At 37.6% G+C, this 1,153,433-nt stretch overlaps 4 protein-coding genes across 19 annotated transcripts; 3 read left to right on the top strand and 1 right to left on the bottom strand.

Moving 5' to 3' along the window:
* Nucleotides 1–359,037: 359,037 nt before the first annotated feature.
* RPS24 (ribosomal protein S24) lies at nt 359,038–365,629 on the bottom strand. 3 transcript variants are annotated; one of them, XM_050898959.1, is made up of 6 exons: nt 365,579–365,629; nt 364,730–364,795; nt 363,939–364,148; nt 363,355–363,465; nt 360,135–360,170; nt 359,038–359,240 (listed from the first exon to the last, which is right to left on the bottom strand). In XM_050898959.1, exons 1-5 carry the CDS (start codon nt 365,579–365,581, stop codon nt 360,168–360,170), a joined length of 393 nt encoding a protein of 130 aa, XP_050754916.1. In that variant the 5' UTR covers nt 365,582–365,629; the 3' UTR covers nt 359,038–359,240; nt 360,135–360,167. The 3 variants fall into 3 exon arrangements, with proteins under 3 accessions (XP_050754916.1, XP_050754917.1, XP_050754915.1); XM_050898960.1 differs by lacking the exon at nt 365,579–365,629 and adding an exon at nt 365,463–365,513; XM_050898958.1 differs by lacking the exon at nt 365,579–365,629 and adding an exon at nt 365,313–365,336.
* Nucleotides 365,630–366,347: 718 nt separating this feature from the next.
* Nucleotides 366,348–405,208, top strand: POLR3A (RNA polymerase III subunit A). 3 transcript variants are annotated; one of them, XM_050898818.1, is made up of 32 exons: nt 366,348–366,438; nt 367,008–367,143; nt 367,677–367,814; nt 368,365–368,536; nt 369,901–370,055; nt 371,046–371,285; nt 372,260–372,422; nt 372,620–372,756; nt 373,312–373,415; nt 374,119–374,260; nt 374,800–374,940; nt 376,169–376,238; nt 376,888–377,015; nt 378,545–378,683; nt 380,679–380,843; nt 381,174–381,346; nt 382,512–382,623; nt 383,742–383,860; nt 385,275–385,412; nt 387,062–387,232; nt 388,023–388,136; nt 389,371–389,406; nt 392,855–392,941; nt 393,027–393,109; nt 395,018–395,188; nt 395,782–395,875; nt 395,986–396,078; nt 396,559–396,723; nt 397,404–397,568; nt 397,894–398,025; nt 399,383–399,515; nt 403,254–405,208. In XM_050898818.1, exons 1-32 carry the CDS (start codon nt 366,395–366,397, stop codon nt 403,400–403,402), a joined length of 4,209 nt encoding a protein of 1,402 aa, XP_050754775.1. In that variant the 5' UTR covers nt 366,348–366,394; the 3' UTR covers nt 403,403–405,208. The 3 variants fall into 3 exon arrangements, with proteins under 3 accessions (XP_050754775.1, XP_050754776.1, XP_050754777.1); XM_050898819.1 differs by lacking the exon at nt 389,371–389,406; XM_050898820.1 differs by lacking the exons at nt 399,383–399,515; nt 403,254–405,208 and having other exon boundaries at nt 397,898–397,965.
* Nucleotides 405,209–421,644: 16,436 nt separating this feature from the next.
* Nucleotides 421,645–533,292, top strand: DLG5 (discs large MAGUK scaffold protein 5). The gene is made up of 32 exons (XM_050899211.1): nt 421,645–421,945; nt 463,369–463,437; nt 475,489–475,654; nt 480,934–481,077; nt 483,739–483,922; nt 487,496–487,755; nt 492,594–492,906; nt 499,154–499,338; nt 499,995–500,120; nt 500,859–500,991; nt 503,917–504,044; nt 504,729–504,904; nt 505,436–505,539; nt 506,273–506,365; nt 507,287–508,306; nt 512,028–512,166; nt 513,812–513,956; nt 514,465–514,586; nt 515,658–515,747; nt 516,896–517,064; nt 520,963–521,125; nt 522,051–522,184; nt 522,788–522,922; nt 523,331–523,514; nt 524,481–524,629; nt 524,940–525,110; nt 526,264–526,460; nt 527,196–527,339; nt 527,534–527,661; nt 528,453–528,562; nt 530,385–530,494; nt 532,875–533,292. The coding sequence occupies exons 1-32, from the start codon at nt 421,645–421,647 to the stop codon at nt 532,976–532,978; spliced, it is 5,796 nt and encodes a 1,931-aa protein (XP_050755168.1). The 3' UTR covers nt 532,979–533,292.
* A 72,247-nt stretch (nt 533,293–605,539) lies between these two features.
* Nucleotides 605,540–1,125,618, top strand: KCNMA1 (potassium calcium-activated channel subfamily M alpha 1). Of its 12 annotated transcripts, XM_050898972.1 has the most exons (31): nt 605,540–605,876; nt 742,974–743,138; nt 847,095–847,156; nt 916,826–916,919; nt 920,551–920,662; nt 946,506–946,581; nt 951,804–951,879; nt 953,647–953,817; nt 955,474–955,565; nt 969,918–970,028; nt 971,948–972,053; nt 973,494–973,576; nt 975,872–975,941; nt 977,761–977,916; nt 991,308–991,417; nt 1,002,560–1,002,628; nt 1,006,787–1,006,798; nt 1,015,635–1,015,721; nt 1,019,872–1,019,948; nt 1,023,460–1,023,468; nt 1,057,924–1,058,017; nt 1,069,721–1,069,844; nt 1,072,793–1,073,017; nt 1,076,266–1,076,458; nt 1,101,810–1,101,923; nt 1,102,631–1,102,714; nt 1,105,190–1,105,320; nt 1,113,800–1,113,994; nt 1,115,578–1,115,696; nt 1,117,446–1,117,670; nt 1,125,542–1,125,618. In XM_050898972.1, the coding sequence occupies exons 1-31, from the start codon at nt 605,556–605,558 to the stop codon at nt 1,125,564–1,125,566; spliced, it is 3,588 nt and encodes a 1,195-aa protein (XP_050754929.1). In that variant the 5' UTR covers nt 605,540–605,555; the 3' UTR covers nt 1,125,567–1,125,618. The 12 variants fall into 12 exon arrangements, with proteins under 12 accessions (XP_050754929.1, XP_050754923.1, XP_050754928.1 ...); XM_050898966.1 differs by lacking the exon at nt 1,023,460–1,023,468 and having other exon boundaries at nt 1,125,545–1,125,618; XM_050898971.1 differs by lacking the exons at nt 1,006,787–1,006,798; nt 1,102,631–1,102,714 and having other exon boundaries at nt 1,125,545–1,125,618.
* Nucleotides 1,125,619–1,153,433: the final 27,815 nt, after the last annotated feature.

The raw sequence follows: 1,153,433 nt of genomic DNA, 5'->3' as shown, positions 1-1,153,433 counted from the left end.
TTCTTGTTCTCTTTTTCTTTTTTTTTAATAATGATCCATAAATTCTTGTTTGCCTGTAGAATACAGCTAAACCCTAACAAAGAATGACGTACTACATATTTTAAATAACTGCTATAATAATCAATTTCATGGGTTCTCCAAGGTTGAGAGCAAATTAACCAATCAACCTCCACTTTAATCAACTCTTAGGTGATTAGGGCAAGTGATTTGCAAGGCAGCATGAACAACACATATCAGCTTGCTGAGTTTCTGCTGACTCAAGAAGCCTTCTGTGTTTGCATAATAGATCTAATAAAGATTGAGAACTACAGCTGTGGAAGGCTGCCTGATACGAAATATTCTGTGAAGGATGTTATGATGATAATCTTTCTACTGCTGTCATACAAATAACTCAAGATGGATATATGTTTTGTTTGCACACATGCCCAATTACTGGCTCCTACCTCCCAGAGTGCAGCTTTTCAAAACAATAATAAAAACCATAGCTGCCTCTATTTAACGTTAAATACCTAATACGACTAATCAAGCAGTTCTGTTCAATGCCATTGTGCTTCTTCCTCAGATAAAGCTCTCCTGACCATCTTAAATGTCTTCCTGAGAAAAAAAAAAACACTTCTAAATGTGAAGAGTTCCTCAGGATCCACTGCTTACCTGGTGACATACAGAGATGAAAGATACCTGGTGAGGCTGTAACTAGCAGGTGGTTTAAATATGTGCAGCATATTTTCCTGGGAACTGAAGTGCCAATATATCCCGTGTCACAAAATTGTTCTCTCCAAATGTGAGATGGGACTTGGTGGAGAACTACATCTTTGAATCCTGACAATATAAAAGCGTTAACTCCAGGATGCATCTAAGTTATCCAGAAGCCTTTACTATGCTGAACACCTGCAGACTCAGGTGTTCCCCCAAGAAAGATGCAGATGTTCAGTATTCCTGAGGATTTATCCTAATAATATTAATAGCAACAGCAATTGTTTGGGTACTTTCTCCAGAGAGAACATGTGCAGATATATCAAAAAATTATACAATTGAATCTAGGTATTTAAAATAACAGAAACTACTTGTAACTACACTGTGCCTCAGGTACACATACGCAGTTCCTCATGACTGCAGGGACAGTTATGTGCTGCAATGTAAGAAACACAACTGGCCCTTTTGCTAAAGCCATCTTTTCTCTCCTGCCTAACAGTTATACCTCCTGCCCCACTGAATCTCGGCAGTATTTTCTGGTCTCTTTCTGCCTCAGACATATTCTCAGAGTCATAATCTCAAATAAATCAACAACTAAGTGCCAGGTAGTCAGGTCTCTGGACCACTTGAGGATATGGGAATGTCAGCTGCTTTCACAGGCTCCTGTTGCTCTGGGTTTCAGTGAGAACAACAGCTTGACAACATGAGCAGATTGTCACGGGGTAGTATTTGTCTGAATTTTCAGACAGTCTCAGCAGAGAGAATTGCTGTAGCTTCCGAAGCTAGACAAGAAACTTCCAGGCCCCAAAGCTGACTAAATCCTTAAGAACAAGAAATTGCATTGGGCACTACCGAGGTGGGTTTAACAGAGGTTCCCTCCCACAGCTGACACAGAAGACCTTCTGGAAGTTACTGCTGCTTAATGTCCAGCCAAACTTTGCATGTGTTGTGGCAGTTAACCTTTTTGACAAAACTGACTTTAGTATCTTGTCACTAGCTTGCAGCCTCAAAGGTAGACATAACATAGGGCCCAGTCCAACACCCATAGAAATCAATAAAGGCTCCAAATGTCAGAAAATGAATGAAGGGCTGATGTACAGATTTCCAGCCAAGAAATGTTTTTTACTCTGTATACAAGCACCCAAAACATGTTTAAACAAGTAAATTGAGATTCAGAGACGAAGAACACTTTAAGAACCAAAACTGAAGATATGCTGTGCAGCGTTACAAAGACAGTAATGCTTTTTCCTCAGGAACTTACGATCTAAAGCTAACTGCTGCTGCAAGATCAGGCTGAAATTATATTATATTATAATTCAGGAGAATATAGCTAACGTGTATTCAAGCTTTAGTACCACCTTCATAGAGATGGGCTGTTGTGCCAGCTGGATAGTCCCCAGGTGTGACGCAAGCAGTCCTGATGTCTGCTTACGCCAACTAGCCCATGAGGCAGCGCTGGGCTGAGCCCCGCAACTCTGACCAGGGCACTTGCCCTACTTCCCAGGCACGGATGTTCGGCCCTCTTATCCACTCTGCAGAGGCTGGAAAAGGAATGAGAACGCCACCCATAAAGTATATGGAAATGATTTCAAACCTGCTGGTCCTTTTTTCTGACTGAAACTGTCTAACCTCCTCAGAACAACCAAAGGAAGAATCCAGGTTCATAGACAGACAGTGAACTGTTTAACAGAATTTTAGAAAGGAAAGCTCTCTCTGTACATAAAATGTACACATATATGCCTTTGCCAGAATAAAGTCTGAAACAGAAGCAGAAGCAATACACAGGAAGAAGCACAAGCTACAAAGAGAAAAACACTTGAGTGAATTCTGCTCAAAGGACATCCAAATGGGTTGAATAAGTCAAAATTTGAGACAAAGAAAAAGGATTACAGTATAAAGAAATAATAACTAAAACAATAAATATTGTAATCATTCACTTCATATTGTAATCTTGCACCTCAGGGCTTATTTTAACTAATTTGAAACTTATGAGTCTATCACTGTGCAAAACTTATGAGTGCAACAGCATGCAAAACATATCAGCACAATATTGCTGTAAATATACAATACAGTGCTGCATCTAATCCTAGTTAAATGTGGCATATAAAAAAGTATATTCAAATCTTGATGTCTATTGCATTTTTTCTCTTTCAGATCCCTCATACAAAAATTAAAAAGTATATACAAATATAATCTTTTCTTTAAAAAAGAACAAAGCATAGAAGGCATATGAGAAACCCTAGTCACATAACAGTGTTTTCCTCATATGCTTCCATGTATTATTATTCCAGATATCATTAACAGGTCTTCATTTAATATAAAAAACTAAAACTGTACATCTCAATATATTAAAATATATTTGATTTTAAGCAATTTTTTCTTAATGTACATAGAATTCACATGTATATTTAAGTAGTTTTTTAACTGAACTGAGTTCTTAAAGACAGTAAAAAAAATCCCGCAAAATAAATCTATTAGAAATTTACAGGATCCACTTCTGATGGCCTTCAGCTGGCAAGCTAGTAACCCACCAAGGGAGTTTATAATAACCTTCATTTTATAAAATAGTATCCCTTTTATAAAGAATACAACTATCTTATTATGGCCTTCCCAGGTACGTTTATAGGTACGATATCACAGTCTGTGAAATGCATTACAACTGTGCAATCCATGCACAACATGGGAACAACATACACACACACACAAACACAACTGATCTTCAAATCTGGTGACCTTGAACCTTCTTGGGATTAATATTACTCCATAAAAAATTAAAATACAAATAAGTCTGCATAAAACTATCAATTGAAAAACATCTGCCTTTTCACAAAGGAAACCAATGGAAGACATTCCTTAAAAAGTCACTCTCTTCTTTTTTTACATGTATTTATTTACAGATTTATGGGTCTTTTTGTTCAGAATGACTGTTCGCAGACTTAATCAGATCAACATGCTTGTAAATGTGTATTTTTTTTCATAAACTTGTGTGGGCTACTAACCTCTATAGCCCTAATAAAAAGAACTGTGTGGCAATTAGCTCTAACCCACCCATATATATAAGCACTATTACATACTGGGAGCAAATTATCAGGGCAAATCATTAGAGTTATAATAACAAGATCTGGAATATGTTGAATATCTGGTTACATTAACATGCAATCCAGCATACCTTAGGAAATTAAAGGAAACATTATCCAAAGAAAAATAATCACTGTTTATTTCTATTATAATACCTTCATTTTTCAAATCTTCTCTCATTTTGTCACATAAGACATTTTAAAATCAAGCTGTGAAATAAGAAATACTAAGTGGCAAATCTCTCAATCGACTTTATTTTCAGGAACTTGAAAAACAAGTCACTTGTAATGTTTATCAGTTTGAATTTTGTGGAAAAGACTAACTTTCAATTAGTGTTTTGAAAGAGAAAAAAAAGAGACAGGTACCAGAGCCAGCCTAAAAGTAGCTGGTGCAATAAACTAGCATCTGTTCATAGAAGTCTTCAGACCCTCACCACTGCTCACGTGAACAGGCTCTGTGTTTTTGTACTATCTTCAGAGTGGTCTGCTACTTGTCATGAGAACAAAACCAGGAGATCTACTCCCCATCTGTTCTGTAAATCTTCACACACACAGGTAGGAGAGCCCATGGTGGGAGGGCCTGTGGCCAGGCCACTTTGGGGCTTGGCCACACCACCTCTGGCTTCCATCCCAACTGCCCTCTCAAGGAGCAAGCCCACAGGTCACTAGCAGTGCAAAACCAAGAGTGGACTGAGAGGTCTTTAGGCTGTAGGAAGAACATCAAAGGAATAATGCTCAGGGCACTTGGGAGTGAGCCAGAGGAAAGGAAGGGCCTACCTATCAGCATGAGAAATTACTCATCAGCACGGTAATCACCCACAGGGCTCTCAGGGTTAATCAATTAATACTCTAAGTAAATCACACATGAACCTGTCACCTGTTTGCTGGCACTGTGGTCTTCAGCAGTCTGTCTGTTACTGGATTATTTTAACATTCTTGTGAGCCTCGTGACCCCATAAGGGCGCTGCACTGTTGTACAGTTTCAAACCACGCCTGAGCTCAGGAGCACTGCAGAAGCATGAGGCAATGTACCTTTCAGCATCCTCATCTCACTAATCTTCCAGCCCACAGTCGTCTTGATGCATATACCCAGAACTGCTCATTCATTATGGCTCTACTAACAGTGGCAGATATTAAAGCACCAGATTTCAATACAACCAGCCTGTGCAGGTACAGAAAAGCCAGTATCTTTTAAAATACATTTCAAAACCAAAAAATAAACATTATCACAGTTTAGTTACTTATTTACTGCATTTTGAATTAAAGCAATGTTTGTATCAAGCCATTTACTTTATTCCTACTCATAAACTCTATTTCCTAGTTATTTAAAGCTTATGTTATTTTGAACCACACTGAAAATAGGAAATACTATTCTTGGTGAAGAGACTTGATAACAGAGTTGAATTCTGTAGCTAGACAGACAAATGTTTGCTCTGCATGCAAACTTGCCACCAACTCCAAGTTATCTTCTTTAGAAACTACATTAATAAGGCGAGGCCACAGGCCATTGCTCCACACCTAATTGAAAGTTTGGCCTTTGCTCTCCGAAGAGGAACTTTACTCTTTTGTTGAGGATGACCAGGTCTCAGCTTCTGCCCTGAAGAAAGGTATTCACCTCACGAGTTTGATATTTCTGTTTGTTTTCAATGTTTGCTCACATATGTAAAGGTAAATATGTACCTAGTCTCTTCAAGACTTGAAACCTATATTATTTGTCCCAAGAGGACAACATTCAGTCCTTATAAAGTAATTACATAAATTGTTTTATGTAAAATGCTTTTAATTACCTAAGTCTTTTTTAATCATACCACACAGAAAGGAAACTAGCCAGAAGTCTTTTCCTGGGACTTATGGAATTAACATCAAACTTTTCCTTTAACTCTGGCCTTTAATGCACAGACTTTAAAACACGGCCAAGACACTATACATCTTGCACCTTTGTTCTTACTGTATTAATCTGTTCCCATCCAGTATAAGGCCTGAGTTAACGAATCACTGATGCTGGATATCATCCTCAGGGAAGTTTTGACTTCATCGTACTGTGTTTTATACTGATGGCATGGTGCTGCAGAACTAAAACAGACACCTGCCCTGGCTCAAAGGCATGTCTTTCACATGATTCAACTAATAAAGTCATATGAACAGGAATTTATTACTGAATTTTATGCACACTAAAGTCACCATCTATATAGTTCAAGACTGGTCTGATCCTTAAGATGCTACAGTATATTATCTTGCAGTGCTGTGCCAAATAATCTGAGCTGGCTGTGAGTTAGCCTGGGTACCAGAAAGAGTACAGCCATATTAGCATGCTGGTCTAGTAATGAATAATGTCCTGATCTACCTTTTTTCTAAGCTCATATATCAGCTGAAATAATTTTGATGGAAAGTTACTCTGATCAAATTACTACTGCTTCTATTAGCTAAGTTAAACCCAGTCATTTATACATAGCAGGTATGTGGGTATCCCTTCTGAGTCCTTGAAAGCAAATACAATATGAAAAACATCATCAATGCAGGGGTTTTTTTTAAACAATAGTGTCTCTGGTCCATCCAGCACCATGCACTCAGCATTCAGTGACTGGTCAGATCAGGCACCAAAACTAGACACCCCCTTACAAAACTCTTGTTTCTCACCTGGGCCACGCAGTTTTCTCTGAACTACCCAGAAGAAGGGATTAAACAGGTCAGTTGACCAGCTTGCTTTCTCGTGAGCAGTCCAGCATAGGCCCTAGGGAGAGGACTGAGCTCAAGAATGCTGATGAGATTCCCCATTTATCTTCTTGCTGAAGAGGCTGTTTCTCTAGCCTCTTCCTTTCATACTGTTTCTGCCTTTTCAGTCCTCTTGCACTACTTGCACTCAGCCAAGGTACTCGTAAAGACAGTGATCTCATTTTTGTCCTCCTCCTGAGACCTGGACTTCAAGGGGGTTATGTGCTTTGCCATACACAGCAGGGCTGCTCTTGGTCTCTCGCTCTGAGCGAACAAGCGCTGCTGTCCATGTGCAGTAAGGGAGTGTGCCCTGTTTCACCCTCACAGCTGACCTGCTGCTACCGACTGGATTGCTGCCAGAGGGATAACCCTGCTGCCTGGATTCAAAACAGCAAGTGAGTCCAAAGAAGAGAGTCCATCTGTTATCCTCATGGGGAACAGGAAGGGTTTTAAATCCATGGGACTTAGCCTTTACTCCCTATTCTCATGGACAATCCCTTTTGTGTTCTTCACAACGGAATACAGAGCAGGACTCACTACAAGCAGATTTCTAGACAATGATACCAATTCAAATATATTTTATTAGAATTCCCCCACGTATTTGCTTGATGGCTTTGTAAGGCCAAAGTTGAAAGATTTTAGAAGGAAAGAAAAAGAGCAAACACCACACAAAACTCCTTAAAAAACTGCTGCTGTAACAGCTCCAAATCAGTGTCCATTGAAATCATTGCTTCCCACACCAGTCCTTCCTTGCTAAAGACATTCAAGGCTCTCAACCATTCTTGCCACTCTTCAAGATCTCACAGACCATTATTATAGCCACTGAATTAGGATAGATGATTAGCTACTTTTTGTCACTAATCCTATATTTGTCTTAACATCTCACCACCATTTTCAGTCTTCATTACAGTCTATAAATGGAAAATTAAAGAGAAATGTTCAGATTTCCTCACTGAAATTAACTGAAAAAGGAGAATATCTATGATGCAAGAACTATGGTCTGGTGCTGAACAAATACGGTTATTAAACAAGTCAGGCTAGTCAGGCTTATCAGGCCTCCAGTACTAGACAAGACTGAAAGCATCAACATGTCAGCTCCAGAGAATGACTGCCCAGAGAGGACCTGACAAGGGCTGGAAGCTGTAAGTATAAGAAATAAACCACTATTTAGAACAAAATAGGTACCATTTTACAAATTCTATTACCTCTCTACTAGATTTATTACAAGAAAACCATTCCCATTTTCTCATACTTACTGAATACTTTCCCTGAATTTTTTTTGTTCTGTATACACGCATGATGTTTTCACTGGCATTCTAAGTCACGCAATAACAAAAAAAAAAAAAAATTAGCATACTAATTAAAATATTTATCCTAAATGTCTTCTTAGAATTTAACCTTCATTCCTTCTCTCATTCCCCTTTTCTTTCTTATCAATATGATAGGGCATATAAGACAGAATATCTATTTGAGCCATACCTTAACTATAGCTGTAAATAATGTCTCTAACTTACTCCCATCGAACTGAAGTCCCATCTAGTAAAGGAAAATATAACTACACAGAAATTCAAAGTTTTAGTTTGCTAACCCTCCTGATAACTTCATACGATTAGTCTTTGTGTTAGTAGGATGACGTTATGGTGCTGATCTTAAACAGGAAGGGACTTTGTTTCAGAGATGAGTCTATAAGCAATCATAAAGTGATCTAGCTATCCAGCCTCATTTAAAAGCCACCAAAGTTTCTTAACCCCTTTACTATTCTAGGACAACTGCTTCAGAACAGTCCTTCTAATTTCTAAAACATATGATGCCCAGTTGTATTTGTATCAGTGTTATCTTTAAGGACAAATAGTCCTTTTTTCTTTTCTGGCCTTTCCTTGTAGCAGAAAGAGCAATCATTTTATTAGGCTAAACAAATCAAGTTTTTTCCTTCTTATATGGAGTAGGATATACATTTCCCTGTTCATCCCAGTAAACCTTTTCTGTTACAACTTGAAATCATCTTTCTTGCTTAAGAGACCAATGTACTCACCATTCTGAAAGAAATCTTACTTGAACTTACTGCAATGCTATCAGTGCTTGCCCATATGAATTATTTTATCAGACACAGCCTCAGATCACACCTTTTCCACAACTGTATTGCACTGGCGACTTATAGTTCTACCGTGATCAACTAAAAGGCCCAGAATTTTTCCTTTCCCCATTGTTTCCATTTGTATAGCTTCTAGATTATAGTATGAATTCTTGCTTTACAATTCGAACATTAAATTAAATCCCACCTCTATTAATACAGAGCAGCATCCAGTTCTTTTGTGACATTCTTATCCTCCTGCTTGTAGGTGATGCCTCCCTTGTCCACTCCTCATCAACTGTCATTAGCTCATGTCTATTTTCTGTGCCTGGATCATTAATGAAAATACTAAGATTAGGCCTAAGGGCGGTCCCTGAGGACCTACCTGCCTGTAGCCTTACTTCCCCTTTCAGCATAAGCCTCTGTCAGTTCTTTTTAGCCAGTGCCTTATCCACTTTAGAGTTCTTGCACTAATCCCCATCTCGCCTGCCTTCACCAATAATTTCCCATGTGGCACCATATCAAATGCTGTACTGAAGGCCCAAAAGATTAGAACTACCACATTTCCCTTGTCTTCAAACAAGCTATTAGAGAAATCTGGGAACCAAGGGTTGAGCTTAGATAAAAATCTCGGTAAGAAATAGGTACTGTACTGGAGGGACTAACAGGAAAGAAAACACTCATGTTAGGGAGAAAAAAGGTAAGCATCAGGATGCCTTGGGCCTTTCAACTAAAATAGGTGGCATTTAGAATTTCTATGAATGAATTTGAAAAGTAAGAGTATAGTAAAACCACTGGCTCCTAAATTAGTTTTTTTCAGGATAATACGAGTGAAGAGGATTTTGAGAAGTAAAGAAATAAGGTGAGAGAGAAACTCCCCATGAAGTCCTAGGTAATTACGCTGCAGAGTCTGATGATAAGTGAGCGTTGATCCACTTGTGTTTCTGGCAGCTAGCACCAGCCTTTTTTGATACATGGATCACTAACTGATTAAATAATTATCCATCTGTGTGACGTGGTTATACTACTAAATTAAGCTAATTGAGGTGCTTCCTCTCTCCTTTGCTCCTCAGCTCCTGAGTCTTCCAAGTGTATCCAACAATTCTTCTGACAGAAACAGATACTTCAACTCTCGCTGCCTCACACGCTGTACCGTGCACGTGCACAGTGCCTAGCTACAGTGGAGGGAATGGTTTATACCAGATAACTCATACAAGCAATTTAGCCACTTTGTTTTTCCCTGTTACTGATTTATTCTCACATAGATGAAGAAATTACCCCTGGTTTTCAGTGCGGACTTGTTGATCTGATATATTTTAGATTAAAAGTAATTCAAATTATCATAGCAAATACTTGCAATTGTATATTCCATTACTGAATGGATAAATTCTCTGTTGAATATGACATCATGTTTCAACTACTACTTCACAGGCTTTTGGTAAATCACATTTCTTAAATGGACTTTTGAAAAAAAAAGCAATATTGGAATTGAAAAGTACGCTTGTGGTCCATATTCTTTTCAATGCAAATTAAAATTTAAAAAAATCAAAATTATCTTTAAAAAGTGATGAGTAATTTTTGAAATGGACTCAGTTCATCTAATTCTGTTTCTTTTGGACAAAAACTGACTCTCTGCCACATATTCAAGTTTTAAAAAGAAATGTGCACTTTTTTTCAGTTGTTAAGAGTGGTGGTTTTTTTCAAATGGTAGGTTCCGAGGGTTCATATGAAAACAAAGGCCCTTCCTATCAGCTTGTGCAGACAACAGAGCAGCACAGGATATTATGATCTGGCAAACTATGCAAATTCACACATCCTGCATGCTACAAGTGGGAACTTCATTTCAGACCTGAGCAAATGGGCATAGCAGAGGCAGTAGGGAGGCAACTTAAGGAAGGAATCCTAGGGACCCGCCCAGTAGCCCAGAGTGGCCCCAACCTTTTTTTTCCAGCCTCAAGAATGAAATAACAGATGTCAAGATCCTTTGTTATAGCTCTGTTGTGACCTGCCTATAGATTGGGATGTTTGAATTTCATCTCCCTGCCTCCACTAAGAGTCTATTTGAAAGCCTGATGACATTGGCTTTGTGTGGGGTGAGGTGGATTTCCCCTACCGTGCGTGTAGGCACAGTAACACTTGAAATGCAAAACACAAACATTTTCTTAACAGTGCTAAATGTCCTCATTATTCAAAGGCATGGAAACAGGCCAGAAACTCTGTTCAGATTACCAGTGAACCATTCAAGCCAGCTGTACAAAAGTAGATATTATAACATGTGAGAAGGTACAGAGAAAAGTGACTACTCTGTTGACTGTAGGAACAAAAGCAATGACAATATAGATATAGTACTTAATCTCTATAATCTGAAAGGTGAGAAAGGATCAAGAGGACTGTATTAATTGAAATATATCTGATTTTAAGATTATGGCTGCTTCTGAGAGATGATCAAGCACACATTTTAAAACTGTGGGTAAAATGGAAAGGAATAATTTCATACCTGACATTGGAATTAGTTATCGCAGAAAGAATAATGTCTCAGATGCCGCCTGACCAAGAAATAGTGCAGAAGCAGGGAACTTAGGGTTCTCTCATATTCTTCAAAAGACAATCAGCACCATTTTAAAGAAAACAACATTAAAAGAAATGAGCCTCAATGGGCTGAAGAGCCTTTTTTCATTCCGACATTCCTGATGTTCTTCATAAAGTGTCTTTTTTTAAACATTACACCCCTCAATTAACTCATAATTGCTGCCCATGCTATATGAATTATGCAGCATTTGATGTAAATTCAGATTCCCCGGCACTGAAAAAATCTAAGGGCATTTCAGAACCTGGTGTAATCACAAAAGTAATCCCTGTAGACTGAGAAGAAAATGAATATCATCTACTTTTTTGATCCTGGTTGGTTTGTATAGTACTCCTGTGCTAAGTTCCCCTTGGGCTGCCATGAAAGTGCAATAGCAATGAAGATCCTAAACTGGTGTAAATGAGCACAGTTCAGGAGAAATCAATGGAGCTGGCCCAGTTTACATCACTGGTAGCTGTGGCTCTAACCAATTTCTGCTGATTCAGGTTTTATCCTTGGTGAGTCCTTTACTGAAAATCTCTTACTGAACTAAAATCTGAGTGGAAAATATTACTGACAAAAGCAAAACAAGTCTTGCAATATACTATACTCTGAATTATTCAACTGTTGAAAGATAGCACATTTACCCAAAATAGCAGCAATGGGAGGAGGCTGCAGAAAATTAGTGCATTGAGATATATAGCAACTTGTAGAACAGTGGACAAAGGAATATTTCTCTAACTCTTTATGTCTGTGTTTATTTCTATAATCATGTTTGTAAGAGATAATAAATAAAATATGTTAGGAGGGAGTCTAGATTCTAAGTCATTTCTGATGATCTTGGAATACTAAGAGTCTCTCAACAAATGTAAAAAAATCGTTATCTAGTAAAAATTATGTACATCAAACTTTTTTCAGTCTACCTAGCACAGAGAAATTGGTCTTAGGCTGGGAATATATTTGATCAACAAACATCCAGACATTTATTATATCTTTCAGATTTAAAAAAACCCAACACACTGTTAGCCTTGATATCAAGGTAGAGGGTAGATTTAGATTAGATGTGAGGAAGAAGTTCTTCACTGTGAGGGTGGTGAGGCACTGGAACAGGTTGCCCAGAGAGGCTGTGGATGCCCCCTCCCTGGAAGTGTTCAAGGCCAGGCTGGATGGGGCTTTGAGCAACCTGGTCTAGTGAAAGGTGTCCCTGCCCATGGCAGGGTGGGGGTTGGAACTAGATGATCTTTAAGGTCCCTTCCAACCCAAACCATTCTATGATTCTAAGCTGATCAGTGGGAATTTTCACTAAATACAAGATGAGAGAAAACAAACTAAGCATGATAAGATGCTCAGGATGGACTTCCATATTCATTTCTTAGCTAATGTGCATTTTTCAGTTTAGAGAGGAGCAAAGTCACCTATCCTAATTCTCTGACTTTCCAAATCTGCAGATAGTGGTGGGTTGTGGTGCCAGGGGAGAGGAGATCCTGGAGAAGCAGAGACAAGGAATGCTCGGAGGAGCAGGAAGAGCAGAAATAGACAGAGAAGACAAAAAACAAGGAGGGGAGACAAGATATCAAGAAGAGATTATGACCAGTATCACAGGTGGCTGGCATGTCAAATCAACAGTTCTTAAAGCCTACAAGCTTTCAGTGTGCATTTGCCCCAGTTCAAGGGAATTTGGGCGAATGCAAAGCTTTGCATTTAAACAAATTTGACACTGAGCTTGACTAAATTCAATGTTGAGCTTTCACAATTTATTTTTTCTTCAGCACAAGAGGATACAAAATTGCAAGACAACACTGAAGAGAATTTTGGCCAGAAAGCCTCAAATCCCACACTAGCAGTTGACATACAGAGATCCCTAAAGAGTCTGGGGAACGGAAGTGTAGTAATACTCTCTTCAAACATGTTTTTCCCTTAGTTTAATTAAATATTTTCAATACAACCATCAACATAAATAAAAACAGTTCCTTTTTTAACTACTCCAGTTCAACCGTAGCTCAAACAGATTCAGTGATTCAATGATATTCTTTTATCTTCTTAACCTATTTAACAAAGATGTGCTGTAACCAGTGCAATTACAAGAAAGCAGAATTTCTGAAATACACCAAGCACACCAAAACAACTAATAAGATTATGATCTTCAGCAACTTTGTCGCTGTATTTGCTGTGCCGAACAACTCTAAGAAACTTCTGAGGCTGCACAAATACAAGGGAAGATGGGTTATAAGGCCATGAAATGCCTTGTTTAGCATCCTGCTACTGACCGCGCTGTCAGGGATATTTATGCAGTCCTGATGTATTACCTGAGTAGCTTATGAACTTTAATACAAGGTATGTATGAAATACAAAAGTGTGAATATTTCTACTTTACAGAAGAAAGGTGAGAGTCAAGAAAGATGATGTGATTTTCCTGAGACAACTAAAAAAAATAATCTGCAAAATCAAGGGTACTGAATTAGGCATGGCCAAATTTAGGCTTTCTCCTCTACAGCACAGGTTAAGTAAAATTCTACCTCCAGTTTTAATCTGGCAATCACATTCATTTATCTAACAAGTGCGTGGGGGAAGAAGAATCCAGCTCCTTTGTCAATAAACTGTAAACACAGAACTTTTTGCAGGAATAAAGATCTGAAGAGTCAAACTGAATAGATATTAAGTGCCATACAATTAAAAAAAGTGACTTTAAAAAAAATTGCTACCCATGTTCCTCATCCTTAGTATTTCTTGCTTCTGGGTGGTTGGTATTTCCTCACTGCCTGTAAAGGAAATCATTAATATTATCCCTGCTTTGCTGCCTCTTTGTCTCCCCCTCCCCCTTCTTTTATATCTTCATATAGAGACAAGTGCTGTAGTCTCTACTGAAAACTGAAGTATAACTGTCTAATTGTTAATCAGCCATTAGAGAGTGGCTGATAAAGCAAAATGCCAGGATGACTTCCAGTTGAGAGTGTAAAAATTTAGGCAAAATTGATCTTTGGTGTACTTTTACCATAACTTCTCTTTCTGGGTACGTATAGCCTTAAAATCATGTTCTTAAAATCAAATATCCTTCATTTTCAACAAACATTGTCATTACAAATTGGAAGTCAATTGATGGTTTGCATTGACTTTAAGAGGACCAACAGTTAAACAACTTGCCCAAGGTCGTACGGGAAGTCTGTATGAGGACGAGGAACATTTTATTAGCTGTGTACATTAACATATTTCCTCTATGGCTGTGACAGCTCTAAAATTTATTGCCAGTTTCTAGGTAGTGCTCTGTATTGCTATCCTGAAATAATCTGAAGCAAAATTGTTTGCTTTCAGGGTTTTTTTTAAATGTCCTAAAAAGATGAGGGAATGTGACTTTATTTCCTGAAACTTGGAAATAAAGTTGTATTGCTAGTGAAACAAAATTCAAGAGTAATTATGTTTCTGTCTAAATATTTATCAGTAAAGCTTTTAATTCCCACCTCCCCCTTCAAAGTCTCCTACATTCAAAATAGTTAGTCACACCACGGAGCACAGAGATTCCTTTCTGAACATTAGCCATCCAATCCAGCTTTTTTTAGAAGCCACCAAGAAAACGGTGACCCCTTCCACACACATATAATACAGACAGTCACTCATGCATTAACAGCCATAAACCCCCAAAGGTCGTTTCCATGACAACCCCAGGGTCCTTAATGACCCTGACAGTTCAATGATTTTGTTTTGTTTGAGAGTGAAGGAATAATAAGTCTTCTCCCATCACCCCCTACCCCCTCCGCTGCACTGATATGCTGTTCATTATCTGATCCTAGGCTCAGCCCTGGAGACAGAGCGGCAGCCAGCTCTGAAAGACAAGAGCCTCGCTGCAGACAAAGAGCAGCGAAGGAGCTGAGCGTGCTCAGCATACTGCAGCAGCATCAGCCTCATTAATTCCATCACTAGCCCAATGAGTTTAAGCGAGTGCCAGGGGTATTACAATAGTTTGTAGCAATATGTTGCATAAGTGAGCCCCAAATCACTGTGCAGTTATTTAGAAAGTACATTTTGCATACCACTAGCAGGAGTGCTTTTATTAATGATGTGTACCAGAAACACAATAAGACATTGCAGCTAGTCTGCAGCAAGACCTATAATTTTAATGGTGTGATGAATAAGGCAATTAATGTACTTCAATCTATTTCCCATATGTATCATATTTAACTTCAGAAAACTAAAGAGATATCCAAGAGAAAGAAGCATAATAATGCATCACTAAATGAGTAGGCTATTCCTAATACTTTGAATGCATGTTTCTTAGTTCTGCTCTTCAGCTGAACCTTCTATTCTTTAATTAGAAATCAGCTACAGGCATATGCAGACTTCCATTCCCAATATTAAACATAGTGTATTCATTAAATAGTCTAGAAACTGGCTCATTGTTGATCTGATGTCGTTCTTTAGAAAATTCCACTAAAAGCCACATCCATGGTTTATGTGAAATTATATACATTAATTTGATCACATTCCAGCATTATCTCATTGCGACTATGCCCTTACTAGTGCCATATTACACCAGCTCTTTGGTGACCTACTTTATGGACGGATGGATCTAAATTGCCTTTGTTTTCCTTCACAGATTAACTATGCATTGAACATAAATGGTATAAATTACACCTTCCAAAAGGTCTCCCTAACTAGTATCAATGGCCATTGGCCCTACAGCTTTCAGAGTGGCTGCAAGTCGCAATTGTGCAGAGAGGCCACGCTCTTCCTACTTGTACAGAGACCTCAGGGCAGTATACTGGGACTAAAACACTCGGTATGGCTGAAAGGTCCCTGGTTTTTCTTTATAGGTAAATACGTTACTGTTAGGATAGCTTTGTACCTGTGACATAAGAGGTGGTCCAACCTTTACAATGACAGAGAGGGAAGTCTTTAATGTGCTTTAGATCAAGTTATATTCATTTCCCTGTATTCAACTTTATTGTACAACATTCAAACCTTTGATCTAGTGAAGTCCTCAACTCCAGATGGCTTCAGGAGAAACTTGGTATGGCACGATATCTCAGGGTGCACTCATCCCTCAGAACACAGGTCCCATAATGTAGCCATCCATAAGGACTGTCCCTGACTCTTTAGTTCAACACTCTGCCTTTTATCCAGAAAAATATTTTAGGCAAATGAGTATTCCCAAAGAAGCCATCTCCCTCAGTACCTGAAGTCAATGAGCTGCTTGAATTTCTGCTGCTAATCATATGCTTACATTCAGTCCTTATCTGGGAAAAGTTACTCAGTACTTTGTGGGATAGAAAAATTACAAAGAAAAACATAAAATTTTGCTTTATTCTGAAGAGTAGAATCTAAGGTGAATCAAACTAGTTACAGAGGAAGTCAGAGATAGGACTGGAGCACAGGCACTAGACCCTTCTGCACTTTCTTAGCACTCAATTTCCACTCCCTCAAATATAATGATACGCCTTTTAATCTTGCCTTCACTCAGTTTATTCCTCTTCACTACAACCTAATGCAAGGTCATTGGAAAGTCAGAGTAAGATGCAGCACAGCAACCTCCAAGCCTCATGCAGGAAGGAAAAGAGATTTAAAGAAAAAAGTTAGCATCTTGCTTCTACAGCTAATCATTCTCAGCAGCACGTCTTGATTGTATACTACAAAGGAAATCCAAACTATCAGTTACAGATGTACTACAGCCTATGTGCTCCCCAGATATGACATTTCCTCCTGCCTGCCATCTATGTTTCTCTCCATGTTGGCAGAGCTTTCCAAGTTCTGCAGAGCTTCCCCACAGAGCAATGTACATGCCTTCCTGAACAAGTCCTTTGCCTCTCAGTTTTATTACCATGTTCTGTGCATACCCTACATTATGCAGAAGTTGTCTTGGTCTGATAGCAATTAAATATGCCCAGAGGCATGGATTCTCTCCTCCAAGTGTGCATGCAGTTCTCATTAATGTTAATGTTGGCGATGCACCTTATCATAAGAAGGAGCAGAAAGATTCCTAAAAGTACCTAACCTGGGGAAAACCTCGCTGGGGAGCGCAATGATGTTGTGTGCATGCACATAGGACGCAGCCCTCTGATTCTACCTGGTTTTCATAAACAATGTAAAGTCTTAGGTCACCAGAGAAAGAAATTAAGCACCAAGTATGTCAGGATTCTTATACAGCCTCCAAATGTAACTACACTGTCTGTTTCTGGCCTTACAACAGTATAACACAGTCAGCTATGAAACACAATGTGTAGCCCTGCAGAAATTTGGATTTTTTATTATTTTTGTCACAACTAGAAATACTCAGAGAACCTGGATGAGATTAAGACCTCACTGAAGAGTCTCTCCTCAGAAAATGCGTAGCATAAGTGTCTCTTCCCCAGTAAGCTTAGACCCGAAATAGGCAAGACAGACAAAAGAAGTGGTTATCTCCATTTTACACACTAGCAGCAGAGGCATATACAGATGAAGTCACTTGCCCAAGTTTATAATAACAGGAAGCAGGAACAGACAGCAAATTTCCTGAGATCTATCCCAGCTCTTTCATGAGAAAGACATGAATGTCTTTCCCCCAGTCTGAAAGCTTCCCCACCCCTCTCATTCACTTCAACACTTCATGAAACAAAAATGCATCCAAAGGATTTTTTGTGGGATTCCCTCTTTCTTACATTTCATCTTGTTACAGTCATATAGCACATAGTAACAAATAACAGTTCAAAATTCCTTTTCCAGCAGGGAACAAAAGACTCCCACTGTACCAGGTTCTACTACCTTTTGGGGGGACACCCTATCTAGAAGGTGAAAGATTGAAGCAATATATAAGACATGTCCCTGCAGCTTTCACTTCTGTTTAGAATCCAAATTTGCCAGGGACAATTCTAAAAGTTGTTATTGTGTGCAATTATGTACAAAACAAGCATGGTCCAGAAAGAAGAGAAGAAAAATGTGGTTTAAATTGAAGGACCACGTGGGATGTGGCACATCTGAATATGTATGAGGCAAGCCTTTCCCAAGAGAATGTTAGTAATGACGGGAAAAAACTCAACAACACAGTGTCTGCAAACCATGATTCATCCCTTCCAATGCCCCAACTATTAAGTATAATTTTATTCATTTATTTGGAAAACTGAGGCTTTCAAGTTTTCACATATATATTGTCTTGTGAAACAAAATTGCCACAAAGTAAAAAGATTTTAATGGCTAGAGCAGAGATCTAGGAATGAGGACTGGAGGATTCTATTCTTTATTTTGCTACTGACCTCCTATATGAATCTGAGCAAGTTGCTTCACCTGAGCTTCTGTAAAGTGTGTCCTAAATGTCTCAGGTGATGTGAAATGTACTTAGGGTTACAAAACATTTTAAGATAACCAGAGGGATGATGATTCAAAGTGAGGATAAGTGTAAGGTAGTCTTAGCTATGCATAGTTAATTATTTACATTAATGTAGTATCTCTCTTTGCTTATATATAAAATAAATTTGTGTTGAACCAAAGAGAGAAATTTCTTGAAGTGGTGTAATTTGAGGAGCCATCTGAAACTCAGAAATATGCATTTCCCTTTTTTTAATGGTGCTGCTCATAGCTATAATTTCCATGGTAATGAAAAGACAGGCACCTGAAATGAAGGTGTTAGAATAACAAGCCTTTTCCATTTCTTTGCTAAGAGCAGGACAATAACTGCTAAAGTTCAGATACAGTAGACCTGAAAAACACATTTTTTTATTACCTGGCTTGCTAAAAGGTAATCTGTGGCAATTTACCCAGGCCTCCTAAGGTTGAATCAGAAGACACTACTGTTACTCCTCCCAGTACTAGTTGTTTGTGCTAGTCTAGGCACAGTTTGATGCCAAGAGACAGGCTTCTACTGCCAAGAGGACAGGTATTTAACACTGAAATAAAATACACTGAACCACAGTAAACTCAAGCTTTGATGCTCTACTTCTTTAAATTAGAATTATCATGAAACTCGGACATATACTGTACTTTTTTTACCAACATAAAGTGGTCCTACACTATTTGCAGAATCGTTATCAAGTTAGAGATTATTTCTTTAGGTTCTGCAACTAATGACTAGCGAGTATTCTTTTCCTCAGACAACAAAAGTATTCACGATTAAATCCTAGTACTTGGCATGGTACAAAAAGAAAGTGCCAACGGAGGAATAAAGTGTTTAGCAAAGGTAAAGCAGAAGGTGTTTACGTGCTGTAAATCCCAGGGATTATGTTTATTTATCTGACCAGGAACTGGGATCCTCTTTCCCAAAGCAATTTTGGCACTTTGAAGGACAGTTTTTTAGAGGTTCTAGGTGTAGTTTTCAAAGGGTGTAAGCACATACATGCCTGCTTACCTAAAAAAATCAATAGCTGAAGTGCATAAAAATCCCACTTAACTGCAGGTTGTCAATTGCTTCTGTTGGATGCATATGTAAAAAACAAATAAAATTAAAAAAAAACAACAATCCCAATCTAACCCTAGTGACAAATACATTTCAAGAGCACCAAAGTTTTCTGTAAACCCTGGACAAGCAGAGAAACAATTTTTGACGGCACTGCCAAAAGCCCTAGCCACTGTCAGGTAAACTACATAATCTCCTACCTAAGCCCCAGAAAAAAATCACAAATCCGATGTTTTTCCTCAATTTGTTTCACGTTACCTACTCAGAACATGTGCAACCCCCCCACAGAACACAGACGGACACCAATTCTTCATCCATTTTACCCAGTAGTTTTTAAACCACTTTTTAAGCACTATATGAAAGGGTGGAGCCATCAGCTCCTCCTTTCAGTGTATTTTTGAGTGAAAGGGAACATGACTTCCCTCTTTTGCCTGGAATTCATTCCTAGCAGTGCACATTTGTTTTGTTCAGTGCTTCTAACAAACAACCTGTTGGGAATGTAGGTGCAGAAAAGCACAGTTTGAGGATCTTGAATGGGTTAACCGTAAGATAGACATTTAATAGTCCCATTCTTAAAAAGATGGAGGAAGTTCTAGGTATGAGTAGAAGCAGCATGTTCATTACGCACATCTAGGAAGAACAAGACATCTGGGCTGTGGTAGAGAAGGGATCATACCCTTGGGATGAGTGGTGTGAAATCTGTGAAAATTCAGTATCAAATATTTGAAGCCCCTTGAGGCTCTGGGTCTATGCTTTTGACTTTATGTCAGTCATTTGCAAGTTAGTTTTTAGAGTGCTGAATCCAAGTCCTTCCTGCAAATCCGGCCTTTGAAAATGTTGTACCTTTAAAAATCTGGCTTTCAGACCTTTAAAATTTTTTCTCTGTATCCAATAGTTCCTGCCCCGTGTCCTATTAGCATGATTATTTTATCTATTAAAAATCCTGACCAAGGAATCAAACATTCTGTACTTCCTACCACCACCAGTCTGTGAAACCAGCTCTTGTGCTTCAGCTCAGCTGAATTCCAACCTGGCCTTAACAGGAAGATACCTCAAAAGGAACTAATTCTTGAGAGCATGATATTTCAAATCAGCTGAGTTCACACTAATTTCAAAATTTCTGAATATCTTTCCATTATAATGCAATTGTTTGAAATTACCTACTTTATTTGAACCATCAGGATGTACCTGAGGACACAGCATTCCCAAGATGACACAGGTAAGTCAATGATGTGTTCAAATCTCTGATTCTTATCTGTATAAAACAAATTATTTTAAGAGACCTTTGCTTTCTTCTGATTCTGGGACAGTAAGTTGCTGACCTGCTGTCCTAAACCAATTTATGAAAGCCTAAGAGTTTACCCAAAAAGCATAGAAGCCATAAGGGATCATGCCTGGTACAGACATCCTGCCCCAACCAACCCTTCCTAAGCATCACTACCCTTGACTGTACACTGTACCAGCCACAAGGAATAACATATTACAGATGCAGCTTCATTGCCACTCAGTGAACATCTGGAACAGAGGGATCCAGCTCTGGTCTGCTTTATCAAATCAGAGCCAGAAACCCTAATAAAAGTTTTGCAATTGGTTTCAACAAGAATGGTTCCTCGCTGTGAGAATGCTTTTAAGCTTTTCCGATCAAGTTATCTATGGCTACCTTACTAATTCATACCCATAGAAGTGATCTAGATTTTCACCCGTCCACATCTATATTAGGCAAAGAAAAACTGTGTATCTTATGCATTTCTTTTCATTTTCTACATCTAATTTGTTTGCTCTGCTTCTTTAGTGGCTGATGAGAGCAATATTGGTAACCCTACATGTCAATAAACACTAGTTAAGTACCAAAAAATCAAGAGATGAGTTTTAAAAAGCAAGAGATTTTTGCTTTCAATTTTGGAGCTTTATACTGCGCGACAGAAAATTTTGAGAGCTTGCCACACGGAGATAGTTTGAAAATAACAAACCTTTTTTTCATTTTGCAAGTAGTTGTAGGACAGTTTTCACGGCAGCATAACACTGGAAATGAAGGAGGCAGCTAGCAAGCCAAGAGAGCACTAACAAATCTGACTTAGAGGTAGAATCTTCTTTATTGGTGATTTTTTTTCTACTGTCCTCTCGCTCTTGTGCTCTGGAGCACAGCTGAACCTTTTTAACCCTTTCAATATTGTGTTTCCCGAACACATATGCTATAACGTCTCTCATATTTTAACACAGGGCATTCAGCATTTCAATTAATAAGAATTTCAATGATCAATCTTTTTAGATTTTTTATAAAATGCATAAAAACATACTTTCTAGTATAGATGGGCTGTGTCTGCACATATTTCCATATCTATCCATTCACATATGTTTCCATAGGAATATATATTTCAGTAGAAAACATTTTGGTTAAAAGATTCTCAGATTACTCACCTATTCTGTCATACCCAGGACTAAATGTACCGTTTCCATTACCCCGTGAACATTGCAGTTTGCTGCTACCAATTGCCATCATGAATGTATTTTGTAAGCAAGGCCACGCTACACTTGTGGACCAAATGGTGTATGCCAAATGATTATGCAGGCCTTGAGGCACTCTGAGTGTATAAACATTTACAGTACAACAGATCTTTGGCCAAGTGGCCAAGTAATTGATTACAGGGCTATGAATGTCACTGGATTTTATTTATAAAAATCCCGTAACACTGACTCTAATTCATGCAGAACTAGCACTAGCAGGTTTTAAAAGTAGGATGCTCTTAGGTGAATTCAGGAGCAAGCAATCTTTGCAGCAAATCGTGTAGAACAAATAGGAGCAGGTCTCACCCCAGCTACCATTTTTCCTGAATTCATGATAACTGACAATTAGGCAAATGTATTACAAAGATACCCTGTCTTGATATAGCATAAGTGAACATGAAGAGGACTTCTCCATAGGGAATATTACAGCAAGAGCACAACAACCTTGAGTTATATTAAAAATAATTTAAGAGAAAAAAGATAAAACACATCAGAAATATTTTAAATTAAAACTAGTTGAATGTTAGCTTTAAATACAGACATTGAATAGAAAATGTCAGGTGCTGGACAAGGGATATATTATTATAGGAAGTATTTTTCCAGTACTATTTACTTTTTCCATCAAATCTTAGTTAACTGTTTTGAAAGGCAAGGAAAAATTCTATGAAAAAGCAGAACGACATATAGTGGTAGTCAGCTGTATAACTCACATCAAAAGTCAGAGGCGCCATTTTTATCTTTAGAGATGGCACTCTTAGACACACATATGGCAATACGGAGCCATACAGAAGCATGTTGGCCTTTAGTTTTACATCTGCAAAACACAAAGTCCCTGGCCCATAAAGTCATACGGACAGTTAACTTTGCACACTGTGTTAAGCCTATTGACATAGCACCTCATTCAAAAACGCACATAAGGGCACATTCAAGTGTCCTTCTCTGGAGCTGAATTTGCTGTCCTGATTACGTCTCAGTTTACATCAGGTTTTTTTTCCTTTCTCTTGCTGCTTAGCTGGAAGGAAAGAATGTGTGAGTGCTCCCTAATCTGCTTCAGTGCAGTCAGACACAAAGGGCAAACTCCCCTTAAATAACTGATAGACAAAAGCAAGCTGTAGGTTGGAGGCAATGACTTTAACCATTCCAACTGCTTGTAAAATGACTATCTGTCTAAAACCTACACCTTTGCAGAGCTGGTGAAGAATGTGCTACACTCCACAGCACTTGCCACAAATCTGCTCAGTCTACTTCTCTCAGAAGTACCAACTCACGCACTCTAAAAGTGATCTCCAGATGCTGTTTCCTATAGGTTATATGATTCCAGATCCTCCTTTTTCTACTTTCCTTGAATCTCTGCGTTCGGGGTCTAGTTTCCTTTTAAGCATCATCTCCGTCAGAGATACACGTTTCTGTGAGCAGGCAGAGGGAACTGTGAGCTTTGCCGCGTTCAGCAGGACAGCAGTGGGGCAGGAAGCTCGTTCCAGCGTTCTTAGTTCACCAGGTGACACCACCCCACTGGCTATCTCCAAACCCAGATAAACTCTGAGAGAAAAATGATGTGTTATTCAGAGTAAGTAAACAGTAAACAAACTTGGATTTGTACAGTTCTTGCTATATTTGTAAATGCTCATAACGAATACAGTGAAAAACTGAACAGATAACAATTCTGTGTCTCAGTTTTGACTGCTCTGGTAACCTTCTTCTGAGCAAAACCACCCACGAAGGATGGGATTCTGGGTTTAACATCCAAAACCAGTTTTTGAGAACACTGATACTAAATGTGGCACTGATACTAAATATTGCAATTCAAAATGCAACACATTAATTCAACTTTTCCATGACATAACTAGAAAATAATTTAGAAAGATCTATGGTATGTAATATTTACAGTACTACAGCACCCAGAATTACGGTAAACAATGTTCACGTACTCCGTGACAGTTAGGAGCAATGCCAAGCTACTTCCTGGCAACTCAATGGACCTGAAGCATACAAAGGTGGTTTTGGGTTTGCTTTGCTTCCCTTGAGGTCCTGCCCTGAACAAAGGTTAGCCAGACTACATCCAAGGTCTCAGAACAGCTAATATGTTTTTCTTTGTGCAGGATCTGTAATTGGAAAGCTTTTGGAGCGGCAGGAGGGCAACCATGCAGTTCCGAGAGACTAGCTAGCGCATTTCATCTGTCACACAAACAAGAAACAAATCACTTCCAGTGGTAAGAAGCCAACAGCAGCATCTCTAGAATAGATATGGAACAGAACTGCTGCTGTTAGAAATGATAAAGATCTATTGATCTGCTAGCCCAGCCACCTGCAAATTTAAGACTGTACTCTACAGGATGTCTGCTATTAGTTTTGTTCTAGACTGGTTTCAAAAGACTACATATCGATGAACCCACCACTTCCCTTGAGGTTTTATTCCAATTTTCACATATCTCCCTGTCAAGAGGAGAGGGGGGGATTGTTTGATATCCAGCCTAAATTTTGAGTTCCTTAGTCCGTATCTGGATGGGCCTTTAAATACTTTCTTGCTTTCTTGATGTTTACCCCCCTAGAGAAAGGTTTCCTTTTTACCTTTATTTACCCAGCTTTGATATTGCATCAGAAATCAGCCCTCCCCTGAATGGTCATTCTGGTCAAATGACCAGCACTGGTCATTTTCTGGTTGCCCTTTCCAGCTTGTTAGACTCTTTCTCTCCAAGCTCTGTGGGCAGCATAATTTTAGCAATCAGCTGTCCAGGATGACAGGCACAGAGAACAGGAGAAATCCAAGAGTGGAAGGACCTAATTAATAGAAAACTAGGAGAAGCATGTAAATGCATGGTGTCAGAGCTTAAAATGAAAATGGGGAAAAACATGTTGATTTTTTTTTTTTAAGAACCTTTGTAATTGTTTCATGTCAGAAGCGCCCAAGGCTAACCAGCCTTTAGTGGATTGATAAAGGACCAATGTGTCGCGTCTTATTTAGTGGAAGAACCCAATTAATTATTATACAGAATTAGATGCCATTTAGCATTGCTTATATTACCGATGACTTGCTAATTTGGCTGGCTCTGATGTAATTACAATTAATTTATGTCCTTAATTCTAATGCCCTAACCTGGCTTTGATTTAATCAGGCAATGTGGAGGTATCACAATCAAAGCAGCATAGAGGAGTTCACTGCTAAAAAGAGATAATTACACCTTACAAAACGTATCCTTCCTACCACTCACATGTCTTAAAACACTGAATTAGAACAGTGAAAATTCTCAGTCAGAAAATCTCAGATGGCAAAGCCTGGTTAAAGTGCAGAGAAGAGCTGAGGACACAGCTCAAGATTCTTCTTTCCCTTCTCTCAGAATACACAAGAATAGTCTAGTTAGTTAGCTTCAATCTACAGATCTCTGGATAAGCCCGAAGAACAAGTAAATCTTCATACCACGCCATCAAGACAGGATAGGTGACAGACAGTAAAGCTGAACTGCCTATAACATCTGGAAGAACGTATCAGTGCAAATGAAAACAATAGCAACAGAGAGCTCAATTCAGGTTTGCCTTGGTGAAAAGACAAAGCAAAAGCAAGTTATGATCCCCTTCTTCTGGGGATGTTGGTCTTTTGCACCCCTTACACATCCCTAATTGCTAGCTCCCCTTGGCCCTTTACCACTGTCGCAGCTTGGAGATAGCTGTCCCCTCTGTCTCATCCCAGAAAGACTGGCTTTACAAGGAATCCTAAAGGTGGGGAGAGACAAACAGGTCTCTCCAAACCATTTCTACACTTGTTAGAGAGGTCCCCCTTGCTGTTGGTTTGTTCTCTGGTGCAAGGGAGACAAGCAGTTTTGAGGAATCAGTCTTCAGGTGCTTTCTGAGAAACTGGATGCAAGGCAAGCCTGGATCCATAGCATGTCATTTTGCCATGGATTTCCTTCCCTCCTTACCTTGCTTCCTGATTTCCCATTGCGCTGTAGATCTGCCCCCAGACCTGTACAATATGATGTGGTCTCTGCCTTATTTTCTCCTATTACTACTCCCTTTTTATACTCCCGTTTTGCATGGGTCTGAGAAGTTTCCTGCTTGTTATATTTCTACACTGCTCAACTATTAATCCATAGGTCATTAAGTTAATATAAGTAATTCTTGGGGAGGTATTTTAGCCACTCATTCACTCTTTAGCATATAACTTACATGTGCTCGACTACGAAAAGCTTCTTTGCTGCTACTGAATTGAAAGGCACAGAAAGTCTCTCTCCCCCCCTTGGAGGCCAGTCTGACAAAAAAGCAAGTGACTTCAGCTGAAGAAAGACTACCAGAGCAGAATGCACACGGGGGCAACGCAAACCTGCTTATTCCTTTGCAAACAGCGCATCTTCTTTCAGCCCAGAATAGCATACGTTAGTGAGGTTATCATAACACTGGAAGTTAAAAGAGTTCAAAGGCTGGAATACCAGAAAATGTTCGGTTTCCAGCGCACGGAGTTTAATTTCCGTTACCTTGGTTATGTTGCTTTGCAACCATCAAATTGCTCTTATTTCCTATAACCATGCTGCCATAAGCTAGAGTACAGTTACAAAATGGCAACCGAAGGAACTACCATAACTTATCATCTTGTGCTTTGTTAAATAAAAGCAGGACACTTTTATGAGAAAAGACATTAGCTTCCACTTATGCTTGCCTGCTATGATACCTTCTACTACATGCAGGGCCAAATTTGTGAGCCCGTGTGAAAGATTATCTTTAAAGGACCCACATCTTCCCATCTCTCCTTTTGTTAACTCATAGTGCACAATCTTTGCCCCGATGTAATGGAGAGAAGGTGAGCAGGACTTCCCCCTCATCCCCCCTCTCCTTGTCTCATACGTATCATTGTATTCAGGCTCCTGCACACTCAAATCATCCCAGTTCAGTACAACACTTAATCTTATCAAATATATGCTTCAGTCCTGCTAAAGTCCCTGAGACTTAAGTGTATGTTTGTATGCTTTGCTGAAAAGAAACAGGCTGCTAAAGCAGAGCATCAGAGAGCAGCCTGCATCCTCTTCTGTGTACAGATTGGGTCCAAATTGTTGCAAGCACTTTCATTAGTCAGTCTCTAAGACAAGCCTGACTTTATCAAGTTGTCATATTTTGCACAGAGGAGAAAGAAGAGAGGGTAGTTTTGAGAGGGGAGGAGAGCTGTCCCTTCCGTATATATGAAAACATCTCCCCAACAGCTGAAAGAACTGCAGATGTGTTGTTTTGAGATGCCTTCTCTCTCTATGGCAGGCATGCTCCGGAGGAGATAATGGCTGCCATCCCACCGAGAGCGCTGTTATATGATCCTCTTTCAGTTATTTGAAATATGGACTTCACTCAGAGGATTCTAGGAATAGCTGCTCCAGCTGTTCTGGAGAGATAGAAAGCTGTCACAGGAGACATCGTTAGACTCTGGTAAAATCAGCGGCTGCACTAAAGATCTCACATAAACTCCTTAATGGTTTGTACCATTCAGTCAGGAGTCAAGGAGAAGTGAAATGTGGTCTATGACTATAAGGCAGTTTGTATTCCATGCATCAAGGCTGTGCTTGAATTTGGCAGACAGAATAGGAAAGACCCTAAACGGATCCTTTTATCTAGTGTCTGAGCAGTTACTTGATCTAAGAGGTTTGTATACCTGCAACCAGCAATGTAAATGTCTGAGACAAATTACAAGGCAGCAGTAGTGTTACAGTGAAGGATGAAAGTGCACACAGAAAGGCAAACAAGCAAAGCATTACAACAGCCACTTAATGGCAAACACATTTATTAACATCAAGTGTGATGTTTGTAGGTTTTCCCTGCCACAACCAGCTGCAGATGCCAGCTACTTAAAAAGATGAAACAGTGCAGTGAATAAAATAGAGGGAGGTTTTTTTCTTTTTTCTTTTTTTTTTTTTTTCTTCAGCATAGTCTGCCTGCATTCTTGGCAGTGGAAGCAAGCTCCTAGCTCTGTCTTCGAAGGAACAAAAGCCATGCTGGCACACAGTGAGCAACTTGATTTCACAAGGCCTCCTGGGAAGACTGTACAGGAGCACGGCTCTGTGTCTGGCAGCTGCATCCTTGAATAAAAAGCGGAGGAGGAAAAGGGCAGGAAGGAAGGAGCACACAAGGTCTCCATACCATACATGAGAAGCTTTTACACACAATCAGACATCCTTGCCCCAAAGTATTCAATAAAAGAAGTGTTCAAGGTGAACCACTATACTCACTGTACACCACTGCATCACATTTCACAGGCTACTGTTCTTTTATTAGAAACGCTTCTCAAAGGTTTTATTGCCACCCATAGATTGTAAGTGTTCAGGTTTTTTAAGCATAGGAAAAATAATGAAGTAGTAGAACTAAATAAAAATTTGAAAATTCAAGATACTTTATAAAGCAAAATTAGCTTTCTTTCCTTTTACTTCTTGCTTTTACTCAGGAGAAATATGCAGTCAAAATGCCAGTGGGGAATGGTCCTATTTCAGTGGAGTACATCAGTTTATTTCAGTTGAAGGGATTGACTCAAAATAGGTATTTTATCATGCCAGTGGTATGACATGGACAGAAAACAGCTACAGAAATGAATGCATGACTCAATGGAAATTTAGACAGAGATAAAGATATTCATATTCGTACTGGATTAGCTCTGAAATCTGAGAGTGCGAGGCAAACCTTCCATATCTATGGTACTGATTTGCATCAAGACCTTGATCTGGGTAAGGTACAAGTAAAAGCTTGCTCACTTCAGAACCTTAAAAATATTACAAAGTTCAATGGAGACAGGACACTTTTCTTAAAAGGCAGAGTTGAGGATTGTCTGTGTTTCAAAGTCCTAGAAAAGTTCTAAGCAAATTAGAAAAAGAAGAGGGAAAATTACTATTACTGTGATAATATTGGTGTCTCAGCACATTTCCAGGATTGGTCTTTTCATTTAACTCCAGTGAATTTAGACTCATGCAGAGAATTAAATTAATCATTATACAATGGAAATCAGGATGAATTTCCTTAAGGGCATATTGACATTTTATCTCTCTTGTTCATTGGCATAAATGTAAACAGGAGCTGCAAAAGAGCAAGAATTTCTTCTCTTGCCTATTTCGCATTCGTAAATCACAGTAGGGCTTAATCTGACATCCCCGTTCTTCCAGCAGGGAAGAATAAGGGAGGGCATGCACTCCCTGAAAGTAAACCTCTGGCAGTGCAGCCAAAGGAAAAACAGTGTTCAGTTCTCTAAGCAAGACGGTGATCCTAATAATAATAAACACCTGGTTATCTGAAACCACTGTCAGAGAAAGAGTTTATTTTAACTATTAGCAGTACCTAGTGGATCAGATTAACTCTTCTTCCTACTCTGAATATTTTTTTTAGTCATAAATAATTCTACTGACTTCAGAAGGACTCCTGGCGTAAGAAAGATTGTTGCGGGTGTAAATTTTAGAAAATAGAGCCTTTAAAACAAAAAAAACCCTCCAAAACCCAACCCCCACCCATGACCTGTTAGTTTTATGCCAATTCCTTGCTAGTTAGGAGTTGTTTTCTGTGTCAAACAGAATTTGCTGCTGGTTCAATATTGCAAATGTTGCTGTGAGTTTATGATAATTATGTAACCCAAACAAAACCAACCATGTTGGACTGTCTACAACGGTCACCTCATTCCTTTGTTGGCTGTTCACCTTGGGTTAGTAGGTTAAGTAGCTTACTCTCAGCAGAATCAAATAATCCTATCTGGTCATCCACTTGACATCTTAGTAGTGTTTCTTTATTCATCTTTAGCCCAGCTAATCTGAATAGTGGGGATCCTGAGCCTCTTAACCTCTTTTAAACTTGCTTCTCAGAGTTTGCGTGCAGTATCTTATTGCAGCTTCTGTGTCAATAATGGTCCACTCTTCTGTCCTTCTTGACAAGCCATGCACAACATACTCTACCGCTCTGAAGATAGTCTCATTCTCGCAGACATAAACTGAATAATCGTCTTTCTATTTCAAACATAGGCTCCATAGCAATTGGCATATTTATTTCTAATCAACTTTTAAAATGGCATCATTCAGAGGTGCTTAACCACATTACTTAATTTTCAGTCTGTATTACTATTGATTTCTAATATTCTCTCCAGATATAGGACATCACTTAATAAAGCATTTTGTTTACATAATACATTTATCTGCCAGCCAAAAAGCTGGGAAATTCTAGTAATATGTTTGTAAATTTAGGATTACAGCTCTTTCATAAATGAGTTGATATGGCTATTTACTGACATGATGCATAAGTATACACATGGTATTTTTCAAGAAACCTCTGAAATAAAAATGAACATAAAGTACTAGGAAAAATAACTTTGGTTAAAAAAAAACAGGAAAAAACCCACTAAAATCTTTTTCTTTAAGGCAGATACTAGCTCTATGTCTGAGTTCCTCTTATTTTCTATTCAGACCAGAGGTTTTCTAGGGTTCGTTGTTTTGGGTGAAGAATGTTAGTTCCTGATTACTTGCAAACAGAAATAAATAGAAGATACATCTGGGAAACTGAGGAAATGGGAAATATTATAGTTCAATTTAATTATTAGTTATGGGATGGAAAGAACTGTGGATTTATCCAGTGTGGAAAGAAGAAACCGGAAAGAACACACAATGCTTTTAGATATTTATCAGTTGAAACCCTGATAAAAGCCTGAAAAGAGGTTGCTATGAAAAGTTTTCTGTACCAAGTTTTGAGTCTGCTCTCTCTGAGATGTGTTTGAAGCAGACCTTACAAGTGGTACACAAGTGGGTTTTCAGCTCCAGCAATTCCCAACATCTGATACTAAGCAGTTACATGGGAACCTCATTTTCTACTGAAACATGAGCACATTTCTATCTCTCTTTGCAAGGAAAGACATCAAGAATGTGGACTGAGTATTCAAACTTGACAGCTCAGAAAAGTAAAATCAAATAAAAAATACTTAATGTTAACAGTCTTATGATGACAATATTCTAAAAAACGTGCACAAATTTTGGTACACAGGATTCATAATTTTTGAAAGCCTGGTTTTGCCAAAACTGAACTGTTTTAAGTGAACTGTAGAAGAATAATTTGCTTACTTATTACAACAATAATCGGAAGGCCTGTTTGCTTGCTTTAAAATAAAATCATTATTTTCCAAAAAGCAGCTCAGTTCAATGAATTTAAATCATTTGTGAATTCGTCACAAATTCTCAAGCCCTTGAGAACTCAAGAATTTGTCAAAAAAAGTATAAACTTGATATAAAATATGTACATTCACACAGTAAATGTTTAAATAGCCATTTAGTGTGTGCATTTGACCCATTCTGACTTCAGTGTTCAGTCCATAATTTCCACATTCCTATTTTAGACAAATGGAAAGTCTTATTCTGAACAAAGTTAGAGAGTCCGAATCAGAAAAGTCAGTTATTAACCTCTACAATTCATCAAAAATAATGTTAACACCCTTTAGTTAAGAAAAATGCGATATGACATACTAACCTCTTAAAAGAAAGACACAACATAAATTTCACAGGAATTGCTTGTTCAGGTAACTGAAAAGAAGAGCTGAGCAAACAAAAAAACCCTTATCTACAGGGACTAAGCTGTATTTAAATACATTTGCTTTTGAATTCGCTTTTGTAAGAACTTCAGCCAAGTTTCTTCATTTTAAAGAGAATGACAGTCATGAATGAAGTTAACAGCATTTTCACAGAAAATGAAACTTGAATGAGCCAATGTGGAAACCTGGTCCTACGAATAACTATATTCAATCAGGGGATTGTGTATGCAGTCAAAACAATTCAAATTGCAAATATAAACAATGAATACCAAATACTCAAAGGACCCCTGACAGAAAACAGTTTGTCAGCAATTCACTGCCTGAAATATATTAACAACAAACATTTGCTGAGTAATTGCAATCAACAAATTTGTTGAAACGCATCCAGTTGACAGACAATTTATCAACAGGAAAAAAAAGAAGAGATAAACATACAAGAGAAGTCTTTATGGTTCTTTCATTAAGCTTTGTAGCCTAACATCACAAACTTGAAATTCAGAGAGTTACCACTGGCCCTCTTGCCTCCGCTGTGCTTACACTAATTCTAATGCTATTTACAACATTGCTAGCCAAATTATTTCCATACAGCTAAATAGTCTGTGTCTTCAGATTAAACTTTGTACTGTAAGATTATCACAGACAATACTTGCTTTATTTGTTTATTCTCAAACTATGTATGTCCTTTAAAAAGAGTAATTGGGTCAGGTGAAACACGAGACAGAGAGACTGCTCTCTTCCTGGAAAAGAACAGAGCCTGCTCAAGCTCGGAAAGCTAAAACAGCCTGTGAGAGGTGGCAGGGGAAGAGAACAAGAGCATCATTACAAGGAACAGGGATCCTGATGCTCACATGCAGAAGTAGAGAGTTTGCTGGGGGTCCCAGGGAGCAGATAGTAATGCATTAGAGGACAGCAATTTTCAGGGGGCATTGGACAGCCTGTTGCAATTCAGAAAGTCACCACAGTGTATCTAGAGAAGCATTTTAGTAGCTCAGAAGTGCTTTTTTTTTTTTTGTTTTAAGCAAATTTCCTGATTTTCCACATTTACCATGCATTGATTCACATCATGAAGCTGTTTTGGAACAAGCAACTTGGATTTCTTTTAGATTAAACTGGAAAATGTTATCCAGGAGCACCCCTAATGTGCTCTGGCAGCTAATGGGCATTCAGTCCATAGGACTAGACTAGAGCTAGACCAAAATAACCCGCTGTGCTGGTTTTGGCTGGGAGAGAGTTAATTTTCTTCAGAGTAGCTAGAATGGGGCTATGTTTTGGATTTGTGCTGGAAACAGGGTTGATAACAGAGGGATGTTTTAGTTACTGCTGAGCAGTGCTTACACAGAGCCAAGGCCTTTGCTGCCTCTCACCCCACCCCACCAGCGAGGAGGCTGGGGGTGCACAAGAAGCTGGGAGGGGACACGGCCGGGACAGCTGACCCCAGCTCACCAAAGGGATATTCCATACCATATGACATCATGCTCAGCATATAAAGCTGGGGAAGAAGGAGGAAAGGGGGGATGTTCAGAGTGATGGCGTTTGTCTTCCCAAGTAACCATTACGCCTGATGGAGCCCAGCTTTCCTGGGGATGGCTGCACACCTGCCTGCCGATGGGAAGTGGTGAATGAATTCCTTGGTTTCCTTTGCTTGCATGCGCAGCTTCCGCTTTACCTATTAAACTGTCTTTATGTCAACCCACGAGTTTTCTCACTTTTACCCTTCCGATTCTCTCCCCCATCCCACCGGGGGGAGTGAGTGAGCGGCTGTGTGGTGCTTAGTTGCTGGCTGGGGTTAAACCATGACAGCCCCTGAAATGTGTATGGGTGGACACCACTGCCTCAGCATCAAATATTTTGCTCTACAAAAACACTCCTGTTGCCCTACAGTACTTGTTAACATGGATGTAGCTTGAGGTGATTGAAAGCAAGCCTAGAAGTAAGGATACATATAAACACACAGTAGGCAGGATAAGATTGCTTTATAAACCCTGTATTCTGTCTCGCCTATCCATTTCAAGGTTTTCCTACTGTTAAGTATCCCCTTTTAAAGTACAATAAAATTTGGGCTTTTTGAATTTAAAAGCCTTTTGATCTATCTGGCATGCTCACACAAGGAAAAGGTAAAGGCAGGTCCACTTCAAGGTTCTTACTTGACCATCATTTGGTCATCTGAATGTCATTCTTTCAATGCAGTTGATAACTCCTGGAAATGCTGTCCTACACAAACATTAGTAACAATGATTGTTATTGGTCCAGCATTCTAAGTCTTTTGTCATGCCAAACTTGGTATTTGTGCTTGCATCTGTCTATTTATAGAAGTAGTCCCGCTCATATGCATACACTAATAGATGACAAGCAGGCTTATCTGGTCCATCATTCCTAAGGTATTACCAGAATTCCAGCCATGCACAGTAAGCTGCATGCCATAAGAAAAGGGGATTAAAATCTTACTTACATATTAAAGAATGAACCAAATTCCCGTAGACTTAATAAATACACTGCTGTACCCAGAAATGGTATTCTTTTACTTCTGAAACGGGGCATATTTACATAGAAGAGAATAGGTATGTTTGGGAACAAGTACAGAGTATGAATAAAACTAAAGAAATCAGAGAAGACTTGGCATAAATAAGCCAATGACACAGGCTCTTGAACTGAAATCTTTAATAATGCATAAAGTAAAACACAGACACGCAGCAGAGCTAATGCTTGCAAATCAGCAAGTCTGCGATGCGTAAACATTTTCCCAAAGTGAGGATAACAAAGAATATGGTATCTAAAAAAATCCCTCCAAAACCCACCCCAAACCAAACCAGGAACTGGAAAAGAAAACAATTTAATAAAATAAAATAAGATTAAGAAAAACGTCTATTCAAATTGCATTTCAAAAAATTTCAACAGAGAAAAGAAGTTGAAACCTAGTGGAGACCAATATATCATAGTAAACCTACTGTAAATAAATTAGCATGTTTCCTCACAGTCCACGTTGTTAGCCCACGCTCTTTGCAACCCATCCTCTCTATTGTCATCCAGCTAATTTCAGTCAGTCAGTAGGTGTGTACGCAGTTAGTTCAGTTCACAAGGGTTCCTGGGGATAGCTCTACTGTTTCAACATTTCCTGCTAAATCTGAACTGCCATAAGATGCTGGAACTACAGCCCTGAGGACTAGAAATCACCCTACAATTGCAGAAGAGCTGAAACAGTGCAAGTTCCTTCACACTAATACAGAAATATATTTGAGTATGAGACTGCAATTAGATGGCAAAGGGCAGTTGGATCTCTCTGAATTTTACTCTGGTCCCCCTCCTAAGGCTACAAAGAGGGGCATGGATTCCACATGGACAGACGAGGAGATGCTGCAAAGACACATCATCAATTCCAAACAGCTGCTTTGCATAGCTCAGTGCAGGCAGACTTCCTCACACACAGGTAGCCCTCCTAAATTCACCAGAGCATGATATGGTTGCAGAGACCTGTGATTACAGATAAAATACTAGAAGTGAATTATGTCACAATTTCTTGGGATTTTTAACACAGAGGTCCTTTGAGTAAATATGTTTTCCTGTTGTTTTATATCTCTTAGCCTTTGCAGTGCTGATCTGAACACTAGAACAAGAGCTGAGAGAGAAAGCCAATACTCCTCGCATAAAGTTCCGTGACCATCTTTTCTGACGATGAGCAAATGGCTTAACTTTTCAGTGATGTTTAAGATCTATCACATAACCATTTCTTGCCTCATGAAATGTTTTAAAGCTAAATTTATATTTACAAAATATACCATGAAAGAGTACTTATAAAATACTACTTAGTATGTTTGGGCAGAAAATTTAGTTCCATCAAAACCAAAATCCTGTCCTACAATTCTGATTTTTTCCCACACAATACCCCACATTTGAAAAAAATGAAGTTTGGATCAGTTGAAATGCTTATTTGATTAATTTCAAGATATTTAACTGTGCTTTCAAGTATTTTAAAGTTTTGAAACACTTTGAAAAATTTCTCCAACTTTTTAGAATGAAAATTTAATCTTAAGTCACATTTTCCTGCCCATAATTTTCTCTTAGGCAAATTATTATTTTCCATGTAAACCCATAGAAAACGTGTCAAACTTTAAACAGAACATTCTATATTCTGTTAAGTCAAGACGTAATTATTTTGCGAGTAGTTTCGTGTCTCACTTCAGGTCACACAATGCAAAGGCTGTCCTCCTTTTACATGTTTTACTTTTTATTTTATTCTTGAATACAGAACTGGGATATCATAGGACCTGACCTGTTGGTCAAGCTTCCAATAGCAATTGAAAGCAATCATGGCAAGGTTAAATGTTGCTGTATGCAGAAAAAAAAATCCGTTACTCCATCTACAGATCAGGCAGAAATCATCTTTGTTTTGTAATGTAGTCTGAAAGAATTCCTACCTTAACTAAGCAAAAAATAGTAAAAAAATTGAATGCTTCTTACTGCACCAGATTTTCACTGTTTGGGGAATATTCCACAAATTATGTTATGCTTCCCAGATGTATTTTTATTCCATAATTTCATCACGTGAATCATTTTAACCTGATGTTTGCATGCGAAAAGGACAGGAGAGATTAGTATTTTAAAATGTGCACCATACTGCTTATTTAGCAACATAAAACCCTGGTAAAGTTTTGGCTCATCTGAAAAAAAATCATTAATGTCACTGCCTGAGACAGCATCAATTTCAATCTGCAAGTTTTACAAAAATTCAGCCAAAAACGGAGCTGCAAAGGTAATTACATATTACAGACTATGAAGTCATGTTTTTATACTATAACAATACAGAGATGTAAAAATTATACATGTTTGCTGATTTCACTACAAATATAAATAATAAGGAGTATAAAATAATCTATTTGGATATAAAATAATAAAAATATCTCTTCAGGGATCCACTAAGCATCCCAGCAAAATTAATTACCCAATAACTGCAATTAAATTAAATCAAATACCAGCACCATTAAAATAATCAGCCCACAGAAAATAAGCCTAACAGCCAGCTACCTGTAATGTCCATCACCTAGGAAGCATCCCTCAGTCCTTTTCCAAAGCTGTAACAGACTGATGCATGATCAGAGACTGAAAATTCAGGCCGCTTGGTACCAATGGGGCAGTCAGCTACAGAGGTTCAGACCCTTCACAAAAAATGTCCTTACAGCTACCCCCTCTAACACCTCCTCATAACAAAGATGATCCCACTCAGACATCTGTGGTGATTGCAGCTATGACTGCAAGGCACTGGAAGAGAGATAATTCCTTTTGTAAGAAGAATTTCAATCTCTTAGGGCTTTTAATATCATAATCAAATCTCCAATCACAAGTTTTACAATCATCAGTTTATAAATTACCTTTATCAGTACCTTGATACCTATTAGTACCTGAAACAGATCCAAGATCACAAAGTTCAACATGCCCTAAAGTCTTCTGCTGGAGTTTTTGTCTTGCCAAAAGAAGCACCACAAAAGTCTTGAGATGAGTGTCAGGAACAGTGATGGCAAGGCCAAAAGCTGAAGTGGCACCCCCCATACTAAACCCACTGTCTGAGTCCTTGGTCTAGTACGAGTCTTAACTAACAACTTGATCTCCTTCTTAAGTGGAACAAATAAATAAAAATATATACTCTCTCAGTCACAGTGTATTCTGTTTGGGATTTCTGAAGCCCCTTCCTCCAGCCTCGCTCAGCCTTCCCCAGTTAGTTCCCATCAATGCGCATCCTGACTGCATGAATACACAGTTCTGACTGACATTACGTACCCACTTTGTCCTTTTGTTTAGGGACCCAAAATCAAGATGTGTCTGTAAATTTTAAACAACCTTCATTGAAAAATGTGGTCTAGCTGTAATTATCACCCTTATAAATCCCAACTATTTTCACTTGTCAGAGTAATTTCTCTTTGCTTGGGAGGGATTGCCAGCACACTTCCTTAGGACATTTGGATTCAGAAGCTCCGGACTATACCATTAGTCTGCTGAGCCGCTTTGGAAAACTTAACCGTACTGCACCTCAGTTTACCTATTTGTTAAGTGGTGGAAATGAAAGTGTCATTTACACAGCAGTCCAAAATCTTAGACTGAAAGTGCCATATAACATTGTGCGCTTGTTATTTTTATTTCCTGTAAATAGGTATTTCTTATTCTCAATGTCATACTTTAATCTTATTCAAAAAAATCTCACATTAAGGTGCCAAAAACCATCCAGTACAACATGTACCATCTCAAAAAATGTACGTAGAAAGGAATGAACATTTTTCTAGCCTGTGATAAGTCTTTCCATATCAGGACGAGATCTCAAACATACCAGGATTTTTCTGTTTGGTTTTTGAGTGGTTTTTTTTTTTTTTGGGGGGGGGGGGGGGGGGGGGGGGGGGGGGGGGGGGGGAGGGGCAGCTAGGGATGGGATTTTTGTCACCACCTTTCACTATAACCTCATAGATGAACACCTTAAAATATGGGGCAAGAATTAGAAAAGCCACTGCAGAAAGAAACAAGGAGGAAAAAAAAAAATAATTCCAGACTACAAAATATATAAAAGTCACAAAAAAAAGAGACATTTAGAAAGAATGGAGGTTTTAGGGGGCAGAGTAAGGAGAATAAAAATATGTGGCAGGAAAGGAGAGAATATAAGAGAGGAGACTAAGTGAACTGACACTGAGAATTTAAGAATTGTGCAGGGTATGAAAAGCCATAAGAAAAAAAATCCACTGTCAAGCCAAGACACGTAGCAGAGATGTAACTGTTCTTATCTGCACTTGAGGGCATGAAATAATTCCTTTTTTAATTTTGCCTTTTTAATCCTATCAATTGGAGCTGTCACTATGGATGTAATAGCAAGTATCGCAATCACAATATCAAAGACTCTTCACTGACACTCCCTGAAATAGCATTAATATCTGCTCACTAAGGGTAGCACATTTAAATGTTCTCGTGCAATGCTGTAGCTCCCCTTTAGTCAGGTATCAGGCTGCTATTTCACGCTCTGCTTGTAAAATTATTAACAGCTGGCCTAACGTTAGATCAACTGGACTATGGTTTGCTAGAACAAGACAGTGCTTAATAAGACTATTTCCTACTCTATCAAGTTATTACCACCTTTTTATTTCCAAATATCAGAAATGGCCTTTGAGCCCAAAGCAGGATCTAACTTTTCAAGAGTGACAGGCCTGAACCAAGATGTCAGACTTCGATTTTGGGGAAAGGTGAATTAAAAATCCAAACTTGGATCCACAAATGTTCTCTACAAATAACAAGCTCAGTAAAATCCAGGTTAAAATGTCACAGAGATAACTCTTGTTCCTAGCACCTTTTATATTCTGTGTTAAGGAACCTTGAAGTGGATGACAATAAAATGAGAGATTTTCCAACAAAATGTTTTCCCATTGGAGAATTCAAATCTTTCCCACTCCCCTCTTCCCCAAGCATATGGGGCCAGGCCTGTCTTTGGGTACAGTGGTTCCAGGCAGCGGTGTCTGCTACTGGCAGCTCAGAACCTTACAGAGTGTAAAATGAAAAAGCCCCAACACACAGCTTCAAACTTGACTTGAACACAGTTATTAAATTCCAAAATAGCACATTTGTGTGGTCCCCCTTCCCAAAGCAGAGAAAACTCATAGGGCAGCAGTTTTGGATCAAGATTCAGTCTCACTAGGGAGTAAATCCAGTAACAATAACATAGTCCTTCCTCCAAAGAGCTCACCATGTTCTTCGGCGGTTGCTTGCTTATCTCCTGTCTGATTCCACTGGTTCCTGTGCCAGTTAAATGGATTCTGCTATTCAAAAATGAAATAATGACCTCAATCAGTAGCAATAGGCTAATACTGTCAATACAGTGTGCTTAGAGGCAGTGTATGCTATGATAATATGGCAGTTCTCACATTATATCTGGGGATACCTACTGACTCCACGTTAGACGACATTCATCCTTGATGTAACTCAAGAAATTAAATGACTGGCTGTGCCTAGGATTTTCATCTCAGAAGATCACTAACATTGATATGTTTCCATAACAGAAATGTAACATCAGACATAAGAAGGTGGATATGTATCATCTTGACTCTTTCTGACTCACTGGCTAGAAATGGAAGTCTAATCAAGGTTTATATTATTCTAGGAATTGGACTATTTCATAGAATCACAGAATAGTTTGTGTTGGAAGGGACCTTTAAAGGTCATCTAGTCCAATCCCCCTGCAATGAGTAGGGACATCTTCAACTAGATCAGGTTGCTCAAAGCCCCATCCAACCTGACCTTGAATGTTTCCAGGGATGGGGCATCCACAGCCTCTCTGGGCAACCTCTTCCAGTGCCTCACCACCCTCACAGTGAAGAACTGCTTCCTTATATCTAGTTTAAATCTACCCTCTTTTACTTTAAAACCATTACCCCTTGTCCTATCACAACAGGTCCTGCTAAAAAGTTTGTCCCCATCTTTCTTATAAGCCCCCTTTAAGTACTGAAAGGCTGCAATAAGGTCTCCCCGGAGCCTTCTCTTCTCCAGGCTGAACAACCCCAACTCCCTCAGCCTTTCCTCATAGGAGAGGTGTTCCACCCCTCCAATCATCTTTGTGGCCCTCCTCTGGACCCGCTCCAACAGGTCCATGTCCTTCTTATGTTGCGGCCCCAGAGCTGGACGCAGCACTCCAGGTAGGGTCTCACCAGAGCTGAGTAGAGGGGGAGAATCACCTCCCTCGACCTGCTGGCCATACTGCTCGTGACGCAGCCCAGGATATGATTGGCCTTCTGGGCTGCAAGCACACACTGCTGGCTCATGTCCAGCTTTTCATCCACCAGTACCCCCAAGTCCTTCTCCTCAGGGCTGCTCTCAACCCCTTCATTCCCCAGCCTGTATTGATACTGAGGGTTGCCCTGACCCGGGTGCAGGACCCTGCACTTGGCCTTGTTGAACCTCAGCAGGTTCACCACAGGCCCACTTCTCTAGCTTGTCCAGGTGCCTCTGGATGGCATCCCATCCCTCAGGTGTGTCAACCGTACCACTCAGCTTGGTGTTGTCTTCAAACTTGCTGAGGGTGCACTCAATCCCACTGTCTATGTTATTGATGAAGATATTAAACAGTACTGGTCCCAGTATAGATCCCTGAGAGAGTGAGGCTGTATTTCTACAGCAACTTTTCTCAGAAATGCAGCCACCTTATTTCCCCCTCACACTTGTTCTTCTATACTTCCCCATGAAATAAGCCAGCCACCGTGGTTGTACTTATGCAGTTGCCTGTAGTGAAATAATCCAGCTTAAAATAACAGAAACAATCATAGGGTTTTTTAACCACAATACAGCAAATTTTCTCTTATCTCTCAGCCAGTGGGTGAGTACTGCAGAGATACACTAAAGGTAATGTTGCAGTGGTTCTGTGCACTGCTGAAGTAGATTCAAAATGGCAAGATAATGATATATTGCTTTTAATGCCATTTCCAACTTTATTGTTGCAAAGGCTATCCAGATAGTGGGACAGGTATTCCCTATGAAAACAACTGAAACACTGAGTTCTGTAAGTAAACCCAAATGAACTCATATCTAAATGTCAAGTCCCTAAATATTTATAGCCTAGGTATAGAACAGGTTAACACAGTGATAGAAATGCAGTATGTTAATATCAACCTCTGAAAAGCAAATTCTGGATATTCACCTCTTGCGCTTGAATCACTGTAAAGTGGAGAAAAAAAAAAGAAAAAAACACCAAACCCCACCAACTATGTACAATTGGGCTCTAAAGCCAAATGCTACAATTTAGTATTCTGAACTACATATAGATCATTGTGACATGACTTGCAGTGACGGTTCAGCCCTTTAGCCACTTCTATTAGAAGAGTTGCTATATTTGTTCAAAGCTAAGTGGTATGAAGGAAATGTATTGTGCAGGCCTTAGTATTCACTGCATGTGGTCAAAATCTATCTGCATTTAAAAACACGTTCAGACCATTCTTTTATTCTAATAGCGCTTAAGTATTTTGGCATGTTTATTTCTTCTGGAACGACAATGAGAGATGTATTGTTTGTTACTTAAAAACAACCATTTGATAATGACGTGTTTGACAAATTGAACATAGTCTGCAAATGTATACAACATGCTGCAGTCAGCTCATCAAGAAGAAAAGGATGAAGAAAATGTTAGAAGTGAGTCAAGAACATGGCTTATATTTCTTAGAAATTTATCTTGCTTCCTTATGTGGAAGCATTACCTACCCAAAATATATTGTTCTCTTATGTTTAGAGCTAAAATTCTGTGAAAAGTATTCTAGTGGTTAAAAAGGACCTTAATTCTGCAGATGATTGTTTCCTCTTTACTCTTATGTTTCCTTGAAATGACCAGTGTGAGAACTACTAAAATATTACCAGAAAATCCTTTTGGTAGGAAGGCAGGAGAAGGAAGCACAGAAGCAGAAGCCCAGGAGATCTGTGTTAAGATTATAACTCACATACAGATTTCTTGTGATGCAAATACAATTTTCACTCACTTCATATGGGTTGTAGACAATGGATATCTTATGAGGCACATGCAAGTCTTCTGAGCTGAAAATGCATCTTCTGCAAACATTTCCCGCTAGCAGAGCGTCTGAAGTTCCCAAACACATTGTCATGAAACAGGAAGTCTAAAACAGCTGCAACATCTGGCTTGCAGCCAGTCAGTATTGGCCAATTGCACTGTGAGTTGGTAGTTTGAACTGAAAGTGTACCTAATCAATCAGCTCGAGCCGGGGCAGGCAGCGCTGACTGACAGGCAGCGGTTTGCGGGCTGCCACAACACTCAGCTTGTGATTTCTTTCCCTCCATGTGACCAACTGCCTGGGTCCCATGCTTGTGTTGGTGGAGGGTGAGAAGGCCATGGGCTAGAATAACAGAGGAAAATGAGAGAAAAAATGAACACCAGCAGGAAAAAGTGGGCATAGAGGAAGAAACAACCAAGGGCTAAAAGGGGAATGAGGACATAGTGGGAAGCATCAGATCAGCAAAGAGGGAAAGGTCAAATCTGAGTTATGAGAATACTTTCATAATACTAAATATAAAATAATGACACAGAATATAAGCCTGATTCTTCTGCTGAAAATGCCTTACAATACTATGGTAGTTTGATGCAATTTAAACCTACTAATGGTATAGATTTTCTGATGGTTACTTCATCCATTAAGAAACCAAATAAAGCCTTTCCATACAAAGAATTAATTTATTCAGATGCATTCAGTACTGACTTGTAAACCTGTAGTAATTACTACACAAAACCTCCAAAAACACCCATCAAACATTTTAAAACTCTTGTGGCTCTTTGACATAGTGCATCATGTACTGATGGTTTGAGAGTGTGAAATTGTGACCATCCCTAATAGATACAATGACTTACCATCCTGGTTAATGCTGTTACGTTACCACCCTCATACCCTTGCTCTCACTCCCACTTCAGCATACAAAAGCTACAGGGGACATGAAAATTTTAAAACTACAAAATCTCATACAACAATTCAGTAATTAGTAAGTTCATGGACAATTAGGTAAGAGAAAATGAAATCACATGATATGCTGAGGTCAAGCAGGTATATAGAAAGGAGTAATTTTATACCTCAACATAAGTGGGCTGCTTTAAAATGTTACAAGTTGCCTTTAAAATGCAGATGATTAATATTGAATGACCTATACACTCATATCTACTTAAAGGATATAATGCCTAATTGGTTCACTGGATAGCAGGCAACTCAAAGTGGATCTCAGTTCCATTACATTTTCAGTATATATTAGAAGTATGATAAAATAGATTACAAGTTTATTGCTTATATGAAATATTTGTCTAGGTAAACCATAAAGGGAAAGATAAAACATGGCACTCAAGCAAGTTAAAGAAGTATATAGGAAGAGACAAAACAATCTATACTAAATCAGTTTGGAAAACAGTATTATACAGTCATGTCATTGTTATTTCTGTCATTGTGATTTCATTAAGAATTTCATAATACTTCATTAAAATTTGGTGTGTGCTGAAAGTTTTTCTGTAGGAGCCTAAATGGATGAAGTACTTGTGACCTTCAGTCTGGATAAGTACCTTCTGCTTGGGAAGTGTAAAGCTGAGCGTATGTTTACATGCCCAGTGGGATGAGAGCGATCTCTTTTGTGGTCAAGTACTGTTTTAAAACAGAAGTAGTAGTCAGTTCAGTGCTTACATCATTATCTTTTTGGAAATACACTGAATTCAAAATTTCCTTCATTGCTTACTAAGGTACAGAACTCAGACATCAAGGGACTGATACCTTGCACGTTACAGAACCATTGGAAACGCTAATAACAAAATCAAGGCATAAAGTGTAAGACATGCAACTATCATGAATCACTGCAATTGGGGAGGTGCACAAGTTAATCTGACACGAAACATCACCTGACACTGAATGAATTTGCATTCATTTACTAATTTGTAATGCACATTTCAAGTTGACTGACATAATTCCTAGCCAGGAAACTCAGTCACTTGCTGAATTTAGTAGAATGGTAGTATTTAAAAAAACCTGGGTTAGCACCTTGGGAATGCATAGGTGGATCCAGGCTTCCCTTGAAAGAAGAAAAACTTCAAGACAGATGTAAACAAGTATTAAAAACCAATAGAAAATTAAAAATCTAGAGATTTTGCAATATAGCAAATTAAAGACTTTCAGATTTTCAGAGCGTGCTCTGGGGAACAAAGAAAGCCTCTAGATATTGTGAATTATACCATCTTAATTCTGAGAGATAGTAAAATTTGATATTTACACACACACCACAAAACAGGTGTGCTGAAAGTAGGATACCTGCTTTCCTGATAACATTTATTTTTGTTTAATTCATATTTAGTAAAGCTTTATCCACTGGGGCTAGCATTCTTAATTTTGCAAAAACCACTGTGGAAACCTTATGGGGTCAGGATCTGTAGTTCGCCTCTTCTCCAAAATATATATTGATACCAATATGCTGCACAACAAATTCAGAACTGATTGAGAAAGGCATTAGCAACCTGCTCTATCACAAAAATTACTTCTCTTTTTCGTACACATCTATCGCCCACTTTCAGCTATGCCCAACATGGCAGAGCTTTAAGATCTAAGCATGTGAGTTTGTGCAGGCTGAGTTCAGTGACAGCTCAGGAGCTGCACTGAAATCTTGCATCTCTCTATGCCCTGCCTCCCTCCCACTGCTTCATGTTCTGCACTCCTCTCCATTCCCAGACTTTGGCAACCCACCCTGAGCTCATTTCTTGTTTTTCTATGGAGGATAGAAATCATTATTATATTAATATTTAAAGTTGCCTTAGAGGAATGGAAATAGTGCTAGTTGCAGGTAGGTATTATGCTGAAAGCTGTTAAGTGGGTGCCATCAGTTATTTTTTATTTTTATAGCTTCACCCAGCCCGGGAATGATTTAGGGTCTGCTAACCAGATAATAAGAAAAGTTACCTGTGCCCCACATTTCCCATACTTTCTTAAATTTTCACTAAAAAACCCCTAACAACAACAACAAAAAAAAATCAACGAGGCACTTACTAACTAGCTGGATGCAACTTTCCAAGTTATGAATTCACTTCCAATGCAAGCTCTTGCACTGTTCAGCCAACTGGAAAACATGTAAAACACACATGTAAGAGGGGAATCAGCCTTTTGAAGGAGCCACACAGTATGGCAGAGGGTGACACTTGATCATTCTCTGGAGTTGAGAGAACGTGATCTGCAGACTTCTAATTTGGTGACATGTTACATTGCAATTACTGCACTGCTAGCAGGTAGTCAGTGCAACTACGAGGACCGCTAAGTACCATAAATACCACAGGATGGTTCAAATTTTGTCTCAAGTGGCTTACTAGAAAGTTGAACAAGCCCACAGGGTTATTTTTCAGCTTAGAGTGATGCTGACTGTGACCTCACCATGGCTAAAATGTCAATCTCTCGCACTCAAAAGTGACTAGCACGTATTGACCTCAACAGGAACAGCAAAAGTCCACAATTAGAACTGACTGAACCATACGAAATATTTTGGCAGAAGATACCGATGAACAACGTTCTGCTAGCACTGCCCCAACTTTCTGTGGAACAAAATTACATAATTTTCTAAAATTTCTGTTTAGAGACACTGAAAATCAGTCCTGTGTTGTTTTCAGGTTCTGTTGTTCTCCAAGTTAAAGCATTCACTCTGCTAAGGAAGTGAATCCATACATAGTTATAACAAAAATATTATTGAATAAGGCAGCAGTATTAACTGTCAGTATACTCTCTACATAACAGTGTTCAGAAGGCATGAGTTAGTACCTGGGCCCAGATCCAAGACACAGACTGAAGCAAACAGACTCCAGAAATGATATGATTATGCCATCAAAGACATTTAAACAATATGCTTCGTTCTGATATTTTGTATTTCAGTGCTTTGGATGGGAGGTGATACTGCAGTTTTCAAGACCAAAAAGTTGAAGGAATTTTCTCCTTCCAAATGAGTTGACCTAACTGTATGTGTGAGGAATGGTTTTGCAGCCCATAAATCTAAGTGCACAAAACAGACTGAGAATACCAACATTAGCAAAGATTCAAACATTAAAAAAGGTAATGGACTCAAAGGGATTTGCTTGATGTTCAACTTTGTAGCTTATTGTGAATCTATAGTGAAACAAAATATTTTTATGTGTGTTTATTATTTACAGCAACAATTTAATTTGATAATACAGTACAATATTGTCACCATTTTCATCTCTCTTGACAGCAAAATCTAAATTCATTTAAACTAAAATCTGAAATGATAAAATCAGAGATCTCTTAGAGGGAGTAAGCAGAGTTCTGCGAGGCAACAGATTTAACAAGAATCTGAATAGAGAAAGCACATGAAACCAAAATATCATTTGCTGTTTTTAAATGTTACTTATGCTTTCCATATCCCTGTCACGCAAAGCCCTTACTGAATATTATAATCAATGTATTCTTGGTAGAAAAACATGATCATTAATCAAGGTTTTATACTAATATTTGGCTCTTAAAGGGCATTTGTAGAAAGCCACATTTTAGTTGAAAATCAGCTTTAGCAAAACATTTTCAGCTCCTCACACTCAAAACTTTCATATTTGTGTTTCAAGAGCTCCTACATGTTTTCTATATATGTATGGAAACAAGGGGCCACATTAGCAGCACTTCAGATTTTTCAGTCTTGGCCAAGAATTTTAAAATAAAGTTATTATCTTCTTATATATTTAAAACTGATTTTTGTTTGTTGTATATCTGTGCGATTATCCCAAGCAGCTAACAGGTAATATAGTATTTACTGTTACAGCAAACAGGATTCACACTGATTAGAAACATGTTTCATGATATGGTGGAAGTATTTTCATACATGTTCATCTGTAATAACTCCAGACATCATTAGCATACCAAAGATGACAGGATAAGAAATATTCATACAGCAGAACCTAGACTATTCAAAGATGGAAGAAATGATGAAAAATCTCAGGGTATTTAATACAAGAACACATTTAAACTTTCATGATGATTTCTCTGGTGTCTTTTCAGTGCCCTAGAATCAAGGACAAAATCAAAAATTTCCCTGTATAAAATTCATCTTTTGAAAGTTAGTTGCCTAGTCTCCCATCAAGTGAATGACATTTACTGAATTTACTGATTTTTTTTTTTTGAGTCACAGAATTTTTCAAATGAAGTTATCTTCACTTTGAGCTTCCAGGTCATGTCATACCAAGGTGTCTTGGTTGTTTTTTTCCCTGTTATTTTTTAGTTATAAGTATCACAGAGCCAAAATTATAAGCTAGTAGGCAATCTATATCAGCAGAAGATCCGTCCCAGTTTAATTTTTTTTTCATAACTATAAAGATTTCCTCCCATGCTGAATACAGCAAAGAACACTACAAGGCTCAGAATCCTTTTATTCTTTAGGACTAAATTAATAACACTGAAATTCAGTGATGTTTCTTCTCCTTACATTGCTGCATCTATAGAAAATGGTTTCTACATACTTCCAAAAAGATTCCCAGAGGACTGGCACTTGAAGCTTATGGCTAAAGATTGAACAATGAAACAGGTCAGCTTGTCCTAAGAAATCAGGTCATTCAGCTGTATTTGATGTTATCATTTTGACAACAGGGGATGGGGGAACAGACGCAGTTGTAAGCCACCTCTTTGGAAGAGCCACTTACAGAACACAGTGAAATAGCAACACTTCTATTGCAAAACCTAAGTTCATCTTTAATACACAGTCCAATTATTATGAGTGCTGTCTCCCTGTTTTTTCTCCCAGTTTTTCTCTATTTATGAGAAAAGCAACACTTAAAAGTATTTTCAGATTGATGATCCCATGTCTTGGTTGTTTTTTCTGGAGGGAAAGCACTTCTATTCAAATATTCACTATGGAGGGCATTTTATTACTGTGGATGTTTGCAAGAACAAATTAAACAATCACACATTGAACAGTCACACATTTCATCAGAGAATTTCAGTTTGTGGTAAAATGCCCAAAGCTTGAAATGAGAATTTGTTCAATATCTATACACTGAAAAAAAGATATCCATATGATGACAGATACCCCTTCGCTTAACTATAAACTACAGAGGACGTACAAGATTTTTCTCTGCATACACCCACAAATAATTCCGAATTTCTCCATAAAGTCACTGAAGCTATCCTGAGATGGCCAAATGCATAGTTCTGATATGTTTTCTAAGTCTTCATCCACGGGTAGCATAAAGTGAAGCCAGTGGAGCTGTTTGTTACATAGCCTCTAACTGCACCACTGCATAGATGGTTGCATCCAGTGTAGAGAATGAATCGGAAGGATACTGAACAGAATTACAGGGATGATTGATTGCTGTGATGTCCTCTGTGGATGCCAAGAGAGCAAGCAGCTCGGAAATGAACTTGTGATCTGCTGACAATTTGAAACAGATGGAAATTGGAGAGCTCTTCAAAACTTCTAAGAGTTTAATTAAAGCCAGGCATTTTCAACGCTTTCCCAGCTCTGTTGCAAGAGGCTATACCTGGGTCTAGGTCTACCAACAGAACTGTTTCTAGTCCTTTTGTCAGAATTGTCAACTGTGTCAAGGCCTTAACTATGTTTCTGAATACTATGTCTCTAGCATAGTGGCAAACATATAAAGCAAATCCCTGCAGTAAGAAAATAGGAATTTTTACTTAGTAGGTATAGGGTTTTAGCACAACATACATTGTTAGTGAATCCTAGAGCGGACCAGCCACAGAAGGCATCATCAAAAGCCAAATATAGGTAATAAACCTTGAAAAAAATAGTTTTGGATGAAACATCATTACTTATTGGAACCTTTACTGTAACTCCTGTTGACAGGGAGCTTATGCACATACACATAAATATATACACACAAACTACTTTTTCAATGCTTTTCTAATATGTGCTCCTTTTCTCTTGAAATAGTTGCTTAAGCTCATTTTGTACTCAGAAAATGGGACGAGTAACAGTTCATGTAATTGCAAATGAGAGAGAAGGTAGGTCTGTTTGACACACTCTTTACTGAAATGCAATCGATACTCTGAAAGTGTTTCCAAAGCCCTAATTGAGCCATTACAGCAGAACACAGTCGTATGATACATCCAACACATCAACTGATTCTTATTCTTGGCTTACGCCTACTTGACTGTAAACAAGTATAAGTGAGAACTAGGAAGTTATGAAAATGCTGTCAGGGCCCTATATTGGCCTAGAAATAGCAGATTTTGTCAGAGGAATGAAAACAAGAGCTGTAAGTGAGCAGGACCAAGCATGGTTTGAAGAACACCACATACCTGGTACCCAGCTCAATGAGTTACTTGCAAGCCAGAAAATTCTAGGCAGGACAAGAGCAAAAAACACGTGCTGTGGATACCAAGGACTGTATATTTGTATGTCAGATACACAAACTGGCTAGGTGGTCAACTAGCTGTACACAACTGTAGAGTGTTCGGCTGTGTATTGTATATTAAGACAAGAGTAGTTAAGGCTATTTGCTCTCTAGTCTCTGGACAGTCAGGCCCTACTGCATTGCTCTGTGACCAGCAATATACAGTACTTAACTGCAACTTTACTCACAAAGCTTCCCAAATAAATAAAACCAAACTAACAATCTGTGTATTAAGTCAGGTGTCTCCTTTAAGTGTCACATATTTTTGGCCACTGGAAAGATCTTGGAAGGAAAAGCCACAATTTTAAATGTTTTTTTAAAAGAATGGTCACATATATCAAAAGAAGTGTTTCACTGCAATTTAAATAAGTAAATGAATATTAATATGAAAAAAGCCTGTAGAACTGTCCACTGACATACTGACCTAAATCTTTCACTAGAACAACTTATATGCTTATCAAAAAGTTTACCTACCTTGCTTTTTCTCTGTCTTTCAATTCTGCCAAGTTTTCACACAGGAGCTTAAATTCCAGGCTACATTTAAAAAATAATAATAATAAAGAAAGTTCCTCCTGTCTGTTCCCAGATGAACTAGAAATTGGAAGAAACAAGCCAAATTCCAATTTGCAGCAAATCTGAAGTAAGTCTGCTTTAGTAGTTAGCCTTTGAGTAGAAGGCCAGGCCCTAAGATGTCTGCAATCTTTAAATTGCCACCAAAAATTAATGGAGCTATGCTTAGTTACACCGCTGGAAAATATTCTCTCTCTCTGCTTCCCAAAGATGCAAATCAATTGAAAATACATATTTCATCTACATCTGGAGCACTTTGATACACCGTTTCCTTTGATGGTAACTATATTGCATCGACCATCAGGCATTCAAAACCGATGTTGTTCATGAGACACCATATTAAAATGGGTAAGAAGCAGTTGTACTGTGATAACTCAGCTGGCATTCCACAGTAACCACTGCATTCATTTCAACAAGCTTGTCTTTTAAGAGTCTATTCTCCCCCCATTCCTCTGGGGAATTCAATATGACTATAGCTAGATGCATAGAGAATACAAAATACCCTTCAACATAGCTGTGAAATTCTAACCCCAAACTCATAATAAAAAAGGTGCAGAAAAAACATCTGTGGAGCTACATGACAAAGTCTTCTTAATATCACAAACACGCTGGTCAGAACATTTGGAAGATGCATTATCTAGATAAGCATTAACAGAAAGGCCTATCAGAGAAATTTCACCAAAACTACCACATTTTATTAAACCCAGGGGAGATTTTAAAATCACTCCATTATTCTGACGGCTTTAGAGAGCCTGTTTTCTCTGGCTAAAACATGCTTGAATGCAACATGAAAGAGATCTGGCTTAACCCTAGCATTAAAATATGTGGAGAACCGCCTTAATGGCAGAGCCAAGATTGAAAGAAATATTTTCATCTTGGCAGACTTCACAAAATCAGGAGTAGTGTCTTTTGATCAATGTCAGCCTAAATGCCAGCTGCTTGGCTAGCATTTGAGGACTGAGCTCCATATTAGACATACTTTAACCTCACCCACACTGGCACTTATTTAAAAGCCAGAGATCCCTCATGGAATTTTGGAATTCTGAAGTCTGGACCATCTGGACTGTACAAGGTTAAAAAAAATGGTCCTAGGCATGCAAAATAGTGTGCAAGTGGACAGAAAGAAAATAAAACTCTCCAGAAAGATATGTGCCCTCTGTATCTAAGAGAGATAATGATCACTGTTTCAGCACAAAACAATAATGTGAAAGTTATCAACAATAAAAGAATTTGAGATGACACTGGTATTTTTTAAAGTGAGGAAAACATGATGTTCACAACTGTAGTTAGAAATTATTCCAGCCTAATTTTAAAACATAATTTCTGTTGAAATCACAAAAGCACATTTGGCATTTTCTCAGTGTGCTTGCACTCAGTAGGATTATTTACACCTTTAAGATAAGTAAACACTTAAACATTGAACTGATTTTGCAATTTGAGTAGAAAGGTATCTGTTATTTTAATTTAAGTGATTGCATGCACAGAAAAGAAAATTTGCAGATATATAAGGTAATATGTATAAAAACCAGACCTCTCAGATGGGAAGGTTTGGAATGGATACTACATAATTTGTTTTGAAGAAAAAAAAAACCCCTTAATTAACAAAAAAATCTAAGAACAACTACATTAATAGCAAAAGAATGTGTGATCTTATCACATAGCTTAAATTTTGTGCCTATCAAAATCTCTCTCTTCTAAGTCATCCTAAATTCTTTGGAATGACCTCTCATTCAGCCTGCTGATCAAAATTAATTAGATATATCAGATATAAAGTGGACTGAAACTGTGTTAAAGAGAGTTTTGAAATAATGTTACATGTGGTACAAAAGTATTAACACAACGATGGGTTAAAGTTTACCTATTGTCCACACTGCCCTAACAAAATGTTATGCATGAAGGCTGACATCCAAGTCTCTATCTAGTTAAGTAATTTTGCCCACTGAATTAACTGAGACTAACTATCAAAGATGTGAAAATATCAAGAACCTGTTGGGCCATGTGCCTTACAGTTGCAGAGAGGAATTCCCTAAGCCTGAGGAATCCCCCAGCTATCTAGAGACCTACCATTTCCAACAACGCTCTCCCTGAAGGCAAGGCCAGGATATGCTGGAAAGGCTCTGGAAGAGTAATCTGCACTTTGACAACACCTATCCTAAATATGATTCTCAAGGGAGACATTTACATTTTACTACAGAACAGGCCTGGGATGCACCTACCATACACTATAGGTGTAAAAAAATAGAAAGGCAGGACCAAAATTGATAGCACACCACCCATGCAGACACACACCATCCACCTTGGACAAACACAACTCAGGAACAGCACAGAATCCAAGCCAATTTGTATTTTCACAAAGGTAGTATGGTAACAGGTTGAAGGTGGAAGAGGAAAAGGGGTTTTTATGATAGGGCTGAATAACATTGGTTCCCATCAAAGGCAATAAGGGCAGGTGTTACTCAACAGTCCACCCACAATGCTTAAAATATATCATCTGAATTATGACAATATTTGGATGAATTTTTCTCAGTGAAACCCCCTACAGCTCTCCAACCTTAGCCCATTACTGTAAGCATAAAATAAAAGTAGATTCACTTTTCAAGTGGAACGGTTTTGGCATCACATTAAAATTGAGTCCACATACTCAATCAGTTTGAGACATAAATGCATTTTTTCCATAACATCATGGATAGATTGCTGTTTCAAACAGACAAAAAAAAGTTTTAAAAAGGCAAAACACATTAATAACCCATCCTTCACTTTACCATTGAACATGTTCTGGTCCAGACTGCAATGGTTAGTATCAGGAACTTGAAATGCATCTTAGCCTGATATCATATAAATTCCCTTTAAATGTGATGTTACTTTAATCAGGGGAAAGCCAGTTTAGCACACACCGATTTCCTGATACTGGACTTAATAGCTGAGTATTTATTTATTCCTCCTTCACGACTGTTTGCTGAAGAAAGAAGAAAAACTAACACCTAGTCAAGTGTAATATTGCATGTGAGCTTTAGTTCATTTTTTTTCCTCAAAATTCCACCCAGCACAGCTTAGGCTAGTTGCAGGACTGTGCGCCAGAGAGGGAGGAGGACCATTCTTCCCAGCCCTATTTCTCCTCCATCATCTGCTTAGATCTTGGACCTACAGGCCCAGGTGTTAGGTGCGTCTACCCTGTTTCCTTCTCCATCAGGAGCACTGAGAGTGCAGAAGGGTGGAAACTTGGCTTTGCAACAACAACACACTTGCTCTAATTACATTTTTATAGAAATAAGAAACCAGTTGTGCTGAAATTGTAGACATTATAAACATTGTGTTCTTTATTGTGCCATCAGCTTTTAAGCAGATGGCCTAGTTTATTCAGCAGATGTCCTGCTAGCGTGATCTATTCCAGTGTTTGACTACAAATAAACTGACTAGGTTGACCAATTCTTAAGGAATTCATGAAAACTTCTCATGTTCAGAATAGTTCTCAACAGGAATATTTATATATTACTAGTTTTCATTACTATATATTACTGCCTCCATTCATGATCTCATAGCCTTTTAGACATATATTAGCTTTCCTCTCCCAGAACAAAGTGCCGTCATCTCTGCAAGTCTCAGCTGTAAAATGTAGGAGTGAAAATTATGCTATGAATTTTTTATGATCATATCCTATTTGGTGTAAAGTTCAAAGGTCTGAGATATGTAGGGTTCAGTGGAATGTATTTGTTGGTTATATTCAGATCTGATAAAAAAATATTTGTGACATAAGCCAGAAACAATTTTAGCTTCACTTAGAAATGTGTTGTACTAATTCCCTGCTCACAATGGTAGATAAGAACACAGGAAAGTAACTTTGCAAGTCTGTATACTCATATTACTTTTACTTTGGTAGAAAACACAGTTCTCTGTAGGACTGCTAACAGATGAATATTTTCTTTTTATGACTGAGCTAAGAGCTACAAAAAATAGACACTGCTAGCAACCAGGAGCTAAGTGTACAAACAGAAGGGGAAACAACTTCAGAACCAAGTCAGTGAAGTTCTACTGAATGTAAATTTTCTACCAAATAAAGATCCGGTCAGTCACCTGAAAATTTCTCCCAGTGGCAGAAACAGCATCACAAGAAGGAACTATTTAATTCACCAAGGTTAGGATAACTGATGGTTGTATTTTTATCATCATCATCATAATTTAAAAAACTTTCCTAGATATTTTAGGACTTCTTTTATTCAAATAATCTAAAGTTAGGGAATCTATTGTACCTTGATTTTTTTGAGCACACATTTGATTTTGCCAACTTCCTTTCACTGTTGTATTTCAGAGTTTGATGTAGACAGAAAAATTTCAGTTCAACCTCTGATTTAACAATTATGGCTTGTAAATGACTTAATTCTAGAGCATTTATAACTCATGGCATTGGACGCAGTTAGAGTATAAATGCAGATATTGTAGTGAATCTGTCTTTTTTGCTGCCAGAACTATTTTTCCAGCTACTGCATTACCTATCTTTACATATACCCATGACAATAAAGTGATGAAATATACTCATGTACAATAGAGTGAGACAGTCCTTTAAAATGCCCTTATGACTCTTGTTTCCTTATAAATGCTATAACCTTTAAGGCTAATCCTGTTCCCATTGTGTACAGGCTTTAATTCTTACACTGCTGCTTTTAATAAAACCATGAACTAGAAATGATGCTTTGGAAAAAACTCTGACTTTCAGTACACCTGTATCCTTTGTCCGTATTTGCTAAATACTGTATGAAATGTGAACTTCTACTATTGGTACCCTTTTTATGACATATCTGGGGAACTATTCACATGTTTAAAATTAAGCACGTTATTAAGTTTGTCAATGAACTGATGCTTATACCTGTGAAAGATTTTGCTTGCAGAGGAATCAGAGCTTGGGGATTAGAAAATGGGAATCACCACAATATAGAAACCATTACTTCCAATACAACATTATATGTTATTGCAGTTTGTGGATCACTCATCCCAAGAGAAACTTGAAAACAGAATTGAGCTAATAGATATAATGGCCACACCTGCAGATGTGGTACAGGTTTACAAGCATCCCATACAAAGCCTATAAATTTCCCTCCTGAAAATTAATACCAGCTATAATGCAGTACATGTGCAAAAATCTCTGCAGGCTGAATAGCACCCAAAAGTCCAGATGGCTTACTTCAGCAAAACACTAAAAAAACCCCAACATCTAAATGGGCAAAAAAGACCAGCACATTCTTTGCATGTAGAGATTGTTTTAACTGACAAACACAGAATAAAACCATCTTCATTAACACTTTATACTCTCCTCCTTTCCACTTCGCAGCAGAATCCATGCTTATTCTTGATAGACTAGGCAAACTGCATGACAACTTTTAATGCATCAAGCCTATTACTTCACTCAGTTGATCATAAGTCCAGCTACACCTATCCAAAAGATACTGTCCACGCCTATTCTCTTCTCCATCCTCTTGGAATAACAATTTTTAAACACAGCTTCAGTTCCCTATTTCTATTTTAACCAAGTTCTACATATTTTCTGTTTCTACATTTTTTGTTGATCTTCCTCCCCAACTCACTCCTCTTTCTTTGGAAACAGCAGTTGGATGCTTTAGGACAGCATTTAAATCATATCAGCCAAATGGCTCCAATTGCTCTTATGCTTGTTCAGCCATCGAAGCCAGGAACAGTTGAGACTATTTTGGACGCTCCATACAAAATACAAGCCTATTACTATGGACTTCTTTTTCTCAGTTCTTTCTTTTTATGGATCACGGACACCTTATACCTTGAGAAGGCTTAGATTTCAGGCTGAAAAATCTCTATAACTTGCTAAAGACAGCACACAACTATATGGATTAATTGTCATTCGGGTTTATTTGTAATCTTCTCAACACTCATACATCATTGATAGATATCTATGTTTTCAGTGACTATTACAATATACTTCAAGGAAATTCATATTATGGAGTTGGAAATTTGTTTCTATCAGCTTTTGAAAGATGATGATGACAATGCTGCAGAAAAGATTGACTCATATTCCTTTAAAAGACTTGTGTTTAACTCATCTATAACCTTGGTTAATAAAATAAAGCCTGACTTGAAAACTGCAAGGTTTCCTCTCAAGCTCAAGAAGAGCTTTTCTGCATTGTTTCCTGCTAATTGTTCATAAAGAGTTTAAGATCATGAAAACCAGATTTTTCTCTGCTGTTTCAACAAATTGCTTTAAATATAACTCAACGTTACTGTTTCAATCTCTGTCTGCCGTTAAATCTCCTAGAAAACTTGTGCAGTCTCTGTTGTTGAAGTCAAGTAATGGTTAGCAGGCAATTAACTGTATCTAACTACAGTAGTAGGACAGATGCCTACTTCTGAACAGCTTTGTCTTCTGGTATTTGACTGTAGCTTAGAGATGATGCAAAGGTCTGCTCTTACTTCATAATTATGCCAGGAATCAGGAGAACTCCCTTGTTTCAGAGAGGGGTGCCAGGTGTCAACGCTTGGCCAAGCAGAACTGAACTGCCATAGAAGGCATTCTGCTGATGGACTCTCTGCACAGCACAAGAAGCCCAGCCAAATATAAGAGGGTATACTAATCTTGGCCACCAGCTCATTTAAGTGGAAGTGGAGAAAGAGAAGGCAGCATTAGGAAACAATTATTAGCTACCAGGCATCTTTCACTTGCATACCAGTCCTTTCTTGCCACTCCTAATCTCATTCTATTCAAGGAAGACATGACAGCTAAACTCATAGCTTTGGTCTCGTTTCAGGACCATGCTAATGCAGGCAGAGTGCTTCTGGACTCATACTTGTATATCTGCAAGATTTTGTACTATTACTTCATACAGACTTGGGGTTCTGCACAGCATTGCATTGCACCATGAACACATACTAAAGCAATTTTACAGGCAAGAAAACTAGGTGCCTGTGGATTAACAGGCACTTAAGCAATGAGGCATAGCTTATAGGCAAATCGCTCTTGGTCCTAGACTCCTAAACTGCAGCTCAGGTGGAACTGAGGTATGTGAATCCATTTTCAAATCTAGACCTCTGTGTGTTATGCTTTTCAAATTTGCCCAAAGTGCACAGCAAAACCACAAATTAGTGCCATAAAAAGGATAGGAGAAAACTATTTTTCAGTAGTGAAATACTACAACAGTGAGCTTGAAAGTGAAACAAGTGTCCAAAAAAAAAAAAAAAGTGAGAAGCATGAGGCTGGGAAAGGGATGACTTGCTGCGTGAAGCTGTAGCAAAGCAAAACAACGTGCGTGAGCTACAGGTTGCCAAAGTAGCTTAAAGCAGCCCCAAAGAAGCAAAAGCCTGTCAGCGAGAGAGTTTTCCCCTACGACTCTGATCCTCAAGTTTAGAGCTTTCGGGCTATAACCAAAAGGAACACAGGATGCTACAACATAAACAGAGAAATTTTTAACTCAAGCAACAAAACAGGCTTGCTTTTTAGTTACAAGGTGTTTCATTCTGCTGCACAAGAGACTCACTTTTAACTACCAGAGAAGTACTTTTATAGAGCTTGCTAGTTTAACTTGTAATCAGCCTTTTAGCCATGAGCTACTGCCTCCCTGCTCCATCCTTGCCTCCTTGCATTAAATTAGCTCCTTAATTGCCACTGTACTCAAAGCATCTTTGAGTGTACAAATTTTCTGTTTGAAATAGTCTTGATTTATCATTCCAAGAGAAAGATAGCAGGTATGGGAAATACACACCATAAGTAACATTCCTATACAGCTTTTAAGTTTCAGAGCAGACCGTTGTGAGTCTTCCTGCTTGCCGTGGCACAGACTATACCAGGACACACCATATCTAGTCTTCTCTTCAGAACTACTCAGAGGATGCCACTATTACTAAGGCCTGAGCTGAGGTAGACCCAGTAGGCAAATAAAACAAAAAAGAAACATAGCTAATGACCTTCACATCCACATCCATTATTTTTCTGAGAATTGGTTGCTATTTGAACTATTAAGCTATTCTGTTCCACCTGATCTCTCAATCAAGCTATGAAGTTCAGCTTTCCAGGCACTCCCACTTCACCAGTATCATAGCACAGGCAGTCCTGTGGGAGTTCTCGCTTTCACTGGGATAACATGAGGCTCTGTGGGTTCTCCTCAAGGTCACTGAGGTTTCTAAAAGGATAGACAGGAATCTAGAGAGATTTACCAGCAGCCTGACGGCCACTGATTTTGGTGCAAGTCAGACTGTTAGAAGGTTCTGAAAATCCCAGTTCGAACCTGCTTCCAGCTGTAGGCACCTAAATCTCTTTAAAATAAGATTGCATAAGAGTGCACAATGAGGTAATTTAAGGAGATCAAATAAGCTTTAAGTGGCATATGGCTATAAAAACAACAAAAGCAGCTGTTAAATGATAACAGCTTTTGGACATGGACTACAATAGCTAGGATGCTTTTTAACTGGCCGTTTAGATAAGATAGAGATGAATAAAACAACAGTAATAAAAAACATCAAAAAGTTCTCTTCTAAGTAGAAATCTATAACAAGGATTTAAAAAGTCACAACAATGAACTTTTTCTGTTATCTCCAAAAGAATTAATTGTACGCTATTTTTCTGTTAATTAGCTGTTAGTAAAGACATGAAATTGTTTGGACACAACTTTAAGTATCAAACCACAAATTAAGTTGGACAGAGAAACTCTCTGCCGATGAGGCTGTAATCTATGTTCACAAAAAAACCAATTCTGGTTATCCAATAGTTCTCATAGGCAGATGAGAGCCTTTGGGTACTACAAACAAGGTTCAGTGAAGTTTGGCCAAAACACTGGGTTCTGCAGAACTCCCCACCACCTCCAGGAGCCAGCCCTCAGCCTTTCCTCTTTAACTGATGACTCCTACTATTGTTCAAGAAGTCCCCTCCCTGCCTTCCCCACTGCAGTAACCCTTTCTCTCCTCATGCTGTGGGCTGCTGGGTAAGCAGGGTGAGGGAGTAGCTAGACCAGAGCTGACTCATGCGGAGGAGGAGTGAAATGGAGGAATGGGTAGGTCAACCCTGCAGCTGCAAGGGAGAAGGGACGCATGAGTGAGGGCACAGGGATACTTCCCTGCCCAGCAACAGCTACTACCACACATATCTTGGATTCTCAAGGAGGAATGGGAGCAGATCAGCTCTCTGAGCTGGGTACTACTTGAACCCTATTTTCATGGCAAAGACAAGGTAGGCAGTCTGTTGCTCTGGTTAAATGACTACTTCTTCTATTCTTAAAAGTATCTCTGAGAGAAAGAAGCACTTGAGGAAAACGGTACAGGCAATAACCCCCAAAATAGAGAGTGAAATACTGCAATTTTTACAATTAATTACAACATGGTCAGCAACAACAAATCACACTACTAAGTCATTATCAGAGACAATTCTATGTATGCAATCATATTCTCAATCACCTTCCTATTTACTTAAAAATGTCTTGTGAGAGGGAGAATTGTAACTGCTACTAAGACTCAGAGAAGGTAAGTGACTTGCCCAAGATCACAAAGGATAGGTGCAGCTAAGCCAGAAGTGGAACCCATAGCATCCCATACCATCACAACATGAGGTATCTGTTCTATGCCTCCCATCATATTGCTCTTACATTGGCCTCAGCTGACTTTGTACCAGGACCTGAGTAAAACAAAAGAAGTTACGCAAAACTCACCAACAAAAGTCATCTATTCATTCTTTGTTTAGAGAGTTTATAAATAAATCTTCTACTCATTAACCTTCACTGAGTTGAGCTCTGCCTTCTACCAAAGGTAAAAACTCAGATTCAACAAACCCTTCCATGCCAACTGGATTAATTTTAGTCAGAATTGCAATGAACATGTAATGAAGAGTCACATAAAATAAAGGTGCGCCCACTTTTAAATACCAGCAATGCTACAAAAATTCAGATGATATGAAGCACGCTAACAACAACAAAAAATCTTTGCATTTCAGTTTTCCTGACCATTGAGGAACGCTCCCTGGATTTTCTGCAAGGACATCTGTAAAGTGCATTTAATAAAATATATAATTATGGTTTTATTTATTGTTTAATTAATATTTTTCCTTTTTTTTTCTGAAGGGCTTATATCTCACTATCACATGGCTTTAGGCTCCTGTTTGACATAATGATTTTAGAATGTCATTTTTTTGTCTTTTTTTTGTCATTTTCCTAACAAACATTATAGTTTTGAAGTTTTAAACTTTCAGGTGAATAAAAATCAGTCCCAGTTTGGAAAGACAATTTAGAAAAATGTATTTTAATGTCCCAGACTTACATAAGCACCCCTTAGTACAGGTTTCACCCAATCCAGGAGTACTCAAATTCCATCGGTTTCCTTCATTTCCGTACCAGGAGCTGCTTTCAGCTGCTTCCATTGTCCTTATTGCTACATTTATGTACACCTAATCTTTCATTGTGTTCACATAAAACTCACAATTATATTGGCATGAAGTATAAATTCCCTTCCTAGTCAACATGGAAAGTCTCAGATTTTGACAATGCAAAAACGTGGAGGAGAAACCCCCAGAAAAAGTTCAGAAAAATGCCCTTTGTGATCTTACCAACTGCAGCTAATGAGCCCTGCATCACTGGTCACTGCCTCCTCTGTTCTGCCAACACTGCTGTTTGTACGGTTGCATTGCAGGGTTGAAATGATCTTTATTTAAGGTCAGACTCTCTTTATTTTTGTAGAGGGTTGGGTTTTTTGCTTAGTTGTTTTTCTAAAACCAGGAACCTTGTAGCTGACTGGTTTGCAGTCTATTCTCAAAAGCTGTTGTACCAGTGCAATTGAAAAGGCAATGAACTGCAGCACCAAAATGAATGTCTGGGGGCAGAGAGAGGTGGGAATGTCTAATCTGGCTTCCTTGCCAGAACTGACATGACACAAATACGTTGTTTTCAGTCAAGTAAAATGCTGAGCCTCTAGGTAAATATTTGTATTTTGGGTAAAAGGGTCATTTCTAGTCAGGCTAAGTGTCTACTGAAGTATGTAATAATTATGAGAGGACTTAATGAGAGTGAAAAGAAGAACTTTTGTGGCCTTAAAATACTGCTTTCACCAGTCATCAGCTTGATTTGAAACGATAAACTTCAAGGATCTCAACAATAACGACACAAGTTTATCAGAGAGGTTACAAATTCCAGTTCTTCATGGGACTTGGAAAACTGGAGCATGTTTCAGAAATCTAGATCTACAGTAGCTTTAATTTTCAGATAAATATTTAAGAGTTAATTTTTAAACATTTCAACAATGAAAAAACTATGAGTTTAGAAGCAGTTTTGGAACAAACCTCAATTTTGTTTTGAGATTTTTTTCAGCTATTCCGTGTGCATGATATACATAATACAAAAATACAGTCACAGATGAATAGTAAGGATTATTATTATTATTATTTAAAAGTATACACATTGTAGACCTCTGATATGCAGCCAGATTTGGATAACCTTATCTATAGAAGTTTCAATTTACTATTCACTAAAAAACCTGAAACCGAGTACAGGGCAAATAAACACTGAAAGATGCATTTAGTATTTCTCATCAAACAACTGAAAACAGATGCACCAACAACTATAGAAATCTGAATAAAAATGCCATCATTTTGCTCAGACTAATTTGTAATTTTGATTTTACAAGCATACACACAATTAGATTTTCACATTAACTAACTACTTCTAGTACAAGGGTAGAACAAAACATCAAATACCACAATTACCACAGCTCTAGACAGAGTTTTTAGTGTTTCAGTCACATCTTGACACAGCTATCCAAAGCACAATCTTGTCAAAATGCATAAATCCAGGGTTTCCCCTGCCTCCTCTAAACAGTCTACAGGTATCTTTTAATCACTTCATTTGGATGAAGCCTCAATTTTATGCCATGCCCAACTCACTGAAGTTAAAGTGCTACAATCCATTAGGCCTGCTCTAAAATGCAAGGCAATTATTAGTAATTGTTGTTGTTTCATTGTATAAACATTCCCTTCATTTGGCTGGTATGTAATGACAACATGTACTATACCACTTCCTTCTATTTATACTTCTATTACTTCACTAATTTGAATCTGTCAGGATCCATAGGTTTTAAAATAGACTTTGTTTCTAAACGGGCCTACTTCTCCCTTACTTGTGCCTGCTATCAACATCTAACAAAAATAACACTTGAATTAAAAATTAAGAAATTAAAGAATAGTTTTAACTTCATTAAATGATACTTTTGTATCTCTTATTTACCAAAATTATGAGAGAATGCCTTTATACTGAAATGTTTAAACACCAATTACTTTTGTCAAAAAAATTCTTCATTAAGTTTGTATGAAACCCACCTCCATTGAAACAAGTGATAACAGGGCACCATTTACCTCTAACGACCATTTTGTAGCCCAGCCTAACTCAGTTATCATTTTCAGTTCAGCCCACTTGCTTTCGTGATCAGTATTTCCATTTTACGCATAACAACAAAGTATTTACAAAATATTTATTTTCAAAAAGCTGATTTATTTAATTTTACCTCTAGGGAGGTTTTCTTTTTCTTTACCTGGCTGGTAACACTTCCAACATTAGATCAGACATTTCTTCACCCAGGTTCCCTTGGAACCTGACAGTATCATGTTTGTTCTATATTTCTTGCTTGTAATGGGAATCAGATCAGCACTGTGGTCTCATCAGTAATTATACAATCAAATATATTAGCCAGAAAAGTACGTTGTCCCTTCATCCAACATCATATCAAACATTAAAATTATAGATCAAATTCCAGAAATGCACAGCATTTTCCCAGAGTGAATGAAGACTCCTGCTCACATTTTCAAACCAATTTTTATGAGCCCTTCAATGCTTGATGCATCCAGAAAAACAGTATCTTAGAAAGATGATGCAAAGATCCCCTCTGAGCAGGAATTTCCAAACCCTGCTCATGAAACCACATCACCTTCCTGAAAATTTATTTTAGTTGCCAGAGGAATGGCTGTTCGAGCATTTAAGCTAATGAAACGTTGTAGCACACAGAGCAACATGTTGATGGACTTGCACACTTGGGAGAGGTATAAGCTTCAGCTGCCCCATCTGTTCCTGGGGCATTTTATAAGATCACTCGCCTCACTAGGTTTTCTGAGCCCGCCCTCCAGCCTTTCCTTCATTTGGAGCTCTTCTAGGGTCTCTCTCCTTTCTCTGGCTCCCAAGTTTCACAACTTCTAGCACAGTATTTTCCTTTGAGATCCTTACTCATCTTTCAGATTGGGTTTGGAAGCAGACAAGGGGGTTAAAAATTAACAGGGGATCACAGGCAGCCAGACACAGTCAGTGTGGATACATAAACCTTCTTCCTATAGAAAACCAAACTAAAATCTATATAATGCTGGCTTATTGACGGTTTGAGTCACGATCTCTTATTATACATCTATCTGTGCATCTGATATTGCTGGTCAAAATTTGGCATCAGTTTCATGCTGGTCTAGCTCTATTACCTTCACTGGAAATAGGTGTGGATTACGTTGTGAGAAAAAAGGTGCTCTTACTGTATCAAAGAGAATTTGTCTGGATCAGAAAAATTAAAGGTCTTGTATTCTAATCCAGGTGCATTTTAACATACATCTAAATGACCAATTCTCTTTAAATGGATTTCATTCCTTACCTATTTCCAGAAAAGAAATAAAAAGGTGCAGATGCCATAACTAAGACTGCTCAGGCTCAGCCCTGAATGAGGAAATACAAAAATCATGAAAGCCAGACAAAGGGAGTCAAGCCAACACGTTCATATGCCTGTCAGCCAAGTAGTTATGCATCTTCCGCCTAAGGTGATGAATCTATAACCTCGAAGTGTAGCATAGTGTAACCATATTGTATTTCCACACAACAAAATCTTTGAACTTAGGCTGAACCCTGTTCAGGAGCTTTCTACTGAGAAAAGAAACTACATTTGCATCGATTCTCCTAGCAGCTATTCTCTTCCGAGCAATAGATTGTGCATTCTTGACGGTAGGCCTAGAGAGCTGACTTTTTTTCTTGCATGGTATTTACATAAACAGTACGAGCTGTAAATTTCCAAGACTGTAGATGATTTCTTAATGATCTTGCTTTCAAAACACAATTTTTTAAAGGTAGTAAATTCATGTCAATAATTCCATATCTGCTGTTCTATCAGAATATTTTATATTGAAATATGACAAGTTTAAGTGATTCCCCCTACGTATTTACTCTAATATCAGATACACAATGTTGACAATTTTCCTATGTGAAACCAAATCAGCCCTTGACTTATATTTACAGCAGTGACCGAAATTGAAGCAACATAAATCATTGGTTTTTAACTGTAATTACATTAATAGCAAAACCTTTGATCTAAATAACCAATTATAATTTGATTTTTATTTGTACATTTTAGTCATTTCTCCAAAGAAAGTTTGACTCTTTTTGGGTGATAGAATTTGGTATTTCCTTCTGCTGCACTGAATGCATACATATGTATTTAACTTAGTGGTTATATATGACTACTTTGTTTCCTTCATTTCTAATGTTTAGTTTTATTATGTTAGAAAATACATTAAAAGTTAACTTTTCAAATTCAGATAATGATTTTTTTAAGTTGATATGTATCAATTATATTAGCATGGAAATTGGAATCTGCTTAAGATAAACAAAACAAGCATTTTGAAATTTTCTTTTTAAATAAAGTTGTCTTAAATATGTCTGGTTCATTAGAAACCTGAAGTATTAATAAATTAATTCTCAGTGCAAACGCAATTGCAAGTGCAATTTAAGTAACATAAGCATTTTTATGCACTTAGTGATTTAAACATGTTATTTCTATTTTTCCAGGACTTCAGGAACAGTACATCTCACCTTCTCACATCTAGCTCCTAAACACAGATTGGAATAGGTGAGGGGGAAAGTTACTGCTTTTTCTATTCTCCCAACTGGATTTTAAATTTTCAATGAACTAATCATAAACTACCTGAAAAAAACCCAGAAAACTAACATTCACACACACAGGGAAGGCAGTGTCTCTATCAACAGCTAGTTTAATACTTCAACAAACTAATTCCAGGAAAACTTTCGCAGAATATCTATGCTGCTCTTATTACTATTTTCAAAGGCAAATGGTTTTAATAGTTTATAGCAAGTATAGTCATTATATAGATTATGATAGCTTCAAATGCTTTTTATACGTATATGCACACTTCTTTTTTTAAATTACTACATACATGTTTAGAAAGTCAATGAAGATGAAAACAGATATCATTTTTATCTACCCTTCAATAAAAAATAGAAAATCTGACTGCTGCACTCTTAAGTCTGTGGGAGAAGTCCAAAAGAAGTGGTTACATGATGAACTGTGACAAACTCATTTGTCAGGAATCATACATATTCTCAGAAATTAAATGCACGAAGTGCATTAATTAGTATCTTGCATTTACACAGATAGTCTTTCATCTCAAAGAATCCTGAAGCACTTTGCACATACATCCGAAATATATCTTCACAAAACTAAATAGTTTCATGCATCAGTTCAAAGAAATCCTCTAAAAATTAGCAACTTATCCAGCATCTCTTTTTCACAAAATAACTATTAGCTACTTCTCCAACAATTCTGGCAAGCAAAATTCAAAAACTCTCTTCTACTAGTAGCACAGGAAATTAAAAGGATCTCACAAATTAATCCAGTCCCTGCTATAACTTAAAAGTCCCTTTGGGGCCACCTGACATAGTCGTCTTTGATCTCCCCTTCCCCTTGTAAACCACACAGTCGTTATCCGCCAAACTAAAAACATACAGCTTTTTCATCTCCAGTCTCCGCAATGGTAGCTTATGCATTTATGCCATGCCTTATGGCATCGTCAGCTTTATGTTGCTCCTATTACACAATGATTTGACAAAATTGTTCAATGAAAAGACCCTTCTCTCTTTGTGAGTGATCTTCATTCATATGTGGTGATTCCATTGAACTTCTGGTTTGAAAAGTTCTGACTGATTGGTGGGAGTCCTTATAACTTAGCTGCTTACTCTATATCTGCTTCTTTAAGAGTTTAATATAATTCAGAGATTCATGGAGTTTATAATTTATCATGTTATCCAGTAAACAAATGGATTCTTCTTCTTATACAGGAGTCCATTACACTGTACACATACAGCAGCTGTCACACTGTCCTTTCTTTTGTCCATCAAGTCCAGAAGCTCGTCTCCTGCAGTGGCCAAACACCTCATCATACATCAAACACTTCAGACTATTTACACAGTAAGTGAAATTTCCTTTCTGATCTCTGCAGCAGCTGAAGTCTGCTTACAGTTGTCTTACTAATTCTAATGACAGTGTAGCTTTTGGTCAGGATGTTTTTCAACTTATTACAACCTAGGTATGAAATTTAAGCTCCCCAGTGTCTTGGTCTTTTGTAGTAAAGGAATGAGGGGAAGAGCAGCAGACACATCTCTCCTCTTGCATCACCAGTGAAGCAACAAGCACATTTGCAGTCCTTCTGCATTGCTAGATGCATGCTTTGCTATAGTTAGGTATTTCACCCTCCATACAGTCTGCAAAAAACATGCCTCCAGGGAAAAAGGGGGAGGGGGGAGAGAGAAAAGAAATCAAGTTTTCTTTATATTCTTCTGAGATACTTAATGACATTAGGCCCTTACATAGTAAAGATTCAAGTTTTTGAAAGAATTGGAGCAGAGCTGTGACAAAATCAACCAAACAGGAAAGTACTTATTAAGTTTTCTGTAGTTCTGCCTAATATTCAGCATAATCCCACATCTCCCCAAAACCCTCTGGGCTCAGGACTAATGGAACAGTTGCAGACATCTTTTTTGAGTCTCGCAGTGATGAACCAAATGTTATTTTGCTTTTTAGTATTTGACTTTCCATCTCAGTTCAGTGCTCTAACATCAGTCAGACTCAAGAGAGTAACGAGAAGTGACATCATTTGCAAAATACACCCTGCAGCACAACAAAAAATGATGTAGTTAAATAAAAACAGTGTACTGGGTAATTGGGAGCTGAACTTGTTTATTACAAATTGAATGACTCCACAGATCTAGTTAAGTGCAGCTTCTGAACATAACTAGCAAATAGAAAGACATCATTGCTGTCTGTAATGTGCTATGTGCTAATTTCTCTACTTAAGGAAAGCTGGGATCATCAAAAGACTAGGAAAGGAGCTTCAAACATTGTTTCCCACCTTGACCTACCCAGTTGCTGAGCAGACCCCATCATACGGGCAGCATTATCAGGGCTAGCTTGTTCCTGGCCTTAAAGCGCTGTTCCAGCAGCTGAAGCTTGCTCAGCTGTCAGGAAAAACCTGGTCTGCCCCTTTCTTTTTGGTACAGATCTATGCACAAGAAACTAGAGGAGTGGTGCTGAGAGGGGCTGTTCTGCATTAAATAACTGGAATACGCTTCTATGCCCAGGACATCCTCCACTGGTCTGTTAAACTGACTACAAGGAAATCATTCCAGATGTACAGCTCTAAAAACTAGTTGCATATTCCAACTCAATCCTAATTCAGATAGTTTTTATAATAACAAACTATTGACATTACAGTTTCTTTATTTTATTACACTAACAAAATGGTCTCCATTTACATCTCTGTTTGATATGAATTTTCACTTTGAATACTATTGCCAGTTTCAAACCAGAACAGGTAGTTTACAAAAAACCACACACACAGAAAGTTGACAAAGCATTCTGTGTTTTGTAGTGAGACAGAGTTCAGTCTTAATGAAATGAAAAGGTAACAGAAAACAAACCAAAAGAACTCCAAAATTTGGTGACGTGCTATTTAATACCAGGGTAGAAGTCACATTACCAAAGAACTTTTTGTGACATTATAATAATGGAACAAAAAAGAAGCTACCAGTCAAATGAAACTACTAGCAAAAATATGACAGTTCTGTGCCATGGAATATTTTAATATAAAGAGCTACCTACTGTGGCGGGTTGACCCTGGCTGGATGCCAGGTGCCCACCAAAGCCACTCTATCACTCCCCCTCCTCAACTGGACAGAGGACAGAAAATAAAATGAAAGGCTCATGGGTCGAGATAAGGACAGGGAGATCACTCACCAATTACCATCACGGGCAAAACAGACTCACCTTGGAGAAAAATTAGTTTAATTTATTACTAGTCAAATCAGAGTAGGATAATGAGAAATAAAACCAAATCTTAAAACACCTTCCCACCACTCCCTTCTTCCCAGGCTTAACTTTACTCCTGATTTTCTCTACCTCCTCCCCCACCAGCAGCACAGGGGGATGGGAAAGGGGGGTTTGGGTCAGTTCATCACATGTTGTTTTTGCCGCTCCTTCCTCCGCAGGGGGAGGACTCCTCACACTCTTCCCCTGTTCCAGCATGGGGTCCCTCCCACGGGAGACAGTCCTCCATGAACTTCTCCAATGTGAGTCCTTCCCATGGGCTGCAGTTCTTCACAAACTGCCCCAGTGTGGGTCCCTTCCACGGGGTGCAGTCCTTCAGGAACAGACTGCTCCAGCCTGGGTCCCATCCATGGGGTCACAAGCCTGCCGGCAAACCTGCTCCAGCGTGGGCTCCTCTCTCCACAGGGCCACGGGTCCGCAGGTCCTGCCAGGAGGCTGCTCCAGTGTGGGCTTCCCACGGGGTCACAGCCTTCTTCAGGTGCATCCCCCTGCTCTGGCGTGAGGTCCTCCACGGGCTGCAGGTGGATATCTGCTCCACCATGGACCTCCATGGGCTGCAGGGGGACAGCCTGCCTCACCATGGTCTTCACCACGGGCTGCAGGGGAATCTCTGCTCCGGCGCCTGGAGCACCTCCTCCCCCTCCTTCTTCCCTGACCTTGGTGTCTGCGGAGTTGTTCCTCTCACATCTTCTCACTCCTCTCTCTGGCTGCAACGGCTACTCCCCTGTAACTTCTTTTCCCTTTCTTAAATATGTTATCCCAGAGGCGCTACCACCATTGCTGATGGGCTCGGCCTTGGCCAGCGGCGGGTCCATCTTGGAACCCGCTGACATTAACTTTATCGGACATAGGTGAAGCTTCTAGCAGCTTCTCACAGAAGCCACCCCTGTAGCCCCCCCCGCTACCAAATCCTTGCCACGCAAACCCAATACACCTACTTACAAAAAGCTAGCAACAATGAACTAATGATACAATGGGGAGGTAATGTAATTCTGTGATATTAGCGGCCTTTCAGGAACAGGCTCCCTGTATCATGCTGAAGTTTTCATTTACAAAGATCACTTCTTCTCAGAGCTCTTTGACCTGTGTCTCAACAACGTCTCTTTCTTCCCTTGCTATACTCCTCTTTCTAATCACTGCTGTTCTGACCTTAGCATGTTTTTGCATACTTCTTGCATATTTTACCAGGCTAGTTGCCATCCTTCAACATTCCACTCCCTTGCAACAAAGACATCCCAAAATATCTGGTGTTGGATCCTTCTAGAAACTACTGTAATAGCTGGGTTCTGATGAGAAGATTTTTCCTGTCCATTAAGAGAAACCAGCGGGTTCTCCATGTGAGGCACTGGCTGTAATTAAAAACAGGGCCTATTTACACCTACTTATTTCAGCCAACCAAATTTCATACAACTTTCTTTATGCAGGTGTTTCATACACCTGTTATTTTTCACACAAATGATACAGAAGTAAAAACCTGGATAGGCAGGTAGAATCCCTAACCAAAATGCACCTTCCACTTTTTCTCAACACCAGTGCACATGCTAGCTCTGATATTTAAAAACTCCTTTGAAGTTAGTATACCTAGTTCTGATTTAATATGCAAATGTCATTGAGATCTAGCCTGAAAAACAGTAATATTCTAGTCCCACTCAAAATGCTTACCCAGGAAAGAAAATCTGTCAAGAAAGGAACGAGGAAGAGGTCTAGATTAGAGTACAAAAAGAACACTGTGCTGCAGCTGCTAAATGCTTTCCAACAGAAATCTGCTACAGTAATTTCATTGTCACAGTTCAATGGATTTTCTCTAAAATTCATACTTGCTACTGTAGCTACACCACTAGCTCTGAAAGTACTTAAAAGCTGAATCTTAGCGTCAACAGGCTACAATTTGTAGCACTGCATTTTACTTATTTTTTTGAAAATTTGCTAACAGAAAAAGCAAATTAATCATCCATCCTTTCCCTTTTAGATCAAATTCGGACACGGTGTATGCAGGTTGCTGAAGCTGTGTTTATCAGCTTTGGAAAGAGAGTCCTGATCCCATTTCACTCAAAAGCAAAAATCCCATCGATATCAAGGCCAACAATGTCATATATAGCATTTAGATGCCAACAAATCTAGTTATTTCCCAACGTGGATGGGTCTGAGCATTCACAGTTACCATTAATTTCCATCAGAAGCATGTGTGCTCTGGCCCTCTTAAAAATCAGATGAAATATCCTTAAAGTGATTACTGTTTTCAGAATTAGTGCTATGTTTGACATTGAAAGCATCTGAAGCTAAGTGGAAAATCTTTTTTTTCCCCAAAAGAACAGTCATCATTAAGAAAAGGAGGATTAATAAATGGCTTCAAATCTTTCAGTTTCTGAAAGTCTTTTACTAAGTGACATTCTCTTCTTAGAAGTCATTTATGTGAAGTATTAAATTGCCAATCATTTGGGATCATATAGCACTGATCATTTAAACTCTATATGATCCCTCTATGGGAACAATGCACAGCACAAGGATGCTGTGTCTCTCTGGGGGACATTATTGTTACATTTTGTTTGGATTTCTTAGAGCTTCCTGTGGTAGCTTGGCAGAGTGCAGTCCCATGACAGGTATCTATGATATGTGAGTAGGAACGACAGATGGAATGGAACTATTTCTTTTGAGAACAAGTTAGCTTTGCTTCCTACTGGTACTGGGTTTAGAAAGATACCAGCTTGGAAAAAAGGTGAATTGCTACACACAGAATAAACCTTCACATACAGCAGGAGATGATGGAGAGGAAACAGAAAGGGTACCAGCTGAAAGCCACTGGCAGATATAGATCAGAAAGATTAAACCTTTTGATCAGCAGTTTTCTTTGCTGACACAAAACCGTGTGAGAACCCTTAAACTCTTTTTTACTGCTTTCCAATGTTTCTCAGAGTTATGTGGTTCATCTCAGTGAAGGCATACTTTAGAGAATGACAGTGTTTACAGCTAGATGAAAGCTGGCAAGACCATACAAGAACAATCGTGTAAGTTAGAAAATTATTTTGGATTCATTGTTTACTTGCCCTGCATATATTTATTTCTGTATGAACAACATCTGATTTCAGGGATGGCAAAGGGCATGTGTTTGAGGCTTACACCAGTATTCATTCCTTGAGGAAAGTAAACTTGGTTTTGGTGCCAGCAGCTGACTACTTCACAAAACTCCTAAAACTTACATAAATCTGTCACATTTCTTCTTTTCAGTGGAAAAAAAAACCCCAACACATTCCTAAGTTCACCACACTGTGTCAAAAGCATAGTAAATTGATCATATTCTCCCCCCTCTTTGTTAGCCATACTTAACCAGTCATCACACAAAAATATTGCCATGGTAACATATAGTGATAGCAACAACAAATAGCAAAGACATAGGGAGAACATCATTTATGTATGGTCCAGAGGCTTTTACTCACTTGGAACATTGCTGAGTGATTCTGAATAACAAATTACTTAAAATTAGAAAATTTGCAAATAGCACAAGAGAGAAAAAGAATTCGAGCATCTTTTCAAAAAGTCCTCTTCTCAGTCTCTTTCCGTCTTTATGCATTTGTAAACCCCTTTCTCTTGTTCTCTCCTGCTGTGGAGTGCAGAAACTTTCCATATCTGCCACCTGGTATGTAAATCAAGAGTGTTCAGGATGTTGTATACTTTCCAAAAAACTGGAAATGCAGTTAGTTGTGAAACTATAACATCTAGGTGAGAAAATCATTCCTGCAGAAAGCGACATAGTAACTCTGATATTTTTATGAAGAAAACAGATCTGCTCGAAAGCTGATATGCTAGATGGCAGGGCAAACTCTATTGTGATTTATGCATCTTGTAACCCAAATATAACTCAGACAACCAATTTGTGACAAGCCATAATGGCAGCTCAGAAGAAGATTACTTTCACTGTTGCTATTCAAGGAGAGAAACTGGATGTTTGATCTTAATGAAGGTCTTCAGAAATCAGACTGGTCTTAATGGATATAAAAATAACACCAAAGCAAAAAAGAAAAAGAAAAAAATTCAAAGGTCTGCTTCATAGCTTTATCGTGGACTATCTCCAAAGAGGGTATAGATGTACAGAGGTGACACAGACATTGACAGCATCAGGTTAGCAAGAGATAACAAACCAGTACATTAGGGTGTCTCAGTACAGATTTCAGGACAGCAAAGCATTGTTTCCATTTGAAATTTAATACTCTGCGCACCTGATATCTCACAGCGCAGATTGTGAAATGACTGCGAGCCCTGCAAGGGTCAATTTGGCACAGAAGCCTTTACAGGGATATTAATTGCAATGGTGGTTTCTATGTAAGTCAACAATCTCACTGCTACAGAGTTTAAATGGTGGATAAAAATAAAGTAATGCCCAAAGTATTTCAATAACTACCAGGCTGAAACTATTTCTGTTGTAATTCCCTTAATTTTTACCACTCTAACACTTTCAAAATATAAACCACTCTGTTTTAACCAAGGAAGAACAACACACTAAAATTCTTCCTATTAGTCTTGGATCCGAACATCAATACAGAAGAAACACCTGACACCAAAGCCAAGTGTATTACAAAGGGATATTCAGAAGTCATTCAGTACTCAAAACCAACATGAATCTTTCTCTCTCTCTCACTTGCTCCCTCTCTGGGGAATAGTTATTTCTCAGTGGGTGGAATTATGATGTTTGACTTGGCAGTGTGGTGGAAGCATCACATGGCTTATAATGAAGGCCCAGAGTGCTGTTTCTATTATTGGTAGCTGGTTATGTCACCAGAATGTTCTCACATGTCAAGAGCAGGTGTCCCCACTGCTGCATTATAAATAAAATCATTTTCAGTCAGAATTAGGATTTAAAATGAAAGTAGCAGCAAGCAAGCAACTATTGCACCTCTAAATAACAGCATGTAGGCAAAGAAAGAAAATAGGTAATCTGAGATCACTTAAGTAATGAAAAGCAGGTGAAAGGTTTTAAAAATAGAACATCTAGCAGTAAGCAGAACAATTTGAAATTAACAGCACATAATAAGGGTATAAGCATTTAAAGACACCATTCAGAAATTAGAAGGATCGAAGAAAACAGTCTTTGAAAACCATTTAATGTATAATTAGCTTAAGTATGTGTATTTGGAAACTTGAAACTAACTCAGAACCTATTCTCAGATTTGAAACCAAAGCCAATTAAACTTTTCCACAACTTGGGAAAGTTGTGTTAGTATTTCCATTCCTCTGGGTATTTCTTGGTTTAAGCAGCTGAAGATTTAATATGGAAAGAGGAACAATTCTTCGAGGTTTTAACTGGAGATTCTAGTTGTCTATTCATGTTAAACTCAAAGGCAACCAAGTTGGCCTGGAAATCAAAGGTCTCAAGTAGTCTCCAGTTACATACAATAACCACTAACTTAAGCTTGATCAGTAGTAATGAGAATTGATCAGTAATTTTCCACTCCAAAGACTGTCAAGTTGGCTTCTTGGGTTCAGGATGGAATTTCTGGACAACTCATGGGAGAATGATATCTCAGGTGGGTAGTGGGGCACTCACTGGTGATGTGGGAGACAGCTTACTTAAATGAACAAAGGAAAGCAAGGAAATAAACCCATGTTTCCCAGGTCTCATATCTTTAGTAAGAGCGTACTCCTCGGTGCCTTGGAGCTCTTTTTCTCAAGTTTTACCTTGAGAAACTTCCAAAGGTCTTAATTTCATGTCAGTGGAAAAGAAAAAAACTCAAAATCATCACTATTCTTTTATAGACTTACATAAAAGTTTCTTGCCCAAACTCTTAAGAATGTAATTTCTGTCACCTTTCTCTGCTGCTCAATTCATCAAGCTTCCAGTGAATTCTGGGATACTTCTATACAAAGCAGGATCTAGAACCATGAAATTTTATATCTTTACAAAATAAAGAAAGAAATAAGTACATAGATACATACATAAATAAATCAATCAATTTCATTAGCTTGGAGGTAGTTGCCACTTCCATAAAACTCTAAATATAACAGCAAAACAGACCACTGTTTGGCATTCTTTGGTTGTTGTTTTTCCTTCTTTAGAGTGAGCCAGGATACACTCTGCATGTCCACATGCAGCCTTAGATAACACACTGCAAGAGAAATAGTTATTCTCTCACCAATACAGCTGCTACACCAGGAACAGATAATGTTCAATAACATTCACCAACTTCTAAACAAGCCAAACATCAGAAACAAGACAGTGAGATGGTGTAATGCTGACTGCCAAGTTGCTACTGAATCCCTAGAGGATGATTCTCCACCATGTCTAATAGGGTGCTGCACACTATGTGCCTACTACTTGCATAGTAATTTTGTGTGGAGCATCCCTGACCACCAGCCTTCTATCAGAACTCGAGGGAGGAGAAACAAACCTTGCATACCAAAAAAGTAGCCATTGGAATGAGAAAGAAAAGCAGGGCATGAGTGAGAAAATTGAGACGGGACCTTGAAGGAAGAAAAAAGGATTATTTTAATTCCTTCAGTACAAAATTAAAAGTAATACAGAGACTGATTGAATTCCAGATCCTTGAAAATCAAATTCATTTCCTAAAACACCAGCCCAGATGGTTGACTGATGTAAATACATGCAACTTCATTGGCTTAAAGGGAACAGTATCAATGTATACCAGCTGAGGTTTTGGCAAATCCCCCTTCTGAGGTTCAGTCAACACTCACATGTTCTTAGGTCAGTAGACACAGATTTGTAAGATTCATTCGCAACGTACTGTGATGACAAATAGATACAATTACCATTTGTGAGGTAATGAGGAGATCATTGCTCACCACAATAAATTTTCACTTCATTTTTCATGCCAGAAAACTCTACACATTAACATCACCAAACCCACATTTTGGCAGACTCTGAGGGTTTCCACTGAATCTTGCCTGCCAGCTTCTTTCTGTGACTTACCACAAAAAGTAAGTACAAGGTAATGCAGAGGGAATTTCAGATAATTATCTGCAAAGAAATACAGTTGATTTGAATTAATTTAAGAATGAGAATATGATCTGCATCAACAGCCCTATAATGAGACATCTTCTCAATGCATTAGTACCAGAGAGATCTATCTTTTGTGTCTCAGCTCTAGGTCTAACCTTGGCTTGGAATAACAATTTCTAGCAGAAAGGAAGGATTTCAGTCTCACACATTCATTTAGTCCTTGGACTGTGCTCTGAGAATGCAAATAAGGCTACTGTTTGAGTGAATGACATCTGTGCAACTGGTAGAAATGCACATGTAACTGAACAGATATCATTGACTTCTGTCAAGTCAGCAATGATTCATGATGAACAACAAGTACCACGTGAATCCTGAACTAAGACACAGAAAGCATCATGTCCTATAGCTTTGTTATCCAGGCCTTACGTGCTCAGAGAAGCCTAACAACTTGATCAAGGATGTGATGGATGGCAAAGTACCATCAGACTCAACTCTCTCTGTTAGTTCCCACCAGCACATCAGATCATTCCCCAGAAAGGAAATCACTTTGTACAACATATTTCTCTGGATATCACAGGGCTTATTTATCTACCTTGAGGTGTGAAGACAGAGTGAACACGGAGTGGAAAATGTGGGAAATAAGGAGTATTATGTTTTGCATAACAGATGAAGGGAAATGAGGGAGTAGAGGTGCTTTGAATTCCTAAAGCTGGGGGTTTTTTCACTTTCTCCTCTCCATCACCTCTAGTAAAAATTTATTTCCTGAAGAGAAGTGAGGAACATGTAGGGAACATACCAAATCAGTCCAAGCTTTCTCCATGAACTCACAATACTTCCAGGTAAATGAATTATGACACTGTTTTTAACTTAAGGCATAGGTCACAATAACCAGAACAAAGGATTCACCGCATACGTTATGTCTGAAAAAAATCCAAAGCTGAGCAAAATACTTGCTTTGATTTTTCTGGTAGGAAGCAGAAACATCTGGTCAAATCAAGATTTTGCTGGAGACAGTTGCATATGGATTATTCAGTTATTCAGGAATTGTATTTATTTTTTTTTAAGAAAACATTGCAGCTGTAATGCTTTAACATAAGTATACCATAGTCATTTTAAAAATCTAGTACAGACAGCAAGGTGAATTGAATACTGGCTGAACAGCTGGGCCCAGAGGGTGGTAATCAGTGGCACAAAGTCAGGTTGGAGGCCAGTAACTAGCAGTGTCTCCAAGGGTTCAGTACTGGCTCTAATACTGTTCAGCATCTCCATTACTGATCTGGATGATGGGGGAAGACTGTACCCTCAAGCGAGTTTGCAGATGACACAGAATGGGGAGGAGTGGCTGATAACACCAGAGGGTCATGCTGCCATCCAGAAGGACCTGGACAGGCTGGAGATAGGGGCTGGCAGGAACCTCATGGAGTTCAACAAGGGCAAGTGCAAAGTCCTGCACCTGGGCAGGAACAACCCCCCAGGCACCAGTAGTTGCTGGGGGCCACCCAGCTGGAAAGCAGCTTTGCAGAAAAGGACTTGGGGGTCCTGGTGGACACCAAGTTAAACACGAGCCGGCAACGTGCCCTTGCTGCAAAGAAGGCTAACGGCATCCCGGACTGCATCAGGCAGAGCGTTGCCAGCAGGTCGCGGGAGGTGATCCTTCCCCTCTGCTCAGCACTGGTGAGGCCACACTTGGAGTGCTGTGTCCAGCGCTGGGCTCCTCAGTACAAGAGAGATACCGGCCTCCTGCAGAGAATCAATGAAGGGCCACAAAGATCATTAAGGAACTGGAGCACCTCACATATGAGGAAAGGCTGACGGAGCTGGAGCTGTGCAGCCTGGAGAAGAGAAGGCTCAGGAGGATCTCACAGATGTATGTAAACATCTGAAGGGATGGTGCAAAGATGACAGAGCCAGGCTCTGTTCAGTGGTGCCCAGTGACAGGGTAAGAAGCAATAGGCACACACTGAAACACAGAAGGTTCCCTCTGAAGACGACAAAACACTTTTTTACTATGAGGGTGACCAAGCACTGGCACAGGTCATCCAGAGAGGTTATAGAGTCTCCATTCTTGGACATATTCAAAAGCCATCTGGACATGGGCCTGGGCAACCAGCTTAGGTGGCCCTGCTTGAGTGGGGGTGTGAGGGGTGGACCAGACGACCTCCAGAGGTCACTTCCAGCCTCAACCATTCTGTGATTCTGTGAATACACAAGCTTCTCCCTGGAAGCTGCAGAGATTTACAGGGTTCTTCTATCATCACTTGTCACCTGAAAACAAATCACAGGGCTTTGGCATGGGAATTCGCTCTTACAGTGGAATTCAATAACTGGTCCACTTCACTAGCAAATCTGCATTTTTCAAAAAAATCTTGATTCATTTTTATTGCCAGGGTGCATGAACAGGGAGATTGAATGCATTATGAGAGTGCACTGAAAATGAATGTATATTCCCCTAAACCAGGCAGAATTGCTAAAACAGCTAACATACATTGCTAAAATGTATAATAGAACAAAAAACATCACTATGTTATCATTTTCATTCAGACAAAGGGAAACGGTATAATAGGAATCTGTTTCTCTGCTCTTGTTCAAAATATATTTCATAGCAAATTAATAGTTTCTAGAGAGCTGTGCAGTTTGATGGGGTTTTTTGCTTGTTTGTTTTTAATCTCAACAAAGGTAACAAGATCTACCAAACATCCCCACCCTACCTCACACATGCATAAACAGGAATTTATAAGAACCTCCAGCTCTCTGGCTTTTTAATGTTTTATTTCTTATTCTATTTTCAGGGACTTATTAAAACCAAATAACAAGTGTTCAAAGAAAAGAGCAAAGGCAAATTCACATCCATTTGGATGCTTTTTGAAAGCGTGAATTCAAAGGCTACATACTTTGAGCTTTCAGTGCTCCACAATTAACATCATGTAAGCTGCCATTATCCAGGAATATGTTGGGAAACCCTCTGTTCTGCAGACATAAAATCTATTTGAACTGAATCAATTTCGGTCACAAAAATAACAAACAACATTGCTAAAAAATCCAACTTACTTCTAAGCAGAGAACAAATAGAACAGGCAAATCTATACATATTATTCCTAAATCTCCATTTTTTTAACCTCTGTCTCAGATTTTATAAGATCATCTGATCTAATTCAGATCCTATTGCACCAAAATCCCTGCTCTTTTCCAATCCTTTATCCTCCTCTGTGCAAATAGATCATTCTCCTGTGAACTGCAGAAAGAGGCTTTTTGCCTACAAAGCTCAGCATGGGTCTCATGCAACAGCTAAGAAGCAAGGCTTGTGAAAAAGAAAATTGGATAAACCAAAGCAAACTCCACCAATTTGTTTCATACCTTAGAGATTTATTTCTCCAAATATGCTATATGTGTTCTTGAGAATATTCTGTTTTGGAGAAGTCCAGTAGTCCTGTTGTAAGACAAGTAGACCTGGCTTTCTAGAAATGTTCTAAAACAAATAACTTGATTTATTTGATTTTTATCTTTCTAGATTTTGATTACAATATTATTAACCTCTGGTAAGTGTGGAAACAGAATAATTGCATAATGGATCAGACCACCCATCTCAGAGATAGTCCTGTTAGTGATAGTATTCTAACAGTTGTCAACAACAAACTTGAAGAAAATGGTTAAAAAACAGAATGCATAAAACAAGTTTCTTTGTTTCTGGAATTCAGTAGTTTGGGGAATTCCTAAGCCAGAGGCTTTATTGGTACATGGTCCTAATAATCACCAGTAGAGGAGGTTTTGTCACTCATCTGTCAATTTATTTTACTGCACACTGGCAAAAGGATGCTTAGAAATCCTTTTAAAACTTTATTCAAGATGCCATAATTAAAAACAACATTTTGTTTCCTTAATTATTCCTAGTCAACTTTTATCTTCTAGCAGGTGCTAGCCAGCCCATTTTAAAATCAATGCAATCCTAATATAAAAGGGGTAACCTGAACTTCCGCTGGAAAACTAACACCTATCACAACTATTTTGTGATTGTTCTCTTTGCACTACCTCTGGAAGCACATTTTGCACCACTAAGTAGTGTTTAAATTGAGCATACTATTAAGTAAGCTTACACGGGTCTTTGCAATCATATTTTAAAGCACGATCACTGCACAGATAAGCTTACAACCTAAATAAAGGCATACAACAATCAAAATAATACAGCATTCTCCAATATTACTTATTTAATTCTGGCTCAAAGAGAAACAAATAGGGAATCTCAATATTTTTTCAAATTACCTTTAGTTCATTGGGTGGGCTGTTGAGTCCCCTGTTCCGGCTACTTGAGGGACAATTCAAGCCTTTCATGCCAAAAGCATAGTTTCATTTCTCCAAGCTTCAAAGGCCACCAGGGGAGGAAGTGAAGTGCTGCTGGGGACCAGGGAGCGGGGGATGCTACCAGCTTAAATCTACAATACTTACATTACTGAAGGCTTTGGACTGGAGGGATATAGGACACCAAGGATGGGTCCAGGACTTCTTTATGCACAGCCACGTGTACAGCCTGCAGGGTATGGAATGTGGTGCAGCTCCAGGGTGGGTCCCCAGGTGCCATTTGCCTTGGGCGGAAAATCCCTACCCTACTATTTGCCTGTAGTTAGGTCTTGGGCAGAACTTCTCACTGAACATACCATGTATCTGACCTGTGCGTAGGGCCTAAATTCTGGTCTGGTCCACATCTTTAGTTACAGAATAATGAAAGGAAACAAAGACATGTGTAACAGAAGGTGTCCATAATATTGAGGTTGCTTTGGAAGCACATGCTTTACTAATCTAGCACAAGCATTTCAACATAAAAACCTTACTGATTTTCACCTTGGAATGTATAACCTATGTTGCTAATTTTGATAATGAAAAACATAGGAAAAGATATACAAGAATAAATCATGTGGGATCTCTAATTGCCCTAATAAACCTTTCTGATGACTTGCAGGAGAATCTGCAAGCAGACATTTCAGATATGTCATCAGTCTCTACTCTTTGCTGAACAGTTGTGCTCCTTACTGCTTTAATTGAATGGTTGGGTTTGGAGGTTGATTTTTTTTTTCTTAAACACATTAAGGATTTTTCTTCACCTTCTCAGGGTCTAAATACACTCTATGTGGCAAGAATTAAGCTAATTTTTGTTTGCAGGCTGACAAGATTCACATTCTGATTGTCTTTCTGGCAATAATAATAGTTCTGTCAAAGCTTCTGAGGCTAATTCTGGTTTTGCTCTTTTATATTACTTTATTTGTGTATAACATGCTATTAGTCATCATGATCTGGCATATTAATAAACACACAGGTCTAGACTTTACATGTATATATTCATCGAATGATTTCACTTCCTATTAGCATCAGGCAGACTCCTCTGGTGGACAGAGGAGATACACATAGACCGCTTCCACATTTTAAGATGTTTTAAAACTTACTTTAGAGATGCAAAACTACTCTTTCAAAGGCAACATTACCACTGAATTGCAGAGACATACCTTCCAAATGACCCCAAAGCTATAAGACCACATTAACTACAGACTAAACTTCAGAGCATTGAGCTCCATGTATGCTCAAATTTCCTACTTTGTACTCAAGCAAGAAAAAGGAATTGCGGGCTTGATTCTGCCGTCACTAACATCAGGTTCAATTCAGGAGAAAAGCCGATTCTCTAGGGATTGCATGAGAAGACCCAGAGTGTGGATTATTTGGGCTTGAAAATTTATACTGAGGGATCCATCCTTAATTCATACCAATAAGGCCTGAGAACTCCATCACAGACTCATAGTAACTCTGTATTTAGTTGAAGGATCTTTCCTTTATTTATTAAAGGATCTCCATAAATCATTTCTATTCTAGAAGCTACTTGGCACTGTTGTGATATCCACTAGAGCTGGTCAGTTTTAAATTGTTTTGTAGATAACACAGTATTGCTTCAGTTCCCAGAGTGCATAACTGTAGCACTGAAAATAAGTTTGGGAACCAATAAGCTATGTCCATAAATTGAAAGTTTTCTGAGCTGGATTCCCACTAATGTGTGGGAATATTGTGGTTCTGGTGGCCTTTAAAGAGATTATAGATAGAGAAATATGGGTGGAATGCAAGTAATTTGATGCTCCAACCATATGAGCATCATCTAAAATTCACATAATTCTCTTGCTCATGCCCATTTTCACTTGACCAATTCACGTAATGGTGGAAAAAATCTAGCTAAAAAAAAAAAATATTACAATGGAATTTGCAGAGTTCTAGCTTCTCCTACCTTTGAGATTGAGAGCAACTTCTGAGAGTGCCACATGTCCTTTGAGATTATTTGAAATGCTTCTGACAAGACTGTAAATAGCATAGGTTACTGGTTTCTCAGTAGCTAATTGTAAAAGCCTTTATTTTGAAGGTGAAGCTGGAAAAATTCCCAGGTGGCATGTTCTAGCCTTTGCACCAAATTCAACAGATTTTGGGGAAAAATAGATAGTGCTTTAAGAGAGGAAATATTTGCTTTGTTTCTGAAAAAGGCTTGTAAGACTTCCTGTTACACAAAACAAGAAAATATTCCTTTAAATGGTCCCATAATAACATATCATCTTACTCCTATCTCCTCTCTTTACCTCCTACTGAATAAAAGTATATATGGAAGATGCAACTAATGTCCTATTTTAGGACTCTAACAGACTACTGTGCACGTGATCCAAGCTCATAACATGTCAAAGGACACTTGTGATTCAACATAAGTAGACATGCTTTGCCAGCTGGACATACACTGTCCTACGTTGTGCAACAGGACATCTGCCAACAGTGTTACTGGTGTAGCTAAGACAAGGTCTTTCAAGCATGCAGACTTACAGTTCCACTTCCATTGTCACTCTGATGACCCAAATAAGCCAACCCAGCATAAACTGATATAATACGATGCATAATCACAATGTGAGTAAGAGAGAACTAAGTGCAAGGAGTTCTAGATATCAATAAGTAAATTGCAAAGTCAGTACTAACAACATCCTGTCAATCTTCATTAGCATGAGAGAGCACAAACTTCGTTGTGTTCAAGATACAAGGCACAACAAAATTAATTTCTCTAGAACTATATTGGGAGGGAATTTTAGCAACACATTCATCTGCCATTCAATGGTTTTTACCATTGAAGAGTTATTTTAAAGATAGATCTACTTTTCAGGTCCCCATGTGTGAGGCTGATGGTCTTCCCCATTCATTTACTCCTTGTAAATGGGTCAATGTCTTACTTTGATACTCTGTGTTTTTTCTGAGTCAACAGACTTTTCCAGCCCAAAGAATGTGTCAGGTAGCCATAAAAAGAGGTAAGTACGATCTACTAAACTCTACAGCAAAACAGTATTCCTGACATCCTAAATGTATCCTGGGAGTACTAGAGCTCTGTAGATCCTCCAGACCTCCATAGGTTTGTGCACATACAAACTGTAGTAGATAGGCTTTGCTCAAAACAACTGTTTTTTCAGTGAAACACTCTGGTCAAGTCTCAGGTTGCCTGTTGAACTAATCTGCAGTTCCTGGCGGCCTACGTAGCCTCCAAAGCAAAAGAATTCTTTAGAACTGAGATCATGATCCTCAGTGGTGGCCTCTTTCAGCCAATGAAAACAACATGCAGCTGCAAGTTTAATACCAGTTGTAGTGACTGGATTGCAGACCTATTGCCCCAAGCTCATCAGAAGAAAGTGAAATGGGCAGACCAGCATTCCTTTATTGCCTCTTACAGCATTCTCTTCCCCTGTGTGGTACCGCCTATTCACTTTCAGCAAAAGTAACCATTCATGCCTACCTGCACAGAAGAATGAGTTAAAGGATATCAGTTGACAGAAAGGCCTAGAACTATACACCAACATGCTTTTCTAACAAGTCTTCACTTTTCTGCTGCTAATGTTGCAAACAAAAAATAAGTATTAAAATTGCATATGGCATCTGATAATGAAAAGCACTGCACTTCCTATTTCCTCCCTAGGGACCACATCTCTTATCCTAAGGACTTTAGAACTGCACAGCAGTATTTCTGACTCTAAAACTCCCGAGCTCCTGGAGGCAGCCTGCAGCGCAGTGAAGCTGGATCAAATATGTTCTAAAGTAACATTAGCAAACTTTTAAAGTGAGCTCTTTAAACTCAAGAGCCCAAAAGAAAAAAAAAAATTAGCTTGCCAGGTGTTTGATTCCAAGCTTTCAAAGTTTCACTACATGACAGTGCTTTCTCACTATTTAAAAAATGCTTTATAGTGAAAAAAAAAATCCCACACACTTTATTGTATTTTCACATGGGATTTACTCACAATTGGTATTAGAGAACGAGCAAAGGAAAAATATTCCTGCTGCAGGACCTATACTCTTACCAAAACTACGCAAGTAAAAGTTAATCTTTTTGACTGAATCACAGTAGACATCACAAGGAATTCATTTGATCTCTCCCTGAATCCTCCTCCAGAATAAGCTCCTTGAGTTTGTTATTTTGTACAGAAACACAAACAAAAATCTTATACAACCAGGAAAGTATTCAAAACTCATAAATATAGCTTTCTGACAAAGTGAAATTGTTCTCATAAGTGGATCTCTCAACAGTGGTCTTCTCTTAAAAAAAAAAAATTAAAAAAATTCTTCTCCTTTTTGTCTTTCTTTAATACATCCAAATAAAAGGAACAGATGTTAACATACTTCAACCAAAACTGAAGTAAGCCCTTATGGTCAGAGCTAACAACTCAGGAAAGATATCACTATAGTGCAAATAATTCCAAAATGGATAAATGAACACAGGAACACACAACACTACAAAAAGTCTACAGGACAATCCATTTGGTAATGGGCATATCTGACTCTTACGTACATTTGTAAAGTATGCTATCATTTTCAATTCCATGCTAAGGATGGACATCACAATTGCCCTCTCTCCAGGCAGTCTGCAGGCCAAGTGCCACCCTGAGTTACACCAATTCAAACCTACAGGATGTCTAGCAATAATTGGCATTAGCATTTGGCCTCTCATAGTAAAATGATGACAGATCTATAAAGGATGAGGTTTGCTCTATGACACCTAATTTGTAACAGTCTTCATAGTGCAATTCTGCTTCTTTGAAAATGACTGTGTAACTCTCACCTGGTCTATTGTAGGTCAATATGCCTGGTGTACAAATGAAGACTCTTCCAGTCACCTAGTAACTATGCCATCAACATGACCAGAGATCTGCAAGTTAAGCAGGTACTTTGTTTCATATACGTCCTGCTTTCACATCATTGCTGGTAATACAAGGTCCTGCGATATCAAATTAGGGCCTCAAAACACAGCTATTTCAGCGGCTGTTCTTTATTATGTTGTTACTGGCTGCCAAGAATGTCAGGGAATTTCTGTCTTACTGTAGACAGGGTAAAGCAATTCTGTGCAACATCGTTAAATAATGCTGTGATATGCATAATGCCCCCCCTTTTTGACAGATAGATCATGCCTAGCAATTACTAATTGGAGTTTAGTTAAATATCATGTTCTTGGTATATAACAGTAGTACATAGACTCCCACAGTATAGTAGCAGAGGCAAAAAGCACTAAAACTGTAGTTTTGCCACTTAACACAGCAGAACTGAAGAGATTAAATATGTGGAACAGCTTAATTCTATAGGAAGATGTCATCTTTTAAAAAAATCTGTTAGTAAAGGAAAAAACAGCATATTTTGAAACTTAATTCAGGCAAGAGATTGGAGAAAAGTCACCAATCATGACAGCTCAAAGTATAAATTAATCTCCTCAAAGGCAAATTTTAGAAATGTTCCAGATACAAAATAACAATAAAGATACACTGTATGTGAAAGTCATCTATGGGAGATATTTTCTCCCACAAAAAAAAAAAAAAAGTGGGTTTTTGCCATCTGAATGAGATGAGAATATAATACAGAGTGACAAGATGTCCCACATTTAGAGATTATCACATACATTGTACCTCCTTAACCAGGTGGTTAAAAAAAATAACCAAGAAAACAAAGAAATAGCAGCAGAAACAAAAACAAAAGCAAACCTTTAATACATGGGGACAAACTTACTTGTGGGGAGTTTATGGGGTTTAGACTAAATGATACTGGTCTGAGTTTAATTCATTATAGAGCTTGAGCTTATCTCTGCTCAGCTGTGCACTTCAACAGTCTTAATCCCCAAAGTGAGTATGCTTATCCAAACTGCCCCTCAAAACTTCCAGAAGATTCATTTCTGATTTATGGGGACTGAATTTTGAGAAGAAAAACTTCTAGAAACTCCATAGTCAGAATAGCATCCTCATATTTATGATATGCCTAATGCAAAGTAAATAATGTTTTCACATGAATAAAAATGCAGAGAGAAAAGAAGCTTCAACATGTAGTTTAAAAACAGGCAAAAGAAAACCCTTTGGTTTGTTCGGGTTTTTTTAGGCTAAACCTGACTGATTCTACATGAGAAGAGTCAATGGATAATAGTCATCTGGTTATTTAGGACAGGGCAAAGCATGCTTCATTTCAGCAATATTGTTTTTGTAACTGAATAGAAAAAAGGAAAGATTTAAGCAGGAAAGCTCAAAGGTTAGTCTAAAAAGAAAAAAAAAAGCCTCATTTTTTCTAAATGATAGCATTTAAAGGTCCATAGAATATGAATGAAGTCTGGCTGGCACAAGCTGCTTCTAGGTGCTGTAATCCAGGAAATGGCTTTCCTGTACTAACCCTACAGTGAAAGGTTGAAAACAACTTTTATTAGAAGCAGCTCAACTAGCCTTTAAGTGTTCTTTATGTACAGAATAATTAGAGGTCAGTCAGTTACAGGTGTCTAGACCTGCTTTATGCAGGAAAAGATCTAAGATCAGCAATGCTCTAAACTGCACAAAGATGCACACAATCTACATATTTGACCCAGCCCTACCCAGCTATGCAAATTGAGTGCTGATGTACTACTATGTCGTTTAGAAAAAAAGTTGTGAAGCCAAGCAGGAGGCCACTATCATAGGGTGTTTTCTCAACCTGAATCAATAAACCAAAAATTGCACTAGGAAGAAGATGCATGATCCAGACATGGATATGGAGTCATAAACCCTTTCATCTATAAGTCACCAGTTCAAATTTGCTTCTTTTGAGCTATGAAAAAGCTAGTGCTATCCGATTTCTTTTTGGTGGCCCACATGAAGCAAGTTCACAGTCTCAGCCAGGAGAATGCTGCCCATGTCAGTAGATAATGCCAGTAAAGATCCAAGTACTGGATGAAAACGCAGACTGAACTAAGACAATCAGTTCAACAGGATGCCTTGTATATTGATGGAGGAATTAAAACAAAATCTGCGCTTTTGCGTATTTTGATCTGTAGATTATTAAAATAATCTAATTATCCGGAATTATCACTCTGTCATCTTTTACCAATATCACATATATATACTTGATAATAAAATACACTAATTAAACAATACTTTTCAACTGCCACTGATAAATCAGTTTACAAAGAAGTATTAGCAGATCAACTTATAGAGAAAGAAACCAAGGCCAATGCCAAAAAGAGGCCTTTTTGTGCTCTGTGTCCATTATACAACACAAAGTAGCACACACAGAGAGAGCAGGTGCCTGTAATTGCAGAAATATTTATAAAAATGCCATGGCTTCTGTATCCATACTACTGTCTCCCATAATGGTTTAGAAAATGGAAGGGAAAAAAAGATCACTGTTGTGTTTTCCTGTTCTTCATAGATGTTATCAGACAAGGTAGGTCTGAGTTGGATATACTACATGGCAAAAAAAAAAAAAAAAAAAATCTTTAAACAAGTCAGAGGCAGAGAAAATTAGGAACTGCTCTTTGCCCCTCCTCTGTTACCACAGGGTGTCTTTACAGTTTTAAAAGATAGACAACAAAGAAGTTAGTGGCAGAAGCTGTGATTCTGGAAATGGCAGCAGAGGCAGGAGCTGGTTAAAGATTTTAACAACAGTTCATAGCTTCACACTGATTTTCTCCTTTTATTGGTATCAAGAGATTTGCCTTGTATTCATGCTGCCTCTGTATTTATCACCTTCCTTTCCTATTGCATATTTCAGACTCTTCATTTGCTGATATGTGTTTGCAGATGATATTTTTATTGTAATGGATGTGCTTTTATTTGTTTGAATGGTCTGGCAAAATTCAGAGGCACTTATGGCACAAAATAAGTAGAGTTAATTAACTATTATCTGTAATACTTAACCCTTCTGCATTGAAAGGTCTTTCTTTAGCAGTCCATCAGTATGACCAGTTCTACATTTTAGCTTCAATAAAAAGCTCTGTAAAGGATTACCAACTGAAGCCAATTCTGTAAGGTGGTAAACGGGACTTAAGTGTTAATCCAACACATGAATTAATCACTGATCTTACACAAACTTGCTCTGCTGGTTCTAACATGTTTTCAAGGTTTTGAATCTTTGTATTGTCAGCTCATCCCTCAACCCAGATACAGCATCTAGCCAGCGTTTTGGTTAATTGGAAAGAAATGCAATCCTTCTGACTTGCCAGGTTGAACTCAGATTTGTACCTGTGACTAATTCAGCAGTGTGTACGTCTAGCATCAAAGAACATGGAACTAGACTCTCAAGCTCCAAAATGAAAAGACAAGAGAGTGGAGACACCCATAAAATCCTGGGCTGGCCCTCTGAATTAGAGACATTTCTAAAGAGGCTTCAAAGTACATGGTAAGATCCATGAAAGCAAGCCATGAGTTTCAAGGAAGTTTACTCAGTAAAATGTGTTTCACTTTGATACAGGGTCTTCTACAAGATAAAGAGAATGAAATCTCTTTGACAACAATTTACAGTATGTTTCAAGTATAGTAATTATACAAAGAAGAACTTGCCAGAATTGCCTTTCATGTGTACATCCACAACTCTGCTCTAACAGCACAGAAATCATATCTCTTAAGCTAGTCTTGCAGATGTAGATGTATATAACGTGCTTGAATCTGGCATATGTGTGTTCAGATACTAACCTCCATAACACGCAAGCTCGTGTCCCTGTGTTTTCCAAATTACTAATACACTAAAGAAGACTAGACTGAAGCACATTAAAAACAAAAACCAGGCCCATCAATAAAATAGCTACACACACTGCAGGTATGCAAGTCTTCTTACAGCCCCTCTTCTAAATCCAGACCTCCCTACATAGTTCCAGACCTATCTGATTTATCTCTTTCTGCATCCTGTTGCACTGTATGTCATATGTATGTATAAAACACACACATACATAAAAATACGTATAAATCTTTTTTATAGAGAGAAATCTCCCCAAAGGCAGCATCCTGTAGACTCTAAATCAATTTATTTTAATCTAATCTTCATCTGTAATGGTTTTCTTGGCTGCAGCCATCAAGGAAACATCTTGGCAGGTGGGAAAGAATGAAAACATATAACATTTGTTTCTAATGGTTCCTATGCACCATGTAGTTTTGACTTTCCAATACAGAAATGCCTGCAAAACCCGTGAAATATGACTGGGCTTGGAACTGACCTCTGATGTAAACTTAGATCTGCACAGCTGAGAACTCTCTAAAACACGAACATAAAGACATCAGAAACTCCTTAAAATATCTTTAAAAATCATTGAAGCAAAGTCGCAAAGTGAACTTCTCTATCTAAAGACAAAGCTGAAGTGGAATTTTTCCGTACAACCATTTCACCAAATGGGAAGCCTTTTCTGTATTATTCTAAGACTTTTCCTTTTATCCTCAGAACACAAAATTTCAAGTCATCCGAAGTGGTTTTCTATTAGGAATTACTTAGACCACAAACCCCTAGGAATCTTGCCGTGTTGTCAGATTTCCACTCCCTGTTGCCAAACTCAGTGTCTTACTAATTGCCTGGGGGTACAGTGCCTCGCTTATAGAAAGAAATTATTTTCTTGATGGGATAGCAGGATTTGCACCTGCAGACACTCAGCTTGGGAAGCCTGGCAAGCAATCAAGTGGGCAGCTGGGGAGCCTAGCAGCCCAGCAACCTACAGGACAGGCCTCTGGAAAGCCAAGAAGCCTATCGGGTTGCACATCAGGCAGTAGGCAGCTAGCTGGCAAGGTGGCTGGCCAAAAACCAAGAAACCAGGAGAGGTTAGTCTGTGTATCTCCTAACCTGGCATCTGTCAGTAACCTGGATGAATCAACACACTCTGACAGAAAATTTCAGTTCTGTGGCATCAGCATTGAATAACAAACAAGGTATATTAGAAAAAAATGCTACCCACAACTTTCCTAGATCCCTGAACCCTCAGAAAGAAAATCAGCTCAAGGTTAAGATGACATTTCTTGCAGATGTTGCACTGTGGAAAAATAACTGAAAGCAGAGCAAGAAGAAATCCCCAGCAGTACTCTGGCCGTGTCTAATATAATGTCTGCACCACACTGGTCAAGATTGCTCTGGGGCTCGTTCTTTGAAAGGCCACAGCTGTAATTCACATTTTTTCGCACACTTCATAAAATTGCAGAGCTGAGTTACTTACAGTTTTAACCACTTATTCTTTTGACCACTAAAACAATAAGAAGTCAGTTTGATTTTAATTTATTAACTGAAAGGAGGTTGGTGGTCACAGATTAGTCCTCTCTGGGAGTCACTGCAGAACCCAAGCAACACTTCGTCTGGCACAGAATAGCTCTGCTACCAAACTCTGCTGATGGACAGGGGAACTAAAATAGATACCAAACTCTGCTTGTTGCTTGAAGTGGTACTTTTCAGAGCCACAGGCAGCTTTCTATCAGAGGGTCAGATCATGCCAAACAGGAATGTGTATATGACCATATGAGAAAAAGGTTTCGTCTCATCTGTTACTTCAACAGGTTTGCACCTGGCCCAGCTTGCATTTTTTGCCAAGTTGATCTGCCTGCTGTAGCTGGCAGTAGAAGAGAAACTGCTTATGTTTTCACTGAGCTTTCTGGTTGGCTGCTTCTCTCAATTTAGACTGGCATAACATATTCTGACTTGAAGAAGCAGCTACTGAACATGGAATTGTCCATCACATTTCTTACATGAACACTGTTAGGTCAAACCCCTCTCAAAATTGAACCTTGACCAAACAAAAAATGCATGGAAAAAACAGACAAGACAAAGATTAAATACATATATTATGGTTCAGTTTCAATTTCTGAAAGTGCTCTTAATAAACATAGGATTAGAAGACACCTACGTAGTGTCTCCTAAAACCTCTCCCTCTCAAAAAAAAAAAAAGCACTAATCTCGCACTCTGCTCTAAACATTTCATTCAGTCACTGCAAACACATTTGAATTTAACCTGTAAAGGCAATGATTGCCAAATTATCAAAACAAACAACAAATTAAGAAACCACATCAATAGATAGGATTAAAAATAATTGAACAGAGCAGCTTTTCCAGCCTCTCTCCCTCACCCCCCCCCCCCCCCCTTAACTGGGTCAACAAGGAATACATGCCAAGAGAACGTGTTGCATTCACATCAAGAAATCATATTTATCATCAACCATTTTCATCACAGTCACATCACAAAGTATTGGTCCAACCACTCCCCAGCCCTCCAAAATTACAATCTCATGTCTCCTGAAATAACATGCCTTTTCTCCTAGTGCATTAAATAAGAAAACAAAATTGGAAGAGAACTGACCTCCAATTCATCAGAATTAAAAATTCACTCCCAGACAGACATGGATTTTGGTCGCATTGATAGCTATATTCACTGCAACCTGGCTAAAAAAAGATAAAGGAATACATGACAGCATCACCACCTTCCCAGAAGAGTTCTGCTAGAGAACAGCCATATAAGCTGTTCTACAGAACACATACCAACTCAAAATACAAACTGTTTTCTTCCACATGTTGTACTTGAGCAATGGTGTTACAAGAATCCAAAGGCATAAAAATAATGGAAAATAATAATGGTTATTCAGCAGCTATTGGTTATGATTCAGAGTTCAGAACGAAGGAATAGAAGCAAGGTAATTTTAAGAAGAGTGTTTTTAAGTATAAACAAAATAGGTGAAGCAAAAAAAAAGAAAAGCATCTGGGATGATTCTAGGATTTATAAGCTTTCCAGAACACTGTCATTTTCACCCTTTGTCATCTCCTTCGACTACCTTGCTCTAGTACAGCTTCTGATTAGAAAGCCAGAATGGGAAAATGCAGAATATTTCCATTTCCCAATCCCACCAGTCACTGTTGATAGGGTACTGTTCAACACAGAACTTTACTGGTTCACTTTGTCTTCTACGCAATACGTAAGCTCTTTGAAATAATCAGAAGAAAAAAATACATAGTGTGAAGATTTACTATTAAGAAATCAATAAAAACTTGAATATTTGAAAGATATCGAAGATCTTTTGAAATCTCTAAAAACTTTTTCCTCCTGAAAATATAATCACATTTTAACAGTGTAGGCAAGACACCTTCATGAAAACCAGTTTCCATTTCTGACCCTGACACAGCTCTGTTAGGAACTTATGGGCAAGGAATGTCACCTTTCCATACCTCAATCTACTTTTACGTAGAACAGAAAAATGATTGTAACCCACTTTGATAAGGTCATACCTTTTCATTATTATTTTAAAAACTCAACCTGCCAAGCAACCAGTTCCTCATCCTCTCTGGACTTTTTTCACTGCCTCAGGCAATAGATATCATTCAGTCTGGTTTTCTGTGTGATTTTTAAATCTCAGAACCTGAAGTTCCACAGTGTTACAGAGCAGAACACTTCAGATCCCCAGTGGTGAACAAAACATTCACCCATAACATTAAAAAAAAAAAAAAGTCACTAGCCTTTAATGGCATAATATTGGGCTTGAACTCCTTAACATACTGTTTTCTTTCTGTTCCCCCTCCCACAACAATCTGCTCATTTGAGATTTATAGTAGGCAAAACCACTTACATTTCTATAAGGGAAGGGAAACAGGAAATAATCCCAAATTTACTAATGCTACCTAACTGCTATCTATTTTTTTAAATAGATTTCCCCTTCTGTCTCATAACAACTGAAGAACGTATGAAGTATTGAAAAAGCTGCAGTTGTAGACATACTACTGACTTGACCTTAGCAATTTAATTTTAAAACCATTGCTTGCAAGTTTATTATGCTTAATTGTCTTCATTCTCAGGCACTACCATTATATATTGAGTACAGTAAGAGCTACCATAACTCCAAAACAGTAAGAGGTCTTAAAACACTATGAATTTACAAGGCTTTCTGCCCCACCCCCAAGCTGACTATCAGCTCTTAGATCATGTGAAGAATTTAAAAGGATCTTCAGGATCTTCTTATTTCTCATTATTCCCTAAATCTAGGGAGGTTCTAAGAATTATTAAATATTTTAGCACCCCAGTGACCTCCAAACTGCCTATAGTACACTCGTTTCAGATCATAAGCCAGGTGAACAACAATATCTCTTTCAACTGCATTGCCAAGTCTTTCACCACAAAGCATCAAATGTGATCTTTGTACAGCGAAGTGCAGTCCTGATTGGCCTAGATATTTGAAAATGGTAGGTACCCAACATTTCAGCTTCCTTTGAAAGTCTCTACTTACATTTGTCAAGTAACATGAAGTAAAAAATGTCTCAAAGTCTGCTTTGCCTTACATATATTTAGTGCAATACAACAGGCTGTTTGTCTGCACTCTCACTGAAGGGTGGAACAGACTCACTAAGTCTCCCTGGCTATTAAATACGAAGGCTGGATAATTTCAAGTATATCCATATTAGACAAGGAGCCCCTGAATAACTGAATTGTTAGCACTGGGACAATGAAGCAATAAGCAATTTCCATTCTTTTAATTCCTTTAAGCTACTTTCTCTCTTCTAATATATTTATAATAAAAATGAGAACAAGTTTTCAGCATTTAAACTTTCCCTGATATGTCAGTGTCACAATCACCACCCATTTGGAGCTGAGCTAACATCATCTTCAAGTAAGAAAGCAGTAGATGGGGTTAGAGGTAGCCCGTTTATTTTGCTAGTAATTCATTTCATAGTAAACTAGCTCTATTCACTAGTCCATGAACATCACATACATTTACACTCCCATTTCATGCTGCAGTACATCAATGTGACACCATCTCTCAAGGGGAACGGTCTATACGCAGTCCAAATGGCTTTTCAGATGAAAAATAAGGGCAATAGCCTTTTCTCTCAGGAGACTTCGGTTCAAACCCTTGATGAGGTCACAAGTTAAAATTAGTTTGGTGCGCTCGTCCTTCCTCACATTTGTGGACCTCATACAACTGCTACTCATTCAGGCACTGTCTGACATGACTATAGCAGTCCCTGCTCAAAGGGAGGCTGCCCAGGGCTACAAAGGAGGAGGATACCGTCAGTCAGGGACTCAGGTGTGTTGACATGAATATGGAGGAAAAAAGGGAATGTGAAAGGGGAGAAGAAAAAATAGGGAAGAACTCGAAGTTCTCATTGTTTTTGGCAATATTAAAAGCCAGCGTCTTTCTATTATCCTAACCCATTTTTTAAAAGGGCCAACAAGCATGTTGAGGTTGAGCTGCATTTCTGACATTTAACAGACAGTGAAGGGCCTTCTTATGTGCCTTGGTTACCTGCAGACCATATATAACATCTGCAGCTTGTAACTGGCTACTCACAGACCAAAGCAAATGGGCAAAAATCATACTTTAAACATTCCTGTGATCATGATTAAAGAACCACCTTTTTTCAAACCTATATACTGAACCCCTTGTGACATTCAGAACTACCTGACAAGAACTGCCACCTGTCAGGAGCAAAAAAAAAAAAAAAAAGATGAGTTGGTAGTAGGATTACAGTCGTGCAAGGAAAACACGGGCTTGGACTATTTACCTCAGGCTCTCTCTGGTTTCCAGCTTCGAAGACAGTCAGTCAGCTAGAAGGACGGACAGTCTAGAATCTTGTTATTCCTGCTCAGAGCTGTCAATCCACACTAACAATCAAAGACTTCCCATACTTTGTAGAACACAGCAGTAAATCAGTGCCATCTGCATAGAACACAGCAGCACCATCTGCATTATAAAGGTCTCACTGAAGTACATTATTGCATTATGCCAAATCAATAGCGGGAAATTGTCAGAAATTCTGCTGTACACCCAAGTGCATGTTAATTTTTAGCTTATCCTACTTTCTGCTGTACCAAAACTATCTTGCTGTACATATGGATATATAAAAATGACATTCAATTATGAGCTAAGTGTGTTTTACACTCAAATCCACGTAAGATACTTATCTTAACAGTATCTCCAAAGTAAAGAATTTGTCTGCAATATGAACTGTAATGTGTTTATTCACAACCATATTCCTGTGAGACAAAGCAGTGTGTTATCCCCACTTCACAGATGGAAATTGAAGTGCAAGGCAGAATAACTTGCCCAAACCTGCACAATAGCAGTTCTGAGACAAAGCAGAAATTTGAACCAACCAAATCCTAGACTAGCCTCTCTCTTTGGTGTTTCTGAGCTAAGCTCCTACTAGACAATATTAAATATCATTTTCTCAAATATTATATGATAAACAAGCAAGAACACATGAATGACAATTATTTGAAATGGTAAATCAAAAGCATGCAAAAAAAAAAATCTGATAGCTACCATGAAGAAAAAGACAATTTCAAAAGAAATAATCTTTACAAATCCTTAGGCTTTTCTTCATGCTGGACGTGATTTTTGGGAAAAGGGTATGGCAAGAAAATGGCATAGATATGATTTTTCCCCCCAAACTTACTTCCCTCAACAACTGCATTTTATTTCACTTATACTCCCACTTGACTTGTACATGTTTATGTATCATTTCCTGTATAGAACTTAGAAAAGGAATGGACGTTTGACATATTAACTGACACTCGACTTTGCTAGTGCTCCTGTATCTAGCCAGCTGATGACTGGATGCTTAAATATTCATTGCAGGTTTGCACATATCACTAAAAAACATTGATTTTTTTTAATATGTAATCTGCAATTAATTACATGAACCACTGGATATGCTACTTACACTAATTAAACTTCAATAGGCACTATTTTGCAATACATGGATAGTTAACATGCAACACATTTTCTTAAATAAGGCACTTCATTAAAGAATATTGCTAAGATCGTTGAAGTGTTTCATCTTCAGTACTGGATGCAACTTACAGCAAAAGGAATATCATGTGTTAATGGGTGAATACCTGGGATTGTACTCAGGTTGTATTTGGTTGACTACTATCTTTGCCTAGACCTTGCCTGTTAAGCATAATCAGACAGATATAAAATTCATTTGGGGCATTTGAATAGAATTTGCAGAAAATTATTTCATGTGCTGTGGCTTACAACAAACTCAGGAATCAACAGTCATCTGTCATGAGCTCTTGTAAGACCAGGTTAGATTTTTCTGAAACATTGTTCTGATCTTATTTTGAGACTACACTCTTGCATTTTGATGTGTCATTTTTCTTTATTAAGAACATTCAGGGACAAATTTTCCAAAAGTGTTTAGGCACATAGTGATGCAGACAGGCAGCTTGTGTTATTTTTCAAAATCACTTAGGCAGGTTAGACAGCTAAATCCCACTGAAATTAGTGAGAGGTAGGCATCTGACTTAGGCACTTAAAAAAATTTAGCCAATGCTTATTTACATGTTCAGGCTTCTAATCATCTTTGAACATCTGTGCGATAAGTTTTGATTTATTTAGGCTGGTTCCCAGCGCATTACATTCTATCACCTCACTTAAAGAGCATACCTCATTAAGCAAGTTGCAGATTTTTCTTGCAGACCATGTTAAGATGACTTGCAAGTGAAACAGACGACAAGTTTTTCTTCTATAATTTTTTTTTTCCTTTAGATAGGTAAAGAGACAGTGTGGGCCAGTGGATAATGCAAAAAGACTGTTTTATGCTAAAATCTGTTCATTGAGTCAATGAACTTTGTAATAAAGTTTAATTTGGTTTAAACACAAAATAAAGAGTGAATTTTTAAAAGTTGGCAAAATATAAAACACTCAGTGTATAACTCGATCAGAGTATTTTGCTCATCTTACAAAAAAAAAAAACAGAAAAAAAAAAGTCCGATTTCTCCATAGTTAAATGGAGAAATAGTTAAATTTGAGTTAAATTTGAGAAGCACATGACAAATACCTCATTTTACCGCAAAATATTTGTCCCTCTGGATCTTTGGTTTATAGTTTTCCATTGAATAAGGAACTTTGGGTTATGAAATATTTCAACAAGACTAAAATTTGACAAGATTGAAATGTATCTGTTTTAACCGTGAAATGCATTCATAGTCATATTTTTCTAAACCAGAAAATAACAAAATATTTTGGCTTGCTTAATTTTAAGATGATGTTCTATGGAAAAGGGATTCATCAGAGTAGGTCACAACACTCCAGTAGGTCCATCACTCCAGCTTAATAACTTTTGAAACCACTAGCAAATTTCCACCATATCTGATTTAAAACAGGTGAGATCTCAAAGAGAAAAAGTTCCTATAAGTGCCATGAAAATTGACAGCTGAGACACAGGAGAGACAGCCTAATAATTGTTGCCACTAATGGAAAGACTATAGGTGAGTTCTACAATTATCTGCATTCCCTTTGATCTGCAGACACAGGTGGCTGATGCCCAGCCAGGGGAGGACTGGGAGAGCTTGAGGGCACTGATGAAGGTCACTCTCTGGAAACAGTATGGGGGACAGAGGTACTGTGAGGCAGCCAAGGTGGGGGAAAGTTAAAAAAGCAAACACATTGGAAACCAGGCTTCAACAGTGCGATCAAACATAACCAAAACATAATTTTTGTCAAATGACTTAAGATTTTCTTGAGAGATTATTTTTGGCTCACAGATGTGTTTTTAGTCTGTGACAATTCTGATTTTTCTAATTTCATTTTCAATCAAAAATACCTTCAAACATTTTTAGAATACCCAAGAGACTATCTGGGATTTTTTTTTTCCAAACTGTTGTTTTGCCTTTTTTTCAAAAGGATTTTTTCCAGTATACAATTCTTTTCATTAGAGAGAATGAAATGAAAGAATTGGCTGCCTCTGATGATTCATAATTGTACATCTTGTGGCTTCAATGACAGGATTTTTTTCTTTTGTAACAGGCATTAATTTATCAAAGCAACACAAGTCTAAAGCTGTCTTTCTACATATGTATGGTACAGTTTATCTCAAGGTACAAATTTAATCATTTCCCATCTTATGTTTACATAAAGGGAACAGCAAGGTCCAAATGCAAGACGTTATATATCTTAAAATAATAATCTTTCTAATAGGTGGGTGCTGAAGTTGATTACTGACTTAAAGCTTGTAGAATAAATGTACTAGAAGGCTAGAAGCAAGGAAAGATACATAGAATACATCAAATTTAATCAGGCAAATGTATCCCTCCAGGCTACTTTGCCTGACCTAAGCCTTCCACTGAGAAACCAGAGTTCAGAATAGCATTTCTGCAATGTAATTTCAGGTGCAACAAAGTCACATTATAAAAGAAGCACAGAAGCTATTTCTCACGCTGTGATTTGCATGGCTAGAGAAGCAAAAAGCAGGCACGCTGTCCACCCTGAATCTACAGTAAAATAACTTATTTCAGACTACTCAAAAGCCTCTAATTCTATTTGCCCACAGCTGTACACTGTGCTCTGAAGAACCATCTTTAATTGAGTCATATCTCTGACAAGGACAGGAAAAAACTGTCTGAAAAATTATGTTTTCTAGGTTTCCACTGAAAGTGTTTAATATGCTTGAGCCAAACAACTACTTGAGTTGAAGACAAGTTTCTATATGATTTCTAAAACTGCTGATTTAAACTAAAATGAGATAATCCTTCTTTCTCCAGGAAGTGATTCTACAAGGTGGCTGGCTATAGCTGCTGCAAAAAAATAATGGGCCATTACTATGTCCCTTGGAGGGATTTCTGCAACTAGCAACTGGGGGCCTAAAAAGGAGTATTAGAGTGCTTTAGTTTCCAGACAGAGGAAGGTTGCACCCCCTCCTACCCAAATGTCCCACAAACATACAACCTTAACTCTGAACTCACATTTCTGTAGACAATGGCAAAATGCTATATTGACATCGGAAATGAAAAAGACAATTAATAAAACAGCATTATCTGGTTGAGGTCTTCTTTAAAGTTACGCATGTGAGTGTGACTGAGATGGAGGTATTTAAGGGCGTATCTCATATACATTAATATGAACATAAGCTTGTCAAAGAAATAGGTAACTCAATTGTATTAGCCGCTGACACTGAGGATGGGAGAGAAACAAGTCTTCCTAGAGGTCCATGTTAACTGCTCTCTTCTCTTTTTCCATGCCAGCTCTGATCACCTGAGTAGTCTAGGATAAAAAGGACTCTTCCTCTGTGCAGGTGCAGCATCAAGCCTTACCCAGCGCGACAAAATATTTCAAGCAAAACAAACTGGAGCTGCTAGCCTGTTAACTCTAACTCATTATTGACTACTTTGACAGGAAACACATTAAACAACCTTAGCTCTCAATTAACAAGATCTTTGATGTGGGGCTTATATTAAATTTTTATTAAATTTTGTTTAAGCACAGTTCTGTAAATACCTTAACATTGCATTAAGGAAAGGGATACCATAGTAAATAAATACGCATACTCCTCAGCAAAAAGTAAAAACAGCCTTCGATACTTTTTTTTAAAGCATCTTGACAAAAGTAATAATGCATCATTTCATCTATAAATTCCAAAATCTCTAAGAACTCCTTAAAATTTCTTCTATGTGGATAATGTAATCATATCAGTCAGTGCCATACCATCCTCCCAGCAGCCCTGGGTTTGGCAAACGATATGTAAAACAGGCTTTGATGCCTTTTTAAACCTGCTTTATTTTTCACTTCCCCTCCCCCTTTGCCCCCACTCAGACTCAATTTATAACAGACCACACTCAAAAAAATCCTATTGGACTAGTCAAGGTTCTTTCCCTCTCCCACCCCCAAATCCAGGTTTTATCAAAGAGAACACATTGCTCATGCAACCTCACATTCAGCTCTAGCATAAATAATTTAACCACAAGCTGACTTGGTTGGCTATGCTTACAGAATTGAAAGCCGTCCCACCTAGTTTATTATGGATGGGAACTCCAGAGGGGGGAAGGATAGAGCAGATTCAGCTTGCAGCAAGACTGCCCAAGAAGCTCCATCCTTAGTTTTCTTTACAGAGTCTCTGCAGGTCTAATGCAGAGGAGTGACAGCACCTCATCAGTGCAATTTCCACTGCTTTCTGCTGGTGTTCTGAGTGCCGCTATGTCTGAGTTTCTGCCATGAAAGATCATTTCATTTCCCAGAGGATCAGAGCTCAAGAGGTTCTTGAAGACAAGTTTGAACGGTCTTTGTTTGGACCTAATTTAGCATTCACATCAACATTAACTTCTTTCTGCACAGCACCATTTCCAGTGTAATTGCTTCTGCTGTATTCCACCAACTTACTGCGCACTTAGACACTTCCACAACAACTGTAGCTGAGCCAGAATAGTCTCCCGACAGACTGATTATTTTGTCTATATAGTCCTTGTACTATAGAGAACAGGGCTGAATATTTCCTTTTAAATAAAAGTTTTGCACAGAACTGAAAGGTTCTTTTTGCTGTTCAGCATATATAAACATCCCAGTAACTAGGTGCTGCTTTTTATATTTCTGTATGTATATCCTGAGAAGGTATTTGACTTTCATTCATAGAGAAGTTTCTCAGGACAAACTTTTTTCACAGGGATCCCACTTCTCTAAGAATAAAATAGGCAAAGGAACAAACCCCAAGCGATGTATCGTTCAGCCATCATTAATTAATGTATGCAAGCATATTTATATGTGTGTATATTTACAGATATTTATGTACACACACATATATATACATATTCAAAGAGCTGTCCCAGAACATTCCTGCATAAAACCCTGTACGAATCGCTATAAGCAGTAGGCAGGACAAATAACAAAAGACATCCAGAATCTGCAAACAGGACCTGGGAAAGAATGTTCAGTGCAATGAAAGGTTGGTACTGTAAGTTGATACCCACCATGAAACACTTTGTATAGCTGAAAACCATCATGGTATCATGTGTCTATCAGGGACAAATGCTACCCTCTTTCCAGTGGATATGACAAGCTTAGATTCCTCCAGAGAATAGCACTAAGCCCAACTCATATGAAGAAGTCCATCAATATTAGGTTGTCACTTCTGGAGCCCACAGTAATATGCTTTCTAGACTTCTAATAATCAAACTTCTGACTTTGAGTTAGAAGTACATAGTTTTGCTCTTGAAAACTTTGGACTGCAAAACATCAAGACAAACTGTCCCTCCAGTTCTATATCTATCAAACACAGATGAGAAACCCTCACCATATGACACAGATGTTGACAAGACCAATTCACCTCAATGTATGAGGCACCAAGGTATTACAATGAAAGATGTAAGGAAAAAAAAAATACACAGTGGCAGGAACTACAGCTGCCTGATGAGAAGATTCTGACAGTTCTTTTCAGTGATGAAGATTTATTCAGAGGTTCAGATGCTTGTCTGAACCTCCTCATTTGTGAATAAACACAGGATTTCTACAGTCACATCAAAGATAACACAAAACCTAGAGGTAAGGGAGCTGTGGTGAAGATGAGAATCTGATGGTATTTTGATATTCTGCTATTTATTCATGGTGAATCCAGGAAACAAAGAGGTTGACAGCTTGTTAAGCAAGCAGAACTTAGCAAAGACAAATTGCATTCCCTGTTGAGATTGCTCAAGATTCTAAATTCAATACAAGGTTTGGGTGAAAAATTAATTTGGCACTTATTTACTACCATCTGTTCCAGATATTCCAAGTGGGTACTAACAACCTATCGCTGACACGTGAAGGATTTGAAGCTGTAGAAATAACCAGTATAGAAGATGATGCCTGTCTCCAGGAAAGAATCCGTCTCAAACACACCATATCCAGTGTTTCTGCCCTTCTGAAAGACTTCAGCCATGAATTAATACAGGATACATTGGTTAAACACCATACCAACTAAAACTGTATAGTTTCAAAGTTCAACTACAATTGTAATACTATCTGTTTGCACTCCACATATAATAGTAAAATATTTTAAGAGCAATGGATTGGAGGGAGGGGAAACAAGGAAAGTGTAGAGGCAGCATGCTCAGCATGCTGTAGAAAAAAATGCACATACTGAGCCCATTTTACCATCATGATCAAAGCTGTAATTTTCATTGAGGTTAATACAAATCAGGTAAAGCTAAGTGCAGAATTCATCCCAGTGCTGCCTTCTTCAAAAGATGACTAAACACCTTGAACCACCATAAAAGCAGAAGCTTACAGAATATTAAACACGCAGGCACCCAGAAACTCCACAGCAGTACTGTGTTTCTAAACATACCAGTACCCAGCAATGTCAACATATTTAGACAGCAGCACAGCATTCTCAATCCTAGTCTGGCTGGGCATCACCCAAAACAATCTGCCCCAGCCCAGCCCTATCCTGCACAGCATGCACAAGATCTTCACTCCAGCAAGCGCAGAGGAGGGGAAAGGTCTGGACACAGTCTTGTCCTCCTGACTGCTGGTGCTCCTCTTTCTCCCCCCTTCACGCACACCTCCTTTCTTCCCACAAAAATAATAGATCACTGTTACTTGTTTTGGATTCATAGGGGGCCCAGCTCCCCAGGGGATAACACACGAGGGAAGGCAGTTTGGGTGCTGACTACTGCTGCTATGTGCACAGAGAACTGGCTGACTGGGAGCAGGCAGCGGAGCAAGACGAGACCCTGAGAGAGATTTCTCGCAAGGACTTCACTGCCCTTCATCTAAAACATTCGATAGTATTACAAGTGGCATGCCTGTATCATGAAAGATTTAACCAGTGAAGCCTTATCATCACCCTTACTGTCACCAATTTTCATGTAAGTTAGAGACATTCAGCCTGATTAAACATATAAAAGCCATCCAATTTAAAAAGGAGTAGTTTTATAATTTCAGAAGACAAATTAGAGATTGCATCTGAGACTACCTGGTGGGAACTGTTTGGAGAAAGATCTTGATTGGCTAAAGGTTTGCAGATAACTGAGGTTTTGCAAAGTGGTTTGATTTAGTGCCTAGAAAAAGAAAATGAACTCTAACACTGAATGCGTGGACAGATTTCATACTCATGGTTGGGTCTGCTTGTCAAGAAAATTCTACTTGGAGCCAGTCACACAAGTTAAACAGCTATGTTTTTTTTAAAGAGCTCTCGGCTCTACGAGAGATAACAGTATCATCCACTTTTTGCATGTTTATTCCAGTGATCACGATCAAACTGCAGGCAATACTTTGCAGGGGGTGTAAATAGGCCAGAATCCCATGGATTTACAGAGGAATGTAATTAATCTGCCAACAAACGGTAGGTTAACTTCTCAGCACATATTTAACAACAACCTAAAGGTAACTGAATATCCCATAAACCTCCCACCAATAGCCACAAGTGCCACATCTTGTAAGGGTGGCTTATAGATCACAAAAGTGAGTTAAAACCTCCTTGACTTTGTCAAAATTACAGGGAAAAACTGAAATAGGAATATTATGATCTTGATGATACAGGGAAGGCAGTTCAAGAAGTTGCATTGTGTTTTATCTTACTATCCTACTACCTTTCAGGCATCTTCAATTATTTTTTTTTTTCTTTCTTCATTGTGCCTCCTTCATTTCTTTATACAACACTTCTACAAGGAGAAAGAAGGAATCACTTAATGTGTCACCACTATCTAAAGTTTTTAGTAAAAGACCTCTAAAAGGACATAATGGAAGACAGGAATTTTAGGTTTAATAAAATTTGTCTGCTACATCTCCTGTAATTTGACCCATGCCATACATAGCATGCTGACTGATATATCGGGTGTTTTTATACCTCCAACTGAAGAGTGTCTTGACTGTTGCAGGACTACTTTTGTCCTTCAATTTTACTAAAAGTTCAAAATATAGCTTACAGATCACATTAACTAATGCGTTCAGCCATTTAGGACTTGGCCCATTTGCACTGTTAACATACTGTTTCAATACAAAGGTTACATAGCTTAGAGATATCTTAAAAGTTAAAATTCCATTATCACATTTTTCTTCTTCACATGCAAGTAGTTCTATTTATTCCCAACTCAGCAGCCAAGCTATCGATTAAGTTGGCTTAGGTCAGCCCACCCTGCAATTCCAGCCTCAATCCTTACATTGTTTTCCAATAGCTTGCTTTATTGACTTCAAGTTCTTGTTTTTTACTTTAGGATCTTGCTTTTAGCTTTAACCCTGTCCTATGTTCTTTGCTCAAGTTTTATTTTACTGTTGCCTCAAACTGTCCAAAGAAATTGCAGCCAAACGTAAAGATATGTCTGCTAGGCTAAAAGGGAAGAAACTAAATTAAGCATCAGTAAAAAGGCATACAAGGTCTGTCACACTAGTTTCAGAATATATATTTTTTCAATCTAGGTGCATATTATGCCATATCAAAAGCAATTTTTCAAAACGACAACTTGTACCATTTCCTCTGCTCTACTAAAACTCTGTAGGGAATCACTGATCCTCTCTGCACAGCTCATTTGGTGACCTTTGATATCTAGAGTCCTGAAATGTTTTCTATTTATATGGGTGAATTAAAGACAGCAGGTCCGATTTTCTAGCATCCCACACCTGTTTGTTGAATTACATTTGTGCTGAGCAAACTGTAAAATCTCATTATTCCTATTGGGTAGCATTTTTACTCACTTTGTCCTGTGGAGAATCAGGCACACAAATCAGACTTGAGCTGATTCTGGGAGACCCCTACCTGTGAATCTGAGGGTAGAACTAGACTTTTACAATAGGGATGGTGCCAATAGATGAATTTGCATGTTGCAAAAATCCAGTGGTGGTTATGTTTGCAGTTCTGTACTATACTTCTGCAGCTGAAGTTAGCATTCTGTCCACGTACGTAGTTTGTTCTATTTGTTTTACTGAAAAAGCATGAGAGATTTGTGTGTGAATGGTTCTAAATATATGTATTTTCACTGAACTAAAATATTGTTTGGGTTGGTCAGTAAAAGCTTTCAAGAAAAGTATGCTTCTAGATGTGTTTATTTCTGCAAAAATAAATATTCTATTATTTGTGTGGGTGACAGTCAGCTTTGTTGTAGTTCCAGATGAAAAAGGGAGTATGTTGATTAGAGAAAATACAGCTATGTTCCATCTTCCTCCCCTGCTTCAATAAGAGAAGAGCATTTACATATTAATTCCAGGACTGAACAGCTGCATTCCCTAGAAAGCACCATTCATTGCAGCAGTGAGCCCCTGAAAGCAGGCAGGAAAAAAAAAAAAGGAGCTGGCATAAAACTTAAGGTGGATAGAGACACTGATTTTGCAATTCTTCTGTATTTCCAAAAGGAGTACACTTCATTTTAAGGAGTGCACGTAGACACTTCCATACAGCCTATCACAGGAGTATTCCAACTATCTGATGAGCAAAAGGAATACTATTATTTCCATTTCACAACAAGGCAAACAGATGCATAAAGGGATTATTTACTAGATTTGGAAAACTATTTACCTATAAATTTAAATCTCTATTCTATGTAGAGAGCTACGTGATTTGCCCAGGATTACACAAGAGCTCCATGGCACAGTCAGAAACAATTTCCATCTCCAGTTCCCATTTCCACATCTTTCCCTTTACAATAAACATTTATGCTTTTGTCTTCTTTACTGTTTTGTTATATAACTTTAAAACACATTGAAAACAGAGATACACGGTTGTTGTTTTGTCAGGAACTGCAACGAAAGCTTAGGTGTGTTTTGTGCATCTGTAAAAATCTTTGAAGATGAAAGGCAAGCCTGCTCCTGTGAGGCACTGAGCATTAACAGTACTATAACTTATTATTTTTGAAGTACAGAATAGTATTAAGACAAAAAATGATAAATTCTTATCTTAGCTGGATTTGTCACTCATGTTTCCAATCTCTGTGAACTATCTCTGCCATTGGTGATTTCCCCTGTGATCAAGAGATGTGAATGAAAATAGGTAGCCTCCCACCACGGCCTCAGAGGGAAAAATTGGTGGGAAGCAGCAACATTTCCCTTCATTCTCAGGACATTTCATACTTAATCTTCCTGGCATCAAAAGTGTCAAGTTAAACCAGAAATGTTATATTAGAACCAACTGGCAGGACTTTTCCTGATGAGGGTCTATAAGAATAGTAGCGCTTGACATTAGAAAAGACATAAAAATACACAACTGAAGGTCCAGTCCTGGAAACACTCATTTCCACTGCCGGCATCAGTATGACTAAGCAGATGAACAGGGATTACTTTTATAAGCAACGAGGCTCTAAAGTTTCACAGTATATTAATCTAGTTTAAGAAGCTCTCCTGCTTCCCAAGTCACCCCATCACTTCGGTCACTGACTCCTATTCCTACAGGTAAAACTGCTTTGGGGCCATGTGGCAAATTCAATCAGTGCAATTACACAGGTTAAAAATAACTCTCCAAAACACTGTTGTTTTTCATTCAGCCTGCTTGAATTCAATCATAGGTGTTCTGCTTAATATTCACTAGCACTGCAAGGAACAACAGCAGAATGCTTCACGACAGTGTTTTAAGGGAATACCATTTATCAATGTTTTAGGGAGAAAAAGCAGCATTATTGGTCTTATTAAATATCATTAATACCTACTAGCCTTGAAGTTAAGGACTTGGGAGCCAGCTGTTGTCCGCAAGAATTAACTGACAGTCTCTAGCAGGTTACACCGCCTCATCCTCAGCAGGTTCAGAGCCACCAAGCATATTTGTCCAGTCTTGCAGCCATGGAGGACTCTGCAAGCTCCACAGCCTGCAACACGTGGCAGAATACCGTCTTTTCTACAACTCACAGAATCCTATCCAGAATACCTGATTATTTATGTTTTCTGCAAAACTCTACGCTACATGCTAGCAATACAAATTTGGAGCTTGCTCGGCTGCCTTCTGGAACTTCCAACAGTGTTTTTATAGAGACTTTTGCTTATTCCTCCTCCCCCGTATATTTTTCTTCTTCTAAATTAGAACTTAATGCAACTTTTGAAAGATATAATCAGAAGTTAAAGGCAAGGAAACATTTTTAAAGCTTATTCAGCTGTAGCTGTGAGATCACACAGTAAACTACCAGGAACTGAAATCATGCAGAAGAGAAATGTCAACTCTGACAGAAAATGTATTTGAAAGAATAGTGGTTAAAAAGAAAAAGAGGAAAAAGTAAACATAAAAAGGATTCTAGCATTTCCAGAAATGCTACCACCTTTATGTTAGCCTCCTGAAGGACCCATCTGAGACCCTGTGCCACAACAGATTAAATCATTTTTAAAGAAAACATGCTTTGTCTTTGCTTTTTTTCTTTCCTCTTGTTTTGTAACAAGAGGTCCTGCTCAGACTGGCAATTAGGAACAATATTAACAGTATAGCATACTGTGTTCAGGAAAGCCAAACTGGCCGTAGAAGAGAACATATAGAGAAAAATCATACCTTCTGCTGAGTTCTTTCAAGAATGATTTTCATATTTGCTGGTTTTCACACTACAGCATTCCATCACCTAAAGCATTTTATTGTGAGTGAGAAAGGTTGCTGCAGTTCTTCCGCCATTAGCCGAAGCGACCAGGAGTCAGTGGGCCTGAACTCGACGCACTCAACAGTCATTGTGCCATTTCCACAGCTCTGTTCCTCTTCAGTATTACCCCTGTAGGTTTAAAAACAGGTATAATGATTGTGACTGTCACATTTGAAAATCATACTCTACATTTCTAAAAAGCTCTTCCATGAACTTTCTGCACAAGAATCATTTGAACAACTTCAGCATAAGTATTACAAGCACAGTAACTCACATCAAAATGCCTCAACTTAGTAGTATAAGCCTAGCTTAGAGAACTTCAGCATCCATTATACACTTAATGCTACAGAATTTTAATGTCTGGAGGAAGCTTGCGCTCTTCATCAAACATAAGGCTCAAGTGATGTCTGACTGAGCAGTTCAAGAGTGCTTCTTTTAAGTGGAATACTGAAAACATGCGCACCCAGAAACTCGGCTATATAACCATTTACTGCTACATATAAGTGAAAGATTTTTCTTGCCAAAAGTACCCTTATCACAGTCACGATACCAGCCTGGGTCTAATTAACAGCATTATTTTACTAGTTATGAATATATTGTATAGCTCTTAGAAAAGCAAGCTAATACTCTCAAAGAAAAATAGGTTGATTATTATTTTAAATCAGTTATAAGGACACAATAATTTTATGTATAGTCAAGTTTCTATGAAAACATTGACAAAAGAAATCTTCCAAAAAATTACATTTTTTAAATCATGAAGTATGTGTCATCAGTCTTAGGAAGTTAAGAGGTCATGGACAATTTTGCAGACATTTCTTTAATTTATTTTTGGTTTTTAGGGGGGTTTGGGTGGTTTTTTTGTTACTGCTCTCAGGAAAAAAGCATGCCAACTGTTTCACATCTTAGGTTCCTGCCACCTTGCAGTTATACTCCACTCCTAAAACACAAGATCAAGATTTTACACTTGTAAATATTTTATGCTTTTATACTTTTTTTTTCCCTTTTCTGGGTAATTTACGTATAATGTGTCTTCCAGGAAGTCAAAAGAGTAGTATATAGTTTGACATGGACCCACCACATTCTTTTGTCTTGCTGAAGACAAGTTCAAGCAAGTTACCTACTATGAAAAGTTATTTGTATTGATATGTTGTCCTGTTATAGACCAGCAATGCATTACATCAGGCTATTTTGCAGACAAGCTATTGAAAGACAGACACTTCCAGAAATTTGCCAAACATGACACGAAAAAATGCAAGGATAGGGGAGAGCAGAAAGGAAGAGTGAGACAACATTGCTTATAGTGGAAACCACTAGTCACAATATGCTTACTATCCAGTCGCTCATGGATTTCTTGTGGGAATTATACCAGAAGAGATCCAGTGACCTGGATGATGCGGGAAGACTATACCCTCAAGCAAGTTTGCAGATGACACAGAATGGGGAGGAGTGGCTGATAACACCAGAGGGTCATGCTGCCATCCAGAAGGACCTGGACAGGCTGGAGATAGGGGCTGGCAGGAACCTCATGGAGTTCAACAAGGGCAAGTGCAAAGTCCTGCACCTGGGCAGGAACAACCCCCCAGGCACCAGTAGTTGCTGGGGGCCACCCAGCTGGAAAGCAGCTTTGCAGAAAAGGACTTGGGGGTCCTGGTGGACACCAAGTTAAACACGAGCCGGCAACGTGCCCTTGCTGCAAAGAAGGCTAACGGCATCCCGGACTGCATCAGGCAGAGCGTTGCCAGCAGGTCGCGGGAGGTGATCCTTCCCCTCTGCTCAGCACTGGTGAGGCCACACTTGGAGTGCTGTGTCCAGCGCTGGGCTCCTCAGTACAAGAGAGATACCGGCCTCCTGCAGAGAATCAATGAAGGGCCACAAAGATCATTAAGGAACTGGAGCACCTCACATATGAGGAAAGGCTGACGGAGCTGGAGCTGTGCAGCCTGGAGAAGAGAAGGCTCAGGAGGATCTCACAGATGTATGTAAACATCTGAAGGGATGGTGCAAAGACGACAGAGCCAGGCTCTGTTCAGTGGTGCCCAGTGACAGGGTAAGAAGCAATGGGCACACACTGAAACAAACTGAACATGAGGAAACACCTTTTTACTGTGAAGGTGACCAAGCACTGGCCCAGGTCACCCAGAGAGGTTACAGAGTCTCCATTCTTGGACATATTCAAAAGCCATCTGGACATGTGCCTGTGCAAGTGCCTCCAGATTGCCCTGCTTGAGGGGGATAGGGGGCTTGGGGGTGGACCATACGACCTCCAGAGGTCCCTCCCTACCTCAACCATTCTGTGTATCTGAAGAAAGACAAAGCAGCTTGTGAATATGCACAGTGCAGACCACTAACACATCTGGTGGAAGGACACAGCAGAGTGGGCGTCCTTTCTTTTGAAGCAAGTAATTGTTCCAAACTCTACCTTCATGTTCTCCCTGGTGGACTTGTGCTAATTTAACGGAGTTTGATTGCCTGAAAGAATAAAGAAACTTTTAGCTCAAGATGGGTAATTAAATGATCTTGGAGACCATCAGACTGTTCTTCATACTAGAGCAAGGGCTTATGCTTCTCTCTACACCACTCCACTTTCACAGTTTACTGTCAGATGAAGAGGCAGGAAGGACTAGGAGATGTCAATATACAAAGTGTTTGATGATCTCTTGGCTTCTTGAATTAACATGGATGTTTAGGAAAAGACAGCGACACAATATCTAATGTTGCGTAGGACAACATTGATAGTGGAAGCAATCAAACGAAGTTGCTTCCAGAAAGCAAGCACTGACTTGAAATGACACAGCATACCATGTTTCTGTTTTTAGCTTGGCTAGCTGGTAGATTTATACTGATGTCAGAGAAGGAGTATTTAACAGAGTTATCCTTATCAGCAACCTTATCTGAAAAATATTAGAGAAGGCCAATCACATAAAAGAGGGCTAAATTCCTGCCAGACTTTTGAATCGAAGCCATCGAGCTAACTGGCTTTATGCACAGAGAGCTAACTACAAATTAAACACCACTTTGCTTTTGGAAAGCAATAATTTACTGCTTTCCCTTGAGAATCCAAATGTCCTATATGTACCTGGACACCTGTTTTGGCAGAGAGTGAGGGAAGTGCTTGAAATAGCATCTTTTTCTGTACCCCAATTGCCCACTTTAATATACGGGACAGCGTCACAAAACAGTGCTCAAGCTAAGGGAGGACTTCTGGTCAAATGAGTACAATCACACATTCACAGCTTCCACGTTAAGATAGCTGGCCACAAAACAACTTGGATCTGGAAATAGTACAACTGGTGGGAGGCGGACTGCATTAGCTCATTCTTGGTGCTGCTCTAATACAGTTACCTGGCAGGGTAAACATGTATTTGCCTTTCAAAAAACTGCACAGACACACTTGGGTTTTTTTGTTTTTCTGTTTTCCAGGCCTGAATGTTAAAGGTTATCTTCCCAGAACTTTGAGAAAAGGGATTAAAAAAAACCAAACCCAAAGAATCAGGAGAATATCATACATACACATACAGACATACAAGATGGCATTAAGGTAAGTAGAACCATGGCAAGGTTTTCAATGTCAGAGTGAAGACACTTTTAGTTAAGTATAAGGAGCTAAAAGGTCAGGAGAGATGCACAATCTTCAGCTTCCACAGAAAGATGCCAGTTCTGTTCAAAACCCTTGGGACAAAAATCTGTGTAAGTTCTCCATTTTCAACATCAGATGCAAATGGATGGACTTTACTATTCTTCAGAGAGTCTTTATGCTAGTTTTTAAACCAACTAAACAGAAGATAAATGTATATTCTCATTTCTCTTCAAAAACTTTTTTCTGATTATCAACACAATTATTGGTAAACACCCTTTCCAAAATACAACAAGATGTAAAAGACCACAAGAATAGGGAAAGAAATTACTTCCCCTCACGTCTATAACTTTTCTTATCACATGGCTGTGTAACAGTAGGCAGGTAATGGAGGAAAAGCTTAGAGGAGTGTGTGTGTGTCTCCGCATGTTCACCCATGTTCAGCAGTAACACAGATGAACCCATTTTATGTGAAGGCCAGCTGTAAATCTTAGAAAAAAGAATTATTTCCCATTCTACCTTGGAAGCATCTGCCTATAGTCCTTCTCCTCCCTTTTCCTTGCTTTTAATAAGATGGACTTTTTTTTGCATGCTTTTATCCCACAGTTACATGAAAATGCATAAGACATGAGGAAAAAAAAAATATTTAAAATAATTCACAAAGGTAAGAGGAACTAGGGAACCCAGGAAAAAAAGATTTGGGCTAGATACAAGAGCAGCCCAGATAAGCTGTGCAAAACTGTTACAACAAAAGGGAAGCTTCTAGTCAATGACCAGTAGACGAAAAATTACATTATTTTTCCTTTATTAAATTATCAAGCAATAAATACGGTCTCATGAAAAGGAAAACACGTAGAGGGTGATCTGTTCAAAATATGAAGTTATGTTTCCTACCTCTTCAGAGCGAGCTTCATCTGTGATGGAATGATGAATGGTTGCCTCTAGCATATATTCTCATCACACACCACTGCCACTTTCCTTTCTCTCCACTCTCTTTCCATTCACCCTCTATATATTTTCATCTTTGTTTTCTCTTCTCTCTCTAATCATGCTTCCTCATACTCACACACCGCATAATTTTTCTCTTTCCCTTTACGTTTTGCTCATTTAATAGTTTTACAGTTTTACTGGCTTTCCGCCCTATTTTTCCTGCCATCATAAGATATACTACCTAGAGTGGAGAGTTGAAACAATTGAGATATTTTAACAAGCTGAGCTGTTGAACAACTAAAGGTTCTTTTCAAAAAGAAACCCATCAAAGTTTAACATATTGGTTTTGTTTAAAGTTTCAGTGTTATTAAGACTTCACCGAACCCAGAGGTTTTCAAGCAGCTGTTTTTGCAAGTTCTCTTTATCGGAACACAAAAACATGAGAAAATGTTTTGCATAGTTAGTTGGAAGTTTGTTTTTTTCAAACTCCCTAAACTGAAAGATTACCTTCAATGCATAAAAGAATTTCTTCTCATTATTTTCTTTCACAGCAATCTTGCCAAATTCTCCCCCCAGTATAAACTCCATTTAGGGAGTTTTTCCTACTTTATCTTATCTGCCCTGCACTCTTTACAGAACCCTAATATTACTCAGGCTCACAAGATCAAGGTACCTTCCCAGCATGCTTCGGTATGAAAAACCACAACTGCATCAAAGTTCATGGATTTATACCTGTTAGCACTAAAGCAAACATGAGTCTGACTTCCCTCCAGATGGCAAGCTGGCGATCCTGTGTATTTGATCAAAGAATCCTTTCTTTCATCTTGAAGTAGATGCAAGTTATAGGTATTCACCAAAGAGGGTGCATGTATTTGCTTAAGCAATTTCTCTGAACAGTCAGGATTTACAGGGGTTAGCTTATCGGGTACCTCAATTGTGTGTTTGTTTAACCAAGCTTCATGGTACCTGATCTGTACTGCTTGGTAAGTGCCTGAGAAATAAGTGCCTGGGTTCAGGGGCAGATCAAACATGTCCCAAGCTGACTTTATCCACCTCACTTCTGAGCTATTTGGTCTGAGTTACTGTTCTGCAGGACTGATTTACTCAATATGAAATTAATAGCAAATAACAACATCTTACTTATCACAGTTTTCATACCATACAGAAATAACAATGGTATCCACACATTAAACAAACAGAAATCATTCTTGTACAGAAGGCTGAGGGAAGACATGTATAAAGCAAAGACTACAGACAGTCGTATAAGGATTATTGTCATATTAAGTTATATAAAGATTATAAAGTCCTGGTACTAATTGATGCATCTGTGCCACTGTCAGCAAATCAAGGTTATGGAGCCTTGTGAAGCCCAAACTCAGTTGAAACATATGAGGAACAAAACGTAAAAATACACTGGAAACTCAGACAGGTCTTGAGCTTTGATCCCAGTACGACAAACAGATTCTGAAGTGCCACAGAGGTATAAAACACATTATAATATAGCCACACCTAAGTTATATGCCCTGAATAGAAAAGAAAAAAAATCTCTGGATTCCCTAGATTAGAAGAAAAGTTAGATTTCAGTTTATGTGAATAGTGTAATTAAGCTTTCTTAGTGCTTTAGAAGTAATCAGCCACAGCAATAGAATTCTGACTTAACTTCTGACTGAGCAGCAAAGTACAAAACCGATTATATTCCGGGGCACAGTAGATAGGTACTTCCCAGTGTTCATCCACTTGCAAACAGTGTGCATATTTTCTGGAAAATCAACATATTTTGATCCCCTCCAAGTGATTCATTAGAGCCTCAGGTCACTCAGGGTTAAGAATTTAAAAAAAAAAAAAAATTAAAAAAAATCATAGACCCTCCCCACCCCGAATGTGTTTTACAAGGGTAAGAACATTTATTTGAAAGCAGAAATTTTCATAGGCTACTCCTATATAAGAAAATTTCAAAATCAACATGCTGCGTCTTCCCCACCACCACAACCTTCAAAAAATCCCTATGTTCTTATTTGTTATAAATTCATATTTACTGGAAATAAAAAAAGTCAACTCAAACTTGGAATTGAGCAAATTGCCTGGCTTCTGCGTACAAGCCAGAAAACTGCAAAAACAAATCTACAGGTGAGTTAATATTCTTCCCTGTTATTCCACAGAGATGCATTTAGGATGGATTTAACTTTATTTGAAACTTTACAGGTAACTCAGATTTTGTTATTCACTGTGAATAGTAACACTACAGCCCTTGCCAAAGCACGATTAGATTTTCAGACTAGATTATATATGCTTTACATCACTGGACGATCTCAAAGATTTCTTCTTAAGCATGTGAGAATATTTTCACACTAAATTACAGCCTCATTTAAAATGAAAAGATTATAGTACAAAACAAGGTGCAGACGTTATATTAATTGACTGGGATACATCTCGAGAGCAGAATGTTTTGGGTTTGTTGGTTTGGTTTTTTTTTTTCTCTTTAAGAAAAGCATTAGAAGTTCTCAATCTGCTTCTTGGGAGCCAGATTCCTCAAGAACACATTATCTGTCACTGCACTCAGGTCCAGCTATTGGAATAAATTAAACCTTTCTACTGCTATGCTCAATCGACCCTGTGCTGCTGCTCCTTCTCATTTCTCCTAACACATTTTTTCCATTTCAGATAGAGAAAATCTGAAGGTAATCGTTTCTTTTCACTGAACTAAGTCTTGATGTTTGTACCTCTGGAATATAGGAAATGAAACAAAGAGAGGAGGAAATGTGATAACGCAATACTTTCCCCCCTCCCCAAAAAAGACAGTCAAACTTTCAGAGCCTAATGAAGCAAGCAGCAGTAGAAATTAGATGTGGTTATTTTTCAGACATACCATGTTATTCCTGCCTACTCAGCTACTTGCCATTTCCTTCTGCCCCTGGAAGCTGTATGCAGTCTTGACAATGTGCTGGCCTTGACAATCCACTCGAAGTTTAAATTCAGCATCTCTTTTTGCAAAAGAGATTTTGCAAGTGCAAAATATTTTATGTTCATTATTTTCTTTAAAAACAGACAATATATGATAAACATTTTTATGATCATTTGATCCACCTTGACCCAGGATTAGTTGATTTCCAATGCAATAGGAGAATAAGGCCACAATATAATAAGAAGCTTAAATAAGTGAAATAAAGACAACCTCAACACATCTGAATGTCATTGCAAGTACACATTTGCATCCCTACACTAGGCAAGATTTAATTCTAGAATTCTTAATCAGTCACATAGTGTAGAAAGTTTAGAGACATTAAAGGAAGTCTATTAAACCAAAGGGATATTGGTATCTTCTGAGAACTCAAATCCAGCCTGAAAGGAGAGACAGATTTAACTCACTTAATTCTTTCTGTCCTTATAAAGCAAGAAACTATGATATAAAAAGAGGTAAACAGGACTCCTGCCCTCTGAATTAAATCTCACAGAGCAAACCTGAGGGTATCTTATCACAGTTGTCAGTGACAAGGCAGAGAGAAAGCCTGTAGGCCTGGTTGTGCTGCTGCTATCAACTGCAAAATATCAGCAATTTTAAATGTCTGAAGTGCATGCTGTTTATATTTTAGTACTGCATATACCACTGCCCTAAAACCATTTAAAAATAAGTCTTTTATCTTTATTTACTTCATCTGTAATCTGAAACAAACAGTGTTGCTTGTTGTTGCATGAATAAGAAAGTGATAAATAAAAAGCCATATAAAAAAAAATTCTTCCATCCCTAAATTTTGTTTCACATGAAATTCTGTCTTTACATTCCTTCAGGGTCCACCGACCTAACTGGCATATTAAATGAGTGAAGAGAAAGTTCCCTGAAAATGACTGTTGACTAAATGGCAAAACATGTACTTCCAAGTGCATTCATGCTTCCCTTTAAGCTTGTCGTCTGGGATCTAGCAGAACTTAGATCTGTTCTCTCTAGCACAATATAATAACAAAAATGACATTTATTACAGAGCTTCTAGATAGAGTGATCTGCCTCATGAATAAAACTTATACCTTTCTTTCTGTCCCAAAATGCATTTGGTTGCATTCATTCGGGATCCCTTAGGCCCATCTACAATGTCTCTCAACATGTTTAGTCTAAATACTAGTGGTTTTGCTGTCATACTGTAAGCTACTGCAACACAGAAAAAATAAATCATTTTATAAGCCTACATATAATTTTTAAAAGGTATCAGAGACATAAGATGTGCAATTCTACCACCACATACCTGAACAATACTTCTCTCCAAACACTTTCCCTTCACTACTCCCCTCAGAATTACTTTTGGAGTGATATCTTCTTTGTTATTGCCACATGGCAAAAAAAGACATAATGGCAACCTTCAGTGTTGCTCAGGATTTGGATTCAAGCTTAAGACACAAATATTTCATGCAAGTCTTAGGGAGCTTCCTCTCATCCCCACAGCTTGTTGCTAGGCTATTACCTACTACAGTGAGATCAGTGCAACAGGTAATGGCGGCCGCTGCGGCCTGTCACTCCAGTCCCACACTGCAGCAGTCCTAGTATCTCCTCCCAGAGTCACCTGAGATTTTAAGCTAGGAGATTTTAAATATAGGATATTCAGAATGAAATAATGTAGATTTCTCCTATAGGCTGTGGTAATTATTTGCAGGCTGCATTATTACTTTGCTGAACGAACACGTGGGGCTATAGCACTGTATCATCGTCTTCCATTACTTTTCAGGAAAGCTTTTCCGTCTTATTAATCATTCATGTTCAAACTTTTTATGTTCCTTATTATTTTTTGACTCTCCTAGTGAAAAGCACTTAGTGGGCCTTGCCCTCATTTCTAATGTAGCCTTTCATACCTGCTACATAGTATAAACTACCACCAGTGGCATGCTGGGGATACCCTAGTCAGGTGTGTTACACCCACCTGGGCCTGCAAAGTTTCAAAGGCCCGAAGCAAGCATTTCCTTTTTCTGCCCAAGAGAGGAGAAAAAAGAAAAACAAACCACAAAATGGTTAAGAAACCTCTCAAACCACATATCTACTGTTTATATAGATCCCTTTACAAGAATATATAAACACCAAAAATCCAGGATAACTGAAGATGGAAAAGAAAGCCATGTTACTACTGCCATAAAGAAAAGACAGCAACAGATCTTCGGCAGTGGATTTCAGTGCGTTAAAAACAGTAAAATCATGTAGATTAGAAAAATACAGTGAGAAGAGCATAGCAACTGACTGTTCTTTTGCCTTAGAAGAGCAGAAGAGAAAGAGAGAGGTCCCTTTCAGGCTGTAAAGAGAAGAATAGCACTACAAAAAGTTTTAGTTAGCACCCAGCACATCCAACACTTACATGGAAGAAGAAAATTCCAACTTGAAAAGCCAATTAACTTTACCTCTTCCTATTAATGACTGTGATCTAACCTAAACCAGATTATCTGGTTTGACGCTAAGAACTTTAACGTATTGATTTTGAAGTCTGACCTCTAACAAATTTCTAGTACGTTGGCTCATGCTGTCCATCTGGGTCATTTTCTAATGGTCCAAATCAATAGAATATTTGTTGTTTGTTTTAAACTGTATTGAAAGATTCTCTTTTTCATGCTTTAAACTGCTATATAGCTAGATCAAGTTACAGCTGTCACTCATTGGAAAATCCACTCCTTACAGGCAAGTCACAATAAAAAACCCCTTCACATGTACTGAAGAACAAACAGGAGTGCAAACAAACCACAGTTCCAAGCAATTTAAGTCTTTGAGACTCATTCTGAAAAGAACCATCTGTATGACATCAAAGAAGTGTTTTTTGTTAGGTCAGTCTTTTGTATCATTCACAACACAAAAAGAGGTAAAATATCCACTTCCAAGAAGATTTTTTTCTATTTTATGACTACCATATCTTGCCCTGCATACTGTAGCACTTGAGGGGAGCAGTGCCACCGACGGTGCTTCATTTATTTTTATGTTGGTCATTCTCTCATCTACACATGTTTTGGCCCATCTACCTGAGCCCTGGATGCAGAGTCTTCTGAGACCAGAATGCTGTGCATTTTTTCCTGCACATTTATAAACAGCTCAAAAGAGCAAGGCACCTGCTCCCTGGCTAGTAAACAGTAGTTTACTGTTACCAGCAGTAATACAGAAAACACAGGAAAGCTGTTAAAAAAAAAAAAAGAGAGAAAATAAAAGGTAACCATCTCTTCTGTTCTTTTGGGATAGACCTTCATGTTTCAGGTCCCTTGAGCAAGTACTAGCTTAGATTAAATAGGATGGGAATCTGTAATCCTAAATCATCACTGAGATCTCAATCATTTTGACATGAAACAAGCTTTGTATTACCACTGCTGGAAAGCTTTAGTTTGTACCACAGTGGTTCACAGACCATGAATAAAAAAATAGGGCACAGAGCATTTGCTTAAAATGGAGTAAGAAAACAGAAATGGTTTGTCATGTTCATTGTTTTTTATAACCACTTCCCCCTGTTAATTGTTCAAGATAGGCCAAGATTCAATGGTTCAAGATTCTTGAAACTCCTTCAGTCCCATTAAGGTGTAAATGCTGATGACACTTTCACTGAAGTTGTGCTTGTTGCTAGCAAAGAATCAAATTCTGTCTTCATTTCAAACACGCTGAAGTAAACAGCCTAACTTAAGAAACTGAGACTGCAATTCATTCTTGTAAATACAACGCTTATCATGACATGGAAATAATTTGTTTATTCTCTTAAGTTTATTATTTGTCCTATCATCGTAATATTACAGAGTAATCATCTACAAATGCGCAATGAAAAAAACCACAGACAACTCTAGTAACTCCTGACTGAAAAATAAAAAATAAAATAAAAATAATTAAAAAAAAAAAAAAAAGGCTCACAGATTTCTCTTTGGGAAAAAGTAGTGCCTTGGAGAAACTGAATCTTGCTGATCCAAGCCAGTAGGGTAATTTCAGCTCATTAATGGGGACATTATCATCATTTGTTACTCTGTGTTCAGGCATCGGTGAAGCTAGCTTTTCTATTTGACTCCAGGTGAGAAACCAGTCTTACGCACATTGCAACTACAATATCTGTCATTTTAAACATGCAACATGCTGATAATTGAATAGTAGCAAGGACAGAATAGCACATATAACCTCAATCCCACAAGATAAAATAGGTAAATGCCAACTAGAATCCAAAATTTCTCTTTGGCCTTTCATGTCATTTATTTAGGAAATGGCAAAGGACTACAAAATAAGATTGCTTAACCAGAACAACAATATTTTTGTAGTTTGTTAAATACTAATAAAAGCAGATGTAAGTTCCACAGGATAATGTGGAAAATACCAGGCTCAAAACACTGAGAGACTGAATTAATCCTCAATTTTCATCACTTTGGTTTAATATAAAAGAAGAACAAGATGCCCTTGTCTTCAAGATGTTATTTCTTTAAGTTTCTGATCTTTTTCTAACCTTACTTACATTTCCTTTTAAACAAGTATTTATTAGCTTTTATCACTTGAACCAAATAGGAACTAAATTCAAAAAGGCCAGGTCCTACCTGAAGAATGATCAGGAAGTGACAGAGGAAGTGACAGAAATCTGGCCCTACGTATCCATCAAATATTACTTCTGCAAAAACCATACTGATACTGCTATCAGATGGGAGCCCTATTGTCTTATGCCCTTGAAACAGAGAATGGTCTCAGAGGACAGTAAAATTTCACTGGGAAGAGCAAACAAAAAAAGTATGGTTCATTTCTATCATTCTCCCATCTGTCTTAAAATGTACTGCAGTGTTTTCACATAGGAAAGGTTCTCTATTTTCAGTGATATGACTCACACCTCAAATAGCTCACTGCTATAAAGCAAGGCTTCTGTTCAAGGAACTACTCAGACAATCCACATTCAGAGATTATGTGGGACTGAAAACATGAAGACACAGCATCAGGCTGACATGCAAGATATTGGCCTGATATCACCTTCCTTCCCCCTTTCCAGTGCTGCTACCATTTTTCACAGTTACTGCTCTTTTATACCATCCCTTGTAAAAGCGAGCAGTGAGTGTGAACATTCAAAAACTGGAAGGCAAGGGAAGAAGGAGGGATTCTGCTGCAAAACAGGCACAAGACCTGTGAACAGAAGTTAGCAGATGCCAAAAAGGAGGAAAAGTAGAGCTCTACAGAGTCCTGTGAAGGGAAGCCTGCTCCAAAATTCCTTTTTCTTTCCGAGATGTTTATGGATCTTGCAGAGGTAACAGAAGATACTTCCCCTGTCTTACACACACACACCTGATACTTGCGCTGTAGCTCAGTAGCAGCATCTTCAAGATAGAAACCAAAAGTTATAGGAATTAAAGTACATCACATTTTAGTGCTTAAAGAAATGAACAGAAGCTTTTGCCTCTCCTTTGTCATAGAAGAAACAAAAAAACCAAACTCCAGCTTCTGACCACCTTTACTATTTTTTTTTCTAATGCTAACTAGAAAGTCATAAAATCCATGAAACCCTTTGAAGCTACCTCCTCCATCACATTAGACTTGAAAGCCAAATGCCATGGAGACACTATAAAAGAAAAATCAGAGGTTTGGATTTCCTCATTCAAGTGGATACCAAAATAATAACATTGCTGCTTCTAAAAAGTAACTAAAGTGAAAATTTAAAAAATACCTGGCAATACGTGACAAATCAAAAGCAGTGATAGGATCTCTGCATTGAGCAAAGACAATAGAAAAAACAGATGTTACAGCAGACAGAATATCCTGGTTTTAGGAAATGAGACACAGCAGGGATCACAACATTTAAATTGGTCACTATTTCTTTCCTTGTTATTTAAATAATGCATTCTGATATTTGCAATCTCCTTCCCTTTGCCTTACTGCACACACAGCCATGTCATAATTTTATCTTCTTAATTAGTACCTTTAAATGAATTTACGGAGGAAAGCTATACCAGCAACAACCCAGCTAACACCAGAGTCCTCAAGAGCATTCAGAAGGAACACAGCTCTGACTTGTTATTTATTTTTGCCAACAGGAGTCGAGCACCAGCAGCTCTCCTTAATCACGTTTTCCTTTTCTCAAGTGAACAAGTACATGAAAACCAAGGAGACTGGAAAGAAATGCAGTCTGAATGGAGGACATGGAAGAAATGAGTGAGTAGAGACTAACCAAACGGTACAACTGTACATATTTCAGTGAGATGCAGCATTAAAGCAGTTGCCCCATACTACTTTCTTCTTTGCACACAGCTGGTACCTCCTGTAACAAGTTTAATAAAATATGACCTCTGAGTTACTATACCAAGTCATTTTATGTCTTAGAGAGGTATCATATTCCAGTGGTAGATATATGCCTATCACATGAGTACACAGAGGATGAAAGCAAGCAGTAGGCTCTGATGGAAGAGGATGGGAAAAAAAAATCTACAGAAAAAACATCCCCAGAAAAAGAGCCCAATTAGTAATTTTTTTCCCCTTCTGATAAACCTAAGGAGAGCCGATTAAGCATCAGGAGTAAGAATAATAACTGAACTTACTGGAATACCTATGTACTAAAGAAACATTTTATTCTGTCAGCAGAAGACTACGACCAATTACATTTGCAAAAATAGGCTTGAATTCCAACCCTTTCTCCCTTGAATAACAGTCCAGTACACTTGTTGGAGGCTCTTGGCATATATAGGTACATGGAACAAACTATCTTTCTTGACATGTAATTAAATTAACTGAAATAAATTACAGGTTTTAAGTCTTAATAAAATAAAATAAATCCAAAACTAAACCCATTTTTTGTGTTCCATTCTTTCTTCCCATCATCATCTGAGGGGCTTTCTCTTCTGAGCATCTGGGAGCCATCATGTCAAGCTCCGGATATTAAATGTACATGAAGTTCTCTGCAGGCCTAATGAGTTACAACGGAGGTCACATTCTCCACTGCCCAAATGTAATCTGAACAATTCCTCGCAACAAGAATTGTGACACACCTGTGTATAAACACTTCTGACAGTAAAAATTACATTAAATTTTGCTATTTCTCTTCTTTTCTGCAGCAGAAAGATCCAGACTGGCAATGTAGTGGGGCTTCCCTTATCACTGTTAGCATCAGTAACATTTTCATATTTACTGCTCCGATTAAATATTTCTGACCAAGTTTCATATTGTTTCATAGTAAAAACATATGATCTGGTATGTGAAATATGTTCTGAGAGCTTGGAAAGGATCCAGATTGCTTCCAAGTTGTACTCTTAAGACTTGAGATAACAATAGGTTTCTCTAAATCAACTATAAACAGTACATTGCTTTTAAAGTAACTTTTTTCTCTGCTACACCAGTGAAATTAAGATCATTCCTCATATTTCAGAGAAAAGAAGAAAACATATTCAAATATTGTTAGAGGAAATAAAACATTTCACATATGGATAAATGCTAGCTTGCTAGCATGGCAGGAAGACAAGCTGAATAGGATCATTTCTGCCAAAACCATTAGCAAGTTGCCTTACGGTGATTGGCTTGGCTGCAAGTTTTAGTTTCTTAGGTTTTATGGTTTGGGATTTCCCCCTCCCCCCGTTTTGTTTTGATTTGGGGTTTCTTTGAGGGGAGGAGAGAGAGATTGGGTAGGGAGAGGATCAGGGAGTTACATTAATCCACACATAGCTTGCATGTTAAGTCATTTCTTCTGGATATTTTGCTACTTAAGTACATCTGGCTTTGTTTAATGTCAGTTTTTTAACTGAATCACGTTTTTCTTGCACTAATCTACAATACTCTAATGAAAAGCTTGAAGGAAGCAGAGGCTAAACACATTTCATCCATTTCTGCCTGTCCCATACTGCTGCCATAGTCACTGATTGTGTAAACGTATTATTGCCTCTTACAACTTTCCTGGAAACCGGGAAGCCAGAAACATTATAAACACGCATGCACGCACATACATACACGCACATATATAGCACATTTCACAGCACCTATCTCTTTCTGTTTTTCAGCAACTCCCCTATTTTTTTCCTGTTTAAAGAATTTTTCTGCATTCTCCTCTACATGACATCACTTGCCATTATGTATATCCCCTGCTGGAAAGCAGCCAGCAGATTGTTCTGAACCCCCTTTCTCCATCTCACCACAAACTCAGTTTCAAGCCCTTCCTCCAAACACTTAATCCTTCTGCTATTGTGAACTGAACATTAGGGAGGAATCCGACGCCATGACAACAGCTTGCTTCCTGAAGACTCTGCTCTGGGCCACTCCAGAGGCGCCCCATTGCCCAGGCCAAACAGTTCAATGCACTCAATAACGCAGCTTCTCATCTGTATGGAGCACCGGCTTTAATGTTATTCATTTAACGAGGGAATCTCAAAGTGTCTGAAATTTGGGTTCAGCTCAGATAAATGCATGAATGTCCAGAAGTTTCTTTGAAGTTTGCCAAAGCTTCTAAAAGATTCATCCATGTTTCCAATTTGGGCAAGAGAAATTCGTATTTCTGACATTTTAAATTCTGGGATATGAAGACTGTGCAGAATTGTCTATTTACAGCATTTAAATTCTTCTGTTTTGTCAATTTTCAAACACTTCAAATTCCAGGTAAACAGAAAAACAGTAATCCACAAAACGCAGGTAAACAACAGCTTAAAAACAAAACAAAGAAAAGTGGCAAAAGCTGGCAACTAGGAAGCCTAACCATCACCGCAGGCACTAATTTCAGTTGCAATACTTCGTACTATGACAATAGTACAGAATACTGCACATTAATAGATGACAGGAAATTCTTGGATACACAACATGCAAATTCAACCCGCAGAATTTACCAACACGTGGCTTCACCAAGTCACTTGACCTTTCTGAAAGGATCACCTAAGTACAAATCCAGACTACTGACAGAGGATAAAACATTTAGAATATGCCAGAATACATGCATCATCGTGAACAGAGATCTGACTTTTCCCTTCTAAAAGCAGTCTTTGTCTAGCCCATTGAATATTTAGGATAGTAGATGTTTGACTCCCCTTTTTCCCCCACTGGCTAGAATAAAGCACTAAGCAGACAAGAGGTGTTTTTTTGTGAGAACTTTCATGTTTTCAGACCAGTTAAACTCAGAATATGGACCTTCATTTAGAAACACAGGGTCAACAACTAGAAGATCCTGCACCTAAATATGATATTTGAGCTACCGAGTTAACAAGGCAACATACAGAGCCCCTACAAGTCAGCATGAACGTTCCTTTTAAAAGTCATGAAAAAACAAACACTCCTTCAGCAGCAGAGATAGGCGAAAGGCTTGGTATCCCAGGACTAATGACTTGCCATTTAAAAACAAACAGAAGTGGAAAGGCAGTTCACTTTTTCAGAGCCTGACTCCTGGCAGCATGAGAGTTAGGCATGCACAGGCTGTTCTGCAAACTCCACGGGCTGATTGGATTGTTTGTTCTCTCTGCGTGAGCAGCACTGAAACGAACGCTCAGGAAACAGAAGGTACAGGGAGTTGGTCAGGGAGAGAGCAAAATCAGGATATGTAAACAAACTAATGAGATCAGTGCAAACAACGATAGCATACTGTGTTACAAGAAGCTTGTAACCTACTTCGTAAATTCAGGCTGCCCTTATAACATCACCGGCCACCGCCTCCTCACTGGGGCTTCTGACTCCTAAGCAGCACAAGTAGATGAAATACTTTGGTTACAGAAAACTCCTCCATAAATCCCGTAAGTTAAAAATCCCAACATTAAAAGTTGTCTGTCATATTACATGATTGCAAGAGCATTCTGCAAATTTTTCAGCACTTAGCAAGCAAATATTCTGACATACTTTATCTTTGTGCATGTGAAAAAGATGGTGTTTCTTCACATTCCTGCTCCTTTTCCCCAAACTGGGATGCATATGATAAGGGTTTTGGTTGATAATGTTTCATTACATCCTCTCTTGTCCCAGCTGACAAAGATTTCACAGAATACTTTATGAAGACCAGAAGACTGGAGAAAACTTGCTAAAATTCAGCCTGACTACAGAAGGAATAGCGTATCACTCAGGAAAAGGTCTTGCTCTCATAGGGGAAAAAACAAAACAAACAAAAAAAACCCCAAAAAACCAAAGCCAAAACCTAACAATGGGTGCTACAGTTTTTCATACAAATGTGACTTAACTATATAAACTTCAGTTATGCCATTTTCCTAGGGGTGCCCTTCTGGAAGCAGCAAGATCACACTGTAAAACAGTAAGTAATTTTTTTCTGTATATTTTGCCAGTGGGCCATATGACACAATGAAGTCATTAATAGAGCCTGTGGGACTAACAGCAGCCAGCAAAGGGCTTCTGTTGTCCTTCCCTGAGTAAGGGACATGACTGAGCCCACTCCACCCTTCATATCAACTTCTATAGGGACACAAGGACACAGAAATGAAAGATGCAACGACATCTACTGTCTCTAGTTAAAAGTGATTTTGTTTTCCTGAGAACAGGCACATCTACAGGCATAGTATGATAACATTTCAGTTCACTATGGGGAAACTGAGGTTTACTTATATCCATTCCATGTGCATAATTATTGGAAGAAAAATATTTTCAGAATTGTTCATGTGGTATACAATCATGCTTGCTCATGGAAAACCATTTCTATTTACGATCTTTTGCTAATTTTGAATTTTAGTCTAAATTAAAGCCCACATACCGATACACTCGCTTTCACTCTTATAAAAGACAAAAATTAGCTACTCCATCTGGAATACCTACCAGTCAGAAATTTATTAGAAAATATTAGTTAACATCTAAAACCTAGCTGATTATTTAGAGTCTGTGGTCTCAGTTCTGGCTGAAGCCAACTTCTTCACGGAAAGAACTGCGCCTACATTTCTTTCTCTTTTTTTATTAATAAAAAATGTGGCTAAGTTGTCAATTTTAAGTGACCTGAACTTATTTATATGCACACAGCAGAGAAGAGGGTGTTTATAATAGCTCAATACATGCAGCCCCATGAAGCAAGCCAAGCATTCCTGCTGGTCTTACATATAATCAATGAGTCTGCAGTGCATTCACTGATGAATTGGACAATGAGACTGAGGGTCTGAGTCATATTCAATCAACTCCATTTCCAGTAGCCTGTCAGGGATGATGGCAGATCTATTTTGCAGTGCTGTATACACATCAGCCCATTTGGGAGAGTGTATTTTTATGTGTGTGTGTATAAACATAACTCTGTATATATATAAATAAAAGTGCGCGTGTGTGTGTGTGTATACACATATACATATTAAAAAAAAAAAAAAGAAACTGACGGATTTTTCCAGGAGTACGTTTTAATGCAGTTCCTTGTTTGCCTTTTCTTAGCAACTGTAGTAACTACAGTACTGGCCATCCAGAAGCTTTTTTTCCTGACAACAAGAAAATTAAAGTCCAGAGAAGCATATTCATAAAGCTGTGGTTGTTCAGACTGAAGATAAAAACATTACAAGACGATGGTAGATGCTCAGCTGAAGAGATGTGTCTCAGGGGCAGACCTCTAAATGGTCTATTAGATAGGATGAGATAGTAAATCTAATTTGCCAAAACACAGGCATGCTCCTCAAGGTTTCATGCTGTCAATATTCTATGCTAGCTTGCGGTCTTGATAGAGTTCACATAGTAATGAGCATGCAAACTTGGGAAGGATTTGGCTATTTTTGTAGCCGGTCGCCCTTTCTCTCCTCAGTGAACGAGTACTCCAGAATGTGCTACACGCGCTCTCTGAACAAACAGCCCTTCAGGTGGCAGAGCTACGGTAACTGACCACTGACGGCAAATGCAGGAACGGTTCCAAGAAATACACGCTTCCTAGATTTGCTGTGCTGGAAAAAAAGGATAAAAGTAATCAAATTTAAACCACTTTTTGCCTTTCAAAGTTCCAAATAAGGTTTCATTTGGGAAATGGACAGTGCCTGGAAAGCAAGTAGGCTGCATTGTAAGAAACAAACATTCAGAGAAGTAGTACTGAGGTTTTCATTCCTTCATCTTAGGAATTTTCCTTTCTTAACATTCCTTAAACTTAAGTTTTCATTCCTTAAGCTTAAGCCTTCACCAAATCCAAGTCCCTGATCTTCCTGCAGTTCTGCTTATCAGACGTCAGGATTCTGATTTCACACTGTTTAAGGCAGCATCCACCTCAACGGAATATTTGGAGAAATATTTAAGACAAATGTAAACAATCACTTCTAGCAGAACAAAAATACAAGCAAAACAAAAGAATAAATACATATAGGGAGTACACAGGATACAGGAGAAGAGATACGCTACACCCAGTAGCCCTACCTCTTGTTTCTGAAGGAATCCTGAAGGAAATTTGTTCACTTCCTTTTGGGAAATGTGTGTGCTTTTGTGGGCCCGATTAACACCACACCAGTGCCAAAGTGGGTGACAAGCTCTTCCAGTACGTAGCACTGGAAGTCACAAAGTCGTAGTCACAAACTCTCATACTCACTCAGTTTTTCGGTTGTTACAGCCTGCTGTCCATAAGCCGGCTTCATCCAATTTCCTGAGGCAACTCTGGAGAAAGAGAGAATCTGGACGATACTGTTGTAGTCTGATGGTTATCAGAAGAGGATTCCTTTTATTACTATTATTTGGCCCAGATGCAAGTGATGGGCATGGTCCAAAGTGAGCATTTTTTCTCTATCCCACAGGGGAATAAGAGCCCTGAGAAAAAGCCCTTTGGGCAACAAGAAGAAAAAAAATTGTCTCCACCTGGACAACTCCAAGGGCTGGCCATTCTGATGCCAGAAACCCAGGAACTGGGTGCATATTGAGTCCCCTGCACTCAGCAAAGAGAAGTTCATGCTATAGGTGATACTCCGCTGTCAGCATTTGTAGATGTCAACATTGGATTTTTCTGAGAGGAGCACCATTCATCAAGGTTGAATGTAGGGGGTTTTTTCCACCTTCTTCGTAACATCAGGTGGTAACTTGCAGACCTGTTGCAGAAAACTGACTTATAAATTTGTTGCCACTCAACAGAAATCAGGCTTGGAGCAGAGGTGGTCCAATGACTTATGACAGTAAAGGTCCAGTCCTTAATAGTAAAAGATAGGGAAGCAAGGTACGGGGTGTTAAGACAAAACTGAGGACCAGAATACTACAACATTATACATTAATTGTCCAAAGTGCTTCCAATAGCTACTGCAAATGGCTGATTTTGCACTACTGTTACAGAGAACTAATATCATTAAAAATGCATAGCCCAGGGCAAACCTATATGGAGTGTCATACTAGCTTTTACGAACATGTTGAGTACCTGACATTACTTGACAATTAACTTGAAATTAAAAAAAAAAAAAAGTCTGGTGTAGACAAACTCCTTGAGGCTTTGTACTTTTTATATGAAGACATCATTTTTTTCAGTAAAGATAGCAATCAACTTGATATAAAAATCTAAGACAAAGCAGTGGCAATATTACCATACTGAGATAGTTATGGTGTGAAATAAAAATCACCTGTGCTTCACACTTACTGAAAGGAAGAAAAAATATTTTCCCTCTACCTCTGACACTTCTGCAGGACTGAGTCTGCAGAGAGCCTGCACTAAATGCTGTCTGAGCTGGGAAAAGCCTTGTCTGCTTCACCAGCGTGCTGTGCTAAAAGATCAGAAAGATAGCCATTTCAGCAATGACCTGCTTAACTCACTTTGAAACAAGCAGCTCACTCATCTGTATTCTCCTAATTACATTTCAATCACACAAAATCCTTTTACTTTAAATTTTTTTAAGCTAGCACAGATTTTTCAGATTCCACTGGAGTAGATTGAGAGCTTATTACCGTATCAGAAAACCCAGGTTCTGCATGCTGAAGAATATGCAAGAACAAGGTAGTATGCTATGAACAAAACAGTATTTCTAACCATGAAATTATAACCTTAAATGGAAGAAGGCTTTTACTCACTTCTGTCTTATACTGAAATCAGCAGGAGTTTTAATGATCTTGAATTTTGCTGGTATTACCAAAGCCAATAGTATTCTATAAAAATAGTATGCTTTTTAATGCCTTCTTATATCCAAATATAGTACAGCATATCTTCTTTCTGGGAAACCTGCAAAGGGGCCCTTGAGTATAAAAACAATTACTGCGCTTGCAGTTAGGGACAGCTCAGCAACAAAGTGGATACAGATTTTCCTGGGAGACATCAGAACAGTGGGGAGAGAATGGATCATACTTTTGATATTTCAAAGCGACTAAGCAAGAAGCATGAGCCACAGAAGGACAATTAAATAAGTAGGTAGCTAACATACATTTCTGGTCGAGCCACAAAGAGAAGAGTTAGGTCAGACAAACTGTATAAAGGTGGCAGCAAGGAACTGTTTAGAAGTTACTTGATGCAGTGAATAAGGTATGGATTTGAGCTTGAAAGGTTTATCTTCAAACAAAACTTCAGGGTATGTGCAATAAGCATGAGGTTCTAATGTTGAAATCTATTCGAAAGGCATTTGAAAACATCTGATGTTCATATTTCAGTTGTCAGCAAGGCTATGAAGCTTTGATCCTGCACTTCTATCTTTACCTGTTCTTCACAGAGTTTCTAAGAGCACTCATTTTGCTAGTATACAGTTCCCTGCCTTCTTTCTTTCACTGCGTAGCTGACACATGCCCTTTGATTGAACCATTTTCTGTCATTGGCTGAATAGGATTTGGGGATTTTTTTTGGCACAAAGCACTGGCTCTTATGTATGTTCATTGGTATGCAGACTACCCAAGCCTCATATATCCTCCTTTTTTTTTTTTTTTTTAATGCCCATTTTGGATTGTGTCACAGTTCAGCTAACACAGGTATTGCAAATTTGCTTCAGAATCATTAACAAATGCATGAAGTCAAACTATCCCTGATATATCACCACTGAAACCTATGTACAAATTATTGAAATTGTATATAACTAGCCCTGAATTCCCAGTATTCCTAAATACTTGAGACATTGTTTATTCATTTGTTAATCTACATGTTTAATTAGATTTTCTAGCCCCTATACCCATGGCTTGTTGGGCAATCGCTAGTTATATAGCTAAACATGAAAATCTGCCATAATTTACATTATATTTAGGATACTGTATTCCACTTTTTACACTAAGTGATACATCAGGACTAAAACCTGCCTTATGAATTTTCATTTCAGGGCATTTCCCTTTCCACCTTCTTCTCTTCCCTAAGTACAGCTAAGGAAACAGATACATTTGTTTTTTTCAAGTTTTAGAACAATTGAAAAATTAGAGTCAACTGAATGCTTCAGAGTCTGGGGGGGGGGAATCCTTAAAATTCTTGTGAGTTCTTTGTTCATTTTATACATGCAGGGTTTTTTCCTGTTTGTATTTAAGTAGGAAGACTTTTTTGTTATATCTAACATATTTGTAGTACTGCATCACATCAAGATTTTTTTTTTTTTTTAACACATAGAACCGAAGCTCATTTTGTATTTTAACTATTTTCTAGGCAGCATTTGTTATCATTTTCTTGCCCTAATCAGCAACAGAAATACCACAATGTTATAAAACTATAAAGCAGTAATTCACGGTTTCCAAAGATTAAAATTTCTTTACTAATTTTTCAAACAATTACTCTTAGCAGACGACATCTGGCTTTTTTAAGTCCAGAAACTGCAGCTACCACCTTTGTAAGAAGACAATCCTGGACTAATTTTAGCAAGCCTGCAACAGACTTCATGCTAAAATGCTTGGATTGTTTACATAAACCTTTCCAAAAAAACCACTGAAAGGCTCTACAGCCTTCCTTCTCGGCTCTTTCACTGAAGTGCAAATAACTTCACAGAAATCTCACTTCTACTACAGGAGGCGAGACATGGGGCATTCTGTCCCTGTGAGAAGAATTATGGATGCAGTAACTAATAACTGCGGCACCATGAAGATCAGCTGCAGAAAGAGAAAACCTGGGTGCTGGAGAAGTTACTGCCCCAGAGCTGACAGCCAGGGAAGTCTAAGTCGAGAGAAATGAAATGGGTTTCACAGTTGTGTAATCTCTAACATGTTAGTACTTCCAACTTCAAAAATGCAAACTTGCTGCATATATCCAGCAAGGGGATGTGGTTTGGTTTGGTTTGTAAACAACTCCCCTATCTATTTCACATGATACTGTGAAAGAACAAAGAGTTATCATGTGTCTCTTAATGACAGGGCAAAAATCCGCATAAAGCCTAAAATATTGCCCTCCCTTGATAAACAAGATCTCTTGATTAGCAGTCTGCTGTTAGCATTGTAAATAGTTTACTTCTACATTTTTCAAGTATCCCTTTTTTATGACAGGAGTCACAGGGACAGAAAACATGTTCCTAAAAAGAGATGCAGGAGATGTTACTAAAAATTCTGGCAACGAGTCTGATGTCCAAATGGAAAAAAAAGATTTAAAAAGATGTTGTTGGAAGATATGTAACTAATCATGTTTGCCACTACAGCAAAAGCAGAGAGCCTTCACCAATTACAGGAACGACTCCGCAATCATCATACTAGAAAGCATTCAAGGGTTTAATGGTGTCAAGAAGCTATGGAGACTGTCATACAAGAAACCGATCCGATAGTAAATGATAGACATTTGATTTAACTACTCCATCTACTGGCAAATAATTATGGCTAGTGTGTAGAGATATAGGTGTTGCTTATATGAAGCTTCGTCTGCAGGAAAAGACTCAAACAGGCATTTTTCTGTTCTTTGAAAAAGTAGCAAATGCATTGTCATTAGCATCATTCCTTTCCACAGTTGATTCTTACTTTGACTGCCTGGGAACATGTCAAGCCTTATGGCAGATTACACAAAGCTCCACCTAAACACTCATCACCACAAGCATGCAGGAGTGTGTTTAGCCACAATGGCTTTGCAAAGTACAGATTTTAATTTCTCTTACAGGCAGTACACAGTAGCAGAGCTCTGAGAGAACATGTACCAAAGACCTGAGATCTACAAGACACAATCTGAACACAGTAACTGGAAACATGACCGCCTGCCTTTCCTTCAAATTACAGTCTCCTGATACTTCACTCTCCACAAGATGTGACGTCATATCTGGCAATCTCATCTTTCCCGCCCCGAACATCAGGGCATTCATAATTTTGCACGTAGTGCTTGCAATCTGATAATCTTTCTGCTGGGCTTCTATATTTTAACATAGTGCCTACTATAAATGCCAATCAGTCTACAATGTCACTTGAAATTAGTAAAATGACCTATTTAATCTTTTCTGCTTTTAATTTCTAAGAGTCCTTCATGACACTATTTCTTAAGTTTTCTAACATGCATTCAACACAACAGAACAGGCAGTTTCCTTCACCCCTGTGGAGGAATAAAATTCACGAACTAGACCAAACCTTCTTCCACACCTCTGGCTAGCCTCCCAGAACACTGTTGCCTGCGTGCAGAGGCCACAAAACATACTGCCATGCTCCTCTCGGCAGGTGCGGAAAAGGTTTGTTAGAGCTAGGGGAGAAGGTTGTGGGAGCAGAGGGGAAGTGACAGCTGCAGCACCTAGGCTGTGCAGGTCATCGGTTGTCAAGTAACCCATAGCCCGCCCCAAGGCGACTGCTGGCAATGTGGAACAGGTAGTATAATGGGCTTCTACCACTTCTGGGAGCATTTCAGCCTTCACAGAAGTGTGGCATCCAAGTATGAACAAGAATAATAGAGTTAGCTTTTATCTTCTGTACCATCTCTGGAGACAGTACTGTAAGTCCTGGAGATGGAGCTTAGAAGACAGAATTAGACCTTATAAAAACAAAACACACCTCTACATCCACACACCACCATCTACACCCTTTCTTGTAGATTTGGTCCATGAAATCAAATTTCCTAGTCAAAACTATTTTATTTTTTTAATCTCATTCACTGTCCACCCAGAATTGCAATTTTCCCTAATGCTATTTATTATGGATAAATATATCCTTGATAAGACTATTGCAATTTGGAACATACTCACTCTTACCTCCAAGAGGGCAGTGGTGATATGTTAGAGCAAGAAACACCAAATCAGTTACGTATTTTATTTCACAGCTATCCTCAACACAGATGAAAGACATTGGTATATAAGATTCAGCCAGTACTAAGGGCAGGAACAGTAGCCTGACTGATTCCCTAAATCCTTCCAATTTAAGTAAAGCTGATGGCTTTCATGAGCGCTGTTGGACAAAGGATAACGTCAACAATGATCAACCCACATACTTCAGATAACCTTGTTAATTATTCTTTCATTACTGCTTGTAAGTTTCCAGTTTAACATCTCTTGCATGATAATTCTAGAGGGCTCAGTATGCATGACAAATCTCTAGTTTTACTTTACACCTACCAGGTGCAAAAGAAACTCTGAGATATGTTTGGTTGCAACATTAACTACTGGTGTGTTTTAGGTAATGAAAGGTTCCACAATAAAAATCAGGATTTTTGTCACGCAAAAGTTTTGGGTTTTTTTTGTTTTGTTTTTTTTTTTTTTTAAAAAGTAAAAAGGTTCTCAAACTCAGCTGGATGCTGCCATAGGGGAAAAAAAGTTAAAAAAAAACAAAAGCCTTTTCATTTTGACATTTTTGCATAGCTTTGAGATACAGACAGGGAAGGTGGTGAAGCCCTCCCTCTCCTCCCGTCACAGTGTACACAGCAGCAAGCTGTACATTTACATGGAAGCTTCAGCCCTGCACCTGGACTCTGCTTAGAGCATTACACTCATGTGCCAAGTTCAATGTTTAAACAAAACACTGATTTGTTCCTTTAGCAAAAGCTATTCAACAGGATAAGAAAAAGCATGTTGATTTTCAGTGAAGATTTAAATAGCAGCATACGTTCTCACTGTTTACTCTTCTACAGAAGATTTTCATACTGGAATATAGGCAGCTCAGACTGACCTCAGGACCATCTCTCAGGATTTCAGAAGGATCTCTGAACTTTTTGTGTTTAAACAACTAAGAAATCTAGCCCACCTTTGGGATGTTTCCCACTGCTATAAGACTACAAGTGAAAGCCTCTTCCACCAAAATCAACAGCAAGTTTTTTTAACATGAGTGGGACAGGGATTTCACTGAGTTTCACTGAATTGTGCCTACTATCTGCAGGCTCAGTGGTTATAAGTATTAACTTCAAAAAGAGTATACTCAGATCCACTAAGTTAGGTACAGAGGAGAAAGACGCCTAAGTCACTTCGGCATTTCAAAAAATATCATCTCTCATACCAGTGTACACTATAGACAACTTTTCCTTCTGACTTTTTTAAAAAACAAACAAACGACACACTTCACCCCTCTGGTAATACATCAAATCTTAAGTAAAATTACAGAAATTGCTCAATCAAAGCATTAGCATTGTTAAATAAATCAGATGAGAATTCATGGGTCTACATTTTTTCCCAAATATGTTAAAGCAAAAATCTATAAACACCCTGACGCCAGATTTGAACATAGGTTCAGTTGAATGAAGAATGCACACGGCCTAGACAGGTTTCTCTGTAAGATGCCAAAGGATGTCCCTCGTCTCTGAGTCTGGACACAATCAATTCTTTCTGCAACTCTCCCTTTGAGATTTTGTAATTTCAGACTGATTCTTCGTTCAGATTCAACGCCTTTTCCGTAGTCTTCTCTTCCTGCGGTGGCCTCTGAAAATAATACTGTTTAAAGCTACGTCATTTCAGTTCACCAAATGCCTCCAAACAGTGGAAGTAATTGCCAACAAATATCATTGTTAATTAATTGGTAGAGGTGGGGGAAGAGAAGAGGAAGAAGAGTCTTGTTGAGATTTCTATCAGACCCAGGAGTACATCTCCTTTTCAACCTTTGTTTGTTTTGTTACCGTATCAGTGTCTAAAATGTGCAAGTCTATAGCTTCCAGCTAGGGAAAAAACTTTTATAGGGTAATGTTTCAATACAGCACCTTTAGGATTTTTTTTAAATTTTATCAAGAAATCCTTACGGATTCCTGACAATCCCCTAACACTTGTGCATTATCTGTTTCTACTTAGTCTGTTGAACAGCACACAGAACTTTAGCTCCAAGATAGGACCTTTATAAAAGTCAATAGCAACAGTTAAATACAAACTGTGCCATCCACACTGTGCATACCTCTTTCATGATTATAAAATGAATTACAATTAACAGTTAACACACAATTGTCAGCTATTAACCTAACTATATTGCAAGAACAATACCATATATGGAAGAAAGACAGTAATCTTCTTAAATGACTCCACTGAGTACTGGATTGGTTGTATTGTCTCCTTACTCTTTTGCCATAGTACAGTTGTAGGAACACTATATCCTTTATACCTTTTGGCCAATCTGCCTTTAAGTCAGGCCTGAGTTCCTACCTGCGTCAGTTTAAATGTGACAAAGGCAGGAACAAAGACTGCAAGAAGTGTGAAGGGAATAGGTCTGTGTGCACTCATAGAGCACTAACTACAATTACATCATTTGTTATGCATCTTATTAGTAACAGACAATTTAATTTTGAAAGGCATTTAAAAAAAATGTTTTTTCCCCCGTGTTATTGCCATGCACATGGTAAAAGAAATGCTATAGATATATCTCAACTTGATATATCATTTATCTGACTGTTACTGTCATGCTCAGAGGCAGACAACCCTTTGAAGTTCCAATTTCATTGAGAGTCAAGGAAAAAAGCAGAATTCTAAAGGAAATAAAATTATTCCAGAATGAATAAAACACTCAAAATCTTAGATATGTCTGATGCCTTCCCCCCCCCCCCCACCTTGCAAGAGCTTAGGTGTGCACAGAGCTCTACAGGAGGTACTGTGAATTTCAACTCGTGCAAAATTCTCAGCTACTTCTGGAGGCCACAAAGAACTGCTTCAGTTAGCTATTCTGCCCTCTCACATCATACAAGGTATAGATTTCACCCAGTAGTTTCTACATCATGATCAAACTTAAAATTGGATAGCATTTCTTTCAGAAAGACAGTCAAGCTTTAAAGAGTTCAGTAACATGTGCTAAAGGGAAAACAAACAAACAAACAAACATACACACCCCCAAAACCACAAAATCAAAACAGAGCTGTTAAAGACCTCAGAACATGTAGTTCATTCCAGTACCCCCAAGGCAGCATTTACTTTTACCCGAGCAGCTCTGGGCTTATGCTTATCTAGCTTGATCTTAAATTCCCTGTGGGATGGTATTTCCATGATCTCCACTCCTTACTTTAGGAGACACATAGATGGGCTCTGAACAAACAGCTGAACATGACCTGTATCAATGGCATCCAAACTCAATGCTCTTTGGTATTGATCTAAAAAGAATATGTTCTTAACTTAAAATGTTAAGGGCTCAGGAGCTCAGTCTTTTGGTTTTAATTATTCAGACATCTTTACAATATTTAATTGATGACATTTCTTATGAAAGGAGAGACTGAAAGTAGACTGGACAGAACTGTGCATTTTTTCCCCCCATTTTGCACAAAACTCTGGTAAGTTATTTATTGTTGCAACTTAAAATTAACTACCATCTAAAAATTAGAAAGTGTCTGGACAAACAGTTCTGGATTTCTCATAAGGCAGTTCAAAGCCATCAAGATCTGCAATATAATCATTCTACACTGAATTCCTGAAATGATTCCATGATACTGAAAGTGTACTCTACAAAAAAAAAAAACCCAAAAACCCACACTTATTTCCAAACAAAGCTGTCATCTTATATTGTGAATTATTCAAATTTGTCCTGATATGCTTCATGCTATTTTACACATATTTTAATCCAGAAATTAGGTAACACGTAGTGGAGAGAAAGCTAGAATCCAGAAGGCCTGGGTTTGAGTCCTTGTGCCATTGCTGGCCACAGAAGGATCTCAGATATGCCTCATTACCACTCCTCATTTCCCCATTGGTGATAGTAAAGCTTTGGAAAGCAGAGCTTTCCAAACAGAGAGGAAAAGAAAAAAAGAACACACAGCAGTTGTTTTGCCTTGATTATGGAATTTTTTCTTCCTGCCACTCAAACAGACTCTAAACACACCTCCCCCTTTTCCCAGATAATGGCTTTATCTATGAATTGCATCACTCAAACACCGAGATTCTTCTTTTTTTACTTCACTGCAGCCCCAGACAAGTGGGAATGTTACAGCTTTCAAAGGGAATGTTTGTATTTTAAGCTCAGCTGTACACTACAGTCTTTTTAGGTCAGATCACTTAGAACAGGGGGTGTGTGTGGAGGGGGGAACAACAAACATTTTTTAACTGTCAGTTGGAACCGAAAGAAACAGCATGAAAAGAGGCAGCTTAGCTATTGGTTTTGAAGTGATGGCATTTGTCTATGAGTGCATAGCCTACGAAAGGCGACAGGTTCTAAAATAATGGTACCGTAGCAGGCACTGAAATGTAAAACATATGTCACTTTTCCCTGCTCACAGCAAGGCTTAAAATATTTATAATGCTGCACCTTTCCCTGAAAGCTTTCTGCAGCTTTCCCAGGTTCACGGGTAGGTGAATCATCTCCCTAAAACTGCACTGCAATGCTTATGCAGATTTGCTCCTCTGCATACAAAGAGGGGAGCAAATTTTAGGGTGCAAAGGCATGGCTATGCAGCAGCCCCCAAATAGCTATTTTGTCAGTATGCATTCATCCTGACACAATGTTTGCTTCCGCAACAGGATTTTTTTTTTTAAAACTACTGTCTCATTTACAACACAAGCTGAGGAACTGATACGATTACTGCCTTATGCGAGAAGAACACAAATTTGTCAGGAAAGTGTGATCTAGGGCTTTGGATTAGGTAAGAGGAACACAGTGCGTGTTTGTGCGTGTCTGTGTATGCATAGGAAGCACGCATGATATGCTTTGTTTTGTTTCTTCTTTAATGTTCTTTAGTGTGCATTTAATTAGCATTGGAGAGGAAATTATTTTTTTTAGAGTAAAACTAAAAGGGACATAATCTATTTTTTCATTTAAGGAATTGGAGGATCTTAAGAACCATCTGCTCACGAGAGATTTGAACTGTGGACAAACATGCCTCCCTAACCCCAAGCCGCAAGAAACTGAAGGGTAGGCCTCTATTCACCATGCATGGAAAAAGGTGCAGATTTCCAAATTAAAAAGCTGTTTAGCAGCTGATGTGATAGAAATTAGGTATCAAAAAAACCAGGAAGTCAGTGAAACAGAGGCAGGTAGGATATATGTGCAGACTTTCATAGGAAGACATGAAAAAGTTCCTTTTGAAACAAAATGAAGCAAAACTAGTCAAACACGTGCATCCTGCTAAAGACCTGTCTGAAACCAATGTGTTTCAGGCACATGAAGTCTTAAACTTTCTGAAAAAGACTGCCAAAGGCATGATTCTGGCACCTCTAATCTGCAGCAGAGACCTTGTTCGACCTGGCTGTAGAAGGTCCTGGTGCCACAGTAAACTGTTCTAACATGCACGACCCGGCACCGTACCTGCCCGTCACTGAAGGTGCAGTCTCATTCCTCAGCTCGTCTCCATCATGTGGGGGAACAGCTGGCTGCAGGGGACAGTCCCACAGTCCCACACTCCAGGTCTCGTCCCCCAGCACCTGGCCAGGCGCTGCTTCTCCACAGCCACCTTCCCCTGCTCTCTACACCCACTTGCATTGTCCAAAAAGGCCAGCTCGCTGACAGGGGAAGTCCTAACAAGACCAAGTCTCTCTGGAGAACTACCTAAAACATATAAAATATTTTAAAACTTTTTAACCTGTGGCTTTTTAATAGTTAGGGTTATTTTTCTCAATTTTTTTTCTTCATAAATATACAAGCCCCTGTAAATGTGTTTTTAATAAGATCTGAGACGCTCACATATTTACCTTATATTAAGCTGCTACTCATTTCATTTAAGTAAAAAATAAACCAGAAACACCACGTAACATAAGGCTCACAAAAATCACATGAATTGCCAATACTATTACTAGATTTGCAAAGGTTTATTGTTTTAGCGATGTTTTTGTTTTCATTTTCTCTTATACCATAACAATTACTAGAGAAGAATTTTCCTTTGTTAAATGCTATATACAAGCCAACCAAGATGAAAACGCTCTAGTCTCTTCTTTAATGTTTCCAGTTATTTTTCATGCCCAAACTTAATGAGAAACTCTACACACAACTTAGCACTGCTGCTTTGTACTAACATAACCCATTGCACCTGGAGTATTGCTGTGAATCCAGTGCTAAGAATATGACCTCAAATCAAGACTTCCCAAAATGTAGCACACAAACTTGTTCAGAATCAGACAGATAATATTTTCCCTACCACCTGTTGCCTGGAATACATGAGGAATGACTAGGCAGAAAGCACTGACAAAATAGTTCAACACCTTTTGCTGTACCTCTACATAACCCAATACTGAGCTGGTAGCTGCCACTATGCAACAGAAGCAGGTGAAGCTGAAGATTTATCTGCTCTTGGCTGCACAGACAGCACCCAGAGAGCCAGCACATTCTCATGTCAAAGTAGCAAGCGATTTTCTGCCTGTGACAGTGGTATTGAAAAGCTAAGTTTAAAAAGTCCTGAATTAGATTATTGCAATACCAAGAAATTCTGTGATCCGATCCTCCTATTTATGCTATCCGGTATAAACAAGACTGAGCTAGAAACTGCATTTTCATTCTGGACACAACTTTGGTTATGTGTTTCAAGTCAGAATGGTCACGTGTTTGAAATCAGAATGATAAAACTTCTTGAAATCTTCATACAAAGATTATTAAAAAAATGAGAATATACCATTATATTCTGTGCGGTTTTGATTAATTTTCATGTGACTCATTAAATACACAGTCCTATCTAATTATCTTATCTAATAATGTGTATATATATTAATATACATTTTCGTATTAGATAATTCCAAATAACTCCCGCCCCCCATTCAGAAGAAAGTAATCAGTTTACAGCTTGAGCTAGATGTTCAAATTTCAACAAAACCACATTCACAGTGGGAAAGTTTTGTATGAAAGTGTTCCAACTAACTGCATGTTAAGGTGTCAGTCAAATTTCAACTTCATCTTTTCAGTTTTAAAACACAATATTAATTGTAGATAAGGAACAATGCCTTCTATGCAGGAAACCTGGGATTAATTTTAATTAACCTCAAATGAACTTTAAAAAAAAATAATTCAGACTATATCTATAGTTTGAGTAAGAAACCAACCCACGAATTAAATCTGCGCGAAGTGCATGCACTTCTTAAAGAGACACATATTATAAGATAGCTAAATGCATACAGATTCTGTATAGCCAAAAATTATGCAATCTTTTGAAAACTAGATTTTTTTTTTTTTTTTTTTTTAACACTTTAATTGGCCATTTCAGTAGAGTTCACCTATGCAGTTCTTACCCTGTTGTTTGCTTGGTCATTTGCATTATTCAAAAGTGCAGACTAGACCTTAAGACAGACTTTCAGCTAACCCAAGGAAACTAAATTTTAGTGTAAGATACAAAGCCTTGACCTTCATCAGTGATTTGGAGGATGTATGCATCTCACTGAGAATAAAGCACGAAGCAATGTTTCTATGATTCCTAGTTCTGCTTTGCCTTCTCTTAGTAGCAAGGGAATTAGTAAAAATTGTACTGGTTGCTTCAAAGTGGCACTAAGCACCTGTAGATGTTACTCCATTTAGGTAGAACTGTGGTATTAAAAGTACGATCGGATTTATGACTGAGATGACGCTGCCAATTAACTTAATAGAAATTTTAGCTGAGTAGATCACGTCACATTTTATATGATTTTGCAGCTTTGTCGATGGCACAGTACTTCCTCAACAGGCTAGAGAACACAGCTGAAGTAGAGCTTTCTGCTGCCATAGTGCTCCAGGAGTAGAGCTGGCCATGTGTCACCCATTCTCACAAAGCAAGGTGATACCGCTTCAGTTCCTAGCCAGTGAATCTCCGTGATAGCAGATTTTTCCCTTCGCTTCCTTGCTGCCTGCAATCAGAAGAAGAAATAGTACTTCCATGCTCTGAGATGCCAAGCAAACAGTCAAAATAGGAATAAGATAAGGAAACAGAAGTGTGTCCCAGCATCTGGACTTAGGAACATTGTACTAACAGGAGCAGAGGAAAAGCTCTAGGAAGCTCTGGGTGAAGACTGGATTGGACTGTATGCATTAGACTCAGAGATAAATGACTGATATTAATGTAGATATTAAAAGTACATTGTACGTTCCTGTCTGAAAGCCATTGGAAAGGGGCCCTGAGCAATTCCTCTTTAATTCTGTGTTGCCAGCTAGTGTCAAGGGGGTTAGCTCATCAGGTTGCATGAGCAAATGTAGGATTTCATACACGTAGGGAAAACTGCATACAAAATGTAATCATTTCCAAAAGAAAATGCACAAGGCAGAAAATTATGAACCCAGTGTCTTGGTGTAGGCTTCCGTGTATGATGAACGGGAAAAAATTAAGCCCCTCCCTTGGTAGAGCAAATGATATGCAAGAGACCACTAATTAGGTATGGTTTAGTTTCTCACCTGTCTGCAGGTGTTAGCCTGTAAAAAAAGGTAATGGCTTCCTCTTAAAATGTTCTTGATTTAAAAAAGGAAAAGGAATAGTGTTATTGCTGTTGCTCCCCTACACAAGAGGAAAGGGGGGGAAGAAGGAAGTTATGCAAATTTACAATACACTTTAAGCTTATTCATTGTATGAGCATAATTCAGTACTGTTCTTATCTGTAAATTTCCAGTGTACACAAGTTTGGGGCCATGAAATGAAGTTTCACATTGCATATACTTTCGTGCAAAATTCTGACCGTTGAGACAGGTATGGAAACTTGAGCATCAAGGATATATGAAAACACCTGACAGACATTTAAACATGTAAAGAAATAATCACTGAATTTTCTTCATCTGCTCATATCTCACTTCTCCCTAAATTCTACCAGACTGGAAGTTAGAAAAAGGATTCCAATAAAATTCATAAGTCCTACCGAATCCAATGTTAAGACTCTTCCCAACTTCCATAGAAAACAATTCCTCATAATAATTCTGATTTTTTAATCATAACACATTTTTATGCACCACTGTTTCTTGGGCTCAGACATTAGCAAATTTACTGAAATATCACCAGAAAAGTATATTCAAAGATGAGCTGGGACAGACTCAGTTGAGTATTTCTCACAGTCAAGATTTCACACGATTTTTAGCCAAGTGCAACTCACTTAAGTTTGTATTAAACTTAGCCAAGCATCTAAAATTTTATGTATTAGAACCAAGCTCATGGAAATCTGCTCCCTCATGTGATGCTAATCATCTTCAGAGAGCAATAGCCAACTCCATACTCAGACATAGTTACCAGTAGCCTCTAGTTTCTAATACAAAAAAAAAACCAAAAAAAAACCAACAAAAAAAACCAAACCACTTTTCCCTGTTTTCTCATCCCAATATCCCCTTCACTTTTTTATGTTCTTCCACACATCACTTGTATGGACACCCATTTCCTTGTTTTAAGTAATAGTTTGCTTCAGCTAAGAATCAAGTACCTGAAGATCTTTTTAAGTGTCTGGTTCTCTAATAATGTTTACTAAATCATTTCCTTCTCTCTACAGTGAATTACTTCTGGTGCATGGTAGCAATTTGGACAGCAGGTTATGCAGACGAATTTTTGTAGGGAATTAGCTGAGTGGATTTTCAGCAGAAGTGGGTCATACTGTGCTTGTTCACAGATGGTGCAATAGAATGGATTTCAGCACACGCACTTCTCTAAATGCATAAGATTTTGAAAGAGGAAAGAAAGTGGAAAAAAGGAATATTTTTAAAGGTTTAGGAAAGGTTACAGAATATATGCTTTTAGTATAGGTAGACAAAGCATTTCATGTATGCAGTGAATGCACTGCATTGTGTATCAGTAGACAAAAAAGCGTGCTTTTAGAAAGAAGACGCTCATCAAGCAGGAGGCAGCCTAACTGCTGCAGATATAGACTTACACTTTCTTACAGTTGCCAGTGAAGTATGACCAAAATTGTTATTTATCTATACACACACACACACACACTATAGCTACAAATACTACTTATTTCATGATAGCACCATGTTTAGGCACACACTCATGGGGCACAGGCTTAGCTCTGCAGCTTGAAAGGCAGCTAGTGCATCCAGTGCGATGTCCTACTGCAGCAGGACTGCGTCACCAACCGGCCCATTTGAAGTCCAACAAAAAAGTCACTACAGATTCATTATAAACTCAAAAGCAGGGCTCTTCAGTTTCCTAGGATAGCTCCACATGTGGATAAAACATGCTGCAGAGCCCAGCGACAAACAGCAGAAAGATACTAGGAGACAAGATACAAATAACCAAGCTACTAAATCCTTCAAGAATTACTGCCAGTCTTTAGAACCACCAATAGAAATTCAAGGACTTTGCAACACTTCGGAGTCCAATCTCATTAGTAACTTCTGTTACCGTTCTCCACAACCATGATTATATCAGTGGCATTAAAAGATGGAGAAATCTTTCTGTGGCATTTGTTGTGGAAACGTAGTAAACCTATTACTTTTCTCCTAGCAACAAGCAGCTGACATAAAATTATCACACACTGAACAAGATTTACTTCCAGATCATGAGATACCCATAAACTTCAGCCTAACTGTGCCCTCAGAGTATTATAGTGGTCACTAACATTGTTCATTCTATAGTTTTCCTGTTTCAAAGCTCAGACTGTTTTGCAGATTGTTTGCAGAGCAAATGCTAGATAGAAAGATAGAAATTAATATTATTGTATTTTTCTATTACAATACAAACCAAAATATGCAACTGACCAAATTCCCTATCATAAAAACAATATGATAAATAAAATGTTAATGTTTCAGATATTAAATCACTTTTTGCCCTAAAAGATACACCTCTAACAATAGTTTGTTACAAAGAAAGGAAGGTTGGAACAATTTACTTTATATTTGTGTACCCACGCTAACACAACAGGATTCTCTTGCCTGATGGTGGCTCTCAGCGTTTTGATGTAATTATCAAAAAAGTACTCAAAAAAAGGTGTAGATATATGAAATGCTGAATATAATTTGGTTATACTATACTATCACTTACACAATATCACACAAGTAGTGAACGCGTTCATAGATATTAGATTTTGTCCAATATGAATGAAAAAGGTGGTCCAACTACTCAAGTAAATAATCAACAAATAATTTAGTTAGCTGTACTAACTGCCATAAAGTCCTTGACCATTATGTCTAGTTATTTGTTCACCATACCTTTCCTGGTTAAAGAGCATTGCTACATGGTAGCTACCTTTGCGTCCTGTACAGAATTTTAGCCCAGATAATCTCTTACCAGATGAACTTTCTGTTGTAGAGCAATACATTGTTCTTAGGTACATGCAGTGTCAAAAATTAGTGTGTAAGCTGGGACTGAGCACTCCCCAGTCAGACATTATGAAGTTACAACTTCATTGTTTAATGTTTCACTGTTCCTACACTGAAACCCAATCATAATTTCACCCTTTCCGACATAACTTTAAAAGATAAAAGATTAAAACACACGGGGAGGGAGAAGGGAAGAAGTATGCCTTCCAGATCAGCAATTTCAATTCCAGGACAATAAGACTGAGCCTTAGAGCTGCACACAGACAGACCAAAACATTTAAAAATCTATAAACCAGTGATTTAACAAACCACTAACTAAAAGGAGGCATCTGATTATATAAAATTGCCAAGCAGATGCCAAGAATGCTATTATGGTTTCCAATCATTTACTGCCTACACTTCACGCCAAAACCCATTCCTTCTTTTTTATGTTCTCCTAGAAGTTCCACGGTCTAGCCAGCACAGAGCCTGGGAAAAAATCTGGGGAAGGGGAAGGGGGGGGACACCAAACCAAAACAGAAAAACCCACCACACCCAACTCATCATCTCTTTCCAGTATTCTCCATTTTTACAGTTCAAGAAACAAGATATTTTAGCAACTTAAAGAACCAGCACCTAAATCAGAAAAGATTGGTTCAAGAAGGCAGGAATTAATTAAACTTGTCAGTTAAGTTTAAAAAGGGAAGGCAGGGAATTAACAAAAAAGTAACAGGCTTACAATCCCTTGAAGAGTTTGACTATTGAACTTCTTAATAATGCTTAAAATTCACCAGTCACTCATTTATACAAATGGTAGCAGAACATGGATAAGAATCTAAGATTTAAATAAAATCATCTTTCATTGAAACATCAATCCATAAACACCTGTAATTGTTTCAAATATTACACTCTAAATTGTTTTAGACATGGCAAAGATGCAATAAGGCTGACAGTTTGCAAAACAAATTATCAGTGTATGCATTAGGCCTGGAAGTTGTGATTTGCAGTATAAAATATACACAAAAGCAGGAAGAGTTCAATTGTACACCATTGCATAATTCACGGCATTTTTCTGCATTGTGTCATGGTGTGTATCCTGTATCCTTGCATAATGATATATATAGCACAACATTATAAAGTCGCTATTCTGAATTATATGTTGGTGCACTATTTATATGTACTTGATAAATAGAAACACACATAGTAAGCCACAATCAGTACAAAGAAATGAATCATACACCATCACCTCATACGTTCCATTCTCATGTCCAGGCAACCCACTGAAACTCAAAACACAACCCCAAATAGTGAGATTCTGTTATGTTCCATGTAGAAGTTGGGAGCACAGTTCTTCACTTGCTGCCTTCCTCTGTTGAACTTTTTGCCCCTCTACTGTCCCTCACCACTAGTCTTCATTTTATGCCATGCAGTAGTCTCCTACTTCCATTTGCATTTCAGGGACTCCTCAGCAGGACAATAGTGGCATAATTTGCTCATGGTACATTTATTCAAAGACAGGACTTTTCCTCCCTGATTTTGTGAAACGGAAGTATTTCAAACCACCTGATATCTGAGGGTGAACACAGTATGTTACACCTCATGGAGAAGTAACTCTGCAGTCATGTTCTCATTCTCTTACGAAAAATAAGTCCTTCATGGACTGCTCTTTCTTAAGTAGTCATTTGAGCTTAATTTTCAAAAGGCATTGACTGAAATTCTGCCTGAATTGGGCTATTCCACTTGCTGCCCATAAAACAATATCATAGGATGTTGTGTATCTTTTTAGAAAACATCTAGCTGATTCGTTCTAACAATGTCCCTAGACAGTCATTCAGGCGTTAGTGAATGTATTTCATCTTATATCAAACACATGAGGAATAAAGGCATGTGCTATTTGCAGTTTAATGCTGACTCATCTCACTTCGAGTTCTACCTATTGCAGCCCTTCACACTTCATCTTGGCAGCTAAGTAACAGGAAACATATACAACTAGATGTAAAGTGCCAACTGGTATTTTTAAACGCCGTCCCTCACCGTGCCAAAGACAGGGGCAGAGTAGTATCCTTCTTTCAGTTCTATTCCTTTATGCAAGATGAATGGAACATATTATTAAGTTAAAGAGAATAAACAGAGGACCTGACAAAACAATTTCTGACTCGCGTGATGCACAGAATCAACTCACTACTGCTTAAAAGTCATCAAGTCAAGCAGTGGAAACAAATTTTACATAAAAGCATTTCATGGTCTTACAGGCAGTAGCATCTGATAGACAATAAAGAGATTCAATCCAAGCTGGCCAGGATTATTCAGATCTCAGAGGCACAGGTCAGAAAGAAATTTCCTCTGTATTATGAGATGCTTTAAAGCAGTGCAAGAATTATGCCAAGGGAAGGGAAAGGAGGGAGGAAGATTAGCTCAGTTTGTGTTCACAGACAAATAGGAGGGAACTGCAGTTATTCCAAAGGGGCTCTGTACAAGTATGCAGAAGTATTCTACTTTTTCATGGATAGTCTTCACTCCCCTGTGTCCATCCTACACAGAGCACACAGGTTATAAGAAACAGCAATGCTTAGGGCACACAGGCTGCTTGCTGCTGCTGCTGCTCAGTGAAGATGCCATTCAGTGTGCACAACTGCATACGTGCCTTCTTCTCTAATGCTTGCCTGTTCTTTCAATTCTGCTCTTGTGGTCTGTTGCTGAGTGATGTTGATCTTTGTATCTTGACTACCTGGAGTGAATTCCATTGCAAATAACCTATGCTCCTGTTGCTTAATGCAAAGCCAACAAAACTGCCAGCACTTGATTTCTCACTGTTCTCAGCTGCTGTTCTGGGGAGCGATATGAGTAAACCAGCTCACTTCCCAAAGGATAAGCACACTACTTGCCAGATTTTTCTGAGGCTTTATGGATCCACTGAAGTAAAGGGAGATGTGGAAGGAGGGGGAGTATGGGAAAAGAAGAATAATGGAATAATATATATTTTACAGCTTTATATCTTTTAAGAGCAGTAGAAAGTATCGTGTCTTGAACTGACCCACTATATGAAAGGCCATTATATTTCATCCAGTCGTCCCTGCTACTTGCTCAGTTGTGTTTTGTTAAAGCTTATCTTCCAATTTTGACACAAGAATCCATCAATTCTCACGGTACTCTGTTCAAATGGCTAGTCACATTATCTGAATGATAGATCTCTATAGTCAATGTACACAAACCAGCTCTTAACACAGACCTGGCAGCACAGAACTCAATATATATTAGCCAGTATTTCTGCAGCACCTTGAATAGGTTTCACAATCCATAATGAACTACAAGTTGCCTCTGCATTCTATTAACTGCCAGTTACTGCATAGATATAGCCAGGCACCTATCCAGAGGCATAGAGGAAAAATTGCTAACTGCTGAACTACAGGAAACACCAAAAAAATGTCACCTGCCACCCACCACGTCCACTGAAATGCTACGCAGTGATAGCAATCCATTTAGGGAATTTCTTCTGGTAATTCCTCTCCCTGATATTCACATATTAGCTACTTCAGGAATGGTCTGCTACACTCAACGCAAATTCGCTACACAGACGCTGAATGCAAATTTGTTTAAAATTAACTAATTGATGCCTGTAATTCCATTGCAAGGCCTCAATTTAAATACATGAGATTACATGCAAAACTATTACAGTTAGATGACTTGGAAAAAACCCCAAAACTTTAAATTAATGAGAACATCCGCAAAAAGCTTGCCTTCTGTCCTGGTTTCGGCTTGGACAGAGTTAACTTTCTTTTTAGTAGCTGGTACAGTGCTGTGTTTTGGATTTAGTGTGAGAATGATGTTGATAACACTCTGATGTTTTAGTTGTTGCTAAGTAGCGCTTATCTTAAGCCAAGGACTTTTCAGTTTCCCATGCTCTGCCAGCAAGCAGGTGGGCAAGAAGCTGGGAGGGAGCATGGCCGGGGCAGCTGACCCCAACTAGCCAAAGGGATATTCCATACCATGGAATGTCATGCCCAGTATATAAACTGGGGGGAGCTGGCCGGGAGGGGCAGATCACGGCTCAGGAACTAACTGGGCATCAGTCAGTGGGTGGTGAGCAACTGCATTGTGCATCACTGGTTTCCCCCCCCTTCCTTTTTTTGTTGTATTCCTTTTCATTACTATTATTATTATATTTAATTATTACTATTGTTAGTATTATATTTTACTTTCGTTATTAAACTGCTCTTATCTCAACCTATGAGTTTTACTTTTTATTTTCTCTTTCCTCCTCCTCACCCCACTGGGAGGAGGAAACGGCTGCGTGGTACTTAGTTGCTGACGGGGGTTAAACCACGACACCTTCACACATACTGATGAATTACACAGAAGATAGCTGTAAATGAATCCATATATATATACATGTACAGTTATAGAATGAATCAACTCATCTTGTTTCTCTAAGATTGCAACAAGATGCTTTTACCTCAGAGTAGTGGCGTTACCACAGCATTTATAGAGTATGCTGCTTCCATCTCCAATTTTTTCAGTGGAACTACATACTGCCAGGTGCACAGCAGACATACCACTAAGCATCTCCATGCAGTGTTAAAGATGCTAGAGGTCTTACTCTGAAGTTTTCTCCAGCTTTCTTGGTACGCAGTGTAAGTATTTAAATGGAAATCAGGACAATGGTAAAGAACAGCAAGTTAAAATTTAGCTCAATTTTAGAACACACTTAGGAGTACTACTGACTTAAGAGCTATTGGTAAAATGCATTATTCTGAAAAATACAAATAGCTTCACCTACTTAACCCAGCATCTGTTAATTACTTTGTTGTTTCATGGTATAAAAACGTAACTGTTTATTCGAGCAAGGTCTTTGAAAGACAAAAGCTGCTGAGGATTGTTTATTAATGGTTAAAAACCCCCAAACCACTGCACATATACTTCAGTCCTACTCAGAGTCCCCAGCTGACTGTTGCACTGAATTTACCTTAATATAATATCTGATCAGAAAATTACTTTGTAACAATGTAACTGCGTTGAGGTTTCAAAAGAAAAAACAAAATTATTTTTTTGCTGTTAAAAAAACCCAAACAAAAACAGGAAGTCCAAGAGACATATTTGATTATAGTCAGGAAGGACAAATACAGGATCTTTGATTATTATGAAAACAACTCCACAAGCCTGTGATGACTTTGAATTAACAGTAACAGTTTAAACCACTAGCAACCCAAATACACTGGTACATTAAAATGTATTGTCAGTAATCTGATTTTAGCCAAGTAAACAAGGTAGAAAGGGTTTTTTGTTTCAAGAAAATATTTTCTGTGTGCAAAGAATGAATTTAATCTTAATTAATATGTATAAAATTAAATTTGTCATTGGATCTTTTCTTAAACGGTTTATACTAATAATGAAGGACGCAAGCACACACCTTTTATAAGCACTGTCCTTAAGGAATATGGAGTTCAAGCAGGAGAGGGAATGGAAATGGAGGAAAGAAATTTCAATTTCTTTCAAAAGCATAGGAAATGAATGAGAAAAACCTGGATACTGGTGTACTCTAGCAATGAAAGACACAGTGATTAGGAATTACTTCTCTACTATGCAGCTGTGGAGGAGCTAGGCAGAGCTATGCTGAAATAATAAAAAAGACCTTAGATTAGAATAAATCTATGCCCAAGAGAGGTTTGCAAACAGATTGCTATCATCACTTAGGTTTATTCAAAGTGATTGGTGAAGTCTTTCCCCATCTTTCCCCATTAATCTTTCCATATCCCTAGGATTAAAAACACCCAGAGAAAAATGCACCATCATGTAGTATGAGTATGAGAGGGGACTGAATTCAGAGCTGTCTAGATTCACCCATCAAGTAGCAGAACTGTGAAAAACCATGCAAAGTCTCTTTCACTTTCTGAGCAGCTTCTTGGTCTAAGATTAAAGATTGTTATTGCAACAGTAAGTTTCATTTCACAGGTCCTAGAATGAATGTTGCAAACAGCGTGATGTGACTGTCTTCAAAGTCATCACATGCTACTGCATCTCTTAGCCAGACTTAAAGTAGAGTGAAACTCAGTAGGAATCTGTCACTGCTCTCTCACCAAGTTTCCTGCCCTTCTAATCATACGTGGCTTGCATTCAGAATTTTGTATGTCCCAACGACTGGAAATTTAAAAATTGGCAGGAGGAATTTCAAACGTTCTGTTCATTGGAAAGACAAGCTTATAAGAATAATCCAAAGTAGTTTTCAAATTCAAATGGGAAACATCTGATCATCCTTCCTCTCCCCGTACACTCTTTTCCCCTCCAACCTACAGCACAGGGAAAAATAATGGCAAAATTTGATCTCCCCTTGAGTTTCTTTTTTAACATTAATAAAAGTAGAATTACTGCAACATGCTCTGAAAAAAACCACACAAATCAATGCAAATATGTGTAAATGTATAAAAACATCTTCTGGCTAACTTCAGTAATTTTTCTTCTTTCCTTTATCTCTAACCTTTTCCTATTTTCAACATCTCCACATACTTCGATTCATTTATTCCACCAGGTCTGTTCATTTGAATCACAGTAGAAGCCTGGATAACTAAAAAGCAAAGTTCACCAGTCTTCAGAGCCCTTGGGGACAGCTTAGGGCAGAATGTGCATGGAAGCCCTGATGGCACGTCAGGTAATATGCTAAACCCTCAGACCTGGGTTACCAGTCAGTTTTATAAACGAGGAAACATAGTGCCTGCAAGACAGCAAAAACAGCTTTAAAATGATACCTGCATGCACACGCATGCAAAATGGCATTCAGAAATCCAGAGCAGAGTTGAAAAGGCAGAGCTAAGAAGGTAAGCAGATACCCTGCATCAGCTGGAGCTGCTGCGAGTTCGCATTTGCAGTGCACAGCGCAATATAACAGGGATCACATCAGCAGCAGGCTGCAGGCTGGATGGCATCAAATGTGCATCTGCAACTGTACCTCCCCTTTGCTGCTCCTGATGGCAAGGAATTTAGGATCACATTTCACGATATTAGCTCCTCTTACTTAAGAACAGCCTGCAAAAGCTTTACCATCATTTTTCTAAAGAAAAAAAAAGCTGCTAAATCTCGAGGACAGGAACAGCTACAGGAGAACAGTGATTTGTTTCAATCACTTATTTTTTCATCCATGTGTAGAGAACATGGGTACAATCATCCACAAGAATCAAAAACAATACCAACAGTTACTGAACCCGATCAGCAACTGCTCAAAAAGCACAGATGAAGTTACCTTGGGCAAATTGCCCTATGTGTCTTGCACGTCCTTGGGCTACAGCTGGAGCCAACCAAAGCTCACGTATAGGAATTAGTGGGAGTTTCTGTTGGATACAGCCAGATGGCAGAAGATGGAAGGCCAAGATAATTTGGCTAGAAATGAAACCTCTAACATTCATTTTGGAAGAATCATTCAGTTTTTTCTGTCTGCCCTGACAAACCAAACGACAAGCCCTGCAGCAGAGTGTGATGCACCCTGACTGCCACGGGCTTCACAAGGAGCATGCCAGCACTCATGCAGCTGAAAGCTCAGGATTTAAGGACCTACAACCAACCCACAGAAGACAAGAGAAGAAACCACTGCTACTTCCAAGAATCATCATACCAGAGTCAAGCTGCGAGCAACAGTGCTTCCCGCGGAAGATCCAGGGATTCATTTTCTCAGAATCCATGTAACATGCACCGTGCTGCCAACCTCAAGCATCCAAAGAAAACTCTAAATTAAATAACTACACAAGAGCTTGGTAACACAGCACACATGGTGATTTGGATGAGGCTGTATACCCAGAAGTCAGTTTCAAATAGATGAAAAGAGTCCAAGTGTTACAAAATGAAATCTCATTTCTATCTGTTACACACATGCAGTACGACCTCCTTGAAATCTGTTATACGGTGCAACATGTATGAAATGTATATCACCCAAGATGCTTTTCTCAAATATTTTAAGTTTTGCCTGAAAGGCAACATTCATGATGTGGAAACTAACGCTAAAACAACATAGGTCTGTACATCCAGACATGCTGGTTTTAGCATTGCCTTAGCACACATGAAGATTCTACAAAACTCAGGAGAACTGGTCCACAATGAGGGGCTCATTCAAACTGTGCAGTGGACACAGCTGGTTTTCCACGTACAAAGTGTGAACCCTGCAAAGCAATAAAGCTGAGCAGTTCACAACACCAAGCAGAACCGATCCAGAGTTCACCCAAATCTGGACTGGCTAAGTCATGAGCTTTGGATGTGGATCTGAACGCAGGATGGACGTTAGATATGGGCCTGAGCCACAAAGTGGCCTTACTCCTGCTAGTTCACTAAACAGTTGTGTCAGAAAAATCTAACTTATTTACATATAAACCAAATCATACTGTAAAAACCAAAACACTGTAAATTATTCTTTTCACCAGATCCTTCAAGGCATATGAACAGTTATAAATCTCTTCTGCTGAAATTAGTAATTAAATTGTGTCCATATTACTCTGCAGTCTTGGATTTGCTTTCTTATCTTGTTTTTGTGAGATTAGTTTTGTCTTTGGCCTAGCACTCATGGAAATACATTTATTTCTGTATTCTCTCAAGCAGCTCTAAAATTGCACAAATAGTTATAGACATGTATTAAAATGGCAAGTAAAGGCAGGTGGTTATACCCATTTCAATGAACCTATGTTGATGTGGACAAGCTGAGACTGACTTTGTATATGTATACATACACATCATGCATACAATTTTTCTCAATCTAGAATTTAATTCCTATTTTATTTCTACTTGTTTATGATTCTCTTGTTGGAAGCGCAATATTGGCCAACACTTACAATATTAAAGCTACAATGATGGAGCGTTTTAGTATCTGGAATGAAAAACAGCATTATTGTAAATCTATTTTGTAATTTAAACTTAGCAATAAAAGTTACAAGACCACACACTCCTTTGCTCTGCCTTTGGGGAAATCACTGGTTTATATTACCTTACTGGACACTTACTGCATACTTGTGATCTCAGTTAAACAAGAGGCAGACACCACAAAGTGTTAAATACAACCTCACGCATATTATTTTTTAATTCTCTTTGTAGGGATAACAGTTCAATCTCTCTTGACTGTTACTGTGCTTCCTGTGCCAAGCAGCATTCCTGAGCACAGAGACTTTCCAAATTAAAGAAAACAAAAATCCCTTGCATATGCCTGGAAGAATACATAGTCCAGGGACAAGGAAGGGGAAGGGAAATCATCTACAATTTAGAACAAATTTATTTACCGGAGAGAAAAATAGATGTAAGATCTGAGACTGTCTGCTCTAATCCACTTTGCATATCCAAAATCTATTTGAAACACGACCTGATGTGCTATCAGCTAGTCCATTTTCCTGTCTGCCTTGCTGCTCCCTGCATAAAGCCACTGCTGTTCTGCTGCACACTGTGCAGGTCTCCCTAGCCCTATGGCCCTGCCTGGAAATGCTGCCCCTGCTTAAAGATGATATCCAAAGCCCTTCTTCTGCACCCATTCGCTTCTCAGAAAATATACCTCGCTGTTGAGCTGGATGAGCAAAACTAAGTCACTTTCAGCAGGAACTAATACTTTCCTTTATTTGGAGAAAATAACATTAAACAGCATACCCTGCAAACACAGCGCTGTTTTCCAACAAAATGGCAACTTTTCCTCCCAGTTCAGGGCCAGGGGGTGGGAGGCAGGATGCTTGACTGGAAAAGGTGAAAAGAAACAAACACTATGTAGAGTAGAAGTGTGCACACACATTAAAAAAAAAAAAAAAAAAAGAATCAATCCTGCTTTGGATACTTGCAACAACAGCCCTGCATGATTCTGCCTCACATTGTTAACACAGCCTCGGAGAAGGCTCATGCTGGACTACATTTCCATCATTTGCTTGTTTAGCTGATTTTTTTATTGTGCCTTTCTGGAGATCACTAACATCTAAGAGGATTATAATTATGACGCAAAATATCACACACTTTACCTAAACACTGTACATATGTAGCTTTATTTATCTTCACCCTCCTGTTACACATGCCCAATTAGTTACACCAAGCACTCCAGTACAACAGGAATGTTTCCTATGCAGTTTCGTTTGCTAAATACCTTTGTGACAGTTTCTTGGCAAGAACTGCAGCAGAGAGGTTAACATATGTTAAGAATACATACAGCAGGCATTCCTAGTTAGAATGCAAGGAAACACTGCAGCAGTAGCATTTCCCATGCTCACCATCCAAACGAGTTTGCTTCAGAAGTTAGAGTCAGATTTCAGCAGCAGAGTTTACCACTACAGAAAGGGATCTTTGTCCACAGATTTATGTTCAAGAAGTTTGCTCATCAGTGATTGTAATCCCTAATCTACCACTTCAGCCTCCTATTCTGGAGACACTGGTCTGAAAGGTAAAATTACAGGTTGGGAGACGTAAAAATGAACTCTACTTAGAGTACAGGACTAAAATTAAAAAATCCTTTTTAACATAAGATCTGGAACTGCACAAACCATAAAGATCTTCAGTTCTTCAATGTGTATGAAAGCACGTGTCGTTTGCTTAGAAACTGCTTCTCTCAGTAGCACCAGGAACAGCAAGGTTTTTCTCCTGTTCTTGTCACGTCCACATCCTTTCTCTTTCCACATCAGAAAATGCTCAAGTTGTCCTTCCCCACTGATGGGGCGGTTGCTCATAGGTGTTGGAAAGGGGGAAAGGCTGATGAAAGTAAGGGTTGGAGGCTTCTGGAAAAAAAAGTTTCTCCGTCCCCTGACAGCTGCCTGGAAGAAAGCAGGCTAGGTGAAGGGTGTGGGGAAGGGAGCCCTCAGCCTCATATGCAGTCTTCAGAACCATCTGCTCATTCTTCTCATTCTAAACCCCTTGAAACTACTATAACCTTCCCCACAGTCTCATACAGACAAGCCCTTACAGCCCCTTCTTTACTAGCATTGTGCAAACTACACTAACTCCTCCAAAATCCCCTTTCTCTTGGCTGCCACAGCAACAGACCCTCTCTCTACAACTCCTTACCTGTCTCCCAAATCCTATGGACTCATTCCTAATGGATTTACGCCTCTAACCCCAGTCAATGTTTGCTGTGTCCATCTATTCCACTTATACCACAAATGTGAATTTTACCACCCTAGGGGCAGTAAGCCTTGAGCTGGCTGGCGGTCCCAGGTTCAGTTTTTTTGAGATAGGACTCTGCAGGCGAGACCCAACACATTTCGCTCAGATGACGACAGCTGTAAGGGATCATACTTAAGCCAAAATGAAAATAAAAATTAGAAATAATATATATTTCAAGTCTGCTACTGTGCATTCTTGGAATACTTACGGGTGATAATTTGTGACCCAACTGTGCTAAATACTGTGTCACAAGAAAAAATTAAATTAGTACTGCCAGCACAGCAGACAGTGATCTCAGTGAAATTTTTATAAGCATCACAGAAAAAAAAAGCAAACTGAAGGGAGGATTTGAAGGAGGTAAGAAGATAGTGGAAGAAAACTAGAAGGTGCTTATCAGAAAACATAACAAGTGGGTGATAAATGAGGACATAAGAGGCCAATTAGAAGCCAGACTGAAAAATCTCAACAGCATGAGAGAATGATAGGTAAAGCAGGGATTGAACATGAAGGGTCTTTGAAATGAAGACAAGTGCCTTTCGTTTGGTAAAGTCATTTTTCTCAGGCTGTCATTCTGGCATGTTTTATAAAACCTGGTATTTGCACTTTAGCAACAGAGTAAGTTAACTTATGAGAAACCTAAGAGTGTTTGGTAGCCATAAGCAAGCAGCGTACATGGGTGGTGCCCGAGATGCACAGGTTTCCTGGACCAATCAAACATCCTGCGGCACAGTGCATTCGGCTGTTTCTATGCAGCTTTTTATTTAAGTTGGAGCTTACATCCAGTTAACATATAATTAATTGCTAATGCCAAATGACCACATAGAACTTTTAAGGCTGAAATGGAGAGTTAGAATCTAAAAATAGTCTGATAAGCACATTACAGGTTAATATTTGTGAGGACCATGTGTAAAAAAACATACACAGGATGTTTCATCAACCCCCCCCCAACTTTAACTAAAAGATTATATAAATGAGTGCTCCTTAATCTTTACAGACTTCGGCTTTATTCTAGATTTCAAACTGGAAGTGTAGTCTAGACGGATCAGGTTGATTTCTTGTCATTATCCATGCAAGCATAGAAAAAAACCTGATCTCTTGAGGAAGTTATGGGCCAGGCTTGCATTTTCCTGGACCACTCTGGACAAACTAGTGTCCTTACTAAAACATCAGGAAACAAGCAGAAAATGAATTATGACACAGAACTGCTCTTAATGTTTTCCACAGTTTTCAGTTTTGTGATGGCATAACACTGACATTCAGAACGGAAACTAGCTATTTCCACAGCCTTTCTCCATGACTCAACTTCTGTCTAACTTCTTACTCCAGAAAGAAAACAAAAAAAAACCAAAAAAAAAAACCCTGACCAGAACTTTCAAAAAATCCCACCAAGGCAATCCTTCCTTCTAAATCGCTCTTTGAGGCTGCAGACACATATATATTTTAAGCTGGCATAAACTTACACTCATTACTATTAGGAACACTGTCATTCACCCCATTACTCATCCCCACCCTTGCACTGCTGCAAGCGCTTGTGCAGCCACCCAGTGAACTGGACTGGAGCTAAAGCTATACGCACTTTTGGAAGGGGAGGGAGAAGAGATGATTTTTGTATTGCTATCATTCCCTGCATAGCCTCACACCCAAAGCCTGCTCACCCAGCATGCTCAGGCATTGCGAGGGTGGAGGGGAACGAGAGGGAAGGAAGCCACTTTCTTCTCACAATATATTTAGTCAGATTTTTGGAGCTTTTGGGGATGTGGATAATCTAGCAGAGGCTGCATAAACCTCAACACCACTAAAAGATCACCAGGATAAACACAAATGCTGCTATTTCAGAAGAGGTATCTGACCTTGCTACCTAAGAGCTAGTTTAGTTATGACGACAGATAACTTGACTTTTTATGACCTGGTTGTATTAGTGTTACACGCTGGGTCATACAATAATAGGTTCCAAATAGCCATTTCTTTACTTATCCAGCTCAGTGAACCTCTCATCACCCTTCAGTCTCCTTCATTTATTCTTGTTACTCATTTCCAATCTTTTCCTCCACTTCTCTAATAAGAGTTAATAATTTCTGTTTTCTTCCTCTTTCTGGATGCTAAATTTATTTTTTGTTTGTTCTTTCCCCAGTATCTATCAGTTTGCTTCACCATCTATGTAAGTCCCTCTAGTACTTACTTTACCTTCCCTTAAACTCTCTGCATGCACTTGTTCCTTGCTCCCTACTCCCCCATTCCTCCTCTCCAGCTCTTCTCTACAAATCTGTCTCTTGCTGCTTTTTTCACTAGCTACCACACAAACAAGTGATCTGCAAACACAATGTTCCATGGTATTTTCCTGAAAGTATTATATCATCTATTCTCAATATTGAGGGTTGATGCCAAAAATGAAATAGTTCTACCAGACTGGACAAAATACACTGCACTGAATTCAAGTTTAGATCAGGCCCACTGTTTGATGAGAAGTGTTTATTTGATATTCAGTAAATGCTCCTCAGGAGACATGTGATAGACGTTATATTTCTTCTCTCTTCGATAGTGACAGGATGTAAAATATATCAGTACAATCAAAATGAAGAACAGTATCTTAATTTCAGGTTGCTGAATGGTCTGTTCACAGATAACTGTTTTCCTGTGGTAATAAATAGTATAATCTCTCTATAATTCTTAATTGATTCCACTAACTAATGTTACAGTAAAATGTGTAACTATGTTTCTCCAAAAGACAATTAGTAAATATAGCAAGGGGTTTTTTGTACTTCAAAGTATGCTAAGCAGACTGTTAACCACACACAGGCAACTCCACAGCACTGCCTAGCGAGCACTATCAACTAGGAAGACCTAGTCTTCCACACTGTCTTGAAGCTGTGTTAATTAATGTGAGAGATCCATTAACAAAAATGAAAGTAGCAACACCATCACAACATAAGGGTGAATAAAGCAAAACAGCGCTATGACCATTCCCATCACAGCACTACACTCATGACTCATCATGACAGCATCGCGGTGCACACACCGAGCGATGTCACAAACCTGGCGTCACTCTGGGGATGCTCCGTGAGCTGAATGGTATGGCTGTGTGCTGGTTTGGGCTGGGAGAGAGTTAATTTTCTTCAGAGTAGCTAGAATGGGGCTATGTTTTGGATTTGTGCTGAAAACAGTGTTGATAACACAGGGATGTTTTAGTTACTGCTGAGCAGTGCTTACACAGAGCCAAGGCCTTTGCTGCCTCTCACCCCACCCCGCCAGTGAGGAGGCTGGGGGTGCACAAGGAGTTGGGAGGGGACACGGCCGGGACAGCTGACCCCAGCTGACCAAAGGGATATTCCATACCATATGACATCATGCTCAGCATATAAAGCTGGGGAAGAAGGAGGAAAGGGGGGATGTTCAGAGTGATGGCGTTTGTCTTCCCAAGTAACCGTTACGCGTGATGGAGCCCAGCTTTCCTGGGGATGGCTGAACACCTGCCTGCCGATGGGAAGTGGTGAATGAATTCCTTGGTTTCCTTTGCTTGCGTGCGTGGCTTTTGCTTTACCTATTAAACTGTCTTTATGTCAACCCACGAGTTTTCTCACTTTTACCCTTCCGATTCTCTCCCCCATCCCACCGGGGGGAGTGAGTGAGCGGCTGTGTGGTGCTTAGTTGCTGGCTGGGGTTAAACCACAACAAAGAAATACTTCAACCACAGTAGGAAAAATTCAGATTTGTTGACCAGACCATTCAGTGGTCACCATCCTGTCCCATTCTAGTCTATCAGGCTATTAAAAAGCCAACAGCTGTATTTAACTATTTGGCAGCTTAACTAGTTACTTCATTCTAAGTTTTTTGTTTATTTTGCTCTCCTTTTGTACTTGTTTCAGGTTGGGCTACATGCATCTCATCTACATGTGGGTAAACTAAACAGCTTACCCACAAGCTTTGTTTCAGGCATGCAGAGATTCCCATGGGGAACTAGTACCCAGACATCTTAGAACAGGGGGCCTTTCTCAGGACAGAGAGTGCCTTTGAGTTCATAGTGAGATGTTGGAGTACTCTTCCACAGCATCTGCAGCACTATTCCCATACTCCCATTTTCTAACAAAGCATAGTCTCCCATCAGGATGACTAGAGCACCAAAGACCTCAGACAAACTTAGCATCGCTCCAGTTCATGTTATATACCTGATTTGCTTCTTTCCCATTTTAGGAGACAGACTGAAAATCCTTAACATTCAAGCCAGGCTTTTTAGAGAGTACAGGAGGAGGGCTCACTACCAGAATATTTGTTGGAGAGAATTCTGAACTAGTCATGTAACTTAGTAATTAATTACTACAGCAATCTAATCAAATATAACTACTAAGATTCATAAAAAGATAAGAGAAGAAGCAAGAGTATTTTATGTGTATTAGCATCTGCTGAGTCAAAGTTCATTTCTGACAGAATACATACTTTTTATAATAAAATGTTAAGCCATCTAGTCTCTTTGGGGTTACATGCAGAAGTGCTTTTGGGCTACAAGAGCCAGATCCCTTCAATCTACCTGTGTAAAAACATTTCAAGTTACACAGAGAACTGTACTAACTTCTAGTATGATGTGAGGATTTATCCTAAATCGTGATCCTGTTATGAGCCAGTTTTCGTGAATTTCAGGAAACAAAACTCCTGATGAGTACCAAAGACTTCCTCTCCCTGGCGTGTAACCGAAGGAAAATAGCTGAACCTGAGTGTTGATTCATTTAGACAGGACAGCTGGCCTCATTACTTTAAACAAACTCAGAAGCAAGAAGGGGGAGAGACAGAAGGGCCTCTGTCTCAAGCCTCCTACTGTCTACGAGCCAGCACATGGAGCTCTGGGAGGCAAGAACTTGTACTTCAAGGGGACAAAGTTTGCTGTGGAGATTTTTAATACTGTTAACTTTATCAGCAGATATATATGCACTGAGGATCTGGACTCCATTAAATTTGTTTTGAAATACAGCCTGTAAATAAAACTAGAATGCCAGAGGTTCTTTCAGTTGGACTCCCGGTGAATACTGCTCTCAAGCTGCACTGACCTCAAGGTCTTTCGCAGTCCTTCCTTAAAAAAGAAAATAAATTAAATTATTCTCCCAGATGGTGAGCCCAGCAACTCAGACGCTAATCCCCCAAGCTCACATCAGCCCATTCACAACACATCAAAGCACAGATCTTTTTTCACTCCCTAGAAAACATTCAAGCAAGTGGAAGAGCTAATACACGTTCTTTTTGTGTGTATGTGTCAATCAAAATGTAAAACATTAAGAGAGACATTTGAAGAGTGGCAAAAACCAGCCTGCTTCTTACATAGCTAACAATTAAGGAGACAAAAAAAAAATTCTGAAGGCACTGCAAACTACTACTGTTGTTAAAATACTACTGTAATATACTACAAGTAGCGGGAATCATACGGAATTTCGGTACACACGCTGCTATAAAATTCCAAAGCGCAAATATTTCACAAGCTGTTTTTCCACTAACTTTCCTGAAGTGTCTGATGCACAGCAACTAAAGGTTAACCAGGCCTGCAAGGAGGCTCAGGGCAGAAAGTGCATTCTGCAGCTGACATGAGGACTAATAGTCAAACCATCAACAAGATTGTTACCGCTAACTGGTTTTCATTTAGAAGTGTGGTTTTGCTTCCTTTCCTCTCCGTGCCCTTTAGCAAGTTGGAAGCCAGGCTGTTCTTTTTATTGCTATGTGCTACAAAGAACACTTACAGTTAACGTGAATGCACAAAGCGTGGCTCCTTATTGAACATTTACTGTTATTGAGAAAGGAGATTTTGTCACACTACAGATCTCTAAATAGCTTTGCTAGAAAAAGAGATGTGAAGAGTTTTATAAGTAAGCAAACCCAGCTCGTCAGAACTTACGTAACTGCAAACAGTAATAGATTGGAGAGACTCCAGTTCTCAACAGCTTGAATCCAATACTTAAGTTTCACTGCTCTTCTGCTATAAGAGCAGGGCTCAGTCAAAGAATTAAACACCATCTTACAGAATATCTTATTTAGCTAACAGCAAGGTGTCTTCATTTCTTAAGTAAACGTATTAAGAACTAAAATCAGAATCATAGTAAGAGGGAGGCATGCATCACACAGTTTCTAAATACAACTAAGAAATAGTGCTAACGACAGTTAAAACCTCTTTGTTGGATTATTTTTATCTGCATAGAAAAATTATGGCTATTCGACATTACTAATACAGGAACAAAACAATGTAATTTAAGTAGCTACAATCATCAGGAGTAGTGGTTTTTTTATAAATTACTAAGTTCCATCTCAAGGTTTCCTGGAGATGGAAAGAAATGGAAGCTTCTTGGCTTGTAGAAGCATAGGTATGAAGGCTCTCAGCAACTTCATGAGTATTCACATAAAGCAAGTAGAAAATATTTGTCACAAACTCACAGAGGAGACTGAAGTATATTAGATAACATAAAGGAAGGGAGAAAGGAGCAGGTATCAAAAACAGTAAACACCACTACCACTGCTATTAACTTGCAACAGACCAAGGTGAACATAACACTTTCAGAAGGTCCAATATTAACAATACTCTTTGTCCCGGCAGCAGAAATACATATGTTCTTTTACTCGTAAAGAAAAATGCCAAGCTTTAGAGAAACTATGGAGGTAAAAGGATATATTGATTATTATCCTCCAATACTTTTCTGGTACTCTTCCAATGATAATACTGCATTAAAAAAAGCCCTTACACTAAGCTTAGCATATTATTACATCTGCTGAGATGTATAGTATTCTGTGGAAACTATTTGACTATTTTTTGCTTACATTCAAGGTAAACATGCTTGTTATCTTTTTGGCCATTTGAAGTCAAGCACCTTTAAGTCAAGAAGTTTGCCTTGACCTGTTCATGTCAATTTTCATGACCACTTGCAAGCTCAAAGTGGCTACTTAAGTCTGCAAAATGGGGCTGGTACTAGTTGCACTAGTTTGCAAAACAGGGCTGGTTGCAAAATAACCGGTACTAGTGCTGTTACAGCATCCATAATGCAACACATTTCTGAGTAAGAACAACAGAGCTGGTGTAACTGATGCAGTTAATTAAGCCATTAATTTCCCCAGGCATTTGACAAAAAAGACCTGTATTTACTGAGACACTCCAAAGCCACAGTCTTACAATGTTTTTAAATAAATACTGCATTATCATTGGAAAAGTAGTACCATCTATCTAAGCCAAAATTCTACTTAAGGACCAGATCGACAGCACAGTGAAGTTGTTTGCCATGATTGCCATGGACCTTGTTTAAAGGAAATTGCCATGTCTTCATTGCACTGTACTACCATAGACAACTCAAGTTTCCCTAACATTCTCACTCCTCTCCACTACCATACGCTCCAAACACGCACACCAGTAATTTTAGATCCTTGCTCTCAGAGATTAAATGCTTCCAATATTTGAATGTTTAATTGTCAACTGTATGTCCCAATCACCTGCTAGACTCATTAAGCTCTTGCTTTTCTTTTTAGAGTGAACAGAATTTAAAGGTACAGGTCATTCAGCCCTATCTTGAAAATACACCCTAGACTGGTAAATGTGAAATTGTTGCAGACACTTGTGAAGAGCCTCTATCCATCAAGAAACTGAAAAACAATGCTGTTTTCATGAAGATTTTTCTCGTCCTACTTTTGTTTTGACTTTCATTACATCGAAGAATCCTTTGAAAAATTCAGAATGAAGATGTCAGCTAAAAGACATTTCAGCAGAAATCAGGAGGTGCTTTGCCAACGCAGGCAGTGAGTCTACAGGATTTTCTGAGTCTGCGCTGCAGAAAGCAAAACATGCTCATTCAGGACAGTTTGTACTTCACAAACATGTAGCAGCCTGTACAGAGGAACACAAATAGGGACAATGCAGCGTGTGTGCAGAAATTATGTCTTCTGCTTCCCTCTTACTTAAATAGATATCCCTGGTTTTGTATCCATCATTGAATAATTTTCACAACACTAAGCCTTTGCTGCCTCATTTTCTTTGAGCCAGTCTTTTTTAACCAGAGCTTTCCTAAACAGCTGTGCTTTTTGTTTTCGAGTTAAAGGCAAGACAACAGTGAAATCACTGCAGGAAAAAAAATAATTCAGTCAAGTTACCAGTGACTAATAAAAAAATAAAGACTTACAGATGAAGAACTTTACCAGCATAAAAACAAAAATTCTGTTGTTGGCTGGTAATTTAACACCTACACTCCAAAACATCTACCAATCTGAAAAATACAATAATGTCAACAAAAGGAAGAATAAAAGTAGCATAAAACCCCCAAATATAATCCAGGATATTACTCTATAATTACTTTGAAAAACATGTATTCCTGCTGACAGTAGGTATTCATAAGGAAATCCCCCATGTAGTAGCAAGATGGGCAAGGAAATGACGTGCACTCAGGACTTTCAACAGCAGAAGCTGGCTGTGGTGTCATGCAATGAAGTTTATGGATACAGGTATTTTTCCTATGACAGCGCCACTTTGACAAGCTGCTGTCACTCCCACCCAGGCTGTTTGTTCACTCCCACCCCTGAACAATAGTTTGCTGTGTCTATAAAAACCACCAGTGAGGTCACCTTGTAAATGCAATTGACAGAGTAACAGGCTGAAGAAACCTACCAAAAATAAAACAACTTCTACCTTATCCTTGCCTGCTCAGCTCTACCCCAATGTGGCTGTCTCACTGACCAGGAGAGAACATCTGCACACAAAAAGAGATTTAGTTCTTCAGAAAACAGCAACTTGATAAGATTCACATTTCACATGGAACTCTATCTCCATGAGGAAAAAAAAAAAACAAACAAAAAACCCCATCCAAAACAGCTCAAAAACTGTACCTCAACAGACTATCTCCATTGTTGTACTCTTCACGTGTTGTTTGAAAGACTGGAATTGGAGCAAGAGAAACAGAGTAAACTGAAGTGTCAATTTAAGGAAGACAGAAAATTTATTACATTATTTGGAGCAAAGTATATAGTGGACTGTGTGGTTAAATGTAACAATACTGAGAGTTTTTTGGAGGATGTAAGGGGAAAGACCAGAAGTATTTGTTATACCTCTCTAGATACTGACAGCACAAACTTCTTCCAAGTCTTGAATGTCTAGTGACACTGCCGCAAGATTTACCAATGAAGTGTTACCATCATCAGTAATACAATTCAAAACCAGCAAAATTATAGTAGTAACCACTGTTTTAAAGAGCAAAACAAGTTTGACCCATTCTGTCTGAACCTTTTCAGTCTACCTTAGTCCCATCAAGACTAGGTGACATAGTCTGAATTTTTTAATTCCTTGTTTTTTACTTTTTATTGTCTGGTAATTAACTTCTAAAGTTTTAGTCAAAATAGAGAAAGGAAAAGGCAGACAAGAAATATACAGCACATCCGCTCATTAAAAAAAATGGATGAAACAGGATGCAATCTGAATTTTTAGCTGCATTAGAACAGACTGCAGTATCTTCAGGGAAAGCCTGAAAGAGACTAATAATTTGTTCTCAGAAAAAAACTGTTAAGACTGTTAAAAATATGAAAATCCATGAACAATTATTAAATAATAAAATAAAAACAGCTTACTCATTTAGGTAACCAATAACATGCAAAGTACTTGGAAGACTTAACTGGAAGCACAACTTTTCATTTAGAGCACCAGTTAGAGTCTAGTGGAGGTCAGCAAAGCAGTAGGAACTGTTACCAGTGATGGTGGTTCATACAATATGCTACTGCCAGGCTGGTCTGAAGGAAGAAATCAAGGACGAAAAGTGTTCAGGAGGGAATTTCTTCTCATTCTTAGAGCTGAGTCCTCCAGCAAGTGGGGTAGGGTTTGCACTGGTGGGACACTTGGAGGAAGAAGATTACTAGTGGGAGAAGGAGTGCTGCAAGACAAAGGAACAGCAAGATTAAATGATCTAAAAATGACAGGTAAAAGTCAGAGCTGCAAGTTTCATCCACACTTAGTGCAAGAGGATCTGCACAAATAAAGGGAATGTTCTACCTGCTCACTAACAAGGCATCGCAATAGTGAGATCATTCTACAGTTATCCCCCAGAAGGGAAATATTTTCTCACTGCCTATATTTTTTGAGTCAATATTGATTGTTTTAGTGTTGCCAAAGTCAGAGGTGAAAGTAAAAAGTGCCTCAGAGGTAAAGCTTCTCAAATGGAAGAGCTCAGTTATTTAATAATCTCTTCATTGATCTGGCTCAAATTAGGCTGTGACTCCGAAAGCATGGGGATTTTGCCAAGCCAGACTTAGGGACTGGGCACTGCACCTTATTGTTGTAACTTTAACAGATAAAAATTTCCACTTGCTATTTTTGCACATTAGGAGGAAAAAAAAAAAAAGAAAAAAAAAAATCAGTCAGTGTGTCCCAGACAGCAGAAGTAAAACACAGAGACAGGGCTGCTGAGGATTCCAGCTTCACAGGATCATCCAGACAAAAGAAAAGAAGCACATGGGTTAGAAATGAAAACAAATCCATATGCTGCCTAAGGGAGGAGTGCTAAGCAAACACAGCAATACATTAAGATCTTTTCTTCTCCTCACAGCCCAAAACTCGCCCAACTAGGAAAGGCTGCTGTGTTAGCCAAGATCTGGACTATTCTTATGATTATTTTTAAAAAATGAAGGTTTTACAAAGCCTCTAAAAATTAAGAGCTATTGCTTCACAATTGTTTTCTAAGACTTTTAATGTTTTTACTGTTGGCAAAAGAGGATAACATTTTTGCATCTCAGGGCTCCTCACTGAACACACAAACAATCTCAAGAGCACCGGGGAAGAGAAGCAGCTTTCCTCTCAAATGGTTGCTGAAGTTTGGATGCTTATACAACATCAAACGCCTTTACCTGTATAAACACTGCTGCCCAAGCAGGACACGTTTCAGCATTTGTTCACAGATAAAGCATAGTCCACAGACTCTCTTGACAGACTGCCATTCACTGGTAGCAATAGGGAACAGGGAACCTGCCCTCCAACATTCAGGAAACAAATATATCTGGCTTCCATACTTCTTCTCAACCTTAAATTCTTTGGGTTGGTACTCCTGACCCCATTTCACTGCTGAGTTTTCCAGCGTGCTTTCAACCTTCATTGACCCGCCTCCCACCTCAGTAAAACCATTCCAAAGGAAATCCCTTAAGGGGGTGCCCAGCACCAGCACAACAAGCCAGTTGTATCATCATCGGTAAAATGCTCTGTTCCACCACACCTTGATTTATATTGAAATTTGAATTGCTTTGATGTGCAACTGTGAATCCACTACAAAGACCGAGCAAAAAGGGGTATTCACAGAGGTGAGGGTTCACAGCCTGTTTTCTTTTCCTTGTTCCACAGAGTACCAACAAGCAGAAATATATCCCTGATATACCTCAAGAGTAGCCAGTAGCCTACTGTGAAACACTAAAAAAAGATGTTAAATCCACAGACTGCATCAACTGTTTGGTCTTTCATTAAGGAACAGGTAATTTAAATTCATATAAGACAAGCAGTAAAAAAGTATGCAGTATTAAATCTCCTGAGAGAGGCAAGGCCACGCCACAGCAAGTCTGAGGCAACAGAGCTGAGTCTCTCTGCTCAGGCAGCACAGCTCCCTGGGTCTGCATCGATGGAATTACAGCTCCATCTCAAGACTCAACAAACCTTCCTCCAAGGCATTATATTATATATACATTGAAATTTGATGCTTATTAAAGCATAATTCAAGATGTTCATTACCTATTACTTGAGGCCCACACCCATCACCCCCAGATCAGTCAGCATGTTAACTGCCCTTAGGTGTCATAAGAAATCAAATAAATGACTTAGTGAGACAATTTCTGTACATATTCACTTCACATTTAATGGATGTCCTTGCTGAGAGAGTGCAACTGGAACCTCTCCCACTAGGTCAGGGGCACAGGAGGGGGAGACAACAGAAATGGAGGTGGGAAGCCTTGTGAGCACCGTGCATTTGAGCATCATTTGCAAGTACCCTTTCCAGCAATGCAGCATTACCTTGGTACTAACTAAAAACCCTAAAAGGCAGGAAGCAAATTCCACTATAAGTAGGAAAGGAGTGGTAAGTCTACTATTTTGTCTCTTTCATCCTCCTTACTGCCAAACAGCTGTCTGAAATACCGGTTTCACGATTTTTCTCTTCTGATGCATGGATTTGAAGAGACTTAGCTCTTTTCAGGTTGTAGTAACCAAGAAACATGCAGGTGAACCTGCAGGCCAGAAGTGAACAGTGCAATCAATTTCTACACTACTAACCTTTTACAGAGATTTAGTTCCCTCATTTTCTTAGCTTTCTATCACTCAATGGAACAATTTTGATGTACAAAGGATTATAGTTTCATAATGCACAAAAGCTGGTTAGGAGCCATGCCATTTTGTAAGCTACAGTGTCCCAGAAAAAGCAACTGCAATATCTCACTTTGACAACACTGTATTGGGTTTGTGTGGCAAGGTTTTGGTAGCAGGGAGGCTACAGGGGTGGCTTCTGTGAGAAGCTGCTAGAAGCTTCCCCTATGTCTCATAGGGCCAGTACCAGCCGGCTCCAAGACAGACCCGCCGCTGGCCAAAGCCGAGCCCATCAGCAATGGTGGTAACACTTCTGGGATAACAGATTTAAGGGGAAAAACAAACTGCTGTGCAATTGCAGCCAGAGAGAGGAGTGAGAATATGTGAGAGGAACAACTCCGCAGACACCAAGGTCAGGGAAGAAGGAGGGGGAGGAGGTGCTTCAGGCGCCGGAGCAGAGATTCCCCTGCAGCCCATGCGTGAGGAAGACCATGGTGAGGCAGGCTGTCCCCCGGCAGCCCATGGAGGTGCATGGTGGAGCAGATATCCACCTGCAGCCCGTGGAGGACCCCACACCAGAGCAGGTAGATGCACCTAAAGAAGGCTGTGACCCCATGGGAAGCCCACGCTGGAGCAGGTTTGCTGGCAGGGCTTGTGACCCAGCAGGGGACCCAGGCTGGAGCAGTCTGTTCCTGAAGGACTGCATCCCGTGGAAGGGACCCATGCTGGAGCAGTTCGTGAAGAACTGTAGCCCGTGGGAAGGACTCACATTGGAGAAGTTCATGGAGGACTGTCTCCTGTGGGAGGGACCCCACGCTGGAACAGGGGAAGAGTGTGAGGAGTCCTCCCCCTGAGGAGGAAGGAGCGGCAGAAACAACGTGTGATGAACTGACCCAAACGCCCATTCCCCGTCCCCCTGTGCCGCTCAGGGGGAGGAGGTAGAGAAAATGGGGAGTAAAGTTAAGCCCGGGAAGAAGGTAGGGGTGGGGGGAAGGTGTTTTTAAGATTTGGTTTTATTTCTCATTATACTACTCTGATTTGCTTGGTAATAAATTAAACTAATTTTTCCCCAAGTCAAGTCTGTTTTGCCTGTGGCAGTAATTCATGGGTGATCTCTCCCTGTCCTTACCTCAACCCATGAGCTTTTTGTTATATTTTTTTTCTCCCCTGTCCAGTTGAGGAGGGGAGTGATAGAGCGGCTTTGGTGGGCACCTGGCATCCAGCCAGGGTCAATCCACCACAAAAATGAGTTCTGTAACTTCTGTCTCTGAATTTCCCTTAAGATATGCATAATTTATTACATTTACTATGCTGATTTCGCACATACAAAACAAAATCCTGTAATGTACTCTGCTGCATTTTCAGCAATATTGGAACAAAATTTCATTTTCTATTTAAAGAAGTAGTCTACTCAAAAGAGAAATCATATTATAATAGCAGCTTTCTATTCAAAAGGTCTTCTCCAAGGGTAATTTTAAGTGCAAAAAACTTACTTAATGGACAACAATAGATTTCCACTGTGCTTTCCTACTTCACGTACTGCAGAATTAACACACCCAAGAACACAAGCTGAATTCCCTGATCAAACACTTTGTTCTTTAATTTCCAGCCATTTGCTAATGCCAGAGCCCAGAAGGGAGAGCTTCCCAGGGGTGCTACTGGCATCACACCTGCAAATAAGGTCTATTTCCCTACTCCCAGCACCTTTACCAGTGGTGACACTGAGGGAAATGAGAAGGACTCAGCTTAATTTTCAGATTTTAGATTTGTGTCAGATGATTGGCAATAAAAAGAAATATCACCTTTTTTTAAAAAAGTATATTTGTTGAGCTATTAGGGGATAAGAAGTGGAAAAAACATCATATTATGGACTTTTCTGTAGAAAAAATAAATTTTAAAAGATACCTCTACCATATTAAGACTTCTACTTCGTTTTTTTTATGTTGGCTTCAATAAGTTAGTATGCAAAATCAACAACTGGAGAAGGAAAGAAACACACACCCTCCAACAAAAAAAGCCCTACAGAGTGTTCCAGTCCTTTGAATGTGTTGTAACAAGGGGGAAAAACAAAAGACCTGAAACAGCAGGAAGAGACACAAGATACAGCTAATAACCTTTCAATATTTTGCAAGTCTGGCCTTACATAGTATTTTTTCATATTAGCCAGCAACTGTTGTCATTTCTCAAGATGCAAAAAAGCTGCTCTTAGAATGTTAGGTAAATACTCATTCACTTGCCCTGTGACAACACCTTCAAAAATAAAAATAGTAAAAGTGCCCAAAAGGTCATAAAAACTGGAACAATACAAGCCAGTTTCAAGTTTCATTGCTTTGTACAAATATGCAATATCAGATGTTTGGACAAAAAGTATTTCAGAATAATCACATACCATGTCTAAGAGGAAAGATCTTAATGTGCCTTTGCTGCAAAAGGAATTACTCTCTTTAAGATTGCCTGACTGCCTTAACAGAAGCATCAAATATGTGCCAAGTACACGAACAGATATGCACAGGCACTTTCCACAGATGTATGCCACGGAAGTGAAGTGGCAGAACCAGAATACTTCAAAATCATTCACCATACTGCATAGAATTCACACCTGCAAAAATACGACTTTTTGACCAGGATTTAGGCAAACCAGTCTAGAAATCCTTGGAATACAAATATTTTTTCCCCCTCTCCAAATAAAATTTCCAGATAAAAAAAGACCTATCTTATAAAACCCTAGATAGCATTTCTATGCCTGATATGTTATTTATGGCAGTTCTTACCAAATTGTATGTCTATGCCTCTGAACAGAAAAATAAACAGAACGCTAAAAGAGGCAAAGAATCAGCAAGTTTTATATGCCTCTTAACTGGAAGTGAACTATCCAGCCAGAGGTTTCTTATCTGCTCTAATTCATATACAAAACAATAAATCCTTCACAGTATCACTAAAGGAAGTAATTCTAAAAAATAAGTACTTAATACTGTACAGGTCAAAATTATAAGATGATTTTCCTGTAGCAGGAAGTAAGTATTTCTTATAGATCAGTGCTACAAAACTGGAATATGTGTTTTCAAAACTACCGTTGATTATCACAATAAATCTTTCAATATATCTTTTCTGAATAAAAGCGATAAATGGCTGCAGAACTAACAATCCTAAATTTAGTAGAAAAAAATGAGTGTAAGGGGACATTAACTCTAGCGACTAATTTAATGATTATTTTAATTACGACTGATTTGACTGTTTTGGACAGGAAATACTAATCAAGACCTGAACCACCCATAACAAAAAATACCTAGAACCCTGATCCTCTTACTATGTCATAAATTTCACAAGATCATCCATGAACACATACTACATGTTTAAATTAAGTTCTATGCACAGAGTGTGAAGAAACATGACCCTACTGCACAAGTGCAAAGGCTACCCTATTTGAAGACAAAAATATACTGAACAAAAGCAGAGCTGAAACAGGTCTGCTTTGTACACAAAAGGAGTGCTTAACTGTGTAAGGTCCTAGGAGGGAACCTCTACAGACTTAACTTAATTTCTGCATATGTTTTGTTTTAGTAGCTTTGGACTGAAAACAGGTACAAAAGTAAAATAAAAAACCATTACCTCCCAGTTCCACTCCTAGCTGATTGGCAATATATTAATTTTACATGCACTGCTGCTGAGTTTTTATATTAGGGTACAGTTGAGTGATTCTGTAGAGGTTTAATGATTTTTATGGCAACATAAAAGTGCAATAACAATGCACATTGAGTTCTAATTAGTACTAATGAACTAAAAAACTCAACAGGTTGAGGCTTTTTTCATAGTAAATTCAAGCTTAAAAACTATTTTGACTCTTAGAAATTAAAAGGATCTTCCAAACAGAGTAGAAACAAACAGCAGATGGGGTCAGTTCTGCAAAGCAGTTACTCTAAGGAGAAACGCCTTTATAGAAGTGACTGTGTCCAAACATTTCAGAACATAGTTAACTCTTGCCAAACCCCTACGTCCAAAAGATGTTGGAACACTTTCTGAGTGCATTTACAAAAGAGAAATTCTTAAGGGTCAAGATATGGCAAATCATAAACAGTTGCACTACAGGAACAGAGAAGGAAACATCGTCCAATTTTCCCATCTCTGCACAGGTGCCAACTTCAAGCCAAATCCTTTTCATCTCTGAAAAAACAGAGAAAGTCGGGGGGGTTCTGGTGCTAGTGAACGAATCAGCTGACACCCACATACTGCAGTATTAGGGATTGAAGAGGAAGCTGCTGTTTATCTTAAATGGAAAAGGAAGATGCAATCTGGTTGGGTGATAGGTGGGTATTTTGGCAGAAGCTGTACCTCCCTTCAAGCTTCTGTAGCCTCTAAACCTGAGCTCATGTCTCCAGCCTCTATCTATACCATGCGTCAGAAGTACAAAAGCTAGAGGTGAGCAGGCACCTCCAGAACACGTTACAGTTTGTGTACATAATTCCCCTTCCTCAGGAGGGATGTGGGTGGCAGAAGGTGGGGACGGCAAAGAAATCACCTCTATGAGCCCTGAATACACAGTATGATTTGAGACAAAGAATCCCAAACAGGGATAAGGAAAGAGTATAAACCCAGAGTAAGGAAAAAATCCCTCCTCACCATTTCTGCTAGTCCTATTTTTCCATTTCCCTCAGTTGCTGTTACTCACTTTTCCCCCTTCCTATACTAGTCATCTTATGATTGACTTTTAAGAATGTTTTTTCTATTTCTCTGACGAAACATTCACTCTCTCTTCCTCCCTGTATCTATTTACCAGAAATACTTCTTTTTCTCATTGTGCTTTTACTTGTTAACTATTTTCTTTTTCAGTAGTCCATCTTCTTAATTACATTTTTAATTGTCTGTATAACATTGTAGCAAACTCTCTGAAGTGCAGTCTCTGAAAACACAATAGGAATCTCTGCATGGAGAACGTCACATAAAAATGTACGTTAGCACCCCTTACCTTTCAGTGAAGGTACCTTCCTACCTCACGCTTGTCCACAGTCACCACACTAGTCATCATTTTACTGCTGATTCAGTTGACTAATAGTCCCACAGAACACAATCTTAGACAGGAACAGAGCAGAAGGCTGTATGACTAATACCCCTGACCACTTTAATCTCCTTGTCTTTTTCCCTGTTCCATCTTTGTTGCAGCCTGGTGGCATAATAGTCTGCTGACAGAGGAATCTGCTAACCATGTTTCTTAACTGATACTGAGAGAGAAGAGCAGGCTGCAAAATATCTGAACTGTATAAGCTTTCTTCCTTAAAGGTTATAGTGCTCCTTTCCCCAGCAAAGGGCTGCATGAAATCATGTAATCTTAAAGCCAATATTTGTTTGAGACTATATATACACAAATAAACTGGATTTAAGTGAAATGACTTCTTTGTTTAACTATATATTCTTTCTTGTTAACTAAGATAAAGTCGTCATGCTATTTACAGGGAAAACGGCAGCTGCTTCTATCTCACCGTGACTCAGTTTATAACAATTATCTACTGACTATACACAATTCCAATATTTTCCCCTTTTCATATGCTTCCCTGACCAAATTCTCCAAATATTTCCTGGGAGGAAAAAAAGAGAGACGTACAAGGCTAGCAAGCCAACTATTTTCCAGCAGATGGTGAAACAGGGAACAGAAAACACTTGGCAGTAACAAACGGCTTCCTTCTTAAAGTTTTACCATCTAGTTCAGATACCTTTTCAGAACTATCCTGGCAGCAGTCTGAGGGGTCAGATTTCTTGGTGAAGTTCCTTAAGTTGTGAAAAAAGGCCTGAGTTATGGGAAGAAATTCAGGCCTTTTGCCCCTCGCACATTTACACAGAATCATTCAGGTGCAAACAGGAACCATTAACACAGGAGGAATTGCATCCCTCGCAAACACTTTCAAACTGTCAAAGAGTAGAAATAGTGCAACAACAGCTATAAAGGTCAATATAAAAGGTCAAGGGCAAGGAAGTAATTTCCTTTTTTTAGAAGTTTAGGACTCCAGTCATACAGTCAAATTATCAGCTAAACATCTTGACTTTTTTCTTCTTTTTTTTTTTTTCTAGACAGGATCATTAATCTTTTGTTAAGATATAAAAGCAGTGAAGAGCCTAAGGATCAGCCAAAGATCTCAGCAATTAGCAATAATTTAAACTAAGTCAAGAGGCCTGATGAATTGTAAAGACTGTGACCATTTCGAGCTCAAGCAGTTTTCTATCAAGAGGTGCAAGCAAACCTTCCGGAAGAGCAATAGGATAGTTTCTGTCTCTTACTGGGTGAAGTACTATAAAACAGTGCTTCTTCCAAGTGGTTGGCAAATTGCTGACGTGCAGAGAGGCCGCATCTCACACAGTAATGACTCCACCTTGTTCTTAGCCGGTTTTGCAGACATCCCAACAACCTAATCTCTTCGTTGAAAAGCCAGGACAATTTTATAGTTAGCTGAAGATAAGAAGCAGCAGTCTCAAAACTGCTAATACAAGCAGAGCTGCCAATTGCCAACTATTTCACCAGGAAACAGCAGTGACAGAAAAGCCCTGTGAGGAGAAAGAGGAAGCAATGTGTTAAGGGAGGCAACATAACATGTGAAAGAGTAAATGAAGGAGCAGATAGAAGGTATAAACGGATGAGAACAAGCCTTTTTGAAAAAGCATCATTTTTCTAAGAAAGTGTTTGCAAGCTGCAGTACAACTGGAAGAATGAGAGAGACACTCTCTCTACTCTCTAGCACAATCTACGTTCCCAGGACTCGGAGACTTCTTTCTGCAAAGAGCTGTGCCGCCTTGGTTTCTTTGGGTCAAATGACTGAGGATATACTCTAACACACACTCAAAACAGCTCTGGTTTGCTGCTTGAGGGTAACTGTTTTCTATTAACTCTGAAGAATCTAATACGTATGTTTCAATAAACAAATGAAAACACACGAACATCAACAAATGAAACAATTTGTTTTCCCTTTGGAGTTTTCTACATTTCAACACCCTAGTGCTTGCCTCCTAGAAGTTTAACGATTGAGCTAGGACAAAATGCTCTCACTTTCCTTCTAAAGCATTCCTTTCTCCTTTGTCACCCTCTTAGGGCAAAACAATTTTAAAGCAAATTTCAGACTTATTGATAAATTTGTGTTCTCTTTCACACAAAAAAATTAATGGTATTTGATCTATGAGAGATGATATTTTTAAACATATCTATAGTTAAAATACTGAGCAGTCATGAGTAAGTATAATCCTTTCAATGCTTAGAGTACTAAGCATTTGTAGTGCGTAAAGTCTTTTACTGAACTATTTCAAAACATTTTACAGGCATTAATGTAGCAAAGCCAAATGACAGAACTGTTGTCATGCACATGGATGACTTGGTTAAGATTTCATTAAAAGTAGCAGCAAAACTGAGGACAAAATCCAAGTGTCTCAAGTCCACTCCATCCAGCATAACACACTGTGAAGCAGTTTGTATGAACAACATATAATATGATTTGATATATTTGTTTCAACAGAACAAATTGTCTCTGAGGATCAAAGATGTTAGCATCATCTTACCACTCTGCTACAGTTCATCTTGATTCAGGGTATTAAATACTATGAGTATGGACTGTTTCAACAACCTTTGTTAAAAGGTAGCTTTCTAGGAGATAAAAACATAAAAAGGAATGGAAAATGGTTGAAGTATTTAAAACACTAGTTCATTTTACAACATATTCCACTATCGTATTGTTGGGGAGGATTTGCACAGGGTACCCCTCCTGTCTTCAAAAGGTATTTCACTATCATTTGACAGAGTGATATTAAAGATGATGAAAAGTGCGCTTTCTAAGGAAACACAAAATTAACTAGGATGAAGTGGAACTGTTAAAGTCTGAGCTTACCTCATTTTAATCAGTTACAGAGAGAAAAAAAACAGATTTAGAAAGCAGCTTTTGTCTGTGGCAGTGATGCCTATTTCCTTATCTGAAAAACAGTTTCAGGCTATGCCGGTGTTTCAGCATAAGAAATTCATAATACTGTTGCAAAAGGAAAAGCTATACATGCCAGCTAAAAAAAGAGGAAAAGAAAAGAAATGAGAGGGAAAAATAAGACAGAGTAACATAATGACGCAAGGGAGAGGAGAATCTATCTTTCTTTAGCTAAATTAGGCTTAATTTCTAATGTTCCCTTTTTTCCCCACTTCTCAGGATTTTATGTTCCCATTTACCAGTCACAAAACCAACATATCCTTGCATAGTATCAATAAACCTTTTAGTGTGAACTGATACAGCCAGTCTGTCATCTGTCTATACTTGCTAACATTTTTTTATCGTATACAGCTATGATATTTTATGAGGCTTTGTGGTTTTCCACAAGAAACTGCGTTTCTAATTGGGACAGGTCCCTGCAAGGCCCCCTTTATTACATGTATGTAAATGCCACACGAGAGAAAGTATTTAAAACACAGAATTCCTTCTCCCTCTGCTTTGAACATCAATCTTAAGGCTGATTAACAAGAGCTAGATTCATTGATTTGTGTTCTGAGAGCACTCAGGAGAAATTGAAGACTTGGATAGTATTCACACAAATGAAGTTACATTTGCAAGAGCTGCTATTTTCTCTATCATGGAATGTTTGCCAGATAGACAGTTACTCCTTTATAAGCTGTTTTCAAGCCACCAACTACAAGCTATAAAAGATCATTTTCAATATTTAGTTCCCAGTGCTAAGAAGATGTTTACCCCAAAGGATAGATAAGGATGCAGAAAAATACAACCATAACTAACCACAGACAAGGGGCCTGCTGTCTGTGGTAACCTTCTTTGCTGCAGTTTCTCTAGCTGTAAAACTTGAACAGTGGTACTGATATTCTTTGTAAATCATAACCTACTGAAAAGCAGGATACTAGAATTAGATGTTATTACCATTACAGTATCTAAAACTAAGCATGCAATGGATCTTTAAAGCTTGGGGGGGGATCAATTTTGCAATGTTTGATATTAGTGATATAGAAAGACGTTTATTTTATAATTAAAGTCTTTTGGATTTAGATGAAGATCTACAGAACTTTATCCCTGCAGGAGAAATAAAAATAAATGATAGCTGACCATTGTATTTTTACAGTCCAGTAAAGTGCAAAAATAAACTACATTCAAATAAGTAATTCATCACATAAAATTACGGAAAGCGCAGATTTTTTGTGAACTACTTTAAGTTTTGATAGTTACCACCCTATAATTAAAAATTATACCATATATTAGTAATTATAGTAACTCTAATTATTGATAGTTATACTAACTGCTCAGACAACGCAAGAGAGTATTTTCCTGTTCTCCCAGTAAGTGGACTACGTTGAATTTGTTTGGCAAGCAGTTTGAAGCTAAAGATAACCAAAACTAGAGATACTCATTTATTGAGAATACTGCTTATATAATATTATTTATATTAGTAAGAGCTGAGGGTATCTGGTCCAGATGTAATCTGTGCTTCAGCCCATATCGAAATAATCACAGAGCCATTAGCTGCTACAGTGAGGTTCAGGAAGACTAGTTGGCTTAACTTCTGTTCCCAGAAAAGTACTGGAACAAATAACGAAACATTATTTATAAGCTGTTATAGAAATACAAAAAAAGATTAGTTACTGTCAACACAAGCCAATCTTAATTCCTTTTCTGATAGGGAAAGTGACCTAGAAGGTAGGAACAATATAGTGAATACTGCATCTCATCGTTACAATACTTTCAGCGCTGCTTCTTATAAATGAGTTTGGGAAACATGGACTAGAAAAGAAATTATGAAAAGATATGTGGCAAGCTGGCTGGACCAATGCATCAAGTGCAAGTAATTTATACCAAAATCTATCAACTAGAGTTGTTCATGTGTCTGTCCTGGATCTGGTACAACTAATATTATCACAAAAGGTAAAAGTGATAGTATAGAGAATACTATTGTTTAGGCAAGTAATATCTAGTTGGAAACATATGGGACAAGAGTGATAAAATTCAAAATTATGGTGGAAATGAGGTATACCATTCAAAAAGATAATAGTCCAGTAACAGCAAACAAGCAGCACTGGTACCTCTCAGTTTGAGAACCTCTTAGTTTGAGAACCGCATCTTCAGAAATATGTGGACCATTTGGTATGAGTGCTGAGGAAAGCAATGAAGGAAACATCACCTACATGGAAACAGTAAAATAAAAAGAAGTGTTTACTCATAGAAAAGAGGATTAAGTGGAAGCGTAAGCACAGTCTTTAAATAAAATCCTACCACAAAAAGAGTCATGATCTATTTTCTGTAATCATGGTGGCCAGGACAAGAACGAACAAGCCTGGATTGCAAAAAGGAATAACCAATATGTAGTATACTGGGCAAAATCTTCCTGACAGTAAGGATTGTGAAGCATCGAAAGTGATTGCTTGGGTAGCATGGAGCCTCCAAGAATCGGGTTGACAAAAACCTGGGAAGAACAGCATAGCTGCAGTTGATGCTGGCTGGAGCAGCAGTGTGTATGAGATGGCTTCAGTAGCCATTTCCTATTTTACATTTCTACAAAATGAAGAGACCATGCTAAAATAAGGGAATTGATCCTAACAAGTCTTCCCTCTCATTCCCCGATCCCTCTCCCAGTTGTCATTCTTCCGCTCTTTCCAGTTACTGACAGATATTAAAGAGAAAAACATCCACAGTCAGAAATACGTGGCCATAAAATAGTAAAAATTCTCTAGAAGAGACAGAGAGAAGGGGTACCAGGTGTCATTGGCTTCAAGTACATGATATTCAGAGATCTGAGAAGAGAGATAAGGACAGAGAACAGGAAGGTGGGTGGGTGTCTGATTCCTACTCCCAGCCTGTTGCAGAAGCTGGGAAATGCCAGCAGAATGGGAAGCTCACCCTCAGACCCCTCTTTCTGGATCACAGCCACTTTGGATGCTGTCTGCAGCTGTGAGGAGTGCTTAGAAGTAAATTTAGGCTTGTATTGCTTGCTTAGGCTACTTATACATTCAAAAAGATGGTTTCTCTAAGCCTCTCATTCACCAACTGTTGCCAAATCCTGAGCATTGTTCCAGCTACCGCTCTGCCTCTCAGCAGCTCCACTGCTAAGGGAAAAAGGATTAAAGTGGTAGATCTGTTGCACTTTCTGTAATCTGTGAACTATGTTTTAAAATCTATTCATTTGTTTCCCATCATTGTCACACCAAAATCTCACACCAGAGGCAGATAAGACAATTCAATAGGCTGAATGTTACCATTACCCTCTCTCCCTACTAATGTCACAGAAAGTCTAACTTGGTTTTAACAGGAGAAAAGATAGGCCAATAGCAGGTGCTTTCCAAAAGTGTAGTTATAGAAAGGCCAAAAAATACCAGCAACTAATATAAATTATATGGTGTGTAGCAAACACCTTATACTAGAGAACTTTAATTCTTTATTCATTAATTGGCTGATTCAGTGATTAATCTTCACAACTGCACATCTATGCAAGAGGTTTCTGGTTGTCTTGATGGCCCTTTGGAATGATCCAAGGACATTTTTAGGTCCATACCTATCTCTACGTGCTTGGGCTACATATTTCACAGTGTTCAGCATCGTACTACACTGGCTAATAGGGAAAGTTCCCCTTCCCTATGCGAACATCAGTTGTGTGTCACTGGACAGCAAGAATGGACACACAACATATTAAGGCCTCCAAAATAACAGGCCACAGTTTCAGGCTCTCAGGTGTTGCCTGTCTGATTGTAACCAACTGCATGGAAAGGAGGAAGAGCAAAGAGGAACTTCTTTGGCTATCAGTTTGTAGCATGGAAGAGAGTGGAAAAAGTGAGGTGAATCAGTGCTCCAGGCTTTCATCTGGTTAGCTCTTCCCGCTGCAGGCCACAGAGTTGAACAGCTTGCCACAAATTGAACTGTCTTGCAGGAAGGTTTAAGGGCTCTTTTCCCTCCTTCAGCCTTTAAGATCATTAAAGTTATAACAAAACTGCCACGTATTAACCTCACAGACAGACACTTGAGCAGCCCTGCCTAGCTAAAGGGCAGATCTATTGAACAGTGCTGTCTGTGTACACTTAAAAGCCTATAGCGTTCAGTCATCTTTTGTTGTCAGTCTGACAGGACTTTTGACCAAATAATACTTTGTTCCCCAAACTCTTGTGGTACAGTGCAAAATCCATGTCCAGTTTAATAAACAACAGTAAAATGTTTTATCTATTTTGTATATTTCGTATGTTATAGACATGCTTTCAAACAAAGAGGTCAGGATCAGTTGTTTGTTTCCCTGTGCCATACCTCCAGAAGCAGTTTCCTCTAGGAGATGATGCTCTGCCAATCTCCAGTCAGAGCTGGGTTGTAAGACGACCTGCGCTTCCCTGTTAGTCCGACATATGCAGATCCCAAATGACAAACAAGTATGATAAAACCCTGTTGTTCCTAAGGGTTATCAACTATTCTTGAAAATAAAAGTAAATAACCATCCCTGAATAGAATTTGGTCCTAGCAAGCCAACAATAATCAGCCAGCAATATCAGGTGGGAGCAGTGAGATAAATAAAACAAGCTGCATCACAGTTATGATTACAACTGTATAATTCCTGGATGTAACCTGCAAAGTTACAATCATAAGTATATAATTCCTGGATATATCCTACAAAGTCATGGAAATGGCTCATCCAAGAGTGCTTAGAAAAGGATCATGGAAATTCAGATTGCTGGACTCCGTGATGCATGCATCCGACGTCAAACTATTCAAAGAGGTTGCTAGTAGCACAGGGACTGGTAGTTTGGAGTTGGGATTTGTTTATTTGTTTTTTTCCCCTCACTAGTGTTAGTGGTACTATTGGAGCACAACACTGAATTAAAGCAACCATTATGTTCCTATCCTCTTGCATGAATCACCCTGAACTCTTCTAACAACTCAAAACTTCAACAGTTGGCACATACGAGAGGCCACTTCTGAGAAGTATAGCTTTGCTTTCTGTATACCTCTCTATCTCTCTGGAAAACACGTATGTTCATTCCTGTGTAAGGGGGACCCACTTCCAACTGGTGAGAGTAGGTTTTCCCTTCTCATATTTCAGTGGAAAGGTATCCTAGCAGAGTTTGTGGTATTAATACTGGCACATAGTTAGGAACTAAGAAATCATTCAAATGGCCTATTCCTGGCTTCAGAGTACAAGCCAGGGATATTGTTTTCACACAGACATTGATCCCCCCCCCTTTTTTTTTTGCAATAGTATCCAATCAGCTGCTGCTGTTGCTTTTCATATCCCTAAACAACGAGATTTTTAGTACAAAAAGAATAACAGAAAAACATACAGAACTGAGAAACTCAATCTATTCATGAGACATGTATTTGCTAGGCTAGTCCCTTGAAAAGTGACAGAAAAATCACATTTAGAAAACTTAACTATATTTTGCTCCAATACATTTCAGCCTACACCAACCATACAGAAATATGGCACCCATTGGGAGACCTGTGTGCCTTTACTTGGCCTAAGGCAATTACAACCACTTGTCTTCAAATTTAAGGCTCTTCCTCATTTATCTCTGCCCTACTTAAAATTTTTCATTCGGTAGGGAAATGTCACTTCAAAACCTCTGTCCAGGCAATAATGGCAGTCTGTATCTACTCACAACATTTTATAACAGCCACCATTGTGCTTCCTCCCATACAAGGCTGTAAACATCTGTTTACAGCTTTCAACTCATCTCTTTCAAACACCTGTTTAAAAATTTACCCATATATAAAGGAAAAAGTTAGGCTGTAGGTAAACTAAGATAACTCCAAATAGGCTAGAAAATACTTTCCGTTGTCCTCTGTTTTGTTTTCATACCCATCTATTGTCTCTTGGCCTCAGTTTGGACTGTATGCTCTTTGGATAATAGAACGGAAGTTGATTTTCAAGTATTTACACGTATGTATGTATATATATATATATATAAAAAAAAGATGTTCAGAAATTACTAAGGATTTTAGGCTTGTTCATTAAATAAGGAACTTCATGAGCTCTCCAGCTGATGACAATAGGTCTCAGTTCAGACCCCACAGTTTACTTTCCCGGAGGCAAATTGATTTTACTTTGAAGAAGGAAAACTAGTTTAGTGAATATAACGGGCAAACATTGTAAAGCAACAGAAGATATTCCCCACTTCCCCACCGTACAGCCAGCTGTGAGGTGGGAGATGGCAAAATCACAGGGTTTTTCTGGGTTTTCAGTTTTATTGCTCCTTTTCTCCAGCAGTATGCTACAATGGCTGTAATTGCTGTTAAAAGATGCTTGACATTAATGGAGCTATCACAATGCCTTCTCCTGATGTAACTTTTCTTCACACATCTCTCTTCCTAGCAGTTTCTCTGTAATCCCTTACTGCACTATTGCAGCCTAGAGTATAAGGAAAGGTCACGCTAAGCTTTCACCAAAGCTGCTGCAAGTAAGCAAGGTCTTTCCCCCTAATACTCTCTCTGCAACAAGAAAATAAGTAGTCTTAGTCTCCTTACTATTTGCTAAGCAGGAATTAAAAAGGAAAGAACAATAGATATGCTTAATTTTAGAGTAGTTTTCAATACAGAAAAAGCATTCAGAGTGAACAAGTGTAAATGAAAAGATATTATCTGAGGTGTAACTGAAATAATTGTAATATTAAGTTGACAAACACTACACCACTATCACCTCTTGAAGGAGTTCAACCGTTTGCCATTCAATTTTTCTGTACGCTCAAAAATCTCAAGTGACAAGAGACATTAACAGCAATCTAGACATACCTACAATTACAAACTAAGAGGAGATTTCATTTAAGTCATCTGAGCTGTATTCTTCATAACTGCACTGAGGGTCAAATCTTGCATTGATTTTCAACTTTAGAACTTTTCTAAGTATAAAAATATAATTCAGAACAGAATTTCAATGCTATCAGTACTGCAAAAGAAAAAATAAAATTGATTGTCATGGATTAGGTAATTTTATGGGCATAATATTAAATTAAAATATGTCTGACTCTTCTCTACAGTAAACATGTACCACTACTGTATACAAACCTCCAAACGCACCAGGACGATTGACATCAGCTGGTTTTCCTGACAGCAGCATGACATTACATTCATGACTGCGCATTATCTTTAGCTAGCTGCATCCTAAAAGCAATGGTTGAACAGTCAAAGGTAGGCTGTGCAGTACAGAGATACATAATTATATTTTGTAGTTCTAATATGTTCAATGTTTTACCTTGGACATTATCAGCAATAGTCCCACTGACTTTAACAGGACCTACATAGCTAAAATCCTCTGGCTGTCACTTTGAAAAAGTAAGTAAAAATTTTCCTAGGGAGGTATTTTATAAATACCTACAGAAACACAGCAGGGCTAGATCCTTGGTCCATGCAAATAGGACCATCAAGTTATGTTTGAGTAGTTAGTTGCATCTTTTGACAGAGGCTCAAATTTCTATTTTTTTTTGCACAGCAAGCACTACTTAATAGACACACTGTCTTATGAAACACTTGACCTTCTGTTCACAGATGCATAGGTCACTTTCCAGTGGTGAGTAGATAGTATTCCTGATACAACTACAGGAACAGCTTTCATGGAAAGGAAATATTTTTCATATAGCTTGTGGAAATAATAAGGAGAAGCAACGAAATATGGAGTAAGAGTCCACAGTAAGCCAAGAGCTACCCAGCTTGAGCCACCAAAGAATCATAGACCAGAACTGATGAATACTGGTCACAGATGGCCTTATTTCAGTTCTCAAAAATCCTACTGACCATAAAATGGGCAGACAACAGCTCTGCTTATGATATAATACTGTTTATTCTTAGATAAAGTTCTGCCAGCACAGTGGTGATGGAGGTTTTGGAGAAACAGACACTTTCCACTCTGGAAAAATATATCTCCAAGAACTAACCACAGGAACCATCACTACAGGCTAGAGTTCTTGATTCTGCATTTTTCCCCAGCTCCATACAGTTCCCTTCTTTATACTGTGTATTAAAGAAATTCCAATAGCTATGCAGAACACAGGAAGGTTCATCACTATGGGAAGGAAACACAACAGGTAAACAGCTGCCAGTGTCAAGGGCTTCTTTAAAACCATAGTATGTGGGGGATTTTGTCTCTTGTATTTGAGGTTTTTTTTTTAAAGAGTAAGAAAAATCTCAGACATACCCTACTTTATTTTTAAGTCTAAAGGTATAAGAGAACTATCAAACTAGAGGATTATAACACTTTTTTCTGTTAACGCACCAAGTTTTTGCATATGATAAAAATTGAAAAGACAGGTGCAGACAACACATGCTACTATAGATTGCAGAGACACCGATCATTGCTGTGTGTCACCTCACTGATTACTATTACTTCATTTATCTGCAGCTGCCATTGCAAGCTAGTGACTTTAGCTCCATTGCCTTAATGAACGTTGGTCTATGAATTTGGGTCAATGGATGTGGGTTGGAACAAGGCAACCAGCAGCACCCACATTTGAGGTGCTGAAATGTTTCAGGTCTGAAACTGCTCATAAATACAGCTAGGGACCAGCAAATATTGATTGTATTAGACATCCATTGTGCAAAGGAATATTTTAGAAAATAAGACTGCATTAAACTTCTGTGTGGGGCAGTATGGTCTAGTGCTTATGGCATCACAACCAGGTTTGTTCCTTCTGCTGGCTGCCTAGTGACCGCTGGTGTGCCACTTCATCTTGCCGTGCTTTCATGTCCTTAACTATGAAAGGAAGATACTGAAAGTTTGTTTCTTTGTAGCATACCAAACCTGTAAGGGTTGGACAGTGACACTGACACACAAAATCAACAACCAAAAAAAAATCTTTAAAGGCCTGGTGCAAAGCTCCTAAAAGTCAATCTTTTTTTTCTGTTGATTTCAATTGGCTTTGAAACAAATTATACATTATCCTGGAGTTTAGCATAAGTTTCAGACATACAGCTAGGATGACACTTAAGAACGTATGCCAAAAGTTTTTTGGAAACACAGAAGCTTCAGTTACTGTGTGCAGTAAGAATAATGTGTCACTAAAGGAATGCAGCTCTTCACTTGGAATATAATTTAGAACCTATTTCCATTTCACAAAAAAATGGCATATTGTTTTCATTAGAGGAAAATAAGCATTCAGGTTTGCCTTATGTTTCTTTCAAAATATTTGCATTACAAAGTTTTCAGAATTTTACATTTGGAACCATACAAATTACAGCACCTGTTTTTTCCCCGCAGATGAACAAATGTACAGTAGGGATTTATGTTGCTCCAAAAGAAAAGAGGGAAGCAATCCTTTTAAGCACTTCAAACTGCAACCAAGCTTTGCTTTGGTGAAGCAAGATCGGTGAGATGCAGGACAAGGCACAAAACATTTACTTCATTATTTCTGTTTGCTTGGCCTCTATTTCTTTTCCTCTGTCCTCCTATTCCGACTTTCCTTGAGACAAAGCATGATTATGTGTTAGCACTGCAGCAACACTGCTGGAAGCTAAAAGGATTGTAAGCATGATAATGCAGACGATCAGAGACTATAAATGGAAGAACTTTCTTATGTGGTTAGAAAAAAAAATTATCAAAGAGGAATTTACCTGTGTAATTTGTTCCTCCTCTTTTCCTTTTTTCCATTCAAGCCTGTAGGGATGATTGGCACAGGGATTCATTATTACTCCCTTTCTGATAATAGATCCTGAAAAATGGCATCATGCTACTTGAAGGCGACATAGTAGGGCTGGTTTATACCAGGCACAGATCTGATCTTTTAATTTGACATTTGCAATGCTGTCCTTATCATGTGTGGACAGTCGAAAGAAACCACATACATATTGTTATTAATTTTGTGCTTTTGCTTTCTTACGTAAACCCTTTAAAAATCTCACATGGAAACTTAAAGACAAAAATAGGTGACAGACCTTACTTCAGACACAGACTCAACTTAGTAACTAAAAACAAATATCCAGTACAAATTTCATTATAAAAGCATTACGGGAAAGCAATAGTTACATAACTAAGTAATGATAAAATTTGCTCTAATACATGCAAATATTGTATTGGCTAGATCCTCTTTTGGTATAAATCAGCACAACTTTTTTGATTGCAAGACATGTAAAATAAAATACCTGGTTAAGAGGAAAAGCACAATCATACTGCAAGCCAAAGATCCATTAAGCCCACCACTCAGTAGTGAATGCCCATACAGAGTCCCCAAAGTAGAATTTGATCTAAAAGTAGAATTTGATCTCCTCTGCGTATCTTACTGCCTTCCCAAAGGTCAATAACTCAGGGATTTTGTGATCTAGGTAATCCATCCAGACTTTTGTATTTAATAGCTAGCTATGAACCCTTCTCCTAAATTCTTTAGGTATTCGACATCATCATGTGCATTGAGTTACACAACATAATTCTTACGCACTACATGAAAAAAAGCCAACTCATTTTGGTCACATGAAGCCTGGGTGCCTTTGGTTCTTACGTTGAGAGAAATAGCGCATAATCATGCTCTCATCATCTCTTCAAGGTTTGACTAAGCTCTCATGTAGTCTCCATTCCGTCATTTCTTTTCAAGCTAAAGGGCCTTAGTCTCTCCTTAGAGGAAAACTGTTCTATTTTTCTACCTCACCCTCTGTAAAGTGTACTGTTTCTTCCTCTGCTTTTTCATTCTTTGATGGGATGACCAAAACTGAAGGAAAATTAAGGAAGTGCATGCACCCTATAATGATATAATGTGACTTTTTTTCTGTAGCAATTAACTAAATCATGTTAACATTGTAATCATTCTATTGGGCCTTTGACAACTTCGGAGCAATGAGCTGATGTTTTCAGAAAACGGTCCATAAGAGGCAAGTCTAAACCATGGGACCAAAAGAAGCACTTCCTAGCTCCAAGGTGTTGGTGAGAATCCTCACCACATCTCAGCCACGTACACAAACAAGATCTAGGTACAGACCTTTGCCTCTCAAAACAAACATATGCTTAAGCAGGAAAGCAGAGAAACTGTGCTCCAGTAAGTCCTTTAGTCTGCACTCTTTAAGAACCAGAGCCTTAGGCACAATATGGAGCACAGCTATCCCATAATTAATATGAAAAAAAGTCTCCACCATCACTTCCAGGGTGTGAATAGCTGATTTAGAGCCATTGCTTTATATACCTATATATACACACACCGAGATGGTTATTTTTTCACTTGAATATGTTTATTTGCACTTAATGAAATGAATTTCATCCTTCATTTTATGTCTCAGTCACAGTATTATGATCCTTCAGATCTGGCCCCATACACATTTTCATCTTAATACACAGTATTATTTGAGGTGTGAATTCCATCATTTTGGACACAAATTATAATCCTCTCAGAACTGTGAAGGAAAACCAAGGCAATGATCCAGCAAACAGATCTGCAGAACTGAAGGCAATGAATTCTGTATGGACACAAAGATATGCGTATGCTGATCTAATTTCAGGATCTAGTATTAAAAACCTGCCTCTTTGATAACACAGTATATTGGTTCTTTAATATTACATATTATTAATTTGATACATTTACCTATTTTCATCCAGATGAAAGAATGAAGCTACACTTTCAGATAGTTTTACTTGAGAGTATTAACATTAGGTAAAATTAAAATAACTGTCAATTAGGGAACCTGAAGCAATCAGCCAAGAGAAATATGAGTTAGAGAATCTTTTCCCAGAAGGCTCACAGATTTTCATCTCATGGGATGACTTAATATACACAGGCCATAGTTTCTAATCTAGTCAACTCTGCATCAAGCTCTATGCTAAGTATATCTACTAGAAACACATCCAATGTTGATTGGAAGATTGCAAGTGACAGACAACCCACTACAGCTGTAGGTACACTGTTCTACTGATTAATTGCTCTCACTTTTAAAAGCTTACATCTATTCTTAGACTTATTTATCTTGCTTCAGCTTCTAGCCATTAGTATGCCTTTTTGTACTGGATTAAGTAACAAGTTAAGAGGAGAAGACAATACACAGATAGATTCTAAGAGATCTGGCAGGAAAAGCAAATAACTAGGCATACTATTTACTTCATTTTGCAGCTCTTACTTCCAAGGCTTTCCTCCAAATTATCATCCATTGCAAAGAACACTACCCACACTCAGCTACCTCCACACAGGTTTCCTGTCTCAGTCCCAAAACCTACTGATAGAACTTCCACGTTTATTTTCCTGCTGTATTTCTGCTCATGTCCAATACACCGCTTCCCAGCTCCTAAAAAAGGAATTGCAAGGAAGAGACAAGTAGCTAAATTATTTCAATAAGGCCAACGGAGTGACCTAATACAGACCAACACCTGGTCCTGTATGTTGCCTACTGTGTGCTGTTGTCTTTCACTCATTTCCCTCAGAAGTCTTTACTTGAGGAACAGCAAGCGATGTCCCCATTCAGACCGAGTACACTTACGTGCCCAGCTGTGCCTCCACTCCTGTGCTCTGAAAATCTCCCACAGCAAACTTGCCGTTACACACAACCTGATCGATAATGCCAGTTACCATTAGAGAGAGATCAAAATTCTGAGGAAGAAAACAACCACAAATCTGCTAGCTTGTCAAAATAAAGTGTTACAGCGATAGTATAACATAGCCTGTGCCCATCTACAAATATGTCTTTTGCTATCTTTGGTGCTTCAGAGATTCATGAATTACTGGGATCTTGCTTGCGTTCCTGAGTTTGATTTGTTTGCTGCCTGACAGGTTAGGAATGACAGTTCACTGGTATGAACCGAGCCCTTTGGATCTGCACTAGGAAGTGCAATGACAAAGCACTAGCTATAGTCATGCAAGAAGGCGACTGGAGGAGACTACCCCAGTGACAAATCAAAGTAGCAGTCGTGAAAGAAGCACGGTGGAGGCTGAAGGAGGTAACAGTTCACTTGTCACTTCTATACTAAATAACATGACCTTTACAACCCCACGTGTGTTCTCTTCAGAAAACAGAAAGAGGTGAAACAGCTGAGGGACTCTGCTGGGCTCCGCAGGCAGATTTCTGCCAGTTTCGGATGCCAGAAGAAATGTGCATCCAGAAGGAATTTGGTAAGTGATGCATAACTTAGATCTATATGATACTATACATTATTCCAGGCTGCCGATGAAAGAGAGAATTCAGGTGTCAGGATCTGTATTTGTGCAGTGCTGTGGCTCAGCCAAATTAACTACACTTAACAGTGATGGAGTACTGCACCAAAAAAAGCCATATTAGTACTCCAGAGCTAACTCAGGTATCTTGACACGGCATTATTTTGTAGCATAGCAACATACCCGTAGAGCTCATAGTTAAAAAAAAACCCCAAACTGGAGAAAAACAAAAAACCAACACGAATTCACAAAATAAAGTATAATACTGAAATACTAAGATATCATAAGAAAATTCCTTGGGGTGTGTTATACCAAGGACCAGAGAAGTAATTCTGCATGCACTGAACAGCACTGGACTCAGAAACAGCGCCTCAGTACATTTTCTGACAGGAATGAATCACAACACAGCATTCGACCACAGTAACCAAGCGCACATTGTTTTTAAAATTCATTAAGAAATGTCTGAGGTATTAACAGTCTCCATGGCAGCTTCTGAACAGGTTGCAAATTAACATGCTCAGACTACTGAGCTCCTTACCACTTTGGGTTCTTGACTCGTTGAATTGTTAAGAGCTAGAGTTATGTCCTGTCTTCATTTTCCAATTATTCTAATACCTGTATCTGATCTCTTACTCCTCTGACACAAATGGAATAGTACTGTTATACCTGTCATTCTCCAGACAACCACTGGAACCTATTGAGTGCATAAATAAACGCACTGTATCTATATGTAAATATGTGCTTAATAAATACATGTATGTCTCAGTAGCATGTTACCAAGATCTCCCAGAAGCATTCAAAAGTCAGGAATTGACAGCATGGATACTGAGAGATTGCAGATATTTATAACTGAGTGAAATTTCAGGATGGCGGGGGGGGCGGGGGGTGGGAAACAGACACACAGCAAAAGGCACACCCTACACCAGGTTTTTGCCCAGAAGGGATATAGAAATCTTCAAAAAAGACCCACTGAGCAATTAACCTAGGAAAAAAGGATAACACACACACAATAATTCTCAAATAACTGCACAGCTTTGAGATATTCCAAAAGGACTCTGCACAAGGCAGAGACCCTGAACAGAAAGTATGAGTCTAAACAGTTAATATTTGCTAAAGCTGTAAGCAGCTGAAGACAAAAGCCTATAATGGGAAGCGTCAGGCATCTTAATAGGCAGCAATATAAGCACCACCTATAATAAATGAGGGAGGGACAGAAAAAGAGAGTATAAACAAATTAACCATAGCCTAGAAACCTCAAACAAGTGTCTCACTTTGCTGAAAATAAGATTTTTCTTACTAACAAGTACAGGATTTTTACATGACATATTGAGAAGTATATTTCTTTGTGATGCTGGTCTATCTCAGAGGTATCATAAGTATAGAACCATGTAATGTGGCTGTTACTATGGAAACAACTCCTTTTCTAAGGAAAATCAGAAGGTCTAAGTCAAGTAAATTCCCAAATAATTTCTTGTGACATAGGTTGGACATGTTGTTAAACTGCACCCTTAACTTATTGCATCCCATTTCTGTCAATTCTTTCCTAGCTCTACATGTTGCACATAGAGACCAGCGATACTAATTTTTCCCCACATTAATTGAAGTAATATATCCTGGGTATGCAGTACAAATTTCTTCACCTCAGCAATAAATGCAGAACAGACTAAGATGGGCTCTGAGGATCTCTCTGCTGAAAGACATGCCTTCCTCACAAAAGAAGCTGTCTCATCAGCTGGTGAGGTGGTACACGGGTTCCTGAGGGCATCACTTTCCACCTTCCATGCTGAGCAAAGAAAGAAAAATGGCCAAAATAAAACAGTATGTGTCAAGTATAAGGCAATTTATTTGTTTGTTTTCCATAAATAAAAATAATTCTATGCAGACAGACAACTCACTATGATGAGCGTAAGAACACTCAGGAAAACAGAAGAGGAAGATTTAGAGAAAAAATGGCTAAGATTTGCTGTTACAAATTCCTCTCTCCCAAATGTTAAAGGATGTTACCTGCTAATAACCCCTCGACTCTTACTTTGCCCCTCTCTAAGAACTAAGTCTCCAATGTCCACAAAGTCTCTGCAAAGAAACCCCAATAAATTAACTGTGAACAAAAGCTATAATGTTTAACCTCTGTTTCAGCACTATTCCCTGAGCCTGGGCTACAGACTACCAAATATTCTTCCCTTATTCAGTTTGCCAACTGATTTTATCAACTCTCCAGTTCCCAAACCAGTTTTTCTTCACTAAGGTTGGTGTCATCGCAGAGCCCAGTGTGGATCTGCTCCTTATTGCATATGTTCAGTTGAAGAACAGACTCTGGGGAGCTTACCATCACACTTCCTGCAAAGAATTTTGGTTTTACAAATCCTAATAGTTTTTCTCACTATCACTTAAGCACATAAAGCCTTTGCACTACAAAAGATGAAGACTTGGGGTGAGATGACACATTGCCTGACACAGCAGAGCAAAATAAGTTTCGAGGAAATACAAACAAAACACACTTTTTATGGAGTCCCAACATGAAAGTAATTAAAAGCAGTAGATAGGGGTCTGACTGTCCCCTTTCCTAGTAGGTCTGTAAACGTGCAGACAATTACTTTGTTTGAATGTGACAGGAGAAATTTAAATCTGAGCTCTACCCACAGCCAATAAATCTTACATTAGCCTTTTACCTAATAAGAATGACACCTCATACAATGCCTCTGTGACCCAGAAAGGAAAAAGATTAAGGAATTATAGGGAATTTCAAACCCATTGCTGCCTCTGTATATGAAAATCAAAGTATGAGCATTGCCTCTTTTCTGAGTACTTCTCCTCCATGTAAAGGTTATGTTCAGCCAACTGGGAGACACAAACTCTCCCACGTGGCTTTGAGGACCAGTTGCAGTCTCAAGAGTCTGCTACTGCTCAGTACCTGGAAAGCTGCTTGCAGTAAATCAGCATGTTAAAAAAAGAAAGAAAAGGGTTGAGTAAATTTGAATAATACATAAGTTGAAAGCAATTGTCATCTGCTAGAAACTTTCCGCACAAACAGAAAAAGGGCCTTCAGTAATTCATCAAATAAGCTATTCACCATGAATTATTCACTGAGTTTTACTACTAAGGCTTCCATGTGCTTCAAGTCATGCAAATCTGATAGGGAGATATAAACCTGGGAATCAGGGTTGTGAAGGTCTTGCCTGCTCTTATATTTTCTAAGAGAGGAAATGAAGTTAGAATAATTATATTTTTCTATTTTTATCTTGGCTATTAATCTCTTGGCTGGATTACTGAGGGATGCAGTATCTGTGCTTTGCCCTTTCAATGGCCCATTTCCTCTAGAAGTCGCTAAGGGGAATTTTTCCTTTCAGCTGTACTTTTCCCCTTTGTGAATAGAGTCTCTAACGATCAGAGGAGTCTAGAAGTGAGTTAAAGTGCCTGTGGATCAGAAGACTGTTTTCAGGACAGTACCCGTATTCATGAAAGCAAGCAGTCCAAAAAGAGAGATCTTCAAGAGAAGTTTGATGATAATATAATAAAAAGGAGAAAATAAATAAGAAGCGATAGCCACCTAAGGAACAGAATGAAATAGCGATTAAGATGCAAGTAGCTTAAATGTAGAATCCCCTGTCCTTGAGTTATCATTTAAAAAAGAAAGGGGCAGAAGTTCCAAACTACATCAAGATAATAGAGAAAACTCAAAACATGTTATTCTGATAAAAGACACCACGATGTCTTCCCAGGTGTGCAGACAGTCCAAAACCAATATCTCTGAGGAAAAAAAAAAAAAAAAAAAAAAAGTCCTTCCTTTGTCCCTAGAGGTCTCCTTCCTGCAGGAGGCTGCAGAAGACAGCCTGTTTCCATGAACAGAGCTGCAGGTAAATACAATATCTTTCATGACTGACAACAGCCTAATGACAAACAGACTTTACTCCATTTAATGAAGCATCAGCGCCATTTGCTGGAGCTCTAGAAAGAAAGCTCAGTGAAACACATTGTGGGTGTCAAACCACCCTCACGATTTGAAAACAAACCGACCCCCTAACATCCAACTGGATCGTCCCAACTTGTGTCCTATAGCTGTGCACTGCCAAGAAGTCTCCAAACAGGCCCAAAAACTGAATGGAAATGGATTCTGACCTAAGCGGTTCATCACAAGTGAAGTATTTTGGTAGAGTACTTCGGGGAAGTTGGTGGAGATCTCTCCAATTTGATATATTTTTCCATACTGTATTTTATTTCCTGTTTTGTAATACTGCATGTTACAGCATAACTTTAAGCTAGTAAATATGTATGCAGGATATCTATTACTTAATAGTTGTAAGGTTAATAGTAATGGGTAATGCCTATATTTAATATGTCAATGAGGCTGTGAAATGCCAAGTTGAATAGCTTTAACACATATTAGTTCTACTGGTGAATCTAGAAGAATCTTACCAGAAAAATATTCAAACCAAGAGCAGTATTGATTTTGGTCCCTGGAAAATGCACCAGACTGTGATAGTTTAAGATGATAAATGCCTAGAGAATACTTGCCAATACTGATGGAAAGAAAGAGATAAATCTGGAATCATATGATACACCAACTCCGAACTAAGAGCAAATGTAACACCACCAGTGTCTATGGTTAACTTCTTCTTTGATACCTATGCACTAATGAGCAAATGTATATACAACTGTACCAAGGAATGCTGAATTCTGTGTACTATACTTACATTTAATAGAAGAAAGAGTGCTTGAATTAATTGAGCATGCACCTGGAGGTCAGACCAGCATTTACTTGGTCTCATTCATTTTGCCATTTGTTCTCTTGACAGTTTTTTTATATTCATGGTTCGCAGTTTATGCTACTTTCTTTAGATACACGCACTTTCTACTGATACCAAAGCTTCACACATAATAGTGCAAGTACCACTGTATCATTTTGTCTGTCCAGAGGTATCTGCTTAAACTGGAAGCAGGGAAGTAGGAAGGAGAGAGTGTAGCGGAGTCAACCAAGATGGACTGATTTAACATCATCACAGAAGTGGATCATGACTGAAAAGAGGGAATAGCAGTGAACGAATGTAACTGACACCAAATTTGTTTTCAATTTGTACTGCAACTATTTTTCTAAAGCCTCTCTTTTGATGAGTAGTCTAACCCCTGAAACATTGTTTTGCAATGCCTTTCCACTAGCTGTGGAGTAACTCTTCTCTAACAGGGAGAATGTCCTGTGTATTTCAGGAGACACATACACACACTTGCACAGATATTGTGTGTAGGTATGTATGCACATGTGCACATAAGTGCCGATTAGAGAAAGGTAATATAAATACATTAGCAAGTTATAAGTCTTAATTTACAATTACTGAGATTTTTATTTCTTCCATTTTTGTTATGTTAGAGAATGGTAAATGATGCCTATCTTCCTTATTACACAGAAGAACTGCTACAAGAAGCAGTTTAATATATACATTAAAATATATAGGAACATTTTAAATTATCTTAAGAGCATTAAGTAATTTTTAAAGGTTTAATCAAAGTACATATATTAGCTAAAACTGGTTTGTTTGGTTTTTTTTACATTTAGAAATATTAACCAATGTTAAAAATGAATGGGCTGTTTCAGACCACCAAAACTCTGATTTTCAATAAAATTTTATGTGTTCCAAGATGCACACCAATGCCAGTGTTCAAAACCCCCTTAGTCTGGCAGTCAAATAAGGCCTGTTGATATTAATGGCTGTCACACCCTTCCTTGCCTACATATTCTTTGAAATCTCTCTCATGTCCTTCCAGATTTTTAGTGTACTTCATTCTTTCTCATTCTGTCCTGCCTTCATATCTCCCAGAAAATTTCACAGCGCCAAGCAAACTGGTGAAAATACAGAAAGTGTTTTCCAGTATCTGCTGGCCAAATTGAAAACAAAAATGTTTAAAACTAAAAATGTTCCTAGAAAGCAGACAACACAGTACTTACACTTTATCAGAAAATAACGTTACTGAGGATTATAAATAATATTTTTTGTATCAAGCTTAAAAAGAAAATTTTGGCATCACTTGACTGACCAGACTCTCTCATTGTCTAACAGAATATTTAGAACTGGCTCAGGCGGCCTGACACCATCCAAAATGAATGTCATGAACTGCTGCTATAATGGAATTATTTTTAAAGCCCTATGGTTCTTTGTGGCAGAGCCTGGCATATTTTCAGCACTTGTTTCAACAGGGGTGTCCCAAGTCATAGGAGGTCTTGCTGTTCTTAACAGTCACTAGTGAAAATTACTGTTCTAGAACAAAGCTTCCGCTTCAAAGTGTCCTTATTCAAAGGTTTTTTTTCCACAACAGTCTTACATTACTTATAAGAGTTAGAATAAAAACATACCACAGAGAAAAACCTAAAATACTATTTGCATACAGCAACAGGCTGACAGCTATTTGGTTTTGAGGGTGGCGGTGTGCGAAGGGGTAGTTTTGCTTTATATCATAAAAAGACTTGTAGTAATGTTCTTTTGACTTTTCCTGACAGCCATTGTAAATAAACCTCATTTTCCTTCAAGTGCAACAGTCCACCAGTTGAGAAACACTATTCTGCTTTTAGAAACAGTTGCTGGCCACCAGATGGTAGGAACACACAGTTTCTTCTGTACCCACCCTGTGGTGCCCAGGTCTGCTGCTCAGTCCTGCCCTGAAGGAGACAGTGCCCATGGCAGAGGATGCCACCACTGATGTGACAATCAGAATTAGGGCCACAGTTTGCATCATCAATCAATAATATCACTAAAGTGGCAGGTTATCCATATGACATAAGTACAAGCTCACTGTTACTATTAGCTTTTTCATAAGGATTATATATTTTATTTATATATATATATAAAAATATAAATTTATATATCCACAGAATTCAAGAAAACAAATGCTAGGGGGGCAGTTAGCAAGCTGCCACTCATTCAAATGTCCTGCCATGCAGCCACGTCTGGTGTGTGGGGTTTAGGGAGGTTTGGCAGTGAATGTGCTTATGGTCCATCTGCTCACAGCAATATCAACAGTGCGCCAGGTTTCTAACTGTATTCTTTAGCAATGCTGCAGTGTTTATTGTTCAAGTAGGTTGTTTTCCTACTACTTAATGCTGATTTGCAAGTTCTGTCTCTTTTAGCACTGTTTTCATGAAAATGAAAGGAAACACAATAAATGACTCTTAACAGCATAGCCTTTCGTTCCCTGTACCACAGTTTGGGGGAGGGCAGAGGGAAGCCCATTACTGTTGGCTACAGCTAACTCACTGAATAAGAGAAAGTTCTACATCTAGATTTGAATATGTAAATAATCCAGTTAGCAAGAGAAACAAATACCTCCCCACCATGTATTTAATTTCCACTTGCTATGCTCTCCCCCATGCTGCTTTGCATCTCTATAATTCTTCAGTTATTACCATTGAATCAGTCACACAGCGTACACCCTGACTGTCACATGGATCTGCATCAAAGTCACACGAATACTCTCATGCCTATAGTTCAACTATACTGTTTCTATGGTTATGACAGATATATTATTGCTTTTCCTTAATTATATACCTTGCTTTTGAACACTCTTTGTGATCCAGTCCCTAGATTAGACTCTTTGCAACAGGATCTGCTGATGTCAACGTGAAGAACTAATACAGTCGTCTTTTTTTTTTTTTTTTTCCCCCTGAGCTGAGGAACATTGAAGGCTTGAAGAAACTGTACAATAAACATCAATGGCCACAGATGGCTAACAGACACTCATTTAAAGAGCAAAGGAATAATATGAGCCTTAAACTACTCCATGTTCAAGATTTTGAGATAAGTGTTCTGATGAGTACGGTTCTGTTTTTAAGCCACTTAATCACCATCTGACCCTTTCCATTGATTTTGCTACTTTTTACATCACACTGTACCATAATCATATACCTAGCAGAACAGTAGCCGCTTTCTCTCAGACACCTTGCATTTTATGTGAACTGTACTTGCTTAAGCAAAAATATATATCTGTTTGGAGAGATAAAAACAGTTTCCTTCTGATGTCCCAGAGGTTTATGCTGCTCCAAACCTAGCCAGCCTCATTACCTCATTGTTGGCCCTGGCATGACTCATACAGGTTATATCAAGTAATCAGCCAAGCTCTTACACAACAGCCAAGCTCTTAAGATTTCTCCGTATGTTCATCCTAGCGCACAACATCAGCATCCAATTCATTCTGCATGTCATTTCAACACAATTATTTTACACCAGGAGCCATCAGCATCTATTCATTGTGACACAGTACATTTTAGAAGAAAGCTTTCCTTTAAGAAACAGACTGAAAGCTCAGGGAAAGAGGCACTTCCACACTATTTCATTTGCCATGACTCACTCTCAGCAGCATGGCACAGTCACCTTCCCTTCCGAGAGGCCAATGCACTAACAAAAGAGGACCCTGTTTCTGATCTTCATTGGTGTACTTCTACCCCAGCCTCCAAAGCGTTTTGGGAGCAGGTGGTTAGTACCAACTGTTGGTTGTTACCAAGAGATATAGCTCATTACAGCATCCATTCCTGCACCAAGACATGTAATTCAGAACAGTATTGGAAAGAACAGGACCACAAGTGACATACATCCCCTCCTCTTTATTGTGCAATGTGTGTGCTGTGGAGATCCAAGACATTTCAATCTCCTCATCCATTTGCAGTGATATCACCTTGGACTGTACACACAGACCAAAAAAAACCAGTTGGACCTGACCTTACGCCTACTGGAGTCTGCATAGAGCCCTGAGAGTTTGGTCTGCCTGTTGAGGCATACGCAGTAGGGGAAGCTATTATGCATATGTAATCATGAAGTGAACAGGATATACATGCACATCATTCGTGAGCAGACCGAGTCCTATATGAACAGATAGAACTTCACTGGAAAGAGAATATTTTAAAGCACAGAAGAAAGACTGGGGTAAAAATGGGTGAGGGGAGGGAGGGAAGAGAGATCAATACCCGTAACAGGAGAAGCGAGAGAAACACATGTTGGACAAAAGACCCAAAGTACTGCAGAAGTGTCCTGTAGGACAACAAGGGCATTAAATTTATTGGAATGACAGTGAGAAGCACTGAATAAGAACAACCTGCAAGTCAGTAAAAGTAAAGCATAAAGGAGGTATGGCTTACGTGTTAAAATAACGATAAACAGTATCTTAAATTTCCCCTTTGTCCCAAAGCACATCAGACAGGACAACATAGCAGGGAAGCTGCAGGGTGAAGCACAGGGACTGCTTAGCAATGCACACAATAGCGAAGGGCAGGAGGAGAGGGACCATCACATTCAATTGAAAGGGTAAGAAGAATTTAGAAAGACAGAATGTAATTACTTAAACTGGAGCCTTGCCAGGATACTAGAGATATCAACCTTGCTGTAAAGACCTTTAAGAGGTAAAACATCAGGTACAGAAGACGACTGGGAAGATTATATATTGAAGTTGCGAGAGCACAAAAAGAAAATGCACTGTAGAGGAAGAAAGCAAAGCTACACAAGAGGTTAGGCTAAATAACAAGAAATTTTCAAGTGAATTAAGAACATGAGGTCAGTGAAGGAGACACTATGACAGTCCTCTACGAGGTAGAAACTATAATTTATTCACAAGAGGGGGAGAAAGGCAGTAATTCAAAGTGTGCTGGAGCCAAGAATTCAAGTGTAAAGTTCAAAAATGACACATTCTGTCAAAGGAGTTCGAAAGAAACATACTACACCGGGTCAAAACATTAAAATGTAGGAAATGACTTGGAAAAATCCACTAGATCGTAATTGTTTTTAACCAAAACCTTAGTTGTAACAGGCAGATATGAAGCAAGTGATGATGAGGATGAGACTGTAAATAAAGTTGTAACTTCCTAACAGGGTAAAAAGAGAAAAATCCAAAATAAACAATGCACAAATTAAGCATTGCAATGGAGGACAGAGGTCAACAGGAAGCATTTTTCACTATTAAAAGGATGAAGTAGACTAAAAAGATAACAAAGTGCCTAATCCCCGGTTTTAAGAATATGAGGTAAAATTAAGCTTTCCACCAACGGCTGCTGTGTTATATTAACAGCGAAGCGATTCATGCAATGGCATAACATTTAAAATAACAATAACCAGTGAAAGTCAGGAAGGGGAAGTGGCCTGAAAATCCAGTCATAGTATCTTTCTGGTATACACAAATTTAATAGTTTGGTTCCTCCAGTAATCCTACATTGACATGACCAGATATCTTGCAGAAAGAGATCTGGAGGGGACCAAAAATCCTAGTATGGAGTTATGAACTAAGGTCCCTGTGGCTTGATCCATACTGTATGAGTCAATCCCCATCCTGCCCCCCTCCTGCCCCCCCCACCAAAAAAAACCCGCAAAAAAAACCCCCAGCATAGGCGGCTTCAGACAATCTGGTAAAAGAAAAAAGTTCATTGCTGAGGGAGAGAGGCACAGAGGAGGAACCAACCATGATCATTATTGATGTAGGGAACTGTCCCATTTGCAAAAAATCCTTTTTCCACCTTTCCTATATTTTTAAGAAACAAAGCACATAAAGAAAACATGTGTTTGTGCCTGTGAATAGGAAACAATTCCAGAAGGGGCTCTTCTAGATAAATTAAGTGGCATAATGATTCTATGAGCATTTCCTCACTGAAGAACCCTTTTGCTTATCTTCTCAGGACAACTCAAGTGTCTTTCAAGCAACAGAAATCAAAATAATAATAAATAAAATTTTTAAAAAAACAAACAACCTTTTTTCCACACAGCTGTATATGCACAGCTAAAAAAGATACTGTTATTGAAGACCTTACAGTATACATGCACAGACACACACCCATAAAGGAACCTACCATCTTCCTGATTTAGAAGCCAACTGATTTTGCATAGGATAAAATAAATACGGACTTAGAAATACAGATGGCGAATCATTCAATTAGTTTTAGCTTTGCATTGCAGCAGCTAAGGGAAATTCTGATCAATATAGTGAACATTCAGCTTTCTAAACATAAAGCACATTTCATACAAAGCTGAACATTTTTCTCCTTGTCACACAGAATTATCTTAATTATTGTTTCAAGGAACAGCTTTACATAGAATCATCTAGTAGTCCACAATGCTGCTCAGAAACTCATCACTGGAATAATTTATGATTTTTTCTTCCTAACATCTTGGGCTTGTTTGATATGCTTGCCATTTCTCGCTGACAGGGAGGTCGATTAAATCACATTTATATTGTAAACGTATGCATTGCTTTTTACCCTAGGCGGTGGATGAAGAGATACAGAGCCCCATGGGAAAAGCAAGCCAATCCACTTTCATATTGCAAATTTCTGCTGTTCGGAAGAAATGAATGGTTGCCAGGGAGAGCTGGGAATTACTCGAGGATGCAAAATGTTATTTTAGAATCCTTTTGAGAGAGGTTTTTCTCTCCCCCACCTCACCATTTTCACATCTTCTGCTAATGCAGCTCACATCAGTTTCTATGAAAACACTGAAGGAATGCACTTCACCAGCATTCTTCAGAGGATCTGTATAAATCAGGCTTTTACTCTGCCTGCATAAAGCAGGCCATTTCTTTATGTTCAAAGGGAGAGGGGAGAAGGGATTTGTAACATTTTCCAAAGCATTATGTCTCCCAAAGATCATTCGAGATGAGGAAGGTCACCACATGTTTTTGAACTAAAAGAAAGTGTTAAAAATGGGGAGGGTAAAGGTCATTGCTCAGGGCCACGGAAAAAAGAGGCTGCGGTATCATTAACCTAACAGAACTAATTAGGAAACATTCAGCCTTTATAAATTATGCAAAGCACTCAATTTACACTTTTTCAGATTTCTACCATAACAGAGATAATTAGGAAACATTTACAGCAACAGAGTAACCTAATAAGGCAACCCTTTCATATCAGGATACCTTCCCACTAATGCTTTCATACCTACAATAGTGAGAAAAAGTATTATTACCTGAAAAAGCTTTATGGAAACTGTTTCATCTGTGACCTAAGACCAACAAAATCATGTTGGTATTTCCCCTTCGTTTAACGCAATAGCTAAGAGTCAGTCAGTCAACCAACTAGGTAAATAACTGACTCTGTACAACTCTAAGGGCTTCTCACTAGTTTAATTATGGCAGAAAATTAGTTTATCTGATTTAGTCTTAAGAATATATACCTTGCCATTCAGGGATTATGTAAACTTAGGGTCAAATCCTGCAGTGGAGTCCATTCCCACTTAGTACCCCTGAAAAACTGGAGAGCTTGGACATTTTACTGTTAATTCTATCAGCATAAAGCGTTCTGAAATATCAGCTTGGTTCTCTGCTTAAGTTTTAGAGGGCTTACATTGACAAAGTATTAAAAAAAGGGTGCTCTAACAAAAAATAAATCCCTAACTCAGGAACACTCAGCAAAGGATGACTTCTTTACAGCATACAAAATATCCAAGTTATTTAGCTCTACACACTCTGTATCCGTTTTTGAAACATAGTTTGTAAAGCTAACCAGATCCTTTTCCTCCTCCCCTCAGAGAGAAAGAGAGAAGGAGAATATATAAAACACGGTGAAAAGGAATGGGGGCTGAAATCAAACTTGCGGGGGCGGGGATTAGATAAGAGGAAAGGGGGAGGTAAGGATAAAAGTCTCACGAAAGTCACAAGGTATAAAAATTCAACTACCTCTAGTATTCTAGGGGGTTAAGGAGATACGCAAATACGCTCCTGCCTTCAGATCTTCTGTTTGTAATGCTTTAAGGAGTGAGTTACAGTGAGATTCAAAGCCCACTGAAGTCAGTGGAAAGATTCCCTCCACTGATCTCTAGATGTTCTGTAGGAAATACATCCTGATTTGGCTACAAGATTTTTGATGGCAGTGCAAAGGACTTTACATATAATCATGGAGATTCAGCTTGTGAGCTATGGGAGATAAAGACCAAGAATGAATTCTGGTATACTACAGCTTTCGGAAAAAGTGCAGAACATAACTCAGCAGAGAATTTTCTTGTATATCATCCATCATTTTTCCTCCCATGAACTGCACAGTCAAAAATGTATACCATATGTCTGAGAAGAACAAAAGTTGATCTACATAAGTTCCTGATGTTTTTCCTCTTCACCAAAAACAAAGTGTTCACAAAAACATTTGCAAAACTCCTATACATTTCTGCTCTTGACGTAACTCCAATACTTACGCAACTCTAATGAAAAGCCACTCTCGGAACCTTTTCATGTTATCACTCTCTAAAAGCTTCTGCCATGAATCAGAATAAAATATACATGGCTTTTCTCCATCACCCATGTCTGTCTAATTATAGCAAAGGTTTAACATTCCATTGTTACAGTCTCTAAGCAGAGGATCAGCCCCTCAGCCAGGTACACTGCATTCCCTGATGCATGAGGTAATTTGCTGAAGGGGTGTGTATAAAAACCAGCCAGCATTGAATGATGTATAAAAAGTTTGCAATCTAAATACTAGCATTTACTTTACTAGAAGCATTAACTTTCTAATATTTATTGTTTTGTGTTTGTCTTGTATCTATTTATACAAAAAGCTCATGGTGTATGCATCTGTTGTTCACATGTTACAGTTTAATTCATGCTTTTACATGTTTTAGTACTACTTTTACCATAAATGACAAGAAAACAAGAAAATACACTATATCATTAAAAATTATTAGAGACACCATGAACAAAATCTTCAATAGTATAATTCAATGCAGTCAGATACTTTTAGTGAAAGTTAGCACAGATAGCAGAAGACACCAGGAAATCATGGGACACGGATAATATTTCTGGTTCTGCCACTTACCTATGTAACCATGGGAAAATCATGATGGCTCTTTAATTCCGTTTCTGCTTTTCTTCATTGCTTTTTAGGTGCCTTAGACAATGATTATTAAAATTTTGCTAGGGGTTAGTAGGCACTACTATAGTCCAGATAACAACACTAAAGATAACACAGGGCCTTCAAAAAGAAACTAAGTTTCATGACACTATTTCTGTACTTTCATTTACCTGGTTGAAAGATGCTTACTAGCATGGCAGGTGTGACCATCAGTCATTGCCTGGTAAGTCATGAGAACATTGCACAGATTGACAGATATACTGGACATCAGGGTTTGTGGTAATGGAGCTCTGATACAAGTCACCCAAACTTACTGCAACTATGGTTTAAAAGACAGTCAAGATACTGAAACAAAACAGAGAACAGAGACGCAAAAGAAGCCATAAGAAGTATTTTGTTACTTCCATTCTCCACTCACACCAAAGAAAAGACACCTTCCGCAGTTGGTCCTGAGTGTTAGTGGATGACAGAAAGAAATGTTGCTCCATTTCACAAACAAATGCTTCTCGTAGAGCTGCCAGAGTTGCTGAGTGAACTTACAGAGCTTCATTATCTTGCAGCTATCATAAAGCCTGAATACACAAACTTATCCATCTTTCAGAGGTACTTTTCCATAAATTGCCAGGAGGCAGAAAACCAAAATAATGTTGCAGCTTTACAGATGTAACACCTTGAAAGCTCAGCTCCAACAGCCTTATTCGTAGCTGCAGCCACTCAGCAGAGACCTACATACAGGTTTGTCAGCTGCCATAGCCATCTCAGATTGCCTGAGGGCACTGCTGTGGCTATGGCAAAAATGCTTCATGTGAATTAACGTAATCTGAATCCCGTAAATGTTTTAGTCCTGATATCATGACCACTATCTCTTTTGTTTGTTCTACCCTTGCATCTCATATTCCTTTAAGAGCAACTGGTTGAGGTAGTTCTCCTTGAACAGGTACTTTTTAAATTCTAATAATCTACTATTGTCCCAGGCTAGCAGACACACATAATTCCAACCCTGCAATCCCACAGATGTTCAGTAATAGAGCAATTCCCTCAGCAACTGCTTCATAATATCTGGAAGAACTCTGAAGTTGTACAGATACCTTTCCCAAGTCTTCCACCAACATCAGTGGTCTTGGAATAATCTTCACTAAATTCTACATGAGTTCTGTAGCCAGGACCTGGGTCTCCTGAACCTAAACCCATTATCCTAATCATAGACATCCTAAGCAAATTTTTTTGAAAATAATGCAAATTCACCAAGCTTTTTTCAACCTTAAAAAGTTTAAGAATCAAAATAGTCTTCAAGTAACCCCCTTCATTTAGGGGTCCATCTAGCAATCCTTTTTTTCTTGAATAATTCTCAATATAAGTACAACTATATGAATGAGAAACATTTGCTCACATAAATAAAAGCTGCCTTGCCTGGTCCCTCATTAATACAAATTCACTTGTCCTTTGTTTTCAGCTTCTGGGTGAGAGGAACAGATAGAAGTTGTATTCATTACAGTCCTCATTATGACTCTTGCTACGAGAGCAAGATACCCTAATTGTAAGACAGACGAGAAAGACAGGGCATCCTGCAGTATCATGACCTTTCCAACATTTGATATTTTGACTTGCTGACCATTCCATCGGCTTGTTACACACTGCAGGGAAGAACAGAATAGTCATGCTTGACAGTAACTAGGAGGCAAGTTAACCCATTACTGTAAGCCCATGTAATCTCATTAAAAGTCTTAGTTAGGTCCTGTCTTGACTCCTGCTAAACTGCCAGGGCTTAGCCTGCTTTCATGTTAATAGTGGCAATAGGCATTTTTATGAAGATAGTAATATCTCCAAGATCTCATTCACAGATCAAGCTTCTTTTCTGAAAAAACAATGATAGATTACTATTCTGGGCAACACCTTGCAGCAAGTGACAAATCATGTTTAATTCCTTGGGTATTCATTATCATAACACTAATCCATCTGGCATTAAGGAAGGAATAATATGCAAGCCTGTATTCTTTCTTTTGCAATTTAGTACAAATCTTGAATAGCTTTTGAGATCTTTTTATCAGAGATCCCCAGATACTTTCATATCACATAAAATACTATAATATTACACCATCACTAATGTCTCAGCACTTATATAATTCGACTTGAAGACTATAGCATAAAGTCCAGCAGATAAGACGTGGCCTTTCTGTACCTTCCTACAGTATTGGCACTTGGTAACATCATTACTTCTCAGTGGCTCTAGAAACTGAGCCAAAATTCCTTGGTGAGCATAAATGTTCACAAAACTAGAGAAAAGACAATAAAAGCCAGAAGTAATTGACAGTTCACATCAGGAAAGATGTGAAAGACAGACTGATGTAGGAAGTTGTATTTTGAAGACGCAAGTTATGACAAACATAGCTCTAGCAGTGACCAGAGATATACATTAAACAGGTACATTTCTTTAAATAAAACTGCAATTTCCTTTTAGCAGGACGAACAAAGAATTATGAAAAAAAGGATTTCAGATCAAAGATCTATACATGTCTGCTTCCCCTAAAGACCGACCAAGCCATGGAAGCCATCTGAGAAGGGTAAACCTCCCCAGACAGACATGGACGAGGGCCAAGAAAAAGGAGGCAGGTGGGTAAAGGAATAGTAGGAACAGTCTCAAGGGGACAGTTCAGACTAGAATAAGAAAAAGAAATACAGCAGAGAAGAAGTTAGGAGTCAGATATTTGAGAATCTAAAAAGTAACAAATGCAGCTGAATTATGGAAAAACAAACAGGCAGTCAATGGAGGGCTGAAAGAATGAGCAGTAGACGGATAAAGCAGCACAGAAGTCACTCCGAGGAACAGAAAGGGAAGCAGAGCTCCAGGAAAGCAATTGAATTTGAGATGCTGAATTTGAGATATTGGTGGCCCAAAAGGAAATATTCAATATATAGTTAAAATACAAAACTGCTAAAGTGTGACTGGGAGGTCAAGAGAGAGCTATAAAAGCAGAGAATATCGAAGTTACAATACTGCCTTTGCAAGAATACAGGTAAGAGTGTATATATCCACATGGGAAAACTGATGGAAATGTGACTGTCAAACCAAATAAGCCTTTAAAAAAACCAAAACGGGCAACAGCCTGTTATTCTGGCTTCTTAAAGTTTGAGAAAGCTACACCTTTCCAATTGCTCTTTGCCTAACTACTATTCAGTATGTAAATAACTCCAGTCATAAGGAATTAATAATTCATAAGCAATGAAATTAAAATTAATTCTCCCATGTCTGATTTTCTTCTTTAAAAAAATACATAATACACAGTGGAAATGAAAATGGCTCAAGCTGTTTTACACTAGTTAAATGTATTCATGTCTTCTATAGTGCACTCTCTCTCTTTGTATGAGAGCTGTTAAGTCTTATTAATATTATTATTTAATAAGATTAGTAAAAATTAAGCTCCACCATTAAAAAAAACCAGAAACATGTTTCCTTTTGTTTACAGGTAATTAGGTAATTTTAAAACAGCACACAGAGAAAGCAATTAATTAATTGGGGGGGGAGACTAGAGAGGAACTGATTGGTACTGCATGAGTAACTATTAAAAGGCACATTGTGTTTCTTCATATATTTCAGTTAAATAATAGTATGTAAAGTAGAGAGAATTTTAAACATTCAGAATTTTGCAAGGCATTAACTAGCTTTCCTGTGAAGTAAACCACTTAAATCTTGTTTCACAAATGAGAAAATGGACAGACTGTAAGATCTTCCCAGAGACGTTTCAGGTATGTTTACAAAACACAATAGAGTGAGTCAGTGATGTATCCAAGGCTGGAATGCAGAAACTTTTGGTACTGAAGCAAGATGCAGTGTAGCATCTGCAACTATCTAAGGGACTAGTTGTCATGTGGCACATTTTGTTTCTCTAAAAAGCCTTTGATATGTGACCAGCGGAGTATGTGACTTACTGATGCTTATCACATACACTTAATTTGCTATATGTAACTGCTGAGGGCCTGATCCTGGTTTCACCTAAATCACTGAAGTAGGATTCAACACAAGACTTTCTTCTTACCCACAGCTTACAAAAGGAGCATCCAAATTAAATAAATCAGCTACTCCAATATACACTAAGGAATAAACACACTGAGGGCAGCAGGACAAATTGAGAGAATCAATTGCAAGCAAAACGCACTTATGCAGTAAGGACTTCTGCAAATACGTGAAACACATGGACAAATGACTGAGCTGAAAAAATTGAGTGGACAAAGAACATTTTTATGCCATTCTGAGATAAAGGACTAAGATTATTTATTAGTAACAGCCAACCATTTACGTACTCATAAGCAGACAGGATCAATTCAGATTGCACGAAGACGAGATTCCTTCAACTCTTTAAACTCCAATTCAGAAAAGCACTTAACCATATGCTTAACCATAAGTGCACACCCATGCAAATTCTTATTCATGAAAAACCTACGTGTACACTTAAAGGTGATACAGCTTTGAATACTTTGGTATTCAAATAGGGTGACCAGTCTGGCCCTGCTCTCCCTGTTGCAGCTTGCTGCAACATTGCAGCTGAGAGGGGAAGGGCCTGCTCTGCACTGGGGTGGCTGTGCAGTTGGGTCCAGACCCTTCTCATTTCTCACCTTTTCTTTAATCTTGCTAAACTGTGCCTGAATAGTCCTTTCATTAACGTGCTTTGTAGGTCAAAGTACAAACAAATATTCTCAGTTGTCCATCACTGAAGTCCTTTAAGGGAAATCCCTTTCATTCACTGCAAGCTGCCTTGGGCTCTGAGGTAAAAGGACACATGCTTCACCCATCAAGAATGTGGGGCACGTTTGACTTACACACTGAGTAATCATACTGACTCTGGTATGTAATACCAGCAACCCCTGATCAGTTAAAAGTAACTCCTGAAGCTTGAATCATCACATTCTGGTTTTTGTGTTGTAGGTTTTGGGTTTTTCTTTTTTTCCTTTTGGGGGGGCGGGGGGGCTAATTAAAAGAAAACAGAAAAATATCCCAGCACTTAAGCCTGGCAGTAATCTCTGTTAATATATAAACACAAGCAGGCATTTATTACGTTGCTCTGTCAATTGAATATCTGCAGTCAACCACCATTAAAAGCTGCTACCAACATGTTTGAACACCACTAGATACCAATATTTCCACTGAAAAAATGTACTTAAAAATACAGTGTGAGAGGATGAGAAGTTATGTGAAAGTGCTGTGTCAAAGAGTGTTCAAGAACTTGCACATTATTAATTTCACACCCCTACAGAACACCCAGATGTGGTCAAATTAAAGATAAAACTAATGACCGTAACTCATCAGGTTGTCAGAGAAAGTGTGATAGTAACAGACTAGAATACAAAGCCACGTGAGCGCCCAAATGATATGAAAGACATCAGGGTGCAGAGTATAAGCCATGTAACTTGATAATACTCAAAAATATATCATTGTTTCAGTCTCAGCTTAGTGAACTACAACTAGATAAATCTTAAGAAATAAAATGGACGCACCTCATATCTTCATATTGCATGTCATACAGTGCCTTTCATCTAACATTTTGCTATTTACCATTATTAACATGCCATTTGTGCTGGATCATCCTCAGTCAAGACAGCAAATGTCAGTTTTTGCCTGAAAGACCTTTACATTCTCACTATGAAATACCAGTCAATTGGTCACACTGATTTAAAGAAACACAGGAATAGTCACATTGTCTTGAAAATTCATTTTTAGCATTTCTACCTCTATTACCTCAATTCAACTCAATTATAGTATTTTTTCATTAATAAGTTTGCTGCTACAGAATTAGAAATGTAATTTTCAAAATTAGTCAAATAGTACAAGATTACAAATCCACTTTCAGCTATTGGAGAAACACAAACACTGCAGGTTTGCAGCATTTTTTTTTAAAAGGATTTTGCTCCACCAGTACCATGAACTTAGCAGTTCCCACAAGAAAAATTCAAACCAGAAGCATCTACAACATTGCATATAATTTTTAAGATAGTGCTTGCTAGCTGCCTAATCTAGAAGTCAGGTTTTGAAATTCTGATAACATATTTTAGCTTAGGCATGACCACCTTCTTCCCTAAGGCAACCAAGAGAGTGCTTTCTTTACTTAACATCTTCAATGCTGACAGACTGCTTGCCTATCTCCTAACACTGTAGTTCTCAAGAGAGACTACATTCAAATGAATCAGTATCTGAGGATTCTTACCATGGCTATATTTCCTAGGTGTACCTGGTGGAAGTCTATCAGCATTAGAGAAGTTAATTAGTCAACTGAGAGCTAGAATCTCACCAGGCTAATTTTTGCTGTCAGGGATAATGATAGATTTTTCAAGCCTTAAACCAACAATTGGTGCAAAAGAGCAACTCACTAATGATTGTCAATTAGTCGTGTGACTGTTGACTTCATTTTTCTGCCTTTGAAAAATATGTCATACTCATTCAACAACAGCCCACGCCACCTGTATTTTGCAGCTGTGAAAATACAGATATTCCAAATAAATCCCCAGAGACACCAGAACTAAATGTTTTTTAGTAAATAGTACATGCCTTATCATTGTAATGTTATAACTGTGTTCATTTGTCTAGAAAAACACAGTGCAGCATTCATAACCGCAGAATAATCTAAACGTTTCTGACAATAAGTTAAATCGTTCATTGTAATAGCTTATAGCTATCTTCACACAAGAATTAAAAACAAGACTTCAGTTAGGAAACTGAAGGAAACCTCTCAGAGCAAATACATATTACAAGTCATCTCTAATAAACACGAGGGTATCAAACCTCAGAGTTTGTACCTACATCTATAATTGTAGCAGTAGCAGAGGTGGTAGAAAGGCTCTATAAAGGAAGGTAACACTTTTCAGAAAGTGAGAAAAAAATCAGCTAAAAGAAATTTACCTTCATCCCAATTCAATGCAGCCTTTAGTTTAGCAAATGTTTTCTTTCATAGGGAAGAGCACAGTTCAGTGGAAGAGTTCAAAGCATCACCTGACTACATAGATATCTCAGCAACCACAACCCAAGAAGCAACGGAAACTTCTGAAAGTCTTCTTAATAAATAAGCGTATGTGCATCCAAAATAAATATAAGCTTCCACTCCCACAACAAGTTCTCAAAATGGTACACAAGTTTCCCTCGCACTAATCTGAGGTGACCTCAAACTGTGTTGCTTGCTGGAGAAAGAGTAGCTCTGCCTCCACTCTATCCTTGCCACTCCCACTCTACTAGCAAAGGCACCAGTTAGTGCTAGTAACAGCCGTACCTTTAGCAAAGTATCTGCTACTAGAAATCTAATAAGAATCAAATTGGATTTTTACCATTCATTCATGTTTAGTAGTGTAGGTTATTAGCAATAGAGACATGGAAATAATACTGCAGCATATGACTGAAAATGCCGAGTGCTAAGAACTGTTCTTTTTATGCGTCCGAGCACACACTACAGATCCAGGTTCACACAAGGAACAGTACAAATGCTTCTTGATTCCTAATCCTTTCAGCCCATTTTATCATCCTACCAGGCCCCTCAATGAAAAATCTCAAGTCAGAGTAGCTTAGCACCCTTTAACAGGTTTCTTGGCCTTGCAGGGGAAGGGCAGTCATTTCACGTGAGAAGGACTATGTTCTCTTCCATCTCTTTCCAGGTGTTACTGATGGATACAGAAGGTCAGGCTGTGTCCTAAATGCCTCCTCCGATGGCTTCCATGGCCACAACCACTCTGCCTTAGCCCTTGATTACTTGGGAAAGTAACAGAAAACCCAGGCATCAGTACCTGAAGACACAGCATGAGGCTGACAGATCCATTTCCCAGATCTTACAGCTAGGAATAACAACTTCACAAATGACTTCAACAAGACTGGCCAGTCAAAGCCCTAGTGAACACACGCACGCACATTGAGTCAGAGCATGAAGCTCTGAAGATTATTATATCACAACAAGCCTTTTAGAAAACTGTAGAAAGACTACTATCCAGGCTCTACAGAGTTCCTGAAAGGCAAATAGCTATATACGTACAGATCCGTTGTGCCTTTCCAGACTCTCAAGAGAAAATTACTTTTCTAGAGAACCTGTTCATTATTTTGGAAAGAAGATAATTTTAAACATTCTGTTAAAATAAGTTCTTTGTGATTTCATTCAGAAAATGAAAATTGACAAAACTTGTCACCATGTTACAGATGAAAAAAACAGAGGCCTTGGGAAGCTGAGCAACCAGGTTAATTTCCCCTTATATATCAGTGGTACTGAAAGGAACTCAGTTGTAACTACTTCATTTATCATTAAAACCCAAGTAATTGATATACATAGAAAAGAGTTTTAGGGCTTGGTTTATTAGTTTTAATAAGAAAAGAAGTTTCATCATCATTCAAGTGTTAGGAATTTATTAAAAAACATCAAAAAGAATTATCCCAGCCAATAACAGTAATAAAATGCCTTTTGGAAGTCAGAAAAAAAGGGTATTTTTAGCTAATTTAAAAATCTTTAAAATGCCAGATTTATCATGAAACTCTCTCTGAGACACTTAAAGTCACTACCTAAGCAATATCATACCATAAAAAGCCTTGCTTGTACTACTCCAGCAGTCCACGTCTAGTGCTCCTTTCCCTAAAAGGTTTCTCTAATGGCTACCACTTCACACTGTCCGTCCTACATCTCATATTGTCTTTCTCAATGCTTCTCTCTTCCATCTCCCTGTATGTTCATCTGTTCTTTCAACTAGTGGTCTTCAACAACCTGTTCTCTGTATTTCAAGCCCCTGCTCCAGAGCATGCAAGTGCTAAAGATTTAGTGAATCGGAGTTAAGGACTGTTCTGATGTCATTTTGACTAAAAGCTAAAATTTACAATTAAAAAGAGGAAAAAAGGTAATCATCTCAATACAGATAACCTGGTATAAGAAAACTGACTCTGAAAAGCTGAAGTCTGTGGACACTATATGCAATGTATAACAGCATCTAGGAAAAAGATGAGGTAATCTTAAATAAAAGCATAATGCTTGGTTCTACCTTTACTGAAAGCAACAGGGATCCATTCAGTATGGGAACCTAGATGGGAAAAAATTCATAAGGATATATCATTTTCAAATTATAAACTTTGGAGCCTTGGTATTTGATCAGCAGTTTCTGAGCCTCACCAAATCACAAGTTTCCCAACAGAAAGGGTTAGGCTTATTTAGTAACAGCAGCTGAATGGATGGTGCAATTTCCTGATTCTGGCAGCTGGCACATAGAGAAAACCAGCAAAACCCATGACAGGTGTAATAAAAATCTCAAGAACTGATGCTGCCCCATCTTACAAAAAGCCTGCGAGGGCCAACCCTCCAAAGACATTGAAAAGACACTGCTCAATCAGAACGGGAGTTGTCAGTATTTAGTAATTCTAAAAGAAAAGATAAAAAACCCCACCCAACTCCCATTGTTATATCATGGTCTAGCAATTAATATACTGTATTTCTGTATGAAATGCCACGAGGAAAGCTGATGTTAAAAGTAATTTTTTAATTATTATTTTCCCAATTTCCTACCTGGAAAAATAATTTTCAGTGATCTTACAATTAGCAGTAGTAATGCACAGGCTGGACTGTAGCTATTCCTTATTCAGTTCCTGACTTGAGACCAATGAATAACAGTGGGAATCTTCCACATGGTACTTAATTCTGTTTGCCAGAGTTCCCATGTTGATTTGTTTCACCAACCTTTTTTTTTTTTTTTTTTTTTTATTTAGAAAGCACACTCCTGGGAGCAGCGATTGCATTTTGGTTTATGTCCACATGGAAAAATGTAATTCCATCGTAATCAGGAACCCAAATTAACTAACCTTTGTCTTATTTGTGTTTTTAAAAGCAGGCAAATACAGTAACCTGACCAATAAATGTAGCAGTGCCGGTAGCATCCTTCAACTTGTAATTTCCAGAAAACCATGTGTATGTTTCAGTAACAGGGCATGCTGTAATAGGGCTTTTTTTTTTTTTTTTTTTAATTCACATTAAACCTGGAGCTAGGCTAGACGGCACATCATATGGGAAGGGGGAAAAGAAAACTTCACATCACTGGAATTCTGTCTCAGTGGGGGCTGAGAGCTTGGATGTTCTTTGGTTATTGCTATGCTGAGTGCTAAGATGGCTGTTAAATATTTTATCAGCCAAGACTAAAACCAAGAAATGCGCTGAAAACAAGGGTTGAATGATCTCTGTTTTGAGTCTCACATTGTGTAGATACACAAGTAGATTTTCTTTCCTTTTTTTCCCCCTGCATCTTCTATTTATGTTTCTCTCAAATATCTCCCCCAAAGCAGCTACTCTGAGGGTTTTCTTTTCCACAGCAGCGGCTGTGGTACAGTGCACTTTATAAGGGCTGACAGTTAACCGAAGTAAACATAAGGACACAGCAGCATTAGGGACGTCAGTCTGCAAATAGAATTTTGTTGTAATTCTCTGTGTGAGGTCTGGGAGCAGCCGATAGCTGAGTTAAGAACAGTGCTTTTGCAGATTTTATGAGGTTGATACATGTGACTATCCTCCCTCCCTCTGTCACACTAGAGGCTTGGATGATAGAAAATCATGTGATCATCTGTGCACATATGTGTGCATGCACAGCAAAACGTATCTCTTCTCAGGTCCTTGCTTTTTTTTCCTCCCGTCAGCTCTTTTCAGTGACTCCCTAACACACTGATTTACTTGTAGCGGAAGGGCACAAGAACTAAGCAATGCTCCTTTCCCACCTCCCAGCTCCCTTCCCCTTTCCCTCCCCTGCACACACCAGAAAGCCCCTCTTAAAATCCTTTTTCTGCTGTAAACACTAACTTCCAGCCATGAATTTATCTGTGCTTTCCACTCTGTGGTTTGCGCTGTCATCTGCTAATAACAGAGTTTTTACCACCATCTGCAGCACTGAGCTCTTCCTGTGGTTTCTCTCTGCCATTTCTAAGAATTTGACAAATAAATCACATTTGATCAGTGGATCAAACATGAAATATATGGGCACCGCATTCCGGCTTAGTCTTTGTTTCAGGGAGTTTAAATGACAGATGAGTTTCTCCTCACACGTACCTGCCCATGAGGAAACGTCAGAGCTCTGGTTCAGTTTTGAAAGCATTACAGGGAGATGATCGAGAGCCGAGGTTACGCTGAAACCAAAGCAGTTCGACTCTGACAGAGCCCTGTCTGATAAGAGAAACGGAGCGGAGTCTGGACTGTGTCTGGAAAGGGTCCATCTTTGTTTCATAAGGTGGAGCCATTTCGTTAAAAGTTGATCAGTTTAGATAAGAAAAAGAGGAGAGACAGCAAAGTGCCGTGCTCAGCTGTGTCATCTTTTCATTTATCAGAAGTCCTGGGCTGGGAAAATGTCTGCAGCCAGGGCCATGTTATACTTCCCCTGAAATCAGAAGGTATTGATTTTTTCTAGCAATATTCTCCCCGCCGTTTCCTGCGCCTTGCCCAGTGGCGGAGCAGCTGCAGCCCACGGAACTGTGGGAACGGCTTTCACATCTGAGCCCATTAGTCACCAGATGTCACCTTCTGCTGCCAGTGCCCCAAACAGCCCGGCAGACAATGTCCCACGCATGCTGAACATCTGAGCGCCGACTCTTTCAATAACGGGGACAGCTCAACGGGTTACAACGACATCCCCGGCACCTGACCCCAAAGCCATGTCTACAGTGACACCTACAGCCCGCAAACACGGGCGGCCCCGCACGCCCCGGCTGAGGGCTGCGGGGGGGTAAGGGGGGGTCTCCTCTCTCTCTCCTGTTTTCTTTTTTGTTTTAAAGAAACACCTCTTCTGAAGACGTAATTGATTTTATTCACCGGAGGAAATACCAGCTTCTCTATCGATTTCTACATTTGCTGAATTTATTTTTTCTTCTCCTCTGTGTGATACCATAAAATGCTATTAAAAAGGTGGTGTAGATCAAACAGAAAATTATTTGTTTTCCCCTAGAAAGACTATTTTTTTTTTTAAAACTACCATATTTTAAACATTTCAGCTCAGTTGCAGGGAAAGAAATTATTAAGCATCCACAGCCATTATCTGGTGCTCGTTAGCAAGTTGTTTATGGGGCTGCAGAACAGAGGGTAGAAGGCTGCTGCACAGCCCGCCAGCACGTTCTTCTCCGCATTAACAATTTCTTTTATAGCCTCACCAAGCTCTCCCCATCATTTCACTGTGAAGGGCCAAGCAGTTATTAGAATAAGATTTTCAGTGGTATTTTAAACAGTAAAGAAAATCCCATAGAGAAACATCTATGAAAACTAACAGCGCTATAAAAAATAACTTTAATAAAGCTCTGCTGAGTTAAATGGGGGAGTGTTTTCAGAGTTGTATGAGCATTAAAGTTTACAATCAAAAACTGTTTAAAAATTTACTCACAGTGCAACAGACAGTAGTGTCACTATACTTGAGTAATTGCTCAAGTATTTCTCAGGTGAAAGCAACAACAAAGAAACCCAAACAAAACAGACTTCAGTTGAAATTTTAGGTGTTTCCAATTAAACCGAGCAGAAACAGTGCTGTGTTATCAACTAAGATTCATACTTAAGATAAAATTTAGAGGAGGTTTAAGATGAAATTTAGAGGAGAGGTGTGAGAATTACAGAGTTTTCAAGCAAACCAAAAATGTTAGGCACATGTTTTAATACATAACTGAAATAACACTGCATAAAACTGAAATGTTTTCAAAAACATCAGAAAGAAACATTTTTAATTTCTGAGAATGTAGGCCTTGACACTAAAACAGCCAGATGTATTTTTTATGAGTTTTCAGTAAGTTAATTTCCCCTGGTCTTCTTTCTTTACATTTTGGGATTGTGGTGGTGGGTTTTTTTTAATCTGATAAAAAATTTTAATTACGATCCTACAGAAAATAAAGGATATTTTGCTACTGCGTTCAATCGGCTAGGACTCCACTCCTAGTCTTTTAATAAAATATAGGGAGTTAAGCAAAAATTTATTCTGCAATAAAGGAAAACAGAGTATTTTAAAACAGACAGATAGCTGTTATAAGTAATGCCTTTTAGTAATGCCATTTTAGCAAGATATTGATTCTTGAGAATGCCTTTCTTGTATTTTGACTGTATGTGTGTATATATATACACACACGTATATGTAAAAAATAAATATGCTTTATCCGTGTGACATTTTACAATAAGGTCTAAATAACAGTTTTTAGATTTAGGCATCCTGTGAGATTCTTGCTGCTGCTGCGTGTATTGCTGCAGGTAAGATCAGATACCTTGTGGCACTGGGACACAAAAGATGCGAGCTCCCTATTCAGATACTCCACTTTAAAAATGGGACTGTTCTTATTAAAACCTTGTGCTTGAGCCAGTTTCCTCGTCCAGAATCATTTCCTTTCACTCGCACACTTGATAATCAGATCTGCATGTAGCAGGGAGTTTAATTACAGAGCTCTTTTTTTCCAGGGAAGCTTAGCATTCACATCATCATAGAAATGGAGCATTGCATTTAGGTTTATACATGACATTCTAACATGGATAGGAGAGTATTCAGTCTACATAGTTCAGGAGATTATCGATGTTTGTTTCCTATGCATGTTATCCCACCATACCAGAGCAACACTGTGGCATCACTTTTGTATGCTCAGCCTCAGGCTGTATTTTATAAAATGTGAACAGTAATAGTAATACTTCATTACAATGTACATGACATTTTTAGTATTCAGCTCAAAAGGAGGTGTCTATATGCAGTATGGCAGAAAAATTAGGCCCCTGTGGTCTGCAGTGAAACACCTGCAATTACTGGAATCTTTCTGAAATTTAGCATAGTATTTCCAAAATCCCCCAAAATTCAAGATTTGTTTCTAAATACAGCCATTAGCACAAGTGTTTATGGACACAGCTCTTTAACCACCACATACCTATCTACAGGTGCAGGGCATGCACAAAACCAACATATTTAATACTATGTTGAACTCAAACATTATTAATTCAAACACAGTGTCCAAAGTGTTTAGAAAATACTTTCAAACCATTAAGAACTGCCATTTGTAACACTCTGGAATCTGGAAGTGCTCCACGTAAAAAGCTGTTATGCTTCTATTATCAACACACCTCAGGACTTAATAAACCAGACATTTCAAAACACAGCATGCTGAAATTTGGTATTTTCGTTTTGTGCTTACACATTACTGAATGGTGGGCGATACAAGGAAGGAAAAGAGAAAAATCTAGCAGGAAGGTCATCTTCAAAATTAAGAAACTGTATTGTTGATGTTGCTGGTCAAAAGGTGCCCCAAACCATATAAAATTGATTTTGTTTTTAAGCACTAATGATCAAAGTCTAGGGCACTGGCTCTGAATTAATGATTGGTTGGGTGGAGCTGATTCCATTAACCTCAGGTGCTCATTAATCCCTAGGACTACCTTCCATCAAGGTCATTAGTGCTATTAAAAGCTAAATATTTATCATACAATTGTATTTTTTTTGTGTCTTATGAAAGACTTTCAGCAGAAACGCTCTATTTCAGTTGTCTAGGTGTACTTGCCTAGGTCGCAGTGATACTGGCTACAACTTGAAAGAACACACACCCAAAGTACCACCGCATTTTCTTACCTTTTTGTGATTCAAACTAATTTTAGGGATTGGGTTCTGATATATCTAAATGTAGACAAAATGTGCACTTATGGTCTGTACTACTTGTTGTTTATACTAACACACATAGGAAGCAGAGCTGGCAAAGACTCAAAGTCTTTCTCAGCTGAGAGGCAGCACTTAAATTCCCTTCCAGCTGAGACTGGAGCCCAGTGCACAAGTTTTCTTTCTTTGACTTTTATTTCAAGAAGGTGGCAGGCAGTGGTTTTAGCTTGTAATGAGCACCTTTTGCTCCCACCTCCCAAGAGCAGAGGTGAGCACTTGTGGTTGGAGCTGCAGTCTCATTTGAAAAACAGTAACTAGGTGGTGGTCAGAAGGAGTTTTCTGAATTCCTCAGTTGTGCTGCATGACTCTGCTCACATTGCCTATTGTGGCTTCGTGCTAATATCAGAAGGGTCTGATGACAGAGACCAAGGGCCTCACTGGGTCACACAAGGTCAAAGCTTGAGTTGACACCAGGCCAATCCAACAGTGAGCCTGAAGAACAGTACAAATCTTTATTCCTTTAGAAACTCATCCTACCCTGAACACTTATGCAGCCTCCATTACTAGACTGAGTGGCATAGTCTTTATATCAGATAAAGTGACAATCAATATTTAAAATAGAAGCACGAACTAGTTTTTATTTGTGACATCATATAAATTCACCCAATGTTTCTTTTTTGCAGCCTTCTTGTTAGTTCTCAAACCAAAGCATAACTGAATTATCCATTTGGGATAGCGTAGCATTGATTTAGATGTAAAAGGACACAGGCTGGCAATGAGATAATTAAGTACTACTCTCATCCCTAAGACCAGTCTGCTCTCTCGCCGGTACGCCTCAAACTCGTTATATTTTGCTACATCTCCTATAAAAGTAACATTAGAAAAGGCTGGACAAAAAAGAACGGCAAGGTATTATTACTCCTTTTAATATAGCCCCTGAGATATTATTAAGTAATCTAAATAATCTCTTTTTTCTTCCCCCACCCCACCCTCTGATCCCTACAGTTTGGAGATGCTTCTGTTTAGTTCAAATATATTTTCTTGCTCTATACCCAGTTCTTTTCTATATATTTAATCTAGCTGTACCGTGATGCCAACAGCTTAATAGTGATAACCAGCATGATTGGTTTCCTGAAAATACCTTTTGCAGTTACTGTGTATGAAAGTACTGTGAGACGGCTTTGAGTAATGCCATGATTTTCACTTCTGTCTTTTGAAAGGGAAACTAGCTTATACCTATATTCCCAGAAAAGAACACAGAGCATGTAGGGAGTGAGCCTGAAATGGACTTTCTTATTCACCAATTCCAGTTCCCTGCGATCAGCAGCACCATATCGTATAAACTCCTTGATAATTTCTCGCCTCTGCTACTCTAATTAAAAGGCTATTCCAAAGACTGACTCCTTCAATGGCAAGGAACCTTCTTCTAATTTCCAACCTAAAATTTATTCATGACCAGTTTATACCCATTTGTTCTTGTGCCTGTCGTTTAGATTAAGTAGCTCATCTCTTTTCCCTCCCTGTTTTACCTACCTCCATGTTCTTTGATGTATTCAGAGAGCACTCTGATCCCACTCAGCTTCATTTTCCTAAGTTAAATGAGCAATCTCTTTTCAGTCTCTTCTCATAAAACAGGCTTTTCATTAACCTCATAGCAATTCTGTGTACCTGTTTCAGTTTGAGTTCATCTTTCTTGAACGTGGGTGAACAAACTTGTACCCTGTGCTTGAGATGAAGTCTCAGCATTATGTTGCACTACTGAACTAACACTGTTCGGTGTCAAGCGGATATACTTCATTTGCCAAACTCCAGGACTGTGTGCTTGCTTCCCCCACCAGCTCACTGTATTCTCAAGTGATTGACATGCAAGTCTTTCTCTTTCTCCGCCATTTCCAGCTCATGGCCTCAGCAATAGAGAATAAAATTTCTATAAACAGAACAAAGCGAATAAAGAGAATGGAGAAAATAAAATATCTACAAAACCTCCCTCTTTTATTAGCTCTTAGCTGTGTTCTCTTAGAAACCGGTGACAGTCAAAAAACCCCGAAAGCAAATGTGATGTTAATAGTCAAACTCTTGGTGCATTCATTGCCTAAGATTCACTATTCCACATATACATAATAGTAAATGAATCCATATATCCATATTTCCAGTACCAGAATGCAAAGAGTCTAAGGCTTAGGTTTTACTTTCCAGCCAACTTGGGTGCTTCAGTGTCTCAGACAGAAGAAAAAAAAACCAAACTGGTCTCTTGATTCTGTAAGCCACAACATTTTCTTTTGTATTTAACTATCAACTAAGTAATAAAAAGGACTTGCCCATTTCACTGCCTACAATGACAGAGTCCTTAATTAGGAGAACCTAATTTTCTGGAAGTTTGTTTCTGGCAGTATTACAGCACTGAAAGAGAAGAAATAAGTTTCATGTGTATCTATTTCCATCATTTCCATAACCCACTTGCCTAAATACAGCTACCAGGTTAGCAGCACTGTCACAGATGTTTTATCCAGCAAAACAGCTGACCAGTGTTAGTGCTCCTCCCAAAGCATGTTTGTTTCTCAAACACCTTGCAATATATTTGTCATTATTTGTAGTCTTGAGCTTGACTACATGACCTGCAATTAACTCAAGCTTGATTTCTGTACGCAGACTACCTGTATCACTAAAACTAACAATGGGAAAAGGAACCACCACTAAATTGTCACACTCCTCCCTCTGAAAGCACGTGGGGCATGGGCAGTTATGGGGGGGAAATAGCAGTTTGTTGGGTCCTTTGCAAGCTAAATCAAGCACCATAACTGACACACAGAAAGAAGCAATTTTATCCTAGCAAAAGAACTCATGCAGGTTTCTTTCATCTCAGAGCAATGAATGAGACAAGCAGCAAATCGTACCCACAACCAGAATCTGTCAGTCACCATTGATTTCCTATACTCCTCGGGTAGTACCGCTGTGGCCAGCGCGAGATTGCACGGTAACAACCTGACCCCTTTATGTCAAATAGAAAATGTAGCTAGTGGGCTGCTCTGAAGTTTGCAGCCAAACGAAACTTCTCAGTGCCTCTCTGCACTCATACTATTCATTTGTGGCTTACCCAGACATCTGTTTGTACACCCAGAGAAGGCTAGGAAACTGCCACATAAATTGAGGATATGCAGTTGCAGAGATTTTGAAGAGATAAAGCAAATATTTAAAATTATAAAAAAGAATATTAAAGCTGTCTGTATGTAAAGGGTGATTTGTTAAAAATGTAATCTGAGAAAAAACCCACTTCCTTTTATCAGTGATTCACAGATATCTCAACAATAAAACCTGTGTGCTATTTAGTAGTGATGTAATTGGGAAGTAATTGTTAGTATTTCACAGATGCTGCAGAACATTCAGTCCTGCTTCTTCATAAACAAATTAAGGTTGAGCAAACTGACTAAGAACAGGAATACAAACATTCATTCTCATTAGGAATAGTAAATAAGGTCTGAGCATGATTGTGATATCTTTGCTATGAGAACTCCTTCTGTCTAGAGAAAAGTTAGCAAAAAAATTCTGTCCTCTCTCTAACAACTATTCAAGAATAGACGATTTTTCTTTTTATCATGATGGTGGTATCAGACAAAATACACAAGTCAGCTAATACACAGAGTGCTGTCTTGTTAAAAAGTCTTCTAACATCAATTTTGTGTCACTGAAATATCAAAACGATTCTATCATTATTCCACAACTAAACTCATGAAAGTGAGGGGAAAAATCAAGTTGAATTAGAACAAACTATTCTAACCAAACACACACGCAGCAATGGATACGTTTATAGCCATCTCCCTTACAAGTAGAAAATAGAACATGAACTTCTACAAAATTCTGTCACGATCTGTGAAAAAAACCCTTGTAGTCTCACTGATTTTTTTAACTCCCTGAAAAAGCCTTCCTCCACTCCCAGTACATTTTTGGCCACAGATAGCACAAGCTATTTAGCATATGAGGTAAAATATAAGCCAGGATGAAGAAGCGTGCACCAATTGGCTTATCGAAGTGTAGTTCTACTAACAGAGTAACTAATCGCAACACAGTAGACTGATTTTATGCCAACTCCATAGCATTTCACTCAATTACAGTATGGAAGTGTCATCAACTACACATCAACTAACAGGTATTATTGAAGTCTTCATGTTATTTCTTTCTTCTCTTACAACAGCATGTAGAGGCCACAACTAGTTTGTAGGAACCCACATACATAAGAAAGCTAGTGCTTTTAGTAACTTACAATTTAACTGAGCTAGACAAGCAGGGGCTCGGAAAGAAATCTCTTCAACAACACAGTAAGGGTACAGAGATTTCTTGAACACCTGTACCAGAACAAGTGAAATTTGGAAGGAAACATCTACTTAGCCAATGTGAACACAAAACAATGTGAACAGAATATCTGACAGACAGCACAAGGTATGCCTATGTATTCAAGTGACTCAGTACAAAAAAAAAGAAAGGAACACAGGAATTTCGATCAACCTTCTCTTTTTGCCATGAGAGCGTCTCTTATCTGTGGGCTTTCCAATGCAATTTCAGCAGCTGCCCCCCAAGGATCAAAGTCCAGCAGCTTTCAGGTAGAGCTACAAAGAGGGCAAGCAAGAAACAGATTTTTACTCTAAATACCCTACTCCCTGAGGCACTGCTGCGAAAACAACAACTATATTTATGATATTGTAGCGCTCCCTGAACTCACCAGTTACATCCTACTCTCAGTGGAAATTTAATCACTGATTTTATGAAGTACAGGATCAGCCACAGAGCATCTCATCTTTACATAATCTAAAAAGAAGCCCTGTAGACAGGTTTTCAAACAAAGAGCTTGTATGTCCTTGTTAGTAAGAGCCTTATTCCAGTAATGGCTTAACTTCATGCGTCCCTCCAACAGTATAGACTTCAGGTACTGGTGTGGTAGAAGCGGTTTCATTCACTTTCGGGAAAGGCTCACTATAATCCAATCACAGAATGGTGGAGGTTGGAGGAGACCTTTGAATATTGTCTAGTCCAAGCACGCCATGACCCTTCAAAGACAGTCAAGAGTGGCTTCGCAATGACATCAGCCAGCTTCCTCAGCAATTGTGGCTGTATCCCACCAAGTCCCATGGATTTATGTAAGTCCAGTTTATTTAAGAGTTCCATAACATGATGCTCCTCCATCAAGGGAAAGTCTTCCTTGCTCCAGGCTTTCCCACTGGTTTCAGGGACCTGGGATTCCTGAACATTGGTCTTACCAGTAAAGACTGGGGCAAAGGCAGCATTGAGTACCGCAGTCTTTTGCATGCACTTTGGTATAATAAATACGCTGTGATCTGAGCTCTTTCTCTTAAGAAATTTTCTTCACAAGGACAGCTCAATCTAGAAAAAGCAATCAAGCCATTCAGTAAGGCCTGGAGGAATTTGTGCAGGACAATACAACCTGTGTCTTTACTTTTAAATGAAACTCACTACGGAGTACTTAGCTGCTGCATCACTTTCCATTGCAACATCTTTCCACACTAAGTGCTCAGGTCTTTTCAGCTGCTTTGTCCTGTCCTCTCAGTGGAGCAGTCTGTTGCTCATATCCTTGACCTGGCCTCTCACTGATCCTCCTAGCTTGCAGGTTATTGTCAGTGACTAATGACTTCAGCAGTGCAATAAGAAAACAACAGGGAGGGGAAACACTATAAAACCACCAGTAAGTCCCCCACCAGACAAAAGAGAGCAGCATTTGAAATGATGCAGCTCCTCTGATCCTTCTCCCTGCCAAAAAGCTGCACCTCTTCAGCATTAGGGGCCCTAAAATTTCCATTGCTCTGAATCTTTTTTTGTGTGTGAATCTCATATTTTATGTGTGTGGATTTTTTTCTTTTGTGAATCCAATACTAATGATCTGTGCCTGACCGACAGCCTAAGAGACTACGATCCCTTCTGTTTGGGCTTCTGTTTTTCACATATATATGACAAAAATATACACACATGTACATGTATAAACACACACATATATGTATATGGTAAACATCAGAACCAACTTTCCTCCATCCCAACTTATCAGTATGTTTACCAGGAGCACTTGTGATGGCATGGGGTGCTTTGGACTTACTTGTCCTCACTGAACTTATGATTTTCCAGTTGAAATTTGTCAAAAATAACAACAAAAGCCCAACTGAATTCTAGAGGTGTTAAAGGGGACATCGTCAACTATAAATGTAGCCTCCATTCATAAAAATAAATGTTGCAAAACAACAGGCCTTTGCTTCCACCTATCTGCACCATTCATTCAAGAAATAAAGAAGAAAAATCAAATGGAAGCAGAAATGGGCTATTGACACTCCTTAAGTCAATTATACAGTTGGGCAAGCAGAGGGTTTTCTGGTTTTGCAGTCAAATTAAAAAAAAAAAATCAGTTGGTGGGGTATAAGAGAGCTAGATCAGTTCAAGTCTTCCAATATTTATTTTGGATTCATCAGAAATATTTTATTAACCACAAGTAGATGTCTGGTTTTATCTGCAGTTCTGTCCTTTTATTTAATCTTTTATTCTTCTCATCTAAATCAGTTTTTAAGGAAAAAAGCCTCAAACATAAAACCCACCAAAATGAGTCAAAGTCATGTTGACCAATAATCACAAAATACAGTCACATGAACATGCCACACTACAGCACAGCCAGTTTAGGCAGGTCCCTGATGCAACTGCACTCAAAGCTGTTTCTTCTGCTTCTCACACCCATTGCCTGATCCACTAAGTTTGCATGGCTTGTTTTTTATTCACTAAAACTGGCAGCGTTTCTCAGATTTGTCCATGGAACCAAGGCTTTGGCTCTGCCAAAACACAGCTTCCATAGAGATACATTGTCCTCTACGTTCTGACTTCTGCTTTTTTTATTTGCACTAAATATAGCAGTTTTGCATAGAATAGCATACTGTGACAGTTTTTACACTATCTCTTATCTTCACACCATCTCTTATCCTCTTCTACCTGTCATAGTCTATGGGCTGAATATGTGCTATAGGAAAGAAATTTTTTCACAATTTATCTACATAGAACCTTTCATAATTCCATGTTCCTCAAGTTAGGATTCCCTAAAGCACCTTTCCCAGAAATAACAAAACCCTGTGTTCTTCCCAAAATATGAAGTTATAAGGACAGAAAAAAGTAATCAGTCTTTGGTCCCACAGATTTCATTTTTCCCAAATCATGCCAGAATTCTCTACCTCTTCTTCATGTGAAGTCTTCTGATACTCTGACACTCCAGCCTCCCATAAATCTTTCCTCCTCTTTATTTTCCACGAGGTTTTTCATGCATAAGCTCAGAATATGGAAGACAATCCATTTTAACCCCTTTTCTTACCAGCGTTAGTCTTAACAAGGCCTCCATGGTAAGTAATTCTCCTTAATTACAGTGTGCCAGGTGCAGGGAGGGAGAGCTGCAGATCACAACAGTCACGGAAACAATCAGCACTTTCAAGGGTTCATCTTTGTGTATATATTCATTTTGTTTTCTTACAAAAGAGTTTTAATCACAGTTTTGAAGCTAAGCCTTTGTTTTCACCCCAAGGAACGACCACTAGACCCATAAGGCATTTTACATGACGCAGTCCCTTTTCCTCAGAATTTTAAACTAACTCCACTTTTGAAATTTCAACTCCTAAGAATTTTTACCAGTTAAGAAAAGGTGGCACAGGTGAGCTTACTCATTATCTGAGCTCCCACAAATCAGTCCCAATAAATAATATTCCCTTTTGGCTTCGAAATTTGCCTAATTTAATCAATTTCACAAAACGGACTGATGCGCTTAATTGATCTTTTTCACTTCTAATATTATCCCTGCCATCATCCAATACTTTTCTTCTGCCCTTTCCTGTCATCTCATCCTACAACAAGCCAGAAACACATTTTCTTTACAAGAAAAAAGTTGTATTCTATCTCTGCATTTAAAATGGTTTCTAAGAAAAGGAGAAAGCAAACCTTGAATAAAGCACATATTGACAGTGAAGTGCAGCTAAGCCATGTATTGCATGCTGCTAGTTTTCTATAAGGTATCAGACATTAAAGTTGAACTTTTGCCTGGATCCTGTCATTTGAGCTAATCTATTTCTGCTAGGAAACATGTTGGCAGTGGCAGGTGAGGGTCTTTATGGTCTAACTGAAATAACAATATCCCCAGCAAGGCTTTAGAGAAAAGCTGAGTATTGACCACAAGAAAAAGGAGAGAAATAGTGGATTGTAAGAGCTGACAGGAAACCCAATTTCCCTTACCACTTAGTTCTGTATATGAAAAGGTCAGAACTACTCTGCAGAATTGTTCCAAGCCTTTCATACAAAATAAATAAATAAACTGCTCTGGTTCCACCCCCCCACCCCACCTCGCAAGCATTTCAGCTCATTGTTGTAGGTAGATGAAAAATTTACTTGCATTTTTACTAGGAGACTCTTTCTGTTATACCTAAATGGTCTTTGACAGGGCCACCCATTATGGGATAGCCTTCTGCGGCTGACAACAAAAGGGGACACATATGAAATAACCGGACCAAATCCTAATGTACCTTCTTTCCAAATAGATCCTTTGTTCTGGCTCATTTAAGCATCACCCAAGCCTGTAACACGACAGGAGGCCCTTACTTTTCCACTGTGGTCGGGAGTGCCTTACTGATTTTAAGTGAATCTTAGGCTAGGTAATGTTTGTCCATGATTCCAAAAATACATGTTATTATTCATTCATAACTATTAATAAAATTCCATCTATTAACTAGGAATTATTCTCTGCAGAAGAACAATTTCTCTTTTCACTCTAAGTTATCTGTTATACACCCAGCTCGAGCATAACCAATTAAGACAAGTCTACTCATAAGTGGGGCAGATACTGCTCAACAGTGTGCAGTCTCTGTAAGCAAAGGAACTATACACTTGTCAATAAGAGTTACAGAAAAGAGTAAAGAATTACCCAAAACTGCCTTGTAAAACTAAAGAAAAGAAAAAAAACCAAAAGTCCTTCAATCCAGGTCTCCCCTCTTTTTCATTTTGGTTTGTTTGGGGGGAGGGGTTATGCTTTAAATGCAGTCCATCATCTCCCTTCTGATTTTTTCCATATCAAATTAGCTTTTGTTTAAATGTGTAAATGTCAATCTACTAACAAACAAATTAGATATGTATACATAAATTAGTTACAGCAGACATGTATTACACATATTTGTTTTTTGCGTGGCAAAATTGCAGCTATTTGATTTGATGCATAATTTCTTTGTTTCACAATCCAGAGGGAGTAAAACAGCAGCAATCATTAGCCACATTCAGAATAGCACATTTCAGTGCAAGCCCATTAGCTGTGGGGGAGAGTGTTTACCAGAGCCCTCTATGGTCCTCACAACATTTCTCCAGGCTTTTTGTAACCATTATTTAAAAGATACCTACTAAAAAAGCCAGCCTTCATACTTCACTATTCCAGATCTTTCAGAGCTTGTTGAAATTAAACGTAGCACTAAACAGTTCCCTGACAGACCTGGTTATTAATTCTACAAGTTACAAATACCTGCGCAAAAGAGATTCTTTCAGAACTGGGCTGCCTGTCTTTGAAGAAACAAAAAAATCTAATTACAAAAGTGTAGAAAGAATCATTACCATCAGGAAGAACATAAATTTACTGCAACACACATACTAGTTGTCTTAGCTGATTTCATTCTATGGCTACCACAAGTTCACACAGACACTCTTTTGGTTTTTTTGAAGATAGGTGACTGAGGAAAAAAAAGTCATATATTAGTACTGTTAAGTGGAGCATCTTTTGTGGATAGAAAGACATTTAACTTAAGGTTGGGCTGCTCTCTCTAGTCATGGTCTTCTATGTCATAAAGAATGAATGAAATAAAGCCTAGTGATCCTTATATCTCTCAAAGGCCTCTAATTTTAAAAAAGTCTCATGTATTTTAGACACAGTCAAAACCTCTTTTTCAGCCTAATAGTGATTTGTTTTCATATTTGAATTCAATTCAAAGCATTTCAAGAAACAGGTCCTGAAATTACATTATACTTAAGAGTACATTTAGATATCTTTATCTATATAGATAGAGATACTACTTCAAGTTTTCAGCTACTTGAAATTCATAAAACTTCACTAATTTAATCCAAGTGCTAAAACTGGTGGAGTAGGATCTAAATTTCAAAATCAATTTCTACTTCTCATCTGTTAAATTTCACACATGAAGCAGGTTTTCCGCTGCGGGCATTGGGAATATAATTCATTTACATAATTAATACGCAACAAGGGATAGTCTTGTAAAAACACATGCACTGCAGGAATGAAGTTTAAGGTCAGAGAGAACAGATTTTTAAATTTGGATCTTTCAAACAGCTGTGGTTTACATTTTTCCTAGACACTTCAACAAAAAACCCCAAACAAAACCAGAAAGAAGTATATACAGCATAATTACTACCCTTCCCAGAGATTCTCTACTACTGCTACACAGTACTGCTAAAGAAAGCCAAATGCACAGCATAACAGGCACAACAATTATTTAGATCACCTTTTCTCCTTTTATATAACTTCTTTTCAAAAATTTCCCCTGGACAATTTCTTATTATGGCAGCTTGCTTTCAGCTAATCAAACACATGTGGATTGGGATATAACTGAACACTAAGTGCACGCTCCAGTACATCCTCTGTTTATGGGAATCAAAGTCACAGCTAAAGGACAACAGCCTCTTCCTATTATAAGGCAAAGCCTATCAGTACATAGAAAAGGCAGCTGTATTAAACAGCCATTTTTGTTTTCTTCAACCTGCCAGGAAAGCAGTTCTCAATATAAATATTACATACCTTGCTGACTAAAGTGTTTCCTTGAGAAATCTTCTTCACCTACCAGCTTGCTTCAAAACCATCTTTCTAATCACACTACCCAAACATTGATGGAATTGTTGCTTCCTCTTATATCTTTTTTTGACCTACTTAGATCTGAAATAGCCAACTAGAAGTTTCTTTCTTTACTCATTTTGTTGTTTATGATGTACATTGCCCAAAACTGCTTAAGCAAACATTAATTCATCTTTTCCTTGCTGTTTGTAAACAATGAAAATTACATTAATTTCCACTGGAATCTCTCAATTACAACCTATTTGGGAATCCTTCCTCTCTTCACCCAATTTTGCAGAAATGTGTATGCCATTATAAAGTTAGTTAATCATAAATATTTAACTATTGAAAATACTGCCCCATTTTGCAGGCTTCCTGCACGCACTGACACAGAGTGTTTGAAACTGTATCCCAGGGCTGCATTAATTATGCATTGCAACAGCTGCCATAGATCCAGTAGTGCCAGCTCTTCAGGGTAGGCTTTGCTATCTGAATCTTGAATACAGGAGTGACATCCTGACAGCACTGTCTCCAGTCCAAGCTGAGTACAGCCATTAGTTTTGATTCCAGCGCTGCTGCAGAACGCTCTTAAATCTGGATTTAGTCATGTTAGCACTTCCTCAATGACAAGAGCTTTGCATTATGTTTCATCCTAAATTTTATCAGAAAGTTGTAATGTTCCTACTTCTACATCTAGGAATTTTCAGGGATGCTACTCAGAAAGACAATATTACAGATAACAAAATCCCTGCCCTTGGAGCAGGGTACTGTGTCATGTGGCAGTCCAAGAGGAAAGTAGTAACCATACAGAAGAACTTCATAATAAAGCTGCTTGCATATAAGACAAAGATGAAAGAAAGGACAAGGACAGGAACAGAGCGGGCAGACCGACAGAACTGCTTAACAGAATATTATGTAGGTGGAAGACATTTCTGGTTTTAACCAGAAGTGATAAGTTCGAATAAGATGGAGGGGACAGGAGATGAACGTTACATACACAGTCTTTGCAGGCATGAAAGCAGCTACTTTTAATCAATTACATGCAAAATGCTTAAGGTGAAATACACCTTGGAGACAGTCAACTGTATTTGTTATATGTGTCTTCCTTATACTTTAATCCTCCTGCAAGGTGCTGTGATCTACAGTGACAACAATCTAGGTAGAGGCCCTTGTACATACCAACCAGAAGGCTTCAGAATACAGAGCTTTAAAAGTAAGTTTCCAGAATTCCCAAGCACTTCCTTTTTAGTGTCCACATTAAATTCTCATGTCACGTACACAAAAAAGGAGAGGTTTAGGAGGAAAAGGAGAAAAATCTCAATAACAACACCTGTAAGAACACAACAGAAATCTCAAGTTTGTCAGTTGTCTAATCTCTGTAATCCACATAACATTCTGTCCTCAGCTCCTATCTACCCTTTTCAGCGCTCTCCTTATTCAGGACCCCCTTTCCAGAGTAAGACCCTCACCCCTACCTCTAATAGCATCACACCCACAGTATTGCCTTCAAGAAAGTGGGGGGTGGGGGGGTGTTAATTTTTTATTTTACTTTTCCAGGGCATAATTTCTAGAATAGTTATTCCTAAGCAAGTTCAAAGTGTTTTCTTCCAGGAAATGTAAGCATTTAAAAGAAAGGCTTGCTGACTCTTAACTGCAAAAAGGCATCAGAAAAAAAGGGAATTACATTACAACAGTTACTCTACAATAACTTTTAATTTACCTAAAACTTGCGTCCACACAGTTCATCTGTACTTCTCTTTCTGTGAAGTAATGCACTCTGTTCTCCCACCAGCACCTGTCTCATGGAGCCAACTTCTCCTCAGCCTCTCAGCTCTCTATCATCATGTATTTCTTGACCCAAGTCATATATGCTTAGGCAAGTGGAGAGTGGAAACACCCAGCTTCACAAATAGCTGGGAGTAATGACCTCCTCATTATTCACATATTCAGGTTGCAACATTTATTTTTACGAGCAAGAGCATTTAAGAGCCAGGAGCTGAGCAGCATTTTCTTTGAAAAGTAAAAGTATTTAGGCCTTAATCCAAAAAAGCACTTAAGGATATATATGACTTCAATTATATCAACTTCAGTGGGATTATATGTAACTGTTTTGCTGGATTTGGGTGTTCATGGACTAAATTAATGCATAGCCAGTATTGTTGAATTGATCTAATTACTGTGTGTTAATTACTACGACAGCCATTTCAGTATTTAAATATTCAGGTTAGGACTTGCCAATATGATATTTTTTGCTGAACTGTTTAAAACAGACAATAATCCTGCAACAGATTTTCTGATAGTAGATGGGCAGAAATGAGCTGACAACTGTTTACCATGCATTTAGAGTCTGAAATACAGAGGAAAAGGTTTGTGTAGAGGTCTGAGACACTTAAAAAGAAAATGACACTAACTGCAAAAGAAGCTGTGCTTCCCTGACAGAGCATACACCCCCCCCCAATAGTTTAGAAACAGGCTCTCTCACTAATTTTCAAGTTCTCAATGAGCTAACAGTTAACATTTCTGAAAACTCCACAAGTACAAATTTAGAAAACAAAGGACGCACCTAGAAAAAAAAGTGTCTTCTAAAATATTTATAATTTTTGCTTCTTAGAAGAGTATTTTTTGTGAAGGGCCGCAGGCTAATTAAAACTATGAATCAATTCCCTCAGATGAAGGGATAGAAAAGAGAACAAAAAAGCAGTCCTGTTCTTTGGATTTATTAGGTGTCTGGATATTTACAATAGATACAATTTTACGTAGGACCACACAACAAGCAGATACATCCCTAAACTTCAGCTGAGCCACCCCAGACCTGAAAGCACGGTACAGTGACAGTGCAGTGCTGTTACCAGCCCCCTGTTTCAGATGACCTGAACAAACAGCAACTGAAAACCCACAAATTTTTCTCAAAATGCAGCATAGCTACAATTATTTATGCATACTCTGAGAATTACTTCCATTCATATTATTTGATAGTTTCTCATGCTTCGCTTACTATCCCTCTCAGATTTATGCTCAGAAATTAGTTATATTCTGCTCATTAATTTAAGGTCTGAATGAAATTCCAGAAAAAATACTGGAATATTTTTTCCTTCTCTCTAGAATTAGATAAACTAGTTTCAAAAATCCCAGAAATATCTGCATGTACAGAGATCTGGTTAACTAACTGCTGCAAAACTTGCAGCAGTAGTACACTGAAGCATTCACCAACAGCTAGACTATATTCTGGTTCAGGCAAGTACAGGATACCGAATATTTTAAATGTTAAACTAATTGAAGACATATTAATGATACTTTTCACTATTAAACACATTCACGCAGAGAAATGTTAACTGTCTGTATAATAACCATCACACTCCTTGCCTGTGTAATTCAGTCACTACGAAAGGAATGTTTTTTCTTTTGCTACCAAGAATATTGCTGTAAAACATAACCTCACTCACTACCACTAGAAGCCATTTTCATTTGTTTCTAACCATAAACTGAAGTTATTCTGAAAATCCAAACCTAGATGTACTCATAATAACAAATTATATGATATTTCTTAAAGGACAAATGTATATAATGTGGTTTTCATTACTTATCAAAATCAGCCAAGTAAGAACATGACTTGGCTTGGCTATTTTAAAACAATTAAACCAGCACCGTATTTTCTGGCCGCTATTATACAAGAATTCAGCAGTCTACTTTTATTTTTATTTTCAGTACAGCAATACAAAGAGCTATACAAGGGCACCACTGCATCTCCACCCCTGGGATGGAGCCCGTGTGTCCCCAGTGTGGTGCCCACTTCATCGCATGCTGATGTCTCTTCCTGCCAGTTCCACTGAATAGCAATAACTTGTGGCTCAATGAGTTTGGGATGCACTAAATTTCACAGGTCAGTTTTTTTAGATTTGTTAGATATATTACTGTGCATATTACAAAAATTGTTGTAATAACAGAAAACTTAAAATGCCTCCACTTTAAAATGCTTCCAACCATAAACATGCTTGGAAATACTGCAGGCGCTGCCTTGACTGCAGGTCAGCACAGACATACTCAGACTGACTTTATACAAGTTAGTCTGAGGACTAGCTTTGCAAAAGTCTCAGTGTAATGACACCACTGCGGACGTATCAAATGATTTAATTTTCCACATCTACTTTCAGAAAGGGCATCTGCACTACGAAGCTGACGTCCTGCAGGTACAAGATTTCACTTCTGAAAGCTACTCAGGCACTAGAACTACCTTAGAAAACCCTGGGCTTTAGTACCTCATTTAAACTTTCTCAGCACTTTCAAAACAGAACCTAGTAATAACAACTTAAACAATAACTTCATCCCAACCTAAAGCAATACATGAGGTTCTCAGTTTCAGATATTACTGAAACATACCCCACAGATCACATTGTATTCAACATGGAATCCAACTTGATCTATTTTACAAACTTTCACACTAGTGGACACTTTTCCTTTCTGAAAGGTGCAAGCACTACCATATCCCTGTTACTACGCTTGGTTCATTTTAACCACGGTGATTTCTTGAAGTCACACACCTTGCATTCCCTTCTGTTATATGGGGAGAGACTCAGACTGAAAGCCTAGACTAGAGATTTTATAAGTGCAGTTTTCTTACGGATGAGACCATTACAAGGTTATGCTAACAAAAGGAATGTTACATTTGTTGATTTTGCGGTGCCAGAAGGGAGTATTATCTCACTTTAATATTCTAAAAAAAAAAAAAAAAAGCTAGTTTTGGTTTTTTTTTTTTTAAAAGATGTCACAATGAATCAATATAGCACAAATAGGCAAATACTTGTGGTGAACAGCACTGCTGAAATTGGGGTGTTAGCAAGAAGACTGGCTCATATGATGAGAATTCTCATCTCCTGTACAGTTACGTTAGAGCTCCTGCAGGGAAACTATTTTTGGGATGTGAACTGTGGTGACCAAGGAGGGAGGCTCTTCCCCTTACCCAGCCAAAGTCTCTACAATTGCTTAGGCCCTTTATACTACTACTAAGATCTCCTTCCTTAGGAATATCATCTATTGGCTACTACTAATGCAGGGATATTGGAGCAATGGCCAGTAGTCTGGTGTAACAGTTGTTATTTAAATACCACTCAAAGCCATTGCTGATGTAATATTAAATTCACAAAGCTACAATTCCACAAGTAGTTAAAAGTAATGAAGTAACTGGTGTTCTAGCACCAACATCAGTTCAGCTTACTCAGTTATCCACTGTGGCTTATACTATGTATTTCATGATATAAATAGTTGCATATTATATTAAACCAGATCAAAAAACCAAAATATAAAATGCTATATATTTTCTGAAAACTTGAGCCTGATTGTACTTATCATGAGTCTATATGAAGTATTTACTTTCAACTTGGTATTAACAAGGGATTAATTGGTTGCTTACTTGCATTAACCTTTCTCAGATTTTTCCAGAGACAACTAATGTAACAGCCCTTTAAAAGAAAAGAACAGATCCACAGCTTTTGCTGACTGGCCTAAATTCTATAGGTTTCATCGAAGGACTGCTTTCATATAGCACTCATAACCTGTGGAGCAAATATCACGCCATTGATTGATCTGAACAGCTTCACTTGGCCTCCGACTGTCCAGAAGTAGCACGTAGACAAACCTACACTCAATGCAGAACTATCACTTCAAACCCCAATCCTGCAGAAACGTATAGTTAATACACTATTAGTATTCTCTGCTGATAACACAGTGCTTGCTACAGGTCATATTAATATGTACAATCTGGCTTTATACTAATTAGGTCATGTAAGGCCAACAGTAGTGAAAACAGCATAAAACTGGAATATGAAATACAAGAAATTCATGAAAACAGAAGAAAAACAGTTAATTTACATTTGGAAGACATAACAATACAAGCCCTTCTGCACACTGTAAATCAACACCATTACTAACTCATATCAGTCAATTTCAATAGGAAAATAGAAGCAAAATATTTAATTTCCATTGATGAGCTTTCTAAATCACAGTGCCACACACACATGTCTTTCTATAATGTATCTTGTAGAGATTAACCTGCACCATGATCAGAATGGTCTTGATCTCAATTAAATGCATTCTTGAAGTACTTAAAATGTACTGCTTCATCACTGATATTTTTACAAGGTTGTCAAAGAAATATCATTTTTCATCCTGCTTTATTTCACTTTACTTCAAGATATAGTAATTAACAAGTCTTTAGATGCTGGCAAAACTGTCCCTTTTGAAGTTTCTACATAGCTGTCACCCTGGAGATAAAGGCAGATTATTCAATCTTGACATTATAATTGTGAATACAAGATAAAAGACTGGATTAGCAACTTCATAACTTCATGCCGGGGTGGGGGGGGAGATCACCATGAGGTAATTTTACGTCTAGTTTTGAGGGTTTAAGGAGTTCCTTAAGTATGAAGAGAGGGAGACTATCATGTCTTGAAAGGATATGAAATGAGTTATATAGCCTTTTGAGCATTCCAGTAAAAAAATATTAAAATTATGTTTTATTTCTAAAATTATACAGGAATACTAGGGTAACCATCTGACAGGCATATTATTCCTATCCAAATGCTGGGTACTTTTATGCGTTGCAGCTACATCTCTTCTCATGTACTTTTCTTTTCCTTCCTCCGTATAGGAATAACAGGAAATAGGAACAGAGCACATCAGAGGACTGGTTGTAGCCACCCTTTGCATCTAAGACACCACAAGAAGAAACAGACTAAAGACCAAAGAAGGCTGCATCCTACAACTATTAGATGGTTTGTATGGTGGAGTTCATCTCCCATTTTTGCTTCTTTCATCTCCCATCGTGTTTTTCTCATAGAAAGCACAGTTAACAGAAACTTTGTGGCTGAGAATCTGAGGTCTAAATCAGCAAGGAAAACTAATTGCTAACTGTCTCCTAGATATCTTTCCAGTAGTTTGGTACACGCTAATGGAACAGCATAGGATCAAATTTCTTTGCCCTTAGAATACCATTAGATCCATTTTGTGGAAAACAGGAAAATAAATCAGGGAAATGACCTATCAGGACAGAATTCAGAGATAAATTTTAAGTGATCCCAAGAAATGTTTCATGGGCCTGCTAGTTAGAGCTCCCACAAAAAGAGTTGCAACCTCACGTTGCAACAGACTGACATGCTGAGTATGGTTCAAAATCTTACTGATGAAGAGTCCCACTTATCAGCAAACCTGAACGACTGAATGAAACCAGCATAGCTAACCAGAAGGGTAAGGAAGCCTCTTTGAAGCAAGAAATCACTTAGAAAGCTAGGGCTGTGATCAATTTAAATTAATTTTTTTTTTAAATTAAAAAGGATTAAAAAAAGCCATTAAACTAAACCCAAGGTATACCAAAAACAAATTTAAGGAAAAATTATCAGGAGGACTCAGAACTGCTCATAAATCTTCCTTCAAACACATAAGGAACATGAATACTATCAGATAAACTGTAAGAACACAAATACTGCCAGATGATCTGCAGGCAGGCCAGCTGATGATCAGAACACAATGAAGCTCTCGAAGATGCAGCAGAAAACCAAAATCATTTGTGCCAGTGCTCATCGTGGAAAAGACCAGAGAGATTCCCATACTGTGGCCCTTATTTCTGGAATAACCTGAAGGATCTCTCTGAAATTAAAGCGCTAAGGAACATAAGGAAGAACTGGACAAACTATCAAATTCCCAGGACTAGCTTATACTCAGCCAAGAGTTCAAAAGGAACTCAGGGAGTAAAGAGTTTAATCATTAACAACAGCATCTAACAGTTTTGCTTAAAACTGTTATAATGCCCAAAGACTAGTCAGTCACAATTGTGACTCCTAAACAAAGAGAGGCCAGGGAGATCCAGCTCAGGGGAAAAGTGCACAAGTTCAGAGAGAAAAAAACAACAAAATCTATCGATACAAAATGAACATCCAAACAGTATTGTCCAAGCCAGCTGAATGATCACAAACTATATGGGAAGTACCATATCCACCTGTCTTGTTCTTACTCATCGTAGGGCATCCACTTTTGGCCACTGTCAGAGACTAGATTGACTGGCTAAACACCCCATTAGTCAAAACCAGTATGAGGTTCTAAAGTTTTAATGTTAATGTATCCAAGTAGAATGAAATCCTCTTATCCAGGAATTTTACAAAGTATGTGTAACACAGAGACCAGACCACATAGACCAATAGCAACGCTGATGTATAATTGACTAGATTCAGTGAATGAAAACCAGAGAATTTAATAAGCTTTGTATATACTTAATAAGCTCCTGAACTGCTATGCAATATTTATGCTGAAGGAATGAGACTAGGAGTAAAAGTGATCATCTCCATCCCTGTTTGTACAAAACACTCATGCAGCTTCAGCATCTGATGAAGTCCCACCAACTTGCCATCTGGTCAGAGCAGGCGGTATTTCATTCTTAGCTTATTTCAGTAAATGCCTCAGAAGTGAAAACGCAGATAGAGAACACAGAGAAACCACCTCCTGGGAGTCTTTAACCATTTGTGTCAGAGGAAACATCACATAGCTCCTCCTCATGCTTGGCACTGCTGGGATACCACAGTGTTTCTTCCAAGGATATGAGTGATAGTCCCAGCACACTGCTACCACTTACATTTAAAGAATTTAGACAGGACTAAAAGTAAAGGTAGAAAGAGCAGGACTTGAAGGGTGTCACTTGGTAAACTGATGTAGTATCTCATTACATATCTCTAAGAGATCTTAGTTTGCAACCTTATAAAAATAATTTAAGAGCCTTCATGACAAAAGGGTATTTAATTCTACCAAAATTATTTCTTTAAAAGTATTCCATAAACATGGCCTTGTTTAGCACAAAAGTAAGGAATTTCCCCTTAAAAATTCATTCACCTTCTAGTTAAACACCATAATCTGGGTTAATTACAATCAAAACAGTGGTCTGAACTCAGGATTATCTCACTCCTTTTTAAATGGACTAATTAGAATTTGATCACTGTTCAGCTAAATCCAGAAGTTTTCTTTTTTTTTTAAACTAGAAAATACACAAGTAATCTTCAAAGTTATTGAAACCTGGGGAGCTGTGTACCATTTCAAGAAGATCCTCTCAGATGAAGTGTTTCAAGAGGAAAGTCAGAAAAATCTGCAGTTCTGTTGGAATAAATGGGTATTCACTGGTCTATGATTGTTAAGGATACTTTTATCATAATAAAAAAGAATAACCACTTGATAAAATTTGTTTTGAAGACAAACATTTGGCATGAAATTTGACTGCATCTGGTTTTTGTTTTCTTTTCCTCCCCACACAGCTCAAGAGTTCATTTATATTTGGTTAATAAGATCTTTATGATACTGCACAGTTTAAAAGTCATCATTCCTTTCCAAAAAGTCAGTCTATTTTTAAACTGAGCCTTTGTCCAATTAATTAATAGAACAACTGCACTGCACTAACCCTAGCTTTTTTCTGCTTGGCTTTTCCTACACACTCATTGCAGTGACACAGTCAATAAAGCAGATGTGCTCTTCTGTAGCAGTGATGTTTAGTGCACATTTAAGGTGACTTAATTTTTTTTCTTTTTTAAACTTGGTGAAGTAATTTGTAAGCCTGAAGTATAAAGTCTGAGAAGAACAGGTATAGAATACACATATTTTTATTTTGCAAATCTTTACTCACATTTCTTTCAGTAAAGACAGCATGAAACGCAGGGCCTAAGAAGAGGAGAGCTCAAAACCTGAATTTGAAGAACTTTGCTCATGTTAAAGCTAAAAAACAACCAAGTCGGCTCTCAGCTGATTCAAACCAGTACAGCTCCTGTGACCTCAGGTAGTATAGTGATTTTTACCAGCTCCTAAGTAAAAGAAATAAAAAGCTGGCTACCAAAATCATTGCTTTTGGAACAGATGACACCACTCCAAGGGAAAAGTATTTTCAATGTGACATCATCTGAGACAGGTACCTCCTCAAATGTACAATCTTTACAACCTCCCCATGTACTTGTGTTTCAAGTTCAAAATATTTGTGTGTCCAGAGTCATTCAACAAACACTAAGTCTGACTGTCAACTCCTGTTGCTTTTTTTTTTTTTTTGAGGAGTGTAAAAACAGTAAGAAATGAAAACAATCACCTTCTTCAACTGCCCCCTCACCCATCTGCTCAGCTAACATATATTCTATTAACAGAAGGATGTTATTAAAATATGAAGCAACACATTGGGGTGGCAATCAACTATGAAAAGTTTTGCCCAACTAATAAATAGCATCATACATGGCAAATTTCAAAAAAAACCTCTTTAAAACTCAACAGAATTATTCAAAATTGCTTCAACAATATCATAGTGCTAACCTAATGGATATTTTTTTCTCACTTACTGTACTGTGTATCTCTAATCTTGCCTGCCATTGGGTGCTAAGGCATTCTTTAATACAATAGAACAAAACAAGACCCAACTGACAAACAAAACACAAACACCACAAAAGCAGTATTTTTTTTATTATTCAGTATCTTTAAGTCAAGACATGGGGTATTTATAAGGCATATATTTTTGCATTTTTATTCTAGAATGAAGGTCTACAGTGTCTTACTCTGGATTGGAGGCAGAACTGCTCTCTGGCATTAGACTGTATGTCACTGCTGAATACAACAAGTTCTGCTCCATCTTTGTCATTACACATTTTCATTGTATCCTTTCTTAGGCATCTCACCACCATATTATATTGTACTGGGTTTGCGTGGCCAGGTTTTGTTAGTGTGGGGGCTACAAGGGTGGCTTCTGTGAGAAGCTGCTAGAAGCTTCACCTATGTCCAACAGAGCCAGTGCCAGCCGGCTCCAAGACTGACCCACCCACTGGCCAAGGCCGAGCCCATCAGTGTCAGTGGCAGCACCTCTGTGAAAACGTATTTAAGAAGGGGAAAACGTTACTGCGCAGCAGCAACTGCAGCCGGAGAGAGGAGTGAGAATATGTGAGAGGAACAACTCTGCAGTGCAGACACCAAGGTCAGTGAAGAAGGAGGGGGAAGAGGTGCTCCAGGCGCCAGAGCAGAGATTCCCCTGCAGCCCATGCGTGAGGAAGACCACGGTGAGGCAGGCTGTCCCTCTGCAGCTCATGGAAGTCCACAGTGGAGCAGATATCCACCTGCAGCCCATGGAGGACCCCACGCCAGAGCAGGGGGATGCACCTGAAGAAGGCTGTGACCCCATGGGAAGCCCGTGCTGGAGCAGGCTCCTGGCAGGACCTGCGGACCCATGGAGAGAGAGGAGCCCACGCTGGAGCAGGTTTGCTGGCAGGGCTTGTGACCCCGTGGGGGACCCAGGCTGGAGCAGTCTGTTCCTGAAGGACTGCACCCCGTGGAAGGGACCCATGCTGGAGCAGTTTGTGAAGAACTGTAGCCCGTGGGAAGGACTCACATTGGAGAAGTTCATGGAGGACTGTCTCCCGTGGGAGGGACCCCATGCTGGAGCAGGGGAAGAGTGTGAGGAGTCCTCCCTGCCCTGAGGAGAAAGGAGCGGCAGAAATCACATGTGATGAACTGACTGCAACCCCCATTTCCCATCCCCCTGCGCCGCTCAGGGGGAGGAGGTAGAGAAACTCGGGAGTAAAGTTAATCCCGGGAAGAAGGGAGGGGTGGGGGGGAAGGTGTTTTAAGATTTGGTTTTATTTCTCATTATCCTACTCTGATTTGACTGGTAATAAATTAATTTTTTTTGTCCCAAGTCAAGTCTGTTTTGCCCATGACAGTTAATTGGCAAGTGATCTCTCCCTGACCTTATCTCAACCCATGAGCCTTTCGTTATATTTTCTCTCCTATGTCCAGTTGAGGAGGGGGAGTGATAGAGCAGCTTTGGTGGGCACCTGGCATCCAGCCAGGGTCAACCCACCACATTCTTAATGTAGTTACATCTGAAAACACACGCAAGGCACTGCAAGAATTCTGTCAGAAGAGGTTTTGTTTTCATAACAAACCTCTTTATTGGTGCTGTCCTCTAATCTATCACTCCTTCAGTAAAGATGCTTTTGCTTTATGAACCTTTCTGCAATGAGATATGTTAACCTTCTAGTCTGGCGTATATGATGATAGTAAGATAAATGATAAAACAGTAGTAAGACAAGCCACAGGCAGTTGACACACAGAAGTGGACTAAACCAAATATTTATCAGACTACACCAAACCTTTGCAATAAACTTGCAACTTTGTGGCTCTGATCATTCCTCTTTAAAGTTAGCCTGAATCTGGTCCTTCTGGGCAACAGCACTGTTCCACTAAAAATCACTATGCTTATTAAATAAATTTAAGTTGCAAATGTTAAAATCACCTGATTTACATTGTAATCTGGATAGCTGGGGATTGAACAGTTTTGCAAGTCTACCAAGTCCACCACATAGACTGAGAAATGTGCAAACTTCATATTTCACAACCTTCCTGAATTTTTTTTTCTAATTTCAAACCAAGAGCCATATTTAGCCTTTAGAAATACTCCTCTGTTTGTAGAAAAAGTAACTATGAAGGACTGACATCATGTACGGTACTTAGGTACTCTAACAAAAAAAAAAGTCACATCCTCATCACCTGCCATTCATTGCTATCCATCATCAGTTCTACATGCTGAATGTGGAGAACTGTAAGACTCAGACATTTTAAATCCTTCGTATCTACATCACTATGTAACAACTTATGGAGCACTGAAGTTGACAGCAAAACTCAGTTGATTCCAGAACAGAACTGTGTGGGTCAGCTATTTGACTATACCCACTCATTCTGTTTAAGTAAATTTTAACTGTTTAACTGATTTCTCAAAGCTCAGTATCACATATATGGTAATTCTTAAACCTCAATGAACTCATGTCTGTTATGTGTAACACGTACTACTGTACCATTAGTCAGCTATAAAGAAACAGCTATAAGATTCATGAGTGACTACTTTAGATCACAAAGATTGAAGGCCTCTGTAGGCTGCTGGTGTAGGACTTAGACTAAAGTGAGCATAAGCCGCACTGCATACAAAACACTGTCAAGTCTGCTGTAAGATAATTTTTGTACTGTCAACTTCAACAAGGAGCCAAGAATCTGAACCAGGGTGGAGGCTCAGCTACCTCCTTTTCCCCACCAGGTCAGACCGAGCCACATTTGCCAGGGTTAAAAGGGAATTCTGTAGTTCTGATGTCTCTGGTACGTCTGTTTTGTCATCCAGTGCCACTGTTTAGTTTACATTGCTGTGAATCTTATGCATTTCATTAGCACTAATTTCCTTTCCAAAATCCTGAAAAGGAAGTTCACCCTGATGGCAGGAAGATTAGCAACATTATCACTTACGAATTATTTTTACAGTACCCTTAAAAAGAGAAGGAAGAAAGGAATACTAGAAACAATGTACTGTTATTAAGTGTGTATCCTAATTCTCTAGTATTGACTTGAAATGTTAATGAAATTACTGGCAGGCAGTGGTGTATCTGTTACTATCACATGATAGCATTCAACAGAAATGAATGAGATGGTTTAACACTTTTTAAATGTTTTAAATAACTTCTTAGAAGCAGGTGTTAAATTATAAAATCAATTAGAAAAATTATGTGTTTTCCCTGAAGATTTATTAATATAAAAGCAAACACTTAGAAGAACCCAATATGATTTCTGGGGGTTTTTTGGGTTTTTTTTTTTTTTTTTAAATTAAGATATTGTAGAAACAAAAAGATAAGTATTTCCAAATATGGAAGTACTCAGCATTTTAAAGTGGTATACAGTGTGTGAAGAACCTCTCATCTCTAAGTGCATCATTCTTATCCACTAGGTTAACTCAAGCTGCTGCTACATTGGTAGTGAGTCTACAAAGACCAGGGGAAGTACTACTACTTCACTTAAGGATTCATGCTTGCAGCGTTGTTGATAGTTCTGGTGAAAGGTTTTTTGGGTTTTTTTTTTTTTTTTTTTTTGAGATTTTTTGTTTGTTTGGTTTTGTATTTGATGTGGGAAGTGTACTTTCCAACCTAGCATAACCCTCCGGAACTAAATCTTTGAGTACTGAACAGATGATTTGAGAAGAAATTCTTCCTGGGAAAGTTTGCCCATACAGGCAAAGCTGACCTCATTGAAATCACTGGAAACAGTTCATTCTTATTCTTAACCTTAGCCTTGAAATTCATCTTTTAAAAAAAAAAAAAGCAGCAATATTCTGGAAAGCACCACAGTTTGACTTTGCCTCTAAATAATATTAAAGATGTGGGAGCAAGAGAAGAGTGAAAAGGACTCAGCAACGTAACAGTAGCATAGATAAATACAGTTTCTTTCCATATTCCATTTCTAAAACAAGCCGAGAGCCAGGTCTAACAGCCAATGAAACCAATTCAGTCCTTGCTTGAAGGCTTATGGGAGTTCAATGCCCAAGGAAAAGGCTCATACCAAGGCAGCCTCAAAATGACCAACATGCAGTTTGTAGCAAATCTGAAACTCCTGACAGATGAAGGTTCTCTACCAGATATATGAGGTAATCCATCAAGAGATGCAAAAGAGGATAGTTATGGAAGGTAAGGCCACAGACCCCACTCCCAGCAAAGAAATTACCTGTCACTCCTACACCTGGCCCAAGCAGCAGCTGTGTAGCTGGAGACAAGGGACCGGGGTTTCATGTGACAGGGTGCACACTCAGAAACGTGACCAAATGAGGACAGCCACCTATTTTCTCCTCACCATTGGTAAATCCTATTATCCTGAGGCTTTTGCTCCACTGCCACAACTTACTTCCCAGAAGAGCTGATTTCAGAAGTTTAAACAGCCTCCGTGGTTCCCCATAAAAACTGAAATAATTGGCAAAGCCAATTCCCTTTAGCCAAAAAGGTTTTTTGAACACATTGAGGAGAGGGGGGAAGGGGATTTTCCCATACTGTCAAAATATTTTGACATTTGCCAGATGAAAATAGGTCAATTTTTCAGTTAGCAGCAACCTTCTGTTTTCAGTTGCAGAATTTACCTTCCAATACTTCTTGAAACAGAAGTGTTCTCCACTCTCCAGCTCTGTCCTTCTGCAGCTTATGGGATGGCAGTAGACTCATCCTGCTTGTTATGGCCTCCAGCAGCCCCTATGCCAGCCAAGAAACAGCAGCAACCTGTCACTTCCCACGGCACTCACACATGCCCACAGACTACAGAGGCTTATCTAGAATGAGATTACTCCAATTACAAGTTATATGGGGGGGCTTCTGTCTGGAGAATCACCATCGGTGGAGAATCAGGATGCTTCTTCTCTCTTCTACCACACCAATGTACGTTTTAATGAGCTATCCCAACACAGCATCCAGCTGTCATCAGCCATGTGCTAGAAAGGCCTCTCACGGATTCCCAGGCGTTATTTGTTAAAGTTCTACCACCAGACAAAAGGGAATTGCAGATTTGTTATTATTGGCAAGATCCTGACAAGGTATTGGGAATGTTTTCCCTGCTTCTGATGCAGCTTAGACATCTTTCTCAATAGTGCCAAGAAGCATCCCTGCTGAAGATTACTTACTTCTGAGGCTTATAAAATCATATCCAAAAAATAATTTTAGGGAGGTAGGGATTGCTTTTGGAGAAAAACTGCTTCCATCAAACGCATGTTGTGCTTAAAGTATTTCCCAAGGGGAGGGTCTCCTCCTCATCTTTCAACTGGTAATTACATAAATTCAAAACTATGCTGCACTGTTAGTATACTAAATATAGTTCTCAACAACAAAACATAAATAAATCACTCTGGGAATGTCCTTTGCATGAAGTGTCTGCAGGCTGCTTTATTGTTTTATTTGCAAGAGCTAAAGGAATAGAAAATCCACTTCAGTTCACCATTGAAATAAATTACTAGATGCTTCTATTTCACCCATCCTATCTGTAGGCATATCCCTTCAAACATGTTTTTTTGAAGCTCAAGAGCAAAATCTGTGGTCATCTGTTGTTAATATTAGTGGCATATCCACAAAATGCTAATGCCTTGGTCTTCAATTACTTTTGTTGTTACTGAGTGAGTTCAATCACTAGGATCGCCTCTGGTTATTTTGATTTTTTTTTTTTTTTTGGTGTTTTAAAGTATAACCACATACACTGGATACATTCTTTCCAGGTAGAGGCAGTATTCATGTCAGTTTTCCTCCAGCAGCTGTATCAATCTGCAGTACACTTTTACTCTATGGTGCTTAAATACTTTAAAATATAAAGCATAGGCAGCTTCTAATGTAACAAAACTGTTCCAAGGAAGAACTCAACCAACTTATTACACGCATACCATCAGCAAAGAACTACACAACAGCATACATTAGGAATGTGTTTAAAGTTTAAATCCAACATAGCCAGATAGATCTGGAAGTCCATATGCAAAAGAAGTTTGAGGACTGACCCAATAATGTAATCCAGTACATTAAAATAAGACGCCATTAGAAAGAGTAACCTTGTAAGAGGCTAACATTAATCTTGAAGTCAGCCCAACAGTGTGTGACTTGCCCTACACAGCTGCTCGAGGGGGAGAGAGAGCAGGAAGGCTTCCTCTTTCATCTCTCCCCAGCAGAGAAACTAATCAAAACTGCTGTCCTCACACCTCACAAGGCGACTTGCATCAGAGCTTGTACAGAAGAGCATGACAGGGATGTACACTAAAAAAATCTTCTAGCTCCTGGAATTAATACGGGGATTTATTAGAATAACACGCTCCAGAAACAGACACAAAGTATACTACTACCTATGGGAAGCAGGGACTAGATTAAGGAAGGTGAGAAAATGGTTCCATTCCACAGAACAAAAACAATGAATTAGGAAAACCAGCCCGCACCTTTCAAACGGATTACACCATGTGTGCCCGGCCTGATGTGCCCTGAACAACCATGAAGAGGCAATTCTCTTCCTCCATACTCTTTTGAGACATCATATTGTCCATATACTGAGGCTTAATGAAAATTGCTGTCCAAAGACTGCTTGAGGCTAGAGCTTGCAACGATGCAACTTCGCCAAGCACAAACAGAGCAGGCTACACCACTCTTCCTGCTGCAGGCACAGCTACAGCCCAAAAGGCTGCTCAGAATCACCCCTCCTGGAGCACCTACTCAAGTACCAGGTCTCTCCTGAGCCTCCTTATCCTGGGGATATTCCTCTACAGTTCCAGTCTAGCCCACCATAGATACGCTAATGTTGCTAAATCTGAGTGCTCCCAAATGAAACTTTACCACTCACAAGCGTATTGTGTGCTTAAATGCCATGAAAAAATATAAATTGTTCTCCTCAAAACCCAGCAGGTTCCTTAATGACTAAGCTCCACTAATTAGTAACAGCTGTTAATTAAGTGAGCAGGTACAAACCTAACCTCTTCAATTAATGCATGAGATTCTTAGACTGAACTAATATCAAAAGGGAAGCTGTTAAGTAAAAAATAAGAAAAACATTCAGAGGTCAATATTTTTGTTGCCAAGATCATATTATTTCTTCCAATCCCAGAGATATCAGTCTCTATCAAGTGTAGAACATATTGGTACTAAAACCTTACAATTTTTGTTCAGCTTATGCAAACTGAAAGCCTGCCATTACTTTCACAAAACTAATACATACTTTCTTAACAAATTAACAAGGCAAGATACAGCATATATACAGTAATCCAAATCTAGAACAACACTGTTAATGGTTGGTTGACTGTATAATTACATATTTGGAAAATTATAGTTTATAACATGTGTTGTTTGGAAAGCTTGATATGAAAAAGACAGACTCCTGTGTAACAGCAGACCATAGTAAAAATCAGAGCATGGTCACCATTTCCATCACATTTTTATCAGCTGCTTTGCTGCTAAATTGTACTTTGAATTGCTTCAACACTGTTGTAATCTCAGTTTGTAATTACAGAAACTTTCTCCCAATATCTTTCACATATTAGCCAACAATTTAAGTCCACAGCCGGAAAAAAAAAAAAAAAAGGAAATTCATAATCACTCCTTACAGGAGCTGAAATATTGAAGAGCTCTCTTTTTACTCAAGTCTGATCTGACAGTATTCCCAGATAGTGCAGTCATCTCAACATACCTGTTTTCATTTTTTGTAGTGTTGGTGAAAACCTAAAGTTTCATGATCATTTACTCTACAGAGAATCACTGCACAAGTAGATCTATAGCTATCTTGAAATGCCCTTCCCAAGGCTGAAATTAAATGATTCTTCCCACTCTTCCGCTAGTCAGGCACTGTTACAAGTCTCCTGGTTCCCAGGTTCCCAGTGGTGAAAGAAAATTAAATCAGAGACTACTGCTAATATCATCATAAGTAGTAGATTTTCCATCCTAAGTGCTAAATTGCCAATTAAAAGAAAAATATTCAAATGAATACTCAATACAAACAGTTTGTCTTCTAACTATATTCTAAAACTGATCCACAGAAATACAGAGCAAAATGTTCTTCAATATAAAATGTTATGGAAATCAGCCTGTTACTACAGAAGCCATAAAAGAAGGGAGAAAGAGAATGAGAGAAGGGGAATGCATTCACTAAGTTACTTCCGAAATATTTGCGTAACCCTAATTATCATCCTTTGTACTGTAGGTAGAGCTGTGCAGATACCCAGTTAGAGCTCTCAAAGATCATTTTGGGACTTCTCAGTGATGAAGTGGCAGGTAGGGAGATATGGCTAGGGACTAAGAGTTATATATTTACATATTGGCCTTAAGGATCCTCATTTTCAAATTCTTTATCCCACATAGTATTAGTTTTAAGATAATAATCACTTATTATTTTAGGTAATTAACACTATAAAATCATTACTGAGTTATCTAAATAACTGTATTAGAACAGAAGTCTAGGATTTCCCAGTAGAGGGATTTTTGCTCTTATACGGTATGCCCTAGAAATCTTGAAATATAGAAGAAAAACAAACAAAAGAACAGAATCATCTATATGTAACAATTTACAATGCTGAGGCAGCTTTGGGAAAAATGTGCAACTCCAAAGAGCATCACACTCATAAAAAATAAAAACAATAAAAAACCAAGCAGATGGCCTTTTTCATCTTTCTTTGGAAATAAGCTTTTTATGTTTGGTCTCTGCATTTTTTTGTGCGTGTATGCATGCCCAGAGATTTGCACCAATTCTCAAGCCAAAACCTGTACAAGCCAATTGAAAAACCCCATTCATATGAGTGACTTTTCGATCATTCCATTGAGATCCAAGTTCATAACTGTAATCTGGACATTGTTCCTGTACCAATATCACTATTTTAATTATTTCACTTCTTCAGACGTTGTCCCCAGTGTAGCTGCAGTATGCCAGTACAGTCTTGTTTTATACTAGGATATATCTTATTCCCCCTTCCATTACAGAATACGTTCCCTTCCCCCCGAGTATTCTCTTTATCAAAGAATCTGTAGGCAGAATGGGGAGGGTCTCTTACTCTTTTAACTGACAAAACTTTCATGTGCAAATAAACCTCAGACTAACTACTGAACATTGCAGGCAGAAGTCCCATACGGTCAAGTAAGACTGCAAAGAACTCCTCTGATTTCAGAGGATGTGTTGTGCAGGAGCTGGGTGGTGGCAGGATGAGAGAATTGCTGGGATTTCTGGATGCCAGCCATACAAACCAAGCAGCTGTCAAGCACCTGCTGAAGAGAGCATACAGAAAGTGGGTGGAAGCAGGTCCTGAATCTACTGTAAAAGCTAAACAGATAGGTAAAAAAAAGGTAAAGTAGTAGTTGTTTCAGAAAGTGGTAGCTTATTTCTACATTAAGGTTGGTATAAATGTGAACTCCACTGTTTGTTTTAAACAAAAGATGGCAACAAGGTGTTTTTTTTGAAAAGTTGTCATAATTTTCCTTTTTAAGCCTTCCCTATTCCATGCAAATTCCCTTCCAGTTAATCTCGTCAGTGTTCAAAGACACTTCTGATGGCACGAATTCCAAATAGAAAAAGATCATTGAAATACATTCAGAAATAGCATTTACAGAAAAGAAAATTATTTTCCTTCAATATGTGGTTGATCAGCAAGAAGTTCTGACTAGAAAAGGATTTTGTTTTTTCCAAAACTCAACTTTACCCCGAAAACAGCAAATAATTCCCTGAGAACAGTAAAAAAACCACTTCTCACAATTTGCCAAGAGCTGCATTTCTGCTCAAAAGAAGTACTTCCAAACATTTCACTGACATGGCGTCCATTCTTAGGCTGTAGTAAGGCCTAAAATCCTATGTTTCTTCTGGCCTTTAGAATAAATCCTAAGTTTGAGGCTCTGCCAGACATCTTCCAGCAAACCTACTTGAAGTGGTTTAACACTATCGCCCTCAACTGTCTCCCCTCTCCCTCTGCAAGAGGTTATGACCCCAGAGAGACTTCCCATGCAATACAACCCAGCATAAGCCAAGTGGCCACCTTCATTTCAAAGATGATACAATGTGGCGGTTCTTTACTAAAAACCTGATAGAACAGACTATTTTAAGTTGAGGATAGGAAATTTAGAATAAAGATAATAAGTGTTTTCTTAGCTTTCACACAAGTTTTTTAGCAATGCAAAAATTCACATGGCTTCCCTGTTTCTAAGGTACTCCACTTGGAGAACAGCAAAAACCACAGGCAGTATCAGACATCAGATAGACCATGAGCATGAGTATCTGGACTTTGGTTTGCTTATCCAACCATAACATGATGTGCAACTGATCTGAAGCACCACCACTGCTAATTAACACAGTTGGAGAGTAGGAACACTTGAGAGATCCTGATACCTTTAGAGAAAGCAGGGAAAAAAAAACCCACCACACAGTAAACCTGCAAGCCATGCCTGAAAAAAAACAAGTGGAATTTAGAAATAAAAACCTGTAAGTGCTCAGGAATAACACAAAGGAAATTTTCATGTTCTTTTTCGCAGTGGTGCATCAAAACAGCCAAATCCAACTTTCATTGTTAGGTAAAAAGTACAGAAGCATGTATTTAACTCCAGTGGAATTTGGGCACAGGGACACAAAGAAACTCCAGGGACTTACTGCTTCACTGCAGGGAACTGCTGCTTCTTATTTTGCTCAGCACCTGGACTTTAAATCAGCCCCCACGCATTACTAATTCATGTTGGTGCACAGTAGCACTTGGTTACAAAACTGACAGCTAGAAGGGAGCATTTCCAATACAGACACCACACTGACATTGCAGGTTTGCTTAAGGGGACTTGCTCGTTACAAATTATTACCTTCAAGTTACAAGCATGTAAAAGTGGAAGTGCAGATGATATGGAAGTCAAAAAAGAATCAATGCAACAAAACAATAGCACTGGAGACACCATTGAAATAGTCTTTCCACACATGCACAATGTTGCTTTCAGTGTGCATGGTAGATCTCAAGACAGCATGACTTTTCTGGAACATTGACTAAGTAAATGACATTCCAATCAGAAATAAGGTTGAGGTATGCGATAGAAGAGCAAATTTACATCCACTTCTGGCCTAATTTTGCCAGTATGCTACACAGCAGCAAAAGGACAAGAAAAGCCCTTTGTTCATTCAATTATCTTGATTAGGTTTAGTTATAACACCATACATGTTGATAATTAATAAGTTTAAAGCAGAGTTATAATCAGAAAATTATAATCCTTTCAAACATAATTTGCCTTCTATGTTTAAGCGTGTTCTTTGAAGTGGCCCAAGCTCTTGAATCGTTAGATCAAGAAAGTTGAGTATGGAAGTCAGTGGTAAAAAGTATGAAGCTCTGTTACATATTACTCAGTCACTCAAGTAACTAACAAACTAGACCACACCAAGGGTATACGTAACTCTTATGGTAAGGTTTTGAAACATGTCGAGTACCTACAAGTCTCTATCTACAGGGACAGTTTGGCACTCGGGCCCTCCACAATGCGCACATGCCTTAGAGGCTCTCCTCTAGAAACACTCTGAGCAATTTTCTCCACGAGAAAACTCGGGCACTATTAGTAAGGTAATTTTCTGCATGATCTGCTCTCCAATAAGGATACAGAAGATCGCTGTGCCAAGTTTGGCTCCCTCTGAACAGGACAGTCAAACTGAGATGGGTACTGTGTGTCACAATATAAACAAATTAAAAAAGTCAAAAGATCAAGTGTAAAAAGCATCAAATATGGATTAAATGAAAGGTGCATCTCTCTGTACAGAACAGTGAGTTTAATGAGCCCATGCACCACAAAACAGAGGGGAGTGGGTAAGGAATTATGAGGGCGAAGTCTGAAGTGCATAAAGGTGTGGAGGCATTAATGCCTAGTGAGAAAAGGAAAAACAGAGAAGTCAAACTGTGTGAAAGGTACTAATTCTATAACCCAAGTCTTAGAACTATGCAAAAGTGTGTCTTCACATGCAAAAAACAACAATAGCAAAAATACAGGTTTCAGTCCTTTTCCATGGTATGTTGATATAAATTGTGCATTCAATTTTTATTTCATTTAAACTCACGTAACTAAACTGGGCAACTTATTCAAGTGCTAACAAGAGGTGATGGTGAGAATGAATACACTTTCCTTTATCTATGGGCTTACAAGTGCCAGCTGCACATTCACAGCATAAGACATAAGTGGATGATCTTCGAATGAGACTTCTGGAAAGTCAACATCCACTGACCTGGTGATTTATTCTGCAAATGGGAAGAAAAATGTCTTAAGTAATTTAACATTTCTGCACATTTAAGACACTACAGCACTAAGTCATAAAAGCTGGACTGTATCTGGTGGGCTTATGGAGACAAGGATTTTCAAGAGGCAAGTCATTTGCACTGCCTCTATTGAGCAAGCTGTTTGCCTGAAAACATAAATTAATACAACTTGTATTTGCAGAGAGTTTCTTCACAGAGAGGATACCAATGAAATTATATAGAAATATGATCTAATGAGAACAGTTCCATTTGTTTCCACGTTCTTTGGGTTCGGTTCAAAGTTTTTAAGTGTAAGGATGGCACATGCTGAGAGTGAGGTCTAAAAATGAGCACAGGTGGGCTTTGAAATATGCCAAGTTTTACACTTCAACTACTATGGACCAACTTAATTGTTTTTCACTCATGCCTTACTCAAAGGATCATATCTAATGGCTGTTAAATCCATATCTTTTCCTCTCTAACAATCACCAGATAAGCCAAAAATTATTTTAGGCTCTAAAGTAAAAGAAGAGATACAAATAATAAAGAGAAAATTTACTGTCTGGAAGCTTTAAAACATTAAAAGCATCAAAACTATCAAGTGTGATAGAAAACAGGGTGAATTTTATCCAAGATATATTTAAAACATCTGCACAAATCTATTAGCACAATCTTGTTTATTTCTGTATTTAAGCTTTGTACACATGCCAACAGGAAGACAGCTCACAGTGGCTTCAGGATTTTCTTCCCAAAGAGTGCAAAACACTTTACCCAAGAAGAAATGTCCATGTGTTTGGTAGTTTTAGATACATCATGGTTTTTTTGCAAGGCTAACTTGAATATTCAAGGACAAACTCCAAAAGCTGCATACTCCCAGTTCTACTATGTCTGTCAGAACTGGAGTTGCTCAACTTCACTAAAAATGATGCTGTTGGTATTTCAAATGAGGCATGCAATACACTGTCTATGCCATAATTTTTAGTCTGCCCATTCCCCACTCCACCCCCCTTTTTTTAACCTCTGCATTAGCTCTGTTGTGAAGCACTTTGGAGATTAGCAGCAAATACTGAAACTGGCAAAACCACTCATTCTTTGCTGGTCACCATGCAAGCTACACAGGAACAAACCTGAAATAGTTTCTCTAAAGTCACTACAGCACCGCAAATACTCCTGTTGTGAATATTTCTGTTTGATACCAATGGCTCAAGTGACCCAGTCTCAAGTGGGTCCAAGTGGCTGGACAGTTAATAGAACTTAGCACCAAATTATATCAACCATAAGGAAGATAAAGATGGCAAGACCTCTTTAGGTTTCTTTGTCAATCCATGCCTCATACATATATAAACACAATCCATTTATATATATGCCTGTGTACATGTATAATCCATAAATCATTGTACACATACATTTGAAATAAAATATTGACACTGACTTGTTTACTTTCTAAATTTACTTCTGCACTGAGTTTGAAGATATAACAAGACTCAGTCATATTCAGAACTTTAGCATAAAAGAACCCCAAAAGAATAATTTAAGTCCCTCTTGAGTGAGATCATTTAATGAATCTTTTAGATGTTAAGAGGTTTTATATGCTTTAAAAAAAATAATAATAATTTCCCAAATGCAATGCCATGATATTGCCTCTGAGAGCTAAGAGATAAAGTGATACACATATGCTGAACACATGGATATGAAGGAAGTGGTTACCTTGGCAACAACCACCATGTAAAAGCTTCCTTCTACTAAATTAGAATAGTGACTATTGGAGAAAATATGTTTTTTCCCCACTCAGATCCTGAAAATAACCTATTATATTTCATTTCTAGGTTTGCAGAGCCTTAGACTTTTCTGCAGTTAAACTACACTTGCTTTATCCCATGTACCTCCAAGTTGTAATACATAGCACTTCTGTAGTATTTGGTTTCTATTGATTTCCAAATTCAATACATTTTTTTTCTTACCCAAATAAAGCTACAGACATATTTGAATAGACTGAGTTTGCCACCATGGTCTGCAGCTGCAGATATTCTATATACTGCAAATGTAAATAAAACAAACAGTATTTTAAAATATTTTAACTAATAGCTCTCAAACGTTAAGGTACACATAAGAACCTGTTATTGAGAAAAATGTATTTGCAGCCATTATGAACAGCACTTTCAAAGAGCACCTAATAAATCAAGGAACACAATTTCAACTGAAGGATTTCCATGTTCCCAAATCACTTCACTGTTTCTGAAAATCCTACATCACAGATAACTTTGAAGAATGTATACCTGGGAGCGTTCCCCCAGGACACCCTTCACCACAAGAAAACATGCCCTGTAGAAGAGTCCAAAGAACATTCTTTTCACGTGCGCTACATACCACACAAAATAATTCCAAAAGCTATCAAATTTATGATCTGTAACAAAAGACCAAAAGTCACAGCTCAGTGTGTGACAGGAGAGGAGCAGGAAACCTCAAGGACATGGTTGATACTTGACCAGTCATCACTGAAGAATACAGCACTCCCAATTTTTGCACCATGCATATAGGCAAAGACAATAAATTGCTATTCATACAGTCACATCTTCCCAGGACCACACAGGTTTCCTACTGCCTAGAGCAAATTCAGAGTTTACAATTCATCTTTCAGATGCAAAGTACACCTATCAATTTGTATTAACACTTCTATCTTATAATCACGTAAATTACTTATTACGATCTTGTTTTTATTCCGTGTGGTCAGCCACTATGATAATCTCACATTTTTTTAGTTATCACTCATTCAGAGATATGTTAAAACAGTGTATTAGCACATACATTATGGCCACCTCGACTACTTGGTGGGCAAAGGGATATGAGGGTTATGCAGTTTACACTTTGCCACATTTACATTTTTACCTTGTTTATTGTATTATAATTTGTGTTCATTACATTCTACAGCTTTCCAGGTGCCTCAGGAAAGAAATACTTTCTGAATACTATTCTAATATGCTAATTATTACCAATTATTAATCACTTCCATTAAAATTATGGTTGCAAAAATCATGAACCAGACAAACCTGAGGTATGTGAATTTCCAGACGTCCTACCATAACTAGGCAAAGAGAAGGTTATCACATCCTGCATGTCCAGTCATGGCTTCCCCTCAGAGTCACATCAGATAAAGGAATTCGGCTAGTGAAGACAATTGGTAGCTGCAAATAAAAATCTCTGCCTATTCCACCTTCAGTTCCATACACAGCTGCAACCCAGGAGCAGCAATAGATAGGACTGGAAACCTTTCTTCAGTTGACAGAGGTACATGGCAATTGTTTGGACCAAAAAGTACAGCACCCATAACTGTGCAAGAAACATGCTCGAGTCACGCTCCATTCCCTCCCATGGGAGAGAAACTCACTGTGGATCGTACCAATGGATAGAAGGCACATATATATCAGACTACGATACACATAGAGCCAGCACTGTCTATAATATACCTTGTTATTCCAATAACAAGAGGCACTAGGGACCTGGGCGAGCAATGTTCCCTCTGGAAAAGCCATACTAGCAACGGTACTAACAGTATGACATCAGCCTAATCAGTGTCACTCCTACCAATTTCTCATCAGTAAGATTACAAACACTTAAGTAAGAACTAAGTGTCTAAATTCTTGAGCTAATCTGGGCCTTAGTGCTTCACTAAAACTCTCCTGCCTGTGACAAGACAAATCCATTTTAAAGACACAACACATGATAGTCCGGTCTCCTGTAAATGCTTTCAGCGTACGTATTTAGAGAAAACCCTGAATTCAGCTTATTCCTGTTGTGTCACTTCTCAATAAGCTTGAAACTTGCCTCCCCTACGTCAAGTCATCCCTATTGCTCACTGATGAAGCTCCACTGGCAGCGCATGACGCAGTCAGATTGTTGCTAAGAGAACATACATGCTAATTTATGACTTGCTTACTTCCATTTCCCTGTCATTTGCAAACTACTTCTAAATCTTGTTATGCTGGTACCATTTATTTGAGCAGAAATGCCATTATAACATCATTTAGCTCTAACACCTCTCCCACAGAGTTAACTGTTTGTGACCACACTAGTCAATTACCGTAATTCCTTTCCAGCAGCGATCTGCTGCTGCTTATAGACTGCACAAAATGCAGAAACTTCTTTCCTGGCACACACAGGCCCAAGGAAAGATACACTAAACAGGATACAAAGACCATATGCTAATGAATGAAAGATGTACTAGGTATCCAAATCGGGAAGAGACAGCTCAAATTAAGATTTTAATTGCCTCAATAGGTTAAAACAAAATTCTGCATGGTGTTACAGATGTTTCTTAAAATAATCAAGGCAACCAGCCTATAACAAAGTTTCACACCACAGTACCATAATTAGCTTCAGCCTCCTAGTACAATTATAAAAGCAACAGCTGCTAAACTACCCTCTGAGCCCTTCAAAAAAAACTTCTTTAGTTCTAACTCTGCCTACAAATTGGATTGTGTTAAGGCTTTTCAGCCTCTAATACACTGCAAAACTTTTTTTTGGCAACAGTTTTGCCAGCTATAAGCATTCAAGTCTCATCATGCAGCATTCATACAGCTGATGGTTTGTATCTATCCTGTTCTGATAGGGAAATAGTCACAATATCAGAATTAAGTAAAGAAACATTATGTAGCTATATTTTGATCCAGAGTCAACTGAGAAAATATCAGACCACCTGATTCCAGACTCTAAATGCTCTTACAACTGCTATTTACTGGACGAAGATCTATTCCCTTTCATATGACTTTAAAGTAAATTCCAGGCAAATGCACATCCATGAGCATTGCTCAAATTAGGGATTAAGAAAAAAGTGTAAGCTTTACCTCAAAGCCATGTAGTTTAGAAATTAGCATTTATTCCATGTATTTGTGTGACTATTTCACTCCCTAGATGATGGTCTACTTCAATATAATTTAATAGGAAGATACTTTTTGTGCTGCATTTCTCCAAATCTGGGTAGAGATGTCATTCAACATGTAAACCTTTGACTAACTCAATTTTCTGGTGTAAATCAGTTCCAATAAACTTTGGTGGAAGAGTATTCTACTAGAAAATTCAATTAATCTAAGTTACAGTCTCACAATAGTTTATCAAATCTGGTAACACTTCAATTCCTAACACTTCTAACTGTATGAACCAGTGTTACGTATTGGTTCCTATCTTGGTTCAACAGTACATACATGATGTGCCGCTTTTCACATGTAATCAGCATATAGAAGCCTATACTAAATGGTTTTACATTACTAAAATGAAATGGTACAATCTAATGAAACACAGCATTTACAATACTACTATGTATCTAAGACTGCTCAAAGAGCATAGCATACAATACTCTACAGCACTACTATAGCTGTCCATGTATGTATTTCTGGGGCATGATTTTTGAGCAGAAAGGTCATGCTCACGAGTCAGCAGGTAGCAGGACCCGCATCTGTTAACATGAGATTATGAGAACTGCCATACTAGATTGAAATAAAGATCCATCTTATCCAGTACAGCCACAGTAACGTATGTTGTATAAAAAGAATACAGGAAAGAGGGTGAATACAGGATAACCTTCCAGCAAGCAGCAGTTAAGAGACTGAGGAGGGTAAACACTGAAAGTTAGTAGTTTGCCAACAGCAGCCTCACCATGCCAACGCTGTAGTTCAGGATGTTACTGAAATATACAAGTTCAAGATTTCATCCTAGGAGACAGTAATTCTTGTTTAGAGTAAAAAAATCAAATCATTGCATATTTAACATGTAGATTCAAATGTAACTTACTGATTCATAAAAAAAACTTTTAGTAGGGAACTTAATTTTCAATTACTACAGAAGCAATTTATGCCCAACAAGAGCCATAGACCCACCAAGCTAATATGCAAGCAGAGCTATTCTTCCCTTCTTATTGTAACCCCGGTTCAGACAGACTAAATTGACCAGCTGGACAACAGTGAGAGGGAAAACAAAGGTGCAGACAGATGAACTGATTTGCTCCCTGTCACTTCCCAGATGGATGTCAGAAGATGTGGACAGAACTAAGGCCCTCTGAAATCCAAATCAAATCCCTAGGCTGGGATTTATACCATGCATCTTACCTCCAAACACATGTCTCAGTAAAACTATACAGGGCATTTGGAGATTGCTAGGTCTATGAGGTTGTTATTTTTACATAAAAGATCTACAAGACAAAGCAACCTATGAAGCAGCTTAGTTCAGGAAAGAACTCGGATGTTGCATTTTATACCAAATAAAATAGATGTTGAAATTAACATACTGCAAGAAACAGAAAAAAAAGAGGTATGAGATAAAGCCATTTATATCATACTTTAGCAACTGCATGTAGCTCCTTGCTACCAGAGATCTGCTTCCCAACAGCAAATAATAAAATTATACTTTTTGTGCTGTTAATTATATGCAAATTAAAATCGGGTGCACATTAATGCAAAGAGATGAATATCCATTTAATCAGATCTTCCCTGCAGGGTCCAATAATAAAAGTGACAGAAGACTTGCATTACTAATTCTGAACTTTTCACATCTTGTACATACTTACCTTGTAAACAAACTGCTCCTGTGACACCTGCCTGCTGGGCTGAAGGTTTATGTTGATTAGGTCTACAGGAGCTAGTGGTAATCCTCCTGAAGGGAAAGTTCAGTTCCCTGAACTAGGAAACCTAAACAGCAAATTCCTTTAAGTAACTGGAATCATTTAGCTACTGAAATCAACAACAACAAGCCCCTAACATTCAAGATACTTCGATAAGGATTTAGGCTGTAGCCTATTCTAACATGCTCCATGGTGAGGCCACAGATCTGTTGTTTAGATCTAGTTTCCCTCTCTTAGATCAGCAGGGAAGAGAAGTGTCTCGAAACTATCTGATTACATGTATAATCTCCCTGGAGTTTTCTTTCCTGAAAAAGAGCTGCTCAGTATCTACCCTTTTCTCAGGCTCCATTTCTCCCCCCCCAGCTTTCATCTTCACTTCTAATTCTAGCATTGACAGAAACTTCCCAAGGAATAGAAGGGCAAAAGCCTCCTTGATGTAGATTCTCTGTATTAGTAACAGTGACAAGAGGGCCCTTAACCCTGTTTAATAGCTAAAAAGACAAGTGGCAGGAGAAGAAAACAGAAATTTATACGAATGAGACCATATTCTATTATGCTGCCTCACATGGTGACAGCATAGACTCATGAATTTTCATCTGACATGACAGTCAAGATCATTCCCAGGTCTTACTGCAGAGAATGCAGATTTGCCTTTCTCCCCGCATCACAGGGCTGTTCAAATCAGCAGCAGTTGGACTGGCTTCTCATGAAGTTATCATTATAGGGAAGGAGGATGAAATCCCCCCCCCCCCCCCGTGCATTGCTACAGGAAAAAGGTACACTTCCTGCTGGGATGGTAAATCCCACCAACCTGAAGAGATGTTCCTTATTGTCAAACTGCACAGCTTTGCTCAAAAACCCCAGGCAGTCCTGTTTAGTGGTTAACACAGGGGTAAGACTGAGTTAGGGAGAGGTCATTTGAATTGTGTAGCAGGAGTGGTACTTTAAGGGTTAGATGTGTGTCATGGATCCACTTCCTTTCAGCCAACAAAGACTGCAGAGAAATAAGCTGATCATAAGATGGAAGATGCAGACATTATTGATGATGGTAGTAAGCCCTGCTGCAAATCCTCCCTCCTGGGCACCAGTAGGGGGAACTTCTCCCAGAGTAAATCACTGCAGAGAAAGTATACAACTCCTGTAAACTTAATGCCATCTCAGCAGAGGCCTCTCTAGGACCTAGCACATCTCAATGTCTAGGAGGCACTCAGTTATTGTTCTCTTATCAAGCCGAACTCAGTAAGAAATTATTTCTTCTGATGCCATCTAGAAAGCTTAAAAGGAAGCATTTCACCACAGACATCGCAGCTCAAGCTACAACCTAATGCAGCACATCTGCTGGTGACACAGATTCTCCCATTGCTTTTCTTCAAAGGTGTAAGCTACAGTAAAACATAGATTTTAAATTCTAACTCCTTTCCTTGCTTTAGTCATTGCTAATCTAACACTGACCATTAAATGAGCATAGGACATTTTATTTTAAAACTTTCTACAGTATGTTATACATATTTTGAAATCTCTTTAGTTACAGATGAGAAATACTTAATTACAGACTTCAGAGAGTGTATTCTTTACTCATTAAACCATGATCACAATATTTTCTGCAGAGCATATATTTCTTTATTTTAACCAGACTGTCCATGATGACTTTTTAGATGCAACTGTGTCACTGGTGAACAGGAGGCTTTATTTCATAGGTCATTGATCTAACATGGTGTAATGGCTCCTTAGAAGCTTTTTTTACTATGTCCATTTAGCCACTGCCATGAGAAAGAGCTGTGGACGAGCTGTTTTCTTGAAGGAACCTTTGTTTTAATTTGCTTTGTCCTTCTGAAAAACCTAGGTTTTCTTGCTGTCCTCAGTTTTATTATTCTCTCATAAATAAGGTTAAATCATTTTACCCTTCCTTATCAGTCATATTTAAGCCACATTTTTCCTTAAACTAATATTTATTCTTAACATTTGAATCTACTAAAAATGGCATTAATATTTTCTTCACTGGGTTAAATTCATTATTGAGAAGCCCAATTGTAAGTTGAAAATGGAGAGATTATGTTCTCTTCTATCTGTGAATAAAAAAGATACAGAAGACTACAAGATCTGCAAACTCAAATTCTGAAAGACATGGGGAAAGACATTCAAAGTTGTTTGGACACCTAAAGATGGATTTGAGTGCCCAGCTCCATTTTTAAACTGGGTAGACAATGCTTAACTAAATTGAAATTGTGTGTCATTTAAGTATCTAAACACTTTTGAAAATTCAGTGTGTGCTGAGCTTAGGTAATTCACTACAGCTAATACCTCTTCTGTTCAGTGACTATTGAAAATACAAGTCAATTTTTTTTAAGAACATACTTTTTAAAATTATGTATCCATCTCATTACAGTTTTTTCTTCCTTAAGTAACTTAATGAATCATTTAATTTTCATTTCAGGAAGCAAGGCATACTTCTTGAAAACATCCTAGTTAACAAAGTAACTTCAAAGCAGACAACAAACACATCTCTCATCATTCTCTATGTCTTGGGTCTGCCTGAGACCAATACATAGGCTGTCCCTCTGCAGTCCATGGATGTTAACAGTGGAGCAGATATGCACCTGCAGCCCATGGAGGACCCCACACTGGAGCAGGGGGATGCACCTGAAGAAGGCTGTGACCTCATGGGAAGCCTGCACTGGAGCAGGCTCCTGGCAGGACCTGTGGACCCATGGAGAGAGAGGAGCCCATGCTGGAGCAGGTTTGCTGGCAGGGCTTGTGACCCCGTGGAAGGGACCCATGCTGGAGCAGTTTGTGAAGAAGTGCAGCCTGTGGGAAGGACTCACATTGGAGAAGTTCATGGAGGACTGTCTCCCGTGGGAGGGACCCCATGCTGGAGCAGGGGAAGAGTGTGAGGAGTCCTCCCCCTGAGGAGGAAGGAGCAGCAGAGACAACATGTGATGAACTGACCCAAACCTCCGTTCCCCATCCCCCTGTGCCACTGGGCAGGGCAGAGAGGAGGTAGAGAAAATCAGGAGCAAAGTTAAGCTGGGAAGAAGGGAGGGGGGGGGGGAAGGTGTTTTTAAGATTTGGTTTTGTTTCTCATTATCCTGCTCTGATCTGACTAGTAATAAATTCCATCCCCCCCCAAGTCAAGTCTGTTTTGCCCATGACAGTAATTAGTGAGTGATCTCCCTGTCCTTATCTCAACCCATGAGCCTTTCGTTGTATTTTCTCTCCCCTGTCCAGTTGAGGAGGGGAGCGATAGAGCGGCTTTGGTGGGCACCTGGCATCCAGCCAGGGTCAACCCACCACACTAATATCATAAAATGCAACAATATAAATAAAATGTATGCTAAGTGATATAATTACTTACATATATATATATTTTTAATATACCCTCCCTGTTAGCAAAAAATATTACCATAAGATTGTATCTGGCTGCAAATCAGTGTTTTAATGGTTTATACCCACCAACAGGACTGAAACTTTCTTGACAAAAATAATTAAGTACAGATTAAAATTAATTATTTAAATACAGGTTTCTTGCCTGCTGACTTAAATCATTATTAAAATTGGTGATTTAAATCAAGCCACCCTACTGTGACCTACCAAAAAAAGTTTTCTGAATTGTAATCAAATAATATGCAGTATTCAGTATTAATTGGAGCATTTTATGGTTAAGCCTGGTTTCTGGAATGAGACATGCAAGTGCTTCCATGGGACTGAATCCTTAATTTCTCATTTCTCCTTTCACTACATATGTCAGAGTTTTATTGCATAACATGTACAGTCTTATTTGTACAGAAGACTGAGATTGCAGTGCATTAAACCCCACTGTAAGAGACAGCATTTCTAAAAGAACTGAGATATATCAAATGAGGAACAGGCTGACAGACATGCAGTCATGGTGTATCTGTCAAAGTATCTAAAATAGTGCCTATAAAACTCATTGGTCTAATTTGTTTATATCATTAGATAATCTGTGACCTATTGTTATAACTAACTCAGATTCCATTCATTTCTAATTGCTAAGAAAATAATCTTCTGACAATACCCATGCATGTCTCTTGTCCAACACACGTAGTTCCTCTAAATGTTTCTGTATTTACCACCAAAATGAACAGACTGTCACCCATACGCTGTACATATGCAGTTTCTTGGAGCTCTAAATACATGTTTTCCCATATTGTCTTCATATAAATCACAGTAAGAAGGATATCTAAATTGCAATGCTGCCCACTAGCAACTCTACTTTGGATCTCAGAAAAAACAAACCTTTCTCACAGTCTGTGCATATTTAACTTTCAATCTCATCATGTTTAAGTGAGCTTACATTTGGGTATCTATCACTTGCATAGAGAAGTTAAAGACAGAAAAGAAGGTTATTAGGAAAAATAAAATGCAACCATATCATCCCAAACAGCATACCGAGACAGTCTCTACCAAGAAAATGTCTCCTCCTTTCCTAAAAATCCTCAGTTATCTTTATCAAAATGTCAGGACATTTTTTCATATCCCATAGATACCTCTTCATGATTAAATAGTTCTGGTAATCTACTACCAGGGCCAGATAATATCTTTAGATCTCTTATTACAAAAATAAGGTAAGGAAACTAGTACAGCAAAAAATATAATTGTATCACATAACTGACATTAAAAGGATGCAGTTTATACAAATGGTTATACATGACAGACAATATATAGTTTTATCATCATAAAAAAAAAGAAGAGTTGCATTGACCTTTGGATCTTTAGTACTGCATGGAAAACAGGAACACAAGGAGTTGTTTGTTAAATGTCAGTCAATTTTTATTTAACAAAAAAAAAAGGCAAAACAGACAGTATCATTCCACATCTTATGCTATTTCAAACTCCCAAAGTCCTGGGAAAGGGATTTGGTTACAATTCTACCATGTCTCCACATTCCTCTAGATTCTTCTTGGGGCAGCAAAACAGTGAACAACAGACATGAAAAATATTTTAGCGTCCCATACCTCTCTCCATTTAAAGCTACAGCAGATACTATAAGCTAGCAAATGAACATATACTTGAATGACATTGTTCAACCTTCATCTTTAATTATTTTGCCATTGCTCTGGAAAAAAAGATACCTACAGTAAAGCTACTCAATTCCATTCACAATCACAGTGTCTGCTGGAGGCCAACTGACAAGCTAATGTGATAGTCAGTGGTGTGTTTCTTTGAAGTTAATCAAGCCAATACCTACACCCCAGAAGTCGTGGGCTGGACTTCAAAAGATTGCAGAAAAAGAATCAAGAGGTCCTGAGGGGAAACGTATGATGGATGACAAAGAGTTGCCCATTCAGATAATTATGTAAATGGTCAGAAAACTGTGTCTGTGAAACTCCAAGACACTGAAGGGAAAAGCATTCATAGGAATGAATTAACTTTATCTGAAATGCAAGAAATCATAAAATTTGCACAGAGATCACGTCTTTCATAATTTAATCAAAAGCTTCCTTTCTCAACATAATAGTTTTTAAAACTTAGCAGGAACATCCAAGTTAGAGTTACTGTTAAGTTCTTATTTCACCTCTGCTTGCATACTAGATGAATACAGTTAGTTTTAACATGGCCAAAAGCTCCATGCTCAAGATATCACTGGGCATCCGCCATAAAGCTCACTAGATAAAAGCTGTAAGAATTCCCTCAGAGAAAAAACAAATAAGAGTGACAAAAGAGGAAGAAAGCTGTAACGTTATTTCCTTCCTTGGTTTTTCAGAGTAAGAAAATCACATAATCCTCCAAGGATATGTTTTCAGGGTCTCTGAGGAACCTGAACAGTTTAGGGGACAGCCCCATATGCATTTGCTCTGGCTGCTGGCCAAGACAGACTTGATGTCAAGACACATGATGTTCCTCTGCATCAGCCCTCATATCTCTACCTCCCATGAGAGACAGCAACAGAAAGATACTACCATTGCTTCAGATTTCATCTTGCAGCTTCCAGGGTAATGAGGCTCTGTTTTTGTTCTTACTACTTGCCGCGCTTCAGGCAATGAGCATTCTCTAACCACTGCTATTACACTAGCCATTATCATCTCTGTATTATCTTGCATTTTTCTTCTAGCTCTTGCACTCACCTATGCCCTCAATGTATAATCAGATGCCAGAGTTATTCTTTTATTCAATCTGTACAGTGCCTAGCACAACAGGGCTCCAGCGCTTGAACAGAAGTTGTAAGTTGTTACAATGCAAATAAAAATTGTAGTTAGTATTATTAATCTTCACAGGACCGAATGCTTCCAATGCACAGCTTGCTTCGCAGTGTGAAACTTGCGAGAGAACTGCTTGAGTTATAAGAACGTGATGCTACACCTTGCTAGCAGCCTTCCCAAAAAGGCTCACACACAAAAAAAAGCCTTGAAACAAAGCTAAGTTGCCAGAGCAGGGTCAGTCAGAGGATAAATCACAACTCTGTGACTAATCTGTCCTCCTTCCGTGAACTGTAAATCAGGAAGAAAGATGAGGAGGTTCTCAGGTTGGTCATGGCACAAATGGTAAATCTCACAGTTTGTCACCAGCTAATAAGAAAGAAAATATTAAAACTCAAATACATTGTATTAATGATTTTAGGTGCTTAACATTCTTTATAATGAATATTAATGAAATTATTAAAAAAATGGATGTTAGTCTATAAGCTTTTTTTCCAAATAAAGAAACCAACTGAAAATAATAGCAGTTCAGGCTTCAGACACTTTGTCTCTATTCACTGCTTGTACAGTTTGGAAAATTCTAGTGGTTGTTGCAACCAAGAAGATTAGATAGAGAAGGTATAGGGCAGTAGCCTGTCATCAGCCCAGCCCAACACTTCTCTTACAGGATTCAGGATCAGACCAATTAGATTTCACCCATATAATTCTTCCATCTCTTTGTCAGTAGGACATACAGGTATAGATTTATCTCCCCAGAAATTTCAGGACTGTTGTATTCATTGATATCAGAACACACTATAGACAAATAACATGCCTACATTCAGTAGAGTAAAAGTACGTTACTACCTTCCCCACATATATGCCTAGGGCAGATTCATCAGCCCCTTGGTCCTAGGAGGAAAGTAGATTGTGTCACCACCTCATAGGGTGCCTCGTACTACCTCCAGTTCTGTCAGGTCTCTTCCCATTTTCCATCCCCTTCCCTTACTCTGTTTTACCAACGTGCTCGAAGAACAGGAGCACAGACTGCCTTATGCCTCAGCATTATGAGGGGATCTCCCTTCCCTCTGACATAGTTGCACTGGACCATGACACTATTTTTTGTTAAACACATCAATAAACCTTTGCAAAGTCTCAACCAAAACATCAATGAGAATGCTTTACTAGTGTCTTCTGAGTAAGCAGAATCAAAGTCTGAAAACTCTTACTCTGCCCCTTTACACTACATATACTGAAAACTGAGTTGCTTTACTGACAGACGTTTAGCTGGTTATCTGCTTAGGTATGTGCTTACAGGGTCAGGAATACAGAAATAGCTTCCGTCGTCGTGCCACATGATTTGATAGCTCACTAACTGGTAACATACCAGATACCACCAAACCAACTTTTTCTGAAATGTCATTGATCCAAAGATCAGTATTGACAACAATATTTCAGGGAATATACATCTTTGTGTGACCATCTAGTTTCATCACCACCTTGCAGCAGAATCACTTCCAAAAATCACAGTACTACTTTCACTCATGCCTACACTGTTGTCTTTACAGTGTTTACCTAAAGGCAACAATGAGCTGCACAGTTTTGTGAAGAGATACAAGCTCCCCAGATTCTGTGAGACAGACTTACATCAGCCTATGGAAAGAGATTTTACAATCTGGCATGTTTTGCTTAGAGCTTTCCCTATTAAGATCATCTTGCCTTTTATAACTACATCTTCTGCCACAAACTCCAAGCGCAAGATTCAGCCCCACTGAACAGCATTATGAAATAACTGCCTTGCCCAAATTTGTCCCTGGGGATCCTGCACTTGTTATGACATTTTCTCCAAGAAACCTTTGCGGCTTCTCAGTGTTGCTTTTCATTGCAATTCAGGACCATAAGAAGGCTTTCTGTGCTGCACTTTAGTTCCTATTATTTGCTCTTTGGTTTTGGATTTCACTGGATAGAGCCGTACTAACAAATCTACAGGCGTAACTGTGAGGCTAATGCATCACAAAAAGCATGACAAAGAAACTGAAATAAAGTAGAGCTAGTAGAAAATAGGGGGAAAATATTTTCAGGAAGCAGAATGCAAGCAAGGCACTAGATAAGAATTCATCACTTTCAGAGACTAAAAGAGCAGAAGAGGAAAGGTGACCAACAATGAAAGACAGGAGCAAAATACAGACATCCTGGGAGACTGAAACTCAATTTTATTTCAAAAACTAGAGAAGACCACTCTAGCAAGTTTAGTGCTTGAGAAAAAACAGCTGCTGAATGCACAAGTCACAGACATCATAAGGGAAGCAGCTACTCATGACCATATGGTCTTCTACCATTTTTCTTTTCAACTCAGGCAAGACTAATATGTAGGTTTTGGTAGCTGGGTAATCTTTTGAATCTCATTTTGTGGTTTAGAAAGCAAACTGAGAGGGCAAACAGTTTTATTTCAGAGGGTACAAAGAATGTAGTAAGAAGGATTTTTTCCCACCATTTTGTCTTGTCCTGCTGATAAACACAGACCACTACCCTTGGTGGGATGATGAATTTATAAGGCTTGGCAGATTTGCTGTACTACAAAGGCTATCACATAACACACACACCAAAAATCAAAGATTTAATCAGGCCATAAACAATAGCACAACCTGCTTCCATCGCACATTTAGCAGACCCACAGAGGAGAATAGGTTTTTGGCCTGCCATTACACTGCTGCAGCACACAAAATGTGCTTGAAACTGTGCTGGTTTGCAGAATTAAAACCAATCGTCACCACTGCCAGTGAAGTCAGAACATAACATGAGACATCTCTAACCAGCTTCATAAGACATGAGACACTAAATGCCAAGCAGAAAATATCCCTTTGGAAAGCTATGTCAGGGAGCAAAGTGACAGCATGCAAGTTTACCTTAGCAAGATTTTTAAGAGATGCATTAAAGAAAAACTTCAAGGAAAAAAATACCACCAATAGGAAAGACTTCCAAAGGACTACAAAGTCTTACTGAAACTCAGTGGGATTTGGGTATCAAAACCCCTTAGGCTCCTTTTAAAAATTTCAGCCAAATTGTAATTATACAACTCTGATGTGGATGTTGGGATCAGTGTGACACCACAATGTTTCAAAGTGAAACATCCATTCTATAAAGTATCACTGTTTGCTCTCTAGCTTACTCTACCTACTGTCTCTGTGGGTATTCGGAGCTTTAAATCATTTTGATCTTCTGACTTCATTTTGTTATTTTGATAGGGTGATGAATTAAAAGTCAGTGTAGCAATACAAATTATAATGAACTGAAGTGTCTCCTATTCATTTTGTTAGAAAAAAGTCACATTTTTCAGTGTTTCTCTTGTCCCCAAATACTTTCACTTCAGCATTATGGACACCTTTCAACTCTATTAAAATTTTATTTTTTTTTTAATGTGAGGCCACATTTAAAAAATAGGAACAACAACAACATGACTGAATTCATACTCAAGAAAATTCAGAGTAACCTAGATTCAGACTGTGTAGAGACATTCATAAGCTTTAAAACAGATATATAGTTTGTTTTAAAAGCACCTGCAGACACACAATTCTGAAAATCCCGTGGCATCTATTCTTACTTAGGTTGTCAAATATCTCAAAGTCTGGCTTTAATTGATTTAGATGAAAAACAGAATATGTTTACAGGTACCTAGAATTTTGACCTGATTCTTAAAACTACTAAGCAGCTCGCTGCTCTCAGTTAACAGGGACTGTAGATTTATTCAGACAATAAAATAGTACCTTAGCGGTCTAAAAGATTCTTACTTTTGAAGTACTTGACTAGCTTTGAGGGAGGAGAGGGGAACTAAACGGCTTCGCAGTCCTGTATAATGCTGGACCACCTAGCCATATGTGCCAGAACAACTCCTGTTTTGGAGTATCTAGTCTGGCTAAGGTCACATTTAAAATGCTAGGTAGGTTAAAGATGTTGGATGAATCAAGAAATTCATAAAAGAGGGGCCCTCACTGGCCTCTGAAATGTTAATGGAAATAAAAACAGTCAGAGAAAGCCAGCATGGCCTTGAGCTTAGTCCCCCAAGCTACCACTTAAAACTGTGTACACCCACAAAGACACAAAACTTAAATAAGTTAGGAAGGAAGAAAGAAAGGCTTCAGTTCAGTGAATATTTTATATCATCTCCCTGGTTGATTTTTTTCAGCACGCTTAATTCCTTTCTCAGATACTTTGCTTACACTTGGCATGCAAAGCAACACAGGGTTACTCCTAACAAAGCAGCAAGAACTTCTCTGAAGATTTGAGTAAATGCTCTGACACACAGAACTGTGCTGATTTCCAGACAACGGTTTGACATCTGCTCCATCATGTAAAAATGAGACTTTACAAAGCCCAAATTCAATTCATTTTAAAGCCTCGTTTGAAGATCCCATTTTAGACCCTCTTGCTGTAGATTTCACTTCCCCAACTGCTTAACATGCACATTGGCGCCTCCAACACTGAGCCATATAGATTTGTCTTTGTCTTTTGTGTTAATTATTAGCTGCTGCAGAGCTGTCTCTGTGGGTGAACGCACACAGAAACAAAGGCAGCAAGGTTGTAAAACCTTTTATCTCTATCAGGGCACATTATTTGATAAGGTGCTAAGCTAATAGCAACGCATGTCAAATTGTGTTTAGACAGATCAGTGTGCTGGGAATTGGGGGTTATATTTGTCTCTAGAAACCAGCATCTGGAGAAGCAAAGAGAAATTCATACCAATATTCACAACACTATGTAAACTGTAAACCACCTCAAAGCGGTTTCTTTACAAATGGCTCTAAAATAATGAACCTCTGTCATTTCATTTGCCTTGTTCGTATCCTTTTGAACTTTAATCGTTCATATTCTCATAAAAGCAGTGAAAATAGGAAACAGAATATGGGGCAGTGAGCAATGCAGTATTATGTCAACATTACATAGCCTACACTTTTAAAATCATCTCTGAGCACCCAACTGGAGATGCTAACTTTGCAGTAAGATCTAAACATCTGTCCCTGAGAAACAGGCAAGGGTGTGCATCAAGGCATCCAAAGCTGATAAAACAAAACACTTTGGAAAAAAAACATGTTCTGCTTATTAGAACAAGAGGTGTGGTGTGAATTTAAAAAGTTAACTTCCAAGGTTTAGGTTTTGTGTTTTGAGGTTTTTTCCCCGCCTCCCTTGCAGATATTTCTCTTCTGGTTTTCAGCTGTCTAACTGCACTAAACGCAAGGCAGCATCTGGACAGGACTACTTAGCAGTAAAGCAACGAAAACATCGCTTCCCCATGAATGTGAACAGCTGATAATGGTAGCCCATCAGCCTGGAAAACACAGTGGTCCTTCCTCCAGAGACCCTTACCTTTTCAGATAGCTTTGTCAACTTGCACATTTGAAACCGGTCTTGCTAATCAGTGCTATATATGCTCATCATCATAGTCTCTTTTAAAACCTTAAACGCTTTTTCTGTGATGAAGACCGAGATAGCACAAAGAATTATCCCAAATGCTAGGTGTCTAATTTGCATGAAGCTTACGACCTTGATTATCTCAAAGTCATTGGGACCAATGAACACATTTAGATAATCAGGATTTCAGGTACTCAAGGATGGTTTCAGCACAGTTAATAAATGGATGTTTTGTAAACAAAGTTTGAAATAATTAAGGTTCAAGTAATCAGAATTATTCTGTACACAAACCCAAAGTTTAGATTATTTCTCCTTCTTTCTCTACAGACCCTGTGGTAATACTGGAATAAAAATCTAATGCTTTCAACAGTTCTGTACTAAAAGTTGTACTTACAGAAATATAATAGATTGAGTTTATATGACTGTGAGACTTTATATGTAATAGGATAAGTATGCATTTTAGCTCTTGCACTGGTTAATAGGCAAACTGGGCTCCAAAATGCCACACAAACTAAAAAGTCAATAAAACAGACATTTTTTTCTTGAATCCTTTTTGAGGACAAGAACTATTTATGCAATATCTTCACTGTGATTAATGGTTTCCAACATTCCCAACAAACAATTACACTTCATTCTTATTCTTAGTTCCAAAGATAAGGCTTCCAGAAGAAAAAAAAAAAAAAAAAAGAAAAGCTCCTAATGTTGTCTACAGTTATTATTAATTTAATATTGTCTCTAGTGGAGAACCTTATGTATTGGTTCTCTAATACTACAAGTCGTCTACCCCAGCAGTGATACCAGCCTGCTTAGCTTGCAGTACAACCGATGAAGAACCCAACATGCACAAAACCAGGGTATGTTTTTATCTTAGCTGCTGACTCTAGTGTGATGATATTGGTTCATGTCGTATGGTTTACAGAGATGTGGCATACCTTACATTTTCTATGTCTCTTTATATTCTAGTTTGAGCTCTATCAGAGCTAAAAAGTAAAACAGCAACAGGCTTCTTGGTGGAGTGTGGTGTGAATTTTGGAGCTTATTTTAATTATCAAAGAAATCTTTGTGAATCCCTGCACTCACCCATCAGGGCAAAAAGACAGCCTGAGCAAATACTTTGAACAAATAAGCTTTTTGCATGTATATGCGTATATATGTATGTGTGCAGTTTGGTTTTTTTTAAATACCATTATGGTAAACCATCTATATTCCTGATGAAGGAAAGCAAAGCTCAGTATCACCTTCCTGTTTGTGAACTCTCTCAAGGAAAAATGAAATTGGCTTTTGATAAGTTTCATAACAAAATTCCCTCCCCCTTAAGAGTTAGCTGAGATTAAGATGACACCACACCATTTTTGTTTTTAAGGTGGTACCCTATGTCTACTGCAAAGAGAATCGATGTATACTAAGAGACTACCACTCTTCCCCTTCTCTCCCCAAAAAAGATTTAAAAAGCAAAGGTGTATGCAAATGAAAAAGAATAGAGGGGGGAATAAAAATCTTTCTTTCAGCATTCTATTCTCTGCAACAACTGTATAGAAGACATCTGATGGTGATGTGGCAGGACTGGAAACACTTGATAGTTTACTCTTGTGGTCAATTATATCAAGGTTACTGAGCTCAAGCATCTTTAATTCAAGAACTCTTAAAGGAAAAAAAAGAATGAACTAAAGTAATCACAGTGACCATAAGCTTGGTTACAGAAAGCAAAGACTGACACTGTCTCACCTGAGCAAGGAATCCATTTTCAACCTGGTAAGAATACTCCTGGAGCTGGCAGGCAGGCAAACTGACTGGGGTGTGGATCAGTAACTTGGTGAGGGAAGCAGCTGTATTTGCAAGTAAGAGGGAAGTTCTCCCTTTCTGACCAAGAGACCATAGGAGCTGCAGCTTCCGGTAAATATGAAAGAAATTTTCCTCTCAACTTTCTCTCTACTATGTGACTGGAGAAGTAGAGACCTTCCGTATACTCCCCAGTCTTCAGACCACTAGTAAATATGTAGGCCTCAGAGAAACTACTTTCTTCCACATATTAAGTTACCCCATCACCAATTAATCGGCATCATCCAAGCCGCCAATTTTGAACACACTGAAGATGAAAAAAGTTCATTCAGGGTGTAGCATGGGTCTTTCCATTTGAATAAGCAGACCAGCAAACAAGCAGATGGCAGAAGCAAAACATATGAGAATTAATAAACCATTACACAATGCTTTTCATCCAAACATGTATAAGTGGTTAAACAAAACATTCATAATCACTATTCTCATTTTAAAGGTTAAGGCAAGCAATACATACAAAAATGAAAACACTTGCCCCAAGAGGCCAGTGGCAGAACTGAGAATAGAGGCAGCAAGAAAATACAAATCTCAAGTACCCCTTCTCTGTTCTGTTCAGAAATATACTGTTCATCCTTAGAAATAAACATTACTACTCACTTGTTTCCTACTCCTGCAAAATATAAAGTTATTTTAAGACCATGTTAAATGCATCCTTCTCACTCTAACTCTGCTATTAGTCTAAGGTTGATAAACAGAAAGTACAAATATTGAGTCAAAACATCAAGAATTATTTCTTCCCAGAATTGATTATAACAACTTCACTAGCTTGTATGTTATATCATTTAAATATATTTTCCAGTCATGTAGAGATATGCTTGGATAGGGTTTCTAAGCCACAAAACACATCTGTAATTCAAAAGAGCATGGCACTCAGCAAGAGGATGCAAATGAGACCAAACAGAGCAACCCTGATAGAGAAACCTCATCCACCCACAAAGATGGGTTATGCGTGTCACATTTTCCAGCCTATTTCTCTTAAACATGTTTTGCCCTTTCTACTGCTAAAAATAACTCTGTTGCATTAGAAAAAGAGCAGTGGCAGAAACCAGTGCTTGCTGGCAAACTGCTTTCCCTCCCCCCCCTTTTTTTTTTTTGAAGAGAGAAAAAATTTCTGTAGCATTTCAGACATGTTTAGGTTAACTACAGCTGTTAAACAGCCATACTAAATATGAAGTAAGCTGAGAATGAAATTTATATTTTTCTTGTATAAGTAATCATCTCAATTCTGGTTTTACTGACACCCAATGTCAAGTGGCTCAAAGAAATCTGCCCACTGCAAAACTAGTGTGAGGGTAGACTGTGACTTTAAAAATGCGTACATATGTGCATGCACCTAGACACATTTATTCAGTGTGTTTAATGGAACATGCATTTATTGTGTAAGTTACTACGCTGGAAAAGCGATGCAACAATAAATCTCCCATCATAAACAGAGGTATCATCTAAGCAACACTGGGTTTTCTTTACTTCTTATGACATTATGGCAAAAGTAAACAGGACATTAAAATAAAGCTGCATGTTAAAAAAAAAAAAGAATTTTTTTCTAGAGACATCTAAGCCCTTTAAAAATATTTAACCTTTGCTACGTTGAAGTTAAACACTATTACTTCTCCAGAATGTTTCACAGGAGTCTATCATACCTAGCCCAAGCAACACTCCAAAAAAATCAGTAAGATAGGTCTCATTCATTATTAATAAAACACAACACAGAACAGTCTAACAGACATGTTTGATCTGCTTAGGAAAGTACACTGGAGTTGTTACTATTCATTAGGAGAAAGGACATATATATACTTCTTCAGATTGTGTACCTTATTTAGTGTTTCCATAAAAAGCCAATCGAAAAATGATCATATATCAACATATTCATGCATATTGAAGTAATAAACACCATTTTAAGCAAAAGTCACCAAATAGTGCCACCTGCTGTAAACTGTCTAATACTGCCAGCCAGCCACCAGTCCCTGTTCTCCATTACCTGAAATTCACAGAATAAAATATTACACCACCAAACCCCTTCATTCAAGTGAGAGACTAAAGAGCCACAGAGAGAAGAAAGGAACAAAGAAACAAACAAACATCATTTAACAGAGCTCTGCTGGAATCACAGAGATATAAATAGTCTATTGTTCCAGTGCCTATCTGCTTTTGTAGTGCCTCCTGGATCACTGAATAGGCAGCAATCTGCATAAGAAAATCCTCATATGAACACCGATACATACGCTCACGTGTAAATGCCTTTAGGAGTGTAATTTATGAACAGCTCATTAATAAGGGTGATGTGTTACTACTGAGATTCTAACAAGAGCCTCCTACGGGTTCCAGATTAGAGGTTTTGCAGTTGAAGAAATAGAACAAATTGCACAGCCACAACCTATGTATCACAGAAATCAACAGCAAAACTCCCAAGATGCTTCTACAGGACTTAAAACCAACTGAGATAAAACCCCACAGTAAACTCTAAAATAGTCAGGGTGGTAGGAAGCCTTAATTTGTGTGTTCGCATTTTGTGGTGATAAGACAAGTAATTAGCCGAAGCATTTTAAAATACCTGCAGAACATACCTACAGCACGCCCAAAAGACAATACAATTCATTTTTAAAGTAGCCACAGCTCAGATGAGAGGCAGCAGGATATTTTCAAAGCAATTGCTTTGAAAGAGTCTTCCTAGTATTTTCATAGGATCCTGAGTAACAGGCATAACAAGAGTCCTTTCACCAAAACATGAGCCAGTGTAGTTTAAATCACACACTGAGTCAAAGACAAAGCCAGGTTTCTTCACACCCATGCTGATACAATCCATTTCACCATGACATAACTGAAATGAGCTAAATATATTGAAACTACATGTTCATCCAGCATCTGGATAGAATTAGCTTTCTACTCTTTCATAAGTGATTTAAACTCTGTAAGTTGATCAAACAGATCAGGCTGAGATCCCATTGAATCACAACAGAGGAGCCCTCACAGCACTTTCTTTCACCATTTGGATCCTTTTTCTGGGGCCAAATGTTGCATCTCCACAAAGCTTTGCAGTGTGCTGCATACCATTCGATCACTACCTGTACCTCAGAGATGACTGAAGTTCCTCAATACAAGCATGTCAGCCTGGTAGCTAACAAAATGCCTTGTGAATGAAATGAGTGAAAATGAATGAGAAATGCTATATAAATGTAAATTATTGTTATTAACAGAACTGGGGATATTTCTGTGGTACTTCCATTGCTAATTTTTCACTCATTTCTACACGACTTAATTTTGTAAAAATAGATTAAGTGCTGATTGATTTGTATTTTCTAAATCATGATGAAATTATAGTTTAAAGTGTCATGTCACAGGTAAAACTGTTAAAAGCCACAGCAGCAATGACAGTAATGAAAAAGTATCCATATTAATTACTTGTACATTCATCATGCAGCTTTTTCCTTTTTTTAATAAAGGCACTGCTTTTCTGTATTGTGAACTGACTTCACTCAAAAAGATAGATCAGCTGAAAGTACTGGAGGGCCGGATTCTCATATATTCCTAAGGAGCCCTTCACACTGCCTATCTGTGCAAAGGAAGTTTAAATCAGGTAGATACTGAACTGAAGGCTGTTAGAATATCCCCTGCACATTTATTCATATTCTGGATAATTAAGCTCTAAGCTCTTGGATCTTTTCACTAGGTGAGATCTAGTGAAAGCCTTCAGGCTTTCCATGTCTTTGCACTCTTTCAAGCCTTACTCTCCTGTGACTGAGTATAAAACTTCATGCTGTCACAACACAAAAGTTTGTGTTTGCGCAGAAGTTAGCCTTTCCACTAACATTCAAAAATCCCAACATGCTGTAATCCCAGGTAAACTATTTCCTTGGAAACTCATGTGATGAAAGGCTGCATTGCTCATACTTAGATTTCAGTACTAGAGAGTTTCAGAGCACTCGTGCTTGTTAACACTTGGCACTGATTAGCTCCTTGCATTTAAGATGATAAAAATATTTTTTAAGACATTAATGAATTCAAACTGACAACATCCTTGTTAAATCAGAAAGTTTTAATATCTTATTACAAATGGATAAACTGAGGCACTGAAACTTTAATGACAGCATTCTTAACTTTGCTTGAATAATATGAAGTGTAGAAATCTAAATTAATGTATTTGAGGAAACAGCTACCTTTAAAGAAGGACTGAGCACATGGCTTTACAGGTCAGGAACTGATGAAAGTTCCTAAATCCAGCGCTGTTAGGAATCCCCAACTAAAAAAAAAATTTGAACATTCTGTCTGAAGCATCAACGAAATGAAGTCATAAGAAATAGCTGAAGAAAACAGAGTTCCAAAACTCTAGCTTTCAGGTTATCTTGAAAAGGCAAACATCAAGCTTTGTTTTTATTTTTGACTGCACCAGTGACCCGTGAATCACACACTGCTGTAGCCAAAGAGGCCTCGCTCGACAATTATCACAGCCTATCACATTCTGAGGAGTGCTAAGGGGTAATATAATGCAATTAAATTCCCAAGACAGACCACTAGTTGTACATGAGCATATAATATATGATTATGAACACCTATATACATGTGTGTGTACAAACCCAGCAGAGAAACCAACTGTGTACTCCTCCCGCTTACTGAGCATGCCAACAGGGCTGAAATGGATATGGGTGCCTAAATCCTGCCTTACCCCTACTTTATAAAACAAATACAGAACTGTGCTTCTTAAAACTTTTGCTCAGTTTCTCACCCCTGGGATAAAGTTTATTGGCACCTTCACTTTCACACTGAAGTCACCTCCACCCACCCACCTAAAAAACAACAGTAGCAAAAAATTGAAGAGTATTTACAGAAAAGGCTGCTTTCTACAGTGCATAGAAGGGAGTGAAATTGTATGGGTGTATTGAAAACAGTGTTACTTAGATGGAAAAGCTAAGTAGACAAAATCTGCAGGTTGTACTGAAGGTAAATGAACTCTTACTATGATGGGCAACTGGCTTTCAGGGAAGCAGTTCCAAATTACAATAAGTTTTGCAACCTCCATTCAAACAAAAATACTATTGGCAAAAGTAAATCAGCAGAGGTCTCTCCTATTATATACCCCCGAAGTTGAAAGAAAAATTGACATATTGACTCCTTTTTGTAAAAGTATGCCAGATTCATCCAAGACTGAGAACAAGAAAAATCTGTGCTAAAATTTCTGAGTATTTTCACTAAGCCACCATCCATCATAGCACAAACTACACTCTTAAGTCCTTTATCAGCACAGAGAAGAGAGGCCTAAAAACTATACAGCTGCATGTAAATCCATATTGCCACCATCTCTGCACCACTTCCAAGAATATCCATTCGTATTCAACAATTAAATACAACAGCCTATCAGATGCTACTTAAGAAAGACTTCAGGATTGATACTATCATTTATCTGCAACCTATGAATAAAGCTGGCTCTGAGATATGCAGGTTGATACTCTGACTTTAGGATCTATCAAAGGAGTGCTATTTTACAAATCTTTAGTAAGATGTCACTTAAAATACCATATACAGTTCTCATCATGTGTATGCAAGAACAATGCATTTCAACAGGAACAAGTTCAAAGAGGGCCTATTACAGTGATTAGAAGAATGGAGTGTCTGCAAAGAGATATTAGAAGAGGACAGCTTTATTTTGCTAGCAAAATAAAAGCTGAGAAAGAATATCTGACTTCAGAAGTATGTTTACAAATAAATATCAAGGAGGGATAAAAACTGCTTAAGACAGATTAGGGATCCAACAGCTATACTTTAGTCATGAATATTATTCCAACTAGTCCTACAAGAGGACACTTTCAGAGTAGCTAGTACAAGAAACCTAACATTACTTTTAAGTTGGAGCTCAATAAATTTATGGAGGAGACAAAATGATAGTGCAGGAAAATTTCATAGACAGAAAATTAATCTTGATATTTGCATCCACATGTATCTGATGTGGCCTCTTAAAAGAGAGAATCTAAAAAGAAACTAGATCACTGTTTCTTTTCATTATAATTGCACTTATGAATCCTGTACATCGGGACATTACTGGCTACCTACAGAAGCCTGGAGAGGATACACTTTTCCCAGTCAATGCATAGTTTCAATTCTGTGTAAAAGAAGAAAAACAGGAAGAAAACATCTGCCTCTAAACAAATGGAAATTGTGTGCAGCTCAAGAAAATGCTTTTAATAACAGTAACATGCTGCAGACGCGTATTCCTCTTATGGCTACATTTTAATTTATCACCAGGTTTCTGGCTGAAACATTCATGCAGATTAGATTTACACAGACTGCTGCAGAGCTGGTGAGTTGGGGTTTTTTTGTTTGGGTTTGTTTTTTTTTGCTTGTTCTTACTTTTGTAGTGCTACAATCCAGAGAATCACATCTAGTAAGTTCGTTAACACATCCACTGTCACTACAGGGTCACTGTTCTATCCTGTTGGCTTTCTGTGTCTTATATACACAAATACATATTTAAAGTCTTTACTAATTATTTTATAATGTTGCATCATATGGAAACTGTATATTTTATATATGTATATATGCATGCAGAAGATGTTCTATGGATTCCTCTCAACTAACTGACCACTGTACAATTGCTTGAAATTACTAGGCAGCTAGTTGGTGGGGCAATCAGGAAATCCCCCCCAACACTATGCTCTTATTCATTCAATAGTCTGCTTATAAGAGAGCAGTTACGGGGCATGCTCCTTTTTGAGTGCTCACTGCTACAAGATGTCCATAGTCTAGTAGGTAAATCACCTTGCAGGTAATAAAGGCAACTAGCAGGCTGAAATCATTGAAGCCTTCAATTAGTGAGCTGCCTCCAGATTTCTCATGACAGAAAACAGGTCTTTGTCCCAAGATCTGCCCATTTGATTTGTTTGTGGCTGAGCTTCCTTCTCTCAGTGCTGAGGTGCTATGTGAAACATAACTTTGAAAGCCTGTACATTTACAGTTGGGTAATTGGCAGCAAAGGTGCACCATCAACTGCAGTAAATTAACCATTTAGGCCATAAATCACATTTATGATTTGCACTATAAATGTAATTTTTAAAAATGTCCGTCTTAACAGTAAATAGCAGTTCAAAGAAATCAATTTAATAACGACAGATTGTTTCCAGCTAGAAATAGTGTTAGAATAGTTGATTTTAATCACAAACTCATATTCAGTTGCTACAAAAGAATATGGTATGGTCTTCAAGCCACAGTTTATTTTTACTTTTCTGTTACAACAGCGACACTTACTGAACACTGATTAATGCTTTTATGTGTCAAAGGAGCTCATTTTAAATAACAGAAGTAACTAGTTTGATTCCTGACTCTTTACAAAGCAGCTTGAGAAGCCATACTCAAGCAGCTGCTCTTCTGAAAGGCAAGAGTAAAAAGAACAGGAATGAAGCAGGAAGTCAGTTTTGTAAAAAAAAAAATCTTTTATAAATATGAAGATTTGTGTGTAGTTTGCATGGCACTCTGCTTCTCCAAACTACACTCGGAAAACAACTTACAAGACTATGGACTGGAACAATAACACTCCACCAAATGTGAGTTCTAAAGCCTGTTCTTTCTGCTTAATATGTTTTAAGACTATTAGCATGCAAATTTTAAAAAATTGCATATGGGGTGATCAGTTCCTGTACCAGAGAAGTAGAAGACTCAACTGTTCAGGTATTGCAGCCAAATTCACATCACCATGCTGCTGCCCTGCTCTCTTGTCCAGGGCTGTGAATAGTAGTGCTGGGCACAAACATAATATTTTGGTCTTTTAGATGTTCACTATATCTTTTTTCCTTTATCCTCCTTGTCCCTTCAGTACTCTTACCTCAATTCTTTCCTTCCTCTTCCCAATTCAATTTATTTTCTCACCCTTCACCTTTCCCTATACCAAGCTTTCTCACATAACACCTTTACCTCAACTTTTACTCCAGTTCTCCTCTCAACCATAGCAACTCCATATTTTCTTCATGTTTCCCATGCAACAAGGTTTGCATATCCTCTGAAAGTAGCAATCCACATAAATATCACACTCCTCTGCTCAGCAGAATGCCCCAGAAAATACACAGGGATGTCATATGCCTCAAATCCAATACATCAGCAAATGGGTAAAGCTCCTCACTATCACATTATCTATGGACACATACAAAAAACACTCCTTGAAAAAAACGTTAGCACATCTTCAAGCTAAAAGTGTTCAGATATACATATTAGAAGTTATGACTGTAATACATCTACACTAGCTTTGAATTACTAACCATGTTGTTTGGTATTTTCCCTCTCTGCCCAATACTTAGCAACAAGGAAGTTACATTAACCTTGTGTTCAATATAGAATAGCATGTGAAAGTGAGCATAGGATTACGCTTTCTGTGTTTGGATAGAGGTTTACTCAGACATACCATGAAATCTAGGGCCTCACTGTTTTAACAAAAAGTCAAAACTACTTGAACTACCACAAGTGGAAATTCAGCTACGAGCAGCTAGTATTAGAGACAGCCAGAGAGATGGTAAGCTGAAATTTGCCTGCTGTAGTTAAGCTAGTGGCTATTTTTACAGTTTTACCTCCCTATCCCAGAAAATACTGAGAACTGGCAACTGTAGCTATTATCAGGGAAAAGACCCCATATGAATATGCCTAAATTTGCAAAACAGGCAGGAAGTTTGGGAGGTTTTTCTGGCTGGTTGGTTTTAGGGAGGGGGGGTGTGTTTTTGTTTTTGAAGTGCAATGATATCTTAAAGTAGTGCCCAAGGACCTTTTAGAAGCACACTCTTTCCAACAAACGCCAGGGACTTTTTTTTTGCCTTTAAAAAGGGCATAATTTTTCAGAAAGCACACATACACCTTTTGATGCCATGCAAGTTCAAGGCAATCCTAAAAGATGTAGGCACTGGATTCAGGGTATTACTAATTTGGTTACCATTTACTGGCTTTACTCTGCCTGCCTATTTTGTGACTGAGCCAGCCAACTGGATAATGCTAATGGCAAATAAAATATACAGAGAAATAAATGGCTCCAGATATTAGTTGTACTTTAGAAGGAAATTCAGTACCTCTCAAAAAGAAAATTTTAGATTATATATCATAGTTTAACATAACTGTCATGGGACTCACACTAGAAGTTGTAAGACTTAACAACATAGAAACATAGAATGGTTTGGGTTGGAAAACATGGACATACTCATCCTTTTTCAGCCAGACAGAGAAGGTATTCCAAGGCCTTTGGTGAGAACATTGCACCTGCCACATCTCCTCTAGTGTGCTAAGGAGGATCTGGCACCAGCGGCAATGTGCCATCTTAGGAAAAGAGTCATCCATCAGCTGGGTTGCTTCAGACCCACTTAGAGCCTATCTTACTGTGCACAGGAAATGAAATCCCATTAGACTACAGCACCCAAATTCAGAGCCAAACTTACTATAAAGTTTAACCCCTTGCTTGCAAGGGAAAAAACATCTGCAACATTGAGTTGAATAATTCTTTGTGATAAAGCTACATCTTGATTGTGAAATCTTTACTTCCCATTTCAGGAGTATGTTCTCAGCAGAACCTCAAAGTGTAATTGGGGGGGAGGAATAGGACAAAAAGCAAAACCAATTTTTGACAGAGTAGTACAGTTTTATCTCCCAGAGCAGCAGTTCAGATTCCATATTTGCCCATAGTATTTTGCCTTACAGAAATCAAAATCAAAACATCCAAGCATGTTCTCTCCCCAGAGGGCATTTTTTAAGCTGATTTTTTACATATTACAGAACTTTTCTCATTCCAAAAGGATATTCAAAGTGCTAGGTCTGATCTATAAAGCTTTAGCACAAGCTTCATTCTAATATTTTTCAGTGTCCCCTTTATTTCAGTAATCCTAATTACTATCAGTTTGAGGCATAGGAGGTTGACTAATGAAACGGCACCTTTTGGTGAGAGTGTTGTACACTGTAAATATAAAATTTTATCTTAATTTATCTCATGTTTTCTTTGGTTTATAACATCTCCTAAGAAGAAATGGAATGTTTCATCCTCCAGCAAAAAATTACATCCCCCCTCAAACTAGTAACTTTTTTTTAGTTTTATTTCATAAAATGTTAATACAGGTAAAAACAGGAATCTAGAAAAAAAATCTGTATTTTTCAGAGCTACATGTTCATATAAGCCAGCACACAAGCAAATTCTGGGAAGACTACATAGTACAGGCAGACTGTTCAAGTGTATAGGGCACTAGATGTTGGCAGTTGTGGAATACATTGCCCCTTTTTTCCACAGACATTTGGCACATCATCCTCATTTTTATGATATTTGTATTGTGCTTATCCTCATAAACACATCTGAAACATGCGAGTCATTTAATTTGCTTAACTTCACTCTAGCCATGTAAGGCATTGCTAATACTGTAAGAGCAGAGGAATAGAGACAGCTTGAAGTCCAGTGGCTCAAAAGACGTTCTTAATAGCTTTCTTATAGGAAAGATGTGACAGCACAAGGATTTGCATCTAAGTGTCCTATATTCTAGATTAGTGTCCCTAAAACTGCATCGCTCCTTGTCCTGCCCTGCTGCCTTCCTTGCATACCTGTATTCCAGCACAAAAGACTCCCCCATCTAAGGCCAAGCAACTGGAAGCAGACACAACTGGTTGAACCAGGTCACCAAGACAGTGGAGGTACCATGGTGGCAGACTCTGCTAGCAAATGTGTCCTGCAATGAGATCTTTTTCATTTTAGCATTCTCTAGAAAGCTCTAACTTAGCTGGCCTGTAACATTCTTGTTGTTCTCCTCTACTAGCATCCTACAGGTCACACCGCAAGGATATGAAGGATTGGTGCCACACAGCAAGGAGAAAGGGGCCAACTGAACCATATAGTTAAAAAATGAGATTGAGAGGTCTGAATGTGGATTTCTTCAGCTATGGCACCAATTCTCTTCTAATATAGGCTTGTCCAGAGTCTAGCGAAGTGAGGATCCAGCTGCCCACCTACTACTAAGCAAATAATAAAATAACTAAGTGTTCCTGGGATAAACCCCATCTGAATATAAATGGATATATAAGCCCTAAAACAAAAACCCCACCAACAAAAAAAGTATTTTTAAAACCCATTAACCTTAATTAGGAATTTGTCTCTCTGGTGTCCACATCACAACATGGCTAATAAAGAAAACCTTGTACGTATTGCCACTTTATTTATTTGTATGATTGTAGCCACTAGGAACTCTAGCCATTAATTAGAAGCCTAGAATAAAATCAGTGACTACTTAAATTATATTATGTCTTAACTAAAAAAAGTTATCAGAGGACAAATTCTAACCGTGCAATCATGTTATAAAGGTGATGGAGCAGTCTGCTTCGTCTCTACCATTTTTCACCTAGGGTAACGTTCGTGTAAGCATGTGCTCTATAGAAAGCAATACTGAGAAAAATGGCTTTTTTAGAACACATGGTATTACAATTGCTAATAATGTTTGACATTTTTAGTTATGCAAAGCATAAAGCACATAAAGAACAAAATGGTCTTACAAATATACTCCAACTCACTATTGGACTGTTTGCAGTTTATATTTACATAAACACAAATTGGTAAGCACTGACAGAAAGTATTTTGCTTACCACACAGCTTTGGCACACCAGTTTGCAACTTGTACGTACTTAGCTATCCCAAAGCCACTCTGAAGTTCAAATTTAAAAGCCTAGGCACATGTAAACCATGTCAGCTTTTTGGTGAAAGCTTGTAACATCCTGTAGCAACAATGGGATGACTAGACCAGAATGTCTGCATGTTAAAATTGCACTATAGGCCTGATCTAAAATCCCTTTAAGCTGGAGCAAAATACTCTGGTTGTAACTTTATAGGTAGGGTTTTGGGTTTTTTTTTCCAAGAAAAAAATTCCCAATTCTATCTTAAGTTATGCTAAAAAATGCTTATTACTTAAGTCACATAGTTTCAAGAGATTGGAAAGAGAGGACTGATTCTGGCTGTAGACAGAATTTTTCCTTTCCTACAAAAGAACTGATCCATTTTTCTCTAGTTCTCTGGTTTGGAGCAGGAGAGTCAAAGTATTTATCCAAGTAATAGGAAAGGATTACACATGTAGATGGATTTACAAAACGTCAATCCCAGCAGGATTCAGAAATTAAAAGAGCTAATGCATGGGGAGTGATACACTTTACAATAAGGGAAGTGTCAAGCTGTGGAAAAACTGCTCCAGAAGGTAGCTGCGAGTTAAGCACAGCATTCACTTCTCTTGTCACTTGATCCTCTCCTCAGAATTAAAGAACTGAACTTACCATTTTGAAACATGTAGAGTAGCAGCTATAAAAATCCACTACAAGAATGTTCATGTTAGGAGACTCCTCTGCCTTTGCACAAGTTTAAGGGATTGTCAGAGGTCAGAGAGAATTGAACAACCCTGCTGAGCCACTTCTATGAAACACATGCTGTGGAATGGTGTAGGTGTACTTACTCTTCACGGCTATTGAGAGAGGACCAAAAAACCAAACAGGAGTGGGGCAGCAAAAAAAGACTTCCTCAATATTGGCTCTTGTTAGGCCTCAATAACATGGACCAATACCGATTTTTAACAGACAAACAACGATTTTCTGCTTGAGAGACAAACCATAGTGAAAGATCTTTCCAATAATACTCACAGAATTAATTACAGCATTTAGGACACAGCAGGTGTGGTAGACTGCTCATCATTAGGTTAACCTTGTCTTACAGATGAGAACAAGATTTTTTATCTTTTTGTGAAACTGAGAATAGAGACACTTGCAGATCTCCAAATACCCTTTAATGAAAACCAGAACTACTACTTGGCAGGCACAGAATGACACACACCCCAACTCTCCCCTCCCCAGCTATCTATTATTGCTTCTCTATCTCCATAGGTGAGAAGTGCCTTCCCCAGGACGCAGCCAGTACACTGTTATTTCCTGGCAGGGGGCAGACTAATGAATCGGAGTAGGAGCACAGCTCCCATTTAAATGCAAGATTGGACTGAATACCTTCCCAAGCTATTGGAAATGCAGTGTTTTTGTTTAGGAGACTAACAGAAGTTATACTACAACAGCTTTTAAATTCTATAACTGTTAACGCATGCAAATTTATCTCACATTTTGAATACATTAAGGAAAGACCTATCAGTATAATGACATCAAGACTCTAGTGTAAAGCAATATTTTAATGAATCTGTTTCGTAAGAAAGTACCCTCTTACCTCCCTGCAGTGCATTTATATCAGGGGTTAGTGCTAGAAGTAAAAGAACTATTGAATTACATTTAGATACATTTCCTTACTGCAGAGTCTCCTACATTTAAAAAAGACAGCTGCCTCCTGGTCCTTCCTTCACAAAAAGGTTTATATGCCACCATTAAAACTACATTCATTGTGACATACCACTCCCTTTGGATGTTTATAAAGCAGAAGTGTATGAATAAGTTCATCTCTATTCAGGAAACAGGTTAAACACATAAGCACTAATTCTCCAAGTTATCTAATCCTCACAGCTCCTCACCACAGTAGGTACAGTTACCTATCACTTGCTTATGAATTTTCTGCTATGATTTTTACTTTCAGTATTTATCAGTCATAAAGCTTCAGACTATATAGCTCGCTCTTTTAAACAGAGTTCACAATGAACTGTAATCACAGCTGTACATCAGATTTAGTGCAAACAGTCTGCTTATGTAGGGCTGCAAGAAAATTCATGCAACGTTTTTCTGCAGATATTCTTAGAACATAAATAACTTCTGTAAGTGCTAATTAAAAGCCTAATCAGAAGTAAGTCAGGTAAATAATAAATACTTTCCCATGGCATTCTATTATTGCTTGCAACAAATTAACACAACATTGCTTCACAACATTATCATGAAGAAAAAATCATGGAAGTTCAGCAGATAATTGCATCTCCCTGATTTCGTAAGAGAGTTCAAGCAAAGGTGGCTCACTGAAGATCAGGTCAAAGTGCAGGCAGACCCCAGGAGGGGCCATCCAAAATCCCTATGCCCTTAAACTGGAGGGTCCCATCGCTTCTCTTGGGCAAACACCCAATTGAATTGCAGAGAGGAAGTGATAAAAGCAGATTCACAGCCTCACCAGCAGTATTACTGGCACAGGGAAGGAAGCAAGAAACCTGCTCCTGGTGAAAGGAGGGCAACTCTGCCCCTTTTGGCCCAGGCTACACAACTTCTTCTGTATTTTTGTGAGGCCGCTGCCTGCGTCATGCAACAACATCCTTTTTTGCACTTCTGATCATATTAAAAAATCCAAAGTAGAGTTGTTGTACTGCTACATATTAACCCCTTCACTCCTGAGCAGACTAGTTTAGGAACACTGCAAAAAACAGAAAAGTTTAATCATCTATATGGGAAAATGGGTTTTGTCACTAGTCAAAGTTAATGACCACTTGAGTCTGGTAGACAAAGAAGAGGCACAAGGGCCTTCCCCAAAACCAAAGCAAAGTTAGTGGCAAAGATTTTAATGTATCCAAACCAGAACAGTATAGAGTGACTTGCACAAGACAGGAGTAAACCAGAAATAGGATGAGTGAGAGCTCTATTAGTGGAAATGCAGCATTATTAGCAATACCTAAGGTGCTAGCAGGCTCTAAGAATGACTTTTCAGACAGCAGATATGATAATTGCCTTTAATAGCAAATTATACTTTTGTGTTTTTTTTTTTTAAATAGCATAATAATGCCCTGTAAAGCCTAGATGAACCCTTTAAGACAATTAATCCGTAGAAAACTGCATTTCCAATATAAACTAAAAACCAATGTCCATGCCTTCAGGAGGAAATCAGCCTATGATAGTATATTCTGATATTGTGTTGCTTCTAAGTGACTGCTGGAGCATGCCATTTCTCTACTCTTAGTGTAGAGGTCTGGGGCTAGAGTTCACTCTGAGGTTACAGGTCTTTTCAGCCTGACTAGAGATAGGTAATTACATGGGCTGCAAGCACATGCCTGCTATGACAACAGGTCACATTTCATTTTTCTACTAGTGCCCTGCACACCCATTCTACGGGCAGAATTTAGACTACACACTATATAGATGCAAGTACACAAGACAGTATTTTTTTAAAAAATTAGTATTTTTTTAAACCAAGCTTATTACAAAGGAAAATGACAAACCACTAAAGCAATTCACATGCTTTCTGCTCTGAGTGATCCCACAATAGTAACACGATCTGTATCCAGGTTATTGGATGTTTAAAACCAGAGCTGTAATTAAGTAACTGCTGCCTAGTGAGGCTGTAGGTTTAAAAAAAATCCACACCCAAGATCCACACTAAAGCTGGAGTGCTTCTAGTAATTCTACCTTTGAGCAAGCTTTTAAAATTAAAATTAAATGAATTTACAACATGTCATTATTCCTAGACCTGATGGAGTGTATACTTTACTGCCTACAGAGACAGCTTCAATCATACTCAGCATTAAGTTGAATTAGTGTCCCAAAGTGCCTACTCCCCTCCTCCTTTTAGCAGGTCTCTGTTTAGGCACAAGGTCAAAAATGGAGATGAGCTGCGTGCTGCTTGCAAGTCCCTCATCTGCCTATTAAGGGGGGATCTTAAGTTTTATGGCTGCAAGGCTTATGTCAGCCAACCATTATTAATTTAATTTATTAGGGGGAACAGTGAATGATATGATTGAACTAATGTATAGCCAAGCTACTCTGACAATGCCCTATCTGCTTATTATAGATAAACCTGTTCTAGTCAGTACCTCTATACTGGAAGCCAATCTTTCCCTCTGGGATCACTTAAGATGTGCGGGGGTTTTTTTTGTATTTCTTATCTTCCCTGTGATCAAAACTTGCCGTTCTTTTCTCCTAGCAATTTTCCCTCTGCATTTTGTTCCAAGGTGTCTCCCCTCAACCCTTTCTTTTCTTTTCCTCTCTACATCCCTGAGGGAGTTTTGTACTTTTCCAGCCTTCAGAAGTTTAATTCATTTGCTTGCATAAGATCCAGGAGAAAGTTAAGAACTTTAAAAAGATAAAGAATGTGACCCTAATGCAAGACTTTGAAGTAGAGTTTGCATCCTTCCCGACACTGGGGACTATAGTATTATAACAGCTGCTTTTCTATCTAGACCATGCATCTGATTCTAAGATTTGTTACCAGTAAAGTCAACTTCACAAAAATACTATTTCTGGAGCTCTTTATGATGGTTCACCAAGCTGGACAATAAACTTTTTGTAGTATCCTTAACTCTTTAAACAGTAAGTCAATGAAGATTATCAGGGAACCAACAGTTAAGTCTATGCTTTAAAAATAATTATTGTGCTAATTATGTATTTCCATTTTAAGGGAACCAGAAGAACAGACCCTTCCAAATGATGCACAGTAACATGCACAATAACTACTTTAACTTTCATTACCTTTCCAGCTATCCTTATCAACATTGCCCTTTGACTTTTGCCTTGAGGGTCCTTTGTTTTGGCTCTGAATTTAGAGACAAGTTTTGATAGCAATACTTAGTCAACATTCAGGAGTAGGAATAAAAGTGCTAACAAATTTAGGAATACATATGGACCGCTCTCACTGTGACTTAAATATGCTGTATTTCGTCACTTAGCTACAACACACCAACTTCAAGCTGTTTTTCAGTTATCATACTCCACTAATTCAAACAGTTCAGCATTTCGGACACCTTCTTTAGAGGACTCCAAAATGAGATTGTTCAGTAATTACTTTCTGTTCTAGGTCCTGCTTTGACATCTGAAATCATTTATCATCACATTGCAATTAGCTCCAAGAACCGGGGTTTTGTACAGAATGATAATCCCTGCACAAAAATACCATCTATGTACTCATTATTTTGACTCTTCTCTAGAGCACAGGTGTCATCACCTCAAAAAGACAGTTGCTGAATTAGACCTGTTAGTCATTTCAGACATAACCTCAGCATGGTTTTATTAGTATGATGGACATTTAAAGTAGCTTGTTTATATACTATGCTAGGATTGGCTTATTTAACATTCTGTATACAAACTCCCAATAATTTGGGGTAAACTTCCATCACTGATGAAAAACAGCTGGCTAACAGAAGTACATTTTCTGAAATTGAGTACTACATCTAGGCATCTAGAGCAAAGGACTAATGAAAGATCGAGAATTCTTCAGTTTGCACAGGCTTTTGAAAATCCTCAAATAAACTGTTTGAAAGTGCATGAACAACAAAGATTATGTTTTAATCTTCTCTGGTTGTTTTGCTCTAAGAAGCATCTGAGCTTCTTCTGTATTAATTAGATTATTAACTGCATTAACAGTTGCAAATTCCCCTGTGGGCAGAACTTAGAAAAAGTATCCCTTACTGTGGCCCACATGAAACCACATAAGCTCAATCTCTGACATTTTGTACAAAAACTTCCTGAGGCTGTACTAGCTTTATTGCTACAACTGCAGAGTTCATAAAGCAATGTACATTAGTTAAGGTAATTCCAGTGGCACACAAACTTGGAGATAGATCTAAGAAACATGGTAGTTAAAAAGAGTGCCAACAGCTTATACGTTCACTTCTCATGCTGATCCCAGCATCAGCAGAGCTATAGTAGAGCTAGTGCAATGGTGACAGATTATCTTAAAATTTTCAAGATGATCCAGACTGCAAGGTATAAATATTACTAATATGCACAGGGGTATAAAAGGAACCACATATTCAAAGTATATTCAATCAGACATTAGCAAAGCAAGTTATATCCCTTCAACTACCCACTCACATTTTGGTAGAACACTCAAAACTTCCATCTGTGTTAATCAAATCAGAAAATATTCAACAGAATATACACAGCAATCTGGTATTGTTATGGTTTGTTAACGGTTTCTCAGTCACTAGGTTCTCCCCCCCTACTGAGAATCATTTGACACCTTCACTTCTAAGACCTGGTTGTACACCTCTGAATTGCTAAAACACTAATGCTTAGATAGCATTAACAGCTGAATTCCTTAAAAGCGCCTAGGAGCACTGAAGACTTACAGTTAAACCCTGAATAGATATTTTTTAGTGATTAGAAAACCTTGATGTCATTTCTATCCATTTATCATTAAAGATTATTCTCACCTCTATCCTAAGCTTTTATTCTTGGAAATAAGTTACGGGAGAAAATACATTTTAATAATAATCATTTAATTTTTACACTACACTCTGCTTTTCAAATCTAGAGAGTCTTATTGTAAAATAAGATGAGAGGTAAAAGGAAAAAGACCCTTTTTTCTCCCATTATTAGTTTGCTAAGACTATCATTGAAAGGTTTGATTTAATCACCCACACAAAACATGTGCTATGTTCACCCTCTTGTCAGTATCTCCCAAGGGCTGGGGAACTAGGATGTCAGTCAGTGACTACAGATGTGGTTAGATCAGCCAGACTTAACCCTGACTTATTACCTTCTAGGTATCCTTTCCCAGCTGGGCTCCTAGGATTCGTTTTGAAGCAGCAACAGTACTATTACCTGAATGTGAGTGGGATATTTATTTTTTTAACACAGACCACCTGTTAAATAAGTTTTAACATCAAGACTGACACGAGTAAATTTAATGATTGTTCAGTAGGAACTGGATTGAGAAGATATAGGAAAACAAAAAAACATTTTAAGCAATGCAAAATATATAGCTAATAAAGACATTAGAACATTGGGAATCAGCAGTAACACAGTAATCTTATTTTAGGAACTGTATTTCTATATTAGCACTACACTGAATCTTTTGACACCTAACTGTCCAAAATGAGCCTTCAATGAGCAAGAAACACCTACATATCAAATAACGTGTGTCCATGGCTATTTAACAGTGATTTACAACTATGAAATAGCACAACATTATAGTTCTACTGCCTAAAACAGCACAGAGACTATAATTTTCTTTCATACACCCTTGCTTTGGGTGTGCTTCACTCTTCCCACCACTAAATTATATGAGAATTCCTTACAGTGTTCAAGTGCACAGAATCCCATTTTTCTCATAAAACACATACCGAAGAAGTGAGCAGCTGGAACAATAAGGTACAGAGTAGAAAAGCTTTTCTTACGAGATTTTTTTCAATTAAGCATCTATTCCAAAGTCTGGTGTTAACAGAAAGACTGCTGCTCATGCAAGCAGGTTTCCAAAGAATTAGTACCTCATAAGCAAAGCTTTTTTTACTCATCCCTGTTGCAGTCTAAAGTTAAGAAAGCTCATAATCAACAAAAAACTCAGACAAATTGGCAAGAAAATATGATCAATCTCATTTTGATTCCACAAATGTGAGGCACAGCTGTTGCGGACTGGCTTTGGTTGCAGGACAACAGAGGCACAACGTCAGGGCCTGGCTGCTACACTTTTCACAGAAACTACTCTCTGGATGAACAGAGAATTCTATTTCTCTGCTTCATTTCTCAGCTTCCTATGACTCTTGACATGAGTCATAAATTTAGCGTCAAGGAAAAACATTAGTATTTTAATGTTAAGGTCTTGTCTACACTGAAGACTTGCCCTGGTTTCAGTCACCTCAGTACTTGGAATAGACGGGCATTGAGGCATAGCATAAACTTCAAGCAGGGGAGAACTCCACTGATGCAAAGCATAATGGGCAGCAGCTTTGCCTGTATGCGCTTAGAAACATCATACTAGCACAAATTGGGAGGCAGACTAGAACCCCAGTGTAGACAACACTTGAGGAATTTCTGTGGAGTTTTTCTCCCCATTTGGATTTTTGTCCAAGTTACTCTTCCATGTCTAGCAAATCCTTGAGTCCTTATCTGTTACTTCATAATACTTATAAGCAAGTGATCAAAAGGCATAAAAGAAATCTTTAAATGAGGTCATGGCAAATCTGTTAGGCTATGGCACACAAATTAAGTCAACTAAATGGGGGAGGGGAGAATCAGCTTTGTTGGCAAGTTGTCTTGGACGTTTATTTTGAGAATTAAGACAAGTCATTCAAACTAGACTGCAACATTATCACAGGCACATTAAAATATATGTATTAAGCACCACTCTCAGCTTTACCTCCTAGTACTATTAGCCTAAAAAGTAAATATGGTTTTTAAAACCACTTTTTTATGGTGTGCCATGACAGCTGATCAATAACTGCAGTTGCAGGAGCTGAAAGCTTAGTAACCAAAGCTAGAAAATTCAATCTCATTCCTATACAGACAGAGGGGGAAAAACTGAGCAACAGAACTATTAATAAAACCCACTGGAAGTTTCCTTAACATAACAAGATTCCTTGCATATTCTAATCCTTCCATGGTCAATCTTTTCAAAAATTATTTTCAAATATAAAGGTATTTAAGGTAGCTGTGATTCTCCAGCTGGTAGTGACAGAAGGTGTTAATGTACTCCTTGTGAGTGAACAATGAAAACAAATATGACTCAAAAGTAAACACAGACATGGTGTTTTTCAAAGGTACAAGTGTATTGGAAATCAATAAGATGAGGGTAACTTACATGTTTATTACACTGCTGCAAATCTTCTTAAAATATTTTAACAAAAGGAGAGCATATTTTGAAGAGAACAATACTTCTTTATAAACAGAGAAAAACTGGAAAGAAGATATTCAAAAGACCCAAAACCTGTGTCCCCGATTTCATGAGAAAATAATGGTTATTGCTAAGAAGATAGGAGAACAGCCAGAGTCAAACTTTTATTTCCAGAGTAAATGTTTCTCAGTTTTATCCATCATTTTACCTTGTATTCATGTATGTCCCTTACCACTTCCTTGTAGCTTTCAGTAGTGTATATTACTTGTTCCATTCCTCTGATGTAGCCTTTTCATACAAATCATTTTCCAGTAAATCAGTCCTTATTAAAGCTGATGATTATCACTTGTAAGTGAGCAGCAAATATGGCCAAAAAAACCAATCTTCCAATAGGAATTCTTGTGGCCGGTCTACACTGCAAGTATGCCCGAGAAATACATAATCAAGTTTATACTCCTGATCACCTAAAGAACACAGTAACACGATAAACAAAAATCGTATTTACTGAAAATCTTTGAGGGTGTATCTGTCAAAGAGACACAGCAATTGCAATAAGTAAGGCAGCAGATAATGACCAGATCTAGAACATATTACAGTATTTAAAATATTTTCCCAGGTTAGGTTTTGGTTTTTTTCCCCACAAGGAATTGCAACATAATAGGCTTATTCTGTCAATTCTACATCAAAAAAGTGTTCTCTCAATTAATACAGAAAAATAAGCGTCAGGTGGGTATATATCTATATATATAAAGTATACATACCTATAGTTTGCAAGTGTGAAGAACACACAAAAATTTATTAATTTCTCAATGTTAAGAATCCACAATATTTGCTTATACTATTACTACAGACCCTCAGAGACATTCCAGCCAGGAGTCCCTGCAGTTACCCAGCAATTTGCCAGTGATTCAGGCCTGGTACTCAGACAGATGCTATACTGACCAGTCTGTTCGAGTCTCTTCATCTGGAGAAATGCATAAAACCACTATAATCTTGCTCAGAAGCCGTTTGAAACCTACAGTGATCTTCCAGGTGGGAGTTTATGAACAAGGGCACTTTGCAAAGCTCCTACCCAGTGGAAAAAAAGGAAGTGGACTTCTCATACAGGCATATGACACGGAGGGTCTCCCCCCACCTCTGTAGCAAAGCTAGCAACAGACCTCTGGACAGTTGCAGCTGCACATCAGTTGGCCACACCATGGAAGGCAATACTGCGCACATCCTAAACATACACAGATTGCATTTACTTTGCATGTTTGCACAACTTGAAAGGCTACTACCCTGTTCATAATAGCCTTGATGTTGTGAGTAGTCGACGCAATTTGGATCAATTTAAATGGACAAGGAACAGCAATGTAAATAAATTCCTCTGACTTATTTGCACTTTTCTCCAAGTCAGATCCCACAACTCAATCCAGCTTCAGTTTTGAAGAGGTTCTCCCACATTCAGTGCAATTTCATGCTAAGCACAAGCTTCTGGAAAAAATCTACAGGTAAGGAATAGAATAGTCTGTATCATGTATAAACTGCAGTTTGTGTTAACTGGCAACAAACTAAGCAAAAACTGCAAGTGAAGACTGTTTTGCCTAGAACAACGTTGTAGGGAAATCCACCAAAATGCTGAGAAAGGGAGGCAAAAGGTAAAACTCACCATGAACAGTGATGCACATGAATAAAAGCTTCTAATAGTTTTCTTCTACTTCACTTAAATCAGCAGAAGTCAGGAGTAATTTAACTACAATCAGTACAAATATAACCCAATGAAGTCTAGGTCAAAGTGCAAGTACTTATGTACACAACTGTCACAAAGTTGTCTTGTACACTACAAAGTAGGTGCTGGAAAGCAAGAGGAAACTTCAATTCAGCAGTAATCTTACATGTGTGCTTCTCTGCCTGCCTTGCTTTAAATAGAAACTTTCCCACACTACCTGCCATCTAGAAAAAGCTTTTTAAAAAAAGGCTCTGCCATTCTGATTTACCATCTATCTTCCAAATGTCATCTGGAAACAGATTGTCCCCTCTTTCCTTAAAAGTCTTAATTTCTCTCTCCTTGCTACCATTTAACTTTATATCTGTATTATCTAAACATATAAAGCCTTTGAGATATCATTTCCACAAGAGATACTATAAAAATAAAGTGGTAATACACTATATCATACTACATCACTGTCAGGGCTCTTATCTGAAGTTCATTCTATTCTGCAGTGAACTATTTGTTCCCCAAGATAAACAATAAAACAACTCTGAAGTATTCTTTGTTCCTAGTTCAGCCTGGTGTGTGTGTGTCCAAAAAAGCCCAGCTGATTGCTCCACTGTTTTATCTACACCATGCAAGATGAATTTTTGTGGTTTTGTGGTGAAGACACTAGACTGACACTCAACAAAAGCAGCATTTGCTCTCATCCTCTATATTCTATCAAGAGTTATTTACTTATGTTTCAAGGTACATCTACTACCTACTGTAAGGTGCCCAAGTCTCAGGCAAAATATCTACCCATCATTAAGACATAATAGATAAACTTTTCTCTTCAAAATAAGAACACTAAAAATCATCTCTATTAGACTGTTAGAAGGAAAACCTGAATAAGATGTTTGCTGGAAAGATTTGGTGGCAGTTTCTTTGAATGTATCACACAGTTTAGGCAACACTTCTTAATACAATCTTAAGCTATTCCTGTTTTAAGATATTACCTCATATGACTTCCTTAACGCTTTCTAAAAGTCTTCTCCCACTGTGTTGGCTATTCTCTTTTATGCATTCACAATTCTGCATCTACCATACTAGTTTAGCTCAATTCTCCTGGAGACATTACCTCTACTTGCCATGAAATGCTTGTCTGAGCCAACGATCTGCAGCTAGTTTGTAAAAAGGAACTCAGTATAGCAGAGTAGAATTGGATGGACATGGCTGATGACATCAAGTTTTTAATCTATAGAAAAATCAGAAAGCTTCGGGTTTTTTTTCCTCATTGTGTATATACTTTATTCTGCACCATCCAGAAGCTGTAAGCATTATCTAGAGATATCTTCTCATACCCCTTGAAAGTAAGAGTCCAACTGCCATATTAGCTCACTGTCCAAAACTAACTCCAATGACCTAAGGAAGGTACTACAATCATTTTTTGTTAATTGGCCAGCTACAAAATGGAATTAGATCTAGATATCCTGTTGTAAGGCAACACAGAACGTGTTGTTTATTGAGCATCTACTCACACCTCAAGAAACCTCAGTTATAACATAAAGCACAGGGTTTAAGAGCCTGGTTCAGAAGCACCAGGAAGCCTTAAGATGCCACATAACAATACTGTGAATAGCAGTTCAGGCCTAGAGCACAGTAAGGGAAGTGGATGCATAAAAAGGAATTCTTATTTTGATTAGTAATCCATATCATGAAATATGCTAGCTTAATATACTGGGATACTGAAGGTAATATTTTTAATGCATTATTTGACTGTTCTTATTGATCACAAGCATTCATTAGTGGCCAATCTTACCCTCTGGAATTCCTACTAAATGCTTATCTGCACAAGTTTATCTCCCAGTCCAAAGCCAGCCACAGAAAGCTTTAATATTTCAGTTTGACCGAGTCTGACCGCTGAGCTCAAATTCAGTGTTCTGAGACACAGCAACCTGCTGCTATTTTCTGAACAGAGTCATTTGTAAAAATTAATCATGTACAAATATAGCAAGTATGAGTGACTATCCAGCTTTAGTCCTCACTCAGGACTACAGATATTGCCCAGTAGAATAGGTTTTAGAAGAAAAAAAAAACCCAAACCCACCTCACACACCAGAAAAATCCAGCACCACTGAAACAAGCACAAAAACAAGAAACAGAAGAGAAAGAAAAGGCAAAGACATACTTAGTTTCTGTTAAGCGTATGAGCAAAATTGTTGAAAAAACCTGCTCATTCTTATGACTTGGCTAAAGAACCTAGGGCTGGCTGCATTATAGTTCATTGTGTGACACAAAGAGAAATTAAAATGCATGATTCAAGGAAAGGCTAGCAGCTGCAGCCAAAGCATCCAAAAAAACAAATACATAAAAAGGGAAATAGCATTTAGAAGAGATTGTTCTGTACTGGCTCTATCTAATTATGCTACACAAATAGCCATGTTATTACTATTTAGAGCTAAGAAGAGAAATTCCAAGAAGATATAGTTATGCCAAAATAAGAACGCTTTCTAAGCTTTGTCAGTACTGCTAGAATTGTTACACAAGCAAACTGGGACCCCGAAAACCTGAAAATACCAAAACAGATTGTATAGATACTGCTTGACTGAATGATTATGGTTGTTTCAAAAGCTTTACCTTGTATTAGTAGAAGAGTAAGCACTTGAAAAAAAAAAAGTATTTAAACCACAGATAAGTATTTCAATTGCCCCAATAACACTTTTTTTCTGCTCAAAAGAAATTAAAACATTTTTAAGTCTGGTACAGGCTTATTTCTTTATAAAACAGAACGTGTATGCTGTCACACTGATTTGCTATCAAGGCCAGTAACATCTGAAAGCCCAAAGCAAGCATGAATGCTACACACATATAGAAAGACAGAATGCTTTCCCCAAAATTAACTGACTACTGCAGAAATAAGGCCTGCACAGTTCAAAGGAAAAATACAAGACTACACTCAGGAGTAGTCTATCTATAGTACACTATCTAAAAGCAAGTAATATGAACCAAATACTTGAACAGCCTTTTTTGCAGAAATTTGAACCTATTTTTTCAGACAAAGCACACGCGTTCTTATCTCTAACTCTCAGCCAAATAAACTAAAGCGCCAAACCACTGAACAATCCTTGTTCACTGCTATATTAGGAACACCATGAAGGCACTGGAGAAATGTCTACAGCTTAGCAAAGCTGCAGCTGTTTAAGGACTATTTGCAGTGTGATGGCAGACAGAAGTCTGTCAGAATCCCTATATAAGGAGCCAGCTCCACTGCTCTTAGATTGCTTGCTTTACTGCAACTTTGCTTGCCCTGCAAAGGGCATCCCAACTAATACACAGATTTTAAGAACAGTACCAAGGAGGCTTTTCTACCCTTTGCTTTCCCAGTACAAACAGACCACATAATTTTAGTCTTAATTCTTTAAGCATACAACGTGATTATTCCTATGCCTAATTCTGAAGTAAATGGATTCATTTTTAGCAGGCACAAACCAAACTACATCACTGACTTCATTTGCTTTCCATTTCATCCTTGGTTGTATTCTTTGTACATGCACTTCATTTCCATTGGACAAGATTTGGGTTTGTTTTGCAAACTTCTCATGTCAGCCAACATTAGGAACACAAAGATCCTTTTGTATATTGCGCTTCATATTTTTCCTTCCTCTGGTACCTAGCAGACAGAATGTATGTCACTGAAAAGGACTTTGCAATTGAAAATGTTTCAATTACTTTGTGAATTCTTACTCTTTGCCTGTCAACCAGAGTGGTGAGGTATAGGAGGGTATTTTTGCCATGCTAGCTAACTAAATAGGAATTTATCTAACCATATTAATTTCAGTAACTTATTTTTTTTAAAACATAGGAAGGTAATGTACAAAACGTTAAAAGTTGTGCAAATAACAGTACCATATTGCAACATTAGGAGTAACATGCTCAAAAATGTCTATCCAACACTGATCAAGCACAGTATGGATTCCTGAAAGATCAGAACTTTACTCTTACCAAGATATTTGGGTAGTCAGAACATAACATTTTTTTCTAACTGTAGATCGAAATTCCCTTTACATGCAAAGTACAGTGGGTGTTAAGTCTACATACACTGGCAAGTCAAAACCATCAATTGCACCTGATTTCTCATCAGCTGTCAGCATGATATATCTACTGATAATTCAGCTACAGGATGTGCCAGCAATACTAAGGTGCTCCAGAAAGATTCTCTTCTCCTTCCCGAAATCAGAAAAAAGTAATATGGCCTTATACTTTATAGTGAATACATTTTGAGGCCTATCAAAAATATCTTATGAGACTTGAAAAGGGAATATCATTTTGCATGAATTAGTTGTGAAAGTCAAAAAACCAATTTAATCATAAATGGCTGAAATATTAACTGTGGTAAGAGATAGTTACAGTCTCTTACACTAACCTCTGCTTCCTATGATTTCCTGAAGTCATTCCTGCCTAATATGTCAAAGGGATTGTCTCTTTACCAAGGTATATTATTTTGATTTATATACTTACTCCAAGTAATATAAAGTTTACCATGCCCACGGAAGTCTGCTCTAATTATTTATACCCAATGGTTAAAAATTTATGTCTATTTCATGGTTTGAACTTTATGGGCTTCCAGTGCCTTGCTACAAACTGGTTATGTGTTTTTCTGCAAGTTCAGCATCCCATCTTTTCTTCCTTTGTAGACAGCTACAGCATGTCAGCAAGTTGTTACTAAACCTTCCTTCTACTAGGCTGTTTAGAAGTCCTGTCATTTCTCACTGTTAGAGGAGTTTCTCATACCTCAAGTTATTTCTCCTACTACCCCCTCTAACATCTCAGTTTTTTCAGCATTCTGTTTCTAGATAAACAAATACAAATATATTTGTATTGCCATTAAACTTAACTAGCAATTAATTTTCAACTTTGTGAGGCTGGTTTGTTACTGTCATAGGTGACTAAGAGTTTAGACACTCTCAGATGCTTTAATGTAATTTAGTATTCTTTACTGTTGAATTATAGTGACCTATTTTGTCTTTCTTAGCCCCTGATTACTGGTTTAATTTCGATACAAGGTTAAGTCCCTGCCTAAGCTTGGGACCATTTATTTTGGAAGCTTCACTGGGCCTGGTCATATTTTCATCCAACTTGAAGACAGAGTTAGTTTGGTTCTTTTAAACACTGCCTTATCAGCCTAGCAGGAAGCATTGAAAGTCATCAGAAATAACTTATCAGGTAAAAACTGAGAAAGTAAAGAGCAAGCACTAGTAAGTTTTGCGTGTCTGAACACCCAAGCCTACTCTTAAGACATTCTGCTGAAACACCTTCCTCATCTTCAGAAACTAGATGGTTTTTACAGATACAATGAGGTCCTGTCCAACACACAGAAATTAAGAACTTCTTCCATCTGAATGTAATTTTCTCCTTCATATCCCTAATGGATATGCATTTCTCTTTTCCCTGCTGCAATGTAAATTAGCATTTTACTATGAAAGCTTCACCTTGTTTTATCCTGCACTTTATTACTGTGAATGTGACAGAAGTCCTGGAGTTTCCAGTGCCTTAGATAAGGGGGATGCTGAAATAAAGATATAAATAATTCAGCAAAGGATCAGAAAGCAGCTAACAAAGGATAGTTCACAGAACAGATGATACTGGGAGCTCACTGCAATACAGTATACTTTTATCAGTGGAAAAGGTACGATAGTTCTGCTTCTGTTCAAAAGAATATAACTTTAGATTTTCTCTAAACTATTCAAAATGCAGTACAAATAATAATTTGAAGAGTTCAAAAACATAGCCATCATGATCTTGGAGAACTTGCACTCAAACACAGATCTCAACATTAATGCCTTCAAAATTAAGCAGGGTTTTGTTCAGGCTCAAATCAATAGCCTATGCAATTCTGCAAAAACATGCTACAAGTCTTAGAGAAAAGCCTCTTCTCTAAAGCCTTTGGATATGCTTATGTCTGCTTCAGCTCTCAAACCAAGTAAAAAATTCAGCTGTATCAGAAAAAAAATACACACCTCCAAAGGGATCTGCAAACTTTATATGGCAGACCAAACCATGGTCATTTAGGTATCATGACAGACTGCTTTGACCTCACTAAAAATGCCAGAACCAACTTCACATTTCTGCTTTCTCCTTTTACTGCTGTAATGCAGGCCAAACACTGTCCTGCTCATGTGGCAACTACTAAGCCTTCATGGAAACGATAGAATTGAAAATACTTGAGGGCAAACCAGAGTCAGAGGGAAAAAAAAAAAAAAAACAAACATTGCTTACAAACAACAGTAAGAAATGTTATCAACCCAACAAGGAACACTAGTAGCATGACTACTATGGGAACTTCCCAGTTTCAGTCCAATCTTTTCAGCTTGATTGGGCTATGACTGAACCTTATTCATTACTGCATGTTATTTGCAATACTTACTGTCTGTTGAGACAGCTACCTACCACCTTTCAAAACAAATGATCCATGCCATATGTTGCATATTCTCCTTATGAGCAATTCTTTTTCTCCTTGTCATCTTCAGGCTAGCTGGTGAGACACTGCTCTTGGGCACACTGGCCCAGACAACACTTAAAAAAATAATTAAAAGAATTAAAAAAAAAAAAACAATCACAAGTTACCAAGAGAATGAAAACTTTCCACCAAACAATCTTCTGTTGTACTCAAAGTGCAATACAAACTGCCTTAGATTGTATCATTACAAAAGACGCATTTCAATAATTTGCAGAAGTCCAAGACAGTAAAATAAAATGCAAAAAAGTTTATTTCCTTCTACCAACATGACTGTTTCACATACTGATTATCTAACATCATTAGATCTACTCACACAAAAAATACAAAGCTTTTTGCAATGCAAAGCTAGTAGGTCACAAAGTTTCAAGTGGTTTGTAAAAAACAAGTTTTTTGGATTGTCCTCCCTCTGCTCAGTGAGCTATTTCTTATTGAAATAGGTGATTGAGATCTTGATTTAGAAGTCAGAAATATCCTTCACTGGCTGGCTCCCCAGGGCCAATAGAATAAGTGCAGCACTCCACTACAGTGAGGCTCTCTGTACTTCTGAGTTTGAGTCATTCTTCTGTTGCTGTACATATCTGAAAAGCTTCTTATGGTCTTCATATTCAGAGCAGAATATTTTTTCCATCTCTTTTGCATCTTGTTAGTTTCTTTTGTTATCAAGTTGTCTTCATTTCCAAAAGGAGTATTAAGGGAAAGACCTTATGTCAGGCTTTTTATTCTACTAACCCCTCACAGAAATAAAAAAAAAAACTGTTTTGGTGATCAGATTCAGTTTGGAACGGCATTTTTTGAATATCGCATTGTACAATCCGCAGCCAGTACAGGTCAGGAATTGCTCTACTGAAGACAGTAAGACCATGGAGATTTGGGATCAATAAACACAAAGTCAAGACCCTGTGTTTGAACAATTTATCACAGCATATAAAGTCATAAGCATTGTCCCAAATTTTATTAAGTGACACAGCTACATTAACAGAAAAATTGAAAAGTTTTGAAAAGAAAAATCATGATATACCACGTTGGAATCCAACACTTGAACTAGTTTAGTCTTGGAACTACACAGATTTGTCTCAAATTCCAAGTTAATTCTGTCAGAAGAAAAACACTTGCAACATCAGAACTGAATCTCTGTACCTTCTTGGTTCTACACAGCCCAAACATGTTTGTCAAAGCATCTTCTGGACAAGCTAGTAAGTATGTCAAAGACTACAAAATGATAGTGATGATCAGAGTTTCACAAAACAGTTTTATTGTGTCCTTAAAGAACTTCTCTGCAGGACTGAGTGGGCTTCTGTCCTCATCATGGATTACTATCACACAGCAGCAGCACCACACATTGATATGCTAGTCACATCCAACCCTCCATCCATCCAGAGACTGCAATCAGGTACCTGATAATAATGCAAGTCACATCAGCTGGACTGCTGCCGCAGTGAACTGATTCATGCTGGTGCCTTGATGCAAATAACAAGGACACCAGGCCAGAAGACATAGGATCTTGTCTTTATAATACAGATGCTGGTTTCGAGATGGAACATTCCAGTCTCTTGCAGGTATGTGGTGTACCTACATTCCCTCTCTTAGCCTCTGGCTGAGCAATAGCATTGTGCAACACATTAAAAAAAAGAGAGTGTGCTGTGAAGCGGGAGTTGGGGAAACAAACACAATTTAATCACTAAGCTGCTAATGTTTTTTCAGTGCTGTGGCACTATTTCTTACTGTAAGTGATGTGTTTTCCCATCGTCTTTGCCACTGGGTGAAGACTTGTGTAATACCCTTGAAGCACTGAATATAAAGAAAAGGTTAGTCAGACACGCTTAAACCGATTACTGGTCAAATAAATAACTTTCTATTATGTTAAGCAGGCATTTTTGGTTTTTTCCTGTTTAGTTGTCTTACTACAGAATTTTATGGAGATTTTATGTATAAGTATGCATGTAACTTGCAAATAACACAATAAACTGTTAAGCCATGACAATATTAATTCCTAAGTTTACATATGATTTTTATTTATTTATTGTCCTGGCACCCCAACAAAAACATTAGCGCCAGATCATCCCATAGAATCGATCCTGAAGTGATGTACACCTTCAATACACTCAGTAGAACAAACAATAAATTGAAGCAGCAGCAACCTAAGGTATTGTCAAGCTGCACTTAACTACAAATACTGAGCAGGAGAATGCAATGATTTTATTTCCCCCATCCCATCTTATTTTATTTTGCCCAGATTTCTCTCACACAATTTGGGATTAAATGTATGCACTGGTAGTTTATTAAAAGAGTAAGTTCCAGAAAGGGATCATCTCTCGGGCTGGCGGCTTTTATCTTCATTCCTTTCCTTTCATACAGGAAAAATGAAGTTTGCATTTAATATGAAAAAAATTAGGAGTCCGAAATAAAAAGAATTACTAAAATAATTAACATTTTGTCATCTTTACCTACACTACATTCTTTTCCTTCTCAGCTAGTGAGATGTAGCCACTACACATACACAACCATGTCAATTTGAAGGTATGAAGAGAACACACATTTCTAAAGCAGCCAGAGCAACACTGACACTACTGCTGCTAACTAACACATTTGATTCACAAATCTTCTAACAGGAACCACCCAGCACAGCAGCTGCATGGGTTCAAAATATTTACACCTCATAAGGTAAGGATGGACAACAGACCTCTATAGGAATAAACATGGTTGGTTTTTTTTCCACTTAAAGTTTTAAGTGGCAAGATGTTAATCACAAATAAATATTTTAACTGAAATTATAAAACCTTCAACAAGCAAGCATACCTGAATCATGGCTGAACACCCAGCACAGACACTGGAGGACAGGCACTAACATCAAGGGATACATCACATCAATCCTTCTGGCCAAGCAACTAGCCCTAGGACCACCATGCAATAAACAGGATTGGTGAGTATAAGGGATGGTGTTCTTCCAACTCCAAAAGCATGCTCAGTCCAACATATTAACACAGGAAATATTAGATAATCTCCCATGAGCACCCTTCTATAGAAAATAGATTTGAAGTCTATTTACTTTCATAACTCTGTAGAAGCCTGCTGGACAAAATGCTGCTCCTCAAAGGGAAAAGCTTTCTTTTCAGGGACAGTAAGTTTTTTTTAAACTTATGTCAGTGACCGCTAATTACAGCACATCTTCCACCACTCTAGTAAACAGAGAAAGATGCTTCACCAATTTCCATTTCTAATGTGAGAGGCCACAGAGACTGCAGAGCATCAACAGGCACACACAACAGGCTGACAGTGGCTTACTGATCTTTCAAGTCCAAAAGTCAAAGTTTTATCCACGTGTATTGGGTTTGCGTGACAAGGTTTTGGTAGCAGGGGAGCCACAGGGGTGGCTTCTGTGAGAAGCTGCTAGAAGCTTCCCCTATGTCCGATAAAGTTAACATCAGCGGGTTCCAAGACGGTCCCGCCGCTGGCCAAGGCCCGAGCCCATCAGCAATGGTGGTAGCGCCTCTGGGATAACATATTTAAGAAAGGGAAAAGAAGTTACAGGGGAGTAGCAGTTGCAGCCAGAGAGAGAGCAGAGCGAGAAGATGTGAGAGGAACAACTCTGCAGACACCAAGGTCAGGGAAGAAGGAGGGGGAGGAGGTGCTCCAGGCGCCGGAGCAGAGATTCCCCTGCAGCCCCTGGTGAAGACCATGGTGAGGCAGGCTGTCTCCCTGCAGCCCATGGAGGTCCACAGTGGAGCAGATATCCACCTGCAGCCCATGGAGGACCCCACGCCAGAGCAGGGGGATGCACCTGAAGAAGGCTGTGACCCCATGGGAAGCCCGTGCTGGAGCAGGCTCCTGGCAGGACCTGTGGACCCATGGAGAGAGAGGAGCCCACGCTGGAGCAGGTTTGCTGGCAGGGCTTGTGACCCCATGGATGGGACCCAGGCTGCAGCAGTCTGTTCCTGAAGGACTGCACCCCGTGGATGGGACCCATGCTGGAGCAGTTTGTGAAGGACTGCACCCTGTGGGAAGGACTCACACTGGAGAAGTTCGTGGAGGACTGTCTCCTATGGGAGGGACCCCATGCTGGAGCAGGGGAAGAGTGTGAGGAGTCCTCCCCCTGAGGAGGAAGGAGCAGCAGAAACAACGTGTGATGAACTGACCCAAACCCCCATTCCCCATCCCCCAGTGCTGCTCAGGGGGAGGAGGTAGAGAAAAATCAGAAGTTAAGCACAGGAAGAAGGGAGGGGTGGAGGGAAGGTGTTTAAGATTTGGTTTTATTTCTCATTATCCTACTCTGATTTGACTAGTAATAAATTAAACTAATTTCCCCAAGTCAAGTCCATTTTGCCTGTGGCAGTAACTGGTGAGCGATCTCCCTGTCCTTATCTCAACCCACAAGCCTTTCATCATATTTTTTTCTCCTCCTGTCCAGTTGAGGAGGGGGAGTGATAGAGCAGCTTGGTGGGAACCTGGCATCCAGCTAAGGTCAACCCATCACAATGTGTTTGGAAAGGATCACACAGGGCTGGTTCTGCAAACCTGGTGCATTCAGTCAAGAAACAGCTGCAAAGCAGAAAAATAATCCAAGATCTATTTTATATCTGTTTCTGCAAGAAGGACCATTTATTTTTAAGTGCTGTAGATGATAAATCTTCCACATACCCTAATCACAATGCCAAGGACAGCAGAAAGAAACTTGAGACACACAGAATAAATAAGCTTCCTGTATTTCACATGCAGTGGTAGATGAAATAGTTGGAAAACACCTTTCATTTAGATCTTCCCAGTTACACCACATTACTCGCACTTACAAAGCAGTTTACTTAATGAAGCCTCTGCTGTCAGAAGCCAATTCACAGCCTGCATTCAAACATCAGTTTTACTTGATGCTTTCAAGGATTAGCAAGAAATAAAAGCAATGGTAAAAAGTTGAATCAAAAAAAATTTTTTTAAAAAAATCACCAAAACTGCATTTAAGTGTTTTAGTACAAATGGCTTCTCAGTACAGTAATTCTTTCTCAGCCCTCAGAGGCACTAGTGTACATTGAAACATTCTTCTTTCTATATGAAGCATGAAAAAAAAACTACAAGGGACAAAACAAGTAGTCTATAACCACTTAGAATATTATCCAAATTCTGATAATATCAAACATGCCTAGATCAATATATACTGCTAAGTGATTAGACCATGGGAGTAAGAGTGAGAAGTCAGGGATTCCTTCCTGAAGGATTCAGTGAGGCAAGGCCACACACATGACTTTGAATGAGTTTAGGAGCTTCAGATTACTTTGGGAAGCATGAGCCGCTGAACTACTATAAAACAGTGAACAAACAGATAATATTTTTCATTTGAATTTCTTTCAAAGTTGAAGTTCATCCAGTTACAAGTCAACAGGAGTTAATTTCCTAAATTATTGTTTAAAAATGAGAGGTAAGCCTCTAGGTCACATCAGACTTTTGAAACAGATATGCTCTCTGGCTCAGCTTGTCCAACTGTAAAATAAGTTATATAATTTTGGATTCCTATGCCACAGTAAGTTTTAAGGTATCTAATAAAGTAATCATAGATTATGCAGCAATATTTTAAAACACAAGTGGTGATGTGTTGGGGGTGGTTTGCTTGTTTTGTTTAATTCACTCACACAGACTGACCTGCATGTTGTATGCAGGCCACTAAGGAATGCTGCCAAAACAGAAAGAAAAGAATAAAGCTTTTCTATGTACCAAGTTGCTCAGAAGTTACCCTGATTCAGATGTGCAGAAACATGCCTTTATCTCAGAACCTGTGATGCAGAGAATGACCTCAGCTTCCTAGTTCTACCTCCTGGAATCAGCTCCCATCTTTGCTGTACTCAGAAGCACTTCTCTGACCAGAGGCAGATTAAAGACTGTGTTCACACTTCCTCAAATCAAATGAGCTATCAAAATAGCTCCATGATACCACAACCTTTGTGTCAAGGTTCTTCATCTAGTATGAGCACACTGCCCACTCTGTTCCACCCCATCACTGCTGTTATGCCAAAACACTTGATTTTTATACTCCCAAGATTCCTAGAGCTTGTGTTTACAACAAATGACCAGCTGGAGTTGTCTTAAAACAGGAAAACCATTGATCCAAGTTCTTTCTGTCTGAGCTGACATTGACTGCAACGGTAGCTTCTGCCTCTGAGCCCTCCATCTGCATCTCCAGTCACAAGTACAGCCCCCTCACTGCAATGCTGGCTTTTGCAGCCAGCAAGAACATATGGAGGAGGTCCTGCTCTAGGGAACCCCAGGGATTGCCATTGTGTGCAGGAGCAACAATTCTAAGCAAGAAAATCTGCTCTCTGATTTACAAAGCCATTTTGTATACTGGGCTTGAGTGTTATTCTCTGCCAGCTAACAGGACAACCCAATAACCTCCAAGTTCAGGTGGCCTGACTGCACTGTAGCCAGGAGTGTTGTTAAAGATACAGGGCTCACAAGCAAGATTAAATCCTGCCTATTCAAATACACAAGGTATTCCTTCTCTGACCAAAGGAGACTTTGGAACATTTACTAGTTACCACACTAACATTTTGTTCCAAAGGCAGAAGGTTTACCCCCTCCCATGTCTCTGGCAGCAGCTAAAAGTTATCCTGTATCACCAGGTACTTGGATTAAAATATTCCTGCAGGAACAAAAATTAAAGTTACATACACATACCTTGAATGGCCTTGTACATGAAGAGGCAATGATGAAATGGATGCAAACTACAGATTAGACACAGTAGGAACAATCTGACAGGAATGTACTATTGAGGTCCTTTTGGGACTGGGGGTGAAGGGGTGTGAATATGGTGCTCTTAATAGTAGTGAACACTGGGAAGGTTGCAGACATCAACTCAGGGCAGACAGATCTATTTTTCCTTTCTGCTAACACCTTCAGATCCAGACTGCCACTGCACTTGTTTTGGAATTGCAGGACTTCAAGCACTGGGAGCTTTAGCTGCTGCAGATTCTCTCAACCATTTCCTAGGTATGCCAGGCTAATTCTGTCATTATACAGACACTATTATACTATTGCCCAAGTAGCAACAGTAGTTGCACCTCACTTACAAAAAAGAGACACACTTTTTTGGTAAGGACTGAAGTTGAAGAGTAGTCTTTTCTAGTACCACTATGTTTTAGGTGGCTAGATGAGTTCCAGGAAAAGATCAGTCTTAAGCTTTATAAAGTTCATTATATTTAACTGCCAGCAATTTAGATATACTACAGTCAAAGTACAGGAAAAAAAGATTTGGGTCTTCAAAATTAACTCCTAAAAGAGCTTGCCTTCTTGTAATTTTTTGCTGTTTTGATACAATTTTCCCCATACAGTACAACAGAAGTTCCTACACCATGTGTCAAATAAAACAATACAAAATCAGAACTCTTTTTACAAACATTTCAAACTAAAGGAAAATAAATTACTATCAGCTACAACTTTCAATACTTGGTATCATGTAAAGCATTCTTAAACTGAAGCAACACAATAGGCTACAACTATATACTGAAGTGGTGACTGATCCATGGAAAATGGGTCACCAGAATATTTTTAGACTGCATAGTAGCTTTTATTTCAAAGCATGATGAACAGACAATACAACTGCAGTTTGATTCACCAGTTCAGGTAGCATCTTCAAATGGTAAAAATACCATATGCTCTTTTGCTTACACAGAATGCCAAATCTTTCTTTCAATCCTACATATGAAAAAGCTCCTAGTGCTAAGTTAGTATTTAGTTTAGCCATGTAAGCACTGAATTTTCTCCTGGAGAATTGGTTTGCACTCTTGAGTTCTCTCACAAATCACCATCTATACACGTCTATGCAATTAGTCTGTTTGGAGCTTTTCTGTATACAAATAGGACCTGCAAGCAGGTACACATACAGAACATAAATCAGAGAGTCTCATCATTCCAGATCTGGACTACAAGTACATTTTGCCCAAACCTTGTTAAAGTCCCAGAAACAATGTTTCCCACGCTCCACTGGGAAAACCTGTATGGTGCAGTTATCTACCCTATCGGCGCTACCTACAGTATGTTGATGTGGTTCATATCTGCAAAGTAGCATCAGAGCCTGGCTAATCCAGTAAACCTGGGACTGATGCACTGCTCCCTTCCAAGTGAACCTTGGTAAAATTAGTAGACCTGCAAAAAAACTTCAGGTCACTTTCAACACAGTTTAGATACACCACCTTAATACAGCCCTAAAATTCTTTAGTTGCACAAAACCAAGATCCTAGGTGACTAAATGAGAGAGAACTGAGGTGCAGTGAAGCTTAAGGCCACTGATTGTGCGCTACTACACCCAAACACTTATTGCAAAGCCCCGATAGGCTGTTTTTCATGACCCTTCAGTCATATCTCTCATTCTGTCCTGCAATTCACTGAATGCTTAATATTCTATATCATTTTTTGTGACAGGATAAAGATGAAATGTTACTGTGTTTTTGCCCCAGAACTTTTGCAAAGCTTGACATTGCAAATATTTGATGTGAGTTGTTGCTGCTAATGCATTATCACAAAACAAATGTAGTGAAAAAACTATGATTCCAATACAGTCATTAGCTGCTTCATGAAGTGTGACATCAGTAAGTGGTTAGTACTGTTGATTGTCCACTAGGTCGGCACTTGTGGCATTAAATATCACACACAAATTCACATGGGGAAATGCAGGATGAAGCTTCACGCAACAGCTGCCACGATGCACATGGTATCGCACCCAACCCTTGCAGAAATGCCTTCACAGAAATGCTCAGAAGTCAGTTAAAAGCACTACACTGTCCACAATACTGTAAGACTCCTGTTTGCCTTGATTTTCCAACTGCGAAGACTAGCTTTACATCTGCAATGGTTGAAACCTCATTCTTTGTGTACACTTCATGAAGTATTTCTGTGCTAACAAGGTCAGGCAAACGACACACATTTTCATTAGACATGCAGGAAGGACTTCAGCCTGCAGCGTTTACGCTCATCGTTTGCCCAGTAGATTAGAAAACTGCAGTGGGACACTGGACATCCTAACAGAGCATTTGGGCAAACTACTTCCTCATGTTGTATCTGTTTCCTAAACCAGAAGTTTTCATAATGACTTATTCCATAAAAAACTTAAACACATTAACATACAGCATAAAAGAAGTATGACCAAAGTTACTTACACAGCCAAGGAGTGTGTTTTCTCATTGTCTGCTTGATATTCCTATCAACGGAACATTGTTTAGGCCACAAAAGTCAACGGAAGCCCAGGGACCAATCCAGCCCTTTGCAGCAGGGCGCAGAGGAGGCCAGGCACAGCTCTGGCATGGTGCGAAGCAGCCCCAGCCTACCCGCTGTCCCCCCGGCTTCTGGGGAGACCACAGTTTCCCCTCTCCTGTTGCCTCTTCTAGAGCAGCGCAGCCGACCTGTATCACCACATCTCTATTGAAACGGCAGACCCTTACGCAGCCCTGAGACCATCAGCCACCAGGGCCCCAAGGGCACCCACAGGCCTGGTCTGCCCTGATCAGCCTCCCCCCGGCCCCCGGCCCCCAGCCCCCGCCCCGGGGCCCGCTCCAGGCCCTCACCCGCCCCAGCGGCACTGCATGAAGGAGGACCTGTCTCCAGCCCTGCCTCCAGGGCAGCCTGCACCGTCCCCTGGAGAGACCCCTCACCTGTCCTCCATAGCTCGTCTCTGGCACTGCCTCCTTTCGCTCCTGACAGGCGGCCGGGCCCCCGGCATGCATGGCTCGCCCTGCCCGGGGCTGCCGGTCGAGGCCGCCCCAGGCCGCTGGGGTGGGGCCCATCGGCCAGCACTCGGTGAGGCACCCGGGCTCCGGCGGCAGGCGATGGCTGCCGCCCCCGAGGCTCCGAGTAGGAAACCGGCGCTGCCTGGGCTCGGTTTTACATGGATCCGTGCAACGCTGGAACTAGCTGAAGTCAAGTCTGCCCAACAGACACTTCTGCCGAGCCAGGTGGTGGTTGTGTTGTGGTGGGGGCTTGTTTTAGCGTTTTGGGGGTTTTGTTCCTTTGTTTGTTTGGCTGGGAGGGTTTATTGTTTGGTTTTTTGGTTTTTTTTTTTTTTAAGACATCAGCCATTTATTGACTTAGACATCAAACAGCTGAAATTGCATTCCTCCTGGTTTCAGTCATTTGCTCCCCCCTCACTTCGTGCAAGTTTCAGTGTTTCTACTTTAGATCAAGGTGGGGTGTTCTGTTGTTGTGGTGGGGTTTTTCTTTTTTTGTTTGGGGGATGGAGTGGGGTTTTTTTGTTCATACCCTTGAAGCCTAGCGCACCATACAGAAAATACCCAGCAAGTTACAGAGTATCACTGAGGTGCAATATGGGTAAGTGAAATTTATCATTCTTCTATTTTATTTAGCATGAAGGAAACGGTTCCTTTGCTGTTACCTTTCAATAATACAGGTTACAGTAAGGCAGACAAACTATGTTTGAAATGGAGTCATTCAGAAGTTCAGAGCCCAGTTTTACATGAGAACCTTTTTAATTGAATAATTTAAAATTTTCAATTAGAAGTTTACTAACAAAATGAAATTTAAATTGAATCCAGTATAAAGCCTACATGTAACTAAGCCCAGAGTTGCAAAAGGATCTCCAGATTCATATTTCAAAGCTCAAATGCACTGCCACATACTAATGTTATTTCGAACAGGCAGGAGGTGCAATGAAAGTCGACTATTGGTATCAGATTGTCAATTTTTTTAAATTTTTTTTTAAACATACTGTTTTTTCACTTCTGAGGAACAAGTGCCATTGTTGATCTTTAGACTAGGGACTATTCTTGGAGCAGCAAGAGAAGAGCTCCTGCAAGAAACACTGGCAAAGAATGAATCATATGTAAGCAGAAGTAGTTTACTCATTGCATGCTTCCGTAAAGTCAGAGTCAATAAAACCCTCTAAGGCCAGCATGGTAAAACATTTTACAAAACTCTGCACAGAGCTGAGGACTTAAGGAAGGAGTCTCTAGTAATGAGCAAATGTTATCTAGGAGCTGCATGATGAGAGCATGTAAGAGGCTCCCAGTACTCCAGCAAGACAGCACAGAGTTCCCCAGCATATGAAGATTTTTGCCAGGGCCAATTCTTTTCATAAAAGGATACCTGGGCTGCCAGGTTCCCAGCTGCCAGATAATTGTCTGCATTGCTGTGCATTTCAGATTATTTTTATCTTACAAGAGGGATACAAAAACACAGAGGAAATGTAACTTATTCACCAGAACACAGAGAAAAGGCTGAGTGGCTGACAGGCTGCTGGCTTATTTTATAAACATCCCTTGAGAATATTCTGCTCACAGATGTGTTTCAAAAGAACAGCAGTAGGTGGTAAACAAACACCATACACCTTTCTCTAAGGAGCTTCAGTCCTCTCTCTTCTTCTTGAGCTATCAGATATGCAACAATCCACTGCTACAACGTAGCTTCTTGAAATGCATTTTCAAAATAAGATAAACAGTATGCCTGCACACAAGACACTTTCTCTTGACATTACCATTTCATGAAATAAGAATGTCTTTGCATAAAGAAATTCAGTTTTTCTTTAACAAAAATCTAAAAGCCAACAAAAGTTTTTATTCTCCAGATCAAACTAATGAACTGTAGTTTCAGTGACATAGAAAAAGTATTCTGTTCTGTTCTTTTCTCTCCAACTGATCAGACATATTAAAACCAAAGAAAGCCATTACAGAGTAATATAATTTCCTGCTTGAGATAGCACTTAAAATTTTAACCAATTACCTATATGTTTAAGCAAGAAACTTGTTGATCAAATTATACTTTCTAGTCTTAACCTGAGGGAATTAAGGGAAACAGACTCCACAATTCTCCTGACACTTTGATCCAACAGTTAATCAACTTCACCTAGCAAAAGTTTGTGTTTCACATTTAATTTGAATTTTCCTGGGTTCAGCTTTCAGACATTTGTGCTTATTATGTTTTTCCTGTTAGATGAAAAAAGTTATTATTCTAGAATTTCCTCCAAGTGAGGGTACTACAACATAGCCACCAAGGTACTGCTTAATCCTCCTAACTACGCAAACATATTGTACTCCTTAAATCCATCACTGAAGACCAGACTTGAAATACATCATGGTTCTTTTCTACACCTTACCACCCCCACCCAGTGTCCTATTTAATGTGGATCAAGCACAAAGCATTCCAGTACTGGCCTGGAATTTTGTACCAAACTGTGCACAGAGACATAATGTCATCCCTAATTGCTGCTCTCCTCTATTCACCTGTTCAAGGTTCACACTGGACATTTTGCCATTACAGCACACTTGGAGCTCATACCAAGTCACTAATCCATTACAGAGACTGCAGAATCACTGCTGTACAGGATACAGCTCCCAATTCAGTAACCATGGATTAGTTAGTCCTAGATGTCTGACCTTGCCAGCAGCGTAAAAACCAGAGTTATTTGAACAGACATGGGTCACCACATGAAGTCAACTTCTCTAGAGTTCTGTTCTTCCTTCTTTACTGTTTATCATGTTGCTTGGCCCTCATGTAGATAAGTACTTCAGCATGTGCTTGAGGATTAGTCTAAGCTACCAACTGCCCTAGAGTGGGGAAACACATGAGCTTGCAATTTAAGAAGCTATGTTCCTAGTTTAGTACCAGAAACAAGGTTCCTCTCAGCAGGTCAGATGATGCTCTGTGCCTCAATGGCTTCTAATACCTGAGCTCTCTCATGCAAAGCTAGTGGGTTACCCCTACAGCCAGCAGCAATTGAATATAATGAGATTTAAAGTGCTTTCCTGCATAAGGGGCACTACTCTTATCTTGGCTTTAAGGAGTCCAGCTGAGACTTATAACTGAGGAATATAACCCTCCTCCCCAATCCCCAGTCATTTTTCATCTCCCTGTGGGGAAATCCTGTTCACTTTCCCCCATCCTTCTGAAAGTCTTCAGTTTTTACAGTCATTTCATGTGCTGCCTCAACTCCCTTTTATTTGTTACCATACACTTCCCTCCGAGTTGTGTAACAATATGGAAAGACATAAGAATGCCTGGTGTAAAGAGCTCCCTATTACGAGAAAAAAGTTTATCTGAAAATAAAAAAAACCCCTGCGTAATCAAAGAGCAACTCAGTGAGCCAGGGATCCACTTGAACAGATGGCTGAATGCAACCCCTGGGTAACTCAATTTAATCTCCTCACTTGTTTACTGAACAAAGTCAGAGAAGGACACCCTCAAAGTTCAATGTATGGAGCCAGCTGAAAAGGCAGGAATAGGAAAAAATGCCGAAGGAGATCTGGGCACTGATGATGTTAATCCAAAGTAATTGAAGAAACTTATATACTTATCCATAAAATGCTGCCATTAGCAGAACACAAGACTATCTTGCATGTAACAGCCTATCACTCTTGACAAAGAAAACAGTAGCCCTACTAACCCAGTTAGAATAGCATTGCAGTAGGAGCTCACGTTGAGTTACCCACCAGGCTATACAAGCCTACAGGCTATTGCTGCCTAGGGTACAAATCCACCTACTACTACTGTTGTGCAACTAGTCTACAAGACTTCAATGTCTTGTTAAAGAAGTATGTGTATATTTTCAAGTGTAGCCTAAAGACAAAAAACCCACCTCCTTTACAGTTTACCAAGTCTATCACTTTACTTCAAGATCAACAGTATCATCATTGTAAATTCTGGTTCACCCCCACCCACACTCCCCTTTCTCTTCTAGGGAAACAGCAACTATATACAGCCTAGGTTCTCACCCCTCTTATAGTGAAGAAAATTAAAGCGTTAACAAAACAAGAGTATTCCACACAAAATATTACTTCTGGAAGAAAAAGAGAGGAGATGGCTATTACTTTTAATGAAATAAACCAGCAAGTGAACATAGTATCTACTCATCATTCTGTGGCTCTCAAAGCGCTTTGAAAAACGTTAGTCAGAGCTTCACAACGGGGAGGAAAGACCACTGCTGCCATGTTATCAAGTGTTGAAGCATCAAGACATGCCCATAACTGAATAGCTTTTGGTGAATCTACAGAAATACTGCAAGACTGTGTTATCTCAGTACTATCAGGGAAGTAGCTCAAAGTGCTTGTGACCAGTCTCCTCCCACCACTTTCAACTATCATTTGAGATTACTTTGCAAAACAGCAATACACCAACACCATCTAAAGAAACAGGCTGTACTTTTGTAACACAGTTAAGTGAACATGCTCCTTGCAAAAGCCCTCTGAAGTACAAGATGGCACAAAAAGGGTCCCATGATTTCCTGCACATTAAAGAGTCCATGGCAGAATCAGAGGAAGAACTCAAGCCACAACCTTTAACACAAACCCTGCTTTCTTCCTTGATACCAAAGGATCTCCGTAAGCTGCCTTGAACAGGAAAAACCCCAGTGTACTTCCAATAGATGCTCAGCATCTGGAAGAAAGACTTGATATGTCTTAAGAGTTCCTGCACGAGGAAGCTTTCCATTGTGGAAGCTATTGCGCTTTTTCTGAAGTTGGAGCCCAGTAAATTTAAACTGTCAACTGTGCTTCAAAATAATTAGTAGAATTTATTTTTTCCCCCCATTCGGACACATGGGTTCTCACATTAATTGGCCTAACTTTACTGCAAGAGCTGAAGATTACAGGAAGAGTTGGCTGGGTGGAATTTTGAGCTCATGGCAACACACAGTGCCAAGAAAAACTCCTGGGGATAGAGGATTATCCAGAGTCTAAAAAAACCCCCACACTTCTCCTTACAAGAATCCATGTTCTGAGTAACATGCATTAAGGAGTACTGCTGTGTGAGGTGTTGATTTGAAAAAACATTCTTGCTTTTTCCCTTCTCAGCTGTAAACTAGAATAGCTCCTAGGATCTATCATAGAATCTACAATAGATGGAGCACAGGGTAGCTTTTGTCTGCTATAAATCTCTTTCCTGCTCCCAAGCATGCCTTATTACATTCCTATGGCCAAGCTGCGAGGAGGACAGTAGTAGAATTACTGTGCCAACTAATAAATCCCTTTCCAAGAGAATTGAAGTTTACAGTACAAGGGACTGGATTATTCAGTAATGCACTTGGCACTGGAGATGTGGAACTGCCGCTTTTCATTAGCATCATCAACCTTGTCTGTCAACATAGTTTCTATATTCATGTATTTCTTGCTATGCAGCACAGAGGTGCAAGTCACACGAACCAGCTGGGTCACATGTGTCATCTTTATTCCCCTCATGTTGGTAACTCCTGTCTTTTTGGGTCATCTCAGGAATCTGAACAACCTGAGATAAACTCCAGCCCAGAAGCAGCTACCTGCATTAAATCAAATCCTAGCCTAGATAACTCTGCCCATGCCAACACTATCACTAGACCAGAATGCCCTAAAAAACAAATGAGGCTTCAGACTAAACTGAGGACCTTATGGATCTCAGCAGTAACCAGGAAGCTCTATAAGGCTTCTCATCCCTAGACATGGGCCTGAGGAACCGTTTGAAAGCCAAATTTGATCTATATATTATTTTTCCTAAAAGACTTCTTAAATGTCTATCTGAATCAAAAAACCAACTCATTTGACACATACCAAACCGGAGAAGAAGTTATGAATACTACAGACTTGCTAATTGGCCCACTGCCACTTAATATTTGCTCAGTTTGTGCAACGCCTTGAACAGAGAAATGCAGAACCACCCAGCAGGTTTCTAGCCATAGAGGTAATATATGCACATACACAAAATAAAGGAATACACATACAGCTGTTTACACTGCTAGTGTTTTGCAGACAGAGCTGTGGCAAGTCCTGGTCTTGGATTTACCTACTATCCTTTTTCTTCATCTTTTAGCAATGACAATTTAATCTTTCCTATTTTCTAAACCCCCAAAATTCAATAAAGTTCCATTCATTTGTAACCCAATATGACCATTTGGATACAGTAGTTTTGACATTATTGGTTAGAAGAGGTAGAAAGCTATAATTGATTTAGTCCCAATATGGCAGACTGAGTCTAATTAAGAGAACAGTATGTATGGCTGAGTTAGAAGAGAAACTGTGCATCTTTATTACCATTGTCTATTTGAAAACATTACTTCCTCTTACACATCAGAGGATTTTCAAGACAGTATTTCCTGTAGTCTAAACAAACATAACTATACCAGACTTATTCTAGAAACCAGGCAGACAGTGGATCTTTCTTAACATCAGTATTTCTGTTTGCATTTCAGCTTGATAGAGCATGACATCTTATGACCCTATCATGACTTAAATTTTCTTACTGGCTTCAAGTAAAGCTCCTGCATCTATACAATTCTTTGCAAGAACTCCTGCTTTTACACAGGTGGGGATGAGTGAAAACAATTTCATTTGATTTCAGAAAAACAACTCTGGAAAGGAAGGGGTTTTAAAAATTTCCTTGAGGGAGCAGATGCACAGATCCTGAACAGTTAAGGATTTGGCAGAGCTATTCTGTTTAGTGCCTTCCACCAACTTTGGTACCATCACAATTGACTCAGCTGCACTGACCAAATTTATCTGGTTAACTCACCCTGACAGCCCAGCTGGAACAGAGGAACTTTGGAAGGCGAACTTGCACCATCTGTGGTCCACCCCATTAAGGTGAGTCATTGGCAGTCTAGGGCACAGTCTCAGGACACTCTCAGCTACTGAGCATGCACAGAACGAGCACAGGCAATACAATTACACAAAACTGCAATGAAACAGTAAGAATTGCAGTCCAGATGACAAAGTAATTAATCCACAGATACCAGTGTTCACAAGCAAGGAGAAAGAACTCCACAGTATTCATCACCAATGGCATACAAGTGAAATTTATATAAGAGTTTTCTTTTTTGGTCTGTGACTAATAGGAAGGCAGCTGCAGCATAGATTGGGCAGTCTTATTCAGCCAGAAACCCCACCATCGCTCTCTTCCAGACCCCAATCTCTCCTACTCCTCCCCTGCTGTTTCATATCCCCAATTGCCAATGAACCTCATTAGCCTTCCTGCATGAAGCACCTGCTAATCCACCCATCCTTGTTAGCACATTGAAAAGCATCTGGTGGTCTAGAGAGGAAGTTAAAGCCTTTAACTCTATCTCTGCCAGACCCATTCACCACCATGCATTCAGGTTATAAACACTATAAATTGAAGTGAACTTCTCAGAACATACTGTCTCAAGTACCATCTCAAAATTATATATGAATGAACAGTGTTCAGTGGTACCTGAACCCAGAGTAGTCTATAACCAACACCTGAACACCTCCCATAAGATCCTCAAGGGACAGAAACAATTGCACTATAGAACTGGAAAATGCAGATGCAGGGTGATTAAAGGCTTTTCATACACCTGAACATTTGGTTTTCCTTATTTGAGTTCTGTGAACAGATCAACTTGTTCACACTCTCTACAACCTATTCATATACTCGTATGGTCTGCTGCCTGCATCACTTTGAAAAAACAGAGTTACACATTTCTTCAGTTTATCTAAAGAGCTTGACTAACACAATCAACTCCATGCAACAAGACACCATTATGACAAATACATTTGTATTTCATTTTTTTCTTTAAACTGTGGTATACAAAGCTGAAAGGGAATACAAAACCAATATATTTTTAAGGAGTCCTTATAAGAACAGATGGGTGAATAATGTGATTTCATGACTTTTTTTAAATTATTTTACATTATTTCGTACAAGCTGCAAGTGAAATGAGAAATCCGTCGAATTATGGAAATAATGACTACTCAAGAAGCTGCAATCTTCAACAGACAAAATGGGGAACAGAAGGAAAAGTATAAAAAGTAGAGTCATATTTTCACCACTAGAGAACTGAGAGGGTTATACTGAGCAACTCTCCCAAGGACATGCAGGAAGTTTATGGTGCAGTCAAGTAGTAAACACTATGACAAGCCCCTGTCTGAAGCTTTTATTACAAGGTTCAGCTGTGAACATAAAATGATTTGATAAAGCCATTTTATCAAGACAGTTTGACAAGAGTTTGATGCTTTGTTGCTTCAGTCTTGATTTACTGCACTGAACTTGTGGGAGTGATCTCCAGCATTTATTAGAGATTTTACAATTTACCTGTTGTCATAGATTTTCTAATTTGGGTTTTCTAGCAGCTTCTGCTTAGCCTTGCGACAGCACACTAGGCAACACACATCTAGTTCAAAGCAATTTCAACCACTCATTACAAAAAGGAGGTACTTTATTCCTGTGGTAAATACGTTTGCTCCTATAGTGTTTGATACCTGATTACCGTTACTGTTTATTTTCATTGTCTCTTATTACTGTTTGATCAGCCTTTCCCACTAGCAAGACCTTGCGTCCTAGTGACTTCAACATCCACCTACTCATTTGTGACTCTGGCTTTCCAGACAACAGTTTCTACTACCTGAGGATCTGATGCTGTCTGGGGGTGAGGGAGAAGCAGCAGGGTTTGTTTTCCCATGAGCTAGCATTGCTTTGTCAATAACAAACCTGGCAAAGTGACCTTGGTACAGAGTGCAGTCTCAGTCACCCAACTTACAGTGGCAATTCAAACGTTCTTGAAAGACTGACTAGGTAGGTATGTGGTCACCTACGGGCAAACTTCAGCACAAGTAAATCTGCCTTCTATAGCTCATTCTCAGATTGTTCCCACCTCTCCCCAGCACACACCTGTCTTGGTTCATACTCTGTGTATAAGTTTCTTTTCATATTTAAGTTATATTAAAGATCTCAGATCTGCTTCAGGACTGTTGTAGGTAATATACATAGCTGCTAGCTCAATTATTTGCATTATAGTGTTATTTGCATGTGCTTACAGTGTAACCTTCAACCTGGTCTTACCTTTTGCACCCTATGAAAGAACAATCTAGATGCAAAAGCTACCAGCCCTGTCTAAGGGGAAAAATCCCTGCTTCTTCTCACTGCCGTCACCTGAGACTTTACAGTATAGCTTTAACACACCAAGATTAAAACTCATTTTAAGATAACTGTATCTACAGGTAATTTTTGTCCAGGAGTTATTTCAGAGCCTTCAATGTATCTGAAAAGGTCCCCAGTTTGAACTGGCCAGGGTTTTGTGAAACCCAGACTAGATAGACACAAACTTTGCTGACATACATACAACAGCTGTCCTTCACAGCACAACCACAAGAGTTCATTCTACTGCCTGGGAAGTTAATCCCCCTCTGCTTTTTTTGACATCTTCTCATTCTTTTGTGGCCTCTGCCATTAACTAAAAATTTCCAAGTTACTGATTTCAGCAGCATCAAACACATATGGCAGTTAGAGATGATACAAGAAGATGAGACACCACCCAGAGAAAGGTCAGACCAAACTTGAAGAGCAGAGAAGCTACCTTGCACAGACCATACCATGTTGCAAGAAAACATGCTGAGTCATCAGCAAGATCCAAATTCCTCCCAGCTTACTTCTTACTGGTTATGGCCAGCTGGTTAAATTCACCAAAATTGGTTCAGAGTCACAGCTTAGATTGGAAATTCATTTGGGAAGAGATACTGTATCCAAGCAGTGCCTTCCAGGGTGCTCTGGGATAAGGCTTGGACTCCCAGTTAGTATGCGAATACAGGTGTTGCAGGTTACATAAGAAGTCTGTCTCCCAACAGTCATAAATCACACTCTTTCAACTGGCCTGTCAATTAAGACAGACTTTTTTCTTAAAATAGCAAAGTTTTAGTCAAACATGAGTCCCTATAGAGAATACAATGCAACTACCAATGGTGCTGCCACACCCCTGCTGGAATGACGTAAACAGTGGTCATGGCCTTCAGTATCTGGAGACTTGGGGGGCACACATCACTCAGGGCAATGTTATCTGCACACTTGATAACTCTCTTCACAGGCGGTTTCTTTGCTTCAGGCTTTGTTTGTTTTGGTTTTATTGTTTGCTTGAGTGTTGGGCTTGGTGGTGGGGGGCTTGTTGGTTTTTTTCGGGGGTTTTTTTCTGTGGTTTTTTTTTTTTTTTTTTTTTTTTTTTAAGGGAATGATTTCTACATAGGGTAGGAAAAAAAAGTAAACCAGTAGTGGCTGTAGGATCTTGGAGGATATTATGAAGCATTATCCTCTTGACCACACTATAAATGGCCAGGTTACACTAAACTCCACTTAATATCCTCTCATCTCAGGGTCACAAAACACTCTACAAGCATTCAAACAGTAAGACAGACAACATTACTTTGATACAGAAGATGAAATGCATGAAGAATCATCTACATGCAGATGGTTTTAGTATCTCTTCCAATTGGAGCAGAAAGAGAAAAAAAATCAGCATTTTAGGGGCAAAAAACACCTCTCAAAACCCAAGAATTTCCTTAGAAAGTTTCCACACAAGGAAGCAAAAATTTGCCTTATTTGAAGAGAGGCATGAAATCTCAGTGTCTGAATTCTAAGCCATACCCATGTGCTTGTCTGCTGTGGAGCGAAGGGAGCTCAAGTTGTTAAAAAGAAAAAAGGTTTGGAAACTCTGCTTTCCTATGTTTGGTTTGTTTTTAAATGTATTCACATTTGGCTCAAATGAGTACTGACACTAAAGACTACTTGAATTTTCCTGGGACTCAGAACGTCAGGGGTTTTTTCCCCTCAATATTAGAGTTTGGAGAGTTTGTAAATAGTCATAAAAGTGAAAACAGTATTCTTCCAGGAAATTCTTGCTGAAATATCAAGGTTTTAAACAACTCTCAAAAACTCTTTCTTTCCAGTGTTTTTAGCCAAGCACTGCAGATTCTAGTGGTTTAGAATCTAAAATGTTTAGGTTTTGAATATATACTTGACTCATAACAACAACAGTTGCATGCAATAAAGGGTAACAGTTGAAATCTCTGCTCAAATATATACAACCCTCAGTAGCCCCTCACTGATGCTACAAAGCATCAGTCTGACTTAGTCATGTTTGTAATAGTTTTTAAATTTGGTCATAGCTATGTGTGAGCCAGAAGCAAGATTTAGAGAAGCATTACCGAGAAAATCCTAAGTATATCAGCGTTGTTAGGAAGACCTATAACTTCATCACAGGGCAAACAAGCATCCAACTATGTTATTTCATGTTGTCAACTAATTTATCTGTTTAGAGAGTTCAAAAAACTTGACTAACACAGCAAAATGCATTTTACCAGTTGACCATGCTTCTGCATATCTAAAAATAAAGCCCAAAAGCTTTTGCTGGTAAGATTATCTTGGCCTTCATCACAGTGACCACCACCACAGTGAGTCAACCTCTTTCTCCTTCTAACGTTAAAAGGTCTACCGAGCTCAAAGTTACAGTAACAGTTTTCATTTACCAGACATCTATATGCAGAGTACACATCTCGTAGCTTTATAATACAATGACTTGATTACACAGTTCATCTAACGAAATTCATTTGATAATCAGCCAGCCATACCAAAGAATCTAACCCAATTTACATGCATTTTCAGTCATGCTTGAATAACCACCACATTAGCATGAAATTCACTCCTAAATTCAAGCAAGCTGACCACCACCCAGTTATCAACGCACATCTTACATCCTTCTCTTCTGCCACGTAGAAAGCAAGTGGTGGCCAGTTGAGGCCATACCGCCATTCAAGACAAGGAAACCACATCATATTAAAAGCTTCCAATAAGATACAGGCATAGTATTTTAGACTCAGTTACCCATACAGCTTTCTTAGAAAGATTCCCAGGCCTAGATGATAGTTTCTAAAAGCAGACAGGTGATAGGAGTCAGGATCCACAGGCTCCTGACAGGCTATAGAGCCTCATTGCCTTTCTTCAGAAAGAAAGAAACAAAGTTTTTAGTACAGGGTTATATTACCAACTTTGACTCAATACTCTTTCAAAGTTAAGGCAACTAAAAATCACTGCCCTGGCACACACAATCTCAGTACAAAATGTATACAAGACTACCACATCCACCTATGTGTGGATACCAAACCATTGCCAGCATGGTGCGCACAAGTTCAAATACACATATACAATTCTTTTGTATCAGACAGCACTCCTCAGGGGCCAAACAATAGACTGGGTCTAGATCTGTGTTTTACTCCTCAACATTTTTCCTGCAATAGGGTACACTTTGCAGTTTCTGAATATGAACACACTCACATTAACTGCACAATCACATATACACTCTAAAATATTTTTTTAGAAAGATATTAAAAAGACTGTTCCCAGATGCAAAGTAACACACTGTGGCACAGATCTCTCAGAACATTTCCCAGACTAGAAGTTTTCACTAAAGTTGAGGCAGACAAACTGATCTTTAGAAGGAACTTCCTTTAGACTTAACAGAGAAAGTAAATCAAGGTTTCTCCCCATGCTGTAACACAACTGTTTAATGACATCTTCAGAAAATAAGCAGACTAACATTGTGACCAAGATTAAAAAAAACTGTTTTAAAGCTGTAGTTACAGTTTGGTATTAAACAAAGATAAGCACTTGTAGCAGAGTGTAAATTTAGCACAGCTGCACCCTATGGATGCCTCTTGTTTCCACGGCCAAAGGAAAATACCAAGTTAAAACTGAGACCAGCAATAAAAATGAAGTGTCATATGAATGTGTTGCATACTCTCTGTAGTTGCCAGTGAAAACTGGGGAAACCAGTCTTCAACTGTTTTTATTTTCTGCTTACGTAATCTATTGTACCCATGCACATAGTTCCCCAGCAGTGTCTGCCTGATTCTCTAATTTTCTACTAATAAGTCCAGGAAACACCTGCTCAGTGGCTGGAAGACCCTGTTTTATTACCCTTCTCTTGCCTTAAAAGCATGAAGCATTCCTAGCTATAATTCACCTACCAGAGGATTATCTGTATGCAAATCTCAGAACTACAGCCTGCCCGTACCAGGGAAATAATGCATGCTTCACATATTTCAGCAATCCTATCACGTGGCACATGATGATGAAGGAAAGATATCTCCATGAAAATATTCTAACCAGAGGAAAAAAGTTCAATGAGCTAGGAATCAGAAAGTTATGAACATCAAGTTTTCCACTCAAGAGACCGAGTCTCATGCTCTTCAGTTTTCCTTCAGAAAAAGCCTCCAACTTATTTTATATAAAATACCCTTAATATGGTATGTTTATGTGCTATTCAAATCTATTATCAACAGCATAACACAAAATTAAGTCCAAGCATTACAGTCTTCACATGCCATATTTTCTCACAGGTTTCATGGTTTCTTTGTCTGCTGGAGTCATATACAGGCAGACCTAAAGAAAAAGTAAAGCCAAACCCATGGTGTCACTGAGTACTGTTGCTAAGAATTACAAACTTCATCAGTAGTGTGGAACAATCCACAAGTACCCCATGTCCCACTGGACACAAATCATCACTTCACTACTTTTATAGCAAAAGTAAAGTCTGTAGTACCACAACAGGAAAAGAACAAAAGCAGAGGGCACTGCAAAATGCTTTGTATCCGTGAAAGAGAAGAAAACGGTTGCAAACAGCTTAAAGAATCAAAACACACCCAGCAATGATAAATAAACCCTCAAAGGTGGTTTGTCTTCTGAAAGAAGTCCTTCCTGACCCAACCTGGACAGACAGTTCATCTGAATACATAAACTGGGCAGAGCAGCCAGGTAACCAAGATAATTAAATACTGCTAGAATTACCAGCTTACATCACACCCCTGAAATTGTGGCCAATTACAAGCTTCAGGAACAGGAGCAAACCCACTGGAAGCCAAATTGCACATTACAGAAGAAAGAATACTTTTCCAAACCACAAAGGCAATATTCATAGAACGCAAATATAATATAAGCAAAGATCAACCCAAATCTTCTTCAAACCTGCTTACAAAACAAGAGCCCAAAGGACAAAGGAGCACAACGGCTTTATAGAGCTGTTGTCCATCTCCTGGGATCAGCCTACGGAAAGGATTTCATTGCCAGCATGGGGAAGATCTGGCCATGTGCTCTAACAAGAGCCCACAGACCATCCTGGTAAGTGGAAGTTTTCTTTATGCAAGAAATACAAGTTGTTAAAGTGACATGAAAAGAAATTGAAAATATGTAAGAGAAAACTGTTAGTATAGTGAGAAAAGGGTGGGGGGGACATTAATAACTTTGCTTCTTTGCAATGCCAGTTCTTCAGAGATACATTCAATGATAGCTGACAATGACTTCAAGTTATATAAGAAGTCTAAATACCAAATCAGACATTGTTAACATGAAACCATAATATTAAAAAAATGAAGACAAAAAGGCCACATTTCTTGGCCATACACAGTAATTTTGAGGAGTTTGATGCTAAGTTTTAAGTAACAGGACTTCTCTGTAAAGATAAAGCCAATTAGTTTCAAGAAAAAAATCTGTTCTAAGTTTAAAGAAATAAAATTAAAAAGATTTCAAAACCTAATTATTTTATTCTGCTCTATTTATCTTCAACTGAAACAGACATTTATTTTGCCTACACAGTATTTAGTTTGCTGAAGACAAAAAAATATGATCAGTATTTTTCCAAAATGAACCATGTTTATTTGGGTTGGCAGCAGGGAGAGCTTTTTTCTGAGTCACATCCATGCCCTGCCACCTGTGGTAAGAAGCTTGTTTTGCAACAGAACAGTGCTAAATTGAGGATGAGCACTGGAAAATTCAATTAAAACTCACTTCAAAACCAACACATCCTGTAAGCATCTCAGGAAATCTATAGGTTCATCATTAAATTCATTAGCAAGTTTATAAAATCCGAAAAACAAAAAATCTGTTCAAATATGCATGAACACACACACAAAAAGCAACCACCCCCAGTAATGCAAATTCTCTTGGACCTCGTGCACTGTGGCAAGGCCCCCGGAGTAAGGCAAACACGAACGACCATCTGTTATTTTTGTCTGCAAAGCAGCGACTTCCCCCCTGATGAATCTTTGATAGCAGCCAAGCAATGGCAGCGACTGCTGTGGCAGCAACTGACAGCCAGCAGCCCCAGCCTCCATTTCTTTTTTCACTCATCCTGCATGTTAAATGGCTGCTTCAAACCCAGGAGTAGCTCTTTACATATTTAAACCAAATATGCCTTTTCTGCGCTTTCATTTAAATTACAGCAAATGAAGGGAAGTGTCAGGGAGCAAGTGAAGGGAAAAAAAGAAAGAGAAAGAGTCGGAGAATGAAGAACCCCTCAGGGAGCATTCATGGTGCCAAAGAGATACTCATTTTCGAGCACCATCTGTCAAGAGCTACTTGGAGCTTTTTCTTTCTTTCTCTATCTTAATACCCTCCCCCAGGTTTTACCAGCTCACTTGCTATACCAAGTGGCAAAAACCTCTAGAGCTCACAGAAAAACCACTTGGCCTTCAATCGCTTGAGTGGCAAAAGTGTTACTTCGGAACAGATTGAACTATGGTTAAAGACAACGTTAGGCTCCAATTAGGTGTGGCTTGGATGCAGGAGACACTTGGTCTGCATTTGACTTGTAGCTTCTTTTAGCACCGCTAGAGTACAAGTTTCAAGACAGCAGACAAATCTGATATTTGCCCCAAAAGCGTAGATTAGGCTGGCAGCTCAGCTACAGCCCCTGTCCCATCTCGCTGCTGGGCAGTAGCACTGAACCAACCTCCGTGGTAGTACAGTTGCAAAATAAAGGAAATCAAGTTAGTTTGTTCTGTACCGCTGTAACATTTTGACACCTTTTCTCATTTTATTTAAATCCATACATTACCTGACTTTTCACTCACAGCAATTTAGTGGCTGAGACAGGAGGATGTTTTGTAACTTACAGACAAGCAGTATTACCTTCACAGTAGAAGATTGTGTAGAAAATATACAGTGGAATGCAAGTATTTAGATTAATGACTTACTAGTCTTTATATGCCATCTAAATCATCTCTGAAAACTCTATGGAAAATGTAATAATCATGAGAGATCACAAGTTGTTGGCCCTAAGGAACAACGCATTTATCAGCAGTAATGGGGACAGCAAGTCCAGCATGGTTCTAAACCAGGAAATCCTGTATTGCCAGAAGGGCTAGCTGTGAAAACAGAAAGGGTGTTTTACCAAAAATTCTGGGCCTTTTTCACTTGATTTCTTCAGTCTTTGGTCAACTCCAGGACCTTTTGAAATATTTATGCAAGCAGAACAGAAATAGGGACAGACAGAACCATCTGTGGCTAACAAGTAGACAAGCAACTAAAGAGTTTTCCATCAAGATGGAGTACATACACCAATTCTGGAGTCAAATCCACATTCTTCCTACATGCCAGGCAAGATCTTAGCCACAACACTACAGTCTGTCAGCTCTTCTTTGACAAAGATTATTGAAATATTTAACACAATTGGGGTTGACAAGAGATCCTTCCTCAGGCTGCCAATAATTGAGTCAAAGACAGAGCAGAGCTTGACCCTCCAACCCAGAGAAGTACCCTAAGCAGGTATCTATATGGAGGGGACAAAAGGGGCCATTCTCAGTTACTTTCTCAGTCAGATTCTACTGAGAAACATTGCCAACAATGCACCAGAACTAGCACATTTCACTGAAAAGGTTCTTATTTGTTAAGTCAGCCACAGGTGCATAAAAAGTTTTCCCTGTCAGGTTTAATTGGAAGATCCCACAGTTCAAAACCCTAATTTCAGATCAAAATAAAGAGTTTCCAAGACTGATTTTAAAAACAATATTGTGGTTTGATTTGTCAGCTTACATTTCAGCTTAAGATGCACATTTTTGGCACTTTTATTATGAAGTATTAGAATCAGAAAGTTTGTTTACCTGAAAAGTTCAGACTTCCAGATTTTTTTAATGTAGTCTGAAGAAAAATATCCAAGCAAAGATTTGGTCATAAAATAAAGCCAGAACAGTTGGTAGTACTAAGCATCAAACCTGACCTTTCAGAGGCAAGATTGAACTTCAACTACCAACTATTTTGTCATTTCTTATTTAACCAATTCACATTCTCAGGTATTACAGACTTCTAGCCCTTTAGCAATATTACTATCCTTTTCATAAAGGATTTATTCCTCCTGTAACATTGTTGTATACAATGACAACTCCAAGATGAGACAACTATCTACTTTGCCCTACTATTCACCTTATAGTTTTCTTTGTTCAGTGAACCAGCACAACCTGTGGGAATATATCAGGATGCCAGGTCAGCAAGATGCTGAACAAGACAGTGAAACACCCAGAGTTTTAGGCACTAGAACAGTCTTGCCAACTTCAGTGAGATCATTCAAGTCCATGGAGATGTACACGCGCTATGCTGGGGCCCACATATGATTCCCAAAGCACTACTAGATTTATGAACAACTTTCCTGTAGAGCCAATCACGAGAAGCAGAGAACACTATTATTTCCAAAGCAAGTGTTTCTAAGCCATTCTGAAGGTAAAAACATAGTAAACTCTTATGCCTGGTGGGAAATAGAAGAAATCCTCAAATGTTTTTAGCAGCAGTCTACTTGCCTAGTCAGGAGCTTGATACATTGTAGAAAAATAGTCGAAATATGTAATACCAGAGTTAAGCAAAAAGAACAAAACGGAAAGCTATTTTGGAAATCAGAGACAGCACTTGCCATTTCTATTCCCCCCCAGTCAATGAATACATTTGTATTTTGAATTTAAAAAACAGAAAATCCAATCGTTATTAAGCCTTTTTTATTCACATACACCCTGCCCTTCCTAAACAGGTCTCCTTAGTTATAACTAACTTTCCTCAGTTTTTCCTGCCTCACCAGTTTTCTTATCCTTTCATTGATACAATTTTCCTGCACTTCCTATATTCTCTCTGTTGGGCTGTCTTGTTGTTGATTCCTCTCCCCCCATCCCATTTCCTTATTTTAACATGCTACCTTACTCTGTAGAAAACCTGACCCAACCTTCATCTCTGCTTGCTTTAGCTTGACAGCAGATTCTTTCCCTACTAGGCTTGTGACTGAAGCTATAACATTGTCAGCTCTGTTCTGCAGTCTCTAGACTACTTCTTAAAACAAAAAACCCACTTAGTGCTACCTGGCAGAGAAAAAAAAAAAAGCAGCAACCCAGATTAGTGGGATTATTGTTCAAGTAGAAACAACTGAGCAACTAACACTAGGGATCTAGTTCTTCCACCCAACCACTATTTTTGCTAAAGGGTATTTCATTTGAAAGCCTTCAGAATTACTCCTGATCTACTCTAGTTTAAAATGGTACCATCTACTCTAACATACTCCTTCCCCCAAAGGCACAGCCAAGGAATCTAAATTACAGTTCATGTTCAAGAGAACCAGTCTGGAGAAGCTATGTAATATGGGAATTCAAAGAAAGATTCCTAAAATCATTATGAGTGTTTTACCTCCCATATTTCTCAATCCTGACCCCTTCCTGGGTAAAACCTACTAATTATACAGCCTGTTTTTAATTTAATTAAAAAAAGTATTTACCATCACTAACAGCTCAAATGAATTCATATAGACATGTTCAGACATCATGTGTGCCTGTGTATATTTGAATATATAATACATATTAGAGACATCTTTCATACAGAACGGCAAGCTAAACAATAAAAATACCATTCAATACATACTCTTACAGTGACTCAAAGTGCTTTAGAGATAGTGTCTCATAATATGTTAGTGATTACTTCCTTATATTACATCTTTCCCAGGTACACAACTAAGTTTCTCTTTCCTCCTTCAAGAATATCAATAGGGCAAACATTTCATCATCACCACCAGACACTGGACCTCCAGCTTTTGGGGTTTAATAAGAACTGTACACTATCTGTGCCTACTTTTGGATCTGTAGAAGAAAAACAAGCTTGAAAGAGGATTTGTAAACTATTAGGTTAAGAACCAAGTTACAGATCAGAACCAGACTGATACCATCTCTAATCACTACAACAGGTTTTTCTTCCAACATATTTGTTTTGCCCCTAAGCACAGACAGTCCTAATTTTTAGGAGATATTAATTTTGTTTTCATTGTGTCATACTAAAATACATCTTACATAAGTGGTATTTACAGTAAGTGTTGAAGTTAAGGTTTAGCTCCCTGGAGATTTCACCTCAGTGCTGGGATCTGGAATTAGAGGCAAGACATGCTGTGTGTCCGCACTCACCTTCTTAGCTGCTGTATCTGCTTCTACCTGTCCTGCCTCATCTTAGCAAGTTCACTATTGTATTTGTATAGCCAATAGTCCAAGAGTGTCCTGCAGTTGGTTGGGAATCCAATTGCTACCCAGTAGTGGAAAAATAGTTACCAAAAGTTCAGTTGGTAGCAAGTTTCTCAAGTACTTAAAATAATAATCAAGAACATAAAGTGATCATAATACAATTACCTAACCTGGCAACTGGCCAAGCCCTTGCAAGGAGTTCCACTCTCATCTGTAAAATCCCCTTACTGGTAGGATTGTTTCATTTCATTCATTCAACAAGTGGTAGAACAAGAAGAAACAGCCTCAAGTTGCACCAGGGGAGGTTTAGATTGGATATTAGGGAAAAATTCTTCACTGAAAGGGTTGTCAAGCATTGGAACAGGCTGCCCAGGAAAGTGGTTGAGTCACCATCCCTGGAGGTATTTAAAAAGATGTGTAGACATGGTGCTTAGGGCCATGGTTTAGCAGTGGACTTGGTAGTGTTAGGTTTATGGTTGGACTCCATCTTAAAGGTCTTTTTCAGCCTACATGATTCTATGATTTACAAGACATTATTTACAACATCCAATAAGTCAGAGGAATTATGGACACGTTTTTATACATGTATTGTATCAGGTTTCACAAGCATCCTTAGATCAAAAAGATCAAGCAGTATATATTGCTTATCTTCACAATATATTGCACGAACCAGGAAACCTTGCAGCTTGCGTGGTTTTGCAAATGTAAATGTTTGTACCACATTAACCTCCATAAATGACAGCATTTGTTAAAAACAGTACAGTTTTGTGTACTTTACCTCTTCACTCCTATTCAGTCTTTTTTCCTCTAAAGGTACACATGTTGTGGCATAAGGAGCAAACTGACAGATGGCATTAAAACACCATGGTCCCATAATTGAGGCTTATATTCATACATTCCTGCCAGTTTGAAATCTAATTGCCAATAAAACAATACCATGATATTGCCACATCCAATACTATCATATTTTGCTGAAGTAACCACTTGAATCCACTAGTAAGTTCTGTTCTCCCAGAGCAAAACATTTTCTCCATTCCATTCTGACACAGGACTATAAATTCATGTACAGTAGTTCAGTTTTGAATGAGGACTTACCTCTCATCCCTAAAGTGCTCTCACAGAGTTAATGCCAGTGCCAGTATGAAAATGCTAGAGATTTGTGTATTTGGTTGCAGCACATAGGTGTTTTAGCCATCTCTTATTAAAATGCAGAATTGTACAACTGACAGAGTAAGCATTGTTTTTATAAAAGATCCAAGCGAAGCAGGAGTAAAATGTGCCAGCTTTGCTATACTAATTCTGCCTGCAGTCCACAAATTCAGATGACTTCAGTCAGCTCATCTACTTCCAATTTATTGGACAACGATCATCACGAAGTAGAGGAAATGGGATGCTGATTCTTATTGTGGCTGCTTTTAACTGGAGGTACACATATATGAAAGGTAAAAACCACCTTGTTTCAAAGATAATGGAGACAATAGCAAATTGTTGCACTTATTACTACAGGCTGCATTGACTTCCCCTTGTTCAGCACAGTCATCCCTAAAAATCATTGATTGTTTCCAGGAAACTCATGGACTGATTCTGGAAGCCTTCATACAAAAACTTGGTTTTTACTACCATGAGATTTTACTCACATTAATTTCACTGATAAACTGAAGCATTAGTAAGTGCTTATAGGACTAGGTTCTATGTGAGTGCGTCCAAGTGTGCATATACTTATGTTTATTACCTAAATGTGTATGTAGACTGACATTCAGACATACAAATTTACTGCTAATATTCAGTATGTCTACTTATACACGTACGGATATTTATACATGAAATCCTTTTGTTTTTACCCGCTGCTCAGATGTGGTCACCTCACAGCTGGACTGCAGGAGTTACTTTAAGGCAGACAGACAATACTATGACTTAAGCCATTTGGGTCAGAGAACAGAGGAAACAACAATGGACAATTGCTGAAGAAGCCTTACAGGCTGCTGTAGAAGTGGTTGAGTAATTGTGGATAGTTTTTCAAAAAATTTACATGCATTTTGATTCGCCATTCTGTTCAAAGGTCTGCTAATAACAAGGATTTGCTGAATAGTTTAGGCCTGCATCAATAAGATTAATTGCCACAGCTATGCTGGAATGGATCAATTACAATTGCTTGAATATTACTTTTATTTTGGGGTCTCAGGTAAATTGTGTGGAAAGGACAATGCTTCCCCTGGCTATGTCACGGTGAAAGCAATAGGTTTCAGTTGGTCAGTGAAAGGTTGGTATAAAATAGATCTGATAGAGGTGTAAAGCATGAAGCCAGTTCCAGCTTAATATATTATTTCATAAGATTAAAACAAGAACAAACCCATAGAACTAGACAAGCAACAAGCAAATCTGCATCACTAGATGAGCTCTAATCGTCTCCCCAAGTCATGGCACTACCTCACAGCCTGTAAGCTTGACTTTTCAAAAGGCAGACTCACTCATCCCTCATACCCTGGGCTTGCAATCTGATGTCAGCCATAACAGAAGCTTGCCCTCAAAAGCCCATGGGACAGGACGTCACTCGATGCGTTGATGTGCTCTCAGATCCAAAGATGAGCAGAGCATGTCTGTGAGGAGTTGCACAGGCTGGAAACTGACGGGCAAAGCACACCAAGCTAACAGCCCTTCTGAGGCTAAGGCAACCCAGGACACCCAAAACCTGGTTACTAGTTATTCAGCTGAGTCCAATCCTGACAATCATAATTAGAAAAGTCACAGAAGAGAGAAATAAAAATCCAAGATGACCAAAGGCCTTGTACTTGAATGATACTGAAGGTAGTGACAGATATGTCTTGAAAAACTGACATATTCACTCAGAAGACATATTGCTGGATTCAGTTATTTCCCAAAGGAAAGGTCAGAGAGAAATTACAGGAAAGACTAATGACTGTTTGAAGGAGGGAGGATGCTTCATGATGTCAAATAGAAGGTAACAGAGCAGGAAGGCCAATTGACAGTGGCAAGGACTGGGAGACAAGAGGGCTTAGTCCAGAAAAACTGAAGAACAGAATACCTGAATACCTGTCAGTATCTGAATTTCTTCTGCACCCTTTTCAATGCATGACAAAATGCATATATAGGAAGCATGCATAAAAGCAGATGAGGAAGGTGGCATTCCTAATACAAGAAAAAAGGGAAAAAGAATCAGGAAATAAAAGTTTCATTTTTAAAACTAGAGGATGACACTGTTCTGCCCAGTACAGTATTTCCACATCCGTCCCATACCAAACCCAAACATTTCAGGTATGTTTAACATGTGCTGCAATAGGGTTTCATTTAATAGTGAACCATGACCTTGCAAAGTAAGTTCTCCTGATTCACCCTTGTGCCAGAGCTGCCAAGTCTTAACTTCATGAAGCCAATAAGGCAATAAAAAGTGTCTCTGACAAGTAAAGTAATGTCAGAGAGAAGGAAATCTGAATACCTAGTCTAAGATTTGTGTTCTAGCAATTCTAGACAATACAAAGGTTAATCACAGAACAATAGATGTCTAAACAGTATCTAATAGGTGATGTTTCAGTTTTGAGCACTTCACATGAATTGGCTTAAACAGCCCTTCCTAGATCTTATTTGGGACTAAAACCACAGTTTGTCCTATTCGTGTGAACAAGTAAGAAAACCTTATCTATTTTCTCCGTCAATGTAATTTTTTTTTTAATTTTAGTATACATGAGACAGCATAGTTAATTATAGATGGCTTAGCATAGTTAATTTCCTAAGCAAGGGAACTGCTTAGATTTTAACAGCACACCACAAAAGCTGAATAGTGGCAAGACAGGAGCACCTTATTTCACATTATTTCTGTAGGCAGTACTTCAGCTCAGCCAGAAAAAAGAGACACTCCAAGTCATACAAATGGCTTTGAAAACTTTGTCCTTATCTGTATAGGTACTGACCTATAATTAAACCCCAATCACCATAGAAAGGACTGTAACCAATTGTTTCAGTAAAGCACTTGAATAAAGGGAGTTGTTAGAGATTCTCCTTCCTGTATAGCCTTTGACTGTGAAGTTCATGCATCAATTGGAGTTAAGTTCCACGCAACTTCTTACTGTGAGCATACCTGCAACAATTCGAAGATGTTTATAGCTCTTAGCTTTTGCAAGGAAATTTAGTTAACTCCTTGCATGTGGACAACCCATAGCCTGGAATCAAAACAATCAAGCACTAATTTGCTGCTTACGTAAAATAAAAGCCTCATAATCCAAACCAGGATTTTTGTCTTCTTCAAATTTGTGTTTTCCCAGCTTAGGTGACACATAGCATTCTTGATTCTAAATGTGTTTTCACTCCCTTCTCCATACTAAAAGAACCCAAAATAATCCATTAAAACCTAGCGAGTTATTCTGATGATAGTTCATTAATAGACTAAGTCCTTTATTCTGGTAGTCCCATCCCTCCCCACCCTTGCTTACCAACACAAAGGTTTTATTAGCAAGACCTTTAGTGGACTACGCTAAATACTGTCTCTGTTAATATGAATCTGACTCAGTTAAGCAAAGACATCACTTTAACTAGGTACAACTATAGTAGACCAAATCATGTCTCCTCCTGATACCAGCTGGTTGGCCTCTATCATCTTCCCTCAGAGAGGGGTTAAGGCATTTTATCTTGGTACTAAAAGTTACCTTCTGCCTCACAATTTCATTTATTTCCAGCCTGAAGTAATATTTTTAAATTAATAAAATGCCATTAATTTTTTTGTGTTCTTATAATAAGAACAGGAAAATAGGTACTCTGAGTATTTAATTTTCATTTTAAAGTTTCCATGGCTTAGCTAAGGTGATGCAAAGGTAACACCATTGAACTTGAAAAAATGAGAAAATAGAACTGGATAAAGATCTGAAAGAAAAAGAGTTTGTCAAGCAGATCAATCAATATCCATCCAGACTGGTACACATTAAAATGTAATATGGACAGATGCCCCATTCAACATACAGTATCCTGCTTCAGCATAGCTAAACGTAACAGAAAAAAGGTATTTCTCTTTCCATTCTAAGTTCCTTCACAACCCTACCATCAAGAAAAAAAATATTCTTTCAAAAGGTTATATCACTTCTTCTAAATACAAGATAGTCTGTACATTTTGTGCTGATCTTAATGACAAGGAAAAACGTTTCAAGACCCCCAAAAAATTATTAGAACACATGTTGCTAATAAAGAATAAAGTACTTGCCCTTTATTTCAGAAATCATGTCCATCATTTACAGTTGCAAAAGTCATTTCTATTGTGACTTGCCTAAAGACTAGACAGAGTCTTTGGGCAAAGCTATAAACTTACTGCATAACAGCTGATTTCCCTTCCCCTCCCCCCATCTGGGATCTTCTTTAAAAATGCATCTGGCTGCATTTCTGCCATCTTGACATAAACCAGCCTGAAGGAATCATTTTTAATGAAACTTAGCGCTTCTCTGTGAAAGGATGCTGCTTTCCTTGGCAGCATTCTCACTTGAATATTCACAACTAGTGAATGAAGTGAAGCACTATCTTGAACAGGGACATCATTACACAGTTCTAATATCACGCGTTGTCATCCAAATACATTCACAAAGCAGAAAATCCCTGTAAGCAATGCATGTGTAAAACTGAGAGCATATACTAAGGTTAAATCCTAGATGCTAGCACATGTGTGACCAATGACCTCAAATAATAAAGACACACCAATGAAGCCTGCACTGTTTTCCTATCTACTCAAAGGAAGTTTTGAAGCTCCCATCAGTCCTCTTGCATATTTTTTACCTTATGTAAAACTTCCTCAGCAGGTATCTAGGAACCAATAGCCTGAAAAAATGGATTTCAGGTGAATGAAATTCCAATCCTGTTTCTCCTTGTGAGGTCAGTGGCAAAACTTCTGCTGACTTGAGTGAAGCAGAAGTAGGTACCACCTCTTCTGAACTTACTTGCAATGGAGTTCACCATGGTCCTGCCTTTTACTGCAAGAAGCATCAATAAATCTGTACATGAGTTAGTGCGTAGTTTATGCTGCACTTGATTTTGTGGTTTGGCTTCCATTGTCACAATGCAGTTTGGATATCACAACCAGAAGCGTCTAGACATTGGTATAACCATTTCACAGTATGTGGGAAGAATTAGAATGATTTCATTGTCAAGCAGGTTCATTCTTTGTTAACAAGTGCCTTCTCGTTAAGGGAATGGCTGCAACAAACAGCCAGGTCACTGTCAGTGGGTGTCACTGAAGATTCTGTGGCAGCAAGAAATGAATGCAAATGAAGAGAGATGAGCAAAAATTAAGAGAATCAGGTAGTCCTGCAGCCACCACATGAGCTCCTACAGCTCTATCTTAGTATTAATTGTCATTCAATTCCCCATAGCATTCTAAAACCTAGATGATCAGATAATAAGAGGTTGAGTGGTATGCATAACATCAAGCTGATTAAATTTGTTTACTGATAATTCTTTCAGGTTCCCATGAATATCATGTAATTTTCAAGGTTTATTTCAAACAGATTTTATGTAATGTATTATTGACAACATCCTCATGGACCATTTCTACAATGTCATTCAGGATAATTATTTCACAACAGATTTTCAGAGTCCCTGATTCCTGTTGGGATTCGCTTTTGCATAAATTACAGAGGAGAATATTTAATCAGTGTCCCCATTAGAACCCTGTGGCTTATTTTTAGGAATAAGGAATGAAAGAATGGAGAGATTTCAGGAGGGGGAAGGAAAGGAATATTTGTATGATTGCAGCACGAATATTTACTTCAGTAATATTTTCTGAAGTACAGCAGAGCTAAAGGCTGTCCTGCAGCATCATTGCCTTTTTTAGAAATAAACACTGGCATTAATCTTTTGACTCCATTAAATTAAATATTAATGTTAACGAATCACATAATGTGGAGTTAAAAACAATTAACATTTAAACTGCATTCTCCTTAAGGTTGTTCCAAAAAATGAGTTAGCCCCTCTAATAATGCCAAAACAATAATAAATCCAATAATTATGGCTATGGGAATTTTATATATTTAATATATATACACACAGATAAAGACTAGACAATCACTTGTGTCCTAAACATGACAAATCCTTATGCTTCAAAATATTCATATTTATTTCCTCATGCAACACGCTCTATAGCCTGAGCATCAGAACAGCGTACTGTGCTCACTGTTTACAAAAGTGAATTAAGCAGGCAGACAAATACAGTCCTGTGATTTGGCAATATATCAAAAATAAAAAAACATATGAATTCATTTTTCTAATAGATTGCAAGTTGCCTGCTGATGTCTGCTCACAACAGAGGGTTTAAAAAAGTTAAAGCAAAAACTAAGCCTTTCTGACTGATGGGAATCTGGGTTTCCCTGAATAAGGACCAAACAAAGCATTTGCCATAATCTATGTGAGCATACAGTTATTTTGTCAGAGCAATGTAGTACAGGCCACCAGAACATACTGAGTAGTGAGGGAAAGGAGCAATGTCACCATTGCCTGGTATGAACCAGTATCATTATTCTTATATTTTAAGCCTCTGTCAGAGAGGCAAAGTGTGTTGCTGCTGCAGGGGAAGGGGCTCAAATACAGCAGGAACCTAAAAATAAAGAAACAGCTTGAAGAGCAGATGGGTTTGTGATTCTATCCACAGAGGATCTAGCAAAGAAATCATGACTAGCACTAGGAGACACAACAGGCAGCACAGGAAAGGCCATATCTCACTTTTCAAGCTCAAACTGCACCCAAGCTTCACCAATAACTATAATCCACAGGGAACTGCAATTTTGACCGGTAGGGCTTAAGCTTCCAGTGTTTAAGGAGTCAATGAGAGCTGAATGCCAGATTATCTTTGGGATGTTTTCTCAACTGAGAGTTCAGATGCAAGGACTCAGAGTGGTACAGTACTCCTGTGTTGCACATGTGACTCCTGAGGGTCACACATAGTAACCAACAAACAAGGTAAGTTTCATACATTACCCAAATGTATTGCTGTTTGTGGAGAGCATGTCAAGAGCACAAGGTTCATAGCTGTGTGAAACTCTGCATCCGTCATGCCTTTCCCCATCAGTATAGCTCATGCATATTCATAATACTAGTATTGTGCAGTGAAGACTAAGACCTGATCAAGTGCAATGATGTTAGTTTGTACATGTAAATAGTCACGCAAATATAGAAGCTACGGACTGATAATGCTTAATGCTGCTGAAAACCACCAGCTTAAAGTGTCCCAGAGACTTCACTGTCTGTGTTTGTGGTCTCTCCACAGCACACACACGTTCTTCTTACCTAATGACGATTTCTCCTCAGCCAACTGGATCACAGAGCTAGCTCAGCTAAACCTTGCCATAGCATGCAAGTTACAGCACCAAGGAAAATGTTGTGCCAGCAGCCCCCTGGCAACTTAGAGTTACTAGCTGGTGGCCATCAGGGTCTGGCCTTCACAGGAAGCCTGGAAAAGGATCTACATCTGTGCCTGGTTTTCCATCGAAAAACATGGAAACACTTTCACCACTTCACCATTGTGCCCCTCCAGCATCTTCTCATTAAAAAAGTCAAAATAAATAAATTCTTTCTCCCTCAGACATACACATACCAAATCAAATGCACTTATAAACTGTTACAATTACAAGACATTTGAGCCTGAGGCTATTATGTGCAGTTGTGAATTCTGCATGTACCCAGGTGCTAGACCCTTACTGTACCATTTTCCTTCAAAGACAGATATATGCTGACAGGGGCTATATACCTGAGTCCCTGCAGAAGACAAAGCATCCTACCATTCTAAGGTAGCCATATCATTTGTACTTTTTCCTGTACTGCATGTAAGGTATTTTAAAGAGTCAGTGTATCCTGCCAGCATCTAACACAAGTTAACAATTATTTTTTAATTTTTTTTAAAAGGCCTTATATAGGGCCTTCTGGTAGAAGTTACAGTACACTCAAGGTTTTTTTTTTTAAGTAGAACTTTTGAAGTAATACCACAGCAATATATACTTTTTTTCACTGTATGCAGACTCAAAGCAGCAAATTTAAGTCATTTATTCACATTAAATATACAATTCAATTATCATTCATCAAGAAAAGCTTCAGGAGTTCATTCTTTCTGATGCTTCTTTCTTTTTCTTAAGCCAGCTTTAGGTTTTTTTGGGGGGGGGGTGTTTTTTATAATAGAAGTCACCTAGACAATTAGGTAAAGTGTGAAGATGGCTAGATCTTCCTATGATACAAGAAACTAGGACCTGGGGAACATCACCAATAGCATCAGCTATGGGTCTATCTAGCACAGCAGTTCATGACCCAGCCTGTAGAACAAGACCACCTTTAAACCCTCTGGCGGGTATAAATAGAAGCAGCTCTAGCTTGAGAAAAGTGCTAAAAACAAAGCTGGCCTCCCCTCCCCTTCACTACTAGTTTGGTACCAAACCATATTGTTTCGTGCAATCCATTTGGAACAGATCAAGACCACTATGCCTGACTACTTTGAAATTATTAGAAAATCCCATTAAAAAGCCTTTAAAAAGACATTTTTATCAAGATAATGATATGAATACTGCCTGGAAAACTCCAATAATATACATTTTCCCATGTGCACATGCTGAAATTACTCTGGTAGATGTGAAACACTGGAAGCCGTTTGTTACCACAGTGCGAAGGGCTGTATGATCCTCTTCATTTGTGTTCTACACAGGATGGCTGAAGAGCCAGATCACAGGAACACAGAACCACGCAGCGTCCGACAGCGCTGCGGGGGGTTTCTCTCCCACACCTCACAGCAACCCTGCGGTGGCTGAGCGAGGCAGAGCTAGGGGACAGCAGAGGAGCCCAAACAGCTGGTTAATGCAGCATCTTCTCCCTCCCAGGACAACAGAGGACATGGCAGCAAAAGCATCATGATAATAATTTACTGCCACAGCTTCGGGCATTGGTATGTTCCGCCTCCGCTACTCCAATGCCAGCCTGCAGCTGGGAGGCTGGCAGGCAAGAGCCAGCTGGCATGAGGCCTGGGGCAAGGTGAATGGGCCCCACATTATCTATAGCATCTCTCTTGTCAAAAAGAAAACATATATGAAATTTGTAAGTTACGCCCTTTCTTCCACAACCCAGGCAGGGCTTTTCAGCCTGGGACAGCAGCTTCCATGGGCCAACAGCTATAGGCCAGCCCCTGTGTCTCAGGGTTTTCCATGCGTAGAGCAAGCACCCAGCTCATACTATGGGCACTAGCTGTGTCACTTCCTCAACACACAGTCACACAAACACCAGAGACTGACACCTGCGCCAAATGCCTCCTTACGCAAATTTAAGCGCAGACTTAGTGCCAGTGCACAAACAGGAATTATGACTTCAGAAAGAAAGAAAAATACTGCCTGACAAGCCAGTTTTGACATGTAAGAGACCACCCAAGGATCTGCTAACATGCAACGAAGCTCATGAGGAACAAAGGTCAAGAACAAAATAAATGGGAAGTAAACATCAGTGGACAAAAAGCAGTGATTAATCTTTATCACTTCTTTCCAAAGAGGTGAGGCTTGGTAAATCAGGATCTTCTGACAACCAAGGCTGGCTGGCCTGCATGTTTCATATGTATTATTAACAAGGATTAAAGCTCATTATTCCATGTGTTCCCCACCCTGGTGGCTAGGGCAATGTTTGCCAAGAGCAACGCCAGCCAGCTCACCCTGCATTTTAATCAGCAGAGAATAGCTTTTTCAGCTGTAACTTATAACAGGCAGAGAGAAGGATCAAACCAAAGACCTACAGAAGACAGAGACACTGCAGAAGTTCAGTAAGGTGCAGCTGTAGATCAATGAACTTGATATTTTCTCCATGAAATAGCAGGGCACACTGTGGGATGTGAAATGGTACAGTAGCAGAGATAGTTAAACATCAGTGGCATTGGGGTGGAAGAGAGAGTGCTGCTTCACAGTGGTCTCAAAGATAACTTAAGAATGAAGTAGTTCTAATATATTAGAGGAAGTTAAATCAAACAGTTTTACATGAATGTATGCAGGTCACTTAAGGACCAAGAAAGACCAAACAACTCAACGTGTAATTTTGTCATTATTTCTCAACAAGGACCACAGCATGAGGCTAAGAAAAAAGTAATCCTGCAATTCTAACTGATCTGCTTAAAACACCCCATCTGTCTGCAATCTTATCACTCTTCTTGATATAGATCCAGATTTGAAATAAATCAGAAACTGCTTTATCCTCCCAGTGCTTTGAACAAGTTTTAAATCCGCCCACCCAGCTGAGTACATGCACCATTCTAGATACTCTTTGTATCAGACTGGAGCACAGCCTGGGTGTCACACATTTCACAGTCAATACTATTAGCTCCTTACGCTATAGCAGTCTGCACCACTAAGTACTTAGGCAAATAGGGTCAAGGCTTCAGTTTTTGTGTGTTGGAAAAAAGGATCAACTCTCTGAAGTGCTGATCCAAAGCCTAGTTAAGCCAGTAGAGTTCTCTCCATTCAGTTAAAAGCTGCTTATTGTTTTATTCACCCTTATGACAACTACCAAACCAAAGTCACACCGGGTCCAGGCTTACACCCTCAGGCACAGCCCAGGCACTGCCAGGGCTCCCTGACAGACATGGCATGGCCTGTCCCACTACCCCAGACAGGGAACAGGGCAGCCCCATGCATCTCCCTGGGAATGGGGACAGACTGGTGCCAGTGAGGTACAGGCTAGACATGGCTACAGCTGTGACTGCACAGTTCAGCCTGCTTAAAGGGCTTTAAAGCCAGTCACAGCTTCCAAAATGGTGCTCCCTTACTCAAGAGCTGGCCTTGCTACACTGGAGTGAAAGCCCCTCAAGTCTAAGCCCAACAAAAATCAAGTTACTTCCCCAATGGAGAATCCAACCAATTGTTCAGGCCCAATGTTAGAAGTGCAAGAATCTTCATTTCATGGCAGTTTATTTTATAGTTCTGTTTATACAGAGTAAAATCTTGGGAAATCCTTGGCAAGGGAATATTTCACTTCAAGTCATGAAAAAAAATGATTCATTCAAATACAAAGTGAGTGTAGTAATTGCAAGAGTAAATTATGTTATAAAGCCCACAATATTAATAATTACACTTGGATGCTCGCAATTTCATTCAATTTATTTCAAACAGGTGACGATCCTTTTTGAACACTCAGTATAAGAAAAACTACAAAAGTGACTGAGTTTGAGTAGCCAAAAAAATAAGGACAAAGAAATTACCAAGAATTGTGAGAACAAGTGACAAGCATTAGTGTTTATGATGGGACCTTTGTGGAAGACAACTCTTACCAGACTCCTCCCCAGAAAATAATGCCATGGAACGAAACTATACTAATCAAATCTCCATCTCCTGAATGCCACTGTTTGAATAGAGACAGACATCTAAAAAGCTAGAACAAAAAGAAAATCACTGTTTTCCCCCACATTCACATATCCATTAGAGGGTTTTTAAATGCATTTTATGAATCCCTACCGACTTCCGTTATTCTCTGTAGGGATATAGTAGTAATACCTCATAGAAGATAATTAGAAAACAGTGCACACAACAATAGAACATATGCAAGCTTCAATAATTGGAGAGAGAGAATGTGGAAGAAAGAATTAGCATTAGCAATTTAGAATAATACAGTATGCAACAAGGTAGCATTCCCCCATGAACTGGTTTAAAATGTACCACAGTTTTTTGTTTTGTTTTCTTCAGAGTACATACCTGTGTATGAAATAAAGTACCACTTAAAACCAGATAATATGCATTTGAATTTCATTGAGACAGAAGCTACTCTTTCTGTCAGATATATGAAACCTGAAAGGTAATTTCTACTCCTAACAGCAGATTCTTTGGTATACCTTTTCAAGCTGGTTTTTTTCTACCCCCCAAAGCACCTGTGTTATATATGATCCTATTTCCATAATTTTAAAAAAGTTTTTAGAGTTGGACAGCCTTAATAAGGGCCTTTTAGCTTAATTGCATACATGAGTGCACACCAGCATGATTTCCAGTTAAAAAACCTTTAAATCCTATGCCTTTATTCTGGGCTCTGTTCCAGTGTTGGTCCTATAAAGAGGTCAGAAACCAGCCAGTTCTTCCCCACTTTCTTGAAATGCATAACTAACATGACATCTTCATGCACAGCTGGCAATCAGTGACTGGTAAGCCCTGTAGCCATACCATGATTTCTGCCTACTTTTCGCTGCCACATAGCAGCCTGCAAGGTCACAACCTGCTTTGAGATTCGAGTTGTCCAAGGGACAGACAGTTCCCCAAGGACCTAATGTTTGGGGGCTGGAAAGAACAGTTTGGAAGGATGCACAGCCTAGGAGACAGGGCAGGGCTCCCCAAGGAGAAGAACTTGCATTCTGCTCCCAGCTGACATGGAATTACCTGCTGAACGCCATTTTACTTTTTTTACACCTGTATTTCTACTCCACATCAACTGACTAACACAAGAATTAGAACTAGCAGGTTGGACAGGGATATGTCATCCAGATAAAGGCAATTCAGCAGGTTTTGGCCTTTCAGTATCATCCCTGTCAGAGGGAATATGATAGATAAATCCAATAATGTGAGATAACAGGGATGCTGGCTTTCCAACCTATGGCCAGCAACAGCCGTGAAAAACCAAGGATGAATACCAGGCTTAGCCTCTTCAGGAAAGGAATTCTTACTGCAACTCTTCATCCTGAAACCTCAGTGCTCTCAAGATAAAAGTTTCTACAGCATATTTATTCATTCATTTGCTTGTCCTGACTGGGTTTTTCCAGAGAAAACCCTGAAAATAATTTATCTTTCCAGGCTCCCTTGACACTTGGTGTCGTTCCCCCCCCCTTTATTTACTTAATTCTTTTTAAGCACATGTGAATTCTAGTGGGTTCACCATAGCAAGCTCACAGTTAATAACTTAGGAGGAAGGCAGAAGTTGATGAAAGGAAGCAGATCTTGAAGCAGAGGGGAAAGGATCTAAATTAAAACATTGGATCAGGCACCAGCTTTTCCTGTGGCCCTTCATGAGCCACAATCTCTGTCCCTGCTCCCTATCAGCAAGATCATTAGCTGAATAAATGATAGTTAAAAACCTATTAACAAAAGTCAGATTTACCAGGCTTGATCAATTAGGTTTTCCAAGTGTAAAAAGATCCTAACTCACAAGCCTTAAGGAGGAAGCTCCTTCTGCCAAATGTATTAAGTAATTTATGATCACTGCCTCCCTTTTCCAATCCCTTCTCAATCGCTTCATTACATGGAGAGGTTTGGGAGAGGTAAGGGAATAGGTTATACTGTCTGATATTCACAGCAAGGGTTGTCTTTTTGTTTTCATTTTTAATTAGTTTTATTTATTTTGCTTTTTCTTTCCTGATCTCAAACTCTGAGCAGGGAATGAAGAGCAAGATGGATCCTGCTAGATAAACACAACTGGATTTCACATTGCTGATTTGGTTTTTTTTCCCAGGGTTCATACCAAGGCTGCAGTGGTACTGCTGGCTGTAACCATTCAAGCTCAACAGCCCAGTGGGACCAATTACTGCATTTACAGCAAAACATGCAAGGAAATGTATCTCCCTATCTCCATATAGGCAAGTTTACTGAAGGATAACCTACTACATTACACAGATTAATACTCCAGTGAGTAAATTAATCCTTAGAATTTCACTCACTACTTGTGGCTTATAAATTTTAATTGGCTCTAAACTGCCACATGAATTTACGTGAATGTACATTGATGAAGTAGAAGGGATCAGAAATTACTCTATTAACACTCAAAGCTCAGAGATAAGATAACAGGATATGTTGGGACCAATTTATAAACATATATAAATGTTTGCAAAGCAGGATTCAAACTTGTTTTACAGGTGCATCATCATAGCTTACATATAACTCCACTGAGGAGGAAAGCAGCAGCATCAGATGAGAATGAAAGTTTCAGAAAGTGAAATATTTCCATTTTGCAATAAGCCAGATGCAAAGCTGAAGGGCAGTCAGTGCTTGTGCTATTTTTAACTGTACCATTATTGATCACATTCAATCTATACTACCAGTACAGCAATCGGAACATTTCTGATATGCTGACACCCTGGTACACCATACAAGTGGTTATTTCTACAACAATGGAATATGGCACCAGACTTTCAAAGATTTAAGAAGTGCTTAATGATATAGACTGGCATCTTTAGCAAATCATACACCTTCAGAAAGTTTTATCATCAGGACAAAACTTTCCCCCTGATATGTAATTGTTTACAAAGATTCAGTTCACTGGTTGAACCTTCCAACAGTGAACCAGGATAGAATTGGTTCCCTGAAACGTTACAAGGACAGTCTAAAACTTTTTTTTTAAAACCATTTACCAGAATATGGTTTGTTAATCCTGAAACATAGCGATTATTACTTGATTGTCAGTAACAGTAAGTGTTCTACGACTGCCCATGACAGCAGGGGCATCCACTACATATTATCCATCTTCATGAAATACAGCAGCAGTTAGCAAGGCAGAGAATCAGAGAACTGACTTACTCTAAAATAATTGATGTCAAGACTTCTCAAACACAGTAGTATGAAAGGCCAAGTCTATCTCCTTTCTCCTGCCCAGATGTAAATAGCTTCCTGAAAGCCAGGAAGCAAAATTGCTACCCAAGGACCACCTCCCATCCTTGCATTGCAGTTATGCTTTTTTTTGGTTAATGCATGTGGCACACAAAAGTAATTCTGACACCACACTAATCAATTTCATATACTATGAATGTAAATAATATATTAAACAGTGAGAGGCCACTTTTTTCATATTTATTTCCACATCTACCCAAGGCTTCCACAAACATTTCTAAGATGCTTCACAAATTGCTTTAGCTTCCTTATTTGGGATGTCCCATTCAGCATCATTAGCAGTGATGCTGCTGTCCAGAAAAAAAAAGACCCTAAGGCTAAAATAGCCCATTGTGTCCTTTTCATCTTAAGGGTGGATCACTGAATTGCCCCAGCAAGTATTTCAAGAGGAAAGTATCTGGTGCATCCTATGCTCAGATTGCCTTTCAGGCCACACTTTCAAGCCCTGTGAGCAGACTCCTGGATTCATTATAGCTCCTAACCATATCTTTAGCCCCTATGACAACAGTATTACATTAAAGAGATGATCCAATGTCCACCTTTGGAAACTTTTGATATCTGTTATTGTTCACGTAAACTGGGACTAGAAGGCAGCATAAGTTTCTTTTGAGTCAAACTCCTTACAACCAGAAGTACAAATATCTTGTAGTAAACCTTGGGAATGCCTTGGAATTCACAACACTCCTTGTAACACTGAGGAATACAACTAAAAGGGAGATGCAACCAGTAACTTCACAGTCACATATGCACAGAGCTATATAGCCCTATATGTCTTCATTTTATGCCCTACAGCTGTGCATATTGTCACCAAGTTAAAGCACAACTTAAAAGAAACAAAGCTACACAGCCTCCAAATTGTGGGCTACGCCATACAGAATAAACGGAGACTGAGTAAACAGGAAAAGATTTTGCTTGCATACTCCAATTTTAGTTTCTAGGCTAGCTGGAAATACTGATTGAACTAGAGAACACCTTTTTATAAAGCCACCTTTTGGGTCAAAACCTAAGGGGCTAATAAGTAAAAGTAATTTAAAAAAAAGAGACCTAATTTCTAGATATTTCTTTCCAATGTATTTTTTTTATCTATTTAACAGCATGCTCTTTTTACTTTCTTCTTTTGTTTGTTCTCAACACAGCAGAGGGCAGCTTCAAGTTTAGATACAGGTCAAACTGCTTTTTTTTTCCTTAAAACTACTTAAAAACACACACTATTTTACTCACACATTTAACTTTTTACTCTTTCTTTTAAGCATTTCCAATTGCTGAATAAAAATAAGGAAGCTCCAGCAGCCTTAAACAGAGACCACAGAGTTTTCCTACCTTTAGCTGAGTTCAAGACTTCTTAAGGCTGCTCTCTTCAAATTTCAGGTTAAGCTGACGATCCCCAGAGCGTTCAGACACATCTCAGTTAAGCAGTCACTCTTCCACCTTCCTATCTGGAGGAAACGAGCCCGTGACTGTTCAGCCATCCGCTCCTGATCCCCCTTTCTCGGAGTTTTCAGGTTCTGAGCAGCCATGAGGGCTGGAGAGCCCAGGCCGCAGGGCTGGCGGTAGATAAAGCCCCTGCCTCACCTGGCTGTGAGGACAAGCAGCAGCTGTGGTGCACGGCGGACCTGCTAACCCTGCTGCGCAGAGAACGAGCCTCAGCCGGGCCTGGTACGGAATCAGTGCCTGCAGCTGGGTTTAGGTACAAACCTTCATGTTAGGGCTAAGGCTGATCAACCTGTAAGGCTGTTCAGCCTGCCAGGAGGAGTCCTTTGACAAACTACCGATCTTTTTTTCATAGAATAAATAAGGAGGGGGGGAAAGTGTGATTGAATTTGTTGTTCTACTTTTTTTAGAAACAGTCTGAGCTACTTTAGTTACGTATAACACTGTTTGTTCTAATTGTTTCCATTCATAGTGTATCTGTTTGTTTTGATATGAGCTCTTCTTGTAAGATCTCAACACTTTCAAGTAGCTTAATAGGTAATACAACTAACGTCTGTTATGCATTTGTTCTTTTATTCCCTTTGGAGAGAGAAGAGCGTATAACAGAGCATTTTAGGATCCTTGGTATATATTGCACTGCGTTGTCCTCCATTTCTGGTGTTGCATGCTATGTGTCAGCTGGAAACCAAAAGATGGCCCTTTATTTTAGTTTCTCTCTCAGGTGCTATCCAATCCATCCAGATTGCCCTAGATAGAAGGGATTCAGAGTTCTCTGCTTGGGAGTTTAGTAGGGCAAGAGTATCACCTTTTCTAGGATGCTTTATAGCTTTAACAATCCTTAGGAAAACAGATACAGAAACTAGCCCATTCTTTCTCTTCCAAAAAGCGCTGGGCCAAAATATCAAAGAAATAGACCACAAAGTTCTTCAGAACAGTCTTGGCTAGACACATTGCACAGTTAGACCTAGCACATTACATCTAGGCCAATAAACTAATTAGATAGTAAATATTAGAAGACCTACTCGTTCATTAGACTAATTGAGCTAATGCTGTCCAGACATTAAAATACGAGGAATGAAAGCTATATGCAAACAAAACAGCTGTAATGACTTTCTGATAAATACTTTCAGGCTGAATAAGGCTAAAGGATATTACTCAAGGGTAGCAGAAAGATTTCCTTCGCACAGCAGCAATAATCTATCTATCCACAGAGAATTTAAATACATGATTGAGATCTGCAGCATACTATGTTCACTGCAGAAGTAGAGGTAATGTTGCAGCTAAGTTTCTATTAGAAACCAGCATCCCTGGATTCATGTTGCATCTTCAGGAAGACATTTTATTCTAAATTTTTGGAGAAATGGACAAAAGGTGCTTGAACGAAAAGGTTGGCAAGAATGACAGAAAGAAGCAGCTATTAGGATTCACAGTCTAACTGATTTGCTACTTTCTCAACAAAATATATTCCAAAGAAAAGAGAGAAAATTGAGTTTCTAGGTCTTGTATACCTAGAAGATCAATGTAGTCCTGTTTTTTAAAGTTGAGATTTTAAATAGATATCAATTCAGCTCATTAGCTCTGAGCTAAAATTGTTTGGTCAAGACCAAATCTTGCTAATTTGGAATTCTTTTTTTTTCTGAAAAATAAAGCACTAAAGCTTCGTTCACCCTGTCACAAAGTCCCATTGCTGACAGTAGGTCTCTACTGTAGCTGTAAATGAACAGTTTCTGAGTACAGTCTTTTTCTCTAAACTGATTCTGTTCTCTAATTTGTAGAAGTAGTTTAGCAGAGCGCAGAAGAGAACAGAAGGGGAATGCCCACTTTATATCCCTTTTTCCTGATATATCGATGGGAGCTTGGGAATTGTCTGATCTGTTTGCCATTCAAACAGCAGGAACACAGGCATGCACTTGTCTACATGTCTCTATGTGTATGTGCATATTACCATACAATGAGCACACAAATCATAGTCAGGTGTCAGAATAATCAAGGTCCCCAAACGTTTTTTCCCACTTCACATCCTTGTTTGATAAAGCAAGGTGGAAGATGACTATGGTTACCTTGACTAGGTGCATGTACGTCTCACATGCAGGCATGTGAGAAGTAAACACCTTCCCACTCTAATTGCTTCCACAGATTCCTGCTAGTGACATTCCTTTTCTTCACTACTTCCTACATGGCATGAACTGGAGGCATAGCCTGACAAAAGCCTTAGGGAAGAACGAAAGAAGCTAGAAGGGGGGAATACTTTGTACAGAAATGAGAAAGAGTAAAGATGCATATCAAAAATAGGGTGGAAGGGAGAGGAAAGCCTAAGGACAGTGCAGTGATGGGTATATATGCTGGAGCCAGTCCGGAGAGAGAGGTTCTCCAAAACTGAAACTCTTTGTTTCACCGTCCCTCTCTAGCCTAATCAAAAGAATGCAGTTTCCAAGTTTATAGAGTCTTGCTGGTATCCTGGTCCTGTATGTGGAGATTGTGTGACTGCCATATTAGAATTTTGTTCAGCTCCCCCAAATTAATATTAAGAATCCACGTTCTGCCTGGCATAACTCAAATGGAATCCATATATCACAGTGCTTCTTCCTTTGGATAGTTAGCGAAAACAATATTTATATCAATGTCTTCAAACACCTCAATGACTATTAACAAATTTGGGCTGAAAGGAAACAATTCTGAGAATTATTTTCAAGGGGACTGTCCTGAAGCTGTGGCTTTCTTATGGTGCTGGTTGCTTGTACTCCTCCACATGCATCCAAGTGATAGAAATCCCATCACTTACCCTTATCTATGAGGTATCCTCTAATTTGATATGAAAGTGTAAAAATGTTTTGAGAAATAGATCTCGGCAGAATTTACTGCAGATGCCCTACAAGCCTCTTCCAGTGGAATCATTTATCAAATATGTGAGAACATGTCATAGTGAGGATTTCTGAGCCTTGTCCTAAATTGCATTTTATATATGGATTAATGAATGAAGTAATAAATCAAGAAAGACTGCTGTGCTCCAATTACTCTCAGTTCCTTATATACAACTTCCTTTAATGTCCTACCTGCAAGGCAATGGGGGGAAGCAAGGGGGAGGGATAGCACAGAAAAAGACAGGACGGGAGAGAATCAGCTTTCCTCTTTGCAATGATTCTGCCTCGCGCTGCTTACCCTTTTTTGATTGTACTTGCACTGTGCTGCCTAAAAGCTGGGTGGAAAACAGAATTCTTCCCTCCCTGAAAACACTCGTGTGAGTTCTGGGAATGGTTTTTTTTCATACATAGCATAATCACTGGCTGTCTTCTAGAAAAAAGTGTACGTTTTACAGCATATTGGTTCTTTGTCTACAGTAAAGCGTGGAAATACATCCCACAAACTTAGGTATTATTATATCTCTTATTCCCCTAAAGTAGTCAGCTGCAGCCTTACTACTAACGTCACTAGTTAGATATAGTCCTAAAGGTCGCAGTTATAACAGAAAACAGCATTGATTTAACTGTCTAATCAAGCTAAGATAACTTGTTAGAAGATGAACTGAAACCAGATGAGACCATCTACATGAAGGGGTTATGCCTCTTAACCAATTTATCAATTTTTTTAATGATGTGAATTTGCTATATATACAAACCCAAAATGTCATGGAAATGCATTAACTTTCATAGTCAACACCCAGATAGCTCCTGGCAGGTAGTACGCAAGCAGAGTCCAAAAGTCTTTTCTAAGACTTTAATAAAGCAAATCTTCCTTCTGTAGCTTGTGGAATCTGTCTAGATTTATTTTCTTTCAGGCATTATAATGTCTTTGGGAAGAAGTGTAAATGAGGTAGAGACGTTTCTGGCTCCCAACAGTGGAGGGCTGTATGACTTGTAATCACAAGTGCTCTGACAATGTTTGCTATTCTGTTGCTGGAAAATCCCCCTTGCCCATCCTGAAGCTTTTTTTTTCTCCTTATCCTTCATTTGCATTCTCTCTTTCATCCAAACAACACCACAAGTTCAGCATTTCGACAGGTTGTCATCAGTATCATTCCTATCCTGAGGGCTAGATCCGTGATGTACAATTGTTCTCCACGGCCTCTTTCATCTTTCCTATATAGCGTTGAGGAGGATGCAAAAATATTTCAATGTTTTAACATGCACACTACTGTAGAAAGGGGGGATAACACATTTTAGCATTCAAAAGGGTGGATGCCAGATTAATATGACAAACCTGGAAGAAGCTGGATAGATAGGCAGGAAGAGATGACATAAGGTGCAGGAGAATGGGTTTTAAATTGGTGCTGAAACAAGCCATGTTAGCACTGATGTCATGAATTCATAGAGTGTTTGCATACCACAGCAAGTGTTTGTTTTCTCCTTAGGGACAGTTTGTGTTTGTTATAGCTGACAAGAAGAAAGGTGAGGAAGAAAGAGCTAGTGTAGTTTAAAGCATGATAGGGAAAAAAAAATAGTCTTTTATATTTTCCTGGTGTTTGGAGAATCGTTTGCTCTCTGCAACTTAAACAGATTGTAACTGGTGAAGGGTGGGAGTCCTTCAAAAGGAGGGACGTAGGGAAACAAAATGGGAATTGTGGGCTAAATTCTGAATGCTGAACTGGCCAGGATGCTGTCTGATAGAGGGCTCTAGAAACTTGAAGTCAAACAGACACTGGCAACTTGGGAAGCCATTTGCTAGTGATTTCAAGCCACCTATACTTTAGTCATCCTATCGACATAACATCAAACTGCTCAGACTGTATTTATCCTATAGCTAAAAGGAGCAGATTATCTGCACATTCAGCACACACACACATACTCACTTGCAGTGCAGTTTGACTCCAAAAATGGCCCAACATTTTGGGGTTTGTTACCCCTGTGCACACGGAGGGTTTCGAAAACAGTAGCTGACGGCAACCACTGAACAGTCCCACTGATGACGAACAAGGGAAAGTTCATTTCCCTTTGTCGTCTGGGTTGGCGCCATAGAAATAATAAATACTAAAATCAGAAAGAATTGTTTCACTACAGCAAGTAGATATACTCACTGAATATACACAGAGAATTGCATAAGAAATAAGTTTAACATAGAGCTACATTTTAAAAATAAAATAATTATCCTACTAAGTCTTTCTCAATAATATCAGGTTTTTAAAAGAAAAAATGATTTTCCTATGTATTGCAAGTTTTAGGAGCTCAGAATTGAGATGCAAAATAAAATCAGTATTTCAGGGTAGGACTGTCTCTCACTGCTTATTGTACAGTAGCCAGAGCAGTGTAATTTCCTGGTGAAGTACAAGAAGAAATTGAAGTGTGGTTCGTCCCAGAAGCTCACATTGCAGACAAGCGATGGTATTGTTAACTTCATTTATTTTTTTATCTGTGTAGAGATTTCTTTTTCTAATTGGAGATCCCTAACAAATACTCTAAAAGAGACAGATAAATGGTGAATTTTTATGTCTACAGCCATTCCCAGAACAGGTTAACTATCTTCAGGTGACACCTCCTTCGGCAGGCAATTTCTTGTTCTGTTCTTGCACTAATGGATGCTTAACAACCCAGCTCAGTAGAAACAGTGGAATTAGTTAGGCCAGGGAAGCTTTAGCAAATAATAGAATTTTAAAGAATTTGAGGGTTTGTATATTTGTTTTTCTCATGTAATAGTCTTGGCCTTCATTTAGATTTACAGCATTAGGGAATGTTTTTGAAGTATTTTATCCATGTATCAATTATTCTCTGAAGAGGGCTTCACTGTATATCTACAATATTGCACTTGTGCAGTAAAAACAAGCATCTGAAGAACCCTCATGAAAATACGTAAAAGCCAATTATTGTGATTTGTGTTTACATTCCAGCTGTCTTCTAATGAGATTTTTTCCATGCCATTAAAAAAAGAGGATAGTGCTGTCAATTTCTGGACTGAGATAAAGTTCATGAAAACATGTAAGTACATATTTCAGGTTTCGTCTTGTTGAGATATTTTCCTGAAAAGATATGGATTTAAACATACACAGGAGTGCCTTCATGAATTAAAACTTGATTTAACAGATATAAGTAAATGCACAATGAGACTGAATTCAACCACCGATTTGTAGCCCTGGGTTCCTTCCCAACTCAAAGGAACCTCTCGCAGTGCAGTTACTGACCATTGATGACAAATACCTGATGTATTTCAGGTCTGAACGGTCTAGACCATTCAGTAGGGCAGTCAACAGGACAGATCTGGCTTCCAGAGGATTTCTTCCAGCCCACTAATATTTCTACTTGACTTTGAGCTGGGGACAGATGATAAAAGGTAAAACCTTGTTACTGGCACCATGTGAATCCCAGCTTTTATGGAGTGCCTCTAGTCAACCTGCCCACACCCAGGCACAAAGATCTAGAAGCCACCTATAGCCCCACGCAGACGCAAATGTCTCTAGAAAGCAGTCTGCTGAGGCATCCCAGCACAGCCATCTGGCCCACACATACTGAAAAAGCTGAATTAACTCCTATAGGAAATGGGGAGTGGAGTGAATATGCCACTAGAACGTACCCAAACTGCAGCTGCTGTAACAGCACAGTGAATGTTCCCATTTCTTAAAGGGTGTCATGCATATCGAACCTTTCTCAGTCTTAATTACAAAACAAAAAATAATATGATCCTCTTACTGTATGTCTTTATTTACCCTCTCATCTGCTCTGGCATTTTAATATCCAAGTTTTAGTTAGAAACAGATGCCTCAGCTTTAGCACCCTCTTGTAATGGCTTAATACTCTAGGTAAGATCAAAGACAGGAAAAAGATGCTACACTGAGCACAACTTTTGAGCAAATGGGCTTGAATATTCATTAAACAACATTTAATTTAAACACCCAAACTCTAAAAGCAGCAACATATGGGCCTGTTTTATTTTACATAAACTGAATAGGAGGTTGTGCCATTAGTTTCTGCAGACATAATGTTCATTACAAATGAAGTATGTTTTCCTTTAGGGAATGCGCCACCATTTCTGTAGTGTTGTCATTCCCCCAAAAGGTTCAGTATACTCGCCGTATGAAGTACCCTTCTTGGCAATGTGCTTCAAAATGTAAACAAAATTCCCATAGATCTTCATCGACAAGGGGAACCTGGGGCAAATTAAATTCTTTAATGAGAAACAAACAAAGAAAAGAGCTCTCCCTTTTCAGTATTTTACCATGGTTAAGAGACTGTCTTGACTACATAGTTTGCTACATGGGTTTTCCCCTTACTCTTTGTGATTGAATATTTTTGCATCAATAACTGCGTGATATGTGGTTCTACAGTCCTCTGCTGGCTAAAGCATTACTTTGCACAATCTCTTTGAGAATCTACGCTGTTTTCTTGTATGCATCTTCACTGAAAAGCAAGATATTTGCTCTTGAAGTTTGTGTAGATTGAAATGGCTTGATAAAAACATTTTGGTTACTCAGCAAGCTCCATGAAAAGTATTTTACACATGCTCGTGTACTTCACATCCCAAGACAGCTATTTAAGTGGTAAAACAAACAAACAAAAAGAGGCTGAGCGTGATAAGTACTTGGAGAACTAAGCTGAAAAGCAAGAGAAGCATCACCAGATGTGAGATCGGAGGATCTGTTCTCTCTGTAGTGTTGCTGTAACTGTCACTAAGGTTATTGAGAAGTATTAATTGAAGAATGGACCTCAGAAGTACCTTGTGCATAGTGTTTACTTGGTAGGTGTCTGCTGTAGTATTCTTCTGTTTCCATTTATTAATTCTAATAAAAGGCACTGAAAGGTTTGTTTTGTTGTTTCTGGGGGTTTTGGTTGTTTTTTTTTTTTAAATTGAGAAACCCTCCAGAAATTATTTTGTATCTTTACTACAGAAAGAAGGTTAATATAGGACTGAGGAAGTGTGGCACCTTGATATACCTGGGAAGTGTATCTCCTTTCATCCACAGAACAGCAGCAATATAAAACACTCTACAATCTTCCCTCAACTCTAGAGACAGCAACTTCAGGTTCCTCCAGTTTTTTTGGCACTTGTATCCACAAAGTGCCAGTGGAGCACTGATTAACGAGTAAGAAAGAGACCGATCAATAAGTTGCTTTATATACGCTATGTGATCATTGTTCATTCCTACACAGTCTATGGGAAAGTAAAGCTAGAAAAAGCATCTGCAAGCAGAACAAATCTAAGAAACAAAGAGACACCATTGGGACGGAAAGGGAGGGGATGCAAAGTAGAAACACAAGAAACATGGAGATGTATCACTAAGGATATATGCCTTGAGACAGGTATCAGTGCAACAGCCATATAGAAGTCGCATTTCCTAAGAGTGAGTGGAAAGGACTGACACAGGTTTCAGAAAGCAGCGTAGTCCATATGCAACAGGCAGCTTGAATGAAGACAAGATATTCTCTTGGCTAAGCTGAAACTTGTGGGTTAAACAAACCTCAGGCTTCTTTAAGGGGACAGCAAAAGATGGAACATTGAAGAACTACCTACCCCCACCTCTTAAAACATTAAAATCAGTAGTGATCACACAAAGTATTTACTTTAAAGTTGTTTATGTTATGGAGTAATGAACTTTGATAATGAACATAGGGACATACATTCTGAATGAGTTGTAAACCACAAAGAGTGCCCTAGTTAAGCAGCCAGTTATGGATACAGCTGAATTGTGAGACTAAAAGGGTACAAAATTATGTTGGTCTGTCATCACTGACAAAAGTAAAAGTTAATCCCCACACAAGCCATTGGAGATGTCTGAGACATGGAAATCTGTTTTCAAGACATTTGATACACAGGAGTTTCTCTGTAGCAAAAATGGTTAAAATACTGCCAACTAGCCCCATCACCTCTGAAGAGAGCTTTTAAAGGAAGAGAAGAAAGTCATCTCATGAGCTATCTGAACCCAGCAGAAAGAATTAACTGCTCCTAGGTAGGGTCATTGCATCAGGCTGACAGTACTGGCCACAACATCAAACATGGACTAGTTGCTGGGTTGAAGTTTAAGGCTTGCACAGCTATTGACCCAAAGACTGCGTTGTAGAAAACCAGTAAGGCGGAGTGGAGCTGGTTGACGCTTGGTTGCATTCAGTGCTTCGTGTGCACTGAGCCTCTCACCGAGACTATTTCCACAGAAGCAAGTCCCATCTCTGGTTTGCTGAGAAAAAAGCTGGTCCAGCAGTTAGTGAGAGCATTACCTTGACACTGAGGTTCAATTCCCCAGCGCAACATTTGCTTGTTTTCTGACCTGGGGAGAAGTCACTACTGCAGGAGGTATTTTTATGCTAATAGGAGGTTCAAAGCTGCGCCAAGTCATTTGTACTTATGCTTTTAAAACACTCAGGTACTTAAATATCTTTGTACTTTATCCTTCTGTGCTTTGTCTGTGAAGTGGGAACATTGGAACGTTCCAGCCTCATAGAGATTTGTAAGGTTGTCCGATAACATCCTGCCATGACCATACCAGTGCCTGCACTTGCGTTCAATACCAGCACAGGCTTTTCTAAGGAGGCTCTCCAAGGTTTGGTCTGTGCGGCACCACGTTAGAGCTTCTGTAAAAGTATCTTAGTCCTACACTGAGGCTTTCACCCAGGTCATCAGGCATGCCGTACCAATGAAGTATTGCCAGGAGCCAAAAGAATACTGTTAAACTAACAAAAATATTTTAAAGCAATTATTTACGACACTGAAAGGAGATTTTTTTTTCAAAAGCACAAGTCAGTCACAAAAGGCAACTACCAGACATTTATGCCTGTGAATATTTTCACATTTAATAAAAACAAGAAAAAATTTTGATGTATATTGTAGTTGCTCAGTGTTTAATGCCAGATGTTTACTTTTCACCATTTCTTTGAGTCTGGGCAATTCAATTTCACCATGTTTTCTCTGGTTCATGCATTAGTACAGTGCTTCAGTGTTTGTTTAAACAAACATTAGGGAGTTTAATGCTGGGCAAAATATACTCTCATTTTAATTAACTCCTCAAAACCACAGAAGTTTAATATTTGTGTGTGAATATGAAGCAATTTCTCCCAATCCTAGGTCCTTACGTTAGTCTTTACTTTTGTAAAGCCCTGAAGTATGGCCTAGATCAATCTGACTTTCTTCAATAACCAGAACTGATCAATTAAAATAAATACTTAAAACATGAATTCTGATAGGTCTTAAGTTTTATAGTACTCCTCTACTTGCCTTTTAAAAAATAAAAATAAAAATAAAAAGCCTTAATTTGACTTCTAGTCTGTAGCAGGATCCATCAAACTACAAAGGAAACAGTGAAACCAACTATGCAAACACTATTGACCAACATTTTAAAAATCAACTTCTTCCCCCTTTTAATTTAAAAATATTAAGCCATTTCCATTGTGATTTTTACATTGGCTGCTAAACCAGACAGCAAACATAGAAAAAGGAAAGTGTCAGTCCCAATTTTCTACTTACAGCCAACACTGTGCAGGAGATATGGATCTGAGGTCATTTGTCACAGAAAAGTTTTATTATCAGTGATTGAAACCTGTTATCAAATCAACACAAACGATGCCTGGCTTAACAAACAGGCTAGCAAAAATTGACAGAAAAATGATAGCAGGGTAGCAGCTCCAGTACAATCAAATCAGATCATCATGAAAGGCAGTGAAGCATGTTTCTCCTAATGCGGGTCAGTTTGCAGCCTGGCCAGCTTCATTAGATAACAAGCTGTATTTTAACCCAATAAACACAAGCACAAACCATTATCATCTACCCCAGTGAAGCATTGCACTCACAGTTTTTGCTGGTTGTGTAACATCTACTGTGTTAACAGAAGCCACAGATGCTCCAAATGTCCTTCTGCCTCAGCACACTACTTGACCTTATTTAGGATCTCTGTGCATGAACAGCAGTAACTGGAAAGGAAGATGGAGCTTTTTTATTAGTAGTACTGGTTGCCAATGGCCAGCTCTTGGAAAAAACACAATTATCTTCTAGCATACAGATGTCTTTTAGCCACTTTTGCTGGCATTTCATTAGCTACACCCCCTACAGACAGCAAAGACTAAAATTAAGAGGCAACTTACTGAATTCCACATGAGGATAAAATTCCACAGGGGATTTTTTTTTTTTTTTTTAAGACATAACTAGAGTCCGCAAATGTTAACAACCAACATAAGACTAAGTTTCCATTTAATCCCTTTAAAGCAAAGGAGTCCAAAAGCATTTATGTACTAGGATGTGCCTACTCCTGACATTGACTTGTCAAAGCTTACTTAAACCTTTTCATTTTACGTCTTAGACGCATGGAACAAATGCGTTTATAGAAATAACTTAGTCTCATTGCTATTGTGTTCGGAACGTGAGGAACAAAAGAAACATTTGCCACCTATATTGGAAAGTTCTCCCGCTGAAATGAAACATTGCTAGCACTCAGAGCAAAAAAAAAAAAAAAAAAAAGAACTACTCTGATCTGGTCTCTGAGCACCACCAAAATATCCATCAAGAAAAGGCTCAGTATGTCTAGTTTTGCTCAAATAGCGGCACATGAGCAACAACTAGAATTTGAAACTTACTGTACAAATCTAATATCAACAGCTGCTACAAGACAATGTTCTATTTCCTCTGTGCAGGAAACTAATGACATTAATTTTGTACAGGAACTGACCAGAATAATATGGACAAGTTAATGTCTTCTGACTGTTGCAAATGGATTTGCAAGTGACCTGCATACTTTATTCCTTAAATGACACAGCTTCTATGAACAAAAAGAACCCACATCATCCTTTTATCCCTCTGCCTATTGGTACTGCAGTCTTCTCACAGCATACTATGCCTCATTTATTTCAAGCCACTGACAATATCAGCTTCATTTCTTCCCCTCAACATTTGTCCTCAAGCCTGTTACAAGCTGCTCCCTAGACAAAACAACCTCATTGCCCAGGTGATGCCAAATTTTACCATCTTTCATCTGTATCACAGTTATCTTTTTCTATGATGCCAAGACAATAATCTCTGCTCCTCCAGACTCTGCTTCCCCGATAAATCTTTCTCTGATCGACTGTAGTTTGTCTTTTGCCTTCTAGACTACAATCTCCTTCAGACAGAAGCCACTATTATCTGGCTGTGCCCTACATATCTCACTGAACATAGAGGTGGAACCTCAGCAAGAAGTTGGACTACTTGATCCAGTTTCAGTTAAGTCAAACCCTGAGACTTCTGCACTGCTTTTCAAGTATTTCACAGGAAGACTTCATTTACTCTTACTAGTCGAGCTATACAATTTTGAGTCCTTCCTATGAAAGAACCCAAACATTTTCCGTGGTAATTATGTCCCTTGTAAAAACCACGCAACTCAAACAACTCCTAGCCATTAAAAATGGTAAAGAGTTAATGAAAGTCTTTCCCCGTGTATCAATTTGAGATTACTCATCAACAGTTTAATTTAGACGTTCCTTCTCCAAAAACCCTTCACAGTCTAATTTGGGCTCCAGACTGGTCATCAAATAGACAAAATACTTGACATATTGAAATACGAAGGCCAGGCCAAAGTCTAAAAGCAGGCAACAGTGACAGAAACTACTACCTATAGATGATGGGATGTGCCAAGATCAGCAGGAAATAAAAGGGTACCTTCAGCGCACAGTAGGGAAAGAAGTAAAGATTCCTGTTCATCAATGCTTTCCACTTAATTGTTTTACCTCCCACAGGAAAGAGGATTAACCTAGAGTCTTCGCAGCAGGACACATGCATAAAACTTCTGAATTACAGAACATCTGCTACACATTGCTTAGACTGTAGTGTATGAAGGCAAAATGTTGGCAGAACAGAAACTCACATCAAGAGCTGCTTATGTCTCCAGGCTGTTGAAGCACCAAGATCTCAGATGACAGCTATTCAGTTGCTTGCCATTTTCCAGGTAGAATGATAGGAGAAAAGCAGCGCCACATCAACACAGCATGTTGCAGAATAGTGGAAGAACTCAAATAGGGGGATCTGATTTGATCAGTTAATTCTACATCACTTAATGTCATTTTGTCCCCTTCCCCATTTTTTGTGCTTAATGCCTCATCTTGCAAGACAAGAGTACAGCTTATGGATATGTGGCTATAACCTAACCATGCAACAAGGAAAGAGTCAATTGTTCTCTGGATTCACTAAGTATTTTTTGCTGTCAATCTTAAATCATCAAAATGGGGCATCAAATACCAAATTATGGCACCAAGCAATAAGACAGCCTATTTCAATCCATCTGCTTCAAAAAGTTACTGTACCTCATCAACAAACCTGTAATCAACAGCATGTAAGACATTATAAAATTGAGGAAGGGAACCTTTGATACTCCAACTCCAGAACTCAGTTCTGCTTCAAGAGGTACATGCCCGCTGGAACAGTACTGTTTACATAGTAAAGTCAAAACATCAAGACTATGCAAGACACATATACCTTTATGCCAGCACTTATAGATAGATCCTTTGTTGATTGCTTAAAATTAAGGTAAGGAGGCTTCTGAAAAGAGCAATTAGAATTTGTGCCAGCACTCTAGAGCTTCAAAGTAGTAAACACTCAGAAAACACTATGATCTTCACCGAAACAGATGGTTTCCATTCAATTCAAAAAAGAACCAGTGAAACAAAAATATCACTTAAATCCTCAGATCCTAAACACCACTATTTTTAATGCATATTTTCAAAGGTGTTGACCTCGTTGGCAGGGGACAATTCAGCTGCCTTTCAGCCTCTTTTATGAAAAACTGCTATACAAGTCTTCCTTGTATTTGTATTGCTGTGTTCACACCACCCCCTAGTGATTGTTCAATTATATTTAATACCATGACTCTTCTCTCCTTTGATGTTGAGCATTATATACAGAAAGGGTTTACTGCAGGTATTACCTTTAAAACAGGTTTAGGTTCTAACTCTAAGCCTTACGTGCATAACATTTGCTCCATATCCCTTACAATCTTTTTGGTTGTTAGAAATTCACTGTCACCTACTCAAAATATATCTACAGACGCAAAAGTTCAGCGCACATACTGTATTTAAGTACACAAATCCCACTTTTAATACCTCTCTAGCAGTTCTTCAGAATTTAATATACTTACCTTTGGGAAGAACATCCAATAGGTACCTATCTTTGAAGGTCTGTGCCAAGTAAAAAAAGCCTTTTAACTTCCACAGGACTTCAGAATCAAAACTATTATTTTAGAAGCCATTACTGGGTTTCACCATCCCCTTAGTCTAACATCACTAGTTCACCTATGTTTAGAAGAAATTGGAGTACCCATCCTTTCACCAGGGCAACTGCCTACTAATCCCAGTTACTAACCTCAATAAAGGCAGAAACACTACAGCATGAGGTACAGAAAATTTACTGTACAGCTAAAAGTGTGATGCTGCTGAATGCAGACAACAGCAACCCCACTAGTTCAAGACTCAGACTGAAGGTACTAGAAGAGGCATTAAATGCTTTATCTGTACTTACCAGATCTTGTATGAAGTTATTAGGACAACAGTATCCCCTTCCAACCACTTTAACAACTCTAACTATAGGGTTGTTGGTTTTTCCCCAAACACTAAGAATGCCTTACCTGTGTTACAATATGCTGCCTCAGTACAAAGGTAGTACAATTTAAAAATACTGTACATAGATAACAATCAAGTCAGAGCCTTCATCAGCACAGCTGCTAGAGCTGCCCAGTTTGTTTCAGTCCTATTTCAAGTATAAAACTTCTATTTTGCTTGCTACTCAAAACACCTGCACCAGAATGCCCACACTTCTAGCATAGAGCATGCCTCATCCAGCCACTAATCCAATCTTAAATGACTCCTTTAACACTACCAGATGAAACATTAGGGGGTACTGCACAATTTGCAGACCAGAGACAGACCCCAGAGCCTGTCCTGACAACTCAGGAACAGAAGACAAGTCATGCCTGACTCCTTTATTAGCAAAAATCTTAACTGTGGAAGTATGCAGCTCTGAATATCTCTGTCTACATGTTTTGTTCTCCCTTCAGCTATATTCTACAGGTCTATATAATATAGGCAGTAAAACAAGCACATCTTAAAAGGACTTTCCAAACCACACTTTGCACACCAGATGACAAAAGCGTACCTACTTCTATGAACTAACACTGCCTGCCTGGAATTAGGTTATACTACTACCTGTAGAAAGCTCTGATTCACTTCAAATTGATACTCAAAACAAGAGGTTGTTTAATTACGAAAAGATTTTAATACAGTGCAAACAGTGCACCAATCCTTAATTTCTCAAACTTTACAAAATGGTAGCTTTCAAATCAAAACTAAAGGGTAAACCAGCATTTTATTGACATTGTTTATTTGATGTTAAAGCCAGATGAGCAGCTTCTTTCCAGAATAATTCTTTCTATACTTCTTCATAGAATAATGTAGTCTGTAAAGGAAAAGATAGATCAGTGCCACACGATTAAAATGATTTTTTACACTCATACCTTTATAGAGCCTGAAACACTGGTTCCCAAACAAGTCAGGTGAACCACACTGCCTTTCTTAGAAGAACATAAGGTTCAAAATTTCACAGTACTGTCATGGGAATAAATGAGAGCCTAGATTACAGCACTTCTGTAGAAGAACTCAAAAAGCTGCAATTGCTTTGCTAGCTTTCTGTTTAAGACATTACACTCACTACAACAGCTCCCAGACAGACTGTTAAAGTTGCTTTAAACTGAGTCATTCGGACCATTTGTAATAAAACCAGAGTTTTGTCTGTAACAGTTACTGCCCACAGCACATCCAACTCACTTATGTTTCTGCAGGAAAGATATAAAAATATAGTCTAGGACTTGTCTAAAAGAGCATCAGGTTTGTTTACAAAGAATTTACTTGAAATAAGTATCTGTAAGAAAACAACAGAAATTTGTTCTCAAAATAGAAATCATACTACTTCAATCTATGCAAGACAATAAAAAACCAAGGTGTACCATCCTCTCCTTAGCATACGTACAAAAAGCTAATGTAAGCCTTGTTCACAATAAGACTAAATAATCAACAGTTTTAGCAACAGTAAATCTGAACTGCCTCATTTATTATTTCAGTCTTTATACTAATGAGGTATTACATGAAAGTGGAAGTCACTTAAATTATCAACTCAGTAGTAAGCACAACAGTGATTTGTAAATATTTAAGTGTTTCTTAGTCTTAAACTGTTGCACTGCATTCTATGTCAGCACAAGTACCATGGTCTGCATAAATCAACATTAGACATATGTCATTGTAATGACTACAGACTACTGAACGTCTACCCTTACAAAGCATTCTGAAGTCATACCTGTTACCCATTTTCCATCTGAAGTATGTTCATTTACTGAAAAAGAAAAAGCATTAATTAGTAAGAGAATAGTTTTATCAAGTTCCACTATTGTAGAAGATGGAGCTTTAAGGCTTTTTACTGACACTCACAATATGCTTTTTCCAATTACCACAGCGAAATGTGATAGGAAAACCTCAAAGTTTTGATTACTGTAGAGGCTGAAGACTTACATTTCACTCATTCCCTCAAACTCAAAATGGGACCTAACAATAGCTGTTCAGAGGTTAAGTAATACTGAGAGCGCAACTACATGTTCAGTTACACCTACAGGCTACAATGGCTTAAAGTGCCTATCCATCCACACTTCTGTTTGATCAAGTTTTTAAAAAAAAAAACCTTACTGTTTCGAAGGCTCACATGTCAGGCTGTCACAACTACAGTTGTGACATTAAAAGGTAGGGTGGGGGTTTGTTTGCATTTCAATATCCTAGGGTCTATGGGTCACTGCTCTGAATGCAAACACTAGGTGAGGGACATCCACATCTACTTGTTGCAAATTTTTATGCAAGCTCAGCAAACTACAGAGCTACAGAATATATTAAGTAACACAAACTACTTTAAAATACTTCTCTTGAAACTGCAGGGAAAACAGAATGGGAATTCTGAAGGAGTGAGAAGTAAAAGGAAGCACGAAAGAAAACTTTTAACAGTCAGACATCATGTCTGACTTAAAAGTTAATGAAAAACTATTCAGGTATGATTCACTATTTCAATAGTTTTCATGCCTACATGGTACATAACTCTTACAACAATATAGACTTGCCTGATGTCTCAGAATCAAGTGCCTACACATTTCTGAGATAAACAGTTTTCACAGATTTTATAGGTGGACTCCAAAACATATTCCAGGACTCCTATTAAAAATTCTTCCACATAGCTGTGATAAAGGATGATGAACCATACCACACCATGTTTAAACATGCATTTTTCGAGACAAAGCTTTAAGACACAAGTGTATTCCACAACCTTTTTTCTGTGCTGCATCACAGAACTCTTCTCAACCAAGTTTTCCAGAAAGCATGTAAATGAATGTCTTTAGTTCAATGCGAGGACACAAAGATTAACGAAACTGGTAAACAAGTAAGATCTAACCCATGCATACTTATCAACTAAAAGATCACTTAAAAAGACATTAAAAAACCTCTAATCAAAAACACAGTTCACCTACTACTGAGATTGCATGCTAGTTTGAGAAGCACTTGATACAGAAGTCACATCTGCTATATAATTATCACAGCACATGATCCTGGTCTTAAGTTTCTAAAGTGTTTATATGCTTTAAGAGCATTTCTATGAACTGGACAGCTTTAGTAATTCAAGTGACAGTCATTTAACCATTTTGCATTAACACTCAACAACAGCTACCTTGAAGTGCAAAATTCTAGAAGGGAAGTTCATCCATACTACTGGTATCAGTGCAACACTAAATTACTCCCTTGACATTGACAAGGGGGTGTATGTTAGTGTTACTGCTATACCAAACGCTAATTTGTGCTGTTATACTGTAAACAATTGTCAGACTTCATTATTAAAACAGCACTAAAGCAGAAAGGAAAAAGGCTCCAAATCTTACCTAGTAGAGTAGCTCTCTCATCTAGTAGTTTGCAGCAACACTGGTTTATTTCCATCCAGTGATAACACGAATTTCACTTATACACTAAGTAAAGAATTTCACGGAGATTTCTAATTTCACTGTAATTTGTGTCTTAACTTGGAATACCGCAGGCCAATAGCTAAATACAGTTTAATGCTGACAACTGTGTTGTTTCCAGCCACCCTCTCAGATGCACTAAGCTGTGATGTGACTTAGTTTTCATAAAGATGCACAGCTACTTTCACACAGAGGTCAAGTTACACATGCAATTGCACTGTACTACTTTGAATCAGAACCTGGGGTGTTCTGAACCAATGCCTCAAATCAACAGCATTGAGTTTCTTCGATTTCTTCTCCCTGGGAATTCCTTATTTTAATGTTGTTTCACTAGTTTCAAAAAAAGCCTTGTTCGCTATTAGCCAAATTTTATTCCTAAGTTGCACAGAATGAAGTTCATTATGTAGTTATCTGAACCTTTACAGGACAGAAGCCAGTTTAAAGCAAACACGCATGTATGCAAGGCAGTACAGTGCTTCAATTAGAAGGATGGACACACGTTTTAGTGATGTATAATTCAGTCACCACATCCATGCTCATTTCCAGTACCTGCTAGATACTTCATTTCTGATGGAAAATTCCAAGAAAGTAGAAAAAAGCAAAAGTGAAGATTACTAAAGTTCAAGATGTCAAGGCACTTCAGCAGCTACAGAACTAAGCATCAAAACCCACCACCCTCTCTCTCCTTGTTAAAACACTTGAAAAAACCCACTTAGCTGCACAGCTTACTCAGTATTTTTCAGAGGACAAAAAGCTGCTAAGGAAGATGACTGTCTTCACACCCGGGCTATTCCTCAGTTTTGGTGGTTTTTTTGTTTAATGATAGAGGGATTCTGCCTCCCTCCAAGCTGCTTATATCAAGTTCCAGCCACAGCCCAGAAAGCTCCCATCAGGGGAAAACTCCACTATCTTGGGAATCAGTCACTTAAACCCAGGATAACGCAGGCTGTCTACCTTATTTCTATTTACACACTGTCCTCACTGCCTACAGCACCACACATCCTTAACAAAATCTCCTCAGTAAATAACACCATAAACAACAGTAACTTGGTGGAGTAAGCATTAGATATTTAGGTATTCTGAGTAACGAGTGTTAAGATTATCTAATTTGTATGTTGCAAGACTGAGTCATGCGATTAGAGCAAGACTGAGTTATGCGATTAGAGCAAGACTGAGTCATGCGATTAGAGCAAGACTGAGTCATGCGATTAGAGCAAGACTGAGTCATGCGATTAGAGCAAGACTGTTAGATTTACAAAAGTTTAACTTTAGTTCAAGTGACACATAGGAAACAATCATTTAAGAAGCGTTGTTTCACTTCATATCAGCTAAGCTTGCAGCAGTGAGGAACAAAACTAAGCTACTGAGCTGATAACAAGCTATACAACACCACACAGATTACCTTCTGTTATCCAATAGAACAGGTGAAAGAAATGGAAGAAAAACAACGTTATTCTGTTGAAGAATTTCTAAACAACATTTCAAAGGCAACATGCTCACTGTAGCTTACAGATATTCTTATCCTACCTTCTTGCCAGCACCAACATTTGCCTTGGCTGTGCCCCTGACTTTCTTCATTCTGTTCTTACGCTCCTTTCGTTGCTTCCTAGAAGTCTTCTTCTTTTCATACAAGCCATGCTATTAAAAAACAGTTAGAATTGCATTTAACATTGTTTCACTGATAGTAACTCTGAATTTAAGTTTGCTATTTCTGGACTCTTCAAATACTGTTTAAATTTGAAATATTAGCTAAACAGCGAGACAAGTTCACTAACTAATGAATGATTCAACACAGAATATAAGCACTAAAGTAGCACACGGATCAGCCCCATCTCTTACGCTTCTTCAAGACCTTTAGTAGTGGTTAGTTATCTCTTACTGCTAAATGTCACTGGTAACATCAGTTTTGCCCTCCCAATTCCCCTGTAACGTACAATAAAAAACTTACCCTATTTTACAAATGCATAAGCTAACCTACGCTATTTGAAGACCTCTTATATAACTCTGAGTACACCAACAGTACTTTCACAAAACTTTAGCTTTTACACATGTAAACCATGACTAAACACTTCAAAACCATCCTGTTTTCAAGTTACCAGAAAACAACCTACCCTGGCAAGCCTGTGCTTTGGTTCATTTTTCTTTGCATAGTCCAGGGAATCATAGATCATGCCAAAACCTGTTGTCTTGCCACCACCGAAGTGAGTTCTGAAGCCAAAGACGAAAATTACATCAGGGGTTGTCTTGTACATTTTTGCCAGTTTTTCCCTGATTTCTGTTTTGGGGACTGTGGCCTTCCCAGGATGAAGAACATCAATCACCTAAGAAGGAATTTTTATAAGTTGTATAAAAGGTCAATATCCAGTACAACAGCCAAGTGCTACAGTCCCATCATGAGCTTAACGCTTAAAGTAACCCACCTTAGCAGTAGAAAGTATTATTAATTTGATACAAAAGTGTTCCTAAGTTTCCTGCTTCATAGAATCATTTAGCTTGGAAAACACCTTTAAGATCATCGAGTCCAACCGTAAACCTAACACTGCCAAGTCCCACTAAACCACATCCCTAAGTGCCACATCTACACATCTTTTAAATACCTCCAGGGATGGTGACTCAACCACTTCCCTGGGCAGCCTGTGCCAATACTTGACAACTCTTTCAGTAAAAAAATTTTTCCTACTATCAATCTAAACCTCCCCTGGTGCAACTTCAAATGACAAAACAGCTCACTACTTCACCATCAAGATTTACATTCAGCATGCATCAACACATTTAAACGTGTAAGCTCTTACAATAAGAGCTCTGGAGATTTTAAGAGCCCTTTACTTATAGTGGCTAAAAACCACTTGCAGCCCCAAACCAACAGACAAATAATTAAAAGCAATTTTCTGTATTCTTTTACCATCTGCTTGCGCTGAAGAAGCCTGTTTGTCATGAACTTTCTAGTTCTGATGGTCACTGTGTCATTCTGCAAGAGAAGATACAAAGTAAAACAAAACAATAGCTACACACACAATTCAAACTTAATAAGCACATAAATAATGCATGGTACAGCAACAGTCAGTAGTCTCTCACACGCTGACAGTGAACTCATGACCTAAGTGGACCAGTCCTGGGCTACAGAAAACACATCTGAAAGTACACTAAAAACCCAACAAACTCATCCCCAGTTTTCAAACAACACAGCACCACACATACCTCTACCACTCTGAAAAGCTGAAGCAGCTTTTAATGAAAGACATGGATTACAAGCCCAAGCACTACAACAATACAACAGAAGTTTCCTTAACAAACCTATATATAGCCATTTCCTTAATGTCGAAGTTTCCTTAAAAAACCTATATGTTACTGTTTCCTTAGTGCTTTCAGACAAGGACAGCCATGAGACTAATACATGAGCATGATCTACAGCGCCCCTTTAACACTTTAAGAGAAAAAAATACAACGTTACACTACTATCAAAACCTAGAACTACTCCTACCGACCTGCAGCATGGAGACACAGCAGGCCAAACATATGCCCCGGCCCACAACCCAGAGCTCGCTGCTACAAACCGGCACCGACGCGCCGCAGCTAGGCCGCAGGAACGCCAGCCCGAAGCGGGAGGACAAGCCCCCATTCAGTTTCCGCCATACCTCCGCAGCCCGCTACAGGCAGACCAGCCCGTCGGGGCCCGGCAGCTCGGGAGCCCCGGGGAACAGGATGGCAACAGTACGGAGCAGATTACCGCGCACCAACCCGGGACACTCACCATCTTGGCGGCTGCCTCCCTGCCAGCGAGCGAGAAAAGGAAGGCCGCTGTCCCCGCAGCCAATCATAAGGCGGCGCAGGGGTCCTTCGTGCGGGGGCGGAGCCGCGCGTAGGGTTGTCCTTCCCGAGCCGGACCCAGAAGGAGGCGGCAGGGGTGGCTGATGGGCGCCTGATGGCGCCTGATGGCGCCGGGGTGGAGGCAGGTGCCTTCGGCCTGGCTGTCAGCGTGGTGTATCTTTGTGGGGGCAGGCCCAGCCCCGCGGCCGGCCATGCGGCGAGGCGAGGCGAGCTCCCGCACTGTGTGCTAGCGCTGCCGCGGGGTTGGTTCTGCCATCCCGGCCAGCTTCGCCCCGCTGCTGGTGACCAGGGCCTGGACTGGGCTGCTGTGGGGAAACCAAATGCAGAGCCGCGAAGTGAGCTTAGTGGCGCAGCTCCTGGCACCTGGGGAGCCGTGGTGGTTGGCTTGTAACAGTACCATGGTCGGCAACGGAGCGCCCGCGGGCCCCGAGAGCGCTGGGAGTCAGCGTGAGCGGTGGCCGTGAGGAACGGCCGGGCCGAGGCGGGGCTGCTGGCAGGGGCCTGGCTCTGCCGGCATCTCTCACGGGAGGGCTCGGGAGACCGCCCCGGGAGGGCTCCAGCTGTGCCCCACTAGGGGGCGCTGCAGGCGGAGGCCGCTCTGCGCCGCTGCCGCTCTGCGCAGCCGGGTGGGCCGGCTCTGCGCCGCCGCGTGCGCCGGCTCTGCGCCGCCGCGTGCAGCCCCGCCGGACGCTCAGGGGACGCCGCCGGGCCCCCCGCCGCCGCCGCCGCCGCCGCCGCCATGGTGAAGGAGCAGTTCAGGGAGACGGATGTGGCCAAGAAAATGTGAGCGGGGCGGTGTCCTGTGCGGCGGGAGGCTCCCGGGTGGCCGCTCCGCTGCCCGCCGGCACGGCGGGGGCTGTGCGGCGCCCCGCGCTGAGGGGAGCCGGCGTTGCCGCGGGGTGGGCGCGGGGGCTGTGGCGGCCGGCAGCAGCAATCCCAGGGTGTCGCGCAACTGCTATAAAAGGACCCGCGAAGAAGTTTAGTGTGTAGGGGAGCGGAGGGTGGCTGATGTTACGGCTAGTCCGCTTTTAAAAGCTGTGGTGTAGGCTGCGCTCTCCCAAGCCTTGCTGGGCTTGGCTCAGGCTGCTGGCGAGGCTCGCGGGTGGCTGTGCTTGTGGGCAGCTGTAGGGTTGCCCAAGAACGTCGATAAATCCCCCAGATATAAACCACCAACTCACTGCCAAACACCTCTGTTTTTTTATAGTTATACAAAAAGACCCTGCTTCAGCAATATTGTGAATCAACTTAGCCACCTTTGCATTGCTTTTAAATATATATGTGTGTATGCCTGTAGTTATAAGTATTTCTGCATATGTATGTGCACATACATGCATGTGAAATTTCCATTCTAGAAGCCACATCTGTTTTGGCATGAAATCTCCAGAGGAGATGCGTCAGCAAGCTCACATTCAAGTGGTTAGCAAAAACTTGTATAGTCAGGACAACCATCACTCCCCGCTGCAGTATGGAGTACTTGACCATCGCATGGTGAGAACTGGGGTTTTTTTTCCAACCTTTTTTGTAGAATTACTTGAAGTCGTTAAAAATAAGTTGGGATGACTGAAATTTACTGCTCATCCAAAATACATGCAAATGTGTCTCTACTTGAATTGCATAGACTGTTGAAGCAGTGACAGTTACTTTCTTCATGCTTTTGGTCGGTTCAGGAAAGCATTCTTTTGAGGCAGGAGATAAGTTCTTTCTGCCTAGTTGTTGGCAGACCCACAGACATCCATCTACAAAATAACATATTGTAGATTAGCAGGCTGTAGATCAGTTGCAAAAGCTGTATGAATTAATGTTGCTGGTATCGGTAGGGCCTGTGTGTGAAAGACGTTTTTCTTAAGGATTGGAGTGAATGTAATGCTAGTGACATGCTTCTGATGCTGTGAAGATGGAGTAAGCGCTGTGGGTCTGCTGTCAGGATGGCTGGCTAGCTTAAGAACTGTTGTATTTTCTATGTATTCAGTTGATTATAGCTAAAATTTTTTTCCTATGTGTGTGTTCCCCTCCTCCCAAAGGGAACCAGTGAAAAAGACCGTCCCTGTGAAACCTGTGGAAAAAATCTAGCTGATTGTTTAGGACATTATGGGTACATTGACTTAGAACTGCCCTGTTTTCATGTTGGATACTTCAAAGCTGTGATAGGCATCTTACAGGTAAACACGATTATGATTTCTTGTCAGTTTCTAGTCTAGAAAAAGGAAATTATCAGGAAAGATGAGGCTTGAAAGAGTAATTGAGAAGACCAAAATAAGGTTTTATTGTAAGTTTTATCTTTATGCATCTTGTGTTTTGTAAAATAACTGTATTTAAATACCAGTCTTAGTGATGTAAATACATCCATTTTATTTTATGTAATCTCAGACTGAGTAATTTAATCCATTGTTTTTCTGTAGTAGTTTGAATTAAATGTATGCAGTATAACTTGCTTTTTAGGACATCCCAGTAAATCAAAGCTCTGTTTGCTTTATATGGATCTTTAAGATCCTGCAGAGCTTAGATAGGTATTTGCCTCATTGAATGTATTTTTTTTCCCATGTACTTTTTTTGTGTATTACAGCATATGGATCGGTTTTTCAACCAAGGCCATTGTATTTCATTCAAAAAAACCCAGCATTCTGTTGAAGAACTTAAGTTATAGTAGAAGAGGTTACATCTCTGAATGTGTCTGTTAAACAACTGTGTTTGTATGTGTTTACATTTAAGATGATCTGCAAAACCTGTTGCCGTATCATGCTGTCGGTGGAAGAAAAAAAACAATTCTTGGATTACCTGAAGCGACCTGGCCTTACATACCTTCAGAAGAGAGGACTAAAAAAGAAAGTGTCTGAAAAGTGCCGAAAGAAAAACACTTGTCCTTACTGTGGTGCCTTTAATGGTGAGTGTTGACATTAGCAGTTAGTGATAGTTATCTGTTGTGATGGTTTTTATCTTGGCAGCTGTGACAGGCATCAAAATCTTGAATATCCTTGTTCATTCCACAGCTAATGGGTATTCTCTCTGGCCCTTATTAAGAATCTGGTAATTGCATTCTTAATGCCAAGCATGTGCGTGTTCGTATTTCATTTATGTGGATATAGACATTGTCCTAATTGCTTGTTTTGTTTCATGTGATATCTCTTCATGGCAGTAACCAATATTTGATACTTGAATAATAGCAAAAAAAACCCTGCTTAACATGTTTTTAAAAATATTGGGAGCTATTGTCAGTGATCAGTACCTTAACATAGAAGCATTCGTAGACTTTGTAATTTTGATTGGACTTTATTCTTCATCGTTGTATTAAATTATCCTTCTTAAGATTAGATGTGCTTGTCATCCTCTAGGAGGGTATGTTCTGCAGTTTGGCAGTATTCGAGCTGTGATGATCTCGGGTTACACTGGAATTTGTTCCTCAGGGCAGAGTATCTTAATAAGATTTCACATTTGTTTTTCAAAATACTTTTTTTTCCTTCACGTACACTGATCAAGTAATACTGCTGTTAAAGGACTTGCAGTGTTACAGATTCATAGTGGATGGTTAATTCAGAACTTAAAACTTTACGGTTTTAACTCATGAAAATTGTGGGTTGTTTCTTATAATGATCAACAGCCTGAATAAATAGAGAGCGAGCTGCTTCACTGTAAGTGCCACATATACATATACGGGGCACAAACAATAGGCATTTACAAAATTAAGTGGTAGGTCAGCATACTTCAGTAAAAGTGGTTGAGTTTGGAAAGCACTTGTACTAGTCTGTGGAAGTTTTATGAATCATGTTACCTGCATGACGTGAAAATATTTCTCAGATTTTTCTGACAATTTACTCCCAAAATTACTTTAGAAGATAGTGGCATGATATATAAATGGCACATCTTAGTCCTGTTTTTAGTGTGGGAACTTCTACTTTAAGAAAATATCTGCTGCGACTGAGGTGAAGCTGAATTCAAGTGTGGGCTAAACCACCTGCTTTCAGCTTCAGAAGCTGCATCATGATCTAGGCACACCAAGCCAGCCATACCAGGAGATATGACCTGATTGTTCTCTTCTTGTTTTGTGAGTTTAGGAAACTGGTTAATAAAGCTGCTAAAGTTTTATTTTATTCTTGTGTTCACTGAAGGTTTAACTAGTTTTGGAACTGTAGCTTACTTGTTTTAAGTTTTGGGGTTTGGTTTTTTTTTTATTGTTCAGTGTTTTTGTTGTTGTTTTAAAAAAAAAAAAACCCTACTAAACTAAAACAACCCACATTTATTTGCTTGCAGGAACTGTGAAGAAGTGTGGTTTGTTGAAAATAATACATGAAAAGTACAAGACCAACAAGAAAGTCGTAGATCCAATAGTATCTACTTTTCTCCAGTCCTTTGAAACTGCCATAGAACATAACAAAGAAGTAGAACCCTTACTGGGAAGAGCTCAGGTGAATTCTACGATGACTTAAATTTTCTGCTAGTTTTTGTGTGTGAAATAAAACTCCTCAAAGGTTTTCAGTGTAGCAGCCTAAGCCTTGTGGTGGTCCAAGATTTTCATATACCGGAAGACACTTGAAGAATGTTTGTATTTATTGCAATAATGTTAGCTTTGCTAAAATGAGAAATTTAGTTTATTGGTATTTTCTGATATGTAGCTTTCTGTCTGTAAAGAAGAGAGGTGTTCTTGGTGTGTTACACTTCTATAAGCTAGAGAAGGGAGAAGAAATATAGGCCCATATAAACTCTGCATGTACATGTAGATTTACTGTAACTCCGAGATTATTACAATAAGCAGATTTTTTTTTTTTTCTTCAGAAGAACTTAATGTTGAGAAGGAGAGAGGAGACTTAATTATCTAACGTTTTTGTTTCATTCAGCTTTGCATTGTGTGCAGTTTTGTTTCCTTGTGCTCTTTGCATGCTGGGAAGATCTCAGGGTACATACTTGGACAGAAAAAGTAGTGAATATCTGGAGTTTCTTATACTACAGCGGTAGCTGTACTAAGAAGAGAGAAATGAAGTTTTGAAAAATAGTCTAGAAAGTACTGTAATTCATGTGAGTTTCTACTAATAAAATGAATACCATGTACTGTAAGTTTGTTAGAATAGCTTTATTGAGTTGCTTTGTGAAATAACTATGAAATACTCTCAGTTAAGTTTTTTTGAAGAGAGAGTAACATGATGAGAAGTAAACACTGATGTATAAGGAAAAAAAGGAAGGAAAGAATATAGCAAGTTAGTATCTGAGACACTAAAAGCATTGGTTCAGAATAAATAAACCAAAACATAGTTTTGTTTGTGAGAATAGTTCTTCTCTATTTGTCTTTTTGAAATACTTTATTTTTGAACGATCAGTAAATAAGGGGAGGAGGGGAGCATAGGAGCACTGAAACTGTTACATGATGGCTTGTTCTCCCCATTCTCCAATGGATTTTGTAGGAAAACTTGAATCCTTTGGTAGTATTGAACCTCTTTAAAAGAATCCCAGCAGAAGACATTCCTCTGCTTCTAATGAACCCAGAAGCAGGTAAACCTTCAGATTTGATCCTCACACGACTCTTAGTGCCTCCACTGTGTATCAGACCCTCTGTTGTGAGTGACTTGAAGTCTGGCACCAATGAAGATGACTTGACAATGAAACTGACAGAGATAATTTTCCTCAATGATGTAATAAAAAAGGTGAGTCATCCTTCGGGCTCTCAAAGACTGTTGCCTTCAAGAAGATTTGGTTAGAATTGAATACAACAAGTGGTTTTACTTGTCTTGCTGCTTACGATGTAGCAAGCAGTCTGTACTGTACTGCTATGTCATTTGGCATTTTATTGAAAGAAGTAGAGCAACTTGCTTTAAATAGAGCTGGCTGACTGGCTGCTTGCAGTATAGGACCTGCTGAAGATCTGCTGGTGGATCATGGAAAATGTTTTTTTTTTGTTTGTTTGAGTTCTGGTCCGTAAACTCTTCTTTTTTCTCACGCACTCTCTTTTTTTTTCCCCTCCCATGACTATGACACTTTTTGAGTGGTCACTTAGAATGAAAACATTACACCTCTTGGTGTTTTTTTTTTTTTTTTTCTCCATGTAGACCTTCCTCTTTTTTTACTACATCTTTGTCCTTTCTTTATTCTACCATCTGTTCTTAAGAAATCAGGTTTCAGTAAGCATGGTTATCAAATTGAGACTAGAAGTAAATTTGACAGTTTATCATTTGTTTAGAAGAACAGTTCTACCGGACTAATATTTTCAGGCTTTTCAAAACTGGTGTTTTGTCAGGCAAACAAAAATCAAATGAGCACTAACTCTCCTGTGACTGAAAAATTATTAACTACTGGTGATTTTCCTGGCTGTGAAGTTATATTAGCTTAACTTCAGTGGCTTGGGAAAAATATAATTTAAACAAATACATAGTTTTGTGAGCATTTGTCCAAAGCCAGTGCTAGTCAAAAGAAATTTTTTGCTGGGTTCTCTTGTGAATGGCCTTATGCTATAGCAATATGCATCCTGTTAGAAAGTTATCTCGCCTTTTTGATTCCAATGTATGAAGGTTTTTTAACATTATTTTTGAAAGAAGTGTTGTATTCATATCAGAAAAAATTTTTTCTAGTTTAATATGTGTTGTTATATTTATTTTCTGAACTGGATGACTATTTTATTTAGCATAGGATATCAGGAGCCAAAACACAGATGATTATGGAAGACTGGGATTTTCTTCAACTGCAGTGTGCCCTGTACATTAATAGTGAGCTCTCAGGAATTCCTCTCAACATGGCACCTAAAAAATGGACCAGAGGTTTTGTTCAGCGACTTAAGGGAAAGCAAGGTTTGTCTAGAAAGTTGGTTTTAATTTTTTTTTTTTTAATTAAGCCACAGATATTTGCTGTTGCAAAGCACCTCTCTGCTATTATTGTGTTGCACTTCGGTGATGTACCTTGAAAGATGTTCTTATGTGCTGTCTTAACAGATAACATTTTGGAAACAATTTTTTATGAAAGCGTTTTCACTTGCTTATTTTGTTAGGTCGGTTTAGAGGCAATCTGTCTGGAAAGCGAGTGGATTTCTCTGGCAGAACAGTCATTTCACCTGATCCTAACTTAAGAATAGATGAAGTAGCAGTGCCTATTCATGTCGCTAAGATACTAACCTTTCCTGAAAAGGTAAGTAGTGTAGAACCAAAATTTTTTCTATGCCTTTTTCTTTTTTTTTAACCAGACGTCAGTGTTGTCCTCCTTTATAGCCCTACTATAAAAGGGAGTGAATGTATTACTTTATGTTCGAAATGTCATTCAGTGATGCTTTGCCAGTTCTGTTGCTGCTGGTAAATGAAGGTTGTAGTATCAGGTATACGCAAGTACTGTGAAGGCATATGGTATAAGGAGTGACATATCAAGAGAGAAGAGTTTTGCTTGATATTTTTGAACTCATACATAGCTTCATATATTTGTTGGTGTATCTGTCTAAGCAGTGGTTGGGTATTTTTATTTCTGAATTTACTTCCCACATTTTTAATTTAATTTCACTCTGATGTTCTGCTTTAAGATTGGCTTACATTGTCCTGCTCTATTCCCTCCTGCCTCTTCCCTTCAGCAGCTGGAGGCTGTGAGGGGGATTGTCAGTTGAGCCTAAAATTTGAAAACGCAAAAGCCACCAGCAAAAACAAGAGGTCCTGAAACATGTTTTGTTTGTTTCTGATTGAAGTCTTTATGCAACAGGTGAACAAAGCAAATATTAATTTTATGAGGAAACTTGTCCGTAATGGTCCTGATGTTCATCCTGGAGCCAACTTCATACAGCAAAGGCACACACAGATGAAAAGGTATCATGCTCATCTGTAATGATTCACTTTTTATTTCTCCCTATCAACTTGTTCTTACTGCTGTGTGAAAACAGTTATATCTACAGGGATTAAAATTTATTTTTAGAATCTTTCATAAAGGGCAGTAACAAAAAAATTATCATTATCTCCTCAAGTTTAGTGTACAATTTCTTTTTACATAACCTGTTAGATTTAAACTTAAGTGTACGTACTAATGATAGTGAATTGCAGTTAGCTGGGTTTTTTTTAATGACTGAGTCCCTCTTATTTGAAATAGAGAGTGTAGTACAGAGATAAATGAAAACAGGCAGTTTTGGGCACGTTGTACTGGCTCTTTTCATGGGAGAGCTAATCTGCAGTGAGTTTATGGGTAGTAAGAAGTGATAGTATATGACTGAAACTCCCTATACTCCCTGATACAATTGAAACAAATTCTTTGTTTTTGTAAACAGACCTTTTTTCTTGTTGTACTAATAACTGTAGCTTTGTTAACTAATGTCACAAATACATTTATTATTTAAAATAGCATCAGGACTGATGTTTAATGATGCCATCCACACCAGTTTTGTCTTCTAGTTATTGTAATACAAATACTCCAACATTTAATGGAAGAACTTGCATTATAAACACAGAACTTATTTTCGGTTGTGTTTACATCTTTCTGACTTTTTCTTCTGACTCCATTATTATGTGTTACTATAAGATTTTTGAAATATGGAAACCGAGAAAAGATGGCTCAGGAGCTGAAGTTTGGTGATATTGTGGAGCGACATCTTATAGATGGTGACATAGTCCTGTTCAACCGACAACCCTCTCTTCATAAGCTGAGCATCATGGCTCACATTGTAAGTGCACACACAGCCTAACATATACAGGTAGTACATCCCTCAATATTAGGCGGTTTACCTTTGCTGGTGTTTCTCTCTTACACACACAAAAATAAACAGCTGCTTCTGAAACACTGCATGGGGACGAGCATGAATACAGTGCAGTTGTGCTTTTGTGCGGGAATTGATGTGTAACTGAGCAGTATGCTGTCTGGACAATTCTGTTAATAGCTGTAATTGACCTTGGTATCTGTTCTTGCATAAGCGTTTCATTTTTGTAGAGTTGATGTGATCTCTACGAAGCATGTTGTGTTCTGTGCTTTGTATAAATTCTTCATAATGAAAGTTATTAGCTACATTTGTATAACATAACCTGAGTACAATTTCTGTCAGTTCCTTGTTGAGTTAAATCCTATAATCAGAAATTTTGACTAGTGTGTGTAATAAAAAGAAAAGATAAAGCCTACAAGGAAGCACTCAGGCATGGCTTTTCATCTTTTAGCACGCTTGACTGCATGTGCATCACTCTTTATTTTTTTTTTTTTTTCTTTCTCCAGGCTAGAGTCAAACCTCATAGGACATTCAGATTTAATGAATGTGTCTGTACACCATACAATGCAGACTTCGATGGAGATGAGATGAACCTTCACCTTCCTCAGACAGAAGAAGCAAAAGCAGAAGCACTTGTTTTAATGGGGGTAGGTAGATAATGTTGGGGTTGGGATTTTGCTAGTGACAGGTGGGCTGAGCTCTGTATTTCTTAACTTGCATGTGAAATCTGAAATATTATCAAGACTCCTGGGTATGGATAATGTGTGTCTGAAGCTGCCTGAAAACTCTGCAAAAGGGAATTTAGAATAAATTAGGACTGTTATGCAATGGTAGTCTAATAGACTTATATTTAGCATCTGTGGAAAACTCGGTGGTTTTAAATAAGTAGATGTCATTAGTATGTTTCTGCCTGACTGTCCTTAGTGATTGCTACCAAAATAGGGTGGCTCTGTTACCAAACAGATACATACTTTGCTTTCTGGTCTGACAGCCCAGCAATTGCAGACCATCAGACAACTGGAAATGAGGCAGCAATAGTGCGCTTCTACTGGAGAAGGCAGTTTACCAGAGAAGGCAGGAGACAGTAGGCTCTTAGGGCAGGGAAAAAAGAGAGGGGAGGGTAGATAAAGAGGGATCTGATGGTTGCAGGCATTGATCTGTGGTGTGAAAGTAGAGTCAGTAGCATCAATCTGAGGATTTTCCAGTATATTGCTCCTTTAGGTTGACTGAATGCCCCTGCTGCTTCAGATGTACCAACACAGCTGTTGGCTGCAGCATGTATTGGCTTGTTGAACTGATATGCGAGCTTAAAAAGAATCCTCCCTTCTCCCCCCTGCCAAGTGTGTGATTCAGGTTTGTGTGGGCCTGTGAACAGTTCAGGCAAAACTGTGCTGCATAGGTGGGGGTGATTAACAGGAGCAGTAGTCTGAGTAAGACATAAAAAAATGGGGCTCGTGGAAGTAGCTAGCTTGATTATTACGTATCAGTAGGGACCACACAACTTGCAATATTTTGTAACCTCTTTGGCCCCTTCTCATGTTCTCAAAGCTAGCTTGTCTTCCCTTCCTTGTCCTGTTTGAACAGTAACCTACCAAACACATCAAGTTGATTGCATCTTCTGCTTTGGAAACAGAATGTGTAATTTGCAGTAACTATTCTCAAATTATTCCTTAACTGTCAATAGATTTGCATGGACTGTAGTGAACTGAAACTTCTAGTTTATTTTTTCTATCTTTTTGAAGAAAGCTGTACTTTGATTTAGAATAAGGTTTTACCATTTTTGCTAAAATCTTAAATGGTAAGTTTCCTTCTCAATGACAAATAGAGTATCAGTGTCTTCAAATGCATAATGTTTTTGTTTCTTGTATCATATAGACTAAAGCAAACTTGGTAACACCAAGAAATGGAGAACCTCTTATCGCTGCTATTCAGGATTTCCTCACAGGTGCGTATATAAGCTTATTTTACAGCTGTGTGATTTAATAGTTGTTCCTTAAGAATCACTTCCCTCTTTTCCAGAATTTTTCTATATTAATTAAAAAATTTCTCCTTTCACAAGTCAAAGTGACATTATGAAAGTAAGGCTGTTGTTAGTCTGAAATACAATGGTGTACTCAGAATCTCTTCTGATACTGTCTACCTTTGTAGCTGCAGTTGTTACTATGTTTGCATATGTGTTGCAGTGTTTCTCCGACAGAGAAAATGAATGTTTGGGATCTTTGTGTTCATTAGGTAGACAATGTAAACTGCTTATGATTATGGTAGAGGAGTTGAATTCATTAGTCAAAAATTAGTTTTAACCTACAGTAAGTACGTTCAAGTTTCCTTAATTCCTTGGGAAAAGTCCAATGAATATAAGGAAGAAGGTGTACAAAAATTAATGTCAAGGCTTTATTTTTACCTATGGGATAGAGTCTGAGAGAAAGAATAGATTATAGAAATGCACTGGTTCTAATTTTTAGAAATTTGAGCAATTAAAAAAAAATCTGGAAAGGATTTACAACTGAAGCTGTCTAAACTATTGTAATTTTGCATACTAAGTAGGTAAAATTTAATCTCATTTTGGTCTGTCACAATAATTTTTTACATTCTAGGTGCCTATCTTCTTACGTTAAAAGATACGTTTTTTGATCGAGCCAAAGCCTGTCAAATTATTGCTTCTATCCTGGTTGGCAAGGATGAAAAGATTAAAGTTCGTCTTCCACCTCCAGCAATTCTGAAGGTGTGTCAAACTATTTTTTTAATGTTACTAAGACACTGTCTGTTGTGTGTTCTTGACCCATGGTCATGTTCTCAGCAGAGACAGTTCTTGTTTTCTCTGACATTGGTTTTGTATGAGATTTTGTATTTGTAAAGTATGAAGTACAAGGATCGGAATTCAGGGTCAAAGCTATGCAGAAGTTGTTTGATGGTTCCTGATGCTGAACAGAGTCGACCTTGCATGGTGCAGTCCAGATGCAGGGTTCCTTCAGCATTCAAACATAGCTTTGCTACTATCCTGCTACGGTGAGACAGACCACTTGGCTATTAGTGGTCGGTAGAAGATCCGTCGTTCTTAGTAACCTCACTGTTACTAGCTGTGCGGACTAATATGGGGCTAAGTGGAGAAACTATGTTATTCCTTGGGTGCCCTCAAGTAATGTACTGAAATGTTCAACAATTCTAGGTTTCAGTATCCCAAATTTAGGAGATATTAAACCTGGGAAATGATATGCTTTAGTTGTTAACCTGGCAATGTGTTAAAGGTTAAAAAGGATGAGTGCTATGTGATTTTTTTTTTTTTTGCGGGGGGTGGGGGGTGGGGGTGGGGGTGTTGGTTTTCTGTTTGTTTGGGCTTTGGTTGGTTGGTTTTTTGGTTTGTTACATCATGTACACAAAATATTTATTTTGAAGGACAGAGTATTTGTGTGTTTGTCACAAACTTTGAAGAGAGCTATAGTATCATTTATTAGATTAGGGTCTGTTAAGCCTTCATTCACGTACATTTAAGGATGTCTGTATTTGAATAATTTTGTGTTTGAGGCAAACAGTATTGTTTGGAGAGAGTTTGGTGCATTTTCAAATTTGTTAAATACTTACTAAGTATTGGTGTATACTTTTTTTTTAATACCCTTTATTTAATTTCAAAATAATAAGTGTAATATTAGAGAAATTTAGAAAGTGAAATACCAGTGAATAATACTAATTTAAAGCAAGCATTTATGGGCAGTGTCTAATGTGAATTTTATAACTTTTGCTAATAGCCAAGAGCAGTGATTCTTCGACTGCTTCTGTCACTGCAAATGAATAATTTCAGCACTAGCTGTGACAGTTACATTTAACTACAGCTGAGAGGAGTACATAATTATATGAATGTTTAACCTCCTAAAAATTTAAACCAAAGGCACTATATAAAGAAGGAATTACAAATGTTGCAACCTCGTTGAGAAATGAAATGATAGCAGCAGCATCTTTTTTTTTTTTCCCTTTTCTAATCAGAAGGGGAAACATGACAGTAAGAGGGAGCAATAGAGCATGTTTCTCTAAATGCATGCACATACTCTTATGTAAAGGATAACCATTCAGCAGTCAGTGTTTTTTATATCTGTAGAAGTGGATAATACTTCCCTAGTCAAAGGAATGCTACTATGCACTTCTACAAGTGTAGTTCAGTATAGAAAACAATTTTACAATTAAATTCTTGCTTGCTGTTTTACTGTAGTTGTACCATAAACTCTGTAATCCTAATTCTTGTCCTTTTGTTTCTCTAAGCCTGTAACACTCTGGACAGGAAAACAGGTTTTCAGCCTCATTCTCAAACCCAGTGATGACTGTCCTGTAAAAGCCAACCTACGAACCAAGGGCAAACAGTATTGTGGTAAAGGGGAAGACCTGTGCTACAATGATTCTTGTGAGTGACACTTCTGAAGCTGTGTTTTGCAAGTCTTCAAAGAAATTGTACCTATTGTTTTGTTGAGTTTGTTCAGCTCACTGTAGGAGTTAAAGCAGTACTTCACATAAGTATTCTTGAAATGAAAAATGAACTTATGCAATTTTTCTCAAAAGTTGAAGTCATGCTGAACACCAAAGGAAAGAATTGGGTGTTTTCTTGTAATAAAGTTTCTTTTGTATGATTCTAGGCTTGTCATGATACTAACGTAGTACTTGAAGGTGAGACAGAGAAAAGCAAAGAAGCTTGGGAAGTGGTTGTGCAGAGGGCAAATGGAAAAATTTAATATCTTAAGTGGGGGTAGTGATACAAGGATTAGAAGTTAAACAGTGAAAGGAGTTAGGCTATGTAGGGAAGATGGGAATCCCTAGGATATCAAACCATCTGTATCCTTCCAGTTAGGGAAGTCATTGGCAGAGAGAATGCAAAGCATCAGGGTTGAAGAGGCTGTAGGAGGTGAGCAAGGCTTTGCTTGTTATTAATTTAACATTCATGTGGTAACAGCTGGAAAAGAACTTGAGCAGGCAGGATTAGCTTGGTTCCTTGCTGCTCGGAATTGTGAGTTCAGGAACCTAGGGAGGAACCATTGATTTACAGTAATTCTGTCATGCAATGTTGATGTGAGAGAGAATTTACCAATTAGGACTCAAATCCACTCTACACCAGACTCTGAGCAATTTCTTTAGAAGATAGGACCACTCTGTGGTTGTGAAGTTGGTTATAAACATGGTGGCACAATTTTTCTCAGCCTCTAAGGAATGTGGGGTGAAAGGCAACAAAGGAATCCTGTTCACACTTGTGAACATAGACTATCTTCTCTGCTCCACAGTCTTTTCATTTTAGGAAGTACGGGGAGAATTTCCATTTTCTGAGTTAGGCAGTAGCAGATGATGCAGTAAACTTTTGGATTTCATTGGTGGCTCTGTTCAGTTCTCTGAAAAAACTTCATTTCTGAAGCAACACTAATTCTCTTCAGAAAGTTCTGCAAATTCCCCAAAGTCTCAAGAAATTCTGGTATCTTATTTTGATTGTATATAATAAGTGTTAGAGCAGTGACTTCTGGTTCAAGAAGATAATTACCTGAATTCACATTGAAAATAATGATCATAAAGTACAGAGTGCAAATGTCTACAGCATTTGGCATAAAATGATTTTAAATTGGATCCATCTACATATGCCAGTTCTTCCTTGAAAGATACATAATGAAGTTGAGGATGAACATATATTGTAGTGCTCTCATAGAAAATATGTCTAAGGTTCATGTACAGAAGAAACTTTTTAATTGGTTAAAGGCTAAAGCTCGTAAGGAAGATTCAGTGCCTGAAATGGAAGGTTCCTGATGAAGCAAAAGGAAGTAACCTAGAGAGGCAGTGTGCACAGGCCTACAGGCAAGATGGATGTCATTATGATCTGCTTGTAATTAGAGAGACATCTGAGTCCAGTGTGTCTTTTACATTTAAGCTGTGCCTGCAGAGGTGATTGAGTTGAACTGAATATCAGAATCTTTGAATAAGAGAACTGTAACTTCACTTCTGAAATTTTGTTGCTCTACTTAATAAACCAATGTTATTTATTTATAATGCATGATTGAGGACTTTATTTCTGGACAGATAAGATTGATTGAAGACTTTATTCTGACTGATGAAGCAAAGTTTATTTTTAGATTTTTAACAAAAAGGATTATTCACAGTGTTTGTCACAAGTCTTAAATTGGATACAGTTGCCTTTCTAAGGAGGAAGGGAAATAAATTTTAACTTTAAGTTGGTAAGATCAGGTTGTAGGCTGTTCCCCTTACATAGTTACTCATAACTAAAGATACATTAAATGTATGTCTCTGGGTTTTGTTCTTTTCATGAACAGGCCTTTTATTTAAAAAACCTACTCCATAACTGATTACTAGAGTTTAGGTAATGTTTTAGAAAACCAATGAATTCTTTTTGCCTTTTTGTTTCTAGATGTCACAATTCAAAACAGTGAGTTAATGAGTGGCAGTATGGACAAAGGAACCTTAGGTTCAGGATCCAAGAACAACATTTTCTACATCTTGCTGAGAGACTGGGGACAGGTAGAAGCTGCGGATGCCATGTCACGACTAGCCAGACTTGCTCCTGTCTATCTTTGTAAGTACATTTTCTTGTAAAATAGGAGAAATACAGAGTTTAAAGGAGAAATATAGAGCAATTTCTCTTAAAGGAGAAATACAGAGCAATGAGGCAAGATTTTTGCTTCAAATATGATGTACTATGTTTAAAAAACATAAGCTAGTTGTGAAGCTGACAGAAACAGTGAAACAACTAATTGTGCTTATGAAATGCTTATGATGGTCACATGATGGCAGGAAAAAATAAGTTCCTGATGATAATATTTCCTGGTTTTAATTTGTTTTCTCTATATGAGATTGAGCCATCAATATAATTTTTTTTTTTTTTTTTTTTTTTTTTAAATAATAGCTAATCGTGGCTTTTCAATTGGAATTGGTGATGTAACCCCTGGGCAGGGCCTGCTAAAAGCTAAGTATGAGCTCCTGAATGCTGGCTATAAGAAATGTGATGAGTATATTGAAGCTCTGAACACTGGCAAGCTACAGCAGCAGCCTGGTTGTACGGCAGAAGAGACACTAGAGGTAAAATTTTTAGTTTAAATCACTATATATTTAGAGTAGAGACTTCATGAATATATTCATGTAAATTGTGAAGTTCAAAGTTGTCTTCTGAAGCCTAAAAATAAGAGCAAATAGGGTCCCTAGGTACACAACTTTAGCTGAGTGTATCTAGGCTTAACATTTAGATGCTTGTATGTGTCTAAAAATGTTAGCTAAATACTAAACAACTGAGATCCTCCCTCCCTCCTGGCTGGATGTATTGGGGTGACATACAAGGGAATAACATTACATAGGTAATTGGAACAGGGTTAATTACATTTATCAATATTTGCTAAGTTAATAAAGAACAGTAACAGTGAAGAACCTAATCCAAGAAGCAGAACATTCCTTTAGTTATAGATCTGTTTATATGCAAGTTAAGTGGACTTTGGTTATGCTGGGTTTTTTCTTTTTTCTGTAGAAATTCTGATGAAGAGCAATGAATGTTGCCCAAAAGCTTACAGACAGGGATTTAATGAAGTCAGCTGAAGAACACTCTTTTCATTGTCTTTAATGGTTTTATATATTTGTGTTCTTGGCTAGTCAATGTCTAGTTTTTACCTTTTTAAAAAAAGTAGAAAGAAATAAAGAAAAAAACCACCAACAACCACCAGAATACGCCACCCTATGATGAAGTACTGCCACAGTTGTCCACTTTGAAGTGGCACTCTGGCTGAAAGAAGTGTCTTGCAGTCTTTTCCACTCTTCCTCTTTTCAGACACCTGTGTATGTCCTAGAATGTTTTTTTGATACAGTTATGTTCTTAACAATTGGAGATATCAGCATTATACTCTCCGAAAGCAGTCCAAAAATACACTTTTTTGGTGATAATCTTTCACGTAGCGCAGCGAGACTTAGAGCTTAGTTCAGTGCTCGGTTTAGCTTAAGCTGGTGCTGCTGACAAAAGAGGTTGTCATGGCTCTGGCTACCCGTCTTATCCCAACAAAGACTTTTTTGTGCAGCAAACTGGAAAGTTGTACAAGTTAAAAGTTAAACTTGTTTTACCCAAAGCAACGTCTAGGTTTCTTTCTCTTTATTGTATTTTGAATTCCCTTTGACTACTGAAGGTATTGCTGGCAAGTGATAGAGTACTGTTTGTGTATGGTATTTTTAACGAATGCTGAACCTCTGAAATCTTGGATTTCAGGCCTTAATCCTTAAAGAACTCTCTGTTATCAGAGATCACGCTGGCAGTGCCTGTCTCAGAGAACTGGACAAGAGCAACAGTCCCCTTATCATGGCTCTCTGTGGTTCTAAAGGTAGGGATAGTTAAGCTTTGGAAGTAGATTGCTTGCTCCATCACTGTTCTCAAAATTACTTGTTCTGTCTTTATAGCTTATTTTATACAGTCAGTTGTGCAAGTATTAAATTAATGTTGTATAGATTTGAAGTGACTCCTCTCAGTAAGTACAGGTTGGGTATAGTTAATTAAAATCAAGCTGATGTGCTAGTTTTTTTGTCTTTAAATTTTTAGTACAAGTTGAAAAAACATCCTGTTGGAACTTCAGATGTTCTTAAGATTTGAATTAATTCATCAGTAAAAAATTTTCAGTTGCATTTCTGGCTTCAAGTATCTATATCACATACAAAAATCAACTGGAAATGATATATTAAGAATTGGAACTAATATGTCAGCCATCTTCACTGCTTTGTTTTCTGAAGGACCAGCTGTGTAGTAAATATTTGTTTTATACTCAGATTCTTATCTGAGCTTTCCTTTGTTTCCTATGAGAATTTGAAGAAATCACTCGACTCTTTACCTTTATTTATCTATCTCTAATAAATTGTGGAAAGCCTCAGGGTGACATTTTGTATTTCTAAAGAAGTACTGAAATCTAAGGAGGAGGATATATTAAGTGTATAATTTGGGGAAGGGAGGCATTGTTTGTAAACATGTTTAGCAAATAAAACTTCTGAATTAGTGACTTAATTCTCTGGGACTAAAATTATTCTAGGAATCTTGGTAGACACTGAACCCTTCATAAAAAATATTGTTAAAATATGTTTATTGAGGAAATTGTGAAGCAAAATATGTAGGTTAGGATCATGGATTGTATGAAACAAAATCCATAATACAAAACAGGATAAGGACTGTAGTCAAATAGTGGTGGCATGAATGTCTATGACCTAAAGAAAAAAATTTTAATAGGAGTTGTTAGCTATATCGTAGACTAACTTAGTTGCCAGTCTCTGCATACATGCTGAAATTTACAGGACAAGTAACAGAAAAACTTCTTTAAATGTTGCAATTCTAAATGCATTTTTGACAAATTACGAAGCTAAATAATAGATCTTCATAGAAGTTAAGACAGCTCATCAGAGGAGCACTGATATTCCACATTTGTGAGTGAGACTTTCTTTCTTTCTTTCTCTTCAGGCTCCTTCATTAATATATCCCAGATGATTGCTTGTGTAGGTCAGCAGGCTATCAGTGGGTCCCGAGTTCCTGATGGATTTGAGAACAGATCCTTGCCTCACTTTGAGAAGCATTCTAAGGTAATTCTGTAAGTTTACAGTACACTGTAAAGAAAAGTGAAACAGTTGCCTTAAACCATTTTAAGAAGGACACATGATAGGATGTGTTGTCATGACATGGTGAGGGAAAAGGATCACATATGGTGAATGTAAAATGTCTTGAATGTGATTTGGGAGTTAACAGTAATATTGTGAATTGCCATGGGATGTCTAGTTAGCTTGAATTTTTACAGCTAAGTCTTGCTTAGACTTTTCTAATTTAGTAAAATTCAAGTAAGTCTGATGATACATTTCTGGTTCTCTTAAGAGTCCTAAAAATAACTTGTTAAAGTTTCTCTTGCGTTCTGTTTCACTGCACTAAGACTTTTCAGGACAACTGCTGGGTGTGTGCCCGTATCTTTAGACAGGCGAAACATGCCAGATAAACCATTCTGGAGTCTGGTTTTTTTCTCTTTCCACTAGGATAGCTAAGTATCATGGGCTACTCTGAATGTTCCGTGTTTGAGTTCTGTTCTACATGAAGCAATAAGGAGTCTCATGCACTTGTTAATACAATTCAATGAGATTAGTTTCTGAAATCTAATGATCGGTAGAGAAGATTTTAGCTACCAGCCATCAATTTTGCTAATGTGTTAGGTAACTGCAGAGTCGGATGGTAGCCATGACACTTGCATTTGTCACTAAAGGTCCAAATTTCAACTTTGGAGTTCTGTAATGTAAAATCTTTTCTTTCCCGAATAAATTAAAGAAGAAAAAATACTTCATGGACTAGATGAGAAGGAAAAAGTTAAATTTTAACTATAGCTTTTTTACTGATTTAGAAAGCACTGCATGTTAAATAGCAGCAAAAAGCGATCTTCTAAGATGAACCTCTTTGTAGGCTTTACATTGTTCTGTGTGATCATGGAGGCAGTTTGGTGTTATTTGACTTAAAGGGATGCCTGCATAAAATTCATTGGCAAGAACTCTTCTCAGAGGTGAGAGCAAACCATTCGCAAGAATTAGTTATGTACATACATCCAGTCGTATTTTTTCTGGATTCCTTAGTCTGCAAATACCTTTGTTATACTATTGCAAAGTGAACATTCTTATCGCCCTTTCAATTTTTGTAACTTTAAGGGAGGCTGAAGTGTTAGAAGTTGGCGTAGTGTTTGCAAGGAATGGCTAGAAGCATGACAAGGCTTGTAGGAGGAGAAAGTAAGTCTATTAGATTAGTTTGGAAGAACTAGGCAAGGGTTTTGAAGCCTTTGTTCAGATCTAAAATACAAACATTGGACTTCAAAGCTAAATGCAGCTGAGACGATTGCTCTGTGTTTGTGTATGTATTGGCAAACTATCTGAAAGAATTTAGATGGCATACAAGGTGTTTTTCTGTAACATGCATGCAGAATGTACATTGAATTTTAACCTTTTTTTCCCCTGCTTTTCTCTGTAGCTCCCAGCAGCAAAAGGCTTTGTTGCTAATAGCTTCTATTCTGGGTTGACTCCCACTGAATTTTTTTTTCATACAATGGCTGGTCGAGAAGGTCTGGTTGACACAGCTGTAAAAACAGCCGAAACTGGATATATGCAGGTAACTGTCAGTGGAGTGGGGGTTTTATCAGCCTCGTGAAAGGAGGATGTTTCTTATATGCATGTTGAGGTGAGGGGTGGGGGAGAAGTGCATACATTATGTGTGTGTGTGTGTTTGGTTTTAATGTAACAGAGTAATTTATGTGGTAAAATACATGACTGTGCTCCAGTAGATGTGAGGCTTGTAAACCAGACCTCAGGCAATGGTACAGTAACATGCTTGTATTAAGCTGTTTCCTCTTGAATATGGGTGATAAAAGCTGCTGTTCTATGGAATTATTGAAGACTACTTTCTGTGTAGTGTGTGTTCTGAAAACGCATGTGAATGATGGAAGTTCTGTCCATACATTATAACATAGATTTGAGTTGTGAGTGCTTTTTCAGATACAGTCTTTCAACAACGAGAAACAGAAAACACAAAACCTTGGTTTGGGTTATTTAAAAAAAGGTTTTCTGGATGACAGAAATATGGCTAAAGCTCCCTTTCAGTATCTGCCCTCTTTAGGTAACAGGCCCTTTGGCCATATAGACTTGGACTTCAAGTTCTGTAAGGTGTTAGTGTCTTTGGCTGTATCTCCTGTGAAAACAAATGTCCCTCCAACAAAGCTTCTTGCTATTATGAGCAGTCTTAAGACTTCAGTGAAAATATTTTAGTAGCGTTTTAAGTATAGTCCTCTTCCCAGTGTAACAGGCAGGAGAAAAGCCAAGATAATTTGGGGCTGGGGACATGTTCAGAGATATGCAAGTAACTCTACAAAGACTGAAATCAATTCCTGTTGGGGTGGGTGACTAATTAGACCATTTGTCTCCCAAACTAACAGAATAATGTTTGCATGTGTGTAAGTATATACAAATATACGTAAATATAATAAGCAACCTGCCAAATATTTTTCCTCATCAACTTTCAGCCTACTTGAATAAATTGTAGCACTTGGACTTCGGAATTTAAAAAAAAAAAAAAAATCTTAACATTTATTTCATCTTACATTTTTCCTCCTCAGTGAAAAAAATTACCAATTTATATTCTTTAGTGAGCTAATTTACTTTCATAGAACAATGAAGTCTATCTTTCAAGTAAAAACATTTTTAACCACTAATGCTTCATAGCATGCCTTCTTTTTGGGAGGCAGAGGAAGGAAGATAGTAGTAAAGGGATTTCCCAAAACAATGAATTAATGCAAGAGAAGTAGCTAACATTGGTAGAAAAATAGCACCTGCTGGCTTTGACAGATGAGCTCCTTGTTTGTCAGTGAAAATAATCGTTGACTGGTTTTGCTTCCATATGCAAAACGTGTTGCAGAAATAAACCTGATTGGAAGAGTATGAATATTCTGTCAAAAAAAACCCCAAATTCCTCAGACTATAATAGGTACTTGCAGCTTAGCATTAGGTTTCCTACATGATGGAACTTCTAAATGTGAAGAATTGTGTTGTTGCTTTAAATTTTATTATTGTTGGATTTCATGTTCTGGAGAATGTACAGTAAAGCCTTAGGGATAATGTATGACTTAAAATAGGTTTTCATGCCTGCTAATCACTGCGTCAGATTTATTTCCTGAGTCCAGTTTCTATACTTTTTGTAATCCCAATCAATAGGTATTTTTAAAAAGATCCCATTGACTTTCCTTGCACTTTTTTTTTTTCCTTCAGAGGCGGCTGGTAAAATCACTTGAAGATCTTTGCTCACAGTATGATTTGACAGTCAGAAGTTCTACTGGTGACATTATACAGTTTATTTATGGAGGAGATGGCTTGGATCCTGCAGCCATGGAAGGGAAAGATGAACCTCTGGAATTCAAGCGAGTTCTAGACAATATCAGAGTAAGGATTACTGAAATCTTTGTTGGAACTATGAAAAGACTATTAAGCATGTAGGAGGAAGTAATAAATTATGGGGATAATTGTTTCAGTTGAAGAATTTATTTTTAAATTACCTTTTTGATTGGTCCTAGTCAGTCTTTCAGCATGTGTATGCTAAGAGTTACAGATATTTTTTACATTAGAACAGAGCAACTAGGACCAAACTGTGTATAAGCTGTGAAAAATAGAATTTTCTTCTGTGCTTAGACATAGTTCTAGGGCCTAATAGCCAACTCACTGGATAAATTACTACTGGTGTAGTTGGGTGCTAGATTGGACTTGTATTACACAAAGTAATTCCTTACTAAATCAAGACATGCACATTCTTTGTGTTGAACTGCTTTTAGGTCAGAGGTCTGATGTGTTGAATAACTCTGGACATACTGTGATGTTTGAAGAATGGTATTGTTTGGTTTTGGTTTTGTGGTTTGTTTGTTGGTTGTTCTCCCTCCCCAAAGATAAAAGCCTTTTGCTGAAATGACTGTTCAGATTTCTGTAATGTGAGTGTAACAAATTGGTAGAATTAGAAATGTGTATGTATATACCTTCAGATTTACATAAGTAAGTAGAAGTGTATGTGGACCTTCTCTTCACAATAGTCTGGTATTATACAGTACAAAAAACCCTCAAAACCAAAAAACCAAAACTAAAGAATACTGTTAATCAATTGTATGCATCTATATTCTGTGTCTTTACAATGAAGTTTTTGTGCATATTTTTTATGTGAAGAAGTAATTTTTTTCCTCTTAAGGCTGTATATCCATGCCGAAGTGAACCAGCCCTTAGTAAAAATGAATTGGTATTAACATCTGAGTCCATCATGAAGAAGAGTGAATTTCTTTGCTGCCGAGACAGTTTTCTGCAGGTAATCATCTCACTTCCTTATCACACTGTGATTAACTTTTCCTTGTAAATCAAGGAAATTAAATAAAATGGTCTTCTCGATCTGTAGGAGCAATGGCTGAATGCATTAGTAGCAGGAGTAGTAGTTGTTCAGTAATACATTTCTGTACATTTAGGGGGTGGGGAGGTAGGACTAGTAATTTTAATTCTTCTTATGGTAGTTGTTCACGTTCACCACAGGAACTTTAGAAATTAGAGAAGAATCTAGTGCTTTTTGAGTAGAAGGGGCCACTCATCTGAGATCTTGCTGGAGTTTCTCTCCATAGCAAGATGGTACAGTAATTATGTGCTTCCCCTGGGACATCAGAAATGAAATAATACTTATTGACTCTATGTAAGAAACCACTAGGACTGAGTCTCGTACTCCATTATTACGCATATGTTTTGATATTATCAACTTTCTGAATAACTGTTTTTACTCATTTGCTTGTTTTCCTGTAATGGAAACACCAGCTATACACTTACACCTCTTTACCTTGCTTTCTTACGATACCAATCCAGCAAAAAACTTCTGTCATATGAAGTGCTTTGCTGGACAGGGCTTATCTTCTGGGGAGTACTTACATGTCTTTTAAGGATGAGTGAATGTTCACATGACTGCTTGCACTTTGAATTATAAAAGTCAATTTGTTTGAAAGAGTATTAAGCAATTTTAATATTTATGAGAGCAGCCACACTTAAGACTACTTTGGGAGACAGTGATAAAAACTGTAGAATTAACCTGCCTGTGGACACATTAAGCTGTTGCCTTAATGAACCTTCTGATTACTGGCAGTGATGAGAACAACATGAATTTAGTGACCTGCTTTTGAAGGGTTTCTTTTTAATAGATCAGAGTGCCTCAGAGTAGAAGGTGACAAAACTAGTAAGCAGTTGTTCATACACCTGATTTGCAATTCCGTTGCTAGAGCAGAGTTGAAAAAATAATTACATCCATACTTGAAATATGTTGTAAATCTTAACTGCATCTCTGAAGGAAAAAAAATATGCAATATAGTAATATCAGAGTTTGGAGATGAAGCTGTTCTTTGAGGTGTACATCTTTTTAATCATATCAGGAAAATCTAAATAATTTCAGAAGCACAGCTATGGCTACATCACCTTAATGGTAATTAGTTTAACTTAAGATTTTTGAGTTTTAGATACTGTTACATTTTCTTCTTTCCTTTTCTTTTTTTTTCTGTTCATCCTTGAAGACATTAACTGAGACAGGTTATGAAAAATATAATGAGGTAATTGTAGCATGTGTGTGCACTGTGTGAGCATTAATGTTAGTGCTTTTTAGCTAGATGTGTGTATAGTGCTAAAGTAACGGATTAGCATATAGACATTACTGCTTGTTAAATTATAATGTAGGTGTTCATCACAATAATTTACGCAATTCCTTTCTAATGGTGAAAACCATGACACATGAATTAATCCCCATAGTTAAATTTGAGGATTTTGAGGATTTGAGGAAGCTTTCTTTTAGTACCTTTCATTTAGTACATTAGACTTGCCTTTCTAAAACTCATTCTTTCAACCTTTAGGGATATTGGCATGTTTTTCTGGTGTTTTCCTATCACTTCCTCTACTTTTCCCTTCCAGAACAGAGATATTTCTTATCACTGTTGTTTTACCAGGAGGTTCCTATAATGGCCTTATCCACTCTTGTCCAGAAAACAGTATGTCTGGATAGCCTTTTTCAAACAGACTAGTGTTTATTCTGCCTGCACTCTGCCCGCACTGGAGGGAATTCAACTGATGAAAAAGCAGATTGTTGGCTGGCACAGTTTCAGTTGTGTTACTATTTTAACATATTTGAGTATGTTAAGATACAGGTGAAGGGAAATTTTTTTTTCTTCTAATGGAAATTGGGAAAATCTTTAGAAACCCTCATAATTTAAAAAAAAAAAAATTCAATCATTTTTCTGTGCTTTTCTGGAGCTGATAGAATATGAGTACTGGGGAGTGTCGTGCAAACATGGAAGAGGCTCAGCACACAGCCAGTTGGTGCTGGCATATGTAGAGCTGACCTAATGGATCTGCCTGGACTTGAATGGATTATTGCTGAATCTCGTGGGATTGTCTGTAGCACTCTGTTTCAGTGGGCTTCTTAACTGTGAAGATTCTTATATTAGCAGTGCTTCATGTATATGAATGATCCCACTAGCTTAAGTGCTGAGAAACACGATGCGAACACCTGAGTGACCAGGCTTTATACCCTGGACTGCGATTTTGACTAAACGTCGGCTCTGTAGGAGCTGACAAGGCCCATGCTTACTGAGTCAGTTTGCCTTTTTGTTAAACAGGTCCAGACTAAAAGACTTTGTAGGTTTAGACTATGTGAAAGAACCAATGGTTTCTTGAGCACGCTCTGGAAGTTACATGGCTGTGCTCATAGGGGACAGTGTTGCACTGAAGGTGATAGCTCCATAGAGACAGACAGGCTCAGCAAAGAGTGAGCTACATTTTCTTTCTATTTGTAGCATAAATTAATCCATAGTTTGGATAAACTGCCAACAGATAATTGAAAGTTGAGAGGAATAGGTCATTTCCTCTTTTAGTTCTTGTGCATGAATAAAACTTTTGACAATGAAAAAATAAAGATAAGTCTCTGAAGAGATTTTATTTCTCACCTTTCTTTTTTTGGCTCTAGTGCATGGAAATAGTGTATCATTTGTATCATTTGAGCACCTTATTTTTACAATTCAGAATGATATATAACAATTGATTTAGTATGCTGGAGATTTTTTTTTTGAAGTATTTTGGTACTTGGGAACTGTCAAAGAGGAAAAGTTTACAATAAATAGTTTGCCGTAATGCTAGTTGCAGTCCTATGCTGTTTTGGTCTTAAGTCTGCCCTTTCTCCGTATGACCACGTGACTAAATCTTCAGCCAGTATGACAACTTCTTTTGAGGAGGTGGTGGTGGTGGCATGATTTATTATTACTGTCCCCTGGTTTTATGTGAGTAGGTGAACATTTAAAAGAACTTAGTCTTCAGTGTTCTGGAGGGAGAAGTTAGTGTTACACCTTCTGCCGCCTTCTCCTTCCACTCCTCCCTTCCTGCCCCTCCACAAAAGAAGCATCTTTCAAGATAGAATTACTTAAAAAATCTCTCCTTAATGCTTTTTTTCTCTAGATCAAATGTTCTGGGTGATCTTCTGCAAGTCCTGCAATATTCCTTTTTTTTTTTATGCACCTGTAGTAAAAAGATTAATTTTTCTAATACCACATTATTACTTAACACTTATTTTAGGGAATAAATCAAATTATCAATTTTATGCAAAGATTTCAAGGTCAAAAACCTTTAAAATGGCAAAATATTTCATTCGTTAATTAACATGATTTACTGCAGGGCAAAAGGGGCAGAAATGTATGAATGCATCCTGTTGTCATCCAAGTGGGGAAACAACTTGAAGCATCCATTCCAGCAGCACACTTCTGCTGTCCATTCTTTCATTTGAACTTTGTTCTAGTATTCACAGACAATAATGTATTGTCTGAAAATACCTTGAATACCAGTAAAAATGTTGTTATTTTGAGAATCTGAGGATTCTGTTAGGATGTAATAGAGGTGTTTCGATAATGATTTATTAATTCAGTTGTAAAAAAAAAAATAAAAAAATTGCAAGTAATTTTCAGTGCCTGGCCATTGCAGTGGTTGGAAAGAGTCCAGTACTGAGTGAAGAAGAGGTGATATTATATAAAAATCATCCTGGTTGTCAGGCAGGACTAATGGGGTGGAAAGGGTTTAAAAGAACTCTAAAAACCAAACTATTCACTCCTCTACAGAGGCTTTCTTAAATCATTGTTGAAGTAGATGGGAAGGATTTCCTCTTGCTTTTTGTTTATATTTTGGTTTTGGTAAGCTGTGTTATGGTAATGACTTGCACTGAGTCCACGTTTATGGAAGAGTTTGATCGTGGACCTCATATTTTATGACTTCTAGTGTACATGTCTATATCCAAAGCATAATGCCCGAATGATATTTCGTAGAAATGTTGGATATTGTTCTGACAGTATTGTTTCAATTTATGTTCCAGTAAAGACTGCCAGAACTACTTTTGGGTAAACCTGGTGAGAGAGTGAAAGGCTTAGGTACTAATACATGTTAAATGCAATTATCTGCAAGACCTCTCCACAGCATAGAGAAGACGTGTATATAATCAATTTTGAGGGTTTTTTTTCCCCCAGAGTTCATCTTGAATTTCTGAAATCTATCCAGCAGGTGTTCTTATATGCTTCCTCTCATGCCACAGTCTTTCCGCTTTGACTTATTTTGAATACTGAGAAATGAGTGAGAATGTGTTTGTGTCAGTATACAGAGAAAATAAGAGTTTTGAGATAATTTTTTTTTTTTTTTTTTTTCAGATGGTAGAATCAGTTTCAGTAAGTGTTGGGTAGGAAGAAAGGATCAACCAAAGTCAAATTTCTTAAGTTTTCAGTGTGTGCCTAGGAAGGATGCTTTTATTCAGCGTGGACCATATTCCTCATGTACTACTACTAATTTGTGGTTACACAAGAGTGAATCTGGTTTGCTAAATTCTAGTGTATGTGTGTGTCCTCTTTTCATATTGTGCATTGTTAATTTATTATCGTAAACATTCCATTTGGAGTTCTACAGAGATAACTTACTGCTGAAGACTTCAATATGAAGACCATGTCTTTGCTTACTGTTGTTTTAATGTAATTTCAGGAAATTAAAAAATTCATCAAAGGTGTTTCTGAGAAGATTAAAAAAACGAGAGACAAGTATGGCATTAATGACAATGGCACAACAGAGGTAAATAGTTTCAAGGGGGTAATTATGTAGTTATTTTAAATCTTAGTAAGCTACTGCTTTTCCAACTGTTCTATTCTCTTTTCAGCCACGAGTTTTATATCAGTTGGATAGGATTACTCCAACACAACTAGAGAAGTTTCTAGAGACTTGTAGGGACAAATACATGAGGTAAGTGTTTAGCCTGTTATTTTCTCTCAGTTTATCCCCACCCCCAATTCAGTATTATTGCTTTGTTTGCAATCTAGCAGTGTATTTTGCTCTTTTCACTGTATGAATGTTGGTTCTGTTGTGAATGCAATACTGATAAAGAATAGAAAACAGTTGGCCCAATGATATAAACATTGCAAGACAAAGGCAGAATGCCAAAAAAAAAGAAAGCATCGCCATCTACAGGTGGGCTTGTTAAGGCAGACATGTTGCCTTCCTCCCCCTCTTGCAGGAGATTCTTCCAAACCTCCAAAGAGTCCATGCAAAATAATGTTTGAATAGATCAGTTTCAAATTCATATGAATCTTGATGGTTATTCTTGATCTACACAGTCTGAAGAGCTATGTTACACTTCGTGCTAACATGTTCCTTGAATCTCTTATGCACTTGTAGGAACCTTTTGTTTGTTAGTCTTGGTCTCTAACAAGATAGTGATAGTGTGGCTGTTTTCATCTCTTATTATCTGTTGAGAGTTGTTTCATTTACTTACACTGCTTGGATTTGTTCATTGGCATGCAGCCATTGGTGACATTTGCTTTGTGGCCTCATGCTCACCTGCATCAATTGTTTACTAATATTTTTTCTTTTTCTAGAAAATTCATGTGTATGTTAAATTCTTGGCATAACTATTTTAAAGCAATTACCAGTTTTCTGCTTTCAGGTATTAGGATTACTTGCTTATATTTGTCTTAAGTGTTCTTAAACAAAAATTGCCTATTTTACTGTAGTAGGTTGTTTTAGCATACTATATTATGCTGATCTGACAACTGAAAGATGGTACCCTTGGAAAGGATCTAATTGCTGTGATGAGTTTTTGTTTTATAGACTATTGTCAGTTTACCAGGAGAAATCTCTCAGCTGGGATTTCAGCAATTTTTGGGTAGATATGACATGAATGTAAAGAGATCTCCAAATAATAGTGAAAACAATAACCTCTATTTAAATAATTTTGTTTTACATTCGCCCAGAATTAATTCCTTTAGATGTTGCAAGCTAAATCACTATTAGTCAGCATTTTGACTTGGTAAGAGCTCATCAAGTAAAATGCAAGAATCTGCTACAAGTTATATTGATTTAGGAAGTGGTATTGTGCCTTAAGTTCAGAGGTTGTATTTGCTGTAGAGATCACATTGCACTCTGTGCAAGCTGAAGAATGCTAACTGCAGGATCTGAACAAAATTGTAGGGGAGAATGTAAACCACCCCTCCCGTCTCATTTTGAGATCACATAGTATAGTGTAGTGGTCTTCATTTTTTTTTTTTTTTTTTTTAAATCCTGTAAGGACAACCAGTTCTCAAAGTACGTAAATTTTAGAAAGGGGCAAATGTGGGAATTAGCCCATTACATGCATAACTTGAAGGGAAAGTAGGTCATCAGTATAGGGCTTTTGAGTAAGATAAAAACAAGAAGGCATTAATATCTGGATTTTGTTCTGATTAAAAAGTAATCTGCATAATAATTTCTTAAAGAAGACTTAATAAAGGTCTCATGCTTAAACATATAAAGAGGAGTTTTGGAAATGTTAGCGTATCGGATTTCCCTGATTGGAGAATCCTGAATCTACTGCTTGATGCTTAGGAGGAAGAGGACAAGCGTTTTGTTTTCTGTTATGGATGTTATACTGGATCTGTGGAATGCCTGTATAACAGGGCATCTTCTTGCCTTGCATGAGATCAGTGTCATGAGTATTGGTGACCTTTTAACCTCTCTCCTGTTCGTTTATTTAAAAAAAAAAAAAAAAAAAAAAATTAAAAAACTTCTCATATATCTACCAGAATAGTTTCTGTGTTTGCTTGCTTAGGATTTTATGCCTTTTTGAGTTCTATGTCTCTTTCTGTATCTTTTCTAATGAGAAAATTTCTTCATCAGGGCACAGATGGAGCCTGGTTCTGCAGTAGGAGCTCTTTGTGCACAGAGTATTGGTGAGCCTGGCACACAGATGACTCTGAAGACTTTCCATTTTGCTGGCGTTGCTTCAATGAACATTACTTTGGGTGTGCCAAGAATCAAAGAAATCATTAATGCTTCAAAGGCTATTAGGTACTAACGTTGTTTTGTTTTGGTTTTTTCCTTTGCTTAAGTGAAACCTGATGGATAAATTTGCAATATGCGATAGCATTTCCCTGTTCTCAGTAATATACTAGACAACATTTAATCCATGGAATACTGAAACATGAAAGATCTAATGTCTGTCCAACTAAGTGATACTTAGGGCCAGAGATGAGTTTTATTTTTCTGACAATCAAATGAGGTAAAGTGGTTACTTACCAAGTTTAATATTTTGTTAGGTGTCTCATATATTGTGAAACTTTCTGGTGTTTAGCGGTAGTTGAAGCATACCTATTCCTAGGTATCCATGAAGCCATACTTAAATAATACTAGAATAGTGTATGCCTTGAAAATAGTCACTAGTCTGTTGTCTTATAATCTGTTCTGTGTGTGCTTGTTTTTACTAGCCTGAAGTAAATGAACAATAATTTTCTTAAATGTACCTGAGGAAGCTGAAGGTCTCTTTATCTTATTAAATACTACTCTAGATTGGTTGCATAAGGCAAGCTGTAATTCAAATTGCCATCTGTAATCTAGCTGAGCGATTTCCTAACTGGTTTTTTTTGTGTGTTTATTCTTTGTAGCACCCCTATTATAACAGCACAGTTGGACAAAGATGATGATCCTGATTTTGCCCGTCTGGTTAAAGGAAGAATTGAGAAAACTTTATTAGGAGAGGTAGGAAAAATTGTATTACTGCTAATGCTTTAAATGTAGACACTAGCCAATTGCTATGGGGCATTTCAACCATTTTCACATGCTAAGTATTTAATCCTTATCTCTTAAAGATTTCAGAATATATTGAGGAAGTGTTTCTTCCAGACGATTGTTTCATCCTAGTGAAGCTGTCTTTAGAGCGCATTAGACTACTGAGATTAGAGGTGAGTTGTTCAGTTCTTATGGAGAATATGCCTTGGGTAAGTTCCAAAGGGTCTCAATCCTGTCTCAGAAACTTCCACTCCTGATGAGTGGAAGTTTAAAAAAAAAAAAAAAAAAAAAAAAAAAAAAAAAGTGAACAAAGGATGGCCGGTGGCTACATTATGTCTGGATTTCCCACCCACCCACCTTTTTTTTCCTTGTAAAGTGAATAATTTTTCCTTTATTTGGAAATGAGAGAACATACATTCATGTCTTGGCGTCTTGCTAAATACAAGGATGCCATTTCTGTCCATTAGGTAACATATAGGCTGGTACCCTCAGCATAGGATAGTATTTCATGCAATTTACAAGAGTAACAATTTTTGTGTATTTTTCTACGTTATACTTTTTATATTCTGTTGAAAGACTGCTGCATGTATTTGAGCAGATTTATATACGCTAAGAGAGATACCCTGATGTTTGCTGGCTGACTTTTGCCACAGGTGAATGCGGAGACTGTGCGCTACTCTATTTGCATATCTAAACTCAGAGTAAAGCCTGGGGATGTTGCTGTCCATGGAGAAGCAGTTGTATGTGTGACCCCTCGTGAAAATAGCAAGAGTTCAATGTATTATGTATTGCAGTCCCTGAAGGAAGAACTACCAAAGGTAAAAACAAAGACTGTCTCATGCTTTTGTGGGACGTAATCAGTAATAATAATTCGGGGTTCTATGGCGGGAAGACAAAATAATTCTTGTCAGTATTGACAATGAAGATAGTCTGAATCCATGACTCTTAGATTGCGATGCCATTGCTTTATAGCTGAAACTAAGCCTCATTACTGATCTTTATAAATAAATTGAAGCCTTGATACTTTCCTTACAACATTTACTGAAGCATTCCAAGTGCAGCCGTTGCATGAAATAGTTACATCTTCTTCCAGCTGCATCTAGAATTGAACCACATGACAGTATCTGACACTTTTGCAGCTTTCTGTGAGGAGACTGTCTACTTTGGATTTTAGAAATAGTGATAAGTGAACCTTATTATTGGCAGGATGTCCTTTCAGTTGTGTGGGTCTACCACCATTCAGAGACCCAGGTCTGAGTGTAAGGATATCTGGCATAAAATATAAAATGTAGGTAGTGAGTAAGGTTTATAATACAGTGTGAATGTCACATTTGCACTAGTGTATTTAACCACAGGAAATCTTACTTCATATGTATTTTGATTGAGCATTTACTCCAAAGACTAGAGTTTCTAAATAGGTTTGAATGCTGATAAGGGTTACCCTTTTATACTGCATTACTGTACACATCAAAGTTACTAGGTTTTTTGTTTTGTGAAGGTTGTAGTGCAAGGTATACCAGAGGTTTCCCGAGCTGTCATTCATATTGATGAACAAAGTGGAAAGGAAAAATATAAACTTCTAGTTGAAGGTGATAATCTGCGAGCTGTTATGGCTACTCACGGAGTGAAAGGAACAAAAACGTCCTCTAACAACACTTACGAGGTAATGTTCAAATGGGTACTGTGGGGTTTTTTTCCCCGTAGCATCTTTATTATAAGTGCTTGTTTGTGTTCAGATGCAGAAGTTGATATCTAATCAAGCCTGATTTCACTAATACTTGGCAGAATGCATTAATACAAGAGAATAATTCGACTGGCAACACTGTTCACTTCAAAGAAGCTTTTTCTATGAATATTTTTAAAACGGAGAAATGCAAAGGGTAGTAATGGAAATGCAGTATTATCTGACATGAGATGGTATTTGTTCCAGGAATATACTTGCTCCAGGCATTTGGTTCTTCATTAATCTAACATAATCTCTTGTGTAGGTAGAGAAGACACTAGGAATTGAAGCTGCTCGGACCACCATTATCAATGAGATTCAGTATACAATGGTGAACCATGGTATGAGCATTGACAGGAGACATGTTATGTTGCTGTCTGATCTAATGACTTACAAGGTTTGTACTATGCTTTTTCTAAAAGTTGCATTGTCCTGTTTGTACAAAATAATTTTACCATGTTTGAGAAGCATGGGTGAGCTAGGGAGATGGAAATCAGGTACAGGTTTTGAAGAATTGTAAGTTGTACTGACCAAATACTGTTGTTTGTATATCAAACAAAATGCTTAATTAATCTAGCTCTTGAGGGTAGGGAGGACAAGGTCTAACCCTTATCAACAAGTTGATATAATGAGTAGGGAATCATAATTTCGTATTGGAAATAGGAATCCTAAAAATTGTGGTATGATAATCAACTGGGTAACCATGCATGCAATTTATGGCTTGCTGTGCAGAAAACCACATGGGGTGTGGTTCATAGCAGCTGCACTGTTTATAAGAGTCAAAGGATACAGACGTTACAAATAGAATCAAATTACGTGTAGAGAATGAACAGTCTTCCAGAACTTGTTAGTAGAAAATTGTATCTGTTCTTTATTGATCGACTTACTTTCCTTCACATCCGTTATGTTTTTTAGATTTGAGTACACTTAGTGAAGTAAGATTTTCCACTTTGCCTGCCAGAGTGCAAGGGTTTAATTTGGGTAAAATGGATGAAGGAGTTCTGACTTCTCCCAAAACTGTAGGGCTTTGTTGTACTGAGCTGCAGCAGTCCCCAGGGCTGTTTGTGTGGAGCTGCAACACAATAGTGGAAAAGGGCATCAGAGTCCAGTATTTTACACTTGTTGGGCTCCTAGCATGCATTCTTTTGTCTGTACTTCTGACTTGTGCTTCTGTGCACAGTCTGTTATAATCAGGATGTTTGTTAGAAACAGAGGCAGAGATAAACCAAGTTAGTTTAAAAAGCTAGGGGTTTTTTTGGAGAGTGAAAAAATTAAGATTTAACATCTTCTATAATCTGGCAGCTGAAGTCAGATTTATCAGTAGACAATAGGTAGTAGCTTCTGCATAGTGCTCTCAGGCCCCACTAAAGTTTGTAGCTCAGCAACTAGTTTATAATTGGGTGTTTTTTCTCATGGCCATGTTTCTTTCAATCTTTCCAATATTCTTGCTTAAAAAAAAAATAAATCTCATAACCATTTATAACAGCTTCTTTTGTGTATGAATAATCACTTCTGTTTTATTTAAATACTGATTGCTACCAAACTATTAACCTTCATGATGTTTAACTGTGAAGCAGCATATTATGACAATGCTATATTGTAGATAGTAACCTTTTTACTTACTACTTGTTTCATGTGTTTGTTAGAATAAAAACTACATTTCTGTTGTTCACTTGATTTGCTTCTTTAGCAAACATAACTGACCTCCAGCCACTGTTATGATAGTCTTTCTTTGGGTTTTTCCATCAATCAAGGGTGAAGTACTGGGCATTACTAGGTTTGGACTGGCAAAAATGAAGGAAAGTGTGTTGATGCTGGCTTCTTTTGAAAAGACTGCAGACCATCTCTTTGATGCTGCCTACTTTGGACAGAAGGATTCTGTTTGTGGTAGGTATTGCAAATTCTGTTGCAGTTTGTGGTACTTACCCAGCATCTGTAAACCTCTTCAAAGCATTGGATTTTTGCCCTTGTTAAGCTTTGTGTTCAGCTTACATGTCAAAAACTTCAGGTCCGAGGCTAATGCATACTTGATCCTAGAAGTTTGGTGGATGTTTCTCTACTTCTGATCTCGATCAGAGATCTTGAAGTCAGTTGGACATTTGTTGCATGTTTCTTAAAGTAGACTTTTAGTAATTTGGTTTTACTTCTCGCCACATAGCTCAGTGCAATACCAGGAAATTTGTCCCGCTATCAGTAGTTCTGTTTTTTCAATTTTGAAAGTTTGTGTATCTTTAACACCTAGAGCTGATTAAGGAATCTAGTACCCCATTCAGAATTTAGGTTTCGTTTTCATTCCTACTAAGAAGTAGGAAGACATGTATGTTTCAGGCAGCATAGGTGAATATCATACTGTGTATAATGATTGCTTATGTGATTTGTCAATTGTAACTAGAAATAAAGAGAAGGGCAAAGTTCTTGACCTCTTCAGTTAGTTCTGATGTAAATAGATACAAATTGTGGTGGTGGGTTTTTTTTATTCAGAAGCCTTGTTTATTAGTATTCCATTCATTAACAGAACAGAGGAGATCGCTGTCCTGAGAAATTTCGTTTTAAATATATCTGTTCTTCAGTTTTAAGTTCATTAACATCCACTGAATCATGTTCTCACTGACTTCATGAAAGAATCTGATAAAAGCTTAAAAATGTATGTATACATGCACGCAAGTGCATGCATGCACACATACATACAGCCAAACAGAAAATTCAAATAGATGGGTTTTGTCATTCTGTTTGTCTCTTAATTTTGCATTTCTGCCATGTACTCTAATATTTCGAATTGAAATTATTTGTCTTTTTTAAACTCCTTTGCCCTCACTCCTCCCAGATTTCATTCTCCTTTAAGCTACATATATTTTGGAATGATCTGTTAACAAGTCTCTGTCTAGTAGGTTAAACAGAGAAAAGGAGAAGTCAAGCAGGTTTCACCCTCTTCATCATCTGTTTATGTAAGGCCAACCATCCTGTAGCTGTAACCGCTTGTTTTGAGTTTCTGGGTGCTAATGAAGTATAAAAATGTGAATGTATTATGTTAAGGTTTACTGGTTTGTATGTATTTGTAGGTGATCTTAGAAAGTGTAGTCAATTTTAAACAGTGCTTTGTGGACAGTATATTTTCTGAATCGCTGGAATCTGTTAGAAACCTTTGTATTACCAGTTTGTATTTCAAGAATTCTGCCACTTTCTGGCTGTCCAGCATTCCACGTGAATGGGATTTTCCTCTCTCTCTCTCTCTCTCCCCCCGCCCCCCCGCCAAAATTATTGTTTGCCCATCATTAAAGCAAAGATCCTATGGGAGACTGATTCCATCCTGGACAGTAAGGAAAAGAAAATGTTTTTTCAAGTCCCCTCTGAGCTGGTAAAATCTTGTTTTGGATAATGTGGAAACCAAAGATCTTTTCGTGTTGCCTTCTATGTAAATGTTTTAGTTCAAATAAGGAAATGGAATGGACAAAACAGAAAATTGTTGTCTGTCTTCCAAAACTGAAGAGATGATACTGGCTTGCTTGTATGAAAAAGTGCAGGCCTGACCTGGCCATCACTAGTTATCTCTTTGAATTGCTATGAAAAGAGACTCTTACATACTCATGGGTTTGCATCTGTAGAGCAGGAAAAAATCGTAAACATTGCCAAGAAAAATAAGTATGTACCCAGAATGAACTGTAGGTGCTGAACTGAATGGCATCTCAAATCAGTGCTTCTCCTGAATGTGTGGGTGTAGTTTTAGACCATGTGGCCTTTGAATCCCTTTTGTCTTGTAAGATGCTTCCCCCCCCCCCCCCCCGAGACAATGGGGAACAGCTGACTCCTGCTTTACCTATATAAAGACAAGCATTTTCTTCTGAGAATTGCTGATGCCACCTTTCAGTGGGCAGAGTGGGTTGAAACTAGAGCAGAGGAATACATCCAGTTCCAGCAGCATCCACTGTAGAAGCAGGATCAGCAAGTGCAAGCCACTGCTTAGAGATATAGTCAATTTACCTTTCTGTCCCCTTCCCAAACAGTAGCCAACAGCACTCTAATTTCTAACTTAAGAGTGGGAACTGAGAGCTACAGATCACTGCTGTGACATTCATTTATGAGGAGGTGGTCTGGAAGAGAAGTGTCAAAAATAAACTTTGCAATAAGAGCAGTACGACTGGCTTCATCTCTGCTTAGCTTCATCCAGCTGAAAGTGAGAGCAGCAGTTCATAGCTGTCAGCCAGATGCTTAGATCTGCACTAGATTATAACTGGTAGCGTTAAAAGACATTGCACTGGAGGAGTCTTCGATGGTCTTTAGAGCAGAGCATGCTGTGCTGGCAGTTCCACCACCAACATCATTATCTTCACCTGTCCAATACGATTGTCATTGGCCTCTAGTATACATTAGTCTGAGCAGATATATAACATACACTTGGTTGTTACAGCGGCATGTTCTGTCCGAATGTTTCCTGCTGTACATGACTGCTGTCAGATGCTGCAAACTATTACTTTGTCCTTGAGTCAAAAGGGGGTTGGGGAGGAAGGGCTTCTGGTTGTATACATGGAAGTCTTGCAAGGGAAGAAGGATTCCCAAAATCTAAATGCAGTTTCTGTCGTTCAGAGGTTGGCTCATCTTGAAATGTTATTGTGCAAAACCAGGTAAGTTTTATTCTGCTGGGTGTTAGAAAGGTATTTCCTTTATCCATTGTAACCTGTATGCTGTAGGGGCCTAAATAAACAGTAAGTGACTCCTAAGAATTCTATTTTGCACAAGATTTTTAAGTGCATAATGTTGGAAAATCGGCAGTAGAAATGCAGCAATGGTCTTAAGAGCAAAAATACAGAATCTTCATTCATATACATTTAAATTACCAATCAAATCTTGCCAGAATTTTAAGCAAATTGGTTTTCATCCTTTGTGCATTTAAAGGTACAGCTATTTATTGTTATTTTCTTGAACATTTATGTGAAGGACAGTATTCTTATACTCCTGAGAAATGTGTGAAAGTGTCATTTGGATCATAACAGTATGCCGAGAAAAAAACCACTGGTATCTGATAGATTGCTTTTAATGTGGAACGTTCTTTGGAAAAGTTGTATACATCAATAGATCTGAAATATAAATGTGTCAGCACATTGCTGTGAAAATGTTGTAGTTATCAAAAATAATTGGGACAGACTAAATCTTTAAATTCAAAACAAGCACTTTCTGAATAGTGAAAATGCAAAAAGTGGTATAGGTAAAGTAGTGGTATGCCTCTTGCACTGGGAAGTTGCAGGGGTGTCAAGGGAACTTGGCCAGATTTGACTGAAGTCTTAGCACTGAGTCAGAGAACGAACATAAAGTAACTTTGGCTTGCATCTTCTGCTGTTGGCCCTGAGTGGAATGTGTCTTCTCCAAAAACAAACTTTCTGAAGTTCTTTCATTGCTAGGGAAGGTCTCCAGGTTAGGTTGAATTTTTCTTGTCTAGAATTTACCTAACACAGATTAAATAAATACTGATCTGATGACCATAAAATTTAACTTTATCTACTGAAGAGAGCTTGGTCTTTACATGTGGGATTCAAGGAGATTTGAGAGGCAGTGCATACAGAATGGGCAAATGAGAACAGTTTTGTAAATCCTTACTCTTCAGATGTTTAACATGTTTGGTTTTTTCCCTAGGTGTTTCTGAGTGCATCATCATGGGAATTCCGATGAATATTGGAACGGGACTTTTTAAGCTGCTGCACAAAGCAGACAAAGAATCAACCCCTCCTAGGAGGCCTCTGATATTTGATAATAATGAATTTCATATTCCCATTGTTACATAGCACTTGGACATAATACAAGATAGAAAAATAAGAAATAGCAAGAAAACATCATTTAAATTAAGAAATTTGTATTATCAGTTCTGTGTGTCTCAATAACTGTGAATTGGTAAGTGAAATACTATCAAAAGAATCGCTCAATTGTTTACCACCTGTGGTTACTACAGACCCTGAAAGGAGAGGCTTCTCTGCACCAGAGAGTGGAAATTAAATTTAAAGTGGATTTCAGCTGATAAAATTTTCTTTTTCATGTGCTAGAATTAGATCTTTGTGTTGTTAATAGGTGGAAGTTCTTAGTAACTCAGTATTAGGCACGTGTATTCAGATGTGATTAATAAAACCAAAACTGCAAGAGTTCTGTGAGCTTGCACAGAGTGCATTTGGAAATGGCCTTTCAACAGGAGCTGCAGAGGTCAATCTGTAGCTGTTAAGAGCAGTGACTTCAGAAAGCTAGAACTGAGTCTCTGATTCATTCATACTGAGTTAAGCTTCAGGAGTGCTGTAGAAAGTGTTTGAAATACTTGCTCTTTGCTTGTGTTTTTTAAATTGTTTTTCTTTTATCCCAAGTTACTATCCAGTAAATGGTTTTCCTCCCCATGATTCTGCTTTGGGACGTACCTGCAAGAAGCTGCAGATTGTAAAGCTGTTACTAAATTCTGAGAAGACTGTTACAAGAACATTACAAATTACAAATAGCTTTTCATATTCTAGCAGCTCTTACACTGCTGGAATCTGTGATTTACAGCAGTCTTAGTTTTGGGAAGGTTTCATAATTGAGCAGGATCATCTGAACAACCTAGTTTTATTTTAATATATAAAGTAGAAATCAAAAGGGAAGCTGTTTTCATGCATTGCCATGAAATAATTCGAAAATATTTTAACCTTTAGTCCCCTAGAGCAGTTTTCAGAATGAATATAGATTTTAAATTATTTCAGTGTAGTATGTTTAAATTTACTCTGGTGCTATGGAAGGAAAGTATCCTAGTGTTTTCTTCTCAGTATTGTTTGGATATTCAGTGTGCTCATAACATGGGTCAAGGTTGGAGAGAAACAAAATAGAGAAAACAGCTGAAGTGTTCTCATGAAGTAAAAGCAGGCTGCTGAATGATCTTGCATTTGAAAATGAACAAGTTTGTGCTGCAGTTTGTCTTCATGTAGCAACCGAAAGAAAAGTGTAAGACCGCATTCAGAGAATGTAAATCTGTTGTTTTCAGTCTTAAGGTGCCACGGTGTTTATTTTTTTAAATCATCCTCCATGCAGAGATGACCTGATGTGAAATTCAACATAGCTATTCTCAAATTATTTTGTGTTTTTGATGGGATACAAAGATATACTTCTGCCTAGATTTTGGCAGGGTAAAGATTGAGGATGTAAAGCATTTAGTATCTGCTCTAAAAGCCATATATATTTTGCTATCTCCCTTCTAACAACAGAAATTTGAGAATACATTTAAATTGTCTTTGTGATCTCAGTGAGATTGCCACTTACTGATTTGTCTGTATAGAAGTCTAGCTCTCTTTCTTTTTAAAGATGTAAGTGTAAGACAGGTAGGGGCCAAATGGAGAGAAAGCCCATAAACCTTTCCTGTGGATAAGTACTTCATTTTATCATGGGAAATTCTACTGAAAGTGCTTGGTATTTTTGTGAATAAAGATTCTTCTGAAGGTGTAAATGGGTGGAGTTGGTCTTGGAATGAGTAACCGCTGCTTTTTTTTTTACTCTCTTGTATGTGTTAAAAGTATTCAGTAAATTACATCTGTTATTGTTGTCTTTAATTTGACAATAAAGAAAGGCAGAGATAAAGAAAATGTAAACCTTGTGCTTGTTTATTGATGCATTATATTTGTGCATAATTAATTTATGGATGATCTAACCTCCATCTCCCTCATTTGCTTAGTTAAGACAGTTGAGAATTATTAAGCTTAAATCTTGGGTATTTACAACCTAAATGAATGTGTAATATAAAGCCTATCTTGCTTAAAGTAAATATAAACACATCTTGCCCTCTGAGCAGGCTATGCACTTCATAAGTATTTCAGCCAAAAATAGGTTGTTTACAAGAACCCAGAATTAGAAATTATTGTTGGTATTTCTGTACAGTCAGTAAATGAATTAGCTGTTGGATTTCACTCATAAGCAGCTTTTTTTAAGGGTCAGTTTTAATGGTTAATGAAATAGAACTTTGGGATATTCCTAAAATTTACATTTTAATTAAAATTTTCAGGCAATTTATTTCTGAAAAATTACTAGATGACAGTAGAAGCCCTAGAACAGAACATCCCAGACAGCCAACATGTCTTTCCATGGAGAAGCATCACTGATTCATTTATGATGTCTCAGAATTGTTTGTTTACTACAGTGTGCACAAACATTATTACAGTAAAAACATTTGTGAAGTTAATGCTAAAATCTCTGTAATTAGGTTATGGGAACAATTAGGTACTATCATTCAAATTTCATCACCAGATGCCCTTACAATTTTAAATGTCGTCCAGCTCCTGTAGAACATAGGCATTGAACTTAGAATAGTAGGGCTGCTGAAGAATCTCAAGTATGACCTGCATAGCCAATGGTGCAGCAGGCAGGCAGCACGGGCAGCTGCAAGTGGGAGGCCTGAGATGGGAACCCGGGTTCATTTTTGGTGCTGCTGATGGCGTATTTTTAAGAAAGCAAGGATTGGCTACCAAAATTCATTAACTTAATTATCAATATCCATATCCTGATTTCTAATTTTCTCCATATTTTTTCATCTGTTTTAAAACAAATGCAAACTTTTCCTTAATTGTCAGGCTTAGAAACTCCTTGATAAGTCATTATTTATAAACTGATCCTTGATTTCCACGCATCCCCCCGCCCCCCAGTGAGGTCTGCTGAAAATACTTTACTGTGTGACTTGCACTAAAACTTGTGAAAACCATTTTCTGTCTTAATCTCAAGTAAATGGCAAAGCAGATACGTTGTTCATTTGTATTCTTTCAAGATTAGTAGTTCTGGATTTTATGTGTGGAAAAAAACCCCTTGCATCTCCACTTTTCTTTCTGTCTACCAATGAGTGGCTGAATAATTACTTGGAGATGGAGGGAGCTTCTGTATGTCTCTCTGTGCCCTAAAAACAAGCGAAGGAAACCCCACCTTTGGTCCCTCTGATTGGAACAGAGAAAATGACCTGCTCGTCTGGTGACAACTCAGATGGCAGAGCCTGGAGTGCACTGCTCGTACCAAGGGATCAGCTGAGCTCGGCGGTGAGGGCAGCAGCTTGTCAGCGATGGGAACAGAGCAGAACAGGAGCAGAAGTGTAAGTGAAGGGGGAGAGGACAATGAAGAAATCAAATGGAGAAGCTAAGTAAACCTCTACTTCCCGAGACTATTGCAGGAGGGTTCGGTATTTGCTGTGAAATACATTTCGGTGACGCCTGTATGGATGGCAAGATGCGGCTAAGAACATTCAGGGAAGACAAGCACGTGTCCAGGGGCCGCAGCCGTTTGCTGTGGAGCTGGACAGGGCTGGCTGGGCAGCATGTGTGGCCTCAGCTGCTGGTGGCTGAAGTTAAGCTGAAGTGCTTTTGCAAGCCTGTATAATAATATTCTACAATGTATATAGCCTACATAATTTTGACAGAAGACTAGATATAGACCTGACAGGATTATAGTTTTTGCAGATTAGTGTAAACCTCATTAGCAATCCATGACTGCTTAACCTATACCCTTTGACAAATTACTGTTCTCTCCCCCTAGTATTTGTATTTGATGGGAAGAGTACTTAAGGTGGAAGAAGTATGCAGGCAAAAATTGTGGTTAAAGTTAATTAGTAAACCAATAAGCAGAGAGCAATTTTTTTTGAAAAGGCACTTCATTTAAAAAAAAAAGTAATAAAGTACTTTCTTAGTATGTTTATCAGGAAACTACATCTCTCTTACCTGCAGAGAGATAAAAAACCAGAAGCATGTGCTATATAGATTTCATGTTGTGAATATGGAAAGCTGGGAATAAATCTAAAACTGCTGCTTTGGTCCATAACTTGAAGAAATTTCATATGGAGGGTTATTCCTTTTTTTTGCTTAATCTATGCTTTAAAAAAAAAAAAAGGCAAATGAATGCTGTATTTTATAAATTAACTACAAGTAGGATAAAATTTGATTCCTTCAGGACAAATACTCCTTGATGTCTGACCACTTGTCACTGTTTCACTATAAGGTGAAGGAACCACTGCAACAGGTAATTCCTCAATTTTGTGTCACTGTGCTTACAGACAGGAATGTCTTTAGAGACCCATAGCAAACAGGATAAAGATTTTCATAGTATCTGCATATTTGCCTAAATTCTTCTGTGAATGTAACTGATGGATGTTGTATCTTCAAAATGGTTAGCTAAAGTTATGTATTCAGACCTAGAAAAGTCTGTCAGTAATTAAATATGTGGAAAAAACATAAGAAAATAAGAAAAAATGGCCGGTGTTTTTTATATTGTCTAAGAACAGAAAAATTAAAAGGGATCAAATTAGAAAATGTGTTAATATTTTAAGGCACAAATACTTGGCAGGTTATTTGGATGTGATTACAGTATTGATATAAATGCATAGCAAATTTATCTTGAGGAATAAATACCAAAGTCTCACAGGACAATCTGAAAGACTGAAATAAAACAAACCAGCCCTACTATTCTTGTATGTCAGTGCTTGTGAAAATGAATTAAGGTTTCCGGTAACTGATAAAATGAGAATTTTTAAAACATCCTTCTAATGAAGTTAGATCATATCATCATCTTCCACTAGAGAGCAGCGTTTTGTTTTGGGAAAAGAGCTGTTTGGGTAGCAATTCTTCATTTTTCTGTTAAAAATGGTTTTTGCAATATCAGAGCTGAAATACAACTATGAGAAGGAAGGTTACTTGTTAAAATCATATACGTGAGGAAGGAGATTAAGGGAATTCATTTTCCTAAGAAGGAGAAAACAGAGCCCAGACATGCTTTTTCACGAATTAGTAAGAACTTGCTTATCTTTTGCCCCATCTGGCTTCAAACAAACAAACAAACAAACAAAAAAGTAGCATTTAAGCAGAAGGCTGTAGTCATTACCAAAGGAACACAGGGAGTTGCTCCTGGCAAATGGGAGAACAGCGTGTCTGTACTGGAAAGGGGACGTGTCTTTTGTCGCAGCATTTTCCATGCAGCAGTGATTGTTACAATCTGCATTCATTTTCTGCTATATTCTTAAATATAGCCTCAAGAGCTTCTCTGAAGCATGAAGTTCTGGCAGCTCGCTGGGTAGCATCTCACATTCTTCAGCTGCTGCAGAACCCCAAAGCAAGGCTGTATTAAAAACACTTGAAGGTGATGCTGAGAGATGCAAGAGACCAATGTTTAGGACTGAAACTAATATGAAACAGGTGGTCTTCTCTGTGTACAGACAGCTGAAAACAGCAAGATTTATGAAAGATGACTTCCACTTTAATGTCTGAAAGCTACAGGGATGCCTGTAGCTTTGTTAGTTCCCATCATATATATATCATAGTTGGTATTGACTGGCTGTGCTTAGGGATTCTGTTGGTCATGAGCCACTTTGAATATAGCGTTGTCTTCACCACCACGGTTTCTTCTAGTTATATGTAAAGCCACTGTGTGCATCAGGTGGTAAAAGGTATTTCTTAATCCAAAGAGTCTGTCTTGTGAGTCCGAGCCAGGAATAACTGCATGTTCCTTTTGGAAGCAATGACGGTAGGTGTGACTGACGTTGCACAGGAATATGGTGGTTTCTGCAGGTGTTGAGGATAGAGGGAAGAAAGCTGACAAGACAGGGAATGCAAAGATAAGCAAGGGGATATGGAAGCAGAGTAGAGTGGAAGTTCATATCTGTTTGGGGGGGGGGGGGAACAGAAAGGTGCTAGCTAGGTAAAGTGACACACAGATATTTGTAATCTCTACAAGGAGTCCCAGTGAAGTGATGGAAATAGCTGGAAAAAGGATGTGTATTCCTGAGAACTAAGATTTTGTCATTTGTACTGGAGATTACTGTCACTGGCCGTGACAACTGATAGTTAAATCATCATTCATTCATTAGGTGACTATTAATAATGACTAAAAACTCTGAATTATTTCCTTCAGTTACTACATCTGTTTGGTTATAATACTCTTTCAACCAACTGTACACAATTACAGCTCCTTAACTACAGCAATATGCTACAGTTAAGTGTAAAAACTCCTGTGCACGTTGGGTTCTGGTACAGTCCACATGGAAGATCATATCTATAACTGGGGGGCAAATAGGAATCTGTCTTTTAGTGTTGATACCTGTAGATCAGACGCATTCCTGTAAAATCCTTATTTGAGGAGTGTTTAATAATACATAAGTCCTGCTATTGGGCCAAGATACAGAAATTACATCAATTAAATTCCTAGTGTTGTGTCTCCCACTAGAAGAGAGGCTACAACATCTATGAAGATCAGATGGATAATTCACTGAGGTTTGAAAAGGAAAGCTATTCTATATAGATTTTTGTTGTTGTTAAAAAAAGAAGAGTATTTGCAATGAATGTATGCCGTCACAGTGCTATCATCTTGTTGATTTCAAAGCCGGATAGCGCTGAGGAGTTTTAGTCCATGGATAAAAGAGGACATGCAGGTGCCTCTGTGACTGTGGCTTTCATGGTCCACAGAAAGCTGGGGTACCCCACAGGATTTCATACCATGTTCCTTTCTCCTCCATGATGGCTATGTTTTGTCAGTTGGAGACATTGTTGACCAGAAATGAAGCTGTTAGGAAAGCAGCAGGTATCTGGATTATTAACCACAGGCATTTTATTCTCCTTTTTGTGAAAGTGGGTGTTGGTTGGCTAATCTTTCAATACGTATGGCAATTTTATCTACATGCACCCCTTTTAAATGTTAAATTGTGCAGATTTTTAAAAACAAACTAAAGAAAATTAATTGCCAAGAAATGCAAAGCAATAGTGAGACTGTGCCGGTAAACTTTAGGAGTCCCAGAAAATGCCAGAATTAGGTGTGAGACTTAAAAATTATTTGACTTGATTTATTATTCAGGGTTTTGTTGGTTTCTGAGAAGAATTGGTTAGCAGTATGGTGTGATTCATCCCTGTTTGTAACCCTGTGATATTATTTTCTCTTCTGTTACTTCATATAGCAGTTGCTTCTTAAAGTCCCCTTTTCTACAGAATGAAGTCCTTCAGCCTGAGCAATACACGCTCACAGACAGGGGATTCTCTGACTCAGGCTGATTCACAGCATCTCTGTTGTAAACTGCTGATGGTCTTTGGAGTGACGAGGATGGCCTTGGCCATATCATGGTGCAGGCCTGAAGCACCAGCAGCGATATTGTGTGACTCATTGCTGAAGGGCACAGTGGGTAGGGGATCTCTTTCATGGACACTCTGGAAGGAAGGACACACCTCGCTCCTTACCCTACCCTGACCCCTGCACTTTTCCAATGCAATGATGCTAAAATGTTTGCTGTATATGTAGGTACCTTGACAAGCCCACACAACAACTCGTTCCCTTTCCCATCTGCCATTCTTCCAGATTTTCAGCTCATGCAGGTATTTTCCAGTGACATCACAGGCTTCCTTTAAACTTCCATTTTTAAGAAGATATTTAGTTCTTCTGACTTATGCCACTGCTGTGCATTTTTTAGTTCCCCTTTACATTTCTTTCTGCTTGTCCTCGTTTCTCACACAGATTCCTCCCTTCTGGGCCTGTAGTGACTGTCACTGCTGGTGACACCGCTTCCCTATGGCAGTGCTATGTCAACCATACTGTACCACTGGCTGGCTTCAACTCAGCCGTGCAAGGTTACTGTGAACCTTTGCCTGGAGGATAATTAAATTACTCAAGGAAAAACCTCCTCAGCACATCTGGATGTGGAAATTTACTGCCATCAAAATTACAAATATGGTCAAATAACTTTTGAAAAAAATGCCCTTATTATATAAGGGAAAGTGTTCGTACTGTAAACTGAAATGAAAGGCATCCTTGCTTCTTGTGGCTCTGTCAGCACTGAAAACTGTATTCAGCTCTTTAATTCTCCACTTACTTGACTCTTTAGCCTGCTTCTGGTCCTTCCCACTTACCTGACACCAATGTTGTTTCCCTTGCTTGTGTTTGTATGTATTCTGTTGAGAATAAAAATAAGGAGAAGCGATGATTAGCACAGCAGCTTGGTAGGTAGTTGGCACATGTAGAATCAGTGAACTTGCTGCCGAACACTTGTATGACCTGGGGAAATCTTTAGGCTCTCTGTAGTTTAGATTCAGTCTATTAAAGACTATTAAATGATAACAGTCTCTCCTTAGCAACATGGTTGTGAGAGGAGATGATAGAATCATCAAGGTGAGTGAAGGGACTGTGCTTGTGAAACCTTACACACTATACAGAAGACTTAGTAAATGGCACGTACTTGTCTTCCTAGGTTTTTATTGCCGGGATGTGTGGATTAAACAATGTGATTAGCATCTGCCGTGTATAGTTCTTTTTATTCTTTCATCTTCCAAAGAAAGCAGAAAAAGGCTAGAAGTTGCTGCCTTTGAGGTCAGCTGCAAGACAGACACTGACTTCAGCAGGAAAAGGAGAGAGCAAAGCAGTGAAGCTCTTTGCTGCCATTAATATTCTGGGAGGGGGAGGGTGGCAGCTCTGAAGATGAGTTAAGGGAAAAAAATTCTAGCGGTACAAATAGCCCACGGTAAAAAGGATAATATTTGGCTTGCCTTGCTGATGAAGTGTATTTATCCTTCATGGAATATCCTTAGCAGACTTGGAGACTTTTTATTTCAGTTATTCTTTTGCACGGTATTTTTATTACCAAATTGGGGCTTAATCCAAGTCCCCTGGAAACCAATTAGAGAACTCTAACTCAGCAGAACTGGATGAGCTTTGATATATGCGTTATATTAAATATTTCTATCCATCAAACTCCCACTAGTTAATGCATCTTTATAAGTTTCAAACAGTTGCACAACACTTCTCTAAACATCATTGCTGCACACTTGATCCAGAAAGAATCATTTTAACCTAAATCCCTTTTAAGGCTTCCGTGCCGCTCAGGACTTTCTCAGATGTTTCTGCTTATTCTGGGCCATGCTGTACATGTTCTTTTCCATTTAGTATCGAGGTGGGGATTTTCTGTTTGCTTTGGGAGTTGGGTTTTTTTGTTTGTTGTTCAATTCTGACAAATCTTGGCATTTATAATAATTTAAGTTCTAAACTACTTTTATGGCATTTGTCTCTAAAAAATACTAGTCAACTTGAACTGTTGAATGTTTAATTTTTACATTTGTGTTGTGAGATGTAGGAAAAAATACAGATGTGTTGAAGATTTGTAGCTCAGTTTAAACTGAATGACCAAACCTTGTGGAAGCTGGTAATGCAGCTGCCACTGTGCCAAGCTGAGACATTATTTCATTTTGGAAGTCTCTGATGGCTTTCCCATCCCTGCCAAGGCATGTAGACTGCCGCAGAGACCGTATTCCTTTTGCCTTCTAAATTAGAGTGTAACTTAGGAGTTACTTCATTGCATGTTAGTTACTCTTTTCAGAACTTATTTTCGCTAAGTCCAGTATTTTTGTCATGTTAAACACTCCTCAGTCTTTAGTTGCAGCTTGGCCCATAGTCTGTTTTGCCTGAGCAAATTGACTATAGCAAGCTGTACAAGGGTTTCTCTTTGACTTTATTCTCACTGTAATCCCAGTCTCGTGTTTACCTCCTACAAAAATCATTTCCCCCTCCTGCCCAAGGAATATCCCGCAATGTTAAAAGTAAACCTTCTTACATCAGAAGCATATGGAATTTATGCAGTATTTATGTCAACAGGAATCAATGTATCACTCTCAAATAGCAGTTGAAGTTTTAGCTATGGGTATGACACACATGATCTGCTTAAAGACCAGCATATTTTTCAACCTCCTGACCATCTTCATTTGTCTGGTTTTCACAAAGACTTGTAAAACTGTACACAACTAATGAAAGTACGCTAGAAATGCTTGTCCTATATCATAGAACAGATGAATTCAGAATGCTGGAGCATTTCATTATGAAGCAATAATAATCCCCTTCGGCTGGATGCTCCTCACAATCCTACTCATCTGCTTCCATGCATGATAAGCTTTTGGAGTCCAACCAAATCTGAGTATTGGTCTGTTCTCATATGCAGATGTGCTGGGTACTGGTTTTTGCAGGAGCTGGGCTGCTACTTCTGTTGCCCCCTTAGCTTAAGCGTTGCAAAACGGACGAGCGGTGGGACTAGCTCTTCAGGCACGTGTGACAAGACAGGTGTTGCACGCTATCTAGAGAAACACAGAGAACCACAGTTGCATTCATACCTGTCTCCATTTCCTCAGGGAGCTCTTAGGGCTTGGACTACAGCTATCTGGGCTGCCATCGAGCTTTCAAGGATTATTGGCTTCTATTCAGCATCAGGAGCGTTTTTCTTCAAGTCCAGCTGTCCCACAGTTAAAGCGCTGCCCCATGCTCACCATCTGTAAAAGTGTGCATTTTTGTGTGTCTCAGGCAGTGTTTCCTGTGGCTCTGCAAGCGTTCTGCCCCTAAGTCTTTCTAAAGCTCTGCTTTGTCATTTCTGCCTGCTAGGCATGATGAGATGTTTTTTTGCTCTTTCTATACCCATCAGGCTAATGTCTGACAGGAATGATGTTCTATCAAAACAACTTCCCTTTCTCTCTGGCTGCATTTTTTTTTTAAACACGCTACATTTTCTAATGGTAGAATAAAATATGTATATTTTAGTAGATAATGAGCAAGACATCTGGACCAAAGCCCTTTAAAATCAATAGGAGGATCACTGTTATCTGCAAAGAGTCTTGGATTAATCCCTAGGTCCTGTCGTTGACTTGGAGATTCTCAAAAATTTAGCTTGTAACTGAGATGTATTCAACTCTTAAACCCTTGCATGTCAGTGAGAAGGGGAACTACTTGCTATTAAAAGTATATATGTAATTCTTAGGAGATCTGAGGCTTCAAATATGAAATGGAATGTAAGAAAATACCTTTCCTTCTTCAAGAGCCTTTAGATCCAAATCCAGTTTGAAAATGCTCATTGCTGACAGAAAAACAATGAAGATGGTGAAACCGTGCCGAGGGTTACTCTGGAGTCCTTGATGTTACATTTGCCTACCTTCTTCAGCTGCAATTTGGGTTTTCTTCTTATAAATTCCCAGCTTGTGCTTGTTTATAGAAGTTACCCAGGGATGCTTAGGGCACACATTTGCTTTTATCTCGCCATTAGTGCCAAAAGAAGTAAAAGCAAATGAATTGGTATAAATAGCCTCTCTTGGCTTGACTTGAAAACTGACCTAGAAACTAAACCAATAACAAACTGCAAGCAACAGCTTTTAAAGGGGCTGTTTACCATCTGCTCGCTTATAGAAGTTAACCACATCACAAGTCAGCCCAGTCTCCCAAAGAAAATTAAATCGCCCCCCGGTTCTGTTCTAAACAGACGGGTACTTGGGATATGCTTGCAGGGTGCCTTCCCTATGAAAGCTGAAATTCTTACAGCCCTGTAGGATCACCACTGATGTGCCTCTGTAGTACTGCTGGTTTTCCTTTGCTGCCTGTTTTTGGAAGCAGTTGTCTGAGAAACAGAAGTGATTGTGTGTATTCACAGCTCCAGGAGGAGCCACTTTACCTACCTTTTTCTCCCCCCCCCCCAAACAAGCAAACAAACAAACAAACAAACACCCTTCCTGCCAGGTATTCTGCCCTAGAGGAAGGCCTTTTCTTCCTCTTTTAACAGGCAAATCTTTAGTTGCTTAACTAAAACAATTTTTTAAAATTTGCTTTTTCAACAGCCCAGGGAAATTTAAAACCTTCAGCAGACAGGGTGTTTTCTTTCTGGTGAAGCTGACTGAAATAACTGTCTGATCTTCTTCGTTTCAATTTGAATTACCAGTTCAGCCCCTGCCCAGAGTGGGAATGGGCCAAAATAATTACTATCTGAAAACTGCCTAGTGCAGTGCAAGATGAAATGACTGATAGGTTTTAAGGCTACAGAGAAAAAAAGCAATATAATCCTCTGGTCTGCTTTCCTTCATACTGTATGTCACAGGAGCTCACTTAAGAAAGAGCTAAACCATTTCCTGGAGTTCACGGTTACAGGTTTTTAGGAAGATAAATGGTCCTTGTGCTTCCGTGAGAGTCAGACAGCAGCTCCCTCAGTCCGCAGCTTCAGCAGGAGCGCTGAGGACCTCAGGATTTATGGGAATAGCCCGTACCTGAAGGCGATACTGCCAGCCGAAATATTTTGCCTGGGCAGTGCTGAGAATGCTCGCATTATGTTTGGGGTTTTTTTCTTTTTTATGAGTAAATGAGATCTTTTGATCTGCTGGCCCATTAGACCAGCACCTTCTTATCCTGAAAATGCTAATTAATTGTCTATCAGGTACATCAATCTGAAAAAATAAGCTTCTGTTGAGAACTGCTTAGCTGCTAATGTTTCATGTAACACCTATTACAAAATCTCTATGGTGTTTACTTTGTATCTAGACAGCTCTAATCTTAACTTGCCGTCAGTTATATTTTTCATATACCTGTCTTGGAGATTGTATAATCTTCCTTCCCAGGATCCACACAGTGTTGTCAGCTTCCATTAACTTACTGTAAATCTCTCAATATTTTTCTCTAAACCCTTAGTTGCTTGAATCATATGATTACATGAGAAGCTTAGCTGTCATTACAAAACTGTTTCTAGCATACATGGCTGCCAATGAAGCTTGAAGACCCGTATCCTAAGGGCTCCAAAACCAAAAAGCAAATAAAATGTCTCCCATGTATTTAAAAAAATAATATAAAAAACTCCTAATCCTAAAGAAAATCCTCTACTTTTGGCTATTAGAATTTCTGACTGGTTCAAATCAATGACATTGAGGAGGGGATTTACCAGTAAAACTACAGCAGCAGAGCTGCTGCTGTGACTCGGGCAGCAGTAAGCAGGTAGGTGCGGAGAAGGAGGAAGTATTCGAGAAGGAGTGACAGGTATTTTTTGCACAGAAGACTATCGTCCTATTAAAAGTCCTATTAAAGTGAGTATAAGAAATCTGCTTTAAAGCTCAGATGTTTCTAAAGGGTGCCTTATCAGAAAATACCAAGCTAAAATAATATACTAGTGTCACTCGGTATGTGGATGACCGATGTAGAAAATAAATCTCATCACCTAACGGCTTTTGGAAGCAAAGATTTTGCAAGACAAAAGAACAGTCACTGGGTGCAGTCCCTGCCATTGCAGGTGCAATGTTTTATACTGTCTTATTGAAATCCATCTTGAAAGCAAATAGGCTTTTCTTTTCTGTTTCTCTGACTCTACTTTCTTTTTTCTTCTTCCTCTTTCCTCTGCTCTCCTCTTTCCCTTTCCCTTTCCCGCTTGATTGTCATGATGTTCAGAGTCTTCTTGGTTTCAGCCTGAAGTTCTCTGATCTGTATGGAAGATACACTTTACAGTGAGAACTATGTGCTGGATTATGTGAATTTGAATCGCTTTTTAGTTTCTAATGTGAATGCATGACACAACGTCGTATTTCAGGAAATGTGCTGAGTTTGCGTACACAAGCATGATGATTATTGCATAATAAAAAAAGTGTATTGGCAATTACGGGAACAAAATCTTGTACTAAAGGTTGAATCCTGCTCTTGCTGCTCTTGATTCTGATCTTAATATTTTCAAAGGCATGTTTGCTTTTTTTTTTATCCTGTAGTTAATATTGTAGAATTTGGTGGGATTTCATATACTGCACAGAGTTATATGGACTTACAGCAAAAACAGCCTTCAGCTGCAGGACTGTGGCTTGCTGAAATCTAATGCTCGTGCTGAGGATGACCCTGTCCTCCCAACAGAAAGTTCTGCAAGACAAGGACTTAAAGTACTTCACTGCCCCCATCTTAAATCTACAGAGAGAGGTTTTTCAGAGGCAGATATACCAAGCACATACTCAACTTGATTTTTCAAATTCCAGTTTCTGCTTTTGAAAATCATTCCCAAGGTCTGATACCTTCTTAAGCCTTGCATGTTTTATCTGTACTTGAAAGACTTCACTTCTGCATCGCAACACTAGTGTTTCTCCTTTTCTTTCTGAAAAGAAGATACAAAATTGAATAAAAATAAACGCCAGTTTCTGCCTCCGTGTCCCAATCTTGTCCCCCAAATGCTTCTCAGACTTCATAGATAGTATTGCTAGTCTAATCTGCTCTCTCAGAAAGTCAATGTTTTTTTTCTAATGCCCAAAGCGTACATCCTCAGTAGCCTAGTTTCCAAATCTTAAAGATTTGGAAAGCTTTTCCAAAGCTTAGAAAAATCTACTGATCTTCTTTTTCTGCTAATCTGTCAAGTTGTGGTTTGAATCCAATTTTACACAAGCACCCATGACATCCTGTGTCAGAGCTCCATATTTAATTACATTTTTTAAAAATCATTCCTTTTATTTGGTTTAAACAAACAAACAAAACACCTGCCTTCCTTTTGTTACTCTGATAAACACCTGGTTGATTCTTGCATAGTCTGTGCAAGTCATAGACTTTAATTCATTTCGGGGATCTGTCTTTGATGAACTTAGATTTTAGTTCTGAAAATTTATTCCACAGATATATTCTTTTTCTGAAAACTTGGCAGGGGAGCCAAAAGGTTTTGCCTATTTTTTATTTTTTTTTCTTCTGGTGGGGGGGAGGAAGGAATTAATTGAAAATTGGTTTTGCTTCTTATTTTGGCAGTAGGGTTGTAGATTCTGGGGCACTGTGACAATCTGAATTTTGGTCACTTCATAAACTTTTGGCATGATAAATTTGCATACGTTTCATAGTTTGAGTCTTCCAAGATGATATATATGCCTAAGTCTTATGAAGACTTTCCCTGCACTGGCTGGGGAAGGTCTATACTGAGTCAAGCAGTTGAGGTAACAGCAAGGTCCCTCTCCTATACAGGCAACTGCCCGCCAGCTGGACCCATGAAGAGAGAAATTTATCTGTGCAATGAGAAATGTATCAGAATTTATCTGAGAGCGAAGACAACTTGCCATTTGCAAGAAAATTTGCGCTTAAGAGACTCAGATATGACAAAAAGATAGAAACTGCTTTGCCAGAAAGAAAGAAACCTGATACGACAGGGATTTACCTGCTACCTGGCGCTATCTGAGCAATGGCAATGGGAGACGTGGATCTGCAAGCAAAGGCGAGGCAGGCATTGCAGGATGAGAAGACTGATGTTTTATTTGGAAGAGAAGGCAAAGGACTAAGACACACATTTGGGAAAGGCAGGAGTAAATCGAGTCCAGAGCAAACACTTGCCAAGGCACACCTCCCTCTAGACTTTGGAATGGGACTCAAGATACCCGAGTTATGCCCTGCCCGAATGATGCCATGCCTGTGTTACTGCAACCTCTGCCGAAGAGCGCGCATCAGAGTGCTGAGTCAGGCAGAGGACGAAAACCAAGATCGTTCTTTAGTATTTCAAGTAGCGGAGGACTGCTGCATAGATCTAAAGTACGGCTCTTATCATAATGCCGCGTAATGAAATTTGGTGGTTTGTTTCCTTTGCTTAACAGGAAACTATATAAGCACACACACAATAAAACAATATTGTTAAAGGACTGCTGAGATTAGAAAGTCTTAAAAACTAGGAAATACTTGACCAATTTGTGCAATCTTTGTTCAGTCTTCTTGTGCATTTGCCTTACGAAAGCTTTCCATTGCACGATTACTTGCCCTACGTTCTGTTGCAGGCACAGAAGGGGACTGCCTTGGCGCCGGCTGAGAGCGGTGTCTGCTTCGGCTGTGCGCTAGGTGACACGAGGCAGGTTTCACTTCTTACCGGGAGTTTTTCACTCTGGTCTGTTTCAACTTCGTTTTGCTGAGTTGAAGACAACAATTAATGCATACCGGTGTTAACTAGTATTTCTGGAATGTACGATCACTTTACTGGCTAAACGTTGCCCAACTTATCGGAGAGAAATACGCAGATTTTCTGATAAATTTAAATAGTCTAGAAAGAACACAGTTTGCAGGAATTTACAACATTAGTCATTAACCAACAAAGCTAATCTCTGTGTATTTTGTCTAGTAAAGAAAGTTGCTAAGAAAACCATGGATGCAAAATTAGAAGAAATGATCTACAAGAGCGTAAGTAACAATGGACCAAACTTGAAAAAACTTGCTTCAAAATCATGCCATACTTTCAAGTATTGTTTTAAATAATGACTTTTAAGGTTAAGAAAAATCCCTAAGTCCATTTATTCTGTATCTGCCTCCACTAATAGCAGTAGAATGCATACCATGATTATGCACGTAACCCAAGGCTGTTTTCACATGAGACACATCATCATCTTCATCATCTGTTCAGCTACATAATATGACCTGAAACTCAGTTCAGCACCTGAATTCTCCAAATGGGTGTGTTAACAGAAAATTCTAGGGAACAATTGCTTCCCCTTGTACCTCACGGAGTCTAGCTCTCTGGACACTAAATAAAGCATACAAGTGTTTGGACAGGAGGCTTTCAGATAATTTCAGTTGCTACTAGATGTAACAGTGTTAACACAAATACCAGTAATGCTCTTTCTGTGTGGTTACAGCCACCATTATTTTTGCAGGATATCAGAAACATACCTACAAGTCTTTCATACAAAACGTGAATTTAAGGTTATAACTGCTTGTGGTCATTCTGAAGTCTGTTCCCCTAGCTGTTTGCAAATTAAAGTACCATTCGGTGCAAGTGATGTTGGCGGACTGTTTACCTTCAGACAGAAATGTTATTATTCTCCTTTTTCTTTGCTAAACAATTACATCCTGCTGCTGCTGAGTACAGACACATCGGTACTCCGTTGGTAAATTACCTGGTCTCTGGTTATTCACGAAACGCTGATGGAACTACATGTGGGGGGGAAGATGAGCCAACAGATACTACTAATGTTTACATCTTTTGTTTGAAAACTTTCATTTTTGTAAATTCTAATGGACATAAGCCCCAAACGGTCTGTTACTACTTTGATGTTTTGCTTTTTCCGGCTTAGGATGACATAAATGTGGACGTTTGAAGCTGCCGCCCGGTGAAGACCCCGGTCCCCGCAGCAGCACCATCAGCAGGCGGCCGCTCCCGCGGGGCTCCCACCCTCCAGGAGAGGGCAGCGGCACGCCCCGCGCCGACACGGCCGCCCGCCTGGCCCGGCCCGGCCCGGCCCGGCCCGGCCCCCCCTGCCCGCCCGGCTCCGGGCCGCCAGGGCGGGGGAGGCCGGCAAGCCCCCGCCGCCCCGCCGGGGAGGAGCGGCGCCCCGCCGCAGCGCAGCCTTTGTCTCACCGCCGAGACGCCCGGGGCTGCTCACCCCCTCGCGCCCCGACGAAGCCCCGCTTCCCCGGCGGGAGGAGCGGGCAGAACCCCCCGCAGGCCGCCCCGCACCGCGGGACGGGACGGGAAGGGGGGGGCCCTTCCCCAGCGGCCCGCCCCGCCCGGGTGCCGGCGCCCCGCCTCCGCGCCCCACAGGGGCCGGCGGGGAGCCGCTGAGTGACGGCCGGGAGGCGGGCGGCGGCCGAGGCAGGGCCGGGCCGGGCCGGGCCGAGCCGGGGGAGAGGCTGCCGCTGCGGCGCGTTGGCGGGAGGCGAGGCGAGGAGCGGGCGGGCGGGCAGGCAATGCGCTGCCGCAGCTCCGTCTCGGCGCAGGCGGCAGCCTTGTGCAACCAATATGGCTGCGTGCGCCCGCGAATGAAAGGAGGCGCTTGGAGCTGAAGCCGTCTCCCCCCACCCCCCTCCTCGCCCCACGGCCGTGTGGCCTGTAGCGAGCGGAGGAGAGAAGTTGTCTGGGCTGCCCCGCCGGGGGGTGGGGGGTGCCCGGCAGGCGGCGGCCCTTCCCACAGCTCCTGCTCCCGGGGGCAGGGGAGAGGAGAAGGAGGAGAAGGAGAAGTTGTTTCGCCGCCCGGGGGGGACGGAAAGGAGGCGAGAGGGGCGCCAGCTGGAGGAGGAAGAGGAGCGGCAGCCCCCGACGGCGGCTCGCCCCCCGTCTGCCTGAGGGGGAGCGCGGCGGCGGCGGCTCCCGGCCCGGAGGCAGAGGCAAAGCCGCCCTCGGCCCAGGTCCTGCCCGAGCTCCGCGCCTTTTCCCCGGGACGAAGTTTCGCCGGGGGCCGCTGCGGGGGCGCCGGCTGCCGGAGGAGGGCGGCCGGCGGCGCCCCTCCTCGGCCCGCGCCTCCCCGGGGGCGGCGGCGGCGGTGCGCGGCCCCGGCGGGCGAAGTTTGGCCGGCGGCGGCCTGCCGCGGCCATGGAGCCCAAGCACAAGGAGCTGCTCGCCCAGTGCCGCCAGAGCCTGGCGCAGGCCATGACCGAGGTGGACAAGGTGGTGGAGCTGCTGGAGGCTGCCGGCGCCCTCGGCCCCCGCGACCTGCGCGACCTGGAGGCGGCGGGCGGCGGGAAGGCCGAGCTGCTCATCGCCCTGCTGCTGGCCAAGGAGCGGGACCACTTCCAGGACCTGCGGGTGGCCCTGGAGAAGACGCAGCCCCACCTGCTCTCCATCCTCTACCTGAACGGCGTGGCGGGGGCGCCGGCGGCGGCCGAGACGGCCGGTAAGAGGGGCCGTGGGGCGCGGGGCCCGGGGCAGGGGCAGAGGAGGGGGAGGGCAGCGGCTGCCCCCGCCCAGCCCCGCTGGGGCAGCGGGTAGGGGAGCGGCTGGGCAGCGCGGGCCCCTCGGCCCCCCCCGTCCTGAAGGCGGGAGGGAGCGGGGCGGCTGCGGGTCCTCCTTTTGCGGGGGGTGAGGGGGGGCGGGGAACTCTCCCGTGTTTGCGCTTGGGCTCTCGGTTCTTGTTTTGTGCTCCCGACCCTTTTCCTTTCATTTCTGGCGGGCGCGCTGGTACTGGTCCCCGAGAGGTGCCGCGGATGCTGCACGGTGCCCTTAGGAGAAGCCACCCCAGCCTGGCTCTTGCTGCCACTCCCAGAAGCCGGGTGCCGGTCGGGGGCTAAGAAAAACCGAGCCCGAAGGGGTTTTCCTACCCCGAGCTCCTCTGGGGCCGCGGTGGTGTTAGGCAGTCGCTTCTTGACGGGGCGAAACTGTGAAACTCCCCCCTGCAGCCAGTTTGCTGGAATACGCTCGCTGGCAGGACTCCAGCAGATGTGCGGTTGAATAAATATTGTAACTATTTTTCTCCGGACAAAGATATGTATGTTTGAGGCTATATTACTGTAACTCTTCTTGGTGGTTAGAACAGGAAAACAATTGATTTAACTGCAAATCCAGATGAGAAGAATTTGAGTGTAGACCTCCTTCTTACCTAAGTTGGGCTTTGACCCACAGGTCTTCCCCTATTCTGCCCCCTCCAAAAGAAGCTACGGTCTACTTTTATGTGGACAATACCAGGCTTTAAATAATAATAATGATAAAAAAGATTTGGTGATAATACACAAGGCCTTGCACGTGCAGCTGTGTTTCTAGATGAGAAATACTTAAATTGAATTAAATGGTAATTCTGTGTTGCAGATGACAGATAAAGAATATGCAGTTGTCCAAGTGACATGTAGGTGTTCTCTTCCAGTGTGTGTCCAAGTTGACTGATTCAGAAACGTGGGGTCTCTTTTTGGTTTTGTTTCCAGATTTGGGAATTGCAGGGTCACTACCTGTTTACGTAAGGAACTGCATTGGGAGGGCTTCCCTGGCTCTTATAAACTATACCATTTCTTTAAGAAAATAAAACCCTTTAAGAGCTGCTTCCATCTGGAAAATAGTGCTTGCATGTGCAGTTGCACTGTGTACTCTGCCCTTATTTGAATTATGCTGTTGATGCTAGGAGTTTGGTAAACACAAAAAAAAGCGTGAGGGTCTTACGTTGTTTTATATCAGCGTATTATAGTGTACGGCCTTTTGTAATGAATATATGGCAGGACCTCACAGAATGGGGAAAAATGGACTGAACAATAGACCTCAACACTTGTAACATTATGTGGTCGACATCAACGGGAGATGAGGGCACTTGCTGCCTTTCAGGATGGGACCCATGATGTTTTTGTATGATTAGATTAATGCTCGGTCTTGTCTTGTTGAGAAGATGCATTAATGGTACTGGGCTACTAACGTTCCCCAGCCTTAAAAACAAAGGTGTAAAACATGAATGGCAGGAAAAAATGAAGTAGACGTTGGATATAGTAATACTCTTTATTTTTAAAATACAAGTTGGAATTGCAAAATGTCTCGCAACACGGAGCTCTCAAGGGAAAAGTAGTTTGATTGGCAAAATGAACTGTATCCTCCTTGACTGAATGCGTTCATAAGGCTAACCTGAGTTAAATTAACATCTGTGTGGGGAAGGATGTTCCCCTGACATGATGGGTTTTAAAATTTTATTGCTTTCATTTATCAGCAGTAATAAAGAGCTAACTTCAAGAGTTACGGTTTTGTTTCCCTTGCGATAAACATGTTTACAAATTAGTACACAGGAGGTTGCTAACAGTGAGCTTAAGAATAAACCATCGTGCACATAGGAAGGTAAAGGACCTGAGCCTTCAAACACTGCTGTATATATTCCAACTTTACTCCCCTGAGGAGGTCTCATGGTAACTAGTCATTAGGCTTCTTGTGTGCTCACTGAACGCCTCTGGAAAAATTCCTGGTCTATGTGCGAGTTTGTCCTGGATGTGTTATGCAAAGAGTTAATGTTTGAGGGTAACTGCGGTAGAAAGGTTCTTGTTTGAACCTGTATTCAGGTGTAACTAGGTTTTACTCTGATATCTCCCTGTAGGAAGTCTGACCACCCATCTGCTCTTCTCCTGCCGTTTAGGAGTTTTACTCCTTTACACTGGGGATGTTGAAGGCTGATAGTCAAGTCTCTTTTTGTTCTTTAGGTGTAGTAGTAAACTGTAAACATGGTAGCAAGGAGAGCTGTTGCATTCTGTATTTAAAATACTTAAGTGAAACAGTCCTCAATGCGTATTATGTAAAATGCCTGTATTCTTAAAGGCAAAAAATATATATCTTAAACATCCCTTTAATTGAACCTATCCAGCTGAATTAATTTTTAAAATTACCATTAGTATATGAAAAAAATGACAGTTTACAGTGGTACCCTTAATTTTAGTATTGTTTGGAAGAGGAGGCTAATATGAAGTACATCCCCTGAATGCTTGTTGGAGGTGAAAATTATTTATAACCTATAACTTCTTGTAGTAGTGTTTGCTAATTTCTTTTCCCAGTGTGCTGCTGTTGTGAAGGAAATGGGAAGGTAATCAGCAATATAATTTTGTTTAAAGTTGCGGAATTCAGCATATAGTCTGCTCACTACACTAGCACGAGTGATTCTCCTTCCATTTTAACGTACGCGATGTGTACCATTACTTTGTGTTTTACTTTGCGTTTTCTTCCTTCTCATTTTAAATATCACTTCCTATTGGACTTGAAAGGTGATATGTAAACTCGGATGGAAACTCAGGCTGTTATTTGTACCAACAGTTCTTGTGGCTGGCTGGACAATGTAGAGTTGACACTTTTATAAGTATTTATCTACACAACACGGCGGGGAGTAAACAGCTGGTCTGACTGCTGAAGGGAAAGAACTGGGGTCCTAGTAACTGCTGAAAGAGTTCCAGTATAGATAACTCTCTCTCTACGTTACAAGGAGCATTCTTTTCTTTGTAGAATTTCCCTCAGTTCAGTTCCCATTTAAATATATTTGTCTTCTATAGTAGCTTCTAATTGCTTTTTTTAAACCTAAACCTGTATAGCGGTTTCTGGATCACAGTTTCTCCAATAAAATGTACATTTGTAAGGTTGTTTTGTTTCTAATTTGAGAATAGTGTGCCTAACTGTTAGTAAACAGAGTGTGAAATCTAACAGGAAACTACCTTCTGTCAAAGCAGAAGCTAAAGAAAGTGAGATTTGCTCTGTTTCACCTAGTCATGTTTAGAGACACTAGTCCTTCCTTGAGTAAGACCTTTGATTACTACGTTATGCTTTTGTGTAAATGTTTCTGTGAGAAATTGGCTCTGTCCATGTGAAAGTGACTGTTTGGCTGATTTAAAATCTCCCAGTACTTTGCACAGGGACTAATTCTTGAAGTAGTGTGCCAAGTGCTTTTATTTATTTTTGGGTGAACTGATGGATTATTATTAAACACTTGATTTGGCAAATTACCTCCATCATGCATGTGAGAAATCCTGTATTCTGATAGAATAACATATCCTTCTACTGTGGAAATAAATGACTTCTGAGCATTCAATTATCTCTTAGATATCTTGCTAAGCAGATAATATTTCATTCTTGTAGTTGATATAATGTGAATTTTGTGACATAAAATGTGTCCAAGACAAGAATACAGTGGAAGATACTTCATTGTGACAAGTACTATTAAAGATGTATTTTCTTTTGAATGTAATTAAAGGGCTAAACCAGAAATCTAATGGGACTACGTGGGCTTTAGACTCCTTCAGATAACGTGGAGCTTTGTACTTACATTTTTGTGATACTAAAAAAGTGGGAAAAAGGCGAGTTTGGTTGTCAAGTTTGGAATTTATTTTTCAGATGAACTTGTGGGGCTATGAAGGCGCTCCTAGTGCTTCATCCTCAAGCTGAGTAGATTGTTAAACTTAAAAAGCTTCACTGCTGGTTTCATAACTATTAAACTTTTAGGTTCACAGTTTCCTTTTATATTAGCAGTTGGTCTCCTACTTTTCTGTACCCATACAGCTGCAATCAGTGAGTGTGCGTCTGTAAGCTTAACCATAACATAATGGCTTTTTTACTGGAAGGATTTAGCACCATTTTGGATTTTAAAAGCAGAGCCTGTTAGGCTTCAGAGGTGTGTTATTTAACAGTTTCAAGATTGGAGTTTAAGTTTTAAACTTCAAAATTTAACATTCCAAATTGATTGCGTTTTTAAAAAGGTCTTTAAGGGGGCAAGAAGGAAAGAAGATGGTTGTAGATTGACTTTGTGTTGTGGTTTAACCCCAGCCAGCAGCTAAGCACAGGGAAAGAAGACAGTAGAAGTGCTCAGAGAAGCTGAGAAATCATGCTGGAAGCGTGCCTTCCTTGGGCAAGGAGAGAGGGGAGAATGAGGAGAAATTGTAAAAGCATAATTTACTGACTCAAGGACTGAACTGACAATTTTGCAATTAAGTACAATTTACACTCCCTTCTGTCACTGAAAATTGAAGAGTGGGAGAAGTGGAGCAGTATGTCTGGGTTTTTCCAGACTTGTTATTAGTTCCCAGGGTAGCTTCGCAAGCCTTGTTACAGGATTTCTTAAATTGTGCAGATGAAAAAGCAGGCAGCATTCAGAAGTCACACTAGGAGAAGTACAGGTCTTCAGCAGCGCTGAGCAGTAATTAAACTTGATAAAATACCCAGTGCTAGTCTTGTAGTACCTGTGTCTTCTGATGATCTCCGATTTGTGGTATCTCTTGGAATTGCCAGGCTAAAAAAATGCAGGAAGTTTCTGGCAAGTGTCCGGAGGGGTATTCCCAATGAAATGTCTAATAGTAAGTGACTGGAAGCAGGCTCTCAATCCCAAAGAAGGAAATGCGTGTTTTAGTAGTTCACAGATCCCAAGGGTAGTAGTTCTCAATTACATTTTTGCTGTGCTCAGGGAGGAGGTGGAAAGAAAGCTGGCCACAGTAAACACATGAGGACACGGTTTTCATCAGTGTAAAATGAATAATAATGAGTTTTGTGGTATCGGTGCATACAGCTATCGAGCTGCTTTGGACAGATGCAGGACTTTGTGTCTTACAAAATTACAGAAAAGAGGAGAGACATACATTTTTGAATGGTTCTTTTAGCTTGTTACTTCTATGAGTATCCTGAAATAGAAGCAGAAATTTCACTTTCAGACATGATCAGTAAGAAAAGCCAACGACTTTCTGTAACTAGCTCCTTATTTATTTGTTAAAGCTAAAGATTGCCTGTCTCAGAGGTTTCAGATCTTTAGCTTGATTTAACTACTGTTCTCAGTCTCGTTGTCTTGTAGCTTTAACCAGGGTTGGTTGCTGTGAGTTTTTTTGGACCTTTGGTCTAGATGGTGAAGACCACAGCCACCACATGGGTAGTGACTTTGGGCTTTCCAGTTCTGTTAGCAGCTTGCAATTTGAGGTAAGTATTCTTTTTTTTTTTCCTTTGCTCCTTGCTTTTAGCACTTTCTTTTTTTTTTCCCCCGTTTGTTTCTTTTAATTTGCTTCTTAGCTTCCCTTGCTCCTGTTAACTCTCTTTATCTTTCTCCCTTTAGTCCTAACTGTTATTTCAATTATTATTTTATAGCATTACAATTCCTTATTCAAAACCCTGGTCATTAGAAAGATACCAGTAAGTCTTGATAAATTCCTTCTACTTTTCACTTTTTTCTGACAATTCTTATGCTGTAAAATCTCAGTCTTTTTTTTAATATAAACAATCTTAAAATGTTGTACGTATAATAAAGTGAAAACATTTCCTTATGTAAGGTGTTCATAGTATTGATCGAGATGGCAAAACTTATTAGTGCATACAACATTGCATGAAAAGAGCTGTAGTAATGAAGTTGATGCATCTAGGGTTCTGTGACTTTCCAAATTATATTGAGTAGTCAATGCTGAAACATTATTTGTGACCTTCAAGATGCAAGTCACTGGCTGCTTTATTGTGAACAGTGATAATTTAGAACTGAATCATTCTGATGTAGGAGCTGGAAATGTCGCACCGACTGAGCTTTGGCTTGAGGCTAATCAATACTTTTCTAATGAAAGCGTAAAAGAAGGGTCTGTCCCTTGAAAAGAGATGAGTGGTGTTAGTGCATCTTGAATGTTGGAGCCAGGCTCTTCCAAAAGGGCCATATTTTGCAGTTCTCGGTGTTACTCTGCCATTCACATCTGGTATACTAAGTCTTGTCAATGCAAGATAGAACTACTAAAATGTTGAAAGAGGCCCTGTAGTACTGTAGCTTAGAAACTAGTTCAAAATACCTAGCGTACAATGTTTGCTGTGTAATTGGTATATTTGTATGCTTGCCATATGTTGTGGTGCACCAGCAGATGTGTTGATGGTGACAGGTGGTAATACCAGCATCCCTTGCTGTTGTAGCTAACAAATAAAGTTAAATTCGGGAACTCCTGTTGTAGGCTGTTGTGCAAGAGGAGTCTGATCTCCACAGGGCACCCTTTGCAGGCTTGAGAGGCTGGTGATAGCAGATGAGGCACCTAGAATTGATGGATCTTGAAGAAGCTGATGGAAGCACTTGGCCACTTGGGGTGAATGCTTAAGGATATTTTTCTTGGCGATGTATGATTATTAGGAAATACAGAATAACTTACTAGCACTGGAAGACCCTTCTTACCCAAACTGATGTCAGAGGAAGTCAAGAGCAGGCTATTTTATATATATAACCCCCACCTTCTTCTTCCTCACAACTTCTGAAGCCTCTAATTTCACAATTCCTGTGTTGAGTTGCTCAGCAGTTTGCTTGTTCACAGCATTAATTGTTCTGGAGAGCTGCTGTTTGTATTTTAGAAAAATCTTAATTTTTTTTTTTTTGAGTTGGCTGATAAAGGAATTGAATTTTAAATAGGCCATATTGCCCTGATTCAGAAGCTTTCCAGGCATGCAGCTGGCCTATTGCTGGAGAAAGCAAGCAAGTGAGAATGTAAAACCATTAAGTGTTTCAGCTGGAGAGTTGGGGGACTTGGGTAAAGAGGGGCAGTCTAAGGGTTGTTTTTTTGGCAGACTTTTTACATAATTGACAATTTATTGTGTATTCGGATGATAAAACAAGAAACTTTCCTCCTCCCCACCCTCAAACCCTCAAAGCCAACGTTCTTTAAACTTACTTCTAAGTTAGCTTTCCTAAAAATCCAGTTGGGAGCATTCACTCTTATTAATGCCTTGTGACAACTTTCTTGCCTCTTGTGCCCCCTCTCCTTTCACCTTGGCTTTTTATTCTACCTGCACATAATTGCTGATTCATGAACATGCTTATTATTCATGTACTTACCTTCCAGCATGTGAGTAATCCCTGTTTATATGCATCAGGTTAGGCATGTGCAAGTGTTGGCAGGATCCAGGCCTTGCATACTTAGCTCTTTGGATTAGACAATATCTTCAGTAAAGTACTACTTTTACGGTTGGGCCTTAGAAAGGGAGGCTGATGGCTGTTTGCTTCTCAGTGGTGCTCAAAATGGAGTTTGTGTGGGAAAACGTAGCTATAGTATAGGAGGAGGTATTTTCCTTGAGGACCGATGTAAAACAGTTGGAATTCTGGACTCACTTGGTGCAGGTCAGCTATCCCCTGTTGATGTTAGTGCACCAAAATCCTTGCTTTTCAAGTACATTCTTTCTTTCCGAGACAGACGTGCTGGCAGGTGTGTGTATGTATGGTTTTCTTTAAAAGCATCAGAACTTTTGGATTGGGGAGATAAAGCTGGTGTAGTAAATATCCTTATCAAAATTACCAAATACAGCTGCTAAATTGCTACATAGATGTTCATGTGTTATTTTAATAAGCATAAAACTATATTTATCTCTTTTATTGTTTCTGTTTCTTGTTTGCATTTGTTTTTCTTGTGGATAGCTTTCTGCTGTTGCGTACTTTTGTGGAAAAATAACTCTAGGAAGAGATAGTTTTGAGACTCGGGTAACCATGTGATCTTGCTCTTTTGGAGTACTTGCATAATTTCAGGTCGTCTTCCTCACTTATGATCCTCCTGCGGAAAGAGGGGTTGATTGAGTTGTTGGGAGCTCTTCAACTAGAAGTCGACAGGAGATTGACAGATGTGGTTTTAGTGACTTTCTTTCAGGAAAGCTTCTTGTCATGCAGTTTTAAAGTTCTCTTAAACACTTCATAAATGATCTTGTGAACATTTGCAGTGATTTTTATGAAGGTCTACTTTGCATTTAGATCATGATGATATTCTGTTTTTCAGGTGGTGTGCAAGTGAGTGTGTGTTTAATGGTGGTGAAATCAGGTTATCTAAAGGTTTTCTTTGAGGCTGTATGCATCACCACAAGAAAAATATTCAGGTATTAACTTCACTTCTTAATCTTTAAAATAATCATGAATGTCCAGTCTGGTTTTTCCCTTCTGAATGCTTTTATGAGAAAGAGCGATGTTATTTGAGAGCTCACTTAACCTTTAATTGAAGATAGGGCGTGTTGTATTTTTAACAGATTTGCTCTTTCAGTTTATTAAAGGCCATTTGACTTAAGTAGGTGTGGTTAAAAAGAATATAAAAAGCTTAAGTCTTAAACAAAACACCCCCCCAAAACAACAAAAAAACCCCCCAAACAAGCCTTAAACAACAGTAGGCTTTCCCTTGTAATTGATCAGCTGGCTTGTTGTCATCAGCTGCTCCATCGTTTAGTTCTTGATTTGGGCTAGACTCAGAATGAGCTATGTAGATACAACCTGAATTTTTGAAATAATAAAATCACAAAAAGCAGTACTAAACCCCCTCAAAATCAGAAAAGAGCTATTCTCAAGAGGGAATTCACTTTCAATTCTATTGTTTTCACCTTCAAGTGTTGGTATTTTTTTTTTTCCCTTTTAACAGAAAGGAGTATTAAAAATTTAACTTTCTAGTTCAGCCCCTTTTCTGCTTTCTGTGGCAGTGGTCCTTGGGATGCTCAGACTGCCTGTTTGTTTCCTCTCTAGACACGCTGCAACAGCTCCCCTTTGCTGCTCTGCCAGTGCGCAAGCAGCTTTTGCTTTTTATGCTGGAGAAATTTAAGTTTCTGAGGCTTCTAGTTGCTACTAGGGCATATTAGGAAAGGACACTTTCTGTAAGATGCATTGACTACTTCTTTAGGTTAAGAGTCTGAATAGTCTGCCTTAATGTATTAACCCTCCCCCCCCCCCCCCCCCCCCCCCCCCCCCCCCCGCTGAGTAGCACGAGGCTGACTTGGGTATAGGCTGCAGACATGAACTTTGAGATATTTAGTGAGTTATTTTTCTAAATTGCTGGCCTTGAAAATGTGTAGGCCAGCACTTTAAGGTACACTACACTCGCTCATAATTTGAATATATTCATCTGTTACCCTGGTTCATGAACCTTTCTTGTTTTTCTGGCATCTTTGCAGTAGTCAGGAGTATTTCGTAGGCTGCATTGCTGCAAGTGGCAGAGCAGTGTTTTGACTGAGCAGGAGAATGTTCCTTGATAACACTGAGAAGCAGTTTCAGATACTGAGGTCAGAAATACTTTCTGCCTTGGTTTTTTAGGACTTGGTAGGATATCAAGAGTATTGATATTAATATGAAAATCAGTAAATACATGAAGGAAATCTTCATCTGGCAAGGCTGGTGGCAGTCCTGTTCTGTATAATGTTGTTCGGCTGAAACCTGTGTGTAATGTGTGCTGGACTGGAAGAAAACACAGTGTGTAAATACTGAGCTGTTTTTCTATCTCTGGCTGAGATGATCTTCAGTGATTTGCTGTGCATACATGACTTGCATAAAATTTCATTTGCCACGGAGTATCCCATTATATTGTCTAGAATGTCAAATCTCAATTTAATTTTAGAGCCAACTGTAGCAAATTCATTAAGTGCTGCAAAAAGCCAGGTTGTTAGTATGGTTTTGGTACTGAACTTTTACTCTTTTGGGGCCCCTGATTTCCTCCTTTGCAGTGATAACCAGAAGGTAAAGGCAGACTGGTGAAACTGGAAGGATTGCAGCATGGCTATTACCTGGCTACAGTGATGAGCAGTTTACTGCGTGTACTGTGCTATACAGCGTGCTCCCTTGTAAGGAATTTCAGGGTGCTACACTGCATGTTGCTCAGCATCTCTGGAAAGTTAAGTTCTTTTTTTCTTCTTCTGCAAGTCTGCATTGCAGCAATACAGTGTCGAGTTTATTGGTTTTGCTCTGAATCTGTTTAGCGTTCTCACGGGCACGTGAGCCAGATCGTATCTGAGGGTTGTAGTAGCTGAAATAGGGAATCCACATAAAATGTTCTGTGAATTCATCTCATCACATGCATTTATATGTGTACATTTATGCAAGGAAATTCTTAATACATGCTGCTTTTGTAATGAGAAACACTTTTTTTTGGGAAGAAAATCTTTATATTGAAAGTAGATGAGACTTATAAAGACCAGTTCTCTCATCAAAATAATTTGGCTTATTCCTACAATGCATTTAAGAGAACAATAAAGAAAAAAAAAAACCCAAAATTAAGGTTTTGTTGAAGTATGATTGCTTACTTTATCATTATTGTGCAAGACACAAACCTACAGTAATCACTACAACCATTTTATAGCATTGTGGTGAAATAATAGCTTCTGAAAGATAATAAATGTGACATGGTTAGAGCTTTACAATTTTTGGGAATAATTCCCTGGTCTTATGACAGCGAGAGGAGGTGACTTTGGATCATTGGGGCTTTAAGATTTCTGACCTTGCAGATTAGAGCATGAGACCTTGGCCTTTGATTTAATTCTAACTAGTATCAGACGTTGGATAGTATCTGCATTTTATGTGGAATTCTTAGTATTAAAAATGCTTTCTTTTCTAGATCTGTTTCAGAAAATCACTGAAAGTGTGCTTAATTTTCTTAATGATTTCAGCAGAACTTTGTTAGCTGATGGAGGGGAGTCTCATTTGGCTGGCTAATCTCTGTTCTCGATTTTCTGCTGTCCTCATGTGTTTTTCAGTTCGCGTGCGGTGTATTGTGAAGATAGGCTACTCGGCTTTCCCGACTGAGCACTCGGTATCCTTTCATGATGGTGGTGTTAGGGGACCTGTTATGTATATGTACTATTCATGCACGTAAACTTGTACGTCTTAAAAGGCGATGAAATGGAATATACTGTTTTAAGTGATTTCTTTAATCTTATTTAATGCTACAGAATTTTAATCTTAATGTATTTTTTGTGTTGTTCTGCCCACCCCTCTCAGCAGTGTGATCTTAAATAGAGCTTATAATTATGGTAAGATACTGTATAGCACTGTAAACTAAAGACCATAGGAGTCACTTCTGTGATCTCCACTTTTCCTTTGTAGAAGACAAATATATAATAAAGTGCTTAATACGACAAATAACTCTGCATTTCCATAAGAGATATCCTTATGTTAAGGACAACTTTTTCAGTGAGACTCAAAAAGAATAAAGATCAGTTATACTTTTTCCAAAATTAAATAAATTTTGATTTGAAGAAATTACATAAAACACAGATGTCCGATGTTTGTTATGAACTTACTCTGGCTAACAAAGTTGTTCTGAGCATTTGTAAATAAAGGTAATAAATAGGTGTGGCATGTTGGGAAGCTGTAATGAATCATCTGCGTCTGGCTGTTGGATTGCAAGGTACACCAGTGGCTAGGCATTTCGTGAAAGGATTTTTGAAAGTTCTTGAAGAAGTAAAATTGTTCTTGAGTTCTTCTGTTACGCTGAACAAAAGTGATTTAGGGAAGTTAGTCTTTCTGCTCCCAACAGTTTTTTGTGGTTTGTGGGTGTTTTAATAAGTGCATCTTAAATATATATATCTGCAGCCTTCTGAACATAAAATTTGGGTTTGTCAAAATGCTTATTCATATCACAGGTCTTACTGAACTTACTATTTTTTTTTTTTCTTTTAAAACTTACTTCAAAGCAAATGCTTTGTGGGTTTTTTTTAATCTTAATTTTGTATCAGCCTGGAGAAATTTACAGAATACTTTCTAAACCAGAATTACCCAAAGACTAGTTTTTATTAAGCATGGATTAATTATCATGATGAAAATAATGAAATACATATATATAATTTTCCCTATAACTTTTCTCAGATCAAGAATAGGGTTTAAACAAAGTAACTTTGAGTCCTTGAAAGTTTCATTCTGTTGTCTCTATCAGATATAGTGCATATCTGCATTTTTGGCTGGAAGTGGCATCACAGGGAAAAGCTGTTATTCTGAGTCTTCTAGACAGCTCTGTGTTTATTAAGAGCTTCATTAAGAGTGAACCTGCTAATGCTTAAGCTAAGAATGCTCATTTCATGCTAGGATAAAAAACAATTTCAACTTCAAATAATGCTCCTAAAAAATGGCCTTTTAGAGAGAAGCTTTCTTTGCCAACTGCCTTCTGTATAATTTCATTTCTAAGTCTAAGCTGAACATCCAGCATTACTGATGTTAATTGCTCTGCCTTAGTTTCCTAGTGAAAAAATTGGGAATAAACATCGCGGAGGTACGTGTGAGAATGCTGTTAATGGAATGACCACCTCTGAAGGACTCAGGGACTTGTACCATGGAGAAGAGGGAAAATGATGTGTATTCAGAGCAGGATGTGAATAATGTATCATTAATAAAGTATGAGGCAACTCATCGCAAGGACTCCCTTTGTGATGAAAATCAGGTGGAGTTCTGTAAGGGGAAAAAAATAGATAATGGGCAATTATATGCGCTTGCTTAAGCCCTGAGCTTGTTTGCAGAGCTAGGTGACCTTTCATAGGCTCGGGTTGGGGGTAGGATTTCACAGTGTTTTCAACCTGCCTTGCAGCTCAGGTGTTCTGGGAGCTCTGGGTCAGAGGAGAGCGCGCCAGCCAGCCTGGGCTTGGGGTCTCTCTGCTTTGTAGCATGGGTGGGGTGATGATGAGCTTCTCAGAGATTTAGGGCTGAGAGGTGGAGTGGGTGGCTGAGAGAAGCGAGAACAAACTTCTTGAACTTTCTCTGCAATGGCGATTGTGAGCATTCCCTGTTTGCTTTCATACAAAGTCAATTAAGTTTGCTGAAATTATCCTCGCTACTAGTTAGAGTTTGCATGAAGAATTCCCGGCCACATATAAGAAATGTTTAAAAAAAGCTTTTTTACCAGTACTGTTATAGTTGTTGCCACTCTAGTAAAATACATCTGGTTTTGGCATATCAGTTTGAACACAAAAATTAAAGGTCAGGATGTTTGTTGAGCCAAAGTCCAGGGCTTGGGCATGGCCAGATATGCAGGGATCCATAATTGAAAATGTGTATGAATACCCTTAACTCTAGTGTGTTCCTAAATATGTCAGTTCATGACCCTAAAGTTAAGAATTTGCCTCTGAACATTTTGACGGATTTGACTTCCATTACATAAGTCTGTTTTGCGATTACTTCTTCGACTACTGCGTAAAACTCATACAAAAAGCCCTTTGCAGTGCATGGGAGATGTAGTTGATTTCCCCAGCTTGAGTGGGATAACCGTGGTAAAATGGTTAGTGCAAATTTACTGATAATCTTTGCTGCTACTTTCAGATATGCAGGTGGTTCACATACGATGATGGAATGTGAATTGACTGCATTATACGAAGACAGAGTATTCTTTTTTTTTCTGTGCTCAAATGCTACTTGCAGATCTGAAATGGAAACGTATTAACATTTAAAATGTGCAATCTTAATACTGTTTTCAGACACTGAGCAGAAAGCGTGTTCATGGGTTTGCAGTTAGTGGAAAATGTCAAACTAGATGTTATGTGTCTTGCTATTGGGTATTCCTCTTCAATGTTGATGCTGTAAGAAAATGGGAAATTATAGAAGTATAGTCGAGTTATAGTTGCTATACAGTGTTTAGACATGGGATTGCGAAATTTATCCTCAAGTCTGAGTGTAAAGATGTTGGTTCACTTTCACGTGAAAAGTTGATTCTTAGGTGGAACAGGGTATTTTTGTCTTTTTTCTCAAAATTGGCAAAAATTGCTCATTTCCATGAATGCATGGATTATAGTGACAGTAACGAATTGAAGACTTTTGGAGAGGGTTCCTGTCATTCGGAGGAAACTAATATGTGTATGTGAACACTATGGCAGAGCAGATCATGCGTTATAAAAACATAAATGACTTGCCAAGTTACATCTTCTTTTTCTTAGAATTTATGTTCAAAATGATGGGTTTTTTTCAACAATTAATCTCACTTTACAGGTTCAGAATGGTGGTAAAATACAGTTTTACAGTTGGAGAGGTTTGAAGCAGAGAAGGGAGGAGTTTGTCCCGAAGAACAGAAACGAAGCTGGGAATGCAGTACCTGCTTCAGCGCTCTGTTAGACAGTGCAGCCCACAGAAATAGGAGTGCAATTGTCATTATTTTCAAAATTAATGCCTTAAAATACATTATACAAACTAAAGCTAATATTAAAGTGCTGTGACTGTATCACAGTAGCTGTGTCTTCCTGGTGTATTTTGACAAAAATAGCCTACCACCCGGTACAAAGAAGAAATACAGGAAAGCCTGCAACCTCTCCCAGTGGCTTACTGCTGATGGACTTTGTAATTACATCTGTCTAACTCCATCTGTACCCTGCTCGGCTAGAGGTTGGATTTAAGATTAATTGTATGATGGAGGATCCTGGCTTAAAGCTATATCTTAATTAGAATTCACAATCCATTTTACATAAAAATAGCTGAAAACTGTTTTCTAAAAGAACACTGATTATAGGGCAAATGAAAACATTTTGGTTTTTTTTCATAATTTGGGAATAACTTAAGTATATATAAATATATTCCCATGCCATCTGGTTTATTTCTCTCTTTATCTTACTCTTGGCTTCTGTCGTCTTGCTTATTGCTCTTTGCCTTTTTAATTAATAGGAAAAAGCAAGTAGAAATGATCTGTGATCACAGAAGTGATCTGTGATCACAGTAACATTCAAAGATTATTGAATGCTGTGAAAAATAGTGCTTTTTTGTGTTTTGAGATTTACTGCTGTTGAACATAGCTCTGATATTGATATGAATATACTAAATCCCTTTAAGTTGGCTGTGTAATATTTTACTTAGTGTAATTAATCACTTTTTTCTGGAAAATACAACGTTTTTCAGAAATAAGTAGTTCAGTTCTTGAACTGCAATGCTAAGGTTGAACTATGATAGTTGATGCGTTTAACTCTTATGTTCTGGTGGTGTCCTGGCTGAAATGGATCTGTTTCTAAAAGCTGTGATTTGGAAGTATTTAATTAAATGTGCAGGAGTTAACATTTACCGTATTCTAGGAACTCTCAGGATGCAGTCTTGTGAAGACTGATAGAGAAATTCTGTCTGTTCTAATGATTTGGGTCAGAGGAGAAAAAGAAGGAGAAGATACAGTTATCTTTTATTTGGGTTAATTTATTCTCAAGTGCTACAATGTAACTTTAGAACTGTTTGTGTGTTTTGGGGGGTTTTTTTGTTTGTTTTTTTTTTTTTTTTTAAACTCTGTAAAAACAGTGTTTTGGGCCCAAGAGATTTTCTTCAGGTGAAGTGAGTTTCAATAAGATAACCTCTTATGTTTTTAAAAAAAAAGGGGGGGGGGAGGAAGTCCTAAAGACCTTCCTTAGACAGCATCACTTAAAAGGTTCAGTTCAGTTTGACAAGGTGCATAAGCATATGCTCCTCTTCAGCAAGAGAACACTTCCTCTCTTGGGTTTTATTGCTGCTTGCATGAGTTAAGATGATTAACTTGACCCTAATGTTGTTAAACCAGTGCCTGAGTTCCTGATACCATAATTTGCAAACAAAATTTGCTTTCTCATAGTGTCAGTTGCATTCCAGTTTGGCAGCATTTGGAAGTTAAATGCCCTAGCTTGGTGCTTCCTTGCTCCTGTTGAAGATCCTACAGGGGAATGATCTTAGATGTGAAAGAATATTCTGAACTGAAGGAAAAGCACAAAAATATTTTTCAAACCTCAGGGTTTCTGTATTTTATTTGAAACTTTGTAGTAAGCACCTGAATCATGGGATAATAATTTTTAAAGTTCCCTTAAAAATTAAGAAACTGAAGTTGCTTTTCACCTGACATAATGTAGATTTTGAAAATATGAAAATATGCAGGTTTGTATACCGATTGTAAGTGTTAACAACTTTGTTTTCCTATTTGTTTTTTAAAAATGCCATTCATAACACCAAGTTCTCTTGCATTTTGCCATTTGGTAGCAATCTACACAAGGTCTGTGTTTTGCCACAGAAGGGAAATAAAGCCGAGTAACTGATGTTCAGGGTGTTTTACAGCTGGCCAGAGGTTGTCGCTGTGAACCCCCTTGCAGAGGATTGTGTGAAGGCCTGCCATTAAGACTGTGTGACTTGATTATGTGACTGTTCAGAGTAAATGACTCAAGCTAATCTCTGATTAGCGCGTGATCTTTAGCCTTACTGGAGCCATGCTAAGAGTTAGTGAAGAAGTAAGAAATCTCATTTTCTACTACTGGATCATCTAAGAACTTTTTTCTCTTTATTTGATTAAAAGACTGCTATGGTATAGAGGTGTCTTGACATCTTGGCCCTATTTTTGCTTGCTTCAGGTCTGTCTTTAATAGTTTTGCACGCAAATTTGGAACTGGTGGTTAAAAGGGGACATTGTGTCTTGAGCAGCGGCATTACCGAGAGAGGAAATAGTCCTTCTGGGACAGCACCATGGGATTCGAGCTGATGAGAAGGGCAGTGCCGTGTGGTAGGATAGATGGTATTGACACTGGCAGCGTCTTTAACAGAGAAGAAAGCACAACTGGGTTTTTATGTAAGGAGGTATGTCTTGAATTGTTGTTTATAGCATATGTACAAAACTGAGAAGCTTTACTTTGTGCTGATTATACTTTCTGAAGGGAATGTTGTGCTTTATTGCTGCAGCTTGAGTGTCTTTGGCAATAGGGTGTGATTTTTGTCTTTGCTGATTATGCCACAGCTGCTCACCCCCTTCCTCATCAGCGTCTCAGTTAACGTGGTTACCTGGATCTTTAAGAGAAACATGCATGGTATCTGTCCTTTACAAACTAAAATTATGTTATATGTATGTTAAAGCTACTTAGCTCATCTCAGGAATTGCACCTTAATTCTGCAGTAAGCTTTATACAGAAAAAAACCAGTGTTGTAGTCATTTCCCTAGATTTTGGGGGGGAATCTGAAAGCTAGTTTCTCAAAGAAGCCAGTAATACTGCTTTATAAAGGGGTTGTACTGCAGTACTAAAATTCATCTGTGAGTGACCTCTTAGAACTTTGGAACTCTACACCAACACATCCTAATTGTCTGCTCAGGTCACAGCCAGCCTTTGATGTCCCACAGACCATGGTAGGGTACTGGGCCAACTGGTTCAGCTGCTGCCCTGGTGCTGGCTTAGAACAACAGCCCTTTGTTGTGCGCTGGGCTGGTTGTGCTGCTTAAGGACCGGGGAGCCTGCTGGCCAGCCTCCTGTTGACTTGCGCTTCAATAAAGCGTGCAGTTTGGGTTACGTTTCCACTAGAAGCACAAAGTCCAGGCGATATCTATGGTGTGTTTTGTTTGGTTTTGGCTGTGAAGGTGTCTGCTCTGTGCTATAGGCACAGCTTGTAGTGCCTGAAGTATGACAGTATTTCCTGGGTGGGTTAGTAGACTTAGACTTTTCAGTCTGTGTTCTCACAGGTATCCTGCTTATACCAGTGATGTTTCTTGTAAAAGCTTACTAGGAGGTTTGTTTTTGTGGGTTTTTTTTGTTTTTTTATTTTTTTTTTTAAACTGCTTCTCTTCAGCAACTCTTCAACAAAGACTTCTCATTTATAGTTAAAACTAATTTTAGGATGCCTTCTCCAGACCTGTGTGGATAAATGTCCTGGTATCAAGAATAAAATTTTAAACAGAAAAATGTTGATACGTGCGCACTGTCTTATGATTCCAAGGATTTGGAAACCAGTAATTTGGGTTGTTACGGAGATGTTGCTTTATAAGAATATTGCCATGCCAGGAAGTATATGAAGTATTTTGAAACTGTATCTAAACTGATTTGCATGCAAGAAATGATTTCGTGTTGCATTTATTCAGACATTGCTCCTAGGATTGTTAGTGCTGATTTTATGTCTTCTTGCCACTTTAATACAAATACATTCTGCAGCTTGACTAACAGAGTACCAGTAATACTTGGTTGTTCAGTGTACATAATTATAATTTCTTTAGCTCCCTCCCCAGCCCCCCCAGCATGAACTTATATTTTTAAATCACAGGGCCTAAGCTAAATAGTTTGATACATGTGCATAGAATATATGTTGGTCCATGTACAGTGCTTGGAAATGTAGTAGGGCTGCTTCTAAGAACACTTCCTTTGTGCTTTTTTTTTTGATCGTTTGTTGTTCTGATTTTTTTCAAACTTGCATTAATTCAAGCTTAAGGCTTATTTCATTTTATGAGCGCTTGCTTGCTGGTCTCACTCATCCCAAAAGCAATACTGAAGAGTGCAACAAATACATTATTGCTATAACATAGTAAAAATAATGAAAACCAAGTGTTACGCAGGCAGCACCTGAAACCAGGTGATAATTACTATGACTATTAAGCAAACTTGTTTGGCTTTAATCAGAGAGCTGTTTGTGGAACACAGACTTGATGAGGAAGACAATAGTAATGTGATAATGACAAAGCTTTGCTGGGTTAGTGGGATGTGGGAGCAGCATATATGAGATACTGTCTGTACCATCAACCTGTAATCTTTGGAGTTGAGATGGAAGATGAGTTGGAAGAGAGCAGAAGCAGAAATGCATTACTGTAAAGCTGCACTGAAAGGTATTGGAAAGTTGAGTAGTTGCATCGGTGCTGACTAGCGTTGTGGGCTCTTTGTTGGCTATTCTTTTGGCTTTCTGCTTGGTTTTGGAGAGGAAATGGAAAAAGGATGTGAAAAATTTGCAGTAATGTTTCTTTTTATGATTTCTTTATGCTACTCTTCCCTCTTTCTGAAGGATTTGCTTATAGCATTGATCCGCATCTTGAACAGTGGATTGATGCATTTCAGCCATTCTTTGCAGTAGTTTGGCTGTAAAATACGGAAAGTTGCTGTTTACAAGCAAAAAGTAATTGAAACAAATTGCCAAAATTCCTTTAAAGAAGGAAAAACATTTTTACTGGTAAATCAAATGGTCGGATGTCCAATCCAGCCATTACCTTATATGGTTCCTGGTAAGAATTGTGCAGCGTGAAGAAGTGAAACATTCTGAGACCAAAACCAGGCTTTTCTGGTGGTTTGATTGTGGCAGTGTCATAACCCACTTCCCTCTTTCAGTGCTCAGTAGCATGGGAAGCTCTTCAGCTGAAGTCCCAACCACCTGGGCTTCCTGTGGTGGTTTGGAGACTGATTACAAGCCACACATGGGAGAAGAGAATTCTTTTTTTCCTTCAAAGAAAAGTATTTGGTTTTTTGTTGTGTCCTGTGTCCTGCCATCTCCGCCGCCGCCCCCCCCGGATATATGTGTTATAGCTGTATATGTGCTGTGGAGTAGTTTCTTCTTGAGCCATATTACCTTTTTAGCTTTGTACAGAGCCTGTAGCAGGCAATCCTGTTACATATCTTTTCAGATTGTATGTTGGTTCCTACGCAGTCAGCTTTTCTAGAGACAAACTGTTAAATGATTTGTGGTAACAGATTGGCAATAACTAAAATAGGTCATTGAAAAATTTTCAAAAACGTCATTGCTCTGCATGTGTCTCATACTGAAATCATAGTTTGATAGAAAGGAAAGGTCCTTCTAAGTGTGATATTGAAGTTTATACCTTCCTCCATCTATAATCAGGTATAGAGGGATATAGTCTTACTAGCAGCTGAGACTGAAAAACCAAGGTGTTAACAAACGTAGCTTTTGACAACTAGGGCTTTCTACAAGTGACTTCTATGTAAAGGGAGGTCTTGCTAGTCACCGTCCTCAGACATCGTGTTTTCATTTCTGTATCCTCCTCCCACCCGATTTGTTTCATTCTTTGTTTTAAAGGTCTTGCAGAACTTCTTCTGGAAATCCCACAGGAGGGTTTGTATTGGCGGTGTTGTTTGTGACAAAGTCTTGAGTTTGCAGCTGTGGAATCAAATGGAAATTGCTGTGTTTTGGACATGCCACAGCCTACATTTTGGATGGAGCGAGGGGCGTTAATGCATAACTCTTCCTGTAGAAGTTAATTTATTGTCACAATGTTGGTTCTGCACAGTGTGTGTCGAATGGGGCATGGCTGAAAGCGTCAATTCTGAAGCTTGCTAGGCTGTTCTAGAAGACCTGGTTGATTGAAGGCATAAGTGGGGTTGCAGTTTGGAGCTGTTGGTTTTTATGAAACTCTCGTTCATAATTGAGCTTATTTTAAAAAATACTTTTTATGAGAAAAATGAGATGTGTAGCTGATGTTGAACCATTTTCTAGAGCCTTTTTGTACCTACACACACGGGTTGTTAGGCACATCTGTAACGTATGCCACTGCAAGACATTCAGACAAAGGAGATTGTTTTTAAGCATTATTTACTGAAGGTAGGAAACCTAAATAATACCCATTCTCAGTCCTTTTACTTGTGCAATAGTGTAATATTTCAGTAGTGAGAACAGATTTCAGAATGAGCAAAATGCAATACATTAGCATGGTTCTAAGCTTTGAAAAGATGAATAGCATTTCATCCTACATATCAGCTTCTTATTCCATGCAAAAAAAGAAGTCACTAAGGATGAAAATAAGAGTTAGGTGGTGCACAGCACTTGTCTTCTGCTGGGACTGTGCTGGGATGGTGGTACGCCTCCTGTAGGTCATAAAAAGATCCTCTGGCTGTTCTGAGGCAACATGAGCGGAATGGGGACCACAGTCACCTTTGTGTGAAGACTAAGATTTGAACAGTCAGCAGCTTCTTTTCCAGTCCACGGACAAATGTAGGGGCAGAGTTCTGGGACAGCGTGAAGAACGCTGAGCTTTACTGTTCACTTCACTGACCTGGCACTTAAATTATGTGAGACATATATCTTATGGGGGAAATAAACTTTGCTTTTGCTATGGTTTAGGTTACCATGTTCGTTGTTCTGGTAAAAGATGAAATGTTAGAATATACGTTTGTCTTTTAGTCTAGTAAATGGCAATTGGCACCACCTCCGGTGGCACCGTTTGCTGTCTGAGCAGACATAGGAATATCAAGACAAACGAACATTGGCTCCAGCTGTAGCTCAGGTTTCCTCAGGTTCTCAGTTTCATCTCTTTCTCCAGCAGTCTAAAAGCACTCTCAAAGCTTGCTTGTATAAAATTTTTGCTACATCTATTCCTCTGTTGTATTTTTATTCAGACAATAAGCACAATTTTCTAGGCCTGCCTTTTTAACAGCCACAATAGTGCTGTATTGGAGCTTCTGTCTTGGTAGCAGAACGGTTTTTATCATTCCAGTTTTCTTTTCTATGTGTGTATACAACTATGCTGACAGCTTTCCTGCCGTTCACAGCTAAACACAGAGGCAACAGGACTTTTTAAAACAAAAGTTGTGGTTTGTTCTTTAGGACTTCTGGTTCATGCATCTTATTCCTCTTAAAACATGCTGTTACAGCTTTAATGTTGCGTGACTACACCTGTGGAAGGCATATGCATGCTAAGTTGCAATTGTAGGCTGTACTATCCAGGATTTTTTTTGCTTTGAGGTTGCTGAAAGTTATTTAGTGGAAAAAAGCCCATGTGCTAACAGTAATTTTTGGTTTTCAAATTGGTGTTTTACTATCTAGGTTTTAACTTAGTATGTGTTAGCATAATACCAAAAAGCATGGAAAAGATGTCACCCATTTAGAGATTTATTGTGCCTTACGTGGCTGTGATTTAGTTTCTGGATTTTTCTTGTACTGTACCTGCTTCTTGTTGTGGATATGTGAAGTTGAGAGCGCTGTGTTGCAGGCTCAGCTGCCATGATGAGATCAGTGGTCGCAGTGGCAGGAGAGCTCTTGTGCCATAACATGGTTCAGAGCGCACAGTCAAGAAAACTTCCCACTTGTCCCTCCTACCCTCGTTCTTTGCACTAGTTTCATGACACTTGAGGCTATCTGTGCTTATACTTTCTAGTCACAGGAACACAAGAGGTTCCTTCAAGTGCCCTGGAAGTTTGGCATAGGGAGCACAACACTGAAGAATGTGTTCAGCATTGACATTGCTCCTCGATAGGTGAGCATTTCCTATTACACTACAGGATTTTCTCCAGACCTATTCCTGCTGTTAATTAGCATACTGCATTGCAAATAGACTATTTCCCATTCTTTTTTTATCCTCTTCTTCCATGCCTGCATCGCTTACAACAACGCAACGTTTTATGGATATTTCTTGTCTTTCAGAGCTTTACCATTAGAGAACAGACTCTGAGCCACTGTGAGTGATATTACTGTGCTGGCAGTTTCTCAGAAAGCTTTCTGCTTCCCTTTAATTTTGGGGAAAATGCCCAGTAATTTAACAGTTCTTAAGGGTGATTTCTGTTTTTTTCACGTTGAATATTCCTGGCTAAAACTTCTGGCTGTCTAAAACCATCAGTTATCTTTCTTCTTTATTTTCATTGTTTGTGAGAAGAACAATAGCTGTATAGTGTACAATGAATGGACATACTGTGTTCTAACAGAAATTTTCATCTGAAATTTTAAAAACAGTAATAATGCTTTCAGTCATCACTAGACGCGTATTCATGTTCTTCTAAATGTAGGCTACTGCACTTGGCTTAAGATACTGTTGATCTTGCAACTATAGAGGTTTGGAATAGGGAAATTACAGTTTTTTGACAGTTTATAGTTTTGGGAAGGTAAGCCTAAACCTAATCTTGCTTCTGTGTATCAACAGTGACACTCTAATTTTTTTTTAAATTTTTTAAGAAATTAATCCAGCCACTCTTACTGTCCTGTGCTAGGACTTGCAACAGAAAAATGATGTCATTTGTTCCAAATGACATGTTTAACTCGTAACACAAAAAACACCGTGGTAAATTTAATCAAATAAGCAGTCCACCTGTCTTACTAATTATGTGTTGCCACTTGTTATCATTGGAGACTTCAGTTTTTCCACTTTATTAACATACATTCTCCAGCTATAGTATAATATTAAAAAGAAAATAAAGTGTGCAAGTGTTTTCCTTCCCTCATTTCTTGGAAAGTAGAAGATATAGGCATGGTCTCTAGTTTTGAAAATAGAGTACTAGATTTCTGGGTAGGAAATTAGGAATATTGATGAGATGATGGATGTTTTGAAAGATTATCATGTGTGTGTTTGGAGCCAAGGGCCACGGCAGGGACTTTCTGGTCCTGTAAAAATTGGTCTGTTTGCTTTCAGAACACAGCTTTTCTTTCTCTTCTCCAAAAATACTAATCATAAGAGCTCCCCCTCCCCACAGTGATGACAATTCTTACCTTTTTCTTGCTAAGACAGACAAAAATTAAAAAGTAGGAAAATTGAAGAGGTTGCCTTCAGTAAGAAGATAAGCAATGTCTCAGAAAGCAGATGAAAGATGATGATTAAGAGCTAGGACTAGATCAGTTTCTACAGTGAGATACAAGGAGGAGAGAGGAGTCACCTCCACTTAGGAGGGATGAGAATAGTACAGGGCTGGCAGGTTCCTTAGGGCTCTCATTTCTACTAGTGGGGGAGCATGAAGGAGCGTGGTTGCCTCTTTCCATTGTATTCCAGTGTCCTAATGGACCAAGAATAACTTTGCTGATGCCAGTGTGGATTTCCTTATCCTGTTTCTACTAGTTCTGCTAGTTGTTTTTCTTCCCTATCTGATGGAAGGGGAACGGTTCTTAAGATCCACTGTACTTTTGAACACAAAGTAAATTCCAGTGCCTCTCTACATGTGCCAGTAAAACATGATGGCCTGGTTGTTTGATCTGTAGTCTTTCTGTTTGAATGTTTATCTTCAGCATTTCTTTGAAATATTGAGTCTTCTGTTCTCTTTAGCTGCCCATTATCACTGCTACTTATTTGCTGGATGTTGCTTTTATTTGTATCTGCTGTTAATTTGTGTATGTGATAAATGTGCAATTACGTGTGTGTGTGTGTGAGAAATCATCCCAAGTCCAAATCTGGCAACATGTTGTTTCTGATGAATTCTGAACCTTGCTGGCCATGCAGGCATGAATCAGTGGGTGATCATTTAATCTGTGCAAATATTCTCCCTTCTTATGGCGAGCTGCAGAACCGGGGAGATTACATTTTAAAAGTGTGTAAGTTGTGACTAGAATCCTCTTGTCTTGAAAACAAGATGATGCTGATCTACTGTGTCCAAATGTGAAGTGATTAATGATAGTGGTTAGTATTTGCGTTTCTAGGAACGCTTGCAGAGATTCAGCCTGAAAGTAGCAGGAGGGAGCTAAGTGCTGTAACCAGGCAGGACACTTTCTTTGTCTTGTTTAATAAAACATACTTCCCTAATACAGGTTTCCAGTACAGGGATGTTGCTCGCCTATCCAAAGGGCTACAGTAGCTCAGATACTCAAGATTTTATTTTTCAAAACTTTCCTGATGGCTCGCCTTTCCACGTAGTAATTGCTTCTGGATGGCATCACCAAAAAGCACTTGAGGCTGTGCTTTTTGATGGGGAAACTTCTGATGTTTTTAAAATGAAACAGGTTCCAGATCTTCTTGGATGCAACTTGAGCTCAGTTTTGAATTGTAAAGCCCCTCATGTATGCCTGGGAGGATGCTTCTGCTCAGTTTATCTTGGATAGTTGCGAAGACTGAACAGTCAGCTCCTGTGTTTTATATGTGTGGAGCTGGTGGCAAGTGTCGTGGTTTAACCCCAGTCAGCAACTAAGCACCATGCAGCCGCTTCCCCCTCCCCCCTCCCAGTGGGGTGAGGAGGAGGAAAGAGGAAAAAAAAGGTAAAACTCGTGGGTTGAGATAAGAACAGTTTAATAACTAAAGTAAAATATAATACTAACAATAGTAATAATTAAATATAATAATAATAGTAATGAAAAGGAATATAACAAAAAAGGAAGGGGGGGGAAGGAAAAAAACAGTGATGCACAATGCAATTGCTCACCACCCGCTGACTGATGCCCAGTTAGTTCCCGAGCCACGATCCGCACCTCCCGGCCAACTCCCCCCTGTTTATATACTGGGCATGACATTCCATGGTATGGAATAGCCCTTTGGCTAGTTCGGGTCAGCTGCCCCGGCCATACTCCCTCCCAGCTTCTTGCACACCTGCTTGCTGGCAGAGCATGGGAAACTGAAAGGTCCTTGGCTTAAGATAAGCGCTACTTAGCAACACCTAAAACATCAGAGTGTTATCAACATCATTCTCACACTAAATCCAAAACACAGCACTGTACCAGCTACTAAGAAGAGAGTTAACTCTGTCCCAGCCAAAACCAGGACAGCAAGTCACCAGCTTCATTTTCTGGTGAAGTGGCTGGGTAGCACAGGGAGTTTGCCTAGGCAGGGCAGAGACATTAGCAACTCTCCCTCAATTTGCACTCTTCTTTCTCCTAATAGTCTACCTGAAGGTAGCAACTTTATTGTATTATTATAGGACACTGATGCTTGTATTTGTTTATAGTGCAGGGGACTGTGATAGGCAGCTCCCGTTAGGTGGGCAGAGAGGGTTTGTGTGGGGTTTTGTTTGTTTGTTTTCCCAAGTGTTAATTTACATTCGTGTATTGAGTCCCTTCCCTCTGATAATTTGTCCTAGGGAATGGAGGAAAGCATACTTTATGAAACTGAAAAATAAATGAATATGACCAACCTCCAAACTGACACCTGTCAGGATACATTACTGGATATGTACAGAGGACGTGCTAAAAAATAAGAGTGCTCTCCAGATTAAATCTCGCTGTTTTATTCCCATTGGCCTCATACTGAGGATAGCAGCATGTAGGTTATCTGACTTTGCCCCTGATCAAAAAAAGTCTGGACCTATCTGAAAGTCTATAAAGAATTAAATATTTCCTCTGGTTGGAAACAAGTTTTCATTTTTTGCTTTCAGGCATCTCTACAGTAGCTTGGATTTCTTTTCCCTCATTTTTTTGAATTATCTCCATTCCGTGCATTTAATATTTTTTTTTCTTTAAAGTACTGATTTATTAAATATTTCTGGAAGGTTCTCTGCATTTTAAGTAAAACAGAATCAGCATAAGCATCACTAATTATAAAGCAAATTTAGCCCTTCAAGTGAAAAGTTGCAGGGTTTGTTTTCCCAGCAGGATAAAGTGTAACACAGGAGGGGAAAGCAATGATTTAAAGAGCTATAGGCTATCAACCTTCTTTTCAGTTGAAGAATTTAAGTTTTCTCTGAAGTTTTCCACTGATGTTATTTATGAAAGAGATGGTTATATGCTATCATACAAATTAAAACCCTTTTGGGATTTGTTGCATTGTGGATTTTGAAATGTGAACCACTTTCTAATGGATCAAAACTAATATTCACACTTGTTTCTGACAAATCTTCTAATGTACTCAAAATGTAAATTTTTGGAAGATATTACCCAAGCAGAGAGAAGATACAGTATTTCCCTTGAGGAGCTCATGGTTTACAGCATGATTAGAAAAGACGGAACAGTTGAATTGAGCTCCGATCGTCTATTTGCTTTTACATACTTCAGTTTACACAATTAAATTTCCTATTTTTTTTTCCAACTATGTCATCTTAACATTAAAATCCTGCAGCAACGTAAGAACAGATGGATGTGGAAAAATTGTAATTAAATATAACCTAGTTGTTTGTAATTTAAATATCTTGAATGTTCTTGATTTATCTAATGGAAATATAGAATAAAAATACTTCTGTAACAACAGGAGATGATGCAGTACTATGCGAGAATAAATAAAAGAATGGTGAAAATGTCTTGTAGAAAAGAGTTGCAGTATCAAAGATTGCTGTAAATCATGACAGGGTAGATCTTAATCCAGTGCTTCTAAACAGTGATCCATCTCAACCTGTGTTTATATTGTCATTTCCTAAGCACTTTTTCATATTACAGACTAGTTGAATTTGGTCTTCATTGTAATGTGTTTCAAACATCTGGTGATTATGGGTACAGTAGCACGCTAATTCATCTCAGTTTGGGTCTTTTGAGTTTTTCGGGGGGGAAGCATTTTCTTACTGTATAGGAATTGCATGGATTTGATTATGATTTAATCAGTGCTTAACTGTATGTCAGTGTTTCATACTGAAGGCAGTGTGTGTATGTGAGGAAAACAATGGATGCAATGAATGTGTCTCCCCTTTTTTTTTTCCTCCCCCTTTTTCTTTTTTTTTTTTTCTTTTTAAACCCACTGCTGTTGTCCTCACAGTGTTTCTGTCCCCTGCACACCCTTGACCTCACTGCTGCTCTCATGGCTACTGCTGAAATGGGAAACAAAATGAAACACTTGATCCTGATGGCAGCTGCTCTCAGTGACACCATCTCCTTTTAGGAACATCCCCAGTATCTTCAGAACCTGTTTAAGGAGGAAGATGTAAGGAAGGCTGGTTCACTGGAGGCTTAAAGTGGAGAAGAGGTGTCAAAGCCTGCCATTAAGCCTACACAACAAAGCCTGTTTCGAGGGTACCTGTGGAGGCACAATTTTTACTGCCTCTTCTGTGGCTGATATGGGAACAGTAAAATGTGGATGTTTATATGGTTAAATGAAGAGCTTGCAAAGTGTTACACAGTCTATCCGCTACTCCAGACCAGCTGGTACGCTTATTTAAGGCACGTCTGTGCTGGCACCAGTAGCTGAACCTGAATGTTAAAGCTGTCCTCACTCAACCTTCACACCTGACAAGTGGTACTGATGGGGAGGCAGCATCCTCATCTGCTCCTCTACTCCAAGAGATGTAGGTGAGAGAAGGTTGAGGGCAAACCACAGCTCTGTGACAGGCAGGTGACTTTCCAAGCAGGACAGGTCTTGACTCATTTGTTGGCTCAGTCACCCCTCTGGGGTGGGAGGCCACTCTCTCCCCTCAACAGCTCTGACTTGTGCTGTCCAGTATGCCATGTTCTACTTCTTCAGCGCTGTAGTCTTGGTTTCTTTTGTCTTCTCTCTTGTCACTGTCTTAGTGGACTAGGGCATTGTATTTGCATTTGGAGTAGCATGCTGGACATTGAGTGCATTTGCTGAATTTTTAGCCTGTGTCTCTTCCACAGACTCCAGGGAAGTCTGCTGCACGCCATTAAGCTCGGTGTGCACTGTCATGTAATACTAATGCTGCTGTTTCCTGGTAAGAGTGTGATTTCAGTCTTTTGTAGATATATCATCAGTGCATTAAGCTTTAAAACTTTTTCTAGAATTGATGGAGCCGATAGCATTTGGCTGCCTGTGTTGCAGGCATTTTTTTTCCCTCCTTATAGTTGATCTTATGGTGAATATCTGGCTTAAAAATCCTCCCATTACTAAGATCTGCCTGGCTGTCACTAGTACCTCAAGTTCCCAGTTATTCTTTGTATGCTCACTGCAGTTGCTTGCTTGGTAACCCAGACCTATTGGCTTAAAAGGTCATAGCTAAGCCATTTTGAAGTCATTAGCCACTTTGTGACTTGCTAGAGTTGCAGCAGTTGCTTTCTCCAAAAATAATAATCTCAAAAAGGCGAAAAGGCCCATCTAGCATGTTGATACCCTTGGTATGTAGGAAAAATCCTCTCTAGACTCTAACATTGATTTAGTCTCCAAACAAGGTCATCAAGGAATTATGTAAAAGCTGAAGCCGGAAGAAGGAGCTCCTAGGAATATCTGTGTCTAAGCAAGCAAACTCCTTCAGCACTGCAACGCACTATGTGGCCATGCAGGGCTGCCTCGCCGCCCTGTCAAGCCACAGCAGAGGCTGAGGATGCTGTCTCCTCCTTGCCCTGCCATGACTGTGAGAGAAGGAAAAGTAGCAGCACTCATGTCCTGCAGAGAAGAGGCAAAAAGGGGGAGAGAGGAATGTGTGCCATAATTGCTTCCAGATGAGTTCCTTTTTTTCCGGCATTCTCTGCTCTTAGCTCCCAGGTAGAGCGAGCATTTGTATGCATGAGCACCCTGGTACGTGTACGTGGGGGAAGATGGCTTTTTGTTGTATTTAGTTGCACGTGTTACTTTTGCCATTAGGAAGCTTAAGCAACGTTTTCCTGCATTATTCTCTGTGTGTGTCAGGGAGAGGTCTGCTCACACACACTCTGACGGTGCCTGCGCCAGTGGAGGAGGCTATCGGCCTGTTGCTGCCATCGTCACAGCCGAAGGTTACCTCTGGTGAGGGATGAGAAGTTCCTGTGGGTGGTGCAGCTGTAACCAGAAGAGGCATGAAGTTTACCCCTGGGGATTTCTGCAACAAATTATTTTTGTAAATAGTTCATAGGCAATAGACTTTTGTAATAATCACTCAGTACAGCAGAGCACTTAAGGACATACTTAATTGCGTTGTTTAAATGAGGGCGTAGGTGCGGTTTCTTTTTTATATCTGTGTGTTTGTGTTCTGAAAAGGTACAGTCTATGGTTCAAATATATTCTTAATTGATATTGTTACCTTCTCCACCCCCTCTTCTGAGGTCATACCAGTGCTTGGCACTTTCAGAAGCTGTCTGGTGAAGCTATTACCTTTGTGAAAACTTGCACATTTTTGGAAAGATCCTGTATAGATGCATACAGAATATTTACTCCAGTTGGTCCAGTTTTAGAGAGGGGTCTCAGTCACTTTACTATGGATTCAGCATTTCTTTTGTCTGCAGCACTTGCTGTGTGCTAGTAGCATTCACACAGTTCTGATGACCTTCCTGTAATTGCAAATGTCCTGAAGAGGATTTAGGCCTGAAATCTGTAGGTAACAGGGACTTGCATCTCTTTTACTGAGCAGAACCTTGGACTCTGTGCCTGCAGAATAAATATATATGTATTTAATATGGAATTACTGCTGGCAGCAGAATTTCCTGCTCTACAGCACTAGGAGGGGAAAAAAAGCTGTCTGTTTTATTCATCCTTACTTTTGCTTTCTTAAATGAAGCAGGGTGTTGGGGAAAAAAATAAACTTGCCAAGGAGACAAGAAATCTTAGATTAAATGATTTAGCTTAGATATATCTTTTCTATTACCATTTCAAGTAACAATTGCTGTAAACAGAAAGACAGAAGAAGCTTGGATACAAGCCCTCTTCTGTATGAAAGTGCGGGTAGTTTTTTCCATTGTAACAACACAACAAAGTTGAATTTAAAGCCCTTCTCTGACATACCTTAATGAAACCATCTCGGGACTTTTTTTCTGTTGTTTTTCCTGAAGGGGGGATACTTTGAGGCTGAATATTGAAGCACGCTATGAAGAGCAATATAAGGAGAATTCATTTTTTAGGGCTTAGTTGGGGAGTATGCATCTCCTGTCAAGGTTGAAAGGAGGTTACTTGAGCATTATGCCAGGTTTCATACCAAGTAACATGAATCACTTTTTCTAGAGGTGCATGGTTTGAAAAAGTCAAGTCTCATAACACCACTTGAATTTCAAAGGAGATGTGTTGAGTATTGACTGCCACATAGTCCGAGTTTGGATGATTGTATTGATATATCTCTTGCAATCCTTATGAGCAGTAGATGTGAGCTGGTTTGTAAGTTGTAGGAAAATGGGGAATTCAGGCTAGAAACAACAGGCTCATAAGTTTTCCTAGGTAGTTACTATTTATAGCATTTAATATAGAGAACAGCATATGAGGAGATATTGTGTAACCATAACTTCTTCAATCAGTTGCTGGTTTAGTTCTTGAATAGTAACAGGGGCTGCTTTTTGAGAAGAGTGTTCCAACTACTTTGTTCTATTTCTTGTTAGAAAGAGAAGTTTGGTCCTTGTCAATATGCTAGGGCTGTAAAAATCAGGATATTCAGGGAAGATAGCTTTATGAGATAAAATTGTACACGGGTGAGTTTAGATAAGGTAGATGGTATGGGGAGAGGGGAAAAAAGCCTTTGGACTTTGATATGTTACTCCTCTGCTTGCAATCACAAAGGACTGGCCTAAATGCGGCTTTTTTTTTTTCCTGAGCTGTAAATAGCACAACCCCTTGGTGTGATAGTGGTTGTGTTTGTGTTGAGGTGCTTGCTTCCTTGTGTGCCTAATTCTGCTGTACAGGGGTAAGCTAGAACTATATTAAACCCCTTGGTCCTTGTTTAAAAGTCTCTGCAGAGCAGGAAAGCTATGTGGCTTTAACTGTACCATTATCATTGAAGCAGATCAGTTCTTATATTTAGACTGTGTTTATGGATGGGTGTAGGTACATGTGTGTTCTTGATGACTTGTCCTAAAGCACCAGTTTGAACCATTACGCTTGCTTGTTATGGGTGAAGTTTGAATTGCTAGAAAAAAGCTCAGGTTAGGCACGTGATGGATGCTCTCGTCACCCACAGTTCCAGGCGTGCCCCCAGCTGCTTCTGCAGAGGAAATACCTGGTTGCAAGATACAGGGAGTTAATAAAAGGTCTGGATGCGTTAAGAGGCTAATCTTGAGGACTTAATGCTTGCTTTCCTTGTTACCTGCTAGATTGCTAGTCTTTTGAGTGTCAGTGTCTGCAGTTTTAAATACCTGTAGCTGCTTTTTCCTTTGTTCTTCCATGTAGGTTTTTTTTATGGCATGGCCTCTTTACAAACATAATTAGGTGGTTACTTTGATTTAATTCCAAAATTTAAATTAAATTTTAAATATAGCATTAAATGTAGCATTTAGTTGTAGAGTTGTTAATGCTATTTTTTAAATTTTTTTGCCATTCATATTACCTGACTGTACAATTATTTGATGAAATAATATGCTACAAAGCTCTGTGTATATCTGTGCAAACTAAATGAAGTTTGAATTTCTTAATTGTCACCATTGCAAATTCATTAAGGCAACTGGCAACTGTTGCTGATTGAGAATGCATTTGTAGGAATCTAGTATTTACCACGTACATCCCACAACAGTTTCTTGCTTTTGACTGCATAGTGTGTGGCTATTTTCTGAACATAATTTCCTTTCACTTAAATCTTCTAGGGTCAGTTGCAAATGGCAGACGGTGTCATCCTCCAGAAATCTCAGTCAGATTACTTGCAAAGCTTCTGGAATATAGCTTGATGTAAAGAATTGCCTCCAGATACGGAAATAACTTTGCAAAGTGAGCTTTCCCTGGAAGGAGTGCTGCATGACAGAATGGACAACCAAGTCTTTCTTCAAACTTTAAGAACTGGTTAGCGTGCTAGGAAAAAAAGGTGTGAATATATTATTATCTGGGGTTAAAACAAGCTAGCAAGGAGATTTGAAGGTATTCAGGAACACTATTTCTGTCAAAGCTTAATGAAAGGGAAGAATATTCTAAGAGGTGTCTGTTCCCAGCCCAAATAATGACATGTGACTGGGTGCATCATCTGTCTATCCCTTTTTCCTCCAGAATAAAAATGGATATAGTATTTCCTTATTTTTAAGAATTGTCACTCAACTCTCAACTTGGTGATGTTCTTAAAAATTTTGTACCCCAGCATTAAAGGGGGTTGGGGTGGACTTTTCTGGATGACTTGTTACATTTCCCACTTCACCTTTTTTCTCCAGTCATAGTGAGCAGTACCACCCTTCAGTCATGGCCTAGGAGGAGTCCAGATTGTGTCTCTGCTTCTTCAGTGTCGGTGTCTGGAGCTGCCCAGTTAGCTGTTCACATACCATGCATTTACAGCCTGGAAGAGCTCTAGTAGTCAGTATCAGGTTCAGCAGGTTTGAAGTGTGAGTTCCTGTGGATAGAGACCATTCATAGCAAGAGCAATGTACTTGGACAATTCCTTAACTTCTTATTTGCTGAGATGCCTTAACTTCTTATCTGCCCTATACTTGGCAATAAAACTCAGAAAATGGACCAGAAAGACTGAGTAATGGCCTTGAAAATGACATTTTCTAAATGTCTGACAGATGAAAACAGATCATTATCTAGATACAGGGCAGATGAGAAACTTTTTAGAAGTAGATGGATTTGAGTTACCAAGATCTGTTCAAACAGTGTTGAGGAATAGGCAGCTGGGACCAGGCTAGGTGTAAGAGCAGGCAGAATTGGGATGCATTTTGCGCAGTGATACAGAGAACAAAAAAGTGAAGTTTGCCAGTGCTCACTGGGTGGGGTAGATCGGTGGTATGCTGATGCCCTCTCGCTGCCATGTGTGTACAGGAAGAGGAATCTGTAGCTGCTCCCTGTTGGAGATGGCATCTCATCGATGGCTGTAGGGATAAAGAGCACTGTGCTCAAGATTATGTGGGTCCATGAGGGCCTGCTGCTTTCTGGTGACTGCCATCACTGCACACCCCAGCTGAAGAAGCCTTGAGCCCTTCAGCAATACCTGGAATATCCAGCGAATGGTCAGAATGCCATTTTGCTGGACACTGTGCAGATGGAGTACTGAAGGAGCACATGCTTACAAAGTGGATTTAGGCCCTAGGTTATCCGATTTCCTTTCCTAGAGGAACTGGTGAACATACTCTGCTGCATTTTAGTCATCTGGGAGGTTTAATGAAAATTTGCATCTCTACCTTAATAAACAAAATTAATTATATCCTCTTATGTATAATTTAGTGAGTAATCTAGATTAAGAAGATAACTTCAAGAGAAACAGAGTTTGCAATTGCAGGAAGCTTGTTAAAAAAGTAAAATGCTATTATGTTTTCTCTTTTTTTTTTTTTTCTTTTGCCTTTGGCTTATCATACATAATCCAGCAAACAAATGTAATGTTCCTGATGGCTAGAAGCGAGAAAAAACTAATGGATACACTGGGCTTTTTACCAGTGGAACAGAGATGGGTTTTCCCAGGTTAACTAGCATTGTTAAAGCAGCTATATTAAAAATAATTCATAAAAACTATTTCTGTGTTTGTTTGATAAGGTAGTCAGCTGTAATACCACATCATGTTTGTAGAACAGAAGACAGCACTGCTGTGTTGATAATAACGCAAGGACCACCTGTATAATCCACATGAGCTGAAATATGTGACAATTTGTTTCACCTACCTGCACTGCAGTTTTACTAAGACTTGACTTTAAATGCAGCTTTTTCCTATCTGTACTAAATGCTGAGGTTAAAGAATCTGGAGCCAGTTACTCTTTTCTCTGCCTTTTGAGTGTCAGCCTACAAAAATATGCATTTCTCTTGTAAGAAAGTTAGCAGTGAAGGCAGTGCGTGCGGCTCTACAAACCGAAAGTTGTTCTTTTGCCAGAATCCGAGTAATATAAGTTTGCATGCTGATATTTTCACGGTAGCTAGGTATGTTGCTGTTAGCCTTAAAATAACTGTTGAAAAATCATCACCCATCTCGTTGCACTACCTAATGGAAATTCAGGGCTGTAAGAGGAGGGCATGGTCATTTGCAGTTCTTCTCAGCTGAAATGGAGTGTTGGAGACAAATGACTTGTCAAGACAAAATGCACTCACTAAAGTAGAGTTAAAAGCCATCCCAGTCAAAAACCAAGAAGACAAAGGTTAAAGCAGTTGTTTCTGGTTCAGAATCTGAATTGCTGCAGGACTTTTTGAATAAGTAATAGCAGCAGCAATTATGATTGCATCTTTGGTCCTACTGCTCCAGCAGATATATTTAATCACTTCTGATGTGGTTTCACAGAGTGCAAGAGATTAAATTAGTCATTTTATAAATTGCGAAGAAAGAAATGAAAGATTGGAAGGTAGCAAGGGGCATTATTTCTAGCTGACCTGATATACTCGGGTGTGGTTTTGTTGGTTTTTTAAGCAGTCATAAGTTTTTGTACTTCTTTGCTTCCAATTACCAGTTGGTAATAGCTGCTATTCTGGTAATAAAACTTCATAGTAGTTTGGCTCTTAAAAATTGCTTCTGTCCGACCTCTTTAAGGCATTATTAGAGCATCATGTCCATGGCAAAAAGCTTGAATGCTGCCAGCTCAAGCACTGTCATGTGTGTTTTGTGAATCAAGCTATGCAAATTCGGATCTGTAAAGATTTTTAATCTTTTCTGTGCTGCTTTGTGTGAAAAGAGGATGATTTGACCCAATGCTCAGAATGCAGGAAACAAGAACAAATAATGCTAATGAAGTATGTGCACAGCAGCAAATGTATCCTAATGATAAAGTGATAATGTAGAAAAATGAACTACCTTGTTTTCTTATCTCTTGCCCTTTCCTCTTATCTTTCTCACTGCCGCTCTTCCGCTTTTTTTATTGAAGGCACCAACGTCTGCTTCCTTTCATAATTCACATTGTAGTAAGATGCACAACAATAGTCCAGTGACTTAGATTTCTCTTAAACATAGGTTGTAAATTCTTCTCAGTATAACTCACTGTATTGCTTCCTGGCTAAAGAAAAAAATATCTGTAGCAATGAGTGTAGACGTTGCTACAGAATTAGGAAGATTCCACTTAGGAATGCACATTTAGAAATATCAATCTGTGGGTTTATTCTACTATGATGTGTTTTCAACAGATGTTGCTAAGAAAATAGGAATTTTGCAGATATTTCTGTCTAGTGTTGTTTTAACAGCTGAAGATCAAATGCTGTACTTGACTGTATGACTGACAACTAGGAACTTAAGCATTTGAACTCAGGGCTTCTTTACTGGTGTCTCTGGCCTCTGGCAGGTTACTTAACTTTTCTGAATCTAAACCTACACAGAAATTGTCATATTAAATCAGAATCAGCCTGACTTGTTATTCTGTCACCAGTGCTGGTTTTTACTAAATGTTTCCGAGAAAGGTGCCAAAGTCCTTGTTCGTGTGTGAAGTGTTCTGTCCTTAACAAGAGTTTATTCTTAATCACTTAGAATTGAAAGATGGCTTAAGAACTAAAGTATCTATCTTTTCCAAACCCACACTTTTAATACTAATATCGTAATATTTCATAAATAGGTTGTTGTAAAATGTTTTCTCCACTGTGAAAGGAAAATAAACTTTTTGACCCTCACTGTCTCTGTGAAACTGTTACAGACTGAGACATTTGGGGAATAAAAATTGTAAATTTTTAGCTGCTTGATTATTTAAAAAGCCATTTACTGTTCATTTAGTTTTCATGGTGTCCTAAAAATAAGAGGATTTTATGCTGCAGGGCACAGTATTAAGGAACTGTAGGTGTGCAGAATAAGTAGTAAAGCCATGTTTAAAAGCAGATGGGGGGAAAAAACCAGCAAACTTCTGCTGATATGACCGTTACTACTCTTTTACCTTTACTACCAAGTTTGTGCCTTTGTCCTTGGAGTTACTCATATCCTTAAAGGTAAATGGCTGTGAAACATCTGAAATAAATATGACATGGATGGAAGCAAATACCCAATTGAAGTTTTTGTGTGAGGTCAGAATTTAGCATCTGAACGTCACGCAACTTGCAAGAAATGACTGTGTCTTACGGTTTCTGACAAATCTGGCTGCACAGGCTGCCAAGAAAAGAATAGCCTCAGAGATAGAGCATGGCAGATCCATGTGATCTTAAGCTCCTTGGGCAGCTTTGTTTGTTGTAAAGGCAGCGGGAACATTGTAATCTGTGTCATTTCCAGTTTTAATCAAACTTTTTCACTCCCCCACAGCAAGTAGGAGTCCTGCCAAAGTCAGTTTGGTTTGGTGCACGGAGATGTGGATAAACAAATGTTTGTCACACTGCCCTCTCATCCGGTGTGTTGGGCCTCCATCAGAAAAACCATTTGCTGAGAAGTTGAATCAGCTGGCAGTCACTGCACTGGGAAGGGAGGTGGGAGGAAGAGCAGAGTTTAATTAACAATGGAAATTCAAGCAGAGGAGCATGGAGAGTTGTTTAATGTCATCCTTAGAGGCAGAGGTGTAGCAAAAGAAATTGGTGCAGGCAAGGCGCTCCTTCTAGGCTCAGTCCTACAATGAGCTAAGTGTTCCTAGTTAGGAAATGTGCTTAAGTTAGGAGTCAGCCATACTGCAGATCTTAATGCAGTCCTTAAAGATGGGTGACATGCCAAGAGCTGTGCAGCTAAGACCAGAGCACTCCTCATCTTCTGGGATGAAACACCTAATGCTCCTTGAATTAAACCCTGGTTCTTCACACACTGAAACAGGTTCAGTATACCTGCCTCTTTGGCCCTGTGCTGAAGGTGTGTATCTGAGGGAGTAATTATTCTTATTTCTACACATTTATTTAATATAGCAAATTTTGGAAGATGAAATAGCCTTCTTTCAGTTGAATTATAGATATAATTTTGTAAATATTTGACAGTAAAGTATACATTTGGAAAAAAAGAAATTAATGAATTGAGAGCATATGTGCAATGAATTTTGGAAAGCTGAGTCCCTGTATCTTACTTTGCCACTACAGTCCCCTTGGATACACTATGCTTTAGAGCCATGAGCAGAGCCTGCATATGTACACATATTTGTATGGAGGAGGATGAGAAGGTTCTACGCAGCCATGGCAATCCTGACATTCAGCTTATCTCCAGATAATGAAATTTGAACACAGTATATTTTTCTCAGAAGTCTTTCAGTAATTTAGCATTTAGTCCTAGAAGATATTTTACTTGATTCTTTGTGCTGCTTTCTTACAGAAGGTACCAAGTGCAAGCTTGTTTTGGAGTCTTTACTTTGAGATTAGCTGTCTTGTCTTTTTTAGTCTCCCCTTGAAGTACAGGTGATGCCCAGTGTTACATGGTGTTTCACGACTCAAAGGTTAGAAAGACAGAAGAGAGAAATGTTCTGTTTTAATTTTGTGCTAATAATTTAATTCCATCAGTCTAGATTTGGCATTGCTGATGAGGAAATTGCCTGGTTAGACAGTTAGTGGTCTTAAGACATGTAACTCTTCTCCCCCCCCCCCCATCATTGTCTGCCTTAACAATGAAAATATATATCACTGTTTCTGTGTGGACATTGTATGAAAGATGGAGGCAAACTAGAATCCAGTTCCTCTGCTGTCTGTGAAGGTGGCTTCCACAGTTAAGCAACTAGTTCCTTTCCTGAATTTGCGAGTTTTTAAGTGGCCTTTCTGTCATCTGACTAATAAAGACAGTAATAACTTAAGGAAATTTGACTTGCTCTACTTGTTGAAAATAGAAGAAAATGGGATTCTTACGATTCTCAAGTATGTACTGTAGCAGTTTCTAAATATCTCTGCTCTGCGAAAGCTGTTTGATACAGCCAGGAACTGATCCAAAGCTTAAATCTGGATGAGCAAAAAAGAAATGCCCCAAAAGCAAGTCTACCATGCAAAGACAGGATGCTTCTGCTCTTTTTCCTCTCTGTACGAATGTGTATCTGTAAAAGACAGGTCACTTTTCTTTATATTTAAATTAAGTATGAATAGTATCTACGGTGTTTCTCAGAATCCTGTCATTTCAAGTTGTAATGTTCAACTTAAAGAATATGTCAGCAATTGTTACGATCCAGTGAATTGAAATCACATGTAGCAAGTTTTTGTACTGGGTGACTTTGGCATGTGAGGTGAATACTAGCGGAAAAATATGAAAGACAAATATTTGTAAAAGTATGGTGAAAGGCACGTGAACCGCTAGGTGTGAAGCACTTTCAACATCAACCTGAAAAAGTAGTCATGGCTTCTTGTTGGGTTTTGTGTTCTGATCTTATTTTTTGTGCAATTTGACAAGGTGGACAGTCAGAAAGTTTTAAGAATTTGAAATGAAGTGGAAAATTGCTTAGCAAGGTGGGGGGGATGGTTTTGCAACAAATTTCTTAAAATACCATGGTTGTGTAGCTCATGAATAAACAGGGTGTTCTAGTGCCTGTGGTTATAGAAACTAGCTTGTGCCTTTTTCCTTGCCTTTTTGCCTCTATCTGAATTCCTGTTGGGGTGATCTTGAGCGTTTTCTTTCGTGTGAGGAGGCATCCTACAGAGTGGGGAAACGCTGTCTTGGAGCATTTTCGGGTACTACTGAGGTATTGCTAGTTTGATCAAGCAGAATACGTCAAGTACGATGCTACTGTAGCCTGAATTGAGTACATGATTGTATATCAGTTCAGTACCTAAAGATGAATTTTAACATTGTGAATGCTATGTAGAGTCCTCTGGTTATTGTTTCTGACGCTTACTAATACTGCTTCTGATGACAAAGGTGGCACGTGTTACAGATAATGGACTCATACCCTGTGTAGTTTAAAAACAAACCAAACCCAAACATACCCACAAACAGCCTTGGAAGCCAAATAAATGCTACTAGATTTTTTTTGTTGTTGTTGTTATCAGAAGTGAGGAATTATGAATGGGTCAGATGATTCCTCCCCTCTTCACAATTGTACGATTTCTTGTGATAACATGCCATGCATACCGGATCTTGCGTTTACAAATCTGAGCTAATGTTTTAAGAACATCGCTAGGGAGAGTCATATGTCTCCATTGATGAAGTCAACTTCACAAAACTTTTCTGTCTATTCCAGAGGCAGAATTTAACTTGTTTTAAGTCCTGGCTCTGGCTTTTAACGCAGGAAAAGATGACAGAGAGGATCAGTGCTTCTTGAAGATGAACAAAAGCAAGATCAGCTAAGATGATGAGATTTTGAGTCTTGTCTTTCTCCACTCTTAAAAAGAAGCAAACGCAGCTAACAATCAGTAAAAGTTTGTTTAGGTATGGGACTCCTATGTAATCTTGTAGAGGAACTGGGCAATTTTGCCTTAAATTGCTGAGTATAATGAAGTGTCACTTCTTGGCACAAGATTTTATTGTGCTTGAGTCCCATGCAGTTTTGATACAATCTTGGTACATGTTGTTTGTCATAAACATGTCCTACTTTGTTTAATATATTGATCTGCTTTTTTCAGCTTCTCTTATGATTCTAATCCTTCTAGTCCAGAATACAAGAAATACTGCAAAGTCATACGAGTTTAGAATATGTGAAGAGGTTGATTTTAATTAATGCAGAAATTATTTTGCTTTTAATAAGCTTTAATAAAATAGGAGCACAGGTTAAATTGTTATGTGAAAATGTTTGGAAGCAAAAATGTGCAGCAGATTTTTTTTTTTTTCTGAAGCCAGTGTGTCAGTGACATGCTTGTCATGTTTTATTGAAAAATCAGAACAAACCGAAAAACTTAGATCCCATACAATCAACTAGAATTATTTGTAACCAATATATTTTGAATCATTTTTCACAGGGATTTGTCAGGTTAAACAGTCTACTTCAAGATTCAGTTCCTTTTCTGGTACTTATTTTCTGCAATGTCTGCTAATAAAACCAGAGGATTTGCTTGGAGGGAGTTTTCCTTACATTGAAATACTTTGCTTTTGCCTAGACATCACTCCTTTTATCAAATGTAGGAGCTTCATTCTTTGTCAAGATAAACAAACACACCCCGTTAAAGTTGGGGTCCATGTCACTTTTACTAGTTGAAGATTGGGCCCTAAGTGTGTTAGCTTTTTAAAATTCACTTTGCTGTTGTTGTTCGTGTTGTTAGTAAACTTATTTTATCACATCTTGTCTTTCCTTCATCTAACACTATGGTAGTTACAGATGTCATGTCCCTTTTCTAGTAAGAAGCAGAGGAGATGAGCAAAAACCAGGATTTCTTTCTTATTTTCCAGCCTGTCCTTTCTTTAATGTATTTCAAAGGTAAATCCATGCGTTTAATCTCATGCTGCTTCTCAGCTTTTATTTCTTAATTTCAAAGAGACTGGAAGAAACAAATATTGAAACATAAGAAGGAGGACTATAGGAAAGGCAGCTCCTGAAAGCATTGAAACTGTCTTTGAGCTTGGCTGTTGTGAAGACAGGTCTTGCATCCTGGCTAGTGCTGAAAATGGACCAGATTTCAAATCACTTCTGCACATAATCACTCCCTGTCTTTACTGTGGCATGTTTATCCTGTTTGTGAGGGATGATGGAGCTGTTTAGTTTGTAAGGTTTTGAAGTAGGACCTGTTTTTCTAGTTCTTCTGGTGAGGAAAATCTAGCATACTTCTAAAATAACTAAAATAAAAGGTGCCTCTGTCTATTTATCTATTAATATGTGAAAAAACTTGCTATTGTCAGTAACAGCAGATGGCTTTGTAGGTCCTTGCTTTTAAGGTCAGATACTGAAAGTTGCAAGTGGATGCAAGCAAAATTTATTTACCAATGAAATGAAATTTCTAAGTCTGAAGGAAGTTTGAGGACAAGAATACAAATCAGTTACACAATGACATAGGAGCTAGTACATGTAAAAAGATAAGAAGCCAAAATAGATTCTGACTGTGACACAGGTATCACTCATAATTTTCATAATGTAGAGATGAAACTCTGTATTTTCAGTGTATCTGAAATAACCATTGTATTAGTTCAGTATTTTGCTGAACTCACTTTTACCATTTCATCCGAAATAATTTCCTACTCGGCGCATAGTGCAATGTTCATTTACAAATTATACTTTTCCTGTTAGATTTTTATGTGTTAGTGACGTCTGTTCTCTCTAATTTAGTGTGTTTGGCATTTACAGTATCAAGAAAATGAACGGTTAGCTTAGTTTGGGGAGAGGAAAAGAAAAAAAAAGTAATACTGTCTTTATTTTTCTGATTTTAGGGTCTACTTACAGTGTGCTGTCCATAATGCCTTCTGATTCTGAAAGCAGCAGTTCTCTGAGTAGCATTGGTGAGTAAAGTATTAATCTAGCAACTTGATGAGCATGTCTTTTGGGAGCTGGGAGAACAAGTTTTTAAGGCTGCCTTTGGGAAGGGTAGAGGATTCTGGTCATAAAATCAAAGAAGTTAAACTATAAGATGTAACCAAGCATCTTCACCAGGAAAAAGTGTACTCATTTAGCATAGTGCAAGTTAAGCCTTTTCATGGCTGTATGCAGTTGTTGCTAATAAAATCTGTTACATTTGGATACATTAAATGATGTAAGTATGCTTTGAGTTACTTAGCCTAATGTTGCCATTTTTACATCATTTTACTTATACAAGTCTGTGCATATAAAAATATATATAGGCATTCACATATGTGTATGTATATATTTATGTATATGTGAAAATTGTAGTCAGAGTCAAAAACATCATAGAAATTAAAAATATTATTAGCCAAGGTCATAGCCTTTTAAACTTTTGAAAGTGGCTGCAAGCTTTAACCCTTTTTTCCCCTGCATGCAATGAATTGCTTCGTTTTCTCTGTTTTTAAAGTCATTGGGAAAGACAAAATATTAAAAAAAAAAAATCAGAGGTAAAAGAAATGTGGACAAAACACCTCTAACAACAAGATGATCTTGGAATTATTAGCTGTCAGTTTTCCTCTTCTTATACAAATAACTTCTATTGTGAAATCCATATAAAAGTCATTTGCCTTGGATGGGGAATGTAGGCTCTTGCATATTTAAAGTTCCAGTGTTGTGTCAGGCATCTGTAGACCTCCCTGACAGCACCAGGCAAGTCAGTTGTCTGTTTAAGGATGTGGGTAGACATCTGTTGCAGTCGTTGAGTTGAACTTTTAACTCCAGCATGCAGGAACAAGATTTTAGGGTTGACTGAACTATTTGCTGAAAATACGGGAAGCTGTGACATGTTAGTTTGATTTTTATCAAGATCACACTTGTATGCTGTTACCTGAAGGAAGGGTATGATTTAATTTGCTGTGAATAAATTGGGGCTGGAAATAGGAAGAAAGAAGTTCCTAAATTTTTAGAACAACCAGACTCAAAAAGGAGCCTTCCAAAGAAGGAAGTTCTTCTAAGGTGAAATCCAGTAAGTTTGTGAAATAATTGGAGGAAGTGATGCCTGAGATAGGAGAAGATGCAGGTGGTCCTTTCTAGTTCCATGTTCCTGATTTTAAAAAGGAAAGGTACACTTAAAACTTTTTTTGTTTTTTTTGCAATTTTTGTAACTTTGTGAATGCACTGTATCTGACCTTTATAATTTTGGAAGTAAAGGTAGGTAGATGAACAGCTAGTGTTTGTCATCATGAAGAGAATTTTTGCTTTAACGGCAACCACTTGCAAGCTACAGATTCATGGCCTCTATTTTCTATTTTATTAATTTTCTGTGGCATAGTACCTTACGCAAATGCGGGATTCCTGTTTCTGAACACTTACTTAGAATTTGGCATGTTACTTCTGAGACATCCATTATTCCCATATATGAGTCAGAACTGAATTCTTTCCAAACTATGTTTTGTTCATCTTTTAAAACATTGAAGTTCATACTGAATCCTGACCTGTGTGTTTTACCTAGAGGGCTGTCCTTGGGAGTGTTTTATGCCTTTGGTGTGTGCAGTGATCAAAGTTATTTATAACCTAAAAATTAAGTGATCGGCTACTAAACAGAACTTGTGATCTGGTATTCTTCATAGTTTTGTTTTATTCAAATGATTAAAGTAAATTAGGTATTTAATATTTAACACATTATCAGCCAGGGGAATTCTTTGTTTGAAGCTGACATGTTTGTTGTATAGTCTGGTTATAGACTTGTTATTAATGAGTATCATTGTTTTCCCCAACCATTTTCTCTCCCTCACATCTTGTTCTGCAGGAGATAATATTTTTAATGTGATCTAATATCAATAGCAAAATTTCTTTGCTTAATAACCACCATATCCTAATAGACATGTTTGCAAGTCACTTCAAAGCTGCAGTCAGATTATTTTAATATTGACTGATTTGTTGAATGACAAACCATCATAACTGAAACTGCTTGCATGCCAGCTCCCTGAAGGCTTCCTATGACTTCTTTGAATGGAATCTCAACAAATACTGAGTTGCTATAGCGTTTCAGGAATTTCACATACATCTTCCCTTCACTCTGTCCCCATCTTACTGGAATACATTTTCATAAGGGTAATTCTGTGCAGTGGAAATGGTAAGTTTAGCCTGTGAAATGAATGCATCAGTGAAAAAAGGTAAATAGCTCATGGTTTGGAGGCAATGTAAGCTTTGGAATATGTTCAGTTTGACATTGATAGTTATGTATACACACATGTGTATATAAAGGAATATTTTCATTTCTCCACTCACATGGGCCTTCCTCATGGGGCAGAAAAGGGATCTATTTTATTATTCCTGAGTTCAAAACACTGGTTTTCGTTAATATTTCACAAATTTTTATTTCTGGTCTACCTTGCTTCTGTTGTCAAGCAGCTCAAACACATTTACACATTTGACCTTTCAGAAGAAATGAGAAAGGTATTGGGGCCACTAATTAAGCCCAGATAAAGAAGCAGAGAGTGAATCTTAGCATCTTCTAATTAGGAGAGACAATACAATCTTTCATTTGTAGTCTATGGACTCCATAGTTCATAAAAGTAACTAGAGAAGGGTATGTCCATGTGCTTCATCTTTTCTTCCCAACCTTAATCACCCTAGCTATTGTCAGAGGTGGTTTCTGCTGCCAGCGTTCTTAATTAAATGATCTTTTTCTGAAACACTTCCAAGTAAGGCAGGATGTTGTGAAATTGAGATGATTCTATATGTTTGACAGCTATCCTGGGTTTCTGAGTTAATTTATGAAGCTGGTGTATATAACAATGGGCTTAGTTTCCAGAAAAAGACCCTGATCTAAGAACTAAGCTTAAATATTTCTAAGATGAGTGTTCCTAAAAGGTAATTCTAAGAAAACATGGGCTCAGTCTCTGTCAAATAAATAAAACATGGTGTTAGGATTTGGAAAGGAAGAGGGAAAGATGAGAGAACATAATTTTATCCCTGTATAAACCCGTGGTGTGCCTGAGTCTTGGGTATATTCGCAATTCTGATTCTCCCATTGAAAGAGAAGAGGGCAGCAAGCATGGAGAGCAGCAGCATGGATGAACAGTTATGGAGCAGCTTCTGTACAGGGAACGACTGGATACGGTGGGGTTCTCTCAGTCTTCAGTAATGTTGTAGTCCTAATATAAGAGGAGAGCAAGGAGTGATATAACTTGCATAATGTGACTCAGAGGAGAGTTGAGGGCTAGTCTATCCGGAGTACTGTGGTGTCATCCAAGCTTTTTTTCTCTTTCCCTGCCTCGGTGGGCTTGCAGGGCATGACGGATGCAACAAGAATGAACTTCCAGCCTCATGTGTGTGTGGTAGAATAAGCAGTTGAGTGGAAGCCAGTTTTCCCACCTGTGTAGCAGCAAGGTAGCAGCCTTGGAGAAGAAACTCCTCTTTGTAGGTTTATCTGCCTTGACCATAGGTATATCTGCCTTTTTTCTTTTGTATCTGTATGTAAATAAAAATACAGAGGGACAGGTCATTGCTCTTTACAGGTTTTTCTTGTGTATTTTCCTCACCATTCAAAATTGGTTTAGATGGCAATATTTTCTTTTTTCCTTTATGCTTCCTTCCTTTTGTTTCCCATGTATTAATAAAGTTCATGCTGGGCATGCAAAATAGGTAGTTTTCATGGTACTGAGGGCAAATATTCACTGTTAATTTCCAAAAGAGGTACGATATAAACTGCTGTAATCCCTGCATCCCACCATTGTGCTTCAGCCCCACCTTCTCCCCCCCAAAGGAACAAATCCTCATTAAATTGTCATGCTCTCTCTGTATTTCCTTTCTCTTTGCTCTTGGCTAATGACAAAGATTTTTGTGTGTAAATAGAAGCATCCTTCATCTGCCCACTCCCCGTGCCCGGCAGACTCTCTGAATGGAGCTACAATCCTGCATCTCTGACATCAGAATAATTATTTATGGAGATGCAGTGCCTGGCGTGCCAAGCACGGAACAACAGTGTCACTTAGGAATTGGATAGAAACCAGTAACACAGCTATACGTGACAGTCGCTGGCTAGTCTCCCACTTGACCGGTCATGATAATGGAGAGGAAAAGAACATGAAATAGAGACTCCCTTTAAAAAAAAAAAAAAAGAAAGAAGGAAGAAAGAAAAAAAAAAGTGCCAGTTTGTGTAGTGCACTCAAGTCATTTGACATTTATAATTTTGAAGATAAATGCTCACCAAGCACTGAATTGAACTTAATGACATAGTCCTGGATGACTGGCTCTAGGTGGTCCTGCTTGAACAGGAGGGCTGGACCAGATGTTCTTTCTGTATCCCAGCAGATAATTTTCTAGACCCGTAAGGAAAGGTGGAAGGCCTGTGTTCTGAAAGATTATCTGTAGATGTTATAATATCAACCAAATATCGCCCTACTTATACTTCAGCCTGAAATCATCAAATTTGTTTGCTATGGGAAGTAGTAATACAGTGTCCTTCTTAGTTTCTGTGCATCTGTCGATGATCTACTCTAGCCAATTTCCATCTTTTTTATTTTTTACTTTCCTTGCTCTTTTCTTCCAAAATCAGGCTCTTTTCTTCCTTTTTACAATAGCCAGGTAAGTTATTGTTCTGGCCCATGTTGCCTAAAAAAGCCTCTGTGAATTGACTTAAAGGGTATGTTTCAAGACTTTTGATACTCAATACTACTTTTACAGCCTCCAGTAACACACTACTGACCTAAGCAATATGATGCCGTGACAGGATTATAGTTTCTGGAATCGAGCCATTTTTTACCTACCCTAGTACCATAATGAAACTTCAGAGTTTTCCTTTAGTGCTCTAAAAATGTGATTCTTCCTCCCCTCCTCAATGCACAGTATTTTCTTTTTTTTTTTTGAGAAGTGTTGTTTAATAGAAACCAGCAGCTTGCATGCAGGAGTCAGGCTATGGCTCCGAGGATAGCCTCCATTATGCTTTTTCATGATGAGTTTTTAACAGAAAGGCATTGCATACTCTTCTATTATTTGAAAATATACTGAGATCCTAATGAGAGGATTTTTGGAATGGAAAAGGCCTTCCGTCTTTCCACATGTATAATTTCCTTCTTTCCACAGCCAGATCCTTTTGCATTGTTTTGATTACAGCTGTCAGTCTTGTATCCTCTTCATTCCACATCGCATATTATACCTTTATCTTTTAACTTTTAACAAACTATTATTGTTCCAGCTGTTCCCTTCTTTGCAAATGGTGTCACTTTTTTAGTCATAAGTGTTTTTTCTTGCTCTTCACTGTTCATATCACTGTGTTACCTTTTCCTATGGGAATTTACATACCAGTCTGTAACAACCACCACCATTGGCACTACAGTTTTATGACTTTTTCTTGCAGCCATCGGGTGGTCGTATTTCTGTCCCCACCAAGCTTGTCCAACTTTGACTTCAACTGACAGTATTTCCTTGCTTAACGCTTTGTTAGCTTATCAGCCTGACAGGCTATTTACAGATAGTTTTTCACTAATTGCAATTCCAGTTACTTAATCTGAGAGCCTTAATTCTTACTCCAAAGTAAACATTACCCTCCTCCCATGAGATGATAATTCCTTCCCAACAATGTGTATTCTTTCATTTGCCATTTTCATGTTGGCCATTTTGACAACTGTCCTTTTATATTGTGATTTCAGTTTATTGCTTCACACTTTCTACAGTTGTATATAACAAAATAATTGTTTTTACTATTAATAGGAAGTGTTCAGTTGCAGGTGTGGTTTATGATACTCTTTCAGTCAAAGATAAACACTTGTTCCTTGTCTGAAAGAGTGAATTATTTATTTCCCCCCTGACAGCCTGTAGAAATCTCTCGCTGTATTTCTTGCTTTTTTACTAACACAAACACAAAATTTGTATTTGGTAAAGATACCTCAGCAGTTAACACATACCGACAAAGGAACAAGTGACAATATTACACCTACTGAAAGGCCACAAATGAATGAGAAAAGGTACTAGGAACACTACCAGTACACCACATCAGAATCCTTTTCTGTACTGCAGTGATTGCCTTCGATGTTCCACCTCCTCACCAGTCAGTCTCTCTATTCAGAAGTCATTTTCCTGTAAAATTTGGCCTCAATTGAATTAAACCTCTTTTTATAGATTTATTTCCTGTGTGATTTTCTTGTCCTTTGATCTGAATAGTACCTGTTTGGCTTACTGGAAACAAGACTTTTAACTTAGGAAATAAACACCCTCTTCCGCAAACTTAAAGTAACTTCACTTTCCTTCTATTTTACTCTGTTCATGAATCATGTAGATGTCTCTAGGATTGATCCTTAATATCTTTACCTAATTTTCGATGTGTTTGTTAATAACCATCTTCTCTTAAGTCATAAGCACTCTGAATAGCTTAAATGTATTATCACTGACTTCTATGGAATCCATTTCCAGGCAGCTATGGGTTGACATGTAGTCATGCAGTGTTCTCTCAACTTCTGTCACTTCAGAGGTACCCAAGAATTACTCAGTGGATGTGATGCCCTGTTTTAAAAAAAACAACAGTAACAACAAAAAGGTTAACTTTGCTGATGTGTACTGATGCAGTCTTGGAGGAGGGGCGTTGGGTTTTTTTGGCCTTTGTTTGGGTTAGGTTTGTTTGTTTGGGGTTTTTTTGGTTTTGTTTTTTTTTTTTTTTTAATGTTTCCTGTAATGAATCAATTTGAGTTATTTCTTGGTCTCTTAAGGGTTCTGCACAGATAGGGCTTGAGAACCACTAGTGAATAGCTGACCACTTCATGGTATTTTGTTTGCTATAATATCTTCTTAACATTTGGCAGCTCCCTGGAGGAATTTCTGAAGATTTCGTTCGTCTATAATGATTTGAATGGAAACACAGCGTGTGTGAATACCCATCTCCTGCACTCCAGACAGCATGTCTGGAACGCGGTGTCTTTCACTACTCCCTGAGGCCCTTTATCAGTCTGTGCATTCAGGAAATCCTTTTGGTGTCAGCAGTTTTCTTTTGGGGCTATAAAACAGTACGGTGAGATGATGCTCACAACTCCTCTGCACAAGAAGATGTGAAGGAATGAGTGCTGGTGGAGTCTCATCCCCTTGGCTGGTGTGCAGCAGTTGACCCTAGTCGTTGTCCGCCTTGGATTCAGATTGGATGCTTTGGTCTAGGTTATGCTTTCAGTGTGTGGTTGTGAGCCTGACAAATGTAGGGTTTGAGTTTTCCCACCAGGGAGCTCTCGAATATTCAACTCAGAAGCTTCAGCTGTGTTTCCTTGGTCATGGTAACAGATTTTGCTCGCTATTTTATTTTAGCTCAGCAAAGTTCTGCAAGGACTTTTTGAATTGACATATCTGCCGTTTTTTCCCCCTCCTTGCTATTTTGAATATTAGGTTGTAGATTTTCTTTCATGTTGATCTTTCTAGAATCACTGTTCAGTTCTTTCTAAAGTCTTAAACTTACTGAAGTTGAAAGTTTTTTACATGCTGGTGGGTTTGTTTAGCTTGTTATATTCTGCATTAAAACAAATACTGAAGTGTTACCCATTCTTTTGTGCTTGGATGTTACGTGATCCTCACTGCTTTCATAACCTATTAGGTTTTCTGTCTGTCAGATGAAACTGTTTCCACAGTTCATTATTTTACCTTTCAGTTTCCTTTCCTAAATGTACTGCTGCTTGTTTTTACTAATGTTTTATTTCACCTGCAGACAATTCTGTTCTGTGCTCTCTGCTATTGCAAGACCACTTCAGAAGACATATCTGAAGAAATGTATCTAAATGATAACTTCTGATGTGTAATCCTGTTCTAGTCCTCAGAAATTATTGAAAGAAAATAAATATTCTAGCCCAGATTTTCCTACAACAGGCATAAGTCTTTACTCCCCACCCCTTCCTGAGCTTGAGGAGAAACCCAGTTGATCATGCTTTGCAACATGTCTTGCAAGTCTTTTTTTAACGTTTTCTGTCATGATTTACAAGGCCATAAAGAAATAATATTCCGAACATCCCTGTTGATTGTATTTTTTGTGAAAGAAAACAATGAAAAAGGCTTGACTGTAGAATGAATAGTCTCCTGTTTGTTTGCAAGAAAGAACTGGCACAAATTTATGAGTTTAAAAAATCATCATAAAATTCAGGCATTCTGTTAGCTTGTGACAGATTGCCTTTTGAATTAGTTGAACCTGTCATACAAGTGTATTTCTCAGAGTAGTGAGTTTATTATAATTCAGAATATGTTAATGGTATTTCTTAAAAGTAGCTGTTTATGCATTGGTACCCATTTTCCCACCTCAACATTATATTGATTTGGCATTGTGGTACATCTTGGTCAGGTTGACAAGTTTCCCAGCCCTGTTTCTTTTAAAATGTTCTTTTTTTCTTCAAAAAGTGTGCTACCCCATCCCCAAATATGAAGCTAACTGAGCAGTGGTTTCTGTGTGGCTGTATTATCTCTTCAATCATTGATGATCAGAGTAATCATCAAGAATTGTATTTGGTATGTAGTACAATAATGGATCTTTGTGGTTTCTGGGAAGTCCAGCATTTGGACTATAATTATGGAAGATATGATTGCTCCAGCTTCTGTTACTAAGGTTTTTCTTTTATACAACGTATGATGGAAATCCTGCAAAATCTTGCTTTAGATTAAGTCAATGCATACTCAGGACTTAGTGCATGTACTGCCTTATGGGCAAAATGCGTTTTGCCCACACGACACGTCCCTGCTGTCGGCTGTTTCAGGAGTTGGTGGAGCACTGCTTACCTGGAGGCTGGCCAGGGAGGTGACTTCCATACCATTGGGTTCTCAGAGCCCAAGTGCAGCTCACATTAAAAATGAGTCGTGAGGCTTACCGAAGCAGATGAATGAGTTGCACTTGGCAGGACATGCAGTAAATACATTTTCACAAATCCAGGTTGTCTGAGAAAGCAGGTGAGTTACTGAAAGGTGGCATAATTTGGATAATGGAGGTTTAGCCTTTAGGCTTGTACATTTTGAGACCAGTTTTACTGGTTAAAGTGCAGAAAGGAAGTACTGTTGTGTAAAATATGCAGTCAGATGGAAAAAGAATACAAAGCTGGAAGCACAGGTCACTTTCCTTCTACTGCATCAGGATGTCAGATGCAATAAAAGGCTTTCAGCATTCAGCTGTAAAAGCCCCTTTAAAGGAAATGAAGAGTATTGAATTTTTCCGATGAAAGAGGAGTTTACTGAAGTTTTTTGGTTTTTGGTTTTATTTTGAGCATCCACAAATCTGATTTAACATTTATGAGACCTTTTGTACAACTATTGAAAATGTAAGGTTGTTAGTAAATCAAGCAAAAATAAACTTTTTGGACTTCTTTTAAGGATGAGAGAGGGAATATCTGGATCGTATTGATCTGTGTTTTTACAGCACTTAAAAGGCATACATCTCTTGGCTGGTATGATGTGTTGACAATAATATCGTTGCATTTGAGATGAAAGTATTTGTTGTAAAAAGTGACAAGTTAATGAAAAATAACGTTTTCTAGTACTAAGACTAATGGCTTCACATTAGTCAAGAAAGCTTCTTTCCTAAGGCTAATTAGCCCGCCTACTTAAAGCGGTCTTGTCTTGCTTGGCACAGTTTTGGGACTGCGTGCACAAATTTTCTCCTCACCTGAAGAAGATTGTCACTGGGATGCTGTCAAAGCTGGGGGGGTGAAGAGGTGGAGGAGCAGAGATACAACTCTTGCCTCCTTTTACTATATTTTGGATTCCCAGAGCAGCCATTGCATGACTGTGTAGGACTTGTGTAGCAGACATTGTCCATGGGACTGCTGCTGGGGTTAACACTGATACTAGTGATGGGCTATTGTTAATCCAATGCCCTTTCCTCCCTGTAAAGCACACCAGCCTTCCTGAGTTACCTCCTTCTTCCTCTTGTGCCCCTTGCATCCTGTTCATCTGTTTTGCTTGCAAGCAGCCCCAGGATGACAGATAAGCTTTTGAACTTCTCTGTAAGGATGAGAAGGGGACTTTTTCAGTGTTATGTATATTCTGATGTGTCAGCTCAAGTGAGAAGTAGTGCAGGTTGCCACTGAGTTTACCCAAGACCATGCAGCCTGTCAATACCTACATTAGGTTTGTCTGCCTTTACCTTTTCACTTGTTTATGAAATTCCCTGCTTGTTGATGCGTCCAAACTATTCCAAATGAATACATATTCTGACTTTTTTTATCTGTCCGTTTGTTTTTTTCCCTATTTATTCCCTATATCATGAGCCTAGGATAGTGCATTTGTATTATTACTGGATTCTGTATAATCTTGCCTTAAAAATTATGTAGAGTGCTTCTTATTTTAGAAAAAAGAAAGGATAACTGCATTTTGAAAGTGTGAGATCCTTACTCCTTTTGGATGAAGGGACTCCATCTGGATGGAGGAGTGAAACAAAGTAGTAGGAGAAAGCCCAAATGCAGCCTCTATTGAGAATTCTTTTGAGTGACGTGAGTTTGTGTCTTTCTACAGAATGCAGGCTGTTCCTGCAATTTTTTCTCTTCAGTTTGCTATTAGAGCCTTTACATACATTATTATGCAATAATTAGATTAAAAGAACAGTCTGTGCTTATAAATTCTCATTACAGAATTACTGCAACAGCTGAAAGGAATAAGAACAGGGATCCTATTATTCTAGATGCTGTACATATGATAGCTCTGACCCTGCAGTTATTTTCGTGTGGGAATTTTAAAGCACAGGTAGTTCTACTTAAAAGTTGGAGAGAGTTTTTGCATTCTGCAATACCTTCCTGAACTGGGTTTAGAGATAAAAAGCCAATCCTTGCAACTCATTAGCATTTGATCAGGTGAAATAACTTTGTTTGAAATTCTTTCTTTGAAAAGACAGTGATCAGAGAGCATTATTTTAGTATTCTGTCTTTTGTTTCTTCATTTTTAAAAAAAGGCATAATAAAGGTACATCCTAACAAGTTAATATATACATCAGCAACTTGTTTCAATTGTATAATTATGTGAACTATTTCTAGAATATCTGTTTTGGGCAGAAAATAGTAATCTCCTGTATACATTTAGGCCTTTAACTTTCACGTCTGTGACCTATATCTTTGAGTTTGCTCTCATGTGTCTGGGATTAAAATGAGCAGAACTAAAATCACAGTTGAATTAATTGTCAGTGTGTTGTGGAGCAATGTACCAGACTCTCATCTCTCAGGTGGAAGAAGACCTCTTTGTATTGGTATAGCTGTCTGAGAAGACAGTAGGCATCATTGTTCATCTCTGATACTAAGAAAGCTGAGAATTAAAAGATCCCATGAAACTCTTTAATGTATGACTGCCCCTTAGAGGAAATTTGATGTGTAGTCCAGTTGCAGTGATTGTAATGTGCTTGTTTTAGCCAATGTTGTTAAAAATGAAGCCCGTTTCTCATGATTTGTTGGCAAGTCAAATCTTTAACTTCACGTATTGGACTGATAAATTGCAACATGTGAAAGCATAGAATTGTGTTAAAAATAAATGTTGGCAGTAGCACATAGCAGAATAGTATGTCTGTGCTGCTGGATAAAGGAAGAGGAGAAGAGCCCCTGTGCTGTAGCAGTTTCTCTGCTCTTGCTGGGGTAAGTTGATATGGCTGGAATTTACTTTTTTTTTTTTTTTTTTAGAAGCAAGAACATGGTTCCTTATTGGAAATAACTTTCTACTTATGACTTCTGTCACTATGGTAGTTTCTGAGGTCTTTGCAATTGTGACTCCAAACTTGCCTTGCCTTTTAGGCAACTTGTAAGTTCATGAGTAAGCAAGGAACCTACTCATGCAGACATAACTTGCAACACAGATAGGGCTTTTCTGCTAGCATGGGATCTGACTGGAGTTATTCTTGTGTCAACTCACTGATGAAAACTTCCATGACTTGTTTCATTTTTGAACAGGATTCTGCAACCAAAAATACAGGATTTTTTGAATTAGTGTATCTTCTTTAGTGAAGTTGTATTGTTCTTTTGAGGAGTTCTCTGACTGCCAATTATTTATTTCTTGGTCAGGTACGACGGGTAAAGCATCATCTCCACCACCTGTAATAGACACGAGACAGATGAGTGAGAAGCTGGAGACGATATTATATCAGCTCCGTCAGGTAACTCGAGAGAGGGATGAGCTGCGCAAGCGACTTGCACTTTCATCTCCTGGATCAACTTTTGATGACTGCAGGTAAAAATAAAGGAAATGTAGCACTTCAATTTAGTCCTCAGTAGTGTTTTCAAGTGTCTTGACTCCTGCTTGCCTGTAGAGCAGCAAGGATATTGCAATGTATATATGTTGCTTATAACCTACTTGCATCCTGGTGATGTGTGTGTATGTAGGTGACCACATCCAGGTTTCAGAGCTGCTTGTTGAATGCTTATTCCCGCTTTCTCCAGCAATTTTGCTGTGGGAATGAGGAGAGTAGGGCTCATCTCTATGTTGAGAGAAGAAAGCAAACAAGTTGTTCAGGCTTCCTGGGTTATCTTGTGGGAAGTGAAAGATGACAGCGGCTGAAGCATTTGCTGTTTTGAAAGCAAGAGAGAAGAAAGGGAAATAGGTCTGAATATTTGGCTGGAGGACAGAAATTAGGAGAGGAAAAAAAATCTCAGCTATTCCTGTGCTTCTGCAAGGAGAGAGGTTTGGATTTCTGTTGAGGGAAGTAAGAGTTTTTTAGGAGGTACCCTTTCTGGTATACATATATTGGAGTACTGTGTAGCATTAACATGTTGAGAGTAAGGAACTCTCCTCCACTGAGAAGTTACGGGTGCTGCCAAATTTAAGTAACATGTGTTCAAAGTCAGTTAATAGCCAGCAGCCTTATGCAGCTCATTCAAATTTGAGGGTTGATAAGTTATGAGGAAGATAGTACTCAGGGAGAGTATAAGTTAATTGTAGATAAGGATTTTATTGGGTAGAATTGGTTTATTTTAGAGGGTTAAAGATCTGCTAATGTTTATAAACCTGACTTTGGGTACACTGAGCAGGTACTTTTTGCCTGCAGTAAGCACATGTAAGAGAAATTTTTTGAACATTGGAAAAAATTGTCTGTCACTGAATCTGAAATAAGAGCAAAAAACAGATTTTCTGGGAGGTGTTGCCATGATGCATAGCTTCTCTGAACTTCAGTGTTTTGTTGTTGTTTGTATCTGTTACTTCATCAGCTCTATCTGTATGTGGTCAGGTGGTTAATTAAACTTTTTGTCCTTATGAGATAAGGTCAAGATTTGAACCAGTGAACTGGAATTGAGAGAATCTGGGCATTTTACTCACTCCTTAGCTACTCATCTTAATGCCCCCTTCCTCCCGCCATGAGTTCTGAGGGCTACTTTAAGAGCATTGTGTTCTATCTAAGGGTCTCCAAGTGTTGTGGGGACAGGAGAGGAAAAGGTTGCCAAATGTCAACATCCTTTGTATAGCTTCCAGTTACTTATTTATACAGAGGGATTTCTTATTTGAAGTCACTAGAGCTTAGGCATTGAGGATTTTATAGCTCATAATAATGTTCTCCATAAACCAGGATGCTATTAATAAAGTTCTGATGAGCTGTCCTCTAGACTGCCCTAGTTTTTTCTCTTTAATTGTCTAAACAATTTTCTGCTGCCAGTGTAGGATTTGTATGTTGTGGAAAATATAAATGTTTACATCTTAAAGAACAACTCATCAAAATAAACATTGTATTTGGGCAGTGCTTGGACAGTATATGTTAGATGGAGGATGCTGCCTTTCAAGCAATTAATTATTTGAAGAGTGGGAAATGAATGAAGATTATTAGTTGACATGTTTTGCCTTCAGTATACGAGCAACTACTCCTCCCATCCACATGCACCTTCTATGGTTCTTGAAAACTTGCTGGTATTTTTTTTACTTTGTTTTGCATTCTTTCCTCATATAAAACTAATCTTCGGCCTTCCAGGAGTCAAAGCCCAGACATTGCAAACTGTTGCACTGAAGTGTGAAAGCTGAAAGATCATTATTTAGATGGTGACTTCTACTACCCAAAAAGGGCTTTTGCTTTCCTGGCTTTGTATGTTGCTTTAACCATGGCCATACCAAACACAGGTGGTCTAGAGGCAAATCTTGACACGTCACGATGGCGTACTTCAGAGCAGTTGCAGCTCGCAGCACGTTCGTAGGCTGGGCTGCGCTGGCTGTGAAGGCTGGCAGTTGCAAAACCGAGAGCTGTTTTCCAAAGCAGGTGTTGACTAAGTCTAGAGCAGTGGCAGAGGAGCCACAGAAGTGGATTGTGACGTGCTGAATCAGATGAACATGTGTCATCCTGCTGGACAGGAGTAGGATTGCTCATGCTGTGCTTGTGTCACTTGACAGTGACTGTATGCACGCACGTGTTGTGGTGATTAAGCAAAGACTTGACCGAATAATTTAGTGTGCTCAAGGTGCACTTTATGGACTTAAACTTGCTATTCTTACTATTTACGTAGTAGTAGAGGAGAACTGCAATACAAATAAAACCCCTGAAAACTGCCTTTGAGAAGAGAGTGTTTTACGTGTAATCTGTAATTGTTGGTGGAATTGCAATAGTAAATGATAACATTTTCAAGTTGTTGGGTAGGCATTGCCCACGAAATTGGATCTGCCATTGGCATTAGCTTTTATGTCAGCATCAGATGCATGTAAATGTCAGTCTCACCGTGGCCTTGATTTATGCTCAGGGTAATTCCACTGGAATACAAAGGATTTTTAGAGTTGTTATATTAATATCAGAAAAACAGTTAGACCTTTGACACTAGCGTTTTAAATTTTGTTGATGTTTGAACCAATGCTTCCAAAATAGTAACTGACACCTCTCCTTTATTGAAAACATAGTTTTCTGTATTTCGTAAGGCATTTTAGCATAAAACTGTGGTGGTCTTATTTAAACAAGAGTCAACCACTACATGTGTTTGAATGGACTGCTTTGTTGCAACAGTTTTGAATTTTGACTTCTGACCAATGTGCATATCCCTGTTTTTCTTGCTGAGACGTAAACCCTTGGAACAGCACTGTGGAACATATGGCCTTGGCTATCCAGGTGGTTTTTATTTCATGTAGATGAGCTAGAATGCAGGATGTTACTGGTGGCATTGTTGTTCCTTCCTCATTGTGTAGGTAGGCTAACTTCTGTAGTTACCTACATGGTTTCCATAAGTTTATAGGATTTAAAAAAAATTTTTTTTTTTTTTTAGAATAGTGCTAGTGTTACTTCAGCAATATATGAAATAGATGTGATTCATGTTAGACTTGTAGAACAAGTTTTCACCATAGCTTTGAGACTGACCTAATAGTTTTCCTTTAGTAAAAACTCATACACTAAAATATTTTGCACGAGTATGAATTTATGATTACAAGCTTAATATGAACATGTGTTAATGGGTCTTGGTAAGCTTAACGCTTCAACTGAGAGTTAAACTGTGCTTCAATTAATGTTGTCATTTTAATGACACTGGTGGACAGATGGCGTTTACTTTCAATAATTTCACCCTAAAGTCTAATTTAAATCAATACTTAGGTTTTTAGTGATTCTGTCAAGGGTGTGAACACTTCAAAATGAGTTTTACTTATGCTAACTAGGGTTGTATTTTAACAGAATAACACTGCAGTAGTTGTGGTAATATGTCTGTAACACTGTATGAATAATGTACTACTTCTTTTGGCACCCCTAAACATTGTATTAAAAAAAACCCCTAAAAGACATCCCTGTGGATGTGACTTGAATATTTGGTTACTTTATGTGAATTTGGGTTTTAATTGTTGCTAGAGTCTGTCAGTCAAAGAAGGGGTTTTTTGGTTTTGTTTTCCCCAGGAGCGCTTCTCTGGAGAAAAGAGAAAAAGAGGAATTACAATTGAAGACCTTACTACTCAGCAACCCAAATGCAACTGGGTTGCTAAAAAGCACCTTCATATCATACATATACTCCATAAAAGTCTGTGAATCAGATGTGGCTGGCTTTTTTTTTTTTTTTAACAACTCTGACCACTGCAGTAGTACGAAACCATTTTCATTTTGATTCAATTGCCAGCTGCATTTCAATTCCAGAATCCATGTTGCTGTTTTTGTATGAAGCAAAGAGAATTCTGATTGCTTTTCAGGCTGTGCTTACAGTGAAGGCGTTTGGGAGAGAGTAAGGTGGGAGGGAGACAGGGTGATCGGTGCAGCAATGGAGCAAATCTGATATGAGAATAAACAGAGTTAAATTAGAAAGCAATTGTTTTCTTCTTGGTTTTGGTTTTGTTTTTTTTTTTCCATTGCCTGTGGAGTTATAAGAGACCCAGGAGATGACACAGGGACAGCTGTCAGAAGCTTCATTTTGAAACTAGAAAATTCAATGGTGCAAAAATTTTGTGACTCTGTGGAGGAGGAACAGTTCAATTTAGAGTCTCTTTTAGAAGCTTAGTGCTTCAAAACAAGCAGGCATAATCCTGCTAATTTAGTTTCTACCATGATTTATGATTTTTCTAATAAGTAAATAAAGGTATCATGTGCAAGGAGCACACATTCTAGATGTAACCTATGTTGGTCAATTGCTTGACAAGGTAGATTATTTTAGAAAATTTCTCCTCTCCCAATCATCCTGGTATACTAAAAAAAATTCAGTCAGAAATTTTCTTTTGACTGACTTTGGCTTTCACTTTGTTCAGCTTACTGAAAATTGCTTATTGGAGATTACATTTATTGTCTTGGAGATTCCTAATAGTTATTTGAACAAAATTTGTGTTATCTTATGGAAATGTGAAGTAGATTCTGACATGTTTTCTTATTCATTTATAGCAGTTTGAAAGAACATGGTAAGACTCAATCAGATATGTAATTCAGCATAATGACTTGGTCAAATTATTTAAATTCAATGCTCGATTAGTCGAACTGGTCAAATTCTGCCAGCACAGATGCATGCATTTGGTGTTCCATTGGAAGTCTTCCTCTCAGCCCTAACCCTGATTTTCCTAGGGAGCTGTAGACGAGGTCCTCCAGCCACTGCCTAGATGAGAAGTTTTTCCTAGCCCAGGTCTCCATGCACCCCCAGTTGACTTCGGCAGCCTCTTTTCAGCCCCACTCCCACTGCAGCTCTGTGCTTTTTCTTTGAGAGTTTTGACATGGTAGTGCAGGAAAGCCAAGTGTATTGTGATTGACTTGTTCTTGTATCAAGTGACAGTTCTGCTCTGTGATAATACTGCTGCTCAGAAGAGAGGTACGTGCACACTTAGTACTATTTTTGGCTGTGTTAGTGATAGACAGAATTCTCTCATTATTAGATGTTACGTCTCAGTATAAAACTAATACAGGTTAAAGTCAATTAATTTTTATTTGTGGTTGCATCTTAATGTGAAGTGGTCAGTATTTAAATTAAAGCATAATATAACCTAAATATCAACAGTTGTGTGATACTATTTTTTTATTGGATAGTAATTTCCCAGACTTTTCATTCTCTTTAGTAGCTGATGTTTGACTTCATATTCTTTTTCCATGCTAGGCCTAGTCCAAAACCAAATCATGATTATGAAAGACTGAAGATTCAGTGCATGAAGGCCATGTCAGACCTACAGTCTCTGCAGAATCAACACACCAAGACACTAAAAAGGTGTGAAGAAGCAGCAAAAGAGGCAGATTTTTATCAGTAAGTATTAGTAAAGCTGTACAAGGTAAGAGTTTACCAGTCTGTGCTAGATCATAAAGTATTAGAACATGGTAATCAAATAGTTTTTTAATTCTGTTTTTCCACGTTAATTGCAAGATTAATGTTTGTCTGCATCAGATAAAACATTTCTGGCCTATTTGAAATGATAAAGTATGGATTACTTGTTTTACTTTGAGGAATTTGAGATAGAAATCCCTGATGTCTTGATGGGACACTGACAACGAAAGCCTAGTTACTGACTTGCAATTACAGTCCGATAGCCTTACTATCAGGCTGGAGACCAGAATATAATTCGAGAGAATGTCATTTCTTACTCTCTTTTAATAGGTTGTGATAGCTCTCATGCCGATTTGTGTAAGTTTTAACACAGGTTTAGACCAATTCTAAGCATTTATGAAAATGTAATAAAATAGGGAGAAAATGGTTAATATTTCTAGCATGTATTTCTGTTTAAAAATCAGTTGTTGATGCAAGTAGAAGCATGTTTTCTTCGCTTGAAAGGAAGACAGCTCAGAAATGCAGATAAATTCTTGGTTTGAAGTTTATTTCACTTAAATCTACACTATAAAGTATGACTAGTATTTAATGACAGAATTTGTTTTCATTGAGGGCTGCTAGTTCTTACATAGCGCTTTCACCCACAACTCTTCAAGCCTTTAAAGATAGGCATCGTTTCCTTACGTTCTTTTTTCAAAACCTGAAAATAATATTAAAGGTTGTCAACAGGTGCAGATGTAGCAAGTTGTGTGGCTTCTTTACAAAGAGCTTTTTTCCTAGTTTCATTTGAGGATTTTCAAGTACTTTAATTTGCTAGTGAACTCCGTGCAAAACATTAGTGTTCTGTACATTGTAGATGGATTTTTTCAGAGCTGAATTACCTGTGTCCGTCCAATGCTGATGTGAAACACTTGTATTCTTTATCCTAAAAAAGGAGTGTTTTGCTCACCTTATTTAGAAGTCCTGTAGTCCCTGAAACCATACTGTGTTACACTTTGTTTAGTTCAGTATTTCCATGATAATATAAAAGGATTTCCTGTCTCATATCAGGAGGAAAAACTCTGAGTTTTAAAAGGTAGAGTGATTGATTGAAATACTCAAGTATACCAAGAATGTAGGCATATTCCTCAGAGACCAAAAATTTAGGCTTCTGCAAAATGGTGCATATATACAAGTACAAGCTTGTGCATTTGCGCTTAATACAGACTAAGGTTATCTGGTCAGAAGAAAGTATAGATAATTTTAATTGATTCAGAGGTAATTCTTTTTATTATAAGAACTTATTTACTTGGATTTGAATAATTTGGTTTTCTACTTAAAACTTCAGGGAGGCTGAAACTCACTGTTGGAGTTTAGGTGCCCAAAACATGACAGCACATGTTGAAATCCATGCATGCAATTCCTGTTTGTCCTATGAGTAATTCTCAGGGTAAAGAAAGGAATTGAGTAGAATACACAATTCAAATGTTGTTTTCTCCTGCAGTAATTCTTAAAACCCCATGCTTTAAAAAAAAAAAAAAAAAAAAATTACCATTCCAAAGAATTTATAATTTCCAACAAGATCTGAATAACAGCAGATTAATAATCTACATGTAAAGATTATGTGTGTTTAATTGTGTGACTATATTTTGTCAAAGGCTTTTTTTTTTTAGCAGGTTGTTCTGATTTTAAGGAAACTTTTTTAATGCTTTGGGTCATTCTGTGCAGGAAATGTTGGTATTTCACTTCTTAAGGAAGGAATACAAAGTATCTTAAAATGTAAATTGGTTTTATTCATTGCTGTGTGTTACGTGGTTTTTTTTTTTTAATAAATACAGACTTTAAACATTTTACCAGCAGGTGTGAGAGTTCAGTTTGAATCATTGTGTTTCAACCACAAAAATACTTGTCAGTATCCAAATGTCACTCTTTATTTGATCTGTGGTAGTAAAATACATTCAATTGATTTTTCTGCTCTTTTTCAGCAGTGGTCTGGTCTAATTTTGGACTGCTACCTTGAATTATAGTCTGAATGATAGCCTGCTCATGTGACTCACTTGTTTAATTTTTAAGTGAGAGTGTATTTCTTTCAGTAATTATGGCTTGCATAATGAAGTTTGGAGTAACTTTGATAGCTTTTTACCTGCTTGAATGTAGTTGAAACATACATGGTGTGTTTTTGTTGGTTGTGGGGTTTTTTTGTTTGTTTGGGGGTTTTGTTTGTTTGTTTTTGAAACGAGCAAAGAAGGAGATTTTCTGTAGTTTTCATCTGTATTTTGGTTAGCTACTGCTTGGCTAAGAGAAAGTGGAGGTGATTAGTGGGATAATTCCTGTTATCTCCAGGATCATCTTATGCTCGCATTACACCATTTCTGTTTGTCTATCTGCTTGCTTTAAAAATGGCTATGAAATGAAATTGATGGGTGGCATAAATTCATCATCATTTCTGATGCGGTTTAAGAGTACTGTGTACTTTCGCATATTTTCATACTTATGTTCCTGTTTGTTTCTGACTTTTTTCCTGGCACTTGGAATACTCAAATATGCAGAATTGAGTTAGTTTGACCTGCTTTCTTGGTAGGAAACTCATACTTGAAATGAATTAGTCCAGGACTTTGTCCTTGCAAGTTGGCCTCTAAGAGCGTTTTTTGTGTGCCATGACAGCACGTTGCACAGTCGGCTGCTGAGTGACCAGTCACAGCTGAAGGAGGACATGGATACCTTGAAGAGGAAAAACACGCAGTTGGTGCGAGAACATAATCATCTCCAGCAGTCGTGTGAGGAAATGAAGAGACTTCACGATGAGGATCAGAAAGAGATAACGGACCTGCGCAGTCAGCAGCAGCAGGTAAGCTACAGCTTGTATAGTACGTGCTAGAAGAGGTCATGAATTGTTCCTTTGATAAATAAGTCAATAAAACCGAGTGTGCAGCGTTACCGCCTTTTATGTTGTACTGATTCTAAAACATCCACCTTACATTTTGCAGCACTAGGGGAGAAAATGAGATCTTGGATACTAATTGATTTTCTGTGTCTAACTGGAGAAAGGAATGAGGGATATAGAATATTAGGTGGTATTAAGAAATTTTGATGCAGAGATGAAAAAAATATATATGAGGAAGATTGTATACACATGATACTTCTTTTTAAGTGGGTGGAGAGGCATCAAAAACCTAGCTTGACGTTACAATGTGATTAAGACGACGACTATTTTCCTAGGGTATTTTATGGGAAAAATGCCGTATTTATGCTTTAAACTTGCATGCTATGTTTGTTTTTTGGAAAGAATCACAATAAAAAAATGAGTGACAGAGATGGGTTTGGGTTTTTTTCTTTTTGTGGATTGTTGTTTGGTTTGTTGTTGGTTTGTTTTTTTTTTTTTTAATTATTGTAGTGACACTGTAAAGGTTAGGAGAATGTCTGAGCTAAGTTTGGTTTTTTAGGTTTGCAGACACTATTCAGTTAGAACAAAGCTACAGGTTGATTAATGTTTTCGAACTTGAAACAAAAGATCACCAGCTTTTCAGGACTCAGAGGTGGACATTTCAGAACTGTATATAACAGGCTGTCTCCAGGCCAACGTTGTTCACACATTCTGAAGAAAGAAAAGTAAGAGTAATAGTAAGGAGCAACTGGTCATATCAGGTCCATGGTTCACCTACAGAAAAGTGTGATCATTTAGTTAGAATAGTTACAGTAACATGTGGAATAGTTAAACAGAATATCTCGGTTAACTGTGTGTAGGCTGATTCACAGGGCAAACTTGCAAGTCAAACATTAGGCTTCAGAAGCAAAACCTATGCAAACAAAAATAATTATTTGCTAGGGTAGGAGGGCCAAAGGTCAAAGCAAGCTGGATGTGCTGAATGGCACTTTAGGAGGTGCTTGAGGGCTAGTGCAAAGAGGAGTAAAGATTTGTGTTTCCTTTTGATCCCTTCCTCTAACACTGTCTTGAGAGTTCTGCTGTGAAATGGTTTAGTGGCTTGGTTCAGAAGATAGCAGAAATGGTTTGCTGTGTAAACCTAGGCAAATCTCTTAATTGTTCTGTGCCTCAGTTTCCCAGCCTGCAAAGCAGGGATGTAAAACCTCCAAGAGAAGGCTATTGTATTTTGAGGTTCTGTCCTGAAGTTTGAAATTATCTGGCAGCACAGAAGGAGGCTGAAGTATCATTGTCAGTATTTATTTTAAGAAATTCAGTCTCGTGTCAACATCATGATTAAACCTTTAAAGAAAACTATGTATGTGACTCTCAGTGAGAAAGTTGTGTAACTCCGTTTCTCAGCACGTCAGAGTGAATCATGATGTCTTGAAGGGATGCCAAGAGTATTATCTTGTCTGTGTCATTTCTCATCTGAATTAGTCTAACTCTGTGTTGATCCCTCTGACGTGTTGTTTCATTGTCGGGCCATAGCAAAACACATCATCTTGGTGGCCTCAGAGAGCAAAAACTTTTGATCGGGTTACTCTTGGTGTGGGATTGTCATGGATTTGCAGTGTAGCAGCTGACCAGCTTAAGTTTCTGCTGCTCGCCTATGAAGTTTCTTGTTACCATGGCTGTCTTCCTTGGTCCAGCTGGGACTATTTACCTTTTCTCAGACTTGGGTTTTGAATGGGAGACCTTCCTTATTACACTGCTTCCTTTTTATGGCGTTTCTGTCTTCATCAAATCTCTGTTAGCAAGTTTATGCTGAATTCCATCCAATTTCTAGTATATTCGTCCGTCTTTTCTTTAATTATTTAGTGTGTTTCCAGCAAAAAGACATTCCATATATGCTTTAGACAGTGAGAAGTAGTTTGTTTCTGTTTGGATTCTCAAATACTTGGTTCTCAAAACGCTTTGGGAAGTAGTCTTCAGGAAAACGGCTCTCTTGAGCGGGTTTAAATCAACATGTATTCATACTTTATATATGACTACAGTTTATCACATTTAGCTTGTCTGAAATGGTTCACTGAAGCATGCTAGGTAATCATGGGTCCAACTCTGTGCAGGTTATGCTGCTGAATCCACTGAGGTTAGGGATGTATGTGGAAATAGCCGTGCTGAAGAGACTCTCACTGAAGTGCAGCCTTGTTCCGGGACCGCTTTATGAACAGTAACTCACAACTTTTACATATCTTGGTTAGTTAAAGGAGACCGATGTCAGGCTGAAGAACTTTGTCTCTCTTATCTTGCCCGTGTAGAGAAGTGGTTTCCTGACAGTGACAGTTGTTATCCGCTACCTATGGGCAGTGAGTAGCGGGCAAAGAGCGGGTGGTCTCTTTCGGTCTCCTTTCCTTTTGGTCTGCAGGCATCCAGGTTCTTCCATATTCAGGAACTGGTCGTTACTCTGAATATAAGACACAAAGGAAGATGAAGAGCCAATTTGTGCACGTAGGGTAGTTGCTATGTGTTTGTTTTCAACTTTTATAGAGCTCATGTTTTCCGTCTTTTTTTCTTCTAATTTTTTAATACTTTTTATTTTCAGATAGTTAGGGACATACCTTTGTAGGCTAATGTTAAGATTATATAAATTCCTGGTACACATCTATATAGAGCATTCCTGTTTCTTCCCACAGCTCCATCAAGGTCAAATTTCAATTTAAAAGGCAAAAACAGAAAAAATGAGTATAGCATTAAAAAAAAAGGCGGGGGGGCGGGGAAGGTAAGGCCTCATTTCAGGCACTTTTTTTTGCCTTTTGATAAGGAAGAAGGACTAGATTTGCTGAAGCTCATTAGGGGCTTTCTGTTGTTGTTGCTGGTCATTTATCATCAACGTTGCTAATTACAACAAGATTCTTATGTCGATGGAAATTAATTTGAAACTAAGATTCAGGTCAGACTTTATTCATGTTTAAGTGGATTTTTCTCTTCCTGTTCATATTTTATGGATAGCTTCTGAAACACAAACCTCTGTGGGTAGTTCTCAGATGAAATATTGTTTGAATACTAAAATATATGTCTGCATGTAGAACATATATACAGTAGATTTTATTCTCTTGAAGTTTTAAGTTATTTAATTTGTTCATGGAGGATACAGGCAACCTGTCATGAATGCCACCTCGTGGTCATTTCCTAAATTACCGCGATCATCTTGGTCATCGAATGACAATTACCTCTTGCTAAAACTACAAAGTACTTCGAAAACAATGTTGGTTTAATAGCTGTTGGTAGCAATTACCATTAGAGAGAGATTTTCATAAACTTGTGCACTCTGTGATAAAGCAGATTTTTTTTTACCCAGTTAACATTAAGCAGATGTAATAATGCTTAGAGTAACAGTAATGCTTAGAAGAGGCTCAGTGTTCCCTTAGTCGTTAAAAAGAATGGTTAGTAAAATTGGTTAATGTATTGTTGTTCTAATATTGTTTCTTATATTTTAAATCAAATTTATTGAACTGATTAAAACCTGAGTTTATTAATACAGTTTCTGGCATTTTTTAGGTTATGAAGCAAAATGGATCATCAGAGATATTAAATAAACTTTATGATACAGCAATGGACAAGCTAGAGGGTGTGAAGAAGGATTATGATGCCCTAAGGAAACGGTACAATGAGAAGATTGCAAGTCACAATACGGATCTGAGCCGCCTAGAACAGGCTGAGGAGGAGAACAGACGTCTTCAGAAACAGATTGACATGTTAATGAAGCAAAGGGACACAGCAATACATTTTCAGCAGCAATATTCATCCTCTCTTAGAAGGTATGATCCTTAGAAGGTTTTGATACCTTTCAGGTATTCTGTGAAGGCAATAATAATTATAATGTAGCATCTTACTTTCTCTGTGGTAGAATCACAAATACTTTTCTTTTTCTAAAATTTTTCTCTAGCATATGTTATCTTGGTGTGATGAGTAAGCATGCGTTTCTACAGAAGATTTTCTGGAAGGTCCTAGAAGGTGTGATGGGGATGTTTATTTGGAGAAGCGGTGCTTTTTCTTGAGAAAAGGATTTCCCAGTTAGGGTTTTGGAATTATATGAGGAATTTTAACCATTGTTTAGCTCATGTGGGAAGGGGGTATTCTGCCTTTCAAGCTATGTTTATTCTTAGTTGCAGACACAGGAGTCAGATACAACCAAAGTTTTGTTAAACCTGAGACTTAGTGTTCCAAACTCCTCAATGGGTGGTGAGAGCCCATCAACATATATATCTTTATTTAAATATTAAAAAAAGTCAATAACAGGGTATAATTTCTAAAAGGTGTTTAGCAAATGAAGGCATTCTCAAGCATAAGCTAACTTATGATATTAGAGTTGCAGACTGTGTGGGACTCTGACACAGAGCTTCGATCTGGCATCAGAGTTCACTGAATGCAGACATCTGGGAGTCTTGCTTCACTGAGAAGGCACTGCTGCTACGAGCAGCGCAAGTGCCAAAACAGAAAGGCACAGACACTGTGTCACACCACGCTTAACCTCTTTCCGTTCTTCCTTGATACTGAGCCTACACAGTTACACGTATGGGGTAGGAAGAATGCTAATGTACATAAGGACTCCAAAGAGCATCTGTGGGCGTGTTGAGAATGTTTTCACTGACATAAGTTAGGGATAATGCACAACTCTGACAGACAAAAGCCAAAAAATGTTTTTTTCCACATTCATAGACAGCTAGTATTTCAAAAAGGTAAGATTGAGCATAGATAATAATGTACACATGAATAGCATGTACATAGCTGTGATACATCTGATTAAGTTATGGGAGAATATGAGTAATAAGAGAATAAGTTACATAATTTAAACTGCCACGGATTCCTGAAAGTGAGGGAAAGCCTAACATATACTACAAGAAACACTGCCACCATGCTGATACGTGCAGAAGCTCAACATATTTGTATTATGGCCTTGTGGTTTAGGTCTCCTTCTTGAGAGGAAGGTGTGGTTTGATACTGAGCAGAGGTTGGTGTGGTGGATTGACTCTGGCTGGATGCCAGGTGCCCACCAAAGCTGCTCTATCACTCCTCCTCCTAAGCTGGACAGGGGAGAGAAAATATAACAAAAGGCTTGTGGGTCGAGATAAGGACAGGGAGAGATCATTCACTTACTGTCACGGGCAAAACAGACTGGACTTGGGGAAATTAGTTTCAGAGTAGGGTAATAAGAAATAAAATGAAATCTTAAAAACCACCTTCCCCCCACCCCTCCCTTCTTCCTGGGCTTAACTTCACTCCTGATTTTCTCTACCTCCTCCCCCTGAGCAGCACTGGGGGATGGGGAATGGGGGTTGTGGTCAGTTCATCACACGTTGTTTCTGCCGCTCCTTCCTCCTCAGGGGGAGGACTCCTCACACTCTTCCCCTGCTCCAGCATGGGGTCCCTCCCACAGGAGACAGTCCTCCATGAACTTCTCCAATGTGAGTCCTTCCCACGGGGTGCAGTCCTTCAGGAACAGACTGCTCCAGCGTGGGTCTCCCACGGGGTCACAAGCCCTGCCAGCAAACCTGCTCCAGTGTGGGCTCCTCTCTCCACGGGGCCACGGGTCCACAGGTCCTGCCAGGAGCCTGCTCCAGCGTGGGCTTCCCACGGGGTCACAGCCTTCTTCAGGTGCATCCCCCTGCTCTGGCGTGGGGTCCTCCATGGGCTGCAGGTGGATATCTGCCCCACTGTGGATTCCATGGGCTGCAGGGAGACAGCCTGCCTCACCATGGTCTTCACCACGGGCTGCAGGGGAATCTCTGCTCCGGCGCCTGGAGCACCTCCTCCTCCTCCTTCTTCCCTGACCTTGGTGTCTGCGGAGTTGTTCCTCCCACATCTTCTCACTCCTCTCTCTGGCTGCAATTGCTGCTGCGCAGTAACTTTTCCACCTTCTTAAATATGTTATCCCAGAGGCGCTACCACTGTTGCTGATGGGCTCAGCCTTGGCCAGCGGCGGGTCCATCTTGGAGCCGGCTGGCATTGGCTCTATTGGACATGGGCGAAGCTTCTAGCAGCTTCTCATAGAAGCCACCCCTGTAGCCCCCGGCCACCAAAACCTTGCCACACAAACAGTTGGCTTTAAAAATTTCATGAAAGATATTCATGTTCCTGTGAACCAGTGATCCAACTAAATTAATATAACTGAACTTCAGGAATTTTTGCATTTTATTCAGTTGGCTTTGGGTATGGACTTCTTTTTTACTTGTTTGTATTTATAGAAACCTTTATTTGTCTTATGTTTATACCCTTTCTTCATAACCAAACCCATATTTCTCTGGGTGACTGACGAAAAATTTTTAAAATGTGTTTCAGGTGTGTATACTCTTCAGAATATAAGACTTAACAAACTTGTAGTTTGAGGATGAATGGGTCATAAGTTGCAGCACTAATTTTTTTAATTAATACCAAGTGTAAACACAGTCAAAATAGTTTTTGGAGAGAGCAGGAAGAGTAAGACTCCAGTGATGGCCCAGGTCTCATTTTGAATTAATCTTTGGCCTTAAAAAAATATCAGAGAAGTGTTCGGCCTTTTTTCTTTTATCTATAGCATTGTCACAATAATACACAGCATATGAATGCTACCAAGATGATTTAGTTGGTGAATAGTTTGCAGATTACAAATTAGCTATACCAGCTATCTGATTCCTATGTGCTAAACCTTACCTGACACGTGTGCCTCTGCATTTTGAATGTGGGCTATGGCACTTGGACAGATCTGCATGTAGTTTGCAATTGTGTTGGAGACAAAGCATTTTTGTATTGGTTACATATAAACAAATAAATTGGTTTATAAGGTTGCTCCTTATAAACTGGTGCTTATTGCTACTGACCCATCCAACCCTGCTAGTTGCATCCTGTTCACAACAGTTGTTAGAAATGGGCTTTCTCTACAGAAGGCATCTGTGAAAATGTCATCTAGCTGCCTGTATTTCCTTCTTAGGAGGCAGTGCAAGGTCAAGCAGGACCAAGGTGTTTCAGCTGGAACTTTGCTTTCACGTTTCCTCAGTTATCACTATTTAATATGAATGTCCTTCTATGGCAGAGACTTTCCTTTCTCCCCCTGATCACTTCCCCATGCTAGTATGCTTCTTGTTGTTTGGTTGTTTGGGGGTTTTTTTGTTTGGGTTTTTTTTTCCCCCCTTCCTTACTGATGATATTTTTTTTTGCTTGGCAAACATTGCCTTAAATCTCTCCTCCCCTCTCCCCTGTATCTTCCCAGTGTTGTCCTTGATTTGACCCCCAAATAGTTGCAAATGTACTGTCGGTTCTCACATGGCGATGAGGTGGTTTGGCATAGTCTCTTAGATTTCTGATACATCCTTGTACTTCTCCTATAGTATATTTTTCGTACCTTCATGCTCACAGTTCCAAAAAGAAAAGAGAAATCCAGATTGTAATATGTTAGGTCTCCTGTACTGCCAGCCCGATGATCTCTTAAACTGAAGAATTTCCCAAAAGGAGCAGGGCGATGGTTTTGAAATTACTGGCAGATGCCTCAGTAAAGTTATGGCAATGCTTTGAATACACTGAGGCTTTCAAGGAAATATTTAAAATTCGGTTTACAGCTCTCTCTCGGGGAAAGGTCAGGCAACATGCTGGATTAGACAAGAAATTGCGCTTTTAAACAGTGTGAGGTGTGTGTGAGAGAGAACAAAGTCTGCCAGAGGTTTGTGGGCACCTGAAATTTGAATAACCCTAAAAGTCCATCAAGTTAGGTACAGTGTTTCCATCAATGGCATTTACCTGTGAGTTTTAGAAAAAACATGCAAGGAAATCTTAGTGTCCAATTGTGGTAAAACACTGCTCTCAGGAGTTTCTTTTCAAACCGAATTGTGAACTTGTGTGTGGAATTATATTCCCACTTTTAAGAACGCTTTGTCAATATAAACACAGAAGTTACTACTTATAAATTAAATTAAACTTTTTATGTCCTTTTTTTGATTGTGCCATACTTGAGTAGGTTGTAGTGATAAAACAGATATGTGTTAGTCTGTTAACTATTGAAAGTAATTTTTTTAGATTTTAAGATATCTTGCATTTCAGTTTTGCTAGATGACGTACTGATGAAAACACAGTAATGTTTGAATTACCTGTTTTTAGTTCCGTTGTCTGCATTTTTACCATAAACGCACTTTTTTTTCTCCTCTAACCTATCCATTACCAACCTTGTGGCATATTTAGGCATGTGGAAGTTGTTCTGTTTTTTCCAACTTCTGCATTTGTTTCCCTTTTTCACACATGCCTGAGAGTGTGTGCTGGGAGGAGTTAACTTCTAAGAGGAGCAGAGCTCAACAAGGGAACTGAAGTTAAACTTGGGATATTAAATAATGGCAATGTTTTGCATTCCTTTTAGAATAATTTGTTAGGAATTTAATAATTAAACTAATTCTAACAATTTTTATGTTTCAGTTTTTAAAGAGGTTCTCTAATATTCCTGAAGGTTCACTAATACTCCTAAAGCAATAATTAGTCTGACTTTTATTTTACAGCACTGAGAGTACATTGTCTAAGAAGTCCTCTGTGGTTGTGTTTTACCAATGGATGCATTTGGTTATCTAGCTAAATCCTTAATGTATGAAAAAGGAAAATGAGGAACAAGTATCTTACTGGCATTTCTGCTTGTTTTTAGATTTGAATCAGTACAGCAGGAACTAAGCAACGCCACAGCACAAAACAAAGAGTTGCAGAGAGAGATGGAGCGATTACAGTCGGAGGTGACAAGGTTCAAAACAATGCAGCTGAAAGCAGCAAAGGATGCAGAAAAATACAAGGAAGAAAGGGATTCAGTTTTCAATGAATACCGCCTCATAATGAGTGAGAGAGATCAAGTAATCAAAGAGGTAGATAAGCTTCAAACAGAGCTGGAGGTTGCAGAGTCCAAACTGAAGAACACTTCTTCTGAGAAGCGAGTGGCTAGTGAAGAGATGGAAGCTTTAAGACAGGTACTAACCTGTTGTTTCGATGGGCAAGGGAAATGGGTATACATTGTTGATGCTAGAATCAGAAATGTATGGCTGATTAATGGAAAATAGGAATGCACTGCAAAAAGGAAATTCTGTGCTGATGTTTTCCTATAGCAGTCCTTTTTAGTATCAATTTATTAAGCTTCCATGTTTGAATAGAGTACCTGTCAGCTGAAGTTTGCTATTCACTTGACTTAATTCTGTTATGCTAGTTATAAATCGTTCCTTTACTGCGTTAGTCTTCTGTGCCTTCTCAAGTAATGCTCTCTGTAACAATATAGCTCTAAATATTCATTATTTTTAACTTCTGACCTCTACAGGAACCACTGGATACTATCTACTATGACTTAAGACGGTACAAGATAAAGTAGTCTCAAATATTTGTGCAAAGCCTGTGCAGACATGCATGTTCTTACTCATTTGTCCTCCTTCTGCCTTTAAGTTAAAGAGGCTATTTTGAAGACTTTTCACTAGAACTCAGGCATGCCCTAGTGTGTGAAACCAGAACTTTGTATTTTTCAGCAATATGTTCTTGAAATGCTTATATCACAGCCATGTTATAATGATGCTGTTAAGGTTTCCAAAACACAATTTGCTGCTCTGTTTCATTTCAGCTGACATGCATTCACTTGACCCTTTGATTTACAAATACTTAATTTAGCATGAAATAGATACAAGCAAACATATTCCATTGCCTATAAATCTCATTTTACTTTCTTCACAGCATTACATCTGAACAGAATGCCCTTTATGAAAAATTAAGGTGTGGAGTTTTTTTTAAATAACACCATTGTTGAGGGACATAATGTGGATTGTGACATACGGCATCAGAGCTTTTAAAAACAACTAACTTCTGGTTTTAAGAATTCATAGTTTTCAACCCTGCGTATTTGTCAGCTAAGTAATTCAGCTTCTGCAGTGAGTGAGATTTTAATACATGTTTTGTACCTGTTCTACTTTCATCGAAGCCATTAAGCCAATAGAAATGTCTGTTGATTTCAGTAGAATCAGGATAGCTAATAAGGAATACTGATGGAAATAGCCACAATTAGTTGTTCTGCTCCAATTTGTTGTATCTGTAACTGTGGCACTATGAGTAATTTGCCAAAGTGCTTTAAGGGGCAGGAAATAAAAAATTTTAAATACATGGGTATTCCCTCCTACCTAGATGACTTGAAGGGATGTTTGGATAAGAACCAGAAAGAGCCTAGGACTCGTGAGTGAGCTGCTGGCAGGGCACAGACGTGCATTTTTCTTCACCCACAGAACTGGCCCATCAGAAAGCAGAAATAACTGCTTCTGTAATGTACTGCAAGGTGTAAAATAGCAGTACTGTGAGTTTTCTTTTTGTTCCTGTTTTCCTTCCTGTACCTATGACTCTTCTGCTTGTGAGCAGGTATGCTCCTGTGTCACACAGTACTGGCTCGCTGCAGCTGCATTCGGTGCGTAGGGGATTTTCTAGTTCTGGCAAGGCAAATGTTTGAAATGTTGAAAAAATTTATTGATCAAGTGATACATTCACTTGAAATAGTATCCTGAAAGATGCCACTATGTAAGTGGGATTAATCCTGTCAATGAATAGTTGGTCTGGTGCTTGCCAAAATGTAACTTAATGGTCTTTGCTTTCCTTGTGATGTATAGCAGCTTTAAGTGCCCTATTACATAGCACCCATTGACTAATTGAAACAGCACTGAATCCATTTAGGTGATTTTAAATGTAGTTTCTTCCCTGAAGCTTGTGTTTGCTGGTGTACCTTTTGTGTCCCAAAGAAATGCAAAAGCAACTGAAATGGAGAAGAGGTTGATTTTTAAGCTTTATATCATGAGCAGTTACTGATAAAGTCAGTCAGTCAATTTCCTAGTTAGATATTTAAGCTTTATTGGTCACATATGCCCAGACACAATGGATTAATGTACATCCAAAATGTACTAATTGTCTGGCATTTATAGATGATAGAAGAAATCTCAGGATTTTGCACTATGGACAGTTTTAGATTAAGTTCTCATGAATTTGGCCACTCAGAGCTAGGGAATAGATGTTTTAGATTTCCCCCTCTACTTTCCCCAGTGGTGTTTTTGTTTGCCATAATCTTTTGCTCCAGCAAATACTTAGAATGTTGTGTTTCATCTCAGTGGTAGTCAGCTTTCCCCTCTGTTTAATAGACCTGTTGTATTTTATCCTGTATTTTATCCTTATTGCACTATATTCAGATGCGAGAACTTCCTTCAAACATAAGAATTCTTTACAAACTCAGAATCATTCTTCAAACCAAACCACTCTAATGTTTCCAAGGAGAAGCTGTTCTAGTCAGTGCCAAATGGCACTTTGCTCTGGGCTGTCATGTTGTAATTTTGTGCAAATGTCACAGGAAAAAGACAGAGGTGAAATTTTACTACTGACCACTGGAGGCAATGGCTGCTCTTGTTCAGATAGTTTATATCGAGCATGCTGGAATAAACTGTGGCAATATGTATTTTTTCCAATCACCTTAAAGTACTGTAAATTCTTGTTTAATAAAGGGCTTGCTGAGAACTTTCCCTCTGCCTTGATACTTGATGACTTTCATCTCAGCTGCATACGGAAAAAGACTTAATGGTTTTGTGTAAGTTTTATACACGCATATGAATGCACATTTTATACAGACTATAGTTAAGCTGTGCAAAACGTTGCTTCCACTACTAAAACTTGTCTGCACCACCAGATGGGGCAGGGATTTCTCTCTTCAGAGGTCCTGAGCAGCGGAAGCTCTTACTGATGTTGAAAAAACTTGAGTGCTCTGGTGATTGACGTTCACTGATATGTTTAAAGTTCACAGAGTGAGTCATTAATTCTAGTGCTTTTCTGTTACTCTACAGCAAAAAAATCTATTTTAATATCATCACAGAACTGTTTTAACAGCCCAACTAGCCTTAATTAGATGCCGTATCTCAAAAACAGTTATGTTAGTACAGCAAAATGCAATTGTCACCCATGCTTTAAATACTCAATCTTATTCCTTGCAAACTGTAGAGGAAAACAGAACAGAAGTGAGTTTATGACATGGTGTCTTTCTATCCTTAAGTATTTGGACCCTTTCCTCCTTTTGCTTTTGAGATGTCAGCTATCTCTGGTAACCTTTTTGAGATCAAAGCATCGGTAGTTTCCAGCTAGGAGTGCCTATACGTAGAAGGACTTCTTTGTGGCCTTTGGCTGAATGCTTCTAGAGAGCTGCACCATCTGAAAACTTAGTGGCATGAAATTCAACTGTTTTGATGCCTCATTCTTCCAATAGGAAGTCTAGTTTAAACTATTTTAAAAGGACAGATTGTATTTTAGAGCTACATTTGCGTCATCTTTTTTATTATGATGCAGTTGAATTCCACATTTAATAAGATGTACTGTCATTCTGCTTTATGGCATACTGTATTTTTATCTTGGAACATTCTGTAGTTTGCACATTGGTATCTTACTGGCATATGACTTTAATGTCCCTTTAAAATTTATGAGGAAGCTATAAGATATGTATGTAGCTGGGTTGTCTAAATTATTTCAGTCCTATAAAATCGAGGCAGTTGCTTAAAAATATTTGCAATAGATTCTTATTCTTTGCCATATTTAAAGCCTTTTTCTAAAGCACCAAATCTGACTCGTTAATAACCTTACCTCATTTAGGTTCCTCAAAACTGTGAGTGCTCCCAGATTCTTGCTTACTTTTGACATACCACTGTGCTAATGTGACAGTGTGATATCTTTAATACCACATTTAATATTCTTTGCTAGTACTTGTATGCAGTGTGAGTACAGTCCTGTTCTGCTCCCATTTTTCAGAACATTAGTGGTAAACTCTCTAGGCTTTTAAGGTGTTAATGTGTATCCAGTTGGAAAGATGAACTATTTCCTTCTGTACTTAACCTACTGCAAACAATGGATCTTGTTTTAGGAGTTAAACTCAGCTCTAGTGGAAAGAGATCGAGCAATTTGTGAGAGGAATGAGTTGCTGGAAAAATACTGTCATGAAGTGAAGGACAAAGCTGAGGCCCAGAAGGAACTTGACCAAGCTTGCAAGGATATAGAGACAGTGAAGGAAGAAAGAGATGTTGCCAGGAAAGAGAGAACAGAAGCTATCATCCAGAGGGACCATCTACTGAGGGAATATTATCAAGCCCGTCAGGTATTGCAAGTCTTCACAGATGTATTTTTCTTTCTTAGCTTCAAAGGGTCAGTAATTTTCACGAGATTAGTTGAAGGTCTGGGCACATTGGATGTCTTCCCCTTTTTCCCCCGAGTCACGCTAAAATACCTGCATATAAACGCGCGTACATTCTTCAAGACATAGTGACAGAACTTCTTGTTTGAAAGAAATAGTCGTGCTTCATATGAAGTTTCTGTTTGTAAAAATAAACGGCAAGTAAAATATTGTGATCCAGCAGGTGGCTAGGCAGTTTATTACCTGCTGGTAGGCTTGTTGCCATCTATAACGTGTTGTTCATGCCTGTGACCTGCTCAGGATGTTAGCTATTTCTAATACTTCATAAAGGAAGTTAATTGAAGTGTGATTGTAAATTTTCTAATCTGTACACGTTCTTAGTATAAATATGCTATTCTGACAATTTATGTCTCTGTGTGGGTAGTAACACTCTTACAGTTCTTCAGTTACTGATGCTCATCTTGTGTGTGATACTAAACATCAATCCACACACAACTTTAAATGCTTACATATAACGTAGTATGAAAATGCATAGTATCACAACTGTTATGCTCATGAACTAACTAAGGAATATGAAATTATTTAATATTAAACTAGATATTTTGGGTTGTTTTCATTAAACTTATGTTTTCTTTTCATAGTACCTTTTTACCAGTACTAAAAAGGTTTTTAGTCTTGCCTGTCATACTGATCTGCCAATCCTGAATGAGCGTGTGAGGAAGCAATTAAACTATGTTTTCAGTTGTACTGGAAATAAATCTTTCATTGTGTTTGGTTCTTCATGGCCAAACCAGTGGGATTTTGGAAACTTGTGCTTTTCTCGAGGAAGCGGAGTAAGTTTGGGTGAACTTTGCTGTGACTTAGCAATGGACCCAGTTAGATGCTCGCCTTTGGCAGATTCCAAATCAGAATTGACATGTCAAATAGAAACATCTGTTTGTTGATATGAGTGGGTTTTTTGATTGTCTTTTTCCTGCCAGTGGACTGGAAAAGAAGAAAGTGATCCTTGGAAATGGGACAATCAAAAGGCCAGACATGACTGTTCATGGCTTCTGTTTGGTCTTATTTGTTGCAATTTTTATTTTTTAATGTTGAGGTGAGAATGTAAACCTGGGGTTTAAGATTCAGTGCTCTCTTATTTTTTAATATAATTATAACTCATTTAGAGGGAAAAAAGAGCCTTTAAAGTGTATTAATTATGACTTAGTAGTCTCTCTTTGATATACATGCATTCAGGTCTTAAAAACATTCCTCCAAAGTTTAATCTTTAATCAAATGACGAGTCTAGTCAGATTCATTAGATTTATTTATATTCTTGAAATTAACCACACACAGTTGTTGGCAAGCCCGTGGCCTTCAGCGCTTGTGGTGGGCTGTACTGTTGTAGTTGGCTTGTATTCATTGTGCTGCAAGCTTCAAGTGTTCTCTGTCTATTTGTCTTACTGTTGTCACCATCTCTCTTGTTCAAAATAGACAATGTTAGAGGAACAAGTTAATTTAAGAAGAAAGTAATTCTTACCTAAAACAAGAAACATTCAAACAAAACTTTTTTGGAATTCCATTGCTCTGCTTTGGAGTTAAGGGACCTGTGTGAATCACAAGTCTGTGTTGTGAACGTGTACGTCTAGTTGTCCCAGGGTAAATAACAGACATTAATGCAGGAAATCTGTGTTGTAACTGTGTATAATAGTGTATCTGATTTCTAAATATCCTTGAATTTTTTTTTCTGTCTGCTAAGCAGAACAAGATAGAAACATGGAATATCATCCCTAAAATACAAAATGTTTACTGATCTTATTTTAAGTGAGGATTCTTATTCATGTAGATTATATTCGCACAAATTTGTGTGCCACTGAATGAAATATATTACAGCAGTGTTTATCTCTTTTCCCCCAAAGTTGCTGTTAAGATAAATGAACATTTTTCATGAAGACATGAGAATTGAGTACATCAGGCGACACACATATAGTAAAAGCTGTTTGTGCATACTTACCTAAAAATTGTGCCTAAAATACTTATTTATGTTTCTTAATTCCTAGATACAAGATTCTGCTACCCTAGACATAGAAAGAGCAAACAAAGAAATTGAAATGCTTCGGAAACAATATGAGGCAATGTCACAAGAACTAAAGGAAGCTGTCCAGGAAGCAGAAGTAGCCAAGTGTAGGAGAGATTGGGCCTTTCAAGAGCGGGATAAGATTGTTGCAGAAAGGGAAAGTATACGGTAAATGAATGCTAGATGGTACATGAGTGATCTTTGTAACACCTTGTGTGCAGTTGATGCAATTCTAAGACTTGCTGGATTTTGCTAGCGCTTTCTTCAACTTCCACATTAGCTGTCACGGGGTGATTTTTTTTTTAAAAGTTGAGGACATCTTACAAGATACTTTGCTTTGTCTGTGCTTTCATCCCATAATATGTGTCTAATAAATACCATAGAGCCTAACAGCACTGCTACAGAAGAACAACAAATTATGCATTCTTTTAGGCATGATATACCTAATCCTGCTATAGCTATAGTCCTGCAAATAATTCTTCGCCTGTAGGGACATTTCACAAAAAGTACCCAACATATTTGCTACTAAACATATGTAAGGAACTAAGGGAAAATACTTTAATCAGAATTTTTTTCTGCTAGTTTAAAGAAGATAAATAGAAATAAAGTTTTGAAAGGGATGAAAAAAGTTTGTTATCTTGACAAGCTTTTCCTTAAGACCTAGCGTATGTAACCTATTTCTTCCTTATATTTTTTTTTTTTGAGAGAGGTATCTTTTGAAACCGCTTTTTAAAATTTTGCATTAACTATACAATGTGGTAAAACTAGTTTGTTACTTTGATAGGGTTTTAAGTAACTAAATGGAAACTTCTTTGCTTTTGAAGGACTTTGTGTGACAACTTAAGGAGGGAGAGAGACCGGGCTGTGAGCGACTTGGCTGAAGCTCTTCGCAATCTGGATGATATGAGAAAGCAGAAAAACGACGCTGTTCGTGAACTGAAGGAACTGAAGTATGTTAGAGAAATGATCAAACTGCATGGAAGTTTGTGATAAAAACTTCGGTTTGTTAGCTGTGTTCGCAAGGGAACCATATGTTGTTATAGCTGTGGGCAGCAGGTATTGCTGATACTGTATGTGGAAACATTGCCTGTATTTTTAGTTGTCGTGGAAATTATTGTGATGGGCAGGATCCTAAGTCTTATATCTTAACCTTTTTATCTTATTAATGAGACACATATTCTAAGCTTTGTACTGTGGAGATACACTTAAGCAATATGAGATTCTTTCACTGAAGACGGATTAACTGCAATTTAGTTCCTCCCAACTGTATTCTCACTGGTTTACGAACGCAAGGAAGATGTGCGTCATATGTCATCTCAGTGGGTTGTGGAAGAGGTTTTGCTGTCAATATTTATCATGCCCCACTTGTCCTGAGCATACGGATGCAGCTCATCTGATGGTAAATTAAATGCATTTTGGGAGATGTTAGAAACCTAGTTGTGTGCTTTAATCATGCAAAAATAATGCAAAAAATGTAAGACTATGTTAGGACAATATATTGAAAAGGGAAGTCAATTTGATAGCAGCCCAAGAATATTGGAAGGATGGAAGCACGGGTCAAATTTTTGGCACAGTTTGGATTTTTGATTTAGAAACCAAAATATAAGGTATCTGACAACAATAACATTATGTATCACTTTATTTAAAAGGGTTGTCTGTGTCTATAAATAATTCTTTTCTTTGCCTAGGGAGAAGATGGAGAATCAGTTGGAAAAGGAGGCCAGATTCCGTCAATTGATGGCCCATAGTTCCCATGACTCAGCTATAGACACAGATTCTCTGGAATGGGAGACAGAAGTGGTAGAATTTGAAAAAGACAGAGTAAGTCAAAAACATGAACTGCATTGTCTTATATATTGGATAGCTTTGAAGTCAATTATAACATCTTGATACTAGGTATGATTAAAAAGTAACTCTAATCTGTATGGTTTTTTTTAGTTCTTTATTGTTGTTGTGCGAGGAACCACACACACATGCGCAGCAAGTGCAGTAACATCTAGATGAAAGTAGTTGGCAAAACCAAGTTGTTATACACAAGCTTTGTATTTTTCTTCATATCAATTATAAATAGAAATTGTTCCTCCATCTGATCTTGCAGGGTATCCAGGTCCATGTACTATAAAAAAAATGTTTTAAGTTAAACATTTACTGTTCTTAAAGTTAGCGATTCGTGGCAGAAATGGCAGTGCTAAGGCAGCCAAAATGTAAGATGTGATGGAAACACTGACATCAGAGAGCCCAGTCCTCTGCTCTTACAGGCAACATCACTTGTAATCTATGCATAAAGTAGTTCAGCTTTTATATGAAGTTATTTCTCCTACTTTTGCTCAGATTCGATGGTTAGACATTTTGAAGTATTAAAAGTATTTATTCATGGTGAACATATATTTTAGGGCAACATTGCCCTTCAGCTTAAAAATCTGGGCTGAAAGGAAATGCTAATCTCTCTGGTTTGTCTGTGGAGGAAGTTAAATCCCTTTTCCATTTTGGCATATTAAATAAAGTTCTTATGTTTAGCTTTCCAGATAACTTCTGCATCCTTTCATTATCCTAGTAGTACTTTTCTCCATTCGATTTTATTTTTCTTCATTGTAGTCTAGAATTTTTATTTCACTGCTTTGTATGCAAGTTTTGTATGCTGTTGTATTTGAAATTTTTGGCTGGCACATCACATTGTTTGCTAATAGTAATTTTTTTGACCACATAGAACACACAGGTGGTCTTCCAGATGGTGTTTCTTTTATAACAGCTTCTGCATATACCAGAACTTCTTTCTCATTCCTAAATGACAAAGTTTGTGATTTAATGCTGTCAAATTCAATCCCTTTTATTTTACTGCAATATTTGAGGTTATCTTTTCTTATGCTCTTCCAATCTGTCTGTGTTCTGACAGTGCATCCCAACAAAATCACTAATACATTCCTTTTTTGACACTGAAAATATTATTTAGTATTATTATATGTTGAAATATATAGGTTGAAAAGACTATATGAACTGAGTGCCAATGCAGATCCATCAGGACTACCGTCTGTAAATTCTTTCTGGGATAATAATTCCCCTTTCATCAAGCTTTTTCATCTCTTTTGACCAGCTCCTTCATCATCAGATTTTGTGCATTGCCACCTTCTCCATTTTAACTGATAACTAATAATTTCGCTTTTCCATTGTCTGTAAAATTAGTTAGCAAGTCTAGCATATGCTGTACCTGCGGTAAACAACATTGCAGCCTGATGAATTTTCCATTCATGTGCAGTTATTTAGTTGTTCTTTACTTCAAAGATTGTTCTAAATGTTTGCATTACTGAGATCAAATGCGTAGACTTTGTCATTTGATTATACGTTTCCCTTTCCTAAACGTAGGGATTACACTTGCTGCTATCAAATTATAGTAATAGTATTGTGCCAACCTTGATTAGATATATGGGAAAATCCTTGCTGACCTATCAGCATTTTAATTCCAGGATGGAGATTATAGAGTTGAATACATTTAAATCCTTTTATTTTTGCTTCAACTTCACCTGTCTGCTTAAGCTCACGCTCCACATAATCACTCAGCTCAAAACTGAGAAATAATATTCACTTTTCAGCTCTGAGGCTGTGCAATGATATTGTGATTTCTACTTGATCTTTACTTTATGGCAGACCCATGCTCTTCCCGATGAACTTTTTTCTTCCATAGAACATTTGGAAGAATCATAAGGATTTTAGTATATTTTTCACAGGTTTAGCTTAATTTAATTTCTGGTAAATATTCATATTTTTGTGTGTTTTATCTTCAGCTTTTATCAGGCGTCTTTTGCACTCCCTGAAGACTTTATGCTCTTCTGATTTTAAAGGGATTAGTCATTGAACCATGTCTAGAACCATGCCTTACACATCTGATTTAAGCTCTATTTAATTTTTGCATGTTAGATTTTAAATTTTAAGTATCATCTCCCTTCAGTACGCTGAGATGGTTGGTCCAGTTGATTTCAAGTAGAGTTCTCTAATTTTTGTAAGTGTAGTATTTAACACTGAAAATAGCAATAATAAATCGGTTTGTGATCAGTTGGTCCCAGTTTCTTTTCTTTAACCAGTTTTTTTTCAGTGACCTTGCCATTTACCAAAGCAAACACTAAATTAAAATTTCCCTGTTCAGTTCAATGACTGATTTGTTAAAGATGTGTATCACTTTTTACATTGAAGATGATCTGTTTTCGGCCAGGGTTGGTAGAATATCGTGTCTAATCTGTATTTAGAAATAATCCTCAATAATGTTAGAGCTTTCTTTCCTGTTTTCTTCTGGTCTCTAGCCATATCAAAGCAGGTGTCTTTCTGAGTTCACTACTAAGACACAATGCTGTTTCCTTACCTTTACAATTGTTTTTTTCCCCACGTAATGCCCATTCTTGGGGAACATGTCCTTGTTCTCTCATTATACATCCAGCATCATACCTTAAAACAGGTTATATGTGTCTGAACGTGCTTTCTCGCATGCTCTTCTACTTTCCTATTGCTCTTTAATGAAGTTCCCCTTCTGCATTATTTCAGCCTTAATCTGAGAGAGAAGGATCCTTCTAATGCCAGAGGATGCCTAATAACTAATGGAAGCTTATATATTGAAGTACAAAATATAAAAACTTGCCTAGAACAGGTACCCTGTAAATGTAAGTGCATAGTACAAACATGCAGTAATGCCTCTTGTTAACAGACAGCGGCACAATGGTTGCCAGTGCAGTTGAGTCACTTGTTAATAATATTTATTAGGATGACATGGACTTGAAAGCACTTGGTTTTGATGTGGCAGAAGGCGTGAATGAACCATACCTCCCTGGAGACTGTGGGATCTTTGTTACCAAAGTAGACAAAGGAAGTATTGCTGATGGTCGATTAAGGTAGGGTTTGACTTTGGAAGATACTTGTCTTTTCTTGATCATAATAAACTAAATATGAGCATATTGTAAATTGTCTTCGGCTTTTCCCACTTTTTAAAGTTCTCTTTATCATTGGTCATGTGTATATTATTAATGTTGGTTGGGAAATCACACTGAGAAGACCAAAGCATTACAGGAATTAAACGCTGTTTGACTCATCCCTTAAAACTCGCCAGGATTTGAAATGTTCTTTTGTTTCTCTGTGTCTCAGCTACTCTGTTTATTATCTCCTCAAACTTTGATCTATTTATTTAAATTTTGGAAAAGACATGAGAGTGAGCTATTGGGGGGGGGTGGGCAAGGGGAAAGGAGAGTAGAGCAAGGGATAATTTGAAACCTGCTCCTGTTCTTAGTGTTGATAGGAGGTTTTTAATAACTCTTCTCTGTCCAAAGAGTTGCTTTTAAATAAGGAGTAGTCATTAGTGATTTGAGGATATACTTTTGCTAGTGAAGTGCAGACTAGAAGTCCTGGTTTTCATTTAGCTGCTATTTAATGCTTTTTCAGGAACAGAGAACTCCAGATAATTAAGGATTATGGTATTGAGATCAGCTCAGTTGCATCCCTTTTCATGGATGTTATTCATGTGCTGCGTCCAGCAAAGTATGCTTGTAACACTGACCTGCTTATTTCTGTTTATCTACCAGAGTGAATGATTGGTTGCTGAAGATAAATGATGTGGATCTTACTAATAAGGATAAAAAGCAAGTTATAAAAGCTGTTCTAAATGGAGGAGGTGTTATTAACATGGTGGTTCGAAGAAGGAAGTCCTTAGGTGGGCGAGTGATAACACCTCTTCACATCAATGTTTCTGGACATAAAGGTAATGGCTATAAGGGATGTATATAAACGTACGTGTTTGTTCAGCCAAAAATGGCTTGACATAAAGGTATATGTTCTGAGCCTCTGCTTAAATCCTACTTAAACTGTTACTTCCCCCTAGATAGGGATTTTCATTAATTGTTTTTAGCAAACTAAGAATGCTAATATTGATGATGGCTTTATTCTGTACGAACAGGTTTTCTTTTTTGTTCTTGGGTGGATTTTGGGGTTTTAGTTTTTTTTAATACTTAGTTCTAGTTAGCTGCCTGTCTGGAGTGTTACTTGGAGTCTAAACAAGACTGTTAAACCCATCAATCACGCCAGCTTTGTATGATTATATTAAATTTTGGGATATCCAAAATCCCTATTTTCCCTCATTGTGTTCTTATTTCTTTAAAAGATTTTTCAGAAATTGGAATTCAGTTGGTTTGGTAGTTATATTTCTTTCTCGTGCAGGCAGGTCAGACATGCTGTTTGAGCAAGGTATTTGAATTGCAGGGGTAAATTAATGTTTTTTGTGTGTCTATTTCAGATAGTGGGGTCAGTCTAGAAAATGGAGTATTTGTTGCTGCTGTTGTGCCTGGAAGCCCAGCTGCCAAAGAGGGTTCCCTTACTGTGGGAGATAGAATAATTGCTGTAAGTCTTAAGAATGCATTTTCCTTTTTTAATTTTTTATTTATTTTTAAGTGTTACCATGGATGCTACTCTTTAGGATCCCAAACTTTCCAATTATTTTTTTACTTTCACTGTATCATACCCTTTTTGTATATTCACTAAATATTTATTATGAATTAATGTGTTTGTAGGCTGAGTGATTAATATGATATGCAGGTTATTTGCTACGCTTAGTTCATATGAGAATTTTTGAGAGAGACACTGGCTTACTCTTCACACTCGGCTTATATATAATGATACTTGTGATTTTTATACTGAATAGGAAAGGTCAGTTCCAAAAAGACATCCCTTGGTTGGATGAAAAGTTTCTTGTCTTTTAAATTACGGTATCACGGATGTCATCCTTCTGGGGGGAAGTTTTTCCCTGTGTGCATTTGCAGCCTTAAATGATCTGTCTGATTTATGAACTCCTGTGAAACGGAAAGTGGTTACTGTCCGTGTACAAATGCATAGAGGCTAATGTAATGAAACAAGTGTTGTTACACTGTATCTCTAGGAGGAATAGCAAAATTGTAGTTAGGAGGCTTGTTTTTGTAGTGGAGAATGGAAAAAGACAGGACAAGGTCAACCAGACTTCAGTCATGTATACATATAAAACTAGTGTTTTCCCTGTCTCAGAGATGCTACCTTAGGACGCTCCCCACCTGCTACCTTTTGATTTACGGATGTCTGTTGTGGTTTTTTTCACGTGTAGATCAATGGCATTGCACTAGATAATAAGTCGCTTACTGAATGTGAAGCTTTGCTACGAAACTGTAGGGATTCCCTTACCCTGTCACTGATGAAGGTGAGTAGGAGAAGCTAAATTTGCAGAATTTTCTTGAGCTTATACAGAATTATTTTAGCTGTTCAGGGAAGAGTATATGAAAAAATGAATATGTCATCCTGGCAAAGTCTTTGCTAAAAATAAGACCATCTGGATGCATTTCACTGGTGGTATGCTCACTCAACAGTTATTTCCAAAGTAAGGCTATTGTGGCATCTGGTAGGAAATGAAACTTATTTATTGCTGTTACTTCTTTCCCATTTGTTTGCTGGTCACATGAAATGACTCCTAGCACAATTGCTTCTTTCTTCTTGGTTTCTGCTTCAGAGCTGCAGCGGTTTTGTACATGAAAGATGAACTGTCTCCTGACTACAGAAAGGTTTGCTTTTAGTCAGGAGGAAGTTGTGCAGAAAACTGAACTCTGGCTATCATGAGAATTACGTACAAGGCTTTCTTTTTCAGGCTTATTGCTATAAAAATATTATTCTGTTTTGCTTATTGAGTTTAGAATCCCATTATGCTGGGCCTGTCACACGGGCTTTGTGAGTAATAATTCTAGCTCCAGAGAGCTTGAGGTTTTAAGAAAGTAAAAAGATGAAATGTTTGAGGGGAAATGGGTAATGAAAGACGACTTATTAGCATCACTTAACAGAGGTAGAAGTAGAATGCAGGTCCCTTCACTGTCAGTTCAGTGCTTCTGCCACCATGTGGAGTTACTCTTCTGGAATTGTTCTGAAAATGTTTCAAAAAATTTCCAGCTTCACGTTATCTGATGTTCTGTGCTTTGAATCTGTAAGATTTTATTAAACCTTTCCCAACTGTATCTATACATGTCTTGGTGTATATTCAGGTATAGGTATATCAAGGAGGCTAGAATATGCATCATACTAAACAGAAATCAGCCATAATAATAAGGTGATCTTGTCTGTGTTTTTGTTTTAGGTTTTTCCTCAGAGTTCATCTTGGAGTGGTCAAAATATATTTGAAAATCTGAAGGATTCAGAAAAAATATCAAACTGTAGGGTTCACGCATCAGAGATACAAGCCCAAAATAAAAGAAATCTGAAACTCAACAGCTCAACCCAGACTGACATTTTCAATCCAGACATCATGGATGGCAAGAAGGACCAGAGTGATCAGGGCAGCGGTTCATTTTGCGATCACAAACCTTTCCCTAATAACACATTACGAGTAGACTCTCATAGGAACACAGTGCACAGTTGCCACAGTAATTCAGAACACAGTCTCAGCTCCTTCAGCCCAGAAACATACGGGGACCGAGGGTATGGAACTGTTGATTTGGACAATAGGAGGCTGCCTTATGAACCTACAGGAGCTGACTGTATGATGGTTGAGACCACGTTTGACAAAGGACATGGAACTAAGCATAGTGGTGGTACGTGGCCAAAAGTCATGGTTAATATCTCAGCAACAGAAACAGAAAAGTTCTCTGTGTACAAAAAGCCAAAACAAAGGAAATCTATCTTTGACCCTGATACTTTCAAAAGACCACCAACTCCTCCCAAACTGGAGTACCTTTCCCCTAATCAGGTGACAGGCCATTCACCTCAGCCATCAAAAGCTGAAGTGGCTTCAACTCCTCCAACTCCTCCGAAGAGAAGTGACTCTATCAAATTTAAACATAAGCAGCAGGCGAGCTCTGCATCAGAGTCTACGGTAACAACTGGATCACCACCCACCAGCCCAGCCACTGCCCAAGCTCCCGTTTCTTTGGCACTTAAACAGGACTCTGCTACTCTCAAGGGGCGCAGCAGGAACACTGGGCATTATTATCGGGAGGAGGGAATTGACTGCACTCATCTCTCTTCAAGGAAATCCTGTGAAGACGACATTGGCTTTCAAAGAGTTGAAGAGCCCGAGATTAAAAGACCAAGGCCAAAATCAGCTCCTGCTCTGAGGCATAAAATGACCCCTATGCCCCTTCCTAATCCTGCGCTTCAGGTAGAAGCTTGGTATATTGAAGCACAAAGCTAGAAACCTTAAAGTGTACTTTCAGTGTGGTTTTGGGTGCCTGGTTACGTACCATAACAGGAGAAGCATAGTCTGTTCTCAAAATCCAGGTCCCCTGAGAAGCTACCCCAGACTCAGTTGGCACTTTGCAGTATCGCAAAATACAAAACCAGCTCATGGAGTTGCCGTATTTAACAGGCAGTGGTGGCTGCCAAACAGAAGGGTAGGGTTCTGCTTAGCAGCCACATCTTGGGTTTTAATGCTGCTTATTGGAAGATCTGGGCTCGCTCTTGTATGTTTTTGAGAACCTGAAAAAAAAAGTAAATAAAAATGCAAAGAGGCAGCTTTAGAAAAGCTGAAAATAGAGCCTCGTAATCATATAATCAAATCATAATGACTTAGAATATCATATTCTTTGTCTGTACTTGTTTATACCTGTGTCGTGGTTTAACCCCAGCCAGCAACTAAGCACCATGCAGCCGCTCGCTCACTCCCCCCGCTCCCAGTGGGATGGGGAGGAGAATAGAAAAAAATAAAACCTCATGGGTTGAGATAAAGACAGTTTAATAGGACAGAAAGGAAAGAAAATAATGATAGTGATGATGATAATAAAATGACAATAATAATACTAAAGGAATTAGAATATACAAAACAAGTGATGCACAGTGCAGTTGCTCACCCGCTGACCAATGCCCAGTTAGTTCCCGAGCAGTGATCTGCCCCTTCTGGCCAACTCCCCCCAGTTTATATACTGGGCGTGACATCATATGGTATGGAATATCCCTTTGGTCAGTTTGGGTCAGCTGTCCTGGCTGTGTCCCCTCCCAACTTCCTGTGCCCCTCCAGCCTTCTTGCTGGCTCGGCATGAGAAGCTGAAAAATGCTTGACTTAGTATAAACACTACTTAGCAACAACTAAAACCATCAGTGTGTTATCAACATTATTCTCATACTAAATCCAAAACACAGCACTATACCAGCTACTAGGAAGAAAATTAACTCTGTCCTAGCCAAAACCAGGACAACCTGGGTAATCCTACCCTCTTCATGGAGTTTTAGAAGCAATACAGACAGCAGAGCTGAATTGGAAGTAGTCCAAGGTTTGGAGCCATATTCTGCAAAAAAATTGGTGTGAGAGAACAATGGGCAATTTTGTTTGTCTTTTTTTGGCTGCTTCCATTGTATTCCTTCCACATCCCCTAACATTTTGGGGGAAAAATAGTTACGGAGAGCTTTAAGCCTTTTTTTATAGAAGTGTCCAGCAAATCCTGCATTACTCTTGTGGTTTAACCCCAGCCAGCACCTAAGCACTGCACAGCTGCTCACTCACTCCCCCCCAGTGGGATGGGGGAAGAGAATCGAAAGGGTAGAAGTGAGAAAACTCATGGGTTGAGTTAAAAACAGTTTAATAATTGAAATAATAATAACAATGAAAAAAATAATAACAATGAAAATAAAAAAAGCTGTAATGAAAAGGAAAATAACAAAGAGAGAGAAATAAAACCCAGGAAAGACAAGTGATGCAAATGAAAACAGTTGCTCACCACCAACCGACCGATGCCCAGCCAGTCCCTGAGCAGCGCCCCCCGCCAACCTTCCCCTAGTTTTGTTTCTGAGCATGCCGTCAGATGGTATGGAATATCCCTGTGGTCAGCTGGGGTCAGCTGTCCCGGCCGTGTCCCCTCCCAACTCCTTGTGCACCCCCAGCCTCCTCACTGGTGGGGTGGGGTGAGAGGCAGCAAAGGCCTTGGCTCTGTGTAAGCACTGCTCAGCAGTAACTAAAACATCCCTGTGTTACCAACAGTTTCCAGCACAAATCCCATACTAGCTACTATGAAGAAGATTAACTCCACCCCAGCCAAAACCAGCACAGAAAATGACAGAAAAGCATAAGGGTTTAATTTTGTAGCTGAAATCAGCAGATTTATTCTGAACAGGTCTGAAGAGCAGTATGGCTAAGAGAAAGGGCATGGTTTTTCATCAAGAACTGCACTGCAAGAAGTGAAGGAAGACATATTCTAATGTCATCTTTTGGCACATACATAACAACAAAACAAGATCAAGCTATTGAACACATTTGAATACGGAGTGTTTGCTTTATGTAGAATATCAAGTTGATCCAATAGCACTGATAGTCCCATGATTCATTATAGTGCATTGTCATGAGCATATACACTGTCCTGGTTATAATTGTAGTAATATTTCTATAGTGAGTGAAGAGTTTCCAACTTTGACAAGGACACATGTAGCTGGGGACTTAAGTGTAAGAAATCTGTTAGCTGGAACAGAGGGGGTGTTTTTAGCACTCACTATTTAAGAGACCAGAAAGGATAGACAAGGACATATTACAGTTAGTTCTACATACTGCCCAAGTGATACTGCAGATATCATATAGGTGTTGGTTCGAGGTGAAGAAGAAAATTGTATAATACAATTATAAATCATATTTTTTTGTTTTTTTAAGTTTACTTGATGTATTAGTTACTTTATATTTCTAGGGTTAAATTAGGACTATATTCTGTGATTCTTCCCCCACCCCACCCCCAATTTCTCCCCATCCTCCCAGAAAATAGGCAGAGCTTTGTAACTCTAAAGTTGTTGACTGGAGAGCAGAAGTGATATTGTGCCTCAAAATGTGGACACTATTCACTCTCAGAATTTCTCTCTGGTGGAATCATCTTTGTGCATTAGAACTACATCAGGTTGTGTGACAGTAGTGTCCAGTCTGCATGTATTCATTCCTGAAGTAGTGCTTATAATATTAAAAATATGTATGTGGAACATGCAGTGTAGTTGAATTTGTAGCTGTATTGGGTGTTATCAATTTCCTTAGTTGTGTATATACAACAGTTAAGTTTCTGTACTTTGATAAGTTGATAAATTTAAGAGAACTCTCATCCCTGAGTAGTAGGTGGTACAATTACTAATACACTCATGGCAGTGATCAAGTATTCGTTCTAAGAAGGTACTTCTGCATTTTTGAGTCTTTATGCTCTCAGTAACTCTTCATTTAATTAAAATACTGCTGTCATAAAAACCGTAAGTACCTTTTCTGTAATTATTTTTCACTTGTTACATACTTCAATCTTGTGTTTTGTGTTGTACATTTCAAATGTGTAAACGCTGCATGCTGAGCCCTGAACTTGCAGCTGTCTAGCATCACTGTCAGTATCTGAGCTATTCTCATGTTTTTTAACTCACCAGTGTCTACTCGTTATGTACAGAACAGAAGTTGTGATGGTTCCAAAACCTGAATTGCTCTGTTGAAGAGAGGTTGCTCCACACATATCTGAAAATACAGGCTTAGAGGAAAACACTTTCTGGCTTGTTAGCTAGGTCTTCTTTGGGAAACACTTGCGACAGTGGCTGAAATAACACTTGAAATGTCCTGTGAAAGCAGTATTTTAAAGGAGAAATGTAACTAAATGCTGGGTGTTTTATTGTGAAGGAAAGTATATCCGTTAAGTTACAAACATTGGCCTAAAAAGATTACAAAATAATGAAAAGGATTAATGGAGCAGGATGGAGGAAGAAGGGGTAGAAGTGAATAGCATCATTGGAAGATAAAGGTGTAACAAGCACTGTGATGGCAGGCATGTTCTGGAACAGATACCAGAAAGTTTGAAGTTGCTTACTGCCTACAAAGTTTGTTATTTTATTTTTTTTCTTCCGAATCTCCAACTTCCTGTGATCAAATTTCTATGTTTTTGTAGGTGCAGAAGTATGCTCCAGCTAGTGAGGAGCATCTGTCTCCAGAGCTACAGGAATGGGCACCATATTCACCAAAACGATCTGCTAGGCACAGCGATGGCTTTGTGCCTGCTGCCTTATATGCTGGCGGCATGTCAGCAGGTGAGTGACAGAACTCGTAGTTACTTTCTAGGAATGCCCCAAGGAATTTGTCCGTATTGGACAATACTGGGGGTTAGTCATGATATGTGCAGAACACACGACTCACAAAACGTATTTCCATGGTCGGTTGTAATCTGAATGTGGTCTGTGCAGCTTTTGGACTGTAGAGAGGTGAAACCTATTTAAGAACCATTAAGGAAACTGAGCAACTCCTGACTGAAGGATTTGTGTTTCATCAGTTTCTGTGCAGAGGAGTTTTGAATACATTAGTGGTGAACAAGGTGTAGCCTGTCCATTAGGGAGATAAGTAAGATTTCCAGTATTTTTGAAAGCGAACAGTAAGTGGAGGCGTCCCAAGCTTTAGCTGCTTAACTTCTGAAATACTTCTAAGGAAAAAGATCTGATGTTCAGAAAGTGCAACATATAAGTTCTGCCTGTTGGAAATCAAATACTTGGAGTATCTCAAGTTGAGTGCCCAAACTGGCTGTGATCTTGATCTAAACTAAAGATCAAATGCCAGTGTGTTTGAGATACTAAGTTACTGAAGAGGGGATTCACGAGCAGCTCACATAGAAATCAATATAATCAGGTGGAACAGAGAACAGTCAGCATGTTGTCTCAGTTGATCAAACAGTTGTTGGTATTGAAGTTCATGTTAGCAGGTTTTAAATTGGCACTAAATGGAGTGCTTCAGGAGCTAATTAGGGTATTGTACACCAGTTGCTTTGAGCTAGTTGAGAAGCATTTGGTAAACTTGTTGCCAGATGGATTGTTCAGTCTCTAGTGTACTGTACTACTTTCAGCAGTTGCGTATGAAACTTGATTTTCAAATCAAGACAATATTGATTTTTATGAATTTACCCTCAATTCTTTGGAAAGCCCCGAACTCCTGCATGTTCTAGAACTTAAGGAAGACTTTCTTCTTACTGGAGACCATGAAGGAGGTAATGACTTGTGTATCTGGAACAACGGACAGCTTCAAACCCTGTTGTCCCGATCAATTTTCAGAATGTAAAGACATGCTCAAGAGTAGCTCAGATCAAAGAAGCTTTTGCTCTTCTTTGATTTCTTTTGCTCTTTTCTCTCTCTTTTTCTCTCTTTTAAGGATAGTAGAAAAAGTATTAAAAGGTATTATTTTTAACTAAAAGCTTTGTCTTGTCATGATACCTTTGCATAATAACCCAATCAAGTCAAACCTACATGAGACAATACAATTGTATGTCTTGAAATGTGAACAAGTTTTTGCTATTGTATTCTTGCTACCAACTCATTTAAGAGGAAATTCATAAGGCAGACTTTGGTTAAGTACTGAAGGATGAATGTACTTAAAAGAACGGCTTGAGTAATAAGTTTCATAATAAATATTGAAATACTGTAATTTAAAGTCATAGGGCACACTAGAAGTGGGAGTCTTTGAGGCAGCAGAAGAGGAACAAGAATCATTTTAGCTGCAGTCAGTTCAAGTACCAAATAAAAACTTGCATTCCTGTCAGATGACTGTTCAGAGAGAAATGCAGAATTTTTGTCGCATACATACATGTAAATGTTATAATACATAATTATATAAATATTTAAATATTTTTTTAAATCTGTAGTTTATATGCTAATAATGTTGGTAAGAACATGTTTTTATCATCTTAAGCAGGTACGGTACCAAGAAGCTTAGCACCGTGCCCTGCAGTAACTGCTGTCATGAGAAATCCAATCTATACTGCCTGGAGCCATAGAGTTCACACCAGCAATTGCCCATCAGTTGCCAGCCAAATATGCCATCAGCATCTGCATCCCAGGTGTTTTGAAATTTACATCTCCTTAGATTTTTGTTTTCATTAGGATGAAATTGCTTCTGGTAGTTGTTTTATACAATGCAGAGTGAAACAGGCTGCTGTTGTGTGTTATTTTGACCCAAGGTTCTCAAAACCATTGTTGCATAGAAGTGATGTGCGAGTTGCTTTCATGTCTTTCAGTAACTGATGGATTAGGTTTCCCTCTGCTCCGCTGGCTGATATTGACAAAGAAATTTATTTTTTTGATGAACTAATTTCTAATGTTTTTTCTTGTCCTTGCCAAAACAAATAAAGCCTTCCCCTCTTTTTTTATAGCACTTTAGGCTATTTTTCCTCTGACTTCTCTTAATTCATAAAATGATGGGATAATTGGTAAGTGGGAAGGAGAGGAGCATTCATTTCATTCAGTAACTCAGGGATAACCAGAATTTTGTGTTGGCCAGTTTGCTATTTGCTGAAGTGCTTTGCCCAATTCTAACTGTTGCCCTATTCTCCTTTTCTTTTGATGTAGTTCCCAGCATCAAGGTCGCCTGAGTTTGGACCTGAGTCATAAACACTCCAATGACTACTCTGAAAATTCACGTACAAGAGCATCTCATGGCTCAAATTCATTACCATCCAGTGCAAGACTTGGTAACTAGCTTTTCTGATTTATTTCCTGTGGGCCTCCTATATATTGGAGACAAAGAATAAAGGGAAAATTCCTTAAGTACATGCGTTATGGGATTGTCATAGCTAGCAAAGCCTAAGGGTTTCCTGTGTTCGTTTGCTTCACTTTTTCTGGTTTTATGACTAAAGGTGTTCCCTGGAAGTAGCTGTGTTTAATTCATTCTTTACAGTCTCTTAAAAATGCTCTGTGTGTGTGTGTGTGTGTGTTAGTGATTCTCCTTTCTGTGCCTGTTACTGTTTGAAAGTACCCTTATAAAGATGGGAGGCCTAGCCAAAGTATTTTTGAGGTTCAGTGAGGTGGAAAGAAAAAGAGAAAAGGAGAGAGCCCCCAGAACAAAAAATCAAGGATGACTAATCGCCTGATGTAAATTATATTGTTGGAAGATAAGTTACACTTATGTTTACTTGATTGACATGTAAGATTGTTTCTGCCTATCCTAGTAATACCAAAGCAAATGCATGCTTTGTAGCAATGACACTTTAACATTTTAGAGTTTTTTAAATTATGTAATAACTTTTTTGTGCATGTTTGTGTTCCTGTGTTCCATCAATGATTGGCAGTTGCATCTGAATAGAGCATGGCAGCTTTGTAACCACAGCAAAAAATGGCGTTAACAGTTTGCAACCAGTGTTAAAAAATTATATATTCATGCAAGCAGAATGTAATCAGAATATTTTAAATGCCTTTTGGAAAGTCCCATGGATTCTTAGTAAACAGAGATGTTAGATTCTCACTCAGACTTCAAGTTAAGTTTCATTTGATTGAAAAATACTTTGAATATTTTTCATACACGAATGAACAGTGCATTTATACTGTATAGCTGCATTGTGCTCTGTTTATACTGACTGTGTAATCAAGACAATTTACTAGAAATATGATATACACAGTATATACAAGGGTAACCATCAAGGCTTGTGCATAAATTCAGAGGCAATTTTAATGCTCTTTGAAGAAGTAGACGCTAAATGTACTTTTTTGTTCAATGTAGTTGCTCTTACTTTTGTCATTGTAATGTTTTCTTGTTGTAAAAATAGGTTCTTCAAGTAACTTGCAATACAGAACAGAACGAATTAAGATCCCTTTAACACCAAGATATCCAAGGTCCATGATGGGCTCTGACAGAGGTGAATTATTTCATAAGTAATTTTAGTTGTACTATTTTCAGTATTACCAATCCAAAGCCTTTGCAGTTGTTAAATCAGGTTGTGCCAAAATCTAAATATGACAGTTTTATTAAGGTTACAAAATCTGCATTTTGCCACAGAAAGGTAAAAAAAAGAAATTTTCTAATAAAAGTTGTAACAGTGAGATGACCTGCATTATTTTTTTGATTCTTTAAGTATATTATTTTGCATATTACTGTATTACTGATTGTAAATCATATTTTGAAATGCAGTGAAAATATTTTAGTACTTCACTCAAAACTGTTTGGTGGAGGATATTTAAAGACATGATACAAATACCAGTTGGAGTGCTGGAGAGCTGTAGAATTCAGAGTTTGATGACAGTAAACGGTAACTCTTCACTGTCATCATTGCTCAAATGTTCTGTAGCCTTAATGGATTGTATGCAGTGTTTCTCCTAACTGGGCAAACACAATTCTTACAAACGGCTTTCATTTGTGATTAGTAATTTGAGATTTATTTTCTGTAGCTTTTTCAGGGGAAGCAAACTGAATGTTTCTGTCAGGGCACTTGTTTAGTAAATTACTCAGGGAGGGTACAACCAGGGAAGAGACACAAACAAAGTCATGTCAAGCTTGTTTGAAATCGCAGAGCTTTCCTGTCTCTGTGTATGATTCACGTTGGGGTTTTGTTGGTGTTTTCAGGTGTTTTATAATGTATCTCCTACGCAAAGGAAAGGGCTGTACATAAATATTTTATTTGAAAATAAACCTACATATTAAGTTTTTCTTTTACTTCTCCGTTCCAGTTTTTTATTATTTTTATTTAACTTTGCATTGCTAAGTGTTTTCAGACATGCATATGGTGTAGCTTGTCTGTAACCTCCTCTCCTTGTTGGGAATGGCAGTAGTTGTATGCACGCTTGTGGAGGACAGATTTGACATATAGTCATTAAGGACAGTAAGTTTGTACTGTCTGAAATTAGTTACCTGGTCTCCCTAAGCTCCTTACATGGTTAATAGAGTGCTAGTGAACAGTTGGTCCTCTTTCTTGTCTCAGATGTGTATGGTGTCTTTCACTATGTCTGTCTGGATCTCCAAACTATGACAGATGCAGGATACTAAAACTTAACTGTTGATTTTCCATAGGCTCCTTGTCACACTCTGAATGTAGCAGTCCCAGCTTGATAACTCCTCCACAGTCACCTCTCAACTTGGAAACGTCTTCCTTCGCCAGCAGCCAGTCTCAGAACTCCCTTTCTACGTTACCTAGGATTTCCATTAGCCCAGTGTCTATTGGAGAACGTAGAAAAGATAGGTAAGGTCCCCACGTTATTTGCTGTTAATACAAATGTGTCAGAGGAGATTTTGTACATTTGTTTAGTGGGCTGAAGGAGTGTGAACATTTAATTTAAATGACAAATATGTAGGCGCAGAGGTGCATCTCAGGTCCTGTTACTTGATGTTTTTATTTTCTTTACGAAGTATGTAAAAGGACTTTGTGTGGAGTTTTTCTTCAAAACTGAAGAGTAGATTCTTGAGTTCAGAAAATTAAGGAATTTCATAAGGGTTTTCTTTCTTCCATGTTAGATTAATGGCCACACCAAATAAGAGCGGGCCAAATTGGAATACACCCCTTCAGCTGAACTACCTCAGATGCTTGTTTATGATAGGCTTGTTCTGTACTCTGGAAAACTAAATAAAATGAAAACCTAGTAACATCTGATAGCTAAATGTCAGGTGCCTTAGCGTTGTAGAATATGTGCTCTAACCACTGTGCCTTGATTCAGTTTAGCCAGATAACATGAAAAATTGAGGGCATAACTGTGCAAGAACATATCCATATGTACAGATGCAGTTTTACTACTGTGACTGATCCCTTTGGCTGTACCTGGACCACTGCTAGCAATAGCATTAAGTATATGTGTAGCTGCTTGCAGACTTTGAACGTGATATGATAACTTTCTTAAAAACATGAGCTTTGTGTTTTAACCACTTTCTATATCTCATGATGAATATTTTCAAGATACGTTGCTTATGGTATCAGTCTTGGACATCTGATTTCATTTTATCATGATCTGGCTAGACTGAATATATGAAAAAGTTTGCATGAATTCAAAGCATTGAACAGTAAGACACAAATCTGAATCAGGCTTGTAATTACAGTAAGGCAGCCAAATGCCATTCTGGCAGTGTAAAGGAGCTCTGATGTGTTGCAATAGATGACATTTATGTGGACTTCAAGACCCCTTTGTATTGCTTGATTTATGTAAAAGGACTGACCGTAAAAAATATGAATGATAAAGTAATAAGGATATTCTGTATTCTAAGTTTTCTGGTAGTAATAAAAAGTTATTCATAAAATGTTATATGAAACTTTTGTCTCGTTTAAAGAATCGGTAACTAAGTTATTGTAGTAACTCTAGAATGTATACTGTGTACAAGGACAATGTTACATTGAAAGGGAATGTAAAGAGGTTTTTGTGAATTCTCATTCTTTCTTACTTCGCTGTGACTTTTGTACTATGTGTACTCAATTTGTGTTCTCATATAAATGTTCCTCCAGTTGTCACTTGCAAATTCAAAGTCAGAATTTCTTTTCTCTTTCACATGACTAATGTTGTATAATGTTCGGCTGAAAAAGCTAGGTTTTTGACACCCCTATAACTTTGTATCTCTAAGCACAAGATACGTGTTCTGGTCTCTGGGAAATAACAATTTCTGTTAATGTTGATCAGACAATTGAAGTACAGTCAGGTTCCAGTCCCTTCGCTCTTGCTGTGCATGTGTATAAACTGTAGTCTGAATTGACTTTCCAAAAAGAATATAATTCTAAGGGTGTTTTTGTTTTGTTTTAAAAACAAAACAAAAAACTAACAAACACAAACAGTTCTTAATTTAGGAAAGTAGTTAATTTAAGTCTATCCTAAAAAAATGTTTGAAGATGCCTAGATAGCATTTTAAATGGTTATTTGGTTGTATAATTCTTTGTTCCCCACAAAATACAAGTAACTCACTTGGCCTTTTCCCAGATAAAAATAATAATAATACAAACGGAGGGGAAAAAATAATCAATGTTTCTGTTTGTTCTGTTGATTTGAATTTAAATGAAAATTAAAAGATCTGATCAATTAAGACTTTTTTCTAATCAGTGTTTAGTGATTCTGGCAGGCAGTCTGAATGTTCTAGAAGAGTGCGCTTCACTTGATTTTAATAACACTGCTTATCAAGTAAGACACCTTTTTAATGTTATCATTCTGTTTTACTTTATTATTGATTCTCTACTACATGCATTACTAGTTATCTTTTGTTTTGCATTTACTAGAATTCTAAGATATGATCCTGTGCAATTTGTATGGGTTTGATTCTTTCTTATTCCAATCCAAAACAAACAAACAAACCAAGTTTAGAAATGCATGTGGTAGATGGAAAAGCAGAAAGGTACAATAAATAAAGCTCAGAAAGATGTAATTTTAGTTTTTAATGAGGTAGTATGCCTTGATAAATTTTGTGATATTAAGAAGCTTCATATAATATTATGGTTTACATGCTCATAATGATTAAAAAAACCAAAACAGAAAAGTTCATAAATTGCAGTTTTCTGGGAGTTAGCACAGTTTGGTTAAGATATGCTACATACAAAAAATGTGAGCTTCAGTTTAAGTTTGCTGGTAGTAAACCTACCTTATCTTCATTACATCGATAGACAAGCTCTGAGGGCTTTACCTCTAACAGTGATGTTGATGTTGTAAGATTACTGGGTTCTGGTGTTGCATTCATATCAGCAGCCAGTTTTTATCTTCTATGCATTAATAAGCTGGCAAACTATTACGCCCCCGCTGCAGAAGGCTACTGAATAGTTACCTTCAAAGATTGTGGTAATAAGTGTAATTTATGAAATGATGTCGTCTTCCCTCTGCTCCTAGCCCCAAATCCTTCTCTTTCCAAATATACCTTTTCTCAGCCTGGCTCACATCAGTAGCAGTGAGTGAAGTCCAGTTAACTCATCTGGTCTCTGAACAGCACAATTAAAATAGTTTAAGCAGTTGGCACAATTTAAAGAATGTCTATATGATGTAATGAAGTGTTAGGAAAGAAAACATTCAAATGAATGCATGTCAAATGTAGTATAATGCTATTAAAATAACAAATACACCACACCTGGTACCCAAGCTGTTTCATTCAGAACAAGCTCAACTGTTAATATCTGGTGATGCCTTTTGCTGTGTAGACATTCTTAAATTCATAGTAATATGAACCAGCACTTTTTAGGAGGCTACTGTTTCGTTTATACACACCATGAAGGGACCAGCCCTGTTTGTACAGGTGGATACATCCTAACTATGGGGGGAGGAAAGGGGAATGTGTCAGGGTTTTCTTTTGTGTATAAGCCATTCTCTTGTTATACTTACTAGTGTCTTACTACTGTGTGTCTTTTTCTAAGTGTTCTTTTCTTCTCAAATCTTCTACATCTTTCAGATATCTGTTCCGTAATAGGTCTTTTCTGAGAATCCCTGTGGCTCCTAGGCCTAGGTTCTCATCACTAAGGAGTTTGAGGTTGGCCTGATATGAGGTTGTCCTTCTTGAGCAGTATTGCGCACTTTGTGCTATTTTACATGTTTGGGTAATTGCCCTGAGGAGATTTGCATGGTAATTGTAATGCTACCATGCAAACTGCTGTCTTAATGGCTTGAGTTTGCAACTGCTTAATTTTCATTACTAATTTATGTTTCCCTGCATACAAATACGAAATCTGATTATTTGTGCAGTGTTGTCCTTTGGTTTACCACCTTGCTATTTATGATGTTTATTTTCACTGGCAATAAAGACTCCCAGCATTTATATTTGTAACATACCTTTCTGGAATATGGTTTGTAAATGACATATTATATACAGTAGTTCAATTACTTTTATATAATATGCATCTGGAAGCTTCTTTCCTACCAACTTCACCACCATACTATTTATGATTCATATTTACCATAATGTTTTAGAGCAGTCATGTACCTGGTATACGTTTACTTCTGCCACTATATGTTGCATGGTGTTCAAGGAATGCATTTAAGGCAGTTGACAGTAAATTTTTTTAAAGTAACTGTTTAAACCTATTTTATTATTACAGTTCAGACAGACATAAAGTATTGCATGTAACTTTGACATTGTGATGGTTCAAGTGCAATTGTGTCCAAATCAGTTTTAACTATCTCCTCTAAAAGGCCCTACATGGAAGAGCCACGTCATGTTAAAGTGCAGAAGGGTTCTGAGCCACTAGGGATTTCCATTGTGAGCGGAGAAAATGGTGGAATATTTGTCTCTAAAGTAACAGGTGGGAGCATTGCCCATCAAGCTGGCCTTGAGTATGGTGATCAGTTACTAGAGGTAATTGTTTGCTTACTATTCCTACGGCTTAATGAATCAGTTCATATGACTCCAGCCATAACTGCCTTCCCCAAGAGTATCTTGTGAAAGCTTGTGTGCTGTGAGATGTAGCAAAGGGTGCTCTGTATTGTAATATTCCAGTAATTGTGATTGTTGTGACTTTTTGTCAGGCTTTATCATAAAATAATGTCTTTTGACGGTAGATCTGCATTGCATCTTATATAGGTATACTTAAGTTTTAAGCTAGCTAGTTTTGGTACTTAAAACAATATAGTCCCAACACCGTACTCTGCCTGATAAGGTGAGTAAATATTCAAGCAGCTGGCTTGTACTGAGTTTCATGCTGCTGTTGCTGTGCCATATCCTTACCTGAGATACCTGGTTTAAAAAATACTCAGGTAGGCTTTAGATTAGCTACAGTCATGTTTTTGCCTACAGTATTAGAAAAACATGTGGAGGAGCATTTTGTAAAGTACAGAGCTGCTTTGGAAATGTTAGATCTGTTCATGCTTTTGTATGTTAAAGCATCTTCTGTTGCACAGTGTGTGGGTGATACTACGATGGACCTGAACGGATCATGGATCTGAATTTATCTTTAAAGCTGAATTTATTCAGATCGGTGATCTGAGCCAACTTGCATTTAATCAGTGATGTCAAATCATAACACAGCTCAGAATACATATGTCTTCCAATAGTAAAAAGATTTTTGAACTCATGGTCAGGTTACCAAATATTTTAAAATTACAGTGATTCCTTCCAAGGAGTAAACCCTAGGAATCATTGTATAGCAGCATTTCCATCCTCCTATTTACCCCAGTAGCAATAAGTCAGCATTTAGACATTAAACTAATTAGGAGACTGAAAGAATGATTTTGCTAGTTTCCGTCTAAAAACTTGACATCCTGTTTTGTGCATTTTTTCTTAGTTTAATGGAATAAATTTGAGAAATGCTACAGAGCAACAGGCTCGACTAATCATTGGACAGCAGTGTGACACCATTACTATTCTGGCTCAGTATAACCCACATATGTATCAGCTTGGCAATCATTCACGATCAAGGTAAGGCTGGCTAGACTTTGGAAAAACTACTCTCTGGTTCATGCAGTTGTTTAGCTAGTAGATAACTTCCGTACAGGTAATGTGTTTGCAAACATCAGCCCATTTGTGCTGATAAGTGTGATTGCTTAGAAAAGCAATGTGTTAATACATGCTTGTCAAAAAGAAAAGAAAAACGCTTGATGCACCTACTATATCTTCTTTCTTATTTGGGCATAATCCTTAGATACATTGAACTAAAACCGAAGATGGCTTCTTCCTAGGATTATGAGATTCTAGTACTTCGAATCAGTTTTAAATTTTTTTTGTAGTTGGAGTTTCCAAAAACTAATTAGAGAAGGCATATGACCTAGTGAAATTATCCATCCCATTTTGATGCATGATCACACTTCAAAACTGAGCTTTATTTTTCTCTTAGACTTATGGTGAACATATGTTATTTGGCATGCTGGTTTGGTTTTTTTTTCCTTACTTTATACTTGATTTATGGCCAAGTTAAAAACTTTGTCTGCATGGAAGATATTTGGCATTGGTGAAACACTAACCCACCAGTCTTTTATTCTCCCCCCCCCCCCCCCCCCCCCCCCCCCCCCCCCCCCGGCTTAGTTCTCGCCTAGAACCTGTGAGTAATCATTCCACCCCTCAAGGCAGTGGAGCTGCAACGCCTGACAATCATTCCGTAATCGATACTGTGAGTGAACAGGATGAAGGAACAATGACACCCCCATCCAAACAAACCACGCCAACTACAAGTCCCCGGAATTCCTTAAGGTAAAGAGTAAAATTTTTGCCTTAAGGAAAAAAAATGGTCAGGGTGGATGTGAAGGGTATTAAAAAACAAAGTGTACTTCTGTGAATGCTGTATCTGGTTGAAATAAGTCAGCAGACAAGTGGACCCAAGGATAAAAGTACATGTTTTCAGACTGTTTTTACAGACGGGGTCTGCAAGGAGTGGAGAAATTTTACTACAAGATCGGTTTAGTTACGAAGGTCTGCAAGGAACATGATATTTGTCTTATAAGACTGTATCTGTAGGTGACCTATTTTGAATAATAATTATATAAATATATATTCTTCAGATGGCTAGTTGATTGTATGTAATGCAAGTTTTTAAATTGAAGTGCATGTGTTATTTCTCCCTGTCAAAAGGGGCCCTGTGGACACAAACAAAAGGACCCCTGAACCTAGAACTGTTGTTGTTAAAAAATCCCAAGTGGATCTTGGGATCCAGATATGTGGTGGAAACCTGTATGGAATATTTGTCTCAGATGTAGATGATGATAGCCCAGCAAAAGGACCTGATGGACTAGTCTTGGGTGACATGATACTTGAGGTGAGCTATTAAGAAAAGTCTGCAGCATACTGACAAAATGTCTAGGATGGTATAGAGGGAGTTGTACAAAGAATTGTGCTGTCTCGCAATGGGAGATGTTCTGTGAATCTTGAGTTCCTGCCACAAAACCCGGGTAAGAATGGTGAGAATGCATAACCTTCATTCTGGCTGCAACACATGAAGAGCTGGATGATGTGGTCCTGGAGAACTACCACTGCTGAGAGCACAAATTGCCCACAAGTTTGAAGGACTAATGTACGTCCACTTGGAATTACGAACACCTGCTCTCTTCACCTAAATAGGAAGCCTTGAATCCAATTGCTGTACATAGGAGAAAGGCAAGGATATGAAAGATATTGCAAAACAGAGAACAATATTGATCTTATCACTATGAAATTCTAATGAGAGTTTAGGGAAAGCCGTGCAATATGTCTTTGACTCTGCTTTCTATATCTGAAACGAGAATATTTATCTGCTTGGCAGGACTGTTAAGGTGATAAACACATGTGTTTATGAGCTTTTCAGATACAACTGGGCATTGAGACTGAGCACTGAGACTCTCCCATTGCGCCTCTAGTATCCAGATGGAGATTTTGCTTTTAATTGTGTTTCTGACTTCCCTCACACCGCTTGCTTTCCCTGAAAATACTAAATTCTTTCCAGTGTGAATTTTATGATTCTCAGCTTATACTTTGAAAACTATTTAAAGATGTGCAGACTCTCTCTCACAGTGCATGTTTGCTGTGTTCACTTGGGTATTTTGTTTTCCAGCCCCATGTCTCAGTCTCCTGCTAGACATCTTAAGGTGCAAACTGTACTAGAGTTAAGTGGCAAGATTTACGTGTATATAGAGCCTGCCAGTGGGAAAAAAAACCTAATTTTGCATGGTTTTCAAGCTCACCTAATTCTATTGCCTGTTAAGACACAATTTCACACCTAAGAGTTTCTGTGTGTTGTGTTTTGCAGTATGGATCCATTGATATGCGAAATAAAACAGCTGAGGAAGCTTATCTTGAAATGTTGAAGCCTGGAGAAAACATCAAAATAAAGACTCAATACAGAATAGAAGAATTTAATAAGATAAAAGAGCTTCCTGGAGATGGATTCTATATCAGGTATTTGAGTGTGACTGGTAATGACAGCATAAGGCTGTTAGGATAATACGCTGACCATCATGAGAGAGATAGTACATCAGTTTTACCACATTTTTTAAATTCAAAGTTTACTAATTTATCCCAGCTAGTCTCTGACAGTGAGTACACAATCTGTACCATAGTAAGTCTGCACGTTTTGCTGTAAACTTGTGTGCACTTGAAATGTAGAGTGTGCCACTAGTCTGTTAACTTTTTTCAAAATAAGTATGCATGTTCTTCCCTTGAGTTGATGGAGATCAGTTGCAGAGCCTATTTATGTCTTCCTTTCCAGAGCACTTTATGACCGTCTGGCAGAGGTGGAACAGGATTTAAGCTTTAAGAAGGATGACATTTTGTATGTTGATGACACTCTGCCACAGGGAAACTTTGGTTGCTGGATGGCTTGGCAGCTAGACGAGAATGCTCAGAAGCTGGAAAGAGGACAGATTCCAAGTAAATATATGTGAGTGACCTCAGTTACAGTATTTATCTTACAGTCTTTAAAAGTCTGACCAGTGAGATGTGGTATAAAAGAGTTGTTTGCTTCTACTCTTTCTGGGAGATGCTAATTCTTAGACATGTCATTTTAGGGATGGCATATTTTAATAATTGAATTAAATATATTGCTCTATCAAGTTGTTTTTAATGCTACTAAATAGTAAACTAGAAATGGAAGTGATACATAGACCAGTGTTGTGATAGATAATTCAATAACAAAAGTGAGAGTAACCACAGCAAATATATCCTTGAATCCAAGGTTATCACAGTTGTTCTTGGGAAGCATCAGTGGTTTTAGTTATCTGTGGACAGCAACGTTGTTATAAGACTGTGTATCCACCACAATCTCATAATGTTGGTAGAGCAGTTAAGAGGAGTATGCAGGAACTAAAATTTTTGCATTGTTACTGAAATCACATTAGTTATCACTCAGTGATTAAAATATTTTTTTCATTTTAAGATTGCTGGGTTTCTGGTTTCCTTTTCTTCTAATAGTCTTCTCTCCATGTCATAACTCAAAATCCATCCTGACAGTGGGACGATGGTACTATGTGGAACGTGTGGAAGTACAACTTACACATACAGACCCATACACATTGTTGATAGGCTTGTTACTGGAAGATGGATAGTAAAACCAACTACATTCTACATGTGTTATGTGGCCAAAATGTTTGTGCTCATATAAAATAAAACCACATACAATAAAACTGTTACTTTGGATTGCTAATAAGCTATTTGTAAGGATGCGTATAACGTGCAGCTTCATAGAAAGAATGGGATCTTCACTTCTGTGTGAGGCTGACTTTACTGGCAAGTAGGTGCATACTGCTGCTTCTGCCTTGGAGAATTTTGCCCTGCCTGTCAGAGTGGTCACCCTCTGTGCCATGCTGCTATTTATAATATAAGAATCCTGAGGAAATGATGGTAGTGTGAGGTTTTCAGATGCTTATTGTTCGATTTATGTTAACGTTTGTTTCTGATTAATTTTCTGTGAGGAAGATGCTAAGGCCAGGGCTTGAGACGAGCATTTCCAGTGAGTTCCAGAAGCAGCAGTGATGTTGTTTGTTGAAAAAATTTAAAAAGATAAGTTTAAATACATTTAGTCTGTTTCATTATAGGATGGATCAGGAATTCTACAGGAGACACAGCATGTCTGAGGCTAAAGATGAAAACAGCTCATCTAAGACATTGTCAGCAGCAGCACGGAGGTCATTCTTCAGAAGAAAGCATAAACACAAGCGAAGTGGTTCCAAAGATGGAAAGGATTTACTGGCTCTTGATACAATCAGTACAGACTCAATTCCTTTCTTGGATGGCAAGTACCTTTGTTATACTTGGGAGGGGGTTGCCTTTCCTTCTCTTTCATTTTTAAACAGCTGCAGTATGACACAATGAATAATGTTGCTTTCTGGTTGGTCTGAATACAAAGGGTGATCATATGTTCCATCATGTATATTACTTTTAATAACAATTTTTTTAAAATTAAATAACAAGCCAGCATGTTTCAAATTAATTTTTTTGGTAGCTTATTCCTAGATCTATTAGCTTTAATTATCATTTGCAGAGGGACATTGCTTTTTGATGTATGGTTTTGATCTTCCTTTCAACTATTTAATTTCTGTCCAGGTCGCTTAGCCTAGACAGAAATCCGGGGCACCACTCAGAAATCTTCACTTCTATTTTTTCACTCCTGTACAAAAATCATGTTGGTTACAATGCTTACTTCCTTGGAAGAGCTTAACAAACCAAACCAGAGAAACCAACTATTATGTCTTGTTTACACTTTTAGGATAAAATAGGAATGATTGATTTTAAAGTTTGGGTGAGGGTGGGGGGGAGAAGCACCAGGTTCAATTAGAAAAATGTCTATTTTAAGCTGTCAAGCGGAGAAAATTGCAATAATGGCTAGTGAGCTTTTTTTGTACTTGTCAAAGCCCTTACCCCTTGCAAGGGAGTTGTTTTCATAATTACTGTTAGGGTGCTTCTGGTTATCTGAGGAATGCCAGGAAAATAATTTATACTTTTATAAGTAAATCTTCTGTGTGTGTAGATTCAGCAAGTCTGGCATATCAGCGTGTACAGAAAGTGGACTGTACCTCTCCTAGGCCTGTCCTTATTCTAGGACCTTTACTTGATGCTGTGAAAGACATGTTGGTCAAAGAATCCCCTGGAAAATTTTGCAGATGTCCTCTTGGTAAGTATGCAAATATAACCAATTTATTCTTGCTTAGAATACATGATAGTGACATCTATATAAGTGAACTAAATGGTAGCACAAACATGGAAAAAACCACAAGAATCTGAATTTGCAGGCATTTCTTTCGTTAGCCTTGTTCTATGCCTAAGGAATAGTAATGAAAGTGGATCTCTTCTGGTTCTGTGAAACAGAGGTTATGAAAGCTTCCCAACAAGCCATTGAACGGGGTGTGAAGGATTGTCTGTTTATTGATTATAAACGGAGGAGTGGACACTTTGATGTGACAACTGTAGCTTCAATAAAAGAGATAACGGAAAAGGTGAGTCACTTTTAATGCTGTAGCTCTTTGTACAATTTGCAATATATGGTTGTACTATGTTGGGGGGGTGGAAATTATGTTAGCGTTGTCCTCCTTTAAGGCATTCAGAGAATTGTTCCCCAGGCCACTGAGTAAAATAAAAGTTACCTCACTTTGGCATGTAACTGTTTAAAGGTTATTTCGTGCAAGCTCACCTTTGTAGAAACTAGGAATGTCCATATTCTTTTATAGTATTATTAAATAAAGTTAGGAATTATTTTCCTAGATTCCATAGATTCCACCTCCTATCCCCAAAACCGAGGATTTAGATTTTTTAACTATTCCATTTAATGCAGTCATATAGAACATAAACATCATAATAATCCTGGAGACAGATGTTAATTAAAATCTGTACATTGCTTACAGTTTTCTGTCAAACTACAGAGAAAGTCTTATTACTTTAACGCTTGTGTTTGCTTATGACTTCTGAAAGAGAAAATGAATACTTAAATTTGGAAAAAATGTATGGCATATATTTCAATCTGAGTTTTCATTTCATTAGTTCTTCAAATACTTTTATTTCTATCAGTGCATGTTTTTGGTACTATGAATGGAATTTTTTGCAGTTTTTCATCTTCTGTCTTTTATTATAAATCCTTTGGGTATAAATTGCTCAGTAGCCCCAAAATGCTGAATGTGTAGCAAAATTCTGTTGGGTTGCTATGATTTAAGTAGGGGAAGAAATGGGGGATTTGCATGTGTGCTTGTGCTCTTTAACTGAATGAGTGTTTTGCATTTACATTTGATCTTAGGATTGTCATTGTCTGCTTGACATCGCTCCTCATGCCATCGAACGGCTCCACAGTGTTCATATCTACCCTATTGTAATTTTTATTCGCTACAAAAATGCTAAACAAATCAAGTAAGTCTGTGAGGGGTATAGTTCAGGGATGCTTTTTTTAGCTTAAAATAAGCTTGTTACCTTTATTGTTTCTTTCACCCTAGTCATCTTAAATCTCTTTAAAATGTGGAAATTAATCCTCATAAAAACCGCTGTGAGGTAAATGGTCTTAACTTCATTTTTGTTGCATGACAATTCAGTGAATCTTTCAAAGAAATCAAACAATGTAGACTAAACTGTATGTACTCCAGGTACATACAGATCTCACCTCGGATCTTTCCTGCTCACCTTTGTATTAAACCGTAAGACAGATGTGGGCAAGATCCATTGAGGATTAAGTGGTGACTGTGACAAAGAGCTATTCTTCATCTTCTCAGCGGGGCCAAGTGTGTGGATGCAGTGCCAATTGATTCATAACCTCAGCTTTCCCATCTTCATTCTCCAGTGAAAACAGCAAGGGAAGTCCGCTTTTGCCATGGAGTGTATATACTGTGGTCTTCTCAGGCCGTGCTCTTTCAGTAATTGGGAATTTCCTGCTCGAATATAGCCAGGAACAGAACATGGGAGTTACAAACCCCAGTCCCTCCCCTAATGTTTGAGTAAGCTTTCACACGTTTTGATAGATTGATTTGGCAAGAAGTGACATAATCTCCTAACATAAGTATTAAGAAACAGTTTTGTTGAGAGATCTTATACTTGTGCTATCTTCATTTTGAAAGTTGAAGACTTCTGTATAGTCTTGATCTGTAGGTAAATTTGATGACTATTTAATAAAGAAGATAAGTATCACCACTTTCAAGTAGAAGCAAGACATAAAGCAATGTGGTGTATTTCATGACCACTGTAGGATCATGCACTTGAATGATAAATGGAACTTTCATGTCTTGTGCCCCTTTGGAAAGGGAATGGTGACCATTACAGCTATTTCCTTTTTTTGGAAAGTGACAGAGGGCGATTGAACTAGGCAAGCAAGGATTGCCAGCAGTCATCAAAATAAGATGCAGTGGCACATTGTCTCTGCCTGTTATGAGCACCAAAGGTTTTTCCAAACAGCCTTTCTGATACAGCACAGGTTCTGTTGGCATTCTCTGAAATGCTACACAGCAGTGATTGGTTAGTATAGTAGTGATATTTTTTTTTTATTTATAAAATAAAATTGTGCTTCTTTTCTCGCTGCTGTAAGAAACTATGCTTATATTGTTTCAGTACCTTTCTATATGACCTTACTAGTTGATTATGAAGTCTGCTTCCTTTTAAACAGAATCCCCTGCTGGGGACCCCAGGTCAGATTTGGAGGAGAGTGTTACAAGCCTTGATCGGAATGAAATTTTTTTTTTTACCATTTGTATTGCTTTTTTTTTTTCTTGTTTTATTTCCAACAGCATGTATAATAGAAAAACAGTCATCTGAAAAATGTGTCATATGTAAGATGACATAGAAATACTGTATTTGCTCAATGCTTGATACTTTAAGCCCTTAAAAGAGCGGTACTTGAGCCCAGCTTTGTGTAGGGAGTACCGGAGTGTATGAGAGATGATCCGATTCACATGAACTGGAAAAAATTATATTCTTTCTCCCTCAACCCCCTCCAATCTCTGAGACTTTAAAGGAATACTGTCTTGGTCTGATAGCAAATAAATTTGTTAGCACTGACATGATCCTGATGACTATGCTGATACTGCTGAAACACAGTAGATGGCACTCTATGCACAGGATTATGCTTGCAAATTAATTAGCCTTTCACATTCACCCAACTGGAGGTAATCATTTCAAGTCCATTTAAAAAAAAAAAAAAAAATTACTCTTATACAAGGTTTTTCTTTTTCTCTTTCTTTTTTTGCAGAGAGCAAAAAGACCCAATCTTCCTGAGGGACAAAGTTACACAAAAACATTCCAAAGAACAGTTTGAGACAGCTCAAAAAATAGAACAAGAGTATAGCAAGTACTTTACAGGTTAGTATTTAATCAACATTTCACTAGGAACACAGTGGCAATTTAATCCATTTACACTGTAATTCAAAAGATCCTATGTTCCTTCAAAGAGCACTACTTTTTTCATTCTGCCTTCCCTTCTGGCAAACTCATGTGCTGGTATTTTACCGGGAGAGGAAATCTCAAGATATAAGTACTATCCCTTGCTTTTACATGTTTTTGTTTTGGCATGTTATGAATCTTGTGATCTAGAGAGATTCTGAAAATGTTTTATTACAAGCCAGTAGTATTGGAAGTATGGTCAAGATAATTTGACACAGTGTTGTCAGTTTTTTACCATGTAAGGAATATAAGTTTTTTTGTAATTGTAAAAATCAAGCAAAACAACAAAAAAACCCTGTAGTGTAAATTAATGAATGATTTGTGAGACATACTTTAAATCTTTCAAGAAAGGAAAAAAAATTGTCAAAGGTTTCTTGAGCATGCATTGTAATTTGGAGTAATTAAATTCAACTTCAGAGGCCTTTTTAACATCATAAAGTATATCATATGAATCTTGGATTGTAGTTAATACTGTGTTCTTACCAGGGAAAGAAAACTGTTTGAAGACTGTCTCTGCATATTTCAGAGTATATTTCCATGTGGTTCCACATACATTCAAAAGAGAGGGGATAAAATTCTAGCCATCTTGATGTGAATTGCAACAAAATTTGAAAAGAAAAAAACAAACCAAAAAACCACTGCTAAACCAGCCAAAACCCAACTTTTCATCCCTCAAACAATGGGATTCTTACAGAAATATTTTGAGGCATACCTACCAAGTGCAGGGGAGGGAAGAGGGATGTATTTAGTATAGAGCTATCTCAGTGCATCCTGAGAGAAGCTGCACATTCTCAACAAGATCAGTTACCTGGTATGTAATAGCCATACACATGTTCCTTTAAATGGTATGTACTAAACCTTCACAGAACTTGACACGCACATGGCCAGATTGCATCAGCCCATGTTATTTTCTGCTCCTTGTTAAGTCATTTGTTGCATTTTAATTTCACCCTGACAGTGAAAATAGCACGCAGTCCAAGAGAGTCTTATGTGTATCTTCTCACCTGCCCTGTGGGAAGGGCCTCCCTCTGTTAGTGCCAAGTACGGTGGACTCCAGCTGTCATCAACATTTCCAGATGCTGGTAGTCAGAGAGGATTGGTGTTCAAACTGCATTGACATTTAAGCTTGTTGAAATTGTAATGTGCATAAAATAAGCCTGTAGATAGGCATCTTGGACATGGTAGCTTCCTCACAAAGCTATATGACGCACTTCCTCAGACCTGAGCTCTGTGACTACTTCATAAAGTACATTTTTTGAATAATGACTCTTTCAGGTTGGCTTTGTTTCCTGTACCAAGTGTGAGCACAGTGTGTAATCTGAATCACTTCCTCACTGCCATTTGTCACCTTTCATAGGCCTTGTTGGTTACTGCGTTCTGTATCCAAACTCACCTGACATTAACTGTAGTATATATACAGTGTCAGCTGCAGAGTCAAGCAATATTTTATTTGAGATCAAATTCTGTCTTTTCAAAAATGGAAATTATAACTTAAGCCTTATAAGACTTTCCATATTTTTCCAGCATTAGTGGTAGCCAAAAGCCAGAGGGTTTGCTGACATATTTCTCAAGTCATGAAGTTCCTCGCTTTTTAAGTCTTAAAGCTCATACGTTCTCCTCTCCTGTGTCGGTGTTGGCATTTTACTTTTTATGACTGTTATGTTTAGCAAGGGTAGAATGCAAGGTGTTCATTTATCTTTTGAATTGATTTTCAGGGAGTTGCTTGCTGTTGGCCTTTTGTTATTTGAATGTAGTTGACAATAAGAATTGGAGTAGCAACCACTGCTCTTTTATTTAGCTCAACGAACTGTGAGCTGCCTCATAATTTACTTCTAATATTTGTAAATAGTGTCTAGTTGCTACAGCTGTAGTCTCTATGTATATTGCCATGTAAATATAAAACTCTTAACACCACATGCTGAACAGAGAAGGTTTATTATAGCAGGTTCTGACCATCTTTAGACTTAAATTTTGCCACCTGATGCCTCTGAAAATAGTATGTGGAGGCCTCTAACAAAACAGTTGTCTTAGTTGCTTATAGCCATCAGTTCTGCGACTTCCCTGGGCTGTTTTAAGAGCTAGCAGAAGAAACTGTATATTGGATGCTTGACCTCTTCACTCTGTTTATTCTTTTTCTTGTTTTAATAGAGTCATGCATCTGGCAAATGTGGAATTGGGTGGATTAATTCTGATCTGTTGATAAAAACTTTGCAGAAAAGTGCAGAAGACAGCTCTTTGTAATTAGTCATAACTGTTTGTTCCAGTCTCATTCGTGGGGGGGTTTCTTTTTCTTGTCCAGGCATTGTCCAGGGAGGAGCCCTTTCAAGCATTTGCACTCAGATTCTGACAACTGTCGATCAAGAACAAAACAAAGTCCTGTGGATCCCAGCTGGCCCGCTGTAGATTTATTTCGCTGTGAAACTACTTTGCAGATGTAAATAACCAACTAACTTTCTATCCAACAGACTCTGTCCGTTTCTGTCTTTATAAAAAGATATCCGTAAGTGATTTCTGTTTCATGAAGGGGAATGATAACACTGAACACACAAGGACCTGACGAGGCATGTGGGAAGGGGTAGATCACTTCACCGAGCTTGTCTCTTACATCGTACGTGTACACGTGACAGGTTGTCACGAGGGGTTGCAACCTGTGTGTACTTGTCCGTGAGTAATGAATTTCACAATGCTGCAAAACCCTGTAGAATGACAAGTTTACAAAAACCTTTTCAAAGTATTTGGTTGTTGCTGTTTACTTGAATGTCTTTTTGTTTTGTTTTGTTTTTTTTAAACTCTGTGTCCTTTCACTTAATGAGGTAACTCTCCAAAACGGAGTGAAATTTCTGAATATGAGTGAATGGTTTATGCACAATGTGACTCTTGATTGCAATTTTGACCGTTTCTAAGCACATTGTTGACTTGACAACCAGGTAATAACGTGGAATTGAATCGGTACGTCTTGAGAGTAAGCTCAGAAGGAAGTACACTCCTCAACAGGGCAGACCACTGTTTGTATCCTGTCAACACTTGTCTGTCAAAGATATTGTTTCTTGTTTTATGCATGAATCTAATATTTAAACGTCATAATATATCTGAAGAATCCAAGGTTAACGTGTGTTTAGAAATAATAATTTTTGGTTGTTGGGCCTGGATTAAGTACTGGTGGGGAAGAGTCATAAGCTAGGCCTAGCATGCTGTGTTCTGTCACTTTTAGATACTGTAAATATGGAAAGCTTATGTCGGTGCAATTTTGCAGGGTAATTCTTAAGCTTTGTACTTCAGTGTGTAGCATTCACATAGATTGTTTTTATTTAAGAGCAGCCACAGTTTTAGGGCTTTGATTAAAAGCCTTTAGAAAGGTACTAAATTGTTAGTGTTTTCACTGTCAAAAAATAAGTGATCGTTTAGTTTTGGTTGCAATACTTATTTACCTATTGTACCAAACTCCATTGTATCAGTTCCCTTTTTGTTTTTTGCACTTCTGACTCTGTGTTCCTAACACAGGTTTTGTACCTGTCTCTTCTGTCTCTTGCGCCATGTTTCTTGGGTACTGTATTTTAATTGTTTTTAAAATATCGTTTGAGTAGAACTGCTTCTCGGTCACTGTTCCTAACATTTCATTATGTAGGGTTTCTAGTTTTAGACTACAGGCTGTAGTTTTGCTTCTGTTTGCAGCTTTTTTAATTAAAAAAAAGGGATTCTTCTTGCACAGTTTTTCAAAGAAAGATCTGGTCCTAAATTTAAATTCTGTTTTACAGACACTATTTTATAGTTCAAAATACTTTATATAGTATTTATATAGTTATATACTATATAGAGAGAATATTTTGAACTATAATACATATAAAATATATATAGTATTTTATATAGTATTATACCATACTATTATAATACTGTATATATATATAAAAATTAAAAAATAGGAAATGGTATGAATGAATTACTAGTCAAAGTACTTCTCATGGTGAGGGACAGCAGTTGTTTTTTGTTTATCTCATTTTTTGTTTGTTTTTTAAAGTTTGAGGTCAGAGTAGACTCTAGTGGTACAACTGAAACAGACAGGTACTGTTCTGACATGGATTTTCTGTACTAAAATGAAAATGTCACTTTGTATCAAAAAAAAAAGTTAAAGAAACTGATTACTAAATAAAGGTCAATTTCTATAACTTGACTTGTGTGTAAAAGGTGCATACAGCTAACGTTCTTCTTGACTGTATTTAGCTGAGTCCTCATATAAGGTTTTATTTTCTGACTAAAATTGGCACATATAGGTTCAAGTGCCCACCTGGAGAGGAGCAAGTTTCGGTTTTGTGTTTTTGCCCAGCCTTGCATACGTAAGTACCAAAGACGTTCAAAAACTGCAGGACATAAGAAGTGAGGCGTTGGTTTGTGTTAACATATTTTTAACATTGTGGCCCAGTGGTATTAAGGATTTCAAGCGGAAATGCAACTGATTGGATGGAGGCTTTTACTGGAGAACAAGTCTATCGCTGCTATTTTCAAGAGAACGTCACTGGAAACCAGGGAAAACCTAATAGGCAAAAACGTGAATCATTAGCTTAGAGGCACATTGTAGAATTCTGTGCCTCAGTTTTTACACTTCAGACAGACCAGCCTCTTCTGTTCACAGAGTTATCTGAAAGCTTAGGGAAGGTAATTATTGTGTATTAACTTTTCTGCTTCATCAGTTGCTTTATTCTCAGATGCCGAATAGTCAACTTCAGCATGAACCAGATTGGTGGATGGGTCAGTCTTGTAATCTGCATACCTAGTAATAGGCTTCAGTCATAAGGCAGGACTTGCACCTTAGCTGCTTTTCTTGAAAAAAACCACCATGGTGCCATCCTCTAATAGAGGACGAAGAAAATGAGAATAGGCAGGTTCTGGCAGGTCAGTAACAGCCATACCTTGCATATCTTCTGATCACAAGGAAGTAGAATTGAGGTCTTGGTTGAACACTAGAAAGATTCCTTTAGCTCAGATTAAGAGTGTCCTGATACACCATTTTATTTTATAATACTACATGCTGGACCTAGATTTGGCCATCGTTCCGAAAAGAGTAACTTTGTCCAGGTGTTTAAATAAAGAATATAGTTCTGTGGGTATTTTAAAAATAGTTTAAAAGTAATATAGTTAGACAACAAAAGTCTGAAAATTTCACCCTCATGCTCATGAGCCACCATGCAGCATGTATGGCTGCAAGTAAGCAGTTAGCTAGAAATCAGCATCTTTTAACTTTATTTCTCCATAGCTAAACTGACATAAAATGGCTGAAGGTACTGCAGCCCCTATGTATGATCTGTTGTTAATAGTTGACGAGCATCTACATGCTTTCAAACCTTTGCATTCTGTTCACATTGACCTGAATTGCAGGGCAAGTGTTTGCCAGATCCAGAATTACACTCCGACAGCTGCCAACTTCTCCACCTCAGACAAGGGTCCTCTTTCAGTGTCTGATAAATTTGGAGGCCATATCATAATCCCTTTCAGTGAATGCAAACATTGCCTTAAGCAGTCTTGAACAGCTTTCCTAGGTGCATCTTGGGTGGATGTATTCATGGTTGAAGTACAGCCTTGTAATCTTTTCTAGACTTACATTTAAGGCTCTGTGTAATTTCTAAGATTCTATGCCTCCATTTCACAATGGACAGTTTCTTTTAAAATACACTGACATTGGAAAAATGTGCACTGGCTTGGAAACTAAAGAGACTGCTGTGAAAAATACAGATACCCAACGAGGCAGACTTTGGTCTTGTGCAACAGCTAGTAAAGGTCCCAGACCTGCAGTAGAAACTGAACAGTGTAAAAAAAGGTGCTTGGCCTTTTCCTGTACATTTTCTTAATGGCTGGTGTGTCAGTGAGTGTAAGGGTTTCTTATTCATTTGGTTGCTTTTAAAGAGATACCCCCCCCCCCCCCCCCCCCCCCCCCCCCAATCTTAATTCTGTGCCATTTTGCTTAGAAAATGTCTTGGTGTTCTTCACTGAAAAAGTACATTTTTGATGAACGTTTGGTAGCAAACTTTTTAACTATTCCATTTGACTTCTTTCTCTCTCAGTATTTGTCATGGTTTAACCCCAGTCAGCAACTAAGCACCACGCAGCCGCCTCTCCCTCCCCCCTCCCAGTGGGACGGGGAGGAGGAGAAAAAAAAAAGGTAAAACTCGTGGGTTTAGACAAGAACAGTTTAATAACTAAAGTAAAGTGAAATACACTACTAACTAATAATAATACTACAATAATAATAATTGTAATGAAAAGGAATATAACAAAAAAAAAAACCAACCCAAGAAAAGACAAGTGATGCACAATGCAATTGCTCACCACCCACTGACCGATGCCCCAGCAGCAAGCCGCCCCTCCTGGCCAGCTCCCCCGTGTTTATATACTGGGCATGATGTTCCATGGTATGGAATACCCCTTTGGCTAGTTGGGGTCAGCTGCCCCGGCCATGCTCCCTCCCAGCTTCTTGCACACCTGCTTGCTGGCAGAGCATGGGAAACTGAAAAATCCTTGGCTTAAGATAAGCGCTACTTAGCAACAACTAAAACATCAGAGTGTTATCAACATCATTCTCACACTAAATCCAAAACACAGCACTGTACCAGCTACTAAGAAGAAAATTAACTCTATCCCAGCCGAAACCAGGACAGTATTCAAAGAGATGCTTTTGCTAGCACAACGCAAATGATGTGAGTGTGAATCCAAAACCAGGTGAACAGGGGACCCGATTACTTAAATGTAAACATACTAGCTTAACTTGGGATTCTTCAATGCTATTTTAACAAACAATTCCTTACAAGCTTTCGTAAGAATGGTTGTTTATTACATTATAAATAATTTCAGATGAATGTCATAACTTTAAAAGTTGTCTAGATGGATCCTTTTCTTAAAGAAAACTGTGCATAAAAAGCATACTGTGACTGAAAAAAATTCAAAACATTTTCAGTACTGGAAGCTATGTTGTAGACCTCCAGTACAGAAAATGTTTGGAATTTTTTTAATATTTTATATTTATTTCATCTTGTAACTTAGTTTAAAAACAGTGAGGAGTATTAAAGGTATTCTGATTTCAGTAGATCGCATTCAAGTAAGTGTTTGTAATTAATTTTCCTGTACAAAATGCACCTGTTAAAGGTGCAGTGAGTTTTTTCCCCTATGTGTAAAGTATGAAATTCCAGATGATTTTTGTTTAACACACACAAGTTTTTAAAATATGAGTCTCTTTCCTAAAAATGTAGCAGGGAAAATGGCAGAGATCTGGTCATTGTTTTAAGAAGCAAATCACCAAAATCTTTGTACTATGTAACCTAGTCACTTCATATTATGGTGAATTACCTGTCATTGCTATGTTTTATTAACAGTACATATAATGTACTGTTAATGTGTGTGTTCACTGGGTTATTTTCTGTGTCTGTCATATTGAAGGAAATACCACCAGCGGCTGAGGAAGCTTTCAGAGATATGGTATCTTGATTTATGACCCTGTCCTTTGCTTGTTCACAGTATAAAGAGAATGTCCAAGAACTAGAATACTACTATTGCTAGTGAAGAAAACCCAAAACCAAAACAACACCCACCCCTCCACCCCCCCAAACCCAATGCGCAAACCAAAACAACCTCCTCCCCCCCAAATCCCACTTCCTAAGTGTCTCATTTGGCCTTTCTTATGATTTTGGGTCCTTCCCATTTTCTAAAGATCTGTTAAAAGTTCAGAAAACAAAGATAGCGGTTTACTCTTAACTTAATCCACGTACATACTGCATATTTAACAATACACCGATGTCTCCAAAATTGGAAACAAGTCTATCAAAACGTTAAAGACTTCCAACAGCTTGGGAAAAAAAAAAATCTGTTTCTTCATAAAATTTCACTGATATTTGCAATGGCTTTTTTCTTTTAAAGTTTTTTCAGTGTGAATGTGAATGACATTTCTTATGTAATCTTCCGTACGCCCTTCCTCCAAAGGCTGGGGACGATCGGCTTTCTGCAGATGGTGACTTTGATCTTCAGAGGAAGTGACTCTCTTCCCACAACTTTTGTGTCTGGTTTTGCTGCAGATTCATCTTATCTCATTAGCAATAATGCCAATCAATTAAAATCATAATTCCTTCATTTGCCAAATCTGCCTGCTCCACAAATGCTTAGCATTTGACCTTAGTATTTAGATGCTCAAATCATCTAATTGCTTAACCTAATTAAGACAATATTTGTGGCCCACCTGTGACAAACCTAAGGTTTTAGGTTTTGAGCTTGTCTAATGTTTGGCTAGTGTAAGCAATAAAAGGCTGAAAATGCATTGCTTCATCTAAATACGTGCAAGGGGTCTAAATGTGATTGTTAGTCTTGCAGTTCTGTGATGAAAATAACTGTTACTTATAGCATTTTGAGAGGATAATTCCAGTGGAGTCAGCCAAAAGATCCTAAGCTAAGAGAAACGAGTTCTCTGCTGCAAAGATATGATTTGAGAGTGCTAGCAATTGGTCGCATCATTATAGTAACAAGTAGGTTTGTGATGCAAAGATGAGTAAGTGCAATTACTGAAGAACCCAAACACGTGGAGCTGAATTCCAGGAGAGTGATACAAGCTGCATGTCCTCAGCAACCCTTAAGGTTGGTCCCATGGTGGCAAATGCGTAACACTTATATCTGGGGTTGGCTGAACTGGGTGGCCTTGCAGAGCTTCTGGCTGCAAATGTGTTTCTGACATTCAAATGAATACTCATACTTTTATACCCTGACTTGCACTGTAGTAAAAAATGTGTGGTTAATAGCTGCAATTGTGGTGTGATCTGTTGAGACCTGCTCTGACTGATTTGCAGTTCAATGATTTAGAATTCATTTTTCAGGGTGGTACCACATATTTTGTGCCAGAGCGACTATTTTACAGCTGCAAAATAATTCAAATGAAGTTGTGAAAATCAGTTGCATATCCTCCCCTTCCTCTTGGCCTTACATGGCAGAGTTTCCCTCAGAGCTGCAAGATTTGAACTCCAGGAGACACTTGAATTCCTGTCTGATGCTGACACTGCTCTGTTGTCCTGCCCAGGACATGATCAGAGCTGTCTCCTGACTGTGTGGAGTAAGGAAGCGTTGGGGCAGCACTGGCTTCACTCCGCAGCTGTGCTCCTCATGGGATGCTTCATAATGCCTCAGTCTTTGCATGAGTTAACCCTAGCGAGATGCTTCCAGTCCTGGCTCCGCAGTGGCAGTTCGGTGCCTTCCGGAGCTGAAATGAGGTTTCTGATAAGCAATCGCTGCCGCATTTTTCCTTTGAGTTGTCCCTTTTCTGCTATGTAACCATACACAGACGTATAGTTTTGGCAAGTACTCCATGAAATTTTTCTCAGAATAGGAGTGAGCTTCTAGTTTATGTAAGAACTATATTAGGGATACATTGCAAGCCTTCCCCTTCTTTTACTGTTATGTTCAGCTTTAGCTTCCCTTTGCTTTATAGTCTCACTACCATTAGTAGATAAATCTTCTTTCAAGGTGTGTCTCCCATGCAGTGCAGCCTTCCTTTTGCCCCATTTCCTTGCTTCATGCTTCACTTGTGTCATTGCTCCTCAACTCCTTGCACATCTAAACTCTCAAAGATATTTTTTCCATTGCTGATGCAACCTAATCTCTCTCTTCCTCACCCTGTTATCTAATAGTAAAGTATTTTGGGACATTATGTAAAGTCTGTTTGTTTCATAAAGCATACTATGCAGTTGTGTAATAATTACTGATTTGATTCTGGACGCTTGTTATACTCACTGTTGATGATCTCGTGAACAGCAGCGGCTGATCCACTCCAGCATTCAGCAGCCTGCAATTTCAGATAATGTTTTAGCAAGGATTCCACATCTGCAGTTTCTGAAAGTGATGCCTTACTATGTTTCCAGCAGTGTCAGCAGTACATTCATAAAAGAACCAACTTGGTAAGCAACAGAGGACGACTTGAGAAAGTCCACACACCTGCCTTAGGATTTTATGACCTCTGCTGGCTTACAGAGGCTGCAATCTTTGAATTAATTCGGATTTCCCTCTGCACTGTTCTGATTCTGTGATAACACAGCGCTGGTAAGGTATGCAGAACTATAGCCGAACTGACTTGCTACAGATTACTGAGATCCACAAATGGTGCTTCACCTTCACTAGAAATAAACTATCATTATTCTAATTTTAACCTTTTTTGCTATAACTTAGGATGTTACTGAAGTTACAAGAGGTCAGTTTATAAAGAGAGTTCTGAAATGCTGGAACTCACCAGAAGTAGCCATATTTCCCTTGTTTCTTTCCCACCCTACTCTTGCACTGAAGCCCAATTTTTATTTTACCCCCTCTGTACTGCCAGTCATTTGAAGATGTAGGCAGTCTGTAATACACAATATGATGGAAAGAACAAGAACAGCAACAAGCCAGTGTTGGATGTTGGAAGTCATGGGCCCTTAAAATCCTTTTCAGTTCTCTTACCTGCAGCAAGAGCTACTCAGAAACAGAAATCATTTTGTGAAACAATTAAGCCAGAGTTTGAATGTAATTTTCTTTCTTGCTCTCAGTGCTCTGGTAATGAGACTTTCAAAATCTAACTCCCTTATTTTTAGAAATCATCTGATGTCCAGACCAAATGCATCTGTGGCACCTTAATACTTGTTCTTGTGAAAATACTATTTTAACTTCTCTGCCTCAGTATATGTACTTCATGATGCAGAGTACTTTCAGCTTTTGTTTTACTAGGCTAAACAAACTTATCTCTTGGACTGTTAAGTGGTAGGTTCTTCATTCCTGCTACCTCTTCTCTGCACCTTTTCTAGATTGAATGAAGCTACTTTGAATAGCCAAAGTTTTACTACCACATGAACAAATGAAAATGTTGCTTTCCAGGCATTAAAAATAGCATTGGTAAAGGAACAGAGCTTCTTTCTCTTAGCACAGAACAATGAAATTTATTGCAGCAAGGAAGAGTCTATTTACAGAAAGTTCCTAGCTCTGCCACAATCTTACCTTGCCCTTTAAAACAGAGACAGTTTGTTATTTTTCCATTCAATTCTTAAAGGAGGTCTTTAATCCAGAGACAACTTTCAAGTATGCCAGATGTAAACCCAATTTATCTCAATGATTTTGGTTTTATGGCTTTTCGTTACCCCCTGCTACTTATCGGATGTGTTTTTTGTTTAAATAAAGATTTGTTCCATCATAACTCATTGAGTCGTCCTGCTTGATGGTGTGAATGCATGGTTCTATAGTCACTCCAAACCGAAGTGTGCTATTCCTCAATGGTGGCGGGGGGAGAGGGAAGTTAGGTCAGCTAACCTACCCAATTCCCCTTTGGGATTCCCCTTGGAGTATATATTTCTGTGCTTTCTGAGTGTGGTGGTGTGGGTTTTTTGTGTTGTTTTGGGTTTTTTTTAAATCTAATTCTGCAAATACCACACACACCAAGAACACTTCCTGAAAATCAGTGGTACTACAGATAAGTACATGACCAATATATAGTTTGTTAGTCAATGCAAAACAGAAAAATGGCAAAATTGTTTAGAACAAAGCTGATGGGTTACACAGAAAAAAACCAAACCCTGATGTTCTGGTTTTCAATTATTTAGCCTTGTGTTTGATTTTTAATATATCTACCTTAAAAAGGTGTTTTAAGCCTGAAAGTTGTATTTGGAAAATATAAATGAATTGGAATGGAATATTTCATTTGATAAACATTGAAATGAGGCATTAAGTTTCAGCAAAAGGAAGGCTGTTGTTCTATTTCATCAAATTTCTTGGTATTCACTGTTTTCAGGAAAATGTTCAGTAATTTCTGAAAAAGAAAGGACCCTTTAAAAGGTGTCTCAAGCCAGCTACTCAAAACAGGAGTTATACTATGTAATTACTCATCATTCAAAGTTTTGTTTGGGGATTTTTACTGTGTGTAGTATAGAATGGAATGAATGGAGGGGAAAAAAGATATTTCTAGTATGTGAGAGAGACTAAATCTTTCTTTTCCCAGTATGTTAATATGGCCAGTACAAAAACCTACAACAGATGAAAGAAAGACATTAAAAATTATTTCTTCAGCAGAAACAATAATACATGGAAGATGACTTGCATTTATCAAATTGTTCTTTTAAAATTTGAGAAACTCTCCCTTGATGCAAACTGACACATCAAACATTATCTCTGACACTATTTATTTTTATAGTTACATCTCGTTTACAGTCATTTTATGCTGTATATAGCACTGATTGTTTTGTCTTGCAAGATTAAGAGCAGAGTTTTAAACTGTGATCCTCAAGGTCACAAGCCTGGCAGAAAATTCTTTTCTTGTTTTTTGTAAATCATAAAGTACTTCAGTAACCAAAAAACCAAACCAGATAATCATGCTTAGGTTTAAGAAAATAAAAGAATATGTATTCTATGACAATTTCTTCCATAAGACAGAAAGCGTTAGCAAAATCAATGGTGAGAACTTGCAGCCTTAGTGATGGCTGTAAATCAATGGCTGCCATGGATGGCATGAAAAAACAAAGTGACTGAATCTTAATGTATGCTGCAGTCTGTAATGCACAATTAATGGGAGTTTAAATAATGGTGGTTCTGAAGGGATTGAAGTGTTGTATATTTCTTACCTGTAAATCCAACATTTCTGGTGTGTTAAATCCAAACACCTCTTATGGGCTATTTTGTTAACAATCACTCCAAATTGATGAAGGCATACTAAGCCTTGTATGGCCACAGACCTTCAGTTGAGACCAGACAATAATAATCTAGTCTCTAAAGTATGCAAAAAGCATGAGAGAGCATCAGGCTGACTGGCTCAGTGTCAAGTCCTACTTAGAAAAGGTATGACTTAAAATGGAAAGCCTTTGTGACAGTTTATGCTGACTAACTCAATGTGTATAGCCTGTGCAGAGAGTTATTTTCCACCTATTCGTGAATACACGAGCAAGGAAATCGGCTTTAAACAGAGGGGTGCAGACAGTTCTTTTGTTTAGTCAAATATTTTCCGATGGACATTTAACTAGTTCTAATTTATGGGCAACAGACGGTTTTCCTTCCTGAGTAATTGTTTCCCCAGAAGATAACTCTGTCTTAAAATTTGTGAGGATTCATGGGCTCTTTTATCATAGGTAAAGCTCTTTCCTGAAACCACTTGATTTTTTAAAAATGAAAAACCAAAGCGACTTCCTCAAACCTCCAAAGCCTATTACTTTATTATATTCTGTTTTTTGTTAGAGGCCAAGGCTGTTAAACGTGTTGTTGCACTCTTTCCTGGAAGGAAAATCCTTAAGTGTTTACAGGATGCAGGTATAGTAAAAGTTCACTAAAACTGCTTCTGCTTTTAGCTCAGGTAAGATGCAATGGCATCAGATCAAGATGTCAGATGTAAGTCCTGAAAACTCTTTTGAATCCACCTGTGTTCAAAATTCAGTGTTCAGAATTTCCTGATCATGAAAAAGTTTTATTCTTGTTTTGGGACTAGTGAAGAAAGAGTTTGATTTTTTTATGTCTCCATCCTTGTCCCACTAAAACAGACACTTTACCCCTTGCTGTAGGAACAAGAACAAGGACTGAGGCCTCTCACATTATAAATGCTCCTGCCAGAAGCATATAGTTAAGTTCTGTTTAAAGCATATTAAGTATTTTGAGTAATTGGAGCAATACCGGTAAGTTTTAACCTTAATAACTGATATGCTGGTTTGACAAGGCTTTCACAGCAGAAGTCACTGTTGTATAAGCCTTCACAGATCCAATGGTTTTCTCATTATGGAAACACATGTACAGCTTGAGTGGCATTTTCCTTTTACGACGTATTCAGAGCTCTCTACGATCCTTTAAGGTATATTCATGCAAATTTGTGGAGGAAACCCTCTAAGACACAAGTATTTGAAATACTAGTGTCTAGTTATGTTGAGTTTGAGCTTTAAATTTTAAAGGTCCAGAATTCAGTGATAACAGCATTTTTTCCCACTGACAGATGCGCATTTTTAGGTACCAGCTTCTGAAGTTAAACATACAGAACTTCCTCTTACCTTGAAAAAAATAGATTTGCATCTTTCTTTTGTTTAGGCACCAATGTAAGTAATACAGTTATTAACTTGTCAACAAACTCCTCTGCCATGTGTTGCTGTCTTGTACGCAGCATATGCAAACTGTCCCAGTGCCTCACGAGAAGTTGCTACATGTCTTTCCTTTTGCGATCCATGCATTGGGCCGTGACCTTTCTCTTCTAAATTTCTTTATTCAAGTTACAGACACCTCTGTGTGCAGGTTTTGAAGCGATCAGTGCCCTGTTGCCAGTGCTAACCTCTACCATCAAAGGGCACAAGAAACAGTCTCGCCCTGGCGCGAGCAGGAGCGTGGCTGCGGTCCAGCTCTGCCTGCTGTGTGCTTGCTCTGTACGTTTTGAGTTGCTGTTTTTTAAGGGACTGAGACACTGGCTGTGTTTCTTGCTTCTCTCCTCACCCTGCTGGAGGCCCCAGAGCCCCTATTTGCTAACCTTTATTTTTTCATTTGCTTTGAGACCATGGACATACTGTAAAACTGTTTTAATTACCTGGATTTTACAGGCAGCTTACCTGTTTGTATTTGTACAAAATCTAGCAATATAGAGAGGGAATGGGGCAGGCAGGTCGGTGAATGGTTAGCTGTTACTTCAAACAGGAAAATAATTAAACCCAACCCTTCAACAGGGAAGTGATCGGTGAGAGGCAGAGCACCATGTTACCAGATGTGATTGCAGGGGCAATTTTTTTTTTTTGAGTGCCTCTCATTCTTGGAAGAGCCTGTGTTTTATCCCAGAAGATTATAGAGTCCCTTTTATGCAGCTTAACGTCTTTTTACAGATGTCTTACAGATAGGAAATAGTATCCTGCTTTACAGATAGGAAGCTGAGACAAATAAAGACACGCCAATTTTTAAGAAATCATAAGAGATTTTTAAAAAATGACTAATACAATACTCTAAATGATGCCATAAAGAGGAGAGGCATGTTACTCTTAAGTATGTAGCTTAACAGGACAACTGTGCTACGCGACGCTGCGTAAAGTGTCAAACTACCTTAGTGTTGCTGCTTTCAGTGCACTCACTGAGGCAAATAATTACTCCAGGAAATAACATTTCAGTATCTCACAATCAGCATTTCTCTGAGTTTACTCCTCACATCATTCTGTTCCTATTTCTTCTGGTCTTCCAGAACAGACTTTGAGCTCTCTTGCTCTAGTGCCACTGAAGGCAACAGAGTTTCTCCTGCAGCTCAAAGGCAAAACTTTTTGCTGCCTTTTGTCATTGTTTAGCAGCCTGACAGTTCTCACCTTTGAGGAATGGGGGGGTAGGGGCACAAACATGAATTTTATTTATTTATTTTTTTAAATGCAGAGAGACTGATGAAAGGTAAATTTGGTACTCTTGGGTTTGTGGGGGTTTTTTTTTTGTTTTGTTGGTTTTTGGTTTGGGTTTTTTTTTTGACGTAGAGCTGAGTTTATACAAGTATAAAGCTGGGCAGTCCACATAATGGATATTGCTATGGCCTCTAGCCAGAGTTGGAAGAATCATCAGTCAGTTTTAACCTGATGAAGGGCAGAGTTGGAGATAAATCCCCCTGTCCAACAAGATGTAAACATTTTTCTTTTAGACTGCTTGCTTTTTCCTTTTGTGAAACTTGTAGAACAAAAGGAGCAATTTGAAGGAGAAAGGTCTGGACCACACGAGTGCTTAGTTTGTTAATGAAGTCTGTTCTGATCTACCGTTTCATACTAGAAGATTAGTCTTTGTTATGCAGCCTCTTGGTAGCTCTAGTTTTACATACAGGAGAGCTGAAATGCAGTGAAACTACAGCCTTGATTTCCAACAAGTACTAAGTAGCAATATCCCACCCCTTTCATTAACGACGGAAGGGAGTCCAGGACTAGGAGCTGCATGATGCTATGCACGCCGCTATAGGGTCAACTCTCCAGTGCTTCCTCACTGGGCTTGAAAAATGGGGTGTGCACCCCGCTGAACTGCTGTGGGCAATCCTTTGTGCCTAGAAAGGAGAAGTGCCGGCTGCCCAGCTGCTGGTGCGCAGCAGCCTTAAACACAGACTCGACCTGTGGCACTTGTGACAATACAAAGGATGTTAGAGTGCCTGTATTTACTGACATTCCCTACAAAGTCATTGTCCCCCTAATACAAGGGTATTAATTACAGCTAGAGAGAAACATGGTGACTCCAAGGTCAAGAGATGAGAGCATGTAATCTGGAGTTTCCATCACAACTGATTATGCTTATGCTTCAGCATAACTGTAACTTATTAAAAGTTACAAGGTTGCATTTCTTATGTGGATGCTTGCTTCTAGTTAAAGAAAATGCATGTGCTTTAAGAACTCAAGAATAAATAGATTCCAATTTTTATCTTTAACTTAATTTCTTAATGCCTTTTTCATGTGAATGCTAGCTTATTCATTTTCTGTGCAAATGTGGTTTATGCATTTGTTGGATGAATTTAAGACTGCATTTGTACTTACCTGATACCTTTAGAGGCGAGCTTTGCCTGCAGTACAAGATAAAATGAGCCTTATAGTCTAGTCTTATTCTTTTCTTCATCTTTGGTGCATCTCTTTTCCCTTTCTCATTTACTGCCTGTCTGTATGGAGGTGCTTCAGACAGTTAATCTAGTCAGGTGAATTTAACGTTGATTACTCAAACCAAATGGACAGTATGGATACGCTCATTCAAGAACAGAAGCATTTTGAAGTGAGTTACACTGCAGAAACAAAAGCCCCTTGAATTCTGATGAGCATTCACATTGCAATATGAGATGTGCAAGTACTTCAATTAAAATAAATTCAAATTATTTCTCCCAAGTGACTCTGCAGACACAAAGGACTCAGTTCTCTTAACTCCAGCATCTTGATAAAAGAATGAATCCATGCACTTTACTCTTCACTCCAGTACTAATATCTCTCATAGCAGAAAGATATGCACAACTTCCCCTATAGAAAATACCTTCTGTTTTCACCAGTAACCTTGCTGCTTTGTGTTTCAATGATATCATTTGTACTCCCTGCCTGCCTTCCTTATTGCTCTCCTATTTATGTTTTCATTATTTACTATGGTTTGCGTATATTGGTAGATGGAGTACTATTTCTTGACGCAAGTCTTTTATTGATGTTTATTGATGAGACATTTGTGAGCACAGTCTCATTGTATCCTGTTCAGTTACCATTAGTGTTTTGCGTTAATGTACTGCTTTTCAGAAGCCTTTCTGTAAGCTGCATAACATGAGACTCCCAGCTGAGAGCAGTTCAGAACATCTCCTTTTGGCATAGTAGCTGCCTTTCTATTTTAACTACGTGAGATTCAGTGAATGTACTGAGACTTACATGAATAAGTACATCTGAAGCTACACTAGCTTAGGGTAAAGATCGCAAGGGATGTCAGGTGTATGCTTCCAAAGAAATGCTCACCTATAGCTGTACATATATAGCATATTTATATAACAGGAGATTCTCCTATCAGCCACGTGGTTTTGAAATAGTTACTTTTCTTCCACCCGTTTTGAAGCTCTTGATGTGTATCATGACTAGCAGGAGGAAGGATAGTAGCTTACAGACTGCTGTTCCCTCTGTATATAACTGATATATTTCTACTCAAAGCCAAGGTAGCATTCAATGCACTGTCATGTTGGAAGATGCAGAAATAAGGCAGTGATGATCAGCTACAACGTGGGGACTCAGAAAATTGTCTCCCATTTCTGGGAAATGGTGACTTTCTTTTATAATCCTAGGCAAGTCAGTCTGGTTTGACATTAGATATCCTATGAAAATCTCAGCAGACTTGAAAGGAAAAGAGGAAAATATTAGAGTCATAATATCCTAGGCTGGCATAAATCTATCCCAACTTGAGAAACTCCACCCCAAGTTGTATACATCTTTTTTATCTTCTTTAATGCATTTTCTCCCTGGGACGTCTAGACTATGTAGACTCACCCTAAAGGAGTGACATTCTCTGTCTCACTTGGGTGAAGAATAATACCACTTACATTTCCTTGCCCGTCTTGTTGACTTCAGGCTGTAGCTTTTGATCTATAATTTTGTATAACACCTTGTAGAAAGAGGCTGTGATCTCATTTGTGGCCGCTGTGCAGCCCGAATAGGAAAATTTATAGAACTGCTGTACATGGAAGAAAATGTTAACGTAACAACTTTTAGATAGCACGTCTGTCTGGTGAAAGGGGGTGGTCTGGAGCTGCCGAAACAGCAGTTGAGACACAAAATAGCGTTATTTGTTGGTTGCAGACTGTTCGGTGCTTTGCAGCACCCAGCTGAGTCTCAATGGGGGAGTGACATGAGAGAAGCAGTGGTTCCCCCTGCTCTCCTCCCTGCCCTGCCTTGCTGGTTTGAGTTCTTTGGGAGCCTACAAGAATGGTCAAATGCATTTTCATTGCTTGTGAAAATGCCTTACTATCAGTCTGCACCCACCATCTGTCATGAAATTTCAGCAAATAAAAATACTGTATTTGGCAAACAGCCTTTAAAAGCAGGGAAAAACAAAGGGCGCAAGTGCCACAATGCAATTTCTTATTTATAGGGAATAAAACTTTGCATTTTGCAGACATACATAACAATTTCAAATAGCTAAGCTGCAGAAAATTGGCTAATGGAATATATATAAATGTATTTAGTGCAAGTTTTCAAGGACTTAGGGCAATTAGCTGTGTGTCTATCTACCCAAAGTTTTGCCTCTAAAGAGAAATTTATTGATTGCAGAGCAAATATGTGCCCCTTCAGTCTTTCCCAGTAAAGAAGATAGCATTTTGTGACATGGGAGAAAGTGGGAGTTGATTTTCAAAGAGTACCCAAAGCAGTGAAGGCTGAGGTCAGGTCTGCAGTGGTAAGCTTTCCTGCCAACTGCTGTCAAGGGACAATATTGACAGCTGTAGTATCACTGGAATACACATCTTTTTGCTGTTTCTGCCAGCATCATGAACTTCTCATAAAGATGTTTTATGTCTGCAGAAGTTGTAGGCATGCACTGGAAAGAGCCCAGGGCTTTCACCTGTTGACACCGTTATTGTGCTGGCACTTTGCCTGCGGAAGTCTGGCTATCAAAGGGCTGTGGTGTTCAGGGAAGAAATCCAAGCGGTAGAAAAGTGAGCATTGCTGCTTGAGTGAGGAAAAACCTGCAGTAAATGAAGACCATCCATGTTACAAGAGCTTTGTAAGACAAATTAATACAATTACACTGCATGCCTTGGGCATCTTGCATGTGATTTTGCACAGTAAATATTTATTTCAGGGGACGCTTCCTCACCAGGAAACCCAGGACATTGCAGGAAGGAGCACTGAAAGTGCTGTACGCAGGTCGCTCCTGAGCTCAGGCTCCAGGCTGGCCACAGGTGCAGATGTCTCGTTCTTTGGAGGGCTCCTATTGCTTATTTACTTGTATTACTGACAGCTGTTCTCCTCCACAAGTAAGATATCCCGGCCCGATATTCCGGCCAAATTCTACCTATAATCCTTACAGCCTACTTGACTTAAAATAGCCCATACATCAAAATATGTCATTTCCCTTCTAACTGATGGTGGTGTTTTTAAACAATTTCCATTTTTCACCCCAAATATGGCTCTTCCAGCTTTGAATGTTTCTCTATTTCTAGCTTGTTAAAGTACTTGGAAGGCATTATGCGTTGCATGCATAAGACAAGCTATTATAAATATTTAGCTAGTTAAAGCATTTGTGATTTTTCAACTTCAAAGTTAGAAGTAAATGGGATACTTGTAAAGACTCTTGCATTTTTTATGGAAAGTTATCTAAGTAAATCTTTCACAATAGTTTGGGACTTTTCATGGTGTGCCAAAATACATCCTACCTCAGTACCACTGGGATTCAGAAACTAGACAAAGTGTCAGAGAGACTAAAACAAAGACTCGTGCCTGGAATATTCCTAAAAGACTCTGACAGCATCAGTGCCCTCTGAGTACCATTCAAAATGCTGTCACTTGTCCGTTTCTTTTTGCAGACCCTTCTCAGCTATTATCCTGTAACCTTCCAGGGAATGGGAGATGCAGCTTTGGCCCCCCGCCTCTCCCGTTGGATCCTTACAGGACCTAGGTTTCCCATTTTCAGGATGAGAATCCTTAATTGCGGTGGCACAGGAACCACGACTTCCTCTTCTGCCTTAGCAGCCTTGTTTTAATGGGAAAACAGCAAGGCCTGCTCAGTTCTTTCAAAGGACAGTTAACGAGTTTACCCTGGGGTGGCAGGGACAACAATACTTTAGGCTTGTGCTGACGCTGAGTTAGCAGGACCCTGCAGAACAGAAGGACTTAACTCCAACAGGGAGTTTAGTTCAAGGACTCACCCAGACATTTAGCTTTTTTTCTTTTTTACTGACTAGCTTTAAACAGCTTCCTTTCTCATGTTTCAACACCCCTTTTGAAGCATCTGCCTTTCCTAAAGCACTGTGGCCCATCCAGGTTTTGTTTTCCACTCTGGGCAGTTGTCACCCAGAGTCCCACAGCATCTGTGCCTGATTCTATCTAGCCATCAGACTTCTAAAGTGTCAGGAGGGTGTTCCTGGCTCCTCCTATTAGTTCATTCAAGGATTTGTATATATTGAATGTAGGACACTATAGTCTGTGTTTAACAGTTTTGACCCAACTTTAAAATACGGAGTAGGACATAGTAAGCTGGTTTTTTAGTCGCTTCCATTTTGACGATTTTGACCCAAGATTTTGGTCTGGCTGGGTCCCTATTTAGTACTTGAATTGTATGTTTCCTGTTAGTCTGTGATTTTTTGAAATACCACACCAGCCTCACTACTGGTAGCTTACCATTTACACTCTGTTTACATGGTTATTTTTTGACAAACAAGAAAAAAAGAAATAGTTGAGTGGTGCTGGTTGGAGAGGATCACTCAGTAAAATAGTTTTCCTTTTTCCTCAGGAAAGAAGAGATATTCCAGTGGAGTCCGTGGTTATGTTTTCCTTTCTGTCAAAAGCTCTGGGCAATCCCTAGAAGGCTGTATAGCCTCTCCAGGCCTTGCTCTTAGGCTATAGAACAGGAGCATTGGTACACGCTTTCCTCATAGAAACATTTTCTGGATAAGATTGCGAGGTACTTAAATGCAACAGTACCAGAATCTGCACAATAACTGGATAAATGTTTCTTAATTGTTTGATTAATATCCTATTAACACAGCTGGACAAATAACTGAAAGTACATTTTGTCTCTGTTTTAAGAAAATGGAGAATTCTATCTTTGAGCAGTATTCTTGTTTTAACAGAGTATTTTAGCAAAGAGGTTTGAAGAACTCTGTAGCAAAGAATGTTTGTGAAACAGCTAATCTTAGTCAAATACAAATAAAGTATTTAAAGAAGGCAAATGTTGAACTCTAAGACACAACTATTTGCAAAAGGAGCCTGGTTTCACTCAAAGTAATGGAAACAGCTCACATGAGCTATTTATCAAGTGCTCTGCAAGGCTAGGGTTTCAAAAAAATTTAAATTGCTCAGAGTCTTTAGGCCAAAAACTTATTGCAGAAATTACTTAGAGAATAGTAGTAAATGTGAAAATCAGAAAATGTTCAATGGTAATTCATAAATAAAATATTTTTTCTAGTATGTTTATCTCCTGGATTGTTAGTCCTATGTCTAAATGTTACTTTTTCCTTGTAGTCAGGCACAAAGAGAGGGGGAATGGTACTCTGAAAAGGAACATGTTCAAGATTATCTTTATCTTAAGAATATGGAAAAGTTCCACTATAAAAGTCTTCCCTGCTTTTCAGACCAGGTTTAGACCATAACCAACATACCCTGGATGGCATGAGTACTGCTCAGTCTCAAAGCCATCCTTATCTGCTTCCCCCTTTGTGCTAAAGGCACCACAAACCACTGGAGCATTACACATTTTCATCATGTGTTTTTATTTTAATTGGACTGGATTTAAGCTATGTCTAGATGTGCTTTCAAGAAGCTGTGGCTTTCCTATTTTTTCATTGAGACTGACCAGAACTGGTAATTTATGGCTTGTAGAGCTGATGACTTAGCACTTTCCAAGTTAGATCTGGAGCCAAGCACTGCAGCAATTATTTTGCAGTTGATTTCTAATGGACCTTTGAAAGCTCGGCTTGGGGATGGGTGAGGCCCAGAGGCAGTGCAGCAGAGGCACTGACAAAACAGCAAAGGGGGTCACTAGCAGTTCATGCAAACTCTGTAGAGAACAGAGCAAAACTACAGCACGTATGTATAGTTTGCTGAAAAGTTGTGCTAAAATCATTGCAACTTAATCCATCACATTTTGCTGCTCCTTCCAACAACTGAAAATCCATAATCACGTTATTCAACAGCCTGAGGACCTCTAATCTGCTTTTCACTTTTAAGTGTCACTTCTTGATTATTCTATTAAGCTCAAAAGGCAAACTGAGATGAAATTTATTTCAGAAAGGAACAAAGGTGAAATGCACAAGGGAGTCAAGATATTGCTCAGACTCAGGGGGTATATGGAAACTGCGTGGTAAGTCTGATGTTTATCTCTGTCTAGATTTTCCCTGGATCTCTGTATGGCCCCTTTCTGGTTGGGAGAGGATGAAAACAAGGGAGAAGCAGTTTCTAGCCATACTTGCATATAGGATATAGTTGCCTGCCTTTCTGCCTCTGCTGTTTGCACTATATTCCACAGTAGTTCTGCCAGTTTAATTTGTCCCATAGTTCTCTTTATTCATTTCATGGGAAAGTTATTTCTTTTATAGCCTGACAGCTTTTAAAGTAACAGTTAAAAGAAAACTTTTCTCTAATTAGACAGAATGTGAGCCACTGCCCTCCCTCCTCTTTCTTCAAGTCACTTAAAAGTCAGCTCCCATACTGAGTTAATGCCCCACTGACCTGTGTGCAGCTGGAGCATACTATCATTTAGTATGAACAACAGTTTCAAAGTACTGTGTATGTACTACTCAGCATGTCATCATGACTGATGGAGTTTTTCAAGTGTTCTTAAAAGTTCCAGTCCTCCAGAGGACTCAGTGAGAACCTCAAACTTCACTGAGGTTACCTACCATAGAGCCATGGTAGGAAACCAGGTACTGACATGAGATCATAACATGCAACAGCACCTACAAAAAAATCTGAGATGCACATTAATGTCATAAATTATATTGAGAAGGCTTAGAGGAACAGCTTCACATATACTCTAAAAAAGTGTATGTATATGCATTATATATATGCAGCAAGACTGAAATACTCTTTGGCAGAGCCTTGGCGTAAGAACCTATCCACTGGGTCTTGAGCTGCATGAAATGCTTTGAGAAGCTGGTAGTGCCTCTTACTTTTGAAACAGATCTTTCAAAATGTCAGGTGCAATGTCATGCATTTTAGGGTAATACAGGGTCTGCAAATCAAACTGTGATTGAAAAAGTCCTGAGCTCCCTCTTTCCATGGAAGTCTGTATTAAAGTAGTCCAACTCTAAAAATAAGGAAAGAAAAAAAAAAAAGGAAAAAGCCACATAGTGTTGTAATTTCAAAGCACCTCATCTCAGGTGTATACCCCCTTTCTGATGCACAGCCAGAATCAAAAAATGAAAGTTGCCATCACAAAACCCAGCTCTTTTTGCCATATCTGGCAGAATACTCTTCACCTCCCTCTCACCAATGCATCTCTTCACTTCCCCTGCTTCCAGTGTCTGAACACTGTCTGTAAAGCCTGGCTTCTAGTGATATGTATAGATTGAGTGACTTGCTTGGAAGCATCTTGGCATAGAACTTTTTCTGAAACAATACAGTTTATTCATAACCTCTCTGCTGGATTTAATGGCTGCTTTTCATTACTATGTTGTTTTTTCCACTGAAGTAAGCATTTTAGGGTTTTTTTGTTTGTTTTAAAGTCCATCCCTCCCACCTGGAGTGTTTGCTTCTGTTTTTCCAGTATTCTGGAAAACACACAGTCTCATTCATCTGCTATAGTTGACCCTTATTTCCTTCATGCCAAACATTGACTTTACCTATAATTCCTTCTTTCTTGAGCTTTCTTGTCCTTGTCCTGGGAAGATCTGCTAATTTGTTAATCTTCACTGCTATTCTTGTCTGAGCAGCCAAGGACAGAGAGGGGTTAACCTTTTTTCCCTTTTCCTAAAGGGTCTTGGTAGATATTGCAGCAACCAAAGACTGGGTATAGAGTGTAACTGCATCCTTTAACCCTATTCATTCCAGAAGTATCACATTCTGATTCTTCTTGTGGAAGATATTTCCCTGTACAAGGATACACTTTTGGAGAGGAAGACATGCCTATTTGGCCACTTAGCTAGCGTTAAGTGACTGCAAGCTAAGAGCTGGATATATTCTCCCCAAGTTTTCCTTTCATTTGGGTTTATTCAGTTGAAGCTACCACCTTCCCAGCCTCCACAGTGAAGCATCCTTATGTCAGCCATCTTTTACTGTTGATCAATCTTGTTTATGCTTGCCCCAATCTAGGCAGACTAAAAGACATCTGAGGGCAAAAAAAATTCAGTCATTTCCCAAGTCGTGATGATGATATACTCCATCTCAGGTCTCTTTCTTACTAATACTTGAATAGTTTATTTCCAAAACCATCTCTTTTGCTGACAGACACAGGACAGGAAGAACAAATCTCTTTTCTTGGTTCAAGGCCCACCGTATAATTTTTTTTCTGACCCTCATGTTGCGGACCGTTCCCTTGCTTCCTTTCTGGGCAGTCTCTTTTCTTGCATTGTAGCTCCCACAGCTTCTGTTGACCAGTACCTCTGAAACCTCCCCAGCTCAGAAATGGCCTCTCGGGCTACTGTCTCTGTCTCCCACAGCTGGAAGCTGTGAATGTGAATGAAGGCCCCTCTTTAACTCCTCCTAGGCCACTGCTTCCCATGAACACAGATACCACTTCTTACCATCTCCTGCTTAGCCAGGCTACCCCCAGGCTCTCTGCAGAGGCAGAGTACTGCTTTTTTCCGTGCACAGCAGGACTTTGTCTTCTACACCTGTTCTCTGACAAACATGGAAGCGTGCTTAGACTTACTAGTGACCTATCCATTATAGTTCTTTATGCCCTTTATTATGGCACTTTAATGACTTCCATCTATCAAAATAAGGCTGAAAATTCCTACTCTTCCATATGCACTTAGACTTGATGGGAGGGGGAATATCACGTGCAGGCAATGAGCCTGCCTTGCTTAGTGAGCTGAATAATTAGTAATTTACAAATTCAGTAAACGTGCTCTTGACCTTCCACTCGCACCAGCTGCCTGATGAGGCACCCAGCTGACACGTCCAGCTGCCTAATGCCTCCTCCCCGTGTAAAGCCCCCACCGAAGCTCCTGCTTGCTCTGTGCTGGTGTTGCAGAAGGCAGCGTGGTACTGCCTACGCTGCATTGTGCTTTCTGATTCGTACTAATCTCCTCATCTTCCTATGGAACATTAAACATAATCACGATATTGAAAATGAAGGCGTTGCAGATTTAAAAGTGGGATCTGCTTAACTAAAAATAGCATTAAAGCAAACCCTGTCCTTCTGTGCTGAAGGACTGGCTGGTATTTACAGTGCTGTACAGTCATCAGACTCGAGCATAGAAATAGGAAAGAATGCCAGCCAAGAGGGACCAGGAATTATAGGCTTGTCCTGGTTTATTCCAAGATCTGCTCCTCCTTTGCTGTGTGACCTTGAGCTTGTCACATGGTATGCCCAAACCACCACTTATTCTTCTGTAATGTAGGTATAAGGCTGGTTTTGCAACTCCTGGGTCTGAATGAAAGAATTCATATTTGCAGAGTGCTTGAGGATCCTTAGAGCTGTAGTAGTGATCAGCAGGAGACCACTGATATATTCGCTACTCATTTCTCTGAATTCTAAAAGAAAAAGATTTTTACAATAGAAAAGTTCAAATCATTCCTTGGGAAGAACACATCTTTGTCTTGGCATACAAGATCAAGACACAGCTACAATGCACCCTCCAATCTCTAGCCCCAACTACCATGATCTCTAGATTCACTTTGCACAACACTATGTAATTTGAAGCTAGCTTTTAAATACTGTGTACCAAGGCAACTACAACGGAAGGAAAACGCAGTATTTTCTTACCTTATTCCCATTTAGCCTTCTGCTCCCCACAACCTTGCTGGTTCCCTTTATGCTTCCATGTGATTCTGTCAAAGTAGTACTGACTGTCAAAACAAAACCATATTTACAATAACAAAGTTTTAGCTTTCAATAGCTAAATTATATAAATGACATGTGTCCTGAACTCTTTCCCCCTCTCTGAAGGATTCACTATTTTCATTAAACTGATGTGTAAATTCAGAGAGGCTGTTACAAATTTAATTTTGAAATGACCTGGTCAAGAGCTACAAATATTTTAATATTAAATTAAACCAGTCTCTCTCCTTAGTCCCTTAATTCTAAAAGCTGAGGCTCCAAGGAAAACACCAACTGTCACAAGTCTTGCCAATCTGCTTATGCATCTCACTATATCAGTTTTCCTTCCCTTCACTCTCCCTGTTCTCTGCAGTTGACTCAGGCTTTTTTTCTAGGTCTTAAAGCCTATTTAAAACTCTACAGCTTGCCTCCCACACTGTCCTCTCTATAGTAACAAGCAGCTACAGTCTGCATTCAGATGTCCTGTGATCTGCTTAGGGCCACGGTCTGCAAGCTAGTCTGGATATTGTACGTATGTTCAATATGGCAGTACAATCTAAACACCCCAAGCTTTTTTATTCAAATCCAGTGAGAGTATATTGAGCGAGCTAATTTCTGCAGGTGTCATTAGCACTGGTGAGCCAATTAAAGCCCTATTCCATTAGTTCTTTTTCCTCTTCTCATTCTTTAAAGTAACTAAAAGAGCTTAAGGAGTTGTCTTTCCCTTTTATCAGAGCTAACCAGTCTTTGATAGACATCAGTGATTCTAGGGCTTTCAGAGTACTTAAGGTAGTAGCTCGTTGGCTCAGCTTAGGCAAGTCGCATGATCGATTGTGTCATCTTAAGCCAACAGGGTACCTCTTGCGCACTTATCTCTCAGCTTCCAACCGAGACTTTCACCAGGGAAAAGTTAAAACATTAGGATATTTCTGCTTTTAGAACTGCTTGGTGAAAAGCATGCAACTTTAGGCAGTCAAAACAATGTAGAAGATAAGAATTGTCTTAACTGTGTTGTCACGGAAAACCCTGCACTGTGAAGGAATAAAAATGCTATAGTTAACTTTTACCTTATGTAGAGCCAAAAGGAGTTAAGGTCCAGGCCACGCTTTTTGTTGTGACTTGCTGGCTATTATTTTTGGGATGGCTGCCCGAACCTCAAGAGACAGTATTGTAAACAAGGCTGCGCTTTTCCCTTCTCATTCTTGCTGTCCACATTTAGACATGGAATGACCTGTGGCGATGATATGGGTTTGATTTCTTTGTGTGTATGAAGTTGTCATTTGCAATGTGGTGCTATTGTATTTTTGTTGTTGTAAAATCAAAATTTTTGAGAGGTCACATTTCATTTTGTGTTCTCTGCTGAGATTTATTTTGGCTTAGGTATTTTTTAGCCATCTATCACTGCTGTCATGGCTATAAAAGAGAGAGAAGGATAAGCAGACTACAGGAGATGTTTTTGAACTGAATGGAATTAGTATTTTTCCTTCTATCAGGCTGGATCTGCTCTCTTGGTAACACACCCATAGTAATAAATCTGGTTCTATATATAGTCGTAGACGGCAGCAGCCAACTAAATTGCATATAGACAGCACTGGGGAGAGAATCCAGGATCCTCTGTTTAAAAAGCTACAGGTCTCGACCACCGCTGTTAAAGAAGAATAGTTCACGCTATTTTATTGACTAGTAGTCCCTCCTCTGGGAAGGGGAGACTGTCATAGCCACATGGAGATGCACATGTTTTAACCGATCTGATGCCATCTAGCAGATGTATACATAAGCAGACATTTACATAACAGAAGGTGGTAGAACTCATGTAAAGTTTGTGGTTTATCTCCAATACAGTCAAGTGTACTCTCGGATGTTGCTAGCTGAGACTCAGATTTTCTGCTTCTAATTAAAAGAACATCTGTTTTCAATATCCTAGAAAAATTATTCCAGGCTAAAAGACATATCCAGAAAATAGCTGCTTCTCTAATTAGTATGCTGAATGCTTATCTGTTTTTCTTCTTCCTAGTATTAAATGGTTTTGTTGTATTTGGTGTTCATTTGTATCGCAAGCTATCCAATAAATCAGATGAAATGTCAACCTGTACCACATAATAAAATAAAATAAAATGTTTTATGTATTAAAAATAAAACAATGCATTATTTCATGCCATATTATGACATTTTACAAAGATGGCATGATAAGCATAATGCAGGATATGGCATTCCATACTGTGCTGTGACTTGCCATTTTGAAGTGAGATGTACTAGTTCAAGATTTAACAGTACCAGAGATTCTCTATAAAGAACAGCATTTCTTTTAAGGAGAAATGTTGAAACAAATCCACTGCAATAGCATTTTATTCTATTTTAATGACCTTCAAAAGCCAACATGATTGCACAGCAGTGTAAAGCAATTAATTAAGAAATAAAAAAAAAAAAGTCTTTCAAAGTAGAAATTATTTCCAAGCAAGAAACCATGAATAAGCCTAACCTTTTGCTAGTTAAAGATAAAACTGGAGCATCCTATTAGTATGAAAACTAGTAACAAAATCTGGTTTTATCACATCAGAACCTAGGAAGATTTTGAGAGAGTTGTTTGGAGCAGACTGTTGATCTAGGTATAAAAGGAGCAGTCAGGGAAGATAAAAGCTGTTGCTGAAAAGCTAAATGTACTGGTTGCATCAGTATTCAGGGAGAAGCTGATCAAAGAAATACTTCCAGCAGTACTGTTTTGGTTTGGTTTGGTTTTTTTTGTTTTGTTTTGTTTTTTAAACCAGGCATTAATCGGAGAAATCTTAATCTGAAGAAGCCATAAAAGAGGTATCTTTTTCAGAAAACTGCCAGTCTCGGTAGTAAAAAGTGCCAAGATTTGAGATTATTTAGCTTCATGTTCAAAAAGATGTTAAATTTGAAACTGCTTGTGTAGTAATGCGGTATGTTACCTGTTCCTCAAAACGTTACCAGAGGCGCAGAGGCTGGGATGTCAACAACTTGGATCCAGGGATGACTGCAGATTGACTTGCATACTAGTCAAGTCTGACTTGCATACTAGGCAAATTAGTAGAAACTCTAATAATGAATACAATTAGTAGACACACAGGTAGCTATAATATACTACAGAAGAGATGAGAGAACCTTTGTAAAAGGGATGTCAATGCCTCACACCTCTGTGTTTAACACTGTCAAAGACCTCATGAGGTAAGGATGCTAAATTATTAGTGCATACTAGGGTTTTCAGAAAGCATCGAAGAAGGTCCTTTGTGAGGTCTATAAGGGCAGTTTAGTAACCCTGGGATGAGAAGAATAGTCCACTTCCACATTAAGAGCCAAATAACAGAAAACAAAGGGGAGGACTAAGTGCTTGGTTTTCCACCAGAAGGAGGTTGCCAGTAGCATATTCCTATGTTATCTATAACAGAGAGAAAAAGCGGGGTGACCAAAGTTATTTGAAGTGATTGACTCAAAAGCTGACTACAGGGAGTTGTAGGATGGCAAATGCAAAGCAACGTACAAAGGGAAAAGAAATATATGTGCGTGTAGCTAATGTGATTAATAGCTAACAGTTTAACTGTGTGTGTGTGTATGTAGACTCTTTATTAGCTATCACCACCTTTCTGAATACTTTTTGAACAGTGTAATGTTTATTCTAGTTAAAAAGGCAAATGAGGAAATAAAATAGAAAACATTTACTGTACAAATCCATGGAACACAGTCTTCAGTACTGTGTGCCTTGTCAGAGGCCCTCAGCCTCCTGAAAGGATATATAAAAGTTTTCTAGTTCTAATAAGGATGATCAGAGGTGTGCAACTACTGAGACGCAAAACGGACAAGAGAAATCTGTAGGGGAATACTGAGCGCCCTGAATTCATGAATGCTGTAGAGAAGGTGAATAGAAATAAATTATCCCATGTCTCAAAATAAGAGATAAGAGCCATCCTAAGAGATTTTTGTGTTTCAAGCAAACAAAATATTTTTTTTTTCATACAGCAAGAAAGTTACATTTATGTATTCATTGCTACAGGATTTGTGGGGGTGAAGAGCATGCTGGGTTTTGGAAATGGATCTTTGGAGCAGGAATCCATCAGTGATTGTTGAATGTGAACTGCATGCACCTCCAAATCAAGCAGATCTAAAGCTATTAGTTCTTGGCAAGAAATATACGGGGAAGGAAGCCCCTTTCTGGGCAGTGCTCTTTCATAAGCACCACTAGTTGCCCCTATGGGAGGGAGGATACTGTCTAGAGAATCTGGCCACTGCTCTCATCCAGTATAGCCATTCTCAGGTTAATACTTCTGCAACAAATGTAATGTAATAACATAACATACTAGAACACATTAAAAATTAAAATACACATTCCACTGTGAAACAAGACATTAACCATTGCTTCCTGGAGTAATTTAGTTCTTTAACTTTTTTGCTGTCAGGAACTGATGTGGATTTATCTCATTAACCACTTCTCAAAGCAACATTTCTGACAGGAAAACTGCTTCTGTGATAAACTTTCATCCCACTTTGGTGCTGGTACAGAATTCTTCTCCCACCTATTTTATACACGTACGTGTCAGTACGTGCTAACATGACTGCCATCCCTGTGGACCTCGTAAACTCCACAAGTGGGCTTCCTGTATCATGTATCCCCCAAGGCTTCTTGCTCTTATTTCAATGAGACACCAGATAACTGAGCACAGTTTTCGAGGTTCTGCAGAAACACCTAATGGAATGGGAAGAAAACAAGGCAGATAAATATGAACTTGTACAGAGTATATCCCTTAATAACGACAAAACACTGTGAGCCCAGCCCTTTACAAACTGAATCCAACAAGTTTACATGCTGCTCTGCATAGTTAAAAACAATGCTCTTGAGAATCACACGTGAGCATCAAAAAGAAAAGAGCAGCTATCGTGTTTAAATACTGTATGTGAGAAATATAGCCATCAATGTACTAAAATAATTGCCTGCATACTTTATGTCAGCAGCTTTGTCAATTTGATAATAGCTTCAACTCTTTATTCGGTTACAACATAAAAGATCTTTGTACAAGGTACCTTGTCATTACAGACTTCATTGGTAAAGCTGTGACTGTCTTTGGTAATGATAATAGATTCTTTCCAACGTAGCTGAAGTTTGTTGATATTACTTACTCTGGTGTGGCACACTGAACACATACCTTATTAAAAGAGACTGAATAATAATAACAAATGTATCTTTATGGTTGTGTTTTGCAGCTTTGTTGAGTTTTTCCCCTCTTTGGCTAATGGTACCTTCGGCATCTCCATCTGGCATCATTATAAATAATGACCTATATCTGCAGATGGCACGGGCTGAAGAAGGACCATACACTTTATCACTTCATTGAAATAACGCACTTATTGTTGTCTTCATCAACAGAGAAATGGAAGAAGCTGAAGTGCCAGCAAAAGGCAATATTTTGGCTATTTCACTCAGGATAACAAAAGAAAAGAGTACAGAAACTTTAGCACAGAAATGGCAAAAATAACTTAGTTGAGGACAGGAGGAATTTGCCATAATCAGTGCCTTCCTGTGACAGGGCTAACTAAATGCGAAACACTGATCTTCACAGCCAAGAGTTTGTCAGTGCCTGGAAAGTAATTAGTATTATAGGCATTTTTCTCTTCATAGCTTCCCGTGTACGTAGATAGCTCCTTGCATCTTCCTTTAAAGCAGTTAACCCAGACCACAATCTGAAACAGGATGTGTGTGTACATCTATATCCATCAGATGGCAGTTTGGATGAGATCCCAAATGGCAGTTCCCCTGTAAACTTATGTAAATCCTTATTGCATGTTTTTATTTAGAAGCTTAGGAGCTTTTCAATTCAGGAACACCTTAAGCGAAGTGATTTTTAAAATCTTTTTACTTTTTTTACTCCAGGTTCTATTACAATTTTAAAAATATGTGCTATCTTGTGTCTAGCTGTGTTTGGTTACATGAACTATAATATTGCGGGTATCTTCCCTGAGTGAGTGACTGTGAAAAGGGGAAACTTGCACTCTTGGAAAGGAACTGATGCTGACAGATAGGAGGCTTTGGAGTTCAAGATCTACACGTGAACCAACCCAAAATCTATTCTTCAGACTCATAGAAAGCAAAAATAATGAGCAATAATTTAAGCATCTTTACTTAAAAAATATGACAATTGGCAAACAATGTGCATGGTTTATCTACCTGTAGAAAAGAGTCATCTGCTGTCCCTCCGTGCTCCTACATGATATCTAATCAAACCAGATTTGAATCAGATTAACAGAAAGCATGGTTTAATCCAAACATTGTCTAGTTTAAACTGGTGACTACATTATTATTTTGTATTCAGTAATTAATCTTGATTTAGCTAAAATAAACTTGTCACCGATCTTTATTAAATTGACCTACTACCCCAAAAATGAGTACATGCAGAGAGATTTACACCTAAATATCTGTGTTACGTGCATCTTTCATTTGAGTTGGTATAAATCTGTGCCGAGATTAATTATTAGTTGTGAGGGAAATGACAATTCAAACAGCGGAACGTGTGTATTTCAGATGTGACCTCGTGGAGCGAGCCGGCTGGGGACATCGGCAGAGACTCACGCACTTGAAAAAAGGCTGAGCACTTGCTAGCAGCTGTTGATGTGGCAATGGAAAATACTAAGGGTTCCAGAGATTACAGAGGTATAATTTGGCCTGCAGTAAAAGTAAGCAGAAATGCTCACTGAAAAGAGCTCCTGTTGTAATCAATGAGGTTTTGCTATTAGCTATAATGAGAAAAGCACTAATGCTAATGGGTTTTTGTGTACATTATTATTCCAACAATATTTTAACAAAAGGTTTCTATGCACGGTAGCATATGTGTGTTTATCAAGACCGAATCTCATCTGGTGAGCAAAATTTCCCATTATGAGCTATAGATATGTCTTAATTGTATTTAGAATGTATCAGAATATAGTATATATTAGAACATAAAGGGGAAATGTTGAGTAGTTTACAATATATTAGGAATATATTAGAAGTCTGGAATGCTGGTAAGATTTTAATATTTTATTTTTAATTTTGAGTTCATTTCATATTCAAAGATGCCATTGTTTTACAGAGCATTAACAAGCCCTCTAATTCATCATTTCATGCTATGTAAAACATAGCATAGTTAACAGGAAAATATTATTCCCAGTAGGTGTGATCCTACATTCTTTTGAAATCGAAAAAGTCTTGTTGTGGCACAATTAGATGCCACTACTGAAGGATCCAGAACAATGATAGTTAAGATTTTTCAACTTTTCATAATAATTCTCTCAAATATTCAACTATCGAGCTGTTTGCCAGGACTACAGGCCGTATGAACATTAACTCCATAAGCTAGGTGGAGCAAGAGTAATTCTGATAGGGTTTGGGGGGAAGCAGGGGAGGAAGGGGGAGAGCGGTATCCTATCATTAAATATTATTTCTGTGATATTTTTTATGAACGTCTTTGCCACCAGACTGACTGAGGGTAAAAAGTTAGATTTCCCCCCACTCCTGCACAAATGTGTAGTAGAGCTGTAATAGCATAATCTATTTTGACAAAATATTTGACAGGCTGCATTGATGTGCCAGCTCAACATAGCTGTATAGGGAAACAAGGTTTCATGTTAACCTTAATATGGTATGTTCTTGTTTTACTAATTCTACGTATTCTCCACAGGAGCCCACTCCTACTTCGGCCTTTTTGAGCAAAACTTCAGTGTGACTTCCTTATGCCTAGAAGTTTGCTAATGGTGTAGTTTTTAAGAACAAGCTGTAGCCAGACAGGACAGGGGAATGCTCTTGTCTCTCTTCCATTCTGTGGGTCTTAGCATTTGCGTTGAGACAGATCAGCCAACGGACCTGTCCAAAACCACTTTATAATAAAAATTGTTTATTTCATGGTGACTTTCCCCAATAGACAAGCAATAATGAACATTTATTTAGGATATATTTTTTCCTTACAACATTTACTGCACCTTTACCGTTACCTCATTGTGATGGCAAAGTAGCAACATATCCACTTACTTCATGGTCTTTTCTATGGACTCATCCTTAAAATATCCCAAGAATGTGTTAATATTGATTTCTCTTACTACTGTCACTATGAGATAAAATGAATGCTGTCATTCATAACCTACAGATGAAGACCTGAGAAAAGCAGTTATTTATACTAAAGCTGTTCCCAAGTTCTGACAATCTAGTTTTATATATACAGGAATAGAGTTTTTTTTCAGAGTACTTAATGTTACGTAGCATTTCATGGGTTGACATAGCAAACAAATCAAATCTGAACTTTAGACCACAATATGTTAAATTCTAGGTGAAAACAGCCTGTTTTTAAAGCAGTCACTTGGAGAGGAGGTCAATCAGCAGATGTAAAGAATTCAAAATTGTCTCTTAATATACCCACACTTGGAAATGATATCGGTGAGGTTTATAGAATCTCTAAGACCTAAGGAAAGAGCTTTATAGAGAAAAATCAGAAAAAGAAAGAATGGAGAAATCACTTAAACACCTATTTCCCCAGATGGAGTATAGCATCATACTTTTACATTTTAATTCCAGTGGATTATAACTATCACACCACATTATACTTTGCGAATGCCTTCAAGAATAATTTGCCATTTAGTAAAAGCACAAAACATTTAGAAAACACTACTTTAATCACAAAACTGATGTGTTTGCACTAACCCCAAATAGTAACTAATACAGTCTTTATTCTGCTTCTGATGATAAGAATCAGCATTATGAAAAGAGCACTTTCAATGACATTTTCTAGCTGTGAGACCTGAGGTTTTATATCATGTATTATAGTGTGATGTTTAAATGGGTTTTGAAAGAAAAAAATATTGAGGTATAATAATTGGGGAGACACCCCAGCCAGCCAAAGAAGAGAGTGTTTGTAATTAGCTTGTTACAACGGCTGGTTTCTTCTTCTACCTCTTCTTCTTAGATGTTCTCATAGCTAACCGATGCTTACTTCACAACTTTAATATCAGTATAGGATCTGGTCTTGTATGCCTGCAGCTGTTTTGATGTTCTGGAATGCATACACATTCTGCACATTTTTTTTAACAGCTAGAGTAAAGTTTGGAGTAAAGAAAGGTAAAGTTCTTTTGATAGTTGCCATATCTTCCCATGCATGGAAAATCCTCCAACAAGCTCGCACTGGATTCCATTAGTAAAGCAGAAGTATCTCTTGACAATCAGAAGAATAGAGAACAACGTCACTTTTTTTCTTAAAACTACCAGCTCTGAGTCTCCAGCCAGAGGTTCTGCACCAGAAATATAATGCTTTCAGCCACAGTGGCATCAGCAGCAAGCATCAAATGAAAAGAGATTGAAATAGAGTGAGTACTTTTATTTCTCATTCTCTTCTGTGCTTGTCATCATGCTGCCATTTCAGATATTGAGATCACTCAACCTTGACATGAGCAAAACCTTTCTCTGAGGACTATATGGCAAGTGAAAGAGCAGCTTTTAGACTAGACTTTTGAAAACACATTATTGCAGGCAATTGTGAAAATTCAGTGTCTGTCTTCTCCAACTATAAGTTAAACATTGTTTTCCTTCTTACTTCTATCATGTAAGTGTACGCTCTTCCACCTTTGAAATGAAAAACAAAACAAAGCCTTGCAGCTTGTTTGAGAATATCTGCATGATCCAGCCACAAGTAGCCAATTTGCTCTTCTTCATTTGGAGTCAAATGGGATCATCCCAGAGATGCACAGAATCATACTGGATAGGGTACTGAAACTAGTCCAAACATCTGCTTCAAACACAGTCCAGTTTGATTCAACATAATGAAACTTTGCTGGCACTGCAAACCAGCCCCATACAAATGAGGAGGAAAGTTCTTGTATATCAAGAAGCTCTAAACATATCTTAGGTTTCATTTCCCCGGCTTTTTTACTGTTGCTATCAAGAGTCACTCACAGACTGTAAATTGGCATAGTAAATAAGAGGAAAAAAAAAGAGAGAGAGAAAGCTTTTTATGCAGTGAGGTTTCACATGGCAGATTGAAATTTGGAAGAGTGGAGCTCTTTTCCTCACTCTGCCAGTTTTCCTGAGATCCTAGGAACAACCTTAAGTGCCTTTTGTCTCTGTTACCCATCCAAAAAATGGGGAAAATTGTACTTCTTTTTTTTTGTTTCACTGGGATGCATTGAAGATAAGTGCATCACAGATTTTAAGTTCCACAGATACTTTAGTAATGGGCAGCACAGAAGAATGAAAGAAATCAGCCAGCTCAAGAAAGATGAAATTTAACAAGTTTAGCCAGGGCAAATTCTTAACCAGTGAGTAGACAACAGTCAGATTTACACTGGTGGATGATCTTAAAGCATACCAGCTTCCTGACAAAATATTTTCAAGTAGGAGAACCCTTTCTTGCCTTACAGAGCTTCAGTAAGTGCCACTATGTCATTTGCATCTTTATACTTCGACTTTGTTCTGCCAAGTGGATTGTACTCGGGAGCAGTTTTCTCTTTACGCAGCAGTACTGTGTGATGTGTAGCACAAGTGAACACTCAAATATTTCCTGTAGCTGGTGTTACCATCCCTCACTACATCTGAAATGAAGACAAGAGCAAGTTTCAAGATCACAGGTGTGCATTGTATGTCTGCCCTACTGCATAGAGGTGATTTATTACATCCTAGGTTAACATGTGGTAAAGGAGAAAGAATAATAAAGAAAAGTGCAGGGAGACACTGAATATTTTTTTTTTAACCTTTACAGAAACAAGTTAAGAGTTTCTGAAGACCAGAAGGTTTTGAGCCTTTCTTTGAGATAGAACAGAAATGTCTTACTGGGACTTCGAGTGATTTCTATCCAGACATGCTGCTTCTGTGTTAAATTTCATCTATCAATGTCCTTGGGAGTGTTTGGAGAACACTAGCTATAATGAGATTAGTTTATGAGATTAAGAAAGGACAAAAGTTCTGAAAAAAGTGCTAGTGAAATTTTTGAAATTCACACTGAGTTAAAGTAACTTCAGTCTTTGACTACCCCTTTTTGTTCCTTTTAGATCACAGTTTATGTTTAAATGTAACAGCATCAATAAGATCACAAAAATGGCTTTTGTCCTGTCCAATCTGGTTGATTTCTGGTTGGTGTCAGGTTAGTTTTAATTGATTATTTCCTGTGTCATTTTCCTAGTGATTGCTGATGGAAGGAAGAAATATATTTGGCCTTGCTAGAGTGGTGTCAAGCTAGAAATGTACTACAGCTACTGTCCAGAAAGATGAACAGAAAATAAGATGTTTACATGACATGCCACAGCTGGGGTCTTGGGAAAGTGCAGACAAAATTTACCTGAAATCTGGATCCAGGCTGAAATCACTGGGTAGTGCATTTGTCTTTTGGCTAGTTCAGTACTTTCTTCTCTGTCTCCTGTTGAAATTAGGTTTACATGCTGTTTAGCTAGAAATGTTTCAGCTACTTCTTTGAATTTCACAACTTATTTCCTATGTGATATTGGACCAAAACCAGCAATGGGAGCAGGGGCAGCTCTTGAAGGCTAAGCTATTTCCTCAGGGTCGCACATCATCTCTGCTCTCCCTTTGCAATTGCTGCTAGACGAGCCTTTTAGTTAAAATAACAGGAGAAGAAAGGTTATTCGACTTTGATTCCCAATTTGAAGTTCATGATTCTCAATAAATGTTAATATGAAGGCAATGACGGCAGCAGCAACTTCTCTAGGACAGGCTGTGTGCCCGCTCAGGTGGAGCTGTGTCCAGGCCCATCTGTCACATGGGTGGCAGCACTGTAAACACCCAGCTTTGTGCTAGTCTCAGCTGGTGTATAAGTGGAAGGGATTGCTGGTTTTTCCAGTAAAAAAAATGTGGCGGGATAGAATATTTTACATTTTTGTAAACCTTTGAAGCAATTTCTTTACAACTGTATCAGAACAAATAATCAAAATCTCGTGTTTAGTCTGTGCTTAAAAATTACTAATGATATTGAGAAGTTTTCTAGGTAACTTGTTACATTGTTTAAAGACATTCATTAATTAACAGCTTAAAATTTTGCTCCATTTAAGCAGAATTTTTTAGTCTTTCCTTGTACTGCTTCTCAAGGCTGGGATCCTGATTGCCATGTGGAACAATTAATAACTGTTCTTTTTAGACCATCAAAGGTTTTGAAAAATCACAATCATGAGTACCTTCAGTCTTCTATTTTCTACTCTGAATTCCTTCTAACTTTGTCAAGGGTCCTGTTCCGCTAAGCCTGTTATCCTGTTTGATGTTTTAATGTGGGCTCCATGCAGCTTGCTTACATCTTTCTCAGTGCATTGCTCCTGGCTCCTGTTTAAGACTGTACTCCATTCGAAGCTTCATCAGCATGAAGCAAGGTGGAATACTTTAACATGTAATGGATCTGGTCATTTCGTACATTTAACAGAGACCAGATCATAAAGTTCTGCTCACCTAGTTGTCTTATTTTTCTTCTGTTCTATTTCAAAGTTTAAAACCAAAACCTTCTTAAGCTCTGATTTATATTTCCACAGAGCTCATGTTGCCAAGACAACTATAATAAATGTTCTCTCCTGGAAAAAACCTCTTGTAGACATAAGAAGCTTTCCCAGATATACTATTCAAGCTGAAATGGTTGTAAAATGAAATACATAGTGAATTCACTAGCATTTTTCCATACACTGTCAATTTAATTGACATGGTGGGATTATTCCCCACTCTGTGCAGTTTATGTTATTCTTTGTCTTCATTTGAATAGTATAAAGGAAAGAAATGCAATACATTTTTTTCTGATGTTTATTGAGTTAAAAAGGAGCAGGAAGTATTTCTGGTCAAATATTTTAGGTAATAGAAATGCATGTTCTCTGTGTCACTCTGACATTAATTATCACTATCTTCATGGGGAAAAAGCGGGGGAAGCTTCATTTCTGGCAGAAATATGTTAGCTGCTAAAGCAACTAAAGAAATTAACAAGATTGTTGTTGGGTTTTGTATTGATTTCTGGATTTTTTTCATGATTTTATATTTCACTTTCTCAACACTGTATAATGTAATGTCTCTAGGGGCAACAGTACTGACCTCGGTTCAATTCTGCAAATTTGGAAGCCCTAGAAGAGAGAGATATAACCTGCTACCATAATTTTAACAACTACATCAATTAGACCTGTGCTTTAGTTCATTAACAGTTATTAGTCATTGGTCTTTAGTGTGTTTAAACGTTTGTACTTGTTTATGAAAGAACCAAAATCATATCACATGAATTAGGTTACATATCACAGCATCCATACTGAATAATTTTACCACACTACATCTCAATTGGCATATGAAGAATGAGAAAATTTAGATTGTGAGTGTTAATGAAAACCATGGGAAATAACCCATGTAATATTTTGAATGAGAACAGCTCTATTTCCGTCTTCAAATGGGTTGGTGTGCTTTTTGTACAGCTGGTATTGGATAAATTAAATCTGTGGTTGCACACCATAGTCTCCTCTTGATAGGGAGTCTTGGCCATTGCACACAAACATAGTTCAGTGAGGAATCCTAGCTCATGGGGGACAAAAGAAGTTGAAGAACACAAACTGTAGGTAGTGTGAAACCCTAGAGCAATGCTTTAGAAAGACATTCAAATGAATACTAAAAAGGTATTCCATTTTCATATAAAACCAAACCAACCTGTGTAAAATCAGCATTCTTGAAAAAATTCTGTTTAACTGATTAGCTAAAATTTCCTGATCAAAATTGTTTGAATTGACAAATTTCAGCCATTCCTCTATTTTCAATCAAGGTAGGGAAAAGAGACCTGAGAAAAAAGAAGTGAAAAATGGACAGAACTTGTGTTCGCAGGAACTATTTGGATGAGTAGTTTCCAAAATATACTAATATACTATTTTTTGCGAATGCGTTAAGATGCAACTGGTAAATGCGCAAAAGGCTTCAGTTCTCCATTTTTTTTCCACAACAGCTAGTTCAGAAAGGTATAGAAGAGATTTCAGAAGTAGAATGAAGGAACTAAAGGGAGCAGCCAGGAATGCATGTAATCCCTTCCTCCCACCAGCCCTCTAGAGGATACAGAGTACCGAGAAGCTCATTTTAAAAAACTATCATTAGCCATGACTTTTCAAAAAGGCACAAGTCTTTACAATTATAGCTGTTCTTGTTCTAAACATGTTTCAGTCATCAGAATTTGGGAGATAGAGGCATCTGAAAAGCTGTATAACATAATGGCTGATTAAAGATTCTGCATCCCCAAGAGCATGTGAACACTGCTAAGAGAGAATTTTCTTTTTTTTGGAAAAACACATACCACTTCTGCATTTATATAAAGTAATCATTTAAGATGGGTAAAAAGAGGTTCTTGGCAACAACGAGGTCTTTGTGGAGGAATATGTTGCTTTCTGTAGAGTTCCATCAACATATTCAAATTTCCTTCCAAGAATCTTATTTTCAGAATTAGCATATTTTTTTATAACTCCTTCTCGGATACACTGTCACTTGCTCTGCACAGTTCCCATTTATAACTGATATCACATGAGCTTCATTAAGACTCAGAGTAGAGCCTGAGCTGTTATGACACAGAATCACATATATGAGCACAAACTTTCTCTGGTAAGTAGTTTAGAGGCTTTTTAAAATACTACTTTTAAGATAGTGTATCTATGCTAACTATAACCACACTCAAAACTGAAATAAATGGGGGTCCTGAGTCTCATCGAGGTTTTGCTCCATCCCAGATCATCTTGGCAGAGAGATGTGGATGCAATTTCCCAGAAAATTGTCAAACGCTTTCAGGCCCAGGAACTAAGAAGCTAGACATCGAACTCAAATGTCTTTCATAGTAACCTGTACTCTCATTTGTACGTAAGAACCCGTTCTTTATTTCAAGTAATTTTCTTCAATCAAAGTGGGGAGGGCCCAGATCAGGCTGCTAAGTTTCACTGTAGGTTTCCACCTCCCTCTCTGCACAATCACTACCTAAAGTAATTTACAAGTTTTATTTATTAAGCTCTAGGTGTGATTTCCCTTGACCCCTTCTGTTCCCTTCATGAGGCACATTATGACTGAGACTCTGTCTTTTCCTATGGTACTTTTATGGCGCTGTTCTGTGACCTCTGCCATAGGCGTGGAATAGATGTTGTGTGACTCTTTCTGAACTAGACAGACAGCTATTGCATGGTTGCCTGAAACTGGGAGTCCTGGCTTGGGTCATGCACACGCTGCCCTACAGTCCTGTACTTCTATGCTCCATATGTCCCTGAGAACATTATCAACACTGCCGTGACTGCATCTAACACACAGACGAAGAAACCAGCTTTAAACTAGACAAATGAAATACTGCTGTCAACATAGCTGTGGCAGACTGGAGCTCAGTGTGGGCTTGCTGCCTGAATATTTATTTAGCTTCCTGGGCAACTTTTCTAGCTGAATTGGTCTGCAGCAGCTACATGGCTAGCAGAAGGTGAACTTAGCTGGGTGAATGCTTGCATTAACCTACAGTACGAGCTTAATGCTTGCAAATGAGCTGCAGGGAATGTACAACAGAGATGCCTGGCATGAACACAAGAGTGTTGGATGCTCTTGGATAATCCCTCCGGTAAGGTGTTCTCTAGTAACTTACTGTGTACACTAGCCTTATGAGTTAAAAGTTAGAAGGAATAACTTTTAACCAAAGTAAAGGGACTAAAGCAATATGATAGATTGGTGGAATGGTGCAACTTTTGGTTTACTCTGATGATTCTATAGCACGGCAAATCTGTATTTCTGTCATGTACAGGGTAAGATTCATAGCTTATCCCCAACAAAATGTGGAGAATGTGAATTATACTAAATCTTGCAACTTCAGGCAAAGAAACTAACTCCCAAAGCAGCTGTATTCCAGGAAAGGGGAAGAAACAAATATATAATGACCTCCTACTATCACAAGTGTTAAAATATATCCTCTCTAATGAAAAAAAGCCCAGTGCATCCTAATAAAAAGGAAAGGGATAAGCAAGAGAGATGTATGAATGGGCAACTTGTAGATGTTGGTAGACTCCATGAATCTTACTGCATGGTAGCGGCACAGTGCTGGGTAGCTATCGAATCCACCATGTTACAAATTATAGAATGTAAGACATGACCCATGCAGCCGTTTCATTACCGATGCCAAGAGGAAGGGACAAAGCAGCCCTTAAGGCAATTAGGATCTCCAACAGGCTGCAAATTCAGTTGAGATCTTCCTCTTTCCTCACTTGTGCTCTTATTTCTTCTCATTTTCTTCAAACTCAGGTAAGTAAAAAGTTCATGCAAGATGAGAAAGAACCCTTTTTGATGTCTTCTGTTCCGTAGATATACCACACGATGTGTATCAATGTTAGAGATTACAAAGCTTTGTTGACACATGTCACTCTGACACATTACCGTCTTTTTGGAAATCTTCCTTCCAGATATTCCAATAGCAAATGCTTACACAGTGCAAGAGATTAGAATGATAAATAAATAAACATAAATAAACATTCCAGCTGAATCTGGAAAATCTCAGCTGCTTCACCAATGTGGGTATGCATATATGTATATACACACACACATATATCAACAAAAAGAATGTGAAATGGAAACCAGAGAGGTTAATGTGAAACAAGCTGTGTTGCTAGTTCTTTAGCTGACTTCAGAGTAAACTGCCTTCCTCTCTGATTTTCAGTTTTTCTGGAACCTTTGGTCTCCTTCTTGCCCAGTTAATATTTTGTAAGGTGCTTTTGGTTCACATAAATCTGTACCTGTATTCTGTTTGAATTTATCACCTTGTTTTCCCTGTTAGCAGTTTATGTTTTGATGCTTTTACATGCTGAATTCTCAAAGACTTAAGTAGAATGCAAAATACTACCCAGAAAAAGGTAAAACAGCGCTGTCTATACAGTGAGCAGTTTATGGATTCCAAGGGGCTTCAGGGAGTGCTAGATTATATATTTGGACTGCAGGGCAAATGGAAAGTTTTGGAACAGCATGTATATCTGGATGGTTTCTTATCGACTTGACTCTGTAGAGACCCAAGAGCTTTGTCTATTGCAATAAGGCCACAGAGTAAAGTATTGTTGGTAGATGGTAGAATGTGAAGAGCTGTAGTGTGGCCTCCTTTGCTGGCATAGCAACAGAATCTATCAGCAGGAACATTTCTCACATAGATTTTGCCACAGTCTAGAAAATGTAAACTTTTATTTTAGTCTGAACGAGTATTATTCTCACGGTACAGAACTGGTGTTGAAGAGTGAGTGTCCTCTGGCAAAGAGCAATTCCCCAGGCTAAAGAAGCTAGAAAGAAAATAATTCTACAGAAAAAAATGCCATTTTATTCACTAATCTTATTTTCCATTTTCTTTTTAATCTGTACAGAAGTTTATGAAGCACTAAAACTGTTGTTACTAAAAAGTACAAAGTGCTATCCAGATTTTGTGGAGCACTGCTGGCTTGCTGCCTGCCTTGGCCTCAGAATGAAAGGAACAAAAGGGGAACCTGGTAACCAGGAACCAAGTCAAGTCGGAGATTTTGAGTCTGGATACCCTTGGGTCCAGGCATGGCTCCCATTCCTCACCACATTCAGAGCTGTGAAAGGGGAAGCACAGAGCTCTACCATTACGTTTCTTCTACTTCATTGTGTGAGTCTTAGTTTGATCTGAAAACTAAACTCAGCTGCAGTGGTAGTGTGAAAGCGTAAGCTTTGCTAGACTTATGCCAAGCAGCAGAGAGCCCTCAAAGACAAAGTTCATTCATGTTTGGTGCCTTTGTGAGAACTTTAACTTTTCTCCGTTTGATCTGGATAAGCTGTGTGCAGCACAATCTGTCAGCAGGTCTCCAGAGCTCTTCCCAGCAGAATGTGGAAAGTGGAGCTCAGGCCAGAGCCAGGCTGATAACCAGCAGTACAGGAAGCTGTTTGGGTTGCTGCCTTACTTACGTCTGCCTTTGGACTAGCTTTTAACCTTGCAACATATATACCCATACGTGTATAACTGGAACATATTGATGTGACTGGGAAGGAAGTGGCAGAAGAAAGCTTATTGAAAGTTTGTCTAATTTCTCACACATCAGAGACTCCTGGCAGTGCTGAGGACTAATTATCCATCAGTCCCATATGAATTACATAGATTTTCACTACATGGGGTTAGAACTACACCAGCAGACAGCTCATTTTACATGCTAATAGTCTTTAATATCCTTCCGCGATGTTTCACAGTCCAATTATTCATTTATTTAGCAAATCAAGCTGAAAGGGAGAGGAAAAGCATTATGTTATAGACAATCTTAGCCACAGAAGTGGCCTATATTGTAGAAACTGCCCCTTTCTCTCTTTTTTTATTAACAGCTGGTGGTACAACTGGTATAAAACTTTGTAGGGAAGGGTCTTATCCCAGCTTGGCATCCTGCCTTGAATTCCTGCCGCCTGGCTGTTTTACTCAACCAGCTCCTTCCATAGCCACTACTTTCAGACCCTCTCCTCTCTTTATTCCATGATGCTAGCAACATTTGTGCAGGCATTTAAGCACTTTATTTCCTTGAGTCAAGTTTGATTAAAGTGACACATCAGAGACTAAGCTGTAGTCCTGTCCTATATATCCATCTGTTATAGGGCACTCTATCCTTTAGCTGTTCTTTTGTTATACGTATGAGGTCCCCGGAGTGGGTTTCTTATTACCAATGAAGTATCCTTCATTACCTTTCAGCTAATGTCTCCCTTTTGAAGCACACTATAGGTTTTTTTATTCAGCTTCACCATACCGATGCCTAGGTTTGGACCTGTTTGATAACTGTTCCGGGATAAATCAGCATCTTTCCCTCTCTCTGTGGGAAGGGTAGAGAAGGGAAGAAAGCACTAGACAGAAAAAAGGAATAGCGGGTAAAGCTTGAGGAATACCTTACCAATGAAAACACGAAGAAAAAGAACAAGACAATCCTGTTATTTCCTTAAGATGCACCTCCCAAGCAGAAGGCCAGAGAAACATCTTCTGGCCTAATCCTGAAGTAAATAAAAAACCCCTTCCTTCTCCCTTTTTAATCTTATTTTTTAGTGGAAGAGGAAAAAGAAGAAATAAGAAATCTCTTCTATTTCTTTGTCGTACAATGATGCATGTGAAAAACAAAGAAGTAGAATGCAGAGAATAGAAAATAAAATATGAGTGTAAGTTTTATAGGATTGAAGGAGAAAAACCCTACAGGCGTTTTCAAAGACCCTTCCTGATTACTGTTATTTCTAGCTATTACTAAGTGCAACCAGAGTATGACCACTGCTTGAATTCTTCTTTTGAATTATTCATCACTTTTACTTTCATGTAAAATAACTATTTGTAAAGTCTTTAAGCCTTTTAATTTTTTTTTTTTTTCACTAGAACATGGAAATCTAAGGCGGACTTTAAGATTTACAGAGATGTAACTCTCTGTTAAAAACTTTGCCTAATTAGAAGGAAGTATGGGAGACAGCAAATAGAGCACAAATCCTGAAGTATGCCTGTAACTTCAGCATCATGGTACTTTACAGTCTAAATGGTCAAGAAGGTTAAGGGGACAGAGAAAGAGGCATGAAAAGTGCCGTTTGTTGAATATCTTGCTACAGGACAACGTCAAGGCCAGGAAGAGAACACAAGCTTGAGCCTATGACCCTTGTAGCTCAATCCCTTACATGCGTTTCCTCCTTGCTTCTGGCTACTGATTAGTAGGTGTTAAACAATGAAATTACTTTTTTTCCATCTATTCAATTTAAAGTTGCTGTCAGCAAGATGGAGTGTCAGAATAATGTGAACTCTTTTATAAAATTCTTCATATGTATTTTTGAAAATGTTTCATTAGCCTTCAGACTTTTCCTTGTGCATTTTCATTTCAAAGCTCCACATATAAGCAGTTATTGGTGTCTCACACCCTTCTGGTTTGCTGAAAATGTACTGTCATTCACCGTCCACCTAGTTTTTTACAGTCTGGTTTCATAAAAAAAGACAACTTACTATGCTGTCTGTGTCTGTTTCCTGCAATTGCTGTCTCTCTCAAATCACTTTTAAAACAGTTGTCTGAGTTCATCCTCATTTGACAGAAGTGAAAAAAATCTTTAAGCAAATGTGATTTCTACAGATCAAGCAAAAATATAGGGCTAGACAGAGAGGGGAGACCCTGCTAGTGCTCTGACTGAAGGAGAGACTGCAGTATAAAGCTTTGCTAGTCCTGCCACCAATGGAACTACTCCCCTATCCTCACCCTCCTCCTGTTATTCCCACTAACTCCCTTCAGATGGTTTACTAGTGAGAAAGGAAGCCCGTGATGTAGGTGCTTTTCACATGAGCAGTCACTGTAGTTGTTAGGAAACATTGCTGGATTCCATATAAGTAGAGCTACAGAGGGGACACAATTTTTCTCAAACCCTGATTCTGATTTTTTTTTTCCCCACGAAACTTTTTTCAGCTATTTAGAACTTAAACATCTTTGGCGCTTAGGTTTTTAAAGCTGTTTTCTTTCTTTTTCTCCATGCTTCTTTTCTATGAGGGGAAAGATTAAATAAATAGAAATGGTGAAAAGAAACAGAAACCCCCCCAGAGGTAATTTCTTATTTTCTGCCATTTTCATTGAAATGTTCCCCCTCCAAAAATGTTCCAGTCATTGATAGAAGAACCTTTAGTCATACCATGGTCTGTCTCCTCTCATGGTTCAACCCATTTAATTTTGGTAGACCTGCTTGGCCAACCTAGCTTCTTCATGAGAAATGACTATTATTAGGAAAGGTTAAAATTTTTACTTTTCCTTTGAGACATAAATTGGCAAACTCTCGAGTAATCTGTCTTGACTATATTGATTTGTACTTCTAATTTGAGAACAGTTTTTGGTTAAAGTATCTGTTTTGTTTCAAATAGGATATATGGTAAAAGTCACTACATTTTATTTTCTGCTCTGTTGCTAATGATGAAGTGTCCCTAATGTCTGAAATTTTTCTAGCAGAGATGAAATCTAAATCTGTCTGCTAATAATAGCTCTCTCAGGGATTTGAGGCTTTTGAATCCCTTTACACAGTCTTCCCTCGTATTATTTTGTTCTCTTCTCTTCTCTTGGCAGGTGTTCCGAGGCTGAGATTTCACTTTTTAAGGTACCATGAATAGTGTCTGTAGAATCTGAATGACTTCAGTTTGCTCAGCCGAAAGGAAAGCTAAGGGCAGTGAGGCATCTTGTTGTATTTTAGAGGCTCTGTGTTTACTGTGAGAGACATATTTTTTTAAGATGGATAAGATGTGACAGGGTGTCCATTAGGGCTATTCCTTTTTAGCCTTCTTTACTGAATGAAAATGTCTAATGATCTTAACTGCTGTTTCTGACAGGGGCCTAGAAATCAAATATTACATCTCAGACTATGCACACAACCCTTTTCAAACATAAAATGAATAATCAAATGTACCTCTGAAAAGAGGGAACCATTAACTTTTATTTTCTAGAGGAGGAATGCACTCATATGTCCTTGTAAAGATTAAAGGAGAAACTTTTTTTTCAATTAGATCCATTACTTGAGGAACAGATGCCTTAGAGTTTGAAATTGCATTGTGCAAAGAGCTCAAACACGCTGCACAGAACACTACCCGAATGTACAAAATGACTGAGTATGGTGTTTTCAGCTCTGTTTTTTATGACACAAGAAACCCTGAGAGAGAAAGTCTTTGTTTTGCCTTAGGGAGAGTATGCAGGCTCAGCGGAGAAGGAGATTGCTAATCACAGATAACACTGTAATGACTCTTGCCAGAAAGTAGCCGGCTCCACAGGATAACAGGATTAAAGCCTTCCCTTCTGGAAGAGCAGGCAGTGCACCAGAGCTGAACTGTCCTCTGCAAGCATGCGGTAAAAATTCAAGACTGGGTACGACCGTGGCACACAGTTCCTACTGCTGCAGTTGAACAGGCAGCTTTACTCTCTCATCACCTTTTACGTGAACACGGAGGTTTTTGTAGCTTTTCCACAGAAGCGCAGTGCTGGCTGCTAAGACCCGTCTTCAGGTGCCCCCTTCCTTTGGAGCGGGGGAATAAGTGAGGCCGATAGGTGAGCAGGCTTTTCTCCTACAGCAGATGGTTCAGGACATGAGCTTGCATCGCTGACCTGGAGGGATTTGGTGATGGGATGTAGAAACTGTTGCTCTCAATCATTGCTTCAACTCTGGTCTAACTGTTATTTCTGAAGATTTGACACCACTGACTCACTAGTTTAAAGTCTGAGGTGCTCTGTGAGATGTGTGAGATGATGTTAAAGTTTATTTCCTAATGAAAGAAAAAAAAAAAAAGAATCTTTGTTGCCTATCTCAAAAGAGGACCTTTAGTGAAATGGTCTTAGAGGACTGTCTCTTTTGTAGGGACTATTCCTCCAGGGCTACTAGTGCTGCATCTTTTCAGTAGTTAAACAAAAGAGCTCATTTACTACAGATATCAAACAGCACGTTCGCGTTTGTTGCAAGTCACATTAGAAAGAAATTTGCTTGAAAACTGTATTTCAGAAGTTTTTCCTATACTGCAGTAATATTTAACATACTAAGGAAGGCAGAAATTAAAACATTCATACCAATAATGCTAATAACTTCCAAGTTTTTCTCAAAAAAATCTGTGTGGCCGGACAACGTTACCACTACTGAGATCAGTATGAGAACTCATTATATCTGAAATCACTTCAAGCTTGTAAGTTTGGGGGTTTGGTCAGCTAGTAGAAAGCGGCCATCAGACTCCATGCACATTTTGCCTTTGTAACAACTGGTCCCTGATTAAAAACCTTGTAATAGGATGGAGTTAACTGAGTCAGCCAAAATGCTCCAGACTCTTCCTACAGCACATGGGTTGTCTTTTCTACTCAGCACTATACTTCATCATTTGCTGTTATATTTTATACTGTGGTATGTCAAGTAGTGGGAACCACATAGATCAGACATTACTGCATTCCTGCAATTTTTAAAGTGTTAAGCTGTTGAAATGTCTTTTGAGGAGCAGGTGCCTTTAAAAAGCAATACCTTCTGTCTGCTATCTGGGCATATTTTCTGTCTTCTAGATACGGTAATATTTTCCTTACATTACCAGCTGAGAACAACTTTTCTTTACGATCAGTCGAGTAAATTAATGCAAGAAATATCATTTGTCTGCTTCAGATACTATTTCTAACATTGATTACGGAAGGAACGGAAGTAAGGGAAGATTAATTCACAAATTCTCTTGAAGAAATAGGCAAATGCTTTATATTTACAATAGGGAACCATTCTTTCTAGGCAGTGATTAAGATAAATACTCTAATTTTGTGATATAGGCTGTCAAATAAAGTCCTCAGAAGCATATTTTGAGCAATTGCTCTAAGTAGAGCTCTTTGTCATTAACCTGAGACATGCTTTCCGGTTGTTATGGCTTATGTTGCGAACGGAAGACTGAGCCTAAACTCGGTACATAAATTTTCTGACACCATCCTGTTTTGAAGGTAATGCAGTCGATAGCTGGGAGAAAGCCACGCGGCTGAAAGCAGTAATTGCCTGCCTGGCAAAGAAATATTGTCTCTCCTTTGGTTAGAGGCGTGCAGGGAGGAGGAAGCAGACTGCAAAGAGTCAGAGATAAAGTAGCCAGGGGGAAGATCTTTGCCTGAGAGCTCGGGATGACTCTGGCCAGCCGAAGCCAAGCTGGGGCTGCCTTTTCTTTATCCCACACGGTTGTATCATGCGCCAGTGCTACAGCTACTTTTTTTCCTAAGCGCAGCAGCGGAAGGGAGAATAAATGGTGACAGCATGTGAGGAGGCCTGCTGTTCCCTCTCAGAGCCTTGCTCACGGGGCGGAGTGATGCACAAGTGGAGAGTAATGGATCAAAAGTTTCAGGGCCATCCCCACTCTCTGTTATGAACAGACCTGTCACCACTGCTTTCGCCATGTGTTAACAGCCGATCTATCACCTACTACTTAACACACAAGGACTAGCAGGGAATGCGATCCCTAAACCTGCATGGATTAAATTTAAGTTATACACCAGGTGTAATTCATCAAAAGCTTTTTTTGCCTTGACTGTGAAACTGCACAGGCTGAGTCAACAGCGAAACCCATCTTTTAGCAAAGATCTGGAGTGTTAGGCTAGCAAAATTTGAAAGCCAGAAGAAGAATCCAGGATGTGATTTCCATTCCTATTAAGCAATGAAACTAATCAATGTTTAAAGGAAATTAAATCAATGGATCAAGATCTGAAAACTGTCTAAAATAAGCAAAAGCATTTTTTATGTGTAGGCTAGTAAGACCACTGTGAACACAGTCTAGCTTATTAAGGACTCCAGTTTGGACTGCATTTCATCTTATTCTCTGGACATTGCAAACCTTGTTCAGCATTTCATTTGGCACAAGCTGATTCTAGTCTGACGGATGGTTCCACAAAGACAGTTACCTTTTAAATGCAAAATACGATTTTCTTTTTTTTTTGTATTTGTTTCAACCTAAAGCAGTGCTGAAATGTGTATTAGACTAAGAGTTTGTCTGAGATTCTCTGTAATTTTTTTTAGTTTTGGTAAGTTTAGAGGCAAAATACATTCATATGAAAACTGAATGTTTAAAAAAATAGGCAAATGTCTGTGCTTCACTTGTAAGCATTATGTATAGTTATGAGTGATGAAAAATATTCCCTCTTCTCATGAAAAAGACAGGAGAGTTTTGCAGGGCTTAAAGAAACAAGAGAGCTAAAAGTTTTTAAATTTATTTTCTTTCTTGTGTTAGTATTACTGTTATTCACTCGGTTGCATTTGTGATTAAAATATGCTAGACATAAGGGTTTAAAATCATTATACCACTACAATAATTAACTGACACTTATAGAATATATTTAAGACAAAAATTCATTTTTGCGGCTTGAAATTACAATTGATTGCTGTGTGTTTACGCATTTGACTAATACCAGAGCTCAAGGTATCTAATTTATATGAATTATGAAGTTATTTGGGGAAAATTTAAAAAAATAGTGCTCCTAGAATTGGGACTAGACTTGTTTTCAGTGTGAGATGCTGGAGTCTGAGTTCTGTTGAAAATTTTGTCTTTTCGTCTTCGTTGAACTACCAAAAAGTTGTGACAAAGGCAGTTTATGGTCTCCTTTTCTTAAAGAGATCACTAGTGAAAAAATGACAAATCTAATGGCCCACTTGTAAGAAGCATCAATACCTGTTTTACTCATTAACTATTTTTGTCCATTTCAAGTGGGATATCAAAGCTATGAGATTTTAAAGAGTACAAATGATTTATTTTTTTACATTTTGGAGCCTACTCTGGGAGGAGCAGGAGATCCAAAGACAACCAGATGTGAGGAAATGACAGGTTCTAATGTTGTTTAAGGGCAGCAGGGGAATAATATGCTGTTTAGAGAAACATTTCTATTTTCTGATGCCATCTAGAAGAGGTTAGAATTCTTTTTAGATATTCCCCATTTAAAAGTTTAATATCAGGTATGACTCTTCCACTATTGATTAAAAAAATGGAAGTCTGAGAAAAACTCACAGAATTATATGATATATACAATATATGTTATTTATATATAATATATAATGATTACATATTATATTATATTATTACATAGAAACCTGCAAGAAAATAATCTGTTTCCTGAAGAGGTTGTCATGAGATGACATATTTTTAGGAAAAAAATATCTTCAGTGTAAAAACTATTCAGTGTAGAAAAATTATGTATGTTGTAAAATTCAGCCAATGGACAACTGTGGGGTTTGTTTGGCGCTTTTTTGGTGTGTTTTTGTTTTTTTCTATAAAGAAAGAGCAAAACATAATAAAATCATTACATTTCTAATTGAAGATACTAGTTTGCTTTATAGTAAAGACTAACAGACATTTATCCTGGTTCAACTGTGTAGTGACAAATGGCTATTCAAAATATTACAGTGTTTCCATAGGCTGAAGCATAGGTAACCACACAGAAAAATTCACCCTTTACAACCAAGTCTCTAATTTTTTGCTCAGATGAAAGATAAATTAATATATTGTTGGCAATATTCAAAACTTCTGCCTTATCAGTACATATTTTTTAGCTGAGCAGAACTTAGGGAACAACAAATTTGCTGTCAAAATCAATTGATCTATAGAAATTACAATATGTTATGTTTTCTTACTAAAAAGTTTAAAAAATTATCCAGTTGTTAGAAGGTACTTGGTACAGAGGTGAATATTCACCATGTGCCATTTTAAATTTCTTGAAAAGGTGGTAAAAATGGTGTTGATGGAGAGAACCTTTCAGTAGCTGAATATAATTTTTAATTATTTCATGACATATTCAAAATATATGAATATTTATCCTAATTTTATATTAAGCTTAATTTGAGCTTCTATATCAAAGTTTAAAGATAAGATGCGACAAAGAATTGATGACAAACTAAGCATAAGCATAACTCTTATTAAAAAAATACCATGTCATAACTTAATAGTTATAAATGGCTTTCATGTGGTAGAATAGATTATCTTTTACTACCTGAGTTTATATTTTTCAGCAGACAGGCTGTAATTTGATACTCTCACTTTCTTGGACTAACATGTCATTTCAGAATCTTTTTTTTTTTTTTAACTCAATCAGCTAAGATATATTACCATCTTTATGCTTATTATTACAAAATCTAATTCTGTATGGCTGAAGCAGACAGAAGATCTTGCCTGTAGGGAATGTGTTGATGGCCCAGTGCCTCAATTGGATATTCTTTCTAGTAGAAATATGTTGACTTCTCTTTACGCCAAAAAGAAAATGCACAAATCAGTAATGATAAAAGTCAAGAAATCTAGAAATGACCAATCAATTGGGCTACATTTAGTATGAGACCCCTTGAATTGATTTCAGAGGAATTTACTGGAGGAGCAGTCGTCTCTAACAGTGTCTCAGATTTGGCATCCTGAAGTGAAGGCATCCAAAGTCACTCTGGGAAAGCTTATGGTAATCTTTCATGCTAAATCTGTAGAGTCTCTGTCCCCATTTCAGATGGTGCCCAAAGACAGCATGTTGTTTACTTTCATAAACTGATATTTTTGGTGACACAACTTACCTTCATTAAAAACATAGATGTTGTATACGTTGTACATCCAAACAACCACTTCCTCCCAGCTGTATCTCCTTGAATCAGTATACACTGTGTGCGCCAAATGCAGACCTTGAAGTCTCCTAGGAACTCCACCTCTACAGCCATGCTGTAACGTAAACCTCTCGGCATTTCTAAAACAGCAGTTCCACATATCAAAGGCATGCTTGTCTCAATTTGTTTTCAGATTTTGTCATCTGCTATAACAGCTGTCTCTTAAGTAGCACAGAATAGGCTCTGCAGACAAATCTCACCATGGGAATTCTCCTCCAAGGGAAATCTTGTGCTGTGGCAATTAACAGCTCACATGTTCGGAGTGATGCATACCAAGCGTGTCACGCTGGTGAGATGTTAGAGGAGCCCTGACATGGAAAGGTGACTTGCTTCAGTAATGGGTGTAGAACAGCATGTGTGTACCTCTTCTACATAGTAAAATATGCCAATGCAGCACATAGAAAGATGTTCAAATTGTGTACCTACAAATGGAATTGAGAATTGGCGTTCTTAACTGCTTAGCTTGCACTTGATTCTGTCGTTTTGTGTAGGTTACCTAGCTGTCTCATTATTTTCCAACTGTGAGCGAGAGAATATTTCTCATACTTTTCTACAGATGTTGGGGGTCACAGTGAGGCTTGGATTCACAAAAGCTGTTAGAGCTTTAACTGAAAGCTCTAGTGCAGGGGGTCTGATTGAAAGCTTTGATGTAGGGGGTCTAATTTCAGAATGACCTCAACTCCTGTGTCATACTTTCCTTCTGATAAGCAAGTGGGTTTTTTTTATTTTTTACTCTGTTCAGAAGCCATTGTCATAGCAACTTCCCCTTGACTTGTCTTTAGGTGTTTTCATCTTCAGAGCTATCTATGTTACTGTTCTGATTTTACCCGAAATATTAAATGAGAACTTCAAGACCTAGCCTCCAACTTCGTCTTCTTAGCTTTAGGGAATAAACAAACACCATCTAAAAAAGCATATTTGTATGCTTATACCCTGCAAAAGATATGACTAGCTGCTTCTACTATGACACGATAAATGAGTACAACAGTCTTATTTAGAAAGATGTTATACTTAACAGTAGAGTTAATAATTTTAATTTTAGAATCTTAGTTTTTCAGGAAGGGGAATGTAATTGAAATACAGTCATAATACATATAAACATAACAAAATGCACAATACAAAAATCTAAAAAGGGCCAAAAACTGGAGCAGCTTTAAAAATGGGATGAACACAATCACCCTAAAACTGTTCTAAGCCTCAAGAGAGGTTAAAACAGCTTGTAAAATTCAAGGGTTCTCCTTCTGTCTCCCCACCTACTGCTACTGCAGCTGTTCCTGCAAAAGGTTCATTCTGCAGAAGTTAGTTTTAATACCAGTTGGAAAAGGACACTAAAATATTTTTGCTATGATCAGACTAGATGAATTTCACACCTCTCTGTAAAAGAACCAGCTGGGCCAACAGCAGTCAAGTCACACTTAATCCTTGTTTTGAGGGTTTAAGGGAAACATAAACCCTGTGCTGGTTCTCAGCTGAAGAATAAATGCAGGGCAAATTCTGTCCCTTCCCTTTAGCTGCCAGGATGTCTTGCAATAAATAGGAGGTAATAAAAGGAAATGCAATATATAGTAATTTGCAGATCATTGAGGCTGACTCAGCAAGGGCTCTCTCTGTATTACATGAAGTTCAAGTTGTCATTGCTATATGCTGTATCCTTTCCTCATCCATTTGCAAAAACGGATGTTCAGGTTACTGTTCCTGCTGCTGCACTACGGAGGTGAAAGCACTAAGGAGGACTGGCAGCACTGAGTGGCTGTGGAGTTCCCCAGTCCCTGGCTCACATACCTGAGCCGGTCTTACAGGGAGGATTTTGGCATGTCTGTTCAGGCTAATTGGCTTGACAGCTAATTAGAGCTAACGAGCCTGAAGCACAAAATAAACATGACATCTATGCTCTGCCTTTTATAACTCTGGCATTTCTCTCATTTTGGTGAAGCTTATTCATGTCACATCGATGGAAATACCTAGTTGATCTTGTTACCCATATGACTGCCCTGAGCACATGGTAATGCCTCTCAATGCCAAGAAGTGTATGAATAACACGATTTAAGTCATTGTAGTGTTAACATGGATCATCCCAATGGGGGCTCTCCTGTTCATTCAGAAATGTGGTTGAAGATTGAACTAAACCAATGATTATTATTAAGTGGAAGGAGACACATACGGAAGAACTGTCTTCAAAGAAACTAACATAGTGAAGTTTTGAACTGGATGCAATAGGTATTGAAAAGGAAATAGCTGCTAAAAATAGTGACTAAAATTATGATCTTTTAATTCATATGACATTATGAAAATATGAATGGCTGATTCATGAGTTGTGGAAAGAATAACCTTAATACAGCTGAGCTGATTCTGCTGCACATTATGAAAAGAAATGCCAAGTTTTACTCTATACTGCTGAAAGATAACCATTGTCTTTACTGTTATTAGCAAGTAAAATTACCAAAATTAAAAAAAAAAAAAAATATTTGCCCATCAATTCACTCATAATTGAGCTGCCCTTTTCCAGGTCTAAACAGGATGCTTGAAAATGAAAAGGCTGACCTGAGGTCTCCACATCCTGTTTTGGCGCCGAAACACAGAAGATCCACTGCATTACTACAGTACTTATTTGTTAGGTGGAATTCAGTTCCAGAAAGTTTTTGGGCAAGCACACTCCTGCCAGTTTGTTCCTTCTGCGGCTGATCTCCAGACTCTAGACTCTGTTTGAACAGAATTGCACAGGCTTTGCAGTTGTACGTAGGCTCATTTGTTCTGTTTCTGGATTTAATTTTGCCTTACAGGGAGGCTTTGGACATGTAACGTCATCTCTCTGGCTGAGTTCTTGGTCTGTACAATGAGGATGGTTATTCTTCCTTATTCAATTAATTATTTAGAAGGTTAGACGAAGCAGAACTACCTTTTCAGGTGTCACTTTTATTGCCACTAGTGAAAATAATGCTACCATATCAGGTTCATTTTAAACTCATTGTTGGTATATAAATGACTATAAACACTGCAGACAAATTAGAGCCTGTACCTTAACTGTTTATGAAAGACTCAGATACCACAATGACAAACATCATAGAAAATGTTACAGTTACAAACCTATATGACTTTTCTCTACTTCATCAGGTCCATCAAGTGTTATTTTCCAGGTATCTACTTTATTAAGTAACCTTGTAAAAAGAAAAGGAGAGGCAATATAGAGCTTTTTGGATGGATGGTAGTTACAAAGCATTACAGTACCCAGTTCAGTGAGACTGATCCTGATTAGGACATCCAAGTCCCATAATAATACAAATAGATAACATATCTAGATATACGATCTATATAGGTATGTTTAATGCATCTTTTCAATCAAGATTCTAGGAAGAAATCCTCACCTATACCCTAGCATATCAGGGATGTACACACTAAGAGAGGCCATAAGAGAAGTATTAGACGACTTTTTTTAAAAAAAAAACCCTTCTTGTTTTAAAGGAAATTACTACAGTTAAGTATGAAACAGCACCTTCCATGCCAGCAATTCACACTTCATGAGTTCACTTGGCCAGGAAAGTGTAGTGTTTGTTCTTAAAACTATAGCTAGAAGAGTGCAGTGTTCAATCCGGAAAGATTTCAGCTTTATATTGATAGGATAAAGAATTGCTAAGGGTAATAGGAGCTTTTCAGGGAAAGGGAAGGGAAGAGAGAAGTTGGTGTCATTTTCTTGGGTAACTGTTCCATTCACAAAAACAGAGATAAGAAGCATGTGTAAGAAGCCTAGGGATGAAGGATGGGTTAATCATGACCCAGAAAGCATTTTAAGTCTTTTATAGCGGAAAAAATTGCCCTGCTTTTCCTTAAATTTGTAGTCAGGTGTTCCCATGGGCCTGCTTCATTCTACCACTGTAAGCAGGGTAGGAGATATTTGAAAGCCATTTCTTTCATATTGCATGGCTCTTCCTCTTGGGGTTATTCAACAGGACTTACAGTTCACACTACAGTCATAGTATCGTAACAGAGGCTATTTGCCCCACATCCTTTAATACAGGATTGCATTGTTTCTGATGACATATCAGCTTTGATGCATTCAACCAGTTCCTAAGTAAATGATGTTTAGTGTGTCCTTGTTTTCGTGTATTACAATATATTATTAATTTTACCTACTAAAATAAATCTACCATTTCCTCGGATTAAATATGTAAAGAATGGGCAGGCCTGAAATTAAATAAGTTCTAGTGAACATCCCTTCCTAAAAGTAGTAGATGCATATTTCAATGTTTTATATGGCATGCTTAAATTATAATAGTTTTTAGACTACTTTTCACAGCCTGTATGATTTCCCCTTTGTAATTTCATGCTCATGGAAAATGGTAAAACGCTTATGATATGGGCTTTTTTGAGCCTTTTATTAAGCTGCTTTGTCTCCAGTTGGGGAAAAAAAAAATATTTTATATTATATGGATAGGAAGATTCCAGGGATCTATTTCAGGGGCTGTCATCAACCTGCTAACAAATTATATTATTATTATTATTCAGTATTGTCCTCCAATGATTCTGCAGTGCTCAGTTCATAAGCAAAAAAGACAAGACTTCATGCCAGAGATATTAAAGGAACTAATCTGTACGCCTGCCTCATTAGGAGGAATTGCTCAAGAACATGTTGTCCTTATATACAGATTGCCCCTGTAAGGCTGCCAATGTCAGCAAGACCTTGGGTGCATCTGTCATGCTAGTGACTGTAGCCTTGATACATTTTCTTATGTGTATTTGTGCACAAGTGCAAAAAATTTCTAAACAATTTTGTTCCTGTGAGTTTACTCCCTTTGCTTTTTGGATCATGTAAGAACAAGCATCTGGAATCAGGCCAAAACACTTTTTAAAAACAGGTTAGATGGCAAAGCCTCTTTTCTCCTATCTACAGGAACCTTTTCTGATAATTAATATTGAAAACCAATCTTTTGTCTAAGATTTCAGCTCTTGCATGTATCGGATAAGTCAAATAATAAACTCCTTTAAATATATTAGCCAAGCAAAAAGGGACTTTGAAATTGTGAAAACAATAATTGTGCAGATTGTCAGGACCTGTTATTTTACTATCTCAGTATACAAATGTCTTTCAGATACTTTGCTAAAAAGCCTTCTTCAGGACAGGAGTGCCCTGTGGTACTGGTGGTTGCTTGCACTGAATTATTCACTGGTTATCAAGGTAGTCAGTGACAGTTTTCTTCTTGCTACTGCTCTGAGTATCACTGCAGCAGGCTCAAACGCTCAATTTTGCGCAAGAGTGATTCCACATTAAGAGTGTTGACTCTGTCCAACAGATCTTGTGATCTTTCCTTTAATGGCTGCTATTGTCTTTTGCCACCTCCTATTTGTTTTTAATCTGCTTAATGTATGCCTTATCCTGCAGTGTTCCCAAAGCTAATAGTTTATGAGACATCTTATTGTAGTAGGGCTACACGACTTGCATAAATCTACTAAAATGGTAGTCTATTGCATATTGCCTTCAAAATCTAATAACCATTCAACTTTGTTCCTCAGCCAGCTGGCAGACCTTTGTGATATCACTCTGATTTTATGACGAAACACTGATGTAAATCAGTGATAACTAAAGCTAACTAAACTGAAATAACAAAACGGAATAAAAAAAATCAAAGGCTAAGCAAAGGGTTATACAAAGTGACCCAAAAAACATGCAGAAAATGAGTGTGATGGCACCCATGAGGATGCCACTTTGGGATCCCAGTCTATTCTGCTGCATTTGTGTACATTCACGTTCATTCTGATCACATGCCAGAAAAGGCCTGAGCATTGACATTGTTTAAGGTCAGTGCTTAGGGTGGTATCTGGGGTTTTCATCAAAGTGTTGCTGTGGACAAGACATGGAAGTTGAAATTATGAACCCAGACTCCAATGTCTCTGTTGGAGCTCCAGAAGTAATCTTTCAAAATGGAACCCATTCCTCCCACAGAGGATGCTCTCAACCAAGCCAAAGTATGTATGTCCTGCAAAGCTTAAATTGTAAAATGTGTGAAATGGAGAAGTCTTGTTCTTGAAAGCAGATAGACTAGTTGACCTAACAGATATTTTCCCTTTGAACTTCTGGATTTAATGAGAAAAGGATAAATAATCTTTCCTAGCAATCCTATTTTTCAAATAGACATGCTGCTGCAGGAAAGAACCAGAGACTCTCTTCAAAAATAGAGAAGCTGAGAGCTTTGTGATCAATGATATCTAGCAAGTAATGCCTGGAATACAAAGTCCTCGTTTTCCAAAAGGTAATGGAAGAAAGCATAATGATGAATGGAAGGAAATGCCATGCCTCGCTTACAAATGTAAATTCCTCCAAACAGGGTATTTCAAAAGTGAGCCCTCAGGATGGCAGGCATGTGTGCATTTTAATCAGAGTTGAATGGTTAATCACAGAACTGGTTCTCAGACGTTAAAGGCCTCAACCCTGCGTCCAGCTGCTGATGAGAGGCTGCCTCCCTAGCTAAGCTTAGGCATGGTGGGTGTAACTTCTGAATCTGTCAATGAGAAGATTTCCAGCCAAGCTAGTTCACAACCTCAGACTGCTACCAGCGAGGACTCCTGTTAGGCTAAACCTATGCAGGTTTCACAAAGCCAGTTCTGCTACCAAACGTTGTCACCCATGACATTTCCCTGTGCTGAATCAGCAAAGGTAGAGACAAAATGTACTGTAATTCTGAATTTAAGAGTTACCTCACAGTTTTCTAAGTCATCAAACAACTCTTTTGGGGATAAATAACAGCCATCTGTTATCCTTTTACTATGAAAGGGAAATTGATGTAATTAACGTCAGACAGTGAGACTGTGCTTTGCTGTGTAATGGGAAGGTGATGTTGAATTTGGCATTTGGTGAACGCAGTCTCAGTTTATCAGATAGTTAACCAAACTGAATACCTCTGCTGGCACCATCTTTTAGGACAGTGATACTATCAGCCTTGGGATTGAAAGCAAGAGCATTCCAGCTTTGCCAATGTGTTTAACATCGATCTGTAAACTAATGTGGTCTAGAGTTGGGAAAAAGGCATTGCCATGATATTAAGGAGAAAAGCACTCTTAGTTAGTGATATTGATTTAGTTCTGCCCTGCCACAAGATAACTTTTTAAAAAACTTCTGGCAGTCAGATGTATTCAAGTACAAGCCAACTGGTTTTAATGCACATGGGGGAGGGGAGAAACCAGTGTCCCTAGTGGGAAGGAGTGGGCTATCTGAAAAAAAAAAAAAGATGTAATTAATTTCTGAATCCCCCTCCAAGACTGACCTGTTATACACCTGCAGAATTTTATGCATCCAGAGATAGGCAGAGTCCACTGACTGTCAGACTTCACACTCTTCCTTTCTGTTTTTTCCTCTCACTCCATCTGTTCATATAGCACCTGTATTTCTATGCCTCACTGACTCTCCATCTGTTTCTATAATTTGTATCTTTCTCCTCTGCTCACGGCCCTTAAAATTTATAATAGAGGGAAGGAGACATTAGGAATGAGTGCCTCAACATGTTCATCCTACAAAGTCTTTACACTAATGCTTTCAGTTCCTGCCTGCTGCAGCATCTCTCAAGCCTGTTCCTGCTCCTCCAGGGCAGCTTTAGACTATTTCTAATAGCCCACCATCTGGTTCCAATAAGCAGTTAAATCTTATTTCACCCAGCTGTTGCTGCTGATGTAATTTGTACCTCTGTCCATGCAGGTTCTCTGTTGGAGAATACGATCCAGCAGCAGGATTGCTGTAGACCACTGTGGCCTGGTTTCTGGCTGCCAGTGACTGACTGACTTAGCTCATGGTATACCGACAAAGTAGATTTCCTTCTCAGCTGGGTGTTACTAGGCCTGGAGAAAAAAAATTTCCCTTTCTACATTGATATTGGCCAGTTAGGAAGTTTATTCTCACCCCTCACCTTTCTTTCACAAAAGTCAAATTTAAAAAAAAAAAAAAGCTGCCATTCAGTGTGAAATATAAAGCTGGAAATTGATCCTGGAATATATTAAAACTGCAACACGTTAAGTGACGATTTAATTGCATTCACGTCTTTCATTAAAAAACCCATAAAATACACGCACATAGGCATATTAGAATAATATAGTGCAAATTCTCATGCTTAATAGTCCAGTAATATCACTTATGCTATATCAGACACATCACTCAAATAAAATGATACATTATCAACAAACTGGTACTTGCTTAACCTTGACTAGAGAAACCCTTGAGATTACACTTTGCAAACATTTTTGTTCATGTAGGAAACCAGTCAAAAAATATGGAAAAGTAACCTGCCGTACAAACATAAAAACGCAGTGAAGTTTTTGTCTTTTCAGCCTGTCTTTCTTTGGACTACATTGTCTCATGTTTGTTTCTCTCCTTCTAAAGCTGCCACGAGCAGCTTTGTCTGCTCCTGGGTATTTTCTATTCCTCTCCTTGTTTCACCTATACTAATACAGCACAAAAGACTGCTCTCTGATGCATGTTTCTATAAACGCTATTAAAGTAACCCACACACTCAGGTTCTGCATTACAATACTCCAGGAGGAAAGACAAGCTGCGTAAATGGACGGTATTAAGGCCTTGAGAACCTCGGGACTCCAACTATATTTTAACACACATGATCTTAAATAAAGTCACAGCAACAGTTAATTATAGGGTGGCACTGCAAGTACCCAGGCCAGATGAAAGGTAGCTCGTGTTCCTATATCACGTATGATCTGGTATGACAAGTATTTGGTTACAGCTGCTGTTGTGCCACTGCTGGGAAAGTTAAGGATTAGATAATTTTTTAAAGAATGATCCTGGATTCATCAAAACCAGCAGAGCTGCAGATCGTAATGCCATTGTTGTAACGGTGAAACTATGTTAGATCACAAGGCGGCTTTTTTCCAAACTAAAAGTCATAGCCATTTTCTTATTGTAACCCCCCCCGTCAATCAACTGATTATCAAAATGGAAAATCTTCAAGAGTTATTATTCCAAAGGACTGAGTCTCTCTGCCATTTTTAGTTTATCATAATGCAATTCAATCTGTCACTGAATGTCACTTTGCTCATATATACTCTGCTTGTAATGCTTTCAGTGTAACAAAATATAGTCACTCCCACCATTTCTTAATCTTCTGCTGGTATTCAGGCCATTTTAAGAAGGTGACCTAGTATCATTCTCTCAGGCATTCAGTTAATCTGGTGCAAAAGAACTTTAAATAAGTAGCTGCTATAGTCTGTTCTATTGAAGACCCGCAGCTTTGTACAAATACAAATCCTCATGCTGGATACCTGCGACATAAACTGGAAAGATATGTATATATATATTATTAATAAGTCATGCTTTGTGCTTTTACAATGCCTTTCATCTAAAGCTGTAAAAGCGCTGTAGAAATATTAACCCCCACAATACCCTTTGCACAGAAGTAAACATGAAACCCATGGAGAACGTGACTTGCTCAAGGTCACAGAGCCAAGGCTGCATGTGCGTCTTGGCTTTAGGGCTTCTGCTCTAATAACTAAGCTACAATCCCAAACCCTCAGAAAATAAGCAAATAAATAAATAATAATTTTCAGTCGTCTGGTAGGACTGGCTGGAAATGAGGTGTAGTTCAGAAGACTGCAAAATAACCTCACGTAGGTGTGTAAATTTGAAACCCACTTTAATTTTGTAAGGAATTATAACAGTAATGAAATGAGATTGAGCTCAAATGAATAATGAGCTCTAAAATGAGAAATGGTGTGATAATGCTTTCCATGGTTCAATTAGTCAGCCATCTGTAGTACTTTCTAGTAATAGTTACATTGCCTGGTTTAGAAGATATTTAAATGCCTCTGTCTAGTTTTCAAGAACATGTACACATTATACAAGAGATATTGGGCATCGTGAGGCAAATATAACAGGAAATGTGCGTGCATTGACCCACATCCAACGGATCTAAGTTTAATAGGAAGCCAGTCTGAATATTCAAACCGTTAACTGGAAAAAAAATACCTGGATATAACTAAACCTGCACCATGCATTTCCTTTGTAACCTGCTACTCAAAAAACTTCTCTCAGACTTGAATACCTTTTTGCCTTCAGTCTCTGTTTCCATTGTGGAGCCCCTGTTTGTATGTCGTCTGGTGTATTCCCGCTCCATAGGGCCAAGTCTAGAACTGCCTTCTGTCACATTGTAGAAGCATTGAAAAGCACTGACTCCTAACATACAGCTTATCCTCAGCATGGGACATTTTATACTCAGTATCTTGAGTTCATAAAGATCTCATCCTTCATCTAGGAGGGTTTAACACACTACAGAACTGGGATATTTTTATCATACTCAGGCTGGGATGATAAGAAAAGATGTTTCTGTACTGCAGAAGTATTGGTCTAAGGTAAGATCCAGGTAACATGGGAGTTTTGAAGAAGCTGAAGCAAGCTGAAGAAGGATAAGCAAATCTGATCTGAGTGTCCAAAGAAGAAATAGCTCTACCTTTAGTATTTCCTGAAACCTGATATTAATCCAGAGAAGACTGGAGAGATGACACTCTGTGTTTCAAAATGGCTAATATTAGAGTCTGGAAGGCAGGAATTCTTTCGCAAAAGGGAAGGTAAACCACCGAAGAAGGTTGGCTGTATGTTTTAGTTGGTGTTAGAAAGCAGTTACTGTACCATCTGGGAAAAAAGGCACTGGAAACCCTCTTTTTTAAAAAGAAAGTTTAACATAATCTAGGTTATGTCTTTCACTTTATTGATAGTGATAAAAAACTGGTTAAATCTATTACTTTGTGATTCTTGCAATGCACACAGAAGTGTGTTGCATTGACACATCAATCAGGTTTTAAACACATCCTAATTAGTTGACAGTGCCTGTCACTGAAAGGGCACTAACCTGATGCACAATGAAAGAAGTGTATTGTCTAAATACTGTCTATTAAAACAGTATTTATTTATATTAATGTTAACCTGCCCTTGACAAACTTTCATTGTCCTATTGCTCTGTTGCAGTTAGGAAATAATTTGCTCATGATTACCTGGCTCTAAATAGCTGAATCTTTCCGCAAACAAAAGAGAAAGTGTTTTATGAACTGTTTTTTTAGATAAGGAAGGTGAGTTTCCTCCTAGGAAAGCAAGTTAGTAATGAGCCTGTTTTGTCTATGGGAGTGAGTATAAGCATCCCTGAAATTCTAATTTAATTTTTCTTGTTTTAAATTAGGATGAATACCACACCGCTAAAGCTCCTCCAGGACCACACTCAGACCATTGAAGTAGTGATGATTCTATATTATGGAATCTTAATATGGCTGTAGGGTTCTCTAGCACTTAAAATGTTGTCTTTTTAATTGTGGGTCATAAACACCTTACACATCTTTGCATTTCACCTGTCTTGGTCCTAAAAGACATAGATGCTTATAGAGCTTCATCAGTTTATAGACCTTAAAAAGTTCTAGGTTACCCATTTCTTGATACAAAAAGAAAACACTTGAAATATGACATTGTGGAAATTCAGAGGAAAAAAAAAGAAGTCTTGATTACAAGCTTAGGAAATGTTGATAATACTAAGTAATACTTTATAGTATGCATTTAGCGATAGCCATAATTTATGAAAAACAGATCATGTTCAACTACCATAAAACTTGCAAAAAAAACCCCATGTAAAAGTTAAAAGTATTCTAACTACCGCAGTTGTCAATAGACTGTATATATTTGTTTCTCACATACTGAGGTTAGATGAGCAATAATGTATTATCACATGTATAGCAGTGAACTTCCTTCCAGTAAAGGAGACGCTGGGAAAACCTGTTGTGTGAGACAAGGTAATACAATACACAAGAGTTTATTGTCAGACTTTGAATGAGACTTGACCGAGATGGTGACTAGGTGGAAGGTTTGTGATTAATATGTCTCACATTTAACTACAATTTAGTATTCCATTGCCTAAAACTGCATGTTAATTAATAATTAAAAATTATCTGCAGGATATCCACCTGTGAACATTTATGAAAATAGATGCTTTATTATGCTTTTCCCCAAAGATATTGCTACACTGATTAGAAATTAGCCTGTGTCTAACTATTATTAGATATGCACGTGTAAATTATTATTAGATATCCACATGTATCTTTCACTGATGCAGCTACAGAGTTGTATTTGAAGGCAAAACTGCATCCACTGCACAAGACACAAACAATCCATGCCTCTTCCCAAATAACTTATCTAAGTTCTGACCATAGGTTGAATTGCAATTAGCTTATGTCAGGAAACAGAAATTAACATCTGCCCGCAGATTATCTTAAATTAAAGCCATGAATATGAGACTATTCAGTTAATAAAGCTTCATTCCACCATTATTATATCACCCAGAGGCTGCAGCTGAAGGTCATAACTGGAGTTTCATTTTGTTGGTTGCCGTTAAATATCCCAACATTTCACTGAATTTAGTATAGGAAAAAAAATTATAAGCTCTGTTGGAAAATACTGCCTTTTTGAGGCAGCCATTCATTGTGGCCTTGACTTCAATTAGTTTGAATTCAGCCTGAGGGTATTTTGTTTTATAGCCTGCTGCAGGCTTAGTACCGCATATAAGACTGCTGCATTAGCAGAGCTCCGACATTTGACACGGCTCTGTGACTACTGGTATATATTTGATCCTTAGCAGCACCATTGACTTGTGAGAGGACGTATTTGGATCTGTCAGTGAGAAAACAGAATATTATGCCTTTAGAACAGTATTCCAGAGGTTCATCTTTTATCAGGAATACAAAAAATACCGTCAGTTAATCACTGATCCTTCAAAAATTGTGACTAAGTTGGGTATTATTTTTTCATTATTTTGTTAATTGAAGAACATACAGTTCCAAATAGGAAAGGGAATCCTAAAGCTATATTCATTCTGGAATTAAAGGTCACCTTTATATTGCACACTAGCAAATACAGCCTTAGTAAGATATAAGCACTGATGAAGTCAGCAAGCAATTAAGGACATGACTCCTACACAACCTCTTCAGCTACTAGTCACTTAATCATACAAGGTGCTGAGCCTTGTCACCCTGGACCTAAAACACATGCTTAACTTTAAACATGTGACTCGGTTACAGGATTCTGTAATCCTGAGATTACTTGTGCATAACATTAGACACCTGTTTAAATGCTTTGCTGGATCAAAGCAGGAGTGCTCAGCATTTTGCAGGATTGCGCGTTAACTGGATTTTGTCTCTTCCTCCTATTGGAAAAACTCTTTGGTGGATATACGCTTACGTACTGGGATGAGAAAGAGCGTCTTCTAATTATGTTGAGATTCAGCTTTTCAAACCTTACTGTATGGGCTGATGTTTGATAATGAAAGTGGTCCTGATTGATTTCTGTTCTAATTTATTTTCAGCTGCAAATTTCCAGTTCTCAGCTATTCAGTTCCAGACAAGCATGAGAGACAAGAAAGCAAAGCAGATCATTGCAAATACTGCTCTTCCTGAAATTATGTTGAGGTTATTGTCAAAAATAAATACCAAGTTCCTAAATGTGAATATATCCTGGGGAGAACAAAGTGTAAGTGTCACAATAAGCTGCAAATAAATGGAGTGGCTGCTTGTAAACATATGGTCTCCCCTTTATGGTTTTAGTATGCCTGATGTCTGATTTTTTCAGCGTTAAGCAGATTTATACTTGGTGGACATTAAATTAGCTAGTGTTCAGAGCTGTTTTTCTCAGTGGCTGGTTTCAGTACACATACATCTTGACATTTTTCTTTGTTTTTCACAATTAGCTGACTTTTACGAAAATTTTCATTGGCCTAACTGGAGTAGAGCAGCAGTACAGTCCTGCTACTATCACTTTGCTCCCCAAGTAATTTTTTTAAATTGCACACCACATACTTTGGAACCCTACAGTACGTTACCGCTGGCGGCTGCTTTCAGGAATGACTGGCAGTGCTTCCATTGTAGGGGCTCCAATTCTGACAGCAGCGTCTCTCTGCAAGTGCCACGTGGCAAAGTTGGCTGCTGGACTTATAAGAGAATTGCCCAATGCAAACAGGCATCTTTAGACGTATCATATTTTACAATGAAACTTCTTTTCCCTCCCTTCCCTTTTAGTCATGTCTTAGAATGGTCTAGAGTCAAAGCCAAATAGTTCCTAGAAGCAATTAAATAAAGCTACCTGGCCTACACACTTCCAGTATGCAAGATATCAAGTAAAATGAATGGAAAAATATTAAAAGATGAGACAATAACCATTTAGTTCTCCAAATGAATTACATTTTAAAAAATTAGTATTGGTCTTTGTGATCACTATGGCAATACCTAAGTAGTTCTGGAATGCTTTGTTTGTAGGTAGGAGTCATAGCCACAGTGGGAACACCACTATTGGAAACTGCACAAAGGTATGGGAGACACCCCCACCCTGCTTTGTGTTTTCATGATGGTGGCACATAGAGGACTTCAATATTTGCTGTACTACTATAATGTTTGCTGTATTACTTCATTAGAAGTTTCTGGGCCTATCTGCAAGGACCAAAGGATACCAATATTTATACAAAGAACTGGAGAGCCGCTTCCACAAAACAAAGTTGCAAAGCGGTGCAGAAGGAAGTCCTGGCATTGCACCGATACGTTTGCAGGGTGATGTTGCTGTCCTGATTTGACACAACCCAACAAAATCAACACAAAGCAAAGCCAGAGAATTTTTACCCTGCTTCTGGGGTGGCTCTTTGCGCACCACTTCGCATAACTTCTTTCTCTGTTGTTCTCTCATTATCATTCAGTACAGGGTGAAGGGTTTGCTGCTTCTCTCTCTGGTTTGGATGGACGTCAGGGCCCACTCAGAAAAAGGGGAACAAATGGTTTCAGAGAGACATTGTAAAGGTCTTTTTCTTTATTTGATTTGTTTTGGGTATTGTTTTGATGCATTGTTTAACTGCTATTTCTGTATCTCCTTTGTTAGCCTACCTGTGTTTTAACAGTGCTTGCTACTATTCTGTCTTCAGAATATCCCCTGATATCTTCCTACTTTCTTCTCTCCTGTGGCAAAATCCCTGACTGGAAGGAAAAATCATTAGTACAAACAGTAATAAACAGGCTCTGATTCGCAGGAGTCAAGAGTGCTTTTAAGTGTGTGGATTGATATTAATTAAATGCCCTTACAGACCTCAGAGGATATAATATGGCTTAATTAATATCGCTCCTGAAGTCATCATTTCTGCTGTCACCTTTTTTCACATGCTAGCCATGTCTTCTTAATATTCCATTAATGCATAAACCATACTCATTTTCCAATAAGAAGTGGTCCTACTGGCAAGAAATATCACATCTAACCAAATATTGTGTGATTCAGGACATTTGGTAAGAGGAAAATGAGGACAAGGAAGTACACTTAGGTCTAACTATTAAACAAAATACAAGGATATCCAAGAATTGCCTTATTAAAAAAAAAGTCCAAGGAAAATACTCTATGTTTGCAATACAAATTTGTATTAAATTTCTGTTCACATGAACAAGGGATTTTCTTTAATATTTTATTTGGCTGGATTGAGTGCAAGGGTTCCAGTACTCTGGAGATGATCACTCTGAATGACTGGGTGACCCAATAAAGCATTCTGCTGAGGTATGTCTTTGTTCTGCCAGCTGGAGGATTTTGCCAGGGTTAAGTGCCAAAATAGATCTCAATACGAAAGTTTTAACTAATTCAAGGAAATCGTTACGTAACCTCGCTGCCAGGAATAGTGTTCACGTATACTGTTACAGGGAGATGTGATGAAGTTGAATGTATTCGTATTTTCAAACTGCTTTGATAAGAAGGTGTTATAGAATGCAATATATTATCATGCTAAATATGTACTTGTCTTTGAATAGCGATTGGGTAGATGCAAAATAAGCTAAACAGGATTTTCAATTAATACACACTGAAATAGTTTGACTAAATTCTGTGAAAAGAACAAACGCTAAAGATAATAATTTGTCATATGCAAATATATAGCTATATGCAGCCATGCTACTCTTATATGCATATTAGTATCACCTCCTGCAAATCTTTCCTCTTTAGAGTCTTTAAGACAGGGACAGCAGATCCATGCTTACGTATGTTTTACATCAGCACGGGATCTTCCTCAGCGTCTCAGAGAGCAAACATTTTGCATTACAACAGAAATCTCTCAGAATTATTTCATGATACGATTTTGTCTCCAGTATCCATCTAATCACTACAAATGCCCTTCTCCAGGACAAAGTAGGAATAGTAAGGCATAGTATTAAAGCGAGGCTCAGAGTTAATTATGCAAGACATCTGTGATTATATGTAAAGTCTGGTTGATATTGTGTCTCCATCATTTGAAGTCAAGACCAAATGCCCCACTGACCTCAGGAATACAGATCTAGCCTCTTGACTAGTAAACAATTTTTATTACTATTTTATTGTACTTCTGTGTGTAAGTTCTTGCTCTGCCACAGCTACTGACGTTACATAAAAGCCAACAGCATGCTCTACGGGGACAACAAAAATGTAGAGGAGGAGGCTGTTGGTCACAAATAGTAATTATTTATGCTGGTTAAACTATCACATAAGGTAACAACAGCGCATCCTGTAAGGGATTGTTCATTTAGCAACCTGAAGCCTGGTGTTGCAGAGAATAAATACATACCTAATTGTTGGAACTTTGACTTTTCCTTGGAAAAGTATTTACCCTTAGAGAACCTTAAGCGGCTTGTTCAACATTTACTCTGTACCTTTAATCAAATGGGAAAGTTTTATATATAACCATTAAGCAAACAAGTCGTGGCAAACAAGTTTATAGTATATTGGTATACAAAGGCTTTTAGCCTTTTAAAATATAATTTCCCTCAAGATAATAACACGCAATTCTTTTCTCTCATTTCCCCAGACTCAGTTAGACCAAATGCCTTTGGCAAAACTGGGGAGTACATGTTTATTCTCTCACGTTTCATTTCTTAAGAAAAAAAATATTCTTTGTATAATGTAACTATCATTTAGAGAACATATAGATCTTACACTGTTACTCCATTCATATGTCTTTTTTACACTGTCATGCCAAATTAATCCCTGGTGCAATACTGTGTCACCAGCGAAGCTGTGCCACTTACTTGCTTGGACTCTTTAGTTTTAATTGAAAGATTTACCATTCCAAAGAGTTTCTCTGTCTTCAGTACTTAGTACATGGACCCTTGGAAATCCTGACTGTTTTGCTGTTATTGTCTCTTTTCTTTATATAGTGTATGTTTTCCTTCTTCTTTAATCATGGTTTTCTTCACCGGAATGTGCAGAAGGTTTTCTCATATAAGCAAAATAAAAAACCCCAGTGTGATTTATACTTGACTCATACAGGTACAGTTCTGCAACTTTATTTAGCTTTCTTGTGTTTACTGCACTTAATTAAATAATTTGTTATTGATAATGAGTAATTTTGCACGTAAATTACATCTGATTAAATGCAATAGCTCATTCTTCCTTACTTGTATATTTAATTGCTAAAATCAAGACTGTCCTGTGTGTTGAGATCATTGCTGAATGGAGGGGGTTTTTTAAATTGCAAAGATCCAGGTTTGATGAATATTTTAAATACTTTGTCTGTGATACTGTACACAGAATATCCACAAGGGGGAACTGTTTTACATAAAGAGGAGTCATTTCCTTGCTGCTAAAATACTGCTTTCTGGAACCAAACCCTCCGGATTTATGTCAAGCCGGCATGACTGTGTCCCAGACTATGCTATATGGTAGCAACAGGAAAAATACAGGTAAACACAGCGTCCGTCATGGTCTGTAAATAGTATTCAGTTAAATAAGTAAATTTTGAGCTCTCGTGTTGAAATATTAAATAGAAAACTAATCTAAAAACTAATCCACGTAAGTTTTGTGTTTGCGCAGAATGGATCTCTCCCGGAAACAGAGCTAGAAAACCTTGTTTGGTCTGAAGGCAACGTGAAGGGCAGTTGTTGCCTCAGTAAATGAAGCATGCAGCCCCAGGGTGCTTTTTCAAACTCCGCTTTATAAAACCTGTACTAGAAAGCAGGCCTTTCCTTATCCATAAAGGAGTAAGCTCAAATGGTACTTAACTTGAGTGATACTCATTCAAGTATCATTTGTATCTCTGTCTATGAAGCGGTGAACAAAATACAAAATTACCTACTTTATATATGGTTTGCCTTCAGCAGATAATTCCTGTTAAGCAAACTTTTAACTGGTAATGTAAGTCTCACCAGTTGATATCAATGAGTTTACCTTTGTATGTGAGTTTCATCATAAATATTTGTAGAACTGAGACCTATTTGTATAAATAAGAGTTTTGTTTATACAGATAACAGGAAAGGGTTTTCCCTGGATCTATACTGTGACATTCATAAAATGGAACTCCTAATGTATGTGTTGGTTGGTTTATGAACAGTTTTTGAGCAGCAGAACTTAAACTCAGCTTGTTACAAGTGATCACAATAAATCTCTTACCCCTGTCCAAATCTGTGTGTAAATGTTGCGTAAACACGTTTAAATCAAATTATTTTAAAGTACAGCCTATATCCTGTGGTGCACTTAGTTTGCTTTAGTCTGAATTTTTTTTAGGACCATCCTTTGTATTTGTGGGTACAGTATTATGGGGATGCTATTTTGGAAGAGCCTAGTGGTCCTATTTGCATCTGGAGTGCTCATGAAACCCATGTCTGCAGCACTCAGCTGCAACAGTACCCGGCGTCAAATAAATACTTTTTAACTCACACCTTCTGAACGTACAAAGTGAGAAAACAGATTTTCAGACTATGGCCTCCCTGTCAAATCTTCTGGGCCCTCTCAAACAACAGCAAGAGAAGGTGTATGCCATACCTGTGGCTTCAGAGACCCAGCCCTTGTTATCTACCAGACCAGAATACAGAAGAAACTCCACCGTGCAAGAGCCTTCCCTGGGATAAGCTGTGCTACTGCTGTTCATTGCCCAGGTCTTCAAGGTGCACAGTGCTTGTGGTTTCCATTAGCTGTAAGAGCATCTGTAAGTACCTGGCACTTCTGAAGATCAGACATTGAGTGGCTGTGTTACGATGCTCCCGCTCTTGTTCCGCTCCTGGTGTTTGCTGATGGATAAAAGGATCCGTAGGCATGCGTGTAGCTGTGAAAAGGGTGCTCCTTGAACACCAACCCAGGAACACAGAGCAAATGACCATCAAGACCAGGTTCTGAGCCCAGGTCCCAAGGTGTGTGATCCTGTCACAACACTTTGTGGCCCAGGTGGCTTTCTAGCTGCGGGAAAGGTTGGTAATGAAAGACATGGGAGGGGGTAGCAGCTGTGGCAGTGCGGTCTGGTGTTGCACATGGCAGCTGTGACACACAGTTTCTTTTCAACCTGACTTGTTTTCTGCATCTAGAAATCCTCCACTTAATTCCCTCTTACAACAGCCTCCTGGGAATGGGCTGCTTCAGGTGCACTATATAACTGAGTATCCGTTTTCCTCCAGGAGACAGTAATGCAGTATTTTCTCGCTTGTATATACCTCCATATTATTGTCTAATGCTTTCTCTATTCAGAGGCCTCTATTAATCCCGTCTTGAAAAAGGAAGCCCTCTCTTAAAGGAACAGACTGGAGTGAGACATCATGATAAACTCACGGAGGTAGACAAATGGTGGTGTTACTGCACAAAAAAGTGGAGGTGAGAGGGTTAGAGAGCCCCATAAAAAGCTTTGAGAACTCATAAAATCTCATTGCCGTCACTTAAGTAGAAAACAAAAATAAACAAACTCAAGGCAGATGCAGAAACAGGAACTACTACTAGTAAAGGTTAAGAGATTACTACTTCATAATGGTGGCTCTGTGCATGTGTAGTGACTAGATCAGATGGGGAAATGTCACACACACATAGGCTGTTGTATTTTACCCTTGGAAAGATGTCAAGCGGATCTGCGTAATACTTTGTGCAGACAACCGAGTGAGCAGACCATGTGCCAAATGGAGATTTTGATTTATATATAAATAAACATCTACATAAATTCCTCTGCTTTTCAATGGGAATCCGAAAAAAAGCAGGAGACAACTATCCAGATTTTCCTGCTGGATTTCCCCTCCCCACCCCCAGTGTGTCATTTTAAATTGCTATTTATATTTCTAAGGGTTAATTTCAGGAATGTTCTTGGGATGTGCGGCAATTTACGGTGCGTTCGCGGAGCGTTTGCAGTACGTCCCCGTCGCAATTAAAGACCAACCAAGAACGCCTTCAGCGGAAAGACCCACGCCACGGTTCCCCGATATTTATTTCACGCTCCCTTACCGCCTTTCCAAACCAGCACCACCTCCCCCCCCATCCCCGGGCACCTGCTGCTGCAACTCAACCGCCTCCTGCAAGCCCCGAGCGCGCCCCCCTCCCCTCCCCTCCCCTTCCTCTGCCCCCCACCCGCAAGCCCCAGCCCGGCCGCCCCCAAAGGCGCCTTTGCAGCCGGGCTGCGGAGGGGCCGCGCTCCGCGGCAGGGGAGGGATGGGGAAGATGGGCACCGGGGGGAACCGGCGAGGCTGCGGGGGCCGGGGCCGCGACAGCGCCGTGCGTTAGCCGCCGCTGCGTCATGACATCCGCCAAACCAGCCCCGCGCACGGCCGCGCGCCGGGGGGGGGGGGGAGGAGGGGGGCCGCTGCCGCCTTGCCCCCGCCCCACCGCGGCTGCGGAGAGCGCTGCGCGGCGGCGGCGGCGATGGACCCGCCTGGGCCGGCGGGACTTGTTGGACCGGCAGCTCCCCGGCGCGGCCGGGCACCGCCTCGCCGCCACCTGTGAAGCGCCTCGGACCCCCCACCCCCACCCCCCCCCCCGCGCCGTCCTCCGGAGCTGTCGCTCGGTGCCTCGGCGGCCCCGCGAGCGGGACCGAGCGGCCGCGGGGCGGGGAGCGCGGCGGCGCCGCACGGCGCTGCCCATGGGGGGCCGGGAGCCCGCCTGAGCCGGCGCCCCCACCCCCGGCGGCGGCGGCGGCAGCGGCGGCAGCGCGGCGTCCCGGGTCGTCCCGGCACCCCCTCCCCGCGGGGCCCTTCATGCGCCCCGGGCAGGGCCGCGGCGGCGGGCGCGGGGCCGTCGCGTCCCCCGGCGGCAGATAGGGAGGGGCGGGGAGCCGGCGGCAGCGGCGCCTCTGCGCGTGTGGGAGCAACAGCCTGAGCGACAGCCTGGGCCCTGGAGGGAGCTCCTGAAGGATGGGCGAGGAGGCGGCGGCAGCGGCAGCGCACGCACAGATGGGCCAGCGGAGGATGAATTAGGAGCCACAGGAGGCTGCTGCCGGCACCGAGGGGGGAAGCGGAGAGGAAGGGGCTGGACTTGGAAGAGGAGGAGGAGGAGGAGGAGGGTGCGCGGGGGGGACTGAGTATCGCTAATAACAAGTTAAAGACTAATAACAATAATAACAGACCACCTCCGGGAAGATCCGCGGCGGAGGCTGAGAGATCCCCGCTGAGGCCCGCGGGGTTGCAGCGCTGGGTATCTTGGAGAGACGCTCCGAGGCATCAGTTTGTGGTGGTGGTGGTGGATGATTTTTTTGGGGGTGGGCGGGGTGGGGGCTGTGTATGCGGGAGAAGGAAGGGGTGGGAATCTGAGGAGGAGACTACCTTTTTATTATTATTTTTAATTTTTTTTATATTATTTTCGCCGTACGAGGAGGACGCTCGGAATTCACCGGCCTGTCGGCTCCCGAGAGGGACCCGGGGATTGTGCGGTCGCTTTTCTTCATCTTCTTGTTTTGTTTGTTTGGTTGGTTTGTTTGTTTGTTTTGATTTGGGGTTTTTTATTTTTGTCATTATTATTTTTCTTTTTCCGCTGAGCAGCAGCGGCGGCAGCAGCAGCAATATGGCTGGTGATGGGTTTTTTGGGGGGCGCTGGCGGCGGGAGGAGCTCTCGGAAGCCCCTGCGCGCCCGGCTCGCTGTTAGCTATGGCAAATGGCAGCGGCGGCGGCTCCTACCCGGGCGGCAGCGGCGGCGGCGGCGGCGGCGGCATTAGAATGAGTAACAATATCAACGCCAACAATCTCAACACAGACTCGTCCTCCTCCCCCGTCAATGTGCCCAAGATGGATGCGCTCATCATCCCGGTGACCATGGAGGTGCCCTGCGATAGCCGCGGACAGCGCATGTGGTGGGCTTTCCTCGCCTCATCCATGGTCACTTTCTTTGGGGGACTGTTTATCATCCTGCTGTGGAGGACCCTCAAGTACCTGTGGACTGTCTGCTGCCACTGCGGGGTCAAAAACAAGGTAACTCCCCCTCCCCTTCCCTTCCTGGTGCCGGTGATGGTTTGGTGCGGTGGTGGTGGTGGTGAGGAGGAGGAGGAGTGGTAGGAGCCCAGCCTCGCAGACCAGGACACCTGGGCGAGGTGGCACTGGCGGAGACGCCGTAGGGCTGTTGTTGGATGGCAGCGTGCTGTCTGCTGTTGTGGTAGGGTCGCCATGGGCTGTCGGGAGCTGCGAGGTGGGGAGCGTGCCTGGAGGGGTGAGGTGTTGGGTGCAGCCCTGCGACGTGCCCCTCTGTCCCCCCCCTCTCCCTCCCACCCCACACAGGGACACACTCGTTTTCATCTGGTGGCACAGAAGTTACACCTGGTGTCGGCTCGCCCTCTCGGCGAGGCACACGCTGGTGTGGTGGGACGGTGTGCTTCAGAAGTTGATATGCACCCCCGGGATCGCATATGATGGCGGGGTGGGAGTGTGTATTTGCTGATCTAAACTCTCCATTCTCTTGTGGAATGAGAAACTTTGGCAAAATTGAACAGGTAAACTTCTCACTCAAGTAAATCTTTTTAAAGCTAGTTCCACTTCCTGAGAATCCTTTGATGCTTCTGTTTGATAAATTAAATGTAAATATCTAGAGGTATTTAGTGCATTTGTAACACACTAGGTCAGTATTCTTTTAACCAAAGTCCGAAATCTTTGAGGCAACCTCTTTGCTCTTTTGTTTTTTGCATATTAGCAGCTGTAAGAAAGCATAGTACGTGAAGTCAGGTCGGCTCCTGGTTTGACGGGTCTCTTTTCAAACCAAAGCTAAGAACTTATTCAGGTCCAGACTTTCATTTTTGTTTAAGACAAATGGGATAGAAAGTGTTAAGACTCTGTATTTGTGAAAGTGGATTTTGACAGACCCCAAAATAGACCAGCAGCTGGAGTTTCTCCCCTTCCCTTTTCACATTTTTTGGATTACAAATGGAATAATATCTGCTTCAGTTATTCCTGGCACACAGACACCCACAAAAACACACACACCTTTTAATATATGGTTGCTAGGTTGCTGGCTTGCTTTGACGTACAGTGAGCTGTCTTCCCCCTTCTCCTGTCCCCTCCCCCATAAACACACTTGATACAGCGCATAACCCAGCTGTACGAAGCATCTAACACTTAGGGGAAACCAGAAGCAAAGTTAGAGTGTGAGAAGTTGCGGTACTTGTTTGTTTGTGTATTTGGGTTTAGCGAGATAGGTGTCCAGTTCGGATTGCCTAAACGGACCTCCACATTCCGGTTGGAAGTAGAACAGTTACAGTGAACTTGGCCTATCTATGGAAGAAGTGATTGCTAGAGATAAGGAATAAATAAAAGCTTTTAACTCAACCTTAAGCTTCAGGAAACTTACCAGGCAGTATCACTTCGCTATAGGCACTTTTTATTTCGTTCAAAACCAAACCTGAACTTTCTTAGAGAGGTGTTAGCCAGGTATGATGACAAAGCTTAAATGAATTTGTGATAATAAGCGTGTCTTGTAACATACCATTTCCTACAACAGTAAAAGGCGATTTTCAAGAATGGGTGGGTAGTTAAGACTTACCTTCAGTTTCTTCTGTGTGTATTTAGCATTATCCTCTCCACACGATGAGGCAAATCTGCAAGGGCTATCAGGGATCTTGACGAAAAAGAAAACCCTACAGGTTATCACCTCGTGCTTCTTTCCTTGAGAGAAGGAAAAGTTAGAGACTTGTACACAGCCTTCTTACGCATAGTGTCTTGGTGGGTATTGTTGGTCTGATAGTCCATTGTTGGGACATAGTCAGTCAAGGCAGATCATTCATTTCTTAACCAGTACAGAAAGGCATAACCAAATTGTCTTTAAAAGCTCTTAGGCTAAATGTATCAGTTCGCTAGATAATAGGTATCATCGAGGGGTTCCAACACTTCCAGTCTGAACGATTTGACATGCTGCGGCTATGTCAGGCTGTAAGATTTGAGTTTATTTCATGTTTGAGACCTGAAGTAGCTATGTCTATGAATATCATTCCCCGGGGCAGGAGGATAAAGGACTCTGCAGGTAGGGGGAGATATACGTCTCTTTTTAGATTGTATTTTTTTCCACTTGTAAGGGTTTTCAAGCCTCTGGTGAAGAAGAACTTTCAAGGGCTGATTGTGCATTCCTTACATGCTAAAACAGGGAATTGGAGGGAATTCTGTGTGGGTAAGGAGTAACTAGTTATTGCAAAACACTTTTCTAGTATTTAGGGTATAAAGGCTAACTGAAGTAACAACTGGAAATGTCTTAAACTTCGCTGTTATCAAATACATGCTTTGTGCTGCATGGTAGCTTGGGAAAGGCTGCCGAGGCTGCAGGTGAAGAATGTGAATGCCTATATATGCTACGTTGACTATATTGGACCTGCTAGCAAAAGCAATTGTACAAGAAGTAGCTCCTCCTACTGTGGGACTGAAGAAGTTTTCTGCATGTTAGGACCTTTCCTTCCCTGTGCTGCCTCTTCTGCTGCTCCGCAGGTTGTAGCAGAGTTGGGTTATCCAACATTGTCTCACCATCTACATAAAGAGTGGTCCCAGCGAGTGAGCTAAAAGAAATCTTTCTCATGTCTACTTTCTGTGGCTTCTTATTGAATAATTCACATATATATGTGAATAATTCACAGAGTTACTGTGCTAGCACCTGTGTCCATATATGTTATCGCAAGGAACTGCAAAAAGTTTCATTTTTTTTCCTGCTGTATTCTAAGCACAACATTGTATTCCTCAGATTTGTCAGTGATTGTCAACTTGATTTTGGGATGTAACACTTTTTAATGGCTGCATGGAAGGATTTAGAATGTGATTGTAGTTTTTTTTTCCCCTCCTTAACTCATTGAATTTAAGGATGGAATTTAGAAACGTGATATAAACTGTTTAACACTTTGTGGTATGAAATTTCACTACAGTTTTTTTTTTTTTTTCTTGGAAAGAAGAAAGTCAAGATACTGTAAGTCAAGAATATGAAAACTTCTGGTAACAGAATGATAAACGTTGCCCCTTAAAATTCCTTATCCAATTTATGTCATCGTATATGAATAGAACATTAATATTAATAATGTACTAAAAATGATTGCTGAAGTTTTAGGATTTTTATGTTCCATGCTTGCTTTGTGAGATGACATTTTAAAAAATCTATCAAAAAGACAAATGTAAATCTTGACCTGTGTTGTCAGTGTTTCATGAATGTGAGAGTCATTACAATTGAAGCCCTTGTATTCCTTTATTATGGTATATAATTTTAGATGTTATTCTTCCAAAATTAGCTACAGTCATATTGCAGAGACTTAACAAATGCTGTTTTTCTCCTCGGTGTTTACATCTACATTTTTAGGAATGCTGAGATATTGTTAAAGAACTTGTCTTCTCTCTGCTTTTTCTTTGTCCCTTGACCAACTCATTCCTGTTTGTGTGTGAAAAGTAGAATGTGAGATTGAAATTCAGTGGGCTGGACTCTGACACCATTAGTTGCTCTTGTTTCTGGAAATAACAGAAAAATAAAATAAATATGCATGGTGAAGTACACAGTACACATAGTGGCTAAATGCGTATTATACAATCTGTAGTTCTTTTGATTATGTGGATCTGCTACTGCATTTTCTATGCTCCTGAAGGGCATTTTCTACTGACATTATCTGATACTATGTTTTGGCTTTGAACAAACTCTTAAACAAGAAGAAGGAGCAGTGGAATGAGAGAGCACAAGTTTGGGGCACAGCCGGCTCCTGAAGCTGGCCAGTGCAGAATGAAGTGAAATTTGTACCCTTTCGAAGAACGTGATACCGGACCCTATGTCACTGCTCCTTGGTTCTCCAAAGAGTGGTACCCCTTATGTACCTTATGCCTTCAGGGCTCTAGCAGGTAGAATGTATCTTTATCGCCATGCTCCTGTTGGAATGATTTCAGTGTTTTGAAGAGCTTTTCCTCCCCGCAACCCAGGAGTGGTATACATATAAAATGAAATTACATTGTGATTATAGATAGCAGTTGCTAGCCTGAAATTACAAGCCATAATAGTCATCTTTGATATTGGTCTACATGTTTTGGAAATTTAATAAATTATACAGTGCTAGATTTGGTCAGTAGAAATCAAGCAACGTTCCCATTTGTTTTGAATAGAAAAATTCAATTTTTACTGGAAGTACAATATTTGCAGAAGTCTTCTTTGAAAAGTTAAGAATTTTTACCCAGACCTCTAAGGCCTGAGAAAATTTGTAAGTGGAAAATTTTAAGTTTTCCCTAACAGAAGAAGCATTTCTACCAAACTGGCTCTCATATAGCTGGGTTTGTTGATTTCCTAGTAATACCTGCATAAACATCCTCTCCAAAAAAAATTAAAGCAACAAACTCAAAACAAGGCACTATATATTGAGAAAAGTATGAGAGTACGTTGGAAGGTGCATGCGGACATGTAATGCAGGAGATCCCTTCATTTAAATCTGTATGTGGAAACCTCACCTTGACTCTCTCGAAGATGTACCGAGCAGAAGCGTATGAACAACTGGAAGGCTCAAGGGATTAGCAGCGGACTGTAGTGCATTTCACTCGTCAGTCACATGCGCAGCCTGGCTCAAGGCACTGAGTTGTTCCTGTCTCATGGCTATCAGGTGGTCTGCGCGTAATTACTCCGTGAGTGTCCCACCGGACAGGTTGCCAGTTGAGAGACGGACAAGGTGGAGAGGACTGAAAGAGAAGGTACTCACAGTTCTTTGCAGATGGTGTTTCTACAAGCGAAAAAAGGTACCGGTGTGGAGAGATGTGTGCTGCCGTTTTCCACGCTGTGAAAAGGAAGACACTTTCGGCTCTCTGTAGCTCATAATGGATTTCACATTTTATAAACACATGCTAAAATTGGTTATGCATGCAGAAAAGAAAATGTATGGACAAGGATTTAAGCTGTAAACCAAACAATCTCGACCAAAATGTTATTTTAATGCAGTATGATACTTATTTTCAAAGCTTTGCAACACATACATTTAAGGAGAAAATCTGCGCTCAGAAAGAATTTGCAACTCTCACACGTTTGCAAATCTGTAAATGCTGGTTGGAAACCATTAGATTTCACGATTTTTTCCAGTTTAGCTCAATAGAAGAAATGCCTGTAACAGGGAACAAAAAGCTTTTAAATAACAATGATCTATGTATGCAGTTTTGATGCGGTGGGAATTCTGAATGCAGAATGAGGGCAATTTACAGCCCCAGAGATAGAAACACTGAAAATTTAGAGAGCACTAGTTCTAAGTATAATCTCTGCAGAGACAGGATCTAATGATTATAATTAAAAAAGCAATGATGGTCCATGTCTGTCCTGTAGTTTTGCAAGAAGATGGAGTGTGAATCTTAGTCATTGAGTGTCCTTCCTGGGACAAATCCTAAAAAGAAGCACTAATCTCTAGTCAGCAGGCAAATACAGAGGAATGGTCAGTGTTCCTTCAGAGATTGGCTCTGCTATTCTGTGGACTCCAACTCAGATTGACAAAAGTTTCTGTGAATTTCAGGGTTGGCTGGTAATAATTCCTTGGCAAGATCAGGCTGTAATTCAGCAGCAGTGAGGCATTCTGTAGTGTGAGATTGTAGGGCAGCAGTTCCAGAGAACCTGGTGAGATGTAAACATAAAATAACTAGATTAAATTAGGGGATGAGGTATCCTTTCGGTTCTATCAAACATACCTAGTCACATTGCATAAAATTAGGTATTTTACATGTATGAAAATTATTGAATTATCAGAAGTCTGAGAAGGACACAGTGAATGCAGTTTGTGGAGGTTTTCTAAGGGAAAGATTGCTGAAACATTATGTGTGGGTGTTAATGGTTAAAAAATATTTTTCTCCCCCACATATTATGTCAGTGACAAAAGGAAAGGGACTACGCTTTAAAAAGCTATCATAAAATGCTGTGTTTCTGTAATGAGTTCATATGCTGCTACATGGTTGAAGGCTTAGAATTACAGAATCATAGAATATCTCAAGTTGGAAGGGACCCATAAGGATCATCGAGTCCAGATCCCTGCTCCTCGCAGGACTACAATGCCTGATTCTTCCACCCAGCCTGCGAAGTGAGTGCAAAACTCTCTTAGGTCACAACACTAGACTGGCATTTATGCCAACTTTACACAGGGCTAAGTACACAAATTCCAGATTAGACCTCCTGGTTTATAAGTGTGAGCACTTTGTCTATGGCACATAGGTCACCTTGGGTGACAACGGAAGGTGGAAATGCAGCAGAAGTTTGTTAGCACTTTTACCAATAATATAGCTGGATGAATACATGAGAAAGAAAGATACCCCTCTTCCATGCCTGTCAGAGATGTATTGGTCAGGAAGGGCCCATTTTGAATCCTGATGGTATTTATAGCCTGAGAATACATCGGGTTTGCATCTTTGAGAGGAACACTTTATTTCCATATATAGTATGCATGGTTCTGTTTAAATGAATGTGCTGCCACTGAAATGTGTTGAGTTCAGTTTGCTTTGAGATGATATATTGCATGTATTTGTCTGTTTGAGAGTTACAGAAACGGAGAGCGTTACCCAAAGCCTTTTGAAATAGAGGGAGGCAGTCCTAATAACTTCAATGGTTTTGGACTCAGGCCTAGATGTTCACAGTGTTCTAGATTAATCAGGCATGTTAACATTTTAAGCTTTTAAAAGCTTTTTTCTTTTATTGTAGCGAGGTGTATTTACTTGGCTTGTGGCCATTATGTCTGGGATTTCAACATTAGAAACATAATATTTAAAAATCATACAAGATATGTTTCCATTCCAGTCAAGACTTATACCTTCTGCCAGGCCCCCCTTGGAAATCAAAATTTGAGTGCTTGAACTGCTGATAATACCCTATCATGGCATCTCTCCTGCAAGCTGGTGTGCGACGGTAAATATTGGCTCTTTTTTTAGAACCACAGTAAGTGCACATTTAGTGGAACTGGCAAAGGTCCTTGCCCTGTGGGTCACCTGCAGGACAGGGACGCTGCAGCCCTGAGTCCTGGAAATCCCTTTGCATGTCCTTAGCTTCCCTACCTAATTTAAATATCAGAACTGCTAACATATAGCAGAGAAGAAAACCCCAAATCTCATCACCAGGCCAGAAGAGTGTTGGGAAGTGTTGTAAATTCATCAACAATTGTAGCATAACACAACAACTGGGCCAGAATTTGTGTGGTTTGTCACTATAACTGTTAGATACAGGTCTACCGTGTTGCATTTTTATTGCTCTTTATATACTGAGGAATAAATTTATAATATGGTTTTGTTCCCCTTTGTCCAAGCAAATGCTAAGTATTTGGCATTTTCTTTCTTGTTACATTTCATTCATTTTTCATGATATCTTTTACATTTTTATGTAATGGTTTAGCTCTTATTTGTTAAACTAAAAAGATGACTCACTTTAAATTTGCTGTTATTAATGAGATTAACTCTAGCACTACTGGTGCTGGATTCATTTTCTATTTTAAGTATAGGGGAAATATTATTACAGATATGTCTTTCTAAAAAAACTGTTTGCAGATGGTGACCTTACTATTACAAAAATAAAGTGAAATAGAGTGATTCTTTGTTTAAGCATCTTGTAATTTTTTCTAGTATGAACTCTGTTAAACTCATTTTAGTTGTGATTATGCACGGGCATTCTGCTGGACAGAAATTACTTGAAACAGGTTACTAGCTTCTTTGACCTATAATGGTCATAGTTGGTGTAGAGCACTTCAGATGCTTTCAGATATAGTGAATCCTTTGGCTACAAGTGATTTAACATCACTTTTTTGAAAGTGAGATTGCTGATCAACAGTTAGATGTTGTGTGATGTTTTTACATTTTCTAGGTTATTGTACTATAAATATTGTTTCATAAGGAAGCTGATAAACTCTTCTTGGGTTTTAAGGACTGAAGGAAAACCCCCTCCTTTTTCCTTTTCCTTTTAGTCACAAGAACAGCCTAGTTAGGAGAAAATATCGCAGGGTCTGTCTATATGCAGTGCAAACATTTTTCCCCATGATGGAATTTTTTAATGCTTTGATATACACTTCTGATAAATCGATTTTGTTATGTGGGAAGTTTTTCCAGCTTTTTGTGCTAGTTTTCTTCTATTCCCAATACATTTATATCCAAAGGCTTCTGATCCTTCAGCATCAGAAACAGTGGACTGCTGGTTTTATGTTCACGTTATTTTCATATCACTTAAGGCGCTCAGCTATAATGCATACTTGTTTCCTTGCATCCTTTACGGTAATGTTATTTTCCTGCTGTGTGCAGGATAAGGTTATAGTCACCATTTGTTATGTTGTGCTTTTTTGAGAGAGATGTGGATTATATGCTTAAGGAATGATGTCTTCGATTGAGAGAGGGTCTGGTTTTTGGTTTAAGGCCCTCCAAAATTTTACCTGACTAGATGCTGGTTTTCCTCCTCTGACTCTGCCTTATATGTGTAAGTTATGGTGTTGTCTTTTCATGAGTCAGAAGAGCAGAATTCGTATTATAGATTTGTTGTTCCTAAAAGAAAACAACACTAAAACCTTTACAGTTTTGATATTTGCAAAAATAATTTTAGTTGCTTTGCTGGAATGTGCCCCTAGGATATAATAAAGTTTTAATTTACTGAAAGTGGAAAATGCTGTCCAAAGTGTGGAGCTTTGACTCTGCCTGTGTGATTTAAGTGATAAAATTTTCATGTTAACTTAAATGATATGTACTATAGGAAAACCTTGGTATCTTTGAGTTGCCCACTGAATGATAAGATGTGATTCCAGGAGTGGAAGAAAAAACATTTGATTTTTCTAATTTCCAGTTGATGGCATTATGTTTGTTATTAAGTTATGCATAATTTTTAAAGAAAACTCACACAGTGGTTGTTTAGGTTAATATGTGGAACTTATGTCAACACTTGCACAAAACAGCTGTTTAGACACCAAAATTTATATATAAGTTCTGAATAAGGAGTTTGATTTCAGCATCAGTGATAATTTCAGATGGTTTCAGAAAGAGGTATTATTGTTCTTGAAAACTTACTTCCTTATTTAGATGTTTGTCAATGAACATAACAGCTAAAATCCAGGTATCTATTATATTTTTTTAATGTTGACTTTACACATCATATTTGGGATTTGAGTAGGGTTTACCTAATCCCCTGCCTTCTCTTCTCTGTATATATAAACATAGGAGAAGGTACTTAAATGTTTGTAAAGTTACACACATTTAAAACTCGTTAAAGCAGCAGTGCTTCTTGCATTAACATCTAATACTCTAATTTTAATTTTCTTTTACCTAAGAGGTTGATACACACCCCCAATCAAAAATATTTATGTCAAGCTAATTGCTCTTAGAAATAACTTTAATAAAAAATAAGTTAAAAAAATAAATTTTTCATGCCCCCATATTGAAATTGTGGGGGTAATCAGAACATGTTATCATTTCTGTGGCTACAGTTGCTTTAATAAAGCTGTATATAAACTTTTGCCTTTATTGACTGTCCATGCGACTATTTGTCTTTGGGTTTGTGTTCTTTAAAGGGAGAAATCCTAATGGCTTAAAGTGAATAGATCTTAATCTTGCTCCTGTGCCAGCTGTGTACAAAAGTAAAATGTATCCTTACAACTGATTACAGAAACTGTATTTAGAAACTTTCCTGTCTTATTAAAGAGTGGTTGAATGAGAGAATGTATATTCATAATTTGTAGAGGTGGAAAATAGTTCAGCCTCTAGGGTGAAATGTTTGCTTATTTTTTTAAACAACAAAGTAAAACCAGAATTTCATAGGCTTGTCTGTTTGCTTTTTATACACAAAGAAATAGAATAGTCAGTTTTGAAATGGCTAACATTTCTGCCTGCAATAGCTCAAGGGTACTGCAAAAAAGACTCCAGACTTGCATCAGGTGCAGTAAGAGAGTAAATCTGCTGAGTTACTAATTGTTAAAATCCTTCACTAATGATCGGCCAGGGTATTGCTGAGTCTGGGCCACATCAAATAGCAAGTTGATGTAAGGGCTGTGCGTGGGTGTGTTGGAGGCTGTGGGGGGGTGGAGGGTGGGGTGGGGTGAGGTGGGGTGAGGTGAGGTGATGGTGGGTAGAGCTCCAGGCTGTTATTCAGCACTTAACTGAGCTGCACCTGTGTGCTCTTGAGATGGTAGAGGAATACCAATTTGGTTTAGAGCATACCTGATTGCATGATTATTTCTGTGAAGTTGTCTGCACTGTTTACATCTACTTTATGACTTGGTATGAAGTGAGGTGATGTAAACCATACCTGATCTGACCTAACGCCTGTTGAAGCCAAGTTACATCACTTACCACTTTTTAAAAAACAAATTTAATCCATCAGAGCAAGTTAAGTGTTTTGAGGCAGCAGTATTTTTTATTTAGTCTTCTAAGACTGGACTTACCATCCTGAGGTGATGGTTTGACAGTGCTAATAAATCCAGACTTTAAAGTCTGAGAGGAGACTCGCTGTGAGGTACCTGAGCTGTGTTGAGGACAGGCTGTGACTGGCAGATGGTAGTAGCTCCAGATCCTAAACCATTATAAGTGTTTTTAGGCATTTTTACTGAGCAGAAAGGATTTTGTAGGTAAAAGTTGAATACTGAAAAGTTTAAAAAGTGAGATTGTTTCATTATTAGCATGCTAAATATTAATTTCTTTATGTCCTTTGGTGATTATGGTTTTGTTCACTTCAACATTTTAGCTGGATGAGGAATGCACTTTTGAAAGTAAACTAGCTTTTCCAGCGTGGTTAAGTGGATTCCCTTCAGGTGAAACTGTGTAGGAAGAGGAGCTCCAGGAGCACACCTGATCTCCTCTGCCTGTTACTGGGCATGCAATCCCCACAGCTGGCCTAGATTAGTCTTGAGGGTATAAATGCTGAAGTACAGAGCACGGAGAGCTCTTATGTTCTCTTATTGTGTCTTACTTCTTGTAAAGGTAAAGTTAGCCATGTTTTTAGGGAAAATCCCAGATGAGCTTTTTGCTAAGCTTCTGGCTTTATTTTCCTTTCTTTTTTGATGTTGGTGTGTTGGTTTTTTGTTTGTTTTTTTAAACCAGTGTACAATGCATGTACAGCTTCCTACAACTGCTCTTCCAGAGAGCTCTTTCTTTTGTTATACCATAACTCTGACTTCAGCATTAAGCTTGTGCTTGCAGGCTTTCTGTTTGTGCCCTGGCAGGCTGGCTGCTGAGGATGGGACAGTGAACCAGCAGGTTGACAAAGATGATGGTAAGATTGTGACTTTGGATGACATCTTACTGCCTTAAAATGTCACAGGTGTTGGGCTGTGACAGAGCTATTGATTAATTTCAGTATAACTATTCCAAAATTATCTCTTTATTGATCTGAGAATTTTGGCAAGTGTATGAAGTCTGTATGGATAAAGGTATTATTACTTGTCCTGGCTGAGGGGGAAGAAAATGCGTTTGGGACAGGTTGTTTAAAGCAGTTGTTGCCTATTTGATCTAGTCTGAGACAACAGGTGATAGAGCTTGGTGCCCAGACTGTATTCAGGGTGCTTTTCCTATCACTGAGAACTTGAGCTCCGGAGCTTTTATTTTCAAAACATTAGAAGTGGAGAGAAAAGTAATGATAGCTTCAATTAAAGGTAAAAGTTCTAGAAAAGCTTCTGGCAATATAAACAGACTTGTAAAGATCGTGTCTCTTGTATTTTTATATTCTCTCAGCTCAGTAAAAAATGTTTATGAACAAGAAGTAGAGGAACCATTTTAAATGTGGGCTTTTTTCATAACTGTGTTTCTCAGGTTGAATTGTCTTTTCCTTGGAACAAATAGTTTTGGTCCTGGGAATGGATTGTTTTCAGTAGTGAATGTAAGACTGTAGTTTCTGTTTGTTGGTAAAATACTTTTTGGATTTTAAATGGTGTGTAAATGTAGGCTATTGTGTAACTCCTATAGAAAAAACATAATGCCCGTGACTCTTAAAATTGACGGCTCTAATGGTTATAGGTAAATGAGAATGTGCTATGAGAGCTGATGGAAATGACATTTCACTTAATCTCAAGACAAATTATGTGTCTTAAGACCATGGCAGTGTTTCGGCCATTAATATCAGTGAAAGTAGAGCGTTCTTCACCCCTGTAATTAAATTGATGGTTCCTGGGTGTCTGCTTTTATGTGATCGGCTTATTTTGGTTTATTTGGGCTCATTTCTAATAATTTAAAAGAATATCATGCTAAACTAAAGTATTAGATCATTCTTAAAAAAAAAAAATTTAATTTAAAATACTGGTTTAATTCAGTGCAGATCCTGTAGAAAATGCTACATTGATGAGAAGTATTTAAAAAAAAAAAAATCATTAGATTCTTCAGAACTTAATTATAGGTTGTTTCTATTTGTCTTCTGGTCTTGGGCTTCTGATTAGGTTATGTAGTCTTGAGTTGATGTTCTTTAAGTGTGTCACCAGACTTCTGAAGGTGAAAACCTGAGATTCTTGTGTAGTTGTGTGACACTTGAAGCTAAAACTTTATGAAAATGTTTTAATATCGGGAGAGATGCAGCATATCCATTATGGAGACAGGCTTTGGAGAGGTGGCAGCATGCATTGTAAGCTGGTTTGTGTTTCCTCTTGATACGTTTGAAGTAAAATTAATTCCTGTACTGTGAATCAATGCTTCTGCACCATTTAAGTTCCATTTAGAGGGCTGAAAGGCTTGTGGTTTTTGTAGTGTTTTCTGTAAGTGGGAAAATTCATTACTAGGGCTCTAGGATATTGTTTTAAAATGTTCCATTCTATACAAGGAGCGTTCTGTATTCAAAACTGGACTTAGCAACTTAAAAGGTCTATCTGAACTATTCTTATTATTGTAGTATTCAGAGGCCACATGGTTTTGCAGGCTTAGTTATGCCAGATCCTATTACCAGCTTTGACAAAGGGGTGATACTCTGCCTCATGCATCTTATGATCTGAAAGCAGATAATAAGGAGAAAACTGGGAGAGGAGGGTTGTGAAAGAACTGGTTTGCCCCAGTCCATATAAAGCAACCTAGTGATCAAGATAAGCAGATGATTTCATTAATGTACATCCACTCACATAACTTGTTAGATTTATGAATAGAACGTGGTTTGCGAGTCCATTAGACCAGTTACTGTTTTTAAAGAACTACAGATGGTTAAAACTTGCTGTGCCATACTAAGTTCCCTTCTTGAAGATTTATTTTTTTACATAAGCAGAGAAGTTAAAAAAAAAAAAAATCTTCATTTTGGATGAAATGAAATTTTAGCTGTAGTGTGTTGAGGAATTTGTAAGAATAGAAGAACATCATGGTGGAAGGAATGAAGACTGATGACAAGAAGTAGTGAATCTATCTAGTTCAGTATGCAGTGTATGGTATTCAGTTTATATGGAGACACTTTGAATATGCTTGCTCCATTGCCATTAAAAAAAAACCCCAACAGGTTTTGAGTACTCATATCCACACTGGGTTTAAAGAATAATGTTACTTTTAGAATCTAGGAAGGTTCCCAGTTAAACATATGCTTGTTGATTGTACTATTTTTAGCTTCTTTGAACAACACGTGTTCTCCCCAGATATTTATTTTGTGAATGTTGTATTCTGTTCTTAAAAGGAAAATCTCTCTGTGTCTAGATTCTTTTTCTGTATCCAAGAAAGGAAAGAACCAGGGTTCTTGTCAGTGCTTTACTTCTTCGAAATCCTAAGAGATGGGGTAAATTAATTAAATCTAAAATGGACCCATCTGGTAGTGCTAGCACTGCCAGGGGAGAACAGGTGAAAGAATCTGAGCCAGAATAAACATATAGTGCATTATATAACCCGTAATGTAATTTGTGACACATCACAAGCAGAAGACTAATCTTGGTGTTAGGCTATTTACGTTTTGTGTAGTGTTGTTTTTAGGTCAAAGGGTTAATGTGATAGTTTGAAATGCTTGTTTCTGTTGCATTGCTAAAAAGCTAAATATTTTTTCATTATTAAGACAAATGTATTTAATCCATCCTGTGAACAACGTACAGTTCCCTGTATGGATTTGCTTGAAAATAAATGGGTTGACATTGTTTGAAACAAAATGAAACAAAATCACTGTTTCAGAAAAATAGTATACCTGTTTAAAATTTGGAAAGCTATAATCCAAACTAAAAATAGTGGTAGCATACCAGCTCAATTTTGCCCCCAAATTTATGTTTGTGTAAGAAGAATACAAAACCTCTATGCAGACATTTTTGTTGCCAAAATTACCTTGTTCTTTAAGTTCTCTGCAATACTTGCAATGTAGTCATTGCATCACTGGGAATAGGAATGTAAAAATGACTGTAAAAATTGAATTGTATTACCTGATTTGGGAGGCATGCAAAAGGTAAATGGTATAAATGCTGGGAAGAAGTGATTTAGATTAGAAAAGAAATGGCAATGAAGAGATTAAAGGACGGTGTCTATTTGCAGTGCAGGGTTTGTAGTTTGGCAGGGTTCCTTAGCACACATTCCGTTTTATTATGGCACCAGTTAGACGTGATTTCTGTGTTAATGCCTGTGTTGTGGAGTGTGTGTCTGATAGACTTCTAATGCACAATCTTTGGGGAAATGTATTTCATGAGGGCAGGGCAGGTGCCTGGGCCTTTTGGCATGACTTTAAAACAAGTGGAGAAAGTAGGCCATAGAGCTTTTTGTGAACTTAGGAGCTTAGTAGCTAGATCTTTATCCAGCTTAAAAAAAAAAAAAAAAAAATCAATCTCATTACCTGCCTTTAAGTCAAATTCCATCCTCATCTATCAATTTTTTTCAGCATCATCTGTGCTTTTATTTCTTGCTGCTTAAATTTCACTTTCTTTTGTAGTTTAAAAAAACCTAACAAACCACAGCAAGAATATTTCACATGAAGGTTGGAAGGAGCTTGTCTCATTTCTCACTTGAATTTCTGACTCTCAAGTGAAAGATTCTAGGTGGTTTGTAAGATTACATAAATGTTCGTTGTCTTTTCATAGTGGAGAGGATTGAATTCCATTTCTGATAAATAATTTTCAGAAAAATATAGTTCTGCCAAAATTGGAATACTTACAAAACTGTCAGTTTAACTGGGTTTTATTAACTGGGGGAGGGGAAAAGATCATATTGAAGCTCTCCTTTTTTCTTTTTTGACAGGAAATAAATATTTGACTTTTTAGTCTTTTATTTCATATTGTAAAGTCAAACCAGAGCCAGTTAATAGCTTGATTCACATTCTTCTTTGAGGAATCTTATTTTGACAAGTCTTGATAGTTTTCAGTTCTTTCCATATTAAAGTTAATTTGTTGATCTTAAAATTCTATGCAATACATCAATTCTGCTTTCTGCCCAGCTGTAGTCTCTCAATGTTTCCATTCCTGGGGTATGGCTACATAAATATGTATGTGTAAAATACGTATTTTTATATATATAGATGTGACCAAGTCTTTTATGAACAGTTACACCAAAGGTAGATTTTTTTACAGTGTGCTGTTCTATTAGAATAAGTGTTATGCTCATTTTAATGTATGTAATAGACTGTGGAAAGCATGCAAGAATAGCAATTAAATATGTTTCTCATTTGTAGAAATAGGATAAATTCTACAAATGCCCTGAAATCAATTGATTAGATGACAATAAGGAAGGATTTAGCAGCTAAATGACTATAAAAGCTGTGGTCACCCATTTAATATGATACATTGGCTTTTAATAATTCTTCTGTTTTCATATAATTGCAGATTAGTTAAGAATTTTATGTGGTTTATTTGTTGAAATAGCTATTATAGCAGAGACAAGTATGTTGTAACAGGCGTACTTACTCAACGATGAACCCTTGGGAAATTTAACACAGCTTTTCAAGACTGGAATGAAAGAAAGAAGTGGCAAGATGAGAGCAATATACATCACAGAAGTAGCTGATCTGTGAGAAGACAGTGAAAAGAAAATGTTTAATATTACATAATTTTAAGTGCTTGGTGCATTCATGCCTTTCTAGGCCATTCCTATGCTGTTCTTTTTTATCAATGTGCCTGTTTGTTATAGAGTTAACTTAATTCTTTGGTGCAGTGTTTTGGACTTAGCTTTTTAATGCTGTTTTCTTTAATCTCATCTGAAGTCTATGCCCTCAACACAGAATGAGGTATACATGGCAATAAATTACATAGAGACTATCATTCAATCTTTAGAAATTACTGTTTTTTTCCCCAGAGGTGAACATTGGAACATGGAGGCCTGTTGCTATATCGAGTGTAATTCATAGTTCCTGGTTAGTGGCAGAATTTTGGCAAGACTGATTACCAGAAGTAAGAGAAGGTTGATGCTGTTTCTGTATGTTTACATGAGAAATAGATTGATGATATCCAAGGCTATCCTGCTTTGCAAAGAGAGGTCTGAAATAGTTATTTGCAATATATCTGGCAGGCTAATGCTTAATGTTACTAAAAACTTTGCTACTCCATGGTGTTGGTCGATTGAGTTGGAAAATGCATGATACATGAAATCACAATATAATGTAGCAGTCTTACTTCGAAGATATGTGCCTTCGGGTTTTTTTTTGTCCACAAGGAAATTAAATATCTCACTTTCTTCCTCTGTTGCCCTCTTTATAAGCCTCATGAGTACTTCACAGAGCATCTTGGTCTGAGCTGAGCTAGACCAGAAATAGATTTAGGTCAGGAAGGAGGCTTCCAGGTTGGAACTGGTTGATCGGTGTAGTAAAAATAAGCCATGCACTGTGGTTTAAAGGAGCCCTGAAGTCTTGGGCTTCTAAGAGTGTTGACATGTCTGCAGTCTGACTTCAGCTGGAGCTGTGAGTGCTCAGTTTTAGTGACAAATTACACCTTAACTATTTTTTAATTTATCCAGATGGCTTTCTGATTACCTCGGTGCTGTACAATGTGATCCTTTTATCCTGTTTGGAAGAAACTCTGTTACTATAGAACTTAAGAAGTAAACACTCATTGTGTAGGTACTTAAAATATAGTTCAGTGACCGGATAATGGTTAAAACAGAAGTTTTCTACTTTATCCTTTCCTGGTAAAAAATTGAGGCTAACCGAATTCCTATAATAATTTTACACACTGATAGTAGCAGCAAAGAGATTAAAAAAAAAGCTAATGCTTTCTCTCTCAATGCAGTTACTGGTAGAAATTGATTTTAGAAGTTATCAACAAATAGGTTTTGGTCATTTAAAATAAAACAGCAATTTAATTTCTTAAAACTTCTACATGTGGTTGCATGGAAGAAAAAGTAGTGTACTGTTTTATCACAGCCTGCTAATGATACTTCGTAAGTACGTACTGTGTAAGTGCTTCTTGGAAACTGCTGTTTCTGTCAATCCAGGGTGAAACTTTACAAAATAGCCACATAATCAGATGCTACTGAAAAACTTAACTTTTGATAGCATTACCTGGAGTGACTTTTATTCTCAGATACTTTGAGATTTTAATCCAGAGAGCCTTGTGCTCTCTTAGATCTTTGTGTGTGGCATTTATATAAATGTAACTGGTAAATGTACAGCCAAAACCATTCAGAGGACTTTATAGTGGAGGTTTAGTATTTCTTTTTAGTTTGCTTTTATCCTTCACCTCAGTTACAGTACTGTGATACAGTGCATTAAGAGATGCCATATAAGAAGCTGCGCTGTATTGCTTTTGTTCACCACTGCCTAGCAGTTTTATTTTTCTGTTTTAGTGGCTAAACACTTCTTTGTCCGAGTCATTTTCCAGTGAAATACTTATCATCACAGACTTAAAATCCCTGCTATTTGTGCAGCCAAACATCAATTTGGTTACCCACCCTTTTCCTCTCTTCACTCTGTGCTCTGTTCCTTTTGCAAAGAAGAGCTGTTCTGTGGCTTTGTACAAATACCACCTTCTAGTATGTTGTCCTCGGATTGTTTTGAATGAATATCACACAGAGCTGGTGCATTCTCAATGTGATACATTATAATATACTAGTTAGTGCCAGCACACGTTTGTGTACAAGTCCCTTTGGTATTCTTCTAATGGTGTTGGGACTCTGGGGGTCAATGATAAGTTCTAGATAATGCATACATCACATAGGAATTGGAATAAAGTCATAGCTGCCTGCAGGACTGTAGGGTGGGGTTACGGAGATCCATCTAGCCTTGGGTGCATCTTCTGTGGCAGTCTGTATATTACTGTGTCTAAAGAGTTGTAGGGTTTCTAATTTTTTTATTTCTTCAATCATTACTCAGCAGGGGTCCTCCTGACACTTTGGTATGGAGTCTTTTATTATAATACAGACTTAAAATAAGCCTCATAACAATAATTTTCCCAGCTGTTCTCGAGTTGAAGTTCAGTGCTCTGCAGGTTTCAGTAGAGGAGTCCTGCAGAGGCCTGCTATGTTGGGCTGACTGGCTGAAGGTCTTTCCTGGGAATTGGAGGTGGTAGAGGTTAATAGAGATATCTTCCTCATTCCTGAAGAGAAATAACATTCTGTAGGTTCAGAAGTGTTATCTTGTTCATTTTTTTAACTGCATCTAGCAAGTATTCTTAGTCAAATCAAATCTGAACTTGTACTTAAGTCATTTTTATCTGATTAGGACTGAAACACTTGTTCCGTGATGTTCTGAGAACTCTGGGTTCATATTGAAGCTACTGTAAATTGAGGGTCTTAAATCGGTATGAAATTCTTAACTGCATAATTTATTACTGTTAGGGATACAAACGGGTCAGTGCCAAAGCCTGAAATCCAAATACAGGGATTTAGAATCCAGTCCAAGAATTCAATGTAAACTCAGCAAATCCAGAACTGGCAGCTTTCCAGCATTCCGGGTCCAAAGCCATTCATTGTCATCGGTGACGTTCCAGCATTTGAAAGTGTTAGCTATTTAGTTATTTAAATGTTGAAAGTCCCCTGGTAACAGTTGTAAGGAGGTTAATGAGTTTAAAAACCCAAGAATGCTAGGGACTTTGTGATCCCCTGAGTAGACTGTTTCCATAGATGAAATCTTCACTTCATTTTAAAGAGAATCTCAATCTAACAGAAATTTTCCACAGAGATAAATAATTAAAGAAGGCAAAAAAACCCCACCCCAAAACAAACCGCAAACAAAAGTACTAAATATACCTTACAGGGACTGGCGTTCTATAGTACCAGAAATACTGTAACTCAGTATTTTATTTTTAGCTACATGCAGATCCTGGAGGGTAAAGGAGGATATATGATGCTGGAATCTTTTTTTTTTTTTTTTGATATTTCATATTGAGCTCTGATAATTTCCTGTTTTTCTTTATTTTCCTTTAAAGAACATTCTTATTGAAACAAGAAAACGTGTCCTATAAGTTTAGGAGAGACATCTCTCTCCTGAGTAGCTATATTTTTATTCCTTTTTTTTTTAGTTTGAGAGACTCCCTGCTAAGAAATGTCAAAGAGTACACGTCTAATTAGTTGTTCTAGGATCACTAGAAAATATAGATATAAAACATCCACATGTAATGCAACAGCAGTTGCTAAAATTTCAGTGTGTTACATAGGAATAGGAAGTTAGAGCTGGGCAACAATAGATCTCGGGGAAAATGTGTATGGGTGTGAAAAACGTCAGTCATCAGTTAAGTGGAGCATAGCAGCTGTGTAAGAGCGCATGGAAGCACTCCAGGAAAGAAAGAGGAGCAAGGAATATTATACTTAACACAAATTTGGCTTCAGGTACTCAAAGGTGTTTACCTAAAATGAAATTTGGCAAGAAGTTTGAAAAGAAAATAATCTCAAACATAAATGCACATACACAATTACTGAGAGTTGTGAATGAACCTAGAAAATAAGCCAGTTCTGTGTTTTGATGGAAAGTTGAGTTTTGGAGAGTAAAAAGATGAGAAATGTCAGACCACATAAGAGCCTGCAAAACATTCTTCACTTCTCCACCCCTGTATCTATTTCTCATCCTCTTTGTATTCCATAAACTCTGCCCCTTCAGCTTCTATGAAGGCCTCCTTTGTCTATATTGCACAAATAAGATCACATTTCTTCTTTACTCTTCCTGTGTCTGCTCTTCTGAATGTGTGTATTGTGCAACTTTGCTCAAGAGGAGAGAGAGAACAACAAAAACCTGCCTGCAGAAAACAGAGATCCAGGGGGTTATGCTTTAGCAGCAGGGTATGAAAGTCACCCAGGCAAGTCACAGAATCATGGAATGGTTTGGGTTGGAAGGGACCTTAAAGATCATCTAGTTCCAACCCCCCTGCCATGGGCAGGGACACCTTCCACTAGACCAGGTTGCTCAAAGCCCCATCCAACCTGGCCTTGAACACTTCCAGGGATGGGGCATCCACAACCTCTCTGGGCAACCTCTTCCAGTGCCTCACCACCCTCACAGTGAAGAACTTCTTCCTCACATCTAATCTAAATCTGCCCTCTTGCAGTTTAAAGCCATTACCCCTTGGCCTGTCTCTACTTGCCCTTGTAAAAAGTCCCTCTCCAGCTTTCTTGCAGGCCCCCTTTAGGTCCTGGAAGGCCACTGTAAGGTCTCCCCGGAGCCTTCTCTTCTCCAGGCTGAACAACCCCAACTCTCTCAGCCTGTCCTCATAGGAGAGGTGTTCCACCCCTCCGATCATCTTTGTGGCCCTCCTCTGGACTCGCTCCAACAGGTCCATGTCCTTCTTATGTTGGGGGCCCCAGAGCTGGACGCAGTACTCTGGGTGGAGTCTCACGAGAGCAGAATAGAGGGGGAGAATCACCTCCCTCGACCTGCTGGCCATGCTGCTTGTGATGCAGCCCAGGATATGGTTGGCTTTCTGGGCTGCAAATGCACATTGCTGGGTCATGTTGAGCTTCTCATCAACCAATACCCACAAGTCCTCCTCCTCGGGGCAAAGAATGTGCATATCTGACATCCCAGAAAATGGAGGGATACAGCAGTTGTGTGGGAGGGTAGAGAATGCTCTAGCCTTGGAAGGGGAAAGCAGAGTACTGAATGGGCACAAGGAATGGCCTGAAAATATTCTTCAGGCTTCAGTGAACCCAACAATATCAGAAATAATATTAGTCACAGGCCTGATTTATAGAAAGATAAACTGCAATATACAGAGAAATTCAGCAGCTTTTGTTCTTGCTTGCTTGTGCAAGGAAGAGATCAAAACTTCAGTAGAAAAGGAGTGAAGAATAGCAGCTATGAACCTTCATTGGGTGGAGTGTTTTCATTAAAGGAGTTTGTCCGAGAAGATGAGGAGCGGGGGGGGGGGGGAACCCAGCAGGTACCACATCATTCAGGGTGATTAATTGCAGTAAAGAGGGTGGGAGACTTGGATAGACTGTAGGAAGCTTGTTGCTAGAAAAAAAGAACGGTTTTTACATTTGCTTGGTCAGTGTCCAGTGCCCTCTTTTTATCCAGTATAAATAGGAAAAGATTGTGGTACGTCACTATTGGTGTCGGTTTATCATCCAAACACTTCTTTCACTGACTTTAGTGGGAATTTAGCATTCTATCCAAAGTCAAAATACTTCTCTCTGGTGTTAGAAAAACAGTTCCTTAAATAGATTGCCATTTGTGTTTCTTTAGAGCATTTGAAGGCTAGCAGACTGCTGTGAAAGTTCCACTTTTTAAGACAGGCCTGGGATACTAAACAAAACAAATATTATATGTAGTAAAATGAGGATAATTCAAGTCTACCACAGGAACCAGAAGTTTACTTTGTAAAAATGGAAACTGAAATTATGTAATCATTGTATGTCTCTTGGAAACACAGCTTTTTAAATGACACTTCTACAACCTTTGAAAGGGCAGCAGTACAAGGAGGGTATTTTTTTAGTTTGGTTTTGATGAAAGGGCTTCCTAAAAACAAAATGACCTATGTAAATTCCAAGATAAAAGCACAAGAAAATTGCTTGGTTTTATTCAAGCTTTAGGAAAGAAGGTAATAATATAGTATATCATGGAAAGAAGAGAAACCTGTATGATGCCAGAGTACATTGATGCTCCTGCTTGCAGCTATCTCAGCTTTACTAGATGATTGGAGTTTTAATAGAAGCAGATAAGCTTGGCACAGCTGTGCTCCTACACTAAAATACAAGCATCACACTATCTCTTTTCCTCTATTAATCATAAATGTCAATGCCTTACTTGCTTTTACTTCGAAGTAAGGTAATTGGGAAGTCTGGTATGCTTTTTTGATTCAAATATCACATTTTCTGGCAACTGGTAAGTCAGAGAGCTACATAACTTAAAGACTTTTCCATATGAGATTTCCATCTATTTCTGTGAATCTACCACCAGTATCACTTAGACAAAATAAACACGGAGTGAGTGGAAATCAAGCCTTGACCCTTACTTAGGCACAGGCTTTAAGTCTTTAAAGCATTGTGGTCTAAGAGATGAAAGGTAGATCATATATTAAAAAAAAAAAATTTCTGGTGCCATGGAAAAATCTTGAGTAAAAAAGAGTGGCAGTTACAAAACCTGCCTTGTAGAGTCTTACTACATGGAAATTCTTGGGCCACAATGTGGAGGCAGATGCTGCAGCTGTTGAAGGATGTAAAATACACAGATGAGATTTACACCTTAATAGTCTTGAGCACTTTTTCTGAGTTATGGATGGCAGAAGCACTCCCAAGTCCATTTAAGGCTCTGAGCATGGAAACTAAACCTTTAACAGTAGATCTGCAAGAGTCCTGAGCCTCTAGAAATCGGGCTATTCAGCATACCTACACACCCAAAACAGCTGACTAATGTGATTCCTCCCCCATTTCCCATAGAAATCTTCCGGCCTGGTGGCAACTGCTGTTCTGTGGAGACCAAAAGATAAAATATTGGTGCTTCTAACATCTGTAGCCCCACATAACAAAGTCTTTGTGTGTATGAAAGAAATGAAAATGTGTACTTCCATCGAGTTCTTTCACAGCACAGTGTGCCTTCATGCATGAACAGTTACAGCTTTTAGCACTGGTTTTAATGGGACAGTAAAATGGCATATGACTGTTTGATTCATTATTATTGTGTGAGATATTATCAGCTTTTAAATCTATAGTTGTTATCCTAACTAATAATTCATTTATTGAGTCATGCAAAAACCATACCAAGTCTGAGGCAGAGTTGTGGCACTCAGTGTAACGCAGACTATCTCTACTGAAAAACTTCAGATGGGTTCTTCTGCATTCGGTCAGGCTGAGATGATAGCGCAATGGGAAACGGAAGTTGCTTAAGTAAGTGTGGGGGGAAAATGCAGTCTTAATTAGAGGAGGTGGTAGTACTAAGTAGCTGAATATAATCAAATGGAGAACTTGTCTTGAGACATTTGGCCATTTTTTTTTTCCCCCCTTTTCTGACTTAATGAGAGGACAAGAGGCTCATTTAAATGAGTGAAGCTCTGAAACCACACACAGTTACATTGAGAAAACAAGAAGTCTGAGTGCCTGGACTGGTCTTTAATTTCTTCAAAACACAGCTAACTCAAATATGAATCTGGTTCAAGATGGTAAGCACGTTTTGACCACAGTCTACTAGTGACCAGCATTCATCGTTGCAGGAAATTTCCACTCCTGCAGGAATATCTTAACAATAAAAAGCCTAAAGGTACAGGTAGGGTGTTTTTGTTGTTTTTCACCCCCTCTGTGAATTGCAGTGCGTTGGGCAGCAGGTTCTGCCGTAGCTGTGTCCAGCTCGGGGAGTTGTCCTGTAACGCTGCCCGTGTGACAACTGGCACTGCCTAAATGAAGCGTGCTGCCTACTGTAATGATCCCACGTGGTCCAGCATGGATGAAAGGAAAGCAGCTTGGACCCATACCTGGGAAATTGCAGCCTCAATGTTGAAGACTTTTAGGATGTAGGTGCAGCTATAATGCAGAAACTCCTGGATTATCTGGTTTATTGTGCACAAGGATGTTTGGTCATCTAAGCCCTAGCCAAAAAAATTCATCTATTTGGGAGCATGTTTGGTGATCTAAGATAAGCATGGATTGTATGGTTTACTGATCATATTTTGAATTCTTTCTGGTTTTGAAGTGGAATTCGAACAATTCTGACGCTTTGACACATTGCCATTGTGTTTATTTTGTTTCCTCTTACATTTTTTTCAACTAATTTTCTAACTTCCTCAGAGTTTCTACTTTCTGAGGGGAGGTGTCTTTAAAATTCCTAACAAAGTTCTACAAAATATGTTAAATATTGTCATTCTACTCTGGTAAACCTGGCTATGAAGGATAGCTTCTTTCTGGCTTTCAAGAGACATAGAAGTGTAACCTTTCACAAGCAAGATTAAAAAAACAAGGTCTGTGGAGTCTCATCTCTTATTGGCATTGTTCAATATTCCTTTCTGTATTTTTAATAGCATCTTAATTGAGCTTTTTGCCAGCTTTATGTAGGAAGATAACAATTTATGACAGATAATGTCTAGTAAATGAACTGTGGCGTTACTCCTGTTACTTAACTTTTTATGATCTCAGAAACCCGGGCTTATGACTTCCCTGCAGGAACCTAGAAGGATGTTCCTTGGCTCTGAACCACGTGCACATTCTGTACTCATCGTAACTAACAACAGGGATGAAGTGCTATCGGTGAACATCAAGAGAGGGGATGTGAAAAGCTGGCTTGTTTGCAATTGCCATTTTGGTATAATGACTTGCACTGTGTTAAGTTCCTGTCAATTCCAATGTGAAACACTTGCAGCCTGGAGGCTCGCATGAGTCTCTATGCTTCCAGATCTTCTAGGTATTTAAATGCTATATGAATACTTAACTTGTCCACTAAGTTTTGCTGCTTAAGTACGAATTGTTTAGAGGGAAGTGAAAACTTCCCAACTCTGCTTTGCAGATCTTGTTCACTGTATTTCCCAAGTCTTAAAGCTGCCTCTGTTAGCGTGTAAGTCAATTAGCCATATTTGGAAGGTCTATCCAGCATTGGGAAATGGCTCACAAAGTGCATACTTCCCAAGTTTTCTTGAAAAGACTTACTTTAAATAAGTAAAATACCCCTTTTTCCATTTATCTAAATGTTAGGCACTTGTACAGTGCCACTATGAAGAGATAGTTTGTCTTTGAACATCGGCAAAGGTGCTACAGTACATGTTGACTGTGTAATTGACTGTGGTGCATAACCATCCTTCTTAAGCCTTTTTTTCATTTAAGGTTTTATCCTTTCACTTAAATGTTCTATATATTGTTTAGTATTACTTAAGTAAACTGAAAGTGACTCTTAGGGAGATGTTTTAGAGAAATTAAAACTACACTAAGAGAAGTACAACAGATGGGCAAGTTGTCTCGCTATTCCTTATATTCAAGGAAGATGCTTATGACCATAGAGACTGAATCTACAGGGCAGGTGTGGTAAACATTTATGTTGCCCAGTAGGACTGAACTTAATCAGTGCAATACAAAGGTAAATACTAAACTAAATTTTCTCCGGCATGCTATACATCTTGAGGTTCGAACATTTTTTTAGTGATGTTAGAGGCAAAAAAAAGTGTAATATGACAAATGAGGAGTAACTCAAATATAAAGAATTAAAAAGATAAACCTAATGGTGTGGAAGGAAGAATGTAAAACATCAAATTTTAGAGAAACCTTCAAGTATACGTAATTCCATATATTTTTCTTGAGGATCATGAAATCCATGCAGGCAAAAACATTAAGTGTGGATGTTTGTGTTTTAGAAGAGAATTCTTCCTCTGTTCTTGCACTTATGCTGGTGTTGGATATACATGCATCCACGTGAAGATCCTAATTTTGTGGGCACCAAAGCATATGAGACCACCTTTGAAAAATCTTAGGATGAAGTCCGGGTTTTGTTGGAGTCAGATTTTTGTAACAGCAGGGAAAGGAAATAATGATTTTTACCTTTGGTTGGATTCCTTACTGCCTTACTCCTGAGGCAGCTGTTGAAACCACAAAAGAGCACTGAGTCAGAGGTTTGCACTGACTAGTCTGCTGTCGATACAATTTCACATTTGCTTTGCAGAAGTGTCAGCTAACAGAGAGTGGCATTTCCTGTTGGAATGATCAGAAGAATGGCAGGAGACAGGATTTACACAGCTGCCTAATGAATATTCTAAAACATTCTGAGTTATTTTAAAACGTGGCTCTGAAATTCCCCATTTAGCTTATGTGGTTATGAGGAAATAAATGTAACTGCCTACAACGGAGCTTAAACAATACTGAAAGTTGCATTTCCCAATTGTATTAGTACAACATTACTCTCTGAGCCTCTGCCTAAAGGGAGTGAGTAATTGCTGTTTATGTGAAGGTTCCTCTCCTCACCCTGTCCCCTTTTTCAGTTACTCTGTGTTTTCTACTCTAAAATCCTTCCCATTTTATCCTTCCACCTTTTGAAATAATTTAATTTCTTCTATTGCTAAATCCCAAACTCAGAAAAGATACTACCATTGGTTCCACTGTGTCATGAGAGTGTATCAGGTGCTGTTGCCAGTTCTTTTAGTGACTCTTAATGACTTAAACTGCACAATAGCTAAAGGCAATTGCAGGGGGAAAGACCTGTATGAAGACACTATATGGATGTATAGTAAGGGGTGTGTGATCAACCCCAGGCTTCTGCTAGTGCAAGAGAAGACTGTTTTTGGTGACGTGGGCTAGACTTGATGATGAAAGGCAGCTGAGAGGAAAGTGTAGTAGCTGAAATGAGTGATATTGAGGATGCAGGCTGGTACTGGTAATACTGAAGAAGAAAGTGGTGGACTGATGTGAGCCTGATTCTGAGGGAAGGGAGGAAAAAATAAATACTGGCACCACAGCTAACATGGATCTTCAGAGTTTGCCAGCGTAGCAGGGCATATGTGACTGGATGTGTGCAAAAGGCAAACAGGGTTGTAACGCTGAGCAGGGAGGAGAGGGCTGAGTAATGGGGTGATTTTGCAGCTGTCATAACAAAAGATATGCTGGGTAAAGCTATGAAAATAAAGTAATGGGTGATACAGGGCTGCTTTTTTTGTAGTGTCTGTATAGCCTGGTTCTATGTGTACTAAATGGTAAGTTCTCATATGCTTCATGGAGATTCTTGTGTAATTCAGGCTAAGGAATTCTGGCCTAAAATGTTTCCCTAGGTACAAAATACAAAATAACTAGATGGAAATGGAATAAAGCTAATTTAAAAATGTTTACTGTTTGTTTCAGGGGAAGGGGCATTTACAAAGTATATAAATGCATTTTATACTTTAAAATTAATTGTTCAAGCTTTTGTAATTATATATTCAGGAAAAAGTCAGAATTGTGTGGAACTAGTTTATATGCAATAAATCACCAGTAAGACTATTTAGCTGCATTTGATCATTAACACATGAAAATAGTATTAGTTTATCTTTCCTTGAATATGTTCATGTTAGTCTCATTTTTGCTTTCAGAATCTAATCTCATAAAAGTTGCAGAAGCAATAATTGGAAACTTCATTTTTAAATGTCGGTTTTAAATGCTGTGGATTGTTAGTGTACCTGCTAGTTGCAGGAGAGTGGAAGGGAGTCCTCTCGACAGGCTTGAAGGTAAAGCCATGCTGCCTCCAACTCTGTCTGGATTAAATTGTCACAAATGTTTTCTGTGTGAGTGTAACCTCTTGAGTCTTATCGCTTGGACCTAAGTGTAAACAAAATGTATTTGTATGGGACAGACTAACAGCATTGAGGATTTACTCATCTACGCAACTGGAAAACCACATCCACTTTGGCATGAGTTTGGGGAGGCTATGGGCTCACATCCTGGTGAGGTCTGAGTAATTGATCAAGAATTCGTAGCTTGCTTCTGTATTACGCTTGAGGTGGGTACTTGTTTTATTCATCCTTTTCCATTAGATCCCAGTTTGAGTCAGAGGGTGTGCACAGAAATGCTGGCTATGATTGTTTTTTGGAGACAGTGGGCTGCACAAGTTCTTGCTCTATATTTCCTATGGACTGTTTATTTTTGCATATTTTTCCAGTTGCAGCCTATTGTAGTTAGAGGGGGGTGTGAGGTGTTCTTTTTTTTTTAACTGTGATCATACATCTTTGGCCATACTGCTGAAAACTCTTCTACTGTCTGCAGTCACTGATACATTCACCCTCCAAGGTATAATGGTTGGTTCTAGTGTTTTGGAAGAGCAATTTGGTTACAGGGATGCTAATCTAGGTATAAGGCTTTACACTGTAGAAATTACCATGATCACAACACACAAAACATACAAAACCACGCACAAAAGTCCTCCATTCCTATATGCCTGTGCATTTTCCTGTTTCAAAGTGATAGTGTAATTTGCAGCATACAGCATAATCATTTTGCTATTGTTATGCCTCTTTCTTTTTTCTTTGTAGATCACTGATTTTGAATATATAGGTGCAAACTTAAAAAGAAAATAAATTAACAGTAATAGGAAAAAGGTGAGCTACTTTTAAATAAATTATCTTTCCAAAAGCCATGTAAGTAACAGATATGGGAATTTTTGCAGACAGCATGCACTTCTATCTGCTTTTGTAGGCTGGCCTACTTTCTGGAAACAAACTGGAAGTTTGTAGGAGAAAGAGTTGTAGCATTGCAGAGCTGTAGAGGAGATCTGTTTATATATATATATGTGTAGCTAATCTAAGCTGTGAGTGATTGGCAGATGATGGAAAAGAAACAGTATTCTTAAGTTACTTAAATAGCACCAATTTCTCACTAAAGGACATAAGGAGGACCACAACCAAAGTGATATGACATAACTGTTTTTTGGGGACTTCTATTAAAGCCATACCTGGGCTTGTAAGTCTTCACCACTGACAGCAGCACAGACCGTGCTGCCTGTTTAGAGTTCTTTTCATGGCATAAATGATCAAGGAACAAGGAGAGCACTGATGGCTGATGGCTGTAACCTCAAGTACAGGAGAGTGCAGAACAGGGTGTTAGAGATTTGATATATAGTCTCACTTTCACACCTGAGATAAAGATAAACAGTATGTCATAGATAATCAAAAGCATTTTTTGAAAGGACTTAAATAGCTAATACCTATGTGTTTAAATTATTTATTCTATGTGAAGGCCATTTGGAAACACAGGGCGAGGGGAAAGCTTGTGATGACAGGACACCAAGGGGGAAAGTGATCTCTACTAATAATTTGGAGTCCTAAAAATCTTCCAGAGAATCTTCCCTGTACATATCGGTAACTGTGACTACAGGCCTATTTTTCTTCTTGTTTCTGGAGTTTTCAGCACCTCTTATGTCTTCAGTTGGTTGGCCAAAATATGAACAATCACAAATCTTGGAAAATCTTGGATCTTGGCAGTGGAGAGTGAGGAACATCCTCCATAACAGCAGCAATATTAGTTACAAACAGCATAATTCTTGTTATATGCAAATATGTATGGGGTAACATATGGGCAGCACTTTCTGGATTTGAACATTTTCAAGTGTTCTGTATGTATGCCCTATGCTTCTGCCTCTTCAGAGTTATTTCTGGTTTTCTTCCAGGACAGTTTTTTGCAGAACTTTTTAGGAGTTTGCTGTCTGTAGTGTTTGGGGGTGGGGTGTTAATTTTTTTTTTTTAATTAAAAAGAAAAATCCTGGCTTCTGCCTCAAGATTCCTTCCTGTTGTTTAACAATAGAGTTATTCCCTAGTAGACAACTAAGAATAATCTGTGCTAGGGATAAGTCTGTAGTTAGTGAGCAGGAAGTGTGTACGGCTGGACTTCTGGTTAGCATCGTTAACTTTGTAATGTTATAGCTAAGATACTCTGTTCCTGGTGCTGGGATTCAGCCTAATGGGCTGTCTGGAAGTGGCTTCACAGTGCTGTTAGTTTTCTGAAGTGTTCATTTTGTTAATTATCCGTAGTTACCTGACCATATGGAAAATGAGGGATTAAATACTAAGGAAAGGTGTTCCATTGGCCCCCAGAAATAGTAGGACGACGCAAAACTAGGAAGGACCAGACTCGTGTGGAACAGCTCTGTCTTCAGAGCTTACCTTCTAGAGATACAGACTGGTGTGGAAGAACACTTATTTACTCAGCAAGCAGAAGTCACAATGTAGTCATCCGGCAAACTGCTTGAGTTAAGATGACTGGCTGTGCATTAATGAATCACCAACACTCCACCAAGGGACCATGATGATGGGGAAGAAAGTGTGTTGGAGGTGAGTCACAAGAGCCCCACCAACAAACATTTCTGAGTGGAAAGTATGTATGTGGTGGTGAATCACCAAGAACTCCACCAAAAGTCTGTGTCTGCCTGTCTTAATGTTTGTGGGATGACGAATATTGGTAATGAAAACCTCAGCTAGTAAAAATCAACACCTCTCTATAGAATAGACTGTAAGGTTCTGGGCCGGTGTTTTAAACCTGAATATGCTGTTGTGTCTGTATACTTGTACTTGTAAGATGCACAGTGTTTTGCTCTTTAATTCTTAAGACTTTTTTTTTTAAGAGGTGTAGTATTTATCTGGCCAGGTTCCTGCCTGTAGAAGGCTTTTCTGCAAGATGGATGACACTTGAAGTTTGTAAAGTAATTTGAGATTTTGGTGTGTAAGGTGCTGTGGAAATATAAGAGATTGACTTACTGATCTTTTGAAAAGGGGGGGGGGAAAAAAAGCCAAGTTCTATGTTTTATCTGCTTATTTAGTGGAGTAAATCAAAGACGATATCCAAATTTTTGCTCTAAGAAATTTTAGTGTAAGATTGATAAAAATTATATAAATGGTGATAAATATAAAGGATGATGTAATGCTCACATAAGTCTGTATCAAAATTAAAACCAGACTTGGGTACAAGAATTTCCTAAGTAAAGATAGAATTGGCCAGATAAATATATGCCCCCAACTTCCTCGTTTGTCCTTTCTACTTCATAGGGCAGCAGTGTTGCTTCCCTAATAGTGTTGCTTCTCCCCTGTCCCATTGAGTGGGAATCTTCCATTCTTAACAAGGGCTTGATCCGTAAGAGCCCTTAATAATGTAATCCTGATCATATTTACAAAGTGTCAAATCATATATTTTTTTTTTTAGAGCATGAGTGCTTTTTCATTAGTGTTGCAGATCTGAAAGTGAGTGATGCAAGAGAAGGGAAGGGTTTTATGAATTCAAAAGAAAGAACAAATTTATCTAACAGTTTCAGGTAAAATGTAAAGTCTAATGTTTATTTGAATTTTATCTCAATCAGCAGTGTTCAGTTTTGTTCTTTTAACTCTAATAGCTTAATTTAGTTTTTCAAAGTGCAACTTAACTAATTATATCCCCAATACCCTAATTTAGGATGCTATAAATAGGATGTTTGCCACCAGTGCAAATGCCATCCCTGTCTTTTCACTCCACTAACTTAATTCTTGAGGGTACAGTGTAAGCTGGGACACAGGAGCTTCTCCATAGTCCCTGTTATTTTTTTGTTTCCTGCCAGTGACTGAGAATCAGTGATTCTAAAGCTGGGCAAAAGTTTGAGTAAAAGCACTTCTAAAAAAAAAAAAAAAAATGCCCTTTTTAAAAGAAACTACTTAAATAGTTCAGCATGCCCTCACTGGAAGAGCTGAATTAACAGATGAGTTGCTTTAATTTCACTGTGCTTTAAGTTGCTTTGAGTCCACATATCAGATGAAACTGGTTGTTGATGCTACAGAAGTCTGTGTGCAGCAGGGCCCTTCCGTTTCACTTGTGATGCTGTTTCTCCTGGTACATCTTGGCACTGGAGTGCAAGTCAGGAATCTAAGTTCATTTACCAGTGCTGCCGTGAAATGTCTTCTCTTCATCCTTAGGTGTAATGTACCGTAACAATACTTACTAAAGCTACCTTAAGAATGCTTTTGGAGATATTTGAGTATATGCAGGTCATTGGTGTTAGTTCAGCTAGTATTTCAGCAGGGGTGTAATGAAAACGATGAAAAAAGAATGAAATAATGATTCAGAATGAGTAAACCCCCCACCAGCCCAACAAAGAAAACACAAAATGAAGTTTATAGCCACACTGGCATGTGGCTCTATTTAAGAAGGAGGAAATTACACAGTATTACTGTCTCACGCATATAATATGTCCTTTAAAGATTTAAAGAATTAATAGACCTAAGAAGCTGGCTGGATTAAATGCACTTAAAACAATATAAACAGTATGATGCAACAGTCTGTATGCCTGTTGTCAAGAGCATGCCTTGTAGTAGACTCATAACACTGTGAAGTACAAAGTACATGAACAATTTGTACTTGTGGGATGCTTATGAAAAACCAGGTGTGAATGTGAGTTACCTATGAAATGTGAGAAAAGGGAATGCATGCTTATAAAACAAATGCTTGATCAGGATGTCATCACCTCAAAATGAATTATCTAAATATTCATCAGAGAAAAGCAGGTTGCAGCTTTAGGGAAAGTGAAGTACTGTTCATTTAATGGCTGTGCTGTCAAAGAACTGATTGTGGATGAGGGTGATGCTGTGTATGCTTGCAGCACTGATCGCTGTCAGCCTTTGAAGAGAGGAGTCTAAAACATGCTGGTTAATTTATTTAAACCTTTGGATCAGGTTCTGTTAATATTACTTGGCTGACTTTCTGCAGGTTACCCTGAGAAGCGGAGTGCAGAAATGCTGACAGCTCCTTCTCCAAAATACCAAGATCCAAAATACATTTTAGGAGTTTTGGTTAATGTTTCATGTGTCTAAACGTTTTAGGTTTTTTCCCCTGAAGTCATAAAGATGTAGAAGTGTTTTTATTTTTTTTATTTTTTTAAATTTAAATTAAACCAGAGACTCTCAGGTAATCATGACTTTAAGGAAACTGAAGAAAATTAGCCAGATGTCCCCAACGCAGCAAGGTGAGGTGGCCAGACTGGATGCTCTAGATCATTAAGCTTCTCTAGATTATAACATGCAAATATAAAAAACAATTAAAGTGACTGCCTCAACTTCTGACTTTCTTCAGTTATTGCAAAGGAGTATTAGGTCCGGTATCACTGATGGAGTGGCTGTGGAAGTGAAGTTACTCTCTAGCATAGTGGCCATAGAAGAATCTTTGTGCTGTCCTGGTTGCCTTCAGTTTGTTCTTAAGAATACAGCATTTCTTTACATGCGTGATTGCTCTGAAAGCGGATTATCTCTGATCAGCAAAAGGCTAACTCTAGGTAATTTCTGAAAGACTATGCCTGAGCAGCTAACACGAGAGGCGTATAGCGATCTTCTGAATTCTCATTTTGGGTTATTTGTAAAGCATTTTATTTTACCGACAGTAGGACAGATAATCTGTCTGAAGCTAGTCTCTTCCATATAACTGTTGATAGCAGGCATATTTTGATGATGGATTTGGCCCAGCTCTTGCATTGATTAGAAGATCAGGGTTGATTAGAAGAGCAGGATTCCTAATTGTCTGTCAAGCTCATCGTGTTTCATTGTGTTCTGAGAGTTAAAGCCTCCATGGCAGTAATTGGTGCTTGCTCTGAGCTCAGTTCCCTCGCATAGCTGTCTGCCAGTCAAAAAGTGCCTTGGCAGCCTTTGTGCTTTTCTGATCAGGCACCACTGAGGAATTCAGCGGGCATTATCAGTGCCATATATAATGTATGGCCGGACAGAAGCACAGTCTGAAATGATATTGTTACAGAAATGTACCTCATCAAGGAATATTTAGTAAGTGTTAGAGTGCTACAATACTACTCTGGGCTTGGTTTTAGCTAATATATTGTAATGGGAGTGCTTGAAATAACAAAAAATTGTCAAAAAATGCAGCCAGCTTCAGCATAACCCTGTCATAGCAGCAGTGCCAGCCTTCTCAAGAGCTGACAACCACCGGCAACCTCTAGCACAGGAACACTTAAATAAATGCCAATGCCTGAATATCAGGAAACTATTAATGAAGTCAGAAATACCGTTCTTGAAGATCACTTTCAGGGGCCTATTCTTTGTACAATCTTATGAATTGAACCACTTGAACTCAAAGGTAAGATCATCTTTATGGGAAAGGCTGATCTGAATAGAAAAAGAAAGGAAGGTCATTTGGAAAACCAAAACTGCTATTAAGAAAATAGGTTTAAAAACATCTCTATCTTGTCTCGTTCCATTTAAGGTAAAATAGATATACATATATATGTATACAAATACTTACATGAAATCTAATAGCAGCAGCATTTTTATGGGAGTTACGAAGTGATAGTCTAATCAGTGCACAAAAACTTAGTATTACATGTCAGTCTGCCCCGAGCAGCTTACAGACCGATTGGAATAGGCAGACATCACGTAAAGGAAAAGATGTAACAGATCAGCAGGATGGACAGCGGGATGGCAGGCAAGTGGTGTGTTACTGCCACTTTGAGTTTTGGAGTGGACTTCTTTAGAAGAGAATAAGGGGCAAGAAAAAAGAGGATTAAAAATAGAAGGTCTGAGAGACCAGGTTGGGGAAGAGAGACAGTACCTGAATCCTGGCATTCTGATGCTGTGATTCAGGGCTCTTCCTTGCTATCCCAGGGATGAAAGGCCAGAGATGGGCCAGGGCTTGGTGGTTTGTGCTGGGGATGAGGAGAGGAAAGAGGTGGAAAGGACAGGTAAGAGTGGGCTAGCGCTGCTGGTGCTGGCAAAAGAGCAGGATTAAGCAGTGGCTCCTGCTTCATGGTGGTTCTCAGCAATAGCTGCTGCCCTCTACTTGAACCTCTTTGTCACAGTAACGGCCGGCAGTAGCAGCCTGGCTTTGCAGGGTCAAGCAGTCAGTCATGACTCTTTCCCTGCTCCCATGTGTTTGCTGTCCAGTGCAGTTTGTCCCTGTCTAGCATTGACTCTCTGGTGGAGGAGGTTGCTGTCCACATTAACTTAGACACTACCAGAGGCCCATTGATAATAAAAGATTGAGGTCTGTTTTGAAAGAGTGCCGACCCTCCTTTGTTAGAAGCTGTAAAACAAGAAAAATGGAAAATCGTCTGTTTGCAGAAAATGATGGGAGTGTGCAGTGTGGCTAATGTGTGGTTGCTGCTGCTGGAATTTGAGCATAGAGTGCTGATGATGGTGTGACTAAAAAGACATGAATATTTAAAAAGTATTAAAAAAGGTTAAGAATATGACTTGTAAGTGCAAATGTCTTGAAGTCAAAGTAGGAAGGTTTTTAAAAGGCAGAAATGGGATTGCTTAGATATCAAACCCTCTCTGATAGTGTGCCACTTTCAAACTTCTATGGCAAGCTAGAAAATTCTCTTGAGGCAAAGCTAGAACATCCAGGCTTGGTGAGTGAAAAGTAATTTATTTTCTGCCATCTGAAGACCTGCCATGTGATACTGAGTGTGACATAGTGAACCTGAGCTGAGAATATGACGACTGTACCTTCTTTCACTTGAATTTGTATGAGATTCTGGGTAAGAGATTGTATTGCCTTTTCTGCTCTGGTTTGTCAGCTGCATGACACTTACCTGTTGAGGAAGTAGTGCCCTTGACTAACAAGGTAAGTACGCGCATTGTACAGCAAACCCACTGCAGTGGTTAGTTGATACTTCTCGTGCACATCCATTCCTAAATCTTTGGTGCCTTTACACAGGTCACCTGAAACAGGAATATTACCAGTCTGGCGGGAGACCAGCTGAGGCAATAAAATGCATCATCGGATGCTTACATAATGCTGCCGCTATAATAGCTAAGGATTTTTTCTTGTTATCTGACCTAGCTCCTTGCATGGCATATAGATTAGTTTTATCTGTACTGTGTGAAATTAAAAGTAACAAAACCTGAAACAAAAAGTAGCTTATCAGCTCCTGTTCTGCAGAGGCAGAAATAAAAACTGTATAAATATTGGCCATGTTTCAACATCCTGTATTACAAAACATGTCATACAAACGTGTACAGGGAAAATGAATAGGGGATCGTATGTTTAAACACGAAAGGGCTGAGGGAAGAGGCACAGCTCTGCAGGAGTACCAGCTGGGAGGTGCAGCCATCCCTGCTAGTGCGACACGGTGCCCACTCTTCAGCCTGTACAGTTTGTGCCGTACAGTTTTTATGTAGGTTCTGAACTTTCTAATGATCAGCAGATCCAGCTCTGTGTTTGCAGAAATAATTCCTCCCTTACTTCTTAATTTTTTGAAATGTTAACAACCCCCAGTAATATTCTTCAGAGAGTATGATTGTTTGCCATAATGGAGGTTGCAGGGAGGACTTGGGCTTATGTGTAGCTATTGGATCAGAGATAAAATTACTAGTCAGTGAACTGGGAAGTTAATGTTTCAGCAGTGTCCTAGCCTCTTATTTGGTTCTCGTAATAGATTTTGCAGTATTGGGGATAGTGTTTCTGAGCAGTACTAGTCACTCTCTGGGTCTCTGCAGTTCATGCATTGTAATGGTACAGAAAGTGATGCCTTTGAACACGTGGATCTAATCGATTCTATTTGTGCCACTACATAGTTGTTTGTAAAGTGTGTGCTAGTAATCTTTATCCTGAAGATTCTGTGTAAATATAGGATGCTTCAAAACAAGGAGAGTCCTTTAATATCATTAACACCTGCAGAAGAGCGCTTTTTTCCTTAAATAAGAATTTAAATAGAGTTTTTGAAGATGAGTAGAATTAATCAATAAGAGTAAAAGGGAGCTAGACCTATGGACCAGATAATTACTTTAAATGGAGGTTACTGGTTACAAAAATAGCCCTGGGCCTGATCAAGTAGTTTTCCATTATGGAAGATAAGCAGCTAACTTCTTTTGACCCTTGACCCTCACTCTGCTTTTGAAAAAAATATCTCACAATTTCTAATTATTTTGTAAGTTTGTCATTCTTGAGTATCTTCTCCATAGTTTGGAAGTAATTTTGAATATAGATCTCTGTACTTCTCTTCAGCTTGGCTTTTGTTCTGCTGTGTTGCAAGTTGAAGTGAGCCAATTTACTCCCTGGGATCTCATCATGCCAAACCACTTCTATTTATACATGCACACCATCTTTAGAAATTCAGTAGGGTGTTTTTAAGGAAATGCCTGCTGCTTTGGCAGCTGGGTGGGGAGGAAAGGAGGAACTGAACTGTGTATTTCTGTAGACCCCGTGAAAATTACTCCTTGTGGGAGTCCTGTGTGTTTTGAGTAATCAGACTGACTCCACAGCAGTCATAGGTGGGACCAGAGCTGGTGGGGACAGAGTGTTACTAACTTTAAAATAGATAGTTTGAGTAATAACAACAATGTAGCTATGGCAACACACAGCTCTGCTTGGGCTAGCCACTTTTAGGCAAGTTTTGGAGCCCATGTTGAACTCCAGGCTGTCATAGTTATGCTCCCATCTGTACTTGGCAGAGATGATTTTAAGCTAACTAGATGCATATCCACCTGAGGGGCAGCCAGAACCTGAGGGAGGGGATGCAGGTCTTCTCCACCGTTTGGGAGCAGTCAGGCTTGCTCAGGGAGAGCTGTGCGATGCTGGTTCATTCAGCCAAGCCCTCGGGGCAAGAACCAGCCTTACAGCCTTGAGGCGGGAAGGAGGATGCAGAGGGGCATCACTGCAGGTGATGGGAGCCCTGGCTGGTGGTAGGAGGAGGGTGATGGGTCATCATTCAGTTAGAAAGGTCAAGAGTTGTAGTATAAGGGGAGGGGAAAAAACATTGGGATTGTTTAGTAAAGCTGGTAAAAACACATAGGATCTACTGCCATTAAAACCCTCCCCAGGTTAAAGGAGGGAAAAGGGGGGGAGAGCAGGAAACAGTGCAGATAGTTATTTCTGGATATATTTCTTAGATGTTTCCTTCAAAATGAATATTTTATTTTTCAGACTAAAATATTTAGCCTTAGTTATTGGAAAACTTCATATTTTCTATAAAAACGCAAAGTTCAAAGAAAATGTTCTCATTGGGAACGGGGAGTAGTTTCTCAATCACTGTTACTCAACACATGAAGAGTTAAATAGTTGGAACTAAGCAGGTCATTCTAAGTTAAATTAGGACGGTTGACTGTAGAAGTGTAAATGTCTTTGGTAATAGATGGTAGAAATATTGACTATGTCTATTTACAACTTACTACATGTATTTTATGAATTGTTGGAAAGGGTATGGCTGGCAAGAAGACAGACAGCTATTTTGTGCAGTCCAGCCTGTGATAGTCTGGGTCGGATCAAACTTTCCCTTTGCAGGAAGGGGAGACTCTTCTTCCCTGCGAGCCATGAGCTTGTTCAGGTAGAAAAAGCTTCAGGAGTACAAGGGGGGAGCAGGGAGACAGCTGGAGGGGTAGGAATTGGGGATGCTGACAGTAGGAAGGCCAATCAGGAAAAATTGTGTAAAGGGGGACCTTGCCTTCCCATAAGAAGCAGAGTTAGAGCCAATTATAAGACACTTCAGTGGGAATGTGGAGGCTTATCTCAACTTGAGAAACAACCAGGAATGGATCAATTAGAAAACAAGGTTAGCAAATGGGTCAAGTCCTTTCCTTTTTCCCATCTGGTGCAGCAGATGTCAAGTTATCATCTTAAAGGGGCTACCTTTTTCCAGTTTGTTTTAGTTATATTGAAACATTGCTTTAGTAATTTTAATCTTTTTAACAGCTTCCAGCAAGTTCACTTTTGTAAATATAGTCATGAAGCAGAATCCATGCAAGCAGCCAAATCTTGACTCAGTTATATTTGCCTCGGTTGTGAAGTACTGTTAAAAGCAAGGAAGATTGCTTAGGATCAGTATTGTAAAAGCTAAATTGTAATTTTTTGGGCACTTTGGGTCAGTGATAGGAAACCCAACTGCTGTTGGTTCTGGTGAGGAAGGAATATGCCATTTGGTCAGTCTTACACTGTTGTTGCCTTGCGTTCAAGAAAAGGTGATGCCATTCTGTCTCAAAGGCTGGACTGATTCTGGATCTTGTCCTACTGATCTTCCTTTAAATACTTTCTTGTAATTGTAACGTCATCTGCAGAGTTGTTCTAGTATCACATAAAAAATGCAAAGGAGCAGTAGGTTTTGGAATATTCCCTTCCACGTACACCAAAATGGGAAGTGCCTAGCTTTTAAATATTTTCATTTTGTTGCATCTTCTCAAGGGACACATGCATATTTTGTTTTACTTTTCTGACCCAATTGGGAAAAGAAATGCTCATTACTTATTCAATTAAATTAGTTTTTATAAATTAATCAGGAATAATTGTGTTTGTATGGGCCAAAACTTCCTCAAGGGGACATTAAATGGGGAGTGATTTAAAACATATTTATTTAGAAATCAATGGTGGTGATTTGAAGCTACCCATTGAGATGAATGTGGATGGCAGTAGTGCAGCACTTAGTCAGATTTATTACAAAAGTTGCAATAAATCAAAGAAATGTTATTTATCTAATTCAACAAACAACAAGCAAATAACAAGCATGGGAGGTTTGTTAAGCCACAATATTGGCTTTTGCTGAAACTATTTAATGAAATACAGATATGATATTTGTATTAAAAAGAACATAGGCGGGTTTTTGTCCTTCCAGGACACAGGGTATGCAATCCTAATTCAGACCACAGTCTGTATCAAGGAGTCCCAATCCCAATCTTATAACTGGTTTCTGTGGCAGTTTCTAGCAGCGTAGTTGTGTTGTTGGATGAGTGTGTGTGTGTATACATATATAAAAGACCTAAAGCGCGCTTAAGGGAGTCAAATTGTGATGTAGCAACAATATGAGAAATCCAGTTTCATGTCCTTGGTTCAGAGAATTGAGTTGCATCTGGTACCTGCTATTTTGCCTCTCCCTTGCACTGATCCGGTTGCTCTTGTTCCATTGGACCTTTGTGCCTTTTTCTACTCTCCCTACTATTTTTACTGTCTGTCAGTCACTCTCACTGTTCTGTCCCCGTTCTTTTGGCTGTTGGGACACTCCTCTAACAGATGTTTCTATGCAGTAAGTAAAACTGAACTCAACTGAAGCCAACTGAATTGGTTTGTATTACTTAGCATATTCTTATGTGCAATAAATACACATTTTAAATTATATCTGGGACAGAGCAGAAAATATAAAAGAAAAACTCAATAACCTAAATTCTGAGGTGTTTTGTCCAAAATTTGTCTAGTCCTTTGGCTTTACCGGAGATACTTAAGATCAGTGAGGAGCTGTGTATTGGGAATTTCTGTTTGTGCTCTATTTCTTTTACCTAATCTTGCTGTTAATATATCTTATTAAAAATACAAGGCAAAAATGGAGCAAATCACTTATTACCAGTTCATTAGGCTTAAAACATGAATTGTAGCCAACTTCAGCTTTCAGATTCATTCACGTGGCTCACACTGAAGTCGGTGAGAGGCACATGCATATTCACAAATCCAGAATTTGGCTCTTTGCCCGAGGTTTTAGTAGACCAGTGTTCAGTGAAGGCTCTGAGGTAGTAGATCACTTGTTATTTACAGCAGATAATGAAACATTACTCTGATTTTACTTGAAGCTTTGTTACATAGAGTCTTTAAGTAGGTAGAGGAAAAATACTCTCCTAATAAATTAAAAAATAAATAAGAAGTTAAAAGAAGCTCTGTCTACTTTGTAAAGGAATTAAGTTTTTTTTTTTAGAGGTGTTTTAACTGTAAAAACAGGATGACAAAATGGTTGCCTGGACTTCAGATTTCCTTGGAGTTGCATTGGACTCTGGCTGTATCTGTGTCACAGGTGTAGTTGCTTTCCTTCCAGCAGCTGGCTGCTCCAGAAATGCTACTTGGCACTGGAAACTTTCAAAAATATTTCACAGCTTTCTTGTGGTGAGAAGTGCTTCTCACCATGTGAAGTTTTTGGATCATTGGGCTGAAGGGAATGGCAGGAGTTTTCCTGTAAGATTGAAGCTGCCCTTGCTGATCTTGGAAGTGGCACCCAGCTCGCATGGAGCGAGCGGTTTCTGAACCCGGCTGATGTTATCCGCTCCCTGCATACCTGTAACTGCCCTTCACCCAGGCATGGGGCTGTGCCCACCCCCAGGGAAGAACAGAAAATTCTCTGTATGCGTAAGGCATAATTTGGTGAGAGGCTAAACATCTCTTTTTCAATAAAAATGTGTTGTTTAAAAAGTTGTGTGGGTTCCCCATCCCCCCCCACTAGATTTCAGCATCTTTTCTAAAGTACAAATGGTAACAGGGAGAGCAATAAGGGTTGAGCTGGGGGGGGTGGGGAAGAGCATGCTTTTGCTGTCCCAGCATAGAGTCCCTTTAATGACTACTTCTGAAATAAGTTGTTGATCAGTGAATGAAATCTTCTAAACTGTTGTTCTCCTTGGGTCAGCTCCAGTTTAAAGGGGAACAGATCTCCCACCTGCCAGGTATGCTTGTGCCAGCTATGTTTTGAGTAATCTTGAAGAGGTACTGCAATATTTCATCATCCAGTACTGTGGCCATGTTATCCAAATAGGTGCGGCATCATGTATAATTACAGTCCAGATATCATTACATACTATGCAACCACAGCAGTAAAGTTACATCATGATATCACTGTGTAAAATATAGCAATTTGAGTTTGGGTAGGTTTGTAAAAGCAAATGACTACTTCTAGCTCTTATGTAGGCAATTAAGTTATTTCTCAACAAAATGTATTGTCTCTTCCTTGCTACAACCAGAAATCACTTTAATGCTGAACGGCTTTAGCCTTCAGTAGGTTGTCATTTAAGGAATTTCCCCCTCCTTGCCTGCACACTGGATAGAACAATGCCCTAGAAATTAAAAATGGAAGTAGTGTCCCAAAGGCAACGTCTGTCTGCCAGCAGTATGTATGACTTGTTTGGTGGCAAGTTTTAGAATTGTGAGCATAAACTCAATAGGAAAAATGTAAAACCTGATCTCTTCTCCTACCTTTAATACTGTCCCTCTTCCTTTATTTTCATTCTTGTACTGTGCCCTATGAATTTTAATAGTTTTAGTTTACATCCTGTAGCAAGTGCATCTGTGGAGCGTCTTACCCCCACAGTCAGGTTCTCTGCAACAGATGTTGACAGACTTAGCTGTTTGCCCCATGGAGATGTGCATCCTGCTATGCATTTATATTACAATCCAAACAATCCTTTTTGGATACTATCCTCAGTGCAGCTTTAAGTATCAGCCAGGTGTCTTGAGATCTGAGAAAATGGGGAGATCCCTAGTTCCCCTGACCCCACCAGTATTTCAACTGAAAATGGAAACATTCTGTCACAGGTTGAACTTGTGACAGACTGAAGGTGATGGGCAATGTGTGGCCTTCTTTTAAAATGTTTCTCTTTGCAGAAAAAAAAGGAAAAAGTATATTTTTGTATAGATTGCTTCTTGTATGAAATTTATTTTAATTGAAAACTTTCTTTTTCCATTTTCCTTACATGATAAACATTGATTTTTTTTTTTTTTTTTTTTTTTTTTGCTTAAAGTGTTTTTTCATCATTACAGCAGGAATTGGCCTCTTATTTAAAAAGAAAATATACACACATATACCTTTAATGCCATTTTGGGGATCATCTGACTCAATATGAATGGAGAGGCAATAATGCTGCCCTCCAAATGTATGACATCCTCTGTGTCCCTCATTAGATTAATGGCTGAGTCCAAACCTTTGTAGAAAGTGACAGTTACTGAGAAACAGTGCAAGGTGATGGAAATGCTGGATGTCTTCTGTCTTTCTTCAGAGTACCATGTTTCAGGTCATGGCTGGGGTAGGGGAAACCACCCCAAAACAAACAACAACCTGTGGCAAGACTTTTACAGAAACAGGCATGATAATCTACACTTATTTACTAAATGACAGTTTATTTCCAAAGTTACAATTTGAGTAATGGCAGATAAGCTAAAATTATTAAGAGGCAGGAATGCTAGACCAGTAGGCAGATTAGTTACATGCAAAAGATTAGTTTCATAAATCCAGTTGGTACCTCACAAGCCAAAAAGCACAAGAATACTCATGCTCTCCCCTTTCATATCCTTTGTATCTTCTTTTAAAATTTAATTTGATCTTAGTACTATGATACATTTAAAAATTTTAAATTATACCACATTGCTACTCTGCTAGTCGCTTGAAGTGCGTATCTGATTACAATGGATCATAAATCTGGAAGCCACCTTTCTGTGTATATATTTTACTTAACTGGGGTGCATGGGGAAACCAGAAAGCAAGAATCTGTCCAAAAAAACAGCTTTTCACTGGAAATACTATTCACTGAAATGCTCTGAGGGAATTTATAACCCTGAAATGAATTTTTTCTTTTTCAGATATAATGCTTACCATAGCACAGGAGCTGACAAATAATTTAAATTCAAAGGTAGCTTTAGTTTTGTCACTGTAGCTGAAATAACACTTTTTAAAATTTAAAACTAAGACTTGTAAGACTGTTCCCTGCCCCTGTCTCGCCTTTTCTTATCTTAGTGTAAATTGAAAAGATCAAGTATCAGCTCAGGCTATCACCAGCTAATGCATTTTGTGTACACACACTGCTTCCATCTCCCAAAGAAGTCTTGTATTGAAGAGATTTGCTTATATACAAGCTATAGATATATGTGTTCACTTTATGGTGTCCTTACATTTTTAATAGTTTAGTTTTCTGGTTTCTTTCCAGTTATATCTGTACCAAATAGCAAGGAGAGAACAAAAATCTGTCCTATACCTAAAGGTATTTTCTTTATTAAAGATTGTGATTTTTTTTTTCACCTTCCTAGAGGAAAAAAAAATAGAATTCTTGAAAAATTTAAAATAAGTGTGTGGCAACATGTGTCCATAATTGAAGTACATAAATATGTGAACTCAGACAATTGAATGATTGTAATGCAACAACAGAATAAGAACAAGAAAGAATTAACTCATTTACATGAAACAAAATTATTATATACTTGATATTAGATAACCTGCCAGACCAATAGCTTGCACTCTTCTGTTCTTGGCTGTTAGGCATCATCATTATGATACTATTCTACTGCTTTTTGTGTTTTTTCTACTGACTTTAAAAAATGAAATACTGCTTCTGCATACCTGTCTTTTAAATTCTGAGGTTATTGGAAAAAGGTTTCACTAGCCTGAGTGGTTAGTTAAAGCCAACTATAATAGCTTCAGGGATACTAGGGTTTAAAAGTCCAGCGTGTTGAAGTGATGCTTTAAAAGAAAACTTTCAAAATTCATCTGTACGGTGGCAAATTAAAGTAAATAAAAAAATTTTAATGTAAAGTTGAAGGCACAGAAACTTGTATACAGCAATCTTTTGTATGTGCATTGTATACCTAATCAATACCTGTGAAGTTGAAAGTTTGCAAATACATAAACCTCCATAGATTTAATAGTTTTGAAACTAAAACCTAAAACTTCACACAAGGTCCTATGTGTATTACTACATTTCATAGTGGACCTGATAGTTTCTAGTGGAAGGCTGGACAACACCCATATTGATGCAGGTTTTTTCCAGGCTTCATTAAAATCTGGATTCGCTACACATGAAAAATGTTGGTCTGCAGGGGAATAAATGACAAACTGGAGTACTAAAAGACATGGGTTTTTGTTTTATTAATTTGAAATGTTTCCTTTGGGCAGAGCTGGTTGAACCATGAAAGAGAAGGAAAGGCTTAGAAAAGATGAGGAGGTCTCAGCTACAGCTCACTGGCAAACAGCCTGCACATTCAACCCCAGTTTATGGATTATTGATTGGAGAGGAGATGAAGTGCAGCTCCTATTCTCAAGCCAAGCAGACTGCCTTACACAGAGTGCAGCTTAACTTTCTTAATTAGTGTGGAATACATAATGTGTGTGGAAAAAAGGAGGTCTCGTTAACAGGTCAGAAGAAGTTAGGTTAGCCTTTGTATTGCCTGTCCCAATGAAGGCAAAGTCATGAAAATGAACCTAGATTTTTTTCTCTTAGAGAAACATAAGTTCATAAACTGTGTATATGTATATTTTTCAGTCTAGTACCTCATCAGGTTTAAAAAATGAAGGGATTATCACAGAAGTCTTAATTCACTTCAACAGAGAAATTCAAAGCACTGAAATATTCTAAACAGAGCTGGTTCTGCAGAGAACAGACACTAAAACCTGATTAAAAAACCCCAAACAATAACAACAAAACCCCAAAACACAACAACAACCCCCCCTGCCCCCAACCAACCAAGGTCTAAAAATGATGCATTTGAATTTTATGAAAAATAAATCGTGAAAGTTATGTCTTTTAATGTAACATTTTGAAATCATAACCATTTAGGCACTGTATGAATTAAATAGTTTTCACTAGTAAAGGGAAGTAGTGTGATATCCCCTCAACCCCTCTAAACTTCTTAGTCTTCCTACTGTCAAGCAAGTGCCTGTCTGTAGTTATGACTTGAATATGTAATACTGTACGTGGATTTTTTTTTTTTTCCATAGCAGCCTATGGGATTTGAAATCAGTTAAACTTGATTTTCATATCTAGTTGGCAAAGAATTTGGGCAGAAAAGAAATTAGAGGACTCTGCTGGCTTCTGCCTATGGCTGCTGTAGAACAAGGGCAGGTGAGTGTGAGATTGATGATATGAAGAGTTGCTCTGCTCTGGTAATGCCAGAATAGTGGGGTCACCCTTCCAGGCAACTTTTGTTTTTCCTGTTGTCTTGTGCAAGGCATATGCAGTCTCATGCTTTTGATATTCTTTAGCATGCTAAAAAGGCCTGTTTATTTACTATTATTAAGATTTCAGAACCCAGTAGGTATCAGCTCCTACAAATTAGAGAGAAGTTTAATTACTTGTGTTCCTGTAAGGAAGATTCTTGAGCATGAGAAATAACATAAATAGATTGCTGGCTAAAGTGCCAGGTGGCAAAGCAAGGAGATAGAACATAACACCTTACATTTCAGGTGAGAAATATGTGAAGGCTTACTTAGCAAGGATATGTATCAAAAAAAAATGGCAGGTTCAATAAGAAAACTTATTTTTTCTTATAAAGCTGCAACAAGAGGGGAAGGATGAGGTCAACATAGGACATACAATGTAATCAGGATGGGAAATATTACAGCATATATGAATATGCTTTATAGTAATAAATGTATTTAGATTTATTTCTAATAACATTTATTGCTTTTTGTCCCAGGATAAAAATCTTGGCTGACAAAGAAAAAAAAAGTCATTGGTTGAAAAGTAAGAAAAGGTCAGGGAGTCATCTTGAATTTATGGAAATCATTAGAAAAGATAGTTGCTTTGTTTTGCAACATCGTGTTTTTAAATTGATTAGTAGTAACTTAAAATGATTTGATGTCTGCAGGCCACTGCTGTGGGACAATTTGTGGAAAAACTGTCAGGGAGATTTATTCGGTATCTGGCAGACTTGACAAGGGTGGATACTAGGTTCTGGTATAAACCTAATTTTAGTGTAAAGTCAGGAATAATTTGCTGAAGCTTACTGACCTACAGGAATGTAGAAGTGTGGTAAATGATACCTTATGTACATTATATTAACCCCTTCCCTCAAAAAAATCCCAACAAACCCACAACATAAAAGAAATATTAATTTTTGTCCTTGCAAGTCATTTGCCTGACAGTCTGAGTCATTGAGGTGCCATGACAGAGGTGGTTAGCCTCCCAGCGACTTACCTATTTGTGTGAAGTGTAGCAAATGTAATTCATGGAAGGCCATAGGGACCCTTGCATAGTGTGCTTTTGAGTGGGCCAGTGAAGCACCTGGTCACTTCATGAAAGCGTGATGGTGACTGCAGTAGGAGTAATCATGTTCCTCATGCGATACACAATGTTTCTGTCAAGTGACTGGCATGCACGGGGGTTTCCTGACCTTCTTGTACTGCTTGCTAAAAGTAGACTGACATGACTGGTATTTCTGGACCTGAATGAGCAAGGTGCTAGCCCAGCTCTATGCAATTAATATGGTGCTTGGTTTTTTTTAAGCTGCTTCTGATGGATCTATTCTCTTCCCTTGAACAAAGCTCACCAGGAGTGCTCCAATGAAATGTGTTCTTTTTGTCACAAAACACCATTTTGTCAAAACTGAAATGTGTCTGTCTTGACAAGTGTCCCGTGGAAGACAGGATGACTTTTGGAGACACATACCTTCTTTCTTGTCAGCTTGTTGGGGCTCTGAAGTATTTCTGATTTCCAGCACCTGCTGTTCTGGGCTGAGAGCTGTAGTACTGCTGGTGTCCCTGTTGCAATGCTGGGAACCCCGGAACCTGCTGGGCTCTAAGGTCTGCTTCAGGGTCTACTTTCCAGCTTTGCATTAGCTTCTGTTCCACACTTGACATGAAACAAAATCTTATTTAAAAAAAAAAAGTATGTAGAACTTTCCACAGAATAGAAATTCTGTATTTCAGATGCCTGTGTCTAGTAAGTCTTTGGCCAATACAGAATATATAGTGCTTAAGGGAGTTACAGTACACCAAGAAGCTGTATGTTTTGAAGAGAGTGTGTTTAGGCCTGTGTTGAAGAGTTAATATTTTCGTTTGAATATTTTGCTTTCAGGAACAATTTCAACAAATGGTGGCCTAATGTGATTTAGTCACTGGAAAGGCAGTATGTAGACATGGGAAGGAAAGCAAATAAAATACTGATATGGCATCAGGACAGTTGTTCCCTCTGGTTCAGGGCAGAGACCTTTTATTAGGATGTTATGTGGAAGACTGTTTACTCTGTTGCCATCTTTTTGTACTTGATCTGTGGATTAATAGAGGCTATATTTTCCAAAGCAACTGTGGTGGGTTGACCCTGGCTGGATGCCAGGTGCCCACCAAAGCCGCTCTATCGCTCCACCTCCTCAACTGGACAGGGGAGAGAAAGTATAGTGAAAGGCTCGTGGGTCGAGATAAGGACAGGGAGATCACTTGGCAATTGCCATCACAGGCAAAACAGACTTGACTTGGGGAAAAAAATTAATTTATTACCAGTCAAATCAGAGTAGGATAATGAGAAATAAAACCAAATCTTAAAAAAAACCTTCCCCCCCACCCCTCCCTTCTTCCTGGGATTAACTTTACTCCCAGTTTTCTCTACCTCCTCCCCCTGAGCGGCGCAGGGGGATGGGGAATGGGGGTTTGGGTCAGTTCATCACATGTGATTTCTGCTGCTCCTTTCCCCTCAGGGCAGGGAGGACTCCTCACACTCTTCCCCTGCTCCAGCATGGGGGTCCCTCCCACGGGAGACAGTCCTCCATGAACTTCTCCAATGTGAGTCCTTCCCACGGGCTGCAGTTCTTCACAAACTGCTCCAGCATGGGTCCCTTCCGCGGGGTGCAGTCCTTCAGGAACAGACTGCTCCAGCCTGGGTCCCCCACGGGGTCACAAGCCCTGCCAGCAAACCTGCTCCAGCGTGGGCTCCTCTCTCTCCGTGGGTCCACAGGTCCAGCCAGGAGCCTGCTCCAGCACAGGCTTCCCATGGGGTCGCAGCCTCCTTCAGGCAAACCCAATGCAGCGACCTTTTGATGTTTCTGTATTGCATTTATAGCATATTTATACATCAAGAAAACACAGATTCTTCTGTGAACATCTTGTAGTATAATGGTATTGAAATGAAACTCTAGGATGCAGTTCAGAATAAGAGATCTTACCATACTGCAATGGAAAAAAACCTGTTTATTTTCCACACAATGCATGATTTTTTTGTTGTTTATATTTAGTACACTTGTGCATTAAAAAAAAAATTTTACAGCCTAAGATAACTTAGGATAGTAGTTCATAGTAAGAATAGGTATAAAAAGACCAGTAATGCAGATAATGCTGTCTAAACAAGTCTGGAGAAGAGTGCTTTTAAAGATAGGGCTAAAGAATATAAAAGTATTGAATTGTTAATTAGTCTAATAACCCTTATAGAAAATGCTGACCTGGAATGACTTAATTCTAGCTTCTGGGCTCAGTTTTGCCTATCCACTCCATGAGCCACTGTCTTATTTTGGTTTTACCACCCTTTTATCCCTCTATAATCCCAATACATATGTCTAGAGCTGTACTGTCTCTGCTTGATTAATGCTGTGATAGTCAGCAGAATACATTGTTTTGAAATGTATTTGTAAGGTTACAAAAAGATTTGAAATCTTTTGTAAGGTTAAACTGTATCACTGACAAGGATTGACAGCTGCTAAGAATAAAATAATGAGGATTTTACTCCCACTGTCTGTGCAAATTTATCACTGAAGTTTATTTTCCTCATTTACCTGTGGAAGCATTTACCTCTGATGCTGCTCCCCTTGTGATCTGCAGCTGTGTTCCTTTCCTTATCAAAACAACATTGGTTTGTGTAGTTTATATTAATATAAAAATAGACAGCTTGTGCAAGAAATCATGGTTATAAGGTAGAAAGGCAAGGGAGGTACTCCTTAAAAATAATCAGGATCTTGTTATCTGTTCTGCAGTGTTTTCCATAGGTAGATATGGCCTGTGGAATATGGTTTGAAAAGATCTGGTATGCTTTGTGTGCCAGTTGTTATTCATCATGTCATCAAGCAGGCTTTTTTTTTCTTACTGATATACATGTTGCAGGGAGACGTGTACAGTTTTGTTTTACGTTGTCCGTATGTCATGAGGAAAATCTTATACAATCAACTGGTGTTGACAAACAGGAGAATTGTTGAAGTCTAAATCGTTTGGTTGATGCATGTACAGACCAACTTGCAGCACTTTGCTGGGAAGCATCCTAGATTCATGTGTGTCTGTGCTTCCAACAGTATGAATATGAATTTACTCCTTTTCAAGTAGTTTATAATTATAAACTTTATGGAGCCTTTCAGAGGGTTACAGTACTGCAAAGGTATAACCAGTAACTCAAAGCATCTCGAAAGTCAGTGCTGGTTTTCTTGAGGTGGGAGGCTGTCATCCATGCATTGTCTCATTTCCTGGTTGTTACTGCCACTGTCCCCCTGACTACACAATAGTGTGCGAAGCCAGGCTTCCTTTTCTCTTCATATGGTTTGGGCTAGTCATTTTAATAAAGAAGTTGTATACTACAACAGAGGAAATAGCTATTATTTTACTGGAGTCATCTATCTTAACATAAAGCTTTAGATAGTCTACTTCTTTAGCACATACTAGGAAGACTTGTCTCTGTCCAGAATCCTACTGAGGCTTTATATGGTATTACCTAAAAAAATCACTCTGAGTGATAGAAACATGTGTGACTTAATTATGGGATGTAGAGCAGAAACTGTAATAATATATGCAGAATTCTAGAAAGGAGGAGATGAACACATTCATAGAGTAGCAAAGCCTTATTTAGCGTATAGACTCATCCAGGTAAATGAGTCATAAGCAGGAAAGAAAAATAGGAATCATAGTCAAAGGAAATTAGTTGTGGAAAGGGACCTGGAGTCATCCTAACTCTTACTGAGCTGGACTTGCTGATTGGGTGTTTGTTTGTTTGTTTTTTTAACCTTGGCAACTTCTTAGTTTTGTTTTCCTTTGCTCTTATGTCATGAGGAAAATCTTATTTTTTATTTCCAGTTTTGATCCTCAAAAACACAAAGGAAAAATTCAGGGAACTCGCTCCTCCCCGCCAAAAATAAAGTGTAAAAGCTGGTTAATGAAAATCTATATAAGTAATTCAATATAAATAATGTATAAAGAAAACATAGCTATACAGTATAATTCTTCTGAATCTTATAGCTAAGTTCAAAAGTCCAGAGAGCTATTCTTTTGTTATCATAAAGTATGCTAGTACACATGCTGCTAATACACATATATATATTTTTCTATTCTTTAGTCTCGCTGGCCTACTGATAGAAAACTCCTTCACATTGCTTATCACTCTTTCCTGTTCTGTTTTCCAGTAGTGTGACAGCTTAGCTTTACTTATGTCAATTTAAGCTAGGTTAATATTAGGTTAATATATTTGCTATAAAGCATTCCAATGCCTACTCAAAATCCTTTAAGCCCTACCAAAAATGAGATGGCCTGATCTGGAACATCTTTGATAAACCAGCATGACTCATCACTGCTATGACTGCTTCTCTCTGAAAAGCAGTGAGTGGAGAGATTCTCTGGTTTTTCTGTTAGATTAAATGATGTGCTTCAGAGATATGTTTGTAGCGATACTTGGTTCTTCTTTAAAGGTCTTTGGTTTTAGACTCCATTGGTATTTGAATGGTAGACTGGTGGGAATGGAGGTGCTGCAAGAAAAATTAATGCTGACCTTTCAGGAAAAGATATTTTGTCTTATGAGAATACTAAAACTTAACTGTTATCTTGAATAGTGTCTGAATTATGTTTTTTCTGATAATATACGAAGTGAATATTTGGGAAAGCAAGAATATTGAATCACCTTTGTCTTAGACACTAACATATCCCACTTTTATAAAGAATTAGCTCGCACTTTCTTCCTGGGAGCAAAAGAATGGTGTCTTTAAATGTGGTAAATAACAAAAATGGTGTCTGTAAACAAGCTGAAATAAAAAAACCAAACCAATAAAAAGTAAAATTGTAACTAAACTTAGAGAATTTTATTTGGTTAGGGATTGATGAGAAATACTTCAAGGTTTTGAATGGACAATTTTGTGGATGTGCCTTTTTTCACTTTGTGTATATATTGTACACACCTGTAAAATGTTGTCCAGGTGTGGATGCTCAGACTGCTTTCTCTGACTATTCCAGTGTGAATCTGTGGTTGGGTTCTGCAGCCTGTGTGATTAACTCCACCTTACTACTTCAATCTTTCTTACCTGTTTGCAGAATACCAGCAAATAACTTGTCAGGTCTGTAGTGAATAAAGGGAATGTGATATCGAGTGGTGGAAGCTCCTTGTGCACCTTCCACTTCACTCTTGTAGTGGTCATCACTTCTTTCCTCTTGAAGTTGCACCTCTACCTAATAAGCCATCTTACTTGAGCACTTGATTTCCTTGAGAAGAATAAAGCTGCTTTCATGTGACTTGGAGCATATTTACAAATGCCACACAAAATAGCATAACTAAGAATTTTAGGTTTCATTTCATACTCTTAGTTTCATTGAATGATAACACTCGTTAAGCCCTCGTTAAGTCAAATTATATTTCGTGAAACTGTTCAGGGATGACATATTACTTAGCATGGCCAAAGGTGGTATAATCTAGCCCAAGTGCTAGTTTCCAGTTTGTGTCAACTGAGCAATAATAAAAATGAAATAGCTTAATTAGTACTTTTGGGATTTGCTGAAAATATGCTACAGAGGGCTGGATTGAACTGTGTTCAAAATAGTAACACAAATATCTGTGCTGTCATATTTAAATTTGCTATGGTTAGAGTTGAGGGACTGCTTCCCCCCCCCCCCCCCCCCCCCCCCTTGGCTTCTCCCTCTGAAACTGTATTTGGGTTCCAGTGGGAAGCATGTACTTTATAATGGTAAATACTGTTTAGTGTGACTTGACATTTTTTCAGGGAGATAATGTACCAAGGAGTGTCTCCTTCCTGGCCCAATGACTCAAAGCTCTGAAAATATACCACAGTGTGGGAAACTTCAGAAGCGTTGCAGGAGGAATTGCTGGTGACTAATTCAGTGACAAAACAGTGGGCATAGGCTGCATTTTGTGCATGTTCTTCATCCACACTTTAACTTATTAGATCGTAACAGTGTATTTCTGATGGACATCAGTATGATTTGGAATTGCTGCTACCCCTCTTACTATTCGTAACCTCAAAGTATATACCTGATATTTATCCAATATTCATAATCTCTCTTTCATAATCTCTGTAATATCCTGTCTGTTGTATATTTTCAAGAATCATACTGAAACTAACTTTTGTCTGCTGTAAAACCTCTCTATTTTGTTCAAGATTAGAGATGCTTTATGTTAAGTTAAATGTGAATAAAGAACCTGCTGTTAAAAGTTCAAGATCTGTTACTTAAGCCAGATGAAGAGCAATACCTCCTTATGCAGCATGTTCCAGTTTCATTTCCATGGAAGACTATCATTCATGAATGCAAACTGATGTGTAGGTTTGTATGAAGGGATGTGAAGACCCTCATTTAATCATTTTATGTAATTTACAAACCTGAGAAAAATAGACAAACTGACACAGTGGTAAGATGAGATCTTCTTGTCTAGTGAAGCAAGGGCCCTGCTGTCTTGAAATATAAAAGTGAAGCTCCATCTCTCTGGCCAAGCTAACCTTTTGGGGATTTATGCCTGTTGTAGATAGGTATTTCCAGCCTGTGCCTTTTGTTTTTGGAGGTCCTGATGGAAAACATTTTCTGTTCTGTTATACAGTTGGATGCTGACATTATGGTGCATTTTATGTTTATTTCAGTGTTTCTGAGAAACTTAAATTTGAGTTGAATCTTCTTTGAATTTTCTTAGTTGTTGAACAGACTATGGGAAATAAGGATCTTGCAAACAATTGAAAGACAGACTAACACACCTGTGAAGAAAGAGAGGAAGAAGAAGAAGAATAGTGAATTTATTTATTGAAATAATGCCAGGAATGGAGTTCTAGTGATCACCAGTGAAATAGTTTTGAGATAGGTTTTGCACAATCTGTATGCTAGGGAAAGGTCTAGAAACCATGAACTGAGTCTCCTCCATCTTGGAATGAGAAATTCTACATTGAGAGTATACCTGTCTTGAGTATCTTTCAAGAAACTGAAATTTTAGCCTTAAGCAATACCTCTTACCTTCTGAAGGTGTTAGCTGAAAGGTTACCAGAACTGCTGGAGTCTTGGCAGAATCTAAGAAGTTAAGAGGGAGGCTCTGAAAAGATATCCAAATAGATGGTTAACTATCATCTACAATAATAAAATACTACTTTAGATGCATAAAAGCACAATGGATTTGGAATTAACTGCACCCTTTCTGTGCTGTTTTAAGCATTTTGACAAAAGCAATCTGTGTAAGAAGTGGACAATGAGACATGTATTTCATAATAAGAAAAACGTCTGTCTTGGAGAAATAAAGTTGCACAGATACATATCTAGTACAGGCAGCAATTCTTTATTTGCCTGCAGAGCTTACGTACATTCAGGTTTTTAAATCTGCTAGAGCAATCTCCTGACCTTGGATAATGCTTTCTCTGTTAGCTTCTTTAATAGCAGCAGTTGTTAGTGATTTCTGAAAGAGGCCTGTAAGGCTGGAGGAGTAGCCATTTATTTTGTCTGCCCAAGTTGGTTTTAAAAAAAAAAAAAGTAATCCTGTGTTAGTCTAGTAGAAGATCCTTTTTAAAAGACAGCATCCCCTTCACAATTCTAAATGTCACTGTGAGGAGCAACCCTTGGACCTGTACAGTGAGTTAGCTCAGGGTTAGAGCTCCTGTTTGACTCTTTAATAGAAAAGTATTATGGAAACAAACTTGAAATGAGGTTAAGAAAAAACAAGGACTGTCTTTACTACTCTTTTCTTTTTTTCCACTGTCCATCAGCGGTGGTGCCAGACAGACCATAGACAAACATTTAAGTATCTAATTAAAAATGAGTAAATGTCATCAAGAAAAACTTGCAAGAGGCAAATACTGTCAACTGAAGAAAAAATTTCTTATTCTGTTATAAATAATGTGTAGAACTGAAAGCATATACATACTGGGACTAAAGAACAGACAGTGCATCAGATAATACCTCAGAGGTGCCCTGATGTTAATGAAATGTAGTTCTCACTGCTGCTGCCATAAGAGACCAAACCCTCCAGTAAATGTCCTTGGCCAGTCTCCAGGAGCATTCTTAGTAGCTGTGGGGAGTTCAGCCTCGGTCATGGTGGCTTTAGCATAACCCACTGCAAAGTGATGAGGGTGTATTGCATATTCTTTTGTTTTCACCTCTGAGATGCTTGGAAAACATTGGTATGTTAGGAATTGAAAAAAGCAAGTATAATAGAGGAGACTTGACAGTTGCTGTGCTTCACAGTGTGTTGCCGGAACAAAAACAAGTGGTTTGGTAACTGTGTTTCAATACTTTTGGTGGGAAGGGTTTGGCCTGTGTTAATATTTGATCAATGTTGAGAATGTGTGTTGCAACTCCCTGATAACTTGCTCTGTCATCACTAGAATTGCAGTAATCCACTAAAAGGAGGAAGTAGCAGCAATATGCCAGGAGTACAGAGAAAACTTTTAAAATATGGAAATAATAGTAAAAGATGAAGACATGTTTAGTAAAAGAGATGTCCATGTCGACACTTCAAACTCTACAGCATTGACCTAACTTGGATTTTCCTGAAGTCAATGGTAAAAGGTAGCAGAATTGGGCCAAAGCTGAGTCCTTTGAGAGTCCCACTTCTGCAGAAATGTCATTTCAAGTATTTTTGAATTACTACTCTTCTCCATTTTTGTGTCCAATCCTGATTTTCATAGTCCTTGTTTAGCAGAAGGCACTGTCTGAGTGTGGCGGCAACCCCAAATGTGCCAGTCTTAAAGGCAAAGGAAGAAGAAATATGGCTAACAATGAAATAATAGATTTGTCGCTCTTACGGTCGTCCTCCTTGTTCTCCTGATATAGGGGAGAAGAGGGAGTTCGGGGATTAGCTATAGAGGGCAGAAGCTTCCCTAATCTGTCTGGTAGATCCATTCCTAAAGTGGCAGTAAACACAGCTTTTACTCTAGCTCTATGGCACATGATAAGGTTTCATAAATTTTATAAAATGTTTTCTTTATTATTAAAAAGCTCTAAAACATTGTCAAGGTTTCTATGGTGTAATCACGGAACTGCTACATACAAATTTCAGTGCACACATCATAAAAGTATTAGTCTTGACCCTTCAGTTAAAGATGACTTTTTCCTCAGAGGCAACCTTATTTTCTTGAAGGTAATAGAATGCTGGCAATAAATATATACTATGTCAGTATTACAGAGCAATCATTAAAATACACTATGCCTTTATGTTGGTTGGTTTTTGGTTTTGGTTTTTTTTTTTAGGACTATAATAACAATAGTAAGTAAAACAGATACTTTACTCTTCTGTAAGAAGAAAATCAATTCCTGTAGTTAAGTGGGCCAGTTGTTTCCAGGAGTTTGTGCAGATGATGTTTTACTTCAGCAAAAGCATTATATATGTTTGTTGTCCTCAACACATTTGACTGGTGGTTTAAATGCCATTTAAGGGCTTGAGAAAGGGTCCTAGGATGTATTTAAAAAAAAAAAAAGTAGGGAGGGGAAGAGATGTGTCTAAAGTTCATAGTGACCACAGCTATTATTCAGACCTGTTAGATGTCAAATTTGAATTTTGGCTAGTGTACATTAACCATATTTATGTATTCCTATGCATGCACACATATGTAAACAAACCATATGTTGCCTGGATAACAGAACAGGATTGACGTTGAGGCCTGCACATCTAAGCAGTGTACTTCCAAGCTTGGCCTTTCTGTCTTTATACTGTTACTTCATTAAACAGTGTGATTGAAAATTAAAAAAGCCCAACAACAAAACCCACCACCCCTTCCCCAACAAACAAGCTTTCTTCCAGAAATGCTTTGAAACTACAGAAGTATTTCTTTCTGAAAACAAATCCAATGCATCTTCTGATTGGTGTTATAAACTTACAAAAATGAAAGCATTTATTATGCAAAGAGAAGTTTTACTAGAGTGAATGGGATACTAGTTTGAGTTCCACAAAAAGTGTAAAATAAAATAGTGATTATTTGGGGTAGGTTGGCAAAATATACTGAACATCTGTAAGATGAAAATAAGGTGGTTTTTTTAGATTGTTATTTGTATGGGGGTATATGGAAAGAGGATCCGAAAGAGTTAAAATACCTCTCTAGGCTCCTCTATTTGAACAACACATCTTAACAATCCTGGGAAGCAGCAACATTTTTCACTGGAAGCTATTAATAATAAACTTTTTCTATGAAGTTTTGAAGCAGATACTGGGAAAATGTTAGAAGCAATTTAAAGCAACATGAGTTATGCTGCTTTATTTCATTCTAAAGTATTTCTGTTTTGAAGAACTGCTTTGATCTCTTTGTGTTTCATTGTGTCTATTTGCAAAACGGAGATAAGGCTGACCTGTTTCACAGAGAGTCATCTCCACGTACAGAAAGGTGTGGAACTTGCCAATGTCTTGTAGAAACTTAATTTTTAAAAAGTGAAAATGTTTGAAAAAAAAAAAAAAAGGATAGAGGAAAAAAATTCAAAATAATCCAGCACAATAAGCATTTATTGCATATTGTGTGCATTGCAAGAGAATTACAAATATAAACATCAGTAATGCAGAATTCTTCTGTTATAACCATATCAGCAGTTACACATTTTTAAGACCTTGACAGACATAGCAGTGGCAACGGAAGCCTATATGATATGTAACCAACGTTAGCAAAACCACAAAAGAGCTTTTGTTTAAAATATCTGGAAAGGAATCCTAAAATAATTAAATGGCACTATTCATCAACGTTGTCAAAGACCCAGTCAAACTCAAGAGCTTGTTCTCTAAATGTTGATCTGACTTTGAAGCTTCAATTAAAATAGTAGGAATGATTGGTCATAAAATGAAATTAGTAATTGCAATGGAATGTCATGATCATGTCAAGAACTATGCTGTTAACCAGTGAGAGACACAAATAACATGCTATTTGGCAGACACAAAATGTTAATTATGTGTTTTTTGGAATTCAGTAAAAAAACCAGAATTTTTTCTGAAGAGAACATCCTCAAAATTTAAAAGTTAAAACTACTTTGATTTTTATTTAAATATTATTAATGTATCTGTTTAATCCTAAAATACTTATTTTTAGTGAAATGTTTATGTTAAAAGTTTTCTTAAAAAATCAAATTTTCTTTAACATAAAACTAGATCTTTCAGAGAATTCTGTTTTCTGCATTAAAAACTACAAGAAAAGTTGTTGGTACATTTATTTTTAGACTTAATATACATCCCTTTCACTTGCTACTATTCAGAGCTTTCCTGGGAAACCTGTTTTTCATTTGCATTTTTATTGCCATATGAGGAAAAAAGCTTGTGTTGTAAATGCCAGTGTGCTTGTATGTTAATGCAGACTCATGAGGATGTTATTCTGCTTCCTTCCTTTCTATCTCCAGTTTCTTATTGGGTGTTTGTGGTTTTGAAGGGTGTATCTTCAGTTAGCTTCCAATTAATAAGCAAGCAATTATTTTGAAAACCCCTGTCGCCATTGCTACAGGAAAAATAGAGATTAAATTTATCCCCATTCAATGCATTTTTCTCATAAAAGAAAGAAGGCCCTCCTACTGTACAAACACTTGCTGAGCAATAGCAGGTGATGTTTCTCCACAGGCTTTTATGAGCTATTTAATCTTTGATGTAGTATAGAGTTTTGGTGCTGGAAGTTATATTAAACGCTGATACACTGAGTTTATTTTATCCTTTAAGTCAATTTATTACTTTGGCAGTGGACCAGTTTTGGCAATCTTTGAGACATGACTCTCCAGGGTCTATTCAGTTGTAATCTTTCCTCACATCCATACATGTCTTTATGTTCTTCAAACTTCATGTTTTAACATCCTGAACAACTTCTGTGGTTATTCAAACCTGGGTTTCCTCTCAAGATGGCATTAATAGAAGTTTCCAGCTGTGATTGCAGTTTCAGCACTATTTCACTTTTTCAGAAAAAAAGCTAATTTTGAACTGCTCTTGTTACCTGATCTGGATTTGTACTGACCAATTTCAGGGAGCAGACTCTGAACTGTTTCTAAATCCTTGAGATAGCTTCAGTCCTTAGTAGTCAGCATACCAGTTATCTTTGTTTGATATTTTTTTTTTTCTGCCTATCAGTTGCTATGCTATGGCACATCAGTTTTCATCTTGGATCTAGTTTTCATCTGTGTTCTTTCAGCCATTGCTATAACTTCCTAGTTATTACTAGCTAACTAGAAAATTATTCAGAAAGACTTTGTAGACTTTGCAATTTAAGATAGCAGGCAAATGGAGAGAACACAGCTGTCCAGTAATGCCATCTGGGGAATAAAAAAGGTTTAGTCCTTTCAAACCTCCTGGAGACTTAGCGTGCCCCTTTAGTAAATTGCAGGTTTGGCACAGAGAAATAAACTTTATGCCAGTTTGGTGTTCCTGCCAGAAGTCTCTGCATGGTAATGGACTACATTACAATAAGTGTTGAGAGATACAGAAAAGATTTTTAAAAATTAGGTAAAAAAGGAATTGTTGGAATCTCAGTAAACGGCACTCAAGGTGCCTGACAGAGTAGGTGCCGCAGAGAGTCCTGAATTTATCTCCTACTGTAGCTATTTCGTGTAACACACAAAAAAATTTTAAAGACTATCAGATTGGACTGAGTTACACTTTTTCTGGCTTGTTGGTTGACATATCCAGGTGGCAGAGGCTGACCTATTTTTATATGCTGGATGAACACTATAATCAAACTGAAAAAAATAATTGTTTCCACACAACTTGTGTGTCTGTGTGAACATGAAGTTGTGAAATGTCCAGTCAAACGCCTGATTTTAAATTAATTTTCTTTTAAATACAGCATCTTATTTATTTTTGAGTGCATAGATTACTAGAGAAATTCTTGTAGAATTATTTTTGTTTCTGTAAGTCTTCTGCAACAGGTTTTATTATCATTATCTGTTGTGTACTTTAAGATATCTTGCAAATGTCTGCATGAAATACTATTTTATGCACTCTTTCTCGCACTCCCTCTTCTTTGGTCGTATAGCTCATAGACCAGGTTTGAGTGGCAAGTGATACAGGTCTAGAGGTGCGGGTTCTAAGTTAGAGGCTTAAGTACACCTTAGCCCTGAATTACAGTAAAATTATGGTTGTGTTTCAATAAACCATGCCATAACAGTCCAGACATTAAATTATAACAGTAAAATGTAGTGTTGCTGTCAGGAAGATAAGAGGGAGGAGGGGAAGACACTGAAAAATACAGCTGCTGCAGTGGCCCTCCAAAAGGTAAATTGCTGGAAGGGAAAGGGGATGATGCAGAAAAGGGAAGAGATAGGATGGGGTAGCAAATGGGATAGAAGAAAATGCTAGGCAGGCCGGAATAGAATGAAGTAGGGGGATTTGTACAGAAAGGTCCTTTTTAATTGATGGAAAAACCCCAGCAAATCTAGAGTTCTTTGTTTTGCTTCCTACATGTAGATAAAAGGCTGGGTTAAAAACTGGGGAGGACCATTTCAGTGGAATCCAATAACTTGATCCCTGGTTACTTCAAACGCCTTTGGCTCACCTTGGGCTGTATGACCATTTGGAGAATTTTCTGCTCTTCTGAGTTGTGAAGAGCACAATGAAGAGAAACCTATTAATAGTAAAGCTTAAAAAATTCTTTGTGTTTACAGAACTTCAGGATTGTTGGCTAAGAGATGAAGTTTGGCTTCGTAAGTTAATATATTACTGACCTCTTCAATATCCAACAATAGAAACTAATATTGCAAGATTTCTTCCTTTATACTGTGTGTATCCGTATAAGCTCGGATTTTGGTTCACAGCAATTAGGATTTCCAGTTGTTTATTGAACTAATACTGAAAATAAAGCTTCTAAGAATAAGGATGAAATCCTCATTAGCTTTCATATCGGAAAGGTATTTGTTTCTCAGCTTTTAATGACGATGAACACTTTAATATGTATCATTACCATACCATATAGTTTCCTACACACTGTCCTGTCTATAGGTGGCAGCTCCATCAACTATTTATTAACTACTACTTTTTCTGAGGAAGCCTTTTACTTAGCATTTACAAGAGTTATGTACCTCACTTGTCGATGTCTTGATGGAAGAAAAGGTTTCTTAATGTAGTAAGCATCTGTTATTTAATCACTTTTAGTTAGTAAGAAGAAAATTCTAACTTGGATTTGTACTGTGTCTGCACAGCTTTAGCTGATGTTTGATATTGTTCCTCCCTCTCCTATTCCTCTGGAAAAAGAGATGGCTACAGAAGGTACTGCTGATAAGATATGATGCATGTTTAATGTGTAACAAAAGTACTCTGCAAAACTAAAGGATTTAGGAAATGTTTAAAGATACACAGGCTGTCTGAGGGACAGCTCTCAGCATGGGAAGATACAACATGTTGGTAGTTGGAAATCCAACATGGTTTAGTATAACCAGTCATCTTGTAACCAGGCAGGCAGAGATTAGCTCAAAATAAAAAGGGGAAAAAGCCGTAATTCTTCCTCTCCAAATTAAAACCTCTGCTGAGTGTTCAGAGGATGGAGAAAGGGCGGTTGTAGATTTCGGAGGTGAGAATAAAACCAGCATGGTCTAACAAAACTGCCCGTGCTTCCTGTGCAGAGGTGCAGCAGGGTTTGTGGCTCGTGCCTTGCGTGAGCCACGGGCTCGCAGGCCTGGGGGATTGAAGGAGAACCAGTGCCTGGGCTTGGTGCTCAGTTTCCTCTTTTCACTCTCTCCCAACTCCTCCAACTTAAATGAACCTTGAGAGGGCAGAGTGGAGTTAACCTCATCATCAAATGCAATCATGGTGTTACTAAGAAAAGAGGAGTCTTTAGTGTTGGTTACAAGCTGTATCCTAATTTATAAAACTGCTCTAACCTGGAGTTTTCCTAGGCACAGGTTTCACAGAAATGGATGATAGCTTAAAGGGTGGCTTTACTGCCAGCATCAGAGTTCACCTTAAATCCATAAAAGTGGCTGACACTGATTTCAGGGGGAGAGCTATACATCCCCAAGGCCAAAAGTTGGCTTTTTGCCTGCTCTTGTGTTTAGCAAGTATAGTAATTCACTGAAATGTTCAGTTCCTTGCTAGTGCTTGTTCTTTTGTTACCATTATGGACAAAAACTGTTTGGCAAAACCTTAGTCGTTGACTAAGTAATCATTCCTCACCTGGGTAATTCCACTGAATTTAACTGAAACAGGAAACTTCGTATCAAAATGGTGTATCTTACAGCAAAGGCTAATTATGTATAACATGCTGAACAGTGGATTATTCATGTAATAGAAAAAAACAGGCTATGGTCTCGACAAAAAAGTCTTTCCCAGGTTCATATTAAATTTAGAATGTATTTTGTTAAGTGTAGGTGTCAGAATTTTTGTTTCTGTTTTATTATATAGCATGGTCTTGAAACCCCTTTGGGAAAAGATGTAATATCCTCCCCCTTTGGGGCAATTAAGAATGTCAATTATATCAGTTCTTACTGTTGGCCTTTCTTTTTCTGCTGTAAATAATAATCTGTTTTTCTCTCCTGTGTAGTTAGTTCCCAGCAGTTACAAGGAATCTTTCCCTGTCCCCTTGTATTAATACATCTTTTAAAGACTAAATAGGCTTTTCAGACTAGTTTTTTCTGGCTTAGAGACGAAGCATATCAGACATAACTATTTTTCTTTTGCTGTTCCTTGAGAATGCTGCTTATTTCCAGTTGGAGTAGCTGTAAAAGGATTCCTGACAAGTTGGTTTACCATGCACTATTTCATCCTTTACTTTGAGAGAACTGCTTTAAGAGTCAAACCTCTCCACAGGGTATTTCACACGTCGAAATGAATGATATGGACTGTTGGGCTGCGTAACTTTCATGCTGCTCAGAGATGTAAATTCTACTCTGAATTTTTCCTTATTTGTTTGATTTCAGTTATTCTTCATTAGTAGCTTGAAGACTGAAACTTGTACGAACCACTTTTTTTTTTTTCTTAACACCCTGTCAGTTACAAATTGAGTGGACAGAGGCTGACAGGTTTTTTTGATAGTATCTTCTGTTTTTTTCTATATCGTGTTTGTATTCCTTTTTGTGATACAACAAAACTCTAAGACACTGGTTAAGAATGTGAAAGGTCCAGGATAACAGACCTAATTTTGATTTAAGAAGAGTGAAAAGTTCTCTTTCTGTTCCATTGAAGGAGGGATTTTCCCCTGGCTTGCCCTATATTCACACAGTAGTGGGTGAGATAATATTTCACTTTTCATCCCTTCCCTTATTTAAAATAAATAAATAACCAAACGAAATATTTAGAATTATTAGGTCACTAGTAAATACCAAATTCCCTCCAAAACCATTTGGTAGTGGTTTTTCCAAGCATTCTAGCTGCTCAGAGAAGATCATGTCTAGACCTGGTGTATACACCAGCTGACAGGGTATTTCTGCCTCCAGCAGTGCTTTTACTGGCTCTAGGGAGAGCAGCACAAAAAGTATTTCTCACTCTAGGCCACAGAGCAGGAAAGAGTACGAGGAATGGCCTGCGTGTCTAGTGTTTTGATAGGCATAGACCTTTCCTGAGGATTTATTAAAATATTTAGTAAAGAGAGAGAAATAAATAGGGAGAGAAAAGTTATAAACGGTTTTGTTATCCCAAGTTAGATAGGAAAATGTTAAATGGAGAAAGTTTGTTAGTTGTTGACTTTTTGTTGTAACTATCTCAGAATAACTTGGTATTTGCTCTGTGGCTGAGAATAGATGGTAATTAAAAGCTTTCTGTGAGCTCTGCAGACAGTGGTCATGGACAGTAGATTACGTCATGAGCCTGCTCTGGCAATAAATATCATGGCCTTGTTTTTATGGCACCATAGTACAGATCTCTTGATGTTGAGTTGCTGCCTCCCTATTCTCTTTTCTTTCTCTCATCTTTCTTTTTCTGTATCTCTTTGCATACTGCAGAACAAGCTGCTCAGGGGATGCAGAAGGTGCAATACTGTACGCTTATGACTTCACCTTATTCAATGTAGGTTGTGGTTAAAGAGATTGGAAAGAATAACAAGAGGTCATTTTTAGCTTATTTTGAAATTTTAGGCTTCATGATCTGCATAAGCAGTATTATGTGATATGCACAGTAGTTGGAAAAAAGTGGAGTTGCTCCAATTTTGATCCCACAATTGTGTGTGTGGGGAAATTGTCCCACAGTTTCTCTGTGGGACAAGGGAAAACAGACAAAAATATCTACTTTGTTCCAACTTTGTTTTCAAGTTTATTTTATTTATGGTTGCTGGCTTTCAAGAAAAAAACAACTGTTATTGCACCATGTTAGGTCCACATAGAATTTACAAGTGAGTTACAATTTACAGCTTGGCTTTGGGAAGGCAGTCATGGACATGATGCTTTCCAGTATTGATACTGCATATTGCACAGCAAGACCTTCATATGTGAAATTTGAACTTGGGGCTCATGGTTGCAATAAGCAGGAGTTTTGCTTCCTGTTTAGAGTCAGTGATTTAATGTGTGTTTAAACAAAACTACACAATCATTGTACTGTAAACAAAACTTGCAGAAGGATGGCTTCTAGATTTACCCCTAGTCCTTTAGTAGAAAAAAACCTATGCTTTTGCAGATAATTGCAAAGGAAAATATTTCTTATTCAAGAAAAGTTGAATCTACATACATACTTTCATGTGTGTGTATCACATAAAATTTGTACCACTAAATTAGTTGAAAATTTTTTTTGGTGGGAAAAATAGGATTTGAACTTAAATATTGCCCTACGCTGTAATACAACAGTTGGAGTGCTAAGCTGCTGTTTGCTTGCAGAAGGCAATATATAGTGTCTTACAAAGCTGCAGTCAGCTGTGGTGCTCAGGTGAACATACACATGCCAATCTTAATTAGATTCAGATAATTAATTTATAGTTTAAATACTGTAATATTGCCAAGTCTCACTTTGTTACTATCCAATGTATATCTGTTTTACAAGTGATAAATGCAAGCGCTCCTAATAAAAACCTCTTTTCAAAGAGCGTTTTGTGCAGACTCCTTTCCGAATGTAGCTCTATAGTTTTCTGTTGCTATTTTTTTTTTCAGCTAACAAAATAGTGCTCAGTAACAATGGCAGTATTTTAGTTTATACAGAAATAAAAAGCTATTGAGGTTAAAAGTGAGTAATAAGGAAAAACAGGATCTCCCTAGACTTCAGAGTCAAACTCTTCGGAAAAGTGTAAATGGAAGAGAATTGTTATGCATTTTTTTAGCTGATCTATGAGTATTTGTTTGTCTTTAATTTATGCAGTACATTTTTACTTGTATGAGTTGTATGGTTCTCAGATCATCAAGGTTAAAACCTATGTCTGTTAGAATTATTGAAAAGATGAAAAAATGGTTAGAAGCAGTGGTGATGGCTAGTAGACAAACTTTCAATAGATAGTAACTGTTAGTGTCATATAGTTGGGTTTTTTCTACTTTTTCTGATGTTGGCAAGATAAAAATACTTCCTCTTTCATATTTCTGTTTGTGGAGATGATCTTTAACCTGCTTAATTCTTACAAATGCAGAAGTGTAAGCGTGTTTCATGATAATGAACAGTGCAGTACACAGTACAAGATGTTAGAACTGTAGCCTCTAATCTGCCATGATTTTTTTTCTCTGAAGCTTAAAAATGAGGTGGGAAGAAGGTAAAGGTGAAGTAAGCATTGCAGTTCTTCATATTTATTATAAAATCTGCAGTTTCTAACAGTGGTAACACATTCCAAATAACCTTGGATTACTGTTTCCAGTCATCAAGCAACTGTTCAGAGCAAATTAGTGTTTTTTCTGTACCATATTTGTGTGTGTACACATATACATGCTACATTGTGTGTATGTATGCATGTATCTGTTCTATGTATGAAGAGAAATTCAAAATTCAGAGTCTCAACTTAGACAAAAGTCATGCTGAGTTCAGATACACAATTCAGCAAACCATTGCCCATCACTGCTGGAGATAGTAGCCATGTGACAGCATTGGCAGTTAAGGGATGGAGACAGGTAATGGTGGAGGGTGATTTGTCCCAGTTTCAGGGAAGGCAAGCAGAATTTATGAGCAAACACATTGTTTTCTCCTTGGAGGAACAGGTGTTATTTCTGTAGTGTTAAATAAGTGTAGCAGAACTGGCTTTACATTTGTACTAAATTTAGTTTGTTTTATGTGGATATGTACCAGCCCCTTGATAGCTTTTAACAGGGGTAAACAGCGATTTTGCACAAGTGGAGAGGGGAGGCACATAGCCATAGCTTAGTTTATCCCGAATTTTATGAGAACACTAGGAAACTTGGCTGCGCTCCTATTAATGTATAGTGGTATTTTGACAAGATCTGCAAGATAAGATTTCTGTGTGTTAGGTCACATCTATAATAGAAATGCTGTAGCCTTCTAGGATATTGGTATGCTTTACTGGCAAAACAATAATAAAGCAGATGCAGTTGTACTGCACAGCTGTCTTCTGTACTGACTACCGGCTGCGCTGCCAAAGCTGCTTTACTGCTGGGCTTTGGCAACGGAGGCTTCCCTGGCCCATCACGTTAGGGACTCTGCTTTTTCCCATTGCTCATCAATGTTGATTTTAGTGGCCAGAGGTCTGTAATAGAGATCTTGCTGTTGTCTCAGCAATGTGTCCCAGGCCTCTTTTACAGTGAGCTAGTTGAGTACTTTGGAGTTTTTTCTGTTTCTCCCCTGTTTAGCCACTATGTTAACCCAGTGCTTTCCGCTACTCAGTGCCATGGGAGCATTTGTCCTGATTTCTGTTAAAGATACCTGGTATTTCTAGTTGGCTAGGCTAATGCTGCTGACTTTCTTTGGAAATGTAGGGAGTTAATAATGAAAAGGAAGGAAGGACAGGACGTTTACTATAATGGTGCCAGCCAAGAGACCAATAAATTTTGTTTCTCCAGCATAATACAGAGTTAGTATCCCCCAAAAGTTCAAAGTTAAAGTTTTTAAATAGAGATGGAACCATATGCTAATGGTATCAAGTGTGGTTAGTAGTTTCTGCTTCCATATTGTCGGATGGCTACTTTAAAAATTTTGAATGTTAGACGTGCTGAAATATGTCATTCTGCCACTTTTAGAAAATGAAACTTCTGAGTCTGTTTTTGTATATAGTAGTTTCTGTGTTCCACAAAGATACCACCTACAGAAATAGCTACATGGTAGAAATCCTGAAGTTTTACCAGATTTGGAGCAATATTAGGGTCATACTGTGCCCTTGATGTCTCTGCGTAGAGCTTGCCTATGAGTGAGAACTGGCTTGCAGACCAAGGCAAGGGATAAGTGGCTTAATACATAGGTTTTAAAAAATGCTGCAGTGTCACCAATGCATGAGGGATTTTGTGTGCAGTGAATGCAGAATGCATCCTCAGACTAAAGAGGCAGGCATGGGCAGGTAAGCCGGTTGTCTGTGGCAAAACAGAGTAGAGCTGCTGCTGAAGCTCCAGGAGGTGGGTACTCTGCAGCCAATGCATTTCCCTGCCTGCAGAATGACTAAAGATGAGAATGGATAGATCTCTGCTGGCACCATCTGTGATTCACAGCCATTTCATGGCATGCTCGTTGCAATGTGGGAGTATACTCAAGCTGGCAATTTTCTATGTAAAAGGGGCTGCAATATGAGGGCTAATGCAGAACTTTGAGTCAGTTCAGCTGCATAACAACAAATGGCATACATAATTACTAGTTGTATCAGAAGAGAGTGGCTTCTGCCTTATTCTCTGACTACATTGTATTAGATTATGCGTCTTGAATGTTTTTAATTGTCTAGAACAGAATAAATTAATTGCAAAACTTTACTAGTTTAGAATATTGGTAAGGGATTTTAATCTGAAAGTATCCCTCTGGATTTAACCCAATTTCCTTCTGTATACTTTCTCTTCCAATTTGTGAACATTTAGTGCTCTTGGCATTATGACAGACATTAGGTGAGAAGCTCTTTGAAGTCTTGTAGGATGCTGTACTGGTGGTGGCCAGCCTGAGTCTGTGGTGTCGTTTACCGTCTTTAGTTTCCAGTGGTCCCCAAAATACCTGATCAGCAGATAGGTGATTCACTGTTACTAAGTCCTCTCTCAGCCTTATATGGAAATTTCTCTCTTCACAGGATTGCTAATAATGTAGCTTCATGTCACAAAAATGGGCCATCATAATTCAGAAAAAGAACATGGTTATCTTCTCCATTTCTTGTGGACATGAAATGAATTGTAAGATGCAATATAGAGGGAGAATTTCCAGTGCCATTCTGTCAGTGTTCATTAATTTTATTTACTTATTTTGAGGGATACTCATTCCCCTTGTTTATTCAGTGCTGACCTCTCTCACAACAGATGTCCCAGTTTGACTGTGGGATGATCTAGGAGATATTTGGAACTATGAACCCTCTGCACTGCTGGGTCCTTGTCAGGGGCACTCTCATCCCAGAAGCCAGCACCTAGCGACACCAAGCCTCTAACTTGCTCTTGCAGCTAGGCAGGAGGTGTACGCCTCCTGAATTCTTAAAACCCAGTTTGGGTTGTTGGTGCCCCGAGGTATTGTCCAACACCACAGTTCAACCTGTTTCATTATCACTGGGAAACTTTTGGTAGTGTGCTTTGTATGCTGGCTTCACTTAAGCCACTCTCAGTTTTAGACATGCTTAAAGATAAAAATAGAATTTTGCTTTAGTAAAGAAAAAGACTTAATGTGCAAAGTTTCATGCAAGGTGTATGAAGTTGAAATTGGGATTGCAGTAAAACGCAGCCTCATGCTATACTTCATGTCAGATTGTTTTCGTAATTGTCTGTTGGGATTCTTGGAAACTGGTAGAATGACCTGACAGCAAAATGCTACTTCTGAGAACTAAATCTTAAAATTGGATCAGAAAGAAACATGTTTTAATTCCTTTTTCTTTATAAATTATTTTAAAAGATGATTAAGGTGGTTGATGTAATTTATGTATCTTATGTGTAGCTATACATTGTACTTTCTTGCTATTCAACATTCAATTATTGCTTTGTCTTGAGTTATTCACAGAGACTGCGCATGACTCATTAATACCCATAAGTTTATTACTTGGAGCGCTTCATCGAAACTACTCCCAGCTTATTGATATACAGCTTCATAGAATCACATCTGGACAATAACTGTCCTGTTCAACTAGCCAGCGAACAAATAATTTTGCTTAAGCCATCAATGAGAAATCAGATAAGGACTTCTGAGTTCCTGAGGTATAAGTAATGTACAAGTGGTCTTTCAATATATGGAGGAGAATGGTTTATAACTTCTCTATTGAATAGTTCAGTGCCTGATAACAGATATCAAAACCTACCAAGTAATAGTTTTAGAACTAGTATTTACAATTTCAGAGACTTTGTCATGGTATATGCTTAAAACGAATATGAAAGGATTGAACTGATACACTACTAAACATTTTGATCATTTTGTACTGAGTATTCTTAAATAATTTCCTTTTTGCTCAATATGAGATGTGCTAGTACAAAGAAGTGATGAAGCTATGCTACCCACACCGAGGCTGGATGATTTTGAATAAAGTATCTGGCAGAGATAATGGTCTTAACTTTAGTGTGGGGCTGCTTCCCCTAGATAGTAATTCAGACAGTTATTTCTGTCACAGCTAGCTGAATGGCAATATAATTTTCAGTGTAACTGTTGTAATTCAAACAAGTCTGTATTGAAGAATTCAAGATGAAAAATGCATATCTGTTTTTGACATAAGGTCAAATAAAAGATGACAAAAACATGAGGAGAGAGGAGATGTTAGAAGTTATAGAAAATGTAATGAGCTGAGATGATTTTAGTTTTTCCACTTAATGTAAGCACTAAGTGCTATGTTAAAGGAAGCATCTAGTGCATCTTCCTAAAAACTGTAACACATGATTTGGAGTAAAGATGTGTCTCTTTCTGAGAATGTGCAGCTACATTTGAGTTGAAAGTTCTATTCAAAAAGTACTTTGAAAATATTTTTCAGTATCTTTCTCTATGTCTCTTACCAAACTAACTGCTTGTTAGCAAAAAACCAAACAGCTAGTATCCCTCTTTTGTCTGTTCCAGTCAATTGAAACTCGCTGCCTGCCTGCATTAAAGAATTATTTCAAGAAACTGGACTGAATTTAATGAAGGCATTGCTTGTCTTTTTGCTGTCTTTCCTATTACACTTGCATCTCTCCCTTCCTCAACACAGCATCTGTGGCGTTTGTCTTATTACCTTGTTTGGGGAAAGTTCACTCCTGTAAAGTTAATTCTGGTCCCTCACCTCTCGTGTGGTCTGCATATTGCACAAAGAGTCAGGTCAGGCTTTATTTTTATCCAGCTTTCTGAACTAGTTCACTCATCTCTTCTTGATTTATCCTTAAAATGGCAGTGTTCTTCTTCCCACCTACCCCAAATAGATTGTGAATGCTTAATTGCCTTTGACCTAATATATAGCAGCCCTGTGAGAAGTATGCTACATAAAGCTAAGCATGTTGTGTAGCCCACAGTAAAATGAAAAAAGTTTCAGTTAAAAAAAAAAAATTTCAGTGTAAGTCCAGTAAGTGAACTTTAGTGCCATGAGCAGCTGAGCCTTCTGGCCAAGATAAACACCAGAAAACAAAGTGTGTGCATAAAATAATTCAGCAAATCCATCTGTAGGCATATAAATGTGACCTAACTTTTTGAGAGGATCACCTTCCTTGAAGCAGGAGTGTCCATCATAGCGAAGAACTCTTCATGAAGGCAAAGGAGAGGAGTTACACCTATAAGTGTTTCTCTGATTATCCATAAAGGCCTTATTGGGCAGAAAAAGGTGAGGGAAGAAAGAGAGAAGACCATGCTTACTAGGAGATCAGATTTTTATTTTTTTTTTCCTGGAGTCTTCCATTCAGTTGGAGGAATGCACGAAGTTGGTCTGACTTAAAAACCTTAATATCATTGTGATAGTTACCTTTGCTATTACACATGCAATTAGGAGGTCACTGACATCAAGCTCACTCTTATTTTTCAGACATCTTTGTAGAGGCCGGTTGGGAAGTCTGATTTTTCGTGCTGCAGTAGTTTGTACCTATATTAGTCTGGCAAAATTACTTTTCCACATGGTTGAGTAACACAGAAAACTGTCAATGGTTTCCCTCTTTTTCTGCCTTTATTTCTCTGACGATGGTAATGTAGGCACATTATGTGCATAGTGAATTTTAAGCAGTGCCTGAATGTGAAAGATTTTGGAACTGAAACAGTTGGGGACAGGAGCACACGTTACTGTTCCCTTGCAAGTGTTCTTAGAATAGCTGTCAAGGACAAAGCACAGCTCCTTCTGGTGTCTGGCTTCTGTGGGGAAGATTTAATTTCAAGCATTCAAGAGCATGCTGCTTTAGTGAACAGTTCGGATTTTTACTGATGGCATTATCATTTGGTATGCATAAGTGGGATGTTTTAAGTGGGATCACTGTTAAGTTTCCTTGCTGGCTCATGACCGGTTGTTGCTAAGAGATGTTCACACGTATTTGCTGTGTGAGGGAGTTCATCTCTGTTATGTAGATTTTGATAGCACGATCCAGAAAATATGAATATGCTAATGATTGAGCAGAGTGGGGAAAAAACATGAACCTAAAAGCTCTGAATTTATTTTTTTTTAAAGTAGACTTTATAATAATTTTGTGTTGTAATTGCAGCCATTTTCTCAAATGTTTCTTTGGTCTTCTGAAGCAGAGCTTTCCAAGCAATGGGTGAGGTGATGCCACACAAACCAGAAATCATTACTGCATGAGAAGATGACATCCAGAATGGCTGGTGTTGTGAGCCTTTAGCACGGGTGTGAACCGGGCCCTCACAGCAAATAATAGTTCCAGGAATGGCTAATACCTACGTATTTTGGTAGGAATTGTTGAATAGTTCCAGTGAGGGTAGGGTAAGGGTAGGGTTTCTCTTATCTGGGGTGCAATATTTGTCAATGGTAAAATCCACCTGAATCTCCACTACTTCAGTGAGCGTTGCCTATTGATTTCCATGTTACTACACTTATTATTAGTGGGTAGCATTGGATGGTAGTAGTATCTAACCAGAGAAAAATTAAGAATTACTGGAAAAGAAATATACAGCTTAGAAACTGTGGCATTTTAATGGTGTTTGAAATGGGAAGTGGATAAATAAGATGGTGATATCCTTCTTTCCATGTTTTTTACCTGGGGGGAAAAATAAAAGGCAAAGCATGATGGTGTTTTAAAAGGGTAAAATTTGTTTACTTGTCTAACTTTAGACCTATCTAGTGAATGTCACGGTGCTGACATGAATTTCAATAGGGATTTCTGTATCCCTATAAACAGATAACATTTTTCCAGGTTCCTCAATTCAAAGTTTGAAATGGTTTATTTGCACTGGAACTACCCTTCCTGAAAAAACTGTTTATTGTGGTAATAATGATAATTCTTCATAGTAACAATTTTATCATAATGAATAATGCTTTCACTTCTGATTGTTGAGGTATGTGAATATTGGTGTCCAGAGAATTAAAAACAAGGTCGCCCAGCATTGACCTTGTCTAATTTATGTGTACCCTTTTTTCTAGAATTTTTTTCGGAGTCATCAAAATACCTTTTCACTTAGAAATACTTTCATGCTGTTTTTATCAATATAAATGCATTCAATTCCAGCAGTCTAGCAAAGTACTATATTTTGTCTGTTAGTTTCAGGTAGAGAAAACAACTTTTTCATTGAAGAAGCAGTTTTCGGTTTCATGCTTGTAAGAAGTCATCACAAACTGTACAGATATTGTTCTAATTAGGAAAAATTACCTTGGCAGTGTGTCCTTAATTATTCTCAGAATGTCAGATAGATAATGAACAATTCAATACAGGCGTAAAAATAACTTTACATTTCACTGGTTTGACTTTGAAATAATCCTGAAGTACTTAGACTCTGGAAATGTTGCAAGTAAAAAAGGTCACTGAGGAGCTAGTCAATGCACAATATGCAATAACTGCAGAAGTAACAGGGAAAAGAAGATGATTTACTTAGCTAGAAAAACACTCCAGCATAATTTAAAAGTTGGGCAGTGTTTTTAAAGTACAAATTAAACTAGCTCTTTCTGGACTAATTGTGCTGAAATTCCAAAAAGATATAATGAAATTGTCTTATTTTCTTGTAAAATTGTTAGACTAGAATAGATTTTGGCTGCTCAGTGAACAGTAGACCCATCAGTCCTGTATCGCTTTGATATTGCATACTGATGGGAATTGTCTGATAACACTTTGACTTTGTTTAGAATAACTGTAACAGTCATACAGAAAAACATCTGAAGTGCTGTTTTTGTTTCCATTGAAGTCGGAGACTTAAACATCAGTTTAAGTTTTGTTCTGAAAGATGGCTGTCTTCTGCAGCTGGGCTGTATGTTGGACAATATACAGTTGCCATGGTCTTATATCTAGGGTGGTATAGGTCATTTGGCTTTTACATAGTCACTTAATGATAAGTACACATATCCTTGTAAGCAGAGTTGGAACAGGGGAAGTGTGAATTTCAGTGCTGCAATCCTGTGGAAATAACCATGACATGTTCACTTAAAGTGATTGTAAGGTAATAGTGCACTGAGAAAGAGGGAGTTTTTAATCTACTTCAGTCAATCATATTGATTCTAATCTTGTGGAGGGTCTTCAAAACGTCTGCTCTAGTTCTGGCTTAATATTAATTTCAAGCTATTTAAGGACACAACATAATCTGATCAGCTGCCTTTGCTCCCCTGATGTCTCAAGCTTCTGGTTTGTCCCTTGTGCTAGGCAATTTGTGTTCATAAGTGTCTACACAAACTAATGTCCATCAGTTATTCAGTTACAAGCACCAGAAATACTGGTTGCTTCGTACTCCATTCCTGAGACATGATGCGGTTTATTTGATAAATCTGTAAGCAGTACAGAGAACTGGGATGCTTCGGCTTCAGAATCTTGTCAGTAATGCAAGATAGGTGATGAGTAGTGAACAGATATTTGAGAGCAGTTAAAGGCCCAACTTCAAAAGCTGTCAAAGGCCCTTCAATCTAGATTCCTAGTAGAAAATTCCCAGCATTCATCTTGGTGCACGTAGTAAGTTTTGAATGATCACCGGCATAGAATATCGTGTTAGACTGGATCAGAGAGTAGCATTCTTGTTTAATAATGAAGCTCTGCTCAGGTCTACCAACACAACAGAATGTCCCTGTGAAATAAATATAATTAAAAATGTTATTTAAAAAAAAGTAAGTTTTTTTTTTTCCAAGGACTAAAGAAAAACCTGTTCTGTAAAATCTTAACAGTATTTGTTCAATGTTTTAACCTTCCAGTGTTTCCCTAAGAGGGGAGAAATAAAGAGGCTATCAATGCAGTTCTGTTGTAACAGACAGAGTGTGCAATACTAGCTCCTCTGCAGTAGATTTCTAAGGCTGGATTCTCTTTACTGTTTAGAAAATGATAACCGCAAGATGCCTTTATTCCTAATCTTAAATCACCTCTTACAGGTATTAATATTGTTTGGTATTTTTGCCAAGATTGACCAGATATATCTAGGTATGAGAAAAATAACTAGAACAGTACAACTGAGAATGTTAGTGAAGACAATTTAATATAAATATGATAATTCAAGCAAATGCCTTTCCAAGGGCAGCTCTGTATGCTTAATACTACATTTGGAAGCTCAGTAACATTATGGTAAAAGATCAGTTTATGCCAATGTGGAAAGGTCTTACATTGGCAGGTCCATGGGCCAGCCTTATTTTTGTATTTGTGCTTTGAGGTGCCGTGCTGTACGTGCTTGTGCTTGCAGCCATTCTATTACTGTATTTGATTGCCTATTCTACTTCCTCCCACCTCTCCCTTTTCAGCTATACTATTAGAACCAACTGTCCAAAGCTAGCCCAGGGCTGTAACCATCCATCACCAAGAGTAAATTACGCACTTGATAACTTCAACTCCAAATCACCAGTGCGTGTATCTTCCTGAAAACTAATCTTGAGTTTTCGTATCTTTGACCTCAAATGTTACAAATGTCCCCTTCAAAAACTTGTATCAAATATGCCTCCTGATTCACTGTATCACCAAGGCTTCTTGTTTTCCTTCAGTGTTTTTTTTTTTTTTCCTTCCTTCTCTTCCTCTAAACAAATTGAAGACATTGAAAGCAGCTTATGGCATTAGCTGCTTTTAAGCTGCTTTAGCTGCTTTAACACCTTAGATAATTTTACATTGCTCTTACTTCCTTTGTCTCATAAAATAAAATACTCTCCTGACCCCAAAACCAAGAGCACAGTTCAGAAGTGAAAAACAAGGGTGCGTGCTAATGGATAGAAATACTAAGACAAAACCCTTTCAGGGCTTCTTCAGTGTATTATCTTTTTCCTGAAGAGCATGCACCTTGGTCCTATATTTAATTGGTCTGTATTTTATTGGCAACTTCAGATCTCCTGGAAAAATATACTGAGTTCCTTCATACTAGCAAATAAGTACTTTTTTAATTGATTTTTAAGAAAAGCTTAAGGCATCATAAAGCAGCCTTCTCTTGCACAAAGTTGGTTTTAAAAATAAAAAAATTATTATAATGGTAGTTATGTGAAGGAAATCAGCAAGTATGTACATAGGAAAACTATTTTGTACTCGCTTGATATATTATTAAACGTAATCTCTGTCTTGTTTCTAAAGCTAAAAAAAGGAATTTAAATTGAGGGAAATTTCAGCTTCAGGACTTGGGGAATAATCATAGACTTTATTGAATTTTTGCCAATAGTGGAAGACTTCTGCGTGGATCTACCTATCTAACAGAGAACCAAATTAAGTGGAAAGGGCAGAAATAAAGAAGGAAGGGCCCAAGGTACTACTGAAATGACAGAAAAGGCAGAAATCGGTTGTGATTTTAGGGGGGGGGCAGGGGGGGGCAGAGAGGAAGCTCTGCTGGAGAAGAAAATGTAAAACTTCAGACTGTCCTAAGCTTTACTGTATGAACAACCTGTGGGACTGAACTTCAGCAAGAGTGAGAAGTGACTCTGCACCCAGGGCTATGCAAACCTTCCGAGAGTCCTCCATAGTTTTGCGTGGCAGTTAAGAAATAGCAGGAACTATTTATAGTGTTCTGAGATCTGGAAATAATATTTAGGTCCTGCTGAACTAAAGATACAAATCCTACTAGATCAAAATTGTGGCAGCAATTAACTTCATATTCTTGCACCAGGAGGAAGAAAGAATAGGTATGTGAGGGAGCAAAGTAGAAATAGCTAATTGCTTAATTCTCTTGCCATATCCTTGAGGCTCTCCCAAAATAAAAAAGGTGGAATGTAAGTCATTGTGCATTGTGACTCTTATGCAGTTTTACATCACATGAACATCCTTACAAAGAAAGCTATTTCCCCATTTTTAGAAAACTTTAATCTGAGGACACATTACCTAGCCATTTCTGTCTTCAAAACATCGTATAAATGGAGAATTTATGCTTGCTTACCAACAATTTATTCTCTTTTCATTCAACCAGGTCAAACTGTTTAAAAAAAAAAAATAAAAAATTAGCAAGTAAGCAAATATGTCTTGACTAAGGAGATGTGGAAGTTTACTAAAGGACATCATGTCAGACGAGTGGAATTCAGAAATTCTTGATGTGTGGTCACATGTTCATTTCTCTGTTCCACTTCAAATGAGAAAATAATGTAGAAAAGCATTATTTATATTTTATTCTCCATGAATAAAGGGTTTTCAGACCTCCTTATAAATCTGCAGTATTTTTCTTAACCGAAGTCTAAACTGACCTGAACAGTCACTAGGATTTAGATCATGTTCTTCCATCTGTGACTGGCATTCTAATCAGAGGTTCCAAAACTAAGGTGAATTGCACATAGAATTTGCAATGTAATCGTCACTGGAAAGCAATATAAGGAGTATTTAAGTGCTGAAAAAGTAAGGTAGTCTGCTTGAGGCAAAAATATAATTCTAATTTTGTCCAGAATGCTATTCAATACTTCTCAGCCTTCGGCCTGACTGTCTTGTTATATCTTGGGATTCATGTAAGATTGTTTATGTGGTGTGTTGGTGAAATATGTGCAGGCTGCCACCTTCAAGTTTTCATATTAATACAGACAAAAATACTTTTCTAGGATACTGTACACAGCTGCAAAAACTGGGTGTTCTTAATCTCTGACTGAGAAGACTTGTAGTTCTAGTTTCTTTTGCCAAGTTTTATAACCCATTGAGTAAATAGAAGTGGCTTTCTTATTGAATAACAGGTAGTCTTTACTGTCATTTTGTGATATTAGGAACGCCTCTATGTTAACACATTCCTGTTTTTACTGCTTTCTGGAAGTTGAGGGCATTGTAAAGTACAGCAGCCATACTCCTGTTGCAATGTGAGCTGATTTGCTGCAGTTGAGCAACTCTTGTTTGGATTTTTATTATGAATGAATAAAAGACAGTGAGTTAAAGATAATTGCTTCAAAAAATTCATTAAGGAAGATTACTGTGCAAAGCCCACAAGAATCAGGGCCAATAAGTGAATGGTGAAATTAGTCACTAAACTCTCAATAAGTGGCTTAAATTTCCAATAATTGCTAGTCTGTTTAGCAGACCAATGGCAACTCTAATGTGAAGGCTCACTAGACTGCTCCTTCCTTCCCCCTTCCATTATTCTCAATATGTGCAGCGGGAAGATTTCTGATCCTTTGGGTTCTAGATATATAAATACTCTGATTTTGAAGTCCATGTTATGTCACAGACAAATAAATCAGTGATCCACAGGAAACTGGCATTGAATTAGTTTTGTCTGACCAGAATCGAAAGCAGCAGCATTTTCTAAGGTAGCATTTGCGCATTCATATTTATGTTGGTAGTGAGTCTCTGATCTCTTTAATATATCTGGATCCAAATGAAATTTGGAACTTTTGTCCATCTTATCTGTCTCCTCTACTGTGACTGTGTGCTAGATCAGTAGGCAAAACTACTGTAATAATATCTAACTTGTATCTTCTGAACATTGATATAATAACGAATACCAGGCAACTAAGTACTGATATTATGAAACTTTGCCTTTTATTTCTAATTGGGACAAGAACAGAACTGCTGCCATAAATTCCTAGATTCCTTGGCTGGTGGTTTACTTTGTCTTCTGCGGTCATTTTTGACCTGAGAGTGTCTACAGCAACATTTTCCAGTCCTGTGTGTTTTGGCACTTCCAAGGAGTGCAGATGGATTTCTCTGGCACCTGTTGTTATACATTCTGCCTCAGCAACATCCGAAAGGACTGATGTAACCTACTTGAAAAAAGTAATGATGGACTGTGTTTTTCATCACATCTTAGCTATCCTTTCATTGCGACCCAAATGTGACTGAGGCTGTGGTACCAGTGTAACAGTGCCAATGCAGGGAAGAGCCTTTCAGAGAAAGATGAACTTTTGCACGGTTGTGCAAACGTACTCCTTAGTATGTAATGGAAGATTTCAAACTGCAGTTAATACCAGGCCCAAATGTTGACTCAGAGAAAGGGATCTTCTGTCTCAACGCCACAAGGCTGGTTATTATTTCTCTTTTAAGCATTTCAGTAAAGAATCCACTATTTAATCTTGAGTGGTCTGCAGGTTTTTTTATTTTCCCTGGATCGAAGAAACAGGCTCTGTGTTGTTCCTGTCTGATCACGTCATTTCAGTGCTAAATTTGTCTGGTATCTTCAGAAATGTGTACATCTTGCAGACCCAGTTTGATACTGTATTATGGAAGAATTTTTAATTCTTACAGTGACCCAGACTGCAATGAATAACTCATTTACTACTGTTTTAAGGACATCTTCTACTACAGAGACTTTTCTGTATTGGCTTTTCTTCTCCATTTTCCTCACTTTTTCCATAGCAATTACTTGGTATCTGGCAACTTGCTCAGGAACTGCTGACTTGAGAGTCTGTATGGTGGTCCCTCTTGTCATTTTAATGATACTAGCAGCAAAAGCAATTACAGATTTCTGTCTGTAGGATACCCTTTAACTCCAGTTTCCTTATCCCCTGTCTCAATTTCAATTAAGACCCCAATTCTAGTGCATTTCCAGCCCAGTTAACCATGTTTCCTTCTCTAAGGTTAAATGTTCTGCAAATACAGGCTTGCTTCAGTAAGAGAAAGAGCAGTGGTCTTAAATAGCTATTTGTATGAAAGTTGTGAGTGTGATTTCTGAATTTATTAGAGGATATTTGGGGTTGATCCTCACAGTAACACTGGGCATAAAAACCATCCTGGAGAATGAGTTTGTTGTCCTTCAGCTGCCTTTTATTTCAGAGACATCTGTCACATGCAGGACATTAAAAATAACCTAGCAGTTAATAGCTGTCTCAAAATAACAGCCAGCAAAGTATTTCGAAAAAAGGAAATGAGAACTAAAATTATATTTCTGAAAAGTGTCATTTAATTACTGATTTATTTTAACTTCTGGAATAATTTCTGCTTGGCTGCTTAAATTTGCTGTGTGTTAACATGTATCTGTTTTAGCCAGAGGCAGTACGTCTAAGACTGAGTGTACATTTGTCAGAGTTATATCTAGCTGTCGGCAGAGAACCATAGCCCTGCCAAAATGTTGATCGTGTTCTAGTGTGCCATCAGGCACAATTTTTCAGTACATGCTATGTTTTTAAATGCCATTTAGAGTGTTTCTTATATACTACTGTCATATTATTTGTGATTATTGTGTTTGTGCAACTCCATGGTAAACTTGAGTATTTAGTATGAGCCAACATTGTTCTGTGTAATAAGAGAACTGTAAAACAGAAATCTGATTGAAAATCCAGTCTCCAGAGTTTGAACGATGTTTAGTTATAGCATGCTTTTCTTTAGAATGCATTTTTGCTTGAAAATACCAATAGAAAAAACACAATTTAGAAATAATTAAGAAAGGCAATTTACCTGCACCTGAGCCAACCTTCCATGAGAAAACAAACTTTGCAAGGTTCAGCATCAACTTATTGCAGGACCTACACAAGCTGCAGCTCCTGGTGTAGCCAACAGCATTGTAGCCATAGCTGTATTTACATCTGTGCTTTTTTTGAAGTGTTGCCTATGCTTGGGGTAAGAGAGGTTAAACTGTAGTTTGAGACAATACAGCAAGTCTAACAGAATGAAAATTCAATGACCTGTTTGTTCAGTCTATAGCTAATTCTCTAGGGCTGAGAAGGTTCTCATCTTTGCATTTGTCTTGTCTCTGTATAAACTTGAAACATTTTGAAAAAACACATTATATGAATTTCAGTGAGAAGCAGAGGTAGAAAATATATTTCTCATCTGCTTTTTTTTCGTTTAGATAGACTTAATGTAAATGCTGCTGCTGGTGTGTGTGTGTGAGAATACTCTGTGTGTCAGTCACAGAGGACCAATGTGCTAAGGTGCTAACTGGAAAATACTCTCTTCCTGTACTTTTGCTTTAGCTGAAGGATTGTCAGAGTACTAAACCTCAGGTCATGGTCATGTTTAAATACTTGACTGGCATCTTAAGTTTAATTTGTTATTTTTTGACTTCTTAGGTCATTTAACAGTTGTATGGATCATGCACTGAGATGCATGTTTTTATGCCCTTTAAGGGGACTGTTAAACTAATGAGGCAAAGGCAGAAGGATGGAAGTGCAGTCTGACTGCTTCCTTTGCAAGTAATCAAAAATCAAAAAAAGTCTTGCAAGCCCTGTGGTAGTCACTATTGCATGCACTGTGAACTCTGGCAACAGATCCTTTTGCATTATTAGTTGTGAGGGTTGAAGACATCAAGTCTTTTGCTAAAACAAAAAGCTGAAGTTTTCAACAGTGTGAGTGATAATATGATCCTTCTCCCACCTGTAACTCTTTCATTTTGCGTCATGTCTGACATCCCAGCTACTTGGACTGATTAAAAAGAAAGATGTAGCCACTATTGATTGATGGTATCCATTACTTGGTAAGTGCAAAGCGCACAGCCTGCCATGCTCTGTGTCCTACCTTGTCTCTAGAAAATTAAAAAGTGTCATCAAAGGCCACTTATAGCTATTGGGTTACTGTCTGCTTGTTAACATGTTCAAAGAAATAGTTGTTAGATAGTGTTCCAAATGATATCTAGATTCCACTTTGGTTTGAAAGTTTGAGAGTAAGATTTAGTGTGGTTATTTCTTATGAACGCTATCTACGAGTCATTTGCTATGGAGACTAATGGAAAGTGAATATGTGACTTAGGAAATTGCTTGCTGCTGTCATAAGGCGTAATTAGCTGGCAGAATGGGGCAAGGTAAGACGAACAAGCCTGCTTAACAAACGGGAAGCCAGAGTAATGCATCATGCTCCTGCACTGCATCTTCAAATGTTCTGTTCTTGCTTAAATGACCTATTTGTCGTGAAAGGTGTCCGACTTGGCGCTAAAAGGAATGGCTTCTGTTTGACTACAAAATGTATATTGCAAAGAGAAATGCAACATAACCTGTCGTTTGTGAGAAGGTGTGGCTATGCATGCCAAACCGTACTGTAAAGATACCTCGTGAGGCTCTGTGAAGATCATTACATTTCCTCATCCTTCTGGTTCTTGGCCTTTCCACTGAGGTTTACAGCAAAAGCGCGTATTGTTCTCTGTGGCCTAGACTGATGAGCTATAGAGATGTATTAAATATCTCAGGCTACTAAGTAGGTAACAGATGATACTAACTGGATCCACACTGATGACTGAAAGGTTAAAGTCTTTACCGGTTTCTAGTGTGTCCTTCAAATGACTCTTGCGTTCAATCTGTTGTGGAAGATACAGAGAAACCATGTATCTAAGCTTAAAAACAGTCAGATAGAGAAGTTGCACTATCCCCTTTCCCTTCATTTGTAATTCTAACTATTCTCTAAATCGCTAGGTTTTTGATGAGGTTTCTCACATATGGCCTGTGTTCTTTTTTTGCTAAATGTTCAAGTCACCTGTCAGTTTTGGAAGCTTCATCTGCTTTTCCACTATACAGGGAGTTTGGGCAAAGGCGAGATTGTCATTCTTAACTTGTAAAACTAGAACTATTTTGAAGAAATTAGTAGGAGGGAGATCAGCTCAGATACCTTCAAAACATGTATTTACTTTAATCGTATTTCCTGGTTTTTAATGCACTGTATTTCAGCATGCTCTAGTTTTAAGACCTGAGGATTAGCATTGAGGTTATGGAGTTCTGTCATACGGTAAGATTTCCTCTTTCTGAATTTGTTTTATTTTGTCTCAAGGAGTAAAATTATTCTGTTGGTAGCTGTGTAATCTAAAGGTTTAAGTATGGTATTGATATGTATGGAGTAGTTAAAAGGATTATTCAATATCCCTAATGCTGCTTTGATGTTTCTGTCAGTGGATCAACGACAGGTAAGTTACGGAAAAATTCTTATAATTGTACTGTCTATTCACAGCCATATATTTTGGTTTTAGTGTCGTTTTAATGTCCCTTAAAGGAATTTAAGCTGTTTCTGTTCTTGACTTTTAAATTGGACAATCTGCATAGGGGAAAATAACAGATAACTTCTCTCTGCCTTGAAAATAAATCTCTGCAAAAGCACAAAACGATACAGACATAATGGTAACAGTGCCCATTAATACATGCTCTGATTTAAATAATTCTTATCCCAAACAGAGTTGTGGTAGATTAACAAAGGCTGCTGATATTTTCTCTGCAAGTAACACAGTAAAATTTTCACAAAAATATTTCAGCTGTCTGTGATGTGGCTTCTCAGTCTTACCGTTCTAAACCCTTTTCCTGTAGTTCAGTTGATATCAAAACCTGTACACAACAACAGCATCTATACTATGGAGTGTTGGTAGAGGTTTCCCAAAAATAAAAATTTACATTTCTCAATGGTCTCTCTGCTAAGTCTTTCCAGGTCTCGTTACCATCAGTGATCATCTGTCTCACTGCATAGACTTCAATTTAAATGTCACTCCTTGTACGCATCACTTGTTCAGATTTGGTCATTTAATTAAAGTGGGTACATACTTAATTGCACTTAAGTGAATCACCTTAAAATATTAGAAATATTAATCTAGGTGATGGAAGCTTCAAACTTAATTAAAAGAATGATAATCATGTACCGTTTTATAGAGATTTTATTTCAGTATACCTAAGAAAATTTTGAGATTTGTAATGTGTTTCTCAAAGACCTGATTTGACTTAGCAGGAAATCCACCAAAATATGAGATCAAAATACATTAACTATTGAATGTGGTAAACCTGGATGGGTTTCAAATTTGGCAAAGCCAAATAGAAGTGTTGCCTTAGAAGAAGAAGAAGAAAAAAGGTAGTGTGGATGCTTGAATTATTACCTACTCCATAGTAATGGAAAACATTTTAATGGAAATTTGCTTGTAACCTGATTAAGAATACCTGCCTCCTTTTTTAGTGAAGTGTTTTGCCCAGAAAGCTTAGAAGGTCTGCACACACCTACTGTGAAGCCAGATTCTTGCTTTTTTACTCAGTTTGCCACTGAGTTACTTTGGGAAGAGCATCTGAATAACATGCCCCAAAATCACTTGGAGAATCAGCTAGGGTAGTGGTCGCCAAACTTCTTTGATTGTGCACCCCTATCAGTAAAAAAAAATTCTGAACATGCATCCCCAATATATGCATATTTATTTATAAATTATATACATGTACTACTGAAGTTTTGTATTTTCTTCCTGCACCCCAGTGGATTGTCTTGAACGCCCCATTTTGGCGACCCCTGAGCTACAGCGTTACTGTTAGATCTCCAGCCTTTCCTCATGCAAGTTTCTAAAAGATAGGTTTGTCACACTTCATGTGTGAATGACCAGAGAAATAAGTTGTTTTGAGTTAGAGTTTTCGAAGAGTTTTTTGACTCATTTTTCAGCTCTCATTTTCTTTAACATTATGAAAAAATTAATTTCACGATTAGGAGATGGGTTTACGCCTGGACATACCTGAAAATAAATTGGTATCTCTGTGTATCACTACAGATCATAACCTGGCTAGGAAGCAGAGAAGCAAAAGTAGAAGGGAGTGTAATATAAGGATTATAATGAAACTCAGTCAAATTCCTTTTAACAGTTCACATATCTTCTGATTTATTTGGACATATATATTAAAAAAGATTTATATTAAGTGGTTTAAATAGGAGTAGCATAAATGTTTGATTGTAGTGACATGGGGTTGCACATTGTTTTTGCTCTTAGCACTCTTGGAGCTATATTGCTAATTTTCCTTGACTTTATCTATTTGATGCCTTTTTTTATTATTATAGTAATTGAACAATGACAGTTCAGATAGATTGAATCCTTTATTTCAGCAAAAGAGGGCAGAAACTCGAGCAGAATGTCACAGATCAGCAATTTTTAGTGTCGTTACACATAGGCTAAGTCACTGAGGAAAAAAGTCGGTTTATGAACTGGAAGTTTCCCTCATATCCCACTGGACTACAGGCCACGAAATTCTATAAACACAATGCTGTTGGAGAAACCAAACTGAAGATATATATCAAAACTAGACATTGATTGTACGTGCTAAGACCTTGGTATGACACATTACTCAGATGCAGTTCTTTTCCAGTAATCCATCTGTTACTTATTTGTTGGTCAAAATACACTGGCACTGTTCAGGGCTTTCAGAAATGGGATAGCATAGTATGGCCCAGATTCGCCCAGCCTAAATGCCACCTAATTCCACCTAAGTCCTTTTGTCTAATGTTTCCTACTGGCTACATGCCTTTGGAAGCCTGGAGCCAACCAATAAGAACCAACAGGCATGGGGCCTATTGTGGAATTATATGGGATTAAAACAGTGTAAATCTGAGCCATTGCTATGCTCTTCTGTTTTTTCTGGATGTACCGAAGAGTGTCAGCCTTATCTGACAGTGATATGCAAACCACAGACTCTGCTGCCCCAGTGAAAATGCTACCGAGTCTTACGGTGTCATTTCAAGCACTGTTCCAAGGCTTAACTGCTCCATCAGCGCCTGAGGATGTTTTTCTACTTCCCACCTTGGGAGTGTGGGGAAAGATTTGCTGGGACACTTTCAATGGATACAGGCAGTGTTAGGAAGGACATTGTTTAGATGTACGCCTAGATGTTGAAATATTATATGCAGAAATACTCTGTATAGCAAATTGTAAGATTCCTTTACAGGATATATTTTGAAAAAAAAAAAAAGTAAGAAAATCTATTTTACCTTACTCTGTAATTCTATTCTTGAGCCTCAGATAAATAAATTACAAGACCGGTCTTCCTTCGCACTTTGTTATAAGGCGCAAGAAGTTTGTGGGAATAGCTCAACTGTGTGTGGGTTTGTTTTGCTGCTTTTGTTTTCTGTTGTTATTGCATTTGGATTTTTTCTTTTGTTGGGGGGAGTTGCCTTTTGTTTTTGTTTTTTTAGGGGCCTTGGGGTATTTTTTTCGGTTTGTTTTTTTTTGTTGTTGCTATGTTGATGAGGGGAAAAATAGCATCATCCTGTATCTTAAATATAAGGACAATGTCTTGGTGCGCATTGTGCTTTAGTCTGGGATGTAATTTTTGCAGTTTTTCCTCTGTGGACAAGTCACCTTGCCTTGCTGACCTGAGTGAATTTGAGCATCTGCAATTCTTTCCTCTAGGTGTTTGTTCACTGGTATTTAGTGATAAGATGTTCCTCAAGTATTCTCATTACTAGAAACAAATCCATTAAAGATTAATTATTTTTAAAGCAATGTGCATTTATCTTATCTGATGTCTTAATATCTCCTGATGCCCATCAGAGACTTGCCTGCTTCATAGATGCACACATTTCCAGTGAGTACTCGAGTACAGTGATTCCCACAAGGAAAACATTTTACCCTTTTGAGTCCTAAGAAATGGCACCTCTTATTCCTTTGTATGTTTTTTTGTTCACTTTCTGTCTTAGCCCAAATAAGGTGTATAGATTTAGTTGATGTGGGTTCAAAACCAACCAAATCTAACAGTTCTGACATTGTCCCTGAGCAATTCTAGTTGCTGTTGTCTCTAGCAGTCTTCCTTCATTCTGGATGACATTTTTTCTCAAACAGATTTCTGTTGAATAAAATACTAATACCTGTGCTGGAATTCACAAATTTATGCAGAAGAGCTCTAAAATCACTTCATTTTTTTTGATATAAACTTACCAATGGGAGGGGGGGGGAAGCATGGTATTATACTTGTATCTGAACGTAGTGGTTTTTTTATTTAAAAAGGTCTTTCCTCAGTTTTTTAAAAGGCATCTTTTGCCTTTCTTTTAAGTAGGTCAGCAACCTAATTGTGCCTAACTGGCCAAAATGCAGGATATATCAATTTTAAAATCTGTCCAGCTTGGAATACATGAAAATATCTCTTAAACTTTGGTCAACTTCAGAAAAGGTGGCTGGCATCAAAAAGTTATAGTCCAACACTTCAAATTTAAGGTAAGATGGGTTCCAGATCTGGATTTGCATGTTTTGAGTGAAGTTTGCTCTTATAATTCTATGATGACTTCTATAAAGTATGTCAATTCTGAGTAGAAGACAAAAATTGATAGTATGGCATACTATATTTTTCAAATGCAATTCACCATTGTGTTTTTTAAAATGTTGGGATGAGTTGGACAATGACAGGCATGCTCATCTATTTTTGAAGGTAGAATGTGTAACTGCATGATTTATTAGAAAATTACAGCCAATGGGAATTAATTCTGCGGTATGTAAATATTGCCTTTTTGAAAGTTTGTACAAAAATGTTTATATAGGAAATACATACATTTGCATAATACAAGATAGGCTGAGTCTTTTGTGAGAATACTGGTTTCAGGTGTAGCATTTTGCTGGTGATACTGAGGAACTAGCAGTGCCAAAGTTGCTTTTTAGTTGTCTATAGTAATGGTTCAATTTTATTCCTATAGAACGTAGTCTATCTATATTCAGATATAGATATTGCTCCAGTATGGCGGGCCTTGTGTATTGGAGACCGGCATGGTATATCTTTACTGTATTGGGAAACATGGCACATTCTCCTAATTGTTTACAGATTCAGACATGTAAAATTGTTTGGTTCTTTTTCTTTAGCTTTACTATGGACTAAAGAAAATAGAAAAGCCAGTTGCCAGTTTAGTGAGAAGACTACTAGGAGACTACATTTTAAATTCTATTAACAGCACAAGCCAATGAAATACTATTTTTCTTCTTAATTACTAAAATGAATCCAGAAGTGTATGAACTTGAGACCTAAGTGGATCCTCTCATTAGCTTCATGATAAATTGAGACGGAATGAAAAAATGATTGTGTTAACTTGCCTACTTCATAAAGCAGTTAGCAGCTACTGCATATTCTACTGTATATTCTGACAAGAATTTCTGGAGAAATAGAGAGAGGGAGCACCATCCAGGGCAGGGAGCGACGTTTGAAGACCTGATTGGACAAAGTCCAAAGCAACCTGTTTTAAATTCAGCATGTCCCTGTTTTGAGCAGGAGTTCGGACGAGGTGACCTTCTGAGGTACCTGCCAGCCTGAATGATTCTATGAAAGATTTTGGGGGAGCTGGGTTTTAAAAGTTGGTTTTGATGCATCATTAACACAGCATTCAATTTAAAAGAAAATAAAAAGTAAATCTCTACTGACTACATGAATTGGAAAAAAAAAAAGTGCTTTTTGAGCACTTGGGCAAATTAATTAGATACATGCTGAGTGGAGACTAGTAAAACTGGAAGCTCATCAGAAAAAATCAGACACACTTACCTCTGCTTCCTCTTCCTGCCGCCAAATAAGAAGTCTATTTTGGGAGTAGCTGCAACAAATACCATATTCAAGAAAATAAATTTGTCTGAGTTGGGAGACTATTTGCTTTTTATTTATTTTTTTATCCATATACATTCCATCAGTAGACTTGCATTTTTGCATAGCATATTAACTTATTTGTAATAAATTAAAGCAGAGTTGGCTTTATAGTAGAGATTTGGTTGATAGGGCTATTGGGAGTCACAAACTCTGTAGCAGGAACCCTTAGTTCCAATGCAGTCTGTGTGACCGTGGGTGTCTCAGGAACAAAGACTCTAGGACTCTTCAGAAGATAAACTGCTGAAACAGTAGAAGACGAAGGTTAGAAGCTTGTTTTGTGGAGAAAGTTCAGAAAAACCAAGATAGTTTTCCTAAATGTTTAGTCTTGATGGAATAAGCATTTCATGCAAAAACATCTGACCAAAAATGTCTTTAAAAAGGGATTCTTGTGATCTTCTGGGACTACCTTTGGTAGGATTCTAGGTAAGAGAATAATTTTTTGCATCTGGAATATATGAGAAATTTTGAGGGATAGACCATCAAAATTAAATCTGGATATACTGTTAGGGAAGTTTGATTCCTGGATTCCACTCTTTTGGTTCTAATAAGAATATAGCATGTGCCGACGTACTACTTTGTGAATATTCATGCTCAACCTGAAGCTTTGTGAATATTCTGATATTCAGTATTTTAAAGTAGAGGATATTTCTTTTTCTCCAGTGCCTAGGCCCTTCAGTCTGGCTGATGGTGTGGAAATGGGGAAGGCATAGGAGAAGCAAGTGAAAGGGCTATTATACTGCAGATCATTATGTTATGAAAAATTTAACTATGGCTTATAAAAAATTTAATTCAGTCTGATGAATGAACTGTGCAAATCTAAAATGAATTCTTTGCTTTGATTAAATAAAATGGAGGGACTTAAGAATTCATTCCAGTGCTGTAGAATAAAGTGCTTTTGGATTGTCATAATAACCTCAGAGCTCTCAGTCTTTCTGATGTGAGTGGAGGACATGCATGTTCTTCCTCTCTTTCTTTGATCAGATCCATCTAAATTAGAGCTGAAATACTGTCAGTAGAGGTCATTGTTACTATTCTTGTTTTCAGTGTAGTATTCGAAAACCAATATGGAAAACATTCAAATTGCATTACTTGGGGAGGAAGTATTACATACAATTTAAAAATATTTTAGTTTTAGAATATGTGCTATTGAATTATTCAATACTTTAAAATTCAGGTACCCATGATGTAATTGTTTCTTATACTGCTACGTGTGTATTTACTCTTACGTTAGCAGACTGCTGATTTAAGTGGATTTAATTTCCTGACAGTGGTGCACTAATAGCTGTATAAAGTGCATAGTGAAACCTTTAAAGCTTAACAGCGCCATAGAAAGATAAAGCTGATTATATGTACACTTTAAAAGGATAATTGCTTTATAATGAATTTAAACAGTTAAATATAGATATTTTGAAAGTGTCATGTTTAATGATTTCATTGTTAATTTCAATCTAGCCAATATACCTTCAAAGAATATATAACCTATCATATGTTTTTGGTATGACTTGTATGAAATGATTTGGTGCTGTCCATTGAGTTCTTAGTATATGAACTTCCATAGTAAAGCCAGCGGAACCACAACTGTCTGTATTCTTTGTGTTCTCCACAAAAAGTCACTAAAATGGGATGACGTAGAAATTATTTTCTCTCACTCCTTCTACATGTATTTTTCATGGGCTAAGGTGCATTTGAAAACTGCTGAGAGCTAAACCTAGGTTAGCCATAGGCTTATTGGATAAGTGTTCTGCAGAAAATATGAAGAAAGTAGACTAAAAGTTAGTTCCGGCTTTTTGGTATTGACATAAATGGGAACAAGACTGTTATCATATTTTCTGGCATGTTTTATCACTATGAAATTACCTACATCATAGGAGGGATAAGAAGCAAATGCCTAAGAAATCAAACTAAGGTAACATACACAATTGCTTTAAAAGGAGATAATGGATGATATTCAGATGGTAATGTTTCAAGAACAGATGATGCAGGCCATTGAAAGAACAGGAAGCTTTGGGCTCTTTGAAGCAGCACTGCTGCACCTTTTCCTACTGCCTGATCCAGTGGTGAATTTGTCAGATATGTCTAGATATCAATTCCATCCACTTAGTAGTTAACTGAAATTATGGGGTTTTTCTTGTTTCTTTTTTACTGTTTTTGATGAAGATCACAAAGAAACATAGAATAAAACTTTTTCATTCCTAGGGGTATTGCCATCTCTGTCCGTTCTATTTTTCTGTTATAAAAATGAGGATTTCTGAATGCCCATTGCTTCTAATGAAAGAAAAAGGAAGGAAAACATTCTTGTAGCACTACATGGCCTTTCCATGCTGAACTGCAAAACAGACTCTTGAATTTTTAGTGGCCTAGGGTACCGGTCTCCTTAGGAGGATGATGTCTATTAATTGTCAATTTGCTAAGCACAGTGTTGCACTCCAATTGATACCAACACGTTCAGTATTCTAGATGATCCCATTTAGTCCTGCGATCAGCAGAACTCGATTTTGTTGTCCATGGTAGCAAATGAGTTTCCCACATTGCTAAAGAGAACCCTGACATGCTAAAGTAATCTCTGGATTATTAATATGCTACTGTGCTCAGGGGACAAAATTAATCTCATCAATAAATCACTGTAGATAACAATAATGCTGGGGCAGAAGAAAAATGTACATCAGCACTTAGAGTGGGATGACAATCAGGACTTACAGAGGAAAAGCTTACTCCTGGGAAATAGCAGTGTCTGGGGAATGAAATGAGATCAAAAAGGTGAATCAAATGGCCTTCAGTAGTCCGGAGGCAAGGGTTTAGGATTACGGCACAGACAAGCAGTGGAAATGTAATGAGAAAAAGCCTTTGCTGGATGAGAAATGCTGATGAGAACAGCTGAGTCTAAAAATACCAGTGAAGTTACTTTTCCTTGAATTCATAATATACATTGTTTTTCTACATATTGCTGTACCTCTTGACACGTGGTTAAACTAATGATTAAAAAAAATTTTAATGACTTCTATGGATTTCAGTAATTACAATATACATGTATAGTCTACCAGGTTTGAGTGACATAAACTGGCTTTTTTGCTGAATGTTGCTGGCAATAAGCTCTTGGTGTACCTTCAGTACCTTTGATCTAGTTCCAAGAGACCTTTCTGTACAATACAATGTGTATTTATCCTTTAAGACTAACCTGATGAGCAATCTGCATGGCAGGAGAAGGATTTTATACTAACAGAATATTTATGTTTAGAAAACGGCAAGCCCAAACTAATGATTTCACAGTCTGACTTTGGGGTGCCTGTTGTTTGATCTTGACCTGCCACTCTAAACAACAGTTCTGCTGCATTTGGCAATGAAAATAAGAAACTTTGAAAAATTTTAGGTAATTTTCTTATGATTTTTTAATTCCTGCCTGTATTCCTCAACTCTAAAACTCCATGCCTTTTAGATACATCAGTGTGGAGGTTTCAGTCTTAATATGCTGGTTCTGGACATTTTGACAGCCCATAGGATCTGTGTAAATTTCTCAGAGGTGAGAGACTCCGGATGTCTTTAGCAATATTTAAATATAGGAAAAATACAAGCATGAGAACTTTGTAGGGTTTAGTATATACTGGATATAAATTTATTAAAAAATGAACAAACAAATTAAAAGCTATAAGAATTTTAAAAGGCGGTATTTGTGTAAGGAAACATGACATAAATACTACAAATCAAGTGCCATTTGACAGCTGCTTCGGTAGTTTGTTAATGTATCATGCTTTGCATCTACATGTGTCCACGTACACAGAAGTTATTTGAATTCTGATCTTAGCAAAATAATTCCAGTTATGTCCCTTGCCAGAGACAAATTACTCTAATGTGAGATGAGTTATTGTGCTTGCCAGCAGCTCACTTCACCCCCATACCTAAAGACATAATTTGAGACTTCTGATCTAAATTGAATCCTTAATAGCTTGTCACATTTGCTATAAATATATCTCCTTAAAGGCCAGCTAATATAATTATTTTAATTAGGAAATAGTTTTAGTATGATTGCACTCCCTTGTTCTATTAATTGCTCATCACTGGCAGAACTGACTCCCATTTTTCCGTAGTCCTGATTACTATCGCTTTTCTGCTTTTCTCTTCTCCCTCCATCTACATCAGCTACCTTGTCAGAAGTTACAGGCAAATAGAAGTGATGAAACTTCTTGCCATGTTAGCTGCATAGCCATAGATTTTTTTTTTTTTTGAGACCTCAAGTCTTAGCAGTGGGTTTTCAGCTGCTGGTTTCTTTCTTACGAACTTCTTACTCCTTTATCATTCTCTCCTGTGTTCCCAATTTTGGTTACAAAATGGACAGGCAAAATAAACTTTCCCCCCTCGCCCCAAACCTGCGTATTACTTCTCTTCAGGTAGGCCTGCCTCATGTGCCTTCCCTTTGTAATTCTTGGTCATCCCAGGAGAAGCCATAGGATGGGCTGCTGTTCACCCCCTGCTTCAAGAACTATGCCTAAAACAGAATGGCTTATTTTTACAGTATCTTTTGTTCATGGTGTACTATTGCCTTGTGTACTGTCAAACTATGTCCAAACAAAATATGTTATCTAAAGGGGTGGCGTGCTGCCTGGAACATCTGTCGGTGTTTTAGAAGTGGCAGCGGTGTGGTTGTTACAGACTGAGGAGGAAATATTAGTTATCAGGCTGTGTCTTTCTGTGCCTAACAGCTACACCACTGGTGTTCACCCTTGTTAGAATAGATGTACTTCAAGAGAAGGACTGTATCCAAATCTGCATCTGCACAGATACTTTGTCCTGACTTGTGTACATGAAATGTCACGTTTCTGATGGGAGACTGGGGTGCAGAATGGACCAAAAGGAAATCCCCTCCCATGGAAGTTCATGACAGTTGATATTGTAGATTATTTTTGTCAAAGTTTATTAATAAGGCAATCGGGAAGAAAGTAGTGAGTATAGATAACAGTCAGCGTTGTATTTTCTGTCCTGAAAGTCCATATGGGTTTCTGTTTGGTATTTAAGAAGAAAAGGTTTAGTTTGTCTCCTGCTTGATTCTGATCCCCTTGATGTTTCCAGAGGCAGTCCTTGTATTGCTGGAATGTTTTTCCTCATGCTCTGCTTATTTGCATTTATTTTAAATTAAGGTAATTAATGCTAGTAAATTATGTATTTGGGGGGGGCGGGGCAGGGCGGGTTGGGAAGTGAAGGTGACCCAATTCTGGGAAGGGAGAATCTGAAAATAACCTTAAGGCTTTAAGAAGGAAAAGTTTAATCAGTTTTTATAATGAATGAATGTTTGTGCTCCAGCAATATTTCCCACAGGGTACTTACAGTTCAGATTTTGGAGCTCTGCTTGCATCTTGTATAAGGGTGATACGCTTGCTGTGTACTTTTTTTAATGCCTATGACAAAGAAATTTCAACACGTGAAAAGACGTGGAAATCTTTGCTGTGTGTATATACATATAAGCATACACAGAAGGATGATAGATAGAAAGCAATAGGGTTCTGGTGTGTATTTGGAAAAAGTTATTGTCATCAAACCCCTTGTGCTGTGTAGTCTCTGCAGAGAAGTGCTAAAAGAGCTCATTGACTGAACTCTGTGCTCCGGAGCTTTTCCCTCTAAGTGGAACATTGAACAAAATTAGTACAGGAGGATGAAAGCTTATTTTCTTTTTCTGTTATTAGAAAAAAACCAAACCACTAAAGACCTGCACGTAGGGGATCTTAAAGGATAAGGATGGGAGGTTTACCTGTTTTACCTGCAGGAAACTGAATTTTCAGAACAGCTTCTTGTTGGTTTAACTCAAAATGGTGTCAGCAATAAAGCAGACAGAAATTAGCTTAACTCAGTAAATAGCAAATTTCATAGTAGTTCTAGAAAACTCATCTTGAATTACTTAACCTTTGAGGCTATTGAGCAAAGAGGTAAAAATGAATGGAACTCCAGAATGAGGAAGTTGGCTCATACTGGGCAGCATTTTCCCTGGAAAAATGCTGGTGTCTTTATGCAACCTGCATATTATTTGACTGAAACATGATTGTAGTATTTCCTGCTTGTTGGATTTTCCTACTTGCTAGAGCTTCCAGAGTGAGCATACTTTAAAAGTCTATGCAGTTTGAGAGAGAATTATATTTGAAATAGTCCCTGTTGCTTAATATCTCTGGAGCAAGAAAGTATTCTTTTTCCCTAATCATGTATCTCTATTACTTACACAACTTAAGTGGTTATTCCACCTTTAGTAGTGTTTAATTTTATTTGTTCTTGTTGAAAGCAAAACATGAAAGATGAGAAAGTCTAGTAGTTACAGTACTGGACATGGGAGACCTCAGTTAGAACCTGTGTCACGTCACAGGCTTCTTGGTTGACACTGGGGAAATCTCTATGGATCGGTAGCTCATTTGTAATTGAGTGATACTATGATCTTGTTGCAGTCTTGTAAAGAAACATTTATGAAGAACTGTAGAGTCACACTATAATGGAGGCCTTCCTAATGCCCCAAATAAATAGAATTTATCAGATATTTGAGCGAGTAATTGATAGTGGAAACATTGTTTCCAATTTGCTCCTGCAAACAGTTATCTGATAACAACTCCTTAGAACAAGTTAATTTGCATATACTGTAGACTGCATGAATGGCACGTGTGCGCAGGAGAACTTTTATATTCCTGAAGTGAAATGTAAACTTGAATAATACTCTTCATCTGCTTGTAACAGTAGACTGTCCTTTGGAAATCTTTATAGAATGATTTTGGTAAGTTTAAAAGATGATGTTAGTTACCACCAATAGGCCTCTTGAGGTAGATTTATCTCCCTGGGTGGTTTTTTTTTTCCTTATTTTGTAAAATTTAAGTCACTGATAAGCTTTATCTGGGTTTCTACAAAGCAATGCTTTATGTTCCCATTCTCTCCTTGACAGGCAGCTAAAGATAAGATTGATGAGAAAGATACTGACTGGCTGGCAGTAAGGATGTTATCATTGCTGTGGTTGTCAGAAGCCAGAACTGAGGAAAGAACCCAATTCACTCACTGATTCACTGTCACCAAATCTGAACACAGCTAAATTCACTTAAAAAAAAAAAAAAAGGGGGGGGGGGTGGATTTTGTTCCTAATGAGCCTGAAAAGAATGAAAACATTGTCAATAATGCGTAGATTAAGGTTAGTTTATTTTCTTGCATTTTTAAATTCCTTTGCTGTAATCAAAAACTAGTGTGAGTGTTTCTGAAATCCTCAAATGCAGAGAAGTTTCTGAAAGCTAGATCCTTGCCAGGAGGGGACAAATATTGATCAGTCGATATATGTTATTTTGTGGTTACTTTAATTTCATATGCTACAGAAAGGGAAAAAAAACCCCAAACTTCTTAGGCTTGGCCTAAGAATTAAAGCCCACATTCTCATTACTGGTAACGATGTCTTGCCTTTACTAAAATGTATAGGCGATGCTAGTGGTTTTTTCTATTTCATAATCTGATGTTTTTCTGTTAACACATGGTTTTAATTAAGTGCTCCACAAGAGGACAAGTCCCATGTTAGTGACCCAATATCTGAATAGTTTGTTAACCTCCAAGGGAAACCATTTTCTGTGTCTCCACTATGTGGTTTCAGAAAACACTGAGTCACTTTATGTGATGTTACTATAGGTAGAAATTGCATTTCTGGCAGCGGTGATGATAGCTGTCGGTAGCTGAGCAGCCTGCCAAGGCCATTCCTGTTCAGGTATTTCCAGGTGTTATCAACATACAACCACTCTGCCAGTCCTTCTGGGGACACTGCCAATATATTTTGATTGCCCTGCTCTTTTTCCTTATCTCACTTCCTTTCTAAATGCTCTTTTTTTCTTCTGCCTCTGTACCGTAATGAAGACAGTGTGATAAGTTTTGTGAAGGATAATTTTAGGAAGATTGGTGCCGGGAGCAAGTCAGTGGCTGTTGATGCTGGGCCAGATCTCCAAAGTGAAGTGGGGGCAAAGAATCAGAGTATTTTCTTGTTCAGCAAGTCTGTGATTTACCACTGAGTCAATACTAAAGCAATTGCTTTTCTTTTGTATTAGTAACCTTAAAAAGTACTTAGTAAACCTCTCCTTTGCTTAAGAGAATGTGAAACCTTCGTGTATGAAAAAGATATTTTATAACTTCCAAATTATTATTTCAAGTCAGTTTCACTTCCTTACTCTGATTCCCTTTTTCAATCAGGATGCTCACAGCATACAATGTTAATTACACATTTTCAGGATATGTGCTACAATTTTGTCTCATGAAATAGTGTTCAATAAAAAGGATAGCAATTTGTTTTTTACAAAGTGGAAGCAATGATTTAGCCACCTCTACACTTTTAAATATTCCAAGTGAAGTGAAATAAAGCCATAATGAAATGCTTTGATTTTTCCTAATGCAAAATTAAAGGAACTTAAGAAAAAGAAGTCTAGAACAGTTTTACTAAAAAACAGCTAATACATAACTGGAAAGAATTGTTATGGTCCCTAAAGAGTTGATGTACTAAACTGAAGTAATTGTGATTTGTAGTGATATTAAGAGAACAGAAAGGGTAATGAGAAGAAAGGAAGGCTGGGAAAATAGAGCTGATTTTTAGGGAGGGAAATATCTCACTTTTAGCATTAGCCAAACTAAACTTATGAATACCATCACTATTTAGTGGTATGTTTAGCATAAACGTGCTTCATCTGCGCCATCTCTTAGAACTTGGTTTCTAATCTGGTCACTTCATGGGCAGCATGAGAAGAAATCAAGAGATAGAAAATAACTTATCTATGGATGTTTTACTTTCAAAGGGTTTGAGAATTACGTATCTGAAAACACTATCATCCTTTCTGAGAGACAGAGCTTTTGTTCTTTTCCAGGGTGGTTAAAAGCCTTCCTGCTAGCTAGAGTTTCTCTTCACAGCCTCCTTCAGTATAGCAATGGTTGGGCTCTTGTTGGGCAAAAAGAATAGATTATATCTTCTTTTTCTATATGCTCATTTGCAAAATTCCAAGTCAGATTTGTCTTAGATCGCTCTCAGTCTCTGGACATCTTTTTCGTATAAAACCAGTGTCTAATGGGACATGGGCCAGTACGTAAGATAAGCTGAACTTGGTGGTTTAAGGTTGCCACTGTAAGGGATTCTTGGTATTTATTCTTCAACACCTTGACATCTTTGAGATGACTAAACTTTTTGAACAAGATTATTTTCATATGCTTTTCAGTTTGGTAATGAAAGTGATTTCTGAACACTAAGGGTAACCTTCGTTCCTTTTACTTTGTATGATTGTCCTCCTGCAAGTCAAAATTACTATTTGAGTTTATTTGGAGATATTAAGCATCACCAATCTTTAAGGTGCTATTGCCTGAAAGCGTTGACTGTTGCTGGAGAACGCTTTACCCTTCTGCTGGCCATAAATGGCTTAGCATTAAGAAAAGATCTGAATACATACATAAATAGAGGGATTTGAATCTCCCTAGGAAATTGTTTTAGAAACATGAGGTATTATGAAGTTGCATAGCGTTTCAATTCCTGCATGCAGATACCATAAAATACATCTGTTTTTATATGCAGAGTGACAGTGCTGTGGCAATGTAAATGACAATTATGAATGTAACAGTACTTATTTACAGCAGAATTAATTTCAAGTATTGTTCCATTTAGAGAGACTCAGCAGGGAGCTCATCCCGTTCCTCTAGATACTTTATTTTGTCACTCTAGTTTATAACTTTCATTGCTTCCTTCAGCCCTCATAAACTCTATACTGTTGCATACTACCTCTGTGCTCACTGACTTGAAAAGTAATTTTCAAGTTCAATGTATAATTATTATTTTTTTGATTAGATACAGTTAATCTGTGTAAGTAAATGATGCATATCATGCTAACACTGATAGAGCATGACATGAAAACCTGTTAAGCCTACCATTACTGAAAGTTTAATGCCTGCATTTACCCCTTTTTGTAGTAATAAATTATCCCTACTATTTAGTTCAGATTTGGTGAGTAGTTCTCAGTTCCATGTGAATTTTACTGTGAGTTGAAGAAATCAAAACACCTCTTCCCTTATATGTAATCAATGCAATTATTCCAATGTAAAAACCCCACAAATATAACAGACAACAGACAAAGTTTTTGTTTCCACAGGCAGCCATGGCATAGACAATTAGTTTTGAAATATCCATAGAGTTATTTCACTCATCACAAAGTAAGGAGTGCTTCCCACCATTCTGTATTGATCTACATATGCTGGCAACACAAGAAATGCAGGGAAGAGCTCAAATACGTGTGATCCTGACCACCTTTCTAAGGCACAGAAAAGTTTGGTCCTCATAACCAGCTTAACCATCTGTTTTTCTGTGGCTGAAGGCAAATTCTTTTTTCTTTTTTTAATAAAAAAAAAAAATTGCTTAGAACCTGATAATTTTCTATCGTGTTTAGTTCAACAAAAACCAGCTTGTTCTAAGACTTCTGCAGGAAGCTTGCTGTTTTAACTGAAGTTGAATGATTAAAATGCATGGATGTTAAATCAGGAAGTCTGTATTCATCCAGTTTTGTTATTGATTCTCAATTAACTTTCTGAAAAAGATCTTGTGTTAGAGCTCTGATTAGCAAGTGAAGCTACTTGCTAAGCAGGCAGACAGTATATCGCAGAAGCAGTCTGTCTGTGACTAAGAATTACCTACAAATAGAATACGTGAGTTGCTAATGAACTAAGAAACACAAAAAATGGATATAGTCCATGGATATGTCTACATGGTACGCTCAGTGGCAAGGCAATATTCCACATCCTTTCTTATTCCTGTGCAAGAGGGACAGGAGTTTTGCAAGAACCAGTTTTCATGAAATTCCTAGATTAGGCGTTTGGGCTGAGGGGGCAGGGAGGGAGAGAACACTAAGATTTTGAGTATTTTCCATTTGAGGTCTTCAACATCTGAGTCTCTAAAAATTCACATTTCCCTGTCTTGCACCCTAATGTGTCTCTGCTGGATGTTTGCCACTTTGGATTTGATTCTCTAGAGCTTGCCAGTCATGTCACGAGGTGCCTCTAATTGGATTAGGCGGTTCCCCTCTTAGCCCTTCTCTGAGGAAGAGTTGTTCTGGCTGCTGTTTCAGAATATCATTTCTAACTATTTTTATATTTAGTTAGGATGAAAGCTATGAGATACCTGCAAAATGGAAGGGGCTTTGATCCTGTCTCCCTTGAAATATTTATATGGAAGAAAAAATGTTTTTTAGAGCTTCTGAATCACAGAAGCCAAGATCTCAGTGGGATGCCAATTAAATCTCTCCTGACTTGCTTTCCTGTTTGCCATTTGCCCTTGTTTATGTGGACAATACAGATACTCCTGCTGCTTGGTGAATAAGCACTGTTATTTTATTTATTGTGGAACATATATAATTTATTCTGTAGTTAGAAGTATCAGAGTAAGGTGACCAGAAATTAACTTCCATACAATTTGTGATTGCATTGTTCAACCCGAATTCAACCCAAACATTCTTACTGCTGCTAATAACAATTTTTTCTGTGACTTTTAATATGTGAAATTAACCTACAATTCTAGGTTAATGCTCATGCTTAGAAATTCAGCTGTGCATTTCATTTATCACTTTATAAGCTTGCATACTACTTCAAAAATTTAGAAAGCTCAATTATATTTCTAGCTATTTAACAGCTATGGTGCACATTTATTCTGCGTAAGCGTTGTAGAGTTTTCTTCTTTGTGGCATAGCCAAGAATAAACTTTTCCATCTCTCTCATTCTGCAAAAATGTAGGAAAGTTTCGTTCTGTATTTTGATTTTTAACATTCTGTTGGGCTAGTTTTAAAAGACTAATTTCCACTCAATCACTAAGACTGTTTCATCTCGGTCCCTGTATCACACTGTCAGAAAGTCTGCCACAATAGCTAAGTGACTATTCTCTCTCACTTTTGCCTTGTTACTTCTGTTTATGTAAGCAGCAGTCTTTAGATACCTCAGACAAATACCTTGATCTTTCTTTAGCAATCAACTACAAATACAAATTGGTGGTTTTTTAATCTTGCTTCTTAAGTAATTCTTTCAACCAAGTGATGGTTTTTTCTCTGAAGGTCCTTTCTGTTTTGTCCCTGTGTAGGAAACATCCAAGAGAGGTGAAACATCTGCAACTTAAAGAAAATAAAAAGCAGACTCATAAATGATTAGCAATTGCTTGAACTTTTTTTTTTTCCCCAGAAAGTATATGCTTAGCTATTTCCATTTCTGGAAAACTAGGCCATTTAAAGCATTATGGATTAAAAACTCAAAAACTTTAGCGTACCTCTGATGGTAAGCGTTTTGAAAATCTTAGCTAATATCACTTTTGTGGCACTAAAATAGCAGAACTCTGTAACTGACCAAGTCTGTCATCTCTGAAATAGTCCAAAGTTTAGTTCTGTTATCCTCAAGTTTTATCTGATAACAAAATAGTCTTAGTGAGCTAAAGAAAATGAAGTTTTCCATTCCTTTGAAAGTGACAAAGCACTGATGATGCTGACTGTAAAACACTTGAGTATATTTCATCCAGCATTAGTTCTGAGCTTCTTGTGAGTTAGATTCATGTTTTACAGTGTCAGTTTTACTTGGCAATAAAATAACTACACCTTTGAAGATCAGTCTTCAGTGCTGGTCTAGTAGAAATGGCTGTGAAACACCCTACAGCTTGGAAGCCAGGTCCTTTTGTTACAGAAATAAATGGTGATAGTCTTGAAACTGGAATACTCCTTAGACATAGTTTTCTTGTGAAAAAGACATATTCTTGGCTTGTGTAAGCTGACGTGTTAACACATGTGGAGTGAAATTCTAATGAAGATAGTGCAGTTGATAGGATTTAAATTGTATCAGTTAACAGTTTAAGGCAAAGATTATGTTGAATTTTTTTCCTGGTAATTCTTTTTAAAAATTAACAAAAGGCTTTGTCTGAGGATGTTCTATTGATTACTAGAAATCCTGAAATAAGGATTTCTTTTTCTTCCAGTGGAGAGCGAGCTTATGTTAGAAAAATAAGAAGGGGGAAAAAAAAACCCAGACAAACCCAAAAGGCTGATAAACAACAATCTCATGAAAGAATTGTTATAATACTCCACTTTTATAATATTCTACACTTTGCACAGGACTTCTGATCCAAAATGGAAGGCTTTCTGTTAATTTTTTTGTATTAAGAAAAATGTATGCCATAGTGATCCTTTTGAGGAGGGCAATTGTCAAAAGCAAATGTATTCTAAATCAGATATTAGTCTGACAGAACACAAGGTGGAGGCTGGGTGTGTGAAGTTGGGTGTGAGCGGTTTTTTTGGTAGGTTTTTTTTGGTTTGGTGTTTTTTGTTATTTTTTTGTTAGTGGGGTTTTTTTGGCCAGTCTAGCATCAGCATTCAAACACCATTCAGAGGATTTTGTTTAGAAATAATTTCAGAAAGCATTTCATAAACTACCAAATTTGAAAAGCCAAGTAAAGTGTTCAATGCAGCTTTTATTTTGTGATGGATGACCCGTATAACATTGTGGTTTGTCTCTAGTTGTACCATTTATTTAAAGATGCAATAAATGTTCATTAATTAAGCCTTGTGAAATAAGAGGTTTACATATTGCATTCTGAATTGAGTGGTAATTTAAATCTGTCTGAACTATGACTAACAATAATGAAAGTTTTCTTTTCTGCTGTGTTCCATAAAATAAGTTGCACTTACAGTGAAAAGGACATAATAGTTTACACTTATTTCATACCCAGGGATCTTTTTTTGTCATTAGACAGAAATCAAGGTAATGGCAAGAACATGGGCAAAATTAACTGCAAAAGATGATGCCATGCTGTAACTGTCCATCATAGGAAAGTTGGGTTGTTTTTTTTTTATTTCCTTCAAATACTTAAGGAGCAAATCCTAAAGCTCTTATCGACAGGTCCTATTCATTACAAGTCCTCCTGATGGAAAGTTCTGACTATGAAGGTGTGGGATTTTGCTCCTGCTGCTGTAACGTTAGCTGCACAGTTGAGACAAGTACTGTAATCTTTCTTAACATCCTTTCTTTTTTTCATGAGGAGAATGCTGGTAAGCAGAACCTTATATTTTTATTCTTATTCTCATTCAGAAACCCCTATTTACTATGAACCTCATCTTGCGTCTGGGCTTAACTTGGCTTGTTCTTAAGCCAATCATACAGAGTTAAAAGAAAAAAAAAAATCAAACTGCACAGTTCTGATTTATTCCTTGAAGTAATGTTTCCTTGGGTGGAAGCCACAAAAGAATGAAAACTGAATGGAAAGAGAAAAACAGAATTACATGAATGAAATTACACGGCCTGACCTAGTTTTCATAGTCTGTACAGGCTTGAATGACTGAGGTGTAACAGCAGTTAAAAAAATTACGTTAAAATGTGTCAATGTTCTTTGATTTTTTTTTTAATTTATTTTTTTATTTTAAAGATATCAAATGCAATAATCAAATAATGTTGTTTGGTTTATTTATGTGTTGAAGCTATTAATTTTTAATATCCTGTTTATCAAATAGTCCTCTTGCTTCATTGAAGAACACCTCTGTGTTCTTTTTATAGCCAGATTTAAGAATGATGTACGACTATATCTGTTGGTCAGTACTGTAGCCAAGGACTTTACACTCCTTGATATTACCAGTGAAGAATGAAATTATCATTTCATTGCCTAGCTAGACTGGAATGGACAGTATTCCAAAGGGGAAAATAGGAGGGCTACAAGAGAAAAACCAAACCCCGAACAATTAATGCAGTTATTCCTTGTTACTAATATTACGAGATTATTTTTTTAAAATAAAGATTACTGAGGCCAGAAGGTTTATAGACCTGTTGGAACTTACTTTACCCACTTGACTTGTAAAGACACTGGGCTGCTGCTGCTGCATGTGCTTATTCTTTATTTCTTCCAAAATTTTATTGGTGTTACTCCTCATTTACAATGCCATTACCACACACACAACGATATTCTAGAAAGTATATGCAACGATAGAAATCTAGACTTGAGTAAACTGAAAACTAGGATGTATCTTTGGCAAATAATTAGGTAGTTTGAGGACATTCTATCTTTTTTGACGACTGTTGGAAGAACAGAGCCAACATAAGAGACAATAATTTGCGATTAGAATAATACCCAAAGCTCCTAAAGTGAACCTTTTACATTAGGAGGTATTCAAAGTAATTTTTATAAGTTAACACATAACCACTGAGCATCCGAGCCAAGAAAAAACTTTGTTGTATCATTAGACGTCTTTGCCTCTGTGTGGGAAACTATATTTTAAATGTTTTCAATACATATATGCACCTGCGTTGCTGGCATGTTTTAGAGACCTCTCTTTTACAGACTTTTTGATGTGACTTTTATGTTGACTCTTCAAAAAAAAAAAAAGAGCAAGTGGTGTAATTATAGCCCAATTAAGAAAAAGTTGTTCCAGCTTTCTGCCATTGTTTTGCTAATAAGCAGTATAGAAAAGCAAAACCTGGAAGAAATAACATAGGCTAGTGAATGGAGAATGTTTGGATGTGAATTGTTTGTCAGCTGTGATAGTTTTCTTCTCTGAGAAAGCTTACACTTTCTGAGGCTCTCACTTGTTTGTCTGTTTTGTGTTTTTAAAACCCTTAAGTTCTTAAGGGACCAGTATTATATGTAGTAATATACTTTTACGTTGCCTCAGATTTCAGAAGCCCTGATCATGCTTGGAGATCCCAAACACAGTTGGTACACGTAATGTTGGATACATTTTCAATTTAGGGAAGAAAATCAAATACTGCCTGCTGTGTAGCACAGGAAATTTGTCTTGCCTATGTCAACTGAAATTCTAATTAGAATTTATTTGTCTGTGTTTTCTTTGGCTCCCTGTCCTAGTTTCCGAATTGTATTTCTGTTCTGTTTTTTACAGGTGATTTTTATATAAGCATCAGGAATATGTTATCTTAATACCCTTTACTTATTTTAGAGAATGCTGTGTTAATATTTAGTAAAAGCACTGAGGCTAGCACTGACCCACCATACTGGAGGACAAAAATGAACATTTAAAGGATCGAATTATACTCTCATTTTTTGCTTTTATATAGATCTATAGATTTTTTTCTAAGGAATAATAATACTTTATTTCTTGAAATGTGACTGAACATGGTTCTTAGGCTTCAGCAGTGTTTTCCGTCAAACAGCACTTTCCTGGAAGTGCCATAGAAAGAACTAAAATTCAAGGAACAGCTGAGAAAAGCTACCTTGCCTAAACCTATTTTTGGGAGAACCCCTACAGAGTAAAGCAGCTTTACAGACTTTTATAGTATTTAAAAAAGCAAAGATCTAGAGTTGGTCAGTTTCTGTGTAGTGAATACTTTGTGCATCTCGTAGTTAAGAAACAATTCCAGCTGCCTTTTGATTTATCTCCAAACATATGGGAATTACTTACGAAAAAAGAAAAGAAAACTAATTGGTAAATTAATATTAGCCAAGTTCTCCTGATTCCGTTCTGTGCAGTCTTCTAACCACTCACATTTTTGAAATGTAGCACATCTTAAAGCAATTAGGTAGTTTCCAGCACTGAAACTCAGACACTGAAAGTCAGTGTCATTGGGAAGTGTCTGAACTTCCTTGTGTTCCAGTTTCCTTGTTTCTAAAACAGGAATAATGCTTATCTGAGAGGAACCTCTGAGTGTTTATTGCGCTAGTTTTCGTAGTCTTACCTGAAGACAGTATAGAAGATGGTTGGACACTGTGACCAAAGCATATTATTTGGTTGGAAGTGGTAACCTTGTCAGGAGAATGCTTTGGTGTAAGTTTCTGTAGATTTCTTGCCTGTATGTAATATATGTGGAAAACTGTAGGTAAAGGCTGTATTTTGGTTCATTTTTCCCTCAGGGATTTCAATCATGTGCATTTTCAGATTACGTAATGTTAACAGCTCTTATTATTTTTCATCATGAGAATTGCCATAGAGACATCTTTTTACCTTCTGGTGCTATGTGGATGCATCAGAATTTCATCTTTCACTTGACTAGAAACACATGTTTTTAATTTTTTTTTATTCTGATTTTTCAAAAAGTAAACCATAGAACATGTTAAAAAAAAAAAAAATCTGAGTTGGGATGTGCAAGAAGATATGGAAGATTATATTCAAGATAGCCCAAGCAGTTCAAATATGCAGGACCAAGTCCTTTAATACCTCATATCTTCCTTATATACTTGCAGGGATGTTATTCTCACATAATATATCTAGCCTTTTTTGTTGACAGAAACAGGCTTTGGATTTGGGAAAGCATTATACCTGTTTTTTTGGCTTTAAACTCCCATCCTCTCCTCAATTGTGTTTGTGTTATAATTCTTGTAAGGGAATTTCAATTTCAGTGAACTTGTTTGTACAAAATCCCAGGATAGTAGTATTCATTCATTTCTTCTAGTGAATTTTGTAATTAAAATGCAATGCAACAGTTTATAATGTGCAGTAAAATGCCTTTTATGTCCAAGACTGTACTGTTACAACTTACTTAGAAAAAAAGAACCAGTTGTGCTACACATCATTACACATCATTAGCTTCACAGACCTTTTATTATTGCATCAGAACCTACAGAGGGTTCTGAAAATAGGAAATATAAATTACAGTAAACCGTACCCATACATGGAAGGAAAGGAGTGTTTGCTGAATAGTGTCCTTTTCTGTCACTCAGAATTTTCCTCAGACTTGCACTTTGTATGCTGAAATTGTCCTAACTTGGCTTCTGTGAAGGAGTGATTTTTGGTTTTGAAAAGTTCAGATGTCAGACTATTGGAGGGACGAATGGGAAGATACGGGATTTAAGTGATCTCCCCCACTCCCAAATCTCAGTAAAGACAGCTGAAATGTTGAATTATTACAGTTTGACATAAAAATAGCTCTGGTTGCTAGGCAATGATGAAGATTTGTTCTATAGGAAACCAGATTTGTGTTGCCCAGGATCTAAAATTGTATGCCTGTCGTGTGTGTGTGTGTGTGTGTTTATTTTTATGTATATAAATGCATGTGTGTGTGTATATATATATATTTGCTAAATTCACAAATAAGTATGAACTCAAAAGTTGGTATACACTAGGGTTTTTTTTTTTTGCATTTCTTATATTTCATATGCAAGTATACCAAAGACTTAGTCATTCCAAGTCCTCTCATTCTTTACATGTCTGGAGTGCCTCAGTTCTCCTGATTTTTGTTCTCATTTTCCATCTCCTGTTTGCTACCTGGCTTTTAGATCCTCTCCTTAATTATGCAAAAATCCCTCCTCCTTAAAAAAACCAAACCAAAAAAACCCAAGGAAAAAAAAGGGGAGGCATTTCACTTAAAAAAAAAAAAAAAAAAAAAAAAAAAAAAAAAAATTGGAATGCAACAGTTATGGGTTCTTTCACAGCTAAAATATTATAGATAGTTCCTGGTATATCAGTGGTGTAAGGACATGCAATCTTACTGTAGTGTTTCAGTGGAAATAAATATGTATTTGAATTAGACCAGCAGGATTTGCCTCCTTAGACTTGCTTTTCAGTTTTCATCCCATTTGTTCTTGATTTCACAACCATTCATTTTTTATTATCATTCTTGTATGATCCACTATTATTTAATTATCATGCATTCGATAGATTGCAATATTCTTGGTCTCCTTTTACTTCTTTTAAAGGTAACATTAGAAACGTTGCTTGCACTTCACAGTGTTCAAATAATTCAGGGACCAGCCAAAGCTTTAGTTTTTTCAGCCACCCTCTTAGGCTATCCTACAATGCTGTATCTTCATCTCAGACAGTCCTTAGAGCCAGGTAGGTCTGAATTAACTACAGTAGCAATAACTTGCTGTTCCTGGAAGGAATCTGAATCTCAGTTTGAATTGGTAAGTTCAGTTGTGCACATGGAATACTATGATTTCTTCAGTGTTTATTTGTCCATCGACAGAGAAATGTGCTGCTGTTATTTTCTTGAAGTTTTTTAGAAGCATACAGCAGTGTGTACCCCCACCTCAAACCTAAATACTCTGCAGACACAACAAATTTGTAAGAGGATTTCTGTAAACAGGAAAATTAGAATTCCTTTTTGCATACTGAGTAAGCCAGGAGCATATATAAATTTGGTGTGACAATGGCAAGAATAAGAGCTAAAATAGGGGACTATTTCAGACTTCATAAAAGGGAAGCATAACAATGGGTGAGGAGTGTGTCAAACATATTGTAAAGGGGTGGAATACATACTTATCGGCCTATTTGAATGGGGTACTAGAGCTTCACTTTCATCTGCTGCTATAAAGAAGCAGTATCAGAGCGTGAAATTAGCAGTCAAGTAATACATATGCCATAGCCAAAAGCAAAACAATTAGCTGCACAGATCCACAGAGTTTATCTACTGATTCTGTTGCGTTTTCAGCTTCAAACTTGATGGTTTTTCATTCACTGAGCAGCAAAGGCAGTAAACAGAATTCATTTGCTGAAAAACAAGTATTATTCTAGCCTGCAGCAGCAACTCAGCCTTGGAGCTTTAGTGGGCAATATGATGCATGTAGCATCTGTAGTGAATGGTAAACATGTGGTGTTTGTGTATTGCAGACTAAAACACATTAACTCCTGTTGAAGTCAGTTGGAACTTGTAGTCCAACATGGATCTTCATTTGTGTATGTGTTAGAGAAAACCATTCAGAAATTCGGTTCTGTATTTGAGACCAAAGCTCATGAGCGCTGTCTTGTGGTCTTCAGTTACTTGGTGTGAACTACATTTACGTCAGGATTGGAGTTTGCCTTTTAGACGTAGGAAAAGTATAGTTTATGATCATTCACACTGTGAACCACAAATACACTCTTCTTATGCAGTGTTTGATTCTAGAAAGTATCAAAATATGTTAAAAAAACCTGGTTTGAGTCCATTCTCCTTTCTGTGCCTCCTGTTAAATCAGTAGAAAATTGCAATGATGGGTAAAGAAAATGCTTATTTTTGATTGCAGAAACACTGTTTTACAGTAATACTTACAAAAATAAATGATGGCCAGTGGCATAAAAATTACCTAAGAAATCATTGTATTGCTCAAATGTTATATATTAAGTAAGGAAATCTTAAGGCTTTTTGGCATTTTTCCAGTCAGGGTTGTTTTGCTAGACTGTAATAAGGTGCACAGCATGCACTGTATCTCAGTTAATAACCATTTATAGTTTAAAGATGTTCCCTGTAACCATGTTTTTGTTCTGTTTGTTTGCTCTTGTGGGCAGTTACGGAGTAGCATCCACTGTTCTGTGAGAACAGGCACATATGGAAGACAGGTCTTAAGCTGAGGCTTTCAAATCCTTATGAATGGGGTTTTAATTCTGGGAATTTAACCTATAATCAGGGGTAGCAACATATTCCAGTGGAAAAGATCTTCATTTGACATATCATTATCACAGTAACAGCCAGCTGTCCCTCAATTACAGAATGACACTTTCTATTTCAGTCTTTCTAAAACAAAGTTAATTAGAATGTTTCCCCTAATGCTTGTCTATGGACAATTTTAAAAAGGAGCATGTGAAGAATGGCAAATGAAAAAAACAAGAGCACCAAATTCCATGCACATGTTTCATATGTCTGTTTAAAGTCATCGGGCATAGGTATTTCCATTCTGTATCTTTTTTCCCAAGATGTAACAACAAAGCAAATGTTAATGAAAACACAAACATGTACAGGCTAGATTTTGTTCATAGGCTTTAAGTCACCAGATTTCTTTGTTTTGTCTGTCGTCTTTTCTTTAGCTCTTTTTTGCTTCTACCTGTAAGCTAGCTAATACAAGGAGCGTATTCCATGACACAGCTGTGTGTATAACTTGCAATTTTTGACACAAACCTTGTGTGTGTGTGTTGTGGCAGGTGACAGTAATCCTCTTAGCTTTACTGATTCCAAGCATTTAACTTTATGAGGGTTTGTTTGCCCTGCTTTCTTCCTTTTGAATTTAGTTAAACCAAAGCAAAACATTATTTTCGATATTTTAAGTAAATAATTCCCTTTTATTGATTAAGAACATAATGAACAGGTTTGTATCCAAGGTCCATATAGCCAAATATTCTTTTGCAAATAGTAGCCAAAAATGGATGCCTATAGAAGAATATTTAAGCAAGGCTGGTGTATATAATCATCCCTCCAATTCCTCTCCAAACCTTCAGCTGTTTGCAACTTGAGTGATTTTTCTAAGCCTAATATAGTTGGTGTGCATCAAACAACTCATGGTTGATTTCTCTTCCATAAATTTGTTCAGTTTCTTATTGAACCCAAACAAATTTGTAGCATCTACAGCATCAAGCTTCAGTTTTTTCGACTGAATGGAGTATTGTGACCAAAACCATGTAATTTTTATAACTAATCTACTATATAGATGTAAAGTTTGATACAAATCCAAAAATTATGCAATATAAAGTTCAGGGCAAAGATAACTGGTATTAACATTTCTGAAAACAAAATTTAAACATTGTGAATTTAAGGTTGTTTTCAAAAACTTGTGTTTTATAGGTGGTTAACAGACACTTGCATTTCCATATGTGAGAGGAGAAATTTGTGCTTTTCTCTTGTTCAGGCTGTGGAGATACAGAAGTTTTATCAGTGATACACAACTGCTTAAGACTTTCAGATCAATGTTTTCTTTCCTACACAAACCAAATCCCCAAGGGTGCAATCAGACTAAGTAGGAAATTGCTTTCTTCCTGCCCTTTTCTACAGACGTATCTGTATTCAGTTATCACAGAACATCTGTTATCTAAGCAAATTAAAACTGGACAGAAGACACTGTATCGCTTGATCAATAAAATCCAACTGCTCTAGTCTTTGGGGTTTTGCTCATCCTGTATGAAGGACTGTTTCATATTTTCTTTATGCAAAACTAAATAGCAATTAAATATTTTTCTTCTGGTAGATAAGTATGTATCAATGCATTTGTCACATCACTGTAGTATACTTTCACTTCAAGTTCCTATTTTTCAGGTGAAGCTTCTTATGACCTTTAGCTTATGTTCCTTTTGATGTGAATTCTGAACATACTTTGTGTTGTGGTTTAACCCCAGTCAGAAGCCAAGCACCACACAGACGCTCCCTCGCTCCCTGTCCCCCTCCCCCTGCTGCTGGTGGGATGGGGAGGAGAATCGGGAAAGAAGGCAGAACTTGTGGGTTGAGATAAGAACAGCTTAATAACTAAAGTAAAATATAAAATTAACAGTAATAATAATGAAATATACTACTATAATAATGAAATATACTACTACTACTACTACTAATGGAGATTAGAACTGTTCTGGTAAATTTTTAAGCACTTAGTTGTCAAGCTATCACTGAACTATAACTACATTGTATTATATAGTAATTGGTCACAGTTGTTGGGACAATTTAAAACTGTTAACAAAAATTTTATATATACATATTTTACTATAAAAATGAGCCTTGATGTGGAAATATATTGAGAAAGAAGTCAAGGTACAGCTAATTATAGAAGAGGGAACTTTCAAGAATAGATGCACTTGGGTGGGGGTTTTTTTTGTTTCATAATAGGTCACTGAATTGCTCATCAGAGAGAAAATGAAATAGAATCACTGTTCTATCTATTTTATAGCTTCCAAAGAGCATAATTTCTTTTTCCATTTTAAAAAGAAAAAGGAAAAAAAAAAAACCAAAAAGGCTGAAGGGTTAATATTCTTTGATTTTTATGATCTGAGCCACACATTGTTGCCTTTATGGCTAATGAATATAGATATGAAGTATAACTGAGAAGTGTGCTTTGAAAATGCTAAAAGAATATAAAACTAATCTGGGAGAGAATTCTCTATGCTGTGGAAACCTCTAGTGTCATTTTACAGAATGAGATTCAGACAAGTTCTTGTTTGTTGTCTTAAAAAAATGTATTGAAATGGCTCCGCAGTGTTTTTTATATTAATTTTTTAATTAATCCCTCCATTTTTCCATTATTAATTTCCATATTTCCAATTCTTTATTGCCCCCTCACCGACCCTAGGTTTTTTGTTTTTTACAACAAAGTAGTTCTCATTAAGTGGAACAGCAATGCTAGCTGCAAAGGAAAAAAAATAATCAAACAACAAAAAACCCCCCCTAAATAAAATCCTTTTGTTTGTTAACTTTCTAAATGTTGAATGAGTACTATTTGAGTTCAGTGAACCAAATCTCAGTGTCTGTAATTCAATCTGATGTAGATGCATTGTATTCTTAATTTAATCCAGCAGCAAAAAAAAAAATCTGAGAAATATAAAGAATATTTGAATATAATAAAAAAATAAAAATTTAGGAGTCCTAGTTAGCACAATAAGAATTTAAAGACATATGTAATCTGATGTTCATAGAGCTGTTCTCCAAGGTATGTTGATTTAAGAAATGTGAAAGTACTCAGTAGTAGAGCTTACATGAACAGCCTTCTCTGTTTTATAAACATACCTTTCAAAAGTGTTGCTGCTAAATATTAAATGAATTGCTATCAAAGGACTGTTTGGAAATTTCCATGTAGCCTTTTATTTTGTCGTGGTTTAACCCGAGCCAGCAGCTAAGCACCACGCAGCCGCTCCCTCACTCCCCCCCCCGCTTGCAGTGGGATGGGGAGGAGAATTGGGAAAGAAGGTAAAACACATGGGTTGAGATAAGTGGTTTAATAACTAAAATACGATATAATACTAACAATAATAATAATGAAATATAATAATAATTGTAATGAAAAGGAGTATAACAAAAAAAAAGAAAGAAAAACCCCAAACAAAACAGTGATGCACAATGCAATTGCTCACCACCTGCTGACTGATGCCTGAGCAGCGATCCGCCCCTCCTGGCCAACTCCCCCCAGTTTTTATGCTGGGCATGACACTCCATGGTATGGAATAGCCCTTTGGCTAGTTCGGGTCAGCTGCCCCGGCCATGCTCCCTCCCAGCTTCTTGCACACCTGCTTGCTGGCAGAGCATGGGAAACTGGAAAGTCCTTGGCTTAGGTTAAGTGCTACTCAGCAACAACTAAAACATCGGAGTGTTATCAACATTATTCTCACACTAAATCCAAAACACAGCACTGTACCAGCTACTAAGAAGAAAATTAACTCTACCCCAGCCGAAACCAGGACATATTTGTTGCTGTTAACTTAGTAGCTGTTGAAGAACTTCTTGGTACCATTTGAACTCTAGAGTAATGCTTCAAAAATGCTTAAGGAGATTTTTATGTTTTCTGTGGTTAAATATTGCTTTCCTTGGCATGTATTAAGGATTGGACATATCACTTTTCTGCTTGCAATCCAGTGGTTAACATGCTGAACTAGTTACAGTACTGGTTAATACACTGATAGTTCAGCTTATTGAATGCAGGATATTAGCAAAGCTGAGGCATAAGGTGGGATCTTAATATTCAGAAATCATAGCAGATGGAAGCAGTTATTGCTCCTAATTATCTTTAGTCTAATGTTCATCTCTTACTCTCTAGGCTACCAAAAAGAATAAAACACAAACTGCTTTTGTATAGTTCTTAGCCAGTAAGTTGGTCTCCTTAAATTAAGAGAGGATGTTGCTTTTGTAGACACCACAAGTCTCTGAAGAAAAGTGTTGCAGTACTCTGTATTTAATTCTAAATTATTAGCTTCTGCTTTCTAAAACTCTACATGAAAAAATAAATTAATGTTTGGAATGCAAAGTTTTTATTCTCTCATCCATGAGACTGAATTTATTTTCTTCACAGAGTATAGTAACAGTTCTTTGGATAGAAAAAGAATAAAGTGTAGTCCTTGGCATGGCAGGCAGGAATCCAGATTGATTACAACCACTGTACGCAGGAGTTTCTTAAACATGAACTGACGTAGCAGTTCCATTTTTTGATGGAGAATACTTTCAGATACACTTATCCTAAAAAATGTTATTCATGTGAAGTGGATCTCCTCATAGCAAGGACAACTTTTTCTTGGGCTTAGAGGTCTAGGATTAGTGTGTGGATGAAGCTACTGTCCTGGCTTTATGCAGTTTTGCTGTATCTGGGAGCTGTCCATCTGCTTTTATTTTATTACATTCAAAGACTGAGTTGCTGGTAGCAGACACAAGGGATTAATCAAAGAATTAAGTTGCTAAACAGTTTTAGCTTTTGCTAAACTTTGCTTTTTTGGCAACTTTGCTGCAGGGATTCTTATGATGAGACAATGTCTCACAAAAACGCTGCCAAAACTTGATTAGAAACTAGCTTGAATTTTATGATGACCCTTTCCCTTTAAGGAAGGGGAAAAAAAAAAAATGAGGACATGGGCTAAATTTACAGTCCTGAGAAGTACTATGTTTTCTAGCCCAGTGGAAACTAATTAGAATAGGAAATTGTCAAAGGACTCAGACTATAAGGAATGCATTTTATGTATACACCAAGTAACATGAGGTTATTTCGAAAAGATGACCTCAAGGACTCAGAAGTAAGTTCAAGTCTGTATGGTTTATTTAACAAGGCAAAGGATTCTGCTTACATACACCACATGAAACAGGAAGGTTATTCCATACCTGGCATGGTTAGTGCCATAGCTTAAAACCAATTACCTGATTTTTAGATCTGTATTTCCTTACAGGCTTCCTGCATGCCTTTCAATTTCTCTGTACCTGCTTTTTTAAATTGGAAAAACAGGTCAAATAACACTCCCGTGCTTTGTCTAAATAGTCCTAAGGCAAATATTTCAAGGCTGTCAGTGTTCTGAGTAAATCCTGAAGTCTGTGAGATGTTGTGATGCTATTGTAATAATAGTGAGATATATAAGCAAAAATTAGGTATTTATATTATCTTCAGTTCTAGCTGCTTGAAATATTTATAAATGTTGATGATGATTGTGCTGGTTTGGGCTGGAATAGAGTTAACTTTCTTCAGAGTAGCTGGTATGGGGCTATGTTTTGGATTTGTGCTGAAAACAGTGTTGATAACACAGCGATGTTTTAGTTACTGCTGAGCAGTGCTTACACAGAGCCAAGGCCTTTGCTGCCTCTCACCCCACCCCACCAGCGAGGAGGCTGGGGGTGCACAAGAAGTTGGGAGGGGACACGGCCGGGACAGCTGACCCCAGCTGACCAAAGGGATATTCCATACCATATGACATCATGCTCAGCATGTAAAGCTGGGGGAAGAAGGAAGGGGGGATGTTCAGAGCGATGGCGTTTGTCTTCCCAAGTAACCGTTACACCTGATGGAGCCCTGCTTTCCTGGGGATGGCTGCACACCTGCCTGCCAAAGGGAAGTGGGGAATGAATTCCTTGTTTTGCTTTGCTTGCATGTGTGGCTTTTGCTTTACCTATTAAACTGTCTTTATGTCAACCCACGAGTTTTCTCACTTTTACCCTTCCGATTCTCTCCCCCATCCCACTGGGGGACAGTGAGTGAGTGGCTGTGTGGTGCTTCGTTGCTGGCTGGGGTTAAACCACGACGATGATCACAGCATGAAAACTCTTCACTTCCAGCCAATATAGCTGATCAATCTCAAGTGTGCAAATGATGTAACTGAGGCTGGCAAATTACCATCTTAAGTTCTCCCCAAAATTCTGCTTTACTGTTAATGAAGGCAGTTTGTCAGACCTCAAAGTCCCCATCCCATCCCTTAGCTGTTTAGCCTTCTGTTCTCCAAATGCCTCTTGGTGGTAGGTTACAGTGAAACTCCCAAATTGTGATAGTAAATTGCTGTGTGCAAAAAGCAGTCCCAATTTTACAGAGCCAGTGCTTTGAGAGAAGCAACTGTGTGAAAATGAATGATTTTTTGTATTCAGTTGGTACTAATGATGTTAATGTAGGTAGTCTTTACTCGCAAGATTAGCCTAGTGATTTCTGTTGGAGGGGGAATGCTATAATATGTAGATACTTTTACGTTTAATATTTGTCTGACAGCATCCAAATCCAATTCTGAGTGAACTCTCATTAGTTTCAGGGTGTTGTGGTTAGGCATTAAAGAATGTCTCGACTTAGAATAGTTTGGCGAATACATAGTAGCAAACGTAAAACATTTATTTTTAAAAATCTAACTCTATTTTTTCTTATATAGTTCTATATTTTTGCTTTACCTTTGTTCAGCATGTAGAAGGAAATTGTCAGTTTTATTTCTGTTTATGTAGTATTTTCAGTAGTGTGTTCTGCTTTACAGTATGATGTTATAATTTGATTTTTGTGCATGTCAAGGAAATATTTGTAATACATTTTTATTCCTAGGTAAGGGTAAGCTTGTATGTGTACGTATTTATTTACCTAGAAAATAAAATGAAGCTCCAAAGTATTTATCATGTTATCTTTTGTTGTTTTTCCTTTGGGTGGGGGGAGGAATCTAAATTGTAATGTTATTTCTTTTGTAGAGCTGTGTGGCTTATGATGAATTAGCAAACTTCACTACTTTTACTGGGTCTCTTGACAGAGACTGAATACAACTTCCCACATACAGAAAACTAACGTTTGGTTGAAACACAGTAGTATGTCTTTAAGCTTATTTGTCTCCAGATGTACTCTGTCTTCTATTTTTAGAAAAGTTAAATGAATTGAGCACATATAAAATTAGGCAGCTCAGAACAGAATGAACTGTCCTAAGAGGTCGGAGAAAGTAGTCTGCACATTGGTTAATACGTATGTTGTCTGGATCCCAAGGCTACTGTTCCCATTCCTGTTAATAAAATTACAGAATTCTCATCCATCTTGCACAAAAGATCATATGACTTGCTTAGGCAGATTTCAGTTTGTTGTAACTGCTTCAAAAGTGTCAGCTTCTTGGCAGGTGCTTACCCTGGACATAAAATCCTTCTTCCAAAATTGATCATACATTAGCTGATGGCAACCAGTAGTGGTCAGGTGAATGGTACTGTAACAATGTACGGTATTGATATTTAGTTAGTCAGCACTTTTGAGTGTCCATTGATGCTACCAGGAGAACGCACCCTTATGTAGGCATAAAGTTGTGTTCTGAAAGAATGAGCGCGTTACTTTCCCATATTCCAAAATCAAACAAAAGATCAGATCTATCACAGCAAAGTGTCCAGTTCTTCTGGTTACCTATTCCTGGCTAGGGAAGGGAATTATACGTAGCAGAGGGCTAATTGAAAGACTGCTGAAGTCTGCGAAAAAGGCTTCCCTTATTCTTAAACAGGCTTTAGAGTCCGACCTTTCTTTAAAAACCGAATTAGATGATAGTGTGTAGTAAAATTATGTTATGAAAGTAACAATTTGTATTGCATCTATCATGCTAAAGACTTTTTTGTTTTGATATAATTTTTTGGTGGTTTTGTGCTTATGAATTGGTATGTGTGTACTGGTATGGTATATGTTATCAATCTTAAGAGAATACTCAGCAACCAGGTAGTGAATAATGCTTCTGATTACAATCTGATGAACTTCTACGAGCTAGTTAACTTTATTCACTCCCTTTAACTCAGACATGAAAGTGTCTGAGAATGTGATATTCATTTTTTACATATCTGCATACCAATATCAGGAGAGATTTTACAATTGTCCAAGCCCAGAGACACTTGATTTGATATTTTTAATTCGCTATTATAAGTAAATTTTGTTACTGGCTCAAAGTAACTTTTTCTTTGGATTTCATTTTTTGGCTAGTGCTGGCTTATTTGTTTGCTCTGCTCATGACTAGTTGAATGGAACGTAAGTCTTAAATTGTTACCGGTTTTGACTGTGCCATCATTTCTCTTCTGAAATAATTTGTTCATCTTGTTTAAACACAAACAAGCTGTATTTTCATGCTAGAAACAAATATAAATAGGCAAACCCATTGTAGTTTTCTCAGTGTTGTCAAAAATGTGATGGTAAAACTTGTTTCTTATTTGCAGCCCTGCTATGGTGAGTAGAAACTTTTCGGTGAAACAAGTAAATCTTGATAATAGCAGATCATTACTAATTAGAAGCTCATGGGAGGTTTTGGAATATGTTTCTCATTCTTTTTTAATTTTAAAATTAATATGTATATGTATTTGTGGTAAAAACTGATTTAAATCTTTGTATGGAATGATCATAAAGGGTCTTATATGTAAAATTATGCTTACATAATTGATCGCTTGACATTAATATTACATGGTGTTGTGATATAACCCCAGCCGGCGGCTAAGCACCACACAGCTGCTTGCTCAGTCCCCCCCTGCCCGGCAGTGGGATGGGGGAGAGAATAGAAGAAAAAAAAAACAAAACACCCTTCTGAGTTGAGATAAAGACAGTTTAATAGGACAGAAAGGACTGAAAAAATAATAATAATAAAATGACAATAATAATACTAAAAGAATTAGACTATGCAAACCAAGTGATGCACAATGCAATTGCTCACCACTCGCCGACCGATGCCCAGTTAGTTCCCGAGCAGCGATCCGCCCCTCCCGGCCAACTCCCCCCAGCTTATATACTGGGCATGACATCATATGGTATGGAATAGTTCTTTGGCCAGTTTGGGTCAGCTGTCCTGGCTGTGTCCCCTGCCAGCTTCTTGTGCCCCTCCAGCCTTCTTGCTGGCTGGGCGTGAGAAGCTGAAAAATGCTTGATTTAGTATAAACACGGCTTAGCAACAACTAAAACCATCAGTGTGTTATCAACATTATTCTCATACTAAATCCAAAACACAGCACTATACCAGCTACTAGGAAGAAAATTAACTCTGTCCTAGCAAAACCAGGACACATGGTAAAAATGTCTATAAAGTTCTGGAGTGTGAATTAGCAATACAGTTGATATAATAAATGAACCATAGCTTGTAGTTTTAGATTACTGGAAAGTGGAGAAGTCACAGCACGATAGTCAAGATGTAAGGGGAGTCACGGGGACTGGAGTTGAGAGGGAAACAGATTTACCCAAGCTAAGAAAAAGAAGTTTTCCTTTTACTCCTGCTAGAGAAAGAGGAGAGGTATCCATCCTTAACTCATCTTTCCTTTAACCCCTAATGATGCTGATATTCTTTTCTCAGTTCATTTGCACCCATCAGCAAAAGCAGCATACTCATAAAAGTGAAAATTATTGATGTCATCTCTAGTACTTAGAAAATGATTGTTAGAGATGACATAAGGGGAATGGTACTTGTTAAAAGATGCGAAAACACTTGTAGTATTTTGAATCAGAAAATAACCTCCAATTTATACTATTGTTGCAATGCATAGACTTCCACTCTCCCCAGAGCAGTAGACATTTCTCTGTTAAGTATATTCAGACTTGCAATAATCTGTAAAATCTACTAGAGAAAGACAATGCTTTACTTAAATAAAAGAATAGCCACAGTGACTTGAAGCCTACAAGAGAAGACACCACTACCTTTATATTTCTAACACAAAATAGCTCTGGGGAATAGGCAATTCACTTTATTGCTGAGTGGATTTTAATAGGCAAAATCAAAATTTCTGCATTTGAATTTGACAATGGTAGCATGCTTAACTTCCTTGCACTTGCAAAACCATAGGTTTTTTTTTTTCAATAATTATAAGTAGCTGAATTTTGTCTTGTAATATGCCATCTTAGAGTTCCATTAGAAGACACTGAGATTAATGTTTCAAACTTCAGTAACACTTTAAAACAGGTAGTGCTACCTACTTAAATGAATGGTTCCTTCCACATGCATTAACCTGTATTTGAACTGATCCAAACCGAAAAAACCCCTCACTGCAGGAGAGATCTTGATATTTGCTGAAGCTGTTTAATAGATTCCTTGCAATCTAAGCTTGCTGTGTAGAAGAATAATACTGACTTTTCAAAACTATTTCTTGGTACACTTGAACATAGACAGTGTACAAAAAGTAATTTTCATTATTAATCCATGTCCCAAGGAATTCTGAGAGCGCAAAGTAAGTTATTGTTTATAAAGATTTCCTATTACTTTTAGGTTCCCTTTTAGTACTTATAAGAAATGTTGAGTTAACATCCTTCTGGAATAAAGCTCTTGGTTTATTCTCAGAACAAGCACTACCACACTGAATAGGTTATTTTTCTTGGTCTTTCCTGTTAATGTGTTTGAAGAGTGATGTAGGCAGCAAAATTAAAGGGCAGAAAAATAGATAATTTTCTTTCCATTTATTCCATTATTTCTCTCCTGAGGCTAACTTGATGCATGATGGGTGAAGTAGAGTAAAGGTGAATACACAGGCAAAAGTGAAGTCATGCAACTAACTCGGTACTTCCACCAAGAAATTATGAGTGCAACAATTTTTAGCCCTTACCCTTTCATAAACTTTTAAATTGCTTGCTAAAACTGTTTTGACTATTAGCAAAAGAATCAATTTGACTGAAAGTCGGGCTTAAATTATTAATTTGAATTTTGTATTTTCTAGCTTTAAAACAAATGGACTTGACCTGAAGGAAGTGTGGTTCAGAACACCGTCTTTGAATTAAAACCTTGTACACAAGTGTTTCTTTGTTGTTTTGAAAGAGCAAACAAATACTGTCATCAAAAGCTTATCCTGTTTGTAAATTTTAGAACATTCACATTAGGTAATAAGGATATTTATACAAAGTAGTGTGTCATAAAAGCTACACTCTCCAAGTTGTTTGCATTTTATGAAAGTGGAAGTATCTGTCTACAATACATATATTTAAACATTTTTAATTTTTTTTGAAGTTTTGTTTCATTAGTTACAGGTGGTAACTAATGTTGGACTGCTATAGCTTCATTTGTGATTTATGTAAAGACCTTTATTTTTTATTTAAAGTAAAATCCCCAACTCCCTAGGAAAGCCCAGCAAGTCTTCCCTCAAAGTGTTAACTCAAGTTATTTATTCTTGTTTGCACTGATAGCAATCTATCAGCCCTTGAACTGAGAAACAACAAAGCTGCCAAGTTATGTTTAATGAAAATTGGTTATGAGCACCTATTTTAAATAAGTGCTATGTGTAATAAGTAGCTGACTCTGTCTTCAGTAATCTTTTTTTCTGTCCTTTGGAACTGAAATCTCTCTGAATCTGGATTTAGTCACAGAACTCTTAAATACATGTGTATAAAAACAAAGACACTTCATTCATCCTGCAGAAGTAACATAGGCTAGTGGTCATTGCATAGCACTAGTTGCCAGAACTACAAGGATTACTTTTATAATTAGTAGATACATTTGTGTTCCCAGACTGAATCCATAGAACTAAGTGAGCTTAATGATTGATCTGTGACCATAAACCAGTGGGTACTTACTAATTTGAATTATTTTGGCTCTGAAAACAGCAGAGAAAGAATATACCAATTCCTTTGTGAAATATTAAAACTGAACAAACTAAACAATGCAAGCTTTCTATATAGTTTGACAGTTCCTTTTATCCAGTGAAAAGGACTACGCAGTCAGTAGAGCAAATAATTCTGAGTTGCTCTTCACAGCACAGTGGAAGAAGTCAAAACGCAACTATGTGCATAATGGTTTCTGTGCAAAGAATCAAGTAAATCAGAGTGCTACTGATTTTCCTGTGGTAGAGCTTGGGTGTATATTTTACCCTTAGTATATCTATAAATCTAGTGAACCTCTTGGGATGAATCATGTGATATTGTACAATATCTCTTTCTGCTATCGAAGACTGACTTAAATTTTACTAATTTTATATGTAGCCCATAGGAAAATCCTATTCAGGTTATGCTTATATAGTACTGTTAAATATTAGTTGTGAGTGGTTTTGGAATACAATAAAATATGGATGGTAAAAAGAAAGATAGCAGATGTTGGATCAAATACAACATAGGTGAGGAAAAGATAATTTATAAAGCCATATGGAAGTCATATAGAGTCACTTATAGAGCCATATGCTTTGTCCTGTCCTGGAGGGAATGTGTCTTTATACTTGCTGGCCCAGATCCTTTGTTTTTATGAATCAGTATATCTTTATTGCCTAGGTCACTGACTTGGAATTTCTTTAGTTTTAAAAAAATAAAACAAAACCAAGCCAACCAACCAAAAACCTCCTGTTTTTGTTGTGCTAGTAACTAGGTTGCTACCCTGTATATTCTAATAATCAGGATTTTAGCTTTGATTATACCACCTGGAACTCATCTGCTGGCAATGCTCTATCATCACATTGTAAACAAAGCCAATATTTTAACAAGCTACATTTTGATTGCGAAGAGACATAGGAAGAGGAGGAAGTATTGACACTATGCTCTAGAGATAAGTATGCATGCTTTCATAAAAGTGAAAGCATTCATTTTTTCAGGAAGCTGTATCAGTTCTTCAGGGACCTCTGCAGATTTTATAGATTCAGAGGAGTTTGTGAAAGATTCAGAGTTATCAGAGGTAACGTTGTTTGAATGTCTGAATATATTTAGACAAAAATACTGATAACATGAACAAATCTGTTTTCTGAGATAGTTTTGTCACAACATGGATATTAATGTATGCCAGCAATTGGAGAGACCCTCAAACAGCTTTATGGTCTCTCAGGGAACTCAGTTCTAGTATCTGGTGTGTAAGTAACTCTATGCTAGAATCTCTCTTCATCCTAGAGAGTATCATGATATTTTGGGGGAGCAGTTCTTTAGTATAAGCACTCTTAGCAAGACTTGTTGATTCAGTAGGAATACCTTCTCAAAATCAGTCACTTCATGTTTGTTTAGTCATCAGTTACCAAATACAGAACTGGTGTTTTACTAACTTCAGGCTTAATAGAAGTCACAAGGCAATTTTTGTAGAAGTGTTTTACTTTTGTTGATGTAATGGTCTATCATGATCTGTACGACTGGTAACAGCATCAACTAGATTCTCTTTTGTCTGTTTTGTGCACTATATCTGTGGCTAGCAGCAAAGGTGATTGCATTTCAATGGATGAGAGTGCTATTAAACATAGTTTATGTATTAGGATTTTCAAAAATACTAGGAGAGAGTGTGTATGTGAGAGAGTGAGTTAATTGTAAAAACAAAGACACAACCCCAAACTCCCCCTGAAGGAATGAGGGAGGGAACAGTTTTGTTACAGTGACCTGGGACTTGCATGCTAGTTGTATATAGTTCTAACCTTACTTTTTCTGTTAAGCGTTCCATTTATTTTTATACTTTTCTTCTGTTTTGCCCCAGCCATCTCATAAACAGCCTACCTAACCAACAGTTTGAGTCTGGCTTCCAACAGGGCTGACATTCTCCTAATTGATATGCCTATGTTGATGAAAAATTTCCCCCACTTGGATTCCAGCAGAACTTGCTGATTACAGGGAGTGCAGAGCACAGCAGAAAAATCATACATTTTTAAAAATGTATTTTTTTGGTGACTGATCATTTTACTGAATATCACTGTTGCTAGGTCTCTGGGTAATGAAAGCATTCTTCTGAGCTCCAGGGTCTGGAGCACAGCAAGCCAGTGATGCCACCATCACTGGGATGCTGAGTGTCTAAGATGTCAGGAAGCAGACTGAAAGCTGTATTCTAATAACCTAGAATTAATTGTGAAAAGGTCTGTAAACTGTTTGCAAGAAAATGGCCCTTCTCTTCATATGAGTTAATTGTTAGTATGGTCTTTGCACTAATTTGGTAGCCAGGAACAAGATTGGTATTCACACCTCTGATACTCCTCTTCCTGCAAGGTGAAGTGAGTCGTGTAATGTTGTTAGGAATCTCACTTGTGATGGGAAGCTTGCCCTACTTCGAAGATAAATTTGTGGGGATTGATTAATTCTATTTCCCTCCATTCTTCTAGCCATATTTGAGCCTGTCTTAAAGGGTTTTTTTAAGTACCTTTTGAAAATGAAAGTTAAGCTGAACTAAATAGAATATTTGGAAAGCACCATATGAAAATGAAAGCTGTATGTGGCCTTTTTTAAAAAAACCAAAAAGTAGACATACTTCAGTTTGCTTTTAGAATAAAATTGTTTGATTATGTGTTAGAAACTTACTGGCATGGAAGTTTTCGTGGCTTGACAAAATGTGACAGTGAATGAGACTTTCTTCAATTTGTGCCTTGGAACCACTAAGAAAATTATGTATAATTTATTTTTAATTTTATATAATTTAAAATAGTTGCTATATTGAGTGTACATAAAAGATTTCATTTACAAGTTTAATGTCTTCCTGGAATTGTCATTCTTTCAAAATACATATTTTTAAAAAAAATGTTCAGTGCTGATATTAAATGTATCTTCAGAAAAAGATAACTTCACCACGTAAACTAAAAACATGTGGCTACTAACCTGTGAGAATCCCTGTACCATTAAAGTTTGCTTTTATGACAGAATTTGAATTCTGGCCTCACTAACCGAGAAGATATTTTGCTTGTCAATATGAGGCCCGAGTTTACTATGAAATTCTTAAATTTTATGTCTAAATTTACTAAGCAAAACAGGTTTTTTTCAGAAGTAATAATGAAGCAGACTCCAAGCAAATTCCATACTGATGAAAATCTAAATTTGAATTAACATAACTTCCAGAAATTCAGTTTTCTCCCTAATTCCTAAAACTGTACATCAGCAAACTGTGTCTGCATGTTTGTTTCAGCAATTCCCATATGCTTGCTTTTACAATTAAACACTCAAAACAATGCAACTTTCATTCTCCTTCCGGAGTCTGATTACTGTATCTGGTAGCTTTTATTATTCCAGTGTCCCAGTTGCAGTAGCCTTGCCAAACACGCTGCTGGGTTTAGACCCTGCCTAATGGTATTTTTTTATTACAATTATATTTTTATTTTGTTCTAGCAAAAAAAAAAAAAAAAAAAATCTTTCCAGCAAGCTGAAAGGCCGTGTAACCATTTTGATAATTTGGTGTGTATCCTCCCATGAATGCTCTATTTAGTTAAACGGTGACCTCAGTGCCTGTTGGACCATAATATTATTCCTGCTGTCAGTATTGCTTTCAGTTTTTGGCCCCTTCCCTGTGTTAGTATTGGCTCCTACAAGACATGAGGAATAACAAAAACATCTGGTGTCACCCCAGGAGGCTGGCGGAGTTTCATGCAGAAGGATGTGTGCTGCTGTTGATCATCTTTTCAGTGCTTAGTGCCACCACAATCAATGGCAATAGTAAAAGATGCTCAGACAGTAAGTGGAGGCTCTGAGCCAAACTTGCAGACACCAAATGACAAACTGTTATGTATTGAATGGAGGGGGGAGGCGGGAAGGAAAAAAAAACAAAACAAAACCTCAAAAAACCCCACCCTCAATCAAGCAAATAGAAAGTGCAAAATTAAGAAGGATGATACCTCCCTATCTCCTGAGTAAATGGCTTAGATCATAAATCTTGTCTCTTAATGTATTTTTCTTTGTCACTAGACACCTTCTACTGAACTAATTGAAAGCTCAGAGGCTTCTTTCCCAATCACTACTGTGTTAGGATAAACATCTTAACAGGGTCACAGGTCATGGGTTGTATAAGGAGAACAGGATTAGAAAGGTTTAAGAAAGGTTAGGTTTAGACTGAAGAGATTAGACATAGAATCATAGAATATCTCAAGTTGGAAGGGACCCATAAGGATCATTGAGTCCAACTCCCCGCTCCTCGCGGGACTACCTAACGCTAAATCATACGCATGACTAAGAGCATCATCCAGAAGCTCCTTGAACTCTGACAGGCTTGGTGCCATGACCACTTCCCTGGGGAGCCTGTTCCAGTGACCGACCAGCCTCTCAGTGAAGAACCTGTCCCTCATGTCCAGTCTGAACTTCCCCTCATGCAGCTTCATTCCATTTCCTCGTGTCCTATCGCTGGTCACCAGAGAGAGGAGGTCAGCACCTCCCCCTCTGCTGCCCTCCTTGAGGAAGTTGTAGGCTGCGATGAGGTCATCCCTCATCCTTCTCTTCTGCAAGCTGAACAAACCAAGTGGTCTCAGCTGCTCCTCATAAGCCTTGCCCTCGAGACCTTTCACCCTCTTGGTTGCCCTCCTCTGGACACACTCGAATAGTTTGATGTCCTTCTCGTATTGAGGCGCCCAAAACTGCACACAGTACTGGAGGTGGGGCCATGCCAGTGCAGTGTAGAGTGGGACAATCACCTCTCTTGACCGGCTAGCTATGCTGTGCTTGATGCACCCCAGAACACGGTTGGCCCTTTGGCTGCCAGGATGCACTGTTGACTCATATTCAACTTGCCATTAACCCAAACCCAGTCAGAGGAACTACTAGCTTTGTCTCTGTACTTTCATAGTTCTGGACAAAGTGGTATCATTGTGAACTTACTTTCACATGGTGCTTCACAACATTTACAATCTCTTTTTCTAGGTTATAATCCTTACAGAGATGGTAGTATCCAGAGAGGTGGCTAGTAGCAAAATTCAGGCTCCTCTTTTCCCTCTTCTGACTGGTATTATGTTTAAGAAAGACACTACAGACTTTCACGGGGTTTGCTTTCATATGCTAACAGCTGCTATAGCTGATCATAATGGGAAACATGCCCAGGACCTTTCTGGTGAGAGCAGAGTTCTGAGAGGCAGGAGTGTGAGGGCCTAGTCATTCTCTCCCCCTTTCTGTTTGAATTGTATCTGTTTTCATAAATTTGTTGAGAGACAAGAGGGAAACTGTGTTTAGCACCATACCTGCAAAGATGTTGCTGGAGACCATAGAGCAGGAGAATTAATGAGATGGTGTGTGCTTAAATAGCAGCTCACAAAGATCACTTTCTGACCTGTAGAAGCACTAAAGATTTGTAGGTTTGTTGGTGCATGTGATGGACAAAGCTAATAGCTTTAGGAAAAAAGCTGATAGAAAGGAAAATAGCTCAATTACTGATTTGCTGGGTGGTGTGTTTTTTTTTTTTTTTTTTTTTACACTAGCCTCTGTTTTGGGTAATTGCGTGGAACTTTTTGTAAAACACTCTTTGTTTTATAAAAATGGAAGTAGGGTTTGGAAAGTTTGCTTAGTTTATAGCTTTGTTACTCCTGTGGTTATCTGCATGAACAGAAGTCAGTACAGGAAAAGATTTCTGTGGAACTGAGTGATTCCAACTTAAATTCATATGGCAATAGTGGTGGGTTTTTAGAGGAAATAAAATTGTTTTATCATTTTTGAATCCTGAAAATAGTGAAAACTGAATTAAGGTAACATTTTTTTCATGTGAATTTTTACAGCTCTTTCTATTGATCCAATCAATAACAAGGAGACTTTGTTTCCACAGAGTGCCCTTTAAAATAGATTTGAAGTCAAGTTTTAATAAAACAGCACAGTACAAAAATCTGATATATGACTTAGTCTTAAGGAAGAAGCTTCCTTCTTCACAGGAAGTTAATTTTACTCAGTGGAAATCTTTTGTAACCTAGGGTGAGAACCACTAGATGCTTTTAGCTAGTAAAACAGGGCAGTAATGGTTACCAATATGGGCATCACCAGTAACTGAAAGTAAAAATACTTAAGTATTACACATCACTTTTAGTATATTGAGCACTTTACAAGCATTAATAAAATCAAGCACTTGAATTATGTACAGTGCATCCCACGGTGACAGTGAGGATTTAGAGGGTGACCAGGAAGAAAAAATCCTTGAATACACTTAAGGCTGTGTATCTGCAGACAAAATGGGAATCATGTTACATATGACTTCTGCCTTTGTAACCTGTAGATCCCGTTTCCCTTACTAAACTAGTTTGTGAGGGTAAGGTCATACTTTTAAACTAGAAAATAAAGTTGATCTTACAGTTCATGCCTTTTTTTCTGATTTCCATAAGCTGAATTTGAAATACAGAGATATATTTATTTCTCAAAGTGCATTACTCAAATGCATTCTCTAGTTATATGTATTACTTCAATGTCTTGTTACTGAATAAACTAGAGCCAGGTATTTGGAAGATTGTGAATTACTGATGTATGAATCATTACTTGTTTTTTCTTTACTAAGGCTTAATTAAGCCCTCTTTTCTTTTAAGAAGTAGTAAAGGTAAAATTTTTAACTTCATGTGATACTTAGATGGGATTGTCAATGAATCTCATTCACAGATAAATTATGGGGGGCACCTGCATCTTGGGAAGCTGTGTGAGGTAATTATGCAGCACTGTAAATGGAGAAAGACTCTAAAGCTTCAAGATGATGAGTAGGTTCTGTAAAACACAGCTTGTGAATAGTGCAAAGTGTGACAGCCTGCTTTGATGAGCTGTTTGATCTTTATGCTGCTGCAAACTCTTTACCAGAACAATTTATATAAAATGTAAAAGAAAAAAATGGAGTTCTAGGCCCTGTAATAAAGTTACCAGATTATGAGAAAATTGCAAGATATAAACAGAGGGCATAGTTGATTTCCACTTCTTTTCAAGATGGAAATTTCTGTAGTAGCATTAACTTTATTACTGGTTGTTGTCAACTTCTTCTGCTCCCCTGAAGGTTGAGCAAACTAAAACTCAATACTCTGTGATGATTTAACAATTGTTATCCTTTAATTTCTTTCTTACTATTATTTAATCTTAGAAAAAGAGCTAAAAATTTAAATTGACCTATCCTCTCACCTCTGTTCATTATCTTTCCTGATCAGTGGACAGTTACTGCTTGCTGTATCATGAATAATTTATAGACAGAGTGATTATTCAGGGGTAACACGTTTTTGTGACATATGCGGTATTTGTTGGTTTGATAAATCTTGAAGCCAAAAGCTGCAGACTGATGAGACAGAACAATGTCTGCCCTTAAGCACCTCACCTGCCCTCTGCTACTAACGCAGCTCTGCCAGGGCTGCTTCTAACAATTCAGGCCTCTGAGGAACTTCCAAGAGTTGCTGTTCTCATTTAGAAAATGACCTGTCAGAGTAGGAGCTTCATCTACAAGTTTTGGTACAGGCAGTTTCAATCCTGCCATGAGCAAGAAGACTTAGATATAATTCTTCGTGTTATGAGAGCCAAGAATGGACACCGTGTATCTTTATTTTCCAGTAGTCCAACTTCTGATTGCTTACAGAGGCTATGTTCAATGTCACAGTCATGCATCAATTCCTAGCAGGGCATCACTGGTACACCCACAAGAGGAGGAGATGATCTCTGTGCCAGTTAGTTATTCGTGTTATTTAAAATGATGAGGTTAAGAAAGTCAAAGAGAATTCACTGAGCTTGTTCTCATTCTATATGGCATAAATAAAAATGAATGGAGCTATAGTAGGCAAGTCAAACAAAAATTTAGCTTTCCTCTCTTCTCTGCCTGAGATTTCAGTAAGTATCTATGAATTTGCAGGAATTGCGTATGTTTCTTTGCATCTTACATGTACCAGCTGCTGTATTTGTAGTCTACAAGTACTGACTTTGGATAATTTGGATGCTGATATTTAGTGTCTGAGAAGTGAACCAAAATAATGTATGTCACCTAAAAGAAATTTGTATACAAGGAATTTTTCTTCTTTTAGGTTTAAAAACTTTTGACTACTTAATCATTTATGCAAGGGAGTAGTGAGATTCAGATTACACAAAATTGTTTCCATAGCAGTGGGTAATGAATGAGGTCATAGCTACTTGATTAAATAGTAGCACTTGTACATTTCTTACAATGTGACATAACTGGTCCTTTAGGCGGAAATGTTTTGTTTAATATAATTATTTCAAAGTAATCATTGAAATTGTCACTTTACAACTAAATCTGCATTTTCAATATTTTTGAAAATTAGAGCTGTATATCTTTCCTCCAGATTCCTGCACATTTGTGTGCTCTCTGACTCTCTCTCTCTCTCCCCCCGCCCCTCAAAGTTCTTCCAGTCGGAAAACTGCATTGCACTCTGTAATCTCTGAGGTGAGAAGTATTGTGTGCTATTAAATATTTTTAATTACTTATTGGCTGACCTGTTGCTCTTCAAGTATTGATGTGCTGCATACTGGAACTTAATTTCCTATGTCAGTAAAGACTTAGATGTGGCATTATGTCCTACAGAGAGCTGCCTTTAATTCATTGTGATTTCCTTTATAATTTTAATACAATAAGCATAAATATTATATACTACTTTTGAATCAAAAAAGGCCTTAGAGATGACTGGTTTGTCCAATTTGGCAGATAATAGAATGATTCTCTGGCATTCTTCAAATCATCATTGATCTATGTGTTTTATGATATTACCAAATAGTTATATCTGTAAGTCTCTCAGTTATTTTTGTCTACTGCTTCCCTCCTTCGTCTTTTACCCTGTTACCTCTAAAACCTTCTGAAAATCATAAATCTCTTTGTAAAAATGTAAACACAAATAAATTCTGTTTGACAGGCTCAGCATTGAGGAAGGTTGCCTATACTCCCCCACAATATTAATAATTTGCTATTTCATGTAAAAGAGAAACCACAAGTATTTAAGTCCATTCCTCCCATGTGAAAATGTTTGATTTGAATCAAATGAAGATCTAAAATTCCTGTCAGCAAGTTGTCTAGGGAGTTCTGCAGTTCAAGGAAGTGAGTAGTTAATTCCTTTATGCAAGGACCAAGATCCCAGTTTTGGAGTAGTTATGGTACCTTGTGCTTAGAGACTCTGTCCCTTAAGCTGTGTAATGCCTTTCCTAATCCGTGGAGTCTTTGTGATTTTTGGGCATCAGAGAGGTGGTTTTGAGCACCAGTTTTAGTCACTAGTGCTAGCTGCATTACTATTCTGTAATACACAGAAGAGGGGAAGAATTTCCTTCTACAATCCAGTCTGCATCTCTTTCTCTTGGATACCTCTGATACCACAAGCAAGAATGTATTATGAAGTTAATATAATGAAGGAAAGTGTGCTGTTGGCTAATAGAGAAAAGCCTTCTCTTCTGTAATTGAGCAAAAAGGAGAAAAGTATGCAAATGAAAAGATATTGCGAAGTTTAATTTCACTGACAAAGCATTTTGATACTTATTTTATACAGTGTATTTGTATGTATATTTTAGTGAAATAAACATTCTACTTTTGGAACATTTTAACAACTTATTTTAATGTTGAATATTCTTGGCAGAGAATAGTTTTTTCAGCAGTTTTCTTATTTCAGCTTCTATCATGTAATTATTTTGTAAAAGCTCCTCATAACTTAGACCATATAGATCATAAAAGATTTACTGGTAATTCTTCTCTTAAAATTGGGCAAAATCAAATGCATTATTTTTCAATGTATTTTTCATCCTTTCACAGTAGTAAAAAAAGTGCCAAGAGGTGATGATTGAAAAACTTGGAGTTGGGTATTACTTAATGTTAACAACAACAAAATTACAAGCAATCAGCTAAAGTACTTCCTCTAATGAAGACAAAAAAGTTAGGTATTTCTCCCACTGTTTATTACTTTTTTTTTCCTCATTTTTTTAAGACCTTTTTCTCACATTCATGAAGCACTTTGAGACTTTTGGATTGCAATGAATCATATAGCATCACAAAAATAAGTTAAGTAGGAAGACAGTATGTGAAATGTGGTTGTTTTTTTTTTTATTGCTTGTAACAAGTTTTTGTTGAATTATTTATTTTTAAAATGTTTTATCATCTGTGACAAATTTCTCCTGGATTAATCAGTCAATAGGATGTAGGTAATTTGGCAGTGTTCGTTTTGTGATAATGTCTGAATCAATTTTATTTTCAATTGTATGCTTTCTTTGATTTGCCTTCTATTAGGTGGGAGGAAACAAAAAGGGAGGATAACAGAAAATGCATATGCCTTTCTACCCTTCTCTATGCTTTTCCATTAAGGCTCCCTTCCCTTTCTATAGTTTTGATAACTCAGTCCCATCTGATATTGCTTCATATATTTTTACAGGCTTAGTTTCCATCATATTTAAGGTTAGTGATCTGGCATGGCTACTCTAAAGTTCTTTTTAAAATGCATTTTGAAAGTATGGTCTCAGTATAATGCTTGAAACCACAGAAAAGACAGTTAAAGACTAATATTCTGTCTTGCATAGTAATTATGTAATCTGCCTAATGTACCTATTTCTATGGTATGTAGGGACCAAAGAATAATGATGTCTCCTTTAACTTACTGACCCCATTAATAAAATGAAATGCTTGTTTTGCCCTTTTATGTGCTACTTTATAATTGAACAGGGTCTTTAGGGAATATTTTAATGCGATAATAATTCGGTCTTCATAAAGGAAATTAATAAGAAATGCTCTGTTGACTATAGAAAAGGAAAATAAATTTATGGATATAGGCTAGATGTTAGTTTGATAATTTGTGAAATATTTTCAGTGAGTACTCTTAACCTGTACATCACCGACTTGTCCTGTTCTTACTTATTTATTTATGTATTGCAGACAGTAAGTTAACTTGTTATGTAGTTTTATGACAAGTTCACTAGTTATTTATTTCTATAAATGTGGTCTGATATACAATCAGAAGTAACAAAGGAAAAAGTAAAGATTTATCTTTATGAATAAATATAAATGAAATTATTCACACAAATTTCTGAACTTATAGTCAAAGCTTATGTAACTATTGCTATAAACCATTGCTAACTTGAACCAAGAATCATAAGTTTTGAAAAAACACCCTGTTTGTCCATTTGAATGCACATAAGTTTGTAATGACTTTGTTTTTATCACAGATTTTTTAGTTGCAAGAATCATGCTCTCCTTCTGTCAATCTCTTTCAACTAAGTGTGATTTTTAAAAAATTGTTGTTGGAATATAATGCAATCCTTCTATATTCCTCCCCTGTTTACTCTTCTATAACTTAAGTGGCCACTGGTTTTATCATCTATTTTTACTTGCCTGGTATCATTATTAAGACTATGCTTTTTCATTTCACTATAATGCCTGGAGTTCTTCATTGCTTCCCTTTTACACTTCTGTCTTATATATTTAATTGTCTTGCATAACTAGTCTAACAATCTTTACTAGTATGTTTTCTGTGTGTCTTTATGATTCCCTACACTATGCCTGCATCATCTGCCATTTGTGTAATACTGAAACACTTAAAATCCTGAATATATTTATCTTGATAAGGTCCCTATGCAACAGAAACTACCGTTACTCTTGTTCTTTAGCTGGGGTGAAGACATGAAGAGACTAGATAACGTGGCTGAGGACTTTAAAAATTTGGTGGCAGAACAGGGACTTCAGCATATCTCCTAATTCTTAGGCTGGTATGGAAATCACTCAGCCAGCTTTCCTGTTATTCAGAAGTACTGTTTTACATCAATGGAGGTGTTACATCATAACATCTCCATTAACGTGTAGAAATTTTGAACTGAGTCTTTTTGTATTTTCTTCAGATTTAGGATAACGTAGGTGTCTGCTGTTTCGTATTCTTAAGTGAGAACCATACCCAGGAATCCTTCGTTCGACAGACTGTTATGCTGTTTGTGAGATCATGGCTGGAACACTGTATTTTACTAATCTAGTTTCCCTTGCCTCTCAGGTCAAGGTTTTAGAATTAATTCCTCTACTGCAGCAATTTTTGTCAGTCAAAACAATGACATGAAAAGGGGACTTTTATACAAGTAACCCATACTGGAAATATGAAGGGCACAGGGAAAAAAAAACCTGTCGGGGTTACTGAAGGTACGGACAAATGCAACAGAGAAGCTGGTCACCGGAAAAAGAGAAAATGTATTTGGTCTTGGAGCCTAGACTCTTCACAGTGAAGGATTTTTTTTGTTTTGGTCAGCACAGAAAGTAAGGTTCTGGTTGTAAGTAAGGACTGGCAAGGAGCTTAGAATTTCTGCAGGAATGCAGAAACCAAAAAGAATAGTTGTCTCACAGGAGTTTACTTAACAGTTTGCTTATTAGTCTTAAACTAATAAGAAAAGTTTTGGAATCTATTTTGGACTTAATTTTTCTTAACCTGCCAAATTTGCAAACACCAAATTACGTAGCATGTGAATATTTTATGAGAGAAAAATGCTTGGCTATCTCATCAGCTGTGTTTTCCACAGATTATTCTGTTTCCTTCTATTCAGTGAAAGGAATAATGTTTTTCTGAGTATCAATAATTAATCCTTTGAAACTAGCCAAACCATAGCTATAATATGATGACTGATGTCAGCATAACCTAATATTGACTAAGAACCTAATATTCAAAGAAATGCTGTGGATAGGCCAGTTTATAGGGAGTACCTCCTTAGCTCACATTTAGGTAGTTTAGCCTTTGCTTTCTCTTTCCTACAAGACTGAGTTTTTCAAAGAGGTTTGTAAGTCTCCATACAGCTATTTATTTTTCGCATTCCCATCTGCTTTGTTTATTTATATTCTAATTAAATCTTGTGTTTACAGTAGAACAGGTGAACTGCTTCAGGTTTTTTTTTTTTGCTTGTTTTTAGCACTGGATGAACTGGTACTTAGTAACTATTGAGATTAAGACTACAGATGGTAACTATATCTGATGGAGAACATCTGCCGTGGCAATGTATTCAGTAGGTACCTGATGTCTTGACATACACTGTACATTGCCCAGCTGCTGAGAATGCAGCATAATATTATGGTTTTTTATAAATTTAAGACCCCTGTCCAGAGTTATCAAAATGGTGAGAGAATGTATCTAAGAGCATGTAATTGAATTACTGATAGAAGTCTAATAATTTTAAACTCAGTGTTTCAGAGGTCTGCCTAACAGAAAGGGGAAATAGTCTTATAAGCAAAATTATTCCTCTTCACATAACATCTCTTGGTGGCTTTGGGGAAACAGATGAATGAAAAGGAAAGGAACACATAGATTTCTGATGTATAAGAGTGGCCAGTCTGGAAGTGTTGTTGATCTGATATAAAACATTTCTTAAAATGCAGGCTCTAGGAATGCAATGCTGTTAATTGAAGGGCAGTTAATAGAGAGAAAATTGCAAGTTGCTGGCATCATTATCTAAAGCAGCCCTTCCCTAACTTCCCCAAACTATATTTTATTACTGCATTATTACTGCATACTTCAAACTAGGTGCAGTTGCCATTCTGGCAGGCCCTTTCTCATCTCATGTTCTCTAGGATAGAATTCCAAGGCCGATATTGGGCTTGCTGCATTGGTATTACTGTTTTTAAACATCTGCTTAAACTGAGCATACTGCTTCCTCTTGTGTGATGTGGGCATGACTTGATGCCCTGTATTCTCATTACAGTTGATATTTTATGATTTTTGTGTGCTATTCATACTAGTTAAATGTTAGATAAGCAGGAATATCAGAAGTCCTTTTCTTTGTTTCACCAGACTTTAACCCAGTTCTTTTCCCTTGTATTACCTGCCTGTTTCCTATGTTTTCTAACGTATCTTAACAAGAGACCAAGTTTTTTTGCAGTACCATACTTCAGAGAGTGCTTACTAGGTTGTCTTCATAGTGTCCTGGTTTTTTTGGGCTTCTAAAAAGCCCAATTGGGCTTCTAAAAAGGCCATTTTTATTTCGTGCAGCCTTGGCTTGAATGGAGTGTCTGTGCATTAGTTCTATGTTTGTACAGATATTCTAGAGAGAGGTAAAGTGAAGCAGGCAGGACACTTTCAAAAATGAAAACTGTTTTTGAGTGTCTTTTGCCTTTTTGAAGTCTACTTTCTTAAGGTAACTGTTTAAGCATTCCAGCACTTCTGTAATCTAAATCAATATTTGTTGTTGAAAATGTAAGACAAGGCATTGAAGTTTCTGGTCCAGGTCAGTGTCAAACCATTGGTTAGAACAGTGAGTCCTGATTCCTGTACACCCCTTCTCATCATGCATTCTCTTCCATTTTGTCATTAAGTTCAGGAAATACATATTTCACAAAATATGCTGCTTCTCACTTAATCTACATGAATGTTCCTATCATCAAGTAATTAAAATAACGAACACTTTGTGAAACAACAGGTAAGCAGAGTGGATAAAGATAGTATTACCTTACTTGTAGCTACTGACCCTGTAAATAATTAAACAATTACCGTCACTGTCAGGTTATTTTTTTAAGCACCTTTTTCAGGTTGTGGTGTTGGTTACTCAGTGCTTTGAGGTGAAGAAATAGCAATGGAACAGGACTATACAGTTAATAACAGGACTGTTTTGTACACAGTGTAAATGAAAGCGGCCTTTAAATCTCCTTTAGTGATCTCTGCACAATAGCATAATGACATGGGAATAAACTTTTCTTAATACTTAACTGCCAATTAAGTAAGCTAAGAAGCTAGCCATGTAGATAAAAAATATAAAATATCCCAACTGAATACGAATATTACATAACAGCAACTAATCTGCATATTAATTATAGCTACAATAATGGCAAGAGTTAGGCTTGGTATGTAGCTGATCATGATACTTGGCAGGGGATGATTGTTTTACTTACAATTAAGAAATAATATGGGTGGGAGATTTTAATAGAGGTGAAATAAGTAGTATAAATGCAGATATATAGCTGTTCAAATGTATTACAGACTTTAATACCTTTAAAGAATCAAATACTGAATAGATCTGTCACATTTTACCACTCTATTGGCAACTGAAAGTCAGCACAGCAAAAAGAAATGTAGGGTATTAGAGCCTTTTGAAAATATAAAAGCTACCTTTCTCCTTCAATGAAGTAAGTTGTCTACTATTTTATTGAGTGTTAGGAAATTTTATTTTTATAATCTTATGAATAATCAAGTCTTTAAAATTCAGTTTGATATATTGACAAAAAGATTGGGGGTAAGGAAGGAGTATGTAAACAATAACAGAATTTTCCAACCTTAATACTTTCAAGTTCACTACCATAAAATGGACTTTTCCATTCAGCTCTTTTTGTTTAATGATCTGTAGTTCTGTGACTTTCTATACCAAAGTCCATAATTATGAATGTTTTTAGCAAGGTGTGCTTCCCTGAGATTTTAAATAGGGGTGCTGGGTGGAAAAATCAAGAAAGTCTGTGGTTTCATCCTCACTCTGTCAATGACTTCTCTGGTGACTGAGTTAGGCACTTAATCACCGTCTCAGTTTCTTACCTGAGAGGAAGAGATAATTACACCTCCTTTACTATGAGAACCACATTTAATACTTTTCTTCAGTATAAACTTGTACAGAGTATAAAAGCCCACTGTGCTGGGCAGAGGAGGACCATGCAGTAAAATCTGGCGTGTAGAGTTTACAATCTGAAAGACAAGCTCTAAGAGTTACAAACAGCAGACAAACTGGTGGGAAGAGAGAAATAAATGGCACATGTAATTTTGAACAAGTCAGTAGCTGTCAGGGCACCGCGGGGCTGGGGGATGCCCAGGCCGGCAGGGCCGGGCCTGGCAGCCAGGGCCTTGTCCCACTGCCCCAGCCCTGGGCATCAGGAACCTCCTTGGGGCCAGGCTGGGTGAGGGGAACCAGCTGCAGGTTGGCCAGGCCTGGCTCAGCGGAGCCCATGGCTAGGTAGGACAGGGCTGTGGGGAGCTGGTGGGGCTGGTCTGGGCTGAAATGGTGTCCTGGGCCGCAGGCAGGGTGGGGGGAGACCCTGGGGGAGAGCAGCCAGGGCCAGTGAGGCCTGTGAGTGCCCCCAGGGCCTTGGAGATGTGTCTAGGTTGCCTAATCAATATTTCATTTTATTACAATGTCTGGTATATGCAGCCGCACCATCCACTCAAAAAAAACCCCAAAAACCAAAAAGACAAAAAAAACCCCCAAAAACCCAAACCAAAACAACAAAAACAAACAAACAAAAAAACCAAACAAAAAAAAAACAAAAAAAAACCCAAAAACCCCAACCAACACCCCCCACCCCCCCACCCAAAATGAAGCTAGGTTTCTCTTTCCTCGTTTATAATCAAAACACCGATGGTGGTCGAGGCATTTCTTTGGGTCTGATCTATATGGCTTGGTGATGATATGGGTCACAAATTGTCCCTAGGCAAGCATTACTCTCCTGGAAATGCCTTGTGCCATACCACATGTCACTGTCCTAAGCAATAAGCTCATTTCTGTGGGTTGTGCTCTGTGCGTGTGCAATGCAGTATACGTCTTCCAATGCCGAGTGCGAAACATCTGATTCACTGTATCCAAATTTGTCAGGGAATGAGGTCCAGTTATGCAAATACAAAGTAGCTTTTATCTTCTCTCTGGTTATTTGCTTAGGAAGTACTGAATTACTGTTGTAACTCTGAATAATTTGTTATTATCAATATAGACACATCACGCACTATGCTGTGGTTGCTAGTAAGAAAATAGAGCCCGCATTTTGGGAGGGAGACTTAACAGAGAAGAATCTGATTAGCTAATTAAGTTGCAATACTGAGATTCTCTAAAAACAACTGTTGGTCTCCATGTTACATTTTTAGTGTTGCTCTGCTGTCCTTTGCTGACAGATTCAGTGCAACTGCTTTATTAGTTCAATACTGCTCTCAGGAAGTGCCCTTACCTTTATGTCCAGTTGTGTCCTCAAGGCTATCTCACAGCTATGCATTTTGACTGTGATAGTGTAGTATTCCTACTGTAGTAATAATCACTGAACCGGCGTCAAACATCTTTGCTTGTATAACAAATATCCCAAAGGGGATTAATGGCAATTGATTTCCTGCTTAGTGGCCTATAGGCAAGTCATCTATAAACAAGATATTTCAAGCTGTTGGTCTGTGCAGAGTGCTTGAAGCACTGATGTAGATCTATGGGGGCAGTTCAAGTGCTCAGTGCTTGCCTCAGCACTGAATTTTGCTGGCTCCCCTATGCTTGTTTAGCATAACTTTTCAAGTATTCAGGAAGTCATTAGTATTATGCTGTCACCAAAGGCATGCTTATGGCACAGCCTGATACTTTGCATATGATATGTTTTAAACGCTGTACAATCCAGGCTGGCTTTTCCTATCATTTCCCTTGATTTTTGTGCAGCATCTGTGACTGTAGCACACAGCAGGCAGTTACAGAGCACGACATCCTTGCTGCAGCATCCGCAAGAGACTGATATGAATTCCAGTGCATGTGACTCATCAGTCAGCTTAGTGCAGCTGAGGCTCCTCTTTAATTTCTTGCTCTCCGTTCTATGAGAGCCACTTACTGACAGAAGAATTCCTGTGGTATATTAAACGCTTTCATTGAAACTCTGGTTCACTGATAGCATGGCAGCTCCCTGCAGATTCTCTATGGTGTATTTTGTTCCCCTCACACTTCATAATTATTGTTTTGTTACATCATGCTTCTCAGTGAAGGTTTACTCAGATAATTAATTCTAGTGATAGTAAATTAAAAGTGTACATAAATTATGTTCACACCTAGTACACATTGTTTTGAACTAATATATCAAAAGGTCCTTCAGTGTATGTCTGACAAACTCATTTATATGTAGCTCTATAATTGCATACATAGCTCTTGGCAATTATGCTGCTTATAGGGAAGGAACATATAGCATATTAGATGCCATATATATGTTTTTAAGATGTAATGTCAAGGAGAGTATTATTATCTAGTTGTTAGTCTGGTACCTCATAGAACATTTCTATTTCTATTATTTCTAAAGAGATATGGCCAAGTAAGTGCTTAATTTCATGTAGCAGGAATCCAGGAAGACTGATTTGCTTTTTTGTAGCATTTCTGAGCCACAACTGTATGCTGACTTTCACTGTCAAATTGCTAAACATTAACTAACCCAAATACTTACTTTGCAGGAGGCCCAGAAGATCAATGGTGGTGGAGATACACAGGCAGATGGGGCCTGCAAACCAACAGATGAAAAAGAGGAGAATGTGGCAGCAGAAGTGGGATGGATGACCTCTGTGAAGGATTGGGCAGGAGTCATGATATCTGCCCAGACATTAACTGGCAGAGTACTTGTAAGTTTTCTATGTTTTTCTATTTTCTTATTTTAAAGAACTTTTTTTTAACAAACACTGTGTCCCAGCATTAGTGGAGGATTTTTGATTGCATCAGCGCTGAGTCAATCTCAATTTTCTCTTTTGAAGTAAAATAGCGGACCAATTCCCACTGCAAGAGAGAAGCAGCGATAGTAAGAAAAACTGTCTTCCAGCCCACCCCCCAGCCTATTTCGGTATTCTGGCACCATGATTTTAAACTGTGCTACAAACACTGAGTTTAGTAGTTTCATATTATGTGGTAAAACTATAGGCCTATTTCGTCTGGAAGCAAAATTGTGCTCGCAAAAATGGAAGCCAATTTGGAAAGTAAGCAGTGTTACAAACGTAGATAGTGGTCGGAACCGTAAAGCAAAGACAAGTTTGAATTGGCCATGCAATGGGATTTGTGATACTTTCAATAGTCTAGTAATGATTTTATGTTCTCTTGATCTTTTTCTTTATTAACTTAGGAAATCCTTCAAACATGTGAACAGTTATGTGTCAAATAGAGCCACAAATCAGGTATTGGTAATATGTGGTTTAAAGTTCCACTGAAAAAACTTTACAGTTTTCACTTTATTTGAATATAATTATTTTATAGCCTTGTCAAATCATACTTAATTGCCAAGGGTTTTCTGTGGAGTTCACTGCAGTAAAAGGTGTCTCCTGTGTGATTTTTTGATTAGTTTCCTTGTTAGAATGCATGTACTTATAAACTAACAGCTAAAGTGATTTAAATCCCCTTTAAAACTTTTGAGAATCCCAGTGAGACTTTGAAACTAGTTTGGATTAAACTGAAAACAGAATTTGTGTCCTTGATTGTTTACTTTGGTCAAGAGATATTTTACTGTGAGTCAGTTCTGGTCTATAGAGTAATTATTTGGGCGGGAGGAGGGAAGGAAAGGAAAAGAAAAGAAATTGCACTTCCCAATCAAGTCTTTTACAGTGAAAAGTTGAGGTGGCTCCATTGTACTATCTTGTTTAGTTCTGCAATAATATTATTTTGATTATTTTTTCCTAAAAATACCTTCTGCCTATTTGGTTATGTTAAATGCTGACTTTTGTCAATAGCTTGAAAGCATGTTCCATTGCTGCTTGCAGCACTACATGTCTTCCATGTGAAACTGACATATTAGTCATGTTATGAAAAGCAGCATGTTGGTCTTTTGCATGTTTTCCTGACATCTTCAGCATTAAAAATGACAAATCTTAGAGCCATGCTTCTTGTTCCAATTTAAGTATCAAGACTAGAAATCACCCAAAACCAGAGTCCTATGCTACTAGCTATGCAATCTGAAATTGGCCTGTGTTGTTTTTACTGAGGTATATGTGAGCACAAATACAAACCAACAATCAAGACTAAAACCTAAAATATAAAACACATTTTACTATGTATTTTTGTTCAAGATACTGGGAGAACTTACTCAATTCCATTTGATTTTGTTTATTTCTTTTGGGGTATTTTTTTTGTACTTGCAGTTTACCATTGCATCTTTTAAGGGACTAGCTTATTTCCAGAGTTTTTTGTGGACAACTGGCCAACATCATTGGGTCAGATTATTTCTGAGAGTATATTTATATTCTTGTCAAGGTATAACAGCAGGTATTGTAGGCATCTGGGCTCATCAATATGACTAGCCATCTGAGAAATAAGTAGTGATGTATGCAGTCTGTTAGTTAATTTTGTTCAGTTTAGAAAACAAGATGCATTTATTTTAATATAGCACTCATCAGTTTCAGGATTTGAATTGATAGGATGTAATTTCTGGGGGACCATTTCCAGTATGAACATTGATTGTTCATTTAAACTTTACTTTATGGTTACATTTGCTAAAGGTTAACTGCTTCAATGAACATTTGTGCTAGAGAGAATATTCACCTTATTTGTAGATATAGGATGTAGCTAAGTCAAGTCAATATTTTTATCAAAGTATATTGTTTGAAAATATTATGACACTCGTGAATTCCTACTGGCTTAACACAGCCTGTTCCTGCCAGCTATTATATTTCTGAATCAGTGTGGAATTACTTTTTTTTTTCCCCCCTGAAGAAGAAAGAACTGGTGGCTTTACAGTGCTATGAAATCAAAATTGTATGAGATATCTGCAGCTAAAGAAATTACAGTACACTTTTACACTGTGAGGGTTTAAATTAAAAATCAATCTTACACATCCAATGTTTACAAAAAAAGTTTTAAAAGTGGTCCACTGAAAATGGACTTGGGCAAAGAGTTATAATTGATCTTCAGTTCAGCATGATCATCTGAAGGCTGTTGTGTAACTGCTGCCTGGGTTTATTTGACAAGTGAAGGAGACAAGTTAGCAAAGTGAACACACATCAGTGTCTTATTTGTGTTTTCTGCTCATGGAAAAAAACTCTCATTCTTACCTGGTCAGTCACTTTCTCCAAAGTGAATCTTAGTGGAATGTTAAGTGCTGTTTGTGGAACCAAAACTGAATATTGTTTGGACCTCTCTCTACTGGAGTCTGTCACCATATCTTTGACATGTCTGGTCTAGCTTTTATTTCTTCCCCAGTAACCTTACACAACAACTTCCTAATTTATCAGATTAGTTTGTCCAGGTGCTTTGTGAGTGTTGGAACAAATATTTATATAGTGGCTGCTCCTATAATTGCCACTTTAATATTTAAACTTCATGGCTACCCACAGGTGAAGAAAATAAAGGCCAACGGTCTGGAAAATACAGGACAAAATTTATTTTTAAAGGTCACAGCTTCACATCCATGCAGTCATAGTACAAAATTGGACATTTACATCAACATAGGACCATTTGCCCAGTTCTCTTGTGAAATCAAACATTTCTGTTTAGACAATAGATGCAAATCGGTAGGCAACCTATAAAATACAGACTAGAAGGCCGCCTTCAACATTGTAGCTGTAGAACTAGTTGAAAACTTAACAACTTTTTTCTTTTAGTTTGAAAATTATTTTGGAAAAAAATTTTCCAAATCATGTGTTTCAGTGCATCTACTGGAAAGTAAGGGATGTTGCTTGTTATTCGTGATCTGGGTCATTGGAGACAGTTAGTGAAATGATTTAATCCATTCCTGACAAACACAGTGGCTCTGAATTCTTTGAAAGAGATGATTCCCCTCCACACTAGTTTTCTTAAAAACATTTAATTCACTGGTGGTTGTGGGGGAGGGAAGAGTTCTGTAACTGAAATAAAAGCAAAAAAAAAAAAACCAACCAAAAAACCATATTCTTAGTCTCCTCCCCTCCCATTCCATTGATAAAAGAGGAAGAATTATATTTAAAGACTAAACAAAGAAGAGGGGAAATTAAAACCTTCTCAAACCTTGAAATATTTTGCTTTTGACTTCAATTAAATGTTCTGTTTCAAATAAAAATAAATTAACCTTTTTAAGTATCTGAAACTTTCTGTAAAACCTATTTGTGATGGATGTCTGGGCCTGCTGGCAGTGTTTGCTGTGAGTTGTGGAAAAAAACCAGGCTTGTCATTTAAATTTTGGCAGTATTTTTCACATGTACATGTTGGAGCTAACTAGGTGAAGCCAAAGATATGGGTGTTGTGCAAATTAATCTCTGTATACAGAAAAACTTTCATACATTCTCTATCAAGGTGATTCTGAACAGTGGCAGAATTAACTGTCTCCCTGGCACAAAAGCTTCTCATACTGGTGCTCTTATGTAAAACTCGGTATTGTTGGTACCTACTCTTTCTTACTTTTTTGGAGCACAGAAGAATTGGTGCTGCCAGTTTCATGTGTTGCTCCACAGAAGTGGTCAATTATGTCTGGTTCTTCAATACGAAATGCTTGCCTTGTGTCATTTCTTAGTATGCTACTCCCTCATCATGTGAGTATCTAAGAGCAGGTTTATTGGAAAGGACAGTGTCTCAAATATATCCTGTTAATATCTCCACTTTTATCCTTGGCTCTTGGTTACATGAGGTAGGAGTTGCCCCTGTTCCCTGCTCCTCAGAGTGTTTTTGTATTAATTCCAATAGAGAACCATTAGGAAACAGACTTCTGTTCTTTCAGTTTCTAGGAGTAGCTTTCATTTTGTTAGAAAGAGAATTTTCTTTCTTTCCCCTCCTCTTTCTTTCCCCTCCTTTTTTTTGTTTTTGTTGGGGGAGCAACGTGAGAAATAAGAATGGGAAATTTACTTGCTAAATAATTAAACCAAATTTTCAAAACATTTGACCATCACTTGTTTTATCATTATGTCAACTGAGTGTCTCATAGCATGTAATTCTTGTCTGTTAACGACCGCAAGATTAGACAGAATAGACGTAAAAGTGGCATGTACATGGGATTGTGCAAATATTGCAATTGATTCAGTAGTTTATGTGAATATTGTAGAGACCAAGTACTGAAATAGAACTAGAAATTCTTACTGCTTTAGGAGCTAAATTCTATACTTGACATTTCAGAAGTAGTTTATGCACAGAGGAATATTCACACTACCCAGTTTCATCTGAAGGGCAGGCTTTGGAGGAAAACCTTTGTAGAGGGTGATCCAGAATGTCCTTCAGTTAGAAACCCTTTTTGTTTTCTGAAGTAGTGCAGAAAACTGAGCTGACTAGGCATGGTGCCTACAGTTGCGTGGTCAGAATATTCTTTTCTCCTCGTTCTTTAGGTTTTGAAAGCGTGACTGGAACTTAATGTTTTTGGTGGCACAAGCTTTGAAAATGTGAATTTTGATCTTAAATAATGTAGATGAGAATTTTACATACCGTTTAAAAATGTGTCCATATTAAATTGCATAAGCACATCATTTAAGAACATGCTAATTGAACTCATGCAGTTCAGTTTGCAGTTGATGTTGAGTGGCATAAATATAAATAACAATAAAAGGTAACAGTTTACTTAAAATCCATTCAGGGAAATACTAATTTACTTTGAAGTGCCATATAATGCTGTAGATGATGGAAGTATCAGATAAAAGTTCCTGAGGTGGGTTTCTCAAAGAAGAATCAGACACATTCATAATTAATCTGAAGAAGCAGGAAATTAAAGGTGTTTATGAACTGATTTTGCTTCCTGAAATTAATTTTTTTAATCATTTGAGTAAGAAGAAAAAGACTTCCTTAATTAGGTAAAGTGTTTGATATACAAGAGAACGTCATATGTATATTGTTGAAGTTACCACAGTTCAATCTAGGGCACAGTTGAATGTGGACTCTCCTTTAAACTGACGAAGAAAGAAAAATCATTATTTCAATTGCAAATCCAGGAGATAAAATGCTGGAGCCAATTGTTATATTTTTAACACGTGACCTGTAAACGCATAGCAGAGATATGAGCTTTACTTAGCTTGTGCGAAGTGCCATGTGGTGGTTTTGCCTACTGCCTTGGCGCTCTCAGTACCTAAAGGAAACAGTCAGTCAGAAACAGGCAAATTTGTGTTAAAATGGAGTGTGTAAGGCTTTGCTCTTTAATCACTGTGTGATGAAAATGTCTTTTAGATTGGTAGTGTTGAAAGAAAGAGGAAAAGAAAAGCCCTTGTGGGGGCGAGGGGGAAGAGGGGACAGCAATTAGTGGCAGTAATATATTAAGTTGTTTATTACTAAGTTATTTAATTAGAAGATTATTTAGGTTGCTTTCTTAATGTTCTTAATACTAACTACATTTAAAAACCTGAAGTGGTATAAGAAGGTACTTTCTTAAATGAAAAAGTGACTGTATGTTCCCCAGTATACATTTAAAACGAAATAGAAATTTTCTGTAACATAGTTTGGTTGGAATATATAATTGTTGCTACATTCTCTTCATCTATCCAAAAAATCCAGCAGTCATTCTTTTTTCCCCTGCTCTAACTGTCCTACATGTTCAAAGGTTGAAAAATGCAAGTCTTACAAATGTTTTGGCAAGATAGAACAAAGTTTTGAGGTTAGTAATAAAACTTCGGACTAGCTTGGGACTTGGGACTCTGTTTGGCAGTGGGTCCCATTCTGCAATGTCTACACATTACAGTTTCTGAGAAATTGGTCAAAACTTTAGAACGTGATTAAAAGTCTGAATCAAAGACCATCCAGTGAATAGAGTGCACTAAATGTTTACTATGGAAAGATTTAGACCCCTGACTGGACTTCTGAAGAACTGTTAAAAATGCTAGAAGGCCTCACTGCTCATTCAGGGAAAGATAAGTGGCATCTTTCTGTGACTATAAAAATGTAAGCCTTCAGGTTTTCTAATTTGTTTATAATGATCACAGTTTGATTATAAATACATTTGGTACTGAAATGTAACTAATTTGCAATACTCTTGCTCAAGCAAACATTCTTAAGTGTAAGTCAGTTATTTTTACTTAGATAAGACACAAGTTTTGTCCATAAGCATGTCATAAAGAGGAGATTCATTAAAAATTATATTAAATAAGAGTACCCTAGAGGGGGAAAAAACCATACATGAAGCAATGGAATTAAAAGTACTGGTGGTTGGTTGTTTTTTTGGTTTTTTTTTTTTTTTTTTTAAGTTTGTATTCAGGTGAATTGCTTGAGAGCTGGTGGAGTGTTTTGAAAAAATGCAAGTAAGGAAAATGAGTGGATTTTTAAATATATAAGTAATTATAGTAGATTTTCCTGGAAAAAATGTAAGTATGCTATATACTGCTTGGGGGTTTTTTTGGGGATATTTTCACAGCTTGCTTTGCTCTTGCTGCTTTTTTTTTTTTTTTCTGAAGGAGAGGACTCAAATTCTTTTAACATTGAGGGGGAAAAAAACCCCACCACGTCTTGCAATAAGTTACAGTTGCCTAGCAGCCAAAGTGAAATTTAGCAGCACAGAAATTATGTGGGGTTTCTCCCTACTTCCGAAGGCAATAACAGTTCTCTCATGACTTTAATGAGAATAGGTGCTCAAAGGATAATTTGGTATCCCTGACAGATACGAATTTGGAGAGGGCAGGTACATTTGGTGTATACATACAGATTTTTTTGACAGTGTTCTTGACAATATTAGCTATTTCACTACATTTGCAAAGCAGGAAGAGAAACCTTGAGCAACCTTGAGTATGCAACATCCCAGAATTTGAATATGGAGTTTAACAAGCTTTCTCAAGGATAAACAAAGCTCTCGCAAGTTTTGGTCTTTCTTTTTTTTTTCCATTGTGGGACACTGTCATCCTGGAGACATCTTGCAACCAATCTTCTTGTGGAATTAACATACTTTTTTTTTTTTTCTGAGCACCTGTGATGTTTTTAGGATGCAGTTAATCTGAATAGGACTTAATTCAGAATAAAATTTATTAATTGACTTGACAATAGAAATTGAATGTATTCTTCAATGATTTAGTCTTTCATACTCGTATCTCAAGCCTTTTACAAATCCAAACCTGACATTAGTATTTCAGCAGTGAAGCACATGCATTCTTGGATAACAGGATTTGTTTTGCAGTCTATTGGTTATGACATTACAATTTTTCTTAGATAGTTAAGGAAAGTTTGATGTGACCTATAAACTCCCCTAGTTAGGCAAAAATAACTAGTGCCATATTTTCCCTTGTATTGTGCCCTAGGTTTCTGAACTAGAGGAGAAGGGGGAAGCCTTTCTCAGCCTCCACGTCTGGCTGCATAGGCAGGAACCACAGGATGTTCCATGTCCTCAGTGGTTTGGGGTTTTTTTGTTTGTTTGTTTTTAATATGTGCGTTGAACCAAGACCCATATCAAAACTTGTTTTCATAAGCAAGTAAAATAGTTCACAAAAGTTAAAGCAAAATGGAAGTTTCTCAGGATCTGGTTGAAAGATTTCAAAAGATACACTAAAGTTTCAGTATAAGGTTTACTGTCATCCTGTTTCAGGAGAGAGCGAGCGTACTTTTTTTTTCTACTCAGTACTGAATCTGCTTCCAATTCCTAGCATAAAAATGAGATTTCACCTGACCGTTTGGGACTGCTAAACATTTCAGAGACATTATAATGATTGTAAGTTATCTAATCACATTAGCCATTAATTTTCCTTTCTACGTGTCCTTGAGGATGACAGAACAATAAGTAGCTGTTAATAAATTAAGTATATAATTGTCTCTTAAAGCAGATGACTTTTTATTTTATGGATGAAGAAAGTAAAACACAAAGGAGCTGATGATGACCTCAAAGTGTAGAAATTAGTAGCACGCTCATACCCATGGTAGCAAGTATGTGGCAGATGAACTTCAGTGTGTATAAAAGTAGGGCAATGTATCAAGGGGAAAAAAATCTAAACCACACTTACTTGATTCTGAAGCCAGAACTGGTGGATACAGCTAAGGAAATATTTGGCATGATCATGGATAGTTCTCTGAAATAATTGTCTGACTCTGGGCATCATCAAGAACAAGACAGATGACATAATTTTCTACTTAAAAAAATCTTTATATACCCACATCTTGAGTACTGTGTGAAGTCCTTATTTTTATATCTTACAAATGACAGGGAAAGGCAACAAAAGCAATAAGGATGCGAAACAGCTGCCTTACAAGGTAAAAATTGCTGGGAGTTTTCAGTTTGGAGAAAAGGCTGCTATGGGATATGGTCAGCATTCACAAAGGAAGTTGGTGGACAATCTATGCCAAACTGTTATTAACTAGATGCTAAAAACAAGGGCGACTTATGAAAGTTGTTAGAGATCAACTTAAGAGAGATTTTTAAAAGTGGGGTTTTGTTAATATGAGGATCAGTGAACTTCTAGATTATTATTTTTTTTATAAAGGGAGACTGTGTAGACAGTGTCAACAAGTTCAAAAAATGGATTGGACAAATGGGCAACAGATACCAAACAGCTATTACAGAGCATGGGAAGGAGTAATCCTCCAAAATACCTATTCCAAAGACTATATGAGTGGAATGGACTACAGAAAGTTACTATTCTTTCCTGTTCTTCCTAAAAAGCATCTCATATTAACATGGTTAGAGGTTTGTCTCTGTGCTAGGTAGACAACTGAACTGGCTCTGGGGGGCATTTTTTAGGCTTGCAGTCATACCTTCTAATCGCTAGATCAAAAGTTTACTCACTCTACATCTTTAGATTAATAGAGTAGAAAAAGGAGACATCTAGTCAGAAGGGAGAGATGGGGAAGCATCTTTAATACATAGTCATTCAAAAATATTCATGAATCTTGTTTATTTAACAGTATGTGTATTTCTGAATCTGTGTAGCAAATTTTTTTTAATTTTTTTTTTTAGGTCTTCCGAGGTCACAAGAATTGTTTATGCATTTTAGATTATATACTCTTACGTCTGTATAAAAGTTCCCCTTTCCTCACCCTGGTCAACAAATAAGAGAAATGTCATAATGATTAAAGGGCATAGTCTTATCACGTTAGGGTATTTGTATAAAGACAGTACACAAAGCTGCTGAGAACGTACCTTTCAGTGTGTTAGTGTAACTGTACAGATCTGTTCATCGCAATTGTTCACAGATTATAAACTGCTTGCTGATCTTTGTTACTTACCTACTGTTCATAGGGAATAGTTTGGATTCTGCTCCTCTCTATTGAGAAATGGACTTTGTCTGTTTAGTTATTTTTAATCTTTCATAGGCTTTGGTGGCACATAAATGAATCCAAGAGATGTGTTCTAGATTGCTTTAATCTCCTGTGACAATGATGTGGGCTATTTCCAGGGTTTCCATAGGAATAGGAACAATGCTTCTCCCTTCGAGTTCATGAGATACTGAATGATAATGGAATAGAGTAGGAAGTGTTGAGTAAGTCTTGCTGGTTTCTATGGTAACTGCAGCCAGTTTAAGTTCCATTTATGAATTTTCTTTTTCTGAATATTTATTTATTATTGACAATACCAAGGATTGTTTTGCAGGGTTTTTGCTTTGGATCAAAAGGTGGGCTTCTGCCCACAGTCCTGTGGGAGAGAAAGTTCTTTTAGCATACATATTTCTTTAGCATTGGACTATTCAATTCTGCAGTATAGCTGTAACATTTCTGGTTGTTACTACACCTTTAAGATAGCCACCTTGTGTTTTGTGAAACTGCTGTCATTTCAGTGGATCTTGTCTTGTAAAAAAAAAAAAAAAAAAAAAAAATTAGTGGTTGAACTAAAATAATAAAAACAAGAACATGCTGATTTCTCAGTATGAGGCAATATCTAGGACCAAGAAGTTACTTTATTATGAGCTATGACATTGTAATATGGGAAGAAAGGTGGCTGACTTTAATTCTTTCTCCATTAGCTTGCTTTTAGTGTTAATATATGCCAATCTTAAACTTTCTTTTCTGTTAAGTCTCCCATGAAATGTATGGCTAATCAAACATAAATAGTATTTTTTTTCTCCTCAATTTTACCAGTTTTAAAAACTGCTTGCGGAGATGGATTATGTGAGCATAAGGTAGATGTACATGCTAAAATCAAGAAAAGGATAAACGGTATGTTTCATAAAAGAATGACATGAACTATACTGAGAACTGGACTTAATTGGACTTAAAACCTTGCATTTGAATTCTTAGCTCAGAAAGTGGAGAAATAGAAAATTAAGTGTATACATCACACATACAATTAATAAATGTTTATCTTAATGAAAATTGCTAATTTTTAAAAGCCTTCTTTTTGTAAGCCGGATCTCAGTGTAGTCTAATCTACACCGTTTCTGTGGTGTTTCAGTCAGCTTATAGCTGCTGCCATAGGAGTTACCTACTGTAAAGTTATCTTCAGAAACTTTCTGCTGTGCTGCAGTGACTTCCATGACCTCTAGATAGATGGCCATGCTTGTAGAATCTATTCTGTTATTATTATAAAGCATGTGACTTTTCCTACAGTGGGAATAAATATGTTCTGCTAACATCTTTGACATCTACCACTTCCTGTTTTTCTGACTTAAGGTATCTGTGGCATTCTATCATTAAAATGAAGAAGAGCAAGCACACTTAAAAATCATGTTGTGTTAAGTTTTGAATGGTATGATTATATGGAGAAAGTCAAGAACATGTTTAGTATTCAGTTATAGCAAAACTGGCTTAGGGAAACTACTATTGTAGAGGATGACTTCGGTTATACAAGTCTTTATTGTTGAAAAATCTTTGTAAGACTGTATCACTATATTAATGTCAAACATAAGTTAGGAAAAGTCCTTGCTACTTCTTTCTTAGATACAGCTAGAAGGAAAGTACATAAATACAGAAGCATTCCTTCTGATAATGCTGTGTTGCATCCTCATGATAAGAGTGTGGTGCAGAGGAAATTTACCTTCCACCTGTGGCCCACTGACAATGGTCAGATATCGAAAAAAAGATATGGACACAACTGTTGCAAATGAAGCATATTTGCAAAGCTCACCAGAGGAGACAGATGGCTTCCCCTTAAGGCATTTACGCCATTCCCATGCAAAGGGCTGCTCTGATGATGCAGTTGATGATACCGTTTGTTTAATATTTTTTCTCTTTGCATTTAGTGTATTTGATAAGATCGTGCTTGTAATCAAAACACTGATGTGATAATGCATTTTTAAAGATAATTCTGTGTATGTTTTTGTGCAGCTCTGCCATCAATGATTTGTTCTGAGGTGTGGGGTAAATGGAACGAACTGCAAGCTCCTGGCTAAAAAAGAATTAGAAATCTCCATTTTGATGTTTAGCAAAAAGTGATAGTTAATGTCTATACAAAATATTGTCTGTCAAAATCAGTTTCCTTCTGCTTCTTAAATATTCGGTGGTTTTTTTTTTAGAACTGTTGTTTGATAGTTACTTGAATACGTACAAGTGTCCTGAGAAATGTTCTCAGCATATCCTGCTTGGATTCAGTAGTTTTACGTGGCTCCTTAAATGTGCATTACTTTGGCACAGGAGGTTCTTCTCTGTTGTAATTAATGCTTTGTTGCAGCCTTAATTGCTGCAGCAGAGGCAACTTCACAGCTTACCACTAAAGCTGCTGAAAGTCCCACTTTTCCTGTGAAGCCTAACATCTGTCCTGCTGCTGGAAGAATAGTATGCCATTTAGTCAGAATCAGTTAAAATACTGGCTACTGATGTGCAGGAGTCACAAGCCTAATCTGACATATTCCCTAGATAATACTTTTTTTTTTTTTTAATGGTTCTCCTTATTGGTAAAGGTTCAGAAGGCTTGGTTCAATCTGAAGTAGTAATACACAACCTACTTGTCTTTCTGAGAAGGGATCAGGAAATCTAATGGTAGAAACTAGGACGAAGAAGTTGTGAATTCAAAGTAAAAATCGGGGAATATTAACTGCCTGTTCCATGTGTTTCACCTAGAAGCTGAATGCTCTCAGGGTCTTCTAGAAGTCTACAGCAAAATGCCATGAGTTTAAAGGGGAAACTTGCATGTCTGCTCTGACTGGTCCTCCTCCCTCCTTCCTAGTAAGAGAGTCTTCATCCTGCAGATACTTCCCTTCATCTCAGGATGAGGATGGGAGAAATGTTTGAGTAGGAAAGGTGGGAGAAAAGGAAAGAGCTATTAATATTTTCTCAAAAGGGGGAGGGATGGGACTTTTCAGAAGTTTGAAGCAGTCCTGCTGCTTCTTTCAGTCTTGTGAAGATTGCTTCTATTCAGCATAGCTAGCTAGGATAGATGGGTGAAAAGGCAATTTCTGCAAAGTAATTCCATGCCTTCATTGAGCTATAGAACCACTGACTGCGGTTGTGGAGAGGGGCTCACAAAACTAACTTAATTGAGGCAGGGTAGGTATAGAATGGAAAAGGAAATATAATCTGATTCTTCCTCTATTTCTAGTCCAAACTTCAAAAAATTTGATTTCAAACAGTGTAATTGTTACTGCTTAGAATGGGGATACCACATTAGGAACTAAGGTGAAATGTGGAACCTGATCCTGCCTTGCGTAGACAGGTAGTCTTCACTGCATGCAAACTAAGCCATCCAGTTCTGTCAGATGCCCACAGTCCTCTCATTGAAAAACATGCAACTCCTCCATACTGTTAAAAAAACAATTTATGCCTGTCAGGGTAAAATCTTGCAAAAATTACTTCTGTAGAGATGAGTAGATTTAGTGAGCCATCTGATTGTTGTGATATACAAAATGTGATACTGTCATGAGCCTGCTGCAAAGGATAGCAGAATGCTAAGCTTTTGCATGAAGATGCACTATTTTCTTCATTATTGTCAGCCATTATATTTAATCCCATAACATGTATTGTGAAGGTACTGAATGTACCTTGAGAAAGTATAGCTGTGTATCTTGGTAACAAGCAAGAGTATATTGTCTGTGTTTTAGTGTCAATGCAAAATGTTTGCAACATCTTTGTGAGCTGTTTAATTTTATAATTTGTCCTTTTTTAATCTGTTCCTCAGGAAAAGGAAGGAAGTCTGGCCTTGTGACTTTGGTTGCCTTGTTTTTGATTTTTAAATCTATCCAACCCAAGTACTGTAAGGTTAAACCTTACATGGAGAATTTTGAACTAGAAGAATCAACAGAATGCGCCATTAGGGCAGTTGATCTGTATGTGTTTTGGGTGTCATTAGACTGTCTGGACAGTGTTGCATGCTACCATTTTTACTCCATGCTACAGTTTACCAACCATGCATATGTAAACAGAATCTGGCACAATCAGTTCTGTTGTTTTAGCTAAATCAGAGAATTCTACGTTCTGCTCTAAGCAATGTAAACAAAGCTGAACTGTCACATTCCCCTACCCCTCGAAAGCCTGGCATAGTATTAGGTATGGAAACCCAGCACAGGTATGAAAAGATGAATTCAGCAGGATCTTTCTTGAATATGATAGCCGTTTTCTCACCTTTTATTTTCTTTCAAGACTGCAATTTTTTTGTTCTCAACAAAGGCCTGAGCAAATTTTGTCATTGGTGCTTATGCCTAAGGATTTGTTTCAGTGAACACAGATCAAGCTGTGTTCTGTTAGACTAGATTTTAAAGTCCTTTTCTGCTATACTTAAAGGATTGTAAAATATTATTGAAAATAATGAAGTACATGCAAATCAGAAGTTCTTCCATACTACAAAACAGCAATGTAAATCAGCATGTTGAACATAAAAGTTGCCTGTCACACTAACAGAAAGATGTTTGAGAAACCTGAAGATATTTTTCTATCAAACGCCAGAAATTGTTGTAGTAAAGTTTCCCTATAGATTACTTTTTCAGATTTGCCTTGTTTTCTCTCATGGTAAATATTACAAAGTTGTTTTGGGTGAGGAGTTTGATGGTTTTCAGTTTGCTGTTGTAGAAGGCTGTGAAAAGTAACTAAGAAAACCAAGCCAGCAGTTTATAGGTTTACAGTTGCAGTTTAGTGTTTGTAAGTACAATAGAGAATTTTTAAGGGTCTGCAGACTGGAAAAGATTGTCAGCCACTGGCTTAAATCCATTGAAGGAATTAGTTGGGCAGAAAACTGTCCTCTCTGTGAAATATCAGCTAGAGGATGTACAATAGATGGTACAGTCCATAACAGTAACACTGAATTTCCCAAGCATTTTCTGTCACCCTGGAAAAGTAATGTAAGCAATGTGGTTCAGTAAATGCAGCACAAGACTGGAAGTTTGACATGGTTTCTGTTCTCAGCTATAACAGTAACTTGGGTGATTTTGAACATGTAACTAAACTTGCTGTTCTCTCTCTGTTTCTGTGTAAGCTGGGATTAAAAATAATTACCCATGCTTGTAAAAAGTATTGAAATCAGCTTTTAAAAAGTACTGAAATCAGGAATTTACTTTTAGTGAATTTTTTTAACTCTTCCAGTGCACATTTTCAGGTCCAAAAATACATTTCTATCCTATATAGTTAAACACATCTAGTATTATGAAATATATATTATGTCCTCTTTATATAAATATGTATATCTATACACACATATTTCTGTATCTATATATGAATTATCCATATTTTGCAATTGAAGATGGCATATTCATGTATCAAAATATTTTTTTACTGTATAGGCTCTTTTCCTTAGTGTTTTTGTTCTGCACTTCTGCTTTTTTATCTCTCTTGGGCCTGATAGGTGCAGACAGATAAACAATCTGAATTTTTCCTTGCCATTCAGTCCATTAGACTCATTATGTATTCTCTTTTGGAAAGAGCCTTGGGCATCAACACTAGTTGCTCATGGTCTCTTTATAGCTGCTGGCTCTTGATATGAAAGACCTATTTTTAATGATGCAGTTCTGTTGCATATCCAAAACCACTGTTTTACTTCTACAATTGAAAAGCCTGCCTACGTGAGATCTTTTCTTACTTCCCTTAAAAGAATGTATCTTGTGGTAAAAAAATGTTACATCTGGTTTTATAAAACTTAAGTTATATTACTAGTTGAGAATTAATCACATGAGTTAATTCACTAATATGGAATTGCAAGAATAAGCAGAAACTGAAATTTGAAAACTTTTTGTTTGCCACAAAGTAAGCATTGGATTGAGAGAGACTTCAGCTTTGTCTTATCTAGTATAGTTAGGAATACTGACATTAGATGCTTGCACTTATAAGGGAATTCTCTACTTCATTGTCTTTCTGGTTATTTGAGGAATACGAATGTGTGAAAAAGCTTGGGAAAAAAAAATCTTCATTTTTGTTGCACTTTAAGAATTGGCATGCTAATTGTAAACAGCTTTATTACCTGCTGTTAGGTCTCATTTACAGGTACAATGATGAGTATGTAGGAATCCTCTTTCCCATTTTGTTTTAAATAAGGTTTAATATTACAGCAACATCTGACTTGACATGAGTATTAGCATTTCAGTGTTATTTAGGTGTTTATATAAATTTGCCTTTATATAGAATACAAATACTTTGAAAATATGTACTATAATTAGCATAAAGTGTCTTCACTGCAAATTAGGCATCACAATTTGATATGATTTACAAGGTTAGGATATCAAGAATAGCAAGCTTTTTTTAAACAATCAGTGTGATATAAAATACAATGCATTAAATAGAGCTATGTATAAACAGATCAGATAGTTCATGTTTTTATTTTACTGATAATGTGTTCAGATTCTCATTGGGTAAACCCTTGTGACTTTGGTAAAAATGAACCTGTTAGCAAACTCTTAGATATGAAAATGATTCTAAAAACCGATGGAGTTAATTAATGAACTGCATCTAGCCACTGGAAGGTTTAAATAATGTTTCCTTCTTTGTTTGTTGGTGTGAAAGAACTTTTTTAACCCCCCAACTTGTTATACAATTCAGGAACCTCATTTATTCTTTTGTGACTTCAGTGTAATGCCATGGTTGTCAGGAAGTGCGATTGATTTCATCAGTAACAGAGAAAACATAGAAGAAACAGTTTAAGACATTGCTGAAATGCAGCTTTGTTTGACTAATAGAATTTTGAGGCCATTGGGAGGTTAAACTGAACAGTTTTCAGCACTTTACATACTGTAATGTGTTACAATGGAATGCATTCATGCTGTCTTGCTTGCCCAGAGGAAAAATTGAGGGGAAGTATTTTAAAAATATATACTGTAATCAGTTCCAAGTGGTGTGGGTTTTGTGTGTGTTTTGTTTGGGTTTCTTTTGGGGGACGGGGTGTTGGGGTGTTTTTTTTGCTGGGGTCTTTTTTTTTTTTTTTAATTCAGTGATCTCTTTGCAGTAAATTAGGCATCACCATTTGATATTGTTGGATTCAGATTTCAAGATTCCCAAGCTTTCTTTAGCAAATAATGGAGCTTGAACTGTATGAGGATTTAATATGTAGTTGCCATTAAAATACTCTACAGAGAGAATTTTGATAGGCATCTGCAAAGCCCTGTGTTTACTTTATGGGAACTTTGGAGGTTGGTATGGATGATGCCATATTTCTCTAGACTTTTACATTATTCTTATCTTAATGGGTATTTCAACTAGTTCACTTGGTACTAAAGTAAGGCATGCTTTTCTGTTCCTTTTGATGTGATAGTTAGCACCTGATAAAAATTTCAGTACAGTAAGATGAACTGACCAGTTCTCTGCTGGTTAGTCACATCATTTATTGCAAATGAGGGACTTAATGTTTTTTGTTGTTGTTTCAGCAGCTTTATTCTTAAACTTTCAAAACTCTTGATCCTTCCTGTTCTCTGATCTTGACCATATTTTGTTTTTGTATTGAATGTGTCAGACAGTACCAGACTGGGAAGTTTCAATGATCAATTCGAGGATTCTGTTTCAGATGAGGAATTGTGTTTCTGTGTCAGATTAACTACTTCACTTTTATTGTAAAATTGGTCTTTTAACTTACTCCTTTTTCTTATCTTGAATTTATAATGGATAAGAGGAGTAAATTAGCAGCGGAGATTGTTGTTGTAAACACTACTCCACAAAACCATGATTTCTATAAATGTTAGGCTATCTCCAGTCTAGGAGAGCTGATTTGAGAGAGGAGAAAGGGATCTGCTTGTCAAGGAAACTTTTTGTAGGGAGTGCTAATCCACTAAAGAAGATAGTCAGAGTTGTCTTCAACTGAAAGGCAATAAAATGCAGGAGCTGGATAGTGTCTATTTTACTGTTTCCAAGTCCTCAGTAGGAGTGGGGGCGGGCCGGCAAAGGAGTAAACCTGTGGTCTTATACACTGGCAGACTCTATATAAGGAGAACAAAAGGCACTATTAGCCTTAAAGGTGCAGTTCATTTATGTGATTAGTTAAGTCTGAAATGTGCTGTAGTCTCTTGTGCTTTACCCATAAGTAGAAACAAACAATAAAATGTGTGCTTTGAGAAACTGTCTTGCTCTCATCTCTCAGGTTAAAAAGAAAGCAGTGCACCTTTGCTTCTCTTACACCTTCAGAAAGCTACGTGCATGCCTTTTATTTCCTAATATAGTGAATTTTCTACAATTTTATTCTTGCGGATGATATGAAGTCCTTCAATTTCTCTAACAAAGTACAAAGTTATGTCCAAAAATTCTGGGTTAGACATTAAAAGAAGTGATAACAAAGGAAGACAGTAAGTGCCTCCTGATCCTCTTTTATTGGTCTTGGATGCTGGATTAGTTTCAGCTTGAGAGATGTGAAAAGATGGTTTAACACTGCATGAAAATGAATGACTGACTAGAGGGAATTCAGCTAAAACATGAGTTTCACTTGGGAAACCTTGATTAAACATGAATGTGTATAATTATAGTTATACTGTTTTATCTTTCATCTTGTACTAGGAGCAAGGTATTATTGACTGTTTATTTTCTCCATTTTTGGATGTTTTCTGTTTTTTAAACTAGAGAACAAGTATTTTGAAAATAGGAGAAAAGCTATTTTACTCAATGTAACTAAAAAACTTAGACCTTTTTGGTGCTTGGTTTTTTTATTTTGAAATAATCCATTTTAATTTTAAACTCTCCATGTAGAAAAAGGTGACAGGATTATGTCTGCTATGATAAGCAGTTAGTTCAAAGTGCCATTGAAACACAGTCAAGTATTGTGAAAACAAAATACGTCTTTATTAGCTAGCAAAAAGAAAAAAAGTCTAAAAAGCATAATTTAGCTTACAGAATTGTTGACAAAGGTTGTTATATGAATTACCTTTCCCTGCTTACTGGTTTGGGTTAAAAAGTGCGTCGTGTGGTTCATTATGAAAATGTCAAAAGCTAGGTCAGAAGGAAAAAAAAAAATAAGGGACTGTAAGACTGAAAGCATTTCAAAACACAAAGTTAAACTTGTTTCTAGTTTCTGGGTCAAATTTTGGTCTCGTCCGTATCAGTGTAATTTAATTGAAGTTAGTGCAGTCAATTCACACTTACACTGGTTTAATTGAGGACAGAGGTAGTCTGCTGTTTTCAAGGATGAAAATAACATATTTGGAAGAGCCTGTTCCTATCAGAGCGCCAAATGAAACTTTATCAGAACTAGAGACACCTGCCTTCTTACAAGAAATTTAAAGACTAATATATGTGCAGGCATATTGTTAATGTAAAACTAATTATGGGATGTTTCTTAAAGGAAGATGAATAAGCTTTAGAATTAAAACAAAAAAAAGCAGAAAAGCTTGTTTGCCACAATCCTCCAGGGAATTTTCTGGCCTCAAGGTCAGATGCTATTGAATAGAAATGAAATCCTGTCAAAACTCCCCGTCAAGCCTTCCCCTTGGCAGGACCAGATATGCACATACAATTCATATTTAATGGTAGTAACAGTTATAGGTTGAGCAAAAATTTGGCTGAAGCAACTTCTTATGTGTTTGGAGACATTCTGGTTTTTATATGGTTCTGTTATACAACTTCCCATTTTCTAGACATCTTTTTAGTTTTGGAATGCCATGCTCTTATTTGCAAACTGATTCTGTATGAGTTTCAAGATGGGAAACTGACACCAGAAACTTTAGTAAAAATTTTCAAACTTATCAGTGAGGTCTTTTCTCATGTGTATGACTACAGAATTATATTTCCATTCCCAAGCTTTTAATTGTATCTCATTCTGGAAGCCCTGCATTTTTTTTTTTTTTCTTGGTAAATGACATGAAATAAATAGTGAACCGTTCCTTTTCCCATTTTTGTAGGAAGGTAATGTGAACCAGTAAGTTTCAGAAAAATATTATTTCTCATACAATTATCTAATAGTGTGCTTTCTGCCTATAAACTGCTGAACTGAAGGTCCATTAAATGTACAAATCTGCTTATATGGAAATAGATCAGTGTGATAGTTATTCCCAAGGACACAAGTGTATATATACACACATGTAGTACTTCAGTAAATATATTCTCAAAAGACAGCAAAGGAAACACAAATTCATGATTCTGTATGTGTTCTGTTGATTTCAGCGGGAGTAGGATTTAGCCATAATACTAAGTTATTTAAACTGTATGTGTAGGTTTTAAAGTATAAGGATTAGATTTGGTTAGTGTTCTGAAGTAGTACTTGATCCTTTGCACTACAGTGAGACAAAGATATCTGCTTTTAATGCAGAATCTGATAACTTCATTTCTTTTTTGACTTTGTCGTACTAAATGTTACAGAAATTGCTGGATTTCTTCATTTCCCAATCATATATGTATAATGCAGCGATTATGATACTTCTGCATTTCTGTAATGCACTTACTAATTTGATAATAAAATACTCAACAGCAAATTTACTTGGATGAATAAACATTACTTTGAAGTTTCTCCATTTTAGAAAACTTTGTAGCAACTAATTGAATTTCAAAGTAATTCCTTCTATTTATGAATAATGAGTTGAAAGTAGGGTGTTGCTTTTCATTTAAAACTGTTAAAAGCATTGGCATGAAATCACAGGAAGTGCTTTTGGAATGACTTTAATGATTTACATTTTGCACATGATTTTTCTGTTGCATGTCCTATAGGAGTTGACATAGGACGGTAAGGATGTTTTTCTTTATTGCCATACTGATTACCCTTAAACTGGCATGGATAAATCAATATTAGATAATAAATAAACAAAGATGAATTTTAGTCTTGCAATTTAAATGACAAAAAATTATTAGGTCTATTGACAGATCCAGTGTTCTATGAGAATTGTTAAAAAAAAAAACGCAAGTTTTGTATGAAATATTGCCTACTTTCCTACTACTGTATGGTGTATTGGTCTATAGATAAGATTTTTCCAGAAAACCTTTTAACACAGCCATGTAGAAACTTTAGTACTGCTGTCTAATAAAGCAAAGTCAAGGGAACTTGTAATGCAAAGCTTAATGCTTGGGTTTTTTCCTTTCCTCAAAATATTTTCTTTTTGTAGTTATACAAAACAATGTTTTTAATGTGACCATTGCGGCAATGAAGTCCCACAGTATTTCACTGAATACAGACATCAGTTAGAAGTAAAAAGACTTTCTTGTGTGGGAGGCATATTTCGGCTTTATTAATGGTAGTTGGAAAAGCAAAATGAAAATGATGTTTTGTTTCTTGTCCTACTGTGCTAGAGTCCCCTATATTTAACCAGGTTAAACCAGTCTTCTGGAAAAGGTAATACATTTTATAAGGAAAGCATTATATTAGTGTCAACATTTTCTTTTAAAATCAATAGATCTGGTAATGTATTAATTAACATAGTAAATTGCAAAACATTTATTTTGAGAAGTATTTTGAAATAGTAACATGAAAAGACTATCAATCCACTGTTAATATTATGAAATATCTTGACAACATAATGATTTCAATTAACTGTGATTGGAAATTTAACTTGCACTGATGTAAAATGCCACAGAAGAGAAGTGGCATAACTTAACATTCTGACAGGTATGTAACACTACTTCATCTGAGTTACGTGTACGTAAGACATAACCTGGAAAATTGCTTCTAGATGGAGCCAGCAATATCTGAATTTTCAAAGCCACATTTTATGTGGTTATATGCCACCGTTTATGGAACACAGTAATCCACTGTGTCTTGTTCAGTTGGATGATGACCACAGAGTACTGAGCCATCACCTTGGAATCACTGACTGTTATTCATTTCCTCCCCCATCCCCCAGTAGAGTAGTCAAGAGTATGATGGCTAAAATGTCTGTGCTTACAGGTGTCCTACTGCAGGTGCAGTTACTTTGACAAAAGTTGTCTTCCCAGAAGAGTCTATTTCTAATAGCAAAACCAGTTACCTAGTACAAACAGTTTTGTTTTTTTTTACCGGTAAGTTATGCTAATGTAGGACTTGTTCATTACGGTAAGAATGATTCATTACGTAACTTCTGGATATTAGCATGGAACAAGTGGTAAAGTTCTCTTGCATTCTTCAGTTTTAACACACTCAGGTTAGATTTTAGTTTGAAGGAGCATAGAATGTTCAACAAAAGCAAAAAAAATCCTTTTTCTTTTTCCTGAAATACAGAGATAGTGTCAGAATCATGATAAACAGGCTGAAAGTTCATATAAGAGGTAGAAATATCTACCAACAGAAGAAAGAAAAAAACCCCAAGACTAAAGGTTCTTAATAAAATCAGTTCTTCCCCCATATATCTTTCTTTTCATATGTGCTCAGAATGTAAAGGCTTTATTTATTATTTATGTTTATATATATATTTTTTTTATTATATAGCTGCTCATTTGTCATATCAGTCTTAATGAATGTTGACTGGGGTTGCTGTTCTAATACAACAGGAAGTTGTAAGCTCTTAGTGTTTTACTAATGCCCTGTGGGCAAAAAAAACCCAGTAAAAGGAACCTTGTATAGGTTTAGGAAACAAATATATAAAAAAATAAGATTTTCATGATGTCTCATAAATCAGAGCTGTGCTTTGCTAAGCGCTGCAAAGACGCGAGCACATGAACAGATGCTTTCCTAGAGAGCTTTCAGTTCGATTAAAGTGGAAAGAGGATATGGGACCCAAACTCAAATTCTATGCTGAAAGTTTACCCAGGAAATCAATACCAAAATTCAGAAATGAATATTAATTCAATACGCTACCTAATCATTAAAGAAAGTTAAATTCCCCCTTTTTATGATCTTATACTACACCAGTTTCGGAAGCTCATGACTCTGCATTTAGTCATTTAGCTCCTAGTAAGAGTCAAAGTCAGTTGGTAAAACTACTTAGCCAAGTTGTGCTAATTGGAAGAAATCTCAAATACGGGTTGTTTGTCTTGTAGTACTAAGGAAAAGGGAGTTATGAGTTCCTTTCGTTTTAAAGGAGACGTAGCACTGAAAAATAAAATCTGTGATACCTCCTTTCCAGCTTTGCATGGCAGCAGGATAACTTGGGAATAATTAGTATTGTCTCAGTTTGCATCTCAGGTGGCTACTTTATGATTGACTTGGCATGAAGCTGACTTGGACGAGGGGAAATATCTCAGAATCTATAGCCCAGACACATTATCATAAGGTTTTTTTTTTCCTAGCCTTTTCAGAAAAGGTAACCTACCTTCTAATAGTGTTACCTCTAAATAGCATGCCTGTCCAGTTCTGTCAGATAGTATCAAGAAACTCTTCTTTTACCTTTGTTTGGAAGGGAAGAGTGATATTATTGCATAACAGTAGACGTGGTTCCTTTTTTGTGCATGTGAAAAAAACCTAATAAGGTTAGAATAAGCAAAAAATATTGTTTTTCTAACTGTCTCAGTAATTTCTTAGGTTTTGAAATATAAAAATAAATTGTATCCTAAAAAGTTGTAAAAACCAAAATCACCCCCCCCCAACCAAAACAACAGAAAAGGCAACACCAAAAACCCCCAACACCAAACCAAAAAACTTCAAAAAACTTTGGAATATGAGCCATTAAAGCAAATCTATATGAATGTGCTTTCATAGCTGACCTTTCTGCATCTTCCTGCTGAGTGCTTTAAGAATTTTATTCTGCTTCTATGCCTACATCCTTTACAACTTGAAGTGAACTTAGTGCTGCTTGTAAATAATGTAGCTGTTTGGTAAGGGTTTTAAGCAGTAGTTGTTATGACCATGAAGTGTAGAAATTCCAAGATTATCTGTCAGGTTTTCAAACCTACCATTGCATAATTAATTTTATGCTGTGTTGTGAAAAGCCAATGATAGGATGGACAGGGGTGCTGTACAATGAGTTTGAGTGTGATGATGAGAGAATGGGATTTTTGTAATGTTTGCTTTGCAATGCTCTTCAGCTTGGCTTTGTTCACCTAGTTTTTGTTATGGTAATAGTCCCTTATTGATCTTACTATATGTTACTTTTTAGCAGATTATATTTTAATGCTAAATTAAACACAGTGGAAGTGGAGCGAAATAGCTGTCATCTTCTGTATTGTATGTATGCAAAAGTGGAGGCTGTGGTCCTGACTCTGCACTTGCCTAGAATTCCAGAACAGGAAACTTCAGGTTCTGGACTTGATGTTGCAATCTAGTTTTAATGTGAAGAGAGATGGTCTTTTGATAAATTAACATTCTTCAACAGCTACAAAATATTTTATTCAATTACAATGCCACTTTACTAGAAAGATTTGCAAGGAGTGTTTTGAAGAAGGGTGGAAACAATGTCATTTGACTTCTGCTGACTGTACTTAAAAGGAAAACTGAATCAAGGATGATCTAGGGATGTTTCTTTTCCTGATCTGGTAAAGAAAGAAGAGATTTTGAGACTAGCTGCCTGGTGTTTCTGTTATTGTTTAGCTGACATACTGTGATTGAAGACAATGACAGAAATATTAGTAGTCTTTTCTGTCTGTTGGAACCACTTTACCAACTTCAGTAAGGACTTGTAATTGTTCTCCGAAAATATGTATTTTCTTTGAACTCTACATCTGAGCATAGAGTTACTAACTAGCTTTTTATATCTTTTAATATATAAAGTTGTATATGAATTTGTTTAGTCATCTCTAAATATTTAGTGCAACAATGGGTAATTCCTGAACACTGTAGATATAATGTAATCATTCCCTTGGAAGAAATCTTGGCCTTCTTGGAACAGTTGCATGATAATTAAATAATTTGTGAAGTAAATTTCTTCAATTAGTCTCTTCTTTCTACAGAAGAAATCTTTGTACTGATCTCATCATTAAATAAAGCCATCTATTTCTGCAGTCTAATGGTTAGCACTGTAGCAGAACTCTGTTATTCAGATATATAATTCTTCATTTGTCCCTTGACAGGGTTTTGACCTCATTCAGGTTTCCAGTTTATTGGCATTTATTGCAGGAGGATTGTGTGGGTTTTTTTTTTTTTCTTCACATGTGAAAATTTAAATTGAAGAACTGTTAAGTGACTTTTCTCATCATAAAAAAGCATTTTTAATGTCTTTTTTACCTTAGACATCCTGCATTGGAATGATACACAGATTACACCAGATTTAATATTGGACGCAGTTAAAATAGTACCACATGTAAACCAAAACAAAACACAAAAAATCCCCACAAGACAGAGATTGTTTAGGGCACTTAACTCATTCATCTGCCTCTTCGATATAGACATACAGATAGCGATAATAGCATCACTCTATGCTGTCATACCTGTCTATATGTTCTATACTGATTAGACAGTGGCTTGTCTAGTCCAGTTCAAGTCACCCAGCTGATGAAACATCTGCACTTCTTTAGGGAGATAATTCTGTAATTGAATAGGCTGCAGCAGAGGGATGGGTTTGTAATCCTCAGACTCTGAATTTTATCTGCTGGCTAAGAAATTTATATATTGCCTGTACCTTGTTACTAAGCAGATTTAGGGATGTTATGTCTCTTTATCTTTACTTTTCTTCTATCATGTTTAATAGTGGCATGGAGCTAAAGCATTGATTGCATCACAAATTCTATGTGTGCAAATAAGTCTTTAGGTTGTTGCAACTTCTAAAAACATTTTTTGAAATAAAAGTTGCTTTCAATTTGTTTAAAATCTGGGGACACTGACAGTTTGAACTGAGTTTTTCTCTGCAGAACATCTGCTGTGTTTACTACCCAGCTTTAAAGTTTTAATAACAGATGAAGCATGAATGCAATCTTTAGAACAGCTTTCATTACATAATGTTGGTGCAGTAGCAGCATACTATTTATCTCCTGAACTCGGAGAGAATTTGGAAAAGGTAATATGTGATTTTCTAATCAAGTGGAATATTTTAATACATAAGTGCAAAAAGACAAATTAAGGATGTAAAAGCAATAATATAAAAGTAAATGTTATGGAACACTAGATTTACGTGTTATTTTTTAGTTTTCACTGTGTTTAAAGTTGAACTATTTTTTAACAATAGTTTGCTTATCATTCTGTGTGGCAGGATGATAATTTGTGCAATTTGCAGAAATCTTTGACAAGGTGTCTATTCTAAATAAGTAACAGAAATTTCCAAAAATCTTGGCAACTTGTCACTTAGTTTTTCAGCAGTCTAATATTATTTCTAAAGGATATCCAATGTGCTTCGTCTGAAACATTGACAAAACAGCTAGGTGAACTCTTCTTGTTTTACAAGGAGAGGCCAGGTCAAGGAGTTCTTTTAATATCAATACCTTCATTTGCAGCAGTGATTATCAGAGGTGCTTCTGGGTAGCACTCTGCCTAGAGTGGTGAGGCAAAGTGATTAATGCTCAAAAATTGAATAAAGGTGCCTAACGTATTCTGATAAATTAAGAACAAAAAACTCCCTACCAAATTTCAGTGACTAAAAATTACAATGAAATATATTTCAAACTTATAATTTACGTGCAAATACTAAATGTCATGTAGTCTTTAATAACAAGGAATTTGAAAGAATCAATTTTAACTACAGTATTTGGATACCAGTTAAGTAATTAAGTAGTTTTAGCAGTATTTTTCTCAACATTTGATTTAGTTGGTAGTCCATTCAAATGACTGAAATTGGAAGAATCCCTCTATTGTAAATCCTATGCATTAAGGAAATTAATGACAGTACCTGGTACTATGACAGTACTATTTGCTTATTTCTTTAACCGCGTATTCAAATACTTCATTGTATGCAGAGGGTTAGGTCAGAATCTCTAAAAGCAAAATGATCAGAACTTGGACAGAAATACTGCATTGCAGAAGTATTGCAGATTTGTGCTCAAAACAACTTCTTGAGTCATCAAGTCCTACTGCCTTGCATTAGAACAGTTATCCCCTCTCTACTAATCTAAGTTCCCATCAAATATCTAACGACAGTACTTCCCTCGTCATACTTTCCAAGTTTTTCAACATCTCATTTACTTTGCAAGAAGTGTAATTCTAACATTTCATTTTTTTCTTCTATCCATTCATACTTTTCATATGATTTTTTGCTGTCACGTGAGTCCCCATCTTTGTTACATTTTATCTTCTTCAGTGTTATATTTCTTTAAGCTGCATAACACATTTTTTATATTGTTTCTCTTTTATGACTCATCTCTTTTTATTTTTCCCCTTTAAAAAAAATCATTTAACTTATTTCTATTTTTTTTTAATTGCATATAGAAGTCTATGGATTGAAATGCACTAAAAATGCACTGTGAAGCTGGATAACTTTAAAACTTCTTGTCCATTTTTTAGATTGAACAAGAAGGCTTACAGAAGTTTGAACATTTTTAAACATTTGAAATACTGTTCCGTGTCTCAGGTGGATATGGAGATGGGGAAGATGTTGTGAGGAAAAGTGGTGGTTTGGACTTGCTAGAGCGGCAATACTTAATGACTTAGTAAAGACTAATAAGTAATGGTTATAGGAGGAAAAGCCCAAGCTTATTTCTCTGGGCTTGTTTATGTGCCCATTAATTGTGCTTTGCTGACAGAGGCACCACCCACATCACTGAGCCGCACCGATCCTGAGAGACCTTTGCAAGGCTCACAGCCAGCTGCAGAATGAAACTTGTCACGTTTGGCCCCTAATGCTTTTTGATCCTATCCACTTCTCGGCTAAGGAAAAGCGGGATGATCTTTCCAACTGAAAAGAATTCATTAAAAAATACAAATGTAATCTCTATTGTAATTCCATGAGGATTTTCTTGGACTACATGCAGGTGATACTGGAAGCATGTAAAACACGCATGCATTTCTTCCTGTTTGGACTAATTTAGAGAATCCTGTGCTATTTCTAGAATACGCTGCTTTATTTCCTTTCCAGTCTGATTTCACATCTTCAGTGGAACTCTTTAAATATTACAGCTTGCGTATTTTCCAGTTTGTGAACAGCTGGAGCGTCATATCAGTTCCAGCTCCTGTATTCCACCTTTTTTCTAGCTTGACAAATTTGTAAATATTTTCAGCCTGTTTGCTTGGCACTCTTAATGTTAGAGGAGGAAGGCAGAATTAGAAATAAACCCTTATTAAGATTCTTAAAATTAAAAGCTTATACTGTCACATTGTGTTTTCAATTCTTGATTAGCATTAAAAATTTATTGTGTTTCTGAGTTGGCAGAAAGTTTTCCCATTATGCTGAGTTCATCTAGATCTTGCTGCTTGCTGTGGTGAAACTAAATTGGGCTTGATTATTCTGATTATCAAAGCTGAGGTAACTGCTTTAAGATGCAAATGCAAGTAGTAGGTACTGTACTGAAATTCTTGAGTAGGAAATGACAACATCAAGACAGGATGTGTTAGTGGCTCACTGAGAGAATATGTATATATGTGTGTACACATATATGTGTTTATATATAAACATATTAGAAGAAAATCTGTGTGTATACGTATATATTACATATATAAAGACTATAGCTGTGGCTTAAGGCTGCAAATTGGGGCTGACTCTGCCACTGATGTGCTATGCAACATCAAACACTGATCTTGCTTGACATCAGTTTCCCATTTGTAAGTGGAAATTATTGCTGACTTCCACCTTCAACTTTGTTTTCTTGCTTGTCTGGACTGTAAAATGTTTAGGGGAGAAGGCTGATATAATGTAGAGCCTAGAACAGTATGGCTTCCACATGGTTAAATAATACAACATATGCTAAGAAACTTCTAGCCTAAAAAATTATGGACTAATGTATAGAAGGATATCCACTGCTGTAGGTAGCAGCAGATACTTCATCATAGTCTCTTCATTGGCTAGCAGAACTTACCTGGGTAGGAATAAAAACTAAGTATCTCCCATATGAAAGAGTATATTTAATGGCTGAAAGTCTATTTTACTTCAAAGCTCACTGTTTGCACGTGGTGCCACATGGGAACTGGACATTTTCCCATTCCTTCTTAAATAAGTTCAACTGAGAAGAATTTATTATTCTCATCATGTGCCTAAAAATGTCTAAAGTCTTTGAAGATGATGTGCCTTGAAGTATCGACAGAGTCATGGAAAAACCCATTTGCACCTTACTTTGTAGTCATGTCTAAACATGCCCAAATATTCAGAAGAATCTCAGCTCGTCAAAATGATATAAATTATTTTAGATTTTTTCCTGTAAATCAGAAGGAACACCACCCAACTAATTTCACTCCAAGCAAAATGTAAGATGTGATGATATAAAGAGGAGAGACTTCAGTCTGTGATGTTCCTGGTAATATCCCTCATCTTTAGTCTTCAATACATTATGTTCATGTTAAGTATCATTTATCAAGTTGGAGTGACTCCAACTAAGCTGTAGTTTAGCTCAGTTTATTTAACCATTTCAGAGGTAGCTGGCAAATGAAGAAAGAGGAAAAACCCCAAGAAGTTTTCCTGTGCAATGAAAATCCTAATTTTGTGCAGTTTTTATGAAAAAAATGTTACAAGGAAACATTGTTATCCTTTGTAACCCTTGTGAGACAAAACAAAGATGCATGGGAAAGTATAGCCAGCCATGCAACTTGTACTGGGATTTATACAGGATTCCTATTAAATTAATTTTTACTGTAGTCTGATTAGTCTTCTTTATATCTCTAATGCCACATTCACCCCTTTCCCTTCCACAAAACATTATGGATGATATGAAATAGAAATAAACCCTAATTGTGTATATCCCTGGATCTAAGGAATTGATGTTGATTTAACTTGATTGACATTTAGTTTAATTCAATTATGGGAAGTCTCTCGTTAACTATGAGAGAGTGTACATGGTTGCCTCATTATCTTGCTGTGATAGTATGTGGCTGTTGTATTATTTCTATTTGCTCATTCTCTTGATGCTTGTTTACTCATGGCCCTCAGGGAAAACTGTATTAAATAATTCCAAAATCACTTTTCCAGAAGCAAGAAAAATCTTAGTGTTTTCCTGTTTTCAATGCTGACAAAAGCCCGTGAAATTAAGCTACTTAATAGTATGACTTCAGTATAGCTGGAATATATTGGTTTGGATTTGATTTGGAAATCCCACCTTAAATTCTTATGAAACAAGGATTTCTAGAAGTAACATCCTGGAAGTTGATATTTTCATGTAATATATAAAAGAGCATTTGAACTTTTTTTTGGAAGTCACTAAATCACGTTGCTTTAGAGTTCTGTGGGGAAGCTGCAGCACTGTGCAGCAGCCACGTGTGGGTGGCATGATGTGGGAACAGAAAGCTGTAGCTAATGAAAAAGCTAATGCTGCATTAGTCCCCATATGAGAAATCTGTACCTGTGTACCTCTATAAGTTGCTGTTAGCCTACTGTAACTGCTGTCATTCCTGTAATTTCTCTTGGGCTGCGGCACAGAACAAAACTTTTCAACAATTGGAAGATGGTTGCCTGGTATTCCAAGGTGACTCAAACTGATTAGACAGAAACATAGAGAGGGCTGTTCTACTGATACAATAATTTGGGTTTCCAGTTATTGCAGCTAAAATTCACATCAGTCTTTCATGATGTAAATGACATGGGTTATTAAAGAATCCTCTGGTTTTCAAGTGAGTAGTACAACATCATTATAGAACAATGAGAGGCACTCAAACCTCAGCATTTGCTACACACACATCTATATCACATGGAATGTATTTACTGTATTAAGATGGATATTTTTAATTTCATGACCCTTTCAAGAGCTGAGGATCTGCTCTTCCTCACATCTTGTGGCTCTATAAATCTGAACTAATTTAATTGACTTCAGTGGAGTTCCAGTTGTGTAAAACTAGGTTAATATTAGAATATGACTGAAATAATAAAATAAAAAGATCCATATATATAGAAAAGTTCAATATATGCAGCACATCTGAACAAAGAGTTTGTGGCTTGAATTCAGATATGAAATTTAGAAAACCGAGTGTGTTTAGCAGTTTGCTTTAGAGGAACCAAAGCTTCTTACTTAGCTGACCAGAATGTCACCTGTGGCTCATTTGCTTTAGCCCTTTCTTGAGTATGTTGAACTAGACTTGATCTACAGTAGGCATCTTGTATGAGAGTGTGATTTAGAGGCAGACCAAGAAATTTGGCAGATGATAACGTTAATGTTCATTTTGGGAGCTAAGACTAAATGCTTGCGCAGAATTGCTAGTATTGTGGTTTTTTTGAATACTTTTTGTAATAATTGAATAAGAAATGTAATGGTGCAGCTAGAGACCAGTTCGGAATTTTAGTGCTGATGATTGGAACATCTGTTACAGATAGTCATTATAGATATCATTGTATCAGCGATTGCTTTTGTAGTCCCTAAGATATGTAACCCTAATTACACTTGCCCAGTAAGTGAGGGAATAGGTGATGGAAGAGAAAACAACAACAAAAAATTATAAACATTGCAAATTAGTGCATGAGGTGAGACCAACATTTCTAGCAAATCAGGATGTGGTTGTGGACTGTGACAGAAAATTAATATTGTCTCCCAGAGATTTTTGGTTGGGCTTTAGGGCAGTTTGTTTGTTTTTTTGTTTTTAACCTGTAAAAGTAAGGATGCTTTTGTCCTGCTATAGTTTACTATGATCTTTGTAGGGAAACAGAACAAGTTTTTTCATATACGTTCCCCAAATATGAATTTCCATTTAATATGACACTCTTCCCCATTTCCCCCCCACCCCCAGCAAAAAAAACCAACAAAAAAACCCCCAACACACCCAAAACCAAAACCCAAACAACTTGCTTGTCATTTTACATTAACATTGGGCATTAAAGTGTGCAATGTTTGAAAAGACAGGAAGTCAGTTTCTTCCATGATGATCTAAAATGTACATATGGACTACATTCTAGATGAATAGATCTGAGCATGATGGTCACAGGATGCAGCTTTGTGGCCTTTTTGTGGTCCTTAAAGGCACCGCATCCTTTCTGTTTCTGGCAGCTGGGAGGTCAGGAAATTAAAAAGAGTTCATAGTTCTCTTGCTTTCAACACCCTTGAATAAAACCCCCTTGTTTTATTGCTTTCTCACACATCATTGTACCCTGCTTCACTTCCTATGGCAGGCTGCAAAAATTATTTTTGATTAAGAGCTTTTCTCAATTTTTCCAATTAATGTTTATCACTGGCATAATGCATTATCCCAGTAAATGCTGTTTCTTGTTAGACTGATAGAGAAATCCTGAATTTCCCCACTGCTTCTTAGGGTCAGCATTTGTACAGTTAAAAGCAGTAAGTTGATATTCAACTAGGAGATCCAGCAACTATAATTTGTTGTAATTTCTAGTTTCTATCCCTAGTATGGAAAGAAGATAATAGTTTTAAAGTTCTGAATATAATAGCTTTTTGGGTCATTTTAAGCTCTCAATTATCTTAAGAACAACAGTTGATACTGCAAAGAGTAACTAGATAGGATATGTACAGTAACTACACTTTTATTCTTACTAGCTCTTTTCAGTCCTGTATTAGTATGATGAGGAAAATGCGTTGCCTGGGTATTATCTAAGACTACAAAAATATATGTATCTATCTTCCAAAAATCTGAAATTTTTAACTGTTGCCACCTTCTAACAATCGGGCATAATTTAGTTTGCATAGTTGTCTTTTTATTCTCATTTAATTCTTCCAAAACTGAATGCTAGAATTTCAGTCCTTTTAAGAACAATAACTAAATCTCTGTAGTTCTGTTAAACATTTTCATTTATTTGCAGAAACTTCAAGAGCCTCTTTGGTTACTTTGGAGATGCAAAATCCCTTGCTTCTATAAAAACAACCTCAAAGCAATCTTTCATTAGAGAGAATGCCAGATAACTAATGTAGACACATAGCATGGTGGATAACAAACCAGAAATAAACGGCATGATTGAGACCTAAGGGCATTAAACTTCTGAGTTATGTGCCTCTACTACCATTTTCTAACCCTCACAATATTTTGTGATTTATACATCAGAGAAACGGTGCCAGTACTTAGAAAATCTCTAAGCTAAAAAATGCCTGAATATGTTGTATAACTGTATGCTATTGACTTACCTATGTAATCTTTGCAAGACTGTAATATAAATTTGAAGACACTTTAAGGGGAGAAAACATGTATAACTAGTCTTGACAAAGAAAATTCTATTCTCTACAGCAGTATCGTTTTGCTACGGAAAAGAATATTGGTTCCAATAGGTCAGCATGACAGGGAGAACTTAATCACATTATGCTTTTGCACTGCCCAAAGATACGCTCACTCTCACATGTCTACAGAATAGTCTCATGATTATTTTTTTTCTCAATTGCTAGGTATGTGTTTATATTCACAGTGTGTATGCATATAAACTTGGAAGAGGAAAAAATTAGAAGCAGATGAAGTGTCTTGGCAAGGGAGTGAATTTTCTTCTATGAATTCTCAATTAAAGAAAAAAAGAAACAGGTAAACTAGCACTATTTTGCAAAGCCTTAGTTTATGTTGTAATTCAAGTCAGGAATCTCTTCCTCCCCCCCCCCCCCCCCCCCCCCCCCCCCCCCCCCCCGGCTTTTTATGTCCTACATGTGAACTATATTTTATTTTTAATGCCTGTCAATTCAATAACAGAAATTACAGAAACATTTCTCATATCGTTTTCTTACTTTAATGTTAGCATTATGATGCTCTACTCATATTCATGTATTGCAAAGTTCTTATCTTTAACGGTGACTTCTGCCTGAAGTAGGACATCCACAGCATGTTTTAGCCCTATGTTTCTAGGAAATGAAAACATTCTGATGTTTTCTGGTGGATTTGAGTACAGGAATATGACCTGTGACGTCTCTCAGTCAATACTTACATTGTTGATAAACTCGATGGGGGATCACATGTATGCAAAGTCATTTGTCAGCAGAGAGCTTGGTTTATATGTACACAAATAAGAGTTCTTGTAGGGGATGAATAAAATTGTTCCTTATACCTATACACCTGAACTTTGAATGCATTAACATAGGTTGAGTCATGTGCAAAACTTAGATGAAGGGACTGTGAATAATTTTTATCTATCCCACATTCCTATTTGAAAAATGAAAACAGATGGTAATGTTAAGGGACTTATGACGGCTCATTGGCCCCACCCTTGGCCACCCCTTAAAGAAAAATAAAAAATGTTCAGGGCAAGTAGTGCTCTGTTTTACTTGGGCGTGGGTTTTCATAGACCTTTCTACTCCCAGTATAACTTTTGCTTTGGCATGCCCAAGACTAGAAGAACACCTGATAGCCTCCAACTGAGGGGGATATTGTGACGATCTAAAATTCTACTTTCTTTAATAGTTTTAAGTTTTTTATTAGTGGAGAAAGTAAAGATACTGATAGGCTGACAGTGATTTCGTCCCATATGGTTTAAACTATAACAACCTGATCAGATCTCATGAGGTGTCCCAGTAACTGTTAAAAAAAAAAAAAAATCCAAACAAATAAATGAAAAACAGAAAAAAGCCCACCAACTGAAATTTTAAAGCCACTAGCAGTTAGCAATGTAAGTTGCTACTGTTGTAGGGCTTCATGTTTTTGTGGGGTGAAAGATTAATTCTCTGTAAAACCTGTCCAGAGTAAGATAAAGCAGGAATAAAAAAGCATATGAAAGAAACCAGCAAAAAGCATGGTCAGGTTAGGAGGACTAATCCAAATTCCTTCTTGCCCACAGACTATCTGAATATGTATGTATGATCATTTCCTACTGCATTTTACAAGGGGATGATTTTGTGATTAGTTGGCAGCTGAGATTACTACTGAGAAGAAGGATCTCTGAGAAAGGGAAGGTTTAAAGAGATTCCCTTTTCCTTTTCAAAACTGATGCAAAACAGTTTTGGGGGACTGGTCAGTAGTGTTGCCAACTTTGTGTTTTTTACTATGTTTTCTAGTCTTGTATTTTAGACTAGGAAGCATCTAGCCCTAATAGTTGAAAATATCTGACTCCTAAGGGCTCAATACTAGGAATTGCTGGTTTGCAACTGGTGCAAGTGTTCCTAACAGCACAAAAGCCACTCTGTTTTCATTTTCAGATTGCTTACAAAAGAAACAATTCGCTATTGCTACGATTTCAGGATTTTTTGGCTTACCTTATGAAGCACTGTTGATTATTTATTTTGTTTTGATGATTTAAAGCACCAGCACTTTGCAGATCCCTCAAAATAAATCAATTCCTTTTATATGATCTGAAAATGTCCCTCATTACTGGTTAATGTGAGGATGTCTTCTAACATCATCCCACCATGCGTGTTAGAGATCCTATATTAGTCCATAGGGTAATGTGCTAAATATTGCATTAAAAAGTCACAGCATAAATGGTAATTGGAAGTGGTACTCATCCTTCCTTAGCAGTATTTCAGTATTTTAGAACAAGTTCAATTTGGTATTGCTACTTGTTATTGAAGGAGTGCCACAATTTGGTCCCTACCTCATTAGTCCTCAGTCACTGGCACTGGTCACAATGATTTGGCACAATGCAAAGAGGTTGTTGTGTATATTTCAACAGAACGTTAAAGCACATGTAAGTTTGGGAAATACATTTCTCTGAAATACACATACATTTGCTCTGAAAGTTAACCACCTTTTCAGAACATTACTCACTTTCCAAATGTTTGTCTTGTAATTGTGATATAAAAAAGTAATTTTTTTTAGTCCAGCATTATGGCTGTATTATTTCTAAGGGAGGAGTGTTCCACTCTTGACACACTGGTATACATGTGCAAATCATTAGATGTAACAGTTAACTTGGGGAAGGTTAAGCAATGCTAATATTGCTATTCTTTCTGAAGATCTTGAGCAGGGGAAGAAAATTTTAATTGCTGAAAAGTCTTGTTAGGAGAGAATGCTTTGGGACTATGCTGGACAGCATTGAACATACCGGTAAGGTTTCCTCAAATATTCATTCTTCCACTGCTATCTTCATCATTAATTTAAAGCAAGAATGGTGTTCCTAGTGGAGAGCCAGATAAGCCAAATATCTTTGTTAAGCTGCATACTAACAAGCATCTTAGTGTTACGTAACATGGTAATGAATTATTACCTAGCTCTGCAGGGCAGCATTTCCTTACCCTTGATATTAATATTAGAGGCAATCAGGGCAATGTCCTGTTAATAAGAGCTGGGCATTTTAGATAACACCCCTTATGAAGCATAAAAAAAAAGTCAAAAAAGTAAAATTAATAGTGACGCATACAATTTAGAACCACCCTTGATAAGAAGGTTTTTGTGTATAAAAGTTACCAGAAACTGGGCAGGGTTTTGAACTCCTATCTCTAATCACGAGAAGATTAGAGCCCATGGAGTGAATAAGCCTGTTTTGACTAATGTAAACTCTTCTGCACTGATTTCAATGTAGAAGGCATGAAGCAAGTTTAAAATACAGCCATTCCATCAAGAAGCCTTCAAAAAAACTTTTCTGCGTATAACGTAAGTGAGAGCTTCTTCCAAAGCGTAGTTAAACTGTGCCAGGCTGGATACTATACATATTGGTGGTGTGCTCTCAGTATACTATGAATAGTTCTGATCACGTCACTTAAAAAAAAGATTTAGCGGAAATGTAAAGCATGTGGAAACAAAAACCAGCCATATAAAACAACTGCCAGCTGCCTGAGGTAAAAAAGAAATATTTTTAAAGGTTAGGTATTCCTCTGTTGTTTTTAAAGTTTCTCCTGAAGGCTTTGATGTTCTCAGACATAAAATAATAACTGGGGGAGATATGAAACTGACCACTAACCTAATCTGATTAATGGCACAGTCCTTTCCTTATTGAATATATCTCTGATTTTACCTGCTAGTTAAACCGATGTAACAGTGTATGTGAGTTGTGTGAAGCAAATGTAAAGTTATTGTAGTTTAATAATAATTAAAGTGTCAGTGAAGAGTTAACTATGGCAATTCTCTATTGTAAATTCAAGTGAACAAAAAATTTTACTGAGTAGGAAGACCGTCATTTTGACTAGAAGGTCATTGTTGTATTAATAGGGAACTAATAGGTTTTCCAAATGAATGACTCTTATTTTCAATTTGAGGAGAGGTGAGAGTACGAGGTGATGGAACTGAGGTTGAATTGAGAGTTTAATCTATGTATCAAGAACCTTTGTCACTGAAAAGATAGTGAATAGATGAATTAATTTACAAACTGTAATGAATTCCTATTGAGAATTAATTATCTTGGGACTTAGTTCTTAAACTGGAAACATATTTGACCCTTGAAATCAATCTCTTTTTTTTCCCCTCATACCACCATAAACTAGATACAGCTTCATAAGTTCAACATGATAAAACTTAGAATTTTTTTTTATTTGATTTTTTAACACATTGGAATACAAGCATGGATGTTCTTCTTATTCCCTTTTTAGTTTTAGTACACATGTCTGAATTCCGATTGCGGTTCTTCCTGAATATCCTGAATGATATTCCAATCCATTGCTGACTCTTAATTAAGTAAACGTATGTGGTGGTTTATACTTTTGAGAGGTGGAAAGCATTGTTAAACCCTAATGTGGTTGAGCACCTTGAGAAGTAAAGGCAAAAGCCAAGGGTGATCTCAGAAGTTAAGGTAGAGAAAAATAATGAAAGGATAAAAGCCTCAGATATTGGCAGGAGGAGGAGGAAAATCACATGAGAACCAGTGTCTGTCATGGAGAGAGAGATTCAGAATAACAGACTAATTGACAAGGGAGATTATATCACTTGTATGCATTTAGTTTCAAAAACACATGAATGCAAGAGTAACTTTGTTAACCGTAACATAAGTTACATAAAGAGAGAAGATCTTTAGTAGCAATTTTACCTCTGCCTTTTAATCTCTAATTCTACACTTACGATATATTATGGAATAAATCTAACCTTATCTAGAAGTTGTTGATGAAAGGAAAAGGAAGAGTTACCGCTCTCCGAAAGATGTTACTTGTATAGAAGAAGAAACATTGGTTATAACCGACATTTTTGACAAGTTCAGTTCAGTTTTTGCAGGGCATCTCAGAAGTCCTGTTGTATCCGTTTTTATAATAATGTCTTTTTATATTACTGGTTACAGAACAACTGCGGTTCATCACACAACAGGGTGGGAAAACTGGAAAAAAATTGTGGAAAGAAATAAATCCCTCTAGATGACCTGTCAACATGTTGATCATTTGACATTTAAAATCTTAAATAGCTTCCAAAAAGGGAAAGCAGAAAGATAAGATCAGAGAACTACTGATTCCCAGTGCTTCCATCTTAAAAAAGAGAAAATACATTAATGCTAGAGGTTTCTCTAATTAAAATGGTTTCCAAATTTTCATTAGACAGAATCAGGTCTGAGAATCAGAATCAGGTAGAGATGAATCTTTACCTGTTGCCTTTCTACATCTGTTGTCCCTGAAAATATCATGCATCTCTGTAAGTCCTCTAAGAGACCTTTGTCTCAGGTATAAGAAACTTACAACCTCTATTTTGTATTCCTGAAACAAAAAATTTATTTTGGCATTTTAATGCTAAAAACATCACAGCGTTCCTCAACAATGTATGGAAAGTAAGGACTAAAGGTGGATTTTTTTAAATTATTTTTTAATATGTCTTGCTTTTGTAAATTGTAAATTCAGTGTTCCTATAGACAGTGTAAATTGCAAATTTCAGTATCCCTGTAGGAGGAAGTCGCTGACATGATTTTTACTATTTAATTGTAAATTTACTGCTTCAGCCACCTTCTCAGAACAAATTCTGAAAATTTATGAGATTATCAGTCAACCTACAAAAAACAGTGTACTTCTCACTAGTGTTTTTTCTGAATGGCTAAATGTGTACATATTTTAAACTAATTCATCAGATTATCTAATTTTTGAGTGAAAATGGAGACTTCTAAACAACAGGTGACATCCGAGTTAGTCATGACAATGCTGTTTTTCTTATTTCCCTTTACATATAGTTTACTTCAGATACACTGTGGTAGCTTCTAACAGAGAAGCAGTTTAGGATGCGTTGCTGAGGTATAATATTTCTGCTAGAAGATGCCTATAAGCATATTTGGATAAAAAATGATGAGGTTCTCTCAGCAGAGAAAAGTGATTTTTAACTGTAGACAGAAGGAAAAGGGCTTTTATTTCTTTTGGAAATGTCAGTTTGATGGAGAGACCTTTTCCATAGACAGAACCAAACAGAATTAAATGATAGTGTGCACGTTTTTGGGTCTTGTGATTTGATTATGCTTGAAAATTTGGAATCTGTGGACTTGACGGAGGCAGTTAATCTGACCTTTCGGGTGCTAGTAAATGACGCTTTCCCTCAGAGTGTTCCTACTATTTATCGAACAATTCAATCCTTAATATTTTTAGTGAAAGAAAAAGTGTCACAGCATTGTAATTCTGCTGGCAGAGTACCATGGGGTTGGCTTGCCATCTCTTTCACATGTTCAGACTCTTTGTGGTCAGTCTTATGTGTTATAAGATGGTGACTGATTTTGGAAGTTTCCTTTGTGGTAATATTTATTGAGATTGTGTATCAGTATTCAATTGCTAATTTACCGTGTAAACGGAAAGCCTCTTTGCTGGCCCATACGTATTTTTGTGATTTGAACTTTTTTAGTTTGAGGAAAACAATTTTAAGTTTGAGGGGAAAAAATGAGCCGTATTCGCATGTAAAATAATATCAGCAAAAGCAAAAATAGTTGTTTCTCTGTTGATATTTCTCCATCCTAAAATGATTAGAAATTCAAATGCTGGTGTCTGTTTGATTCGAACATCACAGATGTTGGCCTGCAAACGGAGTTAAAATACAATAGGCTCTTTTTTCTTTTTGCTTTCTGCACTTGTAATTTAAAAATCCAAAATAATTTTCAGTTGGGCTACCAAGAATTAGGTACACACTAATTTTTATTCAAAGTGTCATTTTGTATTTCTGTGGACAAATAAGCACCACCACCCTCCCATCCCACAAAGATTTTGAAATATCTTGACTTTCTATAATCCAATAACCATAAATCATATAAAGCAACAGGAAAAATAGTGTGAAAACAGTTACATATGTATGCATTTGTATTTAGGAGTGGAGAAACTGTCAGCCTAAGAGGTGTGATAACACCTGCATATTCTTCCATTAGAGAGGACGAGGACAGTATCATCCCTGTAACCTAGAGAAACAGAAGTTGAAAACCATATGCAAATATGAACTGGGATAGGATTTGCATAGCTACTTAATTGACTTGCATGGACAGTTCCTATTAGCTTTGGATGTTTGTATGACCCAGGCAGTTTTGATATTTTCAACTTTAGAAACAAAGGTAGTATTGAAAACATTTTTGTAAAATAAAAGATAGAACTATATAATCTGTCCTTAAATCTCATTTATGATGTTTATGTATGAAACATTTTGTGAAGTCTAGAAAAAGAGGATGCCAGTTATTTCACGCTTATTCTACCTTTCACTCAATTCTGTCACAGGTGTAGAGAAGAGCCTTTTTAAGAAGACCTTAAGTATCTTTTTGTTATAGATAACAATGCAGTAATTTAACTGTTTCAGTACATTTATATTTTTTTATTAGCTTTCTCAAGGTAAATGTTGTCTAAGGAACTTTTAAGTTAAAACCAAGGCAAAACTCCAAATAAAAAAAAACAAACAACCCAGACTTGATTTTATGTACTTAACTTGTCACGTTAAAAGAGTTTAATTTACAGAGAAGGGACTAGCAAAACAAAGGATACTGCTGAGCTTTTGCAATTTTGAGAGCCAATATAATCATACACTTTTGGTGGTGGAGATTCAAAAGATTTTAACATTTTTAGATTTTATTTTCCCTCCAAGTCAGTACTGGGTTGACAAGACAGCACTGAGCCTTCAAATGGATGTGTAAAATAAAAGATTTTATTATGTGAATTGAGGCAAACAACCTGAGCTGTTGCATCAAATTATTATATTCCTAGGAATTAGGTACTACTTATAAGGGAGAAATTTTGGGGTTTGAGAGTTAATTTATTTCCTGCCTGCTAATTCATATCCTTGCTTCGTCTTTTCTCTCTTGTGGCAATACTGTATTGAAGGGAAATTATAGCTGCAATTGCTGTGAATTCTGTATAATCTGTTAAATGCTTTAAAATTGGTTAAGCTTAAAAATGACAGCCCTCTGAAATTTAGATTTTTTTTTTATTATTAAAATAATATTCTCAATCTTGTGCATAGACTTTTTAATAGCTTCAGTTTTCACTGTGAATTGTGGGTTGTGCCCACAGAAATTCAATTTAGATGTCAGGTGAGACTGATTTTCAGTATTGATTGCAAGCATTCTTCCTAACTAATTGTAAGGTAGAATGCTCTTCACTTCTTCAGTTTTTTCCAAGATTCTACAGAAAGTTGAGCGAAATTTGGATATTTATGCAAACTTGGCTGTTTATGCAGTTTATGTTTCTGTTGGGTTTTAAAGATATAATATTGCAGAAGTTATTAATTTTAGTTTGTATGTAAGCATCCAGATTCCAGAGCTCTTGCATAATGTTCTCTGAATAGATAGCTTAGACTTCACAACTGGTAAAAAGTCACCTAATCCTGTCTTTGCCAAATACATGAAATGCATTTCCAGAATATGTATTTAGGAAATACAAGTGGTCGGTTTTTAAAGCAGGTTGAATTGTATGATTGGATAGTCAGACTACATAACCTAGGAAACTCACAGTGGCAGCTCTTCACATCCTGCTTTTCACTTTTCTCCTGAGTCACCAACTCACTATATGTCCTCTGTCCTGATAGTTCTCAAGTCCATATAGAATAAATCTAGTAGTTTCAATTCTGTTTTCAAATGTGAAGTCAAACTGCCATTAAAAATTGCAGAGATCGTTAGTCTCATTACAATGGCCAGTGTTTGAAAACATGAAGCCTTGACTATTGTTTCATTCCTCCTAGCAATATCCAGATTAAGAAAATCTTTCAGAGTTTACATATTCTGTTACTGAAATGTCTGTTCAAATGTGAACAGCTTTGATCTAACTGGGAAGGAACAGGAAGCTATGTGGTTGCCTGCCCAAGTTTTGTGACAAGTGGTGCTGGTGATAATCTGTCCTCTTGTTAAATCTTTCCCAGTTAAAAATGTGTGCAAACACTATAGTTGCTTTAAAAAAGTAAAAAAAAAATAAAAATAAAAAAAATTGCATGCTGAAATTTTTTGTGGATGAAATTGAAGTCTGAAGTGATAACTCAGCAGTACTTAAAAAAAAAAAAAAACCAAAACACCCCAACCTATCAAATAAGTATTAGCCATGTGTGCATTGTGCTGAATAGCCCACTAGAAGTGGAAAAAGATCTGTTTAAACTTTGGATTCTGCAGTTATATCTGTAGCTAGAATGCAAGTCAGTCTGTCTATGAAAAGCAGTTTACCTCTGAGGTAATTGATACGCTAACTATAAAACTGAATAAGATGTTTAATTTTCTGTACACTTGTAACTGTACCCTGTGCAGGTTTATACCAAAAATGAAGTTTTTTTCTGACTGACAAGCTGAACTGTCAGAAGGGTGAGACAATATTTCACCAGGGCATGTCAGTGACCATGACCAAACTGAAAAAAATGTAGTATTTTTTGTATTTTTTTTTAGTTGTTTTTCTTTAATGAAGTTTCCGAATAACCATGGAACTAAATGTGAAAAACAGGCTATAGGATGATTAGCTGGAAATAATTAGCACGGAAAAAAATGTTAGGTATATTTCCATTTTTACTTAGTTGAAATTCCAGTAATGTAAATTTTTCCTATTCGTTAATTATTTTATAACTTGGTTATACAGTGATTATAACTTTTTAAAAGTGTTCAGCTTTAAAAAAAAAAAAAACCAAAATCCAAAACCAACCCAACACACACACACAAAAAGCCCCCACAAAAACAGAACCAAAACATGTGGTACTGGGACTAACTAATGAAACTGCAAACGTTGGTTCATACAAATGATGAATCAGTTGGAGAACTCTTCAGGAAATGAAGTTTCTTCCTAGTGTAAGGAACAAACTTCTTTAACGTTCCTGTAAGATTTCTTAAACCTAAGGGTAGAAATTAGAGGCACAAAAAAAAGATACGGTGTTGATATGTGAGTTAGAGCGGGTCAGAACACTTTGTATGATGCATAAGCGTTTGTGAACATATACTTGCTTTGGGAAAAGTTTTGTCTGGAAAGAGAGAGACCGCATGTATTTTTCTTACAGCATGGTGGTTGGAGCATTGGTTTAGGATGTGGAAGACAGTGCTTAGTTGGAATGGCAAACTGTCATTGATGCTATAAAAGGGAATACAGTTCATGCAGATGCTGAAGTTTGCTGTTCAGAAACTGAAATTCATTTAGATTAGGGTTTTTCAAACTTCCTAGGATGGCTCACTTTTCACTAGGTTATCCTGTAAATCCATCTGACCTCCTATGAGCAACTGTGGACCTGTGGAACTTCTCCTTCCATTAGCCATCCATGATAACCCTAACAAGTATTAAAAGGAAAGATTATATTTTAATATTTGTCTGTTTTACAATGCAATTTAGCAGCTGGAATTGAGGAATAACCTCCTGTGACTGCTGAACCCTGTGCAGAATGTCAGAAGTTACTCCATAAGTACTAGAACTTGAATAAAATAGAGTATAGAAATGGCTGATCTTGCAGGTGTTTCCTTTAGTAAAGTTTAGGTAACAAAAACAGTTAACTGAACACAGAGCACTTATTTCAGTGCTCATGTTCTGAAATCTGTCCAAAAGAACCAGCAAAAAGTCTTAACGGTGTCTTTCTTTCACCTTTACAAATTGGTTCCACTGAAAGAAGGTGGTAGTGCTTAATTTTTTTTTAATAGTTGGTCCTAACACCAGTTTCACTTTCCTTTTGGAAACACAATGTGCCTTGTTTCTAAATGGTCCCTGCAGAGCACTGCCCATTGACTCTTAAACCCTATTTACTGTCTGTATTGACCCCCTGTATCCTAGTCCTACATTTGGGGTTTCCGTTTTGCAACTGTCTGTGTAAATATTTACGGAAGTGCTGAGAGTGGTGTTAGTTGTAGTTGGGAGGTCAAAGAAAAAGAGAAAGAAATTCCTGATTTAGGAGCAATAATGGAAGTGCTTCTCCAGAGACACAGCAGCTGACTTGAAGGTAATGGTATGGTAAATAGCAAATACTGCCACTGTGTTCTAGTAAGCAGACACATTCAATTTCCTCTAAGTTAGCAGTTATGAAGTATGTAAGGTAAATTCTAGGTGTGCTGTGTGTAGACTTTTTTTTTTTTAAGCTTTGCTGTAGTTCCATGAATTGGGTGAGAGGCCTGCAAGGAGTGATGTCTCTAGTGGCTCACATGAAGAAGTTGTCACTGACAATAGCATGGGAATAGTCATCTGTAGAATTGTATCTGAATATGCAAAAAGTCCAATTCCTGTCACTCAGTTGGGATTCAGCTGATTCATTTTCTTTTAGCGTTACCCACCAGCTGTTTGAAGCTATGGAATTTAGACAGTTCTAAATTCAATACCAATGATGTTTATATTGTTAACACACAGTAGAGCCACTTCCAGTTACCAAAATGTCCTGTTTGTTTACCTAGGACTGTTTTTAAGAGAAAAAGAAATCTTCATTTTTACCTTAATTTTGTGAACAGGACAGCAACAACAGTTGGAAAGCAAAGACAGTATACAGGCGTTCCAAATAAATAATAATTTTAACATCTCTAAATTATTAACTTAAAAATTCTGTAGTCATGCCTTATCTGTTTTGGTGTATTTGTGCGTATAATGTTTATATATGAAAGGAAAAACCAAATCTCCCACCTCAGCTTTCCTAATCCTTTAATCTGTGATAGGGATTAAGAGAGACCAAATCTAAATCAAAAAATCCCAATCTTTTTGGTATTATACGAGTCCATCTTCAACTACTAAAAGGTATCTCAGCAGAAAATAGGTTCACTCTTTTGAATGCTGGTAGTTCTCTCTTGTTCCTTCAGTATTGTTAGCATTTCTAGACATCAGATCAAAATGGAAACTACTTTAGATGGCAAGCAGATGTAAGTGCAATGTCTTTTCTGGTACTTGTTTATAAAATTTTTTGGGAATTTTCAGTTGTGCAGGTTTCTGAGAATAATGTGTTTTATAGCACTTAACCAAAAAGCAATAGAATGAGCTTCCACTTCAGAACTTGTATCCACACAGAATATTGAAAGCCTCTCAACAATAAAGGGAGAATAGACAAAGTGTAATCCACCAAACCAAGTATTTGCAGGGTCATGTTAGGAGATAGCAGCATGATCAGGAATTGAATCTGTGAATTGTCTCATGATCTAACAATAAGTACTCTGCTCTTTTTGTAAAGGTAATATTTTATGTCACTTTAAAATTCCATTAAAAATAAAGCCTTTTCAGAGGACCAGAACAGAGGTTGAGTTGTCCAGGAACAGATACTGAGTTTTCCTTGCGTACAGTCTGCTTAACCCTGCTGTGTCCTTAGGTCTCTTGCAGCTGTGAAACATGCTTTTCCACCCCTGCTGCTAGTTGTCACAACTGGTAGTTGAAGAAAAGAAAAAAGATGTCCTCCCATCCACTGTGTCACTGGAATTATTGATTAATTTCAGTTGATTTGAATATATTTACAAGCAGTGCTCCAAAATAGGTCTGCTAGTCCTTGGTAATTGACATGATGGCTAAACAACTGGCACAAAGTAGAGGTTCAAAGCAATCTATTCTAGCTGCCTTGGGGATCCTGCCCATTGTGATGTCCATGCCTTCCACTACTTCATCCTTTAAACTACTCCCTCAATGGTCTGCCAAAGCCTGTTGCGCTGTGTTTTGAAATCTGCTTTTGCCAGCCTAATAACAAGTTTCCACTGAGAGGAGCAGAAGCTGAAATCAAAGAGGATGAGCATTGGAGCAGTAAATCCTGTGCTGTTGTGTGCAGTTTAATAAGCATCTCCAGCACAGATCACTTTATTAAAGCAACATCTGTTACAAGCACAGTACTTGGATTAGGGATGACAGCCATTTGCAGCCAAATGAACTCTTAAAAATAGAAGATATTTAAGTTTGACAAGGATTAATGTTTTTATTGGCTTGCTAAATTCTTAAGGTTTACAATAGTACTTTCTGTGGATATTTTATGTGGATGCTCTTTATATTTATTGTAATGTAAGTGTGATCTGCATCATCAGTTTTCTCAGCTTACCTTGTAAGTTTGATTAGTCTTATATGTCTGTTCTCTGTCATGAGAAATCATGAGGGTCAGGGATATGATGGCAATATTTTTCCCATTAGGGAAGCTGTGGTGGGTTGACCCTGGCTGGATGCCAGTTGCCCACCAAAGCCGCTCTATCACTCCCCCTCCTCAACTGGACAGGGGAGAAAAATAAAATGAAAGGCTCATGGGTTGAGATAAGGACAGGGAGATCACTCACCAATTACCGTCATGGGCAAAACAGACTCGCCTTGGGGAAAAATTAGTTTAATTTATTACTAGTCAAATCAGAGCAGGATAATGAGAAATAAAACCAAATCTTAAACACCTTCCCCCCACCACTCCCTTCTTCCTGGGCTCAACTTACTCCCGAGTTTCTCTATCTCCTCCCCACCCTCTAGTGGCGCAGGGGGATGGAAAAGGGGGTGTTTGGGTCAGTTCATCACATGTTGTTTCTGCCGCTCCTTCCTCCTCAGGTGGAGGACTCCTCATACTCTTCCCCTGCTCCAGCATGGGGTCCCTCCCATAGGAGACAGTCCTTCACAAACTTCTCCAATGTGAGTCCTTCCCACAGGCTGCAGTTCTTCACAAACTGCCCCAGTGTGGGTCCCTTCCACGGGGTGCAGTCCTTCAGGAACAGACTGCTCCAGCCTGGGTCCCCCATGGGGTCACAAGTCCTGCCAGCAAACCTGCTCCAGCGTGGGCTCCTCTCTCTCCATGGGTCCACGGGTCCGCAGGTCCTGCCAGGAGCCTGCTCCAGTGTGGGCTTCCCATGGGGTCACAGCATCCTTCAGGCATCCCCCTGCTCTGGTGTGGGGTCCTCCATGGGCTGCAGGTGGATATCTGCTCCACCGTGGACTTCCATGAGCTGCAGGGGGACAGCCTGCCTCACCATGGTCTTCACTACGCATGGGCTGCAGGGGAATCTCTGCTCCGGCGCCTGGAGCACCTCCTCCCCCTCCTTCTTCCCTGACCTTGGTGTCTGCGGAGTTGTTCCTCTCACATCTTCTCACTCCTCTCTCTGGCTGCAACTGCTACTCCCCTGTAACTTCTTTTCCCTTTCTTAAATATGTTATCCCAGAGGCGCTACCACGTTGCTGATGAGCTCGGGCCTTGGCCAGCGGCGGGTCCGTCTTGGAACCCGCTGGCATTAACTTTATCGGACATAGGGGAAGCTTCTAGCAGCTTCTCACAGAAGCCACCCCTGTAGCCCCCCCCCCACCCCCCCCCGCTACCAAAACCTTGCCACGCAAACCCAATACAGAAGCACTTAAAAAATATCAGCTGGGAGCCAAGAGGAGTTCTGTTTGTTCAGACACTTCTACCAGATCTGCTGTCATTGAGACATCTGTATCCAAACACAACAAGTTTTTATTCAAGCCAGTGCTATTGCTATTCCTATTCCTGCCACAGGATCCTTCCTTTACTAACTTTAATAGTGGATGATTTGGTCATTTCTATATTTATTTCAATTTGCTTCTCATTCAAACCATTTCAAGCTGTTAGGACATAGCAGTTGGCTCCAATGGCAACATCTGCCTATTAACTAGAGCAAGCAAATTATTTTGTGTTTCTGTGTGCTCCAGCATCTACTTTTCTAGCTTTTATTATTCCCTTTGCGTAGTCAGAAGAGGTCTAGATCTGTTTCTCGAAGCTTCACTCATATGAGTAGACTTTGTAAGTGCTGGGGGAAACTTTTACCAAAGAAAAAAAAAAAATCATTCTGATCAGTGCATGTCAAGAAATGAATGCTGCCATGCATCAAATACAAACAGAGAAACCTCATGGTTTGTATTGCTGGTCATATTGTATTGATTCAGTGTGTTGGTTCATTCTGTCATAAATATGTATTTTGAAGGCAAATCACTGGCACATTTAAATAACACATTGCTGTGTTACAGTTAAGTCTTGCATTGACACTATGTTGCTGCTCAAAAGCCCCACCTGAGACTGGTGCCAGGTAGAAACTTCAGAAAAATATAATGACAAGGAACAATCTCTGCTCTGAAAAGCCTGTATCTAAACAGACAAGACAGTCAGTTGAACAGTTTGAAAGAAATAGAAATGCAGAAAGCTGAAGTGCTTTTCTGGTAAGAGGGTCTCGCAGCAAGTACAGGCAGAACAATAATTCAGTCGTTCCTGACATTTTTCCCAAACCTACTGAAAGATTTCTGTGCTGAGCTGGTAGGAGATGCTTCCTCTTTTCACTGTTCCTCCATTTGCAAGCAGCGGGGCAGAAATTCTCTCTTTGTGACCCAAGCTACATTCTTGCTCAAGGGAGACTACCAAGTAGCATTTTTTTCATTTTTTTGTGAACTACTGAATGAATGTATTGTTAGTATGGGGCTTTGGATATATTTTTTTCCTAATTAATTGTTTCCATACACTCACCTACTAAATGGCTGAACTTCAACCAACATCTCAGTGTTCCATGTGGAGAATATGTGGATTTTGTGAAGGAAGAAATGATGTAAATATTTTGCTATATAATCTCTGATCAACCTTTGCATAAGTTCAGAAAAGAGGAGAGTCTCTCCCCTTTTCTTGACTGTTGGCATCTTGATAGCCTGTATACAAGGAAGGCTGGCCTAAAATTCTTCCTGAGCAGGTGTCTGTATGTAGACCTTCCATCTTAAATTGCCACTGTTCTACTTCAGTCTTCTGTAAAAATCCCAAGTCTCCTGAAAAGTGCAAAATTAACTGTTGCCAAGAAGGTGTTTCTTCCAGAATGGAATATTACTGACAGGCGATGACAATGCATTGTATTTCTGAAACAGCACTACTTGCCCTTGTAACTGGACTTTAGTTGGGTTCTTCAGCAAGAAGTACAGTTTCTCCTTTCAATGATTATTTTTTTGTCACGTATTCTGATACCTGGGGTCAAAACTCTTCAAATTTCGATTTTATTTTAATTGAAGGCACAACTCTAACAAAAAGATTGTGCAAAAGCTGTTGCTATCATTAGTATTTGTTCACTGATCTTCCCTTTCCATTTAAAATGGAGAGATGGTCCAACACTTAATACAATAGTATGCAATTTGAGAGACACATTTATTTTCTTCCTTTGCAGTGGGCTTTAAAAGTGGCCTTGGGCAAGACACTTAACCACTCTGTGTGTCTTTCCCCTTTCCAAATGTGTGTTACGGCATTTTCTTACCTTGTGGAACCTGCTGTTTCACGTAACTGGTGGTTAGATACTATGGTAACAGAGGCTATATAAAGTAAGTAGGATACTTAAATTTAATATGGAATTGCTGGCGCAAAGGCAGAGCTGTAGGGCTGAAAGAAAGATGTGTCAGAAGGACTGTAGATGATTCCTGGGGTGCTCTTTCCCTCCCTTACCTAACAATTTTTTTTTTTTCCTGGACAAGCTCCTTGTGTTGATTACTTAAAATTTTCTCAGGGGCTTTACTATTATTTCCGATTAATCCAAGTCTAGAGTGCAATTTAGTATCTGTCCAGAAATATTTCTCTCTGGTTTTCATGGTATTTAGCCCTGATTTGTGCTCTATCTTTCCTTTGTCCTTCGAGGTGCTTCAAATGCTGTCTGTAAAGTGATAATCTTAACTGTAGAAGGATCCTAAAACCTAAATATACTCGTTCATTCAAAGATTTACTTAACTACGGACACCCCCCAAGCCCAGCCCCCTGGCATCACTGTGCTGGAGTGTTAGAAAAATGATGGATTTTTCAGTTTTAGATTTATAATAATAACACTATGCCTCTAATATAGTTAATATGCATGCTACACAAAAATGAAGGCATTTTTTTAACTGCTTTTGTCCATCTCAGACACAAGAGGAGTGATGCCTTTATAGCATATGTATCTTTATATAATCACCTGATGCATTTTGGTTAATTGCTCATACAGAGTAGCAATGCTGCAGAGACTGAGGAGTCTTAATAGATGAGACTCCAGAGTGTCTGAAGCTAAGAAACACAAATATTGTAACATTTTAGATTAGTTTTACTTAAGTGTTTATGGCGTTCACTGTAGATGTATCTGGATCCTATACAGGATTAGTTCTGTAGTCCATAGTCACTCTCTACAACTCAGCTACAAGTTATTGAGCGCTATATAGGAATGTGTAATGGATGAATCTTGCATGGATTATCCTGATGCTTTTGGATTTAGAGCATACATACTTGCATAAAAGCTTTTGAATTAGATACAGGAACTGTGTTTTAAGCCTTTTGCAAACATGGTTCCACTGGAAAAGTATAGATAAGGGTAAAAAGTGATATTAATGAGAAGAGTGTATTTTCATTTGGAAGTAGGTAAGGTTTTTGCAATGGTTAAGAGCTAGCCATTGGTTCCAATCCTAGGAAATGTATGTGTAATGCATGCTTCAATTCCCAAGAGAATTTGACATAATACCCACTGTGTGACAGTAGAAGAAGAAAAATAGGTGCATCTCTTCATTTCAGAATGAGAGAGCTGAGTTAAACAAATAAAATCTACAGAATTTAAATCCATAGCATCTACTATTGTATCCATTTATTTGTGGGAAAATGCAGTTCAGACAACATTTGTCACTTCTGCCCTTCCCCCCCGCAGTTATGCTATGCTAATGTATTAATTGATATCCTTTGATATGATAGTAAGTGGGTGATACATGAAATTATTACATCAGCCATTAGGTCAATCAAGGAATTAATACCAAAAAATTGCTAATAATTTCTCAGTTAAATAATAAAGAAAAAATTACAAAGTTGATGACCTACAGAATCTTTTCAAATAAATTCAGTTGTGTCAATAAAACCACCCTAATCTGGTGACTGTACCTCAAAATATCAAAATACATTTACATATATTTTATAGTAATATTTTATATTTATAAAATGCTACAGACTTCCCTGGATTCTTTGTTTATTGAGAACAGCGACTTCTCTAGGGAAAAGTGTTATGCATCACTTATGTAAGGCACAGGATTTTGGCTGTGAAAAGCTGATAAATAATGTATAGTTTTATGAGCAACATAAATAAATGTTAATTCTGTCAAATGTCATAGGAACACTTGTCTTACCTGGGGGGAAGGAACATGCTTGCTGGATTTCTACTTTTGCCCTTGTGAAATTTAGATGCAAGACTAAGCTTACCTTAGCTTGTAAAGTGTAGCGGAGTTCTTTATAGATGTCAAATGCTAATGCATTTGTTTTGATAGGAAGGAAGAATGATAGACTGCTCTTCCGGTTTTTAGAATTTTGCTTCATTAGGTACTTCAGTGATTGCCATTATTGAAAACCCTCAGGCAAATACATACTCTTGAAGAAATAGCATGTGGACTATTCCACTGTTTAGCAGATTTCAGTCCATATAGTCTTCTATGTTACATTCATAGCTCCTCTTCTAAATGTGTAGCTATTCCTGGAGTGTAAGCAACCGTAAATTTTATTAAATAATAGCATAACTCTTATTCTTTAAAATAAATTTTAGTTCAAACATAGTAACTTTTATCCTGTTGCCAACATAAGCATGAAATATGAAAACTACAAAAAAGCGTTTTGAATACAGGTTGTTATAGTGATCAGTGATAACAGGGAAAACTAATGAATGTGTTGTTATAGTCTATTGTTGGCAAAGATATAAGCATTACGCTATATTTCATTATTATTCATTTTAATCTGCATTAACGGTTCTTTAGTTTATAAATTCTTTTGTGTTTCAAAGAGAAGTAAGCCAGAATTCTGAGATGGCTTAGAAAAATAGAAACAGAATAAGGCCTCTAAGTGTTGTGTTGGATGTGTTCTTGTAGAGTTAATATGGCTGTCCTACAGGTTATTAAGCCTCAACCCTATAATCCCGTGAAAGCCCAAGTTAACAGCTTCATGTCATCAGAACAAACTTGGTTGCCTACTCACATATTGAAGTCTTAGTATGGATACTAGAAGCTTCTACAAAATCCTTTTTCTGAACCAGCTCCTTGCTTGAAGTACACTGTATTCAAAATTGTGGATGAAATCAGACATTAACTAATGTCATTGACGTAATGAGCATTCAGTAGTTAAAAATACATCATTTTACAAAAAAAAAACCCCATACTGTTAGCTCCCTTTTTTGTAGTCTGTACTGTCTAGATTATGAAAACCTGTGCAATAAGGCTTTTTTCAGAATTCTGTAATGGACAAGTTTATATCTTGAACTTTTTTTGCATCCTGGATTACAGTTTCTGTTACCATCTTAAAATCTTTTTTCTTCTGCTTAATGTTTACTTTATCTGTGTAGCAGTACAAAATTGTATATGAAGACAACACCATTATATGTGCCTAGAATTTGATAAAAGTATAAGCGTCCACTCATTGTGAATTATTTTGTTTCTCAACTCTGAAATGGCTTCTCTCAGTAGTTTCTGGTAGAGTTGTATTGTATTAACATCTGATTTGGAGCCTGCAGAGCATGATTGAGTTTTATGATTACTTCAGCACGCTATTAAGAACTGGAAAGAGGGCAAGCAGCATTCTATGAATCTGTGTTTTGAACTGGTGCTAGGAGACATAATGATACTGGGGAGCTGACCTCCAGTTGAATTGTGAAAAAAATCATATAATGAACTTGAAATTTAAGTATAAACAATCGAGTGAGTTTAAAGGTTCTAACAAGGACTGTTTGAAACTGTATAGTCTCAGTTCTATCACCGCCGTTTGGACTACCGTATTTCTGCCAGAGAAAAAAAAATACGGAGGAAGAGCTCAAGAACTGGGAAACTAAAAATAGTGGGGAGGAAGCCTGTGATACAGAGGGGAGTTTGGCATCTGGACTGAGCGTTTGTAGCCTTGTGAACTAGCCTTGTCCTCAACTTCAGATCCTTTTTGAAGATGCAAATCCAGAAACTGTAACTTGCAGTGTAGGTTGGAGTTGTACAAGGATGGCTTGGCTGAAATTTGATGGTTCAGGAAATAATGATCCGTGGGCACTTTTGCAGCTGAATTCTTTCTCCTTGATAGTTTAGACACATCCTCTCAGTATCTTATGCTTGTTAATAGCCAAATAATGGGCTGAATCATGAGTTGATCTAAATTATACTGAAGGGAAGCCCCAAAAGAGAATTTGGCTTAACACCTTCCAAAATTGACAAGGGAACAGTATGGAATATATAGCTTATGTAACAATAAAATCTTTTAATTATACACTTGTTTCAGCAGATGGATGTGCTATTTTGGGACTGAATAACAACTGAACATCCACTCTAGTAACTTGGTTCGTGGAAAAAAGCTTTTTCAGTGATGGCAATCTGGACAAATGTGCTGCAACTTCAAGAAGCTAATGCAGCTGGTGGAGGCAGAGCTCACTGCGGGCTGGCAGCCTGCTGTGCTCCAAGCCCACACCTTTTTGTGTGACTCACTTTTTGTTCCTGCTCATGCTCAAAGCCCAAGGCAAAGCATTGATCTGATCATGTAGTAGGAGTGGACAGAGTAGGTTCTTTCTGTTTTATCTGCACATCTAAAATACCAGACAAATGATCAAATATAAGAAAATCCGCCCACGTATATGTGTTGGGTGGAAAACCTACACACACTTAGGAATATTGGGTTGTATGATAAGCCTAGCTGGAATGACTTTATACAGCTTCACTCACATCTGTCCTTGGTCTCACTCAATTTTACTGGTGAAAAACAACAATGCCCTTTTGAAGTTGTCTGCAAATTACAATGACATTTGCACCCCAAAATATCCAATTACTTTTTATCTAATCTAGATACTGGTTTCATCCCTATATCTTACTATTCTAGATGTTATTAAAATTAAATTTAAATATCTTTGAATATGCTAAATTACAGTATCAAATTTTGCTTTGGGAAAGGAGGATATCAAGTTCAAAGAAGTTTTGTATTAAAATTCAGAAAGTTCATAATTTACCTTTCTTTTTTAACTGTGGCATTCACTTAAATTTGCTCATAGAGTTTCAGTGGCATGTGCTGGTTAAATTCAAGTCTGTTCTGCAAGCAGCAATGCAATAAAATCAGGATAACATAAGATTGTACTCAGTGTCTTAAATGTTGATGCAGCCCCCATAAAACAGTTAAGTGAATTCACTAGACTGAAAAGTATTAGCTCACTTCCTACACTTATGCTGTTGTTTCACTCTAGACTGAAGAGTCATATAATGGTGGTCCTATTGCTTATTTGATGCTTCAGTTGGTTTGGAATTTTACATGACTGAGTGACTTGTAAACAATAATTAATCTAGCAGGCTTGGATGACACTCTCAGAAGATGACAGCCATGTTTGTAGAATATCTTTTTCTCTGTTCGGGGGGAAAAAAATTCACTCCTCTGTTAATAAAATAGTTTTGAAGCTCAAAATTCAATTTGAAGTTCTACATTCCTAAAAAATACTTTTCTTCTACTTTGATTTTCTCAAAGGAAAAATTCTTCACAAAAAGCGAAGAAGGTCTTCCAAAAGAAGATATTAATATAAAGTTAACTAGGAAGCTATTACAAAAATGTAATTTCTAGTGTTTTAATTTATGTATGATCATGAATAATCATTTTATACTGAAAAAATATCTTGGCGTTTCAGTTTCGTGAATATTATATCATTTGCATGTACAAAGCAGCTTCCCCTTAATGTTCAGGTTGTCAATGATTTGCAGCCACCTCTGGCAGCAAGTAAGTCCACAAGGCAATACTAAGTATCTGTCAGGGATGGGAAGAGAAAGAATACAGTTATTCACACTGGAAATTTCTCAGGACATCCCTGTCAACACCTTGATTTACGTGGAAAATGGCATTAGCTCTTTCATGACAATAAACAGTTAGGGTCGTGGTAAACTCAAAATAAAAAGCTCTTCCATAGGGATTTCAGTATAATAATGTTCCCCACGCTCTAGAGGACTGGTTGGCTGAGTTTAGATTTGCAAGTGTGTGCCCTCCATCACAAACACTAATATCAGGTTCACTGTTTGTTGGGTTATTTTTTCGTGCGTGTTATTGTGATTTAGTGCTCCAGTTAGCATATACTTTTTGAATAATTTTCTAAGAAAACAAAATATTTTATACAATATTTTCTAGAAAGAAGGGACCTACCTTAAAAGTTTAGAAGAATGAAGGAATTCTCTTTCAAATGAAAAAGAGCTATTTGTACTTTAGTGGCAAATACAATGAAGAACTCTAGAAGCAATTATAACTTTCCTATAATGAACTTAATTCTTGCTTCCTTAACAGTCTATGGAGTAAATCTTTCTGCCTACAAAATGCAGGGAAAAAAGAGAATAATAATATTTAAAAAAAAAAGGTAGTTTTGCATTGAATTATTAAAAAAATTAAACCACTTACTAATCATGATGGAGTGGCTGTATACAATAAATCTGCTGAGTTGGGCAGCTTTTAAGAATGCATTCACTTTTTATAGAATGATTTAATTAGCTGTGCACTGTACATTATAATATTTTGATATTCTCTTGTATATCATATTTCCTGCGGGTAAAATGTAATAACCCAGAAGATTTTGAGAAAGAAATTTTGTTCCCTAAAAGTAGGAATGTGGATAACTTGCAACCTCAAGTTATCCAAGTTGGGGAGGGACTCTACTTGATAACATTTTCCTTCTGTCACCCACATGTCAATATGATGTATGTTATTGATGTATTAAACAACTTTTCCAGGTAATCTGCTGGTTATCCATATCAACATACACGAATTTTAGTGGAGCTCATTTTTCCAGTGTAGCATCCAGATCATTCCTAATGGGCTATCAATGCCATATTGATATGGCAAAAGTAATTTTTTGTGACTTCTCACTTTATGGAGTTCTAGGGAACAAGACCATTTTCCACAAACCATTGTGTATCATAAATTCAGTTCCCTGATTAGTCTCATAAACTTTGTGTCTACAACTGGAAGAGACGCAGCCTTGTAAGCACTAAGAACAGTTCATCACCCTACACCTTTGAGTACTTCTCTGTAAGAGATCAGGAATTTGCCAGGTTTCTGCAGCCTTATTAGAACTCAATATTAGGAAATAATTTCAGGTAGCTAATTAGCCACAGTTTACCTTTCCTCAATTTTATACTGTTAGTTCTTTCATTGTGCAGACCCTATAAGATATGAGTAGTTCCTCTGCTGTTGTCCTTATGTTCTGCAGTTGTTAAAAAATATTATCTCTTCATATAAGTAAAGGTTAGAATTGTACTGTTTTTGGTCGGTAACAAATTAAATAAAAACCCTATTTAAATCTATGCTTCTCTTTCAGTTTAGGTTTTCGAAAGTGGCATTTAAATACATTTAAAAAGCACTCCTAAAATATTTTTATTGTTATTATTTGATTAAAGTCTTAATTTTAAGTCTGAGAGATGTTCCAGAATTGTTAAAATTCCTTAGGGTCTTTTTTTTCCATCTCCATTTCAAAACTTTTTCTTGATAGTATGTGCAGGTCTTAGAAATGAAAATCTGTTTATCATCATCAATTGTTTTGCAAGAGTTACACAGTCAGGCCTTTGAATTGTAACAGTGTCTTTTGTGCAGTTATTTTCATTCTTCTTTGCTGGGTTTTGATGTGTAATGATTCACACACAAATGAGTTGTCTATTTTTTTCTTGTTTTGTTTGCATTGAAAAGTAGAGTTAATCTACTGAGAAACAAAAGGACTGCATAAAAAGAAAACACGTTTCACCTTTCTGTTTATTAAATATTATATGAGAAGTGCTTTAAATGTTTAATGCATTAAATTACTTTGACAGTATCTTCTTGGATCTCCTTGCAGATGGATTTTGCCAGTGTTTTTAACTGGCTCTGTAATTAGAGCAGTGGTCTCAAGCTCGTTCCTTACTCAGAGTTGATTTTTGTTTGGGTGGGGAAGCCAAAACTGTCATACCTTGTGGTTCATGATTTGCTTTCCATATACTGTGAAGAAGGTGCTAAGATAAAGCTCTTAGAATTCCTTGATAGGCTGTATCCTGTTCTTGTTATCCTGTTTGGAGAATACCATAGCTTGAAATGTGGAAGAAGTAGTGTGGAGGTGATTTTAGTTAGATGACTGGCTTACTAAAGTTGATGTTAATTTTTGAAGTTGATTTTTTGGATTTTAGCAAAGCTTTTGATACTGTCTCTCACAGGGTCCTTCTGGACAATATGTCTAGCATACAGCTAGACAAGTCCGTCATACGTTGGGGGAACAATTGGCTGATGGGTCGGGCTCAAAGAGTTACAGTAAATGGAGTTACATCAGGTGGCAGCCAGTCACCAGTGGGGTTCCCCAGGGCTCAATTGTAGGGCCAGTGCTCTTTAATGTTTTTATAAATTGTCTGGACACAGGAATTGAATGTACATTAAGTAAGTTTGCTGAGAATACTAAACTAGGAGGAGCTGTGGACTCCCTTGAGGGTAGAGATGCCTTACAGAGAGATCTGGATAGACTAGAGAGCTGGGCAATCACCAACTGTATGAAATTTAACAAGAGCAAGTGTTGTATTCTCCACCTGGGACAGACTAATCCTGGTTATACATACAAATTGGGGGACAAGAGGCTGGAGAGCAGCCCCGTGGAAGGAGATCTGGGGGTTTGGGTTGATGGCAGCCAAAGGGCCAACCGTGTTCTGGGGTGCATCAAGCACAGCATAGCTAGCCGGTCAAGAGAGGTGATTGTCCCACTCTACACTGCACTGGCATGGCCCCACCTCCAGTACTGTGTGCAGTTTTGGGCGCCTCAATACGAGAAGGACATCAAACTATTCGAGTGTGTCCAGAGGAGGGCAACCAAGAGGGTGAAAGGTCTCAAGGGCAAGGCTTATGAGGAGCAGCTGAGACCACTTGGTTTGTTCAGCTTGCAGAAGAGAAGGATGAGGGATGACCTCATCGCAGCCTACAACTTCCTCAAGGAGGGCAGCAGAGGGGGAGGTGCTGACCTCCTCTCTCTGGTGACCAGCAATAGGACATGAGGAAATGGAATGAAGCTGCATGAGGGGAAGTTCAGACTGGACATGAGGGAAAGGCTCTTCACTGAGAGGGTGGTCGGTCACTGGAACAGGCTCCCCAGGGAAGTGGTCATGGCACCAAGCCTGTCAGAGTTCAAGGAGCTTCTGGATGATGCTCTTAGTCATGCGTATGATTTAGTGTTAGGTAGTCCCACGAGGAGCAGGGAGTTGGACTCAATGATCCTTATGGGTCCCTTCCAACTTGAGATATTCTATGTTTCTATCATGTCCTGGTAATTCCATATTTAGTATATTGCCATATTGAACATACTAAAGATTTTTCCAAATAGCCTATTCTGACAGTTTCCATTTACAAAACGTCGCTGTCAAAATCAAGCCATATTCTCTGTCATCAATATGTGGTTTTGGCATAAGAAGAATATTCTCACAGCCTTTCCAGGCAAATAAAGCATCTTTCTTTTCTGCAATATGCTATCAGGTGATTTTCCAGTACTTAGGATGATTTGGGACTTCAGATACTTTTATGGTCACTTTTCTTTCCCCAAACCTTTTAGCTCTTCTTTAATGAAGCTTCTATCCTACTGAAAACTAGTGTCACCCTACTCTTTTTGTTAATCACAAAGTACATAATTGTGCCTGGAAATATACTTGGGTGCATAAGCAAGCTCTGTCTACAGGTATTGATTCATGTGAAGTCTAACCTTTGAAATAATGTTGCTTAAGAAATTAAGCATAACTGAACTATCTGTAATGGGGATTTCTAGGATTTCCAAATTAATACCTCCGTAGGAATTGAGCTGCAGGATGAGTATGTCTGCCTGTATTTTTCAGCTTGAATGTTTGGCATCAGCATTCATTACAATAAATCTAAGTTATTTTCATCTTGTCACAATAGTGCAAGGGAAGGCAACATTACAGTGTCACCTGTCCATCAGTCAGACAAATTTGTGTTCTTAGAAGTCAATTAAACAGAGATGTCCTGAGTTTCATCTATACTTTGAAAGCTGGCTAACTATGAATTTTATATTGCCTGGAATAGGTATTTTTCACATATGTCATTGTTAATGAAGCTTGATTAAATACTTAATTCTTTTAACTTAAAAAGTGGGTGAGAAATGGAAAATTATGGTATTTGATGTTACTTTTAAAAAGGAAATGAACTCTTAGCTATTTGGTAAATAATGCTAGATGGCTCTGTCGAAAGTGGTTTATAAGCCTTAAGCATGCCAAAGACAAGTTGACGGGGCTGTTCCTGTCAGAAACTTTCCCCAAAGACCTTAACTTTTACTGCTTGGGAAGAGCTTTCAGTACCTAACTGGAAACTCTCAATGATGTGAATTAAATGCAGTGCAGTTAGCTATAGTTCTATTTTTCTGGTATATAAATCATGACAAAGACTAAAAGCACCTGATAATGCTGAGTACCCCAGTTTTTCTTTACTTGTCTTAATCTCAGGGGCTTAGTTTTCCGAGGACCCAGAACTCCCAAACAACAAACTTCAGCTTTTTCTTGTTCTGATTGACAGTAGCAGTATAAGTACAATTTTTGTTAGATGTTAGTGAAGCAGAGCACCAACAGCAGCCCATTGACAAACCTGTTTTCTTCATACAAAAATAAATCATTTGAATGTTAGAGTAATTTCTAAATCCACTTACGAGTATTAAGATTGTGTTATGTTTACAAGAGAAAATATCTATCCATTTCCATGTTTATACTGCAGTACAACTAATATCTAAGAAAATAAAAACAGAAAATGGAAATCTGACTATTAGAGACCAATGGCAGGGATATTTATAGAGAATAGTAATTGTCCTTCCTAATGGAGCTAGGCCTGAAATTCTTATTCAGAAAAAAAAAAAAAACAACCCTTAATTTGATTTAATTAGTTTCTTCATCTGTAAAAACTAATAAGGGCTGGGATTTTAATGCATGCAACAAAAAACCCCCACAAATGTGTATGACTAAAATATCTGTTTATCCAAAAATCTCAAAACACTTCTTAGCAAACTACAAAGAATTTGTGTGGTATTCTTTATTATGTATGAATAACATGATGTTCAAAGAGGCTAAGGATACAATTGAAGTTATTCATTTTTATTTGTGCCTTTTTTTTTATTTGATTCTTGTGAATCTGGAAGGCAGCCTACCTTTCTTTCCATTTCTGCTGGGTTCAGGTAAGACAGCTTAACAAATGGTTGTAAAATCATGTCTGAATGCCAGCCTCACAGAAATCTTGATTTCCATGTTGTTTTCCCCTTCTTTCCAGTCTACTTGAGCCAAACTAAGCTGGCAAGTGGATTTTGCAAAGTCTAGAGATATGCCACAAGCAGCATTATTTTTTCTGGGTCAGAATGGGTTTGTTTGCTGTACTGAATATATAGCTTTTCTGGTATAATGTATTTTAATCTGATTTGCATGAGATCAGCAAGCTTTTGATAAGCACAAGTATATGCTAAGTATAAATGTGCTGGTATGTGTAAGGCGAATTGGTCAGTAGTTTCACTGATATTGAGGAGGAAGAGACTACTCCTTTTGTTTGTTTTTCAGTAAATAGGAATTAGTTGGTCTGATGGTGCTGATTCTAACCAGAAAACATAGCACTGAGGTGATTCCATTACTATTTAGCTTGACTTTGATTTGATGGAAAGGAATGATAGGGGGAATTTGTTTCAAATGACTGACAACTTAAAGATGTGGATCTGAAACTGAAGTAAGCACATGAAGTCTCCAAGTATGAACAACATGGAGAAAAATTTACTGTGGAAGATGCAAAAGAAGTTGACAGGGCTCCCTTCACAGGGCAATCTTTGCTTCTTGATTTGACAGCAATGTCCCCGGGCTCCCACTGAGACAGCAAAAACTCCCAATATAGTAAGCCCTGTCAATTTAAATACAGTATCAGGATGTTTTGCATCCTTTTACAGCATCCAGACACAGCAGCTGACATCATGCATTTCATTATATAGGTCTGATATTCTTCGCATGATGTGCAAAGAGACACTTGGCATTCAAAACTCATGAATAAGTCTGGGCTCCTTGTTCTGTTCTGCACATGGATAGCACGGACATTTTATTTCAATTTGTGACAAAGTGGAAATCTTCACAGATATTTACTTTGACTTATAGTGTTGTACTGACAAAGATCTTTAGTGCTGTATAGAATTATGTACATATTTGATGTCAGGAAGCTAGACGCAGACATCATACTACTTTGCATCCTTTTTCTTCCTTGTTAAGTGAACGTAATTCTAGAGAAGAGCATGAGATTGACAGTCAAGAAGACTGAAGGCCTCATATTACAATACAAATGTAATAAGGACACTGGCAGTGTATGCTGCTCAGTAACTGCTTCCAACCAGCTCTGGCTAATTTTCATGATTGGTGGGGATGCTAGCAAAAAGGTTGAGCACTAATACTTAATCAAAGATTAGATGCAGACGAGCACTATGTTCTACCAGAAAAGCTTCATTTGCCATCATTCATTTGCTTCATTCTTAAGAACTGAGTGACAATTTTGAAGGTGGAATACTAGGTGGGAAGTTTCCTAATTTTAGGTTTTTTGCAGAGTTGTTGAATTGGTGGTAGAGGCAAAATCCTTTTACAATATCCGATTAATAAAGTTCTCCATTTAATCTTGTTCTATATGTCTCTTAACTTTCGTAATGACCAGTGTCTTTAAACACTGGGTCAATTCACTTTTTGCATTGATTGCAAATTCCAAAACATTGAATGTTTATTGCTAGGGGTTAGGCTTCCTTCTTTCTTCCTCTCTCTCTTTCTCTCTCTCACACTCTGTCTTCCCCTTGTTTCTTGGATTTTATTACACTTAAGGATTGAATCCATCTGTTATGTTCTGGCAGTCTTTTAATTACATCCAAGTTGTTGATGCTTGAAAAACCATCTTAATATAATGGGAAACCTAAAATATTCAATGAACTGTATGCCATAGTGGTAGGCAGATGAACAAAACAAGCCATAAAATGAATTATACTGCCTAGTATGAAGAGGCAGAAACTTGGTGAAAATAAACTTTGTAATTGGATATGTTCTGTGGACTAATATCAAATCAAAATTTTAAGGAGATATTTAAGGGGTTAGGCATCCACTGAATGCAAGTAATTTGAATTATCCATGGACAGCTCTTAAAGCCCCCGCTAAGTCATTATTTGCATTTCAGAGCTTGCAGTGCATGGAATCATGAGATACTTGAGCCAGCACTATAAAGTAAATTCTCCTCGGTGTTATAATGAGAGTGAAGAAACGTTTATCTTTGTGATTCCTCCATTCTTCTCCCTCTTTCATTCTGTTCTGCTAGAAACTGACAATGGGTTTCTGGGACTTTTGAATCCAGATTATAGAATAAAGATATGTCCAGTGTAATACTAATATTTGTACAATATGCTCCAAAGGGTAAAGCACTGCCTCAAGTGAAGGCAGGAATATGAGTTTAGTGAATAAGATTTAATGTAATTTGCTTTCTCCATATATTGGCTGTGCAATTTAAAAATCAAAGATTGCTTTCATCTATGAATAATGACAAGTGAAGAAGGTAGGATTTATACTAGATTTTCAGTGACCATATATAGGCAGAGCAGGTGGTTGCTAGAGGTAATGAAATGTTTATTGGACTTTTTATTGTGTGAATGATTTTTTGACTGTGCTAGACAGACAGATTTTAGCTTGCCTTGAGCTTTAAAAATCGTTGAGCTGGCAACAGTGGCGTTACCACCTTTGGCAAGGCCAGCCTCCTCATAAGTATTAGAAAAACCAACTAAGAAATTTTTAAAATCTTTAAACGTGAAAATACTAATTAGGGAGTCTTTATTTCTGACTTTATGGTCAACTTGTTTAAATACTGAAATTCTGTCTTATCCAAGTATGTATGCGATTAGCATTTGCAGCTCTCCCTCAGTTTCTCTTCAGATTCTGCTAATGCTTTTTTCATTAAGAGAGCCATCAAGCACTCTCTTGTGTTAGATGTAAAACTTCGGGACTCAGCCTTGTTCCTTGTTTTTCCTATGTTTTTTTTCTGCAAGACTCAATACATGGTTGGGATAATCTAATTATAAAAGTCATTCTGCTTGGACTTTGAAAAAGTCTACCAGCACACTGAATTAGAACCTTGTATGAAGTTTTTGGCACATTTTTATTTTGGGAAAGTAGATTGTCATTAAATATTTATATATTTATTGGTGGTAAAAGTTGTTTATGAGCTAGTAGATGAAAAGAAAGGTAAAATGTCTTTCGTTTAGTTTTTTTAAAAGCATTTAGGCATTTGAGATATATTTATTTCTATCAGAGTTAAGTTGTTAAATGCTTCTGAAAAACCTAGTCCCTTTTCTACTGAAGTCCAATTTCATATGTACATATATATGTGTGTGTGCTTTTGTGTTTGTATAAATGTTTGGTTATCAGTTAATAATTAGACTTATATACTCTTTATAATTTTAAAAATCTGTGTATTGACTAATAGTCTCTAAATGAAGTGATATTTCAATAATTTTTATAGGCTTAAAATTCAGAGACAGCCTTTAACCAGTTTTATTTTGAAACATTCCCTGTTTTGCATTCAGGAAGTTAGCTGTTATGAATAAGAAAATTATTATTTATTTTGCATTAATTTTTCTTCATAAGATGATGCAAAAACAGGAAGTAAGAGTCTGTGAAGTATTCCCCCTTGCCAGTCTGCTCCCACCTCAGCACATCATGTTAACACTGTTCAAATCAGATGCTTCAGGAGTACAGTGGAGATGATTTTTAGTAGTAAAACCCACAAATGACTAAAGTAACTTGTCAAAGTGGAACATAACACCAGCACTGAGGAAGATAGCATGTATCATTCAAGATACTACATTTTCATTACCATTAAGAGGAGGTTTTTTAATAGGAACTACTGGGAACTTGTCAGAGTAAGAAGGATAGCACTGGATCATTTTGTGTTAATTATTAGGGTTAAATTTACTAAACTGCACATTAATGAATTTACTAAAAATACAATATAATAATTAGTAACAGGAAAGTTTGGTTTAAAAGTAATTTTAGTTTTCCTGCATTGCTCATTATAGCAGCATTGTCCTACTGCATGCAGCCTGGAAGACACAACTGACTGGAAGGAGGATCAGCCTTGGACTTATTTGTGCTAAATGTAAAATGAAATCTAGCCAAAATGATTTATTTGTTTATTAAGTTTAGAGAGCTCATTGGTCTGTGATCAATATTCTTAGTAAAGTAAATATATATGTGCTTTTTAAAGATGCACATTCTTTAGTATTAATAGCTTCCCAAAAATAAGACTCCTTGTTACTGTGCTTACAAGATAAGCCTCAGGCCAGTGTCCTATGTGCAGGCACGTGGGGTAATCTCTTCATTGTTTTGTGACTAAATTGTTTGTTGACTGATTTACTTTGCAATGATGCCCCACAAGTCTTCCTGAAAGACTTAAATATTTTTTTTTCTTTTTGTTTTAAAGTAGCTTCATTACTTTCTTAGCAAATTGAATATCCAGTGTAATGACCACACAGTCACTCAAAAGAAGTATCAGGCAGGTTATTGCTGTTTTCTCTAGTGCATGGAGAAATCAAGAACTGCTGTTGTGTTAGCGTCTAATCACATACTTAATTCTTTGAAATGTTGAAAGTATCCTGATAATCAATAACTATCTTCAGTTCTTATCACCTCTAAGGGAAATAGAAACAAAATCTAAAAAGAGCAGAATTATAGGATACTTTCAAAAGAATCAGGGAGCATTTTTGCCCCGACTCTTTTTTTAGCTGGTTGTATTTTCCACTCAGCACTAGCTTAGCTAACCAGACATAATGAACTTCCTAACACATTTCATGGTGTATATAGTGAACCAGACAGATGCACTAAGGGAACAAATGGTAAGTTAGTAGAATAGCATCTGCAGGAGGCCGGATTTATTAGTTCTTTAAAGCCTGAAGCTCTTCTGGGCATCGCTTTCCCACAAAACAGTGTTTCTTTTCCCGTGCGCTCTCATGTTTCACTCTAACCTATATAGCAGGATTTATTTCTGGATCATGTAAAGAGTCTTGGAAGGACCAATGCTGAGCTTACAGGGGTTTGAAATGAAGACAGATCTACAATCTGCCTCACACACAGTTTTAATTGCTTGTGATTTATTCAAACCTCCAGGATCACTGAGTTGCTTTTTTGTGGAATAGATTTTAGAAACTTTTTAGACGTTATCACTACTGTCATTTAAAGACATTATATAATTTCTGTTCCCAGATAAAATACATTTTAAAGGTACCTTTTTCCCTGAGGGTTGGTGAGAGTGGAGTTTGCATTCAATGTTCCCGAATTCTCTGAAGTACTTTGTTGCTATTGCTTTGTTCTTGAGCACCCAGATAAACAGGGTGTGATAGGCAAAAAGAAAACCACCACATAAAGATAAGAACAAAAGCATAAAAGAAGGAAATCCTTTAGAGGAAAATAAATAAAATTCAAGAATTCACCCTTTTCTATGTCATAATTTGCATATAAATAGAACTATGCATTATAAAACCTGACATTTATAAGCTAGGATTTAAGAGATGCTTGGAATGGGTAAGCGATACTGCAAACTGGCTCGTTCTAGACTTGAAATTCTTAATGGAGTTCAAAACTGTTAATTTCCAAACACTAAATTGCAAATGAAGAGCCAAAGATGATCTCATTGGTGCTAGCTGACTAAACCAAGATGTGGTACTAACTGGAATGTACTGAAAAATTAATATCTATACACTTGAATATTTCTGTTGGCTATTAGGGTTTGTTAATGTGACTATGTAGAAAGTCAATCCATTTTCTATGACAGGTCATATGGCATCATAGTAGAATTGGAGTGACTGGTAGAGAAAAAACAAGGAACAAGAGAACAATTTAATGACCTCTGTCAGTTTAGGACCTGATCCAAAGCCAAATGACATCAGTGGAAAGACTTCTATTGAGCTTATTGGGCTCTAAGTCAAGTCTTTAATTCTTAAATATAAACAGTGTGTTAGCCAATTCAGGTGTTGGATGGTGCAAGGAGAAGCCTATGGGGAGGGAGGACTGTACTTTATGCTGTATTTTCAGGCTTTTTAAAGTTTTTGCTGTCTTTTGAACACATTGTCTGACTGTACCTCACAACTTCTAAGGCAGATCAGGAAGATTTTAAAAGAGGGTGGTACATAGGCTGCATCAATGAAAGATGGAACTAAGGAACTAAGAATTTCATGGAACTAAGGTTGTTTCAAAACAAAGCACAATAAGACAGATGAGCACTGAAAAAAAGGAAAGTATGTTTCTGGCAACCACATCACTTTCAGTAGTACAAATTCTGGCTGTATAGCAAAGAAATATGAACAGAGAAGGATTGTACGTCAGTAAGGATTTTACCTTGCTCTTCCCTTTTGCAGATGCATACACATATACATGGTTTGGTTGTGAAAATGATTGATAATTGCTTCTAGACCACTAAAAGAGAGAAAAATCAAAAGGCTTCAAAAAATGTATTTAAAATAGTATGTTAAAATAGTACGTTTATCGTTAAGGAACCTCTATTAGTATGTGTTTTGGATGAAGTCTATACTATTAGTTCTATGTGATTCTATATCAGTGGTGTATACATGAAGTTGCTCTGTAATGGAGAACAGTTAAATAACTGAAGTAACTACAACCCAACAGTGTTGCATTTTTAATAAATCCAGGCATATGCACCTTTTTACTGGAGCCTATATATAATACATGGATGTTCAGTTTATTGCAAGAGATAGGCATTTGAATTTTCTGCTTCTATTTCATTTATAAGGGTTACCTTGGGAGGGAACTGTTTAAAACTCCTCCATTATGTTTTACTTTTTCTCCTGAAATTCAGTTTTTCTTCAGCTGATTTTTCTCAAATGTGAACATATATCCATGTATGCATAGAGAACACGCATCTCCGTATATATGGAACAGTGTAACTGTTTAACATGTTTTGATTTAGTTTTTGAGACAGAGGGCTGGAATTTGAAAGCAGCAATGACTATTAATTCCAAAAGCACAAAACCCCCCCATATCAAGATGCTTTCCAAGCCAATTTATAATAGCAGGTGTGATTCAAAAGATGCCTGAGTCATAGTAGAGCAACCTGTTCTTGTTTGCCTTGAGGAATCTCTGAAATGTGACATTAGGCACAGTATCAAGACAGATTTCTGCAGCTATCCCAATTTGTTTTTTAAGTAGGATGATAAGCCAAAACGTCCACATCTGTGCTATTCAATAATATTAAAGCTAAAAAAAAAAATACAGCTGACTGATGGCATACTCAGTGTGGAGATTTCCATCCTAGTTTAAAAGCACAGGCATAATTTCCAGGTTACCAGTGCCTCTCAAGATCAGCTGTTTGTTTTCTCTGCCACTGACATGATGACCCCATCTAATTTTCTGTTTGCTTTCTCCATCCTGAAGGAGATGTAGTCTGAAATACCTTTCATATATCTCTGTATACTTACAGTTTGGGAATGGCAAAAGTAAAGTTTTCTTCCTCTTTGGTTTCCCCCACAAAAATTTAGTCATTAGCACTGGCTTTGCTCTAGAAAGAACTCTCAACTCCTTTCATCCATCTAATTAACCAACACCTGTGAGACCTCAGTGTGTGACTGAATGATCAGCTTCTCAGAGTTGTTATGGCTAACGTACACTGTGTGTGTGTGCATATGTAAGGTTTGTTGTTATTCATTCAAAGTAGTATTTCATTATTATTCATTGTGCAACTAATGGATCCAGTGAAACATGGTTCCTATGGTGCATCTGTAATACCCTTCTCACTGCAATATCCTCAGGGCCTCCCTGCTCCCCTTTTGAATCAAAACTTACACTCAAGTTATTTTTTTCCATGTCAGTGAAACTTTCCCAGCATTATCTCTTCCATGTATTACCTATTCCACATAATAGTCTCAGTGGTATCCCATCCCTCTTCCCCCCCTGTCCTAAAATCCTTAATTTGTTTCATTCAGTTGTGTGGCCTGTCAGGAAGATCATAGATGACATACTGTGGTGGTCTGGAGTTAGGTGTGTGCTAATGGCCTAGTTAGCCACTGCCTATTGCCCTATGGATGAAAGCGGCTAAAGGGTCAGCTCTCTACTGTTTCCTCAGAAGGAGCACTAATAGGATCGCTACACTCTCTCCAGATGCTGATTATCAAGAATACAAGATATTAATAATTTTGAGATCTTAATTGCTTTGTCAAATTTGGTTGAACTTAGAAACAGAAGAAAAAGTTTTGGAGGAATATAGGCTGGCCATACAATAGTCAGCAAAATGTCTTATTCCACTGGTAACAGGACTAAAAATAAGATTGGGAAGGAAAGTAAGCTTGGGTTATACTTATTATCCAGAATTTCCAAAACAATGAATAAGACTGTGGTCCTAATGGATACATAATATGTTTGGATGGAATTTTTAAAGGAGATAGGTAAGGCAGCGCCTAGATCATTTAATTCTAAGAGAAACCTCCAGCGGACAGGTAAACTGCTCCTTCTAATACCATGACACTGGGGAGAGGATAAGAAAAACAGGAAGAAAGCAAGAGTAAGTTTCTCACTCCAGTGGTCATTTAAGAGCAAGATCCTGGTTTACGTGTTCTGATTTGTCACCTGAGACATCTTAAAAATATAAGCCTTAAATACATGAAAGTATTTGAAAAACAAAAATATATTATTAACTTTAGCAAAAGAGGTTCCTAAGGTCAAAGTTTTGAAAATTTTAGTTCAAAGTGAGTACAGCATCAAATGCTTACCTTTTGGCCACAATCAGTGAGGATATACCATCTTGGTAAAAGATCCAAATGTGTATCTTTTGGTCTATATATGATTTTGTAATGCTTTTTTCCCCAGTTCAGAACATTGAACTAGGCCAGTAACTTGAACATTGAACTTAGCCAGTAAGTCAGGTGATAAAAGAAAAAAAGTTACTGTAGTAAAATTAATGTATGTTGCAGATCATTACCTTTCTTCTTTGAAATAGTGAGCTAGCCAGATGCTATGCTTTTCAGGAACAATATAGCCTTTTCTGAAGAAGGAATCTGAAGGTCAGAATCTATTGACAGTCCAGTAGCTCACTCAGTATAGGTTACTCCTATCTGATTATCAGTGAACCCTACTGAGTATTAAAGTACACTCTAATTTCTTCTATACTTCTGCATTCAACCTTCTGTGACTACGCATGCAGTGTGCAAATTTCCCAACATAGTTAGTCCTCAATTTTCAGTGCTTAGTTAACTCTAGTAGATGCAGGAATGTAGGTTAAGAGTTTTATTGTTTATCTACTGGGATATGCAAGGTAATTGCTGGTAGTCTGACAGAAGGGAGAAACAACCTAAGACAGAACCAGTGAATTTGTTTCCACTTCCGAGTGTCTCATTTCATGCCAACGTGTTGAGCATGCATTGTGCTTCATCACCTCTTAAAATTAGACCACATGTATCCTAAGTTTCCTCACAGTAGAAAGTCTCCAGTTAGCTTTCCTCATTCAGCTATGTCCACTGCTTAATAATTTTTCTGGTCCCAACTTCATTCTACTGAGAAGGAAAAGCCAAATTTTGCCAATAAAAAAACCTAAGCATCTGTGTAAACTCTGGGTGGAGAGTTGCAAATGTTTGGCACTGTTGGCACAATTCAAAGTATATGTTTAAGTTTGTTTTGTTTTTAATCCTGTAACTTTGACATGATTTAGAACTATTTCACTGTAATTTGTTTAGACAGGTTCACAGATTTAGACAAGTATTGTCATATTTTGCACAGTTCTAATATGAAGTATTAGAAAAGTCTTAGTTCTAATATGAAGTATTAGAAGGTCTGAAGTACCAGAAAAGTCTTTGTTTGTTTATGATTGTTTCTTGCTGCCACATTAGCCACTAGAAATTCTCATTACACTTCATTCTCCTCATTAATCAGGCTGGTGTCTGGGACCTTGCATCTGTTTCTTTTATACAGTCATGTCAGTGTTGACAAATCACCTTATGAATGTTATAGCAGAAGTACTGAATGGATTGTAATGAGCCTAGACTCACTGGGGGAAAGGAAGCCTTAGCAATGGAAAAGAAGTAAGGTAGTATTTCATCACAAATATGCAGTGCAGTGGAAGATACCTTGCCAGAAGCCCAAGCACCTTGTAAGGCAGGAATGTTATGGGGAGAAAATGCACACATCACTGTCAAGTTTCTAACTGTCACTATTTTTTATTATGTAAAATACAGTAATAGTTTATGCTTTGCACATTTTGCAAAAGACAATGTATAAACATACCATTAAAAATTGGTCCCTTATCTGCAGAGCCTATGATCTCTGATTGCGGCTGTCTAAAAAGATTAGATGAGTGAATAGATACCATCATAAGAATCCTTTTTTTCAGTCTAGGTATTGAGATTTCAAAAAGTACTATGGATACTTGTGAAATAACTGAATAGCTTTCAAGTAATTAGAATGATCTACTGAAAAAAATCTGGTTTTGTCCACACTCCATAGTAATTTGTTTTTCTACACACAAAACTAATTATCTGTTAACTGTGTTTCCCTTGAAATATTTTTTTTTTTTTTTTACAGTCTTGTAATTTGCGGTGTTGGGAGCATGACACTTTGGCTAGCTGGTTGCATTTTGTTTTGATATGATTTATTTTATAAGCCATGTCCTTGACCTCTATGTGTCTATGAACAGATATAGTGAAAGAAGGTAAATTACACAATGAAGCTGGGATAATGAATTTGTAAGTTTTGTCTTGAAATAAAATAATGTTATAAAATATACCCTTTAAAAATGGAGGACACATCACATATCTTTAAGTAGTTTACTGTGGAATAAATTAGAAAAATGATGTCCTAAGGGTTTTGCTGACTGCTGGTAAACAAAACTAAAGGCTATTGAATTTTTGTTATTAACTAATATTAAAATAGCTCTGCTGTTTCTGGCTCTTCTGTTGCTTCCAAAAATTGAATGTGTCAGTTCATCCATCTTTATTGGCCTCTAATAATCTCCCTACGTTTTAGAGCTTTACGTGTCAGCCTTAAATCATCTTTGATCAGAGTAAAGAATTGTATTCACCTTTCAAGACCTGCTCTTTCAGGATATATGAATGATGGATTGTTTTCATCTCAGAATGCTTTACTAAGGAAGGCTTTACTTAAATACATATTTGTGGAAAGGCCATCCACAACTGTGTTACAAATATGACAATTTTATCATGTGTCTAAGAATGTTAATTTTATTTTCTTCTTAAGACATTAAAGATAATTAAAGATATATTAAAGAATCTCAGGGCCAAGCCAAAAAATGTGATCTCTAGATAATTCACACCAGAAGATGACTAAAAACCACTGAATCTGATTTTAAAACAACGTCTCTTAATAATTGATACCTGACTCGTGAGCCTTGTACATTTGGGAAGGGTAATCTTAAAATACTCAATTTTGTTTGCCATGCAGCACCTTTGTAAAATGAGTACGTTTTGTAATGCTGACCATGTCACATGATCATGTAATAAACTCAAGCTAGCTCGTGACATTTTAAAAATTGAAATACATATTTAGTAGCTCAAAGGTAAGAGGAAACATAAAAGGAACAAAGAAAAGGATATCTGTGCCCTAAGGGAGATGTTCAGAAGAAAATTAATAATAGCTTTGTACTGTGTAAAATACAGGTATTTTTTTGTTAAAAATTTTCAAGCATGTTTGTTTCTCTCTTAAGTACTTACTATGGTCAGTCTTGCTTAACAAATTCTCAGTTTATGTCTGCAAAGTAACTGTTGTTTCTATATTCACTCACATAAAAGAGAGCAAAATAGATTGAGGAGGCAAACCAAAGTCTTCACTGTGCTCTGTGTAAACGACAGAGTGCTTACCTGTACAACATCCAGTAAGACATCACTGATAGAAAGGCTTCCTAAGTAGTGTTTTGTGTATGCACAAATGTCACTTGGCTTCCTGAGTTATTAAGTTCCTAGAAGTCCAGCCCAAATCAGTCAAGTTTCTCAGCATCTCAGGCAGAGTCTGCAGACTTTTTCTTTTGGTTTTCTTTTGGCATTTTTCCTGCTCTGTGGTTGAGTTGCACTGTCAAGCCTATTCTTGGGGCTGGGAATATGCAAAGTTTATTTCAAAAAAAATCTGCTTAAAAAAAGAATAATTTGAAGGCCTATGATCATAAGTCTTCTTGCAGGTTAGAATCATACCTATTAATCAAGAAAAGGTCTTCAGTGATATGCCTTATAGATAGGAAGGAACAAATACCTTCATACCCACAATTTACCTGATCAATGAAGTGGGGAATCGTAGATACGACTTTCTAGAGTGTTATAAGTCTCCTGTTCAATTAGATCCTTTGCTGTCAGAATCAGAGTTGGGCTGTGGATTATTGTAGGTATATCTCAGTTATTTTTTTTCCCTGTATGTGCCCATTAAGTGGAGAACTTTTACCTTCCATTTTGTCTGTTACACCTCAATAGCTTGTGTCAGGGAGCAATAGGGCCGGCTGCCCCGTAGGGAAAGTGAGCTGAGAGTGGCAGGCAGGCAGGCAGGGCCATGCCGTCACCAATCAGGGCATCATCCTACAGTACCCCAACAAGAACAACAGAGTAGGTTTGGCAACCGTAACCGTGTTCAGCCAAGAGTTCAGATTCCCGGACAAGCAGTGAAGCAGGTCTGAGGTGAAGCTGGGAAAAGTCAGGTCTGTGGGTCAGGATCAGGGTCTGGGTCCATGAGGTACATAGCCAGGCACAGGCTCAGCTGCACCAGAGCTCAGGCAAAGACCACAGCAGGGTATGTGCATTCGATATGAAAAGAATTATAGAAAATGCAGTACACCCTTAACTAACATTTTGCTGTCCTTAACCTGACAGGCTAATAGTACCGTCTTTAATAGCCTAGGAGTCTAACCCATGAGCAGAGTTTCTGGAGGCCACAATAAAAATGAGCCTGATTTTTGGAGGAAATAAATAAAATTCACTGTGCTAGAAAACAATGGTGGTACTCCTGTTTAAAAAAAAAAAGGGCGGGGGGGGCACAAATAATCCAAACTCCCCAAATTAATCTTGTTGTTTTAATTGAATCAGATTATAGAATTAGGCATTACTTTACATTTATCTTTTCCCTCAGGCCAATTATAATAATTGGTGCTTTTTACTTAATGAATATGTTCCAAAACAACCATCATTCTGAGATTAATGGTGTGAGTTTTCTGTTTCACTCAAGACTAACTAAGATTGTCTGAGACTGCAAAAAAATGCAAAGATGAAGGAGGTGTATGTAATATTCAGCTGCTCAGACAATGTTGTCATGTTGCTTTAAGTCCCATTCCTGAAGTAGGACTAAGAATCATCTGCCATTTGTGATAACTGGTTGAGAAAGCTCTCACACGAAGCTGTTTTTTCAAAAATTTTGCAAGTCTGTATGTGATATTTTAGCTTGAACCTGTTACAGAACTAAGCATAATATTAGTTTTATATCATCTCTATATTATTACAAAAATATATGTATTATACCAAAAATATGTTAATTAAAAAAAAAAAGATTTTTTCCTAGTAATATTCTAAATTCAGGCAATCTGTAGAAATCTTGGCAGGAAGTCCACCTGACAAAGCAAGAAACAAACAACCGTGCTGATGTATATGTGCGATATACAGAGCACATTCTTGCTTAGAACACCTTACTGTAGTGTCCCTGGAGTTCTGAGGAGAAGATGAACGGTTAGTTGTAGCACTGCTTGCTACTTAAATGTTAGAATATGCTGATAATTTATCAAAATGTTGTAAGAGCTTTCATTATAGGAGATCCCTAAAGGTTTGGATTCTCAAGGCCCAAAGCACTATAGTGAAAGTAGGCACAGTATAACTGGTGTTAATGGAGGTGCTTCTGCTTATGCCAGCTCTGGGTTTGGCATGTATATTCCCATTTATTTCGGTGATTTACCATGACCGTGGGACTGTCGTAAAAGCTGTAACAAGCCCAGAAAGTATTTCTTAAGTGTATAGAGGTGTTTGAAGTTGGACAGAACTTGAGTCAGAAAAAGCTATTGAATGATTATACTTTTTTCTTTTTAACTTTATGAAAATGTTGACATCTCAAATATTTTCTTTGATCTTATAATATACAAATAGCAACTCTGATATTTAACAAGGTGAATTTGCTCAGTTACCCCTAATTTCTCTGACTATTTATTTTAGCTTATTTTATTGTGATACAGTGTCCTTCTCTGTAGTGCATGTTATAAGTATAATAAAAATGTACCCAGGAAAACAGTTTCAAAGAATCTTAGCTCTGCTCATCATTCTGCCACTCCTCAGTTCTTGCAATGGTATCCTTGATCTCCGCTTAAAACAAAGGAAGAAGGGAAGGGAATTTACAGTCACAGTCTATTACTCCACTTTATGTCTCTCTGTGCTTTAGTGACCACATTATTTTCTAAGCAACTGAATTTATTATTTTAGATAGATTATTCTTTTGGCTTCCATCACTGCTCTGTCTCCTTGATAACCTCCTGCTGACCTCTAAGGGCTAATGCCAGAAGTCTGAACTGGTGTGTAATTATTGGGAAGTTAGAGTTGGATGAAATAGAAGAAACAGAAAACAAAATGTTGATGAACTTGGCTTCAGCATAATATGAATTATTGACTTCTAATTAAAAAAAATCATATACATAATCCTATATTTATGGAATAAAAGCGTTTACTAGCTCTGAGATAGATTTGACAGCTTGTATTTCTCCAAGCTATTGTTTCATGTTGTCTGCAATGTAAGGCAGATAACACTGTACTAATTCACCTTTCCAGAGTAAATGACAATGATAGTTAAACAAATCAAAGCTCAGATTTTGGGTCCCAGTTCAGCAACAAATGATGATGTTAGGAAGCCATGGAATGCTCAGGCCCTAGCTATAGTTGATAAATTTGCAAGTATTTTCAATGCTATGGCCTCATTAATATAAAGTAGAATGGCCTACAAGTAAAAAAACAGGTTTCATTTAGTCTGTATTTGTCGTGGTTTAACCCCAGCCGGCAGCTAAGCACCACGCAGCCGCTCGCTCACTGCCCCCCACCCCTGGGATGGGGGAGAGAATCAGGAAAAAAAACTTGTGAGTTGAGATAAAGACAGTTTAATAGGACAGAAAGGAATGAAAAACAATGATAATGATAATAATAATAATATGACAATAGCAATACTAAAAGAATTAAACTATACAAAGTAAGTGGTGCACAATGCAATTGCTCACCACTCGTTGACCGATGCCCAGTTAGTTCCCGAGCCGCGATCCCCCCTCCCAGTTAACTCCCCCCAGTTTATATACTGGGCATGATGTCATATGGTATGGAATAGCTCTTTGGCCAGTTTGGGTCAGCTGTCCTGATGGTGTCCCCTCCCAGCTTCTTGTGCCCCTCCAGCCTTCTTGCTGGCTGGGCACGAGAAGCTGAAAAATCCTTGACTTAGTATAAACACTACTTGGCAACAACTAAAAACATCAGTGTGTTATCAACATTCTTTTCCTACTAAATCCAAAACACAGCACTATACCAGCTACTAGGAAGAAAATTAACTCTGTCCTAGCCGAAACCAGGACAGTATTTAAATTGCCAAGTCCTCAACAGCCTTATTTTTAAAAAAATAATTTCATTTTCAAAGTGATTTTATAGTGGTAGTAGCTTTTCTTTCTGTAATACAATTGGGGAACCTGTAGCCTGGCTAAAACTTAGTAATTTCTCATCATAAACTATTTTCTCTTCCTCTGTATCTTACCAGTGCTTTGCCTTATGATTTATTTATCCCTGTGCCCTATTTAACTTACTATCCATCAAAGGATTTCTTTGTTTTCTGCACCTTTTCACGATAAATTAACTTGGTTTGAAGAAAGGTGATTATGCTGCTTCTCTTCTGTGTATGTTTCCAGCAGAAGACTGATGCTCTAAAATGATGCAGTTAATCCATGGAAAAATATATGTGGTATTTTCCTGACTCCATTTACCAGGATACAATAGGCAACAAAGAGGAGGCAAAATTATTAAATTTAAATAAATATTATTAAATTTAAATCTGTTTTCTGATTTCTTTAGATCAGGTTATATTTGCCATCCTCCAACCTCTAAATAAAAAGCAATGTTTGGAAGATGAACAAAAATCTAATAATATGGAGATAATGTAATTGTTTTCTTTTGTGTGGGCTTTAGTTGGTGCTGCACACTAAAGCACAAGTCCTATTGCAATCAATAACTTGAATAGGAAGTGTTGAATAGGACTAATGAGTGTAATTAGGCTTCATTAGCAATGACAGAAGTTACATATGCATTAAGGGGACAATACAGTTCTGAGTGTTTGTCTAGCTTTCCATTCAGTGGAATGGAGCATTGCAGTTTCATAATACAGGTCCCTATTATGTATAGCACTTACTGAATGAAATCAAATATGCTGAGCCACATGGTTTAGAGAAAACTGGTTGAGAGGAGCGCTGTTTTCCTTGTACAGATACATTTCCTAAATGAACGTGACGTTTGTATTAGATGAAGGTCATAGTTTGGTATGAAGTGTGACTACTTGTCTACTCTAATCCTCTGCAGGTAATGCTTTTAAATGTAACTCTTTAAGGGCTTGCCTAATCTCAGGATATTTAGGTCAAGGTCTATTTATAAGAACTGCAACAAAGACCTTAGGGCCTCCAGCTGAAAAGACTATTTAAAATTAAAATAGATTTCTGTTTGTGATGATTCGTAACTACCAACCCCCTTGATTTTAAGGGAACATTACTATGAGAAGCAACATCATACAATTTGAAAATATCAAACCACCCACGTTATTATAATTACCTTGAAAGGGATATAATGAAATACTTCAATAAACCCCCCTAAATCTTAATTTTCAGCCATTATATTTTTGTTTCATTTTGTAGTTCATCTGTACGGTAGTGAGTTGAACTTGCTCTATTTTATTTTCCAGTCATTTCAGTTTCTAGTTGTATCTTACTGATAGTCCTCGTGGTCTCAAGTTTCAAATTTATATTGTAAAATATCTGCTGGCTTTTTTTACTTTTTCATATAAGTAATTCTTTTCTTTTTATGGTTTTTAACTTTTTTTTCTCATCATCTTATCTAAAACAAGAGCGTTCTATTCTGCGGTTAACTGACTATGCAATTTGGTTTACCATGTCTTTTTATTTTGCAATTTTAGTAAAATACAATAATGTCATAGTTCGGATACAAAAGAGACACAGACTGCAACTGCATAATAAAATTAACTTTAGTTTACTCTGGAGGTTAACGTTGACCATTGTGAGCTGTTCATACCCCTTCAGTTAGGGACTCCCCAACAGATTATATTAACATATAACTTAGAGAACTTTGTAGAGTTTTTTTGCATGAATGAATCCTTGCAGTGGGGAACTACCAAAGAGATTAGGTCAGCTGTGGTTTTATTTAACTGAGTTTTGAGAGCCTTCAAGGACAGAGATTCCATAATCTCTCTGGGAAAACTCTTCCAGTGTTGCCCTGACCTCTTATGGAAATTTTTTTCTTAATGACTGGCGGTGGACGTGTTAGGATGGTATTCAGCTTCCTGGTGAAATTTTGCGTTTCAAACAATATTTCAGTGTTTGAAAAGTAAGCACAATGCAATAAGTGCCTGATCACTCTTGTGTCATTCTTCTTGTATGTATTCTGATCCTCTTAATGTAAATGTTTAAAAAACCACAACAAAAAAAAAATCATGATTAGGTGGGCATTCCTATCCTGATTAATGCATGTTTATCCCTTCGGTATGTTTATGTACCAAGTGATATTATCAAGCTCTAGAAAGCTAAGGCACTCCATTATTCCGAAGTAGTTATTCTATTTTTTCTTCGTTTATTTTACTGTAATATGGACGAATGAGTTGTTGAATTCAGTTAAATGTTGTGAGTATGGAAATCTGACTCGGCGATTAATGGCTTAAAATTCTCTTGGCAGAAGTTGAAGTGTGAGTTGGAGGCAGAGGGAAAAAATCAGTAAAAAACATAATAGGGTGAGTGGAAAAAAGCCACAGGAGATTTTGAAGAAAGAACACAGAAGGAAAGAGATGCCAATTAAAGTGAACACAGAATCAACATCATATTGTCCATAGAGAGATACTTTTTACACTTCTACAAGGATTCTTCTACCCTTCTAAAAAGGAATAAAAACACAAGCTTCACCTCAATTAAGAAAGCACATTTTTATTTGGCTGAATCTCAATAAAAAATAAAGTAATAAAGATGAGAAGCAAAGGCTTAGAAATTCAAATTGGTTTCACCAATCTGTAACAGTCTACAAGAGTACATTTTTCTTGAAATACATGCCCAAATAAATTTTACAGTTTTGTTTAGAATATATTTAAAATGTAATACTTTTAAGTATGTTGGAAGTTTGTTTTTATCAATTGTTCTTCTAAGGCCCATAAACTGAAATAGATTGAAGCACCTGGAAACTGAGGAGCTAACTTAGAATATGTGATTGTCCGCTTCTCCGGATATACAGGAGAAATGCTTTTCAAGAGAGACATTTCAGTCCCCATCCTTATATTTAGCTTCTCAAAAGTTTTAGCAAAGGAGAAGGTAATATTTACGCTGTAAGTAGATAAGATGAGGAATGTGTATTCATTAAGAAATATATTATACTTTGAACAACTCTTATGTGATAACTTTGTTTATTGTCAAACTTTGTCTTCTCAGTGAAAGGCTATAAATCTCTTTGTTAATCCCATTAGCTAGCTAATCTCTTAGTTAAGCACAATGTGCTCTGATTCTGAGTATGTCCTTTGCGCTATGGAATATTGTACAATATATTTTTTAAAAAAATTGATTTTTTAAAATTTCTTAAGCTCCTTAAATAAAATGTGTTATTTCTCATTACTGCTAAAACATGTGGATTTTGCCTGCTCGAAATAGAAGATTGGATTCTGTATCTATCATCATGTCTATTTGCCAGTATTATATTTGCAAATTCAAGTGACACTGCTGTCTGTCAGGAGACAGTAGAGATAAAAATCTTCCAGAGCAGGATGTTTACTGAAACTGGAAGGGAGTGTGTGGTTGATACCTAGCTGAAGTTATTTAGTTCTTGCTAAGGCTAACAAATAAATTATTTTGTGGGAAAAACTGTTCAGAGCTATTCTACCAGGTACACCCAAATATTAGCACATACCAAGTGCCAGGCTTTATTAGTAATAAACTTCCCCCAGGGTTTTGTGAAGACTGAGAGCCTGTACAAAAGAATATATCTGTCCCTGAAGGAGTAGAGCACATGATAAACAGATCGGTTAAAATTAAAAATACGGTTTTGTCTTGTAAGTCTTAAACTAGTCTGGGCTTTAATAACTTGCAAAACAAGTATTTGTCTGTCAAAGTCCACAGCCTGCTTTACCTTTTTTAAAGTTAATGGAAACATCCTCTGTGATTCTTTCATTTAAAGTTTGCTTTGTATCTTGAGTATGTTCAATAAAATCATCCTTATCCTCTGGTATTTTGAATAATAGTGGAATGCCAAGTCCTATGTATTCAGCCAGCCCTGCACAGAGGCTGAAACTGAGTAGTGCTTAGATCGTTTGCATTAAGATGAAGTAGAAGAGACTGTGCTGAGATTGTTGTAAAGACTCTTCTTTTGAGTAGGCTGTCAGCTGCTGACTTTTTGAAAAGGGGAAGTTCTTTTACTGTTCTGAGGTCAGGATATATCTATGATAATCTAAATGTTTTAAGGGTGAATAACTGCATTCAGATCTCAAACTCTAGTGTGATATGTCCTATCCCGGATACCTATCATTCCACTTTCCCAACCCATTTATTAGTCATTCCATTCACTTTTAGCTTGTTTGCTTCCTTGGGTTATTGCTTTTGTCATTAATTTTGCAGACTCTCTGCTATGAAGTTTTATTGGGAAGCATTGTAACAGATGATAAGGAAGCAGTTCATCTGAGAATGTCATTTTAGCATAGCTAATGATGGCTGAAGAGCAGGAGACTTGGCGGCTTGACTTGCTGAATTTCAGAGTAGTTTCAAATACGGATTATCAAATGTCATTTGTAGGGAACATCTCATTCTCTTATCCACACTCTTCTCCCACAAACTCCTAGTGGACTCACCTATTTTCCTCATCATCTTGTTGCACATCTCCACATCCTTAAGTTAGGGCCCTAAACTACTCTTCCACCCAAGCACACCTGGATTTCCTTCCTTACTTTCCCTTTGTCACTATGTCTATGCATTCAGATCCTGCTTTCCTAACTGTGTTTCTCTTAGCCCTGTGGACCACAGAAAGGCAGACTTGGCGTAGCCATGCATGTGCTCCAGAAATTTACCACTTCTCAGTCCAGGGCTAGTATCTATCTGTGTGCAATCAGTGATTCATGGCTCAGATATGTATGTCTACCCAAATAATTACTGTGGATAGGAGGTGTTTCCTGTGTGGAAACTCTTTTGTGAAAGGCAGAACAAGCACATCTGCCACAAGCATTTATGATCAGTTAACAGGCAGTGGGGAAGCAGGAAGCCAAGTAAGAATCTCCACACCGGCAGAGTCAGATGCTGTCCCTAGTCACGCTGAACAGCCCAGGTATACCTGTTTAGAGTGATCTATATACATGGAGCACAAAACTTTCTTACCTAAAAGTCTGAAGAACATCTTTCATGAAGAATAAAATATCTGTGGAAAACTGTGGGAGAATGTAAGGCAATAAAAGAAAGGAGAACAGAATCTGATAGAAAAAATATCAATGGAAGAGAGAATAGAGAATAGGCTTGCCCCATCTTTCTAACTCGTGGAATGTAATTTAAGGTAACAAGAAAGTTGCTAGAAGTGAATTATGTTGGTATGGGGTAAAATTCTATAAATGTTTTTGCTTTTTAAAGTTTCATAAAGATTTAGAAGCTATTTGCTAGTGTATGCTAAGTTAGATACTGCTTGACAGGGGCATTACATTACAATAAAGATACAGTTGGCTATTCAGTCTAAACTCAAGTTGGATCTCTCGGAGGAATTGAAACTTTAATGTCACTCCAAACATCACAAAACCAAGCAAAATTAGTTTCTCTTTGCCCCTGTACCAGCTATGCAGAGCTGATAAAAAGGCATACACTGAGACAGAATGTAGATATGGTTTCATTCACATAATGGAAAGTGATCCTTTTACTGCTAATGCATTATACATTAATTGCCTTGTTATGCTGTGACACCATATTGGAGCTAAGAACAATGAGCCAAGCCTGATAATATACTTTCTGTTTTGTTACTTATTCATAAGATTCTGTGGAAGGTTTATTTATTTTCCTTCCCCCAACAGCACTTTTCAGTGTTTGCTTTGGGAACAAAGCAGTAAACACTTAAAAACGTGAATTTTAATGAGTGCCTTTGCAAACTGGAAACTCACTGCGGAAGTTAGTTGTTGCTAGTTAGTAAATCAGCAAGGCCCTTGAGAGGAAGATGTATTTCCAGATGGATAATACTTTAACAGTAATAAGCAGCTGCACTTTGAAACAAAGTAGAGGCTGTAAAAGAATAATTAGATTGATGGAAATAGATAACAGGGCAGGTTATTTTTGTGACATCTGACAAATTGGTGCAATTAAAGTTGCATTTGATACTATTTTAGATTTTGCAGAAAGCAATAAATACTGTTCTTACTTATCAAATAACATTTATCTATTAGAGTACGATCATTTCTGAAATAGAAGAAAACCGCAAATATATTTTTGAAATGGTTGAAATAATACTTTGACTTTCTTTTCTACTCCAAATAATACAGAAAAATACATACAGGTTTTCATAACTTTGATTGCACCAAATGCGTATTTTTTGAAGAAAAAAAATTGGACAAAAATGGTTTATCCAGTTGATGAATGCAAAAGGACAATACTTTATGCTGTAAGATTTACCTTTAACCGTTGTTTAAATAAGCTTTCTGAACTGAATGGTGCTGATAAGTCTGTCTGTCTTTATTTCTAAGTGGAAAAAATAGCATATAAATTTTAATATTTTTTCATTCATGTTTTAAGTATTGTTGAATGTTATATTCTGCTATCTGTGTGCACCATTTTTTTTAGATATTTGGGAGCTTAATCTGTTAAGATATCTGAGCAAGTGTCTCATTTTGACACTGCTGAACATGTATAATTTCCATCATCTTCAGCATCCAAACTTGAAACTTTTTGTCTGTATCTGTTTTATATTTATTATTGTCATATCACTCAGCTTTACAGGCCTCTCCAAATTATAACTCCAAGAAATCATACAAAACTATCAATGAAAGCATGCAATATAATTTAACCAAAAAAAAGAAGGGGTTTGATTAAGTTCACTTTTGGTTGATTGGTAATGAGTGGAAAGTTGCTTCCATACGGTGTAGAAAAATATACATGGCTGTATTATAAACTAGAGTCCATGAAATTGCGACTAAAGGAGCTCTCAAGCTCATGGCTAATGCAGCTTTATTGCAGTGTCATTAAAAAGCTGACTAATACATGCTGCTACACTGTTGATCATTAAAACTAAAGAGCTTGAAGTTGTCATACCACTGAAAAATAGGATAACGAAACTGGATGAGTGTGAGTTGTTGGTTCAAATCGGAGTTTGATTTGGTACACGGAGAAAGATAATCCAGGTTCTCTCAAGTTCATTACTTGAAATGGAAATTGAAATTGAAGTGAATTTTAGCCAAGCGTACAATGGCAGAAGAAATTAAAAATAAGCATAAAGCTAATCTTTTTTGAAAATATTTGTACGTTTTTAAAACAAGTTCAGTTTTCACACAATCAAGGTTAATTGTGGTTTTCCAACAGGAAGTTCAAATGTAATAGGTCACAGATTCAAAACACATCTTGCTGCACAAGGACCAGCAGAGAACAACCTGGCTCTGTAAACAAAGTGCCAGAACAATTTTTGAAGTACACTATTCATGCAAAACTTGTATGGCCTAGTTTTCAAATGTGTCAGCCCACATGGTGTGAAAGAAATAGTGTGAAGAAAATGTGCATGCTATAAACAGAAAAATTTAAGAGGTGTGGGATTTTAAAGCTAAGTAGAAGTTAATGTATACACTGGGCATATTCCATTACTTCTTGTTTAGCTCTGTCTGTACTTTGCTTCCTGCCTTTCCCCAGGCACAGCCTTCCTCCTTCTGTGGCACAAAGAGGGCAGTGGATCTAAAGTACAGAGTAATCTATCTCCTTCCAATAGGGCCACCCAACTATGCAGTTAGAAATTTAGCCTCAAAACTGTGGAATTACTTGTGATACTGAACCTCTAGTACCTATAATGTTTGAACAGAATTGTTATTTATGGAGAACTGAATAATACGTTAGGGAGAATGTCTGCCTTGTGCTAGAGAAAGATACCTACAATTAAAATACAAGAAAGCATCTTAGAGAATTCTGAGATGTAGATACTGGAAAATCATCATCTCACAGAAAGGGAGGTAAATGCAAGGGAATGGAGTTGTTCCATGTTTTTGTGGTGGGTTGACCCTGGCTGGATGCCAGGTGCCCACCAAGCTGCTCTATCACTCCCCCTCCTCAACTGGACAGGAGAGAGAAAGTATAGTGAAAGGCTCATGGGTCGAGATAAGGACAGGGAGAGATCACTCAACAATTACCGTCTTGGGCAAAACAGACTCTACTCGGGGAAATTAATTTAATTCCTTGCCAATTAAATCAGAGTAGGATAATGAGAAATAAAAAACAAATCTTAAAAACACCTTCCCCCACCCCTCCCTTCTTCTTGGGCTTAACTTTACTCCTGATTTTCTCTACCTCCTCCCCCCCCATCAAGTGGTGCAGGGGGACGGGGAATGGGGGTTGCAATCAGCTCATCACACATTGTCTCTGTTGCTCCTTCCTCCTCAGGGGGAGGACTCCTCACACTCTTCTCCTGCTCCAGCAGGGGGTCTCCCATGGGAGACAGTCCTCCACGGACTTCTCCATTGTGAGTCCTTCCCACGGGCTACAGTTCTTCATGAACTGCTCCAGCGTGGGTCCCCTGCGGGCTCACAAGCCCTGCCAGCAAACCTGCTCCAGCATGGGCTCCTCTCTCTCCATGGGTCCACAGGTCCTGCCAGGAGCCTTCTCCAGTGCGGGCTTCCCATGGGGTCACAGCCTTCTTCAGGTGCATCCCCCTGCTCTGGCGTGGGGTCCTCCACGGGCTGCAGGTGGATATCTGCTCCACTGTTAACATCCATGGGCTGCCTCACCATGGTCTTCCCCACAGGCTGCAGGGCAATCTCTGCTCTGGCGCCTGGAGCACCTCCTCCCCCTCCTTCTTCCCTGACCTTGGTCTCTGCGGAGTTGTTCCTCTCACATCTCACTCCTCCGGCTGCTGTTGTGCAGCAGTTTTTCCCCCTTCTTAAGTATGTTATCCCAGAGGCGCTACCACCGTCGCTGATTGGCTCGGCCTTGGCCAGCGGCTCTATCAGACATAGGAGAAGCTTCTAGCAGCTTCTCACAGAAGCCACCCCTGTAGCGCCACCCACCGCCCCACCGCCCCCCGCCAAAACCTTGCCATGCAAGCCCAATACAGTTTTATAGCAATCTAGATCCTAAACTGCCACATATAGTCTGAGCTTGGAAGTCTGCAAAATTCCCTGGATTCTTGTGTTTTCCACTACCATATCAGAGCATTCTTGAAAGTAGTATTTCAGATTCTCCTTTGAATTCTGCATCACAGTCAAGCAGCTTCAGTTGCTTGAGTTGAAGGCAAGAGCTTTTGCCCATTAAAATGTTTCCTAGCATTGTGAAAAAGATGAAAGCCTGGGCTTTTCATCAGTCAGCTAGAGACAGTGTTTTGAGGACATGAACAAATACAGAATAAAAAAACCTAAGATTATAAAACCCTCATACTTTCAGGCTATGTCAACATGAGAAAATGCTATTCATATACTGAAAACACTTTGGCATCACAGAGTAATAACAATTTCTCATTTTTTTGCTGTGACAAAGGGATAGCAATGCAATTGTGTAATGTACATTCTTCTTTTCTAGTTTGTGCATGCATCAGGAGACTACAGAGTGAGCATCAAATATATGGACATTGATCTGGCCACAGGGTTTAAAAGCTTCTGGACAAAATGAGAAAATCCTTTAACTGAATCATTGCTGTTAAAGACTGGATTTTGAAAAGTGCTCAGATACTAACTTTGCCAAGCATTTTTTAGTGTCAAGATTATTGAAATGGGAGATGATTCATATGAAAATCTTGCTCCCTTTTTAAAAAGCCTAAACTGAATTTGTTACTAACCTTAAATATCTGGCCTTATAGCACCAGAGAGAGAGAGAGTTTGGTCATTCTGGTCTATCTTTCTATTACTGCAGGACTGCTAGCTGTAGCATATTATTTTAATGTACTTTGTTGAGCCAATTTTAATTGTGTATATATATTAAAATATAGCTTATACTTTATTAAATATACTTCCTAGATATTATATCCATAATATTTTCATGAATTAAATGAAAAATAAAACCAAATATAATAGAAAGCATGAGTTCTATGTAAAATCCAGTACTACTGGAGGACACATGAATTAATGACCAATAGTTTGCTGTACCTTTAATTTGTTCGGCCATTGAAAGAAAACTTTTGTTAGCCAGGTCTCAGTTGTGCTCTTGCTAATCATGTTGCTACTCCCACACATACATGTTCTTTGACTCTCTGATATAACTTCACTAAAGTATTTAGACTGCAAGCATCTGGCTTACATATGCCAAAATTAGTTTATTTCAAACTAAAGTTACTTGTGGTGGGAGTAGCATCACTTCCCTTTAGAGTCTATGTGCAGATCAATAGAACTCATTGTTTAGCTGATAGTCAGCCTCTGTTTTCCTTGGCTTATTTTTATACTATATTATTTACTTTATTTATAACATAAGCATTAGTTATTAATGTGATTTATTGCATTCTGGAAAAATCTTTTGTCATCAGTAATGCAGTATAGTGAAACTGAGAAATCTAGTTTCCACTGAGGCTGACAGAAACCCAGGGTGTTCAGCAGTTGGCTGGATACAGATAAAGAAAAAGGAGAGAGGAGTAAATTCTGTCGTGCGCTCCTGCTTGTCCATAAAAAGGCATACTCGCTGTCCTCAAAGAATAATAATAATAAAAAAGACCAAATGAAAACTATTTGAAGTTATTATGATAACTGTTATTTAAAGTTGTTATGATAAACCCTCTGATCTTACAACTCTGCTTGCTGTGCTTTTATCTTCCTTCTTGGGACAGATTTAGTAGCTATCTGGAATAGTAAAGCACTTTTTTATTGCTATGGCTTTATAACTACTGAAAAATAAGGAATATTTAGAATCATAGAATTACAGAATGGTTTGGGTTGGAAGGAACCTTTAAAGATCATCTAATTCCAACCCGCCATGCTGGGACGTCTTTCATTAGATCAGGTTGTTCAAAGCCCCATCCAGCCTAACCTTGAACACTTCCAGGGATGGGACATCCACAACTTCTTTGGGCAACCTGTTCCAGTGTCTCGCCACCATCATAGTAAAGAATTCCTTCTTTATATCTAATTTAATCTACCCTCTTTCAGTTTAAAACCATTATGCCTTGTCTTATCACTACAGGCCCCTTTTTTCCCTTTAATTTTGATTTTCTGTGGTGTGAAACCGCTTTGTCTTCTTCTTCTCCCCTCCCCCCTTCCTTGTAGAAACTCTTTTGGAGTGTCAGAAAAGGAGGTTACTTAGTGGTGAAGGTCCTATGCTATTCTGTGAATTACAAAATTTAATGTCGATTTTAAACTATAAACTCCGAGAATTTTGTCTGGAGTAATTTGATTTACTTAATCTTTTTCAATGGAAGAGACACATCATAAAATAAACTTGACTGTGTAAAGAAAACACAAAAATTCAAACTCTGTAACCAGCCAAATAATACAGTTTCCACAAATCTGATTAAAATGGACAACTACTTATCAAAGCTTTATGCTGAAGGCATTAGACTCTTCAATTTGTTGCAAAGTAAATGGAGCTGGGCTTAAGCTGCCTGTCTTTTGATGTGTAATGGATCACTGTTGGTTTTTTGGCAGTTTTGTTGCAATTTGCTTTGATGAAATCAAGTCCTACATAATTTGCTAGCCTCAGCACAATGTCAGTGCTTATATTTTCTTTGGCAAATATTAATATGTTTCATTGCCAAAAACAGATAAATGAGCAGAACTGGCTACTATCAAAAAAGAAAATAACTGTTTCCTCCTGTCACCTTTTACATAGTGCCCACAAGTTACTCTTTGCTAGTTATTATCTAACTTCATCAAAACAAGTGTTGGCATGAAGATCTACATTTATCTACATTTAAAGAGTAAAATATGTACACATTCACATATATTTGAAAATTGAATTTAAACAAACTAGTAATGTTAGTTCACAGATTTATCAGAGAAGCAAAACATAGTCTTTCCTTTCATGGATGTGGACAGAGGTGTTTTGAAATGCAGGATTTGGCCTGAAAGTCAGGAAGCTTAAGGCTTAGCGTTAGCTTCCCTGACACAAAATTGTCCTGTAATGCAGCTTGAGTCCTTGAAGCAGGTATACTCAAATATGTTCAGACATTTTTGGCCAAAGATATAAATGAATTGATAAATCTCATATCTTGCACAAGACTGCAACATATAAAATTCACAGGAGTCCCTACTTACGTTTACACCTGAATTATGCAACTCCTCCTATCTAATAATAGAGAGACTAATTGTAATGAGGTACCTTTGCACTGTCCCTAAGGATATATCTTTTCACAGGTCAGTTTCATAGTAACTCTAAACAGTAGTAAAGTAAAAAATGTCCTAATCTAAATGTTGTGTATATAGTCCTAAGGCAAAAAACCCCCAATAACTAAAAGGTAAGAAGCTAGAATCTCAGTAGTAAAGAGTTGACTAGTTCTGCAAAATTTTCAATATGCTTTGGGATAAACCATATTACTTGAAAATATTAATTCAAAATTAAAAGAAGGAGAGACCGAGAGAGAGGAGAGAAAGGAGACTGTAAGAACTCCTCTCAGGAGCAGACTAATTATAGCACTTAACTTGGTTGTGGGAGATGTGGCATGTTCCTCTTCCGAAGGATATTTAATTATTTACACAAAATAGGACATCTCAGATGAGAGGAATTGAGAGAGATGCAGTCGAGGTTGTCATGTTCAAAGACTGAGATTTAACACTCTAATCTGATTTTAAAATAAATAAATCTCATGCATTTTAGGTAAATACCCTTCCCATTGACCGTTGGCTGTTCTGAAATCGATGGACTTCCCATCTCTGATGAAATTCTTATCCTTATATGTATGCTTCCACTGAAGTGTTAATTGATTTCCCTCCCCCCCCTTAAAATATAATGCTATTAAACATAAACAAACCTGTTTTGTCTGAAAATTTCCAGGAGCGCAAGTCAATTCAGTCATCATGTATAATCATATGTATTAAAACATTCTTCATTTCTTGGTATTTATGAGAAGAAAAGTACAAATTTATCATTGCAACCTGACATATCTTTGTGCTCGTTCTTCTCCATTTTTTGGGTCATCTACCTCTTCAGAAAGATAAGGATCATGCGAAGCAATGTATTTCGACAATTGTTTTTCTCTTGAAGAGTTTGACATTATTGTTAGGTTTTAGATATTCTAAATTTCATTGTACCTGACTATTATAGTATATATTGTTATTCTTTATTCAAGTGCTGCAAAAAACTACAGCCTCTTGCCAATAATTTACTGTGGTGGGAGGACTTAAGCTGTTGCTATAAATTTAGCACATAGTACACCTGGTGGTAAATTTTGAATGTGGTAACTTTTCCAGAGGATTTTATAGTTTTCAAATTTCTTCCTTGTTTTAAAATTATTGCATAGACTGCACTATGAAAACTAAACAATCTTGTAAAAGTAGGCGATGATGTTCAAGATCACCATCTTTGTAACATATAATAAACAATATTGTCAATAACACAGATGCCAAAGCATTTAACAGGCCTAAGTCTATATTCACATTATCTTCAAAACAATACATTTTAAAAACAGTGAGGTTTCTCCATGTTAAACTCATGTATTTCAACTATTAAGATGATTCACTGTGGTCAAATTTTATCACCTTCTAATTTATAACTAGATGAGCTGAAAAAAATTGTGGTGGTGGTGGTTGGTTTTTTTAATGGTTTTTTTTAAAATGAAATCTGAAATGTTCATATTATCATGTCTCTGGAAACAAAGATATAAACTGAAATGACAGACAAAACCGATACAATTTGGCAAGACTCATGATAAAGTTCTGTTAAGTGGTACTGTCAAGAGTGGACTGCAAATAACGCAGAAGAGATTAGTTTGATTTGTTGGGTTTTTTTAATAATAATACTTGTTTCACTGAACATAATTATGATGCTATTGGTCAGCTGTAATGTTCCTAGGAGTTTATGGAGGAGGGCAATGTTTCTGCAAGTTCATCAAACCTCTTGGTAAGAACTTAGCTCAAATGCTTCTAATCTGCATTTAATCCTTTTTTGAAAAGGCATATAAATGTAGTAGCTCCAAGATATCTCTGTTTATGAACAATATATGGCGCTCTCAAAAATAGTAACTTAGGCACACTCAGCTGCTTTTACAAGTGCTAGAAGAGCTGCTTCAGAAGTCTCAGGCTCTTAATAGAAAAAAAAGTCATTTTCTCAAGCTAACAGACTGAGAATTTTGTCATTTAAAATGGTATTTGAGCTTTGATCACTCAGTACCTCTTGAATTGCAGAAACAAACCAAAAAAAAGCAGGATTTTTTTCATAAAATCACAGAGGAAAAAAGCTCCTTTTTACAATGGGCACTGTCAAATTGGTTTTTTTCCTGTGTATCAGAATGCTTTCCCTAAACTCTAATTTTAAACACAGTAAGTTTCTAGCCTCTATGGTCTTGAAGAAAACTTTCAAAACATGAACTGAGCATAAGTGAATGTACTGACTCCTATTGTTTGCAGGGAATCAAAAAACTTTTAATGAGAAGTTAAAATTGTTACACTCTTAAATGAAGGGTTAGATATAAATTTAGAATTCTGGGGCAATCTGGAGGAGGTTTTGATCTGATATCTGTTACATTTCTATATAAGAAAGTCTGCTTTAAAAGAGTAAGATTTTTACAAAATGTTAAATTTTTGAAAGGCATTGGAGGACTTGTTTTTTTCAGCCTTCATTCTTTTTGGATGGGGAGAGGAAGAAGGGGTTTGCTTATGTTATCTTTATGCATCTATTTAATTTTTATTCTACTTTTTCCATAAAAATATTTTGGAAATTAAAATTATCAATAAGCTATTATTCAACTAGTTTAGTTTAATATTTTATTTTTTCATATAATTAATTAACTCCATATAGTTCAAACATGCCTGTGCAGGTATCATCCAAAAATGTTTGCAGCACAGACTTGCCTTTTTTCAGATTTGGTTGGCAGATTTGAGAAAAACGTGAATTACTGACTACTGTTTTTTGCAAATAAAGGGGCTGTGCTTAAGTTCTGTTGAATCACACAAAGAGCCTTGTTCTGGGAAAATATGTAAGTGGTCAGAGTTAACACAATCTAAACAGGTGCTCTGTATATTCAGTACAGTGGTCATTTGCTTCTAATCCACCAAGAAACTGGAACAAAATTAAGACAGCTTGTTCTGTTAATGTGCAGCTTATAACTCCACTGTCAGTGGCAGAGCGCCTGTCTCAGGGTTGCCTTGTCAGTGCAAACTGTGTGCGTCACCCATTCTAACAAAGGCTTTGCTCATTCACAAAAGCCTGTCCTCCTGGCCATGTTTTACATCATGGAGTAGCCCTGCAGCATGTTCTTGTTGTTAGTGACATCCTACTATGGCTGCAGCTTTAAAGTCAGGTATGTAAGCAGATATGGATGTGTGTTTGGCCTTCCTGGTGTTTAACGTACCTGGAACCACAATAAGAAACCAAACTATGAATTGAGAAACTGCTTAAACAGGAGATCTCCAAGGAATACATCAGTGCTGCTGGCAGTCATGTTAATGAATCAGTAGGTGGACTTCCTTTCTGAGTCAGCAGTGTTCAGTTGCCTTGGCACGCTTTTACATAGGTCTTTGTCGTAAGATTGTTTTGATCAGAGAGGCATTCTGAGGTTTTAGGCAATCAGCAAAAGGAGTTTTAACTTAATTTAATGGTTGAAATTATGGATGCTGAAAGCTCTTTCTTCCAGCTCTGTCTGGGAGTCAGAGAGGAAGCATGTCAGCCAAGCTGTTGAGAAAACAAATTATTTGTTAGTATTAGGACTTGATAGTGTTTATTCTGGTGCAGTGTCATCACCAGAGTATAAATATTTCTCATCTGCAGATTTGGTATAAGCACTTTTTCAGTGTCATTGGACTACATTTCAGTTCTTGTTTTTTTCTGCATTTTGTCTTGTGCAGGGGGATGCATGTACAGTGAGCTGGTTCAGTGAAGGGGGGAAGTCATTGGCAGGGCCCAGGGGTTGATGGGATTTTGGTTTGATACAAAAACAAATAGCCCACCCACCACTGGTGCTCCTTCTCTTTCACTTGCCACATTTCCTTCACTCTTCACTAAAAGGGAAGAACAGCAGTGTCTTTAGGGGAGGCTGAACATCGGGGAAGTGGGTCTGGTGATGCAGCGCTATGGAGGAAGGGAGCTGGGCCTACAGCTGGGAGAGAGAAACTTCTCATCCCAGACTAAAGACTTAAACTGTTGTTACGTCTAAAAAGTGTGTGTTAAAAAGGTAATTTCCCCACATCTGGCTTTCAAATTTTCTGCTTTACAATAGATTCCAGAAAGGTGACCTATTTTAAAATAAAACATTTTTTTAATAAGGCAACATAGCACTGAATCTGTATAGGAGATCAATAGTAAGTAGAGTTTCAGGAGGGAGGGAAGGAAAGCACATTAAAAAAAAAAAAAAAAAGAAAAGGAAAAGGGTTTATACTTCAATGGCATAATTTACCTGGCCAGAATCTCAGCCAGATTCTGCAGTACTCATTCAGAGAAAAACCCTTTGTCTTTCACGAAGTTTGCTGCTAGATTTTGTGTAGTTCATGCAAGATATAATTTTTTTCTTGCAACACTTAAAAAAAAAAAAAATCCTTAAAACCCAATATGTACTTTCAGTTTCTGCCCATTCTGTAATATTTTAAAATGTGAACTAAAACTGCATACTAACATAAAGACATGGAGTTGCATCAATACCTCTTATAAATCTCTGTGGCCAGGATAGGTATGTGATTACCTGGTGGTTTTTCCAATTTTGAATTTTGGTGGTTTTCAGAATAAACGCTCTTGTAGCTCTTCAGAAAGATAATACAGCCAGGCTGAAGCAAACATGCAGAAAAAGGGAAAAATTATGTACCAACTGACAGTTATGAGACAGAACATAGGCTGAAGTTGTGTGTTCCTCATTCTCCACCCTCTGTTTTTATGTCTGTGAATAAGACCACTCCAGAATGAAACTCAGTAGTCTTACAGTCTTAGACCATCACAAGGGACCACATAAAGCATGCAGAAAGACAGGCAATTTTCTAGGTCTCCACCCTCAAGAGGGTGTCTGTAAGAAGAATAGGGATGCTGATGGCAGATACCACAGGCTAGCAAAGCCAGGTAAAGAAGCAGAGACTGTGGACCCAGAGGAAGGGATGACTTTTCAAAGTTATCTTTGAATTAAACTCTTCATGTTGTGTAAAAAGAACAACAAAAGCCACGACACCAGAGTGTGAAAGTTAAAGGACCTGACATAGTGTTGTCACTAGCAAGAGAAGAGGTCAGCTGAGGTAACAGTTGGTTTCAAGGCCAGATGTGATCATCACTGCTGTGTGTTTTTTAAAAGCAAGGGTAGTAAACAAGACTATTAAGACAGAGTTACACAGGAAGTTGATTCTGCAAGCCTTTAATCATATGATTATATGATTTTATCTTCAAACCACATTAAAAAGGCTCATAAAAAAGCTTTCAGTTTTAGAATTACAGCCACATAGCAACACAGGAAAACTCATCTGCAGGCAACAAGTTTGCTGAATAAATCAGGCTTTGCATCCTTACAGAGAAACTGCTCTTTCCATCCTACCCCTCAAAAAATAGAAAAAATATTCACCACAAGTAAAGGTTTGTTGTGTAAAAATAACTTTTTACCTTTGCTTGCTACATCATCTACATCACTGCTTGCTATATCATTTGTTCTCTGCGTTGGTCTTTAGTGATAGTTGCAAATCATTGATTCCATTTCATACCTTGTGTGAATTCCTCATCATTTGGTACATGATGTTGAATCATAATTCCAGATTAAAAATACTCACAACATACCATCAGCATTTCCTTGATGATTACAGTATGGAAATCACCAGTGCCTTTGATGTTATCAAAGGCTTCCACGCCTTTCTCTGAAATACCAAAGTGTGAAGAAATCTCCATGTAGCAGTGCAGCCTTGCACCAAACTGTGAATCAAGATTTCACCTGTAGTAGCATATAACTATACTTGTGCAGATTTTACATAAGAGAAAAGGAAAATTTATGCTTATGATTTTTAAAGGAGCCTGAACCACTCTATGAACATTTGTTAAGTGTACTTCCAAAGCCCATCGAAAATGGCTTTCTTACCATGAGTGAATGCTTCGCCATAAACCAAGATCACCATAACCCTGAACGTTTGTCTACTTTAGGTTTAGCTGCTCCAATGAAATTGCTAAATTTTATTATCTAATTACATAGAGATCTCATATCTCATGATGAATGACTGTGTCAAAGAATTAATTGGCAGGCTTTTCAGTTCAAATTAGTCTAAAAACAAAGGAGCTCACATTGTCTATATTTATGTTGCCATGGGAAATTGAGAGTTCTGATTAGAATTATAGGTGTAATCCTGGAAGTGATCCCTTCCCAAAGAAATGTAATTCCTTTTAGTCATTTCTTATGACATGGCAAAAAAGCTTGAAATTCCTTTAGCAGCAGTGTTAATATGTATAATATTGTAACAACACACTATGGATTGCAGAATCAGGCCTAAATTCTCAGAAGGTCCACGTTTGCAACTTTATTCATTCCTGAGAGCACTTGCTAGTGTTTTTTTACCCCAAACCCTTATCTCCAGAAATATATTTCTGATTTCAACATTTAGAAGACACAGCATTTTCTTTACCCTATTATGATATTATTCTTTTCTGGCATTTTTACCACCATTCTTTGGTTTCCATCTTGTTTTTTTTCTTGACAGTTTCTTAGATGTTTTCTTATGTTGTTCAGTTAACAAATTGCTGATGGGAACTGGTGAGGAGTACAGTATATTGAAGTAAAGAGAAGAGCAATGAAATTAGTTTGCTTGGGTTTTGGTTTTTTTGTTTGTTTGTTTTAAACAAATACCAATTGAGAAATAGAAAATTGCTTAATTTAAAAAGACAGCATTTGCCAGTTTTTTTTTTTTACAGTTTATTAATTTATAGTTCCATATTGTAATATTCCAGATACAGGGATGGGTTAACTGTTGGCAAATAATTACTTTTTACTGGTATAGACCTTATATGGTTTCTTCTTTGTTTCAGGTTATTAATTTCCCTGATGTTGAACTATTGTAGTTAAATTATTTTCTAAATTAATTATACAGGTTCTGGTTATGATTTTGGGTCAATAACTTGTCTCTTTTATTCTTTCTGTAAGTTAGTGCACTTTGTGCTTTTCAAGATGTTCCATGCACAGATGGAGATTTTTTCGTGTAGGCACTATACCAGAAAGTGCAAGAGTCTTTGCTTGCTTCTTTATCTCATTTACCTTGATCACTTTCTTTATCCATAGGTGGGATGAGGTATTATTAGAACAAAGAGTTCCATCTGAAGTTATTTGGTTCCAGTGCTTCATCTGGAGATAAAAAGCCTTCTGTCACAACTGGAACACAGGAACACAGAAACAAACAAAAAAATTAATTACCATATACTGCATTTCACAACGTGACACAATAAGCAGAGGCTTTCCCCAGGCCTCGCGTGGGGGATGGGACTGCGAATAGGGAGTCCCATAATAATAATCATTATGAGTGCTACTCTCCTGCTGTGTTGTATATGGTAGGGGGACCATGCTCTAGAGCTGGGTTCTTTTGCCTTTGCGCAGTTTTGCAGTTGAGCTTGTTTGCTTTTCAGTTAGCACGATTTGATTGTTTGACAGGTCAGTCACTCATTTCTGTAAAATGGCATTCTAGTAGGCTCGCTGATGGCCCTTATCTACAGTCAGACTATGAGGAACTTGAAAATGAGAACAATGACAACTGGAAGAATAGTTTGTAGATAACTGTTACCAGCATAACTCTTTTGCTCAGTCTGACTTTAGAGCCAGTCATGCATCCATTGGAAATCAGCGTGAGTTACACTTTTACCAATATACAAAAAGTGAATTTTATTTTTGTTGACCTTAATGGGAGGTGATTTGAATGACTGCTAGGTAATCAGGAGGAAGGGCTGTTTACGTTGGAGGGAAAGAGAAAAAAAAAATGCACACACACATATTTACATACATATAATGTTATGTATTTAGCTCTAGGAAATGGTACATTGTGATAGAAAGTACTGCTATTTTTTTGACTAAAGAAATTAAATACTGAATTGGAAAAGTTGCATACACTTTAGTTGTTCATATTGTCAGGCACTTTCCCAGCAAACCTAATTAACTTCAAGCTACAGAGCACCATTAACAGATGGGACTTTTTGTCTTGTATTTTTTCACTAATTAGAAAATCTCAGTCTTTTCAAATTTATGGATGGAACAGAAATTTTCATTTTATTGTCAATATGTCAGTGGAAAGTTGAGAAAAAATCACTTTGTATAAAGAAAGAAAAATAAAGCTGAAATATTAACATATATTAGAAGCATGTACAGAACAGGACATAGCAAAGATATTTCCTTTTTTAAAATTCTTCCTCAAATGAGATTGAGAATGTGTGTGGAAAACAAAAGTGCATTAAGATACTAATTTTCTTTGGTTTGTTTCCTGCTTTGATTTTTCATGTGCTTGAGTCTGATGTCTACTCTAGTGATTCCTGAATTTTGATCAAGAAAGTTGAATCTTTTATTGGAGAGAGAATAAAATGCAGCTGATAGCAGACAGGCTGAATTTGCTAATTCTGTGTGGTTCTGTTCAGAGGTGTCACATATTCTACTCCCAGTGACCTGTTACCTTAATTACTTATTACAGTTATGAATAGTTAGGCAAGCTCGCAGTGATTCAGGCCTTTACCATGCATCTTACCTGTACCTTTCAGATAATACTCAAATTACTGTTCTGATGCATAAGTTCAATATGTGGGAACTGAATATGTGGCTAATTTTTCTTTTTTTGGTAACTCTTCTGTATCTGCTGTATCTGTTTTCTCTCCCAGCAATTTTGTTTCTCTACTTCTTATCACTATTATGCAAGTCTGTAAAAAGAGATGCCTTAAATATGAACTGTATTTTTAAAGATATACTTACAATAAATACATAATTTTAGTTTCAGTAATAAATTAAAACCCTACTATACAGGGTAGTGGCTTAATGGGACCAAAAATGTAATTCCAGAAAGATAAACAAGAAGTTTATCTTAGAAAGTGATATTGACACCTTTCTATTTAAATAAAACCTTTTAATAAATAAAGTCCCTTTGCTCTCATAGATAGTGCTGACACTTTTACATAGTGTCCTACTTCGGCTTTTTATTATTCCTGTGGCAGCAGTAGAGGTCTCAGCTGTGCTAGATCCATTGCAAACACCTGTAATGAAAGACAGCTGTTGCCCTAATGAGTTGACATGCAGTATCCTTGCCAAATGAAAGCAAGAGGGAGAATCAGAAGCCTGGAGAGGTCAAGTGATATGCTTTAGGTCACACACCACATGAGTGGCAGAACTAGGGATAATAACCAAGTCTTCTGGTTGCTCATGATCATCATCCAGAGCTCATGCTGACCTACTTTACAGCTGCCTTTTATTTTTAACATGAAATCCTTGCTATGAATTTTCCTAGAGAAGTTCGCTGAGACCTTACTGCCTAATGGTTCACCAAATAATCATTTCTCACTCCCCTTCACCTCCTCTTTTGGGTAAACTTTGACTTTTCTTGGTGAATGGTAAGTCTATATGAGCTTTGCCAAAGGGGAAAATTTATATAGTGAAGAATCTCATAAAGCTGCCAAAGTTTTCAGTGCTCTTTTTAATGCATGTTGGTGACTAATTTAGTTATTGTAGAGTTTAATAGCTAATTAACTTTTTAGTTAACTCCTTGTTGTGTAATAAAGGTAAACAAAATCAAAAAGCAGAAAATGTAATTGAAAGGAAACAGCTTGCATGCAAACATTTTCAAGTCTGGGTTTCTGAGAAGTTTTTAATGTGGCTATCAAAGTTGCAAAGTTTGGATTTAGTACTTTAATTGCTTCAGGCTCAAAACTAAGAGTTAGTAAAGGCTCTTCAGAGTTGTGTGCTCTTGAACCTTTCTGACTTCCCTGAAAGATGGGGTTGCTCACTGTCTAGCTTGGAGGTGCTTAGTTCCTTCTAGAGTTGGATGTTAAATCCTAGCTGACATTCAAAGCATGGAAGAAATAGTAGAAATGTGGGGTTTTGGTGTTTTGTTTTTTGGTGTTTCCCCCCCCCCCACACACCACCTGCCTCTCCTGCATGCAAAATGGCAGGATCAATAAGTCACCAAGACAGATTTACTAGCTAGTACACTACCCAGCAGACACATCCCTTAAGATTCATAGCTGTTAGCATGTATCCTGTCGTCAACAGCAGGTGCTAACTGTAGAATTTGCACTTTGCCTGTACTCGCATGAGAACCAATGCATATATCACTGCTTCTTCATAGTATTATATTCCATCAAGCATGGCTCTTATACAGGGAGTATATTAACTGCAAAATCTGTTTCCCTATGTTTGTGAATAAAAGGTAAATGACAGGAAATTTCCCAGTTTCTTAGAATCCTTGTTTGAACTTTTCATTTATTATTTATTGCCGGTAGGAACAAGATGGAATCTTATTTTGTCTTTTCGTTATTTTATCACTTTATCTTTCTCCCCCTATTCACCCACTTCAGCCCTCATTTGCTTGCATTTCCTGGTTTGCTCTTGTAAGATGGCTCATGAGTACTGGCGCATGGTTAGATAGTTTTCTTTAAAGAGAAGCTGGCATTGTACATAGTTGTTCTGGAAGATATTAAGAGAGCATTTCATCAATAAGAAGTATGAACTTGCAAACCTGAATGAGGTAGAATGACCTTCTAAGAGCCCCTGGGAATTCATGACCTCGTAGAGTAGATGGTGGATATTTTGTACTTTTGCCTTCGTCACTTTAGTTATTTATACATTGGCCTGGGAGGGACCAGGTGAAGAAGCAGAGGCAGGAGAACTGGAGACAGGGCAATGTATTTAAGCCCAGAGAAAAGTCAGTGTACAGCTCCACCCAGAGCATGATACTAGGTCCTGCTGATGGATTTTAGAGATCCTCACTCCTGCTTTACTCCTGGGTATCAGGATATAGTGGAAAAAAAAAAAATTTCTAAACAGAAATTTACCATTGTTTGCTATAAAAATATATATAACATTTTATTTGTCTTGACAAATCACAAAATCCTGAAGACCATTTTGTTCGATGAACTAATACGAATTGTGTAATTTAACATCATGCAGCTGCTTTAGTTCACTGTGATATGTCCAAAGGTAATATTAATAAAAACGTCTTACTGAAGTAAGTGCTACCAAAAAAAATTAGTAGAGAACACTGATTTTTAGAGCAAGAATCCATGTTGCGTTACAGTAGATAGCACTTATTTCATTTGTATTTATAGTAACCTAAGAGATATTAATTGCTCAGCTGTTTATATCAGCTGCAGTGCATAATTTCTTACCACTTATGGCTTTGCCTACATGGAATGCTTTCTGAATTTTGTTGTTTGCATATAGGATATCAGTTAATGAGACATCAATTAAGTAAGCCATTTTGGCTCTTCTGTGGTCTAGACTTGCTCAAGTCTTACTTTTGTTAAACTGCAAAAGTAGGATGCACAGATGCTGGTGCATATCCTAGAGTCTGCAAATTAATGCTGGGATTGCCAAGCAAGGATTAAGTAATTCCTACTTCTGAAATGTAACTTGCAGCTGGTGTGTCCTTAGAAATGCAGGTTTTCGTTCCTAACAAATCCAGACAAGTAAATTCTGTTTGTCTATAAAAGAAATACAATTTATTTCCATTTTTATGGTTAAATGAAGTTTGTTTTTTATACTTAAAGTATGTAAATTTTCATTCAAATTAGGTTGAAACCTCAGGCTATTGACATCTTACTAATGCAAACTTTAGTGTTCCAAAATTAGTGGATCCTTGAGGATGTAGCTTTATGGTCATAAAAAATAATCTGTATTCTCCTTAAGTAATTTGAAATATAAAAGCTAGTAGAGCTTTATTTTAAAGCATCATATGAAAAAGCTGAGTAGCTCATTAACAGAATTTACTGTGTGGATGCAGAAATTAAAATTCAGTGAAATTCTAAAAATATTAATAATGAACAACTTAATAGATTCTAAGCTGTACAGTAGGCTTAGGGTTGAAAAATTTAACCTTAGAATAATAAGAGTTTCAAACAGACATTTCTGAAGAACAATACACAACAGAGTGTCATCAGATAACAAAATAAGGACTCTCTGGTGCTCTGAAGTGTTAGGGGTTACAGGATTCCTGAAAGTTTTTTCTTTTCACTGTGTACTTCTTATTTTAATACTTAATGTTGAGAGGAATATAACAATAGACAACTACTCCTTTTTTATTTCCTGCTTTACCTGTTGAGCTCTATGTTATTTTGTATTAATGGTGTTTGGATAGTTCAATATTGTATAAGCAAGAATTTGCCTTTGAAACTTCAATGAATTCTGTTTCGTGTTCTACAGAACATTCAGAGGTACAGGGTAACGAGAGATTGAAGTTCCTGCTCTTGAGTCCTTACATTACTCATTGTTGTGGATGTATTAATTGTAGCCTTCCTCTCTAATGTGAACAACCTTTCCATTTTCTCGTGTTTCTTCAGTACCGCCAGGACATTAGCTCAATGCAGTTGTAGGGGAAACAGTGCCACCCGTTGGATTACCCCATCATCCTTTTGTTATAGGCCTGGTCCTGGAAGGTGTGCTGATCCCCTTTACGGTTATCATGGCTTAATTCAGATGGTATTTTCTCAATGCCTGTACTTTCCCTGAAGTTTTATTATGTTGCTACACCCTTATTAAAATTTCCAGGTTTTTTGTTGGTTGGTTGTTTTTTTTTCTTTTTTTCTTTTCTGTCCTTAATGTGGATGCATAAAGTTTGACTGCAGTTTGACTGCAACAGAGCAGTCAAAGCTCTTCTGTAGCATCTTGCTAGCAGTGGAGAGCAAAACATTTTTACAGTTTTCTTTAGGTGAATTTTATCTGCAGTTTCTCTGACTCCTGCTTCAAAAAGGCATGGTACACTTTTGTTTAACTCTGTGGCTGGATATTTTTTTTAGGAAAGATTTAAGGATATGCAGCAATTATTCCATGTTTTTCCCCCTTTTTCCTTTAATCAGATTGGTATTTATTTTTAACTTGATACTAAGTGCTTAGTCAATGTAGCTGCTAGCATATGACTTTACATTTCTCTATCTTAAACAAACAGTAAGTTATTATAAATTAAAAGATTCTTTCCTTCCAGACAGAGAGAAGTTATAATAGATATGTAGCAATTGCAATGTTGTGCCAAATGCATTGGAATAATAAATAGAGCAAGCAAGCTTCTCCCCATGGCCTGGTTAACAAAAAAGGCAATAACTCGCATACATGCTTTTTTCCTCCATTAGATTCTAGTTGCTGTGAGTTTGGGATATCAGTCTGTCTATGTTCCTACGTCTCTTCAAGCATAGTAAGTTCCCCAAAATAGGTGTTATCTCCCATGACAATCTATGAAAGACTCTAATCTGAATCTAGACCTGAACTCAATGATTGTCTCCCTGGGTCTGAATAACTGGGTTGCATTCAGCTTCTTTAGATGGGAATACAGCAAAAAACTTACATCTGAGACTCTATGAAATGTGTTTATATAGCATGGAAGGGTATTAATTTTCTTTTTTTTTAAATTTTAATATAACTCTAACCTGATCGGTTCAGGCCCTTCTTTTTCCACACACTTGATATATTCAAGTTCAGCTCAATATCTCTGTGGCTTAGCAAAGGAAAAACATGTTTCTCTGCCAACAGGATAAAAGTGGGGTTTAAGATTCCATTCTCTTCTGATGCCCTTTCTGTGATTTTTTTGGGGACGTTATGAATTGTAATGTTAGGTATGTGTTTTGGGGCAACAGAAGAGAAAACAAGCCTTCGTTTAAAATCAGTTATATATTACAGAAGGGGAATGGTGTAGTTTTGCATACATATCTCACTGTTTGGTGTAGCATGGGAATCTAGAGCTTCTTGCAAAATTTAGATATTTGCGTTTTAGTGGCAGTTATATGAATTGTCATAGAACATTTAAATTCCTTAAGTGTCTTGGACGATCTTACTCAGAATCTATATAACATTATTTAAGCAGCACAGTGATGATTATTAAGGGATTGGATATAACTAAAATGCAAGGCTGGTATACGGTTATGCTGGTTTTGTTCTAGAGGACTCCTTTGGCTAGTAGGCAATGACTGAATGTTGTGACCTAAGACTTGCTATGTGAAATGGAAAGTAAAAGTCCAGCTTTACTTGTGTACTTTGCAAAACTTGAAAGAATGAGAAGTGTCATAGAGTCCCAAACAGATTACAAGTTTAGTTTCTCAAACTTCATTTTCAGCATTAAATGGTCATTTCTGCATTCTTCAGCTCAAAACTCCTGCTATAGGGTGAATCTGTTTCGATTTTGGGGTTTTTTTGGGTTGGTTTTTTTTGGTGGTTGGTTGGTTGAGTTGTTTGCTTTGGTTTTGGTTTTTGGTTTTGGGGTTTTTTTGTTTGTTTGTTTGTTTGTTTTAAAGGAGATACCTGTATTTAATAGTGGTTTTGATGGTGCTGTTAGTATAAAAATGATTCCACAGAATGTAGGCTAACACATCACCATTAATACTTGACTTTAAACCATGTAAGATTGAATAGCTGTGTTTAAAATTGGTTTGGGTCAAATCAAAACTTTCACCAAAAATGTAAGCACTGTATTCCCAGAATTCTCAGCACCTTGGTTAACTCTGTTTTCAAAAAAATATATAAAGACTTCCCTTGAAATGTACTGATATTAAATAATTCTAGAGCTAGATAATGGAGCAGATATGATTCAGATCCAAACTGTGATTGTGTGTGGCTTGGAATACTGCAAGGGGTGGGGCAGGGTGTGCACAATTTGATTCCCAGTAACTTAATTCAGAGCAAAACAAGCCTTGGGATCACTGCTAATCATAATTCGAGGTATATTGCCAGATGACAATCCACAAGTTCTGTTCACCACATTAGTTTCTTATGAGATGGTGAGACTCTTATCAGTCGATATGGATTTAATAGCTTATTTCACCTTGTCACACCTGTACATATTTGATCAATGATGTAGTTTGATGAAAGAAGATTCAAACTCTAGATGTTAACATTATGTTAGACTTGGGTAGTAAAAATGTTATTTGAAGTTTCATGCTTCAGTCCTTGAGTTTGACTGACAGATCTCACTGATTTGGGTGATAATGCATCAGATAAGACAACAGGTACTCGTACTCAGGTAAAATACTCTTTCTCAGACATTCACAAAGCAAAAAGTTATGGTCAGCAAGATCTAAAAGGAATGAAAAATTGATTTAAACTTTCAGTGGAATAGAATTTTTTTGACAAGTTGTAGTGATTATGTAATATTAAGAAATTAATGAGTTTCTTTCTTTTATTGGAAAATATGTGCATATTTGATTTTGGCCCTGCAGAGCTCCAGAGTTTGATTATATAATTATAATTATACCTTGCTTCAGATACTGCCATTACAGCATTGAGTGATAGCTGAGAGTAGACAAACTTCTGCATTGTTGTTTCAGTAAGTCTACTTAGAATTAACACATTGCATGTTCCCTTGTATTGCTTGCACTATGACTATCAGGCTCTGTCCTAATATGGCAGCTTCAGAAAAAGGTCTGAAGCCTGTATTGAATGAAGAAATTTTTGTTTCAGTGCTCATCTGTTGCTTAAACAGTTGAGACTGCCAACAAAAGTAGCAATAGTGGTGGTAGTATGCATTAGTTATGATATTCATACAGATTAATAAAACTGCTCAGTCGGAACTGAAATAAACCACTGGTTTATTTCACAGATGCAGTTGTTTAGATAGTGTCTTAAATTTTAGCCACTTCTGACCTAAGATGATGTATTTTAACTGGCAGTTTGAGGAGCTGCATGTCCCCTTAGTTAGTACCCTGGTTTACTCAATCCTGAGCGATCAATTCTCTGGGTTTATTTTAAGGGACGTTGCTTCTAAGCAGTACTTGAGACATGCCTGCCAGAAGACTAAGGGACACTTTGTTTTGATTTTGTAGACCAGCAGATCAGATGAGTTGCAGGAAACATAATTTTCCATCTGTTTCCCATCCTCAGTGCAGCAGACAGGAATCTTTTCTGATTTCTTCCAAAAGAATTGCATTCTAAGATACAAAAAATAGCTTATTGGGTTCATGTTTTCAGATTCCAAATTACCCAGTGGATGGCATTGTTCAAGAGACAGAAACCTAGAGAAAGGATATTGGAAATCTAAGTCACAATGGGTACACAAACTATTGTGTACTTCATGATTCCTCAAGCCAAAATTTGAGTGCAGAAATTTCAGTTTTGCTGTCCTGTGTAGATGCAGACCTGCTTTGCGTAGGATTGTGTTGGCTTTATGTTCAGAAAAAAGAAATTAGAGACAGACAGAGATGTCATGACTCCAGCTTCTGCTGCACTAGCCAGAAAAGCAAGTTCTACCTTGTTAATAAGGGCTGGATGCTAGACCTAACAAAATGATTTCACTCAAAAACTTCAACAGATTTAAAGGGGGGAAAACGTTGGGACTACAGGGTGCCTGGGGTATGTATTTGTTGTACCAGGACATGCTGCATCAAGCTATTGTTTTAACCTGTTTGAAAGTTAACTATAGTCTCAGTGGACAGGAGTGCAGAGTAAATATGTATATTTACATAGCCTTACACTTACCCTGTGGATTTCACAACCATGTATATAAATGGAAATTCAGTCTGATTTGTCATCATTCTTGGTTTACCTACCAATGAGCAGGAACTTACTGCAGTCCTGAAGGTCTGATAAAGCTATAGTGTGATTTGAATGCCATGCAGTAGGATTGCATGCCATTTTAAATGAAAGAATTATAGTTTATCAGAAGTTAGGATCTGGGACCTAATTATATACTGGGTTTCCCTGAGCTAGGATTCAACTTGTTTGTGTGTCTCTTTCAATGCAAGAAAGCATTCTATGATAATATATGGTGTTTGAAATTCAGGTAGGAGTAGCTTTCTAAAGAAAATGACAGCTGAAATAAAAAATACTAGTTTATGATTTATTTTCCTTGTCTTTTTTTGTGTGTAAAAGAATAAATGTTTCACTTTAACACTGTTAAATAATGACTCTTTTCTTTTGTAGGTTGTCTTAGTCTTCGCTCTTAGTATTGGTGCTCTTGTAATATACTTCATAGATTCGTCAAAGTGAGTATTCTAGTACATTTTCCTTTCCCTCCTTTCCTGCAGCAATTATACATCTATAAAATGCTCCATTCATCTACTTCAAATCAGTGCTTGGTCTCATCGCCTGAGTGTGGAGAACTTTGTAATAGTGCATGGTCTACCAAAATAATGCAAGAATGGGAAAAAGATCTTATATAAACTAGATTGAACACAGTCACATTGGATCTGTAGAATGAATAGAGAGGAAAAACTACTTTTGTGTGTTGAGATTATACATACTGTTGCAAAATCATAGTTTTTATGTTCATTGGACATATGTAGAATCTTTCAAATTCAAGACTAGGATAAGAAATACAGGGGAAGAACATTTGCCAAAAAACTACAGTTGGCAGGAGAAAAAAAGTGTCTTAGGAGACCGACAGGAACAGTTCTGAAAAACTCTGAATGAATTAGTATGAGCATTATATCTTGCATATCTGTTCAGATTTCCAGCTCCTGGGTTTGATAGATTTCTCCCAAGGTGAGCCAGTAAAAATCTGCAAAGCGTTTCAATATTTTTTTAGATTTACACCAACATTATCATATAGTGTTGTAGTTTTGGCCAGGCAATAGAGAGTTTCATCCTGACCTTTTGAGGTGTGTGATGGTTTGATACAAACCAGTGTAACTAGGAATATCCTCTCTTTGATATCATTCATACCCCACCCTTCTTTTCATATCAAGCTGGGCACTGTCAGTGGTGTAACACACAAATTGGTAGCCTAACACAGAAGAAACCAATAAAAAGGGACTTAATAGAATATTATTCTGTTGAATCCAATTACTTTGGGAGGATGATATTCTGAAGTATCAATAGCATTTTAAATACATATTTAAATATTCTACGTATTTGCTGCTTTTCTCCAAACTAGTTTTAGGCTTGCCATTACTGCAATGATTAAGGTAGTATGCTGGAGTCACTCTGTGTAAGCCAGCCTAGCTGTCTGTAATGGCAGTGGTTATGTTCCAAAACAATCCTTGTGTGACTCAGAAAATCAGATATTTCACTGTTGACATCTGTACATACTGATGTTTAGGTAGGTGGTAGCATCAGCAAAAGGCATTCTTAAATACATGGAAGTCAGTTCTATATTGTGTGAGTTTCAAGCCGTACCTTTGTAGCCTAGATGTGTCAAGCATAACACAAATAACTAAGGTAGAGATTTTCTTCGTGGAGAGGAGCCAAATGGTAGGAAAACTCAAGTTCTATCTTGAGCTTCCTTGAAGTGAGGACAATAATTTTTCCTTCTTAACATTGCGGTGAGTGTTCTCATTAATTCTAGCAAATTTTTGTTTAACATGTCACCAATGAAGCACATAAGGTGGTGCTTTTCTGAAAATCTTTTTAAAAACTTTTTAAAGCACAATGGTAAAGCTTCTGGGCGCCCAACCTATCCAGGTCAAAAGTGTCAAATAGGATAAAACCTGTTTCCACTTACGTTTCAATTTCAGACCAACCAAATACAGCTATTTGTCGGGGCAATTGTCTTTTGTTAAAGTAATGGATTATGTAGCAATTTTTAGGCACTGTGTTCTAGAAGCCTTTGTTTTATTGTTTTCCTCAAGGAGAGCAAAACTGACAACATGGGGTATTTCTCTGGGGTGCTTAAGCTTTCTGTGGGCCACCTAATCCATGTGCTGCTACCAGCTTATTCGCTGTTCTGTCAATGGGGATAGAAAAGTGTTTTAACTGTAGGTTTCTCTGGGTTTTCAGCCAACATTTAACTCCTGACTGCAGTTTAAATTCAGCAACCTGAAGTTAATGTACTCTACTTGCACACTTTTCCTTTGTTTTCTCCTCCTTCGCTCTTACCCTACTTTCTTCCCATAGATACATCTTTGTCTTTTTTTTTTTTTTTTTTTTTTTTGGTAAATACTCATTAGTAGTTTAATTCAGGTAAGAAACTCCCCAGATATATCCCTGAAGTGAAAAATTCTTCTTTATTCTGTATTAGCAGCTGACCTGACACCCATTCCAGCAATGTAGAATCAAATGTAGTGATATATCAGTCTATTTAAGATCCCCAAGTGCATGATCAGTAAAAGTAATTCCTTTTAGAATTTGGTCAAGCAGGAAATAATGAAGGTAGGGTGAGAGGAAGGCTTGTGATATCCTCAACAAAACAACTGGAACAATGGAGACTATGGCTTGGCCAGGAGCGGTGAAGACAAACAGGATGTGGTGCTCACACCAGACAGTGACATATACCATTGTGTGCTTTCCCTTGACAATGCGTTCTATAGCTGTTGTATTCTGCCTGTTCCATGGACACTTAGCTGTCATTTGATCTTACGTGACAAAAATCATGTCTTCGATCCAAAGCTGAAGAGTACTAGTATAAGCATTTGTCTAAAAGAAAATGCCAGTGATCTATTCATTTAAGACTCTTAATCTGCCAGTAGATTTGCAGATGCAATGGCAGGTATGTCCACAAAGGAATCCTACATGACTTCATACATAAAGGGCATCAAGAAAGGTGGGAATAACACTACCACTTTCTTAGATAGTGAAGGAAGGGGAAAAAGTGGAAAGACCACTGCGTTTTGTCAGGCAAGGGTGTGTGTTATGATTAATTCTAGTGGAAGACACTGAGGAAGTCAATAAGGCTCATACTGAAGATACTACCCATTGTTCCCTCTGATGGTATAGGGAAGGTGACTGGAGGCAAAATGAATGCTGTCAGAGCTGTGAGAGGAGGGTAAACTAAGAGCATTTCTATGCTACTCAGTTCATCACTCTAACAGACACTCTCCCAGACTAGTACCACGTGAAATGGTATGTCCAGTGCAATGCTATTTGGAGAGATCTGAGGTCAGAAAATAGTGCAGCTTCATCAACATAGTATCCTCCATACCAGTTAGTCCTACATCTTAGCAGAGCCAATTAAGCAGTTTTGTGTTGCTATACAATATGTCTGTACTAATTCTGGTTCTGGCAAGAACTTAGGGATCTCTGCACTATACCCCGTTAAAAAATGCAGGCACAGTTGTGATCCAATACATCTGCTTTAATCTGAATTGACTTTTCTTAGTAAGAAGCAATACTTAACTCACCTTTTAGGAAACGTTCTAGACAAAATCACAAAAATAATTATTCTTGGTGGAAAGAATGAAGGTTATTAATTTTGAAAACTATAGGGATTATTCCAGTACCCTTCATGAAGATTATTCTGTTGTTTATTCAATGCTTCTACTTTTTACAAACCACCAGCTTGAATCGTTGTCTCTGAGCACCACAAGATGTATGTAGAATATTTTTCTTTAAAGTGAATATGTACACTTTCAGTGATGCATGGTAGCAACTAATGGAAGATTTCAGTCCTTAAACTGAGAATTTATTTAGCAGAGAAGTGACTATCTTGGCATCCCTGTCAATTAAATCCAGTCACATCCTGGTAGGAAATGTTTCACTTATTACTAAGGACTAGACGCTTTCCTTCCTTTATTTGTAGAATCTCAGTCATAAAATACTGTTTTCTTGGACAATGGTATTTTTCAATACTGGAAATAGCAGTTGGACGTGAAACATTTGCCAAAGAGATATTATAAATATCACTTGCATAATTATTTTCCTTTTTAGGTAACAAATAACCAAATAATTACATTTTTATTTTTAGAGATTTGTTCACTTTAATGTCTGTCTTCCATTTTTAGTTTGAATAAAAGCAGAACATTCAAGGAAGTGGTCATAAGCAGTTACTTAGAAGAATTTTGATTAAGAAAGTGATCTACTTTAGTACAGAATAGCATCATATATCCTAATGATTGTTCTTTTCCAGTTCATGTTTCCTTTACAATTCATAATTAAATTTTTCATCATTTAATTTTTCATCATTTAATTTTTCAAGGTAAGGAAATAATGGAATTATCCTTCATTCTTAAGAGGAAAATCTGACTGGATGTGCACTTTTTAGATGGTTCTCTAGAGTTTGCTGAACGTGCTGCAGTAGAATAGAAAGCTTGATATCTGCCAATACTTTTTCATTTTCCATGCTTTTTTATAAGTAGTTTTGACAACATTCCTCCTTCCTGTGTCCGCTTCTGTTTATTTTTCTGTATGTAAAAGGTGTTTTAACAAATACATATAGAAGTACTTCTCTGAGTTTTATTTACATCAGCATTAAAGATGAATTGCCTATTTTAATTTCCCTTTGTCATCCTGACCTCTGCGTATCATACTGAATTAGTGACTTGAATAGAGTAGAGAGTAACGTTTGCTTGCCGTGATCACCTTTAGGCGTGGTGGGTAAAAGCACTAGCAGAGAACTCAATTTCCCACTAAACTGGTAACTCAGGGCTCGTGTTTTCTATTTCTTGTAATGGTAGTAGCATGGAAACTGTTTATGATGTGACTATCCTTTTCTACTCTGGTTCTGTTTTCTCTTCTGGGGTGCAATACAATGTAATATGCAACCATAGATAAAAGCAGGTCTTTTCAGGCACAGAAGTTTAATTTTTTTGCCAAAGAGCTTGCTTTCTAATGACCAGTTATTACTGTCCCGTCTCTTGAAGTTTACCTCGTTTACTGGAGTCCCTTCACTAAAAACTGATGTCAGTGTAGAAATAATAGAGCCCATCAATGGCAAGGTGAAAACGTAAAAACTCTCACAACTTGCTTTATATGTTCTACTCACATGTGCTTTTCAGATTAGTTTTTTGGAGTTGTTTGTATTTTCAGAGGCACCAGTGTAGTCATTCCTAAATAGCTAATTTTTTCCAATACTGTGTCACATATTGTACTTGATTAGAATTGTACATAAAAGTCCATCTGGCAATGAGTGTAAAACAGCTGGATCTAAGAATAACAGTGGCACCGTGAATAGGAAGATTTATACAAATATACACCCAGACATATAGGTTCGTGCTGAGCCCTGAGCTTGTTCTCAACTGTTGTGTTCTTAATCAGACAGTTTTATTTCTTTATATATGTGGAAACTAAAAAAATTAAACTTATAGACAACTCTACTTTTTTATGTTCTATATATCTTTGTGTATCTGAGAAGATTTCAGAAGTACTTGCTCCCTTTGCATACTGATTGTATAAAATCCCATTTCTCTAGATCTGATATCCAGGGAACCTGAATACTGCCCAAATGTAAAACTACCAAGTTTGTCTTAAGTATATCATAAGGAAAATGCCCTTATTCTGATTCTTAGCTTGATTTCTAAACTAATTTTTTAAAATGAGCTTTGTGCTTTTTGCAAATGTGTCTATTCTAGACTTTCCTTAAAGCTTTCCAAGTTTCTAAAACTACCTGAAAATACCCTACATGTCCTCCTCATCTCCATACCCCTTTCATCAGTGCTATGATAGGAGAGAGAGCACAAAGATGTACTTTTAGCGACCACTAACTAAGGTTTGATTGATACTGATCATGCTCTACTCTGGGAGTGCAAGAGCGAGCCTGGCCCATTTGGGATTGCATTAATTGTGAATTAATCCCTGAAGAGTATGGGATAATGCAATTTAAAACACAGTTTTAATTGATCAGATTTAATTATCTTTACAGCTCCGTTCTAGGATATAGTTTATTGAGGTAGTGTTCTTTGAGAATGAACCACAAAGTTAATTTCGAACAAAAATCAAATAATCTTATAAGAAAAAAGAAAACTTCTTTAATTGTTAAGCTACTTTGCCATGTCTGCAGCTTAACTGCTGATGTTCTGACTAGTGCATCATTATCCATTCTTTTGTCCGGCTTTTATTAAATATATATATAAAAAGTATCCACATACATATTTGACTGCATAAAAATGCACCCTCACTTAATGACACATTAATTGTATTCTTGTGTTCTGTTGTATATGTGGATGACTTTTAGAAAGGAATGTCATTCCCTCCTGGAATACAGTTTTCTTGAGCTTCATCTGTTTCCTGTGGTGCCTTTCAGTTCAGTTTTTTGGCCTTGTCTTTATTATTTAAAGCGAAGCAAGTCTTTGCTACCTACTTGCTTAGTAGCAGTATTAACTGGAAACACAGATGTCAGAGATGCTATACTAGAAATTGCTTAACGAAGCAATGCAAAATGAAAAGTCTGGTTTCTTGTTTTGGAGGATTCACACTGTTTTTTGCCATTGTATGGGAATAGATTAGGAAGGACGCATTGGAAATAGATATTCTATTTGAGGAATTTCCTGTGTGACAGCACAAGGAGAAAAGTGTCATTAGCAAGTTCTCTTGGAACGTTTTACTACCAAAATATTTTTTTTTTTCCTAAGTGACACTTTATTTCAAGTCCTTATGAACTCTGTTGTTCTGTGGCAATATGTGAGGATAAATTGTGATTGTGTAACATGTTTGGCTTTGCTGCTTGTTTGCTACTGCTGCCATTTTGTCTTGTGAAAGACATTTGATTTAGCGCGGCAAAATGTTCTATAGAAATACTACAAGCCTGATGAGGATTATGTATTTAAATCTGTTACAGATACAGACTGTCACTGCCCAAGAGAAGTCACATCTTTCTCATTTGTTTAGGCTGTGTTACCCCTTTTACAGATATGTCTGAGGTATGAAGTTTAACTGAGTAGTTCAATAAGTCTGTGTAAACACCAAAAATCAAGTATTTTTAGATACCAATCTCATATTTTCATTACAAATCAGTCAGCTTTTCTACATCACCTGGACTAATCTGCTAGAACATTTTGATGACTCTTTCTCAGTTTCATGGCCCTTAGGGGAAAAAGCAATTGAAATTTCAATTGTAAATCAAACAATTCAATGCTGCTACATCTGAATTTTGAGTGAATCCCAGTGGCCTGATGTATAAAAAAAATTAAGATGTCTAAGATGATCAGAAATACAGTTCTTGGAGAAAGTTCAGTGTTTTGATCTTTGATTTTTGTTATTTCACAAAATACTCTGATACAGGTTACAGTTTGATTAATTTTTTTAAGTGTTGTGAATGTATTTTTCTTTTACATTTATATGTCTTGCAGTTTTAAAAGAATGCTCTTTGCTGCTCCGGTAAAGTTTTAGAGCTATGCTGTATCATTTTGCTGAGGACATCCCTTGCAGTTCAGGCTCCTATGTTCTTAAGTATTGCATTTACCAGTATTTTGAGGGCATGCAGATTCTACATAGCGTTTCAGTCTTCATATTTGAGGAATTAAGTAAGTAGGGCTTAAATAACACTAAGGTTTGTATCAGCCCTTCCTACTTACAGTGAAATTTACTCCATGCAAAAATATTTTAATTATGTTTATAAAACTCTTCTTTGTCTTACCACACTCATTAACCCACACGAAGTGGCCATTGGAGCATTCCTTCATACTTTAAGTACGCATTAGAATTAATGTATATACATTTTTTCATGATGCATGCGTAGAGATGAAGAAGCTGTGTTTGAATTCTGGGATTTGGTTCAAGGAAATGTTGTTAGATGAAATTTACCATTGCCCAAATTGCTAAAATTACAATGGTCTGTATCTTGGCAAGTAGATTAAAACAGTATTATTCCCTCCATAATGAGAATTCTTGGGAAATAATACAGACAGTCTCATACAAACTGTCCAAATCCCCCATGGTACCCTGCAGCCAATCTCCTTGTCAACTTTGATTTTTTTTTTTTTTTTTTTTGTTCATTTTAATTTTGTTAATACTGCAGCAAATTCTGGCCATTTCTGTGAGCTGATAAATTTTGTCCCATGCTGAAGTAAATCCAGTTGCATTTGTTCTCCCCGCCTCTCCTTTATAAAAAGGGGAAAATAAAGAGTTAATTCCTAAAAACAACTCTTAGTTTTATTAGTTTTATTAACTGCTCAATAGTCAAAAGGAGTGATAGGTGTCATTTTCTGATGTAAAGAAAATTTAGGTTAAATATGTAAATCAATTTCTCTTGAGTCATTACTTTCAAGTCACTTGGTTTTTACTATTATAACAGAAATATAACTTCAGCTGTTCCTACTGCTGATTCTCAGCAAGTTACAAAATGTATGGTTTATAAAGACTCTGTCAGCACCCTTTGAACTGATACAACATTAAATAAGATTTTCAGTCATAAGTAAGGGCTAATTTTATCTTTACTGTGTTTGTAATGGATAACTGAGTGTACACCATTGTTGGTTTAATTGAAAAGCAATTTGCGGGAGAAAGCCTTATTTGTGGCAGTGACCATTAATTTTCTTCATTGCTCTGCAAAGTTTCATGGGAAAATGTCCATAGCTAAGACTTGTTGCTTTCATAATAGCATACTACAGTTGAAGCCAGGTGGGTATGCAATGCAGTGCATGGCCTCTGCAGGCAATTGAATACCAGAAAGATGGAAGGCCTTTGTTAGGTACAGATGGTGGTAATTATGAGTGAAATCCAGCAAGAACAGTGATGTGATTATTATAAGGCAAAAAGCAAAAGAAACAAGCCACAATGGGGGGGAGGCGGGGGGGGAACATAATTATCCTCCACGTGTTAGTATGCACTTAGCTGTCTAGGACAAAGGGATTAGGTATGATTGTATGTTTTCTAGGTTTGTTGGTAGACAGCTGTCCCTTGGGATACAGCAACCAATCATTGTAGGTGTTATCTTTCTTGAATTCTTAAAAAAGTTGGATATAGTGAGGCATACCTGTACACATTAGATGCATGTTTTATGTGCTATCCATCTCTTAGCTCAATGTTTGCATTTGTTCTCTGACATGCTCAGAGAGCTCGAGTTTGGTAAGTTATATGCATATAAAATTTGTAAAACACTACCTGAATAACTTTTCCAATCCACTTAGGAGTTGAGGAAGATTGTAAAACTCCCTCATAAAACTTTCTAGTATTCTTCAGCTGGGTTATAATCGTACATAAAGATAGTTCTTCTGTATGTGTTTATCATATTGATGAAACAACATTGGATTACAATGATTTTCACTAGTTGTACATAATCACTGGGTAGGCAATATGGAAATAGCCAGTTTTCTCCAGACAAAACAATGCAATGAAGTTTCTATTAATCAATGCCAGTAGATTGTGTTTGCTCAATGGTCAAAATTAATTGTTACAAATGAATTAAATGAGAAATACTGTGAATGATTTTCAGATAAAATGGCAAAAAAAAAGTTTCCTTCTATAATAATTGGCAAATTAAGCTCTGGGGAAATTTTTGGTTACTGTTTTTTACTCCTTGGTATTATACAGAAATTCTTATTAGTTATGATACACGACTTTGATGTGATAAATTACAATGGGATAAATTTTCTGAACTGTTAGGCCTTGTAAAACATTTCAGTAAGGTTGAAATTTCTGGAAAACATCTAAAAAATGAGAAATTAATAAATTAATTTGTGCCATAAATCACATCTGTTTTGTATATGCAGTTCTGGAAACAAGCCATTAGCATCTTCTATTTGGTTTGTTTTCAGTTTTTTACTAACCAGCTTATATTTCAACACGTAACTTTATTTCAGCTGTCTTGATGCAGAATCTCTGAATTGTTGAGATTGGAAGGGACATAGAGAGATTTAGTCCAACCCTCCTGCTTCCAGCATGGTTACCTAGAGCAGGTTGGTCAGGACCGTGTCCAGTAGGGTTTTGAATATCTCCAAGGATGGAGATTCCACAGTCTCTCTGGGCAACCTGTTCTGGTGTTTTGATCACCCTCACAGTCAAATGTGGTGGTTTTTTTTTTTTTTTCTTATGTTTAATTGGAATTCCATGTATTTCAGCTAATGTCATTTCCTCTTGTCCTGTCATTGGGTATCACTGAGAATAGTCTGGCTCTGTTTTCTTTACTCTTAAAGGAGGCTCCATCAGGTATTTATACACATTGATAAGATCCTGCTGAGCCTTCTCTTTTCCAGACAAAACAGTCCCAGCTCTCTCAGCCCTCCTCATATGACAGTGCTCCAGTCCCTTAATCATCTTTGTGGCCCTTCACTGGTCTCATTCCTGTATGTCTATGTCTCCATGCTGGAGACACATCTCCTAATGCAGCCTGGGATGCTGCTGACCTTGTTCACTACAAAGGCACGTTGCTGGCTTATAGTCAACTTGTACACCAGGACCCTCAGGTCCTTTTCTGCAAAGCTGCTTCCCAGCTGCAGCCAGTTGCATGCTAAGGAATCACTGAAGTTCAAGCTTGTATCATTTTGTTATTCCAAAAATAAGTCAGTAATTTTAAATAACAAAACTTTATACATGCAGTGGTATTTAGTGACTTTATTTGTATTAAAATGTTGCCAGATAGGCCTCTATGTAAATATCTGTCACTTGAATTAATAGTGTTTATACTGAACATAGCAGGCTTAAGAGTTTGATCTTCAAGAAGCTAAGTCCTCATTTTTCATGAACCAATTCTTATATGGTTTAAATTTTCAGCATCTCTTAGAATATTAGCTGGACAAATGAGAGTATCGTATTTCAAAAATCAGATTTTTTTTTTTTTAAGGGCTAGATGGAATTTGCTAATGTTTTTTTGAAGCACTTTGCCATTAGTTTTTCCTTCTCCAATTTCTACTGAATAGCCAGAAATTTGGTTTTGATATGGACAAAAATCTGTACCACTGGCACATTTGCAGGAGAGCACGACATGTTGCTCTAGTTTATCTCTTTTAAGGATGAATGGAGGAAATTCAGCTCTGAATTAAGTGTTGTCTAATTTGAATAGCCTGTTAGCTGTGGTTACATAACAAGGCTTTTTCAAAGGAGCAGGATTTTACACTAAAACCTAGCTTCATATTTTTTGTGGAGAGGAAAGGAAAAATTTCACAGCGGTGAAATTTCTAGACTAACACCAGTAGAATATCTTAAGCCTTGGTAAGGCCTCAAAGCATGCTTCTTTTTCTACGCCACTGTATCAGAAATATGTAGACAAACTAATGAGACAATCTGGAGAAAAACAGGAATGATGAAAAGTTTAGGAAACTTCTTGTGACAGATAAGTTAAAGGAATGAGGAGTGGTTGTTGGAAAAGGATTTGTTTAGCCTGGGGAAGGAAAAAACCCTCCACCTTGTGATGTTGGGAGGGCAGAAATGACACGACACCATTCCCATATGTAAATGGAAGGGTAACCAAAGGTCATCTCCATGATGTTTGGAGAAACTATAAAATCTGTATAATTTACAACTTTGCAGATTTAGTTTGGATCTTAAGGAAAGTTTGATAGCTGTGACAGTGGTGAAATATTGGAAAAGATAACCTGGAATGGTTGTGGAATTTCCTGTAAAAGGAGCTTTGAAGAAAATAAAATAACTGGTGTCTCAGTTGTACATATACTTGGTGATACATGGTTGGTAGGATGTTGGTTTATTATGTCGTCTGTAATGTAAAGGTGGCTGTGTGGCCTGGGACACTGAAAGGAAATGAAGACCACTTTGTTGCTCTGAGGATCTAAGCCTGCAGAGTGGCAAGGCTATCTGTAGCATTTCAATCTTACAAAAATATTTTTTGCCTAAAAAATACTCCTGATAAAAAGTTAATATTTAACACCCTCACCTTTCATAACACAGTTTATAGTTTATGATGATAAACTCAGAGACTCTCAAAAGACTGAAATGGATCCAAGCACAAGGAAGATGTGTGATCCTTTCTGGCCCAGGGCAGACTCTTTTCATAACATGTTGCTCTGCAGTTCAAGGTCACAATTACTCAGGTAAGGGTTTGGTCTTTTAGTGTAGCTGATCAGTGAGAAATATATATATATTTTTTTTTTTTTTTTTTTAATCCAGAGACTGTGTGTAGGCACACAGGAATGCTTCTGAGGATTTGATGTTAGATGTTAGCATTTTATAGCTTGTCTGAAAATGAATAACAAATCCAACAAGTATCTAGTACCCACAGGTAGAAAATTCTTTTTTTCCCTTACTGTGTTGCAAGTCAGTTCTGTCATCTCATGACAAATGGCATTCATGGCAAGAAAGTTTGTATTGGTGGTTCTGGAGCTGTTTGTAAGTAGATTTAAAAGCATAGGTTTGCACATCTATGTTACAATCTGCTTTTGAGTCAAATTCTTGTCTCTGCTGTATTTAAGAAAAAAAGTTTTTTGGTTTTTTTTTTTTTTGGTTGGTTGGTTGGTTTTGTTTGGTTTTGGATGGTGTTATGCTTTATGTGGAATATCTGAGCTCCTTAAAGAGGTGAGGGGAAGACAGTGGCTTCACAAAGACTATAGCAGATTGTTGCCTCACCTGGCAATTTTTCTCCAAGCAAGTGCCCATTGATAAAGGCCATTTGAATACTACTGGCTGGTGTTCAACACTCCTGTGCGCCAAACTGTATCTTTCTTTCCCAATGAATTGCTTCTGCTTTTGTGTACTGAGAAATCAAAAGGCATCAGGTTAAACATCAGGGTGAAAAAGGACTGCAAATTGACAGCTGCTTCTAGTTGATTCCTGACAGTCTTCGCTGCTTTCTAGCTCTGTTTTGGGAAGATTGTCCTCATCTGCTCTAAATTCCATTAGTTTTTGTAGGGCAGGATCTCAAAGTTTGGTTTGTGCAGGAGTAAGAAAAGTCTTTCACCTGAAGGTTCAGAGCAGATGTCAGGCATAATCAGACATGTCTGGAAAAGGATACTTCTAAAATGTTTTAGGTTCTGTAGTTTATCCTCTGCTGCCCTGCTTGCGTAAATCTTGCATTAGTTTTGATGCCATACTCAATTCATATCTCTGCATGAACCCATAGGTCTGTGAGGCCAATGAAACCAGAGTGGTAAAAGTATCTCTTATCTCAAAACCCCAGAACCAATGTCCTTTTTTAATTTCTATCCATGTCTATTCATTTCTTTTCTGATTCAAGGCAGGGACTGGTGCTAGTGCTAGTATTTTCCTTGTCTTCCATAGATAGTAATATGAAATGTTCCTCCCTTGGACACTTGAAATTAGTCTGAAGAATGTGCTTCAGGGAATAATTGTATGGTGTTTCCATGGGATGAAAAAATGATTGCAATAGATCTTCTCAGTTTCTCCTTCCTGTGGTTTGCTAGTCTTGTAAATTTATGTTTATTTTGAAAATTATGTTCAATATTTGTGTTACAGCACTACATGATATGCTGCTTCTGAAAAGCAAACTGTTACTTGGTAGCTTAAGTTACAATTTACTAATCATGGTTGTCTCTCTGAATAATAATTTACTGTCTATAAAGCAGCAATAAAATAATAAGATTAATGACACCACTATACTTACACATTCTTTTGATAATGTCTTGGATCTGAACTTAAGAAATATGGATAAAAAAATTTAGACTAGCATTTAATTGCAACTTAGATTCCAGTAGCTTTCACTGGGAACAAATTCTTGGGACATCTGTCCTGTGTTTATTTTCACCACCTGCTGTATGCAATAATTTGGAGGTCAGTTTGTGTAATGAAACTGTATAGATCACATTTATGGCATGCTCGGTTTCAATTCGCTGTTTTTACAAGCTCATACCGCGCTGCTTGATGTGTTTCCAGTATTGCTGTGAGAACATATTCTTAAATTAAATTTTAAATTCTTTTAAAAACCACACCAGTATATAATTGATGTACAGGTCAGAACCTTTCTTTAGTTTTCGTCCTTCTCCTCTTTTCAAATGAATCTCTGCAGTTTTTGTTTCATCTCAAAGCATCTGACAATGCATCTGTAAATATTTCATCCCTGCTTTCTTTCCCTGTAGACAGATTAGTTGTGCACGCTGAATTAACAGCATTCTTCCTTACCACTGGACAAATTTACAAATCTATCTAATATAAAAGAGGAGATAACTCAGGTGAGGTTTTAGAAATACCAGATACCGTATAGCTGTTACCTACCAATCTTCTGCATAGAAGATTGCCTTTCAGAGTGGAGTTGAACATACAATCAGTGTCTTACCCTCTGCTTTTCAAGCTACGGATACAAATAAAGACGTGGCCTCTTTTCCTTTTTTTCCCCTCCCTTTTAGCCTGACAGCTTGACAAATTGTAGCTTTTGGGACACCCCAGTAGTTGATGAGTCATTCCTGCTTAAAAACAGAATTCCTTGCAGCAAGGACACCCATTCCACTTTTGACGCACATGTCATTTCTGAGAGAGTCACAGGGCCAACTATGCCGTGTTAATTAAGCAACTAGGAGAAAAAAAGCTATCTCTTCAGTAAATGCCAGAGCTGGAATCCAACAATGCTGAAAAAAAGAAAAAGGAAATCCCATATACATGAACATGAATACCTGCATGCTTCCCCCCCTTCCCCATACTTTGCTGGCATTTTGAGCCTTTTTTAGCTAGCTGGTGCAATTCAATGAACGTCACTATCCCACCTTTCTCTTTCCCCTTTTTTTTTTTTCCTCTCCTTTTTTAAAACCCTCTGAGACCTGACAGAACGCCAGCTTCACAAAGGGAATTGTAAGATCTGATTACTGTGTACAGAAGAAAAGCTGTAATGGAGCATTACAATATTGTTATCCTTTTATTTGTGAGGCACTTGAAATATGCACAGGAAGAGTGCTACAAGAGAACAGTGATCAAATGATCAGCTGTATTCAGCATAAGGTACATGTGGTAAGGTACCCTATACAAGCCTCAATAATATAGAAAGCATAAAATACAAATGTGATTAATATTAAAAATGGCAGTTAGTTGCATTGTAGTCGATCTTGCTCACTTTAACACTCATAAAGTTTTTATTGCTCTTATCAGACCTAGTGCAATTAGAGGGAGTGGGGCAGAGTCCGTTCTTTAGCAAAATTGTTAGCTTGTGGCATATTTATTCATCTGGTACTGACAGGAATTATTTGGCCTCAAAAATGAGGGCCAGCCACTTGTGTGGAACAATTTGATGGCACATAAAACCATATCAATGCAGTGTTTTTTCTGGAGATTTGCAGACATGTTTTTCTTGCAGGATCTGCACCTTGATAAGCGTTAGAAAGAGTAGGTTCTATGCAAGCTGGTTTCTTTGCAACATCCATAAAATAATTCATTCTTATAATGCAGAAAATTGCAGAAGTTTGCTAGAGACAGTGTGATACCTGTAAGATTCATTACGCAATGCAAGCTTGATAGTCTGATGCTAATAACCCTAAAAGATACTGCATTAGCCATATGTGTTGTTCTTGTTACCCTTTTGAATTTAATGTTTTCTCAAAACAAAAGAATGTTCTATTCACATTGTAACTACTTAGATTTCTATTAATTATACTCCGTCTCTACTGAAAGATTAACATTTTTCAACAGATGGCTCAGTTTCTATCTATTCCTATGAGAAAATGGAATTAAAAGAATAAAATTATATTGATTATATGAAGTATGTTTTGATATTATTTATATTTACACTATTAAACAGCATTCATTCTGAGTAAAAGTCCACTTAATGTAACTGAACTCAGATAACTAGTTCTGCTATTCAGTCATATTAGTCAGAACACTTAGGTGACACATTTTAAAAAATAGAAGGCAGTACTGAAGTCAACAGTTGCTATACTATTATTTACAGAAAAGCCATTCTTCGCTGCACACAATCTTTCTGAATAATGCTAATGCTTAAAAAAATTCTTGTAAAGCTCTTTGATAACTTAATTTTAACCTTAATTTTTCTCACCTTATATTTGAAATCCGTGTTCAGTGACATGCATTATGTTATCATCATAAAATTCACATGAGAAATAATTAGGATCCATAAACTTGTATTGGAGTAAAAAAAAAAAAAAAAATCACCTATTCTGAGTATCAGTCAGATTATCAGTCACTCTGTATAAAGCCCTATAACACTTTTACAGTATTACACTTTTACTGTAGATCTGAAGTGTTGCAAACCTTTTGTGTAAAATTAAGAAAGAGAGTAGACTAAAAGCGGGGAAGAGTGAAAGTAACTTCAGGGATATCTTGACTTGCCTTAATTAAAATTAATTTGCAACAGGGTACCGGGGAAATCCTTTGAACTGTACCTGGAGGAAACATCAGTTGGAATGGATTTTATTGTTTACTGATTTTGAAAATTTTGTAAAGAAGAAATAAAGCTAAGAATTAAATTCCTCCTGACCACTGTTGGTGATTGCTTATCTATTATAAAATTATGGCATATTTCATGTTTTTAATTTCATGCTTAAATGCATATCAAGATATTGTGATATCTTAGGTTAAGGATTTCTTAAATAGTTTGGGTTTTTTTAGATTACTGTAGTTGTAGACTGGGAAAAAGGCTAAAAGAGATTGTGAAATACCACTGGGTTTGGAATTTAAGCCAAAGGGCCTATTATGATTATTTTGTCACATTTCTTAATATAGCAGTTCCTACAGTATTTTGCTTTAAACAAGTATCTTCTGATCAGAAAGATTCAGACTTCATTTTAAAGATGTCATGTGATACAAAGTGTTCCATTTACTTAGAGAACTAATTGTAGTGGTTAACTGACCTTGTTGTTAAAAATGTATGTTAACTTTCAATTCAAACATTTGGCTTTGTCTTCCACTTACCTCCTTTTTTCCTGTTAGTGATCCTTCCACTGTAATATTTTGTAGTTATCTCTACGCATGTGCAAATCCCATTTTAATCCCCTCTTTTTTTATATTAACTGAACTTACTAAGCTCATTTTCAGTTTCTTAAAATAGTACAAGTTTTTAGACTGAATCGTTGTAGCAGCTTTTTTTTTCTGAACTCTTTGGCATTTGCATTTTATTTCTAACATTTCAGTTCAAGCATTTTACAGTCCAAATTGGATGCTACTGGACATTAATATTTCAATGTTTTTGAGTACTTCATTTCAATGAAAACTCTGCATTTTCTTATTCTGCTCTGGTTTTATGAAAGGCATGACAGCTATTTATAAAAGGCAAAGTAAATGTAGTGCTCTCTGTTTTTACTGCTGCCTATTTAGCCAGAACAAAACCAATATCATGCTATTGGTAGTGAAGAAAACTTTTCCTTTAGTTCGCATTGTAGCTGTTTATTATTTGAACTGAAGCCCAAGATTCAGTTTCTTTCAAACTGGTGAAACCTGTCTTCAGTGATAGCTATATGCGTGCTCATGTATTATATGTATAGGTTACAATATATTACATAATACTTTGGGTTTGTGTGTATGTATGGAAATCCCATTTCTGAAAATGTGCTCTTAAAACTTGAATTAATCTGAATAGTCTGTGCGCATAGATCAGCACAGTACTTTGCTGTAGCTGCTTATATATTCTCTTTGTTCTCCCAGTTTGTCTCACAACTCCTGTGATATACAGAATATGAAGAAAAAGGTACAAAGACTTTAATGAATAGAATAAAAAATTTGTGTTTCTATTTTTTCTGGACAGTTTCACTGTGGTAGCATTAGTTTGTGACTGCTTGTAAAAGAGAAAGGAGCAGAATAGTAGTACACACTCTGTAAACCATTAGAAAGAGGCATTATTCTTCTTGGATATGGATTTTCTTTTTTAGAATAAATTCATAGTCATATAATCATAAAACATGATCAGTAAATTCAGGGTATTTTATACTGCTTAGATCTGTATTCTGTAAATAAATAATCTTTTTATTAAATTTCAGAAAGATAAATATAATTTAATACAAGTTATCACTGAATATAATATAGGATGTAAACCAGTGAATATAAACAGTATTGTTTGGAATATGTGTGGTGTGTGGGTTGGGTTTTTTCCTTTTTTTTTTTTTTTCTTCTTTTAAAATTTTTTAAATTTTATTTCTCCAAACACTGTTGCTCAGTCACAGGGTGGTGAACACTGACAGGATATATTTTCCAGGACATAAATGGAAATGAGTCTATATTCCACTTAAACTACTGAATTCCTTAAGCAGGAGGCAGGCACTTGTTTCTGTTTTCTGTCAACCTAATATTTTAAACAAAGATGTGTAGGATTAGCTGGCTTTGAAACAAAGTTGAAGGGTTTTTTTTTTAATGTAGTGATGCTGTTATTAGGTAGGTATGGTAGCACTGAAACACACTGATACTTCAACCCCAAAATTTGTTGGGTTGTTTTTTTTTTTTCCAAAGAAAAAGTGTACATTCTCTGTCTGGCCATCCAGAAACTAAGATTTGCAAATCAGTCTGGATTCTGCCTTTCTTGCAGTCGTCATTAACACTGAAGCTTTTACAAATGAATTCTAAATGATGTTTTGATGAGGTATGCTGCCAGAACTGTAGAATAAGCAAACTTATTCTCCTACGTATATGTTGGTGACCTTCTCCATGAAATACATGCCATTTCATGTATATGGAGACCATGTATTGGAAGACGTACTGAGGTAGAAAAGGTTCTGTCTTTGCATAACAGCTTTTCTGTTAGCAGTTTATTAGTGTGGTTTTTTCCTTATCACATTGCAAGTGAATTGTCCACAAAAGAGATTCTTTTTTTTTTTGATTTAACTTATAGAAGTCAGTGAAAATCAACAAGGGGTGAAATTGATTTTCTGTAGTTGATTATTTCTTTTCAGTTTCAAATGATTTGGGAATGAACTTTCCCAGCTTTTTAACATGAGAAATTTTTGAAGTCTTCCCTCCCTCCCCCCCCCCGCCCTGCCCCCAGCTCATCATAGCAGCTCTATATTCTGTGTCAACGGATTTGGTAGCATCTGTGTAAGGATAGCCAGGACTGTATGAAATGCAAATCCCCTTTCTTCAAAGAATCTTTACATCATCCACTTCAGAGACAAGAGCGTATGGCAGATTCATCAGTACAAAGGAGAACAAGGGTACTGGATAAGCATCGTAGGGATTAGTGGGATTTTAAAGGTAGCAGGGAACTTAGAAGAAAGTCTGTTTAATTCTTCTCTCATACCTGTGCAAGTCCGGAGCAACTTTACTGAAGCCAAAAATGTTGCATAGTGTACATCTGGAATAAATGGCAAATAAATCAGATTCTAATGCCTGACCTTTTAAGTGATGCTTGTCAGAATAAGAAATCACTTATCTATAAATTAAAAAAAAATAAATTGCAAACATGAAAACAAAAGCTGTGTCTATGTTAGCAAGTAGTTGTTCAAAACTAGTACTTGTTCTTTGACTAAAACAGTTGGTGCTAAGGAGCCTATGTCCACACTGTACCTTGAAGGGGGTTTACTTCAGACTAGGTCTAGTCAACTCCCAGGGAGTGAAGATTCCTTGGTGATTGCATGCTATTAGGTGTGTCCCTGGAGCACATCTTCCTGCCTAGTTTCATCATACAGGAAGCTGCTTTGTGTGCTCCATCACTATTCTGCAATAGAAACTAAAATTCAGTAGGCAGACACAGTCAGGAGATTAACTTCAAAAACATGGTTTTGAGCCAAGCTAAAATGCTAGCATATATACACTCTAAGAGCTTCCAGACCCCTTCTACTATAAGGTGAGCAGAAACTACTGAAAAATGGACAAATATTGGCAGGATATAGGAAATAGTTTTTAATACCTTGTTAGCATGGTGAAAATCGGCACGCTTTGTTGCCGACATTTTCCCCTTAAACATCACAGAACTCAGAACTTCCACACATTCTTGTTGACTCACAATTATGACTTTGACAGTAGGATGAACAGCTATTCATCACTTGTAAAATACCATAGCTTCTCTTCATAAAGATTCATAGAATTACTTTTTTGTTTATATTTTTTACGAATGTCATCTCTTGTTACTTCATGGACCAAATTCACAGCTTTTTTTTTTTTTTTTTTTTTTTTTTACTTTAAGAGCATACGACATAGTTTCAACACAGAGCCAGAAATCGGCGCTATATTACTTGAAATTAAGGCCACCTTTGCTGAAATGATTTTCACATCTTAGTTGAATGCATTTAGCGAGATGTTGTAGAATTACTTGTGGTATGATATTGATCCTATTTTACTATTCCCAACCTAGCAGTGAATCACAGAAAACCCAGAGATCTGGACTGTATTTTAGCTCTGTCACAACCTTTGTGCTTACCATGTGCAAGCTGCTTACAGACTGTTTTTCAGAGGTTCCAAATATCTGTAGCTTCTATTGACTTTATTGGAAAAAATTATGCTAGAAAATGTAGCTTCCAGCCCTGGTGTGTGAGTTGGTTGGTTTGTTCTGTTTTTTTTTTTCCCCTGGATTTTTATGATATATTATTAATGTTGTAATTGGGAGATAAGGTAAATAGGATAAGACTGTGAGACTTCAGTGTGGAAGATCTAAATTCTGTACCTCAGTCCAGATGTGTGATCTGAGAGTTGAAGAAAACCTAATTTCTGTTTTCTTAGTTTCTGTAATGCAGTGCGAGCTTAAAGTGAGACCTACTCATTCCTATAGTTTGATGTTGCTGAATGAAAGACACAACATGGAAAAAGGTATGCAGCAATTAGGAAATTGTAATTAGGAAATAAATCGCTATCAGTACAGAAATAATTGTGTTGGGTTTTTTTAATAATGTTTAGATTAAAAATGGGAACGAAAAAAAAGAAAAAAAAAATCACTGGGACATCTTGATGTGAGTCAGTGAAGCCAAAGTTCCCTTTCCTCTGGTTACTCAGGCACTAATAATGCTGGGACTTCCCAAAGAACTGAAGGGAATCTATTTTATATTCCTCATCGTGACTCCGCATGCATATCCGTTGTTGCTTCCTTTTCTGTTTTTGTAGTGATATGAAAATTCCCTTGATTTCAGTCTCTAAGACAATTAATACAAAAAAAAGTGTAAAAGTATTTAAGATCTTGCTGCAAGTACTATGCAGTAACACAGCACCAGCTAGCACTAGTTATCACTAGTGCTATATTGTCGCCTGAAATATTACATTACAAAAAACAATGATATGGTAGGAAGGGGGACATAAAAAAGATTTTTCTGATCTCTTGAAGACTGACTTGAGAGAAATGTCTGTGACAAACGTACATTTCTTCAAAAACTGAGATGTTTATTGGTCTCTGCCAGATGTTGCGCTGTGTCCCCGTTCTTCCCTTTTATTCAACCATATGGTTACATTTTGTATTTCCTTGTCAAAAATAGGAGTCTGGACATAATTTTTATAGGAATTTTTTTTCCTACTGATATCTTCTTTTTCTTAATCATCCTCTACTATCTGCCTCACCTGATACTTTAGAATTTATCACATAAGTATGTGACCTTGATTATCTGAAGCTTCTTGGTTTTTGGAAAATAAGTAATGGCTACTCTTTTTTTCTATAAAGTAACAAGGGACTTAAATTCTCCAGGGTCTAGCAATGTCAGGCATGTGTTACCTGCAAAATTCATTTAGGTAAAATCAAAATTCAAGTAAGTAATCTACAACAGATTGACTTTCTATACAGATCTGATTTACATGAGGTACATTGATGAGAAGAGTGAATAATCTCATCAAAATCTTATCTATCCCAAATATGACTATCATATATGTATTTACATATAGCTTTTACATATAGCTTTTTATTTATAGGCATATGTAGTATCAGTGACGAATAGCTGATAAATGTTCATGTCAGCATCAGTGAAGACATGAAAATGAAGTATTTACAAGTTATCTGACACCTTACATCCATGATGAATTCTTTATCAGAAATTAAGAAATTAACGACATTTGCTAGATCAGTTTAAGGGGAGGCTTTACCACACTGAATTCTACATGATGGATTTTGCGGAGATGTGGAACTTCATCTGTGTGGGGTTTAAAACCTAGAAAACTATTCATCTATAAAGAATGCATAACTTTTAATATGGTGCCAATATGCTACATAAAACCAGCAGTGTGCTTTATATCATATTTTTATTGAGTTGTTTTTCCTCTGTGTGCTTAAGTCTAAGTGTAATGTACAATCTCTCTTATATACGGACAGTAGATTGTTCAGGTTGAAAAGAATGGGGAAAAATAACAAATTTATAATGCTTAGTTGAACTGAGATATGTAATCATCCAAATGCTTAAATAAAAACTGGTTTGATTTACTCTTTACATCCCTACAGTGCTAGTTGCGGATTCATGGCACCAAGACAGTCTGCAGTAGCTTGGATACACTCCAAAGGTGGGACAGATGTTGTTTACACATCTGTGTTTCCCAGGAGGTTTTCCTGTGGAAAGTCAGAGTTAAGTTTTAGTAAGCATGGCACAGGAACCCCGTTGGCACTGTTGGAGAGGCATACACTAACTCATTAGCAACTTAGCTAGCCTCTGCCTCTGCTCATTGTAGTGCTCCTTTGTGGCTCCAACAGTCCAGGATCCAGGTTTCCTGCCATACCAGGCATCGTATGAGCTTTGCCTGACCACAAAGTTGTTTCTATGTAACTCAAGATCAAAATGCAGTGTACTTGTTTCACTTTGCCAAAACTAGTGATTTTGGGGGAAGTGGTAGGAACAGGTGAATTCCTGTACATTACCTGAACAAACATTCCTTTTCCCCTGTGCTTTGGTTTTAGTAGGCCAAGTAATACTGAATTTCAAAGTCCTAGATGAAGGAAACCTCTTTCAGATGGCTGAAGATGAGCTTTGAGTTCCAGTAATATGAATCCCTCTGTGGACTTTAAGCTGGTCCAAGCTGCAGTGCTAGTCATCTTGTGGTTAGTGTGCCACCCTCGTTGGACAGGATTCCCATCGTGGTATTAGGTTCGGGGAAACTGTTGCTGATCACAGCAGAATCTAGCCACCCTGGACTGCTGTTTTATAAGAAATTATGTATTTTTAGATACAGAATTCAGAAAGTTCATAGCAAGTTAATTTCTTTTATTGGCTTGGTGTGATGTTTTCCTGCTTGTCCTTTTTCTCTGCAATAGAAATTCTTGTTTGAACTGGCAACAAGGTACCATCAAGGTGGCCCATGATGGTACTAAGACTCAGATGAGTTGTCTCATTCTGTGATCTGTGATGATGATCATGACCGCATCAAAGCTGGTGTTTGTGAGAGTCGGATTATTAGATTAATTGTTGATCTAAAATCTATGCTCCTTAAGTGATAGAACTCAGCTTTTTTTTTTCTTGTAACTTTATAAAACTCAAAACTTTTGTAATGAAATTTCTTCTGTTGTCACTGACTGATACATTGGCCTATGCAAAAGAGGAAAGAAAATGCCATTTACTGAAGGTGAGCTTCCTAGGATAGTTGACAAATTGAATTGGCTAGGCCAATTCAGCGTACTGAGTGGGTCCCAGAATAGCAGGCCTCATTTAACTAGCTACTCAACAGCATTTGGCTAGATCCTTATTGCATGAAATATTTTTCTACTCGATTTAATTCTGAACTGTGGCAAACCAGCACTACACAGAGCAAAATATTTTGAAGATGTCTGAACTCTGAGGTTGCTCCATTTCTTTCTGAAGCACTGTAAATGTAACCAGATTTGCACTATGATAAACTTTGGGGCAAGTTGTGTATTTAATTTAAAAACTGAGAGTAAACAACCTGGTGGTCTTCCTTTCTAATTTATTTATCAAACTTCACTTCAGGTAGTTTCCACTTTATAAAGAATATTCTGGCAGGTACAATTTCTTTTTATGGAGATTGCTGTTCTTTCACCTGTTCTCAGCACAGTTCATATTCATGCCCCTCATGACCTTGATTTTTCAAAAACTAAATAAATTGGCAGATCATGATACAGTCTTAGGACAATTCAAATTATTTAGAAGGCTTAGTGATAATTTGGTGGACAAAAAGATATGTGCTATGTTTTATTATGAGATTCTAATGCAAAATAAAAATTATTGAAAGAGTGTTGCTGAGGCATTCATTGTTATCACTAAACGAAGCATAAGAGGCATTCATGTTGTTGGGATCATTTCTGTTGAGGATACCTTATTAGAAGGTATGGGTTGATTTTTTTTTTAAACATTTTTGATTTTTTTTTTCCCCAGTGGGAATTATTTGCTCCTAAAGCAAATAAGATATATTCGCTTCTAAAATGAGCAACTCAACTTAATTGACTGAAAACAATGAAAATGAACGCACCAGGAGAAGTGAAGAAAGACAGGGAGTGATTCTTCCCACTATACAATATTCATGTCTGATTACTGGGTGTATTACTGTATGAACTTCCTTCTCTTCTGGCAAAGGAAAAAGTTATCTTGCCGAGTCTAAAATGCCTGATGAGATTTCAAGGCTTGCAGATGACTCAAAAAAAAAAAAAAAAAAAAAAAAATCTGAAGCAAAAATCATTTTGGAATGTTGAAGATGGGAGAGAGAGGAGTAGTCTTAAAACTGTGGGACGTATGTAGTTGATTGAGCTGGGGTTTGTGTTTGTGTCACTGTTTATTAGGTTTATTGTGCTTAAGTGGTAATAAATCTGTTAGAATAGTTTATAAGCCCTATCATTTTATAGATGTGAAACTTTTGTGAGCATATTATTTTCTTAATGGTGAATTTATGTCCTCTTAATAGTAATAAGAGTGTACCTATAGAAAAGAGAGTAGGTATGCCTGGGAGAGAATGAGGAGTAATAAACTGGAGCTTAGTAATGAGTCAGAATATAAATTGAAGTGGAGGCCTGGTCGTTCTCTGTAAGCATATGTTTCTTGATCAGAAATTAGCAGCCAAAATATCTAGTGTAAATATTATGCTGGACAGAATTTTAAAGTTTTAAAATTAAAATTTTAATATGTATGTCTAGTGATCTGTTTGAATGTACAGATACTGTTTAGACAAGTAGGTGAAGAACTAAGTTTAGTGTTTCAATGGAAAAATGACATCAACGTCATTCATTGTCAATGTATGATTGGTATTTTCTTACTGAAAAAACCTCAGTTTTTGTGTGCTTCATTTTCTTAACTATGAGTACATATGAATATGTATATAAATAAAGCTTATATATAAGGTAAAATGAACTACTTCCTGAAGCTCTAAAAAGTTTGGATGTGAGATGTTAGGTGCAGGTACCTACATGTTTATTTTCTTACTTTAAATTTTTTGAACCTTTGGTAAGCATGTTACATTTGTTTTATTTTTGAAGTGCAGTTTGGTTTTTAAGTCATATTTACAGTTGACTGGCAAACAAGTATATAGGATTTACGCTTCTAAGGACTATATTGGGTTTTATTTAGCACATACAATTTCATGAATCAAATGCTTGTTTTTCAATGTTAGCATTCAGCTCTGTTTTCATTGAGACTTCTATAGAGTACTTAGAAGGACTGCAGACAATTTTATAAAGCTTGACTAAATCATACAAGGTACATCAGAGTTCACGGTGTTTCATTTTTCATAAACTCTGTTAAAGCAGTTACAATTTCCTGTTTGTCCCCTTAAAATCATAATAAAAAGTCTGGAAAAGGTGTTTCCTTCACGCCCCCCCCCATAGGTATTAAATGATGTGCCTGTTTTTTCAGTTTCTTGATATTATTCTGGCTAGCTCTTTGAACAATGTGGTATTCATTTTTCCCACTTACCATTTAAAATTAGAGAACATAGGTGGTTAATATCTCTCGATATTGATCTCTGAGTGTTCTTCTCTTTAGAAATAATTAATTCTATTAAAAATATTATTCCTACTCAAAACCAGTAAGTACTTTACTGTACTGGAATATTTGTGTAAAATGAATGACCCCCAGTGGCCATATTGTATATTACCTGCTGTCTTTTTCCACTTTTCCTACTAATAGTGAGAGAAATGGAATTATTTTAGATGGGGCACCTTTGATAAATGATTTTTATACTAAGAAATTACTTTCAATATGAAATTGCAACAGGTCTGTCCTGAAATGTGTATTTTAACAGCTAAGGAGACTGCTACATATAGAAGATAATGAGAAGACAACAAATATAGCTGGAAATTGTTCAGATAAGATCCATGTGTACAAAACCAAGATCTGCACTCAATTCTGTTTAGGTGTTTCAAAAATGTATTTGTTTCTTCATGTTTTTAAGAGAAATTAACTAAAGATCCTTTTAAAGCAAAATAAAATGGGACCAGGAGGACCTTATAGTAATAGGCAAATAATTTTGATGTCGGCTTATCATAATGCAGTGTTAATGTTTTGAACTATAAAATATTATTCCCTTAAATAGTTATCTATATTAATCACAGACACAGAACCAAGCATTTTCTCTGCAAACACTCCCTCAAGTAATACAAAAGGAATACTTTATGGTTCTGATTTTATTCAGATCAATAGGAATTGAAGATTATTGGCACCTTAGAGGCTCAGACGCTATATACTGTGTAAACAGATCTTTGCTTAGTAGCAATTTTTTCCCCTGCATCAAGTTCATTTAATAGGTCTTTAATATCAATATATATGTTATGCTACCTAATGTATCACTGTCTGAAATACAAAATATATATTAATGTTTCTATTCTTTTTTCCATTGGGTATTTACATGAAACTAAGCTTTTCAGCATGTAATACATAGAGATATTCTCTTTTCTCTAAATGTGTGTGTGTACGCATACATGTGTATGTGTTTAAAATCTTATGCATTCTGTAGGTAACCACTGAACACAAGTAAAGCAAGGAAGATTCACAGCCACTCAGCTCTAAATCAGATTCAAGCCTCAATCAAAAATGGGAGGAACGATAAAACTCTTTAGGGTGATAACTTGCCCTCCTTTTCCAGATATTAATGAGCCCCATTTGTGCTGAATTTCAATTCACATCAGTGCTGGAAGTAGCAACAAGAAAGAATTGCAGGTTAGAAATACAATTTTAAGCAGCAGATCAGATTCTTTAGCAAACCCAGGCTCAGTTTCTGATAAAAATGGAAGTGTCATTCATTGCTGCATTTTGCACACTGTCCTTAGGCTGCTTACTCCCACTCATGCCAGCTGCCAGATCTTTTCCAACCCCCACTCGGCGTCTGATGTAGGCTTTTACATCAAATGCTGATAGAATGGAATATACTCTATGTGGACCTTAATCTGATTCAGGAGACTGATATCTGTTAACACAAAGGGAAACCACCTGAACTTGTGGAGTCTGAAATAGAACCATACAACATGAGGAAGGAATCACGATGTGATCATGATGTAACTCACAAGGGATTCTCTAACATAAATTCAGAGTCAGTTCAAAGGAACTAATGTAGAAACACATTAGAGACAGAAATAAATTCTTTAAATCCATGTGTCTGAAAAGGCATTACAAGGAGAGGTGAAGGCTGGACCAAGAGATTGTATGGTAGATGCAACAGAAACAAGATAAGCCCTGACATGTTCTGTATGAGACATAGAAATCTTTCAGAGGCCAACAGAAACAGAGAGAGGAAAGGGAGAAATTCAGGCCGCTGTATTCAGACAAATACATAGATCCACAATTTAACCAGAAAGTCGGAGGAGAAAAGGTGTCTCAAAAGGGGATGCATATATATAATGCCAATCCCACAGTTTAAGAAGAGCGAGTGGTGATCTAGAGTTGATTGTATATTGCCTGTTAATTTATGTATTGCCAGTAGTGTGAGAAGGGGATGCTTTTACCTCTTTGCACTAGCCCAGAAAAGAATAGCAACCCCTCCCCACCAGCTCTTAGTCTTTCCACTGGCTATTTGAATTTTATATATAAACAAAGAGGGCAACCTACAAAATGAAACTCATTATTATGACTGGGGAGGAAGTCAGTGTTATCTGGCATGCTAATATGTAAAGTGAGTTCATTAGATACATTTCTGTATGCTTTTTCCTGAAGAATATTTTCTGTGGTACAATTTTAGTATTTGTTACAGTTACCACAATTCTCTAGAGAGTCCTTTGACTTCAGGTCTCAGAGACACTGTTGATATTACAGTTATGCTGTACCTGTGCTACACATTGAAGCATTCGAGGACTTGGCTCAATCTACCAACCAAGTACTTTTCATAAACTCTAAGAACAGAGGAAAGAGCTTTTCAAGAAGTTATAGCTATGGTTTACCTCAGCAGGGGTTTAGAAACCTTTTTTAAAGTATTTTCTTAAAGTTATAGTGATTAAGGATGTAAACCAGCATTTTTAGTTCTTTCCTAGTCAATTGACCTCTGTATAAAGCCAACATCAGTGCTGCTTATTTTCCTAACCCAAGTGACTTTAAACAGATCTAAAAATAATACAAAATTGTTTACATTAATTATTCTCTTCAGTGTTATCCTCATCTTTAGTAAACTGAATTTACAGTATAGCAAAATGACACAAAACTCATCTATGTTAGTAGTAGTATCAGAAGACAAAAAAAATCTAGCCAGACGTACAGCATTTATGTAAGCTTTGATAAATGAGCTATGGGAATTTTCTTCTACTACCCAGAGTTGTTACCATGTCCCTTGGGGCTACTTAGTGCACCACAGTGTGCTGCTATAGGAATGCTAAATACTTATTTATAAAACTGTAATAATAATTTGTCATCTTCATAGATCTCAATACATATGCTTGATGGATTTGGAGTATCCAGATCCAGAATTGTGATTATGGTTCACTATTGGAGTGCTCTAGCCAAACTGATGGAACCTGACATCAGGCAGGATAGGATCAGTGGCAACCTAAAGGAAAGAGATTGTGCTAGGAAGACATCAAAAGGAGGGGGAAAGTCTGATCTGCAGTCTTTATAAGCTAAGAGTGTTCAGACCCTAAGGATCTGTAGGTATTTTAGAGGAACATTTTGTTCCGTGTTTAAAAAGGAGTGTGATTTTTTTTTTTTTTTTTTCTCCCCAGGTGATACATAATATGATTCAAAACCTCCCAAAATACAGAGATTTCTCTCCTTACTGGGAAATTTAACCTGTATAGGTATAATATAGACTAGACTTTCTAAAGCTGGTTGTTATAAACTGTTTTGCTGAATGATTTAATTAATTGATTCCTTTGTTTTTCACAAGGTCTTTGCACAAAATTTGCAGAAGTGCTTGATAGATAGCTTCCTTAGTTGGTAGTCTGCATTAAATATAAGGTTAGACCTTTTAAAACGTAATGTAGAAAAAGAATTAACTGACAGTTTGTGAAGAGAATGGAGAGTTATTAAAAAAGTTGATTTTGTTCTGGTCTTACATGAGATTGACAATACTTAACCTTCGATTTCCTTTGAGGCTTTATATCAAAAAACAATTGAAGTCTGTAGTATTTTTTTTCCTAAGCTGTGTCGTGGTTTAACCCCAGCCGGCAGCTAAGCACCACACAGCCGCTCGCTCACTGCCCCCCCACCCCTGGGATGGGGGAGAGAATCAGGAAAAAAAACCTCGTGAGTTGAGATAAAGACAGTTTAATAGGACAGAAAGGAATGAAAAACAATGATAATGATAATAATAATATGACAATAGCAATACTAAAAGAATTAAACTATACAAAGCCAGTGGTGCACAATGCAATTGCTCACCACTCGTTGACCGATGCCCAGTTAGTTCCCGAGCCGCGATCCCCCCTCCCAGTTAACTCCCCCCAGTTTATATACTGGGCATGATGTCATATGGTATGGAATAGCTCTTTGGCCAGTTTGGGTCAGCTGTCCTGATGGTGTCCCCTCCCAGCTTCTTGTGCCCCTCCAGCCTTCTTGCTGGCTGGGCACGAGAAGCTGAAAAATCCTTGACTTAGTATAAACACTACTTAGCAACAACTAAAAACATCAGTGTGTTATCAACATTCTTTTCCTACTAAATCCAAAACACAGCACTATACCAGCTACTAGGAAGAAAATTAACTCTGTCCTAGCCAAAACCAGGACAGCTGTTAGACTGTGTTGTGATTTAACCCCAGCCAGCAATGAAGTACCACACAGCTGCTCACTCGCTGCCCCCCAGTGGGATGGGGGAGAGAATCAGAAGAGTAGAAGTGAGAAAACTCGTGGGTTGACATAAAGACAGTTTAATAGGTAAAGCAAAAGCCACGCACGCAAGCAAAGGAAACCAAGGAATTCATTCACCACTTCCCTTTGGCAGGCAGGTGTTCAGCCATCCCCAGGGAAGCAGGGCTCCATCAGGTGTCATGGTTACTTGGGAAGACAAATGCCATCGCTCTGAGTGTCCCTACCCTTCCTTCTTCTTCCCCCAGCTTTACATGCTGAGTATGATGTCAGATGGTATGGAATATCCCTTTGGTCAGCTGGGGTCAGCTGTCCCGGCCGTGTCCCCTCCCAACTTCTTGTGCACCCCCAGCCTCCTCACTGGCGGGGTGGGGTGAGAGGCAGCAAAGGCCTTGGCTCTGTGTAAGCACTGCTCAGCAGTAACTAAAACATCCCTGTGTTATCAACACTGTTTTCAGCACAAATCCAAAACATAGTCCCATACCAGCTACTCTGAAGAAAATTAACTCTATCCCAGCCAAAACCAGCACAGACGGTTACAAGAATTTGCAGGTTTTTGCCAATTCAAATTATTAAGTTGTGCTCTCACGTTTCAATAAACTTGACCTGTTTCTTACCTAAAAAAGATCGCCTTTTTTCCTCTGTCTCTTTTTAATGTGGTAGGCCTTGTTACCTTCAAAATAAACCATACTAAGTAATACATAATGTTCACTTTCTTCATTAGAACTATGAAAGATTTACTATCAGGATGTGACTGAGGAAAAAAGGGCTTTAACAGAAATGCACTATTTTTTTTTTTATTTTTCACCTTTCAGTTATATCCTGTTATCTAGGGCTACATCTTTCTAACAGGAAAAAGGAAGGAAAAAGGAAAAAAAAAGTGGAGGAATCAGATAAAATCCTTGTCCTTGCACCCAAATCAGAGTATGTTATAAGAGAAACAGGCTGTAGTGGCCAAGGTTGTATGTCAAATGGTGCAAAATGTCCAGCACCACCCAGTGTTTTCCAATACAGAGTTCCCATTCCCAAATTGTCTTTCCCAGACCACTTCTCTGATCTTACGCTGTGACATTTCTTTTGGCTTTCCCAGCATTTCCTGCTGTTCCCAACCACTTCCCACGTGAAGGAAAGTGATCCATTTCTCCCAGTCGAGTTTAATTTGAAGCTGTCTGGAGCTTTGCGAAGAAATGTATGAAGCAGTTGAAAGATATTTAATTGGTGACTAGAATATATACATGCATTAGTAATCAAATTAGTTCTGTAAAGCTGTCCTGGTTTTGGCTGGGATAGAGTTAATTTTCTTCCTAGTAGCTGGTACAGTGCTGTGTTTTGGATTTAGTGTGAGAATAATGTTGATAACACTCTGTTGTTTTAGTTGTTGCTAAGTAGCGCTTATCTTAAGCCAAGGACTTTTCAGTTTCCCATGCTCTGCCAGCAAGCAGGTGCCCAAGAAGCTGGGAGGGAGCATGGCCGGGGCAGCTGACCCCAACTAGCCAAAGGGGTGTTCCATACCATGGAACGTCATGCCCAGTATATAAACTGGGGGGAGTTGGCCAGGAGGGGCGGATCGCTGCTTGAGCATCAGTCAGCGGGTGGTGAGCAATTGCATTGTGCACCACCGTTTGGTTTTTTCCTCCTACCCTCCCGCTGCCTTTTTTTTTTTTTGTTATATTCCTTTTCATTACTATTATTATTATATTTCATTATTATTATTGTTAGTATTACATTTTACTTTAGTTATTAAACTATTCTTAACCCACGAGTTTTACCTTCTTTCATGATTCTCCTCCCCATCCCACTGGGAGTGGCGGGGAGTTGAGGGAGCAGCTGTGTGGTGCTTTAGCTGCTGGCTGGGCTTAAACCACAACAAAAGCTCATTTTAATATTGAAGAATATTTACCATTTCAGAGTATCAAAACCTGGTTATAGACAAAAGCTTTGATGTGGTCACTTGCAAAAAGGATGGGAACTTCAAATGGACTCTGGCACGTGTGAGATTTTATGATTCCTGCTTTAAAGCAATTCAGTAAAAACATGTAATCACTTTGGCAGTTACAATTTAAGTGAAATAGTGTAGCAAGAATAGAAACTAAATTCTTCAGAGCTGTAAGACCTTAAAGTTCATGGCAATACTTTTTATCTCTCCCTTCCTAATATAAGCAGTGTAACAATATAGTTGGGAGTCAAATCTGCTATACTTAGGCGCTTTTTACAAGAATATAGCAGCTGTCAGCATAGGGAATTATATATATATTTAATGAACAGATTCATACTGAGAACATGGTACTCCAGATCTGTTTGCTGGCTAAAGTAATTACGTGTGAGTTCTTTTTATTTTTTTAATGTTATTTTAAAGGCTGTGTATTTTCAAGTGTTCTTCTACTTATAATGCCTCTTTCTTTTTTTTTCTAAGATGGTAGCTGTCTGACTTTGAGCTTAATGTCCCTTTTTTCAAAAGTATTTGAATGGTGTTAATTTTACGGATGCATGAAATAAGAATTCACATACAGATTTGGCAAGTAACTCCCATTTTTATAGGACTTTGTCTAAATGTTTCAATTTTCTCTATTTAATCCTTGAAAGAGAGGTTGAATTATATCTACGTATTTATCCAGTTATTGTGTAATAGTTTTAGTCATTGAAAATACTTGGGTCTGTCTGCCACTTATGAAAAGTGCCAGAATGAATATAACAGAAGTGCATTATGCATGCCACCTCGTATAGACAGATCCACCTGTTTATATGCATACCCTAATGGATTCCCTCTAGTTTAACGCAGAAGCATCACAATGACCTAGCCAGTTGTTTATTTTATTTACAACGCTGCCAAAGGGACTGCTGAACTTGCTGGATTTATTTTCCTTAGAAACACTGGTATTTCTTGATTTGCTTCAAAGAGATCACCAAATGACCGCCAAATGTTAACAGTATTTGGCCAAATGCTGATCTCCTGTATGTTCAGTCAAGTGCATGTTCTTTCATTATTTTTCATTCATATTGGCCCTCCATATGTGTATTATGACTCTTTTTTTTTTTTTTTTTTTTGGTAATGTTAATTTGTAATAATTCTTTTCAGCAAAGAATATGTTTTATCCCTTGAAGTACCTTACAGGTTAATTGAACTGTAGAGTTCTACAATCTCATCTAATATGTAAAAAAATCTGTATTTTCTTAGAGTTTTTGTTCTTCCTTCACTGCTTTAAGCAATGCTGATGGAAACACGAATCCCTTAAACTGCACACTAACGAATCATTGTTTAATGTGGTAAACATTTCCTTATGTCCTTTTATTTGAGTGTAGTGCAATGCCATTCTTTGTGTGTAAAGTGTATAACATTTAAAATAAGATCAACATCTGTTGTTAAATAATTCATAATAATATTGATCAGTCATGTCAAGACTGAAAACTCTTTACTCATGTAAGTACTTGTCAAAAGGTTACCATTTTAAACTAAGCACCATTCTTCAGTTTCTCAAAACTGTTTGTTAGCCTTTGACAAATTACATCAGAGAACTGGCAAGTAATTAATTTTGTGTCACACTGTAGACTAGAGTTTATTTGTGAACTGTTCCTTTTGGCTGATGTAGCCTCTAAAAATTTAATCTTCGTTGTATTGGAGAGTGGAATCATTCTAAACTAGGGGAACAGTGAATAATTCTGCTCTGGTGGGAATATCTTTCTTTTATGTGAATAGAATGTTTTCAGAGAACTGCTACTTTCTGAAAAGAAAAGAAAAAAGAGCTGGCCATATGAAGAAATCTGAATGCAGCTGACCAAATAGCTGTGTACATTTCAAAACAATACTGGTTAAGGCCTCTTATAATTTTTGATGGGTTCAGTGTATTAGCTTCCTGACTTGAGAGTCTCAGACTGTGATCACTTATGTTAATGTTTTGTTGATCACTTGTGGTCTGGCATATATGCAAATTTAGTACTAAGTATATTCAGACAATTATTAAACAGATTGGAAGTTATTGGTTCCATTCATAACAGGATTAGATGAACACATTTGTTTAAATGAAACAGAATTTCCATGCATTTGATAGATATATGGGTAGGGCACACATGTTTCTAATCTGCAAACACCCACTATCTCTTGAAGTTTAATGTCTGTGGTCTGGAAATCATACTGGAACATTTTCTTATATGTGTGTGAGTGCTATAGTGTAGCACATGGTGGATTTTACAGTTTGCCATGAGCTTTGGTGGCTTAATGTTAACACTACAGTTAAACCGCCAAAGAGTCTAGCCAGGGGTGTAAGAGGTCACCATCTCCAGCTGCCAAAGAACTGTGATATATTCATGGGCAGGTAGGAAGGAACTGTCAGTGGTCTGTTTTAGGGGCTTTTTTTCCCTCTCTCTCTTCCCCCCCCCCCCCCCCCCCCCCCCCCCCCCCCCCCCCCCCCCCCCCCCCCATCAAACCCCTTTCCAAAAGCAAGTTGAATCAGTTCACTTTAAAAGTGAACGCTGAAGCAAACTTCCAAAGCAGCTAGTGCACTTACAGTGTCAGAATGGCTATAATGGACCTGCGTGCATAATATACATGCTATATATCTTTGGAAGGAAATCTGTCAACTGTAGAACACATGCATTGGCTCTTCTTGACGTGTTACACATGATGACATCTGTTGACACTTAAAGTATTGTTAACAGCAGAGATCGGAAAGACATGGCATGTGAAGGCAGTTGTGGCTGCCAGCAACTCAGATTGTATTACATGGCAGGCTTGGAAATCTCTGTTAGATTCTGTAGGGTGTCGAAATATAGGTAACTTGACAAGGCTGACTGAGGAGTTTGTGGGTAGAGAGCTGAAGGATTTTTGACTGTTGAATTAAGGGCAGATGTTTTACAGTGAGAACTTCATAGCTATGGACTTATAGCAAAGCTGTCTACTGTAATAATGGTGATGTGCATCCTTTTGTTCTCAGGCAACCTTTCAGGCTTCCATTAGCTCACTGGCTGGCACAGAGAACATTGTTATCAAGAGAACTCAGTTATTCCACAACTTCAGTAAACTGTCACTGTGAAGGTGTATCACTCTCTAAGCTTTCAGGCAATTCTAATATGTAAAATGTTAATAAGGGAAAAAGTTGACAGAAAAGGAAAGATGCCCCAACGATTGGCTAATCTCTTTGTAACTGATTTCTATTAACACATGTTGATAATGATATGTTTGACCCTCAAAGTAGGAGTATGCTACTAAAAATTGGTAGTTAAAGGTCAGACTGCTTGGAGGGCTAAAAGCTGTACGTGTTTCAGGAAACACAGCCAAGGAATTAATTTCTGTAGGTTTCATTTCAATGGTTGCCATTTAGAGGTTAAACCTAAATAAGATTCTATCAAGATTCACAAATTAAGATGTTAAAAAAAAAAAAAAAAGCTTAAAAATCTGTATGTCCTTCTGCACCTATGTTAATATTGGTGTTAAATTTTAATTTTCTTAAGTTTAACTCTAGTATTTAAATCGGTAGAGCCAGCATTGTTATGAAATATCATTCTTTGTGTAGCAAACAGTGGACCTATGACCTTTTGTCAGTGTTTTCCCAAGAAAACCGTGATATAATTTCTGCAGCCTAGTAGTCATTCCAGGACTCTTGTAAAATGAGTTCAGAATATTTTATTCCTACGTCTATTCATATTGCTTTTGTCTGTTATCAAAGTACCATTTAGCACTTTACCTTGACTTTCCTTTCTTTCATATTATTGTTGTCTTTTAATATTAGCATAACTTTTGCTAATATTTGTATAAATATGTTTTACAAAAATGCACTTGTATCTAAACCACAGGAGAATTACATTGCTTTATTTGTGGACTTCCTCTGAAACAGAGCAAGGTAGCTTTATATTATGAGATGGATCAGGAAAATGCAATCCCTCTTCTCTATTCATTTTTATGTGTGATCAAACTACAGCTGTATGTTTGCCAGTGCCTTCAGAATCCATAGGATATATTGTAGGAATGGCATTTTCTTAATGATACACATTTTTGTAATTACCTTTTTCCTTTAATGGAAAATAACACTAGGTATTGATTACAAAATAAAATAATGCAGATAAATGCTCATTTTGAGTTTGTTCCATCTCATTTATGTCCTTAGCATAACAGCCATAAGATTGTATTTTTCTTGTCCTTTTCTTCACTGCTTAAAGCCCTGTAAATTAATTTTTAGTGCGGAAGTCAATTTTGAGAGCACTTACTGGGGAAGACAGATTAAGAAATCAATTTCACAAATAATACTTTGCAGCTTTTACTTAAAAGTAAAAGCAGCAATTTATAATCTTGCAGCTCCTGGCCAACCTCCTATACATAAGCCTGTGATAATGTTTCCATCAAAAAAATTCCTTTGCATCTTAGCCATTAAAATTTTCTGCAGAGTTAAATATTCACTTGCTAGGTTTTGGCCCAGAAGAAATTTCATTCTGGCATCAACAGGCCTTAATGGCCCTGACAGGCTGCCCAGGGGCCTCCCCCCGCCCATGGCCCAGGAGGCCGCTTACGCTCAGCCCTGGTCAGGCTGTAGGGGTGCTGCCCCAGCCTGGTTCCCCAGCTTTAGCTGGGATTTCCTGGCTCCACCCAGACCTCCTCCCTGCTGTGCCTTTCCCCTGAGGATCAGGACCCTTGGCAGGACCCATTTCTGGCAGCACCTTGCTGCACTGGCCTGAGCCGGTGGCACTGCAGGAGGGCCCCGCTGTGGGTGGGGGCCTGGCCAGGCCTGTGTCGCAGGCACCCTGGGCCGCTGGTTACCCCCAGGGAGCAGCCGCCCTCACTGTTCCCCGATGGTCAGTGCGGGATGGGGCTCCTGGGGCACCCGGGCAGGGAGTCCCACGAGGCTGGCCCAGGCCATGAAGGTGTACTGGTGCCCTCAGGGCCCTGGTGTTTCACAGAACAGTATTAAGGTAAGCCATTTATCCACTTTTGTGAGACATGGCAGTGAGACAAACATGCGTTTTGACTGTTTAGGCACTTTTCAATGATAATTACAATAAATAAAATAAAAATTAGATTAAATTCCCAGCCAATCCCAGGAAATAACCAGAGAGCTTGGCAACAATTTTCAGTCATCTTAGCTGAGAGGAGGGAAAAAAAAAAAAAAGAGCCTTCTGTTTCAAAATCTGGTGATCAGTTTAAAGCTGAACACATGAAGAGGCACCAGAGCACTCTGCCTGAAATTTGCTAGGGAATCTGTGGAGCCTCGGTTGCTGAAAGCAGTTAAAAATGAATTTTGGGAGTATTCACAGGTCAAGGAGATCTTAAATTAAAATAATTAATTGCTTCCTTTTTAAGGAGGAAGGAACTTTTTTTAGTTCTTTCTTTAAGCATACCATTAAGTTGTAGGTAAAAATGTTAAGTTTCATGGACAGTGCCTTTATGTGGACTACCAACCAGGCACAGAATACTGGTTTTTTTTAATCCTCACAAATCTCCCTAGTCATTTTTTACCACATTATTACATAGTTGTACTATTCTATGTCATAACAACGTGATTTCATGCAAGTAGAATACCTGCTACTATATAATAATTCAGACTTTCACCAAGATGTAATCCAGTTACATTAATTGTACAAATAAACTGTAGTCAGCTACAATTATCTTCAACACTAAGACAGCATTTATATTGGAAAAGCTGAGATTGTGAACTCAGGAAATTGTGGACTTGTACACCAAAAGACAGAAGGGTTTTCATGTAACCCCAAAGTTTTCTAGGGCATCCAGGGAGAAGACTGGTAGTTTTCCTGCTGTGCTGTATTTATGTACTGTAGATGCTGTAAGTCCGCAAGATCAAAGTTCTAATTGATTGGCCTTTGACCAAATGCAAGGTAAAATACAGAATGGGAGATGAGCATAGGGTAAGATGAATAACAAATGGAAGGGGAAAAAAAACCCCAACCCCAAACCTATAAACCCAGTTTTACAGCTGGAGGAGAGAGGCACAGGCAGAGTAATTTTGAGGAGAGGAGAACCCGATATATTCATTTGCTTTTTAGTCATTTGCCTTACCTACAGAATCAGTGCTCTTTTTTAGGGTTTCATATCCTCAGTATTTTTTTTTTTCGTTTCGTACTAGGCAAGCTCAAGTGAATTATCCCTGGTGGTTTAACCTGTCCCACAGCAAAACTACAGTTTTGGTTGAATGCTGTAGCTCAGATAATTCTTCATAGTTCAAATTTTGATCACGTGTGTGAGAGAGGTTTTTGAATGACAAGCATAGGAAAAGTAAACTTTTGTAAGATAATAGCAGTACAGCAGCAGTACTGCAAGCTAATTTTTCCTAGTGGTGTTTGGAAAAACAATCTCTGGTAGAAAAGACTAAATTTTCAGTGTCCGTGCAGCATGTTGATCATTCCAGCAACAGTTGGTGTGATTACAAAATGTATTTAATGGATTTTAAGATAATTGTTGTTATTGTTAGTGGTAAGCCTGAGGCCTATGCATCTTAACCTTTAGAACCTCTCGGTACTCTGTGCTACGTAAAAAAATGAGAAAGTAATCTCTTCTCTACCAAACCCAGAAGTAGAGTCAAAAAATATATGGGTGTACAGAACAGACAGAAAGACAAGCAGAAAGGGGAAAGAAAAAAATTGAAAGAAATAAAATGTGTCTCTTCACTTTCCTAAATGATGTGATCATGTGACCCATGCAAAATAAATTAAAATCACTAAGTTTATTCGCTTTGGGCAATATGCCACACCTTCTTTTTGGATCAAGAGCTCTGGCTTAACATGTAATGATTATTGTCTTACTTGCCAGATCTCTCAAAATATTTGGGACTCCCATGACTTTCTGTCACTTTTTGGCAGCTGCTCACAATCTCTTGAACAGCTGCTGTTAGCTCAGGAATTTCTGGCTGATTTTCTTGTGAGATTGCAGTTGCAGCTCCAGCTGGTAATTGTGGGTTGCAGGCCTCACCTGCCACCAACAGAAGCTTCTATTCTCAGATTGTGTATTTCCTGACAGCAACTCAGTTTCCTCTTTTTTGTGCAGAAGGGAAAGGCAAATTGGAGTTCGCCAAGAGAACAGTTAGGGTTATCATCAGCAAAGGCAAAAGGGACCATCAAACAATGGAGTAATATCACTAGTCATCTTCCCCCAAAATTGAACTAGTATTTGCTAGTAGACTTGGTTCGTTCTTCTCTTTGCTCTTTTCATCTACTTCTGCCAACAGCAGAGTTGGGAAGGACAGATGAGCAGGGTAGAAGACGACAATATACATGACTTACATTGACAAAGGTGTGGGTGCCAGTTTTGGAATCAGAATTTTGAAAAGAGACTAAGGAGGATCACCCTTTGATTTTTAAGGGCATCCTCTGGTGGTGCTTTTGCTCTGCTTTTGCTTTTCCTTGAGTTGGCAAAACTGATCTTCTTCATACCTAACTGAAAATCAACATAAAGAAATAGTGATATATTAATTACTTTAGATAATAATAGAAACTAATTCCTTGTCATTCATAGTAATATTCTGGATGTGCAAGAAAAAAAAATATGCGATTTTTATTGATCCATATGAGCTTAAGATTCTTGCTCAGAAGGTAAGCCCATTAAAGACAGCAAGCTATGATCTGTGAGTCCTGACCAGTGGTCAGACTAGTGTCTCTTGCTAAGCCATTGGGACTGCAGAATCTTCTAACCCTGGCTGTAACATTTAGCTTCCTGACTTAATTTTTTTTTGTTTTAATACTTGCTTGAGCAGTTAGTTTACAAGTAGAGGTCATAGGCAATTTGACTATGAAGAAACTGTGCCAGTTAGGCACATCTGTGGTCATGTGACTGATAACTTCCAAAAGATCCGCTTTTGGCAACAACAGGAGAAAAATTCCTGTGATGCAGGTATGATAGGGAAATGGCGAATACAATGGAAGTTGTATCTGAAAAGACAGGATAGTTATGATGTCCACTAACTTGGTGTGCATTTCTCTGTAGGCAGTTATTGCTAAAACCATCCCGGTTTCCAGTTCAGTTTTTAAGAGGTATGTTAATAGTACTTGCTAGTTAATCAGTGAAAGATAAGATTCTTTGGGTTTGTTTAAGTGCAAAAATATGAAGATTAAATATTCTTGAAGTCTGTTTTCTGTGTACTCCACACCAGATTTCTCCAAGATTTTGGATCTTGGTAAGTGGAAATGTAGGCAGAACTGAATCCCAGTGAGTTTATAGTATGACATTAAGAGTATTGCTTTTGTAAAAATCTGTAGCTTTTTTATCTGCCATTAGGAGACAATGCTTTTTTATCTGTGTATTAAGTGTTAGTACTTTAAGGTGCAGCTTGTAGTACATGCTTGCAATGAGAAATTTGGGAAATTCTTCTCAAGTTGTTCAGATATTGTATGTGAGAGAATTTACAAAGCCATGACTAATAAGCATGCTTATTAGTTCTGGGAACTGGCACAAACCCCATGATTTTCTCTGCCAATAAAGCACTGTCATGGCTGTTTAGTACCCAGCTAAAACAATAATCTTCCAATATTTTGGGAGGGGAAGGAGTAATGTTGTGGGATGGAAATATGAACAAATTTGTCAGCAGACTGGTCAACAGGTTCTTTCACCACATAGACACGTTCCCTCACAAAATTTGTAATTGGTGCCATAAATGGCATTTAAACAAGTTTATAGTATACTTAAAGAAAATTATAATGTTTAACTTGGCTGAGCCCCTCCTAACTCTTAAATGTTAGACCTACCCTGTAACTATTATGGAGCCCGTGAGTTGTGAAAGAAGATTGCTTAAACTATAAAAATATTGTTTGTGGTGCTTATACTGAATGTCAAGTTAAGGTATTCTGGTCACACAGAGCATTGGACATATTTACTCCCTCGCCCTCACAGTTTATGATGCTGAGGTTCAAAAGAACTTTTTATGAATCAGTAGATCTACATATCTGTAAAGTTGAGAGCATGGCAGCTGGACTTAGTATATTAACAAGGGTGCTTTTGGTGTGTCTTCCTTTATTCTACTTGGTCTTGAAAAATTTTCTCAGAAACCGTGAGGAAGGCTGAGAAATTATTAAAACCATTATCTTTCTCCTTTGAGACTTTATGTATTTAATGGACTGGTTTTCTTCACTGATACATAAAGCTGTGTAGGTTTATTTTTTTACTTCCAGTCACAAGAGTTTCTTCATATATCTTTCTTGTTCTGAAGAAGATGCCCCGCCTGGCCTGCCCCAACCCCATGGCCTTACCTGTGCAATTTTGCAAACTGCATTAGTGTTAGTGGGATTCAGCTGTTGGGGTCAATTCCTGCTGTTGTCATGGAAGTCAGGCATTCCCTTTTAAGTATTAATTATTTTATAAAGTTGTTTGAAGACCAGTAATGTCTACCATTCTTATGTTGTGTTTCTCAAATATTTGTTGAAAAATCAGGAGAAAATTTACAAAACACAAAGCAAAGTCTGTACTAATTGCTAGGAATTTGTCTCATTGATCATCGCTATTGACAGGGACAAGCTGTGTTAAAAGAATTGTTGAGATGGTGGTTCTTATTATTTGTTCTTAGTCATCATAATTAATACAGCTGTCAAGCACAAAACATTTTTGCATTGTAGACAAAGTCTGTGCTTGTCAACTAAACAATCTATCAGTAAATGGAAAACAAGGTGTTGAGATGGGATGGTGCCACTCAATGGTATAAGAGTGAATAGGATATTGACAGCCTTCTGGAAGTTTTGCACCAAAGCTCAATAATGGTTGATATGTGAGTGAGTTTGATTAATACTCCAGAAAGAAGTTTTCTGACTCTGGTTGCTTCATAGATAAAGCTTGGGTTTATGGAGAAAGAGAGTTTTTGCATGTAAGTGACTAACAGTGAAAAGTAAATCAGAATTCTTTTGTATTGATGAGGAGTGTCACTAACAGTTTTATCAGGTGTGGAGAGATGAGAATGAACCTGCCTGTGTAGATTAATCAGTGGAATAACCTCTCAGGCAGGACATAAATGAAAATAAATGGCTTGCCTGCACGAGAACAAAGTCTGTTGAGACTAGTCTAATATCATAAATGTCTCACTCAAAGGCTAGTACCTGATGAACATTTGGAGCTTTCCTCTTTTCTGTGTGCAAACAAAGAAAAAAATCCCCAAGGCTGAATGCCTCCAGGATGGAGAGAGGACAGGAAGAAGAGAACAGAAAATTAAGTCTAAAATTTTAGTAAACAAGCAGACAGCTACAGGTTAATGGTAAAGAAATACCACAAAAATGGAAAAAAAAAGGTTATAGTATATTTGGCAGGCTGACAACATTTATTTAAAGACAGATTTTTCATTCTCTGAGTTTTAGATCTTAAAATTGGCAGACATTACACTGAAGATTGCTTTTTCTCAACATTTTGAAAAGCAGTCTTTGGAGTGATATTCTTTGGCATTCACAGAGGGTAGCAAGTAGGTGATACAGTATGAAGAAAAGTCTGTGAAGTACATACAAGTGCATGTATAGTACTTAAAAAAGCTTTTCCTGAAGGAACAGTTACTTGCATAGAAACAAAATTATCCAAGGAAACATTTCCATGCAACAAAATGTGGTAACACACAATGAAAATAGACCTTAGCATGACAACAGACCTTCTAAGCAAATTAATATTCTGAGCATTAACTGCACAGCATGTGGCTAGTAAAATTCCGTGCAGGTGCATAGCTATTTATATAAATCTTTGTCCTGATCATAATGAATTCTTGAAAAGATATTTTAGTAGAGGAGGAGAGGGGATCAATGGTGGTTTGTTAAAATAAATAAAATAAACTTTATTCCTTTTTCAAACTACTGATTTGAGCGAAGAACTGAAGCTTGTAACCAAATGAAAAACAGCAGATGGGAACCTGGAGATGGGAAATACTAATAGCTGGCACCACTGTCCTGATACATTCATTAGGATATCAGTTTCACAAGACAAGTTTTGAAAACTCAGTGTCATCCTAGCTCAAGCAGAACTATTAATAGACAGACTTCCCCTCTCTGCACCTCCCCACTTTCTAAAGAGTTGTTGCTCTGCTGAGGGGAACAAGGGAAGTATTACTGTTGCAGTAGCATGCTGTCACTGTGGAGAGCATGACATGACACAGAGTCTGAGTAGGATCTTGTCTGACAAAATGGGGAAAGGAATCGAGCTCCCTTGCATCTAAAGAGAGATATGCAGCCAGTCTACCCCCTACTCTCATCATTCCTTGAAAGCATTGTTGGGAGTAGGAAGGGGTCTGTGGTATTTCTCTCATTTACTTGGGTTCATCTTCTACTTCTTCTGATTCTAGATAGCTTATGCACTCCCCAGCAATTTGGTTTGAGTGTTGGGAAAGCAGCTTTCTGCTGAAGAGAACGCAGAACTCACTTTAATTTTTCTCACTGCCTGCACTGCCATCTGAATACAACTAGTAGTTACATGAAGTTCATATGCCACTAGGTCTTAATTTCCAACAGCTAACAAGGAAGCTCGTGCTCCAGCTGGGAATTTGTCAAACTGTTTGGTGGCTGAAACACACATGTGAAGGGAAGGAAGCAAAGGGTGTGGGGATTGTGGCAATGAAAGTGTATAGGATTTGGGGGTGTCCATAGTGCCTTTGTTATAACTCTTTGTAAATGTTCTTGTTCACATTCATGTCTGTTCTTGGAAATGAGGGTCATGTTAAATTGAAGAGTCATCTAAGATTAAAGTCTGCTTTGTTTGGGCCTCTATAGGACTTGCTGTGACTATCAGCCAGCTGTATTATATTCGTAACTGGCAGAGCAAAAATCAGAGAAAAGAATTTAAGATTCATAGGAAATGCTTAAACCATCTGGAAAGATGGTTCAAGCACATTTCCTCATGCTATCTCCAAAGGCAAATTGAAAAAAAAAAAGGGCATCTAAATATTCAGATATTACAAGATTTAATATTGGTTTCAACAGTTTCTAGGTTTTTATTATCTTTAATAAGCACATTTGTGAGGGCCTTAAAGCTATCAGGACTTTTTTGTACAGCCTGATTTTCCCTCTAACTTCCTGCCACTCATTTACCCTCCAAGGAGTCACATAATCTAGCTTAGAATGAAATAAATCTAATAGTGATTTGCAACGCATGAATGACTGACAAAATTGTGTCCCTTAACTCTATAAAGAAGGAACTCAAAGTGAAGAGAGACAGCTTAGAAACAACCTAATCTTCAGCTAAAGTTGTTGCGACTGTAACAAATCAAGATGGTGATGGGAGAATAAGGGAGGAGCAGTAGCCTGTAATGAGAGCTTTCTACCTTTTCAGAAGTGACCAAAGAGTCTCTTCAATATAAAATACATAAAAGTGAAGAAATTTTGGGGATGTTTTACTCATATATTTTTCAAAGGTTTTTAAAATTATCCAATGAGTGCAGACTATCTCATGATGAACTCTATCCGTTTCTGTTCCTTTGCATCATTTAGATGGCTCAGAGAAAGCAAAAAAACAAATGTAGGTGATGGAGTTTCCGTATTAGTTTCTATACCAGTATCTTATTCAGAAATGAGACATGGCAAATTGTTATTGGATTTTCTTGTGGATATTAGGTTTCTGAGAAACTGACAGCCAGGCAAAAGTTGGAGTCAGCTTTTAGGTGCCCAGTTCATACTGGGGATCAGCCTTTACATAGTAAGTTCTACGTTAAGACAGCATGACGATGGCAACAAACTGCTGCAGCATCCTGACCTACTTCACTGATTCTCTTCTTGAATTTTTTTTTTTCCTTTCTGAAGTTGTATTGACTAGAATTTGCCAGGATTACTGTTGTCAAATCAGTTACCAAATATAAAACCGAGTCAGTCTTCCTTTACTTATTGAAAACTAACAGTTGGTTGCAACAATAAAGATTTGAGCTCTATTGAGGAAGGAGGAAAACCTTTATTACTACTTTCAAAGTTCAGAAAGTACAATATCAGACACAAATTTCTTATTGCAAGACAAGTGATTAAGTACCTTCCTATATTTTTAAGTCTTGATATCATATGGGTGTTATTTGCCTGTAAGCTTAGATTTAATTCTGAATGAAAACATTACAGTCAGGCTTATGGAATCAAGGACTAAGATAGAATGAGCTCTATTCTGCTGTTGAAGTGCTAGTCATACTCCGACAGAGAACTTTCTTACACTTCTAAAGGGAAAAGAAAGTGCCACCTGCATATAATGAAGTATTACATCCAGTTTTTCACCCATAGTTCAGTACATAAAAGAACAGTTGATTTGAACTCTAGGTAACAAAAGGGGAAAAGATAAGGCTTTTTCCCAGATGATATGATGATATTTGTAGTTAGTTATATCATTACTGACATAAAAGGAGAAAATGCAGAAAACGGTTTCAATCTTGTTTGTGCCCCAGGGATTGATGTGGGTCTGCCAGGTAAGCAGTCTAATTGTACAAGAGATTTATTGTGTGCAGTATTCTATCAAATGTGAAGCTGTTGTGACCCTAAGTACATTTATACTAGATAATTGAATGTCTGCATTCTTTTTTTTAAGCCTATCTTCCTTTCTTAAGAAAAGGAAAGGTTCAAGGTGTGAAATTTGCAAAGTTTCAAGTTACATAGGTATTTGGAAGCTTTTTTAAAAGGCCTGGGAGCATGTGATTTGAAATGTATGTCTGAGGATCTGCAAGTGTTTTCTAATGTTTACAGCTTCCTGAACCATATGAGAAGATGAGATGCATACTGTCTAAAGCATGCCGTTGACATCAGTGTTGATAGCAGTCTTCCACTGAAAAAGTAACTTCCACAGAAGAGTGTTTTTAGTGCTTTATAGTTTTAAATACCCAAAGCTCTGTGAGGCTCAGTTTATTATCTCCATTCTGTGGAAGCAGATGTTGGAGATTGCAGATACTCGCTCTGTAGGGGCACAAAAAGTGAATGGTGGAGAGCATAGGAAACTTGGTGGCTGGAGAAAATTCTTTAGAGTAGCAGATTTAAAGAGCTTAATCACTTTGGTTTATTGAGAAGAGGATTGATGTGTGATTTGGTTATCACATTGTGGTGGGTTGACCCTGGCTGGATGCCAGGTGCCCACCAAAGCTGCTCTATCACTCCCCCTCCTCAGCTGGACAGGGGAGAGAAAATAAAATGAAAGGCTCGTGGGCCGAGATAAGGACAGGGAGATCACTCACCAATTACCGTCACGGGCAAAACAGACTCGCCTTGGGGAAAAATTAGTTTAATTTATTACTAGTCAGATCAGAGCAGGATAATGAGAAATAAAACCAAATCTTAAAACATCTTCCCCCCACCCCTCCCTTCTTCCCGGGCTTAACTTTACTCCTGATTTTCTCTACCTCCTCCCCCCCGAGCAGCGCAGGGGGATGGGAAAGGGGGGTTTTGGGTCAGTTCATCACATGTTGTTTTTGCCGCTCCTTCCTCCTCAGGGGGAGGACTCCTCACACTCTTCCCCTGTTCCAGCATGGGGTCCCTCCCACGGGAGACAGTCCTCCACAAACTTCTCCAATGTGAGTCCTTCCCATGGGCTACAGTTCTTCACAAACTGCCCCAGTGTGGGTCCCTTCCATGGGGTGCAGTCCTTCAGGAACAGACTGCTCCAGCGTGGGTCCCATCCATGGGGTCACAAGCCCTGCCAGCAAACCTGCTCCAGCGTGGGCTCCTCTCTCTCCGTGGGTCCACAGGTCCTGCCAGGAGCCTGCTCCAGTGTGGGCTTCCCATGGGGTCACAGCCTTCTTCAGGTGCATCCCCCTGCTCTGGTGTGGGGTCCTCCATGGGCTGCAGGTGGATATCTGCTCTGGCGTGGACTTCCATGAGCTGCCAGGGGACAGCCTGCCTCACCATGGTCTTCACTACGCATGGGCTGCAGGGGAATCTCTGCTCCGGCGCCTGGAGCACCTCCTCCCCCTCCTTCTTCCCTGACCTTGGTGTCTGCGGAGTTGTTCCTCTCACATCTTCTCACTCCTCTCTCTGGCTGCAACTGCTACTCCCCTGTAACTTCTTTTCCCTTTCTTAAATATGTTGTCCCAGAGGCGCTACCACTGTTGCTGGTGGGCTCGGCCTTGGCCAGCGGCGGGTCCATCTTGGAACGTGCTGGCATTAACTTTATCAGACATAGGGGAAGCTTCTAGCAGCTTCACAGAAGCCACCCCTGTAGCCCCCCCCACTACCAAAACCTTGCCACGCAAACCCAATACACCAAATTGGTGTAGTACACATTACATTGGTGTAGTAAGTATCTTTGTGGAAGAAAGTAAAAGGCTGTTTAATATAATAAAGGCTTGACAAGAATCAATAAGCTGATGCTGGACAAATTCAAATAGAAAATAAGGTGTAAAATGTTAACAGTGTGAATGACTGCCCACTGAAATATTCTATCAAGAGAAAATGGGACTTTTCATCTCTGTGTTTGTGTTGGGAATGATTGTTTTTTCCTGAAAGATGCACTTTATCAAAACATAAATTATACTTCAGTTAAAATGCCAATACTTTACTTCCTTCAGAATTAAACTGGTGAAGCTCAATGGCTTGTGGTATACAAGACATCCAGCTTAAATTCATTAAGAGTTTCCAGTTGAATGTTTATCTTGGGATCCTACTATCTTTTCTTGATATACCTGTGTAAATAATAATGACAATCTGTATGTCATGGAAACATCTATGTGGAGCTTAGATATCTAAGATCCCTTCCCTTCTCAGGATAGAGTATTTAAAGGCAGGAACTGTACAGAAGTGGAGCTTGTGCCTCCTAAAAAAGTGGGGATTTTTTGTTGTTGTTGTTTTTTGGGTTTTTTTTTTTAACTCCACTAGTAAAAATTAAAGTGGGATCACTTTACCTCCCAACCTGCCCTGCTCATTTGCATATCTAGGGTAACCTAAGAAGTGTAGAGCTAGGATAAAAATAATGGTTTGTTTCTTGTTCTGATTTAGCTTCTAAAATGCTTTTCCTCTTGTTTAGTCTCTCAATTGTCTGTTGTATGGCAAGTACATATCATGCAAGGGTAGTGCATATGGGCAGGACTAAACTGGTCAGTGTTCTAATGTACCTCAAATTTATTTCAATATGTATTTCAGATAAATGGCCATTTTGAATTATATGTAGAATTTTTATTTTACATACATGTCTTCAGATGCATAATGTTTACTATTCATACATTTCTGTTTTCACAAATACTAGTATCCATATCTATGATCTTACTAACATGTGTGAAATTTCCATACAGGTCAATCTAAATGGAGTATACTCATCAATAAAAACTGCAACAGACTATCATGCCACTTTTCATACACTTCCGTCTGCCTCCTCACAAAGTAAAAGAAATAGTAATGAGGAAAATTGAGTTGCAGTGTGTACCTTCAGCTCAACAGATTTGAACTTTGTCAAGTGGATTGAAGACATTAATAAGAGAAATCCCTCACAGAAAATACTGACCATGAAAGTTGTCAATCACCTTGATTAATAATCTCGTACTGTTATATTAACATAATATCAAAAAAGGTAGTCCCTTAGTACATCATAAACGTTTTGTATAGTTTCTTACAATAAGTTGGAAGGCAATGCAGGACTTAGAGCATGGGTCATGTATATTTCTATAATGTAATTTATAGGAACATTATGAACTTGAAATGTAGTTAATAAAAAAAGTTGAAACATATTTTAAGTAATTTTAAGTACCTCATATGCTCTTTTATTCTCCTGCCAACTACATTGGCTTTAAGTCTTTCATTTCTCTCAAAACGAAGTTTATATTTGTCCCTGTACACTCACAATATGCAGTCAAAAATGACTAGGCATAAAAGGATTAGATTTTTAAATAAGCGTGAGCCTAAAGACAGAGAGCCTTTTACAGTGAAAAAATACAGTAATTTCTTTCTTATGGAGTGTTTAGTCTTCACTGTTCATCCAAAATGAAAGTAGTGTAATACATTTGTATGAAAACCCAAAAATATTTTTATTCTTAATTACTGTACAATATACACTTTAACATAACAAAATTGTTATGCTGCTCATTATAACTGCTCATGTTATCAGTAAGAGAGAAAGGCATAAACAATTATGGCATATGGCCAGTCTATATCAAAGCAAAATCATTATGCCACTCTAGTAAATGAAAAAGTTTGCATGCTTTGCAGGTGCACAGATTGTTTTAGCTGTGTATGTATTTGAATATCTATCACTCTTCAGTTATGGTTTTCCATAGTATTAAATTCTTAGACATTTTTAACTGCAGTGTTCCTTGATGCACATACAGAATAGTAATGCTGGCATTAAAACTTTTCTCAGTTTTTCTCAAAAATTGATCTGAGGAGGGAGTTTAAGATACTTTATTTTACCTTTTTTGGTCCAGAACTACATTAGTGATACTAATGCATTTTGGGAAAGGGAAGAAATATATGTAAAACAAAAATATTGCTTGACTAGAGCTAGTACAGCTTTTCAAAATACATGAAACTGCAAACCTTGATACTTATGGAAGCGCAGAGGTTGTTCTATATGTATATGTTTGTTTACTGGTATGGAACTGAAGTAGTGTCACAATCAGTCAGGAACACGTCTTTCAACTCCTTGTTTTTCCTAAGGCCATAATTCACCATCAGACTTAGTGTGAGTGTAAAAGCATGTCTGTCAGTGAAGTTGCAATAATTTATAACTTCCAATATGTTACTGCCATCATGTGTGATAAATATAACCCGTCTTAAGGCCTCAGGGATGCATGCAAGCTGCTAGAAGAGGTTGAACGGATTACAGAATATTGGTTCTGATAGTCTGTGTTCCATCTTAAACAAGCAGCAAGAAGGGAGGGAAGCCACGTATGGACTTATAAGGGCAGTGTAATTACTTTTATTCAGCTAGTGCCAAGATATACAGTACTGATGGGTTGATGATTCTGTGGGTAATTAAGTTTGGAGATGATCTTCCTTAGTATTCAAAATGCTAATTCTTCTAGCTTTCCAGAGTGTCTTCTGTGGATGTGCCAAAGAGATAATAAAGAATATAGAGAATTACTAATAGAGTCATAAGTGAAAGAATTACCACACCAAGAACTAAATGTAGGTGCGTGGATTCTGTTGCTACACAGATAGAAGGGACTTTTAGTACTGCAGCATTAGGTGAACATACAAAAAGCAGGCTTCACATATTTTCTCCCAGGTGAGGTTTTTTTATTGCTTGTGATGATGTGATGAAATGATTTAAATGATTGCATAATTTTCTACAGCAGAAGTAAAAAGCGCCTCAAATTATAATACACAAATAACTGTTACTTATGGTAATTTTCAATGCTAAATTTTCAAAATTTAGTATCCAAAAGTAAGCATCCGAGTCCAATGTTTTAATCTTCTAATTTACAGAAGTACTGAGCACTCAGAACTACTGCTGAATTCGGTGGGATATGAGGTTCAGCCCACAGATGATATTGCTTTGGAGTCAAATGCCTAAACTTCACATAAGTATGAGAATTTTAGTTTTCAGCAGTTCTAGTAAAAAGAATTGTAAATACTTTTAAATAGGGAAATTTTGTTTGAGGTTTTGTTGGCATATTTATTTCTTAATAAAACTATTGTGAAAATGTTTTTCAATTAGCTGCAACTCTTCCCCAGCTCTTATTCAACTCAGAATTTTAGGTCTGTCAATCTGATACCTTTGTTAAAAAACATCCTTGGGCAGTGTCATCATGAAAATAGATCTACCCACACAAATTTTCATAAAGCTGCTTTACACGTAGACCAATCGGTCTAGGATTTTGCAATAGTGATGGGATGGTGGGTGTGCTAACATGCTTATCAATAATACTGTGAAAAAGTTTGTCCTACATGGTTTGTAACTTAAAGTCTGTGATCGAATGCCTTACGTTAGAAAGAATACTTAAGGATTCAACTGTTCCATAAAGCAGTCTCCTGATAAATCTTCAATCATACTAGTCCATTTAATGGCTAATTATGATTGCAGTACACTTTTTTTAGGTAAGCAGGTATTGAATAGAAAGATGTTCTTTCCAGCCATCATTGGAGATAGATTAGTAAGTGTATATTTCGGTCCTTACTGCACTATCTACTACTATGCTACACTTGCTTTTCCCAGAAGTCCTGGGACACTGCTCTTCCTAGTTCTCCAATAGAATTGACTTAGTTTCTTCCTGTTTCTGTCTAGACAAGCCCTTTGGGATTAAAGGTGTTTTGAGTATTCTAGTAATAGTCTTTATGGTATTCCCAGTCAGCGATGTAGAACCCTACTAAATCATCTCCTGAGCTTCCCTAAGCCCTTCACTAGACAAGAATTTGGAAGCTCAGCCGTTGGGTTCTGATGTCACTTGCTGTGTCCTCCTTTTCCCCTTGGTATCTCTAAGCTTCCAGGTTATATCAGTGCTCTACCTTGCCAAGTGTGTTTATGCAGATATGCTCCTTCAAGAGGAAGTAAAATGATTTTATTTTTGAAATTCTCTTTTGCAATGTTGACTTAGAGAAAATTATTCATCTTCTATTTTTTTCTGTACCATCTTTCATAAATTAAAAATTCAACACCTGTGCAGCGGTTGTTCATCTTATCCCAAACACACATTCTGCAGAGCCGGAGGTTTCTGCCTTTGCTTTAACTTAACAGCTGGTAATATTTGTTGTGCTAATTCACTTACATGGAAACACTGATGCAAGTGTTACAAATTGGGAGTTAGGGGTTTTTTCCCAATTTTTTAGTACAAGACAAAACATAGTGTATTTTTCCCTCTAGTTTGACTTGGCAATGGGAGCAAGAGTGAGGCTAAGTATTGAATGCAGGCAAGAAAGATGGAGTTGTCCTGTAGGAAGCACAGAGGAACAGTCTGCCCTGTTGTCACAGGGACCAATGCTCTTGACCAGGTGTAACTCATTTCAGTAGGTCACAGGCAACTGCAGTTTCCTGGTCAGAAGGCAGCTAGGTCTTGCCTCCTCTTAATGTCTGTCTTTAATTAACTTGCACATCAATCCTTTCACCTTCTACAGATCAGAGGAAAAGCAAGCCCTGCCAGAAATAATTACAAAAGGCTATAAAAGCACATTACAGAGAAAATCCTGGGCACACAGGGACAAACTGAGGTGTCGTCCTTAAATGGGGTTTATAGGAAGAATTAGAGAATGAGGGAGATATTTTCTGATTTTTTTTTTCTTTGTGTGTGAGAGACTGGCTGGGAAGAGAGTGAGTTCTGGAAAAGAAATATAATGGGCTTGATGGAGGTGGGGGAAAGAGGTGAGATAAACAGCTACAGCAATCAGGACAGACTGGTGTTACTCTACCCTTGTATGTGAGAGGATGACTACTAAGTACACTCACTGAGAACTGTTTTAGTATGATATCTCAAGGCACTGTTCATGGGAGAGAAAGCTTTTTCTCTAGACCAGCCTTCTGTCATAAGCATGAATGCCTGATGTGAATTGAATAAGCTTGGCCGCCTAGGGAAAATTTGAAACTCCATTTGATTTTGTAGCTAAAATGTGGTGGCAATGTAATTGTTCAAATCGCCATGGTTTAATGGGTATGAATCCAGTCACCCTGTAGTTCCAGTGACTTGCTTATGGCCATCTTCAGTCAAGTAATTCAGAAGTGTTACTCAAACTTGCTAACTCAGCTACCTGGTTAAGTGAAACCAAGTCCAAAGACTTAAAGGGGTCATACAGACAGTAACAGTTATTTTAGCACACAGCTTTGCAGACTATTTCTCGCACCACTTTTATTTACTGATTTGACTTCATGTTTTTGTAATGTGATATTTATTACATTAAACACATGTCATCAAGGCTTCCTAGGTGGCTTATTCTAATTTTTTGCAATTATTCTCTTCAGTGTATATTGTGCTTTGAAGTTAGGTAACTAATTATGCATTTCCACTTGAATCAGCCTCTTTGTTTTTACACTTTTAATTTTGTCGTGTTTGCCATCGTTTTTCTATCTGGAGAGGCAGAGATTAGATTGTTCTCAGTAATCTTTTCAGTGCATGATCTGTGATGTGAAATTTCCGCATCTGTAAGTTCATATCTGCTCTTTTTTCATTTTTCTTCTTTCCCAGCTTCAGTCTAGTGTATATAATTGTAACTAATTCCTCTGGCTCTAGTGTTAAATATTAGTTCCTATATGGTCAAATGATAAATTCTTTTCTTAATTTCATATTATGATTTCCACAGCCTCAGAACTGGATTATAGGTATGGAATATATAGATATAGAATTCTATTCTGATAGTGTAGAATATCAGAATAAAAATTAGATCTTCATATTTTGGAAAAGCAACTGTGGAGTAAGTGTGTTGTTTTAAATTACGTTAATAATTTTTTAATCATTTTAGCTTTCTATTAAGCAGTTAAAATAATTTGATAGATTCTAATTGAAGCGTAAGCATCTATTCTGTATTATGGAATATAGAGATAACAGATAGTGACCTCCTTTGCTGGCTACTTATTTTCCAAAGCAAAAACTCTTATGACAACGATGTTTTACAGTCATTTTATTTCTATTATACCACGTGATATAATGAAAATGAAATAATAGCAGTTGATTGATATTTTTTATGTTAAGAGTACAGGTTGCTTATTGCACCATTGTTGCAAATCTTAATTTTAATTGTCAGGCTTAAGTGCTTCCACCATAGGGAAAATAGATTATCCGTAGTCTGCTATTTTTTCTAACATAATTTTATGAGTAAGCTAATTTTCAGTGAATACTAGTGAAATATCAATGAAATTCTCTCTTGACTATTTTTCCTAGCAATTTATACTTTTTATTAAAAGTATAGGTGTGTTTTGTCAAATTCCTTCTTGAAGCAATATGTACCACCTTACACATTTATCAGTTTCATTGATATAAATCTTTAATTTTAAATGCAGTGAGCTTTAATGTTTTGTCTTTGTTCTTTTTTAGGTTTAGGAAAATAAGGATGAATGTTTAATTATGTCTATTGTACATTTGTTGAATTGTGATTTCACTTGTAACAGCATATCTAAGAACAAGGAACTGAATTTATGAAATGTCAATACGATTTGCATAGAAAAAGGCAATGTATAGAAAAATATTGACACATTCATATACATTTCCTAGAGTATGGAATATGTAATGAATTAAATTTTTCAAAAGCACTCAGGAGCTTCAATCATTAGATTTCTTAAAAATATCAACCTTTAGTTTTAGCAAACTTAAGCAAAAAAAGACAATAGCTTGCTAATGCGGTGTTCTCTTTAGATTCTGGAAGCTTAGATGTACTGAAATTAAGTGAAGGCCAGGACATCAACATGTTAGAAAGTTCCCTCTGAAGTCAGAGGGAAAAGTTCTTGTTGCCATAAACATTTTTCAATACAGATGAGCAATAAGAATAATAAAGATTTAAGCTTGTTATTAATTATTGATACTAATAATGATTAGGCTTTTCTGTATTTGTAAGAGCTATGAAGCATTGAAACAAGCTATCTAGAGATTTGAAATCTTTGTTCATGCAAGTATTCAGAAGAGGTTAGATGAAAAGTCTCTGAATACAACTGAACTTTCTTTAGTGAGTGGGTTGGATCAGTTAATTTTATGATATTCCTACCAGTTGAAGATTTTTATGGTATTTTTGGTCACTGTTTATGCAAGGCTTCATCCAAAGTGCTCAACTCTGTATGTGAATAATCTAGCTGAAATCCATGGAGTATATAAGCAGAAATATTTACAATGTTATGACTGTAGTTTGACCCATCTCATTTCTTTGCTGTGCATCATAGTACGCCTAGGAGAAAACAGAAAGCTAGAATCAGATGCCCTGTTTTGCCAGACTAAACTTTACCAGTAGTTGATTTATTAAAAGGAATTTCATATTCAGGGATTGGAAAGAATTGAACTCCAGGGCAAAATATCCCAGCAGTGTAGTTAAATTTGATAGCTCTGGTCACTTAGTTACAGTACAGTATCCTTCATAGTGATTAGAATTTATAATTTGCAACAGACTTGTATGAACCACATAGTTTGTTATGGCTTTTGGCTACACCAAAAGGGAGAAACTTCTGCCATTTTAGCTTGTTAGGAAATTAATGAGTTTGATAGCTTCTCTCCAGCTGAAACAGAGAAACTTTTCTAACGTGAGGTTGGTTCATAGCAACAATCTGAAAACAGAAGACTGCATCTCTTCTTGAACGTAATAATTTGATCTCTCAAGACTAGCTGGTTTTATAGCAAACATCACTGTTCACAGGACAACAAACTGTTGTCAAGATGTATGGTAAACTGTAATTTAACCTGATCTTCAGAGATCCTTACGTTTGTAGCTTCTATCATCCTCTACTGCATTAGTAGCAGATACCAAGGATATGATTCTTCTCATTTTGTTTTTACATTGTTATGTTCATATTCAGAGTGATGAGATTGTAGAACTAAGGCCAGCTCTGTGTTCTGTCTGCGTCTTGAGGACTTTTCTATCATGACTAGATGAAAAATTGCCTGTGTATTATTTTTATTAAGAATAAATATAAGGACTGTTTTTCATCTTTTGCTAAATCAATGTTTGTCAAGTAAGAAAAGATAGATTATTGTATTTCCACAGCAATGGGAAAGTATACATACGTAATATGTATCATTTATGTTGTGATACATACATGTATGTTATAGTACATACTGTGTATGCCATAATTCCTATTACTGACTGTACAGTACCTATTTGGATGGTATACTTTGGAAGTCTGCAAGTTCAGTTTCTAAATTTTTGGGGTCCTCATCTGCTTGCCTTAAACAATTTACTAGGTTGCTGGCTTTGTCAGCAGTGCTTAAATCTATCTTGACTCAGTAACCTTTTTCCTAGTCGATAACATTTGCATGCACAGTGCAACAGTTTGTAAGTGCATACCTGTACACTCAAGAAAATGTTCACATCTATAATATACAGTTAATGAAACATCCCACTAGCCTTGTTAAATAGCACATAGTGGCCAAAAGTGGTATGAGTCATGACTGTAAGTTCTGTCCCTGTGAAAAGGATGGAAGTGTTTGGCTGGAAAAAGAATGTGTATTTCACTATTTAAGAACAGTACAATTGAAGGTTTTATAAGTGGAATATGTAATTTTTTTTTTACCTGTCAAATTCAAAAGGTGCTGACAGGTTTTTCTGCAAATCTTCTGAGCAATTTCAAGAGGCCAGAAAATAATTTCTACTGTCAATTAAACTGATTTTATTTTAATCTAAATTTCTGTGGCAATTTGCTAAATAAAAAGATTCATATTTCAACAAGTTATCAGCATATAAAAATAGAGATACCAAAAGCAATTGTTCTGCAGTTGGAAAAACAATGGATTCTATTAAAAACTTTATACAGTAAGTGAAATTTTAGTTTTCTTGATAAAACTATTTTTTATGTTCCCTGAATTACTGCTCTGTGTAATTAGTTGATATATTTGAAAACTGTGATAAAAATAGAGTGACCACCTACAATTAAGGGTAATTAAGAAAAATTGCTCGAAAACAGCATACCTATTGAAAAACATGGAACAAACCTTTTTGTAATGGAACACATATAATATATTATAGTCTTACAGAATCATACTTTTTTCATCACAGGGTAGGATCTCTTATGTGAGCGTTGCATTAAAATAAATTATCTGGTCAACTATTTCTTTCTGAGCTTACTGGAATCAGGCTATGAAGTACTGGGCCTAATGTACATGCCTTAAAACAGTCTAGGTGGTCACCCACCTAGCCACCTATTATTCAGGTCACATTTTTACATTCAGAACAACTATGAAGGTGAGTAAGGTAAAGGCAATTCAGAATTACCACAATTTCTGCAAAAAACCCTGATTTATTCAGTAAAAAGATGTCTTTTACTAGAAAAGCAGCAGAAGGTGACTGAATAAATCACTCATATCAATGCATCCCTTATGTTACCCGTATTCATTCAGTCCAATACATTATGCATTCAAATCAGTGGAAGTTGTGTGGTTTAGATCCTGTGCAGTGCATTGAAAAATTCACCTCTATATATCTGTGTGTTTATTATCTTCAGTTATTCATCAGTTACTGAACACTATGGACATTTTGAAATTACTCTGTATCTCATTATTTCATCCATTGGTTTTTTTGCAAAATACATGAAAAATTCAGGTTTGCTTTGAAAGCTCAAATGAGATTATTTTGAATGAAATAACAAAATGCTTATTAGAAAGGACCAATTGGATTTCAGACTTGTTACTGTAATTTATAATTCCTCCTCCCCCTTCTTCTCTTTCTCATCCTTTTTGTCCTCCTCTACAAGCATCTTTCCTCCACCCTGAGTAATACAGGTGCTATGTACAGTATTTTGTTTACAGTAGTATAAACATTTTCAGCCTGTGACTTCATTGCTGAAATAACTCACCTCTTTCATATCAACTCTTACCTAGGAGCCGTACAACAGACTCATTGATGTAGGTTTTTTTTCTGCATGGCAGCCCAGGCCAAGCTGTGGTTTCATTGCATGATGCAACTTCACCTTTTTTGGTTGTCTATGGGATTAATTATAATCTATTCTTGTATTGCCTGTGCATGCTAAAGTGCTTACCATAATGGTGTATATACTGAATGCAGTCTAGAGCATTAAGTGCATGAACTGGAATTAAAAAAACCCATAAAATTAGAAAGTTTGAGCAAATGTAAATTATGCTTATCAAGATCGTGGGTTAAGCTTTTATAGAATGAATAGGACATAATATGTATAGGCCTATATATTTAAAATTTCCAGCATATTACAGTAGTTTATTGACTAGGTAGACAATTGCAGTGTGGTCAAGATGTGGGAAAGAAAGAGTGTACTAACTATTCTGTTGTAACAATGGCTGAATGATGCTAGTAGTGTTCAGAAAGACAAACCTTTCCCTGCTGTCAACTTTAGCAGCAGGTAACAGTGAAAAGAGGTAAGATTATACATAATACTTTATTAAAAGTCAGAATTTGGGAAGAATTTTGAAGTGCAACAGGTTTTTTTTATAATATTAAATAGCCTGCAAAATAATTTAAAATGTATTGATTTACAAAACACCACTAAAAAGAAATTTCATATGAAGAATTGTAACAGTGCTCTAAGTTTGTTTTACAAATGACATTGTGACCATCCTAAGCAACCTGTTATTCATATGTTCTTAAACGTATTCAAATAAATCTTTCATCAGCACAGTAGAAGATATGATTTAATGCTAATCCTATTGTTTCCTGATAAAATGATGAAACAGCACTTTGGAAAGTGACCTGAAACATTGTGTCTGAACACAATTTTGTAGTGCTGTTGATCAGTGCAAATGTTGAGTGTATGTGTTCAGAGGTTACATTTTCTGCTTTTTTGGGGGGTTAAAATTAATTTACAGATTGCAAATTAATATTCAACTTAGTGAATAAGCATTATTTATTCCATACATTTAACTTTGAGGGCCTATAATATAAAATGTTACAATATTTCAAAAATTATAATTGTGAGCAGATATATATAAAGCCGAAATACGCTCTTAGAGTGTACTTTTAAGCAGGTAACTGAAAACATGCAATATATTCAAAAAAATAAAAAAGGGAAGTAATTTCCACAACTGTTGTCATGCCACCCACATGCTGATACTGTGCTGCCCTAAGAATGTTTATTATTTAGGATTACTTAGGATTTTTATTTTTTATGTTATTCCTATATTCCACATAGTGATAGTTACTATTTTTTTTTTTTTTCTTATAATGAAGGAAAATTCTTTTAGGACTGTAAAACTGATCAGACATGTATCTATATGGCAACATGAAGTTCTTCCTCCTGAAATCAGTGCAAAATGGATTATTACACCAGTCCTTTTGACTTTCTGGTAGCTCAGTGTGTAAGCCTAACTACAAATCCGTTTTCCCATGCACAGCAGCCAGAATAAAATGGTGTTGGATGATACAGTGCAAGCCATTTTGAGATGGTGTTAGAAAAAAAGGGCCACTATGTATTCATTTTTAACATCATCATAGTTCTCTTTTTACGTTGATGTAAAGTGGTTTTATATCAGGCTTGTGATAATTGATTTGAGCAACTGCTACAGGTGTTGGCAATACCTTATTCCATTTGTTAATGGAGATAAAGTGGCTGCTCAAAAAGAAAGGCATAGTGTAATCAATCTGCCTAAAAAGGGCTTCGCCTTTCCCATTTAGAAAAGCCACTGTGATTGAGACTGTCACTCAGGCTCCAGGCTAGTTTTCTTGTCTGAAAAGTTGAACTAGGAAAGAGCTGAAGTATTTTTTTAATTTCTTCTTTGTTCATTTAAACTGTTTCTATTCTTTTGCAAAGTAAATGTGGCCATTCAGTAAGTCTTTCATAGAATCAGCATTTTGCCTTAAGAATATGGTAATTTGCTCTTAAGACAGTCCTGGTAAATAATGAGGTCCCACAGCTGGAACAGCTGTGACATGAAAATTTCTAGGTAGGAAAATTGACTAGATTGCAGTTATATGCATGTGGAAAGTAAGCCACAGCGGAGGAGTGTATGGATAGAGAAACTGTGTACATGTGTTTTACTTCAAAAAGCTATGTGCAATAAAGACTCTCCAGGAGTCCAGGGAAAGAAAAAGGGAAACCGATAGAAAGGACTGTCATAAGTGTTTATATGTGCTGGGAGTGAATGTTACCTGGATTATGCCTGCAGTTGGTTTAAGGCAAAGGAATTTAAACAGATATACTGTGATATATTCAAAGATCCCAGATGGTTACTCTTGGTAGTTGAAAGCTTTTTTACTTCAACTCACCTGTCCATTATTCCTAGTAAAGTGGAAAAAGTATACAAATACAGACTCCCTCGTGATAATTTACAAGGATACTAGATGTGTAATAGTTTGGATTGGGAGTAGTTGAGTTGCACAACCTATGGCACCCTAAATGTATCTTAGGTGTTAAATGACTAAGGTGCTTAAAAGGACCCTTATGCTGATGGGATAGGTAAGGCTAAAAGGTCCTCATGAGGAATGAGAGAGAGAATCTGAAATCATGAAAATTCATTTGGGACTAATATATCTTCTAGTTTTATGCAGATTTTTTGAAGGAATGTACACGGTTCATGTTTACAGTTATGCCTTCATTTGAAATATGAAACAATATATCCTGCTTGGTGTAACTGTGTATTAAGACTGCTTTAGAATTACCATTAACACAATATGGATAGCTTTTTATGGGTAATAATAGATTGGGTGCATGGACTAAAAAGCCTGACCAAAAAAGCTGATCCAGTAATGTAATGTCAAGTTTCTACCACTTTGCAGTACTTCTGGCTTTCATTGCTCAATTACATTATTCACTGACATTAAAGTCAAATAATATACCTTAGATTCAAGTTTATTACTACTCAGTAAAAACTGGATAGTAGCCAGATATTTTCATTAAAGTATCACAGGAGGGAATTCCAGAAAAGACAGTCAGATGAATGAACTGGAAATACTTTAACACTCCAATTTATCTGGTACTCTTGTCATTTTCAGTTAGGATAGTTGAATTAAGACTAAATTTCATAGGACAAGATTAGTTTCTTTAATTACAGTATGTAAGCAAGCAAGAAACATGGAAAGAATACTCAAAATCATCTGGAGGAATCTGTTGCACATATCAAGCAGAAAATTAGAGCTCAGTTTTATGATTATATACAAAAGAAAAGTGATTAATAATCTTAATTTGGAGTCAAATAGGATAGGTAGAGGACATTCTCATTTTTTAAGATTGTACATATTTTTTCAAAGAGTGCAGTCAGATGTGGAAGAATTTTAAAAGCTGGACAACAGTATCAACAGAACAGGAGGATAATAAAAGGCACTGAGATGGAGGAGTAGCTGGAGCTGGAAACTGATGATGATGGTGGGCTGTTGAAAACTTTGAGCTTGAGGAAAGTGGATAGCAAATGTGAAAAACACCTTTGGATAATTTTAAAAGACAGCAGCTGCAAAATACAATCACATAAAATAGAGCAAGAAGGAATCTCAGGAAGTCACTTCTTTCTGCTGCAAGGTAAGAGTGGCTATACATAAATTTATTCAAATAAACACTTATCCAAGAGATCAATGGTTTGTAGGCCCTCTGCTACAGAAGGAGGAAATTTTAGAGATATCACATGTGTAGATCATTCTGTTGACATATGCAAATGGAAGGACTATAAGTGGTCCATATATCCCAGGCTGAAAAGTATTTACCACTGTTTTAAAAATCTGAGATTCACCATTCTCCCTAAAGAACCTATTCCAGTGTTTAAATGTATGTTTTAATTGAAAAAGTTTTATGCTTCTGATATACTTCTCACTAATTTGATCCATTTCCATTTGTTCGATTCAATGTCAACATGGAAAAAGGATTAGTATTCTTTTTGCAGCATCATATGACATGTTTGCATTTTCATGTCACCAGTTATTTTCTGTTCTCTGGAGTAAACAGCTACAACAACTTATTACTCCTTGATATGCTTTGATAAAGAATATTAAAGAACAATTATATTAAATAATAACAGACAAGTAATAGAAATATTACAAAGTAGAAATATGCAACTTTAAATAGGGTGTGCAGTTTAACAGAATCTTTCTATAATGCAGTCAGCTTACTAGATATAACTGAAGTGGCTAATTAAATGTTGTCAAAAAAAGGTAATAATATGTTAGTTGAAACAGTATACTGGTGGTTTTCCTCTTTAATATGTTAGTACTCTCACACAAAAACCTTTGATTAAAAACGTGATCCCTGGCATTGTTGCTCTATCCTTCTCTTAGAATTGGCTTGTCATCAGGGAGATTGTTTTGTTCAGGTAATGCAGTACTATTTGCAGTTGCCAGCGTTCTTAGCTTATGGTAAGCAATTAACAAATCTAATGCAAAATAAAATAATATACTCTTCCTACTTACCTATGTGGTTCTCAGCAAACCTTTTCAAATGCAGTTATCTTAGGTAGGATGAAGATCTTAATGGTGTATTTTGCAAGAAAGTGGATGCTCTGTCTTCTGTACACTACTGAAAGAACTTAGAAGAGTTATGGAGATTGACTCTGGGCCATTTACTTATGCCTGTTTTAGCACTCAGTTCCCGGTTGTTTAGCTGTTCTGCAGGAACCTTCCTTTAGCTTTAGTTTGTGAAAGTCAGTAATTAGAGAAGACATATGCTGCAGGCAGTAGTGAATGTACATACACCCCGATGAAATTAAGAAATATGCTGTTTTCAGAGTGAGCAATTTTAATGTGCATATTTTCTGTATATCCCAGCAATTCAATGTAAAAATGCAAGTAAAAGTTTCTTGTTATCATACTTGTACACAAATTTGTGTTTGGGCTGAGGAAGATAAGAGTTTGATTTTGCTTGAGTTCTGTGATAGGTTGGCTTATGTTTTACGTGGGCAGTCTATGAAGAAGCATGATGTACTTAAAATTCATGGAAAACTTGAAAAAGAAAGATGAAAACTGACAAACATTATACTGAATTTTACCAAGATGTATTAGTTCATTTAGGTAAAATAAGTACTAGCAATGTTTCTTGACTCTGTCACTTGGTATGTTGTCAGTCGCAAATAGCTCTGTAGAAGTCAGAGTTATGCCAGGCAAAATCTTGTGCATCCAAGATGGGCATCAGGAAAGTATACCTTTGTTCTGCAGTTGTACCAACTTAATTTGGCTCTTAATTTTGTACATGGATGTGACAGAAATTAAAATTAAGAGCTTCTCTTTCTTTCCCACTGGAACTCCTTCTCTATCTCAGTTTCTAAACAGAATTAATTTTGCATTAAAAATTGTCAAGTCACAGCATTTAAATATATCTTTAAATTCAAAACAAGTTAACATTCAAAGGAAAAAAACCCAAACTTTTATGCCCTGTTCTTTGTCACATGATCCAGGAAAGTGAAAGAATCATAAGGAAAAACAATATGTGTCTGGCGCTCATTATTAGAAAAATCTTTACTAAATGATGCCGTTGTACCAGTTTATTACTGATTGATCTGGTTCTGTTGTCGCTTATTTCTTCTGACAGTGGATTTTTTTTGAAGGAGGATGAGGAAACCTGTTAATTTTACTCCAAATTAGTCTAAAAGCTTGTCAAGGTTCCCCAGTGTGCTAGGGAGATAAGATAGAAGTACTTAGTTGTAGAAAGCATCTGCAGAACAGATGAGTCATGATGCATTTTTCAATTAGGTTAGAAATAGAAGGGTAATATTCTAATGCCAGCTTGTGATCTGTCAGACTTTAAAGAATAACAGAAGATGTTGTGATAGAAATTAGGAAAGGGAAATAAGGACAGGCACTTGCATTGTTCCTGCTTTTTTTCTGAAAAGCAGTTCCCTTGAGGTGCTTGCAATTTATAAGGTTTAGATTAAGCAATAGTCTAAGAAATCTTGGAAGATAGCTTTATTGCACATTATTTGGCAGTTCATCTTTTATTTTGATCAGATTTATATTTTGCTTATTTACTTTAAAATTGAACAAAGAGGATACTGATTGTTGATGTAATTCAAAGACAGCTTAGTATGTATGAGCCTAAGGTCAGCAGTGCATTTTCAAAAGGAATTTGAAAGAGAAAGATGCATATCAAAGTGAAGAAGGGAGGCCACTCCACATGTAGACAAGGCAGGAATGAAGATGGAAACAAAAACATTAAGATAGAGTAATCCAAAACAAATTCATCACATGCTGAAGTTGAGGAGTTTTTGTGACTGGAAAGACAAATACGGTTTAATTCATTAAACAAAGGAGAGTCAGAATAGAGAATTAAAAAAAAAGTACTTGGCAAAGTCCCAAGAAGTTGTGCAGGAGTATTTATCTGAAGCTTTCTGAAGGAAGAGGAGGATAAAGTAATAGGCTATATGGAGTCCAGACAGGAGGAAGGTACAGTAAAAAGAGGTGAGAGAGAGACAACCAAGCATGGTCAGCATCTTAGCTATGAGTATAAAAAAAGAAGCTCCAGAATTTGACACTGAAACGTGTTGGGAGCAGAAAGTTCTCTGGGTGCGTATGTGTGTGTGCATAGGAGAAACAGCTAAGGGTTTAGACATAGGAGGCTGAGTGGTCAAAAGGATTTAAATGTATCTTTATCAATGACAAGATAAGATACAAAATGATCACAGCATCATCCTTGGCTATCAGGTCATAACTGTCTGCAAAATTCAGTGAGAAAGGGATTGTTCCTCCTTCACTCACTAGCTCCAGGTACACAAAACCTCTTAGAAAATATCTGTGACTAGGGATGTAATGACCCCACGGAGTTTTATGGATCCCAAGACTCTAGGGCTGTGACAGCAGATTACACTGCACTTCTGCTATGGACAAAGTGGGTCTTCCCCTTGCCTTCACTAAAGGATTGTTCTGATCCAGCTGGCTGCTCTTCCTCTTTGGGAATGAAACCAGCTTAACTCTTCCTGCATATCCTGCAGTGCTAACTGAAAATGCTAGTAGCAAAACTTCCTGGGTGGCGGACTACGTCATGTCAAGGGAGAGTGAAGTAATTTAGAAGACATTTGCCATCAAAAAATTAATGAGCTTATTGATGTTATGACTCAAAGAAAGGCTTTCTAAATTGAGTCATTTACCAAGGCATCTTGTATTTAGAAGATCAGTACACATACTGCAAGAAAATACTTTTTGTTTTCTTATTGTGGGACTAACTTGGCTAATAAATGAAAGCCATTTGAAGTAAGAAAAAAAATGTTACACTCTGTATCACTCTGAGAGATGTTTGACACCTTTGATTCTTATTTCATCTTGCTGATTTATTTTAATTATGGTATTTGTTTCACTAGGTTGACACTTGATAGGCATCTGTGTTTATAATTTTGCTATATGTTCATGCCTGTTTCAGTAAAGAAGATTTTAACTGCTTATTCCCTTCTGGGCTGTACAACTAAACCATAGTTAAAGGAATAGAAAGTATTCTGCATTGAATGAACATTACTTTTACTAAATGATACATCTGGCTTTTCCCTTAGTTTTACTTTAGTACTACGTCACTGAAACACAGTTAGAAAGCCTAACCATAACCCCCTTTATTTTTTTTTTGCTGTACTGTTAAAAATATGTTTTAAAGGAGTATAAACAGACACTGTCATATCAAATTTGTGCCAAACTTATTTTTTACTCTAAATTTCATAAAATTGGGTTTGCTCTATAAATAAATTGAAGGGAATTCAGTATTACAGAGGAGCTACCAGTAAAACAACATCATTTGGGGGGGGGGGGGGAAAGACCACTATAGACAGTGTTATGAACAAAGACAATTTACATGCCCAAATTCATACATACTAATTGCATTCAAGTACAATTTGAAAGTGAGAAGTGAATGGAATGTCTTCAAATGATGAGATATTAAAGAGCTTCTAAATATTGAGTGATTTCTCTCAATTATTTATTCATTTGTGTTGATTATATTTTAGCAGCCTCTACTGGTATTTCTGTACATAATTATAATTTGATTTTAAAATTTACTGTCATCAATGGACATTCCTTCTGATAGAAACTGCACATTTTACTGTTTTTCATATAATGTACTATTGTGCAATCTAAAAACTGTCATGACCAAAGGAAACTAAAAACTTCCTAATTTTTTGTGGTATCAGGTGGTTGTATTTCTTTCCCAGGCACATTAAGCTTGTAACAATTTTTTTAGTTCCAGCTCTTTCAATTTTACATTTTATTTAATTATTATTAAGAATTAAAATATATTTTATCTAATTTCAGTAATAGATTTAGTTTTTCCTCCACTATTCAGCAGACAACTTTGCTTCCAAAAATTAAAATTGTAAATTAGGACAATTCTCTGAATTTCTAGAAGTTTCAATAACTTCTGAAAGTTCCAAAGATGTAGCACCTGTGGTACGATATTAACATCAGTACTTTCCTGAAGTTACAGTAGAATTAACTTTCTTTTGTGGTGGTTTATGAATGTTTTACATAGAACTACTTATCTTCAAAGCACTTGGCAAAATGTAACTATATTAATATGTCTTAAAATTAACCTTTTGCATTTTGGTATATAATTATACATAGATAAAAGTTGGCATCCATCTTAGTCTTTGCAGGCCTTGTCTTTAAAAAGGGGGAAAAAAAAAAGGGGGGGCAAAAAACATTAGGAGCAGACTGACATGACACGTGCCAAAAATACAAAAGTCCACTTCCTTACGCACAAAGAAGAGAGAACTGTAAATTGCATATTGGATAGTTATTTCAAGTACTGAATTGGGTGTGCACAACCTTTCCCATTATTGTGGGGAACACTTTATGTAAAATCATCCAGACAGATGTCACTATGATTGCAAAGCTGGCCTGAAGTCTGAATGAACGTAGAATTTCTTCCCCTTACTTCTGTGTGGTCATAATGGCAGAGATTGCACTGTGACGTAGATTGATATGTCATGCCAAGGCTTTGATCTGAAGTTGGAAATGGGCTTTACGGCTCCTATCAAGAGGCGAAATGATACAGGAATAAACACTCAAGATATTTTCAACTTTGTTGCAATTGCAGAATCCTGGAAATATTCTATGAAGGCTTCTTCTGTGGGAAGTTTCATATTATTAATATACTCGCAGAAACAAATAATTTCAGAAAACATTAAAATGCGTACTATTTTTTGCCCTCCCCCACTCATTCTATGACTATTCAAAGAATAATCCCAGTAGAACCATTTCAAATGAACCTGAAATAAATGAGAATAATTAATAAATACATTAAATAAACTTGTGACAAAAGTAGTTATTCAAACAGCAGTAAGTTCTTTTGAATTGAAGTGTCAAGGGGTTCGTTCATTTGTTCAGCTGTGGTAAAAGTGTTATGTTAAGTGTTGGCTTCAGCGTTGATTGCGAAAAAGGTTTAAGGATGTGGGAACACCTTGTCAAAATTTTGCCCCATCTGTGTAAAGTTAAACTGGAGTAGTTTTGTTACTTCTCTTGTAGTCACTCTTGCTCACTGAACTAGTTTATGTCTATGATACCTGTATAACTGGGCTTTATAACTACTACTATTGTGATAAAAATGCTGTAATAATAAACAGAACAAGTAAATAGAGGTAATGTGACACTGAAAAGAATAGCAGTGTTTAAAGAGCAGGAGAGGAAGGAAGAGAATTAACAGAGTGTAGTCCATGCCTGAAAAATCAAATAAGATTCTGTCTTTGCTGTATATTAGGCAAACTAAGCCTGCTGTTATTTCTCTAAATGTGATTTTTGTATTAAGTTGTAGCACAGAGCACACAGTTGCAGCAAATGATAACTTGATATAAATGTTGACTTGAAGAAAACTGTCAGTCTCTCAAATCTTGCTTGTGTAGCCCAGGCATTGCTTGTAGCATGTAGTTTATTACATACAAAGATGGCAGGGCAAAGGGGAATTATAGTCCTTGATAGATTATCAGCAGGATATCCCTACGTTAAGGAAAATAAAATTGGTGCTATGACCTTTTTCTTTTCAAAACACAAGATGTCATGGCTACAGTGGATTTTTTTCAATTTTTGTGTAGCAAATTAAAGATGCTTTTTAAACTGCACATAAATATTGCATTTAGAGTTACATCATTACTTGTAATTTTTATCCAGTTACATTAAATCTTTCCTATCATTATTAGTATAATGTTATTCCATTGATTTTACTATACTTTCTCTTGGGTTTTAGTGGTATAAATGCATGAAACCACACTTACATGGAAGAGTAATAAAAGCATTCCTAACAGTCTGTTGCCTCCTTCAAAGGTGAAACCTTTGCTGACCTAAAGGGGTGAAATCCCATAGGACAAGCCATGTGATTTTAGTTTAAAACAGGGAATATATTGTTAGTCCTGGAGACCCCAGCACACTACTGTCTGGAACTCTAAGAACTATAGAACTTCTGGTTTTGGGAAACTTGATGTAAAGAGGAGTTTCAAATTGGCTTCCTTTCTGCAGCAGACTGAATGGTGCAATGGTAAACATTAGTGGCCATATTTTTCTCTCAGCTCAAATGTGAGCTACTGATGAAAACAAAAAATCCAAACTGAAGAATACCACCAAAATTTAATTTGGAAAATTTAAAATCTTATATAATTCATCCTGTGAGTATAAATAATAATTTCTTTAGCCTTAGTGACATGCCTTTCTGACAAAGTTATCATTTAAAATAAAAAGAAAAGGACAATCTTTCTTTGAAATGGATAACTTAGAAATTGAAAGAAAGAGATGATCTCTGGAATGAAGGATGCTTTAGCGATATGACTAGCAGAAGTAGTAGTTCTGGTATTAGATAAACAAAAGTCCCAAATCAGGATTGTGGTCCACTGTGCTAAGTGTTTTGCAAACAAGATGAAGATGTAGTATGCATTAGCTACTTTGTCAGATCTTGTAGGTTTTTGTAAAGGACAATGGTACAAAAGTACAGCCGTTAGCTGCAACCTTAGCTGACCTTATCTAACAATCGTGGCAAGTACCAAATAACTGTGGAAAGGAAGATAATGTGCTCTCTATCCTAGTTATAAATCTGTGCAATTGCATTAGCTTCAGTGAATTTCTGCAGCTTTTACAGGAACCTAACCTGGAATTAAGGGTCCGAGCCTCTGTGTTGGTGCAGGGTTGTTCATTCTGCTTCTGCTGTACTTCCTGTGATTGCTGTTGGTAGGGTGCATAGTGGCTCAGTGTGTAGCCTACCTTATTTTGACAAAATCCTTTGCTCTCAATAATGCCATACAGAAAATGATCCTGTTGGGTTCTCAGATTACATCCACTGTTTTTGTAGCTAAAGCTGTATTTGTAAAGTATGAGGTGCTGCCTTCCGTCCTTTATGTTAACATTTGGCTTCTCTTCCCTTCTGCCTGCTTTTGGAAATCAATTTTATTTGAACTATAACAGAAATGTTTCATAACTTCAATGTCTTTGCAAATAGCTTTTTAAAAAAACATTTGAATATAATTTCCTGTAGCACTGAAGCGTCTTAAAATATAAAGCTATTGTACATCAAGGAGAATTTTGCTGTATACGTTTGTGCATATAAAGACAGGAGAGGGCATGCTGTACTTAACTTGTTTGACGTGTAATGTATACAAGGAATGGAAAATTTGGCTGCATGTGTAATGACCTGGTAGCCCAGGTAATTTCCTTTATGCCTTAAATTAGGTAACTGACATTCATAACGCATAGAATCTTGCTTGTTGAGCAGTCTAGCATTATATTTGCAGAGCTACCGCTATACTAACTGGTATTACGTTCACATTTAGTGATTTATTTGACCTGGGAAGCCAAAGAATTTCTTCTTTCCTAAAAGGACATTTTCTAGGGCTCCAAATGATCAAATGATCTACATTCTAGTTTTCCCCTTTATTACAGTTGTGAGGAATTGCATGATCATTTGCAATATATGTGTGTATATATGTATATATGTTGGGACATTATGTATATATAATATATACATCACCATATATTGGGCCATGACTTTCACTTTGGTCTGTGGCTTCACCAACCTATTTTAGAAACCTCACGAATAAATCACTAATCATACTCATGGAAGTTATCTCCTTCCTTAGATAAAAGTATATCTATAAAGTACCAGTTTGTATAGAGTATGCTTTGGACCTGTCCCACTGTTAAATAAAGCATAATATAAGAAGCTAGAATTTGCAATGGCTGCCTGACACACACAAAGGTATTTTAATTAACCTGCATGCAGAAATTAACCCTTAGAGTACTGCTTCAAATTCCTCAATTTATTTTGTTATTTAATTTTACCAGTGGGCTATGCTGCTTTTCTACTCAGTTCATAGTACTGTACATAAAGTACATTAAATAGCCATACACAAAAAAGAAGTGAGAAAAAGAAAAAAAAAACAAAACCAACTTCTTATAAACAAGGGATTCTACAAGACTAAGTACCCGAGGTTGCTAATGGGTAATGTATTCCTAAGCAACTACTTTTTTTTAAGGTTTTATATTATGATATGACTTAAAAGCATGTAATGTTTCACTGTAGCTGTGTGCTTGTTAGGTTTGTTCCTAAAGTATCATAGGTATGTCTCCTATAGAAAGAAGTCAGTTCTTTAAGGGTTAATGTGGGTTAAGGAATCCTGAGGTATTCTCCTGCTTGTCCTTTCTTAAAGGTATCTGCATGTTAATTCTCAGATATTACCTGAACAGGTGAATATAAAGACTGTATGAATGACTAACTGAATGAATGAAATAATTCATTTGAAATGCTTGCTTGTATCTTGTAAACGACTGGAAAAGAGAAATGTGATTTCTGAATGAAGATCTTTAATGAAATGCATAAAAATCTCACCAGAGTAGAAACTCATATACTGACAATTTACTCCGATTTCTTTTTCTTTCAAATAGCCCAATAGAATCCTGCCAGAATTTCTACAAAGATTTCACATTACAGATCGACATGGCTTTCAATGTGTTCTTCCTACTCTACTTCGGCTTGCGTGTAAGTAGTGTGTCTTTGATAGCATGAGTCAGGGAGGGAATATAGCTATTAGATAGGGAGAGTCTTTGAATACAGCCTGACTTTACAATGGCTGGACAAAATTAAGCTAATTTCTAAAGTGCATGAGCAAAGCTTTTGATTGAGAACATTTAGGTAATAATAAGCATCTAAGATCACTAAGGATACTGAGAGTTTATAAGCTAAGCCGTCTGTTCCAGAATGTTCTTGTGTGGTAGAAAGTGAAAACTATTATAGTTCAGTGCTGGTCAGTGACATCGAATCTAGTTTCAGTGTTCTCAATGGAGTGATAATTACCTCAGCAAGAATAGTGAATACTTGATCTATTCCTCTGCTGCTAGATACGTCTTTGGCAGTCAAAGGTTGAGATAACAGCTGGTAGAGCTGCTGTATTCAGTTTTATGCACGTCCACTTTCCCAGACTGCTAATGAATGCTTTGCAGAAGCTGTAAATACTAGTCAACATGCTGAAATGTATATCCTTAGAATATACTTATCACTTTCTGAAAATCCAGTAATGCTGTTTCAGGATCTAAAAGTTGGGACATCTGAAACAGGTAGGCACTTTTAAAAGTTTGGGCAAGTAATGCTTGCACTTCAAGCTGTTGGGGTTTTTTTTTGTTTTGTTTGGTTGTTGGTTGTTGTATTTAAAATACGCTTTGAAAACTAACTTTGCTTGTTGTTAATTGGAAAATCAGGGAAAAAAGGCCTCAAACGTAACAGAACTACAAGGAAAACCTCATGTGAGCAGAAAGCCTGCCACATTGGTCTTTAAACTTGATACAAGTATTGCCTCCTGATCTTTCTTTGTCCATTTTGCTCCTGAATCACAGGAGCTCTTATGTCACAATGATAATTGAGTTCCTCCTATTTCACTTCTCACCAACTTAACCAACTTTTTCTGATGATCCAATAAGGAATTTTGTTGCAAATCTAGGTTATTTCATTACCTAGTCTAGGTGCAGTGTCTATCCTTTAGCTAAATAAATAAATTCTTTCAGTATTTATGCTACTATGTATGCATTCTAATCTGTATTTTAAAAGCATACAGTGTAATAGCCCCTAATTCTTAAGGATTTAGAGGGCTTTTGTAGATGTCCACCAGGCCTGCAATATAGGTTAAATTTTTGACAGCAGATTCAATGCATGGTACTTGTGAACTTCCAAGTACTCTTTTTTTAGAAGCATCCAAATGCTTTGTAAATTTTGTGCTAGTGATAAGGTTGTATGTTCTTACCAAGAGAATTAAAATTACGTATTGGCCACTCTTACTTAAAGCAGTAACTTAGGCTACATTATCAAGAAGCAGAGCACAATAAGAGAGAATATACTGAGAGCTGATGCTAATACTTTCATATCCACACTGTAAGTTTTTTGGAAGGGAGAGAGTGTACTGTAGAGTCTACTCTGGTCCTATGGACTGCATGCACTTTACCAGTTACAGTATGTGAGATGCACTGCTAGAACACCTTTTTCAGTTTTAGTTTCAACCAAAACAAATCTTTGTGTTATCCAAAACTTTGTGATGCAAACTGAAGTATGGTAAGTGGGGATGATAAGGATTCACTTCAGATTAGTACTCCTTATCTAAGTTAAAATGCTAATATAGATGTAACTTCAGTTCTCCAAGAAGTCCTGCTGAACTAAACAGGAGTTCCTGAGGAAAAGGTGATACTCGGTTGTGTGGATGCAAGAATTGGATCGATAAAGAATTTGCTTATTATGTAATAAGCATCTCATACCTTTAGCTATTTTAATTTGGGTTTTTTTTTCTGATAAGTATCTCCTGTGAGGACTCACTGGCAAATTAAAGTATTTGAAGAAACATTTTAAAATCTCATCCTTCTCCATCTGTTCTCCCTGAAATGTTGTTGCAACTCAAAATCATATAAATATTACCATATCTTCAGTTCTAGAAGATATTTGTGTTCAAACACACATATATCCATTTTAAAATCTTTGCTGGCTAGTATCCAGCTATGTGAGAACTCAGAAGTGAAGTCTGCAAACTGCTGATGAAGACTGAGTCCAAATTGCATGAGTTAACACATAATCAAGCAATAGGGTCTGGCAGAGATATGGCAAGTATGGAAGTAATCCTTCTTTGGAAGTGACAGAATTATGCTAGTGCTTCTAGAAGAATATATCTCTTGAGGCATGGTAGGATTGCTTCTGTAATGAAATGGACTTTTATTAGTTGCTAATTATCTAAATGAATAACTGTTCAAATACTTCCATAGAAAAGTATGAGTGGCCTTTACAGTCAAAAGACTTTGTTTTCATTGTTGAATAACACACTTTAACCTTTTTGAAAGCCTAAAGGTTGTGCCCTGTTGAAAGATAAAATGCTGAATAGAACATATATTGCAGGTTATGAAAATATTGATCTGACATCTTAAAAAGCTTTTAGTTCCAAATATTCTGACTACTACTAAATTCAACAGAAGGGAATAGAAAGCTTCTGCTGAAACTGGATATTTTTGTTCAGTTTTCATGCTGGAGCATTGATGTTGAGTAATACAGACTAACAAAATGTCAGTTTATTTTTAGTTTTGAGTCTTCTCTGAGGCAAATGCTGCTCATGTTGTCTGTCTTCTTTTTAAGTATGATTTCAACATTCTTGACATCAGTAGAGTCCTTTCCAATGTTTTATCTGGGATTCCAGCAAAGTTGGTATGCACCATAAACATTTCCTGTTAAAGTTTTAAAGTAATTCTAAAGCAAGGAGATTAAGTGGATGAAATAGAGAATGTCAGTATTTGCTTTGGAAGAAAGACAATGGATATTGTCTGTAATTAAAAAAATACAAGCACTTTTAAAAAATATGTTAGTCCAGGTTTTAAGACTTACATGAGCAAAACTGCTCTGTTAAATATCTTTGTGATGCACTAAAATTTTATATTTATTTATATATTTATATTTCATATTTATGTAAAGCATATGTTTTAATTATTACTTGAATGTGAATAGTAGTTTGACCTTATTTAAGCACATAGATGAATAGGCAAGTTCATACTATGATGTCCTTGGCAGTTTCACTAGGCTGATTTCGTAGTCAGGAGAGAGAAAGTACCTCATCCGTGGCACAATCTGAAGGACTGAAGTCCTGCTGCAATCCTGAATTATGCCTTGTAGGAGTCATCCTGGTGGTTCCTTCTGGATAGGATGATAATGGGACTCTTTGTAAACTGTCATGTATTTAGAAACCTGTGAACAGCAAATACATGATGAGACTACTACCAACATGTTTGGTGTGCTAGAGCAAAGGTGATATAGTTTGAAATATTTTATACTTACCTACACTTTTCTAATATTACTGATACATTGTTAATAAATGTGGAGAAAATGTTTTTTAACACAGATATTGCAACTCATCATATAAATGATCTGTCTTTTTAGTTAGACCTTTCATTTTAATCTCAATGGGGTTATCAAGCAATGCACAATACAGACTTCTTTCCAGTGAGACATGTTTTGTCTGGACTGACCTAAAACATCAGTTACTTCTCCACTAACTTTGGAGTTTAATATTTTAGAATGGAAAGTATTGCACATACTTGCAACCACCATGGGCATAATCTGATTCTTTCATCTCTCCCCCACTTTTTTTCAGTTCATAGCAGCCAATGACAAGCTATGGTTTTGGCTAGAAGTTAACTCAGTAGTAGATTTCTTCACGGTCCCTCCGGTGTTTGTGTCAGTATATTTAAACAGAAGTTGGCTTGGTAAGTAAAACAGTTTTTCCTTTTAATAGCTGTTATAAAAATACTTAAACTTTGCACATTTTGATGGAGAATTTCTTCATCTTGTGGCATCGCGTAAGCAGAAGAATGTTACCACAGTTGTTTTTGCAGTGAATTTGCCATTTCAGCAGACAGGTGGGTTATGTCAGAAAAGGCACTTACTAAGTCCATTTTGTTCTTGATTCATTAATATAATCTCCTAGTCTAAGTGATGGTGAACTCCAGCTTGGAAGTACTGTGTAACATGAGGCTGTTTTTATTAAACGGTAAATTTGATCTAATTGTCTCAGCTTACAATCTGAACAGGTGATCCAGACCATTCATTCACTGAAACAGATTGCCACAAATCATTGTCAACAATGAAATCAACAAATTTTAATGTTTTGAGCCAATATAGCTAAATTTTAAATCCACTGAAACAACAGATTTGGAAGATTTGTTTAGACACTTACTGGGCTTAACATTTGTGTAGGACTGCTAGGAATGCATTAGAAAAGAATATGCCACATGTAAAAGGGAATACAAAATGAAGCAGAGCAGACAAAATAAATCAATTAAAGAACACCCATAATGTGGCATATAAAGTTTCTTGTACAAATTGCATTTTCTCTCTAGTTAAGTAAAATGAAGGTCAAAATTTGGGAGTTTTTATTCAGGGAAAACTTCCTAAAAACGGCATACTTTGTTGAATGCCATGTCTTTAGACAACATATGAAACCTCACAATTTGACAATCCATTTCTCCAGAAATACAGGCACTCATTGTCCCTGAAAACTGAAGAGGGTGGTCATCTTAAATGTTTCACATGGAAGGGAAAATAAAACAGAGGATTTTTTTTATAGTAGTATAATATTTTCAACTTGATACAGAAGTGCAAAGATGCAAAAATAATTGATGAATTACTCTTGCATGAAAAGAGATTAATAAATGTACAACCACGTTAGAGTTTATACTATATACACCAGTGGTTATTAGTATGCCAAAGAAGAAAGCAGTATAACAGCCAGAAAAGATCACTACAGATTCCCATATGATTACTGTCTTCATCACATACTTCTGTCATGTATGTAAAACTTAAGTAATGCTTTCTGAAGGAGAAAATGTCATACAGTTCCATATTATGATAGAAAATCAAATAAAAAAAAAGGTATGAAATAACAATCTTATGCTTAAAAGAAAATTGCTGATTTCACTAGCTATAACTCAATCCCAGATTCTTCACATTATGTGAATTAAAGGAATGTATTTTCACACTTGAATGCAACATATCAGGATTTCCCAGAACTTTGAGATAGAAATCATTGGAGAGGAAGGCTATCTAAGAGCAAAAACTAGAATCACAGGATCCATAAAAAAGGAATATGAAATGAGAAAATAGCAAAACCACAAAATTTGGGAAATGAGGCAAAGAGATAATTATTTGAGATTAATACCCTTTGTGAAAGTGACTGCATAATTGACTGACTCATGGTGACACAGCAATCTAACTATAACAGCACCAACAGGAACAATGAGAGAGTTTGCCCATTTAGCAGTTTCTGCTGGATAGTTTTTACAAGATTTATGTCATTTTGCAGGCAGAGTTAAGCATTGCACTTATTTATTCATAGGATTGAAAGGATTTCCATCTCTTTTAATTACACCAATGTCACTTTTTCTTGATTTCTTGTTTGTAGTCCCACTTTACCTGTTTTCTCACGGAATCCTCCTGAGACATTTATCACCTGCTGAGGCACAGAATTTTTTTTTTTTTTTTTTTTTTTTTTTGAATATAGTCATCTTAGGAGTGACATATTTACAAAGTTTGAGCTTTGCACCTGCTTCCACTGTGTTTATTCCAAAGAGTTTTTCACTTTAGGGAAAATCATCCTTAGTGAAATAATTCATTCATTGAAAAATGTGAATTATTGGGGTCCCTGACATAGCTGTAAATTAGACCAGCAAGTTATTATTTTGAGATGCTGTGATGAAAGAATTTTTAAGCAAATACACTGAAGTGTATTAATGAAGATTGTCTAGTTCTTTACAGCTTTTAAAGAGATGGCAAAATTTACTCTGCCTGTGGAGCTCAAATACTTTGGACATACTTATAGGTAATACAGTGGCAGGACTGGGCATGTGAGTGGAGGGGAAGGAAGGGTGTTCGGACCATATTATTTACAGTTTCAGGTTAATGTAATTTTTGTAATTGAGAGAGATGCCCTTGTGCAGAGGGTGATTCAGAACACCCAAGTTCTAGTTTCTGCACCAAGTGTCCCTGTGGAAATATGATTCACAGGGAGGTTAGCCTTTTAGCGAGGCAAGTAAATAGGGAGTGCTTATGGTTAGGCAATGCAAAAATCATTTAACAGGTTCAGGCTTCAGTGTATCCCAGTAATTCTTTGCATGTTTTAAGAATTTGTTTCTGATTAAGCAGGATTCCTTTATATGCCTTAAATTTCAAGATCATTTAGGAGCCAAAATACAATACATTGTCTGGAATGTATTGTGCATCAGGGTCTTTCCAGTTTATTTCACTATTGATTCATGTCAGTCAGCTGTGATGAGTTCATCTAAGTACTAGACAGAATGAAAGTCACCAGAATGTGGCTCCCTGAATTCCCAATTTCACAAGAACTGTCCTGGTTTAGCTAACTGACAGTAAAGTACGAACACCCAGTTTAAACAGTTTTTAAAAAACCCAAACCATCCTAAATCAAAAATAAACTATGCCTTTGGAGCACTAAATGCTCATAGAAAGATGTGAAGTATAGCAGAGGACATGTGGACTGAATGTGTCATCTTTTAATGTACTATAGTGGAAAGCCAGTGGGTTTTTTCCTTTTCTTATGCTCGTTCAGAAATACCACCATTCAGCTATTATGTAACTCCTAGTGTGTGAAGCCTTCCACTTTCCCCGCTACTCCTTTTGCATTCAGTTGTTCATAAAATGTATTTTTGCATCTCAAAATGCCGTATATGAATGAAATTTTCAATCAATATTCATAAAGGATGTTGTTTCAAATCTAATCTTCCACCTAGATTCCAGTACTCAAATAAAATTCAATATGCAAGATGGATCAGATTATGCTTTTCCATCAAAAGGTTTCTAGGAATGGTAGGGTGTTCACTGTCTAATGTACAGCTGCAGGCACAACAGCACTTTAAACCTGAAAATATCAAATTTTTAGATTTGATAAATCCTTTAGAAAGGATTTCTAGGGTATCATTTTTGCTAGCATAGAGTAGCATAAGAAAAGGAAGTACATGAGCAGAATACAGCTGGCACATGGAATGATCTACATATTATTGAAAGATTGGGGGGAGGAGAGAAAGGGAAGAAAATTTTAATGAATCTGTAATGCAATGATATACATTGCTTTGACAGTCGGTATAAAAATTTCTTATGCTCTGACTTAAAACTGTACAGATACAAACATCAGTGTGTTTTCTGATGTTCACTTGCATCTAGATCCCCTTGACATTTTTCCAACACTGTTTTGCAAACAGTAGCATTTGTGTAGATACTTATACATAAAATAAAGCTATGCTTTATAAAATCATAAATATTTCTTGCACAACACTGCAAGAAACTTTCTGATAGTGATAGGACAATTCTCCACTTCAAGTGCAGACTTCTGTGGAGTGGAGAGAATCTTCCCAAGGGAAGAATGATAACAGAAAAGGTGGAGTTTCTGGCTCTTGAGATTTTACAGGTAATTTTGACAGTTAATTTCAACCAAATGATTTCAGTGCATTGCTGAGTCTGGATACTGTCTTTACAGTCTAAGTGAAGGTAGGCTAAAAAGGTTGTTGGATGAAAACAAAAAATTTGCAATGGGAGAATAAATGCCATGGTAAAACTTTTTTTTTTTTTTTTTTTTTTTTTTAAACACAAAGTCATCATAATCTGAGTATCATAGCTAAGTTTCAGATTCAGATCTTCGTTTCTTTGGATAGCTTGAAGTCTGCCAAGTTGGAGAGCCCTGCAACAAATGAACATCTTCCAGTTGTATTCAGTAATGATTTACAAACACTCTACACACCACTTAAAACTGTTATTCTATCTTCTACGATAACAAAGGTACTTCAAATAACTGAAATACCTTTTATCATGTACTTGTATGCTTATGAAAAAGGAAATATTGATTTTATGAGCAGACTGTATTGAAATAAATTGCCTTGACAGGATAGTATTGTTAAAGGAAGATTAAACATGTAAAATATGATCTTGGCTTCACATTTAAAAGGACATGAGAATGAGGAACAATCAGCTTTAGAACTACAGTGATATAAATAAAGCCCAATATATGGATTTGATAGTGTCTCATATTATTGAATCACAGAAATTAAAGATAGAAAAGATCTATTAAACAATCCATTTCCTTTTTCTGACCATGTGCTTTATCTATTCTACTGTACAGAATTTCAAGCGATAGAAACTGTTTGATTTGTAATAGATTCTATTATCAGGAAGATTTTTTCATCATCCTTATTCCCTGACATCCCTTTTGGTCTAGGCTGCTGCTGAAGCCATGCTATTTTTTCAGAAAATAATTTAAGATTTATGGTGGGGAAAAGAAGACAGACAACAGATGCAAACGTAGACACATGCACAGCATAGAGAACAAATCTCTTTGTGTGGTGATTAGCATAGTTCTGGAAAAGAGGGGATCTTTTTTTCCGGTCCTTGCTCAAATTCTGTCCAGGTCCTGTTACAGACATCTCAATTAATTTTGGATGAGACTTGTGGTCTCAGTATCAATTCCTGGTCTGAGAAGACTGTTTCCAACATCTCTGGTAGACATTCAGCTATTTTTGTGAGTCAGAGAATGAAATTGGTTTCACTCTGTGGAAAGAGACAGATGGCTTTGGAGAAAAAGCAGTGTGTCTTATTAAGATAGTTAAGCTGATGGTGTGAATGCCTCCTGGCCATCCAGCAAGTGTGCTTCAAGATGAAGCTTTAGTTAAAAATCTGTGACACGAAAACAACATTTCTTTCAATACCCTGTAGACTTTTTCGACATAACCTCTGCAGCCTGAAACCGTATTTGAATCTGCAGAACACTTTATTCCTTTTGGAAAACATATATATTTTAATGGAACTTAGAGCAGTACCTTAGTTACGCTGACACAAAGAAGTGCTCTGATAACTAAATTGTAGGGATACCAGTGTGAGAGAGGAATTATGAGCTCCAAAACTTTGTAATCATTTACTGTCTTTTGATGCATCCACAAGTCTCAAAACTATCCCTTTCTTAGCACCTTAAATTTGCAATCATTTGCAATGATTTTGTTGGTTAAGTATTGTGCATTTCTGCCATCTATTGGCGAAAACTTAGAATACACATCCAAATTTTACAATATTTCTTACAAAGCTAGTGTATTTTATACAGCTTTAAAGCATTTTGTGTCATTTTACTTACATTATAAGTTATTTTATATCTAATGAAAGCTAAATTCTGTAAAATTTCCTAGGAGAATTGTATTTTACGTATATGTGCATATGCCCTACTTTTCTGGGCAGTAACATTTCTGTGTACACTTCAAATGCTTTCAAACAGGTATCAGAACGAATTTAATGAAAATAGTTCTGAATACTCAATCTGCGTGGTGATTTGTCAAAAATATGTCATTGAATAGACTGTATCATATTTGTATTATATTGAAGACAACAATTTTTTGCTTTCTTCCGGATACCTTAATCAGTTCAGTTTTCACAGAGCATGTATGTTTTGACAGGGTGCCAGGCTTTTGAGTTGTTACAATATTAATAGCAAAAGGTAACCTTGTGACAAATATGCATTTGTCATAACATCCATGACAAATTCTTATGAATATTGTTGCACGCAATTGTGAAAATATGCTTCTCTTTCTCTCTCCTCCACTAATGAGAAGTCAAACAAGTTAGCCAAAAAGACACTGGAGCACAGGAGAAACAGAAGGACAGTACTAGTCTCAAGTGTTATTAGTTTCTGTCATCTAGCTGACATTCATAGAAACTGTGTGCTTGCTTCTGTACAACTCTGAATTCAAAGTAAACTGGATAATTTAAATGATCTTCTGTTCCTAGTCTATCACTGTCTGTGAGTGGTACTGAACACTGCATAGAAAGCTGACCCTAAATTCATTCTGTTTTCTATTCTGCTCTGATTGGGAGGGGCCATAGGTAGAGGGGTACCTTGATTTTTCCGGTGTGAATGAGTGGCAGGCTTAGCCCAAAAGTGGTCATACTCTCTGAATGTTGAGGAGCTATTGCAAGTTGATATCATAGCTGATACCAGTTATATTGCTTTAAATAAAAGTGCTTCCTAGTTTATCTGGCTGGCTCGCTGGACTACTTTGACCTCTTGCATCTTTTCTCTTCCTGTCTGTGTCTGAGAGGAAAAACTTGATTGAGCAAGAATGCATTTTTAGTGGAAAAAAAATCCAGTCTTAAGTTTATAGTTACCTATAAACAAATGCATATAGTTTATTGTCATCCTGCTTTAAACATGATCCCAAGCCCTGCTTGTCACTAGCTTGTTCTCTTCATTATCAAGCATTACATCCTCTAGTATCATTGGTTAACTTTATTAGCGTGGATTTTACTTTTCCTCCTGAATATTAATAGAAGTATTAAATAACTTAAGGTCAAGAACACATCCCTGACAAGATTCCCAGGGAAGACATGCCAGATTCATTTCAAGACTTAATGGTTCTTGGTCCATTTAATGAGTGCCATGGCAATGCTGAGTAAATTACAGCAGTATTTATAGCTTTGTCACTCAAACATGACATTTAATGGAAACGCTAATGGGATAGGATGTTTTTCGAAAATGTATGCATAAATATAATTCTTTATCTTGACCACTTAATTACTTTGTAGTAGAATTATTTGTTTTGTCTGAAATTGATTAATAGGCCTGTGGTTACTTCATTTAAACATATGGAAATAACATTAACTTTCTTAAATATTTCTGGAACTTCTATAAACTATATGTGCAAGACTCACTGAAAACCAACATTAAGTAGTCCACAGAGTGAGTTTTTAAAACTATTGGTTGTGAGTTACCCAGACATGATGACTTAAAAATGTCTGGCTTAACAGATGTGTTTATTAGTATTCTCCTTAGTCATGTTAGGAAGGCAAGTATGCCATCATTACATGATTGGCTTTTTCTCAGTTATAAAAGAAAATATATATAGGACACTTCTGCCTTTTCTCCATTATTACTGAAATGTCCACCATGCTGCTAGTAATAGAATGATACAATTAAAATGTCTTTTATTTGCAATGCAGTAAGTCCATGGTTGGTTAACATAGTTCATAAACACTTTCTTCTTTTTGAAATTTGATGTTTTAAAATACAAAATATATATTACTATTTTGGACTTCTGGTTTTTTTTTTTATGAACAGTAAATAAAATCAGTATTTTCATTTAAATAGCCTAAATTTGAATTCCGTAATCACTTTTTCCTTGTCTGCCAAGATGAAGTCATATAGACAACCCTCCCTTCAATGAGACACTCTTAGTATTCTTTTGTGGTTATAATATTTAGAACTTCTAAAGGTATATTAATACTCTTCAGCATATGTTTTTCAGATAGACATTTCCATGGTGTAAACCAAACTTTTTTTTCCACATTTATTATACAAAGAACCATAAGCAGCTAGACTTTACATTATCTGATATACCCAAATTGTCTATTGTCATCATTGGTTAATGTTCTATTTCACGTTTTTTCTGGACATTGATCCATAAATGTTCGTGATCATAGTCTGCCAAATTTAGCGATTCAGAAACACAGAATGCCATTTTGGTATAGATGGCCTGCTAAATTCTAAGTAGTTTATAATAACTGATTTTAACTTTTTCACTCATATTTCATTCAGTCATACTCCCTCTAGGATAGTAATAGGATGGTAATATCAAGTATATGGGATTTATGCTGAAAAATAAATCACTGCAATTTCTCTTAATTGCCAATCATTTAGCATTTTTTTGGTAAAATATTCTGTAATCTTCTTCTCTCCATATCCCTTCCTGTCTAATCAAAATAGGTTCTCAATATCCAGATATTATGTGGAAAAACACTCTAATGTTTTCTTTTTATCCTGCTTTTTATTATCAGTTTAATTACTTTATGACTGCTCTTGTGTTCTCTAATAGTTTCAGTGGTCTTTCAGACTCTGTGATTAACTCCCTCCTGCTCAAATGAAGGCTACCCAAACTGTACAGTTTTGTCTTTAATAGAAGGTGGAATAATGTTCTGAAAGAAGAAAACCTTTTCCCTCAAACTGCTTAGGGAACCCATAATTCACTTATGCTGTCTTCTGGCATTTGTATTCTTTTGCATGAGGGGCATTTAAAAATGCTACTTGCAGTGTCCAAAAAGATCATTGCATTATCATTAGTCAGATGCTTTCCAAATTTTCCTGAGCTACCTACTGCATGTTACTAACCTGCACACTTTCCTGAATGGTAATATGAGAGATAAGATTATTTTTTTTTATTTAACTAATTGTTTCTTATCTTTAAAAGTCAGCTGAAAGACCAGTTGAAAATAAAATTTCATGTCTTGGCTCCAACATAGTATGTTAACTTGTACAGTACCTTGTAGGCATTCAATGTATTCATTATACATTATCCAGTAGTTTTTCCCCCAATATCTTCTTTCACTGATTTCTTGGTAACTGTTTTTTTTAATACACTGAATCTGAGTAATGTTGTTACAGAGTGTGATGATCTCAACTTTGAATTTTCAATGCTTGTTGTTTACACTACTTTATACTTTCTAAGTAATATAACTAATAACTGCATAAGCCCCAAACCAGAAGTCCTTTATACCTAGACCGTGAGAGTTTATATTCTGGTAATTTTAACATAAGTTTTATGATTTCTGGTGACTATTTTTGAGCTTGAGCTCATTTTGTATTTCTAAGCATCTAACTTCTGTAACACAGCTTAAAGGATCTCTCTTATCTTCTAAGCCCTGGACTAAATGTACTGAGATGTCCATGTAGCTCTCACTAATTCAGCACCAGTTGTCTATTGTGCTCTGTGGTGCATCAGGCTTGGTTTATGTGGAATTAAGAAATGATGCATTATGCAGTTTCAGTAATTTTAAAAAAAACCACAAAACCTAGCCATGATCTTCCTGACCTTTTTTGCAAGACTGAATTAGTCATAAGCAAGTCCTGTTGAGACTGGATTGATATAAACTGATGCAAAGATAGTTGAGATCTCACTAGAAAGATTAGAAGTTAGGAATTCTGTATGAGACTTTAGAAAGTTCATATAGTGGCTGTTCTTACTGAATATCAGAGAGCTCTGAATGAACTTATGTACTCAACCGAGACTGGAGGTTTATATAAACCAGATCATTCATATCTTTTCAATATTGTTTTGGCAATTCCTTTGCTCAACTTCATATATATGAAGCTAAGAAAAGTCAAGAGAGGATTTGATTAAGATTTTCACTCTTCTTATAATCCCAAACTCAAAAGGGGAAACTTCATTAATACATTTATTTAGATGCACTACTTGACCATCAGCTGATAGGCCAAAAACCCATTGGGATTAGGTCAGATTACTTCTTGTGCTTCTATGCTTCAGGTGTCAATATGAGCAAGATTCTGACCTTCCTGCTTATGTGACATTTCAGAAGTAACAGCTGGATGGATAATTGGATAATAGTTTGTAACAATGCTACATTCCTCCTCAATCTGTTCCCTGATCCACTATGCAATTTTTGCAATTGCAGTAATTTGCCATACAAGGTCAGGTGGCATGTAGAAGAAGGAAAATTTGGGATATGGATATAAGTGTTCTTCCAGCTTAGGTATTTAAGGCTTTTTCTGAGGTTTTGGACTGCAGGGTATTTATACCATCTGGCAGAGTTTCATACAATACTGACTTAAGTCAAGAAAACAGTATCTATCATAGTTTGCCACTTGTTTCACATCAATTTTTTGAATGCCTAAGGTTCCATAGTACTTCTGTATTTATAGTGTCCATGCTTACATTATGCAGGGCTTATTCTTGATTCACTGCTGACCCCCAGATGTTTAGCATTCATTAACCTTGTTATCACCTTCAGCAGCGTTTCATATCATACTATCTCAAATTCTAAATAATGAAATCAAAACAGAAACACAGCAGAGAAAATCCAGTCCATAAATGGAAGGACGTTTCTCTGCATCACAAAAGTGTCTCTGAAGTTATTGACTCCTCCATAACTACTTGCACTGCAGTGGTGTACCTGATGGGTTGCCAGAAAGTCTTTGCCAATAAAGCTAATGATGCTCAGAGTGCAGTATTTGCTTATTCTTTATAAGTGCGTGCTTTTGGATCTTTCTGCTACTTTTCGCAGTTTCTTTTGTTCAGGGAACTTTTTAATATGGAGCAGGGTTAAATAAGCTGCTACTAAACTTTGGACTGCACTTTTTTTCATTCAGGCATTTAGTTTTTAATTCTTTTTGAAAAAATCAGTACATTGTGTTTGCAGATTTTATATAAGCTTATGTTATGAAACATTTTGCTCTAAATCTATCTACCAATCTTCTCTGATTTGATATGTATAAAGGGATATGAAGCCAAAGAATTTGAATTTTCTTGGTATTTTAGGTTCCAACTATCTAAGCTTATCTTATCTTCAAAATTGCATAGGCATTTGCCAGAAGTATGTTTTCTTATGAAATCTCCCTAGCTGCTTCTTCAGGTCAAAAGCTGAAATATTGGAAAAGCAGCCTGTTTAACTTTATCAGATCCTTTGTTGCTAGTAAAAATAAAGCAGATGGCAGGTAAATGTCAAAAACAGTATAATGCATCTTTTAATTTAAATACAGCATTTGAACTTAGAAAAAAGTGTTTTTCTACATAAGTAAAACTTGTAGTATATAAAACTTCTTTTTTTTTTCTAAAGCCATTTTCTTGTTTCAGTTGTAGGTGATTTGTACAGGGAAATTATTTTGCCTTTTAAAATCAGCTTCTATAAAGCAAGGCAGATGGAAGTGTGCTGTACAGGGACAGGTCTAGTAAACAGTATTTTGTTCAGCATTATCCTGTAAGAAGTGCTGTTTTTATTGAAAATAATAATATTGTAGCATCACTGTGGACATTTAGCTGAAAAGAATCAGCCATGTAGTATCTTAAGTGTCAAGTTCAATTTCAAGAGGTTTTGCATTCAAGTCAGGATATCTGGAGACGATAATCTGCATAACCAAAAGGAAAATGTTGTAGGCCCTCATAAGTAAAGATGACTGAGAGCAAAATGGTTTAGTCTACTGCATTATGAGATTTCCAAGGTACTCAAAACTCTCCAGTGGTTATTTCTCCATTATTACCTAGTTAATCTGCTGCTCAGTATAAATTATCTATCAGCTTTATCATCTTCCTAATAGCTGGTTATGTTTTTCTTTGATCAACCCCTTACTGTGTGGAACATTTTCCTTCAGAACTGTAGGAGTTTTTGTGTAGAGGTGTGCTCATGCTGCACTACAGAGATACACTGGTTCTTTTCCAACCACCGTGCATCCAGCAGTTAATGCCAATCTCGTTCATCCACACTGCAGCCCCTTGGTCGTTCAAAGTGTCATGTGCTTGAAGATGTAGAATAATTTCGGTTGATGCTAGACTTAGGGGATGTGGACGCATACCTCCATAGCCTAGCAGAAAGGTCTTTTATTGCTCTGAGCTTAGCTGTATGTTAGTGGCCAAGTATGGCATTGACACTGTGTGCTGATGTCGGAGTGAATATTATTTTCACATTATATCAGTTTGCTCACTTTTACTTAGGATCTGGGATGCTTTTCTCTGAGGTAAGTCAAGTGAGTCAGTGAAGTTAAAGGATGTAACGGCTCTTCAGCCTTGTGACAGAAGAAGAAATAATCACAGTGGGATAAATATAAAATCCTAATATAATTTGAATGCCTTTCACAACCTTCCTATTTATTCTTTTTTCAAAATTCAACCTTTGCGACCCTTTCCTATTCAACATCCAACTTTCATAGCTATTATTAAAATTCTAAATCCTATAGGGGTTCTTACCAACGTTCTGTTATGTAAAGGCTGCTGTAGGTAATAGATATGATATTATTTAGAAGTTCACTTTTTAATTATGTACTTAAATGATTAATTATGTATGTAATAAATTAAGATAATTGTTATTATTATTAAAATTTGTATTATAGATACACTATTTATATATAATTTTTATGTAATTTAATTATTTAAAATTTAGATACTTATAATTAAAGCATAGTTAATGAAGTGTTTAGTAATGGCTAGATATGTGGTTAGGACAACGTTAACTCTTAAGAAAAAGTTATTTTTATAGTGGTTATTTGGCAGGCAGTATATATCATGATGGTGTGGCAGTCAATGAACATCTGAGTCTCTACCCGTAAAATATTGCAAGTACAAATTCAAATGAGAGAGGATAATTTGTAAAGAAAATAGTGTGGTCCAGCTTTTATTTTGTGTTAAATTCCATATTAACACTGAGTTTGGATTCTTCTGCATTGTTTCACTTTCCTTTCTATTGTGGGAAAAGTGTAGATATCAGCCTCTGTAAAAGCAGAGGCATCTAGAAAATAAAAACAAGCCAAAGTTGGTTCATCTGGATTCTCTCATGCTCACTCTTACCTTGGAAATTCGTCTGAAGAAAAAGATATACAATTGCATGCAGGGTGGATCATATAAGAAATATGTTGCATTCAGTGGAAAATAGCAAATGATACATAGATTTGGAAGAACAGCATCTTCTAGGAAAACATCAGACACCTACTTTTCTAGGCATTGGTTCTAATCTACTCTGAAAGGGGGAAAATTTCTATGCACTATCTGTTCTTAGTGATTTGGTAGCATTGGCCTATTAGTGCAAGCATTTGCGTGCACTTGAAACTCCCTGAGAATTTGCTTCTCAGTAGGCAGACCACAGACAGATTTTCTGTCTGACATGAATTTCAAGAGAGGGGTTTGAAATGCTACTCCCTTTACTGGATTTGTTCTTGATTCAGACTTAGTGCTGAATTGACACTTGCAGTTCTCAGACTTTGTATTTGAACATGTTACAATACTGAATAGGTGAAGACTATTTTTTAGTACTGGCATGGAGTGAAATAAGGGCTACTGATAAGTGGTGTATGGACCTACATGACAGCTATAGTTCCAAAAAGCAGTTAAAACACCATAATCTTTGATTTCTATGAAATTTTATGCATAAATTCTTAATCCGACAGTTGGTATGAAATATTTTGTTTGTTGTTATTACAATATAAATTTACACCATGTGCAAGGTGCATTCTCTACACTAAGTAAAAGGGCATCACGTCTCTTGGACAGGCATAAATATTTTATGAGGTTTGGCACCCATCTGGTCAGAAAACGGAATTTTTTTTTTTTGCACTTGGATGATAATCACATATAGAATTTTGTGGTGTATCATTTTCATAACTGGTTTTTCATAAGTAATGTATCTGTATGTATCTGCTCATATTTATTCTTTAAATATTTTCTTTGTGCAATTCAAAGGCTAAAGAGGTTCAATGGCTAGGATGCATTATATCATACCAGTTGATTAGAATGGAAGTATTTGACTCTTTTCAGGTCTTATTTCATAGTATGCTCATTGTTTCTTTGGCAGTTATGGCCTGTGCCTTGTGACTCACAGGAGCAAAGACAGGCGGAATTGCAAGTCTTTTTTTAAACCAATGTCCTGCAGCATGAGTCAGGCTTTAGATCTGGCCTTTGTCCTTCCTTTGCCTTTGTTCTTATCATTTGTCCTGCCCCATGGTTACAGCCTCTCAGAATAGCATATTCCTGATTTTAGTGTAATTTGTTCCTGATGAATGCCAGGGAAAATTATACAAGATGCTAACTTGTCATTCTTCAGGAAGTGAAACTACTTTATATTGAGTTGTACTGAGCACTTTAAAAAACAAACCCCAAGTTTCCAACCTTCAGTGCCACCTTTCTGCAAGGTTAGCTTGCTGAGGTGTAACCTCTTATTTCGAGGGTCATATTGATTTTAGTAGCATCATCAGTAAAGTGTCCAATTAATTTATTCTCCAAAAATCAAAGGATTAAAAAAGGCATATTTTGTGTCCTTTTTGAATATGGACTTCAGTATCTAGAAAGGATCACACAACTGTATGATTAAAAAAAAAATAGAAAAATGAGAGATGAATAAATTCCTTTTCTCTCTAGCTCTTTTTTTCCATGAGGTAAGTATGAATATTGTTTATCCTTCCCTTCATGCTTTCAGCCTTTTGTTAAAAATGGCACCACCATTGGTTTGGTGGGATAATACTTCCTTTATAAAATATGATGCTTACAAGATAACACACTCTGATTTTATGTGAAGATCTGCTACTCATTCACTACAGGGTATATCTCTGCTTGTCTTATGGAATACGACATAGTCATTGCCTGAAGTGGTATAAAGCAGTGAAGTTAATGTTTACATAACTAGTGACTGTTTTTGTTATTGCTAGTGCCAAGCTTTCTGAAAATGGTTTAATATCTTAAGACTTTGAGACTGGGAGGTAAAAAAATAAATAATGTGACTACATGCATTTCTTCAGGAACTCAAGTTTGGATTGTAAATTTATTTTCGAAATAGTTTAGTGAGATTAACGAGTGGTAAGTGCTTGGCAGAACGAACATTAGATTGTTCTGGTTTTGTCATAACCCATAGACAATGCTACAAAGCTGTACCAAAAAGTAGTTGTTGGCCAACCTGTATCGTTTTTATATTCAGACACACCAGGTTATTTTTTTTCTGTGAATAATACTTTTACTCTTTTTGAAATAGGACCAATGAAAATTTTACGGGCCATTTCTTGTAGAACAATGGCTTTTGCACTAGTTTCAGAAGTAGCAACCTGAAAGAGAGGAAAGATAACATGTGGAACATTCTGTGTTGCCTTACCGTAAAATAAATTAAAAAGTAATTTTCAAGGAGAGAATGGTCACTGCATATAATAAAGTTATTTTTCTCTACAGCAGTTTTCTTCTTGGCAGGTTTCCTTGTGTTTCATGTTTTTTCTAGATTGTGCTTTTGGGTACAACTGTAAGCAGATAGTATCCTACAAAAGCACAGCAAATCAGTTATCCCTGTCTAACTCGTGCTTTAGAGGACAATAATTTGATACCCGCTTCTACCCAATGCATTGGTTGTCTATGCCAAAGATCTATTCTTCCCTTGCCCTCTTGCAAGATGATATAGCAAGCACCTAGTTCCTGCATAGCCAAAAGTAAAGCAGAGCTCAGCTGCTGAGAAGTCTTGCTTTCTTCTCCTGCATATTTGAGATTAATAGTTTCACACTGGATGGACTTTGAAAGCAAGTTGTCATTTAATTGTAGCAATGCTTCCATAAGTATATCAATCCATTTTTATGGCAAGTTCAGGGAGGGTCATGGAGTGATATGCTCCAAGGATACACTTCTGTTGAAAATATGGAAAACTTCACTCGTGACATACTTTTAAATAGCTTGGGTTCGTTGAAGGTACAATAGGTTTTAACAGGTCATCCTAGAACTCTTTAGAACAGAATGAATGTTGATTAGTTCAGAGTAAATACTTCAGAGCAGACTGCACACATTTCTGGTGTTTCTGATAACACAGAGTTTAGGAGTTTTAAGTCTACTTCAGACCAAGAGACTGTCAACTGTGTCCTTCACAGGGGTAGGAAAAAGTCCAGAAACACTGGAAACAGTGCTATTTTCCTAATGGCATCATCTTCATCCGCTTAATTGGACTTCAGACGTTCACTCAGATGCTCATTTCAGCTAGATGATGGGATATCAAAAAGGTAGTTTTCCTGACAACTGAAGAAAAAAATAATTTAGCCTACAGAGAACAATTTTCTGTAATCTAATTTTACATCTAATATGAAAAATTTGGCCAAGTAATAGCTAGATACTATCGATGGTAGAGAACTGTACTCTCACTGAAAACAATAAGCTGTCTTGCATAATCAGGTTGTAAAACAAAATGCTAAAAAACATTCCATTGGAAAGCAGAAATGTCTGCATAGGAAAGTAACACAAACATCTTTGTGTGGCTCTGTGTGTGATGCTGAATAGTGCTTCTCAGCACAATATGTCATCATCCTGCTGCTGCTGCTGAAATTTAGATTCATATTTTTTGAACTTGTGGAACAGGTTTATTTTAGATTTATTTCCAGTTTTTGTCATTCAATTCATGTTTTCAGATTTTGATGTATACAACAGATTTAGCAGTGCACTGACAGAAAAAGGGAGAAAATTGATAAAAATCTGGCTATGCCAGGGAGCTGAGAGAGTTAAAGGAATACTGTCAAATTACTAAAACAAAAATATAGGTTATGTAAACTAAACAGCTTGGCTCTTGCTATTTATTACTTGGGTGCTGTTTGCCTTTAGAGATGTTCTGGGCTCACAAGGTAAATGGATTCTACACCCAAACATTTGCTATACTAAGTACAAAGTACACTAATGATAGGTTTAAAATTGGATAATAACAAGATTATAATACAATTCAAGATGAAATACAAAAAGAAAGAAAAATAGTATGCCTTACATGGTAAAAAGTAAGTAGGATGTTCTTTCAGTTTGAGCTGTACAAGATGTGATTAGTAACACGGATAAATACTGCCTTGTTCAAATCTTTCCAATTTGAGAGGAATGATTCAAGTGCTCACAGATATATTATATATATGTCTGCATGCATATGTAAAGAATCAAAAACTATTCCCACTAGACTCAGTGAAACTTTACTATTGTGACCAGTGGGAACATGACCAGGTTGTTTGTAAGCATGTAGCATAAAGGTTACAATGTAAAGGAGTCACAGAAGTGGTTTGCCTCTGATTCACTCACTGCATATTACTTGAAATTTGCAATTTGTGTGTACTGTTCTCCCCATTTCTGTATTTGGCGTTGTCACCCTTTAATAACATTTCCAAAACGCTTTGAGATCCTGTACATTTCCTATAAGCACATGGTGCAGTCTATTTTTGTGTCTGCTTTGCATTGTACTCCAGATGGCATCGATATATTTTTGGCATATACATCTTTGTGGCTCCTCTGGGGACAAAAAATAGGAATGATAAGCATATTCCTCGAAATGAAGATAGCTTTTCAAGATGAAGTTTGTATGTTATGCTCAAAGCAGGAAAGTTGACTAAGAAAGCATATCATATATCATGGAAGGTAATAACTCACATTTACATTTTATTTTAAAGAGCTTTTTCTAATTGAATGAGACGGTAGCTGACTGAACAAAAATCCGGTTTTGTGAATATTCACAGAGCAAGTCTGCTTGAGAGAACTAATGCACTCTATTCTTTGTGCTCTTGCTTGATGGCTAAATTGGTTCGGTTTTTTTTTTTCCTTCAGTAATATAGCTGTCATTAACTGGGATTAGATGAAGGGTTGTTGTGTTTATTTGTTGTTTGTTTTTTTTTTTTATTTCATCTGGGATAAATCCTGTAAGAGTTGGGTGATTATGCGACCTCTGCCTTCTGCATACTAGCTTTAGCCGGAAGACAGATAGGTGAAGTTGCCAAAGAAAATAATACACAGTAAACAATTACCTTTATGTACATGACCTACAAGAACTATATTCTTTATGAGAGTACCTGTTCATTCCAAGTGAACAGCATCACATTTGTGGGTTTTGGATCAATGGGTGTGGCTCTTTGATGTATCTGAAAGAAGCTTATGTGGTAATATCCGGATAGAAGATGGCTTTTAAGCTCTAATACATCACGGATCAGAGGAGCATCTGCACTGCCTGCCTGCTTCTGTGATTTTTGTCCATTCAGTTTGTGATACTCTTAGTCTGTTTTGTGAGGCTGAGTTTTGTATTTGAATTAATTCTGTTTGTTTCATGCTAACAGAAATGGACTAGATTACACTGAATTATCTTTTGGTAACAACATGTAAAGGTGAACTTTGCATTATCCTGTGTCCAGTTAAATAAATCTGCTTCCAAGAACTCTGAGCTGTCTCTCCGTGTTGATACTGAATTAGCAAAAGGAAGGGTAAATACATGACTGTCTTCACTATTAGTGGATCCTGTGACTGAAGACTGGACCACAATACTTACCTGTGGTGCTCCTGAAGCTGAAGATACATAGTCATGATTCCCAGCAAGATTTTAGTCTACCACAACCCTTCTGGGGGCACGCGTACAGAAACTTACAAAAGTACTAGAAGGCGTAAAAAATCTCTTGGAGAATTGTTCCAAAATGGATATCGTGTCAAAGCTGGACATAATATCCCTGAAAAGGAAGAACAACATACTTTTCGAAACTCCTTGGTGTCTTGTTATAGGGTCGGCTCATACTGGGGTAAGGTCCAACTCTGAACTTTTTCTTCAGAACTGTAGTTTGTGATTCTGTCTCTGGTGCTAGTGTTATTCTCTTCTAAAAAGATATTATATTTAATTTTTCAGCTTCCGAATAATGCTACAGTATTTCAGTTGCTTTATAGGAAAAAATCCTTCCCAAACTCACATGCTGTAATGTGCTCCTATCTCCCTCATCAAAGGTGTTCAGTGTTCACCTAGAATCAAGTAATCCAGTCTTTATTGAAGGATGGAATGTAATATTCTGCAATGATGGAGTTATTAAGCAATTATTTTTAAAACTGCTGTCATTATTTTAACAGATGTAAAAGTAAGTTAAAGAAACGTGCAGCAGAGAGATTTATTAACAAGTCTTTGATACAGCATTGTTTGAAAGCAATTAGTATACAACCTATGTAGATTCTGAACTTGATGCAGTTTTACTGCTCTGGTTCATAGGGTATTGTTTTTTTTCATGCTGTGGGCTGTTTTCCCTGCTTGTACGCTTGCATAACAGAGGCAGGGAAATGTATCAAAATATTATGGCTGTGTAGGTTCCAAGGAATAGCAGATTCTTTTCCTCCCATGCTGTTTGTTCTTGTCTTGTTCTTTGAGCTTTCATTTTCAAACCTATCTACAGGGAGTGGAATCTCAGGTTGCTCTGCTGGACTATGTGAAGGCATTCAGGATAGGATTATTTTGCATCCTAAAAATTACCCCTCCATTATATGTGTCTCAGAAAAGGTTCTGATTTCCTAAATATGGATTCTGGTTTGTTCAGTCTTCAGTAAACCATATGGTCTCAATGAAATATAGGGTAGAAGTAGCCATTGATAGGTTTGATGAAGATACTATTCTGATGAATGGGTGAATGGTTTGTTAGGAATAGAAATGGTATATAGAATCTCTGTGTATTGAATCCTTATACCAATATTTTGGATATGTTTTTGTCAATAAGCAAGAAAAAGCAACATATGGCAATAAGAAAGGGATTATGTATCTCATTGATGAGAAATAATGTAATGCTTGATGCTGTTCTGGCAGATTGACCTCTCATGTTGAATGAAGAAATATCCCAATTCCTCTTTCTGTTTTTTAGAATCTTGTTAAAGACAAATAAGTTTAGTTGTCATGATTTCCTCCTAGTCCCCTTTATAGATTTAAAATTGTAAATTTCCTTTTTTGGGGGGGTTTGTAACCTATGGGTAATCCTGATTGCTGCTGTATATTAATCCAGTGGAAAGCATCAGTTCAGCAGAGGGGCTGCAAAACTGTCTGACAGGAAAATACTATATTTCAGCACCTTTAAGACTGTAAAGTCAAATAAAGCTTAAAATAATGTTGTTTGTTTTGCTGTAGACTTGATAGAGAAAATAAATTTCTACTGTAATTGCATTGCTACTGACACGTAGTTTATTGGTCATGTTTATATCACTGTTCTGGTCTAAAGCATCCATTTTACTGGGTCCTTAGTAAAGAGTCAGAAAGAGATAGCTGGAGAGTATTTGCACTTCACCTCACAGAACTGACCAAGTATGTAGTGAAATGAATGAAAATACTAATGTTGTATTGTAGATCTAGCCCAGTATTTCAACATAGTATATTGTTTCCTATTGCACAGATCATGATTTCTGTAATATTTAAGACTGATTTCAGTTTTTTGGTCAGTATTTGACCTCTCTTAGTGACCCTTCAAAATTGGCCTGAAAGATGTGGATATGTCAAATTTTCATATCTAAATTCATCGTATAGAATTTCAGGAGGGTAGGCATTTGATCTCTGGGAATCACATGTGGTTCTTGGGGTTTGTTTTTTTTTGTTGATTGGGTTTTTTTTTCACAGATTCCAGGTTGAATACGCAGAATCTGAAATAAAATTACACCACACGTTATCCAGGAAATTACCTAGTAAAAATAATAGAACACATTACGCACATATTTTACATTTTCAGTGTACTTTGAAAATGGTCCCTTAGGTGTACAGGCAACACAGGTAGCTAAACAAGTATTTTCACAGTAAGAAAATAATCCTGTAGTATACTTGGAGGTTCATTTGAATCATCATACCTATAACTCAAATTATTGTACTAGAGGCAGAAATTATTGACTAAAATTCTTTGTCTCGTATTGTGAAAGGAATCTGGTTTGATAATCATAAAAGTTTTTTCTGGTCTAGAAATCTATGAATCTCTTAGCTTTATCCTGGGCTTTGCAGCTGAACTAAACTCCAGCTCAGAAGTGTACTTTAGTCATCCATTTAGAAGCAGAAGACTGACAAGCTGAAGAGGCCCTTCATTTTATCTGTATATTTTTCCTGTAATTAGAGAGATTTTCTAGGTAAATAAAATCTTTTGATACTGATTTTTTGTATAAATTGTAGTATAGAAGATTATATCTTATTCCAGTCAGATCCCATAAGAAAATTCTGATATAAAACCTCTTGCCAAGAAAAAGGTGAGTGACATGATGGAGACAGAACAGCAAGTACTTCCTGAGCATTCTATTCAGCAGTTTGCAGTTAACTTTAGCAGGCAGGATCCTATGAAATGTGCAAAATTAAAATAGACTTTACTGTAATACATAAGAAAATTACCCTATCTGAACTATTGATTATATAATTTAAATATAAACCAGTTTTATAGTTATTTCATATTAAAAGAAATTATTCTTCCCCACATGTATAAAATACATTCTCAAATATTGCTAGGGAAAGAGAGATGTACACATTTGTATAAGTAGCTGAGACAGCTTTGGGAAAATGGGAATTTTTGTTAGTGCTCCTATTATAGAATTTTACTTGATGCATAAACAAACATAAAAATTTTCTGTTCTTGGTGACTTGATGGGCCTGAAAGAGATAACATCTTAGTTGTGAGTCAAATTCGATTGCAAAATGGTGAGAGAGCATAGCAAGGGGCATTGTGTTACTGATTACATGTGATTAGTATTCAGAGACAGGCTATTTTTTACAGACACTTTGTCAATAGGTATTCTTGAGTTAGACCCATCAAAATCTTTTCTATTTAACTTGTTTTAATTTTGATCTTATGTGGATTCATAGTAAGCTACCTACTGAATAATTTAGGCCCTTTTTAGTTTGACAACAGTCTCATTGCAACAAGGTTATTGCTGTGAGGATTACTGTGTCATCAGTTTACGGATACATGTATGCTTGCAAGCACACTTCTACATGTCATTAATACCAGCACCAGAACGAAGTGCTTTGTGGACTTTTCCTCTGGGAATTATTTAGTTGTTTCATCATCCCCTTGCTAAGTTCAAGGTGATATAAATAAGCATACATTTAGGGGCAAACTCATTTCATGTGAGTTTTATGCTTATAGTTTATTCTCAGCAGCAGCTTTTTGTAGTCTATTTGAAGAATAAGGCTGAAACCTCTGAATTAGCTGCAGTCTTTCAAAATACACGTAACTTACTTAGAGGGTCAAACAGTCAATGCTATTAAATGTTTTAGAGTGCCAAACAGATTCATTCAAAGACAGCACCTCTTATCTCTTTCACAGTCAAGCTTTAGAAATAACTATTCAAGAATGGGAATTCCCCTTTCTCCCTTGTTTCAGTTCAGCTAGTGTTAGTGGATGTTGCCAATAGACCACACGAAGTCTTCTCATGGTATAACCTAACTGGGGAGGTGTGCACACTGGTGCATTGTACAGTGTAATTTGTCCCTACTATGTAGAGTTGTTTTGGCTGACTGACTCTTTGTGTTAATAGTGTTATGGGGAGTAAACACTGCAGGCATAGTGGGCTTCACTTGCAAACACTGAACTAACTGATACTTGTATGCTCAGCCCCTGAGAGCAAGATACTGTGAGTACCTGGAAACAAGGTTACTCAAACCTACCAGCTGCAGCCCTTACATCGTCCAGTCCTTTTAAGTGTTTTGTTCAGCTCACTTTTCAGAGTTCTTTTTTACACTGTTCTGGAATACTGATCTCTTGGCAGTCAGGTGAAGTCCCTGGTGACTGGAAAAAGGGAAACATTGCACCCGCTTTTAAAACGGGTTGAAAGGAGGACACTGGGAACTACCAACCTGTCAGCCTCACCTCTGTGCCTGGGAAGATCATGGAACAGATCCTCCTAGAAGCTATGCTAAAGCACATGGAGGACAGGGAGGTGATTCAAGACAGACAGCATGGCTTCATCAAGGGCAAGTCCTGCCTGGCCAACCTAGTGGCCTTCTATGATGGAGTGACTACATCAGTGGACAAGGGACGAGCTATGGATGTCGTCTGTCTGGACTTCTGTAAGGCCTTTGACATGGTCCCCCACATCCTTCTCTCTAAATTGGAGAGATATGGATTTGATGAGTGTACTGTTTGGTGGATGAGGAATTGGTTGGATGGTCACATCCAGAGGGTAGTGGTCAACGTCTCAATGTCTAGATGGAGATCAGTGATAAGTGGTGTTCCTCAGGGGTCTGTATTGGGACCTGTACTGTTTAATATCTTCATCAATAACATAGACAGTGGGATTGAGTGCACCCTCAGCAAGTTTGAAGACAACACCAAGATGAGTGGTACGGTTGACACACCTGAGGGATGGGATGCCATCCAGAGGCACCTGGACAAGCTAGAGAAGTGGGCCTGTGGTGAACCTGCTGAGGTTCAACAAGGCCAAGTGCAGGGTCCTGCACCCGGGTCAGGGCAACCCTCAGTATCAATACAGGCTGGGGAATGAAGGGTTGAGAGCAGCCCTGAGGAGAAGGACTTGGGGGTACTGGTGGATGAAAAGCTGGACATGAGCCAGCAGTGTGTGCTTGCAGCCCAGAAGGCCAATCATATCCTGGGCTGCGTCACGAGCAGTATGGCCAGCAGGTCGAGGGAGGTGATTCTCCCCCTCTACTCAGCTCTGGTGAGACCCTACCTGGAGTGCTGCGTCCAGCTCTGGGGCCGCAACATAAGAAGGACATGGACCTGTTGGAGCGGGTCCAGAGGAGGGCCACAAAGATGATTGGAGGGGTGGAACACCTCTCCTATGAGGACAGGCTGAGAGAGTTGGGGTTGTTCAGCCTGGAGAAGAGAAGGCTCCGGGGAGACCTTATGGCGGCCTTTCAGTACTTAAAGGGGGCTTATAAGAAAGATGGGGACAAACTTTTTAGCAGGACCTGTTGTGATAGGACAAGGGGTAATGGTTTTAAAGTAAAAGAGGGTAGATTGAGACTAGATATAAGGAAGCAGTTCTTCACTGTGAGGGTGGTGAGGCACTGGAAGAGGTTGCCCAGAGAAGTTGTGGATGCCCCATCCCTGGAAACATTCAAGGTCAGGTTGGATGGGGCTTTGAGCAACCTGATCTAGTTGAAGATGTCCCTACTCATTGCAGGGGGATTGGACTAGATGACCTTTAAAGGTCCCTTCCAACCCAAACTATTCTATGATTCTATGAAAGTCATATAAAATGATATGTGTATAGGAATCTAATAACAGATCTGTTTGGGTCTTGAAAAGTGCAGAATACTGGAAAGACTTCATTTGCCATCATGATAAAGAAAACTGTGATTTTCATTTCATTTTTGTTCTTCATATTTGAACCACACAAAGCAGGTAATACACTGAGGTTTCTGAAGATCAAAATTTGATCCTTTCTGTGTAATAATTCCTTTAGCTATAAATCACAGCCCCACAAGTAATGTCCTGGACAAGATACAGAGGTTAACCTAAGATAAAAGGATAACCTTTTACAATTATAAGCCAAAACAGACTTTGATGTTTCTCAGGCTTCCTTTTGAAACATTACAATGGGTAACTTGGCCATCTCATTAACTTCAGATGCAATACAAAGCATTTGAAAGGAAGGATTTTTCTCCTGCCAGCCATTTTTCAAAAAGTTCCTAGGGAGTGGAGTTAGGGAGGTAGCTGGATGGAATAGAACTGAGAAAGTTTAGGGTTGCTAGTAAAGGTCCTCTCTATCCCTATCCAGCCACATCTCTTTGGATAGAAGTAGCAAGTGTGGGAACTACTGTAAGTGGAGCAGAGGGACATGTCTCTCTGTTTCAGTACTATGATCCAAAATGATCATCCTCTAATTGCAAATGGATCTGAAGTTTATAAATATTAAGCATCATTTTATTGCTTTCCATCTACATCCCCAAATCCAGTTTTCAAGTTGTGATTAATCTTCAGAGTTCCCCACAGTCAATAAATAAAAAGAAACTTTATATCCGTGTAATAGATAGGAGTGATTTTCTACTTTGTTAAGGCTACTTATGAGCCTTAACAAGGCTACTTAATGAGGCTACTTATGAGCCTTGGCAAGAGTAAAAATTTTATTTAACAACTTTCCAAGAATACTGCGGAAATAAAGCCTTGATTTAAACACATCTCGCCGCATCCATCTTTGCTCTTGAGGGGAACCTCTCGACTCCACTGAGATGATGAAAGTTGTGACCAGGTTTATATGTTTGCCAGGACCAGTCTTTCCTTAAGTTTCTAGAAATAAAAAGTGGTTTATAGCGCTGGAATTGGATAAAATAGATGTGAATAAAGAGCATGTATGAGAAGAAGCTGCCCTGGAGCTAGCTGTAACAGTTGCAATACCACGTTACACAACTCTTATGTAACTCCTGGCTGTACTGTCTAATAAAAATTATCCTCAAAGCCTTATTTTAATTTTATAAGTTGTGCATGTGTATAATACACAATGTACTTTTATTCATATGTCAAAGATCTGCAGCCAAATTATTTATTATCAGCATAAATATCTTTTAATAATTTAAGCCCTTAATCTTCTATAGTATTTTCTCTTGCGCACACTCTGTTTGTGTATGTCTCGCTGGCTTTGTAGTTGTCTGCGAATTGCTATTTGCACAACCTGATTTCAACACAAAAATGCTGTTTTTTTGTAAAAGTAGTTACTTCTTTAATAGCAAAAGTGTAATCTATTCCTATAGCTATAGTCTGATGGAAATAATTATAGTAGATTTGTCATTTTTAAGAGAGAATGTGTCATTCCTCTGTTCTCCTGCTTGAGTTTTTTGAAATTAGGGTGGAGATAGGGAGCATTATTACAATAAAAGATTTTACGTCATTAAGATTTACCGATTTAATCAGGCAGATACACAGTCTACTTTATCCAGGTTATCAGTTCTCTTGCCCATAATCTCTTATTTTTCACTAAGCAAAGTGGGAGCTTGGAGGACTGAGGAGTTTCAGATCTGTATGTGTCTTTGACAGCCTGGAAGAGAAGGACATGTGCACTAGAACTACCAACAGAACCTCAGTGAGGTTTTTTTCCCCTTAGTTTTCAGCCTGTATGTCTCCTCCCGTGGCTCCCTATGTAAACAAAGGTTTTCTGGTAGGATACTTCAGCTATTAAGGAAATAAGTTTAAAACAATTTGAAAAAGACGTGGTAAGGATCTTGGAACTGTTAAACATGGAAGAACATTTCAAAGGTATTTGACGTTTTGTATGCTACCTATGTTGATTTAATTGATCACTGTCATTGTAAATAAAATGTTGTTATAATTTGAATTATTCTTTACTAGAGCTTTTTTTTTCTTTAATGCAGGTTTAAGATTTTTAAGAGCCCTTAGACTGATACAGTTTTCAGAAATTTTGCAGTTTCTGAATATCCTTAAAACAAGGTAAGACTTTTTCTTACATACTGAGTTAGTTGCATTGGTGACAGAACATAAACGGCTTAGGTTTGTGGTCCTAGTAATATGATTTTCTTTTCTGGAAAAAACCACTTGTTATCTGTTCTTTAAACCTTTTTCTGCTGATGAATGATTTATCAGTGTCAGCATCTTTTTCTGTGTGATCAGTAGATTTTACTTGATGTGTTGTTACATTTGAAATATCTGAGCAAGACTGTGTGCTCATAAACTAAAAGCAGAATGAATTAGAGAGCTCTGCACTGATGAAACATTGCTTCTTTCCACATAATCAGTCCATATTCTGCTGCCTTGGAAAAACAGAAATCAAAATTCCTTCAACAGAATACAGTTAGAAAGTATTTTGAGAAATAATCTTTGTGGCTCTATTTCAGTTTTTTTGGACCGAGCATCCTTCTTCACATCAAAAACATATTAAAAATTAATTTTACACTGAGCTATCTTTATATTGTGTTCATTGTCATTAGCATTTATTTCAAAGAATAATTAAAATACTCCAAGTAACCTTCTGGCTTTCACTGATTCTTTGGGCTATTAATACATGAAAGTTGTGCAGAAGCAGCACAACTTTGAACAAAAGATCACTTTGAAGGAAATAAAAAGGAACCTTCCCATACCTCGCAGCTGAAGACACATTGCCTTTCATCATTCCATAAAATGCCCCAGGCGAAGTATTGAACTCAGCTTCCAATAGTTACTGTAAAGTCAGTTCCATACTGAAATCCTATGCTCTCTCCACCGGTTGATGATGCACGTGTGAGGGTTTTATATGCAAGTAACTCCATTTACTTGCTATGTTAATTAGTAGTGATGGGGAAGTAGATCCTTGAGATTTGTACACACTCACAGTTAACAGTTGTTTCTTCAACACTTAAGCTTGAAACTATTCTCTCTGCTGCAAAACTCTCACACTGTCTTTAGCTGTGTGACTGTAAGGAATCCAGTTCTTGTCAAATAAAGAAATCAAAGCATGTGCAGTGAAGATGTAGTCTAGTAGCTTAGAATACTACCAGTATGGTAAAGGAGAGTAATTTGCGCAGGAGCTTAGAATATCCAATGAGTTTGCATTTAACACACAGAACAACCTCACCGAAAGAACTGGCAGTCAATGGAGAAGCCCCATAAACTTGAAGGATTTTGGTTAAAGGCTAAAAGCCCCTTCAGGAGTGGTGGATTTGTAAACTTCTGGATCCATAAATGAAGGGATTAATCATATTCAGTGTATTCAGAGCTGGCTTATTCAAGATTGACCTGTTCATTTAAATAGCATTTCTCTGGTGCAAAATTTACTCTTAGATTAGATATCATCATCTCTGATTATTTGTATGAATGTCCAAATATCTGTAAACCTCAAAAGTTGATTATTAGAAAGCCTGTAAAGCAAAGCTTCCTTATATGACTGTTTCAGTTTACTCAGCTGATTAATCCCCAGCAGTTCATCACTAACACCATTTATTTAGCTTAAAAACTGTCAGTGCCTCAAAACAATTTTTTATGTCTCTCCCTGTTCCTGGTTCTTCAATAGAAAGACATGTCTGCTCTCCTATGTATCTTATTTACTAACCTGAAATGAACTAAATAATTTGGAATACTATCTATGTTCACAAAACATCATTTTGTAAAATGGATGAGTCAAATTAAAACAAATGAACAGAATATAATTTCTTTTAGAAAAGTTTTTAGTTACACCTGACGTAAATTTGACCATGTGAGTGCCTTGGGTTTTATTTATGGTCTTGCATGAATTTAGCTTTTAGAAGGCAAAAAATTAGAAAATTCATTTATTATTGTTACTGCTAACTTCGATGAGAAATTTTTGTATTTTCAGCGTGTTCTTAAGTACCATCACAAACAAGAACTATGGTTCATGTGGTGGGTACACTTGTTCTGTTACAGTACCAAAATACTTTTTAATTGAGAGTTTCTATTTCTGCATTATTAATCTTTCTCGAAAAAAAAGAAAAAAAAAGAGTGCTGAGCACTTGTGGTTAATGGACAATCTTTAGTAATGTTGCAAGAGTTAGAGCAGTTAAACTAGTAGTCTCGATAAATTTCTTTTTAATTAAATAAAATTTACTTCCCTAAATTCAAGCAGTGATTTCAATTACATACAGTGGCCTTAAACTGTTACTATTACCTTAAACTCTTATACTGTATTGTATGCTTTTGACCAGCTACTGCAACATTGTTTTGCTCAGGGATGGTTAAATAACTTCTAGAATTAAGATATTTTAGCATTTCTTGCAATCCACTTCAAAGGTTTTAATGAAATTTTCAACATAATTGTGAACATAAAGACCAAGGATTAATGACAAAACTGGAATTGTTGAACTGAGATAGTAAATTCAGTATATCATTATTAGCTATGAAATGATAGTATAGGAAAAAAACCCTAACACTTTTTACTATTTAAAAATGCTGAAAAAAAAAAGTGTTCTCTGTTCAAGGTGATATGTGTTTATATGAAAAAAAATAGGGAACTAATTCAACTGGAGGCATTTCAGTGTGCTTAGCATTCATAACAAATAACTACAGACAAGGTGAGAAACTGATAGGGTATAAAGGGTACTGCTGTGTTTTTAGTATTTGGTGCAATTAGAGAAGAAATTCTGTCCTCCTTTTCCTTTTTCCTTCAGTAAACAAAAAAGTTTAACCTATAAATTAAGATTACTCCTGGAATTAGTGACTGAGATACGAGGATTAAAGGAGCATATATTATTTACACAATGGGTGGAAGGGCCATTCCAAACACTGGAATCCAAAGGAAGAAGCTAAACAATGCAAAAATAGAGGCAGTAAGAACACTAGCAAAGTAGTGTGGGAGTGTTAGATAATTATTAGACTATCTGAAAAATTATTAATTATATTTGAAAAGAACCAGTAAGGCAAAGCAAAATTTTACAGTGGCATATTAAAAGAGCATACTCTGCCAAGGATCTATTTGTTTCCCTAATTTGAAATGAAATGTATTTTACTCAGTATTTTTTGTTCCTGTGTTTTATGAAATAGAATGAATTGTGTGGTGTTCGGTTGAAAATTTCTTTCCTTTACTTCACTGTTTTCTAATATTTTTCAACAAAACTACAGAGGCTTAGGCAGGGCTCACAGTAAGGGATTTTGCACAGATGTTGGAAAGAGCTTAAAGAGGAGGAAAATGTTTGTGACTAATCCTTCATCTATATTTAGACTCTGGTAGAAACACAGGGAGTATTTCACAGATACTAGGAGAGATAAGGTACAATGTTTAATAAATCTGCAAAAATAAAATGTACTAAACAAGTCATGTAAATAGTTATTCTTAATGGCTGCTGTCATTTACTTGTATTACCGTAATATGTGGAGACCAGCTGACACATTATTGTATCAGGAGCCTCTCCTGTTCTAAGTTCAGGCAAAGGATGATGTTTAGCCTTTCGTAACGGAGCTTTGCATCAGCATGATTTCTACGGTTTTGTTTAATCTAGGAACTTATTGGTTAGGGTCCTGTGCTATGACTGGATGTTATCACCAACAAAATATGAACCTTAATCAACCATACCTTAAGAAAGAGAGAAACAGGGAGTATGTGTTGATGTAGGTGAACGCTAATTAATTGCAGAACTGCTGGTATATTATCTTATTTTTGAGTACAGTATTCATTACAACATCTGTCATATTACCCAATTGTATTTCTTTCCTAGTACCCACACATGCCCACTTTGCTAACTTTAACTCTTAAAAATATTTTTAATGGAGCTGGTCTGATTAATTTTCCAGGTTTGTTTCTCATCTTTGTTTAGAAAATAATGCATTTTTATTGTCCTTAAAGTAGTTATAAACAGAAATATTAATTAATTCTACTGCATAACTACTACTGCTAACACTGATAGTGAATTTTTCCCAATTTTTATTCTTTTGGAATCTATTGCTTTAGGAATAATAGTGATTTTTCTGAGGTGTTATTCTTTCTTAGAAATGTTTTCAGAAACAAAGGAGAGCCATTTCCAGTACAGTTCCATGAATGGATAAGATTATTTAGACATAGTAATACATGGACTTCAATTCCTTGTGTATTTGTGGAATATCCTTCTTAGCTTTTGAAATCATAGTGATTTTTGTAAGAAGAGAGGGAGTGAGCTTTATTTATATTTTTTCTACAAGCTTTTAAGTATGGTATTTTCCTGCTGAACTGAGTGAGGTCCTTCAAAATCACTTCTGGCTGCAATAGGGAACATACTACTCAGTGGGACTAAAAAGAGTTTGCAGAGTTTGACTGGTAGATTTCAAATGGTTTTTTAAATTTTTTTTTTTTTTTTTATTTTTTTTTAATGTGAATGTGAAGTATGAAATACTCTTGCTCTGTACGAATTTCCACAAAGAAGTCCATAGGAGTTCATGCAAGCAGAATAATATGAAAATTACTTAGGACTTTACACAGGAACTGTAAAATACCAAAGTTATTTAATTTGGGAATAATAATTTTTTCACAAAAGCAGCATGATATTTACAGATTGGCTGCAATAGTTCATTAATTATTTGCTATAACTGTAGGAAAATAGTCTTGCCCTGTGGTCATGCATGCAAGTATTAACATGTGGTGAGTATGCAACAGAAACATCCTCTTGCTGTTAATTTTTAAAGCCTCCACAGGTCTGGGGTCAAAAGCACAATGAATATAGAAGCAGCATAGGAAAAATGAAATAATTCAAAAAACATGAGTCAATTGTTTGTATAAATGCAGTGTTCAGCAGCTAATGTTAATTGGCATTGCTCAGTTTAATTCGTTGGACCTGCATGGGTGTATTCCAGGGTACCAGAATATTTACATGTAAATAATTGCTGAGGTGTATAGCAATGACAACTGAGAAGGTGAGTGTACTGAGAGGCAACCAAATGATATGTGAAAAAGCATTATTTATTTCTATTTCTTTGATTATGAGTACAGATGTAGCCAAGGTTTCCATTTGTCTTTCTGCCCTCAAATGCATTGGAATTTTTCTTTCAAGCTATCTAAATTATGCAAATGTGAACTCTGCAAAGACAAAATGGTACATATGTTGCATAGGCTATCGATTAAGTTTTTTAGGGAGCCTGCAGATCATCTTCAGATTCTTTCAGTCTAAAGTATGCAGTTGTATACAGGTGCATATTAAAAATGTGTGATAAATTCCAGTCTGAGTTCCTATTTGTTTTTGGGTTTTGTTTATTTTCAGTAATTCCATCAAGCTAGTGAATCTGTGCTCTATATTTATCAGCACGTGGCTGACAGCAGCTGGGTTCATACATTTGGTAAGTATATTTGAGAATACTTCATTGACTTTTTCTCATGGATCATCTGCTCTCTGAGCTGCTTTATTACCTGAAATTGCCTGCCTCTGGATAATCCCTTAACACATCTATAGAGTACAATAAAAAAAGACATCACAGCTTCCCAAATTTTAGGCTTCTACTCAAAACTAATTCTGAATACTAAGTAATACATCATTAACCTCAGCAATAAAATATGAGAGTTGGACTGATGCAACTCCTTGACTGATTGCAATTTACCAGTAGGTGGCAATGTTTCCTAAATAACTTCCCGGAGTGCTTCCTGGAAGGGGTTGGCAGAGCTGAACCGATACTGAGGTCCTGGGAAATCAGTGGTTGTGCCAGAAGAAAGCAGTTCTGTATTTCCACGAGAAGTAATGGGATTGCTAACATTCCGGGTAGCAGTTTTTTAGAGATTATTTCCTTCTCTTTTCTTTTTAAATTTTAATTTTTTTGGTGTAGCTTTCAGTCACTGATAACATAGATTTTTGTAATAGATTTGTATTCTGCACTTAGCAATACCTGAAAAATGTAAAATAGTTAGCATAGAAGTACATATGAGTTCATAAATGTGAATATGCATATATATGATAGGTATATGTCAATTGTGTATTTTAAACATTTTAAACTAATCACTTTTACTGATTTGTTTGGTAAATATAATTAAATACGGTTAAGTGTTTGTCCTTTAAGTACATTTTATGATCAACTTAGAATCAGGAAGATTTCAAGCTGCTAGTAGTAATAAGTTATTCAGGAATGGTTTTGGACTAATATTATAATTTAATGATATGGATGTTGGTCCAGAGCAATTTAATTGACTTCACGTGAATTACCTTGAGCTGCATCCAGCTATATAAGGTTAAATTCAGAATGTTTATCTTCTTGTTATACCAGATAGTCTTTTAATTTTCACTCTTATAAAGATACACCGAAATTTTGGATGTTTTCGTTTATGGTATACTTCTCATTCATGGTTGACCACATTTTTACACTTCTCTGGGCAAATACAGCATTTTTATCATAGAAACATTAGCTTTTTCTGTTTTTGAACAAAAAAAAAACCTTTTTAAAATGACATCAGGAGGAAGGGGATGCTATTTTTTAGGGCTTGGATTTTGGTTTTTTTGTTTGTTTGGGTTTTTTTTTGCTTTTCAGCAGAAGTTTTTCTGTTCTCCTGTAGGAATCCTCAAACTTCAAACTTTTTACTGTGGAACAAATTTTAGAAGGCATGCTCCTTTCCCAGTGATAAATTTATGACTTTGTCACATACAGTAGCTGGCTTCTTGGAAAAGTAATAGTGTATCACTAAACTTAACATGTCACTAATGCCTTTAATAGCTACATAATGCTTTAAAACAAAAACATTAAGAAGTATAATTGCATTACAAGTAAGATTCACTCTGCAAAAGTTCTGAACAAATTGCTATAAAATGAACTTACCTAGCTGCATTAATAAGTTATATTATTTAGTGGTGAATGGAAAAGATACTTTCCATAAATAGTATGAGTGGCAAGGCTATGCATATTGGCAAAAGAACTGTAATGCTATAATTGGGATAGGGTTAGGTTTTGTATGTGTTCAAAATACGTCACAGGAAAGGATCCAGAGTTTATATTATATGCCAATTTTTTTTTTATATATATATATACACACACACACACGCGTGCGCGTTCACACGCATATATCAGTAGAGTTAATTTGTGGTACAACTCTTAATTCATTGTATGTTTTCCTGTACATTTTAGGTGGAGAACTCAGGGGATCCATGGGAAAATTTCCAAAATAATCAACCGCTAACATATTGGGAATGTGTTTATTTACTGATGGTTACAATGTCCACTGTTGGCTATGGAGATGTTTATGCAAAAACAACCCTTGGTCGCCTTTTCATGGTCTTCTTCATCCTTGGGGGATTGGTAAAAACTCTTTATTATTATTATTATTATTCCAGCTACCTTAATACTTGATCCTGTATATCTCAATGCTGTAATTAAAGAAATAATAATATCTGGCTTAGTGAATTAAAATTAATTAATAAAACTTTAAAATATGTTTAATACACCCCATTTTTTTTTTTCTATAGATAAATGTTTTGGTAGAGCTTGTCAAATTAGTCCAGTTTAGTAGAGTCAGAATTTTTCTAATCCATTTAAATGAGTAATGCATGTGAATACATGAATGAAGTGCCTTAATATTTCAACTTATAATGTTATTTGTAGTCCTTGACTTTTTAGTGACTGTCTGTAGTGCATTTTTTTGATGCTGCTATTGATAATTAAAGGCACTTGCGGTTTCAGAAGTCCTACCCACCCTTCTGTGTTCCTTCCCAGAATTCCAACAAACACTGTGGCTTTGGACTGCCTTAAAGAGCAGCTTGCCTGATCCAGATGATGGCAAACCACATTCTCTTTACTTTCAAACATCCTTTCATGTCATGTAGCACAATTTTAACTCACAATTTATCATATGGCCATAACCAGTATCCTTTTATGTCAGCAAATTCTCGTGTTCTTTGTCCTGTATGTACATAGCACCAAAGTTATTAATTGTCTTATGTCAACTTTTCTATTGTTTATCAGTGTTAGTAATATTATAGGACCTGTTGCAATGTTATTCTCTAAACCAGCAAAGTTTATTTTAATATTTACACTCTTCAAGGTAAGTGCTTTATGACTCAAAATATGTATTGTGCACATACATACGTATATTGTTACTTTACTCTCATATATTGATTTCACATATACATACATCTTACAGAGGTGATATGTATATAACTAATATTATGAATGCCGTATGAGACACACACAGATACATATATATGAGTATATATATGAGCATAAATATATACATTCCCATCTATGTTTATTGACATACGAAGACAAAGACTATGTCAACTGGCAGTAGCTCTTCGAAGTATCCAGCCACAAGGAAGATGTTTGTTGGACAAAACATGGCAGAATAATTTTTATTTTCTCCTCAAAACCTTTTTTCTATCACGTGTTATTCCAATCCTTTTAAAAACATAAACTTTTGGAAAGTTTTTTTTGGGGGGCGGGAGTGTGACCTTTTTGTTTCTTGACAGGGGGAATAACCCCTGATTCCATCTTGTTTTTGTCTTCTTTTGAATCCTAATAATGGGGGGAAAAAGTCTGTCTTTTAAAACAGAAATATAACAGTAATGATAATACTTGTTCTTGGTTTTTGCAGTGGAGCTTGGATAGGTTTTTTCCCCTCCTCCAGGAAGAATTAGACATAACTGTATTTTATTATTAGATACCAGTTTTAATTAATTTTGTTCTTGTTTTGTTTTGTGTGCCTATTTTTCTTCTTTTGACCATTTTCTTAATTTATAAGGTGTGCACCTTCTCCAAGACCAACTTTTACATTGAGCCCTCTTGTTTTGTTTGATAAGAACTTTTACATTTTTAAATTTTCTTTTTAAACAACTTCATAGATCTAATTCTTTTGCATTTTCAGATCTTAAAGATATATATCTTCTGAAAATATTTATCATCCCCCTTTCTTTGGCCTCTCTTTTTAGTCTTTTCTTCTGTCTCCTATCTTCTTCTTAGGCCATGTTTGCCAGCTACGTCCCTGAAATCATAGAGTTAATAGGAAACCGCAAGAAATATGGTGGTTCCTATAGTGCGGTTAGTGGAAGAAAGTAAGTATCCCAAGAGGCTCTGCTGCCTCTGCTGCAGTAGAACACTCTCTGCATGCCATTTTCTTTTTTTTTTTGTGTTTTTGTTTCATGCATGTAGGCAATGTTTGCTCGCTACGTGCCAGAAATTGCTGCTCTCATCCTTAATCGGAAGAAATACGGCGGGACTTTTAACTCAACCCGAGGCAGAAAGTAAGTCAAAAAAGACCAGGAGTGGTTGTGTGACTTTAAAGAGCCCCTGAAGGTGGTAATAGCTGACTCACAGCTTATAAGGCTGTATTCCTTGACATCAGATGTTACCACTGAAGAGTTGTCACACTGTAATTAGAGACCTGGGCTATGCTATGGTACAAGTCACAACATTTTGTCCCTACTTCAAGAGAACCTGGGTATCACTAGGGCTACACTGACATATCTTGTAAAAAATGCTGCTATTGCATATGCAGTTAGCTTCTGGAACAAGGTTGACTTGTCACTTCACAGTTTTGGGCGTCAGATTATCATGTGGTCATCTCTTAACTAAGTGACAATGATAATTGACATGATTTTCAAACAACTCAGTTCTTTAGAAAACTTGGGTTTACTGGAGTGCAAAATAGGAGATTTATGTTGATCGGGTTATTCCATTAGATTGACTATGTCAGAAGTCTGGTAGCGCTGTTTCTCATTGTTCAAACAGCAGATTCAGATCTCATGCAGCTCCTTTTGACTTCATATGAATACTGCAAACAGCCGTGATTTTAGGATCTATGACCAGGGATTTTAAAGTGATTCTCTTCCACACACTGTATAAAACCTGTCCTAAGAAGAGCAAGTAGTAGCCTTAGTATCAATATCGTATGGAAAAAAACACAAAACCTGTAAAAAATACTATTTTTACCTGGTAGCAAAAGTTAAATTTTATTGGACCACATTAGCTCATTACATTTCTATTGAAAGCCTGCTTGTTTTCGTGACCAAGTTAAAACCAGCTCTTTCTGGCATTCCCAGCATCTAGACCTGCTGACATATAGCCTTTAATGAACTAGATGTAATTGGCCATATAGTAGTTTCTCCTCTATATCACCTTTAGTGTTGCCATCTTTCGTTTCATTACATGTCATTGTGACATTTGCCCTAAAAGACTAGTCATATGGAATCCTTTCCATATAACATAAAGAAGGTACTGCAAGCAATGCATCTAATTAATTGTCCCTTTCCTTACTTTAAGAAGATATGTTTTTTACTTTACTCCTTTCAAATCATCACCCATGCATCATTTTATAAATGTGGATTATGGTTTTCTCACATTGTTTCTCCTCTCTGTGGAGCAGAAAGACTGTAAATATCCCACAGAGCTAATTCTAGAGTACTGTTTTACATCAGTGGGTAGATAAATCAAAGTTTTTTCTTTAGTTATAGCTTGTACTATTGTATGTTCAATAATACTCAAGCAATTAGATGACACAATTGAAAACTTCAATACTTCGATTTTTTTGAGATACCATCAAATGTCTAAAGTGGTTTTTTTACTGTAAACACTAATGTTGGAAACTTGCATCATAATTCACTTATCCAGATTAACAAAATGCCTTAATTTATTTCTGAGATAGAGTAGTATCATTAGTTTCCCAAAATGTTTATTTGTGAGAGGCCTACTCAGTTTCATATTTGTATTCATACATGGTTTCTCAAAGAGAGTTTTTCAAACACAGAACTTGCACCTCTGTTTTTGAGGCTCCGGAGGAGTTATAGCAGAGGGGAAATATGGTTAAAAACTGTTTTACATACAGAATTTTAGTCTCTCCCCTTCTGCATTGTCACTGGTACCCAGCATTGCTCAGATGTCTCTAAACTTGGACCTGATCTTCAGTCAGAACCCCACGTCCTGAAAAGCTCAACTCCAGATTACAGGCTTCTGCTAGCTTTGGAGCGTGCTTAATTTTATTTTTTTCACCTTTTCTTTTGGTCTTTATTTATATGCACTATCTGTTTGCTTTTAGTTCACACTGTTGTCCGTGCTTTCTCTGCTGATCTCTACTGCCTATATAACTTGTCGTTTGAAACTCAGCTCTGTCATCAGCATACAAACTGTTCGATTTACTTTATGCATTGTTTTCTGGTTCAACTATTAATTACTAAGTGGTTTAAAGATATCCTTTGCTCATGTGGGTCTTTCATCAGAGAATCTAAGCTTGGGAACTGCACAGTAAAAAGCCATTAGCACCCTTTGTTTGATGTTGCTTTTGCAGTCAGTAGAACACGATTGATGAAATGTTATGTTTGGCCAAAATTTAAGTTTTCATTTGGAATTCAGTGTTGAGAGAATAGATTGTCAGAACCAATAAGTTTTCCTTTGCTTGGGATATGGGCATGTGGTAGCAATTAGCAATATAAGGTCTTTAGTTGAGCAACCAAGCATAGATTCTGGCAGCAAACATAATGAGAAACTACAGTGGTTCTATTCCTAACGTCAGAAAGTTTCCAGATAAAATTAAATACACATACAAAATGAAAGCAGCTAAATTTTGTTGAAAGATGTACTTTCAGCTCTTAAAATAGCAAATGCGTATACTTTTTAACTTTCTCCAAAATAGATAAATACATGGAATCTGCTTTGTAGCATTTATATATATGTTTATACATGTCGCCTCATGCGCTATGTCTGTGGAATAACATACTTCTATATAATTATTAAACATTTAAGTGAGAAGTTGAAGTTAACATACGATTATGTATTTTTTGAGGATTGCACTACATCGCTTTAATACTAAGGAGAGCCTTGCTATAGAATTGTAACTATTGAAGCAGCTAGAATGTATGCAGAAAAATTATTTATACAAACTCCACTTACTAAAGAAGAGAAACAACCAACACACCAGCAAGTTTGATCTCACATTTCATTTTGCTTTTCAGCTAATAAAGTCCCCAAAGGACTCATAAACTATATAGGAATCATTTTGCACAATAAAAAAGCTTACTTCTCTCTTAGATGAGACACATACATACAGAGTTTGGAAACAGAAGTAGTTTGTAGGCAGTATGCAAGTATCAGCGGTTAAATTTACTAGATACTAAGTAGTTTTGTTACAAAAGTCCATGGGGAATTTTAAATTTTAATTTTAATTTATAATCTCTGCTTTGTAATATATTCCTGTAATGAGACTTCTAAGGTCTCATAGAACACAAAGCAGGAATTTTATTGTAGTCTTTGATTGAAGTTTCACCTGTTAAATAAACAACAGTACTCACTGTTGCATATATACCAAAATGCATACCAATATATCTATACAAAACGTGGCTGAGATCAAACATACACATTTGATGACAAATAGGGTAATGACTTTGGCACAATTACAACCTAGTGCAAAAAAAAAGTTGTTGTTACCAAAAAAGGTAACAATCCTTGTCTTGAATTTCAGATTTGTAAGCAATGAGATCTGCTCTACAGGTAATGAGATTACTGCTAAACAGCTGTTCTGCTACTGTTTGTAGATCAGCTCTTCAGAAGACGCTGTAATGTTTTTACTATGTGCCCCGATACACCAGAATCAGGTGGTCAGTAGACAAGAAGAACTGGCCTTCTTAGTTTAGTTATACTCAGAACAAACAATTGCTTCTTGCTATAGTCACCACTAAATACAAATGATACAGAGAAAACCAGACTGTCGTTACAAAGACAGAAAATAGTTGATATTAAATATATGTATAACTAAGATGTAACTGGGAAATAAAATTCAGGTATGAGAAGCAATCAGAACTGTAAAAAATATTATTTTCTAATACTGCTAAGAGGTATCTTAGGATAACAGTGATATGGCTTCCAATATTGTCCACATTGAGTCCTACATAGTTTTTCTGTTCTTTCACATGAGCAATTCAGTCACTACTGTTTCTCCTTCCCATGCATTTCCCTGGATGAATTGTGTAGTACGTGATTTTACGTTTTGGGAGATACTTTTTGCAAAGCAGGTATTGCAGAGAATATTCTTTACATATTAGCCGATGTTCTGCTGATTTCTGTAGTAGAAGTAGGTAACAACGTAACTTACTTTCTCTGTAGAACAGTTGGCATATTTTTATTATTAATAGAATAGTAACTACCTGACAGAGTTTTTGTGAGATTTAACGGAGTCGAGTTTATGCTTTCTGAAGATGAGAAATGCTTTTAAAATGCAAAGTAAACAAATTTTTAATGAAGGCTAACTCTTAGTAATTGCTTCATCGCCAAGCATTATGTCGTCACACTGAAAAACATCTGCAGTGTTATATAGGACATATCTCACTAAAACATTGTGAAACTGACTAGATCACTAAGAAATAACTACTGAAAGCATATACTTGAAAGAAGTTATATTCAGGTAATTTCATAAAGTAAATTAGTGACAAACTAGTATCATTATGAACAGATAAAGTAGTTTGTAATGACGAAATACTGAATACAAATACTGGAGATAAAAGCTAGATGTAACATGTAATTGGGTGGAAAAGAAAAAAATCTGACCTTTTATTACAGTATTATAAAAAGTCTATAGGTTAGACTTTGGTTTAGAAAATAATATATAATTTTATATATATAAGCAGGGGAAGTTTTATGCTTTTTTGTTTGTTCAACTTTTTTTCATCAGTTACAAACTGAAATGGTATATAGCTTGAGTATTAATGATATTTCCTTTTAGCCATTTTTCTTAATAATTTTGAGCCAGTTCCCTACACCCTATCTACATTTAGCTCTTTTCTTTTTAAGGCTTTCGATTTGACTTACTCTGTTTAGGCTCTTTGTGTAACTTGTCTGTAGAACTCAGGAGTTAGTATTCAAGGGATCATTTTAAAGTGATATTTTTAAAGTGAAGTACCACAAAAGGATGAAAAGGTATCTGCCACTCTATCACCATAGTTGATAGACTATTATTTTTAGAATGTAGCAATAAGCCTACAGGTTAGTTCATGCATGCATACCTCTGGAAGGCTGGAAGAGGCAGTGATCCTTTGGCTTTGGATGATTTTCTGAAGTGCTCCAACTAACCTCTTAACTATAAAGTTCAGGCTTTAAGTCTTATGAGACAGGGGTTTTCTTCAAGAAATTCTTGGGTTTGGATAAGTAGAATTCTGCTGTTGCACTCTTTTTGTGATATTTGGAATTTACACGTTCAGTCCTGGCCAAAATAGGACTTACAAGATCATCTGTGTTATTTCTTTTAAGGCAAAAAAAAAAAAAAAAAAAAAAAAAATCAAGGTTTGTTTATTTATTTATAATGTTCATATTACTCAGGTCTGGTCTGAGATTTGGTTAAAGATCCAGATTTGTTTTACCTCTGCTAATTTATAATTAACCTTTTAATCTGCATTTACTAATTTACTTGAGAATCAAGACTGTTCTTATTCAGTTGTTTCATTTCTGTATTCATGTGTTCATATGATCAGACTGGATTTTAATTCTGTGAAATATTTTCCAATTGAAGACATTAGCTTATTGTAAATCAGCCTGCACAAAGCTCTAGAAAGCATATGGAAAGAACATCTATAAACTGATGGACTGAAAGAGAGACTGGATAACTTAATGATTTTTTTCAGTCTTTACATTGAATTATTGACTTTTAATTCCATGGACTAAATTCTTTTTGCCTTTTTCATGTGAAACTGCTATCAAATCCAATGGAAACTCTTTATGAGGGCAGGAAGCAGAACACAGCTTCATGTGAATAGATATTGGCAGAGAGAGGGTTTATTATTATTTTATATACATGCATGTGTATATATAAACTGCTTATCTTGTCCTAATAGTAAATATTTATGCTAAACTTTGTTAAATTTTCAAAAGATTTAAAAAAAAGATCCAGAGGCATAACCATAGTTAATATATAAGATTAAAAATTTTATTTTAATGAAATCACAGTTCTTTACTGTATAAGCTATTAAGACCTCGTTTCTCTTCTCTTATGATCTGCTTAGCTTCCCAGGGATTTCTTCAGATTTCTTAAATTTACAAGCCATAAATTAGCAAATCATCAACATATCAACAGGAATAATCATCTGTTAGAGATTCCTTCCAGAAGGAAAATTTCTTCACAGAGAAGCATAAAAACTGTAGACAGATAGATATGGTAAACAGAAAGACAAACAGATAATTTAAGTTGACAGGCCATCTTGGACTCATTAGACATTTGAATTTGATTAAAAATTAGAAAAAAAAATTTTAAGGCTTATCCAAGTACTTTGGCAAAGGTCCATTTGCTGCAGTAATGAGAGGCTCAGCTCCAAAGAAAGTGACATTAGATTATTATATTAAATAATTTGATACAATATGTAAGATATTATTTTCCAGTGGGATGAGAATGTAATAAGAGAATGTGACATGGATTGCATTATGATCCCCAGGGGTGTCTCTATTTCCCATCTGCTAGCCATTCTTCTAATCCCACTGTTTCAAATGAAGTCTCACTTAGTGATAAAGAAAATCTGATGAGTGTTAAATAGACTGACACATAGAACTAATAGGAAAAACTTTTTTTTTTTCCAATTTTGCATGCTTATTAAACTATATCCATTCTTATGAAAACAAGAAAGGAAATGTGGGAAGTGACATATAAAAATACTATGACTTAAAAAAATGTGTATTCTAGGTCTCAAATCATGTTCCAGTCCTACAGTAATAGCACTAATTTTATATTTCTAGTTAAAATTGTAAAAATTTCAACTTTTCCTTCTCTCTGCCTAAACTTTAAAAAAACTTTTCAGTTTGGCATCAAAATAGCAGTTGTTGCTGTCCATATTTTGACCCAAGAAAGACTGAATCTGATTTATAAATCTGCTAATCTACCATATTCTACAAAATATACAGGCCATGACTTTAAGTGTGGACATTCCAGGGAGTGCAATGTGAGATGGCAGAAGTGGTGAATTGATCAGCAAGTTTTCGTGAATTATGACTTTTTGTTTTCACTCAAGTTCTGTTGCAGAAAATTAGTCATGACATTTTGGGGTGATTTCTATGGAAAGAAATGCATTGGCTCTGGTCATGAATGAAATGCTCAAAATCTTAGAGCCTTTACTAGCTCCTGCGTTGCTTACAAAGAATTTATTTTTTGACTCACTGAGCATTTAAAAAATGCATAAGGAGATTTGAAAATGAATAAAGGTGGGAAAATAGAAAGCACTTTATTTAAGGGAAAATATTTTCAATTGACCTAAAAAGTAATGACAGGGTGTCTTGTGTGTGTGTTATCTGCTGCACAAAATATTACAAGAAGGAAGCCCAGGGTTTGGAGGGATTAGAAAGTAGATTAAGGTCTGTTTGCAACTGAGATGCTAATGCTGGAGGTGTGGTTTACTCCTGCATTTTACTGTAAGCTTTGTACTATGGACTCCTTGTGCATGCCATAGCATTGAATTTATACTACATTATTCACTTATTTCTTACGGTGTTATAGCTGTGTTGTGTCTAAATGTTGTGGTATTTTTTATGAAAGCAGAAATACTGTAGATAATATTACCATCAAGACTGAATGAAAGGATGAATATTCGTCCTTTACTTTAAGCTACAGTGGAAGCCTCTTAACTAACCCAGACCCTGGAAGAAACAAATCACTCTGCTTTCTTCTTATTATTGCAGTTTCAGAGGTATGCATCAAGCAAAGAATATTAATTTTTATTTCTTAACTTGCTTTATAGACAAGCGTTGTGCGATTCCTTAGATCATAAAAATGTAAGATAAACTCATTTAGCTGTAACTGAGCAAGAAAGTTGAAATAATCAAAGCAGCTCACAGTGAATCACTTATGATAGCATGCTATTGGGAACAGACTTAGATGCAAGCTCTAATATACAGTTTAAACAAAGGAGTGTGCTATTTATCCAGGATTAAAGTATCTGAAATGCAGTCTATCAGCCTGTTCTCTAGTAGAAATCTCACTTAGGTGGGCATAAAATATTTGAGGACCTGTGTAAGTGAAATCTTCTGTACTATTTCTATGTGCTTCAGAAATGATTTCTAATATTTCAAGGTTGCCAGTGACACACCAGCAATATTCACTAAGCAAGACTGAAAGCTGGATTTGTACACGTGCACTTGATATAGTTTCATTCACAACTAATTAGGGTCTTGTGTGTGACTATGTTTGTCACACATCACCAATTTTATGTTTAAGAGAATTTGAAATTATTCCTTCTTGATTCTTAATTTTACATACTTACATCGGTCACAAAGTAAATTAGTATCTGCATCAGAGGTAACTTTCAAATGCCTGATAGTAATGGTTTTCCATTTATGTTAATCTGATGTATGATCCAGTGCTGTTTCACTTATCTGTATTGTATACCATATACTGAATGTAGCTCTTTGAGTGTTTTCTGGTATTAACTAATTCCTTTTTCTTTACTCACAATATAAGAGAGATTCCAAAAAGTGTGGAACCTGTTGGAAAGAACAGATAGTTTCTGTCAGAATTAATCACAGCAGCTTCAGTACAGGCTGCACGAGTTCACTCTGGTTCCTAATTAGTTGGCAGCTGAAGCTATCAGGTCCAATTTACGGAAATTAAAGGTACCTCAGACATGTTCTTACATACTGCAATCACATCTCCAGTCACAGTGTAGTCATATTCTTTTATACATTTAATGTTGATACATATTTGAAAGTCAGTGCTTTTAGCTTCTCAGTAACTTCAACACTTTTGAAATTTTGAATCCTTCAGGAGTAAAGAGAGTAAGGAAAATCTACTTTCTAACAAACAGTTGAAGAAGAAGAAATGTTAAAATAAAGTTGCTGGGATGTTCCATGCTTGACAGAGAGTTTGCTATATCCTTGAATATTTTTGATTTGTCTCCTTTGTACTAGAAGGTCTCTAGAGCCTGATTTGAGAATCAGAGTAAGAAAATAGCTTACAGTTGAATTTTTAAAAAACATCATATCTTGATTTCAGAGTATTTTATGCTCTGTCTTCACAGATATGAATGACTAATGCAAAAAGGCAAGTTTGGGAGTACCACTTTTTAGTTTCATACCTGCTAGAGTTATTTTTTAAAAACCAACCTGGTGTGTCTTTTTTTGGTCCAGAAGTGTCCGTTCTAGATGAGTAGTTCTCAGTCTTTGCTTTTGTCATATATGCAATACCTAGGCAAGGTTTTTTTAATGGTTAAAATATTATAACATATTGTTCTGGCTCACTATACACACTGCCTAAATAAGTGGTCCTTAGAGGACCATCCTTGGGTCCGAGTCTTCTGTGAAAAAAGAGAAAAACATGAAATCATGACTGTACAGCACCTATTACTCTATCTGTATTAATCTGAGAGAGGAGTTTACATTAAAATAAGGCATGTGTTTAACCGAATAAAAGAGAGACACATAAGCACATGCATAAAGTTTTCACTTTAATTGAACTGAATTAATAGAATCTTGAGTAATATTAGGTAAATCATGAAAAGCACAAGCAGCTAGAAATGTATTGTAAACGGGTATATTTAAAGAACGTGTACCATGAACAGATAAACAAGAAGACCATATGTACAGTCTCTGTTGACATTTATTGACTTTTCTTAATAAGAAAAAGTGACTGAGACCCATCCTTTGTTGAGGAAAACCAGTTAGACTTTACAAGAACCTGTTTACTTCAACCACAGCAGCCTGCTACTGGTATACAAAGAAAGAATTTAGAGGTTCGATAGATGAAGGCATGATCAGAACACTACGCAGAAAGACCATAAAGAGATTTGAGCATATGTATTTGATATAAATATTATAGTTTTATAGAGACATCTAGATCAATATGCGCCACACTTCATTTAGCTACTTGACAAGTGAACACCATGTATTCAACTGAATGCTGAACAGAATTTTGTATTTATTATCTTTGATTTATTATGACAGACTAGTTAGATTGAGTTTTTTCAAGTTCTTTATACTTGTTCCAGTAAAATGGATATAATTTCTTTCAAAATAAACAGGCAAAAGGTTTGCCTTTCGTATTGTGTCCTCTGAAGGAAGAACCACGCGAAGATCCTTTTTGAAGAATCCTATTCACAGTGGATCTGTTTTCATTTACAGTGCTATTTACATGGATTAAGTGTATGTTCTCAATTATCTCATGTCAGAATGCTAGATGTTTTAGCTTTTGCTTATTTCATTTTTTTCTTCCTGAAACTGGTTGTTTCTGTGGTAGCTTTGGACCTTTTATCACCATTTTTGTTTACTTTATAAGAAGCTAGTGTATTTTTAGCAAGTGTATCATTATGTCAATACTTGAGTGGAAAAGAATTAGGTACTGTAGAGAATTTCAATTGTGTAGAATCACAGTTGAAATCAACTGTGTAGAACTGTACTGATTTTTCATATTTGGTCACTGTAATTAATTTTGAGAATGATAAGTACATATGGGAGAGAATGGATTAGTCTGGCTTTATTGGTTGTTAGAATATGGCTCCTGATAAGCTTTTGATGCTCTGTAAAAGATTCTTTTTGCAGCATCACAATTGTGGAATATGGATTCCCATTGGTATATTAAACCAGTTTCACCTCTGATACATGGCACCAATGACAACTATTACTTAACAGAAACCTTAGTCCTCCTGAATACTTATCAGCAATAAAAATGTCTAAATTCCTGAATCGTGGTTTTCAGTATTGTCAGGGAATTTCTAAATTTTGTTTTTAAAGAATGAAAAAAAAGAAAATTGGAAATCATAGTAATTCAGCTAAATAGTGTATTACTTTTGAGGTTTTTCATAAACAAAAGTTTAACGCAGAGGTTAGACATTTCTGTGGACCCAAAACTATTAATACAGTATTTTCCTACCAACCAACTCTAGCTGAAAGCAAAAGATATCCAGCATGTTGGCTTTACTTAAACTCTCAGTGCGTGGAAAAAAATGGATGGTACATGGGAAGGGAACGGTTATTGGAACAAACAGAGGAAGTTATAAATCTTCAAATCATATACAGGACAGACTGGAACAATATAAGCTCTCCAAGTTTTCTTAAATAATGTGCCTAATAACTCTCTCTGGGCAAGTCGGAAATCTGTTTTCAATTTCTTCTACTTCTAAGCAAAAATATAATTTATGTTAAAAGGAGATTTTTTGTGGGAGTTTTCAACCAAAAATTAATGCAAGTATCTCATCAGAAAATATTGTTTGAAAACCAGGAGTTTTTGTTGCAGTCACTGCTCGGGACACTGCCTTGGACTATATAGGAACAGCAAAGAGAAGAATAGATCGTGTCCAGCCCCAAACCAGAGTGCTAAAATGAAATGATGGTGCAATGCCTTCTAACACTTCCAAAAGAATCAGTCCTGATGCTCAAGTGCAAGAGTATTTGACAGCCAAATATTTTATTTTCACTGGAGCAGATTGCTATGAAACCCTACTGAATGAGAATCATAACAGGATTGAATTATTGTACCATATGCATCTGCTTTTAGCAGGAGGGTTTTGGAGCAGATAACCTCTGGAGGTCTTTTCCAACCTGAGTTATCTTGTAATCTTATGATCCTATGAAAATTTCTTCTGCAACAGAGTAATTTGGGTTGCACACTCTATCTGGCTTGTAGTTTTTCTCTTCAGTTTACCCATATTTTTAAAATGTGGACTCTAATTAATGACAAAAAGAACCCATATGAAGTGAAATTTCTCAGGAACAAAGTAAATTTTCTGCACAGGAATGCAGTGTAGCACGAGAGCATTCAGGAAGAGACCCTGCTAAAGCTAACAGCACAGGATCTGTACAAAGCAGTTGCCTACAAGAACAAATTATTTCTATTATTAAAAACAACGCATCAACTATGCAAACGGAAAGTTCAATTTCTTAATTAGTAATAGATGGAAACATTTGAAGAAAATAGTACCCATAGTTTAAAATTAGACATCTTAGAAAATGTGTACCAAAAGTGTAAGGAATACAAATGAGTATTTTTAGCGGCTATTTATCATTTTCTTGGGCCTTTGTGGTTTTTGATGCTAGATGGGTTTACACTCAGGAAAAGTGCTGAATACTGCTAGACAGCTAGAACTTCCCAATATGTTAGTGTAATGTAGTGTATCAAACACAGTCTGCTCGGAATTTAGATCTAGTAAACTACTGAGGTTTTAAACATCTCTTGAGGTTTTCCATTTACATTGATATATTGGATGGAGATTCATCCATTGATGGGCAGTGAATCTTAGTGCTTGAAATCATATTTTACCCTTCTGTGTTGAAGGTTATTATCCTGACCTAACTGTGAGTGCAATAACACATGCACACACAGTGCTGACAGCTCAGGCAGTTGACCACTAGGGAAACTGAGGAAGAGTGCTTCTGAGGTGGGGAATATCGCCATGGTTTTATCCCATACAGAGGCTGCTGCAGACTCTGTCATGCTGCAAAGATCCCAGAGGAAACTTCTTAAGGACCCCTTGCACCAAAAAAGGATGAGCTAATATATTTTATGTCTTGTTTCTGACATTGTGCTTACCACCTCAGAAAACAGGAAAGCTTTAACTCGGGGATTTTTGTGTTAAGTGTTTACAGTCTGAGAACTCAGTGCTGTGTACACTTACTGCACCAAAAACCTAGGTTAAAATTGAGCAAAATCTTACTGAAGCCAAAGCAGACACTCTGCATAGCTAGTTTAGCAATGAAAGTTCGTAGTATTGAGTCCTCTGTTAAACACAAAACAGCATGATCAGAGTCTCATATAAACATATATTCCTTGCCTGTTAAAAAGAATTAAAACATTGAAGTTTTTGACTGCTGCTGTTTCTAAAATTACATCTGAGTCCCGGTGATCTCACTAAGAACTCATGCAAAAGGAGTGTTTGAGTTTATGATATTTCTAAATAAAGCTTTAAAACTCTGTGCTACACGATTTATAGAAGTGGTAATAGTAGAACGATATCATAAGGTGTGCTGGACTGGTATAATAGTTTGTTGTGTTTTGCTTTTCTAGTCACCATCTGAACCACTGCAAAAGTAACAGTACATCATGGTGATATTATTCACTGCATGATGCATATTGCTGATTTAGTCTTTGTTCTGCGTAATTATCCCTTTTCCAATGAGTTCTATGCACTTTTCACACACATTTCATCAAGCATCAAATTATGAAGCAAGAACAGACTGCTATTATAGCCAATGACATAAGTAATCATTGCTGCCACCTATTATTTGTTGTTTCCAGCCAATGAGGTTTCTGCGTTACTGAGTTTTCTACAGGACAATTAAGAAGTAGGTGAGACTTGGATGGTCTCCTTCTTACGTTGGAATTACTTTACTTCACATTTGGCAGTTCAAGTGCCAAATAAGTTTGTGAAATTGTGTGTTTGTAGCGTTTGTGCATAGACTATATGACTGTAATGAAGTTGACTTTCTGTTAGTTAAGGAATTGTATCTATACCGTTGTCCCTCTTCCTGACTTCTGTGAGCAATGTGGTTATTGGAAGTGTTAGCAATAGGCATATCAAAATCACCATCTGTCTTAAACCCATGACAATAATGGAAGCTGGGGCTGAGTTTTTGCCATGAAGGAACTCGTGAGACAATGTAGGATATTCTAATCACAAATTTTTGGACTTTGCTTTACAATAATAAAGGAGCAAAGATCCCTTAAGTCAGGAAGAGTGCAATTTCCTAGGCCTTTTCTTCAGCCTCTCAGAATTTAAGATGTAGAATTCAAGAATGTGTATGCAGATATATATTGTGCTTCCACCTTACATGGTCAGATACATCTAGTAATGGAAACACGGAGCAGTAGAAACCTTTGTGACATCACATTCTGTGCAAACTGATTTTTTTCTAAGCAATCTGTTGCAATGGTGCAATAAATAATGATTTCTTATTGGGAAGTACTCTCCTTGTAGGAATTATGGTAGGAAAAAGATTTCTTTTTTACTGCTTATGTCCTATAATTGGCAAGCTTTGCACTGCCTTCATTGGCATAAGTGTCTGCTTTCAACCATGGAAAAATAGCGAATCATTTCAGGGAGATTTGCTGTCTCATTATGTCATGAACCAAAAATTTAAACAGTAAATCTCAGTAGAGGAGGTAAAGATGTGGGGAAAGATGTGTAAAGTAAAGAAATATGACTTTAAAAGGGACTGGTTAATACCGTGTATAAACATATATATAAATGATGCCACTTATTGTTAAATGTGTATTACAACTTGGCCAAATGGTTTGTTAATAGTAGTCTTTGCAGGTGAGAGTGTATATGTATTTGTAATTGCAAAGCACCTTTTGGAACTGACGTTTTCCTTCTCTGACTTCATGGAATAGGATCTAGAGAAACATCAAGAAGAGACTAATACTCTTTTTTGGCCCATAAATTATTATTTCCTTCTCTACTTTCTTGCTTGTTTGTTTTACCTTCTTTGCAAGATTAACTCTGATTTTTCTGTAACAGGCACATAGTTGTCTGTGGTCACATAACACTTGAAAGTGTGTCCAACTTCCTGAAGGACTTCCTGCACAAGGATAGGGATGATGTCAACGTAGAAATCGTCTTTCTGCATAAGTGAGTAATCTTTCAAGATTAGTCTTATCATCTGTTACTGAACCTCATTAAATTAAGCCATATCTTTTTTGGGAAGACAGAGGACCTTTCAAGCTCCAAATAACCATAAAATTAATGTTTGTAATTACTTTTGTTAACAATGTATTTTGAAAAAAGCGTTGTTTTCTGCAATTTTTTATAACCCATTGCTAAGTATAGGTGTTTCAAGCAGACAGACTTCAGACCCAATCATGTCAATTGTGAGGTAGATAGCTAAACACATAGTTGAAGTCGGAGTGGAATTATGAAATAAAAAATGTTGAAATACTAATAAATAGATGTGAGAATTTTCTTTAGTGGCAAATATTTCTAGTGAAACTACCAAAATTAGTAAAATCAGTAAAATTAGTGAAAAATACTGTATGTCATATGAACTTATGCTGTCTGAAAACACATTTTCACCTTTGATTTCCGTAGGAAAAAATGCTTATTTCATTTTGCAAAATATTTATAAAAACAAAAAAGTAGGTGCAGATTTAGTTTTAATATAAATGAGATACATTACAGATATAGTGAAGATAGAAAAGAAATTCTTGTCACAGTGATAATTAGTACTGCTCTTTTACCCATATATACACGCCTACACACACATAGGCTCTTGCCTTTTTCCGATGTGGGATTTGGAAAGGTGTCTTAAGGTGGTTGCTGTTTGTTGCAGGCTCTGCATTACGTGTAATACAACATCAAACAGGTGTGCTTATGGGAGAAGCTGCTAGAAATAGCCATGTGATAAGGAGACAGACAGTATGAAAGGTCTTCTCTGCTCTGGAATGGCATCTGTTTAGAACTGTTGCAAGCTATGAATGAGTAATATTTGTGCGTTTAGCAGCAAGTTCTGCACTTTTCTTCTTGTCAAAGTAAATGATTGAAAAGTTAAAGAATAATTCGTGGTGATTCAACAAAGGAAGCTGAAAAACTAAGAATCAGCGGTCTTGCACAATTTTTTTATCTAGTCCTCTCAAATTGAACTAGAGATGATACCCTCAAGTAACTACATTGTTTGTTTACTTGTTTCCCCTCTCTAAGTACTAACAGGAATTAACTGTGAGAGGAAAGCGGAGATCCAGATTTCCGCAGTGACAATGCATGGTGATAGGAATCAGGAAACTGCATCTGCACATGAAGGGAGTTTAGCACCTGGCTACTTGTTGGTGCCTGCTTTCTTCTGTACCTTCATAGACAAATGTTTGCATGTATCTGTTTTATTTTCTTATTAAATTTAGCATCTGGCATGACAAAGATCTCATGCACTTACTACGTAGCTATTAAATCCCCTCTGTTTTAATGAGTGGCATCACAAAAGGTATTTACAAGGTTGGTGCCACAGTATATAATAGATTGTGATCCATTTAATTTTTTTTTTGTTTATGGGAAAATGAAATGAGACAGAAAGTCACAGCATAATTATGTTTGTTTTAATTGTAGCTCATACAGGCCACAGGGTTCCTTTTCCGGCTTTTGGTGATTGTGCACTGAGCTCTCTCATTTGATGCAATCGGCTGTTTTGAGAATGGTGGGGACATGCAGAGGATGATTATCTTACTAGACAATTTATGTGGAGAATGCTGTGTGAGGATGTTTTCAAGTCTTTGCACCAATTCTTCTGGATTCATTTCTGTGAGAAACTGACAAATGATGAGCGTGCAGAGTAGCACAATGCAGTGGGCCAGAAGCGCTGTAGGCAGAAGTAAGGAAGTGAAAGCAGTATAGTATTTGTCTTTTAAGTACTGCACACTGTTGCCACACCACAGAAAAAGCATCAGCAGAAGTCTGAATACATAAAATAAATAAATGGGTTGGTTTATAAATTAAGGAAATGGGGCAGTTATGGAAACTGACTTGTCATTTGCTCTTGTGTGTTCTTCCTCTTCCCAATGCAGTATCTCCCCTAACCTTGAGCTGGAAGCTCTTTTTAAACGACACTTCACTCAGGTGGAATTTTATCAGGGTTCAGTCCTTAATCCCCATGACCTGGCGAGAGTGAAGGTAACAGCTTTGTTATTCTGTTCTCCTGCGAATTGCCTTTTTTTAAAGTACTCATTGTATTATTTGGAAAAAAACCAGTAAAGCTCTTCTTTATGTAACTCCAAAAGATTGTTATTCTGTCTCTATTAGCTTGCCTAATAAATTATATCTATCCTTATAAACTTTGTTTTCCCTATATCTTTAGATCTTCAAAGCTACAGTAACGCTGTGACTTAAAATACATTGTCTGCCATTCTACTGAACTCTTTATGAATTTTTCATTGGGATTTAGTTCAAGAGTCTATTTTACATTAATGTTTGATATAATAGAACATTGTCTTACAGTGATTGCTTAAAATGCTATTGTCTTACCTTCATCAGAACGATTAGAAAATAATTTTTCACCTGTCAAACCCTTTTTCTATTGTCTAGAATCCTGGAAAAAAAATACAATTTAAGATTTTTTGGTAGCTAAAATGAGGTGGTTTTATTGTCTAGAATTCTCTCTGGTAAATTATTTTGTACTCTTAAAGCAAAGCAAGAAGCTTAAATGAAAAAAAAAAAGATGGCTGTCAGATACAGCATTAACTCTTTTATGTTTCTGTTTTGTTGTTTGTTTTTTTTTTTTAAATGGGATGTAAACTGGCTACTTAAGCCAAGAATATTTTAGTGCAATGTTAACGCTTTCTGGAGTACTAATCATGTCTTTTGTCCATTTTGGCTGCAGGAATTGCTTAACCTTTTGTAGCCCAACACACACTGTTTCAGTTCATCAGAACAAAATGTTCTAATTATGACCATAAAATTGTGTGTTGGTATTTTGTGTTCTGTATTCCACCCTTCTTTGTGTTGGTATTTGGTTGTATATACTGAAAAATACTTTTGTCATCTGTTTTGAGTTAAATAGAGCTAAGGTTTTTGTGAACATAGATGTCCTGTGAACAGATCAGTTCTCCTCCTTATGCTTTCTAAAACTTGTGCTCAAATTCTAAATCATCAGTTCAGCCACCTCTTCCTGTCTCTAATAGGAAGGTACTTAAATTCCCAAACAAAGCTGCAGTACTTGTGGGAGCGCTGTACTGGTATAACAGGAACTTCCTATGGATTTAGGGGTCTACATTTCAGTATCTGGTTACAAAAGATGTGTCCATTAACACCCTTCATGCCTCAGCTGATACAATGTAAGAGTCAATAATTGACTCTTATGCTTGTAAGAGTATAAGATGCTTGATGCTCATAAGAGCATCATAAACAAGTTTCAAGAAGTTGATATGTGTATATAAGAGCTGTTATAATCACTCACGTTAATTCACATTAGCCTTGTAACATTTTTGATTAGCAGTATTAAGAACTGACATTCACACTCATGATGGTAGTGTTGGATTCCCTAATACTTTATGATGAAAGAAGAGCTGGAAAGAGATGTTGCTATTTATGTTTGCTTTTTCTTTGGTCTTTCAGATAGAGTCAGCGGATGCGTGCCTAATCCTTGCCAATAAATACTGCGCTGACCCAGATGCAGAAGATGCCTCCAATATTATGAGGTAAACTCATTAGTTTTTAATAGGTTTTTGGTTCTTAACTCTGATTATCTTAACTTCTGGTGTCCAGATAGGCTATAGCCACACACAGCTTTATTGCTGATCTGTTTCACCTGAAGAACATTGCAGAATTTTTTTTTAGGGGACAAATTACAAGATTGTCTCAGAAGTTCAGAGATGAGGATACCCTAATTTCCTACCTAAGCTGTTTTAATTTAGCTGCTTTAGAAAGAGTGTGTCAGAGGAGACACTTGAAGCACAACCTTTGGTACTCAGTTATTTTGCAGGACTGAACGCAGTCCCAATAGAAATGAGGAGAAAGGGAATGCAGTTACGTTGCTGCAACAATACGTTATGTGAGTGCGTGTACTGCATGGGCTGCTGTTAATGATGGGACAGAAGGACCCTTAATCACTTCATACCTCATTTCTCCTTGGTATATCTGCTCATACAAGTAATTGCGCTGCTCGGGGGATAGCAAAGTATATGCTTCATGATGGTAACAATGCAGTGGTCTCCTAGCTCCATCCTCCTTTTTTACACTGAAGACCAAACGTTGCTTATTTTGATTGACGAGGCACTTACCACATTAAGACCACCGGATCTTGTCCTGCTTTCCTCCTTATATCCTCTGAAGGAAGGAGACGAAAGAGTCAGTCAGTAGATGACAGCTAGAGTTACAACAAACCTAAGCCATTCCATTTTTTGTGTTTTGTTCTTACAACCCCAGTTTTAATGAGATCAGTTTCTTAAAATGTCAATGATTTGTTAAAAATTCTCTAACATAGAATTGGCCAGTGTTATGGACCAGTTTTACTGGCCTGTCAGATGTTTGCATGCTGTGAATTGAAGGAAGGGGAGAGATAAAAAAAAATTAATAAAATTGTTCCTCTGGAAAAAGTTCCCTGTGCGCAAGAGATATGGCTGTCTGTGGAAGCTGCAGGGCTTAAATACGCCTAATTTCATTTTCCAGACATGCTTTTGAGTTGCAATGTGAGAAACTTTATTTTGACATTAATTGCATAAATACATTAAAAACATTCCAAATGCAGATTAGTGCATTCTTAATAGATTTAATACATTTAATGTAATAAAATGCAAAAGTGTTATTTTGAGAGTGGAATTCCCTTGTGTTTTTTCACATTTAAATGAATTTAATTAAACAAAATTGAATGTTTAATTAAATAATTCAGCAAGAAATGGAAAATTAGAAGGAAGACTTGTTTTCTCCTTCCAAAAGATAACATAAATTAAAATTATGCATACAACTTTTTTTGTCTGTTTCATGCTCTAGCTTTGGTACGCTTCAAAGCGCAAGCCAGACCAGCAGTTTGCAAGATACTTCCTACAAAACAGCAATGTAAACAGTTATGGCATTCAGAGTCTTATGAGACTGATGATTCCATAATAATTCAGATGATTTTTTGTTTTGATTGTTTTATCTTCTTTTTCTGCCTTTAGTTTCTAAATACAGAACTGATTTTTTTTGGCCTGTTTCTCTCTTTAATTTTGCTCAATGCTTTTTTCATTTTTAAATTGTATATTCCTCTCTTCATGACATTTTATCAATCCACTCATTTCTCAAATATTTTTCTTTCCAGCCACTTTTAATCGGTACACAGTTGAGTATATCTTAGGCTCATTAAATAATTAAGAATGCAGGCAAGCTGCAGATTATGGAGGTAGCCCCATATTTTATAAATTCAGTGTTCAGATATCAGTTTCAGTATTGAGCTTTGGAATAATCCATAAAAATTAAGATGGATTTGCATGTGGATGCAAAGTCAAACAAAATCATTATTCAAGGTGTTTAAATATGATGAATGTCTAGCAACTATAAATAAATAACATGTGGTGGGGCAGAAAGAAAGGGATTCTTTTCAGACATTTGTCATGGGAAAACTTGATCAATTATGTTGATTCAAAGACATGAAGATAATCACTGAAGATGACATAATAATTGCAAGTGTATTATTTGCTTAACAGAATGAGTACAGTATCTGAACAGAGCTGCTAAAACAAGTCTCTTTTTCTGCAAGTTCCATAAGAGCAAATCATTCAACTGAATAATTCCTGAAGTTTGACGTTCTCTAGTATTAGCCGATGGTTATTAACTGAATTTGACTAGGTGTAAATATTGCATAGGTCTGACTTCAATCAAGTACGCTTTACAGCCAGATGAATAAGAGGGTACAGTTTTAATTGTGGGACTTGACAACACAGTAAAGGTATTGGGATACGTTATCCAAATATCGCACCAGCTAAAAGTTATTTTAATTGTTTTTTCTTTTTTTTTAGAGTTATTTCAATAAAGAATTATCATCCGAAGATAAGAATTATCACTCAGATGTTGCAGTATCACAATAAGGTAATGTGACGACCCACAGTGTCTCTGCCAAGGTTTTTTTGCTAAGTTGCTTTCACTCATACACAATTTTTCTAGCTCCACTAGTAGTAAGCATTTTTCTTTCCAAACAAAAACTTCCTAATAAGCCTTGTCATGCAATCCAGTTACAAGGTAATTCAGTTTTATTTATATATGCAAGGGACTTTATCAAAATCCTGACATTTATTAATTGCATAGAGTCTAATTCTCAAAGCTACGGTGTCCATAGTTGCTATTGATTCCAGATGAGCTTTTAACTGCTCAGCTTCTATAAGTTTTGCTCAGCTTATTACACTAGAGCTACCCAGGATGAATTGGTGACCTCTAGGCAAGTCATCTGAAGTCAGTTCTTTGTGGATACTTTAAAAAAAAATGCGTAGAATTATTGTCTTATTGGAGATTTATTGTGTTTTTTTTGTTTCTTGCATGACAATGTAGACCTGGAACTGCCAAGTAGCAGGTACAAAATAAATGAAATTAAGTGTTTTTTCATATAAAACATAATTCAGTTGTGGAATTTGTTGCTAAAAATATTATGGAGATCAAAATTATAAATCCACTTTGGAAAGGAATTTGGCAAATTTTTGATGATAAATCTGTGGCCTTTAAACACAATGAAGTCAACTCATTCAATCCTGAGATGAGGAAGTCCATAAACTGCTGATTAACAGGGCTAGAGAGAATGTATCAGAGGACAGACTACTCATATATGACCTATTTCTTTTGTTATTTTTGAAAGCATCAACCACTGCCCAGTGTTGGAGAAAAAGCTTGGCTGGGTAGACCTTCATTCGATGAAATACACAATAATCCTGGTACTTAGAAGGTTTGACTGCTAACAACTCCTTATACCTGTAACCTTTGGCTAGAACAAGAGCAATTACTGTTGCTTGTGATGTCCTCTTCTTGTACATGAATGGAAGGAGCCTGTCTTTTTATAGAATAAAAGCAAGGTGTTTCTCTGCTTCAAACAGGTTCAGAGGGGAAGATCTTTTAAATACTGCATTTTTCCTTTGTATTTCCAATGAATGTGTCTTCAAGAATAGCTGTTATCAAAGCCCTGAACTGTGATATTAACTTACGAAGGGAAACAAGCGTGAAGGCCTTGGTGTTTCCTTAAGTCTATGCAAATGTACAAGGTAGATGGAAGAGAGAATCTGATAGTTACGCCAATAACTGAACAATATTAATACCTATCTAACTGACTAGTGTCAATACTGGAGGTGTGTCTTAATCAGCTATTTTCTTTATTCTATCCTTACGAATAGCAATCTTAGGAAAAAGTTTGGATTTTCACTAAGTCAAGTGCTATCCTTCAGGGTGGAAGGAATGAAATAGAAAAGACAGAAGATGTTGTATACCTTATTAAATGACAACGTCCTATAAAGCTGCAGCTTCACACAAATTGTAATCTAAGTTGTATTAGATTCCTGTACATTATGTATGTGATTTATCAGTCAGACAGTAGCTCAAAGTGCTGTAAAAGGAATCTACAGAAGGGAAGGAAAACTTTACAACATTCTGTGGTTCGTTCAGGTGTGAAGATGGGCCTGGCAGAGTGTCACAGACAGAATATGGCTTGAGAAATGTAAGATTTTGTCTATCATAGGTAAGATCGGAACATTTCTTAGCATAGGATTAAACTCTAAAATACTTGGAGTGCTTCTGCCTACTCAGGAAAAGTCAAGCCAGTAGCGAAGAAGATCATTCCCTGCTATCTCCTTCAATACTGTACTGTATTTGAGGAAGTATTTCTGGTTCTTCACCTATGGGGTATTTTTTTTGTTTGTTTGTTTTCCAGGCCCATCTGCTAAATATCCCAAGCTGGAACTGGAAAGAAGGGGATGATGCAATCTGTCTTGCTGAGCTCAAGCTGGGTTTCATAGCCCAGAGCTGCCTGGCACCAGGCCTTTCAACAATGTTAGCCAACCTCTTCTCTATGAGGTCATTCATAAAGGTAATGTCTTGTCTCATTAGAATGTATTAGTTTGCAATTCAGTTTGTCAGAGAGTTGAGTAGAGAACATGACTCAAATATGAAACAGATAGGAACACATTAACAGATTTTGTAAGAAAAAAACCCCAAAACAGCGCACACTTCCATACAAAAGTTCTCTGCTGCAAATTGGGCAATGAGCCAGGTTCTGTCAAGTTATGTTTTTATTTTTATTCAGCAAGTGTTTGGCCTTTAAATTATTTTTCAAAGTATCATCCATTTCTAGGGAGATATTTCTGGTGTTTTGTGTTTTGCTTTGTTTTAGACAAACCACATGTTTATCTATGAGAAGAGCCCCTGCTGCTAAAATAAAAATATGATTTATGTATGTCCCATATAGCAACAAAGTGCCCAGAAAAAGGACTGATCATTTTTGTCTTTTACATCAAGTGGCTAGTGGACCTCTGACTGTGAGAGTAAATAAGGAACATGTGTTGGAACTGAAGCCTGCACTTCCTACAACATCATTCGTGTATTTGTTTCTCCTCAGTCAAAGAGCTCTTTTGGACTTACATGGTAAAATTTTAACCCAGTTATTCCTAGACTTCTGTGGTAGCTGTAGTAGTTCACTGGACCAAGGCCTTGATTGCAGTGATCAGTGCTTCCTTCCTCGTGCCTTTCTGGGACATTGATTCCAAACATAAAGGATGGTCAGTTTCCAATCCCATGAGTGTTATTAATGGGACAGGAAACACTGGAGTACAAGGTAGGCCATGGTCCACTTCAAGTCCATTGTGCAAGTAAGCAAAAAAAAAAAGCCTAATGTCCTCAGATGAGAAAGCCAGGACTGTTCTCAGAGGTGCATGTCAGTGCAGGACAGTGAGTCTTTATTTACTTCTTATGAAGTCCTGAAATTCTTACTAAGGTATCCTTTGGAGACAGCAGACTCCTGTGTGTCAAAAATATTCCAGGCTACTACATATAGTCAAAAAAATTCTAGTTTTAAATATGGAAACATGCCTGGGCTCTGCACTTTACTGTCTGCCGTTATGATGTTTGCATCTTTATTCATGTTCTGGGAACAAAAAAAAAAAAAAAAAAGTTGTTTTACTTCAGTAAAGCCAAACGTGGGAACTGTCTATGACTCATCAGCATACGGTCACTTTGATATTAATCCTTTCTACTTATATCCCAAAAGAAAACTGTATCTCTTATGAACTTCATTCTTCTTGCCCGTCATTTTGGTCTCCCTCACTCTTGCCTGGTGTGGTAACCCAAGACTCTCAGGAGTCTCAAACATCTGTAACAATCACACTAATGTATCCAAATTACCGAGGCAACCTGTTCTATGAACTTGCTCTTGACATCAGAAGTAGGCATGAAATTTTTGCTCAAGTTCTGTCTTTCCAAAATCAGAAGGGATCAGTTTTCTCTCAAGGAGATCCAAATATATGGGTATCTTCAGAAGCCCCAGTCTTAATTCAAGTTATTTTAATACTGAATTTAAACTTGCAGTGAGAAAATGGAGAGATTCAGAAAGTGATAAAGTGTACAAATGGGGGACAAAAGCTGACTATGGGGGAACTGTACTAGAGACACACACTTTTATGGCCTGGATTTGTAGTTAAAACGTTTAGACAAGTCAAAAACTGCAAATGTAAAGGTAGCATCTTTCCAGAAAATGTATCTAACCACTTATGCCACTGTCTTACCCACCTTCAATCCTGTATTTTCTTATTTTATAAGATATTCTTATAATAATTTCAGTACAGTGACAGATTGGACTATCTCACCGATGGACAGTTTTAAGCTGAAGGCTCAGCTTTGCAAGGCACTGCTCAGATTACATCTGAGTATTTCTATATACACAGAATAAGCATAAAAATAGCAGTGAATGTGATTTGGAGGAAGCTATCGATGTCAGTTTTGCTGTTGTATCTGTGATTATATACAGTTATAAACAGAATAGTGTGCAGACATACCTTAACTTGTGTTACTTCAGATGTCATCTTCAGATGGCACTGAGAGAAAAAAATGCCATAAAATAGTGCATTGGGAGGATGCAAGCCTCTGTTAGTGCTGGTTAAAAAGATGTCTGCCACTTAACTAAGAGTGAATTGTCCAGGCAAGTAAAATGCATATCATCATTTCCAAAGACCTCTGAGTATATTAAAATCTAAAGCAAAATAAACGTACAAGAACTGAGACACATTTCTTCATGAGAATCCAACTTGATTGGTGACAACAAAAGGTTTGTTTCTTTATTTAGCTGAAAGGATGTTCTTTCTCCAAGCTGTCTCACTTTAAAGACCGTATTTGAAAGAGAAAACTATTACTGAGTGGTGGCTGTGAATCAACAGTGTATTGTAGGAGAGCAACTACATTGATGGGAATTGTTAAAGAGGACTCTATTGAAAAGAAAGATGTCCATTCCCTAAAAGAACTTCCACCCCTTTTCATTTAGAGCACTGAATTTAAGTTCTGTCAGACCTTCATAAATTCCTTGGGCAAACGTTATTAGTGGAGTCTCCCACAAGTTAGGAGATTGCCAGGAAAATGTACTGAAACTTCTGTATTTTTTAAAGAAAGCTTGAAATGTGTGTTTGTTCTTCCTCCTTCATAACGTGATTGGAAAGTGATTTAATATGCCATAAATGTTTGGTCAGTCAAACACAAATGAACATGATTGATGGTGACATTGCACACATTTAACTCATTATGTGTTACTTTACAGCAAAATGATTTGTGTAAACAGTCTGCCCAGTATTAGAGGTAAAACAAACTAAGAAACCTCAAAATATTATATTCGTTTCTAATATTTTCCTTTTGGTTTTAGCGATGTAATCTCATATGGAATCTTTTATGTTCTCTTTGGCACCAAACTGAACAAAAAGGAAATCAGTTCAAAAAGATTAAGGTTCTGTAAACACTTAAAGGAAGAAAGATAGATTGCACAACAAACGATATGTTAAGGAAAAAAACTTTACACCTGTAAACTGTGTTTCAATAGTCCAGTCTTTTTATAGCACAGACTGTTATAGTTTTATTAATAAAGAAATTGGGACTATTCATTACTTGCATAGTCTCAGAAAAAGATGGAAATACTATGCTGTACTGCAATTTCTGTATTGTTTGGATTAGCAAATGTATACCAGAAGTCTACCCATATGAAAAACATTGCAAAAAGTAAGTAAATGGAATAAAAGACAGAGGTGGTCAAATTTTGTCCCTGTATACAACTATGCAAGCCAATATGAGTTAGTATTGTTGTGTAAATTAATAAAATGTGGAATGTGGTCCTTGAGTGTAACACAAGTCCACAAACGAATTAGTTTTGTCTTTGCTCTATTGGTAAGAGAGTACACCTCATTCCAGATCTGAAAAATGATCTAGAGCAGTCTCAATTCTCCTCTAAGCTATTTTGAGAGCAGGAATGTTCTGTGGGTTCTTTTGGCAGCTGTTACTCATACCCACACATATGCAATGCCCGCTTCTCCCACTACATTCCTTTCTAGTCCAGGCTGAAAGAGAGACATAATAAAACCACACAGATTTACATCAGTCAGGTGCTTACCTACACTGATGGAACACATCAACTGGTTTGCTATTTATTTTTGGCCACCTAGGCAGCCTTGAACAGTTTTAAGGTATGGGACTAGGGTATGCACAGTGAGTTCCTTCAAATGAAGGAGAACTTTAAAAGGGGGGTGGGGAGGAAATGCAACTTCTCAATTTATTGTGAGGTTCTTCAGGAGGCTGCATAATAAACTGATTACCTGATCCTCCTCACAGGATTTAGGCCAAATATTAATGTAGCCTGATACTAAAGACATTTATTCTCTCAAAGATCTGCCTGAATGTAATATTCTTGATCATTGAGTCTAGGAGTTAAAAACTGTTGTGGTTGAATAAATCAACACCAATCTATCTTTTGCATTATGATTGGATAGAAATACTGCCCTGTTTTGTAAATTTGAAAATATTAAAAGTAGAACCTGGATGCCTTTGAGTTCAAACCCATCAAGGCCAGCATCTAGAGAAGAATTAGGTGTCATAATATTTCAAGAATACTCTCTCTGCTTTGACCTACTACAAAACTTTACATTAGTATGAACAATGAAAAAGTCCATATATCTCTCACTTGAAATTAGAGCTAATCTTAATTAGCATATTTGATGTTTTATAAAACATACTCTTTTCATACCAATTTTAAAAAACATTCTTGCATATAGAAAGAACTGTGGGAATAGTTGGCTGAGGCTGTAAAATTTTTATACCACTAAGGATACTTGTTAGCTTTGATTTAAGCAGACAATGGAATTGAGTAAAGAGGTAGTTGATAATTTATGATACTTAAGGAAATTCAGTTATAAGACTGTAAATCTAAGAAGCTTCACTCTTTGCTAGGAATGTATGAACTGCTTTCAGCCAATTACTTATCTGTCAGATTTTGATATCCATATCTAAAGGCATAACAAAACCAGACATTCACACAAGCAATTTGGGTGGACTGAAAGGGCATTATAGGCGAATGTGAGGAAACTTTTAAAATACATTGCTTTCAATGTGCAACTTCTTTTCAACTACCAATCAAGAATATTCTGTGTGTACTTTCTTTTTATTCTCATCTATGTTGTTAGAAAAATACCCACAATGCTGTGGAGAAGAGAATTGTAAAATTAAACGTCAGGAAGCCCTGGAAGTGTTCTGAGCCTAGGGTGAGGCAGGAATCCCTGTGTTAGATGGAACTAGATGAAAACAGCTTGGCAAGGGCTCCAGAAAATTGCCCCAGTGAAGATGTTATTTTCTAGGCATTTTTTGTAAAACGTTTCTCTACATGCCCTTCTGGGCATCTTTGAAGAGAAAATTTTATATGTATTTTAGAAAGGAAATAGGTAACAACTTTCATGTTGTTTACGCAACACTTTATTTAATTTTTTGATACAAACCTTATAATTTTGGGAAGACCATTCAGAATTTCTGAATTGCATGCACTTAGACAAAATACCTCATAATGGGATACATATGCTCAACAAAAAAAAAATTAGGCCATTAGAATAAAACAGGATGACTTTAACAACAGAACTAAAATATTCAAGTGCTATTCCAGAGAGATAATGAATAGAATTAACTCATTAATTTACTGTACTTTTTGTGGGTTTTTTATTATTCAGTTAGGTTTGTTTATCAAAGTAAATATATGTCTAAAATATCAAATGGATGATCTTCTTTCAAACATCTGAAATTATTCTCAAAGGCTTGGTACAGTTTTGTGCTCTTTCCTTGGTGGTGATGAGCTGGGCTTATTCGATGCTAGGGAGCAGACTTTACAGCTGCTTTCGTTGTGCTATAAAGGAATTTTCATTGTGTCACTTCCTTAATATTTATAAAGACAGCACACCATCCTTTCCCTGTTTTTCCTTGTAAAATGCAATAAAAGATCCTGGGTCATGCTACAACTCTACCATTGGTTCTCTGTCTTGATAGTGAGACTTAGATCTTGACAGAAGAGATTATGTAGCATTATCAGGTTCAGATACAGTCAGTCTCTTTCATGTAACTATTTACATCATTACACTGAGAAGCAAATGCTATGAACAAGGTAGCTCAGTTCATAGCTACCTTGTTTGGGCTACAGAGCTCCTGATAATTACACTGCCAGGGGGTAGGGCTGGGTGTATTAAGGGTTTAGGTTTTTTCCAGACAATACTAATGGTTGTGCTTGCAAGATGTACATCATTTTTTCATATCTCTGTCACCATGTCTCACTTTGAAATGATTGTATTATGTAAATATATTTGCTGATAACAGCATTGTATCTATATACAGATAGAGGGGAGCAGAGGAGCATTGCGACTTAAAAAAGATACAGATGAAAATTAGATTTCTTCTCTTGGGATACACTATGTCATTTTCCAGCTATTCTTCATATAGGCTATTGAATCAGTGGGTAATTTGTTTTATGTATCAACTAACATACTTCAAGCAGTATCAGCTTGAAGTATGTTAGTTATTTAACTTCAGGGATAAAAATAACAGAATGACTTGCAACGCCTTCTCCTTAGGATCATGCAGGGGAAGGTCTTTCATAAAGACAGATGCTCATTTTCTGTAAGGAAAGGCATGCAGAAGTGCCTTTTGTTATTGCTTGGTGATATGCTTGAAGTGTACAATATTTGATGAGTAAAGGAGGTCCAAATTAAAAAAAGGGAATAGAATTGTCCTTGATCAATTATTGTGTCTTCATTCAACAGTTATACCTTATATAAGATCCGTAGAGGCCTATGTATGAGGCTAAATGGAAACGGAAATAACATGCAAGAAATAAGAGGAGGTAAAAAGGAAAAGAATAAATGATAGCAGGACCAAATAATATCAAGGTTTTTTGTTGGTTATTTTTCCTGCACTGAAGTGGTTCACTGCTGTTGTGTTTGTGTAGTTCATGCCTTCTGGTGTTCTCGTGTTGTTCCTCACTGCAGCTTTTCTCCTACATTTTATTCTATTCTAAATATTGGGTGGCATTAACTCCTGTTTTAATTACTCTGCCAGCAAAGACACATCCCCTCATTCCAAAGCAGTATTTGACTGCTTAATTATTCACAATTTTTGTTACCAAGACAGTATTTTCCAGTAAATAATAAAGGTTTTATCTGAGGATGGCATGCTTCATCCCTGGAAGTATTCAAGGTCAAGTTGGATGGAGCTTTGAGCAACCTGATGTAGTGAAAGATGTCCCTGCCCATGGCAGGAGGGTTGGAACTAGATGATCTTTAAAGGTCCCTTCCAACCCAAACCATTCTGGGATTCTATGATCTAAATTCCTAACTTCTCAAACTGGCAGTTATCCACAGAGATAACGATAAACAGGAGATAAAGCCTGGTGTCACTCTCTGATATCAGAACTGAACTAGCACGTTTGGCTTCCTGGAACCCACAATGCTTAATAAAGATAGATTTATGCTTTCTGCTGGAATATGTTTGTTCGGCCAACAAGCAAAGCTTTACCACAGAAAACTTTTCACTGAAATGAAATCCATTCTCTTTGTCTCAATTGTATTAGTCCATACTGTACAAAGGTAGAAAATACAAGTATCCAGATTCTGCTGTCAGGAGCTGAAATAGGATAGACCAGTAATTATTTGCAGTAACAAAATTATCTTTGTAACCGTAAAATTGAAACTACTGTAGGTTTTTCTTTGTTTTTCAAGTTAAAGTCAAGGTTGTTTTTGTCTTTGTAAGACGAGTACTATTTTCAGGTAGGCTAAAATCAAGGTATAAATTTCGCTAACCAGATAAATAACTTTTATAGTTTTACTGAATGACATTTGTGGTAACCTTGATTAGTAGCATCTTTAACCAAACTCATCCCAAATTCAGCTCTTTTTGCTTCTATAAAGTTTACATAACATTTAACTATTCCCCATTGTTTTCAGGCAACTGACATGTGAAACATCCATTCCGTAAGTGCATATGGGACAGATTATTTCATCTCTACATTAACAGTTAAGTTTTGGCAACTTACTCTTAATGTATAGATAAGTATGGGTAAAGTAGTAGATAAGCATCGGTAAGTCCAGAGATGGACTGGACGACAATCACTCAAGTCATTTTAAAGGAAAATAAACACACATTATGAAGAGTCAGATTTGTTTAGGGATTCAGTTTTTGAGGTTAACTGCAGCAGCAGACTTTAAAATATCATCACAAAGGCTTAAATTAGTCAAGAACACGAGTCCTAAAGTATTTTTTCTCACTTTAAGGATTTTGAAATTAGTACCTTACTGACATGGATTATGGGAGAAACTGATTATGTTTATCTGTGGAACCTTACTCTATTAAAATTCAGGGTAACTGCAAGACTCAAGGAATTAGGAAAGAAATATTGAACACTGGAGGTTCTTAATAATCGTTTCATTTCTAGCAGACCAGCAGGTACTGCCTTTCAAAAAATACCAGGCAGGTGACCATCTTTGAAATCACAGGGAAAACGTCATGGTTCAGGTGGAGATAAAATGCAAAGGTCATCTTTAGTCTGTTGTTATCATTACCTTATCATATTTTATAGCATCTCAAATATCAGCAATTCTTTAAATTCATTAATCAACATTGGGTGGTATCCTAACAGAACATATCTTAAACATTCCAGTCACTTCACGAAGGTTAATTTAACACTAACCAATATCTATGAAGCTTGATGACTGCTTTGTGAATGAGTTTGTTTTTTTCCAGTCCTTTCTTGGTCCTTGACTAAGGGTGAGTACTTAACTATAGGTCTGATCTGCAGTTCCTTCCTCCAAATCAAAACCATCTGCCTAAAGAAAAGAAAGCAAGGGAAGAAAGTAGAAAGGAGAAACACATAATGTATTTGTATATTTTTTTCCCAACCCCAGGTGGTGTCAATCGAAAAAAAAGCCACAAAATAGACCATAAGTTACAAACATGTCCTTGCTATCATTACTCTTATTTTTTACCAAGCCTGCACTTTATCTGTTTTCTGTATATAAAGAGTTGCTGATCAGCAACATTTGCAAGCTTCACATAAATAAAAGGGTTATAAAAAATGTGATACGACTTCTCTGTGTGTGGTGGAGAATAACACAATGCAAATCCCTTTTAGCATCCCACATGGTCTCTGAATGGTGAAACAATTTCTATGGAAGAAATTTCTCTTGATTGTTTGCAGCCCACTTGTCAGGGAGTGTATGATTTGGAACATCTCCATATTGCAATTTATTCTTGCAGTTGTTTACTTCTTCAGAACTAAAGTAACCGGGTATTTGGCAGCCTATCAACAGGAGAAGAAAATTTAAAAGAAATAAATTCATTGTAATTTTTATTTCACTGGTTTCTTAAAATCCTTTCCAATCCTTCTGTTCTTTAGAACATTCTTTTAAAAGAGTGCCTTCTGACTAGTTTAACATGGGGAAAAGATTGGTGAATCCCAAATTAGTACTCAGCCTGTAGGATAAAAATGCAAACTTATATAAAAAGCTATACAAGTCCTGTCAAAATAGCTGTGGAATTCAGTTTTTTTTTAATATTGGAAAATTGTTTGTCCAAGAGAGATTTGTGTAACACCAAATTCCAATGAAAGTTATATTATACTATAAGATAATATATAATAATATAATATAAAAGTAATAGTAATATTTAATAATGCAATATAACAATATAATAAATTTTATTTAATAATCTAACATAATAATGATATAATGTGAAATTTATTTTCATTTATTTTTTATAACTTAAATCATTATGTCAAAACACAGTGTTGTTTGTTTCTGCTTTGTGCTGTTCAGACAACGATCCTAAGCATGTCAGAATCAGTAGAGAAGGTTCGAGTGATTTAAACAAGCTATGCATCAGGCGATTACAGGGAAGAGGTGCTTTTAAGTTGTAAAGGAGTTTGAAAAGCTCAGCATTATTATGATTATAGCATTTCAATACAAGCCATGTGTGGACATGGTATGAAAATGCTTCTTTAAGTTAGACAATTAGCAGAGCTGTAGCTCTTAGATATGCTGCTAGGACACTGCACTCCTGACATGTGCTTCTGCAACCATAGAGGCTCAGCTGTAATTCCCTTTCTGAAGCCTTTTAATGTGGCTGTTGCTTTATTTCCTGGTAATGAGTAATCTAATCCTGGTTTTGCTCACTGAGCTTAGTATGTATGACAGTACTGCATCCCTCACTCTTTTGGTACTGGCTATCCATAAAATGCTAGTTCGATACGGAATTGATCTTGCTGTCTCTTAAAGCTTTTAAAAGTGAAATTTTTTCTAACATTATTTAGACATTTTTTCACAGATTATCCTGATTAGTGGGAAGACAAGAGGTCTGTATGATTTAAGCATAAGATAAGTGACTGGGTTGAAGCAGGCAAAGAAGATAACCACGTTATGAGCCTAAAAGAGGAGTTTGAAAGAGGAAGTGGAAACACCACTGATGGAGAAGTAAGATAAAGAACTCTACCAGTGAAAGCACTGTCAGCTGGTGGCTCTACATCCTCAAGTACATGTCAGTTAGGCAGGCTGACATTTCCATTTGGATAAAGGAGTTAAGAGGGAAACAGAAAGCAAGATGTACAGGACATTAGCCTAGAGAAACAGTTCTGTTGGTATTGTGGGTGATGTTAGGTAATGATACAGTAGAGAAGAGAAACAAAGAGGCAGAGTTAAGGGCATAGACTTATGGAACTGCAGGCAGGGGAAGTGGGGGTGAAGACAGCTCTCCAAAAGAGCAGAAAAAAGAGTAGGAAGAGGAACGTCACTGCATTTACATAGAACTCTTATTTTATGGGGTTTTGTGAGCTCCATGACTTGCAACTGGAGTAAGAATATGGAATACAGAACTATAACTTAAAAGTTCTAGAAAATATTAAGTGTTTAATAAAAATGTATAAGAAGGAACAAGAAAAATCTGTTCTAGACTCTTGGGAATGAATAGGACTCCGTAACTGTTATAGCTTTTGTTTTTTAAAATGTAATTTACAGCTTGTACTCACATAATTTTATTTCCTAAAGCATGTAAGATTTTCAAAGTTCCTAAAGATTTAAAATTTAAAAGTATCCATTACTTAGCTTAGAAGTTTTGTTAAACACTTAACATTTTCATCTGATTATACCTTGTTTAGAAGCATAATTTAGAGTAGAATGGTAAGTACACCTAATGAGACAACAATATGAACAAACCAGTTAAAGGAAAAATAGAATTAATATCCAGAAAAAAGTCTTGAGTGATATCTATGTAGGCATGAGTTAATTTTTAAATTTAAGAGGCAGAAAGCCAGTTGCTGGATACATTATAAATGCATAGAGTATGTTGTTGGTCACAGCCCTGACCTGTCTGGTGATTAGAGTATGTGCTTTAATTTTTCCCATCTTAAATTTTTATTCTTTTTTGAATTTACATGGTGAGATTTCCTTTAAGCTCTGTATGTTATGCAAGAACCTCTTGCTTTAATGCTGTTTTAAAACAGCTGTAGTTTGACACAACAGACAAAGATAAGTTGTTGCTTAAAGATGCTTTTCTCAAACTGATTTATTGCTGAATAGCTGAAAAATTAATTTGGACACCTTTACCCAAGTCACTTACATCCCATGTATTAATTTCTTTTCTTGAATACTGACAGAGATGTACACTTATATTGCTATTTGGAATATATGTTCATAACAAACCCCACACCCCTCCTAACGTACCAGAATGCTTTTACCATAAAGAATATACAGGCGTATGTTTTGCTGCCATAAGGCATTTCATACCATTAAAATCATTGACTGGATATTATCCAAGGCATTTGACATAGTGGGCAGTAATGTAGCTGCACAAAATTTTAAAGCAGTAGTAAGTTGTTTATCTTATTCGTCTGAATTCTTTGACAAGAATTTCTGAAATGCTGAGAGTTCTCTGTGTAATGGGAAAAAAGAAATCTGGCTCATACTTAGCTGGTTGCCATTACACTGGCTCTGGGACTTTAGACAAGCAAGATGAGCAGTGTAGATTAAAGCACTTGAGCCTTACCTGCAGTAATTTATGAGGATGGATGTTCCTGAAGCATCCTTTTTGCCACTTCATTGGGCCTGGCTACAGCTTTGTTTCCTGCAGGATTAGTATCATTGTCTCTTTACACAATGTAGACTGAGCTTCAGGAAAAGCTGGGGATATCAGAAAAAGACAAATTGTGAAATGTTTAAGGGATATGTAGTTATCCAAGTCCTTCTCAAATCAGTCAGTATTTGGTACTTCAACCTTTCAGGTAGCTTTGCAAATCTCTACCAACAGTTTTAAAGAAAAATACTTTCTCATGTCAATTTTTTTGGCCTTCACATCTAAACTCAACACTGTCTCACTTTCTGCTCTGTAAGCTGAAGACTGTAATGGGGCTACCTAAACAGTGGAACTAAGAGTTTCTTTATTTTTTGCAAAGAATAAAATACAGCTTTTAGACATGAACTAAATTGCAAGATAAGTAAAATCATGTGCCTTATTTAAGAAAATTAAAATCTCTGATCTCTCAATCTCTCTCTTTTCAGTTGTTTCCTATTTACTATCTAGTCAGATAGACTCTGGTTAATGAAAATGTGGTAATGTAAAATGTAAAACCAGAAATCTATCACATTATTTTTGCTAGTCTGATGTAATTGACATGTTTCTTGCTAGTTTTATATATACTGTATTATCATACATACATGTTTGGTGCTGTGTATAATTCTTGCAAATATGAATTTCTCTGTTCACACAATTTATATAGCACAATTAGTGAATAAAGCCAAAGAGATAATTACACACAGGAATGTCCCATTGTGGTTGAAATTTTTGCTCTATTTTAATGTGATGTAATAAATAGGGAAGTAACTGTTTGATGTGAAGCCTTAGATATTTCAGGCTGCGTGTTTGTGGTGGCTTCTCTAGTTTGCCTAGGAACGTCTCATTGGGAATGACAGTCAGATCTCAAACAAACTTTGGATGAGGGCACAAATTACGATATAGAGAACTGGGATTTCAACAGTGAACAGCTTCAGCATATGTCATATTTCCAGTCATATCAGCTAGCTTTGTATTTGCTCTTTTGAATTGTAGTGCTATTTCTGCTGATGGATACTAAGCGACTTGATCCAGTTACCTTAATATAGGTGTTTGATGCTAATTGAAAGACCTTATAGAGTGTCTGAGACATAAGCTTTATAGATATGGCATGGCATCCATGGACCCCAGGGCAGCAGCTGGAAGCTAGGTGGGATTGCATGCACATCTCAAATATAACTAGAAACTTCTGCTTAGGCAAATATATTGAGCTTCTGGTGGTAGTCCTGTAGCACCTCTGACTTGTTTTCCTTCATACCTTCAACAGTAAAAGATCCCTGAATTTAACAGGAAGGGTTTTCTTCAGTTGTTGTCATAAAGCACTGATGACCGTTGAATAAATTGTTTCAATATATGTGTCTCATATTTCCTCATTAGTTATAGATGCAGAGAAGAAAAAAAAATTATAAATTTAAATTATGAGTTTTGACTGCTGATCAACTTCTAAACAAGGTGAAAATAACTGAAACATTGTTAAAGAGACTCAAATAACAATATAATGCAAGCATTTTACTAGAGAATTTTCAGAAAGAGAAAATTGAGAAGCTTTTTTCCTCAAGCTCTCTACAACCTTATTTCACCTCATACTGAATGTGCTTGCCAAGAATTGAGTGTACTATTTTTACACAGGATACTTGATTTACTGACTACATGGACTCTTTCTTTTTTTGGCATTCCAGGAAATCCTGTAAAAATAAGCAATATTAATTGCCATAATGGTCTACTGACTTATTTGTTAAAATCTGATTCATGTTTAAGCAGTTGTTTGTAAATTTTAAAGAAAGCTTTTGGTTTTACTCAGAACTCTGCATCTGTGGTTTTTTGTTTTAGATTGAGGAGGATACGTGGCAGAAATACTACCTGGAAGGAGTTGCAAATGAAATGTATACAGAATATCTGTCTAGTGCCTTTGTGGGTTTGTCCTTCCCTGCAGTTTGTGAGTAAGTAGAAATACATATTAATATACATAAGTATTTGCCTTCTCTCAAGTGAAATCTAAGGTTTCTGCAGGAGACCTTTTCACTCTGCTACAGTCCTAATGTTGCTACATCAGATGGGATCCAATAAAATAAACATTAAAGCAATCACTGCATGGAAGTATTCCAAACGTTGTAATACCTGTTTTCAGAAGAGATTTGGAATTAAGTGATTGTAAATGAAAGCATAAATGTTTTCAGTGTTGAACAAATTCATCAGCAATCCATTTAAATTGAGTTATTTACTCGTAAGTGCTGGCCTATTGTTTCTTCTAATGATTCCCATTCTTTGAACAGTGGTTGTCAACGTCAACGTCTTGGCTTATGTCCCATTCCAAGGAAGCTATTCATTAATTGAAACAGATGTAGTGGAGTCATATAAGCAGTGTTGCATCCAGAGCTCTGTGGAATTGGTTGCAAACCACTTATAACAAGTGAAATATGTCAGAAAAAATACGTCAGTTCTGTAATGAGAAAGGAGTATTTGAAGCATATAGTATATAACCATAGCATAAGCCATGCTACAGCTTTTTCTAGAGACTGAAAATCCTTATATTTGTCCTAGAATGATTCTGTGAATGAGACATTTGTATGCACAAGGTTTCTATGATAAATACTGTGGCCACAAACATAGTCAGGATAGTTTAGCACAGTCGTATTTCCTCTTCTGCTGGCATTGTTCTTCATTACAGCTGTACCAAAAGGTCACAACAAAGACTGTGGACAGCTTTTGCTAGGGACTGTTCAAATGCTTAAAAAGAAACAGACCCTACTCTGAAGAGTTTGATGTCTAACTAGATAACATAGAAAAACTTCTGCAGACTCCTTTCTCAGAGGAGGAAATAGAGGAAGAAGTAAGACATCTCTTATGTAAAGGAGAATGATTTTGCTTTAACCCCTCTCACTTCTCCCACCTTTTCTGATTTTTACAGTAGCATAGACATAGGTTATGGCATAAGAATGAGGGAGAAACAACTGTTAGACAAATGTTATCCATTTAAAAATCTGTCTTTTTCTGGGATGTAACTATGACAGAGCCCAGTCTTCAATTTCCTAGTAAAATGAAGGGACTCACAATCCATCTCTCCACTGTGTTAACCAGACGGTGACTAGGTTATTGAGGGAAAAAGTTTATTACTATAAGCACAAAACTTTGCCTGGATATTTTGAAATAGAAAATCTCATAACGTATTCTATAAATTTGTATTATATTCAGAATGAATGGTAATTTGTGCTGTTTACACTAACTACAATCACAAAAACTAAATCTCCACGCCAAACCATTGTCAAACATAGTTGAGTTTCTATATGAGTTCTTAGAAACATGTGACTGAGACTGTGTTTGACATAAAGCTGACATTCATTTAACTGTGCTGGTAGAGCTGAGATGAAATAATCAATAAAGAAAGGGCATTTATTGAGATTTTGAAACATGTCTAAACTTTGGAGTGCTCCTCAAGCATTTGATTATCTGGAGGCTTAATTAACTGTGTTTCCTAGTTTAAATTAAAGAAAAGATTTATCTCAAATTTTCCAACAGTTTAATAACTCTATTAAATTCAGATTAATTAAAGCACATTGAAAATTAAAATGTAGTGTTACATATTAATGAGTTTGGTGTGTAGGTATTTTCATTACTGTAAGAACTGGCTATTCAATTTCCAGAATCACTGAAGGACAGCAAAAAGTCCGTTGCATTGGTTTGCGAAGGGAAAATAAAATCAGTGGACAGGCTTAGTGTGATCAACTACCCACAAAATATGCAGACTTTGAGAACAGTTTTTGTAATTTAGCTTTTAAAATTCATGCAGTCAATGACATTTTAAAACCCTGAAACTAAATGAGATGTGCTGCTTCCTCAGGTTATTGGTCTTGATTACCGGTCTAGGAATGTGATTCTTTGGTAAATAGGCTGCCATATAGTTTGCATAAAAAGCATAAAGAGGGTGCAGAAACATCTCCTCTTTCAATGGGGATGGGACACTCAATATTGTTGAAGAATTTCAAGCTTTTGATGTCAACACCAGGGTGAAGAATTAGCTGGAAATAGAAGTTAATATCAGTCTGCAAGTTTTATTTATAACTCTGAGTATATGTGTGTGCACTGTGTGAACATATTCCCACCAATATATTTTCAATACGTGAACGTAATTCCTATCATTCTATGCCCTTGGATATTGTTGGACCAGGTATAGATGATGCTCATTGAAGAGTAAACTAACCAAATTGTCCCCCACTAGCGCAGAGTCTTCTAGTGGGCCTTCTAATATTTACTAATGCAAGGCTAACCTTCACCCAGGTTCTAGGTCCACCATTCTCCACCCAAAAATTTTTGTAGTGAGGCTAGCACATCTACGGAATCACACTTGACCGAGCAGTGGAAACAGCATATGAAAGGTGTCCACTTCTCTTAATATATGTTAAATCGGGCCCATTTGCTGTTGGTTCTATTTTTGAAGTCACTCATTCAATCAAATGTCATAGCCATGTTTTAATAAAAGGCAAAATTATAGAGATGTCATTATCTCTGTATTTGTGCAGCGTATTGTTGCATGGTTTATCACTATGGCATATATTCCCACATTAGTCATGAAGGTTTTTTGTATGTTTTTATAACAGACTGTTTGGGGAGCTAATCACAGAAGTCTTAGAAACTTCGCTGTCCTGACAAAGGAGAACTAAGTTAGGCGAGTAGGTGACATTCAGCACTTGTCTGCGTTCTCTTTCAGCTCCACAGCAGATTATTTCTCTTCTGGATGTATTCATAGTAGTAGCACTTCCTAGTCTGAGAGTGACTCCAAATTAAGCTAGTCTTTCACAGAGCAAGGACAGCATGGGCTACCTGTAACTGTCAAGTTCTTGCTTCTATCTTTGGATCATTCTCTTCAACTAGATTTCTGACTTGTCTCAGAGGGTGACGTAAGTCTTAGGCACTTTTTGACTCTTGAGACTTAAGCTGCACATATAAGACCAGTAGAGTTTTCTGCCTCGCTGAAGCAGTGATGCTGGATCAGTCCATGCTTGTTAAATAAGAGCTTTTTCCTGAACCCAGGATTTTATTCAACATTGCAAATGTATGTTAAATTTTAGACTCAACAAACCTAAGCTCAGCTCAGGTAGTGGCCAAGCCACAAGACAGCCTCTAGACTGACATGACTCTAAATGAAGCTTTCCATCTTCTGACTGATTAAAATCAGACTCCATCTGATTCTGCCCAAGACGTTTCATATTTTACGCTTTCCTCCAAGTGCTCTTAGAAACTCTCCTCTGGGTCCTCCCAGCAAAAGGTTGGCCACCCCCACTGCCTCCACCCAGTCAATGAATATGTGCTAAATAGTCTCCTCTGGCACACCTGGGACATAGCAAGAGCCAACACATGAAAACAGATGTTGTAAGGTCCCGCTGTGCTCCCTAATTTCATCTCAGTGGGCAGCAACTTTTTCACAAGTATGAAAAGGCTGCTTCAATGGAAAAGTGTCCATAGATCAGCACAGAGGCCTTACAGCTTCCCACAGTTCTTTCTTCTTTAATGTGTTTAAAGTATGGAGGCCTATGCTACCGTTACCAATGCTTACACCATGGTTTTGGATAACCTGGGTTTTACTACACTTACTACAAGCAATAATTGGTGGGTTAGTAATTACTGGACAAATTTTGGTTTATTAATTCAAAACTCTGTATATGTGGCAGCTATGTTTCTTGTTCTTACCTAGAAAACTAACAATACCCACTTTTAGAAAGCAAGCTTGGTTTCTTTGTGCTTAAAACCTTCAGAAGAGCTCTTATAGGAACAATATCCTTACTTAGTTTTCTTATTCCAACATGATCAGCTTTAATGGGAGCTAGAAAGAACAGTGGAATGACAGTTTTGTTTAGCAGGATAAGAGTACACAAAAGTAATGAAAGACAAATATTTATGAAACTCCTTAGCCAAGTGTGGATTGGAGTAGAATGTATTCCACAACACTTCACAGCACTTCCATTGCATTTCAAATCAGGAACCATCTTGTAAACCAAGATAATATTTGATGTGGGAAATACAGAGAAAAATCAATGTAGAGTTCTGTATTGATACTTCTTACATTCAGAGTTTTCATAACGGACTGACAGGTCAGCAACCAAAAACTGTTAAATATTCAGCTTACGTTCTCACTACCATCCTAGTAATGGTAGTGGTATCCACTACCATGAACAGCAAATTTATTTGCTCACCTGTTCTTGGTCTTGTCAGCTGCCACTGACTGGAACTGGTATAAAACAAATAATTTGTATGAAGTGCTTCTGTGTGTATATATGTGTATATAGAGAGAGTAATGTATGTCATTATGAGTGATGTAGGTTATGTTATCATGAGTGACATGAGTCACTCTACACACACTCTATTATATTATTTATATAGTACCTCGTGAACCCACTAGAAAAGATCCTGATCTTTGTCAAGGTTCATCCATATTCTCCATATACTTTTGTATTAAAATGTACACCTGGTATTCTGTACTCCCTCTGGATGCCTACTTTTCCTGCTACCATGTATTCCTCATTATCCTAGTAGTGTTCCAGTCTTGGAGGTCTTTTTCCACTGTGCTAGATTTAAAGAGTACTTTGACTTTTTTGATTGATTTATGCAAACCTTGGGCCACTTCAGTGTGTTTTTTATTATTTTAACTTATGTTAATTGTTTGCAACTCAACCTCATAGAATTTAACAGAAGGTTTTTTCTTTTGGTCTTTGGATAACCCCATAAGATTTTGATCTCCTAAGGAAAAGAAAAAAGGCCTTGTCCACAGCCATACATGAGGGATATTCAACAAAATTCTTGCTAAAAACTTTGTTAGGTCTATGGAATAGGTGCTTAAAAGACCCGTACCAAATGCTCAGCTTCTGCACAAGACAGGGCTGATAGCTTGTCCTGGTTTCAGCTGGGCTAGCGTTAAATTTCTTCTTGGTAGCTGGTACAGTGCTGTGGTTTGGATTTAGTGTGAGAATAATGTTGATAACACTCCGATGTTTTAGTTGTTGCTAAGTAGCGCTTATCTTAAGCCAAGGACTTTTCAGTCTCCCATGCTCTGCCAGCAAGCAGGTGTGCAAGGAGCTGGGAGGGAGCATGGCCGGGGCAGCTGACCTGAACTAGCCAAAGGGCTATTCCATACCATGGAATGTCATGCCCAGTATATAAACGGGAGGGAGTTGGCCGGGAGGGGCGGATCGCTGCATGGGCATCGGTCAGTGGGTGGTGAGCAATTACATTATGCATCGCTTGTTTTTTCTTGGGTTTTATTTCTCTTTTTTTTTTTTTGTTATATTCCTTTTCATTACAATTATTATTATTATTATTATTATTCTTAGTTAGTAGTATATTTTATTTTACTTTAGTTATTAAACCGTTCTTATCTCAACCCACGAGTTTTACCTTTTTTTTTTTTTTTTCCCCCCTCTCCTCCTCCCCACCCCATTAGGAGGGGGGAGGGGGAAGTGGCTGCGTGGTGCTGAGTTGCTGGCTGGGGTTAAACCATGGCATAGCTCCCGCCCCGGCTCCCATCTGTTACCCTGTTGGAGACAGGAAGCTAGTCTATTGTAACCTTCAACCAGAAGATCGTTTAAAGGCTGGGGGACAAGAACCTTTTCCAGATACTTCCCATGATGAGCCTTCAAAGATGAATAGCCTCATATTGTGATTTAACAAAGCAAAAGGAAAGAGATCAAAACTTGTATATTGTATTCAGGTACATCAGGGAAATGTTTACTGAAGTACTAAAGTACATTTAAACTGTTGCCATGCAGGTGCTTTAGGCATTGTTTTTATGTAATACTTTTCATCAGTTTCAAATCTCTCTATTTTTCTATTTAAATACATCTATTGGTTCCTGACTCTGACTAAAGAAATTAAAAAGTGCATTCTTCAATGTTTTGGCAATAAGCATGTGAGTATTACTTTGTAGCCAGTGATTCATAACTTGCAAAATATAAAATGTAGTTGTGTTTCATTTTATTGGTCAGATGGGATTAGACCGGAAAACGTACCTTGAATATGTAGTATCTCTGTGTCTCTTCACAGCTGAGTTATGGTTAAAATTCTAATCTGACATGGAACTGCCTGCTTAACTAAATCCTGTCTAGTAAACTAAACTCCTCACTGGCATTGTTCACTTTTCATTAAGTTCATGATTCCATGATTTTAGTGGAGTTACTTGTGCTCCACATGAATGTAAGATACGTAGCAATCACAGATCTAGAAACATCTGCATGATTACATATGGCACAGCTGTATTTTTTTCATTCTTCTGTATTTCTGAGGTGGCCTGTTAGGATTTCTTGTCCTTTTGCAGAATGCTCAAAGTTTTTACTCTCTTTCTGAGGTGTAAATAATAAGTCAACAGTCATGTAAGATAATGTATTGGTTTTGCATGGCAAGGTTTTGGTAGTGGGGGGGCTGCAGGGGTGGCTTCTGTGAGGAGCTGCTAGAAGCTTCACCTATGTCCGATAGAGCCCATGCCAGCTGGCTCCAAGATGGACCCACTGCTGGCCAAGGCCGAGCCCATCAGCAATGGTGGTAGCGCCTCTGGGATAACATATTTAAGAAAGGGAAAAGAAGTTACTTCACAACAGCAACTGCAGCCGGAGAGAGGAGTGAGAAGATGTGAGAGGAACAACTCCGCAGACACCAAGGTCAGTAAAGAAGGAGGAGGAGGAGGTGCTCCAGGCGCCGGAGCAGAGATTCCCCTGCAGGCCGTGGTGAAGACCATGGTGAGGCAGGCTGTCCCCCAGCAGCCCATGGAGGTCCACAGTGGAGCAGATATCCACCTGCAGCCCATGGAAGACCCCACGCCGGAGCAGGTGGATGCCTGAAGGACGCTGTGACCCCATGGGAAGCCCGTGCTGGAGCAGGCTCCTGGCAGGACCTGTGGACCCACGGAGAGAGAGGAGCCCACGCTGGAGCAGGTTTGCTGGCAGGGCTTGTGACCCCACGGGGGACCCAGGCTGGAGCAGTCTGCTCCTGAAGGACTGCACCCTGTGGAAGGGACCCATGCTGGAGCAGTTTGTGAAGAACTGTAGCCTGTGGGAAGGACTCACATTGGAGAAGTTCATGGAGGACTGTCTCCCATGGGAGGGACCCCATGCTGGAGCAGGGGAAGAGTGAGAGGAGTCCTCCCCCTGAGGAGGAAGGAGCGGCAGAAACAACATGTGATGAACTGACCCAAACCCCCCTTCCCCATCCCCCTGTGCAGCTTGGGGACGAGGAGGCAGAGAAACTTGGGAGTAAAGTTAAGCCTGGGAAGAAGGGAAGGGTGGGGGGAAGGTGTTTTTTAAGATTTGGTTTTATTTCTCATTATCCTACTCTGATTTGACTGGTGATAAATTAAATTAATTTTTTTTCCCCAAGTTGAGTCTTTTGCCCGTGATGGTAATTGGTGAGTCCTGACCTTATCTCAACCCATGAGCCTTTCGTTATATTTTCTCTCCTATGTCCAGTTGAGGAGGCGGAGTGATAGAGAGGCTTTGGTGGGCACCTGGCATCCAGCCACTGTCAACCCACCACAGATAAACAGTATTGTAAGTGGAAGTAACAGTAAAAGTAGTTAAGTACTCTTACTTTTTGAGCAAATTTTCCAATACTGGTGGCAACAATATCAGGGCCTTCTGTATTATGTATGCGATAGATTTCGGCCAGTGGCTTTCCATTTCTTAGCATCTCTGATTTCTGATTCCTCCTCTAACTTCTGTTGTCATCTGCTCTTCTGTAGCATACTTAAGATCCAGCAATTGTAATGCAATAGTAGAAGTGCATGTAATGATCTAGTAAGACACCTGTAAAATACATCTCAAATATTTTAACAAGACCCCCAAAAATCTTGCTAACAAACTTACCATTTTACACTTGATCAGATAACCACTTATATCAGTGATTTTAAATTTTTGAATAGTTCTGTGAAATTCTACTATTGGAGTGTTTGCTTAATTTTTTTTCCTTGCCTGAGCAATATATGAGTGCTCAGCATCTGGAAGAACCCAGCTGTAGGTTGAAAGCAGAAGGTGCCCATGCTTTTGCCAGTTTCATGTGATTGGAAATTAGCTGAACCTGACATTAACAAACTTTTAAAAGAGATATTTGTGTTATTTTATATATATATATATATGTCTTATGATAATTTCTGTTCCAACATACAAACCTCATTGACTGCACTGGTTTTAGACACTGCTGCTCCATAAAAGTAAAGTACCTCATATTCTCATACTTCCAGCTCCTAAGGAACACAGCGTACTAGCAAGCACCAAAGAAAGCTCTAGTTGCCAATGTGCATAAAAAATAGTTTGAAAAGAAGACAAAAATAATATATTTATGAAAGAACTCTGATATTGTAAGTAATTTGCTCAGCTTAAGATGCTACTATAAGATACTACTTTTTTTATCACGAATGATATTTTTCCATGTACTTTTCATTAGGTGAATAGCAACGTGATTTATCCTATATTAAAATACTTTTGCTAACTGCAGCTGAGCCAAGGTATGGAAGTAGTTGAAAATACTTTTTCTGTCCTGAGGAGAGTACCTATTCCTTTGTCAAAAGTAGTTCAGGAAAGAAATGTTAACTGACCCTGAGGAAAAAAAATGAATGATTTATGGTGTACAAGATTTCAATCAAAAAAATTGTTTGAAAAGAAAAAACGTCCAGTAGATTTTCTAATTAAAATCCTTTTTTTAATGTGTGGTGCAAAAATAAATAACTAATCAATGTTATATCTTCATGTTTTGCTGCTCAGAAAGGAGAATGATAATTTCCTTAAATTCTAAATATCCCAGTACTTTCACATGCAAATAATACAGCAGGTATCTATGGTTAATTTATGCCAATGATAGTCTTACCAGTAAAGAAGGAAGATTTAATGTCAAAAACAATTTATTTCTCTCTGGGTAGATAGAAACAGTCAGATTCAAATTCTTAAGAGCCTTTGTTCATGACCATCTGTGTTCATCAGTAGTTAGCGGATGATGCTGGCAGTTGAAAATAATAGAAATTAATGCCTCATGTACTGTCATTGACAATTCTTGTGGACTTCTACATAATAATTTGAGATAAAAACTGTTCTAATTTCTTATTACAAGGTTCTTTATGTATCTGGGAAAAAAAAGCAGGTATAAGATCTTTCTCTTTCTCATTTTAATTACATCAAACTACATTTGCACAATGCAGTTAAATGGTGAGACTTATTAATCCTGATGTTTAATTGCATGGCCAAGTGCCTGTAAACCTATTTATTTTACCACTTAAATATTTTTAGTAAATCTATAGATAAGAATGAGATACTGATGCCAAATATTAGCGTAGCATTATGCTTATCTCTTTACGTTGGCTTTGTTGTTTGTTTTGGGTTTTTTTTATGAAGAGATATATATAGGTAGATTATCAAATACTGCACTAAACTGAAACCAAGGAAGAGAAGTTAAGTGTGTTTCCTAAAGGAATGTAGGTGGTCAAAATAAAAAAATAGGTTTAGAACTCTTGACATTCATGGCTCATAAAGTTGTATTTTATATCATCTTTTTTAAAATAGATACATAACAGTCTTAATACAACATATAGGGTACTCTAGTGTTAATATGTTTGAAAATTGATTTTTTTTTTCTTTTTTTTTTTTTGACGCTGATAGTCAGGCTTCTTTTACCTGTTAATATTGTGGGAGGTGATGGGCTAATCGAGAATTCATTAACTATCAGGATTTTGTCTGCCCGTTTCTGACATTGGCTGGAGTTCTGGAGGTAGAATAAGACTTTTAATTGGTTCCGAAAAAAAGTTAAATTAATCTTGCCCCATCTGTCTTTTTGTGTTACTTCCCAATGCTGAGATATTACCTGCTTCCCCAGACAAGGAGACTACAGAGGTACTTTTACAATCCTTTAAAAGGAAAATTTTTGAAGAAAAAATATGCTCAAGTATTACATTGCAAAACTTAACGCAGAGTAAATTTTATTGTATATATCCTTATGTGATATGCAGCACATTGCCTCAGCATTGTCAGAACCCCTACATCCATGCTTATCTCTAATTCACTTATCCTGAAGAAACAGCAGAAATTAACTGTTCATGGTGATTTCTGAAACTTATTCTAGAAATGGAATATTATCAGTTCAGCAGCCAATTCCTTGTTTTCTGCTAATAATGTGACTGATGCAAAGTATGCAGAATATTGCTTAAATAAAATAAATATTATCAAAATATATGCAAAAATATTAATAACACTGAAGTAAGGAAGTTTGTAGAGAAGCACTGAGCACTGGAAAAGTTAGTGTATGATATAGAAAATGGCAACCATCTAATTGAAAGGTGAGCCCTAGAATAATTTGTGACAAATTTGTAGAACAGGAAGCAAGTAGCATTGAATTTGCTTATACTTCAATGACGGAAATGGAAAATGGCTTCCAGTTATTTTTAAAAAAATGGTTAGTTTCTTTGTTTATTCTCACAGAGCCTATTAGCTTGAAGCAACTGGTGTTGTGCTTACAGTTCTGCAAGTCTATGAATATCACCTTTGAGTTGTTTTAATAAATAGCCACTTGTACAGACTTTCACAACTGAAAAAAATGTGTATTACAGTATCAGAATGTACTTCCCATATAGTGGTCAGAAATTGCTTCCAGTCATGCTATTCCTCTGTGACAGTAGTTGGCAAATATTGACTTATTAATAGTGTACTCTCATTTTAGTTCAGTACATACATATTTTCTAAGGAACGCACACTATAGTCAACATATGGCTGAATTCCAGCAAAGATTTGAAAAATTTCCTCAAGACGTCCACAACTATAGCCAAGTGCGATATTATGTTGTGTATCATGACCTTTGTTATTATTGCTTAAGTAAACTTAGTAACTTAGCGTGTTGGTGCTTATGCTACTGTTCTCAACTTGTCAGTTTATATTTTTAGGAAAAGATGTGTTCGTCATCTTCAGAATAGAAAGACCTTAATATATGTTCTGTGTATACCTAGCTGAAAAAATGGGAAAAGATCTTAGTGTAAGTTCTCAAAGAAAATACATACCCTGCAGCTATCTCTACCTATGTGACGTTGGTTGTGAAAAAGGACTAACTCTTGGTCTCTTTTCCTGCAGACTGGTGTTTGCGAAACTAAAGCTCTTAATGATAGCCATAGAATACAAGTCGGAAAAACGAGAAAGCAGGTATGTCCAATGGCTACAAATTTTGAAGTTCTGGAATGCACTGTCAATAATTTTGCCTGCTTTTTTTTCAGAATGAACATAGCTATTCTTATACTTTTGAAACATTTCAGAGTATAATTAGCATGCCATCACATTACACCATTTCATATAGCGCTGAAAGGCTTTTATTTCTGCCCTATTCTTCTTCCCTAAAATTAATTCGTCAGAATGTTTAGTAGAAGGTGGGGGGACAGTGATACGTATGTCTCATATCCAGAAGTGCAATTAATTTTTACTTAAACAAAACCTTAAAATGTTTTTGTTCATAGTCTATCAGTTTTAATTGGAGGTCCAACTTATTTTACTGAAAATGGAAAAGTGGAAAACAGATGTGATATCAAAACTCATTATGGCCATGTGTATTCTCAAAGTAATAAGTTTGGAAGAACCAATTTAGTTAGGATACAGGATAAACAGACACATAGGATAAACATAGTATTTATATAGTATCTGTTCTGACAAAACTTGCATATTTGAATAACATCATGAAACTGGAAAAGATTAATTTAGCCTTGAAATTACCAACTGGCTGACTCCTTTCCTCAACCCAAAAGAAGAAAATTCATTATTATTAGTACAGATTCACAGACAGGAAAAGAAGTGTTTCTTGCAGTTTTTTTGTACAAAAATTCATAAAAATCCAAGTGAACATTGGAGTCAATCTTCTATCAACTTGTCCATCAGTGCTTTACACAACATTCATTTTTGTATGACAAAAATATTATAAATGTGCTCTGCAACATATGGAGGGGCATATAATAAAAATATGACAATACTGACTCTGAGCTGAATTTTATTTTCCTCTGTCAAAAATTATATTCTGTACTACTGCAGTAAATCTGGAATGATACATATTAGTTCATCTTATTTTTGGCCACTAACTGCCTAAAACTTTTGAGGGCAATTGTTTCTCCTCACAGGAGAACCAATTCTGTCATTTGAGCTCATGCCACAATTTCTGAGGTTCTGAAAGTTTATTTTAATGTTTATTATTAAATGTTGTCATTTTTCTTTACTGAAAATATCTATAAAACCTATGTGGGGCATTTGAAATGGAAAATGCAATGTTACAACTGTTTATAAGAGTATTTCCATGCCCTATAGTTGGTTTTGCTTGATTCTTTCCTATGTTATAAAGTGATATTTGAAGTGGTGTATGTGCTATTGGATATTATTTTTGTCCACACTACACTGATTAAGAAATCCTTTTTTTTTAATGTTTCCAGTTCCCATGGGCTCTTAAAATACTTTTCCCTTGAATGATCTCATTCTGCATTAGCTAATGTAAAGCAAATGATTTATTATTATTTTGTCTCTGAACAGTTTAATCTCTTCCTAGAAAAAATAAAAATACGATAATAACAGCAGTGGAACTATTTACTAGATTTTGTATTTCCAGTATTAGAAAATGTTTGGTTTCTGTTGGTTCTCCTAAGAATTATTGCCCAACTTTAGGTTGTCATTACTTCAGTTGTCATTTAGTTACATTAGTACTTAACATGTTACAGTCTTTTTCAGTAATAACAGATAATTCATGGTTTCCGTATCATTCTTTGCACTAACTTCAGTGGGAGTTGGATTGAGTTCTTAATCACAAGGTGATGCAGAGGATCCCACAAAAAGTAACACAATGTGATACAATCATATATTCCTCCTTAAAACCATGCAGGTAACAGTTCACAAATTACTTTGGTAGAAAAAAAGAGCCTAAAAATTGCAGGAAACAATACTAACAAAGGGATGTTAACAGCTGGATTTTGTGAATACCTATGTAACAAGAGGAGAACATGTAAGCTAGATATTCACATTTTCTTATAACCCTGATCCACAGTAATATCTGCTGACTTTATTAACCAGTGATAATTTTGTAGTCACTGTTTGGTGAATCAGAGAGCTGCCTGCAGCATATCTTTACTGTTCTACTTGTTCCTGTGCTCTTCAACCCAAATATGTTAAGTACATATTTGTGGTTTTCTGAGCTGGAGCCTTTTCATCTAACCAGAAAGCTAATGGAACAAAACTTCAGTTTCTCACTTCTTAGGTATACTTGCATTTCATTGCATCTTATTAAATGAGAAGATGGGGAATTAAGATAAAAATTATAATAACATGGTTTACAACTGCAAGCTGTCTTTGAACAGGATAAATTTGTCATTTGCCAATTATGTTTGTAGTTGTTGGCTTTGGAAATATTTTATTCTACTTCATATCTTAAGTTCTTAATTGGTAATTCTTCATAAAGGTGAAAGGGGAACTGATTACGGTACCCTTTTACCTTTCACTCTTTATGAGAGTGACCAACAGTAGATACATGCTGATTTATTTTATGATTATAGTTTAGATCATGTTTTGTAAAACTATTGAGTGGTTTTACATAGTTTACAATTTAGAGCAACAATGATAAATATAAATAAAAATTCAGAATGTTATCTAGGTGGCACCCTTTTATTAAGAGCTAGTATTTCCTGCCATAGCTGAGACAGGTCTAGGACCAGTATTTTCAGGAGCAGAGGAAATTTTCAAAGCATTCTTTCTGCCTAAGGGATGAGAAGATCTTACTCCCACCAGTTTAATTTTATTACTAGTCATAATAGAATATCTATATAAGTAAATTATATATCTGATTTTTTACTTACACAGGGATTTTCCTTTTAAGATTAATTTAATCTACCTTCATCACTTTGCACTGAGAGCTAAAGCAGTGCGAAGTGAATTCAGAAGTGTGTGCAGCTCTCAAAAGTGGTAATGTGAGGGCATTCTAGATTTCCTAATCCCCTCTTTAAATTTTCACCTCAGTGTTAAGGATAAATCCTAGTACCATTTTAAGTCAATGGCAGAATTTTCACTGACTTTGTTAATGTCTTCATTACATGTAGAATGGCATGAATACTCATTTACTTATGCACTTTTTTTCCCCAGGCAGTCTCCTAGATGCCAGTTTTCTAAAGCTTTCTGATTTACAGCCAAATTCTGTTAACTCTACCATAGGGAATTTGAGATCAATAGTAATTATAAATCATCAGAACTCTATCTAAGCTAATATTAATGTACAAGTTAGCAGTAGCTGAGCTTCCTGCTTGCAGTTGGATTTTTTTTCTCCTTTTTTCCTGACTCCTAATAAAGCTGCACAAAACACTAAGCACACCTTGCTAACAAGTTTTGACAGTATTAGATTGTTAATTATAAACAATTTATGATTTTTACAAGATTGCTTAAAAGCAGAATTTGAAAGTTTTCAAGCCTAAATATAGGTAATATAGTCATAGGTATGATAATACAAACTCATTTTCAAATAATGGGTAAAGTATCTATAGTATGTTTATCTTTTTAGGCAACTGTTTCTCATCAAGGTATCTTAAAGATTAATTAAAATAGCCATGATTAGATTTTTTTTTTTACGTTTACATTTATATATTTAATAACTTTTAAATTACTGCTCAGTTATCAAAGAAACCTCTGAGTTTACAAAACGTGATCGAATTTAGTGGGTTTCTGACCAGCCACTAAGGTCTGCACTTTAGTAGTTCCAGGTCACAATGTGAGTTAGCCATTGCTTCATCTCTGATTAGTATCTGGGAATATTATAATCAGTTATTAAGCACAGGAAGCACTTCTTAAATAATTTTTTGTGTCCCTGATGCAAGCCAAATACTTTAGCTTAAAAAAGTGGTCTGTCTTAGTTCATTTGTAGAGAGGTTTTGTTTCTTCTGTAGAAAAAATGCTAAAGGAACATGGAGAACATCAACCTGAAAATGTCCCAGCAGAGCTTGCTGAATAGATAGCAAAAAATATCAGTTCAAAATGCAGACATTCATATGCCTCATCTGAAATCCCTTTTAGAGATATTTTTGCCTTCTTTTTCCCCCCTGTATTTTTTTCTTTTTTCCACATGAGTAAGCAAGAAGGAAAGCCTAACCAGGATTCTTCCCTCCTGCACCTCGTGTTTACTCCTCTTGTTAAATTTTCTCTTTGTCTATCCATATATTTGTTCTCATTCTCAGCAGAAAAACCTTTGAGCCTTGAAGACTTTTAAATAAAGGGTTTTTTTGCTTTTGCTTTGGTGTCAGTTGATTTCTTATCAAAGTGTTTGATTTGCAATTTTTTTCTTGTCGTTTGCAGAAGCCGAAAGCGGTATGCCCTCTTCGTTACCTTTCCTTCCAACCTCAATCCTACCTCCACTCCTTCTAACTTCAGGACTAATTCCTTGCCAAGAACACAGGAAGATAACATCTTTGTCTATCTTTCTCTGTATATACACACACATATATACATATATATATATTCATCTGTCTATGTGTGTGTGTATATATATATATGTGTGTATATTTATATATGAGCCCCCAATCTCAAAGAGGAGAGAGAATAGCATTTTGTCTCTCCATTGGTTCTTGTGACTCGTGCACTAACTTCTTTGCAGGAAGTACAAAATAAAACAGTATAAGTTTTTTAGGCTTTTTTTTTTTTCCCCCTTGTGGAGTCATTGGTGTATCAGATTGTTGCATTTGAAAAGCAGACTTTACTGTTAACGTCTCCCCTCCTCTTTTTTTCATTTGTACTGTATCGTGATGATGTATATTTCGTCTTTACCAGCCCTTGTGCTGCCATATTGTCTCCATATTCACACCTTCATTGATGTCCTTCTTTCCCCAGAGTCTTCTTTCAAAACACATCTTGCAATACAGTAGTTCATGTTCTCTTGTAGTCTCACCTTCCATTAACAACCAAATACCTGATTCTTTGCATTGCTGGTCCTGTTTTGAGCCCAGTTATTCATAATACAGTACTCATTAAAGCTATTGTACTTATTGTACACTTCACTAAGTGAAAGTGCCATGGATACTTTATACTATATGTCACATTCATTTTAATTACATTTATTAAGCTCATTTATGAAGATGTTACCGAATGTATTTGTTTCTCAGTTTTGGTTTTTCTTTGGGGTGGCATATTTTGCATTTTCTTTTGGTATACCATGCTGTGAGCCCCTCTCTAGTCTACATTCTATCTTGCTGCTATTGGTTTGGATGAAGTAAATAAGGCATGCTCTTCCATATCCTCTCCTCTCCTCATCTCTCTTCCCCCTCCCAGCTTTGTTTTTCTAATTGCTTATGGCAATCTGTCTGACTGTAAGTGGTGCTCTTTGGAGACCCATTCTTATTGTCCAGGCATTTCAATTTCCTTCTTCATCTTACTCTACTTTCCATGGAAAGTTTCCATGGAAACTTTACTTTCCATGTCTGTTCTGTTGCGTGTGTTGTATGTGTTATATTTATTTAATTTTTAGTCTTATTCTCCTGTGGTTTCTGAGTAGATGTGTGAAAAGAGAGGTGGCTTCCTGTCAGTTTGGCATTATTGGCTTGATCCAACTGCAGAGAAGTTACTGCAACACTTAGCATCTTCAAGGATCTGCAGTTGTTGCACCTCTACTTCGCTTCTTGCTTTTAAATATATATTATCTTGTGGCGAAGGCATGTTAAAGCTGGCATGATGAGCAATATGAAGAAGTGTTGTACCAAAAGAAGTTGCTTGCTCCCAGAATAAAGTATATTGTGCTGCTTCATTGTACTGATAATCAATCACTTCTGGAACCAGAAGGAATAATTTAATTATTTTAAGGTGTATTGAATTCACCAGCACCATTGAACTAGTTTGGACTATGCCCCAATAAAATACCTCATGCACCTCCTGTAGACCATGACTTAGTAGTTGCTATTATAAAGAACTTAACTCCTGGGAGCAACCTTTTATATGCTTGTAGTAATTAAGCTTTAATATACTGTAGCATGTAAAGTGCACTGTGTCTTTTGCCTTGTATTCTTTTTAGTGTCTTACTGGATTTTTCTGTGTAGAGCAATATGGATCTGAATTGGTGTCAATGATAGAGCCCAGAAGAAAGAAGCAATACTTATGAGTTACAATCAGTGTGAAGCTGGTATGCACACAACTCCCACCGTGGGATTTGTGCACCTACCCTCACACTCCACTTCAAAACATACCCTGAAATGAAAAATATTGTCTTAAACTGATTTTGTAATTCTAATTCTATAGTTGTGTGAATGACATGGTACATTTTAAAAAGCCATTATGCTAATAGTGGTGCATTTCATCTGGGCATGGCATGAAACAATCAAGAAAAATAGCTGGTTTTATTTAAAAATGTGGTAGCTGTAGTCAGTAATACCACATAGTCTTGTTTTAGATAATGTATTAATAGTACTTAAACAATATTATATCTTCCTGATTACTAGATGATATTGCTACTGTTTCAGTTGCATGGGGAATGGTACAGTACATCTACCACAAGGTTTAAAACAGAGTTGTTACAGCTTTTGTCATTTGTTTAGTCAAAATTTTGCTGTTTGTGTTTCATTTAATTCAACAATTGATCTTTTCTTTTTTTAGACAAGGATGATAGCAGTTACAAGGGTAGCCATAACTCTGAAAAAAAAAAAAGGGAGTGTTACTGAATCAGACAAGTTTCCTTGATGCAGGGATGAACTGTTCAGTTGGTCGCTGATAATGGGATTCATCTCACCTAACTTTATCATCTAAACGTTAGATGTCTAATCTCCTTTTAGTTATCCAGACTTAGTCCATAATTGCAAGGGAAGAGAGAGACAGTTCTTGAAAGCAGCTTCCATTCTAAGACAGATGAGATGAACCCCACCTTTAGTGCTGTCTAAAATATAACCTTGAAAGTAAGAACAAACAAGAATAGTACATAACTGAGACTGCTGACAAGGAAAATTCTTAAAAGAACTCTTCCAGTGTATGTGTCTACTGATTGACCTTATCTATATCTTCCAGTTTTTAGTCTTCATACAGTGCTGCTACAATGTTGTTACCCTTGCCTATTTTCTGTGCTGTACTTGCTGGGCATCTCCACATGCCTTTGTCAGCTCAGTTTTAAGACTTTTACTGCACCTCTTCCATCTTAATAAGAAACCTCATTTTTTCTCAGAGAAGACTGACAGTTATACAAATCTGAGAGTCACCTACTGTATAAATGCTATGTCTAGATTAAGAGTCCAAAGTTATGTCCATTTACAACTTCAGCAGTAGTGGAAGCCTACTCAGTTTCAAGCTGTGCAAAGCAAATTGTGGAGCCATGCCACTTACCAAGTGGCCTACCAAATAAATACATACAGTGTAATGATGGTTCAGACTCTAAAGCTGATTGGTGGTTTTTTCCGTGTGTTTCACATAGAAGATAGATTAATATTATAGAAAGCTACAGGAAATATTTTTCATCTCCTACTGAAATTTTTGTATACTGAAAATTTGTTAGAAGTAATGTTTTATATATTCTAATAACATGAAAAGATATCGGCCATCAAACTTTCTAATGCTGTTTCAACCCAAGAAACATAATTTGAGTCCAACATGTATGATATTTGAAAGCAGGAGACAAATAAAAATCACCCAACAGCAGAAATGAGTAAAAAATAAATCGTTGGGGGGAATTAGTCCTGCCCCAAAGTGTCAGTTCACAAATTGTCCTACAGTTCAAACCTCCAACTAGCAGGTTCTCCATCAAATATCTTTAAGTTCAGCAGAACGTGGAAGACCTGCAATTAGTAATCAAAACCTTAGCTCATTTTTAATGCTTTAAGGGAAGACATAATATGGTATTCTTTATCTAGGTCACAATAGTGTTGTATTGTGCAGCCAATCATCCATGCACTACCAAAAAGGTATTGAGCAATGCTCATGTTCTGGGGTAGTTTCAGGTAAATAAGAATGGATGAACAGATATTTACATGTATCTGTATTTTACTGAAGGTAGCATGTATACTTAAAACATCAGAAAGATATAATCCAACAAGTAAATTGATCAAAATTAACACACAGTCAGAGTTACTAACAGATACCTATTCTCCACTGACATATGAAAAAGTCATCATTTTAACTTTTCATTGAACTGTCTATGTAAAGAGATCCATAAGCGTTCATCTAGAATTTTTCTGACCACATGTGAATTTTTCATTTTTTGTAAACTGTGCATCTCAAATGTGCACTAATTCCCATTTGTGCTTCACCTGCTTATATTTCAGTCAGTCTGGGAACTCAGTTTCAACTGTATAGATGCTATTGTTCCTGATTCTTTCCTGCGCTTTAAGTGTTCCATGTCAGGTTGGATGGGGCTTTGAGCAATCTGTTCTAGTGAAAAATATCCCTCACCATGACAGAGGGGTTGGAACTAGATGATCTTTAAAGGTCCCTTCCAACCCAAACCATTCTATGATTCATTCTATGATTCCTGAGAGTACAACTGAATTCAAGGGTGATTGCTACATTTTCGATGTGTGACATTTTCATTGCTCTTAGATGTGTGATCTTGCATCTAGTCACCAAGTGAATCTTGTTTAGCAAATGGACTAAATTTTGCTAGACGTCAGATTCAGATAAGTGTAAAGTAGAGGTTTCCAAACTGCATATGCTGTTCCATAAGTGGCTTACAAATTGTTGTATTATCATAGAGTAATGGAATTGGTTTCTCCTAAGTTCATGCTGGTGAAGTACATTAAATGCCTGTTAAACACATTACATCATATTTAATTTACACATATTCGATTTACATGGCTGTAATTGCCGTGTGTTCTAAATGTTCGTGTGTGAAGGAGCAAGCAAGTCAAAAGATAATCTTTTTTGCAGTGACATGTGACCCCTTTCAAGAAAAGCTTTGTCCTGAGGAATGTATTTCTGGAACTGGAATTGTTAAGGAAATTATGACTAAAAGTTTTTTGAGCTTGCTATTACTTGATTAGTGTCTGAGGTAACCTAAACTAGAAATGTTATAGAATTATAAAATTTTATCAAGATCTTAAAAGCTTTTAAAGTATTTGGCATTTCTTGCTTGATTTCATGAGCTCATTTAGGAGACAAAAAAATCAAATTATATTTTATGATAAAAACATATATTTGGAAAAATCAGGGATGTCATTTTCAACAGCATTTTTTCCAATGCGTGACACAGAATGCATATGGATTAGCTATATATATTGCTATTAAACATAATGAGTTTCTGTCTTTTTTTTTCCCTTTTCCTACATCTTTCTATATCTGCAAAACTCCCCAGCCTTGGAGATACATAAATATGAGACATTAGCTGAAGCTTTCTCTCTTAAAACTCCAATTTACTTTGCCATGTACTTATCTTCTCAACTGTGGGGTTATATATATATGCATATTTTTGTGAGATACTTAAACAGATACATGCATCTCTAAATAGCTGATGGATGCATTCTTCTTGGTATGCTCATAAGCCTGTTTTATTTTTCTCTGTCCTCTTTGTTCCCTATATTCTATTCTTTTAATTCAAAACATTTCCCTTGCTGTACATAACAGAGTGAATGCTTATCAAAGCATAACTTTAGCTAATGACACTACAGGTCTCGTAAGAAATAATTCAATTGCTGCTTTAATAAGCAGTATATTTAATAAATCCATATAGACTCAGTAGAAATTGCTCATGATTTTGCTCTGGTTAAATATCAGTGTGTATATAAACCCAAAGCTTCATGAGCCTTTGCTGTAACTCTTTGCCAATAGCAGGGATGGGGCAAATTAATTTTTATTCCCAACAGAAGAATTTGCTGCTGGGCTCGTACTGCATTAACTGCGATCACATCTTTATTTTGTGGCTATAAATACGTTGTATTTGTGAAAATAAGTTTATGTGGATGAAGTATAAGATCTGACAAAAATAAAGTCTATAGACTGACCCATCTGAATTGATTTCATGTGCCTCAGAAAACCTTGAGATACAAAATCATGCTCACAATACATTACATCCTAAATGAAGCCAATTACTTCTGATGTAAGAATATGTTCACTGCCTCTTAAAAGAACTGCTTCATTTGCTTATTACTTTGTCAAATTTTAAGTTCTGTGAGGGGCAGTGAACATTTACATATCAAGTGGTTACCTCCGCTTGTGGAGTTTGGGTTGTTGAGCTTTTGGTAGGATTTTTTACTGTTTGGGTATGGTTTATCTATCTCCAAGAATGGGATGAGGAGGAGAAAAAAAAAAAAAAAAGGTGGGTCTATGTAAAGAAATGTGTTCATCTGTTTTCACTGAAAAGCTGTAATACTTTTGTGATTAAGGGCAAAGAATGAAATAAGGGCAAAAAAAGTATTTTTCTGACAGAGCAGTACCCATTTGTACCTAAGAAAAATAGCCAACCCTAACCATATTACAAGTCTTCATATATTTTAGAAGGAACAATATAGTAGAAATAAATGAGACTAGCATCTGTAGAAGATTTTTGAGTATAACAGCTAAATTCTCAGCATAATGGCAGATTAAGGACTAGCAGACAAAGAAGAGGAAAGGTGAAGACTGAAACACAGATGCAGTTATGGACATGATAGAAAGTTTTGCAGAAAGACTTTGAAGACTTAGTGGCAGAAAGATTCTCTCCTGGTTCTCGAGAAGTGACTTATCTAGGCTCACATAGTCTCGCAGGCTTAAGATAGGCCGTTCTCAACTTTTTCCTGTGAGTGTACTGGTAGAGTGTATGTCTCATCTCCCTTAGTGATGGCCTGTTAAGGTATCTCTGTAACAGCTAGCAAATGCTCTGTTGGCTTAAGTGACAAAAGTTTGTGCAGGGAATCTAAATTTCACAACCTGTTTGTAACTTGAGTGACTGGTTTCATATGAAGAAATTCTTGTGGGGTTGTTTGCTTTTTTCCCCTGTCTGTTTTATTCCATTTTAAAACCTATGAAATCGCATTTTAAAACTGCATTAGGTAAATGTTTTGGTTGCAAGCGCAACCATTAAGCCCAATACACAAACAAAAGAAATACCAGATGTGAAGTTTAGCTGTGCAACTTTAAATCATCCCATTTATCTGCGTGCATAATGTAGGTGTTATTTACACCATCACATCTCATTTTTTGCAATACTACTGAAGTGTGCTGTGGAGATGAACCTGCTTTCTGTGGTGATGACTTCCATTTTCTGTAGTTCTCCTCTCCTTTTTGTTGCAAAGCTTGAAACTGAATAAAGGAAAAGGAAGGATATCTGGGTAAATGCTTACTTTGAGATTTCATTTCTGTTCCAGCCTCTGCCACAGAATATCTGTGTGAGAATGAGCTAATAATTTAAACCAAAGCTTTTACAGATGACCTCCAATTAAGTGTTTATTATTTTGGGAACCAGAGGCTGGGCTTTTGGAAATACTGAGCATTCTTACTTACAGCAAAAGTCCCTAGAAGGTGTATATGGAGCTATGCAATGCTAAATACAAAAATTGGCCTGCAGGCATCCCAAATTAATAGCCACTATATCTAATAGTGACTTAATCTCTCATCTGTAAAATGGGATAATACTATATCTTCATTCTTCTTGTAAAATAAATTATGTATTTGTGAATCTTTTGCATGCTATAGTGATGAACACTGCAGAAAAACACATAAGAAAAATACGATGCTGACTTTAAAGAAAGATAAACTACATAAAACCATGCCTGGAGTAATGGCAGTAAAACACCACTGAATGAAGTTCCAGATTGTGAGAAAAAAGTAGTTTGTGGCTATTAAATTAAGAATTGTATCGTAACATCTACATAATGGGGGCTGAATTATGGCTGCATGACCAACCTTTTAGTTCTTAACTCATGAGCGCGTTATTTTGCAGCCTCCGTATTCTTTTGATAGGGCCTTGTGGGCATGTGTAATCACACAAAAAAATGTACTCATTATAAAGCTTTCAGGTATATTTTTTGTCACGCTAATTTATTACTAATGTATAGATAATAAATAACATCTAGAATAAGAGATCTGCTGAGACCCATTTTCCCTCCTAACAATAACATGAAAGATTTTTGGCCTTCAAATTTTAGTAATGTATATCTGTTCAGAAATGTGCTTTATTTATTTTTGTATATACGTACTTCCCCAAAATCAATTTTTGCTAAATCTGCAAGCGTTTAAATTGCTGGTAGTCTTTATTTACTGTAAAATGCATATATGTGCCGTTACTACATTTTGACTTACAAAGGCTAAGCGTTAATAAAAGACAAAAAAGAGAGAACTTTTGACAAGCTTTATTAAGTTTTAGCAAGTCAAAAGCTTAGTTGTATTACACATTAATAACACTTATTGGAGAATATATTTACATCTATATCTGTATATTCATATTTAGCTTGGTACTTTGCAAAATGCCTTACCTAAAATCTAGTGTTAAATTATTATGAAAATAAAAAAGATATTTCGTAGAGAGACATGGAGTACTTCACTTCTTGATAGCAGTTTATAATTTCCTTCATCAAATTTAGCTGAGGCTATTCTGTCAGTGTGGTCGGGTTATTTTTGTTCTTCCATGGCTGTGTAGCAGTGTTTTAAAAATTTTCTATTCATTTTATGTTTTTTCAGCTGTCATGACTGGTTGTCTTGTACCATTCCCCTTGAGTGTATGTGTGTATTTATTATTTTAAACAATAACATTATATGTCCAGATAGGGGTCCCATTAACATTCTGTTTCACTAGAAATTGGCAAAAAATTGCACCAAAGGGTTTAGCTTCGTAAATAATATTTTGTATTATTATTGAGTGGTGGTTGCTGGTTCTTGCCTTTTCACCATATTGTGAATTTTTCACCACTTTGCATGGCAGAGCAAGAAAGCTGAAATGCTCAGCTTCACACATCATGTTTCTGAGAGGCTTTTTTATTTTGTATAGTCTATATTTAATGCAAAAACATAAGAAAACAGACGTAAACACTTAAATGATGTGATTATAGGTGGAGTCATGTGACTATCTCAACCTTAAGTTTTTGTAAAGAGCATGTGAAACTGTTATTTGATTGGAAATTTCAAGGAAGAATGGCTTAAAATTTCCTTGCAGCCTTTCCTAACTAGTGGGTCCCCTATAACAGAACCAAATAAAGCTATTTTGGAACATTCAGTTAAAAGTAATTTAAACTTATGGTTTTGTTGTTTTTGTTCTTGTTTCACTGAGCAGTATATTAATCAATCCTGGAAACCATGTCAAGATTCAAGAAGGTACTTTAGGATTCTTCATTGCAAGTGATGCCAAAGAAGTAAAAAGGTAATTCATACATTTTTATCTTTAAATTTAAACATACAGTATTTAATTTCCATTTTTTCTTTACATGTAAACACTTCACCTAATTTTTGTTATTATCTGTTTAAAGATTCTCAGGGGGAATTGAGTTGGTACTCTAGTGAACCAACCATGTGTGCATGCCATTTTCTTAACATCAAGGAAATGAAATAATTTTCCAGCAGATGTGAAAAGAAATGAAGAGGCTTTTTTTCTGAGTCCTACTAGAAAATGTAAAATATTTTAATCTGATTTCTCTATAATTAATTTGTCTCAGTGGAATTACTTTGAGAGAGCACAGGGATTACAGTTTTGTCCAAGTTTCAGGTTTAGAGTAGTTCTTATTTACATAGACTGTAGCAAATATTTGATGTGAGCAAGCTACTGTATTCATTCAGTAATTACATTAGCAGAATAATATTTATGTTCTTGTCATTTTTCTTTACTGGAACTACATACTCTATGGCCTCATAATAATAAATCAAAGTACAACAGTGCGGTATATCCCAGCCATTGTAGACGACTTCACAGGTTCGTTGTACTTGGCTGTATTAGATATGGGTTGAATGAAAAGGTGGTTTATGGTATTGTGTTTAGAACCAAACGTATGTACTCTTGTTTGTTAGGATTATAATATGCTTGGAAGGAATAAAAAAGCAATGTGAGAAAATAATTTATAAAAGAAATAACTATTCATTGTCTGTAAGATTTAAAAAAAAAAGGAATATTTGCAGCTGAGTGCTTCCTCATAGTTTGTATTTTTGTTGTAAGTCGTGCTATCAAGAATCTGATTTTTACTTGATGTTCTCCTTGAGTTAGATATTTTAACTAAATCATATACTTAGAATGATAAAATATTCAAATTATAACCTTTACTAAGTCCTAAACTTTTTATGATTAAATTACAGTGACAATAGTATTTAAGCAATGCATGTTTGCCACGAATATTTAAAGGAAGTCAAAACATCAGAACAGTAAAATCACTGAGAACTTGAATTCTATTTTCATTGAAAGAGCTAAGATAGTTTTTGGCTAGGTGAAGCATACAGAACAGCAGAGCAGTGCTCCTGTCCTCTCATATTTCTAGCACCATCTTTGGAGTGTTTGCATCCAGCACTGCCTCAGGTATGCTGCCTTTCAGCATATAGTTCTTTTCCTCTCTGGTGCTTTTCTCCAGTTGAACATACAGAACTGTCTTCACATTCCTTTACTGAGATGCTAGCTTTTTTTCATTTATAAGGCATTTTACACTCTCCTATGAAATTATTTCAGACTGTAAGTAAAAATTACCTGGCATAGCATTTTTAACAGGGAGAAGCTGACTGTTATTAATGTGTTTAGAGGAATGTTACACATCATTCATATAGCATGTTTTATCTAATAGCGAGCTGAAACAAAATTCCCAATTCTGCCTTGCTTTTTGCAGAAGGCTTTGTTTAGAAACATGCTGCCTCCCTTACCACATTTCTTAGCTGTTCTGTGCAAAGCAAATGATTATCAGATGTGTTTCAACTAACAAAGCCAATTATGTAAAGTGTTGATTTCACCCTTTTGAGCTATGAATCAGAGTCAGAAAAACGTTCTAAAATTGAGGTCTTTTGGAGGGGAAAAAAGGATTTTTTAATAAAGCAAAATTAAACATGTTATATACCTGAAATTCAAATTAAATTATGCTGGTTTTGTGTTACATGCTAATGGAGAAATTTCAGTTCTTTCAAGCTAAAGCTATTCATATTTATCAAATATATATTCCACAATGAAATACAACATGCAATGTTCAATTACTTTTCTTGCTAGAATTACTTTTGCATTTTTAGAACAATAGTTTCACATTAGAAGCAATTACGCCTAGAAACAATTACGCCTAGGTAAATAGCTTCATGTAAAATGTTGAGTGTTTAAATATAATACAAGCTATATGAATTGCATCTTTATTATTCTTTATTCATTTACATGTTAGTACTAACATCAGAAATCCACATGCTTCAAATCCACTTAATTCAGCCCAATTATATTGAAGGATAATTTTATTACAGCAATCACTTCAGGCGTTTGCTCTTGACTTTGCACATAGGATTGAAGGTACTATTTAGGACATTTGTCCTGCAGTGGACTTCAGAAACGTGATCTGTAGAAATGACCTATGTCCAATTTGTGTTACGAAGTTTTGTGACAGAATATTTGTGATAGTGGATTCTTGTTCAATACAGGGACTTATGGCAGGATTGGGGAGAAATTGTAATAATTGGAGGCAGTTTTCTCCTCCTTGCTTATGTCTTGACATCAGCTCAAGGTTTGAAAAATATTTTATTCTCATTTCCTTGGAAGCAGTTTTTCTTTTTGGTGGAAGGTGAATATTTTGAAGACCAGAAACTTTCTGCATCAAAGTGTACAAATGCTCAGAGAAGGCTTTTTCATTTTACATTTTGCTTCTTGGAAATAGTAAGACATTTTCACAGTCTGAAAGAGTAATCTTCCTGGAAGTTTCTTAGAGAAATTAAGTCTGCTACATTTAGGACTTACATCTTCCATCAGTAGCTTGCATGCTATCTTGATTTTAGAAATGTTAATAACATTCAGTGAGGTCTAACTGCAAATTTAAATTTGTATTCTCTGGTCCATATCTCATATGCTAGACCTGCTACCTTTCTCCTGATGGGCCACTTAACTACCAGGGCCATTATTCAGAGGTGTAAAATAACTTAGATAAATTAGTAACTATTTGAAGTAGGTATCTAGTTCATATTTCTGAACATTAACTTTAATATAGTTCCACCTGTGGTAGACACTGTCTAATTAATCTAAAAAGAATTAGTAACGATCATCATAGCTGAACTGCCAAAGGCTATGTTTATTCACAGGCCGTGTGTTAATATTGTTTATTTTTCTTTTTATATTTTGGACTGTAGATTGTTCTGTTCCAGTGACCTCCCTACTGTTGTAGCAATCCAACCACCCAGTACTGTCGGCAAAATCCACGGGTGGTTGCAAAGTGGCAGCTTTGGTTCTTACTGCCAATTTGTATTGAGAAGTATGCAGTGAGAGGGTTGGGAAGATAGGCATAGAGCTGACATATCCTGGATACGGATAAGTACAGGGAAATTTCAGCAGGTTAAAAAGTATGTTTAATTTGTTATGCCATCACAAATCCTGGTAAACTGTAACTGTCCAGCTAGAGGCCAGCTGCGTGATCCTCATGAAATGTGGCACAGCAGCCTTGCATGACATGTTGAATTGACAGGCATGATTAAACTCTCCTGTGGGCAGTCTGATGCATATTTATTAAATTGGAATCTTGTTTTAATCTTATATACAGTCAAGTGTTTAGCCTTTCTCACTTCCTTAGTTCTCCTTGTGCTTCACCTAGTGGTGAGCCATTTGATACAAGAGTAGAAGTTCATAAGCAAAAATATTAAATGGAAACCTAGATGGTTCATCTTGTTAATTGCATATTTTTGTTTGAAATTTTGGATTTTGTCTGTTCAAAACCAAAATGGTTCTGCTTTATTCACATATGAAGGACAAAAAAATAGTCTAAATCATGATTATTTCAGTTATTTCATTTATATGTTCCTTTAGGAACTTATTTTGAGTGGATTTTCCCTTTCTGGTTTTGTTTTGTTTTGTTTTTTTTGTAAATAGGATATCTGATGTTACTGTCACATTAATCTCATTGCAATCTCTCATTGCATCCAAAATGAAGTCCTACTTGTGACCAGGCTGAAAAATTGGCCCAGGGTGCTAGACAGTCTTTAAAAAAAAAGGAAATCTGGTGTATCCGATGAGAACAGAGAATTCATTAGGTATATATTTTTGTGACAAAATTAATTGGATGCTCTTTTTTTAAGATGAAAGACAAACGAACTGATATTTGTGTCATAATTATCATCCCTTCTCCCAATTACTTTTCAAATAAAAGTATATTAAAAGAAACACTAATTTGGAGTCTTATGTTTGAAATTAATGGTCTTGCACCAAATATTTCCTACTTTAAATGTCTAAACCTTTTCAAAGATTAAAGGAAATTAGTGCTGGCATGTTTCATTAATTTGGCACTGCAACAAGAGGAAATGTGGGACTGATTTAATTTATATGGATTAAGAAATGTGTCAGTTTTTCCGTTCTGTCTCTCTAGGGCATTTTTTTACTGCAAGGCCTGTCATGATGACATCACGGATCCCAAAAGGATAAAAAAATGTGGCTGCAAACGGCGTAAGTAATATTTCTATCACTCCCTTCCTCTCCTTTTCATGAGCTGTTCAGCCTTGAAGAATATCTGTACATGTGTTTACATGTTTTACACAGTGGCACAGAAAAGCTAAGAAATAAATGCACAGCAACATAGTAAGTGCCATTTGCATTTCTGAAGTCCATATATTTTTATTATATTTCACACCACTCACACCTGTTTCTTCATTAAATAGTCCATTACGGTCCAAAGCTAACAAAACCTGAAGAATTAAATCAAGGTAGATCTAATTGTGGAGGTTTCTGAGTTAAGAATGAGCTAACAGTGAAGTTCTGCCTCATTCATACCAGTAATTTCAACAGTTATCTGTAAAGAACTTTTGTCTATCTTGCTGAACATGATTCTGTAAAAGAAGAAACTAAGGAATAATATTCCATCATATAACTGTCAAAATAAATTATTATTGAAATAAACAATCAGTTTATTTTAATCAGGAAGGGATTGTCTGGAAGAAATTAAATATTAGTGCCTTTTACATATAACCTTTTAGAAGATTCCATAGCTGTAATGCTAATATTTGGTTTAGTTAAATTCTTAGGTCTGCTCTTTAAATTGTTTGGAAAATTTTGCATGAAGAAATAATTCAGTTTTGAAATTGAGATCAGACTTTGCATCTGTATTTTTATAAATATACAGAAATTAGCATTTTATCTATATATACTTTGGCAGGACTTTTTGCAGGAACTGTCAGAACCACATTTTGGCCAAAGATGTGTTTAACCCATGCGTATTTGTAATACAGTTATCAAAAGGATTTAGGGATCCATTTCTCAATGGATATCTGAATATTTATGTGCATTCCATGGCATTCTGCCATGAAGAAGATCATTCAGTTCAAAAGTACTGATTAGGTAAATTGAAAGATCTCAGAACAGTTTGATCACGTCTATTTTACCATTACTTTTTAAAGGGAAAAAACTCTCTTACTTATAGAGCCAGTCATAGTGTTATCACTGCACTGTCTTAGAGGATGGAAGAAAGCCTAAACTGGACATTCTCTGCCTTTAAGGGGGGCCTGAAATTGACGAATTCTTGAAGAGGATTTTAAAAAGAAAAAATATGTCACTGGAGTTTTTAAAGAAACTCCTCTCCCCCCAAAGAACAGGAGTATGGAACGAAGTAGTATAATTGAGAGAAAGCAGCTGAAACACTGACAGAAAATGGTATTTATCCTCCCAGTAGCCACAAGGAGAGCAAAGCACATGGAAAGCATGCCTGATGTGGAAGGAAAGTATGCGTTGCCTAACATATTGGAAAAAAATTGTTCAAGAACAGTTTATCCATGCGAGAATGTGACCTTTGAACTGCTGCCAAAGCCAATGAGGCTGCTGAGTAAGTTCTGGTAAAGCCAGTTACAGATACCTCAGGGTGCCTGTAACTCTCAAACCCAATCTTTTTTCCAAATTACCCAACAGTTAAAGAGAAATATGTTACCTGTTTAATTTTATCTGATTCTGTCAAAAAAAGACCTATTTTATTTGTAGTTTCTTCTCTACTCCTCCTTCACATAGCGTATGCTTTTTACACGTGTGCTGATTAAAAAAAAAATTCCCAAAGATTTGTCATTTTAATGTGAGATCTAAACTTTTCTTTGAAATCTGTTAGAAGATAGGAATCAGGAATTCATAGTATAAAGGGCAAGAGCCCTTTATTATACATTAATGAGAATCGATGTAACCTCCTCAGTACTAGGAAACCAGGGAGAAAACAGTGTCCTGTGACCCAGCCAACACAATGGATATATTACCAGCAGTAGGGCCATGGAGAGGTGAGAGTGACAATTTCTGTGTAGCACTAGGAAGTGTTCCAAACGGCATGGTCACACGTATCAGTCCAATAAATGAAAGGGTGTTGGACAGATGAAGAAACAAAATGATGGAGTTAGTGAGGCAGAAGGAGGCGGCTGTCAGAGCTGCTGCAGTGAGCACTGAACACTAAGGAGGGAATCCTCTGAGTCAGGTGAAAAAGAAAAAAAAATGGTCAGTGAGAGTAAAATCTTAAATTTCCCTTTCATTGTCTCCCCTCTCCTTCTCCCCCCATCTGCCGTCTCCCCTCTCCTTTCCTACATACACACACATATGGTCACAGATACCATGATAGCTGACAGCTCTCAGGACAGCTGAGAACAGCTTCCACTTAGGAGCATGCTCACAACTATTAGGAATAATACAATTGCTTTGCTTTTAAAGTTCTGTCAATCAGCAAGACATTTAAATGAAAAATTTCAACAGTAATTAGTGATTTTTGGTGTCTCAAATTTCGATGACAATCTTGAGATCCCTTTTATGGGACCTGAGGTTTTTTTTTAAAGGTAAGTCTTTAGTGCAGTCTATTTTTCACATAAAATATGTTAGCTTTAGCTTTCAAATCACTAATCACTTTTGAAAAATCTTAACTGTTATCCATCTGTAAGCTACACAAATCATTGGTCTTAAAAATGCAGTCTAACCAAAACAAAGCATAAATTAAGAAAACTCTTTCCCTATTGAATTAGGAAACTGTCAACTGATCTTTCAACAGCTAATATGTCAATTTGATTTTCAAAGACACTGCAAATAGTTACACATGTGTATATGTGGTCCTATATGATAAATATATATTTTAATTAGCAAGTAACATAGCAATTAGAGACAGCTGAATGCGGAAAATGTGTAAGATGAAATGAAAGGTTGTATGTAAAAATATTGACACATTCAGGTGAATTAAATGTGAAAGAATATCTTTACATGGAAAACTTATGGTGGCATTAATTAATGCAGCTTCCCGTGACACTTGAAAACCACATTCTTTAATAATGCATCTGAGGTTGCACATCAATTTAGATACTGTCTGAACATTAGCTTGTGGTATTGTTGGGGTCTAAACGTGAGTCTGACCTACATAGCCATTTCTCCAAACCTGTTAGGCCTAATATTAATAATTCAGGGCAGATCAGTACGTTTCCACAAGGCCAGGGATAATTAAAGTAACCTTGCTTTCCTTTTGCAGTTTCTTTGCCATCCCTTTCTCCTTACCCATCCCTCTCCCTGAATAACATATGAATGCTGATGTCACATTGTCCAGAGAAATGCTTGTGTGGAAATTTTATTCACAGATTGTTAATATTTTTTTTAATGTTTTCAATCTCTTTCCTATTCCATTTAACTGTAGTTTTTGCAGCAAGGGGCCAAATACATGTATATATTTATATAAAATGCAGCCATATTGGGATGAAATCTCTAAACTGGATGACGTACTCCTCCTGTTTCTTTCATTTTGTGCAACAGCTATGGTCTAATTCTCTATATATTTTTTCCAGTGACAATGCTTGCTGTGAATGGTGGGGGTTGAACCCCAGAGGGGACATATCATGTGTACATTGATGTGTTTGAAGGAATTTCTTGTAATCTATGACAATTGACAAACTTTTGATTTATTTTTCCTCTTGCTGCCTTGGAACACGGCCCCTACTATATTTTAACTGCACACTGATAGTGATCTATTGTGAGTAAAAATGGGTTCCCTGTAGCCCAGAGTGCGGTCCAACCTGTCTTTCTCTAGCAGAGAGTATTTTTGTTCAGTATTTTGGTTCTTTTCTTTATTTATGTTGCATGTAGCAGTGACGTCATACCCACAAGTTTCTCATCGTTTACACCCATGGAGATTAGGGTGACGTTGAAGAAAATACAGCAGTTTTTCCCTCTTCCACCTTTTTGCCCCTTTTTTTCCGCAACCTTATTTTTTTATCCCTATTTGAAAATGAGATCTTGGCAATAGTATTTCCTTGAAATGATTCTAGAGATATCTCATGAATTTTTAGGGATATTGGTTAGGCTGGGCTAATTACCACTATAGCACTGTTTGCCTGGTTAAGTGCAATTCATTGTCAGACCTCTGTTCAATTTTTTTGTACTTTGTCTTTTCCATTGCATAGCTGACACAGAGAGCAACACAGCAGTCTTTTACTGTCTTTATCTAACTCCTTTCTCCCCATCGGCAAAAAAAAAAGGAGATGGGGGCAAAGCCAGACAATGAATTAGATGTGTGGCTAACTTCTAATGTATAAGCCTACAGATATCTTCAACAGGAAACAAGCTACAGTGATTATTTTCCCCAGCTTGCTTGTTTTGAAATTAATTACATGAGTAGAGCCACACTGACTTTTCAGGACCTAAGCTGTAAAGTTTTACATTATTATTATATATAGAATATGAACTTTATAGACCACTTCATGTCAATCTAAGTCATACCACTTTAAAGCGTACAGAATCTATGAAGGCTCTCGTCAGGCACTTCTAGTGTGTACAGTCGTGATAATTTAAATAAACACAGCATTTGGGACATGGAAAGAATTTGCTGCTTCGAAATACAAGCACTGCAAAGAAATGTACTGGTTATAGGACAGTGTTGGGATTACATGGGCTTGTTCTTTCAAACAGCAAGAGGGATCAAATATTTCATAGCTGCAGTGAGGCATTACTGTACCAGATTGAGGCTGCTAACCATACTGTATAACTGCAGCTATTCTAAATAAGTGAGGCTATGAGACTTTTTCAACATTTCACTGGATATTCTCAATTTATTGTGTGATAACACTTCAGGTCTTAATCAGGATTGAGATTTTTTTTTTTCCCCTCTCAGCTGTACATGCCATAGGATCTTGCAAAGAATCAAGGAAAAGTTGACCCTCCTGGAGTTGCATGATAAAGTGCTAGCCATCTTGGAATTGTGATGGCCTTCATTATGATTATAATTACTTACTATTTATCTTATTGTGGTGCCTGCAAACGACACTAAAGGATTGAGATCCTGTTGTGGTAGAAAGCATTCAAACAGAGAACAGAAGTTTCTCCAAAGATCTATTTTCAGCCAATTGAATCACACAGTAGAAAGATGGGGCAGCACAGAAAAGCAGATTGTGAAATGGGTCAGTATGATAAGAATCAATACTAAATAATAATCCAGAAAGAAACTAATTTCTATGGATAAAATTATGAATCCTATTGACTTTGAGACAAAATACTGGAAGTAATTTGGATTTATTTGAAGCAATGTATTTATTGAAAATATGTTTCTATGTTGAGGCCTTTTTGGACCAGAGAAATTAGTTTAAATAGTAATAAATGAACAAATAAAAGAGCTCTTCATGCTAAGAGAGTATTTAAAAAGAAAAGGTCACATAGCTTTGACTTGTTTTTTTCCATTTCCCCAATAGCTTCAGTTTGTTCAGAAATGCAGTTAGCTTTGAGAGTACACTGGCTGAGAGTCTTCTTTAAGGTAATGAAGGAAAGGTCATGATCAGATTTGAAAATTAAAATGAATTGGTCTATAAATGTGCCGTTACTTCAAAACCCGTGAGTAATTCCTATAGCTACTAAAATAGGTCAAAACGTCCACTCAGGTCACCTGCTGTTTCTACAGTTTTGACAAAGAACAGCACTGTATGAATTACAGCAAACAGCTAACAAATTGCCTTTGATTGCAAAAATTGCAAGATAGTGAACAAGCTGACTTGGTGGTCTTGAAGTTGTTCTGTAAAAATTAAATAACGGAGAGATAGCTTTGCTTGTTGTGTTAAGAGAAAATAAATTCTCACAAACAGGTTAAGATATGCTGCTGTATTTTTCAGGAAACTGAAACTGTGCTGGGGGAAGTCCTTTCAGTATTTCAGTCTCATGATGCTAACCAGCATTGCTAAAAGGCGATCAAATCAGTCTGGTCGTCCTTTAATGCTGCTGTTATTTTACTCATAGTGTGGATCATGAGAACGTGATGAATTGAAATGACACTGTATGCATTTCAATTCTTAAGTGTAGTGGGACCTTTTTTTACCCTTTGCTGGTCAAGAAACCTCCAGTTCATCATCTTCTTAACCAGCTGTTATCTCACAGAGATCCACTAGATGTCCTCGTAGATCTACTTTTTGTTACCCTTGCGGTCACAAGGAAAACTGCTATAGCGATGGGTGGAATACGAGGATTGGGTAGACTGTATAGTTTAAAAAAAAAAACCACAAACCACAGCAAAGATGAAGGGATACTTTGTTCTGCATGCTTTAAAAAAAAAGAGCTGTTTCTTGACATCTTAGGTAGAGAATAATCTGCAGTTTCCTTTGCTTATTTTTGCAGCTGGAAATATTTCCCATTACTGTTTGTGAACTCTAAGTAACACCTCAGATCCAAACAATCCAGAAATTTTGACTGGACTTTTTGAGTTTTTATGATCAGAAAGCAAGGTACTGCTAGAAGCTTAGACATCTAAGGCACATTCCTTCCTTATTAGAATGGAAGGCTATTGCCTTCTGAGAAAAATTGCAGCAAAAAAAGTTTTAAAAAATATTTAGTTACTTTATAAATAATTGACAGAAATTTTGCTTTCCTTTTGCTCTTAAGAAATCAGAAAACGACTAGTTCATATATGCCTTGTTTTGTCAGTAAATTAAGTAGTCTGATTTCCATGTCCATGATAACTTCCCCTGCTATTTTTACTAATTCATTTTACAAATGCTGTGGGATTGTCATCATAATAAGTAGAAGGATCTGTTCTTCCTTTTTGTCCATTTATTATTCAATTGAAAATAGGGAAGTAATTTCCTTTATGTCCCAACTTACATTTTCACTAGTTGCAAGTAGCAGTTCTATTCAACATCCATAACATTTCTATGAATAGAAATGAGTTGATTCTTATGCAGGTGCTACAGGTGTCAAATGAATTTAACACCCACCCAGAGGCTGTTCTTAAGGTCCCCCTGTCTCTCTGATGATTCCCATTTTTTGTCAATGTTTATGGAAGTTTTATTGGAAATGGTATGTGTGTGGCTGAACCATTTAAAGTAATTTCTGTCTTGTCTTTGATCCTGTCACTAGTCATCCCTACTAATAATCTATGTTTTGTTTTATTTAAAAGAAAATAAGTATTGTATTTGGTATGAATGTAACAATGACTGTATAAAAGGAATGAAGAGTAACAGCATGTTTTCTTTCCAAAATGTATTGCTCTGATATGCAGTTGCTTATATACTGGTTGAAACCCTTATAGCAAGTCCTTTCTGCTACTTATATTTCCAGGTCCAAGCCTGTTTCCTGCATGTTAATGATGTGAAATATTAAAATGATGCATGATCTCCAGAACAACTGATAATAATAGTTAAAAACAGTCCCTGAAAGGGCGTTGCTTTTGAGAAGCACCATGGAGTCCTTCCCCTATTGAACAGAAGGGCTTAAATTTCCCACTTCATTGGTTTAAGTCTGATGAAAATGGTACAAAATGTTTTCCTTCCCAACCCTCTTTGCCCTTAAGGATGATTTCTTTTAATTTTCGTAAATGTGTCCTATCCTATTATTGACTGTTGACAAGATATGGCTACAAGTAAATGAAAACCAGGGACTGTTGCTAACCAATGACATAGCAGTTGAGAATTTCTGAGCAATGTGTTTTGCTACAGCATTTGATTAGAAAAAGTCTTTCAAAACAGCTACAATTAAAATAAAATGGGCCTGCCTTTTACCTCACCTACTGTTAGTGTGTCTCACAAATACCCTTTATTTTTCTTTCATTTCCTTAAAGTGAAAATAATAAAATAGGCATAATGGAAAGACTTCCACATTTTTGGTAACATATTTCACTTTTCTTTTTCTGCCCAACTTTTCAATTTTAAAGAATGTGTTGGGAAGAGTTAGACAGAGGGAAACCATGGGAAAACAAACGCTGTTTTGAATTTTCTGTGTAGTTTGAATGTGTATGCATCAAAAGCTGCAGTGGAAACCTTCTTACTAAAAGCCAAGCGCTGAGGAATGATGTACCATGCAATGAACAAGCCTGATGCTGCATGATGACTTTCTGAACAGCTGTAAGATAACTCTACTAGGATGCTAAAAGAACATGGCATTAGTCATGTGAGCAAAGTTTTAGAGGAATGGAGTCGCTGCTGAAGAGATCACTCATTCATCTCCCTCAATGCCTGTTTTCCACAATCATAATGTTACCCTTGCTTGACAAGTATACTGTATGGCAAGTCATCAAGGCCTTAGAACAGGACTTGACCCATTTGAGCGATTTCAGTCCCTCTTCCCTGGTGACTGTGGCATTAAGAAACTGGAAAAAAAATAAGAGCAATTACTTTAAATTTAATGTCATTACCATAATGCAGAAAAAGACATCCTAAACTGAAGGTACAGGCCAGAGAAACATTACCTTTTTTCTGCATTTGCTTTTAAGGTTTTGTTTTTGCCTGTCAGTGTTCTGGTTTGTTTTTAGTATAACTGAGTCAGTTCAATCTAAACCATTACCAAAAGTGTTGGTTCAGTGCAACATGTGAAACAATCTAAGTGGTCTTTGCATTTCTTCAGACTTAAACATACCTGTGATTCAGGGAACATAGAAAATTGCACGATGGTAATTACACGTGCATTTATAAAATATGATGCTGTATATTTCTAGAAATATATAACAAGGACATTCGAATGACTGAAGGGTAAAAATGTTCTATTCTAACCTGGCACTCCTTTTGGAATTAGCCTCTAATTCTACATGCAGTTATTTGGTCCTTGATCTACCTTTGAATCCAGAGCAGAAAACATGCCAATGATTGGTTCAGCATGTTTCAGTGGACCAATGCTCTGTGTGCTTTTGGTGATGCCTTATTTGTGAACTGATTTTAATGTCAAGCATATTTACCATTATTAGTTGTGTCTCTTCTATGGGCAAATTTTGGTATTCTGTCAAGAGTTAATTTGAATTCCTGAAGATATAATGTAAACAAAGTAAATTTTTCAGAAAATTTTATGAACATCTTGTAACTCTTTAGTAACGTGTAATTTATTGCAATAAAGGAGTTCCCTGGCACAGTTTAATACAGAGAAATTATTAGCATATGTTTAAGAATAAATATATTTATATATATGTGTATATATATGTATGTGTATAATGTATATGTGTGTGTGAATGTGTGTATGTAAGAATATATGTGTGTGTGTGTTTTTGTGTGTGTATGCATACATATATATATAGATATATAAAAGTCTTTGATTTTTACAGGAAGCAGGATAGGCCAAAAATTTCTAATGGATTCGCAACTTTAGATTTTTCTTTTCATTTTATCCCAGTAGTATTAATTGTGCCAAGGGAAAAATATATTCTTAGGATTCTCTGCTTTTACTATGTTCTTTTTTGATCCAAACACTTGACTGTAAACAGTAATTTTTCCCCATGTCTGCGGTCACCCTATAAGACTGAACAGAAATAAAAAGCAATTTATCTTTTGCCCTACTTTTAATGTACAGCCAAAGCGTTATCAATAATCTCATTGCATTTTTTTTCCTGGGTCAAGACTGTTAACATAAACTAAGGCCTGTATTAAATCCCTTAAATTACCTTCCAGCTGCCTTGTTATATATATAACCTTGCCATTAACCTGCTGCTCTTCCTCTCCTCCCATCCAACACATGGTTATAGCCAAGATGTCCATCTACAAGAGAATGAAACTGGCATGTTGTTTTGATTGCGGACGCTCTGAGCGTGACTGCTCTTGCATGTCAGGCAGTGTACATAGTAACATGGACACCCTTGAGAGAGCCTTCCCACTTTCTTCTGTCTCTGTTAATGATTGCTCCACCAGTTTACGTGCCTGTAAGTTTTAACACCAACACATGCTGTTCCATGTCTGTGATGTCTGTGATATCATCCCCGTCTTGTGTCGTACATTGTAGTTTTGTGAGTTTTACTGGGCTGATGCTTTTTAAAAAAGTCAAACCCAAATTTTAATACAGCTCTGTATTTATATTTCTGTTTTAATTTATTTTTAATATGAAAAATGTAATTCATTATTTTGCTTTGTGTGCTCTTTATGAAGCATGCTCTTGCAATAGCATGCAGGACCTTAGTAGTGCAGTTTGGTGACATGTTTTTTATTTAATTCATACAATATAAATTGTCATTAATTAAACAATAAGTGCTTCAGTGGAGGAACAGGCCTGTGTCTAAATCTATGACTGGTGCTAAGCGGACGGCTTTAATAGTGCTGGCACTAGAGCAGCATACAATAGGCAGTGAATAAATATACAGGATACAACTTACTAGCTGAACCGTAGTAGCTGGAATTCTATTCTATACCGCTACCACTATCTTTAGTTTTGTTTGTAACCTTTCATTCTCAATAAGGCAGGACCTTCCATCTAATACTGAAACCGCAGAAATCTTAGTAAAAATGATTGTACTTTTTGTAGTGCCTTTTTAGAAGGGCTAGCCTGATGCAAACTTCCTGATGCAAACTTTTTGAAATTAACTGTAGAATCTGTCCCATAGGACAGTACCATTCTGAAATATGCCCCAAAAGCTCTTTTGAAAGATCAGAGTTGAGGGGGAGAAGACAGAGAACTTAGAACAATTCTGTGTAGCCATTAATTCTTTGGGCAAACAGTAGGGTTTCCAAAGCTTTCTTTATCAGTGTGATGTCAACAATTGAGGAAGATGGTTACATAAAATGGTGATTTGTTTTTTTCACTTTCTTGTCCTCTTTAGACATTCATAACAGGCAAAACTATGTCTTGGGACAGGAACTGTTTTCCTTTCCCTACCCAAATGGAAAGAAAAACTATAAAATTATTCAGATACATCTATAAGGAGTATTAGGAGTTTTGATCAGAAAGCATGTCCGCTTTACAAGTCATCACAGATAAAAATGCCTTCCACTACTACGAGTATAATGTAGTTAGTAGATTATGCATCATGTTGCCTTTTGATACCATATGTGTATTGCAGTATATAGTCCAAGTGGTGAATGACTTTGCTTTAACCATTTTGAAATTTGAACTATTTTTCCAGACACAAACGTGGAGTATGTAACAATACTATGATTTTTGTTAGTATTTTTTGTCTGAAGATTGTGTCAATTAGACTGATTCTAATAGGATTTCTTAGAGATTTTACCAGAAATCTTCTCTCTGTATATGTGTGTAAGCATTCTGAATGTCCTTTTTATCTACTTGGTTGCAACTCATGCATCACCTCAGGGGAGATGGTTCCCAGTTTTAAGTCCGATTCTAAGTTACAGGAGTTTTTATCCTTTAAAGAGACCTTTATCAGAGTAAAACATAGCAAAACATATCTTGTTAAGAAAAGTGAACAAGAAACCTTCCTGGATTGAGAATTACTGCAGGCAGTGTTACTTACACAGCCTAACAGCCTCAGTAACACAGTGCCCGGTATAGTTTGCATTAATACAGACTAGTACAGAGAGTATGTGGTTGGGTCCCGGCACTGGTGTTAACAGCAGCCAGACCAGGCTAAGTGAATATGTGCCCTACCAATGGGTAAAATTTCTGCTATTAGCGTTGTTTGGCAAGGAAAGAAAAACCGTAATTTGTAGGTTTACCATAGCTTTCAAGTTCACTTAAGGCTCTACAGAGGCAGATAAAGTAAACATTTTTGATTGTGTTGCCTGCTGAGCCAAAAACCTCCACAATAATGGTATTATTTCCACCAAAAAACAATACTTTTGGGAAACACGTTAGATCTACGTTATATTTTGAAGGATAAGTGATATTGACAGCTTTGAGGATTTTTAGCATCCTATCTTTCAAGGGCCTTTTCCCCCTTCATCACTCCATCAAATCAAAAGAGATCTCGCTCTTCCCCTTGTGAGACTAGTCACCTTTGACTGTTAATAATAAGTACGAAAATCAATACCAATTCACACTCTTTGCAAAGCAGCATAAGCCTTTCTTTTCCAATTAAAATATATATACACACATGCAACGTCTCACTGGCAGGGCTTCAATAGAAATCAGTGTGTTTTCTTTGCAGTGCACAGGGGTCGTATGATGCCCATCTTGACAGAGCTAGTTAACTCAAAGAATGGCGGTGAGAGTCAGCTTTTCATTAAATATGAGCGGATGTGAAATGTAGAGTGTTTGACAATTAGAAATGGCAGCAGCAGAGCCCCAGAATCAAAGTGAGGTCAGATTGGTGGATCAGATTACCTCTCTTACATTCTTTAGTTGTTCTGAAAATCATTTTGAATTAGTGTCAGTGGAGCCATGATGGGTTTTGCCCTTTGTCTTTTACGCTAGGACTGTATTGTTTCCCCAGACACTCATTAAAGGTCATTATACTATTACAGGGCTTGCTTTGGTCATGGTGCCCCAGTTGGGTTGGCTTGCTTCTACAATTGCTTAATGCATTTCTTTCTTTCTTTCCTTTTTTTTTTTTTTTTTAACTTTTAGTTATAAAAGCAGGCTTTTTTTTCAAGGTAAATAAAATCACAGACCATTGTGTGAAACTTCTTGAAACAATGAGTAGCTTTTGTAAGGATTAATGCTGTTTGTAAGAATCTGATGTCAAGTAGAAGATATTAATTTACATATTCAATGATGTACACAGGATTTAGTGTACTAATTGTATAATATGTAGAGAAAGTAACACTTGCAGTGTATTTTCCACTGTGAATGAGTTTCTCTGTTATTATATTGTTGCCTGTACTTCCAGCAAATGAAAATCATATTTTGATTAAATATAATTACATTAAAATAGCTTTTGAGTTTATAGGCAGTTGTCTGGAAAAAAAAATGGATCTGATCTTTCTAAATATAAGGAAATAGAATTTTAGATTTTTTTCTGTCTACATTTTTTCAGATTTAGCTGCTTTTGGTAGATTGCTACATGAACAGCAGTCAAATGGTCCAGGCTTTTTTTGCAGTGGAGACTCAAGTGAATTAGAGTGAAGAAAGGCATTTAGCCACCGAAAAACCTGGGGTGGTTTATACAGTGAAATTATGTTACTAATAAGTGTGATGTTTCTTCTTAGGTCTGTGCCAAATCTTGGGGAGTGCCATTCAAATGATTAACTGATACAGACAGAATCTTAACCTGAACCATTTAATTTCTGTGTTTCTGTATCACCATATGGCTGTGCTTCTTAGGAACATCAAAAGTTCATGTTCCAAAAAGAAACCTTTTCTAAACTTGTCACTGTGCCCACTGCCATGGGAATCTAGATTTCCAAGGACATTCTTGATACTAGGCCCAGGCACATCTAATTCAGCTTGTGAGAAAACATGCTTTGGTATGCTCTGATAGTTCTGAGAAGCTTTATGTGAAGACTCTGACTTTGGTGAATATCAGGGATCTCCAGAGACAAGACTAATTATCACCATATTTTGAATTCAGGGTTCAGCTCAAACTCCTAGTCATCTTATGTGGAAAGAAAGACCATGCTAAGACAAGCTGGAGAAAGCTTAGCTTTTGAAAGTAGCCAAAGCATGTACCTACCTGTGTGCCAAGCCCAGTTTAGAACCATATATTCCATCTGGTCTTCTAGTGCCATCACATGGTTTATGTTGAACAGACAAGTTAGCTGCTGAGTCTTTCTCAAAGGATCTAAAATCGCCTTCTGCAAGATCAGATGAACATGTTGGGTAGCTTGAATAAGGATGGCTGTTGAACCAAGGTTGGTACACTGTGCTGAAGCTATGTCTGGCAATGTGGTTTAACAAGTTAGGTCAAGGAAAACTCTAGCTTCTTCACTGACCTGTGCTACTTAGGGCAATGTAGACTCTGCCTCTATGTCTTTACAACTTAAAAAAACTAATTCTATAATGAGAGTTGAAATGACTTGTCACTGATCTAGCCAGAGAGAAGAATGCATAACACACATCGGTCAGTGTATCTAAAACTAATCAGTTGTGTAACTATGCTTGGGCTTTTCCAAATGAGTTGACTATTAAGTCCTGGATTCCTAAATTACTGTCTGAAAAGACAGCATAGTCCTTATTTCTCCTAGAAGGCAAGAGTCGTATCATCTGCTTTCTACAGAACAAAACTAACCTACTACTTCTTTAGTCCTGCTGAAGTAGCGAAGACAACAAGAAATACGTGCTCTTATGGATGAGCTAAGGTGTAGGAATAGCCTGTATGTGCCCTGTCAGAGGACAACTTTCAGTGCTAGAATTTTCTTTTCACCCTTTAGCAACAATGGTTTCCCTTTTGCAGGATGCGTATATCACATTGTGGTGGCTAAAGACTTGGAGATTCTCAAACCAGCTATATATATGATCCCATTTACATTATATTTATAATACTCTGAATAGGAAAAGGTGGGGTACTGCCACTGCTCTCTCCCACTACACACCTTTTCTGAGCTGTGAGAATTCTATTGTGGCCACAGGAAGGATGGACGCTCATTTGCTCTGAAATTCTTACTTTTATATATGCTGCATAAACACCTTTCTCTTTAATATAACCTACTGCTCCCTCTGTAGTCACACTGTCTCATCTTTGTCCTGCACAAAAAGCCAATAGAACACCTTTAATGTTTTGAGGAAGAAGAAACTGAAGGAGTAAATAAGCAATTGGGTCTACTTCGAAAGGAAAGACAGATGTTGCCCCTCAGGTATGGCATCATAAGGTCATAAGCAAGCGATGATAATCAGATTGTTATGTTTTTTACAGCTCACTTCTATGGAATGACCCCACCTCTGTATACTGGAGAATGATATAGCATTATGTGGTGTAGCCTGTTTTTTTTTTTTTAAATGAGATTAATGAAAATGGGACATTAGAATGAGACATAGTGCCAAATAAATTCCTGTTAATTCAAAGCCACAGAGAATATAAATAATAAGCCTGTGAAACACACTGTGGGTGATATATTGATTTATGTAAAGCTAGTTCCAAATATTGTTCTTTCTTTTAGGATGACAGATTTTTACTTCAGTTACATCAGTTCCCATGTATTCAGGGTTGTGTTTCTGAGAATTGACATGGCTATGATGTTTCTTCTAAATACCTGTACAAGACTGCATGTGTCCCCTTTCCAGATACTGAAAATAATGTAAAATGGACACCCGTGTATATTTTAGTGTTCGATTTTGCAGACAAAATACTATTTTAGATAACTCAGTTAAGATACAAATCCAATACAGCTGGAAAAAAATCGGGCATATACACCTTAATGTGGTCTGTGTTGCTACTAGGCAATGAAGAAAACCAACTTACCTTCCTTAGCCACCTTCTCAGAATGAACTACTGTCAGGAAAGCCGCTGTTACCAAAACCGGCCAATGGGGTTTTGAAGCATATAAAACCAAACAATGAAACAATTGAAAAAGAAAATACCAATGTGGGAGATTCCTGTGCTCTTCTATAGAGGTTCTTATGGTGTAGCCACTGACATGAAGTCAATGCTTGTACATGCTAGCGATTTGCCATATTTGCAGCCAGCTCCTTAGCCTGTGGTACTGGCAAATCAGAAGCCAGACACCATGAGATCTGCTTTTCTGAGAATGAAAATCTCCTGATTACTCTTCCACTTTCTAGCTTAGTTTATATTTACAATTCTGCCTAACCCACTTTCTTTCCATCTTCTTCTCCTTGTGGCAGTTGTACAAAGATGCATGCAGGTGTTTCCACTAAAGAAGATAGGATGAATTGACTCAATATATGTAATCACAGTCTTAACTAGCATTCAAGAACTGCTTGCTGGAACAGTGGTTTCACTGAACCAACCCTTTGATTTGTCTGCCTTTCTCTCACTCTTGATGTGCAGACCGTCAGGTGATCCTCTCCTTGATGCAACTGTATGTTTTTCTGCATTGCTAACAGAGAGATAGAAACAGTGATCACAATGGGCTGGTATATGTCCTCCTGAGACTCCAAGCATCTCTTCTATAATTTTTTTCATGTGTATGAATGCACTGGGACTTTTGTATTTCCTTTTCAAACACTGAATAAACATTAATTACAGAGGGGGAAAAAAGTAACATGAAACAATAGGTATTTGACAATAGGTGACTTCAAGTCAAGACTTTCAACTGAAAGAGGGTAGATTTAGATTAGATGTGAGGAAGAAGTTCTTCACTGTGAGGGTGGTGAGGCACTGGAAGAGGTTGCCCAGAGAGGCTGTGGATGCCCCCTCCCTGGAAGTGTTCAGGCCACGTTGGATGGGGCTTTGAGCAACCTGGTCTAGTGGAAGGTGTCCCTGCCCATGGCAGGGGGGTTGGAACTAGATGACCTTTAAGGTCCCTTCCAAACCATTCTATGATTCTGTAAGTATGTAGTTTGACTCTAACACTCAAAAAATGAATCCTTTTTATTGTTCTATATTTTAATAGAACTTGAGTGCTGCTAAATTATTTAACTTTCTTTTGGATGTAATATGAGCATATAGATGAATACTGAGATGTAGAAATGCAAGAGTAGAAAAAACCCAAAACAACGCCCCCAAACCAAGCTGTTCCTTTTCAGACGGTAGAATGGTAAAAGTGAGACAATCTGACTCATTACTCATGACCAGAAAATATAAATAATGAAGCACACGCCTTTTCAGATTAGTTTTGTGACGCAGCGTATACCACTAGGCTGATGAGAGGGAGCTCTGCCCAATTTGTGATGTCTGTAACAAGGAGATGAACTCTCACATCACTATGGGATGGAGGCACTGCTAAGTTTAGCAGCAAATCTTTTGAAGAATTGGGAAGGTGGGGGAGGGAGAGATCAAGAAGTCTGCATTTAATTCCTTTAGGCCTTTACATTGAGCAGTGATTCTTACCAGGGTCACAGGGAAGAGACTAGTGAGTGGCTTGCTTTGATGGGGACAAGCTAGAAAAGATGCTGTCTGCATCCTGTGGAGTGAATTTAGCAGAGGGTCTTATGCAAGGTGACATGGAAATTATGTTTGCATTTTTAGTTCCTGAGTGTGGCTGGTTGTCATGAAACTCACCATGACAGTTTCTTACCACCAGGCAGCAGATTCTTCCTGTTACCTCCTTGGTGTGGGACAGATGCTAGCCGGTTAGGTCTCCTTCTCTACTGTTTCCTAGCTATTTCAAGCGACAGATGCCAGAGCTGGCTCGGTTTCAGCTTGAGCATTTCTGTCATAGCCCTGCCTTGAGCCCAAATTCTGACCTTTACTATATGAAATAAAGTATATATGAACAAGCAGTGGCTTGATCCAGAGCAGGCTTAGAGCAAATGTCAAGTGTCAAGTCAGTCTCCTGCCTCCTTATACCACCTGCATTAGGAACCTGGATTAGACCCTAGACTACAGCACTGACTGCCTTAGGCTTTATGGGTCTGGAGAGACATAACTTATTAACAAAGAGTTATTAAATTTTTATCAGTTTTATAACACAATGTAAATGCCTTCTATGAATTTACATTGTATTCATTATCATTTAAAACGTTAATTAAGTCAAAGTTGCATTTAATTCAGTTCTAAATGTGCCTTTGGGAGGAAGCTTTTAAAAACAGCTGCAGGATTGAGAAGCTCATTGATGCTGGGAAGTAGTTAGTACCACTTTTCAGGATAGGTCCCCCAAGCTGATTGCCATTTTGAGTCTTAGCTAATTTGTGTTGATGTTATTGGGCAAGGTCTCAAATTAATATTGAACCAATAACAGCAGAAAGCTATCAGCTCCTGCTAATCACAGATACGCTTTGATGCGTAATTCGTGTTCTTTTCAAATTGCTTCCAAACTCAAATGAACAGTTGATTCGTAAAGCCTGTACTTCTCATATTCTTGTATTATAATATTTTTTTTTTCATTTGATATCTTTATTGGTTGGCTCCTTTTATAATTCAGGGGAAAATATGTTCACTGACTTGGAATATTGTCCTTCAAATTCATAGAAAAAGAAGTCCTCTGGCCTAGGTCTTCTACATTTCATGTGATGTGAAGTTATTGTAGCGTATAGAAGGAGGTGCTTATTGAAATATACAACAGACCACAATAGTATCAACATATAAAGTGGAATACAGTTTATTTTTAAAAAACTAGAATAAAAGCTCTCCAAACCAAGTTAAAATGTGCTTGGCTTGCATTATGTATGGGAGTGTTATTGCTTTTGATGCCTTTTGATGTAAAAACAGGAGAAAGAAGGAAAAAAATCAAGCACAGTGTTTCCACCATCTGAATATTCCATTGAGACCCCTAGCATATTTAATTTATGCATACTTTTAATCAGGTAAGTAGTCACGTTAGCTATAGTGTGACCACTAATGTACATACTACGTGATTCATACTTCTAGAACTGGACCCAGAGGCAACCAACCTAATGCTTACCTAAGCTAGCAGAGTCCATTGAATTAGAACCAGAGATCTTCAGATTTTATGACGTTCAGTGTAGGTCCAGCAGAGTGGTCCAGCCCTCAGACTGGAAGCCAAAAGCAACTTGCAAGACAATTTTTTCTGGGTCATCGTATTTTTCACTGAGCACCTAGAAACTTTCCAGGTATTTGTATATGCCAGGATACATAACCTCATCAATTTTTTATGTGCTACATGAAAAGAGGAGGTTGTTGTCACATAAGTCCATACGTGGTTCTTGAAGGCCACAAAACAAGCACCCATCCTGTATCGTTGCTTTGATTGAGGTTATAGTAGACAGGAGGGAGTTGAACAGATGAGGAAAAGTTTTAATTTATTTTTAAGAAACCATAGATATATTTATTTTAGTAAGTTCTTAAATATGTTGATAATATACTTTAAAATAGGTTAAAGTTCAGTTGTACTTTTACTGTTTGAGACTATTCACCAGCTGCTGTTAGCATTCCTTTTTATAATACATTGATATGGGTTTCCTTGTGATATTTTACGTATTACCGAATGGTGTAATGCTGTGATTTGCTTATTATCAATGACTTTAGGAAACATACTATGTACTACTTCACACACACATGCTTCACTGATACTTATCAGATCTTGTTAGCACAGTACAATTATTCTGAAAAGGAAGGGTGGAAAAAGTGTTATTACTATGTAAGATGTGGCCAGTGTCATCTGGTTAAAAATTCATGTGGACATTTTAGTTTGACTGGAAATTCTACTTAGGCAAATGTGAAACAAAAATGGCACAAGGCAAAGATGCCAATCTTGACTGTGCCACTGACTACCTGACTATGGTTCTTTTTCCATCCAGAGACTGAGAATGCTGTATTCTCAATATATTATATTACATTTTGCACTAAGAAGTGCTTTGAGATCCTTACGTTTTGAAGTACTGAATATAAGCCTGGGTGTCCTTTTGACATAGTGATTCTCCTGTAGGGGCCAATTTTCATGTCTTTGATCTTTGCTGAAGGAGGTCATAGATACACAGCAAGGAGGAGAGGAAAGTGAAATGGTGTACATGACAGAAAGAAGGAATGGGGAAATTACCAGAACTGCCTTGCTGCTGTCTAATTTAGGGAGGTTTTGAAAGGGGATACTATCTAAGAGGGCATGAATAGCTTCTGTTTATCTGCATCAACAGAGAAGAATCTCTTTTTAGATTTCTGGAAAAAAAATATTTTAAAAATTGTCTGCAGTTTTTAGCTGCTTCTGAACTTTAATTGGAATGCAGACCTTGTTTACTGTGAAGAACTGCTGAAGGAAATCCAAAAAATCATTATAGTGTCTTTGATCTTTGTCATGCAGTTTCCTTTGTTCGTTCTTGCATAAAAGATTTTGCTTGCACTAAGCATGCTGCTTTCGCCATTCCCATGTTCCTGACATTGTCTTCACTCTCTAACTCAGTGCTGTTATGTGTCGTCTGACAATATGGAAGGAGATTTTACATCACCATAGCTATGCTGTGGAGGAAGACTGGCAACAAGAAATGGAGGTTCTGTTCTTGAGCAAACTCTTGCCAGAATGGACTAGCAGGTGTGCCATCTAGCAATGTAGATGGTTCATTCTACAACTAGCCCCTCTTCTATAGTACTTGTGTGATCCCATATGGGACATATTGCTTGGACTTTTAGTAAAAATATAAGTTGTGACATATGGACAACAACTTAGAAGTCAAGATAAACATTTGCCTAGCTGATAAAGTTTCATCAGCTAGCAAAACTAACATTCTTCTAGCAAAGAATAAAAACATTTACAAGTTTTGAGGCTAATGCAGAGAAGATGCTTATTCCTGTTCCATGAGTAACATGAGGTAAAATCCACCGTCGCAAACTGATAGGCGGTTTCATTAACAGGCATTTGTCCAGTGATTTTTTTTATTCATGCTTTATCTCTGTTAGAATTATTCCTGATCTACCAAAACATGCAAGGACTGTCAGGTTCTCTGTGATCAGTCAATCACAAGATAGGTAGCAGCAAAGAAGTGATACAGTATTTATTTAGAATTGCAGGGTGTGAAAATGAATATAATTCACATGATGAGGCAGCAGAAGGGTGAAAAGAAGTGAGATGCACCGCTGAATAGAACAGGATGTACTTTTCTGGCTTCCACTACATAGTGTCCTTTACAACATATGGGAAACATTTCCCAAATTTTCAGATGACATGATAATATTTCTCACTAATAATGGAATTGGACTCGTAGCCATTCTTGCATCTTGTCTTGTTTTTGACATGAAATACTGCTTTTTTACTTGGTTCTGAACAAAGCCAGTAAGCTTTCCAATATCAGGGCAAGCAACAAAATAGCGAAATACATTTTACTAATTCTTGGACGCTAAGAACTGCTTTTGATATTCCACAGAAAAATATTTATCCTCTTTTGTGAGGTTGCACATTTTCAGAGTGCTATTCAAATTAAATTTTAATTGTTGACAAATGATATTTTGTGTAAATTGAGACATGAAAATGTAATTTTTGTTTCATTTTATGTACAAAAAATCTGCTGAAAATTAAATCGGTTTTCATTTGGTAAAGATCTAAATTTTTCCATAGCTCTTAAAAGCTGGATTTTTTGCACCAAGAGCTTGTGTTCCATAGAAGAGTTGTCCAAGGAAAAATGAATATATGTATAAAGCATTTTATTGTGCATGTTTTGATTGTTTCTAGTCAAGAGTCTCACTGCCCTGGGTAACAAGATATACCTTATTGATTTCTTCATTCAGACAAAGGAGAAAAGATGAGAGAACAGTAAACTTGGGACAGATGTCAGTCTCAGCACAGATTCTGTGGTGATAATTGTAATGCAAAGATCTGCAGAGACTGGAATCAGTAATGTAATCCTAGCTATTTGACAGGATCCTTCCATAGGAGGAGTCCAACTTACGGGCATCTTACACTTTGGAGAGTTATATGACTCAGCAAAAGTCTTTGGTTACGTTTGGAAGAGAAGTAAATGAACACACAATTTGCAGTGACAGGAAAGACTCAAGCCGAAGATCTGTGATCACGTAGTCTAGATCTGTCTGATATTACATCAGTCTGAAATTCTGTAAGAGCAGGAACTGGCATTCTTTTAACCCATTGGCACCAGATCCTTCTGTGTGTTGATTTGTGTAGTATGAATTCTGTGCCATATCTGTGCACTTCAATATGCCATTATTGTATAATTCTGCCATTCTTAGAACTCCCTACACCTATAATTTGCCTCTTTTCAAGTGTGGGATTATTTTAGTTTTTGTTTCAGATCTCCCCTGTGATCACCACCGCATGTTATTTTTTATTACAGCATGGTCTGTGGAAGGTTTTTTTTTTCTTTTTTTCTTTTCTGAATAATTCCTGAAAATACTATCTTCTACTTGAATGGAAATGCATACTCATTGTATCCAAACTCGTATTTTGGATTCAGGATTTCTAGTGTTATCATGTCTAGTAGCTGATCAAGCTTTAATGGTCTTTTTGATTGGCTGATTGAATCTTTGAATGCTGCAGCTCATTCATCCACAGTTTTACTGGTATTTCTCCTGCTAAAGAGATAGCTAAGCTCTTGTTTTGCATCTAAAATTGTAGCTTGAGGGAATGCAAGAATTGTTATCTTTAGGCTCATATATTCAGCCTCAATATTCAAGCCCCACATACTCCTCAAGAAATATCCTGAAGTTGTCCCTTGGGTCTCACAGATTTCCTCAGCAGTACACTTGAGTTCTGCCCATGAGGAATATAAAATATGTCAAAATATGCATTTGTTTTTAATCTGCCTTTAGCATATGAGTCTTTTGTCTGCCCTCTTCTTTCTCCTCAAGCAGGACAAAATAAAATCCTCAGAGGTAGAGCTCTAAGCAATTCACTTTTGGAAGATGACTTTCTTGACAGCTGTCAGTGTCCCTTGAGCACTGGATTTCTGGATGCTTTCAGTATCTGACTCTCAAAACATCTGGCAGCAACACTATTTCCAAATATATTGACATCCAGTGGCATTTGTGGTTGATATAGTTACTTTCAGGGTAGTAACTGACCCGTAAATCTTATGAAATCTTATATATCAATTTTCTCTTTGTTGGAGAGAGTTCCTTCTCCTCCAGGTGACTGTGGACTTTATTGTGAAATTGGTGTGGTAATTATAACAGAAATGCTGGCAGTTCAGTGGTTTCCTGCAGAATTTTCTTTCTGTTTTTTCTTTTCTCAGACTTCTTTCCTCCTTATCATGCTACCTGCTTTGAAAATGAACATCATCTGTATTTAATTTTACACTCACAGAGTATAAGTGATTTCCCTGGTATAACACTGAGCATACCAAGCGTTCTGCAGGACAGAGCTAAGCAACCTGAGCAGCTAATTCAGCACTTTGACAATCCTTTCTCAAAAATTCTCCATTGCCTTCTTTCCTCTCCTCTTGTTTCAGTGCATTGTGTATTAACAGTGAGGGTGCTGCTGTTAGGCTACCTTCGCTTTCTCTGGTAATGTCCCTATTCTCAGCAGGGTTTGGTTAATGAAACCAGAAGTATGTAGCACAATGCACTTACCTTTGATGAAGTTTTCTTTCTAAAGCTGTTCCTTGTCATGGGTTGTGATGTCTTTGCATGATCTGCCTGATCCTTGTCGTGAACTAAGCAAGCTTGACACCTCTGTGTAGCTTTAGTAACAAAGTGAAAAATAAAAAGACAAAACATATTTAGGTTTTTGGGTTTTTTTTAAAGCTGGCTATCAATTTAGTTTGGTAGATTCAGTATTATTTGCTTTCTTTCTCAGTAGCTAGTCTGCATACTTTTATACCGTTATAGTTTGTCTTACGTGAAGTGAATGTGAGATGGCATGCATTTCCCTCTTACAATAATTCTGAATAGTTCAACCGTAACTTCTGCATGTATTTCGGTGTTATCAGTGCAGTATTTTTGAGTATTAGAGAAATTATCAGAAGGAATTTGTAACAGTCATTTTTTTATTTTGTATGGATGTATTTTGATCCTATTTAGGTTTTATTTGAAAAATATGATCCTTGCTAAATACATCCATCCTTTTGAGTACTCTTTCTGTTAGAGATCAAAACACTGTTGTAAGTAACATTGTTATTAGTTATTACCGCTTGAAATTGCCAGCCCTTGCTTCCCCATAGCAATCGATTTCAGCCAAACTACTGTATGCTTTGGCAGAGATGTGAGTATTAATTCTTTTGCGGGTTCTTTTGCAGATACAGTCAGAGGTAGACATCACATTTCTATTTCTTTTTTAAAAATTATTATTATTATTATTATTATTGTGTTTTTTTACTTTCTTTGTTTTGCCATTGTTTACCTAGAAATTATGTGCTATACTTCCCTAATTTTTCATAGCAACAAATTATATTCCATCTCCATTTTTGCTATCACTATTTTTGCTATTATTTTATGCATTTAATCTTAGTTATTTATATCTTGGTTGTTTTTTATATTAATATATTTTCCGGATTTTTTTTTTTTTGATACATTTGTTCAGAGAAAAACAGAGCTTTACAAGAATGGAGTACATTGTAGAACTCAGTAAAGTACGGAGCACTTAGAAAAAAAAATATACTGATTTCTTAGCGTCATGAAGTGTATTTAACTGTATATCTGTAAGTGATAAAACCAGTATATGTAACAATAGGCTTTTTAATACAACAGGTTCAATCTGTTTGATTAATTTGGATGTTTACCCTGTGACTCACAGTACTTTGCATAAGAGAATTGGTTTGTCAACAGTTAAATTCCCTGCTTTTATGAAAGCCGTACTCCAGGTAATAGAGTATTGTTAAACTGCAACCAATGTGCTAAAAATCTGTCTTCTGGCAATAACGTTTCTATGTATAAGAGCAGCTGAGAAATACTGTTCTATACTTAAGCATAGATTTGAAGACAGAAAAACAGCACTGGGGCTTGAAACCCCGTGTAACCAGCAGGTGGTGGTGCTGGCTTAGAAATAAGTAGTGACTGAAAAGCCTCCAAGAACTTCTTTATGTATTGCTTTTGTGAGGAAACAATTTTATTTAAAAAAAAAAAAAATTCTCATATTTCAGATGGCTCGTTTGAATTGTATCGAAGTGTTTCCGAATAAGTATATACAGTGTAAGGACTTGTATATAAAACCAGCATGTATGTAAACATGCAGAGCACTTTGTACTTAGTTTACATATGAAAATGCTATTATGACCTCACAGGTAACATTCATGTGAAGACCTCCATCCCAGAGGAATATTACAGCTGAACCTGAAAGAGTATTGGGGACCACTGAGCCTGACCCTATTAACGTTTAATAAATGGAAGTTTTTCCACCGATGTGAATGAAAGTCAGATAAGACTGACGATAAGAAAGCCTGAGTTAAATATAAAAATTTCAATTCTTCTTGTTCAGAGACACAGACAGTTCTACATCCTTTTGTACAAGGGTAAACAACAGCCAAAAAGGACAAGAAGTTCAATGGTAGCAAAGTTTAAAAAGTAAAAAAAAAATCCGATTTATTGGTGGCATATTAACCACCTAGTAAAAAAACCAAACCGAGCAATGTCCTCTAAATTGTGTGTTTCAGAAGTAAGACAACTCACTGGGAAGCAGAGGAAGAATTAAAAAAAAAATCTTAGAAGTTAAGAATACAGTTCCCTAGATTTATAAGAAGTTTATGAAAATCTCTTCTTTATTCAACAATGCTGTACTGGCAGGGAAATGGGCATGGGGACCTAGTATGTCTTCTTCAGGAAATATGTTAATGCAAGCACCTTAATCACAAATTTATTTTTAAACTTATCATGAGCAGGGTAGAGGAAAGGTTATGTTAGTTTAAAATTTCAAGATATGCAGGTTGGAATTTCACTGGACGTGTATTTTTAAGATGTTGAGATAAATTGGCACTTTGAACTGGAAAACAAAGTAATAATTCTAATTAGATTTCTGCAGGCTGAAATCTACACTTCCCAATGTTCTCAGGAAGGAAACAGTTGCAGCAAGACCTAGCTAAAATTTGTGGAGTCCTGCTCCAAAGAAGTCGGCATATAACTATCCCTTTCCTATGCACTGAAATACTCTCTCTTCCTGAGGAACACAATCTATGCAGTAAATACAAGATTTCTAATCCCAAGGAGCAGAGCAATCACCAAGGACTCCTGTACTTACTTTTTCCCTTAGTTACTTGTAGGCGTTGTATATTTTCCCACTGAATTTAATGGAGCTGAGGGAGTGTAAACAGCAAAGTGTTCATAGGTACAATGGTGAGTGGCCTTTCAAAAAAATTTTTTTTTTTTTTAATAGGAGCTTATTTTTGTCCACATAAAGAACTTAACTGGTTTTAGCAGTGACTGATCAGATTGTGAGTGTATTCAGTCACAAAGGGGAAACTTCCTTTACTTTGTAAAAACAGGACAGATTCCTCATACAGTTTGGCAGAACTACCTAGCTACAGTCTCCCCTCGCTAGTGCTGCAACTTCTACCTCCGTGTCCCTTACAGTTGGTATCAAAATCCTCTCTGAGGCAATAGGACAAAGGACAATACACTTTGGATTGTTATGTATTGAGACAAGAATAGTCTATGACAATGCACTGAATTTAGAACTATGGGTGTGGAAATAGTACAATTTGCTGTGTGTAGCTACTCTTAAAGAATCCCCCAAAGACATGCCTTTTGGCTTTACATGTCATGCCTTGGAGAACTGTCAAAGGACCAGTCATAAGGAAATCAGTGTCCTTTAATTGACACTATTTTTTTAAGGAAAGAAACAAGAAACAGAGAAATAAAAAAGTTGTTACAGTTATTTGATGTTAAAGAGAGACACTTTCATGTCTAATTAAAAAAAACCAAAACACTGTAATAACAATTTACTCTTATACATATGCATGTGGTATGTTTTTATGGAATGTATTCCAAATGTACTTTCTGAACAGCAATAGCAACTTCACCATCTCATACCTGGTAGATCTGAGAAAATTAGTGATTAACAGCCAGATTTTCGGATAATTTGGTCACTTGAGTCTTAGCAAGAGTTATAAGCAAGGAACTCCGTTAAAAGGGAATTGACTGCAAGTGAGTAACCCAAGGCTGTGTAACAGATCAGTGGTAGAACTAAATCCCAGTCAAGAGATTGCCAGTCCTCTGTTTGTAGCCATGGGATCATCAGGTAGTCTATTACAAAGTTAACACATGGCTTTGAGCAATCCTTTTGTACTTTGCTTCTGCTAGACGCAGCAGCTGGAGCTCTAAAATTGGAGTTCATAGCTGCTTGTGACACAGTAGGACACACAGGGTCTGAACAGCTCTTTTCTGACACGCAGGGGTAACGTTTTGCTGTTGCTCCTCCTCAGTGTTCAGATAGCAGAACAGCTTGTCATAATGAAATAAGAGAATTTAAAATTTAACTCTGAGAATATTTACAATCGCCATACCTGATGAAAGACTTTGAGTTTCCTTATTCTCCGAAGTGCACACTCAAAAGACAAAGTCAATTCCTTTCACTTTGATGTTTGTCTGGAGAACAGACCCCCATGAACACAGACCATGTTCTGTTTTAAGTTCTACAATTTAGACACATCTCCCTTTCTTCACTCTTTCCCAAAATAAACTTTACTTTACCCAAATAGTATTCTGTATGGATGCAACATATGGAGAAGTCAATTGGACAATTAAATGGACAGGGGGAAAAAAAGTTCACTGATGCTTTTTTTTAACTTTTCATTTGACAGTTGTCCAATAACAATATAATGACTTGAATAAACAATTACAGAATGAATCATAAATTGAAAAGGCAATGGAGAATGGAGACTAAAAATCAAGAAAAATGTATGAGGGAATACTAAAACCTGAATCAGAAAAGATGTTCAAGGTTCAGTGGACCTATGACTTAGTCTAAATATAAATTAAGATTTGATTAGGTATTAAAGTAGCTTTTTTCTACTGCGCACATTTGTCAGGGGAAAGGGAAGATAGTTGTTACGTACAAATAGTGTCACATTGTGTATATACTTCTGTATAGGAACAAGAAACCAGGTCCATGAAATCTGAAGCCTTTCTTCTCTAAATTACCCAAGCCCCTTGTAAAATGCTATATTTATGGGAAAGGCTTTCTTCCTGCCCCATTTTATCAGCTTGTACCCTGAAGCATGAGATATGAACAGCTCCTGATCTAAAGTCTACTGAAGTCAATGTAAGTGTTTTCTTTGACTTCAATGACTTCAGATCAACCACAATTTGAACAGCCTTAAACTTCTTCTTTGCTTGCTGAAGTCATAGTAATAGAGAAGTGATAACAACTGGTATCTCTGTGGAGCATTCATAATAATTATGCTCTTGAATTAAACTGGAGGAGCAAAGAAAAAAAAAAAATCAAAGTTCTACAGTAACCTTTAGGGGGTTGTTCTACCCCTGAAAATAAATTAGTGTAAAACCATACCCTGGACTTTTTTCACCAAACGATTCAAGTTAAAAGTTTGCTGGGTTTCCAAACACCTTTGCAGTCTACCTTTCATTCTACATACACGTAACCCTACAAGCTCAGGAACTTAAAGTTTATCATGGTTTCACAGAATATCAGAACAGCCATCTAGAATACGTAACAGGATCCAGCCAAGCAACATTCCACGTTTTCTATTAACTGTCTTTTTACAGCATTCAGGGAAAAGCAAAGGTGAGGAATATATCTGTAGCTGAGTTTCAATCCTTTATGTATGAGGACAATTAAGACTGAAAGACCATGTATTATTAATAGAAAATTTAAGCATTGGATACCAATAGGGGAAAAAAAAAAAAAAGTAGAGCAGTACATTTGTCGTTCAATTTTATGTGCCTGTAGCCAAAAGGTGCAAGCCTGAGACAAAAAGAGGAAAAAAAAAAAGAAAAAAAGATGTTTCTTGGGCTGCAGCGTTTCAAAGAGAATGTCTCATGTAAGCACCATTCAGTATTTGTAAAATGTTCTGAGATGATGCGTTCTTGACATTCTCGGATCTTGATGTTTTCTTATCTGCTTCAGAGGGCACACACTGCAACTAAAAGCCAGTGAGCCTCACCTGCTTTTCTAATGGTACTAGTATGTAGAGATACGCAGCGTATCTGTTTCTCTTTGTATAAAAAAAAGCAATGAATGCATTTCCTTGAGTTTGTAACGCACATAGAAACCAAAACAGCAATCCTGTTTCATTTGAATTACCGTTTCAGACACCAAGCAAACACTGCTCTGCTGTTTCTAAAATTAACATTCTTGTATCTCATCAAGCACCATTGCATTGTAGTTTCTAGTCAATGATTTCGTTACATCTGTTACCACCAAAAAATCAAGTAAATTTGTAAAATAAATAGTTCATTGGCATAAAGTGATTTTTAAAGGGGATGAATAACATTTTTTTCCCAACAAATAACAAATGTTCTGATTAAACCATATTTCAGTACTATGCTAAATTCCAACCCCAACTGATTGGGCACATTTTCTTTTCTGCAACTACCTTTGATAAGAAATGCATTACAAACTCATCAGTTTAGCTTCCTGTTAACAAAGAGACAGCAGCCGTCTGGATTATTCTAGATCCGCAGTGAAACTGCCACACTACGTATGCTCAAACTAAAGCTGTGCAAGTTTGACAAGGGGCAGATGAATCCAGGAGTTATTGTGCAGGGGTTTAAGTCTATGCGGCAGCTGACGGTTGAAATAATCATCTATACATCGCTCTGAGCTAGCTGGGGAAAGGTTGAAGCTGTATATTTTCAACATATCTAGCCTAATGGTTAATCTGTTGTCTTGTACAGGGGGTGCTGGGTGGAATCACAGCAATAGCTGACAGTTTGGAGGAATTGCTGTGGGTATTTTCGGTTGCCTGATTCACAAAGTGGTAGGTAGCAAAGTCTAAACAGGCTTGTCATTGAAAGAGGGAAGTCATGCACACTGACACTCCCATCAAAAGAACTCCGGTAGTCAAAAGCTCAATCAACATATTGATTATTTGCATTTAGTAATACAGAGCTGCAGCTTGTCTTCACCCACCACGTGAAAGCTGAGTTTTATGGAAGACGTGCTAGATTGCAGAATGGTGATTGCTCCTTTGGAGGTCAGCTGGGAAGATGCTTAGGAGAAAGAGAACAGTTAAGTTGGGGGGAGAAATAAAATATTTTCAAACCAAGATAGTTTAACTGTTAAAAACATTCCCCATACTTCTAGTGCTGGATCTGGCATATCTGCACAGTGACATGGCATTACTCACTACAGAGATTAAGGGGGTGCAGTATGAATTAGACTGAAACAAAAATGAAGTATCTGCAAGTGACAGCTCTGGCTGATGGCTGACTATGAAGGAAAACACTGTGCTAGTGTCTGGCGAAAAACGGTGCTGAAAGCCTAGCAGCTGATAGAGATGGGGGAGGAAAGGAGCAGTGGGTATCAGTGGTGGTTGTTTAGAATGTCTGGTTTTGGTCAGGATATTTTTTTTCCTTTAAAACACATTTTCGTCTTCCCTTCCAGGCAAATCATGCTGAAGCCAGTTTCAGCCATTTTGTTGAAAGCACTGTACTGGTATTCTGCCTTGTTACATTTAAATTAAAGCTCAGCCCAGTTTTAAGTTATGGCAAGTGTATGCTCACAAAGAATAAATAGAGATTGCCATAGGCATTAGATTAACTACATTGGTTGTTTTAAAAATGTTCAGGGAGTTGCAGATTGCATTTCAAATTATCTTCATTATAATAAATAAAATCTATAGAAATAGAAACAGGCATGATTCCCTAATGCAGTCTGTAGGCAAGTGTATATTCATTGAGCTTGAAAGGGAGTTTTTGAGGGTGGGGGGAAGGAATAGGAATGTATGCAGCTTCAAAATACCTTTACATAAATTGCATTAATATCTCAGATTTTATAGACGTTATTTTTTATCTGTCTAATGTTGACAGGTTTCTTGGGCAAGCTCTGTACAGCATTTACCAAAAGCAGGTAGTGTTCACCCAGGGTGCAATTAGGAAATACTACAGAAAACACGGAATTTCTTACTCTTACTCTACTCTTATCCACTTCCTTATTGTTTGCCCTTCTCAAAAAGCTACTCAAAATTTGCTCAAAATGACCAGTAAGTGTCTCTATTCTTAGTTAACAATAATAATGCCTTATGGACACATGACAAGCATCCTGAATAGTTCTAATGAACTTTGGCGGAATAAGCAATGCAGGCAGCACACTTGTCCTGTGACCATTTGCATTGAAAATAAAGGCATATGTCAGATTAGATAAACTAATCTAACTATGACTAGGAAATAATTCTCTTTTAGTAGACTCGCTGGTGCTAAACTCATCACATACTTGGAAGAGAACCCTGGTGGATTTGGAGGTTGTAGTTTAACATTGCACAGTGGTACAACAAATTACCCCAATTCAAACAGTTTGGTTGCCAAACCTAGTAAGGCAGTGACAGTATGTAAGGATGTATTTAGTTCCATATACTTAACAGCAATCTTTGTTTCCCAAATATGTTTTCTGTGGAAATCAGCCCGCATAGTGGTGCAAGCACCCAATCAGATTTTTAAGAAATTATTAATAAAAGAAAACTGCCTTTGCTGAACAACAGGATGCTATAAAAAACATAAGTGTTTTAGGTTCTGCACATTGTGGTATGTATCTGCAGAAGTGACAGTGTTGGCCTGTATTTCTCACCTAGTTGTATAATACTGCTTAATCTGAAAGCACAGTAATATCTTGTGCTCAGAATTGCACCTCTGTGCTTGCACATGTAGTTCCATGTGTATCCTGACATGCTTGTGTTTGTGGCAGAGTGTGCATGTACAACTTGACAGGCTATTTAGACTAAAAATAACCATTTTTACTCTTCTAGGGTAAAAAAATATATAATTGTATTAGAGGAATGGAGAAAGAGATCATTATCTCTACCAAAGATAGGTTATTCAGATATTATACTGTAATCTTTGCTTTTCAAGACTGAATAAAAAGACATGAGCCATAAACTGTTGGAGTCAGAAAGAAACTCGTCGTTTGAACAAGGTATTTCATAGTCATCCACTGTGGGGCTTCTTCCATTTTCATCTGAAGCAGCTGAGCTCTTGTCAGAGGCAGGAGGTTAGTGGTCATGGGATGAAACTGGTAGTTAGAACTTTTAAATCTGAAATAATTTGACAAAAAAATGGCAACTCTGTTATCCCCATTGTTTAATGTTTTGCTTTTCAGTGGTAGTACCTATCCACACTGTTGGAACTAAGGGAAAGTAGGATATGTTTTAAGCAGCTCAGTCTGCCTTCATGCTGAACAAGATCATGTGATGCTGTTAAATAGGATGCTAAGCTCAAGCTATTAAGCTGTACCGAAAGACAAGGCATTTTAGTTCTGGCTCATGCTGTGCCACTACAAGCACAAAATCTTGGGAAAGCTTGCTTATGCCTGCATGGAATATGCCATAAGACATACACTGTTATGGAAGTTCAGTGCTTAATAGTCAGGTCTGGTATCTGAAACCATCACTTATTGAACTCCAGAAGAGACTGTAAAAAGATTATGATGTTTCTTAAACAACTTGATTGGAGGGTGGATAAGCATTCTTAATAGATTTTGGTCTTCTTCCATTGTATGTGAAGATACTTTGATGCAGGCATGTAGATTTATAAAGATTATTTCCAATAGTACTGTCTGTAGTTTAAAAATAGAACTGAATTGATGCATTTCAAAGTGTTCAAATACATGCTTGACCAGTGACTTGTGTAGGGAGATAGGTCTCTGCAGATATATTTTATCATCTGAAAAATGTTTCACTGGAAGAATATCAAAGATAGAAGTACAAGATTTGACAAAAACCCAGTAACTCTGAGGTAAGATTGATAATTTTCAAGTAGTGTATCCAATATGATACACAGCATTTTTTGTGGCAGTTTTGCTGATCAAAGATATATGCTATCCTCCAATGATTTAAAATCTATGTGAACTCTCATGAGTATGCATTATTATCATTATACTTTAAATGTTACTAGTATTAGCAAAGAGCAGAATAACATTGTGAGTTAGACTTTAGTTCTGCTCTCACTGATTTTTCTATCCAGTTCAGTCAGAGTAGTAGCAACCATCAATTCAGAGATCATTGAATGGGAATGGATACTTTGTCAACAAATAGTTGAACCTTGTTAAAAAGTACATTCAAATGACTCTTGTAATTCACATATAATCACCTTTTTTGTGAGAGAGACCGATTTTGTGCTTGAACACAAATGGTAAGCATGTGGATGCTATTTACGTATCTTTCCCGTTACCAGTTAGTGTTTCTAGCTGATGGTAAACTAGACAAAGATGCCAAAAAACATGCTGACCTCCTGAGGTAATTTGGAGCTACTGTCTACTTGAAGTTCTCCATGGAAACTTTAAGACAATTGAAATATATGGAAATAATGCTGCAAGATTATCAGTCCATAAACTACTCCCTACCTAACCTCCTCACCTCATAATACGTAACAGAATATAAGATCTTAGTGGCTCAGTAATGTACCTTCTTCTCTGTAATATACTCATTCAGAATGAAACAAGCATTAGGAGAAGATCATTACTGCATATTTTTACCAGAAAAACATTTTATTATTGTTTTTTACAAAGGATCGCATTTGTTAGAGGTATTAATATGGGGGTTTAGTTTAATTAGCTTTGATAGATTAGAAATGGAAAACTAAGAATCAGTTTCAAGCTAAATCCATATTTAGGAAATTAAATTTATTAACTTTCTTTTCAGAGGTGCTATGTATGACCTCCTGAAATTTACAGTATTCAGCACTTCTGAATACCCAACGACTCTTATGTAGGTTCCTAAACATCAGTTTAATTCCATAAGTATGCTTGCACAATTTTGAAGTGTTGACCTTACTTTTTTCTATGATTCCTTATTTATTTTAATAGCAGCAGAGTGCTCTACCTCCCCTGTCATTTTCAGTAGATTCAAAGGAATAAACATCTTCCACAGCTAGTAAATCTCAAAGCCTTTATCAACATGTGGGAAATAAGTGTTGCTTCAGACACACTTCCCCCAGGATGGGATTATTGCTTAAAGATGATAATATTGTGGAATAATCCTTTTATAAGTATTCTTTTATAAAAAGCCATTTTTAGAAAAAAACTTAAGAAAGCTGCAGGTATAAACCTTTATTTCAGCTGTAGAAACTGATACTTTAAGGTTTAAAGTCTGTAATTCCACATAATATCAAAATTGATTCATGCCTGTGGTCTGAAATAATTTTTAATACAAAGATATTAATTTAAGTTTTTTCTTATTATTTAGAAGTAAAGAATGCAGCTAGATCAAGTTGCCCAAAATGTTCATATCAATTCAAGAATGCAACTACTAATGCATTGATTGGTGCCAAGTCCACTGAAGGAATCCCGGAACCTGTTCCACTTGTTAATAACCGTAAAGGGAGCCTCTTCCTACCCAACAACCCCTCGCTGCTGCACCTTAACTTTCTGAGTTCTATTGAACAAGGAAAATCTACGTACTGTAGATTGCAAAGGGCACTCAGCTTGCCTGTAAAATACCGCTACCACTCCCAAAAGCCTGGCTTGAACCAAGATCTCCGTAGGTAGCCCCGTAGCTGGATGCATAAGGCAATACAGATTGGTTTGTGCATGGTTTTGCAGTCTGGTTTCAATGTGACTATGACATTACTAATGCTCTGTTAAGTGCTTACAGATGTGGGTTTCTCCAGATGTGGTGATTAATAAGTTAATCGAGCTAGCTAGTCAACTAATGTTTCTGGGTGGTTTGTGCTTTACCTTTCATATGGTTTATTTGCTCTGAAGCATTTACATGCTAGGCAGAATGAGTTTACCCGGTATTCCAGTTCATGTGATGTTCAGTAACATAGATGTTATTTCAAATTCCAGCTCTTTTTGGGGTCTAAAAAACAGTGTCTGTAAACTGTACTGCGAGTGACCTGGGAGAGGCAGTGAAGGAGACAGATTTATTTAAAAAATAGTAACAAAATAATAAAGAAAAACGTTATGAACTTGTCCACTGTTTCTGAAAGACATTCCCTTTATTTTGCTTAAAAAATGAAATGTGGATAAAAGTCAAGTAATATGTTGTTACAGATGTTCAGCTCCACATTAAGGCTGTTAAAATTACCAGCACATCTTAAATCAATTCATGGAACATTGTCTGGAGGTTATGTCATTGAAATAATGAATTCTCCTTACTCAAGAATAAGCAAACATGTTAAAACATCAGTGTAACTTTAAATTAAACTCCAGCATAAACTGGAGCATCTGAAGCCTCATTAGACTCGCCTGACATTTTTCTAGCACTGAGTCTTCCTGAACTGCAAAACTGTTAGATTCTCTGCCTATTAGACAAGTGAGCACTGGCTTGTTACAACAGTACATTAAGTGTAATACTTAGGGATGTGCAGGCAAACTCTTGAATTTTATTAGAACTCAGAGGCTGGATTGAGTTCCGATTCTATAAAATTCTGTGTCCAGTTCTTGAACTTATTTGCAATCTTCATGAAAGCTGGTAAAGAAAGTCTGCATAATGTAATACGACTGTATTTTAATACAAATCCTGTAGTATAAAGGCATCAAAAATACTAAAAATGGGGACTCATTCTCATTAACAAAAGCACTAGGTCAAACATACAACATCAGAGTTGAGCTGTCATATATCACAGCCCATTATTCAAATATGGTTGTCTTTCATAAGAACAAGAAAATTTAAGACTCCCTTTTAAATTAATGCAGACACAGGAACCATGAAACTAAAATGGTATTTTATGGCTTTACTAAAAATTTTGCTAGATCTATTTCTTTAAATATGCAGGAAATTGATAAGAGTATCTGAAGGATAATAATTAAATATGTTTTATATCCTACTTACTACTAAGAAGCCACTTGTGAGTTATCATTGCAACACTTTTGGGAACAAAGCCATAGGTAATGGTGTCCATTATATACCATTCACATATTTCAGCTTCATGGATTCCCTTCCCCCATTCTTATGGAGCTACATTTCTAAACTGCAGATGCCCTGTAAACTCTGCACACAGATTTAATTGAAAAACAAAATCTTGTTTGGATGTGATATGATTAAGAAAGATCACCTTTCATTGCTGCAGTGAGAATAAATGGCTTCCTTGCTTAAGCAAGGCATTGCTTTAGCAACAAATTGAGATCCCTCAGAAGGCTTTGCTAACGGGTATTAACTAGTGAGCCACATTAACCTTGGACTTTCCAGGCAATTGGTGACAGTAACATAGTTTGGATATGACAAGCACATATCAAAAGAGGGAGCTTATTTATTGTAGATGCAGTACCAAAAATAAGTGCAGACTGCTAGAAATCTAGTTCTAGAAGTGGTTATTCTGGATGATTACTAGTAAGACTTTGTTTTTTAATTGGACGGCAGGGTAGCATTGCCTGGCAGCACCAGGCCCATCTAGTGCAAAAGATCCTTATTGTACTAACTTCCAGTATTTGAAAGGATCAGACAGGAGTCTTATTAGCTAGCTGAAAACTTGGAAAATTAATCTTTTTTAGTAGTGTTTTCTATTGTTCATAGAAATATTTCTGGCTATAATATGATCTACAGTTGATTTCTGTTAATGTTAAGATTTTGCACATGGTCCTGATGGCTATATACCTTCCTTAAACTGTTAAAATAGTATAACAATACACTTTACTTATGGTGCAGTACTGAATCTCTTGACAAACATTCTATAACCCCATGGTAGCATATTAAATTAAGTGAAACTTAGAATTTTTACTACCAAGAGGGCAAAACGTATCAGATGTAGCTGGTTTCTGGAAGGAACATTTTGCATGGTTCTTGCTCCTTTGATCTTTTAAGTGGTGGATTCATCAGATTGGAACTGAATATTTATATCCTATAAAGAACAAGAGAGCACAGGGTATATCTTGAAAGCAACCTATTGTCTGTGTGGAATAGCATGCGAATAACTTTTTGATGGACAAGTTTAAAACAAGACTAGGCTATTTCCAAGACAGTGATTTGCAGAGGGTGTTCTGAAATGCACAAATACTTGCACTTTGTTATAATCAGAAATAGAAAGATATTACTAACAAAATAATTCTGTGCATATTCACCTCATGTTACAAATAGCTAAATATTGACGTGATCTAGTTTAATCTGAACAAACTGTCACAGAAAGAAAATTTCAATTTGTATTTTTTTGAGAATTTTCTATGGGCTTATTTATCTCTCAGCCAGACAAAGAATGGTACTTGACTAATCATGAATAAGCGTTTCCACTATAGGACTCTGACTTGGAAAAAAAGAAAAGTCAAATGAGAAGGAAATGGCTTTGTGTTTGGGGATGCTGCCCAAGAAGAAAAGAAAGTTAAGTTAGTGAAATAAATCGTTATTAGACAGTCATCGCTCTGATCTAAGTATTATCTTTTACACCACTCTTTAGGGCATTTATTTTGGGGTTAGCTTGTTCTTGTTTTTGTTTTTCTTTTGCAATGCTTTCTTTTGTTTTGGTTCCCTTGATGTGTCAGGTGATGCTAGGTCATTTAAAAAGACAGCACATCTGTCTTTTCAGGGCCCAGTCCTTCAGTTTTGACCAAGGCAACATGAAGTTCCATAGCAAACTTGGGCAAACAGACAGTCATGACAGGCTAGAATGCAGTCTGTAATAACATAGTGTCAGAAGAGGGATACAGCAGAAGGATATTGCTTAATTTCTTCCCAGATAAGTCTAGGGCAGGTGACATATATCCAGATTTTGTTCTTGTTCCTACGTAGCTCATTGCAAATAGAATTTTTTTTCCAGCCTCTGCTTGTGCACTACTAATGTGTATTAAGCTCTTTTAATATAGCTACTACTACTAATCTCTTTCCTTTTAGCTTTAAAGTAACAGCTTCCTAGGCATCAGTTATATTATCTTCTAGTTCATTTTTCAGTTAACAATAGGATGGAAAGAAAAGTGTATTTTTCCTTCTTTATATTAGAATAATTCAGCATTAGGGTGTATTTGAGAAAGCAGGCATAAGATAATTCCCTTTGATAGCACATGTAAACCTTATGCGCAGATTACCAAGTGCAGTAACAATCTTGAAACAGTAAAGATGATGGTTAATTCTTATAGATGAGTTATTAGGAAGCTGCACTTGTTTAAGCAATGCCTATTGTGACATAGGTTATCCACGAGTAGTTTACGATTGGCAAAACTGTAAGTGATTTTACATCTGGAAATTGATCTGTCATTGAAAATGCACCTCATCCTCATTAAAAGATTGCATAACACATGCATCCTCTGTTATACAGGTATTGTCTCACCACTTCCATTCAACCTCATTCTGTTCACTCCCTTTTGTGAGAAGGGTAGAGCGATGAGGTCTGACTTGTGCTGGAGATCTGTGCACAATGGCAGGCTGCGTTCACATTCCTGACTAACTGAATCATTGAACATCAAGGCATTGAATATTTTACATCTCTTCATGAAGACTCTATTGTTTGGCATGTGAGGAGCAAGAACCAACTGGTGTCTAGTTCATTAGCAAAAGCAGGCTGGCAGCTGTTATGTTGATATTGCAAATAGTACTTTATCTTTCTTGGAATATAGCAGAGCACTAATTCTACTTTTCTGTAGCGCAGATTAACTGAAAATAACTCTAAGAATAACCCGAATGTGGTTCGCCCCCCCTTTGTTTTTGAAGTATGAAACCAATTTGAACGCCTGTGTTCAAAACCCTGGTATTCTTCCCTGCTTCTCCTTCAAACCAATCTCTTTGACTAACATGTATTTGATTTTTATTACTGTTGGGCCTATGTTAGCAATGAAGTATCAGTGCGTGAATGGACATAGAGTGTGTGTTCTTTGCTACTTCACTTGTATTTCATATTGCACTTAGAGCAGTACTTAATCTCATGAGTTCCTTATATTTCCAGTTGAAGATGAGCAGCCGTCGACACTATCACCCAAAAAAAAGCAGCGAAACGGAGGCATGCGAAATTCACCCAACTCCTCACCCAAACTGATGAGGTAAGACTGTAAGAAACTCATATCTTCATCTCCTTTCTTCCTTCCTTCCTCTTCTCCTCCCCCCACATCAAAAATAAGGGGAAGGGGTGGAAAAAAAAGATTGTTAGATGGTTTCTGAAAGGCTGAAGTATTTATTCTGTCAGCTTGTCAGCAGTTAATGATAGAGCTGAAAAAAATTCTGTCATGAAAAACAGTTTGAAAAGCTGTTTGAAAAATACATAGGCTTTAAAGTCTTAGCTGTCACCCTGTCCTGTCCATGTGTAGTTCTTAAACAGCAGTGGCACTAATGATAGCACTAACCAATCAGGGGAACTCATGTGGTTAGTTTGCCTCAGGCAATTCTCTTCTTGTTGGATTCCCTCTGAGTACTGTTTTCTGTACTTAAGGCCATATGTGAGATGTATCATCACAATCAAAAATGAACCTGAATATTACCTTCCTTTTATCCTGTCGATTGAAATCAAATTTCTGTTAATTGATTTAGACTGATAAAAAAGTCTAATAATCTATGTACTTGCCAAAGCAAAGTTCAAAACTAATGCAGTTTTACTTAGGCTAAAAGCACATTAATTATGAAATACAGGGATTTTTGAGAGGGTAGTATATACTCTAAAAGCGGGTGATGAAAACATCATCTTGTTAGTGATAGTTTTCCCCTGTTGCTATATGTACATTATTTTACACCAGTACGCCTTTGTATAACTATGTAGTTTCCTTCCATAGGACAGATTACCTCTAAGAGATTTGTTAAAACTAGAACTGCAACAAGAAATTGGAATCTACTAAAATAATATGGCATTTGCATTCTGTCTCACTGTGCTTCACCTTTTGCCTGCTCAAGTCAGTCAGAACAGGATCAGATAGGAGACATGGAGTTTTCTACACAGAGGCTGTTGCTGCTCTGGTTTTGCATATCTAAAGTGGCCAGGCTAGAACCTCAGTCCATAATTGTATCCAGAACTAAATGCTGTAGCAGAGATTTTCCACTGCATATATATAAACACACACAGAAAAATGTAAACTTATTTACATATATAAACAGACACATTCGTGCAGTTTGGGGTTTGGGTATATGTATAACTGTAACTGCTCTGCAATCAAAGAGGTTAAGTGAAAAAAATTAATATGAATATATAGTTCTTTCCATATATAAAATCACTCCTGACTTTTATTGTTGACAATGATTTTGTTTCTTTAACGATTCTGGATACAGCTAGGTAATATTCCTTTTTGCGTTTCAGGCAGTAGACTAGAATTTTCTTTGGCCAGTTACAGTAGCATCCATATTTGTTTATTGTTACTGCAATATAGGGCATATTCAAGGACGTAACTTCTACAAGGCGTCTTCATCTCTGTTTAGACTACAGAACCAAAAGTGAGATTGATTCACGGAGGAAAATGCACCCAGCTGTGGCTTTTTTTCCCATTGACCATCTATTTCTGTTAAATGTATCATTAAAAGTTCTCTGCCTTCCTGTTAGCTCAGCGTTGCCCATATGACACTGATTTACATGCTTGTTTACAGTTTATGAGGAAGAATAAAATGAACATACTGGCAAGCTTCTCATTTTTATGGTGCCAGTTGTCATGCTAGCATCATTTTCAATTTACTTACCTTTGGACACTCTTCTTATCTGGTCCTAATAGTTTTAACCACTTAAAGTTTTAAACATGTGGGAGATTCCACCCCCCCCACCCCTCCACCCCCAAATCCTAATTTTGGGGAAGTAGAAATAAAAAGAAAGAGAGGGAGAGAGAGAGAAAAAGCTGAAACATTTGGAGCTGAGCACACTGTCCCTGTTTGCTATGTAAAGTATGCCTCATTTCTTTGATCTTGAGTAATAATAATTCTGGGGAGTTATACTGTTTTCATATGCTTCAAAGCTGTGTCAAAGTTTTGCTGCTTAAGGGTACTTCTTTATTCTATTGGCTCTTGGGTACTGAGATGACAGGTCCTCTGTACTAGGTGCAGGCTTTTTCAAGTTATAGCCTTCAGCAAAACATCAAATTACCAAATACAGGGTAACATACTTCTACACAAATGCCTTTCCTGTAGATATATTATACCATATATATTAAATACTTTAGTGTTACACGGTACATTTTATGTGCAATAGAAAGTGATGGTTTGAGGTAGCCTTAGGGGTACTTTTTTCCACAAGCAGAAAAAGCTAGTGTATACCGTATCAAGTATGGTTTTTACAGGACTTTCTGCCCGAAGGCCTTTGTAAATAAGTAATGATCAACAGATTGGCTGTGGGTTTTTGAAAAGCATGCCTGTGTCAGTTTGCATGATGGGGGAAGATTTTCAAAGTAGAGCCTGCTTTCATTGCCTGCTGAAGAGGGACTGAGGGAGAGTAGTCATCCTGAGCCTGAGCTGTCTGCTCAGTAGCACATCAGAATTGCTAAACACAGGTCGAGCAGCGAGCGGAGAACTTGCCAGGCTTCCAAATCCAGACATTGTTTTCTTCCTCTTCTCCCTTGCTGCTAAATTTATTCACCAGCCCTGTGTTGGCACCCTCAGCCTCTCCCCAGACCCAACTGTCTCTTTGTCTTACCCTTTATCTACACTGACTTTGGTTCAAGGTGCTAAATAAGACAAAGTGGATTGAATCAGAAGAGGACTCTGTTAAGCTTTGTGTGTAATGGCCAAACGCTTTTCTCCTTTCCGATAAACAAAGGTGGGCTGTATTATCTGCTATTTTGTATCCTCGTAAATTACCTAAAGTGACAGGTACTTGCTTTCCTGCCCAGAAATCTTTAGTGTATGTCAGCTGAAAGTACACAAGAGGTAAATCAGCTAAAGCACTGTCATGTCTGTAGCTGATATTTATCTTTGCAATATTTTTCCTAAATTTACTTTAAAAGCTCCTTTTCAAAGCCAACTTCACCCCTGTCCCTCCCACAGAAACAGCTGGCTACTTTGCAGACTTTTCCTCAGCTATGGTCCTGGATCTAGAGGGGGCCTGGAGGACAAGAAGTCTGGAGCACGTAAAGGAGGAATATGTGAAAAGTTCATTTATAAATTGTAATCAGAGTTGTGACTTTAAAATCACTTTCTGAGCAGCCCTACAGTTAAGATAATGTTGAAAATGCTGCGTAGATTGTAGATTTCCACAGTGGCTGGAGCAAATCAGGGAAGAGGGTATTATGCCATGAGATAAAACTTTATGACTTCTGCTATCACTGGAGTAGAACAGAGGACAGAAGCTATATCATACGGATTCCCTGGGACATCATGACAAGAGCTCTGACAGGTGCTTATTTAGACCTGGTCAGAAAGTGGGAATTTTTGAGATTTACTCACACATAAGTAGAAAGCTGTATTACCAAATGTGATCCAGATAGACAGATTGAAGATATCTTTTCAATGTCATCTTTTTGATGTTATTGTCTCTAAATGCCAATAAATTACTAACTGAAATAAATAGATGGTAGGCATACGGATGTTCTTTGTATGCATCACAAATGGTCTAGATTCACATTTAGAAAGTCACTGTTCTAACTGAATCCTGCATCACATCAAATGACATGAGCAGAATCACACTGATGCAATACTGGAAGAATCTAATCAGTCAGAAACAAATCCTTCAAATTCCAGCTATAGCTACAAATGCAAATTAACTAGAAAAATACTCTGCATTGTCATGGTTATTTCTATCTGGTTTACATCAACAGAAGTCCGTCCCATTAAACCCACAAGAACGTGGATATTATTTAAAAATAACTTGAACTCCAACAGGAAAAAAACAGATACTTCTGTGGAGATGTGAACACAAGGACATCCTATTACAAAAAAAAAGTAAAATTTAAATAGGAAGTGGAAAGAAAAGGAAGAAAAGCTATGAGTAGTAGAGTAATCACATATCAGGTCTCCTTCTTCATAAGGCAGAGAAGAAAAGTAGAACCATTTGATGCCTCTGGTGTCATGCAGTGATATCAAGTCACCTGTTCATCATCTCACGGTCACAGCTTTTGATGCATGCTATTGATGAACAGCCACGTTAAATATGAGAAGGCTATATCACCTCAATATCAAATAGCAAAGCTAGTTTAAAAAAAAAAGTGTCATTTTGGATTCCAGAATGACCAGTAAAAATGTAAAAAGCCCTGGATATGAATCAAAAAAGCCACTTAAAAGGATTGTTGCTGGGGCTCAAGTCCGCACTTAATGCTTTGGTAGCTGCTACTGCATGAGTGGAATACACTGACTTGAAGGAAATGTCAGCCCAGCTGAGTCAAACTACCTCTTAATGCACGAACAAATAGCATATGACAGGGCCCAAGGGGCCTGAAGAGCAAACAAATAGTTTGTCCCTGTCCACTCTGAATGTAGTGGTGTAGTTGACATAGGCCTCTAGACAAGTAGCATACTCAGCAAAGGGTCATTATCATTAGTGTCCCTGATCAGATAAGAATCAGAGGCATCAGAGGATGCTGGGTTTTCAGTGTGTTGCCAAGGAGAATTTCGTAAGCCTGAGGATTTTTCTTGATCAAGGATCTAAAATAATTCCCAGCCAAACCATAAAACTTGCTCAGAGACTGTCAAGACCTAGCTAAGTGACACAGAAAAAAGTGAGCTGTTTGGCATACGTTTCCAGAAACCTGATGAGTTTATTTATCTGAAGTTGAGGGGGGAACCTCCTGTCTTTTTTCCAGAAGTTGGATATAATATTCTAAGTATATGAACAGTGGCTGTGCGCATTTATCTCCTCATCCGCCCACCTAGCTACATACACTCAAATGCACACACACATTTCTGCTAGTGCCACTCAGGATGAATTTATATTGCCCCTGCCATTGTAGTGCTGCCCTTCCATGAGCTGAAACTGTGAGGTTTCTCATAGGAACCAAAAAAAGTGATGGGAGGTCTAGAGGGGAACATTTTCTCAAGCGAAAACTGGTAAAATAAGTTCAATCTGATCATTTTCCATGACTCCCCTAAACCAGGCATGAAGGTAAGGTTTGAAGAGGTGAAAGCTCACTGGTTAACCATAATAATGGTTTATATTTATGTCCGTCAGCCTTGGAGATTTCCATCATATACTCTAAAATTTACGTCCTTTGTTAAGGATTTACAAGGCTAACTTTATGCAGTGCTAATATGCAATGATAACTAAGCTGCAACACAACAGGTATTTAAGAGCACATTTCACTTCCTGATTCTGTTTTACAAGTTCATTACAATGAACACGAGCAACAGGAGTAGCTCAGTAATCACTATGTTATCTTAGACCTCTTTTTCACAAGGTTATAGAATGAAATGATTTGAATGATAGGGGGTAGTATATGTTAGCCCTCTGACTGTTGCTACCCTTGGTAGTTGTGTTCTAAACCATGGGAATAAGAACAGTATCAGATTTTTTTTTGAGAGTACTGTGAAATCTTGCACAAGTGTTTTTGAGATGAGAGAGCAGTGTCAGGAAAGAAAAGGAGAATTTTCCAGCAGAAAAAAATCAACAGGCTTTTTTATGAAGTTCAGGGTAACAGAAGATCCACTCAGATCAAGGCAATGGAAAGAAAAAACTCTTTAGCTTTAAACTGGGTTTAAAGAAAAGAATGTATTCTTATAAACTTTGACTTGCGAAAGTGGTAGCTTTTTTCATAAGGCATAAAGCCTACACACTTCATTTAAGTGGCAAAAAACACTCCTATATTTTATGATGCCACTTAACTGTGGGTTTATTTTTTTACAAATAAAAAATTAGTTTTTCAGGTACATTCTTCTACCCCTCAAAGATCGCTAGTTCTGCAGCTTGAGTAGATATAAATGGGAAATATTAAAACTAGAAGACACATTGGCTGTGTGTCTTGTCTCCCCCTCATTAAATTGCTCATATAAAAGTCTAAAACTTAACTATTTTGTTACTTTTCTATGTGAGAGGATTCATACCTAAGAAGCATATTCTGAGCATGTCCTGAGGTGTCAAGATACTTTAATAAGCAAGATTCTTACAGTAAACAGCTCTATATCAGTGTCCTTAGTAGTCTTGATAAATTAACACGAACTCTTCAGTAAGGCTTTTGAGGATAAAAAAAAGCTTCAGTGATATCTGGGCAGAGCAAGAGGGAAGGAAGGAGAATTGTTAGTATACTTAGCACTGTAATTCAGCCTGTAAGCTAGCACAGGGCACTAGGTACCAACCACTGTATTAGATATATTCTTCTTTGTATATTTAGGGAAAAAGTCAGACTGTGAGATTGTGGCCAATATTAGGATAGCTTCTGAATATGACAATGAAAGCATTTAACAGTAAACTGCAGGTTTTGTTTCTCTTGTCACACTGGGTTTTCTTCTCTAAAGCCAGGTGCATCTGGGCACTGAATCCTTACAAGTTTCATTGCTGATTAACCTGTGAAAGGAAAGATCAGTGAGAGTGTCATTAGTGTAACACACATAGGCAACAAATTCTCCTTACAACCTAATGCCATCCACACAGACTACAGAGGGTCACAGGGAATGGCTAATGGTAGCCGACAAATGTTGGGTGTATTAGTCACAAAACATTTGCTGAATTTCATCAGAATGTCGTGACAATCTTCACAGCTAGTCCCAGCGAGCTGCTGGAGTCAGTGGAGTTTGCCTGTGACAAGCCGTCACTCTGTCTTGGTTGAGCTTTATAGCACCAGTCAAAGCAGTCAGAGAAGATTGAAGTGACAGAGGCCCACTGAGTAAATAGTGAAACATGCAGCACATCATGAAATATTCAGCCAGGGTGTAAAAGCTCTAAATGCTTTTTCAATTATTAGCACCTGCACTGGCTGCATACATCTAACACTAACAGCATGTTAATTGCCACAATTTGTTAGGGTAGTTGTAGGAGAAATTTCAATGGCATGAGACATTCTCTAGTGTGTCTTCAATTCCTATCTTACCTTCAGCAAATCCACTCCTTCCTCCTAAAATTAAGTATGTGTGTGCATACACTCACAAACACACATCCACATATAAAGTCAGGTAGGAAAACTCAAAATTCCTGAACCACACACAAACTGAGTTTCAAGACCCTGAATCTTGAGCAGGAGACTGCTAAACATCTTTTTGTGGGCAAAATCCAGGTATATTATTATCTACCTGAGAAAGGCATAATTGCAGACTTTAACAAACACAGGTTAAAGAGGAGTGGTGGTGTTCCCAGGGGTGTTTTGCCATTGATTTTATATAAAGTGAATTTTACTAGAGGGCAGAATAAAAAGTAGCCAAGATGTTGGTTTGCTCATGTGCAAAGATGAACAGATTACAGTTTATTTTCAAACAACAGCAGGGTCCCTACTGGTCATATAGTATTCTTGTTCCCAGTGCTCAACATATGGAGCAGTTCCACTGCAGATCAATGAGGGTATGTTGCTCTAGTGCTCAATTGCATATGAATGATATAGCAAGAGGGTTAAGACAAAGGTGGCAGAATACAAGGGTATGCTAAACAATAGTCATTTAATGAGGCAGCCATTTGGCCCCGAATGGTCTTTTCAGTTCTGTCCATTCCCAGTCATTACTCAAAGTTCCAGACTCAAAAACTCCAAGTAAGTAAGTTTGCAGTAGTTATAAACGTGTGCTAGGAAAGCAGTGCTCTTTAAAATGTAATGTTGACTTCCTCGCAGTAGGTTTGCTGGAAGTAGGATTTATGGTTTTGCTTTAGGCTGTTGTCCTCCAGGCAGGCTTTTTGGGGTTGCAGCTGCAGCATGGCATTTAGCGTCGTTTTCAAGTTTAATTGATCATAAGTGGCATTATATGCTCTTCAAATCCTTGAAAAGATGGTATTTTGCTCTTCATTTTAAGTCATGCATATGTAATATCTGCCATAAGAACCAGAGAAGCTATTTTTAAACTGGGGTTATGGATGAAGGAAATTTAACTTTTGCTCCTCTTCTCCCATGCATGCTACACATGCCTGTCTTTACCTAGCTGGAATGACCAAACGTTTTGGTCATTGCAAGCTGTGAAAGCCAACATCTCAATTAAAACAAACACTATGGATTTTAATTGATAGAAGATGGTTTTCTTCCTATAATTAGAATTTTTCAAGCAGATGACTTTACAGCCCTGGAGAACATAATAGCTGCAGCACTAATACAAGCATTTCTGCAGTAACCTGCCGATGTGACTCAAGCATGGCTTAACAGGGCCATCTTCAAGGGTGAGGGGGGCAGAGAGGCTCTAGAAACATTTAGTCCATGATTTGGCTGTGAGGGCAACAACTGTAATGCTTTCTGTAATATAAATTTTAATGGGAAGAGGGTGTCCAAACCCCTTAGGCAGATTTGACAGCCTTGGCCTCTGTATGTCTGTCTTAATTAATTTTTAGTAGTTGCAAAACAGGTTTAGATCATCAGATTAACGAGAGCGTGTATGTCCAAAGTAGTAATACTATTTTATTACTTTATTACTTCATAAAATGACCACGTTTAAAAAAAGAAAAAAGTCCAAAGATCAATTCAGTTTTTGAGTACATAAACCAGCGTTATCTTCTAACATTTGAGGACAAAGTTGGGCCTTAGTAGTAAACAGTTTTCAACCTCCATAGACATCGTCAGGGATCACTTTACTGAGAATGGAAAATCATTGATTAAAGAGAGATTAAAATAATAGCTTAGACCAGAAGATTTAAATTTAATAAACACACTTATATGTAAAAACCCAGATTCTGAAACACAAAGTGTGGCTAGTCTTACCACAGTTTCCTTCTCAGGCAATAATCCATTCTCCTAGAGTAAAAGTATTACAATAGTATCTATTAGCATACTTTCTTGTTGTGTGTCCTGTTTGCTTCTTTTAAGGCTCCCACTTGCTGTATTCCAAGCAGTGAAGCAGAAGATCCAAACAATTTATCATATTGCAAATAAGTGCAGGTATAGATTTTAAAAAAAAAAAAAAAAAAAAAAAAATATTGCTATTTGTTACCTAAAACTTCAATAGGGAGTTATATCTAATGATTCACGTTCTTTGTCCCTTCCATAGCACACATCTATTTAAACCTAAGATAACTAGAAAATGTAGTGTTGAGATAAATTTCTAATAAATCTTTGGCACAAGCTACTTTGAATATTCCCATTTAGGATGCAAGGCCCTTACCCAAAAGAGAACTATGCTAGGCTTTGAGCACTCACACACTAAAAATTGCCTCATACCTCAAAGCAGTTGACCATAATTTGATGTCAGATATTTGTTATCACCTGCTTTGTTATAAGATTCCTTTCAATTTGTCTCATTTCTGTGACTGGGATTAGAGTATTGCTAAATATTCGTTTGTGTGAAAGCTTCAGATGATGTGTGTAGTTTTAAATCTCAGAGCAGAAGAGAAACACTGAGTAGAAAATTAGAATGTGGCATTTTTTACAAATTGGTTTATTATCGTTTCTCTGATGAAGGGAAAGGGAAAAAGAAAATTCCTTCCTATATGCATCTGATTTCTGAAAGGAAAAGGAGGCGATTTGATCAGTGAACTTGGTTTTTGTTTCAGTTCTCTGCTACGAAAGCTCATGGAGAAATGTCTTGTGAAAGTTTCGGGAAAAAAACCCCAAAACACAAGAACAGAAAGAAAAACATTTCTCAGTGGAAGCTCCTGAAGATTCCTAACCTTTTGGCAAACTCTTATTTTGAAACACATAGCTAACACATTCCATCAGGAAAAATAGCTAGGACAGAGCACCACTAAATGTTGTCTGAACATTAGTACAACCTTCAAATGGAATTGTATCCATGGTTGCAAACCTTACTGTACCACATGCAACTATGAGCAGCAAAGGAATACCCTGTGAACAGCATCACAGTTAGCTCTCAGCCAAGACTACCGTGGCTGCAGCTTGCTGATGAATGGAGTAAGAGAATGCAGACTCTAGATATTTTTCTAGAAATTAAAAAAAAAAACCAGCCAAACCCCCACAACAAAACCCTTTGGTACAGCTTTTGCACCAAGAAGTCACCTCGGCTTCCCACAAAAGAGGGAGCATGCTTGTGCAAGGCCTTTCATTATTAAACCTGGAGTAGGGTCAGAGACTCCAGGTGGTCCCCTAGAGACTCCTCTGCTGCCAGTTGGTTGATAATGAAATGCACTGAACTGTATCTCTGTTGAGTGAACGTAAAAAACTTTGAAAACATAGTGTTTCTTTTTCGAGATGAGTCTGACTTATACCTTTGCCATGTAGTACATTGCTTTTTCTTAAACCATCAAAAGATTGTGGTTTAAATGGAACATTGTATTAATAGTTCTTGTAAGCCACTTTGTATGGAGTTGACCATATGTGGTGTGGTCATGTATGGTTTGAGTGAAATGAATGAGAAATTTCCACTGATTTCAATGGATATATAATCAGTGGCTATAAAATTACACAAATTAATCAGCCTGACATAATTAGAGATTATACCTTTCTTAGGCATGCAAACATAACTGTTTTAAGCGTGGTAACTTATTGTACTATATTCAGGGTAAATTAACCCATATTATACACAGTGTTCAAAGTCTGCTTTAGTAGACAATGCAGAAGAGAGGTTCTTAGCACAGTCTGCTGGCTCATATGCCTTAAACGCAGTAAACTCCTGTTTTGAGAGTTCAGCCAATATAGGCATTTCTTTAACAGGCTTCAAAAGGCAAACTGCTTTAAAATTTGGCTACCTGTCTCAGAGTACTTACCATATTCCTACATTGCAAATATTTTCTTCTTTGAAATGTTACAATTCTGTATCAGGATATTTCAAGCATTCATGACAAAAACCTTAAGTAAGGACTGTAGTTTTGCCAGAGAAAGCTCTGTTCCCTCCTTGAATTTAAGATTTAAGGATCAGTTTACCCTGTGCCTTGTAAACAGGGTCCTCCTCCTAATGCCACTGTACAATGCAATCACTTAGGGGTCCTCACTAGCATCTGAGAGTGTTGGAGTCACTTAGTACTTAGCTTAATGTTTGATTTTAGCATATATATTAAAGAACTGTATGTGTCTGTGCTTAGATGTAACTATATAGCTGGAGAGCAAGTTTATAAAACTGTCTTTTATTTGCTTCTCCTTTGAGAAGCCTTGTGCTTTAAAATCTTGCTGCAAAAACACTTAGAAGGTTATCACAGGTAGAGTTGTCAGAGAAAATGGACATTGTTGTTTGGTATTAAAATCATGTATTCCAGATGTGGGCATTTGTTAGTCAGTCTGCTCTAAAATGACATACTGTTGAATCTTTAAAGGGCTTCAGTTTGGGAAGGCAAAATATGATTGGGCAAATTGCTAAAATATTTAAAGTGCAGCCTGTTAAAGCTTTTACTGCGAAGAGCATCACGTCAGAAGTTGTATGTGGTAAAAGCAAGTAATTGGCTTTCCATACTTCTGCCAGTCAGTCAGCATGGGGCTCTGTTCCTATCCCTTCTACTTCATTGCAGATGCTAGTAGCAACTCCGCTTTATTTTGAGGGGTGGGACTGGAAAGAAAAAAAACTTTTAAGGATGTGATGGTATCAGAAAGCCCTGTTTAAAATTAAATGGTTATTGGTGTAGAAAGAGTATAGAAAATCATCGAAACTGCACCCAAAATTTAAAAATCAACTTTTTTTTCTTTTCAACTTTTGTTTAAAAGTGCCTGCATTGAAAGCATGTTGAAGTGTAAATACATTTCATTTTTTTACTTTTATCCCTCTTTGTACACAGCTCTTGGGATATCTTTCCATCCATAATTCATAATATTTTCCACTTATGTTGTCCTCAACTTGTTTTTCCCCAGGCATGACCCCTTGTTAATTCCTGGCAACGAGCAGATTGACAATATGGATGCCAATGTGAAAAAATATGACTCTACAGGGATGTTTCATTGGTGTCCACCCAAGGACATTGAAAAGGTCATTTTGGTAGGTATTGATGATAAGTTGTGTTTGGAAAGAAGTTATTTCAACCATAGAACTGAGGTCTAATGGATTAATAAATTAATCTCTACTACCATGACATCCAGCGTATTGAAATCAGAAACACAGTGTGGTGAAATTGAAGCTAGCATTTTGGTTAAAGAATTATGATTATATAAATCTGTATACCAAGTGCAACAATAAAAATTGGTCCAAAATAGAGAATTACTTTTTCATAAGCTGAAATTTGCATATTTGGTTTAAATCTTTAGAGAATTAAGTTTAGAAATATTTAAATATTTTCATACCCCATTTATCTCTTTACACAAGGCAGTAGTGATTCTAATACAGGCAAGTGTTGCTTTGCATTATCTCTTATTTATTGATGTGAATTTTGCTCTCTTAGAACTTCTCTCTCAATTTCCAACATTTCAAGATGCCCAAATAGGCCAGAGTAAGTAGTACTACTACTCTGCCTTTCTAGCATGTTGCAGTGAGCCTAGTCTATGTTTGTTTCGTTTGTTTAACTGGGGAAACCATCAAACTGACTCAAGTCATTAAAAATAATTAGAAGGCCTATCACAGTCTATTTTGCTCGGTGAAAGTTTGTGCCACTTGTGTTCATGTACTCATACCTAAGAGTAACAAGTAACTAACTCCAGATCTCATATGCAAAACTGGTGATATTTGAAATGAACTCCCTGGTGGATCTTCACTTTGTCACACTTCATAAAGCTTTTCCTGAGCCTGCTCTCATGGATTTTCCTGCACTGTGGCGTGGTACAGCCGCTGATGGTGACAGCCCCGGTTTATTCTAGCAATCAGGGGTTAAAACCTTGTCTCCACTTCTCCTCAGGGGTTTCTGTAATAACCGTGACATTGCCTGGAATTGCAATATTGGTGTTTAAACAGGCAAGCAAGTAAATTCCAAATTCTAGAAACTGAGCTGTGAGACAGAGTTTCGCTGAACAGCTTCAAATAGTATGGATTTATATGTATTCAACAGGCAAGGAGGGGCAGCCCTGCTGAACAATACTTTGTGATAGAGATAGAAATCTGCCTTCATGCTCTAAAAACATTTTAGCGGACAGCCTTTACATGTTGTCCCACTTTGAAAAGTGTTTCACCAAAAATGGTGCTGTGGAGTGCCTTATTTATCATCTCTTGGTGATGCCGTGTCAGATTTTCCCCCTACTAGCCTGTGAATCTGTAAGTCTGGCCAGGTTCTTTCTGCTTCATGCATCACCACCAATAAAGACACTGCCAGCAAAATGCTTCCCTACACCTTTTCAAACTCACAGTCCACAATTTATGTCTATATTCATATCCATGCAAATTAAACATTGTCCTTAGAGACCACACAAGTACAAATTAGTACATAATTTGAAGATGATGGGATTTCCCAGGTTGTCTTCTAATTGACACTTGATGATACCTCAATCAGAAAAGACTTCATTTTTCTGCCCAAGGTCTGTTTTGGCTCTGTGAGATTCTAGCAGTATCAGGTAGTAAGACCTTTTTTTGACATACAGTCAAATGTAGGTGGCTACATACAGATCGATGACTATAGAGTGACATTTTTTACATAATTTCTTTCAAGACTTGGTCTCTGTCTTGTAAAGTCTGAGTATTCCAGACCCATAGGCAGAGGCATGGGACAACTTATATGCTTCACTTGAGCATTCGCTCATGTCTTCTGCTGTTTGAAGGGCCAAGACCACTCTCTTGGTAGAGTTGTATGAAAATGAGTGTAATTGCCCCAGAGAAAATGAAAGCTCATCTATTTTTCAACTGATGAGAAAACTTCTAATCAGTCCATTCTTCTTGCATAGTGAACACCTCTGCTGCATATTCCAATCTGTATTGCACATTGTCATGCTTCCATAATTTAGAAAAAGGACGTATACTATGGATAAGTGAGGGGAAAATTTTGCAGTTCACCATTGTCTTAGTTTTATTCATTGGCAAAACTTCTATGTAATGGTACTGAGCGTACAACTTCTTGGCAATATGATATCAGTGGATCTGCAGCTACTTGATGGAGTGCAATAATGCTAAGACTGGCTCCAGAAATGAAGGTCATTTTTTCCTAATGACTTTATTTAATCATCTTGGTGTTTGAGTTGCCTGCTCAACTGACATTACCACTGATGAAATTAGTGCAAAAATTTATTCTTGTCACTGAGACAAGAAGATAATTCTGAACATCATTCAAATGTTCTCCATGAGACTTTTTTCTTTCTATCTGTTTAACAACTCAGAAAGTCTAGTAGGCCTGAAAAGTTAGTATTATTCACAATCTTGCACACTAGTTTTTTCTTACTGGGAGAAGCTCTGTGGAGTATGGTGGGCATCCATTGTAAAGCAGAGCAGTGTAGAGCGTTCTTTGATTGCTTCTCAGGGTAGTAGCAGCTTGTCCTAAAATGAGAACTTTGACTCTAAGAGAATATGGTCCTCAATTCACAAGATGTGTGTAATACCACAAGGCCTTACTAAGACCATTGAGCACTCGCATTTTCCTTTTCAAATTGGTCCTGAAAAAAACCCACTAGTGATTCGTCAGCTAAGGCATGGTTTTGCATCTCTTTTCTATAATCCTGCTAATGGCTAAATGCATAGTAGGTCAAATTCTGTTCTTAGGTAAACCCATAGTACTTTGATTGTAACCAGAGTCTTAATCCACATGTGTAGAAACATACACAGGACCAGAATTCGGTCCAGTACAATGTCTTCCTGAATACTGAAGGATTTGCAAACAGGAACGAAATTTTCTTCTGCTGAGCACGTTTAATGAAGGATAAATAAGGGTAAAATGAACAGCTATTATCAGACCGCTTCTTTGTGCATGAACAATATTGACAGTTGTGTTTTTCCTGGTTTAAAACTCAATATATGATTTAAGCTTCCCTTTGTTTCATTTCTCCCTTGTCTTTTTGTTTTGTTTTTTTTTTTAGACTCGAAGTGAAGCAGCGATGACAGTTTTAAGTGGGCATGTAGTCGTTTGCATATTTGGGGATGTTAAATCTGCTTTGATTGGATTAAGAAATTTAGTGATGCCATTACGAGCCAGCAACTTTCACTACCATGAACTCAAACACATTGTGTTTGTGGGTTCACTTGAATACCTGAGAAGGGAATGGGAGACACTGCATAACTTCCCCAAGGTTTCAATCTTGCCTGTAAGTCCAAAGCCATGTTATTGATACTTTCTTATTTAGGACACCAACTGGACAGATTCATATTGACTTTGATCTTAGGCTTTTTTACTTTTGTCTGCTTATAGGCCTGAGGACTTAGATTTTCCCTTTACTATGTCTATGAAAACAGAGCCCTGTGAGACCTTATTAGAAGATATTTGCCGCAGTGTTTGGTTCCTCGTCATCCTCATCGGATGAATTTCAGCTGCTATCAAATGTATTAGCTGTGTTATATATCGAACATTCACTGTAGTGCACTGCATGTAGCCAGTTCTGATGTTGTGATTTCCCTGACAGAATGACAGTAGTTATTTATGACATTATTTATGTATATATACCCACAAAACCTTTGAAAAAAATTAGTGTTACTCTATCTACATAATACCTATCTATCTTCATAAAAACTTACTGTAGGTTGGCCTGCTTTATGATGAACATTGCCATAGCATTTCAGTTCAGATACCTGCCATACTCACGTATGGAAGTACAGCAAAACCCTGACCCTTTTGAAATCGACAAAAAGCTCCTATTGATTTTAGTAGGGACAACCACTAAAACCACAATTCGGAGGTCCTTTTTCTCCTATATATCATTATCATTCACTCATGTTCCCAAAATGTAGAAACACAAGCTCCAGGACAAACAGATGAAGCCCTCCAAGCTAGTGATATTAGGTGGTCATAGCTATAAATGACCCACAAAGATGTAGGCAGGAGGGAAACAAGCCCATGGTATAAGTACGAAAGAGAATGCTCTGTACGTTACAGAATAAAGTTAGTTTGGATGTTTTTATCAGAATGAAAAATTATGAATTTACCGGTTCTTAATAATTACATTTCAGCAGTTAAAAATAAATAAATCAATGATGGATGTAACCTAAACTGAATATTTGGGAAAATAGCTATAGAATGGAAAGATTGCCTTCACTTTTTGATTAATTCAGGCTGTAGGTCTTTGTTACTGTAAATGCAGTTTTAGAGTTCCCTTGGCTTTTTTCTGTAAACTGATCCAACAGATGGTGTCACAAGATTCTCTGCTGTCACAAAAATGGTGTCAATATCAGATTTGGTCAGTTAATATCATCCTCTTCCTGCCAATCCCTTTTAATTCCAGTCACTTTGAAGGCTAAAGACTAAGGAATCAGAATTAAATTAATAATACTGTTGAACTGTGGAGCAGAATAGAATCCAGCTACTACTTCCAAACTATCCAGTATATGATGTGTATCCATTATTACATGCGTATTTGTAAAGTTTTGATTCTGAATTCTGAAGAGGCATTAAGGAAATGTACACCACCTTTACATTCCCCAATCAGTTTGCACCCAAATTTAGAATAGTTTTGGACTAATTTCAACTTAAACAGCTTAAATAGTTAATGCACCTTTATAAATACAGAATATATAAAGGAATTGTATCTTACACAGTAATCAAGGGTGCTGAAAACCACACAGACTTCATTACTGCTTTTTCTTTTTTTTTTTTTTTCCCAGCCTATCTGGTTCAAAATAGTGATATAAAGTTAAAAATATCAGCATTATTCTGATCTAATTATACTAATTTAAAAGTCTACAAAAGTTTCTGAGATCATACTGTTAGGAATCATGTGTTAAAGGGAGGCCGCTCAAACTCATTTCCTACTTCTCTGTGCTTTGGTTCACAAGGTAAAACTTGCTGCTGATATCTGATGGGGATGTGGTTACAGCTGAATATAAAACCATTTGTTCTGGTTTAAAAAAAAAAAGTGGAAATTTCCTTTAAAGTCTGTATTAAAAGAGGCATTTAAGCTGCTGAGTAAACTCTTAAAAAGTAGGCAAATGCCAATTTTAAATATCCTCAGGCAGCCTTAATTCTGTCCTTTGCATAAAATCATTAGGAGTAAGCCTTTAATTAATTACATGATTGCATATTATTTTTCCCCACAGGAATCCTGCTTCACTTGGTGCATAGTACAGACACAAAGGGCAGAATTAAAGTGGCAGGAATAATCATCTCCTAACTTTTGAGTACTTTATAACTAAATCATATCTGTTTGATATATACTGTTTTCCACAAGGTTTCATGCCTCAAATTATTGAAAGTAACGTGGAATAGTCAGGCTGGTATCTGAAACTAGGTGGCAATCACTGAATAAGAATTGAGCTCTGCCTTCACTTTGTGCATTTTAAATTCACTTTTGCATTGAATATTCTCAGTGGAGTTCAGGAGACGTTCACCATGAGTGATCAGGAGATGGAGGAGTAGGGTCTTGACTTGGTTTTATGAAAGTCGCTGTGTGACAAGGGGACAGCTTAGTCTCCTCATCATCATTAGGGTCTTTGGGTACCAAACCATGTGAGGCAGCAGAGCAGAATCTAGTTTCCATAAAAAAATCTTTTTTTTCCTGGACCTTGCAGCCCCTGTGACATAGACTTAATATTCTGTAGCTAGAGATGTGGACTGTTGGATGTGAAAGGCAAATGTTATCGTTAAACAAAACATAATGGGCTAAGTGTCATGTCTTGGTTGTGTTAACTATGAAAAAAAACCATGGACTGCCACAAAGTTTCATTTTAATTATTGCATTCTCTGATTGAGAATTGTGGAAGCAGGGAATGTTGCATGAGTTGTGCCCATTAAGATAAAGTCTTGTTTCTGTTTCAAAGGGTTTAATCACACAACTTTGAAGATCAGTGTGTTTTCCTTCTAGAAGCGCCAAAAACATGCATTGAAAAGGATTAACCTTTTTTGTGTATTGCTTCAGGTAGAAAAAAATAGCTTTATCCTGATTGCATTTCAAATGTGTAGGACACATAATGCTTTCCTGTTTAAATTGCTATTCTTTTGCCCAAGACCATTGTGACTTGGTAGTAGATAAATAGACATTTAAAACACACCCCTTGTTATATTCAGAGAGCCAGAGGTTGCCACATGATAGCAACTTAAATCAAGACAATTTCAAGTCACCGATGAGATGTAGAATGCTGGCATTATTCCTGTTCCTTGTTTGTTAGTAATAGCTTGACTGAGTATTGAGACTGAACCTAAAATGCTGCCATCAGCACCAACTACCCTTTAGATTAGCACACATCTCCTATTCCCTGGCACATAGTTAGACCAGCTTAATGTCAGAGCATAAAAAAGATACTTGTTAAATAATTTCCCAAAGCTCCTTCTCAATCTTTAATTTGTTTTTCTTTTTTTTCCTCTCCTGCTCGTTCCCCCCCCCCCTTTTTTTTCTCTGTGCCGAAGGGTACGCCATTAAGTCGGGCTGATTTAAGGGCTGTCAACATCAACCTCTGCGACATGTGCGTTATCCTGTCAGCCAATCAGAATAATATTGATGATGCTTCGCTGCAGGACAAGGAATGCATCTTGGCGTCACTCAACATCAAATCTATGCAGTTTGATGACAGCATTGGGGTCTTGCAGGCTAATTCCCAAGGTAAGGACTGCCCTATAATACTTCTCTGCAGTGCCTACAGGGGACAGGACCTGGCAGGAAGAATATCCCTCACTCAGTAATTCAAAGAGCCCTACATCAGCTTGCTTGACAGTTAAACCTGCTGATTGGTATGATGGCTTTTAAAGGGACAGTCACGTAGTTTCTCTGCTACATCACAAAGCACATCTTGCAGAGGAAAAATGAATCAACATGAAACTGGCATTTTTTCTCATTTTAAAATTTTCCTAAAAAATATATAAAATCATTGTTTTCTCACCCTGCCCTGCTCTGTGGCTTTCATACCAGTGCAGTTGCTGTTATATAGCCAAAGCTAACTCATACTCATTCTGGAATACCTGAAGCTTCTGTCTAACAAGATTTCTTTTTTGCGTAAAGCACATGGCAACCACAGAGAAAAAGAGCTGAGTAATACAAGCCAAAAAGTAAACTAAAAAGAACAAGAATTTTAAATTATCTTTACAGTTCCTGTGCCTTCTTGCTCATAAAGCCACTTATTAAAGTGGCTTGCTCATAAAGCCAGCATTAACTCAAAGCTGATTTCTTCCCATGGTTTGACATGTACTCATCCCATTTAAGGACACTGAACAAAATCCTTTCGTCTTTGCTGAGAGTAGGGGACTGATTCATAGGTAGCTATTTTACACCAACTGTGCCTGTGCAAAGCAGCTGCAAAGCAGTCATAAGCACCCTGGCAAAGACTATCTGTGTAAAAACAATCATCTTCCCATCTCTGAAGGGTCTTGCAGCTTATGCAGCTGAAGTCCTACCTTTGATAAACCTATTAAGTGCTGCAGTAAATATTCCCTCTGGATCTAGCCCTGCTATAAATGTAGGTGTAGAAAGGATAGTGCTTTGGTCTGCAACTTCCCTGTGAGCCTGACCTAGAGATAGTTTTCCCTCAAGGACTGTGAGAACTAAGATTAAGTTCAGTTTTTCCTCCTTACACTCTAATCAGGAAATAGGAATTATGAGCCAAAAATCAGAGGCAGTGGTGTAACTTCTTGAATACAGAAACTTCTTGAAAGTGGAAAATTCTTTCTTAGAATCAGCAATAAAACTATGGAATTTAATACTGGAATTAAATTGTACCAGGAAACTAAAAGTTTGAAATTTTCAAAGTCTGGTTGGATAGGTCTCTGGATAACAAGTAGATTTAGAGAAGAAGAGGAAGGAAGTGTTTTTTCAATCCCATGGGTGTTTGAAGTTTCAAATCTGTGGCCTGAGAGCAATACAACCCCAAATATTTTAGAGTTCTTCCCTTAAGAATTTGTGAGACTGACTTATTCACACTATAACTTATACTCATGATTAGAAAACTCATTGCAGAAGTGGAAGACAGGCATGGAGGTTCCTTGTTTTGCTGATTTAGACCTGTGATTTGAAATTTTGTATCTCAAAACCAAATGTGTACTTTCACTACCAGGCTATTGGCTATTCTTTGGTGGGTGTCTCTCAGTCTCCTGTCACACACGTAATTAAAATCATCAAGAAATAGAATCTGTTTGTCTCACCCCTTTCCTCCCTTCCTTCCTGTTCTTAAGCATGGGCAGTCAGAGAATTTCCTTATTCTGCCTTTGCTCAGAGGTTAGTGATATTTCCAACGCTTGGCTGTTGTATTTTACCTCTGGGAGTACACTGGATCTTAGACTATCCCTGAATGAGGATGGAAAAACCTGGCAATGTAACAGTCTTGTGCACCACATAAACACCTGTAATTTTTTACTCTCCATCCTTGGACATATTCAAGACCTGACTGCATAAAGCCCTGAAGAACCTGATCTGACCTCATAGCTGACCCTGCTTTGAGCAGGCACTCAGACTAGAGACCCTCTGATGTCCTTTCCAGCCTGAATTGTTCTATGATTCTATAATATCCAGGTTGCTGCTACAGCATAGCCCCTGTAGGTCAGGAAGTATAGACTGGGCCCATGGTCCAAATCCCTTCAGCCCTATTCAATGTTGCTGGTGCAGAGAAGCAGAGGCACAATAGGTTAGCACATACTTAGAAATTTTGGACATTTATTTCTTCAGGTAAATATCAGTCGGCATGTAAAAAAAAAGGTGGCTCTTTCTGTAGCTTTGCTGGGGAAACAGGGCATAACATAACGCAGGTAACCAGCAGCCTCTTTTAGTTGGGAGCACTGACTAGGAAGGGGTTCTTCTAAAATCAGTTGCTTCAGAAAATAATTATCTTCCCAGTAAATTATCTGCTTATGGTATCCACAACTCCTGAATTGGTTGCATTGCTTTCAGTACAGTAAATTTTCTTGAAAGCCCTTGAATACAATGGTTAGACTGTCAGAAGCAATTAGATCAGTAGATAGCACAAACTTTCCTAGAAGTTATATCCAATGTGACATTTTTGTCTATGAAATGCAGCTTTAACGTATGGTGGACAGAACTATCATGACAATTATATAAACCAGGTGATTCAACTTTTGCTGGTCAACAAGCAGCACACTAGAACCACTTCACAGCTCCTTACTGGCAATTAAGTACCTTTATTTACAGAGTGAGTTGTCATTTTACTTTTGCTTAAACATTTGTGTATTATTTGACATACTTATTTATCCTTAACACATTAGCTGGTACAAACCTTAAGTATTGCCAATCTGAATTTTTCTAGATCTGAATGTATGATTTTGAATTAAGACATTCCTCACCAACAGCATCCTTTGAAAGAGTGTTCTGTGCTGTTCTTTTATGTGACTCCTATTACTGATCATAGGAAACACTGACATTAGAAAATCTGGGTGTGTGGAAGAATGTCAGTTGACCTGTGACAGGGTGTTGAAAAGAGAAAAAACAAAACAAAACATGTGAACAGCCTGAGAAACATATGGACTAAACTGTGAGATTTTTGATGAGGGAATTAACAGTGTAATCTTACCCTTGCTATTCTAAGTAATAAGCTAGTATAATTCTGTAGTCACTAAGCAGTGGAATCTCAGAAAACCTGATATATATGTTTATGCCTCTGAAAAAGAGAAAAATTACAGTCATTTAATTGATAGGTTATTGAACGCACAAGGATCTTTCCAGTTTTTATCTGTGATTATTGAACTCCAGCGTCAGACAGAAGATGACACCAGTACAAGAAGTGCACCGTAAAAAGCAGGATGCAAATTTATTTAACCATCAGATAAGCCATAATCATTGGCCAGTGCTGAAGTACAGGGCCATATCTGTAACTCCTTTGTTCTAAGTTGGTAGCAGAAAAAGAACCCACAAATTTGGGGATTTCATTCCCTTTCCCCTAGAGCCTCACCCTACTTGAACACCAAAGTCACTTCCAGTCCTAGGCATAAAAACATTCATCACTAGCCAACCTTGTGTATCCATCCAAACATGTCCTTTCCAACCAGGGACATAGCATTGCACCAACAACTGAATCCAGATGCAATCTGAGAGGAAAGGCCTTGTAGAAGGAATGCGAGAGTGGACATATGACAGCAAGGCTTCCTGATAGGGAAAGTTCTGTAACAATAGGGCCGCCAATTCCCAATGGATTAAGTTAACTGCTGAAAGAAAGTCTACTGTATTAATCTGGTTTATATCGACAGAGGATTTTCTCATTACTTGTTCAAGATGAACTTAATACTCACACAGCTGTTCTCATGCAGGAAAAAAGACTTGTTAGTGTCTCCTTATAGTGTTAAAATATTCCCAGGCTTTTGGACTGGATAGCATTAATTATCTGGACCTTCTATCAGTAGCGCGACAACACTTTTGTCCTCTGGTCTGCCTGCCTTGAGTCCTAACTGATCCTGCCAGAATTGCATCTTAACCAACCGCAGTGCTCTGCCTTGAACTCCTGAAGAAGAAAAAAATAGCTCACAGTTCCAAGGCACAGAAAAAAAATATATTCTGGACCAGAGCTACAAAGGACCCTGGAGTACCCAGAGCAGATGACAGTAAACTAAGTTGTCAAATCTATGGTCATCATCAGCTGTCTAGCAACATATGACCAAACACAAGACTACACAGACTGTGAATGGAAACAAGGTGCCTTCCTTAGAAGGAAAAGCTTACTAACTGTTCCGGAAGGATTTGCTAGTCTCCTTTCCATAAAATGTGTAATTCTACTCGAAAAGAACAAGAAACTCTTTCAAATTGGATCTGTGTTGTTGAAAGCTCTCATGTTGAAAACATTCTCATGGCTGTCTGCATTGAATGTTTCAAAGCTGACTGGGCAACTCCTTAGGCTCGCTAGAGGTTAGGGGTGCAGACTCTGATGTCCCGAAAACGAGCTTTTGGAAATCATCAGGGCAGTTTGTTGCCTTTGGGAGACCTAGATTCCAAGGACAGAAAGGCCAAAGTGTATCCCACTGAAGCTGCAGCAAACTATCACTTTCATTAAGATATCTCATCTTCTGAGATACAAAATGCTGTGAGTCGGAGCTTGGCCCACCTCTTCACAAAACGACTCATAAGCTCAGTCAGATGTCTTATTTGTGACAAGGGAAGTCCTGTCTTCCTAGAAAGGTTTGTAAAGAGGTATGTTTGTAGTGGAGAAAAAAGGTCACCCTCAGGTAATGGAGATTTGTTTGTATTGTCCCTTGAACCTTCCCGATTCTCATTCTGTCCCCTCAAATACAAAGTGAGATTATTTTATCAAGAAGTATTTTGGAGAGAAGACCAAACAGTATTAGATCCACGTTAAGCATTTGTGCTCCCTAGTCATAACATTTTTCCGAGGCACCCAGGAAGATGGAGTCTGGGATGGCCTCTGCCTTGGCAGTTATGTTGGGAGAGCTCCAGTAATTCTCCTTTCCTTCATTCTGTTGACCTTTCCATCCTTTCTTCTTCAAGTAGCATCTGTTGATGGTTCCCATTTAGTTTTTCGTGTTTCTTGTATTTTTTTTCAGTCTTACATTGTGGAAATTTTACTTTTTGTTTTACCCACCAGATGAACAGGGCCCAACACAAAATATTTTTCTTCAGTTGTAACTAAAACTGCTATTTGGCTTTCTTCCCAAAAACCAGAAAGACAATTATACTTAACTGTTTAGAGATTTACAAATACTGTACCAGAGTAGCCTCTGGGTAGTAACTTTAGATATCCAACTCAATAATTTTCTTTTATGGATAGTGATTTAGATCTTATTTTGAGTCCTATATAATAAGAGCAGTACATTTCATTAAAAAACACTTACTAAACAATAAAGAAAAGTGATCTTATGGCTCCAAGCAGGTCTAAAGTACAGAAAGGGAAGGCTGTATAGTAACGTTTTTTCTATGGACATTACAAGACAGATCACAGTACAGCAGGGTAGATGTATTTCAGCATAGTAACAATTGCAGCTGTTTTCTGAATGACTTCAACTTATGAGAATTTTCCCTAGGAACACTATTTCAACACATGAGAGATCTTTTTAGGGCCTTCATTTACAGTTCTTGTAATAGATCCTCCAACAAGAAAGAATAAAGAGAAAAAAATAAAGAGGGGATGAACTCCTGGGTAATACATCTCATTCATCATGGCAGGATTCTTCTGGGGAAAATCCTATAAAATCAAGTAAACATACTCTGAATTTTACACACTGACTTTCAAGTGTAATAGATTACATGAGCTAAAATAACCTTGTACAAGTTTAGTTTCATTTGATCCAGTTCCTTTAAAAATCACTTGTGGCTTCATCATCATTTTTTGCTGGAGCTGGCTTAAACTTTGATTGAAAGGACAAAAACAGCCAGTGAGTTTCAATAGATTTATTTCACAATCTGTTGATTTTTCTTAAATTATTGCAATTTTTGATGGACTTAGTCTTGCAATCTGCTGCAAGAAATTTCCTGTTAAAACAAAATTAAGATCTACATTCCATTGTGTTTGCAGGTAATATATTCTTTTTCACCTCTCCCAATCAATAATTCTTGATTGTTTTATCTCTGAAATGTTAGCAAAAGAGAGAGAACAACAACAGTATTATCAGGATTGGAAATGAGAGAAAATTCTTAAACAACAGGAAAGGAAAAATACTGTCTGAAACGCTTGGTTAGCAAAAGTTTTGTGTCATTTTCAGAGATAACTGTGTTGTAATGCTGTTAGAGATGTTTGTTACAAGTTCAAAACAATAGTTTTATTCCTGAAGGAGGGTTTTTCGGTGAATATTGAATCTTATTTCTCGTATTTTGTAGTCATAAGATAAAGTTTTTAAGTGAAGATTTCAGAATATAGGGTTTGATAATCATAGGTGCAGTTACTTTTTAGGCTGTTACATAATTCAACATTCTGTGGCGACTCCAGCACTGTTTCCTATGTTTAATTTGCTATATTACATGAAAATATAGGAATAAAGAGCCTTACTTTCAAATACAGAAAATCAAACTCTACTTAAGCCAGCTAAATGATTTCAGAGTTTAAGGAGTTACTTAACCTCCTTAGGAAAGCATATAAGTAAATGTAGAATATTAAATGTAGATATAATATTAAAAATAAATAAATGAATAGTGCTGGCAAAAATGAAAGATTTGGGGTAATTTTTTTAAGTGTCAAAGTGAGCTATGACACCAACTTTAATCTTTTCAGCACTTAGGTTCCTGTGTCTCTTTGCAAATCAATGTAATTTAGGCTGCGCAATGCTTGTTATAGTTAAAGATAGCTCGTAATTTCCTAAATCTCATAGATGTTTTGAAAAATTTTCTCCTAGACAATATCAATCCTACCAGTCACATTTGCAAAAATGACAAGTATTTTGCATTGACATCAGGGTTATTGGTTTGTCAGGATTGATAGTTTAGTGTAGGGGTTACACCTGATTAAGGATGTTTTTATGCTGTGTGTTTCCGAATGCTCCTTGTATTTTTGCTAGCATCAGTTGTTGTAAATGACAAAAGTAATAATCCAATTAACAAAATTTTCTGCTTGGTTGGTTGATTATTGTTTAACTAACTGAATTTTGAAATGTTTGTTGTAGTTCAGTTTCAGTATTATTTTTCAAAACGAAGGCTGATCATCCTAAGTAAGGAAGTTAATAGCTGAAAAATGAGATAAGGTTATCCTAACTTCCCAGCACATGTCCCACATCACCATTTGCTCACAAAAAAATCCAATTTTTGAAGATTAGGTCACTGTGATAAATAACTCAGTATTACCTTTTTGCAACATGCACATAATTTCTTATCCTGCTGAACTAAATGGATCAGCTGATAGCTGTTATTTATTTTATGGTAGCACACTGGAGCTCTAGATGGGATTAAGAGCTTGTTGTCATAGTCCTGATATATACAAGAATAAAATATGGCCTTTGCCCTGGCAAGTTTACAGTCCGATGCCTTACTTGTTCCAAAACTTAAGTTATGTGCTCAATGTTATACAGGTTAATAAATCTCTCTGACTTCAATGAAACTATCCACCTGTGTAAAGTTAGATTATGTGCAAGTCACTGCAAGATTTGGACTTAAATAAAGAGGCTGGGTGGGAGAGAGGCTGTTCACTTAACTTTGTTTCCTGGGCTATATAAGCCATCTATATTAGGACCTTGCTAGCCTTCACAAGAAACCCTTGACAGAAAAGTTCCCACCCAGCGCTGTTTGCATTTCTTGTATTTTCCTTGCAGCTGGACACTAACATTAGCTGCTGGAACTTACACACGCAGAGAACAGTTTCCTGTCTCTCTCAAAGTTTTCCTAGGAAGAGAGAAAAACCATTAACAAAAGAGGTTTTCAATTCTGTTGCTTATAAACTACAAATGTGTTAGGGAATGGCTGGAGAGACACGTCTCTGACACGATTTCCCTGTATTTGAGAAATGCTGTAAGGTCCTAGCCCAAATACCTTCCAGCTTTCACAACTGCCTCTTTCTCCTCTGTTTTCAAGATACCTTCTGCTTCAGCCAGAGAAAGATAAAACTGGGCAAAGGAGGTAGATAGTACAGTACATCAAGCACGTGATTTCACACTTGAACTAAAAATATATTTAACCATCCCAAGACTGTTATAAATTCATGGTGACTCTATTTTATTATTATTTGCTGTTCAACATCTTGAAAGCAAACCCCCTATTATGAAGGTGTACTATTTTGTGCATTTCTGATGCTAAGGAATAAAAAAAACCCCGCTCTTTTTATGAGCATTAATTATACACCAGGCAAGGAAGCAATTGCCGCTATGTTATGAAATATTAAATCAAAATGCTTCCTGTTCCCAGATGTCCCAGAGATAAATACAGCAGTATTTTGAAGCCCCACTTGGAGCTGTTTTGCCTGCAAATTTATAGTTTTGTCTCCATTTTCAGAAAACCCTGTTTTATGTGAAGTATAGCACTCTTGGTAGTTTTTAAGGAGCAAACTCCTCTGGAGTTGCCTATGTAGGCAACAACTCTTATGTAGATTGCACACAAGGGATCTGAAGTTGAAAGGCTCCTTTAAGATGACAAATGGGTTGAAAGTGTTATTGTCTTTGATTGCATGCCTTACATCATCTGTATGTAGGAATAAGAGAGCTATACTTTATCTTTAGCCATTTTATAAATATTTAAATCCTTATAGTTGCCTAAAGATATTAAAGCATATTTTACAGTAGTTGGAATATAAATATTATATATAGCACAAGATACCAAAGTAGTTTAATGAATTCATAATTTTCTGTTCACTTTTATTGGAATGTGTTTTATGTTCCAAAACTTCCATTTAAAGAATAAGAGACCATTCTGCTCCCTGACAAGATGTGAGCCAATAGTGAATGTTATCAAGGTTGCTTTAAATGATGATATGGGACTTCAATTAGCGGGAAGAAAGGGAACATGGGTATTAGAATGTACTACACCAATCTCTGTGTTTTAACTTTAAAAAAAGTCTTTTTGAGGAAACCATTTGTTTTTTAATTCTTTAAGAAACTGTAAGGTGTTTTGCTTTGCTGTCTCTGTATTTTTTAAAAGTTCTTAATTGCAGAAGGATATACGTATCTAGATCCAATTATACAAGAGTAAATTTTTTTAAAATTTGAAGTTTAGCTTCTAAAATGACCAACCATAATATCTTATGACATTAAATGTATAAAAGGTCTGTATTTCATGGCCCCTTGAATACAAAGGTATGTTGAGGTTATAATTGTGAATCTTTCAAATTCTCATCAAATAAAAGATTTTTTCTTTTTAATATTTCACAGTTTAACTATTTCTCAGTAGGAGTCCATGCTGGGTAGTGCTTGCTAATTACCCACAACACAAGTAGACACACAATGCTGGTAAATTACCTGACCCTTTGCATTTTAATGAGACAACAAGGATTTCATGAAGTGATGTTGTTTCAGTGGTTAATGGTGTCAGCAATGTTGTAATTGTAGGCTGAGGCACATTAGCTGCACAACCACATGTAGGAAGGGTTTCTCTCGACAGGCCCTTTGGAGAATAGAACAGGGTATTATCATTAAGCCTATGTCATTTGCATGCTGCTAATCACTTACTTTATTATCTTGTGTATCCATTGTCTTTCTTTAATTGCTCTTTAAATGAAAATTAAAAATAGTTCCAATGCCCACGATACTTGTGATAGCATCTTGATTATGAAGATAACTTCAAGAAAATGGAACATATAGATAATATATTACAGGATTACAAGATAGTTTGAAAGTTATGTACCATAGCAGGCAGCCTCATGAGCGTAATTCTGGTATCTTTCTTTGCTTCAGTACGTATTGTTTGTTTAATAAATGGTTATTTATATGCATAAAGGTGGTGGTTTTTTTAAAGGACATACATGAATTCAGAGATCAATGTCGCTGTTTTTGCTTTAGTGTGGAAGAGGTACAAAGCATCAATATCCAGCAGATTCCACCAGTCTAATAATGTTACAGGAGAAAGCTAGATTTTAGTTCTTTGTTCCTTCCAGTTAAATCCTAGTCTGTGATATCCATTGTAGAAGAGCAGAATCTAACACCTGCTAGTGAGCTGCAGAACTTTGTCAGATTTAGGATAAAACTCACAAAATACTTGGCATTCTTTTATCAAGACAGACCTGTTGATTTTTAAGTTTGACATGGTTAAATTTGAGGCAGCCCAGACTTTCCATAATAGGCAGTCTCTAAAAACTTGGTAGCTTCTGGTTATCAAGAACCTTCTAAACCTTTCAGCATCTGCAGAGTTGGATATGCAAGCTGAACTGAGGCACGGCCTTCGTTTGAGAATCAAAACTGCTGTGCTCCTAATAATGTATTTTTGCAGCTTTTCTTTTTAACATCTGAACAAACCAAACCTGAAAAAGTAAATCTATGGATTTTGCAAATGGTACGGTAGGAATTTTTATTGAAGGAAGAGGGTAAACTTTGTTCTTGACTAGTTATTGTGATTTATTGTTGTTCAACACACCCCAATAAGATTATGGTTACTGGGAATTTTTGTACTGACTTATTTGGATACAAGATTAAGATTATATAAAATTTCTCTAATGTCATTGGTATACCTCATCTTTTGCAAACTTTCCTTAGAGCTTTAAAGTAGATCCTATGAAAGTATAATTGAGATTGGACCTTTCATATTGATTTGAGGTTTGGTTGCTGGTTTAAATTTTGTATTCAACTTTAAATGCCAAATACTCTTAATACTAATACAGGAGCATGATTACTGGTTAGTAGTGAGAGGCAAAGTATCTCTACAGTGTAACAGCATATATATTTTCTGTAAGTTTGACTTGACAGAGTTTTTGCTTAAATGCATAGGCAGGATTATAATGTGATTGGATGTCCTCATAGGATTTCCTATTTCTGCTTAGTTCACGTGAGTCTGCTTGTTCTGTGACTTAGAAATGAGTCTCCAAGTGAGGGCAAAGATAGCCAGACATTTTTGAACTAACTCCTCCTCTAAAAAAAAAGAAGAGAGATTTCACTGAAATCAGGCCGTGTCATATGGGGGCTGAGAAAAAGTTGGTGGAATTGTTTCTTTTTTGTTTGAGGACAGATGGATTGGATTAATAATGCTACAGTTACAGGAGATATTCTTAAGAACAAATGTTCCATTAGTCACAAGTGTGAGCTTGCTCAAAACCAGCTTATGCTGTAACCAAAATTAAATTCAGAAAAGGTACTTGAACCATTTGTCTAGCATATTAAACTGTGTATTTTAGAAACTATATCTGTTGTAAATCCTCAATAATTTGTGAATTGTTCCCATTCTAACTTTTCATGTATGAAGAAGATGTCTTCCTAGAACAGTAACTTCAAACTTTTCAGAAATAAGTTCAGCTATATAAAAAAATCCTTATTGAATTGATTTATCTAATCTACCCTGGCTTGAAATCAGTGTTTGACAAGCTGCTTAAAATAATGTTTTGGTGAACTCTTTCTTAGAGGACAAATATAAAAAAGATTTTTCCATATAACTCAAATTTAGCAACCTTGCTATTTCCAATTATTTTCTAATAAATGTGCCTAAGCAAACAGGTATATCTCATATACTCTATTGTATCCTAGTTGATTTCATTGCCTGCCAAATCTTCTTTAGAGTTCATAAAAAAGGGATTTTGCCACAAAATCTTGGAAAAGGATTCCTTGAAGTATGACATTCATGGAGATTTTAAACACAGATTTGAAGTCTTATTTACAACATTTTCTTAGCCAGACAAGTGGCATGTAAGTAATGTTTCCATTCTCAACTCCTCTTATTTATTTTTAGTGTCTAGCACCTATAGATATTTTACTAAAAACTAATGAAAATTGCAGGCTTTTTGTTTTTAAATTTCATTATTAGGTGTTGATGAGCCTAATGTGAGACCTAAAATTCATGGGAGGGAAGAAATGTCCTCATTTTTTTTCTTGTCAAACAGTAGAGACCAAGTTGATAGCTAGCAATGTGGAAAGGACCTAGAGTGTTTCCTTCCAGGTGTTCATGAGAGGATGGACTGGGGACTGAAGATCTCGCTGCTCTCCCTTGCTGATCAGTGAAGGGAGGCAGGGGACAACAGTGCCTACCTGAGCTTTTCCTCCAAGACTAGTACTCTCTTGACTTGTTTCTCCGTCGGACTTCCCTCATGTGAGTCAATGCAGGAGCTACCCTTTGATAAGCAATGGGAAGTCTGTCAGGAGAAAACGGTGGGGAAGTGCTTATGCAAAGTATCTTGTGATGCACATTTCAAAATACTCTCCCTGCAAGAGGGGAAGTGATTCCGCTTACTTGCTCAAGAAGTGCAATGTTACCTTTGTGTCTCCCAGGTTTCTCAACATTTGGGAATTTGATTATTACTACCTCTTCAATTAAATCTTCAATTCAGTTCTTGAGTGGCAATGTAAACTCTTGTCTGCCTGGACATATCTTCCATTTTGAGTGAGACAGCTGTAGACTGAATTATATAGACAAAGAGGGTGCTTCTTAAAATTTGGAATATATCTTGATTTTATTTATTTTATGGCAATGTGCTTTGCGGTGTCAAATGTAAATAGGCCTTAAAATTTATGTGTAGATTTATATTTCAGATTGGCCCTGCCCAAAACCACAGATTCAAACTTCTTAAGCTACCTCACTAGCTACAAAAATCCACACTTCAACTTGAATATTTATTCTTAGAATCCTATCAAACAACAAGAAGTAGACTAAAGACTCAGAAATATTCAAAACCCCTAGTTGAAAGGACAGCTATTTCCACTGATATTGGTACTAATGAAATTCCAACAAGGAAGTAAACATTTTATTTTTTATCAACCCATTTAACTCTCCAGTAGATAGTAATGGATAGGAAAGTTAACATGTTGTTTAAGTGTTTGTAGAGATTATGGCATTTTAAAATTCAACAGTAGTATTTAGATGTATGAATGATAGTAAATAGTCAATATAATGCTGAAAATGAAAAAAACCCCTGCTTGCTGGAAGTTTTCAGTATGACTGTACTGTGCACTGGGTACCATGGCATGTATTTTATGGTTGCCATCTAATTTTCGCTACTTAAAGAATACCACATTACATTTTACTGTTATCATTGTGTTTACCAGCTTGGTTGCTAGTGTAATGGGGTTTGGATCTCATATAAATAAAATAAATATAGAGCTGGTGTAGAGACACTTCTGCTGGTACTTCTTTAAATATAAAAAAACATTTGAACTATGAGAGGCAGGCAAAACCCTTAAAGATTTTAGCAAAAACTCTAATAAAATAATGTGAGTCATTCTATCATGACAATGAGTTGATTTTCTTTCTGAGATTAATATTCACTAAGAGGGGAAAAACTGTGAGCCAAAGTAGTGCAAACTTAGCAATGGAAAGTTCATCTTTTCTTAAGAGCCGGCAGTACCTCACTGGTTTTGTGTATACTTTTCCTTTTTTCTTGATACATTTGAACAAATTATCTGTTAATTTACACTGGTGACTGTATGCTTTGGCTATTCTTCCCCCTAGAAAAGCCATCAGAGGCATAAATTGTTTTCTGGCTTCTTGATTCTGGATCATGTACTGATTGAAGCAGAAGTTCCCAAACTTTACAGATTGGGTACTACCAGTAGTATCACTGCTGTTCTTTAGGCAGTTGTGTCTACACAACCTTAGATATTATTAGTAGCTAATATATTGCTACTGGTACATCATTCAAGAGTACGCAATTAGAGAGCTACTTCAGATTCATCCTGATTCTGTAACTGTGCAATTTCTATTTAGATTTTTTTTTTTTTAATGTGAAAAAAGAGGAGTAGAAAGAAAAGGAAATCTTCACTGTCTGTTTGTTGCCAGTCAGAGTCAAGAGTAATTGCAATAAATTAGCCAATTTTAGTATTTGGTAGACCTATATTGAAACTGGAATAGAATGTGGCATAATGTATATGTGACACATAAAACAGGGATAATATACTGAGCTGAACAGAGTATAAGGCTGGTTTGATGTGTTAGCCATTCCTGTGAACTTCAGTATAAGAGGGTTGACATTTCTTGTAATGGAGGTACTTTCTGGAGATACTTTCCTTCCTATTACTTTATCGTGCATGACACGGATGGTTTTCATACTGGCCAGTAATACAGATAATTCTGAAGTGCAACTAATTGTGCTGATGGGATGATGTACATGTTTTGAAAATATATTCCAAACCCTAGGATGGTGTTTCCTTATTCCTATTTCAAATTGGGCACCATACATTATTTGCAAGGTTCAGATTAAACTGCAGCAGGGATGTAGTAAGCTACCTTTTTGGATCAAGGGGTTTTGTTTGAAGAAGTATACAAATAGTCCTTAGGCAATTATCATTCCCCACAGTGGTACCTGCACCTGAGTATGAGTGATTTATTGTGCTTTCTATGGAAAAGTTGGTTGAGTTAGTGTTATGCAGACTGGCATAGTTCAAAACAACTTGATACTCATTTTCACACATGATATCTACTAAGATGTCTTTAACAGACATGCTACTCTGAAGTTCTGTGTATTACAGAAGGCAGTATTTGAGTGACAAAGAGCATGACTGATTTTTTTTCCCCTATTCATGGTGTTCAATTTGGAGTTTGGGTAAAAAATTTTGGCTTGCAGAGAACCTTTGTAGTGGTATGCTGAAAGCATGAATGCCAGAAGGAAATTCTCTGTTAAGCCTTTCTTTAAAAAATATATTCACACATGAACGCAAAATCCACGTTCCTTTACTCTGAGCATTTAATCAAGCCCTGAAGTTTTTAAATGACAAATTTAATCTTTGGAAATCACCTGCATACTGTCACTTGACTATGTGCTTTTATGACAAACTGTCCACTAAAAAGTGGTGACAGGATTTGGTGAAATCTGGCAGGACTGGACATGGGCACAATATGCTCCCTAGTTGGCAGGCTTTGCCAAGAGTTGCTTTTTTACAATATGGAGTAAGACGGGAGAGGAGCTTTTGAATACTTGCAAATAGGTTAGACTGCAGGAAATGTGCAGGAAGCCTATGGAGCATACCTGCTAGATAAATTAGAGGTGGTCTTGATCTGAATCCAACCTGTCTCAGAGCTCAGCTCTTGGAATCCAGTTCAGATTTCTCTGATAAAATGAGGCCTTAGCCTTCACAGTTAAATCTTTGATCCCCGAGACAGCCTTGAATGTGAGATTTTAGTTTTGACCCAGCCTATGGAGAACTTAATGACATTTTACCATAGGTTTCCAGCTCAGTTCCAGCTTGAGTAATTTACAAGTCTGCTGGCACTATTTAGCCCACACAGACCATGAAGTCGACCGTAAGTAAGTCGAAGTTGATGGAAAAACAATATTGCTAGAACAGAGTGACAGATGTTGATTATCACAAAATGCCTGTTTAAGCGTTTTGTATGGATCCATTTCCTCACTGTATACACCTGAAATTTTTGTAGAAGTTACGAAGTAATTGTACTTAAAGACGTGGAATCATCTGCTAAAGAAATTGTCGGAATACATATTGCAAAAAATGACTGCTGTGGTTATTACTGTTGCTGCTCAGGGGAGCTATTCAGATGCCTCATTTATTGGACCTTAATAGATTAAAAGTCCAAATTGAGTCTCATGATATAAACCTAATCAAATTCTAATCTGCATAATTTTCCCATGAGCAGCAATGGGAAATTTGTTTAATTTATGTTTCAGTAGTTGCCAATCATGTGTTGGACAACATTGTTACTTTTATTTATCAAAATATTTTTAATGATTGCTTGCTATGACATGTGGCTTTGCTCTTCCTTTTTCACTAAGGAAAAATTTACTTTATATGATATAATGTAGGATATAATGACATAATGTAGAGTTTTGCCTAACATGCCGATATATCATTTTTAATAGTGAGCTTTCCATTTTGTTTGTAGTTATTGAATACCTGTCTCTCTGAACTAGGTAATATAGTTTAATTTATTTGATAAGTTTTATTCAGCATATTTATTTATTTGTGCCTGAGGTCTAAATATGCAAGGTTGATTAATGATTAAACTGAAAAGAAGTTGGCATCATTTTATACTAAATTCTTTTAGCTGCAAACCTGTGCTACACTTAGATGCTACCAATTTTGTGCCCTAGAAGTACCTAGTGTAGAAAACTATTAAATGGTAAATGGAGAGTAGGGACAATTAAAAAATAAAGTTTGTAATGAAAGTGGCTAAAACCCACAAGAATTATAATTTCTGATTTTATTATGAATTTAAGTGTATTCCATAATAATTGCTGAATGAATACACGTTACTATTTCTTCTCGCTCTTTCCAAATATTTGTATAGTTCTAGTGGTTCTTTCTGAACAAAATAAGAAAAAGCAAAGAAAAAAAAGTCTGTGAGAAGTAGCCAAACTACTCTTTAGCACCTGGACAGTAGTATTAGGAGTAGGTGCTATACCTAGAGGTGCAACCCACCAGAAAGAATGAATAGTCACTTGCCACCAAGAGATAAATTTCCACTAGAAAAACAATGTGAGAGAACTAAATTCTTTCCCAACAGGAGTAGGCTTTGGAAAAGCAGGTTCATGACAACAGAGAAAGGGGGGAAAAAGTAGATGGAAAACCAAAGATGACTTTACAATTACAAAACAAAACAAGAATTTAACAAATCCAAAGCACATAGTATATTGGAAGGAGTTAAAATATTCTCTGACCAGTTTGTAAAAACATAGCATAAAATTAATGTGAACACATCCCAAGCAATAGGGTAAATGTGAAGTAGTTTGGAAACCGCTGTCCTCTGCATTCTAGAAGTCCTTTGTATTTTACTGTGTGTTGTCCTAGGTGTTTTCAATTAGAGAATTACCCAATCATTCCTCTGTTTCTGGAGATAGCTTAGAAAATAGATGCTTAAAGACAGCTACAAGATGGTGCTAACTATCAGGCAATAAACTCCTGATGGCCTGTCCCTTCTTCTTGTTGCACAATGGTGAACCTGCAGAGTGTCTCAGTTTAATCTTTAATTTCCCTTCTTGATAGCCTAAAAGCCCCAGGCAATTATCCTGGTTTGCTTGGCTGTAACCATTATGCCTGTCTTCATGGCCCTCATAGGTTTCTGTGATTTACTCTTCTCTGTGCCATACAGTGCTTTAAAAAATAAGAAATTATTTTCCTAAGTTTTATGCTTTTGGAATTGTTTACTTATGCACTAGAGACTGAATAAGTCACTGATGTACTCCTGGAGTATATTTTATGTTCCCAAGACAGATGTGTATAAAACAAGATGGCTGCCTTGCATAACAGGAGTTCTAGTTCAACCTTGGCTTTATTCGCTGAAAAAAAAACCCAAATAGGATATGTCAGGCCAAAGAAATCAGTAACCGAGGCAAAAACTTGCTTAGAGCTTTACAAAATTGCTGTAGCACTGAAAAACAATGAAGGAAGAATTTCCTTCAAAAAAAAGAATTTTAATTTTGTTTTCCCTTTACCAAATATAAAAATAAATTCAGTAAAATTGTGCTTGATTCCACTGAAAGTGAGAAGTTCTTGTCAAACTAATACTGGCCAGGAATATTTACTGTACAGAGAAATAAATTTTCCATTCTAGCAGACATGAGGGAAGTGCTATGGCTAGTAACTATGTATTATCTCACTTAAAGTGAGCAAAACAGCAAGGAGAGAACATCAAGGCTATGCTCTGCAAAGCATTAGTAAAGAAAGCCCATTTGTTTTGGTAGCTTTGGGTTGTGTAAGCTTGTGGTGAACCTCGGCAGAGCTATGGTTTGGGTAATTACCACATGAGATTTTGTGAAAAAAAACCAAAACAAAAAACAAACAAAACCCAGGCAGTTTCAGATGGACTTTGTCGTGATTTTTTTGTGTGTGTTTGATAGTGAAACTCAAAATGACACTTAAATTGGGAAAAGACTTGTATAAGTACTTGTGAATAAAACCTAAGTTATACATGATTCTGCACTATGATTAAAATTAATGCTATTTCTAACATATTATGCTGTTCACAATTGAAAATGGAAACAATGTGGTGTCATTCAATGCTAGACCTCAAGATGATGAAACTCCAATCCTTCTCTTGATCTTTGTTTTTACAGCTTAATCCTGCCTCGCTAGAGCAGTGCAAGAACCAGTAAACCTATAAATCCTTTACACTTTCAGCACGTGGGACCACTAACCCACCCAGGAACAGTTCTCACACTTTGGGGAGTGGAAACTAACATTGATCCCGCTGCCCTGTGCTTTCATTAGAGCTTTGATTTGGACATTTTCCCTATAGGTTTCTGTAATTCAACAGTGTGGGAGTGAACAGATGTTAGAGAAGAGCACTTTCTTGGGAGGAAGATGGCAGCTTGTTCTCTGTAACAGTGTCTCTCAGCATTCGGTGCTTCAGGGGTTATTCCAGTCCCAAAACATTGGAGGGTTGTTACAATTGAGAAAGCTATCCTTCTTCACCCTCCACTCTCTGTAGATTTAGCGTGGCCTATGTTTGGGCCCAGAGCATCTCTGAAGATGCTGCAGTCTCTGAGAGAGCTGGGAGCTCTCTCCCACATCCTCTCCTTTTCCAGGGCTTTAGATATAATCTGCAAAAGATTATTAGATCTTCAGGCACAAATTACAGTCAAAGTCAGAACTGAAACCAGAATTTAGGATTTCCAGGTTCTGAGGCCAAACTACAACTCTCTGTCTCAGACCACATGGGATGTTGAAGCTAGAACTATTTCTAAATTGAATGGCTGTAACAGATTCCCATGAATGTCAGCAGCTCTTTAGCTGCATGACTGCTGCTGAACTTTCCAGGTATACCCAAGTGGCTGTACTTTGGAGAATAACAGGTATAGTCTATCATTCAATTGAATTCACTGGAATATTAATGGACATTGTCAGCAAACGGTAGCAAAGGGATATAGCTGTGAGGTCCTTTTGTAAGAGAATTATTTCTTTTTGGCTGGCTCTGCTTAATGAAAATCCTTGTCCCATATTCCTGCATGATAACTTGTTGGGGGCATGTTTGGCAGTTCACCACCTCTGTGTTATTCATATATGCTCAAAATACGATTGTTGCTTCATGCTTCTTAGATGAGCCAGAGCTAGTTAATAGTATATATGCTTTTAAAATTATATTTTTGAGGACTTTAGTGCATACGTTACCCAGTGAATCCCATGGCACCTTTCCCTAGAATAGCATTATTTAAAGGGCACTATCAATTTACATGGCACTTTAATGACAAAGCCACAACCTTTAGGTCTGCCAAGTGGATTTTCAGTTTGGGAAACTGCATTCTGCCTGCATAGAGTTCCAGTTTAGGAAAACATACATCTTTGAAAGGGAAGGGAGGCGAAGAGGAAAGGGGCAGGGGGAAAGGGGAAGAGGATCATAAGGATCCATTATGATCCTTTAGAATGGAAGATATTTTATAAACGTAACATAAAAATCCAGTTTGAGAATATGCCCATCTGGGTCTCTGTGAAGTCAGTGGAACAGAAGCAGTGCACATCCAAGAGCCAAATTTGTTTCTACATTGGCCCCTCAGCAAACTAAGAGGATATATTTACTGTTATGTAGAGCAAACCTTCCTGCATTTCATGGGACATTACTCAGTCAAGTGAACTGCACAGGAACAAAAACCAGTGGTTTATGGCCAGCACAATCAGCAGATCACTTGGCCATCAGGTCAGTTGCTCCAAACTACACGTAAGCAGGGCAAACTATAATTATTGCTGGAGCTTTCAGTGGGCAAAAGTGACTGTTAAGCCATGCCAGCATTCTTTAATTTTGAACTTCATCACAGTGCCACTGTGGCTCCCAGAATACCTGCATGTTACTGCTGAGCCACAGTTAGTGCCCACCTTTGTTCCTGAGAGGACCATGGATCAGCCTGGCTCAGGAGGCACAGCTCTTGCAGAAACCCAGTACTGCTCATCGCTTTGTAGGTGGTGTTTTGTAAGAGTCAAGGAGGGCTCATAGCCAACTGGCCCTGCTGAGCTCTGAGCTGGGCAGCACCTGGATCCCCAGTAACTCTTGAAAAAAAGAGCTTTTCTCCTTGTGGGGAGGAAGTTTCCCCAAGGTTCTCCTTCCACAAAGATGAGACATCTTAAAGAGGTAGGATCTTGCCTCTAAGGCAATTGTTTGGTTGTTTCACCTGCTTTTGTGAGCAGTAGCATCCCTCCCCAGAGGGAGCTGGGAAATATTTCTTTGCATAGAATCAAAACGTTGAACCACCTGCTTTCTGCAGAGAACTGCAGGAGGCTCAAACTCCTTCAGAGCAGGTAGCTGAGTTAGGGCATGGGAGCCCCTGCCTCTCAGAGAGGGAGGCTGCTGCTGGGAGGGAAGCAGTGACTCCCGACTGCCAGTCCTCACTGATTTTGAGCACAACAGGAGCCCAGACCCTGTGTTCCTCTCAGAGGCATGATATATTTAATCCACTGTTTGGCAGCACCTTGTTTCAGAGAGGCACAGGGGCTTGCTACCTCCTGTTGAAGTCCAAGCCATTTCCTCAGTTTGATGTGGTGGTGGTTATCACTATAGCCAATGGTGGTGGGTTGACCCTGGCTGGCAACTAAGCCCCTACCCAGTCTCTTGCTCACTTCCCCCCAGTGGGATGGAGGAGAGAAGCAGAAGGGCAAAAGTGAGAAAAAAACTCATGGGTTGAGGTGAAGACAGTTTAATAAGTGAAGAGAAAAGAAAAAACAAAACAAAACACAAAAACCCAAAAACCAAGTGATGCAAAGGCGATCGCTTACCCAGTACAGCAATTTAATATTGGATGCAGTGGCTGCAGGGACTGATATGATTGTGCTGCACCTGACCTCCTAATTGTTGGCAAAGAGAATTCCCTTCTCCAGAAGCCCCCCACTCTCACTGTATTTCCTTATGCAGGGACTGTGCTCAGGCTTGCACAGGCCATGTGAATTTTACTGTAGAGGTAGATCCTGTTAAGCAATTGTAGCCACAGCTCCCTCAGTTGTTTGTTGAACAAGGAGACACTGTGGTTATAAGAAGATCACAACTATCAGCCCTGTTTTATGATTTTGATGAGCGTTAATGGAACAAGGTTTGGGGACTGAAGGAGAAAAGGGAATATGAAAAGGAAAATGAAAAGAGGCTGTGAGGAAAGCATGTCATTTCTAAATGAATGCTCTGTGCAGAGGAATTGAATCTTTTCACAGCTGAAAATGGATCTTAAATCTGATGCCTTAGCTTGTTTCAGCTTCTGTAATGAAATAGAGTTTTCCTAATACCCTGTGACCTGAATTTCTCCCTGCTTTATGGGTGCTATTCCTTGACGTACAAACCTGTATTTTCTCAAGTCAGCATTTGATGATGGATGTCAAAATACAGGTCATGTATTATGCATATAGCATTACCGATTTAAGGTGTTTACACGTCAAGTTGAAGAAATTCAGAAATGTCACATTCACTGAATCTGCACAGCTGTCACTTGTAGTTTTTCATGCCTTTAAATGAAAGTTCTGATAAAGCAGGTTAGTTTTCCTGCACTTTTTTTTTTTCTCTCTCCTGGAGGAAAAAAATAGAGAGCCTATGTATAGAGTTTACGTTGTGACTTGGGAGCAGGAATGTGGCCTGAAGGTGTACAATGCCTTGTGACTCCAAATATAGGCACACAAAATCCCCAAATACTCCAATTTTCCTTTTCCTGAAAATATTTGAAGATTTTTATATTTTTAAAAAGGGGATTTGTAGAGGTGTCTGAATTAAGCACAGACAAGGAAATTAAATTAAAATAGCAGATATTTCTCACATCTTCCAAGACCACAGGATGAAAAATATTAAGGCATGAGTCTATTTTTCATTCAAGGAGAAAACAAAATCCCTTTAACATGCTTCCTGCGTTTCAGACTGAATGCACTATGTGTGCAGTGTGCAATTACAGAGCTCCTGACAGTCTGTGTCTAACAGAAATGCCACATTTACTTCAATCTTCTAACACCATCCTAGGAAGACAAATATTTGAAGGGTTAGAGAGAGGTGGCTACAAATAGCCTTCGATGGAGAGTGTGCATGTGCGTGCCTCTGTGTGTGTGCACATTGCAGTAGAGGGAGGGCAAGAAGGACTTACACATTTAGATGCAGTAATGCCAACTTTCTTCAATTTGCTTCTGGCTAGTAGGGAAATACCGATGTGCTCTTACCATCTGAAGAGCCTGATTCACTAAAAGATGTTTTAGGGAGTGCATCCTGAGATGGGGAGAGAAAAGCCTTCAGGAAAAAGAGAGAAGCAGGGCCTCTAGGGATACTCCCAGCAGTACAACCCCTAGGGTGCTTGGGAACAAGATTAGTTTTCTCTGCTTTCATATAAGTGAGTGTAAAAAGTCTTGCTGTTGCCATTTTGACTTGTAATTCTGCAGAGGACCCAACTGGGCCTGCCACTGTAACTGCTCAAGGAGTCTACAGCTACTTGAGCTTTCTTTAATGTACTGTGACAAAAGCCGAGTCTTGCCTTTCCTGTAGAGTAACAGAATGCAAAACTTAAACACCGGAGCCTGCTGCAGAAGGAGGTGTTACACTAATACCCACCTGTCCTCAGACAGCATTCTCTCCCTTTGGAGTCCCACTTTAATTTTCCTGCTGTTGTGAGAGTGTCAGGGTTACCTCTAACTCATGAGGTGGTGCCTGAAGGAACTCTGTTAGATTCACTTTGTGAGTCTGAGAATCCTAGGCTCTGCCGTGCAGAAGTAAGCATCCAAAGAGCCAATACGGCTATCAGTCACAGTGCCAGACACAAGGAAACATCTGCAAACTGATACCAGTTGGGAATGCAACTCACTGTCACCATGCCGGTCTTATTGAATTAGTTTCAGCACAACGAGTAGTATTAAATGACCGACTGTTAACATTGCCAACATTTCCGATTGTCTCTAAGAAATCTGCTTTCTAAAGATTTTCTATGTGCTGGTAATATTAAATAGAATTGCTTTGCTCTCTTAGGTTTGCCTATGGTGATGATTTTGTCTTGCAAGCCTGTTGAAGATACCACATCCACTTTTCTCCCAAGGAATTTCTTCACAGGCTTTTCACTCCCTTTTCATTTATCCTGTCCTTACAATCCTCATGTTGTATCTAGCTTTCATGTGATAGAAGGAAATTCATACTGGTGCCTTATGGAGGGCTAAGTAAGTCTCTCTTCTCAGTGATTCTAGTTTTATTACCTATATATTCTATATGTGATCTAGACAAAACATAGGGAGAAATGAACAGAATATCAAATAAAAATTTAAATCCCATTAAATCAAGAACTCCAGATCTAGTGGTCTTTATAGTTTGTCTTGTTTAGGGACAGTTTAAGAGTAATGGTAATTATCACTGGAAAAGAACCATAAATCCCTCAGAAAATATAAAACCAGTACATGTTAACAACTGCAGTTTAGTTTAGAGATTTCCTGGTTTGTAAATTAGTCCCCAAACTGAAGAAAGGTAAAGTAGACAATATCATATCATCTTCTCCTGAATTCAGTAGCAGATGAAAGTATCAATGAGTTTAACACAGTGAAACAGTTTCCACACTGCAAGAAGATAATGAAGTTACATCAGGAATTAATTTGGCTGTGATTAATTTAGAATGGGTATATGGTGAATTCAAATCTAGTTCAGACAGAGGATCAAAAGTCTGTCCCTGGATGTCAGGTGTGAAGTCAAAGAACTCAGGCATAATGTGGCAAAAAACTGGAATGTTTTCTCAGAAATGTGTATTTTAAAGTGAGCTTGGCTCAATCCTATTCCTAGCAGACAAATATTTGCTTAAAAATGCTGCCTTGACATTGGTCTACATGAAACCCTAAAGTCAAACTCTGGCTTCACCATCACTTCTGCAATAATGACATTAAATGAACGTTCCCGTGCTTTCCACAGCTTTAACGGACAAGGGAGATGGAATGCATTAGTCTCAACTGTGAATTTCCAGTCCAGCTGTTGCATGGGCTTTTGTATAACTGCCTATTTTTCAGTACTTACAATCAAACTCCAAAAGGCTTTGCCTGGGTATTTTTTATTTAAAAAAAAAAAAAAAAAGATTAAAAAATGCTCAGTGTCAAGAGCTCCATTTCAAACTGTGTAGAGAATCGGGCTGAAAACACAATCTTTTTTAGAGGTGAACCTTGCTGCTTTCCAGATCTTTTTTTTTCTTTGAGTGCCTGCCAATATGTTTCCTCTCCCACCTTTGTTTCCTTTACATCCCCAAAGGTATAAAACTCTTTCTACTTTCTTTGCAAGCATTCCTCTTACATACCATTTGAAAACCTGTGTCTTTTTCCTTCCATCCTATCTTTTTTTTCTGTTAGAATGTGCCCTTCCATCCCAGTATTCCTGTAAATGTAATCCTCATAAAAATGCATATTATGAATGGTACACCTGCAAAGAAAAAAAAAACCACCTTTGTGTGGGTTGTATTGCTCCGGGAAAACAGTTAGAAAATTTTAAATCCTGCATGTTGATCAAACCTAAAACCTGCTAATGGAAGCAATTTGTTCCTAGTAGTTGTACTACTGTTTACAAACAATACTCTTTAAAATGTTAAGTGAGGTTTAGGGAAAGGTGTTTGTTTCAGGTTTATTTAAAGTACTAATAGGACAAAATTAACCTCTCTAACACTGAAGTCTTTATTTTTTAATTTATATTTAAGTAAGCATTACTCTTTCCGTTTTGCATGTTTTGATGCAAAGGCTACCTGGGATAACAAAATAAATTTCAGTTTCTCCATTAGCTACTGTCGTGGTTTAACCCCAGCCGGCAGCTAAGCACCACGCAGCCGCTCGCTCACTGCCCCCCCCACCCCTGGGATGGGGGAGAGAATCAGGAAAAAAAACTCGTGAGTTGAGATAAAGACAGTTTAATAGGACAGAAAGGAATGAAAAACAATGATAATGATAATAATAATAATATGACAATAGCAATACTAAAAGAATTAAACTATACAAAGCAAGTGGTGCACAATGCAATTGCTCACCACTCGTTGACCGATGCCCAGTTAGTTCCCGAGCCGCGATCCGCCCCCTCCCGGCCAACTCCCCCCTGTTTATATACTGGGCATGACGTTCCATGGTATGGAATACCCCTTTGGCTAGTTCAAGTCAGCTGCCCCGGCTTTGCTGCCTCCCAGCTTCTTGCACACCTGCTTACTGGCAGAGCACGGGAAACTGGAAAGTCCTTGGCTGAAGATAAGTGCTACTTAGCAACAACTAAAACATCGGAGTGTTATCAACATCATTCTCACTCTAAATCCAAAACACAGCACTGTAGCAGCTACTAAGAAGAAAATTAACTCTGTCCCAGCCGAAACCAGGACAGCTACCAAATATCTTACAGTAGAAATGACCTGCATATTTGTGAAAGATTATGCTTTTAAGAAATAATTGTTGAAAATTAAGTCAATTTTTTTGTAAAATGACAATTTTTTTACCATACTTTTGGGGGGGGGGGTGGTGGAGAAAATTAGAGATAGGGAATTCCCTGTCGGTGGGGATTTTTTTATATAGTTTGTCCTGTGTAAACTTTCTCTTTCTCTTTTTCTTTTTTTTTTTTTTTTTCCTTTTAGGCTTTACACCCCCTGGGATGGATAGGTCATCTCCAGACAACAGTCCAGTCCATGGCCTGTTACGTCAACCCTCCATTACAACAGGAGCCAACATCCCTATTATAACAGAGCTAGGTAAGGAAAGCTAACATTTATCCTTTCATGTACATTCCCATATCTTTTTCCCACTTCACTTGTTATGCAGTCTCAGGAAAATTACCTATACTGTATCTTACACTGCTATGTTTTCTCTTCTGATAACTGTTTTGAATTACTCTCTCTAAAGAAAGATTAGTAACAGTTGTTTCACTTTATTTGAATAACTGAAATATATTTCTCTCTTTCCTTTGGGTTTTCTCCATTTTCTTAAATAAACACTCAATCAGATAAGATGCTTTTTACATAGTGTAACAAATAAGCCGGGGTCTTTGGGCTAAGGTTAGAAAAGAAAAAAAACCACAGTAAGTATGAGCAGACATTTCCTGTGCATTTAATCAATAGTAAGAGGCCATTTGTTTATTTCTTCATGGTCCAGAACTGTTTAATCATGTGTAACCAAACTCTGTATAATAGTATGAGACATTTTACTCCTGAGAATACAATGATGGTAGGTAACCAGGCTCTGATTTCCACTCTAGCTGTGGGTATTTATGTTGTCAAGTGGTGTGATGTGAAGTGCAGAAGCTGTTCTGTTTTTTTCATGGCAAATACAAACTTGATTTGTGGTCCTTTGTCCTTTTATTTTCTTTTTCAGCTTTATTTTTTAGAGCCTTACTTGTCTTTTTCCCTTACTTTATTCTCTTTCTGTACTTTCTTTTTCCCCTAAATACTTTACTTATTAGCTAAGCCTGGCAAACTTCTGCCTTTGGTTTCAATCAGTCAGGAAAAAAACAGTGGAACCCACATTCTAATGATAACTGAACTGGGTAAGAAGTGCCTTTTTCCTTCACATCACTGTCTATTTTCTGTTGTTGTTCTTACTGTCATCAGCTTTTCCTTTATTTATCTGGCTGTATCAGAGGGGCTACCCTCATGGCACTGCTTTGAATGTGTTTTATTTGTGGTTCTGGTTGAAATTGACTGTCTTGTTCTGGCCTTTCTTAATGATTTTTTTTTTCACGCAGCATCAGTAAACCTTTGATCACACTCGCCTGACCTGCCGGCTGTTTTCATAGCACCTTCTCACCAATTCATTTTCTTTGGCCTGTGTCCCCACCTCCCGGGCCCTCTCTCCCCCCCACCAATTTTTCTCTCCTTTTCTCTCTCTCTTTCTCTTTCTCTTTTTGTTATTTCAGCCTATTGTCAATTTGGTGGACATGCCTTAGCAGTTCTCACAGGAAGTCCAAGAAGTAAAAGATATCAGGAAAAAAAACCCCAGCATCATACTTGCCCTTAAGCTATTTGTTTATTTCGGGGAGTAGGCCTTTTCTCAGTTCTCAGAAGCTCAGGTTTTGAAGCTGTAAAAAAGCAGCCAAGCTTCTGCGTTGCTCCCTCTCAATAGAGAGAGCTCTCGCCAGCTTTTGCGAGCAGTGTTTATGAGCTTTTCCTGTGGCGCAGCACCCCACATTTGAGCCTACCTCACCTGGCCCAGAAACCTTTTGTAGAAATCCTAGCATGCTAACTTGCATCGGGAAGATAAAGATATTGAGGATAAAACCACACTTGCAGAATTCACGTTAGGTTTGTAGTACCTTGGAAACTGACACCACACACAGCTAGCAAGCTGGTGTCAAAGTCAGGTATTAGTCTGCCAGATGTAAGTTGAAAAAGAATGCTGCTGTCAATAGTGCCTACTCTCAACTAGCAAATTAAACTAAGGCACAAGCTCTTCAAAAAGTACATTTAAAAATGATACGTCAGGCTTTCAAATACTATTTTGCTCAAGAATCTGGAGAATAAATTGATAACCATTGAACAAAGAAAGGAGTATTGTGGATATTGGTGTTTGCTAGGATGAAATTCTTCTGACTCCCAGGGCAGAACACTTTTCTGTTTACAACACTGAGGTGTTTTGTTTTCATGGTTACATCAGGGATTGGGAAGGCAGGAATTTTAAATCCTACTTCAGCTCAGGTCCTGACTGAATGATCATGGCCAAGTACTGGCTCAACAGGGCTCTGAATGGAGGATAACAATTCTCATCTCTTTTAGACAGCTATTGTGAGGCTTTATCTATAGTTGTCCATGTTTTGTAAGCTAAGCATGGCAAGCACACTAGTATATACAGGTTGGAGAAGGAGTGGATGGAAAATGAAACAATATAGGAAAGAAGATCAGAATAGCAGGCAGAAGAATTTCTAACCTAAGAAGTCCAGAGCCGAAATCTCATCAAGTTAACAGCAACTCTTGTGTTGTTTTCAAAGCTCGCAGAGTTGGCTCAGGAGATGTGTTCACATGGAGAACAGGGACATAGTTAATGTGTGCAGTTTCAAATGCTGAAAAAGTTTTTAATTTCCCTTCCTTGCATGGGAACTGAAATTAATTTGTCATTTAGTAAGTTAAAGGGTATTTCGATGGCATAGCTAAGCAGTCTGTGCTTTCATGCCTGAGGAGGACTAATATGGAAATGAAATATTTCATGAAATATGATCCACTTGATACACTGATCTCAAGGAAACAACTATTTTTAGTGGAATGAGGTAGAGGCAGAGAGCTTAACTGTGACAATGAAATGCCAGAGAAAGTCTAAATGACAAATATTACTTTATTTGGGCTTTTTCTTTAAAACAGCCTGATGTAGATTCTTTTTCACACTGGCTAATATAGAATTTCTGGCTAAGGAAGTGAAGTTATGGAGACAAATATTTGAACAAAAGGCAGTGCTGCAAGAGAATAGCTGGAGTATTGCTCATTCATTCAAATAGATGCATGTTAAAGGGACAGTTTATCCTCTTTTGAGCCTTAAGTGCATTAACACCACCCCAGTAAGAATCACAGCAGCACATCTAACAGATGCTTGTGGGCTATATCAGAGTTTTATGGACAGCCTTTATTTTACAACAGGGTTCTGACTTGGTATCTTGTGATAACATTTCACTGTACATGTATACAGCCTTAGCCACTGTACCCGACCAATACCAAGATTGTCTCAATATATAAAAGAGCATCATGTATCTCATTCTGAGTGCAGGCAGCTGGTGCCACGAAGCTACTTTTACGACAAAGTGATAGTCACCTCTCAAGAGCAAGAGAGTCACCTCTTACGAGCAAGATAATGATCAACAGATTTTTAAATGCACATTTTCACATCCATCTTGATTTCATTTTCAGTGACGTCAAAGACACAAGTCTGTGTTTCCAGACATATGCCGTTTCTTTTTCTTTCTGACTGTGTAATGTGTAAGGTCACATGCTGGTGACCCAGAAGCACCTTATGATTTTATTATTATTATTATTTTCAGTAAATGATTCAAACGTTCAGTTCTTGGACCAAGATGATGATGATGATCCAGACACAGAATTGTATCTCACGCAGCCCTTTGCATGTGGAACCGCATTTGCTGTCAGTGTGCTGGACTCTCTCATGAGCGCAGTAAGCAAACAAAACCTTTTTCATTCCCTTCCATCAGACTTATTGTGAAAGAGTATGAAAGCATAGTCCTTTTTCCACAGGTAGTCAGGAGAAGAGACTTTTCTCTTAGATGTCAAGAGAATTTCAGAGCCTAAACTAGATTATTTTTTAGTTGGACACAGAGACCTTAAAATAACAGATATCTAGGACTACCATGAGTCCACAATTTTAAAAGCAAAGAGTCTCATGTCAGGCTTTAAGGATAATATTTTCCAAAAAATGTTGTATCTTCCTCCTGAAACCCAGACCCAAATTCAGTGTGTCAGTCCCTATGCTCACCGTTCATGTCAGACAGCATCAACCGTGTTTTAAGCTTTTAATTTCCTGTAGCCGTGAACAATGCTCTGAGTATGAGCGCTGGGGGACACAGTTAGAACTATACGAAAGCCGTCACATCACGTGAACTCTACTTGTGTGAAGAGAGGTCATCATCTCTTTTTCACATGAGTTGTCTTGTGAATCAAAACATAAGTGCATGCCAGAAACTACAGATGTTGGCCTTTGGTTATGTCTACATTAGGGTTTTTGGTTTGCAGCCATGATACAGTTTTGAAGCAGATGCCTTGGTCATACTCCTTTTCATCCTCCCTTGCTTCATATTGGCTAGGTTTTCAGACCAGTCTTGCTCTGTGTGAGCTGCACTTCTTTCAGAGGGACCTTAAGCTCTGCTAGATGTAGCAAGGACATAGTCTTTTTAAAATCTGAGCATAGGCTTTCTGAGCTCCCCATGGAATAAAGTTCCATAGTGCTGGGAATCACCTGTTGTAAACCTCATGTAATACTAGAAATGAGCAAACGGATTCCTTTAAAGGAGCCAAGTCTGACCTTCACCTAAATTCAGAATGAAACTTTTTGTTTTTAAGAAAAATTAACAGTGATCTTTATTATTTAATATTTTATTCATATTTCAAATTTATGTATCTGTATTTCATATTTTAATTCCCTGCTATATTCCTCATGTGTTCCGTCCACAGATGAATAATACAGTCTACACTGATAAAATTTTATTCTAATGCAGCCTAGGAGTTTGCAATAAACTCAGAAAATACTTTTTTTTTTTAAATTATTGGCCATATTTTGCAGACGTGACAAATTCAGAAAGCCTAAGCAAGCACACTTAAACTCTGTACCTTCTCTAATTAAAATCCCTATGTATAAAATATTTAGCATTTTCACATTATAAATGAGAATAATTTAACATGAAGGTTCCAAATTGTTATATGGAGAGCTGTTTATCTGCTCACATTATTATCTAAATCAATGTCCCTGAATGAGTCGTTCAGTAGGGCACTTCCAGAATCTTGGAAAAAGTAGGGTTAATTCTTCTGATTGCCACTGGCATCGCCACAAAAAGAGAGCAAAACGTTGTGGACACCCTTGCTTTCTTGTGCAAAGGTATATCACGTAGATAATAGTGAAGCAATAAGAAATATGTGGAACCTGACTGTTCAGAAATTTTTACTTGGAACTCATCATATAATCCTCACAATATTTTTAGTTATTGCTAGCTTTTATTAACTTTTAGTTTTTGACAACACGCCCCTCCGTTTCTGCAATTCCTTTCTTCAATGGTCTTTTTTTCAAACATTTTCACATCTAAGTGGTCATATTATCTGTCAGGGACAGTGCAGCCTGAAGCCAGAGAAGTAAATGTGATAACAAGAGTAGAAAATTCTAACTTAGAAAAAATACTAATCAAGAAGACAAGCCAAGGACTCAGTCAGTTAGAATTGTTCACCATCCTGTCTTTTCTTTCACCACTTTGCTGATCGGTGGCAGCGTTATTTTCTCTTTTATTCCTCAAAGGCCTAGTAAAGAGTTGGAAAAGTACAATTCTCCCTGACCCTTCAGAAAGTGTAAGATGTGTGAGATGTTTTCCCTTTACTATCCCTATTCTCATGGGAAGGATGTATTCTCCTTTCACTTCTTCTCCAAGGAAAAGAGCGTTTCTCACACAAACTAATCTACTTGCACTACATTATCTCTTTTTTTTTCTGGAGTACACTTGTTTTTAGGGATCAGCTTCTATTTATTCTGCCTAACTTCAAGCCAATACTGGCAAACTGAACCCCAAATCCTAACCAAATTGTGAGATCTGCAGTCATGCGTTCATCCTATTAATTGCGCAGGAATTCTGTAAGAAGGAAATAATTCACACTGTGCTGGCCTGTGCCAGCTCACTTTGAGACAAGGATATAGTTCATTATTCGATCCACTTAGTGATTCAGTGTTTTTTATTGCTTAATTTTTACAGAAAAATTCCAATTTATGACCCCTGTTGATATCTCTGGAATACAAATTCCTTGTATGGTCTACAATACAAACGTACAATGCATGAACTGCTCCATTAAGAATTAATCTCTTCTCACAGTAGTGGGGTTTTGTAGTAAAACAGGTGTAAGAAAGATTAGAAAGTAGAATAATACCCACACATACAGTATTCTTTCTGACCTGCAGGTAATTTTAAACATACATATAGAAGTATGTATCTAGAAAAAGAGGTACAAAATATATTTAAAATAATTTTCTAAAGTATTCAGTTATTGAATAATAATGATAATTCAACAGTATTAATCAGTATGATTTTCTTTTATATAATTTTACTAATACAGAAGTAGTGGACTAAACCCTAGTCATGAATCACAGATTAGAAAATGCATTGTCACTTTCTGATTCGAATCTGAATGCTGAAGATCATTGCATTCTGCTAGTTTAGCATTATTTCCTATAAGATGACAGTATTAGATATTTTAAATTTGAAATTGTCTGTTATTTTCTTAGTTCAAAGACAAAAGGCTTAATGAAGTTTACTTTTCAAAATGCTATCTACAGGCTACCTACACAGAGGTTGTCCTCTGCAGCAAAGGCAATATATTCCGCAAGCCTATGATTCACAGTGTGGTAGTTCGAAGATCATTGCTCAGAAGAAAATAACGAGCTCAAAAGCTGCATTGTCTTTTTGATGAGTTGGTAACAGTGGTCTCTCCAGGCTTCGGTTAAAGTGCATTATTGTACTCTGTGAAGACTGTAGGCATGGCTCATGTTGTAAGTGTGGCAGTGGCTATTGTTAAATCGCGCTAGCTAATCATTATTATGTCTTTGAAGAGACATCTACTGCCATCAAAGACTTGAATGATATATTAATATTTGTTTTGTCATAACATATGCAAACCCAGGGAAAGAATATATGTAGTCTGTCAGTCTCAAGGTGGCGCTGCTTCTGAAAAGCAAAGCACATTCTCATCACCAAATCGAATGTGACTAAAAAACATGGGATTGGAAGCATCTTTTAGATAATGTGGATGTTTTGTAAAAAGATTATCTTCAGCTATAAAACAGTTACATGACATAGGATAGCTTAAGAGAAGCAAAGTTTTGAGATGTACATTTTCCTTTTCTGGGTCTTGTTGAGATAGTTACTCCAGAAAATCCTGTGCATGCAAGGAAACCAGTTTTATCAGCACACGGTACCATCAAAGGTTGGAACAGTCGGCCTGAGAGGCAAAGCTTCTCTGTCATTCCTTTTGGCACTGAAGCTATGAGAACCACAGAAGTTTTGGCAGGTTGGCATCCCTCCCATACATACCGCTAACAACAGACTTGATATACTGTCGGAGTGGTGCCGTTAGAGGCAAGGATCTCCAGAACCAGATTATACCGTTTAACATTTGATATCCTAGAATTTATTTCCTTCTGCTAGAACTTTAGGTCTTGATTTTTGTTCTATAATACTAAATTCTACTTTTTCTTCATATAAACAAAAGCACAGAATGGAAGACAATAGTTAAAACAGTTAAAAATAACTTTTCAGTATATCCCTTACTCAAGAGTTCTCCCTCAGGGATCCTCACAGTCTTATTTATACAGAAAAGAAACTGTTCTAATCTATGACATGGACATTTTGAAACACAAGACTATATTTTGTGCAAGTCTGTTCAGGGGATTAGCAAGCAGCCTCTTGTAACCTAAAGTGTCCCCAACTTCTTTAAAGTTTGGACAATATTCTGAGAATCAATAGATTTTCAAACTGTGAAACGCTGTTATTTATTTTCTACTGATGATTCTGTCTCAAAGGCCCTTTTGTTATTGGTATAAGTTACTGATGTTAGCTCAGTCGTTCCTCAGGTTTGGATGTATATTATTCATTCAACAGAATTCCTCCAACTGAAAAAGAAAAGCAAGTTAAAATATTTGTTTGAAAGCGATGTTAAAAACTGCATGCAGCGGAGGAGTCGTTGTCTTAAAAGAAATCCATAAAAAACCGCTAGCGAACACAAAAAAATGGCAGATATGACTTGGAAAATGACAATTTTAGAGTAATTATAAATGAAAGGCAAAGTGCTATTAAAGTTAAAGCAATGTTATTAAAAGATGTGCTAATTTTCAGTTAAATTTTCTGTAAAAGACCCATTAGTTTAAAAGGCTTGACAGCATTAACTGCAAAACATAAGCACTCTGGTAATTATACTTTAAAAAATGATTGAACAAACAGGAAAGCATCCCCGAAATATTTGAAAGAGCTGCACTACAATTCCGGAGCATAGGCTAGGTGGCACTGCTAGCTCAGATATCTGTGTTAGAATTTCCTTGCTATTTACTCAGTTTCAGTGTCTATGATGCATTTCCTTTTTTCTGTGTTTAGACTACACCTATTTCATATTCTCATTCCGGGTGCCGATTATAGCGATGTCATACAGATGTCCAGAGTGGGGTTCAGTTAATGGCAGTAGCAAACAAGTCTTTCTTCAGTTATGATTTTACAGTCAACAAAAGGGATTCACTACCATTACTGGAAAGTGTCTTGTTACTTTAAGTACAGCAGCACCTTTCCAAAGACGTTCTGTAGGTCGGTTTCTTATAAGTACTGGCATATCCAGGCCATGTACCCTCCCACAGAGCAAGTAGAAGATCACTCTCAAATTAATTTCAGTGTATTATTATTCCAAAAGAAATGGATATCAGCTAGTTCAGCTTTTCAGTGTCCCCCAGTTCCAAACTGGCAAGAGGTAATGAGAGGAGTCTGATTTTTGTGACAATTGACAGCATGGACAGACAGTTTTTTCCTGAGGAGTGTTAAATATATTAGTACAGGAGGAAGCAAGCCTATTTAGCAGAAGGTGACAAGTTACAGCTTCCTATTCACCCATCCTTTCTTGCTTGTGGTTGGGCATTTTCTGATCGGTTGCAATGCCAGAGCAGTCTGTCCTGAAAGTTGGAATCTTTTCACTCATTGATGGCAAAAAACCAAAACCCATCATTTGGCTGCACTCATCCATCTGATTAAATGGTGACATCCACATCAGTCATGGTGTGAAACCCAAATTAAGCCATTGTTCCAAGATAAATGTTGCCCTCTTTGCTAGTAAGTGTCTTAGCTTTGCCTTAACATTTGTCTAGCAGTGGGAGGCCTTTCTCCGGTGACAGCATTCTGTTCCATTGACAATAGACCTGATTCTTTTCTCATTTGCATCAGTTTCATAGTAGTGTATGGCTCCCAGAGTTCCTCCTGGTTGGCACATGACATAAGTCAGAATTGGGCCCATTATGTCTTAATTGCACTGGGGTTGGGGGGGGGTATTTTATTATTTTCCTTTCTTTTATTTATATTAATGAATTTGTGACAAGTGCCTGACTTGATACATTATTTTACTACTGCTTTCATTTCTCGGTTTAATATGAGATCTTTAGTAAAATGAGCGATATGGCCACAGTGTAATTTCTTAGTATATCATGCTCTAGTGAGCTACAACTGAATTGTGCACTTTCACAGTACAAAATTCAGATGAGCTACGAGTATATGTGTTTAAACCTTGGATTCTGGCTATAGTTGCTATAATTTGAATTACAGAATAAAGAGAGAGAAAGAGTTGGAAACCAGTGAAGGCTGGCCTAATGATACCTCCTAAAGAGTAGTAAAATTATTAGTACAATTTTAGACCTTTGCATGTTTTACCAATCACTGCAAGTCAGCAGTCTATAAAAGCAGGCTATTTTACACAAACCAACATCCATCAGTCTTAGAGCAGGTGAACATTTCTTACCACAGTTGGCCTCATTGTAAACCAGACTTGAAAAATCTACCAGTAAAGATATGCTTTACTTTTGTTTTATGTTCTTCTATCTTGATTTATAGATGTAAAATTGAGAATAGCATTTTTGAATAATACTAAATATCACTACTTAGAGAAGAAAAAGGAATCAAAAATACTGAATAAAAGAGTGGGGAAGGCATGAGAAAAGATACTGTTGCAGAAAATGGTATGCTTTTGTGAAGATGCATGCTTAAAGTGCCATATAGAAAATGTTGAAGCACATTTTTACTGAAAGGGCTTTTCCAGCTTCTACAATTGCAGTGTCTCCAATCTCTAGATCTGGCAGAATTTGGCTTTACATCTGTGAAACTGGTGTAAGTAACATTGCTGCCTAACTGCAGGAGCAAAGGAATTGTGCTAATTATTTTAGTTCTGAGTGGTATATAGTATACACTGACAAAGGCGAAGAAAAGAGACTAAACTTAATGCCGATTTTTTTATTCTGAGTACTTCCATGTTGGAAAAGTACAGCACAGTGGGAAGAGTTGCCAAAGAGGGCAACTCTGATTCTCACCTCAGGGACATCAAGGAAGAAGTAATTGAAGAATAAACAATCATGCCTGAATGTCTTCTCTCTCTCACCACAGCAATTCCTATTAAACATCATGTAATCACTCCAGACTTAGGTTCCTGCAAGGGGTCACATTGATTTTTCTATATGTTAAGAAAGGTTTGCATATTACACTTGAATTGTTACACAGTGCATCCACATATGTAAGAGCTGATTTGAGATTAGCTGTTGTTCTAGACTAACTGAATCTTCCTGAACCCCTGCTAATGTCAGACAACTCTTTACAGTACACTTTGTATTTAAAATATGTAGTGCCTTACCCGGGCTAATTTAAAATAATTGGAGTTGATGAGGTGCAAATATTCGCTTTAGGGCGTGTATAACTGACAATATGTTCCTCTCATTTTAATTTAGTCAACAGGTGAATGGCATATATACCTATGTAAATAAGCAGAGAAGCTGGAAGTTATGAAACTTCAATGTAACAGTGAAAAACGTTATGCGTAGAATTCATTGTCTCCTGTTTTATCTGTCATGTCAAGTGAACAATAAAACTGAAGTTTCATTATACAAAGAAAGAATATCAAAGTAACATGGATAGGAAGCCAGTTCTGCTTTTTGATCTCAGGATAAAATATTTCAACCTGTACCTCAGTTTACCTGTACCATGTATTAAATACAATTACATTATATGGATAGAGCAATGAATTTCACTGAAAAGTGTTATTTAAAAAGTGTTATCTTTGGACAACAACAAGCACTGTTTGAGAATTCAGTATTCATTTTTACTTGGTTGGATTACAGACATTGGTTCCAAGTCCTAAGTTCAACAAAAATCACAAATCTAGTAATGGAATCCACAAATCCAGTAATGTCAATCCTGTGTGCTCTACAGTGAGCTCATTTTCCTCTCGTATGTCCCCCACACTTGCAAAGCTTCTGAAAAAAACAGACGTTAGTGATATTGTAAGTGATGGTGTCTCCTTTTTTTGTTCAACATTATTTTTTGCCCAGTACATTACATCGCAGATATTTAACTGAGTATCTCTGAACTATACCAGTATACTTTTAAGTGAACTTGAAAGTCATTCATCTGGCATTAAATTAATATTTAAAATACCCATTGTTTGCCTGACAGACCAGCAATGCTACAGATGCTGGCAAAATGTCAGTGTGGAGTAAATCTTCCCTAATAAACCACACTTACCCTATACCCTAGAGTTTTTTAAAAGGACCACCAGGATCCCAAACTCATCATACATTTATCTGGAATGAACTCAAGATGTTTAATTGATACATGCTTATGTCTGAACACTGTCAAGTCTCGTAATAAGATGTTTAGTACAATACATCGGTTAGACTGCTAGAGTCCAGCCACAGTAATAAGTAATGACATTTGCAGCACAAAGGCAGCTCCCCAACGAATTGGTGACAAGAGTAAAAAGGCAATCTAGCCTGTGTAAGCTTTAAATGTGGTCTGAATTTTACAATTACGTGTCCTAAAGCCCATTATTAGACATGAAGGCAATGAGAAGGAAAGCAGTCATTGCATCACTACTAACACCAATTATAGGAAACATAAATCATTCAAATTTTTGTACTTTAATAAAAATCAGCCTGAATCGGTGTTTAAAAGGAAGGATCTAGTATAAGAGCCTAATGGGATAGAAGAAAATAGAGTAATTGGAGGCTGCTGTCTTTTCACTTTCTATATAAAATTATTTGAAGAGACAGCCAAGAACTTTAAACAGCAGAAACCCAGAAAAGTTGTAATTTGGATGTCTTCAGTTGTGACTTTAATGGTGTTTGCTTAAAGAGCTTTCTTTTATCTCTGCAGACATACTTCAATGACAATATCCTCACACTGATACGGACATTGGTAACAGGAGGAGCCACACCAGAGCTGGAAGCACTGATTGCTGAGGAAAATGCATTGAGAGGCGGTTACAGCACACCCCAGACACTTGCGAACAGGGACAGGTGTCGAGTTGCTCAGTTGGCTTTGTATGATGGGCCGTTTGCAGACCTAGGGGTAAGATCATGAGGGAAATGTAGGACCAAGGCTGGTCTGCAATCTATTTGTTTCCTCTCAGACTGAATTAAAAATCTATCTTAATTAGCATACAATTTCTATTATTTAATTTAATAGAGCTTTTGGATCGTTTGACAATTTACAGCACAGGGTGCCAGGTTTGCTTTTACCCTTTTTAAGAAGCTGTATGGCTTCCCAGACTCCTTGCCTGTATCTCACAGGATACAGAAAATCCTGTGGCTCTTCTTAGTTGTCAGCTAAAGAGATAGATGAGCTGACTTGGATATAATATAACCATTCTAACAATAATCCATTGTAAACATGAGCAATATCTATACCTTTGTTGGGTTTTGATAAGCTTATTTAGGATTTCCATGGAGCTTCTAGTTCTTGCTTAAAATATGCTTATTAGTTCGAAAACAAAGGTATACAAGGTTTGTTTTCTGCTGTTATTGGATGAACTAAAATTCTTGTGAAATCCTAATTTTCTGACATTTTGACTCCACTATCATAAGAGTGAAGTAGAAAAAAAAACCAAACCAAAACCAAATAAACAAACCATCTTTAAAAAACGATGCATTTGGATAAAGAAGTATCTAGAAACGTTTTCTGGACCAAATCTTGTAATCTTGAGGCGAATCCCAAAGCACCCACTTCGCTTTGATGATAATGTAGGATTTGATATTTTTTAAATTAACCTTGTGTTCACCACCTCTGTTCAAAAAGAATGGAGAGACCTTCTTCACAGAAATTACAGGGAATCCCAATTTAAGGATTAAGGGTGATGAAAGGACACAGATAGAAGTAAACAGCCTTTCAGTTCATGTGGAAGTCCACTCATAGCTGAGACTAACAGCTCATCAAAACACTTGGGCATGCGGTGTAATGTTTTCACAAATAAAACAAGCAATACCAATCCTTCAAATGCTGGTTCACCAGAGCCTCAATTGCGCTACATCGGTGAAGGCAGAATGCATTAACACTCATCATTACTTAAGAATCAATATTTTAGATATACAAACTATCAAATCTAAACTTTTTTTTGCTAATCAAGATATTTTATATTCTTTATGAAAAATGGCATACATTTCATCATTATTTTACAGTGGGAGATATTTTATTATCCTTTTAACCCCTCAGAACTCTAATTTTTGTTGTTCTTCCCAGTGAATTTATTTGTCTAGATGACAGTATGGCTACTGCCAAAAAAGGGTCAAAAATACTAACAATTTTAATACCACAGTTAATGTAATTTGTAGAATATGCATTGTTTGGTGCCGAAATTTATATTTCCAGCTTAAAGCAAATCACTCACTCTTTCCAATTTACCATCATTTCATGGACCAAGGCTCTCCAAAATACTGATCACTTTAGATAATTACTTAATTGAAATAAAACATTTAGATTATTCATTTCCTTGGGTAAAAGATTCTGATTTGTGACAAACAACAGACTGTCTATACATTGTCCTTTTTGTACAGGCTCATACTGAAGATCCTGTTCCCTGACATTGTGTTAACAGAGAAAAGAAAGGAAAAAAATGTGGTGTTCTCTCTTTTTTTCCTCTCCTTTCTTTTTCCTAGGATGGAGGTTGTTATGGAGATCTATTTTGTAAAGCACTGAAAACATACAATATGCTTTGCTTTGGAATTTATCGATTAAGGGATGCACATCTAAGTACTCCCAGCCAATGCACTAAACGGTAAGTCCAGTCTTTCAGAACATCTCTGCTTCACTGTTCTTCAGTCTTCTTGGTGAGGAAGATCCCAGTGCCTGTAATAAATCTAAAAAAGAGCTTTCTCCATTTTTTACATAAGTTTGCCACAAAAGCTAACTCTTTGAGGACTTCATGATGACTCTTTAGCTGAGTTTAAATCATAGGCTGGATATCATAGAGTAAGTTTTCAACTGATTTTAATAAAAAATTTTTAAAGTAAATTTTCAGAACATATCTTTATCTTGTTTGATTTATGATGATCCACTGCTTGCATACAAGGAAAGGACTTCAGTTTGCTTATATCAATTAGCTGTAAGTTACTGGATAATAATTTAGATTATAGTAGCTAAACTTTCTTTTTTCTGAATGCTCAAACAATACTCCTGTGGGCTTCCCATTGGTACTATCTGTATCTAATCATCATTTCTTTCAGTAAATGGAAACCCTTCTCTTGCTAGGCTGCATTTTTACTTCAGTAGCACCAAGTCTGACCTCAGTGCTTTAAATAGAGCAGACACATTTCCATCTTTGCAAACTGAAGGCCATTTAGCAGCTTACTTGAAATGTGTCTTAATTAAGTGCCTACTAGAAATACACACACAGACCCATACCAGAACTACTGCAAATCTACCATCTGTTACTGTTTCATTCTCTACAAAAGGCATCATTATTGGGTGAACATGGCAATAAACAACCCTGCAGCCCACCAAAGCGGTTTCTTCTGTAAGGGTTTGGACAAATTGGGTAGAAAAAATGATTTTCAGTTTAGATTTACACTGTACCTGCTCTACTTGGGATTATTTGTTGGATTAATAAGTGACTTCTGTCCCTGAGGCAGCTAAGCCAGATTTCTTATGAGCAGCGAATTAATTTGAAAAGACGTTGTGAGCTTCGTGATCAATTTTTACTTATTTCTTGCTTGGATAGAAAATGCCTATTGCCTTGCTCAAATGTGTTTTTCACATGCATGAAAAAAATTAGCAGCAGGGTCTATAAGCCCTTCCTCCCCTGAAAGGGGGTTAGTTGAAGGTGGGGATTCTTGAAATTGATAGAATTTTTATTTCAGTCCTAGGATGTATACTTAGCAATGCTGGATTCTTGGATGTGCAGATTTCTCTTTATAAATGCTCTTTGAGGCCATGAATGTGCATGTGGAATGAATGAACAAAATTAACCTCACTGCAAATTTCCTGATGTATTTTCCTTGTTTTATGTACCGTCACAATCCAAACAATTATATCCCTTGCTCTATTGACAGTATTTAAATATTTAATAAATATGTAGTAAATATGTATTTAAATGTAACTGTATCTAAAATCCTCCTCTCCCTGCTTTTCAGCCATTCTTTTAAATACCGTTGCTGGTGGGTACATGTTACTCATTTTTGTCAATATGTAAATCTGTTTGCTGGAGTCATTGCATTACGGTGCAGCTAGAGAAAGGAAGGTGGTTTGTATGGTGTCTTCTCTGAAAAATCATGACGTGATTCACTTGAAGAACATCCTACTCAGACAGTATGTCTGTGCAACAGAAAACATACAAAAAGTGATATCTCATATAAGAAGGTCGTAACGGATAGTATGTGAGCTGAAATTAGGTACATAGTGAAGGAAACAGAAATGCAAAAGTCTGGGTAAATGTTCATGAGATAACTCTAGAAGAAGTTTTTTAGTACAAATCTAAACCTGCTTTCTCTTTCTTTCTCTCTTTCTTTCTTTCTTCCTTTCTTTCCAGTTATGTTATCACAAACCCACCATATGAATTTGAGCTTGTGCCGACAGACTTGATCTTCTGTTTGATGCAATTTGACCACAACGCTGGCCAGTCCCGGGCCAGTCTTTCTCATTCCTCCCATTCCTCCTATTCTTCCAGCAAGAAGAGCTCATCAATTCACTCCATCCCATCAACAGCAAACCGACCGAACCGCACCAAGACCAGGGATTCCCGGGAAAAACAGAAGTATGTGCAGGAAGATAGACTTTGATATGTGTACCTGCTCCCACTGTGTGTGAAACTTGCATTCACCACCCATTCTCCCCGGTTAATGTTTCCAGCAGTAATGTTCCCTGTTTTCCCATGGAGTTCTCCCTTTTTGTACACATATTTTGCATATGTATGACAGTGTGCATGTAATTGTCATTTTTATTTCACCACCATAAAACCCTTAAGCACAACAGCAACAAAGCAGACGGACCAAAAGTTATTTATGATGCTAGGGGAGAAAAAAAATTCTAAACCCATAGGCACACTGAAAACATAAATAACTCACTGCAGTTACTCTACATATCAGAAAATAGAGTATATTTAACATGAACACTTGCTCTTGATGTCAGAGTTACACAAAGAAAGTCATTTAGTGCAGAAGTGTTGATGTATGTCGCAGTAGGTTTTTTTATATTCATATTTACAGGAATTGCTGCGTTTATTCGAAGCTTATAAAACTAACCCATTGGGGAAAGAAAAAAAAAAAACCACAAACCAAAAAAATCTCGACTGATTTTTCACTCTCAAAGCTTATATTGTATAGGGCTTACACTCTTTGTATAGATTATTGCTACGCACCTGCTTTATACCAAAGCAACATCAGGGACTTTTCTGCTTGTTTAAGGACTTTCTCTAAAATACTAGACTTTTGGAGATAGTGTCTTTTCCCTTTAACACTGAAATTGTCTGGGCATGGAGTTGTAAAACTCCAATGGTTTAATTTAAGTTTAGAAAGAGTCTAATTGCATATTAAATTATTATTCTGTCTATTTATACTACCACATGAATAGCTATATTTTCTTTCACTTTTGACATTTGGGATAAAAAGCCATATGTATCATAAATATTGGATGTAAGTCATTAAAAACTGCCTTCCTGGGGCTTTTACATCTTTAAAAGGTGAATTAGTCACCTTATGTACAGAATAAATAATGTTCAGAAAAGAGCAAGCATTTTTCTGTGCTTAAGTATCAGATCTCGAGGGACTTTGTTCCTTTCCCCAGATGGTAGTTTAACTTTTTCAAGTTAGAGTGGTGGTATAAATCTTCCAACAAGAGTCCTAATATGCGAAGATCCTCCAGAAATCCTGCTCCATGTTCTAGCTGGTTCTTTTCAACAGGTGCACGCCAGTATGCAGTGCACAGGAATACAGGGGAAGACAACTGAGTGCCTTTAAGGTCTCTCCCATTTGGAAGGAAAAGGTGCTGAGCCCTAGACAGCTAATGAGCAGAACAAGAGGGCTGAGGTGGAAATATTTACTGTGCTGAGGCATCACGTTCTAAGCACTTGCCAGAGTTTGGTTCTTGCAGATTCTCACAAATGACACACCTAGCCAAACAAAAATTGTGGCAGGGAATTAACTAAGGTAGTGGAAAGGAACCTATCCTAGACAGCCATAGAAATGATACTTCCAGCTTGTTTTTTTAATTTCAAATGCCAGCCTTTTGAAATATAGAGCTAGTTCTAGGTGGTACGAAGTTTCCCAGGGTAGGGAGGCCAGAAACACGTACCACCTTCCCTGGCTACCCAGCAAGAAAGCATGCAGACAGAAAATAAATATTTGGATGTGGGAGTGATTAGCATTGCAACTGCCAACCCAGACAAGGTGCTTTTATGGTTAGTGTCGTTTTCTACCTTCCCCTTCCCCAAGCATGATAATTTTGAAGATTTGCTTGCTGTGTGAATTGACAATGAAGCCAAGCACTTTTACTGACAAAACCTGGAACCATATAGTGGGCTACAGAGAGTACCACTGTGCAGTGTTAAGCATAATGATTGGAATACAGTATATATGTGTGTGTACATTCAAATGCAGCTGTAAGTCCTATCAGTGAAATACATTGCAAATTATGGATGCTCCCCTACAAATGAGTCTATTACAGTTGCTCTTCATCATAAAGACAAATTCATGTGTTTCTTTTTGCAAAGAAAGTTACCATGTTTGCCCTAAGAATATTTATTACTACAAGGACGTGCCAGTTAAAGTGCTCAACAGGAAATATGACAGTTTAAAAGCATTGTAAAACTTACATAGCTTACTTCTTTTTCTAAAGTGCAACAAGGATGAATAGAATGGGCCAAGGTATGACAATTAATGGTTCTGCATGACCTAGCAACTGCTGTGGGTTTCCTTCTATAACTTTGTCCGTGTGAAAACTTGTGAAATTAAAAAAAAAATAGTTACAAACTTTATTCAGTTATTGGTTTGTTTGGTTGGTTGGTTGTTTTGTTGGTTTTCTTTTGCCTTTTTTTTCCCTCCAAACCAGAAGTAAAACTGGCTGCTGCTGCTGCTGCTGTTGCTCAACCCTGTTTTATTTTTTATCCTCTCATCTGCTTGCCTTTCTAATTGCACGTGTCCTTTTGTAAACACCCAGGTTCCTGCCCAATGAAGATGCCTACCCTGGTGCAGACATTACTTTAATTTCCCATTCCTCATTCCAGTTTCTTTCCTCCCTTCCCCTCCCTACTCCCTGTCCCTCGTGTATGTTCATGAGCATCTTTTTATGTTGGCAATATTGACTGAAGATACTCGAGAGCAGTTATGCATTTCGGAAGAATGTTAATGGCTTTGACACCAAAATGCTTTTCCATTAATGTTTTATCTGTTTTCCATTTAGCAGAGGAAGGAAGGGTGTTAATATGAAGCCACTTGTCACATACTACCTAATGATTTTATCCAAAAAAATAGTATTTGTATAACTGTGCAGCTCAAATAGAAAAAATATAAACTGTACATTAGAGAAGAGACTTGTCTACTTTGTGAGCAACAGAAGAGGAATATCTAATACGGACGCAAATCTGAATTCTTCAAATCATATTGAAGTCTAATTCTCCACTGTCTTCTGTCCTAAAGTCGGAAGTCTTAAAGTTTTGACTTTTAGTTACACCATGTGCAATTTTCACTGCTAACTGTAGTCAAATTGATCAAATAATTTATTACAGTGATGAAGATTTTCTGATATGGATATGCTAATGAAATTGGGAAGCTGGTCATTACAAGTAGAGGAATGTTTAAATCAACTATGTTATGTTGTCAGAATTTTTTATATTGAAAAGTAACGGGAAATCTTCTGTTTGTTCAGAAACCTATCCCAAGTCAAACATTCTTAGTAACTACCCTGTTTAGTTTTTGAAAGTGGAAAAGCAGCACCAATGTCAAGAGATGACATTTTAGAGCTTTAAATGGAGGTCCTGCCACTTATATCAGTCCCAGCATGGTTTCGACAATGGAAACTAGGTTCTTAGTAACTTTGTTGATCTGAGTGCTGACACAAAACCATGTCTAGCAAATCTGCAGGTTCTTGGCATGGCTTCCCACTGGCCTAAACTGGCCAAGTCAGGCATTTTCCAGTGAAATTCCCATTGTCAGAAGTAAGAATTTTGCTAGTTTAAAAAATAAAAAATCACCAAGAGCAAGTCTAGAATAGCATTTTTATCCCAAAACTTTAGTTGCCTTGGAGCAAAATAAAGACTTTCACAGAAAGTAAGAATAGTTTCTTCTCCCTCTCTGCAAATTACTTACTGCCTGCTACATGTAAAATATTCATCTGCCAAACAAAGAATTGCTGAGCAGGTGGGTGGAGAAACTTTCATTACTTTTTTGTCATACAGGAAGAAATTGCATGGGAGAATTTTCAGCTTAGCTATAAACAAGCTGCCTATGTGGAACGGGGGGAGGCACACAAACACATACATACAGACTCATTTGAAACGGCAAGTGTCACAAAAGAAAAAAAACCACATGTTTAAAACAATTGTAAGGTAACCTGGGATTATGGTCAGAATACAGATTTAGTAAAATCTTTGGGTCATGTTTAGCTAGTACTTTCTTTGCCTCTGCTCAGAAGAGAGGGTGTTTCACAGTGACATTTATTCAAACGTGATTACTCAGTCCAGAATTCATGACAGAAATTTTAAAGCACCAGAACAATAAATCTGTTGGAGAGAATTGCTAGAGTCTTATACAAGTTGAAGAAATCTGTATTTTGATCATTTTGCTTCAATTATTTATATCTTTTTATGCTGCAGGGAACAGTCTTACACAAGATGTTAATTTTTATTTCTTTGTAATAAGAGCATGAAGCCTTTAGAACCTTCATGGACGCATTGGGATGCTGATAGCCCATTGCAAACACAGGTGTTTGAGAGGAAAGGAAATGTTTTCTGCTTTTTCATACATGAAGTTACTTAGCTGTTTCAACATCTGCCAGGTGATGCTGTCAAAAACAAACCTGTCAAATAGCACAGGAAGATCAGGGACTCTCTTGAACAGCTCTTAAAAAAATAAAATAGAAAACTATGCCTGTTCTCGCTATAAGGTAGAAACATGTATGGTAAGGATCAATATGCATATGTCAAAAGGGAGAGAAACAGACTGAATATGACAGAGAACTAAAAAAAAAGTTGGTGAATATAACAATGTATAAAGACTTAAAAAAGGGTTTTCTGGACTGATTTAAAGGAAAGAGTAAGTAGGTTTTTTAAGATATGTAAAAATCTGTGCAAAGACTTTGGAATACATATCAAAGTCAGACTGTGAGCATAACAAAAAAGACTGAAAAGTGTGCAAGAGGTTCAAGAAGGACATTTAGTAACTGGGAGCAGAATATCTTAGTGGCCAAGAGTAAAGATGAGGAGTGTCAAGCTCACATATCAGAGGTAAGTATAGAGGTCGATGGACTTTCACAGGGGATTCGTCATTATGTGGTCAAAGACAATTTTAACAACAAAAAAGGAACAGGAAAGGTATAAAGCTGGGTCCAGGCATTTGATGCTGGAGATGATAATGCCTGGATCAAGGTTTCAGCACTGGCAAAAGGAAATTTAAACCGCAGAAGAAATTAGAATCTACCAGTGTCTGCATTTATTATTTATTTTCCGTGTTTATTACTTGCTAGGTAAAGGCAAAAAGAGACTTGATGGTGTCTTTTTAAAGATCAGCTCCCAGGATATGAGTTTATTGTAAAGATTAACATATAAATAATTGCCTTGTTTTGAAAATTCCAGGGAAAGCAGGGGAGATGGAAGTGCTTTACACTGGCTGCTGAGAAATACAGCGCAGCTCATCCCTGATCCGTAGCATTCATACAGTTCTCCCCTTTCTTGCTACGAGATTGAATTAACTTGCAGCAAGTTCTGTTTGTAAGGAAAGTTTGTGCACCATATGTTAAAAAAGAAGGTAGAGATAAAAGTTCACAGTGCTTAACTTGCCTCAAAATCATTTTAAACACAAACCATTAGAAAACTGTTAGTTTGAAATTGTTTATGTGATCTTGCAAGGCTTTTAAAACATGATAACCATCACACTTTACACCTCTCTGAAAGGTTAGTTTAATCGTAGATCACATAAAATTGGTTTCCACAAATGCATAATGGTTCATGTGTCACACTTGAACTAAATGGTTTTTTAAATGGAGCTGAAATTATTTTGATGTGTACACATTCCCAGATTTTTTTTTCCTACAACCTTTCTTAAACCAGCCCCCATCAGGAACCATTCCCTTAAAGTCTCATTAATAATTCAGATGTTCTGATGACTTTAAAAGATCTATGGAATTGAGGCTTTTTTTTTTAACTGCTTGACAAAAAGATAAATGAATGTAGAAAGAAGCGGTAGGAGTCTGGCAAGCTGTAGATCATCTCTGAACAGATTGTAACTTTATCATTCTGTCAGGAAGAATAATTTAAAGCACTTAATCAGTTAGCTTCAGTGTGCAGGATGTAACATTATGAATTCCTATCGTCCAATCTGTTCAAATCAAAGGGAACTTAATTATAATAGGTAAGAGAGAGAGAGGGGAGATTGAACATTGTTCAGACTCAGGCAACTTTAAGGGGGCAGGGAACTATTTACCCTGATCGCAAATGAGTAGGATATTTTAAAAAGAAGTAAAATGTATTTTAGAAAGTGACAAGAAAAACAATACAGTAGTTCTGTTTATCTTCAGTAATAAGCCACTAATGATTAATACAATTCCTTTTTTTCAATTTAAGTTTTTTAAAAAGCATAAACACAGGTAACAAATATATCTGGGGGAAAAAAAAAAGATGGATTAAACCCTCATGAGTTTGGAGTTTGTTGTTGGGGAATGGGGGTATTGCATGTAGGTGCTTAAAATCCATACCAAGTATAAGTGTTTAAATTTCATATTCATGAAAGTGACTGAGAAGTCCAGTAATTCTGGAAATCAATCCACTTCTTTAGAGGCCCTCACTTTGAAGCTAGTTGCTTATTTTTACGCATTTATGCCCAGATATTTGTCCTTTATTCTTCCTGGTCTTCCAGTTTCTATTCTCTGCTTCACCTCCTGAGCTTTTGTGCTCGATCCCTGGGTTTCCGAGGTGGATTTTGCTTTGCTTATTTGTGTTTATTTATTTAAAATGAGCACTCCTTCCACTCCTACCCTGAATCCAGCCCAGATACAGCAGCCTTTCAGTGGTAAGCAAAAGTGGCAGTTTGTATTATGCAAGTGAGACACTAAAGCTTCTGAAGCATTTTGGGTTCCCCACTGGAATGAGTAGCGCATACATGTCAGAGCAGCAGCTCTGATGTGCCCCAGTTGCAGAATCGCATCCCCAGCACCATTTGTGCCCACTGCTCAGCACACCCACCTCTGGAATTTGGGGAAGGAGGGCGAGAATGGAGACCCCTGCTCACAAATGCTTGTCAAAGCACAAGCACCTAATGGCCATAAGCCACTCTAAGACCAGGAGTTTCTAAGTCTTTGAATAGAGCTATCTTTTAAAGTTGCACACCTGTAATTAAGAAATGACAGCAGTAATTACTCTCTAAAAGGCTTAAGAAAATTCTTCTGGTTTTTTTTTCTTTTCTGAGTTTTAAGAAGTTTTTGTCCACATCTGTGTATGAACAATGCAATTTAGTGGTTACAGTCATAAGCAGCTAGGGAATGGCTGCAATGCTGCAGCCTCTCAGCATCCTCACTCCCTCCCACGTCGCTCCCAGCCCACCCTGAATCAGTACCATAAAATTCTTCCTATGATCATGGAAACAGACACTGTGCAAAGATATAAAAGGAACAGCTTCCCCTCTAATCTTCCTTTAAGTCCTTGCTTCCTTTGCTTTGCTGTCATGTATCACTACCAATCCATTCAGGATTAACTTGAGCCCCTATTACAGTCATCTGCAGCATCAGGTATGTTCCATACCCCTTCCCAAACTGGAGAGTTCAGCAGCGCCCAAGCAGCCAGGTTGCCGAGTAGCAATATAATGGCCGTCCCATGCAGGAACGCAGCCATCTGGCAGCATGAATGTGAGCCCTATTTATTCTAGCGCCAACTGCGGAAAGTTCTTCTTTACATTCTCCTGCATGATTTCTGAGCCAGCAGTAGTGACCACCCCGAGGCCGAAATAGTTCAGAGAAGCCTCTGACTCGTTAGGTGCTCCTCTGTATATGGACTTCCATGCTCTTTTCCGCATTACCCTTATCCCATCTGCTCTCCCTGGCTTCTCAGTTTAGCCTTTTATTTGTATCATTTTTTCAGTAAATGAATCAGAGGGTGTTCACCTGAGCATGAAAAAAAAGAGCGCTCTCACATTCAAAAGCAAACTAGCATATTGACAGTTTTCTTTAGCTTCTACTATCAAATCTGCAAACATGTCATTCTCCTTTCATGAAAAGTATTTTCAGAGGTATTAATCTAATGCACTGTACTGCTAGTAATTAGTCAAAGTCACCTTCTATTGATTGCCTTTTCTCTATAAACTTTACTGACTGCTCGTCCCTCCCTTTTTTTTTTTTTTTTTGGTGTTTATGTGTATATGTGCTTCACTAATTAAAATTCTCATTTTCCCTCCTTATTCTGTCTCTACCCATTTTGCTCCTTAGCAGAAAAGAAATGGTTTACAGATGAGCCGGATAATGCCTATCCCAGAAACATTCAAATCAAGCCCATGAGCACTCACATGGCCAATCAGATCAATCAATATAAATCGACAAGCAGCTTGATACCACCAATCAGAGAAGTTGAAGATGAATGTTGACTCCTTCGAGGCCAGAACTATTTTTTTAAAGCCTGACAAACTTCATGAATGGTGATGTGACATTTATTCCTCTTACATGCTGAACCACTGATGGAGAAGTTAAGAAGGGCAAGCTTAATGGAAAAATAAAGTAGACAGATCTTTGTTTGTCTGCCTTTAATATTGCTTCCACGTATTTTGGAAACTATTTCATTTATAAATGAACATAATCAAAACTAGTCATGTATAGCCTCTAGCATTTTAAATTATTTTTATTTATTAGAAAAAAAATATATTTTTCTTTTTTTCATTGTCAAGTATTTTCCCTTAAAAAAAACTGCATATGTGGCCAGACTCCTAAGAATTTAAAAAAAAAACAAACCTCAGTCTTTGGCTTAAAGGAGAATGATGGTCACAGTTATAAGGACATGTAATTAAGGGAGACAAATGATATATTTACAAAAAGAAAAAAAAGGTCCAACTTGTATTTTAGTAAATGAAAAAAAAGAAGAAAAAAAAAAAGAGCAGTTCACCAAAATGTTTCTTTACTGGAGGATGTGTATTTTGTTCAGCATTGACACCAGCTCTTAATAAACTGAACTTATTTATTTTCAAAGTTGAAAGTCATATTTTTGTACATGTAACATTCTTCTGAAATATTCTTTGTTTTATTACCATATAGAGATCATCTTAATTGCCAGTTATGTTAAGGTCCAATACCGCCCACACACACTGCGCTCCCCCCCGCCCGCCCCACTACACACACATGCGCACACACGCTTGCGCACTCAGCGTCCTCGACAACCTTCCACGACACTAGCGTAGTGAACATCACTACCCTAAACCAAGGGCCATGTAGATAAGGTGCTCATAGGCAGCACTTGCTATAAATGGCAAATCTGGCAATTCCGCTCTGCTTCCCGTTAGCCATCAGCAGTTGCTAATTTCAGGAAGGCAAGCTTGGCAATTCCTCTTCTTTTGCCATGTATTACCATGCTTTAATCTAGAGTGCATAAATAGTGCATGAAATCATAAGTTATAAACCTTCTCATCTACCATATTTTGTTGGTTCTTTACTTCAAAAATGCTGATGGCCTTGCATCAGTCTTGTTTATTTGGTTCAAATTCTTCCTGATATGTATAGAGGTTTAGCTCCAGATCTTTGCACTTTGGTGATAGCTCATACTTTGGTAAAAGGCACCCTGAATCTCCTTTTGGTGAGTTCAGATCAGGATAAAAACTGGTTTAGCCTCAGCTCTATAATCTCACAACATGCTGTTCTCAGTTAATTCCTGCAAGAAGCAACATCTTATTTTAGCAGTTGCTTTTTTTTCCCTTTAATTTATTTTCACTTTTCTGCGACACCATACATAAAAGTACAGTAATAACCAAATCAAAATAAAAGTAATGAATGTATTTATTATGATAACTTACAAAAGGCCTTTGATGGGTGCCTTTTGTGTCAGCAGTTTCACAAAGTTGCCAACAAGCTTTATAGCTATCAGACAAAAATGTGATGTTTCATATCTGTGCTGCAGTATCTATCCACCCAAGCATTTGGTGTTCTAAATGATTTAGTAACTCTCTCTATCTCAAATTAGCAACATCTGACACAATTGTGTGAAGAAAAAAAAAAAAAAGCTGTGCTAATAAGGATTAAAACAAAAACATAGGACCCAGCCATCAGGAAAGGCAGATTTTCATTGTGCAAGCTAACTTTAGGCTTTGTAATTTTGCAGAATTGTTAAATACCACAATAAAACATACTGTGGTACTTTTATCATTAGAGAAATATCAGTGAATCAAACAAATACAAAGCAGATGAATTTATTGTGAAAACAATGATGTCCACTATATAATCCAACATTTAAGCTAAACTATCTCAGCTTTAATGTTTGTCCACTGGCTGCAGTACAAATATAATCATACTAACACCTAATAGGCTTTATTCTGGAGTGACTTGTTGGACTGTGACTACTTTGTTGTTACATTTTGTAGAATAGCTATTTAAAGACAATAACAAGAACTGTTAATACAGTATCTGTAAAATTGGATTGTTTAAAATATTTCACTCTCCTACAAAGTAACAAAAGAATTTAAGCAGTTTTTCCATTATTATTTAGACCATGTTTAACCCATTTCACAGTCCCCAAAACAGAAGATGATTCTGGTGAGTTCTTCCGATCTATGCTGCTTCAGCTAGTGACATGTTATAATCTACATCCAGTTTCTGCGTTGGGTCATGTCAAGCCTTTACTTTGAAGTCAGTGCTCCTTTTTCATTTATGAACTACATTCATATTATAACCAGGCTGAAAAAAGCTGGTCCTGAGTACAGGAGAAATGTTGAAATTTGTGTTCAACTTCACCAAGTACATGTGAATTTATTTTTTTTCCTTAGAAGACCAGTGTTTACTGTAGGGGCATAGATATTTATATCTTACACTTTATCATATACACTGCCATTTCTGAGTGTCCTTTCTTCAGAAATGAGCATTCACTGGATAAAACATACTAATGAATCAAATACAACACTCCTACATAGCTAAGGTTTGTGTGTGTCTCTGTCCAGTTTAACTGTCACACCCAAAAATATCATGCTGCCAACTGTACGTAAATAAAGGACAAGATCTGAATACGCTCACGCTCTCTCCCAGAACAGATAGTTCCACATGTAATGACAGATAGACAGAATAACATCTGTAGAGAGCAAGCTCTCTGATATACAGAGAGAAACAGGTATAGTTATGGTTTTGCATTTCCCATTTATAGAAAAGCTAAGAGCAATCAATAATCTTTTCTTACTCCTCTTTTCAATGATCAAAGACGCAGGACTGACTTCCGGCAATTAGATGGAGGAACATGTAGAAAACCTGTTGGAGGTCTTTAATATTCAGCCATTAAAGACTACAGCAAGGCCAGCACCAATATTTGGATATAGGAAGTTACATCAAGACAAGCGGCTGGGAAGTGGCCTAAGTGACAGCTGACAGACCACATGATGACTGATGTAGAAATAAGTTTTTGATCTTTATTAATAATTCTTACTCCTTTCTCAAAAGACAACAAAAGGCGGGGGGAAGGAACTTCAGCTTTTTCATTAATTGCATGCCCAATTAATACAGGCTAAACAATTTTTTTTTTTTTGGTAACTCATGTGTCGGATAGAGAGTGTGTCTGTGTATGTCTGTGTATTTGCATATATGCATGTCCACACATACACACAGGTATGTATGTGTGGATATACACACACATATATGGAGGTGTATATGTATTTGATACAGAATCATCACAAGAAGGTGGTCATTATTTATTTGGGGGGTCAGGTGGGGTGAAGACAGACACAAAGAAAAAGAAAATATGTGACTGACTTACAGGCCAGCACATGGAGGAAGTGTACCTACTGTTTCCTCCTGGGCTGACCAAAAAGCAGCTGTTCCTGTTACTTGTACTAGTGGTGCACTGACAGTGCACTGCAGAAACCTCTCTCGCTGCTGAAGCAGGTGTATTCTCCTGGCCTCTCCTCACACCCATGCACATGCATGCTCCCACAGTGCCAGAACGTCTGCTGTCTCTCTGTCTTGTGGCTACTATTTCAATTTGTCCACTGAAGCCCACGAGCACTAAGATGAAAGGGTGAAACTGTCCTCTGATGGTGTGTTGTTTGAGTGGCGAGTGCCAAGCACAGCAAAAGTTAAGGTATAAAGAAAAGCAGATATTCAGCGTCTAAATGCAATTTTTAAGGCCTCAATATGACTGTCTTACTGTTGCTTGTAAGATGATAAGTATACAACGTATTTATTAATAGGGGAAAAAAAAAAGATGCAAACATTTCCTTGCACTTTTCAAAAACTTTTGAAAACTGTCACTTCCATTTTAGCAGCTCTTCTTCTTTCAAATCAGCATTGATGGCCAAACACTAGGAAGTACATGTGGCAGAAGTACAAACCCCTTGATCTGGGGCATGATCAGTTATACAGTGCTACATGTTCACGGACAACAGCATTGTTATTCCACTTGTAACACAAAGGAACCCTGCAAGCCCTACTAGCCCAAAAGCCAGGAGCGTAGGGACAGAGAAAGCAGGGGGTGAGAGGGACACGACACATCCAGGTCCTCAAGGAAATAATGTAAGCACGTGGTTATTTCCAATTCGTCTTTGATGGGAAAGCCAGTGCTGCTTATACAGTTTTTTTTTGTTGCAGTGCTGCTTATACAAGGTGAAGGCCATAATGAGGATCCCGTGTAGCTGTATGAAGCCACACAGATGTCTCAAAAGAGTTGATGAGTCTTCAGCAGCTTACAGGCTGGTGTAGCAGCTGGGGCTGTACAGGAAGCCAGGTTTAGCCATACTAAAGATATTTTTTCCCTTATTTTTGAATTTTAAAGAAAAAGGCCATCCAATGACTCAGGTGGCATGGATGTGAAAAGACTTAATTGGCCTCAGCCAAATGTGGAAAAGGGAAAAAGTAGTTTGCATGTAATGTACAAAAGACTCTGCAAAAGTATTGTCTATAGCCTTTATTATAGGTTGTTGGGTGGTGGTGGGCGACATTGTGGTGGTTGTTGGGGTTTTTTGGCCAGTGTTTGCATTTCTTGAGCTCTTCATAGAGTAGGAGAAGAAGGGGAAAGTATAATAACACGTTGTCATTCAGAGAGGACTGGGTTTTTTGGGGGGCAAAGCATGTGTGTGTGTAAACTACTTCTAACAACTACTGCAATAATTGGATGAATAAACTAATGCATGACAAAAAAAGCAATAATTTACAAATGGGTAATTATGCATGTTTTCACTTCTTGGTCACTCACCAGCAGATCCCTAAACATGTTAGCAACTGCCCTGTTCTAGCTGACTCATGGGCTCAAAGCTAAACACAGAGCAGGTACTTAAATGATTTTATCAAGAAGCATGTTCGTAAAGGCTTCTGGATCCCAATGTATTTGAAATGAACACATATTGAGGTCAGAGAGAGAGCGCGCGTGTGTGTGTCTGTGTGTGTTATTTTGTTTTTAAAGCTGTTATCATTGTGAATTTCTTTAGCACCAGAAGAAGTGTGTGTCTCACCTTTCATTTCTAGTTTTAAACGTGCTTAAACAAAATAACCAAGTGTGTGAAAGGCGATGAACAGGACAAAGTGAAAACAGAAATCCTTTCCCTGTGCTACAGTGGATTGGCCTGGGAATATCTGTCAAAGTCAATGGCAGATGCATAGAAAAAATCAGGGGAGCGTTCTTTATATTCCTTCTTTTCCTCTCCCTGCCATCCAAACCACCAATATCCCCAACATATGAACAAGCACTTTTTAAATTTTAATTTTTATTTTTTAATTCTAAGAGTCAACAATCCCAAGCTTAGGGGATATAGTTTTTTTAAAATTCATTATGTATGCACAGCAGGTCTCCTAATATTCAGTTAGCAGGCATAATATTTGTAGTACTTTTGTACTGAGCAATACTAGTAGGTGTGGGTACAGCCCCCATCTGAAATAATGAAAAGAATGGAGTAGCTGTTCAGCTGTGGCCGCTACCTAGGATGGTACATAGTACCATATAGTCCTATAGTATTGACAATTCTGCCCCAGCACTTATCAAAGCTATATTTATATAAGTAATGTATCTATTCTGCACAGATAGTCTCTGCTATAGAACATGCAGCCACATTGAAACTGTATAGTCTATAATGTGCAGTAGTCTATATAACCAAGTAAATTCCAATGAAGTTAATAGATAGGACTGCTGGTCTAATGTATCTGTTATATATAATGGTGTACTACTGTTAACTGTCAAAATGAGAAGGGGTAGGGGGAAGGAAGAAAATATAAAATATAAAATACTTTTTTATCACTTTGGGTCTAATTTAGAACAATATCTAACTTAAGAAGCTAAACACGGTAACACTGCATCTAATTAGAACCTTAGTGAGGTTGAGAGAAAGCTTCTTACTGCTTCAGTCAATGTATTTTAAAACCCCACAACACAACATATAGGCAGTTGAATACATGTAATAGAAAACACAGATTTTTCAGAAACCAAAAATTTGGCATATGAGCACTGTTGAATGGACAATAACTAACAGGAAGCACATGAAAAGGTCAGCAGAAATTATCTCAAGTTTTCCTTAAGTAGCAGTTAAAAAAATGAGGCTTCTGCCATGGTATAGCTTGGGACACACACGCTTAGCCAATGCAAATAATCTAACCTCTGTCAAAAAAAAGAAAAGTTGATATGAGTTTAGCTTTTGCATTTCTGTAGAGTTCAAGGCTGATGTTTTTTTTTTCTTTTTTTCTTCCTTCAGAAAAAAACCACACATACAGAAACACATATATATAATATATTTTGATGGCTACATGTGTCTATTTAGTTATAATTTGGGAGTGGGGATGGGGTGGGTACATTGAGAACCAGCTATTGTCTTAACTTAAAAGTTCATCAAGAAAAAGGAGTATGACTTCATCATTTTACTTTTTACCATTATGGGTTGGTGAGAGAGAACAAATGCTGGTGCTCAGAAATGATCTACCTGACTTTGTCATATGTAATATCCAGTGATAAATATATTGTCCTGTAAAAAGGGTTTGTACATAACTTGTACATGGTTTCATTTTGTATTTTTCTCAGATTAAAATTTATGTATTTGTGTTCTAAAAGAAGGAGGACTGCTGTGTTTTCTTTTTTCTCTTCAAGACAGGCTGTGTCCCATAAAGTTATGCAATATGTATCACCAAGTCATGAATAGTACTTTATTCATTAAACCAATGCTATTAATACTTTAAGACTAACCCAGCTGCCTTTCTCTCTTGCTCACTCTCCAGAACCAGCTCCTTCCTAATAATAATCAATATCAGCTGCCGTGGAGGATGCTGTGAGGGCTGTAATTGAATAATTCTGCAGTAACAACAAACATCACCCCAACACCAGTTATGTAGTCAAATACAATTATAATCTGGTATAATTTAGCTACTGTACATGGTTGAACAGAGCATCTCATGGCACCTTTAGCTCTGATAGGTCAGATTATGATGGCTTGATAATTTTGCTAAGCAGCCCGAAGATTTTCTAATCTCTCATGATGAGTACATTTAAAAGTTATTATTTGCAAGATTTGGACTGTTTCTTCTATTGCAGTGCAGGAACTAGGTATAATCCTACATGCAACTGCACGTTTTTAAGTTTAAGAAAACTTAGTCTCCTTTTGGAGTCTGTGAGATTCTGTGCATTCTGCTATTTAAAATAACCTTGTCATTAAAGTTGACATCATTAATCTTCTGTGCAGCAGCATCACCACAGTGATTTGTAATCAACCATAGTATGATAAACCTTGTTTGATTCTGAATCATGGAAAGGAAAGAAGAGCAGAGCACTGCAAAAGACTCAGTTAAGCATCCAAAAACCCCAAAAAGTACAAATAGTTCATCGGTCCTAACTAGGAGGTAAATAACATAAAGAACTTGGTATAAAATGGCTACACTGGTGTTTTCTAAGCAAATAGTGTTTCAAGGGGGAGGGCGGAAATAATCAATTCACAACAGTATTTGTGCAGGACTGTGGAGAACTGTGTAACAAACTGGCTCAGCACCAATGTCAGTGAAGTAAACTGGTCCAGCCCTCCCTGAGTACACCTGTCAAAACCATCCTTAGATACTCTCACTGGGGAAGGGAGTTTATATACCATAAAACCCGTAATGTCTGTCTAGAACAGTTCAATGAAAGGACTACTCTATGTTAGTAAATCTGCACGGAGATGTATACTAGGTCTACTTTAGACATTACTCCTCAACCTCATCCCTTCGTGGTCTCTGGCACTAACTACTAGGCTTGACTTTTCATTACTGAAGGAGAATGATAACAAGGAAGTGAGGGACAGCCATATAAGTCACTATCAACAGGTACCCATTTTAAGATGGGAAATAATTCTTCATCACAGGTTTAATCAGGTGTCTGCTCCCTGCACAAGGATCCATACCACAAAAAAGGTATTTAGCCATACATAGTCATCCATTAATAGATGTGTGTGCATTTGGACATGTATATTTGTATCTACGCATATGTGTCACTACCTACTAATTTTTTTAGGGTCTTGACTCCTAGATGGCACAGCTTCGGGTCAAAAACACTTAAATCAAACCTGGGCATAGAATAGCTAAAGTAAGAAGCTGTTTTGTTGTGTATCTACAGCCCTGTTACTCATCAGTACAAAGGTTAGATTGAGCAGCACCCTATGGAGTTCCCCTGAAATGATATAGTAGTCCTAGTCAGCAAGTGGTTGCAGTGAAGGAACAGGCTGCTCACACCTTTTCTGGACTGTGAGGCAGTCCTGTTACTCTTTCACAATACTTTAATTAGGATGTGCTTGTCTTTTGCTGTATATGATGATAAATATAAAGTTTGTTATTTATTTTAATCAGAAATATCTGGTTCAAGTAGGGAGGTTATTTCATAAGCATAGCTTTGTGCATTGAAGGAGTGCCACGGAGGGGCAGGGGAACTGTGAAACAAACCTTTGCCTCGCAGCCCTAAGGCAAGGTCAAACATTTGCCATAATCTTCTGTAGCAATACCACCCCACCCCCCCAAAAGTGAGCCTCTTTCTGGTCCTCCCTCACGTACTACAACCCCACCCTTTGCCCCACCTGCAGCCCCTAGAAGAAAAATGCTATTTTAAGAAAGACTGTAAATCTTCTCTCATTTCAAAGGTAGAGGATGTTCAGGCCTATTTCTAAGTATTAAGGGAAAGGTAATCAAAGATCTTATTAAGTGAGTCCTTAACCAATTAGCAATTATTGTGCATTACAGTCGTCCCAGCTTTCATCTTTGCAAGCTCACAAGTTTCACCAGCAACAGTGAAATAATACTCAGTTAATGACAGAAGTAAGGATGAAACTTTTGTGACATGATGCACTGCTTTCAAAAAGTTACCAACATTATTTTTTTTCCTAGACCATGGAAGAACTCTTCTTCCTTCCTAGATCTTACAGTTTAAAGGCAAAACAATAAGGGCTAACATTTGATTGTCTCTCTCTTCCTGAACCTTAACAATCTTTAGACATGGCTAATGTCTAAAAAAGAAAAATTTGAATCTTGCCACCAGGCTGTGGTTGTACAGTATCTGCTAAACATGATAACTGGACAGGTGTGGGCAGTGTCGGTGCCAGGTTTATGGCCTTTAACCTCCACTTCAGTCATGCATGGCCATGCAGCTGCAGGGATTAGTTGATGGCACGTCATGCCATTACAGTACTCCTTGCTAAACAGCACTAAACCAGAGTGCATCACAGTGCAGTTACACCACGTGGCCTGTATGTTACACGTTAAGGGAACAACATAAATTGGAAAGCCAGATTTATATAGAATCAGTTCATTTTCTCAATTACCTGAATATAAGCAGAATGGACTGACACATAGTATTTGAAAGAAAGAAAGAACGAACGAACGAACGAACGAACAAAAAGGCATCTTGAGGTGAGAAGAGAAATGTGTTTATATACACTCCAGTACACAAAATTCAGCTTTCTGAGCATTTTGTAGGGTTGTGGATTTATTTTGTTTTGTTTGGTGGTGGGATGTTTGTTGAGCAGCAAAAGCCAATAGTGGGCTGTATCATTGATATGTGCAAGTCTGTAAGAGGAATAGATATGTGTCAGATGGGTTGGTAGGACCGATATAAACTCCCTGCTTCTAATCAATATTGACTTGCACAGTCTAGCTACAGCTATGTGCTTCATAATGTCTTTGAAAAATTCATAAATCAATTTAATCCTGCAGCCTTGAGCTCTTAAGTATAGAGAACATCACTAAAAATGGCTTGAAATACAAAGAATATACCAATAACAATGTAAAAGATATTACTGGGCATTATAGTAGGTGACAGATAGCCCACTACCTGCACTGTAGGCTGCAGACTACCTGCTAGAGTCACTCAGAGCTAACACAGTTCCTCTTAGTCATGAAGTTAAGACTTGTCATGAGGACACTTTTGATCACTCTTCCTCTGTAATATATTATAGGGCTCACAGCACTGAGTTTTTTGTAGCAAAAGGTTTTGGTAGAGGGCATTGGAACCTGTAGTCTGCTTTTTTGTAAACATGACTAAAGGGCATTTTAGTCACTTAGTCATTCTGGACTAAAGGGCAGTACTTTTTTTTTTTTTTACAGATACACACATATATGTCTATCTATATGTACATAAATAAACATAAAATACATACATGTATCTTTCAACTAAATGGCTGTTTACCACACCTGTAACTTGATTAAAGAATTTTTCCCCTTTGGAAAGGTAGCTAGGGCAGGGGAATGGTGCAGTGAAGGAGCCTCAGTTTAACAGCATAGCTCTTTCGGCTAGGTAACTGCAAGGACCTTAGCGGTGATGTGCACTTTGGCATGCAGCTATCCTGTAATGCAGAACCAGGGTAGCAAGTCCTACACTTAGAAGAGAAGAGAAGGCAGAAGCAGGGCAACTGATGTGTGTGAGGGACTCAAATATCTTGGGACTAGACTGAATACCAGTACCACAGTATTTGGCTTCCAGGAGATCTTATTCCAAACAGGAATATGAAGCCAATCTATGACCCGAACAGGAACCTGTAATGGTTTTATGTGATCTTTACTGTTTTATACAGCAAGTGAGTTCACTGTGCCTGGCTGTTTCATAAGCTAGCACAAAGACCTAAGCCTTCCAAATAGACATTATGTATCTAATAAACTCTAACGGTGAAAGAAAATGAGGAAAGAAGAGCAGGGGCAAATAATTAAACAATATCCAAATATAACAAAATGGGAAATAACAGACAGATTTCATCGGCGCAGATTTCATTGGCGCAGATTTCATTGGCAAAGATTTCATGCAGTCTTGGTTAAGACAGAAAAACCTTTAATTATCTGTCCATGAGGACTTGAAGTATGTAGTGTTTCTGCAGCTAAGCTAGGTCCTAAGTATGATTTCTGGCTATATGTACTTGACTGACCTCTTTAAAAAACACTCCCCCTCCCCTCCCCCAGGCCTGAAAACACATATATATTATTATAACTTATTTTCAGAACATCCATTATGCAAAAATTTTCATCTACCTCTGGGTGCAGTTTGCCTGTTTTTACTTTCTCATTTATTTCTAGCAGCTAGACACTAGTGTCCAGTAACCAGACACTTTCAGTCTCTGTCAAAAAGATCTTACAGTCAGTGGGAGAGTGAGTTCAAAGTGTCCCAGTGGATGTGCTGGAGAGAGATGAATGCTCCAGAGCACTTTTTTTTATGACTTTATTCAGTTTCCACTTTCTTTTCCTGCTTGGAAGAAGAAACTCTTATTTCCAACATCTTTGTCTTCTTAGGCTCTCCACAGAGGTTTGCAAATCAAACCATAGTAAAGACTTGTAAAATAGTATATTGTATTTGAAACTTCTGATTGTTGAGAAACTGTAAACATATCTCCTTTTTTCAGTGCACTGATTCAAGTATTATCCAGCAAACTCTTCTAGTTAGCCATCAGACACAATACATGTTTTGAAATGCATTTGTCTCAAGGGACAGTGCAAAACAAATCAGTAAATGTTGGTTTTATCATGGATCAAAGACTTTACATGTAGGGTGCATAACCCATGTGTGCAGGCTGAATTAGGTAGCCCTCCACCCCAGGGCTACAGCTTGAATGCAAAGCTTTTTTAAAAGCCAATACCATAGTGGTTTAATGTTTGGAATTGATGGAAACAGGACTGGTTCCTTTACTTCAAAGATATCTTTGGTGATATCAGTTAAAGCCAAGAAAGGCCATGCTTTGCACATATATATTTTCCCACTGAGGAAGAGATCGCTTCAAAGATAACTTTTCCTTATGATAGGCTTTCTGAAGTGTGCTGTAAAATTAATTTCCTATCCCCCCACTGCACATGATCAGCTATCTCTGTTCTGTCTTTACATAATGCGGAAACTTCACGGCTTCTTCTGCAATATTCTAGTCAGATAATGCAAACTCCCATCCTTTCATCATCCTGTGTACGGACATAGCTGCAATGGAGAAATAATAAAAATGTGCAAGACAGTGGACTTTAGGGAAACCCAGAAAGTCATCAAGTTAGACTATCATATAGTCTCCCATGCTGATGAATTACTTCTTGAGAAACAGCATTTTACAGAATCAAATCTAAGTAGATTATTAAAATTATCAAATTATTTAAAAATTCATAGACTGACTGGGAAACCTGGAAGGAGAAGAAGAGATGCTTAGGTGTGTAGACAATTACATCTGACAGTGGAGCTGGAGAGGTTTAATCCACCTTTGTTAGAAATATCCAGGATATGCCTGGAGATCCCTTTCAGAATGAAAAGGGTTGGGGTATGACACACCTAACTACAACATGCTTTTCTAATGCAAATAGTACCAAGTACTAGCAGCAGAACATGCTTAGTTTTATCCCCTATAACATGTAGCTTAGTTGTATGTGGTAGTTTTAATACTTATATTACTACTTCTTACCACTAGGATGCACCTGAAGAATACTGATCAGAGAAGCTCTCTACAAAACAGGATCTTTTCCACCTCAGCTGGCACAGGATATGAGTCCGGGAAGAAATGGATGTAAACTTTATTATTATTGCCCCTTTCAAACATTGTGGAGTGCTACACAGTGACCACTGGAGAGTTTATACGTGGCCTGGGCTTTGATACAACTGTCCTGGCCCCCTCCAAAACAAACAACAAAAGTGCCTGCAGTCATGATAATAGCTGTATCTGCAGTATGATTTGCATAGTTATTAGCTGGAAGGTTTTTCTGTAGAGTCCCTTGTAATCAATTCAGTGCTGTTGGAGGCTGCAGGATCAGCTCATCATCCTCCAGCAGTTCTCTCATTAATACACCTCTGACCTAGAGGCCTATTCCTAGTGGGATGGAGACTCTCCAGCCGGTTAAATCACCTGTCCCTTGGCTATAAACGTTGTGAAGACATAATTATAAGAATTAGACTGAGACCATTAATTTACAGCAAAAATAATACTGTCTGTAAGACTTTGAAGATTTAAACCCTCCAGACTGAGTAGCACAATCCTGGTAAAGCTTATGTTGTTGGACAGTGACCTATTGCTGTGTTCAAGTCTCACAGAGCATGCTCCAAAGCTGTAGCTGCTTTCCATGGACTCTACCATTGTCTCATTTCATAATACCTTTCACATGCTTAGTAAGCACGTGGACTGTGCTCAATCCAGCAAACAGCAGTTATTTAACATAAACTGCCTTTTGAAGATGGTTATCAGTCTTGATTGCCTATGAAGGGAGCCTAAAGTAACTGGATATCTGAGACACTTTAGTTTAGGTGGAATGAATCTATGCCACATACTCTGTGACCCCTTTACGGAAGACCAGTTCTGATGTACTGTAATGAAAGACCTTTTTGTAAGGTGGATGGCTTGAGGTCACCTTCTTTTACAGCCCACCTATTCAGGAAAATATAATTGAAGCACAGAACATGAGCTTGTGTTCTAACAAAGTTGTTCTTCAGCTTAGAAATAGGAAGAACCTCTAAAACCTATCATACCTCTATACTTTCCATGCCTCTGTTCCTCAAAACTTGTGCTTTAGAGCGATTTGCCCAGAATCCTTTAACGTGACAAGGAACTCCTTTCTAAGGTACATATGGTTCATGTAATTGTTCTTTTGCTATACATCCACTGGCTTTTTTTTTTTTGTGCTAGTCAGCTAAAAACATCTGATGATAAATTATGGCCTTTTATCTCGCTCTGTTACCCTACACACTTAAAAATGTAGTTTTATTTACCTTTTTCTTAATCACACAGTTTATTTAAAGGATTCCTGCTTGCATACTCCTGTTCCCTTTTCTCCATCACAGACGTATCATCCAAGGAATCAATATAAATAAATTCCTGTGGGAATTTTGGCAGTAGCTCTACATGCTTCCCCTTATTTGAAGTCTTTACTCAGGTGGAGCCCCACAATATGAATCCACTTAAGAACTCAGCCCATGGGGCATAGCTGAACGAACAAATCTGTATTCCGTGGTTAACTTAAAACTAACCTGAAATTTAATTACCTGGAATCTACTGCTATTTATTTGGAGAAGTTAGATTTCACATGCTCTGCAGATTAAAAAAAAAGTTGTGAAAACCCCACTTTATGAGACCAACAAAGAAATAAACATTGTTCTAGACAGTTAAGGAAGGGGTGAGAGAAGCAGGAGGCATATGAAGAACACCATTAGGAAGGGGTGTGCTGCGGAAAGTGGTATGGAGAAGAGAGAGCAAATTGCCAAACATTAAAACAGAAAAGCAAAAGTGCTATCTCAGAAAAGGAAATCAGCTGAAAACAAGGAGGGAGGGAAACAATGCAAAAGAATTTGAGATTGGTGCAGAATGATCAGGCCAAAACTAATGAGCTTTTTGTTAGGCTCTAAAATCGACAGATCTACCATGTGCTTCAGCGAACTGTGGTTTCTTTCCTTAGCAAGGCGGATGACTTTTTATCAGATGTGTCACTTGGTGAAATAATTGCCAGTAATAATGGTGCAATAGCAGCATACTCAGAGCACAATTTATCCATGTCTATTCTATCTTTCAACTTCAAAGCTTCTACTGCCTCACAGATCACATCAAAATGACACCTCTGTCGTTAATGACAGTGGTCTAATGCAATACAGAGAAGTCAAATCACTTCTCCAGATAGGCAGAATGCTCTCATACAGAAACTAGGCATGTGCACGGGTCCTGACATTCATATTCAGATTTGTATTTGTGGGGAAGAAGGTGGGTTTGACATACAGATTTATTCATATTTGAAACAGCCTGATTTTATAAAGCACAGAATTCACTAGAATTAGAAAGGAGAGGGGAAAAGAGTAGCATGCAGGGATTTAACTAATGCAAAGTGAACGCCTGGATATAGGAAATTTCTGTTGGCACAGCCTACAGCATGGGTTAGCCAGTGTCAGAGGTCCGAGATGTGAGTTGTCTTTAAAGAAACAAACAAACAAACAAACAAGTCAAATAAAGATAAACATACCTTAAAATGCACACACTGTCCTTGTAGGCAAAACCACATATTTTCTGGATCTAGTAACAAACCAAGCTGCAGTGAAGCCCCTCCTGGTGGTCTTTAGTCATGTAAAGAAGAAAGCCGCCAAACTGCAATTCTTAAAAAGAAAGAATTGTCTGTTTATATTCCAATGCTGTTTGGAAATTAGCATAGAACAATGAATCTCTAAGTATGAAAAATATTTCTTTTGCTTTTATAGTATATATAAACACACATGCAACCAACATAGTGTCAGGGACACCATTTGTTTAGGTTTCATTAAGATGTGTAGGTAAAAGCCTTATTAAAAAGGTCCATTTCTCACTTCAGTGATTAAATTTATTGCCTAAGGGTTAAGTAATGCTTCAGAGGAAAAATTAGGTTTAGGAATATTGTCATATTTTACCAACTTTTCCAACAGAAACCTTTCCTGTAATGGTTGCTTAGGTGGAGGGTTGAGACTTCACCATAGTGCACGTTTTCACAGTGTTTTATATAAAAAATAGGCAATCAAACAAAATAACCAGCTCACACACACACACAAAAGCAAAAAAAAAAAAAAAAAAGTCATTGGGGAAAAAGAAAGGCCAATTATTTTTAACAGATTTTTTTTTCAACTATTATTGCTATTCCACAAACATGGTAAGGAGGACTTAGTTAAGAAGATAAATAAAGAAAAGGAAAGAAATTGAAAAGAGAAAAAGTTTTCAAAACCCATTTTTCAGTTTAAGTGTTTGGATGGTGAAAAGGAAACATTCTTCCACAGCCATTAGGAGTGTACTACCCTTTGAATAATGTGTATAATGTGAATTACTGACTGTGTGTTAGTGTGCTTTGTTTTGTGTGCTGGTGGCCTTGTCATTTATTGATTGTAGGCATATTTGAGCAGCCTAACTTGAAAATCAGTACTGTGAATCAGATTTTGCTCCTAGACCATGGTTATGGACCAGGGGACCGTAACGCTTCCATGAAACTGGGTCACGAGGTGGGGAATTTTACAGAGGTATGAAGAGGCTGTGTACATTTAAATACAGTGCACTGCAAACTGCAGTGATTATCTAGTGTTTTATTGCTTTGTTGGGTTTTTTTTAATTGTTTATCTTAAAGTTGTCATAGGTAGGAGACAGCAGAATGATTGACACCCCTCCAGTTCCCATTACCCTCTTCAGCAATGGAAACAAATTTCAAGCAGCATTCAGTACTTGTTTCCTGATTGCTGGGTAAACCAGAACAAGGTAGACCATATGTATGTATATATATAAAAAATGAAATTAGTATGTCATTTCACACAGGCTATCAAACAGCAAGGAAATTCAGTCACTTGATATAGAAGAGAGAAAACAGAAACTAGCAACACAGGATGAAAAGTTAGTTGTAGGCCCCTGGAGCAGGGACTGGGATCCTGTTAGAGTCTGGGACTGTTAGAGTCACTTTTGGTAGTAGTTACCTAAGTTAGGGACCATCGTACGTAAGCAGCTGAAATTATGAAGCTCAGAGTGCGGGTTTAGTAAACGGTGATTGCAGAGGAGGGAGGATGGAAGGGGACAATGTTCACTTGTTAGGCCTTGCTTTGGGATAAGGAGGAGGGAATTGTGGTTTGGCTTTTTTTTAAGAAATAAGGATTAAATACATGTGAAGTCTGTGGCTGGGAAGCTGGGAGATAAAGAGTGACTGCAAGCTCAGGGTGAGGCCATCTTTAAAATCTAGCTATATGAAAAGAAAACTGGAGATAAACTGTGGATGGATGATGCAAATGGAGCAGTCAATCTGGCAGTAGTCATTCGTATTATATTGTATCTTGCCAGATATGGCTTTGCGCTATATGAAGACCTGTTTCATTCTCAGTCTTTGTAAACAGTTTATTTCTTCAAATAAATAGATGCTTCCATGTATCTTCTTCAGCACTAGTGACACAATTTAGTTCTTTGTTAACACTTTCTTCACGTTCTAGACCACTTGTCAGCTGTAATACTGAGGAAGCACTAGGACATATTAAGGGGTTTTTTTGGTTGTTTAATACTCTTACTTTCAAGCCAACTTATTTATGCAATAATTTTTTTTGAAGTCTTAATTTTGCCTTCTGCTTGTGCTTAATTTACACCTTTTGTGTTAATTTATGTCCATGACCACAGACCCTTTCCTCCCCCTCCCAGAAATCCAATTTCACACATGTTACTGTATAAATGTTGGAATCAGCTTTTTTCGCTTTCTATGCATAGACTCCCCTCTGTCAGAAACAGCTTCCAGTTGTGCTCTGAAAGGTGGGTAGAGCAGGTTTCTCCAAAGTTATCATGAGCATTACTTTGCTGTCAGTCAGTAAGAATTTTTTGGGTAATTTTTTTTCTTAAACTGACCTACAATTGTAATGTAAAGAGACTGTCTTGGCTTTCCTTTTGTTTTGTTATTTTATTTTATTTTATTTATTTCATTTTTTGTCTGAGTTGGCTTGCCTTCTATCCTAATTTTTTCATACCCGTTTCATCAGGAATAAGTACCAAAGCAGGCAGTTGGAGTTGCAACAGAGGTCTTTTCTGGGCATTTCCAGAAACCACAGGGTGGAAAGGGTTTTTTCTGACCCAGAATGCAGTATTATCATACAAGTCCTTCTTTCTTTCTAGTATCTGTCATCATATTGCTGAGAACTAAAAGATTTCCATACAGACCTGCTGGGAAACACCTCTGAACAATGCTGTCTCTGAGGAAGTATGAAATTCCTTGGAATTCTCCATAAAGACCTGCCCTCCTGTGCCTCTTGTCTTAGCTAATTGTCACCGAGCAGACTGAGCCTGAAACAAGAAGCCACACATAAAAACATTAAGATCTTAAATGGTTTTATCTTTAGTTTAATTTATTTAGAGAGCCCTGATAACTGAAAACCTCTATTTTCTCACAGGTGAGGAATGACACATGAGGAATTATTGGAAGTTTCTCCCACCTGCCCTGCCAACATGGTTCATCTCTTACCCATAGTGAATGTTGTCTAAGGCCAAAGCAATAATTTGCCTCTGTTTGGTGTTCATACTCAGAGATTCTAATTTAACCTTCATACGCTCCCCACACTGACACGGTATTACTAAAACATTCATTCAGTTCCAACTGGATTGTGCTGGCCAGCACATTTTAATATCAGCTCTCACACCATTTGTGAAACAGTGGTGGTTCTCCATCCATCGTTAGCATTCTGTGTAAATGCTGAGTAGTAAACTTAAAGGGAAAAATCTCTGTCTTCCCACACCCATGCCTTGTACCTATCATAAAATTATTTTTCTGTTTGTTTATATTTATAAATAATATATATTTGCATTTTTTAATACAGAAAAGCTTTTACTTCTATAGACAATACCAAAAATCCAATTGCAGATTTTCTATAAATTTTCAGCATGAAGTTCTCTGGATAATGATTATCTTAAAATGTCCTACAGTTTTAATGCACATAAATTGCTTTCCAAAGAAGAGAAATAATCAACAAGACTGCCATTTTTTCCTCATTAAAATTCATAACATTCTGGCTAAACCTGTATAACAAATGCAAAATCTCTTGTCTTGAGAGACATTGTAACAACGTGTAAAAGCATATTGAGTTTTGTACACAAAAATTTGCTTTTGGTACTCTCAAGTACTCCTCTCAAGTACCCTCAAATACAGAAACTGAGGAATAAGGCCCTGATCTGAAACTTTGGGAAGGTCAGAGAACATCTGTCTGCCCCTTAGGGTAGAATTCAGACCATTGCTGGACTACTTACACCGAGTCTCTGGTATTTTTGTATCACCATTTGACTGGACTTCAGCAGCTTCTGTGCTATTTTGTTCAATTTTTTATATTTGTGCATGCAAAGACCCCATCTTGTAGAATAAAATGGAGATTTAATGACCCGTCATCCTTTCAACTGTGAGTTCAGTTTCCCTGTAGGTCAGGAAATTCTGTACAAACTGCACATCAGAGGTAGCTTACATGAAACTGTCTCTCTGTGTACTCATCCTTATTTATGCTCACTGCCTTTCTACTGTTTCTTCAAGTATTAAATGTTGAGTTTTGTTCAAAGGAGTGACCATCAGTAGCTGCTGAAACAAGTATATTTTTATCTATTTCAGGTTCTGGATTACATTTATATTAAAAGATCACTGTGCAAAAACCCCATTAGATGTAAGTTCTTCACTTCACAGCAGTTAGCACAGAAACGTTTTTTTCCTCACAATGACTTTGTAAGAAGAAATACTTCTAAAACCTCTGCCCCGTAATCATCCAAGGACCCTAACTAAAAAGCACTTTTAGAAAGCGCAAAGATATAATAGTCCCAAGATGAACCTGCCCTACAGTTCCATTTTCTGCCATACAAGCGTTTGGGAGCTTATCATTGAAGCCACATTAGTCTTGATTTAAGGTCTTTTGACACATTATTACAGCACACTGCCATCACTTCACACCTGCCATTCTGTCAGTCAGAAGAGAGGGAGGGGAAACAATTTTGATGTCAATCAACAAATCCTTTGGGAGGTGTAACCTGTTAAGACATATTACCCTTTGCCCATTGTGATTTACAGGCCTTGAATTTAAAGGACATATGCCAGAAATAATTAAAGACTAAACTTTATTTTACTCGCTTATGAATGGAGGCATTTAACACCACCAGAACATTTATATTGTCCGGAAGAAGAAAGAGAAAGAGAAGCTGAGTGTGGTACAACTACTCTTACAATTTCTATTAATCAGTTGTTCTGGCTGGATGTTAAAATCCTCTGCCCTCACGGAGCAAATATTTAGAACAGTAGCCGTAACTATTACACTAGTAATAGTGTATTAATGTCCTAGCAAAGTACAGATGATTCCAGCATGATGCGAGGTCCGTGACATTGTTTATGAATCAAGACATTATTTTAAAAACAGAAACAGTGACATGAAATTATTGAAAAAAATAATCTAGCAAAATAGAAAAAAAAAAAAAATGTGTCCTGTACATTTTAGTGGCTACAAAAAACAATCTCAATCTGGAGAATTACAACTTACATGGGCACGGCTTTGGATCACGTTGCAACTATTCCATTGTAATGTACTCAGAGACATCACAGGAATGATGTCAACCTCAAAATCTGAATTTAGGACCTAAATCCTGAGCTGAAGAAGGCTTTTTTTTTTCCCCAAGCCAGGTTTTCAGAATGACACAGAAGAAAAGAAGCATTTACACAGCTTACTTGTTACTGTTCACAACTCATCTCTGGAAGGAACATCTTGTCCTTAGACTGACCTTAGAGCTACAAGCTAAAGGAAATAGCTACAAAACAAGAATAGCTATGGAGTAAATAAAACAACAGGCAGGGACTATATAGCCCAGAGAGAACTAGAATAAAAAAAATTAATTATACTGTAAATTTTTTTACACTATTGCACCATATTACTATACATACAGCTTGTTTGGGGTAGAAATGGGATGGAACTGTGGAAGCTCTGACTTGCAGTTGCCACCGCACATTATCAAATCACTACTGGGGAGAACAGTTTTGGTAGCTAATCTGAAAAAACTTCAGGGACATTGTTCAATAGGCAAACCCTACATCATTAACTCATCATCACTGAACTAGAACAAGAGATATTCCTCTCCTCTAAGGAAACATGCTCTTTTCTACATCTTCTTCCTGCCTTACCTCCCTCCCACTTTATACACACATGCACACACACACACACACATGCACTGGAAGAGACAAGGTGGAATTAGCGAGAAGAAAGCAATTGCTCTCAACTGTGCCACAGACCTTTAGGGACTAATACATCACCGTCCTAGAGAACCAAATACAATGTGGCATGCTCTACTGATAGATAGTGTGGGTATCAAGATCACACAGGTGATTAGGAGACACATAGTACCCTCAATTTGTATTCACAAATAATTTTCATCAGGAGGATAGACATTCACACATGGACAAAAACATTATACACACATTTGTTTATTAATTTGATCTGAGGGAATGGAAGGGCTAAATTATTTTTAGTTGGTGATAGTGACAAAGGTGTGCACTGGTAGCTGTTAATTTTCCATTTCCCAAAATATGGGAATCATCTTACATATGAAAGACTATGCCTTCTCAGCTCTCATAATTTAAAGAGGTACTCTGAGGAGGGTGGGAAGTTGAAAGACAGGGAAGCAGGAATGAGAGGCGGATTTTGATTTACCATTTTACACAGAGGAAGGAAGAAAACAAGTGCTTCTTCAGCATCTGTCTCCCCTCCCTTTTAAATATACCATCTGTCTGACTAGATACTCTTTGCCTTTTTTTGCATTTTCATGGTACCTGAGCACCTCTAGCTATTACATTTTCCCCCATCCGCACTGCTTCCCACTCTCTCTGGAGGTGGCTCAGACATGACCGTGTCAGCCAGTCCTTTTGCCTCAGATTCAGCTTGCTGTGGTATTCATTAACTTAGCATACATCAGCAACTGTCCCTTGACTGTAAGCCATAGTGGAAGTGAAAAATAGTACACCAGTTTTTACACAAGAAGCCAAGACTTTCTAGGACAGGCCAGAATTGCTGATTTCAGGAAACATCAGCACTCACAGCCACACATAAACCAGAAGCCGAATAACTGTATCTAATACAAGAGCAAAATACTGTAAGCAGTGTCTTGTCTCGTATTTTGTGGTAATAATAACATAAAGAAGCTGTGTGCTTCCTGCTGGCACCTGATGGCAGATTCTGCTTTTACTTTCATAGGTGTAAAGCAACACTTGCAATGGAGTAAAATTGGTAGAAAAAGTGATTTGATTCAGTCTCCTAGTTTGAAGCTGGTCAGAATAGAACCTTGTCAGCCTGGAATACTGTTGAATATGCTGTGACATTTAATCAACTGTTTGACTACAGGCTCACCTCTAGTGTCTGTGGTGAAGTGAACATGATTCCCCTCACCTTGCTTCACATCACACATCACTTTTCAGTGCGCTGCTGTAGAGAGCTGGGTTATAGCCTTTTTTTTTCCCCCCTAAGAGGAACACAGTAACAGAGGTCAGCTACAGTCATGAATTTCATGAAAGGTTTGCTGGGAAACCACATTAAATGGCAACATCAGTCCATACATCAGCTCTGCAGTGCTCTTATTCCAAGACTCTGCAGCTGAGTGATTTGCAATGTACTTGCATTTCATGGCTATCATTTTCAAGCAATGTCATTTGCCTTGGTATCAGACACTTCAGCTGCACCAGAATCCACCCAGCTATTCATGATAAATTTCCTTCAAGAAAAAATCTTCACCAGAAACACGCTCCCAGGATCCCCAAACTCCAATCTGAGGAAGCATTGGATATAAAACCAGGCACGGACACTTCAAAGTACATTAGAGGCTGGAGAGGAAAAGCTGAGAACAAAATTACTACCCCAGGATTCAGAAATGTAACAACTTTGGATTCAGAAATGAAACAGGACAATTGCCTTGTATTTACTGTTTAGACTAACCTATCCTTCATTTAGAGCAGCCTAGCAAAATTGTGCAAAATAAACATTTGTACCTCTGAACACTGATCATCCTAAGAATCTCTATCACTGTACCAGCCCAGAGAAGCGTATATTTTAGGCAAACAAGCAAACACTGTCTATCTAGTATTATTATTTCCAGTGTATAAACCTCCAGATCAGAGGCCCACTACATTAGCATCCATGGGCACATAAAACAGAAGGCTAGATCTAGCAGAGCTGACCCTATGTTCAACTGTTGCTGTGATCCTAATCTTGCCATTTATGATACAGAGGCATTCAATTAATATGACTGAGGTCAACAGGATGCTATTAAAGCATAAGATGAGGTCTATATCATCAATATGGCAAATATAATGCTTTGTTTGTTAAGTTTTTGAAGGAAAATCAACGCTAGTGATTTTTTTCCCAGAGAATATTTTTACCAGCAATAATATTGCCTCTATTCCCATCATGATACCATATATTTTCTTCTGTGTTTAATCATATTATTGACATTGGATGCCAGTAGAAGTTTTAGTATTATAAAATATTCAGTTGCAGAAGTAATGTCATGTCAACCACATCACAGATCCACTAAACTTGTCAATATAAAAATGTGCTGGCCTCTCAGTCCCTTCTGAGAACGGGGTTACTCAAAAAGTAACAATAAACACTCAAAATTATAAGAAGTTGTGGTAATGTTTCCACATCATGGAAAGAGTCTCTATCACCATGAGTAAACTTAATGAAAGTCTAATAAAAGTAGTACTGCTCCTGGAATGTCTCAAAGTGCTAGACATTAGTCTGTAATCTTTATGGAGACCTTTCTTGCATCTTGGAAACTGTCTTTACTGGCATATGCAAGAGGGTTCTCCATGAAATTTGCCATGTACCTTACAGACAAACTCATTATTGTAACTGCAGACCATGATGTATCTAATGGCCATGTTCATTTTAGACCTGTTTGTTCCTCGTGCTGCAATGCAACAGGCATAAAAATCTCTTTCATCTGTTCAGAAAGCCATTTTTCACCCCAAATTTCATGTTTATTTTAGTTTGTACAGACTAAGATGCATTTGTCTCCCCAGGACATGGGACAGTCCAGAACTTCTGGACCAAGCTGAAATCTTGGTTGTTAAAAAAATATTTTTAGAAGCCGGAAAGATGAACTTACCTCAAGCCTACATTAGAGAAAAGTCTCATGCATTGAAGCACCAACTCTCAGAAAGAGATGTGTTAGCTGGTTATTGCCATCCTGAACCAGTGGAAAGCGCACAGAAGACAGACAGATTGACCCAGGAGGCACTCAAAGCATAGAGGAATACTAGAGGGAGGAGTGCCACATACAGATCAAAAGTCTCAAGAAGGGAAGGAGTTAATTATTCTCACAACTCAGGAAGCCTGTTCCAAAAGTGGCTTCATAAACTTAAGTTTTAAATGTCAGATGTCTTGCAACAACAGCAATAATTATACATGGATGCACAGCCATCCTAATTTCACTTACAGATCCTTAGGCCAGAAGTCTGCATCTACAACTCAAAGCAGACAGAGCACAATGTTGCAGGTGTGATAGCAGCGCAGCGTCTGGCCTAGTATTTAGGAAAGAGGTGAACTTTCTTTCCTTATTCAAGACACAAAGAGGAGAAAAGCACCCAATAACTATGGACCCTTAACAGCTGGGAGAAGCAGCTGTAAGGGTTTTCTTAGTCTTCCTGCTCCCTGCTTCCACATATATCATTTCTGTTGCAGATTTTCCAATAATCACTGTAAGTGCCTACAACATCAAATATCTACTACTCTGAATCAAAGCTGCTTTACCAGAAGGACTTATGTGCTCCATTATCTCCACCTGGTTAGGTAGGCACTCTGTATCCGTGACAGGGAGAAACTGCACCACTGAACTTAACTCCTGTTAACAGTGTGATGGTTATGAAACCCTACTTCTAGTAGACCCATTAGCAGCCAGGGTTTACTGACTCACCTTGCTTTTGTCCCTAAGTCTCCATTTTATCTCACTGACTTGGCAGTCAGTCTACAGAATGCTTTCTCACTAGGACCAAGGAGACTGAGTGATTGAGCACAGTTCATTGGCTCAGTATTTAGAAAGTAAAAATGTACACAGAATTACAGTAGTAGATAACATAGCAAGAAGAGAGCGCTACATCCTTATGATAAACACATTTTTTTACCTGTCATCTCATCTATTTATTCTGAGAGAAATAGCCCTACTCCAGGAGTAGGAGTTCAAAATACCAACCAATGACACTGAGGCAGTTGAATGAAGGGGTTGGTAAGATGGGATCAAAAATCACAGTAAGCCTCCTTTCCATTTATACTTTAATAAACTTTGTATAAAGAGTAACTGATTGCCTCAAATCTTATCTGTATCCTAGTCGTGGATCAAGAAATATCAAAAAAGGATTGGCTGACCTCTTGACACTTCTGGTAAAGATTAGGCGCAAGTGTTTACATGAGAAGATTAGATCTGTGTTACTTGAGCCAAAACCAAAGGAACTTGTACAGGAAATTTGAGTGCATTATAGCAGTTCTCAGATATTAAACTGTAAGTCTGAATCCCTTCCAGGTCATACTAAAACCCAGTGGTTGTCTGATGATGCCTGACAGGCACCCAAAAAATGAGCTCTTAGTGTCAGTTCAATGCTTAAGGTAGAAGAAGACTACTCATTAGAAAATGGCAACCAGAGTAAATACTACCTGTGGCACTTGTTAGTTGTTACTACACAGCAAGGAAAAGCCCCAACAAACAGGCTTGGGAAGAAAGCCAGTGTTCTCTTTTCACCCATTCTGAGCTCTCTACTTGACGAAGTGGACAAACTGATAGGGCATCTACAGAAAAAAACCCACTGAACAACTGTCTGTCTTCTCTTTACATTATAGCTGTTCTACAGAGCTAGAGAAATGCAGTCTCCAGCACTGCTGTTGTGATGTTCTTTGCAAAAGAAAAAGTAAATGTGCACATCCATAAATTTCAGCAGTAGAAGAAGTTTAAGAGTGCTGTCACCTTCCTCATTGTATATATAGCTTGGTAAATAAGGAAGAGAGAGTGTGCTCTTGGCAAAACTATTGGGCATTCTGTGCTGAGCCTTCCCTCCTGAAATAAAATACAACTCTAAGTTTTTCACATTGGTTGTTTGATGTATGGCTCTGTTCTACCTCATCATTCTAGTATGATTCAACAAACATTAGAAAGAAATTCTTCTGTTTAAATCCTTTACTGCAACAGAAGTAAATATCTTACTTTTAGAAAACACATTTCTTAAAGATAAAATACAATTCTACAATACTCTCTCGGATAGATTTGCCATAAGTCAGATACCCTTGTTCAAATAATGGACTATGAACCTAATTTATCTTGTGCCTTCAAGAAGTACAGAACTTGCTCTTATTAAGGTGCTCCATTATGAGAGTCTGTGACTGATACAATGAATTGTTTTTCAGCTGTGCTGTGGTTGCCATTATAAGTCTTCTGGTTGAATGAAAAGGCAATTAAGGAGGAAAGTATTTAACAAGAGACCAAACCAAAATGATACAGTTTTAAGGACAGATCATGATTACCATGACATTTAAACTGTCATTCAGGTAAAATAAAATAACAATATAGAGCTGCATGGGACTCTGGCAAGGGTGATGGGAACAAACCTATTAACTTAGGAGGAAAAAATCTGCTTCATGCTGTAATAATACCTTTGAATCAAGAACATTTGTTTTTCACTTCCCTTTCACTCCTCCCTAAATTACACGTGTAAATGGGAGCAAATATAAGTTCCTTATTCAGATGACCTGATCAAATCTATGGCTGGACGACTCATATATCTAGATGCAATTTTCTAATCTTCCATTTTTCAAAGACAGGCTTTCTTCTGAATTCCAGAGTTTTAAATGTATCATTCAAATTTTGGGGAAACTACTTCAGTGCATAATAAATCCAGAAAAACTAGCTGAGTTCTTCTGTTGCTTAGAGGAAGAATTTGTGCTATGCACAAATATAATATATATATATATATATGACAGTACTGGTCAGTACACTATAGTGTAAAATAGGTAAGTGGAAGGAAATAAAAGCAAAGCTGTGAAAAGCACTAATAATAGCTGTTCCTGTTAGAGCTGGACTACACATTATACAGTGCAGGTCTCCTGAGGTGTAGGTATCTGAGATTTTATTTAGTTTTTCCCCAAAGCATCATGAAATTATGCCTAATTGTTGCTCGTCAACACATCATTCCAGCAAGGTACTTACTCACAAGAATTGATGTATCTGATACTACCTGTAGTAGTAAGACACCAATTCTGGGTCTTACTCTGTTTCCTTGTTGACTCTTATTTGACATGTAAATGTTGTTTGCTCATTTGTTTTATGTTAGTGCCAGAAATTGGACCAAACCAGGTCTAAGCAGATTGAAAAATCTGATTGTTCAGAAGTTATGTCCAGGTGGAACTTGCATTCATCTCTTGATAAGTTTGTGCTGTCTTTAATGACACTGCTTAATATCTTTCCCAGAGCCTTACAGGAGGGCTTTTTGGAAGAGACAGCAAAATCGGAACTTCTAATTTTTGCTTTTAATTCTGCTGAAGGCAATAAATACCAATTCAATAGAGTTGTGTCTGAAACTTTCTTTCCTTCCTTTAGCACCAGTATTGCTATGAAAGCCAGCTACAGTGCACTTACTAAATTCACTTTTTCTTCCAAAACAATAACAGATATGGTAATTAATGAAGGAATCTCACCAGCTGCCCTTACAGGGCATACCTTTGCTGAACATTTTTTCTAGACTTTAATGCAAAGTCTAGAAAAGTCTCTTCTTGCCCTTTCCATCTTGTCCCACCCCAAAGTTCCACTCATGTTGTGAAGTTGGTCTGTTGTTCACACGGAGTAGGGGTCATGTAGCACAGTTCTTAATGACTAACAGGCTTTCAGGTTTATCAAAACATCTATGTTTGTTTTAAAAAACATCTTGCAAAAAGTTTAACTCGCAACACCATTGACAAGAGTTTCACTCTATAGATCCTTAACCTGAATTCCTACAGAGCAAGCAAAGGGGAAATTAATTGTGATTGCAAAAGTGCCATGGGACCAATTCACATCTGACATGAATCAACTTCCACTGCAAGCATGAGAGTATCTCTATGAACACTGGGTATGGTATTTCATAGGGAGTAGAAAGACCTTTTAAAATTATTTTCCTACATGAGATAAATCATTTGAAAGTTGGGGGATTAGTATAAAAAGGAACCACATAGCCTTAGTCAGAAAAAAATGTCTTTTGTTGTTGTTGTTGTTGTTAAAGA

Source organism: Gymnogyps californianus, chromosome 6 (genome assembly GCF_018139145.2).
Source record: "Gymnogyps californianus isolate 813 chromosome 6, ASM1813914v2, whole genome shotgun sequence".
Taxonomy (NCBI): Eukaryota; Metazoa; Chordata; class Aves; order Accipitriformes; family Cathartidae; genus Gymnogyps; species Gymnogyps californianus.
Note: the sequence above shows the minus strand (reverse complement) of the source record. Positions and strands in the feature narration are given on the sequence as shown.

What these genes read in the sequence shown, in the direction of transcription:
- RPS24 (XM_050898958.1), bottom strand. An exon ending in TTCTTCAGCGCAAGCAGATG is followed by an intron (nt 364,149 to 364,729) that starts GTAAAAGAATAC and finishes ATTCCTTCTTAG; the next exon opens with GTGATTGATGTTCTTCATCC. An exon ending in CAAAGCACAGGCTTGCCAGG is followed by an intron (nt 363,466 to 363,938) that starts GTAGGTTGTTTT and finishes GTTTTTTAATAG; the next exon opens with CATGGCTTGTATGAAAAGAA.
- DLG5 (XM_050899211.1), top strand. Translation starts at nt 421,645, where the DNA reads ATGGAGCCCAAGCACAAGGAGCTGCTCGCCCAGTGCCGCCAGAGCCTG. An exon ending in ACCATCCAGTGCAAGACTTG is followed by an intron (nt 514,587 to 515,657) that starts GTAACTAGCTTT and finishes TTGTAAAAATAG; the next exon opens with GTTCTTCAAGTAACTTGCAA. An exon ending in CTCAATTCCTTTCTTGGATG is followed by an intron (nt 526,461 to 527,195) that starts GCAAGTACCTTT and finishes CTGTGTGTGTAG; the next exon opens with ATTCAGCAAGTCTGGCATAT.
- POLR3A (XM_050898818.1), top strand. Translation starts at nt 366,395, where the DNA reads ATGGTGAAGGAGCAGTTCAGGGAGACGGATGTGGCCAAGAAAAT. An exon ending in ACGGATGTGGCCAAGAAAAT is followed by an intron (nt 366,439 to 367,007) that starts GTGAGCGGGGCG and finishes TTTCCATTCTAG; the next exon opens with AAGCCACATCTGTTTTGGCA. An exon ending in GAGTTCTAGACAATATCAGA is followed by an intron (nt 387,233 to 388,022) that starts GTAAGGATTACT and finishes TTTCCTCTTAAG; the next exon opens with GCTGTATATCCATGCCGAAG.
- KCNMA1 (XM_050898962.1), top strand. Translation starts at nt 605,556, where the DNA reads ATGGCAAATGGCAGCGGCGGCGGCTCCTACCCGGGCGGCAGCGGCGGC. An exon ending in CCAAGGTTTCAATCTTGCCT is followed by an intron (nt 1,073,018 to 1,076,265) that starts GTAAGTCCAAAG and finishes TCTGTGCCGAAG; the next exon opens with GGTACGCCATTAAGTCGGGC. An exon ending in GGCCGTTTGCAGACCTAGGG is followed by an intron (nt 1,113,995 to 1,115,577) that starts GTAAGATCATGA and finishes TCTTTTTCCTAG; the next exon opens with GATGGAGGTTGTTATGGAGA.